At 43.0% G+C, this 1,153,433-nt stretch overlaps 17 protein-coding genes, 2 long non-coding RNA genes, 3 other non-coding genes and 2 pseudogenes across 52 annotated transcripts; 17 read left to right on the forward strand and 7 right to left on the reverse strand.

Moving 5' to 3' along the window:
* Window positions 1-1,256: 1,256 nt before the first annotated feature.
* On the reverse strand, window positions 1,257-148,128 carry WNK2 (WNK lysine deficient protein kinase 2). 9 transcript variants are annotated; one of them, XM_070375261.1, is made up of 30 exons: window positions 147,906-148,127; window positions 146,662-147,335; window positions 103,700-103,872; window positions 103,252-103,472; window positions 99,608-99,765; window positions 96,818-96,906; window positions 94,563-94,782; window positions 85,994-86,276; window positions 82,538-82,740; window positions 79,938-80,093; window positions 79,367-79,558; window positions 77,314-77,472; window positions 74,902-75,195; window positions 74,292-74,341; window positions 73,336-73,504; window positions 73,133-73,249; window positions 72,604-72,774; window positions 72,288-72,333; window positions 71,675-71,794; window positions 39,651-40,474; window positions 39,399-39,468; window positions 37,468-37,550; window positions 36,680-37,371; window positions 35,241-35,455; window positions 34,176-34,364; window positions 33,350-33,448; window positions 26,563-26,607; window positions 24,860-25,119; window positions 4,295-4,406; window positions 1,257-1,461 (listed from the first exon to the last, which is right to left on the reverse strand). In XM_070375261.1, exons 2-30 carry the CDS (start codon window positions 147,331-147,333, stop codon window positions 1,436-1,438), a joined length of 6,108 nt encoding a protein of 2,035 aa, XP_070231362.1. In that variant the 5' UTR covers window positions 147,334-147,335; window positions 147,906-148,127; the 3' UTR covers window positions 1,257-1,435. The 9 variants fall into 9 exon arrangements, with proteins under 9 accessions (XP_070231362.1, XP_070231354.1, XP_070231356.1 ...); XM_070375253.1 differs by having other exon boundaries at window positions 77,314-77,868; XM_070375255.1 differs by lacking the exon at window positions 33,350-33,448 and having other exon boundaries at window positions 77,314-77,868; window positions 147,906-148,128.
* A 10,677-nt stretch (window positions 148,129-158,805) lies between these two features.
* On the forward strand, window positions 158,806-161,165 carry LOC102282570 (RNA transcription, translation and transport factor protein pseudogene; annotated as a pseudogene).
* A 23,164-nt stretch (window positions 161,166-184,329) lies between these two features.
* On the forward strand, window positions 184,330-195,619 carry NINJ1 (ninjurin 1). The gene is made up of 4 exons (XM_005901841.3): window positions 184,330-184,508; window positions 192,770-192,995; window positions 193,793-193,955; window positions 195,034-195,619. The coding sequence occupies exons 1-3, from the start codon at window positions 184,434-184,436 to the stop codon at window positions 193,945-193,947; spliced, it is 456 nt and encodes a 151-aa protein (XP_005901903.1). The 5' UTR covers window positions 184,330-184,433; the 3' UTR covers window positions 193,948-193,955; window positions 195,034-195,619.
* Window positions 195,620-203,126: 7,507 nt separating this feature from the next.
* CARD19 (caspase recruitment domain family member 19) lies at window positions 203,127-218,521 on the reverse strand. Of its 2 annotated transcripts, XM_005901840.3 has the most exons (6): window positions 218,337-218,520; window positions 207,123-207,265; window positions 205,249-205,402; window positions 203,975-204,034; window positions 203,658-203,729; window positions 203,127-203,390 (listed from the first exon to the last, which is right to left on the reverse strand). In XM_005901840.3, the coding sequence occupies exons 1-6, from the start codon at window positions 218,341-218,343 to the stop codon at window positions 203,275-203,277; spliced, it is 552 nt and encodes a 183-aa protein (XP_005901902.1). In that variant the 5' UTR covers window positions 218,344-218,520; the 3' UTR covers window positions 203,127-203,274. The 2 variants fall into 2 exon arrangements, with proteins under 2 accessions (XP_005901902.1, XP_014335635.1); XM_014480149.2 differs by lacking the exon at window positions 203,975-204,034 and having other exon boundaries at window positions 218,337-218,521.
* Window positions 209,789-209,915, forward strand: LOC138989031 (small nucleolar RNA SNORA27). Its single transcript, XR_011465276.1, has one exon. It is a non-coding gene; the product is annotated as a small nucleolar RNA SNORA27 (small nucleolar RNA).
* A 17,428-nt stretch (window positions 218,522-235,949) lies between the features above and the next one.
* SUSD3 (sushi domain containing 3) lies at window positions 235,950-255,706 on the reverse strand. Of its 2 annotated transcripts, none has more exons than XM_014480153.2 (5): window positions 255,551-255,706; window positions 242,878-243,066; window positions 240,986-241,133; window positions 240,163-240,315; window positions 235,950-236,628 (listed from the first exon to the last, which is right to left on the reverse strand). In XM_014480153.2, exons 1-5 carry the CDS (start codon window positions 255,636-255,638, stop codon window positions 236,436-236,438), a joined length of 771 nt encoding a protein of 256 aa, XP_014335639.2. In that variant the 5' UTR covers window positions 255,639-255,706; the 3' UTR covers window positions 235,950-236,435. The 2 variants fall into 2 exon arrangements, with proteins under 2 accessions (XP_014335639.2, XP_070231365.1); XM_070375264.1 differs by lacking the exon at window positions 255,551-255,706 and adding an exon at window positions 253,143-253,290.
* Window positions 255,707-255,728: 22 nt separating this feature from the next.
* On the forward strand, window positions 255,729-271,384 carry LOC138988872 (uncharacterized). The gene is made up of 3 exons (XR_011465070.1): window positions 255,729-255,870; window positions 270,058-270,184; window positions 270,486-271,384. It is a non-coding gene; the product is annotated as an uncharacterized lncRNA (long non-coding RNA).
* Window positions 271,385-279,881: 8,497 nt separating this feature from the next.
* On the reverse strand, window positions 279,882-321,640 carry FGD3 (FYVE, RhoGEF and PH domain containing 3). Of its 6 annotated transcripts, none has more exons than XM_070375268.1 (19): window positions 321,419-321,640; window positions 312,677-312,857; window positions 312,469-312,537; window positions 311,345-311,858; window positions 304,919-305,008; window positions 304,101-304,237; window positions 301,736-301,892; window positions 300,376-300,514; window positions 299,766-299,824; window positions 296,663-296,809; window positions 296,227-296,319; window positions 294,955-295,034; window positions 293,683-293,713; window positions 292,655-292,762; window positions 291,227-291,289; window positions 283,479-283,601; window positions 283,024-283,164; window positions 281,097-281,243; window positions 279,882-280,825 (listed from the first exon to the last, which is right to left on the reverse strand). In XM_070375268.1, coding segments are annotated over exons 3-19 (2,277 nt in total). In that variant the 5' UTR covers window positions 312,471-312,537; window positions 312,677-312,857; window positions 321,419-321,640; the 3' UTR covers window positions 279,882-280,579. The 6 variants fall into 6 exon arrangements, with proteins under 6 accessions (XP_070231369.1, XP_070231366.1, XP_070231368.1 ...); XM_070375265.1 differs by having other exon boundaries at window positions 312,447-312,537; XM_070375267.1 differs by having other exon boundaries at window positions 279,882-280,822; window positions 312,447-312,537; window positions 321,419-321,639.
* A 68,042-nt stretch (window positions 321,641-389,682) lies between these two features.
* On the forward strand, window positions 389,683-445,771 carry BICD2 (BICD cargo adaptor 2). Of its 2 annotated transcripts, XM_005901838.3 has the most exons (8): window positions 389,684-390,061; window positions 422,347-422,559; window positions 435,663-435,815; window positions 437,506-437,940; window positions 438,585-439,592; window positions 439,844-439,995; window positions 441,623-441,833; window positions 443,663-445,771. In XM_005901838.3, exons 1-8 carry the CDS (start codon window positions 389,822-389,824, stop codon window positions 443,666-443,668), a joined length of 2,418 nt encoding a protein of 805 aa, XP_005901900.1. In that variant the 5' UTR covers window positions 389,684-389,821; the 3' UTR covers window positions 443,669-445,771. The 2 variants fall into 2 exon arrangements, with proteins under 2 accessions (XP_005901899.1, XP_005901900.1); XM_005901837.2 differs by lacking the exon at window positions 443,663-445,771 and having other exon boundaries at window positions 389,683-390,061; window positions 441,623-443,649.
* A 9,388-nt stretch (window positions 445,772-455,159) lies between these two features.
* Window positions 455,160-513,468, forward strand: IPPK (inositol-pentakisphosphate 2-kinase). Of its 2 annotated transcripts, none has more exons than XM_070375278.1 (13): window positions 455,160-455,489; window positions 464,232-464,279; window positions 466,372-466,467; window positions 469,680-469,746; window positions 473,751-473,872; window positions 474,731-474,820; window positions 479,931-479,989; window positions 480,408-480,480; window positions 483,878-484,157; window positions 485,956-486,106; window positions 486,839-486,941; window positions 509,351-509,430; window positions 512,029-513,468. In XM_070375278.1, exons 1-13 carry the CDS (start codon window positions 455,409-455,411, stop codon window positions 512,252-512,254), a joined length of 1,476 nt encoding a protein of 491 aa, XP_070231379.1. In that variant the 5' UTR covers window positions 455,160-455,408; the 3' UTR covers window positions 512,255-513,468. The 2 variants fall into 2 exon arrangements, with proteins under 2 accessions (XP_070231379.1, XP_070231380.1); XM_070375279.1 differs by having other exon boundaries at window positions 483,878-484,024; window positions 486,018-486,106.
* Window positions 513,469-514,458: 990 nt separating this feature from the next.
* Window positions 514,459-751,527, reverse strand: CENPP (centromere protein P). Of its 2 annotated transcripts, none has more exons than XM_005901835.2 (8): window positions 751,122-751,527; window positions 732,879-733,060; window positions 731,097-731,185; window positions 714,042-714,130; window positions 685,260-685,356; window positions 516,454-516,533; window positions 515,206-515,297; window positions 514,459-514,863 (listed from the first exon to the last, which is right to left on the reverse strand). In XM_005901835.2, exons 1-8 carry the CDS (start codon window positions 751,397-751,399, stop codon window positions 514,706-514,708), a joined length of 1,065 nt encoding a protein of 354 aa, XP_005901897.2. In that variant the 5' UTR covers window positions 751,400-751,527; the 3' UTR covers window positions 514,459-514,705. The 2 variants fall into 2 exon arrangements, with proteins under 2 accessions (XP_005901897.2, XP_070231381.1); XM_070375280.1 differs by having other exon boundaries at window positions 751,094-751,226.
* ECM2 (extracellular matrix protein 2) lies at window positions 552,515-594,701 on the forward strand. Of its 3 annotated transcripts, none has more exons than XM_005901828.3 (10): window positions 552,515-552,680; window positions 563,569-563,881; window positions 566,395-566,583; window positions 569,176-569,757; window positions 571,995-572,110; window positions 574,119-574,254; window positions 579,636-579,793; window positions 582,270-582,409; window positions 585,952-586,278; window positions 592,467-594,701. In XM_005901828.3, the coding sequence occupies exons 2-10, from the start codon at window positions 563,593-563,595 to the stop codon at window positions 592,633-592,635; spliced, it is 2,106 nt and encodes a 701-aa protein (XP_005901890.1). In that variant the 5' UTR covers window positions 552,515-552,680; window positions 563,569-563,592; the 3' UTR covers window positions 592,636-594,701. The 3 variants fall into 3 exon arrangements, with proteins under 3 accessions (XP_005901890.1, XP_005901891.1, XP_070231373.1); XM_005901829.3 differs by having other exon boundaries at window positions 569,242-569,757; XM_070375272.1 differs by having other exon boundaries at window positions 552,521-552,680; window positions 569,173-569,757.
* On the forward strand, window positions 608,435-633,867 carry ASPN (asporin). Its single transcript, XM_005901830.3, has 8 exons — window positions 608,435-608,689; window positions 615,451-615,717; window positions 618,267-618,379; window positions 622,540-622,753; window positions 623,776-623,886; window positions 629,606-629,699; window positions 630,082-630,220; window positions 632,595-633,867. Exons 2-8 carry the CDS (start codon window positions 615,474-615,476, stop codon window positions 632,790-632,792), a joined length of 1,113 nt encoding a protein of 370 aa, XP_005901892.1. The 5' UTR covers window positions 608,435-608,689; window positions 615,451-615,473; the 3' UTR covers window positions 632,793-633,867.
* On the forward strand, window positions 648,281-660,260 carry OMD (osteomodulin). Its single transcript, XM_005901832.2, has 3 exons — window positions 648,281-648,556; window positions 653,818-654,771; window positions 655,780-660,260. Exons 2-3 carry the CDS (start codon window positions 653,832-653,834, stop codon window positions 656,106-656,108), a joined length of 1,269 nt encoding a protein of 422 aa, XP_005901894.1. The 5' UTR covers window positions 648,281-648,556; window positions 653,818-653,831; the 3' UTR covers window positions 656,109-660,260.
* OGN (osteoglycin) lies at window positions 666,146-681,572 on the forward strand. Its single transcript, XM_005901833.3, has 7 exons — window positions 666,146-666,291; window positions 667,031-667,557; window positions 668,970-669,066; window positions 675,742-675,900; window positions 677,621-677,823; window positions 679,899-679,994; window positions 680,808-681,572. The coding sequence occupies exons 2-7, from the start codon at window positions 667,384-667,386 to the stop codon at window positions 680,976-680,978; spliced, it is 900 nt and encodes a 299-aa protein (XP_005901895.1). The 5' UTR covers window positions 666,146-666,291; window positions 667,031-667,383; the 3' UTR covers window positions 680,979-681,572.
* On the forward strand, window positions 742,196-742,302 carry LOC138989068 (U6 spliceosomal RNA). The gene has a single exon (XR_011465301.1). It is a non-coding gene; the product is annotated as a U6 spliceosomal RNA (small nuclear RNA).
* A 98-nt stretch (window positions 751,528-751,625) lies between the features above and the next one.
* On the forward strand, window positions 751,626-777,566 carry NOL8 (nucleolar protein 8). Of its 5 annotated transcripts, none has more exons than XM_070375273.1 (17): window positions 751,626-751,868; window positions 752,965-753,172; window positions 753,828-753,890; window positions 755,506-755,584; window positions 757,305-757,440; window positions 757,880-757,948; window positions 759,100-760,950; window positions 762,178-762,300; window positions 762,759-762,884; window positions 763,167-763,257; window positions 766,988-767,126; window positions 767,756-767,833; window positions 772,800-773,071; window positions 774,842-774,968; window positions 775,535-775,605; window positions 776,344-776,423; window positions 777,074-777,566. In XM_070375273.1, the coding sequence occupies exons 2-17, from the start codon at window positions 753,034-753,036 to the stop codon at window positions 777,122-777,124; spliced, it is 3,495 nt and encodes a 1,164-aa protein (XP_070231374.1). In that variant the 5' UTR covers window positions 751,626-751,868; window positions 752,965-753,033; the 3' UTR covers window positions 777,125-777,566. The 5 variants fall into 5 exon arrangements, with proteins under 5 accessions (XP_070231374.1, XP_070231377.1, XP_070231378.1 ...); XM_070375276.1 differs by having other exon boundaries at window positions 762,762-762,884; XM_070375277.1 differs by having other exon boundaries at window positions 762,178-762,291.
* LOC138988873 (uncharacterized) lies at window positions 775,612-784,038 on the reverse strand. Of its 2 annotated transcripts, none has more exons than XR_011465072.1 (3): window positions 783,833-784,038; window positions 783,112-783,202; window positions 775,612-775,875 (listed from the first exon to the last, which is right to left on the reverse strand). It is a non-coding gene; the product is annotated as an uncharacterized lncRNA (long non-coding RNA). The 2 variants fall into 2 exon arrangements; XR_011465071.1 differs by having other exon boundaries at window positions 783,112-783,212.
* Window positions 784,039-784,154: 116 nt separating this feature from the next.
* IARS1 (isoleucyl-tRNA synthetase 1) lies at window positions 784,155-867,524 on the forward strand. Of its 2 annotated transcripts, none has more exons than XM_005901826.3 (34): window positions 784,155-784,263; window positions 792,154-792,280; window positions 792,932-793,088; window positions 793,348-793,467; window positions 795,750-795,832; window positions 798,574-798,691; window positions 805,276-805,423; window positions 811,864-811,951; window positions 812,213-812,273; window positions 815,364-815,459; window positions 822,149-822,271; window positions 822,769-822,860; window positions 823,453-823,551; window positions 825,680-825,806; window positions 827,047-827,120; window positions 827,520-827,714; window positions 830,231-830,317; window positions 831,998-832,081; window positions 833,200-833,344; window positions 834,704-834,824; window positions 838,440-838,531; window positions 839,305-839,382; window positions 840,137-840,258; window positions 840,979-841,081; window positions 841,330-841,413; window positions 844,766-844,940; window positions 847,528-847,640; window positions 852,495-852,590; window positions 853,389-853,565; window positions 854,294-854,399; window positions 856,319-856,444; window positions 858,835-858,978; window positions 859,666-859,818; window positions 864,789-867,524. In XM_005901826.3, the coding sequence occupies exons 2-34, from the start codon at window positions 792,162-792,164 to the stop codon at window positions 864,869-864,871; spliced, it is 3,789 nt and encodes a 1,262-aa protein (XP_005901888.2). In that variant the 5' UTR covers window positions 784,155-784,263; window positions 792,154-792,161; the 3' UTR covers window positions 864,872-867,524. The 2 variants fall into 2 exon arrangements, with proteins under 2 accessions (XP_005901888.2, XP_070231383.1); XM_070375282.1 differs by lacking the exon at window positions 784,155-784,263 and adding an exon at window positions 784,277-784,295.
* LOC138989043 (small nucleolar RNA SNORA84) lies at window positions 787,547-787,679 on the forward strand. The gene has a single exon (XR_011465286.1). It is a non-coding gene; the product is annotated as a small nucleolar RNA SNORA84 (small nucleolar RNA).
* A 15,378-nt stretch (window positions 867,525-882,902) lies between the features above and the next one.
* Window positions 882,903-911,629, forward strand: ZNF484 (zinc finger protein 484). 3 transcript variants are annotated; one of them, XM_070375283.1, is made up of 6 exons: window positions 882,903-883,147; window positions 888,448-888,513; window positions 890,501-890,545; window positions 901,044-901,170; window positions 901,432-901,527; window positions 907,528-911,628. In XM_070375283.1, the coding sequence occupies exons 1-6, from the start codon at window positions 883,133-883,135 to the stop codon at window positions 909,837-909,839; spliced, it is 2,661 nt and encodes an 886-aa protein (XP_070231384.1). In that variant the 5' UTR covers window positions 882,903-883,132; the 3' UTR covers window positions 909,840-911,628. The 3 variants fall into 3 exon arrangements, with proteins under 3 accessions (XP_070231384.1, XP_070231387.1, XP_005903202.1); XM_070375286.1 differs by lacking the exons at window positions 888,448-888,513; window positions 901,044-901,170 and adding an exon at window positions 901,236-901,264 and having other exon boundaries at window positions 907,528-911,629; XM_005903140.2 differs by lacking the exon at window positions 888,448-888,513.
* Window positions 911,630-1,021,463: 109,834 nt separating this feature from the next.
* Window positions 1,021,464-1,029,639, forward strand: FAM240B (family with sequence similarity 240 member B). The gene is made up of 2 exons (XM_070376085.1): window positions 1,021,464-1,021,606; window positions 1,029,546-1,029,639. Exons 1-2 carry the CDS (start codon window positions 1,021,464-1,021,466, stop codon window positions 1,029,637-1,029,639), a joined length of 237 nt encoding a protein of 78 aa, XP_070232186.1.
* Window positions 1,029,640-1,049,615: 19,976 nt separating this feature from the next.
* On the reverse strand, window positions 1,049,616-1,049,716 carry LOC138989008 (U6 spliceosomal RNA; annotated as a pseudogene).
* Window positions 1,049,717-1,143,728: 94,012 nt separating this feature from the next.
* CTSV (cathepsin V) lies at window positions 1,143,729-1,150,087 on the forward strand. Of its 3 annotated transcripts, none has more exons than XM_005904058.3 (8): window positions 1,143,729-1,143,862; window positions 1,145,235-1,145,371; window positions 1,145,815-1,145,937; window positions 1,146,041-1,146,187; window positions 1,146,296-1,146,520; window positions 1,147,194-1,147,359; window positions 1,147,912-1,148,029; window positions 1,148,760-1,150,087. In XM_005904058.3, the coding sequence occupies exons 2-8, from the start codon at window positions 1,145,246-1,145,248 to the stop codon at window positions 1,148,857-1,148,859; spliced, it is 1,005 nt and encodes a 334-aa protein (XP_005904120.1). In that variant the 5' UTR covers window positions 1,143,729-1,143,862; window positions 1,145,235-1,145,245; the 3' UTR covers window positions 1,148,860-1,150,087. The 3 variants fall into 3 exon arrangements, with proteins under 3 accessions (XP_005904120.1, XP_005904121.1, XP_014336400.1); XM_005904059.3 differs by lacking the exon at window positions 1,143,729-1,143,862 and adding an exon at window positions 1,143,879-1,144,029; XM_014480914.2 differs by lacking the exon at window positions 1,143,729-1,143,862 and adding an exon at window positions 1,144,100-1,144,651.
* Window positions 1,150,088-1,153,433: the final 3,346 nt, after the last annotated feature.

A 1,153,433-nucleotide genomic window follows, 5' to 3' on the forward strand; every position in this document is an offset into this window, starting at 1 on the left:
GAACACAATGAAAATACACAATGTTGTTACACGTGGTAAAACATGTGCCTACTCTGCTTCATCACAGAGAGCACACACTGGCACATGTCCACTTGGCCTGGGCAGCAACACCAACAGCTGACAGGCATGAAGTGGGCAGCCCCTATGTATGCCCCAAAATTTCACCTGCACACCCTCTGAGAAGCTGTGGGGAGGCAGGAAGCCTGTGCTGCTCTGCTTTTGTCAGCCAGTTGGATAGGTACTGAGTCTAAGGGGCTGGCAATTTGTGTGACAACCAAACATAACACTTGGGGACACCTTGACAACTACAATGTCACACAAAGCATCTGTGGGCTCCAGTGGTGACATAGCCCAGGTGCTGCTGCTCCAACTCTACATTCTTCACTGGAGGAAACACTAAATCACACTCAGAGATTAATGGAAAACCAAGATACAATTTTCTCATCCCAATGAATGGGACCCCCTGAATTCTACACCAAACTCCAGGTCCCAGTGTGATCCTCCTTTCCAGCTGACCAGGCTGCAACTTTACTACTGCATGCTACTCTGTGAAGCCCCTAGCCAGTTCCCTGGCTTTCACACTGTGCTTCGGACACCCTACCATGGTGGTGGTGCAGCCCTACAAGGGCCACTGGGCCGATCCCACCCCCTACTGAAGTCAGGGGCTTCAGACCTGCGCCTGGCCCCTCCTAGTGGTGCATGTGAAATCTGAACGAAGGGTCATTTCAAGCCACTGTGGATGCCTGTCCTGTGCCTGGGGGATGTATGATCATGTCAAGTGACAGAGTAAGGAAGCCTGAGGGGCAGCATAATGAATGGAGCTGTGTGCACAAAGGCCCAAGCCTGGATGGGCCAAGGAGCCATCAACAGAGATGGGCACCACTGTTCAGCCTCCAGGGCTCTGCATAGAAAGGGGCTGTCCTGGGTGTGAAGGAGGAGAATGCCTGAAAATTGCGGCCAGGATGCCTGCAACCCACAACCTCAACTGCTTCTCTGAGAGGTGGGTCTTTATCACACGTCTGACCCATACTAGCTACTGTCTGGACACAAGGACCTTGAGCTACCCTGGGCACTATTAAGCACCATAGAAAGTGTCATCCCTATATTCAAGAACCCCTTAGCTAAGGGTACTTACCCCCAGACCCGTCCAGCTGTGCGATCCCAGGAGTTTCTCCAACACCCTCATTCACTTACCACCATCGCGGGTTACCTGCCTGTCTGGGGACCACCAGAAAAGAGAGTTTGAAAAACCAAAGTCCTGTTTCCCCCAAAATATTTTTTTATTCTTGCTTACATTTGTGTTTCCAATTGTGAATAAAAAATGCTTAGAAAGTGATTACAAAACATCGTGAACCGGACACGAGGCGTGGGCTCGCCTTCTCTGCGTGAGATGACACAGGGCCTGGCGTCTGGGTCTGGGTCGGCCTGCCTGGGCTCAGTCGGGCTTCTCACTTTCAGAATCTAGAAAACAAAACCGCCACAGCTCATTATAGGCCTGCCGTGACCACGTGAGGCCCCGGAAGTTGGAATGGTGACACCAGAGCTGTCACACTCCGTGGAGGACCGGGCCGCCTGACCACGACCCAGGCACTATACAGATAAGACTCCTGGCTGCCTCTGTCATCTGGCCTCCTTCCACACTGAGCAACCGCCCGAACCAGGCAGGGCCTCCCAGGGTCCGCACAAATGTTGCTCTGGAGAGTGAGGGACCTCTGGCTCCTTGGGCACAGCAAGCAGAGCAGCATCCCAAGCCGCCTCGGCCTCTGCTCAGAGCCAGTGCTGAGGTGGAGCACTGTGGGTGGCTGGAGCACAACGCCTGACTGCACCTCGGTGGAAACACAGGACAAACAGACCAGGGCAGAGACCCCAGCTGGGTGGAGTGGGAGGAACCGCAACCCCCAGCTTGAGTGCATGCAGCAGGCATGCAGGGGCACCGCCAGCTGAGCAAAAGGCCATCAGGGTGGGTGAGCCAGGAAAATGTGGTGAGCCCTGCAGGGGGCCTCCCCCAACTTGCACCTGCTGGACAGCAGAGCCCCTCCAGTGACCGGAGTGCAGGTGGCCCAGCCCCCACCCAGCTGTGTCCAGGGTGAGTCACACAAACCTGGCTTACTGTTAGACAACATGGACAGCGGTCAGAGACACCTTTCAGTTGGCCATGAGACTCATACCCTCCATAGGCAGAGGCTACTGTACATCCAAATGCAGTTCAGATTCAATGTCTGAAAGCCGAGTGAACAGGCTAACCTAGGCCCGGAGCCACAGAGCTGGCCTACGAGCCCTGCCCAACACCCCAGTCTCATCGTCCAAGTCAGGTCGGCTCAGCGTCAGTCACACCAGATCCTGCCAGGAAGACAGCACCTGCCACTCAGCCCCCTGGCCCCTCCTGGCCGCCCCAGCCTCCTGGGCGAGGTGCTGACAGAAGCGTGTTGCTGAGAGTGAAGCTGTGCCAGGACAGCAGCGCTGCCTGCCAGGGCTGCCCACCCGATGCTCCCTATGAGACTGGCTGGTTCAGCTTCTCTGTGGCCAGAAGTTAAGAAAAAGATGTGGCTCCACACTGTTTTCAAGCAAAAATGTTTATTTTTCTCCTTCAAATATACAATCTCTTGGAGAGTCTGTGCCACTGACCATTCCTGTTACAGGCCAGGACTCCAAACCGCATGTCTGGTACAGCAGGGTGGGTGTGGGAAGAGGGCAGTTTCCACCACCCTCAGGAACCAGGCGCACATGATTCTCAATCCAAGGACCCAGGGGCACATTACAGAGAACAGAAATCTCTTACTATAGCTTCATGCCCTGGCAGAAGATTCTGCATAATCACCTAGAAAATTCAATTCTAACTGAATTGACGGAATAATACATTTAAACCAAAAGAATTCAGCCAGTCCTAGTGAAGTCCCAAAGTACAACAGAACTATACAATTCACATCTGGGCAGCCCAACCAGCTGCCTCCCAGTGGGAAGTGGGAAACATCTTGGCCAGTGGGGAGTGGGGCCTTCAGCTCCCACCCTGGGCTGTTTGGTGCCTGTCTGAGATGAGTAGCACTGAAATTTCCAGGAGAGGATCCCTCCTACCCCCCAGCACGATGGCTTGGTGCCTGCAGAACAGTCTGGAGGCCAGAGGTGGGCAGAGTAGCCTGTGAACACTGGGAAAGCTAGGCCCAGGTGGCCACAGGCCTCTGTGCAAACAACAGAAAAGGAAGGCAGGCTGGGAGGGGAGGTTGGTGGGTCCCCTGAGCAGAAGGGGCCACACTCTCTCTGCAGAGCAGGTGGCCTGCCTGTGCTTCTGCACCTCCAGACACAAACCTTTACCTCCCCCACACTCAGAGGAGCCCTGCAGGCTTTGGGTCATGTCTGCTTACCCAGCACTTTACAGCAGTTCCACGTAGCCAAACACAGATGCTAACATTCCTGACTAAGAGATCAACTACCATTAGCAATGCACTGCCCCAATAACCATGCACCCCTGGGCAGTCTGCTGGCAGTGCCCACGGCACTGCAGTTGAGGGAATTTGTCCATCTGTTTGCTATCTGTGACCATACAGCTGGAGAGATCTCATTTTATGAATACAAAGCAGAGTTACTCTAGCATTTGCAACTCTTCAATATTCAAGGTCACTAGTTCAATTTTTTTTAAAGCATGTACAACAGAAAAGATCAGACTTTAGCTTCAGATTTGTAAACCATTCATATCTCTGCAACTTAAAGTGGGAAATAGAGATATCAATGCACAAACCAACTATAAATGAAATACACCTTTCCTGATACACGGTTTTTTAAAACACGTCTTTCCATCAGGGAATGGAAAAGCTGGAATTCAAGGCACTGTACTTCTGCAGGGTTATTACAATGTTCTAACCATCGATTCAAGTACAGGAAGTGAGTGCAAAGACAGCAAGTGTTGACCACAGGAACCTAAGAGGAAATAAGGTCTGCAGCAATAAAGGAAGCAACGATTGCTGCCCATGTGCCAGCTCCCTGGCTGGGCACCCATGAGCAGACAGGGAAGGACTCGGAGGCCAAACCACAACCCGACTCCTCCAGGCTGTTCAGTGTCTTCCACTGGCAAGTAGTGAGACAGAGAGCTACATGATCTGCAGCCTGGGGCCGGGCATGCTGACCACAGTTGGCCTGAAGAACACAGGGAGGGCTGGCGCATCTGCTGCGCCCAGGCTTGGCCCCGCGTTGAGGCTCCGGCTGCCTGCCTGGGCTGCCCAGGGACCCCAGGACACTGGAGCTGGGATCAGGCTTCCATACTGGCCCAAAGGTGGGGCTGGGAGGCAGGAGAGGGCAGTACCTGGCATGGGCACAGGAAGGGCTGAGGCAGCTCCAGGAATGACCACGGTGGGTACAGGGCTGGGTACCGGGGCCAGACATGGCATCCCCATTGCTGTTCGAGATGTGTTCATCTATAAGACAAGAAACATGGCTTCAATCAGCTAGCATCACTCAGTGGCCTTGGGGGTCCCTGCAGTTTCTCCATCCTCAGGAGAGGGTGGTCTCAGGACATGCCCTGGGGCACCTTTTAATGGCTGACATCAGAGTGAAAGTGTGGGGCAAGAAGGCAGCCACACGCCGTGAATGTCCACAGGCCAGAGTGGGCTTCAAAGCAGACCCAGCAGGACCTAAACCCTGAGTAACAGTGAGGGAACCACACACCCCCACCCAAAGGCCTCCTGCTTGACTAGTCAGTGTCATGATGGGAGGTCCAGAACAGCTGGGAGCTCTGCACGGCTGTGCCCAGAGATCTGGAGTCGGGGGCAGGGCGGCACCTCTGCTCCCTGCTCCTCAGGTACAGCCCCGGAAGAGAAGCAGCACAATGAGAAACAAGCTGTGATGGTTAGTGAGGCCAACATGGCCACGATGCAGAAACCTTATGAAGCCACTGCAAGAAGAGATTTCAGACCAACAGCCTTCAAACTCTCTAGACACAATGTTGGCAAATATAACCAAGCAATTAAAAAAAAAAAAAAGATAAAACATCAGAGCCAAGTGAGGTTTTGCCCCACGAATGCAATGATGTCATCCCAGCAAAAATCACTGCATCTCCCCACAGTTACATACCAAAGGAGAATTCCATGTGATGCTCCCCACAGATGCAGGGGGAGTATCTGAGAAGTTCCACACTCCTTCACAGAAAGCACAGGGTCCCTCCTCCATCTGGAAGGGCCTCTGTAGAACCCACAGCCAACCCTGTGCCAATGGTGAAATGCCAAATGTATTTCCCCTTGCCCCTTGCTCCCCTTGCCCCTAGCCAACACTGTATGGGAAAGTTCCAGCCAATAAAAGAAAAGGAATAAGGAACACAGACTGAAAAGAAAAAGGAAAACCATCCTTATTTGCAGACGACAAGACCGTGTATGGAGAAAACCAAAAAGAGCAGACAAACCAATTTCTAGAACTAAGAAGTTAATTTAGCAAGATTGCAGGATACAAGGTACAAAAAATAACCATATTTCTATATGCTACAAACATAATCTGTAAAAGGATATTTTAAAGCAATAAAATTTATAATCACATTCCAAAATATCAACTATCTCAAGGTTAAATTTAATGAAAGATGTGTAACACCTTTACACTGAAAACTACAAAACTTCACTGAGAGAAAATTAGACATAAACAAAGAGACGTCATGTTTATAATAGACTTGCTACTGTTAATGTGTCAAATCTTACCCAGATGATCAACAGACTTAATACAATCAGAATAAAAATCCAATAAGGCTATTTTGTAGATACATACAGGCGGTTTCTAAAATGCAGATGGAACTATTAAAGACCTAGAAAAATCAAGAAATTTTTGGAGGACAAATAAGTATTAACAGATACAAACTATACATAAAAAGATAAACATCAAGAATTTACTGTGTAACACAGAATTATACCTGATATCTTGAAATAACATATAATGGAATACAATTTGAAAAAAAAATGACCACTAACTAAGCCTTCAGCAAACAAAACCAGCAAATGCTGGGGAAGGCAGGACTCTGTTTTCCAGAGTTATCACTTATAATATTCAGATGTCCAGTTTTCACCAAGAAATCACAAATATTTATACACAGAAAATGGAAAGTATGATCCATACAAAGGGGAAAACTCATTAACAGCACCTGTCCCTGAAGAAGTCTAGACACTGTACTTACAAAATAAAGACTTTCAATCTACTGTTTCAAATACGTTCAAAGAATTAAAGGAAACATGGACAAAAAGGAAATCAGGATAATGACGCATGAACAACATGAGAATATCAATAAAGTCAAAGAAGTTATAAAAGGAACCAAATATTAGAGCTGAAATATTAGAGCTAAAAAGGATAATAACTGAAATTAAAATTCCACTAGAGGCTTCCCTAGTGGCTCAGATGGTAAAGCGTCTGTCTGCAATGCAGGAGACCTGGGTTCGATCCCTGGGTTGGGAAGATCCCCTGGAGAAGGAAATGGCAGCCCACTCCAGTATTCTTGCCTGGAAAATCCCATGGATCGCAGAGCCTGGTAGGCTACTGTCCATGGGGTCGCAAAGAGTCAGATACAACTGAGCAACTTCACTTCACTTCAGAGGAGCTCAAAAGCAGATCTGAGCAGGCAGAAAAAGAATCAGCAAATTTGAGACCATATAATTGAAATAGTCAATTCTAAGAAACACAAAGGAAAAAAAAAGAAGATAAGTGTACAGAGTCTATCAAGAAGAGAAAACTAAAAACAGGAAAAAATACTTGAAGTACAGAAAGAAAAGACTGTCAACCAAGATTCTACACTGAGCAGGCTGAAGGAGAAACTAAGACTTCTGGATAAACAGAAACAAAAGCAGGTTGTTACTAAAAGATTTGCCTCACAAGAAATACTAAACAAAAAACTTTCATTTCAGGTTGAAATGAAAGGATAATAGTAACTCAAAAGTCATGGGAAGAAATAAACGAAGCAACTACATAGCTAAATATGTAAGCCAATACTATTGTAATTTTGGTTGTAATTCCTTTTTCCCTTACATGATTAAAAAGGCAAATGCATTATGTAACAATTATAAATCCATGTGAATGGGCACACAGTGTACAAAGATGCAGTCTGTGCAAAAACACAGAGGAGAAGGGATGGAGTTACACAGAAGTAAAGTGCTCTCGCACTATTGAAACAAGGTGGTATCATTCACATAAAGCTGTTATAAGGCTAAGATTTTAACTGTAAACCCCAAGGTAATCAATAAGAAAATAAAAATATATACAGAAAAGTTAAAAGGGGGAGGAATCAAAACACACTACAAAAAAAAACTTGAGGCAACAATGAAGTAATTGAGGAATAAAAAACTGTAAGACATTTTAATGTAAATGGATTGAAATCACTAAATAAAAGATTGGCAGACCGGATAAAAAAGCACAAGTGATCTATATGCTGTCTACAAAAAACTCACTTTCGATACAAAAACACAAAGACGTTGAAAGTAAAAGGAGGGAGGAGAGGAGATCAAGATGGCAGAGTAGGAAGATGATGCCAACCTCACCCTCCCCCATGAACGCATCAAAAATACATCTAATATGTGGAGCAACTCTCCCTGAAAATAAACTGGAAATGGAAAGAAAAATTCTTCTAAAACAAAAGCTGTAAAAGAAAGAGCCATATGAGTCACGTAAGAAGGGAAAGGAGCTATCAGCCTGGGATCTGGGCCCACAGAAGAGAAGGGTGGTATGTGGCGGTCACCAGATCTCTCCTGCTGGTGATTTGACGTACATATTTGGTACTTCAGCCCTAGGGTCCAACATGCTGACCTTTACAGTATAGGAGTTCCAGAAGGGTATATGTCTTCTTCAGTGGTCTGAAAATCAACTGGACTTCGAGGAGGGTGAGAAACCTAGAAACCTAGACCCAAGCTTGCTTACTCCCAGGAATGAAGTGTAGGATGGCGTTCTGGAGAGTTTCATGAAACTGCCTAGCATGTGCCCAGCCCCTCTACCTCTGGAGATTTCCCACCAGGTTGAAAGCTGTCATTGCTAAGCAGAGTGTGTAGCTGGGGATGGAGCTGGCTCAAACCTAACCTTGCATATAAATGGGGCGAGTACAGCCACTGCTGGTACTCAGAGGCAGCAGATCAGGAGCTGATTGGGGCTGACTAGCTTGCTGGGACTGTCCCACTGTATATCTTGCCCCGCACCTGGTGCCCACTGCAGCCCTTTCTGCTCTGGCACTGTGCCTCCTGGGGCAAAGGTGCCATTTCTAGGAGAGGGTAGAGTGCACACTTGGAGGGAAAGCAACCAGCTCAGATACCACCCCTGCTCCAGCACCTGGGGACAAGTCCCCACCCCTGATAGAGTAGCGATGACCACTCAGCATAGAAGAAGCTTCAGTTCACACTTGGCTATGGCTCTAGTCCCTCCATCTCCAGCCCCATCACCCACCAGGTGATACCAGACAGCACATCCTGGGGGGAGACATGACCCATCAGATCCACCTCTCACATCACAACTGCTGAGCACAGGCAGACTGCATAAAGGTCTCCACATAAGTACAACACACCAAGATCAGGATAGGTAACAGTTTCACCTAATTTCATAGCAAGAGGAAATGTTAAGCAAAGTGAGAAAACCAAAGAATGTCTTTCCAATGAAAGAACAATGACAAAACCACCAATAAGAACAGAGAGAATTTACCAGATAATGAGTTCAAAGCATTGGTAATAAGAATGTTAAACAAACTAGGGAAAAGAAAAGATGAACACAGAGAGAATTCTAACAAGGAACTAGAAAGTACAAAAACCAGTCAGAATTGAAGAATGAAATAACTAAAGTGAAAAACATACTAGAAAGAATTAAGAGAAGACTAAGTAATAGAGAAGAATGCACAAGTGATCTGGAAGACAGAATAATGGAAATCACCCAACCAGAATGGTAAAAAGATAAACAAATTTTTAAAATATGAGAACAGTTTAAGGAACCTCTGAGACAACATCAAGTATGCTAACATTCACATTATAGAGGTTCCAGAGAGAAGAGAGAGTGAAGAGGGTTGAAAATGTATTTAATGAAATTATGGCTGAAAATTTCCTGAACCTGAAGAAGGAAACAGATATCTAGGTATTCAGAGCATTCCAAACAAGATGAACTGAGAGATACAGACCAGAACGTATCATAGTTAAAATGGGAAAAGTTAAATTAAAGAGAAAAATTAAAGGTAGCCAGAGAAAAAGTCACATAAAGTCACATACAAAGGAGTACCCATAAGTCTATCCGCTGAATTTTCTGCAGAAACTTAGCAGGCCAAAAGGGAATGGCATGACATACTCAGAGTGGTAAAAGGGAAAAACCTACAACTAGGATTATTTCCAGCAGGACTATCATTCAGAATTGAAAGGGAAATAAAGAACTTCTCAAATAAGGAAAAACTAAAGGAGTTTATCCAGAGAAGGCGATGGCACCCCACTCCAGTACTCTTGCCTGGAAAATCCTATGGACGGAGGAGCCTGGTAGGCTGTAGTCCACGGGGTCGTGAAGAGTCAGACACAATTGAGCAACTTCCCTTTCAGTTTTCACTTTCATGCATTGGAGAAGGAAATGGCAACCCACTCCAGTGTTCTTGCCTGGAGAATCCCAGGGATGGGGGAGCCTGGTGGGCTGCCGTCTATGGGGTTGTGTAGAGTCAGACATGACTGAAGCGACTTAGCAGCAAAGGAGTTTATCAATACTAAACCAATCCTAAAAGTAGTCTTAAATTGTTTTCCCCACGTGGAAAAGAAAGAGGTACAAGATGTAAGAATTTATCAGTTCAGTTCAGTTTGATCACTCAGTCGTGACTGATGTCTCTTTGAGACTCCATGGATTGCAGCATGCCAGGCTTCCCTGTCCATCATCAACTCCTGGAGTTTGTTCAAACTCACGTCCATGAGTCGGTGATGACAGTAAGAATTTATAGGAAAGGAAAAACCCCACAAGTAAACACAAATATGTAGTAAAGGCTGTGGGTCAATCACTCAACATAAGCTAGTACAAAGATTATAAGACAAAAGTTAGAAAATCTACTATAACTACAATAAACAGTTAATGTATATACATGAAGATGTAAAATATGACATCAAAACCACAAACCATAGGGGAGGGTAGTAAAGTGTCCTTTAGAATGTATTTGAACTTAAATGGCTACCAGTTTAAAAAAGCAAATATATAGGTCAACATATATGAACCTCATGGTAACCACAATCAAAATACTACAATGGATACACAAAAAATAGAGAAAGTAACACAAGCATATCACTAAAGAAAATCATCAAAGGGAAGAAACTAAAGGAAGAAGAAAAGAATACAGAATGATAAAAACAACCAGAAAACAAGTAACAAAAAAGCAGTTAAATACAAACTTGTATGTATCTAAATGTTTCAATCAAAAGACAGAGCAGATAACTGGACCCATTTGTGTGCAAGAGACCCTCTTGAAAGACACACAGACTAGGATTTCTCTGGTAGTCTAGTCCATGGGGTCGCTGAGGGTCGGACATGACTGAGCGACTTCACTTTCACTTTTCACTTTGATGCATGGGAGAAGGAAATGGCAACCCACTCCAGTGTTCTTGCCTGGAGAATCCCAGGGACAGGGGAGCCTGGTGGGCTGTCGTCTCTGGGGTCGCACAGAGCCGGACATGACTGAAGTGATTTAGCGGCAGCAGCAGTTATTAAGAATCCAGCTGTCAGTGCAGGGGTCATGGGTTTAATCCCTGGTCTAGGAAGATTCTACATGCCGTGGGGCTACTAAGCCCGTGTGCCACAACTACTGAGCCCACATGCTGCAAATCCTGAGCCAATATGCCTACAACTACTGAAGACTAAGTCTAGAGATTGAGCTCTGCAATGAAAGCAGTCGCTGCAATGAAAAGCCTGTGCACTGCAACTCGAGAGTAGACCCTGCTCACCACAACTAGAGAAAGCCTGCATGGAGCAATGAAGACACAGCATAGGCAAAAAATAAATTAAAATAAATAAAAATTTCAAAAGACATGCAGACTATTTTTCATGCAAATGAAAATGACAAGAAAGCTGGTATCAATACTTACATCTTACAGATAAGACTTTAAAGGAAAGTCCATAAAAAATAAAACGAAGGGCATTATATAATGATACAGTGATCAATTTAAAAAAAAGAATATAACATTCATTAATATATATACATCCCATATCAAATCAGATCAGATCAGTCGCTCAGTCGTGTCTGACTCTTTGCGACCCCATGAATCGCAGCACGCCAGGCCTCCCTGTCCATCACCAACTCCCAGAGTTCACTGAGACTCATGTCCATCGAGTCAGTGATGTCATCCAGCCATCTCATCCTCTGTCGTCCCCTTCTCCTCCTGCCCCCAATCCCTCCCAGCATCAGAGTCTTTTCCAATGAGTCAACTCTTCACATGAGGTGGCCAAAGTATTGGAGTTTCAGCTTTAGCATCATTCCTTCCAAAGAAATCCCAGGGCAGATCTCCTTCAGAATGGACTGGTTGGATCTCCTTGCAGTCCAAGACTCTCAAGAATCTTCTCCACCACCACAGTTCAAAAGCATCAATTCTTCGGCGCTCAGCCTTCTTCCCAGTCCAACTCTCACATCCATACATGACCACAGGAAAAACCATAGCCTTGACTAGACAGACCTTTGTTGGCAAAGTAATGTCTCTGCTTTTGAATATGCTATCTAGGCTGGTCATACAGGTACAACTAAATTTATGGAAAACAAATATTAACAGACATAAAAACAAGAAACTGACAATAATAGAAAAATAGTAGGAGAGTTTAACACTCCACTTACATCAAGGGACAGATTCATACAGATGGAAAATCAATAAGGAAACAGTGGTCTTAAATGACACACTAGACCGGATATACATAATAGATACATATATATAGGGCGTTCCATCCCCAAAACAGCAGAATGCACATTTCTTTTCAACTTCACATGGAAATGAGCTCCAGGATAGATCACAGACTAGGCCACAAAACAAGTCTCAATAAATATAAGAGCATTGAAATTACATCATGCTTTTTTCCCCGAACCACAGCAGTGTGAAACTAGAAACCAATTACTGGAAGAAAAAACACAAACACATGGAGCCTAAATAACATGTCTTTACAAGAAACAATGGGTCAGTGAGGAAATCAGAAAAAAAGAGAAATAAAAACAAAAACACACCTTTGTACCACTAATGTGATGCAGCAAAAGTAGATGTAATAGGGAACATTATAATGATACATACATATCTGAGCATATAAGAAAAATCAAGCTATCTTCTACGTAAATGAATTAGAAAAAGAACAAAGCTCAAGTCAGCACAAGTAAAGAAATAATTAAGGCATTATTTTAAAATAATATTTTTTATTGATCTTTATTGAAAAATAATAAAGATCAGAGAGGAAATGAATAAAATAGAGACAAAAAATAGAAAAGATCAATGGAAGCAAGAGATGATTTTTTAAAAGGATAGACAAAATTGATAAGCTTTTAGATAGGCTCATTAAGAAAAAAAGAGAATTCACATAAGCAAAGTAAGATAGGAAAGAGAAGACTACAACCAATATCAGTGAAACACAATATTGTCAGAGAATATTACAGACAGTTATATGCCAACAAGCTGAACAACCTAGAAGGAATGGATAAAAATCTGAGAAACACAAAGTACTCAAAGACTGAATCAGAAAGACAGAAACAAACTGAACAGATCAATAAGAAATTGAATTAGTGTTAACAACAACAAAAAAAACACTGCCAGCAAACAAAAGTCCAGGTATAGATAGATGGCTTCCCAGGGAAATTCTACCAAATACAATAAGAAGAGCTAATACCTAGCACCAATAAATGAAGCGGGGGGAACACTCCCAAATTCATTCTATGAGGCTATTATTACCCTGATAAAATTTAGGAAAAGGCATTACCCAAAAGAGAAAATTACTTCAGTATCTCTGATGAATATAGACACAAAAATCCTCAAAAATATTAGCAAACCAAATTCAACAACATATAAAAAGGATCATATACCATAATCAAGTGTGATTTATTCCACAAATGCAAAGATAGTTCAAAATCCACAAGTCAATCAGTGTGATACACCACATTAACAAAAGGGAGGATAAGAATCACATGATCATTTCAATAGACACAGGAAAAACATTTGACAAAATTCAACTTCCATTCATGATAAGGACTCACAACAAAGTTGGTACAGAAAAAAACATATTTGAACATAATAAAGGCCATTCATGACACACTGACAGCTAACATACTCAGCTTTTCCCTCTAAAATCAGGAACAAAATAAGGATGCCCACTTTTGCCACTTTCAACATAGTACTGGCAGTCCTAGCCACAGCAATCAGATAAGAAAAAGAAACAAAAGGTATCCAAATTTGAAAGGAAAAAGTGAAAATGTCACTATTTGCAGATGATATATTATATATAGAAAATTCTAAAGTCCCAACAAAAAACGATGAGAACTAATTAATGAATCCAATAAAGTTGTAGGATATAAGACTGACAAACAGAAACCTATTGCTTTTCTAAACACTAATAATCAACTATCAGAAAGCAATAAAATAATCCCATTTAAAATTGCACCAAAGAGAATAAAATATCTAGGAATAAACTTAACCAAAGAGGCAAAAGGTCTATAATCTAAAGACTACAAAACTAAGGCAAAGGAAACAAAAATAAAAATAAACAAGTGGGAATTAATTAAACTTAAAAACTTTTGCACAGGTAAAGAAACCTTTGACCAAAAGAAAAGACAACCTATTGAAAGTGAGAAAATATTTGCAAAGTATATGACCGATAAGGGGTTAATATCCAAAATAAACAAACAGCTCATATAACTCAATATAAACAAAACATCTTATTTTAAAAAATAGGCAGAGGACTGGAATAGATATTTTTCAAAGAAAACATACAGATGACCAAAGGCACATGAGAAGATTTTCAATACTGGTTATCAGAGAAACGTAAGTCAATATCACAGTGAGGCATCACCTTACACCTATCACAATAGCTATAACCAAAAAGATCACCAATAACAAATGTTGGCAAGGATACTGATAAAAGGGTACCCTAGTACACTGTTGATGGGAATGCAAATTGGTGGAGCCACTATGGAAAAATCATAGAGGTTTTTCAAAAAACTGAAACTAGAAAGACTATATGATTCAGCAATTCCATTCTTGAGTATGAATCAACAGAAAATGAAAACACTAATTTAAAAAGATACATGTACCTCAAACGTATGTTCACAGCAGCATTATGTACAACAGCCAAAATATGGAAACAACCTAAGAAACAGATGAATGGATAAAGATATGTGGTTTACATATATAATGGAATATTACTCAGCCATAAGAATGAAATTTTGCCATTCACATCAATATAGATGAAGCTGGAGAGTATTGTGCTTAGTGAAAAAAGTCAGAGAGAGAAAGACAAATACTGTATCTGATCAGATATATGTGGAATCTAAAAAAAATGAACATAACAAAACAGATACAGATTCAAAGATATGCAGAAAATAAATTAGTGGCTACCAGTGGGAAGCTGGAGGGAGAGAAGGCAAGACAGTAGCTGGAGATTAAGAGATATAAACCAATATGTATAAAATAAATAAGCTACAAAGATATATTGTACAGCACAGGGAATATAGCCAACATTTTATAATAATTTTAATGATATACATCTATAAAAATATTGAATCACAATGCTGCACATTTGAAACTAATAAATAGTTTAAATCAACTATCAGTTCAGTTCAGTTCAGTTCAGTCGCTCAATGGTGTCCGACTCTTTGTGACCCCATGAATCGCAGCATGCCAGGCCTCCCTGTCCATCACCAACTCCCGGAGTTTACTCAAACTCATGTACATTGAGTCAGTGATGCCATCCAGCCATCTCATCTTCTGTCATTCCCTTCTCCTCCTGCCCTCAATCCCTCCCAGCATCAGGGTCTTTTCCAATGAGTCAGCTCTTCGCATGAGGTGGCCAAAGTTTCGGAGTTTCAGCTTCAACATCAGTCCTTCCAATGAACACCCAGGACTAATCTTTAGAATGGACTGGTTGGATCTCCTTGCAGTCCAAGGGACTCTCAGGAGTCTTCTCCAACACCACAGTTCAAAAGCATCAATTCTTCAGTGCTCAGCTTTCCTCACAGTCCAACTCTCACATCCATACATGACCACAGGAAAAACCATAGCCTTGACCAGACAGACCTTTGTTGGCAAAGTAATGTCTCTGCTTTTGAATATGCTATCTAGGTTGGTCATAACTTTCCTTCCAAGGAGTAAGCATCTTTTAATTTCATGGCTGCAGTCACCATCTGCAGTGATTTTGGGGCCCTAAAAAATAAAGTCTGACACTGTTCCCACTGTTTCCCCATCTATTTCCCATGAAGTGATGGGACCAGGTGCCATGATCTTCGTTTTCTGAATGTTGAGCTTTAAGCCAACTTTTTCACTCTCCTGTTTCACTTCTATCAAGAGGCTTTTTAGTTCTTCTTCACTTTCTGCCATAAGGCTGGTGTCATCTGCATATCTGAGGTTATTGATATTTCTCCCTGCAATCTTGATTCCAGCTTGTGCTTCTTCCAGCCCAGCGTTTCTCACAATATACTCTGCGTATAAGTTAAATAAACAGGGTGACAATATACAGCCTTGACATATTCCTTTTCCTATTTGGAACCAGTCTGTTGTTCCATGTCCAGTTCTGAGTGTTGCTTCCTGACATGCATATAGGTCAGGAAGGTCTGGTATTTCCATCTCTTTCAGAATTTTCCACAGTTTATTGTGATCCACACAGTCAAAGGCTTTGGCATAGTCAATAAAGCAGAAATACATGTTTTTCTGGAACTCTCTTGCTTTTTCCATGATCCAGCTGATGTTGGCAATTTGATCTCTGGTTCCTCTGCCTTTTCTAAATCCAGCTTCAACATCTGGAATTTCACAGTTCACGTATTGCTGAAGCCTGGCTTGGAGAATTTTGAGCATTACTTTACGAGCATGTGAGATGAGTGCAATTGTGTGGTAGTTTGAGCATTCTTTGGCATTGGAATGAAAACTGACCTTTTCCAGTCCTGTGGCCACTGCTGAGTTTCCCAAATTTGCTGGCATATTGAGTGTAGCACTTCCACAGCATCATCTTTCAGGATTTGAAATAGCTCAACTGTACTTCAATTAAAAAAATTTTTTTAAGAAAGTAAAATGACATGAAATAAAACTCCTGAGAGCTCATCCAAGATGGTGCAGCAGGAAGAGCTCGGGTTCACCCCCTCTCAGGAGCATACATACACACAAAAAATGCTGAGGAGCCATCAATAAAAAAGACTGAAAGTGGCCAAAAAAGATATGCTACATCCAAGGATATAAGGAATAAACAAAAACAAGATGGTAGGAAGGGTATACTTGCAATATAATCAAATCCCATACACACTAGATGGACTATCCACAAACTGGAGATTAATCACATCGCAGAAGTTCTCCCACATGAGTTAGAGCTTTGAGCCCCAAGTCAGGTTCTCCAGCCTGAGGCTCTGATAGCAGAGGGAGGAGCCCCAAAAGTACCTGGCTTTGAAGGCCAGCAGGGCTTGACTGCAAGAGCTCCACAGGAGTGACTGAACTGAACTAGACCACAAAATAATGCAGAAAGATATAAATCATACAAAGTATACTTTCTAACACAATGGATGAAACTAAAAAACTAGACAACTGGCATATATATATACACACACATATACATACATACATAGAAAGTAAATGACAAACTCAAACAACCAAATAGTCAAAGACATTATCACAAGCAAAACCAGAAAACACCTTCAGTTCAGCCACTCAGTTGGGTCTGATTCTTTGCAACCCCATGAACTGCAGCACACCAGGCCTTCCTGTCCATCACCAACTCCTGGAGTGTGCTCAAACTCATGTCCATTAAGTCAGTGATGCCATCCAACCATCTCATCCTCTGCTGTCCCCTTCTCCTCCTGCCTTCAATCTTTCCCAGCATCAGGGTCTTTTCAGTTATTTGCATCAGATGGCCAAAGTATTGAGTTTCAGCTTCAGCCCTTTCAATAAATATTCAGGACTGATTTCCTTCAGAATGGACTGGTTGGATCTCCTTGCAGTCCAAGCGACTCTCAAGAGTTTTCTCTCACACCACAGTTCAAAAGCATCAATTCTTTGGCGCTCAGCTTTCTTTATGGTCCAACTCTCACATCCATAACATGACTACTGAAAAAATCTAGCTTTGAATATAAGGACTTTTGTCAGCAAAGTAACGTCTCTGCTTTTTAATACGCTGTCTAGATTTGTCATACTTTTTCTTCCAAAGAGCAAGTGTCTTTTAATTTCATGGCTGCAGTCACCATCTGGAGTGATTTTGGAGCCCAAAAAAATAAAGTCTGACACTGTTTCCCCATCTATTTCCCATGAAGTGATGGGACCGGATGCCATGATCTTCGCTTTCTGAATGTTGAGCTTTAAGCCAACTTTTTCACTCTCCACTTTCACTTTCATCAAGAGGCTCTTTTGTTCCTCTTCACTTTCTGTCATAAGGCTGATGTCATATGCATATCTGAGGTTATTGATATTCCTCCCTGCAATCTTGATTCCAGCTTATGCGTCACCCAGTCTGGCATTTTGCATGATATACTCTACATATAGGTTAAATAAGCAGGGTGACAATACACAGCCTTGACATACTCCTTTCCCACTTTGGAACCAGTCTGTTGTTCCAGGTCCGGTTCTAACTGTTGCTTCTTGACCTGCATACAGATTTCTCAGGAGGCAGGTCAGGTGGTCTGGTATTCCCATCTCTTAAGAATTTTCCAGTTTGTTGTGATCCACACAGTCAAAGGCTTTGGCATAGTTAATAAAACAGAAGTAGATGTTTTTCTGGAATTCCCTTGCTTTTTCTATGATCTAACGGATGTCGGCAATTTGATCTCTGGTTCCTCTGCTTTTTCTAAATCCAGCTTCAACATCTGAAAGTTCACGGTTCACATATTGTTGAAGCCTGGCTTGGAGAATTTTGAGCATTACTTTACTAGCGTGTGAGATGAGTGCAATTGTGTGGTAGTTTGAGCATTCTTTGGCATTTCCCTTCTTAGGGATTGGAATAAAAACACATTTTCCAGTCCTGTGGCCACTGCTGAGTTTTCCAAATTTCCTAGCATTTTGAGTGCAGCACTTTCACAGCATCATCTTTTAGAATTTGAAATAGCTCAACTGGAATTCCATCACCTCCACTAGCTTTGTTCGTACTGATGCTTCCTAAGGCCCACTTGACTTCGTATTCTAGGATGTCTGGCTCTGGCTCACACCATCGAGATTATCTGGGCCATGAAGAACTTTTTTGGATAGTTCTTCTGTGTATTCTTGCCACCTCTTCTTAATATCTTCTGCTTCTGTTAGGTCCAAACCATTTCTGTCCTTTATTGTGCCCCATCTTTGGATGAAATGTTCCCTTGGTATGTCTAATTTTCCTGAAGAGATCTCTAGTCTTTCTCATTCTATTGTTTTTCTCGATTTCTTTGCATTGATCACTGAGGGAGGCTTTCTTATCTCTCCTTGCTATTCTTTGGAACTCTGCATTCAGATGGGTGTATCTTTATTTTTCTCCTTTGTCTTTCATTTCTCTTCTTTTCTCAACTATTTGTAAGGCCTTCTCACACAACTATTTTGCCTTTTTGCATTTCTTTTTCTTGGGGATGGTTTGATCCCTGTGTCCTGTACAATGTCATGAACGTCTGTCCATAGTTCTTCAGGTACTCTGTCTATTGTATCTAATCACCTTAGAACAAATTAAAAGGAAAACACAATAGTGTCCAGAGGGAAATTTGTATCTGTAAAAGTCTACATTAAAAAAGAAAGATCTTAAGTCAACAACCTAACTGTATACCATAATAAAGATTATAAGTAAGGTACATACGGAAAATACAGAATAGAAAAACAATAAAGAAAAATCAATGAAATAAAAACTTGGTGTTTTAAAAAGATAAAAAATTGGCTAAGTTTTTAGCCACCAAACTGGAAATTCAGATGAAATATACAAATTCCTAGAAACACATAAACTTCCAAAACAGACTCAAGAGGAAACAGAAAAATCTGAATAGACCTATAACAAGTACTGAGATTGAATTATGAAGAAAAAAAGAAACTCTCAACAAAGAAAATCCCCAGGATAAGATGACTTCCCTGATGAGCTGTACTATTTAAAGAATTAAAACCAATACTTCTCAAACTCTTCCAAAAAGCTGAAGAGGTAGGAAACTTCCTAAATCATTACATGTAGCCAGCATCACCCTGATATCAAGGCTAAAGATATCACAAAAAAAAAAAATTATAACCTAATACCTTTGATAAATACTGATGCAGAAAGTAGCAAACTGCATTCAATCAATTCAATGACCAGGTGCAATTTATCTGAGGAATGCAAGGATCATTTAATATATGAAAATCAATCAACATAATATACCATTAGTAGAATGAAAGATTGAAAAGCTATGATCATCTAAATGCAGAAAAACCACTTGTCAAAATCTAACACTCTTTCATGACAAAAGCACTCAACATACTAGAAATAAAACAGAATATTCTCAGTATGATGAAGGCCATATATAAAGAATAATGTGAAATATCATTATGATGTGAAAAATCTGAAAGCTTTTCCTCTAAGATGAAGACAAAGATGGCCACTTTTGCCATTTCTATTCAATATAGTACTTGGAGTTCTAGCCAGAGAAATTAGGCAAGAAAAGGAGATAAAAGGCATCCAAACTGGAAAGAAAGAAGTGAAATTACCTCTGTTCAGAGACAACACGTTCTTCTATGCAGATAGCCCTAAAGAACATACACACACACATGCAGACAAACTGCTAGAATTTATGAATTTAGCAAAGTTGAAATGGCAACCCATTCCAGTGTTCTTGCCTGGAGAATCCCAGGGACGGGGGAGCCTTGTAGGCTGCTGTCTCTGGGGTTGCACAGAGTCGGACACGACTGAAGCGACTTAGCAGCAGCAGAAACAGAATAGCAGTTACCAGTGGCTGGATAACCAGAGTTACCAGAAAGAGGCATTGTTGTTCCTTCAGTTCAGTTCAGTTCAGTCGCTCAGTTGTGTCCGACTCTTTGCGACCCCATGAATCACAGCATGCCAGGCCTCCCTGTCCGTCACCAACTCCCAGAGTTCACTGAGACTCACGTCCATTGAGTCAGTGATGCCATCCAGCCATCTCATCTTCTGTCGTCCCGTTCTCCTCCTGCCCCTAATCCCTCCCAGCATCAGGGTCTTTTCCAATGAGTCAACTCTTCACATGAGGTGGCCAAAGTAATGGAGTTTCAGCTTCAGCATCATTCCCTCCAAAGAAATCCCAGGGCTGGTCTCCTTCAGAATGGACTGGTTGGATCTCCTTGCAGTCCAAGGGACTCTCAAGAGTCTTCTCCAACACCACAGTTCAAAAGCATCAATTCTTCAGCGCTCAGCCTTCTTCACAGGCCAACTCTCACATCCATACATGACCACAGGAAAAACCATAGCCTTGACTAGACGGACCTTTGTTGGCAAAGTAATGTCTCTGCTTTTGAATATGCTATCTAGGTTGGTCATAACTTTCCTTCCAAGGAGTAAGCATCTTTTAATTTCATGGCTGCAGTCACCATCTGCAGTGATTTTGGGGCCCAAAAAAATAAAGTCTGACACTGTTCCCACTGTTTCCCCATCTATTTCCCATGAAGTGATGGGACTGGATGCCATGATCTTCGTTTTCTGAATGTTGAGCTTTAAGCCAACTTTTTCACTCTCCACTTTCACTTTCATCAAGAGGCTTTTGAGTTCCTCTTCCCTTTCTGCCATAAGGGTGGTGTCATCTGCATATCTGAGGTTATTGATATTTCTCCCAGCAATCTTGATTCCAGCTTGTGTTTCTTTCAGTCCAGCGTTTCTCATGATGTACTCTGCATATAAGTTAAATAAACAGGGAGACAATATACAGCCTTGACGTACTCCTTTTCCTATTTGGAACCATTCTGTTGTTCCATGTCCAGTTCTAACTGTTGCTTCCTGACCTGCATACAGATTTCTCAAGAGGCAGGTCAGGTGGTCTGGTATTCCCATCTCTTTCAGAATTTTCCACAGTTTATTGTGATCCACACAGTCAGAGGCTTTGGCATAGTCAATAAAGTAGAAATAGATGTTTTTCTGGAACTCTCTTGCTTTTTCCATGATCCAGCGGATGTTGGCAACTTGATCTCTGGTTCCTCTGCCTTTTCTAAAAACAGCTTGAACATCAGGAAGTTCACGGTTCACGTATTGCTGAAGCCTGGCTTGGAGAATTTTGAGCATTACTTTACTAGCATGTGAGATGAGTGCAATTGTGTGGTAGTTTGAGTATTCTTTGGCATTGCCTTTCTTTGGGATTGGAATGAAAACTGACCTTTTCCAGTCCTGTGGCCACTGCTGAGTTTTCCAAATTTGCTGGCATATTGAGTGTAGCACTTTCTGAGTAGTTTCTGTCTGGAATAACAAAAAAGTTCTAGAAATGGATAGTCGTGAATAGTTAAGAAAAGAACCAAAACCTTATTAAGAATCACAGATATCTGAAGAACACAATCAGCAGAGCTGACCAACAGGACCTGGCCCAGCAAAGAGAGTTGATGCGGTGGAGTCTGAACAGAAAAGTAGAGACTAGCCTGCCCAAGGCTTGGGTGCAGACCCTGCAGGGCCTTGGGGCCAGGTTATAAGCTCTCAATTCTGTGCCAGAATAATGGAACATAGATTTGAGGAGTTTAATGGAGGTGCATTGTCAGGAGGGTGCTACAGAAGAGGAACAGAGGAAGTTCAGACGGGGAGTGTGGATATGAGACGGAATCAAAGAGGATGACCTCAAGCACCTGTGGAGCTGGACCAAGACTGACAACTTGGGTCAAAAATCCAGTCCCAGCAAGCTTTAAGGAACTGAAAACACACGAAATTTGTTCTCTTACCACAGTCCATTTATGCTAAAAAAAAAAAAAAAAACTAACAAAAAGATTAATAAATATATTGCTCAGTTGTGTCCAAATCTTTGCAATCCCATGGACTGTAGCATGCCAGGCTCTTCTGTCCATGGATTTCCCAGGCAAGAATACTGGAGTGGGTTGCCATTCCCTTCTCCAGGGGATCTTCCCGACCCAGGATTGAACCTGAGTCTCCTGCTTGGCAGGCGCATATTCTTTACCACCTGAGAAGACCCTAATAACTATATTACCTCAGTTAATTACTATATTACCTCAAATCACCATAGAAACTATAAAATATTTGAACAGAAGGCTAAAGAAAATGCTATATATCAAAATCTTTAGAATGCAGCTAGTATCAGTAGAAGGCATTTTATAGCCTGAATACCTGTATTAAAAAAGAAGAAAGGCTCAAAATCAATGCACTACATATCTCAAGAAACTTTCTAGAAAAAAGTAACCCAAAGATAGAAGAAATAATAAAAGGAAGAAACTAATGAAATTACAGTAAAGAATTATCATCAAAGTGACGTGTTCTTTGAAAAGGCTAATAAAATTTATAAACTCAGAGAAATCACCATTATCAGGAATGAAAACAAGACATCACTGCAAATCCTGCAAACCGTGAAGAGAAGATATTATAAGCAACTTTATGCCAATTAATTGGAAAACTGAGATAAATTTAGAGATGTACCAATTGTTAGAAAAGCAGAATTTAACAGAAAGAATAGAAAACCTAAATGGTACTAAAACTGTAAAGGAAATGAAATCCATAATGGAAACCTTACCCTCAAGGGATGGAGAGAAATGTGACAAATACATACAAGCAAAATGCCAATCACAGCTCACAGGTAGAGGGTACCTGAGAGTTCACTGAAGAATTTTCAATCTTTTGTACATTTGAAACTTTTGAACCTTTCCACACTGAAAAAAATAAAATAAAAGGCCATCATCAAAAAATCTACAAACAATAAATGCTGGGGAGAGTGTGAAGAGAATGCTGGTAGAAATGTAAATCGGTACAGCCACTATGGGCTTCCCTGTGGTTCAGCTGGTAAAGAATCCGACTGCAATGCGGGAGACCTGGGTTTCAATCCCTGGGTTAGGAAGATCCCCTGGAGAGGGGAAAGGCCACCCACTCCAGTATTCTGGCCTAGAGAATTCCATGTACTGTATAGTCTGTGGGGTCACAAAGAGTCGGACATGACTGAGCGACTTTCACTTCACTTCATAGCCACTGTAGAGAACCGTATGGAGGCTTCTCAAAAAACTAAAAATAGAGCTACCATATGCTCCTGTAATCCCTCGCCTGGGCATGTATACGGACAAAAACATGGCCCCAAAGGATACATCCAGCTCAGTGTTCATTGTAGCACTGTTTACAATAGGCAAGACATGGAAGCAACGTACGTGCCCATGGACAGATGAATAAAGATGAGATACCCATATACAGTGGAACATTACTTAGCCATTAAAAAGAATGAAATAGTGCCTTTTGGAGCAACATGGATGGTCTTAAAGACTGTCATACTGAATGAAGTAAGTCAGACCAAGCAAGACAAATATTGTAAAATATCACTACTTTATGCAAAATCTTAAAAAAAAAAAAAAGATACAGATGAACTTATTTACAAAGCAGAAACAAACTCACAGGCTTGAACGAACTTATAGTTACTGCGGGGAAGGAAGAGTGAGGGAGTTTGGGACTGACATGTACATACTGCTATATTTAAAATGGACAGAGACTTCCCTGGTAGTCCAGTGATTAAGAATCCGCCTTCAAATGCAGGGGGTGGGAGTTCCACCCCTGGCTGGGGAAGATCCCACATGCTGCAGGGCCACTAAGCCTGCACATTGCAACTACTGAGCTCACACACTCTAGAGGCTGCATGCCACAACTAGGGAGCCTGTGCGCCGAACAACAGAAACCCCACAGCACAACTAGAGAGAAGGCCCCATGCACAACCAGGGAAAGCCTGTGTGCGACAAAGAGCCCGTGGGCCACAGTGAAGACTGAGCGCGGCCCCCTCCCCCGCCAAACAATGGATAACCAAAGAGAAAGCCTGTGTGCGACAAAGAGCCCGTGGGCCACAGTGAAGACTGAGCGCGGCCCCCTACCCCGCCAAACAATGGCTAACCAAAGAGCCCGTGGGCCACAGTGAAGACTGAGCGCGGCCCCCTCCCCCACCAAAAAATGGATAACCAACGTAGCACAGGAAACTTTGTTCAGTATTATGAAACAACTTAAATGGGAAAAAAATTTTGAAAAAAGAACAGATACATGTGTATGTATAACTGAAACACTTGGCTGTACCCTTGAAACTAAGACCACATTATTAATCAACCACATTCCAATATAAAATAAAAAGTTAAAAAAAAAAAAAAACAGAATAAAATAAAATCTCCTGGCCCAGATGGCTTCACCAGTAAACTATGCTAAACATTTCAGGGAGAAAGAACATAATCTTGCACAAACTCCCCCAGGAGACTGAAAAAGAGGGAATACTCCTTCAGTGTAGGTTTTGAAGTCAGCAGTCCTGATTCAGGAACAAATCACACAACAGAACCAAAGACAGCAGCTCCTCACTTCTGCCCTACATGTTCTGGGCACACCTGAGCTAAAACACAACAAGAGGTATGCCCCTGGGTACGTCATGCAGACCACGCCCACTTTGCCAGCTTGGGTTCTGATGGAAGACAGTGAAGGTGGGGCCACCAGGACAAGGCCATACCTGCAAGCTGCTGGCCAGTCCCACCTAGGCACTGCCCAACACCGGGTCAGGGCCTACTGCTCCGCTGAGATCTGGAGTCATGGCTTCACTCCCATTCCGTCCCCTGGACTCTGGGCAAATCCACCCCCCTTCACCCCCCGACCATGCCCCACTTACAGCCCGTGCCTCGCCAGAGGCCAGGGGCCAGCCTGCTGTGGCCTCCATGTCATGCAATTTCTGCGTCTGCTTCAACTGGTTGAGTGACGGCTTTAGTGGTGTGGCCCCGACTGTCTTGCTTGTCCACTCGTCCACCAGCTTGTGCAGATCGTCCGTGAAGGTGCCTTTCTTGTTGTTGCTGTTGTTCACCTGCGCCTGGATGTGCAGGGCAGGTTGGGGGCCCGGCTCAGGGCCCGGGACCAGGCTGCTGGTGGAGGACCCTGGGGAGCACACACAGGCCAGGGTTGGTGACACCGCCCACCAGCACCACTGGCGGCTGCAGTCATTTAAACAATGGTCTTGCTTAAGCCAGGCAACACCTTGCTTCAGGAGATGGTCTGCATTTGGGGGTCCATGCAGTTTCAGACACAGTGGAGTGATCTCAGGCTACAGGGCTTTGCCAGGCAGCCATCACCCATCTCAACAGTCAGGGGACAGGATCCCAGCTGCTGGCAGCTTTATGCAGTATCCCTTCTGTGCCCACACTGCCCAGAACCACCAGACCTCCGTGTGAGGGAGTTCAGAAAACTGCCGGTACAGCTGGACACAAACTAAGGGCAAAGTCCTCCAGCTTCTGCACTCTAAGTTCTAACATGAGTATTCAGAGGAGACTCAACAATACTTTGGGCAGAATGCTTAGCAGCTGCCAATATCCTTCCAGCAAAGGGAAAACGCTTGCAGTAGGTTGGACTGCTGTTTCCGTGAACGATAATGATTTGGTGATCTGGAGTTTAAGACACAGAAACCATGCCTCTCCTTACCAGAGCATGTAATAATAATAAGGTGTACAAACACCCAGAGGCTTGGTGCCAACTAAGGGGCTGACGCCTTTAGAAGGAGGCCCAGATGCCCACAGAAGGCCTGGGGCTGTGGCTTAGGTGAAGCCAGACAAAAGTGAGCACACCTGGGTGTTTTACTCAAAGATCTTTTTTAAGGACCAAAATAGGACTTTTAAACTTTTTAAAATTGTGTCCCTTTCCTCCTCCAAGTACATAATTTCTGGTTGGCAATTTTGGATAAGCCAATTTTTAAATTTTCTGCACTAAATAAATAACCTAATGACCATCTCTTCAAACAAGTCATTGCAAAACGTAGTTTACTTTAGAGGCTAGCAATGAAAAAGCACAGACAAACAGTTAAACATTAGTGATGAGATTTTACACATGTTGCTATTTCTACATGAACATTTCAGCCCAAAAAGAAAAACAGAAAAATTTTAAAAATTAAAAAAAACAAGAGGCATGAGATGAGAGCAGTGGGCGGCCCAGGTAAACTGATACCCATTTTGTCCCGGCATCTCTCCTCTGTGGGGGGCACTCATCTTTAGCACTTGAAGGAAATACTCATTCCTACGGTTTTGGAAAAGGAGCCAATTAATGATTGGTAATACATGGACGTTTCGGAGAAGGAAAGCCAGTTAGATGTGAACTGGCGAGAATGCACAAACTCTAGGAGCCACGGAGGCTTGAAAGTGTGCCAAGGGCAGCTATCTCGCCAGGTGGAAGCCCAGCAGCATCCACGGAGGGTGGGCACAGAGCGGGTCCACACCCGCCTACCCGCTGGGCCCTCGGCTCCCGGTCCAGCCGTGGAAACCCTGATGCGCACTAGCCACAATAAAGCCCATGCGATGGAAGCGGACAAGGGGTAAAAAACCCGATAATTACGACTGCTGTGCTCTTTGCCTAGACAGAGACGCTTCAAGGCAGACCCTGCAAGGGAAAAAGAAATGACACAAGACCACAGGGTTAGGCAGGACAGCACACGAGGGGGACAAGCCACCACACTCTAAGCAAAAGTCATCAGTGTGCGAGGAGGAGCAAAGGCCAGCAGTTCAGAAAGAAGGGACCAGCCTCCTGGGCTAACTGGGAGGCCCCCAAGTCAGTGTGGAGGTTCACACGAGCTTCGCCGAGGGGCGGAGGTGCAGGGCCAAGCCCCAAGCTTCAGGTAGAAGTGTGTGTGTCTCTAGAAGCATATTCCAAAAAAAGAAGAAAAAGAAAAAGAGAGAAAGAGAGATAAAGAAAGAAAGAAAAAAAATTAAAAAAAAAAAAAAGCAAAGCACACTGCTTGGCTTTCAAATGTAAGGTTTTGGGGAGTCCTGCTGGTTGAGGCAGGATGCCCACTAAAAGTCAGCCAGGAGAGCTCTCAATGGAGCACAGCCTGGCCCTGCCTGGCATAAGGCTCATGGGCAGTTTTCCAAGTGCAAAAAGATACATTGTTTTGCAGATTTGAGGCCAATCCCAGATCTTGGGCTGCCCTGAACAGGCCAGTGGTGAGCGTGGAGGTGGAAATATGAGGAGCCCTGTCTACAGAGGCTGGAGGGAAGCTGACCCTCATTCTCAGTAACACGGCTGCCTCATTGGGTATTCCCTGTCCATGGGGCAGGGTGAGAGGCCTCCTTACCACACCATCACTAAGAGCTCCCAGACCCTGTACTCCCAGAGGCTACCTGTGCTAAGACAGATGGGCAGTGACTTTAGTGCTTGGCATTGACAATTAGTGCCCACCTGGAGGGCCGTTGAGCTGGCCAAAAGGGGCTGCCACACCCGGCTTACCCTGTGGCATTCCAGGCAGCCGAGCAGGCAAAGGTGGGATGGGCAAGGACGGCTCAGGTGCTCCCAAGGTCACTCAGCAAGGCACGCTAGCATGGGGGGTCTGTTTGTGCTCCTGCCCACGGCCCCTCCCCTGGAGCACGATTCCCTACACACCCCCAGTCTCCCAAGAGAGTGCCCACCACAGCACCATTCCCAGCCCCTCACTACGGAAGGCAAGACACTGTTTCCTGTGCTTGGGGACAGGGGCAAAGGCTTATTGGGGAAAAGCTGTACTCATTGGTTCAGAAACCTAGCACACACTGAGCTGCACTTATTTTGGTTCATCCTGTTGTGTTCGCTGAGGCTGACTTGGTAAAAAGGGAGGTGATATTCAGTTGGGGTCTGTAATGAGAATAAAACAGAATTGGGCCAGGCAGGAGCAATCCAGACTGATTCTCAGTGGGAACTCTGAAAAGTTTTTGCTGCTCTGTGTCCTGAGATGGACCACAGCTAGAAGCACAAAGCCCTTTAGGGGTTCCAAGGTACAAAGGGAGGAGGGTCCTGGGCTCTGTGACTGTGCATGTGAACACAGATTTCCTAGTCAAGATCCTGGGGTTGTACTGTCCTCTGAACCACAGCAGTCCCCTACAGACGACCCTGGGACCTGGGACTAAGTACTCTGCCAGGTCCCTGCAGTCTAACCATAACAGGTTCTTTCAAAAGGCTGCTCTGTGCCTGCCTGGCAGCTCCTAGTGTTGCTAGAGCTCTGCATCCAGAGCTGTCTCCTATCACCCTCATGGGGAAGAGAACACACGAGCCAGCCATAGAAGCTGCCTGCTAGAGGGAGTCTGTACCTGCGATCAGCCTGAAATCAGGGCTCCAGATCGATCTTTCTGGTTGCCCAGGCAGGGTCAAAGCCATCAGACACCAGGACACCGTGCTCAGAGCCAGAAAGCAATACCAACCCACACCCCCACTGGACACAGCCTAAGGGATGGAGCATAGCTCCTGGCCGTCCATGCCCTGGCTGAGCACGGGCCCTGAGGTGACCAGAGCCTGGTCAGCTCCCAGCCCTTAGGGTGGATCTTTAATACAAATAAACCAGATTTGTATCCCTCCACACAGGTCACACTGTCTGGCTCTACAAAACCACAGCTGAGCAGGCATCATGTGGCTAACCAGTCCACACTCACGCCAGAGCCCTGTCCATCCTCAAGTGGCCCCCTGAATCTCGTCCCCTGTGTCTGTTCCCTGTCCTGAGTCCTGTTCTAAACACACACCATGCAGACAGCCTCTGATGAACAAGTCCCTACCCAGCCCTGCTGAACCCACACTGTGCTAGTATATACATCGAGTTCCTGCCTACAGAGCAGGAAGGAACAAGGCAGCTGCAAGGAACATCAAGCTACAAGGGAGCAATGCAAGGGCAGCAGGCCTGCACAGAACCCACAAAGGGCCCACATGGGACACACCAGGGGCCCACCTGCGGCCCACAGGATACCTACATGGGACCCACACAGGCCTATGGGAAGCCAACATCAGGCGCACATGGGGAATAATGGTTTTCACCAGCCCCACCCCCTGGTTTCCCATGAAGAGAGAGTCCTCCCCATAGCACTTCCATCCTTAGCCAAGGCTTGGCAAAAGCCAGCTTAGCAACCCCAGAAATACTCCGAGAAGCCTCCACATGGGCAGATGCTAGGGATCTGGGGCTTGGCAGCCTCTCCCAGCTACTGAGAAAACTGTTCTTCCCAGACTGCAAAGGAGCAACACGCTGGATGACCGAACATCTCATCCTGGTGCAGCTCGTGTCTGCAGGATCCCCCACAGCCAGGCCAGGAGTCTCAGGCATCGCCCAGGCCTGCATGCAATGAGGCCCCCCACCCCACTTGCCCCTACATTCACTTTGGCATGGAAACAGAGGCGGCTCCAGGTATGGATGGCCAGCCCTGTCAGGCACCCAACGCTGTTTAGACCCTTGGAGTGCCAGAAGGACACCTCAAATCCCAGGATACACGATGCAGGCAAACTGCTCAAGAGGCGGGCCAGGGCAGCCACTATCACATCTGCCCGGGCCAGGCCCTGCAGCCACTATCACACCTGCAGTTTATCAAGCTTCAAACACTAACGAAGTTCACAAGGAACTGGGGACAACAGCCTCAGTGCAGACCAGCCAGGGGCCTCCCCGCTCCCCTCATGTCAAGAGGCGAGTCCGCCGGTCAGCCCTGCACCTGAGAGCGGCATCACGTGCTCTCTTCCGGCACAGGAGACACACAAGACACAGAGACAAAACATCATCCTGGGGTCTCTGGAGCAAGCCACCTAGATCCGAGCACGGAGCTGAAACTTTTCTGGGAAGCATGAGCAGAGAGGAAGGGTGTGTCTCAGCTCTACCCTAGGGTGACTCCACCCTGAACTTCATTCCACTCGGTAGGCCCGAGTGGCACAGGGCCTACCCTTAGGACAGTTCATCCTGAATGCCCGTAGTGTAGGCTGGGGCTTCGTGAGTCCCCACAGGGAGGGGCGAGAATAGTCCCAGGTGAGGGAAGAACCTGGGGGGCTGCACTGCGGCACCTAGCGGTCCCAGAGATAAACTGGCTACAGCGTGGATGACATCCGGCCTGCTGCTGATGGACATGTGAGAAAAGCACAGCAGACCTCACTGTTCGTGTGCACAAAGAAAGGCTTGGCCCTCGCCCGTCTCTGTTCTGATGAAGAGCGGGAGCGGGGTGGGGGGGGCGGGCAGGGAGGATCAATGGGTCTGACCACAGCTTCTGACTAACAGGACACAACCACTTTCTGAACATGGCCTCACACCCCTGACTCCAAGCTTCCTTGAAGCCTCCACTGGCTGCAAGGAGGGCTCTGTGCCCAGAGCCTCACTCCCAAGTCTGCCCTTCCCTGAGTGCCAGCACGCCTACGGCTCTGAGGGCTGGCCTGTTCTGGTGCTCACCCTACGGCAGCACCCAGGCTTCACCCTCCCCTGGCTCTCTATCCTGGGCATGGCTGCTTCACCACCTCAAGTTACCTCCCCACCTCCTGAAGCTGCCTGCAGCTCCACCCCAGGTGCTCCCACCCATCTCCAACCCCTCTTATCTTCACGCTTCATGGAAGCTGGGACCTTCTTTGTGTACTTCAAAGCTTAACACAGGTTTTATTTTCCTAGAGTCCTGTCTCCTGTACAAACTGAAAACCTTCTCTTGGCTTTACCTCCTGCTCTGGGCTGGACCAGTTGCCCCCGGCAACCGCAGAGCCATGGCCTTCAGCACCCAAGCTCAAGCTCCCTCTGCCCTTGCAGCCAACCCAAAGTCCCCCTGCCTCTCAGCCTTCAGGGGCTGAAGCCAGCCCTAAATATTTCCCTCTGATCTCTCACTGAGGCATGTGTTCAGCCTCTTCTCAGAGCACAAAGCTCTGTGGTCACCCAGAAACTGGCAGACTACAGGTCCAAGAGAACCCCCTGCAGGGCTCAGCAAATGCCAGCGCACGTGGGACAGGATGGGGAGTCCTGGGGAATCCCACCCCGTTAAGAGTGGCAGTGGCAGGGGCACAGGCTCAGCTGGAGGCTGCAGTGAGCGGGTCCAGGGCAGGAACCCACAGTACACCCTCCTGACCAGCAACCTCAGAGCATGTGGGGGCCACGATGTGGCCCAAAGACTAGGAGCTCAGCCATGCTGCTGCTCCTGCTAAGTCGCTTTAGTCATGTCCGACTGTGCGACCCCATAGACGGCAGCCCACCAGGCTTCCCTGTCCCTGGGATTCTCCAGGCAAGAACACTGGAGTGGGTTGCCATTTCCTTCTCCAATGCATGAAAAAGTGAAAAGTGAAAGAGAAGTTGCTCAGTCGTGTCCGACTCTTTGCGACCCCATGGACTGCAGCCTACCAGGCTCCTCTGTCCATGGGATTTTCCAGGCAAGAGTACTGGAGTGGGGTGCCATTGCCTTCTCCGAGCTTAGCCATGGTATGCCTAAAAGGGCCACTGTGTGAAAACAGGCAGAATTACTGGATTCATAGCATCAGAGGAAATAAAGCCTTATAGGCCAGCATGTACCACCACCTAAAATTAATCTACGTAGGCCAGCTCCCTGTTTGCCACCAAGCCTTGTCACACACATTTCTTTCTTCCTAGCCACACACACAAGTAGTGTGGTTAGGGGAAGACATATTCTCATCCCTTAAAAACTGAAAGTGGTAAAGTGAAGAATTCTATCTGATCCTGATTCTTTGTCCCTATTGATCCTCAATTTTTTTTATCTTGAAACAATAATTAATAACGATATAAATGAAAACCCTTAAAAAAAGCAGAACCACCTGAGTAGAAAGGTAGCCTGGCAATGACCTCAGGGGCACATGGTACTCTTCACTCACATTTTTACCCCAAACGCCCTGCTCTACTCTGCTTCCCACACCTGGCTGGCCACCCTCAAGCAGTGATACACACACTTGTCCGACTAGGAGATGCCTGGAGATGCCTAGAGGTGCAGGTGCCCTCACCACAGCTTCCCAGGCGAGAGCCAGGCACACACAGGCAGAAGAAAGAGGATTAATGGGTGATGTGTGAGGTGAGCAGGGAGCCAGGATGCATGCAGGCCTCCCAGCCCCCTACCCAACTTGGCAACTAACCTGCAGACCCAGACACCTGAGCAGAAACGGGGGAAGGTGGGGGTGCTATTAGTAGACAAGGAGCACTGGGCAGTTCCCGAGCATTTCTACACAGTCTTATGCCTCTGACCTGTCCCTCCCGGGGAGGGTGCCAAAGTCACTCTGATGGGGATGGACACTGAACTCTGATGGATGCCTGCCATGGATGTGGCCTCAGATCCCAACAAACACAATGTATCTTTATTGTACCAGCAAAAGCCAGAGGCCCTAAACCAGCATGTACAATCCAATGGGTAAAAAGCTTAACACTTCTGTTGAAAAACAAAAACCTGAAAACCTCACAGCTTCTGAATCATTGGCCAATTGGCCTGAGGGATGAAAACGGTTTTGGACAGCCTGAGCAGATGTGCCATTCCTGGACATGGAGTCCCTGGTGCTAGCAGTGTGTTCCAGGGAGGCAGATGATGACTGGGACTTGAGTTTTGATTTAGCAGAGCTTTGGGGAACTGAATAATTGACTTCATCTCTGAGGTCGGTGAGATGAGAGGGAAATACACCAAGTAAAGTGCTCCAGCTAGAGAGAAGGCCAGGAGGGGCCGGGCCCACACACAGGCACAGCAGAAGGCCTGGAATCATGTCTCTCAGGGTCAGAGATTCCTGACGTGACAAGAATGGAGGGGGCTGGGGCATCCTAGCTGGAGCACGTTCTCTCAGCATTTCCACATGCAGGGAGTGGGGCAGTGGGTTAACAGTACTGGATGTTGTGATACGGCCCTTGTACAGAAGTTACACCCTCCAGTGACCTTCTAGAACTGTCTCGGCTCGCTACATGCATGTCTTCAGAGTCCAGACACGTGTGAAACACACCATGCGTCTAGAGAAGGCCGGGGTTGTCTTTTTGTTGTCGCTGGAACTGGGGACAGCAGACGTGTAAATCTGCCACGATTGCAACAGAAATAAAACTACGTCCAACATAAAAAAAAGAAAAAAGAAAAAAAAACCAAAACACTAAACAAACAAGTGACGAAAGAAATGCAGAGCACCCTGGGGCCTGGGGCAGAGCGCCAGGGGCTGGGAGTGGGCAGACCACTGCACATGCTTTTGGTGTCCAGGCATGAGCCAGCCAAGAGCATGCACTGGCGCTTTCTGGGGCTAGAAGGGTGGGCATGGACGGGGTTCCATTTTTTGTATCAAGTACATGATTTCAATGGGGGTGGGGTAAGGTGTCCTACAAAATGTATGGAAGATAATGAAGACAGGGAGGGGCAGGGGAGAAACCAAGGGCCAGGAGGTGATAAAATACAAAAGAACAAATACAGACAGATGGACACAGACACGGGTCCACTGAGGAATCGAGCGCGAGGTTTGCTACTAGACTTATAGGTCACTCTCTCAGACGTTGGGTGGTAAACCGTCCAGCCTGCAAATGAATATAGAGGGAAGAAAACAAAGAGACAGGCATCAAGTACAGTCTCTGGGATTCCTCCTACACACCACCAGCCACATCAGCCTCTTCACTTAGCATCCACGGCTCCACCTAGCCCAGCCCAGAGGACCACAGCCACTGATCACATAATGGAAAGGAGGCAATGTTGGAGCGGAAGAGAAGCGGACCCCAGGAGAGCGTGCGGGGCAGGGTGGGGGTGGGCACCGGCAGCGGTCACCACGACTTCTCTGGAGAGAGATGGTGGGGGTGGAGCACCTCATCGCGTAGCTGCTGCATCCACGGCAGCGGTGACGAGCATTTCCTCCTCAAGGCCAATCTCCCAGCTCGAGAGCTGTGCCCTCGTCCCCCCAACTGGCCCTCCTGACGGAAGGACCCATGTTTAGTGGGGAGTGGGGGAGGGTGGGGGTGGGCCAGTGCCTGGGAACCGGCGCAGAGCACACAGCAGATGCCACATCTGACCTCTCAGTGGTCCTGGCGCCTTCCCCAGGCTGGCTCTTGCAAAGCACACCTCCCTCTGAGCCGCTTACAGCAAGACTTGATGATGGGCAGGCCATCCACTTTTCTCATTCAAAATCTACATCTAACGTTTCTTTTTCCTTAAGAGGCTGTCGGCAGCCTTGGCCGCAGCTCACGTCCCCTCTATGCCACACGGGCCCTATGAGGCTAGCACATGCTCGGAGACGGGCGAGCTGGGAATCACCTGGGCCGTGCGCTCCGCCTCCATCACTGGCCAAGCCGGAGCAGATGTCTGCAGACAGGGAGGCCCGCACGGAGCAAGGCTGCTGAGTCTGAACTGCCTTCCCACATGGGTCTGAAGCTGCTGTGGGCCCTGCCCCAGCTTGGGCAGGGTCCTTAGCAGGAGGGGCTCTGCTGCAGTCTGACAAGTGACCTGGGTTGGGGGGAGAAGGGGTGACAGGCACGATGAGGCACCACAGGACAGACCAGCCAGCTCAGGCCATGTCTATCCTCCCTGCTCTTTGCTGGGTGACCTTGGGGAAGCTGAGTCCCTACAGGCAATGGGTACACTGCTGGATCACCCATGTGCAGTTGCCAGGAAGATCAAAGAAAATGACCACTGTTTCCACTGGTGCTAACCTACGTTGTGCAAACGCTGTGAAAGGACCATGGCCCATCTGCAGATGTACACATGGGCTCAAAGGGGACCTGTGGATTTCCTCACTCTCTGAAGTCTCGTGTTAGCTTTAGGAATTGATACGGAATTCATGTAATTTTGGGTAATCCTAGAAATTCTTGGGTGTGTATCCTGCAGGTTACCTGCAACATGGAGAGGGAAGGCTTAAGGTCAGCTCACTGCTGGCTTCCCACCTGATGCATGTGGGGCTTTCAGCTCACTGGGTCCCCACCCCAGAGTTGTGGGGGCTTGCGGTGTGTACTCTTAGTGCCTGGGCATTGTGGTTAAAGGCTGGGGAGCAAGGAGGGTCCCTATCATCCTCTCCCTCCCCCAAGGCAGCTCTCAACCCCCACTGTCAGGGGCTGACATACATCTGAGAAACGGGATCACAGGAAGCAGGCCCCAGCCCGGGCAGCACTCTGCAGGGAGGAGCACACTGCAACCCACAGGCAGCTGGGACTCCGGTTCTTCCCTCCTGGCAGGAGGGATGGAGGCCTTGGCTCTCTCGGGCCTGAAGACACTTCCTTGCTCCAATGAAAGGAGATTCAGGAAGTGCTCTTCCAAGGCCTAGTGCCTGCCTCCCATCTGCCCAGCTCCCACGTCTGAGGGTGGCTAGGAGGGCCCTGGGCCAACCTGTGCTGGAGGCCACGACTTTGAGCTGCTGCACCAGGGGGCTCAGCAACTTTCCCGCCTTCAGCTTGCTCTTGCTGGTCTTTCTCCGGCGGCCAATGGGTGGGGCCGTGTGGAAGAGGCCTAAGTTGGGGGGTAGCGGCTTGCCTAGGCGGCGGTACAGGGCCTCAATCTCCTGTTTCTGCTGACTTTGTAGCTCTGAGATCTCCTTCAGATGCCTGTAGGAGGGAAAGGAAGAGGGAAGCCAGGTGGGCATTCTGGTCATTTCAACATGAGGCCCCTCCAGGAGAGCCCAGGACTGGTAGGATGGGTATGAGGAGTAGAGCCTGCAGGGTAGGCTGGGCAGACAGGGCATGCGCAGGGGACATAAGGGCATTTAAATGTCACCTTCTGTTTACACCTAAGCCAAATGGGAGTATCACTGAGACCTCTGGCATCAACTCACCCAACAACAGAACTGCATGGAGACCAGCCTAAAACATTCAAGTTTTTCAATATATCCAGACTTGTAACACTGCTGTTTTTTTTGGGGGGGGGGGAGGGGGTGGACGGGGGGAGGATATGAACAGCTTCTCACGTTTATACTTACAATACAAACCCTACTCATAAACATGGGTGAAGAGACAAATAATCAGGGCTCAGAATTGGAAGGCTGCCTTAGCTTATCAGGCAAATAAGTGTTACTTCCTCCATGTGAGGGAACACAGCACAAGAGGCCTCTCAGAGGAGAGGAAGCCTGTACAAGCGAGTCTACAGAAAATGTTAGCCAGGGCCCTGGGGCTCCAGCTGTGCCCAGGAGAGCCCGCAGCGAAGGCTGACCCCACAGGCAACACTATTCCTGAGAATATAGTCAAGACGCCAGGTCACATGGGTGGGAAGCTGCTGTTAAGACTTGGGTGGAATCACTGGCTGTGGGCAAGGGCAGTTTCTAGAAAAGTCTAGGAAAGGGCTGGGTGGTCCCGGTTGGCCTTCCTCAGGGAGCATGCAGCTAAGGCTAGGGCCCTCTCTGCACAGCCAAGAGTAGAAGAGAGCACGGGCTTCTCCGGCCCATGTCTCCATTTCTGGGTCCCCTCCAAGAGCCCACAGCCACTCCTTCCCAAGGACTCCAGCCTCTCCCGACCTTAGTCACTAAAGTGTGGGGCCCTCTTGTCCTGAAGGAGACTTCATGGCTTAGCTGTATCTCAGTGACCCTGACCACAGCAGGAGCAGGTAAACTTGCAGGGGGAGACAGCAAGCGCGATCAAGGCCTATGTGTGAGACTGAAGGAGGAGGGGAGGTGTGGGCCCCAGAGACCAGGGACCAGATCTGACGGCAGGGACACTGCCTCTGCCCTGTCACCCAGCCCAAGCAGCTCAAAGCACACTTGGCAGGACGTGGACTTCGGCTCCCGGACACTTCCCCTGACACCATAGCCCAGACCTGACCTGTTCCACAGAACCTACTTCTCCCGAAGACTCTGCAGCTCTTTCCTGATATCAGCATCCTCAATCTCTGAGTCGTTGTCACTGCTGATGTAGGATGACTGGGAGTGGAAGGAGGTCACGCTGATGGTGGGGACCTTCACACCCATCCTGCTGGGTGTCTCCAGGCATGGGGAGCCAGCCCGAGAGGACCTCTGCAGGAAGGCAGCAGCCTTCTTCACAAAGTCACTGGCCACACCACCACTGCTGCTGGGCAGGGAGGCATGCTTCTGCACAGAAGGCCTCCTGCGAGGGGACTCATCCCCAGAGTCACTGGACAAAGGCTCTTCCATGCCGACCTCGATGGAGGAGGCCGTCTGTGCCCGCCGCACAGCCAGCTTCATGTCTGGGCTGCAGGGAGCCTCGTCCAGGTAAACGTCAGGTGGGGCTGAGTACCGCAGGCTATTGGGGGAGGCCAGAGTCCACTCATCCTGGGTGCTGACCACTGAGAACCGGCCCACGGTTTTGGCTGGCGAGCTGCCATCCTGCTGCCCTGGCCACTTCAGAGGGGATCCTGATACCAGAGTGCTGTGTGGCTGGGGTTGGCTGTCCTGGCCACCCTCAATCAACATCCCCAGGCAGCTCTGCATGGACTCGGCCAAGGTTTCCCCAGGGACCCTGCTGGTCCGGTCTGTGGGCTCCAGATGGGCAGGGATGGCAGAAGCAGGGACATCCTTGGGAAACAGTGGAAAGGAAAAGATTCCACGCAAACACCATCAGAGAGCAAGCCCGCCAACCCACTGAGCATCTCACTGGAGAAAACTTCTTACCTGGGGGGCACTGGGTGCTGTGCGCGAATCTGAGGCCGCTTGTGCTCCATCACGGCCAAGCGTGTGGCTCAAAGATGATTCAGCTGTAGGAATGTTAAAACCGTTACTCAGGCTGGTGCAGAGAACAAAGGCAGGAATGACCCAAAAGCAGCCATCCAGAAGAGAAAGGGAGTGGCAGTGAGAAGCGGTGTGTGCAGCTGGAAAACAGAAACTACTGACATCCTAACCCCATCACTTCACAGGAGATGCCCTGTGATTCAGAAAAGGGGGGGGACATCAGCCCAATCCTACTCAGATCCCTGAAGACCCCTGCTCCAGACCCCCAGGCACAGCCAGGCCTTCCACGCACCTGATGACCATCGCCTGCCTTACCTGTCCTCTCTATACCCCTGATGTGCCCTGTCTCACCTGACAGCATCGCCTTCTCTCTCCCTGACATGTTCTGATGATAAAAGGGTCTTACGAGGTCCAGGAAGATCAGAACAATAAGGGAGACTCCTAATCCTGCTGCTCCAAAGTCTGTGGAAGGTCCCTGTCATCTGAGACTGTCTCATTTCCCCATCTACAGATGAGACATTTGACCAGCCTTCCTGGGTTGCTGTGAAGAGTAAACAACAGAAGCAGAAGGAGCTGATGTGTGGAAGCCTGGCCTGAGTTGGGACCTGCACATAGCAAAGAAAACCAGAGCTGTGTGTGAGCCTGAGCTGAACTGACATGCTGCCGTGCGCAGGGGATTGGGAGAGGCATGACAGGGGCTGAAAGAGCCTCCAGCCAGGCTGAGGGGCTGCCCCCACACAGATTCCTGAAAAGACCCAGATTCATCTGTCATGCAACCCCAACTCTAGGCAACACACAATACTCCTCCCTACACGACTATGGTGAAGATCATCCAATCTTGCTTTGCACACCTCTGGGGACAGGAGGCTCATTACCAACTGCACTCTATTTCTGATCAGCTCTGAAAAATTGACCTTTTCCAAACTAGAATCTATCTCTTAGAGTTTCCCTGTCAGTTTCATACTCTGGAAGGCTCCGGCACTTGAAGGCACTGATGCTGCAGAAGGCAGCTGCCCATGGTACACAACTCACAGAAAGAAGGCAGAAGGAGATGGAGAGGGCACTCGGGTACAATCTCTCACCTTCTCCCTTGCCCAGCCCACACCTGCTTCATCCCATGATCCTTATCTTCCCCAGGTAAACATCATATGTTACGGCTTCTGACTCCAATCCCAGAAGCCCCACCCCTCTAAAGTGTGGCATCTATAAGAATGCAGTGTCCTGGGGTCCAGCCACAGAATCCAACGGTCCACGCCCCTTGTTCTGTGATCTGGGAGGACTGTTCTTGCCACTGATACACACCCATGGTCCCATTACAAGGTCAGCTGGATCCTTATCTTGCCCATCTCCCAAGAAATTCCAGGCCAAGAAAGAACCAACACCTTAGATCAGACCAACTCCCTTGTGCTAAAACATATGTGTTCAGGTAGTGAAATGAGAACTACAGCAAGAATTCCTGCAGAGATGCACAATACTCAGGAACCACAGAAGAAATCCTGTTTCAGAATTTCACAGATGGCTCTAGCCTGGCAGCTTCCACAGACCTGCTGGAACTCCCCAGCCCCAGCCCTGCATTCTGTCCAAAATAACCACAGTCACCTTATAACCTCCTATAGAAATAGGAGCTAGGGGTATCCACCAGAATATACTGAGAGCACTGGGGAGCCAGACAGGCCCTGTTAAGATCCTAATGCCCAGTCAATAGGGCTTTCACCCATTTCCACAGAGGGCCTTCTCTTGGAGTGTGAACACATGGTTTGTGCTAGAACTGCTTCTGCCACATCTGGGCCCCACTCAGGATGCTGTGGGGATGAAGGGTAGAGAAGCAGAATGTTTCAAAGTAAGGAAGGCTGGTAACACCTATGGCTTGTTACCTGTCACTGACAAGGACACGGACTGCTCCAGTGTGACCTCTAATCCAGGGGCCACTTCTGACTTTTCCAACTGAAGAAAGAAACACAAAGAAAGAGCTATGAGCCTTACTTGCTAACATCTCTGTAGCAAAACTGCAAATCCTCCCCTCCAGTTCAAAGGATGGATTCCTCCTCCCTAGGCAACTTGAGCAAAACACGCGTGGGTGGGTCAGACATGAATTGCCTGGAGACAGTGCCTTGGGCAGTACTCACCGCAGGTGGGGGCAGCAGGCCCAGACTGCCCCCAGAGGCCTCTGTACGGGGCTCATCCCCTCTTGGGGGTTCCAGGGTGAAGTCTCGGTCACCTGCCTCTACAGGGGTCCCGGCGGAGGCTGAGGAGGTGGGCACGTGCTCCTGGTAGAGCAGAGTCCTCAGCTTCTCGTCCAGGCTCTTGATGGTGCTGTCCACAAAGCCCACCCTTGGGGGCGGCCCTTCTCCATCTGACTCCAAGGTTGAAGGCGGCTGAGGTGGGGCAGTGGGTGCCAGCGGGGGACTGGGGAGCTGGGGAGTGGCCAGACTGATTGCTCCCACCACAGTGGGGAGTGGGGGAAGGGGCTGGCTCACAGTGGGCTGAGAGGCCCCGCCAGGGGCACCAGATGTGGGGGCCAAAGCTGACAGGGGCTCCCCCTTGGTGATGGGCTCTCTGGCTAAGGCAGGATCCCCCAGACCCATGGGGTGAAGGGGGGCCTCCAAAGGTGGGGCACAAGGCCCTCGGCCCATGCCAGGGGACTGTGCAGCAAGCTGAGCATCAAGAGTTTCCATTAATGGCCAGGGAGTCTTATGCTCACTGGCTGGCCCCTGAGGGGTTCCTGATCCCCCTGCCTGCATGGCAGGCCCCGTTGCTGGCTCCAGCTTAGGACTGGCAGCTGGTGGGGCCATGTCTTGGGACAGAGCAGTCACGGGAGGGGATGACGGCACCAAAGGGGCTGGTGCACCACCAGGAAGGTCCCTGGGGCCTGCTTGGCTCAGAAGCTGCAGATCAGTTGAGAAGCTGGGTTTCTCCTTGGAGGATAGCTGGTCTTTAGAGGGTGCTGAATCTAGAACAAATAGGAAAAATGCCTCTATACTAACCTATTCTGGTCCTATTCACCTGGCACTTTGCTAGCTAAAAAGATGCCTTCTTTGGGCTGGTAGTGCTCTATATACCAGTCCTCTTCTCCTTTTCTCCAACATGCCAACTTCATGCATGTGTTAGCTCCAGCCCGAGGCTCCTTGCACATATCTTCCTGCGACCCTGCTTCCCACCTCAGGTTGTGTTCCAGAAGTGTCCCATTCAGCCGCACTAGCACATCCCATCTTCCTTCTGATTTTTCTGTAGCACTTAGCCATTGGGCATAACCTATCCCTGTCTGTCGACTGTCTTTCCATGCCCCCATGTGCCAGGCGAGCTCCATAAAAACAGCTTTTATGACCCTTGCACTGGCCCATTCCACAAAACTGTAAAATGAAATTATAAAGTCTTAAGTAGCAAGCAGTACACATTCCCCTGCCCTGGAGAGGACAGTAACTTCTGATGAGCCAGACACCATGCTCTGTAAGATCAGAAGCTCGGACCAGAGAGAGGAGATCAAGATGAAGGAGTAGAAAGACAACAGGTTCATCACCCTCTGTGAACACATCAAAAATACATCACAGGTGGAACAATTCTCACTAAAATCAAACTGAAGACTGGCAGGAAGCCTTTTGTACAATCAAGGCTGTAAAGATCCACACTGAATCAGGTAGAAAGTGATCAGGTCAGAACTGATGCCCCTAGAAGGGGACACAGAGGTAAAGGGGGATTATGGGCTTGGAGATCCTCCCTAAGGAATGAGTGGTAAGAACCACACATTAGACATCCCATCCTGGGGTCTGACACCGAGAAGATGAGTCCCCTTGGTTGATTTGAAAACTAGTGGGACTAACAGGAGGGCTGTAAGAAACCTAGAATTTGCTCGTGAAGAGTGTGAATACTCTTTGTTTACTCCTAGGAGCAAAACAGAGGAAACAGACTGAAAGTGCCTGGGACTCTGGTCAGTCTCCTGCAACTGATTCAAGGCATGCCCTAGACCACACTGAGCATGCACTCCAGCACCATGAGCTTCAGCACGGCTTCCCACTAGGTCAAAGGCTGCTATGGTGGAGGATAGTGTGCATCTGTGGGAGACAGAGCAGGCTCTTACCCAGCTCTGCATCTGGTCGGGGGTGGGGTGGGACAGCCATTACTGGTGTTCACAGAAGCAGCAGATCAGGACAGACTGGCGCTCTGAATGGTGTGCAGGCACAGTACAAGCATACACACTGGCCTATACCAGGTACCACTCAGATCCTCTTGCTCTAGTACAGATCTCCGCTGGAGCAAACATTTCATTGTCAGGAGAGTGGGGAGCACACACTCACAGGGAAAGGAGGCAGCTTGAACTCCACCCTCAGGGATTCTGCTCTAGACTTTGGGACCAGACCCCACCCTTGATAGGGCTGTGATGACCAATGAGCATACAAGAAGCCCCAGATCATACCTGGCTCTGCCTCTAGCCTCTCCATCTCCAATCCTACCTACCATCAAGGTGATACCAGCCCACACACTCTGGGAAAAGATATGACCCTGCTTACTTCAGACCCAGCTCTCCCACCAAAGCCACTGGGCAGAGACAGACTGAACAGAGATGCTCCCATACAAGTACAGTTCTTTAAGACCAAGACAGGTAACTGTTTCACCTAATTTCATAGAGAAAACAGATGTTAAGCAAAATGAGAAGACAGAGGGATTTCTTTTATATGAAAAAAGGAGAAAACCCCCTGAAAAAATAAATAATAAAATAGATAAATAATTTACCAGAAAGAGTTCAAAGCATTAGTAAAAGAATGCTTAATGAACTAAGGAAGATAATAGATGAACACAGTGAAAATTTTAACAAAGAAGTAGAAAATACCAAAAATAAAGTCATCAAATACAACAACTGAAATGAAAAAACACCAGAAAGATTTAACAGCAGACTAAGTGATACAGAAGAATGCCTAAGAGAGCTAGAAGACAGAATAATGGAAACCACCCAATCTGAACAGAAAAAGAATATTAAAAAATTAGAACAAGTTAAGGGACCTCTAGGACAATATCACGGAGAAGGCGATGGCACCCCATTCCAGTACTCTTGCCTGGAAAATCCCATGGATGGAGGAGCCTGGTAGGCTGCAGTCCATGGGGTCGCTAGAGTCAGACACGACTGAGCAACTTCACTTTCACTTTTCACTTTCATGCACTGGAGAAGGAAATGGCAACCCCTCCAGTGTTCTTGCCTGGAGAATCCCAGGGATGGGGAGCCTGGTGGGCTGCCGTCTATGTGGTCGCACAGAGTCGGACATGACTGAAGCGACTTAGCAGCAGCAGCAGGACAATATCAAGCATACTAACATTTGCATTATTGAGGTTCCAAAGGAGAAAAGGGTAAAAAAATGTATTTGATGAAACTATGACTGAAAACTCTCTGAACCTGAAGAAAAATAGATATCCATGTATGGTAAACACGTGTCCCAAACTGACAGAGACATATACACCAAGACCTACCATAATTAAAATGGTAAATGTTAAAGACAAAGAGAGAATCTGAAGGCAGCAAGAGAACAACAGAGAGTAACATATAAAGAAACATCCATAAGTCCATCAGCTGATTTTTCTGCAGAAACTTTACAACCACAAGGGAATGGCATGACATACCGATAGCGCTAAAAAGGAAAAATCTAAAACTTAGGATAATCTACCCAACAAGATTATCATTCAGAATTAAGAGACAGCTAAAGAACTTCTCAGATAAGGAAAAACTAAAAGTTTATAATATTTAACCCAACTTTAAAGGAAGTCTTAGCCTTCTCCAAGTGGAAAAAAAAGGGTACAACAAAATGAAAGAATTTATAGGACAGGAAAATCCCACCAGTAAAGGAAAATACACAGTATATACAGCAAAGACTGTGGATCAAATGCTTATATAAGATTAAAAGACAAAAATTAGAAAGTCGACTATAACTACAACAAACAGTTAAGAGATACACATGGAGATGTAAAATATGACATAAAAAAACACAAACTATGGTGACTCCTCTGGGGGTCCAGTGGCTAAGATTCCATGCTTCCACTGCAGGAGGCACAGGTTCAATCCCTGGTTTGGGGAAATAAGATCCTGCATGCTGTGTGGCACAGCCAGAAAACAAAAACAAAACAAAACACCCACAAAATGTGGGGGAGACGAGTAAAATAATGGAGACTTTTTTAGAATGTGCTTGAACTTAAATGACTTAAATGACCAGATTAAAATAAATAGATATTTAAGTCAACATATATGAACCCCATGGCAACCACAAATCAGAATCCTACAGTAGACACACAAAAATAGGGAGAAAGTAACACAAGCATACCACTAAACAAAATAATCAAACCACAAAGAAAGAAACTAAAAGACCATGAAAAGAACACAGAATGAAAAAATAACCCAGAAAACAAGTAACAAAATAGCAATATATACATACCTATATATAATCACTTTAAGTGTTAATGGGGTTCAATCCCTGGGTTGGGAAGATCCCCTGGAGAAGGAAATGGCAACCCACTCCAGTATCCTTGCCTGGAAAATCTCATGGACAGAGGAGCCTGGTGGGCTGCAGTCCATGGGGTCACAAAGAGTCAGGCACGACTGAGCGACTAACACTAACTAACTAACTAAATGTCAATGGACTAAATGTTCCGATCAAAAGACATAGAGGAGATGATTGGATAAAAAAACAAGACCCATCTATGTTCAAGAGACTCTCTTTAGAGTTAAAAATACACAGACTAAAAGTGAGGGGATGGAAGGAGATATTTCACGGAAATGAAAATGACAAGAAAGCTGGTAGCAATACTCATATCTTACAAAATAGACTTTAGGAGAAAGTCTATAAATAAGACAAAGGCCATTATATACTGATAGTGATCAATACAAGAAGAGAATATAACATTCATTAATATATATGCACCTAATATTGACTACACTAAAGCCTTTGTGTGGCTCACAACAACTTTGTGTGGCTCACAACAAACTGTGGAAAATTCTTAAGGAGACACGAATATGAGACCACCTTACCAGTCTCCTGAGAAAACTGTATACAAGTCGAGAAGCAACAGTTAGAACTGAACATGGAACAACTGACTGGTTCCAAATTGGGAAAGGAGTATATTGTCACCCTGTTTATTTAACTTCTATACAGAGTGCATCATGTGAAATGTCAGGCTGGATGAATTACAAAAACTGAATCAAGATTGATGGGAAGAATATCAACAACCTCAGATATGCAGATGATACCACTCTAAGGGCAGAAAGTGAAGAAGAACTAAAGAGCCTCTTGATAAGGGTGAAAGAGGAGAGTGAAAAAGCTGGCTTAAAAGTCAACACTTAAAAACTAAAATACCAGGTCCCATCTAGTCCCATCACTTCATGGCAAATAGAAGGGGAAAAATGGAAATGGTGGCAGATTTTATCTTCTTGGGCTCCAAAATCAGTGTGGACAATGACTACAAGCCATGAAATTAAAAGATGCTTGCTCCTTGGAAGAAAAGCTACAACAAACCTAGACAGCATATTAAAAGCAGAGACATCACTTTGCCAACAAATGTCTGTATAGTCAAAGCTATGGTTTTCCCAGTAGTCATGTGTTGAAGTGACCATAAAAAAGGCTAAGTGTGAAGAACTGAAGCTTTCAAACTATGGTGCTGGAGAAGACTGCTGAGAGTCCCCTGGACAGCAGGGAGATCAAACTAGTCAATCCTAAAGGAAATCATCCCTGAATATTCATTGGAAGGACTGTTGCTGCAGCTCCAATACTTTGGCCACCTGATGCAAAGAGCTGACTCACTGGAAAAGATCCTGATGCTGAAGACAAAAGAAGGGAGTGGCAGAGGACAAACTTGTTAGATAGCATCACCAACTCGTTGGACATGAATTGAACAAACTCTTGGAGATGGGAGAAGACAGAGGAGCCTACACTCCATGGGGTCACAAAGAGTCAGACACGACTTAGCAACCGAACAAAAACAAATGCAGGTGCACCTGAATCTGGAAAGTAAATATTAATGGTCAGAAAAAGGAAAAATTGACAATAGAATAAGAATAGAAGATTATAACACTTCACTTATATCAAGGGAGAAATCATACAGACAGAAAACCAATAAGGAAACAGTGGTCTTAACATTAGACCAGTTGGACTTATTATATACTTTACTAGCATGTGAGATGAGTGCAATTGTGCGGTAGTTTGAGCATTCTTTGGCATTGCCTTTCTTTGGGATTGGAATGAAAACTGACCTTTTCCAGTCCTGTGGCCACTGATGAGTTTCCCAAATTTGCTGGCATATTGAGTGCAGCACTTTCACAGCATCATCTTTCAGGATTTGAAATAGCTCAACTGGAATTGCATCACCTCCACTAGCTTTGTTCATAGTGATGCTTTCTAAGGCCGACTTGACTTCACATTCCAAGATGTCTGGCTCTAGGTCAGTGATCACACCATCGTGATTATCTGAGACATGAAGATCTTTTTTGTACAGTTCTTCTGTGTATTCTTGCCACCTCTTCTTGATATCTTCTGCTTCTGTTAGGTCCATACCATTTCTGTCCTTTATTGAGCCCATCTTTACATGAAATGTTCCCTTGGTATTTCTAATTTTCTTGAAGAGATCTCTAGTCTTTCCCATTCTGTTGTTTTCCTCTATTTCTTTGCATTGATCGCTGAGGAAGGCTTTCTTATCTCTTCTTGCTATTCTTTGGAACTCTGCATTCAGATATTTATATCTTTCCTTTTCTCCTTTGCTTTTCACTTCTCTTCTTTTCATAGATATTTGTAAGGCCTCCCCAGACAGCCATTTTGCTTTTTTGCATTTATTTTCCATGGGGATGGTCTTGATCCCTGTCTCCTGTACAATGTCACGAACCTCATTCCATAGTTCATCAGGCACTGTATCTATCAAATCTAGGCCCTTAAATCTATTTCTCACTTCCATGGGCTCCAAAATCACTGTAGATGGTGACTGCAGCCATGAAATTAAAAGATGCTTACTCCTTGGAAGGAAAGTTATGTCCAACCTAGATAGCATATTCAAAAGCAGAGACATTACTTTGCCAACAAAGGTTCGTCTACTCAAAGCTATGGTTTTTCCTGTGGTCATGTATGGATGTGAGAGTTGGACTGGGAAGAAGGCTGAGTGCCGAAGAATTGATGCTTTTGAACTGTGGTGGTGGAGAAGACTCTTGAGAGTCCCTTGGACTGCAAGGACATCCAACCAGTCCACTCTGAAGGAGATCAGCCCTGGGATTTCTTTGGAAGGAATGATGCTAAAGCTGAAACTCCAGTACTTTGGCCCTCATGCGAAGAGTTGACTCATTGGAAAAGACTCTGATGCTGTGAGGGATTGGGGGCAGGAGGAGAAGGGGACGACAGAGGATGAGATGGCTGGATGGAATCAGTGACTCGATGCACATGACTTTGGGTGAACTCCGGGAGTTGGTGATGGACAGGGAGGCCTGGCATGCTGCGATTCATGGGGTCACAAAGAGTCGGACATTACTGAGCGACTGAAATGAACTGAACTGAACTGAACTGAAGACATTCCATCTAAAAACAGCAGAATATACATTCTCTTCAAGGGCATGTGGAACCTTCTCCAGGACAGATCACATGCTAGGCCACAAAACAAGTCTCAACAAATTTAGAGGACAGAAATTACATCAAGCATTTTTTCTGACAATAATAATATGAAACTTGGGCTTCCTGGTGGCTTAGAGAGTAAAGAATCTGCGTGCAATGCAGGAGACCTGGGTTTGATCCCTGGGTTGGGAAAATCCCTTGGAGAGGGAATGGCTACCCACTCCAGTATTCTTGCCTGGAGAATTATATGCATAGAGGAGCCTGGTAGGCTATAGTCCATCTGGTTGCAAAGAGTCGAACATGACTGAGCAACTAATACTTTCACTTTTTCACTTTCCATTTTTGGGACTTATTACAGGAAGAAAAATGGGGAAAAAAACAAAAATATGAAGACTAAATAGTAGGACATTATAAAAACAATGGGTCAATGAAGAAATCAAAGAGGTTATCAGAAAACATTTGGAGAATTGAAAATAAAAGTACAACTTTCCAAAATCATGTGACACAGAAAAGGGAAGTTCTAAGAGGGAAGCAATAAAGGCGTACCTCAAAAAGGAAGAAAAATCTCAAATAAACAACATCGGTTACTGTCTAAAGGAATCAAATAACAAAGCCCAAAGTCAGCAGAAGAAAAGAAATAATTAAGATCAGAGAAGAATAAAATAGAGACAAAAAAAAAAAAAAAAAACACCTCAACAATATAATAATCAATGAAAACAAGACCTAGCGTTTTTTTTTTTTTTTTTTTTTTTTTTAAGGATAAAATTGATGTCTTTATCCAGGCTCATTAGGAAAAAAAGAGAGGACTCAAAATAAGAAATGAAAGAAGAAATAATAAAACCAATATCAAAGAGATACAAAAAATCATACAGCAACAAATTGGACAGCCTAGAATAAATGGATAAAAACCCTAGAAACACATAATCTTCTAAGACTGAATCAGAAAGAAATAGACAATTGGAACAGACAGGTCAATAGTAGTGAAACTGAATTTGCCATCAAAAAACTCCCAGAAAACAAAACTCCAGAACCAGACAGATGACTTCACAGACAAAATTCTACCATATAAAGAGAGCTAATACCTAGCCTTCCCAAACTATCCCCAAAACGGAAGAGGAGGGAGCATTTCCAAATTCATTCTAAGAGGCCACCTTTACCCTGATACTCAGAAAAATACATTTACAAAAGAAAAAAATTATAGGCCAACAACAGTCATATAAAAAGATGGTCAACATCACTAATTATTAGAGAAATGGAAATCAAAACTATAATGAGGTACCACCTCATACCAGTCAGAATAGCCATCCTTGAAAAGTCCACAAATAATAAATGCTGGAGAGGACATAAAGAAAAGAACCCTCCTACACTGTGAGAGAGAATGTAAGTTGATGCAGCCACTATGGAAAACATGTATGGAGGTTCCTCAAAAAGCTAAAAGTAGAGTTGCCATATGATCCAGCATGTATCTGGAAAAAAAACTATAATTCAAAAAGACACATGTACCCCTATGTTCACAGAGCACTATTCATAATCACTGATACATGGAAACAACTTAGATGTCCTTCAACAGATGAACAGATAAAGAAGATGTGAGATATATACAAATACTACTTAGCCATAAAAAGAACAAAGTAATGCCATTTGCAGCAACACGGATAGAACTAGAGATTATCATACTAAGTGAAGTTTAAGTTAGAAACAGAAAGACAAGTACCATATAATATCACTTATATGTAGAATCTGAAATATAACACAGGGGCTTCCCTGTTGGTTCAGTGGTTGAGAATCCACCCTCCAATGCAGGGGACAGAGGTTCGATCCCTGGTCTGGGAAGATCCTACATGCCCTCACACGCTAGAGCCCACGTGCCACAACTGCTGAAGCCCACACACCTACACCAAAGAGTAGCCCCTGCTCTCTGCAACTAAAGCTCATACTGCACAGCCAAAAATAAACAAATAAATAATTTAAAAACAAAATATAACACAAATGCATTTATCTTCAAAATAGAAATGAACTCACAGACATAGATAACAGACTTGTGGTTGCCAAAGAGTAAGCAGACTGAAGGAGGGTGGATTAAGAGTTTGAGATTAGCAGATGCAAACTATTATATATAGAATGGATAAACAAGGTCCCACTATATAATACAGGGAACTATATTCAATTTCCCATGATAAACTATCACAGAAACCAATACCAGACAATGCTCTGTGGTTGGGTAGACCAGCTGAAATTGATAACAATCAAATTGAGACATTAACTGAGAACAATCAATGTTATACCACATGGCAGACAGCTGACACACTCAAACTATCCAAATCAAGCAATGAAAATCATTTGCACCAGCTTGGTTATGTTAATAGCTTTGATATTTGGGTTCCACATAAGTTAAGCCAAAAAAACCACCACAAAAACCTTCTGGACCATAAGTCTACATGCGATCCTCTATTGAAATGCAAGAAAAACATTCCATCTTAAAAACAAATTGTGAAGGGCGATGAAAAGCGGATTCTGTAAAACAATATAGAATGGGAGAGATCGTGGGGCAAGTGAAATGAACCAACACCACCAACCACACCGAAGGCCAGTCTTCATCCAAAGAGGGTGACGTTGTGTATACAGTAGGACTGGAATGGAGTCCTCTATTTACGAACTCCTTCAGGAAAACCAAACAACTGGTTCCAATAAGTACTGCTCCCAATTAGGCCAACTGAAAGCAGCACTTGATGAAAAGCGTCCGAAATTAGTCAACAGAAAATGCATAAACTTCCATTTAGTATAACACAAGACTGAATGCTTCTTTGATGATCAGGCAAAAACTGTTACGCTTGGCTGGGAAGTTCTGATTCATCTGCTGTATTGACCAGACATTGCACTGGATTTTTGTTTATTTCAGTTTTACAAATTCTCTTAATGGAAAAATTCCAACTCCCTGGAAGACTGTAAAAGACACCTGAAAGAATTCTTGCTCAAAAAGATAAAAAGTTTTGGGAACACGGAATTATGAAGTTGCCTGAAAAAAGGCAGACATTAGTTTTTGCCACAGGCCTGGGAAAAAGGTGATTACGTGTTTTTAAAAGAAGCTGAATAAATGATCCCTGATTTCACTTCTGGGAAAAAAAAAAAAAAAAAAAGGAAGCCTACTTTTAGCTGGTACAAACTCAAACAGCAAAAATTTGCTTCAGAAAACCTTGTTTTGAGATAAATTTATTTACTTCAAATGAAAAATTAAGCTATTGTGCCAGCATTATGATACTTCTTTAAATATTTACAAAAACTGGACAGGGCACGGCTCTTAAAGATGACTGCAGATTGGAATCATCTGGAAGGTACAAAAGAGAGTGATGCTAGGTCTCACGTGTGGAAATGCAGATTTCACTGTGTAAAGCAGGGCCTGGGCTTCTTCAGTATTATTGCTTTTCTTCCTCTTTTATTCTTTCCCACTTTTTTCTCCTCCCTGTTCTCTCTGTTTTCTCTCACCCTCCCTTCCTGCTTCATGTCTGCAATATTTGTGATTTATAGGAAAAACACGTACGTGGTGTTCATCCATACCTCCTGGCTCACAGATTCCCCAAATCCTTGGATTCTCCTGAGCATTAAGAGCATTAATTATACATTACAAGTATAATATTTGGCCTCTTGCCCTCAGTTCCTGAAAATGCTTCAGGGAAGATGACTTTTGGGTCCCACCCAAGGGTGGGGACTGGGTGCCAAGAGAACTAACCATGTGATCAGAGGGTTAGAACTTTCAGTCCCAGCCCCTGATCAAGAGGGAAGAGAGGCTGGAGGTTGAATTAATCACCAATGGCCAATGATTTAGTCAATTGTGCCTATGTAATGAAGCCTCACCCTGCTTATTTAACTTATGTGCAGAGTACATCATGAGAAATGCTGGACTGAATGAAGCACAAGCTGGAATCAAGATTGCCAGGAGAAAATATCAATAACCTCAGATATGCAGATGACACCACCCTTATGGCAGAAAGCGAAGAAGGACTAAAGAGTCTCTTGATGAAAGAGGAGAGTGAAAAAGTTGGCTTAAAGCTCAACATTCAGAAAACGAAGATCATGGCATCTGGTCCCATCACTTCATGGGAAATAGATGGGGAAACAGCGACAGACTTTATTTTTTTAGGCTCCAAAATCACTGCAGATGGTGACTGCAGCCATGAAATTAAAAGACACTTACTCCTTGGAAGGAAAGTTATGACCAACCTAGACAGCATTAATTAAAAAGCAGAGACATTACTTTGCCAACAAAGGTCTGTCTAGTCAAAGCTATGGCTTTTCCAGTAGTCATGTATGGATGTGAGAATTGGACTATAAAGAAAGCTAAGCGCCGAAGAATTGATGCTTTTGAACTGTGGTGTTGGAGAAGACTCTTGAGAGTCCCTTGGACTACAAAGAGATCCAAGCAGTCCATCCTAAAGGAAATCAGTCCTGAATATTCATTGAAAGGACTGATGCTGAAGCTGAAACTCCAGTACTCTGGCCACCTGATGCAAAGAACTGACTCATTGGAAAAGACCCTGATGCTGGGAAAGATTGAAAGCAGGAGGAGAAGGGGACAACAGAGGATGAGATGGTTGGATGGCATCACCAACTCGATGGACATGAGTTTGAGTAAACTCTGGGAGTTGGTGATGGACAGGGAGGCCTGACATACTGCAGTCCATGGGGTCGCAAAGAGTCGGACACACTGAGCGCCTGAACTGAACTGAACTGAATGCTGCTGCTGCTGTGCTAAGTTGCTTCAGTCATGTCCGACCCTGTGTGACCACAGAGACGGCAGCCCACCAGGCTCCTCCGTCCCTGGGATTCTCCAGGCAAGAACACTGGAGTGGGTTGCCATTTCCTTCTCCAAGCCTCCATAAAATCTCTACAGGACAAGGTTCAGGGAGATTCCAGGTTGAACACATGGAGATTGGAGAGAGTGGTGAGCCTGGAAAAGGCACAGAAGCTCCACACCATTTCCCAATGCCATCCCTTATATATCGCTTCATCTGGCTGCTGATTCTTATACTTAAACATCCTTTTATAATAAACTGGTGATCCAGTAAAATACATGTTTCTCTGAGTTCTGTGAGCAACTCAAGCAAATTAAGGGATCACGGGAAACCCTGATTTATAGCCAGTCAGTCAGAAGTATTGACTGGAGAAGGAAATGGCAACCCATTCCAGTATTCTTGCCTGGAGAATCCCAGGGACGGAGGAGCCTGGTGGGCTGCCATCTGTGGGGTCGCACGGAATCAGACACGATCAAAGTGACTTAGCAGAAGTACAAGAAACAACCTTAACTTGCAATTGACATCCTAAGTTAAAGGATGTCTGTTGGAAACTCCAGTTTGTACCAAGTTGGTTAGATGCCCAGATAACAACCTGGGCTTGTGACTGGCATCTAATGTGGAGGGTTGTCCAGTGGAACTGAACTCTTTACCTCTGGAATCTATCTCCAGGTAGAAAGTGTCAGAATTGAGTTGAATTCTCAGACACCTTGCTGGCATCTGAGAATTGCTCACTGGTGTGGGGCAGCCTACACACACATACAAAGTTGGAATTGGGTCTGGGAACCCATTTACAATGTCCTACTCTACACTGGGCTACTGAGGACCTCCAGCAGGATACTGAAAATAAATAGTGATAATGAGTATCTTTATATTGCTCTCCATCTCAAAAAACAAAAAACAAAGCAGCACATCACCATTAAGTATATTTGCTGTTGTTTTTAAAACAGATATCCTTTGTCAGATTAAACAAATTCACTTTTATGTTTATGTTCCTATTATTTAAAGTCATTAATATATGTTGACTTTTATCAAATGTTTTCCTCCATCTATTGAGATGATCATATGCTTCTTTAATCTGTGCCTCTGGCAAACCACCACTCCACTCATTGGTTTGATGAGCTCAACTTTTTCTCCCTCAAACTCCACATACAACTGAAATCAAGGAGTATTTGAATTTCCCTGCTTGGCTTATTTTACTTAGTATAATGACTGTGATTTCATCCATGCTGTCACAAATGGCAAGATTTCTTTCTTTTTATGGCTGAATATGCCATGTTTTCATTATCCATTCAACTAGTGACACTTGATTGTTTCCATATCTTGGCTACTATGAATAATGCTGCATGAACATGGAGATGCAGATATCTCTTTGAGACAGTGATTTCAGTTCCTTTGGATAAATACCCAGAAGTGGGACTACTGGAACATATGGCAGTTCTGTTTTTAAAGTTTCAGGCCTTAAGTTTCAGTCTTTAATCTATTTTAAGTTGATTTTTGTGGGTGGTGTGAGACAGATACCCAATTTCATTTTTCTCCTTTTGGATGTCCAGTTTTCTCAGAACCATTTATTGGAGAAACTAACCTTTCCCCCAGCTGTGTACATGTGGTGCCCTTGTCATAGATTAGTTGACCATATATGCTTGAGTGTATTCTGGGCTCTCTGTTTTGCTGGTCTGTGTCTATTTTCATGTTAATACCATATGCTGTTTTGATTACCATAGCTTTACAATATAGTTTGAAATCATGAAATGATATACTTTGTTCTTTCTCAAAACTGCTTTGGCTATTTGGCTTTTTTTGTGATTCCATATGAATTCTAGAATTTTCTATTTCTGTGAAAAATGACACTGGAATTTTGATGGGGGTTGCATTGAATCTGTAGATAAGTTTGGGTAGTACAGACATTTAATTCTTTCAATCAAAGAACATAAGATATGGCTCCATTTATTTCAATCTCTTTCATCAATGTCTCATAGTTTTTAGCACACATGGCTTTCATCTCCTGGTAAAATTTATTCCTCAGTATGATGCTATTATAATTGGGATTGCTTTCTTAGTTTATTTTTCAGATTGGTTTATAGAAATAAAATTGATTTCTGCATGTTGATTTTGTATTCTGCAACTTCACTGAGTTTATTCTAACAGTTTTTTGATGGAGTCTTTAAGGTTTTCCGTATATTAGATTATGTCATCTACAATTTTACTTCTTCCTTTCTGATTTGGATGCCCTCTATTTCTTCTTCTTGACTAACCGCTCTGGCTAGGACTTCCAGGGTGATGCTGAATAGAAGTAATGAGTATGAATCCTGTCTTGCTTTTAAACTAAGAGGAAAAGCTTTAGCTTTTCATGACTGAGTATGATGTTAGCTGTGGGCTGATTATATACAACTTTCATTATGTTGAAGTACATTCCTTTTAAACTTTATTTGTTGAGATTTTTTTATCACTTAAAACTTTCAAATGCCTTTTTTCTTCATCTGTTGCCATTATCATAAGATTTTCTACTTCATTCTGTTAATGTGTTGTATCACATTTATTGATTTACTCATGTTGAGCCATCCTTGCACCTCAGGAATAAATCCCACATGACTGTAGTGTATGATTCTTTTAATGTGCTCTTGATTCAGTTTGGTAATATTTTGTTGAGGGTTTTTGTATATAAATGTCATACAGATCCATCAAGGATACTGGGCTGTAACTCTGTTTTCTTATAGTATCCTTGTCTAACTTTGGTATCAGGGTAAAGCTGGCTAGCAAAATGAGTCAGAAGTGTCACCACCTTTTCAGTTTTTTTTTTTTTTTGGAAGAGTTTAAGAAAGACTGGTGCTAATTCTTCTTTAAATGTTTAATAGAATTCACCAGTGAAGTTTTCCAGTCCTGCACTTTTCTTTGTCAGGAGATTTTTGATTACAGATTTAGTTTCTTCATTAGTTACAGGTCCATTCAGTTTTCTATTTCTTACTGATTCAGTCCTGATAGTCTGTGTGTTTCTAGGAATTTATCCATTTTTCTAGGTTATTCAATATTTTGGTATGTACTCACTCATGGTATTCGCTCATGATTCTTTTCATTTCTGTATTATTAGATGTAACATCTCCCCTTTCAATTCAGATTTCATTTTCTTAGCCTAGCTAAAGGTTTGCTGACTTTAACTTTTCAAAGAACTAGCTCTTAGTTTTGTTGATCTATTTTTTTTTTTTTTTTCGAGTCTCTATTTCTACTCTGGATTTTGTTGTTTCCTTCTCTCTGCTAACTTTGGGCTAAGTTCATCCTTTCACTAGTTCCTTGAGGTGTGAAGTTAAAGAGTTTGAGATCTTTCTTATCTCTCAATGTAAGTTTTGTAACTATAAATTTCCTCTTAAAATTGCTTTTGCTGAACTATGTAAGTTTTGGCACATTGTTTCCACTTTCATTTCTATCAAGATATTTTTATTTCCTTTTTAATTTCCTCTTTGACCCTTTTGTTATTCAGAAATGCATTGCTTAATTTCCATGTAATTTTACATTTTCCAGCTTTCCTCCTGTTGATTTCTAGTTTCATGACATTGTGGTTGGAAAAATAATCTGATGTGATTTCAGTCTTCTTAAATTTGTTAAGACTTGTTTTGTAATCTAATAAATGATCTATCTTGGAGAATGTTTCATGTGCACTTGAGAAGAATGTATACTCTGCTGCTGTTGAGTAGAATGTTCTGCTTATGTCTGTTAAGGTCCATTTGTCCTATGGTCCTTTTGTTCTATATTTTCTCATGGATTTTCCGTCTGGAAGGTCTATCCATTATTAAAAGTGAAGTAGTTTAAGTCCCCCACTATTAGTGCATAGACATCTATTTCTGCCTGCAGATCTGTTAATATTTGTTCCATATATGTAGGTGCTCACATCTTGAGTACATATATAATTACAAATGCTATATCCTTTTGATAAACTGATTCTTTTATCACTATAGAATGACTTTCATTGTCTCTTGTTACAGATTTTGACTCACAGCCATTTTGTCTGATATAAATACAACTGCCCCTGCTCTTTTTTGGTTTCTATCAGCCTGGTATATAAGTTTCCATCCTTCACTTTCAGGATATATATGCCACTAAAGTTGAAGTGAATCTCCTGCAGACAACATATAGTTTTGTCTTGTTTTTTAATTCACTCAGCCTCTGTACTTTGGCCACCTGACAAAAAGAGTCAATTCATTGGAAAAGATTTTGATGCTGGGAAGGACTGAGGGCAAGAGAAGTGGGAAACACAGGATGAGATGGTTGGATGGCATCGCCAATTAAATGGACATGAGTTTGAGTAAACTCCGGGAGATAGTGAAGGACAGGGAAGCCTAGCATGCTGTACTCCACAGGGTCCCAAAGAGCAGGACATGATTTAGCAATTGAACAACAACTCTATATTTTGATTAGAGATATTAATTCATTTTCATTTAAAGTAATTATTGATAAATATGGACTTACTAATTGCCATCTTCTTGCTTTCTGTTTCACAGTTCCTTTCTTCCTCTCTTTCTTCATTTGTGATCTGATGATTTTCTATAGTGGTATGCTTTATTTCCTTTATCTTTTATGTATAGGTATTTACTTTGTGACTACCATGAGGCTTAAAATAAAAATATAGTTATAACAGCCTATATACTTTTGCCACTGAATTTTACACTTCCATGTGTTTTCATGAGGCAGGTACAGTGGTGATGAACTCCCTCAACTTTTGTTTGTTTGGGTAAAGTCTTTATTTCTCCTTCATTTCTGAATGACAGCTTTGCCAGTTAAAGTAGTAGTCTCAGTCATCAGCTTTTTTCTTTCAGAATTTTGAATATATCATTCCACCCTTTCCTGCCTTACAAGGTTTCTTCTGAGAAATCTGCTGAGAGTTTCTTTTCATATAAAACAAGGTTTTTTCCTCCCAATTGCTGCTTTCAAAATTCTTTGTCTTTGATTTTTGATAGCTTTATTATAATGTATCTTGGGAAAATCTTCTTTGGGTTACATCTATATAGGGACTTAAGAGATTCATGGACACAAATGTTCATGATCTTGTCCTAGATTTGAGAATTTCTTTTCTCTTTTTAATTTATTTTTAATTGAAGGATAATTGCTTTACAATATTGTGTTGGTCTCAGCCATACATCAACATGATCCAGCCATAGGTATACATATGTCCCCTCTTCCTTGAACCTCCCTCCTGGAAATTTCTTAAAATAAGTTTCCTGCCCTTTCTCTCTCTCTTCTTTGGGGATGTCCACAATGAAAATATTAGTTACTGGATGGAGCCCCATAATTCACATAGGCTTTCTCCACTATTTTTTCATTCCCTTTTCTTCTATGACTTGCTAATTTCACATGACTCATCTTCAAGTTCACAGATTCTGTCTTCAGCTTGATCAAGTCTGTATTGCAGACTTGATCTCTATTGCATTTTTTAAAACCTCGTTCTCTACATTTCTTCAGCTCCAGAATTTCTGTTTGGTTCTTCTTACCATTTCTATTTCTCTGTTAAACTTCTCATTTTTGTTTGTGTATTGTTTTCATGATTTTGTTGTCTACATGTGCTCTCTTACAGCTCACCAAGTTTCTTTAAAACGATTAAGTTTGAATTCTATGGCAATTCATAGATCTCCAATTCTTTGTGGCCTGTTACTGGAAAATTATTCTGCTCCTTTTGGTGGTGTCATGTTTCCTTGCTTTTGTCCATGTTTCTTGTAACTTTGTGTTGATATCTGTGTATTTGATGGATCACTCATCTCTTCTAGACCTTACAAACTGATTTTGGTGGAGAAGACCTTTACCTGCCAGTGGGTACAGGGAAGCTGGTTGGATGGGGTATGTTGATTGCAGGTACAGGCCAGGCCCAGCACTGTAGTCTCTGTGCAGCTCACCAGCTGAGGTCAGTACTGGCAAGGACGGTATGAGTCCTCAACTGCGGGTAGCTACAGAGGCGGGGGTAGCTACAGTGGTGACAGTTTGTGGGCACCTTCTGATCCTTTTTTTCCCATGGGGATTTTATTGCTGATGGGCTACCTCTTAGCACTGGATCCAGCCTGTGGACACTCTCCTGGCAGTGGTAACACAGGAGTCTGATGTATAGGTGTCGATGGCACAGAGACACAGCAGAGGTCTGGTGTGCAGGCACTCACAGAGGGATGGTGGTTCCAGGTTCTGGTGTGCTGACTAGTTCACAACGGTGGTGGCTCCAGCATCTCAGGTGCATGAGTGTGCAGCTACCATGAAGCTGGGATCTGAAGCATGGGTGCCACCACAACAGCCAGGGTTCTGGGGTCTGGGGTATGCACAGGGTTGAGGGAGGCAGCTGGCAGTCCTGGTCCCAGGGCAGCAGACCAGCAGCTTCTTCTGGGGAGGGAAGAATAAGGTGCAGCAGCATCTCTCTCCCTAGGGTGTCCTGTGGTGGTGATGGCTGCTGGTTAACTCCATGGTGAAAGCACCCAGCGTCCTCTGTGGAGTAGGCAACTGGGGCCCATGCCCGCTATCACTACAGGTTCCTCTGCTGTGAAAGCTGTGGGGAAGTTGCAGCCACCATGGGGGCGGTAGAGGTCCTTAGCAGCAAAGGCTAATGGAGTCCTTCACAGAGCTGGCCACTGGGGACCATGATGGCACAAGCTGTGTAGCTGATACAGATACCTCGATCTTCTCTGTTCCTTGCCATCTCATCTAAGCTGATTCCCCTTAATCCTTTCTGCTCATTAATTCTTCATTTCTGCTCCACTGCGTTAATACAGATTCTTAACTGGATTTCTGAGCCATCCCAAAGCCAATTCCGTTTAGGTATCGATGTCCAACTGTTGATTTTATGTAAGGACAGATGCTGATTATCTCCTGCTCTGCAATCTTGCTGACATCACTCCACCCCCATTATTCTCTGAGGGTCTATTTCAATCTGATTTTTTAATCTGGGCAGTTTTCCACATCTCACATGAACCTTTTGTGCTTTTCCTTTCTTCTCAACAATTATTACCTCTTTTCCAACATTTGGGTGAGTCCACTGTTCTCACTCTCATGAACACGTTTCTGGTTTGACCATAGAGCATTCATCCCCTCCCTCACGCAACAGCACTCTTAAATTCCCTCCAGAGAACAGCTTTCCTTATTTTCAAGTCCAGGGATGCGCATATAACTTGGGGACAGGTCAGTCTGTGCATTCCAGCCACCTGGTCACATGACTGCTTTAGGTCTGCATAGTGGAGTTAGGCTGAATCCTTCTGAAAAGTGATAACTCTCATGTCTATATTTGAATCTGGAAGACTATACACTGGAGCTGTGCCAGCAATATGCTGATCACAAAATATAAATGTGAGGTTTTTAATTATTCAACTTTTTAACATTTATGGCACTTTTCAGATTTTATTTCTTCTTATGTTAGTAAGAAGTGTGGTAAATTGTATTTCTCCAGGACATAAATTTGCCAGATTGTAGCAATGCCCCTTTTTCATTCCTGATACTGGCTGTGCCTTCTCTCTTTCCTAGAGTCAGTCTCCCCAGGACATAAATTTGCCAGATTGTAGCAATGTCCCTTTTTTATTCCTGATACTGGCTGTGCCTTCTCTCTTTCCTAGAGTCAGTCTCACGAGCGGCTCACCAGTTTTATTTGCCAAATCAAAGAAACAACTTTAAGCTTTGTTGATACTCTATATACGAACAAAGCTAGTGGAGGTGATGGAATCCCAGTTGAACTATTTCAAATCTTGAAAGATGATGCTGTGAAAGTGCTGCACTCAATATGCCAGCAAATTTGGAAAACTCAGCAGTGGCCACAGGACTGGAAAAGGTCAGTTTTCGTTCCAATCCCAAAGAAAGGCAGTCCCAAAGAATGCTCAAATACTGTACAATTGCTCAAACTGCTCAAAACTACTGCACTCATCTCATACACTAGTAAAGTGATGCTTAAAATTCTCCAAGTCAGGCTTCAGCAATATGTGAAAAGTGAAATTCCAGATGTTCAAGCTGGTTTTAGAAAAGGCAGAAGAACCAAAGATCAAATTGCCAACATCCTCTGGATCATTGAAAAAGCAAGAGAGTTCCAGAAAAACATTTATTTCTGCTTTACTGACTATGCCAAAGCCTTTGACTGTGTGGATCACAATAAACTGTGGAAAATTCTGAAAGAGATGGGAATACCAGACCACCTGACCTGCCTCTTGAGAAACCTATATGCAGGTGAGGAAGCAACAGTTAGAACAGGACATAAAACAACAGACTGGTTCCAAATAGGAAAAGGAGTACGTCAAGGCTGTATATTGTCACCCTGCTTATTTAACTTATATGCAGAGTACACCATGAGAAACGCTGGGGTGGATGAAGCACAAGCTGGAATCAAGATGGCCAAGAGAAATATCAATAACCTCAGATACGCAGATGACACCACCCTTATGGCAGAAAGTGAAGAAGAACTAAAAAGCCTCTTGATGAAAGCAAAAGAGGAGAGTGAAAAAGTTGGCTTAAAGCTCAACATTCAAAAAACTAAGATCATGGCATCCAGTCCAATCACTTCATGGCAAATAGATGGGGAAACAGTAGAAACAGTGGCTGACTTTATTTTCCTGGGCTCCAAAAGCACTGCAGATGATGACTGTAGCCATGAAATTAAAAGACGCTTACTCCTTGGAAGGAAAGTTATGACCAACCTAGACAGCGTATTAAAAAGCAGAGACATGACTTTGTCAACAAAAGTCCATCTAGTCAAGGCTATGGTTTTTCCAGTGGTCATGTATGGATGTGAGAGTTGGACTATGAAGAAAGCTGAGCGCAGAAGAATTGATGCTTTTGAACTGTGGTGTTGGAGAAGACTCTTGAGAGTGCCTTGAACTGCAAGGAGATCCAACCAGTCCATCCTAAAGGAGATCAGTCCTGAGTGTTCACTGGAAGGACTGATGTTGAAGCTGAAACTTGAATACTTTGGCCACCTGATGCAAAGTGCTGCCTTATTGAAAAAGACCCTGATGCTGGGAAAAATTGAGGGCAGGAGGAGAAGGGGACGACAGAGGATGAGATGGTTGGATGGTATCACTGACTCAATGGACATGGGTTTGGGTGGACTCTGGGAGCTGGTGATGGACAGGGAGGCCTGGAGTGCTGCAGTTCATGGGGTTGCAGAGTTGGACACAACTGAGCGACTGAACTGAAATGATACTCTACTGCATATTTATTTTGTATTTCATTAATTCATGTTTGTTTTATTTCTTCCTTTTAACTGCATTCAATTTTCTCTTTAACTTTTTATAGTGGATGTATTTTGATTGTTTCTAATCTTTTCTCCTTTCTAAAATGTGCGTTTGAGACTGCAAAATTTCTGCAAAATATAGATTTAGCTGTATCCATACATTTTGATAATTAATGTTTCATTTGCATGATTTTCAAATCATTATTATTCAGAATATTTTCACAACTTACATTATAATTTTTTTTGTTGCTTCAATGAGATAAATGCATTTCCTAACTGTCAAATTGTGGAGACTTCAGGTATCTTCTTGTTTTTAAATTCTAGCTTACTGCAATTGTAGTTAAAGAACATGCATTGAATGATTTCAATCATTTAAATTTGAAATTAGCTTTGTGTCCTGACTATGGCTAATTTTAAAATATTCTTTGTGTACTTGAAAAAATGGGCATTCTTCAGCTATTGGGTGTCCTACATATAAAACAAAACTGCTAATTCTACTGTCAAAATCCTTTATATTCTGAATTGATTTTTGTCTTCAGATTCAAAAAGTTAAAACTCTCATGATGATTTTTTTCATTTATTTCTAGTAATTTTTGCTTTATATATTTTGAGGCTGTGTTATTGAAGACATGCAAATATGGAGTTATTTGATCTTCTAGGAGAACTGAATCTTTCATCATTACTTTTTTGTCTATTTGTCTGATATAAAAGATCTACTCTATGGGACTTCCCTGACAGCCCAGTGATTAAGACTCTGAACTTCCACTGCAAGGGGCACAGGTTTGATCCTTGGTCAGGGAACTAAGGGGCTTCCCTGGTGGCTCAGGGGTAAAGAATCTGCCTGCAGTTCAGGAGCTGCAGGAGACAATGGCTTCAATCCCTGGGTCAGGACGATCCCCTGGAGTAGAGCATGGCAACCCACTCCAGTATTCTTGCCTGGAGAATCTCCATGGACAGAGGAGCCTGGCAGGCTATAGCCCACAGGATCACAGAGAGTCGGACATGAGTAAAGCAACGTAGCATGCAAACACATAGGGAAGGAAGATTCTACATGGCCCATGGCTCTGCCCACTCCACAAGAGGAAAAAAAAAAAAAAAGAAAACAATCTACTCTAGCCTTCTTTAGGTATTAGCATGCTTTTTTTTTCTTTACTCATCACCATTTGTAGTCTTATATCTTAGTTTATTAGTTTGTTCTCTTTTTTCACATTTGACAACATTTGATGTTTATTTCATTTACATTTAATTACTCATCTACTAGGGTTAAGACTACCATCTTACAAATGATTTCCTATATTTTCATCATGTTCAATGTTGCTTTTTCTCTTCTTCCTTGCCTTTTGTTTTTAAAAAATTCTTCCCTACTCTACCCCTCCCCCATGAGTGTGAAAATTATCTACTACTTTACAATTCTCAAAAGAGTATTCTACAGACTATAATATACATTCTTGATTTTGGCTCTCTTCTCTAACAATGCAAGAATGCAGGAGCTCTTTGAGTACAATTCCCTTCCCCCGGTAAATATGCCCTTACTTTCACATACTTTAGCTCAATAAATATATTTCAAATCTCAGAAGACATTATGTTTTTTAAACAGTTAACACTCCTTTTGACTTGTCCATGTTTTAGAATTCTATTACTTTTATTCCTTCCTGTATTTCTGACCTTCCATCTGGCATCACTGTGGTTTAGCTTAAAAATATCCTGTCTTATATTTACAATATGCAGGTATTAAAGCCTTCTCATTTTTATCTCCTCTTAATTCATGTAGCATGCTAACCACCAGGTAGAGATTCAAGGTTTATGTTTATTTTCCTTAGCACTTTGAGGATACCTGTATCTCCTAAGCCAAAGTCACACAAACATTCTCCTGTGCTTCCTACCATAAGTTTCACAGTTTTCAGTTTTACATTTAGGGTTACATTCCATTTTGAGTTGATTTTTGTATGTGGTGTTAAATATGGGTTAATATTCATTTTTCACATATGAATGATCAATTATTCCAAGACTGGAAAAACCTGTTCTCTCTTCATTGAATGTCCTTTATCTGTTTATAAAAAATGAAGTGTCTCTCTGTGTTTGTGTCTATTTCTGAATTCTCTTTATTCTATTTACCTGTAATTACTCCAATACCACCCCTTCATGGATTACAGTCTTGTCATGGAGAAGGGGCTTGAGTAACTCAGTGAAGCTATGAGCCATGTTGTACAGGGCCATCCAAGATGGGTGGGTCACAGTGAAGACTTCTGGACAAAATGCAGTCCACTGGAGAAGGAAATGGCAACCCACTCCGGTATTCTGGAGTGGTTTCTTGCATGGAGAACCCCACGGACAGGATGAAAAGGCAAAAATATATGACACCAGAAGATGAGCAACCCCTAGGTTGGAAGGTGTCCAATATGCTGCTGGGGAAGAGTGAAGGGCAATTATTAATAGCTCCAGAAAGAATGAAGTGGATGGGCCAAAGCAGAAACGATGCCCAGTTGTGGATGCGTCTAGTAGTGAAAGCAAAGTCTGATGCTGCAGAGAACAATACTGCAAAGGAACCTGGAATGTTAGGTCCGTGAATTACAGTAAACTGGATGTGGCCAAGCAGGAGATGGCAAGAGTGAACATTGACATCTTAGGAACCAGTGAACTAAAATGGATGAGAATAGGCGAATTTAATTTAGATGACCATTACATCTACTACTGTGAGAAAGAATTCCTTGGAAGAAATGGAGTAGCCCTCATAGCCAACAGAAGAGTCCAAACTGCAGTATTTGGGTGAAACCTCAAAAATGACAGAAAGATCTCAGTTCCTTTCCAAGGCAAACCATTCAACACCAGGGTAATCAAAGTCTATGTCCCAACCACTAACGCTGAAGAAGCTGAAGTTGAAAAGTTCTATGAAGACCCACAAGACCTTTTTGAGCTAACACAAAAAAAAGATGTCCTTTTCATCATAAAGGACTGGAATGCAAAAGTAGGAAGTCAAGAGATACCTAGAGTAACAGGCAAGTTTGGTGGTGGAGTACAAAATAAAGCAGGGCAAAGGCTAATAGAGTTTTGCCAAGAGAATGCATTGATCATAGCAAATACCCTCTTCCAACAACACAAGACTCTACACAGACATCACCAGATGGTCAATACTGAAATCAGGCTGATTATATTCTTTGCAGTCAAAGACGGACAAGCTCTATACAGTTAGCAAAAACAAGACTTGGAGCTGACTATGGCTCAGATCATCAGCTCCTTATTGTAAAATTCAGGCTTAAATTGAAGAAAGTAGGGAAAACCATTTAGGCCATTCAGGTATGACCTAAATCAAATCCCTTATGATTATACTCTGGAGGTGATGAGTAGATTCAAGGGATTAGATCCGGTAGACAGAGTGCCTGAATAACTATGGATGGAAGTTAGTAACAGTGTAAATGAGGCAGTGACCCAAACCATCCCAAAGAACAAGAAGATTAAGTGGTTGTCTATGGAGGCTTACAAATAGCTGAAGAAAGAAGAGAAGCAAAAGGCAAAGGAGAAAGGGAAAGATATGCCCAACTGAATGCAGAGTTTCAGAGAATAACAAGGAGATACAAGAACTTTCCTGTTCATAAATGAACAACGAAGAAATAGAGGAAAACAATAGAATGGGAAAGACCAGAGATCTCTTCAAGAAAATTGGAGATATCAAGGGAGTATTTCATATGAGGATGGGCACAATAAAGGACAGAAAAGTTAAGGACCTAACAGAAGCACAAGAGATTAAGAAGAGGTGGGAAGAATACACAGAAGAACTATACGAAAAAGCTCTGAAAGAACCAGATAACCACAATGACATCATGTCACTCACGTAGAGCTGACATTCTGCAGTGTGAAGCCAAGTGGGCCTTAGGAAGCATCACTACAAACAAAGCTGGTGGAGATATTTAAAATCTTAAAAGATGATGCAGTTAAAGTGCTGCACTCAGTATGTCAGCAAATTTGGAAAATTCATCAGGACCACAGGACTGGAAAAGGTCAGTTTTCATCTCAATCCCTAAGAAGGGCAATGACAAAGAATGTTCAAACTGCTGTACAACTGCACTCATTTCACATGATAGCAAGGTTATGCTCAAAATCCTTCAAGCTAGGCTTTAGCAGTTTGTAAACCGAGAACTTCTAGATGTACAAGCTAGGTTTAAAAAAGGCAGAAGAACCAGAGATCAAATTGCCAACATTCGTTGGATCATAGAGAAAGCAAGGGAGTTCCAGGAAAATAATATCTATTTCTGTTTCACTGACTACATTAAAGCCTCTGACTGTGTGGATTGGAACAAATTGTGGTAAATTCTTAAAGAAATGGGAATACCAGACCACCTAACCTGTCTCCTGAGAAACCTGTATGCAGGTCAAGAAGCAAGTTAGAACCAAACATAGAACTAACATGACTGGTTCAAAATTAGGAAAGAAGTACAACAAGGCTGCATATTGTCACCCTGCTTATTTAACTTATATGCAGAGTACATCATGTGCGTGTACATCATTTCCCATGTACATCATGCGAAATGCCTGGCTGGATGAATCACAAGCTGGAATCAACACCGCCAGGAGAAATATCAACAATCTCAGATAAGCAGATGATACCACTCTAACGGAAGAAGGCAAAGAGGAACTAAAGAGCCTCTTGATGAGGGTGAAAGAGGAGAGCAAAAAAGCTGGCTTGAAACTTAACATTCAAAAAACTAAGATCATGGCATCTGGTCCCATCGCTTCATGGCAACTTTATTTTCTTGGGGTCCAAAATCCCTGCCAACAGCGACTGCAGCCATGAAATTAAAAGACGCTTTCTCCTTGGAAGGAAAGCTATGAAAAACTTAGACAGCATATTAAAAAGTAGAGATATCATTTTGCTGACAAAGGTCCATGTAAGTCCAAGCTATGGTTTTTTTCTAGTAGTCATGTACAGATGTGAGAGTTGGACCATAAAGAAGACTGAGCACCAAAGAACAGATGCTTTTGAATTGTGGTGCTGGAGAAGACTCTTGAAAATCCCTTGGACAGCAAGGAGATCAAACCAGTCAATCCTAAAGGAAATCAACCTGAATATTCACTGGAAGGACTATGCTGAAGCTCCAATACTTTGGCCACCTGATGCAAAGAGTTGACTCAACAGAAAAGACCCTGATGCTGGGAAAGATTTAAAGAAAAAGGAGGAGGGGGTGGGAGAGGATAAGATGGTGAAACAGCCATCATTGACTCAATGGGCATGAATTTGAGCAAACTCTGAGAGACAGAGGAGGACAGAGAAGCCTGATGTGCTACAGTCCATGTGGTTGCAAAGAACTGGACATGACTCAAGTGACCAAATAACACTACCACCATCACCGCACTGTCTTGATCACTATGATTTTATAATAATTCTTGAAATCAGCTAGTGTTAGCATTGCAGTCTATTTCTTTTACTTCCAAATGGCTTTTACATTTTCACAGCTTTTCAACTGCTAGAAAAAAACTTTTGGGATTCCGGTGGCAGCTGCATAAAATCTATTGATCAAGTGAGAGAGAATTAAAACTGTAATAATATTGTGTCTTCTGACCTGAGAATAGGGTACTTCTTTACGTCTTTAGCTTCCATCCACATTGTTTTGTAGTTCTTACTGAACAGTCTTACAGATATCTTATCAGATTTAACTCTACATTGTTCATGGAGAGTTTGCAGAGGATACTCCCAGTTGTCAAATTTTGTGAAATTCCTTTTCTGTATTTATTTAGATAATCTTATGGACTGCTTCTTTACTACTTTATCAATATGATAAATTATATCTCTTTCCTATAGTTTTTTGGACAAATGGAATACAGCTGTAATTAACTGTATTAATGTGGCTATCTGGTAATCCTAACAGCTTTGTCAGCTATGGGGAATGAGGAATTTTTCTCATATTGTCCTGCTTGATAATTTCAGTTGGATATCAGACAATGTAAAACTTGCCTTCTTGGGTACTGTATGAGTTTGTATTCCTAATAACATTCTTTGCCATGAGATGCAGTTAAGCTACTCTGGCTTGATCTTTTGATATCTTGCTCTTAAGATTTGTTCAGCAGGACAAGAACAAATTTTAATTTAGGGCTAATTATTCTCCATGACAGAGGCAAGGCCCTTGTCAGCCCTCTACCCAGTGGCCCTTGAATTATAAGTCCTTCCAGCTAACTGGTAGAAACAGACATTCCCTTACTATGAGTTATAGTAGCATTCCCTCTAATCCTTTGGAGTGGTTCATTTCCTGGCATTAGCTAGTTTCCTCACACACAGCACTCTGCAAAACAATCAAAAGGAATCCTCTATCAATCCAGAGACTTTCCTCTTTGTGCTCTCTCCTCTCCAAAACTCTACCCACAAACTCTTGCCCCTGGGCTTCCCAAGACTCTCAGGTCAGTCTCCTCATTATGGGAAATCTGCTGAGCTCTACCTGGGTCCCTCCCTCCCTGCTCTGGGATTGTGAAAACCTCAGTGCAGTCAGCTGAAATGATCATCGAGTGTTTTCAGTCTTGCAGGGATCAATGTCAGTCACTCCTTTATGTTCAAAGTCTTTAAAAAATATAGTTTCGTATATTTTGCATGCTTTTTCAGTTGTTTTAAGGGAAAATAAATCCAGTGTCTATTATCCAATGTGACCTAAAGTAAAAGTCTGAGGATCTCTTCTATTGTCTGTTCTTGTTGCTGCTTTTCTTTCATGCTATCTTGCCTCATTATCTGCCAGGTTACATACTTTCTTTCAATATATGTAAATTTTTTTTCACTTTTTAAATTATCATACAGTAAAATGGACTTCTTTAGCTGCAAAATTCTGAGAACTTCAGCATACATATATCCATATAATTACTACCATAATGCATAGCAATTCAATCATCCCTAAAAAACTTCCTTGTGTTATTATCCCTTTATACTCACATTCTCCCCCTATCTCTAACTCCTTGGAAACACTGATCTGGTATCTATAGTTTTTTTGAGAATGTCATTAAAAATAGGGTTATCCAGTATGCAGCTTTGAGACAGATTTCCTTCACTCAGGAAGGAAACAAACAATTTCAAAGCGCCATAGTCTGTTCTTCCAATCACCCACTGCAGGATATTTGGGTTGTTTCCAGTTTGGGCAATTATGCAAATGAACTGCTATAACCATTTACATATAAGTGTTTAGTAAACATGAGTTTTTATTTCTCCTTGGTAAAGATTGAGTAGTGAAATCGTTGTGTCATATACTGAGTATATCTTTGATTTTTAAAATATCCAACTAGATATTTTCCAGAATAGCTGTACCATTTTGCATTCCCACTAACATGAGATCCAGTTGCTCCATATCCACACAAAATTCAGTATTGTTAGTTTAGTCATTCTCACAAGTGTGTGATGATCCTTCGCTATGGCTTTTATTTGCATTTCCCTGGTAGTCAATGACATTAATTTTTTTAAATGTGCTTAACTGCCATCCTTATATTCTCTTTAGGAAGTGTCTGTTCCAGTACATTGTCCGTTCTTCAGTTGAGCTGTTTTCTTAGGAGTTTTGAGAGTACTTTATTTATTTGGGGAACAAATACTAAGCTGAATATGTAACTTGCAATTATTTTCTCCCGGTCTGTAGATCATCTTTTCATTCTCTTAACAGCGGTTTTCACAGCACAAAAGAATTTACTTTGATGATGTCTGATTTATCCATTCTTCTTTTATGCGTTATGCTTTTGATGTTAGATCTAAAGACTCCCTTGGCACAGGTTGCAAAAGTTCTTCTCCAAAAATTATAATACAGTTTTATATTTTATGTTTGGATATACAATGAACTTTTAGTTAATTTTTGTATAAAGATGTCAGGCATAGGTCAAAGTTCAATTATTGCATGTGGATGAGCAACCAGTCCAACACCATTTGTTGAAAAGACTATCCTTTCTACATAAAATTGCTTTTGCATCCTTGTCAAAAAAGCAAATGGCTATATTTCTATGGATATATTTCTGGGCTTTATATTCTTTTTCACTGATCTATGTGTCAATTCTTTTGTTGATACCATACTTTCTAGGTTACTGTAACATTATAAGGTCTTAATATTGAGTAATATGATGCTTCCAACTTCATCTGCCTTTTTCAAAACTGCTTTAGCTATACCTTTGTACTTCCATATAAATTTTAGAGTCAGCCTGTTTGTATCTGCAAAAATTACCATTTGAATTTTTACTGGCATTCTATTAGATCTATATAACATTTTGGGAAGAATTGCTGAAATCTTTAAAAATTCTTTAAAACTCTACATTTTTACTGGTGAATCTTCTAATTCACAAACACAGTATGCTTCTCCATTTATTTAGATCGTCTCTAATCCATTTCATCATTACTTTATAGTTTTCACTATACAGATTCTATATATGTTTTGTTAAATTTAGAGCTATGTATCTTTTTATTTAGCTACTGTAAATAGTATTCTTTCAAAATATTATTTTTAATTGTTCACTGTCAGCATATAGGAACATAATTATTTTAGTTGTTGACTACATATCCTATGATCTTACTAAACTCTCTCATTGGTTCTCAGAGTTGTTTCTGTTTAGAATACTTGTGAATTTTTTCCACGTAAAATCATACTAGCTGCAGAGACAGTTTTATTTCTTCCTTTTCACTCCACATGACTTTAAAAATTTGTTTTGGCTATGCCAGCATAGCCAGATTTACTGCTGCACACGGGTTTTCTCTAGTTGCGTGAGTGGAGGCTACCCTGTAGTTGCAGGGTGTGGGCTGCTCACTGCAGTGGCTGCTCTTGCTGCAGAGCATGGGCTCTAGGCCCCCTGGGTTTCAGTAGTTGTGGTACATGGGCCTAGTGGCCTAGCAGCAAGTGGAATCTTCCCAGAACAGGGATTGAACCCGTGTCCCCTGCATTGGCACGTGGATTTCCACCCACTGGACTCCCAGTAAAGTCCTCAATCCACATGCCTTTTATTTCTGTTTCTTGTTCATCTGGAATCTAATATTTCTAGTGTGACGCTGAACAGAAATAGAGAGATTAAACATCTATGCCTTGATCCCCATAGAGGAATCACATTTCGCTTTTCATCACTAAACATGATATTAGCTATCAGTTTTCTGTAGATGCCCTTTATCGAGTTGAGGATTTTCCCTTTATCCCTAGCTTGCTGAGCATTTTTATCATGAATGGGTGTTGTATTTCTGTCAAATACTTTTTCCGTATCAACTGATATGATCGTGTACCTTTCCTTTTGTAAGGAAATGAGATTCCCTTTGACATTAACATGGTGAATTAGTTGATTCTTGAATATTGCCTTCCTAGGATATACTCTGCTTTGTTATGGCATATTCTTTTCATATTGCTAGAATTGACTTTTTAGCATTTTACTGAGTTTTTTTTTCCCTTCTATATCCTTGAAAGATTAGGATATCAGATAACATAGATAAGATTAGGATGTCAGATAACATAGATAAAAGTGACTGTCACTTTTTTTTTTTGTGGTACTGCCTTTATATAGTTTTGATATAAAGGCAATGCTGGCTTCATAAAACAATTTGAAAAGTGTTCCTTTCTCTTCAATTTTCTGGACTAGCCTGTAGAATTGGTGTTATTTCCTTTTTAAAATGTTTCATAGAATTCAACAGTGAAACTATCTGGGAGATATTTTTGATGCTAATTCAATCTTGTTAATAGGTATAGGAGTATTCAGGTGATCTATCCCATCTTGGATGAGTTTCAGTAGTTTGTGGCTTTCATAGTTAGTTTGTTTCAACTAAGTTGTCAAATAAATGTGTATAGGTTTGTTCAAAATAGTCCATGACTATGAATCCATGATCAGCATCTCTTTATGCAGGGTCTATAGTGATAGTGGTATTTTGTGTTTTTTTCTCTGTCAGTCTTACAAGAGACCAAACATATTTATTTTTTCCAAAGAATTCGTTTTTGGTTTCATTGTTTTTTCTATTGTTTTGTCTGTTTGGTTTCATTGTTTTTTCTATTGTTTATCTGTTTGGTTTCATTGTTTTTTCTATTGTTTCTATTGTTTTGTCTCAAATGTCACTGATTTCTGCTCTTACCTTTATTTCTTTCCTTCTGTTTGCTTTGGATTTTCTAGTTTTCCCTAACTTCTCAAGGTGAAAACTTGGGTTATTGATTTGAGACCTCTTTCTTCCTCTAAACATTTACTGTTATAAATTTCCCTTTAATTACTGTTTCAGCTGCACCTCACACATTTTAATACATTTTCATTCTTGTTCATATCAAAATGTTTTCTGATTTTCCTTGAGAATTTTTCCTGCAAAAACACTGGTAGGAAAGGGCAAGGGCAGAGACATTTTAGCATATACCTATGCAACCCACGTGCCTCAACTGCACTGTGACGGTAACTGACAGGCCCAAGCCCAAGTGCGACCTTGACTTCACTTATTTGGTGGACAACTGGGACAGGGATACAGACAAGGACGCAGCCCCACAGACTGCTCTGGGCGTTGGGTAACAGTGCAGGGTGGGGCTTTTGCACTTTGGCACACAGCACATGCTGGCAAAACATGAGCACAAGTCAAGTCAGGCTGAGGACCATGAGCTGACGTGGAGCAATATACAGGAAACAGACAGAATTATCAAGTAGGAAGGGTTGGGAGTTCTGGCGGCTCATACCTTGGCTGGTGTCTGGCTGCAGGGAGCTCAGAGGAAGTGGGGGAGAAGATTCGGGGGCCTCTACTGCTGGGTGCTCGGCCACCGGACAGATGATAAACCACCTCTTCCCAGTATGCAGGACTAAGAGGAAGGACAGAAGCAGCTGGTGAGAGTGAGTAGGTGACCCCTCGCCGCCAATACCAGACCTGATAATGGGGATTTGAGGAATTCATCTCACACCAGTGGGGAGGATGTGCAGCCCGCTCAGGGGGCTCCTCACTGGCATTAGAGGCTCTCATAAGTCCCCCCAGCATGGGCTTATTTCCAAGGTCACCGGAAGTACATCAGTGAAGTGGTAATGCTGGCTGGGGGACCAGCAGGGCAGTGAGTCCACATCATGCTCAGTCCCCACCCAGACCAGACATGGCTCTTCAGACAGGGCAGCTGTCCCCAGATGGGGACACGCTCACCATACACTCCAGCAACCCCCCAGTGTGATGGCCAAAACCCGTACAATATGCTCAGTGGGAGGCCCTTATCAAATGCCTACTGGAAGCAGAGAAAGGACAATGGCAGACATGACTCCTCCAAAGGCATGTCTGATTGGCAGGGACAGCCGTGAAGGGAGACATACCATTTTGCTGGTACACCGGGGCGTTTGCTTGGGATTGGCGATTCTCCTGAAAGAGGTGAAGGATCAGAACTCAGCCGACTGCATGGAACAAGAACTTCCTTCAGAGCACAACACTGTCTCAAATCCTCTAAGAGGCCTCAAGAGCTCGGACATTTTTAACTGGACAGAAGGCACCTACCCTCCCGGCCACCTCACCCAACACTGCATGGCATACAGGTTCCTCTAGCAGGCCACATCACAGCACTGTACTCGCAAAGCCTGGAGCTGGGGTATAAGTAGGCCCAGACCCTCCCAGGACCTCATAACAGGGACTTACCTCCCCAGCACCCAGGCCACAGGTGCTGAGGTGTGGCGGGCTCACCCCAGGGTCGGAGGCACGGTCCACATCTGTATCCTCACTGAGCATATCCTCTGCCTTGTCCATGACATCCTTCATCTGCTCAATGAATGTCTCCCGCTCGGCCTGCAGGATGAAGTCGTGCTCCACCTGCAACAACACATCAGCCCTGCTGGTGGGGCTGTGCCTCAGGCCACTGGCCGCACAGCGTCTTCATTGATGGATTTATTTGGTTTCTACTCTGGACTAAGCCAAGAGGGGAGACACGGCCACTGAGCTCAGTTGCCAACAGCAGGGCTACACAGTTCAGCAAGAAGCCACAGCAGGCCTCCACGTGATGCCCCAGTGCTATCAACAAGAGGCAGCCGCTGGCAGAGGTGGGAGGACAAGCAAGGCTGGCACCAGTACTCCCCTCAGTGGGGCTGGCATGCATGTGCCCAGCGACACAAGGAGACAGTCCCAGGGGAAGGGCCGTGGGCTCATCCAACAGGCATGACGACAGCCTCACCATGTAGGTAGCGATCTCGTCAGGCGCATCCCCATCCAGGTCAAACTTGAACGTCACCATCTTGTGGTTGTGTGTCTCCAACTGGCACTCCACCATCTTGTCGCCCGTGTTGCACACCTAAAGGACACTCAGGCAGTGAGGCCAGGGAGGACACTGTGCCCAGCCTACCCTGTCTTGCCGGCCTGCTCTGCCTGGCTACTCACGTTCAGGATGGTCAGTCGGGGCCGACTGGCCCTCTCCTGGCGGGAGCGCACACGCGTGGACCTGCGGTGATGTTTCCGGGCGGCCTTGCCTTCCAGCTTTCCCCCACCAAATGCACCTTCGCAGCTGTCACTCATCTCTCTTCCAGAAGGGACGTCAGAGCCTCCATAGCTACATGAAAACCAAGAATGTTACAGCACCCAGGGGAACCCAGCCTGCCTCACATGGGAAACTTGGCTTTCCAGAAAACCAACAGAAGCTTTACTGTCTGGGTGAGCTAGGTGGAAACCCCAGAGGGTCTAAAGCTGCCCATGTACAACAGAGGGACCCTGAGCCCACTGCCCCTCCTAACCCTGTAATATCTGGCCTGGACAGTGCTGGGGTCATATGGGGCATATGACCTTTCTGACCTAGGACCTAAGTCTTCTCAGCTCCTGACCTGTGAATCACACTTAATCAGCTCACAGTATATGTCAGGATTAAGACACAACCCACCCCATGCCTTGGTTCCCCCATCTGTTGAACAGCAATGGGAACACATCAACAAGGTGGAGCTACTGTGGCATTTGAGGAGAGTTTGCAGAGCACTGAGCTTGGTGCTGCCATGACCAGGAGGGTGGGACACAAGATCACTTCCTGTAACCAGCTCCCTCCCTAAACGCAACATTGGCCACGCCTGAGGTGCTGGGAGACCTGGGATGTGGGCCGGACTCTGCCCTGCTCTCCCAGCCTTCCACAGTCCCCGGACCTGGTGACTATCCATCCATAGCCTCTCCCTGCTCTCAGCACTGCACACCAGCACCAGGACCCGAAATACAACTGGGAGTATCTGACTACCAAACAACAGCAAGCACTGACAAACCCCCCAGAGGAGCTCCTTGAGGCTCCCCCAGCTCAGGCTTGGAAATGGGCGACATTGTTAGAAGATCTGACATACACGGGCAAAGTGTGCCATTACCTCTCACAGCTCTGAGGGAGGCTGGGCTGCTTGTCCTGTGAGGCCTGCTCCTGAAATAAAACCACGGAAAGGAGGCCAGGTCACATTCATTCCCCCGCGACACAGCCGCGTGCAGTCTGCCATCTCCCCACCATCACCGCCCAGCCCGCCACCCACTCCCTTCTGACTGCAGGGAGCAAATCACGTGCAGGCTGGCAGGAGCGAGGGATTTTATGTTTAACACTTAGAGCCAAGCAGATTCCTATAAGCTGGGGCCACCTCCTTTCCAAACATGTTAACCCACTTTGATCATCCCTACGAGGGAGCACATGGCCCAGGAAGAATTAGCACAGATTCTTCCCATCGCCTCCAAGAAAAGGACTCTGAATCCATGTGTAAAAATCAGGGTCTCCAGCTGGATGTGTGATTAAGGAAAATCCATCCAGGGACAGCAGAGGGAGAAGAACAGCACCCGTGGCTGTCCCTCGACACACACTTCCACCTTCCTGAGGGTATTCCTGACTTCTGGAGCTGAGCCGCAAGGTCACAGCACAGGAGGGCTGCAGTGAGGCTGGGGTCAGGAATCAGGGTGACGGACTGGGGGCTGAGCCCCTAGGGGAGGGCCACACACCTCGGGGGCTGGCTCCACCGTCAGCTGAACGGTCGGGCAGGGACCAGGGATCCCAGGCCCACTGGGCAGTGGCAGGTTAGCAGGCGGCAGGAGCGCAGCGGTCTGGACAGGCACGCTCTGAGGAGCTGCTATCACTGTGGGGGCCAGAGAGCCGGGGAGCTGAGGCAGGAGCTCAGGGACAGGAGGCAGCAGCACTTCCGGCAGAGGCGGGGAGAGAATGGCGGCAGGCGCAGGCACTGTGGCGACCTGGGTGGTGACATCCACAGCATATGTAGGCGGGTGGCCAAGCAGGATCTGAGGACACAGGGGACAGGGATGCGATTGGGGTGCGGGCCATCGCCTCCCCTGAAGGTCCTGGACCAAAGCAGGCGCTTCCATCACCCAAGGGAGTAAGCAAGTGATGAGGACGAACCTCCCCATGCACCCACACCCCACAGTCAAATCACAGCGTGCGTGTATGCAGATTTAGCAAAACCAAGGACAAGACACTCTCATGTCCCCATGGGTATAAAACCAGACCTAAAACCGCACTGCATCCATGAACCTCCAGCTGCTGTCAGGCTGAGAAGCTGAAGTGCGGCACACTTAGCACCTCTCTGGGCTCCCTGCCACCACCCTGCAGGGCCAGATCACGGTGCTACTCCGCCCCAGCCTCCTGTCAGGTCAAAGCCTGTGTTCCAATCCCAGCTGTGAGCAAGAGGGGCTGTGGACCTCAGCCTTCCATGGGGTGACTTAGAAACTGGGCCAGATTCCCTCCTGTTCCCTCTTTAAAGGCTCTCGGGGGAGAGGCTAAGACAGGTTGAAGGAGAGCCATGGCCTGAAACGGCCCTAGTTTGAGGTTTAGGTTGGGAATGGGAATGACCTGCTACAGGGCCTACAAGTATGAGACTGATCAGACATGTGGTATGTGGAGTGAGATGTGAAAGCCACAGCCTAGCTGTGGAACTTTCTCTCCTGGACAGGTGCCCCAGCCTGTCCTTTCTTGGCACAGGGAAGCCTCTGGGCAGCCAGCCTAGCTCATCAGTAAACTCCAGACCCTCTGTTGGCAAGACCACAGGGAGGCCACCAGGCCTGGGCAGTGACCTCTAAGCACCCACACCTTCTCCAGCTGCTAGCTAAGCAGACAACCCAGTGTCAGCAGTGTGCCGGGCCAGCTCACGGCGCAAGACACAGGCCCTGCAATGATACCACACACCCCCAGGCCTCCACTCAGCCCTTGGCTTTCCCCAGATGACCCTGAGCCCTGAGTCAGTATTACTCCAAGTAAGAGATCAGGGAGGTGGTCGCTCAGTCAGGGCACTGGACTGACGATGGGCCTCCTCACACTGGTTTTGAAACAAGCACCAGCCTATTGGGCAATGAAAATCACCCCTTCTCAAAATCAGGGACAAACATCCAGGAGAATCCATGCATACTTATGACAGTGCCTCATTCTAGAATGGATTCAGTGCAAAATGAGTTAGGGGGACACCTGGCCCCGTAGCACACTTTCAGTATGAATCTTCACAATGAAATCAAAAGGGCAGGAGCCTGAACTTAAAAGGCAAAGGACATGCCCACTGGCACATGGCCACTGAGGCTTAGAGCCAAGGCGGGGCCAAGTGGGAGGATCCCTAGGTAAGAGGCTCCCTAGGTAAGAGGATGCCCAGGTGAGAGCCCTGCCCCTAAGGTGAGAGCCCCAGGCCAGCTCCTCTCCACACAGGAGGCTGGGTAACAGGCTTATAGTTACAAAACGCGCATGGGCTGTGCAGGTGTGTGGAGCCACAGGGAGGTCCTCCCAGCCAGCAAGGGGTGTGTCTCTTCACTGGCAGCTCGACAAGCTGCCCATGGCCCTCATCTGGTTCTGAGACAGCATCCTTGTCTGCCATGACTACCTTAGGACCAGTGGCCCATGTACACTCAACACGGCCTAGGTCATCACCAACAGACCCCATCAGAACCCCATTTTCCTCATTTGCTGACTGCAGAGATGGGGGCTGTCCACCTACTTTCCTTTGGCAGGTAACAAGATAAGCAGTGTGAGCCTCTCCAGCACCCATGGAGGGGCTGACGTGGCTGCACCAAGACTGCCAACTCTATCCACGTGAGGGCAGATGCCACAATGCCCAGCATGGCCAGGGACCCTCCGCCCCCACAGACAGCTCCTCCAACACCTGGGAAGGAACCGACAGCGAAGCTTTTAGTCAGCCCAGTCCCCAAGGCTCCTAACACATGCTGGGAAGTAAGAAGAACATTAGACATTCCCCACAACGGGTGAGACGCTGCAGTCATGGGACAGCACTGCCTGCTTGCCCATTCCCACTCTGCTACCCAGGTGAAGGTCCTGAGAAGGAGCAGAGATCTGTGAGCCCCTTATGTGCTAAGGGGTCTCCCAGCGCCTGAAGGGTGGGCCCTGGCCAGCAGGTGGGTTACCTGGCTTCCAGCACTGGCAGCCGGAGCAGCCTGCTCCGGGAGGCGGGCAACACTTGGCTGGTGGGGCTGTGGCAGCACGGGGGGTGTCGGCTGGGGAGCGGCAGCCTGCACAGTCTGCGCTGCGTGGAGGGGAGAAGGCGGGACGTCGCTGGGCACCATCTGCGGAAAGGCCGCTGGGTACACGGGCTGCGCCGGGAGCTGGGCCACAGTGGGGTGAATAGACAGGGCGGCCACGCCCTGTGGGGCCACAGCCAGCAGAGGGATGGCGGTGGCAGTGGCCGCCACATTTGGCACGATGGTCTGGCACGGCACGGCCAGCGGTGCCCCAGCAGGGTGAGGCAGCTTGACTGTCTGCAGAGGCAGAGCCGGCGACGCAGGCAGGGGAGCGGGGGTGGCACTGAGTGGGAGGCTTGGCAAGATGACAGCTGGAGGGAAATACTGAGAGGGGGGAGGCACGGTGGGCCCACTGGTGGCTGGCAGGTCAGGAAGGGCTGTGGGGAGGTTGTCAACTGTGGCCAGTGGAGCGATGGGGGGGACAACAGGAAGTGGAGGCATCTGAAAGAGAACAAGCACGTCAGGACTGGGCCCTGCCGGCAGCACCCTGCACTGGTGAGAGGGGCCACATCACCCCACCAGGACCCGGCCCTGCCGGCAGCACCCTGCACTGGTGAGAGGGGCCACATCACTCCCAGCTTCTGCCCCCAAGACACTTTTCGTGTAGCTGCTGTGGAAGGGAACCAAAACATAAACCCAATTTAAACAAAACCAAGTGTATACGACACTTAAACAGAAGGAAAGACAGGAGGCCTTAGAAGGGTGTGGGATATAGACACGACCTTCAGGATGGCCCCCATTTAGCACTACCTCAGAGTCTCAGGCTGGACCACTCTTCTTGGTTACTGCAAGGATACTGGGGGTCATAATAGTGACCATCAGATACCCAGCTTTGGCATGTTCTCATTCAGAAGTACCAGGACTGTCCAAGCTACCAGACTGGCTCCAAATATCTGAAACTACTTTGGCTGATTCCCTCTAATCTGTGTAAATTCACAATGAGACCAAGTCATTCTTTGACAAGTCATCTGAAAAAAAGCAAATCTTCCAGCCTCTCCTTGCTGGCTGAATGCCCCTGTGCCATGCGGCCTGGGAGAGAACGGCATGTCAAAACAGCAGAGCGCCAGAACCTTCTGTGTCTGGTCTTCCATCCTGGAGACATCTCGTGGATTTTGCACTTGAAACATTTCAGCAGATTCTCTGACAGTTCTAAACTAAAGCCTTTCTGGTTATAGACACATGAGCATCACACAACATGTACCTTTGTGCAGTTATAAGACAGAAAATATGCAAATTGACCTCTGTGTATTTGAAAAGCTACTAAATGCCACGACCACTGGGAGCAAGGTGTTGGATTAACTAGATGCTGAAAGTGACTCCAGTGTAGGAGTGATGAGGACAAGGCAGGTGACAGGCAACAGCTGACATGAAAGCACCTTGTGAGGGGTGCCTGCAAACCGTAGGAACACTCACATCCTCCCTACAAAGAAGCACTTCCCATCCCAGCCCCGTCAACACGCAACAATGGGACCCATGAAATGAAACCCATCCTGCGGTCAAGATTCACTAGAAACATGCATGACCACCGAAAGCATTAGCCTGAGCAAGAGCACCCAAGTATCAATCACGTGCTATCACATGATACTGGTCACATGACACTCCCCAAAAAGACAGTCCAATCTCTGCAGCTGGCAAGCTGCTCAGCTGTCTACTGGACCCCCAAGAATCCATGGTCCACACAGCCTCAGGTAGCTCCATGGAAAACAGTGACCCAAGCTTTGTGCTCACAGCTCCATCCTGGCTCTTCTGGCCTAACTCTGGACTAAACCTTTCCCAATCTTGGATGCATCTGGGGCAGAAGTCAAAGGCAGAACACACCAGCCCAGCTGTCTTGTCACCAGGGAGTGTTTCCTGAGGCACCCACGTGCCCTGAGGACAAGGACTGGCCAACCAGGCTGGGGGAGCAGGCCAGGCTGGAGAGCAGGGGACAGAGAGGTACCTGCGGGGGGATCTGAGCTAGTGGCTGCAGGGGCGCCGGAGGCATCTGGAGGGGCTTCAGCTGAGCAGGGGCCACCACCTGGGAGGCTGGAGCCAGGTACGGAGGCAGGTGGGAGGGCGCTGGCTGCAGAGGGCCCACGGGTTGTGGGGCCAGGACCTGCGGCAAGGGTACCGGCTGGGCCAGGAGAGAAGGCTAGAAAGAGAGAGGGGCTCCTCTTAGATCAATGTCCTCCTGAGATACATACTTAGACACAACACACATGCACACATACCCACAGTGACACACGTTCAAACATCCAGCCTGGAGCCCAGGACACACAGATCTGAGAGGACCACTCTGTGGAATGAGGGCCTTCCAAATGCTGTGTAACCTCAGCTCCACAGATACAAGAGACCCATCCCCACTTCCATCCACACCCCAGGCCCTGGGGAACTGCAGAGAAGGAGCACAGGGGGCCTGGACCTGCCAGGAGGTTCACAGGCCCTGGGCTCAGGCCAGCCAAGATGGACAGGCAGGGCCTGGGGAGACCAAGACACCCATGGCACCCAAAAGGAGGGCAGGCAGCACTCACCTGGTGGGCGGGGGCTGTGGGCTGGCCTGGGCCTGTCGGCACAGGGGCACTGGGCGGTGGCAGTACAGGGGCGAAGCTCATGGCTGGCTCTGGGAAAGGCTGCTGTGGGAGCGGAGGGCGGGCGGGGGGTGGGACAGAGCCCACCGACAGGCCAGGCTGCAGAGAACACACAGAGCCATGCTCAGCAGCTGCCATAAGGCCCGCCACCAAGCACACACTCACCATCTTCAGGGACCCACCTCTCATTCCCTATGTCTGCCATCCTGCCAGGGACACTTTCCTAGGAACAAGATTCAGCAGAAGCAAGATGTGATGGCCCCAAAACCTCCCAACCAGGGAATGTGCTAGAATTTCAATTCCACAGAGTATCATGCAACCAAGAGATTTGTGGAACCTTGGAAAACACTTGTGATGGCATTAACTGAGGGAAAGATAAACATGCACACATCTCTCATTTATAGAGCTGAATAAAAGGTGTACATGCAGATATATTCACAAACAGAATATGGAAACATGGGGATAAAAAGCGGGACAGAGCCAGAGAGAAGGGTGTTCTGCAGAGCTGCGAGTCTCCCATGACTCGCCATCAGAAGAGAAATGAGGCCACAGATGTGAGCCTTCAGCACCAGGCAAAGCATAGACACGGAATGGGAAAGTCAGAAATATGAGCGCTGGATGCTTGATGCTGCTAACTTGCTCCTTTTTAGGTACAATAATGGTCCTGGGCTTTGTTTTCAGAGTCTTGATCCTGTAGAGATATAGATGGAAATATCTTGGGGGCAAAATATCCTTCTGTCTAGGATTTACTTCAAAATACTGGGGGTGCGAGCAGGTGAGAGCTATGGAAAAAAACACAGAGATGACTTCTGAAGCTGAGAACACATTGACATCAGAAGCTTCTCTCACTTGAGGTTTTCTAGATGAAACAGGTGACCATCATTTCCAAAACCATTATCACTCACTTCATCTTTCACAGTAAATGCTGTATGAAAAGCAGCGTGGGGTAGGATGGAATCTCTCCTTTGCATTTACTTGAAGCCACAGGGCAGAATGAGTCACCTGCGCACATGTTCCCAGAGCCACAGTCCCTGGCCCAGTGGGAGTCAGGCGCTCAGGCAGCCCGGAAGCCTCAGAGAAGCAGCTTGTATTCCTGACTCCACCGGCTGTGCCCTTCCTTCCCTGGGTCCTAGGGGCACATTACTATGGCAACACTCCCCAGGAACCCTCGGTGCACTCGGGGGACCCCTTCTGTCCAAGGTGTTTCTGCATAAATCGGCAAGAGATGGGAGAGAGCACCCCAGCCAATGTCAGGTGCTTCCTGGCCTGGCCCCCAACTTCCCTGTGCTCGGGCATCCTGTGAGCCAAACCCGCAGGAAACATGCAGCACTGCAGAGACCCGGGTAAAGAACACACTGTGTGACCTGCCCTAGAGGGAATGAGGGCCTGTGGATGGGTCTGGCTCAGCCCCGGCATGGGCAACCTAAAGCCAAGAACCACTGCTCTGAGCAGTGAACTCTTCTTGCTGTAAAATCATATTTCACTTAATTTTGTGAAACAGGGCAAATTGCAAAATGCAAATTGGAAATGAATCCTGGGCTCCGGTTAGCAGAGGCAAATGCTTCAGCTGTTTTTCCAAGGGGACTTTTCTGAGCCTGAGCAGACAGGAGGGGAGGGAAGAGAGACAGAGGTGGCTGGAAAGGCTGGCACCTGGCACTCAGGGAGCCCCAAAAGGCAGCCACAGTGCGAGAGCACATGATCGAAAGGACACGCAAAAGCGAGGAAGTGAGGGCGCGTCTGGGCGCCGCGGTAACCGAGGACCCGGCAGGAGAGGCTCCTCGGGCAGAGGCTCCTGGGCCTGAGGAGCATCTAAATCTCCCTGTGGACCCCTCTCCACAGCCCAGCTCAAGGGCAACTTCTCTGGGACTGACTGATTGGGGACTGGGAGACAAGCAATTGTTCTGCTTTCTTCGGCATTAGAAAAAAATCAAAATAAAACAATAAATGAAATGTGACTCCCTCATCTAACAATTTCCATCTCATCTAACAGCCTTAGGTTTTCCATATCTTACAAATGTTTCCACAGGCATAAGCATGAGGCCCTTTCAATCCCACTTCTGAAATATCACTAAAAACATTTCATATGATTTGGTTATTTCCATACCTCTAACTTTTAACGGCTGTATAATAAGCAGAGGAGAAATGCCGGGAGGTACTTAACACTCTCTCAGTGAAGCTGGACACTGAGACAAAGTCAAAGATCTCAGTGCTATAAATGATGCTTTTCCATCGCCTTTGCAACAGTCAGAAGTAACTTTTCAGGTCCAGCGTATAGGGCAGGACCTCACCAGCTTTATCGCAGCTTTGTATGTACGGGTGTCACTGGGCTCTGTTTTCAGGATTTTCTCATCTAGCAGGTCTTTGAGGGTACATCACAGGCTGCTCCAGCCTGCAGCCCTGCAGTTACCAGCAAGGATGGACCTCCTGCAGGCCCACTTTTGCATGGTTCCAACTGACAACAGGCCAGCACAGACTGAATGAACCATCACAGACTCTAGGCCATGTGGGCCAGAACATTGGCCAGAAAGGTTGGGCTGACTCACCGTGGCAGGCTGCTGGTAGGCCCCTAGGGAGGGCAGGCTATGTGGCAGGACGGGCCCATCACTCACGCTCACAGGGGGGCTGCACACACACTGGGAGGCGGGTGGTGCTCCGTCTGCCAGCGACCCCAGCACAACACTCTGCTGGCTACTCTGCGAGTCTGAATACACCGTTGAGCCCTGGCCACTGTCGAACGTGCTGTCCGCTGGGGAGGGAGGAAAAAAGCATGGCTCAAAGCAGGCACCTCCAAACTTCACCCCCACAGCACGTCGCACAAGTCCCAGGGAACGCAAACGTGGGACAGCTTGTCCGTGTGTTTTCTTCTGTAAAATAAGACTTGATTGCATTTGCAGATCACAAACATAATAAACGTGCATCATTTTAAACAATCACCTATACAAAGGCTATAACTGCACCACCCGGAAATGGCCCTGGGAGCCCGTACCCCACACTGCCTGACACCTGTTGGTTCTCACGATGGACTACCACAGATCCCAGATGGGCAACTCACACCATCCTCTGTAGGCAGGCCGGCCACCTCCACCAGCTTACAGAGAGGGACCTCACCTGCCACCTGCCCTGGCCCTGAAAGTGGGCGCTTTCAGTTCTTCAAAGGTAGAAGATCGAATGTCCAAGTTAGGAAAAGCTGCAGTCATGTGGAGGAAATAATTACCAGCTGTGTTTTATAGGGGGAGAGGGCCCTGACCACCTCCATTCACCACAGCAAAGAGCCTGAATTAGGAAGACTTAGGTCCAAATCTAACCCCTCAGTTCACAGGCTCAAGTCTAAAGTGGCTGGAAAATGGGGGCTGACAAGGCCTGTGCCCTACAGGGAGGCCATGAGCGGAGGACTCAAAGGCTCTGCAGCCTCCAGAGAGCCTCCCAAGAGGCCAGCCTCACCCAAGGTAAGCCTAGACTGGCCTGTCAAACCCAGCCTGGGTGGAGCTGCCTGTACAAGGTGGCACAGACAGGACCGCCATGGCCCACAGGCTGGTCTCACCAAGACACACCTGGGAGGAGAGGGCACCTGCATGGTCGTGCCAGGCAAGAATGAAGAGCAGAAACCCGTTTGAAGTGGCGTTTTTGTTTTACTGCCTCCGGATTCCAAAAGCTACGTAAACATTAGGATTTGCCATCCATGAACACCAAGCTACTTCTACAGGACGCCTTTCGGTGTGAGTTTTAACTTTCAATTTTCACCTTAAACAAATAAAGTAAAGAGAACGCTTGTTGGCTTTACAACAAAATAATTTTTCCCGAGAGCTGAGCAGAACTTATTTTGACCCAGGAAGACTTACGAATGGTGAGGTTTGATTGTGAAAAACCAATGAAACACGTGGCTCTGATTTCTGATGAGGGGGCCAGCAGTCATCGTTACTTAGAGAGAGAGAGAGAGACAGAAACAGAGGCCAGGTGTGTGCATATGCTAAATGGGGAGTGTGGGCCATGAAAGAAAGATGAGACAGAGAAAGTGCACGAGAGTGAACGCGACCAATTTCAAGTAGGGTGATTTTAACCATATAAGTGACATTTTACATTTCTAAGTGAATGTGTTTATTTGTATAATAAAAATTACTTTAAAAAATCATTTCTAAGCTATTGAAAACTTGTGTTCTCACAGTCACTGACGCTGGCTTGAGCTTGATCTGGACTGTGGTGGGTAGCTTACAGAACGCACAGTGGGAAGTTATCTGATACTCGCTGCACCTTCTGATATATGAAAGCCTGTGTGCCCATCTTGCTACCTAAGACCAGGTCCTCTACAGTGGTGTGTGTGCTGCTTGGTGTCCCCACTAGTTGATCTTTATGAAGCCAGAGTGGTCCAGCCGACCACAGGCACTGCGGCCAGAGGGACAGCTGAGCGCAGGCTTTCTGCTCTGACCCAGAGCAAGGTGCAGAAGAGCATGCACAGGATGCTGGACTGTGGATTACAGGGAGACACGGTGCGTGTGCACGCTCCACGTGCGTGTGTCCAGAGGCTGTCTGGAAGGTGTAATCTCTGGAAGTGAAAGTTAAAAGACATTTAACATCAGTGACCTCCAGGGAAGAAAATTAACTGGCTTGTACTGTATATCCTCTTGGATTTTCTAAATTGTATACAATGTGACTATATTATCTACTTTAAAAAAAAAGATTGGGTTGGCCATAAACTTTGGGCTTTTCTGTGCGATGTCTTGGAAAAACCCAAGCAAACCTGTAGGCCAACCCAATACAATAAATGGGTAAAGATGTTTTTGAAAACTACGGCCATGACATGAAGCACATTCTTCACTCTTAGTCAGGAAGCGGATCCGTGTGCAGACACAACATCCACTATAAACTCATCTGTCGATTCATGTCTGTGCAGCAGGTCAAGCCTGTATCATGACATCTTACCACAGCACAGCCTATTCTAGGTCCCAGACTGTATCCCTGCAAAGTTTAACAAAAGAAGATTTCTTAATTCCTGTCCTAAAAATTGTCCAACCAAAAATTATGTTCTCAAAGTATGTAGTGGTATGCCAGGTGTGGAAAGCTTTTTCCTACAAAAAGTTTATACTTGTGAATTAATTTTTTGGTTTATCAGAAAATGTAGTAATGATGTAACAACTCTATCCTCCAAAGCAAACTTGAGCAGGGAGGAGACAAGTAGACAGTTGGCAACTCGTCTTAAAGTGATGGCCAGCAGCTGGTTTGAATTTAAACAGCCTACTTTGAAGAACGTTTAGCTATTCTACTGATAAAGAAAGGATGTAACTATTAAATAAACAGACTATTTTGGTCTTTCCACACAAAAACACCTAAAATAGTGACCTGGAAGGGCGGCTCAGCTCTCCATGCTTATTCACAGAACAGACAGAAAAGGCTACATCCTCCATCCATGGCTCACAGCTGAATTTTGAAGATACTGAGGGTAAAGGCAGAATTTCTACTCAGACTTAAAGACGACACTGGATTCTCCCTTCCAGTGGTCTGAGATGAAGCCAGGTATAAAGTAATTCTCACCAATCCATCGGTGACATTCCCTGGGAAACACTAAAGGGCACAAGAAGGGAGGTAACCTTGGGGACGGATAATCCAAGCAGGAAAACTCACAACCAAGACCACAGCACGACTGGAGGCTGTAGCCACTGGCAGCCTCAGAACCACAGCACGTGGCTCCGATGCCTCCACCGGTCAGGGAATCCAGGGTGGAGGTATGGCCCTCAGGTGCCCTGTGAGGCTGGGCTGAGAGCCTCCAGAGGGGATAAGTAGCTGAACTGAGTCAGCTCCAGCCCCGATGGCTCAGTTCTGAGTCTGCCCTGGGAAGCCAGACTTCAGGGAGCCTCTGGTCACAGATCTCTTTGCCACATGGGGATGCCTCCCAGGGGAATTCCTCCCTGGAGAAATGCTTGCCCACACCGATCATTCATACCCACAGGTGGGTTAGAGGGACGGGTGGTGCAGGGGGAGGGGGCGCCTGGAGAGGCAGCACTCACAGGCCAGGGAGGTGGCGCTGGCCGGCAGCGCAGGGGTGAGGAGGTGCTGGTCGGCCTCGGGCTCCTCGGACTCTGGCAGCCCGGCCTGTGAGTGGTAGGTCACCTGGACCTGCAGGGGCGTGGGTGGGCCCCTGGCCTTGTCAGGGCTGCCGAGGTCCCGCTGCTCCTGGGGCTGCAGCGCTGGCCAGATCCTCTTTCGCCGCCACTGGATCAATGCCACACGGTCACGGATGGACTTGGCCACAATCTTCACGTCACTCTCATGGAAAAATCCTGACTCAATCTGCAAAGGAAATCTCCATGTCATTACTGGGACCAGCTCCAGCTGCACACCCCACTTCCAGGGGACCCTGCCATCTGCACGGCTACCTCCTGCCTGAGGAGTCTCTGCCCTAGGTCCCCTCCCAGGGTCCCTCACCCTCATAACCACGTTTACCAATCATCCCTGTCATGGACACTCTCCTCATCCCGGAAGTGAACGTCCTCCCACCACTGACTGTAGATCCACGGGGAGACTGACCATCTAAACCTACAATAATCCAGCTCCTGGGTCTGTGGCAACACAGCCGATGCTCGTAACCACGGGCCAGGTGTGTGAGGGGAAGGGCGATCCCAATCTGCCTCTGGCAGGGCCAGAACACAGGGCAGACTCCCACCGGCTGGGCCCCAGGGCTTTCCTGGAGCCCCTCCCTCAGGCTGGCCAAGGGCAGGAAGGAGGTCCGGGCTGCATCTGTGTGCTCAGGGACAGGTACAAGGAGCCTCAGCCGACACTGTCCTCAGTGTCATCCTGGGCACTCTCCGAGAAACCACAGAGGCTGGAGAAAAGAGGTACATTTAGTAACAAGAGACCAAGAAGGTGTCATGCCTAGCAAAACTCTGAACCCAATTCACCCAACAGAGCATTTGAGAGCATCTGTAAAGGAGTCAACAATCTCAAGGAAACATCACGGTGCCCTCTGAGAATACCTGTGGCAAAACCAGGAAACAGCGGCAGCCAGGCTCCTCCCCAACACTGTGGGATTCCCCACGTGAAAAGAGAAAACAAAAAAACAGAGCCTGTGGCGCTGGGTGGGAATGGTGTGAACTCACAGTTTTCAAAGTACAATAGACACAAACACACCAGATGTAGATGTGAGCACATACAACACACGGTGTAGTGCCTGCTTCTGAACCACCCACGGAGTGGGCCGGGGGCAACGACAGCCAAGTGGAGCCCAGCTGCCGTGACAGTGCAGGGCTCCCCATGAGACGGCAGGTTCAGGCTTGCGGGGAAAGGGCGGGGGAGTCGGACATCTCACTGTGCCTGAAATCGAGGACATGCTGGGAAGACGACAGACAGCAGGACAACACGGAAGCCAGCGTCCAAGGCCTCCTACTGGCTGAATCTGGGGCACTCTGAGCACTAAAATAAAGTGACACCATGATGGTTTGAAGGACATGTCCACAAACGCACACAGGAGAAACAAAACTGATCTGTGGGGGCAGAAGTGCTCGGTTTGCTGCCAATATGAGGTTACACAATGGACTGCCACATACATGCAGCTTGTCTCTCTGCCTCTCAGCCCTCTCGGCCTCTGTCTCTCTGTGCCGCTCTGTCTCTGTGTCCGTCTTTCTCTTTCTCCATCTGTCTCTCTGCCTCTGTCTCTCTCTCTCTCTCAGTCTGTTTCTCCCTTTATTTCTTTCCCTCCTGTGGATCACTCTCCCGTGAAGCCACTCTTGCCATGAGGCATCACTGGACAGCTCCAGACCCTTGGTGGGCAGGGCTGCTCTTGGGATTCTGACAGCTGAGGCAGCTGTGAGCAAAGTCCCCATGTGTGGGAAACAGACACGAATATATTCAGGGTGCTCAGACGGTAAAGAATCTACCTGCAGTGCAGGAGACCCGGGTTCGATCCCTGGATTGGGAAGATCCCCTGGAGAAGGAAATGGCAACCCACTCCAGTATCCTTGCCTGGAAAATCTCACAGAGGAGCCTGATGGGCTGCAGTCCATGGGGTCGCAAAGAGTCGGGCACAACTGAGCAACAAACACTAACTAAAGTCATCTGGAACAGACCTGTCCTGCATTTGCCACTTCCCTCTAAGTTTGTGATTACTTCAAAAGACTCCTGTCAGAAGACAACTCCATTGGACAGAATGAACTGTGCAGACGTCCACCCTGAGGCTCCCACCAGGCTCAGCCCAGGACGGCGGAGGTGCAAGCAGGTCTGTGCCCACAGCCGGGACTCGCTGAAGAGGCCGAGAAGGTTCCGCGCCCACCCTCAGTGCTACCCTCATGGCCAACCTGACCAGAGGCCGCTGAAAAGAAGGCATCCCACAGACGCACCTGCCTTCCATTTCTATTTTCTGCCCATGACCCATTTTTCCTTACGTCTCCATTTTCACAGTCACCACCCAGTGATCCTCTCCAAAGTGTTCCTTCTATTTTTTCCCAATCAGGAGAGAATTTGGCCACACTGGGGCATCCTGTTATCTGGAGGCTGTGAAGGTGGAAGGGCTGGTACCACTGACAAAAGAGCCCTGGGCTAGGCTCCAAGCCCCCTCCCCTCCCACCCTTGGGGGTCTACATAAGGGGTCACTTCCAGATCAAAGCCAGCCCAGGTCCCTAAAGAACTCACCCTTCTCTCAGCCATGGGGGCGTCTTTGTTCTGATCCACATCCACGTGGGCCACCTCACTGTATCCTCTACCCACCCCCAGCGCCCCCCGCCTCCCCTGCTCCCCACAGGACCTGCTGGAAGTTGACAGTAGAGGGAGAAGAGAAAGCTATCCCATCGGCCTCCTCCCACCCCCAGTAGCCTCAGGAAGGCAGCCTCATCATCTTCAAAACTTAACGCTCGCTAACCTCAGGCGTTAACAACAGGGCAGCCCAGAAAGGGGACCAGGTCCTAAAACTGTGTTGGGTTAAAGCTATCAGCAAGTGACCACCCAGCAGAGCTGCCAGGAGGCTGTGAGCTCTGGAAGTCTCCCCAGCTCAGGCTGTCTCCAGGGATAGCCCACGAAAGGCTCAGGCAGCTACCATAAGGACCCCAGGGAGGAGAGCCTCAGACCCCAGTTTTAGGTCTGGTGTTTACAGATGGGTGCGGAGGGTAGGGGAGGGAAAGGGAAGGAAGGGGAGTTAGACCTTCACCAAGGGCTGCAGCACTAGCACTGACCTACAAGGCCCAGCCAGGAGACAGGAGTTGCAACCAGTAACAACTGGGGCATTTACACAGGAGGAAGACCCCACTGTGCAAATGCAGTCATGTTCAGCTCATCACAGGTGTCCAGGGCTCTGGGTTCATTCTGTTTCTTAACAGAGTGCTGGGTATATGATGGTTTTTATTATTCCTTAACTGAACACAATGATGTGCCGCCCTCTGCACGGATGCCATACAGCATGGAGGGTGTGCCCATGAAAAAGTGCTTTTAAAGAAAACACAGGAGAGGAAATGGGGAGAAGCCAGGCCCAAGGCCTGTGCTGTGAACTCTCAGAGACACCTTCTGCCCATGAGTCCAGGCAGGTGCTAGAGACTTGGTAAAGACAGGGCCACAGCTACAGGCACAGGCATGTACCCAAGGGCCTGGGGGCCATAGGCATTCTCTATGTTGAGCCATACGAGGGATGAGTCCTCTCAGGAAGGTAGGCAGGTCCTGGGAAGGGATCCAGGCCACGTTTGGGCACCGCGGTCCTGTAACTGAAGAGTGTCCAGAACAAACCAAGAATGGAGCCAGAGCTGCAGGACGTACCTGGCGTAGCTGAGACACAGATGGCTCCAGCTGTCTGGGTCCCAGGTGCCTCCAGGACATGCCACCACGTGAATCTGTGTCCCCTGCCATTCTCATACCACCGCTATGTAGTGTTCACAGGGGAATGAGAATGCTGTTCATCACCTGTGCTTTCTGAGGTGCCTGCACGTTGACAGACACCAGCCCTCAAGGCCGTCCAAGGACCTACTTCATCTCTAAGCAGGGCTGTCCCAGCCCCCGGCCTGCCTCCCCTGCTCTTAACACCAGGACAGCTAGAGCTGCAGGCCAGGTACTCCCAATCTCCACGGTCCCTCCAGGATGCTCGCCAAATGCAACTCAGCCTCATGAATCTCAGCTCACAGGATACCAGCCTACACATGACCTTGATCGCTACTTATGTCTATGCTTTAAACCTCAGCAGAAAACATGGAGGGACCAGCGTCACAGTATGGGGGAAAAAAAGGTCCTGAATTCATAGGACTGATGGGCTGGTAACTCTTTTTTTTTTTTTTTTTAACTTTTTTAATGTGGAATCTAAAATATAATTAATCTATTGATATATATAAAACAGAATAGACTCACAGACATGAAAAACAAACTATGGTTACCAAAGGAGAAAGGGAGGGGGAGGGGCAAATTAGGTATAGGGATTAACAAACTACTATACTAAAATAGATAAGCTGGTAATTAACTTAAAGCAACTCTCAGCAAATATGCAGCAATTCAACAGCACTATGCAAGGTCATAGAAAGATACTCTGGGAAGCCATGGAGCTAAATAATTCTATTAAATCCGATTATAGCAGAGGTGTCTGTTTCTAAGTCCAGGAATGTGACCAGCAGCTGGGAAGGAGTCCTGACACGGGCACCATGCCATCAGCAGGACGTCATACCCTCCACACATGCCAGCAGAGGCACAGGCTGCTGTCAAGGGCAGGGCAGGGTCCTGGGTAGCCATGCACCTCCCACTCCTGTCATGCACCAACCTGCTGCAACCCCCAAACCAAGCTCCACGGACCCCTCACCTGACATGTGCCCAGTCCCCCAAGGTCCCCTTGGTTTATGACTCCCACACCTTACATGGCATGGCCAGCCTCAGCTTCCTCATCTGACCAGAGTTCCATGGTACAGTGGTCAGCACAGGCTGGTGCCAAAGATATGCTGCCCACAAGAGCCTGTGCAGGCAGTCTCCCCTCTACCTCTTGTAGCCCACCTTCCAGGGCCATACCAGGGTCCTTCCCTACCAAATTACCAGTGGCCTTATTAACACTGAACAAAATAGAACAAAACAAACTAGAACTAGAACAAAATAATTTTTACAATTTGTATGGAACCACAAAAGACCCCAAATAGCCAAAATAATCTTCAGAAAGAAGAACAGTTAGAGGAATCATTCTCCCTGACTTGTGACTATACTACAAAGCTACAATTATCAAAATAGTATGGTACTGGCATGAAAACAGAAATATAGACCAATGGAATAAGACAGAAAGCCCCCAAATAAACCCATACACTTATGGTCAATTAATCTACCCGCCAAAGAGGCAGGAATATACATTGGACAAAAAACAATATGTGGTACTGGGAAAACTGGACAGCTACATGTAAAAGGATGAAATTAGAACATCCTCTAACATCACATACAAAAATAAACTCAAAATGAATTGAAGACCTCAGTGTAAGACTAGATACTATAAAATTAGAGGAAAATACAGGAAGAACTCTCTTTGACAAAAATTGCAGTAATATTTTTTTGGATCTGTCTTCTAGAGTAATGAAAACAAAGGCAAAAATAAACAGGACCTAATTAAGTTTAAAATCTTTGATGCAGGATACAGGAAGCTCGGGGATGGTGCACTGGGATGACCCAGAGGGATGGTATGGGGAGGGAGGTGGGAGGGGGGTTCAGGATGGGGAACACATGTACACCTGTGGCAGATGCATGTTGATGTATGGCAAAATCAATACAATATTGTAAAGTAAAAAAAAAATAATAATAAAAAATTTTTAATAAAAATCTTTGCATAGCAAAGGAAACTATAAACAAAACAAAAAAACCTACAGAATGAAGTAAAACATTTGCAAATGATGCAACTGAAAACAGATTAATTTCCAAAATACGCAAACAGTTCATATAGCTTCTCTCTCTCTCTCTCTCTCTCTCTCTCTCTCTCTCTATATATATATATAATTAGAACATATATATATATGTTCTAGTATATGGGAAGGTCCTGGGAAGGGGTCCAGGCCACGTTTGGGCACCGCCGTACTATAACTGTCTAGAACAAACCAAGAATGGAGCCAGAGCTGCAGGACGTACCTGGCGTAGCTGAGACACAGATGGCTCCAGCTGTCTGGGTCCCAGGTGCCTCCAGGACATGCCACCACGTGAATCTGTGTCCCCTGCCACTCTCATACCACCGCTATGTAGTGTTCACAGGGGAATGAGAATGCTGTTCATCACCTGTGCTTTCTGAGGTGCCCGCACCTTGACAGACACCAGCCCTCAAGGCCATCCAGGGACCTACCTCATCTCCAACCAAGCAGGGCTGTCCCAGCCCCCGGCCTGCCTCCCCTCCTCTTAACACCAGGACAGTATATATATATGTATATATATATATGTTCTATATATATATATATACATAGAGAGAGAGAGAGAGGGAAGCTATATGAACTGTTTGCATATTTTGGAAATAAAGCCAAATTTTCACTGGAAGGAGTGATGCTGAAGCTGAAACTTCAATACTTTCGCCACCTGATGCGAAGAACTGACTCACTGGAAAAGACCCTGATGCTAGGAAAGATTGAAGGCAGGAGGAGAAGGGGACGACAGAGGATGAGATGGTTGGATGGCATCATCGACTCAATGGATGTGAGTTTGAGTGAACTCCGAGAGTTGGTGATGGACAGGGAAGCCTGGCATGCTGCAGTCCATGAAGTCATAAAGAGTTGGACACGACTGAGTGCCTGAACTGAACTGATATATATATATATATATATAAAGCCCAATCAAAAAAATGCGCAGAAGACCTAACTGACACCTGTCCAAAGAAGACATACAGATGTCTAGCAGGTACAGGAAAAGATGCTCAACACTGCTAATTATTCAAGAATGGCAAATCAAAACTACAATGAGGTATCCCCTCACACTTGTCAGAATGGTCATCTTCAAAAGTCTACAAATAACAAATGTTGGCAAGAATGTGAAGAAAAGGGAACCCTCCTACACTGTTGGGGGGAATGTAAATTGATGCAGCAAGTTTGGAGAACAGTATGGAGGTTGCTTAAGAAATAGAGTTACAATATGATCCAGCAATCCCACTCCTAGGTATATAACTAGAAAAGACAAAAACTCTATTTTGAAAAAAATACATGCGCCCCAGTGTTCACAGTGCACTATTTACAATAGCCAAGACATGGAAACAACCTAAATGTCCATGGACAGGTGAATGGACAAAGAAGATGTGATATTGTATACATAAAGGAACATTACTTAAATAAAAGGAATACTGAAGTGAAGGTGAAAGTCACTCAGTCATGTCCAACTCTTTGTGACCCCATGGACTATACAGTCATTGGAATTGGAGTGGGTAGCCTTTCCTTTCTCGAGATTCATTCCAACCCAGGAATCAAACTGGGGTCTCCTGCACTACAGGCGGATTCTTTACCAACTGAGCCACCAGAGAATATTACTCAGTCATAAAAAAAGAATGACATGATGTCAATTGCAGCAACATGGACGGACTGAGAGATTATCATACTAAGTGAAGTAAAGACAGATATAAATATCATATAACATCACTAATATGTGGAATCTTAAAAAATGATACAAATGAACTTATTCACAAAACAGAAATAGACTCACAGACACAGAAAACAAATTTGCAGTCACCAAAGAGTAATGGAGGGGACGGATAAATTAGGAGTTTGGGATTAACAGATACACACTACTATACACAAAACAGGTAAACAATAGGACCTACTATATAGCACAGAAAAGTATATTCAGTATGTTGTAAAAACCTATATTAAAAAATCTAAAAAAGAATATATATACACATATACATAAAAATACATAAACATATGTAACTGAATCACTTCGCTGTACACCTGAACATTGTAAATCAACTATACTTCCATTTTTAAAAATACATTTTATTGATTAAAAAAAAAAACCTACTGGTGTTCAGGGAATCCACTTGTAAAGAAAACATCAGCCATACCCTTGTGACTTACTGCATTTCTGAAAGATGTGCTATTTTCAATGACATTATTTTTTTAAAAAGAGAAAAAAAAGGACCTGCACTTCTGTGGTTATGACAGGTGCAGCCAAGTACTCACTCTACTGCAATAAGCATGTAGATTTTTACTTTTGCTCAGATTTTCTAGTAAAAGTTAGTGTCTAATTTATTTCTCTTCTTTCCCCCTGTGATATGAAGCATCTCTATACTTCTACACTCGCCAGGCTCTTCAGACCACAGTGCCCCTCAGAAACAAAGTGAAATAAAGATCAAAACTCAAAGGCCTACATCTGCACAAAGTTAGCAAGAATCTGGTCAAAACAGGGCTCTTCCTAACATGCGAAAGTCCCCAGGGACATCTCTGCACTGGTCCACAATATCCTCTCACTGCACCATTTCCTAGGTGATATCCTACTGTGCAGCACTGTGATTCTGACCTGCGTTGTCCTCCATAGCTGCACTCAACAAATGGGGATCCTTGTTCCCAAAACTGCACACCCACTGAGGGACCATGCTCCTTTGCTGACGTCATTCTAATCTTGTGGAAACCACACACTTGCAAGGCACGCACCCAGATTTGCCAAGAAACAAGCACACATTACCATTTCCTGTGCCACATCTTCTGGCGTCTCCCTCTCCAGGTCGAAGGTGAACTCTATGGCCCCGCTGTCCTTGGGCTTGCCCTTCAGTTTCTTAGGGTCCTCAACCCAGAGCCGCAGGGCAATGGCAGACTTCCTGCCATGGTCCTCCTCGGCCAGCTCCACCCTCACACCTGTGTCCTCCGCGAAGAAGGCGTGGCTGAGCAGGTCCTTGATCTCATACCTGGGAAGGAGGCAGCTGTCAGGCCGGGCACAGGCACACTAGCTGAGAGGGCCCTGTACCTGCCCAGCTCCCCCTGGAAAGTCCTCTGACCATACCACTCACTGGACATTTCTGCCCCCGAGGGCAGTCCAAAACAGTACCTCTGCATTCCCTAACTCTCAGGGGAAGAGGAAAAATCTGCTACTTGAACACATCTAACTACATCCTACATAAGACCTTTTTTTTCTCTCATTATAAAAGAAACCTCCATTATTAGGAGATGTGGGTAATTCAGAAAAGAATTTGTAAATCAGGCTCTGCATTGTCCAGACAAAGCCTGCTGAGATGCTGGGGAGCTCTCATAGGATCCGTGGATCCAGGTGAAACTGAACTGGACCTGGACAAGGCAAGCCCCAAACTCCCCAGTTCACTACCTGAGGGACCCTGGCCTCCAAGAGGCAGGGATAATTTTGGAGGTTCCCAAGGACAGGAAGTGGGGGTAGGGTGGCGTGTTGCCCTGCTAACCACTCTGCTGCCCAAATCCACATCCCTAAATGCTTGCCCAGTTTCTGATCTCTGGCACAAACAGATCCCAGTGCTGTCCAGGGCCTGGCTTCCTCCCAGCTTCCTGTCTGTGGTCACCGTGGGCTTTGAGATCCAGTGGCCCATCACCGATTCTACTGAGGGCAACACATCCCACAGGCAGTGGAACCATGCCACCTGGATAGCTCCATGCATGAAAAGGGGAGAGTAGGGTGAACAACCCTCACACAGGCTGACAAATGCCTGTGGGGACCCTGGGGAAGCCCAGAAGTTAGGGCCCCTAGGGATACAGAGGGCACAGTCCCTGGGAGCTCTGTCCTGGTCTGGGAGGTGGTTTCTGTACTTTTCTGAAGTGAGCTATAGTTCACAGTTTTTTAGTATTTTCTCTTTAAGGAACAAAACATGATAATGTGCAGGGGGCAAAAGAGAAGACTCAGGAGATCAGGACAGGTCTGAGAGATCAGGACAGGCCCCTACACGAAAGATGACAGAAAGGACAGTGGTCAGTGTTGGGCACAGTAACATGAGGGAAGAGGCATGAGCTGGCTGTGCAAGGACAGAGAGGGGATATGAGGGGGTGCTGCTGCTGCTGCTAAGTCGCTTCAGTCAAGTCTGACTCTGTGCGACCCTATGGACAGCAGCCCTCCAGGCTCCTCTGTCCCTGGGATTCTCCAGGCAAGAATACTGGAGTGGGTTGCCATGAGGAAGAGGTATTAAGGGGAGACACGGAGGAATGGGGAAGGTGGGGAATGGGCAGGATAAGAGGGCAGGGGAGGAGGAAGCGGGGGGAGGGAGATGGGAGGAAGGAGGAGGAATAGAGGGTTGATGGGAGGGAAGGAAGGAAGGTAAGAAGGAGTAGGGAAGACAGAGTAAGGAGGGAGAAAACAAAGGAGAGACAGAGGGAGGAAGGAGCAAAGAGGAGGGAGAGGGAGGGAAAGAGGAAAGACGGGGTGGGCGGGGAGGAAAGAAGGAAGGAAGGAGGAAGGCTCAGAACACATACCCAGCTGAGGAAGGAAGGGCCTTGATCTGAGGAGGGAGCTGGTCTGGGGGCATCTGGAGGGCTCTGACTTGAATGTGGGACTTTGAAATGGGTCAGACAACAGGTGCATGAAAGACATAGCCTGGAGTTGAAAGAGCGGGGCAGGATGAGGCTCGATGGGAACCCTGGCATGGGGGTGTCCTCCAGACCAGGGGGAGGGATAGGCTTGCCAGGGACAACACAGAAAAAAAGCAACAAGGGCAGAATGAGGCCCCAGTAGCCCCCACACTCCAGGCTGGGTGGGCAAGAAGCAGCCAGTTAAGGGGATGGGGACTCTAGGACAGTACCCTGAGCCAGGGAGCGTGTTCCAGGCAGCAGAAGTCAGGCAGGGGCTGCCCTCCAACTGCCCAGTGGGCTTGTTGGGACCCAGTATGCCTGTGGCCTGAAGTGGCCTGTCTCTGAACTCTCGCCTTCTCTTGGGATGTGATTTCAGGCACAGCAACAGCCCAGATCCAGCGCTGCCTGGGAACTCACCTTTCCTCCTTGTTTTTGCAGATACACTCCCCAATAATCTCCTTGATTTCAGGATCGTGCACTTTCTCAAAGCTGGCTGGCTTGATGCCCTGAAGATGACATGAGCAGAGTCACCTGACATCGAATTAGGATCTGTTTCTTGCTCACTTCACACTCACCCCAGTAGAAGAGAAAATGGGAAGTGCAAGAGGCTTGTTTGGGGTTGGAGGGCAGGGGCATCATTTCATTCTAAGGCCCCACTGAAGGGTTACTGGGAGTAGTGAGGTCTGAGGATGAGAAAGACTCAGGTGAAACTCGGAACAGACATGAAGGATGCTCGCTCTGCCCAATCCAGCTCCGCACAAGGGAGCATTTGCACTCTTACTGCACAGAGGAGGTGGGTGTGGGGGAAGGCACACCTACCCAAGGCTACACACCAGCCAGGCAGGACCTCCCAGGCCAGCTGCCCAGAGGGTCTCAGAGGCTGGACAAGGAACCCTAAAGTGCTGGCCTTTCTTACCATACCTCCCCGGAGGATGCAGAAGTCACTCTGTGGTCACTGTTGCTGGCCAAGGGCCACCAGAGACTCTGGCCACACTGTGGTCACAGGCGGGGCTGACTTCCAAGGCCTAGTGGCTGGAGGGGGTTGCAGACAAGCATCTGCACCAGGAAGGCCCACAGCCGGCGGCCAGATCAGACGACTTTCAGGCAGCAGGAGCAGGAGGTGGCCACGTACTAAAGCGGACCAGAAAGCCAGCGGGTACCAGGGGTGTGCAGCCAGAGGCATGGCGGGGAGCAGGGTTCCGATCCCACAAGCAGATGGGATTCCAAGAGAAGCAGGGGCTGGATGGCAGGGCTTATTTGCAATCTACCCAGGGAGGGGTTTGGGTGGAGGGGATCCTGGCTTTTGAAGACTTGGAACACAGTGAGGGCTCAACCATCATGTTCTTCCTCCTTCAAAAAGACTGTCTTCAAAGGTCTCGTCCTGGCTTTTTTTTTTTTTTAAAAGCATACATTTTCCCACAGAGAGGGATGGGGGAGAGGGGAGGTGCACCCTGGGAGTACAGGTGAAGCCCCAAAGTGCCCAGCAAACTCCTGCCTAGGACAGCTGGCCATAACCAATGGGTCATGCTGTGTCTGACATGTACGGGAGTTTGTGCAGTAACAGACACAGCCCTTGGCTTTAAAAGTGGGCAAGGGGTCCTCCTTGAACATGAGACCCCCGTGTTACTCCACTGAAGCCAATAGAAAAAGAAATTTAATTATGCCAGAAAGAAAGGCCACAGTCCTAACAAGGGTGGGAACCAGTGGTCTGAGAAATTATAAATACTGGTAAGGGTGCACATACAGCATCATTTAAATCTCTGGAAGGCTGTGGCAGAATGTGCCAGAACAAGGTTGAAGGGGTTCACATCTCTGGGCTCAGAAGCACAGAGTTGGGGCAGCTGAGAACAAAGGGAACCAACACCCTCCAAGGACTGGAGTAGATGCTGGAGGCCGGACCAGTGTGTGGGTATGGCGTGAGGGCCCAGAGGACCCAGAGCACGAGGCTGTCATGGCAAACGGAGGAAACACCAAGGATCAGGGAATGCACCTTTCATCAGATTTCCTCAAGGAGGCAGGGTAGGTAGGGCCTTGCTTTACAACAAAACAACATGGGTCCACGTAGGAGCCTTGGGACCCTGACCAGTGTCCTGTTTCCCAGGGCCTAAATGGGGGGCAGAGGTGCTGCTGAAAGAACCCAGGTGGCTAAGGAGTATGTGCCCAGGAGACTCAGTCCCTGTCTCCCCAAGCCCAGCAGAGGGACCACTACCCCATCCACACACACAACCAGGACCAAGGTCAGCAGCAGCTCCATCTGCACCCTGGGCCCCAGCGCTCCTCCAAGGCCTGGCAATGAAGCCCTAATCTCCCTTGAGTCCCTCCCTGTCCCCCTGGAGGACCTGCCCATGGCCGATGGGTCACCTCTCTGGTCAGCGCCTCTGGGGAGCTGCACACCTCTGCAGGTATCTGGCCCACACCCACTAGCGCCTCTAACCAAAGATTCTCTCTTCATACTTGCACCCTCAGCAGCACACAGGAGGCGCTTAGAGTGAAAAAAATGGCTGATAGATAACTGAAAATGAAGAATTAAAGGACAGAAACAAGCTGTGACCTGCGGAGAGGGCTCAAAGTAGAGGGCGGGATAAGGGCAGGTGCTCTGGGGTTCCAAGAGCCATGGCGCCTCATGCTTCTGCAGAAGTGAGGAGGCTGCAGGGAGGTGGGGGCTGGGGTTGGGGAGAGGCAGCCAGCACTCGGGTGGTGGGCCCTGGTACCTGCAGGTACAGATGGACAGTGAGGCACCAGGGCCCAGAAAAGGCAGAGCCCCAGCAGCCCTGGGCTGGATGCTCCTGCTGCATTCCCCACGCAGCAGGACAGCCACAGGGGAGGACAGGATGGTGTTTTCAGAGCTGAAACCATCTGATCAAAGTCTAGGGACGTGCCAGAAGGCGGGAGGGCCAGCAGCCTCCAGGTGGCACAGAGGAGGGTCTCTATGCACAGGCGGCCTGGGCCTCCTGGAGAGGCCCCTTTGGTGCTCCAGCCCACAGCGCTGCCTGAGGCCCCAGTGGAGGCTCCAGGGTCCACCCACAGCCCACGTTACAACTGCTGCTACTCCAGGAAAGCTAGGAGACCCCCTACTCGTCCTCTAATTCTCCATCTGTAAAACGGCTTCCTTCCCTTCCTCAGATGGCTCCTGTGAGGATTTTACAACGCACACAGAGCTCAACGTGGGACACACAGCCAGCCCATCACAGTGGCCGGTGGACTCACACAGGTGACCTTCCTGTAGATCTGGGCGGCATTCTGGCACTCTGAGTAGGGGTACTCCGAGGTGGCCATCTCCAACATGCACATCCCGAAGGCGTACACGTCCACGGACTCATCGTAGTGCTCCTCGTACATCTCTGGTGCCATGAACTCGGGGGTACCTGCACCCGGGAGCAGAAGATGCAGGGTCAGTGGTCACTGGGCCCCGGAGCCCCCTGGGCCTCTCTCAGAGTCCCACACCTCCTCCCCCATCCACAAGCCAGCATGGGCCCTGCCCCCATGCCCTTTGCCATTGGTTCTAGAATCCAGGATTCAAACAGGATTCTGCTTTACTGATAGAAGTTTCCCCAAATCCGCCCTCCCCGTACCCTCCCAATTCTACAGTGGATCAGTTTATAGCGCCATCCCCTGATCACAGAGCTGGGAGACCCATTGCTTCCCAGAAGACAGGGTCTGTGCCAGAAATGATGGAGATGCCTCTCTTTGAGGAGGCAGAAGTCTGAGCATATCCCTCCTGGCTACAGGCCCAGATAACCCAGAGCAGACAAAAACTTGGGGTCACCACAGACCTTCGTAAATTGTAAAAGCCTAGAAAGGCCCCCATGTCCCTAGTCAAGCAGAGCATCAGTCAGCACAGTGATTCTCTTCACTAAACATGGCTGCCTGGGGACAGCTGGGCAGGCGCCAATCATCTGGCAGGTACCAGCAACGTGTTATGGTGAGAACTGCCCATCCATTCTAAGCACGAGAGATTTTAAAACCAAGCTTACTCTGAATTTTTAAGGACACGATAGACTCACATAGGCTGAGTAAAATAAGCAAAATATATGACTGTACATGCATGCTGACCATCCATATAAAACAATAAGTACAGACAAAAATGACTCATCTAGAAGGTGGGCTTATGGCTTTTTCCTTTAGTCTGGTGTTTGTAATTTTTCTGTAACAAATATTTGCTTTCAAAATCACAAACTTTTTATTTATTTTTTTTAAAAAAGGCCCAACTGAGCATCTGTCAAGCTAAATGCAAAGAAATGGGGCCATCAATTTCAATAAGACTGCTTTTAATTTCAACTTCTCCATCTTTGTTGACCTTGGAAGATTCTCAAAATGTTCCAGTTTTTTTTTTAAAAAAGCAGATGTAAAACAGTACAAACTAGTGTGTTAAAAAGCATGAGGTTTGGGGGTATCTGGCATGCAGGCAGATTAAGGGTGATTTTAATTTTTTCTCCTTTACCCACAATTTCAACTTAAGATGTATTATATATTTACCAAAAAAAAGTTAACAGTTTGGGTAAAAAATGGAAAACACAAGAATCTATGTTGAGTTACACACATGCATAAAGAATTCTTGAAGATTCCGTCAGAAATAATGATGAATAGAGCGAGAACTGGAGTTCAAGGGACCTTGCACTGGCAATTTTTCATCCTTTTGGGGTTTTGAACCATATGATAATACTGAAAATTTTGGCATTTGGCCATGTCCATCTACAAGGATAAGAGAGAGGAGCCTCAGGGCTGCTGGCAAGCAGCTGGGAGCAAAGCCGGCTCAGAGAGGACCCGACGTACCTGTTCAGGACTCCTGATCACTCAGCTCAGTCTCTTCTGAGATCCTTGGGAACCAGAAATTCTGCTTTGCAAGAAATACCCCAAGGACCCAAGATGTTCTGACTTTGTGGGAGTACAGTGGACAGTGGGTGTGTGGGGGGCCCAGCTCCAAGGTGGGATGGTGGGTGATGCCAATTTTGCAATTGTGCGAGGGCCACGGACACCGAATTTTTTTCTCTTTGCTTACAACACAGCTGTTTAAATCTAAATGTTAAGAATAATGTCTGTATGCTGGCACCCATACACACAAGTGTCCAGGGACCTCTGGGCGCACCTCCTAAGCCCCACAGCTCTGCGTCCCCGAAGTCCCAGCCTCCATGGCTGTGAACACCTGCAGGAAGGACTGCGCCGACCTCACCTCCACCCACTCGGGGCCCGGCCAATGCAAACGCAGTGAGAGCACACCATGACAGCATCAGATCCCAGCGGCCCTCAGGGGCAAACCCCACAAGGCTCATGGGGAGCCTCTGGGAGGCTGCCACCGCCAGATATCTCAAACCACGTCTTATCTGCACAACACCTCTCTGACGGCTGCACCCAGAATGGGTGCACAGTATCAAAGGCCCCCATAGGTACCCTGGACACAGCATGGAGGGAAAAGCCTCATTCACAGGCCTAGGGGGTCCTTCACCTAACCACAGACCCCCACTCAGCTGAGGCCCCTTGCTGGGGACAGGGCCCTGCTGCCCACCTGTTTAGATGTGCTGACCAGCCTCCATTTACAATGAGCATGGAGCTTCAAGGGCTCCAGCTGAGCAAAAGGTGGGGTGATCAGGGAGCCCTGTGGAGCCAGACGCTGTGTGGGGCTCACTGTGCCTCCAGAAACACGCAGGCTTCATCTCACCCCACCACATCACTCAGCAACTGGAAAGTCCATTTCCAAGAGGAAAAAGAGCTGTCAAAGCAGCCCTAACTTCCAAGGCCAAATCTGCAAAGACTGCCTGAACACCTCTAGCAGCTCAGAGGCTTGGTGGTGTATCCCCCAAACCCCTGGGTCCCAAGCCAGGCCCTCACCTGCTCCACCCATTTCACAGATAGGGAACTGAGGCCTGAGTCAACCCTCGCGTCACCACTCAGCTCCCCTATTCAGCCAGAGGCCAGAGGCCTCACATCCACAGGACACCGGGTGGCTCCTTGTCCCAGATGTTGTCACATTCCAAAACCACTAGCCTGCCAGAGAAGTTTCCAGATTCCCAGCAGTTCCATTTTCCACAAACAAGTCAAGTTCTGTCTCCAACCATACAACAAAACCATGAACTTGTCAAGCCCTAATCACCCTCTCATCTTGCTTATGTGGGAAGAAGCTGTCACATCATGGCATGGAGGAGAGCCTCTCCCAATCTTATCTGATCCAAACTTCCAGAGCCATACCCTACAGCCACCTGACCCTGCAGCTCACCGGCACTTTCCGACATCCTGAACCCTATAAATGGCTGCCCCACAGCCCCTCCAAGCACATTCTTTACAAAACCCAGGAAGGGCTCTGGTGGACATACAGTGCCTGCTGTGTGCAGGACCAAAGCATGACCCCACATGGGGCTGGCATGAACTGCAGACCATGTCCTCACAACAGCCACAGCCACAGAGGAGCTTCTCTGAGGAGGATAAGAAATGCAGAGGCTAATAGCCAGCAAACTGCCATCCACATGAAATCCCTGAGCCCCTACACCCCTCATGCTCACTCCATACCCCAAACTACCACAAAGGTTCCCGCTGTGGGTCTTGGGGTCTGGGGCACCCTCCCCCTGCTCAGTCCACTGAAGGCAGCTCCAGCCTCAATGACCACGAAGTCCCCACATTCTTCTGTCCTCCAGATCTCTTTCCCGCACCCAAGTACCCTTAGTGTCCACAGGCCCTTGGGTGCCAGTCAGCCTCGGCACCCAAGGGACACAGCTAAGGGACTCACACACAGGGCATCCAGGGCTGCAGCCAGGCATAGGGGGCACAGGCAGCAGAGCTAGCACTTGCAGGATGGTGATCCCGGGGGGCTGGGGAGGTGCCCTGAAGCACAGGGGCATGAAGAGACAAGATGGGCTCACCTATCACGCTTTTAGCAAAGGATGCTCTCTTGAGGGTGGCCAGGCCCAAGTCGCCAATCTTCACAGACCCTGTGGGCCCAGTGATAAAGATGTTGTCACACTTGAGGTCCCGGTGGATGATGGGGGGCGTCCTGGTGTGCAGGAACAGCAGGCCCTTCAGGATCTGCCGGCACCAGCTACGTAGAACCTTGGGCTTCATCACCTTGAATCGCTTCAGATACCTGCAGGTGGGGGTGTGGCTCATCCACGGCTCGTGTGGGGAAGGGGCCCCCAGTTGCTGAGGGCTGTGTATTTATTCCCCAAACAGGGGCACTTCTGAGAAAGGGCTGTTGGCCACACCAGCCAGGACCACCCCAAGCAGGACCCGGGGCCTCAGCCATTGCAACTCTTGAGCCCCAGGCCAAGCCCACCCCAAGGCCCCAACTGGCTGGGTGGGTAGCATGCTCACGTCTTCAGTGTCCCCGAGGTCATCAGTTCAGTCACCAGCACGATGCACCGCTTCCCCCTGGCACTGGACTCCCAGAAGTCATAGAAGCGCACAATGTTGGGGTGCTGCAGGCCCTTCAGCATCTCAGCCTCTTCCTTGAACCGCTGCCTCTCCAGTTTGGTGAGCTTCCGGTCCTAGAGAGAAACACACACAGACTGAGAGGGACACTTGGCACAGCCTCAGGCAGAGGCCTTCCAGGGAGCCGGGGCCAGGACTCTGCCAGGCCGCTCTCTCGGCTCTTAACACACAGCACAGCAGGAAGAAAGGACTTAGACATCTGGGGTTGAGGGAAATCTGATCCAGTTCCAAGTCCTTCCCCTCTTTACCCACAGAGAGCAGGACAGGCCTCTGATTCATAAAGCCAGCACAACTGTTCATGGTTCTCCAACATATGGAACATCAGACCCTGATATCTCATCGATTTCAAATTAGCTTCTCCCTGCTCAAGAAGCTCAGCAAAAAGGTCTCTGGGAATCAGAGACACCTCCAAACCCCACACTGTAATACTCATGTGCTTTTTCCCTAAAAACACCTCTGAGGGGCAGCATCAAGACGGCAGAGTAGGAAGACGTAGAGTTTGCATCTGCTCAGAACTAGGGCACTGACAAGGCTCTGGTGCGGGACCCCGGACACCTAAGGGGCGGGAGGAATCCCTGAGCAACCAGGTAGGACGTGGGAGGGAGGGAGAGAAGAGTGGCAGTGGGACCAGACAGGCACCACTGAGGGTGTGTGGAGGAGAGGGAAGGCTTCCGCACTCAGAGGAGCCCACTCCCCACCAAGGGATCAACAAGGACAGGGAGGGACCTTTGGGAGGCTGGGAATCAGAGGGGAACACAGCCAGCGACTCCTCTGCCCACTCAGCCCCGGTGAGTCTGTGGGGGTCCTGGGCCTGAAAGCCCCACCACCCACTGGGGCCCCCTCTAGCTGCACAGATCTCAGGCCTAAGACCACCTGGCCCGCCTACCACCGGCCTCTTCTAGACGCTGCATCCTGGGCCTGAGTCCAGCCCCCACGCCTCTTCCAGCTGTGTGGATCCCAGTCCTGAGCCCTCACACCCACGAAGGCCTCTTCCAGCCACACAGTACTGGCAGCCCAAGTCCCGCCCCTGACAGGGCTTCCTCTGGCCATGTAGGTACAGGCAAGCCGGACGCCACCCACCTCCAGGGCCTCTTCCCTGGCTATGCCAGCCCCTATGGGCACACCAGTGGAGGCCTACGCCCCAGCTGGCCTACATGGCATTTGTGCTCCGGGCCAGCTTCAGGAACAGATGCTAGTGAGCAACACATGTAGATATGACAAAGCAGGTCCAGAGACCTATCTGGAGGTCTTGGAGGGTCCACTGGGGAGGCAGGGGTAGGCTGTAGCTTACAGTAGAAGGAAGAACACGGGAAGAGGAGGCATGGAGAATATTTTATTTATTTTTTCTCAATAATTACTTATTTTTATTTATTTATTTGGCTGTGCTAGGTCTTAGCTGTGTCATGCGAGAGCGAGATCTTTGACCTTCCTTGAGGCAAGTAGAGTTTTTAGTTGTGACATATGGGATCTAGTTCCCCAATCAGGGATCGAACTCAGGCTCCCTGCAATGGGAGCACAGAGTCTTAGCCACTGGACCACCAGGGAAGTCCTATTTTTATGTCTTTATCTTTTATTTTTATTTTTTTCTAATTAATTTTTAAATTGCTTTATTTTCTTCCTTTTGCCTTTTTTTTTTTTTGCTGTTATCGTTCTGTTTTATTTTGTCTTCTTGTTTAATTTTTAGAGTTATTTCGCTAAATATAATTTTTACTTTCCTAATTTTACCTCACTTTATAGTTTGGTACTGTTCTGTTCTTTTCTGCTTGTTGCTTGCTTTCTTTTTCTTTTTGCTGCACTTTAAGGCTTACTGGGCCTTAGTTCCCAGGCCAGGGGTTGGGCCTGAGCTCCTGTGGTGGTAGTGCAAAGTCCAAACTGCTGAATTAACAGAGAACTGCAGGTCACAGGGAAATTAGTCAGTGTGAGGTCTCCCAGAGGTCCTCATCTCAGCAACAACTCACAGCTCCACTCAACTGTCTGCAAACTCCAGTGTTGAACTAATCAGGTCAAACAACCAGCAAGACAGGAACACAGCCCTGCCCATCAAAAACAATGGGATGACAAAAAAGAATATGTTACAGACGAAGGAGCAAGGTAAAAACCTTGGCAACCAACCTGAAAAAGAATTCAGCAGAATGGTAATAAAGATGATCCAAAATCTTGGAAATAGAATGGAGGCATGGATCAAGAAAATACAAGAAATGTTCAACAAGGACCCAGAAGAACTAAAGAATACACAGTGATGAGCAACACAGCAACTGAAATGAAAAATACACTGGAAGGAATCAATGCAAAATAACTGAGAAGAATGAATAAGTAAGCTGGAAGATCAAATGCTGGAAATAATTACTGAGGAGCAGAATAAAGAAAAAAGAATGAGAAGAAATGAGGACAGTCTCACAGACCTCTGGGACATTACTGAACACAACATTCGAATTATAAAGGTCTCAGAAGAAGAAAAGAGAAAGGGTCTGAGAAAATATTTGAAGAGATTGGTTGAAAACCTCCTCAACATGAGAAAGGAAATAGCCACCTAAGTCCAGGAAGCACAGAGACTTCCCTACTCAAGGAGACAAACCCAATGAGAATCACACTGAGACACATATTAATCAAACTAACAAAAATTGAATTCAAAGAAAATATTAAAAGCAGCAAGGGAACAGCAAAAAATAACACACAAGGGAATCCCCAAAAGGCGGTTATCAGCTGATTTTGCAGCAGAAACTGTGTAGGCCAGAAGGGAGTAGCAAGATACATTTAAAATGATGAAAGGGAAAAACCTACAAATAAGATTATTCTAGCTAGCAAGGATCTGGTTCAGATTTGATGGAAAAATCAAAAGCATTATAGACAAGCAAAAGCTAAGAGAATTCAGCACTTCCAAACCAGCTTTACGACAAATGCTAAAGGAATTTCTCTAGGAAACACAAGGGAAGAGAAAGACCTATAAAAACAAACCCAAAATAATTAGAGAATGGCAGTAGGAATATACATATCAATAATTCTCTTAAATGTAAATGATTAAATGCTCCAACCAAAAGACTGGCTAAATGAATACAAAAACAAGACCTGTATACATGCTGTCTACAAGTGACCCACTTCAGGCCTAGAGACACGTACAGACTGAAAGCGAGGGCATGGAAGGAGGTATTCTATAGCAAATGGGTATCAGAAGAAAGCTGGAGTAGCAATTAGATAAAGTAGACTTTAAAATAAAATAAAGACTATTACAACAGACAAGGAAGAACACTACATAATGATGAAGGGATCAATCCAAGAAGAAGCTATAACAACGGTAAATACTTATGCACCCAACACGGGTGCGCGTCAAAACATATGGCAACTGTTAACAGCAGTAAAAGGAGAAATCAACAGGATTACAATTATAGTGGGGGGATTTGACATCCCACTTATACCAATGGACAGATTATCTAGACAGAAAATAAACTAGGAAACACAAACTTTAAATGACACAACAGACCAGACAGACTTAACTGATACTCAGAGGATATTCCACCCAAAAGCAACAGAATACACATTCTTCTCAAACGCACACAGAAAATTCTTCAGGGTAGATCACATCTTAGGTCATAAATCAAGTCTCAGTAAATTTAAGAAAATTAAAATCATATTAAGCACCTTTTCCAGCTGCAATGCTATGAGATTAGAAATCAATTATAGAAAAACAGCTGTAAAAAGCACAAACACATGCAGGCTAAAGAATATGCTACTAAGTAACTAAGAGATCACGGAAGAAATCAAAGAGAAAATTGTAAAAATACCTAGAAATAAATGACAACAAATACATGACAACCCAAAATCTACGGGATGCAGCAAAAGCAGTTTTAAGAGGAAAGTTTATAATAATTCAATCCTATCTCAAGAAACAAAAAAAATATCAAATTAACAACCTTATACCTAAAGCAACTACAGAAAAAAGAACAAACAAAACCCAAAGTTAGTAGAAGGAAAGAAATCATAAAAATCAAAGAGAAATAAATGAAATAGAAAGGAATGAAATAATAGCAAAAATCAATGACACTAAAAGCCGGTTCTTTGAAAAGAAACAAAACTGATAAATTGTTAGCCAGTTTCATCAAGAAAACAAAGGGAGAGGATTCAAGTCAATAAAACTAGAAATGAAAAAGGAGAAATTACAATTAATACCACAGAAATACAAACGATCATAAGAGACTATGGTGATGGTTTAGTCGCTAAGTCATATCCAACTCTTGTGACCCCATGGACTGTAGCCTGCCAGGCTCCTCTGTCCATGGGATTCTCCCAGCAAGAATACTGGAGTGGATTGCCATTTCCTTCTCTGCTGCTGCTGCTAAGTCGCTTCAGTCGTGTCCGACTCTGTGCGACCACATAGACAGCAGCCCACCAGGCTCCCCCATCCCTGGGATTCTCCAGGCAAGAACACTGGAGTGGGTTGCCATTTCCTTCTCCAATGCATGAAAGTGAAAAGTGAAAGTGAAGTCACTCAGTCATGTCCGACTCTTAGCGACCCCATGGACTGCAGCCTACCAGGCTCCTCTGTCCATGGGATGTTCCAGGCAAGAGTCCTGGAGTGGGGTGCCATCGCCTTCTCCGATTTCCTTCTCTATAAGAGACTATACAAGCAACTATAGGCCAATAAAACAGACAACCTGGAAGAAATGGACAAATTCTTAGAAAGGTACAATCTCCCAAGACTGAATCAAGAAGAAATAGAAAATTGTTTTAAACAGATCAATTACAAGTAATGAAATTAAAACTCCAATTAAAAATCTTCTGACAAACAAAATCCAGGGCCAGATGGCTTCACAAGCAAAGTCTATCAAACATTTAGAGAAGATCTAACACCCACCCTTCTCAAACTCTTTCAAAAAACTGCACAGGAAGGAACACTGCCAAGCTCATCCTACAAGGCCACCATCACCCTGATACCAAAACCAGACAAAAAAAGCACAAAACAAGAAAATTACAGACAAATATCACTAATGAACATAAAGGCAAAAATTTTCAACAAAATACTAGCAAACAGCATCCAAGAACACACAAAAAGGATCATACACTATAATCAAGTGGGATTTATCCCAGGGTTCTTCAATACACATAAACCAATCAGCACAAAAACCCATATCAACAAATTAAAGAATAAAAACCATATGATCATTTCAATAGAGACAGAAAAAGCTTTTAACAAAATTCAATATCCATTCATGATAAAATCTCTCCAGAAAATGGGCATAGCAGGAAGCTACCTCAACATAATAAAGGCCGTATATGACAAACCAACGGCAAATATTCTCAGTGGTGAAAAACTAAAAGCATTTCCTCTAACATCAGAAACAGATTGAATAAGAATGTCCACTCTCACCACTATTATTCAACAGAGACACATAGTTTATTATATGTATATATATATATAATATATATATATATATATATATTCAACAAAACACATAATTTTGGAAGTCCTAGCTATGAAGAAAAAGAAATAAAAAGAATTCAAACTGGAAGAGAAGATGTAAAACTGGCACTGTGTGTAAATGACACGATACTATACACAGAAAATCCTAAAGATGTCAGTAGAAAGCTAATTTAGCTAATCAATGCATTTGGTAAAGTTGCAGGATACAAAATTGATGTGCAGAAACCTCTTGCATTAATATACTCTGACAACAAAAGTTGAGAAAGAAACATCAAGGAAACTCCCATTTACCATTGCAACAAAAAGAATAAAATATCTAAGAATAAACTTACCTAAGGAGGCAAAAGACCTGTACTCAGAAACTGAGTGCACATCAGTATATGACACTGATGAAAGACATCAAAGATGACACAAACAAATGGAGAGAGATACCACACTCCTGGGTTAGAAGAATCAGTATTGTGAAAACGGCTCTACCACCCAAAGCGATCTATAGATTCAATGCAATCCCTATCAAATTACCAATGGCATTTTTCACAGAATTAGAACAAAAAATTTTACAACTTATATGGAAATACAAAAGACCCAAAGAGCCAAGCAATCTTAAGAGAAACAGAGCCAAAGAAATCAGGCTCCCTGACTTCAAACTATACGACAGAGCTCCAGTCATCAAGACAGTATGGTACTGACACAAAAACGGAAATGCAGATCAATGAAACAGGACAGAAAGCCCAGAGATAAACCCACACACCCATGGTCACCTAATCTATGACAAAAGAGGCAAGAATATACAATGGAGAAAAGACAGTCTCTTCAATAAGTGGTGCTGGGAAAACTGGACAGCTACATATAAATGGATGAAATTAGAACACTCCCTATACACAAAAATAAACTCAACATAGATAAAGACCTAAACTTAAGACTGGATACTATAAAACTCTTAGAGGAAAATACAGGAAGAACACTCTTTGACATAAATCACAGCAACACCCTTTTTGACTCACTTCCTTTACTAATGAAAATAAAAACAAAAATAGACAAACAGGACCTAATTAAACTTAAAAGCTTTTGCAAAGCAAAGGAAACCATAAACAAGACAAAAAAACAACCCCCAGAATGGGAGAAAATATTTGTAAACGAAGCAACTGACAAGTGATTAATCTCTAAAATATACAAATAGCTCACACAGCTCAACATAAAGAAACAGCCCAATCAAAAAACTGGTGGAAGACCTAAATAGACCTTCCTCCAAAGAAAACATACAGATGGTCAAGAGGCATATGAAAAGATGGTCAACATCACTAATTTTTAGAGAAGTGCAGGTCAAAACCACAATGAGGTATCCCCTCACACTTGTCAGAATGGCCTTCATCAAAAATCTACAAACAATAAATGCTTGAGAGGGTATGGAGAAAAGGGAAACCTCTTGCACTGGAAATGTAACTGATAATACCACTATGGAGAGCAGTATGGAGGTTCCTTAAAAAAAACGAAAATAGAACTACCAGATGACTCAGCAATCGCACTACTGGGCATATACTCTGAGAAAAACCACAATTTAAAAAGACACACGGCACCCCCAATGTTAATTGCAGCACTATTTACAATAGCCAGGACATGGAAGCAACTTAAGCATCCATCACAGACAGATGGATATAGAATATGTGGTACAGAGGAATTCCCTAGCAGTCCAGTGGTTAGGATTCCATGCTTCCACTGTAGGGGGCATGGGTTCAATCCCTGCTTGGGGAACTAAAATCCCACACTCCCCATGGTGTGGCCAAGAAAAAAAAAGAAGACGATGTGGTAGATATATACAATGGAATACTGCTGCTGCTGCTAAGTCGCTTCAGTCGTGTTCGACTCTGTGCAACCCCATAGACGGCAGCCCATCAGGCTCCCCCGTCCCTGGGATTCTCCAGGCAAGAACACTGGAGTGGGTTGCCATTTCCTTCTCCAATGCATGAAAGTGAAAAGTGAAAGTGAAGTCGCTCAGTTGTGTCCGACTCTTAGCGACCCCATGGACTGCAGCCCACCAGGCTCCTCCATCCATGGGATTTTCCAGGCAAGAGTCCTGGAGTGGGGTGCCATCGCCTTCTCCGCAATGGAATACTACTCAGCCATAAAAACAAAACTGGGTTGTTTGTAGAGATATGGATGGACCTAGAATCTGTCATACAGAGTGATGTACGTCAGAAAGAAAAAAACAAATACTGCATATTAACACATATATGTGAAATCTAGCAAAACAGGACAGATGAACCTATCTGCAAGGCAGGAATAGAGATAAAGACGTAGAGAATCTTTGTGGACATGGTGGGGTGGAGGGGAAGCGGGAGCAGGTTGAATTGGGAGGTGGAGATTGACATGCATATTGCTCGTGGGAACCTACTGTATAGAGCAGGGAGCTCAGTTCAGCGTGCTGTGGTGACCTAGACAGGTGGGATGGGTGCGGGAGGGCCAAGACAGAGGGAATATGTGCATATATACAGTCAGTTCACCTCATCGTACCGTAGAAACTAACACAACATTTTAAAGCAAATGTATCGAAATTTAAAAAAGAAAAAAACCTCTGAAACCTTGCTCCCTCCACACCCACTTACTGAGTATTATTAAGAGAAAGAAGCATGTTTACTTCTAATTTACACGTAACTTTGAGGACATGTCCACAACCACAGCAGATGACAACCAGAAAACAAGGAAACAATGACATGAGAGGCAGAGAAGAATAGCAGAGTCCCAGCCACATCTGCATCAATGCTACAGGTCACGGAAGACACACTCGCTGGGGCCTGGGAGCACCTGCACCTCGAGCACTGAGCTGGGACCACAAGGTTAAGTCGGGAACTATAACCCCACCATCACGGTGCGGGGAGGCACCTCTGGGGTGTCACCCATAAGTATGCCCAGCCACATCTTGAGAGGAAGCCACGGACTCCCTCAGCACAGTTCCACACACCAAGCACCTTCCTTGCCCTTGATCCATCTGCTCCAGCATTACCCAGATCCCAATCCACCACCAACCCGGCCACCTGTCTTCATCCCTCCTCTGCAGCCTAGATCCTGGCCCTTCCCTTCTTAAAAACCAATACAATATTGTAAAGTTAAAAGAAAAAAGAAAAAATCCCCCCAATGGATTCCCACCAGAGAGCACCCAGAACAAGCCCAAGAGTTCTGTTGTTTTCAACTTCACCTCATGGATGAATCCCCAGCACAGCCTTCTCCCCAAGCCTGAATATGTGCCCCCAGTGTCTCCTCCATCACAGCCCAATCAGCCTACACAGCCCACCCTTCACCTTCCCACCTCTTTCTCAGAAGGAAAGATAAATACAAATGAACACAAGCCATCAAGTTTTTGAGGAGTTCTAGGAAGAAGAAATCAGAGCTAAAAAAAACACAGCCCAAGACCTCTCAGGTCCTTTGAAAGACCTCAGAGGACATCAGGCCAGACCAACCAATCCAAAAGAAGAGAAGGGCCCTGGGGTCACGACAAGATTAGCTGGTTAAGGAATTCCATCCCAAGTAGCACTGTACCCATTAGGCATTCTCCCACCCACCAGGCCCACCTCAATAAACCGTCATCACACTCCAGGCACAAGTGGGACTGGACAGAATAATCACCAACAAAGCAGAGATACACCAAGACTGATTCCAGAAAAACAAGCAATTCAGGCACAAAAGCAACTTCCCCAAAAATCTAGTTCATGTCCTCATAAAAATCCAAGAGCTTGACACAAATAAATAAGAGCAGCTTCTATTTAAATAGGAACAATCAAGGAAGAGCTCTTGCAAATTAAAGCTCTGTATTTTAAGAATAAGATATTCTGTAACCCAATGAAACAGTAAATACAAAAAAGTTACCATTTCACCAACACAATAACATGGAAACATGTTCTGCTCATCAAAAGCGATACTTTGTTTTAGAAAGTAAGTCACAAACATATTCTCAATAGGTACATTTGACATGGAGTTACATCCAGAATATAGATAGAACTCCCATATCTCAACAATAAAAATATGAAAAGAAAAGTCACAAAAGAAGATGCAGAAAAGGCCAATAAGTACATGAAAATGTGTAAAGCACCATGAGTCACCAGAAAAATGTCAATTAAAAGCACAAGATACCACTTCACACCCACCAGAAGAGCTAAAATAAAAAGATGGATCATTCGAACCACTGGGCATCCGAGAGCAGCTGAGCTCTCCGGGCACACAGCTGTTGGAAATACAAGCTGGTACAAGCCTCAGAGAGCCCTTGGCAGGTTCACCCCTGCTCTAGGTCCAGCCACTCCCCTTCAACTTTGCTGCTGTTGTTCACTTGCTAAGTTATGTCCAACTCAGCAACCCTATGAACTATAGCCCATCAGGCTCCTCTGTCCATGAGACTTCCCCACAAGAATACTGCAATGGGTTGCCATTTCCTTCTCCAGGGATCTTCCCAGACCAGGGACCGAACCCACGTCTCATGCACTGGCAAGTAGATTCTTTACCACTGAGCCCCCAGGGAAGCCCAGCTCCACTCCTAATATCTCCTGAACTCCAGAGAAGGCAAAACTCACACATGGTGTTGAAACCAGAGCAAGGGCTTGCCTCTTGGGTGAGGGGAAATGCAGGAGCTGAGAGGAAGGAGGTGAGAGGGATGGGGGGTAGCGGTGGGGGATGAGGGCGTGACAGAAACATTCTACACTGTAACTGAAGACAAAGGTTACACGCTCCCACGCACATGTCAAAGCTCATCATGTATACACTTGAGATCTGTGTTTCATTACATGTAAGTTATACCTCAATTTTTCAAATGTAAAAAGTAAAATGAAAGCATCACAAAGCCAAATAGATAAAGAGAAGAAAAACATCGAGAAACACGAAAGAACCAGCTGGAAGTCCTAACAACACGGAACAGGAGTTCTAGGAGGAGAGAACAGGTATCGGGAAAGAAGACGATGGCAGAACAACATTACCCTGAGCTAAAAGGAGAACTGTTTAGAATAAAAGCATATGCCAAGGCCGAATCAATGAAAAACGACCCACCTCCGGTCTCATTCCAGAAAAAATCAGATTCCCAAGGACTGAGAGTAAGTCCTACCTCCCAAGGAACACCCAGACAGGCACCCAGTCTCACTGGTAACACTGGCAGCATCCTCAAAATGCCGACTCACGCCTGGAATTCTATCATCCGCCAAAGGGACATCAAACCATGAGGCCCAAAGACTTATTCTCAGACACTTGAGAGCCCAAAGGTTACTTCACAGCACCCCAGGTGAGACAGCTACTGGAAGCGTTTCTGCAAAACACAGAACACAAAGGGGACTCGGTGAAGCCCCACTGACCCACAATGGGTGACTGAAGGTGACTGAACTTGGCTGCACCAAGCGACAGAAGCCAGAAGGGACATGGGGTGCACCACTGTGCCACTCCCAGACCCCGCAGCCATTTGGGCAACGATGTTTCAGTTACTAGACCGTCTAATGGTCTAGTCATTTATTCTAAAGCAAACTTACAGGATTACTTAGAACAAAAATTGTTTTTGCCAGTATTTCAGCATCAACCAACAGTAAAGCAAAAGATTTCATTTGAGTGCAGAGCAAAAGGTTCATGTTATAAATAACTTAACTAACAACACCGAGAGGGAGAGGAAAGTGCCCTGCATATGCTACAGTTTTGATTTTCAGATGCCAGCTAAACATGGTAAAGCCAAGACTCAAGTATAACACAAAAGTCAGATCTTTAACAACAGCGCCACTTGGAGCTGGACAGGGTGTGGAAGTGGGAGGGAGCCGACCTTATTTTATGTTCTAAGCCGCTGGGCTATTTTTAACTAGGTGACACACTGCTCGATAATTTAAAAGGTCAGCTGGCATGTCCTCAGAGCACTGTCCAGAGCTGCCTGCAGTGTGCTGCCCAGCGTCCCTTCTCTCAGAGCTGGCTGGGGTCCTTTCCAGTTTGTTGACTGCTGGCTGGCCCCATCAGCTCAGTGACTCCATGGAGGCAGGACCACCACAGTGACTGATGCATTATCACTGTTTGTGATTTCGTTCATTGATGTGCTGGGGGCTCAGGTCATAAATCAGGGTAGGAAGAAAGCACATAATCCCTTTGAGACCCCCAAATCCTGCCAGAGTCAGGTCGTTCTGGAGGTCTGATGTTGAGGAGGTGGGCTCTGGCTGGTCACATACTATCACTACAGGACAGTTCACCCCCACCACACAAGAAGGTGAGGTCTCTTAGACCAGCCTCTCTCCCACCAGATCCCTGGTGGCGAGTAAATTATTGGTAAATAATTTATTGGATAAGGATGGTCAAAGTCAACCAGATGATAAAGGATAAATGCATTCTGAGACAATGCCGGCCCTTTTCTCCTACAGGAAAAAGGTCCAGCCAGTCACAGATGGCACCCTCTGAATAGGGGCAGGGAGAAGAGATGGCCAAGGTGGTCAGAGGAGGAAATCCCTGGATCTAATAGGCCCTCCCAGCCACCAAGGGGTCACCAGCTCTGCCCAACATCACAAGAGTGAGGGCTGAAATCATCAGACCCAGAGGGCCACCCTGGCTGCTCTCAGGGCATTCTGCAACCATCTCCTTTCTCCATGCAAAGCCAACCAACCCCATGAGGAGCAGAGCTGCCTGGCAACCCTGAGTCCAGACAGGGAAAGGCAGGATCCACACACACAATACAGACAGGGGACATGAGCAGCTGGGAGAGTGTCAAGAACAGCCAGAGTCCTAGGGTTGACAATCTGGACCTCTCTTCAATCCCATCTGGTCATAAAACAAAGTGTCAAGGGTCTTTGTTGAGAACAGTCCCATGTACAGAGAGCCACCTGAGGACAGGGGCTCTATGAACAGAGTGGGCCCAAGGGTGGAGGTCACTGGCCCTGCACAGTCCTCTGCACACTCTAGGCCCTAGATACCACTGGTGGGAAGAGCCTTCTCAAGTCTAGAGGATCTGACCCAGGCTCAACCTGCTGTGGAGCTGGCCCATTCCTCACCACTCTCTCACCGTAAAACAGAGAGAAGGTACAGGGTCTCGTGTCCAGGGAGTAGTGGGCACACAGGGAGGGAGATGTCAGTGGAGAAGAGGACACTGCTCTGTTCCTGACTCCTACTTCAGGTGAGGATCCCTGCACCTCGCTCAGTCAACCGATGTCACTGAGGCTCTGGGCATGCAGGAAAAGCCGTGGACAACCTCAGGTGTGGCAGGGATGGCAGGCAACAGAAAAACACGCAATGACACTGCACCAAAAATCAGAGCAAAGGGATAGGTGGGTGTGCCAGCTGGAGGCACTGTGAGCCGGAGAACACCCTCAATGGCCTGGGGAAAAGGTCGCCCCCACCTACCCAGGGCACTGGCAGGGCAGGGATTCCGGGAGGAAGCATCCTATATGAGGGTGTGAGGTCCCAGAGGAGTGGGCTGATTGTGGCTTACAACCCACCACAGGGCTGGTGGCTGCAGGGACAGCAGCCAGGTGCTGGCTCTGCCCCAAGGCAGGTGGCTCAGTGGGGCTGTCCTGACCTCTCTCAAGAGCTACGCTCCACTTGGGCAGCAAAGGAGAGCCCTGGACAGACGGTAATATCACACACATTGGGCCGTGACCTGTTCCCTCTAATATTTACTGTATTTACTTCTTTTAAACTCAAGTGCTCTCTTCAGCTGCATCTAAGCAATAAAATACACAAGCTCACAGAAAAGGGAGGTATGTTTTCTCCTAAATCATTTCCAAACAAAGGCATCAAAGAGTGTGTACTCCAGGGCATGAGCTCGCACCTTTCCAGTCTTTGATTAAAGAATACAGTTTTCATTTGCTTCTGAAGAAATACAAGATAAACTAAACTGAACTAAAATAAAGGCACCATTACTGAAGTGAAAAGTCCTCCCACAGCTACCATAAGATGGAATCCCGCTTCTCAGGAAGCACAGACCCAACATAAAGGGTCCATGGAGTCTCAGAAAAAGGAAGATCCCACTGGGCACAGGCTGAGAGTAAAATTTCAGTAGACAGACAGGTCAGGGAGGGCTGGACACTCCAACACTCACACTTTCTTTGTCATGGGTGCCAGCAAGCTTATAATTGCTGAGAAGGAAATGTGAACATCACCAGCCAGCCTCTCACTGCTTTTGTAAACAATACTATCTTCTTTGGGGTGGAGGGAGGTTTAGGTACACAAATGACTCAAAATTAGAGTCTCTAAGGGCCTTTGCTCTTTTAAGGCCACCCAGGCCACTGCCCTTCCCACAAAAGGCAGAGCCACCAGTGGCCAGCCTCACCAGGCCCCATTCCTTCTGCCACCTACAGAAGGACTATGTAAAACTAGGCGCCCTCACCACTCGCAAGCTGAGATACAACTATGTCAGAAGTTTAATGAGCTGTAAAGGACGTCATCTGCAGCATACTGAAAATAGTGTCATTATTTTAATGCTCTATGAAATGGTTCCCATGGAACTTCATAGTCTCCCAGCTATATTATAAAAATACACAAGTAAAAGCATCTCTAATACAGTCCAGATTCTTATTTTCACTCCACAGACCTAATATAATACAGGTTTTTCCTAAAAGCCTTTATTGATCACCTGACCACACTTCTCTGTCACAAAATGATGCATATTGGAATTTAGGGGTTTTATTTCCTATGGTCATGTAACTTTGAGGTCCAAACATTTTTCTTATGCACTGAGTTATTATTATGAAACAGTAGTGCATAGTTGATCAAACAGATAACAAATGTGACTGAACATGCAGTTTTTACTGAGCAGGGTGGAGCCTTTTCCTATCATTTCACATATTCTCCATGGGTGAATCTTAATTATCACTCGATTGAGGCCGAGCCAGCATCAGTTCCTTCACCTCTGGCTCTAATCAGCCAGCAGATGGGGTGAGGGAGCAGTTACCGGCCCAGCACAGACCAGTTCTTCAGGACCAGCTGGCAGCCCCATCAGGCCCGCCTTCATTTCTGTGAACATAGCAAAGTGTGTCAACCCCATCCCCAGACCCTCACTGGGGTTGACTGTCACTTTTTAATCTGGGCAGGGCTGGAGGTGAGGTCTGGCAGGGTGGGGGGGTGGGGGTGGCACAGTACAGGAGATGGCCCCTTCCTACCCTTTAGGAAGCCCTTATTCCGGGCATGAACACAGTGGGTCAGTTTTGAGACGGCCCTTTATATTGGGCACTCCTGGGGTGGAGGCCTCTACCCCATGCCCCACCTCAGGGTCATGGGCAGGCTACACCCCGCCCCAGGCCTGCTCATCCTCCTCACCACAGGACAGGCAGGGCCACAGTGAAACTGGCAGGAGCTGTCACTACTTGGTAAGGACAGGTGGAGAAAAGGAGCCAATTAGGGGAAGAAGACCAGACAGGGGGTCGGGATCATCTCAGAGAGCAGACAGGCTGCAGGGTGGAGGGAGCGGGGTTGAGGACAGTGCCTGATCGGAGACAGAGCCCACTGTCACCCTCAAGGGCAGGAGCTCGCTGGGCAGGCCCCAGCCCCTTTGCAGGATCCAACCCCAAGCCCTCCAGTCCATAAAATCTTTAATGGGACCTCCCTGGTGGCTTAGCCGGTAAAGTGTCTGCCTGCAATGCGGGAGACCTGGGTTTGATCCCTGGGTCAGGAAGATCCCCTGGAGAAGGAAATGGCAACCCACTCCAGTACTCTTGCCTGAAAAATTCCATGGACTGAGGAGCCTGGTGGGCTACAGTCCACAGGGGTGCAAAGAGTAGGACACGACTGAGCGAATTCACTTCACTTCACTTCAGGCCTCATACAGGCCACAGACAGACCTGAACCAGCCCTGCAGATAGTCCCAGATAATGACAGATGGTCATGTCCAAGACACTCTTCCTCCTATCACAGCTGCCTTGAGCAGGTCTCCCTGGCAAGTCCTGGGAGTCAGCCCTCCACGGTCCAGCTCGCCCCTCCTGGCCTAGCCATGGGGTCTTAACTATACAGGTGTGGTCTCGCCACACCTCATTCCTCTCCATACAAAGGGAAAGGATGGAGGTCTTATGGAGGTGGCACCACAAACTCAGGTCTGTTCTCTGCTGGAAGCAGGCAGACAAGAGAGGACAGAGCAATGGAGTAACCCTGGTACCCTGGGCCAGAGCAGTGGGCCATCCACTGCGGTGTGAAATGCAAATAGGAGGTTAGTGAGCAGGGGAGCTAGCACCCGGCCCGGGCCAATCCCACTGGCCACTCCCTGCTCCTGCCCTGGCTCCCCTCCACCCTTCAAGCAGAAGTCATCTGAGGCAGCCCCAAGGCCCGGCAGGCAGCTCGGGAGCAGTCACCCCCTGTACGTGGCCACACCACGTGTCTGGTTTCTAGGAAGGGCCGGCTCTGGCCCAGGCCACATCCGCACAGAGACACCTAAAGATAGATGTGGATGAGGTCAGTTGAGGTGAGTACCTCACCAAGGACAGTGCCTGTGCGAGAAGTGGGACAGGACAGCAAACACTGCCCAATGCCAGGGCCAAGCTGCTGACAGGTCACTCCTTTGGGGCCTCCTCATTGGCCCCATTTCCTGTAAAGGATCTTCCTGTGGCTGGGGTACCCTACTGTAACAGTAGGGTCCATGGTCCTGTATCAATCTGCTGAATGCTATGGACACTGCCCCAGAAAACAGGCCCTCCCCCACATACCTCCAAGCCCAGGAACACCTAGACCTGCAGCCCTGACTGCTCACAGAAGCAGAAAGGAGGGAGAACCCAATGCTTCGTACTACAGAAGGTCCCATCCAGCCAAGTCCTCTAAGCCCCACCCCACAAAAAAAGTGGCCCAGACTCACTCCACTGCTGTCCAGAGGCCCTGGGCAGTCCAAGTAATCTAACCAACAGAGGTAAGATGACTGCACGGGCCAGGTGGCAGACTGATGGCCTCAGGTTAGTGTCTGCTGAGTGAACATGCTCCCAGGCTTGAACATTAATGGTGTCCCTCTGGGCCAGGCCCTATGCACCAGGGTACAGGGCGTTGGGGGGAAGCAGGGTGGGGGGAGACGTGGTGCCCCCTCTGGGCCAGACGCTGTACCAGGATACCAGGATGCAGGTCAGGAAGCTGGGGATGTCCCTCTGTGTCGGGTGATGCACCAGAATACAAGGTGGAGGGAGGCACTGACAGATGGACAGTGCATGCGATCAAGAAAACAGAGGACCACAGACAGAGGCTCAGGGCTCTCTGGGGTGAAAGAAAGGCTAGTGGCTCCCATCTGTCCCAGTCCTGTGAACCAACTACTTGGCTCCTCCTCAAGATGGTAGCAAGAGCCCTGGGGCCTCAACGAAAACAAGAGAGCAGGCACACAGGGCACATGCATGTGAAACAGGGCACATGCATGTGAAACGGGCAGTAAGCTGAGTCTGACTCCTCTGAAGAGGAGGGAATCCCACACTCAGCCACATCCTCCTCTAGAGTCGTGTGGCCTAAGACAACAGCTATGAGTCACATGTGGCTATGAATACTCGACATGCGGCTAGTACAAAGTGAGATGCTATCTAAATGTAAGATACATTCTAGATTTCTAAGACATAGCATTTTTTAAAGTAGTTTTTAAGTCTCGTTAATAATCGTATTTTAATTACAGCTGACCCTTGAACAATATGGGTGTTATGGTCGGTGATCCTCTACACAGTTGGAAATCCACATTCAAATTTACAGTGGGCCCTCCATATTCATGGTCTGTATAATCTGCATCTACAGATTGAACCAACCATGGATCATATAATACTGTCACACGTATTTACTGGAAAAAAAAAAATCCGCATAGTAAGTGGGCCCATGCAGTTCAAACCCACATTGTTCCAAGGTCAACTATACATGTTAAAAAGATATTTTTGATATATTAAATTAAGGAAAATATATTATTAAAGTTAACTCTACTTGTTCTTTTTATACTTTAAAAGTGGCTTTTAAACTACGTATTACATATGGTTCACAATAAATTTCTACAGGACCAGTGCTGCTCTCAGAGAAGGCAATGGCACCCCACTCCAGTACTCTTGCCTGGAAAATCCCATGGACGGAGGAGCCTGGTGGGCTGCAGTCCACGGGGTTGCTAAGAGTCAAACACGACTGAATGACTTTAGTTTCACTTTTCACTTTAATGCATTGGAGAAGGCAATGGCAACCCACTCCAGTGTTCTCGCCTGGAGAATCCCAGAGACGTGGGGGCCCGGTGGGCTGCCATCTATGGAGTTGTGCAGAGTCGGACACGACTGAAGCGACTTAGCAGCAGCGCAGCAGTGCTGCTCTACCTTAGAGCATCAGCACTACTACTGTAGACCAGACACTGAAGGGCAGGCAGAGCTGCAGCAGTATGACAGGGTCTGCTGGGGGAGAGAGGCCTCAGTGAACACCCACTTCAGTCTAGTCCCCCCAGAAGTGCTCAGTGCTAGGAACATGGATAAAAGGGAAAGGAGCAGCCCTCACAAAGGCCGAAGCTCCACTTTGAATCAGCTTAATTACAGACTCGGTAAATACGATCTCCTCTTATTCTAACTGCCTCTGGGAACAAAAGTAAATCTTCTCTAGAGAAAGACAAAATCACCCACAGCCTCCCTCAAATATCTCCATAAGTTTTAAACACATCCATCAGAAATGGCCAGGCAGACTAGGAGACAAGGCCAAACGATAGAAAATCGAGAGGAAAAACAATGACAACAGCCAAAAAAAGACAGTGACAATGAGCTCCAGGAGGACTCAAATATTATACTTATTAGACACAGACATTAAAATCCTGATTAGTGTGGTCAAGAAAACAGATAGTGAGACTGATAATTTCACCAGAACCAAAATCTAAGGAATAGAAATCAAATGGAATCTAAAACTAAGAAATGAAAATGGAAACTCAATATACAAGTTTAACAGCAGATTAGACATGGCTAAAGACTGGATCAAAAAACTAGAAGATGGGGGTACAAATACACAGACTGAAAACATGGAGACAAATGTATAGACAATACAGGAAAGAGGATTTTTAAAAACTCATAGAACACAGTGAAAAGGTCCAACCTTCTCATAAAAGGGATTCTGGAACAAGAGGGCATAAAGAATGGAACAAAAGCAATGTGTCTAAAATAACAGCCCAAAGTTTTCTAAAACTGAAACAAGACATCCAGACATAGATTCAGTAAGTACTATAAACCTTGATCAGGTTAAATATAAGGAAAATCACCCAAGGGCACACTGCAGCCAAATAAAACTCTTACAAAACAAACACACAGGAAAATTTTAGACACAATATCACCAACAGAGAAGGCAATGGCACCCCACTCCAGTACTCTTGCCTGGCAAATCCCATGGACGGAGGAGCCTGTTAGGCTGCAGTCCATGGGATCGCTAAGAGTCGGACATGACTGAGCGACTTCACTTTCACTTTTCACTTTCATGCACTGGAGAAGGAAATGGCAACCCACTCCAGTGTTCTTGCCTGGAGAATCCCAGGGATGGGGGAGCCTGGTGGGCTGCCATCTATGGGGTCGCACAGAGTCGGACACGACTGAAGTGACTTAGCATAGCAATATCACCAAAGGCAGGGAGGGTGGGTAGATACAGTGCAATGTTCTAAGACTCCTGCTTTCCATGCCCAGGATGCGGTCGAAGTTCTAGTTCATCGTTGTTGTCCAGTTGCTAAATCATGTTCATCTGTTTGCGACACTACGGACTGTAGCACACCAGGCTTCCCTGTCTTCCACTACCTCCCGGAGCCTGTTCAAATTCATGTCCATTGAGTCAGTGATGCCATCCAACCATCTCATCCTGTCATCCCATTCTCCTCCTGCCTTCAATCTTTCCCAGCATCAGGGGTCTTTTCTAATGAGTCGGCTCTTCACATCAGGTGGCCACAGTATTGGAGCTTCAGCTTCAGCAACAGTTCTTCCAATGAATATTCAGGGTCGATTTCCTTTAGGATTGACTGGTTTTATCTCCTTGCTGTCCAAGGGACTCTCAAGAGTCTTCTCCAGCACCACAGTTCAAAAGTATCAATCTTCTGGCACTCAGCCTTGATAGTCCAACTCTCATATCTGTACATGACTACTGGAAAAACCATAGCTTTGACTATACCAACCTCTGTCAGCAAAGTGATGTCTGTTTTTTAATGCTGTCTAGGTTTGCCATAGTTTTTCTCCCAAGAAGTAAACGTCTTTTAATTTCATGGCTGCAGTCACCATTCACAATTATTTTGGCGCCCAAGAAAATAAAGTCTGTCACTGTTTCCATTTTTTTTCCCATCTATTTGCTTGAAGTGATGGGATCGGATGCCATGATCTTAGGTTTTTGAATGCTGAGTTTTAAGTCAGCTTTTCCACTCTCCTCTTTCACCTTCATCAAGAGGCTCTTTAGTTCCTCTTCACTTTCTGCCATAGGGGTGGTGTCATCTGTATATCTGAGGTTATTGACATGTCTCCTGACAATCTTGATTCCAGCCTGTGATTCATCCACCAGGCATTTTGCATGATGTACTCTGCATAGAAGTTAAATAAGCAGGGTGACAATATACAGACTTCGCATACTCCTTTCCCAATTTGGAACCAGTCAGTTGTTCCATGTATAGTTCTAACTGTTGCTTCTTAACCTGCATACAGGTTTCTCAGGAGACAGGTAAGGTGGTCTGGTATTCCCATCTATTTAAGACTTTACCATAGTTTGTTGTGATCCATAGTCAAACGTTTTAGCATAGTCAATGAAGCAGAAGTAGATGTTCCTCTGGAATTCCCTTGCTTTCTCTATGACCCAACAGATGTTGGCAATTTGATCTCTGCTTCCTCTGCCTTTTCTAAATCCAGATTGTACATCTGGAAGTTCTTGGTTCACATACTGTTGAAGCCTAACTTGAAGGATTTTGAGCATTACGTTGCTACTGCGTGAAATGAGCACAACTGTGCAGTAGCTTGAACATTCTTTGGCATTGCCCTTCTTTGAGATTGGAATGAAAACTGAGCTTTTCCAGTCCCACAGCCACTGCTGAGTTTTCCACATTTGCTGACATATTCATTGCAGCACTTTATAGCATGATCCTTTAGGATTTTAAATAGCTCAGCTGGAATTCCATCACCTCCACTAGCTTTGTGCATAGTAATGCTTCCTAAGGCCCACTTGACTTCACACTCCAGTATATCTGGCTCTAGGTGAGTAACCACACCATTGTGGTTATCCAGGTCATTAAGACTATTTTGATACAGTTCTTCTGTGTATTCTTGATACCTCTTCTTAATCTCTTCTGATTCTGTTAGGTTCTTACTGTTTCTGTTCTTTATGGAAAAACCATAGATTTGATTATATAGACCTTTGTTGGAAAAGTGATGTCTCTGCTTTTTATACACTGTCTAGGTTTGTTATAACTTTTCTTCCAAGGAGCAAGTATCTTTTAATTTCATGGCTGCAGGCACTATCCACAATTATTTTGGAGCCCAAGAAAATAAAGTCTGTCAATGTTTCCACTTTTTCCCCTTCTATTTACCATAAAGTGATGGGACTATATGCCATGATCTTAGTTTTTTTAATGTTGAGTTTCAAGCCAGCTTGTTCACTCTCTTCCTTCACCTTCATCAAGAGGCTCTCTAGTTCACTTTCAGCCATTAAGGTGGTATCATCTGCATATGTGAGGCTGTTGATATTTTCTCCTGACAATCTTGATTCCTCCTGTGTTTCATCCAGCCCAGCATTTCACATGATATATTCTGCATAGATGTTACATAAGCAGGGTGACAATTTACAGCCTTGTTGTAGTCCTTTCCCAATTTGCAATCAGTCAGTTACTCCATGTATGGTTCTAACTGTTGCTTTTTGACCACATACAGGTTTCTCAGGAGACAGGTAAGGTGCCTTAATAATCAAGGATACATTGTTGTAATCTCTAGTTGGACTACTAAAAACTTAGGAAAGAATGCATGAGAAACTTTCTAAGTACAAACTCTAAACTGCTCAAAGCCTAGAGAGCTAAGATTGGTTCATCCAATTACAAGGCATACACACCTGAAACCATACCTCAGTTGTTAAAATTCCCACTCTGTGGATATACAAGTATGTAATGAAATAATGACCAAAAATTGCAAATACACAGCCAAGTAAAGTAAAACGAAATGGCCAGTGAAATAAGCACACCACCCCAGTTACCCTGCTCTTTGTCACCGTTCATCTTGCCCTCTTCACTTATGCAGCCCTACAACCCAGGTCTCCCCAGGGCATGCCTACAAAGGACAACCATTTTTGTGACCCCAATCACCTACAGGATCTTCCCAAGATAGAAAAGAATCCCAAATCCAATTCAGTGGGGCTCCCTTCTGCAGGAGATGATGGTAAAGCCACCTCCCCATTGCACAATTGAGACCTACAGATGCCAGGCCTGGCACCTCACAGGGGCTGCTCTGCCTCCATCTGTTATATCTCACCTCGGACAGTTAGGAATGACTCCTGAGGCCAGGAGCAAACTCTGAGGTCTGACACCCTGAGAACTCAGGGTCAGGAGAACCAGTGTCGGGGAGTCTCTCTGTCATTAACACCCTGATGGGTGAAGAAATACCTCCACCTCCTCCATACCTCTTTCCCTCAAGCAAACACTTACCAATAGCCATGCCCTGCTGAACAGCCACACACTGAGCTCACTAAGGTGACCCTAAGACAAGACTTCTGCCTTTGCTGTTCAGCCCTATAAGCCATGCAAGTCAGTGCTACCCCATTTTACAGAGGAAACTGAGGCTCAGAGAAGCTCAACACCTCTGCAAGCAGCAGGTCAGAACATGATGCTCAGCCACCCTGGCTACCACTCCCTCCAGGTGTGTGCAGGCTCCTGGGAACATGGGTGAACATGGGTGAAGCATGACTGCAGAAGACAGGCAGATCTCAGAGTGGGGGGAACACATCACTCCAGATGAGGAGACTTGAAAGAACCCAGGACCCCGCACAGGCAAAGAGCAGGGTGAATTCCCGAAGCTCGCCCTTCAGCTCCCCCTCCCCTGGGCCTCTCTGCAGATAACCAGGTCCCTCTCATATCCTTTGCCAGACACCCTGCCCCAGTCAGAACCCACACTGTGGCAGGGACCACTCACTCCAGAGTCTTCTAACCCTGGCCCTGTGAACATAAACAGCTCCACCTCACCCACACCCCGACTTGTCCTCGAATCCACAGGCAGGGGCATCACAATGTAGAGAGACTGCCGGGAGACGTTGGAATGCCACTCTCCATAAGGGACAGTGCCTGGAGCAATCAGCACGTTGGCCACCTGGCCATGGGGCCTGCCCACCCTGCGACACAGTCAGAGCCCTGACTCTACCCAACTCCACCATTCACACAACGCAACTCCCCTTCCCACCAGGGACCAGGGCATTGACAAAGTGACGGTGCTCTTCCGTGAGCTTCAGCACACCACTCCTCAGGCCAGTGAGGGCTCCTCCCTGGCTGTGCCTCAAGGCACCCACGACTCCCTAGGACAGGGCCACGGCTCAGCCACACGAACCAGCCCATCGGCTTCCTAGCTACTGACACGGGGAAGCTTCTTGTGCGGTCTGGCTGCACAGACAATGCCTAAGGCAGGTGTAGATACTCGGCCAATGTAAACCACAAGACACAGTCAACTCACTTGCTCACAGCCTCCTCTGCCAGGGTCACCATCATCTCGAAACTCTTTGCAGACATCACCCTTCCCACCCTTGACCCAGGAGGAAGCCGGGGGCGGGGGGCAGGGTGGGGCACACGGTTTGAGGCCACTGGGCAAGGTGACTCCCAGTGCTCACAGCACCCTCACTGACTGCCAGAGGCCACACAGACACACCCAGCTCCCAGCAACGCAGCATTTGTTCCCTCTGCCAGGCACAGCTGTCTCCTCTGAGCTGCTGCTCCTCAGCAACGCCCCCCAACCCACTGTCTGAGCAGCCGGGGAAGTGCTGAGCGCAGCCCGACTGCACGTGTGTGAACGCACATACACAGAAGGGCACGGGCAGGGGCACGTTCCTACCCACGGACCGCAGACAGGAGTCAGGTGTTCTTCCCTACGAAAAGCTACTTCCTCTACTGTATTTACAATATTTCTCAGAGAATACAACATAAGAGGGCGGCAGATAATGTTAACACTAAAACTTCATTTGCAGTTGTTCACATTGTCCAGCAGGCACCGCAACCCAGAAATGCACCCACAGCCTGTGAGTCCTGCAGAACCCACCTGGGACTCTCAGCCTTGTGCTCCTCCACAGGGAAACCATCCAAAACCACAATGCCTCTGTGTGTGTGTGTGTGTGTGTGTGTGTGTGTGTGTGTGTCTGAATTCTTCACTGGATGGTTATTTATAATTTTGAGAAATAACCGGACATCCCAGGACAGGCCTGGCGGCAGTGACTCAGATCATGTGGTCTACGGGGCAGTTATAATCCCCAACTACCAAGAAAAGTGGTGAGACAGCCAAGGGTCAAAAGCACCATGCTGGGACTTAATAAGATTCACATGGTGAGAACAAAACGACCAGTGAGAATAGGGGGCTGAGTTCAGGGAGGAGGGCACAGGGACTTTTCTCTTCCTTCCTCTGTTTCCCCCACTCTTTGCAATCTGCTAAACTTCACGAAACTAAACACAAAAAGTACTCGCCAGCTACATCTCTGGATCATGTTCTGGGCAGCAGCAATGCTTACTGCAAGGCTATTTTCCTCCCCAGGGTGAGGTTACCATGGCGTTTATTTCAAGTGCTCCCTTTGGCATCTGTTCTATAAATGGCTTTGGGTTTGCACCAAACACTCATTGGAGACAGAATTCCTGATTCTGTAAAACCCACAAACCCTGAATGCTTCTTCCTGTTGAGCTCCGTCTCCTCTGGGGGGCAAATGGACCAGTCCAATCCTCCCGTGTGTGCACTGGGCACTTACTGTGTATTGATTAATGGGAAATGCAACCCTCTGCAGGGGTTAGGGGGGAACTGGCAGGTATTGCCTGTCAGTGATGGTAGCTAAGGTCCCTCCAGAGATCTGGGCGGGTCTAACCCCTCAGGTCTGTACTTGAAGCTTATCCAAAACTGAGAGATTCAGAAGATAAAGTGTAGGAACCTCCTGATAATAATTTGGGGTGGGATGAGGTTTATTAGTCTACTTTCTGACGTATATGGAATTTCCATGATGATAGATCAGAAATAGCAACTAGGTTGTCTGGCCCTCAGTCAGCACCAGTGCCCTTGACTCTGATTTGGATGCCCTGTCATGACCCTTGCAGGAAACCTGGCCAGGCATGGGCATCATGAGCAATGCCACGGCCCCCTGCAAGCTGCCATCATGCCCACGTGGAGGATCAGGGAGCAGCTCTTAGTCACCCTGGGGTGCAGCACACCCAGCCACCTCCTCAACAAGGAAACCCATGAGAGGGGGTTGGACTTGCTCCCCGAGAGGCCACAGCTCCCCACCAATGGCAGCAGATGCATTGTGGACCACCCTCAGTGACAGTCCCTCAAGCACACACCAACCCCAGCACTGGCTCATGGGAAAACCTGTCCACTCCATCATCCATCTGGCTGCCAGCCCCCTTGATGTCTCAGTAAAGGACACTGGAAACCCACGGCCCCCAGCCACGTGCCAGGGTGTGCCTGGGCCAGATGGGGCAGATCCCATGCCCCTGGGGTCTCCCAGGCATCCCACTGGCACTCCAGTAAGGAGCAAAGCTGTGTCAGAGCAGGTGCCATATGTGCGGGTCACCTCTACTCACAGCAGCCAAGACTAGAGCAAAAGAAGGGTACAGTCCCAACCCCCAAAGAAATAAGGGGGGGGTGGCACACACTAGGGGAGGGCTTCCCTGATAGCTCAGTTGGTAAAGAATCTGCCTGCAATGCAGTTCGATTCCTGTGTTGGGAACGTTCCCTGGAGAAGGGAATGGCTACCCACTCCAATATTCTGGCCTGGAGAATTCCACAGACTATATAGTCTATGGGGTCACAAAGAGTCGGACACGACTGAGCGACTTTCACTTTCACACACTAGGGGAAGAAGCTGAGCCCAGATATTCTGCCATCCGTGGGCCTTGGGGGGACAGGAAGACGTCTCAGAAGAAGATGTCTAGCCAAGGTGCTTAAGACCACCCTGGTGGCATCAGTATCCCCAGCCTGTAAAATGGAGCCCAGGCAGCATCACGGGAACTTACAGCATTAGGCTCCAGGGCCAGCGCTAGGTTGGCTGGTGCCCAAAAGGCCAATGCCCTGCATGCTCCCAGTGAGCTATTATTGTGACTACTGGCTCAGGCCCAAGGCCTCGAGGCTTCAGTCAGACCACTCCTCAAGTCCAGGCTTACCCTACTGGTTTCTCCTGCTGTCCAGAGTCACCGCCCCAAACCTCTAGTACAATCTGTGATCCCGTGATCTACATCCCCAGAGGCTGCTCAAAGGAGCCATCATCTCTGACTGGGTCTACAGGATCCCCTAGGGAAGGGCCCACGTCTACACAAGGCGGCTCTTGGGCCCGGCACCCCTCCCAGTGCAAAGGCTTCCTTGAACACTGCCCCCAGCTCTGTCTGTGTAGTGCTCACTCAAAGAGGAAAAGTCAAACCAAAAATAAAATAAATATCTCTCTGCAGTGCCAAAAATACCTCCCCATGGGATGAGGAGGCAGGCAGTGGCTTCCACAGCAGCAACTGTTGCTATGGATACAGAGCTCCTGTTAAGCAGGGGGTGGGGACAGAGATGGGGGAGGGGGGCTTTTGGGGGAGGGGAGTAGAGAGATGAAATTGCAGAGAGATGGTGGGGTACAGACAGTGCCAACAGGGGGCAGGAGAGAAGGGCTGGTCAGCTGGAAGGAGGCACCTGGCCAATCCTGGCCCTCATGCCTCCCATCGTTGGTAAAGCTGATCTGCAAATACAGACTTTGGAGAGGGAGGTCACTAAACAGTAATATTTGTACCAGAATGGAGGGGGTGGAAAACAGGATCTCCCACAAATGCAAACACTTTTCTGATTTGAGCACAGTCCAACATATTTCCCCAGAGAGCCTTGATTCCTACTATTCACTGACTCCTTTACCTCCTACGGGCTGAATTTACTCTTGGCCGGTAGGTAGCAGCAGGACAGCCCTCCAGGAGGGAGTCTGAGGGAATGGCCACAGGACGGCTGGCCATGTCCTCTCTTGCGCTCCCTCTCCCTGCCATGGAGACCCCAGCCCTGGGAGGTCCCATCTGGCAGGGAAGGTCCACTCAACTCTCTGACCACAGGACATATGCAGCTCTGTGACAGGTAGAGGGGGTACATGTGCCATCAGCCCAGAGCCAGGCTCCAGGCAGGAGCTTTTAGGATAGACCCCTCAGAGCCCATGGGCTGGCTGCACATCCTTCCCCAGAGAGTGAAGCCACCCACCCCTTCTGGGGGCCACAGGCAGTTCACCACATGCCACAGGTGGGGCCTTCATTTTTTCTGCCACCCTCAACAGTGATGTGAGTCAGCAGGCTGCCTGCATGGATAGATCACAGGAAGGGGCCACAGCCACCCAGTGCTGCTACTGTTCCCACCATCTCACATGCAACTGTCGAGCCCTTGTCCCTGAACCCTGTTTTCATATCACCCCTGCAAGGGCCTGCAACAGCCCCTCATGCCCACTGACCAGGTTAAGACCGCCGGAAGCCCTTGACCGGAGCCCCTTGTCTACAGCACTCACACCAGACACATCTCTCCCCAAGCCAGCCATCACCCAGTCTCACAACTGACACTCAGGGGGTAATGCCATCTTTTTAATTCATCTTTTCCCTCTCTAGATGAAGAAGGAAGCCCCAAGTGGGACCTCTTTCATCTACATCCCATCTACCACTGCCCACATGGGGCCATCTGTCCACGCTGCCAAGACCTGTGCCCTCTCCTGGCCTCCACACCTTCCTCTAGCCACACCCAGCGCATCAGGCCCGGGGGCCCTCACTCCAGCTTCACGTCACAAACCAGGTTCAGCAAAGTGTGCTCAAGGCTCCCAACAGTGCCCTGCCCGCCTGCCTGGGTCAAACTGGCTGGCCCCCTTCCCACAGCCCCCAGAAACAGCCCTCCAGGTCCGGGCAGCGAGGGCTCCAGCCTCGCCCCTGCAGCAGGACTGAGAGTGCTCTGAGTGGCCGGCAGGAAACCCAGGCAAAGACAGCCCAGGGCAGCGGAGGACAGCTCCAGCAAGCACAGCCTTCCTGGGCCTCAGAAGATACGCCAGCCTCCTGGGGCAGCACCCGGGACTCAGAAACATAAGCACACAGGTTAACACAGGTCCTTGGTGACCCTTCAAGAAATTGCCATAGCTCTTATCATGACCATTAATAATTATACTCAGACAAGGTCCTTTGAAACCCTCATTAATTCAACCTCCACCAAACTATACCTACCCCCACCCCACCCACAATATCTTCCCTCCTCCAAAGAGAAAACACAGCAGAAACCCTTCGTTGAAAGGCCATCAGCCATAAACACCCACCTGGAACACCCGTCCCCACCCTCAGGAGCACAGAGGCCCACCAGCAGTTCCTGCCCACCCAAAGAGAGGGCCTTCACTGTCTGGTAGGGCTGTGGCCCTGACTCCAGAACCCTGGAGGCCTGCTTCCCCTCAGCAAGGCTGCCTCAAAGGGTTTGTCATTCCCATGGAAGCGCCCACGGGGTAGGGAGGCCTCTACTCTGGCACACAGACCCAAGCGACAGATCTAAGTGCACACAGAGGCCCGCACAGCCTGACGGGGCATCTTCACCACACTCACAGCCTGCACGAGCAACAGACAGTGGTGGGGAAGCCAGAGTCAGGCGCCGCTGCTGCCACATCCAGGTCATGAGGGAAGGACTATGGGAGCAGGACCACAGGGGCAGGGCCGTGGGCACAGGGCCACAGGTGCAGGACCACAGGGTCAAGACCACGAGGGAAGGACTATGGGAGCAGGACCACAGGGGCAGGACCACCAGGGAGGGACTATGGGAGCAGGACCACAGGGGCAGGACCACAGGGGCAAGCATGTGATATACCTGTGACACCCCAGCTAAGCCCACCAGGGCCCAGCAATACTGGCCAGCCACTAACCTTTTTGCTATAAGGTCCGGCACGTATGCCAAACCCTAGCCCCCTGGCTTCTCTAAGCTCCTCCCCAGGACCTGTGGCCAGGGGTTTGTCCCAGATCACATCTGAAGGGCAAGATCCCACTCTGAGCCCCGGCCTGGCCAGCAGCACTCACAGAGGCCCAGCCGGGCTCCAGGTGGAAAATTGGCTACACTGCCTCCGCTCTGCCTTGCCAGACTGAGGACACAAAGGGCCTGCCTCAAAAAATGCATCTATAAACCTCTCCAGGAAGCAGTCAGCAGGGCCGGAACGTTCCAGAGTCACCATCTTGCTCCCCTCCAGGAACAGAGCAGGGCTTTGTTTTTTATCATCGCCGTCATCAAATATTTACAGAGGCTGACGGACATCTCAGGCAGGCCAGCCGTGAGCCAAACACCACGCTTCCCAGGACATGGGGAGCTGCAGGTGAGAAGGCGGGGTGGCGAGAGGGGTGGGGTTTCCTGCCAGGCAGCTGCTCTCTCCAACTGGAGCAAGCGTGCCCACCATGGGTCTGGGTCCTTGCTGTCTGGACACAGAGCCCAGGGCAGGCTGCCTCCACGCGGACCCCACTGCAAGTACAGAAGGGCTCTCCATACTCAGGACTCCCAGGAAGTCAAGACCAAGGGCATGAGTGGGCATCTACCAGAGCCCAGGCAAGCAGGGGGCCTCAGGCTGCTGAGGACAAGCAGAGAGCAGCCCCTGACCCCCACCTCCGCCTCTGCAGCCTCCCTCCAATCCACTACAGTCCAGACTGGAAACCACCCAAGTCTGTCCACAGACTGACAGACTGAGGACACCTACACAGCAGAAAAGAGACCGACTGTGATTGGTGCAGCCGGGGCTGAGTCCCAAAGGCATACTGACGTGCATGGGCAGCAGACAAAAGGCTGAGCGTACTGTGTGTGATCTACGTGCAGGAAATGTGAGGGCAGGCAGGCGATCCATAAGACAGCAGCCGGGCAAGGGGCCCCGGGGCCGGGGTTACGGAGAAACGTCCGCTCTGCCAAGTGGGGCTCACAACACACTGATCTGCTCTGTGGGCTCCAGCAGTTTGATTTCCACGATAATGAATGAATACCCCTCCATCATTCAGCATTTTGTTTTCCTTTACTTTCAAAGAGGATCGTGTATCCCTTTCTTTTTAAAAACTTTCACTGTTTATTTTCATCTGCTGTTGCTTCATTTTATTTCTGATAGTTTTTTAACATGTTTTACCATTTTCCCTAAACTCACCCTGTCCTCCTCCTCTGAAGTATGCCTAGCTGAGTTTATTCACTTCCCAGTTTCCCTTTAACCTTCTTTTCACAAACAGCAAACGCAGTCACCTGTGCATACCTCCCCTCAGGCTAAGCTGGGCCTGCAGCCACGACAACCAGACCCCAGCTAGGGCAGACCACCCAAGGGCCCTAAAAACCCACACTAGTTCTGTAGGTACCCCAGGGGTACTGTCCAGGGGATGTTAACCTCAAACTTGCAAAGGCAACTAAGCAAGATGGGCAGAGGCAAGGCAAGCCCTCCTGAGGCTGGGCCCCAAACCCCAGGAGTCAGCGTAGGTAGGGAAGGTGGGTCCACTGGCCAAGAACCCCACTCACAGTCAGGGTTCCCAATGCCTGGGGACACCCCTGCCATCCCTGGAACCAGCCCCCTCTGAGGGGCTCCAAATCACTCACAGCACCACACCCGTGCTGACGGAGGAGCCTCAATGCTCACCATCCCCGCACGGTAAAACTAAGACCCACTTGAGACATCAGGAGCCCGCCGCCCTCCCCGCACAACACAGCTGCTGTCCCTCTCCGTGAAATGGAGATAACACCCCTCTGATAACCTTCTCCCCACAGGGCAGCTCCAGGTTCCAGACCACTCAGCACCCACACAAGGTCCACAGTTCAGGCCCCACTCCTCAACCCAGAGTCCCCAGAAACCTCAAAGGCAGAACCACTCCAACCGGATGGCCCTAAGAAGCTTGCCAAAAGACAGACAGCCACCACTGAGGGCAGCTTTTGTCCCCTAGGAGCCCAACAGTCCAGGTGACCAAGTCAAGACTTATATTGGGGTAGGCGGCGGGGGGTGGGGATCATGACCAACCATCCCCCAGCAAACGTTAGGGCAGGTCACTCTCATACGTCACAGGTCCAGTGGACAGCCAGGGAGAGGCAGGGTGCTACCTGTGTCCCCAGGGCCTGAGACAATGCAGACATCTAGACTGTTCCACAGGGTCCCCTAGAACCAGCTCACTCTGCTTGTGGCTGTGGCCATCAAGACCTAGACCTTTGGAAATCTGCTTCCAACTGGAAACACAGGATGGTCCCAAAGACCTGAGAGGATGGGGGGTGTGGGAGGCTTTCAACAGTGGCAGAGGACCCTCGCACTGCTGCTAACCAAATGACCCTGCAGTCCCCTTAAGTCAATTCTACTGCCACAAAACACTTCAGGATGATAGAGTATTTCTAAAATGCAAGCACACATGGGCCCTCACCACACCCGGGAATATATCTGGGGACTACACCACTGCCCTGTCCCCGGCTCGCTCCTCCACCCTTCAAGCTTACAACGCTTCTTCCAAAAAAGCCAAATTTATTCTCCCACTTGAAACTTTTAATTAAAGAGAAGAAATGCCTCAGAACCTGTCGGGGCAGGTGTCAGGGGATTGCTGAACTTCCTGGCCTGAGACACAGCCCTACAGCCAGCTCCTTGTGGGGTGCCCCAGAGACCACAGCAGCACCGGGGCAGAGACACTGCATCCCCCATGGTGCAGGGGGAGGCACCCTGACAGGTCTGGCCCCAATCTGGAGATGAGAGGGGCATGCAAAACCCTGGGCCCAGCTGTGCGCAGGGCAGGGGGTGAGCCCACCCTGAACTTACCCCCGAGGGAAGAGGGAGGCTGGCAGACTCACTCATCCCTGTGGTGGGCTCTCACCAAAGCTTAAGGAGGTAGAAACTGCAGGCATGCGGTGATTCACCATCACCACACACATTAGTACAAACACTACAATTATGACTTTGCAAAATACCCAAGAACATAAAAAGAGAGATAAAAAGGGCACGTACCAAAGTGAAAACTGCTATGTCAGAGGAAAGACATTTGAGGCAGTTTTTCCTTTTTTAGGTTTCAGCACAGTCATGTCCATCACCCTCCCAGAAATTAGGTGGCTGGAAATGTTCCCCTAAAAGCTCACAGTGGCCTCCCCATCCATTGTCCACAACGCCCTCCATCCTCACAACCCCAACACCCTGGAGGGGCCCTCACGCTGTAGGGAAGGACCATTCGAGATGAAAACTAACATAACCACCAGATGCAGTGCATGACTCTTGACTGTATCCTGGATCCAAACAGGAAAACTATTAGGAAGGCACAGGCCACATCATATGTGTGGCTGACAGCATCCGAGTTAGATCTGAGTGGGACGCTGAGCTGTGGTTTTGCAGGAAGATATCCTCACTCCTATAGGAGACATGTGCTGCAGTTTTCAGGGCAAGCTGTATATGGGCCAAAATAAAACACGTGCAGAGGTACTGAGACAACAGTAATGTGCCAAAATGTTAACAGCTGATAACTTCAACTCTTCTGTCCGAGTTTTTCAAAATAAAAAGTTTGTGGGGAAATGTAAAGCTCAGAGAAAAAGGAAAGAGGGCACGAGAGAGCTCCCAGGTCACAGGATCCCAGCCACAGACTCTTGGAAGTGAGAGCTGGGAGGAGTTTGGCAACGCAGCCCCTGGAGGCACCTAAAAGAAGTAGAGAATGTGGGTTGTTCTGGCCAGAAGGCAGGCCCGGTGGAGGAGGCCCTCATCAACATGAGCACCAATCAGACCCTGGGAGGATAAGGTGACCAAGACAGACACAGGAAGGCACCCCTCTGCACTCGCGGCCTGCCTGCCACATCTTTCTACCAACAAAACCCACTGTGCCCCATCCCAGGAAACAAATCACAACCCATCTACACCATCAAGCCTTTCCCAGATGCCCTTAGAACCAAGGGAGACCACACTATCTCATTGTAAACCAGAAAAACCAAAGAAGCTTACTGGCAAATATTTCTCTTTATGGATTAAAATATGGACATCTTACCTAACTGCCACCTAACCACCTGCTTGCTTCCTGTCTTCAAATATGGTTGTGATACCTGGAACCATGGCAGCTTTTCTGCCACCATGAGACAATGAGACAGGGGACAAAGTCAAGAAGGCTGAGGAAAGTACCCTGCTGACACTGCTGAGTCTCTAAGGCCCTGAACTGGCCATCTCCAGATTTCAGATTCAGGGAATTATCAAAGGTCTGCCCTGCTTAGCCACACTTGGCTTATAGCTAAGACTTTTCCCAGTTTATCCACTTCTGAGAAAGCACAGAGAAAGTCAGGAAAGCAGGAGGCCTGGGAGTTGGGGGTGGTAGAGGTGGACATCAGAAGGAGAACAGGTCCTTTCAGGGTAGCTTCTGGCCTGAGACAGGTAGAAACTCTCAAGGGCAAGGCCAGCTTTCCATGTTTAGATCAAGGTGCTGCCAAGAGCACCAGCAGTGAGCGAGATGGGAACTCCCATGGTGTTTGAAATGGAGCCAAGGCATGCCACGGGAACATACGTACCCCAACCAACAGTCAGCCAACAGGACGCTCGTCAGAGCCCATCCTGGTCCCGCAAGATGTTCAAAGAACTAAAGAAAAGGTGGAAGGGGTGCAAGGCCTCCCATGCCCCATTGAGAGCTTCACAACACAGTGAGAATTTTAAAGTCTCTGAGAAGTCCCACAACAACAAATCATGCTTGACCCAGCATTCCCCATGCCTATTTAGTAACACCTCCCTTTCCACAGCAACCCTCTGAACACACGTGCTGTGCTATGCTGAGCTGCTCGGTCATGTCCGACTCTTTGCTACCCCATGGACTGTAATCTGCCAGACTCCTCTGTCCATGGAGATTCTCCAGACAAGAATACTGGAGTGAGTTGCCACACCCTCCTCCCGGGATCTTCCCAACCCAGGGATTGAACCCAGGTCTCCCGCATTGCAGGCAGATTCTTTATCATCTGAGCCACCAGGGAAGCCCAAGAATACTGAAGAGTGTAGCTATCCCTTCTCCAGAGGATTTTCCCAACCCAAGAATCGAACCAGGGTCTCCTGCATTGCAGGTGGATTCTTTTACCAGCTGAGCTACCAGGGAAGCCCCTGAACACACACGGAAATGACAATCCAGGGGAGAGGCCTGAGGTATGCCACCAGCTGCTGCCCCTCAGTGTGAGCTTAGAGTGCCACCTCCCCTGAGTCTCCTTCTCATCTGTGAAAACAGAGTCCCAAGACCTCTCAAAGTGGTTCTGAGGACTTAATAAACTCACATATGGGTCTATACATCCATTTCAAGTCCTCCCCACACCACAGCTTCCTCCCGGCCCTTGTGCCCACATCCTGCTCATGGCCAGCAGATAGTCAGGCCTGAACCTCACTGCCAAGGAGCACCCCACTCGCCAAAGCCAAGTGAGGACAGCTCTGTGCAAACCACCAGAATTCGGGGGCACTTAGCAGCACCAGCAGCAGCAGGCCTCGTCCAGCACCCCTCTTTCCTCCACAGCCTCCTCTGCCCATGTGCCTGAGCAGGGTTCATGTCATGCTATCTTTAATTCCTGAAGCCACCAAAGAGACTCCACTCCTGAGCACCTGGGGAATATCCCAGCTCAGGAGCTGGCCATCCCTGGTCCCCAGGGAGGTGGGATATGAGGGGGTCCACTGTCTAGACCCTCCTGATTTGTGCACAAGGCATAAAGACCACTCCAGGAACACAGAAGCTCCTGGAAGCAGATGCTTAGGCAGCCCACAATCCAAGACCACCTTGCCATGGTCAGGGACACTCTGGCCAGGCTGCAGCCTGCTCCCCACCTTCAGAGCACAGCTGAGCAGGGCTTTCTGGAAAATCCCCTCCAAGAGGACCAGAACAGGAAGCACAAAGACAGGAATGGACCCTAAACAACAGACTCTCCTTGCAAATCAATACATAGGATTAAGAAACATTCTAGAAACATAAACTTTAAAAGCAATGACACCTAGAGACTATAATGGTATTTATAAAAGCCATACATGGGAAAACAAGAACTTGAAGGTAATATGCAAAAATAATAAGTAATTATAATCACTTAATTATGAGTTTTTTCATTTCTGCAAACTTCTTTAATGTAGCTGTTACACTGCTTTGTTTTATTTTTTAATTAATAACTATTTTTTAAGATATTCTCAGCTTATAGAAAGACTGAGCAGAAAACAGAATTCCCCTGTATGCCCTCACACCTGCACAGTATTGTCTATTATTAACACCTTGCTTTGGTGTGGTACTTTGTTATAAGTGATGTGTCAATATTGATAAATTATCTTTAAAGTCCATATTTTATATTTCAATTCTCTCTTGGTGTTGCATGTTCTATGGGTCTGGACAAATTTATGACACGTATCCATCATTATGGGCTTCCCTGATGGCTCAGGTGGTAAAGAATCTGCCTGCAATGCAGGAGACCTGCATAAAGCTTTGCCTTATCCAAAAGGCCATGTAATTGGAATTATATAGTATGCAGTCTTTTCAAATTGACATCTTTCACTTACTAATATGCATTTAAGATTCCTCCATATCGACCTGAGAGAATAGCATTGAAACATGTATATTACCATATGTGAAATAGATCACCAGTCCAAGTTCAACGCATGAAGCAGGGCACTCAAAGCCGGTGCACTGGGACAAACCAGAGGGATGGGATGGGGAAGGAGGTAGGAGGGGGTTCAGGATGGGGGGACACATGTACACTGGTGGCTGATTCATGTCAATGTATGGCAAAAACCACCACAATATTGTAAAGTAATTAGCCTCCAATTAAAATAAATAAGTTAAAAGAAAAAAAAGATTCCTCCATATCTTTATACTGTTTGATAGTTCCTTTCTTTTTAGCACTGAATAATATTCCATTATCTGGATGTACTATAATTTATCTGTTCAACTACTGAAAGCTATCCTGGTTGCTTCCAAGTTTTGGCAATTATGAACAAAGCTGCTACAAACATCTGCATGCTGGTTTTTGCGCAGACATAAATTTTCAACTTATTTGGGTAAATACGAAGGAGCATGGTTGCTGAATCGTATGGTAAGAGTATGTGACAGTACTATTTTGCATTCCCACCAGCAATGAATGAGTGCTCCACCTGCTCCACATCCTTGTTAGCATTTGGTGATGCTGTGCATGCGTGTGCTAAGACACTGAAGTCTACGGACTGTAGCCCACCAGGCTTCTCTGTCCATGGGATTCTCCAGGCAAGAATACTGGAGTGGGCTGCCATGCCCTCCTCCAGGCAATCTTCTCAACCCAAGGATGAACCCACATCTCTTGCATCTCCTGTGTTGGTAGGCAGGTTCTTTACCACGAGTGATGCCAGTTTTCTGTATTTTGGCCATTCTAATAGTTGTTTAATGGTATCTCATTGTTTTAATTTGCATTTCCCCCAATGAAATATGATGTATCTGCTCAATGGTTATTTGCCATCAGTATACCTCCTTTGATGAGCTGTTTGTTAAGGTCTTTATCCTACTTTTCCCTCCAGGAGCTTCCCTCTGTTCTAGAAGCCAAGGTCAGAAACAAGGAGAAGACTGTGGGTCTGTGTTCACCTTCCCTGACTCACAAAAAAAGAGAGTTGGCCCATTTTTTAATCTGGTTGTCTGATTTCTTATTGATAAGTCTTAAGAGTTAAGAGCCCCAGTATTCTGGGGCTTCCCTGGTGCCTCAGATGGTAAAGAATCTGCCTGCAATGCAAGACTCCCCAGTTCCGGGTAACAGCCCTTTATCAGATATGCATTTGGCAAAGATTTCCTCCTAGTCTGCGTTTTATTTTTTCACTCACTTATAGGCCTTTGCAGAGCAGCAGTTTTTCATTTTAATGAAGTCGAACTTAAAAAGTTTTTCCTTCACAGATCATATCTTCAGTGTTGTATCTAAAAAGTAACTGCCAAACTCAATGTCACCTATGTTTTCTTCTGTGTGATCTTCCAGGAGATTTATAGTTCTGTGTTTTATATTTAAGTCTATGAGCCATTGTGAATGAACTTTTTTGAAAGGTATAGAGTCTGAGTCAGATCAGATCAGATCAGTCGCTCAGTCGTGTCTGACTCTTTGCGACCCCATGAACCGCAGCACGCCAGGCCTCCCTGTCCATCACCAACTCCCAGAATTCACCCAGACTCACGTCCATCGAGTCAGTGATGCCATCCAGCCATCTCATCCTCTGTCGTTCCCTTCTCCTCCTGCCCCCAATCCCTCCCAGCATCAGAGTCTTTTCCAATGAGTCAACTCTTCGCATGAGGTGGCCAAAATACTGGAGTTTCAGCTTCAGCATCATTCCTTCCAAAGAAATCCCAGGGCTGATCTCCTTCAGAATGGACTGGTTGGATCTCCTTGCAGTCCAAGGGACTCTCAAGAGTCTTCTCCAACACCACAGTTTAAAAGCATCAATTCTTTGGCGCTCAGCCTTCTTCACAGTCCAACTCTCACATCCATACATGACCACAGGAAAAACCATAGCCTTGACTAGACGAACCTTTGTTGGCAAAGTAATGTCTCTGCTTTGAATATGCTATCTAGGGTGGTCATAACTTTCAGATTCCTTTTTTTGCACGTGGATGTCCAGTTGTTCCAGTACTGTTTGTTAAAATGACCAATTTTTCTCCATTGTGTTGCCTTTGCTCCTTTGTCAAAGGTCAGGTCATATACTTACTTGCATTTCTTTCTGGGCTCTCTATTCAGTTTCATTGGTCTATTTCTCTATACCACACTGCCTCTTTTATTCAATTCTTTTTTAAAAACTTTAACATTTACTTAGAGAATGCTGACCTAAATTGAAGGCAGTGATCAAGTATTCCAGAAAATCTTAGAATTTAAGTCAGGAGCAGATCTGGATTTGAAAACTATTTGAAGGAGGAAAACCCACAGCTGACTCAGGCTGCCAACCTCACACAGACTGGGCTTCTGCATCCTCACCAAGGGAGCCTCTCCACCCAAAACACAGCTCCTGGATTGTCTGTGCCCAGAAGCAGATCCTAATCTGCTTCTGGGAGAGTGCAGCTGCTTCGTTCACACCCTTTCCTTATCTGCAGCTCAGATGATAAGGTGGCAGCAGCCAGGTGTTCAGGCAGAGGCACAGGCCCTCCAGCCTCAGGCAGGCCTCCGTGCTCCTCCAGGTACAGCTTGCTCTCCACCTCAAGCTCAGCTTCTTTAAACTGTTTAGACCAACACGCGTGAGTCCAAAGGTAGCTCAGACAGTAAAGCATCTGCCTACAATGAGGAAGACCTGGGTTCAATCCCTGGGTTGGGAAGATCCCCTGGAGAAGGAAATGGCAACCCACTCCAGTATTCTTGCCTGGAAAATCCCATGGACCGAGGAGCCTGGTAGGCTACAGTCCATGGGGTTGCAAAGAATCAGACACGACTGAGGGACTTCACATGGGGCGAGAAGAGTGCCTGCTCTATGTTCAGTGCTGAATGTACTTCTCCACACTCCCCACAGCCCTGTGAGGGTTGGCTAGCACTATCTTCATTGCACAAAGAGGCAAACCGAGGTTCACAAAGGCAGGTGCCCTCTCTGTGGCCTGCCCACTGGGAAGCTGTGGGGCTGGGACCCAAATGCAGCAGGATACCTTGCTCCCAGAGTGGGTTCACACAGTGTGCCCTGCCTTCCTACCACCTCGGGCAGATGCCAGCACTGATCTCACCGTTCAGCCAAGGCAGACCACAAAGGAGATCCTCCCTCTGGGCTCCAAGTCACTGGGCAATTCAGGCCTGAAATGCTCAGCCTGGTACACACCAGAGCCCTGAGAACACCCTGGGACACACATACTTGGCCAGAGAAGCAGCTTCTTCCAACAGGGAATGAGCCACAATGCCCAATGTGCCCACAGTGGTGACCCACAGTTCAGGCTGCTCGTCCATCACTGCTGACCACACTCTGACCACACCCCCAACAAAGCCTGGGCACAGGGGAGGCCCCTCTGGGTTCTGGACGTGGACACTTCAGCACTGGTGGGCACCGCCCCCAGTGCATTCCACAGGCTTCTCAGGCAGCTGGCACCCACCTTTCTCACCAACCAGACCAGAACTGTGGTCAAGGTGGCACATGGAACGTCATTTGAGAAAGCAAATTCAGTGCCGACACCCAACTGCTTTCAAATTACACCTCTTGAAACAAAATTAAGCTCTTAAAAGATTTCTTTTTTAATAAAAATAAAAAAGCACAGTGACTGCCAATCAAATTGAGCTGAGCCCTTTCTAAGCATCCCTGGTGGCTCAGACAGTAAAGAATCCGCCTGCAATGAAGGAGACCTGGGTTCAATCCCTGGGCTGGGAAGATCACCTGGAGACGGGCATGGCTTCCCAGTATTTTTGCCTGGAGAACCCCCATGGACAGAGGAGCCTAACAGTCCATGGGGTCACAAGGTGTCAGACACAACTGAGGGACTAAGCACAGCACCCAAGCATCCTACTACAGCAAGCAAGCACCATCTCCTCTGCACATCCCCTTGACTCCCCACGTCAGCCGGATCCGGCTGCTTGTGGCTCCTCTGAAAGCAGATGAGGCAGCACCTGAGTCTGCTATGGAGGCCACAGGGAGCACCTCTCAATCTCAGGCCTGAGGTTGCCCAGCACAGCAGGGCACGTGCCTGGTCTGTCCATGAAAGAGGATGGTACGCTTGTATGATCAGAGTGTGAGTTCAGCACCCAGTACAGCCATGGGAGAGGTTCCAGGCCGCACCAACGGCAGGAAGGCCTGGTCACCCTTTGAGGACAGTAAGGGGACCAGCAGGCTCAAATGGCTGCACCCGACAGACCCCTAGAGGCATTATCCACATCCAGGGCGCAGGGAGGTGAATGCAACAGAGGTCTGGCTGGGGTGGGAGGTTGGGAACACATGAGTCCTCCACGGCCACAGGAAAGAGATGTCAGTAGGTCCTGTGTTTCTCACGACTCCCGGGCCTGGAGTCCAGGCCATCACCACCCCATGGGAGTGCAGTCACCTCTGGGCAGTACCAACCAGCAGGACAGCTTCATGACGACACCTGAGGGACCCAGGCACCCGTCCCTGGCTGATGGGGACTCAGGCCCATCTCTTTAGGACTCTCATGGCCCTCAAAGCCCCTTCAAGTACTCCAGAAAGGTCAAGAGCTGACACCTCCATGAGGGAAAATGTCTCCCGCACTGGGCACAGGCCAGGACACAAGCGCAGGAAACATGAGCTCCAGGTGGAATCCCCCAGAGGCAGTGCCCAACCCTGTAACAGCAGCTTTCTGTGGGGAGGAGGAAGTACACAGCACCTGAGACCTGTCTCCCTGGATGCAGGGGCCTGCTGACGGGAGGGGCAGTACTGACCAAGGGGGCTGAAAACCAAGGTTCCTTCCAAGTTCTCGAGAAAGATGCTTAAGCAGGTGGTCCAAGAAAGGCCAACAGGCCATCTCCCACAAGGCTTCTGGACACTGGCCGGGATCTGGGGTGGCTGCATTTTCTCTGCTCCGAGGCCCCGCCCATGGCTCGGAGGCATCAGCAGGTGTAAGAGGGTGCCTGGGTCACCTGGGACCATGTCAGTGATCCACACCTATCCTTCCATGGCGACCCAGAGTCAACCAGAAGCCCCAGCTATCCCATGCGCTGTCTGACAGGATGGGGTCTGACAGGGGCCAGAGCTGGCCACACAGACGTGGGAAATGTGAGTTACAGTAAAGTCAGTGGTTCTAGGTCCCTGTTGCTACTGTAACATGTCCTGGTGCCAGAAATACACGTTCATTCAAAATAAAACAGAAGGGGAGGTAATACTTTAAAATGGCTTCCCCCCCAAAATCTGTATCAGTTGTGTATGTCTGGAGAATTCAGGAGGTAATGCCCTTCACTGTGACGTGAACACCTATTGCTCTTTCCGCAAAGCTCTTTCAAAACCAAATTCTAGAAGGAAACTGGAAGTCATGGGGATCTCACATCCTCCAAGCCAGACTTATTAGGTCCAAAAATGCAGCCTTTCCTTCCCTTGGCAGGGAACCCTAGAAAAATCGAACGGATGACACTGTCTCAGTTCTGGGGGAGGCAGGCAGGTGCCAACATCTCCCACGACCCCAAGGTTGAGAGGAGGAAACAGACTTTTGAGGGTTGATTTCCAGGGTATTCCAAAGCTGCCTGCTGAGGAGCCTATGGGGACTGGGGAAGGGAGGGTTGGAGAGCAGGAGGAATCCTGCAAAGCTCCCGCACTGAAGGCAATGCTCCTGACAACCCACCCTCCACTGGGAGCCCTGATGCCGGGGAATTCTGGGTGCTGGGTAGAAGATGAGCATCTCCACCCGTGCACTCGGAAACCCCTTCCCCACACACAAAGCCAGCAGGCCACTTGTCACCCTCCCTGGTGCTTGTGATCTAAAAGGACTGACTCGGCCCCCTGCCCTCCACCCTTCTCTCCTCTCCTAAGGACGGCTGGGGGCCTCTTCCCATGACGCTGCCATCCCTTCTATCATCTGGATCCTCACAGGTGACCTTGGTGGGCACTCAACAACCAAATGGGGGAGACAGCAGCCTCCTGTTTAGTAAAGAGGAGAGGGCACACAGCAGACACCTGGCTGCTGCCCCAAGCTGGGTCCCAGCCCCATTTGGTGTAAAACCCTCTCAGACCCGCCCAGCAGAAGGCAGCTGAACCCAAATGCTGCACCATCAGCCCTCTTGTTAGGGGAGACACAGGAACAGTTTTCTGGCTGGCGTGGGGCCCCCAGTAATTACTGTAGAAGAAGCAAAACTAGACAGAGTAGAAGCCCAATCTCCCACCTTCCCACTCCCACCAAGAGGACTGGAGGAAAGGCCCCCCTGGATAGCTACACTCTGGTGCCACTCTGCTCAGGGACCCAGAGGCAGAACAGCTTGCCTTGCCTTAAAGGGAATGGGAATTAACAACCTCCTTCAAGGGTCACATGAGCCTGCAGCACCTCAACCAGATCAGCTGGGCTTTGCTGCTGAGGTCTAACTCAGCTCCTGCCTGCTGCAGCACCCCCACTCCTGTCCTCTACCCTGCAGAGGCATTCCGTGGCGGAGCACCACACCAGGCCACTTGGCAAGAGTAAGAAGGGAGGGAGGGAAGGCACATGACCGCACTCTAGAATCAGGAGTCCTTTTTCCTCTCCCATCTTCCCCTTCCGGGTCCCCTCTCTCCTGTGTGTTCACACACAGCAGTGATGCCCAGCTCACGACTGTGCCATCCCCCAGCACACCATCCCGAGGGCCCCAGACCACAGACCACTGAGGCCAGCCCTCAGCAGGGCCCAGAATCTGCAGCCATGAGGGAAAGGGTCTCAATAGAACACCACTGGCTTCACCATGAAAAATCTGTATTTCCACAGAAGAACCAAGGAGCTGTGGGGAAGGGTAGGCTCCAGAGCTCTTTGTGTCAGGAGAAAGGCTGAGGACAGGTGGACACTGGACACATTAGCCAGCTCCACACACACACACACACACAGGCCACCCTGCAGGGGCCCAGAGGACAAAGCAACCAAATCCCATTTCTGAGCCAAAAAGGAAAGCTGCCTGCAGTGTGGCAGGCAGCCTGCATCAGGACTGGCAGGCCCAGCTATTATAACTTTACAGGGTGCTGAGGTAGGCTTACACCCGGACGGCCAGCTCTCGCATAGGCCAGCCCAGTGCCTGACAGCTGTTCCCCCAAACAAGGGAGTGCCCATAAACACCCACTGTGACAGGCGCTGCCCCAGCTTCCAGGACTGGCCCAGGGCAGCTTGAGTTACCATTTATATAATCTTCTAGGGCTGGGGCTGACACAGCCAACGGGAGGGCAAGGTTATGAAAAATGCATGTCCAGAGCCTTTCTATCCACAAAAACAAAAACCAAACCAAACCAAACCCCACCTGCATTTTGCATGACTTGACTTTAGGACTTCTCACACATCCATGTGGTGAGCTAACTAGTGACAACACCTCCAGGTTTTGTCCCCCGGGCCTCACTGTAAACAGACCCCAGGTCAAAGGAAGCCCCTCAGATATCCCCAACTAGGCCATCTACACTCTGCAAGATACAGCAAGGTGTTCATGTAAGAGCAGCTGAGAGTCCCTCAAACCACCCTGTGACCACCTGGACACAGGGCTCTGAAGCCCCCACAGCAAGTTAGCAAAGCCACTGCCTGTGTCAGTACAGCCCAGGAGAGCAGCACTAACACACACTGCAGGACACGCCCTCCAAGTGCCCACTCTTCATCATGGGCTCACATCGTGCCACAGTCACACACCACACACTGGGAGGTCCGACTTCCATCACCCAAATCTTCACCACACAGACCGCCAGCACAACCACCCACCCACACAGAGGGTGGCAGACAGACGCCCGCCGCCAAGGTTGGCTTAAGCCAGGCATGGCGCCATGCCGGAACTGCACTCACCCACCACCCACCTGCGGCCAGCGCATCCCTCACCTGCAGCTCGCACCAGGCTACCTCCACCCAGGTCTCCGTATCCAGCCCTTTATAGACCGTCTTGAAAGAGCCGCGGCCAAGCTCAATGTCAAACTTGAGGAACCGGCCATCCAGGGAAGTGGCCACAGCCTTCAGGTCGTCCTCGTCGTCTTCCTCCTCCTCGGGCTCCTCCCGACGTGCGCGCCCGAGCTCCGGCCTGGCCTCGGGAGCCCCCGCGTCCTCCTTCCTCGTGGCCGCTATCTCCTCACGGGGACCGCCGTCGGGGGCGGGCACCGGAGCTGGCGCGGGGTCCGGGCCGGGTTCCTGCGCGCCGGCCGGCTCCAGGCCGGGGTCGGCAAGGTTGCTCGGCGGCGCAGCAGGCGCGGCAGGCAATGGGGCGGCCGGGCGACCTCGGGCGCGCTCGGCGATGAGGCGGCGCGTCTTGCATAGCAGCAGCACCTTGCGCTGCAGCGGCTGCGGGGGCTGCGCGCCCGGCGCCTCGGCAGCCTCCAGGCCCGGCGGCTCCTCCTGATCAGACTCCACCACGCTGCGCCGCAGGAAGCGCTGGGGCCCCGGCCGCGCCGCCCGCACCCGCGGCACTGCCGCGGGCTCCGCCATGCCCGCGGGACCCGCACCGCGCCCGGCCTCCATCAGTGCGCCCGGGGCGTTTCGGCGGCCGCCATCGTCGTCCATCTCTGCGGGCAAGGACACACAGGGCCGTGTGAGTGACGGCCTCGCCGCACCTGCCCGGGCCGCGGGATGAAACAGCACCGCCCCGGAGTCCGCACCCTGCCCTCCCTGGCCGCGGAGGGACCTGCCGAGCTGTCCGTGGGGAGTGGCTGCAGACCCGACCCGGAGGCCGGGTTGGGTGGGAGGGGGCCGTGCCCTGCTCAGGCCTGGGCCGCGGAGAAGCCCTGCAGGGCTGTCTCACGAGGGACCAGGGAAGGCTGCAGAGGGGACCGGGAGGCCGCGGAGAGCACACCTGTGCCCTGCCCAACCGCGGGGAAAGGGGCCTATTGGGATGTCCCTGGGAGGTGGAGATGGTGAAGACGGGACCGGGAGGCCGGGGCTGGGGGAGTGGGGGCCCCGTGCCCTGCTCAACCCTGGGCCGGGGAGAGGTGAAGGAGATTGGGGAAGAAGGAGGTACTGGCCAGGCGGCGGCTCCACAAAGGACGCGGCCCGGGGCGCAGGAGGGGCGCGCGGGGAGGGGGCTGCGGCGACGCGGCGCGCACACAAAGGCAGCGGGCGGGGGGCTCTGCACTCACAGGGCGAACGGGCGCCGTCCATGCCCGCGGCCCGGCAGCAGGGGCGGGCGAGGCCGCTCTTAGGCCGGGATCCGCGCTCGGTCTGGGTAGCTCGGGTCCGCGCTCCAGGCCCGGGTCACCCTCGGCACCAGGGCGCGACGCTACTCCCTCTGGCCGGCCCGCGCCGGGGCCGCGCTCCCGCGTGCTGCTCCGGCTCCGCGCGGCTGCGCTCCGGCACGGGATCCGACCCGGCGCGCGAGGAGGGCGGGGCATTCGGCTGCCCGCCCCCGGCCGGCGCGGCGGGGCGGGGCCTGGCACGCCCACCTGTCCTCGGGCGCGCGCGGCCACCTGCAGGCCAGCCCCGGGGCCGCGCAGGCCCGCTGCGGCCCTCTTGTTCCCCCTCCAGGGGGCGCTGCTGGCCTCTGAGGATCTTTGGAATGCCCCACCGGACTGCTGGCCGCGAATGGTCTGTTATTATCCCCCTTGCAGAAATGGCTTGACCATCCTAGTTTGTCCGCCTTTTGGAAAGGCTGCCGATTTCATCAAGATTCAGTCAGTCTAGGAAGACATCCTGAATTACAAGCCTATCCGTTTCAAGCTTGTCCGTGACGGACGAGCCCAGGCCTATCAACAGATGAAGCTAAGCATATTCCAGACATACGCATGTAAGTCAGTCTGGCTTCCTCCGTGCACCCTAGGACATGCTGGTGGCATGTGGGCATCATGTCTGCCCGGTGATGGAGGAGATGACAGACAATTCATGTAATCGCTGGCAGACCGCTGCCCACCCACACCTGACAGATGTACATAATATGGCAGCAAGTATCCTCACACATCGAAGGGCAACCTAAATGCTGGGGGATCGAAGAGAACCTGTCCCTGACCGAGTGCCCTGTGCTTGCTTTCTGCGCCCTTAGGAGTACTTTTGGGCAGCCCTGCTTGCCTGACTCTCGTGACAGGGGAGCTCACTCTCTCTGCTAACCCATGACCCATGAGTACACAGCTAAGCAGCTAGTGGACAGGCTGCAGTTTGCTCATCCATGAGATGAACATAATGGTTAATGCACAGCTGGTGTCCAACAAATGCTTACAGAAGCAGGGAGGAATGGAGACAAGGCCTACCCTCTGCCTCTGCTCCAACCAGTTCCCAGCACAGCCCACTGATAGGAGGGTCAGGGTCTGGGCTTGCCCCCAGGGAGCCCAGTCAACAGGTACTTTTGAGGGTGGGCCTGCCTTTAAGTGGGCTCAGACAGCCTGGGGTCAGTCCAGTGGTCAGACCCAGTGCAGCCAGGCCACTTCCCTGAGTGCCCCCCACAGGCTACTGCATGGGGAGGTGGTCCCTCACTTGACTATGTGGGGTCCACCTCAGGCACAGGTGGAATAGTGGAGAGCCAGGTCCCATAAAGGGGATGGGGCAAAAGGGGGGACTGTGTCAGGAGAGCAGAGTTGGGGTGATGGGGGCAGGGCAAACTTCTCAGGGACTGAAGGAAGTTTGCTAGGACAGGGAGATGGAGTTGGGGTATATGGGACTCCCAAGCTTGAGCTGCGAGGCCCTGGAGCCTCCGGCAACTGAGGGCAAATGGTGGGGCATGCTTTGGCTCCTTGGGGAAGTCTCCCCATCCAGTGGGGGCCGAGCAGTTCTATAACGCATTGTTTTCTTCTTTTATAATGATATAACATTTCTTTTACTCCCAAATTTGAAAATATGTGTTGATTTTTTTAAATAACAACTTTATTAGGATATAATTTAGTTACCATGAAATTCACTCTTTTAGAGTGTACATGTCAGTGATTTTTACTATATTCACAGAGTTGTGTGACCATCACCACTGTCTAATTACAGAACATTTTTATCACTTCCAAAAGAAACCCATGCCCATTAGCAGTCACTCCACATTACCCCTCTCTCAGTCCCAGGCTAGCAGTGATCTACTTTCTATCTCTATAGATTTGTTAATTCATAACATCACATATGAGCTTTCCTAGTGGCTCAGTGGTAAAGAATCTGCCTGCCAATGCCAGAGATGCAAGTTCCATCCCTGGATCAGGAAGATCCCTTGGAGACAGAAATGGCAACCCACTGCAGTATTCTTGCCTGGAAGATCCCATGGAGAGAGGAGCCTGATGGGCTACAGTCCACGGGGCCGCGAAAAAGTCAGACATGACTTAGCAACTAAATAACAGCTCCATCACATAGAAATCGAATCATACGACAGTGCTTTGTGACTGGCTTCTTCCATTCAGCATATGCAGATGCAGATGGCACCATTGACTCAACAGACATGAATTTGAGCAAATTCAGGGAGATAGTGAAGGACAGGTAAGCCTCAGTTCAGTTCAGTCGCTCAGTCATGAGCGCTCACTCTCTGCGACCCATGGACTGCAGCCCGCCAGGCTTCCCTGTCTATCAACAACTCCAGGAAGGGAAGGGAAGCCTGGTGTACTACAGTTCATGGGGTCACAGAGAGTTGGACATGGCTTGGCAACTAAACAACAACAAGTATGACTTCCACTGCACCACCCGTAGCAGGCACATCTTGCCACTCAGGAGATGCTCATCAGGCTTGCATCAAATAACTGAATAACGATTCAAACCTTTTTCCCCTATGCAGTGAGTTACTTAAATTTATTTAACTTTACTCAGCTTGGCTCATACCAGATGGTACATTATATATCCTTGTTGGTTCAGTCCAGAGAACACGGCTTTAGCCCTCAGATATCCTGAATGTGCAAGTGTTTGAAATCCTCTCCCTATGACCCTGCTGTGAAGTGAGCCTGCCTCCAGGTGTGGGAGATGCTGTCAGCCCTCAGTCTCCCATCAGGGACCACCCCCAAACTGCACAGCTCAGTTCCTGACCCCAGGCTTTTTTTTTAATGGATTCAACTTTTAGAAATAGTTTATTTCCATTTTATGGTTAAGAGTCTGAAGAAGAACAGCTAAGACCATTCAATGATCATTCCTACCCATTCAGTGGCCTGAGCTGTGGGAGAGCAGATCAGTCTCAGTGGGAACTACTAGGTGGGCGCAGAGGGCACCTGCACACCTTCAGACCAGCCTTCAACCTCAGCAGGAGTTGTGGTAAACTCCGGAGCTGAAGCAGCACATTCACCCCAACCATCATCCTTGGTCACAGCCTGCCCTTCATTCTCAGTCTCTGATGGAAGTAGATGGAGTTTGGCACAACTCCTGGTTGCACGAAAGAGATGATGCTTGTGTCCACCACCTGAGACCCACTGAACGAGCCCTCTTTTCGTGTCTCAGAGCAGGATTGACTTTGGTTTGTAAAGAAAGAGAGGGTCTGCATGGCTCTAGAGACCTGCATGGATCATGAAATAGGGAAATGGGCAGAAGAAAGCACGGGCTATTTTCCATGTTTTCATCTCTCCTAAAGCCCCAGGAATTTGAACCAGGGGTCTTGAGTAACATTGTTGTTGTTCAGTTGCTAAGTCGTGTTCGGCTTTTTGTGACCCCATGAACTGCAGTGTGCCAGGCTTCCCTGTCCTTCACTATCTCCCCAAGTTTGCTCAAACTCATGTCCATTGAGTCAGTGATGCCATCCAACTATCTCATCCTCTGCTGCCCTCTTCTCCTTTTGCCTTCAATCTTTCCCAGCTTCAGAGTCTTTTCTAATGAGTCAATTCTTTGCATCAGGTGGCCAAAGTATTAGAGCTTCAGCTTCAGTCCTTCCAATGAATATTCAGGGTTGATTTCCTTAAGGATTGACTGGTTTGATCTCCTTGCAGTCCAAGGGGCTCTCAAGAATTTCTTCTCCAGTACCACAGTTTGAAAGCATCAATTCCTCCATGCTCAGTCTTCTTTATGGTCCAACTCTCACATCTGTACTTGACTACTGGAAAAACCATAGCTTTGACTATATGAACCTTTGTTGGCAAAATGATGTCTTTGCTTTTTAATACATTCCCTAGATTTGTCATAGCTTTCCTCCCAAGAAGCAAGCATCTTCTAATCTCATGGCTTCAGTCACCATCCACAGTGATTTTGGAGCCCAAGAAAATAAAGTCTGTCACTGTTTCCATTTTTCCCCATCTGTTTGCCATGAAGTGATGGGACCAGATGCCATGATCTTAGTTTTTTGAATGTTGAGTTTTAAGCCAGCTTTTTCACTCTTCTTTTCCACTCTCATCAAGAGGCTTTTTACTTCCTCTTCACTTTCTGCCATAGCATGAATAGAGTACCCGATAGCCATCGAAAATAGGGGTGAGTCACTGAGCCCAGTGGGTGGTGGGGCCTAAAGTAAGTCATGCTGCTCAAATAATGATAATGATGATGATCCCCAGTGCTGAGCTAAGTTTGCAGGAATTCTCTTGCCTTGCCCCACACTGTCCTAGGGGGCCCTGTTATCAGATGGGAAGCACTAGAGAAGCAGAGTCTTGCCTTAGTTTGTTGAATGCAGGCAGTGCACCTGGAGGTGAACCAGCTCACACCTCACTGTGAGCTGCCTCTCAGCCTGAAACTGCTGCCTTCTAGCCTTTTCAGAACTTTGTGGCCAGTCCCTGCCCATTGACTTTTTGCTAGTTCGAGGGGCTGGTCTTCGGCAAGCTGGTACATGCCTCATCACGCCAGCTCTCTCGCATCCTCTCTTAACACCTCTGTCCATGTGGCCCCTGGAGCTCTAACTCTGCTGGCTCTTCTGTCTCATGCCCATGATCCATCCCACCTCCAGCTCCACCCCATATAGCACTGGGGCTGGGAATCTGTGTTCCATCTCTCCCAGCCTCCAGTGGCTTCAGAAAGGCATTGTCAGAGGAACTGCTGGCAGCAGCAGATTGAAAGGAGCTCCTGTCCCCATCCACTGAACAGGGGGGTATACAGTACTCTCCATCAGACTTCTTTTGGTCCCCAGAGCTGGTCACATGGCTCCACTCCTCTCCTAGGGAGCAGCCAGAGCACAGAAGAGCCCCCTTCCACACTCCCAATCCCCGAGGCTGAGCATCCCCTGAGGTGGCCACCCGTCTAAGCTCCACAGCTTCCTTCTGTCCATACTCAGAGTATGCACTGCTGTCTGGGTTTCAGTGGGAGCAGAGTCCCCAGTGTGCTCAATCAGCCTGCCAACACCTGGTATCTAAGCCCTAGGATTGAATGGATGCTCCGCCCAGTCTCAGCCTCAGCTCTCTCCTCAACTCTCAACTCTTGAGGGATCTGTCTTAATGGGCAGGCTGAGGAGTGAGAGGTGGTGGTTTAGTCACTAAATCATGTCCAACACTTGCAACCCCATGGACTGTAGCCTGCCAGGCTCCACTATCCCTGGGATTTTCCAGGCAAGAATACTGGAATGGATTACCATTTCCTTCTCAGGGGATCTTCCTGACCCAGGGATCAAATTCTGGTCTCCTGCATTGCAGTCAGATTCTTTACCGACTGAGCTGACCCTCCCTCAATTCTAGCTTGACCCCAACCACATCAGTCTACTGCCCTCTAGGGATGCCAAATCCCAGTTAAGGCCCCAAATTCTGGGCCGTGTTCTATTAGTCCTGATGGCTCATGCCAGCCCTTGCTTACCATGGCCCCACGGCCTCTCTCATCCTGTTGCCCAAATGGATCCACTGAGCAGGCTAGCACAAGCTTCCTGGAAAGCAGTTCATAGTTGGAGCAAGAATGTAAAAAAATGTTTATACCCTTTAAGTCAGTAATTCCCTTTTGGGGAATTTATACAAATGAAGTGACCAGCTATGCAGATAGTGGAGCATAAAGATGTTCACTGAAGGGTTGTTTATAATAAGCATTAGGAATAATGTAAATTTTCAGCAATTGGAAAATGGCTCAGTAAACTGTGTTATTCCGACATAATCAAATATGACGAAGCCATTTAAATGCTCTTGGCGTTTTATAATGAAGCAGGAAGTGATTAGAGATAATTTGAAGTGACAAGGTACTGGAGAAAAACCAGAAGAGAACACACCAAAATGTCAGCAGTAGATGGTTTTGCTTTTGTGTGTTTTCCTGCACTTTGGACGAGAGGCAGCTTCGCTTAATGTGTGGCCCATGTCTTTGGAAAAGGGGGCGCACTGATTCAGCACGGGTCTGGAAGCCTGGATCTGATTCGAATCCTGGCACCATCTGTTGGCCATGAACTGCAACTCACTAATTAATGTCTCTGAACTCCAGTTTCCTGATTAGTCACAGGGTGGTAGCAGCACCCAGTTCCTGGGGTTGTGACAGAATCACTAAATGAATCCCCAGGGGTTCTAGCAGGCCAGTAGGACTGAAACATGGTAGCCATCCTGGACTCTGACCACCTTGCCACCTGTCTCCTTGCTGGTGGACCTGACACAGAGAAAAATGGCCCCTGATTCAAGAGAGCCATTGAATCCCTACTTCCCCAGGGGGACGTGGAGGTTGGATGTCTTAGCAATTTGCTTAGGACCACAGAGCTAGTGTGGAGAAGGCAATGGCACCCCACTCCAGTACTCTTGCCTGGAAAATCCCATGGACGGAGGGGCCTGGTGGACTGCAGTCCACGGAGTCGCTAGGAGTCAGACACGACTGAGAGACTTCACTTTCACTTTTCACTTTCATGCATTGGAGAAGGAAATGGCAACCCACTCCAGTGTTCTTGCCTGGAGAATCCCAGGGATGGGAGAGCCTGGTGGGCTGCCGTCTATGGGGTTGCACAGAGCCAGACACGACTGAAACAACTTAGCAGCAACAGAGCTAGCGAGGAGGGAGGGCAGACATGTGGGCTCGTTTGGACAGAGCAGAGAGAAGGAGCGTGGAGAGCCAGGTGCCACAAGGCCTTGGCTGGAGTCCTCAGACCAGAGCCAGGCCACCGTCTAGGACAGGTTCTGACAAGTGGCCGAGGTGGGCTATGCCACTATGTTTCACAGGGGTTGCACTCACCCGGAGTTTTCTCTTTACATTCAGTGGGCCCGATCAGCCCCCATGAGCTCTCAGGGGAGACACATAATTCTCCATGTGATGCAAAAGAGGCTTTTTCCACTGGCTGGAAACTTGGCCTACTTGACTTGGGGTTTTCCAGCTGACCCAGTTCAAATCGCAATACCTGCCCCTGGGAATGCCTGTTCATTCAGAATGAAAAGGTGTCCAGGTCATATAATATATCATCACCAAACACCCGTTGAGCCCTCTAGAGAAGTCTCATCCCATTGAGGCCTCAAATTCTGGCCTTTCTCCTGCTAGTCCTGTTGGCGCATGCCAGCCCTTGCTTGCTGTGGATCTACTGCCTCTGTTTCATCCTGCTGCCCAAACGGATTCACTGGTGGCCAGGCCTAGTGCACACTTTGGAAAATGACCACATCATAAGAGGATGATGCCTGTCTTTCAGCTATGCTTCCTTCTCTGTTGGCTTCACATACAGTCTGACTCTTCCTGGAGGAGCACCATGCCCACCAGTAGCTCCACATTGACATTTCCAGTGTTTCCCTCCACAACTCTAGGAAAGCCTTGGAGATGGATGTCTTTAGCTGAGAGGTCACGTGTTCATCCCTGAACCACCCCTGGGTACGGGGCTGGGATGTTCTGACGTGCCAGACTGGGCACATGTCCCCCTTTGGTCCAAAGACTGGATGTGGGAAGAGGGCTTGTTCCAAAATAAGGAGGAAGCATCCCACTTACACCCTGACCTTGACCTTGACCTTGGGAAAGGAGGCATGGCTCCTCTTTGAATGTCTGCACCAACCCCCAGGGAGCCCCATTCATTCTTCTTGTACTTGTGGCTTCAATTTGCTCATCTACTGAATGGCTCACCTCATCAGACCATGGGAGAATGGGAGGGCCCTAAACAACCTGGCACACAGTAGGTGCTCATTAAACATTAATGCCACCCTCCTAGGCTCAACATTCTGCACACACCTGCCAAGGGAATGGGTCACAACCTCTGAGGCCATTGAGCTGCAACATGTTTTTCTATAAGGTTTCATGTGAACTACACATCCAGGAATGAAGTCACTGATTAATAAACCACAGCAGTGACTCCAGTACTTGTTGGTCTTAGAGATAGAACTGCCATTTTACAAGGTAACTGGGCAGGCACCAACAGCCAGAATCACACTCCACTTTGAATAAAGACCTGAACTCTAACTGGCATTAGTAGATACTGCAGGCAGCCTCAGGCCCTGGGGTGGTTTTTACATCAACATCACAGGGACAGACAGGCAGGAGCTGAGCCCTGGACGCCGTGGGGTAAGGATGTGGGGTATAGTGTGCTGCGTGGGGCTTGACGTGGTTCTGGTCTGTCTGTGAGGATGTGAGTTGTGGGAGGGCTAGTGGGCAGGGTGCCTTGGCTCTGAAGCTGAGGGGCAGAGGCCAACACAGACACCAGCAAGAGCAAAGTAGGGCTTTTAATAGGAGGATACACCAAGGCTCGAAGAGGAAGGGGAGCTGCCCAAGAGCACGCGGTGATCAGGCTATATAACCAGGCCTCCAGGGTCAAAAGAGGCCCTGTCTCTTGCTGGAGAGAGCTTTAAGTGATCATTTATTAGATGTGTGTGTTTGCATGTGTGTATTGGTTGTGGGGAGGCCTTCCAGACACAAGAGCAAAAGGGGGCAGGGCAGGGAGGAGAGATCAGAGATTTAAAAAAGAAAGATAACATTGACCAAATTTTTAAATATTAAGAAACAAGATCTAAAGGCAGCCATTCCCTTGAGAAAAAAGACTCACAGCAGATATAAAGGGCAAGGAGAGTTATCATTAATATACAGAAATTCACATGAGTCAATACAGGTTCAGTATTAGCGGAAAAAAGCCAAATTCCCCAAAGAAAAGAGGATGAAAGTCATGCCAACAAGCACAGAAAGTCTCGGAACGTATAGAACCACAGTTTTGTCTCACCAGGAACTGTCAGAAGGCAAGTAAAACAAACTGGCATCTTCATGTGGAGATTAGCAGTCCTGATTTAATAATAAGGCCCGGTGCTGGCAGAGGGGAGCAGACAGGCAAGCTGTGAGCAAGTAGTCAGTCCCAGCCTTTCAGGAAAGCAGCTTGGAAAAGCCTCACACTTATTTCTTACTCTGATTCACTTTTGGCATCTACCCTGAGGAAAGCAAAGATTTAGACCTAGAGTAGTTTATCTCAGAGTTACTATACATACCAAAAAGTTGGAAATGACAAGGTTCCAGGGGGAGGCCTGGGTAACCCTTCGTTGTCCTAAACCAAGGAGTTTGTGATAATTTGTTACTGCAGCAATGTGGACTGATACACTCCACACTGGATTCCTGGCACAAGAAAGCTTGACGTATTCTGCAAGCTCAAGGAACAATTGTTAAAACAGCCAATAAAGGAATAATCTCAAAGAAAATACACCAGATATCGGCAGTGGTTTTTTCTATCTGGGCTTCCCCAGTGACTCACCTGGTAAAGAACCCGCCTGCAATGTGGGAGACCTGGGTTTGATCCCCAGGTTGGGAAGGTCCCCTGGAGAAGAGAACAGCTACCCACTCCAGTATTCTGGCCTGGAGAATTCCTTGGACACTATAGTCCATGGGGTCGCAAAGGATGGGACACAGCTGAGCGACCTTCACTTTCACTTTTATTTCTATCTGGGTGAATTCCATTTTTTGTTTTCACGCTTTTCTAGTATTTTCAAATGGCAGTCATGGCTGTCCCACAGCTTGTACCGTGCACTCACCTGCTTGGCCAACCCTGAACCAGCTGCTTGGTCAGAAGTTCATGCATTCATAATTGTGACAGATTTTGGCAAACTGTTCTCAGGAGAGGTTGTACCAATTTACACTCCCACCAGTGTTGTCGGCTTGCCCACAGAGCACATTAATTGACTTTTGCATTAGGAGAAATGCTATATCCCCCCAAGGATTTAATTTCCATGTCTCCCGTCACTTGTGAACTCAGCCTCTGCCCATGGGTTCGAACCAGCTTTCTTTCCTTTGAACTGTCCTCATAGGGGCTGACCTCTCCCTGCCCTGCTGACATCCAGACCACCTCCGCTCAGCTTTTGAGTGACTGGTTCCATCTCCTTTGTCAGCCCTAGGCTCAGAAGTCACCTCCACAGAGGGGTGAGGTCCCTGAGGGGCCTATAACCCTGCCTGATGTGGGGCCACCTTCGGAGCATCTGCTTCTCTGCAACAGGCACTCAGGTCGCAGCCCAGAGCCCCTGCTCCTCTGGTCTGGCAGCCCCCTTGCCCCAGCAGGGCCTGAGCCAGTTGGTCTGTGCTAACTGACCCATCTCACTCCTCTGGGCTTCCCATGGAGCAAGGCCTTTAACCTCAAGATGAAGGCCCCTATGGTGGCCATCAGAAGTGTGGCTTGGACTCAGGTCCAACCCCTTGGCCACCCTAGGCCACACCAGCCTGCGGGAGAGACGCCTAGGCTGGGTGAGGGGGGGGGTGTGCAATAAGCTCATCCCCTGGGCCTTAGTTTCCTATCTGCCAACCGGCAAGGTCACCGTTAGGGTGACAGAGCAGACATCTGCAGTGCTTCCAGTGGGCAACCTAGGCCCGGGCACAGGAGGAGTGATCACTGCAGCTCTAGGCAGCTGAGGGTGTGTGCCCTGAGCTCTCCATCCTTCTCCAGATAATGCTGGGCTGGATCAGCATCTCTGTTCCCAGGGCCCACTTTGCCTGTGCCACAGCTGGGGTGGAGGCTGTTGGACTGATCGATTAGTGCATGCCTGGTCCCTGCCAGCCAGACCCCTGACCCTGGGGTCCCCACGCTTGTCTGCAGCCCATGCCTGATTCTGATTGTAGAGGCCAGTGCCCCCCACACCACATGGACCAAGGGCAGTGGGCAGTGCTAACTGGAGTCCAGGGTGTTCTCAGAATGGCACTTGGGGAAGGGCCAGCATGACCCAGGGCTGCACAGGGACCTCTGTTCACAAAGCACCAGCATTCATTCACGGGGGCCTGAGGACAGGGTCAGTAGTTTCCCTGGGAGGACCAAGCCTGCAGCCTCACACCCTCATCTTCTTTCACAAGAATTTAACACAAATGGCGTGAGGCCCTGCAGACACAGGTGGAGGCAGCCAGGAGGCTCAGTGGCCTTAAGCAGGTGGTGGTGCCGCTCTCCAGCCTTGGTTTCCCCACTTGCAAGGAGAGGACAGCCAGATGAGTGAATGAACGTGGTAGTCTCTGCTCAAAGGATTGGAGGATGGAAATAAGGGAAGGAGGGAAGAAGGTAGGGATACAGAGAAGGAGGGAAGGGAGAAGGTGGAAGAAAGGAGGGAGGGAAGGGAGGAAAGATGAATAGGCAAAAAGACAGGATCACAATCTGCTAAGGATAAACTAGAAAGTTGCCCCCATATGGTCAGCTGGGAAACCCTGGACAGATTTTCTGATCTCTCTGAGCTCTCCTTTGTTGACCTGCAGGATGGAAACCATAATAATAGAGGGGAAGACAGCTTGTCCTGCATCCCCAACACCTGGAGCTCCCAGATCCTACCGTTCTGGTACTTTTCTTGGCTCTGCTCTTTTAGAAGCACATCATGATGTCCAGCACGCGGATGATGATGTGATGAACACTCTTCCCGTGATGAACATTCTGCTGCACTGGGTTTCTTAGGGTGGGGAGTTGCTGCCTCTGCCTGACTTCACTCTAACCTCACCTCAGGTGCCAGAGGTAAGATGTCATCACAGGCAACTAGGCAAAATTCTGAAGTCATGACAAGGATATACCTTTCAGCGGTTTCTTCGCAGCTGATAGTAGCTGAAAGTGAAAAGTTGCTCAGTCACATCCAACTCTCTGTGACCCCATGGACTGTAGCCCATAGGCTCCTCTGTCCATGGGATTTCCCAGATAAGAATACTGGAGCGGGTTGTCATTCTCTTCTCCAGGGGATCTTCCCAACCGAGGGATTGAACCAAGGTCTCCTGCACAGGAGGCAGATTCTTTACCATCTGAGCAAATAGGGAAGCCAATTGTAAAACAGTGTTTATTTGTTAGTTAAATAAGGTAGTCTACTCTGAGGTACTGTTTGTAACTCTGGAGATCTTTTTTAAACGCATTTGTGTTGTGAATAACACAGAAAATCAACATCGTCTGGTCCAGCCTCCAGCTGGTACAGGAAGCCCCTCCCCAGGACCTGAGGGGTGTCAGCCAGCTCTGCTGGCATCTCTCCAGGATGGGAGCACATGGCCTTCAAGATGCCAGACAGACCACAGACCTGAAGCTCCTGTGCTGTAACTGCCCTGGGACAGCCAAGCAGGGTCCCCGTACAGCCTGGCCCCCAGCTGTGCTTCTGTCTGCCACACTGCAGTTTTCCATCACATCTCCCACCTGTGCCCTAGAGAAGGAATCACAGAATCACAGGGTGAAATGAATGAGGATATGAATTTGACAGAAAGCTGAAATTGTCTGGAAACTGCCCCCCACCCCCTGTGTTTCCTGCCTCCCCCGCCCCAGGGGACAGGATGGGAGGAGGCCAGAGTTGCAAGGACATGACCTGCAACTCAGCCACTACATTTCACTCTGACCAAGAAAACCTTTTTTTAAAAAATTGAGACATAATTTGCATGCCATAAAACCCCCTTTTAAACTGTACAATTCAGGGGTTGTTAGTACATTCACGGACTTAGGCAATTATCATCACTAAATCCAGAATGTTCTCATCATCACAAAAGAAGATCTGGCCCTCCCAGCTGAAGCAGGAAGCATGATGGGCTTTCTCTGCCACAACCTACCTCTTTAACTGAACAGATAAAACAGAATTTAGAAACTCGATGTTTGCCTTGAAGACCAGAAAATCAGACACTGTAAGACTGAAGACAGAGGTAACCCACGACAGTGACCAACCCAAGTTCTTTGAAAAGTTTCTCAGAGATGTTCACTGTTCTTTCAAGATTCTAGATGGACAAGAAGCAATTGACTGAATTCTTGGTTTAGCTGTTAGATTTGGATATGGAGATAATGCTGAAAAATACAATTACTTGGTAACTGATAATGCAAAAAATGCTGACTGTTGCATCAATTAAAAATGCAGAGCCCATGATCAATTTGGACATAAATAATCCTAATTTTAGGGCTGGTGTCCTGGCCCAGGCTACCTTTCAGAGTCAACCCATGGTGATTACCTGGCAGTGCTTCAAACAATTAACATTTTGGTCCAGGAACCCTGACATGGCACGCAGTTGCTAACACAAACCCAACAGAAGAGGGCTTGCCTGCTGCTTAAGACAAGCGTATTCTTGGTTTTAACACAGGAGCTGAGGTTCTTAATGAAGCTGCTCAAACTCTGCACTTGGTGTGTATAGAAGAGCTGAGAGAGCTGCAGACAAAAATTAATGCAGCCACAGTGACTGTTGAGATGATTACTGCTGATCCAAAGACAGACCACAGACAGGGTGGAAGATGAATATTAGAAAGTTCATCTAAAATTAGAATTTTATCATGGCCCCTACCTAGTACACACTGGCATATATACGGAAGCAAATGCTACATTTTCAATGGAAAACTCCCAGAAATTTGACTATGTTCTGGAAAGCAACCACCGTTGCTTTTTCTTTAATAAAGTTTGGGAAAGAAGAAAACAAAAAATAGATCCTGTACCCAACAGGCAATCAGCCCCCACGCAGGGCCCCCGCACCCCGACAACTATGAATCTGACTCTGAATCTGCCTATTCAGGACATTTCATATGAATAGAATCATAACATATGTGACCTTTTGTGTCTGGCTTTCTGCACTCAGCGTGTTTTCTAGGTTCATTCACATTGTAGCATGCACCACCGCTTCACCCTTCTATAGGTGATTAATAGTCCATTGTTTGAATACACCACATTTTGTTTAATCCCTCATCCAATCGTGTACACTTGGGATGTTTCTGGTTTTTGACCATTATGAACAATCATGTACATGTTTTTGTATTGGCCTTGCTGGATCCTAAGGTAATTCTATGTTCACTGTTTGAGGAACCACCAAACTGTTTTCCACAGTGGCTATATCATTTTGCTTTTCCACTAGCAAGGTATGAGAGCTCCAATTTCTCCGTATCCTCACCAACACTTAATGTCCGTGTGTTTCTATTCTATCCATCTCAATGGGTGTGAGGGGGTACCTCATTGTGGTTTTGATTAACAGTTGTGATGTTGAGCATCTTTTCACGTGTTTATTGGCCATTTATATATTTTCTTGGGAGAAATGTCTTTTCAAGACCTTTGCCAGTTCTTGAATTGTGTTGTTTGTCTTTTTGTGGTTGACTTTTATGACATCTCTACATATTCTGGACACTGGATCCTTGTGAGATCTGTGACTTGCCAGTATTTTCTCCCATTCTGTGGATGGTCTTTTCACTACTTGGATAGTGTCCTTTGATTCCAAAAGTGTTTAATTTTGATGAAATTGATCTATTTTTCCCTTAATGTGTCTGTGCCCAACAAAATCTTTGACTAAACTCCCCACACTCCTCAGACCAAGGCCTGTGCCCTCTCTCCCTGCTGTCTCCTGGACAGGGGTCCTTTCTTAGACTCTGGTGTGCTGCGCCCCCTGGTGGCACTTGGCCATTCAGGATGGGTGCGCAACTCAGGCAGGGAGGCACAATCAGGCTCCAGGGGCATCGACGTTAGATTTGACAAAGCACCATCTGTACTCAAGGAAACCTTCTTTGGGAAGAAAGAAAGAGGAAAACATTTCTGCTTCCCAATCCCAGACACAGCCGACCACTGGCCGTCTCTCTTTGTACTCTGCCTACTACACTGTGAGGTGGGGATTCCAGTTCCCTTTCTAATAGGGGAGGAAGCTGAGGTTTGGGTAAGTGCAGTAAGTGTCCAGGGTCCAGAGTTACTGATGGAGATGCTGCCTGCTAAGTTGTTTCATTCATGTTCAACTCTTTGAGATGGACTCTAGCCCGCCAGGCTCCTCCGTCCATGGGATTCTCCAGGCAAGAATTCTGGAGTGAATTGCCATGCCGTCCTCCAGGGACCTTCCTGATGCAGGGATCAAACTCGAATCTCTTGTGTCCACTGCATCTGCAAGTGTGTTCCTTACCACTAGCGCCACCTGGGAGATGACAAGCTGACCCTTCACTTATTCACTCAACAAACATTTGTGAGGACGCCGCCTCACACAGACATTAGCTGAACACTGGCCAACTCAGCAAGAACAGACTAAACAGCCTTAATGCCATAGGAAAGTACAGGCCAGGCCCCCAGGCCCCGCTGATTGCTGACTGAAGAAACCCTGGGAGGGAGACGTGAGAGACCTCACTGGTCTCCTGTGAGTGGAACCCGTTGCCCATGGAGCATTCAAGTCCCCCGAGAGCTGGCCAGGAGGCCCCATCACCTGATAGAAAAGTAAAGGAACAGTACAGGAGCAAGAGGGGGACAGGAGGGAGAGGAAGAGTTTTCAACACACATTGTTTTGAATTTCATACTGCGTGTGATCAGCCTACTTAACAAAAATGTAGATATAAATAAGATTTAAACTTAAACAATGATTAGAACTTATCAGAATTAGTTGTGTGTAACAGAGATGGCTAAGTGCTCTCCACCATCCATTCTCTTCCTCTGTCACAGAAACCCTGAACTTTCAGTTAGGAACATGAATGCCTGGAACATAAAGTACATCTCTCAGCTTGCCTTCCATCTAGGTATAGCCACGTGGCTAAGTTCTAACCAAAGATGTGAGTGGAACTGTGCAGAAATTTCTAAGAAGTGTCTTAGAGAGTTCCCTGGTGGTCCAGAGATTAGGACTCAGTGCTCTCATTGCCATGGTCCCAGGTTCAAGTCCTGGTCAGGGAACTAAGATCCTGCAAGTTGCACATTGTGGCCAAAAAAAAAAAAAGTCTTACAATGTAGGATGCATATTTCTTTCTCTCTTCCTCCTTCCTGCTAGCTGGGATGCAAGCAGGATGGCTGGAATTTAAGCAGCCATCTTGGGCCACATGGTAGAGACTACATATTAAGAACAGCAGGACAGGAAATTAGGAGGAACCTGGGCTTCTGACATGGAACTGCCACACCAGCCCCATCCTGCTTGCCTTAGGACGTCTTCTATGTAATAAGAAAGAATGTCTTTCTTGCTTAAGTAACTGATATTTTGGGGTTTGAGTCATCACAGTTGCACTTGCCCTGAGTGGCACATCATATAAAGTACCTGATAAGCATCTGGCCAATTATAGGCTGAGGATCCAGCCCAGTCACACATGTATGATTCGGGTGGAGGAGAAATGCACCCAGGCCTGGGAGGGAAGCTGACACCGAGAAAACCACAAAATTCCACTGCCCTATCCCAGCCCCGGCCCAGCTGTTGGTCCTTAGTCTCTGAAAGCCAACGCCACCTAACAAGATGACATGTGTTAAGCCACATGCTTTTCTGACTCTATGTTTTGCCAATTGAATTAGATTTTCCTCTGGTTGATATTGGAGTGAGCCTTCATTTCCTGACCATCTGCTGTTTGGGTGGCAGGAAAGTCCTCTGAGTGCCAGAGGAGAAGCAGCCCAGATTGAACGTGCTGCAGGAACACCCCAGGAGCAGAGGGACTGATGGAGGGCTCCCAGGGAGGCCCCCACAGCCACGCGGCACTCAGGGACTGCCAGCTCTGAATCTGAGCCTGGGTCCAGAGTCCTTCCTGCTCCGGACACTGGTAATATAATTCAGTTTAAAAAGGAAGAAAATTTTGACACGTGACACATAGTTGAACCTTGAGGACATTGTGCTAACTGAAATAAGCTTGTCATAAAAGGACAGATACTGTACGATTCCACGTGTATAAAGCATCTACAGTCATCAAATTATAAAAACAAAAAGTAGGATGGGGGTGCCAGGGACTAGGGGAAAGAGAATGGAGAATTAGTGTTTTAATGGGGATGGTTTCTGTTTGGAATGATGAAAAAGTTCTAGATCTTTTGTACAACAAGGTGGAATCATTTAACACTGCTGAACTTCAAACTTAACAATGATTAAGTGGTTGAAAAACAATTACGTGTATCTATATTGATGGATCTCACCTCTCACTGATCACAGACCTTGAAGAGTATCTCTGTGACTGTATTAATCTGTGTCCAATCAGATGGTAGGGACCACTCGGTGACCTGAACAGGATGTCTAATAGGCCCAGTTAGTAAGCACTGATGAGACCTAAAAGGAAGCCCTAGGAAACCCCAGGACTGAGGGAGGGCACTTGAGGAGGTCAGCTTGGAGGGAGCTGGGCCTCAGTGGAGAAGGCATGCCTGAACCCACTAGTTGGCAGGGAAATCTGCTGGTTTGTGTGGGCCAGGCTGGTCTGCAACCACCACAGCACAGGCTCTGTGGCTACTGGCCAGGGTGCGTAGCAAATTCGGGGCATCAAGAAGGAGCTGGAGGCCGAGAGTGGGGAATCTGAATCTAGAGGCCTTGGGAAGGTAACCACCAGGGCAGGGCTGCAAGGTCACAGGAATGTCATTTGGGGGGCACGGGCACCAACCATCCTGAATCCCGCACTTCAGACCCCCAGGTATCAGAGCTCCATCCTCTTTCCACCCTTCCAGTTCTCTGAACTGGGGGTGCCTGACATTTTGGTCACCAGGAAGGAGAAATGTCCAAGGGTATTCGGAGCTCAGAGGCAATGAACTGATATGCTGACCTTGCGGGTAAAGGGGCCTCCAGGACAGGATGCTAAAAAAAATACCTATTCAAAAAATATAAATTTGTTTTATCTGAATGTACTTATCTGAATAAAATCTGGTAGATTGGACTTCATAAAACTGAAAACTTCTGCTTATCAAATGACATGACTAAGAAAATAATAGGCAAGACACAGATTTGGAAAAAATACCTGTATTTGAAAAAAAATACATGTGGCCATAGTGTGTAAAGAACTCCTTTAAAAGTCAAGGCTAAAAAGATGAATAACCTAAAATTTTAAATGTGCCAAAGACTTTAACAGACACTTCACAAAAGGTGATATACGAATGGCTGGGCCCCTGAAAGTGTGCTAAGTGTCATCAGTGAAGTATCTCCACCAATCATTTTAACATCTAAACATTTAGAAGATAGAAAATAACCAGTGTTAGGGAGGCATGGAGCAACTGGGACTCATGTTTTGCTGGTAAGAAATAGTACAGCCACTTTGAAACTGGTCTGGTGGTTTCTTATAAATATACACAAGAGATTCTCCTCAGTTTGGCCAAGAGAAGTGAAAACATGCTTACACAAGTCCTTACACACTGCACTAAGAGTAGTTCATTCATAACAGCCGCAGACAAGGGCCACCTTGATGACTGTCTGCAGGTGAATGTGAAAACATGCTGGGTGCCCCCGCACTGGGATGGGCTCAGGAGGGAAGAGGGATGGGCTGCTGATACACGAACAGCCCTGATGAATCTCAGAAACATTTTGTGAGTGAAAGAAGCCAGACACGTAATAAATTAATCCATTTATTTGTTGATTCAGAACAGGCAAAGCAGATGAGAACAGGGGTAGCCACTGTAGTGGGGAGAGAGGGCTTGACTGCACACGGGCCTGAGGAAGTTTTCTTGGGGATAGCAGCGTTCTAGACTTAATATTCGTGATGGTCAGTCTGTACAGTTCTCAAAACACATCAGTCTGGACCTCCAAGATGGGTGCTTTCTTGGTGGATGTGAGTAATAGAGTGAAAGTGAAAGTTTAGTCACGCAGTCGTGTCCGACTCTTTGCGACCCCGTGGACTGTAGCCCACCAGGCTCCTCCGTTCACGGGATTTTCCAGGCAAGAGTACTGGAGTGGGTTGCCATTTCCTTCTCCAGTGTGAGTAATAATCCATTGCTGAAATCTAAAACATGTCTCACCCTGTCTAGCCCTGTCCATCCCACAGGATGCCATATCCCAGTGGGCCCCTTCTTAGAGGGAGACCCAACCATGCAGAAGAGAAAGGCTGAAGACGGTGAGAAGTTTCTGTCTGAAGAGGAGAAGCAGCTCCGTGCGATGAATCAGCCAAGGATTAAGCTATGAAATGATACTTCACTCCACTGAGCAAGCACCAGGGCAGTGGACTTACTGCACTGACACCTCCCGAACAGCCACGGTTCCCTCCTTTCTTGTGGACAAAACTCCAGTGAGTGGAGATGATGGTTTGGAACTCAGTCACATCTGGCTGTTAAGAAGACAGGAAGAGGTGGTATCTATTTGGGGATAATCCAGTTAAAATTTGGGGGTTCAGTTACTAAAAATCAAGAGGGAAAGAATGAATACGGTGTGGCAATCTCTGCCCCAGGGACAGCATCTTCAGCCCAGGTGACAGGTGACTGGGCCAGTTCTGTTCCATATTTCCGAGCCTTCCTTGCAGTGAGGGGTGGCCCTAAGATTTAAAGGGCAGTCTGCTGGAGAATGGAGAAGGCAATGGCACCCCACTCCAGTACTCTTGCCTGGAAAATCCCATGGATAAAGGAGCCTGGTAGGCTGCAGTCCATGGGGTCTTGAAGAGTCGGACACAACTGAGCGACTTCACTTTCACTTTTCACTTTCATGCACTGGAGAAGGAAATGGCAACCCACTCCAGTGTTCTTGCCTGGAGAATCCCAGGGACAGCGGAGCCTGGTGGGCTGCCATCTGTGGGGTTGCACAGAGTTGGACACGACTGAAGCAACTTAGTAGTAGTAGTAGCTGCTGGAGAAAGGCAGAACTTTTGCTCATGAAGGGGAACAGATGTGGCTGTTGGTCTTTTCCCTGTTTCTCCCTGGTCTGCACACAGACGTGATACCTGAAGCTGTGGGAGTTAAGTTATGACCATGAGGGAACAACTCCAAGGAGAAGGCCAAGATCATTGCAGAGTTACTGTCCAGACAACATCAAGCTTCTGAGCAAGGCAGCAGCTGTTTGGGTCTGATCTAGTGATGGGGGGGATAAAACTATGTCTATTATTGATACCCCATAAATTCCTAATGGATAGACAAAACTTAGCTTATAAGCCAGCTGTGACAGCTGCTCCCAGGGATGAGTTCTGAGGATGTGGTGAGTGCTAGGAGTTCTCTGGCTGCTATCACCCAGGTCAGACTGCAGACCAGAAGGGAAGACACATATTTAGTGGCACAGTTTGTGATGCTGCCTAAAAACTAACTCACACTGCCTTAATCGTTTCTCCTGATGCCCCAATTTCGAGGTGAAGAGTGAGCATCTCACCCACTTTGATGTTTCCATGACCACAGGCCTGTGTGGTTCCTGGAACCCACCTCTGATCAGTCTGCTGCCTCCTCCCATCCCTGGCTGGACTATCAGGAGCCCAGTGTGGAAGGGAGGAAACACTTACCTGAATGCACTCTAATCAGCATGTGTTTTAAAAGCAATTTCTGGGAAACATAAGAAAAAAGGCAGAAAAATAAATGCTGTCATTTGCCATTATGGCTGATGATTTTAAACAGGAAAAGAGCTTCTGAAATTCTCAGTCCAATTGTCTTTTAGATACACAGGGCCAAGGGTGGACACCACAGGTAGACAGTGGCAGTAACTGCTTCCTGCCCCTCGCCACAGCTCAGGAGTTAGCAGCCAGCGGACCCAGAACCCCAGGGAGGGAGGGCAGCTGTTAGGACCCACTACTGACTGCTGTGAGGTTGGGCCTCATGCCAGAGGCATACCCATCTCAGGGGATGACCCGGTGACACCACCACTGCTGGCCTCAGTGACGGTATGTGCTGTATTGAAGGAGGAACTGCCCCCCCAGTGGGGAGCTGGGCACCGGGATCCAAGGGCACAGGGGCGAGAGCAGACCCCAGACCAAGGAATGTCACAGGGCCAGCTACAAGAGTCACTCAGGCCCTAACTGCACTACGTGCCCCTTCCCAGTCGGTCACTAAGCGGCTGGCTCCCTCTCTGGAGATCAGAGCCACCACGCACCTGAGCAAAGTCAGAGGGAGGTGGGCAGTGACTTCAAGGGGCAACCAACCGAGCACAGGAGCCGCTGGGGGCAAGAGGCAGGCTCACCTTCCCCGACTCCCTGCCTTTTCCTTCCTCCCTTCCTTTCCCTCAGGTTCTCTCTCTCCTCCTACTCCCGTATTTCTCTCTCTCTTTCTCACTGCTCCCTCTTGCTTCTGTCCATCTCTGCACTTTCAAATCTCCATTTTCTCTGCATCCTGGACAGTAAATGCAGGCAGTGAGGGGAGGCCGTGACTGTGTGCCCTTCCTTCACACTGATGGACTGAGAGCCGAGCTCCACATTAGAAGGGTCTCCCATCCTCCTGCTGTACCAGCCGCGTGACCTTAAGTCAAGCATCCCCTCTGCCTTGGGTCCTGCCTGTGAGATAGAACTAAATGGACAGTCACCCATTTGTGAGCTTTGTGAAGTGCCCACAGGTCTGGGCTTTTCTCTGTTTCTGATAATCACATCACAGCACTGGACTCATGCCCTCCCTGGCACTTTTAATCCTCCAGCTGCCTAGATTTGCCTTCTTCTCGCGCAGGCCCTGAGCCAAGGCCAAGAGCCTCAAGGGATTTGGGATGCACCACAGCCTGGCCATCTTCCTCCTCTCCCTTTCAGCTCTAAGGCTCCTCCCTAGGAGGCAGCCCCTGGGCCTGACACAGCAACTCTCTGCGGCTTGAGTTTTGGTGACAGCCCCTGTTGTGACAAGTCTTGTGTCCCTGTCCGCTTGAACCTGGCCTGCACCAGGGTGGAGCTGCCCCCTCACAGCAATCATGTGAGAGAGCTCTGGCCAGATCTCCAGGCTTTCAAGGCCTCTCCTCCACCCATTAGCTCTGCCATCCTCTGGGCCTCAGTTTCCTCATCTATAAAATGGGATAATAGTATCCACAGTTTGGCTTATGAGCAATGTGTGCAAGCCAGTCCCCCTCCCTCCAGGACACCATTCACCAGGATCAAAGGTTGATGTTCCTCAGCATGCAGGCCTGCGGAGGCACCTCTAGCACAGTTCAGAGAAGTCAGACCAAGGCCTGAGGCTAGCCTTGAGATGAGTGGGTCCCTTGCGTTCCCTCTGCCCTCCCCAGCACAAACCCTGGTGACTAGCTTTTGCACCCACTCCTCTGTCCAACCAGCCCACACCCTGAGGGGTCTGTGAAGGTCAGTGTACTCGGCAGGTGGTGGGCTGGGAGCAGAGGCCACCTTTGAGGGGGATCCCTTGGTATCACTGAGGGTCTATGGGTTTCATAGGGCCTTGGATATCATGAAGGTCATGAACATCACAGGGGCCATGAGCGTCACTGGGGCCTTGTACATCACAGGGGGTCATGGACGTCATGGGGGCCATATGTACCATGGAGCCATAGACACCATAGATACCGTGGGAGCTACAGGCAGCAAGGGGGCCAGGGGCATCACGGGCATCATGGACATAATGGGAGGACATGGACCTCATGGGGGGATATCAGCATCATGGAGGCCACCAGCTTCTGGAGCCAGTGAGGTGGGAGATGTCTCCAGCCTTAGGCTGGGCTCTCACTTCAGCCTAAGAGGGTGGTGCCCAGGTGGGTTATCCCAGCCCCATCCCTGGGGATGCAGGACCAGCACTCTGATACGCTCTGAAGCATCCCTGCTCCTACCTGGCCTGCACCCTCTCCCGCATCCACTCCTGGGGAAGCTTAGGGAAGCTGTCACCTGAAGGGGACAGTGAAGCCAATAGATGTGCCTTTGACTAGGGATCAGAAAGACCAGCAATGCTTTTTAAATTGCTTCTACCAACTTTTTTCTGGTTATGAAATAAGGTAGGTTATAAATAGTGTAGTGTTTTCTCCCTGTGTTTGTATCATTGAAATAATTTAATTTTGCGACCTCTCCCCATAACAGTATAGTGTCAGCTATGACAAGTTGCACAGCCAGCATCTCTTGTAATGGTTGTGTAATATTCTATCATGGAGGGGGTGACAAATTATCCTTTCCCTGGCATACATACAATTTTTCATTACTTCTTATAATGTTATGGTGAATTATTCATAATGATTTTATCATATTAAACAACATCTTTTTAGAATAGAGTTCCAGCAGCAAAATTATTTGGGTCAGTGTGAAAGTGAAAGTCGTTCAGCCATGTTTAACTCTTTATGACCCCATGGACTATACAGTCCGTGGAATTCTTCAGGCCAGAATACTGGAGTGGGTAGCCATTCCCTTCTCCAGGGGATCTTTCCAACCCAGGAATCGAACTGGGGTCTCCTATATTGCAGGCAGATTTTTTTACCAGCTGAGTTACCAGGGAAGCCCCTATTTGGGTCAGAGGATATAAATATTCTGAAGGCCCTTGGTATAGATTGTCAGATTGCATTATGGAAGAGTCACTGTGTTTTTACATGCTTGTCATGTAGCAACTGTGGAAATTTGAGCACCCTCAAGATTTGTTGTTCATTGTGAATCATGATTTCAATATATAGATCTTTAGTTCTGAGTCTATCTTTTAAAAATACATAGTAACCACTTATAGTTTCTTTTGATTCATTGGCAGAGATAATGCTCAGTTCAGTTCAGTTCAGTTGCTCAGTTGTGTCCAACTATTTGCGACCCCATGAACCACAGCACGCCAGGCCTCCCTGTCCATCACCAACCCCCAGAGTTTACCCAAACTCATGTCCATTGAGTCAGTGATGCCATCTAACTATCTCATCCTCTGTCGTCCCCTTCTCCTCCTGCCCGCAATCCCTCCCAGCATCAGAGTTTTTTCAAATGAGTCAGCTCTTTGCATCAGGTGGCCAAATTATTGGAGTTTCAACTTCAACATCAAGAGTTGGTCAAATTATTTTCGTGGTCCCATACATCTGGGTGTGATCACCTGCTGAATTCTCACCACCTGGATGTGAGAGGCAGTGATCTGCTACTAGACTGAAATATGCTGGGTCCCTGGACACCACCTGATTGAAAAGCAGGGGAGCCCCCTTACCCACATTAGGTGTGTGGGAGTGAGAAATAAACCATACTCTGTTAGCCACCAAGATGCTGGGGTTTATCTGATAACAAAGTGGAACTGAGCCTCTCGATCAAAATAGTCACACTATTACGTATCTATCACTTTAAAACAAATAAGTGGCCTTAAAAAATTATTAGTTAATGTCTCCAGTAGTTTCTGTCGGTCAAGAATTCAGGAGTGACTCTGCAGAGTGGCTCTGAGCCAGGAGAGAAAGGCAGAAGCCGCAGTGCCCTCTATGACTCAGCCACAGAAGTCACACACCATCACCTCTGCTGTAATTTATTGGCCATGTAGTCTGGCCTTGATTTACTGTAAGAAGAGACTATAGAAGGGTGTGATTAAGAAAGCGAAGATTATTGTGGCCATCTTGAGGTCAACTATCTCCCTCCCTAAATCTACTTTAGAAATTTATTCTTTAAAAATGTCACAGATAGTGCTTCCCTGGTGGCTCAGTGGTAAAGAACCCGCATGCCAATGTAGGAGACCCGGATTCAATCCCTGATCCAGGAAGACGTCACATGCCTCAGAGCGTGCGCTTGCACCACAACTACTGAGCCTGTGCTCTAGAGCCCGGAAGCCACGACGACTGAGCCCACGTGCCGCAGCCATTGAAGCCCCTGCACCTTAGAGCCCAGGCTTCACGACAAGAGAAGCCACTGCAATGCTCACACACCACACCTAGAGAGTAGCCCACGCAGCAACAAAGACCCAGCATAGCCACAAACATAAATAAAACAATAATTTTTTAAAACCTAAAGACTTAGGTACCAGGAGAAGACAGTCACTGAAGTATTGCTTTTAGAAGCAGAAAAAAAGGGAGGGGACATAATGTCCATTAAGTTGAATAAGGCATAACGTGACATTAAAATAGAAATGTATGCAGTCATATGTTGCAGAATGATTTTATGACATAGAAAGACGTACTTATAATTAAGTGACAAAACATAGGCAGAATGATTCTGCTGTGTAAAGAACATGTCTTTTATTATTTATTGCACTGGGTTTTCATTGCTACATGTGGGCTTTCTCTAGCTGTGGCAAGGAGAGGTTCCTCTTCTTTGCGGTGCACAGGCTCCTGATTGCAGTGGCATCTCTTATTGCAGAACACAGGCTCAATAGTTGTGGCACACAGGCCTAGCTGCTATGCGACACATGGAATCTTCCTGCACCAGGGATCCAACCCGTGTTCCCTGCTCTGGCAGGCAGATTCCCATTCACTGTACCGCCAGGGAAGTCCTAAAGTACATGCATGCGTGCTAAGTTGCTTCAGTTGTGTCCAATTCTTTGTGACCCTAAGGACAGCCTATGAATCAGACTCCTCTGTCCATGGGATTCTCCAGGCAAGAATACTGGAGTAGGTTGCCATGACCTTCTCCAGAGGGTCTTCCCAACCCAGGGATAGAACCCTCATCTTTTATGTTCCCTACATTGGCCAGCAGGTTCTTTACCACTAGCGCCACCTGGGAAGCTCCCTGAAGAACATGTCTTTATATAAAGCATAGAAGATGTAGGAAAGGCTACCCATCTGGGTAATTTGGGATTATCGATGGGCATGTATCCACACACCTTCCCTTCAATTGTAAGTGGAGGACACTTTCCCATCATGTTGATCTTGGGCTTGGCCAAATGGTTTGTTCTGGCAGCAGCATCAGTAGCTGATTCCAATTCCAAACCTTCAGAGGACTTGCATGCTCTCCTTGCCAATCTGGGAATTCCAGACTCTCAACAGGAGAGGAGCATCCGAGTAGCAGGCAGTCCCAGGAGAATGGGAGAATTGTGGAGCAGACCTGGACCAGACTGGAAGCTGAAGCCGAGCCCCAGCCAAGTCACAGGTACAAGAGCAAGACCTACGCCCTTCCCCTCCAGCACCTCCTAGTGTTCACAATGGCTGTGACTGATCACACAGCATCAAAATAGGAAAAACTGTTATTCCTGCATAACAGAATCAATTTCTTTTTTCCCCTTACCTCATTTTCTAAATTTTCTGATATGAACTTAATATTACATTAATCTAAGTATATATTTTTATTCCATGCCTATTTATTATTTATATATTATATTTTATTGAGCATAACATTTTACTATTTATGTACATTTGTATTGTTTATATGTGTTATTATTTATCTAAGTTTTTTATATAAAGAAATGTGTATGTGTGTATGTATAAAACAAGCTTTTGGGATGTTTAGAAAGAAATCCTTTCCTTAAGGCCTCTCGGTGTTTCTGTTCCCAGCCTTCTGCAGACGCACAGCAACTGGTAATAACTGCAATGCACATTTTGATATCCTGACTTTTCTCTGAAGTTACATTGTAAAAACTCTTTTTGTTACTATATGTCCTTCATGAGTAACATTTACAGTGACTGAATATCCCACCAAGTGAATATAACACAGCGTGATTATGTGTTTTCCCTGCTGAAAATTTAAGCTACAGTCATAACTTCTCCTATTGTGCTTTGCTTTATTGCGCTTTGTAGATACTGCATTTTTCACAAATTGAAGGTTTGTGGCAACCCTGCATCAGATGATAGTTAGCATTTTTTAGCAATAAAGTAGCAGCTGAGCTACTTCTTAACCTCTCCAAAACATTACTAGCACTGGCTTTAGCACACTGAATTTTTTAAAAATTATGTATAGGTGTCAAAGAAGACTTAACTGCTACTTAATTGGGCATTTTTGGAGGAACATTATAGGCAGAAGGAGGAGCACAAGCAAAGCTATCATGGAAATGATAGCCATTTTCAGAAACACAGGAGTCACTTCCTGCAGCATGACATCATCCAATCTCATCTTATGGAGAGGGTGTCAGGTAAGACATTAATGCATGTCACTCCCATCATGGAGAACCACTGAGACACAGATCTCAACAGAAACTCAGCCTGTGTTTTCATGTTTCCAGTCTCTCTCTCCCCCTCCACTCTCTCCCCCTTTCCCCTGCTCTCTCTAACAGTTTTAGCAAGAGAGAGATCAGTGAGTCCTCTGTCCAGGACAGGGTGAGTAACTCACATGAAAAAGGGACAAGTTGCATAGCTTGGAGAAAGAGCTGGAAAACTGACACCCTCAGAGCAGGAGAGCCCAGCCCTGCTGGCACTCTGTGAAAGGCTATTTCTGTCCTCCCTGCATTCAGATGGAGACATACCATCCAGTCCAGTAAATGCCCCTTTGTGCTAGATGGGTTTCCATCAACTTACGAGATGTCTTTAGTGAGAGCTGGTTGCACCCTGCCCTGGCCTGTGCCCAGCAAAAGTCCTGCCAGCTGGGACACCAGAAGAGCCAGCAACAGGAGAAGGGCATTTGGGGGAGACACCCTGGAAATTTCAGCCTCTGCACAGTGTAGGCAACGTCCATGGGCTAGATGGACAGCTAGCCCCACAAAGAGGCCAGTGACCACAAAGCGTCCATGCAGGGCCTAGCTCTTATACATGCCTTGAATATGGAGCTGGAGGCCTCAGTGGTCTGGTGGTTTGGACTCCCAAGCAGTGGTAACCCCAGAACCAGCCCCTGGGTTTACCCAGCCCCCATCCCACTCCATGTTGGACCAGGAGGATACACCTGTCTCCAACCTGGTCCCGAAGGGACAAGGGTCCTTTCCTGGGCAGGCTAATTCACCCCCCAAACCTTCATACCCTCTCCCTTAGATGGGAGGTAGCAGCTGTGGAATTGAATGGAATATCTTAACTTCCAAGTTCTTCCAGTTAGCCTAGGCTGGAAGTAAGGAAAGAACCAGAGGCTAGCCAAGCAAATGGAATTCATGAGCAGCTTGAAAGAAGAGGTTGTGGAGACCAACATTGTCAGACTGAGAAGCACAGCCCAAGGGTTACAGCAGGCAGGCAGCATCCAGAGGGCAAAGGGCAAGTTAAAGTAAAGCCATCTTGCTCCCTCATCTGGCTGCCCTGCAAATATTCTTAGCAAACAAAGTCCTCTGAAACCCTTGCTTTTTGACGGCATAGGCTTTACCAAGATGAAGGCAACCTTGCCATCTGTTGGACCAAATTCGCTCATCAACTGTGAGAAATGACCGATGACAGGTCATTAGGAACCCAGCCAACATGAAGACTGTGCCGGCTGACCCTGAAATCTGAACAGGATCCCTCCTTAGGACTCTTTCCTTCATGGATTTATGCAAGTGAAATTAAATGGTGCCATTGCACTACAGGCATTTCTAACATGTTACCCTGAGAAGTCTTAGCTTTTCCAAAGCAGGAGACACGTGCCCTGTGCTGAGGGGTGATTGATGACAGCATCTGTGCAAAGGCACCAGGGCCAAGGCTGGTGCTCAGCTGTGGGGTCTCCTCCCCTCCACACCCCTCAGTCAAATCCACTTGACTCAAATTCCCACGCTGGGGCTCAGAGTGGGGTCCCCAGAGCAGCCACACCAGCTTCCCCAGGACCTGGGTAGAAATGCAGGGAGTGGGTAGCGAGCAGTGTCTCTAGGCAGTTCTGATAATGGCCCAACCAGGGTCAGAACAAGGACACCGATGTGGATGGAACTGCGTGATGTCCACAGACACAGCGGCCACTGTCCCCTCCCCACCTCAGAGCGGGAGGCTCAAATTCCCCACCCCGCTGTGGCTCCTAGGGTATTTTCAGGGGTCTCCCTAAGGAAAGTGAAGTCGTGGTCAGCCCAGAATCTGAGGTGGGCCTTGTTTCTCCAGGGAAGAGTGGAAAGGGCCTGGGGAAGCTGAGTGCTCCTGTGAGACTCACCTGTTTCGTGGTAGCTCCCAGTCCCCATTTGGGGCAGGTGGGGTGGGCTCAGGAGACCTGGGTTCAAACCTCAGCTCTGGGAGCCCTAGTGTCCAAGCAAGCCGAATGGGCGCATAGTAAGAGAGTTCACACCAAAGCCCAGACCAGTGTCCCTCAGCAATGCTTGCTAGTTCTATCTTTGACCTCTTGGTGGCGGTGTCTCCACTTGTCCACAACCTGTGGGAAGTTGTGGGTGCTAAAGCAGACAGCCCCCAGCCTGAGCCTTGAGCCCCTCAATGTGGGTACGAGTCTTGGAAGGCGCTGGGAGAGAACTGAGGGTGTGAAAGCGTGCCCTCAGGGGCATCTTGGGGTTTCCCAGAGGAGGCAGCCCCCAGGCTTGGTAATGGCACCCCACTCCAGTACTCTTGCCTGGCAAATCCCATGAATGGAGGAGCCTGGTGGGCTGCAGTTCATGGGGCCGCTAAGAGTTGGACACGACTGAGCGACTTCACTTTCACTTTTCGCTTTCATGCATTGGAGAAGGAAATGGCAACCCACTCCAGTGTTCTTGCCTGGAGAATCCCAGGGACGGGGGAGCCTGATGGGCTGCCGTCTATGGGGTCGCACAAAGTCGGACACAACTGAAGCGACTTAGCAGCAGCAGCAGCAGCAGACCCTGGCAGGGGAAGGCAGGAAGTGGCAGGGTGGTCTTCAGGCTGGATGTGCATAGGCCCCACCAGTCCCTCAGCAACTTTTCTCTCAGCACCTGGTGTGCAGCTTTGAGATCCAGTTTACTATGGAGGAGCCATCATCAGTCCATAGGACCTTGTCATAGCCTGGGTTTGGGCTTTCTGCCTAGCTGGTTCCCTGGACAGGGCAAGGCTAACAATCAACCTTTGGAACAGGAAGTGGGGTACCTAGACTAGACTTGACCTGCTCCCAGAGGACACCTCTTTGCCAAACCACAAGCCACCTACCCCACCAGCGCTCCAGACGCCTGTTTTCACTCCCACAGTCACCTGTGGCCCGTAATTTCATAGTTTGAGTCAGCGGTCACTGTCAGAGCCAAGAATATGGAGCCCCTCATTAGTGGTTTGCAAAGCACGGGCTGGGCTGAGCTGGCTAGGCTGAGGGACTCCCGAAGCCTGGACAAAGTAGGCATGGCCAGGGCATGCCCAGGGCAGCCACTAGGCGTGGGCTGAGGGTCAGCAGCACCTGGGGCTTTGTGTCCGGTCGGGGGAGGAGGCAGTTAACACACAAACAACAAGCATGGGGTTTTCAGGGGCTGATCCAGGGCACAAGCTGAGGGAGTCCAAGGGCTACTACAGACAGATGGTAAACAAACAGATGGGATACAATCAGATGTCATGAAGAAGCTGGACACGTGGAGACCTGGGAACAGGATCTTCAGGTGGGGAATATGGGGAATGCAAAGTCCCGACACAGCGATAAGTCCAAGGAACAAACAGAGGGGCAATGAGGAAGGTGAGGAGAAGGGAGGATGCAGGGGTGTCAGATATATAGGTCCCAGGAGTGAGGATTTTCATAAGAATTCAGAGGTACTTAATCTGGTCAGGGATATAACCTGATTTACTTTTTCAAAATAGGACTGTGGGGAGGGGTGAGTGTTTTCATCTGTTTTATGTCCTGTGTTTAAAGGAGGGAAAAAACCTATTTATCAATGAAAAATATAAACACATATAAAAACTAGGATTAAGATCAGCTGTATCAGGAAAAAAAACAAAACAAAATTCCAGTATCCTAAAACAAGATAGTTTTTTGTTTGTTTGTTTACACTTAAGAAGTATTGAGGTGGGCAGGCTAGGGAAGGCCTGGGCTCCAAGGGGACATAGGCTCCTTCTGTCTTTGGCTCTACTCTGTGAGACTCCCATGCCCAGTCTCGTGCTCCAGTATAGCTAGTGGAGCCCCAGTCATTATATTCATATTTCAGCCAATAGGAAGGAAGAAGTAATTAAAAAAAAAAGAAGAAGAAATGGTATTCCTCAGTCCCTTTCCTAATGTTGCACACGTCTTCCATTGCCAGACTGTAGCCACACAGCCACACTTCAATGCCGGAGAAGTTCAGAATTGCAGGAGAGACCCTCTTCTGGGAAACCATTGGCTGAGCTAAACTCAGTAGTCTGTGACTGAAGGAGAAGGGACAAACCAATAGCAGGGATGGCCATTATCCCTGCCCCTTTGACATGCTGTGGGAACAAGGACTTGGCTGGGCCCCGTAGGTACTGGGGAGAGACCGATACACAGACGGCAGGACAAATGGGTGGATCAAGTCTCCTTGGAGGAAGCTGCGTTTCACTGCTCTCTCTCCACAGTACTGGGTGGGCGCCTCCAAGTCACCCAACCTGCCTCTCACACTCTGTTGGTGGCTACAGAACATCCAGCCACTGTCATGTTGGTGATATTCCAGAATATGAAGAGCATAACTCAGCGACACCCTCGTGGGAGAAACCCACTTGGTTTGGAGGGTGAGGGCCTAACTGTGTGACCTTAGGCATGTCACGTCTTGCAGGAGGACTGAGTGAGGTGATGCATATGCCTACCTGGGTGCCCATTTCATGCTACCTAGTCCATTACCAAGCATGACCTTGGCCAGTGCCACCCGGTCCTTAAAATGAGGGTGATAACACAGAACCTCCTCACATGCCTGGCCTCTCTCCCCTGTCCTTCTGGAAATGGGGTGGCAGCCCTGCCCTGCCACCTGGCTCTGAGCACTGAACTGGTGGGAAGTGTACTGCCTGGAAGTGCTTGATAGGAATGCAGAATCCTAGGCTCACCCCACAGGCATGACAAGGTTCCCCTCAAGTGGGTAGCAGGCAGTCAGGCTGCCAGCTCCCAGGGAGCACCAATTGCCCCAGGTTGACTGCCAACTGGTTGCTCTCCTCCCGCTCTCCCTGGTAGTGGGCATGTGTGGGCTGGCCTGAGCCCTGGCAGAGGCAGGAGCTTCACTTGCAAAGCCAGCCTCCCAGAGCAGGATTGAGCACAGGCCTGCCTCACTGAGCCTAGGGCACCCCATGCATGCCACAGCACCTTTCCAAACTTGGTCTCCTCTCTTTTTCTGTATGGAAATGCCCTCCCTGTCTCCTTGCCTCTCAGAGATGGAAAAGGTCCAGGGATTCAGCCATTTGTGAAGGTTCCCATTCACGTGATCTATCTGAATGCACATCTTCCCAGATCCCAGCTGACACAGCCATGCTCTCCCCACAGTAATTCAGGGGCACAGGCAATATTCATCCTCCTCCTGGTGTTGTGTTGGGTGGAGCGGGGCCCAGGTCCTTCTAGCCATGAGACCCTATCCCTCCTGATGAGGAGTGAAGCCACCCAGGCATCTGGTCTCTGTCTCACCCAGAGCATGAAGCCACTGCCCTAAGAGCTACCTGACTCTGGGGCCTATTCTGGGTGATATGGCTCTTGACTATCATTGGCCAGCAGGATTTCAGCACCTGCTCAAGGTGGCATGGGGAGGAGGGTGAGGTCAAGACTGTCATCATCCCCATTACTGGGAGCTGGTGTGGGCTTCACCCGGGCTGGGTCACTTCATCTTTAGAGCATCCCCATTTTACAGACAGGAAATGCACCTCCAGTGACACAGACCAGAATGGACAGGTGAATTAAACATCACGAGACATGTGTGTGTCTGAACGTGTGTATTGTCTGCGCATGAGCCCCTCTCGTAGAGTGTCTCTTTGCTGTAGAACAGCGACTGGCCCTGTCCCTCCCCAGCCCACCTTCTCTCCTGGGACATTCCCCAATGGTCACTTCCCCATAGACCCAAGCCTCACAGTCAGAATCTGGGAACCAACCTCGGACACCCATGCTGATCTCTCCAGCAGGAGAATCTGAAACCAAGTAGATGTGAGGACATCCAAGTATGGACTGCCCCTTTCAGTCTGTCCTGGGAACAGTCTGGTAAACAGACAGCACAGGAAAATGAGGATGACAAAGCAGATTGGGGATAAAAGTCCCTCCCTGAGGACAAGCACGTCTGGAGGATGAGACCCTGCCAAGGACTGACCATGCCCCCATCAGCTCTACTCAAGGAAGGTGAAGAGCCTGCCTGGGTCCCTGGTGGTCAGTACAGAGCATGGTTACAAACCCAGGTCTAAATGCCCAATTATTTATTCAACCATGATCTCTACTAGCTTCCTCCTTTTGGACAGAGGGAATAATGAACCTCAGCACAGAGCTGCCAAGGGACCCACGTGAGAGACCTTGGTGACACCCACAGAAACTCTCTCATCCAATAAACAGGCAGGAACAGAGCCCTCTCAAGCACTCTCCTCCCACCTCCCCCCACCTGCCCCACCCCTGCACCTGGAGCCTCCCCTGCGCCCTCAGGGCCCTCTCTCCTGGCTGCCCTCTCCCAAGCCTCTCCAGGGGCCAGGCTGCTGCTGCAGCAGACATTTCCAGCTGCTTGTGTTTAGTTACATTTGGGTTTTGTGAGAATAACAGTAATTGCTACTTGTAACGGTCACCATGCCTGGGTCTGACAGACCCCCAGGCACTGCTGTGTCCCTGCTCATGTTGGCCTTGTCAGCCAGGACTGAGGCAATAGCCGTCTCTGTGAACCTCAGTTTTCTCAGCTTTGAAGTAGTGGCACAACAGCAGTTCCTCCTCCACCAGAGGGCTGTGAGTGGGCAGAACTGAGGCCCCGTTAGGATGCACTGGGCCCTTAGCAGCAAGTGGGCAGGGCCTACCCACACCTGCACAAAATGGAGGCCTGTTGGTCTGAGCTGTGGCTGCAGGACTTTAGGGCTGTGGTCAAGACAAGTTCCCAGGCAGCCTAGCCCATACAGACCCTAGACCCCAGGGTCCCACCACGGCCAGAGCCCTGAGGAATCAAGCCCAAACAGCTCACTGAACAGAGGAGGAATCATACAGTCACATCATACAGTCAGTAAATACCCAGGTGGGTTTAGCCAGGGCTGTGGGAACCCCATGGCCCCCAGCCTGTCCATCACCACAAATGGTGCAGACGTGCAGCATGTCAGGAGGATTTAGAGGAAGTTTCCCTTCTCTGATAAATCTCCAAAGTGACTTACATTTCCCATGGTTTCAGCTTCACTTTCAAAACTCCCTCTAGGGATTCCCCTGGTGGTCTAGTGGTTGGAAGCCTGACTGCCAGTGCAGGGGACAAGGATTCCATTGTCCCCTGGGAGGATTGCACATGCCATGGGACAGCTAAGCCCACACACCACAACTAAGGAGCTGTTGCGGGGAGAAGTCAATTCTGACTCCATGTTGAAATGGTTTCTTTGACTTGCTTTCCGTTGCTTTTATTATTATAATCACACATAATGGCCTGCCTCAGAGAATCCTACCCCTCTGCCTGATTATTAAATCAAAGTGCCTTTGTTCCGAACCTTGTCCTTGTGTAGATGGCAAGAAGGAAGAAATTAACACATCACTCTGCCTGAGGCTTGTCGTCTAGGAGATACTTGCAAGATTAAGTGGCCTTTTTACTTTGTTTCCTCACCTCCCCCCCATCTCTGGTTCATAACAGAACCTGGCAGCCAGACCCTAACAAGATGGTTATTTTGAGGCGTTAGTCTGCCATCTTCTCTGTCTGCCAGCTTTCTGAATAAGAATAAAGTCATATTCCTTGCCTCATCAACACCTTGTCTCTTGGACTCATTGGCCAAACATGCAGTGGGCAGAGTGAGCTTGGACTCAGTAACAAAGCTGCTGCTGCTGCTAAGTCACTTCAGTCGTGTCCGACTCTGTGCGACCCCATAGACGGCAACCTATCAGGCTCCCCTGTCCCTGGGATTCTCCAGGCAAGAACACTGGAGTGGGTTGCCATTTCCTTCTCCAATGCATGAAAGTGAAAAGTGAAAGTGATTGCAATGAGAAACCTGTGCACCACAACTAGAGTAGTCCTCACTCGGCTCAACTAGAGAGACCCCGCAAGAAGCAACTAAGACCCAGCACAGCCAAAAAAAAATCAATCAATCAATCAATTTTTAAAAAGATAAGATTGTTTTTTTTTTAAAAAAAAGTTACTTCTAGCCGTAAGGGTAAGGCATTAGGCAGGGGGAAACAAGGAGGTCTTGGTGTGGAGGGCAATCACAGGTGAGGCAGGCGCGAGGTTACAGTGCTCATGGATGCCCACCTGCTGCCTGGTGTTGGCTGAAAAAATACTCACAGCCTAAAAGTTGAGACTTATATTTATCCCGTGGAAACTTTCAGCACTTCTAGCCCAGGTGACAGCATCTCAAGAAACCCTGAAAAAAGTGGTCCAAGGAGGCGAGTGGAGGAGCCATTTTGCAACAAAGGGCAGGTAGTCTGATCATCAAAAGATTATTGTTATTTAAAGAAAATGAGACATCCCAAGTTAAGGAAATCAGCATTTTTCTATTTACAGGAAGATGCAAGAGTCTGCGCTCACTGAAATCATTCCTTTCACATGCACCTCAGCTATCTGGGGCCAGTACCCTGTGTTTTCACATCTTGAACTTCCTGTCCTCGGGGCTCACCATAGGAAATGGCTGTAGTCTGCGGGCTGCTAGATAGCAGGTGTTCTTTGCCTTCCTGAATTCCCTTAGGGCTCACTAGCTCACCTTGGAGGGCTGCAATCACTGATGACTGTGGCAACTTTGTTTACTGACACAGCAGGAACTATTTCATTTTTCACTGGCCAGACCAGCCAAGAGAGCAACAAGTCCACTACTTACAGATCCACGCAATCCCCCCAGTTCTGAGCATGGCCCTCCTAGGTCTCTTCCGGCTATGCCTCAGTTTCCTCCCATGTCAAGTGAGAGGGTAACCCGTGCTTCACAAGGCTATCCCATATCACCTCCCATCTGCCCCATAACCCTGTTCCAGGCCACAGCACCCAGAACAGGGCCTAGCATAAAGCAGGCACTCTAGTTACAGGATGAATAAATGAGCTCTCAGTTCAGTTTAGTTCAGTTCAGTCGCTCAGTCGTGTCCAACTCTTTGCGACCCCATGAATCGCAGCACGCCAGGCCTCCCTGTCCATCACCAACTCCCGGAGTTCACTCAAACTCACGTCCATGGAGTCAGTGATGCCATCCAGCCATCTCATAAGGCCAATGTAACTATCTCCGACCTTGGGCACTGCTGCTTACTCTCTCTGATCTCTGGTTTAACAGGAGGGGTAAGGTGACGCCCACATGGCCTTGGTCAAATGCCTTGTGCTAACAGAATTTACCAGACACTATGAGAGAAGGCAGAAGGTGGGGCGGGAATGGGGGTGGAGGTGGGCAGCGCAACTGGGAGGAGTAAAAAGCTGTTGGTCCTGGGAGCCAGGTCAGGGTCAGGGCAGAACACAGAGACCCAGACCTTCGCCTACCAGGCTGGGGAGATAATGTTTGGCCTCTGCACCCGCCTGGCTTCTGGGAGAGGCCTGCGTCCCGGGAAACAAGTGCTGAAAGAGTCAAGGGCTGGAGGAACCAACATGCTTTTGCCACCCCTAGTGGCTGGCACTGGCACAGACAAGGTGCCACCCCAAACAAGGGGCCCTGCCTGAAGACACAGAGGCTGCTCCATGAAGGGCGGCAGGCACAAAGAGGGCCCAAGCTGCGGTGACCTGCTGTCTGGTCCCTCCTGAGTGGGTGGGAGGCCTTCATGTCCCCTTTTCCTAGAGAAGGCCAAAGTTCAGAGGGTGTGAGACCCAGGCGACTCGCAGGTTTCGTGTGCGGGGCGAGCGATGTGTTGGCGAGAGCTGCACTGGGGCCCCGCGGGTGAGTGTCATCCGGGGAAACACAAAACCACACACGCGGCAGTACCCGCTAGCCTTCATGGCGGTTAGCGAAGCGGCCTGGGAAAGGCCGGTTCTTGCCCTCGGTTTATGGATTAAAAGTGTCCACGACAGGAACGCAGAAGGCGACGTGCGTTACCACGAACACTAGAGATCGGGGACCTAACAGAAATGAAATTCAGCGCTGGTTCCCCCTGCCATAGAGGTCCACGCGGGGCAGGCCCCGGGTGGCCTAAGCCCCGCCCCGCAGCCTCCGCCAGGGGATTGGGGGCGGAGTCTGAGTGCGGCTGCGTGCGCCGGGCGGGAGGAAGGCGGGCCGTGGGCGGACCCGCAGCCGGGTCTGTGTGCGCGGCTGGGGCGCGGGCCACGCTGAGACCCGGAGCAAAGCTGACCCAGTGCCTCACCATGGACTCGCGCCCCGAAGAGTACGAGCTCAACGGCGACCTGCGCCCGAGCTCGCCCGGATCCCCGGGCGCCTCGGTAAGCACCCCCTCCATCCGTGCCGCTGTGCGACCTTGTCCGACGCCCGCCCTCTCTGAGCCCTGCTCCCAAGACTCCCAGGCACCTACAGGCGCCGACCCGCTGCGCGCCGCGTCCGCAGTGAGGGTCGGGGTGGTCGCCATGCCCCCTGCGTCCCGCCCCCTTGCCAGCGTGGTCGCGCGGAGCCCAGGGATGATCCGGGGCTCAAGCCACTCTGGAAGGTTGGGCTGGGGCGCGGGCTGTTGGCAGGCTGCCGTACGTGGCCCGGGGCAGGTAGCGCCCACACGGAGCTGCGCAGCCGTGGGGCCTGGGCGCCACCTTCACTCCGCTTTCCGCGGCCCCTGCCTTCTTGGCTCTCACACAGCGCTCCAGCTCTGCCTCTGCTCCGGTTCGCTGCGCGCTGGGACTAGGCACCGAACGGATCCCGGCCTCTGGGCTCCAGGCCAGCAGCGGGCAGACAGTTACGTCACTTACGGTGTCCACAGCGACCGCACAGTCTTGTGCTGCCCTGATGGGGAACCTGGGGCCGCTGTGGCCTCCTCCCCTCTCTCCACCCGCGGGTTCTTGCGCTTCAGCCGGCCCTGCTGGCCTTGGAGCGCTGTGAGCATGGGGGCAGGCCCTGGCAGTGGTCCCATTTAGATCCAGTACCCTGGCACCCTGGGGTCCTGTCCCACTGTTGGAGCAGGGCCACAGTAGCGGTTTGTAACCGGCCTTGCCCAGGACGCACTTCCCGAGGGCCTCTGTTTGTGGCGCAGACCTGAGCACCACCCTTTGGTAACTTGTTGACATTGGACTTTCTTTTAGTTTCTGACCCCTGGGGATGGGGGCAGGGACAGTGGCCTCTCAGCCATGTACACCAGACTAAGGCCGAGACTGACCCTGCTCAGATGTGGGTGACCAGTCCTAGGTGATGCTGTAGTAAGAGGCCATATTTAGGGGGTGGAGGGCAAACATGTGGGGCAAGCAAGGCCCTGGCCTGGGGAGCAGTCCCTCAGCAGGCAGGGATCCCTGTGCTCAGGGGTCACGGTCATTGGCTTTGAGACCAGTTGTGGGTGCTACAGCCCTGTTCCACTCTATCTGAGAGCCGAGACCAGTCCTAACGGAGAAGCCATGGCCAGAGTGCTGAACACACAGGCGGGTGGGAAGACTTCCTGACCAGTGGGGACCTTGGCACTGAGCCCTGGGGTGTGAGTATGTGTGGAAGGGCATCCCAGGAGGAAGAACAGTGACAGAAGGGCCCAGGGGCTGGACCACCAAGTACATCGGGGCTGAGTATAGGAGGTCAGACCTTGCCAGCTGCAGAGGGGCCATGGAGGCTCTGGACGCTCATGTGAGAGTGGACACATTATTCCAGGGGGCTCCAGTCACAGGCAGGGAGGCTCTGGGAGAGAACGTCAGGACTGACGGCTGCTCTGCTCATCCAGCCTGGGGTCCAGTCCCACCCAACACTGCTCTCTCTCCAGCCTCTGCCTTCTGCTTCCCACCCTCAGGACCTGCCTCACTGTGCTCTTAGGCACATCACTCTGTGTCTCAGTGTCTTATTTGTGAAATGGGGTGAGAGCAGCACCTCCAACAGAGGGTTATGAAAGAAAGTAAAAGTGTTAGTCACTCAGTTGTGTCTGACTCTTTGCGAACCCTTGGACTGTAGCCCGCCAGGCTCCTCTGTCCATGGGATTCTCCAGGCAAGAATACTGGAGTGGGTGACCATTCCCTTCTCCAGGGGATCTTCCCAACTCAAGGAGTGAACCCACATCTCTTGCACTGCAGGCAGATCCTTTACTGTCTGAGCCACCAGGGAAGCCCTCAGAGGCTTGTGGTGAGGACTAAATGGGCTAATGTGTGTGAAGTGCTGGGGTGAACTGGACGCATAGTATTAACATTCCTGCCTGCCAAACTAGATCCTCTTTCAAAGATGACATCCCGGCAGGGTTTAGGAAGGGCAGCACCTTCTCCCAGGCACAATCCGCTCTCCCCTTACCCCACCATAGGCACGGCCCTCCCCCTGCACCTCACCTGGCTCTTCCACAGCCTTCCCTCCCAGTGGCCCCTGCCTGAATCTGAGTCCCAAGGTCCTGCTTGAGGAGGGGTAGAAAGGCTTGCTGGGAGGAGGGGAAAATCCCAGGATCTTCATATATGTCCCCACTTGAGCAAGAGCCCCCAGACAGCAGGATGTGTGGGCTGAGTCACCTCGATGTCCTCAATGTGCCCCTAGCTGCAGGAGGACTGACTGGGAGCCCAAGCCCAGAGCCCCATCGGTCTCAAGATGCCCTGCTGCATGGCCTTGAGCAAGTACGGACTCTCTCTGTGAACCTCAATTTCCTCTTCTGTAGAGTGGGGAAGAATCACTCACCTCCCAGGGTGACTGGGCTCAGAGGAGAGTTGTATGTATAATCCAAGGGCAGATGATCTGTCAGGCCAGAGCAGTGAGGGAACTCCACAGATGTCCACTCCACAGATGTCCCCCTCCACGTGCTGCCTACCCCTGTGGCCTCCATGCAAGGCCAGTCAGCTTAGGGCCCCTGCTGGAGTGAGTTGGTGTCTTTAGTCAATTAACTCACTTTTGGATGGCAGCAGAAAGAAATAAGAAGCGTTAGTTATATTGTGAAAATAAATGTGGCCATGCCCAGGGTTTATCTGAGGGGGCAGCTGCCTTGGACACTGCAGACTCTGGGGCTATAGCCAGCCGAGGACACAGCAGGGCTCTGGCAGGACAGGGTGCAGTGAGGCTCGCAGGGCAACATTTGGGCTTGGAAACCAAGTCCTGGGAGGGAGGGTTGCTTGCATAGCCTCCGCTGCTGGGAGAGGTTTGCTCTTTTTCTCTTAAACTCTTTTTTTGGCCTTGCTGAGCTGGCATGTGGAATTTCAGTTCCCCGATCAGGGATTGAGCCTGTGCCCCCTGCCTTGGAATTGTGGAGTCTTAATCACGGGATCACCAGGGAAGTTCCACGTTTGCTCTTTTTCTCATTTCTGCTCTCCTGGCAGATCCTGAGGCTAGCGGGGTCTTGGCCATGTTCCAAAAGGCAACTCTGACGTGGCCGCGCAGTTACTTCTGGTTAGTGGTGAGCCCACAGGAAGCAGGACTGCCCAACCCCGCTCAGCTGCTGCGAGGACCTCCCACCCCTACCCTGGGAAACTTCCCGCCAGGAACTCAGACATGGAGCAAGAGACCTTCCAAGGCTGGCTGGGCACAGATGGTGTGGGCACAGTGCAAAAGTGAGCTAGTGTGACCTGGGGTGGGTGCCTTCACGCTGAGCCCAGGCAGTGGGCACAGTAGCAGCTTATGCCCCACACCGATGGATCAGACAGATCCTACTCGGCCTCAGCAGATCCTACCTGGTCAGTTCTCAGGTCCCAGCCCAGAAGTGAGGACTCCAGAACCCCCACATCCACTGTTGCCCACTGAGCCCAAGGGGAGGGGCCCTATGCAGGAGTGGCTGCAATGGCCAGCATCTGGAGCTGGGCTTCACTCAGCTCATGCAGTTTCCGGGGCTAGTCCTCGCTCTTCCTTGTTAGGGACTTTCACAATAGACTTAATTATAAGTTGTTACAGTTCATTTGGGAGGCAGCCTTTCAAAGCCATGAGGCTGGGTGGCGAGGAAGAGGATCAATCAGTCCTGCCCTGCCCCAGCTGCGCTCTAACCAGCCACTAGGCTTCTGAGCGCTTCATTCACTCCCCATCATATGCCCGCCTGCCCATTTTATAGCTGAGGAAACTGAGCACAGACCAGTCACTCTGCTGGTCTGTGGTGTGGCAGGATGTGGAGATGATAAAGGGAAGGCTCACATCCACATCCCACCTCTTCCCAGAGCAGCTGATGAGCCTCATAAATTTTGGGTCTATGAGGGCCTTGGTCGTTCATTCTTTAGATGTGAAACTGGCTCTGGAAAGGGGGTGGGAATTCCCACGTAGGCATCTTGTTCCATGCTTGTACCTGGGATTTGGAGTCAGTGGCAGAATTGTGGGCAGGCAGGATTGGAGGAAGTCCATAACCCAAACCTTGAGGTCCTGCAGAGATTCAGTCGGCCATGGCCCTGGCCTGCCCTCATCTCCCAAGGAAGCAGAGGGTTTACCGGCAAGAGGCTGAGGATGAGCCAGACCTCGTGGGCCCAATTGGAGGCCATGGGCAGCCTCTCCAAGCCCAGGGTGAACTGGAGGATGCGCTGTGTTGAAACTGGGTACTCTGAGTACCTCAGACCTGTTTTGAATCTTGCTTCTGTTCCAATTTGCCTCCCTGTCCAAGCTGAGGTTGCTCAGTGCAGTGTGACCCTGGGCCGGGTGGCCTGGGTCCCTGCGAGCTGCCTGTGTACAAATGACTGGGATGACGCACATTGTCCACAGAAAGTAGGCTCAAGGAGCCAGCCTTGTGGGCATCCCTGCCAAAACCAGCTCCTTCTCTACAGGCTTCTTCCTGGCTTTTAGAGAAAAGAAAAAGGAATGGCAGCCCTGAGCTTACTCAGCTTCTGAGATGCCGCTGGGTTTCAGTGAATTCCTTTTGGCCCCAGGGACACATTAAACTGGGTGTTTGATCCCTGCACTGCCCAAGTCATGGGCAGAGGTCTCAGTGGGAGGGTCCCAAGCATGGCTCCTGGCAGCTGGGTGGGGAGGTGAAGCTCCACACCTGTGCCAGATGGGCTCTGACTTCCCCCCAACTTGGGTGACCTCCTCAGGATAGTGCCTTCCCTGGGATTCACCTGAACAGTGGTCACCTCTCGGGCCCAGAGCTCTCCCCACAGCTCAAAGCCCCTCCCCAGAAGGCCTGGGGTACCAAGGTCAGGCACGAGGGAAATGAATCAACCCTGAAATCCACCCCCAACCCAAGGCCCTACACATAAAGCTTCCTGGCCTCCTCCCCAGTGTGGACATGAGGCTGTGCCATGTCCTGGGTGGCCCTTAGCTTCAAGGTGGACAAGCTGGGTTCAAATTCTGATCTGCCTCTCCCTCACGGTGGCCCTGAGTAAGCCCCCTTGACCCTTAATCTTCCACTCTGTAGAATGGGAGAACAGTGCTCTTTCTCACTGTTAGTGTACTTGGTGGGTGGTAGAACTTCCCAGACTGTGGCCTGGGGTGTACAGATGGGAAAACTGAAGCCCGGTGAAGGGAACATGTTGTCGAGGCTACACTGCAAGCCTGTAGTCAGCTAGGGCTTGACCAGAGCCCCCTCCCCACCAGCCATGTGGCCTGCAGCCTCTGGCCAGTGCTCCTTATCACTGCATGGGTTGAATAGGAAGCAGATGGCTCTGTGGGCAGGAAATATCCTGGTCAGAAGGGACATATGGGCTGAGGCCCTTGCTTGCTACCAGGGGCCCTGAGACAGTGACCAGATCCCCCAGAACCTCCTGGGATGTTTGCTCCATGGCCCTGTTGCACACCTAGGGCGCTCAACTGCAGAGGGGGCTGGGGACTTCCAAGCACTCAGCCTCACAAGTGACCCTGACCCCAGTCCTGCTCTGCAGGGCCGGAGGAGACTGTGGTGTCAGCTTTCAGAGCTTCTGAGCCCTGGCACCTGGGTTCAAATCCCAGTGCAGCCCTCACTTCCTATTGACTTTGGACAAGTTTCCTTCCCGTACAGACTCAATTTACCCCCTCAGTTTACTTCCCCGTGAAGACAAGGACTCCCTGGAGGAAAGCACCCAACTGAAGGGTGACGGGTTTTGCCCTGGGCCCCCAAGGTGGAGGACAGGGGGCCACAGGCTCCCTGTGCTGGGGGCACTGCTGCTGCTGCTGGCATTGTGTATTTGAATGCGTGTGTGGTTGCATAGGCGTGAAATATTTATACAGCTCAAGAGAGTTCAAAGTAAAAGAGGAATTCTCCCTCCTGCCCAGAAGCCTCCACAGTTAGCTGTGTGTGTGTTTGCTAATGAACACACACATGTATATTGTGTGTATGTATGTACACGTATGTGTACATGTATCCACGTGTGTGCATGTACATGTGTACCATGTATACATGTTAGTGTATGCTTACATGCGTATATGCATTGTGCTTCTGTGTATGTGTGTATAGATGCGGGTGTATGTGTGTATGTGCTCATGAATGTGTGCATTTGTGTGTGTATAGCTCCCCTGCCCCCCAGAAGGTGGAAGCTCCTTGGAAGACCTGCGTCTGGCTTTTTCTCTGGGATTGGGGATTGGGGTGAGCACTGGGGTGGCCTCAAGGAAGACATTTTGGTGTTTCTGGTTTATGAAACTTAGGGGCACATGGCCAGCAGGCCAGGGCCTCCAGGATGCCTGCACCCAGTGGAGCACATACATGATGGAGCATGGGCAGCTGGGCCACTTTGCAAGAGCAGAGCTGGGAGACAGCGTGGGTGCTTTTGAGGCAGGGCACAGACCCTGGGGAGGAGTGGTGTGCCCTGGGTATTCTTGGGCAAGGGGGGTGGCCCACCCAGCTGTGAGTGCAGTTGTAGGCCTGGCATGGAGAGTCAAAGGAGAGACCCCACTTAAAGAAAGAAAGAGGCTGCACATGGAATTTCCCTGAGAGCAGGGCCAGGGCACTGGGTTGGACAAAGGCTTTCCCAGCGAGCTCTTGGTCTAGAATTTTAAACCAAGAGGATTTGCTGCTTAAGAACAACGGACAGTGAGGGAACACAGGACACGGGAGTCCCATGCTCGCCCTCCTGAGCCTGTTATTCTAGATGAGATTTAAACTTTAAAAGATATAATGTAGTGATGACCTAGAGGGGTGGGTGGGGAGGTTGGGAGGAAGGTTCAAGAGGGAGGCAATGTATGTATACACACAGCTGTTCACTTTGTTGAACAGCAGAAGCTAACACAACATTGTAAAGCAGTTATACTCCAATTTAAAATAGAAGATATAATGTAAAAGTAGTTTTACTTCTGTAAAACTTCTGTATTTCTGTGATTCTGTAATTTCCATTGTATAGTTCTATAATCTCCATGCTTTCTCCAACTGCAGAAAGTAGAAGTTTGCCCTCCCCAGAACCCCCACCTCCCATCCCTGCATCTTTCATGAGTCTAGAAATAAGATCTCCCAAATGGCCCCAGGAGGCCTAGGCTCAGGAAGGCCTGTGGACAAGTGGCCAGGGCTGAGGGGTACAGGTTAGTTCTGGGAGGTTGGGGAGGGGCCTGGCCAGGGGCAGCTTGAAGAGGGCGGATGGGCTGGCTACCAAGAGGATGCCAGGCGGCTTTGAGTTGCCTTCAAGTGAAACAGCCATCCCGAGAGGCAAACTCCAGTCTCTCTCGGGAGAGGTGGCCTGGACTCCAGTTTCTGAGGCCAGCCTTCTGCCTAACTCCCCTCCCTGCTCCTGCCCCTGCAGAGAACCTAGCCTGCAGAGACAGTCGGCTCTGGGTGGGGCCTTGAGGCACAGAGGGTGCTCGGGAGTGACAGGGACTGGCCTTGAGGACTGGGGATGTTCTCAGGCAGAAGTGAGGGAGGAAGTAGCCGAACTTGTGTTCGCAGTTTATCAACACAAACAGGAAGGCAGGGTAAGCTCTAGAGCGTCATGACCAGTAGGGCACTCTAAGGGTGACCTCGTGCTTATCACGTCATTATCACGTAATGACGGATCAGGAGGAGACTCTGGAGGCGTAGATGTGTGGTGGCCTGGGTGTGGTGATGGTGTAACGGTGCACACTTAGCTCCACACTCCTCAGGTTTTCATGTCTATTATGTACAGCTTTTTGTGTGTCAGTCACATCTCACTCAGTAAAGTGGTTTAAGATTGTTTTTAATAAAAAAGTAAGGAAGAGGCTAAGTTTAGCTGTAGATTAGAATACTGAGGCATCTCTTGAGCACCTGCTGTGCGCCCGCACAGCTGGGAGATGGCCTGGGTGGATCAGCCATCCCAGGAAGTCTTATTTCACATGTGGGCAAGTGTGTGGAAATCTGGGATCCAGCTGCTGTCACGTCACCTCCCTGGCACCAGTCACCTCCTGAAGGGAAGGGCGGGCAGGGGCACGCAGGGGAGGCTGCCAGACGGCCCCACCCATGGCAGGCAGATGGTTGGCAGCATTTTCCCGTCTAAAACCAGAGTGTGTGCTGAGGTTGTGTTTTGTTTCCTTTCTCTTCCAGGACTTGATTCCTAGGGTGGGTCTTGCAGGGCTGTACAGTCTCTTCTCTGGGCCTATTGTTCTGTTAATCAGCACATCCCTTTCAAGCCTCATCTGCTGACCCAATCTACTCCCACCTTCTTGCCAGTACCTAGGAAGGAGACCAGGCTCAAAGTAGGGGACACCAGGGTGGGCCCGGGCCCACAGTCCCCTGCTGCAGAGCCTGGCCTGACCACCCCACTCCCTGCAGCCTAGCCGCTGGGGCAGGAACCAGCCCATCAACATGAACCATTATGCCAACAAGAAGAGCGCAGCTGAGAGCATGCTGGACATCGCACTGCTGATGGCCAACGCCTCCCAGCTGAAGGCTGTCATTGAGCAGGGCCCTGGCTTCGCCTTCTTCATCCCCCTGGTGGTCCTCATCTCCATCTCCCTCGCGCTGCAGATTGCTGTGGGCGTGCTGCTCATCTTCCTTGGTGCGTGCCTGGGCAGGGGGCTGCAGCAGCGGGAGGGCCCTGGGGTTCCCCTACCCTACAGCCAGCTGATTCTGCCTGCACACACTCTGGGATGGGTCACACATTTTGCAAGCCCTCACGAGCTGCACAGGAGCCCCAGCCCACCTCGCTAGGCCAGATGGTCCAAAATGGATTAACAGCTCCCACTGTGGCCCCCAGAGGGCCCCTCATGTCTCTATCCTTCCACTCACCCAAGCTGAGGACACAGGAAAACATCATAACCATACAAAGAGTTGACGTGTATTGGGTGCCTACTATGTACCCACTAGTCCTTAGGTGGGCTATAGGGACCAGGTGATGGTCCTGCCCCCCAGGTGAGGGTCAGGTATAGAAGCAGCACGTGTTTGGGCTCCCCTCCACCTGGCTGCATGACCTCAGGCAGGCTACGTGACCTTGTGGGCCTGTTTCCTTGCCTAGAAAGTGGGCGTAAGGACAGCCTTGGGTACGTGTGGGAATGGCTTATCACGTGCCAGTGCTCAGAATGGTGCTTGCCTGTGTGTGTGCAGTACCTTGTGCCTTAGAATGCAAGCCTGGGCCTCGGGCCTCCCACCTTCCACTTTGTGATGAGGCGCCAGGCCCCTCTGAGTTTCTCCTCACAGAGCAAGCGGGGCTGCAGCAGTCAAGCCAGAGATAGCAGACTGCCTGGGCCAGGCCCCATTTTTGGCAGTGTTTTAAAGCAGGCATATCTCTCTCTGGGGGGGCAGAAGAGGGCCCCATGATATCTCCCAGCCCTGAGCAGTGCCTGCTCCCTCTCACAGTTAGGTATGACCTCAACAACCCTGCCAAGCATGCCAAGCTGGACTTCCTCAACAACCTGGCCACTGGTCTGGTCTTCATCATCGTCGTGGTCAACATCTTCATTACTGCCTTTGGTGTCCAGAAGCCCACCATGGACATGGCACCCCGGCAGTAGGGGCTCAGGTGAGCTGGCAGGGCCGTCAAGGGTCTGTTCCTCCACGAACCCACCCGCTGACCCCACGGGGCTGCTGACTCAGCGTGGGAAACTCAGGGTCTTTTGTGCAGACCGCCCGTGACTGCATCTGTCCTTGCCCAGGCCTTGCAGGGTGGGTGCCCCTGGGCATGTGCCCCCCTACACCACACTCAGCCCACTGTCCTTGCTCAGAGAGACCCAGTGCCTGCCCACGGTGACCCCACTTGGGAGCAGAAGCCACAAGCAAGTCACGTGAGCCTCGTAACACACTCAACAAGCCCCTCCTATAGGGAGGTTGTGGGGGCTCAGAGGCAGGCAACCTGGATTGTCACGAGGGCAGATGCAGAAGGCTGGCAGGTCTGGCATGTGTCCTGGCCAGGGTCACACAACACAGGTCCACGGGGCCCCGGACCCAGCAGTCCTCAGGCCTGCCACAGAGGTGAGGCGGGTGCCATAGACAGACAGCAAACACCTGTGTGTCAGGGACGTAGGAGGAAACCTTCCAGATTGACCAAGCGGATGAAGCAAGATGCTGGGAGCAGGGCCTTTGTGTGGCCCTGTTGTGAGTATCTGGCTTCCACTTGCCCCTGCCATCACTATTGGCCCCACCTGGCATGGATTCTCTGCCCAGCTGCTGGCCCCAGATTGCTGTTCAATCTGTCCCCTGTGGAATCCTCTGGATGCCAGCCTGCTGCCTCACTCATCGCATGACAACTGGGCCACTTATTAATCACCTGCTGTGTGCCCCCAAGACAGTCTTGAGTCTCCCCAAGCATCAGCCTAGTGAGGAGACCTCAAGGTCCCCACGGCACATGTCCACCCACCAGCCCCTGCTCTCAGGGGTGCCCTGTCCGAGCGTGCTGGGCCAGGGTTTTAAACCCTGACAGTGTCCCACGGGGGGGACACTGTAGTTCTCCCAGGTCAGAATTGGGCTGACTCTGGAGTCAGAGTGGCCCCGACATTTATGGGCTGGTTAGCAGACACCACGCTGAGGCAGGGTCACCAGAACAGAGCTGGAGGCTCCTCCGGCCTTGGTGACTCCATGCCTCCCCTCTCCCTTCTCTGCAGGTGCCCCTGGATCATGCCTGGCCACAGCTGCCTAGACGCAGGAGGTGCCTTGCCCTTGAGGCCCATCCTCCTGTCCACGGGATTCCTCTAAACCACCGGAGCCCAGGCTGGCCCCGCTGGACTGCATCCAAATAAGCCACACGTGCTCAGGCCACTCTGGCCACACAGGGCCTGCCCCGTCCTCAGCTGCTCCTCCTCCTGGAGCATGGAGTAGCCAGGCCCAGAAGATAGAACTGGTGAGCCTTCAGCAAGGGTCATCGCTGCCGTGGACATGCAGCAGGCTTGGGGGTCAAGGAGCTGGCCCCCATCTTGGGACATTTCCAGAGAGACGAGGCGATGCCTGCCCTCTGCCAGTGCAGCAGCGTCCTGGCTTTGTGTGCTGCCCACCCTGGGTGACCTATGACCTCTGCACTTCCTGACCCAGGACTATAGACCATCAGTGACCCTGTGGGTCCCCCACCGTGGCCACTGACTCAGACCTCACACCTTCCACCAGCAGTGATTGGGCAGGGCTGTAGCCCCTCCTTGGGGATCTGAGCCCCCACTTTTCTATGTATAAGTAACCAATAAAGCTGATTCTTCTCCTCGTGTGGCTCCCAGAACCACCCTCCCTGCCACCCAGGCCCGGGTGCTGGACTGTGCCCCTCAGAGCCCCCAGCCTATACAGCCCTCCTCTGTCCCTCCCTCCAAGCCTTTGTTGGCATCTCCAGACATCACCCCCACATACATGTCCTCGGGGCAGTCAGCTCGATGACCCCTGACCAGACCCTCGTGGAAAGTTCCAGCACTCCCACATTTCCTGCAGTTTACATGCCCAACTAGCTCCCTTCTATACCCACGGTACTGGATCAAGGAGAGTGGGGCTGATGCCAAGCCAGCCTCGACCCTGCAGAGACACCAGTGAGGGCCAGGTGCTGTCTCTGGGGGCTCACAGAGCCGCCTCTCACATGGCTGGGACCCCCAGCTCCCTCAGTCCACCCTGTGACCACTAGGGCCTGAGCCCTCACTCTCAGCCCCCTTGTCATCTCCTTTCTGACCCTTGCTGGCCTCATTCCCTCATCTCAAGTCAGCAAAGCCCTCACCTGGGCCTTTCCAGGTGGGATACCTGAGAACCTCCAAGCAACTGGAGCCCGGGGAGGGGAATGAAGCCCCCAGGAGCTCCCAAGGCCCCTCCCCCATCACTTCTCTTGCCCTCCCCACTCTGAGCCTGAGGCAGCTCCACAGACATTCAGATGACCCCGTAGTCTTCTGTGGGGCTGAAAGATGAGCACAGAGTGATTGATAAACAAGAGTGCTTATGGGTGAGATGATCTAATCTGAGCTTTGCTTTAAAGTGAATAACTCAGAAAAAGGTACAGGGAAATGGATGAAGCAAGATTAGAAGTGCTGGGGACTGCAGAGCTGGGGCCCCAGACCCAGCTCTCTGCTCTTCTGAGTGTCTGAATGTCCCGTAAAGAAGGCTACTAAAGGTGATTCACACGTGTGATGAGATCCCTGAAGAAGCAAGACCAGCAGGTGGGCAGTGGGTGGACACGTGTTCCCAGAGGAGCCGATGAGCCTGGGGCCAACCTGGTCAGAGGGCAGATGCACAGCTGTCAGGTGGCTGGGCCCTGGGAGCAAGCAGTAGAGAGGCCAATCTCTGCGGCTGGTCACTATGAGCACCTTGGCTGTCTCATTGCCAGGAAGCAGCAGGGGTCAGTCTCCTGGCTGTGAACCTGCCCCACTACCTGGCCCTCGTGGTGGATCCAAGGTGGTATCTGGGCCCATGCCCCCAGGTCCAGCCCCACTCAGGGCTCTGCACAAGTGGAGGCTGCCCAGCACCATAGCCCTGGGGTAGCCTGAAGCTGTCTCTGGCCTGTGGTGTGTGGGATGCCTGACAGCCACACCAGGGGGATGCCAGCCTGTGTGGACCATGGAGATGGCCAGCAGATGGCTGAGTTTCTCCTTTGGCCAGGACAGGAAGTTTGCCTAGACCTGACCAGACAGGGTAAGCCCCAGATGGCTGGATGGGTCCTAGGTCACCAAATCAGGCTGGCCTCTACAGGCACTAGGGGCATTGTGCATTCAGCCGCTGACAGCCTCTGCCCCAGCTGCTCCCCCACAGGTGTACCTGACAGCCCCTGATCTCCCCACCCACCAGCACCCAGGCTCATGTCAACAGACCCGGCCCCCAACCCTCACTCTGGATGTACCCCTGTCTCAGGGCCTTGGCTTGTGCTGCAGCTCTCTAGGTTCAGGGCTGTGCCCTGAGGTCTTCCCCGCTGGCCCTCCTGACTCCTGCTTCTTGTCACTGTCACGGCGGGCCATTTGGGTTTGCTCTGCCTTTGATGTCATTGGTCACGTCACTGCCCACAGTGCCCCCCTGGGGCCCTCATCTGAGCCCTGACTACCCCCACGTCATCTGGCCCATGATCAGGGCTGTTGCCTGAGAAGGAGGGTCCTGCTCACCATCTCCCTGAAGGCTAAGGGAGGTCTGCCTGAGCTGGGGAAGGAGGTGGACCCTTAATCATACTTGTAGATCTATTTAATCTGCTCTGGCCCTTCCACTTGATGCAACCACTCAAAGCCTGTGCTCAGCACTGTGTCTGGCATACTTAGTCTAGGTACTTAGTAAATGTCTACAATAGATCCACTCCTCAAGTTCCAAGCTCTGCACATGTGTTACAGTGGCCAAGGGATAGACAAAAAAAACAGGGCCCAGAGAGTCAGTCAGGGCCAAGCCCTGCTGGGCAGCTGCCCCATCTGGGGACCCCACTCTGTCATCCCGGGGGAAGGCAGAGACCCTGAGAGTAAGCAAGGGGCTCGAGGAGTAAGAAGCAAGGAAATGTACATGCCGAGTTGGAAGACTCCACAGAGGGACACACACAGGGAAGTCAAGTGCGGGAGCCCTCAAGGCTGATGCTCCTGGACCCAGGACCAGGAGGGAGCCCTGTGGAAGGACAAAACTGTGGTGCACGAACCCCGAGGCCACGTGAGCTGGGGCTGGCCTTAAAGGAGTGTAGGATGGTCAGTGTGGGGAAAGGGGAAGTCACGAAGAGCTAGGAATTGGGGTGACTGAGGGAGCTGGGAGGATTTTGTGCTTAACTTCCTTGTTTTATAATATACAGAGATGATGATGGATGGAGGACAAAAAGATTATAGATTGATGGACAGATGGATGGAAGACAGATAGATGACAAATAAATAGGTATAGATAGATGACAGATAGGGGTAGGGATAGATGAGTCATCCCAGGTCACCCTGGGGTTCTCCTCCCCTGACTCTCCATCCCGTGTCCACCCTTCAAGGCCCAGGCCCAGTTGATCTGAGAGTTAGGCCAGGATGGGCTGGGCTGGGTGGACTTCTGCTGCAGGATTGAGTGTTTCCTTCCTTCCACACTTGCCACACCCACCCACCCACTTCCCTCTCTCTCAGGCACCTTTTCTCCCACCTGCTTTTAATGGAATTTAATTCCTCTTTTCTCACTACATTACTTTTAAGAATTCACGAACAGAATGTTCTAACATTTTTCTTCTCTCTCTCAAGTATTTATTTCCGGGGAAACTAAGCTAACTAAGCTGCTGGATCTGCGTGTGGCCCAGGGAAGATGCCCCATGGCAGCAGTGCCCCCCAGACCCTGCCCTAGGCCTCAATGCCCTCTGAGGGGATATGGGGCTCCAGCCCTGCCTCCAAGTGGGATAAGAATTGAGGTGCCAGCTGCCACCAAGCCAGCGCTGAGGGAAGGGCACCAGCTCTACGCTCCGAAATCCCCACACAGTCTACAAGATTGGGGCCCCAGGGCCCAGCCAGCAAGGACCTGACCTGCAAGTTGGTCAGGCCTGGGGTTTGTGCAGAGGTTCTGGGTGTGGGGTGGGCACTCTGAGATAGCTCTCAGAGCACTGACCTGGCGGGTTGAAAATAACAACCCCAGATTCCAGCAGTGTCAGCACCCCGACCCAGACCTTGTGCCTTCTCCCAGAGGGGAACCCTGCCTTGTGCAAATTGCAGTTGCATTTCCGGCTCCACAAGCAGCGGCCTGTTACTTCACTGGGCCTGAAACCACATCCCTGAGAGCATCTAGAGCCCTAACTGCCTCCATCACAGGATCTCTGCTCTTCACACACACACCTCCTTCACAGACACACTTCTCCTGAATGCCCCCATCACTTCCCTCCCTCCCACTCTGCTCAAATCCCCCCTCACTCCCCTCCCAACACCGGGGAGCTCTTCCCCACCCAGGCAGACTGGAGATGGGACCGTCACCCTGGCACTGTGGTAGCTGAAGTACTGTGGTAGCTGAGGATCTATTCTTCTTACTAGAGTTTGGTGGGGGACTTTCCCAGTTGAGGTGGCATTTTACCAAAGATCTGAAGGTTGAGTAGATGGGGGGGAGTGGTTAGTAGTCTTCCAAATGAGGGAATTAGCATGTGCAAAGGTGGGGGGTATGGATCATGAGCAGTTCCAGTTGTTGAGCTATGGAGGTAGGGACAGGGGACAGAAGGTTAAGGGCCTATCCCAGGGGGCCAGCAAGACTGTGGCCCTTGGCATCTTTCACACCTTGATGGACTTAATTCATTACAGGTCATGGTTACTGATGAGCAAGTAGTTGGCAGGGGGCCCTCATGGGGATAGGTGCTGTGCCTAGACATGGATGCCCCATTGTTCCACCTCCCCCAGCCCCAGCCTAGGAGTGGGATCATTGTATGGCTGCCACAAGCCAGGGGCAAGCTGATGGGAGAGGGGCCTGGCTGGTGGTCTGGGCTGTTGCCACAGACTTCAGTTGTGGGCACGGGGTCCAGGCACAGTTGGAGAAGGGGCCATTGAGGCTGGGATCCACGGAGGGGGTCCTAGAACAGCCTGAACTCAGGGGCTGCTTTGGACCACCAGGGCAAGGCCTTGGGTGGGTCATTGCTGGAAGGAGAAAGTCAGCAGTCACAAGAAGCGGCCCAGTTGGAGCCAAGGGAATAGGTGCCCTGGACTACCACAGCTCACCAGCTCACCTGAGACCTGGGACCGGCACTGACTGCCCCTCGCTCAGGGGATGGACCCTGCCACAGGGCCTTGTGGGTAAGTACCAGGACCTTCCCTGCCACATTCTGTTTCTGGGATGTCCCCTCAAAGGTCCTTCTACTTAATAGTTCAGGACTGCTAATAGCAAAGGACTATATTCCGGGGGGTATATAAGTAACATTTATTTCAGGAGATTGGAAGGCTGAGGTCCAGGCACTGGCTTGTTTTGGTGTCTGCTTTGCCTGCACCCTACACACAGTGGCCTCACTCGCCCAGATGTCTCTATCACCTACAGTCAGGCATCTGGCGCCTTTACCCAGTGGTGCCCTTTACCTAGTTCTGTCACTTTCACTGGGCATGTGTCACTTTTACCCAAGCACGTCTGTCAGAGAGCAGGACAAACATAGTAATACCTCGGCATCTGTCCAGGAAGCAACTTCCCCTGGGAATCAGGATCTTACCTGTTTAGTGGGTGGAAGGGCTGCAGACTGGACAGGATGTGCTGGGCTGGCCTCAGGGTTCTGCTGACCTCCTACCTTCTGAGCTTGGAGTCCAGAAATTAGTTCCTTGGCCTGTATGGCTAGCCAGTACAGTGGGCACTCTCTGCAGCAGTAAGAGCAGTTTACACGGGGCACTGTCTGCAAGGGACCTGGAGTGCAGTGCATCCTTACAGCTCTGAGGAGGGAGGGGAGTGGATATGTTCACAGCATCGCTCACCCTAGACCCTGAGTGAGGAACCTTCATGTGGTTCCAGCCTTTGAGGGCTCTGTTCAGTTCACATAGCCCAGGGTGCTCATTTCACCCAGTGAAGGTCTGTTCCAGAGGAACATGCTCTAGCTGCACCTTTAGCACAGCTTTAGCGGTTAATTCATGAAGCCATTTCCAGAAAACAGCACTTGGAGCAGTGCTATCCAGCTCAGGATATCCATGCTCAAGGAGGGGTCCTGTCTCTTTGAACAGATGGGTCAACTAATGCTCAGAGTCTGGAGACACACCCCCCAGGACTGGCAGGGCAGAGATGGAAGAGCTAGTGGTAAGCCGTGATGTCCTGGGCTTCAGGGCGGGCAGGAGGGCTCCTCTGCCTGGCTCTCCCATGCCCTGGCCCTCACTTTAATGTCTGGGCATACAAATGAGTGAATGAACCCACAGGCTGACTGAATGAGGGCCAGACACCACGTCGTGAAGCCAATCCCTCTGCTTCCCATCTTGTTTCCCTCCCACATGCTTTGAGAGACTGAGACACGGGAGTGGAACCCCTCCTGAGGGCCTGCCCAATGGCAGCATCTTTCCTGGTGTCAGCCTGCGGTGCCTCTAGAAATCCCCTATGGAAAATGCAAGCACATGATGGTTCTCAGGTTGACATACTTCTATTTCCCCAGAAAGCGGCTGGAGGGGAAGGAGATGACAGAGGAAGGCAACGGGGAGAGGGATCCATCGGAGCCCGGCCCAGGCCCCAGCGGCCCATGCCTTGTGCGCGCGCACATGTGAATCTGAGCACTGTGCACACTTCTCACATCTGTGTGCATGTGTGTGTGTGAGCGCACGTGGGGAGGGCACTCTCGGGTGCTGTGTGGTCCTGGGCGCTGAGCTCACTGGTAATGAGGGTGGTGACAGGGCTCTGCAGAGGACAGGGGCCATGCAGCCACAGCCTGGAGGGCAGTGGGCACTCACGGCCCAGCAGTGGGGACTCGGCTCATGGGGCCCCCAGGGCCAAAGGTAGAGCACCAAGCCCGCTTGGATGTGGACACTCACCCTTCTGTGTCCACAAGGACTTTTCTATGACAAGATCCTAAGCCTGAGGCCAGGAGGTGAGACAGATGGGTACGAACTCCCTGGCTGAGGGGACAGGCCCATCTCCCCAAGGCAATTACAGGGCTTGGCTCTGAGAACAAGGGGCTGTGTGGGGCCAACAAAGGGCTCCCCCAGGCCATTAGGGGAGGGCGTGAGGAACCAGAGCCCAAGACTTCAAATGGCACAATTATACTTTTCATCTCTAGAAGTCCTAGAGGGTTCTGTGTACTCTGTCTCAACCTCCTCTCCACCTGGATTTTGTGTTCATTTCTAGGCTCTGACCATACATGTGTCCCTGACCCCCAAAGCCAAGGTCATCGCTTCCCCAGGAGGGAGGGGCTCCGTCTCCCGGATAGTGGGATCTGAGGAGCCTCACAGGGCCCAGGAACTGGGCGTTGGCTCTGGTGACTAGACAGAGACAAGAGGGCTGATGGGGGTATCTCCCTGGGACATGTCATAGGAAGGGAATGAAGGTGGTGGTCGAGCCCCTCACGTGCCGGGTCCTCCTTTCTTGGCTCAGTGCCTCTCCTTTCAGTCTCAGCTTCTTCATCAGGAAAGCAAGGGCAGCAGCCCCCACCTTCTGGGGCTGCTGGGAGGAGTCAAAGCAACACATGCAGCACTAGAGCATCACAAGGCATTGGGCTGGTGCCCCGCCATGGCCCTCCACTAATGGCCTGGGGTTTGGCCACATGCAAGCCCCTTGTTCTGAGCCGAGCCCTGTAACTGCCTTGGGGACAAGGGCCTGTCTCCTCAGCCAGGGAGCTTGTACCCATCTGTCTCACCTCCTGGCCTCAGGCTCAGGATCTTGTCACAGAAACGTCCCTGTGCACATCCAAGAGGGCTCGGTGCTCCGCCTTTGGCCCTGGCGGCCCTGTGAGCCGAGGGAGGGTAACAGAGCAGTCCAGAGGGCCTGCCTGTCCATCCTCCGGGCCTGGGGCTGAGGACTGGGACAGAGAGCAGATGGGGGGCAGGTGTGGGGAGCAACAGTGCTCCAGGTGGGGGATGGCAAGCAGGGCTCAAGGCAGGGAGTTCTGGAGAGAAGCAGTGGAAGGAGGCCCCAGAAGGAGGGGCAGGACATGCGGCAGGGTTACATCTGGAAGAGGGCACTGGGGGACAGCCGGGGACATTTGGGGTTGGGTAGTCCACACAGAGGGGTGAGACCCAGGCTCAGAGGAGTCCGGGAAGGCAGCCTGGGCAGGACCTGGGTCTTGGGTTGGACTCAGGAAGTGAAGAACCCACAGGATCAACCTTAGTTAGAGACGCTGTCGTGTCTTGAATTGGAATCATCTAGAAAACACTCCTGAGAGAAGGGATGAGACTCAAACATTTAATATTGTTGAACACCTCTGTACAATGAAAGTAAAGTGCTTATTACAGAAATTATAAATAGCAAGAAATAAACACTTAGGAAAGAAGCAAGCCCCTGGAGAGCAACACGCAGGCAGGCAGGGCTGGGGTCGGTCAGAGGCCCCCCAGGTCATCTGTGAGAAAGGCCAGCAGGAAGCGGCTGACGTGCCTGTCAATGATGACAGGGGAGAAGCCCAGGACACGCCGGGCCCCTGGAAGCACCTTGGGGTCTGGAAGACAAGGGGGTCTCAGAACTCCTCCAGAAGGTACCTTCTCTCATCCTCGCAGCATCACCAGCCCACACCTGAGTGATGTGGGGTCCCCACGCACCGCTCCCACCCAGGACCTGGACAAGGTCAGCATGGCAGGAAAGCGACGGCGGGCATGCCACACTGGGTCACAAGGCGGGGCCTCAGGTGTGGGCCTCCGTCCATCTGGCAGGGCTCAGCCCCAGGGCGTGGGGAGGACTGGCCGAGGCCTGGCCCAGCAGCACCCACCTGGAGGGCAGCAGTAGATGAGAAGCGCCAGGCCCGCGGCCAGGCCGAGGCAGGTCAGGAAGGCCACAGGTCCTGGGGAGAAATGCGCGTGAGCAGCTCCCCGAGCCCTGAGGGGTGGGGAGGGGTCCGGAGACCTCGAGGACAGGCTCACACCTTGTGCTGGGGTCAGCCAGGCAGGGATACCCCTAGTGAGCACCCTAAGGGGATCTGTCCAATGGGCAGCCAGGACTGGAACCCAAGTTGGAATGAGAAGCCCCCAAGACAGAGGTGGAGCCCTGGGTCAGGGGACAGAGAAAAGGGAAGTGGGAGGCGGTTACCCCTGTCACTGAGCTCACAGCTTGCGTTGCCCGAGTCTAGCTCTGTGCAATCTGAGTTCTCTGGAAACAAAATCACAGGGCGTGGTTAGTCATGGGGGAGCTGGAGAGTAAGGTGGTCGCCTGCCATCGAGAAACCAAGGGGGCCGCCAAGGCCCCTCCCCGCAGACCACCCAGGCCCCTTGGGTTGTGCGGGTGCTGAGCCCTCCACACTGTGTCTGGGGCAGTGGGCGGGGGAGGGGGGTAGTCAGCACCAGGGAAGGACCCCTGCACAGTCTGGGGTCTTCTCCTTTTGTCCACTTCGTGGGAACTTGAGGACCATGGGATGGGGATTTCATTGTTCCCTGGCAACCACAAGGCACCCAACAGTGCAAACACCTGCCTGTCCCAAGTCCGATGGTGCTGAGTGAAGGCAGGGCGCCCTTTCTCTTCCCCAGACCTCCCTGGGCTCCCCAGTCAACCAGCTTCTTGATAACCCTGAGGGCACCCTGGAAGGTCCCTGACTCCAGGCAGGGCTGTGTGGTCCTGACAGCTGGGGTGACAGGGCCGTTCCATGCTGCAGCTCAGGGCCCAGGCCTGCCAGCCTGTGCTTGGGGCCCCTGGTCCAGCTGAGTGGCCTGAGGTGAGCCACCTCTGCCCTCACGGCCTCCAGCCTTTCATGTGAGGATTGAGGGACAGTAGCCACTCCCCTGGGGACCTGGGTGCAGAGGCCTCAAGACTGAGCTGCCACCCCTACCTGTGCCTTCCCTGTACCCATCCTGGCAGCTCAGAGGATCCCTCTCAAGCCTCCTGGGTCATGGGCTGGCACTTCTAAACCAAAACACATTGTCCTGGACCAGCCGTCTGTGCCAGAGACTGTTGTACAGAAACATCCACACCATGAGGCTCTACCTGGGTGAAAGTAGATACAACCTCTGTCGTGGGAGGCAGTTCACTCAAGGCTGGTATAGCCTACAGCTGTGAGCTAGTTCTGATCAGAAGCGTAAGGATTCCCAGGTTCATTAGATTATAGAGGCAAGGGTAGGACTACATGCACAAGATACTTTTGTGTAAGAAATAAAGAGCACAAGAAAAAGGGAGACAAAGAGAAGGAGAGAGACATACACAGTGACATGGAGAGACAGAGACAGGGAACCTTGGAGACAGAGATATCTGTCTTGTCTGAAATAATCTCTCTACACTCTCTGAGGGTCACACAAGACGCAACCAGAGGGTTGTCTCTGGTGAAGGGCTGAACAAGGAGATGCCAAGGCCAGGGGGTTGGGACACGCACTTACGCAGGGCGTGCCGGCTAGGCAAGCAGCTATGCAGGGGCTGGGCGTGGATGTACAGGGCCCGGTAGAACTCCTGGCAATCCCGCTCACCGCTCCGCTGCAGGTGGCCCAAGAGGTCGCAGAGACGCACTCGCAGAGACAACTTGGGGTTCCGGAACTGGAGGAGGAAGGGGCACAGAGAGATCAGGCTGGAGGACTCCGGATTCACCCCCCAGCCCCAGCCTTCTCAATGGCTGTGATGCCACCTTCGTGGCTGGAACAACCATGGGGAGGTAGCAATTGCTACCAAAGACTCAACCACTCCCATGCAGTGCCCAAGACTGTGCTACACGGCCACTAATCCTTGCACTCGCATTGGAGGTCTCGACAGGTCACCAAGAAAGATGGTGGTGACATTATTCCAAGTGTGGAAACTTAGCGGCTTGCTAACTTGGTTTTCCCACGTGTAAAAAAGGAAATAATAAACCTACACGGTATGATCATTATAGGGAACCTTCAAGGTAATGGCATAAATGATAACTTCTAGCAGTTCATAGTCTACAGGAATGTGATTCAAGTTTTAAAAAATATATCAAGGGTTGCTAAGTCACTTCAGTTGTGTCCGACTCTGTGCGATCCCATAGACGGCAGCCTACCAGGCTCCCCCGTCCCTGAGATTCTCCAGGCAAGAACACTGGAGTGGGTTGCCATTTCCTTCTCCAATGCATGAAAGTGAAAAGTGAAAGTGAAGTCGCTCAGTCGTGTCTGACTCTCAGCGACCCCCTGGACTGCAGCCTGCCAGGCTTCTCCATCTATGGGATTTTCCAGGCAAGAGTACTGGAGTGGGGTGCCACTGCCTTCTGCGATATCAAAGGTTAAGGAGAAAAAAAGGTGGCTTTTTCGATGTGGCTGACTGAAACATATGTGGTTGTAAAGGTCAATGGACAGGGTACCCGCACTGACTCCCAGAACATGGAGGCTATGGCCCGGTGCTGCCACCTGGTGGTGGTGGACCATTCTACAAGAAACTAGAGTGGAACCACAAAAGGACAGAAACGCAAAGCAAAGGCAGGTGTGCAGCAGAAACCATGGGTACCTCTGAGGAAAGGAACCATGCGGGTGTGTGTGTGTGGAGTTTCCTTTTTCTCATGTCAACATCTGAAGCTTTTCAAAATTGTTTTAAAATAGTGAATGCATATTAGACTTTTAATTACAAGACAGAAATTTGAGCCCCTACTTTTCAACTTACTGGACTACTTTTATAACTCAACAAGCATCTGAGCCAGTAGCAGGGTGTGGGTGGATTCTAGCTCTGTCGAGGATCAATATCATCTGTCCCCTGGAGAGGCCTCTACCCTCCAGAGAGCCCTGCATGTGGCCCCAAGAGGAGAAGGGCTCGCTCTGTCACTCAGCTGGGAGGCAGGTCATGTGCCCCAGAGCCCCAGCTAGTCTCTGGCACCCACCCCCATTGCCACAAGGGAGCCAGAGAAGTGGGTGGGGTGCACAAGGAGCACCCACTCTCATCCAGTGTCCCCGAAGAGGACGGGCCAGATCACACCCAAAATGACTGCCCATTTTGAACTTTTGGAAGATGCTGAGTGAAGAGTTCTGCAGCACTCAGTAGAGTCTGGTATCCCTGCTCCCCTCCCACCCTGGTACTCCCCTGTTCCCCTCCCAGGTCTGTCTCATGTTGTCACACCTCTCCTGTGATCCTCCAGCATTTCTGAAAGGGGCCAGAAGTTCTGATGACATCTAAAGAAACTAAAGCTCAAAAAAATGATGTTCTAGGCCTAAGGTCACCCCAAGGAGATAGGTTTTCACCTCCAAGCTGTCCTGCCCCCCGCTTCTCCCAGCCCAGAGAGGAAAGGATGGGAGAGCAGCCTCAGGTTCCTTGGCACCTTTTCCGCGTCCTTGTTGCTGAGGATCTGGGGATAGTAGCGGTTTAGCTGGAGGATAATCCTGTCCACCTGCTGCTCACTCAGGCGTCCGAGGCTGGTGAGGAAAGGAGTGTCCTGGACTAGGCGATCACAGTAGGTTTGCTCTGAAACAGAAGCAGAGAACACAGAACAACATGAGCCAGCACAGCCCAAGGAGGAGGTGTTGAGTCCCACACACCATGGCACAGCCATGGCAGGGACTCCTCACAGTAAGGTCCTGTGCCCACCAAGAGGTGTACCAGCTGTAAGCATCCGGACAACTGCTGACATCCCAACTCATGCAAAGCCCAGGAATCCCCCATGTCATGCCAATCCCCTTGCAAAAGAGTGGGGTGGGTGGGTGCAGTGATAAAGGTACAGAGTGCTCAAGAGCAGAGCAGAGCCTCTGGTTCCTCCTCTCTTCTGTGCCTGAGAGCTTATCACAAAACAACTCAGAAGGGTGAAGAGTCTGCTGTCTGCAGGGCCCCCAGTGCTCTCTGGAAATAGGCAGGCCTGAGGAAGGACACAGCAGCGAGAGAAGGCCCAGCTCCAAAGCTCCTACAGCCACTGTTGTCATGGGGACAGGAGACACACAGACAGAAGCACAGGGTTTAGAGTGGCCTGGCCACTTTTAGCTGGCATGGCCACCAGACATCGTATCTGCAAGGCCTTGGGAAGCTGCCACAAACAGCAGACCAACACGCCTGCTACCCAGGAGGCTGGGAAATGCTTATCCTTTTGTTTTTTTCTTTCAGAATCATCATTAAAACATCACTGTTACACTATCTCTCCCATTAAGAATGTCCCTTAGAATGACAAGCCTTTAAAGGCAGGGAGTGGATGGGAAGAAGTTGGTGGGCAGATGGCAAAGAATCTCTGAGGAAGGGTCCCAAGGCCCTGCAGCCCTAGCTACCTGAACAAGTACACCACCTTACCTATGTGAGGCAGCTTGTCTGTTTCCTGGTGGACCCAGAGGATGGGGGGTTGGTGTGCGGGCAGGCAGAGCTATATAGGAGGAGTTTCTGTATGTGACTGAAGTTAAGCTGGTATCGATTCAAATTAGACAGCTGTAACTTTACAATATTAAACATAACCCCCATGGTAACCACAAAGAAAATGTCCATGGAATATACACAAAAGAACATCAAAACGTGTCACTACAGAAAATCAACACAAAAGGAAGTAATGGAAGAAATGAAGGACAAAAAAAAGCTACAAGACATACAGAAAACAAACAGCAAAAAGGTAGAAACAAGTTGTCCCTTATTTAATTGTCAGTAATTAAATATAAATGGATTAAACTCTCTAATCGAAAGACATAGATTGACAGAATAGATTTGTGATACTGTGATTTACAGTAAGATGAAATGGCAATCCACTCCAGCACTCTTGCCTGGAAAATCCCATGGACGGAGAAGCCTGATAGGCTACAGTCCATGGGATTGCAAAGAGTTGGACATGACTGAGCGACTTCACTTTCCTATATTCACAATATTCCTATATTCCTATTTGCAACCCCATGGACTATGCAGTCCATGGAATTCTCCAGGCCAGGATACTGGAGTGGGTAGCCTTTCCCTTCCCCAGGGGATCTTCCCAACCCAGGGATAGCACCCAGGTCTCCCGCATTGCAGGCAGATTCTTTACCAGCTGAGCCACCAGGGAAGCTCATGCCTACCTAAGGAAGCCTCCACAGCCTTCCCCCCAACCAAAGCGGGGTTTGGAGCACCTCCCAGTTACTAAACGCATGGAGGTGCCTGGGAGGAGCATGGAAGCTCCATGCCCCTTCTCACGTGTTTTGCCCTGTGCTTCTCTTCCACCTGGATGTTCACTTGTATCCTTGAAATATCCTTTGTAACAAACTGTGAATAGTAAGTGTTTTCCTGAGTTCTGTGAACTGCTCTAGCAAATGACAGTCAGGGGAAATCTGATTTATAGCCAGTCAGTTAGAAGCACAGGGGGCAGCCTGGACTGGTGACTGGCATTTCAAGTGGGGGCAATCTTGTGGGACTGAGCCGAAAGTGAACCTATGCGATCTGACACTCTCCAGATAGATGGTGTAAGAATTGAGTTAAATTTATAGGACACCCAGTTGGTGTCCACCAAAGAACTGGAAAATTGCTTGACAGAGGAAACCCCCACACACATTTGGTAACCAAAAGTGTCAGAAATAAAAGTGTTGAGAAATATGCATCGAGAAAAGAAATGCAAGAAGGCAAAGTGGTTGCCTGAGGAGACCTTACAAATAGCTGAGGAAAGAAGAGAAGCGAAATGCAAGGGAAAAAGGGAAAGATGTACCCGACTGAATGCAGGGTTCCAGAGAATGGCAAGGAGAGATAAGAAGGCCTTCTTAAATGAACAGTGCAAAGTAATAGAGGAAAACAAATAGAATGGGAAGACTAGAGATTTCTTCAAGAAAACTGGAGATATCAAGGGAGCATTTCATGCAAGGATGGACACGATAAGGGACAGAAATGGTATAAGGACCTAACAGAAGCAGAAGAGATTAAGAAGAAGTGGCAAGAATACACAGAAGAACTATACCAAAAAGGTTTTAATGACCCAGATAATCACAATGGTATGGTCACTCATCTAGAGCCAGACATTCTGGAGTGTGAAGTCAAGTGGGCCTTAAGAAGCATTCCTACACACCCGCTTTCACTCTGCCAATTGGACTTATGTCTTTATTGGTCATTCAAGTGGGGCAAAGGAAATAACCTTTTAAAACTCAGGCAAACTGGGTGTTTGTCTTGTAACCTGTCAGAGGAAACATTGTAAAAGAAAAAAAAAAAAAAAGAAGCATTACTACAAACAAAGCTAGTGGAGGTGACAGAAGTCCAGCTGAGTTATTTCAAATCCTAAAGGATTTTAAAGTGCTGCATTCAATACGTCAGCAAATTTGGAAAACTCAGCAGTGACCACGTGACTGGAAAAGGTCAGTTTTCAATTCAATCCAAAAGAAGAGCAAGGCCAAAGAACATGTAATCTACTGTACTACTGCGCTCATTTCACATGCTAGCACGGTTATGCTCAAAATCCTTGAAGCTAGGCTTCAGCAGTATGTGAACTGAGAACTTCCAGATGTACAAGCTGGGTTTAGAAAAAAGCAGAGGAATCAGAGATCAAATTGTCAACATTCACTGGCTCACAGAGAAAGCAAGGGAATTCCAGAAAAACACCTACTTCTGCTTCATTGACTATGCTAAAGCCTTTGACTGAGTGGATCACAACACACTGTGGAAAATTCTTAAAAGAAATGGGAATATCAGACCACTTTACCTGACTCCTGAGAAACCTGTATGTGGGTTAAAAAGCAACAACTAAAACAGGACATGGAACAACTGACTGGTTCACAACTGGGAAAGGAGTGCGACAGGCTGTATATTGTCACCCTTATTTAACTTAAATACTTATTTACTTAATATTTATTTTAACTTAAATGCAGAGTACATCATGTAAAATGCTGGGCTGGATGAATCACAAGCTGGAATCAAGATTGCTGGAAGAGATATCAACAACCTCAGATATGAAGATAATACCACTCTAGTGACAGACAGTGAAAAGGAACTAAAGAGCCTCTTGATGAGGGTGAAAGAGGAGAGTGAAAAAGCTGGCTTGAAATTCAACATTCAAAACATTAAGACCATGGCATTCTGGTCCGTCACTTCACAGCAAACAGAAGGGGGAAAAAGTGGGAGCAGTGACAGATTTAATTTTCTTGGGCTCTAAAATCACTGTGGATGGTGACTGCAGCCATGAAATTTAAAAATCCTTGCTCCCTGGAAGAAAAGCTATGAGAAACCTAGACAGCGCATTAAAAAGCAGACACATCATTTGCCAACAAAGGTCCGCCTAGTCAAAGCTATGGTTTTTCCAGTAGTCATGTACGGATGTGAGAACTGGACCATAAAGAAGGCTAAGTGTTGATCTGATGCTTTCAAATTTGGTATTGGAGAAGACTTTTGAGAGTTCCTTGGACTGCAAGGAGATCAAACCAGTCAATCCTAAAGGAAATAAACCCTGAAAGTTCACTGGAAGGACTGATGCTGAAGCTCCAATACTTTGTCCACCTGATGCAAAGAGCTGACTCATTGGAAAAGGTACTGATGCTGGGAAAGATTGAAGGCGAAGGAGAAGGGGCTGGCAGAGGATGAGATGGTTAGACAGCATCATTGACTCAATGCACATGGATGTGAGCAAACTCTGGGAGAGGATGGAGGACAGGGGAGCTTGGGATGCTACAGTCCATGAGGTCGAAAAGAGTTGGACCTGACTTAGCAACTGAACAACAACATATTAAGAAAGCCCGCATGCAGCCATGAAGACCCAGTGCAGCCAACAACAACAAAACCAGCGCCCTCCTTAAAGCAGCCTGCATAAGTGTTGACCCTTTCTGGCCAGGCTTGTCTGCAAAGGCTTTGGCCAGTGTCAACATCGGGAGCCTCATCTGCCACGTGGGGGCTGGTGGATCTGCCCCTAGCAGCTGGTGCTGCACCAGCCGTAGGTCCAGTTCTCTTCACCACTGCTGCCCTAGCTGAGAAGAAAGCAGAGGCAAAAAAATAAGAGTCTGAAAAGTCTAATGATGCCATGGGCTTTGGTCTTTTTGACAAACCTCTTCAGTAACACATTCAATAAAACACTGAACTCTTAAAAAAAACTTTAAAAAGGAATAAAACACTTAGAAATAAATTTAACCAAGGAGATAGAAGACTTGTACACTGATCTATAAAACACTACTCAAAGATTTGCTAAAAGATACAAATAAACGGAGAGACATTCCATGTCCATGGGTTGGAAGACTTAATATTGTGAAGATGACAATATTACCCAAAGTAATCCAGGAATTCAATGTGACCCCTATCCAAACTGCAATAAATCTTTTTTTATCTTTTTTTATTCTAAAATTCATATGGGATCTCAAGGGACTTGTACAGCCAAAACAATCCTCAAAAAAAGAACAAAGTGGATGATTCACACTTCCTCATTTCAAAATCTACTACAAAGCTACAGGAATCAAAACTGTGGCACTGACATACAGACCAATGTAATAGACTAGAAAGTCCAGAAATTAACACTATTTTGAGTTAAAAAAAAAAAGTGAAAAGACAATCCATAGAATGGGAGAAAATATTTGCAAAGCATATATTTGGTTAGGGATTAACATATATAGAAAGAGAGAGAATATAAAAACAACTCCTACAACTCAACAACAAAAAAAATCCTACAAAATAACCAATACAACGATGAGCAAAATACTTGAACAGGTATTTCTCCAAAGATGGACAAATGACTGCTAAGTACATGAAAAGATGCTCAACATCACTAGTCATTAGCAAAAAGCAAGTCAAAATACAATGAGATACCACTTTATACTCATTAGGGTAAAATAAATATATGGAGAGAGGGAATATGAATATGAGGATGAGGATAAACTGGAACTCTCATGCACTCCGTGGGCAGGTAAAATAGTACAGCTACTATGGAAAACAGTATGGCTGTTTTTCAAAAAGTTAAATACATCCGCAATTCCATTCCTGGGTATACACTCAAAAGAATTCAAAGCAGAGACTCAAACAGATATGTGCATGTCAAGTTCAGAGTAGCATTTATTCACAAAAGCCAAAAGGTAAAAACAACCCAAGTGTCCACAGACAGATGAACAGATAGACAAAATATGGTATACATACAACGGAATACCATACAATCATAAGAAGGAACGGAATTCTAATACATGGGTTCAAAAACACGGATGAACCATGAAAACCATATGCTAAGTGAAATAAATTAGACACAAAAGGACAAATGAAGTGAAGTGTTATGTTAGTTGCTCAGTCGTGTCTGACTCTTTGCGACCCCATGGATTGTAACCCACAAGCTCCTCCGTCCATAGGATTTACCAGGCAAGAATACGGGAGTGGGTTGCCATTTCCTTCTCCAGGGGATCTTCCTGACCCAGGGATCAAACCCGGGTCTCCTGCATTGCAGGCAGACTCTTTACCATTTGAGCCACCAGGGAAGCCCATACAAAAGGACAAATGTATTATTCCACTATATGAACTATCTAGAATAAGCAAGTTCTAAAGACAGAGAAAGTACCATAGTGATTAACAGGGGCTGCAGGTAGGGGTGAAAGGGGAGTTTTTGTTTAATGAGTACACAGTTTCCCTTTGAAAAAGTTCTTGAAATGCACAGTTTCACAGCACTGTGGATGTATTTAATCCCAATGAAATGGTTAAAATGGTAAATTTTATGTTCTGTATATTTTACCACACATATACATATAAATGGACATGAATCTGAGCAAACTCCAGGAGATAGTTGAGGACAGAGGAGCCTGAGCAAGCTTGCAAACAGTCGGCCACGACTTAGCTACTGAACAACAAAATACATATAAAGGTAAGTGGATAATATATTAAACTGTGGTTCAGTTTAATAAGTTACAATGGAATAAAAAGTGATAAAAAGACCTACAAAGTTACAAAAAGACATTGAGGAAACAAATGCATTTTGTTAAAGGTTAAAGAAGCCAATTTGAAAAGGCTATATACTATATGATCCCAAGTATATATTTTAGAAAATGCAAAACAATGGAGACAGTAAAAAGATTAGAGGTTGCCAAGGGTTATGGAAGAGGGAGGGATAAATAGATGGAGCACAGAAGATGTTTAACCCAGTAAAACTTCTTGTATGATACTGTAATAGTGGATACTGGACATCATGAATTTTTCAAAAAACTCATACAGTGTACAACACAAGGAATGAATCATCATATTAATATGGACTTTAGTAACAACTGAAATTAATAATACTGTATCACTATTGGCTAACAACCATACAAATGCAAACTACTAATAATAGAGGAAATGGGGTGGGGGGAGCCCTCTGTGCTATCTGCTAGATTGTCTATAAACTAAAAATGCTCCAAAAGTAAATTCTAGTAATTAATAAGAAATACTATTTGGGAATTCCATTGTTGAATTTTTTTTCTTTTAAAATTTTATCTATTTTATTTTTGGCTGTGCTAGGTCTTCGTTGCTGTGCGGGCTCTCCTCCAGTTGTGGTGAGCAGGGGCGACTCTCTAGTTGCGGTGCACAGGGCTCAGCTGTTGCAGCTCGTGGGCTCTAGAGCACAGGCTCAATAGTTGTGGCACAAGGGCTGAGCTGCTCTGCAGTTTGTGGGATCTTCCCAGATCTGGGATAAATGTCTCCTGCATTGACAAGCAGTTTCTTTACCACTAAGCAACCAGGGAAACCCTCCATTGTTGAATTTTAAAGATGAAAACAACAGTCACAGAAAGGAGATGAATTCTTGGATTGGGTGGTGTTCACTGGAAAGGAGCATGAAGGACTTTCTGGAGTGACAGAAACGTTCTAGCTTGATTTGGCCTGGGCCAGTTGTTCCATGAGTATATACATTTGTCAAAACTTAAGAGAATTTTTCACTAAAAATGAGTGTATTTATAAGTAAACCTCAATAAAGTTGATTTTTAAAAAATAGGGTCACTGAGTTGGAACAAGTGGGGCCTCCTCCCGATTTCTTCCGTGGGCCCAACTCAATAGACCATTTACCTTCTCATCTCTCTCTCCTGATGCTACCTCCTCCTGGATTGTCTATTCCCCCCAGAATAAGAATTTCTAACTTTTGATTCTCCCAGTCTCTGAAAGTATATTTTGAAGACAGACTTGTCAGAGCTCCAACGTGGTAAAGAAGCCATGGACAGGGATGCAGAGACATCTGTCACCACCATGTGGCAGGACCCTCCTGGCCACCTGGCTTCATCACCTGTAGCCTCTCTGATTAAAGAGTTAATAATATTGGCCATAGTTCATGGACTGGGACCCATGCTTGGGCATTCTGGGAGCTCTGTGCATCATCATTCTTCTATCAGCTCTGCTACACAAGCATGACCACTACCCTCATTTTCAGAAGGAGAAACTGAGGCACAATAAATAGATAAGGTACCTGCTTAAGAACTCAATCAGCTGGAGAGTGATGGATTGATTTCAGGACCCAGGCACAGTGTTGGGGCCCATTTCTGCCTCTCTGATCAATCTACTAATTAATCATGCAATTTAGCTGCATCATGTCTGCTTCTGACCAAGCCACGGGCCGTCTTGTGTGTGCTGCCAGTGTGTGCACTGTGCATAGGGCTGGCACACACTAAGCACTCACTGAAGAGTTTTGGAACGAATGGACATAGGTCCAAGGCTCAGGGCAAGGGCTGTCAGTGGACAGTGACTAGCACTTCTGCAGTGGCTCCTCCCACCCTGCAGGCTGCTAGCCAGGGGAGCCACCACTGGCTGGAGCTGTGAGTCACTTGGCATAATGGCACAGCCTGGGGACCACAGCTCCGGGCTCTGCCGTGCCCTGTGCTTCCTGTGGCCGTTGTGAGCTGTGCACACAAACCACACCCAGGTGGCCATTCACAGGCATGACAAAGCACAAGAAAGGAAACCAGTTTGGCCCCAAGTGACAGTCCCAGACAGTTTTTATAGGAAGGAGGAAAATGAATGCTCTGGCAAAAAAACTCACCAGACCTTCACCAGCAGCCTTTGCTAAGCCCCCTACCTCCCCCATCGTTGTTTTTTTCTTTGGTTGCGCTGGGTCTTCACTGCTGCATGCAGGCTTTCTTTAGTTGCAGCAAGCAGGGGCTACTCTTCTTTGTAGTGTCTTCTCTTGTTGCAGAACACAGGCTCTAGGCACACAGGCTCAGTAGTTGCAGCGTGCGGGCTCTAGGGTAGGTGGACTCAGCAGCTGCGGCACATGGGCTCAGTAGTTGAGGCTCATGGGCTCCAGAGCACAGGCTCAGTAGTTGTGGCGCACGGGCACAGAAGCTCCATGGTATGTTGAATCCTCCCAGACCAAAGATCAAACCCGTGTCCCCTGTGACCATGGAAGTGCCCTCCCCCATCATCTTGCCCTACTGGCACCACAAGCATAGTTGGGCTGGCCAACCTGTTAGCCTGACCTGGCACTGGAGGCCCTGTGGGAGCTGGCCTCACTTGCCAACCAGGTCTCCCAGCCCCTGAGCCAACCCTGCACAGCAACACCCAACTGCAGCATTCTGCTTCGGATTCCCAGGAACAAGAACACCTCTCCCTATGGTTTCCACCTGGCCAACTCCCCTCAAGAGACTTTCCTGAGCTCCCCACCCACCACCACCCCCAACAAAGTCCAGATGCTTGGGCCTCAACCTCCCCTCCCAAAATGAATCTCCCAGAATCCCCTCCTGTCCCAGTGTCCAACCTGGCCTCAGGCATGGAGCTGCAATGGCCCACTTGCCAGCACGCCACAAGGAAGGAGCCGGTTCTGCAGCAACAGTAATTGCTACAGTGATACCTGGTCAGTGTGGCCCTGCACAGATGCATGAGGCTCCACACGCTCACTCTGCGACCCTTCATAAAGGCCCCAGAACGAGACAGGTTGCTACTGGTGCACGGAGACAGTAAGCCCGGAACTTGGGACCTACAGCCTTGCAGGCCTGTTCATTTGGCCCTCCCAGGCCTGCACTCTCTGGGCCCTAGTTCCCCATCCCCAAAATGAAGGACTCTGAGGGAAGAGGCCTCTAGAAGCCCAGGACACAGAGACTGTAGGGAGAATGGGGACTGGAGGGCCTGGTCAAGGTCTGGTCCTGGCTCCGCCACTGACTGCCCCAGCAGTCTAGGGCACCTGCCCAAGCTGAGTCTTTGTTTCCTCATTCACACACAGAGATATTCCATATTTCCCCATACAGCAGGCCTGAGTAGCAAGCATCTGATGCAGGACCAGATGCACAGTAGGTACAATAGACCTTTGAACAGTGAGGGGGTTGGGCGACAGACCCCGAGGAGCCAAAAATCCACACATTACTTTACAGTCAGTCCTCTGTATCCATAATTTTGCATCTGAGAATTCAACCAACCTCAGGTCAGGCAGTAGTTATGTATGCATCGAAAAAAATTCACGTATTTGAAACTGTCACATTTGAAACTCTAGGTCAGAGGATCAACTTTACTCAGAAATAGCAGCCACAGATTAAAAACAGTTCAGAGAGACGACAGGGGAATGAGTAGTAACTGGGGTCTCTTCTGGCTTAGGCTGGTACACTGGTGTCCTGGAAATCACCAGGTTCCTGCCCATCAAATCTTACTAGTATATGGGACTTAGGCTGGGACTTCAGTGACAGCTACAGAGAGAACAGGGACTTCAGGGGCCTCCCAGACCCTGTGGGTCACCCTAGGTGACTTTTACCTCAAAAGCATTCCCTGAAATAAGGTATGGCTTCTGGAAGCCACCACACTCCCTGATTACACTGGCATGAACTCTCACTAGCCTGTTACTCTCATGGAGCTTCTCCTACAGGGAAAGGTCCACAGAGGAGGATCACTCTGCTCAGGATCAGGAAGGTGGTGGGTGGGTCCCCATTCCGAGAGGCCCTTGGAGGATGGCTGGGCTAGGGACTGCATTCTGGGGGGAAAAAAAAGCTGGAGGGGCTGGGGCAGTCCAGATGGGGCACAAAGCCTTGGGAGACAGAGTGTGTGTGCAAGATCCCCTCGGGCCTGTCCCTGGACAAGGGGTGCAGCCTGGGAGATGCCAGAGTCCCACAGGTACCACACACTGCCCAGGAAGGCACCACCCGTTGGGCAGACTTCTCAGGGGACTCCTAACAGAAGACACAGCCTTCTATCAAGAGTTTCTATATCTCCTGATAGAAGCACAGTAGAACCCCAGAGAGTATTCCTTACCACCAATTACTTTCACCTCCTAGTGCCAGGCCACAGATCCTCACCCCAGCAGCTCCCCACCTGCAGACATACGTTGGCCTCTGCCCTCCTGGAATCACCCAAGACCTGGTCCCCGCCACTAGAACCTTCCATGGCTTGACCTGGCCTCACAGCACAGAACACGCTAAGGCTCGGCCCCTAACGCTCAGAAGCCTCCAGGGCATGACGTGGCTTTGCCCACCAGAACTCTCCAGAGCTTGTCCATGGCCCCCGCCCCCAAGCACCCTCCTAGACCCGGCCTGGCCTCGCTCCCAAAGAACCCAGCCCTGGGCCGCGCGCCGCTCTGCCGTCGCCCTGTCGACAGGGCACTCAGTCACGGGCAAGGTCACTCGCCGTCGCAGCGAGGAGTGGCATCGGGACACTCGGATCCTACGCGCCACCGTGGCCGCGTGCCTGTCTCCGCATGGCAGGCACGACCGCGGACCGCGCTCACCTGTCATGGCGGCGGCAAGCCGTGCATTCGGCCGACCCGACCCGTCCCCCTGCCGCTGTCAGCCCGTGTGGTTGTCCGCGCGTTGCCCGTGGGTCCGGTTGACCGCCTCCCGCTCCGGCCCGCTTTTTCCCGGTGGGCCCCGCCCCTGGTATCCTCTCGGCGAAGCTTTAACCCCGCCCTCACTGAGCCCGCCCCTTCCCGCTAGGCCCCGCCCATGGGGTCGGCGGCGCTGCCGCAGGGTCTAAAACCCTCAGCTTTCCCTGCAGTGCAGCTTCCTAACGCGTGGGCTACGGACGCCGCTGAGCCCTTAGCCCCGCCCCTCGCTGGATCCGCCCTTCCGGGAATCCAGGGCCTAGTCTTTGTCAACGCTAGGGCTCTAAACCCTGCCCTCACTGAGCCCCACCCTTGCAGACCTTAACTAGTTCGCGACCACAACCCTGAACCCCGCCCCTCGCTCGGTCCTCATTAGTTACCGGGCCTCCGAAAGCCTTGAGCCTGACTCCCGCCCACAGGAGGTGCCCTCAGCTCCGCCCCTCACTGAGCTCCGCCCCCGCTGCTCTGGGCTAAATCACCGCCGTATCCTGACTCTAAACACCACCATTGTAGCTCCGCCCCCTCGGCGCTAGCTACGTCGCTGAGCAGTCCTGAGCCCCTCCCCTCCTCGCTCGAGCCTCACTCCAACTTTGGCTCAACTTCGTTTGTAGCCCACGCACTTCTCCCAGTCCTGGCTCCATCTTGGTCTGCCCTGGTCCCGCCCTGTCTTTGCCTGGCGGGCCAGCCAGACTGTAGACATGGTTGAGCTCTTTGCAGCAGTCAGCGGTGCTTCTGCTTTCCGCGCCGCCACCTATTCCCGCCCCGCCAACTACCTCGTTCCCCGCTCCCATGAGGGAACTGGAGGATGCTTACTGGAGGGGTTCAGATCAGTTCAGTCGCTCAGTCGTGTCGGACTCTGCCACCCCACGGACTGCAGCACGCCAGGCTTCCCTGTCCATCACCAACTCCCAGAGCTTACTCAAACTCATGGCCGTCAAGTCAGTGACGCCATCCAACCATCTCATCCTCTGGCCTTCAATCTTTCCCAGGATCAGGATCTTTTCTAGTAAGTCAGTTCTTCGCATCAGGTGGCCGGAGTATTGGAGTTTCAGCTTCAGCATGAGTCCTTCCGATGAATATTCAGGACTGATTTCCTTTAGGATTGACTGGTTGGATCTCCTTGCAGTCCAGGTGGGGTCTATCCTAAGCTGAGGGGGACAGCATCTACCTTGGACAGGAAGATTGTGTAACATGACCTGGGGGTGATAGAGGAAGTCCAGGCCTGCTCCAGGTCCTAGGGCGCAGTCCTCCCAGAGGGAGGGGGCATCCTGCCCACCAGTGGAACCGGCCTGACCCCGGCATTACTCTGCATCATTCTTGCTGGGTCATGACTCTGTGGACAAAAAAATGTTGCCTGCCATCCCAGTAAAGGTAAATGATACCCACTATTAAGCCTTTTGCCTCTGTACCACTCGCTTTGAGGGGAATTTAGGATGGAGAAAAACAAGATACTGGCCTCAGATAGTTGAGATTTGTATTTAAGGAATAATTTCAATGAACCCACGTTCTTGCATCTTCCCAAAGATAGTAAAGCACTAAGATCATTAACTTGAAGTGTCTGTTTTTGTAATTAGTAATCTTCCGATGTTCAACTGCATGGGTTTTTTAGTTTCTTTGTGGGTTTTTTGTTTTGTTTTTTTCTTTTAGCAAAATTCCTGTGTATCCTGGTTCCTTCTTAATTTTGAAACAGTCACCTGAAAGCTGAGCTTTATTTTATCTGCCAGACTTTTTCTAAGGACTTCAATACTGGGAGGTAGCCTCTCAGATAGCTCTGAGGGACTGCTCCAAAGAGGTAAGGGAAGAGCCAGGATATATAGAAGTTTTACAAGGAAGACTAGATAGTTGAAGCATCAAAAGTTTCCTGTTTAATAAAGAAAACCAGATATCTCAAGTTGATGAATTTATCACTTTTCTTTGTATGGGAAGATGCAAGAGTTTGGGTTCATTGAAATCATCCCTTTTATATGCACCTTAGCTATCTATGGCCATGATCCTTCTCTTTCCCATTCTGAGTCCCCTTACGGTGTATTGATGGGAGTGGCTGCAGTTGCTGAGGGCTTGGGGGAGGGGCAGCCCATTTGTCTGCATCCTGAGTTCCCAGTTCTCACCGTAAGGGGCAGTGGTAATGACTGATGGCTACAGCATCTTTTTATGTTTACTGATATGGCAGGCAACATTATTCATTCACAGAACAATTTCTCAGAGCTGAGAGCCTAGTCTTCACTAAGGTCTCTGAATAAAGCATAACTGGGAACTTTAAGACTGTATGTTTTTATTTATTTGTTTATTTATTTTTGGCTGCGAGAGGGCTTTCTCTAGTTGTGGTGAGCAGGGGCTACTCTTTAGTTGCGGTACACAGGCTTCTCATTGTGGTGGCTTCTCTTATGCCAGAGCACTGGTTCTAGGGCTTGCAGGTTTCCGTGGTTGTGGCACGCGGGCTCAGAATTTGCAGCTCTTGGGCTCTAGAGCACAGGCTCAGTAGTTGTGGAGCATGGACTTAGTTGCCCCTTGGCATGTGGAATCTTCTTGGACCAGGGATGGAACCCATGTCCCCTACATTGGCAGGCAGATTCGACCACCAGGTTAGTCCTGTGGTTTTTCAAAAGTCAATGGCTCCTAGCGTTTACTTCTCTCAGTTCCTTTCTAAGAGTGATGTAAAATCTTGACTCCCTGTGTACCCATGCTGAACAGAAATACGGAGACAGAGTTATGGAGGAGAAAGAGTGGCTTTATTTCTTTGCAAAGAGGGAACACAGTAGGCTAGTGCCTCAAGAACTGTGCCGCCCTCCCTGGGGGATGGGGAGAGCTCTTATAGTCAGGCAGAGATACATGATTGTAGTAGGATCAAGGTAGTAACAGTCATGCATTCTTTCTTCTGCAAAGTTTCAAAGGGTTAAGTTGCTGACAAGATTATAATGTGGGCAGGCTCTCAGGTGGTCTGGCCTCCTAATCATGATGAGCTTCTCTGGTCCCTTTAATCTTGTCTCAAGTGCTCCTCCCTGATTAGCAACTGTTCAGATCTGCCCTTTGGAACTCATAGAAGCTGGAGTCTTGCCTACAAGAAATGGCAGACCATTCTCCCAAATCATCGCCACCCCACCCCCGACCCCCGCAGAGTCCAAAAGACTGTTCTATACATCTGTGTCTCTTTTGCTGTCTCGCATACAGGGTTATCGTTACCATCTTTCTAAATTCCATATATATGCATTAGTATACTGTATTGGTGTTTTTCTTTCTGGGTTACTTCACTCTGGTGGGAGGGGGGTTCAGGATTGGGAACACATGTACACCCGTGGCAGATTTGTCTTGATGTATGGCAGAACCAATACAATATTGTAAAGTGATTAGCCTCCAATTAAAAAAAAAAAAAAGAAATGGCGGACCAAAAGGCTCCCTGTGGACCCAGGAGCCTCACAGGACGCTGCTCAGTTTCAGAAGTAATGTCAGTGCCATAAGCCTGGGGTCTAGATGGACGGGGGACACAGTGGGGAAGGGGGACAGATGCAGAAACTGAGGCTCAGAATGAGGTAGGAGATAGATGGACCTCTGGGCTGGACACCTGGTACTTGTCAAGTGAAGTAAAATTCAAGCTTTGTTCTCACTCAGACATTCCAAGGATAAAACTAGTGGTGAAAGCTGAGCTCTGTCGAAGTAGAGAGATAAGGCACCCTCGCCTGAGGTCAAGGAAGACTTTTCTGCACATGTGCAGAAAGGGTTCTTGGCAGTTGAAAAGGGAGGGGCTCCACCCCATTATAAGTGTGGACATGCACCCATAAACCTCTGCAGTGGGATCCAGTTTAGAAAAAAGTTGCACAAGCATCTTGGGGAGGATCCAAGTCCCAGTTAGGTGTAAAGAAAGGAACAAGATAATTGGCCAAAGGTAGGACGGGGGAGCCTGGTGGGCTGCCGTCTATGGGGTCACACAGAGTCGGACACGACTGAAGCGACTTAGCAGCAGCAGCAGCAGCAGGATTGTCCTATATAAGTGATTAACATTCCCAGGTCGTGCTAGTTGTAAAGAACTCACCTGCCAATGCAGGAGACATAAAAGACATGGGTTCAGTCCCTGGGTCGGGAAGATCCCTTGAAGAAGGAGATGGCAACCCACTCCAGCATTCTTGCCTGTAGAATCTCATGGACAGAGGAGCCTGGCGGGCTACAGTCCATGAGATTGCAGAGTTGGACATGACTGAAGCGACTGAGCATACATGCACAGAGACCCAGAAGGACTGTTCTGTGTAAGTGACTTACATCCCCTCTTTACTGCACTCTTCCGCCTTCAGGATACCCATGCCCTCTCTCTCTGCCTAGTCTCTGACTCACCAAAGGACATTCATACCTTTTCTCTTTGGCTTCGTGTATCTCTGCCCTGCTTCTGACTTAAACTGTTTACCTGTGTGCTCTCCCATACATTGTACTGCCTCTCTAATAATATACTTTGTATGTATTTTTTAGTTTTTGCCTCCTTGAAACATGCTTGCTTTCAAACAGGGGAAAGAACCAGGGCCACTTTGCTTCTAGTCTCTAGCCCCTGGTGGTCAAACTGCTGGGGTTCCTGGTTTTCACCCAGGTTAGCCAGGTTCAATCCCTGGACAAGGAACTAAGATCTCTCTTCAGGACTGCTCACTGCTTTCCCTCCGAGATCAAGAGCAGCAGATTTCTGGACCTTGCCCCTGTACAACAAGGACAGGGTCTCCCAAGTGCAGGATTTGCTATGGGGCCTCCACTCCCTGGCAGATGGATCCTGTGCCCCTTGGGATGTGTGCTACAGGCAAGCAAGGGCAGCAGATCTCCACCCTGTGAGTGGCAGGTGGACACTCAAAGGGTGGACCCTGGGCACTCCCCTGCCCAGTCGGGGGTCAGGTGCAGTGTCTCCCTCCTTGCCCATTGCCCCCACTGAGATGTGCATGTTGCAAGTCAAAAGTGAGCACTTGGAGCTTATTTTAATTTTTGTTTAATCAAATAAACAAGACAGTTTTTCCATGGGAAAAAACCAGATTTGGTCATTGTTAAGGCATTCAACCAATGTTAACTTCCATCGCTTAATATGTAAGTTTTGCTAGATGTTACTGTGATATATAGTAGAACCTCTGATGACCCTCTCCTAAAAAAGGTAAATTGATAAAGAACAGTATAATATGGAATAATGACAAATTATAGCTGCATGTAGTGTGAACTGTCAGAGTAATAAAGAGAATGCAGAAACACTTGAAAAGTGAGCACTTGGGTAGGAGGTTGGGCCATCCAAGATGGGAGGGCAGGACTCCTGGGGACCTTCCTCCATCTGCTGAACACTGGGGGGTCTTATATGCAGATGGAAACAGATCACCCTGTGTGGACTTACTGGTGCAAACTGACATTGCTCCCCAGCTGTCCCTAAATGTCCAGGATGCACTGGCCCTGCCCCTCACTCCCAACCCCCATGGCTTTCACTTCTGACTTCTGCTGTCTTAGAATTTTGTAATCCTAGTATGCTTTATCTGATCAGAAAGTAAATACAAGTTTAAATCAGGCAGGGAGAGTTCACCCCACATGGTGTCTGCACTTGCCACTCACCTGATCTCCTCAGGGCTGCCCTTCCCTCCAACATGTCTACAAAGTCAAAAAACAGACTAGAAATGGGGAGATATCGGCCGCTTGTCTCACAGAAGGCTCATCTCCCTAATTAATAAAGGACTCCTAGAAATCAACCCTAGAGATCAATACTCCTATCATTAGAGAAACAGGAAACACCTAAGGAGCTGCTCAATTTCATTCATAATAACATTGTGTTCCACACATACAACTGGCACAAATTCAAGTTCCTGATCAGACTTGTGGGCCAGGTCATGGAATGCTTCACCACAGGGCACCACCATAGGCTCCCCATTCTGCCCCCCAAGCACTTTCTGCTACCCATCTCCCAACTAGAATGTCAGTTCCCAAGGACAGGGCCACATCTACCTTGGTCACAGTGCCAGACATACAGCAGGTGCTCTGTAAATGCACTTAGAGCCTAAAAAGATGAGTTGAAAAAAGAGTCAAGCACAGGTTGAGGCAAGAGGAATGAAGTGTGCCCATGGACCGAGGGGCAGCCTGCCTGGCTAGAGCTGACTGAAGGAGTACGGTGGGTGATGAAGGGCCTGACCACTGCGGAGGAGCAAGGACATTTTCCTCCACATTCACATATGGCCAAAGGTCACAATTCATTCATTTACTCATTAATTTATTTGATAAATGTCTCCTAAACACCTGTGATAAGCCCAAAAAAGAGGTATACTATTTCTGGGAGAGCAGAGGAGCCCTGCTTACGTGGAACTTCCACCAATAGCAACAAAACACATCTGAGTGCAGGTGCTGAGTGTTGTGAAGAGCAAGAAACTAGACAGAGGCTGCCTTTGGGAGCCTGCCAGCCTCCAAATTGGCCCCTCATATTGCTACTGAACTCAGGATCACCTGCTTACTGCTCAAAAGTCAATAATTGAGGACCAAGAGTCAGTACAAAGGAAAGGTATTTTATTCAGAAAAACTGACAATCTGGGGAGAAAGGGAACTCTTGTCTGAGACCAAGTCCACAGATTCTGCTCAGCCGTGACAATCTTTAAAGGGAAAAAGGGGAAACGATCTCAGTTAATCATTAATGTAGGAAATCAGATTCTTTGTCATCTTTCCATTGAGTGCAGATCTGCTGATTTCCGATCTTCATTTGGACGCTGTCTTGCTCACATGGTCCCCCTGCAATTGGATGTTCTCTTGGCCGTGGTCTGCCTGCAAATGTACCAAGGGCAAGATAAGGTAAAGTCAGTCATTCTTTAAGTATTAATGCTTCACTCTTACTCCTTTTAATTAAGGAAAGGAATCAACAGGTTAGGCAAAACATTGTGTACATCCAGTAAAGCAAACATCAGGAACTAGCTTAAATGTTGTCTAGCGATCTCATGCTTATGGTTAAGGTCTGAGGAAAACAGGGATGAACAAATGGAAACACACGGGGCGAAAGAGCTGTTGCACCATCCCGGGTCACATTCCTGTGCGGTCTCCTCCACAGCAAATCAGGCCAATCTTTTTGACTGGTGAAACACGGCAGAAGTGATGATGACTTCTGGGGCTTGGATCATAAAGGGGATTGTGGTTTCTGCCTTTCTGTCTTGGATCACTCTCTCTGGGGGAGACAACTGCCATGTCATGAGGATGAGCAAGCAGTGCTGAGGAGTGTGCTGAGGAGTTGGACCCCCAGACAACAGCCAGCATCAGCTTGCCATTGATCTCAGCAAGGCAGCAGTGAGTGGTGGTGTGAAGCAAGATCTTAATTCCCTGCCTGGGAATTGAACTGAGGTAGTCTGAAGGAAATGGCAACCCACTCCAGTGTTCTTGCCTGGAGAATCCCAGGGACAGGGGAGCCTCGTGGGCTTCCATCTATGGGGTCGCACAGAGTCGGACACGACTGAAGCAACTTAGCAGTAGCAGCAGCAGTCTGAATGAAAATCAGGAATTCTAGCCATCAGACCAGCAAGGGCTAGAAGTTAGAAGCTATTTTTCCTTGGATCTTTGAACCGGGTGAAAAAAAATACTTTTATCACAGAGGCAAAAACTGTAAGTATAGGTACAAAGTTAATTATTTGAGACACAAAACAAGTGGGAGAGCACACAAAGAAACTGTTTAGTTAAGATAGAAGCAAGGCAGAGATGCACACCCAGAGAGAAGGGGTGTGGGTCCCCTCCCTAGTGAGGAGGAGCACAGTAAAGAGGCAGATGTCATTTATATAGGTCAGTTCTTCCAGGTTTTTACCTTCCTTCAGGTCAATTACCTGACCTACGCTGGAACCCTCCCTGGGTGAACACACACCTCTAAGCCAAGATGGATCTGGCTTCTGGAAGGAGCAAGACTCATTATGGCCTGGCCTTATCCCCTGACTTTTGACCCCCAAGGAGCCTTTCTGTGCATGTGTAGTGTCTCCCTTGTCCCAAAAAGGGGGAGCAGAGATCTCAAACAGGATTTTGCCCCTCTTTGTCCTTGCTATGACTATTACCTTAAAGGGTTTACAAGAAACAAAGACTGGCTATTTACCTTGTTTATATTGTTACTTCCACTTCGGAGGGGCAACAGGAGGCTGATTGTTAATGTCTTAACTGGAGCCCATCTATCTCTTGTCTCAGGAAATGCTAACAGTTTTACATATCCAGCCTGAAGACCACCTCGTCAAGCCCCATGAAATGCAAAGGAGGCCAGTTGTAAATGTCTAACCTGGAGCCCTTCTATCTCCTGCCTCACCATGAAGAAGTCCCTGGCTCCAGTTAAGACTTCAGGTGAAGTCTTCAGGTGAAGACTTCAGGTGAAGGCCTGGCTAACATCTGACTGCAGCCTCAAGAGAGACCCACAAGGACTTCCCTGGTGGTTCAATGTCTTGACTCCATGCTCCCAACGCTGGGGGCCCAGGTTTGATCCCTGGTCAGGGAACTAGATCCCACACGCCACTACTAAAAGTTTGAATGTCACAACAAAGATGGAAGACCCCATGTGCTGCAACTAAGGCCTGGCCCAGTGAAATAAATATTTTTTTAAAAAAAAAGAAAGAAAAAGAGACAGAGATCCAGAGACAGAGCCACCCTGCCAAGCCTCACCTGAAACTGTGAAAGATACTAAGTGATGATTATTGTTTTGAGCAGAAGGGGAAGGTCAGGTGGTGACAGGCAGATCACATAGGGTCAGGCAGGCCAGGTAGCCGAGAGCTGGCAGTATGAGGGTTATGAGCTAGGGCAGGGAGAATGGAGATCTGCTCTGATTTATAAGTTTTAAAAATAACCCCCTGCACACACAAAAGCCAACTCATTGGAAAAGACCCCAATGATGGGAAAGATTGAAGGCAGGAGGAGAAGGGGGCGATAGAGGATGAGATGGCTACTGACTCAGTAGGCGTGAGTTTGAGCAAACTCTGGGAGATGGTGAAGGACAGGGAAGACTGGCACACTGCAGTTCATGGGGTTGCAGAGTCGGACTGGACTTAGTGACTTAACAACAACACACAAAAGTATTGAAAGAAGAGTCTCAAAGAGACGTTTGCACACTTTGAACGCTGTTCAAAGCAGCATTATTTACTGTAGCCAAAAGGTGGAAGCAACCCAAGTAGCAAATATGGCATATACCTAAGATGGGAGTACTATCCAGCCTTAAAAAGGAGGAGATTCTGACACATGCTACAGCATAGATGAACCTTAAAGACATTATGCTAAGAGTGATATTACAATTTATAATGAGAAATATATATATTTGATTTTCATCCTGATTCCCCGCACAGATTTTCTAAAAACCTTTGAAATTTCCCAAGTGGTTAGGTAGCCAAAATTCAGCCTCTGTATCCTGGTACTGAATTGAATATCAGAAACAGAGTTTTGGGTGAAGTAGAAAAGAAGAGCTTTGTTACTTTGCCAGGCAAAAGGGGCCACAGCAAGCTAATGCCCTCAAAACTGTGCCTCAACCTGGAGGGGACAGAGAGTCTTACAGTAATGGTTCAAAGAGGAGGGCAGGATCAGTTCATGGACATTCTTCTGATTGGTTGGTAGTGATGCAACTGGAAGTCAGCATTATTAACCTTCTGATGCTAACTGGTTTAACCACAAGTCTATGTGCTTTTGGGCAGTATAGAGTTAACGTCTCCCACTTGGTGGGGGTTTCAGTATCTGCAAAGCAGCTCAAACATATTGTGTATATCCATTGAGGGGGAACCAAGATCATTGGTTTTTGACTGGTCCTCCTTTGTCTCCACAATCCTTCCCTTCCCTGATTAGCAATTCTTTGAATCTGCCCTTTGGAATGCAGGGAAGGTCATGGAGGCTGAATGAAGCCCATTTTCTTGTAAGCAAGAAATGAGGGATACAGAAAGATTTATGTGCCCAGGAGCCCCACAGGGTCCTACTTGGTTTCAGTAACAGAAACCTTTTTATTATATTTTTATATTTTATATTGTTATATTTAGGTAACTTCTGGAAAGCCCCTAGGTCACTGAAGGATGGAGGTTGGTTGCCAGGGGGACCAACGTTGTAACTGTTGTTGTTGAGTCACTAAGTAATATCCAACTCTTGGAGATCCCATGGACTGCAGCACTCCAGGCTTCCCTGTCCTTCACTATCTCCCAGAATTTGTTCAAACTCATGTCCACTGAGTCAGTGATGCCACCCAACCATCTCATCCTCTGCTGTCCCCTCCTCCTGCCTTCAGTCTTTCCCAGCATCAGTGTCTTTTCCAATGAGTCAGCTCATCCCATAAGGTGGCCAAACTTTTGGAGCTTCGGCATCAGTCCTTACAATGAATATTCCGGGTTGATTTCCTTTCAGATTGACTGGTTTGATCGCCTTGCTGTCCTAGGGACTCTCAAGAGACTTCTCCAGCACCACAGTTCAAAAGCATCGATTCTTCAGCATTCAGCCTTGTTTATGGTCCAACTCTAACAGGACTACTAGAAAAACTATAGCTTTGGTAGCTCAGTGGATAAAGAATCTGCCTGCAGTGCAGGAGACCCGAGTTCAATCCCTAGCTAGGGAAGATCCCCTGGAGAAGAAAATAGTAACCCACTCCAATATTCTTGCCTGGAAAATCCCATGGACAGAGGAGTCTGATGGGCTACAGTCCATGGGGTTGCAAGAGTTGGACATGATTTAGCAACTAAACCACCAATACAGACCTTTGTCAGCAAAGTGATATTTCTGCTTTTTAATATGCTGTCTAGGTTTGTCATAGCTTTTCTTCCAGGGAGCAAGCATCTTTTAATTTCATGACTGCAGTCACCATCCACAGTAATTTTGGAGCCCAAGAAAATAAAATCTGCTACTGTTTTCATTCCCCCCCCCCCCATTTATTTGCCATGAAGTGATAGGACCAGATGCCATGATCTTAGTTTTTTGAATGTTGAGTTTCAAGCCAGCTTTCTCACTTCTCTTCTTTCACCTTCATCAAGAAGTTCTTTAGTTCCTCCTCACTTTCTGCCATTAGGGTGATATCATCTGCGTATCTGAGATTGTTGATATTTCTCCCACCAATCTTGATTCCAGCTTGTGATTCATCCAGCCCAGCATTTCACATGATGTACTCTGCATAGAAGTTAAATAAGCCAGGGTGACAATATACAGCCTTGATGTACTCCTTTCCCAATTCTGAACCAGCCCATTGTTCCATGTCTGGTTCTAACTGTTGCCTCTTGACCTGCATACAGGTTTCTCAGGAGGCAGGTAAGGTGGTCTGGTATTCTTATCTTTTGAAGAATTCTCCACAGTTTGTTGTGATCCACACAATCAAAGGCTGTTGTTAGAGATGGTTAAATCAATATATAGGACAGTCCTTCCTAGGCTTTGTTCTCCTCTGGCCAATTATTTCACCTCTTTTACCATATCTGACCTTTCTTAGAACCCTCCCTGTTATGCACGCACATCTTTTTGCCAAGATGGATTCTAGCGCAAAGGCTAAAGGAACGTTTGACAACACCTACTGTGGGATAATGCCCCTTTTCCTTTAACTCCCAAGGACCTTCCATGTGCACATTCATTCAGGGAGGTTTCCTTGACCTTATGTGGTCATCTTATCTTTTAGCAGAGCCCAGCTCTTGCCATTAACTTTGTCTTCTGGAGAAGGGAAAGCAACCCACTCCGTGTATTCTTGCCTGGAGAATTCCATAGACCAAGGAGCTTGGCAGGCTACAGTCCATGGGGTTGCAAACAGTCAGTCATGACTGGGCTACTAACACTTTCACTAGAGTTTCTAGGGCAAACAAAGCTCTAATTTGTTCCATTTGACAAACTCCAGCTGCTCAGCCCGGAGACCCATCTATCTCCTACTTCAAAATAAGCTAGTCACAAAAGGATAAATAATGTGTGATTAAACTTATGTGGCGTCCCTAAAGCAGAGACATTACTTTGCCAACAAAGGTCCATCTAGTCAAGACTATGGTTTTTCCAGTAGTCATGTATGGATGTGAGAGTTGGACTATAAAGAAAGCTGAGCACTGAAGAATTGATGCTTTTGAACTGTGGTGTTGGGGAAGACTCTTGAGAGTCCCTTGGACTGCAAGGAGATCCAACCAGTCCATCCTAAAGGAAATCAGTCCTGGGTGTGCACTGGAGGGACTGATGTTGAAGCTGAAACTCCAATACTTTGGGACCTGATGTGGAGAGTTGACTCATTGGAAAAGACCCTGATGCTGGGAAAGATTGAGGGCAGGAGGAGAAGGGGATGACAGAGGATGAGAAGTTGGATGGCATCACCGACACAATGGACATGGGTTTGGGTGGACCCTGGGAGGTGGTGATGGACAGGGAGGCCTGGTGTGCTACGGTTCATGGGTTCGCAAAGAGTCGGACACGACTGAGTGACTGAACTGAACTGAACTGAGAGTAGTCAAATTCATAAAGACATAGAGGAGAATTGTGGGTGCCAGAGGTTGAGGGAGGTGAAGGGGGAGTCAGTGTTTAACAGGGACAGAGTTTCTGCTTGGGAAGACAAAGAGTTCTGGGTATGGATGGTGTTGACAGCAGCACAACGTGAATGTGCTTAATGCTACTGAACTTTACACTTAGAAATGGTTTAGACAGTGAATTTTATGTGATGTAGCGTTTACCACAATTAAAATTTTAAAAAGCAAAGTAACCCTCCGGTTATGGGAACTGACCCTGGGGGCGGGCGATGGGGCTTGAATGGAGGAAGGGAGACCAAGCGGTGACCAGGAGGGTGCTACTGTGATGGTCCAGGTGAGAGGGGAGGAGGCTGGAGCCAGGGTAGTGGGTGTGGAGGTAGGGAGATGGGGTATGTTCCAGTCAAAATTTGAGGTTGAAGCAAAAGGACTGCTGTAGGATTGGATATGGGGTCTGAGAGAAAGTGGGGCCAGGGTTTTTGGCCTGGGGAAGGGGATGGAGAGAGGTAGAAGGGACAGTTCCTTGGCGCACTGAGTTCAAGAAGTGTGAGCATATCTAAATGTCAGGATGATCTCGGCCATGTAGCAGTGAACGGTGGCTCGAAGTGAGATCTGAGTTCCATGCCCAGGAATTGAACCTGGGTAGTCTGGATGACCACTGGAAAAACCATAGCCTTGACTAGACGGACCTTTGTTGGCAAAGTAATGTCTCTGCTTTTTAATATGCTGTCTAGGTTGGTCATAACTTTCCTTCCAAGTAGTAAGGTCTGTCTAGTCAAGGCTATGGTTTTTTCCAGTGGTCATGTATGGATGTGAGAGTTGGACTGTAAAGAAAGCTGAGCACCAAAGAATTGATGCTTTTGAACTGTGGTGTTGGAGAAGACTCTTGAGAGTCCCTTGGACTGCAAGGAGATCCAACCAGTCCATCCTAAAGGAGATCAGTCCTGGGTGTCCACTGGAAACTGATGTTGAAGCTGAAACTCCAATACTTTGGGATCTGATGCGGAGAGCTGACTCATTGGAAAAGACCCTGATGCTGGGAAAGATTGAGGGCAGGAGGAGAAGGGAATGACAGAGGATGGGATGGTTGGATGGCATCCAACCGACACAATGGACATGGGTTTGGGTGAACTCCGGAAGGTGGTGATGGACAGGGAGGCCTGGTGTGCTGCGGTTCATGGGGTCACAAAGAGTCGGACACGACTGAGCGATTGAACTCAACTGAACTGAGTCTGGATGAAAACCAGGAATCCTAGCCAGCAGACCAGCTAGGGCTAGAGGCTAGAAGCTATTTTTCCTTGGATCTTTGCCCCCAGTGAAAACTGCATTTCTCACTGAAGCAAGAATTGTAAATGCAGATAAAAAGTTTATTTAGAGACATAGCACAACAACAAGTGGGAGAGCACGTAGAGATACTGTTTAGTTAAAATAGAAGCAAGTGAGAGAAAGTGTGTGGGCATTCCCCCTAGTGAGGAGGAGCACAGAGAAGAGGTGGTTAAGTCATTTATATAGGACGGTTCTTCCAGCATTTTGTTTACCAATTATCTGGTTTCTTTTTCCACACCTGACCAATCCTAGGACCCTCCCCAAGATGTATGTGCAACTTTTTTTCCAAGATGGGTTCCAGCCCAGCGGTCTATGTGATCCACATATTAGCATCACATATTATGGGGTGATGCCCCTCCTTTTGACCCCAAGGAGCCTTTCTGCATGTGAAATGTCTCCTTTGCCCCAAGGATGGGAAATACATGATGTCCTCATCTTTTAAGAGGGTTTAGTCCCACTGTCCCTGCCATAAAAATGCCCAGTGTCTGGTTATTTACTCTATTCCTGTGCTGGTTTTTATATTGAGGTATAAATCTCAAAATATAGGCAGGAACCCAGTCATAAATATGTTGTCCTGGAGCCCATTCGTCTCTTGCTTTAGCAAATGTAAACAGGGGGCTGGTTATGAATATTCTACCTGGAACTCATCTTATTCTCACCCCAGGAGGTGTGAATAGGAGGCCAGTTATAAATACCTATCCTGGAGCGCATCTACCTCTTGCCTCAGGACTGCCTGGCAATAGTCTGGGCCCAGGCCGTAGGAAACCAACAGCCCCCACTTCCCACTTCTGGGACATCTACCCTTGAATCCCAGCCCCCACCCCTAAAGAATACTCAGGCCATGTGTGGTGTTTCCTCCCAGAGTCCCAGCTGAGGTCCCTGACAACTAGTGTCAACTAAACTGTGAGTGATCACCTTCAGGAGATCTCAGCCCTGGACTCTGCTACCTGCAGCAGTGGGGGAGGCACGCCAGCAAGAACCCACAGTGCTAGGACAGATGACAAGTCAGCGGCTGCGGTCTACAGCCACCGAGTTTGGGGATGACTCACTACCCAGCAGTGCATAAATGTGACACACAGCTAACCAAATTGTTGAGGAATCAACATGAGGCACAGTTTTGTTTTTTCCCCAACTGCTGTGCCCCAACTGCTGGGGAATGAAGTCTCCCTTGGGTCATCATAGTCTGATTCTTCACAGCTACTTCTGGTGACAAGAATGGTACTGCTCCAGTATTTAGGGCTGGCTGGTGTTTCTCTGATAAAGTTCCTGTCACAGCAACTGAAAACCATGGATCTTGGCACCAAATGTTAAAGAGCTGATGCAGGATGACACGGTAGCCCTGGTGGGACTCTTGCTGTACCTCTTCCCTCTTCTTCTGCACACCCAGGAGAGTCACCCTGCTGGCCCGAGGTCAGTCTGGTCGACGTGTCCTACACAGAAGTGGGGCGTGTCCCCTCCAGTGCTGGTGAAAGAGGCTCTACCATCCCTTCTCGTTCCTGCAGATTGTGGAGGTGACAGTCGGAAAGGGGTGCTCCACGAGGTGAGGGCCCTACAACTCCACTGAGCACAGCCCCTGCTGATTGACCTGGACACACAATCTGAGCAAGGAGTAAGTGATGTTGTTTGAGCCCCTGAGACTTAGGGGGTTGTTATGAACTGAGTGTTTTTTCCCTTCAATCCATATACTGAAGCCCTAATTCCCACTGTGGCTATGTATCACAGGTGGGCCTTGAAGGAGGCACTTAGGGTAAAACAGGGTCGGAACGGTGTGGTTCTGACCCCATAGGATGAGTGTTCTAAGAAGAGACATCAGAAAGTACTCTCTCCCTCTCTCTGGACACACTCCAAGGCTACGTGAGGACATAGCAAGAATGGGGCCACCTGCAAGCCACTGAGAGAGCCCTCAACAGAAAACAAATCAGCCAGCACTTAGTTCTCACCTCCAAGACCATGTGATATAAATCTCTATTTTTTAAATTGCCCATTCTCTGGTAATTGTTAGAGCTGCCTGAGCTGACTGAATCAGGGGCTGTCAGTTTCAGCACCATAGTCTCGCCCATCCTGATATAAAAAGTGGCTGTTTCTTGAGCCAAGAAGGCAAGTGTGGCCATGTGGCATGTAAGGGCAGTGTTGCAGGCAGAGGGGACAGCAGGTACTAAGGCCTGTCCATGGAGGGTAAGCCTGGTAAGCAAGAAAAGGTGTTCTCACTCCTTTCTTCCTTTTAGGGGAGATTTGGAGCTGGCTCCCCCTTCCGCTTCTCCTCTGGTGCTGAGTGAAGCGCTCTGCTCTAAAATGCCTGTGAAAGAATGTTGCTCTCTTCCTGCTCCTTGGCAAGCTCGTCTCCCAATCCAGCTGAGACCGCTGGCCACAGGGTAGACGGGTCAGGGCCCAGCGAGCTGCACCACTAAGGCCTCATGCCCCTCTAGCTCTCCTGAGCAATGACTCTGATGTCCAGCCAGCACTCTCTCCAGCTGGGCACCACGTTGCTTCCCTCCCACCCCTGCAGTACCCTGTGGCCATCTGGATACCTGTTCCTGTAACTCTCAGCTGTTGGGTGCTGGAGCAGGGTGGCGCCATCCTCTTGGCTCCACTTCACCTCATCCCTCCTGTCCTCTGCTCCAGTAGCCCAGGGTTCAGGGACAAAGCACCCACTTCCTGTTGAAGGCACTCCCTCAAACCCTCATGGCAGCTTCTCACCACCTCACTCTGATACGGACATGGAGAGGGCCTGGTGGAGTTAGCATTTGTGACCGAACTCGGAGCCTTGCACAGAGCTGCTGAAGCCCTCCATGAGGGGCCTGTGGTTTCAGACAGCATCCATATGCCCTGACACGCACTCCGCAGGATCAGGGTGGACCCTCCACCACTGCCTGGCCCCACAAAGTTGAGCCCACAGGACCCTTGGAGGCACACAGCCGAGGGCGGCTACTTGCCCCTCCCAGAAAAGCTGGAGAGGGCCTGAGTCTACCAGGGACCCCCACAGCATGAATGCTGCACTATCTGGTTGAGGGCTGGGTCTGGGCTTGCCCCCCAGTGGCCCCTGCATGACCTTTCCCTCACTGGAGAACCACACACACCTTCAGGCCTCAGAATTCTTCATTGGAACCCACTGGATGGAATAGCATCCCAGACCAGAAAGGATGTTGGCACCAATGTAGCAGCTGAAAATGTGGAACCACCCAACTGCCCCTGCTGGAGGCTTTCCACATGAATCAGGACAGATGGACTGCCCCGTGTAACCTGTATCAAGATGTATTTGTTAGTGACGGAAACCATGACAAACGTGGCTTCAGGGTAGCACAGGCTCTTTCAGGACCACCAGCTCTTCGTCAGGCTCTTCTCCTTACAGCCTAAGAGTGACTGCAGGGCCTCCAGGAAGCAGGAAAGTTCAGAGAGCAAACACCAATGAGGTTCCTCAATGGCCAGACAGATCACACCCCAAATCTCAGAAGGCTGGAAGTCAGATTTCAACTGGTTCAGGAGAGAAGTGGAGTCCAAGTACCTCCCGTCATTGAATGAAACACAGAAGTGACCGAGGATGATTTCGGAGGCCCTGAAAGGTAAGGTTTGCACTTGGGACTCGCATTGTGGAAACCAGCTGCCATGATGTGAGGAGGCCTGGCCACTCGAGGTGGTCACCACTTCACGGGTCTCTGCTGACTCCTGGCAGCAACCCAGCTGACCACAAGCACATGGAGGAGGCGCTGTGAGCACTGGCCAGCCCAGCCCAGCAGTCCTGGAATCCCAAGCTGTAATAATGAGAAACTACGGTTTTATGCTGCTACACTTGAGGCTCTGTTACACAGGGATTGAAAACTGAGACAGTAATTCTTACCTTTATTGTTTTTCAAAGAATTGTTTATTTCATACCCCTTGCCACAACTTTACAGATAATGGATGCAGCATCCCAGCTGGGTCTCTGCTTGTAGGTACAAGGCAGCCAGCTGTAACTGTTGAGGAGTCTGCTGCCATCTCCTCCACTCTGCTATGCAAAACTAGACGTGCCTAAAATGTCCTCCAGTCTCTTCAAAGGGGCCTCACTAGATGGAGGCTGCAGCTGGTTTTGTGAACCTCAGTGGTGGTTTTAAGGAGCCCTGTCTATAAAAACAACTATGGCTGGGCTCCCCTGGGACAGGTCACCCCGTGAAAGGGTCCCCAACTCAATGCCCTGAGGGATCTCTAAGCCCGGAAGCTGATTTCACTGACCAATCTTGAGCTGGACACATGTCGAGATGCAGGTGTCAGCTGGTAGGGTCGTCCTGGCCTTCCCACTGTGGAGGGCAGGCTCTGGCCTCCGCTTTGGTCACCCTGGGACATAGGCTGCAGGCTGTCTGAGCATCACAGTTGGCCTGGAGGGAGGCAGAATCTGCCCTGGGTTTGCTGTATGCACCATCACCTGGGAGCAGGGTGAGCTGGTGGGGCCGCTAGCAGTCCAGAAGTCCTTGTCCATGCCTCGGGCCATGCTGGCTAGCTCTCTGGTACCCTCGCCAAGGTCTCTGCAGGAAGAGAAAGTGTGAGCTTGGGGGAAGAGTGAGGACTCCATTTAACTCCAACTTTGCCCCCATGCTGGGTACCCGGGCCCTGGTCTGCAATGGGTCTGGGAGAGATTGCTGCCCCAAGGCGAGGGCCCGTTTCCTCTTGCCTTGCACCCAGGGAAGCCCCTCCATAGGTGCCTCTCCCTGAGCCTCAAGTCCCTCCTTCATACAAGAAGGATGATTCAAGGAGCAGCACACCCACCTTCCTGGGGCTTTCTAGAAGAAGAAAGCTTATTCAGAGTGAGTGTAAACTATGTGGAAACAGCATGCCCTAGGCAGAGAAGGGACACTGGGGCCCCAGGAACATTCTGGAGGACACCCTTGCTCTTGCCAGGCTCTCCTCTGGCACTCTGGGGCCAGATCTCCTACCTTCTAGATCTTCAGTTCCCTTGTGGCCTCCTCTAGCCCCCAAGCCACAAACCCACCCATTTTCCAAGCTGAGCAAACCCTGGCCCCCACCTTTGTCCACCTGGTCCTGCTCCTACCCACTTATACTGGATTCTACTGCCTGAGGCTGCCTGGCTACTTCTTCCCCTTAAGATGCTCTCTCTTTCCTTCTCTCCAATACAGTCTCTCCCCATCTATTCACCTCAGGCAGCACTTCTTCCAGGAAACTTTCCCAGATTTCTGTTCCCACCCACATCTAGTCCTCAGGAAAGCTCTAGGAAGTACTAGGAATTACATTATCTGTTGGTTCAATGAATACGTGAGTGAATAAATTAATTAATTAGCAGAAAGGAATATCAGCTTAGTAAGCAAGTTCATTGACTTTGGAGCTGACTTCAAACCTAGCTTCATGCTTAGCAGTTGTGTTTTTCTGGACACGTTTCTCAAAATGGGATAGAAAAATAGTTCCTACTCCTATGGTTAGAACAAGTAATGTTTGGAAAAGCTCAGAACAGTGCCTGGCACAATGTGAGTGCTGGGAAGCATTTATGAAAGAAAAGTAAGGTCGAGGGGCAAACCTCACCTTACTAAAGACAATTTCACCACCAATCAGTGGGAGAACTGGGGCATCTTGCCTAGGATGGTACATCCTGAAATGCAGCAATTCCCTCCCCTATCCCACTGGGGCTCTTCCCAACTGAGACACCAGAAAGTGTGTCACAGGTCTATAATGGGGAGAGGGTGTCACAGGGCAGGGGGCAATGGAGAAGCTCCAAAACCTGCCAAGGAAATATGACTGTATGAAAAGGGTATGCACTACCAACATATCCTGCACATAATCTGAAAATAACTAAAATAAAAAGGAAAGTACTTGCAGCTGGCTGATGGGTAAGGATCTCTTCTACAATGTACACGAAGCTTCCAGTATTGATGAGAAAAAACATCAGGCAATTCAGCAGAGCAAACCAAAAATGACTAAAACCAGCAATGCAACTGGTAAGCAAAGGCAGGAGAAAATGCTCTTTCTCAATGTTAATCAAATAAATGCTGATGAAAACCACCGATGTAACTCACACGTGCTAAGGAAGTGATGGAAAACAAATCATTAATGTTTGGCAATGGTTAGCTGTAAAAATGGCTCAACTGGCACTGGGTTCCTGGAGAAAGAATTTGGTAATAAAAATATTCAGACTTATTTGACCTAAACAATCTGTTCCTAGGATCGCCCTAAAATGCCATCTCAAAGAAAAACAGCTCTAAGTACAGGCATTTACCTAAACCTGAGGACAGCACTTGAAGTATTTGGAGTAAAGCTCCAGGGGCCTCAGACCGCCATGGCAACACAACGTGTCAGGTCAGGTGGAAAGGCTGCAAGGTGGCATTCCTGCCATGGCCACCATGATGTAGGCCTAATGTGTGTCCGAAGTTCAAGGGAAGGAGTTAGGAAGTCAATTCCTTCCCAGAGGCCTTACCACTCCAGGAGTCAGCCAGCCCCAGCGCTTTGAGTGTGGACATGGGATCAGACAGGCCCTTGCTACTCCTGCACAGGCCACCACCTCTACCACCTCAGTTTCCTCATATGCGTACCAGGGACAAGAGAATTAACAACAATGGCTGGCACTCACTGAAACTGTACTCTGGGCCCAGTCGAGCCCACTGACTCATATCACCTCAACAGGGCCAAGAAGTGAGGCCCACCATAATCCTCACTGTACAAGGGTGGAAAATGAGGCATGAGCAGTTGTCACACAGACAGGTGTCAGGCTCAAGCAATTGGCTCCCTGGGAGGTTCCTGTGGGGATGGACTGAGGAAATGAGCAGAAGCTGACCTTGCAATGCCAGGGCAGGGCAGAGAAAGCACTCAGTGGGCCAGAACATCCTGTGTGAGAGAGGAGGTGCTGCAGCTACCGAAGCCAGCAAGCCTAGAGCCCACGCTCCACAGTAAGAGAGGCCATCACAAAGAGAAGCCTGCATACTGCAACAAAGAGTAGCCCTACTTGCTACAACTAGAGAAAGCTCCCGCGCAGCAACGAAGACCCAGCACAGCCATTAATAAATTTTTTTTTTAAAGTTTGAGAAAAGAATACCTATGAGTTCAGAGTGATAACAAAAATAACAAAACAAAATGAAAAGGAAAGGAAGGATAAGACAAAATCCATTTCATTCCTCATAGAGGGAATAACAGAATCACAATGGAATTAAAATCATTATTCCATAACCCCCAGGGCCAAAACTGATTCTGGCTGGATCATCCCTGGATGCTAAGGCCACAGGTCAGGGGTCATGGGGCAGCAGAGTGACCCTTAACAGAATCCTCTTTGTCACTTGACAACGGGCTCATCTCAGCCAAGACGGCCCAGACCTCATGCCTGCAGGGCGATAGCCCAGCCTACATCCGTGATTCACACCAGCACCACCCATGGGGCACCTGCACCAGAAATGCTTCCCAAGTGAGTCACGCAGGAACGCCAAGACAGTCCAGAATACAGTCTGTAGGAGACCGCTGGCCTTGAGTGTGCCAAGGGAAACACCACCGAAGACAAATATCCTGCCTGATTTAAGGAGCCCAGAGACCAGGAAGCCCTGGGACAGAGGGTGCTCACTCAAAGCTGGTAACAACAATGGGAGATGTTCTATCTGCAGTCCATGTTCAGCCAAGATTAGACTCCTTGAGTCAAAAAAAAGCATGTAAAAAATGTCCTTGTACTGGTTCATAAAAAGTGAGTGTGTGTTTTGAAAGGGAGACAAGGAGAGACAGAAACGGAGAGACAGAGGAGCAGGGAGAGAGACGGGAGGACAGAGCAAACTGACAGGGCACTGTGGGTCCTGGTGAAGGGTAATACTCATTTCCAGAAGCTTCCTTCTCTGGACAAGGGGTGACAAGACATGGAGTGGAGGGCAGCTCCAGGTCCTAGGGTACAGGGTCAGGCACAGGTTGCAGAAGGACCATCAGCTTGTCCTACAGATGGGAGCTGGGGCCTTGGTGGGCCTGGACTCACAGCATGCGCAGACCGTGAGTGCCCTTGGTGTCCAGGTTCGCTGGCCAAGCCAGGCACTCCCCTGCCCTTATCACTGCCCCACCGCCCTCCTTGCCCTGCCCGTGCCCACGTGGTGAAGCTGTGATTGTCGTGCACTTGGACAGGCTGGATCCTGGACACTCCACTGATGCTGCTGTCACTGTTGAGGCCCTTAAGGCCGAGGTAGGGAGCCTGTACCGTCTCCAAATCCTCGCTTCTCAGCTGGAGCCACAGTTGGTTTGCCCTGGGGAGAGATGGGGGAAAGACAGTCAGGTGTGAGCGTGTCCAGGACACTACCTGCAAGCCTCTGCAAGACCAAGAGTGAGTATTTTAGGGCTGTACCGTTCTGCTGCTGTAGGGAGAAGGCAGTCGTGGATGATGAGTAAGTGCCAGAGAAACTACTTACAAAGACAGGTGGTGGAAAGTTCTTGCAAAGAATCAAGCCAGTGATGGCACAACACTGTGAATATAACTAATGCCCCCGAATTGTGCACTGAAAGATGGCTCGCATGGTAACTTTTATTATGTTGTAAATATTTTACCACTGTTTAAAAAAAAAATACCCGCCCCCACCCGCCACACACACACACAAAAACAGGATAAATTTCTGTGAAGAAAAGTAGAGGTGAGCCAGACTCCACCTGCAGGCCCTAGTTAACCATCGTGTGGTCAGCCCTGCACGTCCACACACAGCAGAGCACACGCTGGGCGTGTGCACAGTCTGCAGAAGGAGAAAATCCCGCGTGTACCTGTCACCTGTCTTACAAAAGACCAAACAAGTGAGCCATGCGCCCTGCACAGCCTAGATGTTCTGTGAGCGGCAAGACGCCAGGATCCCAGCAGCCCCACTCCCTGACACCCCAGGGGTCCCGCCGTGACTAGCAAGTGCCCGCAGCAGTGACAGGTCACTGTACCTGTCAGATCGCCGCTGCTCACTCCTCTTCAAACACTTCACGAAGCAGCAGGTGAGGAAGGCCATGGACATGAGCATGATGATGGCGCAGCTGATGATTGAGGAGATCACGGCCACCTTGAAGCCAAAGGTTTCGTAGGGGGGCACAGCTGTGAGGGAGACAAGACCAGCTCTTGGGCCCAGCCTGCCCTCAGGGAGCCCTGTTCCATGGGGAAGCCAGGGAGGTACTGACAGATGAGGTGAAGGTCTGTGAACACTGTTGTAGGGGTAGGGCTACCAGGTAAGACTGCCCCCGAGAAGCGGGCATTTGAGCAAGGTTTCGGTGAGTGTGTAAGTTTTTGGTGGCATGCTGGGGGAAGCTCTGACAGGGAATTCAGTGATGGTCTCTTTGGCTCCATCCCCTGTAGACTGGACTCCTGAGACCAGAGAACAGTATACAACACATGGTCTATTTTCACAATGCCTCAAGCTGGGAAAACCCTTTGGGGGCCTATGTGCCTTCTTAGGTCACTTTCTAGGAAGGTGTGGAAAAAAGGAAAACACCAATGGTGGCTCAGATGGTAAAGCGTCTGCCTACAATGTGGGAGACGCAGGTTCAATCCCTGGGTTTGGAAGATCCTCTGGAGAAGGAAATGGCAACCCACTCCAGTACTCTTGCCTGGAAAATCCCATGGACAGAGGAGCCTGGTAGGCTACAGTCCATGGGGTCACAAAGAGTTGGACACGACTGAGCGACTTCACTTTCAGTGTTTGGGGTCAAAGGGCCTTTGGCATGTTATCAGCTATGTGCCAAGTACTAGTTCTATCAGGTTCTAAAGGATGTTCTCGAAATTGAGGCCCAGAATCCTAATTTGAACAACACTGCATATTTTCCCATGTAGTAGATATAGACCACACTTTCCATTTCCTAGTCCCTCTGCCCTAACTGGACACTGACCGTCCTGACCGAAGACTACATTTCACAGCTTCCCTTCACATGACCCATTCTGGACAGTGGTGAACAGTGGGGCAGGGGTGTGGGACAACTTCTAAGAGCCTTTCTTGCCCTGCAACTAATCCTGTAACAACTACATGGATCACGCAGTTGAAGTCATGCCCAACAGAGCCACAGTATGGGAAGGGCCTGGGTCCCCACCATGGGGCACCATACAAGCCTTGGACTGCCCACCTGAGGACCAGAGGCAAGAAAAACCTCTCATAATCCCCCATTACTTTGGTAACCCTCATTATCTTGGGTTTTCTATCTCTTGTTGGAGTCTAATCCTAAGAGACACTCTCCTTCTCAGAGATTCCACCACCACATGAGTATTTTAAAGGCTCTGAGAAGTCCTGCTGCCTGTTAACCCAGTCTTTTCTGAATTATATTGACTACAGAGCCCTTTTCAATGCACAACACAATTAACACAACATATGTAGCCTCACTTTGGAAAATGCTGTGCTAGCTATTATTCCTCAACACCCTGTATAGCAAATACAGAAAACCATCTCCTCCTCCAGATTGAGCCCTACGGCCAGGCAATCCCATTCCCCAGTCCTAGAATTCTTGGCACATGGAATATCCTATTAAGGTTTCCTGTATCTGTGCATGAAATAACACATGAATGAATGCAGTTTTCTGCTTAACAGATAAAGTGCTAGCTCAGATGCATGAGTCACCTCTTGGAAATGACAGGCTAAGTCAGTGGCAGCGCTAGAATCTGAAGCAGCTACTAGAACTTGAGTCTACACTGCAGACATGGAGCCCCAAGGGACCACCAGCCTTGGGAACAGGACCTTACACAGACACCCATGGAACCTTCTCTGTGGACACCCATGCCACCCATGTGACAAAATCAGCACTCCCCCCAGGGGGCACTGCTGAGTTGGGGGCAGCTCAGGCAGAATGGGCCTCACTCTTGCACATGGGGGTCCCTGAAGACCACTCAGCGATGTTCCCCTTCCAGGCACAGGTGAGGAGGCCAGACCCCACCATCTGGTGGCCTGAGGGGCAGTGGAACATGATGACAGTCCCCACAGAAGTGCCGTCCCCACGAAGTACTTGGAAGGTGCCCTGCAGGGGCTGCTGCACTTGCACACACATGCCTAGGAGAGAAGAGAGGGGAGACAACGTGAGACCCCACCCTTGGGGCAGGGGCGTGGTGGGAGACTTCACCTGACCCAACGACCATACATGCTTTGGAGAAGGTCACACAGTCACCCAGACAAGGGACAGTGGCATCCACGTGGCCAAAGTGTAATCCCTACATTAAGTGGAATCTAGAGGTGCTGAAGACCATGGTGTTGATAAAAGAAACACACATCTAAAGACAATAAAAGCAAAAGGACAACTGTTATGCAAGTGCAGCTCAAAAGGCAGAATTAAGGGGGGGAAAAAGGAAGGAGAGAGACTGACAGATGTGATTTCATGAAAAGTAAAAAACACAAACTTTTGTCCTTCCCTAATAACTGAAAACCCCTTCATGGATCACAACCTTGTTGTGGAGAAGGGGCTTGCATAACTCAGTGAAGCTATGAGCCAGGCCGTGCAGGCCTACCTCAGACAGACAGGTCATAGTGAAGGGTTCTGACAAAAGTGGTTCACTAGAGGAGGAAAAAGCAAGCCGCAGTAGCATAGCGGGTAGAGTCAGGCAGGCAGGGAGGTAGGCAGGCAGGTCCGTAGGTCAGGAGTTTGAATCTCAGGCAGGGTCAGGAGCATAGGGTTAGGGTTAGGAGGTAGGGGCTAGGGCTAGGGGTAGGATAGGGACCCCCTAGCGGTAGGGGATAGGAACACAGAGGATGAGATGGCTGGATGGCATCACTGACTCGATGGACGTGAGTCTGGGTGAACTCTGGGAGTTGGTGATGGACAGGGCGGTCTGGCGTGCTGCGATTCATGGGGTCGCAAAGAGTCGGACACGACTGAGCGACTGAACTGAAACTGAACTGGAGGAGGAAATGGCAAACCACTCGGGTAGTCTTGCCACAAGAACCCCAAGAACAGTATGAAAAGGCAAAAAGGTATGACACCAGAGGATGAGCCCCCAAGGCTAGAAGGCGACCAATATGCTACCGGGGAAAAGCGGAGGATAATTACTAAAAACTCCAGAAAGAATGAAGAGGCTGGGCCAAAGCAGAAATGCTGCTCAGCTGTGGATACATCTGGTGGTGAAAGTCCAATGCTGTAAAGAACAATATTGCATAGCTGATCACTGAAGAATTGATGCTTCTGAATTGTGGTGCTGGAGAAGACTCTTGAGAGTCCCTTGGTTTGCAAGGAGATCAAACCACTCAGTCCTAAAGGAAATCAACCCTGAATATTCATCAGAAGGACTGATGCTGAAGCTCCAATAATTGGCCACCTGACGCAGAGAGTCAACTCGTTGGCAAAGACTCTGATGTTTGGAATTGCTGAAGGCAAAAGGAAAAGGAGATGGATCAGATGGTTAGATGCCATCACTGATTCAATAGACAAGAATTTGAGCAAACTCTGGGAGAAGGACAGGGGAGCCTAATGTGCTGCAGTCCACGGGGTCACAAAGCACTGAACACGACTTAGCAACTGAACAGCAACAATAACTGAAAAGCAAATTCAGATGAAGAAATTAGGAAAAGATATTTGGAAAACACAGGACGAAAGTTCAACACCCGTAATTTACAAAGAGATCTTAACACATCAGTAAAAGCTGAACATCCAAGTAAAACAGAATGAGCTGATGTGTGAACAAGCTACTCAAAGAAACAAGTAGCTCACAGACATGAGAAAATGCTTGCCTTCATAGTAACTGTGCGTGCTAAGTCACTTCCGTGGCATCCGACTCTTTGTGACCCTACGGACTGTAGCCCGCTAGGCTTCTTTGTCCATGGGATCCTCCAGGCAAGAATACTGGAGTGGGTTGCCATGCCCTTCTCCAGCGGGGCTTCCTGACCCAGGGATAGAACCCAAGTCCCTTGTGTCTCCTGCATTGGCGGGTTCTTTGCCACTAGCACCACCTGGGAAGCCCTCAGAGTAACTGAAGAAACACTAACTCAAATGAGAGCTAATCTGTCACTCCTCCACCTGCAAAACGTAAAAACAAACAAACAAAAACCACATGTGAACTTAGCAAGGGCCTGGGAACAACTCCTCTCTGACTTGCTGATGGCGGTGCAGACCCAAATCTTTCTGGACAGAGTCTGGTAAAGCGTATTAAGACCGTTATGCTTGTATATAAATCTGAGAATTTAGCCAAAGTAAGTACTTATGATATGCTGCCAGGATTTCTATAACAAGATATTTGTCTGCACCCACATCTCCAACTGTGGGCATTAGTGCAGTTAATCAGAGTATATCTGACATGAGTGCCAGCAATGATATCCTCAAGTGTTACAATGATGTCCTTATATAAGGACATATACAGAATTTACTCTGCGCTGTTCTAAATGCTTTACATGTATTAACTCATCAATCCACAAAATACCTCCCCATTTGACAGGGGAGCAAACCGAGGCACAGAGCGGTTTAACCATTTCCTGAAGTAGCACAGCTCGTATGCTGTAGGCAGAGATTCTGAAGCACACAAGGAGGCTCTGGGCACCCTCTCAATATACACGTGTGACAGACACATCACGGGTCCTTTGTGCTGGCTTCCCTCGCTTAGCACGAGAGGCGGCGTGCTGCGTGTGTTGCCAAGCTGTCCGTATTCACGGTGGAGCAGAGCCCCACTGTGGAGAAGGCGATGGTACCCCACTCCAGTACTCTTGCCTGGCAAATCCTATGGACGGAGGAGCCTGGTGGGCTGCAGTCCATGGGGTCACTAGAGTCGGACACGACTGAGCGACTTCACTTTCATGCATTGGAGAAGGAAATGGCAACCCACTCCAGTGTTCTTGCCTGGAGAATCCCAGGGACGGGGGAGCCTGGTGGGCTGCCGTCTATGGGGTTGCGCAGAGTTGGACACGACTGAAGCGACTTAGCAGCAGCAGCAGCAGAGCCCCTCTGTGTGGATGCCCTGCGTGCTTCCCTGTCCTGCTGACAGATGGATGTGTGTGTTGCTTCTGGCCTTCAAGAAGATGGAACGAAGCGGCTACCGATGTTCTGGAGCATGCCTCCTCCTTCCCGAGTGCAAGAGGCTCTTCCTTCTGCTTTTCTGGAACTTTCTGATTGTACTTCTGGTGTATAAAGTGGTTAGCCTCAGACAAAAGGGAGACTGGTTGAGCTGGTTGTCTGGCCTGTGTCTGTGGCAACACTGACCAGAGGCAACATCCATGTTCAACTCCCTTGCTAGGTGGGAGCAAGGGTGGGGACTGGGACAGGGGTTAGCACTGCCCAGGCTGAGGACCCTGTTATTCCACACCAACCTAAGACAACGCTGCACCTGACCTCCATTGGATGCCTCCAGCTAGGACCGTGTGCTGGGCACCAGGCATAGATGTCCTAAAGCCCACTCAGCCTGCCACACCCAGTCAAGCTCCTGCCCTGGCCAACCTGCTCATCACTTGGCTCCCCTATTCTAACTATGATGTCAGCCACCAGTTCCTCTATCCTTTACTTGCTCTAGCCCTCACATTTAGAACCTACCTGGACTTCCTTTTCTCAGTCCACAACCAATTCACCAGCAAACTCTGTGAGTTCTGTTTTCAAAATACATACCCAGGACATATGTAGTAGGCTGGAGAGTCCTCCAAAATCCACACCCACGTGGAAGCAGCCCCACAGGGGGTCCACTGTGAAACGCATGGGACACTGTGTCATACAGGTTGTGGGGACAGAGCATGCCTGCGACTGCCCAAAGGGCCATGGCTGTCACTCAGAGGGGTCACAAACATGCACTCATATGCCTCGTGATAGCACCTCACATGTCTGCACACAACCAGCCCTGTCCAGAAGGGAAATCGAGGCTCAAGAAGGTCAAGCCACCTCTTGCATGAACCTGCTGGCCCTGCCCTACTTAGGGTGAGGGTGTTAACAGGGCAGTGACAGAGCCAGGCTTCAGCCTCAGGCCTGCGTTCTGCCCTCAAGGAGGCCAAGGCTGCCCAAGACCCTTGGTGTGGGGCAGCAGCACTCAGAGACGTCATTTGGGAGAGGTTGGCCAAGCTGCATTTAGTCCACCCACTAGCCCCACCCTCCCAAGAACCTGGCGGGTGCCTCATCAGGCTAAAAGGCTGGAGGGAGGAGTCTGTGCTGGGGGGTCCTTGTGGGAGTGGGGACTGACCACTGGAACAGTACAAACAACACTGGACATCTAATGGATGGTTCACTGTATTTGAGCCATATGAGAAGACCACCCACCTCACAGATGGGGAAACTGAAGCACAGCAAGGCTGGATGACATGCTGAGGGGGATGGGGTGGAAGGGTGCTAGGCCATGGCTGTCATGTAAACCACACGTCTGGGAGGATCTGGGCTTCCCTGTCTGAGATGTCCACCGTTGGTGTCACACTAACAATAGCTGATAGAAACATCTGGTCAAGAAGGACCCCAATTCTGGCCCTCATATGGCACTCAACTATCTGCAGAGAACAACAGTCATTATATCATTTTAACATGAGCAACCAAGCTTAGAGAGGTGGCTGACCCGCCCAGCACCCATAGATTGAGAGGGAACCCACAGACAGGATTGACACACAGCTTAAGATTCCGAATCAACAGCAGAACAAAGGAGTGTGGGCATTTGCAACATACATGTAAGGGAGCATCTTTCTTACATAAACAGCACTTACGCAAGACAAAAGTCACAACAGAAAAAATGGTTACATTACAAAGAAAAAAATGGAAATGGTCCCAAACTAGTGAGCAGCAATTAATTAAGAAAATTAAATAGCATCCACATTAGGAAGGAAGAAGCAAAGCTTCTCTATTAGATGGCATGATCCTATATCTAGAAAATCCCCGCTGCTGCTGCTGCTGCTGCTGCTAAGTCGCTTCAGTTGTGTCCGACTCTATGCACCCCCATAGACGGCAGCCCACCAGGCTTCCCCATCCCTGGGATTCTCCAGGCAAGAACACTGGAGTGGGTTGCCATTTCCTTCTGCTAAAAAAATCTACAGGAACTAATAAATGAGTCCATTAGGATTACAGTATACAAGATCAACACACAAAAATCCATTGTATTTCAGTACAGTGGCAATGAGCAAACTAAAAATGCAATTAGGAAAACAATTCCATTTACAAAAGCATCAAAAAGAATAAACTACTTAGGAACAAAATTTAACAAAAGAAGTTCAGGTAAAACTGAGACTAAAAAATTACAAAGCATGTTTAGAGAAATTAAATAAGACCTAAAAAAATAGAAATACATGACATACTAGGGGGTCAGAAGACTTAGTATGGTTTAAGATGGCAATGCTCCTCTGCTCACTTAACAGCTTAACCCTTATTCAGCATAACCCCAATTCAGCATAACCCTTATCAGAGTCCTAGCTGCTACCTTCACAGAAACTGACAAACTGTTCCACAATTCATAAGGAAAGGCAAAAAGACCTAGAGTAGCACAAACAGAACAATCTTGAAAAAGGAGAACAAAGTTGGAGGATTCATATTTCCTTAGTTCAAATTTTATCACAAAGCTATGGTGATGAAAACAGAGGACACTGCTATACAGACAGACACACAGGCCAATGCAAGAGTTTAAACTCAAGACATAAACTCCTATTTACAATCAGCTGATTTTCAACATGGATGCCAAGACAATTAAACGGGAAGAGAATAGTTTTTCAACAATTTGGTGCCACGAAAACAATATATACATGCAAAAGGAGAAAGTTGGACCTCTCCTTATATCATATAAAAAATTAATTTAAAATGAATCAAAGATCTCAATACAACAGATAAAAACCATAAAAACTCTTAGAAGAAAACATAAGGGTAAATCTTCCTGACTTTCCAATGGCAATGGTTTCTCAATGATTACCTAAAGACAAACAACAAAACAAATAGATAAATTGGACTTCACTAAAATGAAAAAATTTGTGCTTTATAGGATACTACCAAGAAAGTGAAAAGACAACCCTCAGAGTAGGAGAAAATATTTACAAAAGCATCTGTCTGAAAAGGGATTGCATTTAGAGTGTATAAATTATTATACTGAATTCTAAAAAGATAACCTAATTTATAAATGGGCAAAAGATATGAACAGACATTTCTCTATAAAGATATACCAGTGGCCACCAACAAGCACATGAAAAGATGCTCAACATCACTAGCTTCAGGGAAATGCAAACCAAATCCACAGGGAGGTACTTTTTCATGTATACCATGAAGAAGACACACGAAAAAAATAGCAGGTGTACCAAGAACATAAAAAACCGGAGCCCTCACAAACTGCAGCTGGGAGAGTCAATGGGGCACCACTTGACAGTTTCTCTAACAGTTCACTTCCAAATGACGCAGCGCTGCTCCTCCCAGCAATATACCCAAGGGAGAGGAAAACACATCTACATAAAGACTTGAACACAAATGTTCATTAGCAGCATTATTCATAATAGCCCAAAAGTAGAACCCACCTAAATGGTCATCAACTGGTAAACGGTGAGCTAAAACAGGGTCCACCCTTACAATGGAAGATTATCTGAAGAACTGACGTGCTACAACATGGATGAACCTTCCAAACTAGCCAGTCACAAAAAACCCACATATTGTATAATTCCATTCATATGAAATGTCTACAACAGGCAAATCTACAGAGACAGAAAGCAGATCAGTGGTTGTCTGGGGCAAAGGAGAGGGGAAGTTGGGAGGTGAAGTCTAAGGTATGCAGGGCTTCCTTTTGGGGTGATGAAAATGTCCTAAAATTGACTGTGGTGATAGTTGTACATATCCGAATGGATTAAAAGCCATCAAGTTGTACACTTTAAGTGTATAATTCAAATGTGCGAATCGTACGGCACATGAATAATACCTCAATAAAGCCTGTTAGAAAAATTCAGGGGAAATATTTATCTCAATGAAAGAAGTGTGAATTTGAAATCTAAGTTATTACTTTTGGCTGGTCTAGTTCAAAAACACCAGCCCACCAGCTTAGTGAGGCTGTGGGAAAAGGGGTGGGGCAGAGGGCACAGCCCGGAAGACCTAAGAGGCAGTCCTCCCCGCAGCAGGGCAGGCAGGTGCTTGCAGGCAGGAAGGGGTAAGCAGCCCAACTGGGAGTCCCAGGGAGGCAGGGCAAGGAGGACACAGCACCGGCTTCGAGCCCCCAGTCAGACATTTCCCGATTACCCTCACTGGCCTTGGGTCACCCAGTACCCAGTAGTACAGAGGTTCAGTACTACAGAGTACTCAGTACTGTACAGAGTAGTACAGTAGTACTCTTGATTCCAAAGTATAGGCCCTTAATTAATCATCACACTGTGTTTCCACAGGTGCCGAAGGAGAAATGAATGAACGAATGAATGTACAAATGAGTGAACAGACAACCTAACAGCTGGAAGCTGTGATCAGCACTCCTCCAGGAGAAATCTCTTTTCTTTTTCAGGATCTGTGGACTTGGGCATGTGTTGTCCTTCCAGCCAGGGAAGTGGACTGGGGTTTTGGAACTGGGCAGACATGGCAGGGCAGCCACAGGCCAGCCACATGGCCCCTTCCCCAGGGTCACCGGAAACCAACACTTCCCATTCCCCAATTTAGAGCTGCCACTTCTCCATTCTTCTGTGGCTAAGCACCTTCTTTCTCCCCAGCCCCATGAGGCCCTCAGAGAAGGGAGGGCCCTTTGGAAGGGATCAGCAGGGGTAGGAGCTTCGTGGGCACTTGTCTTCCCAGCACCTGGCGAATAAAAGGAGGAAGGGATAAACTTGTGTTTTATCCTTTAAAGATGCAACTAGAACTTTATCAAAAAAATAAGATGCTCTGAGGGAGGGACAAAGAGATGGCAAGAGACGAGATGAAGCAGACCTGGTGAAAAGTTAAGGGTAGGATAGAGCTGGCGGATATGTGGATATAAATTCTTTCCTCTGTGGTATGTTTAAAAATTTTTTTTAATGTGGGGAGAAAGCCTTAGGCATCACTGTTGAATTTATCTGACTGCCTCAAATCCCCCAGGGTGGGTGGCTGCCCATCTCTCTACCCAGAGCGCAATCCACATCCTGCACTATCAGCTCAGATGGCCCTGGCATGGGGAGTCACAGACAGAAGAAAAAGTTTCAGACACTGAGGCAGCAGGCTGGTTCTACAGACACACACATCTGGGTATAAACCACACTTAACCTGCGGGGTGACCAGGTTACCAATTCAGTCCTCAACTCACCCGTAAAGGCTGCAGTGGGCAAGACTGGGCGGGGCCTGACTGAGATGACATGCAGCCCCAACCCAGCAAGGAAACCACCACTGTCGTGGGGAAAAGGGCCCGGCTGTCAACAGCCACATCCTGTACAGCTGCTGGGTTCCGCTATGGTGACATGCCAATCCTGAGACAAGCACTGCCGCTATTTCATCACCCAAGGGGCTCACATAGCTTCAATGACAGAAGTAAGCCCTCCCCACAAGAGGCCCAAAGCCTGTCCTGCCTCCTGGAATTTCACCAAGGTGGGAGGGTGAGGGGTGATGCCATAGAAAGGGAACAGGCCTGACGTGTGGATGCCTCCAGGGTGTGTGTCAAACTGAAGACTCAAGGGAAAGGTTCAAGAGAATTCGCAGCCCAGGCCCAGTGAAAATGCCACTGCCCATTACAATGCATGTTGAGCAGCTGGGGGCAGGAGGGCCACTGAGAGACCCAGAGTGGGGGCTTTAAAAGGAGTCATGGCCTCTCTCCCCAGACCTGTGGCTTCACACTCTGCATTTGTGGCCAGCCAATACAGGTGTCTCACGCCCATCAGAGGCGGGGAGCCCCTGCTTCAAGCACAAGTGTACTGTTCAAACAGGTCCTCTTTTAAAAATGAAAATGAAAGGTCTGAGGAAATAACTCTGATAAGAAAGAGCACGGGGAAGATGAGCCTTGCCCAAGGCCCCTCCCTGCAGTGAGTACATCATGGAACCTTCCCCTACCTGAGAGGCAAGGAGCTCAACTCCAGTAATCTGAGAGACCAATCAAGCAGAGAGGCAAAGGCAGAGAAGCCAAGTGGGCCTGGTCTGCTAGGACCACCCTCTCAGCCCCAGACCCTCTCCACCAGGTCTGACCCTGCTCCACCACCTCTAGGCTTAGGTCCTAGACTTGGTCAGATTTAATTTCCCAACCTGCAAAATAGGGTGACCTGCTCTTCAGGTCAGTGATAGGAAGAGTGGGACTACCTGGTGGAGACTTTAAACCTGTGCCTGGGAGCTCAGGAATGCCCCCAGGAGGAGGCTTAATACCTCACTCTATGCCCCATCCCAAGTCCACAGTATCCAGGATACCTACACCTGCTACCCCCAGACTCAGACCCAAGTCTTCCCCAAGACCACGACACTCTGCCAAGACACCTATATCTGCCATCCCCTTACTCCAACAGAATGTCCTGCATCCCTTCTCTGGGCCTGGAAGGCTGGCAAACACTTTGGGCTGGGCCCATTTTCCAGATGAGGAAACTGAGGTCCACAAACCTGTTGAAGGCCCCAGGTACACACTGGCAGTGCCCCCCACAAGACCTTTCTACCCAACTTGTGACACACAGGCCAGATGGGGCAGGAAGGTGGCACAGCGTCAGAGGATGATGAGGGCTTCAGTCTACCCATCTTCTAAGGATATGCCAAGAAACCACCAGCTGGCTCCAGAGACATTCCAGAGACATCCCCTAACCACTGCAAACCCAGCCTCTTCTCACATTCCTCACTACACCCTCCACAGCCTGGAGACCCCCAGACGCTCTAGCTGGGCCCCCCAACAGTCCCTCCCTACAACATGGTGTTTAAGAGGCAAATCCCGCTGCCTCCATCCCCTGCTGAAAATCCTCACCGACACCCAGCTGCCCCTGTATACCTTCCTAGACCTGGTCTCCACCCCATCCCCAACTCCCAGCTGTCCTTCCCTTCCAGCCCCACTCAGCCCTGGCGCCTGGCCCTGCCCACTTGCGGCCGACTCACACACTGGATGCTGCATTCCCCCAGCCCTCCTCTGGCTGGACCCCTGCACCCCTCAATCTTTGGTGCATTTTTTTCCCCGCACCCTTTATGAACTCATCTTTTTTTCTCTATGTACAAATAAATCTCAAAGGAGAGGAAAAACAACAGAAAAAAACAAAAGGAATGGATTTGATGCACGCAAGATACAAAACAAAAGCAAACCCTATAAACTCACTGGACAGTGGAGAGGCAGATCTGCCCATCCGGTGTGCATCCAACTCCCCCGACTCACTCCCCAGCGCCAGGCAATGCTCTCTCCCACCCTCTAACACACAGTGGGTGTATGGCCTGGCCTGCACACCCTGTCCTTCCAGCCCAAGCCTCCCCCAGCCTGCCTGGCCAGTGGGGATAAGAACAATCCTTGCTTGTTAATCTTTTATCTGGAACCTTGGACATGGGACCATCCCTCTTATCCTCCTTCCTGGAGCCAACACAGCCCTCAAACCCTGACCTCATCCGCTGGGAGGTAAATAAGTTAACCTTTTATGCTGGCCATGGCTGCGGACAACAGGGACAATGGGGAGATGGGGGAAGCAGGCTCCTGGACTCGCCCACTGTGGGCCTGGGTCACTGTGGGAATGGAAAGTCACTTCCTTGTTCTGAGTCTCAGTATCCTCAAGTGGAAAGAGGAACCCACAGGAGGGATTTCTCAAAGAGAAATCAAAATGGGTGACGGGTACCGGTGCACAGGTACTCTATGGAGAGTCAACCTCCCCCCACTCCCACCCACAAGACCCCAGCATCGGGGACAGCCACATGCAGGAGGCCCACGCCCTGGCTGAGTGTACTGAAGCAGGCACAGGGTTCAAAACTACTGCAGTTCTGGTCCTTGACTCCAGTCCAGACCTGGGTCTCCCAGGCAGTCTGCTGACAGCAGGTCAGCTCACACGTGAGAAATGTACATCCTCCTCCAGCACATGACCAGGTTAATTCCAACCCAGTAAGAGCACAAGCCCCGTGCCCCCATTCCCTCCACTCTGAATCTCTCAGGGGAGAACACTGAGCTCCAGAGAGCCTCTTTCATCCAGCAGCTCTGTCTGTACCCTGATGGGAGACCAGAGCCAGGCCTCAGGGGCACAGAGGCCCTGTTTAGAGACCAACGCCCACCCACTCCCTCCAGGTTTTGGTCTTTTCGTGAAACGGGCCCATGGTGGCTGTGGGGCTGGCCTGCAGAGTGAAGCCAAGGGGACGCCCACAGAGCATGTGGAGGAGTCCGGACAACAGTGGGCCTACCACTTAGCATATGGAGAAACTGAGGCACACAGATAGTGAGACCAGATGTACCCCAAGTTGGGGGGGCTCCACCCCCAAATTCCTGGGAAAGATTCACAGGCTGGGACCCCCAGGGTAGCAGGGCTGGGGCCAGGCCTGGCAGGCTAGATAGAGGGCAAGAACTGGACTCTGAGACCCCTTTTCTCCCAGGACAGTTCTCTGAAAACAGTCTTTTGTATGTAGCCAGGGTCTCCCCCTCGCTCTCCTTGGCTGATCTTGGGCAAGTCCCTGTGCCTCACAGTGGACACTCACCTCCCCAGGCGGTGCTGCACAACTCGCACACACATTATCCTCTCTTCACACACACTGAAACACTAAATTCGGGACGGGGCATCAGGCTGCCAGAGGGAGTTAAAGAAAAACCTACCCCACCAGGCCAGGGGCAGGTCTCAGGTCTTGGCTTTCACACCACCAAGCCACACAGTCTCTGCTCAGAGACTGACTTCTCTGGGCCTGTTTTCCCATCTGAGACAGAGCCGTCATTCCTCCCAAGGTGGCAGGTGTCACTGTTTTAAGCTTGACTGGCTGCATGCCCAATGGGGTGTGTCCTGTGCCAGGCTGCTCCTCCAGGCCCGGCTTCCACCCGTACAATTCAGCGCCTGGCATGGGGCACGGTGTGCACACACCCTCAGGCTTAAGGGGGAGCGGACTGTGTGCCCTCAAGTGAGCCTCCAGGAACATCTGGGGCTCAACGTCTGGGTTTATCTGTGTTTCTAAAAGGATTAAATTTCAGACGCATTCATGGCGTAAAGCGGACATTCGAACCCCGGGCTTCGGACGCTTTCCCCACACCGAAGGCGGGCGAAAGACGAATCTCCTACAGAACAATCCAGAAATCAAACATTTACGATAACAGTCAGCCTGCCGGAGACCCCGGAGCCACACACCAGGCCCAGCTGTCGTTCTCCTCTCTCAAGCTCAGTTTCCCCGCACCTGTAAAGTGGGGCTGAGGAGCTAGCCGAGGAACAGGAGCATCTCCCCGAGGTAAGGCCGGTTTTGGTTTCCCCACGTCCGTCGCGCAGCCATCCCCCACATCACCCCGAGGCTGCCCCCACTGGGAAAGGGCGCACACCTGGGCTGGTGCGCGGCTAAACGCAGCCGCCTAGCTTCTGGGCACTCGCTGCCCGGCTTCAGCTCCGCTGGGGCGCCCGCTGGGCGGCGGGGAGGGCCGGAGGGTGTTAACCGCCGGGTGTGCACCTCCCAGCGGCAGAGTGCAACCCACCGCCCCCCGCTCCCGCCCAAGGCTGTGCACGCAGCCCCTCACTTTTCCCGTCTGTTTAATGGGCGCAGAACCTCACCCGAGGCGCTTACCTGTGCCGTTCCCGGGGGTGGGCATGGCGTTCCCCTTGCGCCCCCCGGGCCTCGCCCTGCGGCGGAGGGTCGCCGCCGCCCCGCGCATCCCCGCGCCCTCCGCGGCGCTTGGCCGGACTGCCGCGCAGGGGCCAGCGTGGGCGGGGCGGCCAGGACGCGCCCTCGCAGGGCAGAGGGCGGGGCCGACCTCGCAGGAGCCCTCGGCCCCGAGGGGGCGAAAGTCGCGGAGCGGAAAGTCTCGCTCCAGGGCGTTGCGCAGGCGTTGCTCTCAGTCCCTGCCCCTCCGACCGCCAGGGTCCTCCCCAGACCAGGTGTTCTCGGTGAGTAGCACATGTGAACCCCATCTGTGTCACTGGGTCAGGCCATCTGTGGTGGGTGTCCATGTGGTACTTCTTCAGTGAGGACCCCGGGTCGCCGGGGCAAGATTCAGACCTCCAGGGTCTGGCCCTAGGCTTACACACCACACTGGGGGCGCCTGCCGGCTCCTGACTCCTCCTACCCAGCCCCCTTAGAGGGGGCCCCTAGCTAGGCTCAGAGCTGCGGCCCGCCCCTTCCTTTCTGTAGGACCCCGCCCAGCCCAGGCGCAGCACCCTGCCCAGGCCCAGGAAATGCTGAGGAAGCACTAAGATTACCGAGTCCTCAGCGGGGTCTTCCCAAGGCAACTCCTGGTGACCCGTCCTGCAGAGCTAGGGGAAGGTGTGTGGAAGATTCTGGGTCTGTCTTGGTCCACACTCCTAGTTTAATGGTGGATCACTAAGTTTATCCAACATTAGACTACATGGACGGAGGAGACTGGTAGGCTGTAGTCCATGGGGTCACGAAGAGTCAGACACGACTGAGCGACTTCACCGTCACTTTTCACTTTCATGCATTGGAGAAGGAAATGGCAACCCACTCCAGTGTTCTTGCCTGGAGAATCCCAGGGACGGCGGAGCCTGGTGGGCTGCCGTCTATGGGGTCGCACAGAGTCGGACACGACTGAAGTGACTTAGCAGCAGCAGCAGCAGACTACGTAGCAGTGATCAAAATAGACATACAGATCCATCCTTTAGACTAGGAATGCAGTTCAATGCAGTCGCTCAGTCGTGTCCGACTCTTTGCGACCCCATGAATCGAAGCAGGCCAGGCCTCCCTGCCCATCACCACCTCCTGGAGTTTACTCAAACTCATGTCCATCGAGTCGGTGATGCCATCCAACCATCTCATCCTCTGTCGTCCCCTTCTCTTCCTGCCCCTAATCCCTCCCAGCATCAGAGTCTTTTCCAATGAGTCAACTCTTCACATGAGGTGGCCAAAGTATTGGAGTTTCAGCTTTAGCATCAGTCCTTCCAAAGAACACCCAGGACTGATCTCCTTTAGAATGTACTGGTTGGATCTCCTTGCAGTCCAAGAGACTCTCGAGAGTCTTCTCCAACGCCACAGTTCAAAAGCATCAATTCTTTGGCGCTCAGCTTTCTTCACAGTCCAACTCTCACATCCATACATGACCACTAGAAAAACCATAGCCTTGACTAGATGGACCTTTGTTGGCAAAGTAATGTCTCTGCTTTTCAATATGCTATCTAGGTTGGTCATAACTTTCCTTCCAAGGAGTAAGCGTCTTTTAATTTCATGGCTGCAATCACCATCTGCAGTGATTTTGGAGCCCCCAGAAATAAAGTCTGACACTGTTTCCACTGTTTCCCCATCTATTTGCCATGAAGTGATGGGACCAGATGCCATGATCTTCGTTTTCTGAATGTTGAGCTTTAAGCCAACTTTTTCACTCTCCTTCACTTTCATCAAGAGGCTTTTTAGTTCTTCACTTTCTGCCATAAGGGTGGTGTCATCTGCATATCTGAGGTTATTGATATTTCTCCCCGCAATCTTGATTCCACCTTGTGTTTCTTCCAGTCCAGAGTTTCTCATGATGTACTCTGCATATAAGTTAAATAAGCAGGGTGACAATATACAGCCTTGACGTACTCCTTTTCCTATTTGGAACCAGTCTATGTTCCATGTCCAGTTCTAACTGTTGCTTGCTCACCTGCATACAGGTTTCTCAAGAGGCAGGTCAGGTGGTCTGGTATTCCCATCTCTTTCAGAATTTTCCACAGTTTATTGTGATCCACACAGTCAAAGGCTTTGGCATAGTCAATAAAGCAGAAATAGATGTTTTTCTGGAACTCTTTGGCTTTTTCGATGATCCAGCAGATGTTGGCTATTTGATCTCTGGTTCCTCTGCCTTTTCTAAAACCAACTTGAACATCTGGAAGTTCGCGGTTCACGTATTGCTGAAGCCTAGCTTGGAGAATTTTCAGCATTACTTTACTAGTATGTGAGATGAGTGCAATTGTGTGGTAGTTCGAGCATTCTTTGGCATTGCCTTTCTTAGGGATTGGAATGAAAACTGACCTTTTCCAGTCCTGTGGCCACTGCTTGTTGAGTTTTCCAAATTTGCTGGCATATTGAGTGCAGCACTTTCACAGCATCATCTTTCAGGATTTGAAATAGCTCAACTGGAATTCCATCACCTCCACTAGCTTTGTTCGTAGTGATGCTTTCTAAGGCCCACTTGACTTCACGTTTCAGGATATCTGGCTCTAGGTGAGTGATCACACCATCGTGATTATCTTGGTCGTGAAGATCTTTTGTGTACAGTTCTTCTGTGTATCCTTGCCACCTCTTCTTAATATCTTCTGCTTCTGTTAGGTCCATACCATTTCTGTCCTTTATCAAGCCCATCTTTGCATGAAATGTTCCCTTGGTATCTCTAATTTTCTTGAAGAGATCTCTAGTCTTTCCCATTCTGTTGTCTTCCTCTATTTCTTTGCATTGATCGCTGAGGAAGGCTTTTTTATCTCTCCTTGCTATTCTTTGGAACTCTGCATTCAGATGGGAATATCTTTCCTTTTCTCCTTTGCTTTTCGCTTCTCTTCTTTTCACATGGATCCAATATTAGGGTAGCAGTACAGACAATGATAGACACAGGGATCTTCCATTAGATTAGGTAGTGGAGACCATGGTAGATTCAGGGGTCCACCTTTAGACCTTGGAATCCTCTATTACTAAGTAGTGGAGACAAATACAAACACCAGACAAATACTGCTGCTGCTGCTGCTGCTGCTAAGTCACTTCAGTCGTGTCCGACTCCGTGCAGCCCCATAGATGGCAGCCCACCAGGATCCTCTGTCCCTGGGATTCTCCAGGCAATAATCCTGGAGTGGGTTGCCATTTCCTTCTCCAATGCATGCATGCATGCTAAGTTGCCTCAGTCATGTCCAACTCTGTGTGACTCTATGGACAGCAGCCCACCAGGCCCCTCCACCCATAGGATTCTCCAGGCAATAATCCTGGAGTGGGCTGCCTTTTTCTTCTCCACCAGACAAATACAGGGATCCACAAATACAGACAAATACAGGGCTCCCCCATTAGATTAGGAGTGCAGGCTAAGACATATCCAGGAATGCCCCAGGAATGGAGGAATGGAGACCCAGGTAGACACAGGGACCTCCATTAGACCCAGATAGATCCAGGACCCAACACTGAACTAAGCAATGGAGAGCAAAACAGACATAGGATCCACCGTTAGACCAGGAGTGCAAACCAAGACAGACCCAGGGATCCACATGAAATTAAAAGACACTCCTTGGAAGAAAAGTTATGACCAACCTAGATAGCATATTGAAAAGCAGAGACATTACTTTGCCAACAAAGGTCCGTCTAGTCAAGGCTATGGTTTTTCCTATGGTCATGTATGGATGTGAAAGTTGGACTGTGAAGAAAGCTGAACACCGAAGAATTGATGCTTTTGCACTGTGGTGTTGGAGAAGACTCTTGAGAGTCCCTTGGACTGCAAGGAAATCCAACCAGTCCATTCTGAAGGAAATCAGCCCTGGGTGTTCTTTGGAAGGAATGATGCTAAAGCTGAAACTCCAGTACTCTGGCCACCTCATGTGAAGAGTTGACTCATTGGAAAAGACTCTGATGCTGGGAGGGATTAGGGGCAGGAAGAGAAGGGGACAACAGGATGAGATGGCTGGATGGCATCACTGACTCGATGGACGTGAGTCTGAGTGAACTCCGGGAGTTGATGATGTACAGGGAGGCCTGGCGTGCTGCGATTCATGGGGTCGCAAAGAGTCGGACACGACTGAGTGACTGAACTAAACTGACCTGAACTGAAATACCAAGATAAATCCAGAGAACCACCATAAGACAGAACAGCTGACGCAAAGGCGTTACGATTTTAATTCTTTGGAAGCTCGAGGTACAACCAGAAGTTCAGTGTGGCCACCCCTGGAAGTCTCTGAGATGGCCCAGGTGGACAGAACTGGCTTTGTGGTGCCTGGCAGGTAGCAGCAAAGAGATTGGTATCTTGTGGGACAGTAGGGCAGGGTCCCAGCAGGCCAGCTCCTCCCTGCCTTTGCTTTCTTAGTCTAGTAGACACTCATGTTCAGTGTAATATGTAAGGGCCCTCCTCTTTCCTGAGTCAGAGTTGTTTCTCCCCATAATATTTAGACCTGTGGGTCACACATAATGACTTTCTTCATTTCCCTTGATATGAACCAAGCATGTTCGTCCCATCTGTCACACTGAGAATCCAGGGGCGTCTGCAGGGCCCACTGTGATCTGCCGCCTCCAGACCACACTCAGGGACATATGACAGTGGCTCAGTCATGTCTGACTCTTTGCAAGCCCATGACTATACACTCCATGGTATTCTCCAGGCCAGAATACTGGAGTGCATAACCTTTCCCTTCTCCAGGTGACCTTCCCAACCCAGGGATCGACCCCAGGTCTCCTGCATTGCAGGCAGATTCTTTACCAACTGAACCACAAGTCGTGTCTTCCTTTGAGCCCCAAAGGGAAGCCCTCAGGGACAGGGGACCCCAGAATTCCCTACAGATGACCCCATGCCCACCTCTGGGGTCTTGTGGCCTTCTCGTTGGCTCTGATGTTTTGTGCACAACACTGTACCCAGGACAGCTGTCTGAAGATGCATTAGCAGGGTTGGAAGGGGAGGTCTGGTGTGGCCCTTGAAATCAAAGGATAGAGCTGGTAGGAGCTGCCTGCGGGCTGCCTGCACTACCACAGGCTGGGCCAGGGCCTGGTTGTTTAGAATGTATATGCTTCCCAGGGCTGCTATAACAAGGTCCCACTGACTGGGGAGCTTAGGACTCCAGAAGTGTGTAATCTCAGGGTTCTGGAGGCCAGAAGTCTGAGGTGAAGGTGCTGGCAGGGCTGTGCTCCCCGTGAAGGCACTAGAAGTGGTCTTTTCCACTCCTCTCCCGCATTTCTCTTCAGATAATTCCTTGGCTGTGGCAGCATCATTCCAGTTTTTACACAGTTGTTCTGTCCCTTTGTGCATGTCTGTCTCTGTGTCCAAATTTCCCCTTTTTATAGGGGTCCCAGTTCTATTGGAATAGGGCCACCCTAATGACCTTGTTTTAACTTGATTGCTTCTATAAAGACCATATTTCAAAATAAGGTCATGTTCTGAGGTACTCAGGGTTAAGTCTCAATCACTTGAATTTTGACAAGGACATAGTTCAACCCGTAACAGCCTATAACATGTCAGGAGTGAGACAACATGTTTTCTTGGCCATCTGTGGCACACTTACATGTTCTGGGTATTCAAGCATGTGGTGCTGGCCTCCATTTGTCCTGTTAAGGAACTGGGAGTGGCCTGAGACTTCTGTACAAGAAACCGTCCATCTTGTTATGCCTCAGAACACCCACTTGTGTCAAAGACATCTTCAGGGGCAGTGGGAGACAGTGGGTTCTCAGCCAATATGAACTCAGTCTAGACCCCATCCATCTTTTCTGGGGCTTCTTGGAAAGGCATGCTCCTGGAACACCAGCAACACCTACCATGGGTAGGGAGGGAAACTGAGGCAGTAGCTCACCACAGACTCAGACTGCTTGGGCCACCACCTCACCCCCTGCCCCATTCATGTCAGGGATCATAGTTCTGACAGGCACCCAATGCCTGAGCCTTGAAAGTCTAATCTAAGGGATAGAAAAGATCCTGCCACCCTCCCAAGGGAAGGGAGACTGTGACATGATCAGGGATAGACCATCGTCTGAAAGCTAGGCCAACCCTACCTTCCCCCCACCTCTCCAAGACCTGGCCCAGATGGGGAACAGTGCCTGTGCTATGCCAGGCTGGTGTCCCCAGGCCCTCAGGCCTTAGCCACCTCCTTAAGGGAGCCCTCCCTGATGCCCTTCCCAGACAAAGCTGTTCCGTGCTGCATGACCCCAAGTTCTATGAAGCAGACAAGACATATGGCTCCCCTGCTGAAGGCAGCATGTGGGCAGCTGGCAAAGAGGCAAGAAAAAGCCAGCAGAGGCTCTTAAGAAGCTGACCCAAGCCTTGGCCTCTCTGCATTTGGGGATCCAGCCCCCACCCCATTACCTCTTCCCCATCTTCATTGGCATCTGGGAGCACAGAGTATGCCCAGACAAACACTTGTTGAATAAATGAACTGGCAGGAAGGAACCAGGGAGACTGGTGAAAGGGGAGGGTTCTGGAAGCTCTGGGTCTCAATATTCTGCTCTGTAAAATGGGCTTACACACATGCTACCAGAGATTTTGAGGGGATGCTGAAGATCTTGTCTGGGCATCTCCTTCCCTCAAGACTTAGCTGGAGTGTTGCCTGTCCCAGAGAGCCTACCTTAACCTGATTCCCCTGACACAGCATCCATAGGCCATGGTACCCCAGGGGGTGGTCATTTTGTGTGTGTTTGTATAATAACCTTGGAAATGTAAAATGCTTTTTGTTTTTCTTTAAATATTCATTTTTTCTCTCAGTATAAAAATAAGATTTTTATCTTAAAAACTTCTCATAATGGACCAAGGCTAGAAAATTCCATCCCAAAGTAAGAGTCAGGGCCTGCCTCCTCCCAGCTGCTTTGGGTGGTCTCATGGGCTTAAGGGCTTCCCAGGTGGCACTTGTGGTAAAGAACCCGCCTGCCAATGCAGGAGACATGAGGGATGTGGGTTCTATCCCTGGGTCAGGGAGATCCCCTGAAGTAGGAATTGGCAACCTACTCCAGTATTCTTGCCTGGAAAATCCCATGCACAGAGGAACCTAGCGGGGTACAGTCCATGGGGCCACAGAGAGTCAGACCTGAATGAGCAAAGTGACTAAGCACTCATGGGCTTTGCCTCTTTTAAAAAATTACATTTTTAATTAAGAGCAATTATTTTAAAAAGTAATCTAAACTTGTAGCTCCAATGAGCTGGGTACCTGGGGAGAGAAGAATTCTCCCCAAAATATTTTCTGCCAGGCTGTTTGTCATCCTCCACACACACTAGTCCTCTGGCTGCTCCAAAGGCAGGCCAGAGCTGGTCCTTTTCTGTAGGGAATGCCTGCCCAGAGCCCACTTCCCATCAGGGCTCTGACTGCTGGGTTGTCTTCCCTGGCCCTGAGTCTGCACAAGTGAGGCATTCCTTGACTTTCAGGAGGGAGAAAGGTGAGTTACCCCCGGTGACATCTGAGCCACCACCCACAGGTTCACAGTGATGGCTTGGAGATATGTAGCAAGGCAGCTGGGAGGAAGCAGGCCTATGGGCTCTGTGCTTTCCTGGGGGGGCAAAAGCAGATGACGGAGTCATAGAAAAGAGAGGACCAGCCCCTCCTGAATGCCAGGCCCACTTGGGAGCCAGGACACAGGGTGCCCAGGAGGGACAAAGCCTGATGGGTTGCTTTGGGGGCTCCTCCTTCACCTCTGGGTGGCCAGATTGTGGCTCATTTTCTCCTGCCTCTTGACGCTTCTCTGTGTTTTCTGATTTTTTTTGCAATAGGCATGAATCTATTTCTTTTCAGAAAACAGGAGACTAATAAAGATTTTAAAGGTGGAACACATGTAAATGATTACACACAGTCACTGGACAGTTCTGAATTCTACCTGTCAGAAAAGATATGGACTGGCCCCTCATTTACAGATGGGGAAGCTGGACTCAGGGAGGTAGAATGATCCCACCTGTGGCCATTTGCCTGCTCGAATGATGCTGCATTACTGTGGTCTGAGGGCTCACTCACAGGGTTTGGGTGTGCTCTGCCACGGGGAAGGGGGATGTTTTCACAGACAGAAGTTTTTCCTAGGTAAGCCTGGGGTAAAATGTGCGTTGGTGAGTCTAGGGTAATCCAGAGGGTTGGTGGTTTTGAGCCAGTTAAGCTTCTTTGAGACCATATACCTGCACAGCCAGCATGGCAGGAGCCCGAGTCCCCAGTGACAGGAGAGGTATGAGAGCCTGTCTCCCCATGCTCCCTGCCTGCTTCCCCCTGCCTAACACAGCCCCTGTGACCTCTTGGCCCTCATCATCCCCTCACAGGGCATTTTAACTACTTCTGTACCCTGCTGGTCGACTTTGGGTAAGCTCTGCCCTGTCTCTGGGCTCCTGTCTCCTCCCCACCTCTCCCAAGCCACATCTACTGAGGCTGTGGCTCAGGGGCACTGAGGCCCAGGCTTGTGGCCTGGCACACACCTTGTGGGAAGGCACTTCCTGGGCCTCCCACGGAGTGGTCTTTCATAAGGTCTGGAAGGCTGGCCAAGGCCATCCAAATGAACACATTGGAGAGACCTGCGTGGAACAAGTGCTTGGAGGGCTCCCATTTCACAGATGGGGAATCTGAGGCCTGGGGGAAGGATCCGCCATAGCAACAGAGCTCACCCCCAAGGCCCAGCCTCTGGGGCCTGACTTTCTGGTTCTGTCTGCCTCTCAGTTTCCCTGAGATGGGCCAAAGGAAGGACAAGTTGTACATTGCAAGACCAAGTGTGCTCAGGATGCGAGCCCCATCAGGGCCAGTAGAGGAAGGTTGGGACAGCCGAGAGCAGGAAGGGGCTGTTCTGAGCCCTGCAGCCTGCGTACCTACTCACCTCCTCACTCCCTGTGCTGACAGCTGCTTTTCTATCATTCAGTCTGATGATTACTGATTTTCCGGTAATCATCATGAGCGCTTTGCTGTCCCCATTTTACAAGTGAGAAACTGAGGCTCAGGCCTGTGAGTCATACATTTGCTAAGTAGCTGCATTAGTCATCTTCAAGGAATAGAAACCCAATATCAACCCAGAAGAGAAAGCTGTTGGCAGTTTCAAAGTTTTGAGGGAAGCCCTTCAGGCTAAGAATCCCAGAGCAGGGGAGCAACTCTTTCAGCATCCCAACACCTCATCCCAGAGGTGGGCTGGACCATGTGTTCATCCCTGGACAAAGAGCTGTGTCAGGTAGAGTCACTTGATGGACCAGGGTTCTGGGAACCTGTGACTGCATAACCACAGATAGTGTTTATAACAGATACTGTTTATTACAGCAACAGTCATTTCTGCTCATAAATCTGCAGTCCAGGCAGGGCTCAGCACCTTGGCTCTGCTCCACAGTGAGACTCCACTAGAGAGGGCTCATCCCAGGGCATCATCACCTCTTCACAGGCTGCTTGAGCTTCCTTATGACATGGCGCTGTCTTCTAGGAGCAAGCATTCCTGAAGACAGGAAACTGCGTGTTTATCTAGGCCTTAGCCTGGAATGTCACTTCCATTGTATTCTGTTTATCAAGCTGCCATGGAACTCAGGTTCAAGGGGAGGAGACAGACCTCACCTTCAGCAAATCTGAGGGCCACCGTGGGAGCACAAGCAGTAGGCCAGACTTCTCTTGGGTATCTGATGGACACCTGCACAGTAGCAGGCCACTCCATATTAGAGAACTAGGATCAAACTCAGACCCTAAGCGTAGGTGTAATCTGAGTTCTGATAAAACATGCACAAGGAGATGCAGACACAGGAGGGCTGGAGAACATGGCGTTAAGTGCTGATAGGAAATATGAGTAATGTCTACGTTTTTGATGTTTGTCCACATTTTCTGAACAGTTCAGGGGAATGTACACTTTATTCATCTGGCCTTGGGCTGTAAAGATGCTATCTGAGGGCAGGCGGGCAGAGACCATAACCAGAAACAAGGTCATCTCTCACATACCCACTTGTGGAGTCCCAGTGATGGTGCCCTCGAGTCTTCCTTCCCGTCAAGGCCCAGCTCAGCCCAGGTGGGTCCAAGCTCATGTGAATCATGCATATTGCTATACACGTTTCTCCCCTGTCCCCTCATGGCCTCAGCCCTCCTGGAAACTGCCTTGTTTTCAGCTCCTCTGAGAGGCTCAAGGAGGGCCAGGGGAGGCTGAGGCCAGCCTGTTTGGTGAAGGCCAAGATCCCCGAGGGTAGTGCACGGGCTAAATGTCTTTGTATCTCTGTGCTCACTGGGGCCCCTGTGCAGAGACAACATGTGGACAGAACATGGTGATCCTCGGTGGAGAACATGCTCCTTCAGCCTTCAGAGGACTGGGGGGTGCACAGGTCCTGCCTTGCCTTGTTGATGGCCACCACCTCTCAAAACCGGACTCACAGTGTGATTAGTTAAAAGGTCCCTGCCCAGCTCTTCCTTGACTCCCTATTTTATTCAATCCAGTTGTTAAATACCTGCTCCCACCTGACTCTGTGCCCCATGCTGCCAGCTTCTGTGATCTCTTCGGTTTCCAGGGCCCGGAGTAAAGCCTGCTCACTCATTCTTTCCTGTAGCTGCTGCTGCTGCTAAGTCGCTTCAGTCGTGTCCAACTCTGTGCAACCCCATAGACGGCAGTCCACTAGGCTCCCCCATCCCTGGGATTCTCTAGGCAAGAACACTGGAGTGGGTTGCCATTTCCTTCTCCAATGCATGAAAGTGAAAAGTGAAAGTGAAGTCGCTCAGTCATGTCCGACTCTTCGTGACCCCATGGACTGCAGCCTACCAGGCTCCTCCAGCCATGGGATTTTCCAGGCAAGAGTACTGGAGTGAGGTGCCATTGCCTTCTCTGCTTGGAGAGCCTACTGAAGTATTTATTTGCAGAGTGGTTCCTGTAGAAACCATGGTAAAGGTTCTCGCCACAGGTCCCCCTCTCCCTCTGCTTCCTGAGCAACAATGGTGCTTCCTTGTGTGGCCCTGCATGATGCAGTGTGCTGCCAGCCCCCAGCCCCAGCCCCAGCCCCATGGGCAGGTTAGCTCCGAGGCAATGGTTCTGCACTATGAGAAAGCTGGGGCTGTCCTGATGAACAGAAACTGTCACAGAACATCAACATGAGACAAGGTCACTCTGTGAGACAGGCAACACCATATATCACCAGGATAGAGACATAACTAACCATCCCCATCCTGGTGATATAAGTGACCGCTGCTTTGTTACCAGCCACAGCTTTTGCTTCCCTTCATTCCTCACACTTTCCAATAAAATGTATTGATTCTCAAGCATAGAACAAGTCCCACTTCCTAACAGCATCCAACCCAGCTCTGCCTCCTTGAACCCTTATCAAGATTGCCTCACATGAGTCCAAACCCTACTCAGGCCCTCCCTAACATTGTACTGAGATGGCTCACACGTTCCCATTGCGAGCACTTCATCTCATCTCACTGTGGGAGATCTAAAAACCCCAACGTTGTCCTGGGGGTCTCTGCAGGGAGGAATGGGGTGACTGGCACACAGGCTTCCCCTGCAGCCAGGCTTCAGTTGCTCCAGACCTCAGTTCAGTTCAGTCTCTCAGTCATGTCCGACTCTTTGCGACCCCATGAATTGCAGCACACCAGGCCTCCCTGTCCATCACCAACTCCTGGAGTTCACTCAGACTCACGTCCATCGAGTCAGTGATGCCATCCAACCATCTCATCCTCTGTCGTCCCCTTCTCCTCCTGCCCCCAATCCCTCCCAGCATCAGAGTCTTTTCCAATGAGTCAACTCTTCGCATGAGGTGGCCAAAGTACTGGAGTTTCAGCTTTAGCATCATTCCTTCCAAAGAAATCCCAGGGCTGATCTCCTTCAGAATGGACTGGTTGGATCTCCTTGCAGTCCAAGGGACTCTCAAGAGTCTTCTCCAACACCACAGTGCAAAAGCATCAATTCTTCCGCGCTCAGCCTTCTTCACAGTTCAACTCTCACATCCATACATGACCACAGGAAAAACCATAGCCTTGACTAGACGGACCTTTGTTGGCAAAGTAATGTCTCTGCTTTTTAATATGCTATCTAGGTTGGTCACAACTTTTCTTCTAAGGAGTAAGTGTCTTTTAATTTCATGGCTGCAATCACCATCTGCAGTGATTTTGGAGCCCCCAAAATAAAGTCTGACACTGTTTCCACTGTTTCCCCTTTTATTTCCCATGAAGTGATGGGACCAGATGCCATATCTTCGTTTTCTGAATGCTGAGTTTTAAGCCAACTTTTTCACTCTCTTCTTTCACCTTCATCAAGAAGCTTTTTAGTTCCTCTTCACTTCCTGCCATAACGGTGGTGTCATCTGCATATCTGAGGTTATTGATATTTCTCCCGGCAATCTTGATTCCACCTTGTGCTTCTTCCAGGCCAAAGTTTCTCATGATGTACTCTGCATATAAGTTAAATAAGCAGGGTGACAATATACAGCCTTGACGTACTCCTTTTCCTATTTGGAACCAGTCTGTTGTTCCATGTCCAGTTCTAACTGTTGCTTCCTGACCTGCATACAAATTTCTCAAGAGGCAGGTCAGGTGGTCTGGTATTCCCATCTCTTTCAGAATTTCCCGCAGTTTATTGTGATGCACACAGTCCAAGGCTTTGGCATAGTCAATAAAGCAGAAATAGATGTTTTTCTGGAACTCTCTTGCTTTTCCCATGATCCAGAGGATATTGGCAATTTGATCTCTGGTTCCTCTGCCTTTTCTAAAACCAGCTTGAACATCAGGAAGTTCACGGTTCACATATTGCTGAAGCCTGGCTTGGAGAATTTTGAGCATTACTTTACTAGTGTGTGAAATGAGTGCAATTGTGCGGTAGTTTGAGCATTCTTTGGCATTGCCTTTCTTTGGGATTGGAATGAAAACTGACCTTTTCCAGTCCTGTGTCCACTGCTGAGTTTTCCAAATTTGCTGGCATATTGAGTGCAGCACTTTCACAGCATCATCTTTCAGGATTTGAAATAGCTCAACTGGAATTCCATCACCTCCACTAGCTTTGTTCGTGGTGATGCTTTCTAAGGCCCACTTGACTTCACATTCCAGGATGTCTGGCTCTAGGTCAGTGATCACACCATCATGATTATCTGGGTCATGCAGATGTTTTTTGTACATTTCTTGTATTCTTGCCATCTGTTCTTAATATCTTCTGCTTCTGTTAGGTCCATACCATTTCTGTCCTTTATTGTGCCTATCTTTGCATGAAATGTTCCCTTGGTATCTCTAATTTTCTTGAAGAGATCTCTAGTCTTTCCCATTCTGTTGTCTTCCTCTATTTCTTTGCACTGATCGCTGAGGAAGGCTTTCTTATCTCTTCTTGGTATTCTTTGGAACTCTGCATTCAGATGGGAATATCTTTCCTTTTCTCCCTTGCTTTTCGCTTCTCTTCTTTTCACAGGTATTTGTAAGGCCTCCCCAGACAGCCATTTTGCTTTTTTGCATTTCTTTTCCATGGGGATGGTCTTGATCCCTGTCTCCTGTACAATGTCACGAACCTCATTCCATAGTTCATCAGGCACTCTATCAGATCTAGTCCCTTAAATCTATTTCTCACTCCCACTGTATAATCATAAGGGATTTGATTTAGGTCATACCTGTATGGTCTAGTGGTTTTCCCTACTTTCTTCAATTTAAGTCTGAATTTGGCAATAAGGAGTTCATGATCTGAGCCACAGTCGGCTCCTGGTCTTGTTTTTGCTGACTGTATAGAGCTTCTCCATCTTTGGCTGCAAAGAATATAATCAATCTGATTTTGGTGTTGACCATCTGGTGATGTCCATGTGTAGAGTCTTCTCTTGTGTTGTTGGAAGAGGGTGTTTGTTATGATCAGTGCATTTTCTTGGCAAAACTGTATTAGTCTTTTCCCTGCTTCATTCCGTATTCTAAGGCCAAATTTGCTTATTACTCCAGGTGTTTGTTGACTTCCTACTTTTGCATTCCAGTCCCATATAATGAAAAGGACATCTTTTTTGGGTGTTAGTTCTGAAAGGTCTTGTAGGTCTTCATAGAACCGTTCAACTTCAGCTTCTTCAGCATTACTGGTTGGGATCTCCAGTCTTTCCTATTCTGTTGTTTTCCTCTATTTCTTTGCATTGATCGCTGAGGAAGGCTTTCTTATCTCTTCTTGCTTTTCTTTGGAACTCTGCATTCAGATGCTTATATCTTTCCTTTTCTCCTTTGCTTTTCGCTTCTCTTCTTTTCACAGCTATTTGTAAGGCCTCCCCAGACAGCCATTTAGCTTTTTTTCATTTCTTTTCCATGGGGATGGTCTTGATCCCTGTCTCCTGTGCAATATCACGAACCTCCGTCCATAGTTCATCGGGCACTCTATCAGATCTAGTCCCTTAAATCTACTTCTCACTTCCACTGTATAATCATAAGGGATTTGATTTAGGTCATACCTGAATGGTCTAGTGGTTTTCCCTACTTTCTTCCATTTAAGTCTGAATTTGGCAATAAGGAGTTCATGATCTCAGCCACAGTCAGCTCCTGGTCTTGTTTTTGTTTACTGTATAGGGCTTTGGACACGACTGAGCGACTGACTGATAGAGCTTCTCCATCTTTGGCTGCAAAGACCCCCTCATCCAAGATAAGGAGCATTGGCTGCGCTTTGCTGGAGCAGCCGTGAAGAGATAACCCCATGGTAAGTAAGATGGTAGGTGTTGCAAGAGGGCATCAGAGGGCAGACACACTGAAACCATACTCACAGAAAACTAGTGAATCTAATCACACTAGGACCACAGCCTTGTCTAACTCTAACTCCAGACCTCAGTTGCCTGCTAATAGACTCTGTATCAGTGTCCTGGGGCTACTACAAGGAAGTACCACAAATCAGGAAGCTTAAAACAACAGGTGAATCCTTGGTGTGCCTTGGCCTGTAGGTGCACCACTGCAGTCTGCCCACACCATCACGTCTCTGTGTGTTCTCTCCCTCTTTTTATAAGGACACCAGTGACTGGGTGGACCTCGATGCCGGGAGCCAGCGTGAGGAGCTCCACCCATGGCAAAGGTCATGAGGAAGGAGGCTCGGCATACGCAAAGGCGAGATCGAGCCTCAGGAGTCTGTCTGGAAATTCTCGAGCATCTACCCCCAAAACCAGAGTCTGCCTACTTTCTGCTTTGTGCTCTCACCTACACCTCTGACTTCATGAGGGGCTGTCCCCCACTACCTCTCTCTGAAAAAAGAGTTAACTTACAGCTCCAGTTAATAAAGTTCCTGGGTGTGATAGTGTTTCAACTTACAAACTCCTTTGGAAGTCCTCTAGCCTGCCTGAATAGGTTTTTCCGGCCACATGTGATTGTTCAGAGCCTCCCAACTGTGAGAGGCATGAGATGTTCTAAACTGTCTAAATACAGATTCCTTTGAGCAGTTAAAAGATTGATTAGAAATTGTATTGGTGAAGGGTTTTTCACTTGTTGGGCCAATGTTTGCTGTTAAGTCTCCATATCCCTTACCTGCTGTGTCCCTGGTAGTGTATTGATTAATATAATTGGTGTAAGTAGTAGCTTTAATGTTTGTAACCTTGGACCCTTGAGTTAATTCTTTTTCTTGTTATAGCCCACCACACCTTTGCTCTGTAGGAATGCAACTTTATCTAATGCTTTTGGAGGGTGGCGCCTGACTAATCACCTTTAGAGAAAAATAAGTTTTCTGAAGAAAGGGTCTTAAAATGTTAACAGGCCTCTTGGCCAGAAGATGATGCAAATCACCAAAGCTTTTGCATATGATAAGTTTGCAGGAAGAAAGCCTGGCTTACTGCATGACTCTACCCCTTCCCCATCATCCTCTATGCATAACTTACGGTATAAAAACTACTTTGGAAAATAAAGTGCAAGACTTGTTCACCGAATCTTGGTCTCCCCATGTCGTTCTTTCTCTCACCTTCTGGCTGAATTATTCAGCCTCTTTTCTCCACTGAATTTCCTCACTGAGCTATCCTTATTTAACCACTCTTTATATCCTTAATTAACATTTAATTAAGCAATTGTTTCCTGATCCTCGCCGACGCCGTCCCTGCTTCGAATTCCCTGGATCCACCGGGGTTGGACCCCGACACCTCATCTTAACTAGTTACATCCGCAAAGACTTTACTTCCAAACAATGTCACATTCTGATATTCCAAGTGGACATGAATTTTAGTGGAGGACACTATTTAACACATCATCATCTGCCTTCTGACCCCCTCAAAAGTCACTTTGGTTCCCCACGTACAAAATACACGCACCCCATCCCAACATCTCCCAAAGTCGTAAATCAGTCCTAGAGGGAGAAAAAGGAAGGCGCAAAGGAGCCACTGGTCCAGTGCAAGTCAGAAGCCCAGCAGTGCCAGTTCCAGTAGATTTCAAGGCCTGTAAATAACCCTTTGTGGCTTGATGCTCTGGGTGCGTGATGGTGGCCCTGCTTTCTGTGGCTTTGGCAGCAGCTGTAGCCCCACCTTCTCTTTTCTCTGCTTCTGCCTTCATGGCTCTGCCCTCCAAGCCGTTCTTTCTTCACTTCATTCCATCCCTGGGCCTCTCAATCTAGACTGGCAGATGTAACTGATGTAACAGTCTCAAAAACCTTGTCGGTCTTCTCTGTAATTCACAGGGAGCCACACCATCAGATAAGAGGCTCCACAGATCTTTCCTGAATAACCCCATCTCTGTTCCTTCATTCCCCTGAGATGGTGGAGTAGGCCTGCAAGTCATGTGCCTAATCTCTTCAGCAGTAGGCTCTCCCACACCTTTGGTGCTCTCTTTAGACCACACTTTCTGAACAGTAAATTTCCTAAATTTAACAAACTGAAGTGAACTGAAGTGAAAGTCGCTCAGTTGTGTCTGACTTTCTGCAACCTCATGGGCTGTAGCCCGCGAGGCTCCTCTGTCCATGGGATTCTCCAGGCAAGAATACTGGAGTGGGTAGCCATTTCCTTCCCCAGGGGATCTTCTCGACCTAGGAATCAAACTGGGTCTCTCATATTGCAGGCAGATTACTGTCTGAGGACTTCCCAAATCATCAAGTACTGATTCCTTTTGCTTATCAGTTCCTTTCCCCAATTTCTTTCTTTCCTCTCAGCTTTTACTATAAACAGCAAGGAGAAACCAGGCCATACCATCCACATTTTACTTGGAAATTTCCTCAGCTAAATAGTCAAGTTCATTCCTTACAATTTCTACTTTCCACTCAATATTAGAACATAATTCAGCCAAGTTTCTGCTACTTTATGGCTTTTCCAATAACTGGTTCTTCACTTCCATCTGAGATCTCACTGGAAGAACCTCTCACGTTCATACTTATGTCAAAAATATGTTCATGATCATATATGTATTCTCTGAGACAATAGAAACTTTCTCTACATTCTCCTTACTTCTTTCTTTTCTTTTCCTTTTTGGAGGTTTTTCTTTTTTTTAATTGAAGTAAAAATTTACAATGTCATACACCAGTACAGAAAAGTGGTTCAGTTATACATACATACACATATATAGTATAGCTCTCTGTTCTATACAGTAGGTCCTTGTCAGTTATCTGTTTTATATACAGTGTGTATATGTTAATCCCAAACTCCTAATGTATTCCTCTCTCCCACTTTCCCCTTTGGTAACCAAAAATTTGTTTTCTATGTCTGTGCATTTATTTCTGTTTTGTATATGGGTTCATTTGTATCTTTTTTGTTTGTTTGCTTTTTGATTCCACATATAAGCAACATCATGATGTTTGTCTTTTTCTGTCTGGCTTATTTCACTTAGTGTGTGATATCTCTAGGCCTATCCATGTTGCTGCTATCATGCCTACTTTATCCATTTATCTGTCAATGGACATTTAGATTGCTTCCATGTCTTTGCTATTGTAAACAGTGCTGCAATAAACACTGAGGTGTGTGTATCTTTTTGAATTATGGTTTTCTTCAGGTATATGCCCAAGAGTCCTCACTTCTTTCTGACCTCGGTCTCACCAGAATCACCTTTGTCCGTATCTCTACCAACAATGTCTTCAAGGAAATCTAGGCATTTTCTATCATGTGCCTCAAAACTTTTCCAGCATCTACACATTACCCAGTTCCGCAGCTGCATTTTTAGACATCTGTTATAGCAGCATCCCCCTTCCTGGTACAAAATCTGTATCAGTTTGCTAGAGCTGTTGTACAAATTTAGTGGCTTAAAACAACAGAAATTTATCCTTTCAAAGTTCTGGAGGCCAGTAGTCTGAAATCAAGATATTGTCAGGGCTGTGTACACTCTGGAAGCTCTAGGAAAGGATCCTTCTATGCCACACACACCAGAGTGAGCTGCTGGTCACTCCAGGTGAACTTTGCTGTTCCTTGGCTCATAGTTGCGACATGCCAGTCTCTGCCTCCGTCATCACAAGGCCTTCCTTGTGTGTCCTGTCCTCTTCTTATGAGGACACCAGTCACTGGGTTTAGGGCCCACTCGATCCTCATTTTAACTAACTCCATCTGTGAAAAATATACTTTCAGGTAAAATCACATTCTGAGGTTTCAGGTGAACGTGGATTTGGGATGAGGGACACTATTCAACTCAGGAAGCCAACTTGTGTTGGCTTTCTTCCCTTTTCTGCCTCATTCTCCATTCCCCTACTATTCTTCCTGGATTGCCTCCCAAATAAAGTCCTTGCATTCTATCTGTGTAGCAGGATCTGCTACTGAAAGAAAGTTACATAAGACATAGGCCCCCTGCTGGGAGCCAGTGGGGACCCACCTAAGACATGCCCCCCTCCTCTGTGAGCTACTGGGAACCTACTTAGGACATGATTCTCAGTGCTGAGCTGCAGTGTCCCCCTCTGTGAATGGAGTGAAGATAATGTCCCCTTCCTCTGAGGTTTTGGGAGGAAGGAGGGCATGCTGGAGGGCTCTGGGCTTAGGACCACACACACAGAATGGCCACGCCCTGCCTCTGGGAAGTGGGGATGCTTTGGGAATTACTCCAGTATTTTTCTTTGGAGATGGGCTGCTCTGGTGTCAGTTTTCCAGTGCCCCTTGGGGTCAGATATTCTGGGGGGCTATAATTTGCTCTCTGAGTCTGGATAAAGCACAGGGAAGTGGCCCTCCAAGATGCAGATAGATTCATGAGATGTGGCATGCACAGTTTCAGCAGGCAGAACTGGAGTGCTGATGGCCAGGCCCCCCAGGGGCAGGCCTGGCCCTGGCAGGAAAGGGGAGGGTTTTGTCCCTCTCAGGGATACTGCCAGCCTGGATTCTGTTGGGAATATAGGGTCAAGGCAGGACATTTTGGAGAATGCAGGCTGGTCCCTGTCTGTGGGTGCTGTGGGGTGGCACAGGGCCATAGAAGAAATAAGGCTCCAGATGAACTTCATTTGCTCGCTGCTGCTGCTTCAGGCGAAGTCAGAGATGGTTTTCTTCCCCTCTTTTCTCCTATCCTAGTCTGGGCTCCCTGGGAGGCCCTCCCATCTCGTTCCAGGATGGTCCCCCTCCACCCTCAAAGGGGGACTGTCTTGGGTCACACGGCCATCTTGGACCAACCCCGGCAGAGGGAGCGGAGAGCTGGCCAGTGAGCCTGTGGTATCGGGGCCCCGATGGAGGCCTTCTCCTGCACACCTTCCTTTTCTAGGGTCTTGGGGCGAGATGGCCCACCTGAGCCACCAGCTCTTCTCCTTGGCACCACCTGGTACTTGCCATCCTGCTGGGGTGGGTTCCTGGCTGCTCCCGTGGCTTGCCCTAGTCCTGCCCACCTCTCTGGCCCTCCATTTTCTCTCTTATAATTGGGGGGCAGGGTGGATGTAGGAGGGTATGTGACTAGGGAGCAGCCAGGCCCCCTGTCACAACTGGCTGCCTTGGGACCGCCTGGAGCTCCTCGGATCACTTGGAGTACTTAGGAATACCTGAGCTCCCTGGGGAGACCTGGAGCCTCACAGGGACCATTTGGAGGCCCTGAGGACCACCTGGGGTCCCCCGAGACAAACTAGAGACCCATCTTGGGCCCTCAGAAACACCTGGAGCCCCTCAGGACCACTTGAAGCCCCTGTGACCACCTGAAGTCCTCTGGGACCATCCACGGCCCCCTGGGAACCCCACCAGGAGGGGGAGGTGACTAGTAGGAATGGGTAATGGGGATCCACAGAACAGCCACTCTCAGTTGCCAGCTGGGCTCCCAGAAGGGTGGTTCAGAGAGACCTTGTCTACAGACACGTTGCAGTGGGTCCTGAGGAGGTAAGCCCGCCCTCCTTCCTGGATGCCCAGCACCTGGACCAAGCTCAGAAGGGCTTGGATTCCAGGGCCCTGTCAGACCTCAAGAGGTGGGAAGGCACTGTGAGCGTCTAGGGGATGAGGATTAGAGCCCCCCGAGGCCTGGGAGTGTCAGCTGGGGCTTCAGGGGCTGATCCTACCACCCCCATGTGTACAGGGGTCTTCTGTCCCCTGGGAGGGCACTGAGGGATGGGCACAGGTGTAAGTCAGACCCATTTGGGTCCCAATGCCCCTCTGCTGATTTTCTGGGGGCGTGGCAGCTGTCTGGGTCTCATGTGCTATTCTCTGCAATGGGACCAGATGTCCGAGGAGAACCTGGCTACGTCCCGGATACCTAGGGACTCAGAGAGGGCAGGAGAGCCACTGGGCCTTTATCACCCCAGGCAGCCATTGGCTCTGTTTCCTGATCTGTTAAAGTGAGTGAAGTGAAGTCGCTCAGTCGTGTCTGAATCTTTGCGACCCCATAGACTGTAACCTACCAGGCTCATCCATCCATGGGATTTTCCAGGCAAGAATACTGGAGTGGGTTGCCATTTCCTTCTCCAGGGGATCTTCCTGACCCAGGGATCAAACCCGGGTCTCCTGCATTTTAGACAGATGTTTTACCATCTGAGCCACTAGAGAAGGTCTGTTAAAAGAGGATTCCAGACTCAAAGTGCTCTGGGGCTGCATGGCAAGAGCAAAATCCCTGAACTTTCACTAATGCTGTTGGCAGATATTAACTGAGCACTTATTCTCTGCCAGGTGCTATCATAGGTGCTTCATTCTGCCCTCGGAGCTTCTGTCCTAGATGAGGAGACAGAGATTAAACAAGGAGGCAAATACCCAAACAAAAAGTAGAGAGATTAGGGCAAGGGCTCTGCTGAAGTTCATGGAGCAGACTCCTGCAAAGTCATGAAGGAAGAACCCCCAAGCAGATGAACAGCATGTGCAAATTTCCTGAGATGGGAGGGAGACTAGTATGTTCTAAAGACCCAGTGACGAGACTGGTAATCTGAGGTCAGGATGAAGCAGCAGGGGAGCAAGGGAGGGCAGGAGAAAATGAGGCTGGAAATGTGGCAGGGTCAGAGGCTACAGGGCATTATTCAACTCCTGAGTCCCAGAAATCCGAGTGGCTGGCACCCTAGTGCCCAGCACACAGGCATGCCGTCAGTGATGAAGAAATGGACAGGGAGTGAAAGAGTGACCCAGCTGGGTCCCTGATGCACTGTGTGACCTTGGGCAAGTATATTTCCCTCTCTGGGTCTTTGTTTCATTACTACTAAGACACTACCCGAGTTATAATTCTTTTCAGCAAATGGCTGGGCTGGGTGCCTGGCTGCAGCAGGCCTTTGAGTATGGTGGCTCCTTCCTCTTCCCACGACTATGAGGGACACAGCCAACATCCCCCGTGGCCTTAGTGGGGACATGTTTTCCTCACACTGCAGGCAGCAGCCCCTGGAGGCACAGAAGACTCTTAGCTCAGGCCTTTGACTCCTGTGGCAGCTGGGTACCTCAGACCTTTTCCTGCCCTGACTGGCATTCTTTAGGACAGGGGATGGTCTCCTGTCCTGCAGGGTTGGGAGCTGGACTTGGGGAGGAGGAGATGATTGAAAAGAAGGAGAGTGGAGAAGCTAAAAGCCAGTGTGCATCCACCTCCCCGCTCTGTGGGTGGGCAGTGTGGTGTGGGCAGGCCCTGGGTTATGGGGACAAGATGAGGGTGGACAGATGTTGGCAATGTGTGCGTGGGAAGAAGCCCAGTCTCAAAGTCACCCAGACATATGCTGTGGAGACTCCAGGCAGGCATCCTGCTTTTCACAGTCCTTACTGGGGCATCCAGAGGGCTCAGGGCAGGCCAGATGCCCCTAGCCGAAGGGATCCCTGGAGCCATCCACTGGTCACCCACCCCATGACTTCAAACTCTATAATAGTTAACATTTATCGGGATGTATTATAAGAACATTCAAGTTTCTTTCATCTCCTGAAAAGCTGAAGCTCTGGCCACATAGGTCCATGCCTGTGTGGGCACAGTTGGCAGAAGTGCCCCTATATCACCATGACTGCTGGTGTGCCCCTCATGGGGGTTTGTGTTGAGATACCTGGCCCTATCTCTGTCTCTACCCTGGCCATCCCTATTGCAGCCAACTGGATCTATTAAGACCCCCAAGCCTGCCCCATGGCTCTCGCCTCCTGGAGCATCACCAAAAAAGACCCTGTGGAGACCCCATGACCAGGCCTTGTCTCCCCCAGGCTCCTTCTCCTCACTGTGCTCCTCCAGATCCTCCTTCTCCTCACTGGCTCCTCCAGATCTTGGTGGCCCTGCCCTTAACTTAGGCACCCTCTCTGTAACCCCTCCCCCAGCATGTCCTGGTCAGGAGTGAGGCTTCTGGGTACCTCCTGCCACCCCCCCCCCACCACCCACCCCCCCACACACACCCTGCTTCTGTCTTCCATGGCTGCACGCTTTCTTCTCAGTGTCTCAACGGGAATAGCCACTCCAAATAGGAATTTCCTTTCCTCTGGATCCTCAGGGCCCAGCTGTCCAAACTGGACAGTGAGGACATTTTTCCCAGTCCTGCTGCAGCCACAGCCGATGGAATGCCTCCTGCTTTCACCCTTGCAGTTGGCCCCAGGACACTCTCCGATGGACTGTGATGGAACGTAATGTCCTGGCGGACTCCGAGCTGCTAGGAACAGAATGGCCACCTCACCAGCCTTCCCATGTGCTGAGTGAGACAGGACCCTCATGAAATTACCGTGGACACCTGTATGCCAGCCCCCCCAAGCTGTTGGGTCAGAGAGGATAGGGCTCAGGCCTGCCCTGGTGCCCAAGAGCTCACTGGGGAACTGGTCATAATGGCAGAACCCACAGTGGCAGCCCTGGGTGAGGACCCTGAATAGGGGGCCCAGTCTTGACCCCTCAGACTGGCAGAGTGGCACCATGTCCAGTTGGTCAATTCTGGCTGTGCACTTGGTCTGGAGCTGTGGGACTCTTGGAGGTGTCCTTTCTGTGACTCAGTTTCCTCAGCTGTCAAGTGGGAACATCCTGGGATTCAGGTAAGATGGGAGTGTTACAGAGTTGACCCTGAGAAGGAGCCCCACTAGGCCCCCTCAGTCAGCGCATGAGGCAGAGAGAGCAGAGCTCCGAGGGAGAAGGGGCAGGACCAGTGGGGAGGGGCTGGCTGATCCCTTCACTGCCTCTGACACCTACCTTGGCTCCCTGGGTAGGACTTTGCTGTGTTTCCTTGAATAAGAGCACAGTTGGAAGGGCCTGGCCTCCCCTTCCCAGTGGGCAGGTTGCTGGTATCAAGTAGCGTCAGAACACCCACTGCAGGGTGGGTGGGCTGTCACAGATGCAGGACTGAGGCCCAGGTATACAGCTGCTGCAACATCCAGGCATCGCAGGGTGGGCACACAGGGCATGGCGCTGACTCGTGCATAAGCTCACCAGTGCCCTGCCCGCCTCACCTGTGTCTCCACCTGTGCTCTCTCCTACCTCGCCTGTACCTCACTGACCCTGCCTACCTTACCTATGCCCCACCACCTCACTTGGACTCTACTCACCTCACCTGGCCCTGTTATTCCTCACAGAGCCCAACCCCCACCTCACCCACGACCAGTCATCCATTTCTGGCTCTCACAATGGCCCTCTCAGCCTCCAGGTAGGTGCCCTGCAAGTCTGCCTACACCTGAGCAGTGACAGACATCCCTGCAGGGTATCTTGTGGATGTTGGAGAGATGGGGGTCCCAAGGGACTGGATACCCCTCAGTCATCACTCCCTAAGTCCCTCAGCTCTCTCCCAAGGCCCTCAGGGCTCTGGTCCAAATAGACCTTCCTGTTGACTTTGTGAGTGCCCAGCACCCCACGATCCCGTAGCTAAGTCTGGCTCTACTTGCTACAGGGGCAAACAGTCCTATCTACCCCAATAGCATGCTTAGGGACACAGCAATTGTCCAGGCATGGCACCTTGTCTGAGGCCTCGCCATCTGATGCCGCTGCATCCTGGGGCACCCACAGGGGTGTGACTTGCACCCTGCAGGCCTGTATGGGGGTCCAGGCCCCGATTACTGGCTGTGCCCCGTTACCCTCATTTTCCATCCAACCACCAGCAGGCCCACTGTGCGGAGACCCTGCCCCAAGGCTATGTCCACCTGTTGGCTGCCAGTATTTATTTATTTATGCAGATAAGCACTGTCCGCCACCCGCCAGGGGAGGCAGGCACAAATCTTGAGGCCCCACACAATGCCTGTGTGGTCCCCCTGTAGTTTTGCAGCATGGTTATTTAGGAACATACCACTCGCCCCCTTGGGCAACTCCAAATGGAGTGTCAAACTACAAGGCAGCACAATGCTGTGCCCAGTCGCCGGGAGAGGAAAGGGAAGAGAGGTGGAGTCCAGGGGCCAGGTCTGGTTCAGCTCGCATGCATGTAGATGGTGTGGATGGTGGGCAATCACTGGGAGGGATGGCATGACTGCAGACATCCACTAGGTGTCCCTGGGCACCGCCCATGAGCTCCTTCTGTCTTCGGCACAGGTGACTGCTCATGGCCCACTCAGACAGACTTCACTTGACAGTCACCCTACGCCCAACTCTGGGCCACACGACTGGGCCTGCAGGCAGAAGCCCAGCTCTTTGAGACATGCTGGATGACCTAAGCAGTTGGCTGCCCTTCTCTGGGCCTCATTTTTCTCCTCTCTGACATGGAGGAACCCTCCAGAGCCAAGTGCTGTGTGGCCTGTCGGCCCCTCAGAGGTCCAGGATCTCTTCATGCCCATGTGGAGCCTTGACATCACCTCTCAGAAGAGCATAGGCCCTGCTGTGGTGGCTGTACAGTTAGGAGACATGGCAGAGACTCAGCTCATGGGGCAGCTGGGGCCTGGGGCTGCTGGGCCCCCAGGCTGGCCTGGGATGAATGCCTATGGGCTGCTGAGCTGAGAGCCTCCAGCCACTGCTGCTGCAGCTCGGCAGACGGGGCGCTCAGGTACAAAGACTGCTGGGCCTGCTGCAGCTGCCACACGTGCCTGGCATCCAGTCTCTCTGCAGGGTCCAGCACACTCACCCTGCAGCCGGAGAGGGGGATGGCATGGAGCAGCTGCCCATCCTGCTGAAAAGTAGAGAAACGTCAGCACCCTAGCCTCTGGAGTCCTGGCATCACTAAATACTACCTCCCACAAGTGGGTAGCAGAAGGGTGATTCTGGACAGTCGGGGAAACAGGCCCTAGGGTCACGTGAGCCACCCTCCAAGTGAAGCTGGTCCCAGGCAGCATGGCCCAGGCCTATATGGGCACAGGCCTGAGGCCACGGGCCTGAGGTTCTGGTTGCCGGAGCAGGGTGAACCCCCACCCCCAACGTGGCCCAGTGGACAGAGCACACACCTGGCTGCCTTCGTGGAGGTGTAGCACCAACTCCAGGGAGTCTGACTCAGAGATGGCAGCCCACGCCTTGCTCCATGCTGTGCCGCCATCTGACACCTGCAGGGGGCCGCAGAGCAGGCTGGGTGGGGGCTCCGCAGCGACTGGCTTCTGGGAACGCAGAGGACAAGTCAGGTGAGTCTCACTTGTAAGAGCTACTCTCCTGGGGAAGCATCAGGGCCAAGGCTCTGGGGGGAGAGAGGCAGGAGGGGAAGACAGACTGGACAAAGGCCTAGGCCTAACTGACTTTGCCCAGGGTCACTGCAAAGCCACTTGGGGTTGGGCTGGACTCTCTAGGGAGTGAGACCACAAGAAAGGTCAAAGACAGAAATAAAGGCAGTAGGAAACACTGGAACTGCAGGAAACCAGAATGTGGTGGCTTTTGTGATTTATCTGTACACACACACACATAGGTAAACACCCCTCACACATAACACCACACACATACCACACACATGCACACACACACACACACCCATACCACCCCCCAACACCCACACACACCTCACACACCACACACACACATTCATTCACATATACATCATACATCACACACGCCCTTCTCTCTCTTCTGATGTGTTTAGAGCAGTCATGGACACAACCCCTAGGTCATCAGAAAATCCCTCAGACACACCTGATAAAACTGGTTCCTGCTTGGACCTGGGACACGGGTCTCCCAGATACAGCATTTAAAATGCATGGATGAGAAGGCCAAGGGAGCTGTGCAAGGGACCCCTCTCTCCTCTGTCAAGATAATTCTACACTCAGTTCTAATACACCGATGCACTTAACCTCTAAGACATACAGAGACTCTAACTGGGGCTCTAATCAGAGTCCTGACCCACCTGGATAACCTTCCCTAGAGCCTTTGGGAAGAGAAATGTTATAAACATTATAAATAGCTTCCCAGAATATCCCAATGTGCAGCTGGCCTTGAGAATCATGGACTATGTTATGTGGAGAGAATGCAAAAATGCACTTTTTTGGAAAGCCATATTCTCTTTTTTCCAGCTTTCCTGTTACCTCATCAAATAGGGACAGTGCCCTTCAAGGAAGGCCTGGAGGGCAGCAACCATCTCCAGAGAACAGGAGGTGAGAAGGAGGCAGGTGTCCTCACTGCCCCCACCACCCTGATGGCTTGGTCAAGGTGGGAGCAACATCTCACTTCAGCAGGGCCTCCAGGCCTTCAATGAGGGTGACCGTGAGTGAAGATGAAATGTGTTCCCATCTGCTGTGGGCTGAACTGTCTGCCCTTAAACCCATATGTTGAAGCCCTAAGTGCCAGCCCCGCACCCCCCCACTCCCCACCCCCCCCGCCCCGCCACACACACACACACACACAGTGAGACTGTGTTTGGAGATGAGGCCTCTAAGGAGGTAATTAAGTTAAAATGAGGTTATATGTATGGGCTCCAATCCAATATGATCAGTTTTCTCATAAGTAGAGATTAGGATATCCATAGAGAGAGCACCATGTGAAGACAAAGGGAGATTAAGCCCATCGACAAACCAAGGAGAGAGACCTCAGTTGAAACCAGCTTGCTGATCCCTTGATTTCAGAATTCCAGCCTTAAGGACTATGATGAAATAAGTTTCTGTTGTTTAAGCTGCCCAGCCTGTGGTATTTATTATTCAGCCTGAGCTGACTAAAGCACCATCTAACTCCAGGGTGCAAATGATTCCCAAGCTCTCAACCATGACTAGATCCTATGAAGCCCAACATGCACACAGGAGATATTTGGCATTCAGTTGCTAGCTGCCTGCAGTGGCCTACAGATCCAACTGAGCCTCATCAGTCCTGGCCCAGGAAAGCCAACAGCTCTGGGAGCACCATCTATCAAGGCTTCTGAGGCCTTGTGTCTGGAAGGCTCACCAGACCCAGCCCACCTACCTCTGTGCTCTGCTTGGGCTCCAGGGGCTCCTCAAGGCTGAGGTTCAAGTGGGCCACTGGCTGGGTCAGGAAACACTCTTTGCAGACACGGCTCTGCCTGCCGTTCTCAGCCTTGAATTCAGAGCACTTCCCACAGATGACCTGCAAGACAAGGGCACCTGTGATCCTACCACCCAGGGACAGAAGACTGTCCAGAAGGAGGCTGGAAGGGCCACAGTGACCAAGAGAGATGTGACATCATGTGGAGGGGAAGAGCTTGCCCATGAGCCAGGGGGATCAGGAGCCTTGTCCAGCAGGCAGAGACCCCGAGGCTGGACCCCTTTGGGCCTCCAGGCCCTGCCTTCTTGCTCGGAGGGTCCAGAATCCAGGGGGTCTGTGTGCATGGAAAGAAGATTGGGAGGAGGAATAAAGCACATGGAGGTCCCAACAGTTGGCCTCCTCCCATCTGGACTTACCGCTCCACATAGCTTGCAGTGGTGTTTCCTTTTGGTGATGGAGTTGAAGGTCTCACCACAGCTGCTGCAGCCCTGCTTCTCCTTGTCACGTCTGGTCTTAGAGGACCCTCTCCTGGGCTCAGACTGTTGGAGGCAAACCGCTGCAGTCAGCTTCCCAGCACGTGTGGAGTGGCAGCCGTGTGACACACAGGCAACGCACATGCGGGGCAAGAAAGCTGGACGTGCAGAAGGGAATTGAGCAGGAGCCACGTTGGCCATGGCCCCCTGTTCAGCCCCGCTCCCCAGAAGCTGCCCTGCTATCACACAGAGTGAAATTCCAAGGGGATCAGGAATTCTATGCTTAGAATGACCTGGCCCTCCACAAAGGTCAGTGACGTAACCCTGCCGTGTCTGCAGAGATAACAACCGGAACCCACACCAGGGGAAATGGTGGCTGCTCTGCAGCAAAGTCCAGACGCCGAGGACCGGGTGTCTGCACCCAGCATCCGGCCAGGTGGCCCTTGCTTCCACACTCTTATCCTGCACTGGGCCCCAGAGCGTGGTGCCTGCAGTTGCCCACCCAACACGTGTGAGAGTGCTCTCCTGGGGTGGAGGAGTAGGGTCAGGGGGCTGGACTCCCCTCTCTGTCTCCTCTGATGCTGCCTGAATTTCCCACAAAGGAGGGCACTGATGAGTCTTTTCAGCAAGAGAAGAGAAACAACAGGAAGTCATGAAACATAATGTGGTGTGTGTTCAGAGAGGTTAAAAGACCTTTGAGACAAGTCACAAGAACACACTACAAAATTCTTTTACTTTTGTTTTGCTTTCTTTAACGTATAAACAAGCTGTTTTGTGTAAGGTTTCTCAAAAAGATTTATAAGAACCACATCAAAGTCCTTGGAGCCAAGAGGAATTGGGAGTGGCAGGCAGCAATGGGAGAGAGGTTTTCATTTTCTTCTATCACTGTACTTTTTTCTTAAAAGTATTCATTCCTTTTATGGTAAGCATACATTTACAAATTTTTAAAAAATCTGATGCAGTTTAAAATAAAGGAACAGGTGCATAAATCATGCATGGGAGGTAGATGTCAAGGCGACGTATCGGAAAATTAAAGGTGTTGAGTTCTATAGCTAAGGGAAACAAGCAAATAGCAAAATAACAGACAGTAGCATATGATGTTTATACCGAAAAGGGTACATGCATGAAAAAAAGACTGGAAGGAAGCACACCCTGATGATCCTATTGGCTGTTTGGGGTAGAGTTACTCTTATCTGACTCTCTTATCTGGATTGTCTCAATTGTTCACCAGAACGGCTTGTGAAAGGAGAAGAAAACCAAAAAACATATAGAAAGCAAATCAGTCACTCACTGACCAGCACCCCCAAACCCCCACCCCCCACCTCACACTCCCATTGAGGACTGTGTCCCCTCTGCGCTATGAACAGAAGTTTGAGAGCTGGTGTGGTCTGCTCTGGCCACCTACACCCTGGCCATAGTGACATCAACTGTGTCTAGGACCCCAGCCCCATCTGATGCAACGGCTTGGGAGGTGAGTGGGAGGCAGGCAGGAGTGAGGGTGGGAGTGGGCACTGCCCATGCACTGAGGCTGGGATGGGGGCTCAGAAGTGTTGTCTGATTAGGTTTCTCCATCTGATTAGCAATAGTGCAAGTTAGGGGATAACTCCCAGGCCCCTGCCCTGCCCCTCATCAGCCGTGAGACCCTGCATGAGTCACTTTTCCTCTCCAAGCCTGGTTCCTCATCTGTAAAGTGGAGTAAGGGACAAAGCACAAAGCTGAAGTTGCTCCAGACAGATGAGGCGGGGCTCGCTGCCCGTTATTTCTACTTCGGTGTGTCCAAAACTTCTATAATAAAAATCTGAACAAAATAAACTAGAAATATGTTTAATATAAACTCTGCAAACTTAAGGAGAAAGAGATGCACTGGTCAGGGGTGAGGAGACAGAAAGGAGGGGCTTGTGCTGAATTGTGTCCCCCAAAAGTCATAGTTTGCAGTTCTAACCCCCAGCACCTTGGAACGTGACTGTAATTGGAGAGAGGGCCTTAAAAGAGGTGATTAAAGTAAAATGAGGTCACTTGGGTGGGCCTTAATCCAACATAACTGGTGTCCTTATAAGAGGAGATTAGGACATGGACACGCTCAGAGGCAAGACTACGTGAAGACACAGGGAGAAGATGGCTATCTATATGCCAAAGAGAGATGCTGTAAACAAGAAAAGAACAAAGAGTGTTACTCATCATCCAGTTATATAAGGTTCAGGCACAACCTCTGCAGTCATGACAGTGTGGCCAGAATGAAAAAGCAAGAGGAGACATTCTGTGCGTTGGAGAAACAGGCCCCGAGATAGATGCACATCTCAGAAAGAATTTCAAAGACCTCAGATTCTTGTATCTTCCCATGTACAGAAAAACACCAAAAGTGTTCACTTGAGATATGTGTTCTTTATGATTAGCAGTCATCTTTTACTAAGATAGATGTCTGTCTACATGTATGTCCTAGCCAAAATAAATCCATTCATATCCTGGCTCCTCCCCTCCTCTCTTAGAATCAGTTTCTCAGAGCTGTCTGCTGGGCTACAGTCTTCAGTAAGACCGTGAATAAAACTTAAATTCAACTCTTAAGTTGTATGTTTTTCTTTAAGTCAACAGGCCTCCGGAGAAACCAGCCCTGCCAACACCTTGATCCTGGATTTGCAGCCTTCAGAACTGTGAGCGAATAAGTGTCTGTGGTGCTTTGTTAAGCAGCCTGAACACAGGCCTATGCTCCCCAGCTCTGCTGCCTCTGCTCATAGTCCCCACTGTGGGCCCCACCACTGTGAGGCCAGCTCCAGCCACCTGGTACTAGGAGCCGTGAGACAGCTGGTGCCTCTGAGGGTGACAGGAACACTTATTCCGCCCAAGACCCCCCTACCCCGCCACCTTCTCCTCCATCTCATGACCCCTGGCCCCATGGACACTGGGCTTAAGATGTCCCCCTCTGTTTATTCCATGCAGCTCAGGACCTCAGAGCTCTGTGGGTGGAGAATGGGCGGCACAGACCCAACAAGCAACGCTGATGCTCCCCACAGCCGCACGTCTCACCCAAGGCCACCCTGCCATCCGACACGGGCCACCAGCCACACTGTAGCCCTGAGACACATTTGTCTGCCCCACTCAGGGTTCCTTCTTTGGAGACCATCTCCAGAACTGCTAGGGCTCAGACAAGAGGAGGGAAGGGAGGGGCCATCCACCGGTCTGCAGCAGCTGCAGCAGCCCCAGCCCTCCACCAACCTTCAAGGTGACCCTGTCATTCCCATTTTCCAGGTGAGGACACCAAGGGCACGTGGGATGGGCGTGGTCAGAGGTAGGGTGGCTGGATCCACTGGCTTGCCTTCAAGCCCTGACGTATGCCACAGAACCTCAGCTCTCCAGACCCTGAAAACAGCGCTGCACAATTGCAGAGAACACCAGGGGACCAAAGGGGCTTCTGGGGTATCCCTGAGGGCCAGGGGGTAGGCAGGGGGCTGGAGGGGCAGGGCTGGCCCACAAGATGGAGGAGAGGCTGTAGTGGGCCAGAGGTGTGTGGCCATGAGCTTGACCTGTGAAGGTCACCAGGACAGCAGGGACCCTGCCCTGGCCAAAGGGACAGAGGGCAGTTCCCAGAGCAGGGCATCTTGGGGCTGGGGCTCAGCAGAGCAACCCTCCTGGCTTCCTTTGTCAGGCAGCAGCTCAGTGCTCAGATAGAGTTCAGGCTAGGTACCAGCTCCCTGCATGCTGAGGACTATAAGCCACTGTGGCCCACCACTGATGCACTACCCCACCAAAAGCTGGTGACCAGGTGGCTGGGGTGAGCCCACCTGCGTTGCTGGGGACAGGTCTTGGCCAACCATACTTCCTGTTTGGATGAGGATACAGAATAGGCCAACAAAAGGGAGAGGCTTAGATTTTCTCTCTGGGTGTGGAGACATTGGAAAGGCTGGGCCAAGTCTAACCGGGGAGGTGTGGAACCGTGGCTTTCTCCACTAACAGCCAAGTGACTCCACCCGCAGTGCTCCAAACACACAAGTGTGGGCCTGGGAGGACATATGTGCCAAGGCCTGTTTCACGAAGCGTTTTCTCTTCAGCAGATTCACTTACAAAGCAGGGAAGCAGGAGGAAAATTCAGGTTAAGAAGTGGGTCCCAAACAGTGGTCCTGACAACCGGCCCCGGAAGACAGAGCCACACAGTTATCATCCGTCCTGAAGGGTGTGGACATTGGCCTACGTCTCAGGCCCTGCCCAGTGAGGCCCAGCCCCTCTTCCTCTTGTGGGCAGCTCTGTCCCAGGGCCCTGGAGGGTGGGTTGTACTAAATTTGTGCATGCTGAGGAGACGGTGGCAGGGGTGGGGCCTTCCTCGGCATCATGCAGGGGTCCATGTGTGGTCACGGTGGGTCAGGGACTCTGACATTTCTGTGCTTCTGAGAAGAGAGATGTAACTTTTACAGAACAGGGAAGTCTTTGGCTTCTGCAAGGCCCCCTTGCAAAACTTCCTGGTTTAGCTTCTCTTAGGAAAGACGGCTTGTGGAAATTGTGTGTCTGAGGACAGCACCAGGAAATCAAACCAGCACACCAAGAGTGAAGTTACATTTCCTCTCCAAAAGCTTACATCTGGCATGTTGTAGCAAAGATCACTCTTTCTAGTGTCAGAATTAAAACCCACTTTTGGGTACTTTCCACAAATATCCACTGAGTACGTCTTGGACTCGCCTTATACAGCGGGAGCTTCACTGAGTTGCCCTGGGTCCACTAAAATCTGTGCTCACCAGAGACACAAATGAGAAGAACCATGGCCAGGCCACATGTGCCGGGGCCAGAGCTACGAGTCTGTTGCTAACAGATGTCTGTCTATTGTAGGGCCCTGGCCTGGCTTGGGTGGGTAAAGGGACTGGGACAAGGAGGCCTGAACTTGAACTGTGATCTCAAGCATCTGCGAGTCAGAGACACTGCAGAGCCCTGAGAAGACTGAGCCCCAGGTGGGAGAAAGAGGGGCGGCCTGCTCATCCACTGACTGAGTGTCGCTGTCACTGCCCCGCAGGCTGCAGCCTGGCCTGGACAGAACCCTGGGTTGGGCTGAGGCCCTGACCCTCAGGGGCTCTCAGTTACCTTTTCACCTATAAAAGGAGTTGGGCGACCAACTGGAGGGGCACCCAAGTGGCCAACAGGCATCTGACATAGTTTCTCTCTCTCTTCCTCCTATCCAGGAGAAGGTAGGGGTGGAGGGTGAGGAATTGCCCAAGGCCTCATGTCAGGACCCAGTCACAGGTTAAAACATTAAACATGTGGCTTTCAGGTCCTTCCAGCTAGAAGATTCTCCAGTGGGCACTGCCTGCCCTGTGTGCCAGCCACACCTCCTGCTTCTCTCTCCCTGCCTTGGCACTGGATCCTCCTCGGTGCCTCCTCCCTAACCATGCAGCCTGCAGCCATTCCACTTCTCCTTGCATCCCAGGGCTGAGGCCTGCTATGGACTCACCCAACAAAGAATGGGGGTTGCTCATGGCTCTTGATGCCTTGTAGCCCACCCCAGGCCGAGGGTCAGATAGCAGAGGGCCCTGCATGGGGCCCAGCTCAGCTCCCCTGTGGAGGCAGGGAGAGGCAGTGCTTTATGCAAAGGGCCAGCATCAGGCTGTCAGAGACCCCTGGCCAAGGGACCCAGGGGCCAATTGGAAAACTGCAGAGGCCCCATCTGTCATTTCTCTCTGGTCAGTTACACAGAGGAAGCCTGAACGTGCGGATTCTTGTCATGACATTCCTAGACGTTCCCGAAAGGAGCCCAGTAGCACAGTGCAAGCCTTACGTGTACAGTTTTGTGATTCATAAAGCTTATAATGGGCTGCTTCATGAGGGAAACACTTGTCAGTGATCCTGGGGTCAGCTGTGAAGGCCTCACAGATGAGGCATTCTGCACAGAGGGGGCAGCAGGTACACAGGCCCTGGGACATGGCTAAGTGAGGGGGACCAGGGCGTGGTCGGGGAGGGTGGGCTGGAAAGAAGGCAATGCGAGACAGGGTCACGATGTGGGAAGCCCCTCAGGGAGTTTGAAGGGCTGTGATAAGACCATCTCTCCCCTACTGACCACGCGGCTTTTAGATTTCCTGACTTTGAGTTCAAACAAATTAGCGCAGGCTGCTTCTGACCCCCCAGCATACTGTGTGGCAGAAGTATCACTCAAATAAGGGGGCTCCTTCCTCTCAATTGGTCCCTGAACCCCACCATGCTCTAGAAAAGCTGTATCTTTCCCTCAGAGCCCAAGAACTTCTCAAGGGTTTCCCAGTGCCTGCAATCCAAGACATGTCAGGTCAGGGGTCATGTGTGACCTCGCAAAGCCTCTGCTCTTGTAACAGAGCCGGGGGGACACTGGTGCATCTGTTCTGGGGCCTCAGCAGGGGCTCAGTGCTATCAATGCATGGATGTTGTGGGAGGAGGAGATTAGTTTTCTTACTAAAAATCTAAGTCAGGACAGGAACACTTACTCCCCATAACAAGCTAGGCAGCTGTCCCTCCCTCTGCTGCTGTCCCAGGAAAGTCCAGTCACACCACAAAGTCTGGAGTCGAAGGCTAGGTCTCCTCACCTGTCAAGCCCATTTCCGCTTCCTAAAATGAGTTGTCCTTCACAACCGCCAACCCAGGATGGCGGTAATGACCAGCAGGGTGGCACTTGTAGCCAGAAAAGAAGGAGCTCTAGAAGCTGGTGCTAAATTCAGGCAGACTTTGCTGTCCGACTGGGGTGCACCTGCCCCGAAGGGAATGGTCCTGATAAGGGTGTGAGAAAGAGAAGTGGGGGAGGGAAGGAGAGGCAGGCATGGAGGAGAGAAGGTGGGGACAGTACTGACCCACCCACAGGAGATGTTCCTTTCTAGGAGCAAATACCCTGTTGGGTGTCAGGCTGGGCCTCAGGCCCCCACTCGTTCTTTCGAGCCTGGAAAACTGAGGAACAGGGCCAGGTGGGGCTCGTGGTAAAGAATCTGCCTGGAGATGCTAGTTCGATCCCTGGGTTGGGAAGATCCCCTGGAGAAGGAAACGGCCCCCCCTCCAGTATTCTTGCCTGGAAAATCCTATGGACAGAGGAGCCTGGAGGGCTACAGTCCATAGGGTCACAAAGAGTTGGACATGACTGAGCGTGCACACACAAGGGCAAAGCAGGGGTGCCCAGGAGAATCCCCTCTCAGGATGCGGGGCACAGCACCTCCCTGGGAGTCTAGGGTTATAACTGTCATCAGACTTCATGACGATTAGGCCCCGTGGTTAATAACGATGCTCCCCTGTACTGCATACTCCCTGCACGCAAGGCAAGCACATTTGCCCTCCTGCTTAATCTCCCAACCAACAGAGTGGGCGGGGCTCAGGCATAGTCCCATGGCCTGGCCCTGTCAGAGTGGGGACAGGACACAGGCCGTCCCTGGACACACCATCTTTGCCCACACTGACTGAGCATCCTGAGGGCCAGGCACCACCTTGATGCACATTGATCCAGGGCTATTCTATTCATGGTAAAGAGCACAAGTCTTCAGAAGATCTTAGCTGTCTAACCTCCACCCACCCCAAAAAATGGACATTTGGGTCCCAGCAGGCTTACTCCAGCCCTCTCCCGACAGGCCCCAGAGGCCATCACTGTAAGGACGCAGGTCTCATGGAGTAGGGGGAAGGCTTACCCCTAAGGACTCACCCTCAGGTCACCCTGATCTGACCCCAACTTCTACCTCCCACCCATGCCAACAGCTGAGGGGGTCACTCACCCCTGAAACTCCCCCTCCACTGTTGGCTGGCACTGCAGGCACCTCGGAGCTGGGGCTCATCATCTGGAAGGGACAGAGACAGCTGGCATGAGCAGAGGTTCCATGGCCACATGCTGACATCCAGTGTAATGTTGGAACACCACCATTTCTTCTGTCTGATCACAGGGTCAGGAGAAAGACGGTTGGGGCCTAGCATTTGCTATAATTCTGACAATCAGCCCCTCCCTGGCCTGGCTGAGGACTGAAGGCATCCCAGGAGAGTTATCATTTCCTAGCTGGGGGTGGGGGAAGGTGGGCAGGTATGAAGCTTCTCAAGGTCCGTTGGGCCTGGCTGGCTACATCACACCACGTGAGGTGGCCCTGGGTTCTAGCTCCTTCCTCTGGCATTCATGGAGAGCTCAGTGCCCTGCCTTCTATGGTCAGGCTCTGCCTCTGCATCGACTTTAATAGCAGGTATGGGGTGGGGCAGGGGGATTCTGTTTTCAGGTCACCTCTGTTCAAGCTAGGAGACAGAGCTTTTCCTGCCTGGGGATGACACAAAGTTTTCTTCCAAAATAGTCCAGAAAGCAGACAAAATGGAGATTTGATGCAAATATTAAGTGGATAACGAGGTGGCCTGTGGGCCACAGGGAGGACCAACCAGGCCTGGTGTCTGGGACACTGAGCTGTTGAGCCAGTCTGGGCTGGGCATCAGGGATGTCTCTGAGGCCTCTCACCATGAAGTCACGTTTGGTTGTGCCCACACAGAGAGTCCCTTGGACTGCAAGGAGATCCAATCAGTCTATTCTGAAGGAGATCAGCCCTGGGATTTCTTTGGAAGGACTGATGCTAAAGCTGAAACTCCAGTACTTTGGCCACCTCATGCGAAGAGTTGACTCATTGGAAAAGACTCTGATGCTGGGAGGGATTGGGGGCAGGAGGAGATGGGGACGACAGAAGATGAGATGGCATCACCAACTCGATGGACATGAGTTTGAGTGAACTCCGGGAGTTGGTGATGGACAGGGAGGCCTGCCATGCTGCGATTCATGGGATCTCAAAGAGTCAGACATGACTGAGCAACTGAACTGAACTGAACACAGAGGGGATGGCCAGGGCCTAGGGCCACCTATCTGGCCGTGGGTGGGGATCCTGCTTCCCTGCTCTCCCCAGGCCTGGGGGCGACTCCCCATTGGGAGGAAGCCACCCCTGCTGATATGATCACAGCCCCTAGTGCACGTGAGAGGACAGCAGATCACGTAGCAGCTTCATCCAGCCCTGTCTTTCCCTCCCTCCATTCTGAGCGCCGACCACACCTGCAGGGAGCAGAGGTCCCCACATGGATGCTCAGTAAAGGTGGGCACAAGGAGAGTGTGGGGACCAACTTCCCTCCCAGATACCAGTCCTTGCGGAAAGGGCCTAGGTCACCCAACAGGTACTGGCTCTCACAGGGGGTTCTGGGGTGAGGGGGGAATTCTCATCCTGGCTGAAGGAGCCACTGAAGGCCTTGAAAGTCTGGCTGTTCTGCTTGTGCTTCTCAATGGTGGCTTGAATGACCTGAAACAACCACAGAGAACAAGGGCCCTCAGAAAGCATTTCAGGAAGGTCAGGACAGGGTCCTATGGTCATTGCCTTTCCCCCTGACCAACAGCTTCACATTTCGGCAATAGCCCCCCCATAAGGTGAGGAAACAAGGCTCAGGGATGTGACCAGTGACTGACAAGGTCCCCACTCCAGTTCCCATGGATCCCAATGCCACCCCACATGCAGTGCTCCAAGCCCAAAGCAGACACTCTCTGGGAACCTTTTATATGGATTTGAGGCCGTGTTTTCATTTCCTGCAACTGCATTACCATCTAGTATCTGTTTGAATTTCCTTTTTCTCCTCTCACTCAGATTTCTCTTCTATGAATTTTGTGAGCCACACTTCACTAATGGTTAGCATTTGGCCTGGTGGTGGTCTGCCCACCCTGCTCACTGCCTTGGTCTTCACACTGCCTTGGCCCTCCTGACCGATATCCCCGCCATGGCCAGCTCTGAGCTGAGCCTGTTCTGGCTGCCCCATGATGCTGCCTGGCCTGTCACTGGAAGTGCAGACTCCATCCTGGAAGTCAAACTGCTCTTTCCACACAATGCATCGCTCCTGCCAGCCATGGAGAGAAAGGTGACAAGGACCCGCCTTCAAACTTCCAGCCAGTAGGGATTCTCCCCAGGGTGAAGGCACCTCCCTGCATTCCCACTTCCAGGCCTTTACATTTATTTGTTTACTGAAGAGGAGCCCCAAATAAGAGAATGGATTCAAACTTTGGATTCTGAAGGTACTTAGAAGCTTGGTCAATCCACCACTTCAAGGTTGATAGATGGATGGGCAACACCTGAAGGGCCACAGGGCCATCCCATCCCTTGCTCCAGAATGAAATGACTATGCTGCTCAAGACTTTGGTCATTTGGTGACTTTAAAACTTTAGGAGCTTTACCTGAATCCATTCTTTCTTCTCCTCTTCCGTCCTATAAAAGCCAAAACAGTATTTTATTAATTTTGTCTTGAAAGTGAAAGTGAAGTCACTCAGTCTTGTCGAACTCTTTGCAACCCCATAGGCTGTAGCCTACCAGGCTCCTCCATCCATGGGATTTTCCAGGCAAGAATACTGGAGTGGGTTGCCATTTCCTTCTCCAGGGGAGCTTCCTGATCCAGGGATCGAACCCGGGTCTCCCACATTGTAGGCAGACGCTTTACCAGCTGAGCCACCAGGGAAGCCCTAATTTTGTCTTAGATACCTAATTTTGTCTTAGATACTATAAACCATTGACTCCTCTCAGCTCTGCAGCAAACGCCTGAGCTGCTCACTGCCTGGAAGTACAATTCAAGGCTTGGAAGAGTGGCCCCACAGGCTGTGGGACAATGAGGCCAGTATCACCAAGTGCAGCCGGGTTGAGTGTGACCAAGTGGAGTTAGATATGGCCATGTGGGTTCAGGACGGTTCAGGTGTGCCCAGACGAAGTCAGGTGTGACTGTATGTGGTTAAGCTTGGTATGCAGAGCCCTCTGCAATGGATGTAAATCAACACCTCCCTGGGCCACAGTGGGTCATAGATGGGCTCTCCCACGTACTGCTGCAAGTCAGAGAGAGCCTGGCACCACCTTACAAGGTAGTGTGATAATAGCCACCAAAATTTAAAGTGGACGTGCTACTCTTTGGCCAGCAATTCCTCTTCAAGAATCTGTCAGATGTACATAACAACACATCTGTACAAAGCTTGGTTCATGGACACTGCTTGCAGCACCATTTGCAACAACAAGACCCCAGAGGAGCCTAGATGCCCATCAGTGGGAACCAGCCAATGACCATAGTGGAAAATTATCCTACTTTAGAAAATGATGATCATATATGGGATGATTTCTAATAAATTAAGTGAAAAAAGCAAGATGCAGAACAAACTAGACAGAAAATGGTCATCTGTGATTAAAAAAAATAGATACATGTATGTATGGGGACAAAAATTCCAGAAGGATGCTTCAGAGATGGTTAAAAATGTCTGCTGGGGGTGGGAAACAGGAAGTGGGTAGAGGCCTAATTTTCACTGACTTCCCCTTAGTACTGTTAACATTTTAAACCACAAATAAGCCAGTTAAATGAATAAATAAAAAATACATCAAAAGGTTATCCAGTTTAGAAAAGGAAGCCATCTGCTAAAATTTCAGGTCAAACACACTCACACAGCAGCAGACACTGAGGCAGCTGACCCTACCGAGTTTGTAGCTCCAGGGATCTTTTCTTTCCAGTTATGATGAATGTGTGGGCTGCCCCTGACTTGACGATATCCTGCACCTAAAGGCACACAGCCAAGGACAAAATGAAAACAGTGTGTCACTCAGCAGGGCCTGGACTCTGGACTCACACTGTCACTCAGACTTGGAGGGTTTTCCCTGAGAATGGGGCAGAGGGGGCCCAGAGGGTCTGCAGGGAAGGTGTCCAGCTTAGGGTCATGGTTGCTGCGGGCGACTGTATGAGTCAGTCCATGGGGGGAGGGTGGACCACTGACCTGCCCACGCAAGGCTAAGACCACTCATCCACTGTTCTTAGAACTGTGCCAGCCAAATGTGTCTGTTCTTGGAGTTTCCCAGGAAGTCAGTGCCAGTGCCTTTCCCCACAAGGTACCCCCCAGACACTCCTGACACACAGGATGAAAATCTTAGAAGAGCCAGGAGGATCCCCACTTCTCTGCAGGAGTTTCTGAGGCCCCATGGGCTGGTGCCTTGGATCCAGGGGCATCTGCAACAAGGAGCCATCCTTCATCCCCTACACTCCTCATTCCCTCAGCTGGCCGTGGCCCACAGGCAGGCCACTATCAGAAGGGATTTTTTTTTTTTTTGTATCACTAGCAAATCTTTACTTTTCAGAATAACTAAGTACTTTGATTTAGCCAGCATTTTTGGAGTGCCTGTTAATTCAAAGTACTCCCCCACAGGAGAAGGGGCACTGATTCCAGCTCCAGTAGCCGCACAGCATAAGACATCGATGGACTCAAGGAAGAGGGACGGCAAGAACAACAAGCCGTCTGGATTTGGGGTACAGATGTCAGCAGAACCTCATCCGGGTTCCAGATTGGTGCAGGAGTGGAGGGAGCATAGGACCAAGGACCAAAGAACAAGGACGCCCAAAGAGCAAAGTGCCCAAGCATGGGCACCCCATCTGTATTCACCTCAAGCTTCCCTTAGAGTCTGTAAAGGGAACCCTGAGTGCTGGGTACAGGAGACAGCTTGGTCCTGCCATGGCCCTTCAGCCTGCCAACATGAAGCCTACACGTGCTGGAAGGTAGGCCAAGCTGAGGGGCAGGGATCCTGCCCACTCAGTCCAGGATGCCAGGACTCAGAGATGTTCCTGCACGCCTGGATCAGGACATAAGCAAGGCTCAGAGAAGCAGGCAGATGACCAGTCGCACAGCAGTGAGTGCCCTGTGTCCCTCCACCTGCTCTGTGCTTTCCCAGGGGAACAGATTGCGTGGGAGGGGCTCACCCACCTGGAGGCCGGAAATGTCCATCTTCTCCCGGACACTGAACTTCTGGCCCATAAGCCGCAGTTTGGGCACACAGTAAAGGATCATGCTGTTGAACTGCGATAGGGACGGGCAGGCACGCGATGAGGGGTGTCTGACCCCAGAGAGGAGCACCCTAGGGAGGAGGTGGGGCGTGCCCCTGGCGGTGGTGGACAGGGCTAGGTGGGGCTGGGCTGAATGTGGGCGTGGCGAGGGCATGCTAGGGGGTGGGCTGAGGGTGTGGCTTAGCCGCTGGGCGTGGCTTTGCCGCTGGTTGGGTCTGGGCTGGGTGAGGGTGTGGCTGAGTGACCCGGTGGGCCAGGACTCTGCGTCTGGGCTGGGTGAGGCCCGGCAGGGTTGTGGCTCTGCAGCTGGGTTGGGCAGGAGTGGGCAGGGCTGGTGTGATTGGATGGGGGCTCACCAGGAAGAGGTGGCGGTCCTGGGTGGTGCCATTCTTGGCCGACAGCTTCTGGATGTGGCCCTCCTTGATCAGCTCGTTCGCAGGGTTGACGATGTCCTCCTCCCCACCCAGTCTCTCGTACACCTCCAAAAGCTTGTGCATTTTCTCCTAAGAGAGACACGGGGCTCAGGCAGCTCCACAACCACAGGGACTGGAGGCCTGCCAGGGCTGGGGACCCAGAGATGAATGGAACCCTGCCCTCCAAGTGTGGACCAGAACCAAGATGGGACCATGAGCCTGTGTACAACCAGATGTGAGGGGAAACATGGGTGACACTCAAGTTGGGCACTGAAGAACAGAAGTTCACCTCGCATGTTAATAATAACTATTCAATTGTAACAGCAGCTAGCACCATGTGCCCTGCCCTGTTCTACACATAGTATACTTAATACACATAGTGTATTTAACCTAATTCTAGCACAGGTTCTATGAGGCAGATCCCATGATTATCCTCAACCTATAGACAGAGAAAGACTTCCCTGGTGGCTCAGACGGTAAAGCGTCTGTCTACAATGCGGGAGACCCAGGTTTGAGCCCTGGGTTGGGAAGATCCCCTGGAGAAGGAAATGGCAATCCACTTCAGTATTATTGCCTGGAAAATCCCATGGACAGAGAAGTCTGGTAGGCTACAGTCTGTGGGGTCGCAAAGAGTCAGACACGACTGAGCAACTACACACTTCATAGACAGAGAAACTGAGACACAGAGAAATTGAGTAACTTGCTGGAGGTGCTTCAGCTAGAGAACCGGGACTGGCTCTCTTGGCCTCCACACTGCATGCCAGTGCCTTCTATGGGGAGGCAGTGAAGGCCTTGGGTCAGAGGAGATACGCTGGGCCCCTCTTGTGTTTTAGCCTTACCGGTTTCCTGCTCCACCCTCAGATGGCCCAGGGCCATGATAAGACCAGACCTCTGCCGAGCCTCAGGTCATCTCCCTCCGGCCTCAAGACTGGTTGTGGTCATATGGTCAACCAGCTCCCCTGGGGTATGAGGGGAGAGGATAGGCAATTCATTGTTACAGCTCTGGGCTGAGAGGCACCTAAGCCAGGAATGAAGGAATGAACACAGCAAAAGGCAGAGCTGAGCCTAAGGAACCTTAACCCAGCAACAAAAAGAGTAGATCCACTATGCTACAGCAGCCACTGCCCTTGGATCTGACCAGTCTAAATCAGCACGCCCTGGAAACAGGCTGGTTTAGTTGGCCCTTCTGTCTCTGGTATGGAAACAAGTGGTAGAAATGGGCGTGGGAGCAGAAAGGGGACCCCAGCATAGAGATTAAGGAGGAGCAGACAAGGCAGGGCCAAAGGGCCTGTGTGTCCTGGAGGCTAGGCATGCAGACAGCACGTTGGAGAGCTTGTGTGTGTACCTGGGAGGCGATGGCAGGTCAGGAGGGCTCTGAACAGGGAGTGACAAAATAAGCAACCCATAGAAGGCTCTGAGCAGAGAAAGGTGGATCAGAGTCTGGGGAGACTGGAGGTGGGGAGGCTGCAGCGGTGGTCCAAGATGAGGAGATTACAGATAGGTGGAAGCGTGAAGAGGCTCCTGTGAGCACACACTGATAAACCGTCCCCTGCACCTGATAAGAGCCCCCAGACTGTCACAGAGGCCTCACCAGACTTGGAGTGAGAACTGCCACATGGTGAATATGGTATAGTGTGATGGGAGTCCATCCCATGCCCCTCCGAGATGTAGGCCCACAGCAGCTCCTCCAAAGGTCCATGGCCTCTATGTGACCTCATGACCATGGAGTTCCATGAAGCAGCTCTTTCTCCTCCATTAGATTTAGTATTAAGGACAAAAAGATGGGAAATTAGATTAAAAAGGATCTAGAGTGAAATGTTGCCTGTTTTGGTTGCTGTGGGTACCCCCAAAGCAGACCCAATCCTGGGGAAAGTCAGGTAGGAGGACATAGGACATGGATCACACATAACAAGAGCTTCCCCAAAACAGGCTGCCCATCTCTCATTTCTCACTGTTGAGAGATGTGGGGGTCAAAGAAATATTTCCCTTTCTTTCTCCTCTCAAAAAACAGCAGTGCCCATGTGAAAGTAAATAGGTCCCAGGACTGAGGGAACCAGGGCTGGATAGAGACTGTGGCAGCCTGGAGAGCCAGCTCACTGAGAAGATAACCTCCTCTCATCCTAGGTTGAAGTGTGGCCCTGGGGTTTTCAGGGTTTTCAGGGTTTTCCAGTAAAGCCAAGAATTTGGATTCTCCTGTGAAATGCCCTGATCTAAAATTCCGGGTAAGGAATTAGAAATTCTTACACTATGTCCAGGCAGTGTGCAGGACAAACAAGGGCTGTGATGAAACAATGCCAGCTGGGTCAAAAGGTGTTGGTAGGAGCTAGGAGGCCTCCCCATCTGCAGACCCCATTGCTCAGAGGTGTTAGATCAACAAGAGGACACCTTCAGGCTGTATTTGGAGATGGGGCCTTTGGTAGATGATTAAGTTTAGATGAGGTCATGGTCATGGGGTGGGAGAGGGGATCATGATGAGATTACAGCCCTAATAAGAGAGACATCAGAGAACTTGCTCTTTCTTTTTGCCAAGTGAGGACAGCGAGAAGGTGGCTGTCTACAAGCCAGGAATCAAATCTATCAACACCTTGATCTTGGACTTCGAGCCTCCAGATGGTTAGAGTAAATGTCTGCTGTTTAAGATGTCTAGTCTACAATACTTTGTTATAGCAGCCCCAGCTGACAGAGCTTGAATGAATGAATGAACAATCAAATGAGCGATGCTGACACTGAGAGCTAACACTGAACTGTACCAGGTCTTGTTTTGAGCACTTTATGTAGAGTGATTTGATCCCCATGATCCCCAAGGAGACAAGTATTGTCAGTGATCTCATTTTGCAGATGGGGAAACTGAGGCACAGGGTCCTGTATAGCTTACTAGCAATCATCAAGCTAGTAAGGGGCAGGCCTGTATAGCTCTCAGCAGAGCCTCTGTCTTCCTGGGGGCAGGTGGGTAAGTGTGCATACTGATGATGCTTGGCCCACCCTGTGCTTGCCCTGCCCTAAACTGCTGGTTCCTCAGGCATCTTCTGGGAATGCCCACACTCACCATTTTCCGAATGGCAGCGTTGGAGTGGTTGGCAGCTGTGGAGATGAGCTCCAAGGACCCTGCAGAAAGATGACAGAATCTAGCTACAGGGCACCTGATGGCGCCGCAGGTCTTTCCCCCATGAGGCTGAGTGCCAGGCTCTGCCCTGTGCCTGTCCTTTCCCATGGCTGTACCAGGTGCTCATTAGAACTGGCCCAGGGTGGGGCAGTGCAAGCTGGCAGACGTGTCCCATTTGCTGGGGGTCTGCCAAGGCTGGCGTCCCATTCCCCTGTGCAGATCCTGCCCCATGCTGCCGATCAGCTGCTGCCCGTGCACCAGGTACAGCCTTGCCAGCCCCACAAGGTCCTCCATGAGCCCTAAGCTCTGCCAGCACTTAGCAGTTCCCTCCACAGGAACATCATCCTCTCCTCACACTGCAGTGGGGCAGGGGAGGTTTTCCCTTGCACTCACTCAGTCGCTTCCTGCTTAGGGGTCAGTTGGAACTCTTTCCTTCTGTCTCTGTCTCTGTCTCTCTATCTCTGCCTCTTTGTCTCTATCTTTCTGTCTGTTTGTCTCTCTCGATGTGGGTTTTCAGCAGGAGCCCCAACTCCCACCACCCAGGCCAGCTCACTCTCTGCATCCTTCCAGTCTGGGGCATCCTCTGGGAGCCTCTTCAGATAGTCCTTGAGCAGCAGCTCATAGCGGGGGACCCTCTGCACGGGCTCCAGCATGTGGTGCTGCAGGGTCAGGTTTCCGCACAGCTCCTGCTTCTGTGGGGTAGACAGAGGAGGTGTGGGGCACCCATGGGCAGGCATGCGGCTCCCAGGCACACTCCACACTTTCAGCTTCTGCAGCCCCCAGAAGGCTGCCTGGAGAACCCACAATTGACTGACTGCAGGCCACATCTTACACAGAGGAAACTGAGGCTTGGAGAGATTGAACAATGGAGTGAGGAGCTGCACCCCAGGCAGGCCTGCTCTAGACCCAGTGCTGGCACTTTTATATACATCTTCGTTGGAGACTGTTCTGTGCGGACAGCTGGGAGGGCCCAGCTGCAAGTGAGCGGGTGAGGGTGTAGGGGTGGCAGGTAAAAGGGGAGAAAGAAGCACTCAGAATCAGAGATATCCTCTCTGGGGAGAGATGGGGATGCTGAGAGATGCAGGCAGATCCAGGACTCTATACTAAGAAATCATGAGTGATGTGATTACAGTGGGATCTGAGGACAACCCAGAAAGTTATCAAGGGGCCACCCCAAATCTGAACCTGTCCTTCAAAGCCTTGGCACAGAGGGCTCAGTGCCCATTAACTCTCCAGGGTACAGTGAGGAATGTAGGTGCACGTATGCATGTGTGAACATGTGTGTGTACACATGTGCACATGTGTTACATATGTACATATATGCATGTGGGTGCAGGTGGCTCATACTTAAAATATTTTTAAAAGAATTACTTTATTTAAATTGGTGAATGTGGCCAATTAAAACCCTCAAATTTTGTATGGAAAACAAAATCTTAAATAAAGTTAAAAAATAAAACATCAATGGGGAAAAATAATTTGCAACACATTTGAGAGTTAACAGCTGACACTCTTAACATGTAAAATCTGCATGAATTAGTAAGAAAAAGACCAACAGGGCAGTAGACAACAGTAACCAGAGTTGTAAACAGTCTGTTTGCAAAAAAAGAGAAAAAAAAATGGATGCAACATTTTCCTAAGTGTTTGCACCAGCCACAGAAGGATGCTCTGGAGGGAGACTGGCATTTGGATCCTGGTCCTATTGAATAATAGTTTGTGATGACACGATCGCACAAACTTTTTGAGCCACAGTTTCCTCTTCCATGAAATGAAAATGATGATTTGTCTCTTGGAGTTATTTTAAAGATCAAAGCATTAATAGAGCGTCTGGACACATCCCACAATTTTACTGATTTCCTCCATGTTGAAACACAAACCCATCACTGTGCCCATGAAGCAGAGGTGGGGCCACCTACCTGGATGCTTTGGACAGTGTCTTTAAATACAGGTGAGCGCTGGGTCCAGGTGCTCACCAGCTCCATAGCCCGGTCAAAGTTCTTGACATATTCACCATACATCTTGAGGAACGGGGCCAACTTCTGCAGGATGTCTCCAAGTCGAGGGTTCACATCCCTTCACCAGGAAATGAGATCATCACACACATAGTTCCAGTGAAGGGCCAGGGTGGGACAGGGACTTCACAGGGAGCCATGGGACAATGGCCTGACTCCCAAGTCTGTGTGATGGTGGGCAAACTGGTCACCCTCTCTAAGCCTTATTTTCCTCTCCTGTATCACATGGGATGGAAAATAGTGTATTGCCTAGAGGATCATGTGAAGTACTTCAACAGTGCAGTCACAGAACCATTGCTCAAAACCAGGAGCTGTTAGTAATAATGGAACCACCTGATGAGCCACAGTTATCGAAGAGAACCAAGAAAAGTCCATTATACTTCTATATGAGCAACAATTAGGAACAATAGGATGATCTAATTCTGGCAATATCATGGGAAAGCAGCACTGTGTAATAATGAGTGGTTTGGACAGGGATTTAGAAATAAATTTAAAGGAACCAAAAATACATGAATATATTAGACTTTAGAACTGTGGGGGATTTATCCTAAAGAAATAATCCAAAAGAAGAAAAAAAGGCACAGGCAAAAAGTCATCCTCTGCAGCATTACTAGGAATGGGCTTTCAAAGGCAGAGGGGAAGCCCCTGGACTCCTGCACCATTATTACACAAGGAGTGTCTGTGTACTGACAGTCTTTTCAGGGCCTTGAGGGGCAAAGTCATTTCTAGCAGGTGTGCGCTGCATTAGCCAGAAAGGCAATCCAGCCCTGAGCTTTAACCTCATGGCCTTGCACACAGTATAACCTGCTCTGCAAGTGGAGCGTGTCCTTCTAAATATTTACAAATTGACCTGGATGCTTGCTGAGCCTTGCAGGTGCAGGGACACCCCCCAATCAAGCCCCTGGCCCTTGGCCTCTGTGTTCTCTCTGGCCTGGCTCTAGCTTAGAGAGTGGACTCTTGGGGACACCACAGGCCTTGCAGCTGAGCTGTCCCTCTCCTACAAATAAATGGAAGCAGCAGAGGGACAGAGGGACAGCCCTCTGGGGACACTCACGAGAGAGAAAAACATCTCAGTTTTTAAAGTAGAGGTGCAGTATATACTAGGAAGGAAAATAAACCCATAAGCATGGTCTATTCACTGGTGTTTGCAGACGTCAAACCTCATTTAAATTCTGCAAAGCTCTGGTTTGGTGGTTTTAGTTGTTAAGTCATGTCTGACTCTTGCGACCCCATGGACTGTAGCCCACCAGGCTTCTCTGTCCATGGGATTTCCCAGACAAGAATACTGGAGTGTTTTGCCAGTTCCTTCTCCAGGGGCTCTTTCTGAACTATCAGTCAAATCCACATCTCATGCACTGCAGTCTCCTGAATTGCAGGCAGATTTTTCACTGACTGAGCCACCAGGGAAGCCCAAACAATTCTATTTACAGTAGCACCTGCTCAAGGTGCTCGGTCACATCTGACTCTTTTGCGACCCTGTGGACTCTAGCCTGCCACGCTCCCCTGTCCATGGAATTCTCAAGGCAAGTATACTGGAGTGGGTAGCCAACCCCTTCTCCAGGGGATCTTCCCGACCCAGGGATTGAACCCAGGCCGCCTGCATTGCAGGCAAATTCTTTACAGTTGAGCAATCAGGGAAGTCCTGAAGGAAATGGCAACCCACTCCAGTATTCTTGCCTGGGGAATTCCATGGACAGAGAAGCCTGGTGGGCTACAGTCCATGGGTTTGCAAACAGCTGGACACAACTGAGCAACTAACAAAGCCCTGAGCAGGTATTAAAGTCTCTTTCATAGCTCAGTTGGTTAAAAAATCTGCCTGCAATGCAGGAGACCTGGGTTCGATTCCTGGGTTGGGAAGATCCCCTGGAGAAGGAAATGGCAATCCACTCCAGTATTCTTGCCTGAAAAATCCCTGGACAGAGGAGCCTGGTGGGCTACAGTCCATGGGGTCGCAAGTTGGACATGACTCAGCGACTAAACCACCACCACCAATTTGCAGATGAAGAAGCTAAGACACTGAGAGGCCATGGGGTCAGGGTTGGCCCAGGACCTTGCAAAAGAGAGCCTAGGACCCTAGGAGACAGGTTTCCCAGGTAGCCCCTGGTTTGGGGACATGCAAACCCCAGATTTAAAGGCTGCTTGGCAGGGAATATACAACAAAACACTGCAACAGGATCACCATGACCTTCAATCTCCAAAGGCATAGGAATCAAACTCCCAGGGAAATGTCGGCCCCTCCACTTTCCCAGGCACCCTGAGTTGCACTTACCACTCATTTGTGATCCGCGCCTGCAGCTCAGGCAGGAGGAACTGCCCGTGGAAGCAATAGATGGAGGAGATGTTAGAGAAGATGCCTGTGGTGACTTCTGAAGGGATCCCTGCTTCTGTCAGCCCGGTGCAGAAAACCTAGGCATGGAGAAACCCTTGCAGTGGTCACTAAATGTGGGTCACTGCAAATGGTTACAATCATGCTTCTGCTACAAACATGGGAGCTCAGGAGAGGCTGCCATTGCCTTATGTTTTCTTAATAAAACTTCTGCTTCATCAAACTGCCTTAAAGAACCTTATGGTCTTAAAGCAAGCTTACTGATGGCCAAGAATTAGGAGTGAGGCAGCGACAGTCCCCTCTAGACTGAGACAGACCATCTTTCTCCCATCTGCCTTTCATGGGAAATGGATGATCCTGATTTCCTTTCTCTGCTTTGTGAGCTACAAACAGAAGCAGCACCTGTCAAAACCTGGTTTCTATTGGAGTTTTACTTCCTATGCTCATAAACCCCATGTTGCCAGGTAAAGAGGGAGAGTGCCACTCACTGTCATAGGGCTTTACATGCTCAGATAATTTAACTGCCATGAAGAAAAACCCCCAAGGTGACTAGACAAGACCTTTGCCCCAGAGCCACAAGTTGTGAAAGCAAAAACTAAAAATTTCTGGAGGAGACTTAAATATATCCAAGTTTTAGTATTCGTGTCAGTCATATTCCAACTGCAAGGCCTAGCCAATGCTAAGATAGAAAGCTTGCCTCTGAAACTGCCCACTGAAACTCTGGAAGTAGACAAAGGCAGGCTCCAAGCCAGGAGGGTTACCTGGTCTAGCAGGTACAGCCGCTTCACATAGGTCTCCTCCGTGTGCAGGAGCTCCTGGGCGATGTGGAGCAACTTCTGAGGCTCAGAGCACTGTGAAGAGAAGAGCTATAACTCACCTAGGGACGGTGAGTTTGGGGGAGGCAGCATCTGACACTGCATACCAGGGATGACCACAGGCCCCCAAAGATCAGAGGAAGCTGCTGGAACTGGGATGTGAGGCTCAGTTCTCACAGATGGAATTTCCAGGGAGGTTTCTGGGGGAGACAGAATAATTTTTACCAATCCCCTCAAATCTTCTGCAGCCAAGAGAAAACTCTATCCTCCCAGGGCTTTGACTGCAGAACAGCTACAATAGCCACATCAAAATATACTGTGGAATGACATCATCAAGATGGCAAATCAAAGCTACAAGCCCACCCAATAGACACATGAAAAGATGCTCAACATCATTAATTGTTACAGAAAAACAAATCAAAACTATAATGAGGGTATCACCTCACACTGGTCAGAGTGGTCATCAGTCATTAAAAAGTCTACAAATAAGAATATTAGAGAGGGTGTGGAGAAAAGGGAACTCTCCTATACTATTGGTGGGGATATAAATTGATGTAGCCAATATGGAGATTTCTCAAAAAACTAAAATAGAGTTGCCATATGATCTTATAATCCCACTCCTGGGCATATGCCCAGAGAAAACTATAATTAAAAAAGGTACATGTACCCCAGTGTTTATTGCAGCACTGTTTGAAATAGCCAAGACACAGAAACAACCTAAATGTTCATCAACAGATAAATGAATAAAGAAGATGTGGCGCATATATACAAGGGAATACTGCTCAGCCATTAAAAAGAGTGACATAATGCCATTTGCAGCAACATGGGCTAGATATTATCATACTAAGTGAAGTAAGTCGGACAGAGAAAGGCTATGCGATATCACTTATGTGCTTAGTTGCTCAGTCTTTGCAGCCTTATGGCCCACCAGGGCCACTGTCCATGAGGATTCTCCAGGCAAGAACACCGGAGTGGGTTGCCATGCCCTCCTCCAGGGATATCGCTTATATGTGGAATATAAAATACGACACAAATGAACTTATCTATGAAACAAAACAGACTCACAGAATTAGTGAACAGCCTTGTGATTGCCAAGGAGAAGAGTGAGGTGTAGGAGCGATGAACTGGGAGTTTGGGATTAGCAAATGCAAACTACTATATATAGAATGGATAAACAACAAGGTTCTGGTGTGTAGGGAACTATATCCAATAGCCTGTGATAAACCATAATGGAAAACATATTAAAAAGAATGTGTGTGTGTATATATATACTTATATATAAATGCATAACTGAATGACTTTACTATACAGTAAAAATTAACATAACATTGAAAATCAGCTATGCTTCAAGAAAATAAATTTACAAAAAAGAAAGCTCCACGCCCTCCTTCTCCTACATAGACATGGAGTTAACAACATGCAAACAAGAATACCTCTGTGAAATCTCAGGACAGCTGAGAAACTATGGCTTCCAAGCCATTTTAAAACTAAGAAGAGATTCTATCAAGCAGCGAATGAAAACTGGTGTTTGGAACACCCTTTTACGTTCCTCCCCCAAGCAAAATAGGATGGCACAACTGGGAGGAACTCCCCCTCCCCATGATGCTCCTCCCTCAGGATGAAAACAAAGGAGTGAGCTGTACACCCAGTGTTCTGTCTCTTCTGGAAGTTTCCTGAGGGATGGTTTTTGTCTTGCCAGACTTGGAATGCTATCATGACCAGTGCCAGAGTTTCAAAGACACTGAAAACTGAGGCAAGAAGCATGTTAGAGCTGATGGTCTGCAGGCAGATGCCAGAGGAGCAAGAGATCAGACAAAGTTTACTAAGTTTTAGAACTTCTAGCCTGACTGGCTAAGATTTTTCCCTGCACAAAGCCAGCATGTGAAGACTGGAGAGGTGGTTGTTTTTCAGATGCCCAAATTCCAGCAAAATATTACAAAGAAATAGGGAAACGTGGTGTGATTAAAGGAACAAAATAAAATCCCAGAAACCAACCCTAAAGAAGCATAGATCTATGAGCTGCCTATAAAAAAATATTAAATACCTGTCATATAGATGCTCAATGAGCTAAAAAAAAAAAAAGGAACACAAATAGACAACTAAGTGAAATTGGGAAAGTGATGCATGAACTAAATGAAAATATCATTAAAGAGATAGAAACTATAAAAAAGACGCAAACAGAAATTCTAGAGCTGAACATTTCAATAACTAGACTAAAAAATTCAATCTAGGTCATTTGAAAGTCAGAGAAACAAAAAGAAAAACAATGAAGAAAAGCAAAGAGAGCCTAAGAAGTTTATGGAATACTATCAAATTGACCATATATGCATTATGGGAGTCCCAGAAGAAGAGAGTAAAAAGAGCAGAGAGTTTACTTGATGAATTTTTGGCTGAAAATGTCTCCCAAATGAAATGGATACAAATTCAAGAATCTCATGGAACTCCAACTAGGACAAACCCAAAGAACCACAGTGGGACCTATTATCAAAAAAGGTGGGGGAGGGGGGCAGTGGGATATCATATTTAAAGTGCTAAAGATGAAAAAAAAACACAAAACTGTGAAGCAAGAATACCTTATTCAACAAAGTGGTTCTTCAAAAGTGAAGAATAAAGACTTTCCCAAATAAGCAAAAGATAAAGAGTTCATTATCACTAGACTTGCTATACAAGAAATGCTGAAGGAAGTCCTTTAAGTTGTGAAAAGATGGTAGATAGCAACATGAAGTTATACAAGAATATAAAGTTCTTCAATAAAAATAAATGCATGAACAAATATGATATAATAACCTACACTATCATAATTTTTCGTACAAAATAACACAAAAAGGACAAAAACTTTTAAAAACTCTAAATCTATGTGAAAGGGCATACTGGACATATAAACATGTCATTTGTGATAACACATAGATCATCTGGTAAGGACAGCTGTAAAGCAGAGTTTTTGTTTACCATTGAAGTAAGTTTTTACCAGCTTAAAATACAATGCTATAACTTTAAATATTTTATGTAATTGCAATAGAAAAAATATATAGAATATACACAAGGGGCAATGAGAAAGGAATCAAGGCATATTATTACAAAAAAGTCAGTTAAACTTAAAAGAGGAAAGCAGTAAGAGACGGACAAAAAAGTTACAAACCATATAGAAAACAATGAAAAAGGCAATAGTGAGTTCTTCCATATCAGTAATTTCTTTAAATGTAAAATAATTTAAACTCCCCAATCAAGACATATGGATTGGTTGAACAGATTTAAAAAAAAATAGCATTCAGTTATATGCTACCCACAAGAAACTCGGGCTTCCAAGGTGGCTCAGTAGTAAAGAATCAACCTGCCAAAGCAGCAGATGCAGGAGAGGAGAGCTTGATCCCTGGGTTGGGAAGATCTGGAGGAGGAAATGGCAACCCACTCCAATATTCTTGCCTGGAAAATTCCATGGACAGAGGAACCTGGCAGGCTACAGTCCATGGAGTCACAAAGAATCAAACATAACTGAGTGACTAAACACACAGAAGAAACTCACTTTAGACTTAAGGATATACATAGGCTGAAAGATGTAAAAAGATATTTCATGGAAATGGTCAACAAATAGATCAGGAGTGGCCTACTTACATCAGACAAAATGGACTTTAAATAAAAAACCTTACACAATACAAAGACATTATATAACGATAAAAGGATCAATTCACCAAGAAGATAGAAAAATTATAAATATGCATTAAACCTCATGGTGGGGGTGGTTTACTTGCTGAGTCATGTCCGACTCTTGTAACCCCGTAGACTGTAGGCTACCAGGCTCCTCTGTCCATGGGATTCTCCAGGCAAGAATACTGGAGTGGGTTGCCATTTCCTCCTCCAGGGGATCTTCCCAAACCAGGAATCCAACCTGGGTCTCCTGCATTGTAGGCAGGTTCTTTACCTCATAACACCTAAATATATGAAGCAAACTTCGACAGATTAGAAGAAAGAAGCTGATTACAACAAAATAGCAGTAGGAGGAGACTTCAGTACTTTCAATACTGGATAGGACATGCAAAATATCAATAAAGAAGCAAAGGATTTGAACAACAGTGTCCGAATGAACCTAACAGACATATGTAGAGCGCTCCATCTAATAATGGCAGAACATACATTCTTCTCAAGTGCACATGGAAACCCTCAAGATCAGACCATGTGTTAGGCCACAAAACAAATATTAACAAATTGAAGAAGATTGAAATCATATGATTTATCTTTTCCAATCACACCAGAATGAAACTAGAAACCAATAGCACAGGAAAACCTGGAAAATCCACAGATTTCTGGAAATTAGATAGTACACTCTTAAACAACAGTCAAAGAAGTTGCAAAGGAAATTAGAAAATAGCTTGAGACAAATGAAAATGAAAACACAACATATCAAAGCTTATGGAATGTGGGAAAAGCAGCGCTAAGAGGGGCATTTATAGCTGTAAATGCATGCATGTATAAGGAGGAAAGATCTCAAATCAACAACCTAACTTTGTACCTCAAGATTAGAAAAATAACACACTAAACTCAAGGGAGTCAGAAGGAAGTAACTAAAAGATTAGAGCAGAGATAAACGGAACAGAGAGTAGAAATACACTAAAAAAAAAAAAAAAAAAAAAAAACTAAGAATTGTTTTTTGAAAAGATGAACAAAATTGACAAACCAAAAAAATGAGATAGAAATCAAATAAATAAAATGAAAGAGGAAACATTACAACCGATACCACAGAATACAATCATAGAGACGGACAATTAAATGCCAACAGTTGAATAAACTAGAAGAAGACATAGATAAATTCCTAGAAACACAATCTACCAAGACTGAATCATGAAGAAATAGAAAATATGCACAGACCAATAACAAATAAGGAGGTTAAATAAACAATAAAGAAACTTCCCAACAAAGAAAAGCCCAGGACCAGATGGTTTCACTGGGAAATTAACACCAATTGTTCTCAAATTTTTCCAAAAAATTCAAAGAATGAGGAACACTGCCTAACTCATTCTACAAGACCAATATTATCTTAATACCAAAGTTTTGGGGCCTTGCTGACCCTGGAGATACTGTCCCTCCCAGGATACACTAATTCCTAGAGATATAAAGAATTCACCAGCAAGACAAAAAGTGTCTTTCAAGTGCAAACCAACCCATCCAGAGCCCACATCCAACCATCTTTTCTGAATCACACAGGACCAGGTGTGAGGTATCCAGGGACAGCCCCTGTACACAGAGCCCACTGAAATTATTCAGACTGGCCAATCTTAAGCCTGCTTACTCTGTCTCACCCATCCATCTCATCAGAAATCACAATCAAGACTCTACTGTAACTTAAATAGTACTTGTACATCAACTATACTTCAATTAAAAAAAAATCATTAAGTGATTAAAAAAGATTCTTGCTCACAATTTCCAACCCCTCTGTCTCCTGACCCACCCTGGTGAGTTTCTCTCTGGTTCTCCTTGGTATCATGTACCCCCTCTTTTCATGAGCTATGAGTAATAAACTGTCTTTACACATAAGTCATTTCCTGATTTGTTGGCTTTGTCATTTCTGAATAATAATAAAACCTAGATTAAAATATGCCCCCAGCCCACTTGCTGAGACTTTGGCTTACAACAGCATAGGCCTGTGGCTGCCGTTTGCCCACAAACCTGCCTCTTGATGCAGCCATGTTTGTCAATACCATCTCCAACCAAAGGCCGCCTGTGCTTCTCTTGAGACCTAGTCACTTGCAGCTTACCTATGCTGTTCTCCTCCCATGCACATGCAGTCCCTCTAAGCCAGGGCTATCAGCTTTACTCCCATGTCCCCATGAGTCCCAGTGCAGAGCCCAGAGCCCCAAATGCTAAAGGGACACAGATGAGCTTTCTCTAACACTGAGCCACATGCATGAGCATACCTGCTTCCCTGGGCCATCTGCATGGGGCTCTACTCCCATGCCTGGGCTCCCTTCCTGCCTCTGTACACCCCATGTGCAACACTAGTGTTTTCCCATTCATAAAACAACATGATAACCATGCTGCCTTCTTCATGGGGGCTCTGCAAGGCAGGCAGCAAGCATTGGTGAACAGAGCTGGTGGCAGCGCTGTTTGCATTAAGACTGGGACACTGTGTGGCCATGGAACTGAGGCTTAGGAGAGACATCATTGCCTGATGTGTTGGGGAGACCCCTGCTTGCATGGTCCTGCCCTCGGGCCTGCCCACCAACCCATTGTGGGGGCTTCTTTGAGAGTGGTGTTTGAGTGTGCACCCTGCTACTGGCACCAGTAAGTGATGTAAGTAAGTGATGGCCCTATGGACCTCCAATACCCTCAGAGGAGGGCCCTGCAGCCCCTGACACCTGGTACAGGAAGGTGACCTACCTTGGCTGGATCCATGTCAACCTTAGAAGGGTTGTTCTCAGGGTCTGGCTCCTCACTGCTCCCCTCGCCTGCATCGCTATCAGCCTCCTCCTGTGGAGACTTGCTGCCCAGGGCTGTTCCCGGGTGTGGCCCTTTGATGATGGTACCTGGGCCCGCCTCGCCGCTGTCCTCACAGAAGTGCTCGCTGACCACGCTGCAGGATGGGCTGTCTATCCCGCTGTCCCGGTTAGGGATCTTAGAGCTGCTGGCCTCACCCACTGAGCTCATGTCCCCAGCAGAGGCCTGGCTGCCAGGGCTCCCAGAGGCAAGCTCCCCGTGGTGAGTTCCAGGCCCGACAGGGAGCGCTGGGAGCTTCCCTGGGTCTGTGCTTGGTTGCTCCAGGGAGGAGTTATTAGGCCCAGCATCTGGCTCCTCCATGGTGGCACTGGGGGCCGGGGGTGTTGAGGACCCCCTTCCTGGCTCCATCCTCAAAGCTGAGTTCTCTGATCTCTGTGAGGAGCTGGCTGGGGGCTTCCTGTCAGGGAGAAATGAGTGCAGTCAATGCCAGCTGGGCTGTGGACCAGCCCCCAGGGAGGGCCCTCTGGAGAAAGTCAACATGCAGCTGCACTTGAGCACCCCTGTCAGCCTCAGCTGGTTTTCGGGCAATGGCAAACACAAAGCATTTTGTTTTAAAAGTTAATTTCTTTATAAAGAAAGAAGGAAGAGAGAGAGGGATGGAGGGAGGGAGAGAGGGAGAAAGAAAGAGACGAAGGAAGGAAGGAGGAAGAAAGGAAAGAAAAAAGAGGGTGAAAGAAAAAGACAGGAGAGGGAGGAATGAATCCTGTATCATGAAGCTACCTGCTCCTCGATGAATTAGAAATAAACGCATAAAATAATAGCAGTAGCCATCTTGGGCACAGTGGATCTGGTCTGCACCCTGCTCTGGCATCCGTGACACTATCCTCAAGGTAGCTCTGAGGTGAGGCAGGATCCCCATCAGGACCCTCCCTCAATATCACTGTAGATATTCTGTCTGACAGGTGACCTGACACTTTCCAGAGACCCAGGGGCTGAGGAGCCTGGATCTTGCTCCCAAATTCCTCCTGCTGCTGCGTTTACGCACTGGGGCTGTTTCATGCTCTCACATGGTGCCTCTTCTGGAAAACCTTGTGGAGGAAACGCCCCTTCGAGTGTCAGTCAGTCAAGTGTCAGACCTGCACAGAGAGGGTCAAAGGTGAGACTAGACTGCAGGAGACTGAGATCCCCCCAAATCTTCTACTTGAAGAGTGGAGCTGCAGAGGAGTCAGGGACCAGGAACAGCAGCCACTTATTCCTGGGCAACAGGTGGGTTACCTGAGGCTGGCAGACTCCACAGGGCACTGAGGTGAAGGGCAGGTGCCAGGCTCCCTGCCAGCTGCTTTCTGGGTCCTTTGGGTTGGCCAGCCGAGGCCTTGCACGAGACTGAGGGGGGGCAGGATTTGCTGAAAATCTTTTTCTTGCCCAGCAGTTTTGAAGTGGAGCAGTTCACGAGGTTCTAAAAAAAAAAAAGGTGAAAAGAGAACGTTAACCACGTCCTCCACTGGCACTTAGAGCAACCTGGGTGACAGACCTAGTTCTCCAGGGAGAAGATGAAAGGGCAGCTTCAGGCCACCGCTCAGTGCAGGGGACCCCTGAGCAGGTCGTAGAGGCCTATGGGTAGATGGAGCACGGCTGATTCCCTGGCCCCCAGCCCAGGGAAACATGTACGACAACGGCCGTGGCATGTAGCAGCTTCTACTGCTGCTGCTACGACTGCTAAGTCGCTTCAGTCGTGTCCGACTCTGTGCGACCCCATAGACGGCAGCCCACCAGGCTCCCCCATCCCTGGGATTCTCCAGGCAAGAACACTGGAGTGGGTTGCCATTTCCTTCTCCAATGCATGAAAGTGAAAAGTGAAAGTGAGGTCGCTCAGTTGTGTCCGACTAGTAGCGACCCCATGGACTGCAGCCTACCAGGATCCTCCATCCATGAGATTTTCCAGGCAAGAGTACTGGAGTGGCTTGCCATTGCCTCTAGGGCTGGCTTAAAACTGGGGCCAGAATTGAGCTTGTCCCCAGCCATGCCATGACTCAGGGAGAAAGGGTCCCTTCAAGTGTGCAGTGCCATCATGACTCAGGGGACCCAGCAGGCCCTCCCAGACACATGCACTCCTTGTGCTCACAGTCACAAGCAATCAACTGCTGTCAGTGGCTTCTTCACACATGGTCTTCCTCCCTCACTAAACAAAATAAAGAACCATCAGTGGAGGCACAGGTCCCCCTCCCCTCCAGACACACAATCAAAAAGGTGTCCTGAAGCCTGACCCTTGGTCACCCATGCAACAGAAGGGCCTCCTGGCAGAGTGTGCTCAGAAGAGAAGTGTGACCCACCTCTGCACGCACATGGCCTTGAGGGCTGGTGAGGCCCCAGAAGCCAAGCAAAGATCCAGCCCCTGTGGGTCTCCTGCCCTCTTGTCTCCCAGTGTAATCAGATTTCTTCTGAGTCAAGTGACTCCAAAATCAGTGCAGGGTGCACATTTAGTATTGCTACTGCCACATTCCTCAAGAACTTAATGGGGAGGAATATCAATATTTCTAAACAGAAAATGCATGCTTTGCTGCATTCTTCTCATAGCACAGAAGATAATCTCCAGTTTCCAGAAATCAGACATGACACAGCAGTAAAAATATGCCAGATGGAATTCAGGCCACACACTCAGCTTTGGCATGTCTAATGCCGCCATCCGGTGCCAGGTTGAGCCTGCTGCAATCACACCTCAGGGCCTCCTGGTTCTGGTCAAGATTGAATAAACTGGAGCTACTCTCTCACCTGAAACAACTAAATCATGGATAAAGCACACAAAACAGCAGTTTGAGAGACACCTTACAGCAGGCAGCAAAGGGCAGTGCTTCTGAAGGTGGAAACATGTGCAGTGAGCCCTCCGTCACCCCAACTTTCTGCCTGGAGAAGGGGATCCCAGGTCGACCCCTGAGTGAGGAGACAGACCTGGGCATCCAGGAACACCAAAGCAGCTGGACGTCACAGGGTAGAGGGCTAGAGAGAGATCTGCAGTGAGGGAACACGGAGACTGACGGGGGCCCTCGGGATAGCTCAGTGCGTGTGCAAGGGAACTACAAGACTTGAGAGAGAACTACCAGAGAGGATCAGAGGGAACGCCAACTCAGGCTCACACAAGGCAGGGAGTAAGCCTGTTTCCACCAGCCAGATTGAAAACCCCAGTACCCACAGGGACTTAGCTAACTTGGAAGGGTCTTGCCTCAGTGTGGGTGCATAATTAGCCCCACAGTGAGCTCTACTCAGGTCCCACCTAACAAACACTGACGAATTTTAACAGGCAAGTCCCTCTGTTAACAAGCAACTTAATAGCATCGCTAAACAATGCTCCAGAGCAATTATGGAAGCACAGACATATTCAGAATCTAATAAGGTGAAATCTACAGTGTCTGGAATCCAACCAAAAATTACCAGACATAGAGGGCAGATATACACAACCCACAGTGAGGAGGAAAAGTCAATGAATTGAAATTGACCCATATCTGATACAGATGCTAGAATTAGCAGACAAGGTCTTTAAGACAGCAGCAGTACCTGCTGTATATTCAAAAGGTCAGCAGAGACATGGAAAATAAAAAAAGATGCATATCCAATTTCTAAAGATGGAAACCACAAGATGTGAGATCAAAACCCCCTGGAAGGGACTGATGGCAGATTAGATATTAAAGAAGAAAAATTAGTGAGTTTGGAGAGACTATAGAAGCTTTCTAAAATGAAAGAGAGAGAATGAATTGTGAGATGCAGAAAAACTATGAACAGCATAATATGTGTGTAACCAGAATACATATGTGGAGTGTTAAAAAAGGAGTGAGCTTGAAAAATACTTGAGAAAAAAAAATGACCAAAGTTGATATCAATTCTACACAAGCCCTTGGATCACTGAGGGGAAAAGGGAATACTTCTCAATAATAAGGATGAATCTAGAAAAAATTATTTCAAGTGAAAAAAAGACAAAGAAAAAGGTGCCTACTTTTTTTTCCATTTACATAGAATTCTAGGAAATGTACCCTAACATGTGATGCCAGAAAGCAGACCAGGATGTTGCCTGGATGGAGGGGTAGGTGCGGTGTGGGGGTTACAATGGAACACAAGGAAGCCTTGCAGAGTTGACAGATGTGCTCATCACATGTGTGTGTGTACGTGTGTATATGTTGGAACATCCAATCATACGTCTTAAACATGCAGTTAATTGTATGCTGACTATACTTCAGGGAAGGTGATACCTCTGAGTTACACAGACTTGGTGAGTTGCTAACATTCACCAGTGTCATTTTCCTTGTTACAGAAGGGACAATGAACTATGCAAAGAACAGTGGTAAGGAGTGTGGCAGGCCCAGAGCCTGGGGAGGCTGCAGCAGCCTGGCTTCCCTGGATCCCCGTCAAGGAGAGGAATTGTACCCTTTCTCTGGAGGTCCTTCAGGTGTGGCCATCTTACCTTCCAAGGGTTTTTGTGCAAGGGCAGCTGATCAAGGCTTGGCCAGACTGGGAAACCCAGGGCTCGGCATAAAGATGCCCTCCAGGGAGCAGAGTACCTGGTGGAGGGCGGTTCTGGTTGCAGAAGAGCTGAGACCACCCTCTAATCTGACTAGGAAGCTGCAGGGTACAGCCCGCAGCCTCAGCTGGTCTCCCTTTCTAAGGCCAAGGTGAGCGCAGGACAGGCCAGTCCAGTTATAGCCTCCCCTCCTCACAGCTCAGAGGAGCGGAGGGCTGAGGGAGGGTTAGGGTCGAGGACACACACGTGCAAGGGTGCCCACCACACACACACATGTAAACACACACACTTACACACATGCACATGCACACACAGACACACATAAACATACATCCAATTACACACACACACATACTCCATGTGCCTGGGGACATGCTGAGCGCTTTTGTATGCTTGCTCAGTTGTAGTCACCAAGGTGGGTGACATTCCATGTCTCAGACAAGGATGCCAAAGCTGATCCTGACCATGTGGCCTAGGGGAATCAGCACCCAGGAGCTGAGTCTACCAGACATGCTGCTCTGAACCCCCTGGACTGGGTTCCAGGCTCATTCTGACATGCCCAAGGCCAAAGATGTAAAACCATGCAGGAGCCAAGGAGCATTTGTCATTTCTGTCTTCCCAGCCACTCACCTCTCTCTTCGAAGCCCCGAGCTCTCTGAGCTGAGAGAGCCCAGCTACTGAACTCAGCCCAGGGCCCAGTGCCCCTGACACCCAAGGCTGCCACCAGCCAGTATCAAAGGCCCCAAACCTGGGACCAGGAGAGGTGTGGGGACTGGAGAAGTACAGAGAAATTAAATGTGCCCCACTACCGAGTGCATTGTGCAGCCAATGGATAGGGTGGCAGGAGGGGTGTGGTCCCTGCCCTGGAGTCCCCAAACTGCTTGGCAGCTGCCTGAGACAGGCAGGGATAGTCCTGCATATGGGCCACAATTCCGCTCCACCTGACGCTGGACGTCCCCACTACGGATACAGTGCAGGAGCTCCCACTAAAATCAACACTATGCCCATCTCACTTGCTGCCTGTCACCTGGTACCTTGGAGGCCCCAGGTGGGCAGGCATCTCCACAGCTTTGTCACTGACATGGCTTAGTAGCCCCGGAACATGGGGCCCCAGATGACAGCTATCAGCAGCCATCAGACGTATGAGCCTGAGAGGAAGCCTTTGAAACAGTTCTAGCCCTGACTGGCTACAGTCCCAGAGAAACCCTGAATGAGGGCCACTGGAATGCATCCCACCAGTCCCAGAATCGTGAGAGATGATAGTGCTCAGTGGGGTGGTTGGTTACGTGAAGGAGGTAATCCAAATAGTACTGAGAGCACCATGGGGCAATACAAGAAACTGCTATGCTGCACACACCTACATGCAGGTTGCAGGCTGGGGGATAAGGCTGCAGAAACCTACAAGGCTCTATCAGCAGTGACAAAGGTCTGGTTGTGCAGGCCCTGCCAGATGCAACAATCGATGGCATGTCTGCAAAGCTGCTCCATGACCCAGAGGTGCCTGCACTCCAGAGTTAGGATCCAGAAGCACAATACTTGTCTTGGGGCCTCAGCCTAGGAAATGCTCTGGCTGGTACAGTCTGTGGTCTCCATCCTGTGTGCTGAGAACCCAGACATGGACACAGACACTGGGGTGCCATATGCTTCAAAATTCAGTGGGGGTCAATGGGACTTCAAGGCAGGATGGGGCTAGCAGAGCGAGGAGGAAAGGAGACTGGTCAACAGCACTGGACCCAACAACAGTCCCACAAAGGTTCTTAAAGCCCGAGGCAGCACACAACACTCTACCTCCAACTGGCTATATCATCGCTTTTTAGTGATCCTAACAGACAAAGATGGGCAGGACACCTCACCAGGCTGATGACCTCCAGCCATTAGCATCACCTGAAGCTCCTAGTTCCCCATCACAGGGCCTATTCAGCTACAGTAGGAGTTGGCAAAATCACACAATGAGCCCAGTAGTGATAACATGTGCCCAGAGCTGAGTTAACAGAAGTTCAGCGAAAGCAAGCCCGAGAACGCACTGGGTACAGTGTAAGGAGCTGTGACTAGAAGGCCCACGTGCAGAGCTGCGCTGTATGCAGGCAGGTGTGTCTGGGAAACAGATCACTGTGATGTTTCTTTCTCTCTTCTTTGGCCGTGCTGCATGGCATGAGGGATTTCAGTTCACCAACCCAGGCTCCAAACCATGCCCCCTGCAGTGAAAGCGTGGAGTCTTAACCACTGGACTGCCAGGGAAGTCCCTGTACTGCTTCAACTTAATCTTTTTGCTTATGTGTATATTTCCTATTCTTCTTTATTTCCTTTTTTTTTCTATTTTTAAATTTTTATGTTTATTTCTGATTCATATTTTGTTTCTGTTTTTACTTTTATCTAGAAGGAGAACAAATATAAATACTACAGACACTATGCATTGCCATACATCAAAAGCAACTACAGAAATAAAATCACAACCTTGGAAATAAAAAGTAAAATCCTTTCTTGCATAGGCAGCTAGATGTATGATAAAGCAAGTAGAATCCCAGGAGTGAGCACTGCAAAATTATTGGAGCTTTGCTGTATTTTTAAAATGTTTTATAATAAAGTTTTTTGGGAAAAGAGTTTATCCCCACAGCATCCAAGATCCCTAGGCCCACACTCAGGATGAGGCAACAGGGGCTCCTTGTTCCATTCTGACCTCTCCCATGGGGCACCCTGGGCTCACAAATATTCCACTCTACTTTTGATTGTGTTTAAAATTTTTATTTAAAAAAGCAATGAATCAAAATGGATAAGAACTTTCCAACAGCTTCCAGTTGATACTGAAAACCCTAACACAGACATGACTCTGCCTCTCCCTCCACACTGAGCCACTTTGGGGGGCTTTCAAGGCCCTCCCTCTGGAGGAACAGCCTAGCCCAGCTCCCCGCGCTCATTCCCTGCTCTGTGATAGGCCTTCCTCAGAAGAGAACCCCCTCCTCCATAGCTCCCACCTGCCAGGCTCACCCACACCTCCCCACTCCACTCCCCGCCGGCTGCAGACCACACAGGTGGAAATCTTACCTCCTTCGTGTGGTCTGCCACCTGGCAAATAGCAGGGCTCAGTAAGCATGTTCAGTGAGTAAGTGAATAGATGAATTTGAATCAGCACGTCAGTTTTATTTCCTTCTAATATGTACTTTTACATAGCCCTACAAAAATATGCTTTAGTCAAGTCCAAATTTTTGAAAATACAAAATGCAAATCAAGATTACAGAAGGTTAAACTCCATCTCCTACCGTCCGTCACTTGACAGCCCCACATCATCTCATCTAACTGCACAGTGACCCTGTCAGGTAATTACAGTGAAACGGAGGCCTAGATGGTGGATTCACCTCCCCAAAGCCGCATGGCTGTACCAGCAAGAGCTCTGTGTCCTGGGCACCAAGGGGCTCCAAGTAGCCCCCACAAAACCCCGTAGAACTGATGTACAAGGTAGGTTACCATCCACTTCACTGGGAACCTAGGCAACCAGTCATCACCACCACACACAGGGGCTCAGACAGGGGACAGGAACCCAGACAGAGGAAACAGCATCCTAAGTAGAGGGAACAATATCTCAGACAGAGAGAGCAGTATCACAGGCAGAGGGACCAGTGTCCCAGACAGAGGGAAGGGCACAAAGCAAACAAGAGTGAGTCATGCCATCTGAAGAGGTGGCAGTGTGCCTAGGTGTGTGAGCCCAGAGGGGAGGGGACAGGATTTGGGGGTTGGAGCCAGGATGGATCTCATAGCTGTAGGCAGCCAGGGGTCATGCAGGTGAGTGACACCCCATTCAGGTTTGGGTTTCACATCTGTGCTATGGTCAATACTGCTTGAAGGTTACATTTTTACTCCCAGGCTCATCCCCTTTTCCATGGACCTGTTTCCTCATCTGTCAGTGGGGTCATCAGAGCCCACCTGGAGCAGATGGCAAAGATGCAGCAAGACAAGTGCTCCTGGCACTTGACCGTGATCCTGGTGTGCTCCTGGAGACTCTTCTGTGATCATTGTTCTGAGTCCAGCAACAACCCCCACCCTAGGCTCTCAAGGGGCTCAGGGCAGAAAGGCCTCACCTTTCCTCTGGGGCCTTGCTCAACACCTCATCTCAGCTCTAACCTCAACAGACCTACTGCAGTCTAGGCTTCTGTGTGTGCAGAGCATAGAGTCCTGTCCAGCTTTGGGGGCCACTGCATATTCAGAGGTGCTGGTTTTGTGTGGAAACAGACGTCAGCGCAAGTTGCGGAACCAGGGCCTTGGCCTCCTGCAACTACCCAGCCGAAGACAAACCACTTCCTCCCCTCAGCACCCAGCCCCACCCAGCCCCAGGGCCACTTGCCAATCAAATTTTCAGGCTCCAAAGGTTTGAGTTTGGGCCCAGGTTGTCAGCTTACAGTCCATGGTCTGGGGCAAGTGATGGGCCTCAGTTTCTCTGTGGCCCTCAGCTTCCTCTCCTAAAAGAGTGGTGGAGCAAAGTCACCGTGGGATTTGTCTGAGGACTAGTGTGAGTAACAGCAGAGCTTCCCTGAGCACACCCAGCCTCCCAGGGCTGTGCTCACCTCTGGAGCCTGGTACCACTCAGATCCCACTTCACATATGGGAAAGTTGGGTGGTAGAATCAGTGGCCCATAGTCACAGAGCTGGGGGAGGGACTGCAAGCCAAATGTCCCCGTGGGCCATGAACATCACCAGGATACCAGCTACCTGCTGCCACATACTCCTCGGTTCCCTCCTCCAGTGAAAACCCCAGACCCATCTTTCCACCTCCCAAGGGGAATCCACAGCACCTCACTGACCCCGAGAAACTGTAAACGGGCTGATGGTCTGCAATCAGAGGGACTCCCACACTGCAAACGCCACAGGGTCCTGGGAGCCTAGTGCTCTGGGTACAGTCGTGCCCTAGAACATGCCCCCTCAGTACAACCAGCACAAACACAGCTGCCTCTGGTACCCCATGGCTGCCCATCACCCTCCCCGATGTCAAGGTGGCCTGGCCACCTCCCGGAGGTCAAGGTGGCCTGGCCACCACCCTGCACTCTCTGGGCACAGTATGAGGTTCGGAAGAGGCCCTGACAGGCTCAGTCTTCCCTCCTAGCAGCCCATCATAGACAGGCCCTGTCAGGACCTAAAATGCAGATTGCAGCGGAATCTTCTGAAGCCCCACAGTCTCTAGGGACTGTGTTTGGGACCACTTATCCTTCCTCCATAGGTCCAGTCTATTCGGGGACCCCGGCCCTCAAGTTCATCTTTGCTAGAGTCTAAACTGCCACAGGACACTCAGCAGTGTGCTCACTCACTGCTCAACGACTTGCTACAAATCATGCCAGAGGCACCACAGGAAGACAAAAGGGACACAAGACACCGCTCGGCGCCACCACGGCAGCTTCCTGCCTTACAGACATCCGACCCCAAATGACTACTGCTCTCAACTTTCCCTGACCCCAGAAGTGCCCCTTACGGGACCAGCAGAGGCTCTCTGGGCTGGCAAAGACCCCAGAGCCAGCACCACTCACCTGTCTTCTGTGGCGCACGTACTTCTCTCCAGGACTGACTTCAGGCAGCAGCAAAACACAACTTCCTTTTGCTGGTTTTCGCAATATGGGTCACTAAACGATAGTGCATTTGCATTTCCGCACTGGTTCTTCCCTTGCCTCACATACAAAAAGATACAGCCCCAACCGGCTGGAATGCTGTCCGAGGACCAGGCGATGCTGGCCGCAAGGTGGTTTAAAGTTTAACAGACTGCTCTGCGTGCCCCAAGTGGTTCCGGGTGTGGAGGCTACAGCCGTCCTGCCTCTGCCTCTATCTGTTTTTCTAAGCAGACTTCCAGGTGCCCGTCTCTCAAACCTTCAGAGAGGGGGCACTCAGTGGGTATCTAGTGGGTTCAGTGCCTGAGTTGGAGAAGGCAATGGCACCCCACTCCAGTACTCTTGCCTGGAAAGTCCCATGGATGGAGGAGCATGGTAGGCTGCAGTCCATGGGGTCGCTAAGGGTCGGACACGACTGAGCGACTTCACTTTCACTTTTCACTTTCATGCATTGGTGGAGGAAATGGCAACCCACTCCAGTGTTCTTGCCTGGAGAATCCCAGGGATGAGGGAGCCAGGTGGGCTGCCGTCTATGGGGTCGCACAGAGTTGGACACAATTGAAGTGCCTTAGCAGCAGCAGCAGCAGCAGCAGTGCCTGAGTAGTGGGGTTGGCTCCAGACCATACAGGCTGTGGCTCCTAGATCAAAGAAAAGGCCCAATGGGCCACCAGAGGCTTTCTTGAATTTTCTTGGATGGGAACAATGAAAATGGCCATAAACTGTTGGAAAATTGAAAGTGGATTGTTTCAAGGTGCTCCCAGGGGTGAAGCCAGTCGCCACCTCCACCCCAATTTCCTGAGGAGACCTGTTCCATATTTGATGATCTGGCTGCTCCAGCCAGATCCAGCCCTTCCTAGCACCTACAGAGAGGGCTCCATGACTTTTAGAGTGAAAAGTAAATATATGAAGATACAAGATTGCTACAAGGCTTAGACCACAAATTCTGGTCCAGTTTAAATGACGGATTCTTCATCCAGCCTTATATGTTTTTTAAAAAGCAAAGAGATTTCTCTGGACCTTGGTTTCCATGTTGTATGGGGGTCACAATAGAGCCCCCTCAGAGGCAGTACCTCACACACAGGGATCATGTGAGTATAACGAATGAGACCATTGAAGGGGCCAGTTAATGAGATAATTTCTCCAGTCCACACTGACCCCCCTTGGCAGATCACACAGCCATGTTTCTCCATGGGTTTCCAAGGGATGCCCACACCAGCTGGAGAGGGGATTTGCTTCCACCCTCTGTTCTTCTAAATATTTACCAGTTGTTTGGAAGGGGGTAGTCTGAGAGATGCTACCCACTTTCACCTCCAGATAGTCTTCCTTTCAACCAAAGACTTGAAGAATTCTACGACTAAGACACTGATAAGCTCTTGCTCACCTCCATGACTCATTGCAGTGAAATCCACCATGTGCCAGGCCCTACGGATAGGACCACCTTGGACCCAGGTCCAGCTCCAGAATACATGAGTGCATCTTCTCCAGGAATCTGAAGACCAACGTTAAGATAAGTTCCACCTGGCCCCCAGCCATTACTGTGGACTCAGAGCAGCTCAGTCAGCAGGTGATGGAAAAGAGGGCAGCCTATGTCTCAGAGGTACCTGGTTTCATATCCTGGCTGATGGGGTGTGTCACCTCCATACATCACTAAGCCCCTTGGAGCCCCAATTCTTCTCATAAAATGGAGATAATACAGGATGCATGGTTGGAGTTTTGTGAGGAAAGAGAGCCTGGCCTGGGGTAGATCAATTATCCAAGTGCTTCCAGTCCAGGCTGGCAAGGACAGTGCCTGCCACCATCGCCCAGCACAGCCCTTCCCCTTGTTGACATCCCTAAGGCAGAAGACTGGCAAGGGGACCTCATCAGGACCTGGAGACCCAAGCCCAGATCTCTGCTGTACAGAAATGGCCCAAGAAGGCAGAGATGAAGCCTGGCAGCACAGCAGCAGACCAAGTGTAATGATCCATGGGTCATGTGGTGGTGGAATATGCTGAAAAGAAGAACGGGGGTAAAGTGCCCTCTCATCCTGGGTGGGGGAGGAGATTCTCCACTGGGATGTGGGTGACCCCCTCCAACAAGAAGCATGTTTGTGGCAGCCATGCCCCAAGAGGGATCTTGGTGACCCCGCTCTGCTGCAGCTGTGCCCACTTTGAATAGGGTTGATGCAGTAATGCAGTCAATAGGACACTGCAGAAATATCAAGGGTAACTTCTGAGGCCAGGTCAGTCATCACACTGCAGCTTCTGCCTTTCTCTCTTGGGGTACTTACTCTGGGGGAGCCAGCCACCATATCATGATGATGCTCAAGCTGCTCTGCGGAGAGCCCCATGTGGGGAGGAGCTGGGCCCTCAGCCAGCAGCCAGCACCAACTTGCCATGAGGTCGTGAATCACCTGGAAGGGCACCTCTGGCCCCAGTCAAGTCTTTGGGTAAGACTACGACCTCACTAAAGTCTCCAAGCCAGAGACAAACTGTACCAAAATTCCTGACTCACCAAAACTGAGTTGGTAAGTGTTGTCTTATGTCACTCAGTTTTGGACATTTCATTAGGCAATAGATAGATCCGTTATGCAATGATATGAAATGGTCATCAGGAAATGCACGAAGGGTGACTTATGGTCAGGGGGCATCAGCCCAAAGTGGAGAGATGACTGCAGGGTATTAACGGCACACTGTCCTATTTCTCTATCCAATTATTCCATTAATGACCTGGTGGTTCAAACTGTGTCCTCATCCCTGAAGGGTTCCCTGGTAACAATGGTGAAGGCTCTGCCATTCACTCTCCATGACCCTGAATAGCTTCATGAGTCAGAGGCTCTTCAGCGGAAGGCCAGGTTCCCCAAACAGCATCCCTCTGCCCATCCATCCTCCCCCAAGCTGCTTGCCACACAGGAAGCAGCGCTGATCATGAGGGCTCTCCCACATGGTCCCTGCTTTACCCCAGAAACTCCCAGCCCCACCTAGCACAACAGCTGGCAAAGACTGAGGGACAGCCCATCCAAGGAAGGCAGAGGAACCCTGAAAGCTGTCACTAAAAGGGAACTTGTGTAATCAAAGCCTGGGGAGAGTAGGTGAGCAGAGACCTTTCTACCAGGGAAGTATCCATTCATTTCACTCAAGAGGTGATCCAAAGGGAGAGAGCCCCAAGCCAGCCAAGAGAAACTGGTCTGGGGGACGGTGAATGGGGCCCAGCCCATATCCTGATGTGGGGCTGCTGGTTAGCGCCCAAGCCCACACAGAGGAGGATATGACAGTCTCTTGGAATAAGGGACTGGTCAGAGAGGAACCCTGGAAGATCTCATGATTTGACTTCTTCTGTGTTATGATTCCTACTCATCTTGTGTGAAACTCATAGAATTTAAGCTACATTAAATAACTCAAGATGCAGTCACAGTGGCAAATGTGAATTTCCGTATTAGTTGTTTTGAATGTACAACATAGGACTCTGAGTGTCTAAGTGTAATACATTGAGAGTGTCAACAGAGATAAGGCACTTGTTTGGTAGCATCCTAGGAAAGACTGGGAACAGAAGGGGTGACTTTGACTCCATATATTTGACTCCATATACTTTGACTCCATATATTTGTTTGATAGAGACAAGACCCCCGGAGTAACTGTTACACCTACTGACTGACTTCTTAAAAGCTCAGACCACTAAGCCAAATGACTTAATGCCTCTTTGCTGGAGGACCCAAGTCCACACTGCTGAGTGCTGTTCCAGATGGCCCTGCCAGAGGCTCTGCAGGAGGAAAGCCACTTCCCACTCACGCTTGGTCAAGGGACCCACTGCTGGCCCAGAGACTGATGCTCATGCTGAGATACCTCCTTCCGGGACTTTCTCCTGGAGTTATTTGTTACCCCCTTTCCTATTTTCTCCCTACTTTGACTAAACTGTTTTGTAACCTGATGGTGTGCAATAAGCTGAGTGACTTGTGAGGTGAGTGTTGGTTGCATTTTGTGTGCCTCCAATCCTGTGATTGTTACCTGGCCTTACTGCTGTGCCCTCAACAAACAGGTCTGCACAAAGAACAGTGGAAAGAGTGAAGAAAGAGATCTTGGGTGGTAAAATTTAGGGTTTATGGAGTCTCTCCATATATTTGTTTATCTCTCTGTATATTAGTTTCCTGCTCAAACCTGAACTCCATGATTCACTGTTTACTCCAGGAGTGTATACACCTGTTGTGTCCCAGCTCAAGGGACACAGAGGTCATCCAAAACGGGTATTTTTATAGTATAGGATATTAAACATAAAACAGCCACATATAGTTGTGTCTTATCCGCACTTATTTGAGCGTGAGGAATATGGAGCAGTACTGAGAGTGAAGTGACCACATCTTATTACTCCCAACCTCCCCTGTGGATGGTGGGCTGTGTTGCCAGCCCTGGGCAATGGGAATGACATGCTCCCTTCAGGCTTGGCCTCTCAAAAACTGTTCTCAAAATCTTCCAGTTTGCTCTTCCCCATATGCCAGGCAAATGCACAGAAGTTGGGCCAGTAGCCATCAGATGAAGGGGACTGGACTCCAGACTGTCGACGAGCTAAGCTGGACTGTGTCTCCCATAACTCCTTCTCTGTGGGGACGTGAGTTAGGGATGGTCACAGGGGAAATTTGCACAATATCTGGGAGATGAAAGTGAAGCAATGCCTCCCTTTCTGAAGGTCACTGTGATTAGATGAGAGAGACCCAAACAAGAGCCCTAGAAGATTCCAGTTCATCCCAGTCCTCTCTGCTCTCTGTCCAGCTCTACATCTCCCAAATAATCACCAGTGCCCCTTCATGGTTCTTGTCTGCTGGTACCCCTGCCAGCAGACCCTTCTCTCCTAGCTGGTATTTACTAAGCACATACCTGAGCCAGATTCCGCCTGGACTGGATTTGTGAGAAACTTGGCACCCATTGGCCCACCCCAAATGCTGCTCAGAATCAGATCAACTGCCAGGGTCCTCTGATCATGCAGAAGTTTCACTGGCTGTGGACATCTGATGGCCCCAGAACATGCAGAATCAAACATGTGGTCAAGCTTCACTGAGGTTTTCCTGCAGACAGGGGACAACAAAAGCACTAGCTCCAGGCAAAAATCACCTCTCACCTGTACTGTATGTGGCACTGAGCTTTGAGATCATAACTGAGCCCATATGAGATTCTGAAGATGTTTAAGACGCTTTTCCGTGGGAACAAATTCAGATTTTACTCACGGTTACCAGCAATGGAAAAGCGCCTGCTAGAAAAGGGGAGGCCTAGCCCACCCACATACATTCTGAGTGGGCACTCAAAGATCTCAAATCCTCTGACCATAGCAGGGTAGAGAACAGAGGCTCCAGTTTCCTTGTCACCAGGAAGCGGCAGGGCTGGGAGTAGCTCCATCCTCTCGCCTGTACTGATCAGAGCTGAACTAGCTCTTGCTGTCCTGCAGTACTGTAGGTGTAAGCAGCCTCTCCTGGGACACTCTTGTGAGCTATCAGATGTCCATTCTGGACCATGGGCATTGAACAATCACTGCTTTGGTACCGGGAAACTTGGAATACACCCGGGGCAGCCACTCTTCTGGATGGTCCAAGAGCTGTCAGCTCCACTGTTCTCCCATCAGAGACCCTACTCTCAGCATTGCTACTGGCCCCCTGTATGTGCCCCCTCACCTCCTCCCCACAGTCCCCCTGTGTCCTTGGGGATCAGAACCACACAGTCAATACCACTTCAGCGTCCCTGATGAGGTATCCTCTGCCATCACAGTGACCCAGAGCGGGCATCAGCAAATCCCTTCTAACGAGCCAGGCAGCAGGCAGCTCCTACTGCACAGCAGTGCAAAACCAAGAAAAGGGCCTGCAAAGTCTGACCAACAGGGGAAAGTACCATTGTTCCAGCACATTTAGAAATTTTGTCAGAACACTGAAAATCTCTCACTGTTGCTATAAATATAGAAAGATGAAAAATAGTAAAACCAACATTTATTCATTATGTTGTGCTGCTGCTGCTAAGTCACTTCAGTCGTGTCCGACTCTGTGCGACCCCATAGATGGCAGCCCACTAGGCTCCCCCGTCTCTGGGATTCTCCAGGCAAGAACACTGGAGTGGGTTGCCATTTCCTTCTCCAATGCATGAAAGTGAAAAGTGAAAGGGAAGTCCCTCAGTGGAGTCTGACTCTTCACAATCCCATGCCATTAAAAACATTAAGAATTAAGGTGCTTTATTTCTTCATATAAAAAGTTACATTGTTAAAAAAAAAACTTATAAAAAGAGAAACTAATTCTCTCTTCAATTGCTCAATCTGTTACAATTGCTCTGTTGTAACAAATGTACCACTCTGGTGGGAGAGGTTGTTAATGGAAAGCTATGCACCACTACCTTGTTGATGAGAAAGCTATGTATGTTCAGGGGTGGGGAATATATTGGAATATCCCTTTTCCCTCTTAACAGTGCTGTGAAAGTAAAACCAGTCTAAAATTTTTTTAAATTTAAAAATCCAATATAGTAAATAAAATATGATACCCCAGATTGAATGCTGGTGAAATCTGACTACAAACTGTAGTTTGTAGTATTCTACCAATGCCAATTTCTTGACAAATGGAACCTGGTTTTGTAGATGCCCATGTTGTGGCAAGCTGGGTGAAGGGTATAGGAATTTATATTATCTTTTCAGCTTGTCTGTACATCTAAAACTATTCCATAATCTAGGGATTATAAATTCAGTACTGAATATTTTAATGAGATGGAACAATCCTGTTGTAAGGCCATGAGAAAGTTAGCTTTCTCTCAAAATCTTGTCTCTTATGACATTTCGCATTCTAAATAACTATCTGGTTCATGTGTCAGTGAGGCAGCAGGAAAGACAAAAGGATGATAAAAAAAACAGCTACCAAATGTAAAAAAATGTATTTACTGTTAATTTGACTCAACCTAAATTTGGTTTATTGCAAGATGGTTCAATTTTTTAATTTTTTTAAGATTCAGATGGCTGATCTGATCTGCCATCAGATGAGCCACTATCATTTGGGCCAGATGAGGATGCTGTGAAATGATTCAGAACCCAATAGCTCTGGGCAAAGGTTAGGAACAGATAATCACAGAAAAGGAGAAGTGGCTCCACCTCACATGTAATGAGGGAACTACAGATTACAGCTACAACTGTGATAACTTTCTTCCCAGTTAGACGGGCAAAGACTGAGGGAGGAGGGAAGTGAGGCCTGGGAGGAGGCTCTTTCCACCTGGCTGGTGGGAGAGTGAAACGGCACATCTGCCCTTTGACCTGGCATTCACCTCTCTGATGAATGCGGGCATTCTGCAGCACAGTTCTGCAGACACACCTGCACAAGTACAGCAGCCTGCGTCAGGCTGCTAAGAGGAAGGCTGGAAACAACCAAGACCCACCTAGGAGGGACCTGCTGGTAAACCACGTGGCCACCTGCCAACTGCAGAGGGGAATTTGCACAATGAGGGGGATCTGGCAAAACTGCCTTAAAGGACGATGCAGCTAGTCACTAAAATGGAATGACCAGAGCCTGAGTGACACAAGAGGAAGTCTCTAGCCACAAAATGTTCCATCTGTGAGCTCTGAAAGTTGTTTTTTTTTTTTTTTTTGAAGATGGTTCTGACCGAAAAAAGTCTGCCTATATATACAGAGAGAAAGAGGGATTAAATATGGGAAAATGTTGACACTTGCTGAATCAATTCTTATAATTTTTCTGTAAATTTGAAAATGTCTAAAAGCAGTTTAAAATGGGCTGTCTATACAGAACAAGAGGAAAGGGATGGATGAAGATGGGGTAGGAGTGAGATTTCTCTTGTATCATTTTATTTTTCTAGCCATATAATCATTGTAGCCATTTTTTCATTTAATCACTTTCTTAGAATAAGATAATTAAAACAAACAAACGAATTCTACTTCCTCATATGGTTCGTCTCCATGACAAAGCACAGAAGCAAGACATGAGATAGCACTCCAGAGGCACCAAACACTGGAGGTCGACTTGGAAAGGGGCAGTATAGGGCCTGGGGTGCACCATTCCCCTGCTCCGCACCATCTTGGGGAAAGCAGTCTGGAGCCTCGACCAAAACAAGGATGGCAACACACAGCTTATACCTCCTCCCACCCAGCCGTGCCCACTCCAGGTGTCAATCCTTCATGCTCACACAGATGAGAAAGGACATGCAGTACAGTCATAATTGTAATAGGTGAAAATTGGAGGTGTTCTGGATGTCCACCAACAGAGAACTAGTTCAATAGATTACCACAGCACAGGTCTTACTATAAAATATAAAATGATTTAATTTATTAAGTAAAATGATCACTATAATAATATTAAATTCAAAATCAAGACACTGTGATGATATTGGCATTGTTGTCATTCAGTCAACAACAAAAGAGTTGTTTGACTCTTTGCGACCCCATGGACTACAGCACGCTGGGCTTCTCTGTCCTTCACTCTCTCCCAGCATATTGGCATACAGATAGAGAAGTAGGTCAATGGAACAGAATAGAGTCCAGAAATGGACTCACATTCACTTGGTCAGCTGATTTTCAGTGAAAGTGCCAACAGCTGTCAATGAGAAAGGAAAACCTTCTCAACAAGCTGGACTAATTGGTTATCTATATGGAAAAATGAACCTTAACTCACCACTCACACCACACATGTGAAAATAACTAGAAGTGAATCACAGTCTTAACTGCAAACACCAAAACTAAAACTGAATAGGAGAAAACATACATGCATTCGAAATAAGCAACAATGTCTTAGGCTAGAAAAGACACTAGCCATACAATAAAAACTTGACAAATGAACTTCATCAACATGAACAACCTGTGCTCATCAAAAGGCTCCCTAACCAGAAGGGAAAGAGACACGTGTACCCCAATGTTCATCACAGCACTGTTTATAATAGCCAGGACATGGAAGCAACCTAGATGTCCATCAGCAGATGAATGGATAAGAAAGCTGTGGTACATATACACAATGGAGTATTACTCAGCCATTAAAAAGAATACATTTGAATCAGTTCTAATGAGGTGGATAAAACTGGAGCCTATTATACAGAGTGAAGTAAGCCAGAAGGAAAAACATAAATACAGTATACTAACACATATATATGGAATTTAGGAAGATGGTAACAATAACCTGGTGTACGAGACAGCAAAAGAGACACTGATGTATAGAACAGTCTTATGGACTCTGTGGGAGAGGGAGAGGGTGGGAAGATTTGGGAGAATGACATTGAAACATGTAAAATATCATGTAAGAAACGAGTTGCCAGTCCAGGTTCGATACACGATACTGGATGCTTGGGGCTAGTGCACTGGGACGACCCAGAGGGATGGTATGGGGAGGGAGGAGGGAGGAGGGTTCAGGATGGGGAACACATGTATACCTGTGGTGGATTCATTTTGATATTTGGCAAAACTAATACAATTATGTAAAGTTTAAAAATAAAATAAAATTAAAAATAAAAAAATTAAAAAGTAATATGGATGATATTGAAAATTAAAAAAAAAAGAAAATGAAAAGGCAAGTCATAAACACAAAGAAAACATTTGTAATATATCTACCTGACAAATGACTTGTATCCAGACTATTTAAAGAATTCCTACAAAGACAGTATGGAGATTCCTCAAAAAACTGAGAGTAGAACTACCATATGACCCAGCAATCCCACTACTTAGCATATATCCTGAGGAAACCAAAATTGAAAAAGGCACATGTACCCCAATGTTCGCTGCAGCACCATTTACAATAGCTAGGATATGGAAGCAACCTAGATGTCCATCATCAGATGAATGGATAAAGAAGCTGTGGTACATATATACAATGGAATATTACTCAGCCATAAAAAGGAATGCATTTGAGTCAGTTCTGATAAGGTGGATGAACCTAGAGCCTATTATACAGAGTGAAGTAAGTCAGAAAGAGAAAAACAAATATTGTATTAGTTTAGTTCAATCACTCAGTTGTGTCCGACTCTTTGCAACCCCATGAATCACAGCACGCCAGGGCTCCCTGTCCGTCACCAACTCCCAGAGTCTACTCAAACTCATGTCCATCGAGTCAGTGATGCCATCCAGCCGTCTCATCCTCTGTCGTCCCCTTTTCCTCCTGCTCCCAATCCCTCCCAGCATCAGAGTCTTTTCCAATGAGTCAACTCTTCGCATGAGGTGGCCAAAGTATTGGAGTTTCAACTTTAGCATCATTCCTTCCAAAGAACACCCAGGACTGATCTCCTTTAGAATGGACTGGTTAGACCTCCTTGCAGTCCAAGGGACTCTCAAGAGTCTTCTCCAACACCACAGTTCAAAAGCATCAATTCTTTACATTTCTCTTGTTTGATATAGATAGCAGCCTTTGGTTCTATCACTAGCATTGCAAGTAAAAAGAGAAAAAAAAATTAAAAAAAAAAAGCATCAATTCTTTGGCACTCAGCTTTCTTCACAGTCTCATAACCATATGTGACCACTGGAAAAACCATAGCCTTGACTAGACAGACCTTTATTGGCAAAGAAATGTCTCTGCTTTTCAATATGCTATCTAGGTTGGTCATAACTTTCCCTTCAAGGAGTAAATGTCTTTTAATTTCATGGCTGCAATCACCATCTGCAGTGATTTTGGAGCCCCCAAAAATAAAGTCTGACACTGTTTCCACTGTTTCCCCATCTATTTCCCATGAAGTAACACACATATATGGAATCTAGAAAGATGGTACAGATGAACCTATTTATAGGACAACAATAGAGACAGACATAGAGAACAGACTTATGGACACAGGTCGGCAGTGGGGGAGGAAGGACAGGTTGGGACAAATGGAGAGAGTAACATGGAAGCATATATACTACCATGTGTAAAACAGATAACTAATGGGAATTTACTGTATGACTCAGGGAACTCAAACTGGAGCTCTGTAACAACCTAGAGGAGTGGGATGGGGGGTGGAGGTGGGAAGGAGGTTAAAGAGGGAGGGGTCACATGTATATCTATGACTGACTCGTGTTAATGTATGGCAGAGGTCAACACAATATTGTGAAGCAATTTTCCTTCAGCTAACGGTAAGTTAAAAGAAAAAAAAAGATTCCTACAAATCAAATAAGAAAAAAAGGCAAGTGATCTAATGAAAACAATTTTTTGAGGAAAGACTAAAGTAAGTACTCAACTAAGTTATTTAAATAGACAAAAAGCACACAGGAAAGTGCTCAACATCACCTGCCATCAGGGAAATGCAAATTAATTTCACAATGAGATATCACCATGCCCCACCAGAAGGGCTACAATGTAAAAGACTGAGAATACTAAGTGTTGACAAGAATGCTGAGCAAACAAATCTCATATAGTGTTGGTGGAAGCATAAAATTTTACAACTGCTTTGGAAAACTGCTTGGAATTTTCTTATGAAGTTAAACATACATTTGCCCTAAGACCCAACAATGGCACTCCTAGGGGGTCTACCCAAGAGAAAACATTTGTCCACACAAAGACCTCCATTTTTGTCACAAAAGTCTATAGAAGCCCTGTTCATAATAGTTCAAAACTGGAAAAAGACCCAAGTGGCCACAGGAGAATGAATAAATGAAGGGTGGTATAGCCATAATATGAAGCAAAAAGGAATGAATTACTGACATAACCGATGATATGGATGTATCTCAAAATAAGCCAAGCAGAAAAGGCTGGTTTTGATGAAGTTCAAGAACAGGCAGTACTAGTCTATGAAGTTGAAGTAGTGATAATCTCTGGGGCTCTGGGTTGAGAGGGTGGGTATTAGTTTGCTTGAGCTGCCATGACGAAATACCATAGAAACAATAACAAAAATTTATTATCTCATAGTTTCGGAGGTTAAAGTCTGAGATTCATGTGTCAGTAGGGCTGGTTTCTCCTGAGGCCTTTTCCATGGCTTGGAGATGACAGTCTTCTCTCTGCATCCTTACATGGCGTTTCATCTATTTGTGTGTGTCTATATCCTAATCTCTTCTTCTTATAAAGACACCAGTCATATTGGATTAGGGTTACCACTTGCAAGACCTCATTTTAATTTAATTATACCTCTATAAAGGCTCAATCGCCAAATACAGTAACATTCTGAGGTACTGAAGATTAGGATTTTAACATGTAAATTTTGTGGGACACAATACAGCCCATAGTTCTCCTTAAGAATGAGAATGAGGCAAGGATATCTGCATTCTTATTCATCAGAGTGGTAGATTCCTTAGCTAGCTCAATAAAGGCAAGGAACTAAAATGTATCCATAACAGAATGGGAGAAATAAAAATGTCCATATTTACAGATGACATGATTGTCTACAAAGAAAATTTCAAGAATCTACATCATACTCAATGGTGAAAAGCTGAAAGCATTTACTCTAAGATCAGGAACAAGACAAGAATGCCCATTCTCACTACTTTTGGGCAACACAGTATTGGAAGTCCTAGCCACAGCAATTAGACAAGAAAGAGAAACAAAATGAATCCAAACTGGAAAGAAAGAAGTAAAGCTGTCACTGTTTAAAGATGACATGATACTATATATAGTAAATCCCCTACATACAAATAGTCAAGCTGCAAACTTTCAAAGATATGAATGTGCATTCCCTCGACATCAGGGGCGAATTAAAGTGAAACTTGCCCTCCATCTCCTATTGCTGGTGATCCTTCAGCCCTACCATCTCTCACCTCCTCTACCTCCTCCAGTTAATGATTCTTCTTGTCTGTTCACTCGATGCCAGACCCAGTATGCTAGCTGTTGTACTGTACTTTTCAGTTACTGTAAGATTTAAAAATGTTTTATTTTGTGTGTTTATTTTCATGTATCATTTATGTGAAAAGTATTATAAACTTATTACAGTACAGTACTATATAGCCACACAATTGCACTCATCTCACATGCTAGTAAAGTAATGCTCAAAATTCTCCAAGCCAGGCTTCAGCAATACGTGAACCATGAACTTCCTGATGCTCAAGCTGGTTTTAGAAAAGGCAGAGGAACCAGAGATCAAATTGCCAACATCCGCTGGATCATGGAAAAAGCAAGAGAGTTCCAGAAAAACATCTATTTCTGCTTTATTGACTATGCCAAAGCCTTTGACTGTGTGGATCACAATAAACTGTGGGAAATTCTGAAAGAGATGAGAATACCAGACCACCTGACCTGCCTCTTGAGAAATCTATGCAGGTCAGGAAGCAACAGTTAGAACTGGACATGGAACAACAGACTGGTTCCAAATAGGAAAAGGAGTATGTCAAGGCTGTATATTGTCACCCTCCTTATTTAACTTATATGCAGAGAACATCATGAGAAATGCTAGGCTGGAAGAAACACAAGCTGGAATCAAGATTGCCGGGAGAAATATCAATAACCTCAGATATGCATATGACACCACCCTTATGGCAGAAAGTGAAGAAGAACTAAAAAGCCTCTTGATGAAAGTGAAAGTGGAGAGTGAAAAAGTTGGCTTAAAGCTCAACATTCAGAAAACGAAGATCATGGCATCCGGTCCCATCACTTCATGGGAAATAAATGGGGAAACAGTGGAAACAGTGTCAGACTTTATTTTTTTGGGCTCCAAAATCACTGCAGATGGTGACTGCAGCAAGGAAATTAAAAGACACTTACTCCTTGGAAGGAAAGTTATGACCAACCTAGATAGCATATTGAAAAGCAGAGACATTACTTTGCCAACAAAGGTCCGTCTAGTCAAGGCTATGGTTTTTCCTGTGGTCATGTATGGATGTGAGAGTTGGACTGTGAAGAAGGCTGAGTGCCAAAGAATTGATGCTTTTGAACTGTGGTGTTGGAGAAGACTCTTGAGAGTCCCTTGGACTGCAAGGAGATCCAACCAGTCCATTCTGAAGGAAATCAGCCCTGGGATTTCTTTGGAAGGACTGATGCTAAAGCTGAAACTCCAGTACTTTGGCCACCTCATGCAAAGAGTTGACTCATTGGAAAAGACTCTGATGCTGGGAGGGATTGGGGGCAGGAGGAGAAGTGGATGACAGAGGATGAGATGACTGTATGGCATCACCGACTCAATGGACGTGAGTCTGAGTGAACTCCGGGTGTTGGTGATGGACAAGGAGGCCTGGCGTGCTGCGATTCATGGGGCCGCAAAGAGTCGGACACGACTGAGCGACTGAACTGAACTATATGGCCCATTGTGTTAGTTGGGTACTCAACTAAAATAAACACACAAAATAAAGAAAACATTTTTAACTTCACAGTAACTGAAAAGTACATACAACAGCTAGCATACTGGGTCTGGCATCGAGTGAACAGACAAGAAGAATCATTAACTGGAGGAGGTAGAGGAGGTGAGAGATGGTAGGGCTGAAGGATCACCAGCAATAGGAGATGGAGGGCAAGTTTCACTTTAATTCGCCCCTGATGTTGAGGGAATGCACATTCATATCTTTGAAAGTTTGCAGCTTGACTATTTGTATGTAGGGGATTTACTATATATAGTATCATGTCATCTTTAAACAGTGACAGCTTTACTTCTTTCTTTCCAGTTTGGATTCATTTTGTTTCTCTTTCTTGTCTAATTGCTGTGGCTAGGACTTCCAATACTGTGTTGCCCAAAAGTAGTGAGAATGGGCATTCTTGTCTTGTTCCTGATCTTAGAGTAAATGCTTTCAGCTTTTCACCATTGAGTATGATGTAGAAAACTAAGATCATTGCATCTGGTCCCATCACTTCACAGCAAATAGATGGGGAAACAATGGAAACAGTGACAGACTTTATTTTGGGGAGGTCCAAAATCACTGTAGCTGGTGACTGCAGCCATGAAATTAAAAGACGCTTACTCCTTGGAAGAAAAGTTATGACCAACTTAGACAGCATATTAAAAAGCAGAGACATTACTTTGCCAACAAAGGTCTGTCTAGTCAAGGCTATGGGTTTTCCAGTAGTCATGTATGGATGTGAGAGTTGGACTATAAAGAAAACTGAGTGCCAAAGAATTGATGCTTTTGAACTATGGTGTTGGAGAAGACTCTTGAGAGTCCTTTGGACTGCAAGGAGATCCAACCAGTCCATCCTAAAGGAAATCAGTCCTGAATATTCATTGGAAGGACTGATGTTGAAGCTGAAACTTCAGTATTTTGGCCATGTGATGGGAAGAACTGACTCATTGGAAAAGACCCTGATGCTGGGAAAGATTGAAGGTAGGAGGAGAAGGGGACGACAGAGGATGAGATGGTTGGATGACATCACTGACTCAACAGACATGAGTTTGAGCAAGCTCCGGGAGTTGGTGATGGACAGGGAAGCCTGGCGTGCTGCAGTTCATGAGGTCACAAAGAGTTGGACACGAGTGAACGTCTGAACTGCACTGAGGCTAACTTTGTTGGACTTATGAACAAATTGGACTTATGAACATACTCTCAGAATGGAGTTTGTTTGTATGTAGGAAACTTACTTTATAAAAAATCCTAAAGATACCACCAAAAAGCTATGGGAACTAGTAAATGAATTCAGTAACGTTGCTGGATATGGAATTAATATACAGGAATTGGTTGGATTCCTATATGGTCACAATGAACTATCAGAAAGAGAACTTAAGAAAACAAACCCATTTATAATTTCATTAAAAAGAACAAAAGCACCCAAGAATAAATCTAAATAAGGAGGTAAAAGATCCATACTCAAAAAACTCTAAACATGATGAAAGAAATTTAAGGCAACACAAATGGAAAGATATACTGTGCTCCTGGACTAGAAGAATTAATATTGTTAAAATAATCATTCTACCCAGGGCAATCTACACATTCACTGCAATCTCTATGAAAATATCATTGTTATTTTTCACAGAAAAAGAACAAATAATTCTAAAGTTTGTACGGAAACACAAAAGACCCTGAATAGCAAAAACAATCTTGAGAGAGAACATAGTTGAAATTATCAGGTTCCCTGACTTCAGACTATACTACAAAGCTACAGTAATCAAAGCTGTATGGTACAGGCACAAAAACAGCCACAAAGATCAATAGAACAGAATAGAGAGCCCAGAAATGAACCCACACTTAAATGATCAATTACTCTATGGCAAAGGAAGCAAGAATATACAATAGGTAAAAGATAGCCCAATAAATGACGTTAGGAAAACTGGACAGCTAAGTGCAAAAGAACCAAAGTGAACTATGTTACACCATATAGTAAAATAAATGCAAAACGGTCTAAAGGTTTAAATGTAAGACCTGAAACCATAAAATTCTTAGAAGAAAACATAGACAGTATCCTCTTTGACATCAGTCTTAGAAATATTTATTGGATATGTCTCCTCAAGCAAGAGAAACAAAAGCAAAAATAAGCACAGGAAGTTGCATCAAATTAAAAAGCTTTTGCACAGTGAAGGAAGCTATCCACAAAATGAAAATCTTGCCTACTGAATGGGAGGAGATATTTACAAACCATATATCTGATAAGGGGTTAATATCCAAAAGATACAAAAAAACTCAAAACTCAACATCACCCTGATTAAAAAAATGGGAAGAAGACTTGAATAGAATTTTTTTCTCCAAAGACATACAGATGGTCAACAGACACATGAAAAGATGGTCAACATTACTAATCATCAGGGAAATGCAAGTAAAAACCATAAAGAGATATTACCTCACATCTGTCAGAATGGCTGTTATCAAAAAGATAACAAATAACAAGTGTTTTAGGAAGGATGTGGAGAAAAGGGAACCCTCATGCTCTGTTGGTGAGAAAGTAAACTTGTGCAGCCACTATGAAAAACAGTAAAAGAATTAAATATAGAACTCAAAAAATTAAATACAGAACTACCATATCATCCAGCAATTCTACTCCTGGGCATTTTTCTGAGAAAAACAAAAACACTAATTTGGACACTCCTATAAACATAGGAGCATTGCTGCATATAAACTGCAGCATTATTTATAATGGCCAAGATATGGAAGCAAACTAAATATTCCATGATAGATGAATGGATAAAGAAGATATGATAGAGACAGACAGATAGAGATATATACACAGATAGAGATATATACACAATGGAATATATATATATACACACACACACATACAAAATGAAAAATTTTTTCAATCAGATAGAGATATATACACAATGGAATATATATATATATATATATACATATACACACACAAAATGAAAACTTTTTTCAATCACTAAGTCATGTCTGCTCCGTGGACTGCATCTCACCAGGCTTCCCTGTCCTTTACTATCTCCTAGAGTCTGTTCAAATTCATGTCTTTGAGTTGGTGATGTTATCTAACCATCGCCACCCTATTCTCCTTTTGCCTTCGATCTTTACCATCATCAGGGTCTTTTTCAATTAGTTGGCCCTTTACATCAGGTGGCCAAAGCATTGGAGCTTCAGCTATAGCATCAGTCTTTCCAATGAATATCCAGGGTTGATTTCTTTTAGAATTGACTGGTGTGAACTCCTTGCTGTCCAAGGAACTCTCAAACATCTTCTCCAGCACCACAATTCAAAAGCATCAGTTCTTCAGTGTTCAGCGTTCTTTTATGGTCCAACTCTCACATCCATACACGACTACTGGAAAAACCATAGCTTTGACTATACTGACCTTTGTTGGCAGAGTGATGTCTCTGCTTTTTGATACGCTGTCTAGGTTTGTCATAGCTATTCCTCCAAGGAGCAAACATCTTTTAATTTCATGGCTCCAGTCACCATGAATGAAATGTTACTCAGCCATAAAAAAGATGAAACCTTACCATTTCCAATAACACGTTTAGACTTTCAGAGTATTATGCTAAGTGAAATCATTTGGAAGGAGAGAAACACTGGCACAAGTGGGTCCTGTGCCTGTGCCTCTTCCACTCACCGGTCCCATGGGACACACAGCAGCAGGCACTGGGGGCACTGCCAGGCCCCAAGGATGGGACACAGTGTCCAACACTGTACTTCCTTCAACAAGCTGGGCAACATCACCAAAACAGCTGGACGGGAGGCTGGGATGAGAATCCAAGAAGCTTTGGATAGGGGGGGCAACTTTGTCAGCTTTCAGGCCCCAATGACAAATTCTGATGAATATTCCACTTATCAGTAGACAAGACCCAGGAAAGGAAGAGGGAAATCTTTCCAGGCCCACATAAATCTTGCCACTTTCAGGTGGTGAGCTTCTGGGTTTCCTCTTCTCAACGCTTCTCAGTAATATCTAAATTTCTATGAAGAACATGTATTATATTTGCAATTGGGAGAAAAGCCAACCTATTTAAAAATAAGCTAATAAAATCTCCATGCTCTTTCAAGATTCAAAACTTCCAGTCATTACAGAGTCAGAGCCAGCTGTCTCCATGTCTGTTTACGTATGGAAATTTTAATTTCTACTTAGCTGTCCTAAATCTCTCTGAGGAAAAATGTGGTCAAGCAATTCCAAAAGAAAGGACTCTGAATGTAATTCTGCTTTCCGAGAACATGTTTTTGCAAAAAGCTTTCTAGATTGCTCTAAACTGAAAGTATGTTTTGTTCAAAGGCAGAAAATTTTTCCTAAACTTGAGGAACTTCACCCATTTGCACCATCAATCAGGCAGCTAGGAGGGTGAACACAGGTCCTGAGAGGCCACATCCTGGCCAGATGACAGTGGGGGAGCCCCTTCACCCCAACGCGAGGCTACAGGGACTCCCTGGGAAAATTGTATGTCAGATGCCAAGGTGGAGGCAGTGAGGAGCTGATTAATCATCACTCACTTTACTTTTCTTATTTATTTTTTAAAAGAAGACTTGCTCTAAAAATATTTGACAGTTTAGTCATCTCAGCCAAGAGGAGCCTTTGGCATCGCACTGGAGAAGCAATCTCGGCCTCAAGCCCTTAGATGAAGTGGCATTTAAGAGCTTTCCAGACAGGACAGGATAATTACAGAGAGGCCCTGGCATAGGCTGCAGTGACATTCAAGCCTGAAGTGGAAGCAACCTCTTATCTTTAACAAAGAGCTCTGATGATCGACACTGAAAGGAAAGTGCTGTGTCTGGGACGCTTTTTTTTTTTTTAACCCTGTAAGAAAAAAAAATGTCATTGTGTAAATAAAGAGCTACATGAAGGAGTAAGGAAATAAGAGTGGCCTTGCCCCACTCTTCAGGTCCAGGTGTCTGGATACAGAGTGATTCCAACATTGTTCTGGCAACTGCACAGCCTCAAGCAGAACATGGCTGAGCCCAGGGAGATTAGGGTCTCCTCTGCATGCTCAGGCTCCACCCACATCAGAGTTGGCCTGGTGGCATTTGCACAGTCACTTGGACTCTTTCTTTCCTGTTCAGTTCCTTCATCTTTGCTCCTGATCAACCAAAGGCAGTTCAGAACGCAACAGCTCTGCTTATTTAGAGGGCTTCCTTTCAGGGCACTGATATGCTGGCAGCTCTGGGAGAAGATAGCTAGAGAGAACTGGAATCTACTCACAGCACCACTGTCCTAGTAAAAAAAAAAAAAAAAAACGAGTGAAGGGAGGGAAGAATGAGGGGAGGGAAAGGGGAGAGGACCTAAGTGTCCCTTAGCAGGGCTCTGAAGCGGAGGGACAGGCCTTCCCTGATGGCTCAGATGGTGAAGAATCTGCCTGCAATGCGAGAGATCTGGGTTCCGTTTCTGGGTTGGGAAGATTCTCTGGAGGAGGGCATGGAAACCCACTCCAGTATTCTTGCCTGGAGATCCCCATTGACAGAGGAGCCTGGTGGGCTACAGTTCATGGGGTTGGACACCACTGAGTGACTAAGCACAGCACGAAGCTGAGGGACAGTCTCAGGAGGCAATATCGGGCTGGGAGCATCTGCCTACTCCTGCAATTGATTATTTTTTAGGCAGCATAGTTTATTTTGCAGACAAAATTTTTTGAAGCTTGGTTTAAGACAGAGGATGATGGGGAGAAGAGACAGCAGTTGCCCACTTTGCCACAGAAGCTCTTAGGCTCCTCATATATGTAGGGAGTGGGGAAGCGAGGGAGGAGCTTCTCAGCAGCAGGTCCTGACTTTAGGAAGAAAGGCTACCATTTCAGCTGTTCCCGAGGATACTCCCTGCACGTGATGTATCCCCACAGGAGGACACTGGCTAGACCCCATCCACACCAGGGTTCCTTGACCAATCATCTAGGACAAAACAGTAACAGCCATGCTCTCCTGCACCCATTTTTGGAGAAGCAGCACAGGCTGCTGAAAAGTCACAGCCTGCTGATCAGGAGGCCCCAAGCTTATATTTAGAGGCCTGCAGTTTTATCCAATTTGCAGTCAGAGCAGCAGCTATGAGGGGTCCTTTAGACATGATGTTAAGAACATGGGAGTAGACAGCTATAACCCCACATCTGCATGGGATGCCAGTTTATTTTAGGAGACTCTAAATTCAGCATAAGATGCATTCAACAAAAAATTCTGGCCTCATCCAGCACAGTCCTCCTGGAATATTCTGAGATATAAAATAATGTACCAGGAGAACACAGGCCTTCCCTGTTCATCTATTCAAGCATATATCACTAGTAACTTCTCATTTTTAAAATCCCCAATTGGATCTCTAGCAAGTCCATTGGAATTCTCTCAAAACACACTCGACAGAGCTCTCACCCCAGAGCCAGGCCAAGGTGGAGTGAGCCATCTGCTCCCATGCTGTCCCCTCTCCCTTGTTCCTGCAGGGGGCAGAAAGCTGGGAGGGGCAGCCAGGAGGGTGGGTGGTCATTTAAGGGCTCCCACTCCTCAGACCCCCTCTGAGTGGGCTCCTTGGGTGTGTTTCTGGGTTCCACTCTTTAGACTAAAGAATGCTCACAGGTTCTAATAAGTCATAAGAATCTGACCTGGAAGTAGGGCGAGGACTTGGACTAAACTGGCCAAATTGAGCTCACTGGTGCAGAGCCCTCCGCTCTCCCCTACCTTCTTTCAACACCCAGGTTCTTGCAAGGGTGGGCCCAAGTCCAGAACTCCTATACAACTCGATCATGCGGCTTCACACTCCACCCTTCGACACACTCACGAGTTCTGTCTGCAAATACATCCAGCTCTTATGAAAGGTGGGAGAGAAGGAGAGAGGGAAAGGAGGAAGGAGGAAAAGGAGGGAAAGGGAGAGAACAGAGAAGGAGGGAAGTCAACTAGTTGGTTCGTAGTTGGGTAGTGACTGACTGGGGGCTTCCCAGGTGCTGCTAGTGGTATAGAACCTGCCCACCAATGCAGGAGACATAAGAGATCTGGGTTCGATCCCTGGGTTGGGACGATCCCCTGGAGGAGGGCATGGCAACCCACTCCAGTATTCTTGCCTGGAGAATCCCATGGACAGAGGAGCCTGGCGGGCTGCAGTCCACAGGGTCACACAGAGTCAGACACGACTGAGCGACTGAGCATACACACATGCACACAGTGACTGGCTAGTCAGTTAGTCGAGCTCTAACAGGGATCTTGCCTGTGGCCCCGGGGCAGCAGATGGCTGACAGCCTCTCAGTGAGCATGGAGTGAGGACAGGAGGACCACGTTCCTTGGCAGCATGTGGAGGGCACGGGTGCAGCAGTGTACACAGGGGGCGGGTTCTGGCCCAGAAGGCATGGCTTCTCGGTTCTTCCCAGACAGACTGCTGCAAACACAGGTGCCTCACCTCTCACTGGACACAGTTGGACCACATAGACACCTGGTGGCCTCGGGTGGGCTGGGAATGCTGAGCTGTGGGTGTCCCGGATGTCCGGATGTCCCGGAGAAGGTGGATGCCCCCAAAGCTAGCCTGAAGCTATAGGAGTGAGGCAGAACTGGTGCCCAAGAGCTTGGGTAGGGTGTCCCCTCAGTCCGGGCAGATGCTTCAGTCAGACAGGCTGCATCTGCCGCAGAGTGCACCCCTCAGCTCCTTTCATACATACTAAGCACCACTGGACACCTGGGAGAACTGAAGCACTGGTGGTGTGTGCTCCCCCCGCCCACACGGCAGGCAGATGTGTCCTGCTCTGAGCCCCCCAGACCTGTGTGAGCTGGTCTGTTCCTGGTGCCTAGGGCAGGGCCAGGCCCCCCACAGCCCTAACTGAGGTCACCGAGCGAGCCACTAAGGGCCGGAGGATGAGCTGTCAAGATCCCCCAAAGTGCAGATGAGGAAACACGCCCAACCCAAGCTCTGCCTGATGGGTTCTCTGTGCCAGTGGGATCCAGCCCAACCTGGCTTGCCCGTCACCCTCTTGTCTACACAGAGCAGGCCCTGCATCCAAAGACAGCTGGCCTTCAGCTGACCAACTGGCTAGACACGGAAGGAAAAGCCACAAAATAAGCCTGCACAATATCACCTCTCGTGAACAGCCTATCTGGGGTTGAGGTGAGCTGCTGTCATTTGAATTGAGTCTGAGCACATGTGCGCACAGACCCCCCTCACCGACTCACTCTTTTTACTTCAAGCTAATTCAAGCTGTGATGCTGCATCCCCCAGTCACCCTAGAAACCCACAATGACAGCTTAGACCTTCTCACTGTCCTGATTCATAGATGTAGACAGGGAACACACCATCAAAGAGCCAGGGACAGCCTGGGGTCACCAAGAACCTGGGAATAAGCACTTTACACTCTCTTTAAAGAAAAAAATCCCCTTATCCACATTTATCTGAAGGGCTGGTTTTCCTAATCTAGAAGAAAGTAAGTGAGAAAGAGAAAGAAATAATAAGACAACTCTGGAACCTAAAATGAAGGTTACTAAGTGACAGAAGCCAATCTGAAAAGGTAACATACTGTATGAGTCCAACAGTGTGACATTCTGGAAAAATTACTGGAGTTAGGACTTGCCGGGGTTTAAGGGAGGAGGGATGACTAGGTGGAGTACAAAGGATTTTTAGGGCAGTGAAACTACACTGTGCAATACTATAAAGGTGGATACCTGCTATTTGTCCAAGCCCACCGAACGTTCACACCTAGAGTGAACCCTAATGTAAAACGTGGACTCTGGGTGATCATGATGTGTTGAAGTAGGTTCATCAGTTGTAACAGACGCACCATCCTGGTGAGGGAGGCTGATAATGGGGGAGGTAGGGAGAAGCAGCTGGGAGTTATATGAGAAATCTCTGTACCTGCCCCTCAGTTTTGCTGTGAACCTAAAACTAAAATAACAAGTCTACTTAAAAAAAAAAAGACAATCCTGACATATGAAATCCCTGTTATCATGGCAACCTCATGCAGGGGTATTTCTAAAGCACCCAGTCTATTCCCTTCCCATCCATTTAAAAAGGGGGAAAAAAGAAAGAGTGGGGTGAGGGTGAGGGAAATTCAGAATTAAACCAGGTCCCATCACAGAACCCAACATTCTGCATTTGTTCAAAAAATACTCTGGACAATTTTGTTCAAGAGCCAGGGACCCCTCAGCAAAGCCAGCCCAGGCTGTCAGCCTAGACCCTGGTGCGGTCAAATGGAGGCAGACCCCTCCTCAAGTCACACAGCAGGAGCGCTCCAACCCAGCCCGACAACCCCGGAGAATACAGCACCCAAGGAGCCCAGGGAAGTGACACCCAGGACTTCAACACCACCCGAAACGAGAAAAACTCTCCCCTTTTCAGACATTGGTCTACTCACCGCCTTCCCTTGGCGAGCAAACCCATGAAACTCACAAACAAGCAGAGCCAGGGGGTACCCACAGGCCTGGGCAGCCCCATTGGCCACTCCTGCCTGGGACAGCTTGCTGCCTGAGACCCCAAGCAGGTCACCAAGGAGCAGGATGTCACCCCAGTCTCCCACGCTGGGGTGCCGCGGGCCTCCTCCTTCTGGGCACGCTGTGCTGTGGGCAGTTAGTCCAGGGTGAGGCTGGCAGGAACCCCACGAGCTCGGGGCTGGTGGTCTGGAGTGGCCCTGCCTCCCTGTTCCAGGCCTCAAGGGGCCCCAGTGGCACCCACGGCAGCCTCTTTTCTTCTCTGTCTAATCTCACAGCTGCAGGGAGACGCTGAGCCCTGACAAAGCCCGCCTGCTCCTCCAGAGCCAGCAGGAGGGGTGAGGGGAGTGCAGCCCGCAGCCCGCAGCCTGGGATGCCGACTGTCACCATGGTAACAGGAAGGGTGGGGGAGGGTGGGCGAGGAGCTGGTGGGACCTGTAGGGCCAGGGAGTCTCTACAACCATGGGCAAAGGAGGAGGCCCTGGCAGGCTGTGAGGGGCCTTGTTTCTTGTTCTGAACACCTCTGCCACCCACCTTCTCTCTTGCAGACTTTTTTAGAAGATTCTGTGGCAACAGGGCATTTAAAATGCTTCATCACCACAATGATGTAGTGTGCGGACATTTAACACATGCCTACAAGGAATACTCATCTGCTTAAAGAGTCCTTTGTTTGGAGACTATGGGTGTAGGGGGTGTGTGTGCCTCTCACATTCAGGCTTGCCTCCACACTCACATTTTACGCTCATACCTGCCTGCACCCCTCATTTGGAGAATGCTAACTGAAGCCTGGATCCTCAGGGTGTGTCAGCTCCCCTGAGCCCTGTCCGTGAATGTGACACAGACTTACTTGTTTGTTTCCAGCTGTGCACCTGTAAGGTGAGTAAGGTGAATACAGTCATCATGGAGTTTTCTGCCAAGATCACCAAGGAGATACATGCCTTGCTGAGGTCATTTCCTCTGTAAGTGATAAGCCTGGACTGAATGGTGTGTCATATACTTTTGAAAGTGCCAAAACCACAACTGGCCAGCACTGAGCAGACCTAGGGCACGGGTGTGAAGCAGAAAACTGCGAGGCCAGCCATCTTTCCTGGCCCAGTTCGCCAACACCTTGAGAAGTGGTGTCTCAGCTTCCCACCGGACCTGAGTGTCCTTCACTCCCCTGCCCAGGATCTCATTAACATCTTCATAATTCAATGTCTGCAGGCCTACAAATGCCCACTGAAGTCCCCTTGGTGAGGGGCCTGGGAGGACACAGTGGGTTTGAAACCTCAAAGTCTTCACTTTTCACTCTATGAATTTATCTATACATGTACACTTGTGGTAGCATCAAAACAACTTGCAAAGAGAATGTGCTAATATGTTCCTTAGGGTGTTCAGGAAGGAGGGGACATATGTATACCTGTGGCAGACTCATGATAATGTGTGGCAGAGGCCACAAATATCGTAGAGGAATTGTCCTCCAATAATTATATTTTGTGCTAAAGTTCTCAATATTGTACAATTATAATCTTTGACAATTATTAGTTACTCAAGAACAGTTATGTTTTATGTGTATTGTTCAATTGTCATCACCAATAGAATGATACTGAGAAAAAAAAAAGAAAAGGTTTAGTTATTGATAATGAAAGTTTTTAGGTTGATTCATAATTCCTCATTGGAAGTTCAAGGAGAGGCAAAGAATAATTTTTTAGTATGTTGTAAATATTAGAATTTTAAAATTAAAATGTTACATCACTTTAATAAGGTAATTCATAGAGTATACTTACTACAGTGATTTGGTATGTTGTTCAGTCGCTCAGTCACATCCAACTCTTTGCAACCCCATGGACTGCAGCACACCAGGTTTCCCTATCCTTCACCATCTCCTGAGCTTGCTCAAACTCTTGTCCATTGAGTCAGTGATGCCATCCAACAGTCTTGTCCTCTGTCATCCCTTTCTTCTCCTGCCTTCAATCTTTCCAAGCACCAGGGTCTTTTCTAATGAGCTGGCTCTTTGTATTAGGTGACCAAAGTATTGGAACTTCAGCTTCAGCATCAGTCCTTCCAATGAATATATATTATGATTGACTTGTTTGTTCTCCTTGAAGTCCAAGGGACTCAGTGTACTGCTTTATCTTATCCAGAGAGATATACTTTAATCTAGATCAGAAAGTCAAGGAAAGACCCAGACATCATGACAATCCAGGGGAGATTCAGGAGAAATAACAAAAGAAGTGCGGGATCCCAAAAAGGGAAAAAGCATTAGTGAGAAGTTTGGCAAAATTTGGAAGAGTTCTGGTGACATGTTTTCATTATGAACTTAAATGATGACAAGTGCGATTTCAGCTTCAGCTACTGAAATTCAATCCTCTGAGAATATGATGTTTAAAACCTAGAACAACTCTTTCTTGGAAAAAACAGATTACAAATTTCAATTTTGAACACTTCCTTCACTTAGCCAAGAAGAGCATCTATGGACAAAGAATCCAACTTAGACCCTGCCCTGATGTCCCCAAGCTCCAGATTTCATCTGTACCTGCAGAGGGCCTGGGGACTTGAACCTGAGGGCTGCCAATTCCACCTGATTTCCAGCTGCCAGCCTTTTACCCCTGCAGCCCAGGGCAGCTCAACCCAGCACAGACCCCTGAGCATACCTTCCTTGTCCTGAAAATACAAAATGTGCCTGAAGTTATGGCACCAGAAAGAAAGGAAATGCTCAAACGAACAAAATAGATTGTCAACAGAAATCAGGACTTGACGTGAAGGAGCTCCTACTTGCCACAGCCGGAATAATTTGAGCAACAAAATAAATGACATTTAGATCTTTAATCCATCTTAATTTTATCTTTCTGGATAGTGTTAGGAGCTGCTCTAATTTCATTCTTTTGCACTTAGTTGTCCAGTTCTTCCAGCACAACTTATTGAAGAGACAATTTTTTTTCCCGTTGTGTATTCTTGCCTCCTTTGTCAAAGATAAGGCACCCATATGTGTGTGGGTTTATCTCCAGACTCTATCCTGTTCTATTGGTCTATACCTCTATTTTTGTGACAGTACCATACTGTCTTGATGACTGTAGCTTTGTAGTATTGAAATCAGGTGAGTTGATTCCTCCAGCTCCATCCTTCTTTCCCAAGATTGCTTTTGTGTTTCCATTTGAATTGTGAATTTTTTTGCTTCAATTCTGTGAAAAATGCCATTGGTAATTTGATAGGGATTGCATTGAATCTGTATATTGCTTTTGGTAGTATAGTCATTTTCACAATATTGATTCTTCCAACCCAGGAGCATGGAATATCCCTCAATCTGTTTATGTCATCTTTGATTTCTTTCATTAGTGTCTTATAGTTTTCTGCATATAGCTCTTTTGTCTCCTTCAGTTCAGTTCAGTCCAGTCACTCAGTCGTGTCCGACTCTTTGCAACCCCATGAATTGCAGCACGCCAGGCCTCCCTGTCCATCACCAACTCCTGGAGTTCACTCAAACTCATGTCCATCGAGTCGGTGATGCCATCCAGCCATCTCATCCTCTGTCATCCCCTTTTCCTCCTGCCCTCAATCCCTCCCAGCATCAGAGTCTTTTCCAATGAGTCAACTCTTCACATCAGGTGGCCAAAGTACTGGAGTTTCAGCTTTAGCATCATTCCTTCCAAAGAACACCCAGGGCTGATCTTTAGAATGGACTTGTCTCCTTAGGCAGGTTTATTCCTAGGTATTTTATTCTTTTAGTTGCAATGGTAAATAGAATTGATTTCTTTATTTCTCTGATTTCTCGTTGTCAGTATATAGGAATGCAAGTGATTTCTGTGTATTGATTTTGTATCCTGTGCCTATACTAAATTCACCGATTAGTTCTAGTGATTTTCTGATGGTATCTTTAGGGTTTTCTATGTACAGTATCATGTCATCTACAAATAGTGAGAGTTTTACTTCTTCCTTTCCAATCTAGATTCCTTTTATTTCTTTCTCTTCTCTGATTACCATAGCTAGGACTTCCAGAACTATGTTGAATACAAATGGCAAGAGTGGACATCCTTGTCTTGTTCCTGATGTTAGAGGGAATGTTTTCAGTTTCTCACCATTGAGAATAATGTTTGCTGTGGGTTTGTTGCATATGGCCTTTATTATGTTAAGATAGGTTCCTTCTATGCCCATTTTTTTCTTTTAAATTAATTAATTTATTTTACTTGGAGGCTAATTACTTTACAATATTGTAGTAGTTTTTGCCATACATTGACATGAATCGGCCATGGGTGTACACGTGTTCCCCATCCTGAACCCCTCTCCCACCTCCCTCCCCATCCCATCCCTTAGGGTCATCCCATTGCACCAGCTCTGAGCACCCTGTCTCACGCATCAAACCTTAACTGGCGATCTGTTTCACATAAGATAATGTACATGTTTCAATGCTATTCTCTCAAATCATCCCACCCTTGCCTTTTCCCACAGAGTCCAAAAGACTGTTATTTACATCTGTGTCTCTTTTGCTGTCTCACACATAAGGTCATCATTACCATCTTTCTAAATTCCACATATATGCGTTAGTATACTGTATTGGTGTTTTTCTTTCTGGCTTACTTCACTCTGTATAATAGGCTCTAGTTTCATCCACCTCATTAGAACTGATTCAAATATATTATTTTTAATGGCTGAGTAATATTCCATTGTGTATATGTACCATAGCTTTCTTATCCATTCATCTGCCGATGGACATCTAGGTTGCTTCCATGTCCTGGCTATTGTAGACAGTGCTGCAATGAACATTGGGGTACACATGTCTCTTTCAATTCTGGTTTCCTTGGTGTGTATGCCCAGCAGTGGGATTGCTGGGTCATATGGCAGTTCTATTTCCAGTTTTTTAAGGAATCTCCACACTGTTCTCCATAGTGGCTGTACTAGTTTGCATTCCCACCAACAGTGTAGGAGGATTCCCTTTTCTCCACACCCTCTCCAGCATTTATTGTTTGTAGACTTTTTGATAGCAGCCATTCTGACCAGCATGAGATGGTTATTATGGTTTAGATCTGCCTTTCTCTGATAATGAGTGATGTTGAGCATCTTTTCATGTGTTTGTTAGCCATCTGTATGTCTTCTTTGGAGAAACGTCTGTTTAGTTCTTTGGCCCATTTTTTGATTGGGTCATTTATTTTTCTGGAATTGAGCTGCAGGAGCTGGTTGTATATTTTTGAGATTAATTCTTTGTCAGTTGCTTCATTTGCTATTATTTTCTCCCATTCTGAAGGCTGTCTTTTCACCTTGCTTATATTTTCCCAGATAATCACGATGGTGTGATCACTGACCTAGAGCCAGACATCCTGGAATGTGAAGTCAAGTGGGCCTTAGAAAGCATCACTACGAACAAAGCTAGTGGAGGTGATAGAATTCCAGTTGAGCTATTCCAAATCCTGAAAGATGATGCTGTGAAAGTGCTGCACTCAATATGACAGCAAATTTGGAAAACTCAGCAGTGGACACAGGACTGGAAAAGGTCAGTTTTCATTCCAATCCCAAAGAAAGGCAATGCCAAAGAATGCTCAAACTACCACACAATTGCACTCATCTCACACTCTAGTAAAGTAATGCTTAAAATTCTCCAAGCCAGGCTTCAGCAATATGTGAACCGTGAACTTCCTGATGTTCAAGCTGGTTTTAGAAAAGGCAGAGGAACCAGAGATCAAATTGCCAACATCTGCTGGATCATGGAAAAAGGAAGAGAGTTCCAGAAAAACATCTATTTCCACTTTAATGACTATGCCAAAGCCTTTGACTTGTGTGGATCACAATAAACTGTGGGAAATTCTGAAAGAGATGGGAATACCAGGCCACCTGATCTGCCTCTTGAGAAATTTGTATGCAGGTCAGGAAGCAACAGTCAGAACTGGACATGGAACAACAGACTGGTTCCAAATAGGAAAAGGAGTTCGTCAAGGCTATATATTGTCGCCCTGCTTATTTAACTTATATGCAGAGTACATCATGAGAAACGCTGGGCTGGAAGAAGCACAAGCTGGAATCAAGATTTCCAGGAGGAATATCAATAACCTCAGATATGTAGATGACACCACCCTTATGGCAGAAAGTGAAGAGGAACTCAAAAGCCTCTTGATGAAAGTGAAAGTGGAGAGTGAAAAAGTTGGCTTAAAGCTCAACATTCAGAAAACGAAGATCATGGCATCTGGTCCCACCACTTCATGGGAAATAGATGGGGAAACAGTGGAAACAGTGTCAGACTTTATTTTTCTGAGCTCCAAAATCACTACAGATGGTGACTGCAGCCATGAAATTAAAAGACGCTTACTCCTTGGAAGGAAAGCTATGACCAACCTAGACAGCATATTCAAAAGCAGAGACATTACTTTGCCAACAAAGGTCCGTTTAGTCAAGGCTATGGTTTTTCCTGTGGTCATGTATGGATGTGAGAGTTGGACTGTGAAGAAGGCTGAGCGCTGAAGAATTGATGCTTTTGAACTGTGGTGTTGGAGAAGACTCTTGAGAGTCCCTTGGACTGCAAGGAGATCCAACCAGTCTATTCTAAAGGAGATCAGCCCTGGGATTTCTTTGGAAGGAATGGTGCTAAAGCTGAAACTCCAGTACTTTGGCCACCTGATGCGAAGAGTTGACTCATTGGAAAAGACTCTGATGCTGGGAGGGATTGGGGGCAAGAGGAGAAGGGGACGACAGAGGATGAGATGGCTGGATGGCATCACTGACTCAATGGATGTGAGTCTGAGTGAACTCCGGGAGTTGGTGATGGACAGGGAGGCCTGGCGTGCTGCGATTCATGGGGTCACAAAGAGTCAGACACGACTGAGCAACTGATCTGATCTGATAGTTTTCTTCATTGTGAAAAAGCTTTTAATTTTAATTAGGTCCCATTTGTTTATTTTTGCTTTTATTTCCATTATTTTGGAAGGTGGATCATAGAGGATCCTGCTGTGATTTATGTCAGAGAGCGTTATGCCTGTTTTCCTCTAGGAGTTTTATAGTTTCTGGTCTTACGTTTAGATCTTTAATCCATTTTGAATTTATTTTTGTGTAGGGGTTATAAAGTTTTTGACTTTCATTCTTTTGCAAGTGGTTGATCAGTTTTCCCAGCACTACTTGTTGAAGAGATTGTCTTTTCTCCATTGCATATTCTTGCCTCCTTTGTCAAAGATAAGGTATCCATAGGTACATGGATCTATCTCTGGGCTTTCTATTTTGTTCCATTGATCTATATTTCTGTCTTTGTGCCAGTACCATACTGTCTTGATGACTGTTGCTTTGTAGTATAGTCTGAAGTCAGACAGGTTGATTCCTCCAGTTCCATTCTTCTTTCTCAAGATTGCCTTGGCTATTTGAGGTTTTTTTTGTATTTCCATACAAATTGTGAAATTATTTGTTCTAGTTCTCTGAAAAATACTGTGGGTAGCTTGATAGGGATTTATGCCCATTTTTTGAAGAATTTTTTTTTTTATCACAAATGGGTTCTAAATTTTGTTAAAAGCTTTTTCTGCATCTATTGAGATTATCATTTGGTTTTACTCTTTCAATTTGTTAATTTGGTGCATCACATTGATTGATTTGTGTATACTGAAGAATCCTTGCATCCCTGGGATAAACACGACTTGATCATGGTGTGGTGTTGAATTCTGTTTGCTAGAATTTTGTTAAGGATTTTTGCATATATGTTCATCAGTAATATTGGTCTGTAATTTTCTTTTTTTGCGATATCTTTGTCTAATTTTGGTATCAGGGTGATTGTACCCGCATAGAATGAGTTTGGAAGTGTTCCTTCCTCTGCAATCTTTGGGAAGAGTTTCAGAAGGATAGGCATTAGCTCTTCTCTAAATGTTTGATTGAATTCCCCTGTGAAGCCATCTGGCTCTGGGCTTTTGTTTTGGGGGAGATTTTTGGTCATATAAACTGTTCTCATTTCTTTTTTTTTCTGTTCAGCAGCAATGGTTTTCACTACTCTGTCTTCCAGCTCACCTCTTTGTTCCTCTATATCATTTAATCTACTGTTAACTCTATCCATTGTATTTTTCACTTCTGTTATTGTACTCTTTATTTCCATTTGGTTGTTCTTCATATTTTCTGACTAGTTGTTTAAAACTTCTAACTTCTTGCTCTGTGTATCCATTCTCCTGAGTTCTTTGACCATCTTTGTGATCATTACCCTGAACTCTTTCTTGGGTAGACTGCCTATATCCACTTCACTTAGTTCTTCTTCTGAGATTTTTATCTTGCTGCTTTGTTTGGAACATATATCCTTGTCAGCTTATTTTTAATTCTATATATCTGGAAGGTTGGTTATGTTTCCCAACTTTGCAGAAGTAGCCTCTTGTAGGGGACATCCTATGTATCCCAGCAGTATGCTCACCTCATCACCAGAGCCATATGCTCTAGAGGTGTCCTTTATGTGGACTGCGTGGGTCCTTTTGTTGCGGGCTGACTACTATGGGCAGTTTGGTAGGCTTGATTGGCCCTTGGTCTAGTTGGTTGCTAGGCCTTGCCTTGTGCAGAGGCTGCTGGCTGCTATTTTGCAGGGCTGGGTTACAGGCAGCAGTGTGTCACTGCTATAATTTGTCCATGATAACCAGGGACCTTTCTAAGATTTAGCTACTAAGGTTTGTAGTTATACAGTAATCAGTCTACTGGGAGCTGTACGTCACACAGTCTGAAGGCCTGGTAGGTAGTAGACTCCAAAAATTCCTTCCTCAGTGATATCTTCTGTAGTAGATATAATCTGAGAAATAGGAGTTACGATACTGGCACATCACTAGAATTTCACTGGGCTGTCAAGAATCAGTGCTATTCCTATGACTAAAGTGTCTCCCATAGTGACGTCAACTACGTTTGCAGACTGCCGTGTGATCTTTTCATGTTCCTAGAGCAAACATATGAGTTTACCCTTCTGGATGTCTGGTGTAATTGTGCTCAAAGATACTACAATTCTCTTGTACTGAGATTATCTCAAGGCACCAGTGTAAAGTGGACTTTCCCTCATTGCATGATCTGTTTATTCATTCCTTTCAGCTCTCCCTGGTGGATCAGATGTTAAATAATCTGACTGCAAGGCAGGAGACCTGGGTTTGATCCCTGAGTCAGGAAGATCCCCTGGAGAAGGAAATGGCAATCCATTCCAGTATTCTTGCCTGGAAAATTCCATGGACAGAGGAGCCTGGTGGGTTACAGTCCATGGGGTCTCAAGGAGTTGGACCTGGTTGAGTGACTGAGCACACACATATGCATGCCCTACATGAACATCCCCTTAATAGTCTGGTTTTCCATGGCCCTTCTGCCTGACTGTATGGTAAGTTATTGCCACTGTCCATGAGTCAGTAAAAATCGACATAGAAGGCCTCGTATCATTTGTTTTTTAATTATTTCATTACAGCGAGAGAACAGTATGCAACCCAGCCCACTGAGCTGACTTGTTCTTCAACTAGAGATTTTCCATCAGTCAATCATAGTGCACTGACCTTCCAGCCAAGATGTTGTCTGTCTACCTAGGCACTGCCATTTGTAAATGAAATGACTCTTTCCTAGGAATGAATAAACAGATCATGCAATGAGGGAAAGTCAACTTTATACTGGTGCCTTGAGATAATCTCAGTGCAAGAGAATTGTAGTATCTTTGAGCAGGAAAGAGTCATTTAGTCAATAAAGAGTTGTGGATTCAGCAGATCCTCAAAGCTGCCTTACAGGAAAGAAGGCCATCTACACATGAATATGATGAGTACTTCCTTCCATTCCCCAATAGCATGTTCCTGGAAAAACTATTTCCGTATTACTATGGAAATCTTCTTGGCACTGACTTCCTTATATCAGAATGTGTCTCTGATTTAACCCAACATATTATGGGTATTTCAGGTTTCAAAATCATTTTATACCTTCACTCATAGGGTCAGTTTCGATCAATACTCAATCAAAAGCTAGTAATTGTGTCTCACACAGGATACACGGTACTACCATGGCTAGAAAATTTCCAGTCCAAAATCCCAGCGGTCACCACTGGGTGGCACTCATGGGCTTTTGCCATGAACTCCAGTCTGTGCAAATATTCATGGGCATGCAAGCCATTCTCCTTTTCCATGGGCCACATAGAGCTATTGTACAGAGAATTTGTAGGTGCCAGAACTCTAACTCCTAATATGTCATAAAAGAGTCTGGTCATCTCTTTGACTACCAGATATCCAATACTGTCTCAAATTAACAACCTGTATGGGCTCAGATTCAAAAAACTAAGATCATGGCATCCGGTCCCATCACTTCACGGCAGATAGATGGGGAAATAGTGGAAACAGTGGCTGACTTTATTTTTCTGGCCTCCAAAATCACTGCAGATGGTGATTGCAGCCATGAAATTAAAAGACGCTTACTCCTTGGAAGGAAAGTTATGACCAACCTAGACAGCATATTAAAAAGCAGAGACATTACTTTGCTGAGACAAAGGTCTGTCTAGTCAAGGCTATGGATTTTCCTGTGGTCATGTATGGATGTGAGAGTTTGACTATAAAGAAAGCTGGACTATAAAGAAAGCTGAGCCCCGAAGAATTGATGCTTTTGAATTGTGGTGTTAGAGAAGACTCTTGAGAGTCCCTTGGACTGCAAGGAGATCCAACCAGTACGTCCTAAAGGAGATCAATCCTGGGTGTTCATTGGAAGGACTGATGTTGAAGCTGAAACTCCAATACTTTGGCCACCTGATGCGAAGAGCTGACTCATTGGAAAAGACCCTGATGCTGGGAAAGATTGAGGGCAGGAGGAGAAGGGGACGACAGAGGATGAGATGGTTGGATGGCATCACCAACTCGATGGACGTGGTTTGGGTGGACTCCGGGAGTTAGTGATGGACAGGGAGGCCTGGCGTGCTGCAGTTCATGGGGTTGCAAAGAATCGGACACGACTGAATGACTGAACTGATGGGCTCAGATAGAATTGAGCCTTCTGTATTTCCCATTAACACAATTTTATGCCTTCTGCTTTACAATACTAGGTAGGAGAAATGACTTCTAGTCAGACATAATATCCATTGATTAATGCATTTAGGTAAAAGAGATGCATCCACTTCACATAAAATCTACTCAAACATTCCAATTGTCCTCCAAATTTTCATCTATCAAACGTTTCTTCCTCTATCTTCCCAATCTAACTATAATCCTCATCAGGACCTCACCACCAAGTTTTGGAATCACAGTGCATTGGGGTCCCAATGTCAGGATGTCCCAGAAAAGTTTCTTCTCAATGCCTGGCCAATTTGCCCCCATATTTCCAAATGACCTTAAGTCCCTGACTGGGGACTGGGCCAAAAGACACTGACTCCTTCATCAATACAAATTCAGAATAATTTTCTGGACCATCATCATCAGTGAGTCAAGATTAAATTTCTCAGTCATCTTTGCCTTCTGTTTTAATTCCTTCAAAATTAGGATAAATAGCGGAGAAGGCGATGACACCCCACTCCAGTACTCTTGCCTGGAAAATCCCATGTACAGAGGAGCCTGGTGGGCTGCAGTCCATGGGGTCGCTCAGCGTCGGACATTACTGAGCGACTGCACTTTCACTTTTCACCTTCATGCATTGGGGAAGGAAATGGCAACCCACTCCAGTGTTCTTGCCTGGAGAATCCCAGGGACGGGGGAGCCTGGTGGGCTACCGTCTATGGGGTCGCACAGAGTCAGACACGACTGAAGCGACTTAGCAGCAGCAGCAGGATAAATAGAGCATATTTGTTTAAATCTCTTCAAAGTTGAGGGAGTAGCTGGGGTTCCCATTGGTCCAGCCAACCTCCATTAGTGCTGCATTAAGACTTTTATTTCAACTCCATCAATGTCCATTTTATTTATCCTATTTCTTAACTGTGTAAAGACTTCTATGTTTCTTGGAAAAGTCCCTTGACTATCCTCTTTGTCTTTCCCATTCCCTTGTGAATTATTCTAACTTTGTTAGTTTCTCTAAGACCCATAAGGGGAAGCTGATGGCATTATCCACATAATGGGACAACTCCATCACACACAATGAGGCAACTCTCCTTGATTTCAATAGTTTCTCAGTTTTGTCCCTCTGCCACCTGAACTACTTCTTGGTGACCAGAAGTCTCTTAGAGGTGCTTGTTATTTCATTTGTTGTTCCAACATAATTTTTCCCTTTGGTCATGTTACTAAGGCTACCCATAGTTCAGATGAGCTGAAATACAAGCTTGAAAAATGGCCTCAGGTTTCCCATTCAACGCTCTCCTTTATTTTCATTTTAGCTATTAATTCAGCAATAACCAAGGAATTATATACTTTTTTTTCTCATTATCTTTCATTTTCTTGTGTATTTATTAAACCAGTGTCTGAGGCATTGGGTGTACCAATTCCATTGGTGACTTTTACCTCTAGTAATTGATCACAGCGTAGCTACTGTTTCATACCATGGGTATCAGTTTCATCAACCCCATTTCTTCATTATTCCTTTTCTCAAAAGAATGCTTTCACAGTGTTTTAGTAAGTCAGGATCACTAAAGCCCAAGTCCCATTTCTGACACCCACTGTGTCTGGGATTCCCCAAGGTCACCTTCAGGTTTGATGATTTTCTAGATGGGCTTACAAGACCCAGAAAAGTTAATATATGGATTATTACAGCAGATAGATACAGACTAAAATCAGCAGAAGAGATAGGTACATAGGTAGAGACCAGGAAAAACCAGGTGCAAGCTTCCAGTCATCCTCGCTCAGTGGAAGTGCACAGATAGCACTTAATTACCCCTGCAATAATGAGTAACAACATGTGTGAAGTGTTGCCAATCAGGCAAGCTCACCAGAGCCTCCTGTCCAGGAATTCTACTGAATGCCTGTGACATAAGCACAGAGCACTTTAGTCATCAGCCCCTCCAGAGATCTGACTGACCTAGCATAACCCAGAGCCCCAGGCAAACAAAAATAGGCATTCACTATAAACCACACTAAACAACAGAAATGGTATGGACCTAACAGAAGCAGAAGATATTAAGAAGAGATGGCAAGAATACACAGAAGAACTGTACAAAAAATATCTTCACGACCCAGATAATCACGATGGTGTGATCACCGACCTAGAGCCAGACATCCTGGAATGTGAAGTCAAGTGGGCCTTAGAAAGCATCACTACGAACAAAGCTAGTGGAGGTGATGGAATTCCAGTTGAGCTATTCCAAATCCTGAAAGATAATGCTGTGAAAGTGCTGCACTCAATATGCCAGCAAATTTGGAAAACTCAGCAGTGGCCACAGGACTGGAAAAGGTCAGTTTTCATTCCAGTCCCAAAGAAAGGCAATGCCAAAGAATGCTCAAACTACCGCACAATTGCACTCATCTCACATCTGATCTGATAAACCACACTGTTAGTATAAACTGTCTAGCATGGCCCAAGACCCCAGGTAAACAAAGACATTCTTATCAGACAGGATAATGCAAGTGCTTAGAAGTTACATGCCAAGATCCAGTCAAAGACCACTCCTTTCTTTGGAACAAGCTACATTTAAGCATCCCAAGACTTCTGAGTTAACCTCTAATAAAAGTCTTGAATTCTTTTGTTTAGCTTCCTACTAGTTGTTATACTTTTTATCTGATAATTCTACTAGTTATATTATGAAAGCTATTGGTGCATATATATTAACATACCACACTACCTTCCAGAATTCCCTTCAGTTCAGTTCAGTCGCTCAGTCGTGTCCAACTCTTTGTGACCCGATGAATCGCAGCATGCCAGGCCTTCCTGTCTATCACCAACTCCTAGAGTTCACTCAAACTCATGTCCATCGAGTCGGTGATGCCATCCAGCCATCTCATCCTCTGTCGTCCCCTTCTCCTCCTGCCCCCAATCCCTCCCAGCATCAGAGTCTTTTCCAATGAGTCAACTCTTCGCATCAGGTGGCCAAAGTACTGGAGTTTCAGCTTTAGCATCGTTCCTTCCAAAGAAATCCCAGGGCTGATCTCCTTCAGAATGGACTGGTTGGATCTCCTTTTGGTCCCAGGGACTCTCAAGAGTCTTCTCCAACACCCCAGTTCAAAAGCATCAATTCTTCGGTGCTCAGCTTTCTTCACAGTCCAACTCTCACATCCGTACATGACCACTGGAAAAAACATAGTCTTGACTAAACGGACCTTTGTTGGCAAAGTAATGTTTCTGCTCTTCAATATGCTATCTAGGTTGGTCATAACTTTTCTTCCAAGGAGTAAGCGTCTTTTAATTTCATGGCTGCAGTCACCATTTGCAGTGATTTTGGAGCCCAGAAAAATAAAGTCTGACACTGTTTCCACTGTTTCCCCATCTATTTCCCATGAAGTGATGGGACCAGATGCTATGATCTTCGTTTTCTGAATGTTGAGCTTTAAGCCAACTTTTTCACTCTCCACTTTTACTTTCATCAAGAGGCGTTTGAGTTCCTCTTCACTTTCTGCCATAAGGGTGGTGTCATCCGCCTATCTGAGGTTATTGAGATTTCTCCCGGCAATCTTGATTCCAGCCTGTGTTTCTTCCAGCCCAGAGTTTCTCATGTTTCTCATGATGTACTCTGCATATAAGTTAAATAAACAGGGTGACAATATACAGCCTTGACGTACTCCTTTTCCTATCTGGAACCAGTCTGTTGTTCCACGTCCAGTTCTAACTCTCGCTTCCTGACCTGCATATAGGTTTCTCAAGAGGCAGGTCAGGTGCTCTGATATTCCCATCTCTTTCAGAATTTTCCACAGTTTATTGTGATCCACACAGTCAAAGGCTTTGTTTGGCATAGTCAATAAAGCAGAAATAGATGTTTTTCTGGAACTCTCTTGCTTTTTCCATGATCCAGCGGATGTTGGCAATTTGATCTCTGGTTCCTCTGTCTTTTCTAAAACCAGCTTGAACATCTGGAAGTTCATGGTTCACGTATTGCTGAAGCCTGGCTTGGAGAATTTTGAGCATTACTTTACTAGCGTGTGAGATGAATGCAATTGTGCGGTAGTTTGAGCATTCTTTGGCATTGCCTTTCTTTGGGATTGGAATGAAAACTGACCTTTTCCAGTCCTGTGGCCACTGCTGAATTTTCCAAATTTGCTGGCATATTGAGTGAAGCACTTTCACAGAATTCCCTTACTGATTGTTAAATCTGATTTTCATGGGTTTTCCAGGTACACAGTTCTGTCACTTCCAAATGCTTATAGTCCAGTGTTCTGATTGTTGCCATAGCTTAAAGTAAACAATCAAGCATATATAGTTCCTGAAATTTATGTTAAAGATTTTTATCATAAGATTATTTTCTAATCATTGATATTTTATCAGTTTCTAGAATGCCAGATATCATTTTCATTCTTTAAAAGCACAGGAAAACATCAAGACCAACACAGTTCATGGGTGTTCACTACCTATAGATCCTGTGTGAGCAACCCTTTGATGCTTTCAAGTTCAATCAGAGTCAGTAATATTGAATGTTTGATGGATAAAAACAAGTCTTTAAATAGGTTATCTTGAAAATAATAAAATCTAAATTACAGAAGAATATAAAATACACAGATGATTTGACCATGCCATCTGGATCCTTGTGTCCTTCTCCAATATTTTGGTTCACCCTCTTCCAGGAAACCAAATCATAGCCTTTGCTGCCTCTATTTCTCTGAGCCTTTACATCTAAATAATGCACATTATGCTGTATACTAGAAAAAGCAAAAGAATTCCAGAAAAATATTTACTTCTGCTTCACTGACCACACCAAAGCCTTTGACTGTGTGGATCACAGAAACACTGGAAAATTCTTAAAAGATAGGATTTCCAGACCACTTTACCTGCTTCCTGCAATACCTGTATACAGGTCAAAAAGCAACAGTTAGACATGGAACAACAGACTGGTTCAAAATTAGGAAAGGAGTACGTCAAGGCTGTATATTATTACCCTGCTTATTTAACTTATATGCAGAGTACATCATGCACAATGCTGGACTAAATGAAGTAAAGCTGGAAGCAAGATTTCTGGGAGAAATATCAGTAACTTCAGATATGTAGATGACACCACTCTTAGGCAGAAAGCAAAGAGGAACTAAAGAGTTTCTTAACAAAGGTGAAAGAGGAGGGTGAAAAAGCTGGCTTAAAACTCAACATTCAAAAAACAAAGATCATGGCATCCGGTCCCATCACTTCATGGCAAATAGATGGGGAAACAATGGAAACAGTAAGAGACTTTATTTTCTTGGGCTCCAAAATCACAGCAGATGGTGACTGCAGCCATGAAATTAAAAGACACTCCTTGGAAGAAAAGCTATGACTAACATAGACAGTGTATTAAAAATCAGAGATATTTCTTTGCCGGCAAAGGTCTGTCTAGCCAAAGCTATGGTTTTTCCAATAGTCATGTATAGATATGAGAGTTGGACCATAAAGAAAGCTGAGCACTGAATAATTTTTTTTTAAGTTCTACCATTTTACTGCTCCAACCCATCTCCCTCCACCCTCATGCCTGCGTGCTCAGTCATGTAACCCTATGGACTACGACCCGTCAGGTTCCTCTGTCCATGGACTTTTCCAGGCAAGAATACTTGAGTGGGTTGCCATTTCCTTCTCCAAATTAATGCTTTGGAAATGTGGTGCTGGGGAAAACTCTTGAGAGACCCTTGGACTGCAAGGAGATCAAACCAGTCAATCCTAAAGGAAATCAATCCTGAACATACATTGGAAGGACTGATGCTGAAGCTGAAGCTACAATACTTTGGCTACCTGATGCGAAGAGCCAACTCATTAGAAAAGACCCTGATGCTGGGAAAGATTGAAGGCAGGAGAAGGGGATGACAGATGGTGAGATGGTTGGATGGCCTCACCAACTCAATGGAGATGAATTTGAGCAAGCTCTGGGAGTTGGTGAAGGACAGGGAAGCCTGGTGTGCTGCAGTCCATGGGGTTGCAGAGTTGGACACAACTAAGCAACTGAAGAACAAAGCTGTATCCTACATGCATTGCCAGAGCATCATTCTAAAACACACATCTGTTTATGCTCCAAATTCCCAATTTCTATGTAAAGCTTAACTCTTAGCACAATGCAGAAGAATTTTGAAACCTTATACTAGCTTTGTCCCAGCTTCTACCTATATCCAGTACCTACTCTTACCGGAAAAACCTATTCGATATTCCCCAGACATTTCATGCATGTTGCTATAACTAGATTGTGCCTTCTTCCATATTCATATATTGACACCCTAACCTCCAAAATGATGGTTTTGGAGATGGGGCCTGTGGGAAATAAGTAAATTTAAATGAGCTCATAAGTAGGACCCTCACAATAGAATTAGTGCCTTAAAAAAAGAGACACCAGAGCATTCTGTCTCTGCCATGTGAGGACACAGTGAAAAGGCAACCACCGGCAAAGCAGAAACAGAGGTCTCACCAGAGAGTAACCATGTTGTACTTTGATATTGGACTTCTAGCCTTCAGAACTATAAAGAAATAAATTTCTGCTGTTTAAGCCACCTGGTATATGGTATTTTGTTATGCTGCTGCTGCTGCTAAGTCGCTTCAGTTGTGTCCGACTCCGTGCGACCCCATAGAGGGCAGCCCACCAGGCTCCCCATCCCTGGGATTCTCCAGGCAAGAACACTGGAGTGGGTTGCCATTTCCTTCTCCAATGCATGAAAGTGAAAAGTGAAGGTGAAGTCACTCAGTCGTGTCTGACCCTCAGCGACCTCATGGACTGCAGCCCACCAGGCTCCTCTGCCCATGGGATTTTCCAGGCAGGAGTACTGGAGTGGGGTGCCATTGCCTTCTCCTTTGAGCAGATTACTGAGGCTGTAAAATCTAGATACCACTTTCGCATTATTATAATTACTCACACATATTTCCCCCCTATTTCTCCCATCCCCCCAACAAACAGATCTTAAAAATTTTAAAATAGTTGTTGCAACTGACATTCAGTCGTTAGTTAGCACATGATCAAATCTGTAAAAAGATTTAAGAATACAAAGAAACTTAGTTACAAGAGCCTAACAATTCTGAAACAGTTCCAATGAGTATATGTGTGGAGGGAGGAGAGGTTTCCCAACAACAAGCAAATCTCAGACATCAACTGGGTGACCTACAAATCAACCCACACAGTGTCAGGTAAATAGTACCTGGAGATAGCATCAGACTCCACAGTTTAGGAGCTCAGCCCCACAAGACTGCCCTCTAGTTAAGATGTCAATTACAAGTCCATGTTGTCACTTCTGACCATCTGGGTACAGACTGGAGGTTCCTGTGACTCCCTCGTAAGGTTTGATTAATTTGCTGGAGTAGTTCACAGAACTCAAGAAACCTGCTTACTCACTGAATTACCAGCCTATTATGAAGGATATTAAAGGACATAAATCAATAGCCAAATAAAGAGATATATAAGGTGAAATCTTAAATAAGGGAGCTTCTGTCCCTGTGGAGTACGGGATCCAGCATGGTGGCATATGCAATCATTCTGGTTCCCCAAACTCAATTCTCCAAACCCCTTCCTTTTGGGTTTATATGAAATCTTCCTTATATAGGCATTATTGATTAAATTGTCGGCCACTGGCTTTTTTCTTTTCTTATAAATCACAATAGTGCACAGTTGAAACTGATCAGGACACATGTTTATATCCCCTGGCAGGAATTTTTGCTGTTTCTTCTGCTTACTTCTGCCTGGAGATCCCTATTCATTTTCAGGTCAAATGTTACCTCCACAATGTCGCTTTCCTAACTGTATTATTCCTCCCCCACATACATGATCTGCAACATAATTGTGGCCCAGTACAAATGAAAACGCAAGACGTCTTACTCAGCAAGCAGCAAAAAAGTGCTGTGAAAGGTACTCATACAGAAAGTGTTTTTCTTTCTTCTGCTTTCTCTCTCACTTTTATTTGCTACTTAAAGTAATTCTGAGGAAAGAAAAATTAAAATTTAAAATTATAGGGACTTTCCTGGTAATTCACTGGCTAGGACTCCATGTTCCCAATGCAGGGTGCCAGGTTCAATCCCTGGTCAGGGAACTAGTTCCCACATGCCACAACTAAAGATATCACATGCCTCAGCAAAGATCGAAGATCTCATGTGCCACAACTAAGACCTGGCACAGCCAAAAAATTAATAATTAAAAAAAATTTTAAATTATCATATGAATTTTACCATTTACCTTTATATTGCATGCTCAGTCACTTCAGTCATATCTGACTCTTTGCAATCCCATGGACTGTAGCCTGCCAGGCTCCCCTGTCCATGGGATTCTCCAGGCAAAAATACTGGAGTAGGCTACCATGCCTTCCTCCAGGGCATCTTCCTGACTCAGGGATTGAACCTGAATCTCTTGCGTCTCCTGCATTGGCAGGCAAATTCTTTACCACTAGCTCCATCTGGGAAAACCGTGATGCCAATTTAAAATGCAAACATAAGAACATTCAGCTTATATGTAGAATCACTGAAATTGCACAATTCATTGCTCATACATGCATACAGATTTCATTCTTGGGCAGAGGAAATGCTGCACAAAGCTGGGTCAACTGCTTTTATTTCACTTCTTGATATACTCACTTTCTGTCAACACCTCCATCTTTCTAGTGAGTGAGGGAAAACTTTTAAAAAGCATCTGTGTGTTGCCATGTCTTCCCCTTTCCTTCCATGCCATCATTTTTAGCTAAGTGGTTGGCCAATGTGGGGGAAGTAGCACAGATAAGAAAGCATAATTATAGGACTCCTGGGTCATTGGTGTTCTCCTGAAGACACTGTCTTCTGCATTTGAAGCAAGTTTTGTGTTTAAAGTAAGTTCTGCTTGAAGCGGCTCTCAGGCAGTCCCCAAATCCCAGTTCACCTAGCTGTAGCCATCACATGCTTACATCATACCCTCCACTTGGCTCCTTTGGCTGTACACCCAAGCCCTCTCCAGACTTGTTCTGTTTGGCAAGAGATGTGTCCCCTAAGTGGGCTCCTCTGTGGGTCTGGCCCTGTCCTTCCCTTCATGAGCCTGGCACTGTGCTAGGTATGGGCACACAGCAGTCAGCAAGATGATGAAGGTCCTGCTCTCACAGGGCCTGTGTTCTCTAGGGGCCAGCTGGAGGTCAATGAGAAGAGAGAGGAAAGAAAATCAATAAACAAGAAAGCACAGTAAGTGCAGTGCTACCTCTCTCTAAAGCATGCAGCGGGAGGGGAGAACGAGGCAGCAGCAAAGGGTCCCATGAAGCTGGGTCAAGAGGACAGAGAGAAGGAGCCATCAGAAGGGTTGGGATGAGCGTCCTGCTAGTCTTAGTGAGTGGCAACTGGTGAAGTGGGGCATTCAGAAGGAGAGGGCCCCTGCCTGGGCCAGGCAGGACCTCTATGTGAGGGTAAGACCCTGGAGCTCCTCTAAGAGCAGTGAGGACTCTGAGGGGTGTGAGGCTGTAGGCTCTCCACCTGCTGTATTTGTGGTGGATCATGGTAGCTCCTGGTGGGGAAAGCATGGAGGGCCAGAGCAGGAGACCTTGATGGGGAGTTGGCTGAAGAGGTGGCAGTGGAGACTGAAGAAGGAGAAGGAATCCTGTGGTTAGCGCACTGTGCGTGCTACAACTACTTGAGGATTGCAGTAGGTCAGAGCCGTCAAGTATTTCTCTCTGCGTAGACTTTCTTTCTAACCTGGGCAGGTAGTTATTTATTCCTATTTTCAGTACTCTCTCAGATGCTTCTTCATGCAAAATAGGGGTTAACAAAGCACAGTCCAGGACCAGAGCCAGCCTGCCACCTGTTTTGGTTCTACCTGTGATATAAAATGATTCTTACATTTTAGAATGATTGAAAAAAATGAGGTTTTGTTCGAACAAAGCCACACCCACTCACGGACATGTTGTCTATGCCACTTTGTGCTAAAAGGACAAGTAGAGTAATTTGAGGTCCACAAATCCTGATTATTTACTAGCTGGCCCTTTACACAAAGTTTGTCCATTCCGGTCCAAAACCCCGAGAGAAGGCGAATCTTTACTTCTCACTTAGTAACAACCACAGGTGAACATAAAGAAAGAACACAGTGGTGCAGAGGACAACACACACAAAGGCAAGCAGATGGGTATGAGGTCAGTGTCCACACACGCCAAGAGCCCGCTCTGCAAGAAAGGCTCCTGAGCAGAGGGCTGAGTGGGCCGTGTCTTGTCAGGGGCAAAAGAAGGCCCTGACCACAGATTGCAAATGGTAACCCATTTGCAATCTGAACTACAGGCTTAAAGTGGAAGCCAAGCCACAAAAACTTTCAGGAGGGCTATATGTCATTCCAGCAAGATGTGAGATCCTAAAGGGGCAGATGAAAGATGTGAAGTGGAAGCCATAAGAGGGATTCTCCAGGCAAGAATACTGGAGTGGGTTGCCATTTCCTTCTCCAGGGGGTCTTCCCAACCCAGGGATCAAACCCAGGTCTCCTGCATTGTGAGCAGATGCTTTAACCTCTGAGCCACCAGGGAAGCCCATAAGAGTTGGTAACTAACTGGATAAAGGGAAAGAAAGTGTTGAGACAAAATTGACTCCAGTTTCAAAAATTTGAACTGGGCAAAAATAATGTACCAGAGAGAAGAAATAAATCTGGTTTGGTTACAGGGGAGCTGTGAGATAACAGTGAGATGATTTAAAAAGTCCTTTAGGCAGACATGAACTAAAAGTCAAGACAAAGAGTCTAGATAAAATATTAGGCAGCCATCAATTCAGAAACAAATGCAGCCTCCAGGGCAAGAACTTGAAGCAAGGAAAGCCACAGAACAAGCTCTTGCTTCTGTTAGGGGGTTAGAGGGAAAAACCATGGGAGGAAAGAGAAGAAGCAGAGACAAGAGAATCTGGACATTACCACATCACAGAGGCAGAGACCCTCAAGAAAGGGCTAGATGGACTCTCTGTAGAGGGCAGAAGGCATCCCACAGGGAAGAATTCCTGTCAATACCTTGCAATAAGTGTGAGGAGCTGGACCATAAAATACGGAGAAAGATAGTCATGACCAATAAGGCACATGGAGGAGAGTAAGGGGGAAATCACCAACATGAATGCATGTGTGTGAAAAGAATATTAAAGTTAAATAAGTGAAAAGTTAAAGTTGTGGTCTAATATCTCACAGCAGAGGAGAAAAACAAAACACGACAAGAGATTAGAGCATTTGTTACTAAGAAAAAGATTAAAGTCATGCTATAACAAATTTTAGACTTTATAAGAAAATAACTGAAAGAGATGAAAGTTGAACACTAAATAATTAAGAATCCAATTTTACTATACCTAAGATGAATAAATAAAACATATACCAGGTTTATTACTTTTTTCCCTAAAGTTTTCAAATCAAACAGGGTAATCTTAAATTATATTCACCTATATGCAGAGTACATAATGCGAAATGCTGGGCTGGATGAAGCACAAGCTAGAATCAAGATTGCCAGGAGAATATCAGTTAACCTCAGATACGTAGATGCTGCTGCTGCTGCTGCTGCTAAGTTGCTTCAGTTGTGTCTGACTCTGTGCGACCCCATAAAAGGAAGCCCACCAGGCTCCCCCGTCCCTGGGATTCTCCAGGCAAGAACACTGGAGTGGGTTGCCATTTCCTTCTCCAATGTAGGAAAGTGAAAAGTGAAAGTGAAGTCACTCAGTTGTGCCCGACTTGTAGCAACCCCATGGACCGCAGCCCACCAGACTCCTCCATCCACGGGATATTCCAGGCAAGAGTACTGGAGTGGGGTGCCATTGTCTTTTCCGATATGCAGATGACACCACACTAATGGCAGAAAGTGAAGAGGAACTAAAGAGCCTCTTGATGAAGGTGAAAGAGGAGAGTGAAAAAGCTGGCTTAAAACTCAGTGTCCAAAAAACTAAATCATGGCATGCTGTTCCATCACTTCATAGCAAATAGATGGAGAAAAAATGGAAACAGTGAGATTTTATTTCCTTGGGCTCTAAAATCACTGTGGACGGTGACTATAATAATGAAATTAAAAGATGCTTGCTCCTTGAAAGAAAAGCTATGACAAACCTAGACAGCATATTAAAAAGCAGAGACCACCTTGCCGACAAAAGTCCATATAGTCAAAGCTATGGTTTTTCCTGTAGTCAGGTATGGATGTGAGAGTTGGACTATAAAGAAGGTTGAGCACTGAAGAACTGATGCTTTTGAACTGTGGTGCTCGATAAGACTCTTGAGAGTCCCTTGGACAGCAAGATCAAACCAATCAATCCTAAAGGAAACCAACCCTGAATATTCATTGGAAGGATTGATGCTGAAACTGAAGCTCAAATACTTTGGCTACCTGATGTGAAGAGCCAACTCATTGGAAAAGACTGATGCTGGAAAAGATTGAGGACAGAAGGAGAAACGGGTGACAGAGGATGAACTGGTTGGATGGCATAATCAACTCAATGGACATGAGTTTGTGCAAACTCCAGGAGACAATGAAGGACTGGGAAGCCTGGTGTGCTGCAGTCCCTGCGGTTGCAAAGAGACACAACCCAGCAACTGAACAACAACAACAAAGTGAAAGAATTTAGTGTTAAAGTTGGAAAAGAAATTAACAAGTGATGAGGGATAGGACAGAGGTCAAAGGCAAAGAGGGAACACTGATACTATATAGAAAGGTGGAGAGGGATCACTCACGTGGAAAACTATTTGCATAATGCTTACTTGCTCTCAACACTCATTCACTGAATGTGAACTACACACAGTGTACAAAGTAAATGAGATCTTGCTCTCCCTTCAAAAGATTTACTGACTAAAATATTGTATTTATAAAACAGAACCTATTTTCTTAGTGAATCTGAGTAAGAACTCTAATAACCTGATTTTTTTTTCCATTTTCCCTTCTTTTTTATTTTTAAATTTTTATTTATTGGCTGTGCTGGGGTTTTGTTGCTGGGTGTGAGTTTTCTCTAGTTGTGGCAAGTGGAGGATACGCTCTCTTTGTGGCATGCAGGCTCTTCTTGCAGTAGCTTCTCTTGCTGCAGAGCACGGGCTCTAGGGCTTGTGGGCTTCAGTAGTTGTGATGCATGGGCTCGGAAGTTGTGGCTCCCGGGTTCTAGAGTGCGGGGGCTCAGTAGTTGGAGTGCATGGGCTTAGATGCCCCAAGGTATGTGGGATCTTCCTGGACCAGGGATGGAACCCATATCCCCTGCATTGGCAGATGGATTCTTAACCACTGGACCACCAGGGAAGTCCTCCTTTTTCCCCTCTTGACACACATGTTCCTTACAAGAATGTCCCTTCCCCACACATAAGCAAGAGATTAGGATGGGATTGACAACCCTCAGCTCCAGGGGCGGATTCTGAAGGGCTTAAGCCAAGCAAGGTCTCATCTGTCTGGCAGAGTGAGTGGCAAAGTATTGAGTTTATGATTCAACCCTTTTTAATCATCCAATGGAGGTTTTTGTTGACTCTATAATAACAAATCTACCAACTGGAACTAAGCGGGGGGAAAAAGCAGAGTATAAAATCTAGATTCCTCAATGACTTTAACTCTTAGGGGTGTATTAAAAAAAAAAAATCCTGCTTCATTATGTGTCAGAAAAAGCGTAAATTCCTAAAGTTCTTACATCTGAATTTGGGAGTCAGCACCCCCATGAGGGGCAGTCCTCCAGGTTTTACTTACAACACCTGGCCATTTGGATGGCATTTATAAGACTAGTCACACTACCAACTTAAAGACTATTTTTCTGTTAAGTTCTGTCAACAGGTCTTATTAAACAAAATATCCAGCATCTGAATTAAAGTTTGTTTTTGGCCCATGCTGTACATTATTATTTTTATCAATATTGAGCAAATGGAACATCTTGAGAGTTCCTTCGCAATTAGAAACTTTACTCTTTTCTCTACTACTCAAAATCTAGGCAGAAAAGATAGCTTGTAAAATGTAAGAACTAAGTTACTGGAAGAGAGAGACAGGGGAAAAGGAAGAGGGGAGGAGGAAGAGAAAGAACACCACCAACCATCCTAGAATGATCTGACCAGTCCTTTTCCTTTATTTTTGTTTCCTTATAATTTCTGTGGTCTTCAAAAGTGAGTCATACTTCAGCCATACATATTAAAACCCACACAAAAACACTACATTTTAGCTTGAAAGTAAACATGTGGTTTGGAGTTTTAAAGTAAAACAGAACCAAATCATATTTTCTCCCTTCGTGATCCACTTCAAAGCCAAATATGATGTGTTAGCTTCTGTATGAGATCAGGTCATAGGAAAACAATTTTAATTATCAGAATGTTAGAGAAATAGAAGTAAGTTAAATGTGTGCATCTCAGAAAGAAGGTGCACATTACCAGAGAATTCATTTATAATTCTTTTATGGAAGTGAAACATTAAAAATGGGATATACTAATCCATAGAAAGATTATTCAACCTATGAATACTCATAATTTATCTCCTATACTAAGGAATATCAAATCCTAATTGGATATTCTCCTCCTACTGTTTTTAGGCATTTATACAAAAATACTAAAGCTGTCAGATTTTTTAAATAGAAAATTATTATTTTTTAAAATTTTATTTTATTTTTAAACTTTACATAATTGTATTAGTTTTGCCAAATATCAAAATGAATCCACCACAGTTAGAAAATTATTTTTAAAGTGTGCTTAGCAGCTAATCTCTGAAAACACTTTTAAAAGTAGAAATTGAAAACTTTTGAAAAACAATATAGAAAATAAAGCTAAAATTAAGTGTTTAAAGATTTATTTCTGCTTCTAAGATGGAGTAACACAGAAACAGATGAAGTATACAAAACAATTATTTTCTAATATTAGCTCTCAGAGGTGAGGGACAGTGACCCCCGAGAGAGGAGAAGCAAATTAGCAGAGAGCTAAAACTGTCCGCAGCTCACCACCTGGAGAAATCATCCAGGGTGCAGTGGGAAGAGGTGATTGCAGGGGGAATAGGTGGGCCAGGTAAGTTGAGGACAAGGAACTGAGAGTCTGAGGAGAACCAGGTTACTAGAGTTCACAGAGCAGGGTGCCGGAGAGGAGAGATCTACATGGAGAAAGAGCATTTCCGAAGGTCCCCTTAGAGTACTGAGTGAGTCTGGAGGTGCCACTCAAGGCTAGGGAAAGAACCACAAGTGAGAAGTGAGAGAAGAATCACCAGATCTTTGCAAGGCTGGGACTATTTCCTGCTCTACCAGTCAAGACAAAACACTGCAATACTCAGGCCATCAGATAGAGTACTCAGGAGGGTATTTCCTCAGTGGTTTAGTGGAATCAGCCGTAGAACAAAGGTTACTCTGACTGTTACCAAATGCAAGTTCTTGTGTCTTACAGTGAGGCCAAACAAGCCACAACATGGGTGTTTAAAGCAGGGAAAACTTTATTGCAAGGCCAAGCAAGGAGAATGGGTGGCTAATGCTCAAAATCCCTGAACTCTCTGATGGTTTTCAGGAAGAAGTTTTATAGGCAAAATTTGGGGTGAGGGTTTCAGGGTGTGGGACTTTCTTCTGATTGGTTGGTGGTGAGGTAACAAGGCACTGTTCCAGGAATCTTGTGTTTAGCCTGAAGTTACCATGCTCAGTTTTCATTCCAATCCCAAAGAAAGGCAATGCCAAAGAATGTCCAAACTACTGCACAATTGCACTCATCTCACACGCTAGCAAACTAATGCTCAAAATTCTCCAAGCCAGGCTTCAGCAGTACGTGAACCGTGAACTTCCACATGTTTAAGTTGGATTTAGAAAAGGCAGAGGAACCAGAGATCAAATTGCCAATAGCCATTGGATCATTGAAAAAGCAAGAGAATTCCAGAAAAACATCTACTTCTGCTTTATTGATTACGCCAATGCCTTTGACTGTGTGGATCACAACAAACTGTGGAAAATTCTTCAAGAGATGGGAATACCAGACCACCTTACCTGCCTCCTGAAAAATCTGTATGCAGGTCAAGAAGAAACAGTTAGAAACAGACATGGAATAACAGACTGGTTCAAAATTTGGAATGGAACTTATGTATATTGTCACCTTGCTTAGTTAACTTATATGCAGAGTACATCATGAGATACGCTGGGTTGGATGAAGCACAAACTGGAATCAACATTTCTAGGAGAAATATCAATAACTTCAGATATGCAGATGACACCACCCTTATGGCAGAAAGCAAAGAGGAACTGGAGAACCTCTTGATGAAAGTGAAAGAGGAGAGTGAAAAAGCTGGCTTAAAACTCAACATTCAAAACACTAAGATCATGGCATCTGGTCCCATCACTTCATGGCAAATAGATGGAGCAACAGTGGAAACAGTGGCTGACTTTACTTTTGGGGGCTCCAAAATCACTGCAGATGGTGACTGCAGCCATGAAATTAAAAGATGCTTGTTCCTTGGAAGAAAAGTTATGACCAACCTAGGCAACATATTAAAAAGCAGAGACATTACTTTGCCAACAAAGATCCGTCTAGTCAAAGCTACGGTTTTTCCAGTAGTCATGTATGGATGTGAGAGTTGGACTATAAAGAAAGCTGAGCGCCAAAGAATTGATGCTTTTGAACTGTGGTGTTGGAGAAGACTCTTAAGAGTCCCTTGGACTGCAAGGATATCAAACTAGTCAGTCCTAAAGGAAATCAGTCCTAAATATTCACTGGAAGGTCTGATGCTGAAGCTGAAACTGCAGTACTTTGGCCACCTGATAGGAAGAATTGACTCATTGGAAAAGACCCTGATGCTGGGAAATATGGAAGGCAGGAGGAGAAGGGTATCACATAGGATGAAATGGTTGGATGGCATCACCAACTCTATGGACATGAATTTGAGCAAGCTCCGGGAGTTTTTGATGGACAGGGAAGCCTGGTGTGTTGCAGTCACAGTCTGACATCACTGAGCAACCGAACTGAACTACCATGCTCCACCTGGGTGGGGGCCTTAGTTCTTCTGAAGAACTCAAAAATATTATCATGTATATTCATTGTGAAGAATCAGAACCCTGCCCCAAGGCTACACTATTGATTCTTGACTGCTCCACCTTTCTTTCTGCATTACCTACCTTGCCTGATTAGCTTTGAATTTATTTGAATCTGCTCTTAAGAATTCATGGGACAAAAGAAGGCTGAAGCCTTTTTTAATCAAATAAGAAATGGGGGACACAGAAGGTATTTGTACCAGGGAGAGTCCCACACGGTCTTGCTCCATTTCATGGTCCTACATAACACCTCTCAAAAGCAAGCCTTGAAAGATCTGTTTCCAAGTAATTTAGCTGTATGCCAAAACAATGTTCACTAATGTTCAGTTCAGTTCAGTCGCTCAGTTGTGTCTGACTCCTTGCGACCCCATGAACTTCAGCATGCCAGGCCTCCCTGTCCATCACTAACTCCTGGAGTTTACTCAAACTCATGTCCATTGAGTCGGTGATGCCATCCAACCATCTCATCCTCTGTCGTTCCCTTTTCCTCCTGCCTTCAATCTTTCCTAGCATGAGGGTCTTTTCAAATGAGTCAGTTCTTTGCATCAGGTGGCCAAAGTATTGGAGTTTCAGCTTTAACATCAGTCCTTCCAATGAATATTCAGGACTGATTTCCTTTAGGATGGACTGGTTGGATCTCCTTGCAGTACAAGGGACTCACTAATGTCCACAGAAATACAAATTAGCCAGCACCCAAAAGGTAAAACTCAGAGTGTCTGGCAGGCAAAATGTTAGGAAAATCTGACCCATAATGAGAAGAAAAAAATCAACTAATAAAAATAAACCCAGAAATGATAGAGTCATTAGGATGATCAGATAAGGAAATTGGAATAATTATCACAGCTGTATCTCATGTTCACTGTTCAAGAAAGATTGCACAGGTTATTAGGGATAAGAAAACATGAAAAACACCAAAATCAAGCTATCTGAAATGTAAATACAATTTCTGAAATTAAAAATATTGGATAAGATTAATAGCAGATTAGACAATGAAGAAGAAAAGATGGGTCAACTTGAAGAAATAGCAACAAAAACTATCCAAAATGAAACACAAAGAAAAAAGATTGAAAAAATTAATGAATCACCAGTGAGCTGTGGGACAAATTCAGTCAGACTAAAACACATGTAATTGGAATCCCTGTGGGAGAAAGAGAGAAGGGGAACATTATTGAAAAAATGACATCCCCCAATTCCCCAAATCCTGATTTAAAAAATCTAAACCAGTAGTGCTCAGCTGGGGACGATTCTGACCTTGAGGAAATATGGCAATGTCTGGAGTCATTTTGCTTGTCACAAGAGGAGAGTTATCCTGGAACCTAGTGGGTAGAATCCAGGAATACTGCTAAACGTCCTATATGCATACCCAGCCTCCACCAGACCCCACAGTCCTGAGACTGAGAAACTCAGCTCTAAACATGCAGGTCCAAGAACCCAATCAGCTCCAAGCACAAAGATAGAGAGAAAGAGAGAGAGAAGGAAAAAACAGCTCCAAGGCATGTTATAATTGGATTACTTTAATCTATGAAGGAGCAGTGGCTGTGCTTTGCTGGAGCAGCCGTGAAGAGATACCCAATGCCCAAGGTAAGAGAAACCCAAGGAAGACGGTAGGTGTTGCAAGAGGGCATCAGAGGGCAGACACACTGAAACCATACTCACAGAAAACTAGTCAATCTAATCACACTAGGACCACAGCCTTGTCTAACTCAATGAAATTAAGCTAAGCCCGTGGGGCAACCCAAGATGGGCGGGTCATGGTGGAGAGATCTGACAGAATGTGGTCCATTGGAGAAGCGAATGGCAAACCACTTCAGTATTCTTGCCTTGAGAACCCCATGGACAGTATGAAAAGGCAAAATGATAGGACACTGAAAGAGAAACTCCCCAGGTCGGTAGGTGCCCAATATGCTACTGGAGATCAGTGGAGAAATAACTCCAGAAAGAATGAAGGGATGGAGCCAATTGTGACTGGTGATAGAAGCAAGGTCCGATGCTGTAAAGAGCAATATTGCATAGGAATCTGGAATGTCAGGTCCATGAATCAGGGCAAATTGGAAGTGGTCAAACAAGAGATGGCAAGAGTGAATGTCGACATTCTAGGAATCAGTGAACTCAAATGGACTGGAATGGGTGAATTTAACTCAGATGACCATTATATCTACTACTGCGGGCAGGAATCCCTCAGAAGAAATGGAGTAGCCATCGTGGTCAACAAAAGAGTCCGAAATGCAGCACTTGGATGCAATCTCAAAAACGACAGAATAATCTCTGTTCATTTCCAAGGCAAACCATTCAATATCACAGTAGTCCAAGTCTATGCCGCAACCAGTAACGCTGAAGAAGCTGAACTTGAACGGTTCTATGAAGACCTACAAGACTTTTTAGAACTAACACCCCAAAACGATGTCCTTTTCATTATAGGGGACTGGAATGCAAAAGTGGGAAGTCAAGAAACACCTGGAGTAACAGGCAAATTTTGCCTTGGAATACGGAATGAAGCAGGGCAAAGGCTAATAGAGTTTTGCCAAGAAAATGCACTGGTCATAACAAACACCCTCTTCCAACAACACAAAAGACTCTATACATGGACATCACCAGATGGTCAACACCGAAATCAGATTGATTATATTCTTTGCAGCCAAAGATGGAGAAGCTCTATACAGTCAGCAAAAACAAGACCAGAAGCCAACTGTGGCTCAGACCATGAACTCCTTATTGCCAAATTTAGACAACTGAATTGAAGAAAGTAGGGAAAACCACTAGACCATTCAGGTATGACCTAAATCAAATCCCTTATGATTATACAGTGGAAGTGAGAAATAGATTTAAGGGCCTAGATCTGATAGATAGAGTGCCTGATGATCTATGGAATGAGGTTCGTGACATTGTACAGGAGATAGGGATCAAGACCATTCCCATGGAAAAGAAATGCAAAAAAGCAAAATGGCTGTCTGGGGAGGCCTTACAAATAGCTGTGAAAAGAAGAGAAGCGAAAAGCAAAGGAGAAAAGGAAAGATACAAAGATCTGAATGCAGAGTTCCAAACAATAGCAAGAAGAGATAAGAAAGCCTTCTTCAGCAATCAATGCAAAGAAATAGAGGAAAACAACAGAACGGGAAAGACTAGAGATCTGTTAAAAAAAATCAGAGATACGAAAGGAACATTTCATACAAAGATGGGCTTGATAAAGAACAGAAATGGTATGGACCTAACAGAAGCAGAAGATATTAAGAAGAGATGGCAAGGATACACAGAAGAACTGTACAAAAAAGATCTTCATGACCCAGATAATCACGATGGTGTGAACACTGACCTAGAGCCAGACATCCTGGAATGTGAAGTCAAGTGGGCCTTAGAAAACATCACTACGAACAAAGCTAGCGGAGGTGATAGAATTCCAGTTGAGCTATTCCAAATCCTGAAAGATGATGCTGTGAAAGTGCTGCACTCAAAATGCCAGCAAATTTGGAAAACTCAGCAGTGGCCACAGAACTGGAAAAGGTCAGTTTTCATTCCAATCCCAAAGAAAGGCAATGCCAAAGAATGCTCAAACTACCGCACAATTGCACTCATCTCACATGCTAGTAAAGTAATGCTCAAAATTCTCCAAGCCAGGCTTCAGCAATATGTGAACTGTGAACTTCCTGATGTTCAAGCTGGTTTTAGAAAAGGCAGAAGAACCAGAGCTCAAATTGCCAACATCCGCTGGATCATGGAAAAAGCAAGAGAGTTCCAGAAAAACATCTATTTCTGCTTTATTGACTATGCCAAACAAAGCCTTTGACTGTGTGGATCACAATAAACTGTGGAAAATTCTGAAAGAGATGGGAATACCAAAGCACCTGACCTGCCTCTTGAGAAATTTGTATGCAGGTCAGGAAGCAACAGTCAGAACTGGACATGGAACAACAGACTGGTTCCAAATAGGAAAAGGAGTTCATCAAGGCTGTATATTGTCACCCTGTTTATTTAACTTCTATGCAGAGTACATCATGAGAAACGCTGGACTGGAAGAAACACAAGCTGGAATCAAGATTGCTGGGAGAAATCTCAGTAACCTCAGACATGCAGATGACACCACCCTTATGGCAGAAAGTGAAGAGGAACTCAAAAGCCTCTTGATGAAAGTGAAAGAGGAGAGTGAAAAAGTTGGCTTAAAGCTCAACATTCAGAAAACGAAGATTATGGCATCTGGTCCCATCACTTCATGGGAAATAGATGGGGAAACAGTGGAAACAGTGTCAGACTTTATTTTTCTGAGCTCCAAAATCACTACAGATGGTGACTGCAGCCATGAAATTAAAAGACGCTTACTCCTTGGAAGGAAAGTTATGACCAACCTGGATAGCATATTCAAAAGCAGAGACATTACTTTGCCAACAAAGGTTCGTCTAGTCAAGGCTACGGTTTTTCCTGTGGTCATGTATGGATGTGAGAATTGGACTGTGAAGAAGGCTGAGCGCCAAAGAATTGATGTTTTTGAACTGTGGTGTTGAAGAAGACTCTTGAGAGTCCCTTGGACTGCAAGGAGATCCAACCAGTCCATTCTGAAGGAGATCAGCCCTGGGATTTCTTTGGAAGGAATGATGCTAAAGCTGAAACTCCAGTACTTTGGCCACCTCATGCGAAGGGTTGACTCATTGGAAAAGACTCTGATGCTGGGAGGGATTGGGGGCAAGCGGAGAAGGGGTGGACAGAGGATGAGATGGCTGGATGGCATCACCGACTCGATGAATGTTAGTTTGAGTGAACTCCGGGAGTTGGTGATAGACAGGGAGGCCTGGAGTGCTGCGATTCATGGGGTCGCAAAGAGTCCCACACGACTGAGTGACTGATCTGATCTGAATCTACGATAAAGAGGAATCTTAAAATCTTAAAAGTAGCCAGAACTACTTAAAAGTAGTTCAGTTCAGTTGCTCAGTCCTGTCTCACTCTTTGTGACCAGGAACTGAGGAACATACACTCGCGTGACATCTATGGTGCCGTGACTCGGGTTTAACCTGGCTGAAACAACCTCTACTTGGAAGAGGCCAAGCACAGCAGGAGCCCAACTCAGCAAAGCTCCCGCGCTAGAAGTGGAAGGCAAAGAAATCCAGCGCAGGTCAAGGCCCATCGTGCTGGAAACCAGGACAGCGAAAAACGAACTCAGCAGAAAGCTCAAGCGGCCCAGTCTAAGATTCCAGAAGACCTCAGGTTAAGGTAAGAGATCCTCGCTCCTATGGCTGGAGGGACCTTTACAATCTCTCGTTTCTTGTTTCCTTGAACCTCCCGCAAACAGGCGGGTGGCAGGGGCACAATTGAGGGACTCTGGAGAGGCTATTCCTCAGCATGTCCCAAAGGCGCTATCTGCTGAGCCCCAGTAGCTGTTACACAAGCCGAGGGAGGTTCTTCTGTCCTTTCTCTTCTCTTTGCCAAGGATCAGACCAATGAAACTGTGAGCACCGGTCAGATATTTAGCAAATTTTCCAGCAGGCTATGAAGGGGATTCCTTGGCACGTTTTCCCCACTGCTTTTTCCTCCTGTCCTTCAGCTCTCTCCCAAGACTCAAGCCCAGCCAAAACTAATGAAACTCAGGCTCTGATGTCTCATTGCAAAAATTCATTGAGAGACAAAGCGATAAGAGGTAGATTTGTTAGGATCCAGAGAGAAGCCACCCTTCAGGGTGTGAACCAGCCTGGCTAGGTTTTGTGAGGGGATGGGATTCATATGCTAATGAGTGAGGATCATCCCAGCCATTGGGGAACCACCCACTTCTCCCTCTTCTGAGGGAGCTGTCTTGCCACCTCTGGGTGTGTCTGTTGGCTTATAGATTGGGGATTAAGGTTTACTTGAAGTTGACTTGTCATCTTGGACCCAATTGATTTTAATTGGTTTATGTCATTCTTTCAAAGTTTGTGCTCTGCCCTCTTCCCTCCTGTTTCATGCTCTTTTCCTGAGCCCCATCCAGACACACAAGGTCTCTACAATCTTCTGGAGAGACAACCAGAAAATAGCTGGCCTTGGGAGGGAAATACTCTATAATATCCAACCCCTAATCCTACCCAATACTGATCACACTGGAGATCTTGGGACGCCCAAACTCCAGTCCGGGGGGTCCCAGGAGGTCATCACGCCTTGACCTGCCTAGGGATTGGTCTTCAAAAGGTTGTCACGCCTCAACCTGTTTGGGGATCCTCTAGTCCCAGGGGTCCCAGGAGGTCGTCACGCCTCGACCTGCCCAGGGACCCAATCCTCAGGAGGCCGTCACGCCTCGACCTGCCTGAGGATTCGATCTCTAGGAGGCTGTCATGCCTCAGCCTGCCTGGGGATCTGCACCCTGACCCGGGGACACCTGGCTCTCAGGTTGCAACAGTACTAGGTAGGATGAACTTAGTCATATCTATTTCCGTCCAAGGTGGGCAAAACAAACCTCTTAACTCTACCCAGCACTGGTAACACTGGAAATCTTGGGGACGCCCAAACTCCAGTCCGGGGGGGTTCCAGGAGGTCATCACGCCTTGACCTGCCTAGGGATCGGTCTTCGAAACGTTGTCACGCCTCAACCTGTTCGGGGATCCTCTAGTCCCAGGGGTCCCAGGAGGTTGTCATGCCTCGACCTGCCCAGGGACCCAATCCTTGGGAGGCCGTCACTCCTCGACCTGCCTGAGGATTCGATCTCTAGGAGGCTGTCACGCCTCAGCCTGCCTGGGGATCTGCACCCTGACCCGGGGACCCCTGGCTCTCAGGTTGCAATAGTTCTGGGTAGGATAAGCTTCAGAAAGACTCACCCCTAAGGAAGTCCACCCATGGAAACATAAAGAAGCCTATTACTTGTGGGACTGTGCCCAGTCTCAGCAATAACTCAGGAGCCCAATGAGAACTCCACTGCCTTTCTGGAGAGGCTAAAAGAGGCACTCCAAAAGTTTACCAACCTGGACTTAGACTCTTACGAGGGACGGGTGATTTTAAAGGACAAATTCCTGTCCCAATGTGCATCAGATATCAGAATTAAGTTACAGCAGCTACAACAGCAGGACCCTGCTGCCTCTTTAGATGAGATGGTCCAGACAGCCACCAATACCTTTTATAACAGGGAACAGGAGAAGGAGGCCAAGGCTCAGGAGAAGGAGAGAAAGAAAGAGACAAGGCATGCCCAGATGCTGGCCGCCCTCCAGAGGAGCCCTATGGCAAACCCCGAGTCCTTGAGGGACAAGGCACGAGAGACAGATGCCTGATCTGTAGACAGGTGGGGCATTGGGCCAAAGAGTGTCCAAACCATGACAAGTCTCCTAGAACGGCTTGCCACAAATGCCATCAACTGGGACATTGGGCGGCACTCTGCCCTCGGGACCCAAGAGCCTCAAGGTCAAGCGCCAAGCCTACCCTCACAATACGATGGTTCAAGAGGACTGAAGCGGCCCGCTCCAGCCAGCCCGCCTGTCACAGATAACCATCACAGGGCTGGAGCCAAGGGTGCAACTGGATGTGGCAGGTAGGTCTGAGAATTTCTTGGTTGACACAGGGGCTACCTACTCTGTCTTGATCTCCTACTCCAGAGCCTTCTCCTCCCAAACCTGTACCATTTTGGGTACTTCAGGAAAAGCAACTACTAAAAGATTCACCCGAGCACTTCTTTGTTGCTGGGATGGACAAATATTTTCCCACCAGTTTCTGGTGGTCCCTGAGTGTCCTACCCCCTTATGGGAAGAGATCTACTCATTAAACTGGGGACCACCCTTGTGATGGGAAGTTTTTCAGCCCCTAGAGCTCTACAGCTCCTGGTTACTACTGAAGAACCCATTATACCTTCAATAGAGAGGGACCAAAAACTATGGGAAGAAAAAATTAACCCCCAGGTGTGGGACCAGGGGATTCCTGGACGAGCCCACCAAGCTGAACCAGTCATCATTGTCCTCCGAGATCCCACTCAGTTTCCTAACCGGAAACAATATCCACTCAAAAGAGAGGCTCAGGAAGGACTACAGCCTTTAATAAATAAATTCCTTGCTTGTAGGCTATTGGTCCCTACCAGTTCGCCATGTAACACCCCAATCCTCTCAGTAAAGAAAAAAGACAGAACCTGGCAAATGGTTCAAGATCTCCGGATTATAATTGAAGCTGTAGTCCCCCTCCATCCCACAGTACCCAATCCCTATGTAATCTTGGGAGAAATCCCACCCAGTGCCAACTGGTTTACAGTCTTGGATCTCAAAGATGCATTTTTTTGCATACCACTGGCTAAAGAATCCCAATACCTTTTTGTCTTTGAGTGGGAGGCCCCAGGAGAAAAACACAAACAGATGACTTGGACAGTATTACCTCAGGGCTTCAGAGATAGCCCCTACCTGTTTGGACAGGCCCTTAGCCGGGATCTCCTAGATCTGGACCTGGGACCTAATGGGAAAATATTACAATACGTAGATGACCTACTAATCTGCTCTCCAGATGAGAAAAGCGCCCAACAACATGCAATTCAGGTTCTAAACTTCTTGGCAGAAAGGGAATATAAAGTCTCCCGTACTAAGGCACAGATGGTCGAGACAAAGGTCACTTACCTGGGAATTCAGATTACACACGGGTCCAGGAGGCTGTCCTCTGATCGGGTACAAGGAATCCTTCAGTTGCCCTCCCCCACGACTCGAAAACAATTGCGAGCTTTCCTGGGGCTAACTGGTTATTGTAGAATCTGGATACCCAATTATGGTCTAATTGCCCAGCCCTTATACGAAAGCTTAAAGGGAGGAGATGATTCAATCCCACTGATGTGGGGAACTCCTCAAAAGGAGGCAGAGGCTACACTAAAACAGGCCTTAACTCAGGCACCTGCCTTGAGGTTGCCAGACCCAGAAAAAGCATTCCAACTTTATGTCCATGAAAGAGAGGGAATAGGCTTGGGAGTGTTAACTCAAAGGTTGGGATCTGAGCCCCAGCCTGTAGCTTACTTATCCAAGAGGCTCGATCCAACTGCCCGAGTTTGGCCCCCCTGCCTTCGAAATCTTGCAGCTATTGCAATCATGATAGAAGATGCTTTAAAACTCTCCTTTGGGGGCAAACGATTTTAACCAGCCACCAAGTAAAACAACTCCTAAATGGGAGAGGCCATTTATGGATGTCTGATCAAAGAATCCTCAGATATCAAGTAATGCTGATGGAAAATCCAGGCCTCACTATATCCCCTTGTGAGGTTCTTAACCCAGCCACCCTCCTCCCTACCCCCGAGGGCTCTCTCCTCTTTCACTGTTGTCTAGAAACCTTGGACCACTGGACAAAACCCCGAGAGGGATTGTCAGAAGATCCTCTGACCAATCCTGAGGAAATCTGGTACACTGATGGAAGCAGCTTTGTCTTGGATGAAAAAAGAAGAGCCAGGTATGCAGTAATCTCCAATTTTGAGACCATAGAGGCTAAGCCTCTGCCACCAGGTACTTCAGCCCAATTAGCTGAGCTCATAGCCCTGACTCGAGCTTTAGAGCTGGGAAAAGGAAAAAGAATAGCCATTTACACTGACTCCAAGTATGCCTTTCTGGTGCTACATGCACATGTGGCTGTTTGGAAAGAAAGGGGCCACTTGACCACCCGAGGGTCCCCAATCAAATATGGTGATCAGATTCTTCGACTCTTGGAGGCAGTCCATCTGCCCACTGAGGTTTCAGTCTCCCACTGTAAAGGACACCAAAAAGGGAACATGGAAGTGGCACGAGGGAACCAAGCAGCTGATCAGGCAGCTAGGAGAGCAGCATTACAGAACCATGACCTAATCGGGGTTGCCACCTTAGTTCCACAGACTAATTTGCCAGAAACTCCTTCATATATTGAAGGTGAGACTCTTAAAGCTAAGAGCGAGGGCTTTCAAGAAGATCATATGGGGTGGTTCCAAAAGGAGGGACTCCTTTTTCTGCCTGGAAACCGCCAATGGAAGTTGGTTAACTCCTTACATGCCACTACTCATTTAGGAGAAAAGGCCCTCCAAAGATTACTAGAAAGCTCCTTCAGAGGAACAGGCCTCCAAACAACTATAAGACAGGTTGTTTCCTCTTGTCCCACTTGCCAATTAAACAACCCCCAAGGAGCTCGAAGACCCCAGCTGGCCCAGCCCGTCCAACGACGTGCGGCCTACCCAGGAGAGGACTTGCAGATGAACTTCACCCAGATACCAGTTTCTCTTAGGGTATAAATACCTACTAGTTATGATAGATACATTCACAGGATGGATTGAAGGCTTTCCCACCCGGACTGAGAAGGCTGAGGAGGTGGTAAAAAAACTGCTCCATGAAATCATTCCAAGATTTGGTCTGCCCAGGTCATTACAAAGTGACAATGGGACATCATTTACTTCTAAGGTCACCCAAGGGGTCTCGAAAGCATTGGGCATTACTTATTATCTCCATTGTGCCTGGAGGCCTCAATCTTCAGGAAAAGTAGAAAGAGCCAATCAATTCTTAAAATCATCGATAAAAAAGATAACCCAGGAGACCTATACAGACACACCCAGATAGATGTCACGTGACAACAAAGATTTGGAGCATTTGGACATTAAAGCCCTCGGCGCATCACAGCTCTCGGGTCTTGGACAAACCGTGTTACAGCTCTTAGGCAAATCAGTGTTACAGCTCTATTTTATTTAGAAGATAGCAGGAGAGTGAGATAGAGAGAGTGAGAGAAAGAGAGAGAGAGAGAAGAGCGCACACACGCGGGAGAGAGAGTCCGAGAGAAAGCGCTTTGGCTCCTCCTTTTATATGTTTTTTCCTCCACCTGGGCCTGCCCTATGCAAATTTGGCTTAACCAGGAGTGCTGTTTGTTCTGCCTGAAGTTTTCACTCTGGTCCTCGGACCTTCCTTTGACCTTCCTTGTCTTTGAGACACCGCCATTTTGGACTCCTTTTCCCTATTCTACCTACCTAACAGGTCCAAGATGGTGGACAAGTTGAATTCCACTAGACCTTGAGGCTCATTATATACTCATTGTGTCCACTTAAAAAATAATCACAACCTAAAAGCTGAGACATGTTTTATTTGGTGGGAATTTCTAGGACTTCAAGCCTGGGAGACAGCATCTCAAGTAACCCTGAGAGAACTGCTCTGAGGAGGTAGGGGTGGGGTGGGGTTGAGGAGAGGGGGAGTCAGGTTATTTAGAAGTTTGCAACAAAGGACAGGTAGTCTGAATGAGGAAAGTATTTTTGTGAATTAAAGAAAACCAGATATCTCAAGTTAAGGAATTTAGCACTTTTCTATGTGTGGGAAGATGCAAGAGTCTGGGCTCACCGGAATCTTTCCTTTCATGCGCATCTAAGCTATATTTTCAGGCTGTTTCTCAGTGCTTACTGTAGGGAGTACTGCAGTCTAATGGCTGCCAGATCACAAGTATTGTTCTCCTTCCTGAGTGCCCTCAGGGCTCAGAAGTTCACATTTGGAGGGCTGGACATCTTTCTTTACAGATATGGCAGGAAATACTCCTCTCCAAAGTCACTGCAGGTGGTGACTGCAGCCACGAAATTAAAAGACGCTTGCTCCTTGGTCTCCAAAATCACTGCAGATGGTGATTGCAGCCACGAAATTAAAAGACGCTTGCTCCTTGGAAGAAAAGTTATGAACAACCTAGACAGCATATTAAAAAGCAGAGATATTACCTTGCCAACAAAGGTCTGTCTAGTCAAGGCTACGGTTTTGCCAGTGGTCATGTATGGATGTGAGAGTTGGACTGTGAAGAAGGCTGAGTGCCAAAGAATTGATGCTTTTGAACTGTGGTGTTGGAGAAGACTCTTGAGAGTCCCTTGGACTGCAAGGAGATCCAACCAGTCCATCCTAAAGGAGATCAGTCCTGAGTGTTCATTGGAAGGACTGATGTTGAAGCTGAAACTCCAATACTTTGGCCATGTGATGCGAAGAACTGACTCGTTTGAAAAGACCCTGATGCTGGGAAAAATTGAAGGCAGAAGAGGACGACAGAGGATGAGATGGTTGGATGGCATCACTGACTCAGTGGACATAAGTTTGAGTAAACTCTGGGAGTTGGTGATGGACAGGGAGGCCTGGCGTGCTGCAGTCCATGGGGTCGAAGAGTTGGACATGATTGAGCAACTGAACTGACTCCATCTCTCAACTGTAATACATCAGCAAGCTAAATAACACACACAAAGGCACCATGACAGTTCCAAGGCTGACAAGAAAGTTAAAAATAAGTGTCAAGGCCTGAAACCTGGAAATACCCTTTCCCCAAAATAGCTGGAATAGTCTTCCCACTTAGTTTATGAATTTACCCACCCTTAAAAAACTGACAACCCCCATACCCTGGTGCCACTCTTGCCTTCTGGGATGGCCCACACTCTGTCTCTGGAGTGTATTTCTCTCTAAATAAAACCACTTTTTATCTATCACTTGATCTCTTACTGAATTCTTTCTGTGATAAGATGTCAGGAACCTGAACTTCATTAAGTCCTGTGTGTGATCTCAATTAAAAAACTATGGGTTCAAGTCCCAGTCTGAGTTCCACGATTTACTGACCCCATGGGGCTCCTGGGCACAGAACATTTTGAATCCTCCACTTCTTGTAGGGAATATACCTTCCTTCAGATTTGAACATCTGCTAACCAGGGAAAGGAGGAGATGCAGAGATGAGAGAGGAGCAGCCAAGAAACAAGTTTCGCCTTGAGCAGGTTCCTGGTTCTACCTCAGGGCAGATACACATGACAGTATATTTGAGTTCTTTGCAGAATTAAAACCTCCAACAAGTAGAAGATGTTAGCATTCCAGAGGAGATCACCTGAGGCCAGATTAAAGAAACCAGAGAAGCTCAACAAGAGATTCATGCTAGTGCTTGGAGACGGAGCAGTCAGGAAGGCAGGAGGTCAAGGCAAGTTCTGGGTCTGTCATTTGCTTAGAGATTGACAAATCGTCAAAGGTGACACTGAGGCCTTTACCCTGAGCTTCGTTTCTCATTTGTAAGTGAAGTCGCTCAGTCATGTCCTACTCTTTGTGATCGCATGGACGGTAGCCTACCAGGCTCCACAATCCATGGGATTTTCCAGGCAAGAATACTGGAGTGGGTTGTCATTTCCTTCTCCAGGGGATCTTTCCAACCAAGGGATCGAATCTGGGTCTCCTGCATTGCAGACAGACGCTTTACTGTCTGAGCCACTAGGAGAGCAAAGTCCCACACTCTGGGGTGTTGGGAGCATTCAAAGAGATAATGGAGGTAAAGTATCTGGCAATGTTGGAGACCCAGTTGGAGCCCAACAAGCAGTGGCCCCACCTCTCTTATCTTTGCCAATCCCCTATTCCACCAGCCTGACTGGCCACTTCCTGTGCACTTTCTGGGTCTCCAGTTGGGTGTCACCTCTGCAGGGAATCTTCTCTTGATGCCTATCCCCCCGATATTGTTACATATCATGACTCTTCCAGGGATAGGCACTCTGTCCCCAGTACCTGTAAGAGTCTTTGCCTATCCCCTTCTACTGTCACCCTAAGCTTTGTTGTCAATGCCTGCACCAGATTCCCACCTTTTATTCTCTCCCTCCCTCAGCCCAGCCTCATATGAAGGTGTGGAGTTGGGTAGGGGTTTGGAGTTTAGACAGCTTGGGTCAAAGTGAAGTGAAAGTGAAGTCGCTCAGTCGTGTCCGACTCTTTTCGACCCCATGGACTGTAACCTACCAGGCTCCTCCCTCCATGGGATTCTCCAGGCAAGAGTACTGGAGTGGGTTGCCATTTCCTTCTCCAGGGGATCTTCCCCACCCAGGGATTGAACCCTAGTGTCTCGCATTGCAGGCAGATGCTTTAACCTCTGAGACACCAGTGTATCAGTATTTCATCTTATGTTAATCTCACTCAAACAAGGCCTGTTCCTCCTCACTTCTCTTCCCAATCACCTCTCCCACTTAGACTGAATGGTGAGCATGGGCCTTAGGGCTTTTCAGGACTTGGGACTTGGTGCTAAAACCAGGACAGACTGGCTGTTTGGGCATCATACTGCTACTGTGGTTGAATGCCCTAAAAGTAATTTTTTAATTTCACAAGTAAAATTATGACATATTCTCCTCAGACAAATAAACCATTAAACCACTAAAAGGAATAAGGGCTCTTTAGAGAAATGGCTGATTCCAGGTCTGGGACACAGAGTATAAGATGATCCTGAAACAACTTTGCTATAATCAAAGAAAATTCTCAAAAATCATGACATGTTGAAAGGACACAGACTCAACTGAGCAGCTTCCACTAGCCAGATCTGCCACATCTGAGCATCTAAGTGAATATGGAGAATAATGGATTATAACTCATTAAGTAAAATGAGAATCCACAGATTCATATCACTAACGAATGAAATATCTTCTCTAAAGTACAAAGTTAAGTAAGTGGAACAGGAATGAGGGAAATAGAATAGTCTGGTTAATAATCTAATTTCTTTAGGCAAGAAATATCAATGAAAACTAGTCAGCTAAAAGTTTGAGGAGCTCATTTAAGTCAATATCAAAAAACCAAACAATACGATTAAAAAATGGGCTGGAAACCTGAACAGACATTTTTCCAAGAAAGACATGTGGATGGCTAATAGGCACATGAAAAGATGCTCAACACTGTTAATTATTAGAGAAATACAAATCAAAACCATAATAAGCTATGATCTCACACCTGTAAGAATGGGCTTCCCAGGTGGCACTAGCGGTAAAGAACCCACCTGCCAATATAGGAGACATTAAGAAATGTGGGTTTAGATCCCTGGGTTAGGAAGATCCCCTGGAGGCAACCCACTCCAGTATTCTTGCCTGGAGAATCCCATGGACAGAGAAGCCTGGCAGGCTATAGTCCACAGGGTTGCAAAGAGTCGCTATCATCAAGACTACAAACAACAAATGTTGGTGAGTATATACAGAAAAGGGAATTCTCGTAAAGTGTTGGTGAGAACATAAATTGGTGCAGCCACTATGGAAACAGTATGGAGATTCTTCAAAAAACCAAAAAATAAAAAGAACTAGTATATGATCCATTAATTCCACTCCTGGTTTTATATCCGAAGAAAGTGAAAACACTAATTCAAAAAGATACAATTCCACCCCAATGTTCATGCTGCTGCTGCTGCTAAGTCGCTTCCGTGGTGTCCAACTCTGTGTGACCCCATAGATGGCAGCCCACTAGGCTCCTCTGTCCCTGGGATTCTCCGGGCAAGAATACTGGAGTAGGTTGCCATTTCCTCCTACAACGCGTGCTAAGTCGCTTCAGTTATGTCCGACTCTGTGACCCCATGGACAGCAGCCCACCAGGCTCCTCTGTCCACGGAATTCTCTAGGCAAGAGTACTAGAGTGGGTTGCCATTTCCTTCTCCACCCAATGTTCATAGCAGCATTATTTACAGTAGCCAAGATATGGAAACAGCCTAAACGTCTAACAACAGATAAATGGATAAAGACTATGTGGTATGAAATAGTACTGTCATTAAAAAAATTAAATTTTGCCACCTGCAACAACATGGATAGACCTATAAGATATTATGCTAAGTGAAATGACACAAAGAAAGACAAATACTGTATGTTATAACTTTTCTGTGGAAACTAAAAAATAAACTAGTGTATATAACAACAACAAAGAAAACACTCAGATAAAGAGAACAAACTAGTGGTTAGTAGCCGGGAGAAGGAAATGGGGAGGGGCAGGATAGGGGTAAGGGATCAAGAGATACAAACCACTATGTATAAAATAAAGCTACAATATATTGTAGAGCACAAGGAATATAGTCAATATTGTATAACTGTAAATGGAGTATAATTTTTTAAAATTGTTAATCACTATTTTGTACACCTGAAACATTATAAATCAAATCTACCGCAAGTGAGTGAAGTCGCTCAGTCGTGTCCGACTCTTTGCGACCCCGTGGACTGTAGCCCTCCAGGCTCCTCCGTCCATGGGATTCTCCAGGCAAGAATACTGGAGTGGGTTGCCAAAAGTGTAAATTGTCTTCTCATAGGATAGTGATTACAAAGGAGTGCCCAGCAGCACCGGGGCGATGGGTTTACGAGCTTCCGGATAGAATTCTTTGAAAATTTAGCCCCATCTCGTGATATTCCAGCCGAAGTGCATAATCTACTCTAACCCTGGAGGATGCATCGGTGTATACATCTCTGGCTTGCACGCCTCAGAAAGGTCAAGGTCATGAAGACAAAGGAGCAGAGTAAAGACAGCTGACTGCCGTTTGAGTGACCCAGGACCAGGTCCTGGGCTGGAACCGTGCTACAAGCGCAGGGACGCTATGCTGGAGTTAGGCCGCGTCCGTGTCGACGGTCCTGAATTGGATCACTGTAGAGCGAATGGAGATGCCTAATTCTTAGGAAACACGCACGCGGCATTTCGTATTTAGCTGGATGGAAGGCGCCTCTTCTGCTAGTGGTTTGACCATTTTTCCCACTGGATAAGGCCCGAACCAGCAGGTTACAATCCTCACCGCCACCTGGCCCGCGGTTCCCCCGACTCTCCGGGCGCTCCACCTCTGGTGGTTCATATCGGGGGCCCGCTCCACCCATTCCCCTGAGCAGCGCAGTGCGCACCCTCTCCAGCGACCCACCTAACCACCGACCCCCACCTCCCACGCCCCGGGACTGGCAGCGGAAAACGCCAGTTTCCGGCTCCGCGACGGCGGACGCGCCGGCCAATCACTGGCGGGGGCGGGAGGGCGTGGGGAACTACGGGCCTTGTAGTCAGCGCGGCGACTGGACCACGACCCCCACAATGCTCCGCGCGGCGGCGGCGGAGGCTACGGAATTGGAAGGGGCCGCCCGGAACGGAGCCCGGGCCAATCACAGGCGGGGGAAGACGGGCGCGGGGCACGACCGGCCTTGTAGTTGCCGCAGGCGGGACTATGGCCCCCACAGTGCCCCGCGCGACCGCGAGCTCACTGCGGCTGCGCGGCGGCGACGGCGGCGGCGGCGGTGGCGGCGGCTGCGGCCGGGTTGCCGTCGGGCGGGGCGGCGCGGACAGGAGTCTGGTCTGAGCCTCCGACGGAGCGAGTGGTGCGACTCGGGCCGTGGCCACCATGTCCGCGCCGTCCGAGGAAGAAGAGTACGCGCGGCTCGTGATGGAGGCGCAGCCAGAGTGGCTGCGCGCGGAGGTGAAGCGGCTGTCGCACGAGCTGGCCGAGACCACGCGTGAGAAGATCCAGGCGGCCGAGTACGGGCTGGCAGTCCTCGAGGAGAAGCACCAACTCAAACTGCAGTTCGAAGAGCTTGAGGTGGACTACGAGGCCATCCGCGGCGAGATGGAGCAGCTCAAGGAGGTAAGGAACAAGGGCGGCTGGCGCCACGCCCTCCGTGTCCCCCGGCCGTTTCCGACTCCGGACCCGGATCCCTCATCCCTCCGAACTGACCTCCGCGCCGACCCCAGAATCGGCCCTTGACCCGAGCCAAGAAGGCGACCCCCGAGGCAGCCGCCGACCCAGGCCGAACTGACCCCTTAGCCCGAGTTAGGTCGACCACCAGCCGACTGCTGACTCCGCGCCGACCAGACCAGCACCGGAGCACCCGGGGTCAGTGTGGTTGGCCGTCCCGGAGGCGGCCCTGCAGTGGATGACGGGCCTTAGGTGCTGTGGGCGATTTGGGTTCTAGAAGCCCTGGCCTCCGCGTCAAGGGCTGCGGTGGAGCCTGGTGGTTAGCCTTTCTGCTCTTGATGGCAGGTCTCGGGCACGGTGGGGGTGGTGTCCTTTGCGGTGTTTGACTTTTTGAGTAGCGGGGATTTGGACGTGGGATGGATGCAGGTGGCCGGCTGGGAAACACCAGGCGTGTGTATCCATCATTTCTGTGTATATCATCTCCTGTCTCTGGGCGCAGCTGCCTTCAGCGGTTTCAGCGTCTTTTGTGAGCGCCGGGACACCAGGAAAGGGTCAAGTTGGGGACTTGCCTTGCATGTGGCGATCACAGCTGGCCGGGGTATCCCACAGGCCTTCCCCATGCTCTGCTCTCTGACCACCCCGCTGGTTACTTCTCTGGGATACAGTGTTCTGTCCACTTCCTGCCCTAGATGCCCATCCAGGCCCTTTCCCAAAGTTGAGGGACACGTCTGTGGATTTTTGTCACAGGTGAAGCCTTATCTCTCCTGTGATATTTTTACTCTGGGATGAACAGGTTGGACCACTGGGCTACCAAGAAATCTTGCAGTGGTAAAGCTAGGCAGTCCTTCCCTGAAGTAGTTCTCTTAGATGATTTTAAACACCAATTCCTATCTCAATCCTTCTTGACTTCCCAGCCTTGTTGTAGGGGTGGGGAGGGAGAAGTTGCTTTCTGGGTGGACACTCAGGTTTGGACCTAGGTCTTGCCCCTTACTGGTGATGGGGCTATGAGCATGCACCTTCTCCCACCACACCATCTCACCTAGAAAGGGTTCATCTGAGATACATTGAAAAAGGCTAGAGAAGGTGTCAGATATTTAGCCTGTCAGTGTCTGAGATAGTTTTCTCCTTCCCTACTTGATTCTTCCCTTGTCCAGGTGGGCTCTTGGCCCTTGGTCTCAGGATCCACCACATTTGCTGCTTCTCCAGCTGCCCACCTCCCAGCAGCCTGCTCCAGGTGGCCTCAGGCAGGTCCCTGGAGTGTTTTGAGCCTCCATGCCTCACTTGGGAGACCAGTCAGGTTCCCTTCTGATAGTAAAGGGAGTTAATGCATGAAGGTACTTAAATCTGTGCTTGGTGGAACAAGTGCCCTGTTAGTGTCTGTAGAAGACAGATAAGGGTGCCCAAGGAGGATAGTTCTGTAGCTCCTTCAACTTGAGGTCTTGTATATGTCAGCAGGTATTGGTACCTCCTCCAAGCCAGCCTTATCTGGCACTAAATCTACTAGAGGGGTGATATGTGATCCCTCTGGCAAAAGCCTTATCTTACTATATGGGGCAGGCAATGATGGAGGGAGGCTTAGGGGCCTTGAGAAAATGAAGTGGGAGCATCTTAGGTTCACCTTCTCTACACTTCAGAGGGGAGCCTGGCCTTCCCCCGCCCCTCCCCTCAGAGTCTATTCAGATGGAAGTCTGAGCAGAAGCTAGAGGAAGGGGCATCAGAGCCTCAGTAGATATTGCCAGAAAGCTCACATCCATTTACGCAAAGTCAGTCAGCCTCTCTAAATCTTTGTATTGTTATACTTCAAAGTATTAACTCTTATTTTAAAAAATAAAGATTTAGGGACTTCCTTGGTGGTACAGTGGCTAAGACTCCTCTCTCTCAATGCAGGGGGCATAGGTTCGATCCCTGATCAGGGAACTAGATCCCAAATGCTGCTTCAGAAAGACCCAGTGCAGCTAAATAAATAAAAATAATTTGAAAAAAAAAATTAAGATTTAAGGAGACAGTATCTATTGGATCTTTTAAAAATTTTTTTCTCCTGTAGAGAGACGAGCCATCTTCATTCTTTTTAAAGCTTTATTTCTTTAACTAAAGTGGGTTCGGTCACTAACAAGTCATGCCACAGAGGTACCTGTGTTCCTGTTCAGCGTTTGTAGATAGTATTGTCTTGAGGGAGGAAAGCCGACTGGCCTATCCCAGGTGACTGGGTTTGCGACCAGACCTGAAGAGTGTCCTGTGTAGGGCAGTGGTGCCGGCCCTGCAGCCTTTCTCGCTTGGTAAGTGTGTGTGTGTCTGTGTCCTGCTGACACCATGGTGTTAGGGAGGAGGGGTACTAATGGCCCATTTTGCTAGTGATTGAGCCTGGCCTACTGAGGGCCCCGTCTGTCCCAAGTTCTGCTGTGTCCCTTCCCCACCATGGTGGGGAAGAGAATCGGATAAATTTTGGTCAGCCATGTGGTGTTTCCTGTCCTTAGTGGCCATGGAACGTCTTGCTGTGTGTCCTCAGCTGCGGTTTGAGGAGGGCAGGGGTGCTGGGCTGACGGTTGCTGCCTGCAGGGCTCAGTTAGGCACCGGGAGTGGGTAGCTCTTTGGAATGTGAGGGTTTGGTTTGGAATGTAAGGGCCAGTGGTGGGAGTCCTAGTGCAGTCGCAGCCCCATCCTCTTTCAGCTTCCAGAGAGAGCAGGAAGACAAGGTCTGGACGTCCTTGCTGGCTTCTGTGCTACCTCAGGATCTTGGCTGTGCAGTATACTTACATCCCAGGGAACCCAGGGGTGGAATTTGGTGAGCTGCAACCTGTCACAGGCTGGGACTGGTGCCTGGCACACAGTAAGTGCTTACTCAGTAAGCACACACAGTAAGTGTGTGCTGGCTGGTATCTTAAGCTTCTTCCTTCCCTCTACCTCACCCGACCCTGGATACCCTTCCTACTGTCCCTCTCATTGTCTTATCTCTACTCCTTGCGGGATCTGGAGCAGCCCCACTGCGTCTCCTAGAGGGCAGCCTGAGCCGCTGGCCTGGCTCAGCCTACACTGCTCCCCTGCTTCCTAATTGCCTTCATGGTCCTCACTATCCCTGCCTCTTCCCAGTCTTGGATCTTGGAAGTCCTGCCTGCCCTTCAAGGCCTGGATGCTTTTCAAAGCCTCCTCTGGACTTGTCTGAGCCCAGCTCCCAGGTGACCCACATGGGTATCCCTCTCATCCTATAGGCTCAGCAGCTGCATGAAGAACTGTGGCAGAGCTGGTGAGAGCAGCTGCTCTGTCCTCTTTGCTTCCTCCTTCCCATCTCTCTTTATCATAATTTTCTCTCTCAGAGGATGGGGAAACCAAGGTAGGGATGGGTGTGAGTGTCTGAGGAAGGTGCAGTAGCTCAGACCAAGTTGGAAGTGGTCCTTGGGCACCAGGTTCCTGTCCAGGTTTGTAGAAGTTCCAGCCATGAGCTGGCTCCAGAGGAGGGTGATGTGAGGGCTGTTGCCCAGGCTTCACCCCTATTGATGAGTGGCTCTAGCCTCCCTGTGCCCCACCAACTCCTGCAGTCCTCATTCTGACTTTTGGGGTCACTACCCTGTTAGGTCTGTTGTACTGCTGTGGAAACCAAGGCACGAAGAAGTTGGCTTTGACTCAAGACTGTGAGCCCAGGCAACCTGTCCCCAAGAGAGCGGACACCTGCGGAGGAGGGAAGGTAATGGGAATCCTCTGTGCAAGGCTCAACCTCCTCAAGTGTTTGTCTTGGGACAGGAAAAGTCCTGATTTGGGCCAGACTCTGTGAGGATCCCACTTATCTGTTACCACCCTTGAACTTGGAGCAGAGAGCCATTGGGGATTGGGAGGCTCTGGGAGTCCTATGGGCCTCTCAGGGCCAGCTGTGTGGTAGTCTGCTGTTAGCCTGAAGAAGCCTGACTTGGGAAAGAAGTTAAGTTCCAGGAAGTCCTGGAGGTGCTGAGGTGGCCCTGCTCCCAGGGATCTGATAGTTGGGAGAGGCAGCTTCCAGCATCCAAAGGCAGTGACCACGTGGCCTATTGTGTCCACATTGCTGGGCACTCCCCACTTTCCTGCCTGTAGAGCTTGTAGCTGGTGTGGCATCGTGAAGCAATCTTGAGGGCTCTTCTACTTTTGAAAACTCCTGAGACCCCCATGTCACCTGGCAGTCTGTTTTCCTTTAGGCCATGGTGGGTGAGCTGCTGTGTACTTCAGTGTTTTGGGGGCGTGGCTCTGGACAGGTGGGTGGACACACTTAGAAGGAGCTGCTTTTCCATGACTGGTGCAGGAGGGAGGCCAGGCCTGAGAGTGGCTGTGCCCGGGCAGGCGAGGAGGTGCTACCTGTGCTGTCAAGGGCTGTGGTTTCCACATTCTGGCTCCACGGGGCCAACGGGACCCTGCCTGGGCCCTCAGGAGCTATGTGGCCCCAGAGGAATGGCTCTGCCCTCAGGCCAGTGTGCCTGGGGCACTTAGGCAGGTAGTGGCTGAGGCTCCGTGTGTTTGAGCAGCTGCCTCAGAGAGAGCTGTGGCAAGGCAGACACAGACTCTCGCTGGGCCTTCCCGCTCAGGGAGCCCAACCCCTTCCTGTGAAGTGGGAGCTCAGTGTACCCTTGTCAGCCTGGGGCAGCCACTCCTCAGTCAGACCTGCTGCTCCACATGTGTGCACTGGATAAAGGGCCGGTACACACATTGAAGGTAAAGAAAGATTTGGTTTCTTAGTGAAGTGAAAGTGGCTAGTGGGCAGAGGCTAGATGAGACCCTCCTGGGCCTCAGGCCCCATATTGTCTACTGTTTGGAGTGTGGCCCCTTGAGCTATTCTCCAGAGCCAGGAGTGCCCAGTGTGACCTTCTAGCTGCTGTCCTGGGCATCAAACCACCCAGGGAGGTGGGCTGACAGATGGGGCTGTAGGAGCAGGGTGGGTGTCAGGGACATGTGGCTGAACGGACAGTCCAGTGTCGGGTAGTCGATGGCATTAAGGAGGAGAAGACTGCTTTCTTCTCTAGAGATTCAGTTCAGTTCAGTTCAGTCGCTCAGTCATGTCCAACTCTTTGCGACCCCTTGAATCACAACACGCCAGGCCTCCCTGTCCATCACCAACTCCCGGAGTTCACTCAAAAAGTTATTCATTTACTTTTGCTGTTGTCCAGTCCCTCAGTTGTGACTGACTCTTTGTAACACCTTGGACTGTAGCACGCCAGGCTTCCCTATCCTTTGCTGTCTCCTGGAGTTTGCTCAAACTCATGTCTATTAAGTTGGTGATGCCATCCAACCATCTCATCTTTGGTTGCCCCCTTCTCCTCCTGCCTTCAATTTTTCCCAGCATCAAGGTCTTTTCCAATGAGTTGGCTCTGCCCATTAGGTGGCCAAAATACGGGAGCTTCAACTTCAGCATTCCCCTTCCAATGAATATTCAGGGTTGATTTCCTTTAAGATTGACTGGTTTGATCTCCTTGTTGTCCATGGGACTCTCAAGAGTCTTCTCCAGTACCATAATTTGAAAGCATCAGTTCTTCAGTGCTCAGCCGTCTTTATGGTCCAACTCTCACATCCGTACATGACTACTGGAAAAACCATAGCTTTGACTAGATGGACCTTTGTTGGCAAAGTGATGTCTCTGCTTTTTAATATGCTGTCTAGGTTTGGCATAGTTTTTCTTCTAAGGAGCAAGGGTCTTCTAATTTCATGGCTGCAGTCACTGTCTGCAGTGATTTTTGGAGCCCAAGAAAATAAAGTCTGTCACTGTTTCCATTGTTTCCCCATCTATTTGCCATGAAGTGATGGGACTAGATGCCATGGTCTTAGTTTTTTGAATGTTGAGTTTTAAGCCAGCTTTTTCACTCGAAAGCATCAGTTTCACATGATACATCCTCTTTCACTTTCATCAAGATCAAAAAGTGGAAATGAGCATGTCTCTGTAGAAAGTACGGAATGTGTATGGAGGACTACTGCGTATTTCTGCTTGCCAGCTTTTTCTTCCTTTATGTGTGTGTGAGATGCATATGGTATTCTAAAAACCAGAAAGTGCTTTGAGCATCTATAACAGTTGTTTTTAAGGAGAGACGGGGTTTGGGGTTACTCTCTGAGTTGCAGTAAAGTAGGTTTCATTCAACTGGATGAAGATAATGAAGATTTCCATGGGTTTGGAAGCTGCTGTGCACGTCCAGTCTACGGTGTCATGTGCAATAATGGTTGTGGTTTGAGTTTTATGGGTCTGCTTTTTGAAAGCAGTTCCCCTCCTAAAGGGTTTCCATCTTGAGGGGATGTTCTATGCACAACCAGAGCAGAGACATTGGCCTGCGTGTTTTCCTACCCACTTTGGTGCCTCCAGCTTTGGCAGCCTGCATTTTGTGTCTCACTTCTTCCGTAAGTACATTGATGTGTTGTGCTGAGAAGATAACTTTAAAAAAAAATAAAACATAGTCACAGATTAATTTTTACACCTCATAGGATTAACAGTGATTCCTTAATGTTGTCTTTTATCTGGTCAGCGTTTGGATTTCCCTGTTCAGTTCATAGTTGCTTTACAGACTTGTTGTACTGCATTATAAAATCCCTGTACTTTACCTATTCAACACTGCTCCACCCCCCAAAAAGAACCCATGGCAACCATTGATCCTTTACTTTTTCTGTAGTTTTTTTCCCTTTTCTAGAATGTCATATAATTGAAATCATACAGTATGTAACCTTTTCATGTTGGCTTCTTTCACTTAGCGACATGCGTTTAAGATTGATCCATGTGTTTTCATGGCCTGATAGCTCTTTTTATTTAAAAAAATCACAGAATTGTTTAGATGTACCATAGTTTGTTTATCCATTCAAACTGGGCATCTTGGTTACTTCCAGTTGGGGGTGTTTGCTGTGACAAAGCTGTTATAAAGCATCCATGTGCACGTTTTGTGTGGACATAAATTATCAACTCTTTTAGGTAAACACCAAAGAGTATGCAACTTTTTGGATCATAGGCTAAGAGTACGTTTAATTTTGTAAGAAATCACCTTGCAAGTGCTGCACGAGTCTGTATTCCCGCCAGCAGTGAATGAGAGCTCCTGCTCCGTCTCTGTACCTGCATTCGGTGTTGCCAGTGTTTTGGCTTTTATCCACTAGAGTAGGTGTGTGGGGGCATCTCATAGTTCTCATCTGCATTTCTCTGCTGACATATGATGTGGAACGTGTTTTCATGTGTTTGCTTGCTGTTTGTATATCTTCTTTGTTGAGTTGTCTGTTCCGATCTTTTGGTCATTTTAAAATGGAAATATTTGTTTTCTTATTATAGATTTTAAGAATTCTTTATTTTGGATACAAGTCCTACTTTTCAAATTTGTAACCTAGTGATTTGGCTTTTCATTCCCTTAACAGTGTCTTTCACAGAGCAGTTTTTAATTTTAGTGCCATTTTGCTTTCATATTAAGATTGTCATCACCAAGCCTAAGGTCATGTAGATCTTTTCCTATGTTTCTGTCTAGAGGTTGATAAATTTTGCCTTTTATATTTAGATCTTAGATCTCTGGTTCATTTCAGGTTGGTTTTTGTGAGAAGTATATAGTCTGTGTCCAGGATTCTTTTTGTTTTTGCACATGGATGTACAAGCTCCAACACCATTTGTTGATGAGACTGTACTTTCTTTATGAAGTTGCTTTTGCTCCTTTGTCAAAGATCAGCCTATTACGTGTGTGGGTCTACTCCTGGAAGTTCTGTTCTGTTCTGTTGATCTGTGCAATTATCCTTTTTCCAGTACTCTACTCTCTTGATTGTATGCTGCTGATTTTATTAGGTTTGTGTCCTTTTCATGTGTTAGTGGCGAATCTTCCCCTTAAGGCCTGTGTTTTTTGTTGTGTGACTCAGCACAACTGAATGGTGTCTGCTGGCCTGGGTCTTCAGCCCTGCGTTGACAGGGTTGGTCCTGGTCATAATCAATCGATAGTCTTTTTTTTTTTTTTAATCTTGAGGAAAAGTAATAGAGTGCAAACTGTTAAAAACAAAAATCACTAGTACAGTTGGTTAGATTTTTGATAGAAGATGAGAAGTGAGACTTCTCTGTGTCTTTTTAAGATGGTCCATGGGAACTTCTGTTTGAGCAGCTCAGTTAGGGTTGTCTTTACCCCTGAGAATCCACCTGGAGAGTTGCTTAACCTGCTAGCCTTATGCGTTTGACTCAGGAGTTAAGGGAGAGGTGTGGACTCAGCCACTGCTCAGACCTGGGATTGAGTCCCACTTGGGCATTTAATAGCTGCTTGCCCCACAGGCAGAAGCTGGCTGCCAGGTTCCTCCAAAAGTGTAACAGACATGTTCCTTTCTGGGCTTCAGATGCCTTCTCTTTTATCTCAGGTCACCTGTGTAAGCCCCTTTCCAGCCTGCCAGGCCTCTAGCTCTGGCCCTTCCTGTGGTGCTAGGGCCAAACTCCACCCTCAAGATGCCAGCCTTTCCCCATGCCTGCTCCCCCTCTTCACCATCTTTAGGACAGGTTTTCGGGACCCATGATAGATTTACGGTTGGTGTGGGTGGTGCTCCACACGCCAGGCTGCCAAATCTACATCTCCCGCAGACTCTCACTGCCAAGCACACCTCTTTTCCCTCCTGTGCTCTCAGCATCAGTCTCACCTCCACTGTGGGATGCCCCTTTGTGCCCGTGTTGGTTGAAGTCTGGATCACATCTGTTTTCAGGACCGACAGAAGGCTGTGAGGCTTTGGAGAAGGGAGCGTGCCTGGGCCAAAGGCACCAGGCAGAGGGTCAGGGCTTGACATGGCACTTTCTTTGGTTGTGGTTTGCACAGTGGCTGCTGCAACCTGAAACAGTATTGGTGCTGTTGTGATTGGGCTGAGAAATGGCCCCAGGTAATCTGCTGGATGGTGTCCGGATGAGTCACTTGTGTTAGGCAGTGGGCTTTCGTGCCTGAACTATGATGAAGTGAACTGTGTGTGCATGTATGTGCATGTGTTCACGTGTGTGTGTGTGTGTGTGTGTGTGTGTGTGACAGCACAGGAAGGATCTCTGCAGCCTCACTCTTTGGGTGACCTTGATATGTGGAGGGTGGAGGGGCAAGGCTCGGGGAAAAGACACCCGGCTTCAGTATAGGGTCTCAGCTGCCCACTCTGAACCTCAGGTTCTCACCTCCTTTCATGAGCAGTCAGCACCCTCGGTTCCTCAGGCTGTGCCAGTCCTTAGTGGCATTGGCCCTCAGAGTATCCGAGGTTTACCCTGCAAGGGTGATTGTGATGGAATGCTGGACATGGGGGACACTTGGCCAAGACCTTTCGTCTTACCTTGCTGCAGCGACTAACAGGCCCGTCTACTTCCAGGGCAGATGTGAACATCGAATCATCGTTACAGCCATGCCCACGGTTCCATAGGCTCCACTCTCGTCCCCAGAGCTGCAGACCTCTGGGTTCTTGGCAGGAACACGACTTGAGTTACAGGGTCTCTGGCTACTTGCTGACTATGAGCCTTGTTGGATGTCCCTTCCTAAATGGCGCTAATAACATGAAGACGTGTTGAGATTAGAGATGAGGTAAGAAACCCCAGTTAACTCTTCTGGTGTTTCCAGCCCAGAATAGTCCTGGCTGTGCTGCCTGCTGAGTGTCTTCTGAGGCTTGGGACAGATGGCAGCTGGACAGCTCCCCCCAACTTCAGGCCATTCAATAGAGGTTTGTATCTGGCAGCCAGCTGCCGTGGAAGACAAGATCTTGTCCCAGGACCCAGGATTGGCAGATGAACCAGGGTCTATAGGGATTGCCACCAGCTACAGGGCTCAGCTGGCCAGAAGCCTGTCTGCTGACATTGGGGCAATTAGGGTGTAATCTTCTCTAAATGACACCCAATTCTGGCTAAATCCCTCCTGCCCAGGAGTGGATTCTCAGTTTTCTAAAAGCAGCTTAGTGTTTGGACACTGCCCAGGGCAGCTGGGGTTTGTGGTTGGTGATGGGATGGATGTGGGCTGGTGGGACGGACGTGGGGAGTGGGGGTGTTCCCTATGTGGGCACCAATCCTTGAGTCCAGTTCTTCTGATCCCTACAGCCAGTGTGCAGATGCTCTGTTGAGAAACTGAGACCGGAAGTCACACAGTGGGAAGGGCAGGCCAGTGGAGAACAGCTGTCATACGTGTGCCCCTCCTAGACCTTTGGAGGGGATCTAGGACAAGGGTGGGCCTTGGCATGCTGGTCTGCTGGATGCTAATTGTCTGCCGGACAGGGTGTATACAGGTGTGCTGGCAGCATCTGTTCCGCTGCAGTTCTCAGGTGGGCCCCATCTCCAGGAGGCCCCGCCTCTCCTGCAGGGGGATTTGTGCAGCCTTCCCAGGTGCCTCCCTGCCTCCTGCCAGATGAGGCTGTTGGGCCAGTTTGGAACCCAGCCCCACCCTCACGCCACCCCTTCTCCAGCATATCTTGCCTTTTCCAGGACACCCCAGATCTGGGAACTACTTTGCTGCAAAGAAGTAAAGTCGTTTTTGGAGTGAGAAGCCCTATGGTGCCACTCGGGGGAATCATCTGACTTAGCATAACCATGGTTTGCTCACCTGTGAGATGGGAGTGTTAAGTTTATACTTTGCATGGCTTTGTGAAGATCACATGAGATTCACACCCATCTCTGTCTCTTTTGGGTGGTAGCCAGGCCTTCCCAGGCTGCCTCCCAAAATGCTTAGGGGCCTGGGGCCATGCCTGCCACCACCTGTCTGTTCAGGAAACCTGTGAGCCAGGTAAGTGGGAGTGGGTCTGGGATAGGTCCTTCTTGGAGTGGAAGGTAAGAGCAGATAGGAAAAGCTGGCTGAGGAGGTGAGCTGAGGTCTCTCGGAGTGCACATGGGGTCCTTTTGTGCAGGTTTGCAGATCTGTGAAGGCCTGTTTAGGGAATGGGTCTGTTTCTGGTTTCTCAGCTGACTTGGTTCCAGTGGAGGCTCATGTGGAGCTGGTGTGGTGTATTGAATTTCCTGCATGCCAGGGTCACCTGGGAATGTTCAGAAATTCCAAAGCATTGGCCACACCCTGAAGGATCAAAACAGCTTCAGGGTAGGACATGGCATCAGAAGTTTTCATACTTCTGGAAGGATCCCAGTGGGAAGATGAATTTAAGAAACCCATCGTGTCACTGCAGCTTATGTTAGGGATCTGAACTTTCCCTGGTCACATGGGTGGACTATCATTCTGTACTTTTGTGGTTATAGAATTTAATTGCATCTCTCTACCTTGGTACACAGTCAGGGCCCAGGAATGCCCTTGGCTGTGTTCATGTGCTGGCGGGAAAGCCTGCCTCTTTGCTTCCCATGGCCAGGTGGTGGGCCACCAGCTGCCCTGGGCTGGTCCTGGAAAGTATGCATAAGCCACAGGCAGACCCAGGGAGAGGGGTGAGCCTCAGAGCGATTCCTGCTGCCAAGTCACTGGGGATGTATATCCTGCTAGCTGGGGAGGGGAGATGGAGAGATGCCTGCAAGGCCTGTTTCCCAGCTCCCGCAGCACCAAGCCTCACCCAGCACCCCTACTACCTGTCCATTCACTGGACCTGCTGTCCCTGTCCACCCGTTGCTGATGTGGGCTTGTCACCCCTCTGCAGTGCCCCCACATCCTCCCTGTTCTCCAGTCAGTCCACATATATTTACTGAGCACCAGTCATTTGCCAGGCTTGGGCTTGCCCACTGACTCTAGGCCTGTACCCCACTGAGGAGGCAGAGACTCAGTTGCCAGGCATGGGGTGCCCTGTGTGCACCACTGCTTGCATTCCCACTTGCCACACCCACTTTCCCTGTGTGAGAAGCCACCTCACCCCCACCACCCTGGCCTGCACTAATGTATCCAGGGGGTTTGAACCCTGCCTTCCCCCAGCCCAGCTCTCTGCATCTGTGAACTGAAATGATAGAGCACCAGCCCTAGGGTGGCTTTCTGTAGGGAAAGTGGCAAGTCCAAGGGTAGCCCCAGCACTTTTATTTTCCTGCCTGTTTCCTACTATCCCCGGGACTGATTGCCCTGAGTTCATGCCCTGCCTCAATCCAGGCTCCCTTGACCGCTGGTGACACCCCAATCTGAAATATGGCTTGATGAGGACCGAGCAGAGATGTCACAGGCTCCGTCCAGCCTTCCAGAGGGTTCTGTCCTTGTGTGGGAGCTTGGCCATGTGTCCCCTCCACCCCTGGTTTCTTTTCCTGGAAGTTGCTCCTCCTGGCCAGTTAGGTCTTACCCACCTGTTGGAATTTGGCTGATTCACCGTGAGGTGATGCTGAGCTTCTTTTCTAGTGGCAGAAGGTATTGTTCAGGTCCACCTCTGACAGATGCTTCTGGAGCAACAAATTTGGCTGCTGTCCAGATGATTCTATCTACAATTAGTTCTCATTTTAAAATTGAGGCATAATTTACTTATTACAAGACACAGTTGTTTGCACTCCTGTGGCTGCCTTGCCTGAGGGTCATCCTCACATACCTTCCAGCTCACGTCATCCAGTACAGCCCTGCTGGCCTGCTGCTGCAGGTTCTGTTTTAGACTTACATGTTGATGGGCTACACCCAGGTGGCCTTTTTGTCTGGCTCCTGTGAGCCAGAGGAGGCATCGGAGCTGTGAGTGTTGGTGCTTGCTTTTCTCTCTGAGCGGTAGTGCCTGAGTCACCAGCACCTCCCCTTGGAGGATGCCAGAGTCACCTGTTCCAGGCTCTGTGTGGACCTGCATTCTCAGGTTCCTCAGTGATACCCATGAACAGAACTCATCTCCCTTTGTCCGGGACAGATACGCACAGATAGCCACCCTGGTCCTCTGGCTAAAAGGCCAGCTCCTCTGCAACCTCTGCCCCTTCTGCACTTCACCCTAATGCTTGAGGGTGGCCGGGCTCTGCCAGGAGGGAGATAATCTCCGTAAGTCATGTGAAGTAGGAGCAGGAACCAGCATAACCAGTCTCAGCCAGATCTGGGAATTAATAAGCACTGCCCCAGTAAGCTAAAACATTTCAGATTCTAGGCCTGAGACCACAGGAATGACTGACTGGCAGGCAGGTGGGTCTGCACCTGGGAAGGGACAGTTCTGGTTCCTGGTGTGATTCTTAGGTGTGGGCAACGGAACAACAGAGTTGTGGGTCCCATGCTGGTTCTGCCTTCCAACCTGTTACACTGCTTTCCTGCCTTCTGTGGCAGTTTCACCTGGGAAGTCATGTGGAGTTGCTTTTTCCCAGAGTTCAGTTTCTCACCTGGGAAAGAAGGTCCCTCCTGTGAGAGAAGCGAATGGGCTCTTGTTGGTGCAGACTGTGAAGTGCACAGGCCTCACGTTATTGTTAACCCTCCTGGACCTCTCCCCAACTGTTTTGTCTCTTCCCTGGGCCCCCATCAAAGCTGGAAAGCAGGGCCCGAGAAAATGGGCTTTGGAGCCACTCTGTTTCTGAGTGCTCTGTGAGCCTCAGCATCTTTCTCCAGGATCTCTGTCCTGGATGTATCCTCATTGATTGCCATCTCTAGCCCTTTTTATGCCCCTCTCTCCTTACCCCATCCCTGGTCCAATCTGTACTTTGTAGCTGTTGTAACTTGTTTTTCTCCAGTTACCAACAAGGCTGTGTGCCTGTATGGGGTGAAAGGAAGCATATGGCCCACAGTGAGCCTGCAGTCCATTTTTTTGGTTCCATTTTCTGGCTGGACCTTACATTCTGATATCAGGTTTTTGCTGAAGTGCAGTTGTGGAAAGTTGCTCTCTCATTGTGTGTCTGATAACTTCTGTTTCATTCGGAAAGAGTAATTGATCTCCCTGGGTTATATTCAGATCTGGGGTACATTTGGTTTGGGTATTGTATGGGGCTTCCCAGGTGGCACAGTTGATAAGGAATCTGCCTGCCAATGCAGGTACCGTGGGTCCAGTCCCTGGGTCAGGAAGATCCCTTGGAGGAGGAAATGGAAACCCACTGCAATATTCTTGCCTGGAAGATCCATGGCAGAGGAGCCTGGCAAGCTACAGTCCAGGGTCACAAAGAGTCAGACACACTGAGCAACTGAGCACCAGTTGTTAATCTTATAACTGTAATCAGGTGCAGTAAAACACAGACTTTTAAGTGCATGTACACACCATCCCTGGGCACATTTGCACCCTGCTTCTGGTAATTTCTCATCACCAAGAGTGGTGGTAGCTTAAGGTACTGAGCATCTCACCTCTAGCATTGTACATTTAGATAACATTTCAGATACTGCTTCATTTTCAATGGTTTGATTCTGTTGGGTTGGCCAAAAGATGCATTTGGGTTTTTCCATAAAGTGTTAAGGAACTGACCTTTTGGCCAACCCAGTAAATTCCGTTTATCACAGTTTTGATAATGGTCATACAGTACTATTTTAAAATTAAAATTAGTTTTATTAAAGTACAGAAACTACACGATCATCTTTATACAGCTCAATGTCCCCATGCAGCTCCATAGATGGAGCAAGGAGCATGTTGTCAGCATCCCAGGGACTGTTCTCTGATGCTTGTCCAGAGGTAATTGTTCAGACTCTGCCCCATGAATTGATCATGCCCGTTTTCAACTTAGCATAGGCAGTCCCACAGACTTTGAGTTTTGTGTGTTCACTCTGAATTTTGTGTCTAGAGACACGGATTTGTGGATTGATAGCACTCATTGCTGATAGGGTTGCATGTGGACACACCATGCTTGCTTCCCCAGGTTTGGGCAGGTGGATTCTGAGCCTCCGCACATGCATGTAGGTAGACCCAGGGTGGGCACTGGTGTCCATGTTAAATTCCAGCCTTTCTGGTCCATGTCCTAGTTGCCAGCCTGGTGCTGGCTTTCATTTCCCAGTGGACCTCTCCTGTGTTGACCCTCTTTTTGCGAGGAGCCTATTCAGGATCTTTACCAGTTTTTCTGTGGGGTGTCTGCTTCTTTCCTCCTTATGTGTCAGAGTTCGTGATGTGGTTTGGATGTGGATCCTCCTGCCCTTCAGCAGTAGGTCCACCGCTGGTGTAATAGAAGAGCTGGCGTGAGAGGGTGGGGATGGCCCAGAGTTACAGCTGTGCCTCTACCAGGATAGATGAGGCCTTGACATGGCTTTGGCCTCTTGGACTCAGTTTCTTCCTTCATCAACTGGGAACCAGAATTCTCCTGAGAACTTTGAGCTAGGCAATAAGTGAAATAATCGATTTAAGGAGAATTTTAAGAGTGGTAGCTATTGTTGCTAATACTAAATTATTTTAAATAGTAGGATACCTTATACCTACTATGATGGCTAAAATCGAAAGACCAGCAATAACAAGTATTGACAAGGATGTGGAGAAATCAAAACCCACACTTGAATGGAAAATGATATGCTGCTTTGGCAAATGATTTGGCAGTTTCTTGGTGTCAAACATAAAGTTATCATATATATACCACTGGTTCACTCCTACATACATACCCAGGGAATTGAAAATATATGTCCACACAACTTGTACATACATGTTCATAGTAGTAGTATTCATGACAACCCAAAAGGGGGAACAACCCAAATGTCCATCAGCTGATGAATGGATAAACACATGTGGTCCATGCATACAATGGGATAGTATTTGGGAATAAAAAGAAGTGAAGTGCTGGTACACGCTATAACATGGATGAACCTTGGAAGCATTATGATCAGTGAGAGAAGCAAGTCACAGAAAATAAAATTGTATGGTTCCCTTTATATGAAATATCCTGAATAGACAAAGCCGCAGAGATAGAAAGTACACTATTTAGGGTCTGGAGAAAGGAAGCTGGGGAATGAATACTAATGGGGAATGAAAGTGTGGGTTATGAAAATGTGAAATTAGATGATGATAATGGTTGCTCAATCTTGTGACTCTATTGAAAACTACTGAATGGAATTGTACGTAAAATAGGCAAATGTTATGGCATGTAAATTATACCTTAAGGTTTTTTCAGTGGAAGCAAAGGGAAGAATCTCTTTGCTTGCTAAATCATCTGGATAAACTACACTATGCTCTCACGTAATCCCAGAGGATTTGGGGCAGTTTCCTTCAGCTTGATAGCTGTGCAGTCCCTAACATGTGAGCTACAAGTGACAGCTCAGGCACCTTACCCTCCTACTTGGGTTCAGCCCTTTTCAGTAGCTTATTTATCACTGTCTTTGAATAAATCTTGGGTTTCTGGTTAAATTAGTATTCAAGGTTAACGTCTTTAAGTGGTTGCAGTATCGCTCTGTTTTGTGTTTTTTGGCTACAAGCCATGTTAGGATCTTAGCTCCCTGACCAAGGATCAAACCTGCATCTCCTGCATTGAAAGGCTATGTCCTAACCACTGGACCGCCAGGTAAGTCCCCTGGATAAAATCATCAGTTCAGTTCAGTCCAGTCGCTCAGTCATATCCGACTCTTTGCGACCCCATGAATCGCAGCACGCCAGGCCTCCCTGTCCATCACCAACTCCCGGAGTTCACTCAGACTCACGTCCATCGAATCAGTGATGCCATCCAGCCATCTCATCCTCTGTCGTCCCCTTCTCCTCCTGCCCCCAGTCCCTCCCAGCATCAGAGTCTTTTCCAATGAGTCAATCTTTGCATGAGGTGGCCAAAGTACTGGAGTTTCAGCTTTAGCATCATTCCTTCCAAAGAAATCCCAGGGCTGATCTCCTTCAGAATGGACTGGTTGGATCTCCTTGCAGTCCAAAGGACTCTCAAAAGTCTTCTCCAACACCACAGTTCAAAAGCATCAATTCTTCGGCGCTCAGCCTTCTTCACAGTCCAACTCTCACATCCATACATGACCACAGGAAAAACCATAGCCTTGACTAGACGGACCATAAAATCATCACCTACAGACAATATGGATATATCAAGTTAAGGCAAGATAACCTTAACTTCTTACCACACTTCAGAGACTGGAAGAAAGAGAAGAAAGGATTAATTCCATATTGTCTGTAGGTGATAATTTTATACAGGTAACATGGAATTAATCCGTTCTTCTCTTTCTTCCAGTCTCTGAAGTGTGGTAAGAAGTTAAGGTTATCTTGCCTTGTCCTTTTAAGTAGAGCGACTCCAGTGCTTGTCTATTTTTTAATAATGCATTCTGTTCTTTGTTAAGTTGGCTCTCATTTTAAATCTGTTTAGGTAGATTTACTGTAGCTGTAGGTGCTCTTTCTATGAAATTAAGAAAGAAAGTTACACAACCATTTTTCTAAGATTCATGTTGAGGAACAGGTTGAAAGCATCTTAGTGCAAATGACATTCTTGCATCCTTTCTTAACATTAGTTTGCAGCAGAAATGTTGATAGTTCACTTTCTGACATACTGTATTGTTTACTTACTGTGCAGGTAGATGCCAAATCAATATTTTTAAGTTGAGTTAAGTTAATGCCTTTGGTTTTGTGTTCCTGGGGCAAGTGAGTGCTTCTCCAGGTGAACTCTTGACTTTTGTGTGCTGAGATCTCACCCAGGTTTCTGCATGCATAGTCAGCCCAGGTGACCTGGGACACTCCCCCACCCCCGGCTCTTGAAGGAAGAATTTGTGAGTTACAGGGTGTCTGTTGAGCCACCCTTCCCTCCCCACATCCTGTCTTGTGCTGTGAGTGGACAGAGAAGTTCTGATTTCCAGCCCTGCCACAGTGCAAAGTCCTGGCGGGTGGGGCAGCCGGTGGGGGCGGGGGAAGTTGTGGTGATGGTGGTGATGGTAAGGGACTGGCTTGCAGCTCCTTGGTTTAGGGGCTTGTGCTTTTGCATATGAATATAATCATCATCAGATTGAGAAAATAAACTACCTTAGTGGCTTTTTTTCTTTTGTTTGGGGTTTTTGTTATGTTACTTCCTCTTTGTGAGACTTTTGCCTCATCTCTTTGTTCAGTTGCTATTTTTATCATTAGTATGTATTTATAGTATAATCCCTCCCCCAACACAGTAATGCTTTGGCGGTGATCCCCAAGTTCTGATATGAAATGTTTTTACTTTTTGTTTACTTGGTTTTCTGTTGTTTTGTATACCCTCTCTGATACAGACAGTATTTAAGAGATCATATTCCATGTGTTTGGGTGCATACTGATATATATATTTTTCTTAATACATGTATTTTATTGAAGTGTAGTTGACTTACAGTGTTTCAGATGCACTGCAAGGTGATTCAGTTATACATATATGTTATTTTGAAATTATTTTCCATTATAGATTATTAAAAGATATTGACTATTAGTTCCATGCGCTATACAGTAAACCTTTGTTGCTTGTTGGCATACCTATTTTTTTAAAATTAGGAATCTAGCATTCTATTCATACTAAGACAAGTAGAATCAAAATATCATATGTTTTTTAGTTGGGCAAAAATTCATAAGTTTTCCAAAATACATATACATATTACTTATATATATGTATGCAAGAGTTTTTCTACTACATATGATAAAAGCTTGAGATAAAGCATTAAAAAAAAAGAAGAGATGGAGAAATTGGAAAACATAAGCTAAATGAAATAAGAGCACTGACTATGAAATAGAAAAAGTGAGAAACTAGATAAAAGTAAAAGAACCTCATATAGTCGAGTTGTTTTTAAACATGGCTGCTCATTAGAAACGTATCTGGAGCTCTGGAAGAAAAAAAGCAATATGTGGGCATTTGTGTTTTTCAAAAATTTTCAAGATAATTCTGATATACATCTGGATTTTAAAAAGTGATGACAGGTTTTTCTGTTAAGTCCTAGTTTTGGTAATATAGAGTTGTTTTTTTTCTGTTGACCAGTCATGATTCAATGGTGTTAAGTAATAGTTACATAATCACAGTAGTAAAAGATGTTTATCAGTTTTCACAATCAATTGCCAGACAAAAAAAAAAGATAATTACAATTGCAAGCCATAATGGGAGCATGATTAACAATATGACATAATTACATACAGTTTAGGGGGGTCAAGCAGAGTGATGTGGTAACTGGAGCACATGCATTTTTCATCTGTTTTCATCTGCCCAGCCAGTCTGTGTTTTTTGGTTGGTGCTGTAAAATCTTTATCTCGTGATAATATCATAGAGCTTGTTCAGTTCAGTTCAGTCGCTCAGTTGTGTCCAACTCTTTGTGACCCCATGAACCGCAGCATGCCAGGCCTCCCTGTCCATCACCAACTCCCGGAGTTTACCCAAACTCATGTCCATTGAGTCGGTGATGCCATCCAGCCATCTCATCCTCTGTCGTCCCCTTCTCCTCCTGCCCTCAATTCCTCCCAGCATCAGGGTCTTTTCCAATGAGTCAGCTCTTTGCATCAGGTGGCCAAAGTATTGGACTTGTTATCTGTATACAATTCACAGACTTGAGTCCCATTTTGAGGTTGATGAGTGAGGCTGATGTGGTTTCTTGGGGCTGACAGCCTCACAGAGGGAGCTAGCCATAGGGTAATGCCTACATGTGGCCCCGTCTCGCAGGTCTTCCCATCATGTCTTCTTTCCAGTCCTCAGAGTTGCCAGATGCCCTTTTAACTCAAGCAAGGGCTTAAGCCCCGTGGTTTGTATGTACTAGTTTTGGGGTAGAGAGGAAGCCATCAGCAGTCAATATCTGTTGAATATTGTCTGCGACAGCCTGCATTGAACTTGAGTTACTGGTTCCTCTTCCCTACCTAGCTCCCTGAATTAAGGTTTGGGAGAGAGGCCAGTTCCCAAGGCTGCTCTTCCCTTCCTCAGATCAGTGGACAATTAAAGCTTTCAACTGATTAGTAAGTGCTCTGTGGCTGAGGTGTGGCTGAGCCTGGGCTGACAGGTTCAGCAGGCCCAAGTGTGCCAGCAGATGGTGACCATGTGGAATGATGACTGGAGGGACTCCTCCTTCCCTGAGCACCAGCTGCTGGTGGCCCAGCTCTGCCCCAGGCTGGCACTCTGCCCCTTGGGGTACTCAGCACATACTGGCTCTGAGGAGCTGCTTCCCAGGGTGAGGTTCTGGCAGGGACACCACTTTGAACCAGAAAAGAAGTGAGGGATGTTTTAGGGGCCCCTGATTCTGGTTGGGGATAGAGAGGATGTAGTGCTGACGATCACTGGTTACAGTAACCAAGACCATTGGTGAGCTGAGGGTAGGAGGTGATTCTGTCCATTCATGTGGTTCCTAAGGATGTCAGGGTTTGTAGTCCTAGCTGGGACAGAATTGGGTCCTGAGGGCCTGACAGTGTGGGCTCTCTTGGTACCAGCGGCACCCTCCCGAGGCCAGACACTCAGGAAGCATGCTCTTGAAAGGTCCTTGTGAAGCTACTGGTGGCACAGGAAGACATTGTGGGGTAGGCACATAATGATGGTCCCCAGTCCCTGATCCCAGGAAAAGGATTAGGCAGCAAGCCCAGCAGAGGGGCCAGGATGGGCAGCTGATAGGAGTTGGGAATTTCCGGGATGCCCCCACCCTGTTGCAGGCTGCTAGCCCTTCAGGAAGCTGTGGGAACTGCTGTGGGAGGGTGGGGCTGGATCAGCCGAGGAATTCCAACAACAAGGAAGTTGAGAATCCCAAACCCCAGTTTCATTGTGAAAACTGCTTCCTGGAAGCACACCTAACATCCTGGGAATGCTCAATCTGGTTCTCCTGGCTTGGCATGTGTTGCATCTGCTACATCAAATTGTCACCTGAAAAACTGGTAACTCTTGGTGGATTTTGGGCCAAAAGACTCAGCCAAGCCAAAGAATGGGAAAGGAAGGATTTGTCACTCCCAGTAAGTTAAGTAGAATACCATAGATCTTTCCCAAAACAGTGTTGTGGGACCAGTGCCCTTAGCCAGTCAGGTTGCTGCTGCTGCTGCTGCTGCTAAGTTGCGTCAGTCGTGTCCGACTCTGTGCGACCCCATAGATGGCAGCCCACCAGGCTCCGCCGTCCCTGGGATTCTCCAGGCAAGAACACTGGAGTGGGTTGCCACTTCCTTCTCCAATGTGTGAAAGTGAAGTCGCTCATTTGTGTCCGACTCTTCGAGTCCCCACAGACTGCAGCCTACCAGCCTCCTCCGTCCATGGGATTTTCCAGGCAAGAGTACTGGAGTGGGTTGCCATTGCCTTCTCCAGCCAGGCAGGTTAGGGAGAGGCAGATGGAGCCTTTTGCCTGGAAAGTCCATGAACTCCCTATAGACACCAGACTCTCAGTCTGCGTTAGTTTCTGACCCTAGTGTAGGCCATGAAGGCTGCTAGCTGTGTGGACCTCACATCCATGGACTCGTGGCAGAGGCCCCAGCATCATGCTAGCCTGCTTCAGCTTTCCCGTTTAGCTCTGTTCCAAGACAGCTTTAGTAGCAGAACGAGACTTGGACCAAACATGGGCCACAGGGCTACATCGTGCTGCCCTCCATTCTTCTCATCAGGTGGTCAGAGGAAGCCTGTTATCTGTAATTGTTACTTCTGCTTCTTTGTCCTGCGTCTATCTCTGAATCTGGGCCTTGTCGGGGTAGTGCGGGCCTGAGTATCTGGTGGAGTCTTGGACCTGGTCCTGGATAGCATAGCATGGGGCCAGGGGTTGTTGGGCATCTCAGCGTGTTGACGCTAGTCAGAAGTGCTGGCTCTGGAGGCGTTGGTTCCTCTTGAGGCAGGAGGGGGGATACCTGTCCACTGGTGTGTCCCAGCCTCTAGTGGAAGCAAAGATTTGGCTTGTTGCTTGAATGTCCTCATGGGAGTCTCATCCCTGCCCCGACACCACCCTCATAAATGGTCCCCTAGTTGCCTCGCTCCCGGCACGACCCTAGTTGAAACTGCAGCTCAGGGGCCCTGCACCTGTTCTGTCCCCTCTGTGTCCTACTCTTTGGGTGCTTGTGTTCTGAACCATGCCGCCCTCAACATACTGAGGTGGGTGGCTGCACTGGGCAGCAAGAAGGGCTGACCCAGAGCCAGAACTTTGCGACAGGAACTCATCCTGTCTTGTCTCTGAGGCCTCCTGCAGAGAGACTTCAGGCCTTGAGGACGGGAGGGTCAGGGTGACCCAGGTCTCATTTACCCAAGTGTACAGGTGCCCTGATCCCTGAGCTCTCACCGCTGTTCCCACTCCACAGAAGCTAGGTGGTCTGCCAGGTCACTTGGGGGAAGCCCCCAGACCTGACTCCCATCCCCACCCAGCTCCTCTGCTCCCCACTCTGAGTCTCCTAGCTGCCCCCTTCTCAGAAAGCAGCTCTTGATGCTTGCCTGAGAGCCTGGGACCTCCTGCCTGGCATGTGCTCACACTACTTCCTGAGCTGTGACCTCTCTTCCCACCAGGTTTGGCTTTGAAATCTGCCTCTGGAGGCCTCCAACTTCACTTCCTGGCCTGAAGCTTGCCCTGGGCACCCTTCCCATTTGGCACATGTAACCTCCCCCACTATGTTTGCTTCTGGCTCCAAGTGTCCACGTGAGTGCGGATGTACTTGAAGCAAGGCCAGGCATGACCTCACATCTGTATTCACTGGACCTTGGAAGATACACAGCAGTGGGGAGGGTGTGGTCTGCAATCCTGTGTCGAAACAGCGTTAGCCTGCTTACAGCTGGCGCAGCCCTGTGGGGACATCACAAAGGCACTGCCACTGCCACCTCAGAGCCCATACAGGCACCCTGTGATCCAGGAGGTCAGTGGTCAGGGAATATCGTGGGCAGGCCTGGGGTGGAGACCAAAACTGGGTCCCCAAGCTGCCCGGGAACTTGTGAGGCCCTCCAGAAAGCACCAGCCTGGGAGGTTTGTGGAGAGGCAAAGACAAGCATATCCACAGCTGGACACTGCAGTCAGATGGTACATTTAGCTGCTCTGAGGACCTCCTGGGTTGAGGGGGCAGGTTTTGAGATAGACTCAAGCCACATAGGATGTTATGAGGTGTGTAAGGATGCTTTGGTCAGAAGAAAGACAGGTGGGCTGAGTGACCAGGGGCATAGATTGTCTCCACCTCTCCAGCCCTCAGCTTCCTGGCCTGTGAGCTGGGGCAGTGAGCACAAGGGTGAGGTCTCCAGGTTGAATGCTTCAGAAACATCCAAGTTGTTTTCTTAGCTTTATTGAAGTATAAGTGAAATACAATAAATTGAATATATTTAAAGTATTCAAGTTTTCCCTGGTGGCTCAGTGGTAAAGAAATTTGCCTGCTAATGCAAGAGACAGAGGTTCAGCCCCTGGTCCAGGAAGATCCGACGTACCACATAGCAACTAAGCCTGTGTACCACAACTCTTGAATCTGTGCTCTAGACAAGTTTTCATATGGGTGCATACTCATGAAGTAGACAGTGTAATTGAAATAATGACGGTATTCGTCATCCCCACATGTTTCCTCATCCCTATTTGTAATTTCTTTCCTCCTCATCTGCAGGCAACGATGATATATACATTTGTTTGCATTTTCTAGTTTTACATAAATGGAATCATACAACACATACTGTATTTTTGGTGTGAGAGGTGTCTGTGTTAATGTGTGTATCAATAGCTGTCCCTTTTGGTTGTGGAGTAGTATTCCATTGTGCGGCTATACCACATTTAAAAAAAAATCTACTTTCCTATTGATGGTCATTGGGCTGTTTTGAGTTTGTTTTGTTTTGGTTGTTACAGATACATAGATTACTGTATGTATCTATACAAAGATACATACTTGGATTTCTCTTGGGTAAATACCTAAGAGTGGATGGCTGTGCCATAGGTCAGATATATGCTTAACTTTTTAAGAATCTGCCAGATTCTTTGCCAAGATGGTTGTACCATTTACATTCCCCATCAGCAGTGTAGGAGAACTCTAATTGCTTCCCACTCATCCAGTCTTGGTAGGTAGGATCAGACATTTTAATCTTCAGTATTCTAGTAGATATGTTGTGGTTAACTCATTTAATTATTATTTGCATTTCCCTTGAGATAAGTCCTGAGTGTTCATTGGAAGGACTGATGTTGAAGCTGAAACTCCAATACTTTGGCCACCTGATGCGAAGAGCTGACTCATTGGAAAAGACCCTGTGCTGGGAAAGATTGAGGGCAGGAGGAGAAGGGGACGACAGAGGATGAGATGGTTGGATGGCATCACCGACTCGATGGACATGAGTTTGGGTGAACTCCAGGAATTGGTGATGGACAGGGAGGCCTGGCGAGCTGCAGTTCATGGGGTTGCAAAGAGTCGGACATGACTGAGCGACTGAACTGAACTGTCACTTAATATGTTCAGCACCTTTTCATATGATTCTTTCTCATACGTGTATCTTCTCAGGTGATGTATTTGTTCAGTTCTTCTGCCCATTTTTTAAAATTAATTTTCATTGAAGTATAGTTGTTTGCCAATTTTTTTTGAAAGAAAAATCAGTTACATTTTTAAACATCAGAGTTTATTGTATAGTTTATTAAGTACTTTTGTCACAAGTGGCTTAAATAAATCTGGTTAGTATTTGGGATGTAACATTTTTTAATGAGTAGAGGAATATAGGACTATTAGGACAAATCTCCCTGTCATGAGATTTGTGACCCACTCATTTATCAGCAGCCCCTCAGATATGCAGATGACACCACCCTTATGGCAGAAAGTGAAGAGGAACTAAAAAGCCTCTTGTTGAAAGAGGAGAGTGAAAAAGTTGGCTTAAAGCTCAACATTGAGAAAACGAAGATCATGGCATCTGGTCCCATCACTTCATGGCAAATAGATGGGGAAACAGTGGAAACAGTCAGACTTTATTTTTATGGGCTCCAAAATCACTGCAGATGGTGACTGCAGCCATGAGATTAAAGGACGCCTACTCCTTGGAAGGAAAGTTATGACCAGCCTAGACAGCATATTAAAAAGCAAAGACATTACTTTGCCAACAAAGGTCCATCTAGTCAAAGCTATGGTTTTTCCAATGGTCATGTATGGATGTGAGAGTTGGACTGTGAAGAAAGCTGGGCACCGAAGAATTGATGCTTTTGAACTGTGGTGTTGGAGAAGACTCTTGAGAGTCCCTTGGACTGCAAGGAGATCCAACCAGTCCATTCTAAAGGAGATCAGTCCTGGGTGTTCATTGGAAGGACTGATGCTGAAGATGAAACTCCATTACTTTGGCCACCTCATTCGAAGAGTTGACTCATTGGAAAAGACCCTGATTCTGGGAGGGATTGATGGCAGGAAGAGAAGGGGACGACAGAGGATGAGATGGTTGGATGGCATCACTGACTCGATGGGCATGAGTTTGAGTGAACTCCGGGAGTTGGTGATGGACAGGGAGGCCTGGCGTGCTGCGATTCATGGGGTCACAAAAAGTCGGACATGACTGAGTAACTGAACTGAACTGAACTGAACATGGTATTCTTCTGTCATGTTAAGACAAGAAGAGGCATAAACTTTCTGTTGCCCAATTTTAATTGGATTATTTTTCTTACTGAGCTTATATTACAGATCTTAGTCCTTAATAAAAAAGATGTGTGATTTGCAAACACTTTTTCCCAGTCTATCACGTCATTCTCTTACCTTGTCTAACAGCATAAGCTTATAGTTTTGGAGTCCAGATTACCAGTTTCTCCTTCTGTAGGTCATGTCCAAAGTCACAGACATTTTCTTTTGTTTTCCCCTGGAAATCTTATACTTTTAATGTTTAAACCTATGATCTGTTTTAAATTAATTTTCCTATATGTTGTAAGGTATGGGTGGTAGTTCATTTTTTAATACAAGGATATTCATTTACTTCAGCACCATGTATTAAAAGATTATCCCTTCTCCACCAAATTGCCTTTGTACCTTTGTCAAGTCAGTTGGCCGTACATAAGAGTCTATTTCTGGATTCTCTATTCTGTTCAGTACCTCTGTTTGTCTGTCTTTATGCTGGTAGTATGCCCGGTATTTTGGTCATCTGATGTGAACCACCGACTCACTGGAAAAGTCCTTGATGCTGGGAAAGATTGAGGGCAGAAGGAGAAGAGGGCATTAGAGGATGAGATGGCAGGATGGCATCACCAATACAATGGACATGAACTTTGGCAAACTTCAGCAAATGTTGAGGGACAGGGAGGTCTGGCATGCTGCAGTCCATGAGGTCACAAAGAGTTGGACACGACTGGGTGACTGAACAACAGCAATATTCTCTTAATTACTATAGCTTTATAATGTTGAAATCAGCTAGTTAGTCCTCCTGCTTTGTTTTTCTTTTTCAAAGTGATTATGATTGTTCTAGGTCCCTTAGCTTTCCATACAAATTTTAGAATGAGATGGTCAATTTCCACCAGAAAGAGAAATGCTGGAATTTTGATTGTCATCATGATGAATTAAAAGATCCGTTTGTGGAGAATTGATATCTTAACAATATTGAGTCTTTTGGCCCATGAATAAATATATCTCTATTTTTTAATTTCTCTCAGCAGTATTCTGTGGCTTTTAATGTATAGGTCTTGTATATCTTCTGTCAGACTTAAGTATAAACATTTAATACAGTTGATGCTGTTGTAAGTAGTGTTTAAATTTTTTTCATTTTCCGATTGTTTAGTCCTAAACAAATACAGAAATAAGATTTGATTTTTATATAGTAATCTTGTGTCTTGCAGCCTAGCCGATCTCACTTATTAGTTCTAGTAACTTTGTAGATTTCTTTGGATTTTCTATACAGACTATTGTGTGATGTCTAAGTAAAGATGGTTTTACTTCTTCCTTTCCAGGCTAGGTCCCTTTGATTTTTCTTGTTTCATGGCACTGTAGGCTGAGAACTTAAAAAGTGCAGTGTTGACCAGAGCAAGGTGACTGTTTTTCATCATTAAATAATGTTAGCTGACAGATGTTTAGAAGATGTCATCAGGTTGAGGGTGCTCCCTTCTGTTTGCTGAGACTGCTTACAGGGATGAATGTTGAATTTTGTCAGATTTTCCTGCAGCTTTTGAGATGATCCCGTAGATTGTTTTTTGTCTTAATATACTCAAGTACATTTATTTTTTTTCTTCTAATGATTGTCAATCAATATTACATTCTTTGGATAAGCCCCTCTGTATCATAATTCCTTACCCTTTTTATATATTGGTGGATTTTTATACTGTCTTTGGTTTAAAGCTGGTCTCATAAAGTCAAGTGGGAAGTTTTCCTTGCTTTTCAGTTTTCTGGATGAATCTGTGTATGTTGTATTTATGTCTTTCTTAAACGTTTGGTAGAATTCATCAGTGAAGCCCAGAATGTTCTCTCTGTGGTTTTAAACTACAAATTCACTTGCCTTAGTAGATTTGGGACTATTGAGGTTATCCATTTCTTCTTGAGTGGGCTTTGGTAATTTTTATCTTTCAAGGAATTTTTCCATTTCATCTGTCATATTTATTGGCATCAAACTATTCATGATATCCCTTATTCTTCTTAATACCTGTGGTGCTCCCTCCACCTACCCCTACCTCAGTTATTCTGGATATAAGTGTATCCATTTGATTAACGTTTTTTAAAGAACTTGCTTTTGATTTATCTATTTTTTTTTTCTATTTCATTGATTTCTACTCTGATCCTTATTATTTCTGTTTTTTCCTTTGAATTTCATATGCTCCTTGTTTCTTGTTTCTGCTTTTACTTTTTTACTGAGGGGAAACATATAGAGCACAAATCATAAGCGTGAACTTTCACATGCTGAACACGCCTACATTATGAGCACCCAGATCAAGAATCGACACATCTTCAGCTCCAGAAGCCTCTTTCAAGGGCCCTCCCCCAACCCAAGGGACCACTGCCTCTTTACCAGCTGAGTTGGTATATAAACGGAATCATACAGTATATCTCTTGTGTCTGACTTCTTTCACCCAATGTTGTATGAGATTCGTCTATGTTGTTTAAATAACAGCAATTTACTCATTTTCATTTCTGTGTAGTATTTGTAATGTGACTATATCATAATTTTTCCTTCTGTTGACAGAACTTGGGAACTTTCTGGCTTGAGTCTTTTTGTAAATGATGCTCCTATAAACATGCAGGGTCGTGGAACAGATGTGTGCTTAGTGTTAGTAGATAATAGTTTTCCTGAGTGGTTGTGCCAGTTACGCTCCCGCTACCAGAAGATCAGAGTTCATGAGGGTTTCAGGCAGGGTGTACACAATATGTGTTCCAGACACCATCGTGCTGTCCAGTGTTGGTTGAGCTGCTGAGTGAGTGAATACACAAGCACACAGCTGAAAGGAGAGGCAGTTCTCACTGGGGTTGGCTCAGCTCTAATCAGATACCATGTGGGCCCAAGACTAGCCAAATACAAGAAACAGCTCCTTCCTTAAGTAACACACAGCCTATAAGGAGGGTTTAAAACCATGCTCCAGTGGGGTTTATAGGGTCTGTGTTCAGTACAGAACTTGTGTCTGGGAGGTGAGAAACACGGTAGCCCTCAGGCAGGACTTGAAGGCCTTCATCCCTTGGCCTGTAGAATGCCCAGAGACCATTGGGCAAAGGCCTGGAGGAGTGTTGTCTGGAGAAAACTATGGCATGGTGAGCTGGGGTGAGCATGGGTTTCTTAATAGCTGTGTACATGGGGCTAAGCTCTTAGCCTTGTGAGCCTCAGTCTTCTTATCTCTTAAAAGGGCTTAGCCTCACAGGGCTTTTAGCTGCACCATGAGCTTTGTGCCCAATACCTGGTGTAATTTTTAAGATGGAAGCTGAGGTTATTGATTAGATTGGTAGTTTTTTTTTTTTTTTTAAACATAGTCATTTAATGCTATAAATATTCTACTAAGTCCTTGCCATAATGGCATCCCGCCAATTCTCATACTCATTTCATTTTCATGTAGTTAAAAATACTTCGTTTCACTTTGGGTTTCTTCTTTGATGTGTTGGTTAGTTGCCAGACATTTAGGGATTTTCTAGAAATCTTTCCATTATTGATTTCTTATTTAATTTCCTGTGGTCAAAACAAATATTTGTATGGCCGGAATCCTTCTGGGGTGTGTTTCGTTTACCCAGAGTATGGTCTGTCTGGGTAAATGTTCCATGTGTCCTTGTAAAGAATGAATGTGCTGCTGCTGTTGGGCTGGAGATTCTAGACATGCCAGTTAGATCAGGCTAGTTAATTGTGCGGTTCATGTCTACTGTGTCCTTATTGATGTCCTGTCTACTTGTCCTATGAAATATTGAGAGGAATAATGAGAGTTGGGTGTTGAACTCTCCCAACTATAATTTTGGATTTGTCTTATTTTTGTTTGTAGTTCTACCAGTTTTTTATTCATATATTTTGAAGCTCTGTTATTAAGTGCATAAATGTTTAGAATTGTAAGGTTCTCTTTGTGACTTAGACTAATTATTATGAAATGATCCTCTTTGTCTCTGATGATATTCTTTGCATTGAAAAATATATAAAAGATATATAAAATACCTACTTTATCTGATATTAATAGAGACATTCCAGCTTTCTTTTGAGGAGTGTTAGTGTGCTTTATCTTCTTCCATGCTTTAACTTAAAACAACTGTAACAGTTTATTAGTATAATTCAATGTACTGTACAATTCACTCAAAATGTACAATTCATTGGCTTTTAGTATATTCAGAGTTGTGCATCTGTCTCCTCAACTAATTTTAGAATATTTTCATTAGCCCCAAAAGATACCTCTTTAACTGTCACCCCCTGCAACATCCCAACTCCACCCCCTGCCATGGGCAACCATTCGTATGCTTTCGATCTCTAGATTTGCCTGTTTTGGATATTTCATATGCATGGAATCATACAATATGTGGCCCTTTGCGACTTGCTCTTTTCACATAGCAGAATATTTTCAAGGTTCATGTATGTTGTTCCATGTGTCAGTAATTCATTTCTTTTTATTACCAAATAATACTCCATTGTATGTGTAGACAGTTTTATTTATCCCTTCATCAGTTGATGGCCATTTGTTTTTTTTCTGCTTACTGGCTATTATGAAGATTTGTGTACAAGTTTTTGTGTGAATGTATATTATCATTTTTCTTGAGTCTGTACCTAGGAGTGAAATTGCAAAATCATATGGTGATTCTGTGTTTGACTCTCTGAGGATCTACCAGGCTGTTTTCCACAATACCATTTTATATTCCCACTAGCAGTGGGTTCAGTTTTTCCATACCTTCACCAGCACTTGTTATTTTCCTTTAAAAAAATTTTTGATTATACCCATCCTAGTGGGTGTGAGGCGCTATCTTCTTGTGATTTTGACTTTCATTTTCGTATCAACTGATGGTGAGTGTCTTTTAATAAGCTGATTGGCCATTTTTAAAAATCTTTGGAGACATGTATTCAGGTCCATTGTCCATTTTTTAAATTGTTTTGTTTATCTTTTTATTGTTGAGTTATAGGAGTTCTTTATATGTTCTGGATACTAGACGCTTACCAAATACAAAAATTTGAAAATATTTTCTACTATTGTGTAGGTTGTCTTTTCATGTGATAGTATGCTTTGATACACAGATTTAGAATTTTGATGAAGTACAGTTTATCTGTTTTTTTCTTATGTTACTTGTGCTTTTGGTGCCACAAGGAAGATCCCGTTGGCAACAAGGTCATGAGGATTTACCCACATTTTCTTTTGAGAGTTGTAGTTTTAGGTCTTCCATTTAGATCTCTCATCTATTTTGAGTTAATTGTTATATATGATGTAAGAAAGGGATTCAACTTCATTCTTTTGCGTGTGGGTTTCTATCGGTTCTAGCACAATTTATTGAAAACCTCTTCCTTTTTTTCTTTTTTTTGCCCCCCTAATTACTATTTGTTTGCTTAGCTGCACCAGGACTTAGTTGAGGCATGCAGAATCTTCATTCTTTGTTGTGGCATGCAGGATCGTTAGTTGTGGCATGCAAACTGGTAGTTGGGATTGCCACCCAGGATGTGGCAGGTCCTGCCTAGACACGGATTTGTGCTTTGGTTTTTCCCTGGGACAAGGATGGAGGAAGTAGAGAACAGCAACAGAAATCAGAGAGAGAGAGCTGAGCTGACTTGATTTAAAAAGGAACCTGTGTCTTCACAGAGCAAGTTGTCAGTGGCTGGGAGCAGATGAACAAGGCCCACTCTTGGGAGGGAGAGCAGTTACCCTGACCTGACCCTACCCTACTTTATTCAGATAGAGAATCAAGTCGCTTTCTACATTTTTATTTTTTATATTACACATAGTCCTGCTCATATACATATGAGCTTTGCTTATATACATAGCTTTGTATGTTTTCCCAATTGTTTTCTTAGACTGGATTTCTAGACTTCATATTAAATAATAAATTAATGAAAATGTTTGTATTTCTCTCAAGAAATAAAGGCATCATTTTCCTTGCTCTTTAGTAGCCCTCTCTCTTTTGTTTTCCTTCTGTGAGCCAGGAGCCCTGTAAAGAGACAGGGTCTCCCCTTCAGAGGTCCGTGTGGGGTGGCCAGTGAGGACCAGGGTAAAGAGACAGGGTCTCCCCCTCAGAGGTCTGTGTGGGGTGGCCAGTGAGGACCAGGGTAAAGAGACAGGGTCTCCCCCTCAGAGGTCTGTGTGGGGTGGCCAGTGAGGACCAGGGTAAAGAGACAGGGTCTCCCCCTCAGAGGTCTGCGTGGGGTGGCCACTGAGGACCAGGGTAAAGAGACAGGGTCTCCCCCTCAGAGGTCTGCGTGGGGTGGCCAGTGAGGACCAGGGTAAAGAGACAGGGTCTCCCCCTCAGAGGTCCGCGTGGGGTGGCCAGTGAGGACGGGGTCCCTGGGGAGGATGCACACTAGAGGCCTATGTGGGCCGTGTCCTGGCTACTGTGATGACGCAGGGTGGGAGGGAAAGAGAAGCAAAGGTGCTCGCTTGGGGCTGTGACACCTGGATGAACAGGGCATGATGGTGCGTCCAAGCTGGCCGGGACCTGGGGCATGGACTTGGGCAGACCAGCACCAGTTCTGGTTGTACTTGCTCATGGGGGCTACTCCCTGAGCCACTGCAAGATCCTTTGCTTTTAGAGCCCAAAGCCCTTGCTGGGTCTGGGGGTGGTGGGTCCTCTCCCCTCGGGTATTTTCAGCTCTGTGCCCAGGTCCTGGGCAGGTGGGCAGGGTCTCCCAATTAGGACACATGTGGGGATCAGTTGGCACAAGCTTCACTTGTACTGGGCTTGGGCTCTCTCACCTTCTCAGGCCTCCCCTGGTATAGGTGTCTTCCAGGATGAGTGAATCAGGATCAATCAAGGGAAGGGCACTGCCTGAACCTTGGTTTCCATATCTGGAGGAGAACCTCAGACCCACCCTAGTGCTGGGGGCTTCCCTGCTGGGACCCAGGACAGGGGTCTGTTTGCTGATGGGGGCCACACTGGCAGAGACGGTGGCTGGGACCTCCTATCCCTGCCTTGTCCCAGTTCCTCCAGCCACTCCCACCATCCTATCCTACCAGGGCTCCTCATTAGCCCCACCCTCAGATTTTCTGTAACTTCATAGCCCTCATGTCGCACTTAGGTATCTTGCTTCTCCTGTGGGAAAAGTCCCCCCACTTTCCTCTGCATGTCTGGCCACAGGATTGCCTCCAGGCTCTCTCTCAAGAGCATCTCATCCTCTACAGGCATTTGGACAGGCCCACACGAACCATAAGAAGGTGGCTGCAGATGGCGAGAGCCGAGAGGAGAGTCTGATCCAGGAGTCAGCTTCCAAGGAGCAGTACTATGTACGCAAGGTGCTAGAGCTGCAGACAGAGCTGAAGCAGCTGCGCAACGTGCTTGCCAACACGCAGTCGGAGAATGAGCGTCTGGCCTCAGTGGCTCAGGAGCTGAAGGAGGTAACCAGTGAAACTGGGGCCGTTTGCTTGACTCTAGGTGGGTGGTGGGAAAACAAGTAAGTGCTCCCTGGCAGGGGGCGGGGGTCAGGGCCACCCACAGATTGTTTTACCCCAACTTCTTGTGGTCCATGGTGGTCCAGAAAGGTCTGGGGATGGCAGGGTCCCATCTCTGCACTTGGGGTGATGTGCGTCCTGGGTTCCTCATGTGAGCAGTGTAATTATAGTGTCTACCTCCCAGCTTGGGACAATAAAGTCAGAGGGAGGCCACTAAAAACAGCTCTGAGGATCAGTTTGGCCCCTAACAGGGGCCTGGCCGTCAGAGGCCTGGGCAGATGGAGGGGCAGGGCAGCCAGTACCCTCTGAGAGAGGTGGGAGGCTGGGCCAGTGTTCCCAAGGTGGGGTGGGGCGGCAGCAGCAGGGGAGCAGGCATGACCAGACGTCTACCTGAGCTGTAGTCCTGGCCGTGGCTTTAGGGTACCCTACTGTCAGAATCCCCAAGTTCTCATCAGGAAGGGCCTTGTTAACCTCTGTTCTCCATAGGGGTGGGGAGGGGTTGACCAGAACAGCAGATGGTTTTGAGTGGTGGTCAGCTCTGAGGTCGACACCTCAGATGGGATGGTATATGGCAATCAGGGTTCCACAGGGGTGGGAGGGACACTGGCAAGGTTTGGGACAGAGCCCAGGAACTGGCAGCAGTGGGAAGTGGTCATCCATCCTGGTTTGGGATCAGAGGTCACCAAGACTTGTGGGCTGGGGAGGAACTTGGCTTGAATCCAGGAGAAGTGCATGATCTCATATCTTCACACGGGAGCTCTCTGGTTAGGGTGGGGAGAAGGGACTATCAGAGCTGTAGATTTGACCACCTAAGGGGGAGGCTAGCCTCATGGCCAGCTACGAGCCCTTTCCTAAAAGAGTCAATGCAGATGCTCTCCCCAGCCCAGACTCATTCTGCAGCTTCCCTCTTCCTCAGAGGAGTGGCAGGGGACTTGCTGACTACTGGCTTTGGCGCCAGGAAATGAACTAAGCCAGTCCCACATGCTGCTATTGAAGAACTGGTCTGGTGGGGTCAGGTTTCCTGCCATTCCTGTTAGTGCTTCTGGAGGAAGCCTTCGACTCCCCACCCCCATACATCCTCAGTACATTTTCTCCTGAGGCCCTGCCTGTGTGCCCCTGATCACTGTCAGGCAGGCACTATGGAGCCATGCCAGGTTCTTGGTTGGAGTGGAGGCTCTCCGTCACCGCCTACTCAGACTAGAGCCCTGGTCAGTGTCCCCACCATTGCTGGCTCTGCCTGTGCTCTGCTGCCATCCCTCTCCAGTTATTCTGCTCATCCTGGTCCTGCCACTTCTGCCTGAGCTGCTGTGTGGAGCTCCTCTGGGGCTATGCCCTGGAGGCCCGCTCTTACAGGAGGCCTGTACTGAGGCTGAGGAGCCTAGATCCTGAGAGCTCAACACTGAGCGCTGCCCCTGAGGAGCACCAGCCTGCACCTGTCTTGGAGTGATCCAGATAAGCAGGCTCTGCACAGTCTCCACAGGAAATGCCCCTTCCACACGCAGGCCTTTCCCTGCTGGTGCCTGCTCCTGCTGCTGTCCAGTTCAGTGACTGAGGGGCCAGCTGTGCTGTGCCCTCTGACCCACCCCCGTCCTTCCACCCTGTGATGTCTGGCTTAGGGGTTCATCCCATGCCCAGCTCTCCAGGAGGAACTTGAGGCCTCGGTCATGTGACACGTATGGCAAACATGCTCAGCGTGGGGGACAATTCAGCTACTCTGTGACTTGTCTTTTGGGTGACCCTGTGGGCATCCAGTTATTTCCTTCATCTCACAGGTTGGGAGATCAAGGTGAAGAAGGTTTGACTGCTCACCCAGGGTCACTGGGTCCTGACCTCTGCACTGTGTGTGAATGGACCCTGCCAGCTTCTGCCCTGGGACATGCCCTGAGGGCCCATTTTGCATATAGAGAAGCAGAGAGAGACCCAAGGATCAGATCCAGCTGACGGATGACAGAGTCAAGTCTTTTGCACATTCCTCAGATTTGCCTTGGGAAGGGGTTGAGAGGGGTGATGAGGGCTGCCTTGAGAAGCAGAACTGTGAGTTGAGGAGGGGGTGGGCATCATCAGCCCAGGGGGTGACCCCTTTAGGTAAAATTAGCATCCCAGTGGACCCTGGCCTTGCTCTCCTGGTGGACTCTGCATGTATCAGGCCCTTCACAGGCCTAAGAGTGAGTGGCAAAGATGTGCCAGGAGAAATCGTATCTGTTACCATCTCCTTTGTCCTGGCTAGGAGCCAGAAATACTTGTTTCTTGCTATGGTGGCATCTGGGCCCCTAGGAACGGCTGAAAGGAAGCCAGGGTTTTGGCCACAAGCTGAAGTGGTGGGTGCTAGATCCGGAGCAGCAGCCCCAGGCACCAGGGGGCTCTCCACTGTGGTGTGGACAGGCCTGTACAGAAGGACACCTACGCTCCAGATCCAGGGGATTGAGTGGAGAATGTCACGTTGGCAGTCCAGAGTCAAGAGGAATGGCCCTGGGTTTGTAGAGAAAGCAGCAAGGGTAAGGGGTAAAGTCAGGGGTGAGCCCTGCAGCCGAGGAGGAGCTGGAGGGGGCACACAGATGAGTCCCGAGGGAATGGACTCCATAAGGAAATGGAAATTCCTCCCAGGGAGCAGAGCTGGATCCAGCTGGTTCAGATGCGGTATCCAGCAGCCCCCTAGGAGGTCAGATTGGTGAGGGAGGGCCTACAGGGGGTGCTAAGATGGTACCCCGCATACTATCTGGTTTATACCCTGTTGGACCAAGGCCTCCTGTGTCCCTGGTTGCTGTGCATCATCAAGGCTGCTCTTGTCAGGCTCACCTGAGAGAAGGTGCTTCTCTCAATCAAACCCCACAATGGCCAGTGGGAGCTTGTTTGAGCCCTTGGTAGTTGGGTGTGTGCCAGGCAAAGGTTCCCCTGAGGGCAGCGGCAGTGCCCTCACCTGCCACGCCAGCTTGTAGCCTGGGTGCACCTCGCCTTGCTGTCCAGAAGCTCTCCTGCAGACCTGTAAGGGCCCATACTTCCTTTGTCAGCTCCACTGCTATGACAGGAGGCTGTGTTCCAGTTCTGAGTTGAGAAGGTGGAATCTGCCCAGGCCATGGGGGAAGCTGATCTGAGTTTCTTCATCGCAGCCTGGAGGGCTTTCTAGGTTTGTTAGTCCTGATGTGCAAACCTTTGGGGAGCTGGTGGGGTTTAGACTCTCCTCTTGGCTTCCACTCTGTTGGGTGGTCACGTGAAATCAAGCCGCACATGTTTGAGCACCTCCCCAAGCAGCGTGACTTAGCAGGGAAAGAGGGAGGAGTAAGCAGAGAATTCTGGCAGAGGAGTGAGCGTGCGCCCACTAGTGTATTCACAGAGGGCGAGAAGGCAGCTGGAAGCACTGGGACAGGGGCTTGGGCAAGGCTAGGGGCTCATAGCCACAGCACGCCAAGAGCAGTGCGAGCCAGCAAGGGGATACAGTTCAGTGTTTAAGCAGGGGAAAAACAAGATGAGAGAGCAAAAGCTAATTGTTGTGGGAGCCTGTCCCATCTGACTGGAGGCAGGAAGACCAGTTAGGTAGACTGGTTAGCTGTGGCCAGCCTGTGTGACCTGCAGCAGGGTGGGTTGGTGCTGCGGATGGATGCACAGGGGCCACAGCTTCTCCTCCAGTTACCATCCCTTCCATTCTCAGAGGGGAGACAAGGCCCTGGGAAGTGAGCCAAGGTATGGTTACCCCTCGAGGGCATTCGCTTTCCTGAGCACCTCACATAGCGCCTCCATGTGGAGGCAAGGCTGAGTCACTGCTTCCTCAGCGCAGTCTCCCACACGGGCCCCTCAGCCCTACCCCTGCCTGAGCCAGTCTGAGCCATCTTCACTGCTGATTCCTTGCTGCTTCTCCAGGTGTGGTTCTGTCTGGGTGACAGCACACTTGCAGTACAGATGTTTGGTGGCTCCCCAGGGGCATACGTGCCAAGTGAGTGAAGTCACCTGTCTGGGACTGCCCCTTGGCAGCTTTCTGGTGGGGGCAACCACAGCACCCTGCCATGAGAGGTGGGTCACCTGGCACAGTGTTGACAGCGCTGGGGGCTCCTCTTCCACTTCACTTAGCTCTGTCGGGTGCTCTGGGCTCTCCTGTGTCTTCAGGGTTCATTTCCCATGCCCGACCCCAGCTTTCAGTGGGATAAGACCAAAACCTGTGTTCATTTCTTGTGACTGCTGTGACAGATTACCACAAACTGAGGGCTGAAGACAACAGAAAATCAAGGTGTCAGCAGGGATGGCTTCTTCTGGAGGCTGTGCGGGAGAGTCCTTCCTGTGCCTCTGCCAGCACCTGGCAGCCTCTGGGAGTCCTTGTGTTCTAGTCTTTGCCTCCGTCTTCCTGTGGCCTTCTCCCTGGGTGTCTCCAACTCTCCATCTTGGAAGGACACCAGCCCTTGGATTTGTGCCCACTCTAACCCCTATTACCTCATCTTAACTTGGGTGTATCTGCAAAGGCCCTATTTCCAAGTCAGATCCCATTCACCCCTTCCAGGGCTTATCATTTCAGCATATCTTTTGAGGGAACACAGTTAAAACCCATAACATTCTACCCTCTGGCCTTCAGGATTTATATATTTTCCGTGTGAAATAGATTCGTCTCATTCCCAGAAGTCTTAGCCCATTCCAGCATCAACTCTTCAAATCCCTTATCACATCTCAAATTCACTAAATTAGGAAAGGCTGACACTTTGAGATGGTCCATCCTGGGGTGAAATTCCTCCCTGTGCAAATTATGTGCTTCCAGAATACAATGTTAGGATAGGCAAAGGAGAGTTACTCTTATTCCAGAAGGGAGAAGAGGAAAGAATAAACGGGCTGCAGGTCCCAGAAAGTAAGAAGCTGAGCATTTCAGGGCCTGAGAACAGTCTTTGTTGGCCCCCTCCTCTGACTCCTGGAACCCAGGGAGCAGTGGGCCTGCTGGCCTCCCAGCCGGGTGGCTGAGTTGTAAGCCATACCCTTGGTGCTGTCTCCAGAAAAATGCTTTCTCATTTTTTTTGCAATAAGGACAAGCTGAGCATTTTCCACATCTTCAAGTTCTAGTTCTGTTTTGCTTACAATTATTTCTTCGGTTTCTGTCTCCTCTCCCACTTTGCTATAAGCAACAAGGAGAAACCAGGCTGTACTTCTAACCTTCTGCTTCAGAATCTCCCAGGCTGTTCATCCATCTTCCTCGCTTACTAATTCTGCTTTCCACACAGCACTGGAATACAGCTCAGCTGGGTTTTCTGCCACGTTACAGCAAGCCTTTCTGCCATTCCTCATTCCCTCCTAAGGCCTTAGAGGGAGCACCGCTAGCATTCACATCTCTCCTAGTGTTATTTCATGATAGTCCATGCATCCCCTGAGACAATGGACTATTTCTCTATGACTCCTCTCTGACCCTCACCAGAGTCACCTGAAACAATTACTTTTTTTTACCAATAGTCTCAAGGCAGACTGGCCTTTTCCTGTCCTGCTCTCTAAGCTCTTCCAGCCTGTGGCCATCCCCAGCTCCATGGCCACTTCCACATTTTTGGGTATTTGTTACAGTGGCATCTTTTTCCTGGTATTAAACCTAAATTGGTATATTTGGTTTTTGGGGCCACCATATTAGATTGCCACAAGCAACAAGATTTTATTCTCTTAAGTTTTCTGTATCTGAAATAAAAGTGCTGTCAGGACCATGTTCCACGTGGAACCTTTCCAGCTTCTGGGTGGCAGCAACCTGCAGACCCTTGTCTTGTGTTCACATTGCTCCAGGCTCTGCCTCTGCCATCACCTCCTCCTGTGCAGGCTCTGCAGGTCTGACAGGACTGGGGCATTACTCCCATGTCCACCCTGGGCTTCCTTGGGGCCGCAGGCCTTTCCTGGGGATTGGGCTGCGACCTGGCTAAATGTCTTGCCCATTCCTCTGGGGAACGATACAGACCAGCTTTGGAGCACTCCTGTGCAGGGTGGTGCTCCCTCCCTGTGCCTGAGCTCCAGCCGCACTATGATGGGGCTTCTGCAGTGTAGAGTGCTAACTTCTCTGCAGTCCAGATCCCCAGACCTGACCTCAGGATAGCACTCCTCCTTGCCTCATCAGGGCCTCCCTCAGCAGCAGCTGACACCAGCTGGCAATGTGTGTGCTGTACGTGGGCAACTTTAGGGAGCCTCAGTGAACAACACAAAGCCTAGAGCAGCACCCAGCACAGTCCGTACTCAGTATTGAAGGAAGGGGTCATGCCCCTAGGGTTGCCGGAGCGGTGCCAGGATGGAGACAGCGCCAGTGAAAGGGTTTTTGAGCCATGCAGAGAGACCACACATTGTCCAGGTTCATTTCTGTGAACGCCAAGAAAAGGCAGATTCACAGACTGAAAGCATATTGGTGGTTGCTGATTGGTGTGTGGTTTCTTTCTAGGGTAATGAAAATGTTCTAGAATAGGTAATGGTGCACAGCTATGAATAAACTATAACCTTGGAATTGTACACTGTCAGTGGGTGACCTTTATGGGACGTGAATCATATCTCAATAAAAAACAAAAATGGTTCTCCTGTGCAGGCAGACTGTGCTAGGGTGCAGCTCAGCAGAGGCTTCCGGTACAGCCTGGGCGCACAGGTTCTGGGGTGCAGATGGCTTCGACTAGGCAGTCAAGCTGGCCCGTGGTCTTGTCTCCCCCTCTGTCCTTTTTCTGTCTACTTTAGGACCACTTGTTTCATTGAGGAGAGCTGTTAAGTTTTAAGTAAAGTCCATTTACATTTTTCATTGACCAACAGCTCCCACTTGCTGCCCCTGTTTCACCATCTTAACTCCTATGTCTTCCCATACTGAGCGGGCAATTTTTTTTTTTTTAATTGGAGCATAATTGCTTTACAGTGCTGTGCTGGTCTCTGCTGTAGAAAAACATGAATCAGTCATAATTTTATATATATATCCCCTTCCTGGTGCGCCTCCCTCCCCATCCCACTCCTCTAGGTTGTCACAGAGCACCAGGCTGGGCTCCTTGTGATACACAGCACTTCCCCACCAGTTTCCTATTTACACATGATATTGTATGTATGTCAATGCTGCTTTCTCAATTTGTCTTACCCTCTGTTTCCCCTGCTGAGTCCATGAGTCTGTTCTCTGTGTCTGTATCTCCATTTCTTCTCTGTAAATAGGTTCATCATTATTATTTTTCTAGATTCCTTGTATATGTATTAATATACAATGTTTGTTTTTCTCTTTCTGACTGACTGCACTCTGTAACAGGTTCTAGGCTCATCAGCCTCTCTACAACTGACCCAAATGTGTTCCTTTTTATGGCCAAGTAATATTCCATTGCATGTATATGTTCCACATCTTTTCTGTTCGTTCATCCGTTGATGGACATCTAGGTTTCTTCCATGTCCTGGCTGTTATAAATAGTGCTGCAGTGATCACTGGGGTACATGTGTCTTTTTGAATTGTGTTTTTCTCAGAGTGTATGCCCAGTAGTGGGATTGCTGGGTCATAGGGTGGTTTTATTCCTGGTTAGTTAGGGAATCTCCACACTGTTCTCCATAGTGGCTGTATCAGTTTACATTCCCAACAGTGCAGTAGGGTTCCTTTTTCTCCACATCCTCTGTAGCATTTATTGTTTGTAGTTTTTCTGATGATGGCCATTCTAATTGGTATGAGGTGATATACATCATTATAATTGTCATTTGCATTTCTCTAATGATGAGCAGTGTTCAACTTCTTTTCATTATTGGCCATCAGCAGGGAGATCAAACCAGTCAATCTTAAAGGAAATCAATCCTGAATATTTTATTGGAAGGACTGATGCTGAAGCTGAAGCTCCAATACTTTGGCCACCTGATGCGAAGAGCCGACTTAATGGGAAAGACCCTGATGCTGGGAAAAAATGATGGAAAAAGAAGAAGAGGGGGCAGCAGAGGATGAGATGGTCAGATACCATCACTCTCAGGGATACTGTGAAGGATAGGGGAGCCTGGCGTGCTGCAGTTCATGGGATTGCAAGAAGTCGGACACAACTTGGCAACTGAACAACTTGGAGAATGTCTTTTTTGGAGAAATGTCTGTTTAGGTCTTCTGCCCATTTTTTTGATTGGGCTCTTTGTTTTTCGGTATTGAGCTATATGAGCTGCCTATATATTTTAGAGATTAATCCTTTGTCAGTTGCTTTTAAGTTTATTTAGGTCTTATCTGTTTACTTTTGTTTCTGTTTCTATTACTCTAGGAGGTGGGTCAAAGAGGATCTTGCTGTGATTTATGTCAAAGATTATACTGCCTATGTTTTCCTCTGAGAACTTTATAGTTTCTGGCCTTATATTTAAGTCTTTAATCCATTTTGAACTTATGTTTGTGTACGGTGTTAGGAAGTGTTCTCATTTTATTCTTTTACATGTAGCTGTCCAGTTTTCCCAGCACCACTTACTGAAGAGGCTGTCTTTTCTCCATTGTATAGTCTTGCCTCCTTTGTCAAGGATAAGGTGCCCATAAGTGCATGGGTTAATCTCTGGGCTTTCAATCTGTTCCATTGGCCTATATTTCTGTTTTCTATATATGGAAATATATTTCTATATTTCTGTCTTGATGATTGTAGGTTTGTAGTATAGTCTGAGGTCAGGAAGATTGATTCCTCCAGCTCCATTCTTCTTTCTCAAGATTGCTATGGCTGTTTGGGGTCTTTTGTGTTTCCATACAAATTGTGAATTTTTTTGTCCTAGTTCTGTGAAAAATACCATTGGTAGTTTGACAAGGACTGTATTGAATCTGTATATTGCGTTGGGTAGTATAGTCGTTTTCATAATATTGATTCTTCCAATCCAAGAACATACTGTTTCTCTCCTCTATTTGTGTGGTCTTTAATTTCTTTCCTCAGTGTCTTATCGTTTTCTGCATACAGGTCTTGTGTCTCTTTGATTAGCTCTAGTAATTTTCTGGTAGCATCCTTCGGATTTTCTGTGTGTGGTATGATGATCATGTCATGTCATCTGCAAACAGGGAGAGTTTTACTTCTTTTCCAATCTGGATTCCTTTTATTTCTTTTTCTTCTCTGATATCCAAAGCACAATTCTTATATATCAATCACTGAGTTAACGAGGACTCTCTAGAGAAGCAGATGGATAGGGGTATGTGTTTTGCAGGGTGCTGGGTCAGGGGGTGGGAGGCAGAGATTTATTGTAGGGAATTGGCTCACTCAGTTGTGGTGGCTGGCAGATCCAAAATCTGCAGGTTATGCCATCTGACTGGAGACCCAGGAAAGAGCTGATGTCGCAGCTACAGTCTGAAGGCTATCTTTTTTTTTTTTTTTTAAAGGCCTTCGACTGACTGGATCCACATTTTTACTCAGTGGGTCTGTGAGTTTAAATGTTAATCTCATCTGAAAATATACCTGAATGGTGACACCTAGACTGGTGTTTGACCAAATATCTGGAGGCCAGGGCCTAGATAAGCTGACACTAAAATTAATTGTAACAATCAGTTGGGTGGTAAGTAAGGGAAATGGCCAGAGTCAAGGTGTATGTAGAATTTTGTTAGGAAGCAAGTAAGTATGTTTCCTCAGGTTACCGCTCACACTGTGTTATTTTGTTTATTTTTGCCTCTCAGGAGTTTTGCTTTCCTGACAAGCCTTGCATTTCACCAATCAGTAATTTCAGTTCAGTTCAGTCGCACAGTCGTGTCTGACTCTTTGCAACCCCATGGACTGCAGCACACAAGCCTTCCCTGTCCATCACCACTTCCCGGAGTTTACTCAAACTCATGTCCATAAACTCGTGTCCATTGAGTCGGTGATGCCATCCAACCATCTCATCCTCTGTTGTCCCCTTCTTCTCCTGCCTTCAATCTTTCCCAGCATCAGGGTCTTTTCAAGTGAGTCAGTTCTTCGCATCAGGTGGCCAAAGTGTTGGAGTTTCAGCTTCAACATCAATCCTTCCCATATATATTCAGGACTGATTTCCTTTAGGATGGACTGGTTGGATCTCCTTGCAGTCCAAGGGACTCTTAAGAGTCTTCTCCAACACCACAGTTCAAAAGCATCAATTCTTCAGGCTCTGCTTTCTTTATAGTCGAACTCTCACGTCCGTACATGACTACTGGAAAAACCATAGCCTTGACTAGACGGACCTTTGTTGGCAAAGTAATGTCTGTGGTTTTTAATTGCTGTCTAGGTTGGTCATAACTTTTCTCCCAAGGAGTAAGTATCTTTTAATTTCATGGCTGCAGTCACCATTTGCAGTGATTTTGGAGCCCCCCCCCCAAAAAAAAATCTGACACTGTTTTCACTGTTTCCCCATCTATTTGCCATGAAGTGATGGGACCAGATGCTGTGATCTTAGTTTTCTGAATGTTGAGCTTTAAGCCAACTTTTTCACTCTCCTCTTTCACTTTCATCAAGAAGCTCTTTAGTTCTTTGCTTTCTGCCATAAAGGTGGTATCATCTGCATATCTGAAGTTATTGATCTTTCTCTTGGCAATCTTGATTCCAGCTTGTGTTTCCCCCTGCCCAGCATTTCTCATGATGTACTCTGCATGTAAATTAAATAAGCAGGGTGACAGTATTCAGCCTTGACGTACTCCTTTTCCTGTTTGGAACCAGTCTGTTGTTCCATGTCCAGTTCTAACTTGCTTCCTGACCTGCATATAGATTTCTCAAGAGGCAGGTCAGGTGGTCTGGTATTCCCATCACTTTCAGAATTTTCCACAGTTTGTGATGATCCACACAGTCAAAGGCTTTGGCATAGTCAATAAAGCAAAAATAGGTGTTTTTCTGGAACTCTCTTGCTTTTTCGATGATCCAGCAGAGGTTGGCAATTTGATCCCTGGTTCTTTTGCCTTTTCTAAATCCAGCTTGAACATCTGGAAGTTCACAGTTCACGTACTGTTGAAGCTTGGCTTGGAGAATTTTGAGCATTGTCTTACTAGTGTGTGAGATGAGTGCAGTTGTGTGGTAGTTTGAGCATTCTTTCGCATTACCTTTCTTTGGGATTGGAATGAAACTGACCTTTTCCAGTCCTGTGGCCACTGCTGAGTTTTCCAAATGTGCTGGCATATTGAGTGCAGCACTTTCACAGCATCATCTTTCAGGATTTGAAATAGCTTAACTGGAATTCCATCACCTCTACTAGCTTTGTTTGTAGTGATACTTCCTAAGGCCCACTTGACTTCACATTCCAGGATGTCTGGCTCTAAGTGAGTGATTATACATTCGTGATTATTTGAGTCATGAAGATCTTTTTTGTATAGTCCTTCTGTGTACTCTTGCCACCTCTTAATATCTTGTGCTTCTGTTAGGTCCATACCTAACATACCATTTCTGTCCTTTAGAGGGTATCTTTGCATGAAATGTTCCCTTGGTATCTCTAATTTTCTTGAAGAGATCTCTAGTCTTTCCCATTCTATTGTTTTCCTCTGTTTCTTTGCACTAATTACTGAGGAAGGTTTTCTTACCTCTCCTTGCTATTCTTTGGAACTCTGCATTCAAATGGATATACCTTTCCTTTTCTCCTTTGCTTTTCGCTTCTCTTCTTTTCACTGCTATTTGTAAGGCCTCCTCAGACATCAGCGCTGCACAGCCGCTGCTCTGCCTGCGCCCCATGTCATCTGTTGGGTACCTCCTTGGCTCACTTAATGAGGGGACTGCATCGGTCCATTTGCTGGAGATTTTGGTAGTAAGCATTTGTCAGGAGTACTTGATATATGTGATAACTCGTTCCCCTTTTTGTTGTGTTCTTCTTTTCTTATTGGTCCTATTTCACTTCATCAATCCAACATTACTTTTCCATGTGTACCTATGTGGAATCATAGAATCTTGTCTGCAAAGTGTATGCATCAGTGGGATCACAAGAAACCTCAGCACCAGCAGAGATGCTGCTGTGTTGGGAGAGGACAGAGTGAGCTCTGGGGCCCAGTGGGTGATGGTGCTTCTAGCCAAGGGGGTGGGCATTAGATCTTTGCAGGTGTGTAGGGGAGGCTGCGTAGAATGTTGGGACAGAGAATGTGAGGAGAGATGGAGAGTTTGCCTCAGAGACAATTCTGCCTCCAGGGGCACCAACCTTGGGCTGCAGCTAATCCTACAATGTATACAATGACTCCAGAATGTTGGCCAAGGAACCCAGGTCCTGGCCCTTGGCACAGAGTAGTAGCTGGTTGAGAATCCCCCACGGTCTTGATTGCACAATTCATGCCAGGTCTGCACTTGCCCGTCTCCGTGCATGTTTGAATCCCCTAGACAACTTGGAGGCAGGGACTTTTTTAATAGAATTATTGAGATAATTCATATCCCTTACAAATCACCCATTTGAAAATATGCTGTTAGTGGATTTTAGTATATTTACAGATTCATGCATCATCCCAAATCAATTTTAGAATATTTCATCACTCCAAGAAGCAACCCCATTAACAGTCACTCTCCTTCCCATCTTCCCCTTGTCCCCGCCCCAGCAACCACTGACCTGCTTTTTCAGTCTCTCTGGGTTTGCTTATTCTCAATATTTCCTATAAGTGAAGTCATAAGGTAAGTGAACACCAACACCTCTTTTTTACTCATGTTGTTTTCAAGGTCCATTTGTGTTACAGCATGTGTAGTAACGTCCAGTTGTATAAATATACCGTATATTGTTTATCTCTTCAGTTGGTGGACATTTGGGTTGTTTCTGCCTTTGCTGTTATGAATAGTGTCTGAACATTCACTCACAAGGTTTTGTGTGGACATGTGTTTTCCTTTCTTTGGAGTGCCTGCTGAGGCCCACTGCTGGGTCAGCTTTAACCCTGTGCTGAACTGTTGAGTATCTACAGACTGTTTCCACAGCACTGCACCAGTGCATGCTGCCAGGAGCATGTGACAGAGGAACTACTTTAGACCCCATTTTACATATCAAGAAACCAGGGGTCAGAGCTGCTGAGACTCTCTGCTGTTCACCCCTATACCACACAGCTCACGGCCCCAGCTCGTTGTTAGGTGGCTACATTGGACACCACGGCAAGCCTGGGATTCCAAGTCCTGGCTGTGTGGCTACCATGGTGGGCCTGGCTGCACTGAGCTCCTTCTGCCTTTGGAGTGGTGAGACCAACTAGAGCAGGCTTCTCATATCCACCTTCTTCCTGGCAGATCAATCAGAATGTAGAGATTCAACGTGGCCGCCTGCGGGATGACATCAAGGAGTACAAGTTCCGGGAGGCGCGCCTGCTGCAGGACTACTCGGAGTTGGAGGAGGAAAATATCAGCCTGCAGAAGCAGGTGTCTGTGCTGAGGCAGAATCAGGCAAGTATCTGGGCTGCACAGGTGGGACGGGTAGATTAGCTCTGGGCCACAGCCTGGCCTAACCCTCACTTTGCTGTCTCCATGGTCAGAAGACATTCCCTCCCTCCTTCCGCACTCAGGCTGAGGGTTATATGCCACTGTGGTTCAAGGGTGTGGCAGCAGGGCCCAGCCCCTTCAAGACCAGAAAAACAAAGCCTCCGGCTGTATTGTTGGCTGGCAATTGTCAGCCAGCAAAAATTGGAGGAAAATGGAGGTGATGAAGATGTGAAACCAAGAGATCCCAGAGGCTGGGTGTCTGGCTCCATCTCATTTCAGGTGCCAACAGGAGACCAGAGATGTCCGTATGCCCTCTGGAACCCTAGAGCTATCAGTGTACCCACTCCTCCCACTGTATCATGTTTTCTAGACTCCTTTGAACCCCATATGGTCCTGGACTTTGGGGTGAAGCCTAGTGACCCTTGAGCAGTATGGAGATGTCCAGGCTGTCATATGATGTTCTCAAGTAACATAAAAATGGGTGGGACGAATAGGAACACTTCCACCTGGGACAGGTCAGGGACAGGAGGTCTCCTCTCCCCACCTGTGACAGGATGGGGACAGAAGGGTCACCTCCACCTGTGAGAGGACAAGAGGGTCACTTCTGCCTGGGACAAGACACCCAGGCCCTTCAAGGCCTGCCCTTGTCACCTAACTGTCCAAGAACCCCAGCTTCACAGGTTGGGGACTAGGGGGACCTTTATCCCAGAAATCCCCAAACTGGGGACCCAGGTATTTAAATCCAGCATAAGGAAGTGTGGGCCCATATGTTTACGCTGGTAGTAGAACTTCTGACCCTTGGAGCCAGAGGAAGTGGATCTCCTCCCAGGAACACAGGCACCAGAGCTCCTCCTCTGGCCGCTCGGCAGACTCTCTGTGACGCTGTGCTCATCTGTGGGTCAAGCATCCTGAGGAGTGGGAAACCAGTCCATGAGTGGCACATGGAGTCTGGCCTCTCCCTGGGGTTCCCCTACTCTAGTCCTCAGCCCACAGAGACCCTAATCGACCTGCCTCTGAGTGGTTTACTCCTCGTTTCTTGCACAAATATTGCAGAATAATACCAGTTTGTTTTTAAGTTGCTCATAGGCCCTGACTACCCGCACCAGGCATTGGTTTCTGTCAGTTCTCTCCTTGTCTGCCTGCATATACTGTCCTGGCATGCACAGCTTTGGACTCCACCCCCCTACTTGTACCCGGGCCTTTCTCAGTCAGGGTGGTGTGTGCAGTGAAGGCACATCCCACTCCAGTGAGAGCTTTAGTTCCTTCATTTTGAAATGTGATTAGAAGTGGTGGTCACATTGCACATCTAGATACATATTTTTTGTATCTTAAAAGATTTAATCAACTCTTAGTGATAATGAAGTTTTGTAGGATTTGAAGTCAATATATACTTGGTAGCATTTTAAGTCACCTAACAAATTGGCAGTGTGGGTGTGTTCTGAATTCCAGAGGGCACCTCTGGTGCTGAGCAAGTTGCATGCTTTTGCACTGCTCATGTGTGCACACGTGTCCGAGGCGCGGGCTCAGCATTTCCTGTGTGCACCTCATGCCTGCAACCCTCTGAGTATCCATGTTCTCCCAGTTGTTCAGTCACTACGATGGTGCTTCTTCCCCATCCCGTGGGGATAGAAGAGTGTCGACCTCTCTTTTACAGGTGGAGTTTGAGGGCCTCAAACATGAGATCAAGCGTTTGGAGGAGGAAACTGAATACCTCAACAGCCAGCTGGAGGACGCCATTCGGCTCAAGGAGATCTCGGAGCGGCAGCTGGAGGAGGCTCTGGAGACGCTGAAGACAGAGCGGGAGCAGAAGAACAGCCTGCGCAAGGAGCTGTCGCACTACATGAGCATCAATGACTCCCTCTATACCAGCCACCTGCACGTCTCCTTGGACGGCCTCAAGCTTGGTGACGACGCCGAGGCCCTGGCCAATGGCTTCGAGCACGGTGGCCTGGGCAAGGTGCCACTGGACAACAAGACCTCCACGCCCACCAAGGACGGTCTCACCCCACCCCCTCCCAGCCTCGTTTCTGACCTGCTCAGTGAGCTCAACATTTCTGAGATCCAGAAGCTTAAGCAGCAGCTAATGCAGGTGAGCAGGTGGATGGTGCTGGGACCCCACCCCGTTGGGTTTGTGCCACAGCCCTGGGCCTTGGGCCCGTGTGCGCCATCCCCACCTCCACTGCTGTCCTCGATGGTGTTGGCCAGACCTGCTGTTCACCACGACAGTGCTTGCCTGACACTTTGTGAATTTTTTAAATGCTATGCAGTCCTTTACTTACATTTCTTTTACGTAGGTAATTCTGTATTGTTACCTAAGTGGAACTGCAGCATTATAGGAGGAAGGTGCCCAGAGAAATAGTTTTCTGGTTATGAGTTTGGGCACCACCAGAGGTTTAACATCTCTCTGAGGTCTCCACATATGGTTTCCCATGCTGTGTCCGTTAGACACGTCAGGGTTTCTTGCCCCAACAGAACAGAACCCCAGGGTCTGCATCACAGCCTCTTGGTTTGCTGCATGTCTCTAAGGAAGGACTCACTTGGCCCCACAAACAGCTGGGCAGGGGGAGGAGCCATCATGGCCCCACACATGACACCTTGACCCATATTTATCAGAGAGAGCTCAGCAGGGTGATGAATGTGGCATGGACAGGGTCTTCACTGGGACTGACCAGGGGTTCTCTGAGGGCAGAGACTCCTGTGGGCTGTTAATGGTCCCTTTCTCTGCCTTTGCAGGTGGAACGGGAGAAGGTGGGCTTGCTGGCAACACTGCAGGACACACAGAAGCAGCTGGAGCAGGCACGAGGGGCCCTGTCTGAGCAGCACGCGGAGGTGAGCCGCCTCACGGAGAACCTGAGTGCTCTGCGGCGCCTGCAGGCCAGCAAGGAGCGGCGGACCGCGCTGGACAGCGAGAAGGAGCGGGATAGCCACGAAGACGGTGACTACTACGAGGTGGACATCAACGGGCCCGAGATCTTGGCCTGCAAGTACCGTGTGGCCGTGGCAGAGGCGGGCGACCTCCGGGAGCAGCTGAAGGCCCTGCGCAGTGCACACGAGGCCAGCGAGGCCCAGCACGCCGAGGAGAAGGGCCGGCACGAGGCCGAGAGCCAGGCGCTCACTGAGAAGGTCTCCCTGTTGGAGAAAGCCAGCTGCCAGGACCGTGAGCTCCTGGCACGGCTGCAGACAGAGCTGAAGAAGGTGAGCGATGTTGCCGGCGAGACACAAGGCAGCTTGAGCGTGGCCCAGGATGAGCTGGTGACCTTCAGCGAGGAACTGGCCAATCTCTACCACCACGTGTGCATGTGCAACAATGAGACACCCACGCGTGTGGTGCTAGACTACTACCGTGAGGGCCAGGCTGGCACTGGCAGCTGCAGCCCGGAGACCCGTGAGCGCCGCTCACCTGTCCTGCCCAAGGGCCCACCACCCGCAGAGGGTAGGGCCAGGGACAGCAGCCCCTCGCCTGGCTCCTCTCTGCCCTCACCCCTGAGTGATCCACGCCGAGAGCCCATGAACATCTACAATCTGATTGCCATCATCCGTGATCAGATCAGGCACCTGCAGGCAGCCGTGGACCGCACCACGGAGCTGTCACGGCAGCGCCTAGCCTCACAGGAGCTGGGCCCAGCTGCAGACAAGGACCGGGAGGCACTCATGGAGGAGATCCTGAAGCTGAAGTCACTGCTCAGCACCAAGCGGGAGCAGATCACCACACTGCGCATGGTGCTCAAGGCCAATAAGCAGGTGTGCATGGCGCTTGGGTCCAGCAGGGGGTGGGTAGGTGGGTGGGGGCTTTCTCAGCCTCCCTGGCTTCCCACCTTGTCCTGTCCCAGCTCGAAGAAAAAATGAGAGAAAACCTCACCTCAGTGCTGTGGGGAGGGGCTGGGTCTCAGGGGCCCAGGGCTGGCTGGGGCCTTGATCTGTGGTGCTCACCAAGGCAGCGGACTCCTCCTGATGCCTCGTCTGCCTGTCTTTTACAACTCTGACCCCCGCAGACGGCAGAGGTGGCCCTTGCCAACCTAAAGAGCAAGTATGAGAACGAGAAGGCAATGGTGACTGAGACCATGATGAAGCTGCGCAATGAGCTCAAGACCCTCAAGGAGGACGCGGCCACCTTCTCCTCCCTGCGGGCTATGTTTGCCACCAGGTAATGCTTACTGCTGTCACTGCTCAGCAGCCCGGGGACCTGGCCCTGTGGGAAATTTCCATTTCTGCTATTTGTGAAAACCCAGGGGCCCAAGTTTTGTCTCCACTTTGTGTAAAATGAGGAAGTTGGAAGCAAAAGGCCATGAGGGTGGGTCCTTAGTGGCCAGGCTGGAGGCTTGAGCTTCGAAGGAGAAGCAGGCAAGTGGGCAAGCCACTGATAACAAATGAGGAGCTTGCTTTCCAGAACTTGGTGGAAAGTTCGTATATTTTAGAAGAAAGGTTCCCCTCCCAGCAGTGGTGAGGCCACAGTGCTCCCACTCTGACCCTACCAGGTGGAGTTTGTTGGGGGTGGTGGCAGCATCTTTGTTTAGGCCAGTCCTTTGGCCAGGAACCCTGGGCCAGTGCGGAGCTGGAGGCTGCTTTGGGGCCTGGTTCTGGGTGTCTCCCTATTCAGAGAGGCTTGGTGCCATCTGCTGGCCACAGTCAGTCAAGCACCAGGGGAGTGTTCTCTGGATAGGCCTGGTGTGTCCTCAGGGCTGGGAGGCTGAGACTCCTGGTTAAATAGGTTGGAACTGAGCTCAGGGTCTGCTTCGCCTTGTGTCAAGGTGCTGGGCACTCCCTGCATTTCAGCGATATGGGAGGAGAGGGACAAAGCTCCCTCCTTCTGGGCAGTGTTTGGGAAAGATTTCAGTTAGTCCCTTAGCACATGGTATGTTGACCTTTGCTCCCTTAACTTGTATTATTTAAAAGTGTGACTTCTCAGATGGAGCCAAGATGGCAAACCTCTGGGCAAAGGTTGAAACTTGCTGATGGTCCTTGGCCTTGGTGGATGGGGGTGTAGGGTGGGTGGGTGGGTGTGCCCACCACCACCTTTACCCCAGCCACACTCCCTCAGGGGCAGACCCAGAGTGGGCATTTCTCTCCCAGATCCTTACCCAGGTAGAGGGCCCGTGTCAGTTGGCAGATGCTAAAATGGGGCTGTTTGTGGCGCCCACGTGTGCTTTTCCTAGGCCCTGTTGGCTGTTTGTCCCAGACTACTAAGCACCTGCTGTGTGCCTGGGCTGTTCCAAGAACAAACAGATTCCTGTCCTCGGGTTTATCCCCACATCCTGAGAGCCAAGTGACATCACACCCCTAACTTGCTCCCCTGGGCCAGCTGGAGGTCTTCAAGGGCACCATCCACTGCCTGCTTTAGTGAAAACTGGCTTTAGAGAGTCCCTCTCAGAGAAAACCAAACCTCAGAAAGGCACATCCTCTTCGTTTGTGGCTCAGTAAGCTGATGAATCCTATCGCAGTCCCCTCACCTGGAGTTCGGCTTCCCAGGTTGGTGCAAGTGGTAAAGAACCCGCCTGCCAGTGCAGGAGACTTAAGAGATGCTAGTTCGATCCCTGGGTTGGAAAGATCCCCCTGGAGGAGGGCATGGCAACCCACTCCTGTGTCCTTACCTGGAGAATCCCCTGGACAGAGGAGCCTGATGGGCTGTAGTCCGTAGGGTCGCACAGAGTTGGACACAACTGAAACTACTTAGCACGCGAGCACCTGGAGCTCTCAGCATGGGGACCATGGTCACGTGCTCTGCTGGCTCTCCCAGGTCCTTCAGCCACGCTCTGCCTCTCGCCTTCCCACAGATGTGACGAGTACATCACACAGTTGGATGAGATGCAACGGCAGCTGGCAGCTGCCGAGGATGAGAAGAAGACGCTCAACTCACTGCTGCGCATGGCCATCCAGCAGAAGCTGGCACTGACCCAGCGGCTGGAGCTGCTCGAGCTGGACCACGAGCAGACCCGGAGGGGCCGCGCCAAGGCCACCTCCAAGGCCAAGCCTGGCCCCCCGAGTGTAAGTCACACCTGCGCCTGTGCTAGTGACAGGGCTGAGGGTGCTGGGCTTGCTGCCCAGGTGCTCTGTGGCGAGAAGTATAACATTTACTGCGATTAGGGCCGCAAGGTCACACGCTGCAGCTAACCTGCCGCACGTCACCTGTCGCTTCACCTCAACTAACCTGGCAGCAGCGGGACTGTGGTGCTAGGCTGGTCTTAACTGTGACTAATGCACAGAGGGAAGAATTTAGCAGAGGCAGCCTGCCACTCCACCTGGACGCTGCAAGCTTTGCGTCTGTTTCTCATCCCTCGGGACCACCCTTCACAGCAGCTGCTTTCTTGTTTGGGTGGTCAAGGTGGGGTTGGAGCCACACGTCCTTGCAAAAATGTGGCTTTCCAGGGCCCAGTTGCTGTTGGCTCCCAGTGGGAGGGGCAGAACTTGCATTGAAACTTGCATGTTCCCTGCATGTGTCTAATGCAGTTATACTGCCCCAGCACCCAGAAACCAGTGTTAAAGGTTCCAGCCTGAGTCCCAGGTGCAGCCTTGGAGGACACTCTGCACTTGGCAAGTTATGAAGTTTGTGCAGCATCTCGTTGCAGTTTATATTTGGGACAGAATTACAGAATTCCTTCCCCTAAACACAGAGGAAGAGCAGCCCCACGTTCTCCAGCCCAGGGACCAGTCATGCCCAAGAGGCACAGGCATGCCTAGCCACATCCCAGACCAGAGCTCAGCAGTCTCAGCTTCTCTGTCTGAGATTTGTATGCTTGTCTGGTGGCCTGCAAGGTGACAAATTGGTGGGCCAAAGGCTTGGGTTTTTTCCAAAAAGAAAAGCTTCCCAAGTGCCTGCCTGGCTAGACTTCTGTCCTCACAGGAAGCCCATCTTTTTGAACTTAACGGTGTCCCCAGCTTTCAAGTGGATTTATTCACTCTCTGCCCATTATCAGGCCTTCCTCCCACAGGGCTTCAGACTCCAAGAAACAGGGCTATGGAAACCCCTAAGCTGAGTCTGAGTCACCAGCAGACCAGGCTGAACAGTGGGTCTCGGTCCCACAGCTATAGCTGAAGCCCTGCCTGGTGTGGGAAAGGAGCTTTGTGTGGAGACAGGGCAAGTTTCAGGATTCACAGTAGGAGGAATATGGTTCATGATCGTCAGTGCAGTTGCAGGGGTGGTAACAGACCAGAAGGGCAGTCATAGGACTTCCCCCATTCTCAGGAGCTGCATCCACACCAGAGCTTTGGCAGCTGGACTTCTCTCAGTGTTTCTCTCCCTGTCATCCATGGGCCCACCAGCCGTGAGGCTGCAGACCTTGAATAGCTCCTTGCTTCTCTCTCTGTGGCCAGGAGGGGGAGTTTGCATTTCCCCTGCACACTTCTGTCTGCCCCATTCCACTCTTTCCCTTAGTTCCCGAGCATGTCTCAGTTCCCACCAGATGCCAGTATGGGTTTTACAAACTGCCGGATTGAAGATACGCAGGATAGACCACACCTGTCCCTTCTGTGTGCCTGTCTTTAGCTCCAGGCTGCTTTGCAGAAGGGATGTCAGGTCTTGATGCCCCTCCCACTTGAGAAGATGTCAGGCCATCTCCCCTCTGCAAGCTGGACTCCCAGGGGCATGACTGCCTGCTGGCCTCGCATACTGCTTCTGCCTTCTAGCCGAACCTGGCACACAGCTTCTCCATACTTGTAAAGGGTTTTCATGAGGCACTCGGGGCCAGCGGCCCCCCTAACACATGCAGGTCTTCTCTGCTGCCAACTAACACACCCATGCCCTCACAGCTCGGTGAGAGCTTAGTTGTCTGACAGGTGACCAGTTCTAACGCTGTCTTGTTTTCTCCCATTTTCAGCTGTAGAGTAGCTGCTGGGAGGACTCGGCCGCCGGCCCTGTCACACTGCACCCCCCTCCCTTCCTCTCCCATGGTCCACGCAGAGGAAGGAAGGGCAGCCTAAAAGTCCACTTAGAAACGTTTTTGGATATGCCACTGCAATTCTTTTCAAAATAGCATTCCCCAAGTTTTTAATGGCAGAGGAAATAAAAGCTTTAATGTTGAGAATACCGCCAGCTGCTGCTTGGAAAGGCCTTTGTACAGGCGCTGAAGAACCTGCTTGGACAGCGACCACCAGGCTTGCTTAGGAACCCTCTAGAAACACTCACCACTGGGGTCTCCCTATTACAGATACTCCTTTTTTACCCAATCAATCTGTGCACTTTTGATATTTTGATATTATATTTGCTTCCTTAATCCCTGGCATAGAGATGGTCTCAGATGCCGTAGTCTGTCTCGTGGTCCTGTAGCTCCCACAGTGTGTTGGTCTGATATCAGCACATGGCACAGACGTGTCCTCCTAGCGCGTAGCTCTAGACTGTTTAGGTGAAGGCTTCAACCCGGTAAGGAGCCCGGCTGAATGTATCCACACTGTGGTTCAGCAGCCTTTTAGATTATACGGCATTGTGGTTCATGTTGGAAATTACAGATTTTAAATGCCATGTTCATTAAGAAATCCAGGGTATTCCGATTCTGGGGTTTTTCATATTGTATTATTATTATTCTTAGGAATAGTTCAGTGTAACAAGAAGAAAACTTGACCTTTGCTCTGGTTAAACAGTAAAAGGCACTTGAAAACAAAAAGATAAATTATTGAATGAGTAGTATTACCTACAAATTCCAGAATTTTCTGGGTTTTAGGACATTGTGAAGCATGACTGATTAACAGAATTTTATACAACTGTACCAGTGAAATTCCAAATTGGAATTGTTTTGTTACTCTGGTTGTTGTGCCAAATTGTGGTACACTTAGAAAATCCTACAGTCTTCGATTTTTAGGGTGTTCTATTTCAACGCCTTTTTGTTAGTAATCATTGCCAGTAGTGCCTTCATCAGTTGAGGGAGGTGGCCCAGCGTAGTCTATTCTCTAAAACAGACAGTAAAGAGCTATTTGGAAATGTTGAAGGCTGGTATGGACCAGTTGGTGTGAATAGGCACACACCTTTGAACCTAAATCTGGGCATCTTCATTGAGGGAAAGAAAACAGCAATTGTGCAAAATTCTGTTAGTCAGTGATTCTTTACTGTGCAGATCCTTGCAAATTCAGGGGCTGAAAAAATGAAAGTGAATATAAACCTTGAGTGTGCTTTGGGAACCAAATGGACTTTACGGGACAAGCTAAGCAAGTATGTGAACAACACGCCACGTTTGTGAAGAGTGGGGTGGGTGGCAGGGGAGCTGGCACTGTCGGCCCCGTGCACTGGGGTGAGGGGTAGCCATAGTATTCTTTGCAAATGTGAGAAGAGACATTATATATTCTCTTGCTTGGTGTAACTAATCACTGTTAATTTCAGGAAACAGAAATCACTGAAGCTCCTTAGCAAACCAGATCTTTGTCCTGTCCTGATTTGCTAAGTGAGGTTGTGCAAATGGTCAAATTGGTACTCGAGGAGGAGGAATGAGAAAAAGTGTCCTCTCTTCTCCAAAATACAGGACAAATTATAATAATATAAGTAGCAAGAAAGAAAGAATTCTGTTTCCTGGAATAAGCATTTTTATTCCTAGTTGTAGGGACCCCTGTTTTTACCTTCTCTTACAGTGTTGATTCATAAGAAATAATGTTACATTTACAAAAACTTCATCTGTATGGGGTATTTATTTGCAATGATGTCTGAGTACTGTATTTTTCTGTGCATTACCTTAGTGTCAGAATGTTGTCTTTATTTTAAGATCATATGCATGTTCTCCTGCCAAGGATCTTTTACACAGACCCAAACAAACAAAAATGCCTTCAGATTTTGAGAAAATGAGGCACTACATGGAAAAGGAATAGGAAGGGGATATCAGTCACCAGCTGGGACACAGACATATGACACAAGTGTCTGTAAAGCCAGTGCATATAGGAACAGTGGGCCTGGGTAAAGGGTCATTTTGGTAGGACCAATAAATAAAAAATAATAAAAAGACAAAGCACAAGACTTGTTCTTTGTGGCTGCTCTGACCCCCTGCTCCAGATGACTGTGGATGCAGCAATGCACTGTAATTCTAGCACCTAAAACAAGAAAACTAGGCAGTCAGTAACCCTGGTGGTGGGAACTGGAGGCACCCTATCTCAGGAGGCGTGGGAGGGAGGGAAGTCATGGCTTGCCTCCTGTGATGGGCATCACGTGTTGTGAGTACCCAGCAGTGTGGCAGTGAGAGCACATTGCCTTTGTACTGTCCTGATCAGGAAGCAAAGAGATTTACATGACAAGGGGGTCCTCTGCCGTCCAAATTCCTGGTCTTTGTACCCCAGGAATGAATGGGTACAGGCAACAGGAGTTACTTGTTTGTCAACACAAAACCATGTTCATCTGCAGGAATGTGCTCAAGGTCCTCTGAGCCTGTCCCAGCGATTGCTTGTGACCGTGAGTGTAGGGTACACATCATGTCTGAGGACACAGAAAGTCTTAGGACACTTTGCCACCTCTCCTTCTGACAGTCTTAGTCAGACCTAAGTGATTTCACCCAAACTTCAGGGCTTCCCTCTGGGAAGCTGTCTGAAGTCAGGGTCCTGCTGCCCTGCATCTCCGCATGACCCCACCCTCCACCTGAATTCTCCCTTGGCCTCATGGTCACTGAGAGGCCCCTCCCTTTGACAGTCCCCATCCATCCTACTTGGGTAGTGTGAACCCATGTTCAGTTTGAAACTTTCTTTCAAAAGAGACTTGTTTTTCTAACTCAGTAGCTGGAAGAAATCTTCTTTCCCTCCTGGCCTGTCATCCCAACAGGCCTCTGGAAGAGGTTGGGAAGAAAGCCTGCAGCAGATCTGGAGGAGGGGGTATTGATACTGGGCTAAGCAGAGCAAGCCCTTTCACGTGGCAGTCGTGCTCGTTGGGGTGTTTCATTTGCACAAGTGCAGATGTTGAGGTCTTCCCTACCCCTCAGTGTGCTTCGGGTCCTTGCACATGTGCTTCTTCATTTCACAGGTGGAGTGGCAGCCTCCTGAGTGGGTGGGGTCCCGCGGAGCCTGTGGGAGAGGGCAGTTGGAGCTCAAAGGCTTTCCATTTGGTTGTGCTTTCCACGAGGGAATGTCCCTGTTGCCACCACCTCCTCCAGCTCCCTACATTGGTTTTCACCCTCACACCCAGCATGTTACCAGAGCTATAAACAACAGCACCAGCTTTGAGACCTTGCCTCCTACCTTTGGGAGCCTCCTGGGAAAACAGAGATGCCTACATTCTGACATCACTTGGTGTGAAGTTTTGACAGGGACCGGATGCCATCAGGTCTGCCTCTGTGCTTACCCTTCAGTTGTGTTCAAACAGCAGAGCTGGAAGAGCTGAAGAGCTGTGTGTTACCATTTTGTGGGAAAGTAAACTGGCTCTTGTGAGTTCACCTCAGTCATCCATGAACTGGATCCTTTATAAGCTCAGGTCCCTGGAGTGGAGCCCCCGCCTTCCCTGAAACGTATACAGAGTTCCTCCTTCTAGGGGAAAGGCAATGCCATGGTACCTTATCCACAGAAAAGGCTCCCTGCATGGACTCTGTGAGCACACCACCTCATGGGCCTCTGTGAGAACAGTAGGAATCACTGATCACACACACACGCACCCACACACACCGGGATTCCATTTGTTCATCTCACTCTTAAGGAGTCAAGTTTGTTTCATTTACCCTAAAGTGTTTGTGAAGTACAGTATACATACATAAGAGTGAAGCAAGTGTCCACTGGCTGCATATTTCCAAAATGGACACTGTGCAGCTACCATCCAGATGAGAAACAAATGCAGGCAGGCAGTCTCCCAAAGTCCTCTTTCTGCGCCCACTCCCAGGGATAACTTCCTGAGTCTGTCAGTGCAGGTCACTTGTGCCTTTTTCTGTACTTTACATAAATGAAATTGAAAGCATTAGTTGCTCAGTTGTGTTTGACTCTTTCCTACCCCATGGACTGTATCCCGCCAGGCTCCTCAGTCCATGGAACTCTCCATTTGAGAATACTAGAGTGGGTAGCGATTCTCTTCTCCGGGGGATCTTCCTGACCCAGGGATTGAGCCTGGGTCTCCTGCATTGCAGGCAGATTCTTTACCATCTGAGCCACCAGGGAAGCCCACTTTATATAAGTGGAAGCATGCAATAGAGACCCAGACCTATCATACACTTGCTTACCAAACTGCATTGATTTCTCCCACCGTCATCAAAGATATAAAATCAGTTGAATGTAAAATAATGGGGAAAGGGTCTTCCCTGGTTGTCCAGTGGCTAAGAATTTGCCTTGCAACCCAGGGGACATGGGTTCAACCCCTGATTGGAGAACTAAGATCCCACATGCTGAGGGGCAGTTGTGTGTGTGTGCTGCAACTACTGAGCACACACATCAGCTAGAGAGAAGCTTGCGTGCCACTGTGAAGATCCTGCACGTCACATTAAGACCTGACACAGCCAAATTAGATAAATACTTCTTTATTTAAAATAATGGGAAAATACATTCCATGCAAACAGTAGCCGTAAAAGAACAGGAGTGACTTTACCAATATCAGACCAAATAGACTAATTAAGACAACAGGAGACAAAGAAGAACATGTAATGATCAAAGAGTCAACTTAAGACTTCTTTGTGGCACACATTCTTATGGGCCAGCATTACCCTGATAGTAAAGCCGAACAAGGACACTATAAAAGGAAATTATAAGCCAATACCCCTAGATGAAGATAGATGCAAAAATTCTTAACAGAATGCTAGCAAACCAAATTCAAGAGTGCATTAAAAGTTCATCAGGTTCAACTGGGATTTATCCCTGGGAAGTAAGAACCGTTCAACTTAATAATCAGTAAATGTGGAATACCACATTAACAGGATGAAGGTAAAGGACACACGATCATCTCAACTGAGGCAGAAAAACCTCTTGACAAAATTCAACATCCTTTCACAATAAAAACAGCCAAGCTGGAACACAAGGGAACCACCTCATCATAATAAAAAGCTGTATGAAATCCACAGCGAATATCACACGCAGTGGTGTAAGACTTGAAAGCTTTCCCTCTAAGAGCAGGAACGAGGCAAGGAAGCCTGCTTTCACCACTTTTATGCAACAGAATTGGAAGTTCCAGCAGAAGAAAAGTCATCCAAATTGGAAAGGATAAAGTAAAATTTTCTCTGCAGATGATCTCATATGTAAAAAACTGAAAATTTTCACAGAAAATACTGTTATAATTAATTCAGCAAAATAGAAGGATACAAAGTCATTACACAAAAATCAGTTTTGTTTCCATACACTAACAATAATATGAAAAGGAAATTGAGAAAGAAATCCCATTTACAGTAGCATCAAGAATAATAAATATTGGACTTCCTGGTGGTCCAGTGGTTAAGAATCTGCCTGGTAATGCAGGAGACACAGGTTCCATCCCTGGTCTTGGGAGATTACACATGCCCTGGGGGGCAACTAAGCCTGTGAGCCACAATTTCTGAGCCCTTGCTCTGGAGCCTGAGTGCCACAAATACTGAGCCCATGTGCTGCAAGTACTGAAGCCCACACACCCTAGAGCCCATGCTCTGCAACAAGAAACCACCACAGTGAGAAGCCCACACACCATATCTAGGGAGTAGACCTCACTTGTGACAACTAGAGATCAACGTGAAGCCATGAAGCCCCCATACACCCCCAAAACAGCAAAATTACAAAAATAAATACCCACAAATCAACTTACCCAAGGAGGTGAAAGACCTGTACACTAAAAACTATAAATCACCGATGAAAGAAATTGAAGAAGGCACAAATAGTGGAAAGAAAATCCTGTGTTATGTTTGCAATAATTATTCTTAAAGTATCCATACTACTCATAGCAGACTATAGGTTCAGTGAAGTCTCTTATTAAAGTTCCAGTCCATTTTCCACACACATACACATGCACACACACACATACACACGTGCACACACAAAATCTGAAATTCGTATTGAACCACAATAAACCCTGTGTACCCAGAGTATTTTTGAGAAAGAAAAAGCTGGAGGACTAACACTTCCTGATTTCAAACTAGGTTACAAAGATACAATGACATGGTACTAGGACTTCTCTGGTGATCTAGTGGTTAAGACTGCACACTTTCACTGTTAGGGATGCGGGTTTGATCCCTGGTTGGAGAACTAAGACCCATGTGCTGTGCAGCATGGCAAAAGAAGAAACAAAAAACCAATATGCTTCTGTCATAAGAACAGACACTGATCAATGGAACTGTGTTTCATTAGAAAATCCACAGTGTCAAAAAGATATGACACTGAAAGATGAATTCCCTAGCTTGGTAAGTGCCCGATATGATCCTGAAGAAGAGTGGACAAATAGCTCCAGAAAGAATGAAGAGGCTGAGCAAAAGTGAAAAAAAAAAAAAAAAATGCCCAGCTGTGGATGTGACTGGTGATGGAAGTAAAGTCCGATGCTGTAAATAACAGAACCTGGAATGTTAGGTCCATGAATCAAGGTAAATTGGAAGCGGTCAAACAGGAGATGGCCAGAGTGAACATTGACATTTTAGGAATCAGTGAACTAAAATGGACTGGAATGGGTGAATTTAATTCAGATGACCATTATATCTACTGCTGTAGGCAAGAATCCCTTAGAAGAAATGGAATAGCCCTCACAGTCAACAGAAGAGTCTGAAATGCAGTACTTGGGTGCAGTCTCAAAAATGACAGATTGATCTCTGTTTGTTTCCAAGGCAAACCATTCAGTATCACAGTCATCCAAGTCTGTGCCCAACCGCTAATGCAGAATAAGCTGAGGTTGAATGGTTCTATGAGGACCTGCAAGACTTACAACTAACACCAAGAAAAGATGTCCTTTTATCATAGAGAACTGGAATGCAGAAGGAGGAAGTCAAGAAACACCTGGAGTAACAGGCAAGTTAAGCCTTGGAGCATGAAATGAAGCAGGGCAAAGGCTAACAGAGTTTTGTCAAGAGAATGCACCAGTCATAGCAAACACCCTCTTCCAACAACACAAGAGAAGACTCTACACACGGACATCACCAGATGGTCAGCACTGAAATCAGATTGATTATATTCTTTGCAGCCAAAGATGGAGAAGCTGTATACAGTCAGCAAAAACAAGACCAGGGGCTGACTGTGGCTCAGATCATGAACTCCTTATTGCCAAATTCAGACTGAAAGTGAAGAAAGTAGGGAAAACCTCTAGACCATTCAGGTATGACCTAAGTCAAATCCCTTATGACTCTACAGTGGAAGTGATAAATACATTCAGGGGATTAAATTTGATAGACTGCCTGAAGAACTATGGACAGAGATTTGTAACATTGTCCAGGATGTGGTCAAAGCCATCTCCAAGAAAAAGAAATGCAAAATAGCAAAATGCTTGTCTGAGGAGGCCTTACAAATAGATGAGCAAAGAAGAGAATCAAAAGGCAAAGGAGAAAAGGAAGGATATATCCATCTGAATACAGAGTTCCAAAGAATAGCAAGGAGAAATACAAAAGCCTTCCTAAGTTCCTCAGTGATAAATGCAAAGAAATAGAGGAAAACAATAGAATGGGAAAGACTAGAGATCTCTTCAAGAAAGTTAGAGATACCAAGGGAACATTTCATGGAAAGATGGGCACAATAAAGGACAGAAATGGCATTGACCTAACAGAAGCAGAAGATATTAAGAAAAGGTGGCAAGAACACAGAAGAACTATACAAAAAAGATCTTAATGACCCAGATAAGCATGGTGTGATCACTCACCTAGACCAGACGTCCTGGAATCCGAGGTCATGTGGGCCTTAGGAAACATCACTACAAATAAAGCTAGTGGAGGTGATGGAATTCCAGCTCAGCTATTTCAAGTCCTAAAAGATGATGCTGTTAAAGTGTTGCACTCAGTATGCCAGCAAATTTGGAAAACTCAACAGTGGATTGATACTTTTGAAAGAATTGATGCTTTCAAAATGTGGTGTTGGAGAAGACTCTTGAGAGTCCCTTGGACTGCAAGGAGATCAAACCAGTTAGTTGTAAAGGAAATTAGTCCTGAATATTTGTTGGAAGGTCTGATGCTGAAGCTGAAGCTCGAATACTTTGGCCACCTGATGCGAAGAGCCAACTTATTAGAAAAGAACCTGACGCTGGGAAACATTGAAGGCAGGATGAGAAGAGAGCGACAGAGGATGAGATGGTTGGATCGCATCACCGACTCGGTGGACTTCAGTTTGAGCAACTCTGGAAGTTGGTGATGGACAGGGAAGCCTGGTGTGCTGCAATCCATGGGGTCACAAAGAGTTGGACATGACTGAGGGACTGAATTGAATTTCATATGCTAATGAGTGGGAGGTTTGGTTTATTCCATCCATTTTGATGAAGGGTTGGAGATTTTGAGGAAGGGTTGGAGATTTCCAGGAATTGAGTCACTGCCCACTCCTTGGTCTTTTGACAGTGTCTTGGAACTATCATGGCCCCTCAGTGTGTGTCATTTAGCTTGCTGATTGAGGATCAAGGTCTAGTTGGCTTGTCTGCCATCTTGGACCCATTTGATTCTAATTGGTTTATGTTGTGTCCTTGGGCTATGTCATTCTTTCAAAAGTTGTGCCCTGCTCCTTTGCCTCCTGTTATACATGGGGTCGAAAAAAGTTGGACACGACTGAGTGACTTTCACTTCACCTCGTGCTTGCTAGTGCAGGTTGCTTCAGTCATGTCTGGCTTTTTGTGACCCATGGACTATAGCCTGCCAGGCTCCTCTGTCTACAGGATTCTCCAGGCAAGGATACTGGAGTGGGTTGATATGCCCTCCTCCAGGGAATCTTCCTCTCACTTCACTTCGACTCTAGCAACTGATTCAGTGCAGAAGCAGATGTGAGACTATGGCTATCCTCTAGGGAGCCAGACTTGAAAGAGATTTGCAACAAAATTGTAAAACAGTTGCCACTCTTCTTTGTATTTTGGGGAAATATCACTTTTTAAAAAGGTAATGTTCCTTGATCCTTATGGCATAGCCTTACCTGACTATGCAACCTCTCCCTACTAACCAGGGGAGGGGCGGCACAGTTCTTGAGGCACTAGCCTACTGTGTTCCCCCTTTCCCTGGCAAAGTAATAAAGCCACACTTTCTCCTCCATGAAAAATAAATAAAAAGGTACTGTTTATTGCTTTAAAATGAAAATAATTTTTAGAGCTTTGTTTTATGATAAACATATAAATTTGTAATATGGTAAACAGTGGTGCTGGAGAAGACTCCTGAGAGTCCCTTGGACAGCATAGAGATCAAACCAGTCAATGTTAAGGGAAATCGACCCTGAATATTCACTGGAAGGACTGATGCTGAAGCTGAAGCTCCAGTATTTTGGTCACCTGATGTGAACAGCTGACTCATTGGAAAAGTCCCTGATGCTGAGAAAGATTGAGGGCAGAAGGAGAAGAGGGTGTCAGAAGATGTAATGGCTGGATGGCATCACTGATGCAATGGACATGAACTTGGGCAAACTTCAGGAGATGGTGACGGACAGGGAGGCCTGATGTGCTGCAGTCCATGGGGTCCCAAAGAGTCGGACACAATTGGGCAACTGAACAACAAAACATGACTTGTGGGACTTAGTTCCCTGACCAGGAATTATACTTCAGCCCTTGGCAGTGAGAGTGTAGAGTCCTAACTACTGCACCACACCAGGGAATTCTTGTCAATCATTTTTTTAGAGTTTAAAATGGTCTTGAGAGTAAGAATTTGAGACTCACTTATCTAATTTAATCCTCATAGCACCTCTATGAGATCATGTCAACAGGGAATAAACTGAGGCCTGGAGAGGGAAGAGATGTGGCTTTTGTTTCACTGCCATTAAGGGGCAAGGGCAGAATTCAAACCTCCTCCTTAAAGTGTATACCTCAAGGTTCAGTGAAACCTACTCCTCCTGTAGGCAAATGGGGTAGGGGGTCCCCAAAGAAAGAAAACCAAGCATGGCTTTCTTGACATAGAAGCCATTTTTGGCATAAGCCATTTCTTTATCTAAGCCTGACCACAACTCTTGCCCTTGAACAGGTCTCAGTAATAATAATCTTAAGGTAATGTCATCAGGCATGAAAAGTAATAGGAAAGATACTTTATCAGTATGAAAGACTCTCAGTTCTGTTTCAGTGGTGAAGATTATTCTGAAATGCCAGGTAAGTTGGGACAAAGGGATGATAGGAGTCATCCAGGCCTGCATTTCATATGATGTACTCTGCATAAGTTAAATAAGCAGGGTGATAATATACAGCCTTGACATCACTTTCCTGACAGAGGTCCATATAGTCAAAGCTATGGTTTTTCCAGTAATCATGTATTGACATGAGAGTTGAACCATAAAGAAGACTGAATGCTGAAGGATTGATGGTTTCGAACCGTGGTGCTGGAGAAGACTCTCGAGAGTCCTTTGGACAGCAAGGATATCAAACCAGTCAATCCTAAAGGAAGTCAATCCTGAATATTCACCAGAAGGACTGATGCTGGAGCTCCAGTGTTTTTGTCACCTCATGCAAAGACTCATTGGAAAAGAACTGGATGCTGGGAAAGATTGAGGGCAAGAGGAGAAGGGGGCAACAGAGGATGAGATGGTTGGATGGCATCACTGACTCAATGGACATGAGTTTGAACGAACCCTGGGAGATAATGAAGGAGAGGGAAGCCTGGCATACTGCTGTTCACGGGGTCACAAAGAGTAGGACACGACTTAGTGACTGGATAACAAGGGATGATGTAGACCTTTTCTGCCTCTCATGAGTTCATCCAGCGGAAGTTTGCACTCTGACTGCCCAAAGCTCCTTTATGTTTAAAACTTCCTCAGTTGTCCGATTTGGGGAGACACTGGTTTGGGAAAGATCCCCGTGGATCTCCTTACTTGTTGAAAGTAATAAATCCTTCCTTCTCCCACTTTTTGGCTTGACACCACCAAAAGGCAAACCCAGGTTTTCAGGTAACTCTTTGGCAAGAGCGCCATTTAGGAGTCCACTTGCCTCTTTAAACCACGTATCCTTATTTGTAAGGTGTGGACCACAATGTTTCTACTTCCTGGGACTACTGCATCAGATATTAACAATCCGATGAGTGAGAAATTTATCCCATTCTACAGAAAAGAACGCTGAGGCTCATGATCCAGTGGTCTCCAGCTTTAGAGACCACCCACCCCAGGCCCACCTGGACCGCCCCATCCCCAGCTCCTACCCCTGCTGGCACCCCCTTGGCTGCTAGCCCGCCAGTATAACTCCACCCACAACCCGCCTGGACTCCCGTTCACCAGCTTGTCATTTCGGGACGCCCGCAAGCCGCCGGCTCCTCCCGCTTGCCTCACTTCCGGGCCCAGGCCGGAAACCTTCAGATTCTTAAGATCGCGCTCCGGAAGTGAGTCACTGTGCCAGTACTTAAGATGGCCGCCATCCCACCTGCTTCAGTGGACGATAGATAAGAAGCCGGCGTGAACCCAGAAGTTGCCCGGCTAGGCAGTGGTAGCTTCGGGGGCGTAGCTTCCGGTGGCCCGCGCCTGCGAGTCCCGGCGCTGAATCTAGTGGAGGTGGCAGGTGACAGGCGCTGCTGCCCGGTCGGCGGCGGCTGGTGCCCAGGCAAACCAGCGGCCTCCAGCTCGCGGCCCCGCAAAGCTCCACGGCCGCACCGTGGGATGGACGAAGGGAAGATGGACGAGAATGAATGGCGGTACCACGGTGAAGGCAACAAGAGCCTAGTGGTGGCCCATGCGCAGGTGAGCGGTGGCCTGTCGGCGAGGTTCAGGGCCCTCACCCTACTCCCAGGGGGTTACGCGTCCCCCAAGAGCCCCTTCAGCTCAGGTTGGTTCTGCATCCCCTCAGCACCGACTACCCCCGATCGGTTCCCCAGCAGCCCTTCTCCTGATCGGTTGCGCGTTCCTCGAGTGTCACTGCCTCTCGGATAGATAAGTTTAGCCTCCCCCCAGCATCACTACCCTGTCGGGTCGGTTCTGCCTCCGCTTTGTGTCACCGCCTTCCCCCGTATCAGTTCCGCGTCTCCCCAGCGCTCTCCTCCTCCCCCTAGGTTGGTGCCGTGTCTCCCCAGCATTCCCCTCCATCCAGATCGGTTCCCTGTTCCTCCAGTGTTATCTCCTCCCCCTGGGTCTGTTTCGTGTCCTCCCAACGCCCCCCATCCTAGTCTCACACGGGACCGGCCCCGATTGCCCAGCCGCGGTGAGGACGCCCGGTGTAATCTTAGGCAAGATAGAGGTTACGGGCAAACTCCGGAGGAAGAAGCAACGTGCTTGGAGTGCTTGAACTCCCCAAGCACCGAGGGAGTTACGCCTCTGAAATGCAGGGAATTGCTGTTCTCCTACTGCTGTTGTTAATATCAGTGGAGCATTATCTACAGGTTCTTCTCCAGAATCTTTTAGAATTTAAAGAATTTCCCTTTCTTTATTCAGTAAGGATGAGAGATTCAGAGAATGCAGTAAGGACTCTCAGTGAGTTGAATCCAGGAAGAGAAGCTTGTGGGTTTGTGTAAAGGCCCCGGATCTCTGACATCTTGCTGTCTGATTCAACCAGGCAGGAATGTGATGGGCTGGGGGAGGAACCAATAGGTGTCATTGAGGGCTTAAGAGGATGGGAGTTGCATTTACACAGAGCTGGGCGGAATCCCGGTTCTACCACTGCCTGGCTTAGGTTCAGTTTCTGCATTTGCCCAGTGGAACTGGTAACAGAGTCTCTTTGCGGAATTGCTAGAAAGATGAGCTGGAGAAGTTATGCAAGTGATAACTATCATCCCCACTTGGCTCAGGGTTTAGGAGCTCTGACCCAGCCCAACAGCTCCTACAGAGTGATTGGCGCAGGAGCTGAGTGATGTCCTGCTCTGTTGTTCCTGAGCTGGGTGCCCTGGGGCAGCTGTAGGATAAGCTGCAGTCACCGAGGTGGCCCCTGTGTTCTGCGTTTTGTTACCCATTAGCACTGTTGGGAAACTGAAGAAGTGAGTCTGCAGGCTTTGCTCAAGATCTTTAGGATAATTAATAATTGACAAGGCTTAACCTGAAGCCGCTCTTCTCTGTCAGTCTGCTGGGCCTCATTGTGTTTCAGGGTTGTGCAAAGCCCCGGATAGTCCAGCATGAGTCCCTTTTGTTTGAATATTGTGTGACCCCCTGCATCCTTTCACAATTCAAATACTCATATTCCTGTTCCTCAGTAAGACTACATGGTATATCTTCATTTTATGTAAAGCTAATTAAGACTTCTTTTAGCTAATGAACTGAGTTTCAAAAATAGCATCAGATGAAGGAGCAATTTCCAGACTCAAAGTAAAAGGACACCGGGCCTTGGGCACTCAGATGCCTTCTCCACTGTCCCTGACAAGCATGTGTCCGCTCTCTACGGCAGCTGCCCCTTCCCTTGTTGCCCAGCTTCGGTTGTTAAGGTCATGTTTCTTATTCCTTTAGATGGAGTCATCAGGCTACTCTGTTACCTGTTCTCTTCATTCTTTAATTTAAATCTAAATCTTTGTTACTGTGCTCATTCCTACTTGGTGGTTGTTATCATTTGAAGATTGTGATCACAAGTGGTCTTGTAAAAAAACGTTCCCACCAAGTGAACACACTGAATAAAGGGAGAATTATGCCCCTTGTGTACTGAGAAGCCTTTAGGCTTTGCTTGGGCCTTGAGGACCAGGAAGGAAGAGGGAGCCCTGGAAGGCAGCTTTCAGGGTCCACTGTGCCCAAGGAGAGGGTGTGTGTGTGAGTGGGATAGAAGAAGGTGAATGAGTGAGAACATGTATTCCTGCTCCCATGGATGGACTCTCCAGACCCACCTCATTCATTCTGAAGTAGAGTGTGACCCTTACCAGGCTTCATTCAGACTGGGAGATGGTCACTTCCTCAGAGAGGGCATCATCTACTTTCAGAATTGACAGTTCCTTAAAAAGTGATGAGGCAGTCAATCCTAAAGGAGATTAGTCCTGGGTGTTCATTGGAAGGACTGATGCTGAAGCTGAAGCTCCAATACTTTGGCCACTTGGATGGCATCACCGACTTAATGGACATGAGTTTGAGTAAGCTCCGTGACTTGGTGATGGACAGGGAAGCCTGGTGTTCTGTGGTCCATGGGGTCACAAAGAGTCAGACACGACTGAGCGAATGAACTGAACTAAAAAGTGATGAGTCCATCCCCTGTCCCTTCCAGTGTCAAAGCCTGACATACCTTCAGCCAGCCAGTCCTAAGGTCTGGCATTCTGTAGTGAAGGAACATAGGATGAGACACAGTCAGTCTTCCAGCCTGGTGGCTTGGGAGGCTTCTGAGAGCACAGGACTTGCAGAAAATGGGACTTGGATATGGAGGAGTTAAGTGCAGGCCCAAGGAGGGCTGTAGTGTGAGGATGTGTTCAGGGTTGGGCAGTAAGAGATGACTGAATGGTAGGCCAGTTCTTGACAGGTTGCTGTCAACTTTCCCATGGCCCAGTGCTCAGCATCCTTGGGACCGGCTGTGCAATTTAGCCTTTTCCCAGGCACTGGCCCTTGGCCCTGCCACCAGCCCTCTGCAGTGCTCAAAGGCTATGGCCAACTTGGCTCTGTATGCTAGTGCCTGGGGTTCCCGGCAGTGACCCTGTGGGGGGTCTGGGGCAAGAGCATTTCCGTTGTGGGCACATACTTTCGTTTTCTACTGCAGCCTGAGGTGCTGTCACTCATTCTAGAGAGCGCATGGTACCTCTGCTCATGCTGAGTCATGGTCTTGAAGCCCAGGGCAGCCCTCAAGTGCGCTGCTGCCACGTTGGATTTCTCTCCTGGTGGTGTTGCTTTTACATCTGCAGTGACCCTTCTTCACCTTGGTCTTGTTGGTTTTGGCTTGGTGGCCTGTCCTGTGAAGGTCACTGTAAGACTGGTTTGTCACCTGATCTCTTAAGTGCCTTCAGTGGGGGAAGTCACCCAGGGCAGGCCAGGCAGAGGTTCCTCCCCAGGTACTGAGCTGCCCCCCAGCTCCCCTCACCTCTGGGATGCAGGGGAAGTAGGGCCCAACTCCCTTTATCACACTAAGCTGTTGTGATGTTTTTCTCCTTATTGACAGAGGTAACATGAAAGACTTGGCAACTGAGATCTTTTAGCAAAAGTTTGTTCCTGATCTGTCAGGGTTTATATCCTTTCTAAGATTCTGATCGGGCTTCAGATTGTTTCTGCAATTGTTTTGATGCCCTGGGATATTTGTGTGGGCCCTGAAGATGTGAGGTTCAACCAGTCAGGGGCTGTGTGTTTCTCTTTTGTGTTTTAGGATTTCTGATTTGTAGATCATACTTCTTAATGGAGATATTGGAAGCAAGTAAGAGTTGTTCTTTTTTTTTTTTTTAAAGACATATTCCCAAATCCTGGGCTTACTCTTCTCCTGAATCTAGTAGAAAGTTAGATTTTTTTTTTTTTGAAAGTTAGATATTTTAATGCTCTGTTGCCTATAGTATTTTTTTAAACAAGTAACTTATTCTGTATTTGAGGTTTTTAATGGTATTCACACAGGTTGATAAAGCTGATGAGATTACGTCTCATTGAAGAACTCTGCATTTAGCCCTGTCTTTATTCCTGGGATCACCTGCAGTTGAATGGTTAGGATTTGGTTCTTCCAAGACATTCTCTCTTTGGTGGTTTTCAATCCTGGCCTTGGTGAGTGCTGAGCTCTGCCTTCCTGGCATTTGGAGGTCTGCCAGTCTAGGCCTGGTATCCTAAGGTGGCATGGTCACTTCCCCCACCCTGATGATAACCTTCTTCCTCCTCAGTCAGAACTCAGTCAGGACAGCAGCTGCCCCTTTTACCAGGAAGGTAAGCAAAGTTTCTCCATGCTGCAGAAGGATGAGACCACAGCACTGGGTCACCCACCCCTTGGTTTGTTTGGACACCTGCTCTGTGGCCACCATGTGGCCTTGGAGGGCCTGGGACTTCAAAGCCTCCCCTGGGACTTGGGTGCTTCTCTGTCACCCTCACTGTCCTTTGCATGCACTTGTGGTTTGTCTTTACAAAACATTCTGCTTCTCTTCTTGCTGTTGGATTTTCCATCCCTTAGAAACCTTCTGAGCACCTCTTCTGCCGCAGTCCCTGGGTGTCCTGCCTGTAAATGCCGACTGGGCTTACACCTCCATTCTCCTGTCTCCCACCTCATAACTCGTGTCTGTGTCTGCTTCAGGCCTGTGGCAGCTGTGGTCCATACAGACAGATGAAACTTGGGAAGGAAAGTGCCCTTCCTAGTCCAGGCACCTGCTGTCCCCATTTCCTGTCTGGCCTCCCTTCAGAGTCTTGGGCTCCTGCCTGTGGAATGTCTCACCTCACTCTCCATCTGTTCTGCCTGAAGCTGTCAGCCACACACTGTCCCACCCTTGTCCCTCTTATCCTTCTTTTGGAACTGTGGTGTGCTTCTGGTTGTTTAGTGGGCACAAGTGGCCTGGCCTGATATGCTGTCCTAGGTATTCTGCTGGAAGATCCGGACAGTGGCTGGTGGGGTGTCTGTGAGTGGTGGCCTCACCAAGAAGCAGAGCTGAGCCACTTTGGGGTGCTTGGGGCAGCACCCTGAGGCTCTATTCTTCTGTTGCTGTGTTTATCTGTCTCCTTTTCCCTTGAAAGTTACCTGATCTCTGCTTCCCTGGGGTTTTCTTGGGGTGCTGTCCTGGGTAATATCCTCACTCTGGAGGAAGACTTGACTTAAGCTTGTCCTCCAGCAGCGAGGCTTCAGCAGCTCATCACGTCATACCTTACCTTTGCCGAGAGGTCCTGGAGTCTTAATTCCACCCACAAATTTCCTCCTTTGGGCTTCACATGGGTAGGTGACCCTCTTACTATATTGTTTTTGTATTCTTTTATTTCTATTTAATGCCAATCATTAGTTCCTCTCACCATCCCAGAAAATACAGAATATTAGAAGGAAGAAAGTAAAAACCATCCAGCATTTCCCTACTAGTAAAAATAATTTTTGTTAACATTTGATGCACTTCCTTCTATAACACATTTTTATTGAATACTTAAGAATGGTATCTGTCTGCTTTTGTTTCCTGCCTTTTCTCTCAACTCTGCTGCTGCTGCTGCTAAGTCACTTCAGTCGTGTCTGACTCTGTGCGACCCCATAGACAGCAGCCCATCAGGCTCCCCCGTCCCTGGGATTCTCCAGGCAAGAACACTGGAGTGGGTTGCCATTTCCTTCTCCAATGCATGAAAGTGAAAAGTGAAAGTGAAGTTGCTCAGTCGTGTCCGACTCCTATCGACCCCATGGAGTATAGCCTACCAGGGTCCTCTGTCCATGGGATTTTCCAGGCAAGAGTACTGGAGTGGGATGCCATTGCCTTTTCTGCTCTCAACTCTATAGCATAAATGTGTAGATACTTTTTCACACACACACACACACACACAAGGCTGCAGAGCACTGGGCAGCCAGAGTTCCTGTGCTGTCAGACATTCACATGGTTGTGCTTTTAGAGCTGTTATGAGCCAGGCTTTGCTGATGTCTTGATATTCGGATGACTTGGATGGGTTTTCAGGGGGGATCAAAGAGCATGTCCTAGGTCCTGGCACATAACATGCCAGTCCTCCCCCACCACGGCCTTGGACCCTCACTGAATGCTTTCTACTCTTTTTAAATTTATTTATTTTTGGTTGCACTGGGTCTTTGTTGCTGCGTGTGGGCTTTCTCTAGTTGTAAGGAGTAAGGCCTACTCTTCCTTGAAGGACGCAGGCTCTGGGGCCCGCAGGCTTCAGTCGTTGGCAGCACGCAGGCTCAGTAGTGGCGGCTCCCGGGTTCTAGAGCAAGTTCTAGAGCACAGGCTCCATAGTTGTGGCGCATGGACTTATTTGCCCCTTTGCATGTGGGATCTTCCCCGAGCAGGGATCAAACCTGTTTCCCCTGCACTGGCAGGACCACCTGGCAAGTCCATCTCCTTCTTTTATACGTAGAGTGTTATATACATTTTGAGACTGTTTAATGTGTGTGTGTGTGTCTTTATATGTGTCATTTCTCCATTCACTGACTTTTTCAGTCTTGTTGAAATCTTTGGTTTTCATCTAGTGTTTCAAGGCGCAAGAGAGCACACCACACTTTTCTATCCTAAAGGACAGAAGAGGTGTGGGCCCCACTAAGATTCCCTGTCCTACTTTGGAACAGGGAAGAGCTGCCTCTGCTCCGGACCATGCAGAAACTCTTCTTAAGCCCCTCTTCTTAGTCTCATTCCTTTCTCTTCATGTTCTTAACATTTATCCTAGACACTATGAAGGAGATATACTTTAAACATCTAGTTTCAGATGTTTAAAAGGAAAGGAGTTGTTTGCTTCACAACTGGTTAGAAGTTTGTGAGCTGGCAGGGCCCTGGTGCTTACCAGATTAGGTGTTAATTTGGGCTCCTTCATGGGAATCTCCCTGTGGGCGGTTGCATCAGTCTTGCTACACACCATGGGTGTCCCTTGAACTAACTATGTCTTTATGCCAACCAGGGCTGGTAAGGTTGATTTCTCATCTTTTTGCTTCTGTCTGCTTGAATGGGTGTCGCCTGGTCCCATGGCTGGCCTTGGGGCATGTCACAGGGCCACCAACTCAGCCCAGTCAGACCCTCACAGGGGGCAGTTAGTGCTTGCTGTCCAAAACAGATGTGCCCACTGAGTGCTTGCGTTTGTGGAGACTGGCCTTCAAGGCTGACACTGCAGCTCCTGTGGGGCAGTTTCTGGTGACAGTTTTAAATGCTAAACAGGTCAGTAGAGAAAGCAGTTTTCCTTGAAGCAGACACAACATGACACTCAGAATTTCTTAGTAGGTCTTGAGAAATAGTGAAGTCCAGGTAAAAAGTGAGTGACTTTTAGGGGCCCAAGTTTCTGGGAAGTTGCCTAGAATTAGGGTTTCTGCATTATCAACTTTTGTTTTTCCTTGAATGTTGATGGAATCCTTGGCCAGTCGATTCCCATGATTGAATACTAACGTCTGCCTGGATTTGGGAGGGGTTAGAGATGGCTGGATGGCATCACTGACTCAATGGACATGAGTTTGAGCAAGCTCCAGGAGTCGGTGATGGACAGGGAAGCCTGGTGTGCTGCAGTCCATGGGTTTGCAGAGTCGGACACAACTGAGCGACTGAACTGAGGGGCGGGTACATGCCCTTGACCTTAGCTTCCCCAAGTCTGGGCTTGGGGCTCAGGGAGGTGATGGTTGTCTGGAGTTTTGAGAGGAGTATGTGTCATCAGAGTGGGATAGGAAGTGTTGGGGGGCCGTGGGCTGGGGAAATGGATCTGATCTCTATGGGCCTTGCTTGCTCTCGGCCATGTTTTGAGTGCTAAACCTGTACTTTCTGAGTCTCTTCAATCACCAGCCCCTCCTGCCCCACCTGGACCCCAGTGCTCTAGACAGTACCCAGACTGCTGCACCTCCCCTCCTCCTGGCCACTGCTTTACAGGCTAGGTTCCCATCCAAGCCCTTCTGCCTGGAACTCTCTGTCTCCATGGGAATGGTTTCTGAAGTTGTCCAAATGGAATTAATCTCCCCCATTACCAAGACTCCATAACACATCCAGGTTATTTCCTTGAAGAATGGCTGTTTTCAAAGGCTGTACTTGTTTAAAAGGTTATTTTTTTTACATTTTTGACATGTATGTTAGCATTGTAAAAAATTTTTGAAACGTATGTTATATTTTTTGTATGTATTTTTTTGAAATGTATGTTATATTAACATTGTAAAAAGTTGGAAAACCCAGAACTTGAAAAAATTAAGTTCCCCAGTTGTTGCTACCTGGACACACGGTTATCTGTTCTGAAGTTTTCTCACAGTTCATACAAACTCAGCATGCACATACTTTATTTTAAACAAGGGATAACATCATATGTGGGTACACAGCTTGATTATGACAAAGTACATGGACCTGTATTCTCATGACCAGCTCCTTATAGAACCTTTCTCAGGGACCATCCCAGGTGCCAGAGATCTGAGTCTTACCTGTTTTTGAGCTTTACATAAATAGCACTGTACCCATACATCATTCTCGATTACACACACACATATATATGTACATATTTATAAAAATAGGTTCACTCTGAAAGCCCCATCCTGTAATCTTTTTCACTTATCAGTGATGATGGCTATGCCTCTGTGTCTGAAACATGGATCTTCCATATTTTCTGATAAATGACTACCTGGTATTCCATGGTCTGGAACACTTTCCTCTGTATTTAACCATCCTACTGTTGTTGACATTTAGGTTGTTTACATTTTATGTGGAATTGTAAACAGTCCTTTTACATGCAGTGGCTGAAATCTTCTGTGCATCTTTTTTCCTTAAGATAAATCACTGGGAGCCGCCTGACTAGGTCAGAGAGCAGAGGTTTTCCTGGTTGCTCTGTGTCCTCAGACATGTGGCCCAGTAATGGCCCTCACCTCCTCCCCGGGGCACTGGGTGTCCCAGGCACTGCTGAGGACAGCTTTTTCTGCACAGCCATCTACCCTCATCCCCAGGCTTTGTGTGGGTACTAATCGGACTCTGTTTTATTTTCCAATAGCGTTGTGTGGTGCTTCGTTTTCTGAAGTTTCCTCCTAATAGGAAGAAGGTAAGATCAGTGGATTTGCCACCCCATCGTTAAAATAATTATTTAAGAAAACTTTGATTTTTTTTCTGATGCAAAAAAGTATTAATGCTAATTTTAGAAATTTGAATATGATATAAGCATTCAGTGCTGAAAGCGATGTGCCCATCATTCCTGCAGGACCCAGTGCTTTGGCCTGTTGGGTCATCATGGTCAGTCCCTGGGTAGTGAGTCAGGAGCCTACCAGACTAGTTCAGAGACCTCTGCTTATGACTGGGAAACCCAGGGCCAGGCCTTCACTTTGCCATGGCGATTTCCTTACACCCTGCTGCCTCAGTTTCCGTATCTGTGGAAGTCTAGCTATGAAAATGAAGTCTGTAATGCTGTGGTAGACAATCAGTGTTACAAGTCACAGCTGGCAGTTCAGATGGAGCGCTGGGTTTCTGTTCTCTGAGTCAGCCAAGCAGAGTACTGTGGGCACCCTTAGAAAACCACTGTTCTGCTGCATGCCTGCTGACCCCCGAGTTGCAGTGTCTATCTACCTTGAGGTGTGATGTTGCCGTGGTGTTTATCTAAGTGGTCGCAGAGGTCAATATGCAGGAGCCCTGTGGGAGCCTTTCGTCTTTGATGTTCAGTGGGGAGGGCGTGATATGAGCATAGACTCTATCTTAAAAGGGCAGAAAAGGCTGGAGTTGCAGGTCACACCCACACAGTGGGGCAGGGCCGTGGTGCTGGGTGGTGAGTGGAAATTGGGCTCAAGATCAGGGTGTTGGAGACATGAGTCACCACCTCACCTCATTTGAATTATGGTGAAACAGCCAGAAAAGATGGTGAGGTGGATGGCTTATGGGTGCCAACGGTGGCTGATTGTGCAAATGAAAGGCACCCTTGGGGGTTAGTTTCATAGAATGAGAAGAGGGGACCAGGGGAGAAAGCTGAGGACCGTCGTCACGGTGGGACTGGCTGCAGTGAGGTCTGGGGCTGGTGTGGTCGGTGCAGAGAAAGATGGCTCAGGATGCGGGGGAGGTGCGGCTGCTGAAGAGAATCCTGCGGGGAGGTTCTGTTTCTGTGGAATCCAGGTGGAAACGAGAAACATTTCAGAGGCTGCCTGTAGTCCTCTCCCCTGCCCCCGTCCCCCACTCGGGGTCTGTGGAGCCCAGCCTTGATGAAGGGTCAGACTTCTCTGGATGCCTCTGTTTTCAGTTCTTCCCGTTTACATTTATTGAGGTAATGTCTCTCAAGGCAACAGTGTGCTGTTTTGTTGTTGTTGTTATATAAATGGCTCTATGTGATGCCAGCTGCATTATTTGTGGGGAATTGTGTCTTATTCTGTCAATAAGAAGACCTTTTTGTCAGAAGCCTATGGCCACAGCTCTACAGAAGCACTGCCTGCGTTCTGGAGTTTTTTGCCAGGCTTCATCCTAACGCAGCAGTGCCTTGGGATGCAGGCTGTGGTCTGCCTATGTTCTGGTGCCTGCGTAGCAGCTCAGACCAAGACCTTCTCAGAGCCTGAGCTGTGTGTCAGGCACCTCTCAGCCCGCTGTTGAAGAAGACAGCCCTCTCGCTCCTGAGTGAGACCTGTGATCAACCCTTTGTCCTTCTTGCCTTGGGTCAGAGTGAGGGATACAAGATTGATTTTCTGTCTCACCTAAATCGCACAGCTTATCAACTCTTTAAGAACCTCTGGGGTAAAAGTGTTTTATTTCTACATTTAGAGGCTGAAGAATAAAATCTAAATATCTAGTAATTTTTGGATGGGAAAGATTTTTAAAGTCAAATTTCTCAGAAGGTGTGCACGGGCCACAGGTGGAATCCCCCTGTGTTCCTGGTGTGAGGAAGGCAGGGCCACAGATATGGTTCTTAAACTTACAGCTTCGGAATCACATGGGGCCCTGAGTAGAATGCAGAGGTGGCCCAGGGGCCCCTGGGGACGGAAACTCCCCTGAGTGTGGTAGTCCCCGCGGTGGGGCCTACCTTCCTCCGGGTCCAGGGCCACTGGTGGTTTCCGTGGCCACGCACCTGGCGGCCCTGTATGTGACAGGGGCTCGTGATGGTACCAGAGTCTGCATTCTGGGAGCTCCCGGGCACTGAGGCCTCCTTGTCCTTCTCTTTACAGACCTCGGAAGAAATATTTCAGCACCTGCAGAACATAGTGGACTTCGGCAAAAATGTCATGAAAGAGTTTTTGGGTGAGAACTATGTTCATTGTGGGGTAAGTGATGTTTTTTAAATGTAGTCTAAATTCATGAGCACATTCTGTATCAAAATACCAACTTCTCAATTATAGTTTGAAAGTTTGTGCTTCACAATAACCCCTAATGTTAGTTACAGAGTTTCCAAGTGCTTTTCTCATTTTTGCCCCATGAGGTAGCAGAGCAGATCCTGTTATTCTCATTTGCTAGCTGAGAAGCATGGGATTCCGAGATACTTTGTCAGACCTTAACTTGCTGGGACCCCTGGGACTCCACCACGCCACCCTCAGGGGGGCATTCAAGTTGGTGAGAGCTCTTGAGTGAGGTCCAGGCAGCAGCCTGGATCTTTGATAGGCACCTTCGAGCAAGGTAGGGAGAAAAGGGCCCCCGTACTGGGAGGTGTGACCTGGTCTCGTGGGAGACCCCAGCTGAAGCTCACGTGGGGTGGTGGCTTCCACCTGCCTGCAGGTGGTCTCTGTTGCTGGCTTCTGGTCTCAGTTACGGAGAGCAGTACTTGTTACAGGCAAGGTCTGCTGTTTGGATGCTCATGGAGCGGGCAGCATAAGAAGCCTCAATGGAGTGGCCCTGTGATCCTGGCAACCCTCAGAGCAGATGGCCACGGTCCACGTCTGGGACAGTCATTCCTACGCCTTGGCTTTGATCACCGCTGCGCCTCTGCTTCTGCTGGCCTTACTGCTTGTCTTAGATCAGAACCCTGAACAGATGATCAGATTTGTCATTTTGAACAGAGGGAATAGTACTGCCTGTTTTGCAAGTTCTGTACCTTGTGTGCATCTTGAGAAAAATGATGCCAAGAAGGATTGCCTGGCAAAACAGAATTTTAAGTGGCTCTGACAGCAAAATGTCCTCCTTTGACAGCTTAGGATGTACTGTGGGTGGTGCCTCTCTGGGTTCCTTAGGGCTGTGGTCTTATCTGAAGACTGGGGCTAAGGATCCTCTTCCAGGGTGGCCCAGAACCACAGAGCTTGCAGTGTGGTGCTGGCTGTTGACCTGCTGACTGGGGCTCAGCAGCTCCCCATGTGGACTCTCTGCAGGGCTCTGAGCATCCTTGTGACTCGGTCCTGACTCTTCCAGTGCGCAGTCTGACAGATGACCTGTCAAGAAGTTGTGTCTGTCACTTCCACAGCATCCTGGGGTCTTCGCAGATCAATTCTAGGCAGTGTGGGACTACACAGAGGCAAAGGCCGCTGAGGCCATCCTGGGGGCCAGCACCACCCCTCCCCAGCTGTCCTGTTAGATTGTGGACGCCTGAAACCCACCTCCTGTGAGAGCCTGAGTGACTGAGTGCTGGCTGCCTCCTCCTCCTCGGCCTGGACAGTGTCTGAGAGAACGCAGCTGTGCCGACTGTCAGTGTCCTTCCTGGGGCAAGAGCATGCTCGTCTGGCCAAGTGGGAGTGTTGCTCTGTCTCACTCAGGGACTCTAGACTTTTCTTCCAGGAGGGGCCAGTGGTGAAGAAGGGTGGTGAGGAGCTTGCGGTTCCAGCTAGTGGCAGCCTGGCAGGTGGGAATAACACTGGGCTGTCCCTTCAGGCCTAGGGCATGCTCTAACTCCGAGTTTGATTCTGTTTGTCCACAGTGGACAAGGCTCTGGGCCTGTGAGGTGGATTCACAAGGTCACATCTTGGGAGTATTCACCCTGTTGACATACCTCCTTTGCATGAAGACACTGCCAGAGTGAAACACAACCTGCTTTTCCTCCAGGTGGCTGTAGTAGTGAGAGGACTGCCACTCGGGCCCAGCACCTCTGGTCCTAATAAGACCATATTCAGGCAAAGTCCGCATTTGTAAACGATATGGTTTTCTCCTTCTGATGACATGAGCTAGCTTAGAGAGGGGCCCTGTTGAGAGCGTTTCCCTCTTCTGTGTCCTGAGACGAGAAATGACAAGCCCAGTGGTGAGAGCAAGGCTCAGACAGAGAGACAGACACACCCCTTGTGCCATGCTGCCTCCAACCCTGCCTGGCTGGTTTGGGGACTGATCTGGGCCTGTCTTCATGTGAGTTGGAGGTTAGGTGGGAAAGGGCGTGATGGAGGTGTGGCATGTAAATGGACAGGATCCCAGCATCCTCTTTCTAGGCCAGTCTCTTCCATCCCCTTGGGATTCTTTAGAAGTCAGAATTCTGCCACCCTGGAAATATAGGGAAGATGGTGAGCAATGTGGATTAAATAGAAACTCTTAGTTTGGGAGATTGCAAAGAAACAGCAAAGCAGAAAGAAGTTGCTTTTCTGTTTCTTGCCCCAGTGCACCAAATATTGGCTGTCCTGTAGCTGATGGGGGCACAGGATGTCCACCTGGGGATTTATTTTTTTAAAGATGATTTATTTTATTAGGCTGTGCTGGGATCCAGTTGTAGCACGTGGGATCTCCGATCCCGCATGGCATGCGGGATCCTTAGCTGCACCTTGCAGGATCTTTGCAGTTGTGGCATATGGGATCTAGTTTCCTGACCAGGGCTCAAACCCTGGTCCCCTGCATGTGGGAGTGCGGAGTCTTAGCCACTGGGCCATGAGGGAAATCCCTTACCCAGAGATTAATATTTGATCAGACCCTGTTCCTTGAGCTGCTTCTCAGATGGGAATGTGAGAAGCCTCAGGTTGCCCGAGGAGACAGCTGGTGAGGAAGTTTTTGCAGGCAGAGGGCTGTCTCAGGCCCCTGCTGTGCCATCCACAGACCCCTGGAGAATGAGGATGAGGTCGCCTTGAGAACACAGGAGCTGCCTGAGGAGTATTCTCTGGAGACTGATTGTGGGTGACATTGGGCATGCTGCTAGCCACTGCCATTGTGGACACCAGCCATCCTGAGGAGGGCCTGTTCCTGTTAGTGCACAGAGACGTTAGTGGTGAAGAATCCACCAATCAGCGCAGGAGACACAGGAGATGTAGGTTTGATCCTTGGGTCGGGAGGATCCCCTGGAGAAGGAAATGGCAGCCCACTCCAGTATTTCTTGCCTGGAAAATTCCATGGACAGAGGAGCCTGGTGGGCTACAGTCCATGGGGTCCCAAAGAGTTGGACATAATCTGGACATGTCCTTAAAATAACAGAGCAGCTTTTATTCCCAAAACTCACATACTGAGTGTTTTTTAATGTGGTAAAATATACAGAATATAAAGCTTACCATTTTAAGCATTTTAAAGTCTGCAGTTCTGTGGCATTAAGTGCGTTTACCTTGTTGTGTAACACACACTGAGTATTTCTTATTTGTTCTTACAGGAAGTTGTTCAGCTGCCTTTAGATTTTGTGAAACAGCTTTGTTTAAAGATACAGTGTGAAAGACCAGGTAAGGGTTTCTAACTTACAAAATTTATAATATTCCGTTTGAAAAGTGTTTGATGTTAGGCAGATACAGTTTTTAGCAACTTTTTTGCCAGGGACTTCATTATCAGGGGTAGAAATCCTAGGAGTTTGTGAATACAATTCTGGGTGTCAAATATGCAGATCACTGCAGGGAATATATGACCAAGAACTAATTCATAAAAATAATGCTTTTGAGGGGCAAAAGGTGGCTGAAGGAGTTGGAGGAGAGTTAGGGAAGGGAAGGTGGGCTCTAGGGTGGTCTGGAGGAGTCCAAAAGAAAACCAGAGCAGACCTGAGCTGTGGAGGGTGGGCCAGGCCCTAGAGGAGGGCAGTCCTGAGTTCCTTCTTTCAGAAGCCAGCACCACCCAACCTGCTTATCCTCTTGAGGTAAGCTGGGAGACTTGAGTTTTTGTACCTCCCACCACACCTCACTTACTTCCCTGAACTCCAGGAGTTGGTGATGGACAGGGAGGCCTGGCGTGCTGTGGTTCATGGGGTCATAAAGAGTCGGACACGACTGAGCGACTGAACTGGAGCTGGATCACCATACATAGCTTCCCCCATCACCACACGTGATTTCTACCCAGCAGTAGAAATGTACCGCCCCATCCGTCTCCCCGCCACCCCCCCCACCACCCCTGCAATATATACTTGCTCCTCCTCACCTCCCAGACTTTCCCCCTTCACCTTCTGTACCTTTCCCCACTGGCCATACTTCCCTATCACCAATAATATGTTCCCCCATCAAACCAATTACCACACATAGCAGCCCCCATCACCTCCAGTACCTTCCCCCATCACCTCACATACCCCCCATCATCTCACAGACCACCCCGATCACCTTCCCCAATCACCTCACATACCTCCCGCATCACCTCTCATACCTTCCCCCAATTACCTATCTTCCCCCATCACCTCACGTATCTTCCCCCATTAGCTCCCATACTCTCTCATCATCTCTCATACCTTCCCCCATCACTTCCCATCCCCTCCCCTCATCATTTCCCATACCCTCTCCCCATCATATCACATACCCCCAAACTCCTCATACCTCCCCGCATCACCTCCCATGCCTCCCCTATCACTTCCCATACCTTCCCTCATCACCTCACATACCCCCATCACCTCCCATACCTTCAGCCATCACCTTGTATACCTCCCACCATCATCTCCCATATACTCTCCCTATCACCTCACATACCCACCCTATCACCTCCTATACCTTCCTCCGTTGTCTCACATACCTCCCCCATCTCCTCACATACCTTCCTCTGTTGTCTCACATACTTCCCCCATCTCCTCATGTACCCCCCATCACCTCCCATACCTTCCTCTGTTGTCTCACATACCTCCCCCATCTCCTCACATACCCCCATCACCTCCCATACCTTCCTCCGTTGTCGCACATACCTCCCCCATCTCCTCACATACCTTCCTCCATTATCTCACATACCTCCCCCATCTCCTCACGTACCCCTCATCACCTCCCATACCTTCCTCCGTTGTCTCACATACCTCCCCCATCTCCTCACATACCCCCATCACCTCCCATACCTTCCTCCGTTGTCTCACATACCTCCCCCATCTCCTCACATACCTTCCTCCATTATCTCACATACCTCCCCCATCTCCTCACGTACCCCCCATCACCTCCCATACCTTCCTCCGTTGTCTCACATACCTCCCCCATCTCCTCACATACCTTCCTCCATTATCTCACATACCTCCCCCATCTCCTCACGTACCCCCCATCACCTCCCATACCTTCCTCCGTTGTCTCACATACCTCCCCCATCTCCTCACATACCTTCCTCCATTATCTCACATACCTCCCCCATCTCCTCACGTACCCCCCATCACCTCCCATACCTTCCTCCGTTGTCTCACATACCTCTCCCATCTCCTCACATACCTTCCTCCGTTGTCTCACATACCTCCCCCATCTCCTCACATACCCCCTATCACCTCCCAAACCTTCCCTTATTACCTTACGTGTTCTCTGTCTATTATCTCCCATACCCTCTCCCCATCACCTCACATACTTCCCATCTCCTCACATACATCCCCTATCACCTCATATATTTTCCCCCATCCCCTCACATACTCTCCCCCATCACCTCCTATACCTTCCCTTATCACCTCAAATATCCTCCCCCCACCTCCCCACACCCCCCCATCACCTCTCATACTCTCCCCATCACATCCCCACACCCCCATCACCTCCCCACATCCCCCCATCACCTCCCCACACCCTCCCCATCACCTCCCATACGCTCCCCATCACCTCCCATCCTTTCCCCTATCACCTCCCATCCTCTCCTACCATCCTACCATCTCCACACCCTCTCCCTATCACCTCACATACCCCCATCTCCTCACATACCCCCCATCACCTCACATATCTTCCCTCATTACCTCAGATGCCCTCCGTCCCATCACCTCATATATCACCCCTATCACCTCTCATAACGCGCCCCACCCCCCACCCCCCGCCCCCCGCCGCCCCGCCATCACCTCACATAACTTCTCCCCCATCAGCTCAGGTATTTTCCCTCCATACCTCAGGTACTTTCCCTATACTTATTTGTCACAGTAATGACACTAACCATGTTAAAGCTTTTCCTTTCACAGTCAGAGACAGAGATATAAAATTTATGTTGTTAAGGAGTGAAATGTCTCCTCCTAAATCACGGCCAGGCAGTCAGAGTGTGTAGTAAGCCAATATGAAATTTTTTTCTGTATTTGATTAAGAAAATGGAAGAAAACAGGATACTGTGCCCTGGAGCCCCTGGTTTGGGGAGCAATGAGGAGCAGGGCTTCATGGGTGGAAACAGGTAACGAAGGGGAAGGAGGCAGCAGCCTTGTTCAAAACCTGGACTGTGTCTTGGCTCTGTTTTCCTCATCTAGACAGACTGAGGCCCGCTGTGATTCTGCCTCCTAGTTACTAGTGCCATGCGGCATCATTAGTTTTGTAATCAGCAGTTATACTACTTAACAGTGATAAGACTGTCCCCTGTGGTAACAGTGACTCACACTCAGCCTTGTTGTGTGGAAGGAGGAATCTAGAGGCCATATCTTATGTGACTGTCTGCAGTATAACTTCTAGTAGTCAGTGCTGAGGAAATATTAGTGTCTGAATATTCTGAAGGAAGCTTTAAAAGGAAGGTAGTGGCTGTTGCCGCCTTCTCTGGACTCCTGGGTTAAGGGAGTCAACAGAATTGGGGGGCAGTTTCCAAGATCACTCTCACTTTTGATGGCAGCTGCATATTTGAGAGTCCCCAGGACCAACCTCAGATCTGATAATTTGCTAGGAGGACACACAGAACTCATTGTTATTCTCATGGTTATGGCTTAGGGACACAGATTAAAACCAGCTGAGAGAAGAGGGGTCAAGGTTTTTGCTGGGGCTTGGTCATGTAGACTGGAGAAGGCAATGACACCTCACTCTAGTACTGTTGCCTGGAAAATCCCATGGACGGAGGAGCCTGGTAGGCCGCAGTCCATGGGGTCGTGAAGAGTTGGACACGACTGAGCGACTTCACTTTCACTTTTCACTTTCATGCATTGGAGAAGGAAATGGCAACCACTCCAGTGTTCTTGCCTGGAGAATCCCAGGGCCTGGGGAGCCTGGTGGGCTGCCGTCTATGGGATCGCACAGAGTCGGACACGACTGAAGCGACTTAGCAGCAGCAGCAGCAGGGCATGTAGACACAGCTGGCCACCTGTGTGGCTGCCCTCAACCTCCAGCCCCTCCAGAGGTGGAGCTGGTACTACAAGGTCCAAACTCCTACCAGGAATCACAGTGTTATCCTTGTGTGACTCTAGGTCCTTACAGAGACTCCTCAGGCAGGATAACCCAAGCTTTAGAGGTGACCTCCCCAAAGCAGAGGCTGAGTTGGTCCTGCCCCCAGCAGGAGCCCAGGCTGCCATGGAGTTGTCTTGCTGCTCTCGCTGACCCTCAGTTATCTTCCTCTTTCTGTTCTCCAGAATCTCGCTGTGACAAGGACCTGGACACGCTCAGTGGCTATGCCCTGTGCCTCCCCAACCTAGCCAGACTGCAGACCTACCAGTTTGCAGAGCGCCGGCCGATTCTGTGTGTGGAGATCAAGGTGCATATTTGTTAAAGGGAAATGGTATTGGGGAAAAAGGAGAAATTGTAAATCCATGGGTCATCTGCCTGGAGTGCACTTTCCCCACCTTGAGGTAGGGGCTACAAAGGATGTTGCTTGTCTAGTGGAGGTCAGTGATTACTGGAGAAGGGTCACTCCCCTGCTTCAACTCTGTGGCTCCCTGTCCAGCATGGCCACCTGAGTCTCCCTCAGGAAGCCTCCCAGGTATCTCGTTGTTTCCTTTCTCCAAATCTCTGGTGGTGACTTCTGGGTCATGCTATTGGCCCTGAGCATTCACACTCCGGATGTTCAGTGTGGACGATGTTCTGCCTCTCTAAACAGAGGCTAATGTCTCAGGTGTCACAAATGATTTGGTGCCCTGACACAGAACTCTGGATTTTAAAAGATAACCAGAATTTCAGACATTCTGGGATCCTAGGAACCATCAGATGAGCACCACTGTGTTCACTCAGTCTTATCAGAGAGACCGTGGGTTCTGCTTCTTGGAGCTGAGAGTGTGGGACAGATCTGCACTCCTGGTCTTTCCAGTCTTGTTCTATAATGAAAACACAGGGTTACTCTATTGCAGTTTGTCAAGTGAGCAACTCAGGCCTCGTTGTTCTTCTCCAGTGAGAGTTCTGGGTGGATTCTCCAGGGGCAAAGAGAGATTTATACGATACAGTGAGGGCGGCATCAATTCCCACTTGAGACTGAAGATAAAAGCAACTTTTGGGAATGTTTGTAGCTAATACTTCCTGATTCTCCTGGGAATTGCACTTCATCATCCTGTAGTTATATGTCTGCCTGAAGGTATATGTTTTCTCCCTAAGCGTTTTTTCTTCCTTATCTGTTTTGCAGCCCAAATGCGGGTTTATTCCCTCCTCCAGTGATGTTACACACGAGCTGAAGCACAGGGTGTGTCGTTACTGCATGCACCAGCACCTCAAGGTAGGAGCTGGCCTCCGGGCGCTCACTGCACAGAGCCTGGGGTGAATGGCTGGGTCATCTAGAGTTTTCAGAGGAGTAAAATAAAATGGAGATACTGTTTACCTTTTATTTCAAAAGTAGTTCATCTTTTTCTTCTTAATTGAGATAGTTATACATATCCTAAGGTTTACCCTTTTAAAGTGTATAATCCAGCAGATTTTAGTCTATTCGTAAGATTTTACAACCATCACCACTATCGAATTCCAGAACATTTCATCACCTCAAAAAGAAGTCCTGTGCCCATTAGCAGTCACCCATTGTCCTGCCAACCCTTGGCAACTACCGAATCTGTGGATCTGCTTATTCTGGACATTTCATGCAAGCGGAGTCACACAAATTATGGCTTTGTGTGACTGTCTTCTTTTAGTTAACATAATACTTTTGAGGTTAATACATGCTGTGGCATTTATCAGCACCGCATTCTTTTTATGACTGAATAATAATCCTCCATTGTATGGGAACATCTTGTTTACCCATTCATCTATTGATGGACATACGGCTTTTTCATTTTGGCTACTGTGAATAATGTTGCTGTAAACGTATGTGTACATGTACATGTTTGAGTCACTTTTTTTCAGTTTTCTTGGGTATATTCCTAGGAGTGGAATTGCTGGATCTTGGGGGAAATTCTGTTTAAAGTTTTGAGGAAATGGCAGACTGTTTTGCATAGCTATAGCACAATTCTGTATTCCCCCCAGCAGTGAATGGATGTGAGAGCGGATAATAAAGAAAGACCATAAATGCAAATTTTGGGAGATAGTGAAGGACAGGGAAGCCTGGCATGCTGTAGCTCATAGGGCTGCAAAGAATCGGACATAACTTAGCAACTGAACAACAGCAGCCACAAATGCATGAGGGCTCCGGTTTCTCCACGTCCTGGCTTCACCAGCACTAATTCTTACCCCTGTTTGTGATTGTAGTCATCCTAATGGATACAAAGTAGTATCTCAAGTGATTTTCATTTGCATTTCTCCAAAGGTTAGTGATGTTGAACATCTGTTCGTTTGCTTATTGGCCATTTGTATGTCTTCTTTGGAGAGCTGTCTCTTCAAATTCCTCACCCATTTTTGAATGAGTTGTGATTTTTTTAGTTGTTTTAGGGGTTCTTTGTATATTTTAGATATTAATCTCTTTATCAGATATGTGATTTGCAAATATTTTCTCCCATTCTGTTAGTTGCCTTTTTACTCTGTTGACAGTGTTGCACAAAAGTTTTACATTTTGATAAAGTCTGATTTGTCTTTTTCTACTCTTGTTGCCTATGCCTTTGCTTTCATATTCAAGAAATTGTTACCTAAACTAAGGTCATATGCTTTTCTGATATGTTTTCTTCTATGAGTTTTATAGTTTTAGCTCTTATGTTTTGGTCTTTGATCTGTTTTGAGTTAGTTTTTATATTTGGTGTTAGATAAGGGTCCAGCTTCATTCTTTTACATGTGATATCCAGTTTTTCCAGCACCACTTGTGAAAAGACTGTCATTTCTCCATTGATTGGTGTTGGTGGATTTATTGGCCTTATACGTGAGGTCTCAATTCTGACCTTTCTATCGGTCTGTCCTTATGCCACTCTTGTTGAAATCAGGAAGTATTAGTCTTCTAGCTTTGTTTTTCTTTTTCAAGATTGTTTTGGCTATTTGAAGCTCCTTTACAATTACGTATGATTTTGAGAGTTGGATTTTTTGTAACTGCAAACAATTGCAGTTGGAATTTTGTTGGAATTTTGACAGAAATTACAGGAAGTTATAGATCACTTTGGATAGTGTATAAGTGTTAGTCAATCAGTTGTGTCCAACTCTTTACAACCCCGTGGACTGTGTAGCCTGCCAGGAACCTCTGTCCGTGGAGTTCTCCAGGCAAGAATACTGGACTGGGTGGCCATTCCCTTCTCCAGGGGATCTTCCCAACCCAGGGATCGAACCTGTGCCTCCTGCATTGCAGGCAGATTCTTACCATCTAAGCCACCAGGGAAGCCTTGCCATCCTGTCTTTCTACTCATTTAGGTTTTCTTTAATTTCTTTCAGCAACATTTTTTAGTTTTCAGTGTACCAGTCTTTTGCCACTTTGGTTAAATTTATATCTAGGTATTTTATTCTTTTGGAATATTGTAAATGTTATAAATAGAACTGCTTCCTTAATTTCCTTTTTGGTTTATTTATTGCTGGAATATAGAAACACAACTAATATGTGTGTTGTACCCTACAACTTTGCTGCATTTATTTATTAGCTCTGGTAGCTTTCTTTGTATATTCTTTGGAATCTTCTATGTACAGAATTGTGTCATCTGTAAATAGAGTTTTATTTCTTCCTTTCCAATATAGATGTCTTTAAGCTTCATGATTTCCAAGAAACCAGCTGAGACTTTGACAGGGAATCATTGTGCTGCACATTTGTGTGGGAAGTGCTGCCCCCTCAACAGTATTAGTACTCTGTGAATGCAGGGTTTTTTCATTTATTTAGATCTTTAATTTCTTTCAGAAATGTTATAAAGTTTTCAGCATATAGGTTTTATATTTCCTTTGTTGAACTTATCCTTAGTGCTTTGTTCTTGGAGATGCCATCGTAAGTAGAGGCTTTCCTGGTGGCTCAGATGGTAGAGAAGCAGCCTGCAATGCAGGAGACCTGGGTTTGATCCCTGGGTCAGGAAGATCCCCTGGAGAAGTAAATGGCAACCCAGTCCAGTATTCTTACCTGGAGAATCCCATGGGCAGAGGAGCCTGACAGACGATAGTCCATGGGGTCGCAAAGAGTTGGACACGACTGAGCGACTAAGCACTGTAAATAGAATTTTTAAAAACGTCATTTTCAAGTTGTTTATTGCATAGAAATGCAATGACTTTTTTGAAATAAATATAGGTATTTAATTGTGATGAAATATACATGACATAAAACTTCCTATTTTAACCATTAAGTGCACAGTTAAGAGGTGTGAAGTGCGTTTACATTGTGGTACAACTATCATTACTGTCCATTTCCAGAATGTTTTTTGTTTTGTAAAACCGAAACTCTACATCCATGAAATAACACATTTCTTCCTTTCTCAGGCCCCTGGCACCCACCATTGTAGTTTCTATCTCTGTGAATTTGACTACTGTAGGTACTTCATATATGTGGAATCATACAGTATTTGTCCTTTTGTGACTGACTTATTTCACCCATAATGTCCTCAAGATTCATCCATACTGTAGCTTGTATCAGAAGTTTCTTCCTTCTCAAGGCTGCATAGTGTCCATTGAACGTGTATAATATATTTGGTTTATCCCATTCATCCGTCGATGGTCCCTGGGCTGCTCCCATCTCTTGCCTGTTGTGAATAATACTTCCGTGAACGTGGTTGTACAAGTATTTCTTTGAGACTCTGCTCCCAGTTTTTTTGGGTATACACCCAGAAGCAGTAGTGCTGAGCCATATGGTAATTCTGGGTTTAACTATAAGTACAGTATTATATAGAAGTAGTAAGAGTGGCTATCCTTATCTTGTTCCTGGTCTTGAGGGGTAAAGCTTTTGGTTTTTCACTGTAGAATGTAATGTTCTCACTGTAAGTTTGTCAAATTTTTTTTTATTTTTAGAGTTTTGTTTTTTAAATCGTAAAGAATGTTAGATTTTGTCACATGCTTGTCTTGCATCTGTTGAGATGATCATGAGGTATTTTCCTCTTTCTATTAATATGGTGTATTATGTTGATTGATTTTCATATGTTGAACCACCCTTGTGTTTGACAGATAAATGCCACTTGATGAAGGTGTGTAATCTGTAGTATGCTACTTATTTTGGTTTGTTAGTTTTTGTTGAGGATTTTTTCTTGAGGGATATTTGTAGTTTCTAGTGATGTTTTTGTCTAGTTTTGGTACCAGGATGATAATTGGCTTGATAGAATGAATTCGGAAGATTTTCCATCTTTTACTCTTCATTTTTTGGAAGAGTTTGAGTATTGGTGTTGATTTTTCTTCAAACATTTAGTGGAATTCAGTAGCAAAGCCATCTGGTCCTGGGATTTTCTTGTTGAAAGGTTTTTGATTACTGATTCAGTCTTTTGTTATGTCTGTTTACATTCTCTATTTCTTCTTGAGTCAGTTTTGGTAGCTGTATGTTTCTAAAGAATTTGTTCATTTCACATAATTTGTTGGCATGTAATTGTTCACAGCATTTCTCTAAACTTATTTTTATTCCTGCAAGATTGATAGTAATGTATTTTCTTTCATTCTTAGTCATTTGAGTCCTGTCTTTTTTTTTTTCTTGCCATAAGCAATTACTCTGCTAGTTGATTTTGTTCACTTAAATAACGCTTGAAGATTGCTTGCCGTGTGTCTGTCGAGGCTCTTTGTTATGTGTTTGGATAACGCATGTATAGATGCACATACCCTTCTTTTCTTTTTAAAGCAAGTTATTTCATACGCATTGTTCTGCCACTTGCTTTTCTCTTTGAATAAATATTTGTGATTTTGCCTCTGTCTGTTAGTGGCCGCATATTATTTACTGATTCTTTCATTCAACATGTGGCTTGCTGTGTCCTAGTCCATAAGAGCAGATGTGCTTTGATTTATTTAGTTGTTTCTAGGTCTTGCTGTGTTTCACAGGTTGTTTCACATGTCGCAGTGAACATCCTTGACCCAGTGATTCCTCATAGATTTGCCAAATCAGGGGGCATCCATCTTTAAAATTGTGATGGAAACCAGCAAGTTGCCTTTCAAAGGTTGTGCCAATTTGTCTTCTCACCGACAACATGAATTGCTAGTTGGGTGCAACCTACCTTTCCTGGATATTATAATTGTAAAGATTTGTTCATCTGATTACCAAAATTCAGCCATGACATCTTATTAAGGTGCTGGCTGCATTTCTCTGCTCATGTGGAGGGGCTGGCAGCTACGTGAGGCTCTCAGAGGAGGGCCGAGGTTTCTTGGAGTCAGAGTCAAGCTCCCTGTGCCAGCTCCCTGCACCTGGAGGTGGTGTCCCCTGCTGGGCCCTTCAGCTGCCTTGGTGATCTCACAGTCCCTCGAGCTCTTCTGTGTGTTAGAGTTAGCCCAGTGTGCCTCCCCAGTCCCATCACTGACACCCTGTGGTGATTTCTTAACAGGTAGCAACTGGGAAGTGGAAGCAGATAAGTAAATACTGCCCTCTCGATCTCTACTCAGGGTAAGAGAATACTTCTCCTTTGTCCCTAGTGCTGCCTCCCTTGGTGGTGGTGGTGGGGTGTGTGGCATTCTCTGTAGTGGGGGGTGGAGGGTGCATTCTGCGAGGTAGGGGCTACTTGCCTGCAGAAAGCAGGGCCCTGGGCAGGGCTCAGGTTTCTTGCCTGGGGTCAGCATTGCCTCAATAGGTTCCTGCAGATTACCAGTGGCTGGGGAGTTGTTGCCAGAGGAAGGGGCAGAGAGAAGGGTAGGGATTAGGGGCGGTAATGGGGGTGCCTCTCTGAAGAGGGCTGGGGAGAATACAACTCCTTAATCTGCAAAGCTTGGAGATCTCAAGTGGCAACTCTTGGGCATGTCCCCTGAGCCACAGGCAGGTAAATGCAAAGTCTGCTCTAATTGTCAATAATACTTTCTCTTTTTAGAAATAAACAGAGAATGTACTTTGCTTTGAAAAGCTTGTTACAGGAGGCACAGAACAACTTAAAGATCTTTAAGGTAAAAGTTGCTTCTATTTTATGGCTTTTGGGTGGGTCCAGTGGGTGTCTGAACTGAGCTGGATGAAGCCCTGGTGCTATGGTCCCTAACAGGGCTCTGTGACCTGCAGACAAGGGCATCTGCACAGAGGCTGCCTCAGTATGATCCCTTGGGTCTTTTTTCCAAGCCTTATTTCATGAGCACGTGCCATCCTGGGACTCCTGGGGTGTGTAATGGTAACTCCTTGCCCACTGGGTGGCCTCAGACTCAAGGCCCAGACCCTGACTCTGGTTCTTGGGTAAAGATGGCCCTGACCACGTCTCAGGTGTCCTCTGTGGTTGAGATGGGAGTAGGACCTGGGGCAGGGCAACCTAAAGGGTGGCCACACCTGTGCCTTTCCTCCCGGTTAACTTAGGGAACTTACAGTTAGGGGATCTCCTTGTCAGTTAGTGAGTTCTCAGAGTCCTGCAGCTCTGATTGTCCTGCATCCTGATTGTGTAGGGGAAGGGTTCTGCATGCAGCATACTCACCATCTGGCACTGGCACCTTCTGCTTCCTCATGACCACCTGCTTCTGGCACCCTGACTGGACTTGCTCAGGCCCTGTGGTCCCTACCTCCTGCTGTCAGGCATACATGGAGGAGATGCTGAGGGGCAGAGGAGTGGGGAGAAGGGGTGCAGGAAGAGGGGGCAGGGCTGGCCCAGATCTGGGGAAGAGTTTGTATTGGAAATATGTCCCCTGGGGTCCCCCTTGTCATCTCCTTTCCTGCTTACCACTGACTGCTCCCAGTCCTGGTTATGTTCTTACTAGGTGTGGCATATAAGCAAGAGCTCGTGACAGGCTCCAGGTTTACAGGCGGTGGATCTGTGTGGCGTAGCAGGGCTGCTGGGTCTGGACAGCCTGGTGCCCTCTGCATCCTGCTCCGTGTGGACAGTGCTGCTCTGCATACTGGATGCCCCTCAGAATCCCCTCAGAGCAGACAGTGCTGCTCTGCATACTGGGTGCCCCTCAGAAGTGAGCTTGGGGAATGTGGGCGTGAAGCCTATTCTTGACTCACTTCTCCCCGTATGGTTCAGAAACCTGGTCAGTTGAATCAGCTTTACCTTGTCTCCTGCCTTGCCAAATCCAGAAAAAGAGACATAGTTTAAAATCAGTTTTTGTTTTTAACTCTTATAAAGACTTTAGGAATTTTATATTTAAATGCCAAAGATAAGTTCCCTCTCTTCTGGGGATTTATTTGGAACCTATAGTAAGGCTGACATTTTGTCTCAAGTGGACCCTTTTCTGACTGCCCTCACGTAGGCTGGCCTATTAGGCCAGCATAAGCTGAGTGGTGAGTCTGACTTGGCCCCTGGATCAGTTGACCTGGGACCTGGGACTGAGAACCCTGGCTATCTGCTGCTTCTGTTGAACTCAGCTAAGGGGAAAATCCAGAGATTGAGATAATATTTTGAAAAGAGATGGATTAAAATAAGTGACATGGAATGGCTTTTTAAAATAACACCAGGAGCAATGCAGTACATTTTGCAAGTGCTGGCAAGCTCTCTCTCGTGAAGTTCCAGGTGTGGGGAGGTCTCCTGGATTGTGATCCATGCTGCCACTATGTTCTCTGCCGTTGGTGCCTTCTCCTTGTCTGTCTGAATATTGTTCACAGACTCCAAGCCTGTGGCTCTGTCCACCCTGATACTAGACACCTGTGAGATGTGGTGGGGGCCATGTGGGACTGTCACAGAGACTGGGATGACAGTGCTCTGCACATGTCACATGAGGTTTTTAGCAACTGTATGTGTATATGTAAGATGCCTGTCTGTCTGGATTCCAGACACTGGGGAGAGAAAGCCTTCTACTGTCCAGGGTCACTCAGCTGCTCATGGGCCTGGAGGAGAGAGCTTCATGGTGGGCCAAGGCTGCCCCTGCACTGGACGGCAGGCTGAGCCCTGGCCCTACCTTCTGGCCACAGCCCATGTTGAGTGGTTTTGGCTCTATACTTCGTCTTGGCCTGCTTTCCTCCCAGAAGCTCCTCCTTTTCCTTTGCCTGGCACACCCACCCTCCCTCTGTAAGGCCCGTCTCAAGGGGCAGCATCTCTTGTTGGTTTCTCCTGGTCCTTTGGTCAGCAGCGGCCTCAGCTGTGTTCCCATCTCTCTGGGCACCCACATCTGCGCCCTCTGACGGTGCTGACAGGGGACTCCTAGGGAGGCATCATGCTGCTGAATCCCCGTCCACGCTTCTTAGTGGACTGAATTGACCCCCATCTGCAGCCTGGGGGCAGAGCTGGGATCGTCCTCGTGGTACCATCTACTGCACAACAGCCACTGATCCTCTCGGTTTCTGTGGCCAGAAGGAGCAGCATAGCTGGTTCTGGCTCAGGGCCTCTCAAGGCTGCATCTCATCTGAGGGCTCAGCTGTGGGGCCAGAGGCTCTGCTGCTCGGATGGTGCCTCCACAGCCATAGGCAGGAGACCGCACAGCTCCATGGCAGCTCAGTGTGGCTGCTGTGATCTGAGAGGAGAATCATTAGGACGGAATCCACAGCATCTTAATCTTGCCAGGGGTATGCTGTTGGCTTTACTTGTATTCTGTCAGTCACACAGACTAAACCTCCACTGTTTGGAGAGAGAACTACGGGGTGTGAGTATCAAGGGATGAAGGCCACTGGGGACCTACTGGAGGGTGCTGACCACACTCTCACAAACTAGAAAATGTCTGTCCCCTGGGATTGGCTGCTGATCAAGCTTTTTCCTGGACATTGCAGACCCCTGTAAAAAGTCATGGGGTTGCACCTACTGAGCATCCCTTTCTGTAGCCCTGGGATCATTGGTGCCATGAGGAGTTTCTTTGCTGGACTTTGTTTTCAAAGGCAGGATTGGCTTCCAAAATGAAGACTTCCGTATTAGTGATGCTGATGGCCTTAACCACCCTGGCTGGAGCCTGGCTTAGTCTTTCACAGAGGACAGAAGGCTCTGGGATGCTGGCTGCCAATGTACGCCCACAGTGGTTGAGCAGTTTGTCTGCTCAGGGCCAGACTGATACTCTGTGTCCCTCAGTAGCACAGTGTCACTTGGCCTCTTCAGTAACAGGCTAGGGTCTTTTCAGTAACAGGCTAGGATCTTTGGGAGTTTGTGCTTTGGGCTGAGTTTGTTTGAGGTTGCCTGCATACCACGTGTTCCTGTCTGAGGGTTTGAATTTCAGGTCTGGGGCCTTTCTGGTCTTTGGTTTTTGAGAACTTTTCTTCTTTTTCATGTTCCAGTGGGATTTTCCACTTGGTCAGTTAATGTGGTACATGAGGGTGGGTAGAGACCCTAAATGGGGGCACGTGTAAAATGTCAAGTGCCTTTGCCTATCTAGTGGGTGGGGACGGAGGTGTTTTTCTATCAACCTGTTGGAGTTGATGTTTCCCTGTCTCTTTCCCTTCCTGAAGAATGGTGAGCTGATTTATGGCTGCAAAGATGCCCGCAGCCCCATGGCTGACTGGAGTGAGCTCGCGCACCACCTGAAGCCATTCTTCTTCCCATCCAATGGCCTGGCCAGTGGACCCCACTGCACAAGGGCTGTGATCCGGGAGCTGGTGCGTGTCATCACACGGGTGCTACTGAGTGGCTCGGACAAGGGCCGGGCGGGTGCCCTCAGGTCGGGGCCTGGGCTGCGGGGCCCACCCGTCTGTGAAGCCAGCCCTTTCAGCAGGAGCCTGCGCTGCCAAGGTAGGCCTGGTGGGCGGGCTGGGCGCAAGGGAAGCAGAGCTTGTGGCATGGCCTGCAAGGGTCCTGCCTGGCCTCACGGAGCTTCTGTGGGAGCAGCCTTGGTCCCGTCAGGGCTCCCCAAAGCTGGGCCTCCCTATCGTCTCAGCCCCAGGTGGGGACATTACCGTTCTCATCTCCTGTCTGGGTTTATAAATTGCAGCATACATTGGAGCTATAAGATTCTCTCTAAATGTCGTCCGACATGTCTGACATCCTCTGTGGTTTCTCTACATTGTTCCATCTCATTGCAGCCCTGGAGGTGGGTTTTCCTTGGCCTTTCTTTTAGATGGAGAGAACTGAGGCCCAGAATATTGGACTCCCACAGTGCAAGGCCCTTTAGGGTGGGTGGGTGGCCTCAGTGGGTGGCAGTTTGCAGATAGGTTATGAACACAGATGTATGAGACCTGTGACTCTGGGTGTCTCCTACTCTAGGCCCCATTCCTTACAGACTTGCCATGGGCTGGCTTTGACTTAGTGGGCACCCAAACTTCAAGGTGACTTTGTGACTGATTTGGGTTTTGCCATGAATGTTCACGGCTCCTCATTTGCCACCTTTGTCATCTGCTGGCAGGCTCGCCAACATGCTCAAGTATGTAGCATGTGGAGCCGTAACCAGGATCTTATTTTGAGGGGCTGACTAGGAGGATTCAGATTATTCAGTTTTTGTGCTGCCAGTCCCTGTAGTCTCTTGGAGCCTCTGAGGATGCTGTGGGGGTGTGACACAGGGAGATGGCAGCTTTGCTCCTGCATGGATTTTAGGTGCAGTGGTTTTCCCATGCAGCTACCTGGGCACAAGTCACCCTTCTTTTGTCCCCCATGCAGTGGCACAGATGAATTTTGCGGGTATTTTTCTTGTTGCAAAAGTGATGCCTACTCATTTCAGACAATTTTTGTAAACTCATGCCCGTGTTTGGGTACTTAACTGCTTGTAAGTAGACAGAACTTGTTTGGAAGGACACACAGGTGGACACTGGTCAGAGACCCCTGTGGACTTTTCTTCCAGACCTTCCCTGCATATGTACACAGACACAAGTCTGACCCATGGGATGTACAATGTATTCTACATGCTATTTTTTTAACTTATTTTTTGACCATAAAGTAGATACTCTACTATATGAATAACCTGTAATTGTAACAAATCCCTTTTAGCTGGACCTGTGCATTTTCACTCTGTCTTGGATGACTGAGCATGTTTTGCCAGAAGTGGGAGGTCAGAGTGTCAGAACTGGACGTGGCCACAGGTGCTCCTTGTGGCTTGGACTCAATGATGTTTGTTCATTCATCAGACATGACTGTTTGCTCAAAGGATGGGATACGTGAGCTAGGACTCTGTCTCCCCAGCCCTTAAGGCCCCTGAGAACCCTTGAGTGTGGAATGGACCTCATTTCTGCACTGTCCCCGCCCCGGTGGCTCCCTGCTCAGTGTGGTCACACCTCTTCACACAGGCTGTTCCCTGGGCTCTGCAGATGCTGTCTTGCAGATGTGAGGACGTTACTGCGGTCCTTTTACATTTTGTGCTTAGTCTTCTGTAGACTGAGGGTTCTCTCTCTAGATTGGGCTGGTGTGATGGAGACTGAAGGATGTTGAGAGGAGGGGGATGCGCACAGTGAGCTGTGGGGCCTGCCTCTCCTTTGTGTCTAACCCGGAACGTGCACTTGTCCAGCCCCAGCAGCTCCGTGAGGCAGGGTGCGGCCTGTGCCCGCCACCTTCTTCAGTCCTTGACAGTAAACTTCTCGTTTTCCCCTGATGTTCTTGGTAGGAAAAAACACCCCGGAGCGCTCAGGGTTACCGAAGGGCTGTCTTCTGTACAAAACCCTCCAGGTGCAGATGTTGGACCTGCTGGACATCGAAGGCCTCTACCCTCTGTACCGGCGGGTTGAGCGGTACCTGGAGGAGTTTCCTGAGGAGAGGTGAGGCATAGACCCAGTGCTCCCCTGCCCTTTCTGGGCCTGTATGGGGCCCGAGCAGCCCTGAGGGCAAGATGGGGATGAGGGTAGCAGGTTGACCCAGTGGGAGGACTGCATAGGCCTCCCAGGAGGATGACTCACCCCATCTACCCCCTCCCTGCCCCCAGCTGCAGGGCCAGCCCGGAGATTCAGTGCCATGTGAAGGAGGACCAAGGTCCTGTCAGATCAGAGATAGCTTTCCCATTTCTAGAAAGGAGAGTATGTCCTGACAACCCTGTTAGTCAGTTCCATGTTCTGAGTTGGAGCTGAGCCTGCAGGGGGCAGTGCTGCTCCACAGCCGGTGAGCCGCTTTCACTCAGCCCAGCTGGGCTTTGGCCTTCAGGCGCTTCCTTGTCCATTTCCTGACCGTCTTGATGTGGGTTGCAAGGATCCGCACCTGTGGCATGTGGTGGGGGCTGCAGCTGTCGCCTGGCCTGGCTTCCTCTCTATCACCCCTTCACTAGAATCTCTGACCTCGACACCATTTGTCATAAACAGGAGACATTCAGGCTCTCCTGGTTTCTGGTCTTGCAAGCTGTGTTTAAAACTTTCACGCTTCATAACAGTTTAGCATTAGGAAGAGATGAATCCACTAATGTTCTTTAAAAACAGATGTATGATTCTTAAACTGCAAAGAGATAACAGATGATTTCCAGGCAGCTTTGCTATCCTGTTTTTTTGTGCTTTGTTCTTCAGAAAAACATTGCAAATAGATGGGCCTTATGATGAAGCATTTTACCAGAGGCTGCTCGATCTTTCCACTGAGGATGATGGTACAGTGGCTTTTGCATTGACAAAGGTGGGTAAACTCTTCCAGAAACATATTATGTGCTCCTTAGGCTCTTAATACTAACTCAGAATACTAACTCAGAATTTTCATAAGAAGTGTTTCCCAGTACCAACTCCTGATGGTTAAAGCAGAATAATTATGGATTAAACCCAGATGTTCAAGCTGGTTTTAGAAAAGGCAGAGGAACCAGAGATCAAATTGCCAACATCCGCTGGATCATGGGAAAAGCAAGAGAGCTCCAGAAAAACATCTATTTCTGCTTTATTGACTATGCCAAAGCCTTTGACTGTGTGGATCACAATAAACTGTGGAAAATTCTGAAAGAGATGGGAATACCAGACCACCTGACCTGCCTCTTGAGAAACCTATATGCAGGTCAGGAAGCAACAGTTAGAACTGGACATGGAACAACAGACTGGTTCCAAATAGGAAAAGGAGTATGTCAAGGCTGTATATTGTCACCCTGCTTATTTAACTTATATGCAGAGTACATCATGAGAAACACTGGGCTGGAAGAAGCACAAGCTGGAATCAAGATTGCCAGGAGAAATATCAATAACCTCAGATAGGCAGATGACACCACCCTTATGGCAGAAAGTGAAGAGGAACTAAAGAGCCTCTTGATGAAAGTGAAAGAGGAGAGTGAAAATGTTGGCTTAAAGCTCAACATTCAGAAAACGAAGATCATGGCATCTGGTCCCATCACTTCATGGCATATAGATGGGGAAACAGTGGAAACAGTGTCAGACTTTATTTTTTTGGACTTAAAAATCACTGCAGATGGTGATTGCAGCCATGAAATTAAAAGACGCTTACTCCTTGGAAGGAAAGTTATGACCAACCTAGATAGCATATTCAAAAGCAGAGACATTACTTTGCCAACAAAGGTTCGTCTAGTCAAGGCTATGGTTTTTCCTGTGGTCATGTATGGATGTGAGAGTTGGACTGTGAAGAAGGCTGAATGCCGAATAATTGATGCTTTTGAACTGTGGTGTTGGAGAAGACTCTTGAGAATCCCTTGGACTGCAAGGAGATCCAACCAGTCCATCCTGAAGGAGATCAGTCCTGGGTGTTCATTGGAAGGACTGATGCTGAGGCTGAAACTCCAATACTTTGGCCACGTCATGCGAAGAGTTGACTCATTGGAAAAGACCCTGATGCTGGGAGGGATTGGGGGCAGGAGGAGAAGGGGACAACAGAGGATGAGATGGCTGGATGGCATCACCGACTCGATGGACATGAGTTTGGGTGAACTCCGGGAGTTGGTGATGGACAGGGAGGCCTGGCGTGCTGTGATTCATAGGGTAGCAAAGAGTCGGACATGACTGAGCGACTGAACTGAGCTGAATGAAAAGGAACAGATTTGAGTTGTAGTGAGGTGGATGAACCTACAGCCTGTTATACAGAGTGAAGTAAGTCAGAAAGAGAAGAACAAATATTATATGTTAATGCAGTATGTGAAATCTAGAAAAATGGTACTGATGAACCTATCTGCAGGAAAAGAATGAAGACGCAAATAAAGAGAATGGGCCTGTGGACAGGGCGGGGGGTGGGGAACGTGGAACAAATTGAGAAGGTAGCAGGGAGGGGAGGGCCCAGCGCGGCCTGGAGCCAGTTTACATATATACACTACCATGTGTAAAACATAGCTAGTGGGAAGCTACTTTATAATACAGGGAGCCCAGCCTGGCGCTCTGTGACAGCTCAGAGGGGTGGGATGTGGGGAGGGCAGGGAGGCTCCCCAGAGAGGGGAGATACATAATTACGACTGATTTGCATTGTTGTACAGCAGAAACCAGTGCGACACTGTAAAGCAATTTTTCTCCAATTAAAAAAATTTTTAAAATGTGGCTAAAGTTTCCCCCAGATAGACTGGGTCAGTGATGACATGTTACTTTAGCTTCTAGGGAGGAGCTCCCTTTATTCAGTTGGCTCCAGGCCACCCTGAGCCCAGTCCTCTCTCCACCCTCCCTTTGCTGGGTCTGTGCTTCCTCCTTAGCAGCCATAGAGCAGACACGTGCCGACCATCTCTCCTATAGCCCTCAGGGGGGATTCTGGGCCCAGACCCCTGCCTGTGGTTGTGTGTGGCTGGCTTCCTTCCTTCCTCTACCTCAGGCCAAGCGGCACCCTGGGAGAGTCTCTTAGGGAAGAGGCCTTGATCCTATTCTTTCTGATTCTGTGAAATCAGGGCATTCAGGGCCTCCATGAGCTTGGATAGGAAAAAAACTTACATATTTGTTTTCATAATCTCTGAGTTTAGTGTTTCCTTCCATTAAGAATGTGGCAGCAACCACTGTAGCGTCAACAGGACCCCCACCTTTGCCATTAAGAGAAATCTGACCTTTTGATTTCACACTGTAGTTGCTATAGATATCTCATGGTATCTTTATATTTGTCACTCCTGAGAATGTTTTTCTGAGAAGGATCCATAAGTTTCACTAGGCTGTCAGAGGTTTTGCTAGATGCTGAAATGGTTAAGGAACACTGTTCTAGTGGGAGCGAAGTGATGAAAAGACGGGAATAAAACAGCATGCCCTCTGCCTCCTCTGGGCGGCTGCCTTGGAGCCCTTGATTAAGCTGTCCTGGTCCTGACAATGTGTCTGTGATTCTTTCTTGTTAAGAGTCCTCATTCCTGTCTCTGGCCAAGGCTGAGTGTACCCTCCTCTGTGGCCATTCAGTTTTTGAGGAGGTCCCCTCCAAAGCTAAGAGCCCAGAGGGAATTAACTGAGGTGTCTGGGGGTGGAATTGTCCTCATGGTGGGGAGAAATCCAAAAGGAAGCCTCTATCAGAATAAAGCGATGGACTGCCCTACATTGTCTGCAAATTGGGTATATTGATTTAGGAATAAATATCAGTATTCCTTTTATCGAGAGAAGAAGCATAGACGTTTACTTCCTTTTTTACACATTTCTGTATTTTTCAAAATTGTAATAAGGATGGATTACTTTTTAACTTTATTGCAATTTCTTGCTTCATATGTAAATGGAATCTTCTAAGAGGTTCAAGCGATCATTACACAACTCTCAGAATGACTAAACTAAGCACACTGAGACAACGCTGAATGCTGGTGCCGAGAACCTAGATTTGCAGAGCTAATCATGCACGTGCCCTATGACCCAGCACCTGTGTTCCTGGGCATTTGTTGCAGAGAAGGGAAGACTTAGGCTCACCCAAAACCCTATACAGAAGTGTTCGCAGCAGCCTGGTTTGTAATTGTTGTAACTGTAATTGTTGGAAACGGGCACAACTCAAGTGCCTGTCAGCAGGTGACCTACTATAGGTTACACAAGCTGGAACTGTTGAGCAAAGTGGATACACACAACAGCCTGAGTGAATCTCCAGAGAAATGTGCTGAGTGACAAAAGCCAATCTCAAAAGATCACACACAATGATTCTGTTTATATGACATTCTTGAAATGACAAAGATGAATGAATGGTTGCTGTGGGATGAGGAGGAGATGGAAGGAAGGGGCTGTGGTTATAAAAGGTCAACAAGTGGAATCTTGTGATGATGCAGCTGCTCTGTATTTTAACTGTGGTGGCAGATGATGCATGAACCTACGTGTGTGATGAGATTCGTCCACATACACAACACAGCCACAGAGGAGGGTACACTCAGCCCCGGCTGGAGACAGGAGCGAGGACTCTTAACAAGAGAGAACCACAGACACATTGTCAGGACTGGGACAGCTGTACCAAGGGGTCCAGGGCAGACTGGAATAAAATCATGGAGCGTATTAATGTCACTATCCTGGCTGTGATATTGTACTGTATGGTTTTGTAAGATGTCACCATTGAGGGAGACTGGGTAAAGTGTATTCGGAACCCAGGATTATCTCAAACAAATAATTTAATGAAAAGGATTCAAGTAGTGAGTATAATTCATAAAATGTTATTTCTGCCCAAGAAATATATATCCACTGTTATCTTTTCAGAACTTCACAGTAACACATATACAAGCACTAACTCACTAACTCATCCTATTTGAGGAGTTATTCACGTTAATGTGTCACTGGCTTGCCTTTAAACTAACGTGTCTTGACATCTCTCTGTGTTGGAATATAAGGGTCTATCTTTTTGTTGTTGTTTTAGGGATTTAGGTTCTGTTAGTTGGAATCTGAAGAGGGTGTATGTGAAGCTGAAGCTGGAGAACAGGTTGAGAACATTCCTAGGCCACAGATGATTAAAAAGTTCTTTCACAAATATGGTTTATCTAATTGAGCTTTGTGCCTCTGATGAAATGAGAGAGGAGAGAATATTGTATTTATTTCAAAGCTCAGGAAGCTGCAGCTGAGAGTAATTCTTGCTTTCTGACTGTTGTTTAGTATTCCATTGTAGGTGTCAGCAAACTTTTTCTATAAAGAGCCAGACAGTAAATGCTTTAGGCTTTGTAGGCCATCTGGTCTCTGTTGTATCTACTTAGCACTGCCATTATAGCTCAGAAGCAGCCAGAGACAAATATAAGGGAGCATGGCTGTGCTCCAGTAAAACTTTATTTATAAAAACAGGTGGTGGGCTGGATTTGGCCCTTGGCCCATATTTTGCTGACTTCTGTTCACTTTTGTTTGTTAGTTTTAATATTCCTTTTTTCCTGTTGGTTTAGAAGTTAGACATTCTGATATTACATTTTTCTGGTTACTTGTCCAATTCGACCATGCATATTTAAAGACTAAAATTAATAATTTAACTCCTACTCCCACATCACTCCCTGACACACAAACATAAGGAATTGGGTTACTTTAATTCCATTTTTGTTCCCAACTTATATGCGTTTTTGCCAGGTATTCCATTTCTCATGTTCTTTTTTTTTTTTTTTAATTAAAAAAAAATCACAACTTACAGTACTATTTTATACAGATATTTGTTTAGATCTGTCACATGTTCCTATATCTTTGCTCAATATTCTGATTTCTCCGCTCTTTCCTTTTTCTCTAAAAGTTTTATTGTGATATAATTTACATACCATACAATTTACCCACTTAAAGTATTCAATTTAATGGTCTTTAATATGTTCACAGATGTGTAAGCAGTATCATAGTCAGTTTTAGAATTCTGTACCCTTTAGCCAATATCTTATCTCCTCACCCCACTAAGCAACTACTGATCTACTTTTAAGAAAGCCTTCCTCAGTGATCAATGCAAAGACATAGAGGAAAACAATAGAATGGGAAAGACTAGAGATCTCTTCAAGAAAATTAGAGATACCAAGGGAACATTTCATGCAAAGATGGGCTCAATAAAGGATAGAAATGGTAGGGACCTAATAGAAGCAGAAGATATTAAAAAGAGATGGCAAGAATACACAGAAGAACTGTACAAAAAAGATCTTCACGACCAAGATAATCATGATGGTGTGATCACTCACCTAGAGCCAGACATCCTGGAATGTGAAGTCAAGTGGGCCTTAGGAAGCTTCACTACAAACAAAGCTAGTAGAGGTGATGGAATTCCAGTTGAGCTATTTCAAATCCTAAATGATGATGCTGTGAAAGTGCTGCACTCAATATGTCAGCAAATTTGGAAAACTCAACAATGGCCACAGGACTGGAAAAGGTCAGTTTTCATTCCAATCCCAAAGAAAGGCAATGCCAAAGAATGCTCCAACTACCGCACAATTGCACTCATCTCACACGCTAGTAAAGTAATGCTCAAAATTCTCCAAGCCAGGCTTCAGCAGTATGTGAACCGTGAACTTCTAGATGTTCAAGTTGGTTTTAGAAAAGGCAGAGGAACCAGAGATCAAATTGCCAGCATCCGTTGGATCATCAAAAAAACAAGACAGTTTCAGAAAATCATCTATTTCTGCTTTATTGACTATGCCAAAGCCTTTAACTGTGTTCAGTTCAGTTCAATTCGGTCGCTCAGTTGTGTCTGACTCTTTGTGACCCCATGGACCGCAGCACGCCAGGCCTCCCTGTCCATCACCAACTCCCAGAGTCCACCCAAACACATGTCCATCGAGTCGATGATGCCATCCAACCATCTCATCCTCTGTCGTCCCCTTCTCCTCCTGCCCTCAATCTTTCCCAGCATCAGGGTCTTTTCCAATGCGTCAGCTCTTTGCATCAGGTGGCCAAAGTATTGGAGTTTCAGCTTCAACATCAGTCCTTCCAATAAACACCCAGGACTGATCTCCCTTAGGATGGACTGGTTGGATCTCCTTGCAGTCCAAGGGACTCGCAACAGTCTTCTCCAACACCACAGTTCAAAAGCATCAATTCTTTGGTGCTCAGCTTTCTTCATAGTCCAACTCTCACATCCATACATGACCACTGGAAAAACCATAGCCTTGACTAGACGAACCTTTGTTGGCAAAGTAATGTCTCTGCTTTTCAATATGCTGCGTAGGTTGGTCATAACTTTCCTTCTAAGGAGTAAGTGTCTTTTAATTTCATGGCTGCAATCACCATCTGCAGTGATTTTGGAGCCCCAAAAATAAAGTCTGACACTGTTTCCCCATCTATATGCCATGAAGTGATGGGACCAGGTGGCATGATCTTAGTTTTCTGAATGTTGAGCTTTAAGCCAACTTTTTCACTCTCTTTCACTTTCATCAAGAGGCTCTTTAGTTCTTCTTCACTTTCTGCCATAAGGGTGGTGTCATCTGCATATCAGAGGTTATTGATATTCCTCCAGCAATCTTGATTCCAGCTTGTGCTTCTTCCAGCCCAGCGTTTCTCATGATGTACTCTGCATATAAGTTAAATAAGCAGGGTGACAATACACAGCCTTGACGTACTCCTTTTCCTATTTGGAACCAGTCTGTTGTTCCATGTCCAGTTCTAACTGTTGCTTCCTGACCTGCATATAGGTTTTTCAAGAGGCATCTCTTTCAGAATTTTTCACAGTTTATTGTGATCCACACAGTCAAAGGCTTTGGCATAGTCAATAAAGCAGAAATAGATGTTTTTCTGGAACTCTCTTGCTTTTTCCATGATCCAGCGGATACTGGCAATTTGATCTCTGGTTCCTCTGCCTTTTCTAAAACCAGCTTGAACATCTGGAATTTCACGGTTCACGTATTGCTGAAGCCTGGCTTGGAGAATTTTGAGCATTACTTTAGTAGCGTGCGAGATGAGTGCAATTGTGTGGTAGTTTGAGCATTCTTTGGCATTGCCTTTCTTTGGGATTGGAATGAAAACTGACCTTTTCCAGTCCTGTGGCCATTGTTGAGTTTTCCAAATTTGCTGGCATATTGCATGCAGCACTTTCACAGCATCATCCTTCAAGATTTGAAATAGCTCAACTGGAATTCCATTACCTTCACTAGCTTTGTTCCTAGTGATGCTTTCTAAGGCCCACTTGACTTCACATTCCAGGATGTCTGGCTCTAGGTGAGTGATCACACCATCATGATTATCTTGGTCGTGAAGATCTTTTTTGTACAGTTTTTCTGTGTATTCTTGCCACCTCTTCTTAATATCTTCTGCTTCTGTTGTTGTGGCAGGTATCAGTTCTTCATTTCTTTCTGTGACTGAACAGTATTTAATTCTATAGAGCTACTACATTTTGTTTGATGAGCATTTAGATTGTTTTCACTTTTTGGCTATTATGAATAATGTTGCTATAAATATGTGTGTATAAATTTTTGTGTGGGCATATTTTTACTTTTCTTGGGCATATACTTAAGAGTGCAGTTGCTGGGTCAAGTGGTAACTTATGTTTAACTTTTAAGGAACTGCCAGACCTTTTTTCAAAATGGCTGTACCATTTTACATCCCCACCAGCAGTATACAGGGTTCCAGCTCCTTTCTGTCTTTGACAACACTTGTTACCTGCCCTTTTGTTTTTAGCCACCCTGATGGGTATGAAATGGTATCTCATTGTGGTTTAGATTTGCATTTCCCTGCTGCTGCTGCTAAGTCGCTTCAGTCGTGTCTGACTCTGTGTGACCCCATAGACGGCAGCCCACCAGGCTCCCCCGTCCCTGGGATTCTCCAGGCAAGAACACTGGAGTGGGTTGCCATTTTCTTCTCCAGTGCATGAAAGTGAAAAGTGAAGGGAAGTCGCTCAGTTGTGTTCGACTCTTCGCGACCCCATGGACTGCAGCCTACCAGGCTCCTCCATCCATGGGATTTTCCAGGCAAGAGTACTGGAGTAGGGTGCCATTGCCTGCATTTCCCTGAAGACTAAGCATTTTTTCTTGTGCTTATTGCCCATTTGTATTTTTCTTTGGGGAAATGTCTATTCAGATCCTTTGCTTACTTTTTAATTGTGTTGTTTCATTGTCGAGTTGTAAGAATTCTGTCCATTGTGGATAGTAGGCCCTTATTAGATATATGATTTGCAAATATATGAAGTTTCTGTCAGAGTCCTTTTCAGTTTTTTGATCATGTTCCTTGTTACAAAATATCTGCAATTTAAACATTTTGTTTATTTGACATACAATATTATGTTAGTTTCAAGTATACTGCATAGTGAGCTTCCCAGGTAGCTCCGCGGTAAAGAATCCACCTGCCAATCCAGGAGATGTAGGAGATGGGGGTTTGATCCCTGGGTCAGGAAGATCTCCTGGAGTAGGAAATGAGAAAGTTTTTAACTTTGATGAAGTCTAGTTTATCTGTTTTTTGTTGTTGTTGTTCATGCTTTTGATGTCATATTTAAGAATTCATTGCTAAATCAAAAGTCATGATTATTTTCCTGTTTCTTCAAAGAGTTTTAGCTCTTAAATTTTGTTCTTAGATCCATTTTGAGTTAATTTTATATATGATTTGTGGTAGGGATCCACTTTCATTCTTGGTATGTGGATATTCGGTTATCTCAGCACCATTTGTTGAGAGACTATTTTTTTTTACCCCTAAATGTATGGGTTTATTTCTTGATATTCATTTGTGTGCCAATGATATATATATCTATATATCTATACTTATGCTTGTACATCTCTTGATTACCGTTGCTTTTTAATAAGTTTTGAAATTGCTCTTTTCCAATATTGTTTTGGCTATTTGGAGCCCCTTGTAATTCCATTGTGAATTTTAGAATCAGCTTGCCAAGTTCTACAAAGAAACCAGCTGTGACTGTGATAGGGATTGTGGTGAGTCTGCACTTTGCTTGCACAGTATGTATGGCCATCTTCACAACAGTAAGTCTTCCAGTTTGTTCACATGGGATGCTGTTCCATTTATTTAGATCTTTGTTTTTATTTCAACAATCTTTTCAGAGATACATTCTGTACTTTATTAAGTTTATTCCTGAATGTTGTCTTTTTGATGCTGTTGTAAATGAAGTTGTTTTTTTATATTGATTTTGTAGCTTACAACCTTGCCAAGTTTATTAGGTTTTAAATGAGTTGTTTTTAGTGAATTCCTTAGGATTGTCTCTATAGAAGATCATTTAGTGATAGTTTTTCTACTTTCTTTCCAATTTGGTGGCCTTCTACGTCTTTTTCCTGCATAATAGCACTTGGCTAGAACTTGTAGTGCAGTGTTAAATGTAAGAACAGACATCCCTGTCTGATTTGTTACTGGTTTCTGGGATAGTGTTCAGTCTTTCATCATTATGTATAATGTTAACTTTGGGCTTTTTGTATATTGATCAGGTTGGAGAAATTCCCTTCTTAATTTGTTGAATGATTTTATCATGAAAGGACGTTGTATTTTGTCAAACGTTTTTTCTGCATCAGTTGATATTTATTATGATATTATCGTGTGGTTTTTGTTTTTTATTCTATAGATATGACATATTCATTTTTGGATATTAAAACCAACCTTGCATTCCTGGGATAAACCCCACTTGGTCATGGCATATAAGTCTTGTGTATTGCTGGGTTCAATTTGCTATTATTTTGTTGAGGCTTTTTGTGTTTGTACTCATAAGAGGTATGGATCTGTAATTCTGGCCTTGTCGAATGAATTGGGAAGTATTTTTTCAGCCTGTTTTTTTCTGGGGGTTGGGGGGGATTTGAGAAGGATTGATGGTAATTCTTTATTTGATGGAATTCACTAGTGAAGCCATCTGGGTCTGGGCTTTTTTTTGTTGGTAATGTTTTGATACCCAGTTGAGTCTCTTTACTACTTATAGGTATAATTTTGCTATCTATTTCTTCTTGAGGCAGTTTTGTTATTTCATATCTTTTAAGGAATTTTTCCATTTTATCTAAGTTGTCTAATTTATTGGCATATAGTTTACAGTTTTCCTCTTCTTGAAGTATATCCTTTAGAAGTTACATTAGTGAATATCTTTTGGTAAATTATCTTTGTATCTGTTTATCTGGATATACAGTATTTGTATTTTATCATAGTTTTAAAAAGTAATTTTTTTCTGGGTTTAAAGAAAGGCTTGATTGTTTTTCTCTTAGCATTTAATCATTTTATGCAATATTACCTGACTGTGGATGTTGCTGCTAAGATGTTTTCTGTTTGTCTAACTGCCTTTTCTCAAAGGTGATTTTTTTCCTCTATAGTTGCTTTTAAAGTCTATTTATTTAATTTGACATTTTAATGCAGTGTGATTCAGTGTGGTGTACTTTTAATTTATTTTGCTTGGTTTGTGTTGTGCTTTCTGTATTTGTGGATATGTCTTTTATTAGTTCTGGGAAATTCTCAGCCATTTTCTCATCAGATATTCTCTCTTCTCCATTATCCTGTTCTTTTCTTCTTAGACTCTATAATTAGATATATAGCAGACCTCATTTTATCATTTTCTTTAGTTCTGCCTTCCAGTTCAGTGATTTTGTCTTCATCTTTGTCTAATCTGTTAATTTATTGATCATTGAGTTTTCCATTTCAGTAGGTATACTTTTAATTTCTCAGAGTTCTGTTTGGTTGATTTTCACATCTGCTTGGTATTTTTCATAGTTCCTTGTTGCTTGCCCATTTTTAAACTCCATCTTTTATTTCTTTAATGAATAGATATTTTATATTCTGTATCTTAAAAGATACAATAAAACCTTGGAGGTTAAAAAAATAATAATCTCTTGTTATTTTGGCCAGCTCATCCATGCTGCTTGGGTTTTTAAAGTTGTATGATCATGAGCTCATGTTTGTTTGACCTTAATCTATGAGAATCCTGGGGACCTAAATAGGGAATGCTTTTCTCCAGAGAAGATATGGATCTTTGGCCTAAGGGGGAAGTCTCGGGTTTAGATGCTGTACTCTAGGGCTTATACCTAGAAACCATACCTACACTGACGTTGCCTACAGGGCAGCTCAGCCTTCTCTATTGCTCTTTGCTCAAACCTCTAGTTTCAATTCTTTTGGGACTGACAGTGAGAAGAGGGGATTGGGTTGGGGATTTCCCTTACCTTCTGCAAGCCTAGCAGTGCATTAACAGTGTTAATAGGGATACCATTGTTTTGTCGGAGGGACCTTGGAAGTTCTCTATACTCCCAAAAGTGTTGTTCTTGTTAGTGTGGTCATATAACTAATTGTAATTTGTTTGAGTGTTATCTTTAATTTGTTACTATTAAAAATAACGTTTACATTTTGTTACTTTAACCCTTGTGCACTTACTCATAATCTGCCAGTGAGATTTTTAGAAGTTAAAATGCTAGATTTATTTTTGTTAGATCCTGTCATATTGTCCTCCTGAAAAAGACTTTGCCAATTTATGTTCCTTCCTGTAATAGTCGAGGGCCCTGTTTTCCACATGCCCTCAAAAATAATTTATATTTTTAGTATTTAAAATTTTAATTTTCTAAGCTTTTTATTCATTAATTATATTGTGGAATACAGCAACATATAAAAGTGCACAGCAAAAGATGTACAGCTCAATTATTTGTCATAAAGAAAACTCTTGGAGAACTACCAGTTAGGTTTGAATATGAAATACTGGCAGCTAATTAGAATCCCTGTTGGTTTCCTGTAAGTTATTACTCTTGCATTTTTCCCTCAAGTTAACTATTGTATTGGCTTCCATACCTATATTTTAGTTTATGTGTTTGAACTTTATAATTACAGAATCAAGTATATCTCTTTTTTTTAAAGTTCTGTATGACATGTATGAAATCTACTAATATTATTGCATGCATTTCCATATTTTCATTGTTTCATAGTGATGCATTTAAATGGATATGCTACAGTTCACCCATTCTATGGCTGACAGATATTTGAGTTGCTCCCAGTTTGACTGTTACAAATAAAGGTTTCGCAAAACAGTCTTGTGCAGATCTCTTAGTGAACATGCACATACATTTCTCTTGGGTATATTCCTAGGAGTGCAATTTCTGGGCCAGAGATGTGAGCATATTCAGCTTTAGCAGATACTGTGAAACAGTTTATATTCCCTACAACTGGCTAAGGTAGTTTGACAGGCTAGGGTAGTTCCTGTGGCCCCACACCCTCTCTGCCACTTGTTTGTGGGTCTTTTTAATTTTAGTCATTCTGGTGAGTGGGTAATAGTGGTTTATTGGGCAGTGAGATTAAGCACCTTTTCATATGTTTATTGGTCTATTTCCTTTTCCACGAGGCACGCATTTAAGTCTCTTCCCAGTTTTGGTTTTGTTTTTTTTTTGGTAGGGTTGTCTTTTTCTTATTGGTTTGAAGGAATTCTTTATGTGTTCTGGAAAGAAGTCAAGAAGTCCACTGTCAGATATATGTGTTACAGATATCTTCTTCCACTAGCCATTTTACTCTCTTAATGAAGTTTGTCCCTTTCAGAAGGGAAGGTCATAAGTTTAAGATTAATTTACATCTTTTTCTTTCTTTAGTAGTCTTTCTCTGTGTTTTATCTACCTTAAGGTCCTCCAGATATTTGAGAAACCTTATTGTTTTGCCTTTTGCATTTGGTAGATACTTTTGCAGTTGATTTTTGGTGTGGCATGAGGTAAGGTTTTATTTTCATATGACATTGTCCTAGAGTCATAGGAATTGTCCTGATCACTATAGAGTCATAATAAATCTTTGATACCCAATAGGGTAAATTCTTATATACTTTCTTCAAGAATGTCTTTCCTTTAATTAATGCCTTGGCTCTTCTTGACCGTTTGCTTATCTATATAAATTTTAGAATCAACTTGTTCAAAAAAGAAACACTTCCCACAGATATAGAGAACAAATGAGTAGTTACCTGTGGGGAGAGAGATGAGGGACAGGCAAAGTAGGGGTGGGGATTAAGAGGTACAGACTACTATGTATAAAATAAATAAGCTACAAGGATATATTGTACAACACAGGTTATATAGCTGATAATTAATAATAGCTATAAAATAGCTATAAATGGGATATAATTTTTTTTAATTTAATTGGAGGATAATTACTTTACAGTATTTTGATGGTTTTTGCCATACATCAACATGAGTTGGCCATAGGCATACTATCTTCCCTAGTGACTGTGTCAATTTACATTCCCACCTACAGTTCAAGAGGGTTCCCTTTTCTCCACACCCTCTCCAACATTTATGCTTTGCAGACTTTCTGATGGCGGCCATTCTGACCAGTGTGAGATGATACCTTATGGTAGTTTTGATTTGCATTTCTCTAATAATGAGTGATGTTAAGCATCTTTTCCTGTGTTTATTAGCCATTTGTGTCTTTTTTGGAGAAATGTCTGTTTAGGTCTTCTGCCTACTTTTTCGTTGTTTCTTTTTCTGGTATTGAGCTGCATGAGCTGCTTGTATATTTGGAAGATTAATTATTTTTCAGTTGTTTGTGACTCATTATGTTGTATACCTGAAACTTACATCAGCTTACATTGTACATCAACTGTACCTCAAAAAAAAAAAAGAGTCAACTTGTTCAGTTCTACAAGGGAAAGCAACAACAAACCTGTTGGGATTTTGATTGATTTGGCACTAAAATGATGAAAAGAGTTGATACAAGATTGAGTCCCCAACATGGGCATTTTCTTTTTATTAGGTATTATTTAAAATCTGATAAAAACATTTTATAGTTTTTTTTAGAGAGATCATATATTTTACTAGATATATTTCTAGATATTTGATGGTTTTAGATATAGATTGTATCTTATTGTTTCACTTTAAGTGTTTATTGTGGATATATAGAAATGCAATTGATTTTTCTACCTTGATGTGTTTTTTATCTGTCAGGCTTGTTGAAGCCACTAATTCTAACTATATATATAAAATATTGTTTGTGAATTTGATTTTTTCCTCTTTCTGATATGTATCGTTTTACTTATTTGTTTTGCCTAACTAATTTCTGATAGTGGAAATTCTAGTTTTGTTCCCAATCTTAAAGAGAAAGCATTTACCATTAAATTATTTACTGTAGGCTTTTTTGATGTTTGGTTTATTATTATTTTTTTAATAATTTTATTTATTTATTTTACTTTTGGCTGTGCTGTGTCTTTGTTGCTGCACACACGGCTTTCTCTAGTTGCAGCGAGCAGGGGTTACTTTTTGTTGAAATGCATGGGTTTCTCACTGTGGTGGCTTCGCTTGTTGCTGAGCATGGGCTCCAGGGTGCATGGGCTTCAGTAGCTGCAGCACATGGGCTTAGTAGTTTTGGTTGCCAGGCCCTGGAGCACAGGCTCAATAGTTGTGGCGCACAGGCTTAATTGCCCTGCACCATGTCAGATCTGCCTGGATCAGGGATCATACCTATGTCTCCTGCATTGGCATGAAGATTCTTTATCACTGAAACACCAGGGAAGCCCTGGTTTACTTGAAAATAAATAACCTTTATCAAATTGAGGAAGTTCCCTTCTATTCCTGATTTGTTAGGAGATTTTTTAGGAGTGGGTGTTGAGTTATTCAATGCCTTTTCTATTCCTATTGAGAAGACCATGTGACTTTTCTATTTTCTGTTAATGTGGTTACAGGTATACCTCAGAGATATTGTGGGTTTGGTTCCAGACCACTACAATAAAGCAAATATCTTAATAAAGTGAGTTATGTGAATTTTTTGGCTTTCTAGTGCATATTAAAGTTATGTTTATACTATATTATACTCTATTAAGTATACAATAGCATTATGTCTAAAGAATGTAGCTAATTAAAAGATACATTATTGCTAAAAAATGTTGACCATTACCTAAGCCTATAGCAGGTAATCTTTTTGTTGGTGGAGGGCCTTGCCTCTGTGTTCATGGCTAATGACTGATCAGGGTAGTGGTTGCTGGAGGTTGGGGTAGCTGTGGCAATTTCTTAAGATAACAATGAACTTTGATGCATTGGTTGATTCTTTCTTTGATGAATGATTTATCTGAAGCATGAAATCTCTTTGAGAGCACTTTACCACAGTAGAACTTCTTTCAAAACTTGCAGTCAGTCCTCTCAAACTCTGCCACTGCTTTACCAACTAAATTTATGTCATAGTCTAAATATTCTCTTGTTTCAGCAATCTTCACTGCATCTTTACTTGTAGATTCCATCTCAAGAAAACAGTTTCTTTTTGCTCATCCATAAGAAACAAATCCTTATCCAGTAAAATTTTATCATAAAAATAAAATTTTTATGATGTGCAATGAAGTCACATCTTGAGGCTTCATTTCTAATTCTAGATCTCTTGCTGTTTCTACCACATCGACAGTTACTTCTTCCACTGAAGTCTTGAACTCTCAAAGACATCCATGAGGGCTGGAATCAGCTTCTTCTAAACTGTTATTGTTGATCTTTTCACTTTGTCTCATTAATCATGAATGTTCTTAATGGTATCTAGAATGGGGAATCCTTTCCAGAAGGTTTTCAGTTGACTGCCCAGATCCATCAGAAGAATTCACTATCTGTAGCAGCTACAGCCTAACAAAATGTAACTGGTAAGACTTAAAAGCTGAGATCACTCCTTGATTCATGGGCTATGGAATGGATGTTGTATTCAGTTCAGTTCAGTCACTTAGTCGTGTCCGACTCTTTGTGACCCCACGAATCGCAGCACCCCAGGCCTCCTTGTCCATCACCAACTCCCAGAGTTCACCCAAACTCTTGTGCATCGAGTTGGTGATGCCATCCAGCCATCTCATCCTCTGTCGTCCCCTTCTCCTCCTGCCCCCAATCCCTCCCAGCATCAGGGTCTTTTCCAATGAGTCAACTCTTTGCATGAGGTGGCCAAAGTATTGGAGTTTCAGCTTCAGCATCAGTCCTTCCAATGAACACCCAGGACTGGTCTCCTTTAGGATGGACTGGTTGGATCTCCTTGCAGTCCAAGGGATTCTCAAGAGTCTTCTCCAACACCATAGTTCAAAAGCATCAGTTATTTGGTGCTCAGCTTTCTTCACAGTCCAACTCTCACATCCATACCATGGATGTGGAAAAACCATAACCTTGACTAGACTGACCTTTGTTGGCAAAGTAATATCATCTCTGCTTTTTAATATGCTATCTAGGTTGGTCATAACTTTCCTTCCAAGGAGTAAGCATCTTTTAATTTCATGGCTGCAATCACCATATGCAGTGATTTTGGAGCCCAAAAAAGCCTCTTGATGAAAGTGAAAGAGGAGAGTGAAAAAGTTGGTTTAAAGCTCAACGTTCAGAAAACTAAGATCATGGCATCTGGTCCCATCACTTCATGAGAAATAGATGGGGAAACAGTGGATGTTTTGTTAGCTGGCATGAAAACATTGTAATCTCACTGTACATCTCCCATCAGAGCTCTTGGATGTCAATGAGCAGTAATATTTTGAAAGGAATCTTTTTTTTCTAAGCAGTAGTCCCCAACAGTGGGCTTAAAATATTTAGTACACTATGTTGTAAACAGATGTGCTGTCATCCAGGCTTTGTTGTTCCATTTATAGAGCAAAGGCAGAATAGATGGAGCATAATTCTCAAGGGCCCTAGGAATTTTGGAATGGTAAATGAACACTGCTGCTAAGTCGTTTCAGTCGTGTCCGACTCCGTGCGACCCCATAGATGAGCCCATCAGGCTCCCTCTTCCCTGGGATTCTCCAGGCAAGAACACTGGAGTAGGTTGCCATTTCCTTCTCCAGTACATGAAAGTGAAAAGTGAAAGTGAAGTTGCTCAGTCATGTCCGACTCTTAGCGACCCCACAGATGGCAGCCCACCAGGCTCCTCCATCCATGGGATTTTCCAGGCAAGAGTACTGGAGTGGGATGCCATTGCCTTCTCCGAACACTGGCTTCAATTTAAAGTCACCAGTAGCATTAGCACCTAACAAAAGTCAACCTGTCCTTTGAAGCCAGACGTGGACTTCTTTCTAGCTATTAAAGTCCTAGATGGTATTTTCTTCTGATACGTCTGTTTCATCCACAATGAAAATCTGTTGTTTAGTGTAGCTTAACTTTCATGGATTATCTTAGCTATATCTTTTGGATAACTAGCTGCAGCTTCTACATCAGCCCTTATTGACTCATCTTTCACTTTTATGTTATGGAGATGGCTTCTTTCCTTAAATCTCATGAACTAATCTCTGGTAGCTTCAAATTTTTCTCGCAGCTTCCTTAACCTCTCTCATCCTTAATAGAACTGAAGAGAGTTATGACCTTGCTCTGGCTTAGACGTTGGTTTAAGGAAATGTTTAATTGGTTTGGGCTTCCCAGGTGGCACTAGTGGTAAAGATCCTGCCTACCAATGCAGGAGACATGAGATGCAGGTTCGACCTCTGGGTTGGGAAGATCCCCTAGAGAAGGAAATGGCAACCTGCTTCAGTATTCTTGTCTGGAGAACCCCATGGACAGAGGAGCCTAGCAGGGTACAGTCATGGCAGGGTTCTCAAAGAGTTGGACATGACTGAGCGACCAATGCTTTCATGTTCTGTGATTGGTTTGATCTTCTATCTAGACCACTAAAACTTTATATCAGCAATAAGTTGTTTTGTTAGCATTTGTGTGTTCACTGGAGCAATACTTTTAATTTCCTTCAAGAACATTTCCTGTGCTTTCACAACTTGGCTGTTTGTTGCAAGAGGCCTAGTTTTTGGTCTATCACAGCTTTCAACATGCCTTCCTTACTAAGCTTGATTATTTCCAGGCTTTGATTTAAAAGTAAGAGACCTGTGACTCTTCCTATCACTTGAACACTTAGAGGCCATTTGTAGGGCTATTAATTGGCCTGATTTGGCCTAAGGGAATGGGGAGCCTGAGGAAGAAAGAGAAATAGGGGAATGGCCAGTCAGTATTTGCGGTCAGAACACACATTTGTTGATTGTCATTTTATGTCATTCCAGTTCCTGGTGCTCCAAAACAATTATAATAATAACATCAAAGGTCACTGATTACAGATCATTATAACAAATATAATATAATGAAATTTTAAATAGTGTGAGAATTACCAAAGTGTAACAGAGACATGAAATGAAGAAATGCTATTGGCAAATGGTGCCAGTGGACTTGTGTGATGCAGGGTTGCCACAAACCAGTTTGTGAAAAAACACATCCGTGCCCTGCGTCCTGCCCCTCTGGCTTGCTCCACTGGCTCCCAGCTCCTCCTGGCTCTTTCCCTGCTCCCTCTGACTACAGCTCTGGTGCGGCGCCAGTGGCAGAGATCAAGCCCTGAGCCTTTGAAGTGGTAGCACTGACTCCAAGATCCTAGGCTACCAGAGAACTAATCCTGGGGAGTATCACAAAGGAAACCACTTGAATACAAGACCCAGCATCACCCACCACCAGGAGCACCCTGTGCAGGATGCCTCATCTAAACAACAAACAAAACAAAAATACAAACCCAGTCATCAGCAGACAGGATTACCACCTCACTCAGCCTTCATCAGAGGAAAAACAAACAAATAAACAAAAACTCAGCACAAATCTCACCCTATACAAAGCTTACAACAAACCACTGGACCAACCTTAGAAGGGCAGAAACCAAAAGGAAGAAAGAATTCAACCCTGAAGCCTGAGAAAAGGAGACCTCAAACACAATAAGTTAAAAAAAAATAATGAAAAGGCAGAGAAATACTACACAAATGAAGAAACAAACTAGAAACACAGAAGAGGAATAAATGAAGAGGAAATAGACAAACTACCTGAAAAAGAATTCAGAATAATGATAGTAAAGATGATTGAAAACCTTGAAAACAAAATGGAGAAAATGCAAGAATGAATTAACAAAGAATAAACTTACAAATTATGAATTTGTATTATGAATTAAAGAATAAACATACAAACAACACAAGTACTGAAATTAAAAGTACTCTGAGTGAGTGAGTGAAGTCGCTCAGTCATGTCTGACTCTTTGTGACCCCATGGACTATAGCCTACCAGGCTCTTCTGTCCATGGGATTTTCCAGGCAATAGTACTGGAGTGGATTGCCATTTCCTTCTCCATTGGATCTTCCCAACCCAGAGATTGAGCCCAGGTGTCCCACATTGAAGACAGACGCTTTACCATCTGAGCCACCAGGGAAGTAATCAATAGCAGAATATCTGAAGCAGAAGAATGAATCAGTGAGCTGGAGGATAAAATGGTGGAAATAACTTCTGAAGAGCAGAATAAAGTAAGAAAGAATGAAAAGAAGTGAGGATAGTCTGAGACCTCTGGGACAATATCAAACGCACCAACATTCAAATTATAGGGGTCCCAGAAGCAGAAAAGAAAAAGAAAGGCTATGAGAAAATTTTTGAAGAGATTATAGTTGAAAATTTCCCCAACATGGAAAAGGAAATAGTCAATCAAGTCCAAGAGGCCCAAAGAGTCCCATTCTGGATAAACTGAAGGAGAAACATATCAAGACACATACTAATCAAACTAACAAAGACTAAATACAAAGAAAGAATATTAAAAGCAGCAAGGGACAAGCGACAAGTAACATACAAGGGAAACCCCATAGTCTCCAGTTCTCTGAAGTTCTCAGTTTTATTTCTTTGAGCCGAGCAGCATGTGTGTGTGTGGTACCTCTGATACCTGGAGTCCATGATACCAGATACCTCTTTCTACCATTGTGGGTTTTGGGGGGGTTCATTTGTGTGTGTGTGTGTGTGTGTGTTTGCTGGTTTTCTCTCACGGCATCATCTTTTGTGCCTGGGTAGTTTTGCCTGTGTGTCAGAAACTGTATTTGTATAATTAGTTTAGAGATAATCTGAGGCCTAGGATGTTATCTTCTTCTAGAGAGAATTTTAGGTTTGCTTCTGTCAGGGACCTGGGAAGCATTAGCAGGCTGGGGCCATCTTAATCCAGCTTTGGTGACTGTTCTCTTTGAAGCAGAGTTGCAGTTCCTGGTAAGGCCTGTTGACTTCTGGCTCACCCTGTCTAAAGCTGCAACATTTGGATACTAACCCAGAGCAGGGATTCATCATGGTTCCTGTCCATGGCCCTGAAGGTTAAAGTGTCTCTTGGCTGGCCTTCCAGAATTGTCATTCACTCCCTAGGCAGAAAAGGTCTTTGTCCTCCCCATGGTTAAGCAGTTCTCACTGGTCTTGTGACCTCTGACTTCAAGGAGGTGTTTTTGATATTTTGTTTAGCTTTTTCTACTTCAGCAGTTGGGTTGGCCCTGATTATACTCCAGCATTGCTTGAAGTGAAAGTCTAGACCTTTCATATATATATATAAATAAGACACTTTTGTGATGAAAGCAAAAATTTTCACAGTTATAATTTGCATTTCCCTGATTAGTAGTAGTACATTTGAACATCTTATCTACATATTGGCTATTTTTTATCTTGTCAATTTCTTTGGTCCATATCTTTTTTGATTAGTTTTCTTTTTACATATTGATCTAGCATTTCATATATTTTAAAAAAATTTTATTGAAGTATTGATTTATATAGTGTTAATTTCTGCTATACAGCAAAGTGATTCAGTTATAAATGTATATAGGTTCTTTTTCATATTTTTTCCATTATGGCTTATTAAGGATATTGAATATAGTTCTCTGTGATATACATTGTTGTTTATCCATTCTCTAATAATAGTTTGCATCTGCTAATCCCAAACTGTCAGTCCATCCTTCCCCTAACCCCCACTCCTTTAGCAACAGCAAGTCTCTTCAGTATGTCTGTGAATCTGTTTTTTATAGATAAATTTTTGTCATATTTTAGACTCCATGTGTTAAGTAATAAATCATATGGTATTTGTCTCGTTCTGATCTACTTGACTTAGTATGATAATCTCTAGTTGGATCCATGTTGCTGCAAATGGAATTATTTCATTCGTTCTTTTTTATGACTGAGTAGTATTCCACTGTATATATGTACCACATCTTTATCCATTCATCTGTCAATGGACTTTCAGGTTGTTTCCATGTCTTAGGTATTGTGAATAGTAGCACTTTATATATATATTTTAAATGTATCTTGGCTGTGTAGGGTCTTAGTTGCAGCACAGATGTCTTCATCATGGTTCATGGGCTCTCTACTTGTGATAGGCAGGTTCCAGAGGGTATAGGCTCAGTAGCTGACCCTCAGCATGTGGGCCCTTAGTTCCCCAACCAGGGATCAAACCTCCTGCATTGGACAGTGGATTCTTAACCACTGAACCACTAGGGAGATCTTGTATATATTCTTGATGTTGATTATTATATGCTGCAGATATTTTCTCCTATTCAAGTTTCTATATTTGGATTATAACTATATCAAATAAAAGCTTTTTATTTTTAGGTATTCAGATGTCTTTGTCTTTCATGGCTTTTATGTTTTAAGTCTTGCAGATTAGGATGTAATATTTTATATTTTGTTTTTAATATTTATCTCTGTAATTGTTTTAGACTGGATTTTTGTGTGTGTATATATTGTAAAATACTTGATTTCTTAGCTAAATGAGTATTAGGAGAAGAGCTTCTTTTTCCTCCTACTGTAAAGATTTTTGCAGGCCACACTTGGGGCCACACTTGTGTAACCCACACTTGGGGTTCTCCCCTCTTTCCCACACATTCCTGCCTTGTGGAATGAAGCTTGAATGTTGTCTCAGGGCAGTCCTCTTGATGTGTTTCATTGAAGGAAATGACTGAAAGGGAGACAAGAAGTTATGATCTGCCATCACACAGATGTTGAGGCTAGTGATAATGTGTAGGGCCCACTTTTTTGTAATTAGTTTATTTCTGTAAAAGTGAGAGCTGTGCAGTCTAAAAAATTCAAATGAGACTTTCCTGGTGGCGCAGTGGATAAGAATCCTCCTGCTAATGCAGAGAGCATGGGTTCGATCCTTGGTCCAGGAAGATTCCACCTGCCATGGAGCAACTAAACCCATGATCTAGCGCCCGAGACTTCCAACTACTGAGCCTACGTGCCAGTTTCTAAAGCCTGCATGCTCTAGGACTCACAAGCCACAACTAATGAGCCCCTGTGCTGCAACTACTGAAGTCTGCACTGCAACTAGAGTAGCCTCTGCTGCTTGCAACTAGAGAAAGCCCACGTGCAGCAACAAAGGCCCAGGGAGATACTCGCTGCTGTCAGTGTGGCTACTGCTTCTTCTTACAAGGTGGACTGACTTCTTGCTGAAGTCCCAGGTCTCTGGAATCAGGGTCCATACACTGCCTACAGTGAGAGGTCAGAGGGCGGGAATGGCCTCTAAGGAGCCCTTTGGGCCTGGGTCTTCCTAACCCACCCCTGATCTGGGACCAGTTCCCGGACCTCTCCAGTTGGGAAAGGTATGTGTGGGGGTGCCATGGAACTGACTTCTCCTTCCCTGCAGGTTCAGCAGTACCGGGTTGCCATGACTGCAAAGGACTGCTCCATCATGATTGCACTCTCTCCTTGTCTGCAGGATGCAAGGTGAGGCACCTTCTGCTATGTCACATGTCCTTGGTCTAGTAAGATTCTGTGGCTTGGCAAGAGAGAGGCCCTTAAAGGATCATGTCTATAAACAAAGGCCAATTTCCAAGGCCTACTTAATACAATGGGGATTATTAACTCTTGCTCTTTAGAAGACTGTAACAAGTCAAAAAGACATTTTTGAGAATAATTTTAAAAGCTTGTTCTATTAAATTCAAGATTACTACTGTTTTCTAAGAAAATATCTCAAGGACTTTAGAAGCAGTTTAGATGTTGTGGTGCAAATACTTTTCTGTCAAAGAAAACCCCAAGTTTCCATCATGGCTCAGAGGCCCAAGAAGCTGTAGGTTACTCTAGGCCTTATTTTCCTTCCTTTTTCCAGGTCCTGATGTGCCAACCTTTATAGTCATTTCAAAGCCTTTAAAACAACATTCCATTGTTCTGTTTCCTCTTTGCAGTATCTCTCCCAGGGCATCATTATCCAATCCTATCTCTGCCTAGGAATTCAGGATGAACCTGATTAAATTCTCTCATTGATAGCATTAATCTTCAGGGTGCCAAACCCCACACACGGTTTTGTGGAATGTTCCATAATCTTCTGATGGGTGTTCCTGGGTCGAGGTGACCTTGTAACTGGCTGCCAGCCACTCGGTTTTTTGATGCTTCTGAACTAAACATTCCTAAGAGTCCTGCTTCTTGGCAGGCATAGGATTGTCCACTTTCTGATAGGAAACACGGAGGGACATTTATAGGGCATAACTGAAATATTTTTTAAAAGAGTTGTTTAAAAAAAAAAAAAGAGTTGTTTAGTTGAAATCTCTCATTATCCCCTAAGAAAATGCTCCCAGTGCTTAGCAGGAATCCATTTGGATTAAGCTAGTGTTGTTAGGTGAGAGAAAAGCACACAAATGTTACTATCTATAGCCCTTCCTGAAGGAAGGATATAGTCAGGATACAGAAATGTGATGGGGTGGGGACCAGAAGTCCTGACACCCTTGACCACAGCTGGTCAACAGAAATTGACATGTTTGGAGAGGAGTGAGGATGTTTGTCCAGAAACTTCTGAAGCATGTGGGCACCTGTGTCATCCACAGGGTAGAGAAGCATTTTAGTTATCAGAAGACTCAGATCTGGGCTCACTGGGAGCTTGAGGCTGACCAGTAGGCTCCTCAGGAGTGCCCTGCACCATGCTCTCACCAGACTCTGTGTGATGGATTCCTTTCTTGATCCACGTCATCTTGTCAGGTGTTGGTTCTGATGTGATGTGTGGTTTCCTATAAAATGTGCAGCCCTGGTGAGGGCCAGAGATGTTCACTGTCCTAGCCCAGGTGCATGAAGCTTGGGTTTCAGGCCCTGAGAGTGAGACTCAGAAGCAAGACCTTAATTTGTATACATGTTCTCTGCTGTTCAGGAGGGAGTAGCTAAGACCCCAGCAACTGAGCCAGGGATTCATTTTTCTTATAAACAGTATTTCTGAGCAGGAATTGAATGAGAGTCTAGGCCTTAATTAGGTTATTAGATAGGAATGTTTTTATCTGCCTTCCCTCTCCCAGGCAGGACCTTTAGAAATTGGTATTTTATTTATTTGTTTTTAATAATGTCTAAATCTAGAATAGCATGCATGGAGAAACCAGAACTCCTTAATACTTCTCTCTCGGGCTAAACCGAGCTTGTATAATGTATTTAACCAATCATCTGGATGCACACTGAGAGCACTTTGAGAGCTAAGTGGTATATACAGAAATGTTAGTACAAAACTCAGAACTAGCCTGCAAGTGTTTTGGTTGTTGCTGTTGTTCTAAGTCATGTCTGACTCTTGGTGACCCTATGGACTGCAGCATGCCAGGCTTCCTGGTCCTTCACTATCTCCTGGAATTTGCTCAAATTCATGTCCATTGAGTTGGTGATGATATTCAGCCATCTCATCCTGTTGTCCCCTTCTCCTTCTGCCCTCAGTCTTTTCCAGCATCAGGGTTTTTTCCCAGTGAGTCAGCTCTTCGCATCAAGGGTTTTAAGTACAAGTAATTGTTTATATTTTGTTATAAGCATACAACTATTCCAATATTTAGAAAAACCACAAAGCCAAACCCTAAGAAACAAAGTAGAAAACATTACAGACACAATTTGAGAACAAAACATGAAACCAGACCTCTCTTTCCTAATGTGAAAAAGCATAGAGGAGCAAGAGTTTCTCACCAGACATGGGAAAAGATATGTAAAGAGAAGTCTGTTCTTAACATTTTATGCATTTGGCTGTTGTATGGCTAGAGCTACTTTCTTTTTCTTAGGTTTTGTAATACTTGGCTCATGATAAGTAACATTTTTAGCGTTTGTTTATACTACTGGGATATGGGGAATATCAGTTGCATAGTCTACTTAATTGCTTTTCCATCTTTCTGCACTTTAACCCTTTCTTATCTGGTGTGCTGGTAGGTATCACAGTAGGTGCCTCTCTTGCAGAAGCTTCAAGCATGAGGCATACAGCTGGCACAGATAGAGATGGAATGCATATAGATGCACAGAACGGGTGCTCTTTGTGAGCTGAGTTGAAAGGATTTGGGAGGTTTGTGTATTCTGAAATTGCTCTTTTGCTTCCAGCTCCGATCAAAGGCCTGTTGTCCCTTCATCGAGATCTAGGTTTGCCTTCTCTGTGTCTGTGCTGGACCTGGACCTCAAGCCCTACGAGAGCATTCCTCATCAGTATAAACTGGATAGCAAGATAGTCAACTACTATTTAAAGACCGTACATGCCAAAGATGCCACCGTGATGTCGACAAGGTTCAAGGAAAGCGAAGATTGCACGTTAGTTCTCCATAAGGTCTAACCTTTTTCTTGTAGTGGCTTTGAAACTTGAACACAGAATGTGAAGGTTGAATGATAGAGCTATTTTCTGTTGTGTAGGGTGACTTCTGGCTGTGAATGTTTTTGCTTTTCAAGCCCTGTTCAGGTGGGACTGCCTCTAGGAGACATGGAATGCCCTATTAGAGACAGCTTCCAGGACAAGGAATGTTGGACATGAGCCCAGCAGTGTGCTGTGTCCCTGGAGGCCCCCCTGGGCAGTTCTCCCTTTCCACCCAGGGTTCACATCTAATCTCTAAAAAGCCTTATAAGACCCCAGGTTTGGATCTCCTACCACCAGAATCCTAACATAGAAAACTTGAATTGTCACATACACCTTACAGTTGGACTTTGAAGAAAACACAGATACTACTGGAACGTTCCCAGCTGAGTTACCTGGTCACTCTTCCAACACAAGCCGTGTGTCAGCGCAGGTTTAGTAGTTCCCTGCTGTGGAGAGCACTGAGTTGCTGATGTGGACGTCAGTTCTGAGCAGCGGACTCACAGTCCATGTGGAGGTGCTGGACCCACTGCTCTGCTCAGGGTCAGCAGGGAGCGTGGGACTCAGGGCAGGGGTAGACACCACTCATGCGAGCACTGACTTTCTATTTTGTGTTGAATGATTTTATCTTTAACTTTAGGGGAAACAAGGTATCCTTTCCCACCTGAAATTGCTGCTGTGGAAGCTGAAAGCAGAGCTGTAACTCTGAGCTGCTATGCCCAGGGTGGGTGTCGTGGGGTGCCTGTGCGTCTGCCAGTTCTGTGTTCTGACATTTTTGGATGTTTGGGAAACCTCAGCTACTTCTGCCAGGGCCAGCATCCTGATTCGGGTTTCACTAAGATGTGTGGTGTTGGTGGCCTTGAGTAATTCTGGACCACCTCCCCATCGGGGCTGCCCACGGCCCTGCTTCTGCATGACGAGCGATGCCTGGCTGGCACCAAGAGGGTTCTTGTTGGGGTCACAAAAGCGTGCCCAGCTGCTATGAAAACTGTTGGGAATCTTGGCTTCAGTTTTTTATTCTATGGTAGGTTGTATAGATTATTTATATCATCATTTTGAGGGACTAATGAAGGCTTATTGTAATATAATAGTGAAACCATGAGATTGTATGAAAATACTATACAAAAAATGAGAATATTTTGCTGATTATAATTTTTGTGGGGAATTTTGTGATAAATTGAGAATTATGCTTATTTGAATCAAGCCAGCTCTTCTAGAATTTATTCTTCAGTCCTGTCCTACCATTTACTTCTTACTTCTTCACTCAGAGGTTCAAAAAGATACTCAAATAACACATGCCTCTCATTCATGTGGGATGCTGGGTACAGGGCTTTGGAGATTCCACATATAGGGGTGTGCATGGAGCCCTGTTCTCATGGTCAAGTTGCAGGCTCCAGAGTGCATGGAAGTAGGTAGCTGCCAGAGTTGTTTTGGCCTGAGGTTGTTCCTTGTTGCTGGCCTGGGGTGAGGATGGTCTTGCCCAGCACCAGGGTATGCAGGGGATCCTGAATCTCTTGTGTGTGGAGCTCTGAAACCCCAGCCCCTCAAGGAGGTAGGCTGGGCAGCCTCCTGTTGCCTATTCTGACTGGAGTGAACAGTCTGAAAACAATCACCCTCTATTTGGGGGAAAAAAATTAAAGATGAGTATGTCTTGCTAGAGGGTCTTGACTCAACCCTTTGCACTTCTCACACTCCACCTCAGCCCCTTCCCTGAGGCTTTCATTTGATGGAAACAGTGTTTTCACCCATTCTACTTTAAACTGGCGACTCAGGTCAGTGCAGCACTTAGGACTCTGGGGGACTTTAATGAAGACACTGTTTCTTCTGTGCAGAGGGGCCGGGGGGCTAAGGCCCTGTGTGAAGGGACAATGCCGTGTTTGCTGTCTTATTGCATTTGTTAATGTTAACCACTCTACTTTTTTGTGAAAGACCATGAAGAGTGAATGTCGGAGGACTTGCTGCTGAGAGGTGCTGTGAAAGCCTCCAGTGCTGCTTCTAGAGCCAGGAGGTGAGGAGGGTGGTGTGGCTCCCCTGGGGTGTCTGAGGAATGTAAAAGAATGAGGCTGCACTGGTAAGCCCTCCAGGAGTCCTTCAGTGGTGGATGGTAGGAGGAGGGCCAGCCTTTGAGATGGGCTGGTGCCGCCTCTGCCCTTAGATTCATACCAAGGTAGGGGCATGGTGGCTCCCCATATCCCAGGATGGATAGCCACTTATGTACTTTCTCGGATGTTGAGTTTACTTTTAAAAATACACTATATGTGTCACTTGTTTGGTATTTTGAATTTAAATAACTGTATTTATTTTTCATGTCCTGACAACTTATATATAATGTGCCATAATTGCATAAACATGTTCTAAAGGTAAGGTTTCTAAGTGGAAAAGAGCAAATGTTTATATTCAATAAAATCACACACCTCCAGGTGCAGCATCTTACTCCTACGTGTAGTTGTTCACTGTTTGGGAATAGCTGCTTTCCTCTGTGCAAAATGATTTAATCAGGCTTTCTAGAGTGGCTTCAATGCCCAGCACGCCCAGTAGGGTTCGGAAGCTGAGAGGAGCAGTTTCTATGACTCTGTTCTTGTCCAGTTCCAGGGCTGTAAAGAAAATAAATCGGGTAAGACACTTCACCAAGACACTTCCCTCATTCTCAACTGGCTGCACTGAAGAGAAGCCAGGACAACTGAATCACCTTGACCCAGGCCCCTCCCCGGTTCCTGAGGCAGAGACATCAGGCCCTCACAGCCTGGAGGGGCCTTACAGGGGCAACCCCACTTCCATGTGCTTTTTGAGGGATTATGGACAAAAAAATATTTTGAAAACCTATTTTAAAAGTACATCAGTGAGATTTTTTACTTTTGATTCTTGCCATATAAAACCAGATGAAATGAGCAGGTGTCTGTGTTGAACACAGTGAGAAATCACCAGAACATCCTTACCTCGCAACGGCACTTTGGTGAGAAGATCCAGCTTTGGCAAAACCTTCCCTTCTTCATCTATTTGTATCCTCCAAACAATGACTAGTTCAAATCTGAAAGAGGTAAGATGCATTGCTGAGTGCTTTAAAAACCAGACTAAACTGTATGCAGCATTTGACTCTCTCTAGAGGAGAGGATGCCTCCATGGGCAGGAATGCTGCTGTCTTCCCAGTCACCCTTGGAGTTGCTGCCCTTCCCCAAGGCTGTGTTCAGACTCCCTTGATCTTAAAGACCCACAAGTGAACAGGGAGTATGGCCAGTTAAACATGAGAAGATATTCAGCATCATTAACATACAGGAAAATGACCACAGGGAGTTACTGTTTTGTGCCCACTACATGTTAATGTGACCGTACAAGTGAAGTACAGGATATCCAGCAACGAGAACTTAAAAGATTACTGGTGGGAAATACGAATTGATAAACTACTTTAAAAGGAATTTGGCAGTGATAGCTGAATCTGCCCTATGACCCAGGAATTTCATTTCTAAGTATATGCTTAAGAGAAGCCTGTGTACTCGTGTGCCCAAGGACATAAACAGGAATGTTAGAAATAGTGGAAGATAATGATAACCCAAAGGCCCAAGACTTGAAGAATGCAGAAATACATATATTCACCTAATGGAGTGTAAGCAGTGAAAATGAATTAGCTACAGCTATAGGCACCACCACAGGTGAATTTTGGAAATAATGTTGAATAACAAGGCATGTTCCAGAGGCTTACATAACCACACCATTTTAAGGCTTGGAACGAAACATCTGTAGGCGCAGGTCACAGAAGCACATCCTGCCCACGTGCACATAAAGGTACCCACAGTGGGCGGAAGGGGACCTGGGTGACTTCTCCCCTCACTCAGTACTTGCAGACTCCCCACCTTTCTTGAAATAAGTTGATGAAAATAGAACTCCACCCCTCTGGCCTCCCCTCCTTGGCCTCCCCTCCCTAAGGACTCCAGCAGTGAGATCAGCACCTGCTGGACTTTTCCTCATAGATCCCATTTGTGTTTACAGTCCCCACGTTCCCCTCCTCCCTCACCCAGCAAGCTCCCCCTGGTGCTCTCCTGCCATCGCTGCTATCTGTTATAACTCCACAGACACATCTCAAGATGTCAGTTAGGTGGTTTACATTTGTTTTCTACTATTTATAATCGTTTTTAACAGGAAAGAACTGTCTGGGTTGGGGAGGGACGTGGTGGGGCCTGTGCACTCACCCAGGTTGACTGGGGTTCCTAATGCCCATGCAGCTGGAGGAGGCCCCCTCTGAGAGCTGCACAGCTTCTGGGTACTTTTCCTGTGGGGAGAAGAAACAGAGAAATCTGTGGGGTGTGTCTTGCATTCCCTGAAAATCTTAATTATCAGGCGTGCCACTTTCTCATCTAGGCATCATGGCATCCTGGCCGTGGCCATCCGCTCATGGCTTCTGTGCTCATCAGCCCTGCCTGTTCTAGATCTCTACTGCCACACAGCCTCCTGGATTCCACACTGACAACCACCCAGTGTTAACAAGTTACATGACTGCATTCTGATTTTCCTGGCTTGTCTACCCAGGGCCCTGCAGCATTTGGCCAACATACTTCCTCTGTCTTGTCTCGTGACCTGGACAGCTTGCGGAGGCTGGCCACGCATGCTGGCCAGCTGCCTCATGAAGGTGATGCTGATCCTGATGACTGAAGTGAGGTGCTACATGCCAGGTTTCTTATTGTAAAGCAAATGTTTTTCTTCAGAGCTTTAACATTTGGCCCAAAAGCCTTTCAAACTGAGGTCCGTGGGCTTGCCGCTCCAACAGTGGGTACTTCCACCCTACCTTCACATTTGCTGCTGAATGGCCCTGGCCCGCAAACTGGTAACTGCATGCAGACAGCTCCTGCACAGCCAGCGTGGGGCTACCTGAGCTCTCCTAGTGACCTACGGGTCTCACCAGGCATGGTGTCTGGCAATTCTGGGTAATAGGTTTTCAGAAAGCATGCTCTGCTAGAGCTCAGCTTCATGATGAGATCATGTACCGTTTTAGAGTTGAAAGTATTCTCTCTTAAACGAAAATGAAGTAGAATTTCACAAATTTCTAGGGGTTGACTCCCCCCGACCCCATGTAATAGTTTTGGAACTGTCTGCTTCTTTCTGTTATTTGTAGTGGGCCCTGGGAACCTCCAGTATTAGACTTGACTTGTAGGTCATTAGAACAACAAAGCTTTGCAGGAATCCAAACAGAATGTTTATAACAGAGTAATGAGTGGCTCTGTCTTCAGTTCTTGGAAAACTTTTTTGTTTGTTCTTATAAGAACAGATTGTGGGGTTGGGGTGATATGACAGAGACTTAAAGTAGGCTCCACAGTGAGATTTCAAGTTCCACAAGGGACAGCTTTTGAAAGACATATTTTCTTTCCCTCTTCTTACAGCTCTTGCTATAGAAACAGACACCTGGGCTGATGCTGAAATCAGATGTAAGCCCTGCCACGTCCCAAATCCAAACCTACACCCTGCCCTGAGGGCCACCCTAAGCCTCATGGAAGGACAGTGAGGTGCAGCTTCATCTGAGAAATGCTTGGTCTAGCAGCCAATCAGACAGCCCCCCTCCCCCTGCAAGACAAGGGACAAGACTGGAACTGTTGTGGGCAGAACCTATGGGCTTCAGAGGATGGGGCCTTCCTGAGGCCACAGGTACTTGAAGGGCTGAACAAAATAAGCTCCCTCAAATGAGGTCTTGTGGGGACAAAGTTGTGTCACAACTTTTAAAGGACCAGCCCACATATCAGTGAGCTTGTTGCCAGCGTGTGAGGCCAGTGCTCCCAGACCCGTGTGTGAAAGATGCTGATGGAGCAAGAACACATCCAAACACCAAGCCATTCTGACCAAAGGCTGGGGTGGGCCTGGTTTAAACTTACAGATGATTTCTAATTTCAGAGAAACAGTTTTTATGAGAAAATGTATACCTAAAATTTTTAAATGGAAAGTGCTGGCTGGTTTTTAAACCTCAGGCTCTTCTAAATTAATAACAACTGTATGAGGAATGTAAAGGAGAACATGTGACTGTGGCAGTATAACTTCCAGGCTGAGCTGAAAGCACGTGGCCTGGGCCAGTTCCAGCGTGAGGTCCAAGGGCTTGGTCTGCCTCCAAGCAGACCTCAGCCTCTCTAGGCCTTCTTCTCATGAGCAAAAGGAGGGTTTAGATTAAAAGCTTTCACTAAAAAAAAAAAAATAAATAAAATGTACTCTTTTTAGTTTTTAAAATAAAAACCAAAAGTAGAAATGCTGACATTAGGAAGAGATCGGGCATTTCTGGAGAGCTCTTAGGGACTTGTGTGGAAAGTTTCCTTTTATACAAGTTAATAATATTGCCCCATTTATCCAGCTTCATTCACTTGCCTGGTGACCTCAAATATTCAAAGCTGACAGGAAGAAAGCAACTAAAGGCTGAAGAGGAGCCCAGAGACACAACATAAACAGCAAAGTCTGGATACCGTTGCTGATAGTTAGAAATACAAAGCGTGGGTCTCATCGACAGAGTGTACGCATACAGGTGGCCTGGAGGGAGAAGACAGAGAAGTTGGAAAAAGTGATACAACTAAATGCAAAGTGGGTCTGAGGTCATGGCCAAATATCAGTACATTTCAAAAGCAATTAAAAGTTCTACATATTACTGTATTTGACATTCAAAAAAGACAACAGAATCCCCAAGAAAGGATTAAGATGATGAACTCAGATAAGGCAGCCATCTGGCCAGTGTGTTTTAGAATATTTAACATGAAAAAATAGCTGCACACACACACAAAAAGGTTGACAGGAAAGTTATCAGCCTGACTTGGAAATCACCTGAGACACTTCACGTTCCGCCACTAGTAAAACTAAGGTCCGGGCCTGGAACCTAAAGGGAGCAAATGGGAGCCTTGTGCTTCACAGTGTTGTTGGGAAGGCTGGAACAGGCTGCGTTGTGCTGATCCTGTACATACACTGCGCCTGTCAGTCTTTCACAGGAAGTTTGTCCTAAGTGGTGATTCAAAAATGGATGTTTAGAACTTTCCTGGTGGTCCAGTGGTGAAAGACTCCATACTCCTGATGCGGGGGCATGAGTTCAATCCCTGGTCGAATTAAGATCCTGCATGATACCAGGCTCCTCTGTCCATGGAATTTTCCAGGCAAGACTACTGGAGTGGGTTGCCATTTCTTTCTCCAGGGGATCTTCCCGACCTAGGGATCAAACCCAGGTCTCCCGCATTGCAGGCAGAGGCTTTACCATCTGAGCCACCAGGGAAGCCGCATGGTACACAGTGCAGCCAAAAAAAAGGGGTGGGGGTTGTGTGTGTGTTTATTTAGCTGCTTGCCATGTGTCTGGAGTCTGCAGTCAAGAACTCTCCTGGTGTTTATGATAGAAAAAATGGTAGCCTTGAGAAAGCTGGGAATTTGTTATTCATCCCAGTTTTATACCTGAGACCCACTTTACTGTTGGAATGGCTGCTGGATGCTGGTCCAAAAGGAAGAGAATTTTAAACAGAACTTTAGAGAAAACCAACCATGTATTACGGATCAGTCACACTATCCTAGTTTACTCCGCGCTGCCACTTAAATAAATGGAAACCTTGAATCTTGAGCTTAAATGTATCCTTGAGTGTTCACAGATATCTAGAGCAAGTGGTAGTCATGATACCCCTCATCCCTGGACACTCAGTGGCATTTCCCCAAACAGGGCCATCTTCCTGCTTTACCAAAACATAACATTCCAACCAGAAATTTTCAGATGTTCCCAGCTCCCTCCGGTGACCATCACACTCTCCCCGCCCCAACTGCCCCAGGCAGTTTTGGCAGTTTGGAAAATGAGGCCTCTTGGGCCTCAGTCCACGTCTGATGTCTCCTCATGATGCCACATTGGGAGTGCTCCAGAAATGCTGCTGTGCTTCTGGGGTGACCCAAAAGCCACCCTTTCCCCCGTTATTGGAATTTTCCAAGGGGACATCATGAGACCAGGCCACTGTCTGGCTCCTCAGACATCCACTCATCAGCCTGGGCCTGCTGGTGCCTCAAAGCTGAGTCAACCACACAAGGGGTGCCAAAGGGTGACTGTCTCCATCATTCCTTCCACACTGGCAAGTAGATTTTCACCAGAAAAACGAGCTTTTACTTCTCCCTTATTTATTTTCTATCAGCATTGACTCACAAATCACTGATTTATTCAACGTATATCAGTGTTTCTTTAGGAAGCTGATGGTATTTAGAAACCAAGACCTAGGCTCATTGCTCCTGGGGCTTTGGTGGCTTCCAGGCTCTCTCAGGGGTAAGAACTTGGTAAGACAGGTTGGTGTGACACATGCACGAGCATGCACATACCATAGCCCTTTGGGAATCCTTCTGCACATGCATACTAACAAACAAGCAGGTGATGACCTCAATACCTCTATCCACGCCCCAGAATTTTCTAGCCTTCTTCCTTCTGCAGCTATAAAATCACTCTACGCCTAGGAAGGAAGAGAGCTTACATAAATAATCCCCTTATACCTTCCCTGTTTAGAATGGAAAGGGGAAATTTAGGCAAGCAAAATCAATCAAATATATAGCCAAGAAACATACACCCTGCAATAACTCTGAAGGCAAGTGTACCCGTAAAAGATCTACTCCATTAAGAGTACTAGACAATAAACATCACTTCAGGTGGGGATACAAGTCCAAGAAGTAGTTCTTAAGATTTTTAAGATTGTCATTTTCATTCTAACTAATTGGGTAGCAACTGTACTTTTGTATGTAGTCTGTTCCCTTCTAGACTAATAATCAAAAAGCAAGGCAAGTTGGTTTCTTTTACAGTAGTCAGAAATGATAATTAAGAAGCTGAACACACACACACACACACATACGTGTAATAATCAGCACTAGAAACTCTTTAAATTTCACAACTTTCTCTTCATACAGTTTTTAACATGTAATTGTGCCAGCAAAATAATGAAATGCAGGCAGATGATGAAAGTAATATTCAGCTATTCACTGGTAATTTTATTGTTACTAATAAAACTCTATTTTATATATCTCAAAGTAATGTGCAAAGCGTTGAAACTGATCATCATTTAAACTTACTATGGTCTGGGCACTTCCCTGGTGGTCCAGTGGCTAAGACTCTGTGATCCCAATGAAGGGGGCTTGGGTTCAATCCCTGGTCAGGGAACTAGATCCCACATGCTGCAACTAAAGACTGCACATGCCACAGCTAAGAGCCAGCACAGCCAAATAAAAGAGACTTTTTTAAAAGTTAAAAAAAAGAGAAGTTACTATGGTCTAATTTGAATTTTTTCATAGATTCACAGACATTTTGAGCTTTTAAGGTGTTTTCTCTTTCAAAAGACACATTACACATCCACACTGGCACATACGATTTAACAGCCAAAGCCTCTGACTGTGTGGATCACGATCAATTGTGGGAAATTCTGAAGGAGATGGGAACACCAGACCACCTGACCTGCCTCCTGAGAAATCTGTATGCAGGTCAGGAAGCAACAGTTAAAACTGGACATGGAACAACAGACTGGTTCCAAATAGGAAAAGGAGTATGTCAAGGCTGTATATTGTCACCCTGCTTATTTAACATATGCAGAGTATATCATGAGAAATGCTGGGCTGGAAGAAGCACAAGCTGGAATCAAGACTGCCGGGAGAAATATCAATAACCTCAGATATGCAGATGACACCACCCTTATGGCAGAAAGTGAAGAGGAATTAAAAAGCCTCTTGATGAAAGTGAAAGACAAGAGTGAAAAAGTTGGCTTAAAACTCAACATTCAGAAAACGAAGATCATGCCACCTGGTCCCATCACTTCATGACATATAGATGGGGAAACAGTGTCAGACTTTATTTTTGGGGCTCCAAAATCACTGCAGATGGTGATTGCAGCCATGAAATTAAAAGACGCTTACTCCTTGGAAGGAAAGTTATGACCAACCTTGATGGCATATTAAAAAGCAGAGACATTACTTTGCCAACAAAGTTCCGTCTAGTCAAGGCTATGGTTTTTCCAGTGGTCATGTATGGATGTGAGAGTTGGACTGTGAAGAAAGCTGAGCGCTGAAGAATTGATGCTTTTGAACTGTGGTGTTGGAGAAGACTCTTGAGAGTCCCTTGGACTGCAAAGAGATCTAATGAGTCCATCCTAAAGGAGATTAGTCCTGGGTGTTCACTGGAAGGACTGATGCTGAAGCCGAAACTCCAATAATTTGGCCCCCTGATATGAAAAGCTAGCTCACTGGAGAAGTCCCTGATGCTGGGAAAGATTGAGGGCAGGAGGAGAAGGGGACGACAGAGCATGAGATGGCTGGATGGCATCACTGACTCAATGGATGTGGGTTTGGGTGGACTCCGGCAGTTGGTGATGGACAGGGAGGCCTGGTGTGCTGCGGTTCATGGGGTTGCAAAGAGTCAAACACGACTGAGCGACTGAACTGAACTAACAGTTATAGGCCCCATGTCCTTAATATGCATTAGCTCATTCAAAGATGACAGCAGTCATATGAAGCCATTGGTATAATGCCCATTTAAATGAAACTGAGGCTTAAAAAAATTAAGATACTTGCTCAAGATTGCACAACTAGTAAACAGATTCAAAACTAAGGCAATCAGATTCCAAAACCTGAGCTAATAAATAATACTACCATTTCACATTTCCAAATTCAACTATAGTTGTAATACAGAGGCCAAGTGTGATTACAATCAACTTGTAACATAATTCATGCTGGCAACTGATTTTGAAGGTACAAACAAAACCATTTTGATTGGGAAACACAATAGCCCCTAAAGGTTTGTTCACATATTCCATATGGTATAAGACTTACTAGGTCCCTAATGGTAACGGGCTCCTGATCTAGTGCAAGCAACTTGCTGTGCGTATATTTTTTGGCTGCCCTATGTGGCTTGCTAGGTCTCATTCCTGGACCACGGATTGAACCCAGGCCATGGCAGTGAAAGCCCAGAATCCTATCCACTAGGCTACCAAGGAACTCCCCTGTGCCTCTTTTTTATTAGAGGTTCTTAGTTTTCTCTCCAGAGGAGTGAGGTTGCATTGCAGAGTCCAGGCCCCTTTTAGTAGTGCCAAGCTTTTTCACACAGGCCTTCTGTCAGGGCGAGGATGGACTGCCTCTCATATAGACTTTCTACTAATTCTTCTACCCACAGTCCCTCTTTCAGAGGTTCCAGAGAACAAATCGGTTGATTTGTTCCTTCCTCCAAGGAAGATAGCTTTCCCAGTCTCCTGCGTGCTGAGAGTCAGGCACAGCTGGAAAGCTTTGGCTTGGAGGTCATTTGTCAGTGGCAATGGCCCCTGAGGCCCTGCCCCCAGGGACGGTTCCCATACTCCCAGGGAAAGTCAAAGCAACCTCCAAACGACTGTTCCGGCATGTTCCCTTCAGGGGTTAGGTCTCAGCTTTGTCTGGGCCTCATCAAACTATAATTATCTGCTTCCTGAATGTACTGCTGCCTTCCTCTGGCCTATCCTTCATTTTTGTGTATTATGTCTTTTAAAACTCTCTCTACTGTCATTTCTGAAGAATTTTAGCAGAGTGGCTGATGAAGGTAGTATGTTTCAATGGTCCACTTTGGAGACCTTTTACATTTATATTTTCAATTTTCCCTCATACTTGCTGAATAGTTTGGGTATAGAATTTAAGGTTTAAATAGTATTTAAATTATTTTATATATAAAGCTAATGATATATGTCCAAACTTGTATTCTCGAGTCCTATGTTAAAATGCTTTCAAGGCTGGAGCACTGGGATGACCCAGAGGGATGGGAATGGGGAAGGAGATGGGAGGGGGTTTCAGGATGGGGAACACATAAACCCATGGCTGATTCATATCAATGTATGGCAAAACCCACTACAATATTGTAAAGTAATTAGCCTCCAATTAAAAAAAATTAATAAAATAAAATGCTTTCAGTTTTTCAAAATGGAAAGAAAATAAATAATTAAGTCAACTCATGTCCTTAGAAATAGAGGAAATCCCCACCCTGTGACAAAATAAAAGGGCATAAATAATGTTTGTAACTAAAATTTTATTTTTTTAAAGGCATAATTAATCCATTTTTATTGTGAAATGTAAGTAAAAAGATCTTAGTTCTTTTTAAATATAAGTCAAAAGTAAAAAATTCATTTTGCTGCTGCTGCTGCTAAGTCGCTTCAGTCGTGTCTGACTCTGTGCGACCCCATAGACGGCAGCCCACCAGGCTCCCCCGTCCCTGGGATTCTCCAGGCAAGAACACTGGAGTGGGTTGCCATTTCCTTCTCCAATGTATGAAAGTGAAGTCACTCACTCATGTCCGACTCTTCGCGACCCCATGGACTGCAGCCTACCAGGCTCCTCCGTCCATGGGATTTTCCAGGCAAGAGTACTGGAGAGGGGTGCCATCGCCTTCTTCATGTAGCTAAAATTTTAAATGGTTCAAATCTTGTACTATATCAAGTCCTGATAGCTTTATTGTCATAAAACAAAATGAATATTAGGCAAGAGAATTAAAATGTGAGAGAGGAAACAAGTCTTGGTGAAATAATCCAAAGGACAATAATAATATATTCTATTTGCACAATAGTTCTAACTTTGCCAGATCTTTACATATTTATTCACATGATACCTTTATGAATCAGGGATATAAAATTATGCACACTTTAAAAATAAGGGAAAAAAGGCTCATAGATTTGCAAGGCTGCTCCAATGACCCTGAGCCCAATGTAAAGAAGCCAAGCTGAGCTGACTTCCTAACTCCAATGCCTTTCTTGAAGCAAACTCAGGTGACCCATGGTCCAGCTCAGATAAACTCACCCTGAAACCAATAAGGCTTATGCTTCAGGGACCAACACCTCCCTCCACGTACATGGGCTCCTTTCAAGCCCCTCTACTGAATTCAAAACAAGTTTTTTAGAACAGTTTTAGGTTGACAGAAAAATTGGAAGGATAGTACAGAGTTCCTATATTATTAACATTTAATATTGGTGTGGTATATTTATTACAATCAATGCACCAATATTGAGATATCACTATTATAACTGAAGTCTATATTTTATTTAGCTATCTTAGTTTTTACTTAATGTCCATTTTCTGTTTCAGAATTCCCACTCAGGATCCCACATGACATTTTTGTGAGAGGTAGGAAAATTCACCTAGATCCTTACTCTATATACACCTTCTTATGTTCTGCCATGGGTTTAAGTATTATTCTAATAAGGGGCTCCAATTTTTTTTTTTACCTAGACTCTTAAGAGAAAATGCACAGTTGTTCTTTGGGTCTTAGAGTAACACATCTGGCAGTGCCCTTAGAACCAGGCCGGAAGAAGGGGTCAGCTGATCCTGGGCTTGACTTGAGACTCAAAACAGGTAATAAGAGAGGAGCAAACATGAAAACGCTTTCACATATGCATCTGTCTACAGATCATCCATGAGCTGGCAAAATGCATCTTATAATAATTCAAATTTTTAGCATGGACTAGCTCTTGAATTGATTGAGGGCAGAGGATTTTCTTTGCTGCCTTGTCCTGAAACTGCTTTATTTTCCTAGAGAAATTCTTAAGTAAAAGTATTTCAAATTCATCCTCTCACACACAATGAGACCTACACACATGATGAACTTGGATTGATAATTCATCACTCAAAATGATTTGCAGCGTGGCTGTTGTGTGGAACTATTGTGGACTGTCAGACCTGTTTTTCTTTGCCTGGCAAGCGTTCTTATTACCCTTACTCTGGCAACAGACCTGTCCCTTTCATAGGATTGGCTCAGGTCATCATAGACTGTTAGCTCCTCACGAACAGCATATAATGTACCCTGGGCCAAATGACAGATGCTGGGAGGACAAAACCTTTTCCAGCAGGAGCTGTTCAGGCTGTGGGAGGCCTGTGTGTTGCCCTGATAGACAACCAGCAGAGAATCGTGCAGAAATGAGGGCCTCACAACAGGAGGGAAAATCCTCTATCTTGATGTGATCCCCACATGCAGGCTACCCTTTCTTTAATTGTCTGAACTACTCCAGCTCTTTGCTACAACTGGAGTGACTAACTTTGCTTTTTGTTAAGCCAATGTGAATTTACATTTCTGTCTGTGTTGAAAGAGCTCCAATAAAAACACTGGGTACTTTGTTAAATGCTGGGTATGTCCTGGAACAAAATAACACTGAGCATCAGGAAAGTAAAAATAAAAACTACAAATGGAATACCACAACATACACACCTGAATGGCTACACACAGCTGACAAAACCAGTGTTGAAACTGATATGAGCAACTGTTACCCTCACACCCTGCTGGTGAGAGTGTAAATGGGCACCGTTATTTTGACAACACCTCCAAAAGCTGAACATACATGTACCCTAAGATTCAGCAATTCTACTCAACATAAACATGTACCAGTATCACCAAAAGACATGAGCACACAGCAGCACTGTTTACAACTGCCAGGACCTGGAAAGGGCCAGGGACAGAGCCCTGGGTGAACGCTTTGTGGCTCATCCATGTGACAGAAGGCTCAAGGGCTGTGAAATGAATGGTCACCAGTTACACTCCACATGGATGGATCTCAGGGACAGTGAATGCAGTGACAAGCACCAACCCGTCTTGTAGCACCTGTGGCAGGTGGGTGGGCCCTGGGGGCTGCTCCTGCTCTGCTTCCTCTTCCAGTGAATGGTTCTGTAATTTTGTGAAAAATCATCCAGCTGTGCATTTATGACGTGTGTGTCCTTTCCTGTATCTATATATTTCAACAAAAAATTAAAATACAAAAGACAGCACCCCTCAGCCCATGAAGTATACAACCTAGTGAAGACAGACCATAAGCAAGTAAACACAGAAATGCTTCCCCTCTGCCTCTGCCATCCAGGGTGGAGAAAGCTTTGTTCTTTTTCTCATCCGGAAGCCCAGTAGCCATCTCAATTACTTTGCTATCTTTTTTGGGTCTTCTCCAGGTCTATCATATCTGTCCTGAAGAGCCAAACCTAACTGCATGAAATATGTACAGATATTCTAGGATTTGGGACAAAGAACATAAAATCTGTTTTCTTTTACCTGATCATCCTGAATTAAGGCTAACAATCTGCAAGCCTTTCTTGATGCTGAGGTATCTGAAATACTGTTTTGAGAAGTAGTAATATGCCTTTTTTGGGGTCACTACTGATAGCCAAAGGCACATTTTTTTCTGGCCATGCTGCATTGCAATGTGGGATCTTATTCCCTGACCAGAGATCAAGTTCACACCCTTTGCAGTGGAAGCATGGAGTCCTAACCACTGGACTGCCAGGGAAGTCCCCAAGGGCCCATCTTTTGATAGGTATTTTCTGGATTTCTTTTTCCTTGAAGGTCTTATCTTATGCACAATAAATTTTTATTATTTTTTTGTGTCCTCTAACTAATGTTTTCACTGCATTCCCATTCTCTTGGTATTTCAATATGTGGAAAGGCTTAAAGTTGTCCGAAAATATGGAGATTTTACTGTTGACTTCTTCTTGGCTCATTTTATAACTGTTCAATTGCTTAACACTTCTCTATTATGAAAATATGGTCCACGTGACTTTGTTAAACTGGAATTAGTTGAACCACATTTGAGATAAGTGGGCCAAAAGCTGCAGCTTAAAATTTTTTTGTTACATGAAAATTTTACTTGTAAAAACGTTTGCTTGAATGCTTGTAAACATCTTTTCCGTTCTGGCTGCACTGGGTCTTTGTTGCCGTGCGTGGGCTTTCTCCAGCTGCAGCAGGCGGGGCTACTCTCTAGTCGTGGTGCCCAGGCCTCTCACGGCAGTGGCTTCTCTTGTAGAGCACGGGCTCTAGAGCATGGCTCAGGAGTTGCGGTGCATGGGCTTAGTTGCCCCACGGCACATGGAATCTTCTTGGACCAGGGATAGAACCTGTGTCCCCTGTACTGGCAGGTAGAGTCTCAACTACTGGACCACCAGGGAAGTCCTGAATGTTTGTAAACTTTCTACTTATCTTTCCTAATCTCCTTATATTAAAGTTCAGCCAATTGGTACATTTAAATAATACTTGAAGAAACATACTAATTTCCAGAGGCTGAGGCTGACCAAAGAAATGGAAAAGGCCTGTACAAACTTATCTGTATTTGGGAACAGAAAGACATCTTGATGAAGGGCCGGTGGGGAACTCAGGCCCCAGGACCCCAGAGGCTTGCCCAACAACAGTCCAAGGTGGATTACGTGGCCCAGCAACAAGAGAAAATGGAAACAGAGGATGTGAGCCAACAAAGTCGAGCTTTTTTTTTTTTAAAGACAAGACAGTCGAAGGAGATTCCATTTTCCTAAAGGTCATACTTCAGCCTCATATGAATATAAATTCCATCCTGTTTTAAATATCAAAAGCTGTAAGCACAGTATTTATACATTTGCAACAGAAAGAGGGTCCTTTATTTATAAGTGCCAAAAGCACTGAATACTAACCAGATGTGGTTTACTGCCTCTTACAAAGCAAGAAAACATACAGAGAAGAACCAACAGTTGGAGTTTAAAAAAAAATCTTAAAACAAGTATAAAACAATTAAAACAATTTGTCCTACTAACAGAACTGAGTAGCTGAAAGCCCTTTGCTGAAGCATGCCTCCACTGAAATACTACTAGTGAACTTAAGCGGGGCCCTCCTGTTTCTTCCAAGAGCACTAGCAAATAGCTGGGCTTTTCTCCCACACGTTTCTACATGAAAGTGATAATAATGTTCTGGTAAGATGCTCCTAAATGACTGGCCTGCAGACCCTGATTTATGCAAACATGATTATGGTTGTCTGAAATCATTTAACTACTTACAAGAGGAAGGTGATTATTACCTCATGCTTTCCCTAAGTAACCAATCTTTAAGTTCTTGAGGCAAAAATATAATCAGTCTTTTCTTTTGGGTGGGTACTGGGGGTGGGGTGGCGGGGTGGGCAGTGATGGTAATACTGTCTGGTTTGTGTTTATCAGAAAAATACACTATTTAAAACACATTAAAAATATTGTAATCAAAGACTGGATAAAGACTATAAAAGACTGAATGAATAAAGAGGAAATGTGAATATATTATTTTCTATTTAAATTACAACTAGACTTTGTAAGATAGTTTAAAAAGGCATTCAACAACAATGTGAACTATGATAAATAGCTTGAATGTAATACTTTAGTGTAAAAAATAGATTTGCAGGATGCTTAATTTGAAATCTACCTTAAAAGCATACAGAACCACTTCAGATCCACTAGGATATCTATAATAAAAAAGACAGACAATAAAAAGACAAATGTTGGTGAGAATGTGACAAATGCAAACCTCAGACGTTGGTGAGATGTAAAATGGTATAGCCACTTAAGAGTTTGGCTGTTTCCCTCCCCCACCCCTCCCACACACACACACTGCCTGGCGTGCTGCAATTCATGGGGTCACAAAGAGTTGGACACGACTGAGCGACTGAACTGAACTGAACCGAATTGATAAATTCTGAGATGATACGTTCATGTATGAAGTTTTAATTGTCTCTTTAAACCTAGTCCCTATTTTTACACAGGATCCTGTCATTCAAATTTTTCTGCACTGGGACAAACTCCTGAGGATGTCTGACAAAACAACATTCTTTTTTTAAAATACAGCATCTATTTCATTCTCTCTTTCTGGTACTCTTATTGGATTACATTAAACCACCTAATTCTATGCTTAACTGAACTCATTTATTTTCCATCTAATTATCTTTCTAGAAGTTCTTTGTCTGACTTCTTCAAATACATCTTCTAATTTTCTTTTTACTAATATTTAACCTGTTATTTCATTTATCCACTGGTTTCTAAATTTTAAAATTTCTAATGACATTGAAAAAATGTATAGATGTAAATTTGTTTCTTTTTCCAATAGGTTTTTGTAAAAAAAAAAAAATTGCTCTGGGGCTTGCCTGGTGACACAGTGGATAGGAATCTGCCTGCCAATGCAAGGATCACCTGGTCCAGGAAGATACCACGTGACGTGGAGCAACTAAGCCCATGTGCCATAACTTCTGAGCCCAAGCCTGCACTCTAGGGCCTGAGAACCACAATTACTGAACCTGGGTATGACAACTACTGACAGCCCTCCAAGAGCCTGTGCTCCCCAGCAAGAAAAGCCACTGCAATAGAAGCCTGCACACCACAGCCAAGAGTAGCTCCCGCTCACCATAACTAGAGAAAGCCCGCATGCAGCAACAAAGACCCAGTGCAACCAAACGTAATAAATAAATTTTAAGAAACTGTCCCTTATTTTTAAATTAGGTTTATATTTCAGGTACTTCTTTGATATCTTTAACCTTGTACCTTGTTGTTTTTGTCTAGATTGTTTTATAATTCTCACTTATAGAAGTTTGTTTTATGCAATTAATGCATAATTTTTTAAATGTATACTTGCTTCATCTACAAGCTTCCCTGGTGGCTCAGATGGTAAAGAATCTGCCTGCAAAGCAGGAGACCTGGCTTTGATCCCTGGGTTGGGAAGATACCCTGGAGAATGGAATGGCTACCCATTCCAGTATTCTTGCCTGGAGAATTCCATCGACAGAGGAGCTTGGCAGGCTACAGTCCATGGGGTTGCAAAGAGTCAGATGTGACTGAGTGACTAACACTGTTTTATCTGGGGTCATATTTTTCTGTGACAGTTCTGTGAAATTGTGTGAGAATTTCCCTCTCTAGCAGTTTCAAGGTGGCTTTTCCCAGAGCCTGGAGAAGTCCCTGTATTTACAATTTATATTCCTTTCCAGAGTTGGGCTTCTACCTAAACCACACAGGCAGTATAAACTGAGATCCAGTATATATCTATGCCAGGGATCTGGAGACGTGAGTTTCTCCACCTAAGTTCCCTGCAGTTTCTTTGGCCTGGCTGGCAGTTTTCCTCTTCCTCTGTCAACTAACAGAAATCTTTGAGGCCCCAGGCTCTGGGAGGAGGGTTCACCCTAGCATCTGATACAGTCCAGGCTGTCTTCCAGACCCAGGGCCCAAATCTGTGTTCTACCCAGCAATAGCTCCTGTTCTTGCTTTGATTTGTCTCCTTATTTATGGCTCTTGGGACATTTCTACTTCTTTCTTTTGAGCTTGACTATAGTACTTAAGACATGTTATACTTAATCCAGGATTTCTGAACAATTAAAATGGTGTGAAAGGGTACACATGGTCATCTTAGCCTGCCATATTTACTTTCTTTTTCTTTTTGGCTGAGCTATGAGGCATGCAGGATCTTAGTTCTCCAACCAGAAATGAACCTGTGCCGCCTGCAGTGGAATTGTGTAATCTTAACCACCAGGTTAGTTCCTGACATATTTAAGTCTCCACTTGCTTTCTTTTTGGTGAGAAATATCACATTTTCATTTCTCTTTAATTATACAAATAATTAACACATGCATCCGCACTATGAAAATCAAATGGTTAAAGGAACTTTCTTGGTGGTCCAGTGGTTAAGAATCTGCCCACCGTAGCAGGAGATATGGGTTTGATCCCTGATCCAGGAAGGTCCCCCATGCCGTGGTGCAACTAAGCCCATGTGCTACAACTACTGAAATCTGCTCGCCTACAGTCTCTGTTTCACAACAAGAGAAAAATCATCACACTGAGAAGCTGGAGCACCCCAACAAAGAGAAAGTCTGTGCAGCAACAAAGACCCAGTGCAGCCATAAAGAAAGAAATATTAAATGGTAAAAGCTAAGTTAAAGTCTTCTTTGACATAACCCCAATTCTAGTCTGCACCCCTCTGTCCCCAGGTATCTTGCAGATCTCTTCCCATATTACAGATCTCTACAGACCCACAGAAGATATGAAATTACATCTCAATGAAAAATACCTCAATAGAGAAAATTTAGTGAATAAAATCATATTACACCATATTGTTTTCTCATTTCTTTTCTTCACTCAACAATGTGTATTGAAGAGCTTTCTCAGTGAAGATAGAGTTTCTATCTGGGGTCGCTGTGTAGTATTCCATTGTGTATTTAATTGCTGGGTAGTATTTAATCACTGTGTAGTATTCCATTGTGAATAATTTTCAAGGGTGTGTCAGCCCATGAGGGAAAATTTCCTCAAAGGAAAGGAATGCTTTTAGCAGAAGGAAGGGAAGATATTGGGCACCAAACAACTGATGTCCACCCTCTACCACCACGTTCTACCAGTCACTCATTGCTACATAATATAAGTATGGTGTTAGGACCATTCCACAGAATACGATGGACACCTCCACAAAACTTCGGGTCGGATGTTGACACTGATGGCTCCATTCATTGCAAGAGGGTATGTATCAAGGCATACAGTAGGCTTAACAAATATCTGTTGAATTCATTGAAGGCACATGACTTACAAGTAAAAAAGCCAAAGGAAACAAAAGTAATGTAGTGAAACTGAGAATTATAGGAGAATGATTGAAAAACAAAGCTTTAAATAAGGAAGTAAATACAGAGAAGTTCTTAGATAGATGTTTTAGTATAAAATCTGGAAAACTTCAGGAAAGACACTTGGTCCAAGACAGAAGCAACTACTGTAATTCCTGGCACATAAGTGCCTGGTGAATAAACAATATGAGTAGTTGGTTAAAACAAACAGAAACCAAAAAATAAAATGCTGAGCACCTAACTCTGTGCCAAAAGTATATGAAACACATACTTAGGCAAGACCCTCATCTGATTTTGAGAGGCAAAGAGGAATTGGAACAAAGCAGATGCATGCTGGGAGTCACTGCTAGCAGCTTGTTTAGAAGGAACTGGCATCCAGTTGTGTGTTACAGTCATGAAATTGGCCAAGATGGTACTGGGGAGGGGCAATGCAGTGCTGAGAAAGAGTCTCTGAGAAAATATGAGGAAGCAAGATTAATTACAGTGGTTTGATTTAGTCTTTTATTCCTATTTGACATGGAGCATAATGCTTGCATAGGTCTTGTGATGGTTCAAGAAACTGCAGTAAGATGGATGGAGTTGGAACGCTTTACACTAAGTGAAAGAAATCAGACAGAGAAAGACAAATACTATATAATATCACTTACATGAGGAATCTAAAAAATAATAACAGACTACTGAATATAACAAAAAAGAAGCAGACTCACAGAAGCAGAGAACAAATGAGGGGTCACCAGTGAGGGTAGGGGAAGGGGGTAATACAGGGGTGGGGGGGAAGTACAAACTTTTGGATGTAAGTAAGATTGGCCCAAGGATATACTGCACAACATGGGGAATACAACCAATATTTTGTAGTAACTATAAATGGAAAGTAACCTTTAAAAATTGTATTAAATAAACTGAACTAAGGGGAGCCATCAAATTGTAGACAGAAAACATGATCACTGCTAAGTGCTTGATCATTGCCAATTCTCCCTTCAAAAGACATAAATAAACCATTTCCAGCATGAAAACACTTAAAATTTACTTTCACTACTCTGAATCACAGATACCAAATGGCATGCCATCATAAATAGATGACGGCATGGCTCCTCCTGCTATCGTACTGGTGATTTCATAGTGAAAATATTGTTTGTTTCACTAAAGCCTGCTTGAAATTAGTTTTAAAAGCAAAAAACATCAGATATGCAGATGACACCACCCTTATGGCAGAAAGCGAAGAAGCACTAAACAGCCTCTTGATGAAAGTGAAAGAGGAGAGTGAAAAAGTTGGCTTAAAAACTCAACATTCAGAAAACTAAGTTCATGGCATCCCTTTCCATCACTTCATGGTAAATAGATGGGGAAATAATGGAAACAGTGACAGACTTTTATTTTTTAGGCTCCCAAATCACTGCAGATGGTGACTGTAGCCATGAAATTAAAAGACGCTTACTCCTTGGAAGAAAAACTATGACCAACCTAGACAGCATATTAAAAAGCAGAGATATTACTCTGCCAACAAGGTCCATCTAGTCAAGGCTATGGTTTTCCCAGTAGTCATGTATGGGTGTGAGAGTTGGAGTATAAAGAAAGCTGAGCGCCGAAGAATTGATGCTTTTAAACTGTGGTGTTGGAGGAGACTCTTGAGAGTCCCTTGGACTGCAAGGAGATCCAATCTGTCCATCCTAAGGGAAATCAGTCCTGAATATTCATTGGAAGGACTGATGGTGAAGCTGAAACTCCATTACTTTGGCCACCTGATGTGAAGAGCTGACTCATTTGAAAAGACCCTGATGCTGGGAAAGATTGAAGGTGGGAGGAGAAGGGGATGACAGAGGATGAGATGGTTTGATGGCATCACCGACTCAATGGACATGAATTTGAGTAGGCTCCGAGAGTTGGTGATGGACAGGGAAGCCTGACGTGCTGCAGTCCATGGGTCACAAAGAGTCGGACATGACTGAGCAACTGAACTGAACTGAAAGGCAAAAAAACTCCTTAGCCAGAGAGGACTTTGCTTTTTGTACAACAAATGGTTTTTAACCACCCTCTAAAATAGAAAAAAAGAAACCTCTCTGTAATTTAAGTATATATTCAGAAAAAAATTAAGCAGCCATAGTCTTTGAAATGTGTATATACTAATTAAAGGACAATTCTCATGAGAAAGATTTACAAATTGTATAAAATCTCAACACTCACTTAAAAGTATTGTATAAATGAAACAATCTAAAAAGAAATAATCACTAAATATTTACTGACAGATTAATAGGTAAGAAACTTGCCCTAGGCTATACAATAGAGTATTACAACAGTATAAAGATGTTCTCTTTAGGAAGTGAAGATAAATACAGGCTGATTGAAGAAGGTTATATTAAATATTAATGACTTTTCTCTTTCTCACAAAAGCTTTACATGTGATAGTCAATATGAAAATTTTTTTGTTGAGTATGTTTACCTCTGTACTACATTTTATCACCAATACCCAGGAAAATTTTTGTGACCTTGCTTCCTCTAGAGATCATAGTTGATAGGACCAGCGGGTGAACACATGATCCAATCTGGTTAAATCAGGTTCTTTGGAGAAATCTGAAATTAAGGGCCATACCACCAATCTGGGAAGTAGCTTGAAGTGAAAGTAAACAGGTTTGTATTTTTGGAGATGGGCCACTGGCTGGCCATATGCGTGTCAACCCAGAAGAAGTTGTCCTGCAGAAGGCAAGACCTACTGAGAGCAGAATGAAGTGAACATGCAGAAAATGATAAGGATGAGACAACTCTGAAAAAGAAAGCAAGGTAAGAGTCCTCGAGGGCTGCCGGGACTATGAGAACCACCTCATTCCTGGTCCCAGGGCCTTGGAAATCTCTAAGGCCGTTCAATAAGTGGGTATTCTCAGTGTCCTTCCAATATACCCACATTGTTCTTGGGCTTATTTGAAGTGAGTTTCTGTAATTGAAGTCGAATTACCTGCAACTGAAATGTATTCACAAACAAAATGGCCATTTCAATTCCATTATTGACAATAAAAAGTATGGGATGGATAAGGGAGATATTTAGGAGATATTTAGATGTCCTATCTAGGACATCATGAGAGAACATAGATATTAAAAGAGAGGGGAGAATTAAGCTCTGAATTATTTGTTCTTTGCCTTGATCAATCTCCTCAGTTCTGAAATGGTTCTTTTGAACAATTTTCCCAGCTTTACGTGTATTTTTTTGTGGAGAAGATTCAATGATCTCATCATTCTGCAACAGTTGAAAGTTCCGCCACAACTGATTTTTACAATTTTCTTAAAAAAATTTTTTGTCTTTTTGCCTTTCCTTTTATTAGCTTTTAAAAATTTTGCTTTCCCTTATACTAGATAGGATGTCACATGATCTATTCCTGTATGTCAAATAGACATTAGATATTTTATCACGCATACTCATCAAAGTCCAAATTAATCCATGTCTCAATGCTCTTCATGAACAAAGGGCTTTATAATGTTTTAATTTCAGTCTGAATTCTAGCTTAAAAAAAAACACCTCACTTGACATTATTATGACTTTATACGGAAACTGTTTTCTGTATTTACCATATTCTCTGTTCCTTATTACATCTCAAATCCTTTCCTGGGTCATTCTCCCTCTGCCTGAAGAATATCCTTTAATTCTAAAATGAACATATGTTAGAGGTAAAATCTATCAGTTTCTATTTATATGACTTTCACTTTTCCAGTTTATTGAGATATAATTGACATAATACTACATAAGATGTACAATGATCTGATAAATGTACAAATTGCAAAACGATCAGTGCTGTGATAGTTTTATGCACGTTTCTGAATGTACATGTGCACACATTTCTTTTGAAAATATATTTAGGAAGTTTCAAGATGGCAGAGTAGAAGGATGTGCGCTCATCTTCTCCCACAAGAACTCCAAAGTTACCACTTGCTGCTGAACAACCATCAACAGGAGAATGTTGGATCCCACCAAAAAAAGATATACCATGTCCAAGGGCAAAGTAGAAGCTCCAGCAAGACAGTGCTGCTGCTGCTGCTAAGTCGCTTCAGTCATGTCTGACTCTGTGCGACCCCATAGACGGCAGCCCAACAGGCTCCCCCGTCCCTGGGATTCTCCAGGCAAGAACACTGGAATGGGTTGCCATTTCCTTCTCCAAAGCATGCAAGTGAAAAGTGAAAGTAAAGTTGCTCAGTCGTGTCTGACTCTTAGCGACCCCATGGACTGCAGCCCACCACGCTCCTCCGTCCATGGGGTTTTCCAGGCAAGAGTACTGGAATGGGGTGCCATTGCCTTCTCCGAGAAAGACAGTAGGAGGGGCGAAATCACATTTAGAATCAAACCCCATACCCTCCTGAGATGCTTGAAGGGCTCAAACTAACTTTGTGCACACCAAGACCCAGAGACCCCAGAGAGACTGAGCCAGAACTGTGTTTGAGTGTCTCCTGTGGAGGTACGGGTTAGCAGTGCCCTGCTATAGGGGCAGGGGCTCTGGGTGCAGCAGACTTGGGTATGGCATAAGGCCTCTTGGAGGAGGTCACCATTAACACCACCATAAAGTGAAAGAAAGTGAAACTGAAGTTGCTCAGTCATGTCCAACTCTTTGCAACCCAGTGGACTGTAGCCCACCAGGCTCCTCCGTCTGTGGGATTCTCCAGGCAAGAATACTGGAGTGGGTTGCCATTTCCTTCTCCAGGGGATCTTCCCAACCCAGGGATCGAACCTAGGTCTCCCACATTGCACGCAGACGCTTTAACCTCTGAGCCACCAGGGAAGCCCTAACTTACACAGGACTGGGGTAACAGACTCATGGAGGGCACAAACAAAACCTTGTACACGCTGGGACCCAGGAGAAAAGAGCAGTGACCCCACAAGAGACTGACCCAGCCTTGCCCAGAAGTGTCCAGGAGTCTCCAGTGGAGGCATGGGTCGGTGGTGGCCTGCTGCAGGGTCAGAGGCACTGAGTGCAGCAGTGCCTGCATGGGACCTTTTGAAGGAGGTCGCCTTTATCTTCATTACTTCCACCATAGTTTGGCCTCAGGTCAAACAACAGGGAGGGAACACAGCCCCATCCATCAATATAAAATTGGATTAAAGATTTACTGAGCATGGCCCAGCCCATCAGAACAAGACCCAGTTTCCTCCTTGGTCAGTCTCTCCCATCAGGAAGTTTCTATGAGCCTCTTATCCTTCTCCATCAGAGGTCATACATGATGAAAACCACAATCACAGAAAACTAATCAAACTGATCACATGGATCACAGTCTTGTCTAATTCAATGAAACTATGAGTCATGCCATGGAGGGCCACCCAAGATGGACGGGTCACGGTGGAGAGTTCTGACAAAACATGGTCCACTGGAGAAGAGAATGGCAATCCACTTCAGTATTCTTGCCTTGAGAACCCCATGAACAGTATGAAAAGGCAAAAAGATAGGACACTGAAAGATGAACTCCCCAGGTCAGTAGGTATCCAATATGCTACTGGAGATTGGTGGAGAAATAACTCCAGAAAGAATGAAGAGATGGAGCCAAAGCAAAAACAACACCCAGTTGTGGATGTAACTGGTGATGGATTGCATAGAAACCTGGAATGTTAGGTTCATGAATCAAGGTAAATTGGAAGTGGTAAAACAAGAGATGGCAAGAATGAACACTGACATTTTAGGAATCAATGAACTAAAATGAACTGGAATGGGTGAATTTAACTCAAATGACCATTATATCGACTACCGTGGGCAGGAATCCCTTAGAAGAAATGGAGTAGCCCTCATAGGCCATAGAAGATTCTGAAATGCAGTACTTGGATGCAATCTCAAAAATAACAAAATGATCTCTGTTCATTTCCAAGGCAAACCATTCAATATCACGGTAATCCAAGCCTATTCCCTGACCAGTAATGCTAAAGAAGCTGAAAATGAAGGGTTCTATGAAGACCTACAAGACCTTCTAGGACTAACACCTAAAAGAGATGTCCTTTTCATTACAGGAGACTGGAATGCAAAAGTAGGAAGTCAAGAGATAACCTGGAGTAACAAGCAAATTAGGCCTTGAGTACAAAATGAAGCACAGCAAAGGCTAACAGAGTTTTACCAAGAGAACACACTGGTCATAGCAAACACCCTCTTCTAACAACACAAGAGAAGACTCTACACATGGACCTCACCAGATGGTCAAAACCAAAATCAGATTGATTATATTCTTTGCAGCCAAAGATGAAGAAGCTCTATACAGTAAGCAAAAACAAGACCGGGAGCTGACTGTGGCTCAGATCATGAACTCCTTATTGCCAAATTCAGACTTAAACTGAAGAGAGTAGGGAAAACCACCAGACCATTCAGGTATAACCTAAATCAAATCCCTTACGATTATACAGTGGAAGTGAGAAATAGATTTAAGGGACTAGATCTGATAGACAGAGTGCCTGATGAACTATGGACGGAGGTTTGTGACATTATACAGGAGGCAGGGATCAATATCATCCCCAAGAAAAGAAATGCAAAAAGGTAAAATAATTGTCTGAGGAGGTCCTGCAAATAGCTGAGAAAAAAAGAGAAGCAAAAGGCACAGGAGATAAGGAAAGATATACCCATTTGAATGCAGAAGTAAAGTGGGCCTTAGGAAACATCACTACCAACAAAGCTAATGGAGGTGATAGAATTCCAATTGGGCTATTTCAAATCCTAAAAGATGATGCTGTGAAAGTGTTACACTCAATATGCCAGGAAATTTGGAAAACTCAGCAGTGGCCACAGGACTGGAAAAGGTCAGTTTTCATTCCAATTCCAAAGAAAGGCAATGCCAAAGAATGTTCAAATTACCACACAATTGCACTCATTTCACACACTAGCAAAGTAATGCTCAAAATTCTCCAAGCCAGGCTTCAAAGGTATGTGAACCATGAACTTCCAGATACTTAAGCTGGATTAGGAAAGGCAGAGGAACCAGAGATCAAATTGCCAACATCTATTGGATCATCAAAAAAGCAAGAGAGTTCCAGAAAAACATCTATCTCTGGCTTTATTGACTATGTCAAAGCCTTTGACTGTGTGGATCACAACAAACTGTGGAAAATTCTGAAAGAGATAGGAACACCAGATCACCTGACCTGTCTCCTGAGAAACCTGTATGTGGGTCAAGAAGCAACAGTTAGAACCAGACATGGAACAACAGACTGGTTCCAAATAGGGAAAACAGTACATCAAGGCTGCATATTGTCATCCTGTTGATTTAACTTATATGCAGAGTACATCATGAAAAATGCTGGACTGCATGAAGTACAAGCTGGAATCAAGATTGCCAGGAGAAATATCAATAACCTCAGATATGCAGATGACACCACCCTTATGGCAGAAAGTGAAGAAGCCTAAAGAGCCTCCTGGTAAAAGTGAAAGAGGAGAGTGAAAAAGTTGACTTAAACTCAACATTCAGAAAACTAAGATCATGACATCCAGTCCAATCACTTCATGGCAAATGGATGGGGAAACAATGGAAACAGTGACAGACTTTATTCTTTTGGGCTTCAAATTTATTGCAGATGGTGACTGCAGCCATGAAATTAAAAGAGGCTTGCTCCTTGGGAGGAAGGCTATGATCAACCTAGACATCATATTAAAAAGCAGAGACATTACTTTGGCAACAAAGGTCTGTTTAATCAATAGATTTTTTTTCAGTAGTCGTGTATGGATGTGCAAGTTGGAAGTAAGGAGTAAGCGTCTTTTAATTTCATGGCTGTAATCACCATCTGCACTGATTTTTGAGCCAAAAAAAATAAAGTCTGACACTGTTTCCCCATCTATTTCCCATGTGGTGATGGGACCAGATGCCATGATCTTAGTTTTCTGAATGTTGAGCTTTAAGCCAACTTTTTCACTCTCCTCTTTCACTTTCATCAAGAGGCTCTTTAGTTCTTCTTCACTTTCTGCCATAAGGGTGGTGTCATCTGCATATCTGAGGTTATTGATATTTCTCCCGGCAATCTTGATTCCAGCTTGTGCTTCTTCCAGCCCAGCGTTTCTCATGATGTACTCTGCATATAAGTTAAATAAGCAGGGTGACAATATACAGCCTTGATGTACTCCTTTTCCTATTTGGAACCAGTCTGTTGTTCCATGTCCAGTTCTAACTGTTGCTTCTTGACCTGCATATAGGTTTCTCAAGAGGCAGGTCAGGTGGTCTGGTATTTCCAACACTTTTAGAATTTTCCACAGTTTATTGTGATCCACACAGTCACAAGAATTGACTATAACCAAATGTAAGTAAGACCTTTGTCAACCTTACTTATTTTTACAGATTTTAACAATGAGCTGAAGATGCACACAGTAAAAGAAAAAAACAAACTTAAATGACTTAATTAGCAGCACACATGTGTGTGAGTCCTCAAAGAATTTATATAGATTTGGGGAAAACATATGGAAACCACTATTTATAATATAAAACAGAGTTAATCAGCCCTGGCAAAGTAGTAAAGCCAATGTGCTACCGGGGTGAACTGTGGAACTAGAGACAGTTTCTTGGAAAAGATGATATTAAAGTTAGGGACTGAAGAAAAGATCAGGCTATCAGAAGGTGGAGTCTTGAGTTTTTAAAACAGTAACACCTGTTTGCTTTCAATACCTATGTGCATGTGAGTGGGAACATTCAAACTTTTCATTCTGGCAGAGAAATGCAGAGTAAAGGTGAGCATTGTATTTAAAAATACTATTATTTATGGATTAGTTGTCTCAACAGGGTATGATCACGGATAATTTTAGTCTTTGTTACACATTGTTTTATCAATTTCTAAATTTACTCTTCTGCTGTAATTTGGAGGGAGGAGTTTAGTTTTATTCTTTTTAAGATCAGAGTTTCATCTGGGCAAATTGAGAAAAGAACGTAATTCAAAAACAGTATATTTGCACATACAGAAAAAAGTCAGTAATTTCCAGAATACTATTCATAAAAATTCCATAAGCCCTGGAAGAGTTTGAAAATTGCACTTATAAATCTGCTAGAATTAAAATTAAATTTGTTTAAAAATGGAATAAATGAAGTTAGCATTAATTTTTTCCTACTCTCGGATGCTGAAAGATTCTAATGGAAATGAAAAAGATGATATCACCCACTAGTAATGGGGAAAAAATGAGGCCATGGACAAACACACTATGTTTTGATTTATTAAACTGCAAGTGAGCTTTACTTTATCCCCCATGAGTGATGGCTTAACCAGTTGCCAAAGTCTTCTTTTCCACAAAATACCTTTGTAAATATTGTGGTTGCTCTGATTTATAGCCATTGCCTTTAGACAGTGTATCAGTAGAAAAGAATCCCATTCCCAACAAACGTTAAAACTACCATATGTGTAATCATCTCACAAACCTCACGCTAAGTGTAGGTTTCAGAGTTTGGCAGGAGGAAAATTACAGGGAAAGAGCAGTTCTGGAGGCTGTGGCTGTGGTGGTTCATCTCTAAGTGGGAATGACACATCCAGAATGCCAGAGAGAAACACCTGGGTTGTCAACAGTGGTCTTTTTTAAAGATAAGAACCTAGTCCCAGGGGAGGGTAGGACTCATCCAGTTCTTCCTGGCAGGCAAGAGGCCAAGATGAATTCTGGTCCTGATGCCTCTGCAGTGACTTTCATCACGTCTGCTCCCCAAACACTCAGGCAATCTGGTTTTCATCTTGAAGGCATCTGACTCCTATGGTTTATGGACATGTGGAGTCATAATGGTGATGAGAGTCAGTTTCTGCTGATGTGGGCTGCAGAATATATTCTACCCATCCTTCCATTTCTGCTGGGAGAAGAAGCACTGTAGGGGTGAGCTGAAAAGTGTGTAGCCTGACTGTTGTGAAAAGAAAGAAATCAGACTAACTTGAAGTTACGCTCAGTTCTTCCATTTCTCAGCAAGTCAGACAAATTATTTAACTCTGTGAAGCTTTAGTTTCCTCATTTAGACTGTAATACTTCAGTGTTCTTCCTCTGAAAACTGGAGTATAACAAGGTATATTACTGGGTTGATTTATTGAGCACTGTCCCTAGCCAGAGAATATTTGGCACATAGTGGAGCTAGTTAATGCTGCCAGTTTCTTTGTTTCTCTTCTATCCCCATCATGTACAGGGTATGTAGGAAAAAGTGAGGACCTGATTCTGCCAAAGGACATACAAAAAATGTCTGTTCTTAGGTTATTTTTAAGACTCTATAAAACCAACTGCTAAAATAACTTGCATTATATTTTTACCCTTGAATGTACATTCTTGTGGCAAAAAAAAAAAAATCACTATAGTTTTTAAGAATGGAAATTAAACCATAAATACCAAATGTGATTTTCTTTGCACAAAATTTCTCCTCCAAAAAATTTACCCAAAACCTCTTGAAACACTTGTCAGAATATTGCAAGTGTTAATATAAGTTGGTTTGGATAAGCAAAACTATATCCTGGCTGTGAAGACATGATATAAACTCACATCTCCTTTCAAGCCTAAACTTAAATAAATAGCTATAAAAGGGAGAGACGGAACCAAAATTTAAAACCCCTCTGAGCAGTAAAACCAGTAATTAGGTAAATCTTGAATTTCTGAATTTCCATGAGTTATCACAATAAGGAATACAGGAGGAGTAACAAGTTTTGGAGTAGACGGTACATCTTGTTCTTCTGTATGTGCTGATACAATGCGTGGGAGAGATGCAAACCAATCTGAACAAATGAAAGTTGGCAATTTGAATATAAAGCTCAGGAAACAGTTAAGCGCTTAGAATAGATCTGTAGCTCATTGGCGTATGTTAAAGCAATGTGGTTAGTGCTCCTTTACGTTTGCTTACTGGATGAACAATATTATGAGGGCAAGCAAGGACAGATATAGAAGAGGGCTATGGAGGATGGAGAACATGAATACTTATGATGTGGAAGTGGGTGGGATGAAGTCAGTAAAAGATGAAGAGAAAGAAAGATGGATAGAAGGAAGGACAGACAGACTTCCAAGAATAAGGCGATCAATAAGACAATAAGAAAAAAGAAGGCTGATAGACGGCTTCTGTGGGCCTCTGAATGTTTGAGAGGGCACTTTTACACTGACCATAAATGCCACAGCTGAGTCACAGTAGATTAAGGGACAAATGGGAGCCCAAACACGTGGAGGTATTTTCTGTAGATATTATTTCAAGAAATCAAGGAGAGAATAGGAAGATGGAATAGATGGTAGTTTGAGGACATCCAGACAGGATATAGGAAGATTCTGACTGACAGAACCGAATATATTAGTAAACAAAGAAGAACAAATTACAGTTATGCAAAATGCCATGCTGCTGATTTAACGGCCCCATGATTCCACTAAGACACAGTCAGTGCCATCACTTAACACTTGGACTTGAATGTCACACTCTGGAGATAGTTGAGTCATTCAGGCTTAGGTCATGAACACAAAAGAATGGATAGCTGGGAGCTGTGAATATTAGGCTATCCCAGCTCTCCATTCTTTTGTGTTCATGACCTAAGCCTGAATGACTCAACTATCTCCAGAGTGTGACATTCAAGTCCAAGTGTTTAGTGATGTTTACCCGGTCTTGGAATAAACATACCAGAGGAGACAAAAGACCTGTACACTGAAAACCATAAGATGCTGATGAAAGAAATTGAAGATGACACAAACAGCTGGAAAGACCTACCATGTTTTTCAGCTGAAAGAATCAATACTATCAAAATGACTACACTGACCAAGGCAATCTATAGATTCAATGCAATCCCTATCAAATCAACAAAGGCATTTCCCACAGAACCAGAACAAGGAAAAAAAAAACCCTTAAAATTTGTAAGGAGACAGAAAAGACCCCGAATAGGCAAAGCAATCTTAAGAAAGGAAAATGGAGCTGGAGGAATCACATTCCCTGACTTTATACTACACAGCAACAGTCATCAAAATAGTACAGTACTGGCACAAAAACAGAATATAGATCAATGGAACAGGATATAAAGCCAAGAAATAAACTCACGCAACTATGGTCAATAAATCTACAACAAAGAAGGCCTTCTCAGGTGGGTCAGATGGTAAGGCATCTGCCTGCAATGTGGGAGACCTGGGTTCAATCCCTGGGGCGGGAAGATCACCTCGAGAAGGGAATGACAACGCACTCCAGTATTCTTGCCTGGAGAATCCCACAGACAGAGGAGCCTGGTGGTCTACAGCCATGGGATTGTAAAGAGTCGGACACAACTAAGTGACCAACATGACAAAGGAGGCTAGACTATACAATGGAGAAAAGACAGTGTCTTCAATAAATGGTGCTGGGAAAACTGGATAAAACGCTTAGAGGAAAACATAGGCAGAACACTCTTTGACATAAAACACAGCAGTATCTTTTCTGAGCCATTTTCTGAGTAGACTTGTGTAAATAAAACCAAAATAAACAAATGGGACCTCATTAAACTCAAAAGCTTTTGCACAGCAAAGGAAATCACAAACAAAACAAAAAGACAATCCATGGAATGGGAAAAAATTTTTGCAAACAATGCAACTGATAAGGGATTAGTCTGCAAAATTTATAAACAACTCATGTGGCTCAACATCCAAAACACAAACAACCCTGTCAAAAAATGGGCAGAAGACCTAAATAGACATTTCTCCAGAGAAGACATGCAGATGGCCAAGAGATGCATGAAAAGATGCTTAACATCACTAATTATTAGAGAAATGCAAATCAAAACTACGATGAAATACCACATCAGGAAAGTTATGACCAGCCTAGATAGCATATTCAAAAGCGGAGACATTACTTTGCCAACAAAGGTCCGTCTAGTCAAGGCTATGGTTTTTTCAGTAGTCATGTATGGTTGTGAGAGTTGGACTGTAAAGAAATCTGAGGGCCAAAGAATTGATGCTTTTGAACTGTGGTGTTGGAGAAGACTCTTGAGAGTCCCTTGGACTGCAAGGAGATCCAACCAGTCCATTCTAAAGGAGATCAGTCCAGGTGTTTTTTGGAAGGAATGATGCTAAAGCTGAAACTCCAGTACTTTGGCCACCTCATGCAAAGAGTTGACTCATTGGAAAAGACTCTGATGCTGGGAGGGATTGGGGGCAGGAGGAGAAGGGGACGACAGAGGATGAGATGGTTGGATTGCATTACTGACTCGACAGACATGAGTTTGGGTAAACTCCAGGAGTTGGTGATGAACAGGGAGGCCTGGCTTGCTGTGATTCATGGGTTTGCAAAGAGTCAGACACGACTGAGCGACTGAAGTGAACTGAACCACATCATGCCAGTCATAATGGCCATAATAAAAAAGTCTATAAACAATAAATGCTGGAGAGGGTATGGAGAAAAGGGAGCCCTCCTACACTGTTGGTGGGAATGTAAAATAGTACAGCCACTATGGACAAAAATCAGGAAGTTCCGTAAGAAGCTAAAAATAGTTATCATATGATCCAGCAATCCCACTCCTGGGCATATATCCAGAGAAATCCATGGTTCAAAAGGATACAGGCACCCCAGTATTCACTGTGGTTCTGTTTACAAGAGCCAAGACATGGAAGCAACATAAATGTTTGTTGACAGAGGAATGGATAAAGAACATGTGGTACATATATACAATGGAATATTGCTGTTCAGTTGCTAAGTGGTTTCCTACTCTTTGTAACCCATGGACTGTGGCATCAGGCTTCTCTGTCCTTCACTATCTCCCAGAGTCTATTCAAATTCATGTCCATTGAGTTGGTGATGCTGTTTATCTAACCATCTCATCCTCTGTTGCCTTCTTCTCCTTTTGCTTTCAATCTTTCCCAGCATCAGGGTCTTTTCTAATGAGTCAGTTCTTCACATCAGGTGGCCAAAGTATTGGAGCTTCAGCTTCAGCATCAGTCCTTCCAATGAATATTCAGGACTGATTTTCTTTAGGACTGACTAGATACATCTTTCACTTTCATCAAGAGGCTCTTTAGTTCCTCTTTGCTTTCTGATATAAGGGTGGTATTATCTGCATATCTGAGGTTACTGATATTCCTCCTGGCAATCTTGATTCCAGCTTGTGCTTCATCCAGCCCAGAATTTTGTATGATGTATTCTGCATATAAGTTAAATAAGCTGGGTGACAATATACATCCTTGATGTACTCCTTTCCCAATTTGGAACCAGTCTGTTGTTCCACGTCTGGTTCTAACTGTTGCTTCTTGACCTACATACAGATTTCTCAGGAGGCAGATAAGGTGGTCTGGTGTTCCCTTCTCTTTAAGAAGTTTCCACAGTTTGTTGTGATCCACAAAGGCTTTAGCAGAGTCAATGAAGCAGAAGTAGATGTTTTTCTGGAATTCTCTTGCTTTTTCTACAATCCAATGGATGTTGGCAATTTGATCTCTGGTTCCTCTGTCTTTTCTAAATCCAGCTTGAATATCTGGAATTTCTTGATTCATGTACTGTTGAAGCCTAACTTGGAGAATTTTGAGCATTCCCTTGCTAGTGTGTGAGATGAGTACAATTTATGTGGTAGTTTGAACATTCTTTGGCATTGCCTTTCTTTGGGATTGGAATGAAAACTGACCTTTTCCAGTCCTGTGGCCACTGCTGAGTTTTCCAAATTTGCTGGCATATTGAGTGCAGCACTTTCACAGCATCATCTTTTAGGATTTGAAATAGCTCAACTGGAATTTCATCACCTCCACTATCTCTGTTTGTAGTGATGCTTCCTAAGCACTTGTAATATGCTCACCAGAAAAAATTTATTTTCCATCTCTCACCATACAGTTGAGTCCCTTTACTCATTTCACCACCCCCTCATTTTAGATTTCCTATGCAAAGAAAGCATTTCACCTGTCTAATAAGTTTTTTCCTTCCTTAATTTTCTTACACTTTTTGGGGGACTGCATTACATGTTCTGCTGGATCTCAAGTTTCCTGACCAAGGATTGAACTTAGGCCCCTGGCAGCAAAAGTCCCAACCACTGAACCACCAGAGAATTCCTGATTTTCTACTTATACCCAATTTTCTACTTTTCTACTTAAATTCCACACCCCCCCCTTTTCTTGTTTTACTGCACTTGCCAGAATTTTCAGTGAGCCTGCTTGTCTCGTTCCCAGAAAAGGAAAAATTGCAGTATCACAACATTATTTTTTAATAATAGCTTTGCTGAGATATAATTTACATATCATTAAATTCACCCTTTTAGAGTACAAATTTAGTGGGGTTTAGTATTTTCATCGGAGAAGGCAGTGGCACCCCACTCCAGTACTCCTGCCGGGAAAATCCCATGGATGGAGGAGCCTGGAGGGCTGCAGTCCATGCGGTCGCTGAGGGTCGGACGTGACTGAGCGACTTCACTTTCGCTTTTCACTTTCAAGCATTGGAGAAGGGGATGGCAACCCACTCCAGTGTTCTTGCCTGGAGAATCCCAGGGACGGGGGAGCCTGGTGGGCTGCCGTCTCTGGGGTCACACAGAGTCGGACACGACTGAAGCGACTTAGCAGCAGTAGCAGCAGCAGCAGTATTTTCATATTTGGGAGATATCACTAATGCCTATTTTTGGAACATTTGGGCCACTTTATGAAGAGACACTGTACTCAGTAGCAGTCACCCCCCATTCTGTCACCCCACTCTAAGTCTCCTCACCCCAGCAACCACTCATCTACTTTCTGCCTAGTGGATCTGCCTACTGTGGACACTCCATACAAAAGAGGCATACAATATGTGGCCTCTTGTGACTGGCTTCTTGCACTGAACATAATGTGTTTGAGGTTCATCCATGTTGTAGCATGTATCATACCATTCCTTTTCATTGCTGAATAATACTCCACTGTAGAAACAGACTATACTTACTTTCTCCATTCACCAGCTAGATATTTGAGTTGTTCCCACATTTTGGCTGTTATGAAGAGTGTAGCTTCAAAATTGGTGTACAGTTTTCATGTGGATTTATGTTTCCACTTCTCTTGGGTATATAGCTAGGAGTGGAAGCAAGTTATTTTCTGTAGATACTCTGACACACTAATGAGTTCTCTTCTATTTCTAGTACGTAAAAGCTTTTTTCCTCCTTCTTCCTTCTTTAGACCTTGAGATGATCATATAATGTTTGGATTTTATCCTTAAATCAACCAGGTACTTGTTGAATAAGCCTAGTAGAGTCATGATATATTATCCTATTTATATACTAGTAGATTTGGTTTGCTAATATTTTAGTTTTTTAAAATCTATGTTCCTTAGTGAGACTGATTTACAATTACCCTTTTTTATAATTTCCTTGTCAGGTTATAGTATGGTTATGCTGACCTTAAAGAACTGTTCAGAAGAATGTGTTGATTAATATAGGCCTGTAGTAGGGACTTCCCTGGTGGTCCACTGGTTGAGATTCTGGACTTCGAATGCCCGGGGCACGTGTTCCCACATGTGATGTGGCCAAAAGATGTGTGTAGTATTCTTTGTGGGAAGATGAAGCAACTTCAGTATGAGTTAGCTGAAAAGGCATTTGACTATGACACTAGGAAGGGATATAGAATAGGCTTGAGGTAAGATAAGACTCCCATTTCTGAGAGGACCCTTACTTAAAATTTTCAAAATTTAGCTTTATCTGAGTGTTATCTACAAAGTTGTCATAAGCAACTACAACCTTAAAAGAAAAACTAACTCATTGGCACTTTCTACCACAGAGGTAAAAATACCGAAAAGGAGTTGGTACCTGCACTGGCTGTGCTTATAGCCCGAGTGCTGAAGGACCTGTTGACATCCTGTTTGGTGACCAACACCAAACTGCAGAGCAGCCGTCAGAGCCAAGCTTTAGAACATAGTTATGGCTGCAATAATAAAAGGGAGGAGAACACTAATACCAGCATTTTCCATGTGTTGATACTACTGTGGTTAAAACAGTTTCTGCAGAAGGACTCATGTAACAGTCCATTAACTCACAAGATTTTAGAGCAGGGACCTCAGAAACTGTATAATCTGGTTCTCTGCAATTTTGCCAGTCTTGGCTACTCCTCTATGTGGCTATTTAAATTATTTCTCTTTCTAATTGTTTAATTTTTTTTTTAAAGATTCCTTTTATCTGACCTGGTTATGAAAAGCTCAAAACATTATAAGAATACAGAATTACATACTAAAAATCCTCTCATAATTCCATCACCCAAAGATAACTAACAGTTTGTTATTTATTTCTTCCATTTTTTTCTCTAGGAAGATACTAAATTGTATATGTTAAAAGAAGGTAACATAATAGCACATGCGCTGCTTTAAAGTTTCTTTCTTCTTCTTGGTAATACTGTGGACAACTATGATGTCTGTATAATAGTTACTTCAGTCTCTCGATGTAACTTTATAACAGCCTACTGTTCCCTGTCAGTATACAACTGATTAATTACCCTCTACACTTGGGTACAATGTTTTAAAGTACTTTCCTGGAGGTACACTTGTGCAGAGAAAGACATGTTTCTATAATGGATTCCTAGAAGTGGAAGGCTGGGACAGAACATAGCTATTGCTAAGTTGTTCTCAAAAGAATGAGTTTTTGTTTGCTCTAGGCAATGTGTCCAATACTGCATGTTATTCACATTTTTTTCTTCCGAAAACAATGTATATATTTCAAATCAAGCCACATTCTCTTTTAAAGACTATCAAAAAATTTTATTTTATTTTATTATTTTTGATGCATGGACTCTCTCTAGTTGCAGCAAGCAGGGGCCACTCTTCCTTGCAGAACACGGGTTCTCGGTGTGTGGGCTTCAGTAGTTGTGGCTCATAGGCTGCAGTAGCTGTGTCACAAGGATTTATTTGTTCCACGGCATGTGGAATCTTCCCAGGCCAGGGATTGAACCCATGTCTCCTGCACTGACAGGGAGATTTTTAATCACTGGACCACCAGGGAAGGCCTGGGTGTGTGTGTGTGTGAGTTGCTCAGCCATGTCTGACTCTTTGCGACCCTATGGACTGTAGCGTGGCAGACTCCTGTGTCCATGGAATTCTCAAGGCAAGAATACTGGAATGGGTTGCCATTTCCTTCTTCAGGGGATCTTCCTGACCCAGGGATTGAACCTGGGTCCCTTGCATTAGAGGCAGATTCTTTACCATCTGAGCTATAGGGAAGTTCCTAGGGAAGGCCTAAAGACTTTTTTTTTTTTAAAGCAGTTTCAGATGCACAGAAAAAACAGAGGAAGGTACAGAAGTTTTCCATATATCCCTAGTACTCTCATCACACAGCCTCCCCCAGTAGAGTGGTGCATTTGTTACATCTGATGAACCTATATACAACATAATCACTCAGGCTTATAAGTTACAAATGCATTGGAGAAGGAAATGGCAACCCACTCCAGTGTTCTTGCCTGGAGAATCCCAGGGACGGGGGAGCCTGGTGGGCTGCCGTCTATGGGGTCGCACAGAGTCGGACACGACTGAATCGACTTAGCAGCAGCAGCAGCAGCAGAAGCAATAGGTGTCTAGTGGCATCTCATTCTTGATTTAATCTCCAAAGCTCTTTTCAGATTGTGTGTAGGTATTCTGGGGGAAGAGATGAGGGGAACTCCTATCTCTAATGTTAGTATCTTCTCAAATATTTGGTAATCCTGGGCTATCTACTTATGTTAGAAACACTGACCAAAAGCTCAGAATGTGTGGGTAGAGATAGTCAACTTAGTGTTTGTACTCGGTTGAGCTAGTTTGGATCCCTTTTCTATTAGACACGCAAAACCAAGTAGATGAGAACATGGGTCAATTTGGAGGTAAATGCATAATACTTGGAACAAATGATGGAGACATCAGGAGGATTGGGGTCATATACCTTGCTTCTGCTGAGTGCAGTTTCCCAATGAATCTCACCATTCCTAAGATCTATAATTTTTAAACTTGGAACACTCACAAAATTATCCTGTCTTACACCTGTTTGGGCTATAGTGTCATCTGTCAGAGCCTATATGCCTTCAGTCTTTAAGGAATTTATCAAAAATTCTGTCTTCTAATAGTACTAATAATTTTGTGATGCAGTACTACATTTTTAAAAGAAAATGTAGTTTTTAGTTTTAGGAATTTGGGTGGCCCATGTGCTCAATCTATCATCTTGATTTGATCTATCCAAGTCACATTAAGATTTTGGAAAGACAAAAATGTAGTTCTTCTCTGTCAAGCAAGTTCTTCTCTGTCAAGACCCTTGAGGTAAATTAAGAATTAAAAAAAACAGATATTAAAATTACCTAGCCTATGACAGGCATTTTGTATTGCTATTCATTCTATTTGCACAAAAATTTGAAGGGTAGGTATTACCATCCCAGCTGTATAAAGAATAAACAGTTATAAACAGCAGTAATTCATCCAAGGTCCCCCATAAGGAGCACTGTAGGCCAGGAACCTTGATCTGACTGTGACCTGCTCATTCGCAGATGAAGAAACTGAGGCTGAACTAGATAACCAATTTGCCCTAATCAGAAGCCTCACGGCTCTCTTGCCTATTTTATTATTGCTTAAGGTTGGAAGTTATATAATTTCAGTGACACTAATATATAACAGCTTTTTAAAAATTTATTTATTTTTGGCTGTTCTTGGTCTTTGTTACTATGTGTGGCGGCATGTGGGGTCTTCCTGGATCAGGGATCAAACCCGTGTCCGCCTGCAGGCAAATTCTTTACCACTGAGCCACCAGGGAAGCCCTGTTTTGTTAACAATATTGTGTGGGAGACTGGTATGGCTGGCAGGGAGCTGATTAGAGATTTAAATAACATTAACCCAATTAAGGCATCCCAGGAATGTATAGTCCTCTAACTTGGGAACAATAGCATCTCTGCAGTCTGATAAAGCTCTAGTGACACGCAGGCTAGTATGAATGTTAACATTTTTAATGCAATTAGTCTGTGAAAATCACACATTTCTTAAGCTCCACTTTTGTTGTTTCTAACTCCACTTTCTCAGCCTACAGACTAAAGCTTCCCGCCCCCACCCCCTGCTGCTTTCCATTTTCCCGTGATTTAGAACAAATATTTGCCTTGGTAACCATTTTCCCTAGTTACTCTCTTGGCTGATTTTCTGCACAAAGAACCGAAAGGCATGTAACCCCAAGGGAGGCAGTTATTTTAGATTTTACAAAGAAGTCAGTTAACATTTTTCAACACTCCCTTCTTTGTCTTAAAGAAAGCTCTGGTTTTGTTTCATTTTCATCCGGAGACTTAAATGACACCAAGCAAAGCCTACTTAGTTTAGATTTCCAGGTAAAATGTTTTAAATTTTAAGTTTCTACTAAAGCGTGTGGAATGGTTTTAATATTTGGGTGTTTTGTGTGGCAAATATGTTTAGCACTTGAGGAAATTAGCTCTTACTAATAGGTTTTTAAAGTTTAAAGTGTACATTATTTTGTTTACTTGTTTTTTTTTTTTTCAGGATGACTACTTCTGAAGTATTTAAAACTTTATGAATTAGGATTAAATATATTTTTATATGTTTAAATAGAGTTACTTGTTCAATAGAAGTATAAGTTGGTTTGAAAATTTCATTCTTTTCTATTTTACAGTCCTAAGGAGCATAAAGGATTAATTAAAAATGTTTTTCATTTTAAGCCTACTAAGCGAAGTTAAAAGGGATAATAGGTATCTTGTGGCTTTGTGTAGAAGATTAAAATTGAATTTAAACCCTTTTAAAGCTTACTTAAGACAGCTGATGAAAAACTTTTAATAAAAAAATAAGTTAATCAAGATTTACAGATGATATTTAATGTTGGGATAAACACAAAAAATACTAAAAAGAAAGACAATTTTACTTGATCAAAATAATGCCTACAGTGGTTAGACCGACTGTATCATAAACGTTTACCTCCAGAAACATATTCACTCAATTATAAAGTAAATATTAAATGCTATGTGAAATTTTATAAATCACTGAAAATAACAAAGGCATAGGCATCAATGATAAAATTATTATTGAGAGGCCATTTCATAAAACTTATTTAAACATTTCAATGAGACTATTTATAGAGTCTGATTTTGTTAAAATTAAGATAGCTCTGTAAATTTATTTCTGTATATACCTATTTAGGCTTCTGTATAAGCAAAAAATGAGCCAATTTGGGGTGGGGGAGGCAGAGAGAGAGAGGTAGGGATAATGGGAGAAGGGTGAGCTTGGGCAGTACTCTTGTTAAGTTAACAGGCTCAGGGACAACATGATGCCTGAGACACTCATTAAGTTTACCTCCAGAGCCCTTAGGTCCAGGGCCTGACTCCTCATAACTCTCACCTAACACAGAATGGAGAGTTACATATCCAACTGTCAACTGTCAAAGCAAGAAAATCTCCATGTACAGATTTTATGTATAACACAGAATTTACACTACCACAGTTCACCTCCCCTGCCACTTAGCAAATTCTACTTCTACCCTGTCTCATGGGCCAACTTTTCATATTGCTTTCCCCTGCTGCTGTTATCATTTCTTCCCAACATATTAGCTTGTTCTCTGAATTGACTTTTACAATTTCAGTTGCCAGTCAACTAGGGAATTTGCTCCTCCCTCACATTTTGCAAGTTAGTTTTTTAAAAACCTAATGTAGATGACAAAACATTGTTCTAATATAGTTTCATCTCAATGACCTACAGTAAAGGGTTTGAAATGCAGTAATTAATGTACATATATACTGAAAAAAAGATTGCATGCTGAGGTTAGTTGACATGAAAATACCCTAGAGGCTGCCACTTGTTGAGCTAATGTAAAGTGGTGACAAGTCAGCATGTGACCCAAGTACAACCTGACTAGAGGAGGATAATTCAAGTGGCTAAAGTTATAAAAAGAACTACCGAGATTCAAGAGGGCAAGCTAAGCAGATATCACTCCTTTCCTCTCACCAAATACCTAGAAATAAGAGAAGATATATTACAAATAAATACACACATGGATATGTAGCTATGTAGGAAATAAGAAGGGAAACTTGTGGTGAGACAGAAACCGTGAGGAATCCTTCAAATACAAAGAGAAGATGTGAATGAATTTAAAGAGGAAAAACAGCCTTGAATAGGTATAGGAAAGAACTGAGTTTAAAGAACGTATGTGGAAAAGAAATATTTCTTTTACTTGGGAGTAAAAGATCCCAAAAAGGATACATAAAGAAGGAAAAAACAAACAAAAAACCCTGTACATTATATTAAAACCTCTGAATATTAAAAGTAAGTTTAAGATGTGAAAAGAACCTCTCCAGAGAGAGGAAAAAGGGTTTATTACAAAGAGATGAGAATCAGATTCAAGTTAAACTCTTCATCAATAAAAGCAGATATAAAAAAACAAATGGAACAATACATATAAAGTATTGAAGGAAAATGATTTTAAAATCATAATTCTACTTCCAACTAAACAAAATGATATTTTCTGACATAAAAGAATTAAAATTTACAACCCAAAACATTCGCTCAAAGAAAGAGGATATATTTTCAGTGAAATAAAACTAATCTGAGGTGACTTCTGCTTTCATAACTGCAGTCTAGGCAATTTAGACTGCTGAGAATTGTTTTTTTAAAAAGTAGGAAAAATAACAGGGCCAATATTTAGGACAAAACTAAAACCCAAAGATCTTTTCTTCTGGAGGCATCTGTGGAACCGAAAGAGGTGACTGAGAAGGTTAGTATAGCTTTAAAGCAGCCGCTCAAGTCATGACAGAAATAAAACTCAAGGAAAGGAGCAGGAAGTAGCAGGGGTGGTAGGAAAAAGTGATGCTGATGAAATCACCAGGCTTTGGTTTGGGACCTAAAATATAATTATTAACTAGATATAGTGAAACTCAGCTTCAAATCATGTAATTTATGATTGATAGTACACTTAATTTCATGTTTGAATGTAAATTCTTTTAGGATAAATAATACATCATTATAGGCTTCAAAGTATTTTCATAATTTTTCATATGTAATGGCTGGCAGTCAAATACCATCAGGCATAAGAAGAAACAGAAGAAAATGGCTAAAAACTGAAAAAGAAATAACAGACAATAGAAATAGACATATACATGGTCCCAAAATGGAGTTGTCAGACTCAGACTTAAATAAATGTGATTACCATGTGGAAAACATGAAAGATTAAAAATTTCAGTAGAGAATCAGAAAGAATAAAAACCCATTAAAAACCCGAAAAGCTAAGAAACCAGAAAAACAGAAACAAGGAAGTCAATGGATGGATTCAAGTCAATAGTGGATAAACCACAGCTGAACAGAAGGAAAGAGGTTAGTGGAATAACCAGGATCAATCACAGGGTGACGAAAGGATGAAAAATATGAGAGAAAGTGACATTAAAGACAATGAGAAGACTGTCATACATGTGGGCTTCCCTGGTGGCTCAGATGGTAAAGCATCTGCCTGCAATGCAGGAGACCTGGGTTCAATCCCTGGGTCAGGAAGATCCCCTGGAGAAGGAAATGGCAACCTACTCCAGTACTCTTGCCTGGAAAATTCCATGGATGGAGGAGCCTGGTGGGCTACAGTCCATGGGGTCGCAAAGAGTTGGACATGACTGAGTGACTTCACTTCACTTCATCATACATGTTGGAGAAGGAAATGGCAACCCACTCCAGTATTCTTGCCTGGAGAATTCCATGGACTGAGGAGCCTGGTGGGCTACATACAGTCCATGGGGTCACAAAGAGGTGGACACAGCTGAGTGACTAACACATCATATATGTCATTGTAGTTCTAAAATAAAAAGGAGAGAGAAGCAGAAGAGAATTATTTGAAGAGGTAAGGGCTAAGAAGTTTCCAAATTTGATGAATATAAGATCACAGATTCAAGAAGTGCTATGAATCCCAATAGAGAATATCTTAAAAGCAGCCCCAAAAAAGTTACCTTTAAAGGAAAAATAATTAGATTGACAGATGACTACTCAATACAAAATATGGAAAAAAGAAGACATTGGAGTGAAATCTTCAAAATGCTAAAACACTTGCTAACCTAGAATTCCATATATAGTGAATACATTCTTTCAGAATGAACATAAGATATGAATATTTTCATATAAACAAACATACAAAGGAACTGGTCACCAGTTGTCCTGCACTAAAGGAATTACTAAAAGGTATTCTTCAATTAGGAAGAAAATAATCCTGATAGAAGACTGGAGATGCAGGAAGAAATGAGAAAGAAAAAGGATAAATATTTACATAGATCTAAACTAGTGGTTCTTAACTGGAGGCAGACTGATTCTTTCCATCTCCCAAGACACATATGGTAATATTTGAAGATATTTTTGGTTGCTGTAACTGAGAGGAAGGTGGTAGTGGTATCTGGGTAGAACCAGGGATACTACCAACTCTACAAGGGCCAGCTCCCCCCTCCACTACAAAAAAGGATTATCTGAAACAAATGTTAATAGTGCTAAGATTTAGAGAGCCTGATCTAAATGAACTGTGAGCATAAGATCATCATCATCGTCTTTTGAATAAAGAACTAAAATATGTAACAAAAGTAGTAGATGTGTTAGAATGAGGTAAGTAAAGTTAAAGTTGTCTGGAAATAGGTAAAGGTACTAATTTATATTAGACTTGATAAGTCAAGGATGTATGTGGTAATCTCAGAACATAAAAGGAAAAAGTATATAATGACTAATGGAATAATAAAAACAAAGCAGCAAAAACCAAGTAAGCAAGAATGAAAAAAAATTAAAAACACAGAACATGCAGGACAACTAGAAAACAGATAACTGGAAAATAGATTTCAATCCAAAGATATCAAATGTTACAACAAATACAAATAGACAAAATATTCAATTAAAAGATCAAAGATAAAAATTGTCATGTCACACTAAAAATGATATGCTAATAGAAAGTATATTGAAAATATGAAAGGGTGAAAGTAAAATAATGCAAAAATATATTAACCAATGAGGGACTGAACATGGGCCACTGGCAGTGAAAGGGTGGCGTATCAAATACTGGGTTGCCAAGGAATTCTCACAGGAGTGTTTATAATAAAAGAAAAATGAAAAAAAAAATTAAATATCCATCACCAAATTGTTACATAACTTATGGAATGAAAATAGAGTGCACAGACTATAAGCATTTACAAACACTGCTATATATGTCCATATGACTATGATTTATTACTGAATGGAAAGAAAACAGGTTGTACTGAAACATATATAGAATAGTTCATTTACATTTAAATATATATGCTCATACATGTTTAGGAGGCATCTTGAAAGACACTCTTAAACTAGCAGTTGGGAAACTATGGCCCACAGGCCAAATCCTGTTTTTCAAAGTGCCATCAGAACATAGTTGCGGCCATCCATTTACTTCTTGTCCATTGCTATTTTGGGGTACAATAACAAAGTTGAGTAGTTTCAACAGAGATTGTTGTCTTGCAAAGCTGAAAATGTTTACTCTCTGGACCCTGAAGAAAAAGTATGCCTACCCTTGTAATAAACTATGAATTATGGTTAAGCAACTTGTCTTTTATGCCTACATATCATTTTGAGTTTTTTAAGAACTATGTACTATTTTTAGAAACTTAAACACATCTTTAAAAGCATTGATAAAAAAGATTAAGAACTCAGAGGAAAGATAACTGTGTAAATGTGGCTTTTATCTTTAAACCTCTTATGAGCCATGATGTGACCAACAACAAATTGTAGCTCAATCTAAGGAAGACTTTTCTGGCAGAGCAGTTTGAACATGGATGATAAAGAACACATGTATACCTGTGGCAGATTCATTTTGATATTTGGCAAAACTGATACAATTTTGTAAAGTTTAAAAATAAAATAAAATTTAAAATTAAAAAAAAAAAAAAAAAAAAAGAATTTCCCATGAATGGAAAAGCAGATGACTTCAAAGATTCATTCAAAATCTAAGTTCTATAGAGTGAAGCACCATTATAAATGATACAGATTTCAAGGAAACAGAAGCATCACCCGAGCACAACGAAAACAAAAACTGAAAGTAGGATCATAAATAAAGGAACGTGCAATTCTGATTAATGAGCATACAAGCATAATACAGAGATGTTGTGGATTTGATTAGACCGCCAATAAGGGGAGTCACACATTTCTTTTGTTTGTTTTCAAGTGCATAAAAGTTATATTCATAGTACACTCTAGTCTATTAAGTGTGAAATAGCATTATGTAAAAAAAAATATTGCTATTGTTTAGTTGCTAAATCATGTCTGACTCTTTGAGATCTCATGGACTGTCTCCAGGCTTCTCTGTCCATGGGATTTCCCAGGAAAGAATACTGGAGTGGGTTACCATTTTCTTCTCCAGGGGATCTTACTGACCCAGGGATCAAACCTGTGTTTCCTGCATTGGCAGGTGAATTCTTTACCACTGAGCCAGCAGGGAAGCCCTGGTGGCAAAATACTTTATTGCTAAAATATTCCATCTACTTTTTTTTGATTAGTGTTACTAAGGTATATTTTCCATCCTTGTAATTTTAACCTATTTGTATTTTTATTTAGCATGAGTTTCTTATAGGCAGCATAGAGTTGGGTCTTAATTTTTAAAAATTCTACTTGGATAGCCTCTTCCTTTTAATTGTAGCAGTTAACAAATCCACATTCAATATGATTTACAGGTGGCTCAGTGGTAAATAATCCACCTGCCAATGCAGGAGACACTGGTTCGATCTCTGGGTTGGGAAGATCTTCTGGAGAAGGGAATGGCAATTCACTCTAGTATTCTTAACTGGAATATCCCAAGGATAGAGGAGCCTGGTGGGCTACAGTCCATAGGGCTGCAAAGAGTCGGACACGACTGAGTGACTGAGCACAACACATAGTACATGTAATGTTCTGGATTATTTTTATTATTCCACTTTATCATCTTTATTGGCTTATTAGCTATAACTTTTTGTTTAGTGGCTAAAAAAAAATGTGTGGTTGCTCAGTCGTGTCCGACTCTGTGACCCCATGGACTGTAGCCTACGAGGCTCCTCCGTCCATGGGATTTTCCAGGCAAGAGTACTGGAGTGGGTTGCCATTTCCTTCTCCAGGGGATCTTCCCGACCCAGGGATCGAACCCGGGTCTCCTGCATTGCAGGCAGATACTTTACCCTCTAAGCCCCAGGGCATATAATATGTGTCTTTAACTTATTACAGTTTACCTTCAATTGATATTCCTCTTTACTTATAAGTACATTACAACAGTATATTTACACTTTCTCCTTTCTGCTTCTGTTGTCATACACTTTACTTTCACTTAAGATAGAAAGCCCAAAATATGGTATTATTATATTAACACAACTGTTAAACAGATGACTGTATTAAACAATAATTTTTAAAAGAGATTTTAAAATAAAAGAGTACTTATCCATTTGTATGCCATTTCCTGTGGTTTCATTCCTTTGTGTAGCTCCATAATTCCATCTAATATAATTTTCCTTATATGTTAGCATTTTTTGTAGTGCATTTCTGCTAGTGATTAATTCCTTCAGCTTTTCTATGTCTGAAAAAGTCTTTATTTTGCCTGTGTTTCTGAAAGACATTTTCACTGAGTATACAACTCTAAGTAAGGACTTCCTTGGCAGTCCAGTGGTTGAGAGTTTGCCTTTCAATGTAAGGGGTGCTGGGTCAAATCCTGGTCAGGGAGCTAAGAGCCTACATGGCTCTTGACCAAAAAACCAAAACATAAAAGAGAAATAATATTGTAATAAATTCAATGATGACTTTAAAAATGGTCCACATCAAAAAAAAAAAATCTTAAAAAAAAACCCCAAAGAACTCTATTTATTTTTCCCCCAATACCTAAAAGCTATTGCTCCATTGTCTTCTGGCTTGTACTGTTTTGAATGAGAAGTCTTTTATTCTAATGTTTTTTTCTCTGGTTACTTTTAAGATATTCTTATTACTGGTTTAAAAGCAATTTGAATATTTGACATAATTTTCTTCATATTTCTTATTTTTGGGGTTTATTGATATTGGATATGTGGCTTTATAATTTTCTTCATATTTGGGAAAAGACCAGGCTTTATTTCTTCAAACACAGTCCTTCAGGGGCTGGAACTGGATGTAAACTGATCTGCTTAAAGTTGCCTGACAATGTGATGATATTCCGTTCATGTTTTTTTTACTGGTCTTGTGTGTGTGTCTGTTTCATTTTGAGTAACTTCTATGACTATAGTTTCCACTTTACTAATTTTTTCCTATAGTGTCTAATGTCCTACTCATCTCTTGCAGTATAGTTTATTCTCTCTCACATTTTATTTTATATCTTTATAAGTTCATTTGAATTTCTTTTAAATATCTTTCCTTTACCTTCCTGAACATACAAATTATAGTTTTAATAACTTTGAAATTAAAGTTTTTATAACTTTTAATGACCTATTTAATAATTATGCCAGCTGTGCTATGGATGTGTTTCAATAGATTGATCTTCCTCATCATTATGGGTCAACAATTCCTGTTTTGTGCCTGGTAAATTTTTGCTGACTTTCCCAACCCTTGCTGGGTGCTTGCATACAGTTTGATCCTTTCCAGAAGGCTTGCTGTTCAGTTCTGTTACATGTGATCAGATCAGCCATCAGCCCAGAGTAAATTGTTTTCTTTGATGTGCCAATGCCCTTCTGAGCATTCTGCCTGATGCCCTTTGCAGTACAGGTTCTCCGCTATGACTGGTGGACACACAAAGTCTGTCCAGTCTTTTCTAGCCCAAAGATTTTTTTTTTTTTTTTTTGTCATTCATGGTAGTTCTTTCTTCAGTGTTGAATAGTCTGCTCATACAAATGTGTTAATCAGTACTCAGTTGAAGAACTGGCATCTTTGGAAGGCTTTCTCAGGGTTGCTCTCACCTCTCTGTGCTCTGCTCTGCAAATTCTTGCCTCTCTGGGACCCCAGGTTTTGTTTCTTCAGCTCTAGGAGATTGTGAGGCTCTGTTTGGGTCTTCACCCTTGGCTTCAGCCTGGGAAGGAACTCCCTCTAGGCAGTGCGCAGGAGGTTAATTTGGATGTTCCCCCTCTCAGAGATTTCTGTTTTGTGCTACTCCATGTTTATGGTCTGAAAAAGTATTCATTTCTCAAACTTGTTTTTCAGCTTTATCATGTACTGGGCCCTGTGCTGCTCTTAAGACCAGCTGATTAAAAGTTAGTTTGTTTCTCTTACCTCTTTATAACTGGTATTCAGTTCAGTTCAGTTCAGTCGCTCAGTCGTGTCTGACTCTTTGCGACCCCATGAATCGCAGCACGCCGGGCTTCCCTGTCCATCACAAACTCCCAGAGTTCACTCAGACTCACGTCCGTAGAGTCAGTGATGCCATCCAGCCATCTCATCCTCTGTCATCCCCTCCTCCTCCTGCCCCCAATCCCTCCCAGCATCAGAGTCTTTTCCAATGAGTCAACTCTTCACATGAGGTGGCCAAAGTACTGGAGTTTCAGCTTCAGCATCATTCCCTCCAAAGAAATCCCAGGGCTGATCTCCTTCAGAATGGACTGGTTGGATCCCCTTGCAGTCCAAGGGACTCTCAAGAGTCTTCTCCAACACCACAGTTCAAAAGCATCAATTCTTTGGTATTCAGCCTTCTTCACAGTCCAATTCTCACATCCATACATGACCACTAGAAAAACTATAGCCTTGACTAGACGGACCTTTGTTGGCAAAGTAATGTCTCTGCTTTTCAATATGCTATCTAGGTTGGTCATAACTTTCCTTCCAAGGAGTAAACATCTTTTAATTTCATGGCTGCAGTCACCATCCACAGTGATTTTGGAGCCCCCAAAAATAAAGTCTGACACTGTTTCCACTGTTTCCCCATTTATTTCCCATGAAGTGATGGGACCAGATGCCATGATCTTTGTTTTCTGAATGTTGAGCTTGAAGCCAACTTTTGCACTCTCCACTTTCACTTTCATCAAGAGGCTTTTTAGTTTCTCTTCACTTTCTGCCATAAGGGTGGTGTCATCTGCATATCTGAGGTTATTGATATTTCTCCTGGCAATCTTGATTCCAACTTTTGTTTCTTCCAATCCAGCGTTTCTCATGATGTACTCTGCATATAAGTTAAATAAGCAGGGTGACAATATACAGCCTTGACGTACTCCTTTTCCTATTTGGAACCAGTCTGTTGTTCCATGTCCAGTTCTAACTGTTGCTTCCTGACCTGCATACAGATTTCTCAAGAGGCAGGTCAGGTGGTCTGGTATTAGTTTGCTACTGTTCTTATATGATGAAATTATGCTGCTTCCTTCCCAACAAAGAAAATTATAACAATAAAAGAATAGAATAGAAGAGCTGGGAAAATAAGTTTCGGATGACGTTAGTCACAGAATGACTTGGCAGACAAGTGGAGAGAAATCTCCCAAGTAACCTCTGGAAACCTACAACACAGCGGTCCAGAAAGGGGCTGGCAAATTACTGTAGGGGCTAAGTCTGACTCACTGCCTGTTTTTGGAAATAGACTTCTATAGGAACACAGCCATACCCACTTGCGTACATATTGTCTACTTCCATATTACAAGAGTTGAGTGGAGTAGTTATGACAAAGAATGCACGGCCTGTAAAACCTAAAATATTTACTATCTGGTTCTTTATAGACAGAAGTTTGCTCATGCCTGGTCTATAAAGATAAAGATAAAATACTAAAATTTCTTTGGACTTCCATAGTGGTACAGTGGGTAAGAATTTGCCTGCCAATACAGGGGACATGGGTTAGATCCCTGGACCAGGAAGATTCCACATGCCGAGGAGCAACTAACCCAGCATCCCACAACTACTGGGCTGGTGCTCTAGAGCCCACGAGCCACAGCCTCCCCAGAGCCTTCCCTAGAGCCTGCACGCCACAACTACTGAGCCCGTGTGCTGGAACTACTGAAGCCTGAGCACCTCGAGCCTGTGCTTCGCCACAAGAGAAGCCAATGCAATGATAAGCCTGTGCACTGTAATGAGCAGTAGCCCCCGCTCACCTGCAACTAGAGAAAGCCTGCATGCAGCAACGAGGATCCAGTGCAGCCAAACCAAAACAAAAACCTTTGATTCTGACAGAAAAATTCTAAATTCTGACTTGGCAATAATAGTATAGCATTGAGCCCATATATCTATGTTTTATTTCTCAGAGACTTGCTGCTGAGGGATATAGGCAATTATAAGCCAATTTTCAGAGGTAAAAAATTTAGTCACTAACTCCAAAATTCCATTTCATTTTCATCCTAGGAATCAAATGGTGAAAAAGAAAGCATGAAGTTTTCAAGCTTGTATTGTTTTCTTCTGCTTCTCATTTTTCAAACTGACTTTGGACAAAATGAAGAAACTTCTAGGAGGCAAAGAAGGAAGATGTATCATAGAAGACTGAGAAAAAGTTCCTTGTCCACCCACAGATCTGTTAGACAGCCTGGAATTCAGCAGATGAAGACAGTTACACCTGCAGCAAAACTTCCCATAATTAACTTGGATTACAGTATTGAGGAAAATTTTGAATCTTTTTTAAGTGTTCCTGGAGTAGAATCAAGCTATAATGTGTTACCAGGTAAGAAAATAGTAGGAGAGAGGAAGAGAGAGAGAAGCTCCATGAAGAAAATTTTTAAAAACTCAAGTTATTATCTTTTAATTTAATCTATAAAGATAAATTTTGAAGTAATTAAAAAATCATTTATAGAATATACTTATAAAATTATTGGAAAAAGAAAAACATTACTTATTCCACAACTATATTTATAAAACCATACTTACTATTTGGTTTATTATTTCCAGTCTGTTTACTATGCCATGTATTTTAAATAGTTGTAATCCTACTATAGTAATATACATGTCATTTATCATGATAGGTTATCTAGGATATAGAAATAAATGATTCAAATGAGTCTATGAACTCATGGCTATTAAATATTTTCAAACAAATATGAAGTTAAGCCACTGAATTTATTTTATATAGATCAAATTACAGAATTTTTTTCCTGAATTTTTAAAGTTTGAAAAGATTGGAAATTCTTCCAAAGATTTCAACTAGGCATTTTAAACACTAATATGTAATGGTCCGCATTTTTCCAGGTTTGGAAGGAAAAAGTAATTATATTTTACGTATGTTATCATTACATAAAACTCTCAGAAGACAAAAGAAAATATCACCACATAATGTTCTGTGACCAATACTTCATATCTGTCTCAAGAGAACCAAATACTTTTAAATGATGTTATTTCCATGAAGCTAACAGAAATAACATACAATTATGATGAAAATAGACAATTTAGGTCATATTTACAACATGATTGGAGAGAAGAAAGAGTCTCAAGGCAGGGAATCTAAAATGATAATTATAGTGTACCCACAACTCTTAAAGAATGATGAAGTCAATTTCTCTAATTATGTGGAAAGATATCTAAGCTATAATAACAGAAAATAAAAAGACTGAAAAGCAGTATCCATAATGTGATCTCAAATCTGTTTTAAAAATATACAATATATGGTGATGTGTATAAAGTACAAACAATGTATACTAAACATTTCTAAATTGTCCTAAAATGTTTTCCAGTGGTCTGGAAAACAGACTTTTAAAAAATTGTGATAAAACACACATAACATAAAACTTATCATTTAACCATTATACAGTGTACAATTCAGTGACATTTAGTATATTCACAATATTGTACAACCATCACCACTACCTAGTTCCTGAACATTTTCTTCACCCTAAAAGAGAACTGCATACATATTAAGCACTTACTCCCCATTTTCTTTTCCCACCCCTCCCCACCAAGTCCCTGGCAATCACTAATCTTTCTGTCTCTATGAATTTGTCTATTCTGTATATTTAATATGAAAAGAAGCCTATAATACGTAGCCTTTTGTGTCTGACTGCTTTCACTCAGCCTAATGTTTTCAAGGTTCATTCATGTAGTATGTACTTCATTCTTTTTTATGGCTGAATAATATTTCACTGCAGAGAAACACCACGTTTTGTTTATCCTTTCATCCACTGATGGATATAACTGTGCTGTTTCCACCTTTTGGCTACTGTGAATAGGACAGCTATGAATATTTGTGTACAAGTTTCTATCTGAATTCCTGTTCCCTTGCATATAAACCTAGAGATGAATAGGGCTAACACAGTGGTGAGGGAGAGAAGGAGACAAATGTGAGCTCTCACTTGAGGGGACAGTGGCTCATCAAATGGAGAAGAGTTATCAGGACTAACATTAGGATTAGAAGGAAAACATCACCTCTAATATTCAAATTGGCTGTCTAATGGCCTGCTTAGTTGGCACACTTATCCATGTATGAGGAGAGAATAAGATACTAAAACCCACTGTACTGTGCACTTTAAAAGGGTATTAGAACTGTATTTCAACAACACAACAATTCTAAAACCAGAGATAGCTGCAATGTATTATTGAGACTTCAATGCCAGAAGCACCACAGGCACATAGCCTAATTTCACCTCTCCATCTGCACACTGAGAAGGGTACAGTGTGGGCTGGCTCATCATTAGTGCTGTTCTGGTTCTCTGCTCTCTGGCATGTTATGGAACTATACTGCTTTTTCTCTTCTGAAGTTAGATGTAGCCATATAATTTGCCTTGGTTCAATGTAATTAGATACATTTAGAGCTTGTGTGTTATTTGCAACCTCATATTCCCACTGCTGTGGCCAGCAGGGTAGCCTGCTTGGAGACGAAGCCTATCGTTTGTCTCGACAAACAATATCTACATTGGATATCCAGCATGAACAAGAAATAACTGAGATTTGAGGATTATTTGTCGCCATTATAATAGCTCAGCCATCCTGACAGATGCAGGATGAAAAGCACAATTTAGAGTCAAGTTACCATGAGGAGGTCCACTCAGAGAAGTAAGAGGGCTTGAGAGTACATGTGAAAAGCACTTCAAGGGGTTACATATGTAAGATACTTTTACCCTATGTATGAATGAACATATAATGTTATTCTTGTGTGGCTCTATCACTCTGGGCTTCACATTGGGCTCACTTCCATTCAAAGGTGCTAGTGATCAGAGAAGGAATTTAAATGTTACTGTTCTCTTCTAGGAAAGAAAGGACACTGTTTGGCAAATGGGATGATCATGTATAACAAAGCTGTGTGGTCTCCGGAGCCCTGTACTACCTGCCTCTGCTTGAATGGAAAAGTGCTTTGTGATGAGACCAAGTGCCACCCTCAGATGTGCCCCCAAACAATTATACCTGAAGGAGAATGCTGCCCTGTCTGCTCTGATACTGGTACAAATATTTAGCCCAAACAAAATATCACACGTGATTTAGTCTTTAACTTTCATTTGCTTTTATTTCATCACTACCTTAAATTTTATTTTTTTAAAGGATATTTCTTTTTAAAAAAAATACTTGCTTATTTGGCTGTGCCAGGTCTTAGTTGCAGCAGGTGGGTTCTTTAGTCTTTGCTCCTGCAATGAGGGATCTTTTTTAGTCATGGCATGCAAACTCTTAGTGGCAGTGTGTGGGATCTAATTCCCTGACCAGGGATCAAACCTGGGCCCCTTGCACTGGGAGTGCAGTCTGAGCCACTGGACCACCACAGAAGTCCTTATCTTAAAATTTAAATTATGATAAACTAGTCAGCAGGGTACTTAAATACTGGCACAGTGATGACAAACAAGGAAATTACTTGGGAGATTATATCAGAGGAGAGAAATAAAAGACAGTGGTTTTAGAGTTTTAGCTCAATTTGAACTCGGCCCACATCACATTCCACATTTGACTCTCAGCCTTACAGATGGAGTGACAGAATTTACACAGTAAACAGCTCCCACATTCTTAGTAGGTGTGAAGAGCTCTGTTTAGTTCCTTATATGCGTCGTCTCAATTCAACTCAATGTACCTACAGTTATCAACCCAAATAAAGAACTCAGGGTGAAGAAAGTGGGGAGGGGCTTGCATCTAGAGAGAATAAAGCCCAATTCTCTCAGTCTATGTGCAGTTATTACTGCTCAGGTAATCCTTGGGAAATAAAGGCCATGGCCCAAGAGCAGTGGCTTTCTTTTGTGGTACTGCTGTGCAGAGAAAGATTATATGCTATGAGGTTTTGTTGGCTGCTCACTGTCCCTTATCCTATGAGACTGATGGGGCAGAGGACTCTCAAGAAGGAGGCTCAGGATTCCTTCAAGAAAAGCCTAGTCAGTAGCTTATGAAATAAATGTGTGTTAGATAATTTGACGGGAAGGGATAGGGAACAGGGATGTTTTCTATTGCCTATGATTAAGGTAGACTGTTTCCACACACACAGGATGATCACAGGGTAGCTATCCACCGAAGTCTCCTTCCAAGAAGAACTTCAGGACATTTAGGAACTGTATTTGGTGTAGAGTACCAACTGCTTTGAGAATCTCTGATGGCTCATTGGGTAAAGAATCCGCCTGCAATGCGGGAGACACTGGAGACGCAGGTTTGATCCCTGGGTTGGGAAGATTCCCTGGAGGAGGAAATGGCAACCCACTCTAGTATTCTTGCCTGGAGAATCCCATGGACAGAGAAGCCTGGTGTGCTACAGTCCAAAGGGTTGCAAAGAGTCGGATGCAATGGAGTGACTAAGCACCAATTGTTTTACTAAGATAATATAACTTTTAAAAAAGTGTTAGAAAATAAAAGTGTTTAATGAAACTGACACCTTGGGAGATGAAACACAAGGTTTATAAAGGCAAGATCCAGAAATGCTCAGATATTTTTCAAAACTTGAACTACTGTTCTTGAAAAATACTGTGGTTATTTTGGAAAAATAAACTTGGATACACAGGAAAGATTTTAAATGTTTCAATATGATAGCTTTAGTTTCCTTTTGCTAATTTTTTCCTATTCTCCTTTTGCATGTTTGTCAAGAGATGTGAAAAAAATAACTCACAGACTTTATAATATATACTGAATTGAAATTTCAAGTAATTATTTCAAATAATTACATTTTGAGTTCTTTTTTGGGGTGATTTATGTATGGTATTAAATAAGATCATGGAAATGATTAAGTAAATTTTTATATTTTGATGAAAGAAAATCTATGTACTGAGCTTATTTTTCCCTTAAAAACTCTTCATTCAGAGGGTCTGGTCTGTGTCAAGTCTTCCCTGCTCTCTGCCAAAGATAATAACAATTAAATACAAATGTAGATAAGCTTTCTACTATAATATATTATGTTATCATCATGAAATAATAAAAAAATACTCTATGCATATGTCTAGGTTAAGAAAGTATCATTTAAACAGGACATCTTCCATAGATCTCAAGCAGTAAACATGATTTAAGTACAGAGTCTGGGAGGAAAAGAGAAGATGATTTTCTATAATTCTGAATTTCAGAGGATACTTTTAGGCACATGGAGCTGAAAGAAAATCAGACAAATATAATAAAAGCCGATTTCATTATCATAAACAAGTAAAATATACACCTGCTTCATGTTTTTATGTCTGACAGTGTACAAATTCTTACATTATCAATAACCCCAATTAACTGAACAGTATCTATTATAAAGGCATCACATCTGATTATTTTATAATCTCACAATAGGACTGCTTACCATTTTGTAACATATGGTAATATTATTCCCTCTTTAGTCATCAGATAGCATGATACCTTAGTAAAATAAGGCTCATAAAGCAAACAAGAATTGCCTATAACATCTTACAAAACACAAATAACATTCATTTATTTCTACTAAAATTATTCAAGCAAAGACTACAAATGCATTTCATGTTTAAATTGCACTCATATTCCTGGAGGGAATAATATTTACTAACCTAATTTTCACTATGATTTTTCCTTTCATTAATACCACAATTTGCCCTTGCTGTCTTATTTCGTGGTCAGTAGCCTCCTATTTGCTACTCAGTGGTACAGCATTAAATGACAGAACTGAATTTTCTGGTGATTCTTCAGAACAAAGAGAACCTACCAATTTACCTCATAAGCAACAGTCACCTCCTTGGGTGGAAATGAATCGAGCACTGAGAAAAGAGGAACTTCAACTTGAGGAGGATGAAGAAGTCAAACAAGATGAAAATAGGGAGCAAAAGAAAAAGACTTTTAGACCTGGAGACTGGGGGAGACCTATCAATGAGGGACAGAGCAGAGAAGGGAAAGCGCAGAGGCCTGAAGAGGAGGGGAGGCAGGCCCATCAACACAGAAACCCAGCAAGGGAGAATGAGGAAGACGACGAGGAGGAGGAGGAAGACGATGACGATGAGGAGGAAGACGATGACGATGAGGATGAGACCATCAGAGGAGACACGTTCAGGATGCCCCCTCGACTCCCAATCCCAGCTACCCCCAGAGGCATACCGTCTCTGCCAAGCATGTGCTCTCTGTCCTACAAAACCATCTCCTGTATCAGCGCTGACCTCACACAAATACCACCGCTAACAGCACCAGAGATTACAAGTCTGGAGCTCATAGGTAAGATGTGGATGTCTGTTTGATTCTGTGGTTACCTCTCATTGCCCTATGAATGTGATATTATAATTTCATAATATAAATGGACCCCAACAGATTAATTTCACAATCTTCAAACATAAAAACTTTGCAGAAGAGATAGGTGTTTACTACAGAAAAGCACCATCAGGTATAATGCAAATTCCTCCAAATCAAATCATGATGTCCCATTGACTTTTTTTCTAAAATCAGCTTTATGAGGTATAAGTTATATTCAGTAAAAAAATTGTTAGCGTGTTATTCTTTAAGTTTTGGCAAATGCATAGTCATACAGTCACACATTCAAGGTATAACATTTTCATCACCTCACCAAATTCTCTCATGTCCCTTCTTTCACCAGCCCTGATGTTTTCTGTCTCTAGAGTAGCTTTTCTAGGATGCCACAGAAATGCATACAGTGTGGAGCCTTTTCAGTTGGACTTCTTTCACTTACCATAAAACTTCTGAGAGCTATTCAGGTTCTTGTGTTTATCAACAAGTTGTTCCTCCTCACTTTTGAGTGGCATTCCATTGTTTGGATGGACCACACGTACCAGGTGAAGGACATCTGGATTATTTCCAGTTTGGGGCAATTATGCAACAGTTGCTATAAAGATCCATATATGGATGCTTGTGTGGACTTAAGTTTTCTTTTTCCTAGGGCATATACCCAGGAGTGGATTGCTGAATGATACAGTAAAAGCAGGTTTACCTTTATAAGAAATGGCCAGACTTCCTTAAAATGGCTGTGAGACTCCTTCCAGCAATATCACAGCGTCCCTGTTGCTTTCCCCCTGATTTTAGCTACTTGGTAGGCATGACGTGATCCAGACCGTTTGCTCATGTTCTTAAAGGGTCAAGAAGAGCTCTGAGTAGAGGACCGGCAGGACAGATATGTGTGTGAGGCTGGCTGGTGTGGAGACTGGGACAGTGAACGAGTCTCGGCGATAAGGCCACGCTGGGCATGGCTCTTAAGATGGAGGGCTGAGAGAATCTGAGTGGGGTTTCAGACGTGTCTTGGGAGAAGTAACAGAAATAAACTACCATAGAAATAATAAATGATCATATAAATACTCAACTGACACAGCCTGACTCCTTAGTCAGGACAGCCAGTTTACAATAGGACACTTCAGGTATTATAGCCTTCCTGATGCTAGGCTTATATGATCTCCTAAGGAATTACTCTTATGCTGAGAGCTTCCTTTTTTAGCAATGCCCCCTCCTTCTGTAGCCTAACTGCTAGGTGTGCTCTGCCATTAGACAAACTATTAATCTGTGAAGGTAGAAAATCTTACAAAAGATGATGTGTGCTCAGTTACACTATCCTGGTTTTATAAGAAAGCTACCACATGGTTTTTATAGTACTCACCATTTCTTGGGCTTCCCTATTGGCTCAGTGGTAAAGAACTGACCTGCAATGCAAGAGCCACAGGAGACGTGGGTTCAATTCCTGGGTTGGGAAGGTACCCTGGAGAAGGAAAATGGCAACCCACTCTAGTATTGTTGCCTGCAGAATCCCATGGACAGAGGAGCCTGGCAGGTTACAGTCCATGGGGTCACAAGAGTTGGACACGACTTAGCGACTAAACCACCACCATTTCTGTTAAGCTCATTCTCTGGGTATAAAATCACTGACTACTATATTTAACTAAATGTCAAACAAAACCCCATAAATTAAAGCATGCAGGAACTTCTATAGATTGAAGTCATAGAATTTTAACATTAGATCTGGTAGCAATCTGAGAAATAATCTCCTCAAACTTCTTATTTAGAGCAAACTGATGCTTGGAGAAGGTAAGTTACTTGCCTAAGATTTCATTAAAAAATATTTCTGGTCCAGAGTCTAAGAAGTGTCAATAGGAAAATATGAAGAACTATAAAATTCAGTTTCTATAGTACCTTCCACAACACATCTTTGTTGTAAAATGCACATTGCTAACAGAATTGTCTGGCAACCCACATTCTGGCTGTTTTAAGCAGTTTCATCTAAACATGATGTACTACAGCAAGACAGGTCCTCAGAGTGAAAATTTTGACCGCATGTAATAGTCTAGTCTCAGTCTTTTATTTTTTTCTAAATACTCATTTATTATATAACACTGTCCTTGCTCTAAGGACTGTGTTTTCCTCTAGATAAAGCTCTCTTTTGCTATCTATGCATGTACATGTATATATGTATTTACAGGCACATAGGCCTAAAACATAATTGCTGTGTGTCCTAGACAATTCCATCACCTCCATTCCGGATGAAGCATTTAATGGATTACCGAATTTGGAAAGGCTTGATCTGAGCAAAAATAATATCACCTCTTCAGGCATAGGTCCAAAAGCATTCAAGGTAAATATGTACTATGATTTCTAAAAGTCCACTTGGATGGCTTTCTCATTAACTGTACTGATAATGGGTGGAGATGGAGAAGGAAAGAAAAGCATGTTCTTTTTTGTTGTTGCACTGGGTCTTTGTTGCTGCATGTAGGCTTTTCTCTAGTTGCAGTGAGCAGGGGTTACTCTGTTGTGGTGTGCTGGCTTCTCTTGTTGCAGAGCTCAGGCTGTAGGCATGCGAACTTCTGCAGCTGCAGCCCCTGGGCTCAGCAGCTGTGGTTCAAGGCTCTAGAACACAGGCTCCGTAGTTGTGGCGCATGGGCTTAGTTGCCATGCAGCATGTGGGATCTCCCTGGACCAGGATTGAACCTATATCCCCTGTATTGGCAAGTGGGTTCTTATTCACTGCACCATCAAAGAAGTCCCAGTAAAATGTTTTAAAGGAGTTTTTGTCAAAGAAATTTTCTTCTCTGATATCCCTAAACTGTATCCAAGTTATGTCTTGAATATACTTGGTTGTTTTACAAATTTCTGTTTTTTCTATGCTTTGTCCTTAACGCACCCACAGTTGCATCAATGACAAAACTAATGTTTAGAATTTATGGAAGAGTTTCTTCCCAAGTACCTGAAAACATGTTGAAATATGGTCTCTTAGTATGTGAGGTATTTCTGGGGAAAAAGGAGAGCTTATTTAGAAATTGTTAACATTTTCAGGCCAGCAAGACAAAACTTCCTTATTTTGTGCAGTCTGCAAAATCTGGTAAAGAATACTTCAGCAGGTAGGGTTCTGCAAGAACAAAGAGGCTCAGAAGAAAATTAGCTTGGGGATAGGTTGGGCAGAGAGGGAAAGAGAAAAGCATAGAGTAAACTTTGGAAAGAATCAGATTTAACTAAATTTTTTTTCTAAAGGGAGAAAAGAGAGTAACAAGGGCTTTCCGAAAAACAAAGGCAGAAGAAAGGAGGAATTTGTGTGTGCAAACAATTACTCAAAATTGTGTGTGGTTAAAGAAGCCCAAGTAAAATATGTTATATGCCAGGAAGTCAAACTTTATCCCCTTGGATGGTTTTCTTCCACTCTTTGGATAAGTCACTGGCCTCTTACAAGCTTAGTTCCTGGTTCTTATTTACATTCTGGGCTGCAGATGAGAGAGTTCCAGACACTTGGTGTCCACATTCATGTGAAAGACCTGGAGTCCTGCTTCATGCTAGTTGTCCTTCTGATAGAACAACAGTTGGGACTTGTACATTTTCTCTATTTGATCAAAAAAGAGGACATTGTAGGAAATAACTTGCTTTTTTTGTTTGTTTGTTTTTGGGATTCTCTACCTCATTTCCAAACTGCTGAAATTGACTTTCAGCATCTTTGAAGTAAATCACTCTGCAACTTCGGTAGTGGGGGCTAGTCTGGCCAACAAACATGTAACTACAAATGTGGATATACACTCTCCAGACTGTCAGAACAGTTTGGGTACCATATAGAAATAGTTTGTGATATTTGTGGCATTTAATTTTGATGAATTTCCACAATAGTTAGTGCTATTTCATGACTGTTTCTGCTTAGTACAGACAGAAAACTGAGGTTTACAAACACATTGAAAGGATTCAAACTGCTATATTGTTAGTATTGATGACAGATTCAGATTACTGCATGATTTAATAAATTTTGACTCTACTGCTGAGAAGGTAAAAACATAAGATCTAGGAAAATATGGCTGGTCCAGTGGTGATAGGAACTTTCTCCTGTCACAGTAAAATATGACTTAAAATATAAGTCACAGTAAAAATATGGATGAGTATGATACAAAATCACCAAATGTGGTTTGCTGAAAATACCAGGGAATAAATGCTATAAACAGGATCAACATCTACCTGGCAGGGAGAATTGGGGATTCATGCCTAAGCCTGAATAAACTGAAAGTTTGTGAAACTTTAGTAACTACTGCAAACTGACTATTAAATAATATATATGACTGCATTTCTGTGACAAGATAAAAAAGTAATTTTGAGATTTGCCTTTTTTGAAGTTTCTAAAGAATTTAATGCGCTTAAATATGGATGGAAACAATTTGGTAACGATTCCTTCAGAACTACCATCTACATTAGAAGAACTCAAAATCAATGAGAACAAGCTGCAGGTTATTGATGAAGAAAGTTTATCAGGTACTTAACATTTGACTTTATGACGTGTGTCCTTATAATCTTTCTTCTATAGTTGTATGGAAATTTTATTTGCAATATTGCTAAGTGAATAGCTAATAAAAAGTTTTTAGTTCATGTTACCATTTAAGTTGATAAAACTTATTTTAACTATTGATTGGTGAAACTTTAAAAAATGTATTTTAAACTGCCTGTTGTCTTTAAAAAGTATTCTATAAATAAACTTTCAATGATTTCAGGTTTTCATCATTTATAATACAATAACTGAACAACAAATCCATAATGTCCTAAGAGTTATACTAACATTCCCCAAATAGCCATGTGTTCTCATCCTATATTTGTACTGTTTTTGGTATTGGTGATAACACGATGGTGTTAATGGTGATATAACCATGGCTTGTTTAAATGGTCTCCTTTATCACCCTTAGATGCTCAAAATACCCCATCCACAATTCCATCACATCCAAACATTTTGCTATTTTAACATGTCATGGTTTGGCACATGAGAATCATATATAAAATGTAAGTAAATGGGGATGTGAGGTTTTGAGGGGCTATTCTAAAATCAAAGCAAACATCAACTTTAGCACATGCACTATATACGGCAGTCACTTTGGCTTTAATAGTCTTGTTCCCCTGAGAGTTGCTCTGTCACTCCTGGCACTTGTGTGTTATCGAGGTGCATGTGCCCCACAAGGCAAGACAAATGATGTGCATGGGTATGTGGTTGCCAGGTCAGCCTGGCTTTCCCATGGATGGGCTGAAGTGAAGGTGCCCCACATTTTGTTCATTTGATACAACTGGAATTCACTCTTCTTAAGACTATTTCTGGACTGAGCTGGATAACTGAGGTTGTCATATTATGAACTCAAGATAAATAAGGTAGTATTACATTTGCCTTTTCAAGAATTCTAGCTAATGTTGTTGATTAGATTATATGCTTCTTTAAGACAAAGACTGTCTGATTTTTCTTTTTATCTTCCTACCAGTCTAGTGTAGCTCTTGAGGTATAGAGATATGGTGCTTAACTTTTGTTTATTTGATCTGAACTATACTTATGATGTTAGTGTTGATCACCCTACCTTTATTCCTTTAAAATGGGGAATTTACTCCTCAAAAAAATTCATAAGGACAAAACACTTCTGGTGATAGGAAAAAAACAATAATGAAAATTGCCAAATCTGAGGATGACAGAGTTATGGAAATACTCTATTTCCAGATGGATTTCAGGGTACACGTGAAAAACATTAACAAACAAAATTTGAAGGGCTTTTGTCATATGGAAAAGACATTAGAAAGTTCAACTTCTAGCTGCGAGGTGAAACAGACCAAAGGAACACAATTTAGGACAAGTGTACTAATGGGCTACATGTGAACTACATGTGAGATGGTATTTCTAGCAGAGCTATCAAAATGGCATGCTTTAAGTCCTTGTTTGGAAAGTATTCTCTCGCATTCCTATAACTGCTTCTCCACTCACATGCACCTCTCCCTCATGAAAAAGTTTCCATATTCCCAGAGGGCTAACTGTGGTCCAGGGTGACCTAGCCTCCCCTGCCCATCTCCACAGTCTGAGTACCTCATATGCCTCAGCTCCTTGCAGGTGACCAGTGAGGAGGCTCTGCACTGTCATCTTGCCCAGCGAAGCCTCTGTAGGCTTTGTGTCCTGAAGGCTCCTCTTCTGTTTAGCCTGTGTTCTTAGCCCCACTCCAGTGCTGGTCCTTCGGTACTGGCTTCTTAGCTCTGCTCCAGTGTTGGCACCTTTGGTACTGAGTTCTCTTTCAACTGCTGCAGCCATTGCAGCTCCTCAGCTCCTGTGAGTCCCACTGTTGTGGATGGTCAGGCTGGCTGGCAGTGAGCAAGGCAAGCCCAAAACAAAGGCCACTGCCAGCGCTGTGACACTGCTTTTCTGGGTGGAAGCCCCTGGGCTGACTATCAGTGGCCTGCAGCACTTCTGTTACCTCCCTCATGACCTTTCCAGGTTTTATATATTAATGTATAGTTCCAAGGAAGTGGGAAAGACGGCACTTCATGGAAAGTAATACATGCAAAAGTGTAAAAAACAATCTAGATGCTATGGGAAAAACATTTCAGTTTCATAAATCTTAGATGCAGGCTATGATAAGGAGTGAAGAACAAAAGATGATGTGAAAAGATGAGAAGGAACCACACAACGGAGAGCTATACACGCTATGCCAAGGTGCTAGGAGGCTATCCAGGATCTACTGGGAGACCTGCATACCCACTCTAGAGAAAAGGAAGGTCTTAAAAGAGAAGGTGGGGCTTCCTTGGCAGCTCAGTGGTAAAGAATCTGCCTGCCGATGTAGGGGACATGGGTTTGATCCTTGGGTCGGGAAGATCCCCTTGAGAAGGAAATGGGAATCTACTCTAGTATTCTTGCTTGGGAAATCCTATGGACAGAGGAGCCTGGTGGGCTACAGTCTGTGGAGTCGCAAGAGAGTTGGACATGACTTAATAACTAAACAACAACATCAAAAGGGAAGGTGAAGCTAGAAGGGGGAGAGCAGAAGAAAACAGGACATGCTAAAAAATGTTCCTGTCTGCATTAATGATGACAACAAACCAAAATCCATGATCATGGTGTCATTTCTAGCGATGATGGCGTGTGGCTATCCACTCAGAATGACTGTACATTAATGCATAAGATCATGAATTTGCATTATTGTGTTTCTCTCTCTTGTGAGCTCATGTAATAACCACTAGTCTACTTCTGTCACCTATTTTTCTCTGAAAAAAATTCTCCATTCCCAAACCTCAGCTATGTTCTAGATAAATATGCTTGGATCCTCAGTACCTTTAGTTGTGGAATTGGTTATATAAAGAAATAGAATCATGTATCATAATTTAATAATTGGCCTCCATACTTCCTTTCTGCCCTTCAGTTGATATTAAATACCAGCAGATTAGTATTTTGTCATGCTGTTCCCTGGCCAGAGGCTTCTCGCTGCCCAGAAGGAAAGTCACACCTTATTTTCTGGTGCATGAAGGCCCTGCCCAGCCTACCTCTGTCTTCTCCACAACCTTCATCCTCTCTTACAGATGGGCCACTCTAGGGCTGATCTCTTTCCTACTCCTGAGCACAACCATGTGGGCTCATACCTCCATGTGTTCACCTGGCTGCCTCACCCTCCCATTTCTACCTATGTCTTTCTATCTTGAGAGTCTAGCTCCACTCACACTTCCGTACCCCTCAAGTCTACACTGCCATCTTCTCCTTGTCATGTTCTAGAACCTATGAGGTACTTGTGATGGCAGTGTCTTTTGTTTTCACTTTAGACTATGTCTTACTTCTCTGCATGCCTAAGAGTAGGATCTAAGTTGCACAGAGCGTATCAGCGCAATATCCATGACTCGAATTGAATATGAAAACATCCGCTATTCTGAAAATTTTGGCCACTGAACAAACTCCAAAGTTACACCCTGAGTGTCTGACTCAGATGCCTCTGGGTATCATCACTGCTAAGCTGTCCATTCTCTTCTAAGTTTCCAATTGATTTGGTCATACCACTCCAGAGACCTGAAGAAACAATTTAGAAAGAAACTTGTTTGTATAAAGGCCTTTCTTGGTAGCTCAATCTGAATGTGTGGAATTTTTAGTCATTCTTTCAAAATGTCCATCTGGCTTCACTCTGCCAGGAAGTGAACGCTGCAATGGGAATTTACTGCTGTAATTCCCTTGTTCAAAGACTGAGGGTTTACCAGGCAAGAGTGCTCCTTTTGTGTCCTGAAAAAAGGAACCACCCATTGCATTACACTCTCTGTACCTCCCTGGTTATGCCACCATTTCATACCTATCTGTCTTTGCAAATACTTCATTGCCACCTCTGGGTGGTGTCCTGCTCCCCCACCTCCTTCTTCTGACTTCTGTTCATTATACAAACGCTCCTTTCCATACTGTACATTCTTAACTCCCTTTCTCAAAGATTAATTGACCATAAATGTGTGGGTTTATTTCTGGGCTCTCTATTCTGTTCCATTGGTCTCCAGGTCTGTTTTTGTGGTAGTACCACACTGTTTCAATTACTGTAGCCTGAAAACAGGGAGTGTGATCTATCCAGCTTTGTTCTTCTTTCTCGATTGTTTTCGCTATTTGAGATCTTCTGCACTTCCATACAAATATTACACTTACATGTTCTAGTTTTGTGAAAAATGCCATTGGTATTTTGATAGGGATTGCACTGAATCTGTAGACTGTCTTTTTAGGCAGTATAGTAATTTTAACAGTATTAACTCTTCTAGTTTATGCACATGGAATATCTTTCCGTTTGTCTGTGTTGCCTTCAATTATTTTTTCATCAGTGTCTCATAGTTTTCTGAGTACAGGTCTTTTACCTCCTTGTTTACATTTATTCCTAAGTTTTTATTCTTTTTGAGGCAATTGGAAATGGGGCTGTCTTCTTAATATTTCTCTTTCTGATAGTTTATTGCCAGTGTATAGAAGCTCAACAGATTTCTGTGTATTAATTTTGTATCCTGAAACTTTACTGAATTCATGTACTAGTTGTAATAGCTTTTTGGAGGCAGTCTTTACAATTTTCTATATATATAGTATCATGTTGTCTACAGTGACAATTTTACTTCTTCCTTCCCAACTTGGATTCCTTTCTTTGCCTTGTCTGATTGCTATGGCTGGGACTTCCAGCATTATGTTGAATAAAAGCAGTAAGATTGGGCATCCTTGTCTTATTCCTGATTTTAGAGGATATGCTTCGAGCTTTTCACTTTTGAGTATGATATTGGCTGTAGGTTTGTCATATATGTTGAGGGATGTTCCCTCTGTACCCACTTTGTTGAGTCTTTACATAAATGGATATTGAATTTTGTCAAAAGCTTTTTTTGCCTCTATTGAGGTGATCATATTACTTTTATTTGTCAATTTGTTAATGTGGTGTATCACACTGATTTATTTGTGGATATTAAGCCATTCTAGCATCTCTGAAACAAGTCCCACTTGATTACAGTTTATGATCCTTTTAATGTATTATTAAATTTGGTTTCCCAGTATTTTGTTAGTTATTTTGCATATATATTTTTCAGTGATATTTGCCTATAATTTTCTTTCTTTCTGTGGTGTTTTTTGGCTTTGGTATGAGGGTTACAAACTTTCATCATACAACACAACAGTGATTTCTCTACAGGTGTGTCTCTCCTGAACCATGCAGTCAGCACTGAGTCCTGGCTGAACTGAACATTTGTTGTGCAAATGTGAAGAGTACTTGGGAAAAGGCTCTATGGGGGGATTCAAAGAAAGAAGCTATAACATTAGTCGTCCAAATAAAGTGAACATCTCACATGAAATTTTGAAAGCCTATAGAAATTGCATGTTTTTAAATCATAATATCACAATAATTTTTTTTTTATAGACTTAAATCAATTGGTCACTTTAGAATTGGAAGGAAACAATCTCAGTGAAACCAATGTCAATTCCTTAGCTTTCAAACATTTGAAGAGCCTATCCTACCTGCGTCTGGGAAGAAATAAATTTAGAATTATACCACAGGGTCTTCCTGCTTCTATTGAGGTACCAATATTTTCTTTATAATGTTTTATACTTTAAATATAGCACACAATGACAAAACAAACAATATATTGAAGATTTGGGAGAATGGCAATGAAACATGTAAAATATCATGTAGGAAATGAGTTGCCAGTCCAGGTTCGATGCATGATGCTGGATGCTTGGGGCTGGTGCACTGGGACGGCCCAGTGGGATGGTATGGGGAGGGAGGAGGGAGGAGGGTTCGGGATGGGGAACACATGTATACCTGTGGCGGATTCATTTTGATATTTGGCAAAACTAATACAATTATGTAAAGTTTAAAAATAAAATAAAATTGGAAGAATAAAAAAAAAAAATAAATTCCATAAAAAAAAAAAAAATTCACAGGGAAACAAAAAAAAAAAAAAGATTATCGTGATGCATATTAAACTGAGTCATTCTGGTGCTATAAATAAAATTTATTATAATTTGAGTACTGTTTTCAAACAATACAAAATTATGAATCAGAATTATTACTACTAGTAGAGAATCTTGGTAAAGTGAAAATTGGTCTTACTGACAGCTCTTGGGGAGAGAATAGGGAAGATGAACTCAAAGTTCAAACAGAAAGTACAACTTGGACAAAGCACCTTGATTTGCAAAGTAGTTTAAACTATCTCAAACTGGAAATGTGATGTTCATCTCAGTCTGTTCCACTCAGAGGCCCACCTAGGCTAGCAGTGACCCTGTAAGGATGGACAAGATTTGCAGAGAAGGCTGCTGAGCAGTCCACCCCTCACTCACTTCTCACAGCTTACTAGTTTTGACTAGCACTGTCCGGTGTCCGTCCCCTCTGGATAGACTTCCTGCGGCCCAAGTGTGTGGTCTCCCTTGCTACAACACAGGACACACTTTACTATGGGGGTACTCTGGTGGGGCCTTCCCTGCTAAGTGTACACCCTGACATTCCGCATTAAGAACTGAGGTTTAGCAGATCCAGGTGACCCGTAGGTTACTTCCTCTGAGCTCTATTTCTGTCCCATAAACAATCAGCCAGCAGGATGAAGCTTCATATGGCTGTGAACCTAGTGAGCCAAAAGAGGGCCATCAATCTCAATCTGATACTGCTGCTATACAGCCACCATGCTTCCTCTTCCTCCTATTTGTAGATTAAGACAGGCATTTAGAATTTACCAAAACTGTAAAAATTGAGGTTGCACTCATAACCTAGCTTTACCTCAGAATTACTTGGATTCTAAACAAATACAGATTTTGGGGCCTATACCAGACATGCTAAATCAGGTTCTTTGGAGAATGGGGTCAACAATTTATTGTTTTTTTTTTTTAATAAAATTTTAAATAGATAATGCATGCACACAGTAAAACACACACACACAACACTTGAATAGTACAAAAGGGAAGTGTGTCTCCATTCCATGTCTGACACTCCCATCCCTGGTTTCTCTTTCTAAAGACCCTCTTACTAGCTTCTTGGGAGCTGTTGTCCATGCATGTACATACACTCTGAACCCTTTCAACGCACCACTTCACACGTGCAGTTTCAACGTATAAATGAGTGTGCTCTGTTAATTTAAGTTGGAATTTATACTTTAAAAAGCTGACGAGTGATTCTAACCTACAATCAAGTTTAGGAGCCACTAATAAGAGTTCACCCCTAAATAGGTATGAAGCAGAACACTAAAATTTACTTTACACAGTTCCAACAATATCAAAATTAAATGACAAAGAGGGGGAAATTACGACAATAGGAATTACTCCAAATATATATACACAAATCATACTTCTGAATTCCAACAAGATTTCTGAGTGACAAATTCCTTGTAAAGTCAAATGAATTTAACTTGAAGGCAGCTAGCTACTGACAACTTACTAATAGTTCTAACTTCACCCTGATGTTAAATGAAGGCTCTTAATGAACTTTTAATTAAAGAAATTATAATACAAACAAACCTTGAAAATGTGAGCCTAAAAAAATTACAGACAGCATGGACTGGCAGGAAACAGGATGACTCTAAGCTGGGGCCAGCAAGCATTCCCTCATGTATCAGCCGTTTAACTTTGCAAACACCTTGCCATCTCTCCAGGCCTGAGTTTTTTCACTACTAGATGGGGATAATTTCTACCTATTTTTTAGTTTCTAGGTCTTTGAAGCCCAAATGAAATAATTTATGTGAATAAGTTTTATAAATTAGAAAGCTTTATACAATTATCATGATATGCTATATCATATCATTTTATGGTTAAAAATAATTAAATTCATTTAATTCCATAACCATGACAGACAGTACACTTTATTTTGCTAGCTAGAAAATCTGACAATGTAAAAAATTAACTCATTTGGAAGAGCTGCAAGACTCTTTCATTAACTAACACTAATGACAACAGTTTATAACATGATTTTAATTCTGTGAAACTGAATATATTTTAATTCTGTGAAATTGAATATATTTATCATATCAAGTAATATGAAGAAAAATGTCTTTTCTTTTAATTACAGGAATTATACCTAGAAAATAACCAAATTGAAGAAATAACTGAAATTTCTTTTAATCATACCAGAAAGATCAATGTCATTGGATTACGTTATAATAAAATTGAAGAAAATAGAATTGCTCCTTTAGCCTGGATAAATCAAGAGTAAGTACATGCTACAATTTGATGTTCATAGATGAATTCTTTTCCTTTGCTATTACTAAACAGGGTATGAAAATGAATGAGTGAGGAAGATGACAGCATTCTTAGTGAACCTCCCCCTACCAAAAACTTGGTTATTTTCAGAGTTCAAATTGTTCATGATATAACTGATGTTAGGATAGCTATGGTCACTGCTGCTGTGGATAACCTACAATGTACAAGTGCCAAGCCCAAGCAGCATGACCCAAGGTCTGATCACTGTGCTGGTCTGTTGACCTCACAGGCAGTCATGAACTTTAAGTTTGATAATCCTCTACCTGCAGAGAGGATTATAGTCTTTGTAGCTGAAGATGGAGAAGCTCTATATAGTCAGCAAAAACAAGACCTGGAGCTGACTATGGCTCAGATCATCAGTTCCTTATTTCAAAATTCAGGCTTACATTGAAGAAAGTAGGGAAAACCACTAGGCCATTTGGGTATGACCTAAATTAAATCCTTTATGATTATAAGTGGAGGTGACAAATAGATTCAAGGGACTAGATCTGATAGAGTACTTGAGGAACTATGGACAGAGGTTTGTAACACTGCACAGGAGATGTTGACCAAAACCACTCCCCCAAAAAGAAATGCAAGAAGGCAAAGTAGTTGTCTGAAAAGGACTTACAAATGGCTGAGAAGAGAAGCAAAAGGCAAAGGAGAAAAGGACAGATATACCCAATTGAATCCAGAGTCCCAGAGAATAGAAAGGAGAGATAGGAAAGCCTTCTGAAGTGAACAATGCAAAAAAATAGAGGAAAACAACAGAATGGGAAAGCAAAAAATAGAGGAAAACAACAGAATGGGAAAGACTAGAGATCTCTTCAAGAAAACTGGAGATACCAAGGGAACATTTGAAGCAAAGATGGGCACAATAAATGACAGAAATGGCAAGGACCTAACAGAAGCAGAAGAGATTAGAAGAGATGTCAAGAATATATAGAACTGTACAAGAAAGGTCTAAATGATTCAAATAACCATGATGGTGTGGTGACTCACCTGGAGCTAGATATCGTGGAGTGTGATATCAAGTGGGCCTTAGGAAGCATTATTATAAACAAAGCTAGTGGATGTGATGGAATCCCAGTGGGGCTACTTCAAATCCTAAAAGAGAATGCTGTTAAAGTGCTGCACTCAATACGCCAGCAAATTTGGAAAACTCAGCAGTGGCCACAGGACTGGAAAAGGTCAGTTTTCATTCCAATACCAAAGAACGTTCAAACTATCATACAATTTGCTCATTTCACATGCTAGCAAGGTAATGCTCAAAATCCTACAAGCTAGGCTTCAACGGTATGTGAACTGAGAACTTCCAGATGTACAAACTAGATTTAGAAAAGGAAGAGTAACCAGAGATCAAATTGCCAATATCCGTTGGATCATAGAAAAATCAAGGGAATTCCAAAAACCCCATCTACTTCTGTTTCATTGACTACACTAAAGCCTTTGGCTATGTGGATCACAACAAACAAAAATTCTTAAAGAGATGGGAATACCAGACCACCTTACCTGCCTCCTGAGAAACCTGGATGCAGCTCAAGGAGCAACAGTTAGAACTAGACATGGAACAATGGACTGGTTCCAAATAGGGAAAGAGTACGTCAAGGCTGTATACTGTCATCCTGCTTATTTAACTTATATGCAGAGTGCATCATGTGAAAAGCCAGGCTGAATGAATCACAAGCTGGAATCAAGATTGCTGGGAGAAATAACAACCTCAGATATGCAGATGATATAACTCTAGTGTCAGAAAGTGAAGAGGAACTAAAGAGCCTCTTGATAAAGGTGAAAGAGCAGAGTGAAAAAGCTGGCTTAAAACTCTAATTGAAAAACTAAGATCATGGCAACTAGTCCCATCAGTTCATGGCAAATAGAAGGGTAAAAAGTGGAAACAATGACAGATTTTATTTTCTTGGGCTCCAAAATTACTGCAGACTGTGACTGAAGCCAGAAAATTAAAAGACACTTTTTGGAAGGAAAGTTATGACAAATCTAGACAGCATACTAAAAAGCCGAGACAGTACTTTGTCAACAAACATTTGTATAGTCAAAGCTATGGTTTTTCCAGTAGTCATGTATGGATGTGAGAGTTGGACCATAAAGAAGGCTGAGCTCCAAAGAACTTATGCTTTAAATTATGGTACTAGAGAAGACTTTTGAGAGTCCCTTGTACAGCAGGGAGATCAAACCAGTCAGTCCTAAAGAAAATCAACCCTGAACATTCATTGGAAGGACTGATGCTAAAGCTGAAGCTCTAATACTTTGGCCACCTGATGTGAAGAGCCCACTCATTGGAAAAGACTCTGATGCTAGGAAAGACTGAAGGAAAGAGGAGAAGGGGACAACAGAGAATAAGATGACTGGATGGCAACATTGACTCAATGCACATGAGTTTGAGCCAACTCTGGGAGATTGTGAAGGACAGGGAAGCCTGGTGTGCTGCTGTCCATGGAGTCACAAAGAGTCAGAGATGACTTAGAGACAACAATAACAACAATACAGTAAGGAAGCAAGCTGCCCTTCTCCCTTTTTCTCCTCCCTCACCACTAGATTCTATACCACACTGTCTTCATTCCTTGATACTATTTCTCTATCTCAAGTCTTACAAAAGAGACTGAAGAATGCATGACCTGATAGAGGAAGGGAAAAACAGAGCCCACTTTCCTTGAGAGGAATCAATGGTCCCAGGCTGTAGCTCTCAGGGAAGTGCAAAGTGTCGAGGCCTTGCCTGTCAGGAGGGAGATGATTAGCTACCCAGGGAAGCAGGGTCAGGCCCCAGCAGCAGGTGCCATCAGAGCAGATCTGAAGTCATGTCGTGAGGGAATGAGGGATTTGAGTAGCATCGTGGGGATAGGCATGTTTCAGAAGCAGGACAGAGATGAAAAGAGACCTTGAGGGCCCTTTAGGTATAGCAGGATGTGGCAGTGGCAGGGCAACCGAGTCTTCAGCAAGTGAAAAATCTTCATGCAGTGGGCAGAAGCTGCAGGTGAGGCTCCTGAAAAAAGCCAGGGAGTTCACCACATTTCCCAGATCTTCTGATTGGTTATCAACTTTTTCTAGATCCCTCATTCTAACCCCAAGTTCCAGATCCCAAGTTATCAGATCAAATGTGGGAGAAGAATGCACAGACCTCTTACTGCTACTTCCTTGCTGGAACCAAAGATGATGGTAGGGATAGGGTTTTGATGTCAGCTAGAACTTTGGACTTTATTTCCAATGTAAGTTATGCCTCAGAGATATTTGTGGGCCCTCTTTGGGTCTCAGCATTACCTCTAGGACATCAGTTTCTTCTCTCTCAACTCTGGTGCTTCTCCATAAGACAGGAACTCAAGTAGCTGTTACCCAGGTAAGAGCACTAACCTTGCAGCTAGCCGTCATATAGCCACACTTGCACTGGGAATCATTACTAAACACTGGCATGAAAGCAGACAAGCATCCTGACTGGCTTGTCAAAACTTTGAGCTAACAGTCACTGCCCTGATGCACCCACACTGTTTACTCTCTTCTAGAAATCTAGAATCGATAGACCTCTCCTACAACAAGCTCTACCATGTCCCCTCCTATCTACCCAAGTCGCTGGTGCACCTTGTACTCATCGGGAACCAGATCGAACGCATCCCTGGCTATGTGTTTGGTCACATGGAACCAGGCCTGGAATACTTGTACCTGTCATTTAATAAGCTTGTGGATGATGGCATAGACCGAGTCTCCTTCTATGGAGCTTACCATTCTCTGCGAGAGCTGTTTCTGGATCATAATGAATTAAAATCTATACCACCTGGGGTACAAGAAATGAAAGCACTGCATTTCCTGAGACTGAACAACAACAAGATACGGTAAATTTTGACTTTCTCAAATATCCATTTAAATTGTTATGGGTGAAAAAAATCTGATTAAATGATCATGACATAATGTCTGGAATTTAAAGAAAAAGTGACAAGAGGTTGCATCAAACAACACTGGCAAATGTTAACGATTGTTGAAATTGGATGATAATAAGTACATAAGGATTCATTACAGTTTTTTCCCTACTTTTCTATGTTTGCAAACTTCCATGTAAATTTTTAAAAAAATAGAGTATGATTACATAATATCTAGAATCTTAGAGACACTTTCAAGTGAGACTTCAAGGCCGCATGTTATGGTGCTGCTCCTACCTCCATATGTGATTTCAAACACACTGATCTGTAGAGCACAAAACCTAAGTGTATGCTAACATTAAAATTGCTTGCTTCTATCTAGATTTTTCTGAAAACAAAATTCTGAAAACATTTATTAAAACTCAGTTTCTTCACTTCTGAGGACACATTTTTCTGTGAGTGTTCTGTTTGCTGACTGAGTCATCCCCCCTGCCTAAAAAGTATGAATGTCTCAAGATTAACCTGGGACACATTCTTAGTGCAGCCAATGAGGCTAACAGATCCTTGAGCTCTGTGGTCTGGTCTTTGAAGATTATACTCTTTATTCTTTTACCTATCTCTAAAATTCCAAACACAAACTTCTAAAAAATAAAACAAAGAGTCAAGTTTATAGGGAAGTGGTGGGGATGGGGAGGGCTTTAAAATATTCAGAGTATAATTTTTGGGGGGAAGATAATTTCTAGGTTGTGCCATATGGTTCTTATTGTGTTTCATCAGGAGGCATAAATTATCCCACTTCTGGTAGGATATAGGTGGCAATGGTATGATATCTCCATCATAACCGTTCTCCTCCACCACTAAACCAATGGTTTTTTTACTCATGATGACTCTTGCTTGCATCTGTTATTTCCTTAGGGGTAACAAAATGGTGAATTTCTATTTTTGTCATTCTTTCCACATTTGTTAAATGGAATTCCTCTGTAACCTGGAGAAGGGAATGGCAACCCACTCCAGTATTCTCGCTGGGAGAATCCCATGGACAAAGGAGCTTGATGGGCTACAATGCATGGGGTTGCAAAGAGTCAGACATGACTGAGCGACTAAGCACATTCCTCTGTAAATAATATTTTCTTATCAGCAAGGGCAAGTTCCTTACTCTGAAAGGTAAGATAAATGCTCTGTTCTTTCCTTTAAATTGCCCATCATGGTAAGAAGTTGGTTACAAATTTGTAACTATGTGAGGTGATGCAAATTAACTTACGGTGGTCATTATTTCAACCATACACACACACACACACACACACACACACATACACATCTAATCATTATGTTGTATACTTGAAACTAATACAATGTTATGCCAATCTTTATAAAATTGTAAAAAATTATACATATGCATTAACCACAGATGAAAAAGACTATAAAAGATTTAAAAATTTTAATAGTGGCTGTCTCAGGAAAAAAAAAAGAAGTTGGTGCCTAAATATTTTTGCTTTATTACTTTGTTTCTGGCCTTCTCTCTTTCTCTGGAGACTCAATATGAACTTATGGCTTTATATATTAAGAATGTTTCCATCAGTTGCAATAACTGTCTCATCTTCAGCTGATGGAGCCCTTCGAGCTGGCTCCTGAGTCCTTGGACAGGCCTCCAGAGATCTTGGATGGCTCACTTTTACATTACCCACTATAGGCCAATGCCAGCCTTCTTCCAAAGAGCCCTAGCTCCTTTCACTGGGGAATAGTGTTCAGAGGCCCCAGTCTGGGCACCAGGCATCTTTCTTTCAAATGTATTTTTAGTCTCAAGGCCTTTCAGTGGACTGCCAGAAATATGCATTTTTGTTAAACACACACACACACACACACACAAGAACAAAAACAGTTCATACTGATATTCCCAAATCAAATTTATCATTATAGGCTGATATATATGGTGGAGGCCAATACAATATTGTAAAGCAATTATCCTCCAATTGAAAAAAAAACAAAAGAAAAAAACATTTACCATTATAGAGAAATCCTTCTGATGTAGACTTATCTTATGTTGAAATTCTACATTGCCAACAATATAAACCTATTTTGTAAGGTAATAAATGTATACCATTATTACAACTAACAGCAAAAGTATTTAATTAAGTTTATTATGTTTTTGGTAGTTCTATTTGTCCTTTGAATATGTTCCAAGGAGGATGTATAGCTTAAGCACAGTAGTTTTCTCTGTAACAGTATGTCAACAATTTAATATTCAGATAGGTCTTTAGTTTGCTTAGTATTCAGTCACTCGGTCGTGTCCAACTCTTTGTGACCCCATGGATTGCAGCACACCAGGCTTCCCTGTTCATGACCAACTCCTGGAGCTTGCTTAAACTGATGCCCATCAAGTCAGTGATGCCATCCAACCATCTCACCCTCTGTCGTCCCCTTCTCCTCCTGCCTTCAATCTTTCCCAGCATCAGGGTCTTTTCTAATGAGTCAGTTCTTCTCATCAGGTGGCCAAAGTATTGGAGCTTCAGCTTCAGCATCAGTCGTTCCAATGAATATTTCCTTTAAGACTTCCTTTAAGTCTGACTGGTTTCATTGCCTTTAAGACTGACTAGTTTGATCTCCTTGCAGTCCAAGGGACTCTCAAGAGTCTTCTCCAACACTACAGTTCAAAAGTTTTTTAGGAATTGCTACTTCCTACATAATATTTTTCTATGCCTGTCCCTTATACTGTATTCCATCCTTCTCCTTTGATCAAATTTTTAAATTAATTTCCTGTTGATGATTACAGTGTTATTTTTGAAACTGAAATTCTGAAAGAGATGAGAATATCAGACCACCTGATCTGCCTCTTGAGAAATTTGTATGCAGGTCAGGAAGCAACAGTTAGAACTGGACATGGAACAACAGACTGGTTCCAAATAGGAAAAGGAGTTCGTCAAGGCTGTATATTGTCACCCTGCTTATTTAACTTATATGCAGAGTACATCATGAGAAACGCTGGGTTGGAAGAAACACAAGCTGGAATCAAGATTGCCGGGAGAAATATCAATAACCTCAGATATGCAGATGACACCACCCTTATGGCAGAAAGTGAAGAGGAACTCAAAAGCCTCTTGATGAAAGTGAAAGTGGAGAGCGCAAAAGTTGGCTTCAAGCTCAACATTCAGAAAACGAAGATCATGGCATCCAGTCCCATCATTTCATGGGAAATAGATGGGGAAACAGTGGCTGACTTTATTTTTCTGGGCTCCAAAATCACTGCAGATGGTGACTGCAGCCATGAAATTAAAAGACGCTTACTCCTTGGAAGGAAAGTTATGACCAACCTAGATAGCATATTCGAAAGCAGAGACATTACTTTGCCAACAAAGGTTCGTCTAGTCAAGGCTATGGTTTTTGCAGTGGTCATGTATGGATGTGAGAGTTGGACCGTGAAGAAGGGTAAGCACCGAAGAATTGATGCTTCTGTAACTGCGGTGTTGGAGAAGACTCTTGAGAGTCTCGTGGACTGCAAGGAGATCCAACCAGTCCATTCTGAAGGAGATTAGCCCTGGGATTTCTTTGGAAGAAATGATGCTAAAGCTGAAACTCCAGTACTTTGGCCACCTGATGCGAAGAGTTGACTCATTGGAAAAGACTCTGATGCTGGGAGGGATTGGGGGCAAGAGGAGAAGGGGACGACAGAGGATGAGATGGCTGGATGGCATCACTGACTCGATGGCTGTGAGTCTGAGTGAACTCTGGGAGTTGGTGATGGACAGGGAGGCCTGGCGTGCTGCGATTCATGGGGTCGCAAAGAGTTGGACACGACTGAGCGACTGATCTGATCTGAAACATACACATTTATATTCCATACCCCCTCAGAATTATTATACAAATTATCTCACATAAGTATTATTCATCTGTGAATAAGAAGAATAAGTATTATTCTTTTCTCTCTTTTTTCTAGTCTTTACTTTTAAAAATTATCAGTATATCCTGAATATCACTCCAAATCAGTATGTAGAAAACTTCCTCTTTCTTTTTAACAACTGAATAGTACTATTATGTAGGGACTTTATTCAACCAGCTTCTTACTGATAGACATTTGATTGTTTCCACTTCTTTATACTATAAATAATGCCACAACGTGTTCAGTTTAGTTCAGTTTAGTCACTCAGTCGTGTCCGACTCTTTGTGACCCTATGAATCACAGAATGTCAGGCTTCCCTGTCCAACACCATCTCCCGGAGCCCACCCAAACTCATGTCCATTGAGTTGGTGATGCCATCCAACCATCTCATCCTCTGTCATCCCCTTCTCCTCCTGCCCTCAATCTTTCCCAGCATCAGGGTCTTTTCAAATGAGTCAGCTCTTCATATCAGCTGGCCAAAGTATTGGAGTTTCAGCTTCAACATCAGACCCTCCAGTGAACACCCAGGACTGATCTCCTTTAGGATGGACTGGTTGGATCTCCTTGCAGTCTAAGGAACTCTCAAGAGTCTCCTCCAACACCACAGTTCAAAAGCATCAATTCTTCGGCACTCTGCTTTCTTTATAGTCCAACTCTCACATCCATACATGACCACTGGAAAAACCATAGCCTTGACTAGACGGACCTTTGTTGGCAAAGTAATGTCTCTGCTTTTTAATATGTTGTCTACGTTGATCATAACTTTCCTTCCAAGGAATAAGCGTCTTTTAATTTCATTGTTGCAACCATCATCCACAGTGATTTTGGAGCCCAGAAAAATAAAGTCAGCCACTGTTTCCACTGTTTACCAATCTGTTTGCCATGAAGTGATGGGACTGGATGCCATGATCTTAGTTTTCTGAATGTTGAGCTTTAAGCCAACTTTTTCACTCTCCTCTTTCACTTTCATCAAGAGGCCCTTATTCTTCTTCACTTTCTGCCATAAGGGTGGTGTGATCTCCATATCTGAGGTTATTGATATTTCTCCCGGCAATCTTGATTCCAGCTTGTGTTTCTTCCAACCCAGCGTTTCTCATGATGTACTCTGCATAGAAGTTAAATAAGCAGGGTGACAATATACAGCCTTGAAGTACTCCTTTTCCTATTTGGAACCAGTCTGTTCTTCCTTGTCCAGTTCTAACTGTTGCTTCCTGACCTGCACATAGGTTTCTCAAGAGGCAGGTCAGGTGGTCTGGTATTTCCATCTCTTTCAGAATTTTCCAGTTTGTGGTGATCCACAGAGTCAAAGGCTTTGGCATAGTCAATAAAGCAGAAATAGATGTTTTCTGGAACTCTCTTGCTTTTTCCATGATCCAGTGGATGTTGGCAGTTTGCTCTCTGGTTCCTCTGCCTTTTCTAAAACCAGTTTGAACATCTGGAATTTCACTGTTCACATATTGCTGAAGCCTGGCTTGGAGAATTTTGAGCATTACTTTATTAGCGTGTGACATGAGTGCAACTGTGCGTATAAGTAACTCTGTTCAAATATAATTTTGTATTTTCCAATCTAACTTTGGGATAAATCCGTAGAAATGGAATTGCTGATTGAAAGGAATAAAATGAATATGTAATTTTGTTATATACTGCCAGATTCCTTTCCATGGGCCTGAACAGTTTTGAATTCCCTTCAGTGATGCTTGATCCTATACAACTTTATCATCAGAACATGTGAATGAGCTTTGATTTGTTCTGTGGAGAGGTGGAAAAATCTGATAAGTTAGAGTTGGCATGCCAGTATCATTTCAATTTAATTTTTCTTATCATAAATGAAATTAAGCATCCTTTTATGTTCACATGTCATTTCATTTTCTCTTCTGTAAACTGGTCACCAGATATCTTTTTTTTTCTTTGATTTCCCTCGCCTCCTAGATTTTTAGGTCTTTGTATATTAGCCCTTTATTTAAGTTGCAAACACTTTCTCCCAGTTTGCAATTTGTCTTTTAACTTTGCATTAAAAAAAAAAAAAAAAACTGTAGCCAATTTTTAAATCTTTCCTTCTAGTGCTTCTGGTTTTTGAGTCACACACAGGAAGATTTCTCCCTCCACCCCGGGGTATAACCATGCTTTATTCTATCACTTCTATGACTTCATTTTTTCATACGCAGATCTTGACATATATGGAATTTTTTCTGGTATATAAGACAAGGATCTAATTTTATTTTAACTCCTAAATTATGAAGATGGAATATTACTTCAATCCTTTATGACCTGCATGTCTATTTTTCCTCAGGAATATTCTTCCAGAACAAATTTGCAATGCTGAAGAAGATGATGATTCAAATCTACAACATCTTCATCTTGAAAACAACTACATTAAAACAAGAGAAATACCATCCTATGCATTTTCATGCATAAGATCATATTCAAGTATTGTTCTTAAACCACAAAATATCAAATAATTTCGAGTTTTTCTTTGTCATTTGTAAATCATACTCATATATTTGTTTTAGTAGCATTTTCCTAAATAAGAGATATAATGTCATATTAAAGTGTCATTATGCTAGTCAACCTGATTCACCAATGCACAGGACAACCAAACATATATCTACAAGGTTTAGTCTTTTAACAGTTTTAGTGAAACTTTCAGTTTCACACTCTAGAAAGAAGCCATCTTGTTGCAAACTTTTCTCACAAGAATAGGATGTTGTGTGCTGCTGAAGTAGACTGAGAGAAATCTGAAACTAAATATGACCTTTACAACAGACCACAGAATTTCTATTAGCTAAGAACTCCCTAAGTCTTTTAAAAAAGTATATATGCTATGGTTCAAGCCCAGGAAGTGGATAGCTGGAAAAAATAATAGGTAGAATTTATGAACTAATGTTCTGTTTATTATTCTGTTAAAGCAAAACTTTATTAATTTTCTATAAGTAATTAAGACCCTCTAATACAATTATTGATATAAATAAACTTAATCATTGGCTTAGCTTTAGTTCCTTCTATTAATTACATGAATAGAATTAAAATATAATTACTATAAAGTTAATTTCCTGATCTTGAGAACTATACTATGGTTAAATATGTGCTTATTAACATTAGGGAAAGCTGGGAGAAGGGTATATGTGAATTCTGTATGATTTTTTAATTTCTCTGTAAGTCTAAAAAGTTTAACAGTATTTTAAGATCACCCACCTCATGCGAAGAGTTGACTCATTGGAAAAGACTCTGATGCTGGGAGGGATTGGGGGCAGGAGGAGGAGGGGACGACAGAGGATGAGATGGCTGGATGGCATCACTGACTCAATGGATGTGAGTCTCAGTGAACTCCGGGAGTTGGTGATGGACAGGGAAGCCTGGCGTGCTGCGATTCATGGGGTCGCAAAGAGTCGGACAGGACTGAGCGACTGATCTGATCTGATCTGAAGATCACCCTCAGGATTATTTGCTCAAGATCAAAAGATTTATGGAAAGCAGTGGAGTTTGCTTAAAATATAAGTTAACTACCCTTGACTAAACCTTGTAAATATAAACCTAATGCATACATTTAAAAAACTTTTGCTCCTCTGGTCATTGTTAACATCTCTTGTCTTTGTCCTAATTTGCTCAAATGTATCTTTTTACTCAATACAACATAAAGCTATTAGTATTCATTATGTAGTAGATCCTAACAAAATCATATCATGTATTAAAATTTTCATTATATAATGACATCTTATCTTTATTTCTAAAATAATATTTAAAAGACACATATAGAAACCATGTTGATTTTTCTTGTTACTCTCAGTTTTGTACCTTGGAAAAACACCAGATTAGGTGTTTTTAATTAATTAAAACACTAGATTAATTTCTAGTCTTGGCCCCATTGGGCAGATTACTCTAATTTTTCAAACTTTAGTTATTTAATCTTTTAATAGTTCTCCCACAGTTCTCAGAGCCTTTCAGCCCCACTTCACAGGGCTGTTATGAGAACCAGAGAAGAATAAAAAGTATTTGAGAAGTGTGATATGCATAGTGAGTACACTTAATATTGCCAACCTTTCATATAAAATTGACAGTAAACAGCATATTCAGTCAAAGTTCATTATTACCCGGGCAGCTTTCAAGATGTAGAAGTTTGATTTATCCCATTTAAGATAATGTTATTTCTAAGCTCTCTTTCTTAACATATAGGCTTTTGAGATCACAAAATGAACAAGAATAATAATATGATACAAAATGTTAGAATCGAGCATCAAAGGCTTAAACCAGGTGGCTAAGAAGAGAAATAAAATCTTATGGAACAAAAAGTTCAGATTTATAACCAATTTGGGTATGTAGAAGCATTACTAATTTAAATTGGCCAAGTTGAATGAAAGAGACAAATAATAAGATACAGGTATCTGTTTATCTTAACAAGAACCCTTGTGCTGTTTGAATATAAATGCATCAATGTAAATGATTTAAAGAAACTTAAAAAATAAAAAATTACTGTTAGAGGGGACTCAAACCAAATAAAGTGAGTCAAAAGAATTAGCATCCTAGACAATAGAGATGAATACTGAAGCATTCTTGCATTAATTTGTCATTATGATTTTAATCAGCTGTGTCCCAGATGCTGTTTTAGAGAGAAAGGGATCAAGAGATCAGATGAGGTCTCTGCTCTCTGGGAATGTGTGGTGTTTTAGAGGCAATAAGCAGGAAATCAAACAGACAATCAAATCAACAAGTCAAGTATGATGAAATCAGCACAAAGGGTGGTGATGTAATAAAGTATGTTGGGGTCCCAAAGCCCCTGTGCCTAGGCCTAGGGGTATTCCCAGATTGTGGGTCTCTAGAGTGTGCAAATAACAAAAGTTGCAATAAGACATTGCAACCCCCAGGAGGCTTGGAGTAACACTAGACCCAGGCATGCACTGAGACTCTACTGTGCACTGAGAATTGGGAGAAGAATCTCTAGAAAGGTGAAAAATCAGAATGACTGATGGAAGCTTTGTTCTTAAGTTGGAAGATGCTTTTATATCTACTGATTATATAATTTAAAATATAAAATATATCTAGCACTGAAGTTGTTTGCTTTGAAACTTCATAATGCTCTGGATAGAAGCTTTAATTTCATTTTAGAAAAGTGATAAATGTCCATATAGCAAACACTGTTCATGATATATAATGTTTATATAATGTGTAACAAAGAGGTGTTCTGTTTGGCTTCAGAAGTATACTGTAATTACTAACACAGATGTACACTAAGGAAATCCTGGCCCAGTCATGGTCTGAAAATATTTAATAGTGTGTCATCTTTGCACATATGTACAGGAAATACTAACTATATTTTCAATTTTGAGATTTGGCTTTGTAGATTAAGGTATTTTGTAAAAAGCATTAAAGATATGATGTGGTTAAAGAAACTTATAGCCTAGAATTATAAGGAAGTAATTATACCAAGAATCAGGACATCTGGGTACCCATCTTGGTCTCCAGTAATTATGCAGTCATTTTACTTTTCTGAGATCACTTGATTCAATTACAAAATAGCATTCTTGGAACACATCAATGGTTTTCAAGCATGGCTCATCAGGAGTTCATGGTGCCCTGGGGAGGAAGCGTCCTTTAGAGAGGAAGTACACAGAGTCTGTGTACTCCCTTCAGACAAAACAGCTCTGCTACCATCAGAAAGGGTTAGCTGACACTGTTCCTGTCTGCCTCCCCAGCTCCCCTTATTTCTTGAAACCAATAGACAAGGTACTATATAAATCACACATCAAGTTCTAAAAGTCATAAAGAACATTCAGCCAAAGTCCCTGGTCCTTATCCTCTCCTCAGCTCCTCCTATACTTTCAGAGAACTTCACTGGAGAGCTTTGGCCTGAAGAAACATTTCTCAGTTACAAGGATTACAGCTGCCTGAACAGAGCCAACCTCTGGATATGCCGGGACAAGGAAGCTTAGTAGCTGTGTCTGTTCCTTTGGACCTCCAGTGTCATAGTGGGGATCAGCCCTGAGCACCTCTGCCACAACCAAAGACTGCTGACCTCTGACCTAAAACACCCTGAAAGGCAGTTAGCGTGAGTGCATGTTCTATAGGATGGGGACAACATGGCAATGCTGCCACACACAGAGATTGGGATCACATCTTTGTCTCTGCCAGACTGTGTGACTCCCTGTGGAGCAGGCAGGTTAGAATGCCCACAGCACCCTAAGGGTGGATGTGTGGCATTTGGGAACAACAGGGAATATGTGACTGAGCCTGGACTTAACATGCATCTGCTGAATGCAGTCCCGAAAGTGGAAAGTCTGGACACCTGAGAGTGGGTAGGCGCACCCATAAATCTGGCGGGTGCTGCCAACAAGATTGAGTAGATACAACACTGTCTCCTTGGGCTTTTATTGTCAAGTGACTCTACATACATCCCTCAGGAGTTGGCCTTGAGAGGTTAAAGTTAACTATTCCTAGGGATGACTTCTTCTATTAACATGGAAAACACCACCCACAACACGAGTTGAAATGTGCCTCTATCCCACATTGACACCACTAAGAGCAGAAAGGATGATCACCTCATTCACACAGAAGAATGTGATTATTCCAATAACTGTTCAAACTGTGTAGTCAAAACCTTTAAGTTCACTGGAAAGTGTTAATAAACTATAATACTTGTTTCAAGATATTTTTAGATTTGGTATGTGGAAATTTAGCCACAGATGATGGGTATATAGCTAAATTAGGATAAAATCCCAAATTTTTACTGGTGCCACAGTGTGCTACAGGCAAAAATGGTTTCCCTGAGTTGACAAATTTAGATCAGGAGTAACAAAGAAGTCTGTGGTATATATGGTATAGGAAATAACTAGCACTGAGTTGGGGGAGAAAAGATCCCTAGGCTTAAACTGGGGCTTGAAATTTGAATCAGTTGAGGGGGAAGGAATAACTGACTGAAACAAAGAGGCATGAGCCAAGCATAGTTGAGGTTCACCAGGGGAGGCGAGACCATACAGGAAATAAGAGGCTTGGGGTGGCCTGGAAGGCCCATAAGAGGAGACCATACTTACTGCAATGAGAAATATAGGACACCACCAAAAACCTCTGAAGAGAGGTGCATGGAAGTAATGAAGGGAAAAGAGCCACCACTCTGATAATCTAGAAACAGAATAAGAGGGACCCACTCAGTATAGGCGACAGGAGGAACAAGCAAAAACAGGGATAGGTACAACAGAGACTTTGAAAGAAGAAAAAAAACCCCCACATTCTCATTGCTGTAGATTAAGTCTGAAGGCAAGCTTGCCATATTTGCCATCTTCTGAGGGGCTCGATCTCAGGAGGACACTATGAACCATCAAAAACTGAGAATATGCATGCATGCATGGTAAGTTGCTTCAGTTGTGTCCAACTCTTTGTGACCCTACGGACTGTAGCCGCCTGGCTCCTCTGTCCATGGGATTCTCCAGACAAGAATATTGGAATGTCTTGCCTTGCACTCCTCCAGGGGATCTTCCTGACCCAGGGATTGAACCTGTGTCTCCTGCATCATAAGCAGATTCTTTACCACTGAGCCACTGGGAAGTCCAATAGAGAATATATTAAGAATAAAATGAACTGATAGAAGGGAGGGGACATGTGCATACCTATGGCTGATTATGTTGATGTATGGCAGAAACCAATTCAAAATTGTAAAGCAATTATCCTCCAAATAAAAATAAATAAATTTTAAAAAATGAACTGATTGATTGTAAAAAGGAAGAGAAGAAAAGAAAAAACAAAAGGGAAGTAGTGATCTACCATGCAAGGGATACAAAGAAAAAAAGAAAAGGGATAGTGATCTACCAGACAAGAGATACAAAGAAGAGAAAAGCAGATAAAAAGGAGAACTGCTCTGAGTCTCAGTGATGCTGCTGAGAAACTTAGAGAAAGAGACAGTTTGGGTGAGAATATGCTGAAGTTTGGAGGTGTCATCATGGAATTTAGGCAGGAGGATGGGAATGCACTCAGCTGGAGGGGAATCCAAAGGAAAGGTTACAATGAGGGGTGGATGAAGAGAAGGGCAGGAGAAGAACCCTAATGGGTACCAACTTTCAATTTCAAGGGGAATAAGTTTACTATATGGCTGCATCTGACTTGAGCCATATGATCTGACCTCAAGGAGCTTCCAAGGCACAAAGCAAGCTGTGCCTAGAAGCCCAGCTCTTCAGCAAGTGCCTCCTCCCTTCGGTACTTGGCATCTGTTCCGCCAACCTCCTGACAGACAGGTCTGGTTTTATGAGTTAGGTCTGCATTGATTATTTATTTGCATTATAGGATGTTGTACAGTAGATTGGTAGACGGTATACCATGTTTTCCTAAAAGATTGTAAAACTTAAAATAAGAGACAATTCATTTCTTAAATCCCTATATTCTGTGTATAGAGTAGGTACTAATATAATTGTTGATCCCTCAGTCTAAACGATCAGCTCATGAGTTGTCCAAAGTTGACATTAATACTATCCCTAAACAAAACAAAGAGAAATGTGCAAAATTTAAGGATTTTTAAAGGAAAAGTGATAAAGATTTATATACGGTCATATGATTAGTAAGGAATAACTTCTCTTATTAATATTTTCTGACATAGACATTATAAGGCAGAGTATATTTTATAAAAAAATAAGTCATGCTTTGACAACTGATTGTTTTCCATAACAGCAACACTGACAATGTTTTCCAAAGCCATCATTTAAACAACATGAATTACTAGGTTCATAGATGCTGACATAAAAGAATAAAATACTCAAGTTCTGCTGTTTAAGTGAAACCTCAAAGGACTGGGTAAACCCTCTATGATATCTATTTCACCTCTTTCCCTTATTTAGAAAACAGAAAGTGTCCTCATAGGAGAAGTATTTACAAATTGGTAATGACTGAATTATTCATTTGTCCATAGTTGAATATGAATTCAACTTAAAATTCAAAAACATTAAAAGCATTTTGGGGTTGCAAAGAGTTGCACACGACTGAGCAAGTAACACACACACACATATGTATGAAAATAGATGTTTCTGGCCAACTCTAACCTATACCAGATGATTCCAGGGGGCTTTAAACCCTAGAAGTCTATGAAAAATGAAGTCCATCTCTTGCAATGAAAAAACAAGAATGAGTATCTTGGGTCTGAAACTGGAATCCTTTTTAGCTGTGGACATGATCAAGTTACTTAGACTCTGATTTCCAGTTTCCTTGCCCATGAAATTGAGGAGAATATCTGCCTACCAAGGTGTCTGTGAAGGTTAAATAAGGTGATGTCCACAAGAGTACTGAGCACAGGGTGGACGTCAGATGACTATCCATTCCCTCAAGGATAGGTGCTGGGAAACCAGAAGGTAGGAAAGTTCAGTGACTTATTCAAGGCTGCCAAGTCTTATAATATGGTAGATATTAATAATTTAAGGAAATGATTCCTTAGATTGTGATATATACTGGAAAAAGGAATGGGCCCATTACAGTAGAGCAGGGTCAGACACTGCTCTCTGTAGAGGGCTGGGCTCACGTGGGACGCTGCAGCCGCGTCAGGAGCTCTCTTGAGCTTGGTGGCCTTTGTGCTGTGTCACTGTATGCTCACATCCATTGCACAGAATAGAATGAAACCCGCTTAGAACATGTTATAAATGCAGTGTGAAACCAGAACTCGAAGAAGCTAAACCATTTATTGTCATAGATATGGGAGTAGATTAGAAGCAGATTTTAAAAAATCCTGATTATAGGAAAGAAAAGTAATTTTGACTTATAGGTGTGATTCACTATAATAACATAAAACCAAAAAAAAAAAAAGAGAGAGAGAGAGAAACTGTATTTAAAATAGCCAAATGAGAAGACTACCTGATCAATAAACCTGTCCTGCAGATGGGTTTCTACCATAGAGATAATCCGCAAGTGGGTCTACAGGGATATAGTAAGAGTCTGCGTGTAAGCCTTGGCCAGGTGCGGCATGCTCTGGGCAGATGGTTCTGGGGTGTTTAAGTATTTACTATTCTTGTGAACATCAGCTCTGATTAAACCTACTGCAACAGACCCAGAAGCATTGGTGAAAGACTTTTAGAGGAACTACAATCTATGTAAATAGTGTAGTTATGTGTTAGTGTACATTTCATCCTATAATGTCTTAAACAACACTTTGGCATATTATAACATATTACTTACATGCCTTTGCTTCAACATGCTGAACAGGAAGAGTTGAAACTATAAGTCACATTGAAATTTGGTCTGTCACACACTGTTATTGGCAAAGAGGTGAATATTTCTAATTAGATCAACAGAGCTTAGTGATTACACAACTAAAGAATAAATGGCATGATTATTTCTTCTTTGACATTATGTTTCCTTTTCTACAAGAAAACGGATTAAAAAAACTTACAGTCTAGCGTATTTTTCCCTTTGCACAAAATGTGAAGAATGTGAATCCACACAAGGGAAAGTAGACTGTATTAAAAATAACATGTGATTGCACTAAACACATATTAGTTTGGAAAAGAAAAGGAATACATCATGTTACTAGAATGTCATGGTGTGTTTCTAAGTAACAGAATCTTGTGGTCAAATAAACTTACATTAAACTAACAGCTTAATGTAAGATACAAGAAAATCTTTTTATAAATTGGAAACTGCTGAAAGTTCATTTGCTTTACGTAAGTTGAGAATTACATTCACAATTACCAAATTTATATATGAACTGCCTGAAATATTAATAGTGTGTGATACTCAGAATAAACAATGCATTGAAAACTGTAAATCTATTCTAGGTCAGTAGTTTTAAACTATTTGAAGAATGGACCTACCCTTTGAAGATATGATCGAAGCTCTGATGGCTCTTCAATGCAGAAAAATATACAAACACTTCGCATGTATCAACAGACTCATAAAACCCACCCTACATGTAGAATAAGACCTTAATTAACTTAAATTTTTCATGTAAATATTTTATTGCAGTTAAGGATAAATCAGAGTTAAACTTAATTTAAGGCAACTTATTTACCACAACTTATTCCCTTATTTCCCACAAATATTTAGCCTTTATTCCCCATTTAGCAATATTTTTAATGGTCATAGAAAAGTTGAAAGAATACAATGAACATCTATATATTTTCAGCTATATTCACCAATGAATATTTTGTCATCTTCATTCTATCTTTGTCACTCTTTCCACATTCATGTCTATACATATATATGTATTTGTGGGGTACAGGGGCTGGACCATTTGAATGTAAGTTGCAGATATAACATGTTGCCCCAGTGCTTCAATACGAATCTCCTAAGAACAAGGACATTTTCTTACATAACCATGAAACAATGACCACATTCTCTCACATTGTCAAACCCCAGAAATTTAATATTGATTCAGGATCAACATCCTGTCCATATTCAGAGTTCCCCAACTGTCCCAACTATGTCCAAATCGCTGTGTGTAGTGCAGATCTAATGGCTCAAGATCCAATCAGAGTTCGCTTGCCTTAGTCTCTGGCAATCTAGAGCAGCAGCTGTCACTCTACGTTTTTCACTCCTTCACTTTATGAAGGGATTCTAAGCCAGCTGCCGTGTAGAATGTCCCCTAATATACATTTGTCTCATTGTTTAGATTTAGGCAGAATACTTTTGGCAAGAATTCCACATAGTTGATATCATGTACTTCCTTTTGTATCACATCAAGAAGCACAAAATGTTGGGCTGGCCTGTAATTGGTGATGCTGAGACATTTGGTTAAGGTGGTACCTTCATCTCCTTGTAATTAAGAAATATCCTACAAAGTAAGACTTTAGGTCTGTGTGAATATCATGCCATCCAATAACTTTTCATTTAGTGGCTTTTAGCTCCTATTGAAGTTCTTTGCCGAAATCAGTGACTACATTATAAGTTTCACAGTGGTGATTTTCTAATTCTATGGCTCCTCTGTACTCATTAGTTGGCATTCCTCTACAGAAGAAGCTGTGACCCTTTTGACCCTCTTTCCTTGTTACAATAAAAAGGACTTTGCATTTGATGTGTTATAATCCACTGCCACCCTTATTCTATGAGGTTCACAAAGAGTCAGACATGACTGAGCGACTGAACTGAATTGAACTGAACTCAAACTATGCCTTTACCCAAGCTTCTATGTACTGTTCACAAGTCCGCAGTAATCTCTGTGTGCTTTTGTGCCTGCTGGTATGATGTTTCAGGCATACCTTACAAATTCCCTGGTCCTGATCTGTTACTTGACATTTTTCTCAGGAGCCTTGCTCGTCCTAATGAAAAGTGGACCTTAGCAACACAGATTTGGAAGTTAGATGCACTCACTGTTTTCCAGTCTTCTCAGAGGAAAGTGGTAGAAAATTTATTTAAAAGAAAACCATTACTTATACTCATTCCTGAAAGCAAACTGACCTATGAAGCATTATCTGAAAATATTTGATACCCACATTTTTATAAATCCAACTCAATTCATTTAAAATGACTATTTATGGCATTAATTCATTTTTAGAGGAAAACATTAAACAGGATGATGGCAGTAGCTCAACTTGCAGGAAGTAGAAGTGAGTCCTTATAGCACTGGGTATAGAAGAATGGTAGGTGAGAGCCAGGGACCGGAAACCAATCTGAAGAAGACCATCACCGAGAGCTCACCCATTTGCTGGAATGACACAGAAATTCAGTGCAGTCTTTTCCAAATTGAACTTTTAAAATATGGTAAATCTGGCCTTTGATGTAAGTTTCCTGTTTTTTAAAAATAATACATGCTCTAAACAAACCACAGCTGTGGGCTCAAAACTGCCCATGGGTCATGACCTACTGTATAAAGTCAATTCATTATAAACTACAGAGCCTAATTCACCATGAGAGATGCTTGAACATTCAAAACAGCCCATGAAGTCATATCAAACCCAAGAATTCACTTCTTTCAGAAGTCTTTGGGAATACCTACTATATACAGAAATGGAATGGACCTAACAGAAGCAGAAGATATTAAGAAGAGGTGGCAAGAATACACAGAAGAACTATACAAAAGAGATCTTCACGACCCAGATAACCACCACGGTGTGATCATCTAGCTAGAGCCAGACATCCTGGAATGTGAAGTCAAGTGGGCCTTAGGAAGCATCACTATGAACAAAGCTAGTGGAGGTGATGGAATTCCAGTTGAGCTATTTCAAATCCTAAAAGATGATGCTGTGAAAGTGTCGCACTCAAAATGCCAGCAAATTTGGAAAAGTCAGCAGTGGCCACAGGACTGGAAAAGGTCAGTTTTCATTCCAATTCCTAAGAAAGGAAGTGCCAAAGAATGTTCAAACTAACACACAATTACACTGATCTCACACGCTAGTAAAGTAATGCTCAAAACTCTCCAAGCCAGACTTCAACAGTATGTGAACCATGAACTTCCAGATGTTCAAGCTGGATTTGGAAAAGACAGAGGAACCAGATCAAATTGCCAACATCCGCTGGATCATTGAAAAAACAAGAGAACTCCAGAAAAACATCTATTTCTGCTTTATTGACTAAGCCAAAGCCTTTGACTGTGTAGACCACAACAAACTGTGGAAAATCCTGAAAGAGATGGGAATACCAGACCACCTGACCTGCCTCCTGAGAAATCTGTATGCAGGTCAAGAAGCAACAGTTAGAATAGGACATGAACAACAGACTGGTTCCAAATTGGGAAAGGGGTACGTCATGGCTGTATATTGTCACCCTGCTTATTTCACTTATATGCAGAGTTCATCATGAGAAATGCCAGGCTGGATGAAACATAAGCTGGAATCAAGATTGCCAGGAGAAATATCAATAACCTCAGCTACACCACCCTTATGGCAGAAAGCAAAGAAGAACTAAAGAGCCTCTTGATGAAAGTGAAAGAGGAGAATGAAAAAGCTGGCTTAAAACTCAACATTCAGAAAACTAAGATCATGGCATCCGGTCCCATCACTTCATGGCAAATAGATATGGAAACAGTGAGAGACTTTAGTTTTTTGGGCTCCCAAATGACTGTAGATGGTGACTGCAGCCATGAAATTAAAAGATGCTTGCTTCTTGGAAGGAAAGCTATGACCAATCTATACAGCATACTAAAAAGCAGAGACATTACTTTGCCAACAAAGGTCCATCTAGACAAAGCTATGGTTTTTCCAGTAGTCATGTATGGATGTGAGAGCTGGACCATAAAAAAGGTGGAGCACCGAAGAACTGATGCTTTTGAAATGTGGTGTTGGAGAAGACTCTTGAGAGTCACTTGGACTGAAAGGAGATCCAACCAGTCCAAGGAAATCAGTCCTGAATACTCATTGGAAGGATCAATCCTGAAGTTGAAACTCCAATATTTTGGCCCCCTGATGAGAAGAACTGACTCACTGGAGAAGACCCTGTTGCTGGGAAAGATTGAAGGCAGGAGGAGAAGGGGATGACAGAGGATGAGATGGTTTGATGGCATCACCGACACAATGGACATGAGCTTGAGAAAGCTCCGGGAGTTGGTGATGGACAGGGCAGCCTGGCATGCTGTAGTCCATGGGGTGGAAAAGAGTTTGACACAACTGAGCGACTGAACTGAATAGAGCTATATACAAACTTGGTTATGCACAAATAAAATACATTATTTACATCTTAGTGTTTGATGGTCTAGAACATTCTTAAAGTAGGTATTTACAAGGCACATCCTCTCACATTCCTCAGGGCTTCCCTGACAATCCTCCACCCCATTTTGCCTTTTTTCCCCGAGTTTAACACCATTCTTTGAATAAATGGATGACCAAAATCTTCCTTGTGATTACTACTATAAGAGACTGTTACACAATCCATTAAAATGTACTTAATGTAAAGGTCCGTCTAGTTAAGGCTATGGTTTTTCCAATAGTCATGTATGATGTAAGAGTTGGACTATAAAGGAAGCTGAGCACAGAATTGATGCTTTTGAACTATGGTGTTGGAGAAGATTCTTGAGAGTCCCTTGGACTGCAAGGAGATCCAACCAGTCCATCCTAAAGGAGATCAGTCCTGGGTGTTCATTGGAAGGACTGATGTTGAAGCTGAAACTCCAATATTTTGGCCACCTGATGCAAAGAGCTGACTCATTTGAAAAGATCCTGATGTTGGGTAAGACTGAAAGCAGGAAGAGACGGGGAAAACAGAGGATGAGATGGCTGGATGGCATCACCGACTCGATGGACATGGGTTTGGGTAAACTCCGGGAGTTGGTGACGGACAGGGAGGCCTGGCGTGCTGCGGTTCATGGGGTTGCAAAGAGTCGGACACGACTGAATGACTGAACTGAACTGAACTGAACTAATGTAAACAGAGGAGGAGACACAAGAGATCAGCTGACAAACATCATAAAACTCATTAATTCTAGTGATACTCAAGCTCAGGAAGGTGTCTCATGTGGCCACAATCAGCCCTACTCCTCACCCTTTGGAGTCTTAATTTTCATAAAATGATTTTTAAGGTCCTTTCCAGTACCCCAATCTGGAGAAGGGCATGCTACCCACTTCAATATTCTTGCCTGGAGAATCCCATGGACAGAGGAGTCTGGTGGGCTACAGTCCAAAGGGTCGCAAAGAGTCGGCACGACTGAAGCAACTGAATATACACATATACACACATGCAACCAATGCTTCTTTTCCTAAAATGTAAGTCAAGCGAGTAGTGCTTTTCTAATTTTGAAACTTATCTTGTTTACAAGATAATAATGTGCAGATTATTCACGATTCCTAAAGACTATAAATAGTAATGCTAATTCTCCAATATTTAGACCAAGACAAATTTAGATAAGGCAAAACCCAAACAGTAAAAAACAGACATGTAGAAAAGAAATAGGTCCCCTTCAGAGGACCCTCATAGGAACCAAGAATGGAAGAAATTCTCCTCACAATACTTTAGGGAAGAGGAAGTAAACTGATGTGTCTAGAATGACAATGTGCAAAGGTGTGGAGAAAAAACTCCCGTTTATATCCAAACGGTGTGTCTGTGCATGCTGGGCTGTCTGTGTAGTTGTGAGGTAAATCTTCCCACTGGCAGCTCCAAGACTATGGCGAGGGGTTGTGGGCCCTGGGCTGTACTGCTAGTCACAGTGTCAGCAGAATAGGGTGAATAAGCCAAAAAGACCACTCACTTTTTGGCATTATACTTCAAGGCCTATTTCTTTGCCTAAGCCTCTGACTAAAGATCACATCATGTTGGAGGAAGACAAGCTCAGGGCTCACAAGTGGGGAGAGGAGAGAGGCTACAACATATCTTTAGAAAAACAATCTCACATGACGTGCCTCCCAGTTCTCTAGATAAGGTGGCAGAGCCCAGCTTAGAAGGGTGGTGGTGGGGCAGACGCCATGACTAAGAGGAGAGGTGAGGTGAGGAAAGGGCGGAAGAGTAACACGGGAGAGGGGCCCTGTGTGCACAGAGGCAAAGGGAGAGGGTGGGAAGCACATGTTCCCTGGCAATGAGAGGCTGCCACTCGGCCCCAGTCAAGTGTCACCATGCAATGTCATTATGTCTTTAAAACAATGTACCTAATTAAAAAGATTTTATTGCTAAAAATGCTAACCGTCATCTGAGCCATCAGTAAAGTGTAGTAACAGCAAAGACCACTGACTGTAGGTCATCATAAGAAATATAACAACGGAAAAGTTTGCAGTATTGCAAAAATTACCAAAATGTGACAGAGACATGAAGTGAGCAAATGATATTGGAAACTATTGGCCAATAGTTTCGCTTGACACAGGGTTGCCTCAAACCTTCAGTTCGTGAAAAAACACAAAGAAAACACTAGATCTATGAAATGCAATGAAGTGAAGCACAAGAAGGTATGCTTATAATGAGAATAAGCAAACTATTGCTAACCACAATGACCCTGATGGATCTCTAAAACATAACACTGGATGAAGAAATCCAGGCTCAAAAGAGAATGCAATGTATGACCCATATACATGGAACGTTCAGGGAACTACAGTGTTGGAAGTCAGGCAGCGGCCTCCTCTGAAGACAGAGTGATTTGGAAGAGGGGTCTGGGAGTGCTGGAATTTCTTGATTAGGTGTTTGTGAAAACTAATTGAGCTGTACCAGTATGATGTTTATTTTTCTGGAATCTAAACTTTACCTCCAGTTAAAATTAAAAAAACAAAACATTGTGAAGGACACAGATTTCTGCCCAAGGAGCTTCCCATTTATGGTCGCTGCTTTGATGGAACTCAGGTTAATAAAATCCAGTTCAACCTTTACAATGTCCCAATTCATCAAGATAACAGACAAATGTTTTGAACTAAATATAACTGAATAAATATGGACATGAGCATTATAACCAAACAGGAGGCCTGCCAAACCTCAGGTGCTGTACCGAGGACAGGCCTAAAATTCTGCAGAGGGAGGTCCAGCATATGGAACTCTTTGATGTGAGGGCCACAGAAGGATATTTTATTTAACTGATGGCTGGCTGCCCTGTACAATGGAGGCACGGTACTCTTGCTATGGCTTGCTTCAACATGTGCCATTTCTCTGAGAATTGGGAACAAACAACAGTCAGATTTTCTTTGTGGGAGGAGAGAAGAAATTCTGCTAACTAGTATAAACACACTTTGCAAACAGGCTGGCCCCCAAATCTGCACATCATGAAGATGCTGGTTTGGTGTTACCTAGTACTGGTGAGTCTTTCTCACCAGACTTAGAAAAACGTCCTCTTGAAGAACGGTCTCTTAACTGATGTAAATTGGGCACTCTTTCAGGGTAACAGAGAATGTTGCTTTCCTGCTCCCACATCCTCCCTAAACTCTATGTGGTCATAGGTGATATTCTCTTGAAAAGTAAAGTCCAAGGAAGCATCACCTGTATCCTTGAGTCTATGTTTGTATCACAGTATAAAGGCTAGAAGGATTATATAGGGCCTGGTCTGCAGTTCCACTGACATGCCTATGGCAGGAGTAAAAGCTTTTAAAGACAATCTTGAGACATATGCTTGATGTAATAGCTTCAGTCATCAGAAGAAAATTAACAGCATGGCTCCTTTCTTAGGTACATCTGGAGACTGGGTTTATATTTCAATAATGTACTCTTTCAGTACCCCTTTCTAAAATTGATAAATATTTTGTTAGTCTATATAGAGTGAGTTTTAAATCCGTAATGTATAAGTATTCATTCATTTAAGAATTTCATAAAGTATTTTTCTTAATCAGGTATTTCTTGGATGACTTTGACTGTACTCTCAATGGCCAGTTGCCATGAATTATTAGACTCTTTTTTTTTTTTCTTCAGAATCTTCCAGTAGACGTCTAGAGTTTAGCTAGAAGTCTTGGCTATGATACAAACAGTGATGGAAAACACATGAGCAGTAACAAGTTTTAATCTCGCTTCTCAGTACTAACATGGGCTAATCTGTGGAAGCAGCTTATTCCAGTGTCACCCAGGGTGCAGCCACACCAGGCTCTGTGGAAGGGTGTTTTTCTTTTAAATGTAATACCTTCTCATATTTTCTTCTTAAATAGTAGCTGAGGACATTTACGTTATAGATTTGTAGTACATGGTGGAAAATTCTACTTTCAAGAGGACTTACTCTCTTCTTACAAGGTATGTTTTCATGTCTTTTTTTCATGCACTAGTGTACAATTATTTTAGTCAATACTAAGAGGACATTAATGTTATTAACATAAATGCCTGTAAATTATATAATATAAAGTTTATCTGTATAATTTCTTAAAAAACAGCACTTAGATACATATGTAATATTATTCTAGCTTTATGTTTTATATATAATGGATTTACTTTCAACATAACTGTGACTTCTTAAAACAGCTAGATGATAACCTGTCACTATGCTTTGCCATAAAAGTTAACATGGCTGATTTTTAAAATCATTTAAACAAATAGTGTATGAATATGTTCTTTTAAAAAATTATATTAATGATAAAAAAAGCTTGGGGATATTAAAAATACATTAAGTGAAAATAGTAAAAAAACTTCTTTCCAAAATGTGAAACTATGTTATTTTCTAAGGCATTTAAAAAATATGAGTTATTCAAATGTTTTTACTTATACATTTGAATATTCATGTTTTTCCTTGATAAATGTCTTCCTTATTCTTATGTAATGAAATGGCACTGGACAGTTAAAATGGAGATTCATATAAGTCTAAGAAAGAATATTTATTAGCAAACTTTAATAAGCTCTATATTCAATATGAAAGATTAGAGACTTCACAAAATCCAGTCAGAATGTAAAATAAAGATTTCCTTTATCCCCTCTCAAAGTAAATTCTTAAAAGATTAAACAATGTATTTGATATCCTACTCCCTCATAATCTAATAGAGCACACTTTTCTTTCTTGTTCAATCTATTTGGAGGTGTGGCAGTCATAAACAATAGCCACATGGTATAGGATTAAGTTACAAAGAAATCTGAGGGAGTCTATATGTCTTTAAAAATAAAGACTTAAAAAATCCCACTAAGAATTGAGTTGTTTTTTTTAAAAAAAAACATAAGCCCACACACACATAAAAGCATCTTGATGTTTTTAGTATTTAGAAAAATAGGATACTGGTGGAAAGAAGAGGGGATATGCAGTCCTCTGTTACAACTACTACATTAAAAAAGAATATTCAGATATCTGACCTGAGGTTTGAGACAGAATAGATTAACTTTATAAGCACAAGTTTTAAGGAAGCATAGGAAAAATTAGAAAAATGAAGAGGTAGGAGTTTTTTGTTTTTAAAAGCAGCTAGGTTGCTGGATGCATTGAAAAACTGATGAAGGACAAAACATATAAAGAGAAAAGCAGCCAGCAAGTTCTTCAATCAGCTGCTACTTATACTTTTGAGGTAAAGTTAATTATTTCTTTAAGGAAATCGTAGGCTTTAAAAGCATCTGTTTCCATGACCAAAAGGTACTGTGATTAAGTTTCCAAATGCATGTTTGGATGTTTGATTTAACTTGTTCACTTACAAGTACCTTGATTCCAGCTGAATTTAGTCTGGATTCCTTTTGTGAATACACAAAGAATGGTATATCACATTTATATACTGAAAACTATTATTGGTACATGTGAATTTATAGGAACATTTCAGCCAAGCGGATCTTTAAGGATAGGATTTAAAAGCACAGTGGCTTATTTTCCTAATAATAGTGTCTGAGAGGAAATACCATTTCACTTAGACAGATTTTCCATTCTAAGTTTGTGGAACATTTAAGCAGAAAATAGGAGCTTATGTAAATTCAGAAAGACACTTCTTAGCTACAATTCCAATCCTAAGAACTTGGCCAAACCTCTAGCCCCATGCTCTCCGAGGGGAGTCTGGTTACTGTCTGGAAGTCACTGTGAGAGTAAGACCCATTTAGAGAAGGCTAAGCAGAAGGGTGGACAATGCAGGAATGAGGAGGCCAGCTTCAGGTTCTTCCACTTTAAAAGAGGGCACGGTAGCAAAGTCTCAAAGGCCTCTCCTGGCTCTAATATGTAATGGCTTAGTAATAACAGCAGTAGCATTGAAATAATATTTCAAATACTACTCAGAGAAACCTGAAACCAAATTCAAAGCTTTCTATGAGTAGGAAACTCTGGCAAAACTGGTTTAAATCAGGGAAATACTGAGTTTTCTTGAGAACAAGACATAAACACTTTAAAAGGTCTTAAAAATAACAATCTAAATACTGCCAAAACTAAACAAATAAGAGTTTGATCCATATTAATAAGCTCAAAATCTCAAAATAAGATAAAAAACTAAAAGGCGCATCATTTAAATGAGAAACAATATTCTCTACACTCCACACTGAATAGAAAAACACTACTGTTTGGTGTTCCCTCTTGGACATTCCAGTATTTTCCTACTGATAAAAAGTGCTTAACTAGAATAGGGAGAGATTTAGGGTCTATAATCACTTGTTTTTATCAAGGCTTTGTCATTTCAAATGAAGGGAATAACTGGTAAATTCCTCATGGAATCAAGGTTCTCCCGACTTCTCTTTTCAAGTAACCAGGATAAGAGAATGCAAAAAGATCCGATTAATTTCATATGACTAATAGGAGACAGAAGTAGCACAGAGAGAAGACTGTGACAGAAGATATTTTGGTCTCTATAAAGAATTTCCTATCAACCACAGATGGACAACAGTGGAACTGGATGTCTCTTGAGGAGGTGTGCTCCCTGAGTCCTCTCACTGGAGTCATGCAATCAGAGAGCGGACACGCCATCTGGTCCACAATGTTCTGGAGGAAACTTCAACACTGGGAGGGAGTTTCAACTAAATGACATTTTCTGCTTCGGCATGTCTCCTCTCTCACTCACAAGGGAAGGGTCCAGGAAGGCATGACAGGTGGCTGCCCCCACCAGCCAGCCAAAGGAAAGCTTCCCAACTACCATAGAGGAGCCACTGCCTCATCTAGCAAGCCAGAGTTGCCATCTCATCCAAGGCAGGGAGGAGCTTATGTAGCTCATCAGTATAAGAAGAGAGGAAAGGAAACTGATTGATGCCCCTTCTGACTCTGCAAGTAGGCTGATCAAAAGCCCACTGGGAGAGACATAGAAGAGAAACAAGCCCCCCCGCCCCACTTCATGCCTGGCTTCCTTCCTCTCCTTCACCTGTACACCACCCTTCTGTGCATCCTTCACACCAGTGTCCCTCTAAGTCTGTCACAACTGCCTTTCTCTTCCTCATCCCAGCCTGCATCCCACTCCAGGGCTCTTCTATGTCACAGGGAAACATGAGTGCAGCAGGAAATCGGGTTTGCAGGAATGAAGGCAAGTTCTTGGCCTGCTGCCAGGTTACAAGGAAAGGCCAAGATGTGGTATGGCTTCCCACTTTGGATCTCTAATATATTCCTCTTGTTACATGTATTTTTTAAAAAAGTTTTCTGGCTTTCTTAGGTCTATATTTCTAGGATATTATATGTTAGATTTTTCTGGTTTAGACAGGGAAACTGCAACCTATTTATCTCTAAGCTTCTACCAAAAAACCCCACAAAAACCAAAAACCAATGAAACTCAAACAACCAATTAACTCAAAAATAACCTTATGAAAATTCTCTGCCTCCCATGGACCAGAGTAAATAGTGCTAGTCCTACCAAAAACTGTAGCTCCAAACTATTTTGAAGCATTTTTGGTTGACTTTTGAGGGGGTAGTATATGGGAAACCTTTAACTGTACTGTCTAATGCTATAGAAGTGGTAAGAAAAGGCAAAAGTACATGGAGGACCAGAGCAAAGACAATTTTGTTGCAGACTGCTATTTAAAATATTTAAAAAGCAAAATAATAATTTACAAAATATGCACCATAGACAAGAAAATAACCTTTAACTCATAATCCCACTATCCCTTTTATTAGGTTTGTATATTCTATTTCAACCATTTTTTTGTGTATGTATATTTTATTGACATCTTTATTTCTATTGGTCTTAAACAGTAAACTGAAGGTTATGAGGAACACAGAGACTTATGGTGAAGAATTTTACTTTCAGAGTCTGTGAACCACACACGTGGAGATTCTTCCAAAACATTAGAGTCACAGTGTACACAGCTGACACTGATCACCTGCAGTTTAGTTCTATTTACTAACTTGAGCATTTATTTTTTACTTTTTGTATTAGTGCACCTGCCATTTAAGCATTCACTTTTACGATAATTCCACACTTACCTCAGAGTAGGGGATTAGAAGGTATGTTTTTGCTTTTTGAGCAAGGAAGTGTGGGAGAAGTGCATAGGGAGAGACACATCCATTGAAAGCATCCAAATACGTTCTACTTCATGGATTCTGCATCTGTGCCTAGTACATAGCGCGTACTGATAAATGCCCAACGAAAAACTTCAGCAACCTCAAAGAAAGCTAGAGACAGGACATCAAATGACATTTAATTCTTCGCCACCACTAACTTCTCCACCAGGGTCAAACAAGGCTGGGGCAGCTATGGACCTAGAAGATAAAGCTGCAATGCAGAACAATCTTAAAGAATAAATTGGTACTAGGGACAAGCTTTGGTTTTGATAAGGACCAAAAGCTAAATTAGCTCAAGAATGAGAATTTTAGAAATCAAGACAAGGCAGGGCACCAAGCGTTAAGGAACCAGGAACCACAAATAAACCTGTGGTCAAGAAACATAATGGAGCAAAGTTAGGCAGGCAGCCAAGAAGCAGAAATGATGTGCCAAAAAATGATGTTGGAAATGAAGCCCAGTTGACCATAATCAGGTGCCGGTGCCAGGATTCCAGGGTGACTGGAAGGTAACCTGCTGACAGAAGCTGCTGGGCCGTGAGTTGCCAGCACAATTTCTCTCTGTACTATACAAATCTGACTGCCAAACCACCCCCATTTCCACCCTCTGAAAGCTCTGAGTGCACTCCTTTATGCAGAGATGTATACTGGATAGCAATGTGTGGACTGGCTGGAAAGGAAGAGGTGACAGAAGCCATTAGCTAAAAGAAGATAAAAGAGAGTGCTCCTGTGTGGGTTGTAGCAGAAGATGCAAGGATGGGTCAGAACACATGATCTCTAACTCAAGTTCTAGTTCAATTTGGTCATGTGGCCTTGGGGAAGCCACTGAAGCTCTTTGTTCTTCCTATTCCTCCTGATTAATCTGAGAGACGTATCTAGAATAAACTGAATTGACAATTCCACAAGGCAGTGCAGAGATGGGAGGGCAGAACTGTTGTTCCTGGAGTGGGATTCAGAATAAGGTTATAAAAATAAAAAACTTTTTACTGTTCTGTGCCCTATATTCTCCCTTACCTAGCACAACTGAGTGTGAGTTATCATAGGGAAATCTGACAAGGCTGGTGATGTCCACTGGGCAAAATGTGCATATTGCCATATAGATTTCTAAGAGTTAAATAATATTAATTATCAGGTTAATCACTGATGACAGTAGGGTTTTTTAAAAAAATCTTCCTCTGATGATTAAAACGTATATACATATATATGAATATTTTAATTAAATTAGTTAATTCATTTCTGATTTTCAAGTCCAGAAATAGCAAGGTGGTAGAGAGACATTAAACCTAATTTCTGGAGAATTGTAAGAAGCTGGCATAATTCAAGGATCCAGGGAGCCAGGTCTTCCTGAGGTTGGGTCAATTCTAAGTGACTCTAGAAGTCCTTTGTGACTAAGGCGCTGTCTGACGCTCAGGCATAGCAGCCCAACCACACTGTTGGGTGACTCGGCTGCGTGTGGACTACCCCCTGCCAGGCTACAGCCTCACCAATGGATTTATGTGCGGCTAACTGAATGCCCCAAAGGGAAGACAGGCATAAGTCTGTTTTAGATGATATCATAATGGTTTTACTTTTTGAAAATTAACCAAAAAAACCATATGTTTCACAGTTCATAGTTAAGAAACCACGATATATAAACATACCTGTGGGAAGATCTGCCATCATATGACAATAAACCCTCAGAAGTTTCTCACTTGTGCATTCCAGCTCTGTGTGGGCTTTAGAAAAATGCAAATGATAGCACCCCCACCTCCGAAAAACTAAACAAAAGGAAACTCAGTGGAATGATGAGTTGAGAAAGAATAGCCTGGACATCAGATGTTTTGGATAATGGAACAGATTGGAAGGAAGAAATCCAGTAACACTATGGAAAAAGTAACTAACTCTGAGAATGAGGCTAGGGAGGCTGGTGGGATAGAAGTTAAAGAAAACTTCCAGATGTACTAATGGGACATGAAGGATTTTACTTTAAAAGTGACATAGACTTTAAGGCAATGGAAAGATTTTAGGAATAAGGGAATATGATAACCTTTTTTTTTTTTAAAACAAAACATTAATTTCCTAGGTATAAATATAATTTTTATTGCTCAGTATAGAAACTGAAGGAAAAAAGACATGACTCTACAACCCAGATAATATCATCAATTAGGTATATTTGTGCCAGGATTTGAGTGCGTGTGTAAGTATACTACGTATAGATTTTTTAAATATTTTCTTTCAAACAACAGTATTTCTTATTTTTAAATATATTTGCAAATATTTTGTGAGTTCCAAAGTATTTCAAGGAATAAATACACCCTATTTTATTTTAGTATTTCCCTTTAACCATAAGTATAATCTTAAAACATCTTTTGTTATTACATAATTCTGTGAACACCTTTATGCACATTAGAATTGTTTCTTGAGACTAGATGCCAAAAGTAAAATTACTAGATGAAAAAATAAAGATATTCATAAAGCATCCAATGCATATTGTTGCACTGCTTTCCAAAAACTTTTAATAAACTTACTCTCACATTAGTAACAAATAAGAATGCCATTTCATTGTATTCTTGCCAGCCCTGGGAACTATATAGCAGCAGGAACTATATCTATTTAAACTTGAACTTAATCCTCAATGTCTACTTACTTCTAGATCGGTCCTCTACATAGGAAGACATGAAGGTGTATGTGCTTCTAGTGTTCTTGACTTTGTGCTCTGCCAAACCATTATTTCACCCTTCGTACTTGACACTGAAGAATTTGATGCTGAAGGACATGGAAGACGAAGGTGACAGTGATGCTGACAACTCTCTCTTTCCAACAAGAGAGCCAATTAACCCCTTCTTCCCATTTGATCTGTTTTCAACATGTCCATTTGGATGCCAGTGCTATTCGAGAGTTGTACACTGTTCCGATCTAGGTAAGAACATACATCAATTTGTTTTGAAGAATTATGTTGTTCTGATAAAATTTAAAGGACAGGGAAAGACCTCACTGAAATTTTAAAAATCGGCTAATTGTAAAGGAATTTTTTCATTTAAATTTTTGAAAAGTATAACAAACCCCAAAGTCCATCCAAACTTATTTTAAAAATCCAGAAAATCTGAGGAAAACATTGGAAATTTCATATACAGAACATTTCCTTCTCTCTCCAAATTTCAATCAATACTTCACTTTAATTTCCTTCAGAGAGAATGGATGTCACTGCGGTTTCATCTTATAGAGTGTCAACTGGTTTAAACTGTGCTTTCTAGCAAAATTCTACAATAACAAAATAGTTGTCTGCCCAGAACAATGAATAGGTTATAGAGTTTGTGAAATCTCTAATCTAGGCACTTTAAAGACAATACTCTATGTGTTTTGAATGATTTGGGTTTAAAACTATCTAGAAAAGAAGTGGCTGAAATGCAAGTCGCTTTCTAAAGTTTCTTAAAAACGCATAATTCTCTGCTGAGTATTTTATTATTTTAATACTTCTAACAAGAGTGCTGTCAAACAGAAGGGCATACTCAGGGAGAGGTGTAACAGGAATGCACACTGAAATTGTAGTCAGCTGTTTCCAAAACACAGAATGACTCAGACCTGACCCACTGTGGGAAGCCAAAGGTATAGTTCACATTTCCCATACTGGACCTGGAGCTCATCAAGGCCACTTGGAGGGTATATATGAGCAGACAATGCCTCTGCAAGCTTTAGATTCATTTCCCATGGTCACAGCATTTGCGGCAATATGCAAAACTTGCTACAGTGAATTCCAGAGACTTTAAAAATGTGTTATTATGGGATATAGTGAGAAAGGTGAACAAAAACCATCCAGAAAAAGAGGATATTATTATCAGCTAGAATCACTGTGAAAGTCTTAATGGAATATACAGGCACATATCTTAAAATGACATGGCACTGTTAGCAGCATAAATGTCACCTACCCCATGATCACAGAAAATGAAGGTTCCAAATTCATCAGGGGTAGGGTAAGGGAAGGTTTCTCAAAATTTATGTTATAGGTCCTGTCTGCAGAACTTCTAGCTTCCTACAAGACCTTCCACTTATTTTCTAAAATCAAAGTAATCTCCTAACAAAACTGCTGCTACCTTGGTAACCCATCAAGTTACCCCCTTTTCCCTCTTTCCAACTATGTCAAATTTCTTCAAAGAATTGTCAGTTTTAAAGTATAAAGGAGAAAGTATCGAGGGCTGTCAAGTGGAATGTTGACATTCATAGTATTTTTTAATATTTAATTCTTCAATTTTGGGCTATTAAATATAATATTAATATTACTCATCAGGAGCCTAGCAGGCTACAAACCACGGGGTCACAAAGGAGTCAGATGTGAGTTAGCGACTAAATAAAAAACAACACTCTTCAGGAGTAACGATGGCTCCACTAAAAGTGTAGTAATATCTGAAACTCACTTTAAAATACATAAAAAAGATAAATTGATGTATGGATGGATAGTAAGTATAGTATAGTAAAATGTTGATGGGAGAAAAAGGAATATTAGATTTCACTGGAAAATTCTTTAAACTTTTTTGTATATTTGAATGTTTCAATAATAAAATATAGAAGAAAACCAAGAAGGCCCCATGTGCATCAAGCATAAGTATCATATGGAATGTCTGGTAACAATCAGGGGTGCACATTTTCAACCATTCGAGGAAAACAAGGAAAGTAAGGAAGAAATGTACCACATACTGCTCCTGCTGATTTTTTGCTTCTTTAAAAAAGAAAAAACACATTAACATCTTTAAATAATTTAATTAGGGCTTTCCTGGTGGCTCAGATGGTAAAGAACCCATTTGCAATGCAGGAGACCCAATTTTGATATTTCTGTCAGGAAGAGCCCCTGGAGAAGGGAATGGCTACCCACTCCACTCTTGCCTGGAGAAGTCCATGGACAGAGGAGCCTGGCAGGCTACAGTCCATGGGGTCACAAACAGATGAATAAATTTTTGTAAATCAAATAAGTTACAACTAATTAGAGAAGCTCATTATTAAAATAAATGGGTGGTAAGGTTTTTAATAGTATACATGAAAATAAACTTACCTATTTTCTAAGCATAACTTTCTACATATTGATGCTTCTTAAAATGATCAAAACCCACAGGCTCCAATTTAGCACTATGACTGCCTGAAAATCTGCAAAGAATGTCAATATTCTTTAGTCGAAAGTGCATAAGCAGAATCTGTGCCTCCACTGTTGGTCTCCTCCTTGTAGTCATATTAGAGCATTTCAACTTAGCTCCATTTAATGTCACTATGACTGAAGTGATAGCTAGACCTAGCTAGACACCTTGTAAAAATAAAGTTACTTGATAAGATTAGGCCATTCCAAAGACCAATGTTTTTGTCATCTGCTACACATTAAGTCATCTACTATTTAATGGCAATCACGGATTTCTTAAAAAGCACACTAATATCAGCAATCTTATCTTTAGGATATAATATGTACGCAATGTGTTTCTTTCTCAGGTCTGTCCTCCGTCCCAAGCAACATTCCATTTGATACTCGAATGGTTGACCTTCAAAACAATAAAATTAAGGAAATCAAAGAAAATGACTTTAAAGGACTCACCTCACTTTATGTAAGAATACATGTTCATATTTTCAAATATTTAAGTGAAAATCTCTATCACTGCTAAAATGATTACTTGTATTTGTGTTTGTATAAACAAGTCTTTATTTACTCTGTGTGATGAATGACAAAATCCTGTTATTTTGCATTGTTCTAGTTAATGAAAAATGATAGATTTAATTCAATTATTAATTTGATTCAACTGATGTTTACTGAATAATAGACGATTGAAAGGCAGTGGGCTAAGAATTCAAGTAAATGGTCCTTAGATGAGATTATTTCAGTAATCACAGTCATTACACACTAAAATAATGAAACTATGGTTATTTATAGCAACTTATTAATGTACAGTGTAAGAAAAGCAGTATGTAAACCCACTGACTTAAGAAACCATAAAGCTCTAAGAGCAGCATGTGCAACATACATAATTGATTAAATATATCTATATGAGTTTTTTTCTAGACTTCTGAAGATGAAAAAGAACTTTTCTTACTATACTGATTAATATTTTAGCTTTCTAAAATTTAAAAGATTCTTATTTCTCTATTTAACATTTTGGGCCTCTAGATTTTAGCAGGTAAAATTTTGAATGCTATTTGAAATTTGGTTTCGGGGAAGAACCTGATTCCACACTGTCACAGACATGGGATGTCATCTCTTCCCCTCAGAGTAATATTAGAGTAGAACAGCTTCTTTTTTGCACCAGGCTATGGTGGTAAGGTAATACTGCTCTTCTAGGCTGTTTTTCCACATTCTCATGCTACGCTGGAGAGAAGAAAGTAAACCTGTTACCTGCAAGGCACCAAGAGGCGATGGGAGAGATATTATGACCATAGCAGTCTCTTGCTATGTAGCCACCCATATAGCCCTGTTCTCTTCCTATGTCTGAGAGGCTTGAGGCCACTCTACCCACATGAACCCTGCTGAACCACCCTAGCAGGCAGGGAAGGAGACTACCAAATCCCATTACGAAACCAGTGCTTAAATGTCAGCTGGAAGATTGTGTTCTAGACACCACATGGGGTGTTTTACTCAACTCTCTTGCTAAATCCCCTTGATAAGGCCTGGCACGGATGGCACCCAGAGAGAGCCCAGTCAACCCCCTGTGAAGCCGTACTCTCCCTTGCACTGCCTGGTGGCTGGGCTTGTGGGGCCTTGACTGCTCTTTTCCCTTTCAAATATACAGTGCAGATTTTCTGGGTTCCATACATAATAAAGTTTCCATGTTAAAAAGAAAAGAGCAAATGGAAGAACATATATATATATATCTTATAAATGAGGCCTCACTTAAACAGTCAGAAATAGCATAATATGATCTGTCCAATCTACCCCACTAACTCCAGTCTACAAAGACTTTTAAATACCAAGGCCATTATTTTAGCCTCAGATGTTGGAAATATAGTGAATGCTTCTACCACTTCTTCAACCTATATTTATCTATAAAACCACAATCATTAATGCCATATTTAACTCTGAATCATTAAGTCTTTTTCACATCATTATTTTATTATATTTTAGGAGTATTCCAGGGATTTAACCTACTAGTACTCCAGTTATTCATTGAGAAATGAGAATCAAAAAGGTGTCAGGAGCTGTCTTAGGCCTCCTTAACTTGCTTTTAGTCAATTTTTAAATGGCATTGTATTGGAGTGTTCTGGAGTTCAGCAGTCCCAGGCTGAAACCTTGGTCTAACAGAATTAGAAACATTGGGAAAGTGACTTACTTCTCTAAGTCTGGCTTCTCTCAGTTTTAAAAGAAGTGTGATAATAGTATGGAATTCAGAATGGTTATTTAGACGAGTGAATGCATATAAGGTGCTCAGAGTCCAGCTGTCAGCTATTACTGCTACCAGCTTATTGTTTCTAGACCGGTCAATGCATGAAATGTTAAGTACTTTTAAAAGCACACTTTATACTTAAATTGTTAGCATGCTGTATATCTCAAAACACTTATTTAATTATAGTATCATCTACATGGCACTGGTCTTTAAAGAGAACTAAAATTATTTTTTTAGATATCCTATAAATTCTCTATATGTTTTAGCTGCTTGTTTGGCATTCTGATTCTTGCACAGAGAACAACGAAGCATTAGAGAATAAGTGAGATCACTGCACACACACACGCACATATTCCAAGTACACTTCCAGCCCGTTATTACAGACACATTCATCATGAAGACTTATTGTCCTACCACTGAAAGACTATACTTTTCTTATCCTCTGCCCTTACATATAACCACAGTGTTTGGGGCTCTGTGACTGCTATGTTTGGAATTTTCATGTGAAAGCCAACATTGAAAGTACTGCTTAAATGGAGACACTGTGCTAACTCAACTTGCTGGGGCAGCATTAGAGGGTTTAAAAGTCTTACCCCATTTTGTATTCTTATCCTTCCTTTTATGCAGTATGACAACCGCATGTCTTAACCAGAGGGAAAAAACAAACAAAACCCCATTTGTGATGGCTGGATCTACTTGAGGCCCATATTCCCACTGGGGCTCCTGACAGTGGCAGCCCACAGGGAGTGCACACAAGAGGAAGAGCAAAGTATGGAGGGCTGAGGGGTGGGGGCAGGCAGGGGCAAATCACTTTTCTTCACTGTGCTCATGTCCTCGTCACTAAGAGGACAGAAATAACTTCTGTTAAATTTACCTCATGGGGGTTGAGTGAGTTCGTCAAGTTGTTCAATCTTCCCTGTCCTCTCATTTTTTCAGTATAACCAAAGGAAAAGAGAACACATTCTAAATTTGGCAGCACACAGAAAGGAATATATATCACCAGTTGGTAACAAAATGTAGCTTAAATTCTTCTCAGTTTAACCTTTTTTAGCTGAAATTGTTAAAATTAGTGATGTCTGAAAGAAGGGTAAGAAAAAGGAGACAGTAAAGGCCTGCAGTGAAACCAGTAGACATGATAATAAAGGGACTCTAACTGCCAAAGTATTTGTATTTCTTCTGTGAAACAACAACAGTGTAAATAACAGGATAAAGGCATATTAAGTCAGTCTGGAAACAAGGAAGATTATTGTACAATGGTACCAGAGACAGAAGTCAAAAGGAAAGAATCTCAATCTGCTCCCTAAAAGAATGAGAGGATCCAGATTAGCAGAGAGGAATAAAAAGTTCTAGCAAAGCTAAACCCACCTGCCATTGCCCTTGGGAAACATTGAAAATTCTTTCTGTAAAATCTGGCATGTTTTGAAAATAGTTACTAGGTGACTGGCAAGCCCTAGTACCAAGGACTTTCCCAGTTTTGGTTCTGAAGTTCTGTGCCCCAGTAGATTCTAGGAATGCTAAACCACTTGCCATTGCCCTTGGAAAACATTGAAAATTCTTTCTGCAAAATCTGGCATGTTTTGAAAATAGTTGCTATGTGACTGGCAAGCCCTGGTACCAAGGACTTTCCCAGTTTTGGTTCTGAAGTTCTGCACCCCAGTAGACTTAGATGGCTGCAGTCAGACCCTCAACGTGTCATAAAGGGTTTGACTGTGGGGAACGCAGATTCAGGCTGTATAAGTTCGTTCACTTTCTGGGGTTGTGTCTCTTATGAAGAGTTTTGCCACGTTGCACCAAGAAATAGCCACAGAACTGAGAAGGGGTTGAGTCATTCCTCAGAACCTACTACCACCTCCCCAGTGTCTACAGTATGCCAGAATGCTGAGGGCACATTGTAGGAATTTATTCTTACAAGTCTCTATTCTGGAGAAAATAGTAAACATTAGTAAACAAGACAGAAATGAGGTTTTAAGAGTAGATAAAATCATGCAAAAATGTATTTGGTATGTACTGAACTTAACTTTGTAGAGTGAACAGGTTTAAGATAAGATAAAGATAATACCATTCATTACTTCCATGAATTGAAATAGGAGAGGGGAATCTTAAACACAGGAACACTTCACCTACTCAAGATAAATCAAAGGCATGAAACCAACTGTTAAAGCTTTGCACTGTTTCAATGCAGTGGCAAATGTGTGTGTGTGTGTGTGTGTGTGTGCGCGCGCGCGTGTCTATTAGCTTAGATTGGACTGTAGAATTATTTACATGGTTAATAAAGTATATGAATGACACAATTTGCGTTGATTTCCATGATTTCCAATCACTACTGAATATTGGTAATCAAATATTGGTAAATAAAATTCCTGATTCGGTACAACTTTTTATGCTTTATCTAGGGTTTGATTCTGAACAACAATAAGCTAACAAAGATTCACCCAAAAGCCTTTCTAACCACAAAGAAGTTGCGAAGGCTATATTTGTCCCACAATCAACTAAGTGAAATACCGCTTAATCTTCCCAAATCATTAGCAGAACTCAGAATTCATGACAATAAAGTTAAGAAAATACAAAAGGAAACATTCAAAGGAATGAATGCTTTACATGTTCTAGGTAAGTTTTTGCAAATAAATGGGACATTTTGAAATTATATGCAATATGCAGATATAGAGATCTTTATCATCATTAACAAATTTAGGATTGATAATTTCTAAAATTAATTTTTTGAATCTAATAAGCTTTACCTAGATAAGCCATTCAAAAATAAAGTATCAAACAAAATTTATAGCACTTAAAGAAATACACCTTTTGTACATAAATACACATGCACTCTCAAGAATTCCCTAATGTGGTTTCCATTTTCTGATTGTACCTTAAGTGGTGAATATTTGTTATTCTCATTTAATTTAAAGATATCATTTTTAATGTAAAAACTACTTAAATATAACCTATAAAATTAATTCAGATATTATTTAGAATGTACAGCTGACTTTTCATTATTTCTTTAAGATTATTGAACTATGGCATTTTTACTATATACTTTAAATTTTACACAGTATTTTACTTCTAACACCCCTGGTATGACCATGCCAACTTCCCCCACAATATCTATTCAAAATTCCTAACCAATATTCTCATTCATTTATTCATTTAATTCAACCAAGTGCCAGACACTTACCAAACAGTTTCACTATCTGGTACTTCCTCAGTTATATTTCTGTTAACAAATAATTTTTAATTGACTTGCAATTTAAAAAGTTTAGGTGACAAATAAATGTACACTGAAAAACACAAAGGTTTTGAATTATATGAATGATGGTCTTTCTTCCTAATGTAGTATTTCTGTAACAAAACTTTGATCATGCTCATGGTTGGAAAAGAATAAGTAAGTTATTGATTTAGTAATTCAAAGCAAAAGAGTAAAGCTGTTATATACTCCAGCCTATGTAATACAAAGCATTCTGTCATCTGAGACTAACAGAAAGGAGAGTAGATAGACACAGAAACAGATACACTGAGCAAAGAAGAGTCTGAACAATAATGCTCACACTTCTAGGGACATGTATCTCTGTATTCTGAGTTTCCTTCAATATACAACATATGTGTACTAAACTATATAATTCCACCCCTAACAGAAATGAGTGCAAACCCTCTGGATAACAATGGGATTGAACCAGGGGCATTTGAAGGGGTAACAGTGTTCCATATCAGAATTGCAGAAGCAAAACTGACCTCAATTCCAAAAGGTTTGTATTTGTATAGTATTTTTTAAATTGTCATCTTAAAATGACTATTAAATGTAATGCTATAAACACTGTCAAAACCACAGAATTCTTTTTTACCGGTATATCTGGTCATATAGTATGCAATTTAGTATTTTCTCATGTACACAAAAAGAGGTTTTTTTTCTCCTTTTTTTGATAGTTTGAAACCAGAATCTTTATTCCCAGGGAGAATAAAACTTAAGAAGCAATGAACTTTTAATTTTCTCTTTCCTGACATTTACTTGTCTATACCTGTCATTCTGTGAAGTGTCTCAGAGAGGTGAGAATTCTGTAGAGAAGAAAGCAGAGGGAAATGCACAGGGTCAGAGACCTTTCTCCAGGCTTGCAGCAGTAGTTCAGGGTGGGAATTGTGAGGAGAGACTGGCAGGTGCTGGCAGTGGCAGGGGTGGGGGTGGGTGTATACTCTAGGCAAGGAACTCTACACCTCATTTTTTTTTACAGCCGAGTTGTGTACATTAACAGGCTAATGCACAGAAAGGTCTGAAGACAATGTTGGGCACATTCTAAACACTCTTACAAGACATAACCAGTACCAGAATGACCACCATGCTCTATCACATGACCTGAAGCTGGTACCTCAAAGTAAAATGTTTCTTAAGTTTGCCACAGGACCAATTTTCTAAATCATTACTTACAAAATCCCAGACTAATGACTAACTAGATAGCATTTACCTTTCTCCAAGCCCATGCTTAAAGTCTCACCTTCTTCCCCCTTGACAAAGTCTCTCTCCTATGCTAATACCTGGATCAGAAATAACCCCTATGATTAATAACATACTTTCCTTTCAAACAGCCCTCTTTCAGTATCCACAGTAAAATCAGCAATAATCTTTTTTTCTTCTATTTTATCATTAACTCCTTTTCTATATTACTCAGTAGATCCAGATTAACAAAACAAACATAAGCTGATAAAAAATCAAGCAAGGCTACTATTACTGATCTTTCATTTCATCTAAAGTGAAAAGACAATTTCATTTAGTATAGGAAAAATCAGTTTAGTTCAGAACTTACACAATTAAAAACAACCTTAATTTAGTTTTCAAGGAGCTGGCTGTTTTTCCACAAGAAAGCTGAAATATTATATTTACCGTCTAATCTTTAGAACAACAACAAAAACACATACTCTACCTAACAAGTTAAATAAAATAACTTTTATAAGCTGGAAGCTGACGCAGACGGGAAGAGGATGTACTAGAGGAGAACAGAGGGGCACCACCCCAGAGCTGTGGCTCCCAGGTCTTGCAGTTATCATCACTCTTTATATTTATATTAGCAGTTTTCTTTACTACAAAACATGCTGAGAGTAATTCTCAAGTTTCAAAGTGTATCTTTAAATGAAGTTTTAACTCCTTATGAAGTTCTCGAGATTTTTCCAAAGTCTAAAGGAAGATTTTATATATTTAGAAATTTAAATTTCAAATCTCTAAATTTACATAACTACTTCTTTAAGGTCCTTAATAAGTGAGAGTCTCTCAGTCGTGTCCAACTCTTTGCAACCCCATAGACTATACAGTCTATGGAATTCTCCAGGCCAGAATCCTGGATTTGGTAGCCTTTCCCTTCTCCAGGGGATCTTCCCAACCCAGGGATCGAACCCAGGTCTCCTGCACTGCAGGCAGATTCTTTACCAGCTGAGCCACAAGGGAAGCTTATGACACTAAAATCCTTACGACATTCAAAAGACAGTTTTTTGTTTCTATGCCTTATTTGCTCAAATGTTAAGGTTGACTGCCTAAATGTTATAATTCAATCATCACTACCCATTGCAACAGGGTGAATTAGGCAGAGGTCCAGAGGATTCTTAACTAGACTGGACAACGTAAGATGAATGAAAAGCGGTTTTCCTTGTCTCCAGTGGTTAAGATTTCACCTTCCAATGCAAGGGGTGAAGGTTCAATCCCTGGTAGGGGAGCTAAGATGCCTCATGCCTTGTAGCCAAAAAACCAAAACATAAAACAGAAGTAATGTTAACTATAAAGACTTTAAAATAAAAATGGCCATACCAAAAAAAAAAAAGAAGTAGACTGAAAACTGTTTTTCCTTCATATTCAACTGGAAAATTTTGTTACATAATGGAATTGTGTGGAGTGGAACAGAGACCTGTTTGACTATAGAGTAGATACAGAAATATCCTACGTTGGTGCAAAAGTAATCGTGCTTTCATATTGCTAATCTTAAATCATTATAACTAGGGTCAAACACATCTTTATTAATCAAAATAGGAACCATTACAATCTACACATTTTTTGCCAACGAAAAATAAGTTTGTTTACGGCTGTAGTATAAAAATCCATTCTTTAGGATTCGACGAACTCTTGGAAAGCATTTTCTGTATCCTGCTGGTTGTGGAAGCATTTTCCCTGCAAAAAGCTGTCGAGATGCTTGAAGAATTGGTAGTCGATTGACAAGAGGTCAGGTAAATATGGAAGATGAGGCAAAACTTTGGAGCCCAGTTTGATCAATTTTGAAGTGATGGTTGTGCAGCATGCAGTTGGGCATTGTCATGGAGAAGAATTTGGTCCATTCTATTGCCCAAGGCCAGCTGCAGGTGTTGCAGTTTCTATGCATCTCATCAATTTGCTGAGCATACTTCTCAGATATAATGGTTTTGCAGAAAACTACAGTGAATCAGACTGGCAGCAGACCACCAAATAGTGACCATGACATTTTTCTGGTGTAAGTTTGGATTTGGGAAGAGCTTTGGAGCTTCTTCTCAGTTCAGCCACTGAGGTGGTTGTTGCTGGTTGTTATATAAAATCCATTTTTCATCACATGTCACGATCTAATCAAGAAATGACTCATCGTTTTTGCACAGAATAAGAGAAGACAACACTTCAAAACAATAATTTTTTTGATTTTCGGTCAGTTCATGAGGCACCCACTTACTAAGCTTTTTCACATTTCCAATTTGCTTCAAATGCCGAATGATCACAGAATGGTCAATGCTGAGTTCTTTGGCAACTTCTCTTTTAGTTTTAAGAGGATCAGTTTCGAGGATTGCTCTCAATTGGTCACTGTAACTTCTGATGGCCAGCCACTACACTTTTCATTTTCAAGGCTCTTGTCTTCTTTGCAAAACTTCTTGAACCACCACTGCACTTTACTTTTGTTAGCAGTTCCTCGGCCAAATGAGTTGTGATGTTGAGTTGTCTACACTGCTTTATAACCTACTTTGAACTCAAATAAGAAAATTGCTTGAATTTGCTTTCTAACATTATTTCCATACTATAAAATAAATATAAAATAAACACGTAATGTCATTAACAAAAAACCATGAAGCAGTTTTATGTTTTTTATATGTGAGTATAGTCATTCCTTAAATATGAGTAACCTCAACTGATCAGAATTCAAGAAATTAGGATGCTCTCAGTTTAGAATTATTTTCCTGCTCTCTAATTTATTTATTTTTAAAAATAAAAGTACATTATAAAATCAATATAAATTCAGCCATGATGAATATTGCTATTCATAAGGATTTGAAAATTATCTTTAACAGTCTTAATACTAATAAAGTAAGGAAATGTTTTAGCAAGAATTGAAAAAAAGAATGCATTTCCTAGCTAGGCAACAAGAAATTCTGATTGAAAACTAATACATTATGTGTAGGATTAATGAAATGAGGTCTGACTGAATCACTGGTTAGTCTCTTTCATTCCAGCTTCAGTTAAATGGAGAAAGCTAGGGTCAGAACTGCAGGGATCCAAACATATCAGAGGAAAAAAATTCTTGTGTTTATGCTGTTCAGTCTCTAAGTCTTGTCCGACTCTTTGCAACCCCTGGACTGCAGTACACCAGGCTTCCTTTGCCTTCACTATCACCCAGAGTTTGCGCAAACTCATGTCCATTGAGTCGGTGATGCCATCCAACCATCTCAACCTCTGTTGTCCCCTTCTGCTGCCCTGTCTTTCCCAGCATCAGGGTCTTTTCCAATGAATCTTCTCTTCAAATCAGGTGGCCCAAGTATTAGAGTTTCAGCTTCAGCATCAGTCCTTTCAATGAATATTCAGAGTTGATTTCCTTTAGGATTGACTGGTTTGATCTTCTTGCTGTCCAAGGCACTCTCAAGAGGTTCTCCAGTACCACAATTAAATAGCATCAATCCTTTGGCGCTCAGCCTTCTTTATGGTCCAACTTTCACATCTGTACATGACTACTGGAAAAACCATAGCTTTGACTATACGGACCTTTGTTGGCAAAGTGACATCTCTGCTTTTTAATATGCTATCTAGGTCTGTCATAGCTTTTCTTCTAAGGAGCAAGCATCTTTTAATTTTGTGGCTGCAGTAACTGCCCACTATGATTTTGGAGCCCAGGAAAAGATGATATTAAAAAAAATTCATTGGGACTTCCCCAGCAGTCCAGTGGTTAAGACTCCACCATCCAATCAATGCAGGACGCGCAGGTTTGATCCCTGGTTGGGGAACTAAGGTCCCCAATTACTAGCTGAAGGATGTGGCCAAAAATTAGAAAAAAAATTCACTGGTCACCTCTGGGTATTGTACCAATTCATTACTTTAATGAAATCAAACATTTATGCTGCTTTTTCTATAAAAACTGTATTATAAAGTAACTAAATAATTAATGAAGGAAAATTCTTTAGAGAAGAATCTCACCTAATAAATGCATAATGAATGATGAAATCAGAAAATCACCATTTTCTAATTGTTAATGAAATAATAAGTCTAAGTAGCAGTAATCAATGAATGAGTGTGAAGACTATCAGATGAAAGAATAATTTACTGAATCTAATCTGGTCTCTAGATCTAACTACTCAGTTCAGTTCAGTTCAGTCCCTCAGTCATGTCTGACTCTTTGTGACCTCATGAACTGCAGCACGCCAGGCCTCTCTGTCCATCACCAACTCCCAGAGTCCACCCAAACCCATGTCCATTATGTCGGTGATGCCATCCAACCATCTCATCCTATGTCGTCCCCTTCTCCTCCTGCCCTCAATCTTCCCCAGCATCAAGGTCTTTTCAAATGAGTCAGCTCTTCTACCAGGTAATAAGAAATAAAGGGCCTAGATGGAGGCCATTAGCCCAATCTACAAATGAGTATCTCAAACAATTTAATATCTAAAACAATCACTAGAAGGAGAAAGAGGAGGTAGTATGTAACAGAAGAAGAGATTTAAAGAGATACAAGACTCAAATATATTCTGTACACTTTATTTGGATCCTGACCTGAACAAATCAACTGTAAAATAATATAGTAATAATCATATACTTATTAGGGAACTGATTATTAGATGATAGGAAAGAATTATTGCTAATTTCGTTAGACGTGATACAGACATGATGACTATGAAAGGGGAAAAAAAAGATGACCTTATGGGTTAGAGATGTCTAGTCTTTACAAATGAAATGACACTATATATGAAATTTGATTTTAAGTACTCTAGCAAAAAAATAAATTAATAAAAACAAATCGATAACACATAACTACTAAGGTAGATGAAACAAAATTGGAAAAATGGAGATAATTGTTGAAGCCAAGCAACCAGCAAGGTTTCTAGTTTCTATTTTTCTATGTTTGAAATTTTCCATAATAATAATAATTAAAAAAAGCAAATCCCCCAAACTGCCTAAGTCTATAATGTGAAACTTAACAAGAAAATAAATACTCAACAGGGCTTGGTCTTCGCCTGATCTAACATACATATTTCTTTTCTTATCATTAGAACTACCTTCAACTTTACTGGAGCTACATTTAGATTATAATAAAATTTCAGTTGTGGAACTTGAGGATTTTAAACGATACAAAGATCTGCAAAGGTAAACATTTCTCAAATCCTATCCAACCTGTAGGTGGTAGTCCATATGATGACAATATTAATGAAACTCGTTAGAGAATGTATAGAGAGGGACACAATCAAAATTAAGGGAAAACTAGAATGGATTGCTATCATTCTGTCTCAGAAATGAAAGAGGGAATGAGTAAAAGGACACTTTCCAAATGTTCCTTTTGTTGCAAACAGGTTAGAAAATTTCCTGACAGTAGAGGAGAGGGCTATTACATCCTGAAATAGGTTATTAAAAGAAAGCATGGAATACCTTTCTCTGAACATACATACAAATATTTCTAACTTAGTTGTGTTTTCAGCTAATTGAATCATATCATCTGCTCAAGAACTGATGCATTTTATATCACTTTTAGGCTGGGTCTAGGAAACAACAGGATCACAGATATTGAAAACGGAAGTCTTGCTAACATACCACGTGTGAGAGAAATACACCTAGAAAACAACAAACTAAAAAAAGTGCCTTCAGGATTACAAGAGTTGAAATACCTCCAGGTAAAACATTCTACTTGTGTTTTGTAGATATTAATACTTTCCTTTGTTTTTATGAAATATATTAGTATATGAAGCAAAGCAGCAAGTAGCTTCACACCCTAATGATCCTCCTAACACCCTAATGACCCTCCTAATTCACAGCCTAATGACCCTCCAGATTATGCAACATGTTTTATGCAGCAAGAGTGTTAGAAGGCCAGTTTCTATTAAGGTATAAGCTAAAACACTCAGGAACCCATTTCTAACCCTCAGTTTCTTCTGCTGAAACTGTCAAGGTCATTGTGGTTAAGGTGCTGACAGCTAATTTCAGGTTCTGAGGTGGCAATAACTATGTAAAGACAGGACTGGTCAGGAGGCAATGAAGTAGGATTATATAACCTTTCATTTCTGTACACATTTTATGAAGGAAGAGCACGTGGATAAAGTCCGAGGTGTTTTCACTATCAATATGGTGCCAGACTAAAAGTGTGCATGCTTTTCAAAAAACTCAGGCCAGAATATATAATCAAAAGTCAGTGTTTGGAACATTAAGGGCTCACATTTCTTATTCTTAATTATTAGAAAAACTTTCCCTTCTAATCTGGCAACTCTTGACTAGCCAGAAGGGGCCACAGAATTGTTGGAGAATCTGATAAAGCTTTAGATACTCCCAAGAAAAAATATGAAGAAAATTTTTTCACATAATTTTAGGAATTTCACAGATCTTCCCGATTTTCATCTATGGACCTCAAATTAAGCATCTCTACTTAATCTGAATCACCTTTAGTCCATTTTTCTCATGTGCTTTCCTTGATATATTATACAAAGTCCTCATCATCCAAGGAAAAACACATTGAGAACAAAATGGGTCTTGAGCCACTTGCTTCTATATTTCTTTCTAATTTTTCTTTAAGTTTTGTTCACTACACAAAACGAACCCTTTGGCCTAGAAGCAATCAAAATGCATGTGACATTGGCAGGTGCTAATCTGCCAATTAAGATTACGGCTTCTGCTTTGATTTTTTTCAAATGTTGTGTATAACCTTTTTAAAAAAAAAAAAAAAAAAAACAGTGGGCACAGCGGGGTCTTTCCTCCCTTAAGCTGTCCAGTCTTTCAGTACTTTACTCCACAACACTGATCCTAGATTCTGAGCATCTTAAATCTATCCATACTATTGCTAGCATTAAAAAAATTAAACAGAATTATAACACAAACATAGTCATAAGGATACATTCAACAAACGTCCACAAACCAAACACACCCATGTCCAGCAACGTTTTCCATTCCCAATGAGGTCAATGCTGTGGTAAACTACATCTTGCACTGCTGCTGAGCTGCTAGGAAACCATATAATGCATCTGCCATGAGGCCCCCAAGATTAATAGAGGGCAGCAGCGACTCAAACACAAAACTTAAGAGGTTTTAGCAATGCCTACAGTTCTCAGGACTGGCTCAGATCAATCTCACCAAAGCAAAATGCAGAGGTAACAAAACCTAGAACTGGTATCCTAGCCTGCCAGCAAAAGGCTCGCTCTTTATAATATGCCAAAACTTTGTTAGTTAAGTAGATTGCTTTTACTTCCTAGAAATCTCAGTTGTCAAAAGAGTCCAAAGAAGGAATTTATAGGGCTATTAAAGGGAATGAATGGAAGGTCTTATATTTTCCATTTTTTTTCTGAGTAATAATTTAATAAGACATATACACAGCCTATAAAATTGTATTTTGTCCACTGGTGCAAATAAAGATTCAACTATTGATGCTATATTACAGATATGTATTTAAGATGTCAATAGACATATTTTTCTATAAAACAAAAAAGTAGCTCTATCTACACTTCTCTCCTTTGAACACAGAAAATGCTAGCTAAAAATTCTTCACATTCATTTTGTAAAACTAATTCTTAGAGCATTAAATTTCATTCTTCCACTCATTTCTAATACTTTAAAAACACATTATTGCATATGGTACTGAAACAACCCTACACACACACACATCCATATATAAAAGTTGGGTATTACTATGCATAAAAGCAAAAATCTATTCCCATGTGGTAAGTCTCCTGACTTACTGTATGACAAACAACTTTCATCTATGTGTGTGTGTGAGTGTGTGTGTATGTAGAGAGAGAAAGAGAGAGACAGGGACAGGAGAGTGGCATGTGCTGACCAGGCTGACCTGGGCTTTGGCATGAATACTACACCACACTTCATATATACAGCAATTTCTGTATAATACAGGAGCTTGAGTCTTTATAATAAATATTTAATAGGCATAAATGAGCACATATATTTTAAGCAAAATATGTCCATGAACAAATGCTGACTACAAATAGAATATCTTCTTTTTCACATTTATCAAGAATTTTTTATCCATTCTTTCCCCCATTACAACAGATAATCTTTCTTCATTCTAATTCAATTACAAAAGTGGGAGTGAATGATTTCTGCCCAACAGTGCCAAAGATGAAGAAATCTTTATACAGTGCAATAAGTTTATCCAACAACCCGGTAAAGTATTGGGAGGTACAACCTGCAACATTTCGTTGTGTTTTGAGCAGAATGAGTGTTCAGCTTGGGAACTTCAGAAAGTGATAATTAGTAATTAGCAGCATACATTTAATATAAAATTCAAAAATTGTTACATTTGGAATACTTGAACTCTATTAATAATGGTGGTACTATGCATCAATGCAAAAATCTATTCCTATGTGCTTAAGTCCACTGACTTATTGTATGACAATAAATTTCAACAGAATTTTGCAAAAACTATTGATACATCAGGATTAAAGGAAATAGGCATTTATTGCAGTTTCCTTTTACATGTAAATGATTTTGCATAAATTTCATGCTTGAACATTCTTTCTCAGTAACAAAAAATAAAGACATTCAATATTTAATACTTTGTTATCAAGTGCATTTAAAAAAGAACTGTACTGTAAATGGAATGCTTGACTTAGCAAAATTTGTGTTCTTTCATTTGCTATTAGAAAAAGAAAATTGACAAGTACGGTTATATAAAGAATACATTATACTATTCTTATTCTTTCTTTAAAAACTTGGGTATTACTGTAATATTCTAATAATGTTGAAGTATGGTTTGATATAATCTTATTCAAATTCTCACAACTTCAAGACTTACTGTCTTTATGTTTAAAACTTCTTTATAATAAAGTCTTCAGTAAGTGTTTATTACCAACTCAAACAGATGCTATTCATACGGCTGTTTTTCAAGCTGTAGCACATACTTTTCTCTTTAATGATTATTACCTGGTTATAAACTCTCTATAGAAATGCATAGTGAGTGTTTATATAAAATCTCACATTTTTTTATTATTACAGTTATTATAAGCTTTTAACAGTGTGTCCATTGTTAGGTTATATAACACTGTCACTTCAATGCTAACGAATATTTTCAAGATGTCCCTTTGTAAGACCTTGGTTGGAAGAGACTGGATACTATCAACTCTACACCAAACTGTCTCCTTAAATATGCACAGACTGGATAACTCTGAAGAACACATCTTGTATAACTGAATAGGCAGATCATAAAATAGAAACTAGCTCTGTATAAAAATTAACAGTACTTACATATGTATTTTTTGGTGTTCAACATAAATAAAACTAAAAAAAAATAAGAAAAACATTAAAATATTGGCTTGAAATAAAATATTTGTGCTTTTTCTTCCCCCATCCAGAAAAATAAACTATCTTTGATAAAACTCTTATATATGACACTTTTAGTACAGTGTTAATGCTTATTCTTAATAATAGTATTGAAACAACCCAAATCATACCTGAGCTATGGGAGCTAACCACCTTTATAGTAAACCACCTCAAAAACTAGACTTCAAATAATTTTGGGGAGAGCCATATGTTACAGACACATAAAAAGGGGTGGAAGGTTGGGATATCCAGATCAAGAAAGAGTAATTAGATCTGTTTTTCACAGTGAGGTTTCCCAACTGCTGACACTGTAGGCTAGATCATTCTGGGTGGCATGGGGCCAGGGCGGGACAGAGAAGGGGTGCTATCCTGTCCTTTCCAGAATGTCTGGCAGCTCCTTGGTCTGTATTTACTAGACGCCAGTAGCACTTGTACCACTGTGTGACAATCAACTATTTTTCCAAAACATGCCAATGTGCCAGGGGGAAAGGGTGGAGCCAAACTGTAGCTGGTTGAGAACCACTGATTTATAGAAAATTTACTTAATTTCTAAATTCTGGCACAAGTTTGCAAACCTGAAATAAAATAGTTTTTTTTGTTTGGTAAAACAGTCAATCCTAAAGGAAATCAGTCCTGAATATTCATTGGAAGGACTGATGCTGAAGCTGAAACTCCAGTACTTTGGCCACCAGATGCAAAGACCTGACTCATTGGAAAAGACCCTGATACTGAGAAAGATTGAAGACAGGAGGAGAAGGGGATGACAGAGGATCAGATGGTTGGATGGCATCACTGACTCGATGAACATGAGTTTGAGCAAGCTCTGAGAGTTGGTGATGGACAGGGAAGCCTGGCATGCTGCAGTCCATGGGGTTGCAAAGTCAGACACGACTGAGTGACTGAATTGAACTGAAAACTGCAAGGGCAAGATCAAAGTGTGATTAAAATAATACCACCAGTAGTGATATAACAGAAAGAGCCCAGGGATAAAGAGGTCTGAGTTGAGAATATATACCCAGAAATCCAGTTCCATTTATAGCCTTGAGCTAATCACCATCTCTTTGAACCTGTCCTCTCATCTAAAAAGGGTAGGGATGACACTACTGATCTGATAGGTTGCTGTAAGAACTGAATGAAAAAAGTGTATGAAAAATGCTCTGTAAACCATAAAGATTCATGAAATATGCTTAACTATTATACTGGACAATAATTTACTGACAAGAAAAATGAAAGATTATGAGGTCTAAAAGCAAAAAAAAATTCATAACAGGGCTTCCCTGGTGATCCAATGATTAAGAATTAGCTTTGCAATGTGGTGGTCACTGGTTCAATCTCTGGTTGGGGAAGATCCCACATGCTGTGGAGCAACTCAGTCCATGCGCCACAATTACTGGGCCAGCACTCTAGAGTCCATGCACCTGGAGCCTGCGCTCTGCGACAAGAGAAGCCACAGCAATGAGAAGCCTGCACACTGCAACAAAGAGTAGGCTGTTCACTGCAACTGGAGAAAGCCTGCATGCAACGAAGACCCAACAGAGCCAAGAAATAAATAAAGCTTTTAAAAAGGATATATAACAATGACAATCATCTTAAAATTAAAATGTTCTAAAGTTCTAATAGTTTTAACAAATAAAATTAATTTTCTACAATATATCATAAAAATAAGATGTGACATCATGCCACTTATGAGAACATAAGTAGAAATTCACTGAAATTGTAATAATCCAGCTTTGGGAATTAATAATTAAATGTATAAGTTAGTGCTAAGGTTAGAATCATCTAAACAAATAAATTAGTCTATGATCTGAACATGTTTGTTCAGTCACTCAGTTGTGTCTGATTCTTTGGGACCCCATAGACTGTAGTTCACCAGGCTCCTCTGTCCATGCTATTATTCTGGCAAGAATACCGGATCAGGTTGTCATTTCCTCCTCCAGGGGATCTTCCCAACACAGGGATCAAACCCATGTCTCCTGCGGCTTCTGCATTGGCAGGAGGACTCTTTACCACTTAGCCACCTGGGAAGCCCTATGATCTGAATAGAAAAGCTTAAAAGAAAGAAGCTTTTCTTTTTAAAAAGGAAACACAGCAAAATTTTCTAACTACTGGAAATGATTCCTGAAACCACTAAAATTAATTTCCTGTAGTTAATGTCTGTGTTTTTCATCCCACAGGTGTTAATCATTTTTGGTTGTAAGTTTGCAAAAAGCAAATCAGTAATAAAAGCATAACCACCCAAAACTGTATTAAGTTTTCTTAATCATATTTTATGGTAAATACAAAATATCACCCACTAAAAATCTGTTAAAGTTTGGAAGCAAATGAATTACTGCAACTTACTGAGTTTACTAAGGGCTTCCAGGCAGAAAAAAAATCTCAGAGGCTATCTACCTTTATTTCCTTCCAAATACTACAGTAAAAAATATCACAGAATTCACAAAACAAATGTAATACTTTTAGAAAATCACCTGAAGTTGCTAAAAGCTTTTTTTTTTAGTCAATTTTGTTTCTCCTTAAACTACAGCATTATTTTTCTTTCCTTTCTAATTCCATTTTTTGGTACAAGAATTGTCTTATCTTGGCAGTGTGTAAAGAACATTTTCAGATATTCTTCCAAATGCCTTACTTGCATTTATTCATTTAATCCTCACAACAGCCCTATGAGGCAGGTACCTTTACCTATCTAGGATTTGATCCCAGCAGTCTAGCTCAAAGCTTCTAACCATGATAACACACTAATGTTTTAGTTAGTGAGATCAAGCGTATAAAATAGTGGACAGTGCTTCCTCCTGGAGATTCTACGCTTATTGGCTCCCACACACCACGCCTTTCAGGTTGCTCTTTAATGGCTAGTGTTCCTCCTCAATACTATTTTGGCCTCTTCACTTTGCTCCTGATAAACTGATGCATTTCTAAACATTAGCCATAATGTTTCAGGTGAGGCCTCTGAAATCCACCTCTCAAAAGAGGATTTTGCTGGGGAGTAACAAACTCTCAAAATCCAAACAGTTGGAGATATAAAATTCAATAAAAATCAACATCAAAAACAATTTCTTTCAAACCTACACAGACTCTCCTGAGCTCTTCTTTCCCCCAATCTTTCTAGTTTTAAACTTCAGCAAGTGCCATTCCTGCTCTACCTCCCATGTTACTTGCATCCATTCCTTCCTTTTTATTCTCATTCACCATACCACAAATCATTTTATTTTCTATTTGGAGTATCAAAATAAGTTCCTGGCCTCATTTTGCCAATTCAACTCTATCATGACTAACCAAACAGATTTACGTGCTATCTGGATTATGTCAGTCCTTTATCAAAAGACTATAACAGTTCCCATTGATTATAAAATTACAAAAAATGCTTAATTCACCTTTCAAGATTATCTATGATTTTTGAGGTTTTTATTTCCTGTTTACATCTTTTTATACTCCAGTTGAAAACTATTTGCTGTTTCTCAAATATGCTCTGTATTTTCTGGCTTCTGGGACTTTATTAATACCACATGATGTGCATCTGTCAAAATCTTTTCCAACTTCAACTGTCTGTGTCAAAGTTCACCCTTCTCAGTTCATCTTCCTGATTCTCCCACAAACAGATGTGATTTCTCACATCCCATCTCCAGAACCTTCCCAGTATTTTAATATGCTTATCTTTTGCACTTATCATAATCTTAACTTATTGTGGCTATTTAAATATGGGCTTTTTCCCTTCATATTCTCTACAGAATTGAAAATATCTTGATTGTAAGCACTGTATTCTTTTTTAAGATTTTTTTTTATATGGACCATTTTTAAAGTCTTTATTGAATTTGTTACAATACTGCTTCTGTTTAATGTCCTGGCTTTTTGGCCAAGAGACACATGGGATCTTAGTTCCCCAACCAGGGATCGAACCAGCAACTCCTGAGTTGGAAGGCAAACTCTTAACCATTGGACTGTCAAGGAAGGCCCAGTCTTATGTTTTAGTTAGGTTTGCATCCCTTTTCTCTCTCCCACCAAAGGGTAGCACACTTCGTTACCTCAAAACATACTTCTGGAATCAACAAAGGGTGTGTATTGAACGGAAATAAAAAGCCTTTATCCTCACTCTAACAAAGCAATGTGTTTTTATCCTACATGTCTTTCTTTTCATCCTAAATGCACCCCCTCTCACCTGAGCTCTCTCACAGACGTATACTTACCTGATGCAGATGTACTGTGTGTCCCACACTACTCTAAAATAGGGGCAGATGGCATTTTCTCCCAATGCATTCAGTGTTATCAAAAGGATTCATCATAGTGTCTATCACAGGCTCTGGAGAACTCTAAATGAAACAGATCCTCCCACCCAGTTAGCTCTGAACAGTGCTGTAACAAGGTAAGCAGTAACATCTCTCCCTTGGTAAAATAATAATATGATAATAAAGACAACTGGTTGAAAATGAGCCCTTTCATAGTCAGGGGAATCCCACCCCTCTAAGTCATCACAGAGCACCAGGCTGAGCTCCCTGTGTTATGCAGCAACTTCCCACTAGCTGTGTATTTTACATATGGTAATGCATATATTTCAATGCTACTCTCTCAGTTCGTCCCACCCTCTCCTTCCCTTGCTCTGTCCACAAGTCTGTTCTCTACACCTGTGTCTTTATTCCTGCCCTGCAAATAGTTTCACAGTATCATTTTCCTAGATTCCATATATATGCATTAATATGTGATATTTGTCTTTCTCTTTCTGACTTACTTCACTCTGTATAACAGGCTTCGGGTTCATTCACCTCAGTTCAACTAACTCAAATTCATCCCTTTTTATGGCTGAGCAATATTCCATTGTATATATATATATGTACCACAACTTCTTTATCCATTCATCTGTTGATGGACATCTAGGTTGCCTTCATTTCCTAGCTATTGTATTAGGTTGGTGCAAAAGTAATAGTGGCATTATATTGTTGAATTTTGCTGCTTTATATTGGAATACATTCTTAAGTAAATGTGGTTATGTTATGCATCATTTTAATGTGCATTTCTTACTTTATTTGCTAATTACTTATTACTTGCTTTATATTTATATTACACATAATATAAATTCAATGTATATGTATTTTAGACTAGGGAAATGATGTCACACAAAAAGCAAATTCAAGTGATTTGCTTATTCCATTCAAAATGGGTCATAAAGCAGCAGAGATAACTTGCAACATCAACACATTTGGCCGAGGAACTGCTAATGAACGTACAGTGCAGTGGGGTTTCAAGAAGTTTTGCAAAGGAGACGAGAGTCTTGAAGGTGAGGAGCATAGTGGCTGGCATCAGAAGCTGACAACGACCAACTGAGAGCAATCACCAAAGCTTATCTTCTTACAACAACATGAGAAGTTGCTGAGGAACTCAATGTCAACCACTCTACAGCCTGCACTTGAAGCAAATTGGAAAGGTGAAAAAACTCAGTAAGTGTTGCCTCATGAACTGACTGAAAAAAAAAAAAAAAGGCTGTTTTGAAGTGTTGGCTTCTCTTATTCTGTGCAACAATGAACCATTTCTCAACTGGATTGTGACATTCGATGAAAAGTGGATTTTATACGACAACCAGTGGTGACCAGTTCAGTGGCAGAACTGAGAAGTTCCAAAGCACTTCTCAAAGTCAAACCAGCGCCAGAAAAAGATCATGGTCAAAGTCTGGTGATCTGCTGTCAGAGTGGTCCATTATAGCTTTCTGAATCCTGGCAAAACCATATATATGAGAAATATGCTCAGCAAATCAATGAGATATACAGAAAACTGCAACGCTTGCAGCCCGCACGGGTCAACAGAATGGGCTCAATTCTCCATGACAACGCTCGACCACACATCACACAATCAATACTTTGGTTGATTGAACTGGGCTAAGGAGTTTTGCCTCGTCCTCCATATTCACCTGACCTCTCGTCAACCGACTACTACTTCTTCAAGCCTCTCAAACATTTTTTGCAGGGAAAATGCTTCCACAACCAGCAGCATATAGAAAATGCTTTCCAAAAGTTCAGCGAATCCTAAAGCATAGATTTTTACACTACATGAAAACTATTTATCATTGGCAAAAATGTGTAGATTGTTCAGTTCAGTCACTCAGTCGTGTCTTAACTCTTTGTGACCCCATGAATCGCAGCACGTCAGGCCTCCCTGTCCATCACCAACTCCTGGAGTTCACTCAGACTCACGTCTATAGAGTCAGTGATGCGATCCAGCCGTCTCATCCTCTGTCGTCCCCTTCTCCTCCTGCCCCAAATCCCTCCCAGCATCAGAGTCTTTTCCAATGAGTCAACTCTTCGCATGAGGTGGCCAAAGTACTGGAGTTTCAGCTTTAGCATCAGTCCTTCCAAAGCAATGCCAGGGCTGATCTCCTTTAGAATGGACTGGTTGCATCTTTTTGCAGTTCAAGGGACTCTCAAGAGTCTTCTCCGACACCACAGTTCAAAAGCATCAATTCTTCGGTGCTCAGCTTTCTTCACAGTCCAACTCTCACATCCATACATGACCACAGGAAAAACCATAGCCTTGACTAGACGGACCTTTGTTGGCAAAGTAATGTCTCTGCTTTTCAATATGCTATCTAGGTTGGTCATAACTTTCCTTCCAAGGAGTAAGCATCTTTTAATTTCATGGCTGCAGTCACCATCTGCAATGATTTTGGAGCCCAAAAAGATAAAGTTTGACACTGTCTCCACTGTTTCCCCATCTATTTCCCATGAAGTGATGGGACCAGATGCCATGATCTTAGTTTTCTGAATGTTGAGCTTTAAGACAACTTTTTCACTCTCCTCTTTCACTTTCATCAAGAGGCCTTTTAGTTCCTCTTCACTTTCTGCCATAAGGGTTAGATTGTAATGGTTCCTATTTTGATTAATAAAGATGTGTCTGAGCCCTATAATGATTTAAAATTAATAATATGAAACAGCAGTTACTTTTTCACCAACCTAATAAATAGTGCTGCAATGAACACTGGGATAAGTGTGACTTTGAATTATGGTTTGGAGATTTTTTTTTTAAATAAGGAAAATTTATAATGGAAGCAAAAGCAGAAAAACACTAAAATGAACTTTCATGTACTTCTGACTCAATTTTTAAAAGGACCAACTTACGTGTGTGTAAGGATGTTCAGTTATGTCTAACTCTTTATGACCCCATGCATGGTAGACCGCCAGGCTCCTCTGTCTGGGGGATTTTCCAGGCAAGAATACTGGAGTGGGCTACCATTTCCTTCTCCAGGGGCTCTTCCTGACCCAGGGATTGAACCCACATCTCCTGCAGCTCCTACACTGGCAGGTGGATTCTTTACAACTGAGCAATCTGGGAATTCTTATAGCCAATTATATTCATTTACACTCTCATCATTATTACTATTTTTAATAATAGCATTATTTGAAGTATAATTCACATATCATACAATTCGCCATTTAAAGCATACAGTTCAAAAAACAGCATATAGCTCAAAGATTTTTAACATATTCAAGGTTAGCAGCCATCACAAAATTAATTACAGAACATTTTTGTCACTTCTGAAGGAAATCCTGTCCTGATTAAAATCACTCTTCATTTACTCCCAGCCTTCAGTTCAGTTCAGTTCAGTCACTCATTTGTGTCCGACTCTTTGCGACCCCATGAATCACAACCTGCCAGACCTCCCTGTCCATCACCAAATCCCAGAGTTCACCCAACTCATGTGCATCGAGTCAGTGATGCCACCCAGCCATCTCATCCTCTGTCATCTTCTCCTCCTCCTGCCCTCAATCCCTCACAGCATCAGAGTCTTTTCCAATGAGTCAACTCTTTGCATGAGGTGGCCAAAGTACTGGAGTTTCAGCTTTAGTATCATTCCTTACAAAGAAACCCCAGGGCTGATCTCCTTCAGAATGGACTGGTTGGATCTCCTTGCAGTCCAAGGGACTCTCAAGAGTCTTCTCCAACACCACAGTTCAAAAGCATCAATTCTTCGATGCTCAGCTTTCTTCACAGTCCAACTCTCACATCCATACATGACCACTGGAAAAACCATAGCCTTGACTAGACGGACCTTTGTTGGCAAAGTAATGTCTCTGGCTTTTCAATATGCTATCTAGGTTGGTCATAACTTTTCTTGAGTAACCCACAAATCCACTGTTTTCATCAATTTGCTTATTCTGGACATTTCATACAGAGAAGGCAATGGCACCCCACTCCAGTACTCTTGCCTGGAAAATCCCATGATTGGAGGAGCCTGGTAGGCTGCGGTCCACGGGGTTGCTAAGAGTCGGACACAACTGAGCGACTTCACTTTCACTTTTCACCTTCATGCATTGGAGAAGGAAATGGCAACCCACTCCAGTGTTCTTGCCTGGAGAATCCCAGGGACAGAGTAGCCTGGTGGGCTGCCGTCTATGGGGCTGCACAGAGTCGGACACGACTGAAGCGACTTAGTAGCAGCAGCAATACTCCATTGTATGAATGGACCACTTTAATTCATCCACACATCAGCTGATGGACATTTGTTTTTACCTTTTGGCTATTATAAATATGCTGCTATAAATACGTGCACACAGTTTTTGTGTGAATATGTATCTTCACTTTTCCTGGGTATACACTTAGGAGTAAAACTGATTGGTTAAGTGGCAACTTTATGTTCAATTATTTGAGGACTGTAGATTGTTTTCCAAAGTGGCTGTGCCATTTTAAATTTTCATCAGCAATATATAGAGATTCTAATTTTTCCACATCATCACCAATACTCACAGTTGTCCATATATTTTACTTCAGCTACTAGAAAACATGAAGTAGTACCTCACTGTGGTTCTGATGTGCATTTTCCTGATGATCAGTGATGTTAAGCATCTTTTCATGTATTTATTGATCATTTGTTATCTTTGGAGAAACATTTATTTAGATCCTCCAGTCATTTTAAAATTGGTCATTATCATTATTATTGACTTGTATGAGTTTATTAACTATTCTAGACACAGGTTCTTAGTCACATATATGATTTGCAAACTTTTTTCCCCACGTGTGGGTGTTGTTTTTTTCCCCCCACTCTTGTGGTATCTTTTGGTACAGAAAAAAAAAAATCTAAATTTTAATGGTACCCAATTCATCTATTTTTCTTCTGTTTCTTATGCTTTCAGGGTCACATCTAAGAAACTGATGCCTACCTAACCCAAGGTCATAATGACTAATTTTTCTTCTGAAATGTAATAGTATTAGCTCTGAAACTTAGATCTTTATTCCATTTTCACTAAATTTTTACATGTGACCCAGTTGTCTTAGCACCATTTGTTCAAAGGAGATCAAGATATAAAAGATTTCTATCACTCCAGAAGGTTCTTCCATGCTCCCTTCTAGTTCATACTCCCACTTCATCCAGCATATATTCATTCATTCACTCACTGAACCAAGCAGACATATCCATCCCAGAACTTTGCCACTGGCAATATAACCATCTCCTAAAAATTTCCTTAATAACTGTTAACCTGAGTAAACATTCCAATCCCAAAGAAAGGCAATACCAAAGAACATTCAAACTACTGCACAACTGCACTCATCTCACATGCTAGTAAAGTAATGCTCAAAATTCTCCAAGCCAGGCTGCAACAGTATGCGAACGGTGAACTTCCAGATGTTCAAGCTGGATTTAGAAAAGGCAGAGGAACCAGAGATCAAATTGCCAGCATCTGCTGGATCATTGAAAAAGCAAGAGAGTTCCAGAAAAACATCTACTTTTGCTTGATTGACCATGCCAAAGTCTTTGACTGTGTGGATCACAACAAACTGAAAAATTCTTCAAGAGATGGGAATACCAGACCACTTGACCTGCCTCCTGAGAAATGTGTATGCAGGTCAAGAAGCAACAGTTAGAACTGGACATGGAACAACAGACTGGTTCCAAATTGGGAAAGGAGTACGTCAAGGCTGTATATTGTCACTGTGCTTATTTAACTTCTGTGCAGAGTACATCACGAGAAATGCCAGGCTGGATGAAGCACAAGCTAGAATCAAGATTGCCGGAAGAAATATCAATAACCTCAGATACGCCACCCTTATGGCAGAAGCGAAGAAGAACTAAAGAGCCCCTTGATGAAAGTGAAAGAGAAAAGTGAAAAAGTTGGCTTAAAACTTAACATTCAGAAAACTAAGATCATGGAATCCAGTCCCATCACTTCATGGTAAAAGATGGGGAAACAATGGAAACAGTGACACTTTATTTTTGGAGTTTCAAAATCACTGCAAATGATGACTGCAGCCATGAAATTAAAAGACACTTGCTCCTTGGAAGAAAAGCTATGACCAACCTACATAGCATATTAAAAAACTGAGACATTACTTTGCCAACAAAGGTCCGTCTAGTCAAGGCTATGGTTTTTTCTGTGGTCATGTATGGATGTGAGAGTTGGACTATAAGGAAAGCTGAGTGCTGAAGAACTGATGCTTTTGAACTGTGGTGTTGGAGAAGACTCTTAAGAGTCCCTTGGACTGCAAGGAGATCAAACTAGTCAATCCTAAAGAAAATCAGTCCTGAATATTTATTGGAAAGACTGATGATGAAGCTGAAACTCCAATACTTTGGCCACCTGATGTGAAGAACCGACTCATCGGAAAAGACCTGATGCTGGGAAAGATTGGAGGTGGGAGGAGAAGGAGAAGATTGGAGGTGGGAGGAGAAGATTGGAGGCGGGAGGAGAAGGGGACAACAAAGGATGAGATGGCTGGATGGCATCACCAACTCGATGGACATGAGTTTGAGTAGGCTCCAAGAACTGGTGATGGACAGGGAAGCCTGGAGTTTTGCAGTCCATAGGGTGGCAAAGAATCAGACATGACTGAGTGACTGAACTGAACTCAGTAAACATAAGTGATAGTAATTCTGCTCCCTGGATCCACATATCCCATCCTCTTTAACAAACAAAACAAAACAAAACAAAACATTCTCATTAATTTGGCAAAGGGAAACATATCTTATCACTTTTTCCTGAATCTGAAAATGCTATTGCTTTGTACTTTATTCCCAGTCAGTGAAAATAAAGACAAAACAAAACATTGAATGGATTATATAAACAACAACTTTATTTTTCTGCTTCTCCTGAATTGGCAAGCTGACTTTTTAAAAATTTATTTTTAATTGAAGGATAATGGCTTTACAACATGACTTTTGTTTCTGCTATACATCAATATGAATTAGCCATAGGTATACACATGTCTCCTCCCTCTTGAACCTCCCTCCCTCCTCCTACCCCTCTAGGTTGTTACAGGAGGCCCAGTTTGAGCTCCCTAAGTCATACAGCAAATGTCCATTGGCTATCTATCTGTTTGGTAGCGCATATGCTTTCATGCCCCTATCTCTATTCGTCTGTACCCTCTCCTTCCTTCCCACCCCCAACCCCACGCCCATAAGTCTGTTCTCTATGTCTGCGTCTCTGCTCCTGACCTGCAAATAGGTTCATTAGTACCATCACAACTACTTTTTAATTGTATATACTATTTTGGAAATTTGTGTGAGGGTGGAGAGTACTGGATGCCTCTGAGTGCTCCTTTGCACTCTCTGCCATTTATGGCTAATAGTATACTGGCCTTTAAAAGTCTCTTCTTTTGGTAAGAATTTGGTTTATTTTAACCCCCAATTTCTAGTTAAACAGTTTAGGCTCTGGATTTCTCATGCTTTGTGGAAATACATATTTTACATTCCCTGGACTGGGGGGAGGGGGGGAGGTTCAGGATGGGGGGACACATGAACACCCATGGTTGATTCATGTCAATGTATGGCAAAACCCACCACAATACTGTAAAGTAATTAGCCTCCAATTAAAATAAAGAAATTAATTTAAAAGAAAAATAAAATTCTTCTCTTTACTTCCTTATATGATGAGGTTTCTATGGTATCTCCCAGTTTTGTTATTGTATGGTTTATTGATTTGAATTGTATTTTTTATCTCACATGGTTTAGTTAGGTGTTAACTGAGAGAAATATAAACCAACAGTCTAGTTGTCTGAATAGTAAAGATTTACAAAATGTCTTCTTGAAATACAAGCTATCCCTTCAAAAATATTAAGAAAAAAGTTACAACATCATTTGCATATGATTCATATGTACCTGAAAAACCCAGGACAATCAACTGAAAAATGACACAGTCGTGCATATAGGTAGCCATAATATATAAAAAAAGAAACCCTAAAAATCAATCAGAAAGACAAATAACATAATAGAAAAATGAGCAAAAAAAAAAAAAAAATTAACAGGCATATCTCAGAAGAGAAAATCCAAATGGCTGAAAAACATTTGAAAAAATGTTCAACCTGTTTAGTAATAAGGGAAATGGAAATTAAAATCAAAAGTAATACCTTCATATACCAAATAAATTGGGGAAACAGTCAGATAATGTCAAGTGTTAGTGAGATCTAAAACAACTGTTGCCTTTCATTCCCACCACCTCAACTTGCCTATCTGTAAGCTCCCTCCAGCAGTTCTGCCAGTTACACCACCATTCCTTACCAGCATACATCACAGTAGTGTCAGAACTATTGACTTATACCTCTGTGCTCATTCATTTTTCCATTGCACTCCACACCACTTGATATATGTTTATTTTCTATCTTCCTCTTCCATGATAAAAAGAGACTATTTTAGCTGCTAGCTCCTCAGCAACTAAAACTGCCTTGAACAAAGTAGGTGTTCAACAAGTATTAGCTGGATGAATAAATGAATTAAAAATGTTTATTATGGTTTATTACCATAATTACTAGGTCTCAGTCAGACCTTTCCTAGCCAGCACTAATTATTTGGCTCTGACATTTTGAATCTACTTCAATCAAATTATAATCGTAGAATGTAATTTAGATTTTCACCAATTCAACTGACTTTTCTCCCTAACTGCTACAATTATAACCATCAACTGAGGGAATTCCCTGGCAGTCCAGTGGTTAGGACTCTGTGCTTTCAGTGCTGAGGGTAAGGGTTCAATCCTTGGTAGAGGAACTACGATCCTGCAAGCTCCACAGCATGGCCAAAATAAATTAACTAATTAAAAAATAAAATAAACTCCAACTGAAACAGTGAACTATCACAATTACTTGCAGCTTCTATTTTCCCTCTAAGGTCTGACTCAAACCAACTCTCCCATCCCCTACCAAACTAAAACTCGATGACATCATCAACCTTTATTTAAATTTCCTAGATACTACTTTTAATTCTGAGTGTTCTAGCTATTTATTGATAAATATTTTCACATTTGTTAAGAACATGAAAATATAATCACTATCACAAGTTCAAATCTCAGAGTTAAATGAAGAATTAAAGAAAAATTAAGCTGCTAATTTTAAATTAATCTTCCAAAAGAACCATCAGGGCATATAGAATAATTTTTGGATAAAGTACATCCTTAGTGTGAAAGCCTGAGGTTTAAGAACAAACACTAATAGGAAACATATGGAAAAGATCAGTAACGGGATGAAATCTTGGCCCAAATATGATTTGCCACGTTTTACAGACCAGTGTCTCAAATAACAGATAAGATTTTTATAATACTGCCAAAACATCTCCTGAAACACCATACACTTTTTAAAAGTCTGAAGTATAACCAAATAAATCTTGCGAGTTATTTGTAAAAACTTAATGGAAAATACTATTTTGAGGAAACAAAAACAAATTTCAATAATTACTTTATCTTATTAGTTTGTACAAGCTTAAAAGAATCTCCCAAAAGAATGAACTCAAAATTCACTGCCAAGAGATACAAGTTAACTCTCTGTTTAAAATATGAAAACATTAGTATAAAAATATAGCATTTAAGTAGTTAATTGTTACTCTTCAGGAGAGACTATTCAGTGAAATTTGTAAATTTCCTAACATCTGCAAAATAAAGGCAAAAATGGTTGGTCAACAGAAGTTCCTAACTCCATCTTATTTAATATAAAATTAATTTTTGTACTAGTAAAAATAGACAAATTAGAGATATACCTTCTGAGTAAATTCCATAACAAAGAGAATAATTCTATTTCAAATATTTTATTAGAAGGTATGCTAGTGGATCTATTTGGGAGGAAAGTGAGAAAGCTGATAGAAAAGGTATAATTCTTTTTATGGAAAAGCAATATATCTAATCTGTGTCACAAATGACAATCTATTTCATTTTTAAAATAAACTAGAAGTGAAATGCTGTATATTTCTAATCCTGATTCCCTGTCTTAATAACGGAAAGCACTGGTGAGAACACAAGGTATCAGATAACCGAAGTCTCAAGACGACTCTGAGTTCCACCTTAAAATGCCAAGACACTGAACTCCATGTTACTGTGAACCTTAATTTGAAGAATTCTTTGGCATGAAAATGAAAATAAAAACAGTAATCAGTACATGCTGTTTCATTTAGTTCTGTTTGCCTTTCATATTAGAGGAAATTCTTGCCATTCCTCAAACCAAAATTAAGGGGGAAAGAAAGAAGTAAGCCACATAAATCTGACCAAGAACACAAGCATTTAAATTAAGAGTCCACAAGTTTCAGATAATGAAAAGAAATACATAATTTTAATTCAACCCAAGTATTTTCCAAGCAGATTATATTTGCTTAAATTGCTATACCAATTCAAGGGACAGCCCTGCCTGAACACAACAGTTACTGTGGATTTTTAAGAGACTCAGTTTAAGAATTCAGGAATTTCTGATTCATTCACAGGATTTGCAAATTCATCAGCCCCTGAAAACTAAAGCAAATTCAACAGGTATGATGATAAAATAATTTTCAATTTTTAAAAAAATATTCCTGCTGTTAAAAATAAAGTATATTTGATTTAACATTAAAATAGATTGTAGCCACCATAAATGCATAATTTTGGTAAGCAATATCTGGTAAAAGTTACATTAAATTTGGATTAGCCAAAATATTCAGGGAAAGAAGTAATGCAGGAAATTTAATTTTCTAACTTAAGGTTTACCCAATAAATAATCTTTGTTTAGAGTTTTATTTTTTACTTTGAATGAAAGATTTTCAGGTTAATACAGTAATTTCTGTTTCTCTTTCTTTTTCTTTCTCAACTTTGACCAAAAAAGTTGCTGACAAAAAATCAGCAAACACCTTTGAGTCATACATCTGAGCAATGCTAGAGATTCTGGTTGTAAAGAAATGGGTATTTGTATAAATTTCACTGGACATTTTCTCAAAATTTCTCTATTAACCAAATATTACAATGTGTTTGCCTCTTCCTCAAAGAGAAAATGTAAGTACTGTAGCTCTAAAGGATCTAGTTTCTTGGGTTTCAGTTAACTAAGATTCAAATGTATTATGGCTAAAAATAATCTTGAGACTTTCATATTTTTAATAGCAAAAGAGTCTTACTTCTTTAGGCCTTGGGTGTGATACTGATGTATACAACTTTAATTTTACAGACTTAAATTTAAAACTGGTTTGGAAAAAATTCTGAATTATATACTAATAGTTGGGTCTCTTATTACACTTTAGCTTCTATGGCATACCAATGAGACAAATATTTAAAATAATTAAATGCTATGAAGCTTTCAAATTACTTTAAACTTTTCAGAACAAAATTTCATGTCAATTTGATTAGTAATTTAAATTAAAACTTTCTTGATGAAAGTAAGAGTGCTTTTTTCCAGGTAGGAGAAATGTTATGATATAGAAACTTTTTTAGCTATAATATGAAAAATACACATTAACAAATAATTTTAAAAGCCTGGTAACATGTTTCACTTTGCTTTAAACTTTCTGTTTCACATTTGTTATTTTTCTACTAAACAAGGTAATAGAGAAGTGAATATAGTATATTGTGACAGAAATATTTTCTTTTCTATTAGAAAAGAAAACAGCCATGCTCTCTGTGACTATGTTCTTTTAGAGAAATCACTGTGGTGAAATAAATTCCTAGAAACAATCAACATTAGTAGTAATAAACATCACCAATGAGATGTAATCTATAATTAATCATTCATCCAGCAAATTTCTGAGCACTTCCACAATGTTCATTGTACTACAGCCTATCAAAAATTAGAAGTTGGGATATGAGATGATTGACAGTGAGTTATAATGTTTCACTATGACTTATCCTATAGGAAACATGACATAAATTGCTGAACATCAAAGGTAGAAGTAATAACAATATGCTTAACAAATGACTGGTAAACAATTAGCTGAATGAAAAATTTGGATGAAAAGAAACAAGATCACTGTAACAAGTAAAATGATCAGGGGTGAAGTTGAGGAGTAAGAGGAATAGAAAATAATGGCTATATCCATGAAGACGGAGTGGATTTCTGAACAGAAAACTGCAGTAAGTCAAAAGGGAGTGGGACAAAGTTGAGCTATAGAGCCAAGGTCTTCCATGAATGAGGGCTCAATGGATGAGCTCAGATTCAGAAGACAAACTATCTTCAGGGAAAGACCTTTCTTCTTAGTTGGCCAAAAAGATCAAAAGCAGATAATACTAAGAATCTCATTTTCAGAAAGGCTCCTATCTTCAGGTCTGGATTCCAAGTCAAAGGTAAAGGCTGAACTAAAAAGTATCATCCAGGTCTCTTTTTACCCCCAAATTTCTCGTAACTATTGAATAGTCACAACTTTAATTCTCAAATATAAGGTTACTAATTGATAATTACTGATATTCTTAACACAAGGGTAAAATTCAGAGCTCTGATGAGTAGTGCTGTTTTTGAAGTTTGACTGTATAACAGTCAACCTCTGAGACCCTATACACGGCCTGATCCTGGATAGTTGTTATGTTTCTGCCTCTGCTTCTACTTTCATCTCAACTTCATGGAGCAGTACTTTATGTTCTATTATCCATTCCTGCTAATCTCCCTAAATCTTGGCCAAATGATGTCTACAAAGATTTCCCTGTCTCATTCTTGCAGGGTTAAGCCACTGGCTCCCACAGCACTGATATCTCTGCTGCAAGCCGTTATTTCCCTTTGTCTGAGAATCGGTTCACTGTGTTGCGACTCTCTTGTCCACTAAATTGAATGCTCTTTATAGAAGGAGCCATGTCTTCATGGTTTTTTCAGTCTGTGTTCCCCACCGATCACAGTGCCTCACCCCTAAAATTCAAGACAATCACTGAATAACCAAATCAAACTAAATAAATCACCAGTAATATTTGTAAGCTGCTTTGTTAATAATGTCAACACAATTACCTAGTACATGGTCACTAATTCTAGCAGGTGAAAAAGCACTCTTAATCATACCCACTGGGAGCTCCCCAGTGTGGATCAGCCAGCACTGAACACTGTCCTTTGGGATGAGACCATACTCTTTCACTTCCCCTCCCAGGACTCTTACTTGATGCATGAACACTGCAGTGTGAAGATCATGGCTCAACTATATTAATGAACTAGGTGTTCATTCCCAATGTGCAAATTCCTGAGATCACAATTTAGGCCTCAAGGTTTTGGGCCAGATTAGCTGTACAATCTTATTTTGCTATTTCAACAGTTAACCGCAACTTCTCAAACATCTCATCCTTTGTTGCTTTACATGTTTTTTGCTCATTTCTTTTATCTGCAAATTTTCTTCTCTACTTCCCTCTGGAGGAACCCTCATATTCCTTCAAAGTCTAATTTAAATGCCATGTCCTACATGGCAGGAATCTAACTGATTATCAAAAGGAAACTACAAATTTCAAAGTCAAAATTGTTTAAAAAGATCAAATTATTACTGTTTTGGCATTTTCTGTAGGAAGGGACAGGATTAAATACAAGACAATATATTAGAGTAAATGATTATCTATTATAGTTTCTGAGTGAAACAGGAAGCAGGGTCATCATCCAAAACCAATGGTGAGGTTTTAGAGGCTTGTGTAGGAGTAAGGGAAAAGGAATGCACTAATGAGAGGTCACACAGGCAGCACTTGAATGGTCATGACTTTAAAGTGAGCCAGTTGGCACTGTCCTATTTTCTCTCATGCTGTCAGCTGCATGAGTCAGGCTATGGGAGGATGGAGAACTGGAGTAACCAGGATTGGACTATGAAGAGTCAAGGGGCCAGCAAATTGAGGGCATGTGCAGTGATGGTCATGATGCACTATGGGATCTAGGTTGGTAGGACCTGAGTATACTGAGAGGTATGAATGAGGAGCAGTGAAAAACAGTTGGATCAAATAATTTTTAGGTCCCACTGAAAGTGAAAATTGTTGCAGTTGGAGTTACTACATGAAGTAAGTTATAAAGACAGGAGATAGCAGTCAGTATGCAAAAGACTTGCAGTACCCTTGACAAGGCCCTTCATGTGGCTGCATAAGGGCATGCTCAGTCACTTCAATTGTGTCTGACTCTTTGTGACTATGGACTGTAGCCCGCCAGGCTCCTCTGTCCACAAGATTCTCCACGCAAGAATACTGGAGTGGGTTGGTATGCCCTTCTTCAGTGGATCTCCCCAGCCCAGGGATCAAGCCTGCGTGTCTTACATCTCCTGCATTGGCAGGCGGGTTCTTCATTACTAGCAGCACCTGGAAGACTAGAGGAATATTTACATTCTGTACTATTCAGATTCTGACAAGAAAAGAAAACAGACTAAGAAACTAAGTTGTTAGGATCTAGGGCAGCCTTTCTCAAGGAGGGTTCTGTCAGAGAAAATGATTTAAGTAACTATTTTTTCATTTATCCAATGATGAAAAATAATACCATTCTAGATGAACAGGAGATAAGCTGTTTCATTACATACAATGATGTAGGATATTAATTCTCTCTATTAGAATATTAATCTTCTCATGAAATCCTGGATGAGAAGGGTAGAGAAAAATGGCCTTAGAATAAAAGGTATGATTTTTTTTAAACTTTTCCTAAATAACATACTTATTCCATCTGGTTCACTTTCTAATTTGCAAAGTACTTTAACATGCATACCTCATATGCATTTATGACGATAACAACTACCAAGTGAGATAAGCAGGCAAGTGATTATAGTTCTTATTTTACTGATGAGGCAAGAGGCAGATGTAAGTGACTCGACTGTCATAAGTGATGGGACTGAAATGAAGGTTTTCAGACTCCTCATCCAGTTCACATTCCCCATCATTCACTACAACTTCAAGTTTCAGCACGGCTGTTGTCATTTGTCTCTCTTTCGCAAGCTGAGCACTCCCTCCTTTACAATCCTACCCCACACATACCCTCCTATTCACTGTATTGCACGTCCGATTCTCCACTAGACCTAAACTCCTAGGAACTAAGGAGAGTGTGTTTTTAATACCTGTGTATCTAGAAATTAACTAAAAAAAAAAAAAAATTAGTGGAAAGAAAAAAGCTAGGAGGGTAATTAGGAAAAATGTATAGAAAAAACAATTAGAAACTAAAACTTTATAGAATGTAAATATTGTGTATATCTAGGATTTGATGCAGTTATTCAAGTAGAGTCAGAGACAAAATAATTGGATTCTGGAAACTACTTCACAGGGAAAATTTGAAGTGACAGTCAGACTTGGACAGAAAACACTAAGAGGAAACATGATACTTATTTTTAATATCTCAAGCTTTCACATAAAATGGAGTGTTCTATGTTTTTCCAAAGAACCGAAAAGAACATCAGCAAACAGGAGTTACAGTGGGCAAATTTTGGTCAGTATTAATAATCTCCTAAGTAACTAAAACATAGGGTCTCTCTTCTCACAGGTAGTGAACATCACTGAAGGGGCCAAATAGTGAGAACATCTAATATCCATATGGAAAAAGCACTCAGCTTTGGGGTAGAAAGATGTCATGCTATCATTGTGAATTCACAGTCTAGTAAGCCAGACAAATCGAGATTCTCTAAAAAGATGATTACTTAGTCTGGTTTAATGCAGCATGAGGCTTTTTAAAAAATATTACCTTAAACATTAATTTTGTTCTGAGCAGCAGCCATTAATTCTGGACATTCTTTTACATATTTCAAATCAGACCTAAATACTGTGCATTTTAGATAATTGTCAATTTATATAAGAGTTATTACATGTTTCACTCACTTTTTCCACTATATATTCCTTTTGCCTTGTAATAGGACAAAAAAGAAACATGGGCTTTTCAAGTTTAGTATGTGTCCTTTTCTTCTTTCTTGGAGTCAAAGTATATTGTCAATATGAAAGTTATCAATGGGATGAAGATTATGACCAAGAACCAGATGATGTCTACCAAACAGAATTCCAATTTCAACAAAATATAAACTATGAAGCTCCGTTTCATCAGCATACTTTAGGTTGTGCCAGTGAATGCTTCTGTCCACCTAACTTTCCATCATCAATGTACTGTGATAATCGCAAATTGAAGACTATTCCAAATATTCCAGCACACATTCAGCAAGTCTATCTTCAGTTCAATGAAATTGAGGCTGTGACTGCAGATTCATTTACCAATGCCACTCATCTTAAAGAAATCAACCTCAGCCACAACAAAATTAAATCTCAAAAGATTGATCATGGTGTGTTTGCTAAATTGCCAAATCTACTACAGCTTCACCTACAGCATAACAATTTAGAAGACTTTCCGTTTCCTCTTCCTAAGTCTTTGGAAAGGATTTTTCTAGGTTACAATGAAATCTCCAGACTGCAGACAAATGCTGTGAATGGGCTTGTAAACTTGACCATGCTTGATCTCTGTTTTAATAAAATTGATGATTCTGTGTTACAAGAAAAGGTACTTGCCAAAATGGAAAAATTAATGCAGCTCAACCTATGTAATAATAGATTAGAATCAATGCCTCCTGGTTTGCCTTCTTCACTTATGTATCTGTCTTTAGAAAATAATTCAATATCTTCTATACCAGAAAATTACTTCAACAAACTTCCGAAACTTCACGCTCTAAGAATATCACACAACAAACTACAAGACATCCCATATAATATTTTTAATCTTTCCAACCTTATAGAGCTCAATGTTGGACACAACAAACTGAAGCAAGCATTCTATATTCCAAGGAATTTAGAACACCTATACCTAGAAAATAATGAAATTGAAAGTATGTAAAATTTCATTTTGTGTATGTCTGTGTTTTACTATTTATTTATAATTTTTATTTTATATTGGAGCATAGTTGAATAACAATGTTGTGTTAGGGTCAGGTGTATAGCAAAGGAATTCAGTTATACATATACAAATATCTATTTTTTTCAATTCTTTTCTCCTTTAGGTTACTACCAAATATTGAGCAATGTTCCCTGTTCTAGACAGTAGGTCCTTGTTGGTTACCTATTTTATTTATCTATTTATTTATGGCTGTACTGGGTCTTTGCTGCTGCAAATGGGAGCTACTCTGGAGTTGCAGCACACAGGCTTTAGAGTGTGGGTTCAGTAGTTGTGGTGCAGGGGCGTAGTTGACCCACTACACGTGGAATCTTCCCAGACCAGGGATCGAACCTGTGTTCCCAGCACTGGCAGGCAGATTCTTAACCACTGGACCACCAGGGAAGTCCATTATTGTCTTTTAAAGATAGAAGAAATCTTATTTTGTTCTTTTAAAGAACAGATCTTTAAAAACCCATGCTTTACATGGTGCTACAAATTACAAATGGTTGCTTTGAAGCTGGCTAGGGAAATGGCAGAAAATAGGCCCCAGAGAAATTTGTACTTCAAGGTTTATAGTCTTTTCTATTAAATGTTATCACTTTGAACTCTGAGAATATGTACTACAAAGTATATGAAAAAAATATGAAATACTATAGAGTACACAAAGAAATATGAGATCTTGAATAGTAGAACTATACGTGATTTTCACTTTTTTTCTCTTGAGATTGTTTCTGCTAAGAATTTATTACTTAAATAATTTATTTAATAATTAAATAGTTACTTAATAGCCAATGAAGCCATCATTTATTTTGATAATATAAAATTCATTTATAGTTTAATTTTATTCATTTTATTATTTGAGTACTATAAAATAATTAAACGTAACAAATATTTTAATAAAATCCATTACAGTATTATGGATATAATACAGAAGGATTAATTTTTAATTTGTATTTTTCAGATGTCAATGTCACAGTGATGTGTCCATCAGTTGATCCACTACATTACCACCATTTAACACACATTCGCATAGATCAAAATAAGCTGAAAGCGCCAATAAGCTCATACATTTTCCTCTGCTTCCCTCATATACACACTATTTATTATGGTGAACAACAAAGCACTAACGGTCAAACGATACAACTGAAGACCCAAGTTTTCAGGAGATTTCAAGATGATGGTGATAGTGAAGATCATGATGATCATCATGAAGGCCCAGAAGAAGAAGGAACAGAAGAAAACATTGATGCTCACTATTATGGAAGTCAAGAATGGCAAGAAACTATATAGGTATACATTTATAACTTCATAAGATCTTATTATTCAATATAAATTTAGCTAAATATGCATAGTTCATAGTAATATAGATAGAATTGAGTACTTAGTATACTAAGATCAGATTGAATTTAGGTTGTTGATAACATCTTCATCATTATATAGGATTATAATTTACTCAAAATGATACAAATCTTGTAGAAATATAAATTAGAATGACAAGTAGGATCAAAAAACTACACTTTGAACATAAAATTATCATGTTGAGAAAAAAAACAAGTATGCTTATCTGTATTAACAGTAATTTTTCTAAAAATGATGAAAGAAGTAGCATTAGAAGCTAACAACTGTAAACCACGCACTTGAAATCACTATGAGTATACTGTTTAAATGCCAAGAGGTCATATTAATGTAACAGGCAGCAACTCATTTAAGGAATAGACTATTTTCTTTGGTCTAATCTCCAGAAAAGCTTTCATACTTTTATTTGGCTATCATCACCATGACAGCCACCCACCCTGGTCCTACCACTTAGAGCACAGAATGAGTTTTGATTTTCAAAAGAGGTTATCCTAACTAAGGATCCAAGGCACAAATTTATGAAATCAACCAGTCTTACTTTTTTGTTGTTTTGTTTTAAATTTATTTATTTTTTTTAATTGAAGGATAATTGCTTTACAGAATTTTGCAGTTTTCTGTCAAACCTCAACATGAATCAGCCATAGGTATACATATATCCTCTCTCTCCTGAACCCCCTTCCCATCTCCCCCGCCACCCTAACCCCTCCAGGCTGACACAGAGCCCCTGTTTGAGTTTCCTGAATCACACAGCAAATTCCCGTCGGCCATCTATTTTACACATGGTAGTGTAAGTTTCCATGTTACTCTTTCCATACATCTCACTCTCTCCTCCCCTCTCCCCATGTCCATAAATCTATTCTCTATGTCTGTTTCTCCATTGCTGACCTGTGAATAAATTCTTCAGTACCATTTTTCTAGATTCCATATATATGCATTAGAATACAATATTTATCTTTCTCTTTCTGACTTACTTCACTCTGTATAATAGATTCTAGTTTCATTTGCCTGATTAGAACTGACTCAAAGGTGTTCCTTTTTATGGCTGAGTAACATTCCATTGTGTATATGTACCATAACTTCTTTATCCATTCATCTGTCAATGGATATCTAGATTGCTTCTATGTTCTAGCTATTGTAAACAGTGCTGCAGTGAAAAATGGGATACATGTGCCTTTGAAATCAACTCGTCTTACTTTTCTCTCAGAGCACCAAAGCAACAAAAACTTAAACCTTGTATTTGGATGACTGCATGTGTGCATGCTAAGATGCTTCAGCCATGTCTGATTCTTTGCAACCTTATGGATTGTAGCCGGCCAGGCTCCTCTGTCCACGGAGATTCTCCAGGCGAGAATACTGGAGTGGGTTGCCATGCTCTCTTCTATGGGATCTTCCTGACCTAGGGATAGAACCTGCATCTCTTATGTCTCTCACATTGGCAAATGGGTTCTTTACCACTGGCACCACCTGGGATGCCCATTTGGATGCCAGAAAAACAGCAAAATTTGTATTTTAGCAAATTTCAGCTATTATACAACACAATCTTTTCTATGTTCCATTTTAATTGGGATAAACATTTTTTAAATAAATTCACTAGAGAAAGGTTTTAGTTACATAAAAATTTGCTAATAAATAATTGCTCTATTCATAAGATTAAGTTAATGTTAGCACAAGAAAGTATATCAGCATTATTAACACTTCTATTTTCCTAGCACAATATATTAGAAACATATATGTATATCAGCCAATGTTTATGTACATAGTGCTAAAGTTGAACAGAGTTCCTTTGAAATTTGAATAACAGGTTTTGATATCTTCTTTAAAACCTTAATAATCACATATCATTTTGAAGCATTTTAATATGCCTATAATGAAGTATAACTTCTATGATGAACTTTCTTGATTTACCAGGTTCGTATTTTATAGAATTCCTCAGGTAAGGAATAAACACAAATCTGGGACTGCCTATATAGGAAACTCCTAAAAAAAATTTTTTTTAAACAGTATTCAAAAAGACCAGACAATTAGAACAATATTTTAGAAGCAGTTTTCTAGCGATGAGTCTAACTTTCTGGAGATGACAGTTTAAAATGAAGCCTCTCATGCTCATTTATATCTTTGAGCAGGTTATTAACATTTAGCAGAAACAGACTACCCGTGTGTCCTAGGGGCTAGCTCAACAATCCAGAATGAATATGAACAATACTCCATTCATTCACTTAATAAACATTCATCAAGGCATGTAGGGCTTAGCAATGAGAGGTCAAACAGAATAGATATGTGCATCTGTGACACTGTAAGACAACAGCTGTGATGGTAAAGAGTAAATGTTAGTGATGTGGGTAAAGCACATTTTCAAAAGAGGTAAAAAACTTTAAGGACCATCTCCTCCTTTACTGACATTTTAAAAAACAGGGTTACAAATGTAAACATTTATTATGATCTAACATATGGAAAACACTGTGGATGTTTTATGAGATGAGAAAGAGAAGACTATTTAAAATGTAATGAGCGCTGTCAGGAAAATACAAATTATAAAAAACTACAACCAGATAGTTTACATTTACTGGATGGCTGAAATCAAAAAGGCAGACAAACAATAAGCATTAGTGAGGAGACGCAGAAAGTGGAATCCACTCGTGACGAAGTCAAACTGTACAGCTGCTTTGGAAAGCAGTCTGGCAGTCCTTCATTTAGTCACCTATGAACCAACAATTCCATTCCTAGATATAAATCTAAGAAAACTGAACACATGTGGTCACACAAAAATATGTACACGAATGTTCATAGCAGCATTATCCATTTATAGCCAAAAAGTAGAAACCACCCAAATGTCCTTCAGCTGATGAAAGGATAAACAAAATGTGGTATATCCACACAATGGAATATTATTCAGTCAAAAGAAGGAAGGATGTTGATACATGTTATAATATAGATGAACCATGAAAACATTATGCTAGTTAGTGAAAAGTCAGTCACAGAAGAACACGTATTGTATGATTCCATTTATATGAAATGTCTAAAACAGGCAAAACTATAGACACAGAAAGATTATTGGCTGCCTGGGGTTGGGGAGCAGGAGAAACAGGGGAACTAGGCAGTGAGGAGGAGAAGGGGACGACAGAGGATGAGATGGCTGGATGGCATCACCGGCTCGATGGACATGAGTTTGGGTGAACTCTGGGAGTTGGTGATGGATAGGGAGGCCTGGCATGCTGCAATTTATGGGGTCACAAAGAGTCGGACACTACTGAGCGACTGAACTGAACTGAACTGAGGCAGTGACTGATAATGGATAGAGAATTTCTTTTTGGGTGATGAAAATATTCTAAAATTGACTGTAGTGATAACTGTACAAGTTTGAAAACACTAAAAGTTACTGAATTGCACCCTTTAAAAAAGTGAGTTGTATGAGATGTGAATTATTTTAATAAAGCTGTTATTTAAAAATGTAACAAAGAAAATAAGATGTAATAATTCATTCTAACAAAAGGAAGAAAGAAAGAAAGAAAATGTGGAAGTAACTGAAAAATGATATGAACACAGATATATTAACTTTGCTTCTGGCCAGGATGTGGTGAAGCAACTGAAGGCTTCAAGGAAGAGGTGGCACTTTGATGTGTGAATAGTAACTGACTGGCAGGAGTGAAGAAAATAAGGTCCCAAGGTGAGATTAACATAAAGATGAGGTAATTAGTTATTTCGCTTCTTGTACAGTTAAAACATCCCAAATTTTGAGAATTCTGGAGCATTTATTTTTATCTCCTCCTAAAGTGACAAAAGAAAATACATTTAAGAACAGGCTTAGCAAAGAAAAAAACTGATGGAAACATGGAATTTGAAATCAGATATACCTTGGTAGAAGCCTGACTTCACTCTTGTAACTAAGCAAGATGACTCTGAGTGAGTTACTTCTTGAAGTCTCTCTTTCTGCATTTCTGTAAGGAAGGTGGTTCTCACAGGGCTGTTATTGAAGTTGCTCATTCATGCCCGACTCTTTGTGACCCCATGGATAGTAGCTTGCACCAAGCTCCTCCGTCCATGGGATTTTCAAGGCAAGAGTACTGGAGTGGGTTGCCATTTCCTTCTCCAGGGAATCTTCCCAACCCAGGGATTGAACCCAGGTCTCTCACATTGTAGACAGATGCTTTACCGTCTGAGCCACCAGGGAAGTCCAATACATACCACAGCATTTAACAAAGCACATGCCAGTTACAAGGGTTTCCTGTGGCTCAGCAGTAAAGAATGCCTGCAATCCAGGAGACGAAGGAGATGTGGCTTCGATCCCTGGTAGGGAAGATCTCCTGGAGGAGGAAATGGCAACCTACTCCAGTATTCTTGTCGAGACAATCCTATGGACAGAGGAGGATGGCAGGCTACAGCCTAGCGGGTCACAAAGAGCGACTAAGCACACACACACATGCATGCCAGTTACAGGTATCCTACAAGCAGTAACTATTATTGCAGCATGTCCGGCCCAACCTCCTGCTGGATCTATGTGCCCCGAGCCGTCAGCTGTGCTTCACACGCCTCAGTGGACCCTCTAGAAAGGAGTTTGCATCTTTCAGGTTCCTTCCAAGGTTCTATTGTACAAAAGATTAGTAAACAAGAGAGAATTTACTAAAGGTTTCATTAGGGAGAGAGAAGAGAGATCTAAAATCATATACCCACAACAAACATATTCCAAGTCATTATTTGATGGTTTAGCTTTCCAAAGCACCTCTAGATAGCCTAGAAGGATGAGGAGCAGTTTCCCAGACCCTTCACGAGGCATTTGGCTACCTGGCTCCTCTGGCCAGAGTAAGGTGAAACTCTTCTTGTCTGTTAGGTAGAAGAGGTCAAAGAGGCCAACTCTGCTCTCCCTTTAAAGGCAAGTACATATAAACACGTCACAAAATGTCCTCCAGCTGCAGGACCCAGAGGGAGGTAGATGAACAACCATCTTACATTAATCAAAAACACCCAGAGGAACTCATACCCCAAGTAGTTCTCAGTAAAAAGAAAACAAAACAAATAACCACCAATGCTTTCTGCAGAACAGAAGAATAAAGTTCTACCTCCTACCAGAGTTACAGACAAAACTAGGTGATATATCAGGAAAGAAAAAGATGAAAATTCATCAATTTTCTCATTACACTTCAAAATATTAGCTATATTAGCTCTGAGGTTGAACTTTCTGTCTTTGTGCCTACTAAGGAATAAATTCAAATGATACCATGAACCCAAGCTTAACAAATACATTAAAAAGGAAATAAAAATAAAGGATATTCAATAAATTTGCTTACAATATACTGGTTGAGAATGTTTAGCATGTATTTAAGTATAACCTGAAAACTATACATTTTTTACTTTATTCCTCAAGTTGGAACCACTAAACCAAAACGCAGATATATGCATATCATGTAACACACTTAACCAATTCCATGGTATGAAAGCTAAAAAAAATAAACCTGTTTCTTCTGTATACTTTTACTGTAGCAAAGAAGTCCAAGGAAAGCTAGAACTAAAACTCCAATTTCCTGATTCCAAATCCATCTTTTCTAAATCTTGGAAATGAAGAATAACAGCAGCTGGAAACAAAATTAAATCATAACAGCTAAAAATCCAGTTTCTTTTATGTTCCAATTTCCTAAATAAATATAACCTGCTATGCCCAGCAGGTAAATATCACAGCATTTCTGGATATGTCTGTCGTTGCATGTTTAGGTTGCAAACTTATTATACGGAGACTTATGAATACTACTCAGAAAAATTAAAATCACAAATATGATCCATTTTAAACATTAACTCTTATTTATATTGAGTCATAATTCCCCTCCCTTTAAGTTTTAGCCTTCTAGTCCAGAAAGTACTTGGGTTCCCATCTTTATTTCATTTGACCAAGGTATAAGGTATTGTACCTGCTTATTAGGTATATTATATTATTAGGTGTATTATACCTGCTTATTAGGTATAAGCAGGTATTTGATACGGAGATTCAAATCATAGACGTCCCACAAAAAGCCCAGAATGTTGGTTAGAAACAAGTCAGAGGTCTTTCCCACACTGAAGGAGCAACAATTACACAAGGTAAAATTCTGATACACCTTCAAAGACATAAAACCCTACAAAGATACCAAGGATAATGTAGTAGGGTTAACAAAAAGAACTCCACAGAGATAACCCTCTCAATTTTGGATAAATGCCTGCTCTTGAGCCTTGACGGCATTCATCTTTTATTACTGTGCAGTGAAAGTTAAATAGCTCTTTTTGGAGTAGAAAACAATCTAAGTTTGAAACATATTTTACACTGGAAATGGGGTAGTAAAGACTTTGACTCCAAAGAGCAGTTTGGGCTTTGTTCAGCTTCTAGGAATTAATCTATATCTTTGTTTAAAATGAGGGTTATACTTAATGGACATGAATTTGAGAAAACTCCAGGAGATAGTGAAGAACAGGGAAGCCTGGTGTACTACAGTTCATGGGGTCACAAAATGACTTAGCGACTGAACAACAATAACAATTCTCTTGATAGTCCCACGGATAGCAAGGAGATAAAACCAGTCAATCCTAAAGGAAATCAACTCTGAATATTCACTGGAAGGACTGATGCTGAAGCTGAAGCTCCAATACTTTGGCCACCTGTTGTGAACAGCCATTGGAAAAGACCATGATGCTGGGAAAGACCGAGGGCAGGAGGAGAAGGCGGCAACAGAGGATGGGATGATTGGATGGTATTACTGACTCAATGGACATGAGTTTGAGCAAACTCTGGGAGACAGTGAAGAACAGGGAAGCCTGGACTGCTGTAGTCCATGGGGGTGCAAAGAGCTGGATAAGACTTAGCAACTGAACAACAACAACAGATTTTAGAATGGGACAGGCCAAACCTAACAGTCTTAGGTTGGCCACGCCAGAAAGACAACCATGTGGTTTAGGATGGGTCATGTAGAATCAGTCAAACTGGGGGCAGAGTTCAACCATGTGGAATACTCAATTGATCATGCCTATGTACTGAAGCCCCAGTAAAAGCTGAACCATGAGGTTCAGTAGCACTTTCCTGGTTGGCAATACCCATGTTCCTTGTCATGCGTCAATGCTGGGAGGGCACTGATGAGAACATCCTGAGAACAATACAAGTTCTGTATGTGGAACCCTCCCAGACTCTGACTACTGCCTCTCTTCGTTTGGGTGATATTTATGTGTGTCTTTTCTCTGTGATAAACCATAACCATGAAATAATGGCTTCCAGTGAGTTCCATGAGTGCTTTAAGCAAATTATCAAATGTAAGGGTGGTTTTGGGAAACTCTCAAACTTGCAGTTGGTATAAGAAATGAAGATGGTCTTTGGAACTGTGCTCTCAAACTTTAGTTTGACTAACTCTGGGAGGGAACATACATATTTTTCGGTGTAACTCTGAATATTTCTAGAATCTTTCTTGTGCAGTCATCTCCCCTTCAATGTGGATATGACCTCTGATCTCAAAATACTACAAAGAGATGGCATATATGATTACAGGTACATGATTGCTACAAAAACTGTACTGCTCATCTTGTTGGAATACTAATCTTCCTTTCTGGCTATGAAGAAGAAATCTGCCATAATATGAGCTGCCCAATGGTGGAGGCCACGTTGCAAATAACTGAGGGTGGCCTTCAATCAACATCAAGCAAGGCTGAGGCTTAGTCCTACATTCTGAATGGAGTTGTGGCCAACAACCACATAGGCTCATACACCTTTACCTTACTTGACCCTTGAAAAGAGAGTACAGCCCTAGCCAACACCTTGATTGCAAATGAGGTATAAACAAAGCCATGGACAGAGGAGCCTGGAGGGCTACAGTCCAAAAGGTTGCAAAGAGTCGGGTACATCTGCAGCAACTTGGCACTCATGCACAAGCAAAGCCATATTTGGACTCCTGAGCTACAGAAACTATGGGATAATAAAGGTGTGTTATTTTAGATCACTATACCTGTAATAAATAACCAATAAAATAGGTAACTAGTAGTATTCTTCAGAAATGCAACATTAGAGAGCTATCTCTAAAATGAAAATAGAATCATGCCACTCGCTGGCTTAAAAAAATTTCTCAGTGGTCTCTCACTGAATACAAATGAAAGTCAAACACCACAGCAAGGTATAAAAGACTTTTCCTTAATCTGACCTCTAGTACCCTGTCTGATCTCTTAATATATACCACCCCCCTAACCTCTTCTCTTTCTCCCTCTAAGCTCTAGCCATATACAACTAATTATAAATTATCTTAATGATCTATCCTCCCCCACCTATGTGCTGTTTCCATTCCTAGAGCAATTCTCCCTTGGTCTGCTCCTGCCCTGACTACCCCCTCATTTTCTCTACAGAAGTCAGTTTGGTGCCACCTCAGTGGCTTTACCCTTTCCCAGATCACTGCAGAATATTTTTGTATAGCAGGTCGCTCACTGTGCCTTCTATCGCTTGTTTGCTGCTGTTCTTGCTTACTTACAAACTCTTCCTCCTTGAAGGGAAAAAACAAGTTTTGCTTGTCTGGGTTTATTTTTCTACAGTACTGGCAGAGAAGTGGCACTCAATAAACTTCTACTAAATGAATGAATTTACTCTGCTGACAAAGGTCTGTATAATTAAGGCTATGGTCTTCCCAGTGGTCACATATGGTTGTAAGAGCTGAATAGTAAAGAAGGCAGAGAGACGAAGAATTGATGCGTTCAAAACTGTGGTACTGGAGAAGACTCCTGAGAGTCCCTTGGACAGCAAGGAGATCAAACCAGTCAATCTTACAGGAAATCAACCCTGAATACTCATCAGAAAGACTAATGCTGAAGCTGAAGCTGCAGTATTTTGGTCACCTGATGCAAACAGCCGACTCACTGGAAATATCCCTGATACTGGGAAAGACTGAGGGCAGAAGGAGAAGAGGGCATCAGAGGATGAGATGGCTGGATGGCATCACCGATGCAATGGACATGAACTTGGGCAAACTTTAGAAGATGGTAAGGGATAGGGAGGCCTGGCGTGCTGCAGTCCATGGGGTTGCAGAGAGTCGGACATGACTGGGGACTGAACAATAACAACAAATGAATGAATGCCAATAAAACTATACACATTGGTCAGAACTTTTCAAGGAAAAAAAAGTTATAATCCACAAAATAATTTTATGTAGTACAAAGTACCAAACTGTGTATACCATAGTAAACTATGAACCTCTAAGATTCTCTAAATCTATTCAACATCTATTCAGTTCACTTCTCAACATCCCGTTAAACCTGCCACACAACAGAAAACAAATCAATATCTGCTATTTCATTATTAGATTTTTCCAAAGAATTTAAAGTCATAAAATCAACCCAAATCAGAGAATATCACAACTAAATTTAAACTAATTCACATTCAAGTAAAAATGTAAGTATTCACATCTTAGTTTATTCAAGCTTTAATTCAAAAAACTCCAAAGCCAATTTTGAGTAGAAAAGAAAACAAACCAGTATTCTTTCACTTTCTATTTTTTTTTTTACAAAATATTCATATCCACACACTGAAATTTCAGCTGAGAGGAGAAAGAAAGGTTACTTTGATTGCTAAAAGTACCAGTGATAAAATTAATCTTTAAAGATGTTCACCTAGTTATCTAGATACCACTTCAACTTCAAAAAAAATAATATTAAGGTAATTAATACTATTTTCTTCATTCAGCAAACAAAAACATATTTTACAAATCCCGAATTGTAACATTTATATTTAAAAAGCTGATTCTGACAGTTGAGTTTTTGTTACATATAACAAAATAAAGGGGGAAGTGGGCCTCAAATGACTAAACTAAAAAATAATTTGTGCTACGAGTATTTATTACACAAAGTAAAAAATAACAGAAGTTTATGATAATCAGTGGAAGCAATCTGAGTACAGCAGTTACAAATATTTTAGTTCTCTAGTACAACACACTACATTTCACCCTGCAGAAAGAATGTTGGCAAAGATCTCTACCACATGGAAACTGCTTTTAAAGCTGTTGGGCCCTGAAATTCTACTCAACAGTTTGAAATCACTCCACAGCTTTTCTCATTCACCCTCCCACTTGGGGCTAATGCAAGCCATGACCATCTATTGAGGAAAACCACAAAAAACTTCAAAACAGCTACAACGGTAGGCTCTTTTCTCACATATTATTTTAAATATTGTTTGTTAAAATGTGACATATAACAATCTTAGTAAATATAAAGGCAATCTTAAATCTTTTTAAGTCTCAGTTACCTCGGATAACTATTTTTTAACAAGCACTTAAGTATATCACCGCATAACTTGAATGTCCATGCAGGCAAGAACAGCGTGCTGCAAAAGTCACAAAACCATGTTATGCTTAATTTCAACCACTGACTTTTTTGACAAACTAGTATCTAAAACGCAGCACCAGCAATTCTGAGTGATTCTGTCTGAAGTTACTTAAGAAAAAGCAGAAAATGTGTACCACCAGATAAAATCCAGTGGTGAGCCTAAAAGAATCTTTCCCATTTCATTCTCTTGAAATCTTTGATTAAAGTTCTATTAGTTTTCTAGTCTGCAATACTATTTTTGCATTTTTCATACCTTAAATTTTAAAAGAAATGCTATTACCTAAAAATAATGATATCTATGGAAATTATGAAACTGAGGAATTTGAAATCATGGCTTTTTCAATATTCTGTATCACCTAAAAGTAAGTGTTAATGACTATTTTTCAAAATGTTAAATTTAAAGTTTAAGTTTTAAAACTGTTCCTGGAACTTGTTTCTGCTCATACCAATACAAATCAGGAGTTCTTATAAAGTAGCAAAGCTGAAATATGATATTTTTAACTCACATGAGACAGGATCATGGGTCTTCATTTTAACTGTTTATATTACAGGTATTCTAAGAAGACTTCAATTGCATACCTTTGTTCAAGGTACCTAATTATTAAAAAACTGAAATTATCAACGTTGCTTGGATTTTTGATAGAAAAAGAACTAAAACCATTTTCTGAAACTATTTTTCAGAATATCACTGATACATAAAAACTTTTAGCATCTAATTAAAGATCACAAAGGGTTAAATACTGTTCGCTGGCCCCTGCTGCGTATACCCTGCCAAAAAGTCCTCTAAGCTTTTAAATATTGCTTCGATGGTCTGCATTTTTATTTCCAGGGAAAAAGAGAGTATTGTCCCACAGTCAGCAGGCCACTAGCTTATTAGTTTTCAGTCACCTTAATTTCTATTAAAATGAAGACTCTGCAATCTACACTTCTCCTGTTCCTGTTTGTGCCTCTGATAAAGCCAGCACCACCATCTCAGCAGGATTCACGCATTATCTATGATTATGGAACAGATAATCTTGAAGAAACCTTTTTTAGCCAAGATTATGAGGATAAATACCTGGATGGAAAAAGTACTAAGGTATTTTATTTCTACTCTAAATTTAATTTATAAAATAGTCACCCATTTAAATGCATGTTTTTGTTTTTTTCTGAATGTGTCTGATAAGGTAAGAGGAAAGGAAAAGCACTTGAAATGATTCAAAACAATTCAAAATAACTGTCCCTAAATTATATTTTTAAAGTATGCATGCTTCCCAAATTAATAAATAGACTCTGTGATAACCAAATAGTATCTGTAACAACCAAAACATAAAATTTAAGGAAAACTAAAATTTGAAATATACAATTTAAGGAAAATTCAATTTAAAGATGATCTCTTATCAGCAGAGATTTACATTTAAGTCACAATACATAGTGCCTTTTATTTGCATATTAAAATAAAACAGGAGAAATGTGTATTAGGAGAAATAAAGATGGATTACCAGTTTAAGGTTTATTATTTTAGGAAGAAGTAGTTCAAGTACATAAATAGAAGAGTACTGCTTATTTTGTATCTACAGGATTTCATAATAATTCACGTATGTCAACTACACAGTATCAAAAAATTAAAACTACTAATATGCAGCATGATTTTCAATCAATTTCAACAACTTAGGCTCTATCATTTTACCAAGTAACTGTCACTGTCATTGTCTACAGAGATGACTTTCCTACCACATTTTTCATATTCTGCTTGCACAGGGACTAAGTAATTACTTGTGGTTTTACTGGAACACAGAAATGAATACTGGATAAAGAAAAAGTTAATACAGCACATAAGGATCTGCTGCCTTCCTACAGTGTGTCTGTACGTGTCTCTCTCACACACACACGCAAAATGGAAAATAAGAGATGCAGCCAAATACTTAACAATGTTGATTCCTTCAAAAGTTCTCTACTATAAATAAGATGATAAGTATTTTAAGAGTGAACAGTTATAATAGATTCTTTTTTTTCAGTACAGATGAGCAAATGTTAATACTACAATTTCTTTCAATGAAGTTGGCTAATATCCTAGTATTATTATTATCATATATGTATATATTAATAATATATGTATAAATAGTCATGCTTCCCAGGTGCTTAGAAAAAAAAAAAAGGCCTATTATAACAAGCTGTCGGCTCACATGGCTGATTTCAATCTTATCAATCAGTTTAAAGAATACTTTCAAAATCTCCTGGTCCCTAAAAAGTAGTAAGTAAAAAAGTTCTCTGCTTCTTCTCTTTACATTGCTTTAGGAGTCTCTCTAAACACAGGGACCAAGATATTTGTGAAGTGGAGCAGAATTCAACAGCACTTAATAGACAAATGGAGAGTGGAAGGACTGTTCAACCAGAACATTTATGGGAGAATGCTGTCTGTAATCCCTCAGTTTTACAGTCCAAATTGTAAATAATACCAAAATTACCAAATTGTAAATAATTGTAAATAAACGTTTATTTTTCCAATAGGAAAAAGAAACTATGATAATAGTACCCAATGAGAAAAGTTTTCAATTACAAAAAGATGAGAATATAACGCCATTACCCCCCAAGAAAGAAAATGATGGTAAGTATGAATACTCTATTATCCTATTTTTAAAAGGAGCTTTAAAAAGTAGCTTACAATGGAACTTTATCTGCTATAGTTCAAAACTGCATCAGGATACAGTAAATCCAAACAGTGGAATTTTATCTCCAATGATAAAGTCAAACAGGTATATTGTGAATTTTCACCATTTGCCATTCCACGTTATGAGTGAAAAACATGGAATAGGAACATTCAAGAACAACCAAAGTTCAGTTTGGGTTTAGCCTCTGTAAAGTGTGTGCTTCTATCTATATAAAATCAATTCAAGAAATACTTGTTAAATTCCAATTAGTTGCAAATCCCTGGTGGCTCAGCTGGTAAAGAATCTGCCTGCAATGTAGGAGACCTGGGTTCAATCCCTGGGTTGGGAAGATCCCCTGGAGAAGGGACTGGCTACCCAGTCCAGTATTCTGGCCTGGAGGATTCCATGGATTGTATAGCCCATGGGGTCCCATAAGAGTTGGACACAACTGAGCGACTTTCACTTTCACTTTCACATGTAGTCTGAGGATAAAGTAAATAAAATATTATTTTTGCTTTTAAGAAATTCACAGGAGAAATGGTTATATACGTAATTATAATGTATGTTTCAATTAAAACAATAGAAAACTTATACAATAACAAATTACAAAGTACTACTTATTAGTTTCTATTTGGTTTATTATTGCTCTCTCACAGACCATTATTTCACGTGACAATATGAAAAAAAAACCACACACTAATTTCTATAGTGCTACAATAAAATTAAAATGAAACAAAACAGAAAATATATCTCAAGAAATTTGAAAAGCATCATAGTGAAAATAGACTAGAAGAAATTAAAAGACATTTCTTGCTCGTGGATAGGATGATTTAATATTACAAAGATGGTAGTTCTCCCTAAATCTGTAACAATAAACTTCTTTAAAGAGTTGGGTAAGGTTGATCCTCAAGTTCAGATGGAAAATCAGATCTGCATGAAATCACCTATCAGAACATACTTTAAAGCCTCCAAACTTAAAATAAGTATAATACTGGTACATGAATGAATGTCCACAGACAGAAAGAAATACATATAGAAATTTAGTAAATAACCAAGGGACCATCTTTAATCACTGAAGCAAAGATGATGTTTTTATTTTTAAAAAATATTTATTTATTTAGGTATGGCTGCTCTGGGTCTTCATTGCTGTCCGTGAGTTTTCTCTAGTTGCAGATGGGGCTACCCTTTGCTGCAGTGCACAGGCTCTAGGTGCTCAGGCTTCGATAGGTGTAGCATGTGGGCTCAGGAGCTGTGGCTCAGGAGCTTAGTTGCTCTGTGCCATGTGGCATCATCCCAGACCAGGGATTGAACCCATGTCCCCTGCATTGGCAGATGGATTCTTAACCACTGGACCACCAGGGAAGTCCCAAAGATGATGTTTTTAAAAACTGAGTCTGGGACAACCTTGAAAAGGGATACAATTATATCCCTCTTATACAGAAAAATAAACTTCAAATAAATTAGGGTCTAAATGTAAAAAGTGAAACCATTTAAATAGTAGAAGATTACCTGACTGTGGGATGTCTCAAAATCCAGAGATGATAATAGAAAAGACCAGTAAGTTTGACTCCATAAATGAAAAACATTTGCATGGCAAAAATCATCATAAATGAAGCTGAAGACAGCTTAAAACTGAGAAAAATATTTTCAATATACAGCACTGTAAAGAGTTAATATCTCTAATTTATAAAGAACAAGTAAAAATCCAGGAAAAAGAAACTGATAAAAAATCCATGGGTAAAATGGGCAAAAGGTATGAACAGACAATTCACAAAATGACATAAAAATGACCCTTACACACATAAAAGGTGTTCAATCTCACATGGAAATTTAAATTGAGATAAAATTTTTTAACTTATCTGACACAAGTGTGACAATATATTAATATATTCCACTGGCAAAACCTGCGTGGTATCAGACACTGACATATGTTGCTGATAGTAATGCAAATTGGTAGAACAGAGAGGAATTTGGTAATATTTGATGAAACCTAATATGCATTTACTTTGTGACCTAGCAACTGACCTCTAGGAATTTATCCTAAAGATATACCTTCAAAAGTAAGAAAATACATATGCAAAATCTCTGAAGGATTGCTTGCAACAGCAAAATATTGGAAACAATCTAATTATCCATAAATTGAAGAGTGGTTGAATAAAGTATGGTACATCTACCTACGGAATGCTATGAAGTGGTAAAAATGAATGAGGAATATTTATATAACGAATATGGATTGATTTCTAGAAGAGATTATGTGAAAAAAACCAAAGTGCAAAAGAGTATCTACAGTATGCTGTCTCTTCTAAAAATGAAAGGGATATAAGAGAAGATACACTTGTGTGAAAGAAATTCAAGAAGGGCAATTAAGCTGAGACTAGTTACCTATGGGTTACAGATGGACTAGGGGTGGAAGGAGGGGGAGACAGAAACTATAGGTACAGGGAAAAGGTGGCAGAACTTCTCTGAGCACACTTTTTGTGCATATCTGATTTTAGAACATTATATTCACATAAGCAAATAAATATAGTACATTCATAAATAAAATCAACAAGGATAAGATAAAAAGAACCCAAACTGACAAACAAACAGAAAAATACAAACTTAATTGTATTTCAAATGAGCAACATAACACATTACAGGAAGGGAAATCTAACTGAAGTAACTCAGTATTTTGATGTATACTTTCAGTAGACAAATACTAAAATTCCAATGAGTAGGTTTGTTTTCCATAGTGTTATAGGTTAACAATAATGAAACTACTTAACGTGTGTTCTAGGATTGAGTAAAGTAAATACAAAGTGGATCAGGAGAGTCAGGTCTCTCATAATCAGAGAAGGGTGTTAAAAGATATGGTCAGGGGGAAGGCTGGAAGGAACACTGTGGAAATGGAGTGGAATGGACTGGAATGAAAGGTATCAGCATCAACTCCTGGTTTGTATACAGATATACAGAAAAAGATATAAACATGTTTGCTTCCCTGTATGAGTATGTATGTGCATATATGCATATGATATGTTTATGGTTTTATATGAGCATATGGTACATATATATTATATATGTTTACATGTGTGTCCATGTGTAGTGTGTCCATGTATAAAAACATATACATGTGTATGTATGTATTATACATACTGCTGCTAAGTTGCTTCAGTCATGTCCCACTCTGTGTGACCCCATAGATGGCAGCCCACCAGGCTCCTCTGTCCCTGGGATTCTCCAGGCAAGAATACTGGAGTGGGTTGCCATTTCCTTCCCCAGTGCACGCATGCATGCTAAGTCGCTTCAGTCGTGTCCGACTCTGTGCAACCCTATGGACAACAGCCCACCAGGCTCCTCTGTCCACGGGATTCTCTAGGCAAGAATACTAGAGTGGGTTGCCATTTCCTTATCTGTATTATATATGAAAAGAGAGCAAAATAAAAATAAATATATTTCCCAGTCCTCTTTGCTGAAAGATCCCAGGAACAATGAGATCCCAGTAGCAATGAGCACATGCACACCCAAATCTTGGTTTCTAAATACCATTCTCCACTGACATGGACCAGTACTTCTTAAAGTAATAGCTGATTTCAGACCTGGGGCAGGGAAAGGGCAAGGATTGGTATGGGACATCTCAGCATGCCAGAAAATAAGTAAGCTCTCAAAGAATAGTAGAGACATTTAATTTTTTAATCAAAATATTAAAAAAATATATGTATAAATGTATGACAGATGTATAAGATTTATTCACTAAAATCCAGACAATAATGGTGAGAGATATTTAAAAAGACCTAAATATATAGATAGAGATACACTGTATTCAAGGACCAGAAAACTCAGTATCATTAAAATGTCTATTTTCCCAAATTCGTCTGTAGATTCAATGCAGTCCCAATTAAAATTCTAGCAGGCTTTAAGTAATTAACAAGCTGAGTTTAAAATTTATATAAAAATGAAAAGAACCTAGAAGAAACATAACATTAAAGAAGAATAAATTTGGAGAATTTACACTACCTAATATCAAGACTTACTATACAACTTTTAAAAGAAAACAGGATAAAAACTTGGTGGTTGGCAAAGATTTCTTAAACACAGCACAAAAAGCATGAACTATAAGGGAATCAATTATTATTCATTAAAATAAAAATGTTTGCTCTTTAAGAGACATTGATTAGAAAATTAAAAAAAAAAGCCAGAAACTGGAGAAAACATTTTCTCCAAAACATATTCTGACAAATGACTTATATCTATATAATATATATAATTCAAAACTAATAATGCAAAACCCGTTTAAAAAGCAGGCAAAAGACATGAGTAGACACTTCACCACACACACAAAAACATGTGGATGGCAAATAAGTATATAAAAAGATGCTCAGCACATTAGTCATTAGGAAAATGTAAATTCAAACATGAGATACCACAACACATCTTACTTGAAAGGCTAAAATCAAAAAGTCCAACCACACATACCAAATGTTGGAAAGAATGCGGAGCAATTGGAACTTATATGCACTGCTAACGAGAATTTAAAATGGCACAATGACTTTGGAAAACAGTTTAGTAGGACTTTTTCCAAAACGTAAAATATATATGTATAATAAGACACAGCCATTCTATGCTTAGGTATTTATAGAAGAGAAATGAAAGCGATAAGTCCATACATTAACGTTCATAGCAGCTCTCTTTGAAATAGCTGCAAACTGGAAACAACCCAAATATATCTAAGAGATGACTGTATAAACTGTGTCTACTGACAGAATGGAATGAATTGGACTGAACTCAATAACAAATAGAAATGAATTACTGATAATGCAAAAATAGATGACCCTCAAAATAATTATGCAGAGTTAAAGAAGCCAGACAAAAGAGTATATACTGCATAATATATTAAGTTTCTGGTCCTCAATATATTCATAATATTAACATATTAAGATAATGACAGAAAGGATATTAGTGGTTACTGTGAGGGAGAGATAATTACCAAAGAGCATGAGGAAACTCTTGGAGTGATCGATATGTTAATTATCTTGACTGTGGTGATGGACATCCAACTTATAAATCTTACAAGTTAAATATGTGCAACTTATTGTATAACATTGAATCACAAAAAGGCTATGGGATGATAAAACAGAGTTTAGGAGTTCTCGTCGACTAATCTGGGACAATCTGATTATCAAAATAAATATGACAGTAACATATGACCCATGGGATAAGGAATTCATAAGTTCATACCGACAAAAATAAATAAGGAGGGAACATTCCACCTCATATCAGAATGTGAACTAACAAATATAGAAGAAATGATGGAATCAGAAAAATTATTATTTGGCAACTATCCCAGTGATAAATGATTCAAGTAAGACTCAACAATAGATGAAAACTAGAGTTTTAAAACATGAAAGTTTGATAACAAACCTGATGTTTAGAATCTCAAAGTACTTCTCTAGAAGGTACACACTCATTACAAAGCGAAAAACAGTAATTTTACAGGGTGAGAACCATGGCAGACACCAACTGAACCAAGTTACCCAAGACAGCATTGTAAGGAATGACACAGATACATGACACAGAGGATGAAACATTATTTCTGTAGTATTCCTGCCAAAAATGAGGAACCTTTTTTATAAACCCCAGTTGAAAGACATTCTGCAAAATAAATGCCCTGAAAATAAATTTTTAAAAAATTCAAAAATTTCCAAAACAGTAAAAAGATATAAAAAACAAAGACTAAGGAACTCTTCTAGGACGAAGGCATGACAAGTAAGTGCAATAAATGATACAGGCCTCTAATTAAAATAAATAAATTTAAATTAAAAAAAATGATGCAGGGTGCAATGGGATTCTAAAAGTGCTCACAATGACTCCAAATTTTTGTTGCTGTTGTTGTTGCTGGAAATGACTTTTACTTGAATCTAAGTTTAAGGGAGAATGGAGGAGATTATTACGAAGCTAAAATTCAACATTCTCTATGATTCCAAGTTCATACTTTCACTAATTAGTTTCATTGGAAGGACTGATGCTGAGGCTGAACCTCTAATACTTTGGCCACCTAATGCGAAGAGTTGACTCACTGGAAAAGATTTTGATGCAGGGAAAAACTGAAGGCAAAAGGAGAAGTGGGTGGCAGAGGATGAGATGGTTAGATAGGATCACCAACTCAATGGACATGAATTTGAGCAAACTACGGGAGCCAGTGAAGGAGACGGGAGCCTGGTGTGCTGCAGTGCATGGGGTTGCAAAGAGGAGGACATGACTTAGCAACTGAACAACAAACTCATTACAAATGTGTTTGCACTACCACAAGTGATAAATCAAGCTTGTGCTTACCTTAAGTCCAGCTTTATGATTTTTTGATATGCAAATGAAGAAATGTAACTGTCAATCAATTCAGCAATTAAATAAATGATCATTGCCAAAACAGACAGTAAAAGAGATTGTGTATTACAGAATTTAAAATAAAATTACGCTGAGTTACCAGATACAATATAGATCACTAGCTAATATGGCCATAACATCTTTCCTGTTATCATCTATAATTGTGTAAAGTATCTTTTCGAATTAGTAATAACATTCATGATAGCAAGAATTTTAATACTAGAGGTCAGATATTTTTAAATTATTGATTTTTATGATTTTGTTTCCCAATTCAGAAATGCCCACATGCCTGCTATGTGTTTGTTTAAGTGGCTCTGTATACTGTGAAGAAGTTGACATTGATGCTGTACCACCTTTGCCAAAGGAATCAGCCTATCTTTATGCACGATTCAACAAAATTAAAAAGCTGACCGCCAAAGATTTTGCAGACATACGTAAGCTAATTTTAAATAAAATATTAGTGTTAACTCATGTTAGTTATTTAACTCATATAAACACAAGTTTCTAGGTCACACGTAGGATAGTCACTGTTGGGGTATTTTAAGTATCCTGCCAGGAGGGTGTTGCTATGAGCACCACACACAGCAACTACTTCTGCAGTCAAGTCCAAGTCCTGGATCACTCATTCCAGAAAAGTTTCCTATATTCCAATTTTGTCGAGGGCTTCTGAAGAAAATGATACCAAGAAATGCACACTGGCTCCACTAGACACTGACGAGATTAACCATCCTGAATTCATGCTGTCACTGGTAGTTCCAACTGACTGAATACAGTTGTTTCTCATTATTTGTGGATTTTATGTTTTCAAACTCACCTACTTTATAAATTTATTTGTAACCCCAAAATAAATACTTCTGGCACTTTCAGGGTTATTCACAGGCACATGCCTGTGGCAAAAAATTTGAGTCATCCAGGTGAGGTAGAACAAGATGCTTTTTTTGTCTTTTATTTCAGCTTTAAACAAGTACCTCGTTTACAGCCTACTTAGTGCAATATTTTTCACTTTTCATTTTTTGGCTTTTTTTTTTTGCTGTTTGAAACACTCCCTAAATATAGTGTTGAAGTGCTGTATATTATTTCTAACTGCAAGAAGGCTGTGATGTGCCTTCCAGAGAAAATACGTGTTAAGTAGTCTTCATTTAAGTGAGTTACAGTGAGTTACAGTGCTTAAGATGCCTTTAAAAAAGAAACACACATACAATTTTCTGATTGGCTGATGAAAATGTGTGATGAAAGGCTCGAATCCGTATATTCCCTAGGAGCAATGGTTCCATATTCACTAATTCAGCATTTCTGTCGACTTTATAGATGACTACCTTAAATAGTGAGAAGTGACCATATCTCCTTATCATCCCAGACAGAACAAAAGTGATGCATACATACACACATATTGAATTTCTCTCTCAGTATGTACCACATTAACAAAATAGGGAACATTTTTGCCTTTGTTGTTTTTAAGCAATAAGGCATGGAGAGATTAAGATAATATACCCACAATCACAGGGGCTTCCCTGGTGGCTAAGATGGTAAAGTATCTGCCTGCAACGTAGGAGGACCTGAGTTCAATCTCTGGGTCAGGAAGATCCCCTGGAGAAGGGAATGGCAACCCATTCCAGTATTCTTGCCTGGACAGGATGCCAGGGACAGAGGAGAGGAACCTGGTGGGCTACAGTTTATAGAGTTGCAAAGAGTCAGACACAACTGAGCAACTAATGCAAACAAAACAAACCCATAATCACAATGCAACAGGATGGCAAGAAATTCACAAATATTTACATGATTCTATTCAATCAAACATAATGCTTGCCTTCCATAATTTGCAACAAAGAATTTCTTTCATATTACTTGAGCATACTCAGAATTCAAACAAAAAAGGATGGAAGGACTCTATTAACTTAAAGTTCCCTTCCAAACCTGAAATTCTAGAACTCCAGTGAGAAATGCCATCAGTGTCAAGCACTGAGTACATGCTGAGTATTCATTCAATAAAACTTACTGAGCTATTAATTGTACATGTTCTGCAAAGCACTAAACATAAAAGAAATTTGAATTACCTGTTAAATAAATGCTTTTCCTCAGTCCACACAATTAAGAATTTAACTTCATGTATTTAAAAAATTTTTTTCTGTATTGTTTGTATATTTTTCCTTCAAGCTAACTTAAGACGACTTGATTTTACGGGAAATTTGATTGAAGACATAGAAGACGGTACTTTTTCAAAACTTTCTCTGTTAGAAGAACTTACACTAGCTGAAAATCAACTACTGAAGCTTCCAGTTCTCCCTCCCAAGCTTACTTTATTTAATGCAAAATATAACAAAATCAAGAGTAGAGGAATCAAAGCAAATACATTCAAAGTAAGTATTTTATAGTATGACTGAGCACAATATAATATCATTGTTATACAGCCAATAATAACATGATAAAAGAAGAAGAAACTATAGCCTAGAATTTTGTTTTAAAACTATTACATAATAAATAGTGATATTATTAGGCTTATTCAAGTCTAGCTTATGCCTGTACCTCACTTAAAATAACTTTATTTGGTTTCATGGGACTACCTGGTGTCACATCTTTTTCCTTTGTTCACACAGCAAATATTTATTTATATAGACAAAGACTCATGGTACCAAGAGTCTCCAAAACCTCAAAATGGAAGTTTTCCTGTGTTTCTTCTTCCCTACAGTATTAGTAATTCATAAACACCAGAAAAATCATGCTGTAAAGACTGAATTTTATTTTTAATACTTAAAAGTATTAGCCCATAGAATTCTGTAGGGAAATATTCTTTTGAATTCCATGATGGCACCTAATACAAAATTCTGTATGTAGTAAAAATTAAATATATTTCTTAATTTAATCATTCAAGAAAATAAATGCTCAGGAAAAAAGGAAGGTGATTTACTTTGATTTAGGTAGCCAGGTTGTCTCAAAATGCAGTCTACAGAGAAGTAATCACCTCAGCCCAGGACTTCCATAGATCTGAAGTACTCATTCCCAGTCCTGGAAGAAACCCCAGATGAAAGGTTGAGATAATCATGCTACTGGTTAGCAACAGAAGACCTTGCTCAAAATACAGGATTGTAGCTCCTTTTGACAATTTCTAACAGTTCCTCAGAAGTTAAGGAACTCTTAGGGGACTTTCAGACTGGCCTTACTTTAAAAACAAACAAAAAAATGCTTGTAATTTGAACATACACAATTTGAGCAGGTAAACCTTTGAATAACTGGTATGTTAAAGACCTACAGGAGCCAGTCAACATTTACAAAAGAAGTATTTGACTATTTTACGCATTTATTACAGAAGGGATTAATGACAAATTGGCATCAAAATGATAAAGTCAGCTATTTTCTAGTTTTGCTTAATGCCCAAGGCTGCAAAAGCCACGTAAAATCAAGTCACTCTAATCCATGTGAAGAGGTCCACTGGGGAAGACAGGAGCTTGATTCTTATATAATGGGTTGTAGGATGCTTAAGAGGGCTTCCTAGGTGGTACAGTGGTAAAGAATCTATCCACCAAAGCAGGAGACTTGGGTTGGATCCCTGGTTCAGGAAGATCTCCTGGTGTAAGAAATGGCAACTCACTCCACTGTTCTTGCCTGGAAAATCCCATGGACAGAGGAGCCTGGTGGGTTCCATGGGTCACACAGAGTTGGACATTACTGAGTGACTAAGCACACATGTAGGATGCTTAAGAAAGGATTAAAATAACAACAAATTAATTCTAAAAAAAAAAAAAATAGAATCCAAATTCTGCCATAGGATGTATATCAAAAGTAAGGTAAAACATTACTGTCAGGGGAAACTATATCTTGAAACTACAGAATTATACACAATAATGGGTTATTGATTATGAAGAGTAATCTAATGTAGACCCCTTAGCAGGGTAAAAAGAAAAATCATACCCAGCCACGTATTTAATACATTGCTTTGGAAGATATCTTACTAACAAGCACACACATCTCTTAGGAATATTCATTCTACTATAAGTTAGTGGAGCTGAAATGGAAAGTTCTGGAGATTCAAGAGAAGTTATAGCAGTACCAGGATCCAAATACAATCCTGCATAAGCATTAATATCATCACCTATTCCAAAGACAAATTTAAAGAGCCCCAGAAATTGACATGAGGGCTGAGGCTGGCTATGACTGGGTATTCAGATGTGAGGTGAGTAGACAGACATGGGGATGCATTAGGGTTCTATTGCCCTTTGTAAAGGACTGAAATACACTACTTGTAAAACCAAAACAGCAAACTAAAAATCCCACCAAATCAAAAACTCCCATACCAATGACTAATAGTATTGATACATGACTATATCTATGTATTTTATACATATGTATATTTATATATATGTGTATATAGCTTGAGTCGTGAAAAAATGCACTGATCTCAGGTATCAACTCAAGCAAAAGCACCTTTTCCTTACAGAAACTGCATAACCTCTCCTTCCTCTACTTGGATCACAATGCTTTGGAATCTGTGCCTCTTAATTTACCAGAAAGTCTGCGTGTAATTCATCTTCAGGTATGATTGCTCCTTTCACAGTATCAGACTTTAATTCAAATTACTATGGGTCAATCTTACAATTCATTAGGAAATTCACTTACTTATATGTAAATGTTGCCCATCAAAAGCATTAATATTTAGTCAAATGCTCTCTCTTGCCCAGAAGCCACAGTTCTATTCAGAGCAAAGCCAAAGGATCAGTAACACCACGTATGAGGTCTGCTCTTACAGGATGGCTTGTCTCCAGGTGTGTACCTGGCATCTCCTAGTTAATCTGACATGTGGATTTGAAGTTAGGGGACACTAAGACGTGGTTTATGTTTCTTTCTCCAAATAGCAGTAAACACTTGCTTTTGGAGACTTCCCAGCTGACTTTATTGTCCAACATCAAGGGTAATAGAAAAGTGAAGAGGGAATAAAAAGAGACTAAAAGTAGTCTTTCACCATCACAAGAATTCTCATTTGTTCTTTTTACTTCTTTAAAGTACATTTAAGGACACAGTACCCATTTTGAGTTGACACTATACAACAGGATACATTTTCCAGTTAGTACAATCTTATTTGTACTCAGAAATTTGTTACATACATGAGTTTTATTCTTAGAAAAAGCAAGTAGTCTGTTCTTTCAAAGTAATACTGTAGACATTAAAAAGGGAGGCTCAGATTGCTCAGACAGGGTTTTTTATTACCATGAAGATAGATATACAGTATGTACCATATTTTAAAAATCACTTTTTATCGACAGATAAAATATTCTGCCAGACCTCATTACATAGCATACAAAAGGATGATTTGGAGTTTATAAATGATTTTTTCCCTTTTGTTTTCCAGTTTAACAACATAACTTCAATTACAGATGATACATTCTGCAAGGCTAATGACACCAGTTATATTCGGGACCGCATTGAAGAGATACGCTTGGAGGGCAACCCCGTCATCCTGGGAAAACATCCCAACAGTTTTATCTGCTTAAAAAGATTGCCTGTAGGGTCATACATTTAACCACTATCAATGCAGCATAGCTAAAGTACACACATACTTATAATCTGTCTCAACAATGTCTAAAGGAGCATAAATATTTAATATTAATTTTGCATCTGACTATTGAAGGAACTTATGCTTTAAGCAAGAATGTTTAAAAAAAAGTCTTATATATAACAACAAGTAAAAAGTAAGATTGAATCTCTAAGTTCAAAACAGAAATGTGAAAATATTTGAACAGAATTACAAAATCCCTGTAGTTCGTAATAGAGTAACACTTAAAAGGTATGTTTTTATATAAATACCCAAAATTAAGAAGTGTTACAAAGTTAAAAGATAAGTCCAAGAAACTTTCAACTGTCTTTCCTGGCTTCCCCTGGATCCCTAAAGCTTTTAAGGCATATGTTCCAAAGACTTTGAAAAGCTGAATATTTCTAAGGATCTCTCACTTTTCTTTCTTTTATGATTTATACATTATTCATTATGAAGTAGGAACTCTGTTTTCTTTCTTTTAAGGCAGCTACTATATTTTTACTTAGCCTGAGAAATAGGGTATAGTCTTATACCTAAGCAAAACTTTCCAAATAAAGCATAATTTTACTCTCTTGACAAAGAGCTAATATAGTAATGTTCAATTATTCTGTTTTGTGGTTACACAATTAAAAGCTTTAGTAAAGTAGTACGAAAATTTATTTAATCTAAATAATCAACATTCTAAGTCCACCACAAAACATTTTAGGAAGCTAGGCACATCAAAATCAGTATGCTTATTAAAAAAACTGAAAGTCCACTCTGTTTCTCAGAATATAGCCATAAAGTTCTCCACTGTAAAGTCTTTCAGTTATGACATACCTACAAAATATTTTTTATACTATAGGAATGAATCTTATCAATAAATTTATCCAAATATAAAATATGAAAACAAAGCAAATTCTGTGGCATTACTATTGCACACCACCTTCCCAACCACCCATTCACATTCATGTTCATGAATATAGGCCATATATTCATAAGAAAGCATCTCAGAAACATTTTCTAAAGATCCACGATTAACTAATATGTTTAAAGATAAGAATTAATCTCTAATCTAATGGTGATGATTTATAATGGCACTGCTGCAAGACTGAAATTCCTGAAATTACTTTCCTCTTGCCCAAATCCCATTCAAAATTCTTAACTTCCACACTTCTTTGGGGTTGCATATAAAATTATCACTGCTTTAGAAATAAAAGTCTGAAGGGCGTATATAAAAATAACCAACATTGTTTCCAACATCAATTATAAATGAGAATCAAGTTGGTCTCTATCCTCTTTCCAGAACAAATATTATTGGTGTTTTTTCATTTCATGATAAAATAATAAAAGTAAAAATATGCTCATTTCCATTATCTTAAATAGATAATGCTTTATTTTTGACACTGATAATGAAAGAAACAGAAGATTAAAATTTTAAGTATTTTAACCTACAAACATTCCTGAAACTAAAGAAGATACGCATAAATAGAAGGACAGCTTGTGTTCATGAATGAAAGATGGAAAAGTTAGTATGTCAACACTATCCAAAACAATTCATAGATTCAAAATAATCCTTATCAAAATCTCAATGTAATATTCTGAAGAACTGGGAAAACCCACCAAAATTCATATGGAATCTCAAGGAATTCCAAATAGTCAAAAGAAATTTGAAAGAAAGATCAAGACTGGAGGATTCTACACTTCCTCATTTCAAAATTTAGCTACAACGCTACCGTAATTAAAAGTGTGATACTGGCATAAGGACAGACATATAGACCAATGGAATAGAATAGTGAGACCAGAAACAAAACTTCATGTACAATCAAATGATTTTTGAAAAAGGCATCAGATCAGATCAGATCAGATCAGTCGCTCAGTTGTGTCCGACTCTTTGCAACCCCATGAATCGCAGCATGCCAGGCCTCCCTGTCCATCACCAACTCCCGGAGTTCAGTGCATCAAGACCACTCAATTAGGAATAGACAGTCTCTTCAACAAGTGGTGCTAGGAAAACTGGATATTCACTTGTATAAGAATGAAGTTGGACTGCAGGCTTACAACATACACAAAAATTAACTCAAACTGAATTAAATACCTAACTTAAGAGCTAATCTATAAAACTCCTACTAAAAATAAAGAGAAAATTCTGTATGACTCTGAATTTGGCAACAATTTCCTGGATATGACACCAAAAGCACAGGACAAAAAAGAAAAAAATAGATAAACTGGACTTCAAAATTAAAAATTTCTATACATCAGAGAACACTATCAAGAAAATGAAAAGACAATTCAGTGAATGGAAGAAAATAAGTGCCAATCATATTTGATGAAGTAAATATATAAAAAAAATCTACAATTCAACAACAACAAAAAACCTGATGCAAAAAGGGACAAAGAACTTGAATAGACATTGCTCCAAAGAAGAAATACAAATGGACAATTAGCACATGAAAAGATACTCAAGGTCACTAATCATTAGGAAGGAAATGCAAATCAAAGCCAGAAAGAGATAGAAATTCACACCCAACAGTTTGGCTACAAAAAACAAAAAAAAGTAAAAACAAAACAAAAACCCAGACAATAATGAATATTGGCAAGGATGTGAAGAAATTGGAAGCCTCATGCCCTGCTGTTGGGGATGTAAAGTGGTGCAAGCTGAAAGAGAGAATTACCATACAATCCAGCAATTCCACTCACAGGTATATATACTTAAAAGAATTAAAACTGAGACTTGAATAGATATTTGTACACCAATGACTTGAGAAGGACTATTTGCAATAGCCAAAAAGTGAAAACAATTAAGTGTCTATTAAAGATGAACGAATAAACAAAGTTTGGTAAGTGCATATAACAGAATAGTATCCAGGGCTAAAAAGGAATGAAATTCTGACACATGCTACAATATAAATAAATTTTGAGGACAGTATGTTAAGTGAAATAATCTGGCAAAAAGAACAAATTTGATGATTCTGCTTGAACAAGATACTTAGTCAAATTCACAGAAATGGAAAATAGAATGATGGTTCCCAGAAGCTGGGAGACAGAGGAATGACAAATTAAGTGTTTAATGGGGACAAGGTTTTCAGTTTGGGATGAATAAAACATTCTGTAGATAAACACTGGTGATGACTGCACAACCATGTGACTGTTTCTTTCCATTCTAACAACCTTGTCACCAGCAAAGACCAGCTCAAATAAGCACTTTATTTGCTACAGGAAAAGCACACCAATTATACTTCTCTACTTGCCTTAAAAACATGTCAAGGAAAGTCAGCTTGAAAATGGAACCAGTGCTCACATTTCCCACAGCTCATCCTAATGTATAAGTAAATGGCCATATGATATGATTTATTATCATAACTGCCAGCATGCTCCTCAATTATTACTCTATTTTACCAATTCTGAAGAAGAGCTATTTAACTGTTCTTGTTCAAGAGCACCTGCAAGTAAACAACATGATCCTGAGAACTCCTCAAGGGACCACAGTACAGTACAGAAATCAGCATGCTTCGTTCTAAAGAAAATCCTATGCTTGACAGATTAGCTCAACCAAATAAAATGCAAATGATGATGACGATGATTTAAAGAAAGAATCCAAAATAAATGAGTGTTAGTACCAGTCATAAAAACAATAGTCATGACAAAAGTCATGACTCAGGATTTTGAGGAAACCTGAACCTTGCCATATTATTCATGTGAACTCTTTTAGAACTGATTTCTGTGTGGATCCCTGCTGTCAGTAATTTGATCCTATCCAGCTAAGCATGAGTCAGAGGATTACAACGTAGCCAAACATAATTCTAGCTATGACAAACAAAAACAGGGAGTTTTAAAAATGTCTTTGAATGTATCTGCATTAGGCCTAAGAAGCATTACTTTATAAGAATCAGACCTCAATATTTAAACTTGAAATATACAATAAATAAGAAGCTTAAATACAGAGAGTGATTTAGAATGTAAAGATTACATTATGACATTATAAGGCTTCTAAGCTCATATTCTTTACTAGCATTTAGCATTTTACTTCAAGTATCCTTGACAGATTAATTTTTCAAAATGTATATTATAAAATAAATATGACTATAATTATTTTTCTTTCAGTGAAAATGGTTCACTGATTTCTACAGAAGCATTCCTCCTCTATTTATTGCAAACAAATGCAAATCCCAGAAGCCAATAAAAATATTTTCTATCGTTTGAAAACTTTAAGAATGTTATCTTAAATCCCCAAATTGACATCAGCTTCACTTTCCATATATGTTTAAATTGAAAGACTTTAGACTCTACCTTGAAATGTTTAAATGTGCGCTTACGATAGTCACACCACTCCACAAAGAAGCGTAGGCTTCGGAAAAACATAAGCAGATCTCTTTTTTCTTCTGCTCTGTAGAAATACAAGGTTCTATGATTAATAAATATCATTAAATGAACCCCCCCCCAATCTGGCTTTATTTTATTATTGCTTTTTACAGACCTGACACTACAGCTTGAAAAGTACTTGCTTGATATATTTGTATATACCAAACTCTGCATTTTTGAGTATGTGCCCCTGTGTGATTTCTCAGACTGGAATTCACTTTTCTCCATTTTCAAATGTTTAAATTCTACCCATCTTTCAAGACATCACACAAATGCCACATCCTCCTTGATACCTCATTTGATGATCCATGGTATAACAAAGAATATATCTGGTCTTAGTTACTAGTTCCTAGTCATTATTTCATGCAAGGATGGGCACAAAAAAGGACAGAAATGATAAGAACCTAACAGAAGAAGAAGAGATTAAGAAGAGGTGGCAAGGATACACGTAAGAAATATACAAAAAAAGTCTTAACAATCACGAAAACTCTATGGCGTGGTCACTCACCTAGAGCCAGACATCTTGGGGTGTGAAGTCAAGTGGGCCTTAGGAAGTATTACTGCAAACAAAGCTAGTGAAGGTGATGGAATTCCAGCTGAGCTATTTCAAATCCTAAAAGATGATGCTGTAAAAGTGCTGCACTCAATATGCCAGCAAATATGGAAAACTCAGCAGTGGCCACAGGACTGGAATAGGTCAGCTTTCATTCCAATCCCAAAGAGACATAATGCCAAAGAATATTCAAACTCCTGTACAGTAGTTGTATGGTGAGGACAGTTATGAGCACAGATTGTGCTCATTTTATGTGCTAAGCCAGGTAATGCTCAAAATCCTTCAAGTTAGGCTTCAACAGTACATGAACTGAGAACTTCCAGATGTATAAGCTGGATTTAGAAAAGGCAGAGGAACAGAGATCAAACTGCCAACATCCATTGGATCACAGAGAAAGCAAAGGAATTCTAGAAAAACATCTACTTCTGCTTCATTGACTATGCTAAAGCCTTTAACTATGTGGATTTCAACAAACTGTGGAAAATTTTTAAACAGATGGTAATACAAGAACACCTTACCTGTTTCCTGAGCAACATGATGCAAGTCAAGAAGCAAGTTAGAACCAGACATGGAACAATGAACTGGTTCAAACTGGGAAACGAGTATGACAAGGTTATATACTGTCACCCTGTTTATCTAATTCTATGCAGAGTTCAGTCGCTCAGTCATGTCTGACTCTTTGTGACCCCATGAACTCAGTTATACAATAATGCCTACACAGAAGGCACGACACTACTTTCCATTACTGGGGAAGCACACAGGAAAGGTGTACAGACAAAGACTGGTCCCTGTTAAGAGAACACTGTGTTCAAAGAACTGCAAGGTATTCAGAATGGCTACAGTGAGGAGTAGAAGGAGACAAGTGAAGAGGAAAATATCAGAGATGAGATTAGGACAGTGCCAATTCATTTGTTCACTCATTCCTTAGGCTGAAGTCGTACTATGTACCATCCACTGTATTCAGTTCAGTTGCTCAGTCGTGTCTGACTCTCCGTGACCCCATGAATCGCAGCACACCAGGCCTCCCTGTCCATCAACAACTCCTGGAGGTCACTCAGACTCACGTCCATCGAGTCAGTGATGGCATCCAGCCATCTCATCCTCTGTCGTCCCCTTCTCCTCCTGCCCCAAATCCCTCCCAGCATCAGAGTCTTTTCCAATGAGTCAACTCTTCGCATGAGGTGGCCAAAGTATTGGAGTTTCAGCTTCAACATCAGTCCCTCCAATGAACACCCAGGACGGATCTCCTTTAGAAAGGACTGGTTGGATCTCCTTACAGTTCAAGGGACTCTCAAGAGTCTTCTCCAACACCACAGTTCAAAAGCATCAATTCTTCAGCGCTCAGCTTTCTTCACAGTTCAACTCTCACATCCATACATGACTACTGGAAAAATCATAGCCTTGACTAGACAGACCTTTGTTGGCAAAGTAATGTCTCTGCTTTTGAATATGCTATCTAGGTTAGTCATAACTTTCCTTCCAAGGAGTAAACATCTTTTAATTTCATGGCTGCAATCACCATCTGCAGTGATTTTGGAGTCCCCCCCACAAAAAAAAGTCTGACACTGTTTCCACTGTTTCCCCATCTATTTCCCATGACGTGATGAGACCAGATGCCATGATCTTAGTTTTCTGAATGTTGAGCTTTAAGCCAACTTTTTCACTCTCCTCTTTCACTTTCATCAAGAGGCTTTTTAGTTCCTCTTCACTTTCTGCCATAAGGGTGGTGTCATATGCATATCTGAGGTTATTGATATTTCTCCCAGCAATCTTGATTCCAGCTTGTGCTTCTTCCAGTCCAGCGTTTCTCATGATGTACACTGCATATAAGTTAAATAAGCAGGGTGACAATATACAACCTTGGCGTACTCCTTTTCCTATTTGGAACCAGTCTGTTGTTCCATGTCCAGTTCTAACTGTTGCTTCCTGACCTGCATACAAATTTCTCAAGAGGCAGGTCAGGTGGTCTGGTATTCCCATCTCCTTCAGAATTTTCCACAGTTTATTGTGATCCACACAGTCCAAGGCTTTGGCATAGTCAATAAAGCAGAAATAGATGTTTTTTTGGAACTCTCTTGCTTTTTCCATGATTCAGCGGATGTTGGCAATTTGATCTCTGGTTCCTCTGCCTTTTCTAAAACCAGCTTGAACATCCAGAAGTTTATGGTTCATGTATTGCTGAAGCCTGGGTTGGAGAATTTTGAGCATTACTTTACTAGTGTGTGAGATGAGTGCAGTTGTGTGGTAGTTTGAGCATTCTTTGGCATTGCCTTTCTTTGGGATTGGAATGAAAACTGACCTTTTCCAGTCCTGTGGCCACTGCTGAGTTTTCCAAATTTGCTGGCATATTGAGTGTGGCACTTTCACAGCATCATCTTTCAGGATTTGAAATAGCTCAACTGGAATTCTATCACCTCCACTAGCTTTGTTCGTAGTGATGCTTTCTAAGGCCCACTTGACTTCACATTCCAGGATATCTGGCTCTAGGTGAGTGATCTCACCATCATGGTTATCTTGGTCATGAAGTTTTGTATAGTTCTTCTGTGTATTCTCGCCACATATTCTTAATATCTTCCACTTCTGTTAGGTCCATACAATTTCTGTCCTTTATTGATTCCATCTTTGCATAAAATGTTCCCTTGGTAGCTCTAATTTTCTTGAAGAGATCTCTAGTCTTTCCCATTCTGTTGTTTTCTTCTATTTCTTTGCATTGATCACTGAGGAAGGCTTTCTTATCTCTCCTTGCTATTCTTTGGAACTCTGCATTCAGATGCTTATATCTTTCCTTTTCTCCTTTGCTGTTTGCTTCTCTTCTTTTCTTTTTTTTTTTTTTTAACAAGCTTCCTGCAGTGACTCTTTTTTTTTTTTTTCCAGTTTTTTTTTTTTTTTTAATTTTAAAATTGTTTATTTTCCAGTTTTTTTTTTTTTTAAATTAAAAAATTTCAGGTATACACGTGCTCCCCATCCTGAACCCTCCTCCTCCCCCTCCCCATACCATCCCCCTGGGCCGTCCCAGCGCACCAGCCCCAAGCATCCAGCATCGTGCACTGAACCTGGACTGGCATCTTGTTTCATACATGACATTTCACGTGTTTCAATGCCATTCTCCCAAATCTTCCCACCCTCTCCCTCTCCCACAGAGTCCATAAGACTGCTCCATACATCAGTGTCTCTTTTGCTGTCTCGTATACAGGGTTATCATTACCATCTTTCTAAATTCCATATATATGCGTTAGTATACTGTATTTATGTTTTTCCTTCTGGCTTACTTCACTCTGTATAATAGGCTCCAGTTTCATCCACCTCATTAGAACTGATTCAAATGTATTCTTTTTAATGGCTGAGTAATACTCCATTGTGTATATGTACCACAGCTTTCTTATCCATTCATCTGCTGATGGACATCTAGGTAGCTTCCATGTCCTGGCTATTATAAACAGTGCTGCGATGAACATTGGGGTACACGTGTCTCTTTCCCTTCTGGTTTCCTCAGTGTGTATGCCAAGCAGTGGGATTGCTGGATCATAAGGCAGTTCTATTTCCAGTTTTTAAGGAATCTCCACACTGTTCTCCATAGTGGCTGTACTAGTTTGCATTCCCACCAACAGTGTAAGAGGGTTCCCTTTTCTCCACACCCTCTCCAGCATTTATTATTTGTAGACTTTTGGATCACAGCCATTCTGACTGGCGTGAAATGGTACTGAGGCCACCATCACCCTAATAACAAAACCTGACAAAGATGCCACAGAAAAAGAAAACTACAGGCCAATATCACTGATGAACATAGATGCAAAAATCCTTAACAAAATTCTAGCAATCAGAATCCAACAACACATTAAAAAGATCATACACCATGACCAAGTGGGCTTTATCCCAGGGATGCAAGGATTCTTCAATATCCAGGCAAATCAATCAATGTAATACACCACATTAACAAATTGAAAAAACAAAACCATATGATTATCTCAATAGATGCAGAGAAAGCCTTTGACAAAATTCAACACCCATTTATGATAAAACTCTCCAGAAAGCAGGAATAGAAGGAACATACCTCAACATAATAAAAGCTATATATGACAAACCCACAGCAAACATTATCCTCAATGGTGAAAAATTGAAAGCATTTCCTCTAAAGTCAGGAACAAGACAAGGGTGCCCACTTTCACCATTACTATTCAACATAGTTTTGGAAGTTTTGGCTACAGCAATCAGAGCAGAAAAAGAAATAAAAGGAATCCAAATTGAAAAGAAGAAGTAAAACTCTCACTATTTGCAGATGACATGATCCTCTACATAGAAAACCCTAAAGACTCCACCAGAAAATTACTAGAACTAATCAATGATTATAGTAAAGTTGCAGGATATAAAATCAACACACAGAAATCCCTTGCATTCCTATACACTAATAATGAGAAAACAGAAAGAGAAATTAAGGAAACAATTCCATTCACCATTGCAATGAAAAGAATAAAATACTTAGGAATATATCTACCTAAAGAAACTAAAGACCTATATATAGAAAACTATAAAACACTGGTGAAAGAAATCAAAGAGGACACTAATAGATGGAGAAATATACCATGTTCATGGATTGGAAGAATCAATATAGTGAAAATGAGTATACTACCCAAAGCAATTTATAGATTCAATGCAATCCCTATCAAGTTACCAACAGTATTCTTCACAGAGCTAGAACAAATAATTTCACAATTTGTATGGAAACACAAAAAACCTCGAATAGCCAAAGCGATCTTGAGAAAGAAAAATGGAACTGGAGGAATCAACCTACCTGACTTCAGGCTCTACTGCTTCTCTTCTTTTCACAGCTATTTGTAAGGCCTCCTCAGACAGCCATTTTGCCTTTTTGCATTTATTTTTCATGGGGATGGTCTTGATCCCTGTCTTCTGTACAGTGTCACGAACCTCAGTCCATAGTTCATCAGGCACTCTAGCAGATCTAGTCCCTTAAATCTATTTCTCACTTCCACTGTATAATCATAAGGGATTTGATTTAGGTCATAACTGAATGGTCTAGTGGTTTTCCCTACTTTCTTCAAATTAAGTCTGAATTTGGCAATAAGGAGTTCATGATCTGAGTCACAGTCAGCTCCCGGTCTTGTTTTTGCTGACTGTATAGAGCTTCTCCATCTTTGGCTACAAAGAATATAATGAGTCTGATTTTGGTGTGGACCATCTGGTGATGTTCATATACAGAGTCTTCTCTTATGTTGTTGGAAGAGGGTGTTTGTTATGACCAGTGCATTCTCTTGGCAAAACTCTATTAGCCTTTGCCCTGCTTCATTCCGTACTACAGGGCCAGATTTGCCTGTTACTCCAAGTGTTTCTTGACTTCCTACTTTTGCATTCCAGTCCCCTACAATGAAAAGGACATCTTTTTGGATGTTAGTTCTAAAAGGTCTTATAGTTCTTCATAGAACCATTCAACTTCAGCTTCTGAAGTTGGGGCGTTACTGGTTGGGGCATAGGCTTGGATTATCGTGATATTGAATGGTTTGCCTTGGAAATAAACAGAGATCATTCTGTCTATTTTGAGATTGAGGAGCTACCCCACGTCCGAGGTCAGGGGTGGCGGCCGAGAGGAGCTACCACATGCCTGAGGTCAGGGGCAGTGGCTGAGAGGAGCTAACCCTCACCCGAGGTCAGGGGTGGCGGCCAAGAGGAGCTACCACATGCCCGAGGTCAGGGGAAGCTGCCAAGAGGAGCAACCCCACGTCCAAGGAGCTGTGGCTGTGCAGTAGCAGGAGGGCCGAGAGGAGCTACTCCACGTTCAAGGTCAGGAGGGGCGGCCATGAGGAGATACCCCTAGTCCAAGGTAAGAAGCAGTGGCTGCGCTTTGCTGGAGCAGCCGTGAAGAGCTAACTCATGTCCAAGGTAAGAGAAACCCAAGTAAGTGTTGCGAGAGAGCATCAGAGGGCAGACACACTGAAACCATAATCACAGAAAACTAGTCAATCTAATCATACTAGAACCACAGCCTTGTCTAACTCAATGAAACTAAGCCATGCCCGTGGGGCAACCCAAGATGGGCGGGTCATGGTGGAGAGATCTGACAGAATGTGGTCCACTGGAGAAGGGAATGGCAAACCATTTCAGTATTCTTGCCTTGAGAACCCCATGAACAGTATGAAAAGGCAAAATAATAGGATACTGAAAGGAGAACTCCGTGGATCGGTAGGTGCCCAATATGCTACTGGAGATAAGTGGAAAATAACTCCAGAAGGAATGAAGGGATGGAGCCAAAGCGAAAACAATACCCAGTTGTGGATGTGACTAGAAATAGAAGTACTAGTAATAGAATAGATAGAATAGATGTGACTGGAATGGGTGAATTTAACTCAGATGACCATTACATCTACTACTGTGGGTAGGAATCTCTTAGAAGAAATGGAGTAGCCCATCATGGTCAACAGAAAAGTCTATGCAGATGAAAGAGAAGAACCTACAACCAAGAATACGCTACCCAGGAAGAGTCTCTTTCAGATACGATGCAGAAATCAAAAGCTCTCCAGACAATCGAAAGTTAAGAGAATTCAGCACCACCAAACCAGCTTTACAAGAAATGCTAAAAGAACTTCTCTAGGCAGGGAACACAAGAGAAGGAATATTGTGCAGTCTTGCCTCCTTTGTCATAGATTAACTGAACATAGGTGCATGGGCTTATTTCTGGGTTTTGTATCCTACTCCATTGATTTAAAATCCTCAACAAAATACTAGCAATTCTTTTCCAACAATACATTAAAAAGATCATACACTGTGATCAAGTGTGATTCATCCAGGGACACAAGAATTTTTCAACATCTGCCAATCTATCAATGTGATAAACCACATCAACAAATTGAAGAATAAAAACCATATGATCATCTCAATCAGTTCAGTTCAGTAGCTCCGTCATGTCTGACTCTTTGCAACCCCATGAACTGCAGCACGCCAGGCCTCCCTGTCCATCATCAACTCCTGGAGTCCACCCAAACACATGTCCATTGTGTCAGTGATGCCATCTAACCATCTCATCCTCTGTCATCCCCTTCTCCTTCTGCCCTTAATCTTTCCCAGCATCAGGGTCTTTTCAAATGAGTCAGCTCTTCGCATCTGGTGGCCAAAGTATTGGAGTTTCAGCTTCAACATCAGTCCCTCCAATGAATACCCAGGACTGATCTCCTTTAGGATGGACTGGTTGGATCTCCTTGCAGTCCAAGGGACATCTCAATAGGTGTGGAAAAAGTTTTTGACAAAATTCAGCACCAATTTATGATAAAAAAAAAAATCCCCAGAAAGTGGGCATAGAGGGTATATACTTCAACATAATAAAGGCCATATATGACAAGCCTATAGCTAGCATTATACTCAACGGTGAAAAGTTGAAAGCATTCCCTGTCACATCAAGAAAAAGACAAGGATGTCCACTGTCACCACTTTTATTCAACATATTTTTGGAAGTCGTAGGTACAGCAATCAGAGAAGAAAAAGAAGTAAAGGTAATCCAAATTGGATTGCAGATGACATGACAGTATATATGGAGGATCCTAAAGATGGTATCAGAAAACTACTAGAACTCAGCAGTGAATGTGGTAAAGCTGCAAGTTATAAAATTAATACACAAAAATCTGTTGCATTTCTATACACTAAAAAAGAAAGATGAGAAAGAGAAATTAAAGAAGAAATTCCATTTACCATTGCATCTTACCTAAGAAGACAAAAGACCTATACTTCAAAAAGTGTAGGATGCTGAGGAAAGAAATCAAAGAAGACATAAAGAGATGGAAAGATATACCATGTTCATGGATTAGAAGAATCAATATTATCAAAATGACTATACTTCCCAAGGCAATCTACAGATTCAGTGCAATCTTTATTAAATTACCAATGGCATTTTCCACAGAATTAGAAAAAAAAAATTTCAAAATTTGTATGGAGACACAAAAGATCCCAAATAGCCAACCAAAGCAATCTTGAAAGAGAAAAACGGAGCTAGAGGAATCAGGTTTCCTGGCTTCAGACTTCAGACTAATCTTTGCAGAGAACAGCAAGGAGTTATAAGAAAACCATCTTAAGTGAACAACGCAAAGAAACAGAGAGCAATAGAATAGGGAAAGACTAGAGATATCTTCAAGAAAACTGAAAATGGAAACATTTCATGCAAAGATGGTTCATTTCTAGAATTCCAAAAAATCTGATCATGACAGTTTTGGCCAGTTTTCTTGCTGCTTTTAGAGAGGATAGAATCTTCAAAGGTACTTACTTACTCTGTTAGTTTCACTGACATCTATGCCTTCGATTTTAAAAGGACTCAGAGAGGGCTCTGCATTAATCATGTCTTTTTATTTTCTGTATTCTGATGCTTTAACATCTAGAGTCTTGATAACCCTGAGCAAACTATGCCTCCCAAGGTTAGCCCATTCTTAGAGATAGTAAACAACTTGCTCCTGAGTGTGATTTTCTAACTTGATCCAACCAGTCCAGAACTTGTATCTCAACCACCTCCTTTATATTTGCTATACCCTTATCCACTTGCCCAGGCTTAGGTACCAGAGGCATTTAGTGACAGCTTTTATGACCCAGAGCCTTCTAAAATTTTTCAAACTAGCCAGTGTAAGCCTGTTCACCTTGACTTACCTTTTCCTTACCTCAGAAACCACAGATGACCAGTTTCCCCCTCTCCCACTGACTCCTGACCTATTCTAGTGGTGCCTGTGGCATGATGTACCCCTCCTTGCAGGAAATGTGAGAAAAATTCCAATCGTAATCATCTTTCTGATCTGATGGACTTACCATACTCAAATAATTTTAAAAAATCTTTTAAAATAGTTTCCTGTGCATTTATTACTAACTTTAAACATCAGCCAGGTAGGATATATGAACATAGATGTTTATTTCACATGTAATCTGTAGCTTCCTGTAGACAGGAAAAAGACTACCCTACACTAAAAAGCCTCTTGATGAAAGTGAAACAGGAGAGTGAAAAAGTTGGCTTAAAGCTCAACATTTAGAAAACTAAGATCATGGCATCTGGTCCCATCACTTCATGGGAAATAGATGGGGAAACTGTCAGACTTTATTTTCGGGGCTCCAAAATCACTGCAGATGGTGACTGCAGCCATGAAATTAAAAGACGCTTACTCCTTGGAAGGAAAGTTATGACCAACCTAGATAGCATATTCAAAAGCAGAGACATTACTTTGCCAACAGAGGTCCGTCTAGTCAAAGCTATGGTTTTTCCAGTAGTCATGTATGGATGTGAGAGTTGGACTGTGAAGAAAGCTGAGCACCAAAGAATTGATGCTTTTGAATTGTGGTGTTGGAGAAGACTCTTGAGAGTCCCTTGGACTGCAAGGAAATCCAACCAGTCCATTCTAAAGGAGATAAGTCCTGGGTGTTCTTTGGGAGGACTGATGGTAAAGCTGAAACTCCAATACTTTGGCCACCTCATGCGAAGAGTTGACTCATTGGAAAAGACTCTGATGCTGGGATGGATTAGGGGCAGGAGGAGAAGGGGACGACAGAGGATGAGATGGCTGGATGGCATCACTGACTCGATAGACGTGAATTTGAGTGAACTCCGAGAGTTGGTGATGCACAGGGAGGCCTGGCATGCTGCAATTCATGGGGTCGCAAAGAGTCAGACACAACTGAGTGACTGAACTGAACTGAGACTATATAAACAGCAGTAGAGAGGTTTATTCTCTCCATACTTGGTCATTCAGGCAAATAACCCTGTAACCATGAGTTAAAGAACACACTGGAACTGCTTCTCAGAGGGATCTCACCAACCTAGTCTTCATGGAAGCTAGTGATATGTCTATGAAAGTGACCAATTTGTGGCATGTCTTGATCACTGAGTAAAAAATAATGATCACTGAAGCTACTTTTAAAGTAATCTTGGTGAATTTATTAAAATTTGGAATAGTAAGTAACTCCATAGAGCAAGTAGCTTGTGGAAGTCAGCATGGGGATTAATTGAATTGATTCTTGGAAAATGATCTAAAATTGTCTCAGGCATACGAAAAAAGAGCATGCTTATGTAATAACCATTCAGCTTACGTGTAAAATGATTAATCTGAGTAGTTTTATCCTAAATCTCTTTCAGTTAGAACTTTTTATGCTTTTGCTTTTTCAAAAACAACAGCAAAAAAGCAAAGAAGTCATCTGGCACATAGATTTCATTCTTAAAGAGTCCCTGTAACTAGATCAGTTGAGTGTATTGTAAATAGTGGTGGGCACATATTCTTACTGAAGGAGTTTAGGAATCTATGCCACAAGTAATATCAAACAATAGGCAATCTGTTAGATGAAGTAATTTTATGTAGAGTGGGTGGCCCAGAGGAATACAAAACTGTAGCTTTAGTTTTGCTGAGATGCATTCCCCAAATATTGGCTCACTCCATGCTGTAAACGAGAGACCTATTAATAGCTTAAGGATGTTCTCATAGTTCTATTATTCCAACTCCAATAAGTTCCATTATTTCTCAGAAATATTTTTATTCTTTGATTTGTTATCCTTCATATAAACTTCTGGAATGGGGCAGAAGCTTGCAAATAATTTTATCCAGTTCCTTCATTTTGCAGATAAGGAAGGAGCTCCACAGAGTTTAAATATTTTTCCTAATTCAGAGGTGTTAGTCATTAGTTTAAAACCAATGAAATGTGTTATATACTGGTACACTGTCCTTGTTATCACATATTTGTAAACTAAAGATAACATATATATATATATACATATACACATATATACACACTAGGTGATTATAATACAAGGCAGCATATGATTCATTTTTAGAGAGTACCTAGAGTTGATACCCAGCGAGGTACAATAAGGCAAGGTTAGCTCCCTGATTTACTCATATGTCACCTTGTAAAAGAATTGATGCTTTCAAATTGTGGTGTTGGAGAAGACTCTTGAGAGTCCTTAGACTGCAAGGAGATCAAACCAGTCAATCCTAAAGGAAATCAGCCCTGAATATTCATTGGAAGGACTGATGCTGAAGCTCCAATAATTTGGCCACCTGATGCTAAGAGCCAACTCATTAGAAAAGACCCGGATGCTGGGAAAGATTGAAGGCAGGAGGAGAAGGAGACGACAAAGGATGAGATGGCTGGATGGGATCACCGGACGTGAGTTTGCGCAAACTCCAACAGATGGTGGACAGGGAAGCCTGGTGTACTGCAGTCCATGGGGTCGCAAAGAGTTGGAAATGACTAAGTGACTGAACAACAAAAACAATATCTTCTAAATAAGGCCTTCCCTGACCACCTTATTTAAAAGTGAATAGCTCTCATTTATCACGTATATTCCCTATTTCCCATCCCACTTTATTTTCCCCAATACCACTTATCACTATCTAATATTGTTCAATTATATTATTATTGGCTTCCTTGGTGGCTCAGACAGTAAAGAATCCATCTGCAATGCAGGAAACCTGGGTTCAATCCCTGGGTTGGGAAGATTACTTGGAGGAGGGCATGGCTTTATTATCCCTGATACCACTTAGCACTATCTAATATTGTTCAATTATATTATGAGAGACTAATACGGTACAGAGTACATAATACACATTCAACATGTATGTATTTATTTATTTTTAAATTTTCATTCTGGGGCAGAAGAGGTATCTTTTAAGACTGGAAAGTCTTTTTATGCCAAAATGTAAGGAAGTGTTCAAAAATACAGGAGTAAAGAATTGTACATCTTTAAGAAAAATAAGAAGAATGATAAAATATCTATAATAAATAGATATGTACACATATGTACACATACACAGGGTGAAGGGTGATTTATTTCTTAAGCAAGGTCTAATGTTTATTGAGAAATGTAAAGTGAAGTGCTGGAGTTGAAAAATCATCAGTTTGCAACCATCATAGTAAAGAGCAGATCAGATAAGAATCACCAGGTGATGCTAAATATAGGCAGAAATCTTAATGAGTAGCATCTGCATGGTCATAAAGTGTCTCCCTATAGATTGCCTATTAGTTGTGAGGTTAAAAAAAAAGCAGTAATGATATAGAGGAGAATCAAGTAACAGTTTGGCTGATGATTAAAATTAACATCACCTTTGAGTAAAAGATATCTGAAAAAGACAAAACATCACCTATACAGTATTTTGTCTAACATAAGAGCAATTGATGAGAAAAAAATTCAAGATAAAATTAAAAACATTCTATATGTGGCAGGACTGGGGGGAGGTGAAAGACTTGTATTTTGTAAAGATGGCATAGTCATGAAGCGCTCTTAAATTGTTCCAGATTAAAGAAATCTATAAGACATGACAACTAAATGCAATACTTGACCCTAGACTAGATCATGTACTGCAGAGGAAAAGAAAACACAAGAGAGGACATTATTAGATCAACTAACCAAACTGAAATATGGATGGCAAAATAGATGAAAGTATTATATCAATGTCAGTTTATGAGGACTTCCCTGGTGGTCCAGTGGTTAAGAATTCACCCTGCAATACAGAGGATGTGGGTTCGATCCCTGGTTGGGAAATTAAGATCCCACATGCCATGGAGCAACCAACTCCGCAGACACTCTGGTACTCCTGCACTGTAACTCCTGAGTCTGCACGCCACAACTAGAGAGTCTGTGCTGCAACAGAAGATCCCACTCGAAGAAACAAAGACCCTGTGTGCCACAACTAAGACCTGGTGTGGCCAAATAAATAAATACAAAAAACCAGAAATTATTTTTAAAAACGTCAATTTATAGAGTCATTCACTGCACTATGAGTACAGAAGAGAACACCTCTATTCTTAGGTTGTACACCAAAGTACCTAAGAGAACAACAGAAATGGTAAAAACCTGGTTAAATATAACAGTCTACCACTTTTTAGTTCCTTAAGTTATATATCATGGTTGAAAAGTAAAAAACTATAACGTTGTCTGATGGGGTTTTCAGTGCATACATATGAATGTAATTCATATAAAATCTGAAACACGAAGAGAGAGAAAGAGATCTATATGGCTATAAGCATTTCCAGACAGTACTTGTAGTGGTGAAGTATTAAATCTAAGTAGACTGTCAAAAGTTACCTTATGTAATTGAAATATCTCAGACAGACAATAAAAATAAAAATATTATCAATACTTTTCTAATGCCTGAGAGATGAAATTACTCTCCAAAGAACAAAGGCTTATAAACAGCAGTTGTTTAGTCACAAAGTCACGTCTGACTCTTTCATGACCCCATGGACTGAAGTCCGCCAGGCTCCTCTCTCCATGGGAATTTCCAGGCAAGAACACTGGAGTGGGTTGCCATTTCCTTCTCCAGGGGATCGTCCTGACCCAGGGATTAAACTTGAGTCTCTTGAATCTCCTGCATTGGCAGGCAGATTCTTTACCACTGAACCATCAAGGGAAACCTATAAAAAGCAGTAGTTATTTCATTAGAGCTTACAAGGCCAAACTGATACGACATTTTGATCTTCATCAAGCAAGGGAGCAAAAAATATGCGCTCAATCATGTGATGCTGGAGTGAGCCAAGAAATAAAAAATAAAAACTACAATGCCCAAAGTTTAAACACACACACACACACACACACACACACACACACACGATACTCAGAGAAAGAGAGAAAAAGAAAAAGATAGTTTTGTTACATAACTTTTAAAAAAAACTGCATTTAAAGTGGATTAAGTCACAATTCCCTCACTCCCATTTTATATGTCCATAGTATACTATTTTAGAAAGTGTGTGTGTGTGGGTGAGAGAGAGAGAGAGAAAGAGAGCATGCATGTGTTGGCTCTTATAGCTGTAGGAATTATTGCGTTTTATCTATTTTTCCCAAGCACAGTTAAAACTTCACTAAATGTAAAACAGATGTTATGGACTTCCTTCACTAAATGTTGGCAGTGGTGCCTTTCAATTGCAACTATGATAGTCAAAAACGTAAAGTAACTCCAAATGTCTCTTTCTCAAGCAAGGATAAAGTAAGCACAAAGAAAAATTTGGACTAAAAATTTTAAACTTAAAAAAAAAAAAAAACCCTAGGAATCAGTTCAGTCACTCAGTCGTGTCAGACTCTTTGTGACCCCATGAACTGCAGCACACCAGGCCTCCCTGTCCATCACCAACTCCTGGAGCTTACTCAAACTCATGTGCACTGAGTCAGTGATGCCGTCCAATTATCTCATCCTCTGTCGTCCCTTTCTCCTCTCGCCTTCAATCTTTTCCAGCATCAGGGTCTTTTCAAATGAGTCAGTTTGTCACAACAGCTGGCCAAAGTATTGGAGTTTCAGCTTCAACATCAATCCTTCCAACGAATATTCACGACTGATTTGCTTTAGGATGGACTGGATGGATCGATCTCCTTGCTGTCCAGGGACTCTCAAGAGTCTTCTCCAACACCACAGTTCAAAAGCATCAATTCTTCGGTGCTCAGCTTTCTTTCTAGTCCAACTCTGACATCCATATAGGACTACTGGAAAAACCACAGCTTTGACTACAGGGACCTTTGTTGGCAAAGTAATGACTCTGCTTTTTAATAAGTTGTCTAGGTTGGTCATAACTTATCTTCCAAGGAGCAAGCGTCTTTTAATTTCATGGTTGCAGTCACCATCTGCAGTGATTCTGGAGCCCAAAAAATAAAGTCTGTCACTGTTTCCACTGTTTCCCCACTATTTGACATGAAGTACTGGGACCAGATGCCATGATCTTAGTTTTCTGAATGTTGAGCTTTAAGCAAACTTTTTTACTCTCTTCTTTCATTTTCATCAAGAGGCTCTTTAGTTCTTTGCTTTCTGCTATAAGGGTGGTGTCATCTGCATATCTGAGGTTATTGATATTTCTCCTGGCATCTTGATTTCAGCTTGCGCTTCATCCAGTCCAGCATTTCTCATGATGTACTCCGTATATAAGTTAAATAAGTAGGGTGGCAATATACAGCCCTGATGTACTTCCTTTCCTATTTGGAACCAGTCTATTGTTGCATGTCCAGTTCTAACTGTTGCTTCTTGACCCACATCCAGATTTCTCAGGAGGCAGGTAAGGTGGTATGATATTCCCATCTCTTGAAGAATTTTTCACAGTTTGTTGTAATCCACAAAGTCAAAGGCTTTGGCAAGTCAATAAAGCAGAAGTAGATGTTTTTCTGGAACTCCCTTGCTTTTTTGATGATCCAACAGATGTTGGCAATTTGATTTCTGGTTCCTCTGCCTTTTCCAAATCCAGCTTGAACATCTGGAAGTTCATCGTTCACATATTGTTGAAGCCTGGCTTGGAGAATTTTGAGCATTACTTTGCTAATGGGTGAAATGAGTGCAACTGTGTGGTAGTTTGAACATTTCTTTGGCATTGCCTTTCTTTGGGATTGGAATGAAAACTAATCTTTTCCAATCCTGTGGCCACTGCTGAATTTTCCAAATTTGCAGGCATATTGAGTGTGGCACTTTCACAGCATCATCTTTTAGGATTTGAAATAACTCAACTGGAATTCCATCACCTCCACTAGCTTTGTTCATAGTGATGCTTTGTAAGGCTCACTTGACTTCGCATTTTAGGATGTCTGGCTCTAGATGAGTGATCACACCATTGTGGTTATCTGTGTCATGAAGATCTTTTTTGTATAGTTTTCCTGTGTATTCTTGCCACCTCTTCTTAATATCTTCTGCTTCTGTTAGGTCCATACCATTTCTGTCCTTTTTATTGTGCTCATCTTTGCATGAAGTGTTCCCTTGGTATCTCTAATTTTCTTTAAGAGATCTCTAGTCTTTCCCATTCTATTGTCTTCCTCTATTTCTTTGCATTGATTACTGAAGAAAGCTTTCTTATCTCTCCTTGCTATCTTTGGAACACTGCATTCAGATGAGTATATCTTTCCTTTTCTCCTTTGCCTTTCACTCTCTTCTTTTCATAGTTGTTTGTAAGGCCTCCCAGACAACCATTTTGCCTTTTTGCATTTCTTTTTCTTGGGGATAGTCTTGATCACTCCCTCCTGTACAATGTCACAAACCTCTATCCATAGTTTTTCAGGCACTCTGTCCATCAGATTTAATCCCTTGAATCTATTTGTCACTTCCACTGTATAGTCGTAGGGGATTTGATTTAGGTAAATCACTGAATGGTCTAGTGGTTTTCCCTAGTTTTTTCAATTTAAGTCTGAATTTGGCAATAAGGAGTTCCTGATCTGAGCCACAGTCAGCTCCATGTCTTGTTTCTGCTGACTGTATAAAGCATCTTTGGCTGCAAAGAATATAATCAATCTGATTTCAGCACTGACCATCTGGTGATGTTCATGTGTAGAGTCTTCTCTTGTGTTGTTGCAAGAGGGTGTTTGCTATGACCAGTGTGTTCTCTTGGCAAAACTCTGTTGGCCTTTGCCCTGCTTCATTCTTTACTCCAAGGCCAAATTTGCCCATTACTCCAGGTATTTCTTGACTTCCTACTTTTGCATTCCAGTCCTCTATAATGAAAAGGACATCTTTTTTGGGTGTTAGTTCTAGAATGTCTTGCAGGTCTTCATAGAAGTGTTCAACTTCAGCTTTTTAGCATTACTGGTCAGGGCACAGACTTGTATTACTGTGATAGTGAATGGTTTGCATTGGAAACGGACAGAGATCATTCTGTCGTTTTTGAGATTGCATCCAAGTACTGCATTTCAGACTCTTATTGACTGTGATGGCTTCTCCATTTCTTCCAAGGGATTCCTGCCCACAGTAGTATATATAATGGTCATCTGAGTTAAATTCACCCATTTCAGTCCATTTTAGTTCACTGATTCCTAAAATGTCGACACTCACTCTTGCTATCTCAACCACTTCCATATTGCCTTGATCCATGGACCTAACATTCCAGGTTCCTATGCAATACTGTTCTTTACAGCATCGGACTGTACTTCCATCACCAGTCACATTCACATATGTTGTTTTTGCTTTGACTCCATCTGTTCAATCTTTCTGGAGTTATTTCTCCACTGATCTCCAGTAGCATATTGGGCACCTACTGACCTGGGGAGTTAATCTTTCAGGGTCCTATCTTTTTGCCTTTTCATACTTTTCATGGGGTTCTCAAGGCAAAAATACTGAAGTGGTTTGCCATTCCCTTCTCCAGTGGACCACGTTTTGTCAGAACTCTCCATCATGACCCATCTGTCTTGGGTGGCCAATACTAGGTCTAAAATCAAATGATTATGGGGAGGGAGGAGGGAGGAGGGTTCAGGATGGGGAACACATGTATACCTGTGGCAGATTCATTTTGATATTTGGCAAAACTAATACAATTATGTAAAGTTTAAAAATAAAATAAAATGTAAAAAAAAATAAATAAATAATTAAAAATAAATAAAATAAAATAAAATGATTATCAGAAGTTAACTCACTAAAATACTATCAGTTACTCTCATACACTGCTGGTAGGAATGCAAATTGGCATGGTCACTCTTGTAAACAATTTGGCAGTTTATTAGAAATTTAAACATATTTTTATCATATGACCCAGCAACCTCACTTCTGGTTTTTACTCTAGAAAATAGAAAGTTTAAATTCACATAAAAACCTCTACTGAGCAGTATTATTCATAATCACCAAAACTGGAAATAACCTTAATGTCCTCCAGTAGATGAATGTATAAATAAAATATTATCCATACAACAGAATACTACTCACAAATGAAAAGATAGATGAATCTCAAAGGCATTAGGCTAAGGAAAGAAGCCAATCTCAAAAGGTTACACGACTTCACTTATTTGACATTTCATAAAATGAAAAATTGCAGTAATGAAGATCAGAGCAGGTTTTGCCATGTGTTAACAGTATAAGGGAATTTTTGCATTGATGGAAGTGTTTAATATCCTGATTTTAGTGAGTACACAGAAACCATCTAATTGGAATAATACAGAAGGAAAAAATTAAATAAAATTAATGGAGTCCAAGGGACTCCTGTATAACATGTATAACACCACCAAAAGATTTTATAATTATGTTGACAGAGACCCAGAAGAAAAGGAGAAAGAACGTTGATTGAAAAAAATATTTGGAAAAATAATGGCTGAAAACTTGACAAATTAGGTAAAAGATACAAGCTTACAAATTTAAGAAGCTCAGAAAAACCACAGCGAGGATAAACTCAAAGAAATCCACGCTTAAATATATCGTAACCAAACTATTGAAAATTAAAAAGAAAACTTCATGAATCAGTTGGAGGAAAATAGACACATGCCATATTGAGTAACAAAGATTCAAAGAGAATAGATTTCTCAACAGAAACCATGGAGGCCAGAAGGAAGTCAATTCAGATTTCAATATCTAGTGCAAATATTTTTAATAAATGAAGGTATAATAATGATATTCTTAGAAAGAAAATGGAAAGAATTTGTCCAACTCAACCTACTCAAAAGGAAATGATGCTAGAGGGAAACTGGTAATATGAAAAATAAATAAAAACAACCCAAATCATAAAAATCTGCATAGCTATATCAGACTGTTACAATATATTAAAATCTAGAAAACAATAATTGTAATATTATCTGATGGGGTTAAAATGTATGTAGAAGTAAATGATGGCTTTAATATGAAGAGATAGGCATGTAAAGGGACCTATTTAGTACAAAATTTCTATTTGAAGTGGTAAAATATTAATTCTAAGTAGACAGTGATCCCTATATCAACCAGTTATATACATATATATATTATAAACATAATACACATTTAGATATATTATTTTAATATATATATACTTATGTAAGAGATATAGAAAAAGTCAAATTAAAGTGGAATTTTAAAAAGTATTCAAAGAATCTAGAAAAGATACAGAAGGGAAAAATACAAGAAAAAAACAAAGAGAACAAATACTGCTGGGTAGAGCCCAATCCAAACAGATCAACAATTACCTTAAATGGAAATAAATCAAAGATCTAAGTGTAAAAGGTGAAAATATAAAAATTTCTAAAGATTTTGAAGATAGCCTTCATGACCTGAGGTTAGGCAAAAAGTTTTCCGACATCATATCAAAACATGAGCAAAAAAATAAATAAATAAAGGCAAACTGTGATCTTGAAACCAAAATATTGTGCTCTTTGAAAGATACTGTTAAGAAAATGAAAAGACAAGCTATGGAAATGGGAGAAATATTTAGAAATTTCATATATGATAAAGGACTTGTATACAGGTATGCAGAATATGTAAAGAACTCTCAAAACAATAGTGAGAAACAACCTAAAGAAGCAATAAAAAACAAACAAACAAACAAACGTGCAGGAAAATGAGATTCTACTACACTTCTACTAGAATGGATAAATTTAAAAATACATGCATACGAAGTCCTGGAGACCTTGCAGAGCAATAGGAACTCTCATACATTGCTGGTGGAAACACAAAATGGTAAAAGCCTCTGGAAAATGGCTTGACAATTTCTTAGAACAAACAAACAAAACATGTGCTTATCACATGACCCAACAGTCCAACTCCCAAGTATTCATCCTAGAGCAGAAATCAGTAAATTTTCCTTAAAACATCAGATAGTAAATACATCAAGTTTGCAGACAATGTAGTCTGTATTATAACACTGTAAAATTAATTTACTCTGATATTTTACAATGAAAGCAACTACAGACAATACTTAAGAAATGGACATGACTACATTTCAATAAAACTTTTCTTATAGGTAGCTGGGGACTTCCCTGGTGGTCCAGTGGTTAAGATTCCACACTTCCTGTGCAGGGGGCACAGGTTTGACCTCTGGTTGTGGAACTAAGATCCTGCATGCTGCATGGTGCACAGCCAAATAAAATTGACCTGACTCTTAAAAAAGAATAAGCAAATGGTCTGTGAATCAAAATTTGCCCATCTCTGCCTAAGAGGAATGAAAACTTACACTCGCACAAAACGCTTCACACAAACGTTTAGAGCATCTCTATTCATAATAGCAAAAATCTAGAAACAACCCAAATGTCGGTCAGTGAGTAAATGGATAAACAAACTATGGAATATACATGTAATACAATACTACTCAATAATAAAAAGAAAAAGATATTGATACACACAAAAATATGAATTAATCTCAATGGAATTAGCTTTAGTGAAATAAACTAGTCTCAAAAGTTTACATACCATGTGATTCCACTTGGAAAAGGCTAAATTCTACTGATGAAGAACATACCAAAGATAGTCAGTGCCTAGGAGGAGGAGTAATGGTCATATCTAAAAAGGTCAGCATGAGAGTTTTTTAGTATTATGGAATTGTTCCTTATTCTGATTATAGTGACAGCTTTATGAATTTATATTTGTGCTAAATTGACAATACTTCTATGACAGAAAGTCAATTTTATTGTATGATAATTGAAACATACTAAAAAAATTATGAAAGAAGAGAAAAAAGGAGGGAAGGAAGGAGAGAGGGATGGAGGGATGGAAGAAGGAAGGAAGCAAAAAGGAGAGGAAGAAAGGAAAGACAGAAAAGGAAGAAAGAAAAGAAGAGAAAAGAGAAAAATTATGAAAGAAGTCACACAGAGAACTTTGAGGAAAGACTGGTCCTGACAGTGAGGTTAAAAGATCAGTGAGTGGACAGCTTTAATACATGGTTAGACAATTTGAAACAATAATTATCTACTTTACTGGAATATACAAGTGAGGAGATCACCAAGAATAATTACATGGAAAAGCAATAATTAAAAAAAGATTATTTTTAAAAAAGATAAGAAAATTTGAAAATCAGACACATAGAACTTTTACAAATGACAAGTACTGTCAGTGAAGTTATAGACTCAATGGATAAGCAAAGAGATTTCCTGGTGGCTCAGTGGTAAAGAATCTGTCTGTCACTGCAGGAGACGAGGGTTCAATTCCTGGGTCCGGCAAGATCCCCTGGAGAATGAAATAGCAACTCACTTCTTTCTGGGAAATCCAGCAAGAACATGGACAGAGGAGCCTGGTGGGCTACAGAGTTGCAAGAGTCAGATATGACTTGTGACTAAACAACAACATGGATAAATGCATATGAAGAGATGCTCAAACATCATTAATTATTAGAGAAATGCAAATCAAAATTGAAAGAGGTACCATCTCACAACAGACAGAATGGCCATCATTAAAAAGTCTACAAATAACAAACCTTAGAGAGGGTGTGGAGAAAAGGGAACCTTGTTACACTGTTGGTGACAATATAAGTTGGTACAGCCACTGTGGAAAACAGCACGGAGGTTCCTCAGAAAACTAAAAATAGAATTACCATATGATCCAACAATCCCATTCCTAGGCATATACTTGGACAAAACTATAATTAAAAAAGATACATGGGGGTTTCCCTGGTGGCTCAGTGGTCAAGAATCTGCCTGCCAATGCAGGAGACATGGGTTTGATCCATTACCTGGGAAGATCCCACATGCCGTGGAGCAGCTAAGCCTGTGTGCCACAACTATTGAGCCTGTGCACTAGAATGGGAGAGCCAAAACTGCCGAAGTTGGTGCACCCTAGAGTCTGTGGTCCACAACAAGAGAGGCCACCATAATGAGAAGCCTGCACACCACAACTAGAGTTGACTGGCATGCCGCAACGAGAAAAGCCCACACAGCAATGAGGACACAGCACAGCCAAAAATAAATAAATGAGAATGCATCTTAAAAAAAAAAAAAAAAGATACATGCACCACTGTGTTCATAGCAGCACTACTCACAATAGCCAAAACATGGAAACAATGTAAATATCAATCAACAGATGAATGGATAAAGATGTGATATACATATACCAGGGAGTACTACTCAGCCACAAAAAATTATGAAATAAGGCCATTTGCAGCAATATGGATGCAATTAGAGATTATCATAATACTAAGTGTAGTAAGGGGAGAAGGCAATGGCACCCTACTCCAGTACTGTTGCCCAGAAAATCCCATGGATGGAGGAGCCTGGTGGGCTGCAGTCCATGGGGTCGCTAAGAGTCAGACACGACTGAGTGACTTCACTTTCACTTTCCACTTTCATGCATTGGAGAAGGAAATGGCAACCCACTCCAGTGTTCTTGCCTGGAGAATCCCATGGACGGAGAAGCCTGGTAGGCTGCAGTCCATGGGGTCGCACAGAGTCGGACATGACTGAAGCGACGCAGCAGCAGCAGCAGCAGCAGCAGCAGCAGCAGCAAGTGTAGTAAGAATGAGAAAGCCAAATACCACATGATATCACTTATATGTGGGAACTAAAATATGGCACAAATGAACCTATCTATAAAACAGAAACAGACTCACAGACGTAACGAACAGCCTGCAGTTGCCAAGTGGGAGGGGGAGGGAAAGGAATGGACTGGGAGTTGGTTAGTAGATGCAAAGAACAAGGACCTAATGCATAGTACAGAGAACTACATTCAATACCCCGTGATAAAGCATAATGGAAAAGAATATAAAAAAGAATGTATATATGTGTATAATGAGTCACTTTGCTGTACAGCAGAGATTGGCTTAACACTGTAAATCAACTATATTTCAATTTTAAAAAAAGACTCAATGGACAGGGGTTTAAGAGCAGATTATGGGAAACTGGGATTGACATACACACTACTATATATAAAATGGGCTTCCCAGGTGATACTAGTGGTAAAGAACCTATCTGCCAATGCAGGAAATGTAAGAGATGTGGGTTTGATCCTTGGGTCAGGAAGATTCCCTGAGGGCAGGGTAACCCACTCTAATATTCTTGCCTGGAGATTCCCATGGACAGAGGAGCCTGGTATTATAAATCAACTACACTCCAATAACTGTTTTTTAAAAAAGACTAGTTAGAAAATTAAGAAATAATTACTGCACCAAAATACATATCTGAGGAACAATCAGAAATAAGCACAAAGATATGAAGGGACAGAAAATATAAAGAGTAAGATAGATACAGAAGATAAAAAGATAGTATGGCCCAAATTCCAGATTGAGAATCAGAGAAAATTAAAACTGAACCACTTCTACAAAAAACATAAAAAGTTGCAGAGAGGGCCATAATCATGGAAAATCTGAATAATCTATAAAATCATAATCTTTCTTGAGCCCATCAAAGATCTGAATCACAAGGCAACCAAATAAATTAACATTTTTCTTCCTCAAAGGAGAAACAGGACACATAAACTATTCACCCTTGGTTAAACAGAGGGGAGGGAAGGAGCCACCATACAAGCGGGTAACAAGAAATTAGCTAAAATTCCAGTGAATTATCAAAGGACAATTGTGGGGTAGATGTCATTTTGGAACAGATGGGAACCCCAGGCACAAAAGGACTCCACCAGAAAGATCATGGCAGGAGCCCAGCAGGAGCTCCCCTCAGTGGCACAGGCACAAAGAGGTGATCAGCTGCTGCTGGGGTTCAAAATGAAGCCAGAACTTTTCTCTGGTAGGAAGCCAAAACTCTAAATTGCTAAAGAAGCAGCAGGAAAGCAATGCAAAAAAAAAATCCCTTTTTTCCAAGGGAGGAATAAAAGTCAAACCCATTTGACCCTGGGGGAAGGGCAGAAAATGCTCAGGTTACATAGAGAAAGATCCATTGCTTTATAAAGAAGGACAGAAATTAAACACCTCTGTTCCATGGGAGGGGTACAAAACCTGTGGGTGCAGGATCCTACATTAAAACCAAGCATAATCCTGTTACCACAGGAGTGTGGGGGTGAGAAGGACAAGGAACACTCTTCCACCCAAGACCAACCCCAGACCCAGGCTGAGTTTGGCTGCACTGGGAAGAGCAGGAAAACTTGTGTTCCCAATCCTCAAGGTGCAGGTCCATAGGATCTGCCCAATACTATGGATGAACCATGGAATATAGATCTCCCTTTGTTCCCACCATGAGCCTAGCACCAAGTAACAAGCATCGACACCTACTGCTGGAGAGTGTCAAGTGCAGGGAGAAACATTCCCCTCTGAGATACAGACGTACAGGAATTACTAAAAGTTGAGAGTGAAGCTAGAATACTGATGAAAACCTTCCAGCTCCCTAAACTCTATTCCAAACATACTGCTGCTGCTGCTAAGTCGCTTCAGTTGTGTCCGACTCTGTGCAACCCCAGAGACGGCAGCCCACCAGGCTCCCCTGTCCTTGGGATTCTCCAGGCAGGAACACTGGAGTGGGTTGCCATTTCCTTCTCCAATGCATGAAAGTGAAAAGTGAAAGTGAAGTCGTTCAGTCGTGTCTGACTCTTAGCGACCCCATGGACTGCAGTCTACCAGGCTCCTCCGTCCGTGGGATTTTCCAGGCAAGAGTACTAGAGTGGGGTGCCATTGCCTTCTCCATTCCAAACATAAGGAAGAACGAAATTTGAAGTTGAGTTTGAATTCACTGTTGGAAGAATTTGAAATCTTTAGTGACTAAAGTTAATAAAAGAAATAAAAACCCCAAACCAGCTCAACTGCTGACTACCTTAAATTAAACCCCATACGAACAGACTGATAAGTGAAATGTGCCCATTTCTGAGCATAAATACTATTTGTTTCAGTCTCTACTGAAATGTCCATCAATAGATGGACATTTACTGATGTCCATCAGTCAATAAAAAAATTATGAGACACAGAAATTCAAGAAAAGATGAACTACTGTAGACAATAGTTCATAGTGACAACAATAACATTGTGATAGTAATATTATTATTGTTAGTTAATGGTAACTAATAGTAATAGTTCTGTAGTCACCAGAATTGAACTCAAAGATGACTCAAATGTTGATAATATCAGATATAGGCTTTAAAATGACTATGATTTAAAATCACAGAGAAAGAATAAGAATGGTGGCTGCTAGGGGTTGGGCAAGGTATGGAGTTTCAATTTTACAAGATGAAAAGAGTCATGGAGATGCATGGTGATGATGACTGTATAACATTATGAATGTATTTAATATCACTGAACTGTAGATTTAAATCTGCAAAAGCTCTCTGAATTTTACTAATATCAATGTTCTGCTTTTGATAGTATACTACAATTATATAAGATGCTACCACTCTCAGTCTCCTTATATATGGTTTTTACTGCAACTTCTTGTGAGTCTATAATTATTTCTAAATTCAAAGTTTAAAACATGTAAGAAAGATGAAAATAAGTGTCACAAAATATTTATAATTGTTGAAAGTGCCTAATGGGTTCAGTTCAGTTCAGTTGCTCAGTCGTGTCCGAATCTTTGTGACCCCATGAATTACAGCACGCCAGGCCTCCCTGTCCATCACCAACTCCCGGAGTTCACTCAAACTCATGTCCATAGAGTCGGTGATGCCATCCAGCCATCTCTTCCTCTGTCATCCCCTTCTCCTCCTGCCCCCAATCCCTCCCAGCATTACAGTCTTTTCCAATGAATCAACTCTTCGCATGAGGTGGCCAAAGTATTGGAGTTTCAGCTTTAGCATCAGTCCTTCCAAAGAACACCCAGGACTGATCTCCTTTAGAATGGACTGGTTGGATCTCCTTGCAGTCCAAGGGACTCTCAAGAGTCTTCTCCAACACCACAGTTCAAAAGCATCAATTCTTTGGTGCTCAGCTTTCTTCACAGTCCAACTCTCACATCCATACATGACCACTGGAAAAACCATAGCCTTGACTAGATGGACCTTTGTTGCCAAAGTAATGTAGCTGCAGGTTAATTATACTATTATTTTTATAGATCCATGTATCCCTCCACTTCTCAAAAGTTTGAGTCAATCCACTTTACTTTTTATTTTTAAATTATTTATTTAATTATGGGGCTTTCTTGTTAGCTCAACTGGTAAAGAATCTGCCTGCAATGCAGGAGACCCCGGTGCAATTCCTGGGTCAGGAAGATCCCCTGGAAAAGGGAATGGCTACCCACTCCAGTATTCTGGCCTAGAGAATTCCATAAGAGTCGGACACAACAGAGCGACTTTCACTTTCACTTGTCATTTATTTATGGTTGTGCCAGGTGTTCCTTGATATGAAGGCGTTTCTCTAGTTGCAGGGATCAAGGGCTACTCTTCATTGCAGTGTGAAGTATTCTCATTGCAATGGCTTCTCTTGTGGAGTACGGGCTCTAGGGCACATGGGTTTCAGTAGGTGTGATTCCTGGGCCCCGGAGCACACGCTCAATAGTTGTGGTGCACGAGCTTCGCTGCTACACAGTATGTGGGATTTTCCCAAACCAGAACCCATGTCTCTGCTTTGGTAGATTCTTTACCACTGAGCCAGCAAGGAATACTCACACCACTTTACTTCTACCAAAGACCTACATTATTACCTCTTGTTGCTAAACAAAAGAAATCTGAAAAGAATCTTCACTTTTACGAAAAAAGGTGAAAAGTGAAAACAGGATTCAGGGTTTGTTTTGCAGCAAGCCAACATGCACCTTGAGCAGCAAGACTGGTACCATCAAGCTCCTTCCCCAGAAACCACACTCAGCATCTCAGCATCAAACTTTGAACTGTGTCTATGACTATCTGTGCTATATATTGATTTATTCTGCACATCTATTAGCAAAAACTGTCCAGAGGTAACAGCTTCTTTGCTTTACACTATTTTGGCTTACAAAAGGTTTCATAGGAATGCTCTATTTTTGGAAAGCAGTAGGAACCTATATTTGAAAATTTCCGTAATAAACATTAAAGAAAAAAATAACTATGATTAATAGATTAAAAGATCTAGTAAGAAAGCTAGATAATATTCATGAAAAAATGGGGAATTTAAGCAGAGAGAAAAAATTAAGAATCAAATGAAAACACTAGAAATAAAAACAACATTACTTTAGACATGACGAATCCCTTCAGTGAGCTCATTGCAGAACTTGAAGATAACATAATATATCAAATGTTTTAACATATAAGTAATCAGAGTTGGAGAAGAAGAAAGAGAAAAGGACAGTAAAAGTACCTGAAAAGATATGGCTAGAAATGTTCACATAAACACTCTCTAGAAATAGCAGAAACTGTCAAAAAAAAAATTAATAGATATGAAAGCAGCCCCCAAAATGCATGCATACACACAAACAATATAGCAGACTTCTTTTCACAACCTATGTACTCCAGTAGACACTGGAAGGATTTCTTTAAAGACGTGTAAGAAAAATTGTCAATCCAATTGGCAAAGGTCAACAATAAATTCCTGGTTTGCCCTCCCATCTTTCAGTTTTCTAAATCCCTTGCAGGATCCTTCAAATCTATTCAACATACATTTTAGAATTCTTCAAGGTTCAGTTTCAGTCCTTTCCCTATTTTCTATATTCTCTCCACAGGCAATCTCATTCTTGCTCAAAGTTTTAACTTTACCCACTGGTGGAAAACCCCAGTGTTTATATCTACTACTTACATCTCTTTTTAGCTGCCTACTTCTTATTTTTACTTTAGTGTTTCAAAGGCACTTATGTTCAACATGTCCAAACTGAAGCCACAATCTCATTTGACATGCTCTTCTTGCAACTCTTCCTATCTCAACAAATGCAGTCACCATCATCAAGGAATTATCATTTGTCAGTGATTCCTGACCCCTCTTTTTCAACCAATATCATGCCTATTCAATGGTGCTTCCTAAATATACCCCATCTACCCAGTCCTCTACCTCAGCCACCATTAGTCTAGTCCAAACTACAAATTTCTGTTTCCCTGAACTGTTTTAATGGGCTAGTCACCGATCCTCCTGTATCCAATTTTGCACCCCTTAAATCCCTTCTCCCTGCAACATCAACAACAATCCTTTCCGAGATGTCAAAATTTTGCCTCGCTTAGGCTCTGTTTAAAATCTTTCCATACCTTCACATTTGTCATAGGACTATGGTCAAGCTCCAAAATCCATAATGTGGACCTTACATACATTGCTGACTGTATCTTATCCAACACTCCCCCAGTCACTCTGCCCTCCTGTCAGTTGCTAACAGATGTCATGTTCCCCCTTAAATTCCCTGGTGGCTCAGAGGGTAAAGCGTCTGCCTACAGTGCGGGAGACCTGGGTTCGATCCCTTGGTCAGGAAGATTCTCTGGAGAAGGAAATGGCGACCCACTCCTGTACTCTTGCCTGGAAAATCCCATGGATGGAGGAGCATAGCAGGCCACAGTCCATGGGGTCGCAAAGAGTCGGACACGACTGAGCAACTTCACTTCACTTCACTTCCCCCTTAGCACAGTGCCTATGTATCAGGACCAAAACCGGTGTTATGCTTTTAGAGGCATTTTGATATTTACTTATCAAGAAAAAGAACAGGTAAACTTAAAATTGTAAGCTGAAAGAAATATCTTTATAAAAATAAGTAAATATCTTACCTAGACACAAATTCACTTAATTCTGAATATTCCGTAGGCTCCATTATTATGCTGAGGTCAGTAATAACAGAAGATAAACTCTCTTTATCCTAAAATAAGAACAAAAAAAAAAGTTTTTTTTTTTTTTATCAAAGCACAGTCAACTTTTAAATAAGGAGAAAAAACTACTTTTCAAAATACGCCAAATGAAATGTCACTAAGTTATAGGAAAAGTAACCAATAAAAAGTACTGCAAATATGGGTTACTTAAAAAAAATTTTTTTACTGGGGTACAGTTGGTTTATAATGTTGTGCTAATTTCAAATGCACAGCAAAGTGAATCAGTTATACATACACAGACATCCACAGTCTTTTTTTTTAAGATTCTTTCCCCATATAGATCATTACAGAGTACTGAGTAGAATTCCCTGTGCTATAGCCCTTATTAGTTATCCATTTTATATGTAAAATGTCTATACATGTCAAAAAGCTGGCTTAAAATTCAACATTCAAAAAACTAAGATCATGGCATCTGATCCTGTCACTTCATGGCAAATAGACAGGGAAAAAATGGAAATACTGAAAGACTTTATTTTCTTGGGCCCCAAAATCACTGTGGACAGTGACTGCAGCCATGAAATTAAAGGACACTTGTTCCTTGGAAGAAAAGTTATGACTAATCTAGACAGCATAAACAGTGTATTAAAAAGTAGAGATATCCTTTGCTAACAAAGGTCCATATAGCCAAAGCTATGTTTTTTTCAGTAGTCATGTATGGATGTGAGAGCTGGACCATAAAAGAGGCTGAGTGCTGAAGAATTGATGCTTTCAAACGGTTGTGCTGGAGAAGACTAAGAGTCCCTTGGACAGCAAGGAGATTAAACCAGTCAATCTTTAAGGAAATCAATCCTGAATACTTTTTGGAAGGATTGATGCTGAAGTAGGAGTTCCAATTCTTTGGCCACCTGATGCAAAGAGCCGACTCGTTGGAAAAACCCTGATGCTGGCAAAGACTGAGGGCAGAAGAAGGCGACAGAGAATGAGATGGTTGGATGGTATCACTGACTCAATGGACATGTGTTTGAGCAAACTTTGGGAGACAGTGAAGGACAGAGAAGCCTAGTGTGCAGTCCATGGGGCCACAAAGAGTTGGACACAACTTAGTGACTAAACAACAACATGTCAATCCCAATCTTCTAATTTATCCCTTTTCCCCTTCCTCTTATTAACCATAAGTTTGTTTTTTACATCTGTGACTCTATTTATGTTTTTAAAATAATTTCATTTGTACCTTTTTTTTTTAAGATTCCACACATAAGTGATACACATTTGTCTTTCTCTATCTGATTTCACTCAGTATGACAATCTCTAGGTCCATCTATGTGGCTGCAAATGACATTATTCCTCCTTTTTATGGCTGAGTAATGTTCCATTGTACCGCATCTTCTTGATCCATTCTTCTGTCAATGGACACTGAAGTTGCTTCCATGTCCTGGTTATTGTAATCAGTGCTGCAATGAACACCAGGGTACATTATCCTTTGAAAGATACCACTCTAATGGCAGAAAGCGAAGAGGAACTAAACAGACTCTTGCTGAGGGTTAATGCTGCTGCTGCTAAGTCACTTCAGTTGTGTCCGACTCTGTGCTATCCCATAGATGGCAGCCCAATAGGCTCTCCCGTCCCTGGGATTCTCCAGGCAAGAATACTGGAGTGGGTTGCCATTTCTTTCTCCAATGCAGGAAAGTGAAAAGTGACAGTGAAGTCGCTCAGTTGTGTCCTCGTGTCCAACTCTTAGTGACCCCATGGACTGCAGCCTACCAGGCTCCTCCGCCCATGGGATTTTCCAGGCAAGAGTACTGGATTGGGTTGCCTTCTCTGAGGGTTAATAAGGAGAGTGAAAAAGCTGGCTTAAGATCCAGCATGCAAAAAAGTAAGATCATGGCATTCCATCCTCTCACTTCATGGTAAACAGATGGGGAAAAAGTGGAAACAGTGAAACAACAAAGAGTTGGACACAATTTAGTGACTGAACAATAAAAACTCCTTTCAAACCACGTTTTTATTCAGACTTATTCCCACCAATGGGATTGACAGCTCTATTTTTAGTCTTTTAAGGAAGCTCCATACTATTCTCCGTAACGGTTGTACTGATTTACGTTCCCACAAACAGTGTGAGAGGGTTCCCTTTCTCCACCCACTCTAGCATTTGGTTTTTGTAGATTTTTTGGTGATGGGTATTCTGACCATCACCAGAATCATCCATGAGGTGATACCTCATTGCAGTTTTGATTGTATTTTTCTAACAATTAGTGATGTTGAACATCTTTTCATATGCCTCTTGCTATCTCTATGTCTTCTTGGGAGAAATGTCTATTTGGATCTTCTGCCCATTTCTTGATTGGGTTGTTCATTGTTTTGGTACTGAGTTGTATGAGCTGTATGTTTATTTCGGAGAGTGATCCCTTGCCAGTTGCTTCATTGGCAAATATTTTCTCCCATTCTGTGGGTTGTCTTTTCGTTTATGATTTTCTTCACTGTGCAAAAGGGTTACTTCCTTTTAAAAAATATTATTTATTTATTTGGCTGTACTGGGTCTTCATTGCTGTATGGGCTTTCTCTCTAGTTGCAGTAAGTGGGGGCACAGGTTTCTCACTGAGTTGGCTTCTCTTGCTGCAGAGCACAGGCTCTAGAACATTCATGCTATAGTAATTGTGGCACATGGGCTCAGCAGTTGTGGCTCCTGGGCTCTAGAGCACAGACTCAGTAGTTGTGGTATAAATCTTAGCTGTCCCGCAGCATGTGGCATCTTCCCAGACCAGGGATCAACCCTGTGTCCCCTGCATTAGCAGGCAGATTCTTTACCACTGAACCACTAGGGAAGATCTGGGTTATTTCTTAAAAGAATGCCTCAGATCCTCACTCCAAACCTAAACAAAATGAAAATAAACAAATGGGACCTAATCAACCTTAAAAGCTTCTGCACATCAAAGGAAACTATTAGCAAGGTGAAAAGACAGCCTTCAGAATGGGAGAAAATAATAGCAAATGAAACAACTGACAAACAACTAATCTCAAAAATATACAAGCAACTCCTACAGCTCAACTCCAGAAAAATAAACGACCCAATCAAAAAATGGGCCAAAGAACTAAATAGACATTTCTCCAAAGAAGACATACAGATGGCTAACAAACACATGAAAAGATGCTCAACATCACTCGTTATCAGAGAAATGCAAATCAAAACCACTATGAGGTACCATTTCACACCAGTCAGAATGGCTGCTATCCAAAAGTCTACAAATAATAAATGCCGGAGAGGGTGTGGAGAAAAGGGAACCCTCTTACACTGTTGGTGGGAATGCAAACTAGTACAGCCACTATGGAGAACAGTGTGGAGATTCCTTAAAAAACTGGAAATAGAACTGCCTTATGATCCAGCAATCCCACTGCTGGGCATACACACTGAGGAAACCAGAAGGGAAAGAGACACGTGTACCCCAATGTTCATCGCAGCACTGTTTATAATAGCCAGGACATGGAAGCAACCTAGATGTCCTTCAGCAGATGAATGGATAAGAAAGCTGTGGTACATATACACAATGGAGTATTACTCAGCCATTAAAAAGAATACATTTGAATCAGTTCTAATGAGGTGGATGAAACTGGAGCCTATTATACAGAGTGAAGTAAGCCAGAAGGAAAAACATAAATACAGTATACTAACGCATATATATGGAATTTAGAAAGATGGTAACAATAACCCGGTGTACGAGACAGCAAAAGACACACTGATGTATAGAACAGTCTTATGGACTCTGTGGGAGAGGGAGAGGGTGGGAGGATTTGGGAGAATGGCATTGAAACATGTAAAATATCATGTAAGAAACGAGTTGCCAGTCCAGGTTCGATGCATGATACTGGATGCTTGGGGCTGGTGCACTGGGACGACCCAGAGGGATGGTATGGGGAGGGAGTGGGGAGGAGGGTTCAGGATGGGGAACACATGTATACCTGTGGCGGATTCATTTTGATATTTGGCAAAACTAATACAATTATGTAAAGTTTAAAAATAAAATAAAATTAGGAAAAAATAAAAAATAAAAATAAAAAAAAAAAAAAAAGAAAATGAACACTGAGTGAATTACTTACTTCAATGTAAACACTGAAGCCATAAAATATGAGGAAGAAATATAGACATTTAACCGATTACTGAGTGAGAAAGAACTTTCTAAGTAAACAGCAACAACAAAATAGCAAATATGATTACATAAAAATACAAACTATTGCTATAAAATGACATAACTAAAAGAAAAGTAATAAACAAGGAAAATTTGTTCTATAAACATGACAAGGAGATATGAAAACTTAAAAGAAAAAGGCAAAGAACATGAACTAAAAACTTATAGGTAAATGACAAGTTACATGGAAAAAAAAAGTTCACTCTGACAGGATAAATGTAAATATAAAACAATGAGATGACATGTTAATCTATAACATCATTTTGATAATGCATAACTTAAAAAGTTTATACTCTCTGCCTCAGCAATTTGAATTCTAATATATCATTGACTCTTTGCAACCCCATGGAGTGTAGCCCACCAGGTTTCTCTGTCCATGGGATTTTCCAGGCAAGAATACCGAAGTGGGTTGCTATTTCCTCCTCCAGGGGATCGTCCCAACCCAGAGATCGAACCCCAGTCTCCTGCATTGCAGGCAGATCTTTACCATCTACACCAATTTGTACTTTAAAGAAATATGAAATGAAGACAAAGCCTAACAGCTCCTTACTACAAAAATCTAAAACAACACTATATACAATAATGAGGATTGTTAAATAAACTGTTAAATATTTTAAGGTGCAAAATAAAGGTTTTCTTCTTTAGTAAATTTTCTCATGCTATATATTTACCTATCATTTCTGTTTCATTTTTTTGGTTGTTTTTTGGAAAAAAATCACACAAATCTTCATTTTGTTTTCCAGATTTTTCTTCTTTTCAGTTGCACTTGTGGTTTTTCTCAAGCCTATCCTCCATATTCTATTCCTGCTGCTGCTGCTGCTAAATCGCTTCAGTCGTGTCCAACTCTGTGCAACCTCATAGACAGTAGCCCACCAGGCTCCCCCGTCCCTGGGATCCTCCAGGCAAGAATAGTGGAGTGGGTTGCCATTTCCTTCTCCAATGCATGAAAGTGAAAAGTGAAAGTGAAGTCGCTCAGTCGTGTCCGACTCTATGCGACCCCATGGACTGCAGCCCACCAGGCTCCTCTGTCCATGGGATTCGCCAAGCAAGGGTACTGGAGTGGGTTGCCATTGCCTTCTCCTATATTCTACTCCTAGCTACTCCTAATTTAGCTTTCAGCACTATAATCATTTTATTCTTTCTTCCTTTCTTTCTCTCAGCTGTCTCCCTTTTATTCAGTTTTCTTTGAATGTTTTCATTTGAGAATGTAAACAGTTACAATATAGCATGTTCTTGCATTTCCTGGATTCATTCTTTCAAAGAGACTTTAACTCCATTTTCTAATTCCTTTCATGGCAAGAATCCTAAATGATGATGAACAAACTCTGTACCATCTTTGTGCTGTGTACTCTGTGGATCTTTTTTGTTTACAGGAGTAGATCCAGCAATTTCTGCTATTTCCTAAGGATACAGGATGAGCAGATAAATGACTGACTCTTCCCCATTTGTCTGGGTGTATCTGACTTTTCAGTATTTTCAGCTGCTGGAGAAATGGGTATTAATGGCTTGTAATCTTTGTTTAGTTTTTCAGCTGCTCAAGAATATAGTGGGAATTATTAGGAGCAGCTGTAGTTAAAGAAGACTGTGGGCCTCTACTACCACATCTAATCAGAAACAAATTTCCAGAATACTCTTACAACTCAATAATAAAAAGACAAATAACCCAATTAAACACTGGGCAATGGATCTCAACATACATTTCATCAAAGATGATAATACAAATGGCCAATAAACTTATGAAAAAATGCTCAACATACTAGTCATATCTGGTACTTCCATCTGACCCAGTAATTTTCTGGTGCTGGTGGTTTAGTCGCAAAGTTGTGTCCAACTCTTGTGATTCTAAGGGCTGTAGCCCACCAGTCTCCTCTGTCCACGGGGTTTCAAGGCTAGAATACTCAAGTGAGTTGCTATTTCCTTCTCCAGGGAATTTTCTCAACCCAAGGATTGAACCCAAGTCTTCTGCATTGCAGGTGGTCTCCTGCTTAGCAGGTGTATTCTTTACCATTGAGCAACCAAGGAAGCCCCATAGTAATTCTCTACCTAGATATACACAAGAGAAATGAAAAATATGTCCACCGAAAAACCTATACATGAGTAGTTTCAGAAGTGTTATCCATAGCAGCCAAAAGGAAAAAACAAGCTGCCAAATGTTTCTTAGCTGATGAATGAAGAAACAAAATGTGATATATCCTCACAGCACAGCTAGAAAAAAAGAATGAAGTAACAATACATGTGATAACATGAATGAATGAATCCTGAAAATAGTGGTGCTAAGTAAAAGAAATTGGTCAAAAAAAGACCAAAAATTATGTAACTCCATTTTTTATGAAATGCCCAGAATAGGCACATCTATAGAGACAGAAGATATATGGATAAGTCAGGTTTGGGCAGAAGAAGGGCAAATGAGGGGTGAAAAAGAGCATGAAGTTTCTCTTTGAGGTAATAAAGTTCTAAACTGGACACGGTGATGGTTGCACAAATCTGAACAGATTAAAAACTGCTGAATGTATACCTTAAATGGATAAATTATATGTTATGTGAACTACATCTCATATAAAGCTATGATAACCCACACAGACAAAAGAAAAAGAAAGGAAAGAAAAAATCTCAGAGGAATATCTTGTCTTTGTTTGAGTATGTGTGTGTATGTTGGATTTTGGCCTTTTACCCATTAGAATAGGCAAATTATCTTGTCATTATAAAGCCTATGATTTACATGTTTTGGATATTAATACCTTATTAGATATGATTTGCAACTATTTTCTCCCATTCAGTCTTGTCATTTTGTTGATGGTTTCCTTTGTTGTGCAGAAACTTTTTAGTTTCATATAGTTCCACTTGTTTATTTTTGCATTTGGTGTCAAATCTAAAAAGTCATTGTCAGAGTGATGTCAAGAGGCTTACCACCTATGTTTTCTTCTAGCATTTTTATGGTCTCAGGTCTTACATTCAAATTTATAATCTATTTTGAGTTAATATTGTTAATTGTTAATTAGAGTTAGGTTTTGTGTATGATATAAGAGTGGTCCAGTTTCATTCTTTGGCATGTGGCTATCCAGTTTTCCCAACACCATTTATTGAAGAAACTATCCTTTCCCCATTCTATAGTCTTGGCTCTTTTGACATAAAAGTGAAAGTCACTCAGTTGTGTCTGACTCTTTGAGACCCCATGGACTCTATAGTCCATGGAATTCTCCAGGCCAGAATACTGGAGTGGGTAGCCTTTCCCTTCTCCAGGGGATCTTCCCAACTCAGGAATCGAAACCAGGTCTCCCTCATTGCAGGCGATTCCTTACTAGCTGAGCCACCAAGGAAGCTCAAGAATACTGGAGTTGGTAGCCTATCCCTTTTTCAGTGGATCTTTCCGACCCAGGAATTGAACCGGGGTCTCCTGCATTGTGAAGAAGAAGGCGGCTTCTTCACCAACTGAGTTATCAGGTAAGCAGACATAAATTAACTCATATGTATGAGTTTATTTCTTGGATTCTTTATTCTGTTCTATTGACATATGCGTCCACTTTATGCCAAGACAATATTGATTAGATCTCTATAGCTTTGTAATACAATTTGAAATCAAGATGTGTAATGGTTCCAGGTTTGTTCTTTCCCAAGACTGCTTTGGCTATTTGAGATATTTTGTGCTTCCAAACAAATTGTAGGAGTTTCTTCTAGTTCTGTGAAGAACACATCGGAACTCTGGTAGGCATTGTACTGAATCTGTATATAGCTTTCGGCTGTGTGGACATTTTAACAATGTTAATTCTTCCTATCTACAAGCATGGAATATCTTTCTATTTACTTCTGTTCTAAACTTCTTTCATCAATATCATAGCTTTCTGTGCATAGGCTTTTCATCTCCTTGGTTAAACTTATTGTAGGTATTTTATTCTTTGTGATGCTATTGTAAATGAAATTGTTTTCTTAATTTCTCTGGTAGCTATTATCGTATAGAAATGCAACAGATTAATTGATTTTGTATCCCACAACTTAACTAAATTTGTTCATTTATTCTAACAGTTTTTTGGTGGGGAGGAAGCCTTTAGGGTTTTCTATAAATAACAACATATATCACCTATGAACAGTGACATTGTTACTTCTTATCTGATTTGGATGCCTTTCATTATTATTTAAATTTATTTATTTATTGGCTGCATTGGGTCTTCATTACCGCGTGTGGACTTTCTCTAGTTGCAGCAAGTGGGGGCTATTCTCTAGTTGTGTTGTGTGGTCTTCTCATTGAAGTGACTCCTCCTGCTGCAGAGCACCGGCTCTAGGGTACATGGGCTCAGTAGTTTTGGCTCATGGGTTTAGTTGTTCTGTGGCATATGGAATCTTCCTGAACCAAGGACAGAACCTGTGCCCACTACAGGTGGATTCTTACCCACTGTGCCACTAGCAAAGTCCTTTTTTAAAAAAATATAACCGATCTGGCTATGACTTCCAATACTGTGTTGGGTAAACATGGCAAGAGTAGGCATCCTTTGTCTTATCTGAGATCTTACTGCTAAGTTACTTCAGTCATGTCTGATTCTTTGCGGCCCCACAGATGGTAGCCCCACCAGGCTTCTCTGTCCATGGGATTCTCTAGGCAAGAATACTGGAGTGGGTTGCCATTTCTTACTCCAGTGAGATATTACAGGAAGAGTTATTTTCACTGTTGAGCTTACCATATTTATCCTTTATTATTTTGAGGTATATCCCCTCTATACTCACTTTGTTGAAATGATTAAATGGTTAAATTTGCTAAATGGTTGTTGACTTTAATCAAATGCTTTTTTTGCATGTATTGAGATAATCATATTTTTTATCCTTATTTTTCTGTTAATGTGATACACACATCAATTGATTTGCAAATTTTTAACAATTTCTGCAACCCTGAAATAAATTTCACTTGATCATCATGTATGATCCTTTTAATGCATTGTTGAATTTAGTTTGTTAATATTTTATTAATGATTTTTGCATCTATGTTCACCAGGGACATTGGGTTATAATTTTCTTCCTTGTGCCCTTGTCTGTTTGGGGTATCAGGGTAATGCTGGCCTTATACAGTGAGTTCAAAGTGCTCTTCCTCTGCTTTTTGGAATAGTTTTAGAACCACTGGTATTAATTCTTTAAATGTTTGGTACAGTTATCAGTGAAACCATCTGGTCCTGGATTTTAGTTAGTTGGGAGGTTTTAAATTACTGATTCAATCTATTAGTAATTAGTCTGTTCAGATTTTCTATTTCTTCCTGATTCAGCCTTGGAAGGTTGTTTTTAGCTGTTTATCCATTTGTTGGTGCATAACTGTTCATAGTAGTCTCTTATGATCCTATGTATTCCTGTGGTAGCAGCTGTAATGACTCCTCTTTCATTTCTGATTTTTTTAAGTCTTTTTTCTTTTTCTTGGTGAGTCTAACTCAATGTTTATTCAGTTTTGACTATCTTTTCAAATTACCGGCTCTTAGTTTCATTGTGGAGAAGGCAATGGCACCCACTCCAGGACTCTTGCCTGGAAAATCCCATGGACAGAGGAGCCTGGAAGGCTGCAGTCCATAGGGTCGCTGAGGGTCGGACACGACTGAGCGATTTCACTTTCACTTTTCACTTTCATGCATTGGAGAAGGAAATGGCAACCCACTCCAGTGTTCTTGCCTGGAGAATCCCAGGGACAGGGGAGCCTGGTGGGCTGCTCTCTATGGGGTTGCACAGAGTCGGACACGACTGAAGTGACTTAGCGGCAGTTTCACTGATCTTTTCTAATGTCTTTTTAGTTTCTATTTCATTTGTTTCTGCTCTGATCTATGTTCAGAGTTTTCCTTGTTTTGGCCATACCACATGGCTTGTGGGGTATTAGTTCCCAGGGATCAAACACAGGCCCTCTGCAGTGAGAGTGCAGAGTCCTAACCACTAGACCACCAGGCAATTCTGCTGATCTATGTTATTTATTCCCTTCCTTCTGTTATCTTTGGGTTTCATATCTTTAATTTGATACTGGAATATAGCTGATTAACAATGTTGTGATATTTTCAGGTAGAGAGCAAAGGGACTCAGCCATACTCCCAGAAATAATTATTGTAGTTAGTTGTTTTTACTTTTTTCTTTTGACCTTCATAGTAGCTTTGTAAGTGATTAATTCACTACCTATCCGGACCTGCGGCAGTCCATGGGGTTGCAAAGAATCGAACACAACTTAGCAACTGAACAACAAAACTTAGCAACTGAACAACAAAACTTATATATTTACATTTACCAGTGAGACTTATACTTTCGTGTTTTCCTGTTACCAATTTACTGACCTTTTCAGCTTAAAGAAATCCCTTTAACATTTCTCTTAAGGCTGGTTTAGTGGTGATAAACTCCTTCAGCTTTTGCTTATCTGCAAAACTCTTTTATCTCTCCTTCAATTCTGAATCATAACTTTGCCAAGTTTAATCTTGGTTGGAAATTATTTTCTTTCAGCACATTGAATACATCCTGCCACTCTCCTCTGACCTGCAAAGTTTCTGCTAAAAAACCTGCTGAAAGTCTTTAGGGGGTTCCCTTATATATAACAATTGTTTTTCTCGTTTGTTGCTTTTAAGAGTCTCTTCTGGGTTTCAAATTTTGGTATTTTGATTTTAATGTGTCTCTGTGTGGGGTTTTGGGGGGTTTCTCTAACATGGAACTCTCTGGGGTTCCTAGATCTGAAGAACTGTTTTTATAGTTTAGGGAAGTGAGATTACCACCATTGTTTGTTTAAGTATGTTTTTGTACCCTTTCTCTTCTCCTTCTGGGATGCCTATATGTGAATGTTAGCATGCTTCATTTTATCCCATAAATCCCTTAGGCTACCTTCACCTTCATTCTTTTTCCCTCTTTTTGCTTTGATCTGGTGAGTTTCTGTGCCCTGTCTTTGAGTTCACTGATCTTTTATTCTCTTTCATGTTGTCAGCTGTTGAAATTCTCTAACATATTTTTCAATTCAGTTATTGTATTCTTCAACTCAGGGACCTCTGTTTGGAACTTACATTTTCCATATCTTTGTTGAAGTTCTTAATGTATTCATGCATTCTTTTCCTGAGTTTGTTAGCATCTTTGTGACCATTACTTTGAACTCTTCATCAGGTAAATTACTTATCTCTGCATCATTAGGTTTTTTTCCTGAGGCTGTATCTTGTTCTTTTTTGTTTCAAACATATTACTATCTTTCTTCATTTTACCTAATTGTCTTTGTTTGTTTCTATGCATTAGATGAAATAGCCACCTCTTCAGTTTTGAAGGGCTGGCTCTGTGTAGGAGGTGAACCTTATTGTTCAACCCTGCCATTGTTCTTGGTTGTCTCACATAACTTTGTGATTACCCAAGCTGTCAATTTTATTTCTTATAGCTCCCAGTAGTTGAACTTGTACCAAGACAAATATTCTTTTTAGTTTAAAAAGTTCCCTATTTTTGGATCATTTTTTCCAGTTCGTTGGGTTTCAGGGAGAGCAGTTACAAAAATACATTCAATTTGTCTCTTATTCCACAAACTGCCACCCATTTGATTTATTATGCTACATGGACTATGAATGCTGATACATGTTAATTCTAATATTCTTGCAACTCCTCACAAACAGTACAACAACACTAACAACATCAGACAGTAAATCTGGAGAAAAGAATTGTATGCTCCAATTGCATATGACAAGAAGAACTGTGCCAACATGGGTAATCATTCAAACATTCTGGGTGTGTTTCCCTACAGAGTAAGAGGGTTGAGCCAGATAATCTATCAGTTTACTTTTGGTCCCAACATCTGATTTATACGATTTTAGGTCACCTGTGGTTTCTAACACTGTACTACTATGATTTCATAAAAACAATATTCTAAAGTAAGATAGACTTATTAGATTACTTTTAAACTTTCTGATAGCTAAACATCTCCCTCTAGTGGAAATTTTGTTTTTTAAAAATATTTTAGAACATAAAATATAGCTATTTCTTTACCACTGCTTTTTTTCTATCAGTCTCAAGTATAAAAGTCTGCCCAACATGTAAAATGGTAAAAGGATTTTAGAAGGCAGTTCGGTACTATCAATCAAAATGTACATGTACATCTCCTTTAACCTGGCAATTTCACTAGAGATATAGTTCTAAGGTATAGAGAGAAACAGAGTGTTCTTAACATAGCTTGGGACAGCATGCTCTTTCTATAGCAAATTAGGTAAAACCAAGCAGTTCAAAAGCACCTACATACTTTGAAATGTATATAATAACAACTTACGTCCCTTTAGAGATTCAGCGATTACTGAGTTTTAGGTCTTTCGAATTGTATGAATTGTTCTTTTCCTTAGTTTTTTTTCCTGCATCCCCTAAAGTATATGGGACAGAAACTGCTGGTAGTCCACAATATGTGGACTTCTTTCTTGCTCCAATTTTTCCATTGGCCCCATGGCCATGCATAATGAAGACTAAATTTCCAGCCTTCCCTGCACTTACTTATTGGCCATTAGAATGCAGGTGAAAATGATGGGTATTACAATTTCTACAAAATGCTGTTCAATGGAAAAGGTGAGCCCCTGTTTGCCCAGCTCTTTCCCAATGTCTGAAATGCTCAAGTGATAACTGCACCACAATGTGGCAGCCACGTGGGTGATGGCAGAGCCTGATGATCATAAAACCACAATACTAGTCCTTGAAAACAGATCTTGCAATTTTGTTTAAGCAACAGAGATAAAGTTTTCTATTACATGGAGTACAACTAATTTTAATTTGTTAAGCATATGAACTAACAGTGTAACTGCAGGCCATTATAAAATGGTTAAAAAATTTTCAATCATGCTTTGGCAATATGAGGATCAGAATATTAGCTTAAAGTACTGTTGATAGGGAGGTGAGGTCTGGGCTGGTATCACTACTGTCTGGTAGGAGGTAGGGAGTGTAGTCACTATAGTATGTATGGCAGGCCCCACATGGCTCTGGTCCTGTCTGTGTGACTTCATGGTGGCCACCCAGGACCATTCAAGTCAAGCCACTGTGGGAACTGCAGTACCAGTTCATGCTAGGAATGCCTCTGGTCAAATAATAGCCATTCTTCAGAAGCACATCACATTATTTTAAAAAATGTCCCTAAATTGAAACCTTATGTGTGATCTGACTTCTGATGTGATCACATTGCCACTGATGCTTTCCTTCAAAGGATTAAAGTGACCACAAGTATGCAACTTCAACAAAATGAAATTAAAATAGTCTATTCTATCTCTCAGACCAAAGCCCCACTAATGAGCACACCAATCAACTTTTGGCCACAGCCTATCCTGGAATGTACAGCTGCACCGAGTAGATTGTTCATCTCAACTTCAGAGTATCGTCTTTTATCCAACTGGACTCATGTACAGCTTCCCATACATGTCCCTTGGACTGCAAGGGGATCAAACCAGTCAATCCTAAAGGAAATCAACCCCGAATATTCATTGGAAGGACTGATGCTGAAGCTGAAGTTCCAATATGTTGGCCACTTGAGGCGAAGAGCCTACTCATTAGAAAAGACCCTTATGCTGGTAAAGGTTGAAGGCAGGAGGAGAAGGGGATGACAGAGGATGAGATGGTTGGATGGCATTACCAACTCAATGGACATGAGTTTGAGCAAACTCCAGGAGATGGTGAAGGACAGGGAAGCCTGGTGTGCTGCAGTCCACAAGGTTGCAAAGAGTCAGACATGGTTGAGTGACTGAACAACAACTTCCCAAGGAGGAGCCTAATTTTACCAGCAATCTGGCTTCTCTCCAGATAACCCAGGGAGTGACTATAAAAAAGATAAATAACAACGGAAGAAAAAGCCTATAAAAGCCCAAGGCTACTATTAGGTTGATACAAAAGTAACTGAAGTTTCAGACTATGAATTTTAAATCATTATAACTAGGCTCAAACACATCTTTATTAATCAAAATAGGAACCATTACAATCAAAACATTTTTACCAATGAGAAATAAGTTTGTTTATTCCTGTAGCATAAAAATTCATGCTTCGGGATTCAACAAACTCTTGGAAAGCATTTTCTGCCTCCTGCTGGGTATGGTAATATTTTCCCTGCCAAAAGTTGCTGAGATACTTTGAGAAGGTAGTAGTCAGTTGATAAGAGGCCAGGTGAATATGGCAGATGAGGCAAAACTTCGTAGTCTGATTCGTTCAACTTCTGAAACATTGGTTGTACAACGTGGATTCAGGCATTGTTGTGGAGCAGAACTGGACCCATTCTGTTGATCAATACTGGCTTCAGGTGTTGCAGTTTTTGGGGCATCTCATCAATTTGCTGAGCATACTTCTCTGATGCAATGGTTTTGCTGGGATTAAGAAAGCAGGAGTTGATCAGATGGGCAGCAGACCACCAAACAGTGACCATGACTTTTTTCTGGTGCAAGTTTGCTTTGGGAAGTGCTTTGGAGCTCCTCCTCAGTCCAACCACTGAGCTGGTCACTGTCGGTTGTTGTATAAAATCCACTTTTTATCACACATCACAATCTAATTGAAAAGTGGTTCACTGTTGTTACACAGAATAAGCCAAGACGACATTTCAAACCAACGGTTTTTAAATTTTCGGTCAGCTCATGAGGCATTCACTTACTGAGCTTTTTCACCTTTACAATTTGCTTTGAATGCCAAATGACCACAGAATAGTTGACATTGAGTTCTTTGGCAGTTTCTCATGTAGTTGTAAGAGGGTCAACTTCGATGACTGCTCTCAGTTGGTCATTGTCAACCTATGATGGCCAGCTACTAGGCTCCTCATTTTCAAGGCTCTTGTCTCCTTTGCAAAACTTCTTGAACCACCACTGCACTATATGCTCGTTAGCAGTTTCTGGGCCAAATGTGTTATTGATGTTATGAATTGTCTCTTCTGCTTTACAACCCATTTTGAACATAGATTAAAAAACTCCTCAAATTTGCTTTTTGTCTAATATCATTTCTATAGTCTAAAATAAATATAAAATAAACAGCAAGTAATAAGTAATTAGCAAAGAAACATAAAGTGAGAAATGTACATTAAAATGATGCATAACATAACCATATTTATTTAAGAAGGTATTCCAATATCAAGCAGCAAAGTTCAACAATGCAAAACTGCAATTACTTTTGCACCAACCTAATAGGATGTCCCTGAGCAGTTTCCTGGACATGTATACACTGATAGTGCAGATGTTTTAAGACATAGAACTAGATCTCAGAGGTCTGATTCTGCCAACCTGACACAGTCTATAGGCCTGGCCATTAATGGAGGCAAGAATGCAAGTAAGCATTGGTATATCACCACTCTGAGTTTAAGATCACATTAACCAGAAAGAAAAGGCAGTTGGTCCAACTATGCATCCTTCTGCAATGGGACAACATCCAGGAATTCTGAGGAGTCTGGAGTCCTGGAATGGGCTGTTCATCATAAATGAGATCAACTCAATTGGGTCCATATTTTATTCTAGTCTTCAGCAGATGATCTTTGAGGTCATGCAGAACTATAGTATCATCCTGAGAATTTTGCATGGCTTCAAGACCTGGTGCCAACCTGCCAGCAGTGTATTTCCAAGGATATTCATCACCCATGTACCTGACATCCTGCTCAACTGGTTTTGGTAATGCCACACTGTGGATGTTCGTGTGTCACTTTGACAGACTAAAGAGAGATACCCTGAGGTGGGAGCAAGTTGGAAACTCTGTCATCAGATGAGAGACCTAGTCAGTTCTCAGCCTGCCAGGGTCAGTGGTGACCACCAGGGACATAGACTGCAAAGAGTTCACAAGAGGCAAAACTTCTAGTGCAGATACCTAGACCCAATCACTCATGACTAGTTGAGGGTAACTTCTAATATCTGGCATCAACCCCTATACAAAAAGGGACAACTTGAGGCTATTTCTGTGGCTGAGGATAAGCATGAGGAATCCAGGCACAGTACTGTGAGTGCAAACAAACAGCTTATCCCTATGACTTGGCTGTGACAACTGGTCTACATTCACTTTAGTTATCTGATGAACTGAGGCCAAGGCAATTTGCCTGTCCTTACCTGTTCTCTCCTCTATACATTCTCCCTATAGGCCCAAACTCATAAAACAAACTGATTGAAATTGTTTTTTTGCTATCAAAGCACATGTCCAGACTTGGTTAGTTCTCAAAATTATGCCTGGATCCAACCCTTCTTGGAGCCAGACTTTGAAGATCTCTGAGTCTTATTCTCCCTATGCTGGCCAGGGGTTGCATGTTAACATTCTGTCTGTCTCCTTTCTGATTTTATGTGAAAATCCTAGCCAAGAGTATCTTCCTCCAGTGTTGTGCCTCAGTAGTCCTGTATAACTGGCTGGCATAACCATGACCATCCTGACATCTAATCCTTCAGCTCTGAACAGTCTTCAGATTGTGGTGGTCCCAGATGACCACAACTATAGGAGAGGCCAGAGGAAGAACACCAACTGTGCTACTCACAAATTCCTGCCTCACAGAAAATGGTGAGATAATAAATGGTTTTTGTTGTTTTAAACTGTTCAATTTGGGAGAAAATGTTAAGCAGCAATAAATAACTAACAGATGATTGATGACTACTGAGGGCATCCAAGACTGTTCACATGACCTCAGGGCTCACACTGGAATCCCACAAACATCTCATTACATCTATTCCAATAAAGACTATGCTCTCAGCAATAATACTACCATATGCAGTTGCTGGGGAAGTCATATTAAAAAAAAAAATGTTTTAATGGTACCACTTTGTATGAACATGCTACAAGGGGTCCTGCTCAGGAATGTCTCCTCAACTCAGCCACTGCTGAAAACTGGGGTGTAGGGTATTTTTATTTCATAACAGCAGAATCTGTGTTATCTACCACAACATGTTCTTTCATTTACCTGGATTTCCAGAATCTGAAATTCAAGCTGAAACGTAATCATGTGGCAATTTCCTGATAATCTGTGTCTCTGCAAAACTTTTTTAATACCTGTAAATCAGAAAAACAAAGATTTTTATTTGCAAATAACAATTTTCTTTAAATATCAATTATTTAATTTTGTGTGGCTGTCTATAATACACATGCGTTTATGTGTGAGAGTATTAGCATTTGCATTGAAAATACTTGGAAGGATGTGCACCTTTGAGAAATATGATTAAAGATAACTTGTATTTTCTAGTTCTCAATGATACCAAAGATTAAAGTAAGAAATAGAAATATGATAGTATAACCCTAGACAAATTCAAATTATGATAACTGGTATTTTTCATATTTTCAACATTGTCTGGCTCCAGTTAGACAATAAATTAAATCCAAGCAATTATCTCAGTTAACTCTCCAAACGTTACTAAAATGATAGCAAAAGTATTTTTTAGGTATAACACGAATACACTCATAAAATGTCCTTTCTTAAGTATACAGCAAGTATACTTGCTGTATACTTGATCAAGATCAAGATACAGAAATTTTAACATATCGCATAAGTTCCTCATGCCTTTTCCAAGTTATACAATATGTCTCAGAAAGGAGATAACCATGATTTTGACTTTATTATATTTTTCTAATGAAGTTGTTTTTAGAAGGACACAATTCGCTCTTTTTTTAAACTGGAGTACAGGTACTATACGATATATGTTACAGGTGGATAATACAGTGATTCACAATATTTAAAGGTTATACTCCTTTACAGTTACTATAAAATATTGGCCATATTCCCCATATTGTACAATATACCCTTATAGCTTATTTTACACCTAATAGTTTGTACCTCTTAATCTACCCTGTATTGGCCTTTCTACCAGAAGGGCACAACTCTACAAGGATATAGAGAAAAAAGATGAGAGTAAACTAATTTTATAAGATGAAAATCAGATGGATCAGCTGGATATTATGTGAAAAATTGAAAGTAACCTGGCAGAGCCAGGAAAATTGAAATCTAAATCAGCAATAGGAAAAGCTCTGAAACAAGACCATTCTAAATGCATTCACTCTCGCTCTCCCCAGTCAGGAGAGTTATTTTTGTACGAATCAGGAAGCATTTCCTGAAATGATTTCTTCTTCTAAACAAAGATCCCAACATACAACTGTAGAGCTGAATTAGCTTCTTTTTACTTGTTAGCGTATCACAGATTCTTAGTAATATAGCATTAGTCACTGGGACCAGAAACCCTTCTCTGCCAAATGATCCAGTTCTTGAAATATCTGAGTATGAGAGATGACACACTTCTCATATCAGTAGTGAACAACAGCTAAGATTTACAAACTAATAGTGCTGTTTTCCTTAAAATCACTTTTCTATGTTACTTGACTACTCAGGTACATAACGAGAGACCATGTCTTCTTTAATATCTATGTCAGGCAGCTTTTAAGAATATTACACACGCTGTAAAGTTCAATAGGCACCTGACAAACAAATTTACCACAACCACACATTCAAATCGTTACCTTGGAGAATTTATTTCAATGATAAGAAAACTAATTTTCTATGCATAATAAGGTAAACCTCAATACTACTTCCTGATTGAAATTAATGCTTACTCTGGAAATTCCCTGGGAGTCTAATGGTTAAGACTCAACACTTTCACTGCTGTAAAATCAGGATCAATCCCTTGTTGGAAAACTAAAATTAATATTCTGCAAGCCATTTGGTGCAGCCAAAAGAAAAAAAAAAAAACCTGCTTACTCTTTTCTGCCATCTCAGTGTTAGTTAGGTCTTCTGTGTTCTTGCAGTAATTTCTTATACTGATACCAGTAAGTCTACTTAGAAATTGAAGTTCAGATTCTAAACTTCCAAGATGACTTCTCAGATCTTTTGACAATCCCCATTCTTCAGAATCTGATTGGTGTGTTTCTTGAAATGATTTCCTAAAAAGCACAAAACACAAATAATTACTCCAATGAAGAAACTACTAACAAGTGTTTCAACTAACATCTATAAATTTCTTCAAATCATTTCCATTTTATCTTTCTTATTCTCTTCCCATTAAAACACTAGTAGGAGTTTTCTTAAAATGAGTGTGGTTATTAACACTGCAGCCATTAATCTCAATATAAAACATCCTAACCAAGTTAGAGGTGCCAAGAATACACAGAAGAACTGTACAAAAAAGATCTTCACGACCCAGATAATCACGATGGTGTGATCACTCACCTAGAGCCAGACAACCTGGAATGTGAACTCAAGTGGGCCTTAGGAAGCATCACTATGAACAAAGCTAGTGGAAGTGATGGAATTCCAGTTGAGTCATTTCAAATCCTAAAAGATGATGCTGTGAAAGTGCTGCACTCAATATGCCAGCAAATTTGGAAACTCAGCAGTGGCCACAGGACTGCAAAAGGTCAGTTTTCATTCCAATCCTTAAGAAAGGCAATGCCAAAGAATGCTCAAACTACCACACAACTGCACTCATCTCACACACTAGTAAAGTAATGCTCAAAATTCTCCAACCCAGGCTTCAGCAGTGCGTGAACCATGAACGTCTAGATGTTCAGGCTGGTTTTAGAAAAGGCAGAGGAACCAGAGATCAAATTGCCAACATCCGCTGGATCATGGAAAAAGCAAGAGAGTTCCAGAAAAACATCTATTTCTGCTTTATTGACTATGCCAAAGCCTTTGACTGTGTGGATCACAATAAACTGTGGAAAATTCTGAAAGAGACAGGAATACCAGACCACCTGACCTGCCTCTTGAGACACCTCTATGCAGGTCAGGAAGCAACAGTTAGAACTGGACATGAAATAACAGACTGGTTCCAAACAGGAAAAGGAGTATGTTAAGGCTGTATATTGTCACCTGCTTATTTAACTTATATGCAGAGTACATCATGAGAAATGCTGGGCTGGATGAAGCGCAAGCTGGAATCAAGATGGCTGGGAGGAATATCAATAACCTCAGATATGCAGATGACACACCCTTATGGCAGAAAGTGAAGAAGAATAAAGAGCCTCTTGATGCAAGAGGAGAGTGAAAAAGTTGGCTTAAAGCTCAACATTCAGAAAACTAAGATCATGGCATCCGGTCCCAACACTTTATGGCAAATAGATGGGGAAAAAAGTGGAAACAGTAGCTGACTTTATTTTGAGAGGCTCCAAAATCACTGCAGATGGTGATTGCAGCCATGAAATTAAAAGACACTTACTCCTTGGAAGGAAAGTTACAACCAATCTAGATAGCATATTAAAAAGCAGAGACATTACTTTATCAACTATAGTCCACCTAGTCAAGACTATGGTTTTTCCAGTAGTCATATATGGATGTCAGAGTTGGAGTATAAAGAAAGCTGAGTGCAGAACAATTGATGCTTTTGAACTGTGGTGTTGGAGAAGACTCTTGAGAGTCCCTTGGACCGCAAGGCAATCCAACCAGTCTATCCTAAACGAGATCAGTCCTAGGTATTCACTGGAAGGACTGATGTTGAAGCTGAAACTCCAATACTTTGGCCACCTGATGCAAAGAGCTGACTCATTGAAAAAGACCCTGATGCTGGGAAAGATTGAGGGCAGGAGGAGAAGGGGATGACAGAGGATGAGATGGTTGGATGGCATCACTGACTCAATGGACGTGAGTTTAGGTAAACTCCAGGAGTTGGTGATGGACAGGGAGGCCTGGCATACTGCAGTTCATGTGGTTGCAGAGTTGGACACAACTGAGCGACTGAAATGAACTGATCCAAGTTATAATACCATACTTCTATATATTAGAAACAACTTAAAATAAACTAAGATCATGGCATCTGGTCCCATCACTTCACGGCAAAGAGATGGGGAAACATTGAAAATTGTAAGAGACTTTATTTTCTTGGTCTCCAAAATCACTGTGCACAGTGACTGCAGCCATGAAATTAAAAGATGCTTGCTCCCTGGAAGAAAAACTATCACCAACCTGGACAGCATATTAAAAAGCAGAGACATTACTTTGCCAACAAAGGTCCGTCTAGTCAAGGCTATGGTTTGTCCAATAGTCATGTATGGATGTGAGAGTTGGATCATAAAGAAGGCTGAGCGCCAAAGAATTGGTGCTATCGAATTGTGGTGCTGGAGAAGACTCTTGAGAGTCCCTTGGACTGCAAGGAGACCCATCCAGTCCATCCTAAAGGAAATCAGTCCTAAATATTCATTGGAAGGACTGATGCTGAAGCTGAAATGCCAATATTCTGGCTACTTGATGCAAAGACCTGATTCATTGGAAAAGACCCTAATGCTCAGAAAGATAGAAGGCAGGAGGAGAAAGGGCCAACAGAGGATGAGATGGTCAGATGGCATCACCGACTCGATGGACACGAGTTTAAGTAACCTCCAGGAGTTGGTGATAGACAGGGAAGCCTGGAGTGCTGCAGTCCATGGGACCGCAAAGAGTCGGCCACAACTGAGTGAACCGAACTGATAAAATAAATTATAATAGGAATACTTTGCAGAATTAAAATGTCTGTTTAGGTTGGAATATTTTAAGTGTTCTAACCTAAGTATCTGCTATCCCAGGACGTTGCAAACTATTTAAAAAGATATGATGAAATAATAAATCTTTTGCTTCTTAAACAAGTGCAGTATCAGAGGGCATTTTATAGTAAGAAAGATATTCTTGGGACATTGAAGAGTATGGGGGTAAAAATTCCAGAGGAATAACAAACAGCATGATCTCTAAACAACACTGTAATCAGATATTTTTCATTAAGAATATGTAGCTCTATTTTCCTTGAAAAAGAGTAAAATTTCAGCAAATAATTGCATTAAATTATATTTTATTTTTTGTAATCCTTTATTGCCATCATGCTCTCAGCCACATTTTTACACTGTTGACTTCCACTGTCTTACAACATACTTTCCTTGCCTTCTGGGGCATGATTATCTTGATTCTCATTTTACATCTTGGGTCTCTTATTGTCCATGCATCTTGTCTCCAATGTCAGAAGAAAATCTTCTAAATCTTGCCTCTGGTCTTCGAAATATGCATCCTCTCATTCTAGAAGAATGTTTGATGATTAATCTCAGTTCTTTCAGGCCAGTACTTGTAAATCAGACTTCCAATCATCTCTCTTCTATCTGCAAGGTAGATTGAACTTGATATCGTTCAGTTGCTCAGTCATGTCCGAGTCGCTGTGACCCAATGGACTGTAGCACGATAGGTTTCCCTGTCCTTCACTATCTCCCAGAGTTTGCTCAAACTAATGTCCATTGAGCTGGTGATGTCATCCAACCATTTCATCCTCTAACAGACTCTTCTCCTCCTGCCCTCAATCTTTTCCAGCATCAAGGTCCTTTCCAATGTTGGGTTGAACTAATATGTCATTGTAGTTTTGATTTGCATTTCTCTAATAGTAAGTGATGTTGAGCACCTCTTCATATGTTTATTAGCCATCTGTATGTCTTTTTTGGAGAAATGCCTATTTAGGTCTTTTGCCCACTCTTTGATTGGGTTGTTTGTTTTTCTTCTATTGACTTGTATGAGCTCCTTGTATATTTTGGAAATTAATTCTTTGTTAGTTGTTTCATATTGATTATTTTCTTCCAATCTGAGGGCTGCCTTTTTACCTTGTTTATAGTTTCCTTTGCTGTGCAGAAGCTTTGAAGTTTAATTAGGTACCAGTTATATATTTTTGCTTTTATTTCCATTATTCTAGGAGGTGGGTCATAAAGGATCTTGCTATGATTTATGTAAGAGCAAGCATCTTTTAATTTTATGGCTGCAATCACCATTCACAGTGATTTTGAAGTCCAAGAAAAAATAAAATCTGTCCTTCCAATGAATACTAAGGACTGACTTAAGTAATGTCTCTGCTTTAAAACATGCTGTCTAGGTTAGTCATATCTTTTCTTCCAAGGAACAAGCCTCTTTTAATTTCATGGTTGCAGTCAATGTTCACAGTGATTTTGGAGCCTAGGAAAATAAAGTCTCTCACAGTTTCCATTGTTTTCCCATCTATTTGCCATTAAGTGATGGGACCAGAAGCCAGGATCTTCATTTTTAGAATGCTGAGTTTTTAAATCAGCTTCTTCACTTTCCTCTTTCACTTTCATCAAGAGGTTCTTAAGTTCCTCTTCACTTTCTGTCATAAGGGTGGTGTCATCTGCATATCTGAGGTCACTGATACTTCTCCCAGCAATCCTGAGTCCAGCTTGTATTTCATCCAGACTGGCACTTTGCATGATGTATTCTGCATCTAAGTTAAATAAGCAGGGTGACAATACACAACTTTGGCAGACTCCTTTCCCAATTCTGAACCAGTCTGTTGTTCCATGTCTGGTTCTAACTGTTGCTTCTTGACCTATATACATGTTTCTCAGGAGGCACGTAAAAGCAGTCTGGTATTCCCAAGTCATTAAAAATTTTCCAGTTTCTTGTGATCCACACAGTCAAATGCTTTTGTGTACTTAATGAAGCAGAGTATTCCAGTCCTATGTTGCTTCAGTCCTGTCTGACTCTTTGCAACCCTATGGACTATAGACCACCAGGCTCCTCTGCCCATGGAATTATCCAGGCAAGAATACTGGAGTGTGTTGTCATACTCTTCTCCAAGGGATCTTCCTGACCTAGGGATCAAACCTGCGTAACATCTATGTGTATTGGCAAGCAGAAGTAGCTGTTTTTCTGTAATTCTCTTGCCTTTTCTATCATCCAATGAATGTTGGCAATTTGATCGCTGGTTCCTCTGCCTTTTCTAAATCCAGCCAGTATGTCGGGAAGTTCTCAGTTCACATACTGCTGAAGCCTAGCTTGAAGGATTTTGAGCATTACCTCACCAGCATATGTGCTTCCTTGGTAGCTCAGTTGGGAAAGAATTTGCCTGCAATGCAGAAGACTCTGATTTGATTTCTGGGTTGGGAAGATCCCTTCAAGAAGGGATAAGCTACCCACTCCAGTATTCTTGGTCTTCCCTGGTGACTCAGATGGAAAAGAATCCGTCAGCAACACAGGAGACCTGGGTTTGATCCTTGGGTTGGGAAGATCTCCTGGAGAAGGGAATGGTTACTACTCTAGTATGTGGCCTGGAGAAATTAACCAGAAATTTAATGATCCTTTTATGCAACCAATCTAGAGAAGAGCATAGGTACTCACTTCAGTATTCTTTTCTGGAGAATCCCATGGACAGAGGATATTGGCGGGATACAGTCCACGGGGGTTGCAAAGAGTTGGAAAACTGAGTGACTTTAACTTTGCTAGCATGAGAAATGAGCATAATTGTATGGTAGTTTGAACATCCTTTGGCACTCTGTTTTTTTGGGATTGGAAAGAAAACTGATTTTTACCAGTCCTGTTCCACTGCTGAGTTTTCCAAATTTGCTGACATGCTGAACACCGCACTTTAACAGCATACTTATAGGATCTGAAATAGCTCAGTTGGAATTCCAGCGTCTCCACTAGTTTTGTTCATAGTGATGTTTCCTAAGGACCCCTTGACTTCACATTCCAGGATGTCTGGCTCAAGGGGCCCACCTTTGCATGAAATGTTCCCTTGGTATCTTCAATTTCCTTGGAGAGCTCTAGCTTTCCTATTCTATTGTTTTCCTCTATTTCTTTGCATTGTTCGCCTAAGTAGGCTTTCTTATCTCTCCTTACTATTCTCCAGAACTCTGCATTCAGATGGGTATATCCTTCCCTTTCTTCCTTGCCTTTGGTGTCTCTTCTTTTCTAAGAGAAAATAGCACTATGTCATTTGAGAGTGAATACTCTCTTTTTTTCCCCATTGTTTCCCCATCTATTTGCCATGAAGTCATGGGACTGGATGCCATGATCTTACTTTTCTGAATGTTGAGTTTTAAGCCAACTTTTTGACTCTCCTCTTTCACATTCATCAAGAGGCTCTTTAGTTCTTTTTCACTTCTAACAGAGTTTTGCCAAGAGAATGCACTTGTCATAGCAAACACGCTCTTCCAACAACATAAGAGCTACACATGGAGATGGAGAAGCTCTATACAGTCAGCAAAAACAAGACCAGGGTTTGACTGTGGATTCAGATCATGAATTCCTTAATGAAAAACTCAGACCTAAATTGAAGAAAGTAGGGAAAACCACTAGACCATTCAGGTATGACCTAAATCAAATCCCTTACAATTATACAGTGGAAGTGACAAACAGATTCAAGGGATTAGATCTGATAGACGGAAGGCCTGAAGAGCTATGGATGGAGGTTCATGACATTGTACAGGAGGCAGTGATCAAGTCCATACCCAAGAAAAAGAAATGCGAAAAAGCAAAATGGTTGTCTGAGGAGGCCTTATAAACAGCTGAGAAAAGAAAAGAAGCTAAAGGCAAAGTAGAAAAGCAAAGATATATCCATCTAAATGCAGAATTTCAAAGAATAGCAAGGAGAGATGAGAAAGTCTTCCTCAGTGATCAATGCAAAGAAATAGAGGAAAATAATAGAATGGGAAAGAGTAGAGATCTCTTCAAGAAAATTAGAGATACCAAGAAAACAGTTCATGCAAACATGGGCACAATAAAAGACCTAACAGAAATAGTATGGACCTAACAGAAGCAGAAGATATTAAGAAGAGGTGGCAAGAATACACAGAAGAACTATACAAAAAAGATCTTCATGCAAGAAATCTTACTGACCTAACAGAAGCAGAAGATATTAGAAGAGGTGGCAAGAATACACAGAAGAACTAAACAAAAAAGATCTTCATGACCCAGATAACCATGATGGTGTGATCACTCACCTAGAGCCAGACATCCTGGAACGAGCAGTCATGTGGGCATCAGGAAGCATCACTACCAACAAAGCTAGAGGAGGTGATGGAATTCCAGTTGAGCTATTTCAAATCCTAAAAGGTGATGCTGTGAAAGTGCTGCACTCAATATGCCAGCAAATTTGGAAACTCAGCAGTGACCACAGGACTGCAAAAGGTCAGTTTTCATTCCAATCCCAAAGAAAGGCAATGCCAAAGAATGCTCAAACTACTGCACAGTTGCATTCATCTCACACACTAGCAAAGTAATGCTCAAAATTCTCCAAGCCAGGCTTCAATAGTATGTGAACCATGAACTTCCACATGTTCAAGCTGGATTTAGAAAAGACAGAGGAACCAGAGATCAAAGTGTCAATATCTGCTGGATCATTGAAAAAGCAACAGAGTTCCAGAAAAACATCTACTTTGGCCTTATTGATTACACCAAAGCCTTTGACTGTGCAAATCACAACAAACTTTGGAAAATCCTTCAAGAGATGGGGAATACCAGACCACCTTACCTGCCTCCTGAGAAACTGGTGCAGGTCAAGAAGCAACAGTTAGAACCTGACATGAAACAACAGACTATTTCAAAATTGGGAATTGAGTACGTCAAGGCTGTGTATTGTCACCCTGCTTATTTAACTTATATACAGAGTACACCATGCAAAATGTCGGGTTCGATGAAGCACAAGAAGGAATCGAGACTGCTGGGAGAAATATCAATAACCTCAGATACACAGATGACACCACCCTTATGGCAGAAAGCGAAGCACAACTAAAGAGCCTCTTGATGAAAGTGAAAGAGGAGAGTGAAAAAGCTGGCTTAAAACTCAACATTCAAAAAACTAAGATCATGGTATCCGGTCCCATCATTTCACGGCAAACTGATGGGGAAACAATGGAAACAGTGAGAGACTTTATTTTGGGGGGCTCCAAAAATCACTGCAGATGGTAACCACAGCCATGAAATACAAGACGCTTACTCCTTAGAAGAAAAACTATGACCAACCTAGAGAGCATATTAAAAAGCAGAGACATTACTTTGCCAACAAAGGTCTGTCTAGTCAAAACTATGGTTTTTCCAGTAGTCATGTATGGATGTGAGAGTTGGACTATAAGAAAGCTGAGCGCCGAAGAACTGATGCTCTTGCACTGCGGTGAGGAGAAAACTCTTCAAAGTCCCTTGGACTACAAGGATATCCAATCAGTAAGTCCAAGGAAATCAGTGCTCAATATTCAGCAGAAGGACTGATGGTAAAGCTGAAGCTCCAATACTTTGGCCACTTGATGTGAAGAACTGACTCCTTGGAAAAGACCCGGATATTGGGGAAGATTGAAGGCAGGAGGAGAAGGGGACGACAGAGGATGAGATGATTGGATGGCATGACCGACTCGATGAACACTGAGTTTGAGCAAGCTCTGGCAGTTGGTGATATACAGGGAAGCCTAGTACGCTACAGTCCATAGGGTTGCAAAGCGTCAGACACGAGTGAGCAATTGAACTGAAAAAAGACTCATTCATAATAGTAATTTGTTTTGAACAAAATACCATTGGTCCATTGAAATTAATGATGTTATTTTGAATGAACTGGGGTTATGGGCTTTATGGTTTTGTAGTTTATTATTTGCATATTTGTTTTAGTAGCATATATTTTTTGTTCAAAACTAGGTGTTCACAAGAAGCTTTTTTTCCTTCAAAGCAAATCTACCCAGAGACTTCAGTTTAAAAGTCGATGATCTAGGATTCTATGAAGATGGCAAAGTAGGAAGAACCAGTAATCTACTCCCCAGTCAGGCAGCAATTGCAAGGCAGAATCTGTCTAATATAACTTTTTTAGAACTCAGGAGACTACTGAATGCTTGCAACCTCACAGAGAATGCTTTAAGGTAAATAAATAAGGTACAATAAATTTGGGGCAATTTCAGCTCTTAGTACAGTAAGTAAGTACCCATGCCTACTTGAAAAACATGGCAGGGTGCTGTGCACATATTCTGGGAGCAGTGTGCATACAGCTTAGGGGAGCAAGGGTGGGCAAAAAAGGACTGTCCCCCAAATACTGGGTACATGTGCTCCAATTGCTGATTGCTGCTTCTGATCACATAGATGCAGACAAAGAGGTGGGGAGTTATTGTTTCAAGCCCCTACCCTCTGACTGAGATAACTTTAAGGATACTAAAAGAGCTGCTGCATTTTGTTTCCCATCTTCATTATCTTACCTTTTTAGGATTCAGACATTAAAGACTAGGACATGCAAAAATCCAACTAAATATATGGGAAAAATTAGAAAATGATGTACATACTGAAGGAAAAGCTCAGAAAAGACATAATTAGTGCTCACTTTGGTGGCACAAATGCTAAAATTGGAACAATACAGAGAAGATTAGTAATCCCCTTGCACAAGGATGACATACAAATTCGTGAGGCATTCTATGTTTTTTAATGATATGGCTCAATACAGTATAAGGCACAAATAACAAAAAGAAAGTTAAAACAGTAACAAAAAAGTATAAATATTGGGGAAGGGGGGAGAATCTGATTTCCAGAGTTACTACAGTATTAAATTAAAATGTCCAGTGTTCAACAAAATATCACAAAGCATACAGAAAGAAAAAAAAAAAAAGTATGGCACTCTCAAAGGAAAAAAAATATTCAAATGAACCTGTCCCTAAAAAAAGACTTATTGGCAGATATATCAGACAAAGACTTTAAAATAGAAGTCTTAAAGGTACTCAAAGAAATACAGGAAGATCTGGAGAAAGTTAAGAAAATGACGTGTAAAAAGAAACCAAAAGAATTTCAGGAGCTGAAAACTATAATAAATAAAATGAAAAATTCACTAGAGGAATTGAAATGCAGATTTAAGAGTAGAGAAGCATCAATCAGTGAACTTGAAGAGAAGATAATGGATGTGGAGATTGAGGAACAGGAAGTAAAACACTGAAGAAAAGCGAACACAGCCCAAGGGACTAGTGGGGACACAACCATAAGGACCAATGTATGCATCATGGAAGTACAGGAGGAAAAAGCAAGAGGAAAAGGGGAAGAGAGACTATTTGAAGAAATAATGGTGAAAAATGTTGATATTTGACGAGTGACATGAATTCAAAAAGCTCACCTAATTCTACCAAAAGTTTAGAGAAGAGCTAACACATATCCTGCTTAAATCCTTCTAGAAAATTGCAGAGGAAGGAAAATTCCCAACCCATTCTACAAGGCTGCTGCTGCTGCTGCTTAGTCACTTTAGTTGTGTCCGACTCTGTGCGACCCCATTGATGGCAGCCCACAAGGCTTCCCCGTCCCTGGGATTCTCCAGGCAAGAACACTGGAGCGGGTTGCCATTTCCTTCTCCAATGCATGAAAGTGAAAAGTGAAAGTGAAGTCGTACAGTCGTGTCCGACTCTTCACGACCCCATGGACTGCAGCCCATCAGGCTCCTCCGTCCATGGGATTTTCCAGGCAAGAGTACTGGACCATCACCCTAATACCAAAACTAGACAAAGACACCACAAGAAAATTATAGGCCAATATCACTGATGAACATAGATGCAAAAATCCTCGACAAAAGTCTAGTGAACAGAATCCAACAAGACATTAAAAGATTATACAGCATGATCAAGAGGGCTTTATCCTGAGCATGCAAGAATTTCATCAATATACATAATAAATCAATCAATGTGATATACTATATTAACAAACTGAAAGATAAAAACCATATGATTACATCAATAAATGCAGAGAAAGTTTTGAAAAAATTAAACACCCATTTATGATGAAAATTGTCTAGAAAATAGGCACAGAAAGATATACCTCAACATCATAAAGGCCATATACATCAAACCCACGGCGAACATTTTTCTGAAAGGTGAAAAACTGAAAGCATTTCCTCTAAGATCAGAAACAGGGGTGCCCACTCTCGCCACTATTATTCAACATAGTTTTGGAAGTCCTAGTCACAGAAATCAGGAAAGAAAAAGAAATTAAAGGAGTCCAGATTGGAAAAGAAAAAGTAAAACTTTCACTGTTGGCAGATGATATGACACTATACACAGAAAACTCTAAGGATGCCACCAGAAAATCACTAGTTGCTGCTCAGTTGCTCAGTCATGTCCAACTCTGAGACCCCATGAACTGCAGCACACCAGGTTTCCCTGTCCTTCACCATCTCCTGGAGTTTGCTCAAACTCATGTTCCTTGAGTTGATGATGCCTTCTAACCATCTCATCCTGTCACCCCCTTCTCCTCTTGCCCTCAATCTTTCCCAGCATCAGGGTCTTTTCCAATGAGTTGGTTCTTTACATCAGGTGGCCAAAGTATTGAAGCTTCAGCTTCAGCATCAGTCCTTCTAGTGAATATTCAGAGTTGATTTCCTTTAGGATTGACTGGTTTGATCTCTTTGCAGTCCAAGGGACTCTCAAGAGTCTTCCTTCTCCAGCCCTACAGTTTGAAGACATTGATTCTTCAGTGCTCAGTCTTCTTTATGATCAATGCTCATATCCATATATGACTAATGGAAAAATCACAGCTTTGACTATGCAAACCTTTATAGGCAAACAGCTGTCTCTGCTTTTTAATATTCTGTCTAGGTCTGTCATGGAGAAGGCAATGGCACCCCACTCCAGTACTCTTGCCTGGAGAATCCCATGGATGGAGGAGCCCGGTGGGCTGCAGTCCATGGGGTCGCTAAGAGTCTGACACAACTGAGCAACTTCACTTTCACTTTTCACTTTCATGCATTGGAGAAGGAAATGGCAATCCACTCCAGTATTCTTGCCTGGAGAATCCCAGGGACGGGGGTTCCTGGTGGGCTGCTGTCTATGGGGTCGCACAGAGTCGGACACGACTGAAGTGACTTAGCAGCAGCAGCAGCAGCAGCAGGTCTGTCATATCTTTTCTTCCAAGAAGAAGTATCTTTTCTCTTTTTTTTTTTTTTGCAAGTGTCTTTTAATATCATAGCTAAGCACCATCCACAGTGATTGTGATTGTGGAGCCCAAGAAAATAAAGTCTGACACTGTTTCCACTTTTTTCCCATCTATTGGAATGAAGTGATGGGATCACATGCCATGATCTTAGTTTTTTCAATGTTGAGTTTTATGCCAGCTTTTTCACTCTCCTCTTTCACTTTCATCAAGAGGCTCTGTAGTTCCTCTTTTTTTTAAGGGTGGTATCATCTGCATATCTGAGGTTATTGATATTTCTCCCAGCAATCTTGATTCCAGCTTCTGCTTCATCCAGACTACATTTTGCATGATGTACTCTGCATAGAAATTAAATAAGCAGGGTGACAGTACGCAGCCTTGACTGATTCCTTTCCCAAGTTTGAACCAGTCTGTTGTTCCATGTCCCATTCTAACTACTGCTTCTTGACCTACATACAGGGTTCCCTCAGGAGGCAGCTAAGGTGGTCAGTTATTCCCACCTCTTTAAGAATTTTCTAGTTTGTTGTGATCCACACAGTAAAAGGATTTAGTGTAGTCAATGAAGCAGAAATAGATGTTTTTCTGGAATTCTCTTGCTTTCTCTATGATCCAATGAATGTTGGCAATTTAATTTCTGGCTCCTCTACCTTTTCTAAATCCAGCTTGAACATCTGGATATTCTCGGTTTGTGTACAATGGAAGCCTAGCTTGAAGGATTTGAGTATTACCTTGCTAGCATGTGAATGCAACTGTGCAGTAGTCTGAACATTCTTTGAATTGCCCTTCTTTGGGATTGGAATGGAAACTGACCTTCTCCTGTCCTGTGGCCACTGCTGAGTTTTCCATATTGGCTGGCGTATTGAGTGCAGCACTTTCACAGCGTCATCTTTCAGAATTTTAAATAGCTCAACTGGAATTACTAGAGCTACTAGTAAAAGCACAGAATATAAAATTAATACACACAGAAATTCCTAGCATCCCTATAAACTAACAATGAAAAATTAGAAAGACAAATTAAGGAAACAATCCCATTCACCACTGCAACAAAAAGTATAAAATACCTAGAAATCAGTCTACCTAAACAGACAAGAGATCAGTATGCAGAAAATTATAAAACACTGATGAAAGAAATCAAAGATGACACACATAGATGGAGAGATACACCATATTCTTGGACTGGAAGAATGAATATTGTGAAAATGACTATACTACCCAGTGCAATCTACAGATTCAACACAATCCCCATCAAACTACCAACAGAACTAGAACACAAAATTATTTTTCACAGAACTAGAACAAAAAATTCCACAATTTGTATGGAAACACAAAAAGCCTCAAATAGCCAAAGCAATCTTCAGAAAGTAAAATGGAGCTGCAGTAATCAATCCTGCTGACTTCAGATTATACTACAAAGCAACATTCATCAAGACAGTTTAGTACTGGCACAAAAATAGAAAGAGACCAATGGAACAAGACAGAAAATCCAGAGATAAACCCAAGCACCTATGGGCACCTTATCTCTGACAAAGGAGGCAAGAGTATACAATGGAGAAAAGACAACCTCTTCAATAACTAGTGACGGGAAAACTGGACAGCTACATGTGGAAGAATGAAACTACAACACTTCTTAAGACCATACACAAAAACAAACTCAAAATGGATTAAAGAACTAAATGTAAGGCCAGAAATTATAAGCTTTTAGAGGATAACATAGGTAATATACTCCTTGACTTACCTCCTAGAATAATGTAAATAAAACCAAAAATAAACAAATGGGATCTAATTAAAAGCTTTTCCACAGCAAAGGAAACAATAAACAAGATTAAAAGACAACCCTCAGAATATAAAAAAATAATTGCCAACAAGAAACAAGTGACAAAGGATTAATCTCCAAAAAAGCATATAAGTAGCTCATATAGCTCAATATCAGAAAAACAAACAACCCAATCAAAAAACGGGCAGAAGACCTAAACAAACTTTTTCAAAGAAGACATACAGATGGCCAATAAACACATGAAAAAATGTTCAACATCACTAATTATTAGAGAACCGCAAATCAAAACTACGGGGAGGTATCACCTCACATCAGTCAGAATGGTCATCATCAAAAAATCTACAAGCAGTAAATGCTAGAGAGGCTGTGGAGTAAAGGGAACCCTCTTACACAGTTGGTAGGAATGTAATCTGATACAGCCACTATGGAGAACAGTATGGAGATTCCTTAAAAACTAGGAATAAAACTATCATGACCCAGCAATCTCCCTACTGGATATATACCTTGAGAAAACCGTAACTGAAAAAGACACATGCACCCCAATGTTCAGAGCAGCACTGTTTACAATAGCTGGGACATGGAAGCACCCTAGATGTCCATCAACAGATGAATGGATAAAGAAGACATGGTACATATATACAGTGAAACATTACTCAGGTATAAAGGGAACAAATTTGAGTCAGTTCTTGTGAGGCGGATAAACCTAGAACCTGTTATACAGAGCGAAGTAAGTCATAAAGAGAAAAACAACCAAAATCACAGAAGACTAACCAAACTGATCACATAGATCACAACCTTATCTAACTCAATGAAACTATGAGCAATACTATGTAGGGCCACCCAAGATGGACAAGTCATGGTAGAGAGTTCTGACAAAACGCGGTCCACCGGAGAAGGGAATGGCAGACCACTTCAGTATTCTTGCCTTGAAAACCCCACAAATGGTATGAAAAGGCAAAAAGATATAACACTGAAAGATGAACTCCCCAGGTCAAGAGAGGCCCAATACACTACTAGAGAAGAACAGAGAAATAGCTCCAGAAGAAATAAAAAGGCTGAGCCAAATCTGAAACAATGCTCAGTTGTGGATGTGTTTGGTGGTGGAAGTAAAGTTCAATGCTGTAAAGAACAATATCACATAGGAACCTAGAATGTTAGGTTCATGAATCAAGGTAAATTGGAAGTGGTCAAACAGGAGGAGGTGGCAAGAGAAAACATCAACAATTTAGGAATCAGTGAACTAAACGGACAGCAATGGCTGAATTCAATTCAGACGACCACTACTACTGTGGGCAAGAATACCTTGGAAGAAATAGAGTAGCCCTCATAATCAACAAAAGAGTCTGAAATGCAGTACTCTGGTGCAATCTCAAAAATGACAGAATGATATCTGTTCATTTCTAAGGCAAACCATTCAATATCACGATAATCCAAGTCTATGCGCCAATCACTAATGCTGAAGAAGCTGAAGTTAACAGTTCTATGAAGACCTGCAAGACCTTCTAGAACTAACACCAAAAAAGATGTCCTTTTCATTATAGAGGACTGGAATGCAAAAGGAGGAAGTCACGGGATACCTGGAGTAACAGGCAAGTTTGGCCTTGGAGAACAAAATTAAGCAGGGCACAGGCTAACAGAGTTTTGCCAAGAGAACACACTGGTCATAGCAAACACTCTCTTTCAATGACACAAGAGAAGACTCTACACATGGACATCACCAGATGGTCAATACTGAAATCAGATTGATTATATTCTTTGCAGCCAAAGACAGAGAAGCTCTATACAGTCAGCAAAAACAAGACTGGAGAGCTGACTGTGGCTCAGATCATGAACTCCTTATTGCAAAATCCACACTTAAATTGAAAAGTAGAGAAAACCCCTAGGCCATTCAAGTATGACCTAAATAAAATCCCTTATGATTACACAGTGGAAGGGACAAATAGATTCAAGGGATTAGATCTAATAGAGTGCCTGAAAAACTATAGATGGAGGTTTATAATACTGTACAAGAGGCGATGATCAAAACCATTCCCAAGAAAAAGAAATGCAAAAAGGCAAAATGGTTGTCTGAGGAGCTTTTACAAACAGCTGAGAAAAGAAGAGAAGCTAAAGGCAAAGGAGAAAAGCAAAGATATGTCCATCTGAATGCAGAATTCCAAAGAATAGCAAGGAGAGATAAGAAAGCCTTCTTCAGTGATCAATGCAAAGAAATAGAGGAAAACAATAGAATGGGAAAGACTAGAGATCTCTTCAAGAAAATTAGAGATACCAAGGGAACATTTCATACAAAGATGGGCTCAATAAAGGTCAGAAATGGCATAGACCTAACAGAAGCAGAAGATATTAAGAAAAGGTGACAAGAATACACAGAAGAACTATGCAAAAAAATATCTTCAACTATGCAAAAAAAATCTTCATGACCCAGATAACCGCAAAGGTGTGATCAGTCACCTAGAGCCATGTATCTTGGAGTGTGAAGTCAAGTCAGCCTTAGGAAGCATCACTATGAACAAAGCTAGAGGAGGTGATGGAATTCCAGTTGAGCTATTTCAAATCATAAAAGATGATGCTGTGAAAGTGCTGAACTCAATGTGTCAGCAAATATGGAAAACTCAGCAGTGCCCACAGGACTGCAAAAGGTCAGTTTTCATTCCAATTCCAAAGAAGGGCAATTCAAAGAATGTTCAAACTACCACACATTTGCACTCATCTCACATGCTAGTAAAGTAATGCTCAAAATTCTCCAAGCCAGGCTTGAACAGTAAGTGAACCGAGAACTTCCAAATGTTCAAGCTGGATTTAGAAAAGGCAGAGGAATCAGAGATCAAACTGGCAACATCTATTGGATCATAGACAAAACAAGAAATTTCCAGAAAAACATCTATTTCTGCTTGATTGGCTACACTAAAGCCTTTGACTGTGTGGTTCACAAGAGATGGGAACACCAGACCACCTTACTTGCCTCCTGAGAAACCTGTACAGGTCAAGAAGCAATAGTTAAAACCAGATACCGAACAACAGACTATTGTTTGAAAACAACAATTTTCAAAATTGGGAAAGGAGTATGTCAAGGCTATATATTGTCACCCTGCTTATTTAACTTATATGCAGAGTATATCATGCGAAATGTCAGGTGGGATGAAGCACAAGCTGGAATCAAGATTGCCAGGAGAAATATCAATAACCTCAGATATGTAGGGGGCACCACCCTTAAAGCAGAAAGTGAAGAGGAACTGAAAGGCCTCTTTATGAAGGTGAAAGAGAGGAGTGAAAAAGCTGGCTTAAAACTCAACATTCAGAAAATGAAGATCCTGGCATCCAGTCCCATCGTTTCATGGCAGATAGATGGGGAAACAGTGGAAACCATGACAGACTTTATTTTCTTGGGCTCCAAAATCACTGTGCACAGTGACTATAGCCATGGAATTAAAAGACACTTGTTCCTTGGAAGAAAAGCTATGACAAACCTACACAGCATATTAAAAGGCAGAGACATCACTTTGCTTACAAAGGTCCATATAGTCAAAGCTATGGTTTTTCCAATAGTCATGTATGGATGTGAGAGCTGGACAATAAAAAAGCCTGAGCGCTGAAGAACTGATGTCTTTGAATTGTGGTGCTGGAGAAGACTCTTGAGACTCCCTTGGACTGCAAGGAGATCAAACCAGTCAATCCTAAAGGAAATCAACCCTGAATATTCATTGGAGGGACTGATGCTGAAGCCGAAGCTCCAATACTTTGGCCACCTGATGAGAAAGCTGACTCATTAGAAAAGACCGTGATGCTGGGAAAGACTGAAGGCAGGAGAAGAAGGGGACGACAGAGGACGAGATGGTTGGATGGCATCACTGACTCAGTGGACATGAGTATGAACCAACTCCAGGAGTTGGTGAAGGACAGGAAAGCCTGCCGTGCTGCAGTCCATGCGATCGCAAAGAGTCGGTCGGACACGACTGAGGGACTGAACAATTAGATACTGCTCATCATCAGTAAAAGGAAGATTTCTAAGGAGACAACCAAGACTTTCACCCTGAGTGTTACCAGTAAGAGAAAGAGAATACTTTGAAATTAAATGACTGCGATTTAATCAAATAATATATGGTAATATGTTTACATGGAGAAGGCAATGGCATCCCACTCCAGTACTCTTGCCTGGAAAATCCCATGGACGGAGGAGCCTGGTAGGCTGCAGTCCACGGGGTCGCTAGAGTCGGACACGACTGTACGACTTCACTTTCCCTTTTCACTTTCATGCACTGGAGAAGGAAATGGCAACCCACTCCAGTGTTCTTGCCTGGAGAATCCCAGGGACGGGGAAGCCTGATGGGCTGCCGTCTATGGGGTTGCATAGAGTCGGACACGACTGAAGCGACTTAGCAGCAGTAGCAGCAGCAATATGTTTACAACGGGGTCCATGCGTGGGCTTATCACTTTCACCCCTGTTGTTACAGACAGGTAAGTTCCAGCCCACGTCAAGTGCTCGGGAAAAGTTTGTGGGGAGGTCCGGGGCGCCTCTAGTAAAGAGATTGTCACCCACCTCACCAGGTATGGGGAATGCCACGTACCAAACTTGAGAGTCGTCGTCCCCGGGCGCCTGTGTCTCTATGCACGCCCGCCTCAAGGCAGCGATCTCGGCTTCCAAGGCGCGGGCTTTTGCCCGCTGGGAATCCATGGAGCTGTGCTGACGTGAAGCTCCCTGACTTGGGCGCGCCAGGTCTGGCTCTTCAAGCCTCGCGCGCTCCTGGAGCGAACCATTCTGGAACTCGGCGGGGGAGGCAAGGGAACCATGCGCAATTCCCGCGCCTATAACTCGGTCCCGCAAGTGTCTCCGGCTAGTTGCCATCCCTGCGCACTTTTCCACAGCTGTCCTCCAGCAGTCCTTACGCTTCAAGAGAGCTGAAATCCCTCTCGAGGCCCAACGGCGTAGCTACCCACCCCGACCTGATGGCGGCTTGGAGGCCCAGTCACGGAAGAGGCGGTTCCGCGAGCACTTGAAGAGGGAGCTTCTTTGTATTTCTTCCCCTTCCTCATTTCCGCCGACTGTATCCAGGAGATAAGATGATAACCTTCTTCTGTATGAATTAGAGAATTTTTGTTTGGGGTCTTTTGCGGACTTAGAGGCAGGGGACGGGGTCATCGCGATTGCCTGGAAGACTGGAAACGAAATAAAGAACACTGGGAAACTGAGCGTATTAATGGAACCTGAGGAGGCTGGGTTGGAAATCCAGTAGGAAGAAAGAGATAGGGTACTTGTTGGGACACGTGACTAGAATTTAGGCCTGTACGCCGCGCTGGATGTAGAAAAAGAAGTGGTGAGCCCGGGGCTTGGGGCCTGGGATGGGAAGGGGCTAATTGGCCTACCTTCTCCGTGCTTGTGTTCGAGTCTTCTCAGAGAAAGAAGTATGGGGTGGGTAGGTTTGGGACAGAGGAAGCCACCAGGAAGATATAGGCCTTGGCTCACGCCTAGATCTCGACCCATGCTTTGGCATTTTGGCGTTGTTTGGGGGTTCCATGTGTGCGAGGTCTGTCAACTTGGGGGGAGGGGCTTGTTGGGAGCTGAGCAACAGCTGGGCACTAAGCGAGATAGGCATTGTAGGCCTTAAATCCCAGTATCTCTGGAAGAGTTTTCCTGAGTCCCTTCTATTCCAGCAACCTCCCTGGTACATTGTTAGAATTACGGGTTCTGAAATTACATTTGAGTTATAATCTTAGCTTCACCGCTGTTTCTCTAAATGGGATTGGGAAAGTGACTTCACCTCTCCTGCTAATCTGAAAGAAAGGCACCTGCAAACTACTTCGTACAACGCTGGCGCATAGTGTTAAAAAAAAAAAAAAATTCTGTATTAGTTTTGATATCCATTGCTGTTTTTGTGCCTGAAAACCACTTTGTATGTATTTCTGTTGTAATGTAGTATTGCAATTTCAGCATTTGCTTACTTCTCATTTGACTGTGAGAAACTTGAAGATGGAGAGCTTAAAGAATCTGCCTGCAGTGTGGGAGACCTGGGTTCCATCCCTGGGTTGGGAAGATCCCGTAGATGTTAATATGTCCCATCCCATTTCTGTCAGTTTATTAAAGTGAGTGAATAAAGGAGAAACACCTAACAATATGGATTAGTAAACTCAGGGGGAGTAGAGTGTATATTGTGGTCATTTAGAGGGAAAAATGTCCACCTGCACCTGTGTCTGTCTAGCGGTTCTGTTCCAAAATGCATTCATGAAGAACAAGGATGTAGTGTGTGAACAGAGTCTTCAGGAATAAAATTGGAAACAATACAATAGGAAGGGAAGCACAAATCCAGGCAACCAATTGGCATAGAAGGTTCAGGGAAAGGAGTTGAGGGTTTTTTCGTTTGTTGGTTAATTGGTTGGAGTTTTATTTTTGTTGTTGTTCTTTGTTTGTTTTAGATTTAAGGGAAAGAACTCTAGGTAGAAGTCTTTTTCCACTAGAACACCCTGAGTGTTTGTCCAGCCTTGATGAAAGCCAACAGAGAAATGAAACGCCTTTTTGTGGGTGGTCTTGGGCAGAATATTTCTGAGGCAGACCTGCAGAATCAGTTCGGCAGATTTGGAGAAGTTTCTGATGTGGAGATCATCACTCGGAAAGATGATCAAGGTAAATTTAGAGTTCTTCATGGGTAGTTAAAGCAAATATAACCCAAGTCAAATATCACAAAATGAACCCCCAAATATGAATGTTAGCCCTGAACACTGAAAGTGATGTTATTTTATTATGAGAGTATAGTACTAACCCCATCCCAGCACATATGCCCTGGAGGTGTTATGTATGAAATAAAAAAATTCTAAATTCCCAAACATCCCCACTCCCCTTTTTTGTAGGGGGGAGGGAGCATGTGGCTTGCAGAATCTTAGTTCCCTGACCAGGGATTGAATCTGCCCTCTGCAGTGAAAGCCCAAAATCTCACACTGGACCTCCAGGGAATTCCCAAACATTCAATTTCTGAAACAAGTTGCTTTAAATTTTCAGAGCTAAAATTCTAATAATTAGTAAATGTCCTGTTAGAATACCACTAACATATAAACATGAAAAATGTTTCCTTAACTGACTGCTTGACATTTTTCTCGTACATATTTTCTTTTAAAATATTTAGATAATCGTGCTTAAAAATTTGCAATCTTTGTATCCAATGAAAAATAAACAAGGTTTTTCTTTGGAAGAGTAAGTTTCTAAGAGGTCTTTTTTAAATTTAGAAGTCATTTTTACATTATTCTCTGAGAAAGAATTTAATTTTTTTTTTTTTTTTTTTTAGGAAACCCACAGAAAGTTTTTGCATATATCAACATCAGAGTAACAGAAGCAGACCTGAAGAAATGTAATGAATGTTTTCTATATTATTTACCATTTCATGTCACTATGTAATTTGGAATAACTTTGATTCTAAATCTAAACAGCCACTTTTACGTCATTGAGAGGGACAACCATGATGAATAGAATTCTGATATTCTACAGTTTGAGATTTAGATTCATCCCATAATGCATGACATATGGTAGCACATTACCAACAAGTTTGCTCAAAAGTGGCATTATCAAATATTGTGGACAAAGGACCATGCTTTAGTAGAAACTGTATGTTACCTATATCCCACTGGATATTATGCCATACCCAACTCCTCAGGGTGTTCATTTCTCAGGTAAATAATTCTTATTAATAAATGCTATTAGAAGAGGGCTTTACATTATGCCCTTATAAGATCATATCCTTGAAATGATGAAGTATCTATCAATAAGTTTAAGAAAGCTGAGGACCAGCTGTGGCCTTCAGTGAAGAGTGAGAAGTAATTCATACTGCCACTAATGTAGAAATGCATTCTAATTATTTGGAGACTGAAAAGTCAAAAGACACTGAGTAGGAAACATGCCAATAGAGAAGGAAGGCCATTGGCCTTTTGTAATATCATCCAGTTGGGAAACATATATGACAAGTACATTGCAGTCATAAACACAGTTCTGTTGTGTGACTTAGCTGCTGATGCTGCTAAGTCGCTTCAGTCATGTCCGACTCTGTGCGACCCCAGAGACGGCAGCCCACCAGGCTCCCCCGTCCCTGGGATTCTCCAGGCAAGAACACTGGAGTGGGTTGCCATTTCCTTCTCCAATGCATGAAAGTGAAAAGTGAAAGTGAAGTCACTCAGGTTGTCTACTTGAAAGTTACACAGTCATGTCCGACTCCTAGCAACCCCATGGACTGCAGTCTACTAGGCTCCTCTGTCCATGGGATTTTCCAGGCAAGAGTACTGGATTCTATTTAATAGAAGACCCAGTTTGTTTACCTGATATATGACCAAGATACAGCTTGGCTCATAATATTACTGTGAATATGAAATTGAATAATACTTCTGTACTTAGCATAGTACCTGTCTCATAGAAATTTCTCTCAGTGATAATTATTAAGGAAGCTGATAGCAGATACTGAGAAAAATCAGCTACTAGGGTACAGTAGTTCAAACACAGTGTAGTTGCTTGTGCTAATATGTTTGCAAGTTATGCAGTAATAATTAGTATGAGGTAGTAAGTAAGAATGAGGAGCTGTAGGATTCCAGTGTCCTCTGATTCTCCCTAAGAAAATTACATAAATATTCTATAGTTTTAGTATGGTAAATAACAGTGATATGTTAAATAAATACCAACCATTTGCCAGAGATTTCTGACATTATAAACAAATGACAAATTTTGCTTAAAGGTTTGCAGATTTGCCTCATTCAAATCTTCCAGTTACATGAGACAATAGGGAACATAAGAATCTACTAAGTGGTCAAGATAAGAATGGGACCTAAGCTTCCTCTTTCTGTTTTCACTTTCCTTATTCTCTTTCCTCTGTGTGTTTGTGATAAACAAGTTTTCTTTTTTTGGTACTAATTAGTAAAAGCACATGCTGAAATATATTTTTGCATTGCTATGTACTTGGGTACTAATTCTTTGCTTTATAGGTATGTCTGTTTTAAATAAAACAAAATGGAAAGGTGGGACACTGCAAATTCAGCTAGCAAAGGAAAGTTTTTTGCACAGGTAAGGTTTGCTGTATTTGATTTAATCCAAACATTAACACACTAATTTCTTAATATTGTAAGTGATTTTATATGTTCACTTAATTGATTTGAAACTATCACACTATTATAGTTTTAACAAATTTATGCATTATAAGTAGAGCTATTTGCAGCTTTTTAGACACAAACTTTTATGATGATGTAGATCTTCCCCCTTCTTTGTAATACCTATTTAGTACTATTTTAGAAAATGTCCCATAGTCTAGTTAATCATCCCCGACTCATGGACCTTTAGACCATTTCCACTTCCTCTTGATAACAGATGACCCTTGAAGATAACTTCTATATATGTACAAGGGTCCCTCTGGTGTGTATGTCAACAAAAGGAGTTGCTATGTCATGGAGTTAAGCACACTTAAAATTTTAATAGATGATACCAAATTGCTTATGTTAGCTTTAAACTGTTAATGAAAGTATCATACAAAAACTTAAAGATAATAGGGATCCCTGTAAGAGAGGCATAAGATTAATTAAGCTTAAGATTTAAGAAGAAGGCAATGTAAAAGCAATTAAAGCATTTTAAGATCCGAAAAGTATCCTTAGGGAGAAAAGATTGTACGCGTTTGGATGCTTTCAAAATGGGAGACATTTTCGGAATGTACAGATGAAGTGACCAAGAGAGTTTTAAGATTGTTCTCAAGCAAAGAAATGCCACAAAGAAAAATAAGGTCTAAATCAAATTTTGTGGAACTAGTCTGGAGACGAAGGTGAGGATTTTGTTCTTCAGCTGTGGGCCTCTGTAAACAGGGTAAGGATGAGACTTTGATTCAGCAGTACTTTTGTGCCTATTATAGGCAAGAACTGGGGCTCCCATCCTGAGCAGGGTGAGCACACAGTGCTGCTGCCTTTGAGTACCTGTGCACGTCTGCCTGTGGAGCATGAATCTTGGAAGTTGAAATGTAAAAGAGCCATAATTCAGTTCAGTTCAGTTGCTCAGTCGTGTCCGACTCTTTGCGACCCCATGAATCGCAGCACGCCAGGCCTTCCTGTCCATCACCACCTCCCGGAGTTCACTCAGACCCATGTCCATCGAGTCAGTGATGCCATCCAGCCAACTCATCCTCTGTCGTTGCCTTCTCCTCCTGCCCCCAATCCCTCCCAGCCTCAGAGTCTTTTCCAATGAGTCAACTCGTTGCATGAGGTGGCCAAAGTACTGGAGTTTCAGCTTCAGCATCATTCCTTCCAAAGAACACCCAGGGCTGATCTCCTTTAGAATGGACTGGTTGGATCTCCTTGCAGTCCAAGGGACTCTCAAGCGTCTTCTCCAACACCACAGTTCAAAAGTATCAATTCTTCAGCGCTCAGAAAAGAGCCACACCAGAGGCAAAGAGGCCAGTGAGAATTGGTCAGCACAGTTGACCAGGCCTGAATCAGATAGGGAGTTTGAATTGGAGGATTTAGTTGGCATTCTATTCTGCATTCTCTTCATTATGAGAGTAGTAATATTCAAGATTTAGCAGATGAGAATCTGAAAGAAGAGACCTTTTCCTCATAACAAAGAGAAGGGATTAAGAATAGTTAAAATACCAAAAGTACATAAGTTGAAAGGGAAAAGCTGAGAGACCCCAAATGATACCTATGAAGTTAAACAGCTTTATAGTATGAAAAAACAAGACAGAAGCATGGTTAATAGTGTGATTGGTTATTGTAACTCACTTATTTGTATTTTTTCTTTGATTCAGATTGGCCCAAGAGAGAGAAGAAGCAAAAGTAAAGAAAGGAAAATCAACAACAGGCAACACCAGCTTGTTAGAAAAGATGAAAACGGTGGATTTCCATGTGAAAGCTGTGCCAGGAACAGAAGTACCAGGGCACAAAGTAAGTCACCCCTGGTAGCCTGAGTAGCCTAGGAACCAATTCCTGAGACCAAATGACCATGAACATCATGTTTAAAGCAATTGCTTTTTCTCTCTTGCTTTGAAGCAGTTAACATAAATAGTGCTTTTTGATCTTCCAAGTGCATTTACAGCTTTTGGGAAAGCACAGGTTTCCCCCATTTTAGAAAGAGAAATAAAAACCCACATGGAGGCAAGTCTCCTGAGGGAAATAGAGGTGGTGAGGAGTCCAAACAGGTCCCAAGTTTGCCTTTTTAATGGCTGTTATTTCTGTACCATCTTATGTGATTTATATGGGATCAACAACTGCCTCAATTTTCTTTCTTTCTATACTTTTTTTTCTTAAGTTATATTTATGCAGAATGGTTAATCTTTTCTGTTTGTGACAAGTATAATAAATATATCCTTTTTTTTTCTTTTAGAATTGGGTTGTGAGTAAATTTGGAAGAGTCTTACCTGTCCTTCATCTAAAGAATGAACGTAAACGTAAAATATCCTTAGCAGTTGGCCTTTCAGAGAAATTATTGTTGACTACAGTGATGGATACTGCAGAAGTTAACTTCGTGTCTTTGGAGTTTCACTGCTGCTGTCAGTAAATCTTTAGATGTTTAAGAGTTTTTATGTTCCCAATTTCTCTATAAGGTAAGATCCATTTACCTACATGTATGAAGCAATTAGAGGATGAGAAAATGTAGTGACGTTTTGTACAAGTAAGTAATACAGATGATGCTTGTTAAGCAAGCACTTTTACTTACTTATTTATATATCATTCCTCTCGTTTGACATGGATTCAGAGCCATTTCCAGAGGAACTAAGGAAGGGCAAGGGAACACAGTGCAGTCATAAAAGTAGGCTTTGGACAGCAGAGAGGAGGATTTGGAAGGACAGTGTAAAGCCAAGAGATAATAAACAGTATTTGACACACTTCACATATAATTAGCCAGGTATTCAGTAATTACTAAGTGAACAAAGGAACTGTTCAGGAGTGAGAGATGAAAGCAACTTATACTTGTCTATTCGTATGTTTTAGGAAATCAGCCAATGCCATTGACATTGACTGGAATCTTTCTGGACAGGGTTAGCAACAAAACAGATCTGATAAGTATTAGCCTTCTAAGAAAGACCTGCAAAAATTCAGAGAGTGAGTGAAATGTGAAGTGGATGTTTGAGCTACGAGAATCAGGTCTAGGATGAGCCAGCATTGAAAAGACAGGAGTGGTCAAAATGTTGGAGAATCTTTGATTCTCAGGTTTGAGATAACCAACAGAATGTCTAGTTGTTCCCCCTCTGACTGCCCCTCTATACTCTGCTTTATGATGTTAGCAGTGAGTAGATTTCTCAGACATATAGAAAAGTACCTAGAATATAATCTTAAATCAGTTTGTTGTAATATACATATACAACCCAAGTAATTTCTTCTAGTTAATAGTGATGATCGTTGGTTTTCACTCTCGACATGCCATGGACATGTCAGTTCCAAAGACCCTGAGTTACCTAATGAAGTCCTTTTTTGTTTGATTGGAAACTGAGGGTAAAATGAGTCAATGATTTGCTCAAGATTAAACAGGATTCTTTTGCTTAATCAGATTGATAGGTTTTTCTAAAACCTAGTGCCTGTTTTTGTTCCTTGACTGTTGGTGACATCATAAAGTATGATCCCTCAAAATACTGCCACAACTTAAAGAAGATAGGGGAGGATTTCACAAATGCTGTCCCTATATCCAACCTCACCTGGGAACTGGAAGGAGGGAATGATCCTATGAGTAAGAAACGGCGAGGAGAATTCTCTGACTTTCACAGCCCTGCCAAAAAGATAATAAAAGTACAGAAGAATGAGGATTCTACTGCATTTCCTACCATGAGATCAAAACCTAGTGGCATAGTGGAGAGTCCACATTTAATACAACAGCTTGCACAAAAAGCACCTCATAATTCCAGTACTCCTAAATCACCGTATATAACTGATTTTGATCATCAGAAATTTAAAAATGTATTTTTTCAGACTTCTGGTTTAGAAACTACCAAAAAGAGAAATAGCATATCTGATGATGATATTGATTCTGAAGATGAATTAAGGCTAATGATTGCACGAGAGGAAAACTTAGAGAAAACTACATGGTCCTCAAATGAATTTGAAAATGATCCCTTTGAAGTTGTAAGGGATGATTTTAAATCTGATTTTCACAAATTTCATACTTCAACAGGTTTAGGCCTCAAAAACAGTGAAAATAATGTTACGGAAAATGGTTGTGACTCTGATTCAGGAGATACAGATGAAATCATTGCAATGAAAAAAAGTTCTGGTAAGATCGAAAACGGTGTAGATTTTTCACAAGGAGAAAAGTCTATGTACAAGAAGACTTTGAAAAGCAGAAAAAAGTATGATCTTTCTGATGACTGTATTAAAGAACAAAAAAGAAAAAACAAAGTAGAGATAGCCCTCAGTCACAGAGTTAAGCCTCTTAGTTGTAAATCTCTGATTGAGTCCAGTAGCAGTGAAGATGCTGATTCTGTATCAGAATCAACTGAGTGTGAAGGAGATAAGGAGTATAACACCTTGATGGAAAACTGTCTCCATGTGAATCTGACTTTGGCTGATTTGGAACAGCTGGCTGGCGGTAACCAGGAGGCTCCAAAAGAAAAGACTGAGAGCAGTGGCCAGGAAACCACTGGCAAGTGTGACAGGGCCTCCAAGAGCCGAAGGACTCCAGGTGACCTCCGCAGAGGCCAGCAGTGTATTCATCCTGAGGAAATTGTGGCTTCTCTTTTAGAAGGAAGAGAGAACCCATGTGGAAAACAGAAAACAAAGGAAAATACCTTAAAGCCAAAATTTCAGGCTTTCAAAGGAGTGGGCTGTCTCTATGGAAAGGAATCAGTGAAAAAATCCTTGCAAGAGAGTGTTGCCTCTAATAATATTAATAAAGATCAAATTTCCTTGAAACTTGAGGAACCGAGGAACGTGTCCATGGGAAAATGGTCCCTGTGTGCTAATGGCCTATCAAGTGAACAGACTCCTTTCCAACATGCAAAGGAGGCAAATGACTCAAACCAAATTCAGCCTCAAAAGAGACAGTCTTTTTTGAGCCAGGGTCACAAAGTGGTGTCCCCTAACAGTTCAGAAAAGAGAAATAGAAATCCTATTTCTAGTCTGTTGCCACTGAAAGATAAGAAATCTTCAAGTTGTGGGGCTAAGACTCCCAACAGAGGCCTTGATGAAGACTGTTGCCACGGGACTGGAAAGTCAGGAGAGAGCTCTGAAGGGAGGCCTGATCTGTGCAGCTCCAAGACCCCTGAGAAATCACCAGAGGTTTTCTCAAGGAGAGACTCCCAGGGAAGCAAAACTGACTTCCCACTTTCTGTTAATAGTTCATCAGATGTTAACGCTAAAGATAAGCATGCTGAAGATAATCAGAAACGTTTGGCAGCCTTAGAGGCAAGGCAGAAAGCCAAAGAAGTCCAAAAGAAGTTGGTTCACAATGCTCTGGCAAATTTGGTGAGTATATTTTCAGTCTAGGAATTTACCAAGAACTCTCTCCAGGTCTAGTCTCTTTCTTTCCCACAAAGGTAGGCAGGCCCCTTTAGAGCTGAACGTTTGTGTTTTATGTCTTTGTGTCTATATAGTATATCTGGATATTGCTTTAGAAGATATTACTGATATAATTAAGTGATGTGTACTAATACGTCTCAGTTGTCATATATATCACCTGTCAAGTGAGTCGTGTCTTATGAAGATTTACTATAATGGGACCTTATTCATTTTTTCAAGAATTATTAACTTCCTGCAAAGTTCCAGTCCTTCACAGCAAGTGTTCGATTGTATAGAAAAGATCACTATCAGGCAGTATTGGCTCACAGTGTGGTGAACAGAGGGTCACAGTTCAGTTCCATGCAATGGGAAACAAGTATGCCTACGTGCCCTGACAGGAAGCAGACCAGTTTGTTGGCATTGCCGGGGAGTGGGTACTTCCCCAGCTGACCTAAATCTAGTGGGAAAGGCTCAGTAGAAATTGGTCTGGCAGAGGCAAAAGGTTAGGAAGAGAGAGGAAAGGCATTATAAGATAAGGCAGCAGTTTGTACAAAAGTGAATATTTGCAATAACTGACTAAATAGAGTACAAGGTGGTGACAAGTGAGAGAGATAAGTAGGCTACAGGGCTGGAGTTTATTCTTAAGTGTGGGAAAAAACTGAAGGACTGGAAGTAAGGGAGTAAAAATTAGTTGTGTTGGAACAGGATTTGGCAAACGAGCCCATGTTTTAAAATGAGTCCTGTTTTAAAAGAGCCTCTTGGCTAAGAATGGTTTTTACATTTTTAAAGAGTTAAAAAAAAAAGAATATAGAACTAAAACTATATGTGGCTTGCAAAGCCTAAAATATTTATTCTCTGGCCCTTGACAGAGAAAGTTTGCCAACTTCTGTTTGGGGCAAATGGTTCAGGATGTGGTGAGAACAACAAATCAAATGGGACAAACAAGGGAACAAGGATAGACAGCCTTTGGGAGGTTTTGAGCCAGAACCAAGGCAGTGACTGTGGGAATATATTTTTAAAATAGCAGGAAGGCCCAACTGATGGGACTTGGTGATCAACTGCAAATGGAAAGCGAGAAGTTTCTATCTTGGGATGATGGCAGCATTCACTAGAGAAAAAATAGGGTGGGAAATAGACTTACTTGGGGAAGAAGAGAGGTTGTCTTAAAGGTAATGCTTTTGATGACCACTCCAGGATGGTCATCCAGAGAACAAGCCGACGCACATCATCTTTGGTTCCAATAGTGAAAGCGAAACAGAGGAGACATCCACTCAGGAGCAAAGCCATCCAGGAGAGGAACTGGTAAAAGTAAGAAATGTAAGATGTCCCTATGGGCTTGCCTCTACTTGTGCAGATTCATTTCTGCATATTGCATACCAAAACCTGCCCCCGACTGCTGGGCTCAACATAAAATTTCCTCTGAAAGCCACAATGAAACACAAAACTCCCCAGACCACCACGCATGGATGCTACGGGGGCCTTAAAGATTTTCTCGCACATAAATCTGTCCTCTGCAAAGTGACATCAATATTAGTGAAACCATGCAGAAAATGTTCTTATATATAATAACTACCCCCCTTTCAGGCTGCATTAGGAGCCTCTGGAGACCCAGGGGCCCATGTAAATATCACTGACTCAAGAGTTTCTATTATAACCACCACCCTGTTTCCTGGGATATGCATCTGAGTTGTTTCTTAAGTGTAATGAGGAAAATTGCATAATGAGGGAAATACTGGTTGTCTTGGTTATTAATAAACATTTCTGTCCTTATGTAGCAGGAGTCCATGGGTAGAGCCTCTGGGAAGCTCTTTGACAGCAGCGATGATGAGGAATCTTGTGCCGAAGATGACAATAACAGGTTCAGAATTAAACCGCAGTTTGAGGGCAGAGCTGGACAGAAGGTTAGTGAAGACTGAAAATAAAAAAATTTGCAACATGCTCTTATTTTTTCAACATAGTCCTTAAATCTAGGTTAATGAAGGCAGACCTTGCCCATACTCTTAACATTAAGGTTTTTGAGATTGAGTCCTCCATGGCCCTCTTTGTTTGGTTCATGAGTGGGTGAGGTTATGCAAACATTAATGTAGTAAATTTCACAGCATGGGAAGTATACTTGGAGGGTCTTTTTTATAAGTAATTTCTTGGGAATGCGACTGTCAGTTGTCTTTGTGTTTTGTCTTTAGCTCATGAATTTGCAGTCTCACTTTGGCACTGATGACAGATTTCGCATGGACTCCCGATTTCTAGAAAGTGATAGTGAAGATGATCATGAAGGTAAATGACTCATTGTCCAAACAAACAGTCCTGTTGTTAGAGCTGGCGTACCTCAAGAAATCAACTTGTCTAGCATCTTCACTTAACACACAGAGAAATGTTTTATGTAATACCAGAACACCTGATCTGCCTCTTGAGAAATTTGTATGCAGGTCAGGAAGCAACAGTTAGAACTGGACATGGAACAACAGACTGGTTCCAAATAGGAAAAGGAGTTCGTCAAGGCTGTATATTGTCACCCTGTTTATTTAACTTATATGCAGAGTACATCATGAGAAACACTGGGCTGGAAGAAACACAAGCTGGAATCAAGATTGCCAGGAGAAATATCAATAACCTCAGATATGCAGATGACACCACCCTTATGGCAGAAAACGAAGAGGAACTAAAAAGCCTCTTGATGAAAGTGAAAGTGGAGAGTGAAAAAGTTGGCTTAAAGCTCAACATTCAGAAAACGAAGATCATGGCATCCGGTCCCACCACTTCATGGGAAATAGATGGGGAAACAGTGGAAACAGTGTCAGACTTTATTTTTCTGGGCTCCAAAATCACTACAGATGGTGACTGCAGCCATGAAATTAAAAGATGCTTACCCCTTGGAAGGAAAGTTATGACCAACCTAGCTAGCATATTCAAAAGCAGAGACATTACTTTGCCAACAAAGGTCTGTCTAGTCAAGGCTATGGTTTTTCCTGCGGTCATGTATGGATGTGAGAGTTGGACTGTGAAGAAGGCTGAGCGCCGAAGAATTGATGCTTTTGAACTGTGGTGTTGGAGAAGACGCTTGCGAGTCCCTTGGACTGCAAGGAGATCCAACCAGTCCATTCTGAAGGAGATCAGCCCTGGGATTTCTTTGGAAGGAATGGTGCTAAAGCTGAAACTCCAGTACTTTGGCCATCTCATGCGAAGAGTTGACTCATTGGAAAAGATTCTGATGCTGGGAGGGATTGGGGGCAGGAGGAGAAGGGGATGACAGAGGATGAGATGGCTGGATGGCATCACTGACTTGATGGACGTGAGTCTGAGTGAACTCCGGGAGTTGGTGATGGACAGGGAGGCCTGGCGTGCTGCGACTCATGGGGTCGCAAAGAGTCGGACATGACTGAGCGACTGATCTGATCTGAACACATATAGTGTTACGTGTACATGGTGTGTTACATGTACATGTAACACTTGTACATATTAATTTATTTATAAAATTTTAATTTCCTGAAGCTGCCAGAAAAGATAGGAATAAGTAGCATCTGCCAAAGGTACCATCTTCCCTCATCCTGGTGTTATAAGTCAAGAACCCTACCTGGCAGTAGGTCAACAGGTCCTCGTGAGGTTGTGTAAGACAGATACATCCCACTTGGTTTACTTAAAGAAAGTGTTCATGCTCGGTGCAGATTTTTCAAAGCAATGTACCACTGAATATCACTCTACTTAAATTCATTCTTATTTGAATATGTTTAACAGCATTGATGCTATCGGAAGCATCGGCAATGGTTCCAAACTTTCTTTACAAGATCTTCTACTCTTATCCTTTGCAAAAGACCTCACCTCCTACTTGACCAAGATGATGGTCACTTCAGGTAGCTCCCTGCTTTCCTTTCCAATCTCAGAACTACTCTGTCCTTTCTTTTTTCTTCTTTCTTGAGTTTATCTAATCTGTATCTTGATCTTCTCCATTTATACCTCCTGTTCCCTCCTTTCTCATTTGCATCTTCACACTTAACTTTCTTCTATCTCTTCGCTCTTTCTGCAGACATAATTCGGTCTCATAGGTTCAAAAAGCCATTCTTCAACCCTGCCAGTTTTTAAGTTGCCATTCCTTTTTTTTTTTTTTTCAGTTCTAAGCCTGAAATGAAAAAATAAATTTCATCTAATTTAGAAGCAGTTGATTTTATTGAAAGTACAATCTCTGGATATGATACTTTCAATTCTTTGAAGTGATTATTCTGTATATTATACATTTCTGAAAACAAGTATTCCGAGAGTAAATTCTCCAGGATCCATACCAACTTACTGTTTCAGAACTTTTCACTCAGAATTCCATGTTGATAACATAGGAATGGATAGAACCTTGGGATTAGTCAAGAAGCTATAGATGTTGCTTTCTAACTCCTGCCACTTTTGTCTGTCTCATATTTACAACTCTTTAGCGTGCGTTCCCTCAAAGCTGTGAATAACTGGTTTACCAGATGCAGTGGCGTCTTCTCAAGCTTCATCCTTCAACCTGCTTATAGCATTTGTTACTGTTGATCATCATCCTTGAAATGTTCTCTTCCCTTTGCTTCTATTGCACTATAACTTCCTTGTTTTCTTCATAATTCTTGGTTCTTAAATTTTCCCTTTGCTTTGAGATATAGGCTCTTCCCAAGGTTCTATAGTCCATGTGGCTTTAGCCTTCATTTTTACATGAATATTTTCCAAATCTGGGTCATCTTTGCTCCTGGCTGTTCTGCTTTTCAACTTTAGATACACCTGTGAGAAATATCCACCAGGCATTGAGGAAAGAATAATTGGGAGCTCAGCAGAATAGTCATGAGCAAAGATTACCTACATTTGGAAAATATTCATGTATAAAAAAAGGCTAAAGCCAGAGGATCTTACAGAACCTTAGGAAGAGCCTGTATCAGAGGTTCCTTGGGAACGTTTGAGACTGAGCTTTTTGTGTGTTGCACAAAGACCGTCCTGCAGATAAGCAGCCTGCCAATACACTGAGCCCTTTCTAACATTCTGTTCTACTTCCTAATTGGCAATATTAGGATAAAATTAAAATTGCCACTTTTTGAAGTCAGAAATCATTGAATGTGAGCAGTTTCATGTGGTTTAGCCTAATGCAATGTAAACTCTTTGCAGTTTCTTATTTCAGTTACGTGTTCATTTTGTTTCCTAGCATGCTCTCTTCCTTCCTCAGGGAACTACTTTGTCTTTCCTACCTTAGACTGTACCTGGTTTGTAAAACATTTCTTAATCCAACTGAACATAATCCCTACCTTTTTTGAACCCTTAGACACTTTTGGGCCATCTCTATAGAAAACTTATGCAAATCAGTGTTTTATTCTGTTAATTTCTGTTATTTAGTTGTTTATATTCTACAGTAATTTGAAAAGGTCTTTAAGGCTCAGACTTCTTTTATGTTTTCTCTTATAATCCAAACTGGCTGTTAAATGTTTAACTTTGTTCCCTGATGTTTGTCTGTTTTTAGTAAATAAGAAAGCCAGCTTATAGGATTCCACAATGCCCTGTGGGTAGGCTCTATTCCTGTGATATTTATTACTGAGTTTAAAAGCTAAAGTAACTGCTAACATATCATGTTAATAGTCAGTACAATTACCACCTTTCTGTCTTTCACTTTTAGATTTACATGTAATTTAGATTAATTTCTAGATTGTTGCCAAAAATCAAAGAATCTTTATTCACTTTAGGTTTTTAATTACTATCTTGCTCTATTACATTTGTCAATCTTTACCTTAAAAACTTAGACTTGCCACTGAAAGCCATTAATTTTGTATTTCATTTTTATAAGTAGAAATGGGAATTTTGTTTGCTGATCATGCAATTTCTGGATTCACTGTGACATCAGGGGCTTAGGGACAGAGAGGTTAGCAAAACAAGGTTTAACTTTTGTTCTTCCTGTCTTAATGTGCTTTGCACATGTTTAAGTGCTTGATAAGTATTTGATTATTGAGATTTCTCAAGTTAGGTTTGCCAAAAGATTACTAATTATCCTCTTCCCTCAAAGAAATAAATGAAAAGAAAACTCCTGAGGAGGAAGAGCTTGCTGCAGAAAAATTGAAAGCCCTGAATGTTGTGCAGAGTGTTTTGCAGATCAGCTTAAGCAATTCTACAAGCAAAGGATCAGTAGCTGCTAAGAAATTTAAGTATGTCTTATGTTTCATCTCACTCTTCTCTCTTCCTTTGCCACAAAATTAGGCCATTTTCAACTTCTTGGGGAGATCAGTTAACAATATGTATCATACTCTTAATATTATACTTACCTAGTGATTCACTTCAAGAAACTAATCTAAAATTTTTTCTGTATTTATTACTACTGAAAAAATGGACAACTGTTTAAATATTAATAAATGTTAACAGTTTATTATAGAAAATATATAATTTAGGAAGACTAGTGTAATGAAACCCCTGTGTACATCACCCAACTTCTCCAATCACTAACATGTGACCAGTTTTCTCTTCTATACTTTTACTCACTCCCCACTACTGTCACCACTGAAATATTTTATACAAATCCCAATAGTATATCATTTTATCTATATATATTTTCCTGTTTTAAAATAATATTTAAAAAATTTTCAAAGATCCTCTCAGAACTGGGTAATTTAAAATATAATTGCTTCTAAGGAGCTCCTGCTACACTTATTTGATATTTATGCCTTTGTCTTGCTCAAAAGTGGAATTGTCCTGGTTTTGCATTATGTTTTGCTATTAGTTTTTTGGATTTATACTCTGATTTGTCCCTTCAAACTTATCACTCTCCTTTTTTAAATAGGGACATCATACATTATGATCCAACAAGGGATGACCATGCAACTTATGAAAGAAAGCAGGATGATAAACCAAAAGAAAGGTAAACTGCTACAGTTACTAGTAAGGTACCTGTGTTAATCTTCTAGATTTGGCAATTGTTTCATATCTGTGTAAGATGCTACTATGAGGGGAAACTAGGTGAAAGTTATTCCTAGTTTTTCTGTAAATCTGTTTCTAGTTTTTCTGTAAATCTAAAATTATTACAAAATTAAAAGATTCTTTTAAAAAGAATCACATTCAGACCATGCAAGCCTCCTCATTGTGGAATGTCTCTGTACCTACCCATCAAATCTAGTGGTGTTTTTGTTCCTTTAATTGTCTTAAAGTATTTGGGTCTCCTGTGAATCTTTCTGGGGTTCACTTCATTAGACAAAAGCCAAAATTCAGTGTAAGATAAACTTTTTTTCCACCATGGTGTTCTGCCGGGACTGCTGAGAAATAATACCTTTAAACTCATAAGAAGCCCTCTTGTTTGAACAGTTGGAGTTTCTGAGCTATATCTAGGCTCTCAACAAAGGATTTTGCTTTATATTAATAATTAGCCTGGTGTACAAATTTTTCTCTTCAGAGTACAATAGTAAATGTATTAGGCTTTGCAGGCCAGATGGTGTCTCTTGCAGTGACTCTTCTCTGTCCTTATAACAGAAACAGAGCCATACATAATACATAAAATGAATAAGGTAGGCTGTATTCTAATGAAACTATTAGTAGGACACTGAAATTTGCATTTCATGCAATTTGTACATATTATGAAGCCATCTTTTTATATAGTTTTTACCAGTCACTTCAAACTACAAAAATTATTCTTAACTTGCAATCTGTACAGAAATAAGCAGTGGCTTGGATCTCATCCATGGGTTTACTTTGCCAAAACCTGCTTTACACTATATTTTCCTGAAAAAATAGATTTGTTCTTGGTTAGAAGATATTTCTTAAATTTTATGTTACTTGCCTTCTAGAGAATAGGAGTCTTCAAAGTCATGAGGTCCTAGTGCCTTATTAAAAAAGACTTCTTTCTTTAGTTTCACTATCTCTGCTTATATGTTACTGTAAGCAGCAAGAAGAAATCAGAAAATGCCTTCAACACCTTCCTAGACATCTCCATTGCTAGATCACCCATTCGTTAGGTGCATTTTCTACTTACCAGTTAATAAAGGCGACAGTGTTGCTAAGCCTCCTGCCACTATATAACAATGATCTCCTTTCCCCCATTTTCCAATAGCGTTTACTTCACTTTTCTGCAAGGCCTTACCTGAAGCCTCAATTGGCATGTAGTTTCTACTAACCGTTTCTTCAGGGAGTTTTCATGCTTTTGCTAACACCCTCCTCGCTGACCTTCCAACTTCTGCTCATTGTGTGGGCTATGAAGTCATTCCTACATTTTGGGCTTTTATAGCAGTACCCCACTTCTAGGTACCAAAATATGTATCAGTTAGATATTGCTATGTAAAAAATGGCCCCCAAAACGAAGAGCTTGAAACTAAAAATTTATTAGGTCCCAATTTCTGTGGGTCAGGAATTTGGGAGCACTTCACCAGGTAGTGCTGGTTTGGGCTCTCAAGAGGTTGTAGTCAAGATGTCACCTGGGACTATAGTCTCTGAAAGTTTGCAATCTGCTTGCAAGATGGTTCACACACTTGACTGCTGGCAGGGGCCTCAGTTCCTTGCTTTGCTGACCTCTCCTTTTGGGTGTTTGGGTGGCCTCAGAACATGGTATCTGATTTCTCCCAAAGCCGGTGATTAGGAAAGGGGAGAGAGCAAGGAGAAAGCCACAGTGCACTCTATAGCCCTAGTTTCAGTAGTTGAACCCAACCACATCTGCCTTATTCTGTTCCTTAGAAGAGGTCATTAAGAACAGCCCACACTGAAAGGGGTGGAGGAATTAACTTCCACTTCTTGAAGTATCAGAGGACATTTGGACCACCTTTAAAACCACTACCTTAAAAAAAAAAAAAAAAAAAAACCACTACCTTGTGTTTCATTGATCATGAAGCTCAGTTTCGTAGGAGGCATATTTGACTTATAGCCTATGGTTTATTTAATGAAGTATTAAAAGTTTCTCTGTATAAGATAGTCTCCACCAGTAAGATGATCATTTAGGACATTATTATCTTAGGTAAAACAGAATATTTGGCCTAATAAATAAAATAGACTCTAATAGAAAAAAAGGATGTTCAGTTCAGTTGCTCAGTCGTGTCCGACTCTTTGCGACCTCATAACTTGCAGCATGCCAGGCCTCCATGTCCATCACCAACTCCTGGAGTTTACCCAAACTCACGTCCATTGAGTCGGTGATGCTGTCCAACCATCTCATGCTCTGTCGTCCCCTTCTCCTCCTGCCCCCAATCCCTCCCAGCATCAGAGTCTTTTCCAATGAGTCAACTCTTCCCATGAGGTGGCCAAAGTATGAGAGTCTCAGCTTTAGCATCAGTCCTTCCAAAGAACACCCAGGACTAATCTCCTTAAGGATGGACTGGTTGGATGTCCTTGCAATCCAAGGGACTCTCAAGAGTCTTCTCCAACACCACAGTTCAAAAGCATCAATTCTTCAGCGCTCAGCCTTCTTCACAGTCCAACTCTCACATCCATACATGACCACTGGAAAAACCATAGCCTCGACTAGACGGAACTTTGTTGACAAAGTAATGTCTCTGCTTTTGAATATGCTATCTAGGTTGGTCATAACTTTCCTTCCAAGGAGTAAGCGTCTTTTAATTTCATAGCTGCAATCACCATCTGCAGTGATTTTAGAACCCAAAAGAATAAAGTCTGACACTGTTTCCACTGTTTCCCCATTTATTTCCCATGACGTGATGGGACCAGATGCCATGATCTTCATTTTCTGAATGTTGAGCTTTAAGCCAACTTTTTCACTCTCCTCTTTCACTTTCATCAAGAGGCTTTTTAGTTTCCTCTTCACTTTCGCCATAAGGATGGTGTCATCTGCATATCTGAGGTTATTGATATTTCTCCCAGCAATCTTGATTCCAGCTTGTGCTTCTTCCAGCCCAGCATTTCTCATGATATACTCTGCATATAAGTTAAATAAGCAGGGTGACAATATACAGCTTTGACATACTCCTTTTCCTATTTGGAACCAGTCTGTTGTTCCATGTCCAGTTCTAACTGTTGCTTCCTGACCTGCATACAGATTTCTCAAGAGGCAGATCAGGTGGTCTGGTATTCCCATCTCTTTCAGAATTTTCCACAGTTTATTGTGATCCACACAGTCAAAGGCTTTGGCATAGTCAGTAAAGTAGAAATAGATGTTTTTCTGGAACTCTCTTCCTTTTTCCATGATCCAGCAGATGTTGGCAATTTGATCTCTGGTTCCTCTGCCTTTTCTAAATCCAGCTTCAACATCTGGAAGTTCACAGTTCACGTATTGCTGAAGCCTGGCTTGGAGAATTTAGAGCATTACTTTACTAGCGTGTGAGATGAGTGCAACTGAGTGGTAGTTTGAGCATTCTTTGGCATTGCCTTTCTTTGGAATTGGAATGAAAACTGACCTTTTCCAGTCCTGTGGCCACTGCTGAGTTTTCAAAATTTGCTGGCATATTGAGTGCAGCACTTTCACAGCATCACCTTCCAGGATTTGAAATACTGGAATTCCATCACCTCCACTAGCTTTATTCATACTGATGCTTCCTAAGGCCCACTTGACTTCACATTCCAGGATGTCTGGCTCTAGGTGAGTGATCACACCATCGTGATTATCTTGGTCGTGAAGATCTTTTTTGTACAATTCTTCTGTGTATTCTTGCACCTCTTCTGCTTCTGTTAGGTCCATACCATTTCTGTCCTTTATCGAGCCCATCTTTGCATGAAATGTTCCCTTGGTATCTCTAATTTTCTTGAAGAGATCTCTAGTCTTTCCCATTCTGTTGTTTTCCTCTATTTCTTTGCATTGATTGCTGAGGAAGTCTTTCTTATCTCTCCTTGCTATTCTTTGGAACTCTGCATTCAGATGCTTGTATCTTTCCTTTTCTCCTTTGCTTTTCACTTCTCTTCTTTTCACAGCTATTTGTAAGGCCTCCCCAGACAGCCATTTTGCTTTTTTGCATTTCTTTTCCATAGGGATGGTCTTGATCCCTATCTCCTGTACAATGTCACGAACCTCCATCCATAGTTCATCAGGCACTCTGTCTATCAGATCTAGTCCCTTAAATCTATTTCTCACTTCCACTGTATAATCATAACAGACTTGATTTAGATCATACCTGAATGGCTTCGTGGTTTTCTGTACTTTCTTCAATTTAAGTCTGAATTTGGCAATAAGGAGTTCATGATCTGAGCCACAGTCAGCTCCCGGTCTTGTTTTTGCTGACTGTATAGAGCTTCTCCATTTTTGGCTGCAAAGAATATAATCAATCTGATTTTGGTGTTGACCATCTGGTGATGTCCATGTGTAGAGTCTTCTCTTGTGTTGTTGGAAGAGGAATCTCTTACTATCTAAAAACTCAGTATTGGAGACTACTGTGTAACTCTGGTTAAAACCAAAAACAAAAACATATTCCTAAATATAGAGCAGGTTTGATGGAAACAGAAAAATTTCATCCCAGACATACTTATAATGCATTTCTACAACAGAATTATGACTAAATCCTTTAATGCCAGTATCATAAAACTCACCATTTTACAATTTGATAGAGTCTTAAAAGTCATGTGGTTTAACCTGGTTCATTTTGTAAATGAGGATACTGAGGGCCATTGCAGTTAAGTAATTGTCTTACTCATAGCTGATATCTTAGGTGTAATTTCTGAAGTGTAGTTCAGAGGATAAAAGAGAGGACAATATGATTCATGTTTAATACTTGGAGCTGTTTGAAATAATTTTGGCTATTAAAAGCTTTTTGGTTAAGATTCTGTCCTTATGAGTTGTATATGTGGATCCTCTTGGTGGTTGAAACAATGGGACTAATGTTATCCAAGGTATTTTTATTTCCTGATTTCTGGAATTTTTCCAAACATTGACTTTTTTGTGATCTTTATATATGTCAATGCAGTAAAGCAAAACGAAAGAAGAAAAGGGAGGAAGCTGAGAAACTACCTGAGGTGTCTAAAGAAATGTATTATAACATTGCTACGGATTTGAAACAAATATTCCAAAGTGTAAAAGATACTAGTGAAAAGGAAGATAACACACCTTGGAATGAGGACTCTGATGGAGAGAAAGCTGAGGTAGTCCAGGACACTCCAGCTCTGATGACTCGCAGTGAGCAAACCGGCGGATTCACATTTTCCTTTTTTGAGTCTGATGCCAAAGATGAAAAAGAAGGTATATTTTTGTTTGTTTTTACTTTTTCATTTCATGCAGTTTGAATTTAATTGAGTCTACTGTAAGTATGATGATTTAACATTAGCTGAAGGCAATATTCTCTTCTTTATCTAGATAAACAGTATTTCAGTCAGCATTACATAACCATAAATGTAACGTGCCTAGAGCTGTGTTCAACACAGTAAGAAATTGTTCTTGAATTTGGAAGCAAACTTATAGATAGCTGCCATATGAAGGCAAGCCAGAGAAATATGCAACATTCCTTCTTCTGTTGAGTAGAAATAGTCATATATTTAAATATGTTTAAGAAGTCATATATTTAAATAGCTTTACGTCTTTGATGCAGTTGGAGAAGCCATAACTTAAGGAAAGCCAGTGTTATTTGTTAGGAGAAGAAATATGTAACCCTGGCTCTAAACAAATATGCTGTGTCATCAATATACCAGCTGTTTCAAACTTTATCCTTGGAGATTTGCCAGAACCTAGAGAAAAGTATCGAAGACAATGGCACCCCACTCCAGTACTCTTGCCTGGAAAATCCCATGGACAGAGGAGCCTGGTGGGCTGCAGTCCATGGGGTTGCTAAGAGTCGAACACGACTGAGCGACTTCACTTTCACTTTTCACTTTCATGTGTTGGAGAAGGAAATGGCAACCCACTCCAGTGTTCTTGCCTGGAGAATCCCAGGGATGGAGAAGCCTGGTGGGCTGCCATCTAGGGGTTGCACAGAGTTGGACACGATTGAAGTGACTTAGCAGCAGAGAAAAGTATAGCACTGGTATATACAATTTTCCATTCTACTTCAGGAGGTTTACCTCTGAAGTCCTACCTGTCTAAAAGTTTGAAACAAATATTCCTTAGGAAGTTGCTTCTCACCTTAAGATGTAAGTGTAGTTTTTCTGAAAGTTCACTGTAAAAGCAAGGTATACCTATACAGAATACACCTAACAATAAGTTCTACTTGAAAGATCAGCAGTTAAAATAGCATCCTTGTGTTTAGCAGATAGGTATAAGATTCCAGCTTTGTGGTGCTACAAAAGGAGGTACAACAATCAAGTAGTTTTTCCAAAATTGTCCTAAATAAGATACAATATATCATTGCTCTGCTTATTTCATTCTCTTGCCTATGCTGTCCATTTGAGTACCAAGGTCAGTCCTAAACTGTTGAACAGAGTTGGTATGATATAGATGTTTTAATTTTTCTAACTTTGAGAGCCAAGTGTGAGAAATTGGCCTTGAAATGATTGCTAAGACACCCGAGCAACCTGGGAGATGTGTTTTATGTGCTTTGGCAATTATGAGGACTTGTGAGGTGATCATCCACAGCTTTTAGCAGCAGCTTTTTCAGCAGTTTTAGAAGGAAATTTGGGAAATTGAAAACGTAAAGATATGTTCCTTTTCTCCTTTATGAATAAGCAGGAAGGCAAACGGGTTTCACTGCATCGTTAGACTGCTCAATGCTAGCACAGGTGTCACACTTATTTTGATCTTTCTTGTAAATTGTGTTGCTCATTTATAAACCTTCAGCTTTTATATCTTTTGATAGTATTACTGTATTCCTTATGAGATCACTGTAGCAATGCCAAAAAATAAAAGTTTCTCTCAATATTTGAAAATCAAAAAGATACTACTACACATTTTGAATTAATGATTATGATATTCAAAATGTAGAAATATGTATGCATGGTGAAAGTAAACAAGTGAATGTGTCCATAAATACTTGGGCTTTAGGTCACAGTTGTGTCATCTTTCATTGTCTTGATGACATAGAGACCTATAGAGTTGAAGCAGTAAAACCTGGGAAGGTCGCCTGGCAGGGAGACCCTCGTTTCCAAGACAGCAGTTCAGAAGAGGAAGATGTTACTGAAGAAACAGATGACAAAAAGCAGAGCCCTCAGTAAGTAATGTGCTTCTGTCCAGATATATTTCATAATTTATAAAATCTGAGTTGGACATGCTTTAGAGATATTATAGAAGTATCTTAAGTTTAGCTTTTCAAGACAGTTTTCTTTTTTTTTTTTTTTTGCTCCTTTAGAGAGTTCTGTAGTCTTTTTGTCATTGGGAGCGTGTTTCTTTTCCTTGAGATTTGGATAGCACTGGGTGGGGGATATGCTGCACGTAGGGAAGAAAGCCTGCCACTGAAGTCCCTGGTCTGGAAGAGGATGCTTCATCTAGTTGGCTGCTACCTCATAGGAAACACTGGCAAAATGGGTAGCAGTGGTTGGGTGAGAGTTTTAACAATCAGCATGGGGAAGATAGAGCTTGTACTTAAATCTTTGTTACCAAAGTTACAGGTAGAAGCGAAGAATGTTGAATAGAGAAAGGGTGGTATTACTTTGACTCAGGGCAAAAATGAGCAAGACACAAAGCACAGATATTTAAGGCATAGTTCATTTATATTTACAATGTGAACATTTCTTAAATGTTGAAATTAAGTGGCCAATTCTGTCTTTCTCACTTCAGAGAAGTACCATTACCTGAGAAAGAGACTACTAGATTTTTCTTTTTCTCTAAGAATGATGAGAGACTTCATGGTAAGTCAGTTTTTTTATTAAATGGCATATATAGTACATCTCTATTTATACATAGTGTATTCTGATATATTAATACTAACATGCATCCAAGTAAGAACTGATTGGGAAAAATTCTGATTCTTTGCAGTGTGATATGCTTTAGCCCCCTCTTGTTAGACAGAAGCTTGTTGACTTATAAAGCTCTGGAAAACTGAAAGCTCCCATTCATCACCTCAGCTTACTCGCTATCCTCAGCAAGGGCTTGTCTTGTTCCAGGGGCTTGCTGAGATGCTAGAAATACAAAATTCGCAAGTTTTTAGTACCCTAAAAAGTTCACATGAAGTATACTCAATATCTTGTAATAAACTGTAATGGGAGAGAACCTGAAAAGAATGTATGTGTGTAACTGAATCACTTTGCTGTATACTTGAAACTAACACAACATTGTGAATTAACTATACTTCAGTAAAACAAAAATAGAAAAAAAAGTTCACATGAAAATGCTGAGGCTGTTGAACTCATATCTGAAGCCTAACACAAACAGAAACTAAGTTACATCACAGTAAATGGTTTATAAACAGTAAAAATCCTAGCAATTCTACATTTTCATTTTCTAAAAGAATAAAATATTTTTGAAAATTAGCATAAACTGCGGGTGGGGAATCATGTTAACTTGAAGACCTTGATAATGCCAGCACTAAAATATTGTCTGTTTTAATATTACTGTGCTGCCTTGCCTTTCTTTGTTTTTCCTTCTAGGTTCTGACTTATTTTGGAGAGGAGTGGGAAGTAATATTAGCAGGAATTCTTGGGAGATCAGAACAAACAATTTGCGAATGGTGAGTATCGCCATGTTAATTGTCTCCTGAAATAGATATGATGTTACCTTTGTGTTAATATTTTCCTGGTGTAGGAATATAGGAAGGCATGAAACTTGAGATAACTGAAAACATGATTTAAATGCTCACAATTAATAGTGCTGGAAGGGAAGTTTTAATTGTTTAACTCAATCCACCCATGTGCAGAAAGGAGACTAAAGAGTGGCTCCATTGAGTGACTGATCTGAGTTCTCATCATGCTTATTAAGTAACAGGAAATGATGAAATTTTTGAAAGACTGAATTACAGTTTCCATTGTAAGCACTTAAAGCCAAAAGTCTGAACATTCCACATACATGTGAGCACTTCCAAAATGATTTCTACGACCCAGTCACTGAATAATCTAAATTTTACTTTATGTAGTTACTGAACACTGTGAAAGTTATTTTATTTTTAACAAAGACTTTCTTTTTAATTTAATGGCTTCATGAATTTCCAATAACTTATTGGAAAATGGAGGAAGTATAAGAAAGAATATAAATAACATGAGGGAATTATTGGAGACTTTGACTGAAGAGTCTACTCTCAAAATAACAATATGCACACTCTGTCTTATTTATGAACCTGCCATGCCACACCTAACGAGGGCTTTTGATTTTATGTTTTTCTAGGACTGTCGGAAGAAACATAAAGATGCCAAAAGGAGATTGAAGCTAAAATAATAAATGTCATCATTAGTTTTGATACTGAATGTAAAGAAGTCTTACCATGGATATTGGAGTGATCTAGAAAATGAGTTTAGATGGCAAAGAATTCAGAGTGAAGGAATATTCTAAATCTTATCTGGTGGATATCATTCTGATTGATTTCTTTTTCTGTACATTTCCTATTTGTTCTTACCAAATTACTTCAAACAACCGGAACATTTGTTTTAATGAAGCATAAGATAGTCCCTCAAAATACTTTGTATATATTTGCCCTCCATTTTCAATAACTAATGGACATTTCCTGACATGAGGTTTTAAAATATATGCATCAGAGCACTTATATTTTTCAAGTTATGTTTCATGTAAATTATACTTGAAATATTTCTGATTGTACTAAATATACCTTACCTCCATTTTGTGGTTTTTTTCTAAGAGGTTGAATACAAGTTAACCTTGAGTTCTGTATTTGTGTCCTGTTGAATAAGCTAACTGAAATGCAGGACATTTCAGACCAACTTTCATGGGAGAGTTCTGTGAGGACCAGAAAAGAATGCTAAATGCAGAGTTTTCCTTTCCTCAGCCTCCAGGAATTGATGGAGGCAGACTCGTCAATCCCAAATTCTAGTTAGATTAGAAGTTTTTGAAAAATTGAAGTGCCTGACAGATGACATAGTCACAGTTAGGAGTCAGTGCCCTGGGTCCAGATAAGGAAACAGATTTAATACCTCATTAAATTAACGTGGCTAGGATTCACTATAGATAAGCCTCTATCAAACTGGGCTCTGTACAAAATTATGCTTTATATAATAAAGTCCCAGGGGATTATCATTGAACCATAGTGGGTGTATCTGAAATTACATATTTATTGATTTACATCTTGATCAAATATAAACTCTGTGAAGGCTGAGATATCACCTGGTTTGTTAACTGTTATGTCGGTACTACCTAGAACTATGTCTGGCTTTAACTGGGTGCTCAGTAAACAGAGTCTGAGGAGCTAAGTAACTGAAGAGTCATTCAGAATTCCTGTTTCCAAGGCTTCAGACTTCATGAAAAATGGCACCCACCCCTCAGCAGGACAAATAACTCCACCTTTTCTTGATGTTGACTATATTTGTACCATCTTACCTATTGCTGCATAACAAGTCATCCTATTAACACTCGTTCACTTTGCTCACAGATAAGCAACTTTTTCAGGACTTTGGGGACTGCTCATCTCTACTCCATGTATGTCATGGGAGTGGCCCAGCTGGCACTAAAGGATCCACTTCTAAAATGGCCTGTTCACTCAGTGCCTGTCCATTAGTTTCCTCACAGCATAGCAACATAACTTTCAGTTTCATAGCAATCAATTTTCTTCCTGTTCCTATTTTAGGAGCAGGAAGCAGATGTCTTCAGTCCTAACCCAGAAACTGGCTCAGTTATTTCCACTTTATCTTATAGGGTAAAACAGACACTGAGCCAACCGAGACTCAAAAGTGAGGGGACATAGATGCTCACGTCTCAGTGCAAAGAGTGTTCAGAATCTGTGGCCGTGTTTAAATCTGTTATACCCTCCATCTCCAGAGTAGACAAATGTAACATCAAGTAGCCTTGTGCATCCCCAATTCGTGCTCCCCAGATATATGCACTTTCAGAAATTTTGTTTCTTCTGACATTATTTCCGAATTTCTACCTAACATGTTATACTGTGATTTCTTGGTTTTTCAGTTTTAGACATTAAATTTAGACATCATTTTAAAATAATTAGACCTATAATCCCAACCTTTTTTCCCCATGGACACGTCTGTCTGGAAACCCTCTGTTCTGCTCTAATCTGGCCTATCCAGACAGATGATAAAATGAACAAGATGGCATTTTGAGGAATGTGAAAATTAAAACACATTCCAACTTCTAGTTAATAAGCTAAATGTTCTTAATTAAACTATCTCAGGAATGCCCTACACATATTCTATCAGTTTTTTTCTGTCCTTTTATTGGCTATCAGTTCGGTTCAGTTGCTCAGTTGTGTCTGACTCTTTGCAACCCCATGGACTGCAGCATGCCAGGCCTCCCTGTCCATCACCAACTCTCGGAGTTTACTCAAACTCATGTGCATTAAGTCAGTGATGCCATCCAACCATCTCATCCTCTGTCGTCCCCTTCTCCTCCACCTTCAGCCTTTCCCAGCATCAGGGTCTTTTCAAATGAGTCAGCTCTTCGCATCACGTGGCCAAAGTACTGGAGTTTCAGCTTCAGCATCAGTCCTTTCAGTGACTATTCAGGACTGATTTCCTTTAGGATTGACTGGTTGGATCTCCTTGCAGCCCAAGGGTCTTTTCCAACACCATAGTTCAAAAGCATCAATTATTCGGCGCTCAGCTTTCCTTATAGTCCAACTCTCATGTCCATACTTGACTACTGGAAAAACCATAGACTTGACTAGATGGACCTTTGTTGGCAAAGTAATGTCTCTGCTTTATTGTCTAGGTTAGTCATAACTTTTCTCCCAAGGAGTAACTACCTTTTAATCTTAGGGCTGCAGTCACCATCTACAGTGATTTTGGAGCCCCAAAAAAGTCTACCACTGTTTCTCCATCTATTTGCCATGAAGTGATGGGACCGGATGCCATGATCTTTGTTTTCTGAATGTTGAGCTTTAATCCAACATTTTCACTCTCCTCTTTCACTGTCATTAAGAGGCTCTTTAGTTCTTCTTTGCTTTCTGCCATAAGGGTGGTGTCATCTGCGTATCTGAAGTTGTTGATATTTCTCCCGGCAATCTTGATTCCAGCTTGTGCTTCTTCCAGCCCAGCGTTTCTCATGATGTGCTCTGCATAGAAGTTAAATAAGCAGGGTGACAATATGCAACCTTGACGTACTCCTTTTCCTATTTGGAACCAGTCTGTTGTTCCATGTCCGGTTCTAACTGTTGCTTCCTGACCTGCATACAGATTTCTCAAGAGGCAGGTCAGGTGGTCTGGTATTCCCATCTCTTGAAGAATTTTCTAGAGTTTGTTGTGATCCACACAGTCAACAGCTTTGGCATAGTCAATGAAGCAGAAGTAGACGTTTTTCTGGAACTCCCTTACTTTTTCAATGATCCAGTGGATATTGACAATTTGATCTCTGTTTCCTCTGCCTTTTCTAAATCCAGCTTGCACATCTGGAAGTTCACAGTTCACATGTTGTTAAAGCCTGGCTTGGAGAATTTTGAGCATTACTTTACTAGCATATGAGATGAGTGCAATTGAGTGGTAGTTTGAAAATTCTTTAGCAGTGCCTTTCTTAGGAATTGGAATGAAAACTGACCTTTTCCAGTCCTGTGGCCACTGCTGAGTTTTCAAAATTTGCTGGCATATTGAGTGCAGCACTTTCACAGCATCATCTTTCAGGATTTGAAATAGCGCAATTGGAATTACATCACCTCCGCTAGCTTTGTTCATAGTGATGCTTCCTAAGGCCCACTTGAGTTCACATTCCAGAATATCTGGCTCTAGGTGAATGATCACACCATCGTGCTTATCTGGGTTGTGAAGATCTTTTTTGTATAGTTCTGTTTATTCTTGCCACCTCTTCTTAAATATCTTCTGCTTCCATTAAGTCCATACCATTTCTGTACTTTATTGAGCCCATATTTGCATGAAATGTTCCTTTGCTATCTCTAGTTGTCTTGAAGATATTTTTAGTCTTTCCTATTCTATTATTTTCCTCTATTTCTTTGCACTGATCACTGAGGAAGTCTTTCTTATCTCTCCTTGCTATTCTTTGGAACTCCACGTTCAAATGGGTATATCTTTCCTTTTCTCCTTTGCTTTTTGCTTCTCTTCACGGCTATTTGTAAGATCTTATCAGAAAGCCATTTTGCTTTTTTGCATTTCTTATTTTGGGGGTTGGTCTTGGTCCCTGTCTCCTGTACAGTGTCATGAACTTCCATCCATAGTTCATCAGGCACTCTGCCTACAAGATCTAGTCCTTAAATCTATCTCTCACTTCAACTGTATAATTGTTAGGGATTTGCTTTAGATCTCACTTGAATGGTCTAGTGGTTTTTCCTACTTTCTTCAATGTAAGTCTGAATTTGGCAATAAGCAGTTCATGATCTGAGCCACAGTCAGCTCCCGGTCTTGTTTTTGCTGACTGTATAGAGCTTCTCCATCTTTGGCTGCAAAGAATATAATCAATCTGATTTTGGTTTTGAGCATCTGATTATGTCCATGTGTAGAGTCTTCTCTTGTGTTGTTGGAAGATGGTGTTTGCTATGACCAGTGCATTCTCTTGGCAGAACCGTTATTAGCTTTTGTCCTGCTTCATTCTGTACTCCAAGGCCAAATTTGCCTGTTACTCCAGGTTATCTCTTGACTCCCTACTTTTGCATTCCAGTCCCCTATAATGAAAAGGACATCTTTTTTTTGATGTTAGATCTAGAAGGTCTTGTAGGTCTTCAAAGAACCATTAAACTTCAGCTTCTTCAGCATTACTGGTCAGGGTATAGACTTGGATTACTGTGATATTGAATGGTTTGCCTTGGAAATGAACAGGGATCATTCTGTTGTTTTGCGATTGTATCCAAGTACTGCATTTAGGACTGCTGTTGACTATGATGGCTACTCCATTTCTTCTAAGGGACTCTTGCCCACAGTAGTAGATATAATGGTCATCTGAGTTAAATTCACCCATTCCAGTCCATTTTAATTCGCTGATTCCTGAATGTTGACGTTTACGCTTGCCATCTCCTGTTTGACCACTTCCAATTTGCCTTGATTCATGGAGCTAACATTCCAGGTTCCTATGCAATATTGTTCTTTACAGCATCAGACCTTGCTTCCATCACCAGTCACACCCACAACTGGGTGTTGTTTTTGCTTTGGCTCTGTCTCTTTATTCTTTCTGGAGTTATTTCTCCACTGATCTCCAGAAGCATATTGGGCACCTACCAAATATGGGGTAGTTCATCTTTCAGTGTCCTATCTTTTTGCCTTTTCATACTGTTCGTGAGGTTCTCAAGGCAAGAATACTGAAGTGATTTACCATTTCCTTCTCCAGTGGACCACATTTTGTCAGAACTCTCCACCATGACCCATCCATCTTGGGTGGCCCTACATGGCACGGCTCATAGTTTCATTGAGTTAGACAAGGCTGTGGTCCATGTGATTAATTTGGTTAGTTTTCTGTGACTGTGGTTTTGAGTCTTTCTGCCCTCTGATGGAACATGATACGAGGTTTATGGAAGCTTTGGGGTGGGAGAGACTGACTGAAGGGGAAGCTGGGTCTTGTTCTGATTGGCTGGGCCATGCTCAGTAAATCATTAATCCAATTTTCTGTTGATGGAGGAGCTGGGTTTTCTCTGGTGGAGCTGTGTTCCCTCCCTACTATTTATGTGAAACCAAACTAGTGGAGGTAATGCAGATAATGATGACCTCCCTCAAAAGATTCCATGCATGTATGGCAACCCACTCCAGTACCCTTGCCTGGAAAATCCCATGGACGGAGGAGCCTGGTGGGCTGCAGTCCACAGGGGTTGCTAAGTGTCGGGCACGACTGAGCGACTTCACTTTCAGTTTTCACTTTCATGCATTGGAGAAGGATATGGCAACCCATTCCAGTGTTCTTGCCTGGAGAATCCCAGGGACAGAGGAGCCTAGTGGGCTGCCGTCTATGGGATCGCACAGAGTCGGACACGACTGAAGTGACTTAGCAGCAGCATGTACTGCTACACTCTGTGCCCCCAACCCTGCAGCAGGCCACCACCGACCCAAGCCTCCACTGGAGACTCCTGGACACCCACAAGCAAGTCCGGGATATGTTATTGGCTATACTAAGCAGTTAATACACTGAGGGACTCTCAATTTGTCAAGGCTCCAATCCTGAGATCAACTGTCCTTTGCATGGCTTTGGATTCCCTTTGGTTTTTAATCAATATACCCAAAGGGTGCTGGGGAGACTCAAAATACATAAGAAAGCAGACTAATATGCAAATAATTTTGTTTTCAATACAAGAAACATTAACATGCAATACTTACAAAGCTGGTTGTCAGGCATTTTCTTCCTTTCTTGTTATATCTCTCTGTATGTTTGTTTACCATTATTTCTGCAGTACAATTCATGAGAACTCTGTGTGGCACTCAAGGAGAAAGGAAAGGTTTTTGTGAACTGCACTGACCTCTAATGCTTCAGCTCCTCTCAGACTGTTCTGTGGCCTCTGTATTTCCCTGCGATATAGGAGGGTCTCTTCAGATAGGCAGGTCAAGAATTTTAGTGAGGAGCATAATTATCCAGAATGTGTGTTAAAATAGGCTTCCCAGGTGGCGGTAGTGGTGAACAATCAGCCTGCCAATGCAAGAGATGCAAGAGACACAGGTTCCATCCCAGGGTAGGAAAGATCCCCTTAAGGAGGTAATGGTAACCCATTCCAGTATTCTTCTGCCTGAAAAATCCCATGAACAGAGGAGCCTAGCAGACTACAGTCCATGGGGTCGCAAAGAGTTGCACAGACCTGAGAACATTCCACAGGGAGATTTTTGTGACCCATATCAGAGATTTAGCAAGCCTAGTCTTTGCTCCAGGACTCTGCATATTTGCAGACTCCAAGGTGCTTTGGTGCAGGTCTCCATTACACCAAAAAAAAATATTGCCTTAATGTCTAGGCTTGCTTTCCTTAATATCGCCTAGTAAAGCAGCCTTGAAAATGAGCACTCACGGCTCCACACCATAACTGAGGCCCTGGCGTTGCATTTGGTTTACCTGTGGGGAAATGCACATCTGTTCCGTGTAGTGAGGTGAACACCGATGAAGGCAAACATCTTGTGTAACAACGCCCTGTCAAGATGCACAACATGTTTCCTGTGTGCCTCTCCCAATCAGTCTCCGTTTTATAAAACGGTCGCGTCCTCCACCATTGCCCTAGCTGCGTGAAGAACGCAAGGTACAGCGGTCACGCCTGGGACTATACTGCAAGCTTCCCAGTGCACACCTAGGAAAGGCCGGTGGGCGTGATTGGGACCCACGTTGCCAATCGGCATCCGGCTTGTTGATAGGTGTCAAATGCCGGGCTCTGATTGGCCGTAGCAAACCAGGGCTCTTCCTCTTAGCCTCACGCTGTGTGGACATTGCATCACCCGGCCAAGACATAGACTGGTTTCTTTCAGAGCTACGCCGTCCTGCAGGCCGCTAAGGTACGCTCGGCCCTGCTCGTGGGGCCCCTCAGGTACTCCCTGTCTTGCCCGTGGGGCTCCTCAGGTCACCTTGTCCTGCCCACGGGCCCCTCAGATACGCCCCTTCCTGCCCACGGGGACCCATGGTCCCCTCTGGTTCACAAGAATTTTTTTTTAATGTTTATTGGGGGCCGTGGGTTAGTACGTGCATATCCGTTTCCAAGGAAAAGATTGGGAGACGGTCTAAATGGGGCGAAAGAATCCAACCAGATACCAGTCCTGGCTCAGCGGTTTGACCGAGCGTTACAAACCTTGCAAGTTACTCAGCTTCAGCCTGGGATACTGGTAACTAACACTTGCGCCGTTGAGTGACTCAGAGAATTTGGTGTGATCAAGCTCACTGGAGAAGTTCAGAAGGTGGATGAAATTACTTGAAAGTCTAGGTATTCATAAGAACAAATCAAGTCTTAGGTTCCCATAATGAGCATGTATTGCTGGGTGTCTGGGTATTGCTGGTAAGTAAGCGCGGCGTCTCCCGTATAACAGTCTTTAATACAATAATTCAGGGGCCCAGATGAGGACCAGTTCTTCGGTGGGAGAAGAAGGCTTCTCAAGAACTGCAGTGGTTTTGGCCCTGAAAATGAATAGTAACTGGAGGAGTAGGTGCAGAGGACTGTAGTATAATGTATAGCAGGATTTTACGTTGTGTGTGATTCAGGAGATGAGGAATTGCTGTATTCACTGTAGCTTCGTGTGAGGAGCAAGTGGGAGACGATGTTTAACTTCCAGCCTTATGAATTTATGATTTTCTTCTTTAGTGAAGTGGTGTTTGAAATGAATACATGAAGGAAGATGAGGGTTTTTTTTAGGTGGGACAGTATTAGTTTTTGCATTCATTCAGGAGTTGCTGAGAAGAAAGGCAGGATGAAACTAGAGGCAAAGCAGTTGATTTAGGGATTTTAGTAAATAAGATGAGCTTTTAAAAATTATCGGTAAAATAGTGGACAAAATATCCTTTTCATAAGTGATTATTAAAGAGTGAATTATAGGGAACAGGAGGCACCTCAATGTAGATTGCACTCTATTTATTTATTTATTTATTTTTCTAATTATTTTTGGAAAGATGATTTAGTGACTGGGCAAAGGCAGTAAGAGTAGCATTTGTGAACGAAGAAGTAGTAATAGTTTCCATAGATGGCAAGTAATTGCTGTGATTTAGCATTGCGAGTATTTACAACTTTTATTTTACAGATGATGGAATTGAAGTTTAAAGGTTGAATAACTTTTCCTATAAGCCACATATTAAGTTGTGGCACCAAAACCGTCACATTCCAAAGCCAACCCTCTTAATCATTCTTGCCAAGAGAAGCCCATGGAGTGGGATAGATTGGAAGATCAATTGGGAGGAGTATCACTAAGGATGCTGACAAAGGGATTCGTTTAAATATTTTTGAGCACCTATGCTGTGTAAGCACACAGTAAGACATAAAATAGTAAGAGGTTAGCGAAATGCTTCTGCCAGCAACAAGTTTACAGTTGAATTGGAGAGACATGCAATATAAATAAACCTTGATGTGTAGGAGAGGAACAGATTCTGGGGACTGGGAATATTTAATTTTGAAAAAGGTGGATTGGTAAATTCCCATAGAGCAGAGTACATTTATGCTAAGTAGTGCTAGAGTACTTAAGAGAAAGGGCCTGAAACTGGAAAGCAGTTATGTCAGCCAAAAGTTTTGTTTCTCAGCAGTATCTAAGAATGTGATATAATTTGGAGTTCGAGTTTTGTAAGAGTAAAGAAAAGGTCAAGAGCAGGAATTGTAGGTAAGATCATGGTGCCCCAGTGAAAAGCCTGAACAGAAACCACTGGGAGTAAGGAACCACTGGATTTTTTTTTTAATACAGAAATGGTACTTCCAGAACTTTTCCATTAGGAAGGTGGTGTGCAGGATATATAGTATTTATTTTTCTCTTGTCATGTCCGACTCTTTGTGACTTCATGGACTGTAGCTTGCCAGGCTCCTCTGTCCATGGAATTCTCCAAGCAAGAGTACTGGAATGGGTAGCCATTCCCTCCTCCAGGGGATCTTCCCTACCCAGGGATCAAACCTGGGTCTCCCATATTCCAGACAGATTCTTTACTTTCTGAGCCACCAGGGAAACTTGATAAAGTTAATGACATACTCAAAAATAACCAAAACAGTAATATGAAGTAAATAAAAATCTGTTCCTTCACACTTTCCCCATCATATCCTAATCTTTGGTGGTAGCCATTGTTTGGTGGGTAGCCTTCTAAATTAAGTACAAAATTGCTTAAACATAAACTTAGTATATATATGTATATTTTCTAATCACTTGAAAATAATATTTTGCATATAGTATAAATTACTATCAGCAACTGTGACTCACTGTTTTTCAGCATGTTTAAGTAATATGTATGCTTACATATTTTGGTTTATTATTTTTACTGCCTGCGTGGTATTGATGTAACATAGTTTATTTTAGGCTATTACCTATTCATGGATATTTAAATTGTTTTCAGATATTTGTCTATAGACGTGCTTCAGTCGATATCTTTGTACATATTTTACACATTTGCGTAAGTATATCTCTGGCTTGCTGCTGCTGCTGCTTAGTCGCTTCAGTCGTGTCTGACTCTGCGACCCCATAGACGCAGCCCATCAGGCTCCTCTGTCCCTGGGCTTCTCCAGGCCAGAATACTGGAGTGGGTTGCCATTTCCTTCTCCACTGCATGCCTCTCTGGCTTATATGTTAATAAGATATAAGTTGTTTTTAAAAAAGACTGGAGATGGACCCACCATTGGGGTTAAATTTGACTTAATGTAACAGGTTATGGAAATCTGGGAATGAGGAAGACAGAATAGAGAAATTAGAAGACTTAGAAGTCAGACCCATGTAACTTGGTGATCTTTTGGATGTGGGGATCATCTGGTTGTATTAAAGGTGACTCAGAAATTTCAGGTAATGGGAAGAAATAGTGGAACTACTAGAACTACTAGATATTAAAAATGGGAGCAAGTATGGTAAAGATCATGAGATTTATTTTTAAATTTTTTTGGTGTGCTTTTCCAAGATATGTTGAGGAAAATACAAGTAAAGGTCAAGGAGAGGGTATCTAGAAATTGCTGAACAGGATGTTGAGGCTAAAGAGGTCAGGAGTCATGGAATAGGGAAGATAGTGGAGACCTTGAATTATAGTTGAAAGGAAGAAGAGGAGATTGCTTCCCTGAGCATGACCTGGTAAGGTTAATCCCCCTCCTCTTTCTGCTCCCACTTTTACCCACAAGCCCTGTGGTTACTGGATGCTGTTGTGCAGGTACAGCTCTCCAGTGGATATGAGGGGCTAGAGCAATCCTGTGATATATGCATGGGGGCTGTTTCTCCTCAGCAGCTGCCATAGCCCGGTCACTGATACATGACACTTCCTGGAATCAGATCAGATCAGATCAGTCGCTCAGTCATGTCCGACTCTTTGCGACCCCATGAATTGCAGCATGCCGGGCCTCCCTGTCCATCACCAACTCCCGGAGTTCACTCAGACTCACGTCCATTGAGTCGGTGATGCCATCCAGCCATCTCATCCTCTGTCATCCCCTTCTCCTTCTGCCCCCAATCCCTCCCAGCATCAGAATCTTTTCCAACGAGTCAACTCTATGCATGAGGTGGCCAAAGTAGTGGAGTTTCAGCTTCAGCATCATTCCTTCCAAAGAAATCCCAGGGCTGATCTCCTTCAGAATGGACTGGTTGGATCTCCTTGCAGTCCAAGGGACTCTCAAGAGTCTTCTCCAACACCACAGTTCAAAAGCATCAATTCTTCAGCGCTCAGCCTTCTTCACAGTCCAACTCTCACATCCATACATGACCACAGGAAAAACCATAGCCTTGACTAGACGAACCTTTGTTGGCAAAGTAATGTCTCTGCTTTTGGATATGCTATCTAGGTTGGTCATAACTTTCCTTCCAAGGAGTAAGCGTCTTTTAATTTCATGGCTGAAGTCACCATCTGCAGTGATTTTGGAGCCCAGAAAAATAAAGTCTGACACTGTTTCCACTGTTTCCCCATCTATTTCCCATGAAGTGGTGGGACCGGATGCCATGATCTTCGTTTTCTGAATGTTGAGCTTTAAGCCAACTTTTTCACTCTCCTCTTTCACTTCCATCAAGAGGCTTTTTAGTTCCTCGAATAGTCAGTGCCATTACATGGGGTGTTTGTATTTGGTCTAATGATGCAGTGGTTCTTAATCTCTGGAGATGTAGAGGCTCACTGGAAATTGTATATAACTCTAAAGCCATCTTCACAGAAAGCTTAACTCTCATTTTCTTAGAAAAAAAAAAAAGGAAAAATGTTCAGATAAATAAAATAACAGAACAGTTTAAGAGAAGGACTTAAATTTTGATGTGCATTCTCATCCCCTCAGATCTTGTTAAAATGTAGATTTGGACTCCTTAATCTGAGGAAGGGCTGATGAGTCTACTCCAGTCAACTTTTATAGATGCTGGAATAATAGGACCAGCCTTGACGAGCATTAAGAGTGACAGACATAAATGTGTTGATATCTGAAGATCTGTTAGTCTTCAGATATAACCTCTTTAAGTTTAAACTGGCCTCTAATAAGGTTGTCACTAATCCAATAGGACACCTACTACATCAGTAAATGCACAGACTTTAACGCCTCTCTCCATCCTTGAAAGTCTGTGAGTTATAACAAGAGCTGAAGATCCAAAATGCCTTTCAACTTTTGTTTAATAATATTTAATGGCACACTCTTCGGAGAAGGCAATGGCACCCCACTCCAGTACTCTTGCCTGGAAAATCCCATGGATGGAGGAGCTTGGTAGGCTGCAGTCCATGGGGTCGAGAAGAGTCGGACACGACTGAGCAACCTCACTTTCACTTTTTACTTTCATGCATTGGAGAAGAAAGTGGCAACCCACTCCAGTGTTCTTGCCTGGAGAATCCCAGGGATGGGGAGCCTGGTGGGCTGCTGTCTATGGGGTCGCACAGAGTCAGACACGATTGAAGCGACTTAGCAGCAGTAGCAGCAGCAGCAATGGCACACACTCTGGGGCTTCCCAGGTAGCTCTAGTAGTAAGTATGTATCCTGCCTGCCAATGCAGGATACACAAGAGATGCAGGTTCAGTCTCTGGGTTGGTAAGATCCCCTGGAGGAGGGCATGACAGCCCACTCCAGTATTCTTGCCTGGAGAATCCCATGGACAGAGGAGCCTGGCAGGCTACAGTCCATAGGGTCGCACAGAGTTGGGGATGACTAAGGCGACTTAGCATGCACACATGCATGCAAATGGCTTACTCTAATCAGAAAATGGATAGTAGAATTAAATGGCACACATGTTCTTCCTTATTTTTTTCCTGTATAAAACTCAAAGGCACTCTCACATCTCAAAAATGAATAAAAGAGGGACAAAAGGAGAAATACTGCTTGTAACAAACTTTAAAAACAACTTTTTCTAATGTTAAAAATATTAATTAAACAGATCACTCATTTCCGTGTGTGACTCAGACTTCTGTGGCATAAATCTCATTTTCTGTAGATTTTCACTTATGTACAAAATCAATATCCTTTTGAGTTTTTAATCCCTTGTCTTGGCTGCCAGGAAGCTTACAGTCATATCTTGAATTAGTGTTGGTAATTTAGACCAAGGATCTGCATGATTTAAATTTTCCCTGGTCTTGAATTTCCATATAATTTTAATTTGATTCCCTAATTTTATTTTTAATCAGTTTGTGTATTTGCCATTTCGTGGTCAGTCCTTTAGTTTGTCTCTTCACATTCTCTGTCAAATAAAATAGAATAAAAATGAGTTAACATAGTGAGAACTATATCTTTGAAATTCCATAATTTCTACCATTGCTTTATATCGTAGCTTTTTTTTTTTAATTAAAAAAAAATTTTTATGGCATAGTTCAGTTATGGTGCTTAGGCTTTGATTTTTCAGAATTGGTTGAAGTATGTCAATCTCTGAGCTTCTAGAGTCAATTATCTCAGATTGTTATTTGAGTTCTTAAGGTTTTCCGCCTTCTCTGTTTTCTCATTATTAGCGTTCCTATCCCATTGTAATCTGATGTTGGCCTGGAAATCTGATCACCAACCTTATTAAAATTATAAAGTGAGAATAAATAGGCTTTGAGGAGAAATGGACTCAAGGATGCTCAGTAGATAGTTAAACCACTAGATAGTTAAACCCAGACTGATCAGGTATTTCTGAATGAGGTTGTTAACTTCTGAAAAAGACACTAAGACCTCTCAGTAGGCACTAAATCAGAGAGGCATAGGGTTTGTCCTTTACAAAATTCATGAGTAAGTAGCACAATTGATAAAATGTAAAATTAAAATAATCTTGGAATTATTTGAATGTAATTCTTATCTTTTTAGCTTTAACATTTTTTAAGGTTTTGCCTGTTTTCCTCAGATTAGTTTGATTCGACAAAAGTGACTGTAGGTAAGAATTTTACCTACTTTGAGATTTATTTTTTCAGAATATTAATGAATTTTTAGTATCATTACAATTGGCAAGGTTTTCTTTTCTTTTAAGAAATGTGTGGTCTGTGATTACTAAATGTTATACTGTAGCTGAAGAATAAATGAGTGTGAATTGGATATAAATTTTGAAATTTAAAAGTACCATATGTTTTTACTTCATACCATATACAAAAATAACTCAAGATGGATCAGTGACCTAACCATAAGAGCTAAAACATCACAACCTTGTTGTCGGTAGTGATTTCTTAGATATGACACTGAAAGTTCAAGTAACAAAACCAGTAAATAATCTGAACTTCACCAAAATTAAAAGTATTTGTGCTTCAAAAAATAGACTATGAAGAAAATAAGAAACAAGCTGTGGAATGGGAAAATTTTGTTTGCAAATCCTGTAACTGATAAGGGGCTTATATCTAGAATGTATAAAAAGAAGTCTTACAATTTAGCAGTAAAAAGACAGCCCAATTAAACAGTAGGCAAAAGATGAGTAGACATTTCTCCAAAGAAGGTATAAAACGACCAATAAGCTCGGCATCACTAATCATTAGGGAAATGGAAATCAAAAGCACAGTGAGATAGTACTTTATACCACCTAGGATTTCATATAATCCAAAGATGGACAATAAGGAGTGAGGATGTAGAGAAATTGGAATCTTATTCTCTGCTAGGAGAATGTACAATGACACAGCAGCTTTGGAACACATTTTGGCAGTTTCTCAAAAAGTTGAACACAGTTACCATAACCCAGCAGTTTCACTTCTAGGTATTTACCTAAGAGCTGAAAACCTACGTCCACATAAAAGCTGCCCTCTCCAAAAGTGAAAACAATGCTAATGTCCATGAACTGAGGAATTTAATAAAGAAAAAGTGTCATATCTGTAAAATGAATTATTATTCAGCCGTAAATGAAAAATGAAGTACGAGTACGTGTTACAACATGGATGAACCTCGAAAACATAATTCTAAGTAAAAGAAGCCAGGCCCAGTAGTCTGTATATACGTAATTTCATTTATGTGAAATGTCCAAAATAGGAAGATCTAGAAAGAAGGCAGAACATTCACCAGAAGTCTAGTGAAGAAGAGGATGGAGAATGACTGCTAATGTTTGCATTTTTGGGGAAGGCTGAAGAGGGAATAGTGATGAAAATGTTTTGAAATTAGAGAGTGGTGGTGGTTGCACAGTCTTGTGTATATACTTTAAAAAGAAAAAGGCAAAAGTGAATTGTACACTTTAAAAGGGTGAACTTTATGGTATGTGAACTTTACCTTTAAAAAGTTTAAAGTACCATGTAGTATCATGGCTAGTGATAGGAACGTTCATTTTAATGTATGGTACTCTGTTATTCCTCGACTTCTCCTTTGAGAATAAAAAATTTGATTTCTCTTGCAGTGACAAAAATGGTTCAACAAGTTCCAGAAAACATCAGTTTTCCTGCTGAAGAAGAGAAAATCTTGCAGTTTTGGTCTGACTTTAATTGTTTCCAGGAATGCTTAAAGCAATCAAAACATAGGCCAAAGTATGTGAATTTCTTTGGTAAAGGTATAGTCTAAAAATAATCATTTTTCAGAATTTCCTACCTCTTTATATATCTCAGTAGTAGATATATGTTGAATGAATGAGTTCTTAATTACTAGAGGTAGATTTAGTTTCTTAAAGAGGTCTTCCAAATAGTTTATATGTCAAGTCTCTTCCTTTCCACTTTTCTTATTATTACCATTCTCATTTAAGCATTTAGACAAGCAGAGTGTAGTAGCTTCCTATTGGGGTTCTTCCTACCTCTAGTCTTCATTCACCTAAAAACCAGTCTTTTCTTTAATTACTGTTTTTATCATGTGTCTCTTCTGCTCAAAAAACCTTATAATAGCTGTTTTTTGGCTTATTTTACAGATAATCTAACTTACGAGCAGGATGAATAATTTCCTTTAGATCATAGAACTAATAAACGAAGAATGGATGGTCTAATGCAGGTCTCTCCAAATGGTCATAATTAGCCTTTTTGAATGCAAGGCCTCCAGTAGATATCTAATCAGTTATGTCTGAGTTTCCTAGCCTTGCAGCTTTTCTTCTCCCCAAAGACTCTACTGTTAGAGTTGCGGTCTATAGTAAAATGCTGTCTTAGTTTTTGCTGTCTATTTTAAAGTAACAACAAATTTTTCTTACCTCTTAGATTTACCTTCTATGATGGGCCTCCTTTTGCAACTGGACTGCCTCACTATGGACATATACTTGCAGGGACAATTAAAGATATAGTTACAAGATATGCTCACCAGAGTGGGTTTCACGTTGACAGAAGATTTGGCTGGGATTGTCATGGTTTACCTGTGGTATGTTTGAGTCATCAGCCATATTATGTTCTGATATTTTAAAATAAGCATTATATTTCAATATATAATATGTTAAAATATGAATTTTTACTATAATCAGATATTATTCAACTTTATTTCTATAATAGTATGTACAGTTCATTTTCTCTATAGATTTTCTGAGAACTAATTTTTTTAAATCCCTTTTATTTTCTAGCTTTGTTGAATTGCATTTATGTCATAGGGCAGGGATGTTAACAATCTTAATGCAAATTTTCAGGAATATGAAATTGATAAGACCCTGGGAATCAGAGGACCAGAGGATGTAGCCAAATTGGGGATTGCAGAGTATAACAGTCAGTGCCGAGCAATTGTGATGCGATACTCTACTGAATGGAAGGTATAGTTTGTTGTTTTAAGTAGAATTTTTTTAAAAAACTAGTTTTTTAAAGGGGAGTTGAAATACTTTATGATCATTTGTGCTTTTTATGACATGCACCCAAAGTTGACTGTCCTCTTTAAAAGACTGTTTAGCTTCCATCTTCAACTTCATTACCTAAACTGTTATGCTGAACCCTCTCTTTTCTGATTTCTGTGTTCCTGATTGATCTTCCAAATTTAATCTCCTACCTACCCACAGTGTATGACAGGAATCATGCTGTCCTAGTAAACAGATTAACTAGAATGTTGCAATTTTAAAATTCAGATGTTAAAAATAATTCACATTTGGACTCATGGTTGTTATATTAGCTTGATTCCCATCTTGCCCACTGCTTTTCTAGTCATAGAGCTCCCACAGCTGATGCATTTACGTATTATAACTGTCAAGTCTGGCAGAGCTCTTATCTTCTCTTAATTCTGATGGGCTTAGAAACAAAGGTCTTCAACTTCCCCTTTCCTCCCTGCCTCTCGGATTGTTGTACAACTGTACAGATACCTGTATGGGCTTCCCTGGTGGCTCAGAGGTTAAAGCATCTGCCTGGAATGCGGGAGACCCGGGTTTGATCCCTGGGTCGGGAAGATCCCCTGGAGAAGGAAATGGCAACCCACTCCAGTATTCTTGCCTGGAGAATCCCATGGAGGGAGGAGCCTGGTAGGCTGCAGTCCATGGGGTCGCAAAGAGTCGGACATGACTGAGAAACTTCACTTCACTTCACTTCACAGATACCTGTACAATTCAGAAACATGTCTGGCTTTTATTTTTTTCCATCTTCATGATCTTACCACTTTTTCAAATTTGCTGTTCCTGCCAGTGGTATCAGTCTTCCAGACTTCAAATTTTAGTCATCATGACCTGTTCAAATGTCAAATTCAAGCAAACTTTTCTTAATATCTCTTATCTGCTAAGTCACTTCAGTCATGTCTGACTCTGTGCGACCCCATAGACAGCAGCCCACTAGGCTCCTCTGTCCCTGGGATTCTCCAGGCAAGAATACTGGAGTGGGTTGCCATTTCCTTCTCCATTGCGTGAAAGTGAAAAGTGAAAGTGAAGTCACTCAGTCGTGCCGGACTCTTAGTGACCCCATGGACTGCGGCCTACCAAGCTCCTCCATCCATGGGATTTTCCAGGCAAGAGTACTGGAGTGGGTTGCCATTGCCTTCTCCAGTCTCTTATCTAGACATTTCTTTTCATTCGTACAGCCTAGTCTTTCAGCCACCATGGTCTTCATTTCTATAACAATCTAATAATTGGTCTCTTGCTCGTGTTCTTTCCACTTAGCTTGCCAAGTTATTTCTCTCAAGACTATTTATTGTGCTCTTTCTGCTCAAAACTTATTTTTATTGTTTAATGAAATTTGATTTCACCAACCTAAAAATCAAAGCTCCTTAATTTTCTCCTAACCTAACTTTTCTGAATCTACGTTTATTGCCTGGTCACTAATAGGGGAAAGTCCTGATGATTATAATATACATGTGGGCTTTTTTCCCCCCCAAAAAATAGTATAAAGAGCCTCTGTACCAATCACCCACTTCCCAAAAGCTAACCTTTAATGACTATGGTATAATTATCAAAATCAGGAAATTAACATTGATACAACATTATACACCTATTCAGATTTAACCAGTGTCCACTAATTCTTATTTCTGATGCAAGATCCAGTCTAGGAATACAGATTTCATTTAGTTGTCATATCTCTGCAGTCTCTTTCAATCTGGGACATTCCTTCAGTCTTTTGTCTTCCTGACCCTGTGACTTTTAAAGAATACAGAAATTCCCTCAATGTCTGGTATTTCCTCATGATTCAGTTTGGGCTATACTTTTTTGGCAAAAATGCCTAAGAAGTAACATCAAGCCCTCTTAGTCTGTCATACCAGAAGGCACACAGTGCTGATATGTCTCGTTGGCATTGTTAATGTTGTTCACTAAGGTGATTCTGTGAAGTTTCTCCACTGTCAGGTTTCAGGTTTTCCTTTGTAGTTAGTAAGTACCCTGTTTCTTATCACACTGTGACTCATTAATTTTAGCAACCATTGATGATTCATGCCAGCAACGGTTAGATCTGCAGTGTTGGACATTTGGTAGCTTTGGTAGACTTTTATGAGTTGTTTACAATATAGATTTACTTGAACTATTGATTGTTCTTCCAAAATCATCATATATAATGAAAATTGCTATGTAATAACATGTCATTGTCTAAAAACTCTAATATTCCTATTTTTTTAATATTCACATGTCTTAAGTCTACTATTACCAGACTTGGCCGATGGATTGACTTTGACAATGACTACAAAACTCTGTATCCACAATTCATGGAATCTGTTTGGTAAGTTTATTTGACGGTATAACTATAATGACTGTTCTATTATATTAGTTAGTAGAGAGATGCTCTAGTATGAATCAGCTTTTTTCATAGTTACCTGAAATCTTTAGGAATTGATTTGTTTTTTCCTTTGTTTTTAAAGACTTAATTTTGCTATGAACCTAAAAATGCTCTAAAAAGATGAAAAAAGAGGAAGATACAGAGATTTCCCACATGCTTTGTGCCTCCACACATACAGAGCCTCCTCTATTATTAACATCCCCCGCCAGAGTGGTACGTTTGTTACAATTCATGAACCTGTATTGAGGGATCATAATCAACTGAAGTCCAGAGTTTCCATTAGGGTTCCCTCTTCTTGTACATTCTTTGGATTTGGACAGATAATGTGATGACATACTTTCCATAATTCTGCTATCATACAGAGTATTTATATTCCCTGAAATTCTACAGTACTATTCATTCCTTCCACTCCAAAATTTATTTTTAAATTCAGTATATTTTAGATTCTAAGAAGGTATTAATGATACTTGAATTTTTGATGTGTACTTGAATTTTTTACTGAGAGAAATTATATATACAGTCACTGTTTCCTAACAGATTCAAAATTAATTTTGCTTCCTTTAACTGTAAATAAGAATTGTTGCAATGCCAGTTTTGATAGGTAATTTAACTTGAGCTTCCTACAGTAGTCTGAGAATCATTACATATCATTAATTGGCAAACAATTATTATGGCTACAAAATGCCCTGTGTACATAACTCAGACCTTGAGGAAGTCCTGCTTTTGTTAAGTTATGTATAATTACAGGTGAGTTGCAGAGATCTTTTGTAGGATTCTTTTTTTTTTTGGCCCTACACTGAAGTGCTTGTGCTTCTTACTGTCTCCTGTCTCCCTGATTACATCTCTATTAGTCAAGATCTGTTGCACATGCTTGGCACATGTCCTTTGAGGAGCTAGATATCTAGGGCAGTTCTCAGACCCTCTGACTCTAATGTACCCCTGTGAGCGCATCTCCAGACCCATGTATCCAAGGGTAGAAGTTGATTAAATTCTCTGACAAGGCAGGAACTTTGGACAGGAACTTTCTTCCTATTTCGCTGACAAGCTGGAGTTCTCATGACTAGTGCATTGTAAAAAAGCAGGGTTTCTGTTAAATATCTGAAAAAGAAGGTATTCTTTATGCTCTAGATCAGCATTTAAGTATTTAGCACTTAAATGTGGTTGGTATGACTGAGAATGAGTTTCTAATTTAGTAAATTTAAATGAGCACGTGTGGCTAGTGCTACCACAGTAGACAGTGCAGCTTTACATCGTACTTCTTTATTTACATTCAAACATATTTCAGTCAGGGGAAGACCATTCAAAGCCTCTCAGCATTAGAATGTTAGTTATTCCTGAGGAACATGTTGGCATATAAATAAGGCACATAAACCTAGCGTGAATATAAAAATAATAGTAGGTGATACATTTAAAATGATAATGATGATAATTTAGTTTGAGTTGGTACTTTTGAGTATATATTAAGTACGTCCATATCCCTTTTCCCAGATGATTCAGAAAGTCCTGTGAATTGGGGTCAGACCCTGTTGGAGGTAAAGGCAAGTGACTGTGATTTCTCTGAGATCACTCAGCGAGTTATATGGCTCTTAGGCTTGAATCTGGGTCTTAATGATATCAAATCTGACAGTTCCTCTGGTCTCCTGTGAATGTACTTGAATCAGAGTATATCATTTAAAGTTTAAACTTGGGATATTTGTTAAAAGACACCAGGCTTTCAGACTTTATCCAAAGTCAAGGAAATTTGATTACCATGAAAATTTGTGCACAGTTTTTTCACAAAAATGTATTTTAGCATATGGGAGAGAATTTAATTCATTTATTGTTCCAAGTACTTAGGACTCAAACTACAAAAATGAGTTAAATAAAGGCAGAATTAAGTAAGGATTCCCACCAAATGCATTCTTGTATCCGTCTGGAAAAGGTGACTGGTTACCACAGGAGAACCTGGGATGACTGTTTTGCAGTGTCTTGGTGTATTTAGCATAAAGCAACATGCTTCAGTGTTTAATAAACATTCTTGACTGACTAAAGGAGAGATATCTGATCCTAATCCCAATTATTTCTACTTAAGCCTTTGTAAAACTGTCCATTATAGTGAAATTTAAACAGTACACCAGAAGAGTATGAAGAAAAACAAAAAACCTAAAATCCCAACTGTAAGTTAATACATTGATGGAAACCTATTTTTTTTAGCATCTCTAAAAATATAAATATGTATACATATTTATACATATGTACAGTTTTACATAATTGGTACCTCATTGTACAATATGGTGTCAATTGCTTTTCTCAGTCAACATCAAGTCATGAGCATCTTTCTGTGTCAGCAGATACTAGCACTTTTAATGTCTACATTGTTTTTATTTAGTCGCTAAGTGGTGTCTGACTCTTTGCGACCCCATGGATTGTAGCCTGCCAGGCTCCTATGTCCATGGGATTCACCAGGCAAGAATACAGTAGTGGATTATTGTTTCCCTCTCCAGGTTTAATGTCTACATAATATCTCTTTATACTAATCTGTTATAATTTACCAGCTATTCACTGGTTGAGAGACATTGTGTTTCTATGTCTTTGCCTGTCAGATACTCTGCAAACGGAAACTAGACTGGCATAAATGTTTGTATTTGGGAAAACAGGATTTTGGTGATGTAATTTTTGAAAAATTCTTTCTCTTTACTTGCCAGGTGGATCTTCAAACAACTCTATGATAAAGGCCTTGTTTATAGAGGTGTGAAAGTCATGCCCTTCTCCACTGCATGCAATACTCCACTCTCCAACTTTGAATCTCACCAGAATTACAAGGTATGTGAGATGGCATTGGACATTAAGTTATGGAATCAGAAGTTAAATGGTTGTATGATCATGGTAACTTAGTCCCGGTGTGGAACGTTAAGCCTGGGGAGTAATATAAATGATGTATCTTAATGTGATGTGTGCACGTGTGCTCTTAGTTTTGTCTGACTCTTTGAGACCTCATGGACTGTGGCCTGCCAGGCTCCTCTGTTCATGGAATTTTCCAGGCAAAAATATTGGACTGGGTTTCCATTTCCTTCTCCAGGGGATCTTCCCACTTAGGGATCAAACCCATGTCTCTTGCTTCTCCTGTGTTGGCAGGCAGTTTTTTATGAACTGAGCCACTGGGGAAGCCCTCGGCTGGTCTTAATAGATAGATTTTGATTGATAGATTTTGCTTATTTTAACCATATTTTTATGCCTCTCTTTGTTTAAGAAGTCCAGCTGTGCTCTATTTTTCTCAAGTCACTTGTTTCATAAGGCTTATTGCTTAGGATTATTTTATGCCTCGTCTAAGACCTTGTAATATCATTTATTTGTCAAAAGTATTTGGAAGAAAATCTGATTTGCAGTTAGTGGTGTGTTATGATCTTTTCTTTGATGAATGAAATAACTTGCTGTCTTTGGTATAAGAATTTAAACATGTCTTATATTTACACAGTGTACTTTATTCAGTTGTGTCCAACTCTTGGCGACACCAAGGACTACAGCATGCCAGGCTTCCCTGTCCTTCACCATTTCCCAGAGCTTGCTCAAACTCATGTCCATTGAGTCAGTGATGCCATCCAGCCATCTTGTTCTCTGTTGTCCCCTGCTCCTCCTACCTTCAATCTTTCCCAGCATCAGGGTCTTTTCTGCTGAGTCAGCTCTTTGCATCAGGTGGCCAAAGTATTGGAGCTTCAGCATCAGTCCTTCAAAAGAATATTCAGGATTGATTTCCTTTAGGATTGACTGGTTTGATCTCGTTGCAGTCCAGGGGACTCAGTGTACTGCTTTACCTTAGCCAGAGAGATAGTAAAGACTGTAAGTCTTTAGAAATAAGAGGTATCTGTTCTCATGTGTTTGTATTCAAGTGGTGGTTTTATTTCTGATATTATTTAACCCTCTTTGTTTTTAAAGGACTTCGATTTGTTCAGAATTCTTATTTCATGGCTAGGTTTGGAAATTATTAAAACTTGCACTTCGGATGCATTTTCCATCTTAGAGAATGCTTTCAACATCTCATTAGATTGTTCTTAGGGACTCCTGTTATTGTATTTTTTTAATAAAATATATTAAGACATAAAAATGTAGAGATTAATATAATAACTGTTGAGTACCAACGGCTTAAAACTTTGTCAGATCTGATTATATTGCTGTATTTTCTTCCTTCTTAAAAACATTTTAACGTGAAGAATTTCAAGCATGCACAAAACTAGACAGTAATTAGCTAACTCTCCTGTACCTATCATGTATCCCCAACAGTCTCTATAGCCAGTCCTGCCCCATCTGCACACTACAGTTATTTCTCCCAGATGCTTTTTCAAAAGCAAATAATAGACATGTCATTTTATTGATAAGTAATCCATTATGTACCTTACTATTGTCACACCTTAAAAAGTCATCATCAATCATTTTTAATATTCTTAGTGTTAAATATTCTGTAATTGTTCAACTGCTGGATATCATCAGTGTTCACATTTCTGTTTGTCTCTAAATAGCATCTTTTTCCCCTAAGGTTATTTCTAGTTGTTTGTTTTTAATCCAGACCTAAGGAAAGTTCATACCCAGTAATAGTTTTCTCTTAGATCTTTTTTAATGTGTAGGTCTCCATTTCTGTTTTTGTGTTCTTCTTTTGCTTCCCTCGCCCCCGCCCACCTCCCACCTTTGCAAATCATTGTTTGGGTAACAGGTTTTGCTTTGTTGAGTTTCCCATGATCTGAATTTTAATGATTGCAGCTTCATAATCTGATTTAACATTTTCTCTGTCCTCTGAATTTTATAGATATAAGTACTTTGTTTCTCTGTTTGTTTTTTCTTTGACCGTATATAATAGAGGTCGGTATTTGTTTTTTTTATTTGGACATGCACAGATCTTAAGCATACCAAGTAATGGATTGCACTGGGGAATTCCTTGGTGATCCGGTGGTTAGGACTCTGAGCTTTCACTGCGGAGGGTACAGGTTTTGTCCCTGGTCTTGCAACTAAGATCCTGCCAACCCTGTGCCATGGCCAAAAGAATTAAAAATAAAATGGGTTTCACTAAAAGCATCTATTTTTTTCAAATACATCAAATATCACAGATAACAGTTGATTAGTTTTGTCTGGTTCTGTACTTTGAAGAAATGGGAAGATATACTATGTATTCTTTTCTTTCTGGCTTTTCTCACTCAGCATTGCTTGTGATAGTCATCCATGTTTTGTAGAGTTATGGATCTTTTGTTCTAATTACTGTGTAGGTAAATATACCACAGTTTGTTTATTTATACCACCTTTCTCTTTTCCATTTCTTTCTTTACATCCTGATAGGTAACCACTATGCTCAATTTGAGATTTCTTAATTACGCATATTTTTATATTTTTACTATGTACATAAGTATTCATTAACAGTATATACTATTTTTTATATATGTTTCTGAGTATCATCCATTATTCTTATTCTGAACCTTGCCTTCTACAAAAACATTATGTTTTAAAATTCCTTCTCATTTATACATGTAGTTCTAAGTTTAATTTTAACTGCTGTTTAGCAGTGGATTAGATGGTTGGATAGCATCACTGACTCAGTGGCCGTGAACTTGGGCAAACTGTAATAGATAGAGGGGGCAGGGAGGCCTGACGTGCTGCAGTCCGTGGGGTCACGAAGAGTCAGACACAAGTTATCGAATGAGCAACAACATAGCAGTGACCCCCAGCCTTTTGGGAGCCAGGGACTGATTCTGTGGAAGACGGTTTTTCCACAGACCAAGTAAGGGGATGGTTTGGGGATGATTCAAGCACATTACACTAATTGTACACATTATTTCTGTTATTATTACATCACCTTTAGTTTTTAGCTTATTTAACTTATATGCAGAGTACATCATGCAAAATGCCGGGCTGGATGACCTACAAACTGGAGTCAAGATTGCCAGGGGAAATACCAATAACCTCAGATATGCAGATGACACCACCCTTATGGCAGAAAGTGAAGAAGAACTAAAGAGCCTTTTGATGAAAGTGAGAGAGAAGAGTGAAAAAGTTGGCTTAAAACTCAGCATTCAAAAAACTAAGATCATGGCATCCAGTCCCATTACTTTATGGCAAATAATTGGAGAAACAATGGAAACAGTGGCTAACTTTATTTTTCTGGGCTCCAGAATCACTGCAGATGGTGACTGCAGCCAAGAAATTAAAAGATGCTTGCTCCTTGTAAGAAAAGCTATGGCCAACCTAGATAGCATATTAAAAAGCAGAGACGTTACTTTACCAACAAAGGTCTATCTAGTCAAAGCTATGGTTTTTCCAGTAGTCATGTATGGATGTGAGAGTTGGACCATTAAGAAAGCTGAGTGCTGAAGAATTGATGCTTTTGAACTGTGATGTTGAAGTCTCTTGAGAGTCCCTTGGACTGCAAGGAGATCAAACCAGTCCATCCTAAAGGAAATCAATCCTGAATATTCATTGGAAGGACTGATGCTGAAGCTCAACCTCCAGTACTTTGGCCACCTGGTGCAAAGAACTGACTCAGCAGAAAAGACCCTGATGCTGGGAAAGATTGAAGACAGGAGAAGGGGATGACAGAGAATGAGATGGTTGGATGGCATCACCGACATAATAGACATGAGTTTGAGTAGGCTCTGGTAGTTGGTGATGGATGGGGAAGGCTGGTATGCTGCAGTCCATGGGGTCACAGAGAGTTGGATCTGACTGAGCAACTGAACTGAACTGAACTGATGACATCACCTCCACCTCAGACCATCAGGGATTAGATCCCAGAGGTTTGGGACCCCTGCTGCATGTGTGTGTGTTCATTCGTTTCCAACTCTGTGACTCCATGGGTTGTAGCCCAGCAGGCTCCTTCGTCTGGAATTTTCCAGGTGAGAATACTGGAGTAGTTTGCCATTTCCTCCTCCAGCAAATCTTAGGAACCCAGGAATTGGACCCAGGGATCAAACCCCCATCTCTTACAGCTCCTGGATCTTTTCATATAACAAATAGGTTACAATTTATCTGTTAATTCTTTCAATAGATATTTGAATTGTTCAGAGGGCTCGGTTTTTTTTTTTTTTTTTTCTTTCTTCAAATGGTAACAGTGTTGTTCCAAACATTTTGTAATACAAATCCTTGTGTATTGTGCTGCAGTTTTCTTTGGTAACTAAATTTTTACATGTTAGTTTCCTATAGTAGTTTGGTCCTAGAGTTTTCAAAGTTTATACTCATCTATATAGTAAATAGATATATTTTCTTACTGGGAAAGAGCAAGCTGTAGGGAAGTAAATTGAGTTAACGAAGAAAATCCTTCCAGACTTTTCCAAAAGATAATTGAGCGTACACACCCAAACTAAATGATGGTATATAAAAACACTTGTTTTTTATATTGTCTTAATTTTTAGTTTCTAGAAGTCTGGTTGATGTGTTTATTTATGAAGCTTATGCTCATTGTGGAAAATTTAGAAGCCATAGAAGATATTAAGAAGAAGGAGAAAATTATAATCCCAGTACCCAAAGGAAATCACTATTAATGTTTTATTTTAGGTTTCCCTTTAGTGGCTTTTTTTATTTTTTAAGTTTTTTATGTTCATTACTATGTATATATTAAAATTAATATAGTACCTATTTCCTGACTTAATAAGACAGCATTTTTTTTGCTCTTCCATTTCCTTGCTCTATTCCATATACTTGTACAAAATGAATGTATATTTGAAGCCAACACCCTGATAAAGTTCAAAAGGAGCCTTATCAATTAATCTATCAAGAGCTCTACCTTCTCATGGTCCTTTCAGTTTAGTATGTATCACCCTACTCCTTTATAGTTACTGCTGTCCTCATTCCAGCCTCATTGTTCAGTGATTCTCTACTAAGTATAAATACAATAGTACAGTTTGTTCTTTTTTGTCTGTCTGACTTGTCTTGCTCAAGATTGTGTTTCTGGAAGTCATCCATGTTGTATGTAGTTGTAGATCATTTTACATACTGCCAAGTATTTAACTTATCTATTCTAATGGTTGGAGAAGGCAATGGCGCCCCACTCCAGTACTCTTGCCTGGAAAATCCCATGGACGGAGGAGCCTGGTAGGCTGCAGTCCATGGGGTCGCTAAGAGTCGGATACGACGGAGCGACTTCACTTTCACTTTTCACTTTCATGCATTGGAGAAGGAAATGGTAACCCACTCCAGTGTTCTTGCTTGGAGAATCCCAGGACGGGGAGCCTGGTGGGCTGCCGTCTGTGGGGTTGCACAGAGTCGGACACGACTGAAGTGACTTAGCAGCAGCAGCTTAGCATTCTAATGGTTAAATGTATGTATTTATTTGGCTGTGTCAGGTCTTAGTTGTGGCGTGTGAGATCTTTTTTTGAGGCTCATAGACTACCTAGTTGTGGCACATGGGCTTCAGTAGCTGCCAAGTGGGCTCAGTTGTTCCACGACATGTCGGATCTTAGTTCCTGACCAGTGATTGAACGTGCTTCACTGGCATTGCACGACAGAGTCTTAGCCACTGGACCACCAGAGAAGTCCCTATCCCTTCTAATGTTGATTGCCATTTGGGTAATATCTAGTTATTGGCTGTTAATGAATATTCTAGAACTTGAGTTTTGGGGAGTATATATAGACATTTCTGTTGCTTACATTCCCAGGAGTGGAATTATTGTGTGTAAGATATACTTACATTTAGCTCTAGTACTAGAGTTGGCAAACTATGTAAAGGGCCAGATAGTAATTGTTTTAGACTTCGTAAGCCACATGGTCTGTCAGTCCTGTCAAAACCATTCTTAGCTCTTGGGCTGTACAAAAAACTGGTAATGGCCAGATTTGACTCAAGGACCATGGTTCATTGTCTTCCACTTTTAAAGACTTTTCCAAAGGGGTTATACTGATTTATACCTCCACTAGACTGCTATGATTACACTGCATCCTTGCCAACATTTAGTATTTTCTTTTTTTTGCTCTGGTCATGCTCTAATTGTATACTAAGGATTATTTTTGACATAATTCAGATTTCCTGAAAAGTTGAAAACACAATTCTCATATACCCTTCAGTGAAATTTTTATTAATATATTTTTGAATAAATAATAGCTGTTTTCCAAAATAGTTATTTTATTGACCTAACTCTTTATGGACTTTATAAAATAGATCATTGTAATAGTGAAATCTCCATTAGGTATCCCTCTTGATAAATTTTAAATATTTTAATTGTGACTACTAAGGTAATTATTAAAGCATTTCTTTATATAAAAATGTATTTGGAATTTCTTGCTTTGTATTTTCTTCTTACAAATATGGCAGATTTTTTTTTTAAAGCTCAGCTTATTCTGAAAATCAAATTATTGTATTCTTTAGGATCAGTTCCTTTTTCTTGCAAGTTTGCTATTACGAATTTTATAAAAGAATATTTTATCTCATTTGATTTCAGGATGTTCAAGATCCTTCAATATTTGTAACTTTCCCTTTGGAGGAAGATGAAAATATTTCTTTGGTTGCCTGGACAACTACTCCCTGGACTCTTCCTAGTAACCTTGCCCTGTGTGTTAATCCCGACTTGCAGTATGTGAAGATTAAAGGTAAGTGTGAGCCTCGTTCTTTATGATTGATATGAATAAAATAATTTTAATGAATGAAAGCTGACATTTCCTTCCTTTTTTATTTTTTTAACTTTTTGAATTAAAGTATAGTTGATACACATTGTGTTAGTTTCAGGCTTCCCAGGTTGCACTAGTGGTAAGGAACACCCTTGCCAGGTAAAGAACCTGCCTGCCAGTGCACAAGAGGCAAGAGACTTGGGTTTGATCCTTAGGTCAGGAAGATTCCCTGGAGGAGGAAATGACAACCCACTCCAGTATTCTTGCGTGGAGAATCCTATGGACAGAGGAGCCTGGCAGGCTACTGTCATAGGGTTGCAAAGATTAGGACACAACTGAAACAACGTAGCACATATTAGTTTCAGGTTTACCGCAAAGTAATTAGATGTTTGTATACATTGGGTAATAAACATCACAGTAAGTCTAGTTAACATCTGTAATACTTACAGAATTGTTTTCTTGTGGTGAGACCTTTTAAGATCTGCTCTCTCAGTAATTTTCAAGTATGCAATATAGTATTATTAACTATGGTTTCCATGCTATAAATTTTATCCCCATGCCTTATTTCATAATTGGAAGTTTATACCTTTTGACTTCCTTTACTCATTTTGTCACCCCCTCTTCCTCATATTCTGCCTCTGGTAACCACCAGTCTGTTATCTGTATGCATGAGGTATATTTTTGTTGTTTTGATTTTGTTTTTATTCTACATAAAAGTGAGATGATGTGTCTTTTTTTTACTTCTTTCACTTAAGATCTATCCATGATGTTTTAAACAGCAAAATTTCATTCTTTCTTATAGCCAAATAGCTTTTCATTGTATATATATATACCAGATTTTCTTCATCCATCCATCCACTGATGGACACAGGTTGTTTCTAAGACTTGGCTCTTGTAAATAATGCTACAATGAACATGGGTTGTTTCAAGTTAGTGTTTTCATTTTCTTTGTGTAAATACCCAAAAGTAAAATGACTGGATCATACGTGTTTTTAACTTTGTTGAGTAACTGCCATACTATTTTCCATAGTGGCTACATCAATTTACATTCCCATCAGCAGTGTACAAAGGTTCTATCTTCTCCATATCCTTGCCGACACTTGTCTCTTGTGAATACAGCCATTCCATCAGGTATGAGGTGATACCTTATTAGGGTTTTGATTTGTGTATCCATGATGACTAGTGATATTGAGCATCTTTTCATGTACCTGTTGGATATCTGTATGTCTTCTTTGGAAAAATATCTATTCAGATCTTCTACCCATTTATTTATTCATTTGCTGTTGCACTGTGTGAGTTCTTTTTATAATTTTGATGTTAGCCCCTTATCAGATATTTGATATACAGATATTTTCTTGCATGGTTGCCTTTTCATTTTGTTGATTACATTTGCTATGCAGAAGCTTTAGTGTGATGTAGTCCCATTTTTTTTTTTGCTTCTGATTTCTTTTGTTGTCAGGTCACAAACAAACAAAAACATTGCCAAGACCAACATCAGGGAGTTTATCAAATATGTTTTGTGGGGATTTTTTTTTCCCCCACATTGAGCAGCGTGTGAAACTTCCCCAACTAGGAGCAGTGATCAGACTCATGCCCCCTGCAGTGAAAGTGCAGAGTCTTAGCCACTGGACCACCAGGGAAGTCCAGTCAGCTATGTTTTCATGAAGGAATCTTAGGGTTTCAGGTCTTATGTCCAAGTCTTTAATTCATTTGTGTTAATTTCTGTACATGGCATGAGAGAGTGATCTAGTTCTCCCAACACTATTTATTGAAGAGACTCTCCTTTCTCTATTGTATATTCTTGGCTCCTTTGTTGTATATGAATTGTCTATATATATGTGAGTTTATTTCTGGACTCTCTGTTTTGTTCCATACTGTTGTGATTACTGGAGCTTTGTAATATAGTTTGAAATAAATAAGTGTTCTGCCTTCAGCTTTGTTCTTCTTTCTCAAGACTGAATGGACTTTTCAGGATCTTTTGTGGGTTGATATAGATTTTAAGAATGTTGACTCTATTTCTGTGAAAAATGCCATTGAAATATTGACAAAAATTGCACTGAATCTAGAATTACTTGAGTAGTATGGACATTTTAACACTGTTAATTCTTCGAGTCCCTGAATACGGAATTCTTTTCCATTTATTTGTGTCTTTAATTTCTTTCATCAGTGTCTTAAACTTTTCAGTGTCTTGGTCTTTCATTTACTCTTAAGCTTGTTCCTAGGTATTTTATTCTTTGTGATACAATTGTAAATGCAGTTATTTTCTCTCTTTATGATAGTTCATTATTGGTGTGTAGAAATGCAGTGAATTTCAGTATGTTGATTTTGTATCCTACTTTACTGCATTTGTTTTTTAGTTCTAAGTTTTTGATGGAGTCTTGGATTTTATATATGTACTATCATGTCATCTGAAAATAGTGAGCTTTACCTCTTTGTTTCCAATTTGGATTTCTTTTGTTTTTCCTACTTAACTCTTCTGGCTAGGACTTCAGTACTAAAATAAAAATGTCGAGATTTGGTGTCTTTATCTTGTTGATATTAGAGGAAACACTTTCAGCTTTTTCCCCATAAATATGATGTTAGCTGTGGACTTCTCTTATATGGCCTTTGTTATATTGAGGTATATTTCCTCCAAAAGGCATTTATTAGAGTAATTTCATTTAGCTACAGAGAGAGATTATCAGGATACAGTTGAGGTTTTTTGTTTGTTTGTTTTTTGGCCCTTCCACATGGCTTACAGGATCCCAGACCCAAGGATCAAACCTGGGCCCTGGCAGTGGAAGCACCGTGTCCTAATCACTGTAATGCCCTGGAATTCCCAAGGATGTTGTTATTAGCAAATAACAAAAAAATCCTAACTCCCGGGGTTTGTGGAAGGCAGGACCTGGATAGGTATTGTTGAGGGCTATGCCCTTATATCAGAGAAGGCAATGGCACCCCACTCCAGTACTCTTGCCTGGAAAATCCCATGGACAGAGGAGCCTGGTAGGCTGCAGTCCACAGGGTTGCGAAGAGTTGGACACAACTGAGTGACTTCACTTTCACTTTTCACTTTCATGCATTGGAGAAGGAAATGGCAACCCACTCCAGTGTTCTTGCCTGGAGAATCCCAGGGATGGGGGAGCCTGGTGGGCTGCTGTCTATGTGGTCGCACAGAGTCGGACACGACTGAAGCGACTTAGCAGCAGCAACAGCATGCCCTTATATCCCATTACCTGAAACAAGATAAGTATTCAATAAATAAATAGACAGTAGATGGGTCACCGGAGAAGGCAATGGCACCCCACTCCAGCACTCTTGCCTGGAAAATCCCATGGACGGAGGAGCCTGGTGGGCTACAGTCCATGGGGTCGCTAGGAGTCAGACACGACTGAGGGACTTCACTTTCACTTTTCACTTTCATGCATTGGAGAAGGAAATGGCAACCCACTCCAGTGTTCTTGCCTGGAGAGTCCCAGGGACAGGGGAGCCTGGTGGGCTGCCGTCTATGGGGTCGCACAGAGTCGGACACGACTGAAGCAACTTAGCAGCAGCAGCAGCAGATGGGTCACACTAGAAACAGCACACAGTTAATTCATTAAGAAAACTCAGTTGGATACAATATTAGATAACGTCTAAAATTTTTATAGGAAATAACTTGTCATGCCTAAATGTGTTACATTTTAAAAAATATTCTTTGATTTTTAAATAGACATCACTATTAGTAATCAGGGCATGATTTAAAATTATAACTTAATTAACATACTGCATGTTATATAAGAAATAAATGTTTACTAGAATCAGTAAAGTTGTTGGGGCTGGGAGGTAGCATGAACTCTCTGGTCACATGTCTTACAATTTATTGTTTGAGAATCTGTACTTAGGTATATCATAATCACTTTTATGTGCTAATAACCCCAGGAAATTTGCCTACTAATAAAATTTCTTAGAAACCCAGAAAGCCTCTAAGAAATAATTGTCTAGTGGTGAATACATAGGTATGGTGTTATATACCAAGATATTTTGAAAGGAGAATCTGATAATAAGTTTCAAACAGCACAACAAAGCCAGTTAGCTTCCAGTATATTTCTAAAACTGGAAATAATTTGACTCTTTCTTGGGCAGAGGGACCTTCAAAATGACAGTTTTTTTAATTTGCCGTCAGCTCATGAGGCACCCACTGATTGAGCTTTTTCTCTTTTCCGATTTGCTTCAAATGCTGAATGACCATAGAATGGTCAACCTTGGAATTCTTGGACAGCTTCTCATGTAGTTATAAGAGGATCAGCTTTGATGATTGCTCTCAGTCGGTCATTGTCAACTTCCAATAATTGGCCATTATGCTCCTAATCTTCAAGGCTCTTGTCTCCTTTGCAAAACTTCTTGAACAACCACTGCACTGTACATTCATTAGCAGTTCCTGGGCCAAATTTGTTGTTGAGGTTGTAAGTTGTCTCTGCTGCTTTTTGAACTGCTGCTTGTTGAACTCATTTTGAACTTGAATGAGAAAATCTCTCAAATTTGCTTTTTGTCTAACATCATTTCCCTACTCTAAAATAAATAGAGAATAACAGTACCATACTGTTTTGATTGCTGTAGCTTTATAGTAGAGTCTGAAGTCAGTGAGCCTGATTCCTCCAACTCCGTTTTTGAGATTGCTTGGTTATTTGAGATCTTTTGTGTTTCCATACAAATCTTAAAATTGTTTGATCTGATAAAATACTGTTAGTAATTTGATAGGGATTGCACTGAATTTGTAGATTACTTTGGGTAGTATATTCATTTTGACCACATTGATCCTTCCAGTCCCAGAATGTGGTATATTTTTCCATCTGTTTGTGTCACCCTTGATGTCTTTCATCAGTCAAATAAGTTTTGGAGTAAAGGTCTTTTACATCCTTAGGTAGATTTATTCCTAGCTTTTTATTCTTTTTGACACAATGGTTAAAAAAGAAAAAAATCACATTTCTTTTTGGAATAAAAACGTTTTTGAAAAACTATTAAGACATAATCAGAAATACATCCTCAAGTGTTTTTCTGATTAAAAAAGTAACAAGTTGAAATTAACACAAAAAAATTAACATTATACAGAGAGATGAAAAGTAAAAATTTCTTATTATTTTCAGATTATTGTACTTTTACTCAGCAGCCCAGGAACCTGAGATTCAACGAAGTAGCATATCATTGCTATTAGGAATCTCCAATATGTGTTTTCTCAACACTGCCAAACAGTTAAATCAATTTAAGCACTAGGTGTCTGGAGAAGAGTCAGATACCACAGTTTAAGAGCTTAGTCCTACAAGATGACCCTCTGCTACTGCACCCACACTTCAGATGTCAGTCATGAGTTCTGGTTGTCACCTAGATTTCTAACCAACCCATGATCTCCTCCTTGGGTCCAAAGAGTAAGTCACAGAACTCAGAGAACATTGTACTCTTGAGATTACCAGTTAAGTATAAAAAGGGATTGTAAAGGATACACTCAAACGGCCAAGTGAAGTACATAGAGAGATCTGGAAGGGTCTCAAGTTTCTCCAGAACTGGGGTGTACTACCTCATAACATGTTTTGTTATCAACAAAAGACACATTTATGGCTCCCATCACTTAAGAAATTCCAAGAGATTTAAGAGCTCTGCCAGAAAAGATGGCTCAGTAGGTGAAGAATCCACCTGCAGTGGAAGAGATACTGGCAGACATGAGTTTGATCTGTGGGTTCAGAAGATCCCCTAGAGGAGAAAATGGCAACCCATTGCAGTATTCTTGCCTGGAGAAGCCCATGAACAGAAGGGCCTGGTAGGCTACTGTCTTCAGGGTTGCAAAGAGTCTAACACAGCTGAAGTGACTGAGCAGGCACCCATGCCAGAACAGAGACTAAATATATATTTCTTATTATCAGTGAACTAAAATGAACAGGAATGGGAGAATATAATTCAGATGACCGGTTTCAGCAGTTTATGGAGAGCAGGGGGAAGCTAAGGAAAGAAAGAAAAGCTCATAGCCAGAAAGAAATTCATCTTACAAGACAGTTTGATTCACAGTAGCTTGTACTATCAGGGAATAATATTGAGAAAGGAATGGAAAAGGATTGGTAGTCAGAAAACAGATACTTTTACCTTTATTTAGCTATGCCTTAGGAGAATTTAAGAACCAACAGTTGGTTTCTAATGCTACTGTCAGGAAGGAGCTGCTTCCACCATAGAAGCTACCTGTGGTGTCTACTTCTACTTCTGTAGGCAAGTGCATTTCTGTCTGTATAAGTGTACTGGTGTGACCTCTGGGTCAGTGAACGTGACACCCTTGAAGGCCCTTTGCCTAAGATTCCAGTCACGTCACTCATCTGCCTGTATACAACTTTTCTGGTTGGTGAACCCTGTGTTCTGTTTTTTATTCAGAAAATATCAATGCATGTCATTGAAGTCCACATTTTCCCTTGCTCTCATAGATTCTGTCAGAGGAAAATTACTCATTTTAATGGAAGCCAGATTATCAGCCCTCTATAAATCGGAGAGTGACTATGAGATCCTTGAAAGGTGAATATACAAATCATTGATGTATACATGCATGCATTTGTGTGGTGTGTGTGTGTGTGTGTCTTTAGTTTTAAAAAGTGAGATACTTTATTGCCCAAGAGCTATATATAGTATTCAAGCTTAATCAAATATATTCAAGTCACATGTTCTAGCACTAATGACTTAGAAACAAGGAAATCAGAAAGAAATGGTAATTTGATGTGGCTGCAGCCTCATTTCTTTGATGATTTTAATTGTGAGTTTGCTCCTCTTGTTTTCTAGATTTCCTGGTGCCTCTCTCAGAGGCAAGAAATACCGGCCCCTGTTTGACTATTTTGTAAAGGTAAGCTTAGAGCCCTCTACCACAGGCACTCTCCACAACCTATGTGTTTGATAACTGGAGTGATATTCATGTTGTCTTATTGGTTATATTGTTTATATAAGTGTGCCTGAATCCAAAAAAATTTTTTTTAGGTATTTAAAAAATTAAATTCTGTTCATATTGCCTTCTTGTTTTAATAATTAAAATACTATATAAAATTTTAAGTAGTTTTCTCAAATTATGTATGGAATCAGTTATGTTTGATAAGATTTATATGTGTATATTTTGTATTGCTTATTATCACCCAGGAAAGTCATTGCTGTCAGGTAGTGTTTGGGATTTGTTTTTATAAATTTAAAATATAATTCAGAATAAAACTGTGTGTCAAAGTAACAGTTCATTTCAAGGAATTTATGAGGTAAGTTCTTTAAGCTCAGACATTTAGTAACTTAATTTTCATCAGAGTCACAGAACTATTTTACGTGGTTTTTCATTTTCTGTCAACAGAATCCACGGCTGTAGTTGTAAACTCCAGCAACAACAAAAGAATGAAAACAATAGGAATTTCCCGTTGATTCTTTAATCTCTTTATTTGTGGTTTTCCTGGGTCTTTGTTGCTGCACGGGCTTTCTCTAGTGCTGTGAGCTGGGGTCACTCTCTAGTTTCAGCACCTGGGCCTCTCTTGTTGAGGAGCACAGGCCCTCGGTGTGCAGGCTTCAGTAGTTGTGACTCCTGGTCTCTAGAGCACAGCCTCAGTAGTTGTGGCTTAGTTGCTCTGAGGCATGTGGGATGTTCCTGGACCAGAGATCGAAACCATGTCTCCTGCATTGATTTGAGCCACCAGGGGAGACCTCTTGAAGTGGTTCTTATTTATAGGTCTTGGAGCGAAATAATGAGCAACACCGTCAGACCTGGTTTTACACACTGGAAATTATATTCAGCTGGACATGGCATTAGCCAGCAAAAGCTTACATCACAGGCTGGGATAAAATATTTACTACCTCTGTTCTGGTTCAGTGTGGAGATAATAAGAGTTTGACTAATGCAGGTGGGCTTTGTCCACAGCAACACCTGTGTCTATACTTCTGTGCACTTGAGTATTTTCCTGTATTTCTTATCTCCTAACTAAACTTCCTCACTGCATGTTGTCGCTAATGGATTGCCAAATGCTTTACCTGGTCTTTCACTAGGCGTTCTCCACTTGACACAGGGCAGTCCCGCTCCCTAACCATGTCTCCTAATGTTGATTTAAACATATCCTTTGCATCCATCAAACTTGTCCTTTCTTTTCCTCTCTCCTTGCCTTTGTTTTTATTGTTTTCATTGTTTTCCTCCTATTTTTAAAAAACGTTCACCTTTCTTTATTGTCATATCAACTTGACACTCTTCAACAGTAAACTCAGATGCCCTCTGGGAAAAGCATTTTCTGAAATATTTCTTTGATTTCTCCCTCTGAAAAATATCATTACTCCATTCTTCTGTATCTTAACATTTTTTAAAAATATTTGTTTTTATTTGTCTTAAAACTCTTGCACTGTATCAGTGACCTTTCTGAATTATAGACCCTATTGGGAAGATCCTATTGAGACCCTAAGGAAAGTTGAGCTCTTTCAGAAAATGTACATGGACACAATAGATAGGAACTTTGTGTGAAGTCACGAGTCTCTCTGGAATATGCATTCAGTTCATACTGATTTAAGTTTTTTAAGAATAGCACATATGCGTTCAGTTATCTTCATAAAATTTCTAGAACATTTGGTAAGTTTTAGAACGATGCTGCAAGTTCTTTGACTTACAACAAAAATCATCCGGTGTATATGTAAAATACCCATGTTCTGAAGTTTTAAGTGGGAGCTATGAGAATAGATGCTGTCTGTGAAGTGCAGCACTATAGCTCTCTGTGTGAATGCTAACCCAGTTCAGACCCTGCCCGCTAAGATTCAGCAGGGGTAATACCTCAAACTTGACTTCGAGAAATAGGAATGCAATGCAGCATTTCTTTGTCTACAGTTACAAACAGTAGGATCCTTTGTATTCCCTCTTCTTACGTCTGATTCTGAGGATACACATATTATCTCTCCAAGTTTAAACTATTGAAAAGGACCTATCACACCACACCAAAAATGTTTCCAGGTGATTTGGGTTATAGCAATTAAAAATCAGAGTTATTTTTCAAGTTTAATTTTAAGTGAATGCCAAAGAATTAAAGAGCTGTGATGTGGTTGAATATAAAATTGTGTTTGGAATCCAAAGGCCTTCATCACTGAAGGCCTGGCTTCATCATTACTTACTTGTATAATCTGGACAAACAATTCCATCTTTGTCCAGAGTTTGTTCATCTGTGAAATTGAAATACAACCAGAATATTTTTAAAACATGGGACTGCCAGTGCCTTTTTGACAGTATTATAGGATTCAATGTGAAAATCATTTCTGAAAGTACATTTTACAAAGGCAGAGGGATAAGAAAGCACAGTTTGTTGACTGAAACAAAGGGTATGTGAAAAGAAATACTAAGAGACGAAGGTAGAAAAAGTAAGTCAGTAGTCTTATATGTATAAACCTGACTTTAGTTGTTACCAAAAAAATAAAACTGAAAGCAATTCCCCTCAGTGTTACAGTACTTGGACTACCTGAATGTAGAACTTGTAACTTGGCTCCCATCCTGATTCTTTCAAAGTTTGCCTTTTATTACTGAAAAACCTGAGCTGACCTGAAAGGAAAAGGAGCAGCAGCAAAGTGTTTTCAGTGATTGGAAATACAGCAGGAAGGGAATTGTTGAGGGAGCACATCTTCTGAGACATTTTAAGATAAACTGCTTACTGGGGCAGGAGTGAGGTTGGAAGAACTGATGAAAAGTTTTGTGACTAAGGAAGAAATTTTTATCTGTAAGTCTTTAGATAACGATTTCATTTATAAATGGTGAACTGTTGTTATTCATGGAAATGATTTGAATTGGCACATTTCTTCCCAATCTGAATTATTCTGTCCATTCTATTTCCAAAAATTAAGTGTTAAAATTTTTTCAGGGTCTTACCAAAAACTATTATTAAATTAATATTATGATATGGTTTTATTTTATTCTTTAAGCCCGATAACCTTTCTTTTCCAGTGTAAAGAGAGTGGTGCTTTTACTGTGCTTGTGGACAACTATGTGAAAGAGGAAGAAGGCACTGGGATTGTACACCAAGCTCCTTACTTCGGTGCTGTGAGTACTATAAATCTTGCAAGTGTACTTATGAGAAGGAAATGTCATTGGCCACTAAGTTGTATGTGTGTGTATGTGTATCACAGAAAGATGTTTCTCACTGTTGTTCAGACTATGGAGATACCTCCCCCAAAAGAGAAAAACCTTGCATCTGAAATTCCTTTCCATCCTGAGCTGGTTCTGAAAATGATAGGCTAAATCCTGAGTGTTGCTAGGCATTTTGTCTTTCTAAAAGGCATGCAATGTTTTCGTCCATTCATTATTTAAATATTTGCTATACACTTTGTGCTTTATGTGGAGAAGGAAATGCAATCCACTCCAGTATTCTTACGTGGAGAATTTCATGGACAGAGGAGCCTGGTGAGCTACATACAGTCCACGGGATCACAAAGAGTCGGACACGACTGATTGACTGTCCTTTTGTTTTATGATACGCAGCTGGGAGTTTCGACAAGGGCACATTGAGTTATACAGTCACCACAGCCATCAAAATGAAGAAAAGTTCCATCACCTGTGCTGTGTTGTTGACTACATACTATATCATCAGAAGAGACTTTGATTTCTTTCTTCAGAGCTATGCAGTGTGATTAACTTAAAATTTTTCCCAGGGTCAGTTCAGTTCAGTCGCTTAGTCGTGTCTGATTCTTTGCGACCCCATGAACTGCAGCATGCCTGGCCTCCCTGTCCATCACAATCTCCCGGAGTCTACCCAAATCCATGTCCATTGAGTCAGTGATGCCATCCAACCATCTCATCCTCTGTTGTCCCCTTCTCCCACCTTCAATCTTTCCCAGCATCAGGGTCTTTTCCAATGAGTCAGCTCTCCGCATCAAGTGGCCAAAATACTGGAGTTTCAGTTTCAACATCAGTCCTTCCAATGAACAACCAGGACTGACCTCTTTTAGGATGGACTGGTTGGATCGCCTTTAAGTCCAAGGAACTCTCAAGAGTCTTCTCCAACACCACAGTTCAAAAGCATCAATTCTTCTGCACTCAGCTTTCTTTATAGTCCAACTCTCACATCCATACATGACCAGTAGAAAAACCATAGCCTTGACTAGACGGATCTTGTTGACAAAGTAATGTCTCTGCTTTTTAATAGGCTGTCTAGGTTGGTCATAACTTTCCTTCCAAGGAGTAAGCATCTTTTAATTTCATGGCTGCAGTCACCATCTGCAGTGTTTTTGGAGCCCAAAAAATAAAGTCTGACACTGTTTCCACTGTTTTCCCATCAATTTGCCATGAAGTGTTGGGACCAGATGCCATGGTCTTGGTTTTCTGAATATAGAGCTTTGAGCCAACTTTTTCACTCTCCTCTTTTACTTGCATCAAGAGGCTTCTTCTTTGCTTTCTGCCATAAGGCTGGTGTCATCTGCATATCTGAGGTTATTGATATTTCTTCCGGAAATCTTGATTCCAGCTTGTGCTTCTTCCAGCCCAGCATTTCTCACGATGTACTCTGCATAGAAGTTAAATAAGCAGGGTGACAATATACTGCCTTGATGTACGCCTTTTTCTATTTGGAACCAATCTGTTGTTCCATGTCCAGTTCTAACTCTCGCTTCCTGACCTGCATACAAGTTTCTCAAGAGGCAGATCAGGTGGTCTGGTATTCCCATCTCCTTCAGAATTTTCCACAGTTTATTGTGATACACACAGACTATTGACTATTGACTATGCTTTGGCATAGTCAATAAAGCAGAAATAGATGTTTTTCTGGAACTCTCTTGCTTTTTTGATGATCCAGCAGATGTTGGCAATTTGATCTCTGGTTCCTCTGCCTTTTTTAAAACCAGCTTGACCATCTGGAAGTTCATGGTTCACGTACTGTTGAAGCCTGGTTGGAGAATTTTGAGCATTACTTTACTAGCGTGTGAGATGAGTGCAATTGTGTGGTAGTTTGAGCATTCTTTGGCATTGCCTTTCTTAGGGATTGGAATGAAAACTGACCTTTTCCAGTCCTGTGGGCACTGCTGAGTTTTCCATATTTGCTGGCATGTTGAGTGCAGCACTTTCACAGCATCATCTTTCAGGATTTGAAATAGCTCAACTGGAATTCCATCACCTCCACTAGCTTTGTTCATAGTGATGCTTCCTAAGGCCCACTTGACTTCACATTCCAAGATGTCTGGCTCTAGATAAGTGTGAGTGATCACACCATCATGATTATCTGGGTTGTGAAGATCTTTTTGTACAATTCTTCTGTGTATTCTTGCCACATCTTCTTAATATCTTCTGCTCCTGTTAGGTCCATACCATTTCTGTCCTTTATTGAGCCCATCTTTGCATGAAATGTTCCCTTGGTATCTCTAGTTTTCTTGAAAAAATCTCTAGTCTTTCCCAGGGTAATTTTTCTAAAAATGTAATCCTTTTAATGTAATTTGTGTATGAATAAAACTGAAGAGCATAGGTATGAAGGGCACATATTTAGAACTAAACCACACTTTAACTCACAGCCCTGCCACTAACAGGCCATCTGTAGGTAAGTTACTTAGCCTGTCTTGAGTTCCTTTCTCTCCTGTGTGACACGCGGTGATAGTACCAGCCTATCTGGCTAACTTGCAAGGATTAAATGGATTCATCCGTTTAGAGCATTAGTACAATACCTGACACTTATAAGAGTGTGTGCAGTCACTGCAGGGAGTGTAGACCCCACTGGGGACAAAACAAATTCTTTTCGACTTGATCATTTTGTCAGTGAGAGAGGCAGTGAAGCTTGTTGGTCCCTATTGGTCTTTTTTTTTTTTTTCCCATACTAAACCTTTGCAGGGATTTTTATTATGGAAATGTTCAAACATACACAGATGTTAAGAAAATACAGTAATTTCTTAGGTTCATGTCATCCAGCTGCTTTAATCATTAAAAATAATCATCAACATTTTGGAATTTCCATTTTACCTATCTCATTACATCTCCCCTTCCCCAACACCATTTTTATTTTGACTGGAGGGTTTTATAGCAAATCTTCACGATTGTATCTTTCATCTGCAAGTACTTCTGTATGCATCTCTGACTTATAACGACTTTGATTTTTAACATAGCCACTGTGCCATTATATCCAATGAAAGGAATAGTTGCTTGATATCATCCAATGCTTGGTCGGTATTCAAATTAGATGGAAAGGAAACACTCCTGATAATACTATTTATTGAGTTTTGGGAACTGATCAAATTTCAGTTATCCATAATAATTTTAGGGTCAACTGGTGTGGTTGTTCCACTGATAATAAATAATAAAGAGGTAACTTCTTGGTGTCTTCTCTGTTCTGAATGCCAGGCAGGTAAATATTATAGAAGATCATATCTTTAAGTTTCAGCCTTTAAACTCGGTAGACATTTTCCAAGAGACTTTCCATGTTGCGACTTTGCCAGACAGTGTACTATATAATCTCTCTGCAGAGTCTGTGGACTTCTACATGACCATGTTGGGTATCATTCTGGCTCTGTTCAGGAATGCTGCTGTCTTAGCTACTTGAATTGTATAGGGTTGTTTGCTCTATACTAAATGATTTAAAATGCTGGGCTTTGGGGCTTGCCCTATCTGTGTTGCTTAGTTTCCTTTTCAGGGTCCTCCTTCATGACCAGGATGTCACTTCCCTTGCTGCTGGCACACTCACATGTCACTTCATACCAGACAGCCTCTCAGCATAACGACAATTGAACATAGGCCCACGTGGAACCATGCTGGCTTTCCAGCCTGTTTTGGAGTCAAACTAGGATGTAGTTTTACTTTTAATCTTAGATAATCCCTTTAATTTTAGATTTCAAGCAACATAGCAAAGAGGTAAAGACCTTGGACTCTGGAACCAGGCTGTTTGCTTTTGAATCTGAGCATTGCCGCTTTGCAGCTGGATTAATTCTTTGTGCCTCAGCTACTTTATTCATAAAATGGAGATAGTTGCTAGGTTGTCTGAGGGGAGCATATGGTGAAAACCTAGTACAGCTATCTGCCTTCCTCACAGGATTGTTGTAAAGGTTTAAATAAGCTAATGTAAATGTGGTCAAGTGTTCAGAGCACTGTCTGATACAGCGCTTTATAACTGTTTGCCCAGATTATTGTTAACATTGCTCAAAGTATACTCCTGCAGCATCATGGTGTACCCAGGCTGCTTGGGGCCTGTGTTATTTTGTAAAGTGAATAGTTTGGGTCAGGGAGTTGTTTTAATTAGTTAATTATATATGCTGAGCCTTGCAGTTTTCAGGATCTTACTGGCCCAATGAAGTATTGAACCTGGGCCCTCGCAGTGAAAGCACCAAGGTCTAACCACTGAACTGCTGGGAAATTCCCATAAAGTGGATAATTTGGATTTAGATAAGTGTTACCATACTTTCAGGTGCTCCCTGACAGGATGCAAATCCAGAAGCACATCAAGCATTGTCCAGTACTAAACATACCTTATACTTGTATGTTCTTCGGCTTTGTGTATACATGTATGTGTGTATATATGCTGCTTTTATAATTGAAATTTGATTTTGTTCTAATATATTCACATGTGTCGTCTTCTCACTTAGTAGATATTCTGCTCTATTAGGGGTTTGTGAGGTAATGGCTGGGAAGACAGATCTAGCTCCCTACCCTACTGTTCAGTTCAGTTCAATCACTCAGTCATGTCCGACTCTTTGCGACCCCATGGACTGCAACATACCAGGCCTCCCTGTCCATCACCAACTACCAGAGTTTACCCAAACACATGTCCATTTAGTGCCATCTAACCATCTTACTCTGTTGTCCCCTTCTCCTCCCACCTTCAATCTTTCCCAGCATCAGGCTCTTTTCAGATGAGTCAGTTCTTTACATCAGGTGGCCAAAGTATTGGAGTTTCAGCTTCAACATCAGTCCTTCCAATGAATATTCAGGACTGATTTCCTTTAGGATAGACTTAGTTGGATCTCCTTGCAGTCCAAGGGACTCTCAAGAATCTTCTCCAACACAACAGTTCAAAAGCATCAAGTCTTTGGTGCTCAGCTTTCTTTATGGTCCAATTCTCACATCCATACATGACTACTTTTCTTCCAAGGAGCAAGCATCTTTTAATTTCATGGCTGCAGTCACCATCTGCAGTGATTTTGGAGCCCCAAAACAGTCAGCCACTGTTTCCACTGTTTTCCCATCTATTTCCCATGAAGTGATGGGACCAGATGCCACGGTCTTAGTTTTCTGAATATTGAGCTTTGAGCCAACTTTTTCACTCTTCTCTTTCACTTGCATCAGGAGGCTTCTTCTTTGCTTTCTGCCATAAGGGTGGTGTCATCTGCGTATCTGAGGTTATTGATATTTCTCCTGGCAATCTTGTTTCCAGTTTTTGCTTCACCCAGCCCAGAGTTTCTCATGATGTACTCTGCATATAAGTTAAATAAGCAGAGTGACAATACACAGCCTTGACGTACTCCTTTTCCTATTTGGAACCAGTCTGTTGTTCCATGTCCAGTTCTAACTGTTGCTTCCTGACCTGCATACAGATTTCTCAAGAGGCATGTCAGGTGGTCTGGTATTCCCATTTCTTGAAGAATTTTCCACAGTTTGTTGTTTTCCAGCAGTCAAAGGCTTCCGCGTAGTTAATAAAGCAGAAATAGATGTTTTTCTGGAACTCTCTTGCTTTTTTGATAATCCAACAGATGTTGGCAATTTGATCTCTGGTTCCTCTGCCTTTTCTAATCCAGCTTGAACGTGTAGAAGTTCATGGTTCACATACTATTGAAGCCTGGCTTGGAGAATTTTGAGCATTACTTTGCTAGCATGTGAGATGAGTGCAAATTGTGCGGTAGTTAGAGCATTCTTTGGCATCATCTTTCTTAGGGATTGGAATAAAAACTGACCTTTTCTAGTCCTGTGGCCACTGCTGAGTTTTCCAAATTTGCTGACATATTGAGTGCAGCACTTTCACAGCATCATCTTTTAGGATTTGAAATAGCTCAAGTGGAATTCCATTACCTCCACTAGCTTTGTTCATAATGATGGTTCTTTTTTTTTTTTTTTATAATGATGGTTCTTAAGGCCCACTTGACTTTGCATTCCAGGTTGTCTGGCTCTAGGTGAGTGATCACACCATAGTGATTATCTGGGTCATGAAGATCTTGTTTGTTCTTGCCACCTTTTCTTAATATCTTCTGCTTTTGTTAGGTCCATACCATTTCTGTCCTTTATTCAGCCCGTCTTTGCATGAAATGTTCTCTTGGTATCTCTAATTTTTTTGAAGAGATCTGTAGACTTGCCCATTCTATTGTTTTCGTCTATTTCTTTGCACTGATCACTGAGGAAGGCCTTCTTATCTCTCCTTGCTATTCATTGGAATCTGCATTCAAATGGGTATATCTTTCCTTTTCTCCTTTGCTTTTTGCTTCTCTTCTTTTCTCAGCTATTTGTAAGCCCTCCTCAGACAGCCATTTTGCCTTTTTGCATTTCTTTTTTCTGGGGATGGTCTTGATCCCTGTCTCCTGTATAGTGTCACAAACCTCTGTCCATAGTTCTTCAGGCACTCTCTCTACCAGATCTAAAACACTGCTGTAGGGCTCTGGATTCTCTGAATGATCCTTGAGTTAACTTCAATTGAGAGAATAACAAAAGTCGGTTACAATTATAGGTCAGGATACTGAAAAATTCTATAAATCTGTTGCCTGGCATGCTTTTCTCCTGCCATATCCACACGTAACTACTTTGTACTTCCCTTCCTCCTTTCTCCTTTGCCCTAGGACGATTATCGGGTCTGTATGGATTTCAACATCATTCAGAAAGACTCTCTCCCTATTTGCCCTGTGGATGCCTCAGGCTGTTTTACAGCTGAAGTGACAGATTTTGCAGGACAGTATGTGAAGGTTTGTATCTATGTGACTTAGAAAGGTGTCAGTTTCATCCTACTTCTTTCATTAATTAGTTTTTACTAAATAGCTTTCATATCTGGGATATTTTTTTCCCCCAGGAAGTTGGTTTTGTTTTGTTTCAGCATATAAAATCAGATTAGCTGCTTTCCAAGGTCTAATATTTTCAGAGGATGCATGCTGTAATTTCAAGGGTAGGAATCAGAAAAAATGAACTCTGGTTTGTGACTCAGGAAGCAGCTTTGTGACCTTGTGTAGTCACTGCTAATTGAAAATTTCATTTCTTAAATGATCTGGAACATACTTTAAAAGTACTTAATGTTATACAATAGCTGAGATATAGACCAAGTATTTTTGTAATACTTTTGTTATTTATGTGTTTTAGTCACAGTAAAGGAAACAAAATAACAGATTTTAGTAATATACTTAATTATATTATATTAGTAATTATTGTGGGATTTTTTAATGGCTAGATTTTAATTTTTTAAAAATAGGATGCTGACAAAAATATCATCAAGACTCTAAAGGAACAAGGTCGACTTCTTGTTGCCAGCACCTTCACCCATAGCTACCCTTTTTGTTGGAGGTGAGATGAAATACAGCTAGAGCTTCAGACTTGTGAATATACTTGTTATGTAAAACCATTTCATCATTCCGTGCTTCCCATCTCATTTGTATCCTTTCAAGTTAGTGTGTGGAAACTTCATTTTTGTTTTAATGAGAATTTTATGAATTCACCTATATAGTTATTCTATCTTTAGATGTTAGAAAAATAGATCTGTACCAATATCTTTTGTGTTAAGATCACATTTCTCTGGGATGAGATATATGTCTACAATTTTCTAATGGAATTTAGTGAGGAATATCATGTGATGTAAGACATCATAGTATGAAGATGTGGGTTAAAATGGAATGTTCAGTGGCATCATGTTTCATTCCTGTTTCCTCTTTGCTGAGGTTGACATCAGTTCTTAGACAGCTGTCACACAAGCAGAACTACAGTTTTGTTAACTGTCATTTTCCACCTGTCGTGGAGGGAGATGACATAGACACTAGTATTTGCAGTAGAAGACCTAATACATGATGGTGATGTGAGTAAGAAACTAAAGGTCAGTCTTACCCTGGGTCCCTGCATACCTCAGTCTGACCAGCCACATTCTGCATTTTTGCTTTCCCAGGTCAGACACTCCACTCATTTACAAAGCAGTGCCTAGCTGGTTCGTTAGGGTGGAGCACATGGTGGATCAGCTGCTGAGGAACAATGACCTGTGTTACTGGTGAGCAGTTAAATGTGTATCTTCATAATGTCCTTTGTCAGTAGTTAATATTGGTTTACACTTCCTCCAAATTATAATTGTTTTAAAAGCCATCTTTAATTGTATAGTAATAGCTGTGTGTTATTTTGTTTATTCAGGAACACAAAATAAATAATTTTGTATAACAGAAGCAGAATCCCTCTCGTGATAGACATATAGGGGATATGTCTTACCTCATGATAAGACATACAGGGGAATATTTTTCTTAACCCAGTGAAAATGAGAAGTTGCCATTCATTTGATCTGAATGACTTTGGAAAACTGTCAGAGTCCCCTAGCTTTAAGTGATAGTCATTTTCAGGATAAAAATTTATCTTTGGAGGTACTACAGAAGCCATTTAATACTTTATTTTTGACACTTATTGAGTTCCTAAAATACGGTGATACCTTGTGTACTGTGGGTTCATAGATAAATACTGCAAGGATAGAATCCTTGTTCTTTTCAGCTAATATCTAAATTGCAGAGAGGTGTTACAGTAGTTCTTCCCTTTTGCCATGGTGGGTGTGTTCCGAGACCCCCCCAGTGGATGTCTGAAAACGCAGATAGTATTGAATCCTAAATGTATTTCTCTGGTAGCTCAGTGGTAAAGAATCCGCCTGCAGTGCAAGAGACACAAGTTTGATCCCTGGGTCAGGAAGATCCCCTGGAGAAGGAAGTGCAACCCAGTCCAGTATTCTTGCCTAGAGAATCCATTGACAGAGGAGCCTGGTGGGCTACCGGTCATGAGTTGGACACAACTTAGTGACAAAACAACAACTGAACCCTGTACCTTATGTACGGCGCTTTTCCTGTACATATTTACACACCTGTGATGAAGTTTAATTTATAAACTGGGCACAATAAGAGTACCCAAATTGCTAGCATCACTGCTTTTGTACTTTGGGACCATTATTAAGTAAAAATAAGGGTTATCTGAACACAGGCACTGAAGTAGTCAACAGGTGACCTGGTAACTGACTTGGTAACTGCTAGGCTACAGTCCGTGGGGTCACAAAGAGTCGTACGTGTCTGGGTGACGAAGCAGGTACACTGTAGGTGCAAAAATGATCTAAGTCTAAATCTTTGTATTCCAGAAGAACATTTTTTTATGGAGAGTTTTGAGGGTAATCACTAGTTTTTACTTTTCCAAGAAGTTCTTGGGGGAAGTAAGAAATAGTGCATTTGACTTTGGAAGAATGGAGAGAATCTCTGGACAGTAAGAGGAAATTGTATATTTCTTAGTAAGTTGACCCTGATTTCTCAAGAGAAAGTAGTTTTTTTCATTTGTATACCTTTTCGTTTCCTAGTGGAGTGCTCAGTATGGATAATTAGTGTGGCTGCCTTATTGGGAATTGTGGGGAGAGGGTACAGGCCTATAAATTGACCTAGGATGTTAATTGCAGTGCCTGAGTGTACAGGGTATTTTGGAGCTGAAGGGTGCCCTAACTCAGGCTTGAAGTTTGGCAAGATTTTCTGCAAAGTTGAACCTCAAAGAATAAGGAGTCATTTACCAGTCAGAAGCTGTAGGAACCTTGGGGAAGGAGGGTGGCAAGTTGAAGGTTATCAAAGTGGAGGGATGGCACAGGCAAAGGCAGTGAGGTAAGCAGCTACGTTCTAAGTACTCGCCTTATTCCTGGACCCTGAAGTGCAGTGGCAGGGGGACTGCAGGTGAGCCTGGAGAGGCAGCTACCCACCGACTACAAACAGCCCCACTCGTTCGCACTCTTACTTTATAGGTGATTAAGAGCCCTTACCTAGTGACTTTTAGTAAAACCACTATTGTGTGGTTGACCGGAAGACTAGGTCTGAGTAGGATCAGGGTGATTAGTTAAAGAATTGCAGCAGTCCTGCAGTTGGAGAGCAGGACTGGGAAGCTTATGTGCTGTGGAGTTTCATATTACAGAGCATCTTCCCTGGGATGAATTCACAGCAGAAACAACCACTGTAGGTTTTTTGGTACTGTCCTTGTAGAAAACATTCTCCTAGAAGTGAGTGCACAGATTCCAGAGTGTTAGTTTCACAAAGGATTATACAAAGGCTTATGCAGATATAATTTTATAAGTTTACTTACTAATGTTTTGATGTGATTATCTGATATGTTTATTGCAGGGTCCCAGAGTTTGTGCGAGAAAAGCGATTTGGAAATTGGCTGAAAGATGCACGTGACTGGGCAATTTCCAGAAACAGATACTGGGGCACTCCTATCCCACTGTGGGTCAGCGGTGACTTCGAGGAGGTGAGGCAGGGCAGGAGGGCAGTATATCCTCGTGTTGATTTTTGCAGAAGCACCTCATTCATGTATCTCAGTATGGGGTAAAAGAATATGGTTTCTTTATTATTTCGTTCCTTTATTTCATCAGGTTTTTTTCTCTTTATTCCTTCCTAATATCATGACATAAATAAGAATATGTTTTAAATTTATTTTAAATTATATTTTCTTTAATTAAATATAGTTTTAAATTTCCCTTTGTGTAAAAGTGAAGAATGCAAGTTGTATTTGTCTCTGGGAAATCCTCACATTGTTTATCTTGTGTTACTTAGATTCTTTTTTACCTCTGAGTTTTTAATGAACAGAAAAGACTCCACGCCCTGCACTAAGTGGCAGTATATTGAAACAACCTTTTAGTGATAAAAAGGACAACTTAAAATTACCAAAGGATTATAGACCTTTAATCTATAAAGTCAAATGTGTGTGTGTGTGTGTAAATAATAATAACAGACATATAGATGTATTTCCTGTGCTGAATGCTAAGAGCATTAGAACGGTTATGAAGAGCAGCAACCCAGGGACCTCAGTAAATCTCTGATAGGGACCTGAAAGGCAAGAGTGAAATAACTAAATCAGAGGACTTTTCAGAACTGAGCAGGAGGGGCAGAGAAAGAAGGCTGTGTATGTTTGTTAGATAGCAGATGTCCTCTGGATGTGAACTACAGCAGCTCTTACTAGTGTAAGTCAGGAACTTGGCTCCTGTTTGATGACTCCCCATTATGAATAGCCCCGGCCAAGTCCCTTTCCCAGCCTCCTTACATGAACATAATCCTGGTATCTTTCAATCTGATTATTTGGTCCAGTTCATACACAATAAATTAGTTCCAGCTTTAATTTGAGAAGATTTAGGATTAAAAAGCCAAATTCAGGTGCCAGGAATAAACTAAGATGCCTTAGAGCAATAGTCTAGGCATTTCACTTATGCTTATTACTTTTAGCAGAGATTTGGACATAGTAAATCCTCAAGAAATAGTAGTTGAGATGATGGCTGTGAAATTCTCTCTCTGTCGGGAATTTCTGTGATACAGGGATAGGTAGCAAAGAAGTGAAGTCTGCTCACCTATTCAGACAGTTTCCCACAGTCTTTCATGTGGAGCCACATTGATGATAACTGTTGTGAAGATGAAAGGTTTCTAAATCTAAAAATAAATGTTACATAAATTAACTGCATGTGATCTTTGACTCTGAGGCCTTTTATCTTTGACAGGTAGTATGTATTGGGTCAATAGCAGAACTGGAAGAACTATCAGGAACAAAGATCTCAGATCTCCACAGAGAGAGGTCAGTTTCTGCCGGTTTGATTCACTTCTGTTCTGTCATTCAGAGAGTATGGGGCTAGGTCCTAGCCTGTTAAGACATGGTCTCTGTTGCATGTCATAGAGCTCCATGAAGAGATCAAACACTAGTTTGCTAAATTACTTTGCTGTTGATGATTCATGTCATCTTGAGGAAAGGTGGCATCTGTCCTTGAGTTAGATGTCAGGAGACTCTGACATATAACCTTCCAGACTGAGCACTGATGACACTTTGTGAAAGCCTGTGATAATTGCCAGTATTTCTGTTTGCATGTAAAAGAGCTGTGAGAGCATTGTGTTTCCTTTTGGCAATTAAACTGTATGTTCTGTTTTGCTTAAAGTTAATTGAAGCAGCTATTTCTTCATTTACTTCTTTGTTTACTAGCATTGACCATCTGACCATTCCTTCACGCTGTGGAAAGGGATTGTTGCATCGTGTCTCTGAAGTGTTTGACTGTTGGTTCGAGAGTGGCAGCATGCCATATGCTCAAATTCATTATCCATTTGAAAACAAGAGGGAGTTTGAGGATGCATTTCCTGCAGACTTCATTGCTGAAGGCATTGACCAAACAAGAGGATGGTATGTTCCTTGTTCTTAAAAGTGATTTATTGATTTGATTTAACTTAGCAGGTATTTTACTTTTAATCAGCTAGGTGCTGGGGAGATTGTGTCAGACAAGATAGGCTCTGCTCCTGCCCTCTGTGCCTTACCACCACATACCAAAAAAGTGTCTTTTGAGAAGGTATCTCTTACTACATTACTGCGGTAGTTTTAGAGTTTGAATTATTTCTTTGACATTTTTGAATACAGAGATTTATTATATTGGAAGTTTAAGTGATACAAAACAATATATGTCCCTCTTAGTTGGTTTACTTCAAATCATTTACTCAAATATTTAGTGGGTATTTACATACAAGATATTGGGGAGGTTGCTACAAAATTGAGGAATAGTTGAAAATGTACTCAGGTGTTAAGGCTAGCCTCATAACTTTTTGAAAAATCCAGATTTAAAATCTAAAAAAAAAAAAAAACAAAGCCCATGATGGGAGTAAGAGTTTGCTTGCACAACTGAAGGACCCACATGCCGCAAGGAAGATCAAAGATCCCATGTGCTACAATTAAGACCAAATAAATACCCCTTCCTCTGAGGGCAGGTCAGGAGGACCCTGGTTTTATCTGGTGCCTTACTGAAAGTGGTGCCCTCATCCTTTTAATTAGGAAAAGATGAATTACTGGGCCACAATGCTGGTTAGTTACATGTATGTCTTTGGGGGTCCTTCCAACCATTTTGAGCCATTCCATTCCAGCAGTGAGATTTATCTGAGTCTTTGACACGAGGACTGAGGCCTGGCTGGACTGTCCACCCACCCTGCTGTATTGCTGGTGACGAGATTGTCCTCTTTGGGGGTATCAGTCTGTCTCCTGTGGAGAGCCTGGGATTTGACCTCATAGATCATTTTGACTTACACGTTTTGAACTTTAGCCATAATCTAAAGACTGCAAACTGGCTGTGATTCGGTATAACCTGGACCAGTCCTGTTTGCCCCATGACATCAGGTGGGAACTGAATGTTGTGACCACTAACGGTAATATCAGTCGTCCCATCATTTCCTCCCACGGGTAGGTGCAGGCTTGAGGGATGCTAGGTCCCTTCCTCCTTGGGCTGAGGGCTCCTTCCTTTTGGTGCTCTGTCCCATCCACCTCCCTCCAACTGCTGCCTCAGGTCAGATGTGCTCTGCTGGGGAGCAAAGGGAAAGGGGAGGAGGGAGAAGCAAGCCGCGTGTGAGCCTCAGGAGCTTCCCCCTCCCCACTCCTTATCCCCCTGCTTGAGCCACAGGCATTAATTGGAAGCTGAGAGGAGTTACAGCTGTTGGCATGAAATCTCCTTCACCCTAACCTGGGGAGGTGAGGACCAGCAGATAATTGCATCCTTCCTTGAGCTGTTGCTGAACGCTGACACTCTAAAGCCAGCTCAGATTCTATAAAAATAAAGTAAAAAAGAAACAAAAAACAGTGTTTTTGGACTGACCCACGTTCTTATTATACTTTCATTTGTAATGTTTCTGAAGGAGTATTTAAGGAATGCTGGGTCATTTTCTGTCTTTACTACTAGTAGTCTTCACAAACTGTTGGAATTCCAGCCTTAATGTTCTGGAATGTACTATTTTTAGCTTTCAATCCATTTTTCTATAGAAACAGCTTTTCTTAAAGAGAAAGCCAGATGACTGACCAATAAGTTGTTTGAGGAATTTCCAGATCTGGCAACTGTTAAAAGCTGTCATGTGGGTCCACATGTGCACACTGCCTCCTTCCCCTTCTGTCAGGCATGGTCTGCCTCTCCTGAGAACTATGGTCCTATTGACCTGCCCTCAGAGGAAGGGGTATCTGATCATTTATTCAAGGGATCTGGTCTCCCATCCCCATCATTTGTGTCTGGTGATGTTCTTTGACTGCAAAATCCGGTCCTAGATGACACTGGGACAGCTTACATGGGTGTGATGTGGTTCTTTTAGGAAACAATCTAGCTAGCAAATAAATGGCATGCATGATATCTGATATAATAAAAACATTTTCTATGTTCCTACAGTCTACCTTTTGACTTTTGAATGAGAGTGCTTTTTGCGTCTTTTGTCATCAGGCTGTCCCCTATGACCTTGTGCTAAAGGCAACATACATCTCTGGATTTTCAGCCTGGCATTTCTGGGAGGTCCTGAGAGAACACCCAGCGTTGCCCACCTCTGCCTTGTGGCTGTCCAACTAGCTCCCCAAGGAAGGTGATAGTACTGTCCCCAGCAGAGAGTCAGTACCTCACTCCAGAGTTTTATTTGCTTTAAATAAAGTACATTTTATTCCTAGTGAAAAGCTCTAGTATGATTGGTCTACAGTGGGTCCTGTCCTTAATTTTTTTACTGCTCCCTAGATGATCCTGATATATCACCAGGCTTAAGAACCATTGCTTTAAGTGCTTATCAAGAAATGTAACTTACCTAAAATAGAAATTCAGTGCAATAAGTAAACACAGTTTTCTTTCCTATGCTTGAATTCTATTTCTTATTTTATTGAACTGTTTCTTTGTGTGTTTTTTTTCCCCCCAGGTTTTACACCTTGCTGGTGCTAGCCACATCTCTCTTTGGACGGCCACCATTCAAAAATGTGATTGTGAATGGACTTGTCCTGGCAAGGCAGGTGCACTCCCTTGTATAATTATGAGTTCCAGTTCCTCTCTGTTCTTAGAGCGTTTTCTGGTTGGATCTAACCGTTCTTTGTGAATAGAGGAATTTAGAAATGCACCAGTTCTGTTCCTGTTCTTTCCTTCCTTCTACTTTTATACTTCTTTCTGTTTTCTGTTTTCATCCAACTTCTGTCCTTCTCCACCTGTAGCATTCTATCTCTACATATCCCTCTATCTTATGAGAACGACTTCATTAAGAACTAAGCCTAATGGAGGCGGACCAAGGGGGGGACATGTGTCCCATTATACTACTAATGATAAAATAGCATTTGTCATTTAGAATTTTATAAAGTACTTTTGCTTATAGCTCTTATTTAATCTGTGAACTGGTCCTTTAATGTACTTTTAGTTGTCCTCTTTTTAATATATGAAGAACCTGTTCGTTCCAGAGGCTTATAATAGAGAACTCTTATTTTTTCCTTTGCTTCCGTTGCCTCTAGTCATTAAAAGTAAAAACAAAAATAAGAAAATTAATTATTATACATAGATATCTTGCTTCATGTGCCCTTCAAAGTGAGGGATGACACCTAGCACTGTCCCAGGCCCTGTTTTGAGCATTTATACATCTTTACTCATTACTCCCAGAGCCATTTGAAATGGGTCCTTTAATTGTCCGGTTCAACATCTGAGGCATTTGAGGTGCAGAAGAAGTAAGGTTACACTGCAACAGAGTGATAAATTCTAGTTCTGTACCTACGTAGTCTGGCTCTACAGTCTGTGCTTAAAAAAAAAATAGAAATCTTATTGAATTATAGTTGCGAAAATTAATAGAGACCGCTTATGTGCTTTGCCTGGTTTCCCCAGTGGTCATGTTTCTTGAAACCATAGCATATCGTCAAGATCAGGCTGTTGATTCAGTTCACCAATCTTAATCAGATTTCCCCAGTTACACTCATTTGCTATTGCATGCAATATTTCATGCATAGGTTCCTCTATCCACCCGCACAGTCAAAATACTGGGCCTGTTTCAGCATCACAGGATGTCTCTATTGCCCTTTTATAACCATACCTTCTCTACCACTTCATACCCCACCAAGTTCAGCTTCAGCCCTAATCTCCAACACCTGGCAACCATTAATCTATTCCCCATCTCTGTAATTTTGTCATTTCAAGCATGATGCATAAATGGATTTGTATCCAGTTCTGTGCTTGACTTTTTTTTGTTCAGTGTAATTCCTGGAGATCCCTTGGGTGGTTGTATGTATCCATAGTTCCTTCTCGTTGTTGAGCAGTGTTCCATGATGACCAGCAGTTTGATCTTTCACCTGCTGAAAGACATTGGGGTTGTTTCTAGTGTTTGCCAACTATGAGTAAAACTGTGAACTTTTCTTCATAGATTTTGTGCAAATCGAAGTTTTCATTTCTCTGGGATAAATACAAAAGCTGTGTTTTTGAATTGTTATACTCTTACATCTTCCTGCTGCCATTTATTCTGAAACTTCTCCATTTACTCACTACAGTAGTCTGAAAGAAGCTTACACAGATTTTAACAAAACAACCTAATTGTTGTGCCTTAATAGTAGCTTGTGTCCCCTTTGCAGTTATGTATTCCAAATTATAGATAATCTGTAGCCATATATAAACTGTGATGTTGACTTATTTAATTGATGTCTCCCTTTTGTTTTTCAAGTGATGGTCAAAAAATGAGCAAACGCAAAAAGAATTATCCAGACCCACTTTCAGTAATTGATAAATATGGTGCTGATGCCCTCAGGTATGGACCAGTGCTCTGCCTTGTGTGTATTTGTCGTCTCTTATGTAAGCATCTTACATTCAGTGATACAGTCATGGTTTCGGTGATGCTGATCATTCTATTAATTTGGTTTATAATTAGCTCTTTTTTAAAAATGCACGTCTATTACATGGAATTGTATTGATATGTTATTGACTTTAAATCCAAAGATCATTTTCTAAATTGTAAAGATGTTTCTAAATCTAGAGGTCTTTTGGAAGATGAGTCTCTGTGTTAGATTTTATTGAGTAGCACAGGTACTTCCAAGTTAGTTGCTGGTGCCTCTGACTTACTCCTATAGATTCCCTGTCTTGGTATTAAAATTCTTATATCATTTATTTCTATTTTGCACTTACTCCTCAGACAACCATATGAAGTACATTTATGCTAGAGCAAATAAAAATTAATACTGAAAATTTTTTAGAGAAAGATACTGCTTGAAATAGAGTCATAAACTTTCGGTGCTCAGGTTAAAAGGAACCACGGAGATCTTGTTCTGCATCCTCCTGTTACTAACAGGAGACCCACACCCAGGGCCTTTGGGCAAGCGTATTCGCGGTTCCCATGTTGCCCAGGAGCAGTTTATTCAGTGTCCTGCAACCCCAGTTATCTGTTAGACTCAACCTTGGCATAGCTGACTACTTGGCCTGATTATTCTTTGTATTGAAGGCTGTCCTGCAGGATGTTTAACACTGTCCCTGGCCTCTGCCCTCTGACTCCCTCTGTGTTGGCAAAATGCTTGTGTGGCTGTCCCTTGTGAATTCCTGATGCCTAAACACACAGTCCTGGGAGGAGGGCCTGGCTACTTCCTCTTGGTGCTGCCATGCCTCCTGGGGCCTGTGCCAAACCAGCCAGGACATGATTCTAGGTTAGTCCAGCGCCATATTCTGGTGTGGCACTCTTGGTCTCCCCTTTAGAATTTTCTAGGTCTCTTACAGAAAGTGAGAACTTTGTCAGTTTTAAGCGGACTGTTTGAAAAGTATTTATAATGTCCCCATTTTGCAGAAAAAGTGCTGATATGGGTATTACCCTGTCAACATGTCAGTAATATTTGGTTTACTGTCTTCATTCCATTTCCATGTAATTTTTTCTTCTTCCAGATTATATCTGATTAACTCCCCTGTGGTGAGAGCAGAAAACCTTCGCTTTAAGGAAGAGGGTGTCCGAGATGTCCTGAAGGATGTACTGCTCCCTTGGTACAATGCCTATCGCTTCTTCATCCAGAACGTCCTAAGGCTACAGAAGGTATGGGTTGCCATGCTACGGAGTGGGGTCTGCCCCACTGAGCTGGGTTTGTAAAAGATAGGGGTGAGCTGTGAGGTGGAGTTCCATGAGAGATTCGGCTGCGCAGGCCCCATGGGTGGGGGCTCGGAGCCGTTGGAAAGGCCATAGATGAAGGTGCAACAGTTGTCTGGGGACTGTGCTGAGCCAAGGAGAACAGGACTGGAGCTTTGCCATTTGGGCAGATGCTCACCTCTGCAAGACACAGATGCTTCACCTGTTTAAGAAGAGTTGCTTTGGATATTCATTTAGCCAGCCAAATTCATGATGAGCAAGCAAGTAAAGAGTCAGCTACTGTCAGAGTGAGTGCCTCGTAAAGGCTGCTGCCTATGAGTGGTCAAGAAGGGCCACTTCATGAGGGCATTTGGGCTGAGACTCCAAGAAAAATTCTCATTGAGTTGCTGGGATGAAAAACAGTGGTTGTGATATACGTGAAGGTGTCTCAGAGCAGTGACCTGCTGACTTGGGAAGCATCCTCTGAGAAGGCCCCATATGTTTTGCTGCCTCTGGTTCATCTTGTCTGCTAATGAACCCCCCCTACCAGGAAGAACAGGGTCTTCTCCAGGCCCTAGTGTTGTTCCTCTTTTTGATCCCACCACCTCTCAGGCCAGTAGTCATGAAGTGGGTCTACTTTGCAGACCTCTGCCTGTGTGGAACTCAAGAAAACAGACTGGGTTAAACCAGTCATCTCTGGGGCTTATCTGGGCCTGACAGAAAGATGCAGACTACAGCACTGGGTGCTTAAATCAGGGCAGGAGTCAGTGTGGTTGCTCCCTCGCCATCCTGATGGTGATGCTGTTGAGAAGGGACAGGTGAAGTGGGCCTTAAGGATCAAGGAGGATTTGCAAAGGAAAAAGCAGCAAGTAAATAGAGCATTCTGGGTAAAATAAATTAAGCAAAGACATTAACTCCTAGTATTCATTTTCAGCTTATAGATAGTTGTCCATTCCTACCCAGTTTTACTGTCCATCCTTCCTCAGATTTAAGGTAACTAAACACTATATTTACTGACAGGATTTTGAAATATTTCTGAATTCATAATTACTCTTTGATAATAGGAATCATTTTTTCCTAAATTCTCTTTAGTTCATTCAGAAATGTATTTCATTAATTGAGGACTTAATGTTCCAAATTTAGCATTTACTTGGAAAATATTGTTAAGAATCAGCAATTTAGATTGCCAGTAGAGTCTGTATTTTGTGATTTTTTTTTTTTTTTTTTTGGTTTGGCTAGTTCTTTCAGTTTAAATCATTTAAAGAGTTCATTTCCTTACAGTGGTTTCCCCCATGCATGCAAAAAGTTTCAATAATTGTCACTTCCTAGGAAGAAGAAGTGGAATTCCTTTACAACGAGAACATGGTTAAAGAAAGTACCAACATCACAGACCGGTGGGTCCTGTCCTTTATGCAGTCGCTCGTTGGGTTCTTTGAGACCGAAATGGCAGGTATGTCTCTTTTCAGCCTTCCTCCCAGGAATAAAGATTCTCTCTTTATAATTACTCTTTTAGTATTTAATTGTTTTTCTTTATAAACACAGACTTTTTTTTTGAAGAATAGTCAATTTACAATGTTCCATTAGTTTTTGCTGTACAGCAAAGTGATTCAGATATATATGTTTTTTTTTTTCCTTTTTCATATTCTTTTCTATTATGGTTTATTATAGGATATTGAATATAGTTCCCTGTGCTGTACAATAGGACTTTGTTGTTTATTTAATTTATAGTAGTTTGTATCTGTTAATTCCAAACTCCTGATTTATCCCTCCCCCATCCCATTTCCCCTTTGGTAACTGTAAGGTTTTTGTTTGTTTGTTGGTTGGTTTTTTTAAATGTCCATGAGTCTGTTTCATTTTGTGAATAAGTTCATTTGTATCATATTTTATTTAGATCTCACGTATAAGTGATATCTTACGGTATTTGTCTTTCTCTTTCTGACTTAGTATGATATTCTCTAGATCCATACATGTTGCTGCAAAGGCTTTATTTCATATTATTTCATTCTTTTTATTGCTGAGGAGCATTCCTCTGTGTGTGTGTGCACGCACACGTCTTCTTTATCTGTTCTTCTGTTGGTGGCCTTTTAGGTTGCTTCCATATCTTGGCTATTGTAAATAGTGCTGCAGTGAACCCTGGGGTGCATGCCTCTTTTCAAGTTAGAATTTCAGGTTTTTAAGGAACCTCCATACTGTTTCCATAGTGGCTATACCAGTATACATTCCTACCAACAGTGTAGGGGAAGGTTCCCTTTCTCCACATCCTCTTCAGCATTAGTTATTTGAGGGCTTTTTTTAATGATGGCCATTCTGACTGGTGTAAATGATAATTGGCAGTGTTGAACATCATCTGATGTGCCTATTGGCCATCTGTATATCTTCTTTGGAAAAATGTCTATTTAGGTCTTCTGCCCATTTTTTTTTTTCTTGTTTTTTTTTTTTTGTATGAGCTATTTGTATATTTTGGAAATTAAGCCCTTGTTAGTCACATTGTTTGCAAATATTTTCTCCTAGTCCACACATTGTCTTGTTTTATTCATAGTTTCTTTTGCTGTACAAAAGCTTATGGTTGATTACATCCCATTTGTATTTGTTCCCATTTCTATGTTCTCTTGGAGGAGTTTTATGGTGTCATGTCTTAAGTCTTTATGCCATTTTGAGTTTATTTTTATGTATGGTGTAAATGAGTGTTCTGATATCATTGATTTGCATGTGATTGTCCAGGTTTTCCCACACCACTTGCTGAAGAGACTATCTTTTTTCCATTATGTGTTCTTGCCTCCTTTGTGGAAGATTAATTCACCATAGGTGTGTGGTTTTCTAAACATAGAGGAAATTTTATAGAAATTTCGAGAGAGACAGAACACTAGATGAATAAATATTTCTTTTTACCTCTCAAATATAATTTTAAGGCTTGTTTGTTGTAGAAATGTATTGTTCCAAGGCCTGAGAGATTGTCTTGAGGGGATATCTAGTGGCCTTACCCCACCACAGACACCACACAGGCCCATGGAATCACAGGCTTCAGTAGTGGATGCCCATGGGTTCAGATCCCAACTTGTACACCACTTGTTCCCTGGGGGAAGCATCGTCTAGTCTATGAGCCTCCATTTCTATCTCCAAAAAGTACCTAGTAATAGTTTTTATAAGACTTAGATAGAAACTGTGTACATGCAGTAGCTAGCAGATAATAGGCAGGTTCTTAATAAGTAGTACTTGTTACTAATATGTTTTTAATTTATTTTTAGGTCTACTTTATTAAATAAGTAGACTGGAAAAATTAGGAAATTCAGAAACACAGTAAGGAAATCGACATTTCCCCACATTTCTGTTACTTAACAACAATGAATGTGTTTTTAGACAGAGGTTGAAAAGGTAGGTAATGTTGGTTCCCTTAAAGTGGGAGATAGACAACCATAAGTCAAGGTGAGAAATTCAAGAAACTGTTAACCAGGATACCTGAGTTGGGTCTGAGTGTTTATGGGTCTGATAAAGTCGGTGGCCAGTGGAGAAAAAATGGCATCCCTGTGTGCACCCTGGTAACATAAACCACCCTCGCACAGCATCCTGGGGTTGGCAGGTGCTGCTACTCAGGTACAGCACTCCAGTGGATTTAAGAGGCCAGAGCAATCAGGTGGTTCATGTAGGGGTCTTCAGTTCCTCAGCTGGTACATAGCTCTTCATGGAAAAGTTGATGCCTCTGTATTTGGCATAATTGGATGGTTAGTCCAGGAAATTTTGAATGTTTTATCAGTCATCCTAAAGGACTATGCCCACTTTTAAACATGCATAATAAGCAAGAGAGTTCCAAGAAAACATCTGTTTCTGTTTCTGTTTATTAGCTATGCCAAAGCCTTTGACTGTGTGGATCACAATAAACTGTGGAAAATTCTGAAAGAGATGGGAATACCAGACCACCCGACCTGCCTCTTGAGAAATCCAAGGGACTCCCAAGAGTCTTCTCCAACACCACAGTTCAAAAGCATCAATTCTTTGGCGCTCAGGTTACTTTATAGTTCAATACTCACATCCATACATGACTGCTGGAAAAACCATAGCTTTGACTAGATGGACCTTTGTTAACAAAGTTGCAGTACGCTGTCTAGGTTGGTCATAGATTTTCTTCCAAGGAGCAAGCGTCTTTCAATTTCACGGCTGCAGTCACCATCTGCAATGATTTTGGAGCCCCCCAAAAATAAAGTCTGTCACTCTTTCTACTGTATCTCCATCTATTTGCCATGAAGTGATGGGACCAGATGCCATGATCTTAGTTTTCTGAATGTTGAGCTTTAAGCCAACTTTTTCACTCTCCTTTTTCACTTTTATCAAGAAGCTCTCTAGTTCTTCTTCCCTTTCTGCCATAAGGGTGGTGTCATCTGCATATCTGAGGTTATTCATGTTTCTCCCGGCAATCTTGATTCCAGCTTGTGCTTCCTCCAGCCCAGTGTTTCTCATGATGTACTCTGCATATAAGTTAAATAGGCAGGGTGACAGTATACAGCCTTGACGTACTCCTTTTCCTATTTGGAACCAGTCTGTTGTTCCATCTCCAGTTCTAACTGTTGCTTCCCAACTAGCATACAGGTTTCTCAAGAGGCAGGTCAGGTGGTCTGGTATTCCCATTCCCATCTCTTTAAGAATTTTCCAGAGTTTGTTGTGGTCCACATAGTCAAAGACTTTCACATAGTCAATAAAGCAGATGTTTTTATGGAACTGTCTTGCTTTTCTGATGATCGAATGGATGTTGGCATTGATCTCTGGTTCCTTTGCCTTTTCTAAGTCCAGCTTGAACATCTGGAAGTTCATGGTTCACGTACTGTTAAAGTCTGGCTTGGAGAATTTTGAGCATTACTTTACTATCATGTGAGATGAGGGCAATTGTGTGGTAGTTTGAGCGTTCTTTGGCATTGCCTTTCTTTGGGATTGGAATGAAAACTGACCTATCTCTCTAATAGATGTGATAGCCCTTGAATGGCAGGGCCTACTTGCTCTTCTTGTATCCAGCCCTATCTTAAGCTCCCAAGACTTTTATATGTTCTCACGGTCCAATTGGTTGTCTTACTTTCAGCTTACAGGCTCTATACTGTGGTTCCTCGCCTGGTCAAGTTTGTGGATATTTTGACCAATTGGTATGTTCGGATGAACCGTAGAAGATTAAAGGTAAGTGAAGGCTTCTATTGGGAAGAGCAGAAAGTGCAAGAAGTATGAGAGTTGAGGAAAAATGAGAACAACCCAAAGGAAAAAGGGCGTTTTCAAATGCTCTCACTTGGTGAAGCTATCTTTTTCCTTTTACGTTGCATATTAACTGTACTGCCATGTTTTGGATAGGGGAATCCTTAAGTTTAAAAGTCATCTCACATGTTTTCAAAACACAATTATAGACATCATATTAGAGGCAAAGTCTCAGGCCATTTAGGACTGTACTGAACAGACCTGTTAAAATCAAATAATTCATGCAGGTATTTTGCAAATGTTGTTCGGTACAGCTGTGATCTTCAGATGGGCACTTCATCGCTTCTAACACTAGAGGGACAGTTACTTATTGATGATACTCTTCATTAAGCCTTTGGGGATATAGGATGAGTGAAGCATGGAGCCTGTCCCAGAACTTAAGCTATGCATAAACAGCAATGCTCCAAAACAGGGAGTGAGGTGCACCCAGACCACTGCCCATCAGTACTACCTTCAAATGTGTTAATGATAAAATCCTGTAACAAAACAGTAATTTTGTTTTGTTAAAATATATTACATACACGTGCATGTATGTGTGTGTATGCACATATATTTAACAGAACATTAAAATGTTTAAAGTAGTTATGTTATCTCTGGATAACTTAATTATAGCTGAGTTTGCCCCTTTTTATTACCTTTTTTTTTTCTCTGTAGTGAGCTACTGGTTTTAACAGTTTACTGTGTGTGTTTTTCATCCTTAGGGTGAAAATGGAGTAGAGGATTGTGTTAAGGCCCTGGAGACCTTGTTTAGTGTTCTGCTGTCTTTGTGCAGACTTATGGTAAGATGCTTGATCCCGTTCTAAAGCTCTAGCCCTGTGGGCTGCTTGTGGTGCCCAGTTGCTGCACTGTCCTCTGTTTGTATCTGTTCTCTCTTTTTTCTACATTTTAAAGTCCTGTAATCTTCTGTGAGTATCAGGGAAGGTCTTGAGCTAACAGCTAACCAAACAAATACATATATTGCAAACAGTATTTCACTTGAGACATGTTCCTACCAATTGAAATATTCATTAAATGATATATAAGTAAAAATTCCACCCTTAGTTTCCTGTGTCTTATTTCTGCTCTTTCACTCTAATGATACAAGCCTTCTGTTTATTTCCTAAACATACATGGAATGAGAACCTGCTTTATCCCAGGTCCTCTACCTGGTGTCTCATGTATGAGCTCATTCCTTCTTCCTGTTAAGCAGGTAGTGTTTCTCCAGTTTACAGATGAGGTTTCTGAGATTTTAGGAATATTCATTCCTCTGCAATTGACCTAACTGCCATGTGGTCATCGGCTCCTGTTTTTATTATGGACATCTTCAAGGATGTTTTGGACACTTCTGTCTGTAGTCCTACTTCTTTGCTTCGTGAGTGTGTCTCACCAAGTTCAAAATGAGGTCATTTTCTTAGGGCATGTTGTATTAACCTCATGTCCAGTTCTGTGCATATTCCCCTGTCATTTCTCTAAAATGTTTTAGTTGTTTCTAACTCTGAGATCAGTTAATGATGGCTACATATGAATGACATAATGTTTTCTGTCCTTATACAGGCCCCCTATACCCCTTTTCTTACTGAATTGATGTATCAGAATCTGAAGACACTGATTGACCCTGTTTCTGTCCAGGACAAGGACACATTCAGTATTCACTACCTCATGCTGCCCCATGTTCGGTAAGAATCAAATATACCTAAGCGTCACCTGGGCCATGGGAAGGAGAGTTGCTAGAGATGCACTCATGTGGGGGCCCCAGCTCCCTGCTCCAGCTCACCCATGCCATGCCTTCCAGTTGAGCTATTCCTCAGGCTACAGAATGAGTATAAGAGGGATACTTAGGGTGGAATCCCCTGTAGAGCTGTGGCATGTAGGGTGTGGGTAGGCCTTTGGTATCGTTTTGGGGAGCTGCTATGCACTGAGCATCAGGCTCAAGCTTGCATCTCACTGCTGCTGCTGCTGCTGCTAAGTCGCTTCAGTCGTGTCTGACTCTGCGACCCCATAGATGTCAGCCCACCAGGCTCCCCCGTCCCTGGGATTCTCCAGGCAAGAACACTGGAGTGGGTTGCCATTTCCTTCTCCAATGCATGAAAGTGAAAAGTGAAAGTGAAGTCACTCAGTCGTGTCCGACTCTTTGTGACCCCATGGACTGCAGCCTACCAGGCTCCTCCACCCATTGGATTTTCCAGGCAAGAGTACTGGGGTGCCATTGCCTTCTCCCTGCCTCTCACTATAAGCCCCCAAAACAGTCACACTATGTTCCCAAGAGCCTCCCTTGGGAAGCTAACCACACCATCACATCTCTCATCCGACTTTCTTCCTCAATGAAGCACGTTTCTTCTTTGAGATTTTCTCTTTTTAAATCTATTATCTTTTATGTTCCTACCTCTCCCAATCAGTGAAGAATTGATCGACAAGAAAACTGAGAGTGCAGTATCTAGAATGCAGTCTGTGATTGAACTTGGCCGAGTGATTCGAGACCGCAAAACTATTCCAATAAAGGTTTGAGATTTTATTTCTATTTTAAATTGCATACACCTAGAGAATTATGTCTTTGGAGTATTTTCTTAATATAAAGGGCTTCCAGCAATGGCATTAATTTCTTTTTGCAGTAAGGCTGTGAATGACTTAATACTAGTTAAGCCTGTTTAGTCTAGAGCTTGAAATTCAGATAGAACATGTAACATTCATATTTCTGCAGTTTAGAAGCCTGGATGCTTAGTGAACTTTCCCTTCCCTTTTCTTTCTAGTATCCTTTGAAAGAAATTGTTGTTATCCATCAAGATCAGGAAGCTCTTAATGAAGTTAAGTCTTTGGAGAAATATATCATTGAGGTAAGACAGTTGATTTGTGTGATTTAGTCCAAACAGGCTTCTGTCCTTGGGAAGATTATTTTGATTAGTATTCTTTATCAGTATATACATAAATGTAACCATCTGTGAAATCTTACAGTTTGCTTTTTGATTCATCATGAATTTTTTGCAATGTAATTAAAAAATTTTTTTTAAGAATTTGTATTTATTTTTTGGCCATGCTGGGGGCATGTGGCATCTTAGTTCTTCCTACCAGGGATCAAACCCACACCCCCTGCATTGGAAGCACAGAGTCTTAACCAGTTGACCACCAAGGAAGTCCCTGTAATTATAATTCTTTAACAGTGATTTCAAGGTCCATGAATTTTTCACCTTCATTGGATCATTTATCCCTTCATCCACTTTTCTTCCCCTAGGTAATTTTTGATAATTAACAAAAAGAAAAAGCTTAGTCCTTCAAATTACCCAAGTATCAAGTAAACACTGGTTATAAATAAACACTAGCAATCGGGTACAAGACAAAGTCTCTTCTCACCCTGGCCCCTCTGTCATGTCTCATTTCCCACTTACAGGGATGTTCACTACGGTATCTCCTACTGGGTTGTTCCTAGCATTTTACGTACATGTAGACACATTTGTACATACATCTACACCCATGCAGGCTTCCTAGGTGGCCCAGTGGTAAAGAATCCACCTGCCACTGCAGGAGACTTGAGTTTGATCCCTGGATCGGGAAGATTCCTCTTGATAAGAAAATGGCAACCTACTCCAGTATTTTCCCAACCTATGCCGGGATACTCCCATGAACAGAGGAGCCTGGCAGGCTACAGTCCTTGGGGTTGCAAAGAGTCAGGTATGACTCAGCAACTAAACATCAAATACGCACATCACTGGTTTTATTTGTGAATAGAGATGATCATATATGTAGTTTTTTACTAATTGTTTCCACTTCATAGTATCACTTAAACAACATTCCATGTTAAAACCTAGAGCCCTAGGACTTACCTGTTGGTCCAGTGGCTATGACCACACTCCCAGCACAGGGGGCTCAGGTTCAATCAGGGAACTAGATTCCATGTGCTGCAATTAATGATCCTGCATGCCACGAACGCCCAGCACAGCCAAATAAATAAATAAAATTTTTAAATAAATATTTTTAAAGAACTCTTCCTTTAAAAACAAAACATTAGGGATCTAATTTATTCTTTTTGCCAGCTGCATAGTGTTCACTTTCTGGCTGCATCATTATTTATTTAGTTACTCTAGTATTGTTGGAAATTTATGTTTCAGATTAAAAATAAAAGTTTGTGTGTGTGTGCGCTTGTGCAAATAAGTTGTTAACTGTAGATTTAAAAAATGTACAACATAAGAGTTGCGAGTTAACTCTTATGCGAGTTAATGAGGATGCAGCCCAGGATACAGCACCTCAGATAGCTCTGAGAAGGTGCTCCTAAGAAGCAGTGGGAAAAGGTCAGTATATATGTGATTTTGGTAAAGGGGGAATACATGCAGTCAAGTACATTTTTTTCCAGAAGGTTTCTGCTAGTCTTGTGAAGCTTTGCTAGTCACGAGGAACAGTTACCACCATGAAGGTTTTTGGGGGCCTTTCCATGGGGAGATTCAAGAATTGGGCTTATAAAATCAGCTCCTGAAAACACCTATCTAAAGACCTCTCCTGCCAGTTTTTCCCCAAACACAGAATGTCTCATTTCTGCTGTCCACCCTGAACTCCTTTCAGGGGGTTAGTGAAGGTCAGCAGCTGCAGCAACACAATTTAATCCTTGTACAGGTATGCTGTGCTATGCTAAGTCACTTCAGTCGTGTCCAACTCTGTGCGACCCCATAGATGGCAGCCCACCAGGCTCCCCCATCCCTGGGATTCTCCAGGCAAGAACACTGGAGTGGGCTGCCATTTCCTTCTCCAATGCATGAAGGTGAAAAGTGAAAGTGAAGTCGCTCAGTCATGTCCGACTCTTAGCGACCCCATGGATTGCAGTCTAAGAGGCTCCTCTGTCCATGGGATTTTCCAAGCAAGAGTACTGGAGTGGGGTGCCAATGTACAGGTATAGGTAGATGCATGTGTGCTCAGTCACTTCAGTCACGTCCCACTCCTTGCTACCCTATGGACTGTAGCCCACCAGGCTCACCTGTCCATGGGGTTCTCCAGGCAAGAATACTGGAGAGGGTTTCCATGCCCTCCTCCAGAGCGTCTTCCCAAGGGGATCGAACCTGTGTCTCTTGAGTCATCTCCTTTGTTGACAGTCAGGTTCTTTACTACTAGTACCACCTGTGAAGCCCAGATAAGTCGATGGCAGGTGCCAATTGCTAGTTGACAGTGTGGATGTTGGACAGGTTCTTAAAAGTGGAGTTGTGAGGTCAGAAGTTTAAACTGTCTTGTCAGTTGTCCTCCCAGAAAGCTTTATCCTATGGTGTTTTTAAATGAAATATATATTTCAAATTTCATTTTTATTCCTTTCACAGATAATATTTAAGGATAGAAAATAATTTCTATATTTGGTTTTGAATTACTTGAGAATTCTGGATAAATAGAGTTTATAAAACTCTTTAGAAATTTAAAAGGTTATAACTAAGGAAATATAAATTCTGTAAAGAATGCTTAAGATATGGATAAAAATAAAATATTCTTAAATATCTTGAGCACTCTGAGATCAAATAATATAGTAATGTATAATGGCAAAATATTTCCATATAATTTGCTTCAGTTGACAATTCCATGATACTTCATTTTCTTATTTCCTGCTGTGTAGTCACCATTTCCTACTACATTAGTAATCCTTAACTTGCTAGCATGAGGGAGACATGAAATACTACAATTAACTGATTCTTCTGGTTAATTGACAGTTAAATTGCTTGAGCAAAGGTTACCCCTGAGACATGAAGTCCATATTTCTAATGCTACAGTCCTTGTTAATTGAGTTAGGGTTGTGTAGTCATCACCACAATTTTGTAGAATTTTCATCACCCCAAATAGAGACCCCAAATTATCATTCATGCATCATTTCCCCTCAGGATCCTACAGTCCTGTTTTCTGTCTGTTTTCTGTCTCTGGGTGTGCTCACTCTGGACATTTTCTGTAGATGAAATCATACAATATGTGGGCTTCTGTGTCTGGCTTCTGTGACTTAGCACCAAGGGTCATTCATGTTATAGCACGTATTAATGCTTCTTTCCTTTATGTTGCTAAATGATGGCCCACTAGGTGGATATACCACATTTTATTTATCCTTTCATAGTCGATCAGCATTTGGGTTATTTCCACTTTTTGGTTATTGCTATAAATATTTGTATTCAAATTTTTGTGGACATATTTTCATTTGTTTCGTTTTTGTTTTTGCATGTCTATCAAATACAGGAATTGAATGTTCGAAAAGTTACATTATCTACAGATAAAAACAAGTATGGCGTTCGCCTAAGGGCAGAGCCAGATCACATGGTCCTGGGGAAGCGTCTGAAAGGAGCTTTCAAGATGGTAATGACATCCATCAAACAGCTGAGCAATGAGGAGCTGGAGCGGTTCCAGGAAAATGGTGGGCATCTGTTTCACTGGGGGCACCATTTGTGTCCTCAACCTGATGGATATCTCGTACTTAGCCTCCTCTTTGATTTCTACTATTACAGCCTTCCCTTAAATTAGAACTTTTTTTTCTGTTCATAAAAATATTTATTATGAATAATTCTGCTAATTTATTTTTTTAAAAGTACAAAGAATAAAAATGACCCATCACCCGTCCTTTTAATGTAGATTGAAATTCTGATTTAGTTCACTGTTAAAATTCTGATTTAGTTCATCCTATATACGTATGTAGTCATATAATTATAGCTTTACAAATGGGAATCACCCTGTAATTTATTTCACATTTTTCACTTTTTTATATTTACATTATTTGGTTTTCATTTACCTTTTTATTTTGCATTTTCACTTTACATTATAAACATTTCTGTGTTTTGTCAGTCTTTAAAATGCTATTTCAATAAGTGTTGCAAAAATTTTCTTCCTGTGGTTACCTGGTATTTTTTTAACCAGTCTGTTATTGTTGGTGCTTTCATTGTTTCCATTCTTTTAACAGTATAACTAATATTTCAGTGAATATTCTCACAGGTAGATGTTTTGTGGAATTGATTCATTCTAGCTAGGTTTAGGGGCTTTCCTCATGGCTCAGTTGTTAAAGAATCCGCCTACAATGCAGGGGACTCCAGTTCCATTCCTGGTTCGGGAAGATCCCCTGGAGAAGGGATAGGCTACCCACTCCAGTATTCTTGGGCTTCCCTTGTGGCTCAGCTGGTAAAGAATCAGCCTGCAGTGCAGGAGACCTGGGCTCGATCCCTGGGTTGGAAAGATCCCCTGGAGAAGGGAAAGGCTACCCACTCCAGTATTCTGGCCTGGAGAATTCCATGGATTATACAGTCCGTGGGGTCGCAAGAGTCGGACACAACTGAGTGGCTTTCACTTTCACTTTCAGCTAGGTTTCTACTTGAAATCATTGAGTCAGATGGATAAACTGTAAGTTACCATTGAATTCTATAAGTGCTAATATGGGCCTGGAAAAATCTACCCTAATGAGAGAGCAAAACCCTTCAGATTCACCACCCAGTGGTATAGAGTGTTACCCTTGTCAGATGTTGCTTGTAGACAAAAAGATGACTTGAGTTGCCAGAATGAAGACCAGAAGATATTCAAAGAAGAAAGTTATCTTTTAATTTTAATTCAAAATTGTAATTTTTAAACACTTAAGTATTTTTAATGAAAGGGATTTAGCATTGAGGTTTGGAGCTTCTTCCAAAACTGTGTCAGAACTTAAAATGTTTCTCTGAAATATCTAGAATACATATTTTGTTCTCAATTGAGCAAGAGTGGAGTCATTCATTCAGCAAATATTTTTTAAAGCCCTTCTGTTTGTTGACACTGAGAACATAGAGTTGAATAAGACAGACATTGTCCTTACCCTCATGGTGCTGGTAGACGCTAAAGATGTATGAATATAATCATATTTTTGATAAGTGTGCTGAAGGAAATCTTTAGGAAGCTGTTCCAGGTGCCCAGGAGTTCTGACCTCTGCCATGATTAGAATCATATATGGTCTGATTACAGCTATTTGACTTCCTGCAGCAATCCTAGGGTACAAGGTGTTTGATTGTTTGGGTTCCCTCTGAAATTGAAAATCATAAGCATGGAAATGTCATGAAGAAAGATTTAAGGATTCATAACTCAGATGAGTAGTTATGGAAATTGGGGGAAATGTCCATAAGATTCCCCAAATTTTTAGATAAAATTTATAAAACATTAGAGACTAGCAACTAAAAGTTGAATCAGTACTAATTCAGCTTGATTTGTTAAATTAACAAAATCTTTGATCAGCCTTCAGGTCATAAATCTCAAGTTGTTTCACCAATTAGCCAAAATATTAAAAATTCTTGAAATAAGCTTTATTTGAAACTGAAAGCCTGTAGTTTTTAAACTGTAGTTTCTGAGTGAACTGTTCCATATTGATGGAAAGCAGTTTTTAGAATACAGTGACATAAAGTGAAAATGACAGCCCACTGCTCAAAGATCCAGAAGATTGTTTTGTGAATTACTATAGTAAATGGTATGGGAAATGGGAACTGCCATCCTCAGCTGTTTACATGTTCTGCCTACCATGAATAGGTATGATGCTCAGACCTTCACGCTGTCTACCTCTTTTCACCCTGACTGTACCCGGATAGGCAGGTAGAAGAACACCAGGGATTTACCACCTTTGAGTGGTAGGCCTAAGTCTAGCTTGACTCTACAGACTGTGCTTTCTTCATTGTAGCTTGCTGCTTATGTTTATGATGGGGATTCATTTGTTGCCTCTGGCACATGTTTTTGGATCTAGGACCTTATATACAGCAGTAGATATTGGTGATATAAATGGCCTTACGATAGCATGGTGTAGTCTAAGGAAAGTTTATCTCATCCTTGACTACAACAGTAGTCATGAGTCAGTAAGAGTCAGTCAGTAAGACATAATCTCTTAAAGACTGTAGCTTGATGATTTGAAGTTTTTATTAGAGAGTGGCACAGTATATTGGTAGCAGGGCAGCTTCAGGAGTGGGTTACTGATTGAGTAACAGTGACAGTTGCTTTTCCAATAGGGACCATTGTTGTGGAAGGCCATGAATTGCATGAAGAAGATATCCGTCTCATATACACCTTTGATCAGGCGACAGGTGGAACAACACAGTTTGAAGCACACTCGGATGCCCAGGTATTTTTCTATTCCCTAGAACATTTACCAAAAAATAAGAACATCAGAGGAAAAAAATACTCACCCATGTTCCTCCAGGGACAGAGGAGCCTAGTGGGCTGCTGTCTATGGGGTCGCACAGAGTCAGACACGACTGAAGCGACTTAGCAGCAGCAGCAGCATGCTCCTCCTGACAGTATTGGCAGCTTGTCTCAGGGTAAAATGGCTTTTATTTTAGATTGGCCTTATTAAACTTCTCTATTATAGCTTCTTGACATACGCATTTCTTTAATGGATATATAAATAAATATTTTGTGACTTTATGCATGCCAATAAGTGCTGGGTCATACAAAAACATGGAAGATGTAATCCTACCCTTCAAGGAATGGGTCAGTCATGGAGATAGAAAAGTAAATCTGTTCTTATTATTCTACTTGGTAAGTTATCTGGTAGAGATAAGTACAGGGAAGGGCTAAGTCTGGGGTAGAAGTGGGAGTGGTTAGAGAGCATCCCTTGAAGAGGATGTACAGACAGTTGTGGATTCTGGGGTCTGGGTTTTTTGTTGTGATGGATCACAGCATCTCTCTTCACTCTTGACCAGACTTCTCCAGACAGATAGATTGTAAGATCTCTAATATGAGAGTAAGGGACCTGCTGGAGTTCCTCTGTGCTTAATATTCCACATATGGGGGATGATGGAGAATACCTCGTGTGAGTTTAGTCAACCTTTACATGAGGTCTTTTTTTTTTTGGCCACATTATGCAGCTTATGGGATCTTAATTCCTCAGTGAAGGATTGAACCTGGGCCCCCAGCAGTGAAAGCACTGAGCTCTAACCACTGAACTGCTGGGGAATTGCCATACACAGAGTCTTAAATATGATGTAGACAGAACTCCACGTGGGCAGACAGTGTAAGGAGCTGAAGGTGAGAAAACTACAAAAGAAGGAATTGGGGCCAGGGAAGAAGGTTTGTAACCAGCAAGAAGATGTAAATAAGAGAGGCTGGAAGAGCTTGTCTATACTTAAGGAAATGTTGTCTTGTGATACTTCTGAGTTTCTTAATGTAATTTGTGTATTGTGGGCCATGGTTACCCTGCCGTGACTTATCCATTTTCAGTTTACCTCCTATGCATCTTCATAAAATGGAGCAAGTTTGTTATCTTTGAGTGTCCTCAAAAATGTAAATGGGGATGGTGCCTAATTCATATATATATATATATATATATATATATATGTATTCCCTCTGTAATAGAAGTGATACTGTCATTATTACCACATCATCATTGACAACCTTTATGACAGAGAAGATGAAATAGTGGATAAAGTTGACAGGAAGGTGGCAATTTTAAAAAGTATTGTGGCCCATTATAGAAATTGTATCTTGAATTGTACAAACCAACCAGTGGATAGAACAGGTCATGGTTAAAGAAAACAACGGAGATGGCTGCTTTGAGGTTCACTTGTTTGTGGTGAATCTGTTATGAAAAGTTATACTGCTGTACTAGCTTCATGATTGGTGATTTTATTTATGAGCAGAGTTGATATTATTTATTAGAAAGCAGAGTTCCATGTCGTTGTTACTGTTGTTCAGTTGCTAAGTCGTGTCTTATTGTTTGCAACCCATAAACTACAGCATACCTGCTTTCCTTGTCCTTCACTATCTCCCAAAATTTGACCGAAGTCATCTCCATTGAGTCAGTGATGCCATCCAATCATCTCCTCCTCTGTTGCCCATTTGTCCTCCTGCCCTTAATCTTTCCCAGATTCAGGATCTTTTCCAATGAGTAGACTTTTTATCAGGTGGCTAAAGTACTGGAGCTTCAGCATCAGTACATTCAGTGAATATTCAGGGTTGATTTCCTTTTGGATTGACTGGTTTGATCTCCTTGCTGTCCAAAGGACTCTCAAGAGTCTTCTCCAGCACCACAATTCAAAAGCATCAATTCCTTGGCACTCAGCCTTCTTTACAGTCCAGCTCTCACATCCGTACGTGACTGCTAGAAAAACCATAGCTTTTGAGTATACAGAACTTTGTCATCCTAGTGATGTCTCTACTTTTTAATATGCTGTCTTGGTTTGTCATAGCTTTTCTTCCAAAGAGCAAGTGTCTCTTAATTTCGTGGCTGCTGTCACCGTGCACAGTGATTTTGGAGCTCAAAAAAATAAAATCTGCCACTCTTTTCACTTTTTCCTCATTTGTTTGCCAGGAAGTGATGAGACTGGATGCCATGATCTTTGTTTTTTGTATATTGAGTTTTAAGCCAGCTTTCCACCCTCTTTCTCCATCCTTAAGAGGTTCTTTACTTCCTCTTTTTCAGCCTTTACAGTGGCATCATCTGCGGTTGTTGATATTTCTCCTGGCTATCTTGATTCCAGCTTGTGAGTCATCTGGCCCAGCATTTCACATGATGTGCTCTGCATATAAGTTAAATAAGCAGTTTGACAATATATAGCCTTGACATATTCCTTTCTCAATTTGGAACCAATCCATTGTTCCATATCCTGTTCTAACTGCTGCTTTTTGACCTGCATACAGATTTTTCAGGAGACAGCTAAGATGGTCTGGTATTCCCATCTCTTTAAGATTTCTCACAGTTTGTTGTGATAAACACAGTCAAAGGCTTTAGCATAGTTAATGAAACAGAAGTAGATGGTTTCCTGGAATTCCCTTGTTTTCTTTATGATCCAGCATATGTCAGCAATTTGATCTCTTGCTTCCTCTGCTTTTTCTAAATACAGGCTGTACATCTGAAATTTCTCAGTTCACATACTGTGGAAGCCTGTCTTGCAGGATTTTGAGTATTACCTTGCTAGCACGTGAAACGAGCACAATTGTATGGTAGTTTGAACATTCTTTGGCATTGCCCTCCTTTGGTATTGGAATGAAAACCGACCTTTTCCAGTCTTGTGGCCACTGCTGAGTTTTCCAAATTTGCTGGCATATTGAGTGCAGAACTATAGCATCATCTTTTAGGATTTGAAATAGCTCAACTGGAATTCCATCACCTCCACTAGCTTTGTTCATAATGATGCTTCCTAAGACCCTCTTGACTTCACAGTCCAGGATTTCTGGCTCTAGGTGAGTGATCACACCATCATGGTTATCCAGGTCATTAATATCTTTTTTCTATAGTTCTTCTGTGTATTCTTGCCACCTCTTCCTAATCTCTTCTGTTTCAGTTAGGTCCTTACCATTTCTGTCCTTTATTGTATCCATCTTTGCATGAAATGTTCCCTTGGTACCTAATTTTTTGAAGAGTTCTCTAGTCTTTCCCATTCTATTATTTTCCTCTGTTTCATGGTATTGTTCATTTTTAAAGGCTTTCTTACCTCTTTGCTCTTCTTCGGAACTCTGCATTCAGTTGGGTATATCTTTCCCTTTCTCCTTTGCCTTTTGCTTCTCTTTTTCTCAGCTATTTGTAAGTCCTCAGACAACCACTTGCCTTCTTGCATTTCTTTTCCTTGGGGATGGATCTGGTTACCACCTCCTGTACAGTGTTACAAACCTTCATCCGTTTGTACAAGACAGAGTACTTGAGGCACTCTGTCTACCAGATCTAGTCCCTTCAATTTACTTGTCACTGCACTGTATAATCATAAAGGGTTTGATTAAGTCATACCTGAATGGTCTTGTGGTTTTCCCTACTTTCTTCAATTTAAGTCTGAATTTGGCAATAAGGAGCTCATGATCTGCGCCACAGTCAACTTCAGGTCTTGTTTTTGCTAACTGTATAGACTTTCTCCATCCTTGGCAACAAAGAATATGATTAATCTGATTTCAGTGTTGACCATTTGTTGATATCCTTGTGTAGAGTTGTCTCTTGTGTTGTTGGAAGAGGGTATTTGCTGTGACCAGTGTGTTCTCTTGACAAAATTCTGTTAGCCTTTGCCCTCCTTCATTGTGTACTCTAAGGCCTAACTTACCTGTTACTCCAGGTATCTCTTGACTTCCTACTTCTGCTTTCCAGTCCCCTGTGATGAAAAGGACCTCTTTTTTTGGTGTTTGTTCGAGAGGTTTTATAGGTCTTCATAGAAGCAGTCAACTTCAGCTTCTTTGACATTAGTGGTGGGGCATAGACTTGGATTACCATAATGTTGAATGGTTTGCCTTAGAAGGGAACCAAGATCATTCTGTTCATTTTTGAGATTGCACCCAAGTACTGCATTTTGGACTCTTATTGACCATGAGGGCTACTCCATTTCTTCCAAGGGATTCTTGCCCACAGTATAGATATAATGATCATCTGAATTAAATTCTCCCATTCCCATCCATTTTACTTCACTGATTCCTAAGATATCAGTGTTCACTTTTGCCATCTACTGTTTTACCACGTCCAATTTACCTTGACCTATGGACCGAACTTTCCAGATTCCTATGCAATATGTTCTTTACAGCATCAGACTTTATTTTCACCATCAGACACATTCACAACTGAGCATTGTTTCTGCTTTGGCACAGCCTCTTCATTCTTTCTAGAGCTATTTCTCTGTTCTTCCCCATTAGTATATTGGACACCTACTGACCTGGGGGGCTCATCTTCTGGTGTTACATCTTTTTGCCTTTTCATACTGTCCATGGGGTTCTCAAGGCAAGAATACTGAAGTGGTTTAAGTTGGTCTCAGGACATCTCCTGTGAGCAACACCCTTCAGAAGAAAAATGAAAAGTTGCACCTTTTTCTCCAGATGAGAAAATAACTGTTTACAACGGAGGACTCAAACTATAAAGAGACTAATTTCATGTCTTTGACTCAGTTTTGTGATTGAATGGTGCTGCATTATAGACTTCGAAGAATTTAAACACCATTTTGCTGAGTTTGAAAGAACTGTTTTTTCTATGTTTGATTGTCATGGTGTACACTGTTCATTCCTACAGGTTTTGGTTCTCTTAGATGTCACCCCTGACCAGTCAATGGTGGATGAAGGAATGGCTCGGGAAGTCATCAATCGTATCCAGAAACTTCGCAAAAAGGTCAGTTTGTGAAATTAAAGATAAGCTACTGTTTAGAGTTTTGTTTTGATTTTTGTTTTGCTTGTTGGGAAAGAGAGGAGACACAGGTAATATAAACCACAGTAATTTATTACTGATTATCATTGATCTACGATCCATTCAGATTATACTTCTTAGGCCTCTTTTCCCTTTCATTGTTCACTCCCAAGCTAATTGTGACTCTTGTTTCTCTGATCGGAAGCTTTCTGTTGACATGTGCTCCTTGTCTTCCTTTTTCAGTTCCTTAGGGTGTCCACAAAACCATCTTCTGGATAGGTAGTCCTCCTGGCTGGCACATATGGTTATCAGAGATGACAGCAAACACCTCTGAAGAAGAGTAGAGGTGCACTCAGTGTGGAAGGGTTCTTAGCTCAGGGGAGAGAGAGATTGTTGGATCTGGATGGAATGAGGTGGTTCTTCCTCATTCAAGAAGCTGAGAGCCAGAGCAAGTGCACAAAACCCATTGCCTTCCCTTACTGGGTGAGAGAGCCAGAGAGTTTCTATCTCAGGGAGGGCCCCCTACAAGTTGTCCTCATCTGGTCAGGTTTTTGAGACTGAGTTCAAGGTCTGAGGTAGCCACTCCAATAGATAATGGTGTGCTTATGAACTATGTCTCAATTAAAAGCTTTGTGAATTCTTGCTTTTTTTCCCAGAGAATTTGTCAGGATATCGTACCCTTCCATAATGATTCAGTGTGGGATCATCAGCTCTATTTAACAGTGTTTTATGTTTTAATTGACAAGTGTGCTTCCCTTTTAAATTTTCTTTTTGTGTTTTCAGTGTAATCTGGTTCCAACTGATGAAATAACAGTTTATTATAAAGCAACTTCTGAGGGAAAATATCTGAATAATGTTATCGAAAGCCACACAGACTTCATATTTGCTACCATAAAGTCTCCTTTGAAACCATATCCAGTTCCTATATCGGATGAAATACTTATTCAAGAAAAAATGCAGGTAAGTTCTGAATTCTGTTGAACTAGTAAGTGATTTAGGATTAAATTTTATGTTAAGTTTTTTAGTCATATCTTGATGTTCTCTCCCCTGGTAGCAATTAGTATAGTTCTTAGTCTTCTCTGGAGAATAGTGAATAGGATTAGAGAGTGAGGTCTAAAAGAGAAAAAAGAAAATTAGAGCTATTCTCTTGGAAAAGGTAACCAGGACATACATAAGAATTGTTAGATGACTTTATGGTGCTGTCTTATCTAAAACTATAAAAATTAATATTGTGTAAATAGCACTTGACTTGAAAAGCAGTTTACTTTTATGGTAATAAGTTATACATAGAATTACAATTTCATTTCTTGTTGGTACATTTTAGATGTAACTGTGAAATCTGACCAAGATATGAAAAATATTGGCCAGTAATTCAGAAGTATATCTGAAAGAAAAAAATTCTTTTCTATATCAGTTAATCATATATTCAGTCATATGTTCCTTGTGTTGATCCTATTTTGTATGGGACAAATGGAACAGACAAGCAGGCCCTGAATGTGACTGTCTTTTCAATGGGAAAGAATAAGATAAAAGCGGGGGGAAATGTAGCTCTTGGCTGTTTTAGTAATTAGATTAAATATGCTCTCAGAATTGTGTAGAGCTCTTATTCTTGCTGAATAGTTGCTATCTTAGTTGGTGACACTGATCCGATGCTGTAGTTACCCAGTCACATTTTCTCATATGCTTAGTTAAAAGGGTCTGACCTGGAAATTACACTCACCAAAGGATCTTCCACGCATGGCCCTGCTTGTGCATATGTCAATCTTAACATTTGTACAAATGGCAGTGAGCAAGGTAAGAGTAAATGAATTCCATAGCTTTTATTTTATTTTTTAGTTAAACCTATGAATGTTTTTAAGGCTATTATAAGAGAATTGGTAAAAAAAAGTAAATGATTGAACTTCCACTTCTAGGAAGTGAAGTAGACATACTTTTCCCTGTTCTCGCCACAAAGGACTGCTAAACACCCTAGACATGATATATAAAAGCAAGCATAAGAAGACTCTTAATGGTGGAGGGAAGAAGGCAGACCAACTAAGAATCTTGGGATCAAGTAAGAAGATGGAAAATTTCCTAGTTTTTCTTTTTGCTTCATGTATCCCAGACTCGGAGCTGAAGAAGCCGGCAACCATGAAAGACCAACGGGCATGAATATAAACACCCCAGCAGAATGTTCACAGGTGGCACTAGTGGTAAAGAACCCTGTGGCCAATGCAGGAACCAAGAGATGCAGGTTCAATCCCTGAGTCAGGAAGATCCCCTGAGGAGGGCGTGGCAACCCACTCCAGTTCTTGCCTGGAGAATCCCATGGACAGAGGAGCCTCTCTGGTACAGTCCGTGAGATCGAAAAGAGTCAGGCATGACTGAAACGACTAAGCACGCACGCACACAGAAAATCCTGCTGTCTCTTCAAGGGGAACCTAGCAAGACAAAAAAACGTCTAGACCATAACTGCTCTACTCCAACCAACTACAGAGAATAAACTAGGCTCCACTACCACGCACTCCTTATTGCAAAATTCAGACTTAAATTGAAGTAGGGAAAACCACTAAACCATTCAGGTATGACCTAAATTAAATCCCTTATGATTATACAGTGGAAGTGACAAATAGATTCAAGGGATTAGATCTGTTAGAGTGCCTGAAGAACTGTGGACAGAGGATCGTAACATTGTACAGTAGGTGCTGATCAAAACTATCCCCAAGAAAAAGAAATGCAAAGAGGTAAAATCCTTGTCTGAGGAGGCCTTACAAATAGCTGAGAAGAGAAGAGAAGCGAAAGGCAAAGGAGAAAAGGAAAGATATACCCAGCTGAATGCTTAATTCCAAAGAATAGCAAGGAGAAATAAGAAAGCCTTCTTAAGTGAACAGATATCAACGGAACATTTCATGCAAAGGTGGGGATGATAAAGGACAAAAACAGTATGGACCTAACAATGCAGAAGATATTAGGAAGAGATGGCAAGAATACACAGAAGAACTGTACAAAACATGTCTCATGACCCAGATAACCACAACAGTGTAATCACTCACCTAGAGCCAGACATCCTGGATTGTGAAGTCAAGTGGGCCTTAGGCAACATTACTACAAACAAAGCTAGTGGAGGTGATGGAATTCCAGCTGAGCTGTTTCAAATCCAAAAAGATGATGCTGCACTCAATAGATCAGCAAAAGTGATTTAATTGACTAGTCTTTTCATTATGTGGTACCAGGCAGTTAGACATACATATGCAAAAATTGTCCTAGACCTAAGTGTTACACCTTGTCCAGAGAGTAAATTAAAAGGGATTACAGGCATAAGTATGATACTATGAAACATTTAGGAGAAAACAAAATTTTTAGGATTCAGAATTAGGCAAAGAGTTTTTAAGACTTAGTAATAAAAGTCCAATTCATAAAAAGAAAAACTAGGAAGTCGAACTTCTTCAGAATTTTAAATCCTGCTTTGTGAAAGATCCTGTGAAAATGATTAAAAAAAAAAAAAAGCTATAGACTAGTAGAAGATCTTTGCAAATCACGTATACAGCAAAGGATGTATGTATGCAGAATATATAATGAACTCTTAAAGTCAGCAGTTTTTAAAAATTTAATTAGAAAATGGGAAGACATGAATAGACATTGACCAAAGAAAATATATAGATGATGTTCCCCTTGACTTTTCATTCAAATTTAACTTTTTTTTTTCAGTTTCACTTATATTTGTGGCTTTTTAGGTGGAGTATTACTTCTGGAAAATCCAAAAGGAGATAATAGGTTGGACCTTGTAAAACTGAAGAATGTTGTTACTAGCATTTTTGGTGTAAAAAATACAGAGCTGGCTGTCTTCCTTGGTGAAACAGGTATGTGGGAAGTCAAAGGTATTCACCTGTGTCCTTTGACATGAGGTGAATCAGTGAAGATCTTAATTTGGTAACAGTTATGATACATAACCTTTGCCTTTTTCCTAACTCTGAGTCAGGGCTGGCCTCTACAGTACTTCCTGCCTGCCCTGTCTTTTTGTGCCTCCTTTGTGTGATGTGGCTGATAGAACACTGAACTTAATAGGAGATGAAGATTCTAATCTGCTGTCTTTCCTGTTAGCCATGTGATGTATTCTAGGCTTCAGAGACTTCCCTCTTGAGTTTTAACTTTATTAGACATAGTATCTGCATCTTAAATCCAAATTCTCAATAAGACAAGCCTACATAAAATTTTAAAGAATTATAAGTGCATTTCCTCCTACTGTCATGGGTTTAACTGTGGTACTAGCACCCCACCATCTCTACCCAAAAAAAGATATGTTGAAGTCCTCTTCCCTACCCCCAGTGCACTCAAATGTGACCTTTGAAAAACAGGTTCATTGCATATGTATTAGAATTAGTTAACATAATACTAGAGTAAGGTGGGCACTACCCCAGTATGTGTCCTTATAAGAAAAGGGCCATGTGAAGACAGAAACAGAAGGCTATGTGGTGACAGGGACAGAAATTGGAATTAGGCAAACCTGCAAGCCAAGAAACACCGAAGATTGCTGGGAACCTCTAGAAGTTAGGAAGAGAAAAGAAAGAATTCCTTTACAGGCTTCAGAGGGAGCATGGCCTTATTGACAGATTCTGAACGTATCACCTTCAGGAAGCTGTGAGACAATACATTTTTGTTGTTTTAAGCTGTCTTGCTTACCTCACCCTCCACCACTCCCCTCCTCGGTTTGTGATTACTACAACAGCCATAGGAAACTAATACACTCAATTAATAAATTTGAATGTTCATTTTGTGAAATGTCTAAATAGCTTAAAAGAAGAAATCTAAGTGGCCAATAAAGAAAACACTGCTCTACCTCAATAGTAGAAACCACAATGAGGTACTGTTACATGCAACCAGATTGGCAAAAAACCAGAAAAATTTCATAATATCAGATGTTGTCAGGGATATTATGTAATAGGAACTGTCATTTAATGTTGGATTATAAATTGATAGAAGCAACATGAAAACCATTTGCTGTTGTATCATTTAAGGCTGAGTAAGGGACACAAACTTGATATGGGAGAAACTTGGAAAAGTAAGATCTAAAAGACAGATGGTTCATTGGAGGATCTGGGGAAAAATCTCTGACCCAGATCCACCAAGGGAAGCTGGTAAGTCAGTCAGTGGACAGCTTGGATCTCTGTCTCAAGTCATTGTAAAATAAGAAAGAAAAAGACTGGAACACATCTGTCTAGCCACATCTAACACTGACAGTCTGTGGACTTGCAGAAGAGCTTTGCCAGAGAGTTGCTCTTGTACCTGGCTCAAAAGATGGGAGGTTACAGGAAAGGTTAGTGTGGGTTGCTTGCTGTCCCCTCTGACCCAGCAAGTGGCAGCCTGTGAAAGCTGAGGCGTGCCTGGGCCCCACATTGACCTTTAGGAACATAGTAACTATAACTAATCTTCTACCTCAAGCAGTGTTTAGCATGGGTGTGCTCAGTTGTATCCAGTTCCTTGTGTCCAACTCCCCTTTCCTTCTCCAGGGATCTTCCCAACCCAGGGATTGAACCCACGTCTCTTGCGTCTCCTGCATTGGCAGACGGGTTCTTTACCATTGAAACAATATTTAATTGTATATAAATGAAATTACACTATGTCTGTTCTGTGTGTCTTGCTATAGTTGACTATATTCATTAATCAGTTTACCTTCTGACCATAATTTTTTTGACATAAGGTTTCTTTTCATGGTAAGTTTATGTAGGAAGAAATTTTAAAAGGAACCTATACTATGGGGCTTCCCAGGTGGCATAGTGATAAAAAATCCACCTACCAATGCAGGAGACACAAGAATCTCAGGTTTAATCCCTGGATTGGGAAGATCCTCTGGAGTAGGAAATGGCAGCCACTCCAGTGTTGCCTGGAAAAGTCCATGGACAGAGGAGCCTGGCGGGCTACACTCCGTGGTGTCACAAAGAGACAACTGAGCGACTGAGCACATGCATAGTATGGAGGAAAAAATACTAAAGGGGGAAATTAATTTGCTTTATTTATAAGTTATGAATATTATGTTATTTTGCAACATTAAGATTTCCTACTATGTGCATGTCATTAATGTCTAATTTTATAGAAAAGGCAGTGTTCTTTAATAAATGTAAATTAAGTGGAAAGCGTCACTATAAAGGTACATGATAGTTTAATAATTAAGTAAGAAAAAGTGAATGACTTCAGCTCTGAACTGTTCTCCCTAAAGAATGATTGTTTTTTTTGTTGTTGTTGTTATTTTTAGAAATAAAAAACCAAACCAACTTACTGAATCTTAGTGGGAAAACACTTTGTGTGACTGCAGGATCAGCGCTGTCTGTGGTGGACAGTCCTAGTACTCTTCTCTGTCAGTACATCAACCTACAGCTCTTGAATGCAGATCCACAAGGTGCGTACCTCCCCCAACTGTGAACACTCAGCGGGCAGGTAATGGAATGCTAGGTGTTAAGATTCCTTTAATGTTCAATCTTTCTGATTTATATGGATTTTTCAAGTCAGTTTCAACTTAGTAATTTAAAATGTAGACGCCCACGTTTCTTTGGGGGACACTCATGGCCTGTTTCTTTGGTGTGTTTATGTAGAACACCCGTCCATCTAACATGGTTAGGAAATAAGGTAAATTGGTTAGGTAAAAATTACAGCCAAATGAAACTGAATTGTCTAAGTGCCAGACCATTGTAATTGGTAATTTTTCCCCTTTTTCTCTTGAAATATGTTCTGAGAACTGTTGTAAGTATCCACACCTTAATCAGCAGACTAGATCGACACTTGTTTTTCCTTGATATTTTAAGATCCTCATTGTGCACATTTATTACTGTCTTCATGTGCTTCGTTTGACTGTTTACTGAATATCTCTTCCCTAAACTCCTGGGCTCTTGTACTAATTGTTTTTTCTTCCCTTTCTTCTTTCCCCCAGTGGAATATTTTCTATTTCTACAGTGAATCCCACTCTTGTACCCACGTCTGGCTTTCAAGCCTGTAGCTCTGCCCAGTAGAGCTGGTTACCACCTCCAGTAGGGATCCACCAGCGAGAGGGTGAACTCTCAGGATTTAAATCTTTTTTATTTTTCTATAGAGTGTTTAATGGGAACAGTAGGCACTCTTCTGCTTGAAAATCCACTTGGACAGAATGGGCTTACCCACCAAGGTCTTCTGTATGAAGCTGCCAAGATGTTTGGCCTCCGGAGCAGGAAGCTAAAGCTGTTTCTGAATGAGACTCAAACAGAAGGTGAGGAGATTTTAGAACATGCTAATCTTTTTCATTTTTGTTTTTATTTTCTTGAAAATAGATTTTGATACCATCAATCATTTGTAGATTATATGTGTAAGAGATTATGCTATTGTTTTCTTTTACTTTTTTGCTATCTCCAGAAATTTGCCATATTGTGAATATTAATAATAATTAAAAGGATGATTACTTTTTGTTTTGGAAATAAATCTAAAAATATATAATGGTATATTATTAAAAACATACGCTTCTAGGTAAGTTAGCTTGTTTGCTGATCCCAAAATTGTCCTCTTCCCCGAGAATCAAAATGATCACTGTATCTTAAAATAACAGCTTAAAGGAAACATAACTGACTTTATGTGCCTCCTCCTTTACAACTTATAAAGCATACCTTTTCTCAATGAGCTGCATAAAAATGTGAAGAGTTAGGTCATTAGTTGACATTCTCCATTCCATAATTGAGAAGACAGAGTCAGGACAAGACACGGGCTAGTGTCTTTAAAGATAGGTTTTCTCTTACTCCCACTTACATCATCCACTTCTGTGATTTCAGCTTCTGTGGCTGTTCCAACAATTTCTCTATTGACTTTTTAGCCCTCCCCTTGTGTTCTTTTCTATAATCCCGTTTCACATGGGTGTTCATTTTAATGCTGATGCTACTGGAATCATTTCCTCAAATAGCTTCCCTTAATGGGATCTGTTTTTTTCTGATTAATAGCCATCCTTCTTGTCATCCCAAAAACCTTTTGTCACTTCATCCTTTTATTTTTACAGCCTTATAGCGTGGGATTTATTGGAGTTTCTAAATCAAGATTTGTGTCTCCCAGCACTGGTGGAAAGTTACTAGACATTGTCTTTCCCAAAGTAGTCATATCTTTGATTTTCTGAAGTTTGAATATGCTGTTCTTGAGTATAAATTTTTTGCTATAATGCATCCTGCGTTTCTGTTACAGTTTTTGATTTCTAACATTTCCTTTTAATTCTTTCTTAGTATTTCCATCTTTGTGCTTACATACCCATTTGTTCTTCAATGTTGTCCACCCTTTCTATTAGCATCCTTAACATTAATCCTAGTTATTTTCAATACCCAGTCTGATAATTTCAAAATCTCTGTCACATCTGAGTCTAGTGGTGATGCTTGCTTCATCTCTTCCTACTGTGTTCCCTTTTAGAATAACTTGTGATATTTGGTTGATAGCAGTGTATGATGTTTTGGGGAAAGGGAACTGAGGTAAGGTAGGCCTTCATTGTAAAGTTTTATGTTTATCTTCTAGGAATTAGGCTATAATTGTTTATTGTTGCTGTAGGCTCCAGAGGCTCCAATTTCCTTCTGTTGTTTTATGGTTTCCCTAGAGATTCCTTTTTAAATATGGTCAGAGCTTTGCACATCCTTTCAGCTGTAATACCCTATTATACAGGAGCCCTTCTGATGTAGTAGAGTATGAGGGGAGGAGAAGTGGCAGAAGTGTTCTATAATTTTAAAGTTAGTTTTCAGTCTTTAGTGGGCCTATGCCTCTGAGCTGTGACCTTCACAGATGTTTACTCAGCTTTTTAATATTTCCTCTTTAGGTAGAAAGGAAGGCTGAAGGGGCCTAGAGATGGGTATTTCTCTTTCTCCAGGTCAGTTAGGCTCTGGTTAAAAAGAAAAATAATAGTTACTGATAAGGAAGAAGCTCTCACATTTTACTGGGACATTTTTTCTAGGAGCCTTGTGCCTTCTTTCTCTTCATTTCCTCCATTACCGTCACCTTTTGTGTTCAGTTGATTTTTTTGTGTTGTACTATTTTCTCACTTCCTTTTGTGATTTTTTCTCTTAAGATGCTAGTGTTTACCATGGGGATTACAACTAACATGTGAAATTTATAACAGTCTAGTTTGAATTGATGCCAGTTTGACTTTTATAACATACAAAACTCTGCTTCTATACAGCTCTGTCCCCATTTGTATTCTTGTCAGGATTTATATCTTTATAATTATGTGCCCCAAAACATAAATTCTTAATTGTGTTTTATGTATTTACTTTAAAATCATGTAGAAAACAAAAAGTGGGGTTAAAAATTAAAAGCAGCAGCAACATGACTTTGATTCACTGTCTGGCACCCTTTCATTTCAACCTGAACGATCCATGTAGCGTCTCTTTGTGGTCAGAGCTGGTAGTAATGATCTCCTCCCTCAATGTTTGTTTACTTGGAAATGTCTTAATTGTTCCTTAATTTTTGAAGAAAAAATTAAGAAAAACTCTGTTTTGTTAAATGGAGAATTCTTTGCTGATAGTTTTTTCTTTTAGCACTTTAAATATGTTACCCCTTTGCCTTGTTGCTCCCATGGTTTCTGGTTAGAAATTAATCTTTTAGTCTTACTGAGAATCCCTGGTATTTTCCATCTCTTTTGCTGCTTTCATGATTTGGTTTTTATTTTTTCAAATATTCTTTATATTCTTTTCTTCCTGAAACTCCCATAAAATGTATGTTGGTCACTTGGCCTGTGTCTCACAGGCTTCTTAGGTTCTGTCCACTTTTCTTCATTCTCTTTTCTTCTCCTTCAGACTGAATGATTTCACATATCCTATCTTCAAGTTCACTGATTCTTCTGTCTGCTAAACTATGCTGTTAAACTTGTCTAGTGACTTTTTTTTTTAAAGAATTTTTGATGTGAACCATTTAAGAATCTTTATTGGATTTGTTACAGTATCATTCTGTCTTATGTTTTCTGGGGTTTTTTGGCCATGAGGCATGTGGGATCTTAGGTCCCTGACCAGGGATTGAACCCTCACCCACTGCATCAGAAGGGACCAGGGGCCTGCTAGGGAAGTCCCGCAAGTGACTTTTAATTTCAGTTATTATACTTTTCATTTCCACTATTTCTGTTTAATTCCTTTTTGTAATTTCTCTATTGATATTCTCATTTTGTTGATAGTTTTCGTGGTTTCTTAGTTCTTTGTCTGTGGTTTCCATTGGCCTTTCCGTTAGTCTGTTGTTTTCCATTTAAGACAGTTGATTAAGACAGTCTGTCTGTTAAGTTCAGGTATCTGCACTTTCTCAGGGACAGATTCTGTTACTTATGTTTTTCTGTGAATGGGCCATACTTTCCTATATTTTGTATGCCTTGTAATTTTTTGGTTGTTGAGAACTGGATATTTGAATGTGGTGACTCTGGAAATTAGGTTCTCCTCCCCAGGATTTGCTGTTTTTAATGATTGAACGCTGTAACTGTCAATGACTTTTCCAAATTATTTTTAAAAATAGTTCCTTTATTAATATTTTGACAAGAGTTTTTTTGACTTCCAGGAACTAAAAGTTTAAAAATAAAATACCCACTTCTCCTAGTCTTTAAAGATTGGGTCTTTTCTGGGCCACTCCTTCAACTCTGCCACGCCCTGCCTTAGGCTTCTCTTTCTTTTTGCACAGAGTCCTGAAAGTCAGCCACCTTTAGCCACAAAAGCCTTTTATTTTTATCAGAATCGAATGCCTAGGGTCTTCTCAGGTCTCTCTATGTACGCATACTGCTCTGGGCATGCATATGGCTTTCTAAATTATCCAGTATACAGGGACACTTTTTCTTGTTTTTAATTTAGCTGTGTTGGGTTTTAGTTGCAGCAGACGGACTTTCTAGTTGTGGCACTCAGGCTCAGTAGTTGGTGTGTATGGGCTCTTTGATCGTGGAGTGTGGGCTCCGGAGCTCATAGGCTCAGTAGTTGTGGCTTTCTTTTGTTCTCTCTCTCTTTCTCTCTCTCCTTTCTGTCCCCATTTTCTTTGAGCTTTTATGTATTCAGTGTGTTTTGATCTATAACATCTGTGTTATACTTTTGGATGCTCAAATATTTTATCTTTAGTCATATTGTCTCCTATATCTTTTGACCTGAGCCTTCAATCTTTGATAACTTCTTGCTTTCTGACATTGTAAGTGTCCTTGGTTTATCATATACTCTTTCTTCCCTAAACTTGGAACTGATTGTTCTTCCTATTGTAAGGTGTTAGTATTTAGAAACCACAACTCTGAGCTACTTGCTTAGAATTGAGTCTAGGCCTTTTCTGTAGACATAGAAAATACTGTTTGACAATATTGTCCATCAGACATGTGTAGCCCTTCATTTATGGATATTGAGTGTATGTAATGCAGTGCTAGCCCAATATTTTCAATAAAGGAATTCATGCATTCAAAAAAAAAGAAAATACTATTTGAGTGAGGGTGTAGGTACATCTTAGTCAGTACTCAGATTAGTTAAGATTAGTTAAGTTAAGAACACAGTCCTCGAGAAATCTGCCTAAAACTTCTAACCCCAAGTATTAGGAGCTAGGCAGACAAAAGACTTCGGACAAGACTCTGGTCCCCCTGACACCAACTGCACATTTCAGAGAGTTTCCCAAAATTACTCTCAGGTTTGATAATTTACAAGCAGAATTCACAGAACTTATGGTAGCTGTTGTACTCATGACCATATTTATTATAGGGAAAGGAAAAAAAAACTAGAATCAGGCCAAGGGAAGAGATGCAAAGGGCCAAATCTGGAAGAGAGTCCAAGTATATAACTTCAGATCATCTCTCCCCAAGGAGCCGTGGACAGTGTTACCTCCTCCTAGCCCCAGAGCATGACAGTAGCATGTACAGTGTATTACCAACCAGAGAAGCTCACCTGAGCCTTGATGTCCAGAGTTTATATTAAGACTTCATTACATAGGTATAATTGCTCGTATGATTGTTTTTTCTGGTGTGGCCAGCTCCACCCTGAGTCATCTCATTGTCATCTCATTAGCATAAACTACCAGGCGTGTTCACAATGTATGACAAAAGATACTCCTGTCATTCAGGAAAAAGTACCTCCCCCCGACCCAGTAGCTGAGACAAAGTTTAGGCTTCCCTTAAGGTAAGGCTGAATATCTTGCTATCCAGGCAGTTAACATTTTTTTTTTTAATATCATCCAGAATAGATAGAAAAATTATTTCCTTAAAACTTCTTCTTTCCATTCTAGAAATTACAGAAGAAATCCCTATGAAGACTTTGAATACGAAGACTGTGTATGTTTCTGTGTTACCAACTACAGCAGACTTCTAACATTCAGTTATCTGTGGTTCAGTCAGCTTTTCCCTGGCATATACCTGTTCTTCCCCCCTCCACTGACACAGACACATGGACACAGACGTACTGAAGATGTTTCGTTCAGATGCAGTATAATATACTGCTTTTTACCTAAAATCAAAATGGAATTGATCGGGTGACTTGAGACTTCACAGGAGTATTCACACTTAACCTTAAACACCTATGCAGTTATGTTGAGGGAAAGTTGGTGTTACCTCAGCTCTAAAAAGTATGCTTCTACACTTGAAATTTTAAGTATAGAATATAGAAGTAGTTTAAATGGTATAGTGTGTGTGTCCACACACACACACACTCATATATTTATATATAGCTCTGTGGCCTTTTAAAACTGGTTTGAAATCTGTTAAAGGAATGGACAGTGTTGTATAATTTTTGCTGCCTGGATTTCCCTGGGTAACTTGATGGAATATTGTAAGTTTCAGTAAATGAGAACAATAAACTTTCTCTCAGATAATACATTAGAAGTAATTCATTCTCCCATCTTTAAAGAACTCAAAACTTAATAGTCACTTCCATATTAAGACACTAGACTAAATATCTTTTTTCTTTTCATTGAAAGAAATTTATTTCTAAAACTCTTCAGATTACTTTTGAAACACATTTGGCACCAAGTTATTTCCAGGGCTATGACCATGTTAATGTCAGCAAACTAAAGAGGGTGATTTGAAGCAATTGTCCTAATAGTTAAATTATGGTAGTAAACTAAATATCTAATTTCACTTCTTCCCAGAAATGCTGTGTCAGAGAAGTAGATGCCAAGACAAAATTAGATGTGCAAGAACCTACTAGGGGAAGGGTATCTTTCTAATACACAAAAAATAAAGGGGAGGGTTTAAGACAAAGGTAGAGCCTTCAGAAGGAGTCCAGAGTTAGGCAGAAATGACCTGACTTTGGACCATGTCTTGCTTAGTGGCTGAAGGGGACTGTGGCCTCAGCACAGATGTATCCGTTGATCTGAAAATCCAGTAGCTAGATCAGGTATACTCCCTACATCAGATTCTCCTGAAAGGAACTCTGAATCATGTGGCTGTAGCCACTAGAATAAATGCATTCAAATCCAAACCCACAAAGTTGGAGGAAACCACACAAGGTAACAAATGTTGGCAAGGATCAGAGAAACTAGAACCCTTGTGCACTGTTGGTGGGAATGTAAAATGTTGCAGTCACTATGGAAAAGAGTATAGAGGTTCCTCAAAAATTAAAAGTAGAACTAGTATGATTTCTATGATCCAGCAATCCACTTCTGGATATATATCCAAAAGAATTAAAAGCAAGGTCTTGAAGAAATATTTGCACACCCAGGTTTTGCAACATATTCACAGTAGCCAAGAGGTGGAGCAACTCAAATGTCCACTAAAGGATGAATGAAGCAAGAAAATGTAATGTATACATACAATTGAGCATTATGCAGTCTTGAAAAAGAAGGATGAACCTTGAGGACATTAAGCAAAGTGAAATAAGCCAGTCAGAAAAAGATAAATGCTGTGTGATTCCACTTGTATGAGATATCTAGAGTAGTCAAATTCATTGAAACACAACACAGTGATGGTTACCAGGTGCTACAGAGAGGGAGAAATGGGAATAGTTTTAGTTTTGCAAGTTTTGAAAAGTTCTAGAGGTCTTTTGCACAGTGTGAATATAATTAACATACTAAGCTTGATCCTTAAAAATAGCTAAGTTGTTTTTTGAATGTCAGAGGATCAGAAGGCAACGTGAAAGAGCCTCCAATGGCCAAAGCTGGAACAGTTTGAACAAAAATGTAACTTAGTATTGAATTAAAATCCAAAGTATAAAATAAACATCAATGAGTACATGCCGATATAAATGATTGAGTAAATAGAGAGGTGAGACAGATCTTGGTAAAATTCCACATAATTTATATAGATGTTCCCTCTCAAGGTGGTATGCCTTAACTCCCCATACCCTGAGAGTGGGCTGTACTTCATGATTTACATCAAAAGAGTATAAAGTATGGAAAGGGGACAAAAAGCAACTTCGCAGTTAGAAAACTGGGACACACTGCCTCGGACAGGTCAGCATCATCAGTTATGACAGCATATACGCTTAAGAGAACTTGATGAGACTGTTACTTTACTTCTGTTGTCTTCCCAAGCACTTAGAACCCCACGCTAACCACGAGAGGAACATAAACTGAGAGAGATTCTGACAGTACTTGGCTCTTCAAAACTGTCAAGGTCATCAAAAACAAGGAGTATCTGAGATATTCACAGATCAAAGGGGACAAAGCAGACAGGCTAAATATGATGTGACATCCTGGATGTGATCCAGGAACAGAAAAAAATCTGAAGGGGAAAACTCATGAGATCCAAATAAAGTATGGAGTTTAGTTAACAGTATTGTATCATTGTTGGTTCAATAACTGTGAAAATGTACCATGATAAATGTAAGATGTAAGTTAGCAGTAAGGTAAGCTGGTTGTAGAGTGTATGGAAACTCTGTTAATAAGTGGAAGAAAATTAAATTTAAAATTATTTGTAATAGCATCAAACACTGTGAAATACTTCAAGGACAAATTTGACCAAAGATGTGTAGTACCTGTATCCTGAAAATTATATTGCTTAGAGATAATAAAGCCTGTATGATTGAAAGAGATATGTCATGTTCATATTAGTCAGGTAGCGCTGCCATAACAAAATACCACAGACCAGGTGTCGTAAACAGCAGAAGTTTATTGTCTCACAATTCTGGAGTTTAGAAGTCCAATATCACCAAGTCTGCAGGTTTAGTCTGTCCTGAGGGCTCTTATATTTTCACTGCGTCCTCACATGGCCTCTTTGTGTGTGTGAACTCCCGGTGTCTCTTATTAGGACACCAGTCCTATGGATTTAGGGACATAACCCCATGACTTCAGCTTCCTAGTTGTTGCTAGTGGTAAAGAACTGCCAATTCAAGGAGACAGAAGTAAGAGACAAAGTTCTATCCCTGGGTCAGAAAGATCCGCTGGAGTAGGAAATGGCAACCTACTCCATATTCTTGCCTGGAGAATTCCATAGACAGGAGCCTGGCGGGCTACAATCCATAGGGTTGCAAAGAGTCGGACACGACTAAAGCTAGTTGGCACCTGTGACCTTAATTAACTTTATAATATAAATGCAATCACATGGGCATTAGAATGTCAACATTTGAATTTCAAGAAAACAACTCAGTTTATAATTTTCATAGATCCGAAGATAATATTAAGCTGACAGTTATCCCAAGTTAATCTAAAGATTTGATGTAATACTGATCAAAATCCCAGCAGGATTTTTTTATAACCTTAACTAGCTGGTTTTAAATTTTATATGGAAATACAGAGGATTTAAGACCCAAATTTTCAAAGAGAAATACAAACTTGGAGGATTTAAACAATCTGATTATAGGATTTATGAAACTATGTAATTAAGACTGGAATTGGCAGAAAGATAAGAAATAGAGCATTAGGGCAGAATAGAGAATCCAGAAATAGATCTATATTTTTTCAATTAATTTTTTTTTAATGATGCCAAGGACATCAATGGGAAAGGGATAATGTTTTCTCCAAAATGGTGCTGTAACAAGTGGATTGTAATAGACACACATACACAGAACCTTGTTCTATACCTCTCCATTTACAAAAGGACTCGTAAGTCAAAATATATAAATACAACAAATATAAAATATGGCAAAATATATTTTACCACAATGTATAACAGAAGTAAAGCTAAATTATAAAACTAGAAGAAAACCTTAGTGACTTTGTATGGTAAGTAAAATGGTCTCCCAAAGATGTCCTCACCTTAATCGCTGGAACCTGTAAGTATATTAAATACCCAGGGTCACATCTTTACAGGTGTGATTAAGGCTATAGACTTTAAAGAGATTATTCTGGTTTATCTGAGTGGGCCCAGTCTAATCACAGCTTTTAAAAGCATAGAACTTTCTCTCTGGAGGCAAGAGAAATTGACAGAAGGGGAGGTAATAAATTCCAAACATGACAAGTGAAGAAAGAGAAAGACAAATGTACATTTAAGCATATTGGGGGCTTCCCTGGTGGGTCAGACGGTAAAGAATCCGTCTGCTATGCAGGAGACCCAGGTTTGATTCCTGGGTTGGGAAGATCCCTGAAGAAAGGAATGGCTACTCTCTCCAGTATTCTTGCCTGGAGAATTCCATGGACAGAGGAGCCTGGCAAGCTACAGTCTATGGAGTCACAAAGAGTCAGACCCAACTGAGCAACTAACAAGGCATATATATGGAATCTAGAAAAATGGTACTGAAGAACCTATTTCCAGGGCAGGAATAGAGACAGACGTAAAGAACTGACTTGTGGACATAGCAGGGGAAGATGGGACAAATTGAGAGAGTAGCATTGAAATATATACATTACCATGTTTAAAATAGATAGCTAGTGGGAAGCTGCTGTATAACAGGGAGCTCGGCCTGATGCTGAGCTGGGGTGGGGGTGGGTGGGAGGGAAGCTCAAAAGGGAGGGAATATATGTATACTTATGGCTGATTCATGTTGTACAGCAGAAACCAACACAATGTTGTTAAGCAATTATCCTCCAATTAAAAAAAAATCCAAATACAGGAATTTGCTATTCTGTTGCTGGCTCAATGATGTCGGGGTTGATGTGCAAGAACTGGATAAGGGCCTCTAGGAGCTAAGGTCAGCCCCAGATGATAGCAAGGAATCAGAGACCTCAGTCCTGCAGCAGAAAGGAACTAGAATCTAACAGTAGCCTGACCAACCTTAGAAATAGATCTTCCCAGAAGGCCCTGATAAGAGCCTAGACAGTCAACACCTTCACTTTGGCTTTGTGAGGCTCAAGGCAAAGAAGTCATCGAAGTCCACCAGACTTCTGACCTACCAACTTATATGAAATAAGTTTGTGTTGTTTTAACCTAAGTTGGTGATAATTTATTAGAGCAAGGCAAAAGTTTTCTTAAATAGGTTACAAAAAGCACAAACTATAAAGGAAAATGTGAGTAAGTAGGACTTAGAAAACTAAAGACTTCATTTCTCCAAAAGATATTTTATAGATAATAAAAAGCAAACCACAGACTGAGAGAATATTTGCAAAATGTATCTGAAAAGGACTTGAACCTGGAATATATAAGGATCTCTTAAACAATGGTAAGACAAACTGCCCAGTTTTTTTTTTTTTTAATTTGGCTAAAAATGAATAGGCATTTCACTGTAGAAGTGATACAAATGGCAAATAAGCATATGAATATTGTTCAGCATCATTAGTCATCAGGTAATTGGAAATTAAAGCTATAATGGCAATCATTACATACCCAATAGAATGACTAAAAGTTAAAAGTCTGACAATATCGTGTGTTGGCAAGGATGTGAAAGAAACTAGACCTCATACACTGTCGTTGGGAATATAAAATGATACTATTAATTTGGAAAACATCAGTTTCTTAAAAGTTAAACATAGACTTCGGGTCCGTACAAGAGTGCATAGACCTGTTTTGTTTGTTTGTTTGTTTTTGCTCCTCTATAAACTATGGAAATAACTAAGCTGAGCGCCAAAGAATTGATGCTTTTGAACTGTTGTGTTGGAGAAGACTCTTGAGAGTTCCTTGGACTGCAAGGAGATCCAACCAGTCCATTCTAAAGGAGATCAGTCCTGGGTGTTCATTGGAAGGACTGATGCTGAAGCTGAAACTCCAATACTTTGGCCACCTGATGCGAAGAATTGACTCATTGGAAAAGACCCTGATGCTGGGAGGGACTGGGGGCAGGAGGAGAAGGGGATGACAGAGGATGAGATGGCTGGATGGCATCACCGACTCGATGGACAAGAGTTTGAGTGAACTCCAGGAGTTGGTGATGGACAGGGAGGCCTGGTGTGCTGCAATTCATGGGGTCACGAAGAGTCGGACAACTGAGTGACTGAACCGAACTGAACTGAACTGAAGGAGGCAACCAAAGGAAAACTCTCAAAAATGTTAAGAGGGAGGTGAATTGATTTGGAACCTCATGACTGGAAAGACAACCTAAGTGGTAGGATTTAATTTCCCCACTGAACAGAAGATGGTGATCCAACCTAGCCATAGAAGAGAGTCAAGTAGTCGGTTCCTCTTACAGATCAAACAGAAGTCCCTCAAACTATGATAAGTCCCCTACATACAAACCTTCAAGTTGTAAACTTTCAGAGATGTGACACATATTTGCATGTCCAACCATGCTAGTTCATGTGTCTGGCGTACATTGTCCCTTGCACACATGCTCTATGAGTGGTTGTGCTTTTCTGTACTTGACAGTACTGTTGTGCAACATGAGGAGAGACACAGGTACATAGGATGGAACCTGAAATTTGCAGCAGCCATTCAGAATGCAACCTATGCTACCTTGCCATCTATGATGAGGAAAAAAAAGCTATCACCCAGACATCACTGCATCATTTTTTCAAGAAGGTAGATAAAATTGAATCCTGCAAGGAACCAGAACCTGTGCCAGCAACATCAGCTGTGAGTGAAACTGCAGCTTGCCCTCCATCTCCTGTTGCTGACAATCCTTCAGCTCTACCATTTCCCACCTCCTCTCCTTCCAGTCAGTAACCCTTCATGAGTTGACAGATCCTGTATGCCAGCCAAATTATTTGTATGAAAAGTATTATAAACTTTTTATGGTATGGTACTATATAGTCTACTGTGTTAGTTAGGTACCCAGTCTAACTTCGTTCACTTTAAAACAAACTGGTCATATGAACAAGCTCTCTGAACGAAAATCATTTGTATGTAGGGGACTTCCTGTGTATGACACAAACCCAACACCATCAACAAAGGAGTTCTGGAACATTAAGCAGTAAACAACAAGCCCCACTTCCTCCCAGAAACCAGGTATTACAAGGGGTGACCAGTAGAGGGCATCCTACCATAAGCACCCAGACAAGGCAGCCTCTTGTTCTGATTGGCCTGAGTAACCCATCTTTTGCCAGAGACACCAGGGTGACTAGGGTAACTAGTGTGTGTGGGAGGGGAGAGAGGGCCAGGGTTTGGGGGGAGAGGAATGTCTCACTGTAATAAGCATGTGGCCTGTAGCGCAAAGATAAGGCAGCTCTAGAACAGAGAAACTTCTTAGTTCCTTGAGGCCAAAGACCTCTCATCCCAGAGAGAGACTCAGCATCCCAACCTAGGAAGACTCATTTTATCCCCTCAGGCAGCACTAGCAGAGAGCCCCAGTGGCACCAGTTAAAGCAGACCGAAAGTGAAGTTGCTCAGTCGTGTCCAACTCTTTGCGATCCCATGGACTGTAGCCCACCAGGCTCCTCTGTCCATGGAATTTTCTAGGCAAGGGTACTGGAGTGCGTTGCCATTTCCTTTTCCAAAAGCTGACCAAAATGACACCACAAAGCTGCTAAAATTTAAACTGTCAGGGGAACCACTATCTAAAAAAGGAGGTTAAGACCTGTACGCTAAACAGAACAGGATACCTGCCTGCGAAAATAAAAGACTTAGATAGGAACCTAAGCCTCCTAACAACAGAAAATCTTTATTCTAAGAACTAAGAAAATCACAACTCATGACAAAAGAATCACTGATAGCAAGACCAAGTTTAAACAAATGTTAGAATTTCCGACAAGAAAATCCTAAGGACTCCACCCAGTCACTACTAGATCCAATCAATGACTTCCGTAAAGTTACAGGATACAAAATTATCATACACAAATTGCTAGCATTTCTATAAGCTGATGATGAATTATATGAAAAAGAAATAAAGAAAACGACCATATTTATAATAGTATCAAAACCAATAAAATGTTTAAGAATAAATTTATGTATAAAATAGATGACTAGTGGAAACCTATATAGCACAAGGAACTCTATACAATGCTCTGTGGTAACTTAGAAGGGAAGGAAATCCCAAAACGAGGAAATATATGCATATGTATAGCTGATTTATACAGTAGAAACTAACACAACATCGTCAAGCAACTACATTCCAATAAAAATGAAGAATGAAAAAAAGAATAAATTTTACCAAGGAGTTGAAAGAGGTAAACCCTAACCCTACTCAGCCTTCTCTGACACCATCCTCGTAAGTCAGGAAAGGGGATGATTGGGAATACTTTGTTATAACAAAGTGATTTGAGGGTAGAGGTCTGGACTTTGCTGGTGTGGTGGGATGCAGCCATAGTCATGGTGAAAGTGAAAGTGAAGTCGCTCAGTCGAGTCCGACTCTTTGCAACCCCACGGTCTGTAGCCTACCAGGCTCCTCCACCCATGGGATTTTGCAGACAAGAGTACTGGAGTGGGTTGCCATTTCCTTCTCCAGGGGGTCTTCCTAACCCAGGGATCGAACCTGGGTCTCCTGCATTGCAGGCAGACCCCTTACCATCTGAACCACCAGGGAAGCCCCTAGTAATGGTATTTTACGGTTTTTTGCTGGAATAGAGAGGTTATTCTCTAAAAGTTCTCTGTCTTGCTAGGTTTTCTCTTTTCTGGTCCTTTGGCTAGAGCTTTTGTGTGTGTGTGTGTGTGTGTGTGTGTGTGTGTGTGTGTTTGTCTGTCTGCACTCTTTGGCATCCCTGGGTTGTTGGCCTCTTCAGTTCTAAGTGCAGGATGTACAACACAAAAAGAAAACCCAAAGAACTGACCACCATTTTGTCACTTGGGTCTCGTGATATTGTGATTTATAATCAACATATATTTAGTCTTTGTTCCTATTTCTGGCACCTCTGCTTTGCTGATCTCTTCCAGCCTCTGCCCAGATGGCACCCACCCATCTGGGCCTTCATGGCCACTCTGTGTAAAGCAAATGCTCACTTTTACTCTGTCCATTCTATTCCCTTCTCTTCTTTTTTCCATAGTCCTGAGTGCAATCTTGAATGCTCATTTATTTTCCTATATTCTAAATGCAGGTGTCAGGTGAGGTAAGTCAGAAAAGTAGAACTGTCATATGACTCCTCCAATTAAAATAAATTAATAAAAAAGACACATGTGACACCCCTTATATGTGGAATGGAAAAAGAAATGATACAAATAAACTTACAAAACGGAATCAGAACCACAGATTTAGAAAATAAACTTATAGTTGCCTGGGAGAAGGATGGGAGGAAGGATATTTAGGGAGTTTGAAATGGATATATACACACTGATCTAACATCTCAAAAAGGAAGAAACATTCTTCAGAAATTTCAATTTTTGTAGTTTCAAGTCTAAATTCTTCATCTGAAAGAAGAAGGGAGATAAAATTAATTCAACAGGACATATAAAATCAGACAGAAACCAAGCTCTATAGCCCACAATGAGTTGTTCTACTCTGATTGCTTGTCTAGACGTGGCACATCAGATCAGATCACATCAGTCGCTCAGTCGTGTCCGACTCTTTGCGACCCCATGAATCGCAGCACGCCAGGCCTCCCTGTCCATCACCAACTCCCAGAGATCACTCAGACTCACCTCCATCGAGTCAATGATGCCATCCAGCCATCTCATCCTCTGTTGTCCCCTTCTCCTCCTGCCCCCAATCCCTCCCAGCATCAGAGTCTTTTCCAATGAGTCAACTCTTTGCACGAGGTGGCCAAAGTACTGGAGTTTCAGCTTTAGCATCATTCCTTCCAAAGAAATCCCAGGGCTGATCTCCTTCAGAATGGACTGGTTGAATCTCCTTGCAGTCCAAGAGACTCTCAAGAGTCTTCTCCAACACCACAGTTCAAAAGCATCAATTCTTCGGCGCTCAGTCTTCTTCACAGTCCAACTCTCACATCCATACATGACCACTGGAAAAACCATAGCCTTGACTAGACGGACCTTTGTTGGTAAAGTAATGTCTCTGCTTTTGAATATGCTATCTAGGTTGGTCATAACTTTCCTTCCAAGGAGTAAGCGTCTTTTAATTTTATGGCTGCAGTCACCATCTGTAGTGATTTTGGAGCCCAGAAAAATAAAGTCTGACACTGTTTCCCCATCTATTTCCCATGAAGTGATGGGACCGGATGCCATGATCTTCGTTTTCTGAATGTTGAGCTTTAAGCCAACTTTTTCACTCTCCACTTTCACTTTCATCAAGAGGCTTTTTAGTTCCTCTTCACTTTCTGCCATAAGGGTGGTGTCATCTGCCTATCTGAGGTTATTGATATTTCTCCCGGCAATCTTGATTCCAGCTTGTGTTTCTTCCAGTCCAGCGTTTCTCATGATGTACTCTGCATATAAGTTAAACAAACAGGGTGACAATATACAGCCTTGATGAACTCCTTTTCTTTTTGGAACCAGTCTGTTGTTCCATGTCCAGTTCTAACTGTTGCTTCCTGACCTGCATACAAATTTCTCAAGAGGCAGATCAGGTGGTCTGGTATTCCCATCTCTTTCAGAATTTTCCACAGTTTATTGTGATCCACACAGTCAAAGGCTTTGGCATAGTCAATAAAGCAGAAATAGATGTTTTTCTGGAACTCTCTTGCTTTTCCCATGATCCAGCAGACGTTGGCAATTTTATCTCTGGTTCCTCTGTCTTTTCTGAAACCAGCTTGAACATCAGGAAGTTCATGGTTCACATATTACTGAAGCCTGGCTTGGAGAATTTTGAGCATTACTTTACTAGTGTGTGAAATGCGTGCAATTGTGCGGTAGTTTGAGCATTCTTTGGCATTGCCTTTCTTTGGTATTGGAATGAAAACTGACCTTTTCCAGTCCTGTGGCCACTGCTGAGTTTTCCAAATTTGCTGGCGTATTGAGTGCAGCACTTTCACAGCATCATCTTTCAGGATTTGGAATAGCTCAACTGGAATTCCATCACCTCCACTAGCTTTATTCGTAGTGATGCTTTCTAAGGCCCACTTGACTTCACATTGCAGGATGTCTGGCTCTAGGTCAGTGATCACACCATCGTGATTATCTGGGTCGTGAAGATCTTTTTTGTACTGTTCTTCTGTGTATTCTTGCCATCTCTTCTTAATATCTTTTGCTTCTGTTAGGTCCATACTATTTCTGTCCTTTATCGAGCCCATCTTTGCATGAAATGTTCCTTTGGTATCTTTGATTTTCTTGAAGAGATCCATAGTCTTTCCCATTCTGTTGTTTTCCTCTATTTCTTTGCATTGATCGCTGAAGAAGGCTTTCTTATCTCTTCTTGCTATTCTTTGGAACTCTGCATTCAGATGTTTATATCTTTCTTTTTCTCCTTTGCTTTTCGCTTCTCTTCTTTTCACAGCTATTTGTAAGGCCTCCCCAGACAGCCATTTTGCTTTTTTGCATTTCTTTTCCATGGGAATGGTCTTGATCCCTGTCTCCATGTCCAGTTAGAACTGGACATGGAACAACAGACTGGTTCCAAATAGGAAAAGGAGTTCGTCAAGGCTGTATATTGTCACCCTGTTTATTTAACTTATATGCAGAGTACATCATGAGAAACGCTGGACTGGAAGAAACACAAGCTGGAATCAAGATTGCCGGAAGAAATATCAATAACCTCAGATATGCAGATGACACCACCCCTATGGCAGAAAGTGAAGAGGAACTAAAAAGCCTCTTGATGAAAGTGAAAGTGGAGAGTGAAAAAGTGTTCTATGGAATGAACCTCATTCCATAGTTCATCAGGCACTCTACCTATCAGATCTTGGCCCTTAAATCTATTTCTCACTTCCACTGTATAATCATAAGGGATTTGATTTAGGTCGTACCTGAATGGTCTAGTGGTTTTCCCTACTTTCTTCAATTTAAGTCTGAATTTGGCACTAAGGAGTTCATGGCACATAGTTGGTGCTTAATAAGCAATTGTGAAGAACATCAGGGTCTTTTCCTATTAAGCACCTATTAGTTGAATCTGTATTGGTCATTATTTCCTTTCCCTATTGTCCTCATCCCTAGGTACTTCTTGTCTTGCCGCTGAAGCTACACTTCCCTTTCAGTTCAGTTCAGTTCAGTTCAGTTGTGTCCAACTATTTGCAACCCCATGAACCACAGCACACCAGGCCTCCCGGTCCATCACCAACTCCCGAGTCCACCCAAACCCATATCCATTGTGTCGGTGATGCCATCCAACCATCTCATCCTCTGTTGTCCCTTTCTCCTCCAGCCCTCAGTCTTTCCCAGCATCAGGGTCTTTTCAAATGAGTCAGCTTTCCGCATCAGGTGGCCAAAATATTGGAGTTTCAGCTTCAACATCAGTCCCTCCAATGAACACCCAGGACTGATCTCCTTTAGGATGGACTGGTTGGATCTCCTTGCAGTCCAAGGGACTCTCAAGAGTCTTCTCCAACACCACAGTTCAAAAGCATCAGTTCTTTGGCTCTCAGCTTTCTTTATAGTCCAACTCTCACATCCATACATGACCACTGGAAAAACCATAGCCTTGACTAGATGGACCTTTGTTGGCAAAGTAATGGCTCTGCTTTTTAATATGCTGTCTAGGTTGGTCATAACTTTCCTTCCAAGGAGCAAGCATCTTTTAATTTCATGGCTGCAATCACCATCCGCAGTGATTTTGGAGCCCAGAAAAATAAAGTCAGCCACTGTTTCCACTGTTTCCCCATCTATTTTCCATGAAGTGATGGGACCAGATGCCATATTAGTTTTCTGAATGTTGAGCTTTAAGCCAACTTTTCCACTCTCCTTCTTCACTTTCATCAAGAGGCTCTTTAGTTCTTCTTCACTTTCTGCCATAAGTGAGTGAGTGAATTCTCTCAGTTGTGTCCGACTCTTTGCGACCCCGTGGACTGTACCCTATCAGGCTTCTCTGTCCATGGGATTCTCCAGACAAGAATACTGGAGTGGGTTACCGGTTCCTTCTCCAGGGGATCTTCCCCACCCAAGGATCGAACCCGGGTCTCCAGCATTGGAGGCAGACGCTTTAACCTCTGAGCCACCAGGGAAGCCTGTGGCTTCTGCCATAAGGGTGGTATGATTTGCATATCTGAGGTTATTGATATTTCTCCCGGAAATCTTGATTCCAGCTTGTGTTTCTTCCAGTCCAGCGTTTCTCATGATGTACTCTGCATATAAGTTAAATCAGCAGGGTGATAATATACAGCCTTGACGTACTCCTTTTCCTATTTGGAACTAGTCTGTTGTTCCATATCCAGTTCTAACACTTCCCTTTAACTCTAATTTTAAGTCTTAGCACTTAAGGCTTACATTTACTGTGACATTATAAAGTTAAGCTTTTCTCAAATTTTATTATCATTTCCTCAAAACAAACCAAAGAAATCAACCAATGTAACCTTATAGACAATGCTGCGATAATGTTCAAATTATATATGTGATTTCTGTGCTCAAAGCACACATGTAACACTCTTGGGCCAACACATCCAATTATCTACAGCATTTCACTAGTACCCACAAATATATTCTCTTCCAGTAGGATCAGTTCAGTTCGTTTCAGTCAGTCGTTTGTGTCCGACGCTCTGCGACCCTATGGGCTGCAGCACGCCAGGCCTCCCTGTCCATCACTAACTCCTGGAGTTTACTCAAACTCATAGCCAATGAGTCAGTGATACCATCCAACCGTCTCATCCTCTGTCATCCTCTTCTCCGGCCCTCAATCTTTCCCAGCATCAAGGTCTTTTCAAATGAGTTAGCTCTTCGCATCAGGCAGCCAAAGTATTGAAGTTAACAGCTTCAGCATCAGTCCTTCCAATGAACACTCAGGACTGATCTCCTTTAGAATGGAATGGTTGTATCTCCTTGCAGTCCAAGGGACTCTCAAGAGTCTTCTCCAACACCACAGTTCAAATTCATCAATTCTTTGGCACTCAGCGTTCTTCATAGTCCAACTCTCACATCCATACATGACTACTGGAAAAACCATAGCCTTGACTAGACGGACCTTTGGTGGCAAAGTAATGTCTCTGCTTTTGAATATGCTATCTAGGTTGGTCATAACTTTCCTTCCAAGGAGTAAGTGTCTTTTGATTTCATGGTTGCAGTCAGCTTCACCATCTGCAGTGACTTGGAGCTCCCCCCACCCCAAAAAATAAAGTCAGCCACTGTTTCCACTGTTTCCCCATCTATTTGCTATGAAGTGATGGGACCAGATGCCATATTAGTTTTCTGAATGTTGAGCTTTAAGCCAACTTTTTCACTCTCCTCTTTCACTTTCATCAAGAGGCTCTTTAGTTCTTCTTCACTTTCTGCCATAAGGGTGGTGTCATCTGCATATCTGAGGTTATTGATATTTTTCTGGGAAATCTTGATTCCAGCTTATGCTTCATCCAGCCCAGCGTTTCTCATGATGTACTCTGCATATAAGTTAATTAAGCAGGGTGACAATATACAGCCTTGACGTACTGCTTTCCCGATTTGGAACCAGTCTGTTGTTCCATGTCCGGTTCTAACTGTTCCTTCCTGACCTGCATACAGATTTCTCAAGAGGCAGGTCAGGTGGTCTGGTATTCCCATCTCTTTCAGAATTTTCCACAGTTTATTGTGATCCACACAGTCAAAGGCTTTGGCATAGTCAATAAAGCAGAAATAGATGTTTTTCTGAAACTCTCTTGCTTTTTCCATGATCCAGTGGATGTTGGCAATTTGATCTCTGGTTCCTCTGCCTTTTCTAAATCCAGCTTGAACATCTGGATGTTCACGGTTCACATATTGCTGAAACCTGGCTTGGAGAATTTTGAGCATTACTTTACTAGCGTGTGATATGAGTGCAATTGTGCGGTAGTTTGAACATTCTTTGGCATTGCCTTTCTTTGGAATTGGAATGAAAACTGACCTTTTCCAGTCCTGTGGCCACTGCTGAGTTTTCCAAATTTGCTGATATATTGAGTGAAGCACTTGAACAGCATCATCTTTTAGGATTTGAAATAGCTCAACTGGAATTCCATCACCTCCACTAGCTTGGTCCATAGTGATGCTTTCTAAGGCCCACTTGACTTCACATTCCAGGATGTCTGGCTCTAGGTCGGTGATCACACCATCGTGATTATCTCTGTCGTGAAGGTTTTTTTGTACAGTTCTTCTGTGTATTGTTGCCACCTCTTCTTAATGTCTTCTGCTTCTGTTAGGTCCATACCACTTCTGTCCTTTATTGAGCCCATCTTGCGTGAAATGTTCCCTTGGTATGTCTAATTTTTTTGAATAGATCTGTAGCCTTTCCCATTCTATTGTTTTCTTCTATTTCTTTGCACTGATCACTGAGGAAGGCTTTCTTATCTCTCCTTGCTATTCTTTGGAACTCTGCATTCAAATGGTTGTATCTTTCCTTTTATCCTTTGCTTTTGGCTTCTCTTCTTTTCACAGCTATTTGGAAGGCCTCCTCATACAGCCATTTTGCTTTTTTGCATTTCTTTTTCTTGGGGATGGTCTGGATCCCTGTCTCCTATACAATATCATGAACCTCCATCCATAGTTCATCAGGCATTCTGTCTATCAGATCTAATCCCTTAAATCTATTTGTCACTTCCACTGTATAATCATAAGGGATTTGATTTAGGTCATACCTGTATGGTCTAGTGGTTTTACAGTGATAAAATGTGGGCCACTGGAGAGCGAGTGGCAAACCACTTCAGTATTCTTGCCTTTAGAACCCCATGAACAGTATGAAAAGGCAAAAAGATAGGACACTGAAAGATGAACTCCCCAGGTCGGTAGGTGCCCAATATGCTACGGGGGATCAGTGGAGAAATAACTTCAGAAAGAATGAAGGGATGGAGCCAAAGCAAAAATAACACTGAGTTGTGGATGTGACTGGTGATAGAAGCAAGGTCAGATTCTGTAAAGAAAAGTATTCTATAGGAACCTGGAATGGTTAGGTCCATGAATCGAGGCAAATTGGAAGTGGTCAAACAGGAGATGGCAAGAGTGATATTTGACATTCTAGGAATCAGCAAACTAAAATGGACTGGAATGGGTGAATTTAACTCAGATGACCATTATATCTACTAATGTGGGCAGGAATCCCTTAGAAGAAATGGAGTAGCCGTCATTGTCAACAAAAGATTGTGAAATGCAGTACTTGGATGCAATCTCAAAAATGACAGAATGATCTCTGCTCAGTTTCAAGGCAAACCATTTAATATCACGGTAATCCAAGTCTCTGCCCTGACCTGTAATGCTGAAGAAGCTGAAGTTGAACGGTGCTATGAAGACCTACAAGACCTTCTAGACCTAACACCCCAAATAAGATGCCCTTTTCATTATAGGGGACTGAGATGCAGAAGTAGGAAGTCAAGAAATACCTGGAGTAACAGGCAAATTTGGCCTTGGAGTACAGAGTGAAGCAGGGGAAAGGCTAATAGAGTTTTACCAAAAGAACACACTGATCTTAGCAAAAACCCTCTTCCAACAGCACAAGAGAAGACACATGGACATCACCAGATGGCCAACACTGAAATCAGATTGATTGTATTATTTGCAGCCAAAGTCAGAGAAACTCTATACAGTCAGCAAAAACAAGACCAGGAGATGACTGTGGCTCAGATCATGAAATCCTTATTGCAAAATCAGACTTAAATTGAAGAAAATGGGGGAAACCACCAGACCATTCAGGTATGACCTAAATCAAATCCAGTAGGATCAGAATGCTAATCATTCTGTACAAAGATATGTTTATTGCTAGTTTTGTGTGTGTATATATATATATATATATATATATATATATATATATATATGCCCCTCTGCTTGTATTGCTTTTCTTGACTTGCTTTTCTTCTTGCCTACTTATTGAAAATGTATGTGTGTGAGGATATGTATCTGGGAGAAACTAGTGTAACATGCTCTGAAACAATACTTTTTTCCAACCTCTTCATACCACCTTCAAAGGTCTTTTTTCCCCATGAGTTCCTAATGCATTCACAGTAACACTGATTTTGACAGTGTCATATTCTTGGAGATATTTATTCTGAGCTGTTCAGATCTGTAATGAAAGCTCTCTAGAACTCCTGCACATCTGTGATTTTTTGCTGGATCCTGCTATTTTGATTTCACATTTCTTTCTCCAGTAGTTTCCTAAGAAAAGTATGAATAGGAGAGCAATTACTTTGAGACCATGCACGTCTGAAAATGTTAGTTTCTATACCAACACGTAATTAATAAATTTTGTATAGTATAACAGTTCCAAGTTGGAAACAATTTTCCCACAAATTTTTAATGTATTGCTCTTTTATCTTCTAGGTTCCATTATTGCTGTTCAAGTCCAAAGCCAATTTGGTTACAGGTCTCTCATGTTCTTTTCAAACCCATATCTCATTGTGTCTCCTGCATTGGCAGGCGGGTTCTTTACCACTGACACCACCAGGGAAGCCCACAAATTATGGTATCCCTTGGTAAATGCTCCCTAGATGCTTGGATAGAATATTTATTCTGCTACTTGGGGATGGAGTGCTTAATAATTGCTGCTTAGATATTATTGTTTGAGGTGCTTCAAATCCACAGGAATAGGAAAGATGCCTGGGGCTGCTTTGGGTGATCAGCTCTGGTTGTTCCTGGCTTAATTCCAGGATACATCCCTCGGTTCCCCCTTTCCTCCTGACAGCTCTTTACTACGGAGAAGGCAATGGCAACCCACTCCAGTACTCTTGCCTGGAAAATTCCATGGACGGAGGAGCCTGGTAGGCTGCAGTCTATGGGGTCACTAAGACTCAGACATGACTGAGCAACTTCACTTTCCCTTTTCACTTTCATGCATTGGAGAAGGAAATGTCAACCCCTCTAGTGTTCTTGCCTGGAGAATCCCAGGGACGGGGGAGCCTGGTGGGCTGCCGTCTACGGGGTCGCACAGAGTCGGACACGACTGAAGTGACTTAGCAGCTCTTTACTACACAAGTCTACCTCATTTCAACATGGCCGCCCACAGGCCTGAGTGACTACCTGGGCGCCGCCATATTGAATCAAATTTAAATCATTTAGAGAAGAGCAGAGTTCAGGAGAGCGCCATGTTGAATACTGGCAAATTTCCGCAGAGAAGCCACTGTTGAGCATGGGCATATGGAGGCGGAGCTAAGAATTTCCACAATGGCAAGGAGGGAAATCCAGAAAAAGGAAGTAGGTGGAGTTGTATTTCCTGTGACTGTGTGTGTGTGTGTGTGTGTGTGTGTGTGTGTGTGCGCGCGCGCGCGCGCGCGCACGCTCCGTCGCTCAGTCGTGTCCGATTCTTCGCGACCCCATGGATTGTAGCCCTCCAGGCTCCTCTGTCCATGGAATTTTCTGGAGCGGGTTGCCATTTCCTTCTCTAGGGGATCTTTGCCACCCAGGGATCCAACCAATGCCTCTTGCACCTTCTGCATTGGCAGGCAGATTCTTTACCACTGCGACATCTAAATGACCACTGTCTGGAAAGAGCATGGGTGAGGGGCTGGTGAGTGCAGGGAGCGTTGGGGTGGGGATTTAGTGGGAAAGTGTCGCTGATGTCCGTGATGAACAATGGGGAGGCGGTCAGTGGATGGAATAATAGGGGTCGGTGTGGTCTTGATGGTGGATTCCGGCAGGATTGGTGGGGTCTGTAATGGTGAATCCCTGGAGACATGGGGTGGGACTGATAGTAGATGGTGGAACTCCAGGCGGAGTGATGGGATCTATGGGACCTTTGTTGTTGGATCGGTGGGCAGGTTCTTGGATTCTGTGGGGGGAGGGTAACTGTGGGGCCTGAGAAATGAAGGATCTGAAGGGGAGAGATGGTAGATGGTCATTAATATCCTCTCTTTTTTTCTGCTTACTAGGTTGTTTCTATTTCTGATTTTTAAAAAATTATTGATGGAAATAAATAATAAATAATCATAATAGGAGTAGAAAAGAATTTTGTTAGTATTATTTGAGCCAAACTGAGGACTGTAGCCCAGGAGACAGCTAGGAGGCTCTGAGGAATTGCTGGGTTGGAATATGGTTTTCAGCTTAGCCTTATAAACTTATCAGAACAAAGATCATATATCAAACACGACAGGGATACATTCCTTCAACGTTTTAAAGCAGCCAGATTTAATACTTACACAGTGAGACTGCAGGACCATGATTCCTGTTAAGGGGATGCTATAAGAAGGGAGTTACTTATTCTTATCTTCCAAACACCTTAATGGTTAAAGCAGATGTGCTGTGTGTGTTCACACAAAGTTCAGTCTGAACCATGTGTAAGCCAAAACGACTTCTCCGTGCCTCAATATGTGAAAGTTTTCTTCATGGTACACTTTGCTAGAGATTTAAAAATATATTGTTATGTGCTTTGTATCCCGGTTAGGAGCTACATTGTCGTTCCTAGTTATTTATGTATCATTTTTCTTCCTTTTTTTATTATCAGGAATCTCAAGATTTATTTTATTGGTCATTTTGAAGTATTCATTATGTTTATACTCTCTATTTTTACATTAATTTTATCTTTTTAAAAAATGTTTTCTCCCCACTCCCCCATTTTCCCCCATTTTATGTAACTGTCATTCTTTCCCATACTGGATACATTTAGGGGTATGATATTTCTTTTATATGCATCTTTATTTTTGAAATGTGTAATTTCAGTTTGATGTTCCACTTTGATCCTGAGTTTCTTTATTCCTGAATTATTGCTATGTTTTGTTTATTTTTAATTTTATTGTATTTTCATAGATTGTAGACTGCAAAGTCTCAACTTTTAACAATTTATCAAGCTTTTTCTTAAAAAAATTTTTTTTTAATTGAAGGATAATTGCTTTACAGAATTTTGTTGTTTTCTGCCACACCTCAACATGAATCAGCTATAGGTATACATATATTCCCTCCCTTTTGAAACTCCCTCCTATCTCCCTCCCCATCCCACCACTCTAGGTTGATACAGAACCCCTGTTTGAGTTTCCTGAGCCATATAGCAAATTCCCATTGGCTATCTATTTTAAACATGGTAGTGTAAGTTTCCATGTTACTCTTTCCATACATCTCCCCTTCTCCCTTCTCCGCATGTCTGTAAGTTTGTTCCCTATGTCTGTTTCTCCATTGCTACCTTGTAAATAAATTCTTCAGAGCCATTTTTCTAGATTCTATATGTGTGTTAGAATACGATATTTCTCTTTCTCTTTGTGACTTGAAGGCAAGCTACACAAGTTACAGTGAACTTTGTTCAATGGATATAAGAGAAAGCATATTTTCTGTGTGTGTGGTATAAACCTTTCCTAATGTATATTAAATATAGCTTGTTGGTATTTTTCAAGTCTTTTTTTTCTTATTTTTGGTTTACTTGATTCATCATATTTCCAAAGAGTTGCAGTAATAATTTTTTACTAATAATTCACTTTGTAGTTCTATGTGCTTTTTTACTAGTTTTGTTTGCATGTATATGGGGGAAAGGCATGCATAAATCTAATGGTTAATGCATTTTGTATTTTTAAAAATTTATTGGATGCTATTATTATAGGATCTGTCTTTTCAGTGAAAAGCAATTTCAACCTTGAATTTCATTTTGATATTTATATTGCTATCCCAGCTTTCACTTTCATTTGGATGATTTATCTTTGCCCAGGGCTTTATTTTGTATTTCTATTGCTCTCATTGTTTAGATCTACTGCTTGCAATAGATACACTTTGGTTTTTCCAAATCTAACCTATAATCTAGTCTGTCAATAGATAATTTTACCTTTTCAGTTTGGTGTAATAATGATTTACCCAATTTTATACCTTCCATTTTAATGTTTACTATTTATTTTAACTCACTGTTTTCTGATTTTCTTTTCCTTTTTCATTGGATTGATGAAATTTTTGTTCATTGTTTCCATTCTACACCCCAGATAACTTCTGATTTTTTCCTGAAATGTTTTGTCATATGATAATGTTATTACTTTTCCCTTTGATTACATTCTTATCATATCATCATCATTGTCCTTTTTAATAATTATATACCTTACAAAAGTTATTGCTGAAAAATATATTTCTGTTTGCTATTTCTCACCTGATTTATTTTACATTTATTTGGAATACTTTTGTGGGGTTTTTTTTCTCAGATAATGGTAAGAGATACTTTATAAGTGCTTTCATTTTTGAAAATGTCTTTGGCCCTAACAGAGAAGTCATCCTTTAGATGCTACTTCTGATGTCACTTAGCATTCATTACTGCAGATGAGGCATCTTGATTTTTTTAATTCTTTCTCTGTAAATAATCTGTTCATTCACTTGCACTTTAGATTTGGATGTGTTTTAGATTTTAAAATTTATCTTTAAAATTCAGGAATATTCATAGCTTTGTTCACTGATTGAGTTCCCAATTGTTTGTGTGTGTATGTAAATTTGTTAGGAAAACTAATGGTATAGGTCTACTGTGTGTGGATAGTGAGAGGAGTCCTTGGGTGATTTTTTCACGGCCCACTAAGGTGCAGGCCTGTCTGGAACTGGAGACTTGGGATTACCAATGGAGATGTATGGTGAGTAGTGTGGACCAAGAATGTGGCCTGCCATTTCAGTAAACAAAAGAGGTTGTGACCATCAAGCCATCAGCCACTGCTGCTACCCGCAGTTGTTCACCTTTAGGGGAATTCAGAATGGAGAAAAATAAGACATTGGTCCCAGATTGTTACAGTGCTTATCAAAGGAACGATTTCTAATGAATGCAAACTCTTGCATTGTCCCATATATAGAAAAATGCTAAATTCATTAACTTGAGATGCCTGGATTTTCTTTAATTGACAGACAGTACTGGAAGGACTGATGCTAAAGCTGAAACTCCAGTACTTTGGCCACCTCATGCTAAGAGTTGACTCATTGGAAAAGACTCTAATGCTGGGGGGGAGAGGGGGCAGGAGGAGAAGGGGATGACAGAGGATGAGGTGGCTGGATGGCATCACCGACTCGACGGACATGAGTTTGAGTGAACTCTGGGAATTGGTGATGGACAGGGAGGCCTGGCGTGCTATGATTCATGGGGTCGCAGAGAGTCAGACACGACTGAGTGACTGGACTGAACTGAACTGAACTGAATCTTTTGATATTCCAAATACTTGGTTTTTGTTTTGTTGCAAAAGCTCCCTTTTACTCTGGCTCCTCCTTTATCTCTTCAGAAAAGTCCCTGTTAGCTGTCTGAGGGGCTGTATCCTGGACTTAAGTCCTCAGTAAGTCTACTGAATAAAAATAATCCTCACCTTTTAGGGTGAGAATTTTTTTTCAGTCAACAGTAGTAATAAAGGTGTGGATGCCAGTTATTGGTGCATGCGGGATTGTGATATAATAAATACGTATTTTGATTTTCATCCACAGTTCCCAGCACAAAGCTCCTAACACCTTTCTAATTTCCTAAATGATAAGAGTTATAGGGGCCTCTTTTATTTCTGTCTCTTGACGTAGCACTAGAGAGATAAAGGTGAAATTAGTAGGGTTTTTGTTGTTGTTGTTATAAATAATAAGTTACTTTGAAACACCCCTGAGTTTATTTTAATGAAATGATGTTTGGAAAGCCCCTAGTGAATCACTCAATGGGGATTGTTTGCCAGGGGAACCAAGCAAGTTCTTAAAGTTTTAGGGCTTGAAGTTGAGTAGGAAGTTGAACCACTAATGGCTAGTTATTTAAACAGTCATCTGTACATAGTGAAGTCTTCATAAAAACTCAAAAGAATGGAGTTTGGAGAGTTTCTAGATTGAACATGTAGAGATTCTGGAAGAGCAGTGCACTCCTTCTGACATATCTTGCATATCCATCTCTTCTACCTGGCTGTTTCTGAATTATATTCTCTTATAATAAATTGGTAATCTAATAAGTAAAATATTTTCTTGAGTTCTATGAGCTACTCTAGAAAATTAGTGTAATATGAGGGAACCTCATGGGAACATCTAATTGTAGCCAGTTTGTCAGAAACACAAGTAAGAACCTGAACTTGTTGGCATCTGAATTTGGGGTGGGGACAGTCTTATAGGACTGAGCCCCTAACCTGTGTGAATAATGCTAAAACTCTAAGTAGATGGTGTGAGAATAGAAGAAAAACACACAGGAGGAGTTTTTCCTTTTCAGCGCATGGGATTGATTGACATAGAGTCAGGACCATGGGGTACAGTTATTGGAGGCTCTGTGATCAGGAACTATAGAATGAATGATTATGATCTTGTAGAGAGAACAATGGTGGCTTGAAGTGAGATCTTTGTTCCCTGCCCAAGAATTGAACCTGGGTGAAAACCAGGAATCCTGTCCACTCCACCAGCAAGAGCCAGAAGCAGAGTTTCCCTGGCTTTTGCCCTATTTGAAAGCAAAAATGTTTTAAGGAGGCAAAAACTGTAAAAAAACAAAACAAAAACCAGTATAAAGTTTATTATTAGAGACACAGCATAACATGTGGTAGAGTTTGTTTAGTTAAGACATAGCAAGGTAGAGATACATGCCTGGAGAGAAAGAGTGTGGGCATCCCCACTAGTGAGGAGGAGCACAGTAAAGAGACAGTTACGTCTTTTATATAGGGCAGTTCTAGGTTTTTGTTTGCCTTTGACCAGTTATCTCACTTTTTTTCCTCATAACTGACCTGACCTAGGTCCTCCCTCATATGTGTGCACATCTTTTTGCCAAGGTGGGTTCCAGTGCAGCAACCTATGGGAAGGTTGACACCACCTCTTATGGGTGGTGCTCCCTCCCTTTTTGACTGCTGAGGAAACTTTCTGTGCATATATAGATAGGGAAGTGTCCTTGACCTCAAGAATGAGAAATATGTGGTCTCTTTATCTGAGCAGGACTCAGCTCCTCTCTGCCATGGCCAGGACTGCTATCTTAAAGTATCCACTGGAGGCAAAGTACAGGTATTTAACTTGTTCCTGTTGTTATTTCTATCTGGAAGTGTAAATAGGATGCTGGCTGTAAATGTCTAACCTGGAGCCCATCTATCTCCTGCCTCATTTGGGGCCTGTGAGCAGTAGAACATGGGAACCAGTGATTCTGGTCTGTGAGTAATGGCTGCTGGGGTGAGGTCAGTGTGCAATGATTGGCAGTTGGAAAAGAAAATTTAGGAGTGGGAGTGAGGAATTGAGTACCAGGGATGGGGATGAAAACTAACCAATCTGATCACAAGGACCACAGCCTTGCCTAACTCAGTGAAACTATGAGGCATGCCATGTAGGGCCACCCAAGATGGACGGGTCATGGAGGAGAGTTCTGACAAAACGGGGTCCACTAGAGAAGGCAATGGCAAACCACTTCAGTATTCTTGCCTTGAGAACCCCATGAACAGTATGAAAAGGCAAAAAGATAGGACACTGAAAGATGAACTCCCCAGGTCGGTAAGTGCCCAATGTGCTACTGGATCAGTAGAGAAATAACTCCAGAAACAATGAAGAGACAGAGCTAAAGCAAAAACAACACCCAGTTGTGGATGTGACTGGTGATGGAACTGAAGTCCGATGCAGTAAAGAGCAATATGGCATAGAAACCTGGAATGTTAGGTCCATGAATCAAGGCAAATTGGAAGTGGTCAGACAGGAGATGGCAAGAGTGAATGTCGACATTCTAGGAATCAGCAAACTAAAATGGACTGGAATGGGTGAATTTAACTCAGGTGACCATTATATCTACTACTGTGGGCAGGAATCCCTTAGAAGAAATGGAGTAACCATCATAGTCAACAAAAGAGTCTGAAATGCAGTACTTGGATGCAAACTCAAAAATAACAGAATGATCTCTCTTCATTTTCAAGGCAAACCATTCAATACCACAGTAATCCAAGTCTATGCCCTGACCAGTAATGCTAAAGAAGCTGAAGTTGAATGGTTCTAGGAAGACCTACAAGACCTTCTAGACCTAACACCCCAAAAAGATGCCCTTTTCATTATAGGGGACTGGAATGCAAAAGAAGGAAGTCAAAAAATACGTGGCTATGCTAAGTCACTTCAGTCATGTCCGACTCTGTGCGACCCCATAGACAGCAGCCTACCAGGCTACCCGTCCCTGGGATTCTCCAGGCAAGGTCCCTGGGATTCTCCAGGCAAGAACACTGGAGTGGGTTGCCATTTCCTTCTCCAAGGCAAGAAAGTGAAAAGTGAAAGTGAAGTCGCTCAGTCGTGTCCGACTCTTAGCGACCCCATGGATTGCAGCCTAACAGGCTCCTCCGTCCATGGGATTTTCCAAGCAAGAGTACTGGAGTGGGGTGCCATTGCGTGGAGTAACAGGCAAATTTGTCCTTGGAGCACAGAACGAAGCAGGGCAAAGGCTAATAGTGTTTTGCCAAGAGAACACACTGGTCTTAGCAAACACCCTCTTCCAACAACACAACAGAAGACCTACACATGGACATCACCAGATGGTCTATACCAAAAATTACCTATAATTTTCCCATCATCCAAATGTTATATCTGTTAACATATTAATATATTTCCTTCCAGATGATTTTCTCTGTGTGCATGAATGCATTCATGTATGTGTTCATGTGTACATACACACATATTATTCAATGAAAATGGACCCATACTGTTTGGTACATCTTTTTATTTTTACTTACCATTTTATTTTTCTATAGTACTTTAATTTTACATAATACTGTATACTATGGATGCCCTGTAAAGTATTTAAGCTGTTCATAATTATTGGGTATCAAGATGTTTCTAATTTTTTTTTTTTTTTTTTTTTGTATTAGCCATGCTGTGGTAAAACTCCTGCATTTAAATCTTTGTACAGTACAGGATGATTTTTTTGTGATATGGTTCTACAAATAAGTTTTTGGGTCAGGTTCATGGACAGTAAATGACATTGACACGTTTCCTTCTCTCGTGTCCCTCTGTCAATCTGTTTTCTCAGATCTCTGCCCCTTTCCCAGAAGAGCCAGAAATGACCAAGTCCCTGGTAAGTTCTTATTTGTTCATTTATTTATTTCTTTACTTTTCAGTGAGTTTTAGAAGGTATCTATTAACCCATATAGTGAATGGACAAGTGTAAATAAATAAAAACTAAGATCAAAGACAGTAAAAAGAGACTATCAGCTCCAAGTCAAGCTTGGATTATAGGTATATGTGAGTTGTGTGACTTAACAGTTTTGAACTTTGAACTACAAAATTGTCTCTGATCTTCATGAAAGACAGAAATAATGGAAATGAAATACATGCATTATATTGTTAAAAAGTAATTTATTTCATCTATAATAACTACTTCCTGGTTCTTGATGTTTGAGAAAAATTTTGATAGATTTTTTTTTACTTTATATTTTATATTGAAGTATAGCCAGTTAACAATGATGTGAGTTTCAGGTGGACAGCAAAGGGATTCAGTTGTACATATACATGTATGCATTCTCCCCCAAACTCTGCTCCCATCCTGGCTGCAACATAACATTGAGCAGACTTCCCTGTGCTCTACAGTAGGACCTTGTTGGTTATCCATTTTAAATATAGCAGTGTGTATATGTCAATCACAAACTTCCTAACTATAACTATTCCTTCCCCGTATTCCTTCCCCCATCCCGCCCCGCCCCGGCATCTAGGTTTGTTCTCTAAGTCTGTTTCCGTTTTGTAAATAAGTTCATGGGTACCAGTTCTTTTTAGATTCTGCTTAGAAGGGGTATCATACACTATTTATCCTTCTCTGTCTAACTTACTTCACTAAGTATGACAATCTCTAGGTTCATCCATGTTGCTGCAAATGGCATTATTTCATTCTTTTTAATGGCTGAGTAATATTCCATTGTGTATATATACACCATATTTTCTTTCTCCATTCCTCTGTAGATGGACATTTAGGTTGCTTCCATGTCTTGGCTATTGTAAACAGCACTGAAACAAACTCTGGGGGTGCATATATCCTTTTGGACCATGATTTTCTTCAGGAATCTGCCCAGGGATGGGATTGCAAAGTCATATGGTAGCTGTATTTTTAGGTTTTTAGAGAAGCCACCATAATGTTCTCCATAGTGACTGTGCCAATTTGCATTCCCACCAACATTGTAGGAGGGTTCCCTTATCTCCACACTCTCTCCAACATTTATTCTTTGTGGATTTTTTTGATGATGGCCACACTGACTGGTGTGAATGGTATCTCATTGTAGTTTTGATTTACATTTCTATAGTAATTAGCGATGTTGAGCTCTTTTCTTGTGCCTCTTGGTCATCTGTATGTCTTCTTTGAAGTAATGTCTATTTAGGTCTTCTGCCCATTTTTTGAGTGAGTTGTTTGTTTTGATTATGTTAAACCTCATGAGCTGTTTGTAAAGTTTGGAGACGAATCCCATGTCAGTCACATCATTTGCAAACATTTTATCCCAATCTGTGGGTTTTCTTTTCATTCTGTTATTGGTTTTCTTTGCTGTGCAAAATATTTTAAGTAGGCCTCATTTGTGCATTTTTATTTTTCTTTCCATTATTTGGAGAGACAGATAAAAAAGATATTGCTACATTTATGTTGAAGATTGTACTGCTTATGTTTTCCTCTAGGAGTGTTATAGTGTCTGGTTTCACATTTAGGTCTTTAATCCATTTTGACGTTATTTTTGTGTATGGTATTAAAGAATGATTTTTTTTTTTACAGGTAGCTGTCTAGTTCCCCCAGCACCATTTGTTGACGAGACTGTCTGTCCAACATTGTATTGTCTTGCCTCCTTTGTCATAGATTAACTGACCAAAGGTGTATGAATTTACTTCTGGGTTTTCTGTTCAGTTCCACTGATCTGTATTTCTACTTTTGTCAGGAAGTCTGATTCCTCCAGCTTCGTTTTCCTTTCTTAAGATTGCTTTGGCTGTTCAAGGTCTTTTGTGTCTCCATACAGATTTTGAGATTTTTTTGTTCTGTGCTGTGCTGTGCTTAGTTGCTCAGTCATGTCTGACTCCTTGCGACCCCATGGACTGTACCCACCAGGCTCATCTGTCCATGGGGATTCTCCAGGCAAGAACACTGGCGAGGGTTGCATTCCTTGCACCTGGGGATCTTCCCAATCTAGGGATCAAACCCAGGTCTCCCGCATTACATGCGGATTCTTTACCGTCTGAGCCACCAGGAAAGCCGTAGTTCTGTGAAAAATGCCATTGGTCATTTGATCAGGATTGCATTGAATCTGTAGATTGCTTTGGGTAGTATATTCATTTTGACAATATTAATTTTTCCAGTCCACAAACATGATATATCTTTTCATCTGTTTGTGTCTTCTTCAGTTTCCTTCATCAACACCTTATAATTTTCAGAGTATAGGTCTTTAGTCTCCTTAGGTAGGTTTATTCATAGGTAGTTTATCCTTTTGATATATGGTAAATGGAATTGTTTCTTGAATTTCTCTTTCTGATCTTTTGATGTTATTGTATAGAAATGCAACAGTTTTTTTGTGTGTATTCATTGTGTAACCTGCAACTTTACTAGGTTCACTGATGAGATTTAATAGTTTTGTAGTAGTGTCCTTAGGGTCTTCTATGAATAGTATCATGTCATTTGCAAACAGTGACAGTTTAACTTCTTCATTTTCTATTTGGATTCCATTTGTTTCTTTTTCTTCTCTGATTGCTGTAACTAGGACATCCAGAACTATGCTGAATAATAGTGGTGAGAGCAAACATCCTTGTCTTATTCCTGATCTTAGAGAAAAAGCTTTCAGCATTTTAACATTGAGTATGATGTTAAGCAGTAGATTTGTCATATATGGCCTTTATTATGTTGAGGAATGTTCCCCCCATGCCCACTTTCTGGAGAGTTTTTATCATAAAAGGGTGCTGAATTTTGTCTTTCTGCATCTACTGAGATAATCATATGGTTTTTATTCTTCAGTTTGTGTGTCACATCGATTGATTTGCAGATATTGAAAAATCCTTGCATCTGTACATGAATCCCACTTGATCATCGTGAATGATCTTTTTAATGTATTGTTGGACTTGGATTGTTAGTATTGTGTTGAGGATTTATGTCTCTAACATTCATCATTGATATTGGCCTGTGATTTTCTTTTTTTTGTGGTATCTTTGTGTGATATTGATCACAGGGTGACGGTGGCATCAGAGAATGAGTTTGGAAGTTTTCCTACAGCTGTAATTTTGTGGAACACTTTCAGAAGGTTAGGTGTTTTGTTGCTATTGTTTTTCAGTCAGTAAGTCATATCCGACTCTTTGTAACCCCATGGACTGCAGCACACCAGTCTCCTCTGTCCTTCACTATTTCCCGGAGTTGGCTCAAATTCATGTCCATTGAGTTGGTGATGCTAGCTAATCATTTCATCCTTTGTTGACTGCTTCTCCTCCTGCCTTCAATCTTTCCAGCATCAGGGTCTTTTCCAGTGAGTCATCTCTTTCATCAGGTGGCCAAAGTATTGGAACTTCAGCATCAGTTCTTCCAATGAATATTCAGGGTTGATTTCCATCAGGATTGACTGGTTTGATTACCTTTCAGTCAAAGGGACTCTCAAGAGTCTTCTCCAGCTCTACAATTTGAAAGCATCAGTTCTTTGGCACTCCCTCTTCTTTACAGTTCAACTCTCCCATCTGTCCATGACTACTGGAAAAATCATAGTTTTGACTAAAGGACCTTTGTTGGCAAAATGATGTCTCTGCTTTTTAATATGCTGTCTAGGTTGGTCATAGCTTTCCTTCCAAGGAGCAAGTGTCTTGTAATTTCCTGGCTGCAGTCATTGTCCACAGTGATTTTGGAGCCCAAGAAAATAAAATCTGTCCTTATTTCCACTTTTTCCCCTTCTATTTGTCATGAAGTGATGGGACCAGATGCCATGATTTTAGCTTTTTGATGTTGAGTTTCAAGCCAGCTTTTTCGATCTCTTTCACCTTCATTAAGAGGTTCTTTAGTCCTCTTTACTTTCTGCCATTAGAGTGGTATCATCTGCATATCTGGGGTTGTTGATAATTCTCCCAGCAATGTTGATTCCAGCTTGTGATTCATCCAGCCCAGCATTTCACATAATGTACTCTGCATATAAGTTATACACATGGGGTGAACATAGCCTTGTCATATTCCTTTCCCAATTTTGAATCAATCAGTTGTTCTATGTCTAGTTCTAATGACTGCTTCCTGATCTACATACAGATTTCTGTATGTAGATAAGGTGATCTGGTATTCCCATGTCTTTAAGAATTTTCCACAGTTTGTTGTGATCTACACAATCAAAGAGTTTAGTGTAGATCAGAAGTAGATATTTTTTGGAATTCCCTTGCTTTCTCCATGATCCAGTGAATGCTGGCAGTTTGGACTCTGGTTCCCCTGCCTTTTCTAAACCCAGCTTGTACATCTGGAAGTTCTTGGTTCATGAACTGCTGAAACCTAGCTTGAAAGATTTTGAGCATAACCTTGCTAGCATGTGAAATGAGTGCAATATAAATATCTTTACAATATGTTAAAATATATTAGGTAATGACAGTTAACACCAGTCATAAATATTAATATAGTGCTTACTGTATGCTAGGCATTGTAAACACACACTCTTTCTCTCAGCTGATTTAATCACATCCCTTTTGAGGTATCTATAATCATTATCCTCATTTTACAGAGAAGGAAGTAGGTCCACAGAGAAGTTAAGTAAATTGCTCTGGGTTGTACTGCTAGTAAGTGGTGAAACCAGGAGTAAAACCCAAGCAATTTGGCTCCAGAATACAGGCTCTTTATTTCAGCAGTTGAAAGAAACTTCCCTTGGAGTTCTTGACATTACCGAAGTTGCTCTCTATTTGATTCTCATGCACTGACTTGGGGGGTCTTCTTTTGGCATGCTGCTAGGAATTCCTTTCATGTCTCTCAAGTATTGGATCTCTTGTTTTTTGGCTCTTTCTTGATTCGTGCTTTCATTTTTAGAGAATATTATCCAGAAAGTATTGTATGGGAATTAGGTTTTTTGAGACCTTGCATGTCTAAAAGTATTTTTATTTGACCCTCAGTAATTTCATAGCTAATTCTAGATTGTAAGTCATTTTTACTCAGAAATTTTAAGACATTCTTTCTACTTTAATCATCCCACCTTTTCTTACTGGATGTGATAGGAAGATCCAGATAATAAATTTGTGTTGTTTTAAGTTTGCAGTAATTTGTTGCAGCAGCAATAGGACACCATTACAGATTTTGGTACCTGGACATGGAATGATGCTGTAACAAATACCCCAAAATGTCAAAAGACTTTGGAATTTGGTAATGAATAAAAACTGTAAAAAATTTGAAGTGTATAATAGCAATAGCCTAGATTTCCTTGAACAGACTGATAATAGAAATATTGTTGTTAACTCTGCTAGAGAACTCAGAAGAAAGTGAGGAGCACAGTAGGAAAAAAACTATATTGTTTTATAGAATATCTCATTATTTTATTTTATTATTTTTTTTTATAATAGCCCTCATAGAAAAACGTTATTGGAAAGCAGGGAAAACTACCAAGATATGAATGAAGACAAAAAATAAAAAAAGTTCAGACAGAAAGTGTATGACCTTGGTTTAAGTGGAAATGGAACCGTTTGGTGGTTTGTAGCTAGTGACCTATATTTTCACTTTGTGGCACTGCTGCTGCTACAGCTAAGCCGCTTCAGTCGTGTCTGACTCTGTGCGACCCCATAGACGCCAGCCCACCAGGCTCCTCTGTCCACAGGATTCTCTAGGCAAGAATACTGGAGTGGGTTGCCATTTCCTTCTCCAGAATATCTCATTATTTTAAACAGACGGTTGACAAGAATACAGGTGTTAAAGGTGCTTCTGGTGAAGACTCAGAAGGAAATGAGAAATATGTTACTGGAAAGTAGGGGAGGGAACATCTCTGGTATGTAGTAGCAGAAAGCTTAGCTGGATTTTTTCCTGTAGTTATATGGAAAGCAGATTTGTCAGTGATGGACTTGTGTTTTTCTCTGAGGTGATTTCAAGCAGAGGATTGGAGATGTGGCCTGGTTTCTTTTTCCTGCTTACAATAAAATATGAATATTAAGCGATAGATTGGAGGAAGAACTGTTAAGCAAAAAGGAACTAGACTTGATGATTTGGGATATTTGGGGGCTATCAAGATTACAAAAGATGCTATAATTAGTTTCACTATAGGAAAGGATGTTCTTGAGAGAAAGTCAAGGGTGTGGATAGATGCTTTATATATGAATATTTTTCTAGATTTTTAGGTGTTTAGCAAGATGAACAGGGTAGAATGTACCTTACTAAATTTTTTTAGCTGAAAGTCTCAGTCTTTGGTGTTAACTTGACTGTTTAGTTTATTTACATTTAATGCAATTACTGATATATTTGTATTTATATCCAGTTTTATTAGTTTCATATTTGAAATGTCTAATACTATTTTTCCACTCTTTCCTTGACTTTCTTTTAGATTAGTCAAAGTTTTAATTTTTATTTTGTTAGCTTGTTTGTGATGCATTCTTTTGTTTCCCTAGATACTATAATATCCATCTTTAACTTATTATTGTCTTACCCCCTTAATAGATGCTAAAACATCTTAATTCCATTTACTGCCTCTCATTTTTACATTATTATTTTTATACATTTAAATTCTACATATGTTTTAAACTTCACAAGATATTATTATTACTGTTTTTGCATAGTCAGTATTTACAGTTTTATAAAGTGGGATTTGAGAAACTTTTTGAGTCTTTGAGTTGATGTCATTCACCTTTCCTTTTCAAATTTTGCTTCTGCCTCATATTCTTCCTCTTTGTTGTCTCAGACAACAATATGTTTTTCCTTTCCAAGGTGTTGTACATGTGATACATCACATGCTCTTCTGCTTTTTTTATTTAAAAAACCTCTGTGGTTCAGTTTGGATATCTTCTGTTTGCTTGTCTTCCATTTCAGTAATTCTGTTCTTCTGCTATTAAACCCCTCTCAGTTCTTAATTTTAGATACTTAATTTTTCAGTTTTCATTTTTTTTAGTATAAGTTCCATTTCTCTGATGAAATTCTCCACCTTTTCATCTAACTCCAAAATCCTGTAAGACTCTTTCTATTGAATTTTTTTTCCTCTGGCTTTAGATATTTTGTTCTGTTTTTTGATAGGCATTTCTTTTATTGTATCAAAACACATATAAAACATTGTTAAGGATCTAGATTATGGTATTTTTCTCAGTTATTTAACTTATATGCAGAGTACATCATACAAAATGCTGTGCTGGCTGAAGCTCAAGCTGAAATCAAGATTACTGGGAGAAATATCAATAACCTCAGCTATGCAGATGACACCACCATAATGGCAGAAAGCAAAGAGGAGCTAAAGAGCCTCTTGATGAAGGTGAAAGAGGAGAGTGAAAAAGCTGGCTTAAAACTCAACATTCGAAAAAAACTAAGATCATGGCATATGGTTCCATCACTTCATGGCAAATAGATGAGAAAAAATGGATACAGTGACAGATTTTATTTCTTGGGCTCCAAAATCACTGCAGATGGTGACTAAAGCCTTGAAATTAAAAGACACTTGCTCCTTGAGAGGAAAGCTATGACAGACCTAGAACGTTAAAAAGCGTGTTAAAAAGTGTGTTAAAAAGCAGAGACATTATTTTGCCAACAAAGGTCCAAATAGCCAAAGCTGTGATTTTTCCATTAGTCATATATGGATGTAAGAGATGGACCATAAAGAAGGCTGAGCACCAAAGAATGTTGCTTTTGAGGGGTGGTGGTAGAGAAGACTCTCGAGAGTCCCTTGCACTGCAAGGAGATCAAACCAGTTAATCCTAAAGGAAATCAATCCTGAATATTCATTGGGAAAGATTAAGGGCAGGAGGAGAAGGGGATGACAGAGGATGAGATTGTTGGATGGCATCATTGACTCAATGAACATGAGTTTGAGCATACTCCAGGAGATACCAAAGGACAGGGAAGCGTAGTTTGTTGCAGTCCATGGGGTCACAAAGGGTCAGACATGACTTAATGACTGAACAATAACAAACTTTCTCAGGAGAGGATTCTTGTTTCCCTTAGCAGATAGAGTGGAGGATGAACACCTTTGTCTAGTCAAGCAGTGTTAGGTTGAATCAAGACTAAGTTGAAGCTCTGATAATAGTCTACCTCAGGTTCACTCTGACCATCCAGGAGTTTCAGCTGAGAGCCCAGTTTGCCCTCTGTGGACCCTCCTCTTGATAAGTGCCAACAGTGTTTTCTTATCAGACTACTAACATTTTGCCTTGCTTTTCAGAGGCTATCTGCTTAAGTGTTTAGTCTTCTGCTCCTACAGCCCTAGAATTTAGCAGATGTCTTAGGGGGAAAACCGTCCATGTGTTTGAATTCTGGTTTCTCTATCACCCAACTTTAGTCTTCTGCTGGTTCAAAGCCTGGGTTTTCACCTTTTACCACACCCAGAATTGATAAATACTCCTAGTGTAAAAGTGGTTACGTACATCAACTTAAACCTTCAATGTTGTCTGTAGAGTCTTGGCACCTAACTGCTTCCAGTATTTTCAAACAGATAGTTTCAGTATTTCATCTGGCAAGTATAGTTATTCCTGGAAGAAACCCTGGACCATCACAAACTCTTGTATGCCATCTGGATATGACAGTGCCTCAAAAGGGTCACCTAAGTGTATCATATGTACTGTCCATTTAAAGTGTACATTCAATCATTTTTAGTATATTCATGGAGTTGTGCAATCTTTATCCAGTTTTAGAACACTTTCTTTCCCTCCCCTATCCAAAGTCATACCTTTTAGCTGTTCCTACCTCCCTCCCCACCACATCCTTCCATTACCCTGGGAAACCAGCAGTCTTCTTCCTGTCCTAATAGGTTTGCTTGTCCTGGACATCTCATGTAAATGGAATCATATAATATGTGGTCTTTTGTGATTGGCTTATTTCACTTAGCATAATATTTTCAAAATTCATTCACAGTATAGCATAAATCAGTATTTCATTCCTCTCTATGGCTGAATAATCTCTTTTATGAATATGCCACATTTTGAAATTCATCATTGGTTGATACCCTGGGTTGTTTCTGTTTTTGACTATTAAGAATAATGCTACTATGAACATTTCTATATAAGTTTTATGTGAATGAATGTTTTGATTTCTCTTGGGTATATACCTAGAAGTGGAACCATTAGCTCATATAACTCCTTTTGAGGAAGTGCCAGACTGTTTTACCTTCCCACCTTTACTATATGAGGGTTCCAATATCTCCACTTCCCCACTGGCACTTGATATTATGTGTCCTTTTGTTTTTTATTATTATAGCCATCCTAGTAGGTGCATTTTCCTGATGACTAATAACTAATGACTGGAGCATTTTTTAAATTTCAGAATTCAAGATTTAATTGCATTTATTATTTTGCTACAAAAATAATAAAAATACAAATACACACAAGCAGAGCATTTTTTATTTTATAATCATCTTAGTGAATTTGAAGGGGTATCTCTTTGAATTTTGATATCCCTTTTGACTATATTGATCTGTATTGAGAACCTTTTGTGCTTTTTGGCCATTTGTATATATTCCTTGGAGATATGTATATTCTTTCTTGGTCCATTTGTTTATTTGACTGTGCCAGGTCTTAGCTGTGGCATGAGGGATGTTCGAGCTTTGTAAGCAGAATCCAGGATCTTTTGTTACTGCATGTGGAATCTAGCTCCCTGACCAGGGATCAAACCCAGGCCCCCTGCATTGGGAGCATGGAGTTTTAGCCACTGGACCATCAGGGAGTCCCCTTGGTCCATTTTTAATTGGATCATTTATCTTTTTATTGAGTTGTAAAAGTTCTTTATATATTCTTTACACAAATCCTTTATCAGATATATAATTGCAGACATTTTCCCATAGTCTTTGAGTTGTTTTTACTTTCTTTTTTAAGTAAACATTTTGTTTGTTCTGTTTTTTTTTTGTTGTTGTTGTTATTTTTCTTTGTTTATTTTTCATTTTTGGCCATTGGGTATAGCATGGGGATCTTAGTCCCCCTACCAGGCGTTGAACCCATGCCCCCTGAAGTGGTGGTGCAGAGACCTAACACTGGACTGTCAGCAAATTCCCTTATATTATCACTTTCTTAATGGTATCCTTTTTAGTGCAAAGTTTTAAATTTTGATAAAGTCCAATTTATCTATTTTTTCCTTTGGTTGCTTGTGCTTCTGATTTTATATCTGAAAAATCATTGCCTAAGTGAAGTGTTAATGAAATATGGCATACATGGAAAAGAATGCAGAAATCAGGTTTGCAGCTTGATGAGTTTACTTTATTCTTTTGTAACCAGCATGCAGATAAAAACAAAACCTCAGAATGTTATTAGAGCCACAGAAAGAATGACCTGATACTTTTAATATTTATTTTTCCCTTGAAATAATAATGTCAAATTTAGGTATTTAGTGAGAAGCTTATATGTTGTATCATGTTAAAAATTATTAAAAATAAGTTCATAAATATCTTGCTCTTATCCTACAGTCCTGATACTTTTCATTGAATAAACATGTGTTTTTCCAGGGATCAGTGTCTTTCAAAGATATATCTGTAGACTTCAGCAGGGAGGAGTGGCAACAATTGGACCTTGCTCAGAAAAGTCTATACAGGGATGTGATGCTGGAAAACTATTTCAACTTGATCTCAGTGGGTAAGCACAGCTCTGCTGGGTAAGGCTGTACCTAACTGAACGTTTTTTTTTTTTTTTCTCCTTAGTGGAATTTCTGAAATCTGGTGTTTCTAAGGTATGTGGGACTTCTAAAGCCTGTAGGACATCTGAAGTGTGTAATAGTTTTGTCCTTATTTTGTTCTATGTTTTTAACAATCTCTTTTGGACATTAAGAATATACTTCTGTTCCCCGTGAACTTTTCTGAAAAGTAAATGGAGGGCTTTGTTATTTCCTATCATCAGGGTTTCAAGTTCCCAAAGCAGAAGTCATTTTCAGCTTGGAGTGGGGAGAAGAACCATATATGTGGAATGGCAAAATCTCAAGCCAGGGCTGTCTAGGTGAGTAGGAACCAAAAGCATAGGAGATCGTATAACCAAATCAGTTTTGCTGGCAGAGTTTGGCAACTTTGAAGTGCTTTTAATATGATATTTCTCTAACATTCTGAACTTTTGAAACTGCATGGATAGAGTTGATATTGGTCTCTTAGACATCTAAATGCCATTCCCATTTAAGGCCCCTTCCAATATCAGTGTCTTCTTTGTTTGACTCTTTAAGAGGGATATGCTACAGTTACTGGTACATTGGCTGTAGGATCCTGCTGTTTTGCTTTTTCTCCCTTTTTATAGCATTAACAAAATTTTTTTTAAATCTCTGTCAATATCTTAAATCCTTTCCTTACACATTCAGGTACTCATAAAATTGCCTTAAAAAAAATTACTTTGGGTCACTCACCTGCATATTTCTCTTCATTTTCTTTCTCTTCCCTTAAGGTACTTCAAAATTGTCATCTAAAGATGGCCATATTATATCATCTCCCATGTCTCTCCCTCAACTGTTGGCTTTGAGATTTCTATTACTTACATTTGGGGATAGCTTCTTATTTTAATTCTTTATAATTTGAGGGGACTACACCCCACAGCATGCGGGATCTTAGTTCCTCTCACCAGGGATTGAACCTGCACGCCCTCCAGTGGAAACTCAGAGTCCTAACCAGTGGATAGCCAGGGAATCCCCTATTTTACAATTTTTAAAAAAGTTTTATTTAATTTTTTTATTTATCCCTTTTAATCCTCACTCCCTACTCATTTTTATTCTTCCCAGAGGCAGTTGCTCTCCTGTATTTTATATGTTTGCTTGCAATTTATTCTTGAATTTGTTGGGTATTTGTAAAATTTAAATTGTTGGTCATTTTAATTTCTAAAAATGGTACTGTGCTATATATCCTATATATATATCCTTAGTTTATTTCTTTCCTCTCAGCACTAAATTGGTTCATGTTACACTGTTTTTCTAGCTCATTGCTTCTAATAGATATATACATTCCATAGTATATATATATGCCACATTTACTTGTCCAGCTTTCTAGCTACTATAGCTAGTACTATAATAAATTTCTTCAAGAACTATTCTTATAGGAAACAAGAATTTCTTGAGGAAGAGTAGTGGGAGTGTTTTATTAATGAATATATGAATGCTTTATTTCACTAAGTATAACCATATTGGTTTCTAGATTGGATGTATTGGTCTACAGTCCTCTAAACATACAAAGGCATCAGTTTCTCCACATCCCTGCCCATATTTCTAATAATTTCTCATAATCTATTGGATTTTAATTTCTAACCATTTGTTTTAATTTGTGTTTCTCTAATAACAAAATGTTTTGAACATCTTATCATGTACCTTGTAATAGATTCTGATTTCATTTTTGGTATTTGACTGTTGACACCTTCCAAACTTCACCACTCTCTCTTCATCTTCTGCCCCACATCTGGGCAAACTACAAGAAAACTCAGATGCTCTTTCCATTAGTGCTAGTGGGAAATTGCTCTGTATCAGTCAGCTTAGCACCACCCCCCAACTACTATAAAAAACCCAAGCTAGTTTCCTTTTCTCACTCTTGTAAGCCACTTTTAGACCTGCTTAGGAGCTTTCCCTTCAAAAGCCTCACTAAATGAGTAATGAACTTTTTCATATCTTATTGGTTGTGTGTCAAATCATCACTCTTGACATCTGAACCAAATTTGGTGTGGGAGTCCATTGTTCCTCTGCAGGTGACTTAACAGTTTGTGTAGTAAGCAGGGCCTTTGGATGATGATCGCCACCAAGGGGGTCTTTCTTCTCTTGTTCTTTGGCTTCACTGCCAGAGAATATATATATATAATATATATATACACACCAAATATAACTTCCAAATATATATATATATATATATACACACACACCAAATATAACTTCCAGTTGAAGTTGGAAGTTATTGTTGGTATTCTGGGACAGATGTAAAGAACTAGGCCCTCCATAAAGTAGCTTAAGACCTATGTATGTGTCTCAAATTGAATCATTTGTCTCAATTCTGGCATAAGCCATGACTGATACCAGAATTAAGGAAACAGATCAGATTGGCTCTCATTGTATAAAGCTCTCAGGGGAACAACTGATACCTTATGCATATAAGGGCCTATCAGGCAGCTACTTGTGTGAAGGAAGAGCAGTTACAATGCAGCATGCTAAACCACTTTTCTAAATGTTGTCATATTTTATTGTTGTTTATTGTTTTAATGTCATATTTTTGCTTTTCCCTGTGACTCATCTTCTCAAACAATTCTTTATGCTCTTTCTACTAATTTTTCTCTTTTAGAAAGTATCATTTAGATGCCCTCTTCCTTTGACTTTCCAGTGAAAAGTAAAACCTAAGACCAAGTCTATATTTACTTATGCTTGAATTATTCTAATCCTGTTTTGATGTTTAAAAACATTTTTTTTCTAGGTGCTACTGGTTAAAATACTGTGCTTATCTTGTTGTAACTATATGATGCAAAATATTACCTAACATATGAGAAATTCTTCTCTCAATGGATTAATAAACTACAGGAAAAACATGCCTCATATTTGCAATTCACATTTATCTTTATTTAGTTTCCATAATCATGTTTGGTTCATTTTAACATTTTCTTTAATTATTCCTCTGTATCTGACCCTTTATTTTCTGATCTGTCTGCCTATTCAGATAATCTACATACTTATACTTTGCTCTCATGTTTCACTAACTCTTTTATTGGACATATTACAGTATACATTGCTTTTTCCCTTTTCTAATTCTCTGACCCACAAAAACTCAGAGAAAATGACATTAATTTGAATGACAACTGAGTCTTTTACCTATTTCAAAAATGTTTCTCTAGAGAATATTTAGTGAAATTAAATTCTTGAGGTGATATTTTGCTCTATTTCAGAGGGATTTGAAATTTTTCTGCTAAGAGTAATTTAAAGGACCAATAATTGTAATTGGAAAAGGGAGACAACTGAAAGAAATGTTTAAAATTTAAGCATTTGAGCATTAAGCATTTATTATTGTGTACATCTATGCCAATTAAATATGACTTTGTAAGGCTCAGAATATCTGTGTTTATTTTTAAGTTAAGAGAAAAGAGAGCCTTCCTAGAGTTTTGCTGAGGTTTGAGATTCATTTTCACAGCATACAACCCTAAATGATCCATGAAGGAAATGAATTTTGAAAAGGAATAAAGATCAGGAAAAGGAAGCTTAGTGGGGAAAAGGAAAAGAATATATGTTTAGATTCAGTAATAAAATAGACTTTAGTGACTGGTGGAAAGATAGCTTACATACACTCATTTTATTGGCCTGAATTATGACTTTGTATTTTACTGAATTGATAATTCAGTTTGTGACAGAGGAATTATGAATAATTAAACTTTTTACCACAGGAGCAAATTTTTTACATTGAACATCATTGATAATAATGTAAATACTGTCAGGCATAGCAGTGGGTTTATAAGCTAAAGAAAGTGAAAAGTTGCAAAAGGTGAAAGCCATGTTGAGGAATCTAGTATTAGAGGTCCTCAGGCTTAATGAAAACATTAATATGTGTGAGTAAAACTGTAATGTGTGCTAAGTCACGTCAGTCATGTCCAACTCTGTGCAACCCCATGGACTGTATAGCCCATCAGGCTCCTCTGTCTATGGAATTCTCCAGGCAAGAATACTGCAATGGGTTGCTGTTTCCTTCTCCAGGGGTTCTTCCCAATCCAAGGATTGAACCCATGTCTCTTAAGTCTCCTGCATTGGTAGGTGGGTTCTTTACCACTAGCACCACATGGGAAGCCCAAAAATATAAAAGTTAAAAGAATGTGTTTGGGGATATTACAAACATTATAAGATCCTAGAGATAGAATGAAATGGATACAAGGTTGGACTGTGTCTATATTAAAGAGTAATCTGATTTTTATGTAAGTATTTACTAAGAATCTACTATGTCTTAAAAAATTTTTTTTAATTGAAGGATAATTGCTTTACAGAATTTTGTTGTTTTCTGTCAAGCCTCAACATGAATCAGCCATAGGTATACATATATACCCTCCCTTTTGAATCTCCCTCCCCATCCCACCCCTCTAGGTTGATAAGAACCCCTGTTTTGAGTTTCCTGAACCATACAGCAAATTCCCATTGGCTATCTATTTTACACATGGTAATGTAAGTTTCCATGTTACTCTTTCCATACATCTCACACTGTCCTGGAGAAGGCAATGGCACCCCACTCCAGTACTCTTGCCTGGAAAATCCTATGGATGGAGGAGCCTGGTGGGCTGCAGTCCATGGGGTCACTAAGGGTCAGACACGACTGAGCGACTTCACTTTCACTTTTCATTTTCATGCATTGGAGAAGGAAATGGCAACCCACTCCAGTACTCTTGCCTGGAGAATCCCAGGGACGGAGGAGCCAGGTCGGCTGCCGTCTGTGGGGTCGCACAGAGTCAGACACGACCAAAGCAACTTAGCAGCAGCAGCAGCACCCTCTCCTCCCCTCTCCCTGTGTCCATAAGTTTATTCTCTATGTCTGTTTCTCCACTGTTGCCCTGTAAATAAATTCTAAAGAACCATTTTTCTAGATTCTGTATATATGCATTGCTGCTGCTGCTACTGCTACTAAGTCACTTCAGTCATGTCCGACTCTGTGCGACCCCATAGATGGCAGCCCACCAGGCTCCCCCATCCCTGGGGTTCTCTCGGCAAGAATACTGGAGTGGGTTGCCATTTCCTTCTCCGTTAGAATACGATATTTATCTTTCTCTTTCTGACTCACTTCACTCTGTATAATAGGTTATAGGTTCATCCACCTCATCAGAACTGACTCTGCTATGTCTTATACACTGTTCCACAGTTGGGGATATTAGTGATTCTTGTTGTAGGTAAGAATGGTATATTGGAATAAAACCCACCTCCTGTCATTGATAGACCCCAAGAAACAGTGACTTAGAGAACACAAACATTAACCAGGCCTGGATTTAGCCTGAGGGCTGTAGTTTTCTAATCTCTTGTCTTGGGCATCACCAGCAACATAGAACTGAGCTATCAAGTCTGTAATATAGCCAGTGGGAAGAGAGTTATGGGAGACACACTTACTTCCTTAAAACATTGACCTGATTACAACAAATATAATTCCTATTCTCATTTGAATGGTGATAGGTGAATTACCTGGATTTACCTACAAATGAGGCTGTATATGCCTGTTGTTTTGAGACAGACACATGCTTGGCTACAGGCTTAAGACTGTTGAAGGAAGGGGATGGATTTTAATGAACAACTTCTGTCTCTGCTTCAGAGTTGGCCCTTTTTGCTGTTATATTCTTCGTTATTAAGTGTGTGTATCTGCACCCCAAAACCAGGCATAAAGTATTGAATCATAGATATATATTTACCATTTGTAAACGGTAAAGCTAATTCAGGATGACTGTGGCTACAATAGATTTCTGTACATAAATAAATTTGTATTTATGGAACAGTGATTAATAGGGAATAGAGAAAGCAGAGAGATTAGGATTTATAGATGAAGGATAATAAGAATCTAGACTCAGAAATATTTTTTAGCCACATGGTTTGTCACTTTGTTCTAACACCTATTATGTACTTATGCTACATGTTCAGAACAGCATATTTCAGTTTGAATCTCGTCTTCCCCAATTACTAAGCATTTGATTTGGGCACATTACTTAACTCTTCTGTGGCTCAGTTTCCTCATCTGTAAAGTAGGGACAATAATACCATTAATAGCAAAAGGTTATGTTGATGTTTAAATGAGTTAGAACAATGCCTGAGACATCTAAATTCTATTATCAGACAGTAAATGTAAGGGCTTACTTTATTATTGCATATTATTTCATATAAAGAGATTATTATATATATTTATTCTTATTTTATATATTTATCTATATTTAGTGTTACATGTGTATAGAACCTCTCCCATTTCTCTGTGTTCATCTTGTATCCACTCTATTATCCCTTCTGTGTTTTGCTAACTGTTCTTTGTGTATTTTATTTTTTAGATCAGGATATTGGTTTTGAAACATCACAACAGGGAATATCTGAAGATGTTTCAGTCTGCTTTGAGGGAATACGTCTCTTCCCAAGAGATGACTTATATTCCATTTTAGAAGAATTTTGTCAAGATAATAAACAGACAGGAAGAGATAAGGAAAACCAGAACAAACATTTAAGTCCTATCATCTTCACCAACAAGGATATGCTAGCTAATAAGGGGAACTGTGACTATAAAAAAGACATTGGGGAAAAATTTCATGTAAACACAAACCTTGTTCCTTCAAGAAAAAGACTCCATAACTATGACTCATTTCAAAAGAGTTTGAAGCCTATTGTAAGCTTATGTAATTGTAATAGAAACAATGCAACAGAAAATTTTGATAAGATTATTGGACATGGTAACACTTATATGAATTCTCATACGAAAACGAATGCTTGTGAATATAATCAATGTAAGAAACTTCTGAGCAAGCAAGCTCTCATTCAGCATCAAAAACACCATCCTGGGGAGGACTTCCATGTATTTTCTGATTGTGTAAAATTCTCCACCCATAAGACACACCTTTTTGCACATCAAAGGATTTATACTGAAGAGAAACATCCTGAGTGCACCAAATGTGAGATGATCTTCACTCAGAAGTCCCAATTTGCTGTGCCTCAGGTTTATACAAGAGAAAAATCCTATGTAGGCACTGAATATGGGAAGAAATTTTCCCTCAACTCAAACCATGAGAAAACTTCTCATACTGAGGAAATTGACTATAAATGCAGTGCACGTGGAAAAGCCTTTATCAAGAAGTTAGATCTGTTCAGACTCCAGAGAATTCCTACTGGAGGGAAAAAACCCCATGATTACAGTGAATGTGGAAAAAATGTCTCTCACAATTCAAATCTCAGTATACACAAAAAAGCTCATACTGGCAAGAAGCACTTTGAATGTATTGAGTGTGGGAAATCTTTCACAAGAAAATCAACACTAAGTATGCATCAGAAAATTCACACAGGAGAAAAACCATATGTATGTACTGAATGTGGGAAAGCCTTTATCCGAAAGTCACATTTTATTACACATGAGAGAATTCATACTGGAGAGAAACCTTATGAATGCAATGACTGTGGGAAGTCCTTTATAAAGAAGTCACAACTCCATGTGCATCAGCGAATTCACACAGGGGAGAATCCCTTCATATGTTCAGAATGTGGGAAGATCTTCACTCACAGGACAAATCTCATTATACACCAGAAAATTCATACTGGGGAGAGACCCTATATATGTACTGAATGTGGGAAGGCCTTTACTGACAGGTCAAATCTCATTAAACATCAAAAAATTCATACTGGAGAGAAACCCTATAAATGCAGTGACTGTGGGAAATCATTCACCTGGAAGTCACGGCTCAGGATACATCAGAAATGTCACACTGGAGAGAGACATTATGAATGCAATGAATGTGGGAAAGCATTTATTCAGAAGTCAACACTGAGTATGCACCAAAGAATTCATAAAGGAGAAAAGCCCTATGTTTGCACTGAATGTGGGAAGGCCTTCTTCCACAAGTCACATTTTATTACACATGAGAGAATTCATACTGGAGAGAAACCTTATGAATGCAGTGACTGTGGGAAATCTTTCACAAAGAAGTCACAGCTTCATGTACATCAGCAAATTCACACAGGAGAGAAACCCTACAGATGTGCTGAATGTGGAAAGGCTTTCACGGACAGATCAAATCTCTTTACACACCAGAAAATTCATACTGGCGAGAAACCCTATAAATGTGATGACTGTGGAAAAGCCTTCACTCGAAAGTCAGGCCTCCATATACATCAGCAGTCTCATACTGGAGAAAGACGTTATGAATGTAGTGAATGCGGGAAAGCCTTTGCACGAAAATCAACACTCATTATGCATCAAAGAATTCATACAGGAGAGAAACCTTATATTTGTACTGAATGTGGGAAGTCGTTCATCCAGAAGTCACATTTAAATCGACATAAGAGAATTCATACTGGAGAGAAACCCTATAAATGCAGTGACTGTGGGAAGGCTTTTATTAAGAAGTCACAACTCCTTGAACATCACCGAATTCACACAGGAGAGAAACCTTATATGTGTACTGAATGTGGAAAGGCCTTCTCCATCAGATCAAATCTTATTAAACACCAGAAAATTCATACTAAACAGAAACCTTACAAATCTAGTGACTTTAGGAAAGACTTTAACTGGAAAGCACAATTCAGTGTACATCAGAAATCTAATACTGAGGAAGTAGAATGCCCAGTGCCACAATCATGGGGTAGGGATACAAAGTTGTGAGGAGCTATAGCTTGACTAAGAAGCAGGAGGTAACCCAAGTCAATTTTCCTCCAACTAGTCAGAGGTATGAATATCTGGATCTCATAGCTTATGTCCAGTTTTATACATATGGGCAGACACTTTGGAGAAAGTGTTTAAGCAGTGATTAATGGCATGCTTGTTTACTTGACAGATACTGGGATTTTTAAGCACCTGCAAATAATAGTACATGTGCAAGAAGATGACTTGGCAATAGTTCTTATTTCACGTTTTGGATAAGCAGCTTTATAAATCAGGGCTGTTGAGTTGTTCATGCCCTGTATAGCAAAAATATTCAATGTTGACCAAAGGAATTTCTTGAGTAGATTTCCAAGAAAAATTTTCATTGTCCAAGCACTCTATGGACACTAAAATCAAGGCAACAGTGTAGACAATTCAGATGTATAATAAAAAGAATCTAGAAGTTTTTGTGAAAATTGACATTAAAGATACAAAGATGGACTCTACTTTTTTTCTTTTCTTTGGGATGTCACTATTATTTATAGCTTACAATGTTTATTAGTGTGTGGAAATTTAGATTAATAAGTTTAAAATTTGACTTCGAGATTGGCAAAAACCACAGACTTACCTGGATATTCACAGGCATCTTTAGGTAACTAATGTGTTTCCTTATTTATTAATTCCCTACCATGGCAGCAGGTAACTCATGCCCAAGAGGTATAAAGTGCTCCCAGACTATATCCCAGAAGTGATCATTGATGTAAGCAGCAGCCCCAAAGATTACCTGTTACACTATAGCTGGTTCTGAGATCATGAAAGTTAGCCACAGGTTACAGATTTGGCACTCTGGATTCTCACTGTCTTTTACAGAAACCTCTACTTTTTGAATGATTTCTTTTTCTAAAGAGACAAATTAAGAAAGTTTTAAAACCTAGAATTCTTTCCTTCCAATTTTGTTAATGCATCCTCTACTTACTTATTACATACTAAGTTTCTTGTGGTTGTTGTTCAGTCATGTCCCACTCTCTGCAACTCCATGGACTATAGCACACCAGGCTCCACTCTCTCCCATTATCTCCCAGAATTGGCTAAAATTCATATCCATTGAGTTGGTGATGCTAGCTAACCATCTCTGTCAACCCATTCTCCTTTTGCCTTCAATCTTTCCAGCATCAGGGTCTTTTCCAGTGAGTCAGCTCTTCATATCAAGTGACCAAAGTACTAGAACTTCAACTTCAGTGTCAGTCCTTCCAATGAATCTTCAGGGTTGATTTTCTTTAGGATTGACTGGTTTGATCTCCTTGCTGTCCAAGGGACTCTCAAGATTGAGTCTTCTCCAGCACCACAGTTCGAAAGCATAAGTTCTTTGGCATGCAGCCTTTTTTATGGTTCAACTCTCGTATCTGTACATGACTACTGGAAAAACCATAGCTTTGACTAAGCAGACTTTTGTTGGCAAAGTAACGTCTCTGCTTTTTAATATGCTGTCTAGGTTTGTCATAGCTTTCTTTCCAGGAGCAAGTGTCTTTTAATTTCATGGTTGCAGTCACCGTCTGCAGTGATTTAGGAGGCCAAGAAAATAGAATCTGTCATTGCTTCCATTTTATCCCCTTCTAATTGCCATGAAATGATGGGACAAGATACCATGATGTTAGTTTTCTTGAATTTTGAGTTCAAGCTGGCTTGAAACCTCTTTCACCCTCATCAAGAGGCTCTTTAGTTTCTCTTTACTTTCTGTCATTAGAGTGGTATCATCTCCATATCTGAGATTTTTGGTATTTCTCCAGCCAATCTTGATTCCAGCTTGTGATTCATCCCATCTGGCATTTCACATCATGTACTCTGCATGCATATGAGTTAAATAAGCGGGATGACAATATACAGCCTTGTCATACTCCTTTCCGATTTTGAACCAGTTGTTCCATGTCTGGTTCTAACTGTTGCTTCCTGGTCCACATACAGGTTTCTCAGTAGACAGGTAAGGTGGTCAGGAAATCCCATCTCTTTAAGAATTTTCCAGTGTGTTGTGATCCACACAAAGGCTTTAGTGTAGTCCATAAAGCAGAAATAGATGTTTTTCTGGAATTCCCTTGCTTTCTCCGTGATCCAGTGGATGCTGGCAGTTTGATCTCTGGGTCCTCTACTTCTTCAAAACCCAACTTGGACTGGAAATTCTTGGTTCATGCACTGCTGAAGCCTAGCTTGCAGGATTTTGAACATAACCTTACTAATATGTGAAATGAGTACAGTTGTATCATAGTTTAAACATTGTTTGGCATTGCCCTTCTTTGTAATTGGGCTAGACAATAAAGAATCTGCCTGCCATGCAGGAGACCTGGGTTTGATGCCGGGGTCAGGAAGATCCCCTGGAGAAGGGAAGGGCTACCCACTCCAGTAATCTTCTCTAGTGAATTCCATGGACAGAGATGGGCTACAGGCCATGGGGTTGCAAAGAGTCAGACACGACTGTGCAACTGACACTTTCATACACACTTTGTGATTGGAATAAAAGTTGACCTTTTCCAGTCCTATGGCCACTGCTAAGTATTCCAAATTTGCTGACATATTGAGTGCAGCACTTTAACAGCTTCATCTTTTAGGATTTGAAATAGCTCAGCTGGAATTCTGTCACTTCCACTAGGTTTGTTTATAATAATGCTTTCTAAGGCCCACTAGACTTGACACTCCAGGATGTCCTGCTCTAGGTGAGTGACCACACCATTGTGATTATCCAGGTCATTAAGACCTTGTATGGTTCTGTGTATTCTTGCCACCTCTTAATCTCTTTGGCTTCTGTTAGGTCCTTACTTTTTCTGTCCTTTATAGTGCCCATCTTTGCATGAAATGTTCCCTTGATATCTCCAGTTTTCTTGAAGAGATCTCTAGTCTTTCCCATTCTATTGTTTTCCTCTATTTCTTTGCATCGTTCATTTAAGAAAGCCTTCTTATCTCTTGATATTCCCTGCATTGAGTTGGGTATATCTTTGCCTTTCTTGCCTTTCACTTCTCTTCTTTTCTTAGCTATTTGTAATACCTCCTCAGACAAGCATTTTGCCTTCTTGAATTTCTTTTTCATTGGGATTGGTGTGATCACAGCTTCCTGTACAGTGTTAGAAACCTCTATCCTTAGTTCTTCAGGCACTGTCTACCAGATCTAATCCCTTGAATTTATTTGCCTCCTCCATTGTATAATCATAAGGGATTTGATTTAGGTCATACTTAAATGACCTAGTGGTTTTCCCTACTTTCTTCAATTTAAATCTGACTTTTGCAATAAGGAGCTCATGATCTGAGTCACAGTCAGTTCCATGTCTTGTTTTTGCTGACTGTATAGAGCTTCTCCATCTTTGGCTGCATAATCAATCAGATTTCAGTATTAATCATCTGGTGATGTCCATGTGTAGTGTTGTCTCTTAGGTTGTTGGGAAAGGGTGTTTTCTATGACCACTGCGTTCTCTTGGTAAAACTCTGTTAAGCTTTGCCCTGCTTCCTTTTGTGCTCCAAGGCCAAACTTGCCTGTTATTCTGGTTATCTGTTGACTTCTACTTTTGTATTCCAGTGCCCTATGATAAAAAGAAAATCTTTATTGATGTTAGTTTTAGAAGGTCTTGTTGGTTTTCATAGAATCAGTGAACCTCAGCTTCTTTGGCATTAGTGATTGGGGCATAGCCTTGTGTTACTGTGATGTTGAATGGTTTTCCTTGGAAACAGTGGACATCATTCTGTCATTTTTGAGGCTGCACCCAAAATGGACACTGTTCTGTTCTGTTTCAGACTGTTTTGTTGACTATGAGAGCTATTCTATTTCTTCTTCCTGTCCATTTTAGTTCACTCATTCCTAAGGTGTTGATGTTCACTCTTGCCATTTCCTACCTGACCATGGCCAGTTTATCTTGATTCGTGGACCTAACACTCCAGGTTGCTATGCAATATTTACTGTTCTTACAGCATTGGACTTCATTTCACCACCAGGCTCATCCACAGCTGAGCATGGTTCCTCCTTTGGCCCAGCCATTTCATTCTTTCTGGAGCTATTAGTAATTGCCCTCTGCTTTTCCCCTATAGATATTGAACACCTTTTAACCTGGGGGACTCATGTTCCCATGTCATACCTTTTTGCCTTTTCATAGTGTCCATGGGGTTCTCTGGCAAGAATACTGGAGTGAGTTGCCCTTTTCTTCTCCAGTGGACCATGTTTTGTCAGAACTTTTCACTATGACTCATCCATCTTGGTTGGCTCTGCATGACATGTTTCATAGCTTCAGTCAGTTATGCAAGCCCCGTCATCATGACAAGGCTATGATCCATGAAGGGGACATATTAGGTTACCATGAGGCAATTGTCTTGCATTTGAGCTTGTGTTCTTGGAAGAAAGTTGCATACTTGAAAGAGTATTCCTATCTCCTCTTAATCTCTACAAATTGATCTTAATTTTGATCTCGAATCCTCTATTTTTTTTTAACTTTTTTTTTTTGGTTTTTTATTCTATTAGGTACTGAATGAAGTGTGTTCTAGTCTTCCAGAGTAATTGTGAATCTGTTTCTCCTTATTTTCATTTTATATATTTTAAGTCTTTGGTTCTACATCCATTTACATTTAGACTTGTTATACTCTTTCTGGTTAATTGAAACTTAATCATTATAAAATGTTCCTTTTTATCTCTAGTCATGCTTTTTGTCTCAAATTTTACTATGTAAGATATTAATACACTATGCATACTTCACTTGTTAAGGACTAATGTAAGTTAGTACTCACCATTTTGTTTGTAAGATGAATAGAACATTGTTATTTCCTTTCTGACATGGTATTGATGTCATGCATTTTAATTCTATATGTATTTGACATATTCAATCATTACTATTTCATTAATCATTACTGTTTCAATATTCATTTAAATTAATGCATATATTTACCCTTTTTGTTACTTATCTTGTCCTTTAATTTTCCTTCTTGAATTTTTTTCTTCTGACTGAACAACAGCTTTTAGTATTTCTTTTAGTGTATGTTTGCTGGTGACAAATTGCTTTCATTTGTTGGAAAATGTATTAATTTTGCTTTCATTTTTAAAAGATGCTTTTACTGAGTTTAGAATTCCAAGTTTTATTTTCTATTAGTATTTTGAGATTTTGTTATGATTTGTCTTTCATTGTTTTGTTGAAAATTAAGCTTTCAATCTAGTTATCTTTGAAGGTTACGTTCTTTTTAAAATTCTTTTCTCTCACTCCTTGAAAATCTATGTCTTTGTTTTAGGCTGTCAGCAGTTTGACAGTGGTATGCTTAGGTATGATGTTATATGTATTCTGCTTGGGATTTGCAGTCTGTAAAAAACTTGTAGCTTAGTGGGGTTTTTTGCACACTTGGGGAAAATTTTAGTTATTATTTATTCAAATTATGCAGTTACTTGATTATCTTCCATCTCTTCTCCTAGTGATGACCCCATTGTCTAGATTTCTTGTTAGCCCTTTTCTGATAGTTGTTGTTTTTCTTGGATTTTGGTAATATCTTGTTTTCTCATATAACTTGTGATTGTAGAAGAACAGCTTAGACACTATATACTAAAAACTGTAGATATAATTAGATGCTCTGGATGATATTATCTTTCAGAGAGGGTTTGTCTTTGCTTTTAACAGGTGAACAGTCTAGGAAGACGAGTAATCCCTGATTGCCTTCATCCAATCATATATTGAGATTATTTGAAACTGGGTTTCAGTCCCTGTGAAGACTTCTTTTTTTTTTTTTTTTTCACTCTTATTCTTAGAGGATACTCTTCAAGACTTAGGTCTTTGAGAGATTTATCAGGCCTCTCCTCCACTGAAGGACCTTAATTCTACTTTTGTCCGTTTGTTGTCTGGTTGCTAAGTCATGTCTGACTCTTTTGCAACCCCATGGCTGCCGGGCTCTTCTACCCATGGGATTTCCCAGGTAAGAATAACTGGAGTGGGTTGCCATTTCTTTATTCAGGGGATCTTCCTGACCCAGGAATAAAATCTGTATCTTCTGCATTGGCAGGCAGATTCTTATCACTGAGCCGCCTGGAAAGCTCTTCATTCCTTTCAGTTCAGTTCAGTTCAGTTCAGTCGCTCAGTCGTGTCCAACTCTTTGTGTCCCCATGAATCACAGCACACCAGGCCTCCCTGTGCATCACCAACTCCCGGAGTTCACCCACACTCATGTGCATCGAGTCAGTGATGCCATCCAGCCATCTCATCCTCTGTCGTCCCCTTCTCCTCCTGCCCCCAATCCCTCCCAGCATCAGAGTCTTTTCCAATGAGTCAACTCTTCGCATGAGGTGGCCGAAGTATTGGGAGTTTCAGCCTCAGCATCAGTCCTTCCAGTGAACACCCAGGATTGGTCTTTAGGATGGACTGGTTGGATCTCCTTGCAGTCCAAGGGACTCTCAAGAGTCTTCTCCAGCACCACAGTTCAAAGGCATCAATTCTTCGGCGCTCAGCTTTCTTCACAGTCCAACTATCACATCCATATATGACCACAGGAAAAACCATAGCCTTGACTAGACGGACCTTTGTTGGCAAAGTAATGTCTCTGCTTTTGAATATGCTATCTATGTTGGTCATAACTTTCCTTCCAAGGAGTAAGTGTCTTAATTTCATGGCTGCAATTACCATCTGCAGTGATTTTGGAGCCTCCAAAGATAAAGTCAGCCACTGTTTCTACTGTTTCCCCATCTATTTCCCATGAAGTGATGGGACTGGATGCCATGCTCTTACTTTTCTGAATGTTTTGCTTTAAGCCAACTTTTTTTACTCTTCTCTTTCACTTTCATTAAGAGGCTTTTAGTTCCTCTTCACTTTCTGCCATAAGGGTGGTGTCATCTGCATATCTGAGGTTATTGATACTTCTCCCAGCAGTCTTGATTCCAGCTTGTGCTTCTTCCAGCCCAGCGTTTCTCATGATGTCCTCTGCATAGAAGTTAAATAAGCAGGGTGACAATATACAGCCTTGAAGTACTCATTTTCCTATTTGGAACCAGTCTGTTGTTCCACGTCCAGTTCTAACTGTTGCTTCCTGACCTGCATACAAATTTCTGAAGAGTCAGATCAGGTGGTCTGGTATTTCCATCTCTTTCAGAATTTTCCACAGTTTATTGTGATCCACACAGTCAAAGGCTTTGGCATAGTCAATAAAGCAGAAATAGATGTTTTTATGGAACTCTCTTGCATTGGCTGTGCTTTGCTGGAGCAACCGTGAAGAGATACCCCACGCCCAAGGTAAGAGAAACCCAAGTAAGATGGTAGGTGTTGCAAGAGGGCATCAGAGGGCAGACACACTGAAAACATACTCATAGAAAACTAGTCAATCTAATCACACTAGGACCACAGCCTTGTCTAACTCAATGAAACTAAGCCATGCCCGTGGGGCAACCCAAGATGGGCAGGTCATGGTGGAGAGATCTGACAGAATGTGGTCCACTGGAGAAGGGAATGGCAAACCACTTCAGTATTCTTGCAAATGGCAAGAATGATAGGATACTGAAAGAGAAACTCCCCAGGTCAGTAGGTGCCCAATATGCTACTGGAGATCAGTGGAGAAATAACTCCAGAAAGAATGAAGGGATGGAGCCAAAGCAAAAAGAATACCCAGCTGTGGATGGGACTGGTGATACAAACAAGTTCTGATGCTGTAAAGAGCAATATTGCATAGGAACCTGGAATGTCAGGTCCATGAATCAAGGCAAATTAGAAGTGGTCAAACAAGAGATGGCAAGAGTGAATGTCGACATTCTAGGAATCAGCGAACTGAAATGGACTGGAATGGGTGAATTTAACTCAGATGACCATTATATCTACTACTGCGGGCAGGAATCCCTCAGAAGAAATGGAGTGGCCATCATGGTCAACAAAAGAGTCTGAAATGCAGTACTTGGATGCAATCTCAAAAACGACAGAATGATCTCTGTTCATTTCCAAGGCAAACCATTCAATATCACAGTAATCCAAGTCTATGCCCCAACCAGTAATGCTGAAGAAGCTGAAGTTGAACGGTTCTGTGAAGATCTACAAGACCTTTTAGAACTAACACCCAAAAAAGATGTCCTTTTCATTATAGGGGACTGGAATGCAAAAGTAGAAAGTCAAGAAACACCTGAAGTAACAGGCAAATTTGGCCTTGGAATACAGAATGAAGCAGGGCAAAGACTAATAGAATTTTGCCAAGAAAATGCACTGGTCATAACAAACACCCTCTTCCAACAACACAAGAGAAGACTCCATACATGGACATCACCAGATGGTCAACGCCAAAATCAGATTGATTATACTCTTTGCAGCCAAAGATGGAGAAGCTCAGTCAGCAAAAAGAAGACCAGGAGCTGACTGGGGCTCAGACCATGAACCCCTTATTGCCAAATTCAGACTTAAATTGAAGAAAGTAGGGAAAACCACTAGACCATACAGGTATGACCTAAATCAAATCCCTTATGATTATACAGTGGAAGTGAGAAATAGATTTAAGGGCCTAGATCTGATAGAGTACCTGATGAACTATGGAATGAGGTTTGTGACATTGTACAGGAGACAGGGATCAAGACCATCCCCATGGAAAAGAAATGCAAAAAAGCAAAATGGCTGTCTGGGGAGGCCTTACAAATAGCTGTGAAAAGAAGAGAAGCAAAAAGCAAAGGAAAAAAGGAAAGATATAAACATCTGAATGCAGAGTTCCAAAGAATAGCAAGAAGAGATAAGAAAGCCTTCTTCAGCGATCAATGCAAAGAAATAGAGGAAAACAACAGAATGGGAAAGACTAGAGATCTCTTCAAGAAAATTAGAGATACCAAAGGAACATTTCATGCAAAGATAGGCTCGATAAAGGACAGAAATGGTATGGACCTAACAAGCAGAAGATATTAAGAAGAGGTGGCAATAATACACAGAAGAACTGTAAAAAAAGATCTTCACGACCCAGATAATCACGATGGTGTGATCACTGACCTAGAGCCAGACATCCTGGAATGTGAAGTCAAGTGGGCCTTAGAAAGCATCACTACAAACAAAGCTAGTGGAGGTGATAGAATTCCAGTTGAGCTATTCCAAATCCTGAAACTTGATGCTGTGAAAGTGCTGCACTCAATATGCCAGCTTATTTGGAAAACTCAGCAGTGGCCACAAGACTGGAAAAGGTCAGTTTTCATTCCAATCCCAAAGAAAGGCAATGCCAAAGAATGCTCAAACTACCGCACAATTGCACTCATCTCATATGCTAGTAAAGAAATGCTTAAAATTCTCCAAGCCAGGCTTCAGCAATATGTGAACCATGAACTTCCTGATGTTCAAGCTGGTTTTAGAAAAGGCAGAGGAACCAGAGATCAAATTGCCAACATCTGCTGGATCATGGAAAAAGCAAGAGTTCCAGAAAAACATCTCAAGGAATACTTGGGAATTAACTGAGGAATGGATGATGGAAAATTATCAGTGGAATATGAGAACTAAATCTTAAGTAGGTAAATCCCAAGGTTAGTATAAACTGATTGAAGGAAGTGTAGGGTACAGACTTGACTAGGGAAAGTAGTGTGAGTTAGCCATATCTTTTTATGACAGTACTATAATACAATTCATTTGTATTTACAGCAAAACTATTTTAAGACAGCTTAAAATGTAAAATTTTAAGTTAAAGTGCAGTTTATGTTAATTTTTCAAAAAAGAATCTTGTTTTGTGAATTCAGTATGAGAAAGCTTTCACCCAAACCAATATTTATGCATCAGATAATTCATAGGGGAGAGTTCTTTGTATGATTAAATTTGAGTACAAGTGCATTCACAAATTATACTTCTTTAGAGAAACTCATTTTGGAGGGAAAACCCTGTAAAAGCAATAACTAGAGAACTCCACAGTTGGAAGTTATCAGAAAATTTCTGTTAGAGCAAGATTAATGCACTAAATGGAATATTTTCTTTCATAAATCAGTTTTCAGTATTCTGTACTTATACAGAAGTATTTCTTAAAAGTGAGAAAGTTTTCTTACACAAGTCAGTATTATAAATTATTCATTTATAATTTATGTAATTTATATTTTCAAAAAGGCTTCCCTGGTGGCTCAGATAGTTAAGAATCCACCTGCAATGCAGGAGACCTGGGTTGGGAAGATCCCATGGAGGACAGCATGGCAACCCACTCCAGTATTCTTGCCTGGAGAATCACCATGGACAGAGGAGCCTGGTGGGCTACTCCATGGGGATGCAAAGAGTTGGACATAACTGAGTGACTAAGCATACACAATAGAAAGGCCCTATGATTATTGTAATTTGTATATGTCTCTGCCCATGAGTTACACCTTACTGACAACAGATAAATAACTAAGAAAAGTAAATCTTCTAAGAATATATCATTTTCTTAAAATGCCACAAAATTAATACTAGGAAGAAACTATATATTTGATACAGTGGAAGAAGTCTTCCTCTAGAAGCAATTTTTCATCTTGTTTATTTCTTAGCTTTCATGCTCATGTCTGTAGAACAAGTGAGGATAAATAGGCCAGTCCAAAAATTGCCTCTCTTTTAATTAAAAACACACACACATGTGCATACATGCAAAACTTTATTAAGTGTGACATATTTTGTCTCTTGAATTTTATACTTTCTCAATTCTCAGTAACTCCAGCCATCAACAGTCTGTCAACAGATAAGCAATGTTGATGAGCTTCTTATATTTTTCTTTTTACACATGATCACATATGGACACACTAATATGTTATTTGTGCACACATATGTGTGTTTTCATTATCTTAATATAGAATTATACATGCATTACATGCATTTTTGCATCTTTTGCACTCAGTAGTACTTTTAACCAGCTGAAGAGCCCATGGTGTGGACATGCCATATTTTTTTCAACCTCTTGCCACTGTTTATTGACAGTTTTGCCACGAGGAAAACTGATCCACCATCCTCAAGAGGTGGCACAGAAAACAGGTTAGAGGACAGTATAATCATGCTCTTACCTACCAGAGCCTTCTTTTCCCTTGTTAAAATGAGACTGATGGATTGAATTGTATTTTCTTATATTAACAGGAGAGCTTCCTGGTGGCTCAGAGGGTAAAGTGTGCCTGCAATGCAGGAGACCTGAGTTTGATCCCTGGGTCGGGAAAATCCCTGGAGAAGGAAATGGCAACCCACTCCAGTACTCTTGCCTGGAAAATCCCATAGACAGAGGAGCCTGGTAGGCTGCAGTCCATGGGGTCATAAAGAGTCGGACACAACTAAGCGACTTCACTTCAACTATATTAACAGAGGTTGCCAGATTTCTCTTGAATAAGACTAATATTTCATAATTCTAATAGTATAAAAATGTGCCCTTCCCCTCTATTAAAAGTAGCTATTATTCTTTAACCTTGAGGAATTTTATGATTTCAAAGTGATAACTAGTTTTATTTTAATGGATATATTGATATACCTGTTTAAAAGTTCCTTTACCACTTTGCTAATTTGCAGGTTGTCTTTATAAACTGTTCATAAATTTTGCTTTTTGGATTGTCTTGTCAGTATGTTACAGCTTTTTATATACTAAATGTAGTAACTTAAAAAAAAACAAACTTATTGTCTCTTGACTTTGTATATGATAGTTCTCATTCATAAGTAATTTTTTTTACATGTTTAAATATGCCCGTCTCTTCTTTCATAGTTTCTGAAGTTCTAGTCCTAGTTAAGCTTTATATATTACATTTAAGTCCCCTACTTATGAATAAGTTCCATTCTGAGCATTGTTTGTAAGTCAATTTGTTCAAAGAACACTTTCCCCTGACATCTTTACCCACGGAATGGTACAATATGTCCAGGAATCATGCTTTTGTAAACCTGGGAATTGGGCCCAGATGCTAAAACCTGTATTTTTCACCTTAGGAAACTGGAAATATGTGGCCTCATCCTGCCAGAAAAACCCACTGGTTCATCTTTCCTTTCATTGCAACAGCTTTAGTTGAGTGTTTTATTTTTCGGAAAGAAACGGGCTGTTTGCCACTTCTTGCTGGGAAGTCCCATGACTACTGTTTCACTTAATCAGTGTCATAGCAGGTATGGCAGTCAGCACTCAACACTTTCCTCTGACACTGTACCTTTCTCACGGAAAGGTACAGTGTGTCCTAGGAGTGTCTTTACACAGTTCTGAAAGTGCAGGGAAACATGATTTTGTGAACCTGGGAATTGGGGCCTGATGGCAAAAGAAGTATTTTCCCACTGTGAAAGCTGGATAGTTTCAACCTCAAAGCTGCCAGAAAAACACACTGTTTCATTTTTCTCATTAAAGCGATAGCTTTGGTTAAGTTTTGGAGTTTTGTGAAAGCAACAGGCTCCTTCTGACTTCAGGCAGGGAAGTCACCTGACAGTATGGTTTCACCCACTGAGAATAACAACAGGAATGGAAATCAACTCTCAGAGAACAGTCTCCCCTGACATCTTTTCTCATGGAATGGTACAGTGTGTCCTGGGTGTGTCTGTACACAACTCTGAAGCTGCCAGGAAACATGCTTTTGTGAACCTGGGAATTGGGCCCTTATGGTAAAACATGTATTTTCCACATTTATAAGCTGGATAATTCCAGCCTCAAACCTGCCAGAAAAACACACGGGTTCATTTTTCTCTTCATGACAGCAACAGTTTTGGTTAAGTTTTTGAGTTTTCCAAAAGAAACACTCTGCTTGCCACTTCTTGTTGGGAGGCTATCTGACTGTACAGAATCCCCTAATCAGGGTAACAACAGATATGGCAGTCAACACTCACAGAACACTGCCCTGACAACCTTTTTCATGGAATGGTCCAGTGTGTCATAGGTGTGTCTTTACACAACTCTGAAACAGCCAGGAAACATGCTGTTGTGAACCTGGGAATTGGGCCCTTATGGTAAAAGTTGTATTTTTCACCTTTGGAAGCTGGATAATTCCAGCCTCAGACCTGCCAGAAAAACACACTGGTTCATTCTTCTCTTCAATACAACAGCTTCTGTCAAATTTTGGAGTTTTTTGAAACAAACAAACAAACAAACAAACAACAGGCTGCTTGTCACGTCTTGCTGGGAAGTCACATAACAGCACCATTTCAGAGTAACAGCAGTACCTAATCAGGGTAAAAGCAGGTATGGCAGTCAACACTCACAGAACACTCTCCTCTGACCTGTTTTCTCATGGAATGGTACAGTGTATCCTATGAGGTCTTTACACAGTTCTGAAATTACAGGAAAGCATGATTTTGTAAACCTGGGAACTGGGAACTTATGGCAAAAGAAGTATTTCCCCCAGTATAAGCTGCATAGTTGCAGCCTTAAACTTGCAAGAAAAACATACTTCTTCATTTTTCTTTTCATTACAACTGCTTTGTTCACAATGTTGAGTTTTCTGAAATAAAAAGCATGCCTCCAACTTTTTGCTGGGAAGTCATCTGACCATAAAATTTCACCTAATCAGAGTAACAACAGGTATGGCAGTCAACACCCATAGAACACTGTCCCCTGACGTCTTTTCTCAAGGAATGGTACATCGTTTCATAGGAGTGTCTTTACAGAACTCTGAAAACGCAGGGAAACATGTTTCTGTGAACCTGATGGCAACAGTGTTTTCTCATTGTGAAAACTGAATAGTTGCAGCCTCGGTTTGGCCAGAAAAACACACTGGTTCATGTCTCTCTTCATTATAACAACAACTTTGGTCTGGTTTTTGAGTTTTCTGAAAGAAACAGACTGTTTGCCACTTCTTGCTGGGAAGTCTTCTGACAGGACAGATTCTCTGATCAGGGTAACAACAGGTTTGGCAGTCAACACTTAAAGAACACTCTGCCCTGACATCTTATCTCATTTGGAATGGTACACTGAGTCCTACCTGTGTCTTTACACAACTCTGAAACAGCCAGAAAACATGCCTTTGTGAACCTGGGAATTGTGCCCTTATGGTAAAAGCAATATTTCCCACCTGTGGAAGCACTATAATTGCAGCCTCAACCTGCCTGAAAACCACACTGGTTCATTTTTCTCTTCATTCACAAACAGTTTTGGAAAAGTTTTTGAGTTTAATGAAACAGGCTGCTTGCCACCTCTTGCTGGAAAGTCACCTGATGGTAGTTTCACCTAATCAGCGTGACAACAGCTATGGCAGTTGACACTCAAAGAACACAGAACATTCTTCCCTGAACTCTTTTCTCATGAAGTGGTACAGTGTTTCCTACATGTGTTTTACAAAGCTCTAAAATGCAGGAAAATATGTTTGTTTTTTTTTAAACCTGGGACCTGGGGTCTAATGGCTAAAGAATTATTTTCCAACTGTGAGAGCTCAACAGTTGCAGCCTCAGTCCTGCCAGAAAATCACACTGGTTCACTTCTCTATTCATTATAACAACAGCTTTGGTCTAGTTTTCTATTTTCTGAAAGAAACAGGCTGCTTGCCACTTCTTCCTGGGACGTCCTCTGACAGGACAGATTCACTAATCAGGGTAACGACAGGTATGGCAGTCAACACTCACAGAACACTCTCCCCTGACCTCTTTTCTCATGGAATGGTACACTGTGAATTTCTCCATATTTCAGCCAGAAACTGGGGGCACAGAGTTTCCTGCCTGAAGTACTAAATTTTCCATATTTTAGCCCCAAACCTGTGGTGCAGAGTTTACTGCCTGAAATATGAAATTTTCTATATTTCAGCCCAGAAACTTGGAGTGTAGAGTTTTCTGCTTGAAATATGAAATTTTCCATATTTCAGCCTGGAAACTTGGGGTGCAGATTTTCCTGCCTGAAATATGAAATTCTCCACACATCATCCAGGAAAATTGGGGTGCAGATTTTCCTGCAAGAAATGTCAAATTCTCCATACTTCATGCAGGAAAACTGAGGCACAGATTTTCCTGCCTAAAGTGTGAAACTCCCCATATGTAATTCAGGAAAACTGGGGTGCAGAATTTCCTGCCTGAAATGTGAAATTCTCCATATTTCATCCAGGAACGCTAGGGTGCAGATTTTCCTGCCTGAAATAGGAAATTCTACACATTTCATCCAGAAAAATTGGGGCTTAGATAAAAATATGGGAAATACATCTTCAGAGTTAACACCTTTTGAATTGTTTTTGAAAAAATCATCAAAATTTTTATGCATCTTATGACGGTACTCATTATCAGAACATAGGCTTGGTAAAATGTGACTTTTGCATCACTTCCTTGTCCATATTTATCTTGTTGGTAGATTCTTTGGCCTCTTCTGACTAGTTCTTTTTGAAGCAAAGATTAAAGCAGTAAATCTAGTTTATGTGATTTATAATAATCTCATCCAAAGTAATTTCTCAATTGGTTTTTCTGTTGTATAAAGTTTTCCATTTTCATTTTGTTTCTTTTTTCTTCTTGTTTTTCTTTTGTGTTTGTAGCTCTACATCAAATATTTTTTGTAATTGTATAGTATATTAACATGACAATATTTGTGTTACAATACAACATAATTATTCAATATTTTTACAGAATAAATTTTATTTAAATATGACCAAATTGTGAGTTGCTTGCTGGTTTCAGAGATGAATTCCTTGTGGATATCTTGGTTTACAAATATTTCTTCATATTCTGGGTTGCCTTCTTCATTCCTTAAGGTTTCCTTTCCTGGGCACCTGCTTTGAAATTGAAGTAGGTCATGCTTTGCTGTTTTTGGTTTATTTCTCATGGCTCTAGGAAATGGATTCCAAAAGACCTTGTAATGTTGTCATCCAAACCCCAAAAGACCTTGTAGTTTATATAATCCAGTGTCCTGACTATGTTTTCCTTAAGAATTTCATAGACTCCCTCCTGACCTTGAGATCTTTATTATTTGGAGTTAATTTTGTGTATGGTACATCGTGAGAAATGCTGGGCTGGAAGAAGCACAAGCTGGAATCAAGATTGCCGGGAGAAATATCAGTAACCTCAGATATGCAGATGACACCACCCTTATGGCAGAAAGTGAAGAGGAACTAAAAAGCCTCTTGATGAAAGTGAAAGAGGAGAGTGAAAAAGTTAGCTTAAAGCTCAACATTCAGAAAACGAAGATCATGGCATCCAGTCCCATCACTTCATGGGAAATAGATGGGGAAAGAGTGGAAACAGTGTCAGACTTTGATTTTTTGGGCTCCAAAATCACTGCAGATGGTGACTGCAGCCATGAAATTAAAAGACACTTACTCCTTGGAAGGAAAGTTATGACCAACCTAGATAGCATATTGAAAAGCAGAGACATTACTTTGCCAACAAAGGTCCGTCTAGTCAAGACTATGGTTTTTCCAGTGGTCATGTATGGATGTGAGAGTTGGACTGTGAAGAAAGCTGAACGCTGAAGAATTGATGCTTTTGAACTGTGGTGTTGGAGAAGACTCTTGAGAGTCCCTTGGACTGCAAGGAGATCCAACCAGTCCACACTGAAGGAGATCAGCCCTGGGATTTCTTTGGAAGGAATGATGCTAAAGCTGAAACTCCAATTCTTTGGCCACCTCATGTGAAGAGTTGATTCATTGGAAAAGATCTGATGCTGGGAGGGATTGGGGGCAGGAGGAGAAGGGGACGACACAGGATGAGATAGCTAGATGGCATCACCGACTCCATGGACGTGAGTTTGAGTGAACTCCGGGAGTTGGTGATGGACAGGGAGGCCTGGCGTGCTGCAATTCATGGGGTTGCAAAGAGTAGGACACGACTGAGCGACTGAACTGAACTGAACTGATGGTGTTAGAGAGTGTTCTAACCTCATTCTAATTTTCTTAGTTTTAATAACCCTCGCACAATCTATTGGATTTATTTGTGTGTCTACATTAATTCAAATCTCTTAATTTACTTCACCTGTATCTAGAGATGGAGGGCTTCTGCACAGGGCAAGAGGCACTCCAGCAACATTGTGGGGTCACATTGCCTGCCACATCCTCCCAGGACCCTGAGCCCCACAACAATCCAGCCTTGGGACCCAAGCCTGCCCAGTCTTCAGAGATGTGATTCCAACCAACGTAACCATGGGATGAAGGGAATAGAGTCAGCATATGTTTATATATTTATTGTGTTTATCCAGTTATTTGAACTTGAGTATATAGGTGAATTACAAGGCAGTGGTTTTTTTTTTTAATTCATAGTCACTTGATTCACTCACACATTGATGTGTACATGCTGTATTTCAGACACTGTTCCTGTATAGATTATGACAGAAAGTGGAGTATCATTCCTAGTGTTATCCAGTAGGTCCTTGGGGCTTATTTTCTCAATAGCAGTGTGCACATGTTAGTCAAGTAGCTCACTCCAAAACCTTTCTTCTCTGCTAACAGTAAGTGAGAAGAGTTTTTTCTAAGTCTGTGAACTGTTTATCTTGGCTCAAAGAGCTCATATGTATCCATTTTTAGATTCCACCTAGAAGTTACATCATATTTTATTCATCACTCCCTGTCTCTCTTACTTCACTTGCTATGATCATCTCTACCTTCTTGTCTGTGCCTGAACGTGGCATTGTTTCATTGTTCCTTATGACTGATTAATATACCATTGTGTGTATAGAACCCATTTGTTTTATTCATTTCTGTGTCCTTGTACACTTAGGTTGCACCAGTGTCCTTGCTATGGAAACTGGTCTGGCAGGGATGGCAAGGGAACCCTTGTCTTTGAACATGTTGCTTTTCCCTGACTGTATCAAGGCATGTGATTACTGCTTCCTAAGGCACTTCTGTGTTATATTTTTTGAAGATCCTCATGTTGTTCCATCTAGTGGATGAACCAATGAGCATTTTTAGTAATTTCATCCAAATTAATTTCTTGATAGGAATTTCTATTCCTAAAATTTTCCCATTTTTATTTTGCTAACCTTCATCCTTGATTATTTCTTGTGTTTGTAGCTACCCATCCACTGTTTCTTTTTCAACTGAGGTACAGTTGATTCACATTATATATTTGCTTTGAGATACAACATAGTGATTCAATATTTTAATAGAATATATGCCATTTAAAGATATTACAAAATCATGTCTTTATTTCTCTCTGCTGCATACTATATCCTATTATTTTCCATACATTATACATAGTGATTTTTCTCTCTTAACCTCTACCCACATCTGGCAGCACCCACAACCAAATCCCCACAGCATCCGTTCGTTTCTGGATTTGTGAATCTCCTTCTGTTTCATAAATGAGTTCATTTGTGTCATATTTTACATTGAACTTAAGTGTGATTTCCTGTGGCAGTTTTCTGTGGTTTTCTGACAAGCTTGCCTTAGATGAGAATATGTAAATACATTTTCCTGAAAATAGTATAATTTTCAGGAATAATATAATTTCATCACTTCATGGGAAGTAGATGGGGAAACAGTGGAAGCAGTGTCAGACTTTATTTTTGGGGGCTCCAAAATCACTACAGATGATGACTGCAGCCATGAAATTAAAAGATGCTTACTCCTTGGAAGGAAAGTTATGACCAACCTAGATAGCATATTCAAAAACAGAGACATTACTTTGCCAACAAAGGTCTGTCTAGTCAAGGCTATGGTTTTTCCAGTGGTCATGTATGGATGTGAGAGTTGGACTGTGAAGAAGGCTGAGCGCCGAAGAATTGATGCTTTTGAACTGTGGTGTTGGAGAAGACTCTTGAGAATCCCTTGGACTGCAAGGGGATTCAACCAGTCCATTCTGAAGGAGATCAGCCCTGGGTGTTCATTGGAAGGACTGATGCTGAAGCTGAAACTCCAGTACTTTGGCCACCTCATGTGAAGTGTTGACTCATTGGAAAAGACCCTGATGCTGGGAGGGATTGGGGGCAGGAGGAGAAGGGGACGACAGAGGATGAGATGGCTGGATGGCATCGCTGACTCGACGCACATGAGTCTGAGTGAACTCCGGGAGTTGGTGATGGACAGGGAGGCCTGCGTGCTGCGATTCATGGGGTCACAAAGAGTTGGATGCGAATGAGTCACTGAACTGAACTGAATATAATTTTAATCAGAATTTTTTCCATATTCCATCCAGGAAAGCACAGAATCTTAACCACTGGACTGCAGAGAAGTACCCCTGTGCATTCTTGTTTAAATTAACCTTTATTTCATATTGTAGTAACACTGATATACAATGTGTTATTGGTGGCAGGTGAACCGAATATATTTTCTATTTTGTTATTGTTTAGTCATCATATCTGACTATATTTGTTGGAGTGTTCCCTTTTCTCCAGGCCCTGTTACACTTGTAAGACATCTATGTGCTTATACATATGTGTACATAGGTATAAATTCTAGGTACATAAAGACATAAATATCCATGTACTTAGATGTATAAATGTTTAGATTACATTGAAATGTAAATTCTAGGTTCATAGATATATAAATGTCTAGGAACATCAATATATAAATATCTAGGTACACAGAAATGTAAATTCTAGGTACATAGATATATAAATGTCTATATACATAGAGATATAAATGCCAGGGTACATAGAGGCATAAATATCTACATAAAGAGAAATATAAACATCTATGTACATATAGACATAAATATCTATGTACATACAGACGTGAATATCTATTATATATACATATAGATGTAGATATATATATACTGCTGCTGCTGCTGCTGCTAAGTTGCTTCAGTCGTGTTCGACTCTGTGCGACCCCATAGACGGCAGCCCACCAGGCTCCCCCATCCCTGGGACTCTCCAGGCAAGAACACTGGAGTGGGTTGCCATTTCCTTCTCCAATGCATGCAAGTGAAAAGTGAAAGTGAAGTCGCTCAGTCGTGTCCGGCTCTTCGCGACCCCATGGACTGCAGCCCACCAGGCTCCTCTGTCCATGGGATTTTCCAGGCAAGAGTACCGGAGTGGGGTGCCACTGCCTTCTCCAATATATATATACACAGACATATAAATATCCATATACACAGAAGATGGTTACACAGTGGACAGTGTGAGAGACAACCTTATAGGTAGATAAAATAAGTGATACAGATAGTGGCATTTAGAAAATCATATTATGAGAGGGACACATAAAGAATTTCAAAGCAAAGAAAACAAATCTAACCAGGACTCATGTAAATAAACCATCAAGTCCCAGGAGATTCAGGTGGTGATGGCAAATTCTGGAAAGGTCAGGTAGTGAAAAAAAGTTAAATGTTTCATCTTTGTTTACAAAATATACCTTATCAACTTAATGATACATACTTGTTGATACCTCCTTAAGTATGTGTCATCCCACACATCTTCATATGCCCTCATCCAAACTGTTTCAGCTCAAATCATTCCGAGCATAACTCCAATTTGTTGCAACTCTCATTAGTCATGTCTTGCAATGTCATAAGAAAGAGACATTGTAATTCATTCGTATAGACCAGTGAAGGCTAGGATTTCTGTCTAATGTATATTTTTTTAGGGGCCTTATAAATCATTTAAAATTTCAACACTTCTCCCTGGTTCACCCTGTTCTGACTCAACTGACATGGGAAAAGCTATGGAAAGAGTGTTTAATATAATCTGAACTCACCAGATATTTCTTATTTCTTATCTTCATGTATTTGGTGTACATGAAAATGTGAGAAGTAGACTTTGATGGATATAAAAAGAAATATTTTGAATGTAGAAACATGATTAGAAACTGGGAGAGTCATTTGACCATACAGCAATCACAATGAATCAACTCCACCTCCCTCAACCATGAAGACAAGTTTATTTTGGTAATAACATCTGCAACTGAGGAGTTAAAGTGTTAAATATGTGAAAAATTATTAACAGAAAGTGAAAGTTGCTCAGTTGTGTCCAAATCTTTGTGAACCCATGGATTGTAGCCTGCCAGGTTCCTCTATCCATGGAGTTCTCCAGGCAAGAATACTGGAGTGGGTTGCCATTCCCTTCTACAGGGGACTTTCCCAACCCGAGGATTGAACCTGGGTCTTTTGCATCACAGGCGTCTTTTGCATCACAGGAAGATTCTTTACCATTTGAGCCACTAGGGAAGCCTCAATTAATAGAAAGGCAGAGAGGAAATGTTTTCATAGATAGAACACAACTTTCCAAAAGGCTGTAAATTTCAGATAAATGTTTTATTATTTTAAATCTTGAGTGGATTACCTATAAGTTTTACAGACTGTTCAAAGTAACATTCTGTTCCTTCCTGGAACGAATACATCACCTTTTGACGCATGTACTTGTGACACACTTAACCGGCTTAGTTAAGCCCTACTTACTTAAATCAACTTACTCTCTGTTGGAGAGTATTCTACGCCAATTTGTGCATACCAGCTGCAGATCTAACAAGAAACACTTGCTCTTACATTGTTGTTCAGTTGCTATGTTGTGTCTGACCCTTTGTGACCCCATGGAGGGCAGTGCTCCAGGATTCCCTGTCCTTCACTATCTCCTGGAGTTTGCTCAAACTCTTGCTCATTGAGTTGGTGATGCCATCTAAACATCTCTTCCTCTGTCACCCACTTTTCCTTTTGCCTTCAATCTTTCTCAGCATCAGGGTTTTTTTTTCCAATAAGTTGGCTCTTTGCATCAGGTGGCCAATGTATTGGAGCTTCAGGTTCAGCATCAGTTCTTCCAATGAATATTCAGGGTTGATTTCCTTTAGGAATGACTGGTTTGATCTCCTAGGAGTCCAAGGGCCTCTCAAGAGTCTTCTTTAGCACCACAGTTTGAAAGCATCAATTATTTGGTGCTCAACCTTCTTTATGGTCCAACTCTCACATCCGTACATGAATACTGGAAAAACCAGTAGCTTTTACTCTCACAAATGTGGTATCAAATTTGTCATTACATATTGCCTGAGATCTTTAGACTCTTGCTTCATACTTCATATAATCATGTAGTGTCATAATTAAATCCACTTTGAAACTAAGCTTATTTTAAAGATGTGGTTTGCCTACCAGTAGCATAGGAGTGGAGAAGGCAATGGCACCCCACTCCAGTACTCTTGCCTGGAAAATCCCATGGATGGAGGAGCCTGGAAGGCTGCAGTCCATGGGGTCGCTGAGGGTCGGACACGACTGAACGACTTCACTTTCACTTTTCACTTTCATGCATTGGAGAAGGAAATGGCAACCCACTCCAGTGTTCTTGCCTGGAGAATCCCAGGGACGGGGGAGCCTGGTGGGCTGCCGTCTATGGGGTCGCACAGAGTCAGACACGACTGAAGTGACTTAGCAGCAGCAGCAGCAGCAGCAGCAGCAGCAGCAGCATAGGAATGTTCTGTTTTCTCCAGCACCTGTTACCCTGGTGTGACATCTCAAAACTCAGAAATTCTTACTTGTTGATATGAAAATCATTTCATTTTAGCACAGTTTGAACAGAGAAGTGAAAAAATCAGGGTGCCTATTTTATCAGGTTTCTTCAGGGAGAAAGCTGAAACTGTTAGAAGGCAAAATGCATGCAGCTTGTGGCTTCTTTGGCTCTGACTTTTGCAGGGATTTTCTTATGTATTTTTTCAAGTGTGACCTTTCATTCATATAACAGCAAATAACAGAATTATAAGAAACTAATTTGAAATGATGGCTTGTTTCTACCCAAATATCTGAACACAAAGGAGCCAATGATCCACAAAGATCAGGGGACTAAGCTTTTAAGAATATTTGAGGTTGGCAAATAATAACTAGTGTGCTTGCAATTTCAACAATACATTTTTATTCCGATAAAGAATATCCTTTTCGAGCAGGCTTCCAATGTGTCTGCCTCCTGCCGGAAGCCTGGGATGATGGGATCAGGGCACTTTCTGTCTGTCTTTACAGAACACGGGGCTGAACTCGAGAACTCCCTGGCTCTTCCCTGGATCCTGACCATCATGTGGCCAGATATTGTTAACAGTTTTGCTTTGCCTGTTGAAGTGTTTAATGACAAAGGTTCTTTCAGTTGCTTGATGTGGGTGACGTATGGAGCCCAGTGATGATTTCTTCTTTAAGAAATGTACATCGTAGTTCCCACATGAGGGTGAGCTGCCTGTCCAACGATGAGAGACCCTGCATGCGTGTGACCTGTGCCTCCTGGGAGAGCAGCTTTAAGCCAGTTTAAACCTGACCAACTTCTATCATACAAGGTAGGTTCAGACCACTTTAAGTCCTGTCTACCAGCTTCCCAGGTGGCTCAGACGGTAAAGAATCTGACTGCAGTGAGGACCTGCTGCTGCTGCTGCTAAGTCGCTTCAGTCGTGTCAGACTCTGTGCGACCCCATAGACGGCAGCCCATCGGGCTCCCCCATCCCTGGGATTCTCCAGGCAAGAACACAGGAGTGGGTTACCATTTCCTTCTCCAAAGCATGAACTGCTACTGCTGCTGCTAAGTCGCTTCAGTTGTGTCCGACTCTGTGCGACCCCATAGACGGCAACCCACCAGGCTCTGCCGTCCCTGGGATTCTCCAGGCAAGAACACTGGCGTGGGTTGCCATTGCCTTCTCCATTGTGTGAAAGTGAAAAGTAAAAGTGAAGTCGCTCAGTTGTGTCCAACTGCTAGCAACCCCATGGACTGCAGTCTACCAGGCTCCTCCGTCCATGGGATTTTCCAGGGAAGAGTACTGGAGTGGGCTGCCATTGCAGTGAGGAGACCTGGATTCAATCCCTGGGTCAGGAAGATCCCCTGGAGAAAGAAATTGCAACCCACTTCAGTATTCTTGCCTGAGAAATCTCATGGACAGAGGAGCCTGAAGGGTTACAGTCCATGGGGTAACAAACAATTGGACTTGATTGAACAACTAACACTTTCACTTTTCAAAGTCCTGTCTACACTGATTATGTTTAGATGAGACCGCATGCTTTCTAAGATGAGAACATTTACACCTGACGGTGTTCTCTGTACACTGGGACATGGAGACCTGGGTAGAGACCTGGCCGGGCCTCTGTCCTGGAAAACTCCGTGCCTGCCTCTGAACGTCAGTGCTCAGATGTCTGGGGTCTGGAGCTGAGGTGGGCTTCTCTGGGTAAGCGTGCTGTCCTCTGAGTGGGGTTCCATGGCCCTCCCAGGGGTCAGTGCTGCAGTAGGGCTCGTAGTCTTTCTTCTTGCCAGGTTCACCTTCCCTGGGCCTCATGGAGACGTCTCAGGTGGGCTTCTAGGTCATTATTCCAACTTACCAGTACATTCAGTTTGAGTAGGGAGGCATGTGCACCTGAGGCATTGGTTCCAGGGTACAGGGATTAGGCCAATGGCCAATGGGCAGCGGGTGAGTTTGCTGTCCTCTGAAGACAACTGAGCTGCCCCTCATCTTTTAGCCCAGCTTTTCTGTTTTCTCAACATCTCAGCGGGACAAGAAAGACACAGCCTGCCACAACCAAGGTAGTATGTTCAACTCTAGCATGAACTCTCAAACCAGCAAAAAGTCACAGACCTAAAGTGAAAACAGGAGAGGCCTGACTTCTCAGTGACCATTGTGAGCAGAGGAGACAGACCCTACACTTCTTTCTAGGGTCTCAGGAGGTCGCAGGGGCCTGGCTTGCTTTCACATTGGGAGCCCGCTGACCATAGCCTTGGTGTCCTAACTGAGGGGATGTGTTGACCCCAGGTTTGGGGGTCTGGGGACTGTGTGAATCTCACCCCATCTGTGTGGGTGAGGATCATGTGTACAGGGAGGCCTCACACACAAAGCTAAGAAAAAGGGATGAATACATGTGAACTGCATTTGTGTTTAGGAATTAATACCTTATGGTATTCACTTTATACAGACATGTGCCTGTTTGCATCTTTACCCCTTCAAGGTTCACCCTCCCTGGGGCTCCTGGAGACTTCTCAGGTGGGCTGCTGCTGCTAAGTCATGTCAGTTGTGTCCGACTCTGTGAGACCCCATAGACGGCAGCCCACCAGGCTCCCCCATCCCGGGATTCTCCAGGCAAGAACACTGGAGTGGGTTGCCATTTCCTTCTCCAATGCACGAAAGTGAAAAGTAAAAGTGAAGTCGCTCAGTCGTGTCCTACTCTTAGCGACCCCATGGACTGCAGCCCACCAGGCTCCTCCGTCCATGGAAGTTTCCAGGCAAGAGTACTGGAGTGGGGTGCCATTGCCTTCTCCATTTCAGGCGGGCTACCTCGTACTCACTTTAATCCACCAGGACAAGCATGGCGGGGGGAGCAGGTTTACCTGGAAAACTGATTGCAGGGCACACGGGTCAGACAAAAGGCCAAAGGGCAGCAGGTGAGGTTGCTGCTATGATCAGCTGTCCCTGCTCAGCAGAGAACAGACCTGGCCCTCTTCTTCCAGCCCTGCGTCTGGTGTGTTTTCTCAACACCTCAGTGGGGTAAGAAAGGACCAAGCCTGCCAGAACCAAGATAGCGTGTCCAGCATTATCATGACACCTGTAGAAACAATTAAAATCACATAGAACCAAAGGGAAGAGATGAGGACTTCTCTGGGGCAAGTGGGGAGAGGAGACCAACCTTACACTTCTTCCGACCATCCCAGGTGGTTGCAGGGACCCACTCCTGAGGGGCCCAACCAGCAGAAATGGGGGTCCTAACCAAGGGTCATGTGACCCGAGGTGCAGGGTCTGGAGACTGTGTGGGTCTCACCCCATGCACACAGGTCAGGATCCTGTACCTGGGGACCCTGTATCTGCTCAGCGTGTCTTGTCCCCCTGGAGATTTCCAACATCAGAATTGAGGGTATTGCTCTGATGAACCTGCGGTCCTTTTTCTTCTGTTCACCTAGTGCACTCACATGAGGTCAGGCACTTTGAGTGTGTTGTTGCTCTGTGTTCTGCTGAGTGAAAACCTTTGGTAGTGTCATATTAATGTCATAACATATCACATATCTAATCTGTAGGGTCACCACTGTCTGATGTCCCCAGACGGACCTCAGGTCATTTGTCATTTAATTTTTATTTTATATTGGAGTCAAGTTGATTTCCATTGTTTTGCTAGTTTTAGTTGTACAGGAGCTTGATTTGATTTTACACAGAGGTATATCTATTATTTTTGTTTTTTTCCTCATATAGATTATTACAGTTTGTTTCAGTAGAGTTCCCTGGTCTGTTCATGAGGTCCTATTTGATTATCAATTTGATAGATATTGCATATTTAAATCCTAAACTCTTAATTTATCCTTCCTTTCTAACTTTCTTTTGATCATCATAATTTGATTTTCTCGGACTGCAAATCTGTTTTGTACGTTAGGTCATTGGTATGTATTTATAGATTCCACCTGCACGTGATAAGTCATGATATTTGTCTTTTTCTGACTTAACCTCATTTAGTATAATTTCTTAGTCCATCCGTGCTGCTGACAGTGTTCTTATTTTGCTCTGCTTTACAGCTGAGTGGTATTCCAGTGTATAGATGCACTACCTCGTCCTCATTTTTCTGTCTGGACATTTTGGTGGATTCTATGTCTTGCTTATTATAGACAGTGCTGCCCTGACAATCAAGGTGCGTGTGTCATTTTTTTTTTAATTGAAGGATAATTGCTTTACAGAATTTTGTTGTTTTCTGTCAAACCTCAACATGAATCAGTCATAGGTATACATATATCTCCTCCCTTTTGAACCTCCCTCCCATCTCCCTCCCCACCCGACCCCTCTAGGTTGATACAGAGCCGCTGTTTGAGTTTCTGGAGCCAGCAAATTCCCATTGGCTATCTATTTTACGTATGGTAGTGTAAGTTTCCATGTTACTCTCTCCATTTATCTCACCCTCTTCCCCCCACCCCCATGTCCATAAGTCTATTCTCTATGTCTGTTTCTCCATTACAGCCCTGTAAATAAATTCTTCAGCAAAATTTTCCTAGATTCTGTATATATGCGTTAGAATACAATATTTATCTTTCTCTTTTTGACTTACTTCACTGTGTATAATAGGTTCTAGGTTCATCCACCTCATTAGACCTGACTCAAATGCACTCCTTTTTGTGGCCAAGTAATATTCCATTGTGTGTATGTACCACAACTTCTTTATCCATTCATCTGTCAATGGACATTTAGGTTGCTTCCATGTTCTAGCTGTTGTAAATAGTGCTGCAATGAACAATGGGTTACATGTGTCGTTTTCAATTTTGGTTTCCTCAGGGTATATGCCTTGGAGTGGGATTGCTGGGTCATATGGTACTTTTATTCCTAGTTTTTTAATGAATCTCCATAGTATCTTCCATAAGTGGCTGTATCAATTTACATTTCCACAAACAGTGCAAAAGCATTCCCTTTTCTCCACACCCTCTCCAGCATTTATTGTTTGTAGACTTTTTGATGAGGGCCATTCTGACTGGTGTGAGGTGATATCTCACTGTAGTTTTGATTTGCATTTTTCTAATAATGAGCAATGTTGAGCATCTTTTCATGTGTTTGTTAGCCACCTATATGTCTTCTTTGGAGAAATGTCTGTTTAGGTCTTTTTCCCACTATTTGATTGGATTGTTTGTTTTTCTGACATTGAGTTGTACGAGCTGCTTGTATATTTTGGAAATTAATCCTTTGTCAGTTGTTTCATTTGCTGTTATTTTCTCCCATTCTAGGGGTTGTCTTTTCACCTTGCTTATAACTTCCTTTGCTGTGCAAAAGCTTTTAAGTCTAATCAGGTCCCACTTGTTTACTTCTGTTTTTATTTCTGTTACACATGTGTCATTTTGAATGGTGATTTTTCTCTAGACCTAAGCCCATGGATGGGATTGCAGGATCATATGATACCTCCATGTCTTGTGTTTCTTGGAGCCTCCGTGCTGTTTTCCATAGTGGCTTCACTATTTACATTCCCACCCAGATTGTAGGATTTTATTTTCCATACATTCTGTGCAGGTTTTTATTTATTTATTTTATCTTTATTCTTTGTATATCTTTTCAGTGATGGCCATTGTGACCCGTGTGAGGTGATACCTTATTATAGTTTTGATTCACATTGATTTAATAATTATTGGTGTGGAGTGTCTTTCCATGTACTTTTATTATTTTATACCTTGTGAGTACAATTTACCTCTTGACACTGTCTTCTTGAAACTTGGCCCTGTTTGGTATTCTTTTCTGATGATTTATCCCAAGACATTTCTTGAGGGCAGGTGTCATTTAAAGCCCTGTCAATTTTGTGACTATTAAGAGCCCATCAGCACCTGTTTTATGGTTTCCCTGCTGGCTCAGTGGGAAAGAATCCACCTGCAGTTCAGGAGATTTTCAGAAGACTTGGGTTTGATCCCTGGGTTGGGAAGATCCATTGGAGGAGGAAATGGCAACTTACTCCAGTATTCTTGCCTGGAGAGTCCCATAGACAAGAGGAGCCTGGCAGGCTACAGTCCATGGGATCCCAAAGAGTCAGACATGACTGAGCGACTAAAGAACAGCAGCAGCACCTGTTTTAACATATAAATACTGATCTGTACCAGTTCATTACTCCCTGCCCGCCCCAACCTTTTCATTTTGGTAATTCTAAGTCTGTGAACCTGTTTGTCTTTTGTAGTGAAGTTCATTTGTATCCATTTTTAGATTCTACCAGAAGTGATATTACATTATCTGTCTTTCCCTCTTTCACTTACTTCACTTAATATGATCACCTCTACCATTTTCCCTGTAACTGGAAATGGCATCATTTCATCCTTCTTTATGTCTGAACGATATTGAATTGTATATATCTACCCTATTTTCTGTGTCTATTCATCTGTTATTGTACAAATAAAAGCAAATAAGTTGCTTTCCTATCTTGGCTATTGTACCTTGTGCTGCTATGATCTTTGGGGTGCAGTTGTCTTTTAAAATTTTGTTTTTTTCTGGATCTATGCCTAGGTATGGGATTGCTGGGTCACTGAGTACTTCTATGTTTAGTTTTTAAAAGAACCTCCATAATGTCCTCTCTAGTGGGTGTACCGATTTACATTCCCACCAACAGGGTAGGAGGGCTCCTTTCTCTCCCCATCCCCTGCAGAACTTATTGTTGTAGGTTTTTGATGTGGACATTCTAATCAATGTGAGGTGATGATGGACAGGGAGGCCTGGCGTGCTGCAGTCCATAGGGTTGCAAAGGGTCAGACATGACTGAGCGCCTGAACTGAACTGATACCTCATTGTACATTTGATTTGCCTTTCTCAAAGAGCTAGTGCTGCAGAGTATATTTTCATGTGCTTTATGACTATCTCTAAGGCAATGGCAACCCTCTCCAGTACTCTTTCCTGGCAAATCCAATGGAAGGAGGAGCCTGGTAGGCTGCAGTCCATGGAGTCGCTAGGAGTCGGACACGACTGAGCGACTTCACTTTCACTTTTCACTTTCATGCATTGGAGAAGGAAATGGCAACCCACTCCAGTGTTCTTGCCTGGAGAATCCCAGGGATGGGTAAGCCTGGTGGGCTGCCGTCTATGGGGTCGCACAGAGTCTGACACGACTGAAGCAACATGACATCTTAAGAGAAATATGCATTTAGATCGTTGGCTGATTTTTTATTGAGTTGGGTTTTTTTTTAATTGAACTCTACTAGTGGTTTGTATGTGTTGGAGCCAAATTCCTTGTGGAACGAACCCTGAATATTCATTGGAAGGACTGAAGCTGAAGCTCCAATACTTTGGCCACCTGATGCGAAGAGCCAACTCATTGCAAAAGACCCTGATGCCGGGAAAGATTGAGGGCAGGAGGAGAAGGGGGCAGAAGACGATGCAATGGTCGGATGGCATCACCCATTCAACGAACATGAGTTTGAACAAATTCCCAGAGAGAGTGAAGGAGAGGGAAGCCTGGCATCCTGCATTCCATGGGGTCTCAAAGAGTTGGACACGACTTAGCCAATGAATGACTGCAAAAACCTGAATCCTCCTGAATATTAAATGCCCAGCACCTCAGCTCTTCATGGTGTTACAGAAAATGGCCACAAGGTGGCAGCACTTCTTCTTGCCGCACTGCTTTTTTCTCCCTGCAATTTCCTTGCTATTTTCTAATGGAATATAGTTGAATTCTGATGTGTTTGTTTCAGGTTTACAGGAACCCAATTCAGTTATAATAATGCATAGATGTTTATTCTCTTTTGATTTCTTTTCTGCATATAGGTGATTACAGCATGTTCATAATCTTCCCTATGCTATTCAGTAGATACTTTTTGATCATTCTGTTATATACACTTGATCGTTCTGTCATATATTAACATATATGTTAATTCCAATCTCTTAATTTATTCCACCTGTATTTGGAGTTTTGGCATTCTGCTGAGGACAACAGGCACTCCAGGTCCATTTTGGAGGCACACTGCTTGCCCCATGCTCCTATCTCCCTCAGCCCCAGGACATTCCAGACTTGGGACCCAAGCCAATCGGGTTCCAGGTATGTGACACCAGCCTAGGTCATTATGTCCTGAGAGATGTAGAGTCAGCATTTCTTTCTTTCTCTTTTTTTTTTCTGTTTTTATCCCATCGTTTGAATTGGAGTCAGGTGGCCCTTGTGGTAAAGAATCCGCCTGCCAATGCAGGAGATGTAAGTGATATGGGTTCGATCCCCGGGTTGGGAAGATTCCCTGGAAAAGGAAGTCCCACCCCAGTATTCTTGCCTGGAGAATCCCATGGACAGAGGAGGCTGGAGGGCTACAGACCATAGGGTCCCTAAGAGTCAGACACGACTGAGCAACTTAGCATGCATATAGGTGAATTACAATCTTGTGGGTTTTTTAAAATTTCTTTTCCTTCTGCCACTGCTTGTTTCACTTTTCTTAATACATAGATGTATATATATATACATATATATATTTGGTTTTTTCCATAGAGATTATTACAGAGTGTGGAGTAAGTTTCCTTGTGTCACACAGAGGGTCCTGGTCATTTATTTTATAAACAGCAGTGTGCCTGTAATAGTCTGAAGCAGCTCATTTCTCTACGCCCCTCATCTTTATATCTTAGTGACTGAAAGCTTATTTTCTAAGTCTGTGAGGCTGTATCTCCAGGCAAGAAGTTCATTTTTATCCATTTTTAGCTGACACCTAGAAGTGATATGACACTTGTCTCTCTCTGTCTCCCTTACTTTTCTCAGAATGATCGTCTCTAGTTTCTTTCCCGTGGCTCTGCTTGGCATTATTTCCTACTTCTTTATGGTTGAGAAATATTGCATTGTGTATATGCACCCTATTGTCTGCATACATTCATCTGTGCTTGTACAATTAACCAGGTTCCCTGTCTTGGCTATCTTATGTACTGGGGCTGAAATCACAGGGTTATCTGCCTCTTTTAAAATTTTGGTTGACTCAACCTCACCCCAGTCCAGACATGAGGCACACGCCTGCTCAAGCTCCAGGGATGGGATAGCAGCCTAACCAGGGAGCTTGAAGGGAATAAACTAGGCACTGCTTTTTTTCCTTTTCTTTAATCTCATGCTATGTTGGAGTTTAGTTGATCTGCAGTTTTGTGCGTGCTGTCAGGGTACAATCGACTGATTCAGTTATGACATATACATACAGCATATCTGCTCTTTTTTAGATTCTTTTGCCATAGAGGTTATTGCAGAAGGTTGAGCAAAGTTCCACATCCTGGACATCAAGTTCTTGAGCATCTATTAGAGATACAGATTTCTGTGTATATATAGAAGGAAGGAAGGAAGGAAGGAGGCCATCCTTTTGGATTATCTATTACAGCTACAGATTTAAACATATATGTTGAAATATAATTGAAACCGACTTGAATGTTGGTTGTGTTTGGAATTTGTTTCTGCAATGCCCTTTCCTGAGGGGAGCTGTCATTAACAGAACCTCAGGTCTTATGACGGAGAAGGCAATGGCACCCCACTCAGCTACTCTTGCCTGGAAAATCCCATGGACAGAGGAGCCTGGAAGGCTACAGTCCATGGGGTCGTGAAGAGTCGGACACGACTGAGCGACTTCACTTTCACTTTTCACTTTCATGCATTGGAGAAGGAAATGGCAACCCACTCCAGTGTTCTTGCCTGGAGAATCCCAGGGACTGGGGAGCCTGGTGGGCTGCCGTCTCTGGGGTCGCACAGAGTCGGATACAACTGAAGCGACTTAGCAGCAGCAGCAGCAGCAGCAGCAGGTCTTACGAATTAGAAGTGCCAGTAAGCCCTGGTGGTCAAGTTGTAGTTACAGAAAATGTCCATAAGGTGGCAACACATTTTCATGCCCAGCTCTGCTTCCTGGGGCAACCAGAGCTTTAGGGAAAGTGGGCTTCTGGGATTGTGAATTAAAGAGGAATGTGCCTGAGCAAACACTTACCAGCTTGTGTCTCACTACTTCTTCCCCGTAAAGCTTCACACCCCAAGCCCCAGAATAACCCCAACCGGGACCACAGCATCCAGCTGAGGGTGCTAAAGTGCCTAGGAGGCTGCACTCTCAGTAAGAAGGCTTGAGCTGGGAACCCCAGCACCAGGAGACCTGGAGGCTAGGTGACTTTTCCAAGGTCCTCAAAGCCAGAGGATCAGGACACCATCCTGTGGATGCACTAGGAACTGGTCCCAGCCAGATCAAAGCGGACAGTAGAGGTTTAATAGGTCACTTAATTAAGGGCACCCTGTCTGGTCATTTCAACCCCACCACAGTCCAGCCATGAAAACCACAACTGCCCAGGCTCCAGGGATAGAACAGAGGCCCAAGTCAGGTACATATTTCATATATGAAAATAGAATTTTCTATATTTCATGTATGATAATATAGGTGTGTATTTCATACGTGGACTTTTCTTTCATGTATGAAAATATGGGGACATATTTCATTTATGAAAGCAGAATCCCTACATTTTATGTATTAAAATATGGGGACACATTTCATACATGAAAGAATTTTTTATATTTCATGTATGGAAATATGGGGGCATATTTCCATACATGAATGTCAAATTTCCTTTATTTCTTATATGAAAATAGGGACATATACATTTGTAGAGTGAACTTCTTTGCTATTGTTCTTTAAAGAGAAGAACCAATATTTTGCTATAACTTATAATGACACTAATTCTTACAACTCAGTATTGGGAAATTGTGAGTTTCACATGGACTTGTAAGTGCAATGGCTCTCAAACTTCAGTGTGCTTCAGAATCACCTGGACAGCTTTGGGGTGTGAAATGAGAATATCTCCTGCCATATTAATAAACAAAAAATGTCACAGCCATCAGTGATTTCTGCCCTCCAAATGTGAATAAGAGCTCCCCAAACTGCAATCCAGGGGGTGCTGCCACCTCCCCCCACGGTGATTGCTGAGGAGCTGGGGGAGTGCAAGAAGCAAGATGAACAAGGAGATGGACCGTCCGCATATAGCTGAGGCCCCCATACAGCTGAGGCCCCCATATAGCTGAGGTCCCCATACAGCTGAGGTCCCCATACAGCTGAGGCCCCCATACAGCTGAGGTCCCCATACAGCTGAGGTCCCCATACAGCTGAGGTGCATACGGAAGGGATGAATTCAGTGAGCCCAGAGGCTTGCGTCTTCTCATACACAGAAAGGTAAATTCCTTAACTTGATACCTGATTTTTGATGTTCAGACTGCCTGTTCCCTGTGTTACAAACTTGTATATAGCCTGACTCCCCCCCTGCCTCCTTGGAGCAGTTTTCTCAGAGATACCGAGATGCTGTCTCCTGGGCTCGGAGTCCTAAACCTTCCCACCAAATGAAATAACTCTGCTTTTAGGTTGTGACTACATTTTTTAGTCGACAGCTTAATAACTCACATTGTCAGACTGCAGGACCAGAGGTTCTGATCTAGTAGAGTTGCACAAACCAGTCCAGGAACCATAATGAAAATCATTATGGCTTTTTACTTAAGATAACTCTTCTAACCCAAGAATACTGTCTTACATCTTAACAGGCATAAGAGTCTTCATTTGAAACAAGAAGATTTGTAAATGATTTCTTCATTAGGGCATTCTGAACTGAAATCAAAATGTAAGCATCAAAAATAACATTAAGTAAAACGTTTTCTCAGAGAACGTAGACAAAAGCAAGTTAAAAACCTATATGTATCCTGTAGTTAGAGTAATTGCTTGATTTGACTAATTCGTTCTTTGTGAAACAAAAATAAAAAGAGTAAATTTACTTTATGTGATTTTAAAAAATCATGTAATAATTAGTTTTTTATTAAATCTTCTATTTTAAAAATTTTCCCATTTTTATTTTGCTTATTTTTTCCTGTTGATTGTTCTTGCTGTTTGTAGCTAGCCATTAACTATTTTTTTCAAAAAATGAAGTACAGTTAATTTACATTACTGTATTTGCCTTGAGTGTACAACCTACTGATTCAATGTTTTTAGGAACCCTACTCCATTGAAAGTTGTTACCAAACAATGGGTATATTTCCCTCTGCTGTACACTATATTCTTGTAGCTTATTTATTGTTATTCATAGTGGTTTGTATCTCTTAATCCCCTACCCCTATCTTGCCTCTCCCACTTCTACTTTCCCTATTAGTTCTCTATATCTGTGAATCTGTTTCTCCTTCACAGATAATATCATATTTTAACTTCCACATATAAGTGATATCATATGGTATTTGTGTTTCTGACTTACTTCACTTTGATAACGTTTGGGATTATGTGTCTGAAAGTCTTTTCTATATTTCATGTATGAAATATGGGTGGATATTTCAATATATGAAAATAGGATTTTCTATATAAAAGAACACATGGGTGCATATATCCATATACGAAAATCAAATTTTCTATATGTCATATGTGAAAACATTGGTTCATATTTCCATACAATAAAATTGAATTTTCTGTATTTCCTATATGAACTATGGGTGAATATTTCCATATATGAAAATCAAATTTTCTATGTTTCTGTGTATGAAAATTTGGGTGTATATTTCCATATAAGAAAATAAAAGTTTTATATTTTCTGTTTGAAATATGGGTGCATATTTCCACATGTGAAAAAGTTTTCTATATTTCCTTTATGAAAATATGAGTTCAGATTCAAGGTTATGCTCTCTCAATAGTTTTTTTCCTGGCATGTGGAGACTATCTGTTATAGAGGATGTTGTCAGTGTACATTCCCACCCACAGACAGGGGTGTTCCCTTTCATCCAGGATCTCTCCTGGCTTTATTGTTTGTGAACTTGTGAGGATGCCCATTGAAATGGTGGGGTTTGATTTCTAGTCGTCATTTCTGCAATAATTAAGAATGCTGAGCATCTTGTCCCGTGAGGCAGTGTGGTATTTTATTTAAATTTATTTTTAAAGAGTGTGAGGAAAATCTACCAGTGGCAAGTGGCTTTTAGATAGTCGAGAGTGAACCGTGAATTTCCAGACGTTAAAGCTGGTTTTAGAAAAGGCAGAGGAACCAGAGATCAAATTGCCAACACCTGCTGGATCATCAAAAAAGCAAGAGAGCTCCAGAAAAACGTCTATTTTGCTTTATTGACTATGCCAAAGCCTTTGACTGTGTGCATTACAATAAACTGTGGAAAATTCTGAAAGAGATGGACATACCAGACCACCTGACCTGCCTCTTGAGAAACCTGTATGCAGGTCAGGAAGCAACAGTTAGAACTGGACATGGAACAACAGACTGGTTCCAAATAGGAAAAGGAGTACTTCAAGGCTGTATATTGTCACCCTGCTTATTTAACTTCTATGCAGAGTACATCATGAGAAACGCTGGGCTGGAAGAAGCACAAGCTGGAATCAAGATTGCTGGGAGAAATATCAATAACCTCAGATATGCAGATGATACCACCCTTATGGCATAAAGTGAAGAACTAAAGAGCCTCTTGATGAAAGTGAAAGAGGAGAGTGAAAAAGCTGGCTTAAAAGTCAACATTCAGAAAACTAAGATCATGGCAATCAGTACCATCACTTCATGGGAAATCGATGGGAAAACAGTGGAAACAGTGGCTGACTTTATTTTGGGGGGCTCCAGATGGTGATTGTAGCCATGAAATTAAAAGACGCTTACTCCTTGGAAGGAAAGTTATGACCAACCTAGACAGCATATTAAAAAGCAGAGACATTACTTTGTCAACAAAGGTCCGTCTAGTCAAGGCTATGATCTTCGTTTTCTGAATGTTGAGCTTTAAGCCAACTTTTTCACTCTCCTCTTTCACTTTCACCAAGAGGCTTTTTAGTTCCTCTTCACTTTCTGCCATAAGAAAAGGGTGGTGTCATCTGAGATGCCAAAGCCACCAGCAAAGAGGGCTTATTCATGAAGCAGCCAAGTGAGAAGACTGGAGAACAAATCTCAGGTCTGCCTCCCAAGAGTCATGGGGCTGGGGAACTGATGGGACAGTGAACAGGGCCCTGTGGGCACTGTGATTAAAAAGGTGCCTACCCATCCTTGTGTACAGGCGTGACTAGGTTCCAGGTCTCTGCATGTTCACAAGGTCACCAGCGCACATGCAGATCCAGGTGAGGGGTTGGTGATCCTATCCCATCTCAACCAGCTCAGCCCAAACTCAATAGAGTTGCCTCCAAGTTCATAGAGGACAACTCAGATAAACAGCTAATTGATTAGGCTCTGAACTGATTGAAGGACATGCAAGCCTTCACAACCTTGATTAGGGAAGGCAGGTAGAATGGGTTTAGCCCACAAGTTTTGGGTTCAGTCCCCCCATATCTTGTGATCATGCCTCAATCTAGGGGAGAGGGGTGGACAGCTTTGGCTACTTTCTGCTGATAAGGGGAGCAGACCCAACAAGGGCTTGAAGAGTCATAGTGCTCAGCACTTGTCTGAGTGTATTTCTGGTTTCACATTAACACTGACCCCAGCAAACAAATACTTCCTATGCACCAGCTGTCAAGACAGCCACAGGCTCAAGGCTGGTAACTGAAACTGCAAAGATGTACCCTCATTGGGCACACAGAATGCCATCCATAGCTAACATTCAGGATATTTAGAGGCTTTATCTAGGGAAAGGAGGGGACAGGTGATCAGTCCAATAGATAGCTTACATCTGAAGTCAGTGAAGTTAGCTGTGGTCAGAAAGTTGACCAGCGCAACCGAGGGCTCAGCATGATGTGGTACAGAAACAGGTTTTAGAAGACAGAACCATCATCAGAGAGATTACCCTCTTCTACCAAAGTAGCAGAAATCCTCATCATTACCTATTTCTACCAAAGCATGAAAGTCCTTCCAAGCCTGGGAGGTTAGAAACAAAGGACCCCCAAAAGAACACATTCTCCTCATAACCTAGCAAGTCATTACGTTGCCTTCCAAAGGACCTGACTTGAATAAAGCTACCACTGCAGGAAACCCACTAACCTTGGTTTCTTTCTTGCAGGCTTTTTTTTCCTTGCAGCCTCTGAAAAGCAACTTGAGATGTGTCAGGGTTGCTCTGTCCCTGGGAGCAGCCAGTGTCGGGGTTGCGGCTGGAGCCAGCCAGGTTTGGACAACCTTGGTCGAGGTTCTCCTTCTTCAGCATGGTTTCCATTTCCCATTGCAGTTCTCCCGAGGGCCTGACCAGCAGGGATGGAGCTAGTCTTCTGGATGTTCATCTTCCAAGATTCCAGCCTAGTGGAACCCTGTCTCCTCCTTCAAAAGCGTCACTGGAAAGGTTTTGCTGTGAGTCTAAAATTGGGGGTCCAGATATGGCAGAACCTGGTCACTCCCAGGACCCCCACGGTGTCTCCTGGTGGCAACTGCAATCCTGGTTAGAGCTTCCTCACTCCCATCAGTGGGCAGCTCTCGTCCTTGAGTTGAAAACCCCAAATATTTAACAGAGGACTGAGAATCTGCCTTCTTCCTGGACACCTTACAGCCTCATTCAGCCAAGAAGTTTGAAGTCAAATACATATGCTGGTCTCAGGTGTCCTCTGTTTCACTGGTGATCAGAACATCGTCTGCATTCTGGAGCAGGGCCTCCTCTGTTTAGTTCAAGGTCCTCCAAGTCTGGCCAGGACTTCCCAAGTATTGTGAACTTGTAAGTCCCCAAGGAAGCGCTGTCCAACGGTACTGTAGTCTCACTCCTTTATCTCCATCTTCCCACTCAAAAGCGGACTTGGGACTCAAAACTCAAGGGTGTGCAGAAAAGGCCTCCGTCAAGTGCAAAATGGTCCAAACAGTCCCTGGACAAAGTCATGAGCAGTGTATGGGTCAGGGAGAGCAATGGATTCCTACAACCTATTAAGTGCTCTTTAAAACTCAGCTGTCGAGCAGCCAATCACAAAGTGACCAGCGGTATCATACTGGGTCATACTGGAGGAAGGCTGTTAGGAGTCCACCCCAAGCTTTGCTTCCTCCTTTTTATGGACACTGCATAAAGTCTGGATGCCTGCTCCCTGCAGAGCCTGACTCATATTGCAGTGGCCGTTTCCCCTCTTCATAGCACCCCCATCCACCCGTCCCCCAGTCTTGCTCTCCGGGGTTTCTCTCTCAGAACTGCCACAGTAGAGCCTGCAACTTGCAGATCTGTTCTGGTGGTGCTTTAAGGTCCACCCAGCGTCCATGTGCAGAGGCTACCCTGGCACTCAGTTCAGTCAATCTCACCCCAGAGTGGGAGTGAGACTGTCAGGCATAGACAGAAAGCCATCAAGGGCTCTTCCCCTGCTGGAGAAAAGCTTCTCTCTAGGTTTCTCTAGCACCCCTTGCTACTAACAGTCTCCAAAGAAAGTTTAGAAAGCCAGATAGTTAAAATCAAGTTCCTGAACTCCCAACATTGTAGTGATTTCCCTCTATAAAGTCAAGTCCCTCCAGGGCTCCATATGGGAGGCAGTGATGACTTGGCAGCATCACCCTTGGTCACTCTCATTGTCAGTTACCTGGGGCACTGGATGTGCCACCTGCTTACCTTCCTTAGGAGTCTCAGCCTGGGACACTGTTCCAGGCTTCCTCCTGCTGCAGGATGCACATTAGTGTGGTCACACTATCAGGTGCCCCATTCGAGTGGAGGTTTGAGGCCTCCTACCTTTTGCTGAGTTCCTCATGTGGGCATCAATTTGGTTCCCTGGGTTCAGGCAGCTGCCAGCCTGTTTCATTCAGGCCTGTTTCATTCTCCATTGTTTCCTTTTCTCCTGAAACTGGTTCCTACAAGGGTCATTACAAACTTAAGGCCATTCCAACAAGTTGAGACACTGGCATCCTTAAAGTCCCTCCCATCTTTCGCAGCTTCTTCTGTTTGTCAGAGTTGTTCTGACTAATGAGAATCGTAGGGACCATTTTAAAGTTTCTGGGTCCTCATGGTCTGTATCTGTGCTGCCAGTAGGCTTTACAGATCCTGCCTAGAAATTCTGAAGGCTCCTCATTCAGTTTCTGTTTTACCTTCTGTACTTTATTAAGGCTTCTTTGCTTTGGCCCCCTCTTCACAGTTCTACAAGAATGCAATCTCAATGTTCCTTTTTCTTCCTGTCCCCAGCACTCACGTCCCAACTAGGATCTGCTGTTCATACAGCTACACTTGCTGCAGCCCGAGCTGGGTCGCTAGGGTTTCTGTATGAAGCCCATCTGCCTCCTTCTGAACTTTATCCTGCAATATTCTACATTCTTCTGAAGTGAGAAGCGTGTTTAATACACTTTGAACATCTGCACAGGTCAGGCTGCAGATTGCAAGAGGGAAAACAAAAGATAGAAAAAACATTTTCTATCCCTTTGGGGTCATTTGTGTAAGTTGGCATATTATTCTTTCAAATAAATTCAAAGTTGCAGAAGAAGAGTGGACCCAGATCCATTCCACCCACCTCACATTCGCATCCCCAAGGGGAACTTGCTTTAACAAGTTGCCCCACTGGAGTTTGGCTAGCTTTCTGGCCCAATCAGGTGCCCAGGTAGGTTTGATTGACAGCAAGTCATCCTCCTTTTCATTAGGAACAAGCAAAACAGGTTTCTTTCCTTCCCTGTGGCACTTTATATCTTCTTGGCATAGGTTTATTCTGATGTAACATAGGAGACTGTAAAAAAGCATTTCACCTTCCCAGTTACAACGTAAATCTTGAAAAGTTGTATTGTAACTTAAGAATCCATTTCCAGGCTGTTTTCCTCTGGAGTCTAAAGGATGTTGTGGCTATGGAGTAGGTGGGTGGGTAGGTGGGTGGGTGGGTGTCGGTGGGTGTGTGTCAGGGTGGAGGTATAGGAGAACAGGCAGAAAGAAAACCACCTCTTCCTTGTGCATGGATTCATAAGTCAAGGTCACCCAACTTTGGAGACCACAGCGTAAAGGGAATCACAAGGTGGAACCTTGCAATTAGCATCTCCCGTTCTGAAGCGGCTTTGCTTCCAGGGGTCACAGCAATGAAATGTAAGGGTCCTTTCTGTAGTCACCAAGAAGCTTAGTCCCCAAAAGCCAGATCTTGTTTTTCTTACAGAAGTTTTACTTACTATAACACAAAACAATGCAGATGTCATTCATCAGATAATAAACTGTAATGCATCCATACAATGATACAGTACTTGGCAATGAAAATGAAAAGATCATTGAAGTCCTCAATCTGTATAAATTGCCAAAGAATTATTCCAAGTGAAAGAAGCCAAAGGTTACATACCCTATGGTTTGCATTTAAACAGCATCTGTGAAGTGAGGAAATTACAGAAATGGAGAGAAGGATGAATGAGGTAGCAGGAGGGACAGGAGGAAAGCAGGTATAGCTGTTAAAAGGCAGGCAAGGAACAAGGTCTTTGTGGGCACTGAAATGTTCTGTATGTGACTGTATGGTGCCAATGCAGGAGACATAGGAGACACAGGTTCGATCCCTGTGTTGGGAAGATGGGCTGGAGAAGTGCAAGGCAACCCATTTCAATATCCTTACCTGGAGAATCCCATGGACAGAGAAGCCTGGAGGGCTGCAGTCCATAGGGTCGCAGGGTCAGACATGACTGAAGCGACTTAGTATGTGACTGTACCAGGGTCAGTATGCTAGTTACTATGTTTAACTACAGTTTTACATATATTTAAATATATATTTTACTATATTTAACTACAGTTTTATTATGAGGAAAATTGGGTAAAGGGCATACAGAATCTCTGTATTATTTCAACTGTCCAATTTCAACAATTATCCACAAATACAAAGATTAATGAAAGAAGTTCTTCACATCAGCTGCTTCATCCACACACTTCTGTACTCTACACAACCTCATGCAGATTGAAGTGTATTTTCTTAATTTGTATAATTTTCTCAGAGTTGATAGCTTAAGGTGTTCAGTGCTGCTGGATTTGTGGTCTCCGAAGGAGAAGATTTAACTCTGGGACCAAAGATGCATTTCAGTCACTCAGAGCTTTGTTCAGATTTTTATTTAAAGTGAAAGTAATAGAAAAAGTTTCTGACATAGACATCAAAAGGGAGCAGGAGAGCACCCACCCTCACTAGTTAAGCAGGGCATTATATACTTCTCAACTGGCTGCTGCAAACAGATGAAAAGAATACCTCAGGGTTGTAAGAGTTCCACCAGACCCTTTCCCAAGGTATACATCCTGAGATAACTTTGGCACAACATTAGCCAGGAAGAACTGGTTCTGAGCAATGTCTCTGGGCGAGATATACTGATGATACATAATCATGGGTACAAGTCTTGAGAAACGGGTTCCCAGGCAAGATTTGTTACTATTATAATTATTAATACAGAGCCTAAGAAAAGCATTTCCATGAGTAAGAGATTGTGCTGTGTGATCATTAGCTCATAAAGAAAGGCCGGTTCTCCCGCAAGAGACATTGTTGCACCAGGCTTAAGGAAAGCATGAGCGAGAATGTTCACCTCCTCCTTAAAGCGCCTTGGACTGCCTGCCTAAGCTTTAACTCTTTCAGAATTGAGTGGCATTTGCAGTTTATTACCATTTTGGATAACTGTTTCTTGAACAGAACCAAGATCTGGGGCCATTCTTTTATCACCAATAACCCAGCAGCCAGTTCTCAACAGTTAAGATAGTCATATAGACCGACGTGAACGCCAGAGCCCCGGTCTCCAGCCCCAGCTGGCGCCGTGCGCGCGCTCAGTCTTGTTCTGCTCTTCACAACCCCATTGACTGTAGCCCGCCAGGTTCCTCTGTCCACGGGATTCTCCAGCGTATACTGCAGTGGGTTGCCATTTCCTTCTCCAGGGGAGCTTCCGGACCCAGGGATCTAACTTGCCTCTCTTGACTCTCCTGCATTGGCAGACGGGTTCTTTACCACTGAGCCACCCAGGAAGCCCCTCAGCTGCCGGACTTTCCCTAATTGTCTCCAGACCCCTCTAGCCAGCCTCCAGCTCCGTCCAGTCAGGACCATCCGACGGCCCAGCACAGGAGGGTCTCTTAACAAGGCTACACACCCAGAAGACGTCTTTCTACCTGAACCCTCATACCTCTTTTCTGCCACAAAACCAAACTGAGCACAGGAGGTCAGGGTGTCCGGTGGGGACCTGGGGGGCGGCTCTGGAGCAGATGGACCCGAGGCTCAGGCTGGGCCTCTCGGTCCCCATGAGGGGCCAAGTCCTCAGGCCAATGTCCCCTGTACTCTCTCCTTACCGGACCGCTTCCAAATTCATCACCAAATTCGTCACCCAGTTGGTTCAGTTCCACGCAAAACAGAGGTGAAGCACGGAGAGCGGTTACTCACAGAGAGAGGACAAGAGAGTACGACAATCTTTAAAAACGCCTCAGCAAAGTCCAAGGACTGACGGGAAAGAAGCGGTGGACGACTGACCCGGGCTGCGTGGACGTGGGGACGCAGGGCGTGGAGGGTATGGACGCGAGGACGCGGAGTGAAGGAAACATGGGGGTGAACCAGGGGAGCATAGGCAGCTGGGGGAGGGCCGGAATCTTGACTATAAATAGGTACCTAGCGGTTCTTGTCGGAGAAGGCAATGGCAACCCACTCCAGTACTCTTTCCTGGAAAATCCCATGGACGGAGGAGCCTGGTAGGCTGCATGCAGTCCTTGGGGTCGCGAAGAGTCGGACACGACTGAGCGACTTCACTTTTACTTTTCACTTTCATGCCTTGGAGAAGGAAATGGCGACCCACCCCCAGTGTTCTTGCCTGGAGAATCCCAGGGACGGGGGAGCCTGGTGGGCTGCCGTCTCTGGGGTCGCACAGAGTCGGACACGACTGAAGCGACTTAGCAGCAGCAGCAGCGGTTCTTGTGCACAGGTGCGACTAGGCAAGGAGGAGGATAGTGATGAACCTTGTATAGGGGAGAGAATCCATTAGTGTGGGTTTAGGGAGAAGGACTGGACCACGTTCTAGAAACCGAGGCTTCATGGAAGGAGAAGGGAGCAGACTGGGGAAGTGGACTGGAGCCTAGTTTCAACGGAGATGAAATAGGAAGTAGGTTTAATTAAAGTAGATAGAAGGAGAGCCTTGGGACTGAATGAACCCACAGGGATGATGGACTTAACATTCATAGTGTTTTCTTGAGCACGTTAAAACTCACTTCGAATTCTGCCTCTTCTTTACCTTGATATCCAACTCGTTTGAAAAAAAAAAAAGAACTCCCTTGAGGGACAATTTACATACTATCAAACGAATGGGCCCATTTTAAATGTACAGTGTGATGAGTTTAGAAAAACACATATGCTTGTGTTGCCGTCAATACCGGCCAATACCTCCGTCAGCCAAATGATCTCAGGGCGCCTCCCAGGCCTTGCATCTTGTCCTAGGCTTTGTTTAGGTTATTTTTGCCTGTTCAAGAACTTCACACAGATGGGAATAGACAGTCTAGGTGTCCGATTTCTTTCAGATTTATCAACATTTTTTTTTTTTTTAATCTGAGTAGCATTCCATCTCATGAGATGTAACAGGATTTATCTAGTCACCTACTGTTGGGTTGTTTTTTCACAGGCGCTGTTTTGAATAAAGCTGCCAAGAACACTCCTTGTACAAGTCTCATAAATGGCAACCCACTCCAGTGTTCTTGCCTGGAGAATCCCAAGGATGGGGGAGCCTAGTGGGCTGCCGTCTGTGGGGTCGCACAGAGTCGGACACGACTGAAGCGACTTAGCAGCAGCAGCCAGGAACACTCCTTGTACAAGTCTCATGGATTATGTAGTTGGGATAAATATAGTGGTATTGCTGGATCAGATGGTATTTACACGCTTAATTTATGAGACTGCAGATGGTGTTCCTGATAAAATGTTCTATCTGCACCCTAAAAATCAACACAAGAATTCCAGTCACTGCCCCCTCCCAGCCTTGCCAGCACTTGGTGTTGTCAGAATTCTCCATCTTATTCTCATGAGCAACCATCTCCTTTGAAATAAAGACCAGGGTCATTTTTGGAGGATTACATGCAGGATGAAGAGAGGGTCACTGCAATTAAAGACTGGGTCCAACAGGCACCCAGTTCCACACACCACTCCAAGCCTCTCCCACTTTTGACCTACCTGGGCTCCCTTCCCTGGGTTCAGTAATTTGCTCACAGAACTCAGGGAACACTACTTATGTTTACTGATTTGTTACCTAATACAGGAAAGGATGAAGTTAAAGGATACACACTAACAGTCAGATGATGAGGCACAGAGGGCGAGGTCTGGGAGTGTCTGGGGGACAGGAGTTGCTGCTGTGTGGAACTGCGACTGTGCCCATGCTCCTGGAAGCTCTCTGAACCCAATAGTTTGTGAGTTTTGATGGAGGCTTCATCATGTAGGCACAGTCAGTATCCATCATGAACTCAGTCTCCAGCCTCTGTCCTCCCCCTGGGAGGCAGGTAGAGCTGGAAGTTCTAAGCCTGTAATCCTGGCTCAGTAATTTTGGTGACAGAGCCCCTGTCCTGAAGCCATCCGGGAACAGACATGCTCTCAGCACCCAGGAAACCCCATGGGATTGAGGGATTCTGGGCTGGGCCCTGAAGCAGACACACTTCTGTTCCCTGGGTCACAGCTGTGTGACCACAGCCAGGTGGGAGGTGGGGCTGCAGGCAGGGGGCTGGAAAGTGGAACTGTGGGCATCTCAGGTGGAGTTCTGTAAACACAGACCCTGGGCAGAATTTGAGGGAAGGGTCCCAGGAGCAGGGGTGGGCCTGCCTGCAGGCGCCCCGGGGAGGGTTTGAAAGTCGGGGAGGCGGATCTTCGGGTTGTGGCAGCAGAGATTACAAAGTAGCCCAGGTGGCCTTGGGCAGGAGCGGGCACTCCTCGTCCCCAGAAAGGTGTTCACATCCTTCTAGTGTGGATGGGAGTGGACACTGGGAGGTCACCTCGTTTCTGCAGTTCTAAACACAGTGTGAGTCAGCGTCCTGCTGAGAGGGAGCGGCAGCGTTCAGGGGTGGGGGTAACAGCTCAATGGATCCATCAGGGTTAGGATCTTCCCTGAGGGGGTGGGAATGAACTTGAGCAAAGGAAGCATCCTGGTGGGTGGGTGGGGGCGTGGGGGCGCAGCTCCAGGAATGGGAGGGGAACTGGAAGCTTCTCGGTCCACTGCATGCTCCTCCCTCTTCTCCACTGCTGAGACCACTCGGCACAGAATTCCCAGAGCCCAGACTGGGTCCTCCCTTCCCCCTCCTTCCCCTCCCCCTCCCCCAGAATTCCCAGAGCCCAGACGGGGTCCTCCCTTCCCTCTCTTTCCCCTCCCCTCCCCCAGAATTCCCAGAGCCCAGACCGGGTCCTCGCTAACCCCTCATCTCCTTCCCCCTACCCCGATCTTCCTAGTGGGTCCTAGATGACAAGGTGAAGTTGTTGATTCCCCAATTCTGAGGTGTGCCTCTTATAGGAGGGGGGTTGCTGCAGATGCCCTGCTTCTTGCCAGCAGAGACCTTCAGGCCACGGGAACAGAAAGAGGGATGTAGCTACACACAGGAGTTGGGTGCCGGCCATTTCTTGGGGCTCCTTGAGCCATGGCATCTGCCTGACTGTGTATCTTCTAGGCACCAATGACCCCTGTACCCGCCCTGCTGAGAATCAGAGCTCATTCCAGGTGTCACCTGCTGGCCCGTAGGAGCCTGCCTGTGACCTGAAGCATTGAGCTGGAGTATCACTAGTGAACATCTACTCTCTTCAGACATAACAGTGTGTTCTCCGTGTAGTTCTCCCTTTCAAATTTCTTATCTATGACACAGACACAATTTATCACATTTTCTAGAGGGTAAGAGGGAAGCTCAGAGACTTGCCTGCTTAATTAGGCTTAGCCTCAGCTCCTAGAGGCTTGTATTCATATTCTGGTTTACATACTTGCAAGACAAAGGCAATTGTTTAGTTTTTCAAAGAACAGTTCTGTCACCTAAAGTTACCAAAATCAGTGGCAAGATTTTTAATAAAACTGAATTTTAATTTACAAAGTTCTATGTTTTATAATTTTATCATGTCTTCAAAGGTTTGTATAAGGCATTTAGCAAAGACATTTCTAAGTTTATAAATTAAACCCAAGCAAAAGCACTACTTTTTTTAAAAAAAATTAACCTTTGCACGTTAATTCCCAGTTTACTTATTCTGTATAACTCAGGTAACTGTTGGTATCCTCAGCATGTTTAGTTGATATTTCCTTAGTGGCAATCTATATGCCTTGTCTTTCCCACAATATAATTAAATAAGAGCTGTAACCACCTTATATAAAGTTCATTTAAATATAGCAATTTGTATACATTTATCTAAATTCCACCAACTCTATACCTTCAACTTTAGTTTTCATAAGCATCCGATCAACAAGCTTTGATCTTAAGAGTTTAGAAGGCCTTTTTTTTTTTTTTTTGGTTTCCTATTTTACTAACTTTTATATAAAAGGCTCTCCTATCTCCAGAGTCAGGTAAAGCCCAGAAGTCAGTCTCCTTGGGCCTAACTGTCCCCAAATTATTGGTCAGATACCTCAGTGTAAAGTTTAGTAGCCCCTTAAATAGATAAGTTAAAACTGGGGTAAATAGAATAGACTTGTTTAGCTTTTAATGTTAGAGGCCAGTAGGGGTCCCTCATGGTTCATTTACTTTGTTGTTCAGTGGCTCAGTCCTGAGTGACTCCTTGTGACCTCATGGATTACAGCATGCCAGGCTTCCCTGTCCTTCACTATCTCCCAGAGTTTGCTCAAACTCATATCTATTGTGTGGGTGATGCCATCCAACCATCTCATCCTTTGTCACCCCCTTCTCCTCCTACCCTCAATCTTTCCCAGCATCCAGGTTTTTTCCAGTGAATCTGGTTCAGGATGTGTGATGCAAGTAAGCAGCAGTGAGCAGTAAGTAGCTGGAAGCAAGGTCCTTGTTTCCCAGACTGGGAGTCCTAACCACTGGACCACAGAAGGCAGCAGTTAGGGTTAAGGTCCCTAGTCTTGTCTGTCCAGTCAAGAAGGAATTCAGGCAAGGAGGCAGAAGGTAGAGAGTAAAGAAAATTACATGCAGAGAGCTGCAAGGATGAGCTCAGAGAGAGTCTCACCTTTGGGAAGTTTAAATCCTTTATTAGGGGGCAGTTTCCGGGTCTTTGTCTTCCCTCAGGCCAATCATCTTGCTTTGTCTCCCTCCAGCCCCTAGTTAATTTGTCTCAGGACCTTCCCCTGGGGTGTGCACACACACCTTAGCCAAGGTGGATCTTGAAGTGAAGGCTTCTGGGAGTAGCAAGACTCATTATGACCTGGCATTATCCTTGACTCCAAGGAGCCTTTCTGTACTTGTGTAGTGTCTCCCTTATCCTAAAAAGGGGGAAGCAGAGATCCTTTAATCTTTTACTCAGACAGGGTTTTGCCTCTCTTTGTCCTTGCCATGATTATTTCCTTGAGATGTTTACAAGAGACAAAGACAGGTTATTTACCCTGATTCTGCTGTTACTTCCATCTTGGAGAACACACAGGAGGCTGCTTATAAATTCTTCAACTGGACCCCACCTATCTCTTGCTTCAGGAAATGCAAAGAGGAGGCTGGATGATTGCAAATGTCCAACCTGGAGAAGGAAATGGCAACCCACTCCAGTATTCTTGCCTGGAGAATCCCATGGACGGAGGAACTTGGTAGGCTAGAGTCCATGGGGTCGCAAAGAGTCGGACACGACTGAGCTACTTTACTCACTCACTCACTCAGAGCCACTCTATCTCCTACCTAAAGTTGGGTCCTGGCATCAGGTGGCCAAAGTACTGGAGCTTCAGCTTTAGCATCAGTCCTTCCAATGAGTGTTCAGGGTTGATTCCCTTTAGGATTGACTGGCTTGATCTCCTTACAGTCTAAGGGACTCGAGTCTTCTCCAATACCACAGTTCAAAAGCATCAGTTTTTCAGTGCTCAGCCTTCTTTATGGTTCAACTCTCACATACATATATGACTACTGGAAAAACCATAGTTTTGACTAAACAGATCTTTGTCAGCAAAGTGCTGTGTCTACTTTTTAATATGCTGTCTAGATTTGTCATAGCTTTTCTTCCAAGGAGCAAGTGTCTTTTAATTTCATGGCTCAAGTCACCGTCTGCTGTGATTTTGGAGCCCAAGAAAATGAAGTCTGTCACTGTTTCTCCATCTATTTGCAATGAAGTGATGGGACCCAATGCCATGATCTTAATTTTTTGAATGTTGAGTTTTAAACCAGCTTTTTCACTCTCTCACTTTCTTCAAGAGGCTCTTTAATTCCTCTTTGATTTGTGCCATTAGGGTGGTATTATCTGCATATCTGAGGTTATTGATATTTCTCCCAGCAATCTCGATTCCAGCTTGAGCTTTATCTAGCCCAGCATTTTGCATGCTGTACTCTGCAAATAAGTTGAATATGCAGGATGACAATATATGCCTTGATGTACCCCTTTCCCAATTTGGAACCAGTATGTTTTTTCATGTCCAGTTCTAACTGTTACTTCTTGACCTGAATAAATGTTTTGCAGGAGCAGGTAAGGTGGTCTGGTATTCCCATCTCTTGAAGAATTTTCCACAGTTTGTTGTGATCCACAGTCGAAGGCTTTAGTGTAGTCAATGAAGCAGAAGTAGATGTTTTTCTAGACTACCCTTGCTTTTTCTATGATCCAGCAGATGTTGGCAGTTTGATCTCTGGTTCCTCTGTCTTTTCTAAATCCAGCTTGTCCATCTGGAAGTTCTGGGTTCATGTACTGTTGAAGCCTAGCTCTAAGGATTTTGAGTAGTACCTTGCTATTATATGTGAAATGCGTGCAGTTGTGTGGTAGTTTGAACATTCTTTGGCATTGGGATTGGGCTTTTTGGAATTGGGCTTCCCTGGTAGCTAAGATGGTAAAGACTCTGCCTGAAATGCAGGAGACCTGGGTTCAATCCCCGGGTGGGGAAGATCCCCTGGAGAAGGAAATGGCAATGTACTCTAGTATCTTGCCTGGATAATTCTATGGACAGGGTAGTCTGGCAGGCTACAGTCCATAGTTTAAAAAGAGCTGGACACGACTGAGTGACTATCACTTTCTTTGGGATTGGAATGAGAACTGACCTTTGCCAGTAGTGTGTGAAGTGAAGTGAAGTGAAGTGAAAGTCACTCGGTTGTGTCCAACTCTTGCAACCCCATGGACTATACAGTCTATGGGATTTTCCAGGCCAGAATACTGGAGTGGGTAGCCATTCCCTTCTCCAGGGGATCTTCCCAACCCAGGTCTCCCGCAATGCAAGCTGATTCTTTACCAGCTGAGCCACCAGGGAAGCCCATCCCATACTGTAGGGGATTTTATTTATCCCATTCTAAATAACCATCCAAACAATTTTTTATTCATTTTAAGTAACTCCTTAAAAAATTTTATTTGACCTCATTGAAATAATAGCCAGACTTTTCCCCCCAAGTTTTTTGTTGATATTCTTAGTTGTTCTTATTATTATCTGTAAGGCCCATTGAGGGGAAGGCCACAATGAAGCTTCCTAAACTAATTTTTCTTATTGAGTGCATATTGCATATTGAGTGCAGCACTTTCCACAGCATCATCTTTCAGGATCTGGAATAGCTCAACTGGAATTTATCACTGCTGGGAGCCAGTGAGGAACTCCGCCCATGACAAAGGTCATGAGGAAGGAGGCTCGGCATACGCAAAAGCGGATCGAGCTTCAGGAGTCCCCTGGAAATTCTCGAGCATATACTGCTCTGTAGGAATGCAACTTTATCTAATGCTTTTTGGAGGGTGGCTCTGACCAACCACCTTTTAGAGAAAAATAAGTTTTCTGAAGAAAAGGTCTTAAATGTTAACAGGCCTCCGGCCAGAAGATGATGCAAATCACCTAAGCTTTTGCGTTTGCATATGATAAGTTTGCAGGAAGAAAGCCTGGTTTGCTGCAAGACTCTACCCTTCCCCATTATCCTCTATGCATAACTTAAGGTATAAAACTACTTTGAAAAATAAAGTGCGGGCCTTGTTCACCGAAACTTGGTCTCACCATGTCGTTCTTTCTCTTACCTTCTGGCTGAATTCTTCAGCCTCTTTTCTCCACTGAATTTCCTCACTGAGCTATCCTCATTCTATTACTTTTATATCTTGGTCCATTAACATTTAATTAAGCAGTTGTTTCCTGATCTTCGCCCTCCCAGCATCAGAGTCTTTTCCAATGAGTCAACTCTTCACATGAGGTGGCCAAAGTACTGGAGTTTCAGCTTTAGCATCATTCCTTCCAAAGAGATCCCAGGGCTGATCTCCTTCAGAATGGACTGGTTGGATCTCCTTGCAGTCCAAGGGACTCTCAAGAGTCTTCTCCAACACCACAGTTCAAAAGCATAAATTCTTTGGCCCTCAGCCTTCTTCACATCCATCTCTCACATCCATACATGACCACTGGAAAAACCATAGCCTTGACTAGATGAACCTTTGTTGGCAAAGTAATGTCTCTGCTTTTGAATATGCTATCTAGGTTGGTCATAACTTTCCTTCCAAGGAGTAAGCGTCTTTTAATTTCATGGCTGCAGTCACCATCTGCAGTGATTTTGGAGCCCCCCAAAATAAAGTCTGACACTGTTTCCACTGTTTCCCCATCTATTTCCATCATTATTGTTGCTGGGAGGACTGGTTACACCCTGGGTACAGTAAGAGACAATCTTATAGACAAGATATAAGTAATGAAGCTGATAACACTGACAAAGTCACAGCATAACAGGGAGACAAATGCACAAAAAATTGGGAAACAAAGGAGAAATTAAGCAATGATTAGTATAAATAGTTGTAATCCAGTTGCAGTAAATCATGAAGTCTATGGGAGCCAGTTGAAGAAGCTAAACTCTAGCAGAATCAGGTACAGAGAAAACAAAGATGTTTTATCTCTGTTTACAGGGGAACATTTTAACACCTTGTTGTAGGTCACAGCATAAGAGGAAAGGTTTTTCTGAAAAACAAAGATTCAAGCTAGTATATTTTCTAAGGTCATGAAGTTAGAAATCATATTTATTAGTAAATTCAGTGTCATGTAAATGAACTTTGACTCTTAATGGCATGCCTATATTAATTAGATCAACAAACTTAAACAATATTAGTATCAACTTAATATTGAATATTTCCCAGTTCACATGAAACTGAAAGTCATTTTTGTCAGTTTCTTTAAATGTACAAGCTTTGGTTTTTAAGGGGAAGTTTAGAAGGCTTTCTCTTTTTGTTCCCTCTTTTACCTACTTTTATATAAAAGGCTCTGGGATCCCCAGAGTTGGGTAGAGACAAGGAAGTCAGGCCCTTTTTCCTTCTGGGAAGATTGTTGTTGCTTAGTCACTCAGTCATGTCAAATTCTTTGGGACCCCATGGACTAGAGCATGCCAGACTTCCCTATCCTTCACCATCTTCCAGAGCCTCCTCAAACTCATGTCCATTGAGTCAGTGATGCCATCCAGTCATCTTATCCTCTGTCATCCCCTTCTACTCCTGCCTTCAATCTTTCCCAGCATCAGGGTCTTTTCCAGTGAGTCAGCTCTTCCTATCAAGTGGCTAAAGTATTGGAGCTTCAGTTTCAGCATCAGTCCTTTTAATGAATATTCATGATTGTTTTCCTTTAGGATTGACTGGTTTGATCTCCTTGCAGTCCAAGGGACTCTCAAGAGTCTTCTCCAACACCATAATTCAAAAGCATCAATTCTTTGGCACTCAGCCTTCTTTACGGTCCAACTGTCACATCCATACATGACTACTGGAAAAACCGTAGCTTTAACTAGATGGATCTTTGTTGTAATGTCTCTGCTTTTTAATATGCTGTCTAGGTTTGTCATAGCTTTTCTTCCAAGGAGGAATCATCTTTTAATTTCATGGCTGCAGTCACCATCTGCAGTGATTTTGGAGCCCCCAAAAGAAAATCTGTCACTGTTTCCATTGTTTTCCCATCTCTTTGCTGCAAAGTGATGGGACCAGATGCTATGATATTAGCTTTTTGAATGTTGAGTTCTAAGCCAGCTTTTTCACACTCTTCTTTCACCTTCATCAAGAGGCTCTTAAGTTCCTCTTTGCTTTCTGCCATGAGGGTGGTGTCATCTGCATTGAGGTCATTGATATTTCTCCCAGCAAACTTGATTTCAGCTTGTGCTTCATCCAACCTGGCATTTCACATGATGTATTCTGCAGAGAAGTTAAATAAGCAGGGTGGCAATATATAATCTTGATGTACTCCTTTCCCAATTTGCAACCAATCCATGGTTCCATGTTCTGTTCTAACTGTTGCTTCTTGACCTGCATACAGGTTTCACAGGAGGCAGGTAAGGTGGTCTGGTATTGCCATCTCTTGAAGAATTTTCCATAGTTTGTTGTGATCCACACAGTCAAAGGCTTTAGTGTAATCAATGAAGCAGAAAGTGAAAGTGAAGTCGCTCAGTTGTGTCTGACTCTTTGAGACCCTATGGACTGTAGCCCACCAGGCTCCTCCATCCATGGAATTTTCTAGGCAACAGTACTGGAGTGGGTTGCCGTTTCCTTTTCCAGGGGATCTTCCCAACCCAGGGATCAAACCCGGGTCTCCCACACTGGGGGCAAATGCTTTACCGTCTGAGTCACCAGGGAATCCCAAATGAAGCAGAAGTAGATGTTTTTCTGGAATTCTCTTGCTATTTCTGTGATCTCACAGATGTTGGCAATTTGATCTCTGGTTCTTCTGCCTCTTCTAAATCCAGCTTGAACATCTGGAAGTTCTCAGTTCACATACTGTTGAAGACTGTCTTGGAGAATTTTGAGTGTTACTTTGCTAGCATGTGAAATGAGTGCAATTGTGTGGTAGTTTGAACATTCTTTGGCATTGCTGGGTCCACAATATCAAGGAATTTACCACCCACTGTTGTTTAAGCCACCTTGTTAAAGCAGCCCTAGCAAACAAATATAATCACTATTTGGGAAAGAAAATCATGTATTTTATTACTCCAGTAGAATAATTTTAGCACTGATTCTTACCCTGAGTTTATAAAAGACAGAGATAAACATTACTCAGAGTATATGAATTGTGTCCTATGAAACAAAGCTGGTTAACACATATCTCTCAGCTGTAAATGATATGTGTCCATCTAGAGAGCAAGAGGATAGGTGTAGAAGGGAGAACCTTGTCTGCTTTCAGACAAGCAACTTACTGGTTCCCAGGTTGTCCTGAGCATAACAAAGTGGGGTGCAGTTCTAGGGACCAGGTCTCCAAGCAGTGACACCAGGCCTCAGGAACCCACAACAAAATTGTGAAGGAAGAATATTACTAGCCAGGCCCAGATGAATTTTTTCCTCCCATTATTGCTTTTTTTCTGGAAAGTTCTTCCAAATACACATTTTTGTCCCCAAATATCATATTGGACACTCCCTACTAGGAGCAAAACTTTTTTAACATCTCGATTCGATGAATTTGCAGTAGCAAAATCGCTCAGAAAATCTCCCCAACACCTCCCCTGCACCACTGTCCCCCTCAACAGCATCTGATCCACCATATCAAGGAATTTACCACCCAAATAAACAGGTACTTGAATGTGATTTAGTGATCTCTGCACCCTCCGCCTGGTCTCTCTGTGAAATCTAGTCAATTCTTTGCATTAATACATCTCTGAGTGAAGCCCTGCAAGATGCTGGCTAGTCTCAATTGTGTCCTCCTCATTTCTCTACAGTGCCTAGAAGTCAGCCTCTCCACACAGAAACTGTTCCAACAAATTTCATTTCAATGATTTGGATTTCAATTTTCAATTTGCTTCTGTTGCTAAGTTCTTAAGGCCTTTTTTTTTGCCATCTCAAAAAAAAAAATGTAAAAAATGATGTTTGCCCTCATATCTAACATGCTAAGCTTTAACCTAGTAAGTTTTTAAGGCTGATATTTTCCAAGAAACAAACTTTCTTATCTCCTGTACAATAATAAAGGTTTGTTATACAAGTACACAAAGTGAAAAAAATCAATAAAATAGCGATATCTTCACAGTTGAATTCTTAATATATTTTCCACTATATGCAAAAAGAAAAGAAAATTGGCAAATATTTTGGATAAGAAGCAATATTTTTAAAAGCAATAATTTTAGCCTAAATACCTAGATTTACCATTTGTATAAAATAACATTTTATGAAATACAATTTTATAAAATGATTTTATAAAATTTGTGTAGCTAGGTAACAAATGACTTGCCTAAATAACATTTAGTAGGTGGAGTCCAGGGGCCACATTCTACAAAATAGGTTAACTGACATTGTAAAACGTTAGTAGCATAAAATTGTGGTGGGAATAGAAAAGGCAGAGACCCTTTTTAAGGTCTTGAAGTTTAAGAGTGATCCCTGAACTGAGAGATATCTGAGTTGAAGTGGTCATTGGAAACAGATGGTAGAGACTGTGAAATCATAGAGAAAAGATTGTCTGAATTCCAGCTTCCAGACTCAGAAAAAGAAGGAAGAGCTGTAGATTTCACTGCAGAGAATGAGGCTGAGAAACTTTAAAATTGGGTGCATTTTCCCAGATCCAGGCAGCCAGCAAATATGCAAAAATGCTTAGAGCCATAATGGTATGTCATCTCTATTTCTACAAAAGATGTTAGCATTTTCTGAATTCTCATCTACTCTGCCTGGCATGCACTACTTTGTAACCTTCTGGAAGTTTCATCAGCACCACTTAGATATCTGTAGTACAACGTGCCTGGGGAGTACAGACTGTGGGTCCCTGGTTGGGGGAGAGGGGTGGTGGAATGGGTTCCTCTGGTTTCCACAGTGAGTAGTGTCCCTGCAAACCTGAGTAGGGAAGACAACTTACCTCTGTTTGGGAAATGTAACCATCTGCATGTCTAGAGGCACAATTTTAAGGACTGACCTTGTTTTGGGAATGATTATGATTCTGACCTCAAAGAGGTAAATATGAAGCTCCTGGATCATCAGGATCTGGATGTTCCCTACTGTGTCCATGATGTGTTACTGCTATAATATGCTGAATGTGTTCTTCATTATTAATTCACAATTCATTAAACTGTGCAAAATTACAATGAACAATATACATTAAAGCAAAATTCCCATCAATCATTTCCATCACATGACAAAGTGTGGCTGTATGTATCTGGGAACATGTCCTCCTGTGGGAGTTAGTTATAAAATAAAAGTATATGAAACAGTAAATAATATTGAAACCTATCAGGGCAGCAGCTCTTAAGGGTTAATACTGCAGACAGACTACTTTGGAAAAAGTCTTTATCCCTTGGTGTATTAAGAAGTCACCTCATAATTGCCATATCTCCACATTTTGTTCTAGAGTTCCTGGTTTATTAAAATCAGTGAGAGACTGGTTTTAAAGAAAAATCTATTTGTAAAAATCCAAATTTGTAATATATTCTTTTAATACCATTATAGAATGTCTTTTAACTGTAGACTAAAAAATCACTCCATTTTCAGCAAAATGCTTTGATGCGAAATTTTTTAAAACAAAGAGGATCTATTTTTGTTATTTTCTCTTTTACCTAATTTTTGTATCCATTTTGTCTGGGCATATAAAATGGTAAAAATATTTATAATATTTGCACTAGGTGAATCTTATTAAAAATAAAATACAGATGGCCACAGAGGCTGGGAATATTAATATCTTTTTAATAGATTGACCCCCCTCCTTGATTTCTGGGGTAAATGTAAAAGTTTTCCCATGAAAATTAGACACACAAATCATCTGACACAATGTAAGACTGATGGACATGACTGATGAGAATTTTACTTTAATGTACATTGTTCATTGTAATTTTGTACAGCTTAATGAATTATGAATAATGAAGAACAACAAATTCAGCATATTATAGCCATAAACTGCTTTTATGGATATTTTTCATGTTTCCAGGCTTTCTTGGCCATGCTGAGCAGCTTTAACTCAAAGGATTAAAGAATAATCATTAATTATAACTGTGTTAAAATAGTCAACTTGAAGGATATTTTCCTGTGTGAACTTTTTCCTAATTGATTCCATTTTATTCTCAATAAACATACCTGCATAAGCTGAACTATTTAAAAAAACTTATGATAGGGTAATTAGATGACATATAATCATAGTCCATTGTTTTCTGATTCAATGAGATCATAAGGGAGTAAAGTAGGAAAATTAATAATTATATATTTTTAATTAGGAAAATAGACAAAGTAAATTTCTTATTGAAATAAAAAAGAGTCCTGTGTCAACCCTGCTTCTCTGAGAGAAAGAATTGTGATGCTGTAATATCAATGGATATTCTGAGAGACTATTGGGTTGAACAAAGATTTCCTTCAATTTTTTAAGTAAAAGTAAAAGACACATTTTTCATTTTCACCAAGAACTTTATTGAACAACATATTCACTGTTTTGTTCCACTATCTTCTGTCATTTTTCAGGCAACTTAATAATTCCATCTTCCCAAAACTTTATCTTTTTGAGCGAAGAACTCTTCCATGTGTTTATAGTCTTCCAGGGAATTGAAATTTTTTCCATTAACAGAATTTTGTAAAGACTGAAATACATAGACAACTGAAGATGCAAAATCTGATAAATATGACTGATGAATCAGAACTTCCCAAGTTGTAATAGTTTTTGCCTGGTCATCAAAGAAACATTTGGTCTTGCATTATCCTGATGGAGGATTATGCATTTTCTGTTGACCTAATTCCAGGCACTTTTTGTCAAGTGCTGCCTTCAGTTGGTCTAATTGAAACATTTTAATTAGAACAAGCAGAAATATGGTCAAGAAGGTTTTTTTTTGTGCTTTTTCCACATATGTGGAACTCTTAATATCAAAGCAACTAACATAACCAAGCTGGTGCAAATAATTTCCAACACCAATGGGGGTATTTTGAATATGTTGGTTATCTCTCACATGGTATTAACATTGCTCTCTATTAATGTCTTGATTTGACTGCTATAAACTTCAACTGGTCTACCTGACAATGAAGCATCCACTGGTGAGAATATTCCAGCACAAAACTTTGCAGACCACATTAAATCAGTCACAGCACTTTCTCCATACACTTGTTGTTCATTTGCTAAGTTGTATCCGACTCTGCAACCCCATGGTCTGCAGCATGCCAGATTTTCCTATCCTTCACTATCTCTTGAGTTTGCTCAAACTCATGTCCACTGAGTTGGTGATGCCATCCAACTACCTCAACTCCCTTCTCCTTCTGCCTTCAATTTTTTCCTGCATTAGGGTATTTTCCAACATCAGCTCTTTGAATCAGGTGGCCAAGTATTTGAGCATCAACTTCAGCATCAGTCCTTCCAATGAATATTCAGAGTTGATTTCCTTTAGGATTGACTGGTTTGATCTTGCTGTCCAAGGGACTCTCAAAAATCTTCTCCAGAGACAGAGTTCAAAAGCATCAATTCTTCAACCTCAGCCTTCTTTATGGTCCAACTCTCACATCTGTACATGACTACTGGAAAAATCATAGCTTTGACTAAGTGGATCTTTGTCAGCAAAACCATGTCTCTGATTTTTAGTACACTGTCTAAGTTTGTCATAGCTTTTCTTCCAAGGAGCAAGTGTCTTTTTTGTGGCTATTGTCATTGTCCACAGTGCTTTGGGAGCCCAAGAAAATGAAATCTATCACTGTTTCCACATTTCCCCCTATCTATTTGCCATGAAGTGATGGGACCAGATGCTATGGTCTTCATTTTTTGAATGTTGAGTTTTGTCAGCTTTTTCACTCTCTATACATTGCACAAGTCTTTTTACATTTCAGTTGCATTTTTACCTTTCTTGAAATAATAAAGCATAATATTCCAAAAATGTTGCTTTTTTTTTTATTAGACTGTGTTCAGTCCTGTGTACTGTCCAGATGGTCTCAACACCGCAGTGCTATCTCAGGGCTGCCTCCGAGAAGTAGCTCCCACTTTGGGATCTGGGCAAAAAGCAACTCCCAAAGATGGAGAAATCGAAGAGTCCCCTTTCAATAAGTTCCCAGGTGATACCTTCATTACAGGTCTGGAAATCACACACTGGAAATCTCAGACCTTTGTTGCAAAGCCTGACTTGTTGCATACTGCTGCTGCTCTTTCTGCTGCTGATCCTGCAGTCACCCTTTATGCCATCAGGTAAGGCGGCTTCTTCTTTTTCTTTTTTTTTATGGAGATTTTAGAGTGTGTGTTCGTTTTAGGGTACCAAAAATGTTGCTTTTTTCTTTCCATCTTCAGTATTAAAATGGCTACATAAAAATTCACCCATTTTGATGGTATTTTTGTTAAATGCACTTTGATATGACAGCTGTCATAAAACAATCTAACAAAATTGTTTCAAATGAAGTCAAAGACAAGTAAGCACTACTAGAGCCATCTTACAGAAAAAACGGAATGAACCTTTTGGCCAACCCAATAGATTTTACCAAGGCATGAACAATAGGTTGCTTATTAGCAATAAGAAATAAATAGTCTATTATAAGTGTATCTTTTTGGAAAGTGTGGGATAACAAAGGAAAGCTTTTCACTATTTATTGTTATAAACCAAATGCCAATTAAATGTACACTACCTTCAATTCAGATATTAAGATATTCCTCCCTCAGTAATTTTATTAGGCCACCTGTATAATCTCAAGCATAGATTGTGATATATTTTATAATACTTCAAAAAATTTTAAAGCAATATGTTTTTAACCCTATAATAAATATAAAATAGATCCCAACTGATGTTTTCTAAAATGTGCATTTTATAGAATTAAGAATGAATCCTTAATAGACCATCCTTGTAGGTTTGTTAGCAGAGTGTTAGGATTGTCTAATACCATTTTAGGGCATTACTACATTTTAATAAATAAACTAATGTTAAGGAACATAATTTTGCCAGATAAAATATAATAGAATATTAATAGCCAAGAATTCGACTTGTGAAAAATCCTCACATGATTACTGGCCTGTTAAAAAATGAAGGATACAAGACTCCACAAACATATTGCAAGCTGTTACGTGCAAAATAATGTGCTAGTTACAAAGTCCTCTGGGAAGTGAATGTGAGTCCTGATGCTTCTTTATTGATGTATTTCATTCCTAGAGTCCATTTGTTGCAGGTTTTTCTTATGTTTCCGAAGGAAATAAGTAAGCCATCTCAAATTCAGGTCTTACCTCCAATAAAGTAAAAAATGTGAAAGATACTGTATGACTGGATGATAATTAAAACTGGACAAATATTTTCTCTCATTGGAGACTGAAAGTGTTGTGCTTAAAATTTGTGATTCTCCTTCAAAAAAGGGTAAAAATGAACTTATTTACAAAACAGAAGTCAAATCACAGATGTAGAAAACAAACTTATGGTTACTTAGGGGATAAGGGGCGGGGAGGGATAAACTGGGATATTGAGGTTGAAGTATACATACTACTATATATAAAATAGATAATAAGAACTTACTGTAGAGCATAAGGAACTCTACTCAATACTCTGTAATGGCCTATATGCAAAAAGATTCTTTAAAAAAAAGTGGACATATGTATAACTAATTCACTTTGCTGTATATCTGAAATTAACACAGCATTGTAAATTAACTGAACTCCAATATTTTTAAAAAATAAGTAAATCAAGTACTTGTGTGTTTTTAAGAAATAAACATTTTCTTTTTTTCTAATAAAAATTAAAAAATATTTTTTATTTTTTTATTCCTTTTTTTATTCCTTTATTTCTCATGTGTTCCCCATCCTGAACCCTCCTCCCTCCTCCCTCCCCATACCATCCCTCTGGGTCGTCCCAGTAGAATTTGTGGTTCTCAAGCTAATGCATACCTAAGAATTAACTTTGCAAATCTACATGTGGAATGTATAAATCTTTGGTTCAGAGACAATGACATTACAAAAGAACAAAACTTCCCAAGCATTTCCCCACTTAGAGTAATGGTGGATCTCAAGGGAGCACAACAGATAATATTCTTTTTATGCTGCCAATTTGCTAGTGGTTTCATATTCACTGAGGAAGATTTGTTAATGGATCCTAAAGAAAAGATGTGAGGTCTCTGTGAGGCCTTTGTGTCAAGTCTCTGTGGGTTATCTGTATAAGGTTTCAGTAAGAAGTCTCTTTAGGGCACAAGAGATCTCCTGCATTGTCTCTAAATGAACTCTCTGTGAGGTTTCCATGTGAAGTCTCTGGTGAGGCCACATGAGGTCTCTGGGTGAAGTCTCTGTATGAGGTCCCTTTGGAAAGTATCTCTGGGAAGTCTGTTAAACCTGTGCTAGGTTTCTGTCTGAGGGCCTATGAGGCAACGTGAGGTCCCTGAGTGAGGCTTCTGTATGGACTCTCTGTGGAAGATATCTGTGCAAGAAGTCTCTCTTGAGAGGTGTCTCTGTAAAGTCTGTGTATTGTCTCTGTTTCTCTCCATTTCTGATCTTACTGTACCTTATAGAAGACTGAGCCGTGAAAGAAGGGCAAAGGGACTTGCTTCTTTCTGTTTTCTTGCTGTTCTATCAGCATCACCTGTCTCCTCCCAGCAGGAGCCATAGAGGTCTGTGTTCAGGTTCCCCACATTCCCAGAGCTCACTTCAGGATGCCCTGGAGAGGATCCACTAACAGCCAGGCTCAGGTTCCAGCCGAGTCCCGACTCCTCCCACAAGTCCTGGCTCCATTCTCATTGCTCTGCCCATCCTCCAGACTGCTTTGAAAATTAGACCCCAGAGGCGGGAACTGGCTCCAGGGAGAAGGCAGGGTTGTGAGCAGTCCTGTGTCTACTCTACCTTACCACCTCAGGTCTCAGTTCCACATGTTGAGAAGTCTGACAGGTATGGGGGATGGGGTCCATTTCTGTTGCCATCTGGATTAGGGGCATATGCTGAAGCAAAACTCTCCACAATGGGAAATACACCCCCGGGAGCTGGGTCCACTGTGTACCCTGCACATGGCAGAATGCTCCTAATCACTCTAGAGAAATTCTACCTCATTTCCCTGCTTTCCCATATGAATGGGGGCCAGGCGACAAGAAATGCTGTGCTAGAAGCAGAGCAGTGGAACACTCCTGGACTGCACCCCGCCCCCCATTTTGGACAGGTCACTCCCCTGGTGGCTCAGACAGTAAAGAATTAGCCTGCAATGTGGGAGACCTGGGTTCAATCCTGGGTTGGGAAGATCCCCAGGAGGCGGGCATGGCAACCCACACCAGTAGTCTTGCCTGGAGAATCCGCATGGACAGAGGAGCCTGGCGTGCTACAATCCATGGGGTCACAAAGAGTTGGACGTGACTGAGTGACTAAGTACAGCACTCCTTGTCAAATCTTCCTTTTGAGAACTCAAGAAGTGATGTATAAGCTTGTTATCAGATCAGATCAGATCAGTCGCTCAGTCGTGTCCGACTCTTTGTGACCCCATGAATCGCAGCACGCCAGGCCTCCCTGTCCATCACCAACTCCCGGAGTTCACTGAGACTCATGTCCATCGAGTCAGCGATGCCATCCAGCCATCTCATCCTCTGTCGTCCCCTTCTCCTCCTGCCCACAATCCCTCCCAGCATCAGAGTCTTTTCCAATGAGTCAACTCTTCACATGAGGTGGCCAAAGTACTGGAGTTTCAGCTTTAGCATCATTCCTTCCAAAGAAATCCCAGGGCTGATCTCCTTCAGAATGGACTGGTTGGATCTCCTTGCAGTCCAAGGGACTCCCAAGAGTCTTCTCCAACACCACAGTTCAAAAGCATCAATTCTTCGGCGCTCAGCCTTCTTCACAGTCCAACTCTCACATCCATACATGACCACAGGAAAAACCATAGCCTTGACTAGACGAACCTTTGTTGGCAAAGTAATGTCTCTGCTTTTGAATAGTGTTAACCTTCCTTGATTTGCTTTACTTCTACAAGTTTGACCTTCTGTTTTTACCTTAAGGTGTTTTCTGTAGGTCTGTGATCTTAGAGTTGGAATAGGGTAGAAACCCTGGGGTGGGGCCATGATGAGCTGCTGGACTCAACTTTTCCTCCCTTCTAGGCCTTTAGATGGCTGTATGTCAGGAGATTCACTGCACAGTTATGGGCACCTGATACCACTTTGCCTTCTTCCCTGGATAAAACTTTTTATCTTCATCTACATCTTACACTAGATTCACAGTGTATGACTATCAGATAGTCAGTACACATAGTCACAGCCCTGTTCTATTCATCTAAAACTTCTTCTCTGGGGTTAACATAGAGGGGAAGATAGGTGACCATGAACATAGCTATTCATTTATATGGGACAGGGGTCAACACAGCCTTCAGCAGCCTCCCTAATCCTCCCCCACTAACACACACAGAGCAGATCCTTGGTCTGTTCTAAAGTGTAGGAAAAGCAGAGGAGGTGGAGAGTAATGCTGTACACTCTATTAATGCTAAACTCAAAGGGGTTAATAGGGCATATGTCAATCCCAGCCTTCATCATAGAGAGAAGGAGCTCTCAAGGGTAGGTATTGTATATTGCCTAACAAGAGATCCAGGGGCAGATTTCTCCTTCTTCTAAACTCAGAGCCCAGTACCCTAATTCCCTCCAAACTTCCATCCACTTGCTTCTGACATTTCCTGGAGCCTCAGTTGGAATGTCTAGCTCTATCTTGCCTCTGTAAACCTATCCACTATAGCTGAATAAAGTTCAAAGTAGAGTAGAAGCAGCAGAAAGACCGGTTGAACCAAATCCTTTGTGTGGGCTTCATAGCTTTTTCCCACCTCATAGTTTTTGTTTGTGTAATAACAGTATTATAAGGGGCAATGAAGAGACTCAAGACAAGGAGCAAGCTTACAATGCTACTCTCCTTCCTCCCTCTATGCCCCTCCATGCCTCTCCCTTCTAGAAAACAAAGTGTACAGCATAGACAGCAGTCGTTACACTATACTCTTATGAGAAAAAAACGTATGTATCGGGGAACATTAAATATCTTGGATATGTTGAGAAAAACTTTCTCTATATTCCTCCCTCCATGCCCCTGCCATCTAGAAAACAAAATGCACAGCACAGACAGCATCCATTACACTATATACTCTTATTAGAAAAAAAAACCAAACATATGTATTGGGGAACATTAAATATCTTGGATATGCTGAGAAAAACTTTCTTTACATGGACTGAATTTTTTCTTGGAGACATGTTTTTCTTTTAAAGGAAAGACTAGAGAAGTACTTTATGGTTGAGCAGGCAAGACACCTCCCCAAAGATGACAGTGCCTTGGACAGTGTTGATGGTGGACGGGGGCACCTGGAATCCTTGGTCCGTACTGGCAGGGACAGACCAGAGTCAGAGTCTTCTTGGGGGATGAGGTTGGGAGGCACCTTGGGCTCAGCTGCGCATCATCGAATCTTACACTTTTTGAGCTCTGTTGATGTCTGACTTCCCTTTCTCTGATAGAACAACTCTGGCCCTTGGAGGTGGCTTGATGACTACAGGCTGTATGACCCATGTTTTTCCCTTGCTGTGGGTAGGAGGGAAGCCTATGGTAGCAGAAACCCCTACACACCAGGGCTTGGAGTTCCTGTTTGGGTTCTTTTACCTTTGTGGCATGAAGTCCATGGTGAATTGCCATTTTTTCTTCTAGGATCTGTCCAACAGCTGTCATAAGTGCCTGAGCCTCAGCGTTCTCACTGTTCATGATTGATCTACTTTCGACTGGTCCTTCACTCTGGGCAGTGGCCGATATGGGCTTGCATTTTTGCAGGGCATCGCCACTTTTAACTTTTCTACTGGGGAAAATCCACTTTAAAAGTAGCCTTATCTTTTTTTTGAAGAGGCTTTCTTGAGAACCGTGTTTCTTCTCTGGCATGACTTGGAGACATTTGTTTCGAACAGACTCTACTATTTCCCAGACCTGGGCAGGGCGTCTCATACTTCCAGCTTGAGAGGTCCCTAATTCTTTGAAGCTTTCCTTATGCTCTCCTGGTTTATGCCTCCTACAGTCCTCTCTTTTATAAGTAGGAGCTCTCATCTTGCTCTGGCTCTTCCATGAATCCTGAAGTTTTGAAGTTTTGGGCTCCTGCTGCCCTAGGCTTCTCCTTTGGGCTGCCTTAAAGACACACAGTGTCTGGGAAGCTAATCTGTCTCTGGTGGGTAATCTCTGGGGATGGCAAGGAGGCACTGGAGAAGTCAAGTTGTCTACAGCAAGGCATGTGTGTTTGGGACAGTGTTGAAACTGGATGTTTGACCGTGCCTTTACTTTGGACTTAAACTTACTAGCAATGTCGGTGTTAAGGCATGGCTCACCTGGATGTTGGAAAACAGACATTCTAGCGAGTGGGGAATGTTTACTGGCCCCTGGGGCCTCTAAATTCCTCCTGTGTACACTTGTGGTTTGGGGTTTTGTTAACACTTTGGTTTCCAATGTAACTCTAGACTGTTGATGAAAAGCAGGAGACTCCTTGGCCTCTGCTGCTTCCCTGGCCTCTTTACTTCTCAAAGATTGGGGTCCTAAGTTCGCCTCCATCATTTTTACCCTTTGGCAGGGGTCTTGCGCGGCCTGACCACCACTCTCTTCTCTTGGCTCGTTCCTGGCCATTGTAGAGCCTGGATGTGACTTCAGGCTGTCCCTCTTGGTCCATTTCACAGTCTCGGTCTTCCAGGTTCTTCCCACAATGCTGAGTTTGAAGGGCTGAGAAGGTGACCTGTCCTCCAGTGCAGTCAGAGAAGCCTCTGAGGGTTCATGGTAGTCATCACATGGGCTACTGGCCAGCACCCTCTGATTTTCCTTATACACAGGTGAGGGGGTAAGGAGAGGCCTTATCAGGGTGGGAACTGACTCTTCTTTTATCACCTTCTCTCCTGAACAGGCCTGAGGAGGTTTTCCGAGGAACTCAGCAAATTTTACTGTTGAGTGGGACTCAGATACATAGGTGGCTGAGGGGGAGGAGACAAACTGCATGGGGGAGGGTTGAGGCTTTTTCAATTTAAAGAGATTTATGGGCTTGAGGACCTTGAGAGGTAGGCCCCATCTATGCTTTACCCAAAACCTTGTAATATGTGCTTCCAGTTCCTCTTGAGTGTCTGGATCAAGGAAGGAAACCCTATAACAGGTGTTCACACAGGGTTCCCAACCCTTCAAGATGCCTAGACTGCTGGTTTCCGCGTGAGTATCAGACTTAGAAGAAGGATGCTTGACATCAAGGCTAGACTGATGTACATTCACAGGAACAAAACCCTTGCTGTTCTGCCCCAACTTCCTGCCCAAATGGCCTTTCAGAATGTTGTCTAGATTCTTATCTAAGACTCTTAGTAAATCAATTTCTGAGTCACTCCTCAAGAGCCTTAGGTCATTTTCTGACTCCTCAGAGTTCACCTCCTGAAACTTCACTACAGAGCTTTCTGAGTTCCTAGACAGATCTTTTGGAACCTTCCCCAGAATACGCCCTAGGCCCTTGCCCACACCCTGGCTTAGCTGGAACCTCACCTTCTGCGCCACCTTGCTGCTTTCACCTGTAAACGAAGATGGTTGTGAGGGTCTGCCCTTACCCTTTGTCTGGCACGTGCCTGGTAATTCTTCCTGAAGCTGCCTTATCTCTAAAGACTCTTGGATCCTTTGGGGCAGCTCCCACCGATGTTGGATGAGCCAATTTTGGAGATGTATTTCCAGCTGCTTCCTGAGCTCTGGACTGATTGGAAAATTCTCAGGAAGAATGGAGACCACCCAGCTGTCTTCAGGAAGGTTGGAAGGGAAGACATTAAAGACTTCCTCAGATTGTTTGACTACAGAAGATAAAGTCCTCCCATTTTCTAGTTGCTTCTGCAACAAGGACCATTCTGAATGTTGAATCTCAGTTGGGGTAAGAGACTGTGGCTTATTCTGGGATGGAGGGCAAGACAGTCCAGAGGTCCTAATCTGGGCTGAAGAAGAAGATGGTAGGATTGGGAGAGAGGGTTTTAGATGTGCTTGGGTTTGGATCCGAGCCAGAGGTGGGGGCTGGAATTGAGGTATTGTTGGGATAAAGGGTCGAGACTGGAATTCTAGGTGGGACGAGGGCTGGAACTGGGAAAGCAGTGGAGGTATTTTAGCTTGCATTTGAACTGGGCAGGCATGAGAAATTTTGTTGAATAAGAAAGGAGACTGTGGTACAGAAGAGGTCTCAGGGATCGAAACAGTAGCCACCAAAGATTCACTGTGCAGAGAAGGGAGACCCCAGAAAAGCTGGTTATATTTCTGCTGTAGCTTGTTCCCCAGGACCTTGGGATATGAGAACTGCTGAGGACCAGGCAGCTGCCCTGGTTTGTCTTTTGTGCTCCAGAAAGGCTGGGGGGTTGTGGTGTCCTGTTCAGCATGCAGAGATTCCAACATATTCCTCAAAGAATTCAGGTGACAGTCTTGGCTCATTTGTTTTAGATGTGATTCATCTTTTTCTTTTTCCTTCCAAATCTTGATCTCAACTCTCTTTGTCACTTGTATATCTAGGAGCTTCTGTTCATGAGAGCTGAGCAAAGAAGGGCTACTAGCCTCTACTTGTCTGTCTGTGGGGCCTATCCAGAATGAGGCCCCTTCTGGGTTGTGGGAAAGGTGCTTTTTCTGGGACTTGTACTCTGATGAGGTTGAGAAATATAAGGCTTTTGCAGCTGCCTGCCACCAGGACAGGGCTGAAACGGGACAATGTGAGTGACCAAGGCCTGAGATAGCTGGGATAAGAGAAGCTGACCAAGGAGGATGTGGAAACAAGCTCTGTGGGGCAGGTCCCAGTGGTAGTGCCATCGAGGAGTCACGCTGAGTAAGAGTCAAAATGGAGTCTAGCAGTGGTGGGGCAGAGGAGGCTGTCAGAGGACAGGCCTCTGAATCAGGCGGATATGGTGGGGGTGAGCAAAGAGCAACTCGCGGGGATGAAAGGGTGTCTGGGGAAATAAAAGGCTCTAGTGGCTGAGAGGTACTCAGGGATGTGTGTGAATGAACAGAAACTGAGGAAGTCGTCGGGCCTGGTGAAATGATGGAGGCCAGAGGCAGATGATGCTTGGTCAGAGGAGCCAGTAGGGGCATGGCAGGAGCGGTGTCTTCCACAGGTTCCCCGCGTGGCTGGTGGGCTCCAGCAGGCACTGCTTTGCATACCTCATCAAGGAGGTCTTGACAGGAGAACTGATGAAAGCTGCTCTTGTCAGGGAGCCTCCCCAGGTGGCTGCAGGAGGCAGGAGACAGAAGCTGCAACCAGGAGCAGATGGGCCCAGGAGGGCTGGGCAGGCCAGGCAAGGGTGGACACTTGCAGCCGAGGATCCCTCCTCTGCCCCTACACTGACTTCATAATGCTCCTGCTGTCCCTCACCCTAGGGCTTCTGCCACCCTTCCCAGGGCTGGGGTCACATTATTGGCTCCAGGAGGAAGGAGGACCCAGGAGGGAAGGGGGAAGATTCATTACCTTTGAAGAAGTGAAACCAAGTTGCGAGTCTCCTCCAGTTCTTCCAGGCAATCTCTGCAAGCTGGAAATCAGGAGATTGTGTCATGGTGGTGAAGGCAGAGGCCTAAGAGTGCTTCAGGAGGCTAAGTGCAAGGCTCTTTAAAGAAAATCTTTGGGGGATTAAGCTCTAGAGCCCAAGCATCAGTGTCCAAGGCATATGTCCCTGACAGTGATGGCAAGGCTCACTTGACAAGGGTTTGTCTTTTGCAAACTACTTCCACATTCATTACTCCCTATGGCCCTTACAACTGCCCTGTAGGAGAAAGGTCAGCATCATCTCACAGAAGAATCTGAGCAAAGTTTAACAACTTGTCCACAGTTAGACTTGGAGGTCCCACCTCCCAACACAGGCACAATTGTTCCACCACAATCCACATACCCCATTTCCAGGTTCTTCATGGCTTCATTCTAAGCACACATTTCTGGAAAGTATCTGGACTCTGATTTCCTTCCCAGGAGCCTCCCTAATGCTCTGTTTCCTGAAGAATAGGCGTTGCCACTGGCATCCTCAGAGACCATGGAGCTGGGCCCTCAGGGACAGAAGAGATGGAAGCTAACTCTCAGGGCATGCAGGACTGAATGGCAAAGGCTTACCTTTCAAAGATCCACGTTTCTTCCTACTCTGGCTCCTCCCCTTCACCTCCACTTGATGCTGAGAGATAAGAAAAAATAGAGAGACTATCACCCAACCGTCTCCTCTCTCCAGGTGAGCTACAGATGCTTAGTGTTCATGAACAGTATGATTTTCTATATTTAACTAATGGGCCTCTGTGGTTTTTTTCCTTGTTTACTTATTTTTAAAATGGATAACAATATTTTCAGTTTTTTCTTTGAAGAGTGCAAAGAAGGATTTTGTAAGTGATATTCACCATAGATTTCTTCTGTCATTGTTCCTCGGATCAAGAAACACACACATTCTCAGTTGTGTGAAACTAATTTCCCATGTGAGCTTGGTCAGATAGGATTCTGCTTCCCAAGGCCAGATCTCCACTCTAGCCTCTGCTCTGAGGCTCTCAGGGACTCAACATTGCACTTATAAGGATCAGTCCCAACACAAGGGAAAGTCTCACTCAACACCTGCTATGGGAAGGTGGCTAGTGAACCAGTGCTCAGGGGTCAGTCTTCCTACAGAGACTAAACTCTTAGTAATTCAGTCCTTGGCCATTAGTCGCTGCATTGGGACTTGCCTAGAGCTCTCCACCATACCTGGACTCCTGGCCTGAGATCTTGGGCTATAAATCCTTATGCCCACTCTAACCATTATCTGACCTGGCTTGTCCATAGAAGGATGATGTTCTAGCTTTCCTGAGAGTTCCCATCTCAGTAATCTCTCTGAGTGATTTTAAAAAGTGGATATAAGAATAAGAAAAAAAGAGAATCTCTGTTGGGATTGAGGCAAAGGTTTCTTACCTTCCTGATGTTTCTATGTTTTCATGGAACATTATCATGTTCCATGATCAATGGAACAAAATAGAAAGCCCAGAGATAAATCCACGCACATATGGACACCTTATCTTTGACAAAGGAGGCAAGAATATACAATGGATTAAAGACAATCTCTTTAACAAGTGGTGCTGGGAAAACTGGTCAACCACTTGTAAAAGAATGAAACTAGAACACTTTCTAACACCATACACAAAAATAAACTCAAAATGGATTAAAGATCTAAACGTAAGACCAGAAACTATAATACTCCTAGAGGAGAACATAGGCAAAACACTCTCCGACATACATCACAGCAGGATCCTCTGTGACCCACCTCCCAGAATATTGGAAATAAAAGCAAAAATAAACAAATGGGACCTAATTAAACTTAAAAGCTTCTGCACAACAAAGGAAACTATAAGCAAGGTGAAAAGACAGCGTTCAGAATGGGAGAAAATAATAGCAAATGAAGCAACTGACAAACAACTAATCTCAAAAATATTCAAGCAACTCCTACAGCTCAATTCCAGAAAAATAAATGACCCAATCAAAAAATGGGCCAAAGAACTAAATAGACATTTCTCCAAAGAAGACATACAGATGGCTAACAAACACATGAAAAGATGCTCAACATCACTCATTATCAGAGAAATGCAATCAACCCCACTATGAGGTACCATTTCACGCCAGTCAGAATGGCTGCGATCCAAAAGTCTACAAGCAATAAATGCTGGAGAGGGTGTGGAGAAAAGGGAACCCTCTTACACTCTTGGTGGTAATGCAAACTAGTACAGCCACTATGGAGAATAGTGTGGAGATTCCTTAAAAAACTGGAAATAGAACTGCCTTATGATCCAGCAACCCCACTGCTGGGCATACACACTGAGGAAACCAGAATTGAAAAAGACACGTGTTCCCCAGTGTTCATTGCAGCACTGTTTATGATAGCCAGGACATGGAAGCAACCTAGATGTCCATCAGCAGATAAATGGATAAGAAAGCTGTGGTACATATACACAATGGAGTATTACTCAGCCATTAAAAAGAATACATTTGAATCAGTGCTAATGAGGTGGATGAAACTGGAGCCTATTATACAGAGTGAAGTAAGCCAGAAAGAAAAACACCAATACAGTATACTAACGCATATACAAGACCAGGAGCTGACTGTGGCTCAGATCATGAACTCCTTATTGCCAAATTCAGATTGAAATTGAAGAAAGTAGGGAAAACCACTAGACCATTCAGGTATGACCTAAATCAAATCCCTTATGATTATACAGTGGAAGTGAGAAATAGATTTAAAGGCCTAGATCTAATAGATAGAGTGCCTGATGAACTATGGAATGAGGTTCGTGACACTGTACAGGAGACAGGGATCAAGACCATCCCCATGGAAAAGAAATGCAAAAAAGCAAAATGGCTGTCTGGGGAGGCCTTACAAATAGCTGTGAAAAGAAGAGAAGTGGAAAGTAAAGATATAAGCATCTGAGTGCAGAGTTCCAACGAATAGCAAGAAGAGATAAGAAAGCCTTCTTCAGCGATCAATGCAAAGAAATAGAGGAAAACAACAGAATGGGAAAGACTAGAGATCTCTTCAAGATAATTAGAGATACCAAGGGAATATTTTATGCAAAGATGGGCTCGATAAAGGACAGAAATGGTACGGACCTAACAGAAGCAGAAGATATTAAGAAGAGGTGGCAAGAATACACAAAAGAACCATACAAAAAAGATCTTCACGACCCAGATAATCATGATGGTGTGATCACTAACCTAGAGCCAGACATCCTGGAATGTGAAGTCAAGGGGGCCTTAGAAAGCATCATTACGAACAAAGCTAGTGGAGGTAATGGAATTCCAGTTGAGCTCTTTCAAATCCTGAAAGATGATGCTGTGAAAGTGCTGCACTCAATATGTCAGAAAATTTGGAAAACTCAGCAGTGGCCACAGGACTGGAAAAGGTCAGTTTTCATTCCAATCCCAAAGAAAGGCAATGCCAAAGAATGCTCAAACTACCGCACAACTGCACTCATCTCACACGCTAGTAAATTGATGCTTAAAATTCTCCAAGCCAGGCTTCAGCAATATGTGAACCGTGAACTTCCTGATGTTCAAGCTGGTTTTAGAAAAGGCAGAGGAACCAGAGATCAAATTGTCAACATCCACTGGGTCATGGAAAAAGCAAGAGAGTTCCAGAAAAACATCTATTTCTGCTTTATTGACTATACCAAAGCCTTTGACTGTGTGGATCACAATAAACTGTGGGAAATTCTGAAGAGATGGGAATACCAGACCACCTGACCTGCCTCCTAAAAAATCTGTATGCAGGTCAGGAAGCAACAGTTAGAACTGGACATGGAACAACAGACTGGTTCCAAATAGGAAAAGGAGTACGTCAAGGCTGTATATTGTCACCCTGCTTATTTAACTTCTATGCAGAGTACATCATGAGAAACGCTGGACTGGAAGAAGCACAAGCTGGAATCAAGATTGCCGGGAGAAATATCAATAACCTCAGATATGCAGATGACACCACCCTTATGGCAGAAAGTGAAGAGGAACTCAAAAGCCTCTTGATGAAAGTGAAAGAGGAGAGTGAAAAAGTTGGCTTAAAGCTCAACATTCAGAAAACGAAGATCATGGCATCCGGTCCCATCACTTCATGGGAAATAGATGGGGAAACAGTGGAAACAGTGTCAGACTTTATTATTTTGGGCTCCAAAATCACTGCAGATGGTGACTGCAGCCATGAAATTAAAAGACGCTTACTCCTTGGAAGGAAAGTTATGACCAACCTAGATAGCATATTCAAAAGCAGAGACATTACCTTGCCAACAAAGGTTCATCTAGTCAAGGCTATGGTTTTTCCTGTGGTCATGTATGGATGTGAGAGTTGGACTGTGAAGAACGCTGAGCGCTGAAGAATTGATGCTTTTGAACTGTGGTGTTGGAGAAGACTCTTGAGAGTCCCTTGGACTACAAGGAGATCCAACCAGTCCATCCTAAAGGAGATCAGTCCTGGGATTTCTTTGGAAGGAATGATGCTAAAGCTGAAACTCCAGGACTTTGGCCACCTCGTGCGAAGAGTTGACTCACTGGAAAAGACTCTGATGCTGGGAGGGATTGTGGGCAGGAGGAGAAGGGGACAACAGAGGATGAGATGGCTGGATGGCATCACTGACTCGATGGATGTGAGTCTGGGTGAACCCTGGGAGTTGGTGATGGACAGGGAGGCCTGGCATGCTGCTATTCATGGGGTTGCAAAGAGTCAGACACGACTGAGCAACTGAACTGAACTGAACGCATATATATGGAATTTAGAAAGATGGTAACAATAACTCTGTATACGAGACAGCAAAAGGGACACTGATGTATAGAACAGTGTTTTGGACTCTGTGGGAGAGGGAGAGGGTGGGATGATTTGGGAGAATGGCATTGAAACATGTATAATATCATATATGAAACGAGAAAAAAAAAGTTTCTTTGACTTGAAAAATAAATAAATAAAAAGTGGATATAAGAATAAGAAAAAAAGAGAATCTCTTTTGGGATTGAGGCAAAGGTTTCTTACCTTCCTGATGTTTCTATGTTTTCTAGATGGTGGTAAGTATGGATTACTCTGCAAGCATGGGAGTAACAGAAGGAAGAGCCCCAGTCCACAGAAGAACGCAAGAATGATATCAGTCAACCAGGAAGTTGAACTGGATCTCAGCAAGGTAGCAATAATGCTTTTCAAAGAAAAGAAACTCTCCATTTTCTGAATTGCACTGTTGCCTTTAGGCAACAGAGTACTGGGAGTTCACTTGAGGTCGGAACCTCAGACCTGCATCACAGAGCTACGGCCTTGTCACAAAGGGGGAGGTCCTAAGGGTGGGGGAGGGGCAGGAAGAGGAGTAGGCTCAATCATGGCTCCCTCTCAACGAGCCCCACAGATCCCTGCCCCCTCCTGAGGCTTCTAGATCCCTCCTTCCCACTAGTCTCATCCACTCAGAGAGACCTTAGCCAATTTTCTATTCATTCCACGTGGAATACAGATATTACTGGGTTCCTTCATCTGTTAGAGATCCGGAGCCAAGGCCTACCAGTTTTAGAACTCTTAAAAATCTGAAGTTGACCCTGAAAGTTTGGCTATTTGCCCGCAATTTTTGCACTCAGAAATTCTTTTATCCTCAACTCCAACTTCCCCACATGTTTGTGTCTTATGTAAACCTAGACACTTGTTTAGTTTTGTGAATTTTGACTAGTATATGTTTTATCCCATTTTCTATCAGACCCACATGCAAATGTAAAATTAATTTATTTTTTAAAATTCATAAACATGAAAGAGTATAAGTAGTTATGTAATAAGGAAGAACATATCTGACTCCACATTAGATCTGTTCCTTTTTACTTTAATCTTTGTGCTTCGTTGCTTTTGTTTATTCATGCTGACTCTGCCCATTCCTGTGACTCCAGGCTGACCTCACCCATTCCCTGAACTGCAGAATGGCTCTGCATCTTTTGTAAACGGATGTAAACTGTGTTTAGTCATGCTGGCTTTGTGCTTTGTGTAGAAGAATGTTGTCTATAGCCTGAAACATACAGGATAGCCTATTCTCATGGCATTGACTTTTAAAAGCTCATTCATATGGAGATAAAAAGTTGCAGAACAGAAAATAACATTTGCTTTGTTGGAGGTTTACAGGAATATGACATGACTGTGACTTGACCTACCTGGACAGCTGCTAGAACAAAGGATCCAACACAGTAGTTTGCAACATCTAACCGTCCCCCTCCCTCACCTTGCCTTTAAAAAGGTTTTCTAAAAGGCTTCAAGGGTTTTTCTTGGGCATGAGCCACCTGTGTCTTTGCATGGCCCTGCTATAAACCTTTCTCTGCTCCAAACTCTGACGTTTCAATATTGCTTAAAATGGGCACACACATGCTTGCATCTGGTAACAGTTAAACCTTCAGATGATATTTTTGTAAGTTTGAAGCATTTATAATTCTGGAGTTAGTAAAGCTTTACACTGCACAGAGAGCTTTGGGATATACTACAAACACACTTATATACACATACACTCATCTTTCCTTAATCAATCCAGTACTTTCAAATCTAATAACCCATAATTTTTGTTTTAAAACCTTTCACATGTTGTCTCTACTCAATTTCTTGCTGCTGCTGTTTAGTGCTGTTTAGTAATCATGTCCAATTCTTTGCAACCCCATGGACTGTGTAGCAAAACAGGCTCCTCTGTCAATGGGGTTTCCCAGCAAGACTACTAGGGTGGGTTGCCATTTCCTTGTCCACAACTTCTTAGTCGGTAACAATAAGACAGTCCCTACTCTCTACATAAGTTTTGGAACACGTTGTTTTAATCTGTTAGGGCTGCTATAACAATATATCTTAGACTGGGGTGATTAAAAACAATAGAAATTTATTTATCACAGTTCTGGAGGCTAGGAAATCCAGGATCAAATTCCCACCCAGCACGGTCACCTTAGTGAGACCTCTCTTCCTGGTTCAAAGCCAGAGTCTTCTCTCTGTATTATTACATGATGGGAGGAAGCTCTTTTATAAGGCACTAATCCCATTCATGAAAGCTCATAAGCACATTCCTATGTCCTCACCTCCCAGCTTTAGGAGTTAGGATTTCAACATTTAAATTTTTAGGGATCATGAACATTCAGACATGTGCACTTGTGCCATACCCAGAAGCCAGGAATGAGTTAGGGTGAGCTAAGGTACTGACCTTGAACGGTAGTAGGGTGAAGTGTAGGACTAGGGGTCAAACCCCTGGGGCTGAGTCTGTTTTTAAGCAGCCTCTTCAGACAGGCCTAGAATGTTACGTACATACTCTGTTTTCTGAATGTGCTTTACCATTCCCCTCACCGCATCCTCCTGAAGCTTTAAGTCTAGCCTGAACTATATAGAGAAGGAGCTTTGAGTCTTACACAAAATTCCCTTACGTTGCAATTCTCTAACCCTTAGTAACACAGGATCCAATGAGGGATTCACATGGTAGATTTGTCTTAATGCTCCATGGAGGTTTTAAATAATGTGTATTTCTCTATTTGTGGGTTATAATGTTTTCATATAGCTTTAGTGGGAACATGGGCCTGTGGGTTTATTTAGCTATATTGCAATGAATGTATACTTCAATTGTTGCTCCTATAGTCAACAGTCTTTTCCTTCTTTATAATATTCTTATCATGAATTCAACCTTCTATCAGAATTTAGACTTAGGTCTAAATTTGCATTCACATTTACTAAGTTTTCTCTATTACTTTATTTTCAATATTATTTTATTTCTTTTGAGATTTAAAAATCATATGACAATTTTTATTTTGATTTATTTAATTATTGTTCTAATGTGATCTATTTCTGTCATCTTATTTTATGCTTTATATTTTATATTTTCCTTATTGCTTATTTTCTCCCTTCTTTGGAAACTTTCATTTTACAGGTCAAGGGTACTTACTTTGTTTGAAATTTTGGAACTTTTAATATTGAAATGGCTTCATATCATGTTTAGTTGCTCAGTCGTGTCTGACTTTGGGAGCCCATGGACTGCAGCATGCCAGGCTTCCCTGTTCTTCACTATCTCCCGGAGTTTGCTCAAACTCATGTCCATTGAGTCGATGATGCCATCCAACCATCTCATCCTCTGTTACCCTCTTCTCCTCCTGCCCTCATCAGGGTCTTTTCCAATGAGTCAGCTCATTGCATCAGGTGGCCAAAGTATTGGACTTTTAGCTTCAGTATCAGTCCTCCAAATGAATATCCAGGATTGATTTCCATTAGGATTCACTGATTTGATCTCCTTGATGTCCAAGGGACTCCCAAGAGTCTTCTCCAGCACTACAGTTTAAAAGCATCAATTCTTTGGTTGCTTAGCCTTCTTTATGGTCCAACTCTCACACCTGTACATGACTTCTGGAAAAACTATAGCTTTGACTATACTGTACCAAAAAATTTAAATGTAATTGACAAATTGTTGGAGGCTCACTGTGGACAAATTTGATAGGTTAAAAATGCCAGGGGAAAAAAAAAAAAGCCAGGGCAAACCAGTCTTAATGGAGGCCCCACAACTTCTGTGTTTTACTTCTAAGAGGCCAACCGGGCTCTCACAGTGAATATCTGAGAAAAGTCTCCTTATGCTTCTGGGAAGAAGAGGGGGGAAAGGAGTAATTTTGTAATGCATGCAAAACATTGTATTCTCAATAAGATGCTTTATCAAGAGAAACTACTCTGCAAAACCTTAACTGACTGGGCTTAATTGAACAGGGTAAGAAAAGTACCCAACTCCAGCTCCAACTAGCCTTCAACGTGGGAGAAGGAAAATATCCAACTTCAGGCTCTCTAGTATACCTTTGCCACCTAAAGAAAAAACTGAGAAGCACTTGTGAAGGTCACAGCCCATGGTCACAGGATCACTAAAAGACTAAGACTTGAGCATAAGCCTATAGACTACTTCCCCCTTCACCCTCATAATTTACTTCCACATCAATAAGGCTCCTGTTAAGTAACAAGAGGTCCAAACCGAAAAAACTGCATGTCTCAAACCTCATTTCAGAAGTCTCTGCTGCTGCTGCTGCTAAGTTGTTTCAGTCATGTCTGACTCTGTGCGACCCCACAGACGTCAGCCCACCAGGCTCCCCCATCCCTGGGATTCTCCAGGCAAGAACACTGGAGTGGGTTGCCATTTCCTTCTCCAATGCAGGAAAGTGAAAAGTAAAAGTGAAGTCGCTCAGTCGTGTCTGACTCTTCACGACCCCATGGAGTGCAGCCCACCAGGCTCTTCCATCCATGGGATTTTCCAGGCAAGAGTACTTGAGTGGGGTGCCATCGCCTTCTCCATCAGAAGTCTCTAGGAAAACCTAAAGGTAGTAAGAAGGACAAAAACAAGGACACCAGAGGAAAATTTTAGCTCCTGACACCTACAGCTACAGCAAACACTAAACTCAGCCTAACTCCTAGCCAGATAACTGAAACCTCACTCTAACAGCCTGTTTCATTTTCAGAAAAAAAAAAAAAATTATACACATACTAAAAGAAAACACACAATGTCAAGAGACAGAAGAAGAATCAGAATCAGGCTCATATGTAGCAGAGATGTTGGAATTATCAGACCAGGAATTTAAAGCAACTGCAATATATATGCTAAGCAATCTAATGTGAAAAGGTGAACAACATACATGAATGTATGTATAACGTAAGAAGAGAGAACTAAGATGTAAAATGCCACATATTGTATGATTCCGTTTTTATGAAAGGTCCAAAAAAAGGTGGTGATTAACAGCAAACCAGCAAGATAAATCTATTTGAAATGATGGAAATGTTCTGAAATTGAATCATGCTAATAATTATGAAAGTGAAAGTGAAGTCGCTCAGTCATGTCTGACTCTTTGCAACACCATCGACTGTAGCCCACCAGGCTCCTCCATCCGTGGAATTTTCTAGGCAAGAATACTGGAGTGGGTTGCCATTTCCTTCTCCAGGGGATCTTCCCAACCCACGGATCGAACCCGGATCTCCCACATTGTGGGTAGACACTTTACCATCTGAGCCACCATAATTATACATCTTTATAAATTTACTTCTAAAAATCATTATGCTGTAGACTTTAAATAGGTTAACTTTATGTTATGTAAACTATACCTCAATAAATATGTTTGAAAAAATCTCCAGAGATTCTGACTTAGTCTGTGGTTCACTCTGAAAATATTAGTTGCTCAGTCATCTCTGACTCTTTGAGACCCCATGAATTGCAGTCCACTACGCTCCTCTGTCCATGGAATTCTTCGGCAAAAATACTGGAATAGGTTGCCATGCCCTCTTCCAAGGGATCTTCCCAACTCAGGGATTGAACCCAGGTCTCCTGTATTGCAGGCAGATTCTTTACCAATTCAGCCATCAGGAAAGCCTCTGATCACTCTGGTCAGCCATAATTTTGAGTTTCCTCAGATGATTCCAAAGTTCAGTCAGCATTAAAAATCACTGCTTTAGACCTGGGTTAGCCCATCTGTTTAAATTTTCAAAAGTAACAAATACATTATCTTTCTAAGCATCACAACAAATCTTGGTTTCCCTGATGGCCCAGATGGTAAATAATGCAGGAGACCCAGGTTTGATCCATGGGTTGGGAGCGCTTATCAAACTGAATGTTAATTAAAGAATTTCTTCATGAACTCCTCTTTACATAAATTGGGTTTTATTCTTCCAAAGTGTATGTCAACCTCAAGTTTATGTCTACCTACCATTTACAGCATATGTAACTGGCCTGTCTCTACCAGGGCAACTTATTTAATTTTGATTACTATGAGATTAATGCTAACAAGAGAGTGTTGTCAGCAGCTTCTCTAGTGATGATGAGGGTCTCATTCATCTCTCTTCTTGGAGAAGGGCATTTGACCAATTTCAATAATTTAATGACCTAATAACACTTGTGAGAAGGCTGAAAGAAAACTATAATGTCAAAATTGAAAGCAAATCTTTTTATTTCAATCCCTTTTAAATAAAACTTCATTTATCCCATTTTAAACTAAGAATTTCATTTTACTCTGTTTTTTTCTCAACACCTAAAATAATTTATCAAGCCACTCTTTCATGAATAAAATTCAGATTCCACACTTCCTACCTTCTTGCCCTGATTCCTCATGCAATATACTGTTTTGTTTAAAACTTTGTTTTCAAAGGGGATGGCAGCAAAATGGCAGACTCAAAAGCTCTAAGCTCTCATTGTCTCATAGCAACTTTTTGTTTTTTAAAGCAGAAACTGAAACAACTTTGTCAGAGCTCTGGAAAACAGTGAAAGATTTATAATAACAAAGAAAATGCCCAATTAAGAAAAATCATCTTCAAAATGTAAGGAAAACTATGTGGCATTTTTACTCGCCCTTGTGCCAATGCCCTCTGACACAGTGGCAGTTCCTGTGTCTACACGGTAGCATCACAGTTCCCAGTTATTCCCTGTCAACCACAGGAAGCTGAATTTGTTGCATATTATTGTGTACATCTATTCTAACCTATCTAGGGGATATCTCAGTGGCTGATACAAGATGCTCATCTCTTTTTTGCCTAACTGAGAACTCAGGTACAAAAATGATAGGCACTGCTTATACAGACCCATAGTGACTTGAGCAAGAGGTTCCAGATGAAAACATACCAAAGACCATATGAGGAAGGAGGAATTAGGGTGAGACAGTTTGGGAAATTAGGACATTCAAAATCAGTGGTTTATACTGGAGAATTCTGAAACTATGCACAAGCCCAGGCAAGATACATGCTCAAAAAAAACCTGAGAAGACTTCAGGCTTTCACTTTGGGCTGAAAGCTAGCCTAGGCTCAGAGCTAAGTGTTGAAGGATTGCTCCAGAACAGAGCTAATACATGAAATTCAGAGGGGCCCTGCCATTCAAGTACATCTGTCCAGACTTCAGCTGAACATGAGCTAATGTAAGAGAGACTTCGGTAATAAGAAACAAAAAGTAACAGCCTTTAAAAAATACTTTTGAAAATTCTCAAAACAAAACTGACCATTACAGCCTTCAACAATAAAAAAAAAACTTTGGGGAATGGGTGAATTCGATTTCCATAGTTGCTGCAAAGCCCAGCTTTCAACAAAAGAATCACAGGCATCCAAATTAACAGAAAAACATGACCCTTCAAAGGAACAGAATAATTGACAGAAATCATCTCTGAGGAAGCTCAAACATCAGATTTTCAGAAGAAATATTTTAAAACCATTGCTTTACATGTATTTGAAAGACTAAAGGACAATAAGGAAAAAGAATTAACAGAAATCAAGAAAATTATATGGAAGTGAGAATACCAACAAAAAATACAAATTATTTTTTAAAAAGAACCAAACAAATTCTGGGGCTGAAAAGTACAAGAAATGAATTGAAAAATTCCCAGGAGGAATATACTAGCAGATTTAAGCTGCTACTGCTGCTAAGTCACTTCAGTCGTGTCCGACTCTGTGTGACCCCATAGACGGCAGCCACCAGGCTCCCCCATCCCTGGGATTCTCCAGGCAAGAACACTGGAGTGGGTTGCCATTTCCTTCTTCAATGCAGGAAAGTGAAAAGTGAAAGTGAAGCCACTCAGTCGTGTCTGACTCTTCGCGACCCCATGGACTGCAGCCTACCAGGCTCCTCCATCCATGGGATTTTCCAGGCAAGAGTACAGGAGTGGGGTGCCATTGCCTTCTCCGAGCAGATTTAAGCAGGCAGAAGTTTAAAGAATTAGCCAACCTGAAGATAGGACAATTGGATATTAAGTGTTAGGGATAGAAAGAAAAAAATGAAGAAAGAGGAGGAGATAAAGATGATGGAGTAGGAGGACATGGAACTCTGCTTCCCTCATGAACACATCACAATATATATACTTATGGAACTGTTCTCACTTAATACTAACTGAAGACTAGCAGAAAGATTTCTTTATAACCAATTCAGTGAGAAAGATCACATGCAATTGGGCAGGAAGGGACTAGAAGTGATAAGGTTGGGACCTGTGCCCTTGGTAGGAGGGAGAGGAGGAAGATAACATGGGCAGAGATCCTCACTGGGGAGTGAGTGGTTCAAGTCACATTTTGGGTGCCCCCGTTCTGGGATCCAACATCAGGAAAACCAGTCTGCTTGGTTGGTTGGAGCAACTAATAGAAGGGATGTGGGAAGCCTGGACTCAGCTGAGGGAAGCAGGTGCCTGCTTGTTTACTCCTGAAACAGGACAGAGAGAGGTGACTAGAACTGTACTGGTTACTGGCCAGTTTCCCCTGACCACTCTGGCACACACCCCAGCCTGAGGAAAACAACTATGCTAGTCCCACTCCCTTAACAACACAGCTCCACACCAGACGAAGAGCTGCTGAAGCTGAGGAAAAAGCTCAACTGTGAGAGGAAAGGGTGCCTCAGACCTGGAGCATCATCCGTACAATGCTGGCACAGCCATTACTTGTGCTTACACAGATAGCGCATCAGAAGTGATCGGGTCTCTGAATGACCTGAGCTGAGCTACATTGTACAATGTACAAAATAAGCTTCATTTTGTACATTGAAGTGCAAAATGAAGCAGCACAAAAGCTAACAGAGTTTTGCCAAGGGAACACACTGGTTACAGCAAACACAAGAGCAACTCTAAACATGGACATCATCAGATGGTCAATACTGAACCAGATGGTCAATACTGATTGATTGTATTCTTTACAGCTGAAGATGAAGAAGTTATACACAGTCAGCAAAACCAAGACCAGGAGCTGACTGTGGCTCAGATCATCAGCTCCTTATTGCAAAATTCAGACTTAAATTGAAGAAAGTAGAGAAAACCACTAGGTCATTCGAGTATGACCAAAATAAAATCCCTTATAATTATACAGTGGAACTGACACAGATTCAAATGATTAAATTTGATAGAGTGCCTGAAGAACTGTGGACAGAGGTTTGTAACATTGTACAGGAGGTGGTGACCAAAAACCATCCCCAAGAAAAAGAAATGCAGCACAGCAAAATGGTTGTCTGAGGAAGCCTTACAAATAGCTGCAAAAAGAAGAGACGCAAAAGGCAGAGGAGTAAGGGAAAGATATACCCATCTGAATGCAGAGTTCCAAAGAATAGCAAGGAGAGATAAAAAGGTCTTAAGTGAACAATGCAAAGGGATAGAGGAAAACAATAGAATGGGAAAGACTAAAGATCTCTTCGAGAAAATTGGAGCTATGAAGGGAATAGTTCATGCAAAAATGGGCACAATAAAGGACAGGAATGGTATGGACCCAACAGAAGCAGAGAGATTAAGAAGAGGTGGCAGGAATACACAGAAGAACTATACAAAAAAGGTCTTAATGATCCAGATAACCTTGATGGTGTGGTCACTCACCTGGAGCTAGACATCCTGGAGTGTGAAGTCAAATGGGCCTTATGAAGCATTGCTAACAACAAAGCTAGTGGAGATGATGGAATTCCAGCTGAGCTATTTAAATCCTAAAAGATGATGCTGTGAAAGTATTGTACTCAATATGCCAGCAAATTTGGAAAACTCAGCAGTGGCCCCAGCACTGGAAAAGGCCAGTTTTCATTTCAATCCCAAACAAGGGAAATGCCAAGGAATGGTCAAACTACTGTTCAGTTGTGCTCATTTCACATGCTAGCAAGATAATGCTCAAAATCCTTCAAGCTAGGCTTCAGCAGTGCATAAACCAAGAAGTTCCAGTTGTACAAGCTGTATTTAGAAAAGGCAGAGGAAACAAGAGACCAAATTGCCAACATTTTTGGAGCATAGAAAAAGAAAGGGAATTCCAAGAAAACATCTACTTCTGCTTCATTGACTATGTTAAAGCATTTGATTGTGTGGATCACAACAAACTGTGGAAAATTCTTAAAGAAATGGGAATACCTGACCACCTTACCTACCTCCTGAGAAACCTGTATGCAGGTCGAAAAGTAACAGTTAGAACTAGACATGGAACAATGGATTGATTCAAAATTGGAAAAGGAGTATGTAAAGGCTTTATATTGTCAGCCTGCTTATTTAACTTACATGAAGTGTGCATCATGTGAAATGCCAGACTGGCTGAAGTATAGGTGGAATCAAGATTGCTGGAATCAAGATTTCTGGGAGAAATATTAACAACCTCAGATATGCAGAGAAACGACTCTAATGGCAGAAAGCAAAGAGAAACTGAAGAGCCTCTTGAGGAGGGTGAAAGAGGAGAGTGGAAAAGCAGACTTAAAACTCAACATTCAAAAAACTTAAGATCATGGCATCTGGTCCCATCACTTTATGGCAAATAGATGGGGAAACAATGGAAACAGTGACAGACTTTATTTTTTTGGGCTCCAAAATCACTGCAGATGGTGACAGCAGCCATGAAATTAAAAGACACTTGCTCCTTGGAAGAAAAGTTATGACCAACCTAGACAGCATATTAAAAAAACAGAGACATCATTTTGCTGACAAAGTTCTGTATAGTCAAAGCTATGTTAGTCAAGTGGATGTGAGAGTTGGACCATAAAGAAGGCTGAGTGCCCAAGAATTGATGCTTTTGATGTGATGCTGGAGAAGAGTCCCTTGTACAGCAAGAAGATCAAACCAGTCAGTCCTAAAGGAAATCAGTTCTGAATATTCATTGGAAAGACTGATGCTGAAGCTGAAGCTCCAATACTTTGGCCACCTGATGGGAAAAGCTGACTCCCGGGAAAACCCTGAGGTCCAGAAAGATTGAGGGCAAGAGGAGAAGCGGGGGGCCAGAGGATAAGATTGTTAGATAACATCACTGACTCAATGGACATGAGCTTAAGAAAACTCCAGGAGATAGTGAAGAACAGGGAAGCCTGGTGTGCTCTAGTCCATGGGGTTGCAAAGAGCTGGACATGGCTTAGCAACTGAATATCAACAACAGCAAGATTCTACCAGGACATACCAGATTTTTTTGATTTCCGCATTATTTCTAGAAATCTATATTAGTAACATTTACCCATAAAATGTAACCTGTTTATCACTACTCATTTGACAATGTTTCCCATGTAATTTAACATACCAAATAAGCCTAATTAGCTTAATATTTCTCTCTCTGAGAAAAAGAGTTAAACATCCCAAGGTTAGAGGTCAAAACATTACTAGAATTTGGTATTGGGAAGTTTGTCAAAAATATCAAAAGGTTTGGAAATTCCCTGGTGGTCCAGTGGCTAAGACTCCATGCTCCCAATGTAGGGGACCTGGGTTTGATCCCTGGTCAGGGAACTAGATCCCACATGCCACAACTAAGAGTTCACACATAGCAACTAAATGCCCTGTGTGCTGCAATGAAAATCAAAGATCCTGAGAGCTGCAAGTAAGACTCAGAGAAGACAGATAAATAAATAAATATTTTAAAACAAACAGAAAAACTTCTTGGAAAAAAAATGTCAAAAGGTTTCAAAACACTTGGTCAAATAGGTTACTATGGAACAATGCTTATTCACTTAACGAAAGTGACAATAAAAGATCTTGAAAGAAAATACAGAAAGTCATAATAGATTGCCAGTTAAAGGCAGAGAAACTTTGCAATCTGCTATCAAAATCAGATCAGTATTTTAAGAAATATTTATCCTTTTAACAGAAAACCAGAGTCAGATTTTGTATCACTTTACCTTTAATATAAAAATTTACTTAATCAGTCAATATAATATTAACCAATATTTATTATGCACAAAATTTTTCCTTCAGGGTTTCTTTTCCCTTAATTTCATATAAGCCAATTAAATAGAGCTCATTTCCATTTCTCACATCTTCTATTACTAAAAACACACCTCCTATTTTCCTTACATACTGAAATGTTTCCCATACTATTTTAGTAGTTTTTTTTAACATATATTTTAATTCTTCATCTTAAAACCTGGTTTCTTTAAAAAACTAAGTAAGCAAGTATGAATTGTCTTTTACTGCTTCAATGTCTTTTACTTTTCAATTATCAACTGTCTAGCATTAAATAGATTTAGCAAACATAAATACTACTTACAGTTTCTAGAAAATATATGCTCTTTAAATAGAAATTTTCTTAATTTGGCACCAAACATATTTATTAATATTCATAAAGATCTTTAATTTCTCTGTAAAAGGAAGTCAGTGTTTAGCAATTAATGTTCCAATATCTTATTTGGAAATGACCTGGATTTTTAATGGAGTCCCATCATTTTACTTCAACAAAACTCAACTCACCAAAATCTGAAGAGACTATTTTTAAAAGGTTACTCCCAAAATGTAATCATTCCTGAAGAGTTATCTAACACATTTTATCTCATTTACCTTTCTTCTTTTACTTAAAAATTTCATCATACCAAGTTATTTTTCTTGCTGACAAAATTTTTAACAGGAATAATATTTTATTTGATTTCTAATAAACCTAGGTATAATAAAAGTATTATATTTAATGTTGACTTAGAAAAAATGCACAACGTGAGAGCTGTCAGGTCAGTTTTATTTGGGGCAAAATAAGGACTGCAGCCTGGGAGACAATGCCTCAAATAGCTCTGAGAAACTGCTCTAAAGAGGCCAAGGGGAAGGTCAGTGTATATGTGATTCTGGTGATGGGGAAATACATGCAATCAAGCACATATTTTTCCAGATTTCTGCTAGTCATGAAAAACAATTATCACCATGAAGGATTTCAGTGCATTTCTAGACATGAGGAAATACAAGAATTGGGCTCATAAAATCAGATCCTGAATATACCTAAATATCTGAAGTCCTGTCCTGACAGATTTTTCCCAAGGACAGAGTGCCTCACTTCTGCTCTCTACCTTGAACTCCTTTCAGGGAGTGTTGAAAATCACCAGTTGCAACATCACATAGTTTAATCCCTGTAAAGGTAGATGGCAAGTGCCAATTTGTAGTTGACAATGTTGATAACTCTAAAGACATGTCTTAATAATTAAGCCAACAAAACAATATCTTTAATACCAGATTTTAACACAGTACTAAATATTTCCCAGATTATGTGAACTCAAAAACTCATGCTGACCAGTTTCTTTTATATTTCTGAGTATTTATATAAATGCTTAATTTCCTATAAACCAATTAAATAGAGCTCTTTTACAAATTAACTTTGAGAATACCATACATCTACAATACACGTATATAAAAACACAAACAGACACCCCATAGTTACCATCACAAAATTACATCCATGAATTGGTTACAATAATATAAACTGATGGGTTCATCAATTACAAAAGAGGATGAATTCAAATTGGGTTTCTGGCAGATGAAACAAATCAAGGTTACCTGTCCAGATGGCTACATCCTTTTTACTAATACTTGTGGAGAAGACACTTAAGATCTCTTTCTGTCCTTGACAAGTCAAGTTCCTGATTATCTCTCCTTCTTTGTTTTACCTTTTTGAAATTTGTATTTTAAACATAAGAGTTTCTGGAGAAGAAACTCGTCTTCTGGAGGAGACGAGTTAGAATGTTTGCATATCAAATGCATAGGAGGAAAAAGGCAAGTCCCTCCGGGGAAGTCTTAGTTCTCTTAGGGCCAGAAAAAAATTTTTAACACTTAACAGCCTCTTAAGATAAATAGAGGAGGTTTTGGGAGTGGTAAAATGATTGATGGGCTTTTGATTGCTTCTGAAGACACCATTGTATCTAGTACTGTGGGAAGAATCCCTTAGAAGAAATGGAGTAGCCATCATAGTCAACAAAAGATTCCGAAATGCAGTAATTGGATACAATCTCAAAAAAGACAAAATGATCTCTGTTCATTTCCGAGGCAAACCATTCAATATCACGGTAATCTAAGTCTATGCCCCGACTAGTAATGCTAAAGAAGCTGAAGTTGAATGGTTCTATGAAGACCTATAAGACCTTCTAGAACTAACATTCAAAAAAGCTGTCCTTTTCATTATAGGGGACTGGAATGCAAAAGTAGGAAGTCAAGAAACACCTGGAGTAACAGGCAAATTTGGCCTTGGAGTACAGAATGAAGAGGGCAAAGGTTAATAGAGTTTTGCCCAGAGAACACAGTGGTTATAGCAAACACCCTCTTCCAACAACGCAAGAGAAGACTACACATGGACATCACCAGATAGCCAACACCAAAATCAGATTGATTATATTCTTTGCAGCCAAAGATGGAGAAGCTCTATACAGTCAGCAAAAACAAGACTGGGAGCTGAGTGTGGCTCAGATCATGAACACCTTATTGCCAAATTCAGACTGAAATTGAAGAAAGTAGGGAAAACTACTAGACCACTCAGGTATGACCTAAATCGTATCCCTTATGATTATACAGTGGAAGTAAGAAATAGATTCAAGGGATTAGATCTGATAGACAGAGTGCTTGATGAACGATGGATGGAGGTTCATGACATTGTACAGGAGACAGGAATCAAGACCATCCCCATGGAAAAGAAATGCAAAAAAGCAAAATGGCTGTCTGAAGAGGCCTTACAAATAGCTATGGAAAAAAGGGAAGTGAAAACAAAAGGAGAAAGGAAAGATACAAGTGTCTGAATGCAGAGTTCCAAAGAATAGCAAGGAGAGATAAGAAAGCCTTCCTCAGTGATCAGTGCAAAGAAATAGAGGAAAACAACAGAATGGGAAAGACTAGAGATCTCTTCAAGAAAATTAGAGATACCAAGGGAACATTTCATGCAAAGATGGGCACAATAAAGGACAGAAATGGTGTGGACCAACAGAAGCAGAAGAAATTAAGAAGAGGTGGCAAGAATACACAGAAAACCTATACAAAAAAAGATCTTCATGATCCAGATAATCATGATTGTGTGATCACTCACCTAGAGCCAGACATCCTGGAATGTAAAGTCAAGTGGGCCTTAGGAAGCATCACTATGAACAAAGCTAGTGGAGGTGATGGAATTCCAGTTGAGCTGTTTCAAATCCTAAAAGACGATGCTGTAAAAGTGTTGCACTCAGTTCAGTTGCTCAGTCATGTTTGACGTTTTGTGACCCCAAGAACCACAACATTGCAGGCCTCCCTGTCCTTCAACAACTTCAAGAGTCCACTCAAACCCACATCCATTGAGTCAGTGATGCCATCCAACCATCTAATCCTCTGTCGTCCACTTCTCCTCCTGCCCCCAATCTTTCCCAGCATCAAGGTCCTTTCAAATGAGTCAGCTCTTCGAATCAGGTGGCCAAAGTATTGGAGTTTCAGCTTCAACATCAGTCCTTCCAGTGAATATTCAGGACTGGTCTCTTTTAGGATGAACTGGTTGGATCTCCTTGCAGTTCAAGGGACTCTCAAGAGTCTTCTCCAACACCACAGTTCAAAAACATCAATTATTCTGTGCTCAGCTTTCTTTATAGTCCAACTCTCACATCCATACATGACTACTGGAAAAACCATAGCCTTGATTAGATGGACCTTTGTTGGCAAAGTAATGTCTCTGTTTTTCAATATGCTGTCTAGGTTGGCCATAACTTTCCTTCCAAGGAGTAAGCATCTTTTAATTTCATGACTGCAATCACCATCTGCAGTGATTTTGGAGCCCCCCCCCCCAAATAAAATCAGCCACTGTTTCCACTGTTTCCCCATCTATTTCCCATGAAGTGATGGGACCAGATGCCTTGATCTTAGTTTTCTGAATGTTGAGCTTTAAGCTAACCTTTTCACTCTCCTCTTTCACTTTCATCAAGAGGCTTCTTAGTTCTTTTTCACTTTCTGCCATAAGGGTGGTGTCGTCTGCACATCTGAGGTTATTGATATTTCTTCTGGCAGTCTTGTTTCCAGCTTGTGCTTCTTCCAGCCCAGCGTTTCTCATGATGCATATAAGTTAAATAAACAGGGTGACAATATACAGCCTTGACGTACTCCTTTTGCTACATGAAACCAGGCTGTTCTTCCATGTCCAGTTCTAACTGTTGCTTCCTGACCTGCATACAAATTTCTCAAGAGGCAGGTGAGGTGATCTGGTATTCCCATCTCTTTCAGAATTTTCTACAGTTTATTGTGATCCACACAGTCAAAGGCATAGTCAATAAAACAGAAATAGATGTTTTTCTGGAACTCTCTTGCTTTTGATGATCCACCAGATGGCAATTTGATCTCTGGTTCCTCTGCCTTTTCTAAAACCAGCTTAAACATCAGGAAGTTCACGGTTCACGTATTGCTGAAGCCTGGCTTGGAGAATTTTAAGCATCACTTACTAGCATGTGAGATGAGTGCAATTGTGTGGTACTTTGAGCATTCTTTGGCATTGCCTTTCTTTGGGATTGGAATGAAAACTGACCTTTTCCAGTCCTGTGGCCACTGCTGAGTTTTCTAAATTTGCTGACATATTGAGTGCCGCACTTTCACAGCATCATCTTTCAGGATTTGAAATAGTTCAACTGGGATTCCATCACCTCCACTAGCTTTGTTTGTAGTGATGCATCTTTTAATTTCATGGCTACAGTCACCATCTGCAGTGATTTTGGAGCCCCCAAAATAAAGTCAGCCACTGTTTCCACTGTTTCCCCATCTATTTCCCATGAAGTGATGGGACCAGATGCCATGATCTTTGTTTTCTGAATGTTGAGCTTTAAGCCAACTTTTCCCTGTCCTCTTCACTTTCATCAAGAGGCTCTTTAGTTTCATATATATATATATATATATATATATATATATATATATATATAAAACACTTCTTCTTTATCCATTCACCAATCAATGAACATTTAGGTTTCAAGCTGTTGGGTTTTTTTCAAAGCCAAATTTAACAAAAACCCAGCCACCTGTTTTCCTCAGCCTTCTGCTCACATCCTCCTAAGACCCTGTCTAGGAAATGTCCCTTAAGATTCCAAGTCCTACCTATGGATAGATCAACTAAACAGAAAATTAAGAAGGAAACACAAACTTTGAACGATACAATAGACCAGTTAGACCTAATTGATATCTATAGGACATTTCATCCCAAAACAATGAATTTCACCTTTTTCTCAAGTGCACATGGAACCTTCTCCAGGATAGATCACATCCTGGGCCATAAAGCTAGCCTTGGTAAATTCAAAAAAATTGAAATCATTCCAAGCATCTTTTCTGACCACAATGCAGTAAGATTAGATCTCAATTACAGGAGAAAAACGATTAAAAATTCCAACATATGGAGGCTGAACAACACGCTGCTGAATAACCAACAAATCACAGAAGAAATCAAAATTTGCATAGAAACTAATGAAAATGAAAACACAACAACCCAAAACCTGTGGGACACTTTAAAAGCAGTCCTAAGGGGAAAGTTCATAGCAATACAGGCATACCTCAAGAAACAAGAAAAAAGTCAAATAAATAACCTAACTCTACACCTAAAGCAACTAGAAAAGGAAGAAATGAAGAACCCCAGGGTTAGTAGAAGGAAAAATCTTAAAAATTAGGGAAGAAATAAATGCAAAAGAAATAAAAGAGACCATACCAAAAATCAACAAAACCAAAAGCTGGTTCTTTGAAAGGATAAATAAAATTGACAAACCATTAGCCAGACTCATCAAGAAACAAAGGAAGAAAAATCAAATCAATAAAATTAGAAATTAAAATGGAGAGGTCAAAACAGACAACACAGAAATACAAAGGATTATAAGAGACTACTATCAACAATTATATGCCAATAAAATGGACAACGTGGAAGAAATGGACAAATTCTTAGAAAAGTACAACTTTCCAAAACTCGACCAGGAAGAAATAGAAAATCTTAACAGACCCATCACAAGCACGGAAATTGAAACTGTAATCAAAAATCTTCCAGCAAGCAAAAGCCCCGGTCCAGATGGCTTCACAGCTGAATTCTACCAAAAATTTAGAGAAGAGCTAACACCTATCCTGCTCAAACTCTTTCAGAAAATTGCAGAGGAAGGTAAAGTTCCAAACTCATTCTATGAGGCCACCATCACCCTAATACCAAAACCTGACAAAGATGCCACAAAAAAAGAAAACTACAGGCCAATATCACTGATGAACATAGATGCAAAAATCCTTAATAAAAGTCTAGCAATCAGAATCCAACAACACATTAAAAAGATCATACACCATGACTAAGTGGGCTTTATCCTAAGGATGCAAGGATTCTTCAATATCCACAAATCAATCAATGTAATACACCACATTAACAAATTGAAAAATAAAAACCATATGATTATCTCAGTAGATGCAGAGAAAGCCTTTGACAAAATTCAACATCCATTTATGATAAAAACTCTCCAGAAAGCAGGAATAGAAGGAACATACCTCAACATAATAAAAGCTATATATGACAAACCCACAGTAAACATTATCCTCAATGGTGAAAAATTGAAAGCATTTCCTCTAAAGTCAGGAACAAGACAAGGGTGCCCACTTTCACTATTACTATTCAACATAGTTTTGGAAGTTTTGGCCACAGCAATCAGAGCAGAAAAAGAAATAAAAGGAATCCAAATTGGAAAAGAAGAAGTAAAACTCTCACTGTTTGCAGATGACATGATCCTCTACATAGAAAACCCTAAAGACTCCACCAGAAAATTACTAGAACTAATCAATGACCATAGTAAAGTTGAAGGATATAAAATCAACACACAGAAATCCCTTGCATTCCTATACACTAATAATGAGAAAACTGAAAGAGAAATTAAGGAAACAATTCCATTCACCATTGTAATGGAAAGAATAAAATACTTAGGAATATATCTACCTAAGGAAACTAAAGACCTATATATAGAAAACTATAAAACACTGGTGAAAGAAATCAAAGAGGACACTAATAGATGGAGAAATATACCATGTTCATGGATTGGAAGAATCAATATAGTGAAAATGAGTATACTACCCAAAGCAATTTATAGATTCAATGCAATCCCTATCAAGCTACCAACGGTATTCTTCACAGAGCTAGAACAAATAATTTCACAATTTGTATGGAAATACAAAAAACCTCGAATAGCCAAAGCTATCTTGAGAAAGAAGAATGGAACTGGAGGAATCAACCTACCTAACTTCAGGCTCTACTACAAAGCCACAGTCATCAAGACAGTATGGTACTGGCACAAAGACAGAAATATAGATCAATGGAACAAAATAGAAAGCCTGGAGATAAATCCACGCACATATGGACACCTTATCTTTGACAAAGGAGGCAAGAATATACAATGGATTAAAGACAATCTCTTTAACAAGTGGTGCTGGGAAAACTGGTCAACCACTTGTAAAAGAATGAAACTAGAACACTTTCTAACACCATACAGAAAAACAAACTCAAAATGGATTAAAGATCTAAACGTAAGACCAGAGACTATAAAACTCCTAGAGGGAAACATAGGCAAAACACTCTCCGACATACATCACAGCAGGATCCTCTGTGACCCACCTCCCAGAATACTGGAAATAAAAGCAAAAATAAACAAATGGGACCTAATTAAACTTAAAAGCTTCTGCACAACAAAGGAAACTATAAGCAAGGTGAAAAGACAGTCTTCAGAATGGGAGAAAATAATAGCAAATGAAGCAACTGACAAACAACTAATCTCAAAAATATACAGGCAACTCCTACAGCTCAATTCCAGAAAAATAAATGACCCAATCAAAAAATGGGCCAAAGAACTAAATAGACATTTCTCCAAAGAAGACATACAGATGGCTAACAAACACATGAAAAGATGCTCAACATCACTCATTATCAGAGAAATGCAAATCAAAACCACTATGAGGTACCATTTCATGCCAGTCAGAATGGCTGCAATCCAAAAGTCTACAAGCAATAAATGCTGGAGAAGGTGTGGAGAAAAGGGAACCCTCTTACACTCTTGGTGGTAATGCAAACTAGTACAGCCACTATGGAGAACAGTGTGGAGATTCCTTAAAAAACTGGAAATAGAACTGCCTTATGATCCAGCAATCCCACTGCTGGGCATACACACTGAGGAAACCAGAATTGAAAGAGACAGGTGTACCCCAATGTTCATCGCAGCACTGTTTATAATAGCCAGGATATGGAAGCAACCTAGATGTCCATCAGCAGATGAATGGATAAGAAAGCTGTGGTACATATACACAATGGAGTATTACTCAGCCATTAAAAAGAATACATTTGAATCAGTGCTAATGAGGTCGATGAAACTGGAGCCTATTATACAGAGTGAAGTAAGCCAGAAAGAAAAACACCAATACAGTATACTAACACATATATATGGAATTTAGAAAGATGGTAAAGATAACCCTGTATATGAGACAGCAAAAGAGACACTGATGTATAGAACAGTCTTTTGGACTCTGTGGGAGAGGGAGAGGGTGGGATGATTTGGGAGAATGGCATTGAAATACATATAATATCATATATGAAATGAGTCACCAGTCCAGGTTCCATGCATGGTGCTGAATGCTGGGGGCTGGTGCACTGGGACGACCCAGGGGGATGGTATGGGGAGGGAGGAGGGTTCAGGGTGGGGAACACATGTATACTTGTGGTGGATTCATTTCGATATTTGGCAAAACCAATACAATATTGTAAAGTTTAAAAAAAAAAAAAAGATTCCAAGTCTTTCTTAAGTAAAAACAGCTTGAATAAAACTTTCAGGATCACTGCTGAAACAATGAAAGTTGGATACCAGGATAACTCACAAGAACTCCTGAGGAGTACTGAGAAGTCAGTGGGGCTCAATGGGCCCCTGCTTTGCTCTAAGCACTAGTTTAGGGAAACCCTATGTGCCCTCTGGTGGGTATCTCTGATATCCTACTGGCTACATTATAAATTTTGGGAAAAAAAAATCAAAAGGCCTAAGAAAAAAGAGGAAAATTTTATTCAAACCGCCCTGAAGATTACAACCCAGGGGACAATCTTTCAGAAAGCTCTGAGGACTGATCCTACCCATTAGAGGTCAAAGCACAGTTAAATAAGTTTGAGATAAAGACTTATATGTCAAATGATGCACTGTTAACAGTTTACACATGTAAACTGTTCCAGATCTACATGTAAAAAGCAAGTGGTAGGTCATGGGTCATCATAGCCCCTTACAAGATGAAGACAAAAGATTACCTCCTAAGTAGTTGTGACCCTGGATGAGCTTAAGAAGGAACGTTATCTCCTAAGGAGGTCTGGTTAATACAAATGCACAACAGGCACTAAAGGGGAGGGAGGAAGCCCAAACGGTCAAAGAAAAATCTTATGTATAAAACTTTCATATCTTGCCATAAAATATGAATTTTATTTCATCAAGAGGGAGAGAAAGAAACTGTCATCAAGTAATCTGTCATCTGCTAGTTATTCAGCTTCACTGTATTTTTTCCTGAGGTTTCAATGTGCTCATTGGAAACATTTTTGCTGAGTTTTTCTTACTTTAAATTGTTGTTTTTGTATCGGTGGTAACCTACAATATGGTTTCAGAATTAATTCCTCTCTTTCCCTATGAAAAAATTTTTCTCCTGTAAAATTTGGTTCCACTATTAAAGTAGGCATTTAGTTGAAAGTAAATGGACTTATTAAAGTATTTTCATTGATATTTTTGAACTGTGGTGTTGGAGAAGACTCTTGAGAGTCCTTGGACAGTAAGGAGATCAAGCCAGTCAATCCTGGAAATCAGTCCTGAATATTCATTGGGAGAACTGATGCTGAAGCTGAAGCTCCAGTACTTTGGCCACCTAATGTGAAGAACTGACTCACTGGAAAAGATCCTGATGCTGGGAAAGATTGAAGGCAGGAGGAGAAGGGAACGACAGAGGATGAGACCGTTGGAGGGCATTACTGACTTGATGGATATGAGTTTGAACAAGCTCTGGAAGTTGGTGATGGACAGGGAAGCCTGGCGTGCTGCAGTTCATGGGGTCCGAAAGAGTCAGACACGAATAAGCATCTGAACTGAAAGTACTTTCATAGACTCAGTATTAAATATTACACTTTAATAAGATAAAATTTGAACATCAATGTTAGATAAGGTTGTCACGTGTAATGTAAGTTTGAACAATTATAACCCACTGAATGAATGGGCATGCAATTAATAGCATAGTAGAAGGATTTGCTGAAAACCAGAGCTATTTTTGTTATCAGATGAGTGAGTATTCTGAATGTTTTTCCCTAAGGACAAAGTGTGCGCTTCCAAAATGGGATAAGAGCCACTCTAAAATGAGAAGTCATCTCACTTGGATGTGTTTTTTTGGAAGACACTCAGCAAGGGTCAGTTCCTGTTTCAACTGGTAGAGAACTGAGCAGACCGTGATATGTCATCACCAGATTCCATTCAAGGATTAATGGCTCCAAAGAGCAAGATGCCTCTCTAAGTCTTCCTGTAATGTTACACCCAGTAGTGACTTGTCCCACCATTCCAGTCCCCTTTGCACGTTGAGTGGCAGAGGATGGCTTTTTACAAGTCTCAGAGAAACAGGGCACATGAATAATCCGGTTCATGTTCTAAATCATCTCGTTTGGTTCAGGCCAAGTCATGGCACTTGTGGGATCTGCCAAAACAGAAGCTCCCCTGCCCTGGGGTAGCAAGAGATGGAATTTGTTTAGAGCCATCTCTCACCACTAGGGAAGGCTACAATGTCCCTGGAAAGATACTGTCTGATTCTGCTACTAATTTGGTTCTGATGACCTTGAAAAACTGAGGGATTTCTGTATAACTCCTCATATATAAAGGGCTGTAACAATGAGATTTCAGGGCAGCACCTGAGGCCTTCACAAATCAGAGCTAAGGATCCAGGAGTGGGACTGGGAGACTTGCCCTCTGTTGTAACTCAGCAGGATATCAGTTCACCTGCAAATTCATCTTTAAGGTACAGTGTGTTCAGCTCTGTGTTGTCAGGTGTGGGAACAGCTTCCCTCTGGAGCTGGGAGTTGAGTCCCAATTCTTATACATGTGTTCTTTTTTGGCCTCTTGGACTCATTTTTTTCACCCTCTTCTGTACCAGTTTGGAAATAGAATTAGGCCAACAGAGTTTTTCTGTCTCTGATTTCTACGTGTCAGTTATGCATGAATTTCAAGTTAAAGAGTGTGAGAAAGCAAAAATTAGCTTTTTATCTGACTGAGCAAGGCTTTCTTAAGATTAAATAAAATACAGAATACATCTCATGTTGATTAATGGATAACTTAGTCCCAATGAAACATTGATTGTGAGTGCCAGAAGCACAGAGGCTTCTCAGAAAGCTGAAGGTCAGGAGAATTAATCTTTAGTTGGGTTTTTCACTTGACTAAATTACCTGGAACTTGGGTAATTAAACTGTAGAAGTTTTTTTGTTTTAGTTTATATAATTCACCACTGCCTTGCCTCTCATTAGATGACATAAGTGCTTGAGCCTCAAACAAAATCAAAGTTCAATAAATGTTATTTGATTAAACTGATGTTTATTTAAAGGAAGTTCTAGTACTCTTTCAGTATAAGTTATTTAGCAAATTTACCAGTTTCCAAAGGAACTGTGACTTTCCCAAATTGGTATTGAGTTGCTGCAAATAAAACTAATTATTTTAATAGATATAAACTTTAGTAAAAAGTACTTTGCTGTGGAGAGGAAGAGGAACAGAACTGCTCATTTGGCAAAGAATAGTCCCCTTTTGCTATAGTGCCTTTTTGTCTAATCATTGATATTTTCCCTTCATATATGTGCAAAGCAAACAGATATCCTCATTTGGAAGATATAAACTGAAATACAAAGCTCCTATGATGCTGAAAGTACAGATTATTCCCTTGAACTTAATACTAATGGATTTCCCTGACTATTAGAGCTAGAGGGGAAGCTTGGTGAATGTCTAAACCAAATAGCTCAATTCACAGATGAGGTGACTGAAGTAAAATGTCCTTGCCAAAATCTAAAAGGAGATTCTGTAAGCAAAGTGAATGAAACTCACAAATAAAAAGCATTTAAATATGTATTTAAGAAATGAATACATTAATCATAATACAGTTGGGATAACTAGAGACCACATATCATCAAAAGAAAATAGGAAAAATAGAAAGCAATAATTGGCCATTTAGATTATCTACCTACTGTGAGAACTCTGAACATTTTTTAAAATTATCTCAAAATATGTATCTTTCTGATTAGCACAAGAATGCAATTAAACTTGTTGAAATTTATGTTTGTTTAAATGATGAGCTCTTTTTATGTTTGAACACAATTGATTTGAAATACATACTGGCTTTTTCTAAGTATATAAACATTCCAACACTCACATAACTGCAGAACAATATGGAATTATACTTTCTGCATTTAATAATTCATAGCCTTTGACCTGTAATTATACTTCTAGGAGTTTATGCTCCATATATAAACTTGTGAACAAAATGAATAATTCATTCTATAATTTTTTTGTAATAGATCCAAATAGGAATTAACTTAATGTCCATCCATATGCTGCTGCTGCTGCTGCTGCTGCTAAGTCACTAAGAGTACTGGAGTGGGTTGCCATTGCCTTCTCCAGTCCATCCATATAAGCATGCTTAAATAAATTATAGCAAATCCATTAAAAATGCTGACTATAAAAACAGTACAGGCTGGAAAGGAAATAATTTTTAGAGTGAAAAATGAAAAATGGAGGACAGTGTATTTAGTATAGTTCTACCTGTGAAAAAACATGCACACATGTGGTTTCATAAAAATGGAAATATACATTAGACATCATTCACAGTGGATATCTTTGAAAAGTATATCTGGCAGCAGCAAGGAAAGAGAAGACTTTCAGTATTATATCCTTTTAATGCTTTTTGAAATGGTTTGCTGTGTACTACCATATTTTCATATTCTTCAAGGAGCATCTTTGCTAATAGTGTAAAATTTCGAAACTTGTTGATCTAATTATTTGGGGGATTTTCTGACAAGAAATACTGAATAAATTATGGCATGCCATACTTTTCATATGTATCCCCAAATATATGGATGGTCACAAGAAAGGGAAAAAAATTTAAACGGACCTACAATACTCAGAGAGAAAAAGGAGAGCAAATGTTTCCTTAAGTCTCCATATTTTGGTTTCAAGTGTGTTATCTCCATCAATATCACCACTAAGTGTGCCAAATGTGTTTATTCTCCTCGTCATCCCTGCTCATTGTTTTCTCCTCACACTCCAATCTTCCTGACTTTTTCTGTTTAGACACAGCTGCCTCTCTTACATCTCTTGATTTTCGAATGAATTATGTTTTATTAATCACAATGATCCAGTTTATTTAGAAACCATCATCTATGGTGCAAAAATGTGAGTTAACAACCATCATGATTTTTATTCTCCCTCAACAGAGCCATAAAGATGATTAAGGAGGTTTGTTCCAGATATTCCATTTTCTAAAAGGAAAAAAATGTTTCTGGACACAACTACATTGAGAAATCAGACTCTGGTTGAGATCAGACTCTAATGCCCACTCTTTTAAAGAAGATGCACAGTTCATATTCTGTTCAGAACAAAGTAACATTGATTAGTGACAGTCAAATAGCCAATGGGCTAGAATTTGCTGGGGTGGGGTTGGCGACGATGGGGGAGAACAATATTTTAGTCAGATTTTATATTTTAGCTATCTTACAACTTACCTTTAAAGCTTTTTCAAAGAATATAAAATTTGCTAGAGGAGCTATCACTTTTAACTCAAAATTCATTGGAGAATTTTGGCTTACCAGATGAGTGATATCATCATGAGGAAATCACAGGCATTCTGCCCATTGGACAGGTAAGTTTATGATGCACTGAGTGAAGCGTGCTGTATTAAGCAAGGTACTTGGCCTACAGCATTTAGAGTACAGTTAATGGGACAAGAGAATGGAGGTGGGACCTGGCTCTTGGTCCCAACTCAGCCAGGCATAAGAGGTTCTCTGTGCTTCAGTGGAGTTGGGCAAATGCAGACCCAGGGTTTCTCTGTGATGGGCACGATGGGCTTTATAGCTCCCCAGTTCCCTTTCAACCCCAATTAGATGACTAGACATCAATGGAGCAGCAGTCTAGATGTGGCCAATGTAAACCTACTGTAGTTAGCAATGATCACAAAGGTGCAGGAGGCCAAATTGTTTGCTTTCGCTTTGCAGTTTTTAATTTTAACTCTACATGTGCTGAGTGTACATTTCTCCCTAGAGAAGGGAACGGCAACCCACTCTAGTATTCTTGCCTTGAGAATTCCGTGGACAGAGATGCCTGGGGTCTACAGTCCATGGGGTTGCAAAGAGTCAGATACAGCTAAGTGACTCAAACACCAAGGCATAGCTACATAGCCCGTGGAGAACTCCATGGTTTTTCCCATTAGACCATGTAGGACTCAAAAACTGGTGACTGAAGAGCCAAATCTGGCCAACAGACATGTTCAGATATTTACACAATGCTTAAAATGTCTTAAATTGACTATCAACATTTTAAAATAAGGAGATTACATATTTTTAAAACTTAGAGTTTTCAGCTTCACTTGAAAAACTTTTGGCAGCACTGGGACCAGGCACTGCTGGCAAAAGTCAGTTAGAGCTAAGTGACAGTATCTCCTTTAAATGGGCCATGTATTCTAGAATTTGTTACAGAGCTGTCTAAACAAACCTGGACCTGCAGGCTTCTGAGTCTGTAGCCCTTGATTTGTAGGCAATCAGCATTTGCTGTTGTTGTTTAGTCACTAAGTTACATCCAACTCTTTGCAGCCCCCATGGACTGCAGCACGCCAGGCTCCTCTGTCCTCCACTATCTCCCAGAATTTGCTCAAATTCATGTCTGTTGAGTCAGTGATGCTATCTAACCATCTCTTCCTCTGCTGCCCTCTTCTCCTTTTGCCTTCAGTTTCCCCAGCATCAGGGTCTTTTCCCTCATTCACAATCAGTATTACAAATATAAATAGACAACCCAGGATTTTATCAAGCACCACTGTAGTCGGGTGCTGAATGCTTATCACAGCAGTTTTTTCAATGGAAAACTTACTAATCTTGCAAAAGTATATATTGTTCCATTTTACAGATGAAAAAACAGACTTGGTTCAGGTAACTTGCCCAAGTGGAATGTAGAGATGTCCTAATTCGTAGTTCAGGGTTCTTTCCACGACTCAGGTTAGGCTGTGCTCTTGAAGGGGTTAATTCTAAACTCATTGAAAATGCTCCTCTGAGAGAGAATGACCCATAATTCACAACTGTCAGTAGTGTCAGGAAAGTTCATCTGCTTAATATAAAGCCCTTTTTAGATTTTTATTTTGAAACCATTTTAGATTTAGACAAAGTTGTGAATCTGTCACCCAGTTTTCTCTAATATTAACATCTTACATAATCAGGTACAGTTACCAAAACTATATAATAAAAATTTGTACAATAAAATTAACTGCAGATTTTGTTTTGATTCCTCCAATTTTTCCACTAATGTTTTTTTTCCTGTTTCAGGATCCAATCCAAAACACTACATTGTATTCATGTAATTTAGATGAGATATATGTATATATGTGTGTGTGTGTAAATACATATCCTTAGTTTCCTCCAGTCTGTGACAGTTTTTCAGTCTTTTCTTGTCTTTTGTGACCTTAACATTTTAATGGGAAGTGGTCAGGTATTTCGTAGAGTGTTCCTGAATTTGATTTGTCTGCAGTTTTCTTGTAACTAGACAGGCAGAACTTTCTGGAGTTAAGGAAAGTATACCACAGAGATGATGTGCCCCTCTGTCTTATATAAGAGGACCTGTGATATCAACACTGCTTATTACTAGGGATGTGAACCTTGTTCATATGGTTAAGGGTGCCATTTATTTCTCTACTGTAAATTTGCTATTTTCTCCTCAGTCACCAAGTCATCCGAAACTCAAGGGTAGTGGAATTCAGCTTCAATCTCGGGTTGGGGGTGAGTAATCAACAATTTATGGTCATAAGTTAAAATTACCACAATAATTACTAAATTTTTGGAGAGGTTTTTTGAGGCTATACAAATACCCTGTTTCTTCTTAGAGTTTCCTCCACTAATTTTATCATTCATCAAAGGATTCCACCTGAGGCAGCTATGTGGTATTCTTACGGTGATATTTCAATTCCCCTCATTCCTTCTACATTTATTCATTGGAATTCTTCTAAAAGGGATGATTTTCCCTTATATCCCATTTGTTTATTTCACTAATTTATATGAGGTTCATCCTTTGGGTTATAACTAATATCATGTTATTTATTTTGTTGCTCAAATTGTTCCCAGTTTTGGATATTGGGAGCTCTTTCAAGTTGGTCTCCCATCTTTCTGCAATTCCCTTCACTTTTTAAAAGACTTTTCTTACTTTTTGGCATTACAAAATGCTCAATAGCAGGGATTTTAATAGGTAACATGTGTCCAAGGTTTATTTGCCAGAGGTCAGTGCTCTGCATACGAAGTTGGCAAGGCAGTGTGGTAAATGTGAGAGAAGCAAGGTGAGTAAGTGAAAGTCGCTCAGTCGTGTCCGACTCTTTGAGACCCCAGTGGCAATTTTTCTCTTGAAAGAAAGAGAACAGTAATTTTTAGTTTTTTAACATCTTATTTGGAAAAAAAAAGTCAAGATTGTGAAATGTTACAAGAATAGTTTTGATCTAGTTACCAAGCCTCCCAGTCTAAGCCCACAGAGACACAGGAATTCTCAGGATTGAGAGCATAGGTTGGACCTAGGTGAGTCCAACCAATGCCCTTGCAGAGAATAATTATATTCTCTGATGACAGAAACTAAGTGGTCTTTATTTTTTCTATGGTAGGTGAACTTTTCCCTAAATGAGTGAGGAAAGTGGTTCAAATTGTGGGAGGTGATGAGAGGACTTTTGGATCAGACAGCATAGGTTCAATGCTCAGCACCAGTGTTTACTGGTTCTGTGATTTGAACAAAAACTTAAACCTTCTGAACCTGTTTTTTTGCCTGATAACAGGAAATAAGATCTACTTCCTAGGGCTATTTATATAATTAAATGAGATAATTTTCCAGATCTCATTAGCAACTGCAACGCATGATTCATCACCTGCTGCTACTTCTGTGTGATGTCAAAATCTGATGAATGAACAGACCAGGGACCATGAAATCCACAGGTCAGGGGTAGATTCATGACTTTCCCCATTGTTAACTCTGTGGCTGGGGGTAAGTCACTAAACTTCTTAGACTTACTTTCTTATCCACAAATACAGAAATAATAAAACCTACCACAATATTTTGGGGGTTAAATGAGACAACATTTGGTACTGTACTTGATGCAGATGGATAATCTGAATATAGGTGAAAATGATGAGGATGTTTTCCCATGAGCCAGTTATTATGTTAAGTATTTTAGATCTAATCTCATTTAATTCTCAGAACAATCTTTTTTGGTATGAGAACTTTAAGTTTTAGAACGGTTGTAGAAATTTCCCAGGGTTATATGGACTCAAGGCCACTTCTGTATTTAATTAACTACTTGCCTAATAATTATTGGTATTCCTCCTGCATGACTTACTGTCATTCCAATTAATTCAGATAAGTCCAGGAGGAAACAAGAGGACCGACTTTTTATGAGCACATTCAATACAAGTGTTATTTTCTTATCAGTCTTCTCTTACTTAAAATCGTTAGCTATCTCAGAATTCACTTGTACCGTCCCAGGCAGCCTTTTATTTCACCTATGCCTATTCTTAAGACCCAAATATCATCAGTTCAGCTCAGCTGCTCAGTTGTGTTTGACTCTTTGCGACCCCATGGACCGCAGCACACTAGGCCTCTCTGTCCATCACCAACTCCATCGAGTCAGTGATGCCATCCAACCATCTCATCCTCTGTCGTCCCCTTCTCCTCCCACCTTCAATCTTTCCCAACATCAGGGTCTTTTCAAATGAGTCAGCTCTTTGCATCAGGTGGCCAAAGTATTGGAATTCAGCTTCAGCATCAGTCCTTTCAATGAATATTCAGGACTGATCTCCTTTAGGATGGACTGGTTGGATCTCCTTGCAGTCCAAGGGACTCTCAAGAGTCTTCTCCAACACCACAGTTCAAAAGCATCAATTCTTCAGTGCTCAGCTTTCTTTGTAGTCCAACTCTCACATCCATACATGACTACTGGAAAAACCATAGCCTTGACTAGACGGACCTTTGTTGGCAAAGTAATGTCTCTACTTTTTAATACGCTATCTAGGTTGGTCATAACTTTTTTCCCAAGGAGCAAGTGTCTTTTAATTTCATGGCTGAAGTCACCACCTGCAGTGATTTTGGAGCCCAGAAAAATAAAGTCAGCCACTGTTTCCACTGTTTCCCCATCTATTTGCCGTGAAGTGATGGGACCAGATGCCATGATCTTAGCTTTCGGAATGTTGAGTTTTAAGCCAACTTTTTCACTCTCTTCTTTCACTTTCAAGAGGCTCTTTAGTTCTTCTTCACTTTCTACCATAAGGGTGGTGTCATCTGCATATCTGAGGTTATTTATATTTCTCCTGGCAATCTTGATTCCAGCTTGTGCTTCACCCATGATGTACTCTGCATATAAGTCAAGTAAGCAGGGTGACAATATAAAGCCTTGGTGTACTCCTTTCTCTATTTGGAACCAGTCTGTTGTTCCACGTCCAGTTCCAACTGTTGCTTCCTTACCTGCATACAGATTTCTCAAGAGGCAGGTCAGGTGGTCTGGTATTCCCATCTCTTTCAGAATTTTCCACAGTTTATTATGATTCACACAGTCAGAGGCTTTGGCATAGTCAATAAAACAAAAGTAGATGTTTTTCTGGAACTCTCTTGCTTTTTAATTTCCAATACCAATGCATTTTATTCTATTGTTTATGTTAAAGAGGAGAATTATTTCTCTTTATCCATGTTTTTATCAACACTTGGAAAATGAAAAGATCAATACAGTAAACCTGATATATATTTTTAAAGGTTGGGAATCACTTATTCCTAAGAGTTTCTTATAAAAAAAATAACTCTTATGTGAACATTTCCAGTTAGCTCAGTGGGTAAAGAATCTGCCTGCAATACAGGAGATGAGAGTTCAATCCCTGGATCAGGAAGATTCCCTGGAGGAGGAAATAGCAACCCCTCTTATAGACAGAGGAGCCCAGAGGGGCTGCAGTCCATGGGGTCACAGCGTCAGATATGGCTGAGCACAGCACAACATGGCCATGATAGCTATTTATATTTGCTGCTCCTGATTTTCGAGCCATTGGGGGTGGGGGGAAACATAGCTATCTAGGTGTCAAGAAAAAGTAATTGTCTTATATTCTCCTCTGTCCATGGGATTTTCCAGGCAATAGTACTGGAGTGGATTGCCATTTCCTTCTCCAGGGGATCTTTCCGACCCAGGGATCAAACCCAGGTCTCCCACATTATAGACAGACGCTTAACCGTCTGAGCCACCAGGGAAGTCCTCTAGGTGTCAAGAAAAAGTAATTGTCTTATATCCTTAGAGAATCTCAGGATTGTTGTTGTTTTATTACTAGGTTCTATCTGAGTGTTTTGTGACTCCATAAACTGTACCCTGCCAGGCTCTGTCCTTGGAATTTCCCAGGCAAGAATATTGAAATGAGTTGCCATTTTCTTATCCGGTGAGTCTTCCCAACCCAGGGATCAAACCCACGTCTCCTGCATTAGCAGGCAGATTCTTTACCACTGAGCCACCAGGGAAACCCTAATACTGGGAATTTTAAAAGACTTTAAGAGCACACACATAGATTCATCTAAAGGGTCTATTCCTCTCTAATCTGCGTACACCACAGGATGAAAGTAGCAAGTTGAAATATAAAAGGGATGAGGGTAAAGACCTAAACTTGGGTTTATTAAAAAAAATCAATTTCACAAGAACATAATGGAAACAACTGAGTTTGAAAATTTTCTCAGTAAAAGATAAGATCTTAATCTCAAAGATCTTTCAAAATGACTCAGGAGTTTTCAGCTACCTGATGAGTTTATGTGTTTGGACATTGCTTAGCATTTTTTATCCCTGTAACTATATAAGCAACACTGATCTGTCCCATAGTAGACTACAGTGGTTTTCCCTTCTTCCTGACTCCACTCAAAGAACAACTTAGGAAAGTAATGCTTTTTCAGTCTCATTGGAGCCCCTACAGGGGCAGCACTACAGATGTAGTTGATGAGACATGTGAGGATGTAGAGAAAGTAACTATCAGTGCTTAGGTTTCCCATTAGCACTCCTAGGGAAAGCTGGACACCTTTAATTTTATGTCCCCTGACTTATTTTGATATTTTCCTAAAAAATGTTTTTCTAGAGTTACCATTAATTCTGTTTCTTGAGGCTAAAAATGAAAAGAGCTACTACCATGCTGCTTATAGCACAGTATATGATGCAATAGATGTAAAACAAGTAAAAATAAAGGAGTACAGGTGGCATAGTTCATCTAAAATAAAATATATTTCCTTGAATGTATATTCTTACATGCTATCATGATCCTAAATGCTGAAGTTCACATTTTCCAGCAGTTTCTAGCAAAAAAAGCAGATTATGAAGTAATACGGGAGGATTGAGTCCAAACTTTGGCAGCGTAGCAACTGTCAGCTTTAGTAAGACAATCACTTCTTAAACATATTGGACATTATTTAGTGAATGGGATTACAAAATCTGACCACAGGGATCCCCAAATATAGTATCCTACATGATGTGAAGGTGAAACATAACCAAGAACTTTTGCTAAAGTGTTCTCTGTACATTGTCCAGCTCTGGGCCTTGAACAAACACGGAAGCATCTTATCCCTTAAGTATAAGGCTTTCCAGTTCTGACAGCTCATCAACAGAGATAAATAAACCTTAAATAATCCGAGCCAAGAAAGAGTAAAACATTTAATACCATTTATAAAGTAAAAGGTGCTCAGTCACTCAGCCGTGTACAACTCTTTGCAACCCCATGGACTGAGGCTGCCAGAACTCCTCTGTCCATGGCGTTTCCCCCAGGCAAGAATACTGGAGTGGGTTGCCATTTCCGACTCCAGGGGTTCTTCCTGACCTAGGGATTGAACTTGTGTCTCCTGCATTGGCAGGAGGATTCTTTACCACAGAGCCGCCTGGGAATCCCTAAAGTGAAGATGATAAGAGCTTATTTAGGTGATGGTTCAAATTCATTAACATTTTTTGATCTTTTACCAGGGATAAGACAATAGACTGTGAGCTCCCTGAGGGCAGGCATGTGTTGTGTTGGTAGATGAACGTTTGGGGAATGAATGGCAGTGTATTAGGTGATTTCCTCTACATCACCACAACTAATCTCTAGTTTATGGGTAATGAAACTGGCTCAGAGCAGCCGAAGGAGTTATTGCCCAAAGTTACAGCAGTAACAACAGCTCTCTGTCCTCCTTCTTAGCTCCTTGGCCATCCTCTAGGTGTGGTGAATGGGGCCAGAACCAAATTTGTGTTTGGTAGGCCACTGTACCTGTATGTTATCTAGTAAGTGAGGTGAGGGTTGGTGGGAAGTTTCAACCCCGTTGCTGCTGGGATGACAGCAAGAGCCACTCTGGCCAATGAGGATGGTGTTTGCACATTCAGATTTGGAGGCAGGAAAGTGGCTGCTCAGAGAGACTGGCAGGAAGAAGGGAGACAAAGTGAAATAGTACAGGATGCCCTGCAGAGAGAGGCTGTGGAGGGGGTTTTGAGAAAAGGAAGAGAGATGTAAAGCTAAAGTCTTAGATAGAGAATACATCCCTTAAGAGAAACAACTAGGGAGCCGTCAGACAGCACGCAGTTGAAAACCCTCATTTCTTCAGCAAGCACAGTGTTCACCTCCATCTTGAATGTGATGTCTTGAAGCAGAGCATGTGCTCTGCAAATGGCCGTGTCTTTCCTGCTTCCTGTTGCTCAAGTCTAGTGGCTTCACTCCCCTAGGAGTAAAGGGAGCCTGGCTTGACCCCTGAGAATATCTGAATTTGACCCTTTTTCAAGTCCTCCCAAATGTCACAGCCTCAGAAGTGCTTTCTGAAACAAAGGGAACAGGAAGCAGTGCTAGCATGCATCAGATTCTTCAGAGCCTGCTGCTTGAATTTCCAAAGGCTCACCCTGACTTAATTTATTCCTTGGATGTGTAGCTATCACCCTGCTTTCAGCTGTTTCTCTTAACCTAACTCTTAATTACACAACTGAAATGTTTTTTGAAATAAATCTTCAAATTGCACCTTTTTTGCACCAAACTGTGCCTTTTTTTCTGAATGGAATGAATGTGAAATGACATGATGATGTGAACAGTCTATGTTCCTGCATAGGCCTCTTTTTAAAAAATAAAAATCTCTTTAGAAAAAAATATTCTAAATATCAAGAAAAGAAGTTAGTGAACAAACTGTCCTTTTTGTGAATACCAGATACCTAATATAAACTTGAAATTTTGGGGGACATTTTGTAATAAAAGAATGTGTGAATAAATCTTGCATTACTTTTTGTCTACTTTAGTTGCAAGTCTGCATTAACACTTTCCTCCCAGGTAAAAGCAAGTGGTATTTTGTTATCTGTGTTTATAGAGGCAGAAATCACATCAAGAAAGTGAGAGGCCTTAGATAGTATGAACTAAATTCATAGGAAGCCTAATTGCACACATTCTATACTCTAATTCTATGAATGAAAATTTGATATGATATATACTTGTTAAAATCTGATATATACTTTTATTAACAACTCTTTTAATGTCAAATGACCAGGAATTTATCAGAAATATGTGCATTAAATCCTATAGCCAAGGACAGAAAACAAATGGGAAATACACCCTTATAAAACAAAACATGCTCCCATCAGGCTGCAGGATGGGCCTTGCTCTACTCTTAAGACTCAGGGTCAGAGAGAATCTGGAGAGACTCTAGGGTACAGTACCTTCCCTCATGCTCCTGGCACAGTTTTGTCTGAGTCATTTGTGACTACAGACATGACCAGATGACTAGAAGATGGGTCTAGGAGAAAAAATAGGAGTGGATTTGGAAAAAAACTTTATGGAATACTTAAAGCTGCCTTCAGTTCCAGAAAAATCAAGCTTCTTTCTACTTTAAGACATTTATACATCCCTCTAAGTGGGAAGGTCTTGCCACCTCTCTGGTACAGTGAGAGTGTTAGTCACTCAGTCGTGTCTGACTCTGTGTGACCCCATGGACTGAAGCCTGCCAAGCTCTTCTGTCCATGGGATTCTCCAGGCAAGAATACTGGAGTGGGTTGCCATTCTCTTCTCCAGGGGATCTTCCTGACCCAGGGATCAAACCCAGGTCTGCTGCATTGCAGGCAGATTCTTTACCCTCTGAGTCACCAGGGGAGCCTCTGACTGGGACAGGTGTCAGTCTATTATTATAAATATAAATAAAATATTCTTAATTATTCTGTATTTAAATATTATGTTTTATTAATAAATTGCATATTCTATAATATTAAATATTATAATTATATAAGTCTATATTATAAAATTATAATTATTCTATATTATTGCACTCATCTGACATGCTAGTAAAGTAATGCTCAAAATTCTCCAAGCCAGGCTTCAGCAATATGTGAACCATGAACTTCCTGATGTTCAAGCTGGTTTTAGAAAAGGCAGAGGAACCAGAGATCAAATTGTCAACATCCACTGGATCATGGAAAAAGCAAGAGAGTTCCAGGAAAACATCTATTTCTGCTTTATTGACTATGCCAAAGCCTTGGACTGTGTGCATCACAATAAACTGTGGGAAATTCTGAAAGAGATGGGAATACAAGACCACCTGACCTGCCTCTTGAGAAATCTGTATGCAGGTCAGGAAGCAACAGTTAGAACTGGACATGGAAAAACAGACTGGTTCCAAATAGGAAAAGGAGTACGTCAAGGCTGTATATTGTCACCCTGCTTATTTAACTTCTATGCAGAGTACATCATGAGAAACGCTGGACTGGAAGAAGCACAAGCTGGAATCAAGATTGCCGGGAGAAATATCAATAACCTCAGATATGCTGTTGACACCACCCTTATGGCAGAAAGTGAAGAGGAACTAAAAAGCCTCTTGATGAAAGTTAAAGTGGAGAGTGAAAAAGTTGGCTTAAAGCTCAACATTCAGAAAATGAAGATCATGGCATCCAGTCCCATTACTTCATGGGAAATAGATGGGGAAACAGTTGGAAACAGTGTCAGACTTTATTTTTCTGGGGGCTCCAAAATCACTGCAGATGGTGACTGCAGCCATGAAATTAAAAGACACTTACTCCTTGGAAGGAAAGTTATGACCAACCTAGATAGCATATTCAAAAGCAGAGACATTACTTTGTCAACAAAGGTCCATCTAGTCAAGGCTATGGTTTTTCCTGTGGTCATGTATGGATGTAAGGGTTGGACTGTGAAGAAGGCTGAGCACCGAAGAATTGATGCTTTTGAACTGTGGTGTTGGAGAAGACTCTTGAGAGTCCCTTGGACTGCAAGGAGATCCAACCAGTCTATTCTGAAGGAGATCAGCCCTGGGAGTTCTTTGGAAGGAATGATGCTGAAGCTGAAACTCCAGTACTTTGGCCACCTCATGCGAAGAGTTGACTCCTTGGAAAATACTCTGATGCTGGGAGGATTTGGGGGCAGGAGGAGAAGGGGATGACAGGATGAGATGGCTGGATGGTATCACTGACTCGATGGACATGAGTCTGAGTGAACTCCGGGAGTTGGTGATGGACAGGGAGCCTGGTGTGCTGCGATTCATGGGGTCACAAACAATCGGACACGACTGAGCAACTGAACTCAACTGAACTGAACTGAACTGATAAATGCTATATAATAAATGGATTACTTATTCCCTGAAACTTTTTCTAAACTTCTCTCTCACTCTCAATCCTCTGGGCTGCCCACCTAGGCAATTCAGCTTGCATGGGGTCACTGGCACTCTGTAGTGAGGGAGTGAAGGTCAAGGTCCTTTCTAATCTCCAGCTGGAGACACAGCTTTTCTGGGTAGGCACTCACCAGTAAGTAGAAAAGGATTTGTTTTACAGTCTTTGCATCTACTTGCCCCCAAAACCCACTAAGATGAAAAATGAGCAATGTTTAGGTAAAAAGTAAATGTTTTTTAGTATTAAACATGTATACTTTCATGGGACATACACACATATGCTACATGAACTTGCTCTGGATATGCTCAGATCCAAAATAGTCAACATTTCTTGTGATGAGGATTAATAGAAATAGAGGGTATACACTTTTAAGATGGAAAGACCAAGATCTAAATTTCTGCTCTTTCAGTTATGTTCAGTTATGAGGCTATAGGCAAATTCTGTCTCTCAGCTTCTCCATCTGAACCATGAGTTCAGAATTGATTCTGAACTCATGGTTCAGATGGAAAAACTTAGACAGTTTAAGACATTTATACATCCCTCTGTCTGAACTGTTGTGAGGATCAAATAAGACAATGTTTAAGAAATGCCTATTATATACGATATGCTCAATAAATGGTAGTTGTTCAGTCGCTCAGTCCTGTCCAACTTTTTGCAACCCCATGGACTGCAGCATGCCAGGATTCCCTGTCTTTCACCATCTCCCAGATCTTGCTCAAACTCATGTCCATTGAGTCAGTGATGCCATCCACCATCTCATCCTCTGTTGTCCCCTTCTCCTCCCACCTTCAATCTTTCCCAGTATCAGGGTCTTTTCTAAATTAGTTGGCTCTTCGCATCAGTTGGCCAAAGTATTGAAGCTTCAGCTTCAGCATTAGTCCTTCCAATGAATATTCAGGGTTGATTTCCTTTAGGACTGACTGGTTTGATCTTGCAGTCCAAGGGGCTCTCAAGAGTCTTCTCCAACACCACAGTTCAAAAGCATCAATTCTTTGGCACTCAGCCTTCTTCATGGTTCTACTCTCATACATGATTACTGAAAAACCCATAGCTTTGACTATATGGACCTTTGTTGGCAAAGTAATGTCTCTGCTTTTTAATATCTTTAATATCTGCTTTTTAATATTTTTAATTAATGTCTGTGCTGTTTAGGTTGGTCATAGGTTTTCTTCCAAGGAGCATACGTCTTTTAATTTCATGGTTGCAGTCACCATGAGCAGTGATTTTAGAACCCAAGAAAATAAAGTCGGTCACTGTTTCCATTGTTTTCCCATCTCTTTGCCATGAAGTGATGGGACCGGATGCCATGATCTTAGTTTTTTTAATGTTGAGCTTTAAACCAGCTTTTTCACTCTCCTCTTTCACCTTCATCAAGAGGCTCTTTAGTTCCTCTTCAATTTCTGCCATAAGGGTGGTATCATCTGCATATCTGTGGTTATTAATATTTCTCCCAGCAATCTTGATTTCAGCTTGTGCTTCATCCAGCCCAGCATTTCACATGATGTGCTCTGCATATATGTTAAATACGCAGGGTGACAATATATGCCTTGACGTACTCCTTTCCCAATTTTGAACCAATCTGTTGTTCCATGTCTGATTCTAACTTTTGCTTCTTGACTTGCATACAGGTTTCACAGGAGGCAGATAAGGTGGTCTGGTATTCTGATCTCTTTAAGAATTTTTCACAGTTTGTTGTGATCCACACAGTCAAAGGCTTTAGCATAGTTAATGAAGCGGAAGTAGGTGTTTTCCTGAAATTCTCTTGCTTTTTCTATGATCCAACAGATGTTGGCAATTTGATCTCTGGGTTCCCTTGTCTTTTCTAAATACAGCTTGAACTGAAAGTTCTCAGTTTGTATACTATTGAAATCTAGCTTGGAGAATTTTGAACACTACCTTGCTATTGTATGTGAAATGAGTACAATTTTGTGGTAATTTGAACATTATTTAGTATTGTCCTTCTTTGGGATTGGAATGAAAACTGACTTTTTCCAGTCTGGTGGCCACTGCTGAGTTTTCCAAACTTGTGGCATGTTGAGTGCAGCACTTTAACAGCATCGTCTTTTAGGATTTGAAATAGCTCAGCTGGAATTCCATCACTTTTACTAGCTTTGTTCATGGTAATGCTTCCTAAAGCCCACTTGATTTCACATCCCACAATGTCTGGCTCTAGGTGAGTGATTACACTATGGTGATTATCTGGGTCATTAAGAACCTTTTTGGTATAGTTCTGTGTTTTCATGCCAACTCTTCTTAATCTCTCCTGCTTCTGTTAGGTCCTTACCATTCTGTGCTTTATTGTGACCATCTTTGCATGAAGTGTTCCTTTGATATCTGTAAATGGTAGATGTTATTTTTCTTCTGTGAGGAAGGATGGAAAGAGCATAACATTTGTTGGGTGCCTGCTATTTGCCATGCATTGCATCTAGAGCTTTGCACATACCATCTCAATCTACACACACATACACACACACACAGAGTTGGGAAATAACTGTTAAAGGATAATTTTTTAAGTTAAAATCATGACTCTCACAAATATAAGATGAACTAGTATCAAATTTTTTACTTTATTTAATGACAAAATTAGTAAGATACTAAAACTGATTTAAGGGGAATTAAAAAAACCCCACATATTTAGGCAACCAGGGCTTTGCTGGTGGACCAGATGGTAAAGAATCTGCCTGCCGTGCAGGAGACCTGAGTTCTATCCCTGGGCTGGGAAGATCCCCTGGAGAAGGGAATGGCTACCCAGTCCAGTATTCTTGCCTGGATAATTCCATGGGCAGAGGAGACTGGAGGGCTATAGTCCATGGGGTCACAAAATCTGTAAATAGCAGTGTATGGATTCAAACATCTTTCATCATTCCAAAATTAGAGTGGCTTTATTTGAAGTACTTGGATTTGTTTTTCTTTTTATTTTTAGAGGATGAACAATCAATACATTCGTCGAGAAGTCTTCTGCTGTGAAACCTGTCATGAGCTCAAAAGCTTCTGGGAGAAGGAAATTAGCAAACAGACCTGTTACCGGGAACTGGAGGAAGATCGTCAGGGAAGGAGTGCCCTGAGAAAGTATGTGAATTGTTTCTTCACTGTTTTTCAAGGGAGATTTCCCCAGAAATATACCAGATGTGAAGATGGAGAAGCTGAATTATTTTCATTACCCACTGTGCTAATTATGCAAATGTTGGAAGCGATATTGTTAGGTCAGTGCAGCCAGAAATCAAAAGGAGAACAAGGCTTAGAAGGAAGGTTTTTATTATATTCACAGCTTTCAGTGAGAGTATCGCTGCATGCCATGCAGTGCCACAGGGGAAGCACCAGGTTTTGGCCAGGAGACAGAAGATGAAAGCAAGGGGAAAGTCTAAGCCAGAGCGTTTATTGGCATTTCCAAGGAAAAGACAAGTCAAGGCAGAGTAAACAGCTTAGGATTGGCTAGTTTGAATAATGCCCAGGGGTTTTGGGATTTATGGGTGGTCTCTAGTTGTCTGGAGCTTGTCCTGGCCCTGGGATGGTATAGGGCAGAAGAAATATGACTTTATGTATGATAGAGAGATAAGGAGGTGGTAGGGGCCACAGACTCAGGATTGGTTGGCATGCAAAAGAAAGGGCTAGCCTTGGGCAAGGCAGCCTTTCTGTGGCCATTAAGCTTTCTAAGATGTGAAATATCATAAAATATAAAAAATTACAGACATGATTTATTCTTCTACTCATGCCACCATCTATATCAGGATTTCTCAACTTTTTAGCACTACTGACATTTAGGGCCTTATAATTCTTTGTTAGTGGAGTGGCTGTCCTGTGCTTTGTAAGAAGTGTAGCAGTATCCCTCAAAACATTAGATGCTGGTAGGATTCCCATCCCCCATGTGACAACCAAAATTATCTCCCAACACTGCCAAATGTCCCCTGGAGGACAGAGTCGCCCCTGATTGAGAATAAATGATATTTATTTATCACTCACCCTGCCTCTGTTGCAATCCTCAGGACACAAGGTTACACTGAATTTCAGAGTTAGATCAACAGATGTGTAAAAGTGTGAAAGATCCCACCTCTGAGATCCTACATATTAAGATCTACATATTAAGGATGGGGAGGATAATGTGGTCTTCCCTTCACTGGCAGTTGAACTTGTTCTAGCTAAAAGAGTCTGCTGAGAGGGGAACATTTATTTATGTGAGAAGACGTGTCACATGTGTCAACATTGCTCTGACTAAAATGGCCAGCACTTGCCCTCATGTGTGTAGTACCTTGGAGCAGACAAATCAGCTCAACTTTTCAGGGACTGTCTGGGTTCTCCATTACTGAAATGGGAATAGCCCAGCCAAGCTGTCTGTTTGCTAAGATGCTTATTCACAAGTGTGATGGCATCTGTGTTCTGAGGGAGAACGAGGCATGTGCCTCCATGTTTCTGAGTATACTGAGCTAAAAACACATATAATTCACATGTATTGTGTTGTACCAACATTAACTTCTTAAAACCCTTCTTCAGCTCCCAGTACCCAGAGAAATCAAAACAAAATGTCAGAATATTTGTTTATATATTGCTAATGTAACCATACATTTTGAAACTTTGTCCTAGAATAATTATTTTCCAGCGTACACTTGACCAGACCAATGAATAGCATAAACACTTGGGTTCCTATTTCAGCCCCCTGGGTTATGACTTTCCAAAATGCACATATGTAGGTGACAAACAAACATATAACACTAACACTATAAAAAAAATTTTACCCTCCATTTAAAAAAGTGGCAAATTCAAGCCACTGTGCAATCAAGAAATGTTCTAAATGAACGGTAGAAGACAAACATCTAAAAAAAAAAAATCTCACAAATTTTCACCCATGCTAGAGCCAATAATGCCTTCTGTTCCCCAGCTGAGCTAACCAGCAAGACCTTGTACCAAATCTGGGTAGAGTGAAAACAGGCATTTTACCATGGACATGCTTATTAGCACACGCCTATGGTTCACTGATGGGGAGGAATGCAGCCAGAGCTGCAGAAATCCAATTACCCTGGCAACACATGTGAGTTGAAGAGGTCCTGGCGATGAGATCACAAGGCAAAAAGTGGGTGGTCTCAGAACTAGAAATTCTCTTACTCCCTCTGAGTCTGGCTAGAAAGAAGCAACACAGCGGGTGTCAGTCCCCTGGAGAAGTAGAAAACGGGTTTGAAATAACTGTTGAGAGAACAATCTGAGAGAAGTCAAGCGTACTGTGGGAATAATGAACAAATCTCCTAGTGTGCTGGGACAGTCCAGGTGTATGTATATCATTTTGTTAGCATCATGTATTATGTTCCCTTTTATTTTCCAAAGAATCTCAATTTAGATGATAACCTACATGAACATCTAAGTCTAAATAACCAGGCTGAAACTATATTTGAGTAACTGTATAATACTTATATGAAAAAAATAATGTTTTAATGCAATAAGTATGACCTTCAAAATTCTTCTTCAGAATTTAGCTGAACTCACAATGTCAATATACATTGAATCTGGTTGACTTGTGTGACAAGAGGGGTTTATTAGTCCTCACCCCAAGACCATTCACCTTCCTCTGTTTTGATTCCTGCTTATCAGTTATGTCAACTCTGCTGTGATTTGGGGTTCTTCCTATCCAATCATTTCTTCCTTCCCCACCCCACCCCCCAGCCCCTGCTTTATTTTCCATAGGTAATTCCTTCAATTATGCTTCTTGGAGGACCCAAACTGACACATTTATTTGGGCCTAGCAAGCACGTGATAGAAAAACACTAATTATGTGCCCAACTGATCTCTGATTCTTAGGATTCTGGTTTAAGATTCACCACCCCCCTCACCAAATCCTGCTTTCTAGTCAAAACCCATACTAATCAAGCAGAATTTGTATTCCCAGATATTAATTACAACTCCTCCACAAATCAGATGAATCTAGAACAATAAATAGTAAGTATTATTTGGTCTCCATTTGAAAAGGGAGGTCACTATTTCTAGGCTTAAGGGAAAAAAAGTTCTCTTCAAGCTTTAATGTCTGTTTTACTACTCTTCTACTGTATCTGACTCTGTATACCAATTTTTAAGTATTATCTTTTTCATATTGACCTTTCTTACTACAGACTAAAAGGTCCATATACACACTTCCATTCACCAAATTACTGAGAGCACAAAGATAGAGAAGCAGCACAGTAATGAAAGATAGTGACCAGAAAGGGGCAGTTAACAGTATAAATACTCATAAAACAGGATTTAATGGGGATTTAGGTGGATAGTGGCATCTATCATCCATCTGGTAATATACAGTGATATAGCTATTATAAAAAAGTGAATAAATGTGTCATAAACCCCAGATTCCTAAATTCTGTTCCTATAATAAATTAATCATTCCAAATGTGTTCATTTGGGTCCTCCAAGAAGCAGAGGGCAAGATGAAGTTAGATGAGTATGAGATTTATTGGGGGAAGCTCCTGTGAAAGAAAAATGGGAAGCAAGTTATGGTGTGCTGGTAAATATTTAACAACTACTTCTCTGTGGAGTGTATATATATATATATATATACACTCAACATTCAGAAAACTAAGATCATGGCATCTGGTCCCATCACTTCATGGCAAATAGATGGGGAAACAATGGAAACAGTGACAGACTTTATTTTTTGGGGCTCCAAAATCACTGCAGATGGTGACTGCAGACATGAAATTAAAAGACACTCGCTCCTTGGAAGAAAAGTTATGACCAACCTAGACAGCATATTAAAAAGCAGAGACATCACTTTGCCAACAAAGGTCCATCTAGTCAAAGCTTTGGTTTTTCCTAGTAGTCGTGTATGGATATGAGAGTTAGACTATGAAGAAAGGTGAGCACTGAAGAATTGATGCTTTTGAACTGTGGTGTTGGAGAAGATTCTTGAGAGTCCCTTGGACAACAAGGAGATCCAATCAGTCCATCCTAAAGGAAATCAGTCCTGAATATTCATTGGAAGAACTGATGCTGAAGCTGAAACTCCAATACTTTGGCCACCCGATGGGAAGAACTGACTCATTTGAAAAGACCCTGATGCTGGGAATGATTGAAGGCAGGAGGAGAAGGGGACAACAGAGGATGAGATGGTTCGATGGCATCACTGACTCAATGGACATGAGTTTGAGTAAGCTTCAGGAGTTGGTGATGGACAGGGAAGCCTGGCGTGCTGCAGTTATGGGGTCACAAAGAGTTGGACATGACTGAGCGACTGAACTGAACTGATATATATACACATATATGTACATAAGTTTATTATAAATTTTACTGATATAAAGATGTGTAACACAAATCTTTACAAATCATAAGAAAATGTACAATGCTTTTTATTACACATTTCATATAGCCAATGGATTCTCATAGCATCTTTCTATTGGCTTTTGCTAACCTTTGTGTTGATAGTCCACCTGTGATTGCAATTCAGCTATGATTTGATGAAATCAGACAAACAATAAATGCTTAATATTTTCAGCTTTGTGGGTCATATGCTCTTGTGTTGCAACTATCCTATTCTACCACTGTGTGAAAGTAGTCACAGACAGTATGTCAACAAATGGGCAGGGCTATATTCTGATAAAAGTTTGCCAAAAACAGGCAGTTGGCCAGCTGGATCTCTGAGCAACACATTTTCACGCTCGCCACACAAAGGAAAAGTTAAAGCCCCTTTAATTAATGATGAACCTGCATGATACTGGGGCTTCGCAGGTGGCACAGTGGTAAAGAATCTGCTTGCCAATGCAGAAGATGCCGGAGACACAGTTTCAATCCCTGGGTTGGGGAGATCCCTTTGATAAGCAAATGGCAACCCTCTCCAGGGGATCTTCCTGATCCAGAAATTGAACTGGGGTCTCCTGCATTGCAGGTGGATTCTTTACCAACTGGGTTACCAGGGAAGTCCATGTGTAAGGTACGTGCCCACTAGTGGAAAAGCATCAGTTACAAGTTTTATCTCCCCTTTCAAACCGGAAAATTATATCTTTGTGTCATTCATTCTATTTAAAGCTGAAGCAGAATGAGAATGATAACCAATGTCTTTACAGTATTCAATTCTCTCAATATTTCAACTTTCCATCCTTGGTTGCTAATGTGCTTAAGCAACAACTACCACCAAACAACAGACCAACATTCCAAATTCTTTGCATTCTCTCTTGAGCCCATAATTGAGCAGACTTTTAAGTAAGAAGTTTCCTGGAGACAGTTTGGTAACAGATGCCTAGAGCTTTCAAAATATTTATACCCTCAGACTTCCCTGGTGGTCCAATGGTTAAGAATCTCCCTGCCGATGCAGGGGACCATGGGTTCGATCCCTGGCCTGGGAAGATTTCACATGCCTAAGGGCAACTAAAGCCCGTATGCCACAACTACGGAGCCCACAGCCTACAACTATGGAAGCATGCACACCTTAGAGTCCACGCTCTGCAACAAGAGAGACCCCTTCAGTGAGAAGCCCATGCACTGGGACTGAACAGTAGCCCCTCCTAGACACAGCTAGAGAAAGCCTGAGCGCAGCAATGAAGACCCAGTGCAGTCAAAAATAAAAATAAATTTAAAAAAATTACACCTTCTCGTTATTCACCGCTGGGAATCTCTTCAATGAAAGTAGACTAGTATATAGAAAGAGTATTACATATTATCGTATTCATTTTAGGGTTATTTACAAGACTGAAAAGTAAAGCTGAATCCAAGTTTTCTGTATTCTTTATTATATATTCTAATTTATCCATAATAATCATGCACTGCTTTAGCATTGTTATGAGTTGTGCCTCCCACCCTGAAAATTTGTATGTGGAAGTCCTAACCCCCAGTCCTACCTCAGAACATGACTGTATTTGGAGATAGTGCCTTTAGAAAAGATGAGAGTTGAAATGAGACCTTTTATGATAGGTCTCAGTCCAATCTAACTGTTGTCCTGATAAGAAGAGGAGGTTTGATACACAAAGGGACACCAAGAAGGTAAAAACACAGAGAAAAGGATGGATTAAGGAGGCCACCTGCACACAAAGGAAAGAGGCCTTGGGAGAAATCAAACCTGCTGGCACCTCCATCTCAAGCTCCCATCCTCTAAAACTATGAGACAATAAATGTCTGTTGTTTAAGCCAACCAGTCTGTGTTATTTTTTTTATGGCTGCCCTCATAAATGAATAAAAGCATTTATCCAACTTAAGAAACTAACCAAGTATATACCTTGGAAAACCAGTGTCCTCAGTTAGGCTCCTTGACATGCTCTCCAGAGAAAATAGCCATCAACAATTTCTCATATATGTCTCCCCAAAACTTTAGTTTTAATAAGCAAATAAATATGTGTGCTATATTTCTATACAAAATGGGACCTATACAATCTTCACTCTTCTGCAACTTCCTTTTTTAACTTACTCTTGGAAGTTTTTCTATATTAACATTTTCAGTTCTTTAATGTTTTCTACTGTAATGATGTGACAATTTAACCAATCACCTTGAAGGACGTTTAGGTTGTTTTTCATATGGGGACTTTGCAATCAGTGTTGCAATAAGAATACTTATACATACATTTTTCATACACGGATAATATTATGGGATAAGTTCATAGAAATGAAGATGTTATGTCAAGGATGAATGTTTAAAATATTGATAACTATCGCTCTCTTGTCTTGCAAAGAGGTTGTTTTAGTTTAAACTTCCACTCAAGTGTGGGAATGCCAAATTTTACTGTTACTCATACTGTGTGTTGTCAAACTCTTAATCACTTTTAATCTAACAGGTGAAAATGGCATCTCACTGTTTCAAACTGAATTTAATTGAGCATCTTTTATCTGTTTATTTGCCACTCATCCTAATTATGTTGAGCATGTCTTGTGAGTTTATTTGCCACTCATATAACTTCTTTAGAAAAATGGCTGTTCAAATATTTTATCCATTATATTATTTTCTTATTATTGAGTTTGAAATATTATACTTTCTAGAAACAAGTCTCTTATCAGACATGTTACATGCAAATATTGTTAATGGCTTGTCTTTTATTCTCTTCACAGTATCTTTCACAGAGTAAATGTTTTAATTTTGATAAAGTCCCAAATTTTCTCTTCTTTTATGAATCATGCTTTTTTGTGTTGTATATAAGAATTTTTTCCTGGTCCCAAGATCATGAAGATATTATTTTTTGGCTTTTTTGTTGAAGCCTTAGTCTTACTTACCTTCAAGTCTATGATCCATTTTTAGTTAATTTTGCATAAGATGTGGAGTGTGGGTCAAGGGCCATGTTTTTTTTTTAATATGGATGTATAATGTTCCAGTGCCATTTTTTTTTAAAGCTATCCTTCGTGCCAGGTGGCTCAGTGGTAAAGAACTTGCCTGCCAATGCAGGAGGTGTGAGTTGGATCCCTGGGTTGGGAAGATCCCTTGGAGGAGGAAATGACAACCCACTCCAGTATTCTTGCTGGGAAAATCCCATGGACAGAGGAGCCTGGTGGGCCACAGTCCATGGAGTCACAAAGAGGTGGACACGACTGAGCGACTGAGCACTCACACATCCTTCCTCCATTGAGTTGTCTTTGTCCCTGATCAAAAATCAGTTGTCTGTGTTTGTGTGTATTTATATCTATACTCTATTCTGTTCTGTGATCTGTTTGTTCCTTCACTGATGCTACACTGTCTTGATGATGGTAGCTTTATATTAAGTCCCAAAGTCACATAGTCTATATCCTCCAACTTTCTTCTACTTTAAAATTGTTTTGCTAATCAACTTCTTTTGCCTTTCCGTATAAAATTTAGAATCAGCTTGTTGACAGCTACAGAAAAGTCCTGCTGGGATTTTGATTGATATTACACTGAATCCGCATATGGATTTCAGAAGGAGTGAATTTTGGAGAAAATTACACATTCATAGACTGTTCATTACTCTTATTAATTATTTTCTTCATTAATTTGTAAAAGCCATTTGTTTCTCTTAAGAATATTCTTCAGAAGAAAATAAACTTCACCGGACCAGCAGATGCGGAAACAAATGCAATGACCACGAATATTGTTTCTTCTCCTCAGGCTCAGAGAAGAATGGAAGCAGAGACTGGAGAAAAGGCTGAGGATGTTGGACAATCCTGATGGGAAGGAGAAGCAGGCAAGCACTGTGGGCTGAGTGCTTCCTGCCTCATCCCCTTCAAAGATGACAAACCACCAAGGGCACTTTTCTAGGAGAAAAAACTAACACCCAAGTTATGTTGACTTACTAAGCAGGACGCTCTTTATTTGCTCTCCCATTTGTGAAGGGATTTACATGTGAAACCTCCCCTAGTGCTAATGGGACTCTTTATCCGTCTCAATCCTCCCTGTCACAGAGGACAGGATGACCGCCAATGGGATACGAAGCTTGGGGTATCTAATATAAAAATCTCTTGGAATTAGCACTTCCAAGTTTCAAAGATCCACGTAATGTAATTTATTTCCACATTTTCTTCTCATTTTGAAATCTGAATATTTTATTCAGGCTTACCAGGGGCAATTACTGTTTGGAAACCTGGCTTCCCTAAGTATTCTGGAAAAACAGAGTCATTCGATCTTATTTCCTGTCCCCATCGCCTTTTTTAAAATGAAGACAGAAATGCTACTGCTAACAGAAAGAAAGCTAAAGAAAGAAAGAAATCATTCTTATAAAAAGAATAATTTTTAACATTATGGTTTGAAAATGAACTGAACTAAATTATTTTCTCCTCATACAAATTTTTATAAACTTTTAATTAGAAGCATGCAGTGAAAGCAAGAGAATGTTAATAAACTTGGTTGTTGTGTCCTAATGGTGTGTGCCCTGTGTTAACTCCCTCGTGCCTGTCATGGTTAGTTCTCTGACGCTCTAGCAAGTGTCAGCTCCAGCTGCCTTTAGACACATTTTGGAATTTAAAGTCACTTTCACTGAAGCCTCCTCTTGGGCCCAGACATGATCATGGTCACAGATCAGGAGGGATTCTGTCAGTCACAGGAACTAGGGCTCCTCCACTCCTCTACCCAGGGATGCCTCACTGTGGACAGGAGCAGAGTGAGAAGCCCCAGCCAGCCAAAGAGCCCAAATGGCCAGAGGGACCCAGAGAATGACACACACAGTATTGGGGAGAGTATCACAGCACTCATAGATGCTCACAGATGCTATGTGGTGGCATAAACTTCTTCCACTGTAAAACTAAAAGAGATCCTTATGGCTGAGGGGGTCACGGGGTGGCAAGAGGGCTAGAGAGGTGACTCCACAATCCCTCAGTTATGAGATACAGAGTACAATGCTCAAATCTTTGCTATAGGCTCTTATCCAATTCAGATACAACTAAGTGAAGTGAAAGTTGCTCAGTTGTGTCTCACTCTTTGCAGCCCCATGGACTATACAGTCCATGGAATTCTCTAGGCCAGAATACTAGAGTGGGTCGCCTTTCTCTTCTCAAGGGGATCTTTCCAACCCAGGGATCGAACCCAGGTCTCCCGCATTGCAGGCGGATTCTTTACCAGCTGAGCCACAAGGGAAGCCCAAGAATACTGGAATGGGTAGCCTATCCCTTCTCCAGTGGATCTTCCCAACCCAGAATCTCTCACATTGCAGGCAGATTCTCTACCAACCAAGCTATCAAGGAAGCCCAGATACAACTAATAAGTAGTGAATTACAGCTGGGAAAAACTGAGCAAAGTTTGGGGAAAGAGGCTAATAATAAAATGGAAATTTAGTAAGGACAGAGAACCATGGGAATAAACATCAGAATACCTAACCACATCGGAGGGTCAGAGAAAGCCCCTTGAGACACTGATGTTTAAGCTGAGGCCTATAAAAATGAGTAAGAGTCATGCAGAAGAAAAGAAACAGCATGAAATAAGAACTAAAGAGGAGCAGCAGGACTGCAGGGTAGAGGAGAGGGTCCTGGGAAGTGATGGACCCGGAAATAAGTGTCTGTGACACAGAATGAAGAGGGCAACTATTTCACAGGAGGGTGGAGATGTGAGCAGGGATCCCTGGAGCCCAAGCTAAAGATTCCGTATTGATCCACAGGGAATTAGGAAGCCCTTGACAGGTAGTGAAATGAACAGATTAGATTTGTATTTTTAATTTTTTCAAATTTTGTGTATACATATATATGTGTATATAATTTTATAGAAGTGCATAAATATACATGCTGATATGATTTTATTACTGTTTTTATTAATTTTTATTAATCTTGTTTTACTGTCTTGGCTTGCTCCCTCCCTTTTTTCTGCACTCTCTACCATCAGCAACACTTGTACTGCTTTTCCCATATTAATTACCCAATATGAGGCTTCCTGTAGTTTTTCCTGTATTCACATAGCCATGTACAAACACACACACTCACATACACAACAAACACACACTCACACACACTCTACATGTACAGGACTTTGTGTGAATATATTTGTGTGGTAACAATTTACAAAATAAGATGATATCAGATTTTTCTGCATCTTGATTTCCTTACTCAACTGTTCCTGATATATCAAAATATATTTTAATACATATTTAATATTAAATACATTTTTTAATGGGATCATATTATGGTGCATATGCACCATAATAAAGTCAACAGTTGCTTTAGAGATGGAACAGTCATGCTACATCCAGGTTTTTGCCATTTGAACAATGCAGCAGTAAATACAGTTCCTTTATTCTAGTGGTTTTGAACTGGAAAGTAAGTTGATTTTGAGGAATAGGAAATTAAAGCAAACATTACTGCAGTTTCTACTTTAAAAATGTTACTAGAACATATCCCAAAAAGGCTGGTGAAACTCCCCTGTGAACCAGCAGTCTATAAGAGTACCCTCCTTCTAAATTGCTGCCAGTAATATGTATCATAGCTGTTTTTAATTTTTTTCTAATCTGAGAAGTGTTGAGTGACATCATGTTGCTTCCTTGACCATTAGTGGTTGAGGATTTCTTTCCATTTGTTTATTGGTTTAATTTCCTCATCAGTTCAGTTCAGTTCAGTCGCTCAATCGTGTCCGACTCTGCAACCCTATGAACTGCAGCACGCCAGGCCTCCTTGTCCATCACCAACTCCCAGAGTTCACCCAAACCCATGTCCATTGAGTCCATGATACCATCCAAGCATCTCATCCTTCTCTCATCCACTTCTCCTTCTGCCCTCAATCTTTCCCAGTATCAGGGTCTTTTCAAACGAGTCAGTTCTTCACATCAGGTGGCCAAAGCTTCAGCTTCAACGTTAGTTTCAGCTTCAACACCAGTCCTACCAATGAACACCCAGGACTGATCTCCTTTAGGATGGACTGGTTGGATCTCCTTGCAGTCCAAGGGACTCTCAAGAGTCTTCTCCAACACCACAGTTCAAAAGCATCAATTCTTCGGCGCTCAACTTTCTTTATAGTCCAACTCTCACCTCCATACATGACTACTGGAAAAACCATAGCCTTGACTAGACGGACCTTTGTTGGCAAAGTAATGTCTCTGCTTTTGAATACGCTATCTAGGTTGGTCATAACTTTCCTTCCAAGGAGTAAGCGCCTTTTAATTTCATAGCTGCAATCACCATCTGCAGTGATTTTGGAGCCCAAAAAAATAAAGTCTGACACTGTTTCCACTGTTTCCCCATCTATTTCCCATGAAGTGATGGGACCAGATGCCATGATCTTCATTTTCTGAATGTTGAGCTTTAAGCCAACTTTTCACTCTCCTGTTTCACTTTCATCAAGAGGCTCTTTAGTTCTTCTTCACTTTCTGCCATAAGGGTGGTGTCATCTGCATATCTGAGATTATTAATATTTCTCCCAGCAATCTTGATTCCAGCTTGTGCTTCTTCCAGCCCAGCATTTCTCATGATGTACTCTGTTCCTCATCAGGAAGAGAAAAAAAGAGTTCAGTACGTGTAGATAGACACATAGGTAAACTCAAAGAGAGAGTCATGCCCTTGTGATAGTCTGTCATTTATACGAGTCATTTCTTCCAGGTTTCCTTTGGCTGGTCATTCTGCAGACTGGTTCTGAGTCTGCATTTGATATATCTCAGGATCCTCCTATGTGTGCACTCACATCCTCAGCCAGGACGGATTCCAGGGAAGAGGACTATGGGTAGCTTGGCATCGCTCCCCTTTTTACTTCCAAGGAGTTTTCTAGTCAGAAGATCTCCCTGACTTTGAGAATGAGAAATACATGGACTCTTATCTCTTATCTTGGCAGGCCCAGCCTCCTCTCTAGATTTGTCCTGCTATTGATATTTTGGAGTTCCTGTCCACAGGGAATGAACTCCAATTGCTCACACTGGGGGGTGCATCTACCTTCTGCCTCAGTCAGAATCATCTAGAAAACTTTTATTAAAGTTTATGGATCCCTGGACTCCACCCCCAGAGATTCTAATTCTGTTGGTCTAGTATGGCGCTCAGGAATTATTGCATTTTCATTTGAGCTACCCAGGAGATTCTGATGCTTAGCCAGACTTGGGAATGGCTTCTCCTGAGGGGACAGGATTGAATGGAGAAAGACAAACAAAACTGAATCAGTCACCAAGGTGTACACTAGATCTCTAAAACTTAGTCATCCTGAACAACTGAAACGTTGTACCATCTTTCCATTTCCTCCAGGCTCCAGCCCCTGGCAACCACTGTGGTTAATAACAGTGTATTGTGTATCTGAAATTTGCTAAAAGAGTAGATTTTAAGTGTTAGCAGCATACATACACATACAAAATAAGGTAACTAAGTGAGATGATGGAAATGTTAATTAGCTTGGCTGTGGTAATCATTTCACAAAATATATATGTATCAAATCATTATGTTGTATATCTTTAATATATATAATTTGTCAATTTTATTTCAGGAAAGAGGGATGGAAACTGAGTCAGCATGGTAAGGCCATAGGAAAGGCATAAGGATCCAGCTTGAAAGAGGCATGGAGGTCTCATAGAGAGGTCAAGATCAGGCCTTCAAGGATGGGGAACAGCATTCCTGAGGAATGAGCTGATATTTTAGCTGGAGAGATGCATTGGGGTTAAATGAGGAGGCCCTTAAAACGCTGGCTAAGGAGCTGATGAGTCTCCAAAGTTGATGAGTCTCCAATGGCAATGGAGACTCATCAAAGGTTTTTGAGCAGGGCAGTAACTTGCTAAGAACTTGTCTTAGTGACTGATAAAACAATCCTGGCAATGGTGTGGAAAATGCACTCTACAGATGCTAGGGATTGTCTTTATTAAAACTATGTTTATCCAAATAATTTAATTTGGAAAATGTACCCTTTATGAGATCTTCATTTCATTCAAGGTGAGTGAAAGTACAAATAAGAATGTGGTCTTAAGTGATGAACTATAGAGACCAAAACATGACTAATTTCCCTTAGGCTTTGACTTAAACACCTTTAAACATACAGCTTTTTATTTCAAAATTAATTAGCACATTTCCTTTTATTACCCTGTGTCATGTGATGTGTTATGTGGAAACATAAACTGAAAATGGTAAAATCTTGAATTGCACCAGATTAGAGATGAACACCACTCAAAAGGCTTTACTGAATTTAAACCACAGCTCAATTTATGATTGATAAGTAGCTATAAAAGGTCTTTTTGTCTTTGGACAAACAATCCAGTATCAGTGACAGAAGAAATGAAAGCAGAAGTTCTCTCTTTTCACAAAGCAATTAAGTGGTAAAATTGTGAAGAGCTGTCAACATCCAGATCAGTGCTGAAGCCCTCAGACTGACTTTTTTGGGGCAGACTAGCTGAAATACATGTCCAGCCAGTAGACAACATGGAACTTATAGGCTTTGCTACTGGAGACACGGTGGATGGGAATGGAGTGGGGAGTGGACACTGCTTAAAAAGATTTACTGTCCTACACATTCAGATAAGATGAGCCCAGTGACCTTTGGATAAATCAAAGGATTGTTTGTAACACTGGGCCACCTCCCCACAAAACACCATGAGCACTGAGGCACAGTTGAAGTGCAGGTGAGAAGCAAAGCCTTCCCCAAAGGAAGACCATGACAGAACAGGGTACACTGGTGTGACAGGAGAGGGTACATTACGAATGAGGCCAATATTTTAAACTTTGTTTATTTGGGATTGATACTAAAATATGTTACAGTTCCTCCCACATGGAACATTCTCTTGTCTTCAGATACTTCCTCGATGCCCAGGGTGTCACTCCAGTGCAATAAATACAGGCTGGCTCCTTAAAAGTCCATCCGTCCTCAGGGAGGTGGTACCACTCAACTGGCAATGAGTCTTTTCTCACAACCAGTATCTCCTGCTATGTGATAGACAAATGATGGTAAAAGGCTTTTAAAAATGATTAATAGGTGTGTATAAGTATTTATGTGCATGTGTACCTGCTCAGTCACTCAGTTCAGTCATTCAGTCACGTCTGGCTCTTTGTGATCCCATGGACTGTCACCTGCCAGGTTCCTCTGTCCATGGAATTTTCTAGTCAAGAATGCTGAAGTCAGTTGTCATTTCCTACTCAAGGAGATCTTCCCAACCCAGGGTTCGAACCCACACTTCCTGCATTGGCAGGAGGGTTCTTTACCACTGAGCCACCTGAGAGGAAGGATAGTTTTTTTCTTTTTTAAAAAATAAATGGTGCTGGTACATCTCCTGCATCTTTAGATTTTTTTTTTAACCACTGAGCCACATGGGAAGCCCATAAGTATTTGTATATATTGGTAAAAAAAAAAAAAAAACTGGGTGAGATTTATAAACGTTTATATATATTTATTTAAGTAAAAGAAAGTGAACACATTTTTTTTAAAATATTAAACAAATAACAAGACAGATGGTACACAGATATGTTAGAACAGTGTCTATGATGTTGGAACAGTGGAGGTTTGGGACCCTTCCCCAGTTTAAAACCAGAACAGGAGATCTCTATTGTTCTGATCTGATCCGTGTCTATGAAAAGTCCCGGTCACTACAGAGCTCTAAATAGGTGTTGGCAGGGGTACATTTATTTCAGTGTACAGCTGATTCTTGAACAACACAGGTTTGAACTGTACAGACCCACTTATACTCAGATTTTTTTCAATAAATGTGTATTGTAGCACTACATGACCTGCAGTTGGTTGAATCCCTACGTGCATAACCACATAACCACAGAGGGCCAACTGTAAAGTTATATGTGGACTTTCAACCGCAGGGAGTCTGGACCATATCCCCAATATTATTCAAATGTCAACTGTATTAAAAATTAAAATAGTAGCTTATACCCATGGTTAAGATAAAAGTTCACAGTATACTGAGGAATGTTCCCTCACAGAGCTTTTCCTCAGAAGCTCCCACAGCACAGGAAGGTGAGTGAGCTGTGAGAGCAGGGAAAGCCCAATCCTGGATACTGATCAAAAGTCCTCCAAAGATCAGCATTTTATTTTTTTTTGTTTGTTTGTTTATTAAATATTTAAAAAAAAATCACATGCTCCCCATCCTGAACCCTCCTCCCTCCCAACCTCCCCATACCATCCCCCTGGGCCTTCCCAGCGCACCAGCCCCAAGCATCCAGCATCGTGCACTGAACCTGGACTGGCATCTCGTTTCATACATGACATTTCACATGTTTCAATGACATTCTCCCAAATCTTCCCACCCTCTCCCACAGAGTCCATAAGACTGTTCTATACATCAGTGTCTCTTTTGCTGTCTCGTACACAGGGTTATCGTTACCATCTTTCTAAATTCCATATACATGCGTTAGTATACTGTATTTATGTTTTTCCTTCTGGCTTACTTCACTCTGTATAATAGTCTCCAGTTTCATCCACCTCATTAGAACTGATTCAAATGTATTCTTTTTAATGGCTGAGTAATACTCCATTGTGTATATGTACCACAGCTTTCTTATCCATTCATGTGCTGATGGACATCTAGGTTGCTTCCATGTCCTGGCTATTATAAACAGTGCTGCGATGAACATTGGGGTACACGTGTCTCTTTCCCTTCTGGTTTCCTCAGTGTGTATGCCCAGCAGTGGGATTGCTGGATCATAAGGCAGTTCTATTTCCAGTTTTTAAGGAATCTCCACACTGTTCTCCATAGTGGCTGTACTAATTTGCATTCCCACCAACAGTGTAAGAGGGTTCCCTTTCTCCACACCCTCTCCAGCATTTATTATTTGTAGACTTTTGGATCGCAGCCATTCTGACTGGTGTGAAATGGTACCTCATAGTGGTTTTGATTTGCATTTCTCTGATAAAGAGTGATGTTGAACATCTTTTCAAGTGTTTGTTAGCCATCTGTATGTCTTCTTTGGAGAAATGTCTATTTAGATCTTTGGCCCATTTTTTGATTGGGTCATTTATTTTTCTGGAGTTGAGCTGTAGGAGTTGCTTGTATATTTTTGAGATTAGTTGTTTGTCGGTTGCTTCATTTGCTATTATTTTCTCCCATTCTGAAGGCTGTCTTTTCACCTTGCTAATAGTTTCCTTTGATGTGCAGAAGCTTTTAAGTTTAATTAGGTCCCATTTGTTTATTTTTGCTTTTATTTCCAATATTCTGGGAGGTGGGTCATAGAGGATCCTGCTGTGATGTATGTCAGAGAGTGTTTTGCCTATGTTCTCCTCTAGGAGTTTTATAGTTTCTGGTCTTATGTTGAGATCTTTAATCCATTTTGAGTTTATTTTTGTATATGGTGTTAGAAAGTGTTCTAGTTTCATTCTTTTACAAGTGGTTGACCAGATTTCCCAGCACCACTTGTTAAAGAGATTGTCTTTAATCCACTGTATATTCTTGCCTCCTTTGTCAAAGATAAGGTGTCCATATGTGCGTGGATTTATCTCTGGGCTTTCTATTTTGTTCCATTGATCTATATTTCTGTCTTTGTGCCAGTACCATACTGTCTTGATAACTGTGGCTTTGTAGTAGAGCCTGAAGTCAGGTAGGTTGATTCCTCCAGTTCCATTTTTCTTTCTCAAGATCGCTTTGGCTATTTGAGGTTTTTGTATTTCCATACAAATTGTGAAATTATTTGTTCTAGCTCTGTGAAGAATACCGTTGGTAGCTTGATAGGGATTGCATTGAATCTATAAATTGCTTTGGGTAGTATACTGATTTTCACTATATTGATTCTTCCAATCCATGAACATGGTATATTTCTCCATCTATTAGTGTCCTCTTTGATTTCTTTCACCAGTGTTTTATAGTTTTCTATATATAGGTCTTTAGTTTCTTTAGGTAGATATATTCCTAAGTATTTTATTCTCTTCGTTGCAATGGTGAATGGAATTGTTTCCTTAATTTCTCTTTCTGTTTTCTCATTATTAGTGTATAGGAATGCAAGGGATTTCTGTGTGTTGATTTTATATCCTGCAACTTTACTATAATCATTGATTAGTTCTAGTAATTTTCTGGTGGAGTCTTTAGGGTTTTCTATGTAGAGGATCATGTCATCTGCAAATAGTGAGAGTTTTACTTCTTCTTTTCCAATTTGGATTCCTTTTATTTCTTTTTCTGCTCTGATTGCTGTAGCCAAAACTTCCAAAACTATGTTGAATAGTAATGGTGAAAGTGGGCACCCTTGTCTTGTTCCTGACTTTAGAGGAAATGCTTTCAATTTTTCACCATTGAGGATAATGTTTGCTGTGGGTTTGTCATATATAGCTTTTATTATATTGAGGTATGTTCCTTCTATTCCTGCTTTCTGGAGAGTTTTTATCATAAATGGGTGTTGAATTTTGTCAAAGGCTTTCTCTGCATCTATTGAGATAATCATATGGTTTTTGTTTTTCAATTTGTTAATGTGGTGTATTACATTGATTGATTTGTGGATATTGAAGAATCCTTGCATCCCTGGGATAAAGCCCACTTGGTCATGGTGTATGATCTTTTAATGTGTTGTTGAATTCTGATTGCTAGAATTTTGTTTAGGATTTTTGCATCTATGTTCATCAGTGATATTGGCCTATAGTTTTTTTTTTTTTGTGGCATCTTTGTCAGGTTTTGGTATTAGGGTGATGGTGGCCTCATAGAATGAGTTTGGAAGTTTACCTTCCTCTGCAATTTTCTGGAAGAGTTTGAGCAGGATAGGTGTTAGCTCTTCTCTAAATTTTTGGTAGAATTCAGCTGTGAAGCCGTCTGGACCTGGGCTTTTGTTTGCTGGAAGATTTTTGATTACAGTTTCAATTTCCATGCTTGTGATGGGTCTGTTAAGGTTTTCTATTTCTTCCTGGTCGAGTTTTGGAAAGTTGTACTTTTCTAAGAATTTGTCCATTTCTTCCTCGTTGTCCATTTTATTGGCATATAATTGTTGATAATAGTCTCTTATGATCCTTTGTATTTCTATATTGTCTGTTGTGATCTCTCCACTGTCATTTCTAATTTTATTGATTTGATTTTTCTCCTTTGTTTCTTGATGAGTCTGGCTAATGGTTTGTCAATTTTATTTATCCTTTCAAAGAACCAGCTTTTGGCTTTGTTGATTTTTGCTATGGTCTCTTTTGTTTCTTTTGCATTTATTTCTGCTCTAATTTTTAAGATTTCTTTCCTTCTACTAACCCTGGGGTTCTTCATTTCTTCCTTTTCTAGTTGTTTGAGGTGTAGAGTTAGGTTATTTATTTGACTTTTTCTTGTTTCTTGAGGTGTGCCTGTATTGCTATGAACTTTCCCCTTAGGACTGCTTTTACTGTGTCCCACAGGTTTTGGGTTGTTGTGTTTTCATTTTCATTCGTTTCTATGCAAATTTTGATTTCTTTTTGATTTCTTCTGTGATTTGTTGGTTATTTAGCAGCGTGTTGTTCATCCTCCATATGTTGGAATTTTTAATAGTTTTTCTCCTGTAATTGAGATCTAATCTTACTGCATTGTGGTCAGAAAAGATGCTTGGAATGATTTCTATTTTTTTGAATTTACCAAGGCTAGCTTTTTATGGCCCAGGATGTGATCTATCCTGGAGAAGGTTCCATGTGCACTTGAGAAAAAGGTGAAATTCATTGTTTTGGGATGAAATGTCCTATAGATATCAATTAGGTCTAACTGGTCTATTGTATCGTTTAAAGTTTGTGTTTCCTTATTAATTTTCTGTTTAGTTGATCTATCCATAGGTGTGAGTGGGGTATTAAAGTCTCCCACTATTATTGTGTTATTGTTAATTTCTCCTTTCATACTTGTTAGCATTTGTCTTACATACTGCGATGCTCCGTGTTGGGTGCATATATATTTATAATTGTTATATCTTCTTCTTGGATTGATCCTTTGATCATTATGTAGTGACCTTCTTTGTCTCTTTTCACAGCCTTTGTTTTAAAGTCTATTTTATCTGATATGAGTATTGCTACTCCTGCTTTCTTTTGGTCCCTATTTGCATGGAAAATCTTTTTCCAGCCCTTCACTTTCAGTCTGTATGTGTCCCCTGTTTTGAGGTGGGTCTCCTGTAGACAACATATGTAGGGGTCTTGTTTTTGTATCCATTCAGCCAGTCTTTGTCTTTTGGTTGGGGCATTCAACCCATTTACGTTTAAGGTAATTACTGATAAGTATGATCCGTTGCCATTTACTTTATTGTTTGGGGTTCAATTTATACACCATTTTTGTGTTTCCTGTCTAGAGAATATCCTTTAGTATTTGTTGTAGAGCTGGTTTGGTGGTGCAGAATTCTCTCAGCTTTTGCTTATCTGAGAAGCTTTTGATTTCTCCTTCATACTTGAATGAAATCCTTGCTGGGTACAATAATCTGGGCTGTAGATTATTTTCTTTCATCATTTTAAGTATGTCTTGCCATTCCCTCCTGGCTTGAAGAGTTTCTATTGAAAGATCAGCTGTTATCCTTATGGGAATTCCTTGTGTGTTATTTGTTGTTTTTCCTTGCTGCTTTTAATATTTGTTCTTTGTGTTTGATCTTTGTTAATTTGAGTAATATGTGTCTTGGGGTGTTTCGCCTTGGGTTTATCCTGTTTGGGATTCTCTGGGTTTCTTGGACTCGGGTGATTATTTCCTTCCCCAGTTTAGGGAAGTTTTCAACTATTATCTCCTCAAGTATTTTCTCATGGTCTTTCTTTTTGTCTTCTTCTTCTGGAACCCCTATGATTGAATGTTGTAGCGTTTAATATTGTCCTGGAGGTCTCTGAGATTGTCCTCATTTCTTTTAATTCATTTTTTTTCTTTTATTCTCTCTGATTCATTTATTTCTACCATTCTATCTTCTAATTCACTAATCCTATCTTCTGCCTCTGTTATTCTACTATTTGTTGCCTCCAGAGTGTTTTTAATTTCATTTATTGCATTATTCATTGTATATTGACTCTTTTTATTTCTTCTAGGTCCTTGTTAAACCTTTCTTGCATCTTCTCAATCCTTGTCTCCAAGCTATTTATCTGTGATTCCATTTTAATTTCTAGATTTTGGATCAATTTCACTATCATTATTCGGAATTCTTTATCAGGTAGATTCCCTATCTCTTCCTCTTTTGTTTGGTTTGGTGGGCATTTATCCTGTTCCTTTATCTGCTGGCTATTCCTCTGTCTCTTCATCTTGTTTAAATTGCTGAGTATGGGGTGTCCTTTCTGTATTCTGGCAGTTTGTGGAGTTCTCTTTATTGTGGCTATTCCTCACTGTGTGTGGGTTTGTACAGGTGGCTTGTCAAGGTTTCCTGGTTAGGGAAGCTTGTGTCAGTGTTCTGATGGGTGGAACTGTATTTCTTCTCTTTGTTCAGTCGCGCTGTGGGGAGGGAGGGAGGGATGCTGCAAGCAAATAACACTGGCGTGCGCTCGCAGTGCCTCAGCCACACTGGGTCTGCCCGCTCACTGCGCGTGTAGCCTCCTGCCCACACTGCTCGGGCTCTAGGTTGTTCCGCTGGGAACAATCCGAGGCTGGCCCTGGGTTGCATGTACCTCCCAGGTCCAAGCCGCTCAGGTTCAGGCACTCGGATAGTCCTCAGAGGCGCAGACTCAGTTGGGCCTGAGTATTGTGCTCTTCCCAGGTCTGAGCAGTTCAAGTGATGAGGTGTTTATGAGCGCCAATGCTGCGACTTATCGCCTCCCGCCACTCGGTTATCTGGGCGCAAAACCGCGCACCTTCTTAAACAGATGTTAACTGTCCAGACCCCAAGAAGTTTTAGTTAGCAAAGAAGCCTGCTTACAGTTTTATAGATAATGTCTCTCTGGGGCTGCGATTGCCCCCTTCCGGCTCTGGCTGCCTATCACCGGGGGAAGGTCTGCAGCCGCTATCTCTGTTCAATTCTTTGTTCCGTCGCGCTGGCCTGGCGGTCTTAGGTTGGGGCTGGCTTTTCGCGTAGTAGATATCCCACAGTCTGGTTTGTTAACCCAAATTATTTCGCTCAGATAGTGCTCAGGGTATTCAGGCCAGATTCTTACTCTAAGCGATGCAGCCTGCGCTCAAACATCAGCATTTTAAACACTGATTTTTTCCCTTCCTTCCTTGTTCCCTTGACTATTTGTCCCTCTGTAATTACTCTTTTTCACCTCTTTCTTTAGCTTAAATAAGAGAGGGAGGCAGAGTAGGCTGAACTTTTTAAGACCAAATACTTAGCACTTTTCTGCAGTATCCATTTCCTTACCAGCACCTGGTGTCTCCAGGAGGGTCCAGCTGAGTGAAGCCCCACAGCACTGCCTGGATCCCTGCACTATCAGTGGATGAAACTTCATGTTGATCTATCTCTGTTTCCTGGTCAACCAACAAGTGCCCCTCCTCCTTCCAGAAGTTAGTTTAAAACACAAGTCTGACTCTGAAGATTTGGTCATAAACATAACTGAAAACAGAGCCAGGTCTCAGAGGAATTAGTCTTGGTGTAAGACCTCAGAATCAATGATAATGCCTCGAGGTCAGGTCAAAGTTGAACTTTTCTTGTCGACTTTGCACTAAGAGCATGTCCAGATCACAACCAAGAAGAACCTTAAGCTTTCTTATAAGACTAGTCGAAAAATAGAATGCAAGAATTCATCCTCCAGATGAGTACAGAAGATTGAATAATGTGGCTGCTCAGTGGGTTGGAAATGTGCAACAAAGAAATCACAGACTTTAGGCTTATTCTAATATTAATATTGCTACCCCAGTTTTCCTTGGTTGGTATTTACTAGGTATTCTTTTTCTAGTTCTCTATTTTCTGCTGTCCTAGTCTGACACATATTGAACATAGGGTGAAACAACACAAATCTGGCATCGTTCTTGTTTTGCCTACCTGCCAACTAAAGCACATGCAGTAAACCAAGTGCCCCCAAATACGGCACAGGGCGGGGACCCTGTGATGATAAGTGGACATGAAGGAGTCCCAGAAGACACCACTTGAATTATCATGTTTTATCTTTTCCCTGTCAGGTCTTATGAGTGGGAGGACAACGCCAAATAATAAAATTTGGGTGTTAAAACTTGGTTAAAAAAATAAGAGTGTTTAACTGGGGCTAACTTTTTAAAGAAAGCTGAGCGCAGAATTGATGCTTTTGAACTGTGGTGTTGGAGAAGACTCTTGAGAGTCCCTTGGACTGCAAGGAGATCCAACTAGTCCATCCTAAAGGAGATCAGTCCTGGGTGTTCATTGGAAGGACTGCTATTGAAGCTGAAACTCCAATACTTTGGCCACCTGATGCGAAGAGCTGACTCACTGGAAAAGACCCAGATGCTGGGAAAGATTGAAGGCAGGAGGAGAAGGGGACGACAGAGGATGAGATGGTAGGATGGTATCACTGACTCAATGGACATGAGTTTGGGTAAACTCTGGGAGTTGGTGATGGACAGGGAGGCCTGGTTGCTGCAGTTCATGGGGTCGCAGAGTTGGACATGACTGAGCAACTGAACTGAACTGAACTTTTTACCAAGTGTGACCTGATGATACTTTTCTTCCAAGATTCTTCCTGTTATTAAATTCACAGTATTTTAAAATAAATATTTAATAATTAGCAGTCAACTATTAATGGACAACTCTCTTGGATGGAATAGTGGTTGGGAGAGTGAATAACAGAGGGAACAGAAATCTACAAGTCTAGCTTTCAAGTGTTGCTTGCTAAGACTGTGACCAAGACTCAAATACAAAGTTGTTAGTAGATTCAAGAGGTTAAGTGTATAGATTTTGGTGTTGGCAGATATGGAAGCTAATCACAGGTCTGCAAAGTTACCTGGGGGATGTGCCCCAGCAGGAATCCCAGGTCTGCAAAGTTACCTGGGGGATGTACCCCAGCAGGAATCCCAAGGACACCAGGACAGAGCAGATATATCTCGTCTGCTGCCATGAGTACAACCTTTGTGCTTGGCAATGCAATTCAATTCTGATGCAAACTCCTAGAGTTAGCATCAGACTTCACAGGTACCCAACAAGACCATCCCCCTTTGAGATGCCAGCCGCAAGTTCAGGGATTCCCAGGCCACTTATTCTTTTGACCAAATGGTTACAACTCCAGGAGGCCCCCATAACTCCGCTTAGTTTCAACAATTCACTTGAATGACTCACAGAACTTAAGAAAGCACTATCCTTATAAATACAATCTTATTAAAAAGAATTCAAATCAGATGAAACAAAAGACAAGATACGTAGGGTGACATCTGAAACGGTTATGAACACAAAGTTTCCATGTCCTTCCCCATGGAATCAGGGTGCATCACCTTCCTCAGACTTTACTGTGTTGTTCCCCAGCCAGGAAGCTTAACCAAGCTTCAATGTCCAGAGATTTTATTGGGATTTTATTGTGTAGCCATGATTGGTGGAGTCACTGGCCATGTGACTGAACCTAATCTCCAGCTTCTCTCTCCTCCCAGGAGATCATACTGGCTCAAAACCTCAGTCCTCTAATTACATGGTTCATCTTTCTGGTGACCAATCTCTATTCTGAGTTATCTTGTTAGAAGAAACTCTGGTATGATCCCAGAGGATCATGAATAACAAAGATATTCTTATTACTCAGGAAATTCCTAGGATTTAGTCTCCTTCCCAGGGACAAAGATCAGGCAAACTCTTTATTATAAGGAACGAGCTTCGTACTCTGGGACAACAAGGGGAAAAACAGGATGGTGACATCCCAAAGACTGAGCTTTTGTTTAAAAGCCATAGATAAGAGACTATTTAAACCAGTCCTGATATGCAATGGAACTTTAAATAGACCATATGATCAAATCCAAAATGTTCTGTTTAAACCAAAATACTGTTTACTGGCAGGGGCTTTCCATATGGCTCAGTGGTAAAGAATAAACCCACCAGTACAGGAGATACAGGAGACATGGGTTTGATCCCTGGTCCTTTTGAGCAGGGAATGGCAACCCACTCAAGTATTGTTGTCTGGGAAATCCCACAGACCGATGGGCCTGGTGGGTTACAGTCCACGGGGTCACAAAGAGTCCAACATGACTGTGCATACTCCCGCCCCTCCCACCCCCCACCACACACACACTGTTTACTGGCAAGTCGAAAGCATCCGACTACCCCACAGATTGTGTGTCCCTGAGGGGGACCAAAGCAGTTTGGAGGCTATGAAACAGACTAGCACCAACCTAAGTTATCAAATAAGTGATATGAATTTGAATAACAATACAGTATTTTGCAACTAGAATATTTTAAATATGCAATTTGAATGTTTTTATTAAGTGATTTGAATCATTGTATCAACTTTTTGGTGCCTTCTTCCACTTGCAGACCAAAGCTAACATTTAGGGCTAAATTAACAAGAGAATGGCGCTTGGTGACTAAGGAATCAGAACAGTGACAAACTGCCCTACATTCTCATTTTTTGACTCTTTTTCTTTCACTCAAGGTATACTATTACCCTTCTATTTTCATGATGGAATGCTTTCCTTAGATATACTTGTAATATTTGTTTACATGTAGCCTCATTCACATTTGTACTATATTTTCTTGAGGATACTTCAAAGGTCATCTAGGTTGACCTTTGAAGATTAACAGGTTTCCCTCAATATATATTTACCATCAAACCTGCAGGTTTACCTCATACTTGTGACCACTTTTAAGTTGACTATGACTAGCCAATTCCAGGGCCATAAATTTTTGAACTTACCCCAGAATTTGGCCTTTATACAAGCTAAGTTCAGTTCAATTCATCGCTCAGTTGTGTCCAACTCTTTGTGACCCCATGAATTGTAGCACGCCAGGCCTCCCTGTCCATCACCAACTCCCAGAGTTCACTCAAATTCACGTCCATTGAGTCAGTGATGCCATCCAGCCATCTCATCCTCTGTCGTCCCCTTCTCCTCCTGCCCCCAATCCCTCCCAGCATCAGAGTCTTTTCCAATGAGTCAACTCTTCGCATGAGGTGGCCAAAGTATTGGAGTTTCAGCTTTAGCATCATTCCTTCCAAAGAAATCCCAGGGCTGATCTCCTTCAGAATGGACTGGTTGGATCTCCTTGCAGTCCAAGGGACTCTCAAGAGTCTTCTCCAACATCAAGTTCAAAAGCATCAATTCTTTAGCACTCAGCTTTCTTCACAGTCCAACTCTCACATCCATATATGACCACAGAAAAACCATAGCCTTGACTAGATGGACCTTTGTTGACAAAGTAATGTCTCTGCTTTTGAATATGCTATCTAGGTTGGTCATAACTTTCCTTCCAAGGAGTAAGCGCCTTTTAATTTCATGGCTGCAGAACCATCTGCAGTGATTTTGGAGCCCCCAAAATAAAGTCTGACACTGTTTCCACTATTTCCCATCTATTTCCCATGAAGTGATGGGACCAGATGCCATGATCTTCGTTTTCTGAATGTTGAGCTTTAAGCCAACTTTTTCACTCTCCTCTTTCACTTTCATCAAGAGGCTTTTGAGTTCCTCTTCACTTTTGCCATAAGGGTGGTGTCATCTGCATATCTGAGGTTATTGATATTTCTCCCAGCCACCTTGATTCCAGCTTGTGCTTCTTCCAGCCCAGCATTTTTCATGATGTACTCTGCATATAAGTTAAATAAACAGGGTGACAATATACAGCCTTGACGTACTCCTTTTCCTATTTGGAACCAGTCTGTTGTTCCATGTCCAGTTATAACTGTTGCTTCCTGTCCTGCATATAAGTTTCTCAAGAGGCAGGTCAGGTGGTCTGATATTCGATCTCTTTCAGAATTTTCCACAGTTTATTGTTATCCACACAGTCAAAGGCTTTGGCATAGTCAATAAAGCAGAAATAGATGTTTTTCTGGAACTCTCTTGCTTTTTTGATGATCCAGCAAATGTTGGCAATTTGATCTCTTGTTCCTCTGCCTTTTCTAAATCCAGCTTGAACATCTGGAAGTTCACGGTTCATGTATTGCTGAAGCCTGGCTTGGAGAATTTTGAGCATTACTTTACTAGCGTGTGAGATAAGTGCAATTGTGCAGTAGTTTGAGCATTGTTTGGCATTGCCTGTCTTTGGGATTGGAATGAAAACTGACCTTTTCCAGTCCTGTGGCCACTGCTGAGTTTTCCAAATTTGCTGGCATATTGAGTGCAGCACTTTCACAGCATCATCTTTCAGGATTTGAAATAGCTCAACTGGAATTCCATCACCTCCTATACAAGCCAGAACCTTTTAAAATGATGTTTTCTTGACATTTTATTGTTCACTTGAAGCCTTTACATGTCTTTCACTGGTGGGGCATGAATAAAGAATGGTGTTACCTCAGATGGGACTGGGATGGTGGCAGGCATTACAGAGAAGTTTAAAGCAGCGAGGAGAGAAGCTCAAAAATATGATGCTACTTCTGCCTTGGGTGGATCTCAAATGTATATGTTTTTGATTTTCCAAAATCAGTAAATGAAAAGGCAGCTGTTCAGAGACTCAAGGACTGTGACTGAACATGGCATTTAGCTTCAGTGAATTAGCACATAGCATCTGCCTTTTATGCTTGATGCTTCAGAAGCACTCTAAAGACTGGTAATCCATGGGTCTAAAAGACTAGAGTTGAAGACATGAATGCTTTCCTAGTTATATTCACCTAATCCTATTTTATCTACCACCCATACCATGTATGGTTTAGTCAAGATTCTCTCACAGAGCAGCCTTTCAGAAGAAGAAAAAGTTATTTTTGTCAGCTGCCAAGTGGAGCGGACTGGATGTTATACCTGTTTTCTGTCTTGGGAGTGGTCATGGGTTCTCACATGTCCCATGACAAATGTGCCTCAGAGAACAAGTCATGCTGTGAACCAGATCGTATCACTAGAAACCCTCCGAGAAATCAGTGTGAGCCTTGGCTGACCCTGCACCAGTGCCCCACGTGTAGGATCCCCTGCACCGGTGGCTGCAAACCTCCTGAGACTCAGAAACTCAACAAGTCCAAAACAAGAATTATGATCACCCCACCAAACTCCTTCTATCTGAAGTTCCCGACTTAAGCACTGGCACCACCATCCATCCAGAAGCATGGAGATCTTTCTTGATTGGTTTCTCCCCTCATCCCACATAGCAACCTTTCAACAAGTTCAGTCATTGGCCCTCTGACTTTTCTCAGATTTATTAATATCCACTTCTCTCCACCTCAGCCTCAACACCCTAGTTCAAGCGACTTCCATCTCTCTTCTGAAGAACCCGGACACTTCCCAGCTGACCAGCCACATCCACTGCCACTCTGCCCACTTTCCATCCTCTATGTTTGCATAACAATGTGAAAGTGTTTAATGCTAATAAAGTACATACTTAAATTGGTTAAAACGGTAAATTTTGTGTTAGGTATATTTTGCCGCAGTATAAAAAGTGGGTATGGTGTTGGGATGGTTCCATTGCAGACAGAGAGAACAGCAGGTACCAATGTCTTGTGGGAAGACAGAGCATGGATGAGAGGAAAGCCAGCAGGGCTGGTTTGTCAAGATTTGGAGGATGTTTTATGGCCTGAGATGAGGCTGAGGTCACAGGCAGAGAAAAGGCCATAGAAAATCTGGATATTGATATTTGTCCTGAGATCAGTGGGAGATTGTTGTTGAGCCTTCAACAGGACAGCAACAGAAATATGTTTTAAAAAGTTGCCATGGACTAGGATGGAAAGGGGAATCTTGTGGCTCAGACAGTAAAGTGTCTGCCTACAATATCAGCCCTGCTGGCTTTCCTCTCATCCATGCTCTCTCTTCCCACGAGACATTGGTACCTGCTGTTCTCTCTGTCTGCAATGGAACCATCCCAACACCATACCCACTTTTTATACTGTGGCAAAATATACCTAACACAAAATTTACCATTTTAACCAATTTAAGTATATATTTTATTAGCATTAAACAGTTTCACATTGTTATGCAAACATATAGAACACTTCACAAATTTGTATATCATCCTTGAACAGAGGCCATGCTAACTGTATTGTTCCAATTTTAGTCTCTGTGCTTCTGAAGTGAGCACTTTCTCCCTTTTGACTGTAAAGTTTGACTCATCCTGCGTTTATTCAGGGAAGCCTTCCAAGACCAAGGCCATCACAAGTTATACATCCCCTTGACTGCCCAGCACCCAATGTGAGTTTTATGTTTGTTCCATTGACATCTGCTCTCTCTCACTAAACTATGAACTCCTTGAAGGCAGTTCTTATTGTCTAAACGAATGCTAGGTACACAGTGGAAGCTCAGTGTATCCTAGTTAAATGAATAAACAAAGAAATGCAATTCTACCTTCAGTGAAGACCGTCTTTGACATTATAGAAAACTCTGTAGTTCTACATTGCCTTGAACTCCATTCCAGAGAAAGAACTTGACTTTTGAAAAACTAAAATCATTGATAAAGGGTGTTTTTTCCCCTTTTCTCAAAAAGAAGACTTATTAATTCAGACTTTATCTCTCATAAAAGAAGAAAATACCTGATAGTCTTTATTTTTTATATTAATTGAATATTTGTATTTAATTGAATATTTATAATTGTATCCATTTTTCTATGAGATCTTTATTTTTTTTAATTTTTATTGGAGTAGAGTTGGCTTACAATGCTGTGTTCATTTCTGTTGTACAGCACAGTGAATCAGTTATACATATACATATATCCACTCTTTTAGATTTTTTTCCCATATAAGTCATTATAGAGTATTGAGTAGAGTTCCCTGTGCTATATTGAAGGTGCTTATTAGTTATCTATTTTATATATAATAGTGTGTATATTGTAAATAAGTTCATTTACACTATTTCTTTTAAGAGTCCACATATAAACAATATCATATGATATTCTTTAAACAGTAGGTTTTCCTTTGATTCTCTTCATCAAGGTTTCACACTTATTGAATCTACACTCAGACTTCTGAAGGAGTTTGTAATTTACAAAAACTAATGTAAACTATAGCTTTTTTTGTCAAAGCTTGAAAGATACCCATCATGATGCTGCCCCACCACATCTGCAGAGAAGTCCCCACCACTCAGTGGGGCTCATAGTGGGGTCTGGAGATGGCTCTCCCTAGAACCTGAGGTACGTCTGCACCCATCAAGTTCATGGAGAACTTGTCATTCCTGACTTCAAGAAGCCCTGCAATGGGCCAGACTGGGATAGATTTGAGATTTCATGAGACCAAGGATGACAGCCCTGAATTATAGAAAGAACAGCTGACATGCACATGGCCTTTCATACTTTATGGGTTGTTCACAACATCAGGAGCTCTTAGGGAGCAACATCAACAACAGCATCCTCAGTTTAAAGATGAGGGGAAAACATTCAGAGGTCAAGCAACTAGTCCAACATCCCTCAGCCAGTATCCACGTCAGATTTAGCATGTAGTTTTGATGCCTAAACCCTTGCTTTATTAACTCTACTTTGCTCAATATGTCAATAACTACCACATTTTTTCAAAGGCAAGGTCAATGCCAACAGCATCCTAGAAATGGTATAAATAAATTCCTCTGGCCACTTTGCACCATAGGTGAATTCATAGAAAGTAGAAACAAATGCAGCCTGTACTTATAAGGCCCTTTAATGAGAAGCCAGTTCATTGGAAAAGACCGTGATGCTCAGAAAGATTGAGGGCAAGAGGAGAAAGGAGTGACAGAGGATGGGATGATTGGATGGCATCACTGACTCAGTGGACATGAGTTTGGGCAAACTCTGAGAGATAGTGACGGACAGAGAAGCCTGACATGCTACAGTCCATGGGGTCACAAAGAGTCAGTAATGACTTAGTGACTGAACAACAATGTGCTCAAACACTTAACTTACCACTGTAATTGCACATTTTGTGGTTATTCAATAAGTGTGTTTGATTCACTGGCTGATCAAAAGTCTAGAGGTATCACATGATGATCAAGACTGCTTGTTAACACACAAAACCCTAAAAATTCTGGGTCCATGTGTTATCCCCAGGCTCTGGTTCCACTGTGTACAGGCTTGAAGCTGTTTCCTGTCCTGGCATTCGGCAAAGTTTCACTTAATGCCATCTGCCTCCAAGCACAGCCTCGGATAAGCTGGGTCCGTTGGTTTTCCTCTAAATCTTGCCTGTTCCCACCCTCTTCATAGAGAACATGGTGAAAAACACACTAATCTCTTGGATCAAAGTGAGAACAAAACGCATAATTCTCCCACTGCAGGATCAGGTGCTTAGATAACCCTGTTGGCTTTTGGCTGAGGAGGTGTTGAAAGGGAGAGAGGCGCCTGTCATGAGGTCATGGACCAAAACCTTCGGACACTTGTCCCCTCGCCACCACCACTCATGTTCATACTTGGCCCCACTGAGCCAAAGTTTCCAGTGACCAAAAATGTCCCTCAGTCTGGCATTTCCCATCTCCCAGTTAGGTTTTCCTTTTTTCATATCTATAAATCTGCCTTTTGTCACCTCTGCCACATGTTCCCCACAGCTCCCTATGGCCCTTACCTCCTCTCCCCTTGGCCACAGCTCATTTTTTTAGTATCAACTGTCAAAAATCTAACTGGAGGTCTTCTCTGGTGCTTAGTGGTATAAAGAATCCACCTGCCAATGCAGGAGACGCAGGTTCAATCCCTGATTGAGGAAGATCTCACATGCCTTATGGCAACCAAGCCTGTGTGCCACAACTACCGAGCCTGTGCTCTCGAGCCCAGGAGCCACAACTACGGAACACATGTGCTACAACTACTGTAGCCCCACACCCTAGAGTCCATGTTCCACAACGGGAGAAAGCTAAGTGTAGACCCTGCTTGCTGCAACTACAGGAAGCCCACACACAGCAATGAAGAGCCAGCACAGCCAAAAATAAATAAATGAAGTCTAACTGGAGCAGAATGTAAATAATTCAGCTTTACTCACTCAGCAATGTATGCACACATTCCACAAACTTTTATTATCTATCTTCATCTTAGGTATTCCAAAGCTCCTTTGTTTAAAAAAGAAATATTTCCAGGGTTCCTTCATCTCTTACTTCAGTGGTCTCAACTTTCTACTAAAAGACAAAATGTGATCTGCTGGAGAATGGAATGGCAAACCACTCCAGTATCCTTGCCTCAAGAACCCCATCAATAGTATGAAAAGTCATATTTATGTTAAGTAATACCTTATATATAGCACTTAAAACTGGTTTTACAGTTTAGAATATAAGATATAGAGAATACAAGACATTTAGAATATAAGATATAAAGAATCTCAAAGATTTCAATCATTTACAATCATGAGGTATCGTACTGAAACATAATCACTGGCCCTGAACACATATATTATCTATTGCTATGTAATTACTCCAAAACTTACTGACTTAGTAATAAATATCTATTATCTCTTACAGTTTATTTGAGGTAAAAGAACTTAGGGTGGTTTTGGCTCTCTCTCACAACGTTGTAGTAGGCGAGGGCTGTCAGGATCTGATAGCTTGATGAGCTGGAAAACCAACATGCATTTTGGCCAACTCATGGCAGGTACTGGTTGTTGGTACCTAGCCTCTACCTAGTTGGTACCTAGTTCTCTACCATATGGGCTTCTCCACAAAGCTGATTGAATATCTCCATGACATGATGGCTGGCTTCCCACAGAGCAAATGTGATGAGAGAGGTGGAGGTTATATCCTATATATGGCCCAGTCTCAACAGTCACATAACATCACTTCTATTCATTAGAAATAAGTCACTATGTCCACCAGCATTCAAGGGGATGGGAATCAAGCTGTACATTTTGAAGGGACAGATGTTATAATTTGCAGGCATATTTTAAAATCATCAATGGTTATATAGAGATGCAAATTATTTTAAAGCTTTATAGTTTATTTTGAGGTACAATTTATGTAAAGTAAAATTCATAAATCTTAAGTGTACAGCTGAGTAGTTTTACATGAGTATATACCTAGGTGATCACCACCTAGATCAAAATATAGGTTTTTCTTGTGTATAATATATAATATTTCCATCATCTTAGAAAGTTTCATTATGTGAATTACACTGAATTTTCTATGTGCACAATCACCATGTACAAACAAAGACATCTCTAGCTCTTTGTGTCTCATCTTTGTAGCTTGCCTTTACTTTTGATTTTCCCTACTGTTTGGGACCTCCTGTTGAATAGATAGATGTGATGTGGGTGGACATCCTTGTCTTGTTCTCAACTTAGGAGAATATGGTCAGTACATCACCATAGGTAAAGTAAAGTGTTAGTCACTCAGTCGTGTCTGACTCTTTGTGATCCCATGGACTGTAGCCCACCAGGCTCTTCTGTCCCCGGGATTCTCCAGGCGAGAATACTGGAATGGGTAGCTATTCCCTTCTCCAGGGATCAAACCCAGGTCTCTTGCGTTACAGGTAGATACTTTACCTTCTGAGCCACCTGGAAAGCCCAATATTTCACCATATTTACCTGTAAGTGGTTTGTAGATAATTTTGATCAGATTAAGGAAGCTCCATTCCTAATTTGGTTAAGTTTTGGCTATAGACATGTAAAGAAAAATCAGAGCTCATGACTTTACTACTTGCTCCTAAAAGTAAAACATTAGCTAGAGTATTGCCTTTACCTGCAAATGTCCCTTATCTAATTTAGAGAAAAATAATGCCAGGTCTACACATAAAAAAAAAAAAAAATTGCCAGAGCAGTCCTCAATTTCCAAATATACCAGTCTTCAAAAATGTATTTGTCAGTCCTTTGTAAATTGCAAGATTTTCTGACATGGAAGCTTAATTATGTTTGGCGCTTAACTATATAAGCCAACTAGAAAAGTGTATTTAATCTACCTTGTGCTCAAAGTTACTGTCACAGCTACTGGTGGGGGATGGTGGTGGAATTCTGGGGAGAAATGGAAGGAAGAAGAGGAAAAGCAGCAGCAGCAGCTACAGCTCATGGGGAAGACAGTTCTTGTCACAGACTACCACACAACCCCAAAGCTGGGTGTGGCTGCCATTTACAAACTAGCATCACATGAATCAGGGCTCTCTGAAGCCCACCATATGTGGTGAAGAATTTTTAAATGTCTCAGCACCCAGCACATATAGCTTTAAAAGCAATAAAGTTTAAAATAAGAACATTGGAATAGCACTGACAGATCAGATCAGATCAGATCAGATCAGTCGCTCAGTCGTGTCCGACTCTGCAACCCCATAATTGCAGCATGCCAGGCCTCCCTGTCCATCACCAACTCCCAGAGTTCACTCAGACTCAAAGGGTCTCCAAATTCATTGTCACATTTATTCTTCATAGCAGCCCTATGAAGTTAGCAGATGAGGGCACTGAGATTTAGTGACTTGCCAAAGATCTCCCAGGGAAGAACATTTGCACCCAAGACCTGATCCAAGAATTAGGGCATGCAAACTTCATTGCATCATGTTGACAATCGATTGCCATTTTTTGTATGTTCTCTTAATTCCTGCAACAGGTGTGTCATGCTTAATGTAATTTTTTTGATTGTTCATCAAAGAAAGATTGTTCATCTTTTATTATTGTATATTTTAGTAGTAGAAGAAATGATTGTGGTCAGATATATATATATATATATGAAAATTATGAAGGCCATGGTTTAGATTAACTTAAAAGACATTTTTTATGAAGTCCCCCTTTTTCTCCTTCAGAGTGGTCCTTGAGCATCAATCAGTGTTTGGTGGTTGCTTCTAGTAAGTCTTTGCTTCATTAATTTTGGTTGCTAAGTAAGGAGATCCACCTTTATCTGGGTGATTCAAAATCATGCTTCTCCTGTGAACTGCTCTAATCTTGGCCTTGCTGGCAGATAGGCTTGCAACCCAAAATAAGACTTACTTCTCACCTACTCATTTTCTGTTCAAATCCTCCTTTATAGTAGGATGAAAAGTTAGGAGTTGATATCTTCTTTGCAGTTTCTGTGATTACTTGTCATAGAGGTTTCCAGATCTGAAATACATAACAACTTGCAAATCCAAGAGCTGCAATACCCAGCCCCACAGCCACCAAACTTCTTGCCAGTCCACGGTCAGATATTGGCATCTAATAGCTTGGGGGTGGGGAAGGGTGAGGGTTGTAGTGCAGGCCCTCAAAAGAGATGGCAACGCTGCCAAGGGCTTAATGTAACTTTAGATGTTACTTTGATGTAAATTGAAGCGACTGTTCTAAAAATGGCTATTTTTAGATCCCGAGCCTTGATCACAGTGCATTTAGCCATTTGGTTGAACAAATTGTTTCTTCATCCACCTTCATGTATGTACCTTTTTCACATTTTAGAAATTCTGCTCCAAAACATCTATCAATATAACACTTGTCAAATAAATTTTGACATATCTTTAAAAAAAAGGAATTCTGTTTCAGGTGACAAGGTATAAAACTGGGACAAAGCTGATAAGGAAACAGTTCTATAATTTGGCAAGTATCCTAAACGTTACCCACCATAAGACTAATAATAATGATGAAAATCAATCAGCATCATCATTTCATTCATATCAGCACATCTGTTTCCCACTGCCATATGCAAGGCCCTGCCTTGGACATTCAAGTCATTAGCAAACAAATCTCAATTTACTAATACCTCCTTATGTAATAGATATTGAGAACATATTTGTTTTTCAAATGGAAAAACAAAAAGCATATATAAGGCACTGAAGAATGTACACATTTTAGATGTTAGGTTGATTTTTACAGTATATGGTGTTCTGCAAGGATGCTTTTGAGACCAGATACACAAGCAGTGGTGAGCAGGTGAAGCATGTCTCTGGTGAGCAGGTGAAGCATGTCTCTGGTCTCCATTTACCAAAGTCCCATTTAGCAAAGGACATTCAAATGCACCAGAGGGGAATGACATCAGGGCACAGAGAGGCCTGGTGATCCCATTTCTAAGTGAGGCAACTGTGGATCCATCCAAAGGGCTGATAAAAGGGCAATTAGTTGGGTTGGATATATGCCAGGGTAACTATGACATAAAGATCCAGCAGGACAATGAAGGGAATCTCAATGTTTCAAGAATAAATGACAGCCTCTAGGGAAGACAGACTCACTTTTCTTAAAGTTTTTTTTTAATATTTGAGCCAGATGACATCAGTGTCAAATATGAAAGGGCATATTTCCAAAGGCTGTTAATACTAGTCTCATTTGCTGTGTAAACAAGAACAGAAGTCATCAAAGCCAGAATGTCATTACTCCTTGGATTCTGAACATTCTAGAAGAGATTATTGCTCTGTTTTTATTACTGTTGTTATTAAATCATTGATTGGATCATCCCATGGAACATGAAAGTTTATAGCAAGATTGATTTTTCTGAAAGTAAAGCTGCAAAAGTATTTTAGTGTGGCTTATACCTCCTTAATTTTCTGAAGTTCTCTTAAGGGAGAAAGCCAGTGATATTAACAGTTGGTAGGCAGGATTTCAAAGGCTTTTTGAGGGCTCTGGTTGCATGAAATCTTTTTTTAAAATTACCACCCCTCTAGACATTTATTTTAAAGTGTCTATCATGGCTTTGATGACTGCCAATCTAGGTTTCAGACCTCTCCTCAGCTGCCATGAGATTAGCACATCACTTCCCACAGGTAAAAGGATGGCAAGAACCTCTAGCCTCACTCGGAGAATCAGAGAATAGATACTGGCAAGACCTCTGTCTTTTCTGGAGGTCACCAGAGAAAAGTAAGGTGTTCTGTCATCCTTCCCTAATAGGTGATTTCTTAAGCTAGTTATTATTTCCTTTAAACATAGTCTCTACAAAATATCACAGGAAATTAGTTTTATACTCTCTCTTTTCTTAACATTTATTTTTGTTTATTTATTTTAATTGGAGTCTAATTACTTTACAATATTGTAATGGTTTTTACCATACATTGACATGAATCAGCCGTGGGTGTACATGTGTTCGCCATCCTGAACACCCCTCCCACCTCCCTCCCCATCCCATCCCTCAGGGTCATCCCAGTGCACCAGCCCTGAGCACCCTGTCTCATGCATTGAACCTGGACTGGCAATCTATTTCACATATGGTGATATACATGTTTCAATGCTATGCTTTCAAATCATCCCACCTTTGCCTTCTCCCACAGAGTCCAAAAGTCTGTTCTTTACATCTGTGTCTCTTTTGCTATCTCACATATAGGGTCATCGTTCCCATCTTTCTAAATTCCATGCTGCTGCTGCTGCTAAGTCGCTTCAGTCGTGACCGACTCTTAGTGACCCCATGGACTGCAGCCTACTAGGCTCTTCCGTCCATGGGATTTTCCAGGCACGAGTACTGGAGTGGGGTGCTATTGCCTTCTCCATCTAAATTCCATATATATGCATTAATATACCATATTGGTGTTTATCTTTCTGACTTACTTCACTCTGTATAATAGACTCCGGTTTCATCCACCTCCTTAGAACTGATTCAAATACATTCTTTTTAATAGTTGAGTAATATTCTATTGTATATGTACCACAGCTTTCTTATCCATTCATCTGCTGATGGACATTTAGGTTGTTCCATGTCCTAGCTATTGTAAACAGTGCTGCGATGAACATTTAGGTACACATGTCTCTTTCAATTCTGATTTCCTTGGTGTGTATGCTCAGCAGTGGGATTGCTGGGTCGTATGGCAGTTCTATTTCCAGCATTTTAAGGAAAATCCATACTGTTCTCTATAGTGGCTGGGTCATAGAGGATCCTGCTGTGATTTATGTCAGAGAGTGTTTTGCCTATGTTTTCCTCTAGGAGTTTTATAGTTTCTGGTCTTACATTTAGATCTTTAATCCATTTTGAGTTTATTTTTGTGTATTGTGTTAGAAAGTGTTCTAGTTTCATTCTTTTACAAGTGGTTGACCAGTTTTCCCAGCACCACTTGTTAAAGAGATTGTCTTTTCTCCGTTGTATATTCTTGCCTCCTTTGTCAAAGATAAGGTGCCCATAGGTGCGTGGCTTTGTCTCTGTGCTTTCTATTTTGTTCCATTGATCTATTCTCTGTCTTTGTGCCATTACCATACTTTCTTGATGACTGTAGCTTTGTAGTATAGTCTGAAGTCAGGCAGGTTGATTCCATTCTTCTTTCTCAAGATTGCTTTGGCTACTCAAAGTTTTTTGTATTTCCATATGAACTGTGAAATTATTTGTTCTAGTTCTCTGAAAAATACCGTTGGCAGCTTGATAGGGATTGTGTTGAATCTATAGATTGCTTTGGGTAGTATACTCATTTTCACTATACTGATTCTTCCAATCCATGAACGTGGTATATTTCTCCATCTATTTGTGTCATCTTTGATTTCTTTCATCAGTGTTTTATAGTTTTCTATATATAGGTCTTTTGTTTCTTTAGGTAGATTTATTCCTAAATATTTTATTCTTTTCATTGCAGTGCTGAATGGAATTGTTGCCTTAATTTCTCTTTTTGTTCTCTCATTGTTAGTGTATAGGAATGCAAGGGATTTCTGGGTGTTAATTTTATATCCTTCAACTTTATTATATTCATTGATTAGCTCTAGTAATTTTCTGGTGGAGCCTTTAGGGTTTTCTATGTAGAGGATTGGAGAAGGCAATGGCACCCCACTCTGGTACTCTTTCCTGGAAAATCCCATGGACGGAGGAGCCTGGTAGGCTCTAGTCCATGGGGTCGCTAAGAGTCGGGCACGACTGAGCGACTTCACTTTCACTTTTCACTTTCGTGCATTGGAGAAGGAAATGGCAACCCACTCCAGTATTCTTGCCTGGAGAATCCCAAGGACAGAGGAGCCTAGTGGGCTGCCGTCTATGGGGTCACACAGAGTTGGACATGACTGAAGCAACTTAGCAGTAGCAGTAGCAGTATGTAGAGAATCATGTTATCTGCAAACAGTGAGAGTTTTACTTCTTCTTTGCCAATCTGGATTCCTTTTATTTCTTTTTCTTCTCTGATTGCTGCTACTGAAACTTCCAAAACTATGAGGAATAGTAGTGGTGAGAGTGGGCATCCTTGTCTTGTTCTTGACTTTAGGGGGAATGCTTTCAATTTTTCACCATTGAGGATAGTATTTGCTGTGGGTTTATCATATATAGCTTTTATTATGTTGAGGTATGTTTCTTCTGTGCCTGCTTTCTGAAGAGTTCTTTTTTTTTTTTTAATCATAAATGGATGTTGAATTTTGTCAAAGGCTTCCTCTGCATCTATTGAGATAATCATATGGTTTTTATCTTTCAATTTCTTAATGTGGTGCATCACATTGATTGATTTGTGAATGTTGAAGAATCCTTGCATTCCTGGGATACAGCCCACTTGGTCATGATGTATGATCTTTTTAATATGTTGTTGGATTCTGTTTGCTAGAATTTTGTTAAGGATTTTTGCATCTATGTTCACCAGTGATGTTGGCGTATAGTTTTCTTTTTTTGTGGCATCTTTTTCTGGTTTTGGTATTAGGGTGATGGTGGCCTCATAGAATGAGTTTGTAAGTTTACCTTCCTCTGCAATTTTCTGGAAGAGTTTGAGTAGGATAGGTGCTCTTCTCTAAATTTTTGGTAGAATTCAGCTGTGAATCTGTCTGATCCTGGGCTTTTGTTTGTTGGAAGATTTCTGATTACAGTTTCGATTTCTGTGCTTGTGATGGGTCTGTTAAGATTTTCTATTTCTTCCTGGTTCAGTTTTGGAAAGTTAAACTTTTCTAAGAATTTGCCCATTTCTTCCAAGATGTCCGTTGTATTGCCATATAGTTGCTGATAGTAGTCTCTTATGATCCTTTTTATTTCTGTGTTGTCTGTTGTGATTTCTCCATTTTCATTTCTAATTTTGTTGATTTGATTCTTCTCTCTTTTTTTCCTGATAAGTCTGGCTAATGGTTTGTCTACTTCTCAAAAAACCAGCTTTTAGTTTTGTTGAGTTTTGCTATGGTCTCCTTTGTTTCTTTTTCATTTATCTTTGTGCTAATTTTTATGATTTTTTTCCTTCTACTTACCCTGAGGTTCTTTTTTTTTTCCTAGTTGCTTTAGGTGTAGAGTTAGATTATTTATTTGTTTTTCCTCTTGTTTCTTGAGGTAAGCTTGCATTGCTATGAACCTTAGTGCTGCTTTTACTGAATCCCATATGTTTTGGGTTGTTGTATTTTCATTTTTATTCATATCTGTGCATATTTTGATTTCTCTTTTGATTTCTTCTGTGATTTGTTGGTTATTCAGAAGCATGTTGTTTAGCCTCCATATGTTTGCATTTTTTTATTATTTTTTTTTTTTTTCCTGTAGTTGACATCTAATCTTACTGCATTGTGATCAGAAAAGATGCTTGGAATTCTTTCATTTTTTTGAATTTACCAAGGCTAGATTTATGGCCCAGGATGCAATCTATCCTGGAGAAGGTTCCATGTGCACTTGAGAAAAAGGTGAGATTCATTGTTTTGTGGTGAAATGTCCTATAGATATCAATTAGGTCTAACTGGTCAAGTGTATCATTTACAGTTTGTGTTTCCTTGCTAATTTTCTGTTTAGTTGATCTAGGTGTCAGTGGGGTATTAAAGTCTCCCACTATTATTGTGTTACTGTTAATTTCCCCTTTCATACTTGTTAGCATTTGCCTTACATATTGTGGTACTCCTATGTTGGGTGCATATATATTTATAATTGTTACATCTTCTTCTTGGATTGATCCTTTGATCATTATGTAGTGTCCTTCTTTGTCTCTTTTCACGGCCTTTATTTCAAAGTCTATTTTATCTGATATGAGTATTGCTACTCCTGCTTTCTTTCGGTCTCCATTTGCGTGAAATATCTTTTTCCAGCCCTTCGCTTTCAGTCTGTATGCGTCCCTTGTTTTGAGGTGGGTCTCTTGTTGACCCATATATATAGGGATCTTGTTTTTGTATCCATTCAGCCAGTCTTTGTCTTTTGGTTGGGACATTCAACCCATTTACATTTAAGATAATTATTGATAAGTATAATCCTGTTGCATTTACTTTGTTGTTTTGGGTTTGAGTTTATAAACCTTTTCTGTATTTCTTGTCTAGAGAAGATCCTTTAGCATTTGTTGGAGAGCTGGTTTGGTGGTGCTGAATTCTCTCAGCTTTTCCTTGTCTGTAAAGCTTTTGATTTCTCCTTCATATTTGAATGAGATCCTTGCTGGGTATAGTAATCTGGGTTGTAGGTTTTTCCTCTTTCATCACTTCAAGTATGTCCTGCCATTCCCTTCTGGCCTGAAGAGTTTCTATGGAAAGATCAGCTGTTACCCTTATGGGAATCCTCTTGTGTGTTATTTGTTGTTTTTCCCTTACTGCTTTTATTATTTGTTCTTTGTGTTTGATCTTAATTAATTTGATTAATATGTGTCTTGAGGGGTTTTGCCTTGGGTTTATCCTGTTTGGGACTCTCTGGGTTTCTTGGACTTGGGTGGCTATTTCCTTCCCCATTTTAGGGAAGTTTTCAACTATTATCTCCTGAAGTATTTTCTCATGGCCTTTCTTTTTGTCTTCTTTTTCTGAGACTCCTATGATTTGAATGTTGGGGCATTTGACATTGTCCCAGAGGTCTCTGAGGCTGTCCTCATTTCTTTTAATTCTTTTTTTTTCTTTTTTCCTCTCTGCTTCATTTATTTCCACCGTTCTATCTTCCACCCCACTTATCCTATTTTCTGCCTCAGCTATTCTGCTGTTGGTACCCTCCAGAGTGCTTTTGATCTCAGTTATTATATTATTCATTATTGACTGACTTTTTTTTATTTATCTAGGTCCTTGATAAACATTTCTTGCATCTTCTCAATCCTTGTCTCCAGACTATTTGTCTGTAACTCCATTTTGTTTTCAAGATTTTGGATCATTTTTACTATCATTATTCTGAATTCTTTATCAGGTAGACTCCCTATCTCCTCCTCTTTGTTTGGTTTGGTGGGCATTTATCATGTTCCTTTACCTGCTGAATATTTCTCTGCCTTTCCACCTTGTTTAGATTGCTGTGTTTGGGGTGGCCTTTCTGTATGCTGGTAGTTTGTGGTTCCTCTTTATTGTGGAGGTTCCTCACTGTGAATGGGGTTGGACAAGTGGCTTATCAAAGTTTCCTTGTTAGGGAAGCTTGCATCAGTGTTCTGGTGGGTGGAGCTGGATCTCCTCTCTCTGGAGTGCAATGAAGTGTCCAGTAGTGAGTTTTGAGGTGTCTATGGGTTTGGTGTGAGTTTTGTCCACCTGTATTTTACTGCTCAGGGTTATGTTCCTTGTTGTTGGAGAATTAGCTTGGTATGTCTTGCTGTGAAACTTGTTGGCTCTTGGGTGGAGCTTCGTTTCAGTGTAGGTATGGAGACTTTTGGATGAGCTCTTGTTGATTAATGTTCCCTGGAGTCAGGAGTTTTCTGGAATTCTCAGGTTTTGGATTTAAGCCTCCTGACTCTGGCTTTCAGTCTTATTCTTACAGTGGTCTCAAGACGTCTCCATCCATACAGCACCAATGATAAAATATCTAGGTTAATGGTGAAAAGATTCTCCACAGTGAGGGATACCCAGAGAGGTTCACAGAGTTACATGGAGAAGAGAAGAGGGAGGAGGGAGACAGAGGTGACCAGGAGGAGAAGAGGGGGAATCAAAAGGAGAGAGAGGAATCTAGCCAATAATCAATTCCCTATGTGCTCTCCACAGTCTGGAACACTCAGAGAGGTTCACGGAGTTACTTAGAGGAACTAGAAGAGGGAGGAAGGAGATAGAGGTGACCAGGAGGAGAAGAGGGGAAGTCAAAAGCAGAGAGACAGATCTAGCCCGTAATTAGTTCCCTAAGTGTTCTCCACAGCCCAGAACACCCAAAAATATTCACAGAGTTTGGTAGAGAAGAGAAGGGGAAGGGAGGAGATAGAGGTGACCTGGGGGAGAAAAAGGAGAGTCAAAAGTGGGAGAGAGCAATCAAGCCAGTAATCACACTCCTAAGTAAAAATGGATACTGAAGATTGGATTCTTAAAGGTACAAAATTGATTAAAAAAAAAAAAAGCAAACATTAAAAATCTAGAGTAGAGGTTAGACTCTCAAAAATACAATATTAAAAAAAATCACAAAAATTATAAAAATATATATATATGAAATTTGCTTTAAAAATATGGTCTTTTTTTCAAGGTAATAGTAGGTTATAAAAATGAAAATTAAAGGAGTAATAAAGAACTTTAAAAAATTTTAATTACAAAATGATAATAGTAAAATATATCTAGGAATTTTTCTGGAACTGTTGAGGGCAGTGTGGGGTCAGTTCAATTTCAGATAGTTCCTTGTTCCAGCTTATACTTCTTCTCAAGGTCTATAGGCCCCTTCCAATGTAGTCAGTGCTAACTACTGGGTTTTAATCTGTTGCACCTGTCACTTCCAGAGCTATTCCCTCTTCTTTATTTTGGCATCCTCTGTTTGCAAGTCTCTTCAGTGTGTAATCTCCAAGGGGGCAAAGGTGGTCATTTATTTAGGCTAACTTGTTCAGTTGTGCTGTGGGGAGGGAGGAACACTGCAAACAAATATCACTGGTATGTGGGGGGAGTGCTCGTAGTGTCTGGGCCACAGTGGGTTTGCCTATGCTCGTGGTGTGTGTGCTTTCCTGGTCTACACTGCTCAGGCTCCAGGTTGCTCTGCAGGGGAACTGTCTAATGTAGGCCCTGGGTTGCATGCACTTCCCAGGTCTAAGCTGCTCAGGTTCAGGTTCTCGAGTACTCCACAAAGGCACAGACTCGGTTGGGCCTGCGATTTGTGCCCTTCCCAGATCTGAGCAGCTCAGGTGACCAGGTGCTTGGCAAGTGCACTCTCCCAGTTGGGTGGTGAGTCTTATCACCTCCTCAGTCCCAGCCCTTTGGTTTCCTGGGTGCACCACAAGAGTGCCATCTCAGGTGTGCTATGTATCTCCTCTGGAGATCTGATCTCTGACTGTGACCCTCCTGGCAGTTGTCAACCATCCAGGATCCCAGGAAGACTTTGTTAGTAACTGGGAGCTCACAGTTTGGTAGAGGATGCTGTTTCTGGGGCCGAGATTGCCCCTTGTCTTTCGGCTCTGGCTGTCACCCATCTGCCTCTCTGCCTCCGGCGGGGGAAGGGGCCAGTCCGCAGCCAGCTAGCTCTCCTCTGGTATTTGCTCAATCCTTTGTTCTGTGAGCGGGCCAGGCTATGCCTCAGAGTTTTTTGTGGGAAAGTTCTCTCTCTCTCTTTTTTTCTCTCTGGCTATCCCACAGTTTGGGTTGCTATCTCACGTTAGCGCTCTCAGATTGTCCTCAGGGCATTCAGGCCCGGTCTCCACCCTATGCATACAGCCTATGCCTCCTTATTCAGCCCCTATTCGCTGCTGGCGGATGTGAGCATCTGGGCTACCTCTCCACTGGGAGTTGTGGCTAGGCACATAATCTGTGGGTTCTTTTTTTTTTTTTCTTTAACTCTTGGTTATGTTGCCCTCTGAGATTCTGAAACTCCCCACAGACCCACTAGTGAGAGGGTTTTCTGGTGTTTGGAAATTTCTCCTTCTTTACAACTCCCTCACTGGGACGGGTCTCCATCCCTAACTCTTTTATCTCTCTTTTTATCTTTTATATTCTGCCCTACCTCCTTTCAAAGAGAATGGGCTGCCTTTCTCAGTGCCTGGTGTCCTCCACCAGCGTTCAGAGGTTGTATTGTGGGATTTGCTTAGCGTTCAAATGATCTTTTGATGAATTTGTGGGAGAGAAAGTGGTCTCCCTGTCCTATTCCTCCACCATTTTAGGGCCACCCCCCTATACTCTCTCTTACTGAGTGTTTTTTCAAGTCCTTTCCAGTGAAATTCACATTGCTTACCCCTATTCACATTTTGTGGCATTTTTCAAAACTCTAGTTCTATTTTATATTTTTTTCACACTCCCTTAATGATCTTGATTATTGAAAATTATTTCACCATTAGTCAATTGGTTTCATCTTCTGTACTATGTGGCCTGTGAAATCTTCCTGCTATAGTAAGGGGTTGGGCCTGAACTCCAGATGTGGGAGACTGCACTCCAGGACTTTGGACCACTACAGAACTCCTCATCCCATAGATCACAAATAGACAAGAGCCCTCCCAAAGGCCTCCAACTCAACACTAAGACCAAGCCCCACTTAAGCCAGAAAGCTTCAGTGCAGGATGTCCCATGACAATCCTTCAACAAAACAGGAGCGCAACCCTGCACATTAGCAGACAGGCTACTCAAAGCCATACTGAAGCCACAGACAACCCAAAACATACCACTAGACATGACATTGCCCTTCAGAAGGATACGATCTAGCTGAATCAAAAAGAACACAATCAAAAATCAATCCAACCAGGAAAATTTCATCAGACATTGGTCCAATACCACCAAGGGGAGGCAGACTCCACAATTCAGAGGAACTATGACCATCCAGCATGCAGAAAGGACACCCAAACACAATAATTTAAAACAAAATGTAAAGACAGAGAAACATCCAACAAATGAAGGAACATGATAAAAACCCACAAGATTAAACAAATGAAGAGGAAATAGGCAATCTACTTGAAAAGAATTCAGCATAATGATAGTAAAGATGATCCAAAATCTTGAAAATAAAATGGAGGCATGAATAAACAGACTGGAGGCACAGATTGAGAAGACACAAGAAATATTTATAAGGCTCTTGAAGAATTAAAGAATAAACAATCAACAATGAACAACAAAATAACTGAGATTAAAAAATACACTGGAGGGAACCAACAGCAGAGAAACTGAAACAAAAGAATGGATAAGTGAGCTAGAAATTAGAATGGAGGAAATAGCTGAAACAGAACACCATGAAAAAATAGAATAAAAAGTACGAGGACAGTCTCAGAGACCAATGAAATGGCTTTAAATGTAACAACATTCAAACCTTAGGAGTCCCAGAAGAAGAAGATGAAAGGAAAGAGCATGAGGAAATATTTGAGGAGATTATAATAGAAAATTTCCCTAAAATGGGAAAGAAAATAGCCACCCAAGTCCAAGAAGCCCAGAGAGTCCCATATAGGATAAACTCAAGGAGAAACACATCAAGACACATATTAATCAAACTAACAAAAATTAAACACAAAGAACAAACATTAAATGCTGCAAGGGAAAAGCAACAAATAAGATTCAAGGGGATCTCCATAAGGCTAACAACTGATCTTTCAACAGAAACTCTAAAAGCCAGAAGGGACTAGCAGGACATATTTAAAGTGATGAAAGGGAAAAAACGACAACGAAGATTATTATTCTAGCAAGAATCTCATTCAGATTCAAAGGAGAAATCAAAAGCTTTACAGATGAGCAAAAGCTAAGAGAATTCAGCACCACCAAGTCAGTTCTTCAACAAATGCTAAAGGAACTTTTCTAGACAGGAAACACAAAAAGAAGAGGCCTATAAAAACAAACCCAAAACAATAAATTAAATGGTAGCAGTGTTATACATACCAATAATTACCTTAAATGTACATGGGCTAAATGCTCCAACCAAAGTCAAAGGTTGGCTGAATGGATACAAAAATGAGACACCTATATATACTATCTATAAGAGATGAACCCCAGGCCTAGGTACGCACACACTGCAAGTGAGGGGCTGCAAAAAGATATCCCATGCATTGGAAATCAAAAGAAAGCAGGAGAAGCAATACATATATCAGATACAATAGACTTTAAATTAAAGACTGTTATAAGAGACAGGAAAGACAATATACAATGACCAAGATATCAATCCAAGAAGAAGATATAAAAATTATTAATATATATGCACTCAACATAGGCACAACTCAATGCATAAGGCCAATGCTAACATCAATTAAAGGGGAAGTTGACTGTAACACAATAATAGTGGGGGAATAACCCACTCACACCAATGAACAGATCATCCAGACCAAATGATACATTGGACCATTTGTACCTGATTGATATGTACGATAGCTACAGGGCATTTCATCTAAAAACAAAAGACCATTTTTTTCTTAATTGCACTTGGAACATTCTCCAGGATAGATCATATCTTGGGCCACAAATCAAGCCTTGGTAAACTTAAAAAAAAAAAAAAAGAAATCATTTCTAGCATCTTCTCTGACCACAACACTGTAAGATTAGACACCAACTTCAGAAAGAAAAAAAAAAAAAAACTATCAAAAACTCAAACACATAGAGGCTAAACAACATACTATTGAATAATCATCAGATCACTGAAGAAATCAAAAAGGAAATCAAAAGTACCTAGAAACAAATGACAATGAAAACAAGAAAGCTCAAACTCTATGGGAGGCAGTAAAAGCAATATTAAGAGGGAAGTTTATGGCAATCAACCCTACCTCAAGAACCAGAGAGACATTAAATAAACAATCTAACTTTACACATAAAGGAATCAGAAAAAGAAGAACAAAAAATCTCCAAAGTTAGTAGAAGGAAAGAAATCATAAATATTTGAGCAGAAATAAATGAAAAAGATATGAAGGAGACAATAGCAAAGATCAATAAAACTAAAATCTGTTTCTTTGAGAAGATAAAATTGACAAACCATTAGCCAGACTCATCAAGAAAAAAGGAAGAAGACTCAAATCAATAAAATTAGAAATGAAAAAGGAGAAGTTACAACAGACAATGCAGAAACAAAGGTTCATAAGAGACTACTATGAGTAGTCTCATATGCCAATAAAATGGACCTGGAAAAAACACACATATTTTTTGAAAAGTATAACATTCAAAACTGAACCAGGAAGAAACAGAAAATATGGACAGACCAATCACATACACAGAAATTGAAACTTTAATAAAAAAAATCTCCCCCCACCCTACCCAAAAAGCCCAGGGCCAGATGGCTTCACAGGTGAATTCTACCAAAAGGTTAGAGAAGAGCAAACCCCTATTCTGCTCAAATTCTTCCAGATAATTGTAGGAGAAGGAAAACTCCCAAACTTACTCTAAGAGGCCACCATTATCCTGATACCGAAGCCAGACAAAAATACCACCAACAAAGAAAATTAAAGGAAAATATCACAGATGAACATAGATGCAAAAATCATCAACACAACTCTAGCAAACAGAATCCAAGAACACATTAAAGAGATCAGACACTATGGTCAAGTGAGCTTTATCCCAGAGATACATGGATCCTTCATAATATGCAAATCAATCAATGTGACACATCATATTACCAAATTGAAAGGTAAAAATCATATAATCATCTGAATAGATGCAGATAAAGATTTTTACAAAATTCAACACCATTTATGATAAAGAAGAAAACTCTCCAAAGAGTAGGCATAGAAGCAAGATGATGTGGTGTGCTGAGTCACTTCAGTCATGTCTGACTCTGTGCAACACTATGAACTATAGCCTGTCAGGCTTCTCTGTCCATGGGATTCTCCAGGCAATACTGGGCTGGGTTGTCATGCCCTCCTCTAGGGGGTCTTCCCAACCCAGGGATTGAACCTGGGACTCCTGCACTACAGGCATTCTTTACCATTGAGCCATCAGGGAAACCCATAGAAGGAATATACTTCAACATAAAAATGTCGTATATGACAAACTCACAGCAAACATATTCTCAATGGTGAAAAATTGAAAACATTTCCTCTATTTTTCAATGCAATTGCTATCAAGCTACCAATGGCATTTTCCACAAAACTACAACAAATAATTTCACAATTTGTAGAAAACACAAAAGATCCTGAATAGCCAAAGCAATTCTGAGAAAGAAGAATGGAGCTGGATCAATCAATCTTCCAGATTTCAGACTTTACCAAAAAGTTAGTCACCAAAATAGTACAGTACTGGAACAAAATAGAAATATAGACCAGTGGAACAAAGTACAAAACCCAGGACAAATCCATGCACCTATGGGCACCTTTGGAGAAGGCAATGGCAACCCACTCCAGTACTCTTGCCTGGAAAATCCAATGGATGGAAAAGCCTGGTAGGCTGCAGTCCATGGGGTCGCTAAGAGTCGGACACAACTAAGCGACTTCACTTTCACTTTTCACTTTCATGCATCAGAGAAGGAAATGGCAACCCACTCCAGTGTTCTTGCCTGGAGAATCCCAGGGACGGGGGAGCCTGGTGGGCTGCCGTCTATGGGGTCACACAGAGTTGGACACGACTGAAGCGACTTAGCAGTAGCAGCAGCAGCAGCATGGGCACCTTGTCTTTGGCAAAGGAGGCAAAAATATACAATGGAGAAGAGACCATCTCTTCAATAAGTGGTGCTGGGAAAACTGGTCAACTACATGTAAAAGAATGAAATCAGAACACTTCCTAAGTGTTATACAAAAATAAACTCAAGATAGATTAAAGACCTAAATGTAAGACCAGAAACTATAGAACTCTTGGAGGAAAACATAGACATAAACCACAGATCAAGATCCTCTATGACCCACCTCTCAAAGTAATGGAAATAAAAACAAAAATAAATAGTTCAGTTTAGTTCAGTTCAGTCGCTCAGTCATGTCTGACTCTTTGCGACCCCATGAACCACAGCATACCAGGCCTCCTTGTCCATCACCAACTCTCAGAGTCCACCCAAACCCATGTCCATTGAGTCGGTGATGCCATCCAACCATCTCATCCTCTGCCATTCCCTTCTCCTCCTGCCTTCAATCTTTCCCAGCATCAGGGTCTTCTCAAATGAGTCAGCTCTTCACATCAGGTGGCCAAAGTATTGCAGTTTCAGCTTTAGCGTCATTCCTTCCAAAGAACATCCAGGGCTGATCTCCTTTAGAATGGACTGGTTGGATTTCCTTGCAGTCCAAGGGACTCTCAAGAGTCTTCTCCCACACCACAGTTCAAAAGCAGCAATTCTTCGGCACTCAGCTTTCTTCACAGTGCAACTTTCATATCCGTACATGACCACTGGATTAGAGAAATGCAAATCAAGACTACAATGAAGCATCACTTCACACCAGCCAGAATGATGATCATCAAAAAATCTACAAATGAGAGAACAAGATGGCGGAGGAGTAGGTGGATGTGGAGTACATCTCTCTCTATGGATACATCAGGAACACACCTTAAGACACAGAATATCTTGTGGAACACCAGCTGAGAGCGGGCAAGAGTACCTGACCAATGGAAAAGAATATAGAACCACACAGAACTCAGTAGGACAAAGCAAGGAAGGGAAAAAAATAAGAGAGTGAGCACGACTGGACCTCCGCCTGGCGGGTGGGAGAACTGAAGCAGGGGTTAGATCCCCACTCACGGCAATTGTTTGGGACAGAGGTGAAGCATTTGAGGCTGTTGGAGAGTGAAGCAGCAGATCCATGACAGTCTAAATGGAGTGAGAATCACACAAACAGTCCTTGCCACAGCCATACATACCCCACACAGGGATGCAAGTCCCCTAGAAAGTGCAGCAGCTGGGAGCTGGAGCATAGGGATTGGAGAGCAATACCAGGGGGATGTCTGCTGTTGACTGCAGGGAGACAACCTGAGGGGACATGAAGGAGGAGACTTCAGTGGGAAATGACTGTGGAGGAAAACCAGGCAGCCATGGAGGCAAGGCGATACTGCTGAGTCATGCATGGGGGGGTGGAGCCATCACTGTAGCCTCTCTCTCCTCACACATCAACACTGGCAGCTGAACAATAGAAAAAGACTCCAGAGAGGCTGACTTTTTAAGCACCTGACATGTAGAGCAAAAGAAAAGGACCCCAGCCAGGGTGGTCATTTAAGTGCCTGATGCACCAAGCAACAGAGAAGGACCAGCCAAAGAGGCACTCTGACCACCATCTGCCAGAGGCTAGAAAAAGACTCTGATAGGACCGTAGTTTGTGGGGCTGAGGCAGTCAGTGTCCCTACACATTTCTTGCCTCCAGGGTCCCCAAGATTTAAGCAGCTGTGCCACCTCTATATTCAATCATCAATGGGGCAGAGCTGTCAGAGGCTAGATAAAACCCTAATAGCATCACATCTCCTGTGACAATAGCCACCTGCACCCCTCTGTATCTGGCATTGTGATCCAGGCAACTGCACCACCTCCATACTTGATCCCCACTGGGACAGAGATGCCAGAGGCTAGAAAAATACCCTAAGAGCACCGTATTTCCTGCTGCCCTAACCACCGGCTCTCCTAAGTACCTGGTGGTGCCAGGGCCCCTGCAATCCAAGCAGCTGTGCCACCTCTGCACCTGGTCCTCACTGGGCAGACCCAAGTCCTCCAGGGCAGACTCAGGAGCAAAACCCCTGTGGACAACTCACATGCAGAGGTGAAGATAAAATCACAGTTGAAACTCAGGGGCAGTGTGGCTAAAGTAGAGGACCCAAAATCTTCCCACCAGATGTACAAATTGCGGATTAAATCCACATGATCAACTAGGCAGACTCTGTGCCAATGGAATATAAAAAAGGACAATGAGAGTTCCAACAAAAGAAAGTGCACTATCTCCTCCTGCCTCTGGTTTTTGGTTCCAACCTTTTACAGTAGCATCAAGACTTCTCCGTCCACACAGCACTGAAGACAAAACCCCTAGATTAATGGGGGGAAAGCTCTCCACAGCCAGGAACACCCAAAGAGATTCACAAAGTTATATAGAGAAGAGAAGATGGAGGAAGGAGAAAAAGGTGACGAGGAGAACAGGGAGAGTCAAAAGGGAAGAGAGCAATCAAGCCAGTAATCAAATCCCTAAGTGAAAATGGATATTAACAATTAAACTCTTAATGGTACAAAATTAATATCAAAAGATAAAAAAAGCAAAACCTAAAAACCTAGAATAAAAATTAGACTCTCAAAAGAACAATATTTAAAAAAAAAAAACTAAATCAGACATAAAAAGCCATATTAGGACAGTATGAGAGAAAAAAGAAAAAGAGGATGAGAAATAAAGTTTAAAAAGAGAATAAAATTTTTTTTAAATTAAAAAAATTTTTTAAATTAAAAAATAGTAATAGTATAGAAAAATACACCTAGGAATTTCTCTGGAGCTGTTGTGGGCAATGTGGTGTCATTTTAGTGTCAGATAACCTTTTGTTCCTTCTTGTACTCATTTTCAAAGTCTACAGTTGCCCCTCAAATCTGCAGTCTGAGTTTAACTGAAGGATTTTTAATCTGTGTATACCTGCCACTTCTGGGGCAATTCCCCCTTCTTTTCTTTGCTTAGGTTGGCCTCCTCTGCTTGCAAGTGTCTTCAGTGTCTAATCTCCGCTCTGACACGAGGGGGCAAAAGTGGCCTCTTATTTGGGCTCACTTGCTCAGCTGTGCTGTGGAGAGGGACAGTGCAAACAAACACAGCTGCCATGTTTGGGGAATGCTCACAGTGGGTGGACCAAAGGAGGGTTGCCACAGTCCAAGGCAGTGTGCACTTCCCAGATCCAAGCTACTGTGGATCCCAGGGGTGCTGCGAGGGCACAATCCTAGGTGGGCTGTACATTTCCTCAGCCAAGCTGGTCTCAGGCTGTGATGCTCCTGGCAGATATGAACCATCCAGGGTCCTAGGAAGACTTGGTTAGTGACTGGTGGCCCACTAAGCTTGACAGGAGGTGTGGTCTTGGGCGGAGATTGCAGTGGCCCCTTGCTTTCTGCATCTGGTTGCTGTGCACCTGCCTCTCTGCCTCCAGGGAGGGCTGTAAATGGCAGCAGCCTTGCTCTCCTTTGTTATTTGGGCACAATCCTTTGATCTTTTGTTCTGTGAGCACTCCAGGTCACAGTGTGGCATTAGAGCCTTCCCATGGGAAAGGACTTTTGTCTCTTTGTCTCTCTAGCATTCCTGTGGTTTGGGTTGCTATGTCACATTAGTCCCCTCAAAGTGTCCTCATGGCATCCAACCCCAGTCCTTACCCTAAGGACTGACCACATAGCCTGCACTTCTGCATCCAGCCTCCACTTGCTGCCTGCAGGCAGACATGAGTGTGTGAGCCGCTTCTCAGCTTGTAATTGCCATTTGGTGCAAATTCTGTCTTTTTTTTTTTTTGGATTATGCTTCCCTCTGAGGTTCCAAAATTCCCTATTGACCTGCCTGTGAGAGGGTTTCCTATTGTGTGAAAACATCTCCTCCTTCACGACTCCCTACCCTGGATGGATCTCTGTCCTGAAATTCTTTGTCTCCCTTTTGTCTTTATCTTTTGTTCTACCTCATTTTGAAGAGATTGGTTTGCCTTTCTAGGTATCTGGGGGTCCTCTGCCAGTGTTCAGAAGCTGTTTTGTAGAACTTGCTCCACCTGCAGATGATTTTTGATGTATTTGTGGGGGAGAAAGTGGTCTCCTAGTCTCATTCCTCCACCATCTTGGGACCACTCTCAAAACAGGCTGTTAAATCAATAAGATGTTTCAAATAAGCCTCAGGGTAACCACAAAACAGAAACTTAAGTAGATACACACAAGATAAGGAGAAAGGAATCAAAGTATACCACTATATAAAATCATCAATTCACAAGAGAAGACAGCAAGAGGGAAAGAAAGGGGGAAAGACTACAAAACAGCCAGAAGACAATAAACAAAATGGCAATAGTAAGTTCTTACCTATCAATAATTATTTAAATATGAATAGATTAAATTCTCCAACCAAAAGGAGTGAAGTGGCTGAATGGATAAAATAAAATAAGACCCAATTACATGCTGCCTATAAGAGACTCACTTCAGCTTCAAGTGACACATTGAGACACACAATGGCAAAAGATATTCCATACAAAGTAAAGTAAAAAAAGTTTAAAAAGAGGTATATATATTTATATTAAATACTAAATAAATACAGCTTTGGCTTTAAGTCAAAAGCTATAACAAGAGACAAAAAGCATCATTGTATGATGATAAAGGGACAAATTCATCAAGAGGATATAACCACAGTAAATATTTATACACCCAATATTGGAGCACCTAAATATATCAAGCAAACACTATCAGATCCAAAGGCAATAACAGACAACCGTACAATAAAGAGGACTTCAATATCCCCACTTTCAGCAAAGGATAGATCATTCAGACAGATAATCAATATGGAAACACTGGATCTGAACTACACTTTAGAGCATATAGGCTTAACAGATATACACAGAACATTTCACCCAAAGACAGCAGAATACACCATCTGCTCTAGCCCACACAGTATAATCTCCAGGATAGGTCATATCAGTTCAGTTCAGTCTCTCAGTCGTGTCCGACTCTCCATGACCCCATGAATCATAGCACGCCAGGCCTCCCTGTCCATCACCAACTCCTGGAGTTCACTCAAACTCACGTCCATCGAGTTGGTGATGCCATCCAGCCATCTCATCCTCTGTTGTCCTCTTCTCCTCCTGCCCCCAATCCCTCCCAGCATCAGAGTCTTTTCCAATGAGTCAACTCTTTGCATGAGGTGGCCAAAGTACTGGAGTTTCAGCTTTAGCATCATTCCTTCCAAAGAACACCCAGGACCAATCTTTAGAATGGAGTGGTTGGATCTCCTTACAGTCCAAGAAACTCTCAAGAGTCTTCTCCAACACCACAGTGCAAAAGCATCAATTCTTCAGCGCTCAGCCTTCTTCACAGTCCAACTCTCACATCCATACATGACCACAGGAAAAACCATAGCCTTGACTAGACGGACCTTTGTTGGCAAAGTAATGTCTCTGCTTTTGAATATGCTATCTAGATTGGTCATAACTTTCCTTCCAAGGAGCAAGTCATATATTAGGTCACAAAACCAGTCTCAACGAATTTTAAAAGACTGAAAATATATGAAGTATTTTATCTGACTGACCATGTCAAACTATAAATCAATAACAAGAAGAAACCATAAAATTCACATACATGAAAATTAACACAGTCTTAAACAACAAGTGGATCAAATATTTTGACTTTATCTTCCCAAAAGTTGTAAAACTTGTTTTACAAAGCCAGCATTACCTGATAGCAAAGCCAGATAATATACTACAAACAAAACAACAGAAAACCTACAAGATTCATCTCAAACACCACATTTTCCATGAAGTTTTTCTTCTTCTCCCAATAGGAGAAAAATGCATTTGTGCAAAATGCCTGGTCTTTGTTGCCAAATAGACCTAGGCTTGAATCTTGACTTCATTTAAAGCTCTATGGTCTTGGTCATGTTCCTTAGCTTCTCTGAACCCCAGTTACCTTACCTGCAAATTTGTTCATATTATGCAAAATACTATATGAAAAAAATAGGTTGGCAAATAGTTCCCCAAGGCATTTCATTTCCCTTCTCCCCTCTTTCTAGTTTAGAAAGTCACTAGGCACACAAGGTTGATATTTCCCTCTAATTTGGAACTTACCTGTACTACAATTCAGCAATGTCAACAAGTTCTTCTTTTGCCACTATTTTTCTTCTGCAGTTCCATAATCAACTCAAATTTGTTGAATTGAGCACCAGAGATCAGAGATGCTGGAGACAAAGTGTGTCTAACTAGCCCAGACTCAAAACTTTCAAAGTTAAATTGCAAAGGAATGGAGTACATTCAGGTTCTACAAAGCAGATTCTACAAAACCAGAGGTAATGATGTAAGAAAAATTAGATAACAGCACAATCAGGGAGACTTCAGGGAGCTTCAGGGACTTAGGTAATTTAGGGACACATTTTCAAAAGGAAAAGAAATGTTTTCTTCCACTAAACAAATTAAATACTAAATAATTTAATATAAGTCTATCTTCTTGTAACAATCAAACTTAAATGTAATTAGATGCAAATGGACATGAATCTTTTAGGGATAATGTATTGTGGGGAAAATTTAATTATACACTTCAAATAGATTAATTTTATTGGATATAAATTATACTTCAATAGAGTTGTTTTTTTAAAAAAGGATAATTGGGGGAAAGACAGTGCACTAAGTTGTAATTACATCTGATTGTCAATTCATGCTAGGGCTATTGTAATCTCTTTTCATCTTAGTTGCTCAAAGTAGATCTTTGATCCACATTTGTTGAGTGAATTTGTTTTATAGGCAATTAAACATTTATGGAGAGTGAAAAAGTTGGCTTAAAGCTCAACATTCAGAAAACAAAGATCATGGAATCCGGTCCCATCACTTCATGGGAAATAGATGGAGAAACAGTGGAAACAGTGTCAGACTTTATTTTTCTGGGCTCCAAAATCACTGCAGATGGTGATTGCAGCCATGAAATTAAAAAACGCTTACTCCTTGGAGGGAAAGTTATGACCAACTTAGATAGCATATTCAAAAGCAGAGACATTACTTTGCCAACAAAGGTCTGTCTAGTCAAGGCTATGGTTTTTCCTGTGGTCATGTATGGATGTGAGAGTTGGACTGTGAAGAAAGCTGAGCTCCGAAGAATTGATGCTTTTGAATTGTGGTGTTGGAGAAGATGTCCCTTGGACTGCAAGGAGATCCAACCAGTCCATTCTGAAGGAGATCAACCCTGGGATTTCTTTGAAAGGAATGATGCTAAAGCTGAAACTCCAGTACTTTGGCCACCTCATGCGAAGAGTTGACTCATTGGAAAAGACTCTGATGCTGGGAGGGATTGGGGGCAGGAGGTGAAGGGGATGAGAGAGGATGAGATGGCTGGATGGCATCACTGACTCGATGGATGTGAGTCTGAGTGAACTCCGGAAGTTGGTGATGGACAGGGATGCCTGGCGTGCTGTGATTCATGGGGTGGCAAAGAGTCGGACACGACTGAGCGACTGAACTGAACTGAAACATTTAGTCGGAGAAGGCGATGGCACCCCACTCCAGTACTCTTGCCTGGAAAATCCCATGGACGGAGGAGCCTCGTAGGCTGCAGTCCATGGGGTCGTGAAGAGTCGGACACAACTGAACAACTTCCCTTTCACTTTTCACTTTCATGCATTGGAGAAGGACATGGCAACCCACTCTAGTGTTCTTGCCTGGAGAATCCCAGGGACGAGGGAGCCTGGTGGGCTGCCGTCTTTGGGGTCACAGAATCGGACACGACTGAAGTGACTTGGCGGCAGCAGCAAACATTTACTATTTTTATCGGTTTCATATTTAAGACTTTTAAGTATGCCTTTTGAATGTATGTCAAAATTTTGGAGTAAATTATTTTGTTTTTAAAAAATTTTTTTTTGAGAGAAGAGCTTTGAAGGTCCAGTCGTGGCATTCACCTACACTAATAATAATTCAGACTGAGATCCGAGCTAACAGGAGGGCAGATTAGCCCCAGGAAGCTTGGTCAAAAATCCTCCTGTTTTCCATATTGTATGCTTATACATGGAAGAAAACAAGTAATAAAACAAAGGAAGAAACTATATTGAAGTGATTACATAAAGCAGTTTAACATGCCATGAGAAGAAATCATGAAACTTATTTAAAAATACGTTCTAGGCTGACAATGGAGAGCAAACACCATCTTAGAGCACAGTGCTCTGCTGACTCCTAGTGGCTTCATTATAAACGGTAGATGTGAACTTGAGAGATTTAGACTCTACGAAATCAATTCTAAAACTAATAACTAGTAACTGGCCCTAAATCATTTTGTTTGCTTCCTTATGCATTTAACATCCTCTCATGGTTGCTGCAGTCCCTGGGGTCGCAAAGAGTTGGACATGACTGAGCAACTTCACTTTCACTTTTCACTTTCATGCATTGGAGAAGGAAATGGCAACCCACTCCAGTGTTCTTGCCTGGAGAATCCCAGGGACGGGGGAGCCTGGTGGGCTGCTGTCTATGGGGTCGCCCAGAGTCGGACACGACTGAAGTGACTTAGCAGCATCAGCAGCAGCATGGTTACTGGTTACTTTTCTAGTGCTACAAATCCTGCAGGGCTGACACTGATCAAACTGTTTGAATAAATCAGGTTATCTTTGTCAAGGTCTGAAAAGCCTCCTTTTGTTTCTTTGTCTTCATATACATACTTCACATTCTCTGATCACTTAGTGTAGCAAACCCCACCCTCTTCCATCCCTTGACCCCATTAATGCTTGCTCCATTAGGTGTCACAGGTCAACCCAAGTTTAGTAAGTGTTCAGAAGAAAGCCCATTGATTACACCAAAGGAGTGTAATCTGTCTGCTGGCTTCAGATGAACTATACTGGTTAAACAAATAAATCTCTAATCAGAAGTCGAGGCACAATGATAAAGTGAAGAATTTCATGGGAACTATTCAGGAGTGGTGGTTACTTCTAAGGGTTCCTTAGAGTAGCTCTGGCCCTAGAGTGGGGAATAATAGGATGGGAAATAGAACTTTCTTTTTCAACTTTGAATAAAAGACCCAGGAAAGCAGACACCCATACGCAATCCATGGACAGAAGGCTCATTCTGGACACAAAAGCCTCCAAGTGTGGATATGGTAGGAAGTTGTCACTGACACTCATGAGTGGAGCTAAAGTCTAGGTGAGACTCAGGGCTGTCCAATAATCTCTCTAGGACAGCCACTGTGTGACTCAACAGTCTTTTTGATTATTTCTCTCTCTTGTGTTCTTCCTTTAACAGTCCTCATCCCCTCAGTTATTTAATGATCGGAATTACATTATAAGCCTGAAGGATAAACCAGTCAACCATACAAGTAGAGTCTTGCTGTGATCAAATAGCCTACACCAGACACAAGTCAAGAATTTTATTTCCTTTCCTTTCTTTTTGTTCTAAGTGCACATTTGGAGGAATGAGCAATAGTACACGTGTCTTAAAAGCAAGTCTGTGGTTGATTTGGCAGCAGAGCATGATGTTGGAAAAAGGAAATAAATGCACAGATAATCTGGGATTTTAGCACTCCAAGGAGTTCTAGAAATAATCTACAGGAGTCTCTCTCAGGGAGGAATCTTACCCAGATAGGTTAGCTGACCCAAAGTCATGTAGTACAGTATAAGGGACCAGAACAAAACTAGTGGCCAGAGCTCCAGACACACCACAGATTTCATTTCAGTAGGCATGTGTACTTTTAGTCAATACTTATCTCTTTACGATAGGAAAATAGGAAAATACTAATTATCTTGAGAGGGGAATTATTTTCTAAATTTGGTACACTGTTAGTAAAAATATGTTTGAAACAATCACATCAGGGCTTTCAGGATGGCGAAGGAGTAAGACAGGGAGATCACCTTCCCCTCAACAAATACATCAAAAAAAATTCTGCATGTGGAACACTCCTACAGAACACCTCCTGAATGTTGACAGATGACCCCAGACTTCCAAAAATGCAAGCCATTCTCCTCAGAATGAGGTAGGGCAAAAGATAAAGATAAAAAAAAGAGACAAAGAATTTGAGAGGAGGATCTGCACCCTGGGGTGGCAGTAGTGAGGGAGGAAAAGTCTCCGCACACTCTCAGAAATGCCCTCACCAAGCAGGGACGAGGGGAGCTCATCAGAGGGGAAGCTTCTCACAGTCTCCTCAGAGGGGAACACAGCAACAAGTGCTTGGAAGGCAAAACAGAGAGAATTTACCACAGAGATCATGTCAGTCAGCACTTCCCAGCCAAGAACTAGCTTGCACGCATGCTACAGTGAGGGGGGCTGAGTGGTGAAGCTCAGCCTTCAGGATTAGGACTCCAGGGAGATGACTGGGGTTGACTACCATGAAGATACTCTGAGGGGGCTAGTACAACACAGCTGAGGGAGTTCAGGGAAAAGCCTGGACGTCCCAGAAATGCAAGAGATCATTGCCATGGGGACCCTCTAACTCTACATGCTCACAGACCACAGGAAGCATCCTTTGCCAATAGATGGGATGTGCAGCAGCTGTGAATTGCACAACCCCAGACGTAGAAATGCCTGGCCACTGCCAAAGCTGGCACAAATGCCAGAGGAAGAACTAGACATGACTACAGTTTACAATCCCGGAGAGGAGAACACAAGCTAATGGGCCACTGCCAAAGCCAGGGCGAGTGCCTGAGGCAGGGTACTCAGGGTATAGAGTCAACACTGTGGTCCTGACCCTAGAGGAAGCAAGTGCCACCAAGCTGTGAATAGGCACAGGTTACTGCCCACACCTTCCCATGAGCCTATGCAGTTTGATTCTGCTGAGGGATCCTTGACCTGGGGCCAATTCCCCTGGAAGAGCACATGATCCACCTCAGACTATAGCAATATATGTCAATGGAGGGTGGTGTAGAAGCAGAGGTGGGCCCCAAACCAAAGCAGAGCACGGGGGAATGTGTGAACCAGGAAGAGGAAGGGAATTCAGTCCTGCAGGTGTGGCAAATTCAATCTCCATAATTACCTTTAAACTGTGTACTCTAGGTATAATTGTGGATTTGGAAGCAAGTACAAGCTGGGATGGGCTTCCCCTGTGGTTCAGTGGTAAAGAATCTGCCTGCAGTACAGGAAATGCGAATTTGATCTCTGAGTTGGGAAGATGCCCTGGAGCAAGACAAAGAAACCCACTCCAGTAGTCTTGCCTGGAGAATCCCATGGACAGAGAAACCTGGCAGACTGAAGTCCATAGGGTCGCAAAGAGTCAGACAGGACTGAAGTGGCTGAACATGCACACACAAGCTGGGATAAGGCCAGAGCTTAGTCTGAGCTGACCCACAGTGCCCACAGCAGGTTCAGAGACCTTTCTAGAAACATTGCAGGACTTCCTAAGTAAGTAGATTTTCTGGTGCTCACTGTGTGGACAGGACAATGGAGGACTCAGGAGGTCATCCTTACTACCACTCTACACGTTTTTTTGTTTTTTTTTTTCTTTCTTTTTCATATTGTTCTAATGTTGTTCCTTCTTGATTATTCCTTTAAGTTTTACTTTATTTATTTATTTTAATTAATTTATTTTTAATTGGAGGATGATTGCTTTACAATATTATGTTGGTTTCTGCCATACATCAACATGAATCAGCCATAGGTATATGTGTGTCCTCTCCCTCTTGAAACTCCCTCCCACCTCCCACCCCATCCCACCTCTCCAGGTTTTCATAGAGCACCACCATACAGCAAATTTCCACTGACTATCTGATTTTACATGTGGTAATATATATATTTCAGTGCTATTCTCTCAGTTAATCCAATCCTTTCCTCCCTCCTCCCTGTGTCCACAAGTCTGTTCTCTATGTCTGTGTCCTTTAATTTTTAGTTTTTAAGCTTACTTTTCCTTTTTAAAAACATTTTTCTTTTTAAATAAGTATATTTTATTTTTTCCTATTTTAACAGTACACCTATAAGTTTGTTTATTGGCTTGATTTATCTCCTTTTTTATTTCCATTTTTACTCTTTTTTCCCTCTTTTACTCTCTTCTTTTCTCTTTGTAAGTGTTTTTGGGTATTCTTGTCTGTTGAGTGTTACTATCACCATTTTTTGTGGGTTTTGTCTTCTGTGCTGTGTGACTTGAGGAATATTGGTGCTACAATAAGGGATTAGGCCTGAATCTCCAAGATGGGAGACCCAAGTCCAGGACTTTGGACCACCAAAGAACTCCCAACCCCATGGAAAATTAATCAGTTAGAAATCTCCCAAAGGTCTCCATCTCGACACTAAGACCAGGCCCTTCACAAAGACCAGCAAGCTCCAGGCCAGATGTCTCATGTCAAACCTTCAGAAAAACAGGAACACAGCTCTGCCCATTAGCAAATAGGCTGTGTAAAGACACACCAAGTCCATAGACACCCCAAAACACACCACTGGACATGGCACTGTCCTTCAGAGAGACAAGATCCAGCTTCATCCACCAAAACATAGCCACATCCTCACAACCAGGAAAACTTCACAAGGCACTGGAGCAACTCCACCCACAGAGGGCAGACTCCAGAAATAAGAGGAACTACAAACTTGCAGACTATAGAAAAGAGACCTCAAACCCAGCAAATTAAACAACATGAAGCAACAGAGAATCATTCAGCAAATGAAGAAACATGATAAAACCCCGCAAGATCAAGCAAATGAAGAAGAAACAGGCAATCTATCTGAAAGAATTCAGAGTATTTTGTAAAGATGATATGATACTAAAGATGATAGCAAAGGTGATCCAAAGTCTTGGAAATAAAATGGATGCACAGATAAATGAATGGAGGTACCTATCGAGAAGATACAAGAAATATTTAACAAGGAGCTAGAAGAAATAAAGAATAGACAACTGGCAATGAAAAACACAGTCATCGTGACTAAAATCACACTAGAGAGAACTAAGAGCAGAATAACTGAGGCAAAAGAATGGATAAGTGAGCTGGAAGATAGAACGGTGGAAATAACTGAAGCAGAGCAGAATAAAGAAAAAAAAATGAAAAGAAATGAAGATAGTCTGAGAGACCTCTAGGATAACATTAAGCATACCAACATTTGAATTATAGATCAGATCAGATCAGTCGCTCAGTCGTGTCTGACTCTTTGCGACCCCATGAATCACAGCACGCCAGGCCTCCCTGTCCATCACCAACTTCCGGAGTTCACTCAGACTCACGTCCATCGAGTCAGTGATGCCATCCAGCCATCTCATCCTCTGTCATCCCCTTCACCTCTTGCCCCCAATCCCTCCCAGCATCAGGGTCTTTTCCAACGAGTCAACTCTTCGCATGAGGTGGCCAAAGTACCGGAGTTTCAGCTTTAGCATCATTCCTTCCAAAGAAATCCCAGGGCTGATCTCCTTCAGAATGGACTGGTTGGATCTCCTTGCAGCCCAAGGGACTCTCAAGAGTCTTCTCCAACACCACAGTTCAAAGGCATCAATTCTTCGACACTCAGCCTTCTTCACAGTCCAACTCTCACATCCATACATGACCACAGGAAAAACCATAGCCTTGACTAGACGGACCTTTGTTGGCAAAGTAATGTCTCTGCTTTTGAATATGCTATCTAGGTTGGTCATAACTTTCCTTCCAAGGAGTAAGCGTCTTTTAATTTCATGGCTGCAGTCACCATCTGCAGTGATTTTGGAGCCCAGAAAAATAAAGTCTGACACTGTTTCCACTGTTTCCCCATTTTTTCCCATGAAGTGATGGGACCAGATGCCATGATCTTCGTTTTCTGAATGTTGAGCTTTAAGCCAACTTTTTCACTCTCCACTTTCATTTTCATCAAGAGGCTTTGGAGTTCTTCTTCACTTTCTGCCATAAGGGTGGTGTCATCTGCATATCTGAGGTTATTGATAATTCTCCCAGCAATCTTGATTCCAGCTTGTGCTTCTTCCAGTCCAGCGTTTCTCATGACGTACTCTGCATATAAGTTAAATAAGCAGGGTGACAATATACAGCCTTGATGTACTCCTTTTCCTATTTGGAACCAGTCTGTTGTTCCATGTCCAGTTCTAACTGTTGCTTCCTGACCTGCATACAGATTTCTCAAGAGGCAGATCAGGTGGTCTGGTATTCCCATCTCTTTCAGAATTTTCCACAGTTTATTGTGATGCACACAGTCCAAGGCTTTGGCATAGTCAATAAAGCAGAAATAGATGTTTTTCTGGAACTCTCTTGCTTTTTCCATGATCCAGTGGATGTTGGCAATTTGATCTCTGGTTCCTCTGCCTTTTCTAAAACCAGCTTGAACATCAGGAAGTTCACGGTTCACATATTGCTGAAGCCTGGCTTGGAGAATTTTGAGCATTACTTTACTAGCGTGTGAGATGAGTGCAATTGTGTGGTAGTTTGAGCATTCTTTGGCATTGCCTTTCTTTGGGATTGGAATGAAAACTGACCTTTTCCAGTCCTGTGGCCACTGCTGAGTTTTCCAAATTTGCTGGCATATTGAGTGCAGCACTTTCACAGCATCATCTTTCAGGATTTGAAATAGCTCACCTGGAATTCCATCACCTCCACTAGCTTTGTTCGTAGTGATGCTTCCTAAGGCCCACTTGACTTCGCACTCCAGGATGTCTGGCTCTAGGTGAGTTATCTCACCATCATGGTTATCTGAGTCATTAAGTTCTTTTTTGCATAGTTCTTCTGTGTATTCTTGCCACCTCTTCTTAATATCTTCTGCTTCTGTCCTTACTATTTCTGTCCTTTATTGTGCCCATCTTTGCATGAAATGTTCCCTTGGTATCTCTCATTCTCTTTAAGAGATTTCTAGTCTTTCTCATTCTATTGTATTCCTCTGTTTCTTTGCATTGGTCACTGAAGAAGACTTTCTTATCTATCCTTGCTATTCTTTGGAATTCTGCATTCAGATGGATGTATCTTCCCTTACTCCTTTGCCTTTTACTTCTCTTCTCAACTATTTGTAAGACCTCAGACAACCATTTTGCCTTTTTGCATTTCTTCTTAGGGACTGTTTTCATCACTGCCTCCTGTACACTGTTATGAACCTTGGTCCATAGTTTTTCAGGCACTCTGTCTATCAGATCTAATCCCTTCAACCTGTCACTTTCACTGTATAATCATAAAGGATTTGATTTAGGTATACCTGAATTGTCTAGTGGTTTTCCCTACTTTCTTCAATTTAAGTATGAATTTTGCAATAAGGAGTTCATGATCTGAGTACAGTCAGCTCCTGGTCTTGTTGACTGTATTGAGCTTCTCCATCTTCAGCTGCAAAGAATATAATCAATCTGATTTTGGTATTGACTATCTGGTGATGTCTATGTGTAGAGTCTTCTCTTGTGTTGTTGGAAGAGGGTATTTGCTATGACCAGAGCGTTGTCTTATCAGAACTCTGTTAGCCTTTGCCCTGCTTCACTTTGTGCTCCAAGGCCAAACTTGCCTGTAATTCCTGGTATCTCTTGATGTTCTTTTTTGCATTCCAGTCCCCTATGATGAAAAGGACATCTTTTTTGGTGTTAGTTCTAGAAGGTCTTGTAGGTTATCGTAGAACCATTCAACTTCAGCTTCTTTGGCATTAGTGTTTGGGACATAAACTTGGATTACTGTGATATTGAATGGTTTGCCTTAGAAAGAAACAGAGATCATTCTGTCATTTGTGAGACTGTACCCAAGTACTGCATTTTGGACTCTTTGGTTGACTATAATGGCTACTTTGTTTCTTCTAAGGGATTCTTGCCCACAATAGTAGATGTAATGGTCATCTCAATTAAATTTGCCCATTGTGGTCCATTTTAGTTCACTGATTCCTAAAATGTTGATGTTCACTCTTGCCTTCTCCTGTTTGACCATTTCCAATTTACCTTGATTCATGGACCTAACATTCCCAGTTCCTGTGTGATATTGAGAATTGGCTACATACAACCAAATTGTTCCTATGTGATATTCCACGTTCCTATGCAATATTAAGAAGAGGCTACATACAACCAAAAAATACTAACCATTTTCCCCAGAAGAGAAAGTGAAGTCCTTTAATACACATATTCACACACATGTACACATACACATTTATAAAAAATAAGAAAAAATACTCATAACAATTATAGCCCATATTTATATTTATTATATCACATAACAATTACAGCCCTAATTTCTATAGCTATAATGGTCTATAATGGTCATATCTGGTATTTATAACTATCTTATTCCACTACTCTCTGTTTATTCCCTTTATTTACAGAAAGTGCCTCAGCTAATTGTGGTTCTTTCAAAGCTAAATTCCTGAAAGATCTGAGCTATTAGTAGTTCTGACTGAATTAGGTCATTATAGTTTTCCATTGACTTTAATCTCAGGACCTAGTAGTACTAATTGATCAGGTAAAGGATTTCAAATTCTAGACATACATTGATTTGGAGCATATACAGCTTCCTGGAAAGCTTTGTCCCAGCCCATTAAGCTATTGCCACCTACCTGGTAATAGCTGAATCCTCAAAAGGCTATTCTATTGTTCTATAAAGCCAGCTGATTCAGGATGGTGGGGAACATGGTAAGAATAGTGAATTCCATGAGCACGGGCCCTTTGCAATGCTTGAATTGATGCAAAATGTGTTCTTTTATCTAAAGCAATGCTGTATGGAATACCATGATGTTGGATATGGCATTCTATAAGAAGTTTTGCAAGTCGGAAATGCTATATCTACAGTAAGTATCTATTTCAAAATAAGCTTCTCTTCCATTATAGAAGCAATCTAATGTAATCAACCTGCCATCAGATAGTTGACTGATCACCCCAGGAAATGCTGCCATACTGGGGACACCACGTTGGTCTCTGCTGCTGGCAGATGCACCACCCAGCAATAGCTGTGGCCAGGTTGGACTTGGTGAGTGGAAGTCCATTTTGCTGAGCTGTGTAACCTCAATTTCTGTGACCATGGCCATTTGTTCATAAACCCATTGGGCAATGACAGGAGTGAATGGAGTAAGAGACTGACTGCTATCTACAGAAGAGGTCATCCAACAACTCGATTATCAAAATCCTCCACAGCTGAGGTCACTCTTTGAGAAGCATTCACATGGGACTCTAATTAAGATCTTCACATTCTTCTCCAATTCAATGAAGTCTCTCCTCATACAGCTTCTCTAGAGCTCCTTGTCACCAGTTTCCCAATCATGTTCCTTCCAATCTCTGACCAGGTAACACTCAGTTCATGATGGGGAGTTCAGGTCTCCTGGTGGCTCCTGATTAAGTGTTCAGTCTCTCTCCTACGGCCCAGTAGCAAACGAAGAGCTGTATCTCAAAAAGAGAGCAGTAATCCACAGAGGATGGCAGGGCTTTGTTTGAAAATCCTAAAAGTCTGTGCTGTGATCCACTTATAGGGAGCTTGTCAAAGGCTCCAAACAGCATCTCTATCTGCCACTGGTGCTTCAGGCACCGTTGGATCTGCTGGATAATCTGGCCCAAATGGCAGTGCAGTTTGTACAGCAGACCGGATCTGTTCCAGAGCCTTCTCTTGGTCTGGGCCCCACCCCAAACTAACAGCTTTTTGGAGCACTTAGTAAATGGGTTGGAGAAGCACACACAAATGAACATACTGACAAAAATCTAGAGGCCCATTAGGCACTGTATCTTGTTTTGGACTGTAGGAAAGGCCAAATACAACATCTTATCCTTTACCTTAGAAGGGCTACTAAGACATGCTTAGCATTACTGGACCCCTTGAAATTTCACTGAGGTAGAATGCTTCCTGACATCAGATTTATTTCCCACCCTCTGAAAGCAAATATCTTAATAAATCTAGAATATTTGTTATTACTTCTTGCTCAGTAGGTCCAATAAACATAATGTCATCAGTATTAGGTGACCAATGTGATGTCTTAATGAAGAGAAAGATGATTAAGATCCCTGTGAAGTAAATTATGACATAGGGCTGGAGAGTTCATATATCCTTGAGGGAGGACCATGAAGGTATATTGCTGGCTTTCCCAGCTGGTCTTCCCTGGTGGCTCAGATGGTAAAGAATCTGTCTGCAATACAGGAGACTGGAGTTTGATCCCTGGCTTAGGAAGATCCCCTGGAGAAGGGAATGGCAACCCCCTCCAGTATTCTTGCCTGGAGAATTCCATGGACAGAGGAGCCTGGTGGGCTACAGGCCATAGGGTTGCAAAGAATCAGATATGACTGAGTGACTTTCACTTTCAGTCTAATAACAGGTATGGAGAAAAAAGAAACACATTTGCCAGTTCAATAGCTGTGAACCAGATACCAGAGGGTGTGTTAATTTTTTTAAGCAATTAAACCACATCTGTTAAATCTGCTTTGGAATCATCACTTGGGTAAGCTTAGCATGATCCACTGTCATCCTTCAAGATCTGTTTTTTTCACAGATCAAATAGGTGAGATGAATGGGGATGAAGTGAAAATCACAAATTTTGCATCTTTCATCTTTCATGTCCATGATGGTAGTATTAAATCTCAGCAGTCCTTCCAGGAATGTGTCATTGCTTTTGGTTTACTATTTTTCTGGGCAGAGGCAGCTTTGGTGGTTTCTACTGGTGGTTTCTTTGGTGGTCCTTGCCACTATAATGATCTTCACTCAGGGAGACAATATAGTAATTCTGCCAGTTATTCCAATGATCCATTCCAGGGCTGGGGAAATAGCAACAGGGTGAGTTTGAGAACCCACTGGACTCAGACGGGATGGAGATGAGCTGAAGTCCTATTGATCATCTGACGTCCATAAGCCAATACTTTGACTGTTCAACCAAAGAGATATTGTCATTTTGATAAAAGGCCATAGGTCCCTTTATGTGAAAAGGTTAACAATATAATGTTTTGGCAAATAGCAGGGTCCTTCCTCAACTTTCCTTTCATTCAAAGGGTTATGTAGTCTGTAAACTGGCTCAAGTCCGGGAATTGATTGAGAGACCATGACTCTATTTTTTTTCTTTCTTTAAATTTAAGTTAGAATTTTGTTCCCTTGATTTAGAGCTCTTTTGCTTATACAGATCAAGTATAGATTGCCCATCTTGTCTTAGTCCAGTAGAGCTGCTGTAACAAAATACCACATACTGGGTGGCTTATAAACAACAGACATTTATTTTTCAGATTTTAGGGCTAGAAACCCAAAATCAGGGTGTCACCATGTTGGGTTCTGGAGAAGGCCTTCTTGGTAGCAGAGTGCAGGCTTCTCTCTGTACCTTCATTTGGTGGAAGGGGCAAAAGATCTCTCTGTAGACATTTTTATAATGGCACTAATCCCATTTATAAGTACTCTGCCCTCAAGACCTAATTACTCCTAAAGGTCCCACTTCCCAATACCATCACCTTGGGGTTAGGTTTCAATATAAGAATTTTGACAGGAGACAAACATTCAGACAATAGTGACCATGGTCAACCTGTCAATGTCGTAGGTCTCTGCAAGCCACTCTATTCTGATTGCTGCTTTGACTCTTCTGTCTCTTATAGTAACCATGTCTGTCTCACTGTTGATTATTTGGTGCTGCTACCCTGGGATCCAATTATCTCCCATTGCATGTAGGTTTTCAATTCAGTGGCAGCAGCTCCCACTATAATCTGACCTCCAGAGAAATCCTTTGTGCTCTTCAAAGATTTTAGGGCTCCCTTCACAAATTTATTGCTTGCAGTTGTCATGAAAATGTGTCCTCTGGACACTTCTGAAATGAATGGGCAGGTCTACCATGATGAATCCATCCTAAAATTCAAATTTCTCTACGGATTTGTATCTCTTCCTCTGTAGTATATGAGCTTCCCTGATGGCTCAGATGGTAAAGAATCCACCTGCAATGCAGGAGACCTAGGTTTGATCCTCGAGTTGGGAAGATCCCCTGGAGGAAGAAATGTCAACCCACTCAAGTTTTCTTTCCTGGAGAATCCCCATGGACAGAGGAGCCTGGCAGGCTACAGTCCATGGGGTCACAAAGAGTCAGACACGACTGAGTGACAAAGCACACACTCTGTAATATATGAAAGCTGTTCTGGCATCAAGGTATGATATTGGTTCTTGTTTTAGTCAACTAGTCAAATTGTCAGAGCCCCTTTTATTCCTCTAAGCTGGAATAGCAAATCCAGAATCCAGTAATTTAGCTTGAATCAACTTTATGTTCTATTATTTCATATCCTTATTATTCATCTTTCTCAAAAACATGAAACTTTTTGAATGAAATGACTTGTCTATATCAAATAAGTCCAATTGGTCCAGTGTATTGTTTAAAGATTGTGTATCCTTATTAATTTTCTGTCCAGATGATCTGTCCCTTGCTGTGAAGTAGGGTGTTAATTCCCTCACTATTATTATGTTACTGTCAATTTCCCCTTTAACAGCTGTTAGCATTTGCCTTATATATTGAGGTGCTTCTATGTTGGGCGCACATATTTTTATAATTGTTATATCTTCTTCTTGAATTGATCCGTTAATCATTATGTTGTGTCCTTCCTTGTCTCTTGTAATGGTCTTTATTTTAACACTGATTTTATCTGATATGAGTATTACTACTCTCACTTTCTTTTGATTTTCATTTTCATGTAATATCTTTTTCCAGTCCCTCACTTTCAGTCTGTATGTGTCCCTAGGTCTGAGGTGGGTCCCTTGTAGACAGCACATGAGGGGGTTTTTTTTTTTTTTTTTTTTTAAATCCATTCAGCCAGTGTGTGTCTTTTGGTTGGAGCATTTAGGCCATTTGCATTTAAGGCAATTATTGATATGTATGATCCTATTACCATTTGCTTTATTATTTTGGGTTTGTTTTTATAAGCCTTTTCTTTCTCTTGTGTTTCCTATGTAGAGAAAGTCCTATAGCATTTGTTGTAGAGCTGGTTTGGTGGTGCTAAATTCTCTTAACATTTTCTTATCTGTAAAGATTTTTGGTTTCTCCCTTGAATGTGAATGAGATCCTTGCTGGATAGAATAATTTTGGTGGTATGTTTTTCTCTTGCATTACTTCAAATATATATTGCTACTCTTTTCTGGCTGCAGAGTTTCTGTTGAAAGAACAGCAGTTAGTCTTATGGGGATTCCCTTGTATGTTATTGTTGCTTTTTCCTTGCTATTAAAAAATATATATATATATATTAAATTAATTAATTTATTCGACTGTGCCAGGTCTTAGTTGCAGCACACAGCATCTTCAGTCTTCACCATGGCATGCAAACTCTTAGTTGTAGCATCTGGGATCTAATTCCCTGACCAGGGATTGAACCCAAGGCCCCTGCTTTGGGAGCAAAGCCTTAGCCACTGGACCACAGGAAAGCCCCTCCTTTGCTGCTTTTAGTATTTGTTCTTTGTGTTTAACTTTTGTTAGTTTGATTAATATGTGTCTTGGTGTGTTTCTCTTTGGGTTTATCCTGTATGGACTCTCTGGGTTGCTGGTCTTAGGTGGCTATTTCCTTTCCCATTTTAGGGAAGTTTTATTTATAATCTCTTCAAATACTTTCTTACACCCTTTCCTTTTTTCTTCTTCTGTGATCCCTATGATTCAAATGTTGTTGCACTTAATATTGTCCCAGAGACTGTCTCTGAGACTGTCTTCACTTTTATATTGCTTTTTCTTTATTCTACTTTGTTTCAGTTATTTCTAATGTTGTATCTTCCAGCTCACTTATCTGTTCTTCTGCCTCAGTTATTTCTGCTGTTGGTTCACTGTAACTTTTTTTTTAATCTCAGTTATTGTATTGTTCATTGCTGATTGTCTATTCTTTAATTTTTCCAGGTACTTGTTAAACATTTCTCGCATCTTCTCAATCTATGCCTCCAGTCTATTTATCTGTGCCTCCATTTTATTTTCAAGATTTTGAATCATTTTTGCTATCATTACTCTGAATTCTTTTTCAGATAGACTGCCTATTTCCTCTTTATTTGTTTGGTCTTATGGGTTTTTATCTATGTTTCTTCATCTGAGGCATGTTTCTCTGTCTTTTCATTTTGTTTAACTTGTTGTGTTTACGGTCTCCTTTCTTTGGGCTAGATGGTTATAGTACTCAATTGTGGAGTCTTCCCCCATGAATGGGATTGGACCAGTGTCTTGTGAAGGTTTCCTGGTTGGGGGACTTATTCCTATGTTCTGGAGAATGGAGCTGGATCTTGTCTCTCTGAAGAGCAGTGTCATGTCCAGTAGTGTGTTTTGGGTTGTCAATGGGTTTGGTATGGTTTTGGGTAGCCTGTCTGCTAATGTGCAGGGCTGTGTTCCTATTTTTCTGAGGAAGTGTCATGGGGTGTTCCACATTGGAGCTTGCTGGCATTTGGGCTGGGCCTGGTCTTGATGTTGAGGTGGATGCTTTTGTGATGGCTCTCACTGATTAATTTCCAGGGTGTCAGGAGTTCTCCGGTGGTTCAAAGTCCTGGATTTGGGTCTCCCACTTCAGGAGTTCAGGCCCAGTCCCTTACTATAGCACTAAGACTTCACAGGCCACACATCACAGAATACAAAACCCCAAGATTATTGGTGAAAGCAACACTCAATAGCCCAGAATACCCAAAGAGACTCATACCAAAGTCCTCCAATATTTCTAGGAATGTCTCTGGGCCTGTTGTGGGTAGTGTGGGGTCAGCTTAGTCTCAGATCTGGCCTTGCTCCAGCTTTTACTTGCTCCAAAAGTCCACAGTTGCCCCTAAAGTCCATAGTCTCAGGTTAAATAGTAGGGATTTAATCCACTGCACCTGTGGCTTTAGGTGCTAATTCCCCTTCTCTTCTCCAATCACTTAGGCCTTGTGTTCTGCTTTGGTTTCGGGCCCAGCTCTGCTTGTAGGTGTCCCTCTGGTGTCTGTTCCCCACCCACACAAAGGGGAAAGGCCAAAGCTTATTAAGGCTCACTTGCTCACTTGGGCTCAGGAGAGAGAAGGGTAAGGCAGCCACACTTGGGATGTGCTGGGGAGTGCCTGTGGTGTTAGAGACTTGCCAGATGCTGTTACAGTCTGAGGTGCATAATGCACTCTCCTAGAGGTTGTGGCCCCAGGTAGTGGGTCCCTAGGAAGAGCCAAGCTGCTTAGACTCCCAGCAAGATGCAGGTAGTAATCTGTGCCTACTCACAGCCTGGTGGCAGCTGCCACCTCTGGGGTTGGGACTACAGCAGCAGTGTTTTGTCTGCTGCCTCAGGCACTTTTCCTGGCTAGTGGTTTACATTTCCCTCTCTGGGATCATAAACTGCAGTTGTGTCTAATTCCACCACTGGTGCTCCTACCGGTTTTGCTGGTTTTGGCAGCATTTCCCCCTTTGGGATCGTAAACTGCAGTGGCATTTGATCCTGCTGCTGCGCTCCTACCAGTTTTGCTGGGTTTGCCAGCCATGCGTGGAATTAGAATGTCTCAGTGACTATGATATCTTGCCTCTTTGGGATGCCTAATCTTTTATCTGGACTCCATCATCTCTGTTGTACTAGCCACTTCAGAGTATTCTCATAGCAACCAGCTCCAGTCCTCTCCCTCAGGTCCAACACTTGAGCCTGAGCCTTGGCACCCTGGCCTCCACTGCTGGAGCGAGTGTGCCACTCACTCCTTGGTTAGGATGTGCTTGCTGTTCAGCAATGATCTCTGTGGTAAATTATTTTCATTTTGTCTTCCAAGCACCTTCCATTGTGCTCCCCCGCTGAGGTTCCTAAGCTCCCTTCTGTCCTCACCTATGAGGGAGTTTCTGAGAGTGTGGAAACTTTTCCTCTTTCATGACTCCCTCCCCAGGGTGCAGGTCCCTTTATTGAAATTCTTTGTTTCTTTTTTATCTTTATCTTTTGCCCTATCTCATCCTAAGGAAATTGGCTAGCCTTTTTGGAAGTCTAGGGTCTTCTGCCAATGTCCCTATGGTGTTCTGTATGAGTCGTTCCATATCTAGATAAATTTTTCATGTATTTGTGGGGAGCAAGGTTATCTTCCTGTCTTATTCCTCTATCATCTTGGAAGTTCTTCCACATGTTTCTGATTTTAGAGGAAAAGCTTTCAGCTTTTCACAGTTGAGTATGATATAAGCTATGGATTGTCATAGACAGACATTATGTTGAAGTATGTTTCCTCTATAGTAATTTTGATGAGAGGTTTTTTTTTTATCATGAATGGGTACTGAATTTTGTCAAAAGCTTTTTCTGCATCTATTGAGAAGACCATATGGTTTTTATTCTACAACTTGTTGATGTGGTGTATCATACTGATTGATTTGCAGATATTGAAAAATCTTTGAATCTCTCGGATAAATCTCATTTGCTCATGGTGTATGATCCTCTCAATATGTAGTTGGATTTGGTTTGCTAGTATTTTATTGAAGATTTTTTTGTCTATGTTCATCAATGATATTGGCCTGTGGTTTTCTTTTAAAAAATAATTTTATTTATTTACATTTTAGACTGTGCTGGGTCTTCGTTGCTGCATGGACTTTTTTCTAGTTGTGGAGAGCAGGTGAGGGGGCTACTCTCTCATTGTGATGCACAGGCTTTTCATTGCAGTGGCTTATCTTGTTGTGGATCATAGGCTCTTGGCACACAGACTTCATTAGTTCCTGTACACGGGCTTAGCAGCTGTGACTCCCAGCCTCTAGAGCACAGGCTCAGTAGTTGTGGCCCATGGGCTTAGTCGCTTCATGGCATGTGGGATCTTCCCAGATCAGGGATCAAACCTGTGTCTCCTCCATTGGTAGGTGGATTCTTTACCACTTAGCCACCAGGGAAACCCTTATTTTCTTCTTTTGGTGATATATTTTCCTGGTTTTGGTACTAGGGCAATGGTGGCCTTGTAGAATGAGCTTGGGAGTGTTCCTTCTTCTGCAATTTTTGGGAAGAATTTCAGAAGTATAGATGCTTACTCTTCTGTAAATGTTTGAAAGAATTTGCCTGTGAAGCTATCTGGTGTTCGACTTCTGTTTGTTGGAAAATTTTAATCAAAATACACATTTTTTCAAGTGTACATGAAACATTCTCCAGGATGGATAACATCAGTTCAGTTCAGTCCAGTTGCTCAGTCGTGTCCAATTCTTTGTGACCCCATGAACTGCAGCATGCCAGGCCTCCCTGTCCATCATCAACTCCCGGAGTCTATCCAAACCCATGTCCATTGAGTCAGTGATGCCATCCAACCATGTCATCCTCTGTCATCCTCTTCTCCTCCTGTGCTCAATCTTTCCCAGCATCAGGGTCTTTCCCAATGAGTCAGCTCTTTGCATCAGGTGGCCAAAGTATTGGAGTTTCAGCTTCAACATCAGTCCTTCCAATGGTAGGAGACAAAACAAGTCTCAAAAAATTTAAGAGGATAGGAATTATATCAAACGCTCTTTTTCTTCTTCTTTTTTTTAATCACAATGGTGTTAAAGAAGAGAGCAATAACAGGAGAAAATGCAAGGAAAGCACAAACACATAGAGAATAAATGATGTGCTACTAAAAACCAATGGCTCAATAAAGAAATCAAAGAAGAAATTAGAAAATACCTCGAGACACATTAAAATGGAAACACAACTTTCCATAGAATATGAGATGCAGCAAAAGCAGTTCTAAGAGGTAAATTTATGATAATACAGGCCTACCTCAAGAAACAAACAAAAATAATCTCAAATAAGTAACCTAATCTGTCATCTAAAAGAATTAGAAAAAAAACAATTAAGAAAGCCCAAAGTCAATAGTCAGAAAGAAGGAAATAATAAAGATCATAAAGGATATAAATAAAGTATGAGTACCCTCCCTTGGTCAAAAAAATGCAATAGAAAATATTGATAAAACCAATAGCAATGAATCTAGCTGAGTCTTTGAAAAAATAAACAAAATTGACAATTTTCTGGCCAGGTTCATCAGGAAGAAAAGAGAGGGGATAAAAATAAACAAATTAAGAAATGAAAAGAAAGAAATAATAAACAATACCACAGAGATAAAAAAAAAAAAAACTTAAGAAGATACAGTAACAGTTATATGCCAAAACACTGAACAGTGTAGGAGAAATGGACAAGTTTCTAGTGACATACACAGCTTGCTTGTCATGCTGAATTAAAAAGAAATAGACAATGCGAAGAGATAAATAGCTAGTAGTGAATTAGAATTTGTTTTAAAAAAACTTAATAAAAAGCCCACAGAAAACAAAAGTTCAGGAACAGACAGCTTCACAGGGGAATCCTGTCAAACATATAAAGGAAAGGTAATGCCTATCCTCCTCAAACTATTCCCCAAAACTGAAGAGGATGGAACTCTCCAGACAGAGGGCATAGAGGGAAACTATATCAAGCTTCCCAGGTGGTGCTAGTGATAAAGAACTTGGCTGCCAGTACAGGAGACATAAGAGATGTGGGTTCAATCCCTATGTCAGGAAGATCTCCTGGAGGAGAGCATGGCAACCCACTCCAGTATTCTTGCCTGGTGAATTCCATGGACAGAAAAGCCTGCCCTGATGGGCTATGGTCCATAGGGTTGCAAAGAGTCACACATGACTGAAGTGACTTAACAAGCATGCCTCTTAATGTAATATAGGTCATAGGACAAAACCACACAAACATCATTCTCAGTGATGAAAAACTGAAAGTATTTCCTCTAAGAAATGAACAAGACAAGGATACACACTCTTGCCAGTATTATTCAACATAGTTTTGGAAGTCCTAGCCTTGGGAGTAAGAGAAAAAAATAAAAGAAATTCAACTTGGAAAAGAAATAAAACTGTCACTGCTTTCAGATGACATGATACTACTATACATAGAAACTGTAAAGATGCTCCTAGAAAACTACTAGAGCTCATCAGTGAGTTTGGTTATGTAGGATACAAAATACACAAAAATCTCCCACATTGCTATACCCTAACAACAAAAGATCAGAAATAGAAATCAGAAAAATTCTACTCATGATCACATTAAAAAGAATAAAATACCAAGAAATAAACCTACCAAAGAGACAAAAACCTGCCCTCAGAAAACTATAAGATACTGATGAAAGAAATAAAAGATGATACAAACAGATAGAGAGATACAGTATGTTCTTGGATTGGAAGAATCAACATTGTAAAAATGATGGTACTACTACCCAAAGAAATCTAGTTTCAGTGCAAGCCTTATCAAATTACCAAAAAAATTTCACAGAACTAGAACAAAAAATTTTACAATTTATATGGAATCACAAAAGGCCCTGAATAGCCAAAGTAATCTTGAGAAAGAAATGGAGCTGGGGAAATCAGACTCCCTGACTTCAGACTATACAACAAAATTACAGTAATCAAACCAGTATGGCGCTAGCCCAAAACAGAAACATAGATCAATGGAACAGAAGAGAAAGCCCAGAAATAAACTCCTGCACCTACAGTCACCTAATCGATGAAAAAGGAGGTGAAAATGTACAGTGGAGAAAAGACAGTGTCTTCAATAAGTGGTGCTGGGAAAACTGAGCAGCTACATGTAAAAGAATGAAATAAGAATACTTCCTAACAACACACACAAAAATAAAGTCAAAAAAGATTAAAGACTTAAATGTAAGGTCAAATACTATAAAACTTTTAGAGGCAAACATAGGCAGAACACTCTTTGAAATAAATCACCATAAGAACCTTTCTATACCCACTTCCTAGAGTGAAAAATAAAAGCAAAAGTAACAAATGGGACCTAGTTAAACTCAAAACCTTATGCACAGCAAAAGAAACCATAAGTAAAACAAAAATGGGAAAATGGGAGAAAATATTTGCAAATGAAGCAACTGGCAAGGAATTAATCTCCAAAATAGGCAATCAGTTCATGTCATTCAATATAAAATAAAACAACCCAATAAAAAACATTAGCAAATCTAAATAGACAATTTCTCCAAAGAAGACATACAGATGCCCAAGACACACATGAAAAGATGCTTAATATCACTAATTATCAGAGAAATGAAAATCAAAACTAAAATGAAGTATCATCTCATAGCCATCATCAAAAATCTACAAACAATAAATGCTAGAGAGGGTGTGGATAAAAGGGAACCATCCTACTCTGTTGGTCGGAATGTAAACTGGTATAAGCCACTATGGAGAACTGTATAGTAATCCCCTTACAAAAGAACCTTCAAGTTGTGACTTTTCAAAGATGCAAATGCCAGGTGTGAGTGAAATTGCAACTTGTCCTCTATCTCCTATGGAGCTCTACCATCTCCACCTCCTCTCCCTCCGTTAGTCAGTAAGTCTTCTTGTCTGTTCACCTGATGCCAACTCCTGTATGCAAGCTCTTGCAATGTAGTACTGTTCTTTTCAAGACACTGTATTATAAGATTAAAAATGTTTATTTTTTGTTTGCCTTTTGTGTATTATTTGTGTGAAAAATATTATAAACCCATTACAGTGCAGTACTATATAGCTGATTGTGTTAGTTGGATACCTAGGCTAACTTTTTTGGACTTATAAATAAACTGGATTTATGAATGCATTCTCAGAATGGAATTCATTCATATGCAGGAGACTTACTGTATGGAGGTCCCTTAAAAAACTGAAAATAGAGCTACTGTATGATTCAGCAATCCCACTCCTGGGCATATATCTGAGAAAACCATAATTCAAAAAGATACATGAACCCAATATTCATTTCAGTACTATTTACAATAGACAGGACAAGGAAGCAACCAAATATCCATCAACAGAGGAATAGACAAAGAAGATGTGATACATATATACTATGTAATATTACTCAGCCATAAAAAATGAAATAATGTCATTTGCAGCAACATAGGTGTACCTACAGATTGTCATACTTAGTGAAGTAAATCAAAGACAAATATTTACCAGTTATATGTGGAATCTAAAAAAAATGATACAAATACACTTATCTATAAAACAAAAATAGAGTTGCAGATATAGAAAATAAACATGTTTACCAGGGTCTATGAGGGGAATGGATAAATTGGGACACTGGGATTGACATATGCACACTGCTATATATAAAACAGATAACTAATAAGGACCTATTACATAGCATAGGAAATTCTACTCAATACTTTGTAATGGCCTATATGAGAAAGGAATCTAAAAAAAAATGATAATACGTACATGTATGACAGATTCTCTTTACTGTACACCTGAAACTAATACATCTTTGTAAGTCAACTACATTCCAATAAAAATGTTAAAAAGAATGTGTATTCTGTTGATTTTGGATGGAATGTCCTATAGATTTCTACTAAGTACAACTGGTCTATTGTGGCATTTAATACTTGTGTTTTCTTACTGATTTTCTGTCTAGATGGCTTGTGCATTGATGCCAGTGGGGTGTTAAAGTCCACTAATATTATTGTAGGATTGGAATGAAAACTGACCTTTTCCAGTCTTCTGGCTACTTGCTGAATTTTCCAAGTTTTTGGGCATATTGAGTGCAGCACTTTAACAGCAGCATCTTTTACGATTTAAAATAGCTCAGCTGGAATTCTATCACCGCCACTAGCTTTGTTCATAGCAATGCTTCCTAAGGCCCACTTGACTTCATGCTCCAGGATATCTGACTGTATGTGTATGACCACATCATTGTGCTTATCTGGGTCAGTAAGACCTTTTTTGTACAGTTCTTCTGTGTATTCTTACCACCTCTTCTTAATCTCTTCTGTTTCTGTAATGGAAATAAAAACAAAAATAAACAAATGAGACCTAATTAAACTTAAAAGCTTTTACACAGTAAAGAAAACTATAAGTAAGGTGAAAAGACAACCCTCAGAGTGGAAGAAAATAATAGCAAATGAAATAACTGACAAAGGATTAATCTCCAAAACATATAAGCAGTTCATGCAGCTCAATACCAGAAAAACAAACAAACCAATCAAAAATTGCATAGAGGACTTAAAATGACATTTCTTCAAAGAAGACTTACATATGACTTATAAACAAATGAAAAGATGCTCAGCATCACTCATTAGTAGAGAAATGCAAATCAAAACTACAATGAGGTAACATCCCACACCAATTAGAATGCCCATGATCAAAATGTCTAAAAACAATAAATGCTGGAGAGGGTGTGGGGAAAAGGGTATCCTCTTGCACTGTGGCTGGCAATGTAAATTTATACAGCCACTATGGAGAGCAGTATGGAGATTTCTTTAAAAACTATGAATAAGTCTACCATATGACCCAACCATCCCACTACTGGGCATATACCCTGAGGAAACCATAACTGAGTACTCCAATGTTCATCATACCACTATTAACAATAGCTATTACATGGAAGAACCTAGATGTCCATTGACATTTGTGTGGATAAAGAACCTGTGGTACAGAGTGGAATATTACTCAGCTATTTAAAAAAAGGAACATACTTGAATCAGTTCTAATAAGGTGGATGAACCTAGACCCTGTTATGCAGAATGATGTAAATCAGAAAGAGAAAGACAACTATTGTATAGTAATGCAAATATATGAAATCTAGAAAGATGGTACTGATAATCCTATTTGTAGAGCAGCAAAGAAGATGCAGACATAAAGCACAGGCTTTTGGACACATGTGGGGAAGGAGAGGGAGGGATGACTTGAGAGAGTAGCATAGAAACATATACATTAGTGTATATAAAATAGATAACCAATTGGAATTTGCTGTATGACACATGGAACCCAAAGCCAGTGCTCTGTGACAACCTAGAGGAATGGGATGGGGAGGGAGATGAGAGGGAGGTTCAAGATGGAGGGGACATATGTATACCTCTGGGTAATTCATGGTGATGTATGGCACTTCAGTTCAGTCACTCAGTCCTGTCCGACTGTTTGCCACCCCATGAACCGCAGCACGCCAGGCCTCCCTGTCCATCACCAACTCCTGGAGTTCACTCAAACCCATGGCCATTGAGTTGGTGATGCCATCCAACCATCTCATCCTCTGTCATCCCATTCTCCTCTGCCCTCAAAATTTCCCAGCATCAGGGTCTTTTCAAAAGGGTCAACTCTTCGCATCAGGTGACCAAAGTATTGGAGTTTCAGCTTCAACATTAGTCCTACCAATGAACACCCAGGACTGATCTCCTTTAGGATGGACTGGTTGCAGTCCAAGGGACTCTCAAGAGTCTTCTCCAACACCACAGTTCAAATGCATCAATTCTTCGGTGCTCCACTTTCTTTGTAGTCCAACTCTCACATCCATACATGACCACTGGGAAAACTGTAGCCTTGACTAGATGGAACTTTGTTGACAAAGTAATGTCTCTGCTTTTGAATATGCTATCTAGGTAGGTCATAACTTTCCTTCCAAGAAGTAAGCATCTTTTAATTTCATGGCTGCAATCACCATTTGTAGTGATTTTGGAGCCCAGAAAAATAAAGTCTGACAGTTTCCACTGTTTCCCCATCTATTTGCCATAAAGTGATGGGACCGGATACCGTGATCTTAGTTTTCTGAATGTTGAGCTTTAAGCCAACTTTTTCACTCTCCTCTTTCACTTTCATCAAGAGGCTTTTTAGTTCTTCACTTTCTGCCACAAGGCTGGTGTCATCTGCATATCTGAGGTTTTGATATTTCACCTGGAAATCTTGATTCCAGCTTGGGCTTCATCCTGCCCAGTGTTTGTCACGATGTACTCTGCAGATAAATTAAATAAGCAGGGTGACAATATACAGACTTGACGTACTCCTTTTCCTATTTGGAACCAGTCTGTTGTTCTGTGTCAAGTTATAACTGTTGCTTCTAACCTCCTGCATACAGGTTTCTCAAGAGGCAGGTCAGGTGGTCTTGTATTCCCATCTCCTTCAGAATTTTCCATAGTTTATTGTGATCCACATAGTCAAAGGCTTTGGCATAGTCAATAAAGCAGAAATAGATGTTTTTCTTGAATTCTCTTGCTTTCTCGATGATCCAGTGGATGTTGGCAATTTGATCTCTGTTTCCTCTGCCTTTTCTAAAACCAGCTTGAACAACTGGAAGTTCATGGTTCACATATTGCTGAAGCCTGGCTTGGAGAATTTTGAGCATTACTTTGCTATTGTGTGAGATGAGTGCAATTGTGTGGTAGTTTGAGCATTCTTTGGCATTGCCTTTCTTTGGGATTGGAATGAAAACTGACCTTTTCCAGTCCTGTGGCCACTACTGAGTTTTCCAAATTTGCTGGCATATTGAGTGCAGCACTTTCACAGCATCATCTTTCAGAATTTGGAATAGCTCAACTGGAATTCCATCACCTCCACTAGCTTTGTTTGTAGTGATGCTTTCTAAGGTATTTGGCCTTGGAATACAGAATGAAGCAGGGCAAAGGCTAATAGAGTTTTGCCAAGAGAACGCACTGGTCATAACAAACACCCTCTTCCAACAACACAAGAGAAGACTCTACACATGGACATCACCAAATGGTCAACACCGAAATCAGATTGATTATATTCTTTGCAGCCAAAGATAGAGAAGCTCTATACAGTCAGCAAAAACAAGACTGGGAGCTGACTGTGGCTCAGATCATGAACTCCTAATTGCCAAATTCAGATTTAAATTGAAGAAAGTAGGGAAAACCACTAGACCATTCAGGTATGACTTAAATCAAATCCCTTATGATTATACAGAGGAAGTGAGAAATAGATTTAAGGGACTGCATTCATCTCACATGCTAGTAAAGTAATGCTCAAAATTCTCCAAGCTAGGCTTCAGCAATACATGAACCGTAAACTTCCAGATGTTCAAGCTGATTTTAGAAAAGGCACAGGAATCAGACATAAAATTGCCAACATCCACTGGATCATCAAAAAAGCAAGAGAGTTCCAGAAAAATATCTTTTTCTGCTTTATTGACTATGCCAAAGACTTTGACTGTGTGGATCACAATCAACTGTGGAAAATTCTGAAACAGATGGGAATACCAGACCACCTGTCCTGCTTCTTGGGAAACCTATATGCAGGTCAGGAAGCAACAGTTAGAACTGGACATGGAACAACAGACTGGTTCCAAATAGGAAAAGGAGTACGTCAAGTCTGTATATTGTCACCCTGCTTATTTAACTTATATGCAGAGTACATCATGAGTAACGCTGGACTGGAAGAAGCACAAGCTGGAATCAAGACTGCCAGGTGAAATATCAATAACCTCAGATATGCAGATGACACCACTCTTATGGCAGAAAGTGAAGAGGAACTAAAATGACTCTTGATGAAAGTGAAAGAGGAGAGTGAAAAAGTTAGCTTAAAGCTCAACATTCAGAAAACTAAAATCATGGCATCTGGTCCCATCACTTCATGGGAAATAGATGGGAAACAGTGGAAACAGTGTCAGACTATATTTTGGGGGGCTCCAAAATCACTGCAGATGGTGACTGCAGCCATGAAATTAAAAGACGCTTACTCCTTGGAAGGAAAGTTATGAGCAACCTATAGCATATTCAAAAGCAGAGACATTACTTTGCCAACAAAGGTCCATCTAGTCAAGGCTATGGTTTTTCCAGTGGTCATGTATGGATGTGAGAGTAGGACTGTGAAGAAGGCTGAGTGCCAAAGAATTGATGCTTTTGAACTTGATGTTGGAGAAGACTCTTGAGAGTCCCTTGGACTGCAAAGAGATCCAACCAGTCCATTCTAAAGGAGATCAGTCCTGGGTATTCTTTGGAAGGAGTGATGCTAAAGCTGAAACTCCAGTACTTTGGCCACCTCATGCGAAGAGTTGACTCATTGTAAAAGACCTTTATGCTGGGAGGGATTGAGGGCAGGAGGAGACGGGAACGACAGAGGATGAGATGGCTGGATGGCATCACCGACTTGATGGACATGAGTTTGGGTCAACTCCAGGAGTTGGTGATGGACAGGGAGGCCTGACATGCTGCGATTCATGGGGTCGCAATGAGTTGGACACGACTGAGTGACTGAACTGAACTGAACTGACCCAAAGCAATCTATAGATCAATGCACTCCCTTTCAAGTTACCAACAGTATTTTTCAGAGAACTAGAACAAATAATTTCACAATTTATATGGAAATACAAAAAACCTCTAATAGCCAAAGCAATCTTGAGAAAGAAGAATGGAACTGAAGGAATCAACCTGCTTGACTTCACACTATACTACAAAGCTACAGTCATCAAAACAATATGGTAATGGCACAAAAAACAGAAGAATAGATCAATGGAACAAAGTAGAAAGTCCAAAGATAAAGCCACACACCTATGGATACCTTATCTTTGACAAAGAAAACAAGAATATACAATGGAGAAAAGACAATCTCTTTAACAAGTGGTGCTGGGAAAACTGGTCAACCACTTGTAAAAGAATGAAACTAGAACACTTTCTAACACAATACACAAAAATAAACTCAAAATGGATTAAAGATCTTTAATCCATCTGGTCTGTAAGACCAGAAACTATAAAACTCCTAGAGGAAAGCATAGGCAAAACACTCTCTGACATAAATCACAGCAGGATCCTCTATGACCCACCTTTCAGAGTAATGGAAATAAAAGCAAAAATAATCAAATGGGACCTAATTAAACTTAAAAGCTTTTGCACAACGAAGGAAACTATAAGCAAGGTGAAAAGACAGCCTTCAGAATGGGAGAAAATAATAGCAAATGAAGCAACTGACAAAGAATTAATCTCCAAAATATACAAGCAGCTTCTGCAGCTCAATTCCAGAAAAATAAATGACCCAATCAAAAAGTGGGCCAAAGAACTAAACAGACATTTCTCCAAAGAAGACATACATATGGCTAACAAACACATGAAAAGATGCTCAACATCACTCATTATCAGAGAAATGCAAATCAAAACCACAATGAGCTATCTTCTCATGCCAGTCAGAATGGCTGTTATCAAGAAGTCTACAAGCAGTAAATGCTGGAGAGAGTGTGGAGAAAATGGAACCCTCTCACACTGTTGGTGGGAATGCACACTAGTACAGCCTCTATGGAGAACAGTGTGGAGATTCCTTAAAATACTGGAAATACAGTTCAGTTCAGTCGCTCAGTCGTGTCCAACTCATTGCAACCTCATGAATTGCAGCACACCAGGCCTCCCTGTCCATCACCAACTCCTGGAGTTCACCCAAACTCATGTCCATCAAGTCGGTGATGCCATCCAGCCATCTCATCCTCTGTCGTCCCCTTCTCCTCCTGCCCCCAATCCCTCCCAGCAACAGAGTCTTTTCCAATGGGTCAACTCTTCACACGAGGTGGCCAAAATACTGGAGTTTCAGTTTTAGCATCATTCCTTCCAAAGAAATCCCAGGGCTGATTTCCTTCAGAATGGACTGGTTGGATCTCTTTGCAGTCCAAGGGACTCTCAAGAGTCTTCTCCAACATCACAGTTCAAAAGCATCAATTCTTCGGCGCACAGCTTTCTTCACAGTCCAACTCTCAAATCCATACATGACCACTGGAAAAACCATAGCCTTGACTAGACAAACCTTTGTTGGCGAACTAATGTCTCTGCTTTTCAATATGCTATCTAGGTTGGTCATAACTTTTCTTCCAAGGAGTAAGCATCTTTTAATTTCATGGCTGCAGTCACCATCTGAAGTGATTTTGGAGCCCAAAAAAATAAAGTCTGACACTGTTTCCACTGTTTCCCCATCTATTTCCCATGAAGTGATGGGACCAGATGCCATGATCTTCATTTTCTGAGTGTTGAGTTTTAAGCCAACATTTTCACTCTCCTCTTTCACCTTCATCATAGGTTTTTAGTTCCTCTTCACTTTCTGCCATAAGAGTGGTATCATCTGCATATCTGAGGTTATTGATATTTCTCCCGGCAATCTTGATTCCAGCTTGTGCTTCTTCCAGTCCAGCGTTTCTCATGATGTACTCTGCATAGAAGTTAAATAAGCAGGATGACAATATACAGCCTTGACTTACTCCTTTTCCTATTTGGAACCAGTCGATTGTTCTATATCCAGTTCTAACTGTTGCTTCCTGACCTGCATATGGGTTTCTCAAGAGGCATGTCAGGTGGTCTGGTATTCCCATCTCTTTCAGAATTTTCCACAGTTTATTGTGATGCACACAGTCCAAGGCTTTGGCATAGTCAATAAAGCAGAAATAGATGTTTTTCTTGAATTCCTTTGCTTTCTTGATGATCCAGTGGATGTTAGCAATTTGATCTCTATTTCCTCTGCCTTTTCTAAAACCAGCTTGAACAACTGGAAGTTCACGGTTCATGTATTGCTGAAGCCCGGCTTGGAGAATTTTGAGCATTACTTTACTAGCGTGTGAGATGAGTGCAATTGTGCAGTAGTTTGAGCATTCTTTGGCATTGCCTTTCTTTGGGATTGGAATGAAAACTGACCTTTTCCAGTCCTGGGGCCACTGCTTAGTTTTCCAAATTTGCTGGCATATTGAGTGCAGCACTTTCACAGCATCATCTTTCAGGGTTTGAAATAGCTCAACTGGAATTCCATCACCTCCACTAGCTTTGTTAGTAGTGATGCTTTCTAAGGCCCACTTGACTTCACATTCCAGGATATCTGGCTCTAGGTGAGTGATCACACCATCATGATTATCTGGGTCATGAAGATCTTTTTTGTATAGTTCTTCTGTGTATTCTTGCCACCTCTTCTTAATGTCTTCTGCTTCTGTTAGGTCCATACCATTTCTGGTACATGAAGGTACATGAACCAGGACATGGAGCAACCTAAATGTCCATCAACAGAGGGATAGATAAAGATGATGTGGTATATACATCAATGTATGGAGCAATGGAGTTGATCTCAGGTTGCCTTGACCTGCAGCAGCGTGAAGCAAGATTTCAGTCCCCAGCCAGAGATTGAAGTCAGGCCATAGCAGTGAGAGTATTGAATACTAACCACTAGACACTAGGTATCAGTGGCCAGTGACAAGGTCCTGGCCTGTGAGCTGTGTAAAAGCGAATTTCTATGTCAGGATAGAAAGTAGTAAACAAAGTGTTTATTAGGAAAAAGAGTACTTGTGGATAGACACACAAGTGGGCTCAGAAAGTCATGCCCTCATGGTAGCTTGAATCATTATATGGGGCATTTCTTTCAGGTTTCCTTCAGCCTATCATCTTGCTTTGCCTGGTTTTGAGTCCATATCTGGTATATCTCAGGGTCCTTCCATGTGAGCATGCGCATCTCTTAGCCAAGTTGGATTCTAGCAAAGAGGCCTATGGATGGGTTGACATCACCTACTATGGGGTGGTGTCTTCTCCCTCTTTAACCTTCAAGGAGCCTTTCTGCACATCTATAGTGGGGAAGGTCTCTTTGTCTTCGAAAATGAAGAATATGTGGTCTTTTATCTCTTATCTGGGCAGGGCTTAGTTCCTCCTCCTCTTCATCTTGAAGTATCTGCCCAAGGGGACAACTCCAGCTGTTCGTTGTGGGGCCCATTTATCTCTTGCCTCAGAATATTATTCAGGCATTGAAAAGAATGAAATAATACCATTTGTAGCAACATAGATGGATCTGGAGGTTATCAAACTAAATGAAGTAAGTCAGACAAAGAAAGATAAATATCATATGGTATCATTTACAGGTAGAATCTTTTTTTTAAAAAAGATACAAATAAACTTCTTTACAAAACTGAAACACTCACAGACTTAGACAACAAATTTCTGGTTACTGGGTGGAGGTGGGGGAAAGGCTGAGAGGAGGAGGATAGACAGGGAATTTGGGATGGACTTGTATACACTACTATATTTAAAATAGATAACTAACAAGGACCTACTGTATAGCACAGAGAACTCTGCTCAAAATTCTACAATAACCTAAAGGAAAAGAATTTGAGAAAGAATAGATACTTATATATACATAACTGGGTCACTTTGCTGTACACCTGAAACTAACACATCATTGTTAATCAATCGTATTCCAATATAAAATGAAAATTTTTAAAAATCCCACCAATTATAAAGCTCTACTTTGAAAAAAAGCAGGTATCTTCCTCCTCAAGTTTCTGTATGAATCTTCTTTGGTGACCTAAGGCATCAATTCAAGCACAGAATAACCCTGGCCAATAAATTGGAGTTGACCTAAATGTCTTCCAGCTGAGGCAGTGTCATAACCACCAGGGGACAAACAGGAACAGTACAATCCCCAAGGACACAGTTCAATCATTACTGCACCCCAAGCAGGACACAAAATACTGCCACAGTCCCCAGCTGTGGGATTTCTAGTTCAGATGGAAATTTTTAGTGTGAGTCTTTGATTTTAGAGGGGCTGCGAGGAGGCAGTCAGTTCCAGTTTAGCATGTGTGTTTTGAATTAACAGTGAGAAGTTGAGGCCACCCACACTGTCCTGTTGCCAATACCACTGTGAGTGATCAAATTTCAGCAGGTCAGTGTGAATTCAGAACTTTCTCAGCAGCTGGGGACTGAAATCTTGCTTCAAGCTGCTGCAGGTCAAGGCAACCTGAGATCAACTCCATTGCTCCATACAATGATGTATATACCACATCATCTTTATCTATTCCTCTGTCGATGGACAATGCAACCCTTCCTGGAAGGGTTTTGAAAAACAAAGATCGTTAATTCACCACTCCCTGTCCCCCATCCCTACATGCCTTCCAGATACTACTGGGGTTTTATTTTTTCCACTCTTGTTGCAAAATCAGTGTGTCCTTTTTAATCATTGTAACATTACATTTTTTAAATTATTACCTATTCTAATCCAGACATTTCATCAGGAAGAGTTGTATGCAAGAGGAATAAAAATATTTTCATAGTAAACCATTTTTATACAGCTTTAGCTAGAAAGACATGTTCAGGAATCAGTCAGGAGAAAATTTTGAATTTTGAAAAATTGAAAAATGGGTTTTCACAACCTTCCCCGACCTGATGAAGTATCCAGTGAGCATCTAGAAAAAATTAATCCATTGTGCGGGTAACTGCGCTAATGATCAACTTGCTTTACTAAAGTATGTGTACCAGGAGAAGGACAAGGAAAGTTGGGTCAGTTTATCCATCTGTTGTTGCAAACTGCAACCAATCCAGTAAGGCGAATATAATCAACAACAGTGAGCCACCCCTAAGAGGGGGTCAAGAGTCCACTCGGCCAGGACTGGGCAGAGACTTCACATTCCTCCCTAGACTTGTAGTTTGAGGTAGAAATCATAGGTTAGGAATGCAATTACTTTTTGTGTCAGTAATATAGCCTGATTTCAAATGGTCCCATTAGAAAATAAGCTCTTTCATGTGGACATTTGTGTGTGATCCAGGCAGTCCAGCCAACATCCATGATGTTTTCAGACTCTGTGGCCCCATGCAGGCATGTCCTGAATCTACAGTGATACAATAGTCTGAGTTTTTTCTGCTTTTAATCCTGCAGAATTTGTGCTGAGGTTGAAGTAGCCCACAGCAGGTAGTATCAATATTAGGTTTCAGTTTAGACTCAGGTTCAGGCAATCAGAATCAGAGGAACAGGATTCTGAGGGAAAAAAAAAAAAACTAGCAGCTTTTGTTCTGCTAGAGCAGAGTAGGAGAACAAAAGCCCTGCACAGCCAGCAACTCTTAAATCCAAGTGACAAGCCAGGCTTTCCTAAATTCTATTAATCTTGTTATCCTTAGAGTTCAAGTTGACCCAATTAAAAATATGCACAGAAGCCAGGAAATTATCAGTCTCTACAAGATGTCTGATTTTATAAGAGTTTATATAATAATTAAAATTGCTTCTTAAAATTCTAAAAGTATATGCCTAAGTCAGATTAGCTTATTTATCTTACTTGGTCCTAGTCTCATCACAACAAAAATTTGGAGCAATGTACCAAAGGGCTTTCCTGGTGGTAAAGAACCTGCCTGCCAGTGTGGGAGATATAAGAGACATGGATTTGATCCTTGGGTAAGGAAATTCTCCTGGAGAAAGAAATGGCAACCCACTCCAATATTCTTGCCTAGAGAATTCCATGGACAGAGGAGCCTGGTGGGTTACAGTCCTTAGGGTTACAAAGAGTTGGACATGACTGAACCACTAACAATTTCACTTTCACTTTCCCTAAAGGGTATAAGCCAGTCCCCTCCCATCAGGATGCTTCCACAAGGCTCTTATACTTATTCACCAGAGGGCAGACAGAATGAAAACCACAATCACAGAAAGTTAACCAAACAAATCACAAGGATCACAGCCTTGTCTAACTCAGTGAAACTATAAGTCATGCGGTGTAGGGCCACCCAAGACAGACCGGTTATTGGGGAGAGTTCTGACAAAACGTAGTCCGCTGGAGAAGGGAATGGGAAAGCACTTCAGTATGCTTCCTTGAGAACCCCATGAACAGTATGAAAAGGCAAAAGGATAGGACACTGAAAGATGAACTCCCGGGTCAGTAGGTGCCCAATATGCTACTGGAGAACAGTGGAGAAATAACTACAGAAAGAATGAAGAGACAGAGCCAAAGCGAAAACAACACCCAGTTGTGGATGTGACTGGTGATAGAAGTAAAGTCTGATGCTGTAAAAAACAATATTGCATAGGAACCTGGAATGTTAAGTCCAAGAATCAAGGTAAATTGGAAATGGACAAACAGGAGATGGCAAGCGTGAACATCGACATTTTAGGAATCAGTGAATTAAAATGGACCGGAATGGGAGAATTTAATTCAGATGACCATTATATCTACTACTGTGGGCAAGAATCTCTTAAAACAAATGGATTAGCCCTCATAGTACTCCTGCCTGGAAAATCCCAAGGACGGAGGAGCCTGGTGGGCTGCAGTCCATGGGGTCGCTACGAGTTGGATACGACTGAGTGACTTCGCTTTCACTTTTCACTTTCATGCACTAGAGAAGGAAATGGCAACCCACCCAGTGTTCTTACCTGGAGAATCCCAGGGATGGGGAGCCTGGTGGGCTGCCATCTATGGGGTCGCACAGAGTCGGACACGACTGAAGTGACTTAGCAGCAGCAGCAGCCCTCATAGTCAATCAAAGAGTCTGAAATGCAGTATTTGGGTGCAATCTCAAAAATGACAGATTAAAATCTGTTAGTTTCCAAAGCAAACCTTTCAGTATCACAGTAATCCAAGTTTATGCCTCAAACACTAATGCCAAAGAAGCTGAAGATGAAGGGTTCTATGATGACCTACAAGACCTCCTAGAACTAACACCAGAAAAGGTTTCCTTTTCATCATAGGGGACTGGAATGCAAAAGGAGGAAGTCAAGAGGCCTGGAATTACAGGAAAGTTTGGCCTTGGAACACAAAATGAAGCAGGGCAAAGGCTAACAGAGTTCTGACAAGAGAACGCACTGGTCATAGCAAACACCCTCTTCCAACAACACAAGAAACTACTCTACACATGGACATCACCAGATGGTCAATACTGAAATCAGACTGATTGTATTCTTTGCAGTCAAATATGGATAAGTGCTATACAATCAGCAAAAACAAGACCGGGAGCTGCCTATGGCTCAGATCATGAACTCTTTTTTTTTTTTTTTTAATACTCTTTATTTTATTTTATTTTTAATTTATTCCTTTATTTCTCATGTGTTCCCCATCCTGAACCAGATCATGAACTCTTTATTGCCAAATTCAGACTTAAATTGAAGAAAATAGGGAAAACCAATAGACCATTCAGGTATGACCAAAATCAAATCCCTTATGATTATACAGTGGAAGTGACAGATTCAAGGGATTAGATCTCATAGAGTGCCTAAAGAACTATGGACAGAGGATCGTGACATTGTACAGGAGGCAGCAACCATCCCCAAGAAAAAGAAATCCAAAAAGGCAAAATGGTTGTCTGAGGAGGCCTTACAAACAGCTGAGAAAAGAAAAGAAGCCAAAGGCAAAGGAGAAAAGGAAAGATATACCCATTTGAACGCAGAGTTCCAAAGAATAGCAAGGAGAGAAAAGAAAGCCTTCCTCAGTGATCAATGCAAAGAAATGGAGGAAAATAATAGAATGGGAAAGACTAGGGACCTCTTCAAGAAAATGAGAGATGCCAAGGGAATATTTCATGCAAAGATGGGCACAATAAATGACAGAAATGGTATGGACCTAACAGAAGCAGAAGAGAAGAGGTGGCAAGAATACACAGAAGAACTATACAAAAAAGATCTTAATGACCCAGATAACCACAATAGTGTGATCACTCACCTAGAGTCAGACATCCTGGAATGCAAAGTCAAGTAGGCTTTAGGAAGCATCACTATGAACAGAGCTAGTGGAAGTGATGTAATTCCAGTTGAGCTATTTCAAATGCTAAAAGATGATGCTGTGAAAGTGCTGTAGTCATTATGCCAGCAAATTTTGAAAACTCAGGACTGAATGAATTGGCGAGTATGGTTATAATATGAAGGTTTTGTCTGAAATATTACTGGTCTTTATGTTTTTCAGATATAAAGAAACCTTTACACTACACATCTGTAAGTAGAGTTGAAACATTTATGTTTTCTATCAGATTCCTCCAGAATTTGGAAACTCTTATTGGAAATTATTTGAAACTAAGACTCACTTCCCAGATAGCTCCTTGTAAAGTTTAGTTATTAAAAGGACATCTAAGTTTGTTTCTGAAGCTTAGCATAGCAATCTGTCTTTTGATGAAGATCAGATTTGCCATGACCTGCAACCTGGAGATTAAGCCTAATGTAAAAGTCTTCAGATAAAGGACTCTTTACAGTCATGTTGGAAGGGGTTATATTTGCTAACAAATTGTTGTACTGCAAAACTTAAAAGAGTATGCTCTTGGTTTTGTATATCTCACCATATCAGACCTCCTTTCCTGAATGAACTGTAACTCTTGTTTCTAAGGCCCAACTTTAACTAAGACCAGCACTACCAGAATAGGGCAAGAAAATGACATCTAAAGTAGACAGCTGACCCAAGATAATGTACCAGAACTGTATACTGATTACTTTGACAGCTGTTCATACTTTCGCTTATCAACCAAATATTTTTTGGGCTCAATCATTTGCAAGTTTCAGAAATCAACCCAACTGTTGGGTTTCTGGTCAATTACCTATGTTCAGAACTCTCAGGTTGCCTTGGTGGATTTCTCGTTTCCAAGGCTCTAATTAGATGGTCCTTAGAAATTTTATTTTAAAAGAAATAAACTCTAGCACCATGCAAGCTAAACCACCGATGTCACTAACTGAGGCCCTCTTATCTGGTCAATTAATGATGACTATTCCAATCCTGGCCATAAACACTCCTTTTCACTAGATGTTAAATATTGGGTAGACCCTAATAGGGCCCAATGGATTTATGGAACAGATTTATGATCTTGATTTTCCCAGTGTGGTTAAGATGCACAATTGATTTCCCTAGGGCCCAAGATCACTTATGGGTAACCCTGGAAATAGCCCCTACCAACCTACCCTTAAGGCAGGCTTGTTGAACTTAATCAGTTTTCCAATGATACAATCATTTGCTCTCAATGTGTGTTCCTTCTTTTTAGACAAAACTAAAAGCTATGACAAACCCAGACAGTGTGTTGAAAAGCAGAGACATTACTCTGCCAACAAAGGTTCATATAGTCAAGGCTATGGTCTTCCTAGTGGTCATGTATGGTTGTGAGGCCTGGACTGTAAAGAAGGCAGAGCACCAAAGAATTGTTGCCTTCAAACTGTGGTGCCAACTGGGCAAAAATAATGTGTTCCTTCACTTGGAAAAATATTATCACTCACATACAGGCTTTAACAAAATTCACTCAAAAAGTTTTGAACAACAGTGATCAAGTCATTAGCTTGCTCAATTTAGAAGTCACCAAGATGAGAAAAGCAGTCCTACAGGATCACATGTCCCTCAATATTTTAACTGCTTCCTAAGGGGAAAAGTGTGCTCCAATTCATATTGAATGCTGTGTCTCCAAATGTGACTCATGACACATAAAGAGTAAAATTTCTGCTCTGAACAATCTTTTTCCCGGTTTAGGGAAATTTTTGGAAAATGGTTTGCATAAATATCAATAATACATCATCTAATGTACAGCCCCATGTCTCAAAAAACTTATATAACTGTGTTTTGACTTCTCCCCTCTGGTTTCTAGTACCCTCTAGTCTATATTCCATCTCTATAACTTTCTCATTGTAGATATTTCATATAAGTGGAATCATGCAATATGTGACTATATCCAGCCTAGCAAGTGTTTCCAGGTACATCTGTGCTGTAGCATATATCAGAACTTCATTGCTTTTTAAAGGTGAAAATATTCTATTATATTTTATATACCACACTTTCTTTGTCCATTCTTCTGTTGATGGGCATTTGGGTTGCTTCTATTCTTTTGCCTGTTGTAACTTATGGTTTTTCCAGTGGTCATGTATGGATATGAGAGTTGGACTGTGAAGAAAGCTGAGCACCGAAGAATTGATGCTTTTGAACTGTGGTGTTGGAGAAGACTCTTGAGAGTCCCTTGGACTGCAAAGAGATCCAATCAGTCCATTCTGAAGGCGATCAGCCCTGGGGTTTCTTTAGAGGGAATGATGCTGAAGCTGAAACTCCAGTACTTTGGCCACCTCATGCGAAGAGTTGAGCCACTGGAAAGGACTCTGATGCTGGGAGGGATTGGGGGCAGGAGGAGAAGGGGACGACAGAGGATGAGATGGCTGGATGGCATCACCGACTCGATGGACGTGAGTTTGAGTGAACTCTGAGAGTTGGTGATGGACAGGGAGGCCTGGCATACTGCGGTTCATGGGGTTGCAAAGAGTCGGACATGACTGAGCAACTGAACTGAACTTATGCTGCTATGAAACCTGTGTAAAAGTATCTCACTCACTGCTCTCAGTTCTTCTGGGTCTATAACTAAGTGGAATTTCTGGATCCCCAGCACTCTTCTCACATGCAATGATTCACTAGACCTACTCACAGGTTATAAAAGTTATTATACTATTGGTTACCTTTTGTTACAATAAAGGATACAGAGGAAAATCAGCAAAGGAAAAAGGCACATGGGGGTGGTAGGAGTCTAAAGGAATTCAGGCACAGCTTCCAAGAGTTCTCTTGAAGTGAAGTTGCAGGAGGATTAATTCCTCCTCCAAAGATATGTAACAACATGTGCCAGCAAGGGTGGCTCATCAGAAAATTTCAGTGTCTGCTATGAAATGAATGTTTACATCTTCCCAGAAATTCTATGTTGAAATCCTAGTCCTCAGTATAATGGTATTTGGAGATGGAGCCACTGGGAGTAATTAGGTCTTGAGGGTGGAGCCCTCATGATGGGATTAGTATCCTTATAAAAGAGATGTTGAGAGAGCTTGCTTTCTCTCTCTTCTCTATACCATGTGAGGATACAATGAGAAAACAGCCATCTGCAAACCAAAAGGAGAAGCACATCAGACACAGGATCTTCTGGCACCTTAATCTTAGATTTTCCAACCTGTAGAACTGTAAGAAATGAATGTTTGCTTTTTAAGTCACCCAGACTAAACTTGTTATAGTAGCCTAAACCAACCAGAGTCCACGGTTTTTATTGAGGGTTGGTCACTTAGGTACCCTCTGCCTATCATGTACCAGACTCTTAGAAGGAAAGCACTCGTTGAATGGAAACCATTGTTTTCACAAATAATTTAGGCACCCATATCAATTTGGGAAATGATGGGAAGCCTCAAAATCTTTCCACAAATGCCAGCAAAGGGGTAGTTTGGCAAGAAAGGCTTTCTATATATGACCATCTCAGGCTTGCTGTATTAATTCTTTTTTATGCTGTCATCATCCTAACATTCAATGGATACCTAGAGTAGACCTAAATAGCCTTCGATGGAGTAGATACAGGAGAAGTTTGATGAGAAAAATCCTTGCTAAGTCACCTCAGTCGTGTCCGACTCTGTGCGACCCCATAGATGGCAGCCCACCAGGCTTCCCTGTCCATGGGATTCTCCAGGCAAGAACACTGGAGTGGGTTGCATTTCCTTCTCCAATGCACGAAAGTGAAAAGTAAAAGTGAAGTCGCTTAGTCATATCCGACTTTTAGCAACCCCATGGACTGCAGCCTACCAGGCTCCTCTGTCCATGGGATTTTCCAGGCAAGAGTACTGGAGTGGGTTACCATTGCCTTCTCTGAGAAAAATGCTTGCACATTGCCAAAAAGTAGGGAAAATAAGCATAAAAAATTGTTTAAACAGCCATTTGTCTTTCAACAGTATGAAAAGGCAAAAAAAAAAAAAAAAAATGACACTGAGATGTAGGTGCCCAATATGCTACTGGAGAACAGTGGAGAAATAACTACAGAAAGAATGAAGAGATGAGGCCAAAGAGAAAACACACCCAGTTGTGGATGTGACTGGTGATGGAAATAAAATCTGATGCTGTAAAAAGCAATATTGCATAGGAACCTGAAATGTTAGGTCCAAGAATGAAGGTAAATTGGAAGTACACAAACAGGAGATGGCAAGAGTGAACATCCACACTTTACAAATCAGTGAATTAAAATGGACTGGAACAGGTGAATTTAATTCAGATGACCATTATATCTACTACTGTGGGCAAGAATCCCTTAGAAGAAATGGATTAGCCCTCATAGTCAATCAAAGAGTCTGAAATTCACCAGTTGGGTGCAATCTCAAAAACGACAGATTAATATCTGTTAGTTTCCAAGACAAACCATTCAATATCACAGTAATCCAAGTTTATGCCCCAAACACTAATGCCAAAGAAGCTGAAGTTGAATGGTTCTATGGTGACCTACAAAACCTTCTAGAACTAATACCAAAAAAGATGTCCTTTTCATCATAGGGGACTAGAATGCAAAAGGAGGAAGTCAAGAGACACTTGGAATAACAGGCAAGTTTGGCCTTAGAACACAAAATGAAGCAAAGCAAAGGCTAACAGAGTTCTGACAAGAGAACACACTGGTCATAGCAAACACCCTCTTCCAACAACACAAGAAACGACTCTGCACATGAACAACACTAGATGGTCAATACCGAAATCAGATTGACTGTATTCTTTGCAGCCAAATATGGATAAGTGCTATACAGTTAGCAAAAACAAGACTGGGAGCTGACTGTGGCTCAGATCATGAACTCCTTATTGCCAAATTCAGACTTAAATTGAAGAAAATGGGGAAAACCACTAGAACATTCAGGTATGCCTAAATCAAATCCCTTATGATTATACAGTGGAAGTGAGAAATAGATTCAAGGGATTAGATCTGATAGACAGAGTGCTTGAAACTACGGACAGAGGTTTGTGACATTGTGCAGGAGGCAGTAATCAAGATCATCCCTAAGAAAAAGAAATGTAAAAGGCAAAATGATTGTCTGAGGAGGCATTGCAAACACCTGAGAAAAGAAAAGAAGCCAAAAGCAAAGGAGAAAAGGAAAGATATACCCATTTGAATGCAGAGTTCCATAGAATAGCAAGGAGAGATAAGAAAGCCTTCCTCAGTGATCAATGCAAAGAAACAGAGGAAAACAATAGAATGGGAAAGACTAGAGATCTCTTCAAGAAAATGAGATGCCAAGGGAACATTTCATGCAAAGATGGGCACAATAAATGACAGAAATGGTATGGACCTAACAGAAGCAGAAGATACTAAGAAGAGGTGGCAAGAATACACAAAAGAACTATACAAAAAAGATCTTAATGACCCAGATAACCACAACAGTGTGATCACTCACCTAGAGTCAGACATCCTGGAATGCAAAGTCAAGTAGGTCTTAGGAAGCATCACTATGAGCAGAGCTAGTAGAAGTGATGTAATTCCAGTTGAGCTATTTCAAATGCTAAAAGATGATGCTGTGAAAGTGCTGTAGTCATTATGCCAGCAAATTTTGAAAACTCAGCAGTGGCCACAAGACTGGAAAAGGTCAGTTTTCATGCCAATCCCAAAGAAAGGCAATGCCAAAGAATGTTCAAACTACCACACAGTTGTACATATTTCACACGCTAGCAAAGTAATGCTCAAAATTCTCCAAGCTAGGCTTCAATAGTACATGAACTGAGAACTTCCAGATGGTCAAGCTGGATTTAGAAAAGGAACAGGAACCAGAGATCAAATTGCCATCATCACTTGGATCATAGAAACAGCAAGAGAATTCCAGATAAACATCTACTTCTGTTTCATTGACTACGCCAAAGCCTTTGAATGTCTGGATCACAACAAACTGGAAAATTCTTAAACAGACAGGAATTCCAGACCACCTTACCTGCCTCCTGAGAAATCTGTATGCAAGTCCAGAAGAAACAGTTAGAACTGGACATCAAACAATGGACTGGTTCCAAATTGGGAAAGGAAAACGTCAAGGCTCTATATTGTCACCCTGCTTATTTAACTTACATGCAGAGTACATCACAAGGAATGCCAGACTGGATGAAGCACAAGCTAGAATCAAGATTGCTGAGAGAAATATCAATAACCTCAGATAGGCAGAAGACACCATTCTTATGGCAGAAAGTGAAGAGGAACTAAAGAGTCTCTTGATGAAAGTGAAAGAGGCCCGTGAAAAAGCTTAAAACTCAACATTCAAAAATCAAAGATCATGGCATTCAGTCCCATCATTTTATGGCAAATAGATTTGGAAACAATGGAAACAGTGAGAGACTTATCTTCCCTGATCTCAGTTGGTAAAGAATCTGCCTGCAATGTAGGAGACCCTGGTCTGATTCGTTGAGATGATCTGCTGGAAAAGGAATAGGCTATCCACTCCAGTTATCTTGGGCTTTCCTTGTAGCTCACCTGGTAAAGAATCTGTGTGCAATGTGGGAGATCTGGGTTTGATCCCTGGGTTGGGAAGATCCCCTGAAAAAGGGAAAGGCTATCCACTCCAGTATTCTGGCCTGGAGTATTACATGGACTGTACAGCCCATGGAGTTGCAAAGAGTTGGACACAGCTGAGAAACTTTCACTTTATTTTCTTGGGGTCCAATATTACTGTAGATGGTGACTTCAGCCATGAAATTAAAAGATGCTTCCTCCTTGAAAGAAAAGCTGTGACAAACCTAGACAGCATATTGAAAAGCAGAGACATTACTTTGTCGACAAAGTTCCATCTAGTCAAGGCTATGGTTTTTCCAGTAGTTATTTATGGATACGAGAGTTGAACCATAAAGAAAGCTGAACGCCGAAGAATTGATGCTTTTGAACTGTGGTGTTGGAGAAGACTCTTGAGAGTCCCTTGGACTGCAAGGAAATCAAACCAGTTAATCCTAAAGGAAATCAGTCTTGAATATTAATTGGAAGGACTGATGATGAAGCTGAAACTCTAATACTTTGGCCAACTGATGAGAAGAACTGACTCATTGGAAAAGACGCTGATGCTGCGCAAGATTGAAGGCGAGAGGAGAAGGGGATGACAGAGGATGAGATGGTTGGATGCCATCACCAACTCAATGGACATGAGTTTGAGCAATCTCCAGTAGTTGGTGATGGACAGGGAAGCCTGGTGTGTTGCAACCAAGGGGTTGCAAAGAGTTGGACATGACTGAGCAAATGAACTGAACTGTCTGCTATAAAGACTTGCACATGTCTGGACATAATTTATCACAATTTTTATAATCTTTATATAGAAAATATATATATACAATTAAATGAATTTTCAGTTGTCTGTATGTCAAAAGCCTTCTTCTATAAGGAAAAAGCTCAATATAAAGAGAGAGACTTTATTCTTTAGAGCAGTTTCAGTTCTGTTCAGTTTAATTCAGTTCAGTCACTCAGTCGTGTCTGACTTTTTGTAACCCCATGAATCGCAGCACGCCAGGCCTCCCTGTCCATCACCAACTCCCGGAGTTTACCCAAACTCATGTCCATCGAGTGGGTGATGCCATCCAGCCATCTCATCCTCTGTTGTCCCTTTCTCCTCCTGCCCCCAATCCCTCTAGCATCAGGGTTTTTTCCAATGAGTCAACTCTTTGCATGAGGTGGCCAAAGTATTGGAGTTTCAACTTTAGCATCAGTCCTTCCAATGAACACCCAGGACTGATCTCCTTTAGAATGGACTGGTTGGATCTCCTTACAGTCCAAGGGACTTTCAAGAGTCTTCTCCAACATCACAGTTCAAAAGCATCAATTCTTCGGCGTTCATCTTTCTTTACAGTCCAACTCTCACATCCATACATGACCACTGGAAAAACCATGGCCTTGACTAGATGGACCTTTGTTGACAAAGTACTGTCTCTGCTTTTGAATATGCTATCTAGGTTGGTCATAACTTTCCTTCCAAGGAGTAAGCGTCTTTTAATTTCATGGCTGCAGTCACCATCTGCAGTGATTTTGGAGCCCCCCAAAATAAAATCTGACCCTGTTTCCACTGTTTTCCTGTCTATTTGCCATAAAGTGATGGGACCAGATGCCATGATCTTAGTTTTCTGAATGTTGAGCTTTAAGCCAACATTTTCACTCTCCTCTTTCACTTTCATCAAGAGGCTTTTTAGTTCCTCTTCACTTTCTGCCATAAGGGTGGTGTCATCTGCATATCTGAAGTTATTGATATTTTTCCCAGCCATCTTGATTCCAGCTTGTACTTCTTCCAGCCCAGTGTTTCTCATGATGTACTCTGCATAGAAGTTAAATAAGCAGGGTGACAATATACAGACTTGACGTACTCCTTTTCCTATTTGGAACCAGTCTGTTGTTCCATGTCCAGTTCTAACTGTTGCTTCCTGACCTGCATACAGGTTTCTCAAGAGGCAGGTCAGGTGGTCTGGTATTCCCATCTCTTTCAGAATTTTCCGCAGTTGATTGTGATCCACACAGTCAAAGGCTTTGGCATAGTCAGTAAAGCAGAAATAGATGTTTTTCTGGAACAGTTTAAGGTTGACCAAAAAATTGAACAGAAGTTATAGGGAGTGCCCATATATTCTCTACCTCCATACATGACTAACCTTCCCCGTTATCAACATCAAGCACCAGAATATACATTTGTTACAACTCATGGACCTATCGGAGAAGGCAATGGCACCCCACTCCAGTACTCTTGCCTGGAAAATCCCATGGACGGAGGAGCCTGGTAGGCTGCAGTCCATGGGGTCGCGAAGAGTCGTACATGACTGTGTGACAGTGTTCTTGCCTGGAGAATCCCAGGGACGGGGGAGCCTGGTGGGCTGCCGTCTATGGGGTCGCACAGAGTCGGACACGACTGAAATGACTTAGCAGCATGGACCTATACTGACACATTATTATCACCCAAAGTCCAAAGCTTACATCAGAGTTCACTCTTGGTGTTATATATTCTATGGTGTTGAAAAATGCATAGCAACATGTATCTACTATTGTAGTATCAAAAAGTATCAAAAAGTCCTAAAATCTTCTGTGCTCTGCCTATTCATCCCTCAGTTTCCTCTACACACTGGAAACTACTGATCCTTTCATTGTCTCCAAAGTCTTGCCTTTTCCAGAATGTTATATAGTTGGAATCATACACTTATGTAGCCCTTTCAAGAAGATTTTTCTTTCACATAGCTGTATGCATTCAAGGTTCCTCCATGTCTTTACATGACTTGATAGCTCATTTCTTTTTTAGCATTGAATAACAAATCTTCCAAGCTTCCCAGGTGACTCAGTGGTAAAGAATCCACCTGCCAATGCAGGATATGCAGGTTTAATCCCTAGGTCAGGAAGATCCCCTGGAGGAGAAAATGACTACCAATATTCTTGCCTGTACAATCCCATGGGTGAAGAAGCCTGGCAGGCTACAGCCCATGCTGTGGCAAAAGACTCAGACACAACTTCACAATTCAACAACTATAAATATTACATTGTCTTGATATAAAATGGTCTATCTATTTGCCTACTGAAGGACACCTTGGTTGCTTTTGAGTTTTGTCAGTTATGAGTAAAACTGCCATAAACATCTGTGTGCAAGTTTTACTCTTTGGCTATCTGATGCGAATAGTTGACTCATTTGAAAAGACCCTGATGCTGGGAAAGATTGAAGGCAGGAGGAGAAGGGGACGACAGAGGATGAGATGGTTGGATGGCATTACCGACTCAATGGACATGGGTTTGGGTGGACTCCAGGAGTTGGTGATGGACACGGAGGCCTGCCGTGCTGGGGTTCATGGGGTCGCAAAGAGTTGGACATGACTGAGCTACTGAACTGAACTGAACTGAATAACATACAACGTGGAGCATCTTTTCAAAGCCTTATTGGTTATTGCATATCTTCTTTGGTGAGTAGGTGTTAAGATCTTTGGCCCATTTTTTCATTGGGCTATTTGTTTTCTTTTTTTTCAAGTCAGAAGGGTGACTTTTTAAAAATTTATTTTTAATTGAAGGATAATTGGGTTACAATATTGCTTTGATTTCTTCCACACATCAACATGAAATTGCCATGTTCTATGCTGTGCTCGGTTGTTTCATTTGTGTCCGACTCTTTGCAACCCTATGGACTGTAGCCCGTCAGGCTCTTCTGTCCATGGGATTTTCCAGGCAAGAATAGTAGAGGGGATTGCTCTGCCCTCCTCCAGGGAATCTTCCTGACCCAGGGACTGCACCCACGTCTTCTGCTCTCCTGCATTGCAGGCAGATTCTTCACCCACTGAGCCACTTGGGAAACCCTGAATTAGCCATAGGTATACACATGTCCCCTCCCTCATGAATCTCCTCCCACCTCCCCCTCTTTCTCACCCCTCTAAGTTGTTACAGAGCCCCAGTTTGAGTTCCCTGGGTCATACAGCAAATTTCCTTTGGCTGTCTATCTTACATATAGTGTATATGCTTCCATGCTACTCTCTCCATTCATCTCACCTTCTCTCCTTCCTCCACCTACCGCTGCTCCCCATCCCGCACCTTGTCTGTAAGTCTGTTCTTTAGGTCTGCATCTCCTTTGCTGCCCTGCAAATAGGTTCATCAGTGTCGTCTTTCTAGATTCCATATATATGTGTTAATACACAATACTTTGTTTTCTTATTGTTACATTCTTGGTAGATTTTGGATAACAAGCTTTATCAGATGTCCGTTGCAAATATTTTGTTCTAGTCTGTGAGCTTGTCTTCTCATTCTCTTGACAGTGCCTTTCACAGAGCAGAAACTTCTAATTTTAATGAAGTCCAGATTATCAATTATTTCTTTAATGGTTTGTACCTTTGGTGTGTACAAAAGCACTTTTTAACATCTGAAAAATATTCTTCATGTTAATCTGACAAAATTTATTAAAGGTTTCCTATCTCTAGATTATTTCTCATTTTTTTTCTACTTAGAAGTACTGTTTTGAGAAACACTTTTAAGTACCAGGGATTTTAAAGTTGAGCTATAATTCATATACCATAAAATTCACCCTCTTAAAGTATAAAATTTAGTAATTTTATTGTACTCACAAAATTATGGAACATCACAACTGTATATAATTCCAGAATATTTTTAGTTTCCTCAAAAAGAAACTCAATACCTGTCAGCTATCACACTAAACCCCCAAGCCCAGCCCCTGGCAATCACTAGCCTACTTTCTGTCTCCATGGATTTGCCTATTCTAGACACGTCAAATAAATTAAATTATACAATATTTGGTTCTTTGTCTCTGGGTTCTTTCACTTGAAAATGTTTCTATGACCCACTTTGATTTAATTTTTGTGTGACATGTGAAGTATGTGTCCAAGTTAGGACTTTTAGTGGGGAGGATGTCTATGTCCAGTTGTTTCAGCACCATTTTTTAAAAACAGTATCCTTTCTCTATTAAAATTCTTTTGTATCATTGCCAAAAATCAGTTCACAATGTTCATCTGGGCCTATTTCTGGGCTCTTTAGTGTATTCTGTTGCACTATGTATGTATCCTTTCACTAATCACATTGATTACTGCAGCTTTACAGACTTCTTAAAATGAGCGATACAAGCTCAACTTTTTTTCTTCCAGAATTGTTTTGGCTGTTTTTTTGGCATTCCATATGAATTTTAGGATTCACTTGTCAGTAGCCACAGAAAATTTTTCTGGCATTTGCATTAGAATTATACTGAAATTTATATTAATTTGGGTAAATTGACATTTTAACAATATTGAGTCTTCCAATCCATAAACATGGAATTTTTCCCATGCACAAATTTGTTTTAAATGTATAAGTAACTTTTTGATGCTATTGTATATGGTACATTTTAAAATTTTCAAATTCCAGTTGTCTAATGCTGTGTAAAGCTAAGCACTGAAGAATTGATGTTTTTGAACTGTGGTATTGGAGAAGACTCTTGAGAGTCCCTTGGACTGCCAGGAGATCCAACCAGTCCATTCTAAAAGAGATCAGTCCTGGGTGTTCTTTGGAAGGACTGATGTTGAAGCTGAAACTCCAATACTTTGGCCACCTCATTGGATGAGTTGACTCATTGGAAAAGATTCTGATGCTGGGAGGAATTGGGGGCAGGGGGAGAAGGGGACAACAGAGGATGAGATGGCTGGATGGCATCACTGACTTGATGGACATGAGTTTGGGTGAACTCTGGGAGTTGGTGATGGACAGGGAGGCCTGGCATGCTGTGATTCATGGGGTTGCAAAGAGTCGGACACGACTGAGCAACTGAACTGAACTGAACTGAATGCTGTTCTATGTGAATAGAATAGACTTTTGTATGTGTACCTTCTATCATCCTACCCTGATAAACTCATTAGTTCTAGAAGGTGTTTGTAGGGATTTGTTTAGATGTTCTCTGTAGATAATCATGATGCCTGCAAATAGAGTTTTATTTCTTTTTAATCTGTATGATGGAGAAGGCAATGGCAACCCACTCCAGTACTCTTGCCTGGAAAATCCCATGGACGGAGGAGCCTGTAGGCTGTAGTCCACGGGGTCACGAAGAGTCGGACACTTACTGAGCGACTTCATTTTCACTTTCATGTATTGGAGAAGGAAATGGCAACCCACTCCAGTGTTCTTGCCTGGAGAATCCCAGGGATGGCGAAGCCTGGTGGGCTGCCATCTGTGGGGTCACACGGAGTCAGACACGACTGAAGCGACTTAGCAGCAGCAGCAGCAGCAATCTGTATGAGCTTTCTTTCCTTCTTTCTTTTGTCCTTCTTTCCTTCTTTCTAATCTTGTTATTACTAACCAGAGCTCTCAGCCCAATGTTGAGTAAGAATTTCTTGCCCTTTTACTAATCTTATGGAATTATGATATTAGCTGTAGATTTTTATAAAATTATGTTAAGTCTGCATATTCCTAGTTTGCTGAGAGTTTTTACCATGAGTGTTGAATTGCTTTTTCTTCACCTATTGAGATAGTCATATGTTTTTAAAAATTTAGTCTCTTAATATGGTGAATTATAGTGATTGATTTTCAAATGCAAAATCAGTCTTCATCATGAGTTATCCTTTTTATATGTTTCTGGATTTAATTTGCTAATATTTCCTTGAGGATTATTGCATATATTCACAAGAGATTTTGGCCTTCAGTTTCATTTTCATGTAAAATCTATGTTTGATTTTGTTATTAGGATAATGCTGACCTCCTAAAATCAATAAAATATATAACCACACATAAGTGTAGCACATAGCAATAAAAAAAGACTACTCAACACAAAACAGTATCGATAAATCTCAAGATTATATTGAATGAAAGAAGTCAGACACAGGAGAGTAAAACTCTATGATCCTACTTATACAGAATTCTAGGAAAGACAAATCTAGCCTGGAGGGACAGGAAACAGATCAGTGGCTGCCTGGAAGTAGGGGTGGGGATTGATAGGTAGGGAAACGGAAATTCTTAGATGATGGAAAGGTCTAAATTTAGATTCTGATGGTGATTATGTAGCTGTATAAACATTTTAAATCATTAAAGGGTATGGGAAAATGTATACAACTTACAGTATGTAAATTACACCTCAGTTGATTTAAAAAATGATATAGGTGAGTTGCAGGATCTCATTTTTTGATGAGACAGAGTTAGTTGTAAATTTATCAAATTCCTTGTTGACCTCACTGGGTATTTATTCCCTGCTCCCTGTCCATGTGTGATCTTGGGCAAGTCACATCTCATTCATAAACTCAGTTTCCTCCTCTGAGAAATGGTGGATAATGATTATTATCAACTACAGTTCTTTTAGGAAATGTTTCTTAATTTATGTCAGTCACTTAAAGCAATGTCTAGCACAAAGTAAGATATCAGAAAGTAATAACTATCATCATTATCTATTTTATTAGTACTGCTAAAATCAAAGTAATGATCTGTATTCCTTTAAAGGAGCTTGAAGAAAGATAATAGCTTATCATAAAACAAGGGAGTAAATTAGGACTCAAGGAGACATTTCTCAATGTGACAACTCTGTGGGAGGTCCTCATGCCATGGGGATGGTCATCAGTTTTTTGAGAGTACTCTTTATCTGATGATACCCACTCCTGAAATCTTGAAACCCAACCTCTCCTTAAGACTGTAAACTAGGTGTCTGACAGACTGGCAGAATGATGTCTCAACTAGAGAAGATTGAAATTAGGGAACATTGTCAGGCTCACATGGTTGGCTGTTGGCCCAAGGGCCGTATGTACTCCTGTGAACTGACTGACATGACTCACTTCAAAATACTTTCAATAAGTTCAGTTCCCGGGAAACAAATTTTTCACAAGGCAATAGAAACTCCCTCATTATAGGGCATTTTCCTTTGGAAGTTTTCAAACCAAAAGAAGCCTGGTGGACCATCATCCCTGGGTTCTTGGTGTATGGTCCAAAATAATGCTTGTGTATGGATAATGATGTGTATCAGATTTTAAAGTATTTTAGAGTGAAAATACACTTGAGGATCGTGCTTGAGTCTTTCAGATACACAAATCCTAAATGCCTTAACTTGTCATGGAGGTAATTTTGTCTTCTCTGATTCCTTTTAACCTAACTCTCCTGGCCAGTGGAATGATGTTATGGCAGTCTTTGTGGCAAAGGAAAATTCAGTGATTAGCAGCTGCTCTAGCACTGACTCATTGTCAAAACTTGTGAGATTTCACAACTGTAACAGTTGTCTATTGGGGCATTAAAAATTATCACAAATAGCAGCTCAAAACAACATACATTTCTTATCTTACAGTTTTTGTGGATCAGAAGTCTGGATACAGTTTAGGAGGTCCTCTGCTCCTGGGCCTCTCCTTTAGGCTGTAATCCAGGTGTCTGGCAGGCTGGCAGAATGAAATCATTGTCAAGCTCACATGCTTATTGGCAGAATTTCAGTTTCACAAAGATTGAGGCACTGAGGACTTCAGTTTCTTGTAGCTGTTGGATCAAGGCTACCTTCAGCTTCCTGCCACTGGGAATGTGGGCACTCTCAGTCCTGTGCTGTACTTAGGAGAGGATCTGTGAGCTGATAACTCTGGAGGCTTTATAGCGGTATTTCAGAGTAAAGAAGCACTGACCATCTAAAATGTGGAACTATCTTTCTAAATAGAGCAAAATCAGTATTCCAAGGATAAATTTGCTATCTACTGGGCAGCAAATACTTCTTTGCCCAAAAGAGCTATTTTGTCTCAATTTTAAAATTATTATTTAGCTTCCCAACTGCTAGAAGTGGACTATCTTTGTGAGTGAAAATGAATAACCCTTCCCTACAATTTCCAACTCCCTCCCAGCCAAAGTCTAGTATTTCTCATTTGCTTTAATTTCAAAGAAATACATTGATATAGAAATTTACTTAAATACAGCAAAATATTATGATAGCAAAATATTATGGATATACCTTTCTCAATGCATATACCTACACCTGCCTGTTAAAATACACATATATAGTTATCTTATTTTTTGAACGGGATCATATTATAAACATTGTGCTGAAGTTTGCTTTTTGCACTCGGACATATCCTTTACACCTTTCCATTACACACAGAGATACACTTTATTTTTTAAAGGATCTATGTAGCCATGATAAAACATTTCTCTATCAATAAACATTTAGATTATTTTCAGCTTTTTCCTATTACACACTATGCTACAACAGAAGTCTTCAAATATGTGAAGTATGCAATACCCACGCTTATGTAAACTACATTTTTAGGAAAAAGTAGATTTGCCGAGACAAACAGTATATACATTTACAAAATTACAAACATTTCCTATCTTTTGGTCAAAAAATGGCTCAGTTTATCAGCAAATTTCCATTTCTCCACATTCTTTCCAACCCTAAATATCATCAGTATTTTTACTTTTGTAAAACTCAGAGGTTAAAAATAGAGATCTTATTTTAAATTGTAGCTCCTGGATTACGAGAGGGGCTGAGCATTTCACCTCCTTTTATTCACCCTCAGAACAAAATAGGCATTAAGGTGAAATCTGTGGAGGAGGCAGGATATACCCTCTTAATTCCCTGACTCAGAATGTTCTTAACACATCAGAGGAGCAAAAGTAATGAGACATAATTTCATCTAAAACGGAAGTTGCAAATTGAAATACTTTGGTATCCCTTAGGAAAAATGCAAATAAATGCTGAAGGGAAACAACAGAGAGTAGTGGGGTCTTTGGAAACTGGAGAGTGTAGCCTTTATTTAAAGGATTCGCATTTTCTTCAGTGTTAATAATTGGGCACACTTGTTTATGATATTGCAACCTCTGACCTAAAATGATAAAGACTCTGATTAGCCAAAGAAATAATCTAAATACAAGATTTCTATAGAAAAATGTGCCCTTATATTAAAAATTCTACTATTAATTATAATATTTAACTATTTAAAAAATTTTAAACTATGGTTTTGTTAATTTTGTTTAAAAATTAAGATAAAACTTAGTTTTTAATAAACATATAAAGTACTTTTTTTGCCCGATCTACATCTTAAAAGGAAGATCAAGTGAAATAATGAATTTGCCAGAAAACAAATATTAAAAATTAGTTTCTTTACTTAAGTATTTATCTCTGTTTATATAGACACATTCTGAGCAAAAGAATTCTTCAGCCTTTCATTCAGTTGAAGTGAAGTGAAGTGAAGTGAAGTGAAGTAGCTCAGTCAAGTCCGACTCTTTGCGACCCTGTGGACTGTAGCCTACCAGGCTCCTCCCTCCATGGGATTCTCCAGGCAAGAATACTGGAGTGGGTTGCCATTTCCTTCTCCAGGGGATCTTCCTGACCCAGGGATCGAACCCAGGTCTCCTGCATTGCAGGCAGACACTTTAACCTCTGAGCCACCAGGGAAGCCCTTCATTCAGTTGAACCACATGAAATTGCCATCTTGAAGATAAAAAAAAAATGGTTGAATGTGTGCAACCTCATATGGATAAACCAAAAGCTTTTCTGTAAACTTGTCTATTCCATGGGCAATTTATTTTAACAGGTCCAGATCTTTCCATGGGGGTGGGAAGGGGGGGAGTCGGAACAATACCTTTGAAGTGTTAATGCTTACATGAATTAGTTTATTTGTTTTTATTGGCTGATTCAAACTTCTTACTTCATCTTTTTGTTTATGAGGGAGCCATATTTTGATAGTAGCCTGAACCAAAAGGAAATAGCTATATCTCTTGCATTGAGTCTGCCTACAGGGTCAATATGTTTCAATAGTTCTGCTCTCTACAAAGAAGCCTTTTTGACTGTGACTGGAAATAGTGACTGACAGGCAAAATATTCTGTATTGCTGTGAGGTATGAAACATTACCTGTTTGGTAGAGCAAAGTTACGTAATTGCTGTACCTGGCCTCTTCCACCAGATGATTCATCAGTTTCATGGAGTCATTTGTCAACATCATTATCCTGATCACCACCAATTAGTGTTTGCAGAGCACCCACACGGAGATGACACTGTACCTGGTGCTTGACAGAATACAAGGAAGACAAAGAGTACAACTTATAAAGTAAACTGTTGGAACTGTGCATTTGAATATGAAACATAGCATAAACATACCTATAAGTCCAAGCCTACCTGGGTCACACGTGGTAAAATAAACTTATTGAAACTAACCATCAAGCTTCACAGTGGTTATTTGTGTCACAACAGAGGATGGTCTTTCCACATAAAGATGCTGAGAAGGGCTTCCAGTCTGTTTGTGGACCCCAGAGCCAGACAAAACGTTTGGGAGGGCCTTTATTGACTATTGAGTTAAAATCTCCAGAATCCTTTTACAAGGCCCATCAAATCTCTAAAAGGTGGGGAATTTGAAGATTCTAGGGAAGATTCAGTTGGTTAAGAGCTGGGAATTTTGGAGAGTTCCATAAAGAAATTCTAGGAAAAAAACACATATGAAATCATCATAGGAGGACAGTTCTACACATATTTTCCAGTTAATAATTTTTAATAAGTTTTAGGTATGCATTGGAATTGAACCAAGACTATTTTTTCACCATCGTCATCATTCTCATTTTGAATTACTCCATGCTGCTATGTATCCTCTTCAATGCCATCTTGAACTAGATAGAGACAGAATAAAAAGGAAAACAGCAAAATCCACTTGTGCCTGACCTAGAAGCACTCCTAAGCTTTCTATGAGATTTAAACAGAGTAACCCCAGTTTATAAGCAGGGTGCGTGTCCTTAGTGTGTGCCCAGTGGGCTGATTGGAAAGCAAGACATATTTTCCTTCAAGTGTCAACTGTGTGGTGGTTAGGCACTGAGGCTGGTACAGGATAGCCCGTTAACCCGGGGTGCACCTGCGGTGGGACCCTGCTGATGGCACCCAATAGAACCTCACAATGGGCAGTAAGCTCTCCCGGGAAGCCAGGCACACACCTGACCCAGCACAGCAGATCCAGGCCTGTGGGGCTTGAGAGATGGCGGGCTCTTCCAGCATCACGACATGACAGTGCATCCTGGGAGAGAGGAGGCATGGGGGTGGCACCCAGGTGGCCTGGGGCTGTGGGGGCTGATGGGACCCTGTCTGTCCCAGGAGGTTCCCCAGACCCTTTGTTTCCCAGGCCCGTACACCTGCCCAGACTTCCCTTTTCTCTAAAAGGAATTAGCCACTGCGGAGACTGCCTATCCCTGTGGAGGTTTTCTGAGTCTTTCCGGGGAGAAACAAGGTAGAATATGAGGAAGCAGACAGTCCCTCCTCCACCCCTTGGTTCATCCCATAGCACAGGACAAAAAGGAGGCTTGCTGCAGGTCAGAGCAAATCCAAGCTTTGGCCAAACAGTATCTCTGGTCCCAGGACCAGGTGCTCAGGCACAAGAACAGTGAGCTGGGTCTGGAGACAGAAGCGTGCAGTGGGGACATCACCCTAGATGGGCACCGAGGAGCAGGGTGGAAGCAGGGACTCTGTCCTCTGCTGTCCCCTTCCAGGGCCCCTCAGCCCTACCCGGGCAGTGTGAACAGCAGGCCAGCATGTGCTCCTCTGCGGTGAGCTGGGAAGTGGAAGGGAAGAAGCACCTCCAGAGGTGGCAGAAGAGAGAATGAAGGTGACATCTATGGCTATCGCTGCTCCAAGGAGGCCCTTGGGTGGAAAAAGGCACTCAGGAAGCTTTAGAAAAATAAAATCAACTTCCATATTATTCACTGACTTTTTAAAAATTTTGTTTCCATAAATGTACAAGAAAAAAGCAATATACCAATAGAAAATGGGAAAACTACATAAACAGTTGATTTTAGAACAAATACAAAGAACCAATGTGAAATTATAGCAAAATGCACTAATAATCAAAGATATGAATCTCAAAAGCATAGTGCTAAGTGAAAGAAGCCAGACACAAGAGAAAGCATACTGTATGAGTCCATTTATATGAACTTTCAATAAAGGCAAAGCTACAGTGACAGAAATCAGAAAGCTAATTGCCAGGGCCTGGGTTTGGGGGAGGGGAAGGACTGCAAAGGGGCAGGAGGGAAATTAGTGGAGAAATGGAAGTGTTCTGTGATCATAATTATGGTGGTAGTGGTTACATGACTGGATGCATTTGTCAAACTCATCAACCTGAGCACTTAAAACTAATGAATTTCTTTGTGAATGATACCACAAAGCTGATAATAAAAAGGAGTTTAAAGCCTGATTGTGGCTATAAAGCAAATTCAAATTCAAAATTTTAGCTCTGAAAAGTCCTTAGAGATCATCTAGTGGAACTCTTTATTTTTATATTTTTAAGTGAGGAAATGGTGGCTCAGAAATGATGTCATTTATTCAAAATTATACAGCCTGGTGGTGGTTATAAAACACCCCAGGACCTAGTCTTTTCAGTCTTCTTTCTATTCTGCCATCCCCTCCTAGGATATTTAAAATGTAAATGTATCATATCACACAATTCACAGACATCCTAAAATACTTTGCAGATATATAGTACTTTTAATTTTTAACACACCCTCATTGTGTTCAGCCAGAGGCAGAAAACCAGTAAGAAGCATGTATTAAGAGATTCATTGCAAGGAATTCATTTATGCAATTGTGGGGCTGGCTGGGTAGGTCCAAAATTTGTGGGGCAGGTCATCAGGAAAAACATGATGGAATTCTCATGCCCAACTAAGTCCACAGATGAGAGTTCTTCTTCCTCAGGGAAGCCTCAGGTCTACTTTTAAGATCTTTCAATTAATTGAATCAGGCCCACCCAGATTATCTAGGATAATCTCCCTTACTTAAAGTCAACCAATATGGACTTTTATCACATTTTAAAATACCTACAACAACTAGGTTAAAATACCTAACAACAACTAGATTATTTTTATTGAATAACTGGGGACTATAGCCTACCCAAATTGGCACATAAATTGACCATCACACCCATACAGCAGGTATGGACAGTACTACAATTTCTGTTTTTCTACTAGGGGACTGAAAGTGCTGAGTGCTTAAACTATTTGCCTAATGGCACATAGCTAACTCACATTTGGTTTTTCAGTTGTAAAATGGTTAGCAATTCTTACCTCATGTGGTTGTTGAAAGGAATATATTCAATTGTCAATTCCAGCTGCATACGTAAAGTCCCTGGAACAATTGATTCTCAATGTGATAAAACAACAATTAGATCATATTTTGCTTATAAATGAGCTGATGCACAAGTTGTGAGGAAATGCACATCTCCTTCACTACAGATGGGAGTGTGTATTAGATACATATTCAGCAAGTAGCTCCATTTCCAGGAATTAGTTTTATAACACTTGAACATATTTGTAAAGATATATGTGCAAAGATGTTCAATGCAGTGTTGTTTGTAAATGAAAAAAAAAATCTAAATGCTCATCAATAAAAGAAAAGGAGAGTATTAAAGGAATTACGATATAGTCAAACAAGGGAATACTATACGTATTGAAAAGAAATTATATCCATGGTATAGTACCAGATCTAAAATAGAAGAGTTTGCATTTTTTAATTTTATTTTTATTTGTTAGTTTGTTTTTGGCTCTGCTGGGTCTTCACTGCTGCATGAGCTTTTCTCTAGTTGTGGAGAGCAGGGGCCAGTCTCTCGTTATGATGTGTGGGCTTCTCGTTGTGGTGGCTTCTCCTGTTGCGGAGCACAGGCTCTAGGGCGTGCAGGCCTCAGTAGTTGTGGCATGTGGGCTCAGTAGTTATGGCTCCCAGGCTCTAGACCACAGGCTCAATAGTTGTGTTGCATGGGCTTAGTTGCTCCACGGCATGTAGGATCTCCCCAGACGAGGGGTTGAACCCATGTGTCTTGCATTAGCAGACAGGTTCTTTACCACTGAGTCGCCAGGGAAGACCCGAGTTTGTATTATTGATACCATTTATCATCCGGGAGATAGTGAAGGACAGGGAGACCTAGTGTGCTACAGTTCATGGGCGCTACAGTTCTCAGGGTTGCAAGGAGTCAGACACAACTTGGTGACTGAACAACAACATGATCCTAGATGTTTCGGGTAATACCTTTGGTGGTAGACAAGGGATGGTCCTGTACCCATTCTGTTAAAACAAACATTTTCCCCTGGAGAAATAACTTCAAGGTGGTGATGAAAGTGTTTTGGTTAAAACCTCAAAGGCTACATCATTCCTCCACTACCTGTCCTCTCTGATTGGAATATTGGCCCCTGTTTTCTCTGTTAACACAGGGGGACCTGCAGAAGGTAATGGTGAGGTCACCACAAGGAGACCATGAGGACAGCCTGAGGGCCAGTGGTGCAGTCAGACTCCCTGAAGACAGAGGTCAGACATCAGGTCACAGTCGGGTGAGTTGGAGCAGAGCCAGGTGCCCCTGTGGTTATAGCAGAAACATCTGAATCAACCAGGCATGTCTGAGCTGTAATGAAGGTCAGAAGATCGTTTATTCGATGTCGTTCAGGACTCCTGTTTTTCCTGATGAAATCCAGAGAAGATAGAAGCAGCCACACTTTCTGAGCCTCCCTCTACCGGGGGCACGGAATGGCTATATGGAAACTTTATTACCTGTAGACCCACAAAATAAGAAGGTGCCAAGATTGTTAGGTGAACAGTGGAAGGAAGCAAGCACAAGTCTATATATTATCCAAAGGGAATATTTGATTCTTCTCTACTGCATGGATGTAAGCTTCTCCAGCACAGGCAAGTATCAGTGTTTGTTCATCACTGAGTCCTCAGCACAGGGCCTGACATAAAAGGGACTCAGTAAGGATTCCTAGGATGAACGGCAAAACATCACTTCCTGAATCCAGCCACTGTGCTGTTATTATCCCAAGGCTCCACCCTTCCATTCCAACCTCTTATACAGTATCCCCAGGAGGCAGAGAGTGGGGAGGAGACGGATGTAACACTTGGTCCTACAGATCCGACTAAAGGGCAAGCAGTAAGGGCGAGGCTGTCATTCATGTCATTCTGGATGCAGGCCTGGTACACGATGCCGAAACACCTCAAGACCCTTTGTCTCATGCCTACCACTCAAATTCCTTAAAGGAAATTGGAAACATATTTTACAATTCTATCACTCTTTTAGAGGATTTCAAATCCTCTCATAGGTTCATGTGAGTTCCTGGAGGGGAGACCTTCCTAGGACAATAACATGAAAAAAAGGGAAGAAATTTGGCAGAGGATCATCCTGAATGGGAAGGATGCCAGCTCCCATGGTTTTGTGGTAATTGAGGGCTGTTTCCCTGGATCTAGTTCCAACCTTCTCTACTGCCTTACAGTAGGATTCTAGATGAATGATAAAAGCAATAACACAACCAACAGATTATATCTCAGTTGCAACAGAGGTCATGGCAATGTTAATGTACCTTTGGAATGAATGTCATTCAAGGATATGTCCATTTTAGAGAGAGAAATTCTGAATGTGGCTGCTTGTATCAGTATTCATGTTATCTCATTTAATTTTTAGTACAATCTTACGAGGTGATTAGTATTATCCACATCTTATAGTGGATGAAACCACATCTTATAGTGAAGATATGGTTTGAATCTTCAAGGATGAAGCTTGGAGAGGATATGTTATTTGTACAAAGTTTATGACTACCAAAGTTGAGCTTGGAACTATCTATATTTTGAAGAGAGTGCAACTGGGTAGTAAATTGGGTCAAAGCCTACTGAAAGTTGTTGCTTTTATTGGTTTGTCATTTTTCCACTGACTTTTTCATGAAGACATGGTCATAACATAGAAGAGTTTTAAAGTAGAAGTTTTAGAATATTATTTAATTGGATATCAAAGTTGAATGTTTTCAGCAAAGAATTTTTATTTATCAGTTCTCTCCTCCATTTCAATCAAAATAATAAACAGGAAGAAGAGAAAGTATAAATGTTTTTCACAGCTTCTCAATCCAAAAGAAAGACTGTAAAGGTAAAACAGAAATGAAAGTTCACACAAGTCCCCAGTGTTTCCTGCTCTTTCACTAACTGAGCAAAATGATCAAACTATCAGCTTTCAATGGCAACTCCCCATTGTTCTTACAGAAAGATTTCATTGTCTATTGGATTCAGTGCCTAGATTTTCAGAGTATTCAACAGAGGGAAATGTCACATGATACCAAATGAATTTATTATGTTAGTACAGTGTGTTCTTGGAAATCACTAGATTAAACACTTGATTAGATGAGTCTTACTTGCATGCTCATTTTTACTATTTCTCTCATGCATCTCTATTTCTTTTTCCTTCATGTCCCTTTGCTGCTGCTGCTGCTGCTGCTAAGTTGCTTCAGTCGTGTCCAACTCTGTGTGACCCCATAGATGGCAGCCCACCAGGCTCCCCTGTCCCTGGGATTCTCCAGGCAAGAACACTGGAGTGGGTTGCCATTTCCTTCTCCAGGGTTCTCCTAAGAGAGGTGCAGGAGAAGACTAGCACACCTCCTTGGGATCAGGCAGGAATGAGAGCTTCTTGGCTTACCATCTAAAGAGGCCACTTACTGTTACCTCCTGGACTGCCTTGGTGGATTCCAGCAGAGTTCTAGCATCAGGACTCTGAGGATGGGGTGGTGAGACTCAGGGCACCTTTGCTGATTAGCTCCTGATCTTGGAGACTCTCTAAGGAAAGAAATAGTTCTAAGCTCCCGATGGTATTTCTAAGCATTTGAAAGATAGTGAAGAGGGTCTAGGATTTCTGTGTTCTGGGAGCAAGAGAAGTTTCCCAAGTCCACGGGAGACCCACTGATTTCTGGACCAAGTACCATGGTCCCCAGGAAATTGTAGTCAAATTGGCAACAATCCCTGTCTTAGCCCAGTGACTGTCATTCTGCAGTGATGTTTATTGCATGTATGTCACACACTGGAGACCCCAAGACTGTAAAACAAAGTCTTTGTCCTCAAAATGATTTTGCTGGGGAGATCAAATATGAAACTTAGCTTTGTCAGTCCTCCTTGTGCAACTAAAACACATATTTTTACATCAAATTATCCTTTAGTTCCATTTCCCCTTTTGAACTTGGAGAAAAAATTCTTCTTTTACCACTATCCAAATTTACACAAATTCCATTCACTTTCCACAGAGTCATGCAACCATCACTGAACACTGCTACTGAGCATTGCATGACAATAATTTTTACAGTAAGTCCGCGGAAATGTTTCTTATTTTTACTTTTATTTAATTTATTTATTTATTGGCCTTGACACACAGCATGTGGGATCCTAGTTCCTTGACCAGGAATTGAATCCGGGCCCTTGGCAGTGAAAGCACAGAGTCCTAACCACTGGACTGACAGGGAAGCTTCAAAACTGGGAAAGTGTGTGTTAGGGGTAAAATGCTATGCAGAGGGGTGGGTGCATTTAGAAGACATACATGCCATATCCTCAGTGTAGATGCTAATTAGCCTTGGAATGGCCACCTTGTGTGATCTTTGTTCTTTAGACAAGAAGCATAGCATGATGGAAAGGAAAGACTCAGGCAGAATAATCAGACTGCAAGCTTACTAATTCAATGGTGTGGTGGGGCTACAAGACTGGTCAGAACCTATGCATTCTGCCATCTGCCTGTTTTCTCTTCCTGGAGTTGGAGAACACCATCTTCAACCAGAGTTGTGTGTTCTATACAGAACTCTTACATGCTATTTTATCTGGCCATGTTAGCAGTGATTCCCAAAAAAGATCAGATTCCATATTTATAAGAGTAGGTTAGTTCTCAAAGTAGAAGCTGAGTTCCTCCGTGGATATTATGGACATAAGGATAAAGTTTAGATGTGATTGAGACCACAGCTATAGGACTGCTTTGAGGACAATGAAACTAAGATAGAGTGGTAGCAATCACAGGTTTTTTTTGGTGGGGGGCAGGGAGTGGAGGGTTGAATACACAGGACACAAGAAAAAGCATACATAAAGGACCAGAGTGGATTCGGTAACTCAGCAAAATTACCGGAGCTTCTATTGCAAAAAATTCCCTGGTTTTGGTTTTTGAGATGATCATATAGGGAATTGGGTATACCTAATTCTATGGTTATATTTCCTTTTTGTGGCTTCAATTTTTAAAAAATGGAATATTTCATGTGTGTGTTTTTATGATTGGTGAATACATGAGCTTCTCAAAATCATGAGTTGTTGAAGCACTGTCATCAAAGGTAGGCTTAAAAATCTAACAATGACTTGATTATAGGGAAGACATAGAGCTTTTGTCTCTGAGAAATGATCAAGCAGGGAAACACTCAGGAGGCACAAGCAAAACACCCTGCTAGAAGCTGATCCGGTGGAAAGAGGCCCAGCCCAGGGCAGGCATGACTCCTCAGGCAGTCACATGCCTTCTGTGTGACTCACCTATCTTTTCCTCCTTTCACATGACACCAGGTAAGCCAGCATCAGCATTGAACTCCAGAGCCTGGCCCTGAGAAATTGTGGTTCCTTATCTCACGTTTCCTCAGTGATCGTGCTTCATTTTCCTTGTGCCCTCTGCAACCAGAATCCAATTTGCAGAGTGAAGGATGGGGGCTGGGGGTGAGGGACAAAGGCCAAGTCTCCAAAGCTCAGCTTCCTTTTCTAAGCTCTGCCTGCCTAGAGTGCATTTATTTCTTCACTTTAGAGAGGAATCTGGCACCACCCTTGGTTCTGTATAGCCCACTGCCATGACCATCTCCATCTGTAAAATGGGGCACCCGTCTCCTGGGGCAGTCGTTCTCCAAGTGGGTCCCCTTATCTGAAACATCTACATCACTTGTGAACTTATTAGAAGAGCAAATTCAGGAACCCTATGCCAGATCCACTGACTCAGACACTGGGGGTTAGAGGTCAACAATCTGAGTTGTTACAAGCCCCTGCCCTGCCCCCAGGTGATTCTGATGCACTTCAAGTTTGAGAATTACTGTCATACTGTTGTTGGGAACTTAAATGAAGGCACACAAATAACATTCTTAGAACAGTGCCTGGCACCTGTGTTATTTAGCTATTAGAATCATCATTATCATCAGGGGACTCTTTTCCGATTATATTTTAATTTCCAGAAGTACCAGGTATTCACAGATGGAGTTATCTTTCCTATGAAACACTGCTCCCCCATACCCCCACCCCATGAATATATGCAAGCTCTATTAACAGCACAAAGGTCTTCTCTGTCTTGACCTCTTTACATAATGATACAGTATGTTCAGGGAAAGACTATTAATAGGGATGATTGCAATAGAAAGATGCTCAAAGCCTAAACCAGAAGTATCTCAGGGTAGGAGTGGGTGAGCAATGCTTTTATATGCAGAGACCATGGAATAGGTGGTTGTGAAAAGAGGGAAAGGGAGGTAATAAAAACTGCTGTGTGGGAGTCTTGAAACCTAAAAAAACTGTGTCAAACTTTGCACTAACAGGAGAGTTAAGGCAAAACTGTTGTCTGCAATAGGGTACATGAGCAAAGAAGTTACAGAGTGGGAAGGTGCCATACAGGGCTTAGCTGTACTAGTGAAGCCAGCCTAAAGATATGTTAAACACAAGTTTGAAACACAGTCAAAAAAACTGATTCTCACTTATACCATTCTTTACATATACCATGTTAGGACCCCAAACATACAAGGTCTTAATTCTTGGAACCTGTAAATGTTACCTTATATTATAAATATTTTGCAAATGTGATTACATATTTGCAATGGAAAGATTACCCTGCATTATCTGGGTGGGCCTAAATATTCTTATAAGACGGAGGTGAGGGGATATGTGACACAGACTGAAGGGGAGAAGGCAATGTGACCACAGAGGCAGAGATGAGAGTGATGCAGCCGCAAATCAAGGAGTGCCTGGCGGCCTCAGAAGCTGGAAGAAAGGAGGAGCAGGTTTTCTCTTAGAGCCTCTGGAGGGAGTACAGCCCTATCAACCCCCAGTTTTCAACCCAAAGGGATGCTGATTTTGGACTTCTGATCTTCACAACTGTAAGAGAATAAATTCTTGTTGTTTTAAGCCACCAAACTTGTGGGAATTTGCTATAGCAACCATAAGAAACTAATATACCTTGTTTCATTAACAGACTTTCAGATTTTAGGAAGAGATCCTCATAATCTTAAATAAAAAATAAAAACATTGCTCAGTCGTGTCTGACTCTTTGAAACCCCATGGACTATACAGTCCATGGAATTCTCTAGGCCAGAATACTGGAATGGGTAATGTTAGGTAGGTAGAATAGGGAAAAGGAGCCCAAAATGGCGGTGGCTAAAAGACAAGGAAGGGAAAAGCCCCTGAAAATAGAACAAAAGAAGGTCCAGGACTGGAATGAGGACCTAAGGTAAAACAAACAACACTCCTGGCTGGCCCAATTTACATAGGACAGGCCCAGGGAGAGATAAACATATAAAAAGAGGAGCCAAAGCTAGCTCGCTGCTCGCAGGGGCTCTCTCTCTCTCGCTCTCACTCTCGCTCTCGCTCTCGCTCTCACTCTAGCTCTTGCAGGGCGCTCTTCTCCTTGTGTCTTTGGATTGACGTGCCCTCACACCTCGAAGATGAATTTTCCTGCTATCTTCTAAATAAAATAGAGCTACAACACTGAGCTGTAACACTGGTTTGTCTAAGAGCTATAACATGGTCCATTCGAGACCTGAGAGCTATAACACGGTCTATCCAAGACCTGAGAGCTGTGACACGTCAAGGGGGCTTTAATGTCCGTCACTCTAAATCTTTGTTGTGACGAGACAAAGAACTGAAGAACATACACTCATGTGACATCTAGCCTTTCCCTTCTCCAGGGGATCTTCCCAATCCAGGGATTGAACCCAGGTCTCCCACCTTGCAGGTGGATTCTTTACCAGCTGAGCCACAAGGGAAGCTCCTTATAATCTTAGGAGTAGGGAAAATCCCCCAAGGTCAGCTCCTATGTTACCTACTGCACCAATATGCTTTGCCATAATCTCATTTAAATATATTAATCATGGCTGTGCACATATGCTGTAAAATCAAGACTACTGTAGTTAATCTTAGTTTGTTTAAATGGAAAGGCTGAGCTTCAGAAAAGCTGTCGGGAAAGTTATATGTAGAATGTGCGTGCTGCGTGCTGTCACTCAGCTGTGTCCGACTCTTTGCAATCCTAGGGACTGCTGCCCGCCAGGCTTCGCTATCCATAGGATTTTCCGGGCAAGGATCCTGGACTTAGATTGCCATTTCCTCCTCCAGAAAATCTTCCTGACTCAATGATTGAACCCATGTCTCCCGTGTCTCCTACATTGCAGGCAGATTCTTTACCATTGAGCCAGTGGGGAAGTCTTTACATGTAGACATGTCTAAGTAAATGCACAAACTACACCAGGAGTGGTCAACAAGCACAAAGTAAGAATTTAATTAATTCTTGTAGATTGATTTACTCACTCACTTAACAAATTGGCTGTTTAACCCTATAGGAAAAGCAAGGTTACAGAAGCTTAGAAAAATAGGTTATTTCTTCTCTTTTTTTTTTTTAAATTTTATCTTATTTTTAAACTTTACAAATTGTATTAGTTTTGCCAAATATCAAAATGAATCCGCCACAGGTATACATGTGTTCCCCATCCTGAACCCTCTTCCCTCCTCCCTCCCCATACCATCCCTCTGGGTCGTCCCAGTGCACTAGCCCCAAGCATCCAGTATCGTGCATCGAACCTGGACTGGCAACTCGTTTCATACATGATATTATACATGTTTCAATGCCATTCTTCCAAATCTTCCCACCCTCTCCCTCTGCAACAGAGTCCGTAAGACTGTTCTATACATCAGTGTCTCTTTTGCTGTCTCGTACACAGGATTATTGTTAGCATCTTTCTAAATTCCATATATATGCGTTAGTATACTGTATTGGTGTTTTTCTTTCTGGCTTACTTCACTCTGTATAATAGGCTCCAGTTTCATCCACCTCATTAAAAGTGGCTTTATTTGAACATCTAATCATAAACAAACTTTTCTATAAAATTATAAACACTTTTCTATTAAATTATAACTAGTAAAACACTTTACAAATGGATTGGATAATGATTTTTAGGAGTAATTAATGGCTTATTGAAGTTAAACAAATTAGAGGGGGCTGTTATATTGGGGAGAGATGTTAAGTGGCCTCAGGGTCTTGAATACCACCACATAAGATTTGTTCATTCCAGTATGGTTTACACTTCCAGAGATGGGATAAAGAATTTATATCCTGTTTCACAATTAAGCAAAAGAAATCTAGACAGATTCACACAAAAATATCCTTTCACAGATAGTTGTTAAGTTATACCAACTGCATTTTATCAAAAGCAGAGCTAAGGCTTGGTTACTTGGCTAAAATGTGACTGTTTCAATAATTAACACTCACCTAAGTTACTTTGCAAAAAAGTGGGAATAGAAGAAGAAAAGGAACATAATGGTTAGTAATAACACAACTTTGTAATGCATTATTTAAGAGATAATGTTGTTAGCATATTTCATGAGTTTTCCCGAATTTAGATATTTCTTAAATTTAGGGTTTGAGGATATTTGCTTAAAGGAAAAAAAGAGTCCATTTCCCCTACATTGTGTTTTTATCACATTCCAAGAAACAAAGGAGATGCCATTCTTTGGAGCAGCACCAGTTACACAGCCTCCCTTCAGGTATTGCTCAAGGCAAACAGTCAAGAAGTAAGCAGGTTTTTCCACCCTCTGCAATCTTAAGGAGCTGTGACCCAAGGGCAACTGTAAAACCCACGTGTTAGAATAACTTAGATTTCTTGTGATAGACTGAGTAAACAAACGGACAATGATTCGACTTCATACGACAATAGAACTCTTAACACACAAAAGAAAACGTTGCAGCAACCACTTCCGAACTGTCAGGACTTAAGTGAGTGGCTAACAACTTATTTTTTCTTTCCAATTCCAGGACAAACCAAAGAAATCAAAATATTCTCCCAAAATGTAAGATGTATCATTTCTAGGTACTCTTCTTCCAGCTTGCTTATAATAACAGCCTGCAATCAGGGACTTCCCTGGGGGTGCAGAGGGTAAAGCGTCTGCCTACAGTGTGGGAGACCTGGATTCGACCCCTGGGTCAGGAAGATCCTCTGGAGAAGGAAATGGCAACCCACTCCAGTACTCTTGCCTGGAAAATCCCATGGACGGAGGAGCGTAGTTGGCTACATACAGTCCATGGGGTCGCAAAGAGTCGGACACGACTGAGTGACTTGACTTCACTTCAATCAGGGATTATGGAAACTTTCCCCTTTTCTCATTATAAAGCTTTCCATCACCCAGACAAGAATTGCATCCTTCCCTATATCATGTTGTTTCCATGTAGGGAACAAGTTGTTCCCATGTAGGTGCTCTTCACTTATTTCCACGTGCGAATGATACTTGCGTTGACCGCCATGCGTGTGTACATACTCAGTTGTTCAAGTGTCCAATTCTTGCCACCCTATGGACTGTAGCCCACCAGGCTCTTCTGTCCAAGGGATTCTCCATGCAAGAATACTGGAGTGGATTGCCATGCCTTCCTCCAAGAGAATCCTCCTGACCCAGAGAGACGCATCTCCTGCGTCTCCTGCATTGGCAGGCGGATTCTTTACCACTGAGCCACCTAGGAAGCCCCATTGATCACCCCAACTACTTCTAAATAAAGAAAAAAAAAGAACAAAACAAAAATTTCTAGTGATTCACCATACAATATATATTTCTGTAACCACCCGAGAATTCCTGGCTGCTAGCTGTGTTTGAAAGGAAAGAGATTCTACTTCAAAGAACATAAAATAGACATTTTTAATAAATTGATTTTTAAAAATATTTGTACTTCTATGAAAGTTACTAATTTTAACTAAGTTTTCAAATCGATATGCACTATGACTATTTTTGTTATATGCATATAACAGAGTTATGGGTGAGTGGTTGAGGGTGTTTATTTTCTAAAATACATTTTCTATAACGAATGTTTCTTATATAATTTTTAAGTAACTTTTTAAAAAGTTTCTGAATTAATTTCCTCAAATCTTTAGCTCTCTATTTTTTCCTCTATCCAAAACTTTTCTTTTAACCATGTAAACTTATATCCTAACATTAAACATAATTAAACCACTGATTTTAGAAGTGGATTTCTTACAACTCAAGAGAAGTACTTTGGATACTTCTCTTGAAGTAAGATAGTCTATCCTTCTCTTGAAGGAAGACAATAATCCAGAAAGTGGGGAAGCAAAAGTGGTTTCCACCCTTTTTCCTCGACTCTTCTCATTTTTATTAAGACAAATTTTCTGTAAATAGCTCATTTCTGTTGGTTTTAAGACAGGCTTGAAAGGCGAGAAGACCCCCTGACTGGGAAAAACAGGACAGGGGCTTAACAAAATGCACTCCGTCTCTGCAGACCCACCCAGCCCATCCCTTTGCCTCCTGAGTTTTGGGCACAAGCTTTGAGGAAATGCCATTCCGCTCTGATTCTTCTCAAATTCAGCTGGTACCACCCTCAACCCGGGAGGGAACACGTCTGCCTGCGGGCTCGGGGTTCCTCCAGGCTGCCCCACCTTTGCTGTTGAATAAGCGGGAATCCCTAGACAAGACAGTTCTCAGTGCTCCCGCAGATTTTCACCAAGGACTAAAGGAGGTACAGAGTTACACTGAAAATCCAGTTGGGGCTCCCTGTAAGCTTCTTTTTGTGAACCCAGCCGAGCATAGGAATTCGAGGTAATTAGCTGATGTTGGTCCCCAGGAAGGCGCCGGACCCCTCCTCAACACTGCCCACGGACCCCCAGCTCTTCGTAGTCGGTCCCATTGAGGCTGGGACGGCCTTCCCTGGGACAAGTTGGAACAGAGTCGCATCACGCGCCCAGAGTACCCACGCCTGGAGGCCCTGCCCGCTGACCAGCTCAGCCAATCGCTGCGCGGGCAGGCGGGAGGGGCGGGGCCGGGCGGGCCGCAAACCCAGGCCTTAAAGGCTGAGTCAAGCGCGACCTGGCCAGCACCTCGGGCCTCGGCGACCTTTGGAGAGATAAACGTGCGACCGTGGAGTGCGCCTGCGCAGCTTTGGAAGCCGCAGGTCAGGAACCCAGTCGGGCTGAGGCGGGTCCGGGCCAGAGACTGGAGGAGGCGATATCCAGGGACTCCGGGGAGGGAGTAGGCGCGACCTCCAGGAAACAACAGCGTCTATCCGCCGGGAGTTAACGAAGTTGGGTCGGCACTGCCTCGAGCTTTGGCCTCCTTGAGGTGGTGAAGGGGGAAGGGCTATTTTGGGGAAACCCAGGGCGAAGCTGAGACCACAGTGGGTACTAGGCCGGTCAGTCTCTGGGCACAAAGTCCCGGTGGATCGCTGTAGTCGGACCTCCGAACGTAGGGTTACGGGACCAGTCGCTCGCTGCGCCACCGTAAACATCCTCTGGAAGCGACTGGCTAGTGTGGAGGAGGCCTGAGAGTGGGGCGGCAACGTTCCTGGGCTGGCCCCACCTGCAGCGCTGGTGCGAGCTCAGCCCGGCAGGGTTCTCCGAGCCCTAGGAGTCAGAGTCGGGCCCTGTCTGGCACGAGAACTGGGGCTGAGGTCGCCGTCGTGATCGCGTGCCAGTTGGAGGGAGAGAGGAGGAGTGTGGGCTACACAGGACAAGGGGAAAGACGGGTGGAGGGCTGGATGCACTTCGGCCCATTTTGTCTTGGGGAGGCTTTTCAGAAAGTTTTCAAGTAGCGGAGATTCGAAGGTGTAACTCTCCCTCTGCCGTATATTAATCAAGAAGAAAGGTGTGAGGTAGCACCTAATTTTTCGGAAATCATGTCTGTCCCTACTTTGGATCAGACGTCCTGATAAATAAAATTTTTCGTCACCTCCGTACCTTCTTCAGTAAGTAACCTGAACCAATGGTTTCTTAGCTATTATTGTCTGGACTCCGACCCGTAAGATGGCAGAGACCCGTGCGTGCCTGCGTACATGTGCATTCAGTCTTGTCCGACTCTGCGACCCATGGACTGTAGCCGCCAAGCTCTTCTGTCCATGGAATTTTCCAGGCAGGAATATCTAAGTGGGTTGCCATTTCCTTCTCCAGAGGATCTTCCCGACTGAGGGGTTGAACTGGAGTCTATTTGGTCTCCTTCATTGGCAGGCGGGTTCTTTACCAGCTGAGCGATCCTTACCATGGTGAATTTTCAGTGCACTCATAGTGAAGTCGGTTTCAATTCCTATAGCACTTGTCAGCCTGTTTTTTCAATTTGATGGCTGAACCAAAAAGTAATAATTTTGTGTAATATTTTATCTGTTTTTCTCCATCTGTATCTTTAACCTTTTTCTACAGACCTTTCATAAATATTTGAGAAGATCATTTAAATGTTCTCAGTCCACTATAGTAGCTGTAACATCTCAGAAGAAAGCTTTTTTAATTTAAGGATTGGCCTCATCAAATACTTACTAATTTCTTTTTCTTTCTTAGGTTTTTGAAATATGAATCCTTCATTCTTCCTGACTGTCCTTTGCTTGGGAGTAGCATCAGCTGCTCCCAAACTTGATCCAAATTTAGATGCACATTGGCACCAGTGGAAGGCAACTCACAGGAGGTTATATGGCATGGTTGGTAACATCTGAAATATCCAGAGGGACCCCCACAGAGAATGGTCTGTGCTGTTGGTCTGAATAGTTTCTGGAGTAGTTTTGTCAACTTTGACCAAGGTGGTAACTTAATAGCATATATTTCTGAGCACAGCATGGGCATTCCTGTGTGGGAGTTTGGAGAACAGCTCCCAGAAGTATAGGTAACTTAATAGCATATATTTCTGAGCACAGCATGGGCATTCCTGTGTGGGAGTTTGGAGAACAGCTCCCAGAAGTATAGGTAACTTAATAGCATATATTTCTGAGCACAGCATGGGCATTCCTGTGTGGGAGTTTGGAGAACGGCTCCCAGAAGTATAAAGCCATTCCTGACAATTTTTCTCTGTCTGAAAATCCATTTGGTGAACATGGGTTGGGTTTTAAGGAGAAATAAAAATGATCAATTATATGTTTACATCTAGAATGAAGAAGAATGGAGGAGAGCAGTGTGGGAGAAGAATAAGAAAATAATTGACCTGCATAATCAGGAATACAGCGAAGGGAAACATGGCTTCCGCATGGCAATGAATGCCTTTGGTGACATGGTGAGTGTGGCATGAGTTGCTGAATTTTTTGTGCCTCCTCTCCTCTGTACTTTAGCAAAATAACTTCTTACTTTTTCTACATTTTATTTACTTTTCCTTAAAGACCAATGAAGAATTTAGGCAGGTGATGAATGGTTTTCAAAATCAGAAGCATAAGAAGGGGAAACTGTTCCATGAACCTCTCCTTGTTGATGTCCCCAAATCTGTGGATTGGACTAAGAAGGGCTATGTAACTCCTGTGAAGAATCAGGTATGACAGTATTCAAATCCAGGTCTTCTAACTTAGGAGTGTTTGGGTATATGGATTGTTGTTGGTCTTTGTATCTGGCTTGTAAACTGATGGCTCTTTTATTTTCAGGGTCAGTGTGGTTCTTGTTGGGCGTTTAGTGCCACTGGTGCTCTTGAAGGACAGATGTTCCGGAAAACTGGCAAACTTGTTTCACTGAGTGAGCAAAACCTGGTGGACTGCTCTCGGGCTCAAGGCAATCAGGGTTGCAATGGTGGCCTAATGGATAATGCCTTCCAGTATATTAAGGACAACGGAGGCCTGGACTCAGAGGAATCTTATCCATATCTTGCAACGGTAAAAGGAGCTCCTTATCTTGTCATTACAGCTCTGCTTTCTAACATTTTCAGAGATAAGAGACACCTTATTCAGCATTCACATTTTAGATGCAAACTGTTAGAACCGCCATTATAAATTATCAGCTATTGCAGAGGTCTCTGATTTTAGATGGTTAACATAGTTTGTCTTCTATGCAACATGGAGAATATGTGTGCCATTTCTATGCATGCATGCGTGCTAAGTCACGCCAGTCATGTCAGACTCTTTATGACATCATGGACTGTAGCCCGCCAGGCTCCTCTGTCCATGGGATTCTCCAGGCAAGAATACTGGGGTGGGTTGCCATGCCCTCCTCCAGGGGATCTTCCTAACCCGTGTCTTATTATGTCTCCTGAATTGGCAGGTGGATTCTTTACCACTAGCGCCAGGTAGGAAACACCATTCTGTATATAATGCATATTTCTCCATAGTGAAAAATTTATTATGGCCAGGTAGATCTTAATGGCCTCATTGAAGAAATACCTACTACTTTTTCAACTTCAAACCAATCAGTAGCATTTTTCTGGGCTGCTTTATAACAAAATTGACTTAGAAATCATTAAGTTGCAAACTGCTGAGTCTTAATGGTCCTAGAATTCATGTTGCCCAGGAGGTGAAGTAATCAAGTCTTTTTCCCCTTTACCTTTAAAAGGACACAAATAGCTGTAACTATAAGCCTGAGTGTTCTGCCGCCAATGACACTGGCTTCGTTGACATCCCTCAGCGGGAGAAGGCCCTTATGAAGGCAGTGGCAACTGTGGGCCCCATCTCTGTTGCTATTGATGCAGGCCATACATCCTTCCAGTTCTATAAATCAGGTAGGTGTTTGTCTTTTATTATAGAAATTCAGGCAGTCAAAATTGGAAGACACCACCATGATTGACTTTGGCATGGAGTCCTGTTTTCTAGGACTAAAGAATTTTGAGTGTATTCATTTAATAACGGTGTTTCCATTCGACATTATACTTTAAGCATTTTCTCATGATGACAAACTCTTCATAAATATTTTTAAATGGCTATGTAATTAATTCTTTATATACAACCTATATGTAACTATTCTTCAATTGTTGGGCCCTTTTTCAAAGTGTTTTACTATTATAGTTAGAACTGTAAAGAATCCAATAGTTCAAGTATTTTTTTAAGTGCAAAATTTATCTATTTTGTTGAATTTTGTTGATTTCTAGTAAGTTGAGTTTTTATTTTTATTTTTCATCAGTCATTTTTGGTTGACTGTTTAAGTCTTATTTGGAATTTGTTTATGACATTTCTTTGAATTTTGAGATGCTTCTCTTTTAATTAGTCGATAGAATGGGTTACTTTCATGTGTCACTTGGAGCTCCTTATCCCAACACTGAATTTTACTCTCCCAGGTATTTATTATGATCCAGATTGCAGCAGCAAAGACCTGGATCATGGTGTTTTGGTGGTTGGCTATGGCTTTGAAGGAACAGATTCAAATAACAATAAATTCTGGATTGTCAAGAACAGGTATAAAACCCCAAATGTTATATTTTAAATTGAAAAGGGAAGTATTTAATTACAGGTACAAAAATTCTGAAATCCCAGAAAGTCTTTCTCCTTGTTAGAATAAACAGAGAAGTACTAATATGTGATTATAAGATTCTTTAGTGAGTTTGTTGGGGTTATTATGTATTTGTAACATTGCATTTTTAAATTCTGAAAATTTTCTTAATTCAGAAACACATTTAGCCCAAGGGTTTTAGATAAAGAATTTTTCACCTGTAGAGTTGAGAGCTGCCTTCCTTTTTCTGTCTCTAATTTTTGAACAAGGAATAGTGGGCAAAAAACATTTGCCTCTGCTGATTGTTTCAGTCTGAAAGATTGTCCAAGAGTCCAGTGGCCTCTGTGCATCCTTTCTTTCTATTATCATTTGATGTCCTGCCATTGCATTTTACTCCCAGTGATTAGAGGTCTGTGAGGGTTGTAAGAATCAATTTTCACAGCTAAAGCTCTTTAAAGTGAGGTGTAAGATAGCCTGTGGAGATGGACTGCTACATTGGAATCTCAGTTCTGCCTCAATTTCTTACCTTAAAAAGTAAAGATAAGGACCCACAGGAGTAATATAAATATATGTAACAGAACTTACAATTGTACCTAATACATGATAAGTACTGTTTTAATTATTAGTTGTTATTATTAATGAAACTAATGTGTACTTGATTCTTTGTATAAAATGGAAAACATGTTCTTCTTTCAGTTGGGGTCCAGAATGGGGCTGGAATGGCTACGTGAAAATGGCCAAAGACCAGAACAACCATTGTGGAATTGCCACAGCAGCCAGCTATCCAACTGTTTGAGCTGATGGATGGTGATGGTAGAGGACTTGAGGACAGCCTATCTGGAGGAATTTTATCTTAAAACTGACCAAACCCTTACTGTATAAGATCATACACTTGAATCATTGAGGATCCAAGTTGTGATTTGAATGCTGTGACATTTTTATAAGGGTAAAATGTTACCACTACTTTAATTACTATTATAAATAGCTTTATAATGTTGAAGACTCATTGCTTAACTCTAAGACTTTTGAATTTTCATTTTTTAAAAGGATATATAAAACTCTGCCTTTTACAATAAATTTTAATTCAATACATAAAGGTGGAACTTTTTCTTTTTAATGCATTAACTTGTAGTAGTTGGAGTATATAATTGGCCTATAAAGACATAAGTGACTATGTCAATGTTGCATTAGGACTAGACACTGGGTGACTTTGCAAATATTTTAGTTTTAAATACGCATATTTTATGTCAACTGTGTTACCTAGTGTTTCCAAAAGTAAATTTAATGGTTGTGATTAACAGATTTTCAGGTGCTTGTTAATAACTGGAGAAATGTGTTCAAGATCCATAAGAAATGAGGCTGAGCTACAAGAATAGTCCTCTGGCCTCAGAAGACTGATGAGATCACTAGGGCACACTTGGGCTTAGCTACCTAATCTCTGAATTAAAGAACCTCAGAAAGGAACAAAAGAGGCTAATCATATGGCTATACAGTGACTACAAATAAAACAGTATTTTTGTATACTTAAAAGATGGGAAGGAAATATGCCAAACTTCTGGATGAATTAGGGATGATTATTTTCTTTAAGCTGTTCTGAAGAAACCATGTATTTTTATTAGGAGAAAAATTGTAAAAATATATGTACATTTCCTGCAAGCTAAAGAAGCACGCATACATGTTTTAAAAGTCTCATGTTCCCAGTCAAGGAAATACAAAGAATGCGCTGCAGAAGTATTTGATTTAGCCATAATCTATTGTGAAGGAAATAAGAGATGGAGGACAACTGGAACCTTATATCCCACAAAACCTTTAATAGTCTTTGTCCACAGCCATTTCTGGAAAATGCAGTTTATCACATTCAGTCAGGCTTCCCTTCATCTTACTTTACAACAGCAGGCTAACTCAGTGCTGTCTACAGACTCCTGAAACAACTGAAGACTAAGCAAACATGTAGATGCTAAATTGAGTGAAAGTATGATGGATTTTTATTTAAATAATAAAGTTTCAAGTCTGTCAAAGCAGAATACCTCCTGTAGATGTCTAAATTGTATTTTAGTATATTTGATGTTTCTATAACTTTAGCTTGCAAAAAGTTCCAAACCACATCTGTCATCTAACAAGATTTTTTTTTCAGAGGAGACAATAGACTTGAAATAGAGCTGGAAGCAAATTTGATCATCACAAAAATCTGAAGTACAAACTTACTACAAGTAGTTCCTATAGTCCAGATATTTGAATAGTTCCTTATAATAGTTAAATTGCAAAGGAAGTAAAGAAAGATGAGAGAGAATTCAGCAAATTAGTTTATGTGGGTATGTAGCTCTAACGCTTGCATGCATGTACGCTAAGTCACTTCAGTCATGTCTGACTCTCTGCAACCCAGTGGACTGTAGCCCACCAGGCCCCTCTGTCCATGGGATTCTCCAGGCAAGAATATGGAGGGTTTTACTATGCCCTCCTCCAGGGGACCCAGAAATGGAACCCATGTCTCTTACGTCTCCTGCACTGGCAGCAGGTTCTTTACCACTAGTGCCACCTGGGAAGTCAAAGGGAAGGGAAGGGCTCTGTAATAAAGCTTCATTCATAGCACATACTTCAGTCAGTATGTATTGAAGGTATTTGGGGGCTTCCCTGTGACTCAGCTGGTAAAGAATCCACCTGCAATGTGGGAGACGTGGGTTTGATTCCTGGGTTGGGAAGATCCCCTGGAGAAGGGAAATGCTACCCACTCCAGTCTTAGGGACTGGAGAATTCCATAGACTGTAGTCATGGGGTTGCCAAGAGTCAGACATGACTGAAGCAACTTATGCAGGCATGCAAGTGTTAGAGCTACATACCTATATAAACTGTTTTTACAAATTCTTAAAATTTGTAAACATTTTTTAAATCCTTAAAATCAAGTGTAGCCTGCCTATTTCTGTTAATAATTGGTGATTGACAAAAGTTAGAGCAAAAAGGCCACATTAAGTGTTTTGCATGTAAAATTTGAATTTGGTCATATTTTCTAATCTTAGTTACCTTTTGACTGGTATATGAAAAGCAAAGGAAAACTTCTGGGATTTAGAAAAGCAAATATTAGTGATATCTTCACTTTAAGCAGTGGAGAAGGAAATGGCAACCCACTCCAGTATTCTTGCCTGGAGATTCCATGGACAGAGGAGCCTGGTGGGCTCCAGTCCATGGGGTCGCAAAGAGTTGGACATGACTGACCGACCATCACTCACTCACCGACTCACTTTAAGCACAGAATTTCACAAATGTCCATGATCATCTCTATTTCTAAATAATAAACTATTGCCAAGAGCTACTCCATGGTCTTGTTCCTTAGTACCATATTTTGAAACTTTTGTAGTTTATGTACATTCAAGTATTAAAATCCCACTTTTATGTGACAACACTGGATGGGCTCTGGGGGCACGGGAGTAAAGCAAACAGTCACAGTCCCTCCATCATGGAGCTCACATTCTCATGTTGCTGAGCCTATGCATAACCTCCATCCCGGCCACAATGGCCACTTTGTTCACAAGCCCATTGGCAATGATAGGAGTGGCTGGGTAAAGAATCTGGTATCCACAGCACACTTCATCCTATTCACTTGATTTACTGAGGTCACCCTTAGGTGAGCATTCACCTAGGACTCAAATATACTTATGCTTTTTGCCCATTCAGAGAGCTCTATCCACATACCTCTTTTCCAGACCTCTATGTTGTCTCCAGACCAATTTTCCAGTTATGTTCCAGATCTCTGATCATCCAGCCAAACCGTGGCCACAGTCCATGGATCAGTATATACTCCTGGCCATTTTTCCTTCTAAGCAAAATGAACAAGATGCTCAACATTCTGCTTACAGGGAGAATTATCCTTTGTCCCTGTCCTAGGAATGTCCCAGAAAAGGACTTTAGTGCTGCAGCTGTCCATTTCACTTGGCGCCTGTATATCATGCAAAACCTTCTGTAGCCCATATTTAAACATTCATTCTCTACTAAGACCCAGTAGCAATATAAAAGCTATTTCTCAAAAGCATAGTTATCCACAGAGGATACCATGACTTTGTTCCAAAAGCCAAGGGTCTGCATTAAGATTTGCCTATCAGAGTCTCAGTGATTCCAAATAGCATCTCTCTTTGCTACTGATACTTTAAACACAATTAGATCTACTGGATCACTTAGCTCAAGTGGCAGAGCAGCTTACATGGCAACATTGGCATCCTGGACTTGTTAGAGAATCTTGTTCTGTTGTTCAGCTGCCCGGTCATGTCTGACTCTGCAACACATGGACTGCAGAACACCAGGCCTCTCTGTCCCTCACCATCTCCAGAAGTTTGCCCAAGTTCACGTCCCTTGCCTCAGTGATGCCATCCAGCCATCTCATCCTCTGACACCCTCTTCTTCTGCCATCAATCTTTCCCAGTACCAGGGACTTTTCCAATGAGTCAGCTTTTCACACACATCAAATGACCAAAACACTGGAGTTTCAGCTTCAACATCAGTCCTTCCGAGTATTCAGGGTTGATTTCCCTTAAGATGGATTGATTTGATCTCCTTGCTGTCCAAGGGACTCTGAGGAATCTTCCCCAGCACCACAATTTGAAGGCATCAATTCTTTGGCACTCTGCCTTCTTTATGGTCCAGCTCTCACAACCATACATGACCACTGGGAAGACCATAGCCTTGATTATATGGACTTTTGTTGGCAGAGTAATGTCTCTGCTTTTCAACACACTGTCTAGCTTGTCATAGCTTTCCTGCTAAGAAGGAAATGTCTTCTGATTTCATGGCCGCAGTCATCATCTGCAATGATTTTAGAGCCCAAGAAGTGGAAAGCTGTCACTACCACCTTTTCTCCCTCCATTTGCCATGAAGTCATGGGGCTGGATCACATGATCTTAGTTTTTTTAGTATTCAGTTTTAAGCTGACTCTCACTCTCCTCCTTCACCCTCATCAAGAGTCTCTTTAGTTCCTTTTCACTTTCTGCCATTAGAGTGGTATCATCTGCATATCTGAGGTTGTTTATGTTTTTCGCACCTATCTTGATTCCAGCTTGTAACTCATCCAGCCCAGCATTTCTCATGATGTGCTCAGCATACAGATTAAACAAGCAGGGTGACAGCAGACAGTTCTGTCATACTTCTTTCTCAATCTTGAACCAATGAGTTGTTCCATACAGGGTTATAACTGTTGCTTCTTGACCTGCATACAGGTTTCTCAGGATACAGGTAAGATGGTCTGGTATTCCCATCTCTTTAAGAGCTTTCCACAGTTTATTATGATCCACACAGTCAAAGGCTTTGGTATAGTCAATGAAATAGAAGTAGATGTGTTTCTGTAATTCCCTAGCTTTGTCTATGATCCAGCAAATATTGACAATT

This window comes from Bos mutus, chromosome 8, assembly GCF_027580195.1.
Source record: "Bos mutus isolate GX-2022 chromosome 8, NWIPB_WYAK_1.1, whole genome shotgun sequence".
In the NCBI taxonomy this organism is placed as follows: Eukaryota; Metazoa; Chordata; class Mammalia; order Artiodactyla; family Bovidae; genus Bos; species Bos mutus.

Coding starts and splice junctions, on each gene's coding strand:
- WNK2 (XM_070375253.1), bottom strand. CDS start 147,333: ATGGACGACGATGGCGGCCGCCGAAACGCCCCGGGCGCACTGATGGAG. Junction 77,869..79,366: donor TAGCTCAGATCCCCCCGCAG/GTACCTCTCTGT, acceptor GTTCTCTTTCAG/ATGCCTCCACTTCCTGTTGT. Junction 4,407..24,859: donor CCTCTGGCGAGGCACGGGCT/GTAAGTGGGGCA, acceptor CTTGTCTTATAG/ATGAACACATCTCGAACAGC.
- FGD3 (XM_070375265.1), bottom strand. Junction 304,238..304,918: donor GGCTGTACCTGCTAGACCAG/GTAACCCTCCTG, acceptor CTCCATGCCTAG/GTTTTCTGCACCGGGCTGAC. Junction 283,602..291,226: donor GTGGAGGGGGAGTTTCAGGG/GTGAGTGACCCC, acceptor TGCCTCCAACAG/TCTGAGCCCAGGAGAGGGTC.
- ECM2 (XM_070375272.1), top strand. CDS start 563,593: ATGAAGTTTTCAAGCTTGTATTGTTTTCTTCTGCTTCTCATTTTTCAA. Junction 563,882..566,394: donor AAGCTATAATGTGTTACCAG/GTAAGAAAATAG, acceptor GTTCTCTTCTAG/GAAAGAAAGGACACTGTTTG. Junction 582,410..585,951: donor TTAGCCTGGATAAATCAAGA/GTAAGTACATGC, acceptor ACTCTCTTCTAG/AAATCTAGAATCGATAGACC.
- ZNF484 (XM_070375283.1), top strand. Junction 888,514..890,500: donor CCACTGGAGGCAAAGTACAG/GTATTTAACTTG, acceptor CTGTTTTCTCAG/ATCTCTGCCCCTTTCCCAGA. Junction 901,171..901,431: donor TTTCAACTTGATCTCAGTGG/GTAAGCACAGCT, acceptor TCCTATCATCAG/GGTTTCAAGTTCCCAAAGCA.
- ASPN (XM_005901830.3), top strand. CDS start 615,474: ATGAAGGTGTATGTGCTTCTAGTGTTCTTGACTTTGTGCTCTGCCAAA. Junction 615,718..618,266: donor TGTACACTGTTCCGATCTAG/GTAAGAACATAC, acceptor TTTCTTTCTCAG/GTCTGTCCTCCGTCCCAAGC. Junction 622,754..623,775: donor GAATGCTTTACATGTTCTAG/GTAAGTTTTTGC, acceptor CACCCCTAACAG/AAATGAGTGCAAACCCTCTG.
- CARD19 (XM_005901840.3), bottom strand. Junction 205,403..207,122: donor GCAACAAGGACGCGGAAAAG/GTGCCAAGGAAC, acceptor TTCCTCCTCCAG/TTCCGGAACCCCAAGTTGTC. Junction 203,391..203,657: donor CATCTACTGCTGCCCTCCAG/GTGGGTGCTGCT, acceptor CTTGTCTTCCAG/ACCCCAAGGTGCTTCCAGGG.
- OGN (XM_005901833.3), top strand. CDS start 667,384: ATGAAGACTCTGCAATCTACACTTCTCCTGTTCCTGTTTGTGCCTCTG. Junction 669,067..675,741: donor CCCCAAGAAAGAAAATGATG/GTAAGTATGAAT, acceptor TTCCCAATTCAG/AAATGCCCACATGCCTGCTA. Junction 677,824..679,898: donor TCAAAGCAAATACATTCAAA/GTAAGTATTTTA, acceptor TTTTCCTTACAG/AAACTGCATAACCTCTCCTT.
- SUSD3 (XM_014480153.2), bottom strand. CDS start 255,638: ATGCGCGGGGCGGCGGCGACCCTCCGCCGCAGGGCGAGGCCCGGGGGG. Junction 243,067..255,550: donor CACCCCCGGGAACGGCACAG/GTAAGCGCCTCG, acceptor CTTCTCTCCTAG/GCATGTGTGTGCAAGTGCAG. Junction 240,316..240,985: donor GAGCAGCGGCGATCTGACAG/GTACAGTGACCT, acceptor ATCTCTCCCCAG/GGCAAACCAACTGTGGCTCC.
- OMD (XM_005901832.2), top strand. CDS start 653,832: ATGGGCTTTTCAAGTTTAGTATGTGTCCTTTTCTTCTTTCTTGGAGTC. Junction 654,772..655,779: donor AGAAAATAATGAAATTGAAA/GTATGTAAAATT, acceptor TGTATTTTTCAG/ATGTCAATGTCACAGTGATG.
- IARS1 (XM_005901826.3), top strand. CDS start 792,162: ATGGTTCAACAAGTTCCAGAAAACATCAGTTTTCCTGCTGAAGAAGAG. Junction 841,082..841,329: donor GCAAAACTATTCCAATAAAG/GTTTGAGATTTT, acceptor TTTTCTTTCTAG/TATCCTTTGAAAGAAATTGT. Junction 858,979..859,665: donor CTTGAATGCAGATCCACAAG/GTGCGTACCTCC, acceptor ATTTTTCTATAG/AGTGTTTAATGGGAACAGTA.
- IPPK (XM_070375278.1), top strand. CDS start 455,409: ATGGACGAAGGGAAGATGGACGAGAATGAATGGCGGTACCACGGTGAA. Junction 455,490..464,231: donor TAGTGGTGGCCCATGCGCAG/GTGAGCGGTGGC, acceptor ATTTTCCAATAG/CGTTGTGTGGTGCTTCGTTT. Junction 484,158..485,955: donor CAGGAGCCTGCGCTGCCAAG/GTAGGCCTGGTG, acceptor TGTTCTTGGTAG/GAAAAAACACCCCGGAGCGC.
- NINJ1 (XM_005901841.3), top strand. CDS start 184,434: ATGGACTCGCGCCCCGAAGAGTACGAGCTCAACGGCGACCTGCGCCCG. Junction 184,509..192,769: donor CCGGATCCCCGGGCGCCTCG/GTAAGCACCCCC, acceptor CACTCCCTGCAG/CCTAGCCGCTGGGGCAGGAA. Junction 192,996..193,792: donor CGTGCTGCTCATCTTCCTTG/GTGCGTGCCTGG, acceptor TCCCTCTCACAG/TTAGGTATGACCTCAACAAC.
- CTSV (XM_005904058.3), top strand. CDS start 1,145,246: ATGAATCCTTCATTCTTCCTGACTGTCCTTTGCTTGGGAGTAGCATCA. Junction 1,145,372..1,145,814: donor ACAGGAGGTTATATGGCATG/GTTGGTAACATC, acceptor GTTTACATCTAG/AATGAAGAAGAATGGAGGAG. Junction 1,148,030..1,148,759: donor TTCTGGATTGTCAAGAACAG/GTATAAAACCCC, acceptor TTCTTCTTTCAG/TTGGGGTCCAGAATGGGGCT.
- FAM240B (XM_070376085.1), top strand. CDS start 1,021,464: ATGAACAATCAATACATTCGTCGAGAAGTCTTCTGCTGTGAAACCTGT. Junction 1,021,607..1,029,545: donor GGAAGGAGTGCCCTGAGAAA/GTATGTGAATTG, acceptor TCTTCTCCTCAG/GCTCAGAGAAGAATGGAAGC.
- CENPP (XM_005901835.2), bottom strand. CDS start 751,399: ATGGCAACTAGCCGGAGACACTTGCGGGACCGAGTTATAGGCGCGGGA. Junction 685,357..714,041: donor TTAAGTGAATTTGTGTCTAG/GTAAGATATTTA, acceptor GTATTTCTACAG/AGCAGAAGAAAAAAGAGATC. Junction 515,298..516,453: donor AGGAACCCCAGTCAACCTGG/GTGAGTGCACAG, acceptor TACCTCTTTCAG/ATTTGAACTAGTCATTGTTT.
- NOL8 (XM_070375273.1), top strand. CDS start 753,034: ATGAAAGCCAACAGAGAAATGAAACGCCTTTTTGTGGGTGGTCTTGGG. Junction 757,441..757,879: donor CAGAAGTACCAGGGCACAAA/GTAAGTCACCCC, acceptor TTTTTCTTTTAG/AATTGGGTTGTGAGTAAATT. Junction 774,969..775,534: donor GACAAAAAGCAGAGCCCTCA/GTAAGTAATGTG, acceptor TTCTCACTTCAG/AGAAGTACCATTACCTGAGA.
- BICD2 (XM_005901837.2), top strand. CDS start 389,822: ATGTCCGCGCCGTCCGAGGAAGAAGAGTACGCGCGGCTCGTGATGGAG. Junction 435,816..437,505: donor CTGTGCTGAGGCAGAATCAG/GCAAGTATCTGG, acceptor TCTCTTTTACAG/GTGGAGTTTGAGGGCCTCAA. Junction 439,593..439,843: donor TGCTCAAGGCCAATAAGCAG/GTGTGCATGGCG, acceptor TGACCCCCGCAG/ACGGCAGAGGTGGCCCTTGC.